The sequence below is a fragment of the Balearica regulorum genome, chromosome 3 (assembly GCF_011004875.1).
Source record: "Balearica regulorum gibbericeps isolate bBalReg1 chromosome 3, bBalReg1.pri, whole genome shotgun sequence".
Taxonomy (NCBI): Eukaryota; Metazoa; Chordata; class Aves; order Gruiformes; family Gruidae; genus Balearica; species Balearica regulorum.
Window position 1 is genome coordinate 87366644 of NC_046186.1, and position 1117980 is coordinate 88484623.

General features: G+C 40.5%; 9 protein-coding genes and 1 long non-coding RNA gene across 14 annotated transcripts; 4 read left to right on the forward strand and 6 right to left on the reverse strand.

Annotated features, from left to right (window-relative positions):
• Positions 1 to 17149: 17149 nt before the first annotated feature.
• KIF26B (kinesin family member 26B) lies at positions 17150 to 319670 on the forward strand. The gene is made up of 15 exons (XM_075748827.1): positions 17150 to 17287; positions 17553 to 17954; positions 107829 to 108362; positions 135308 to 135474; positions 208598 to 208781; positions 250891 to 251097; positions 252668 to 252761; positions 254895 to 255157; positions 258074 to 258257; positions 262883 to 263042; positions 291741 to 291903; positions 293051 to 296483; positions 309318 to 309520; positions 310872 to 311022; positions 312599 to 319670. Exons 1-15 carry the CDS (start codon positions 17225 to 17227, stop codon positions 312745 to 312747), a joined length of 6357 nt encoding a protein of 2118 aa, XP_075604942.1. The 5' UTR covers positions 17150 to 17224; the 3' UTR covers positions 312748 to 319670.
• Positions 319671 to 334254: 14584 nt separating this feature from the next.
• On the reverse strand, positions 334255 to 766846 carry SMYD3 (SET and MYND domain containing 3). 3 transcript variants are annotated; one of them, XM_075748835.1, is made up of 13 exons: positions 766615 to 766846; positions 716030 to 716093; positions 710265 to 710372; positions 709094 to 709151; positions 703815 to 703951; positions 426035 to 426102; positions 423483 to 423585; positions 418942 to 419022; positions 413724 to 413834; positions 388822 to 388909; positions 385300 to 385474; positions 341691 to 341799; positions 334255 to 334963 (listed from the first exon to the last, which is right to left on the reverse strand). In XM_075748835.1, exons 1-13 carry the CDS (start codon positions 766776 to 766778, stop codon positions 334862 to 334864), a joined length of 1368 nt encoding a protein of 455 aa, XP_075604950.1. In that variant the 5' UTR covers positions 766779 to 766846; the 3' UTR covers positions 334255 to 334861. The 3 variants fall into 3 exon arrangements, with proteins under 3 accessions (XP_075604950.1, XP_075604951.1, XP_075604952.1); XM_075748836.1 differs by lacking the exon at positions 418942 to 419022 and having other exon boundaries at positions 766615 to 766839; XM_075748837.1 differs by lacking the exons at positions 413724 to 413834; positions 418942 to 419022 and having other exon boundaries at positions 766615 to 766845.
• Positions 766847 to 773292: 6446 nt separating this feature from the next.
• On the reverse strand, positions 773293 to 783186 carry TFB2M (transcription factor B2, mitochondrial). The gene is made up of 8 exons (XM_075748833.1): positions 782777 to 783186; positions 781688 to 781776; positions 780647 to 780800; positions 780097 to 780245; positions 778482 to 778571; positions 777198 to 777260; positions 775734 to 775885; positions 773293 to 774342 (listed from the first exon to the last, which is right to left on the reverse strand). Exons 1-8 carry the CDS (start codon positions 783099 to 783101, stop codon positions 774156 to 774158), a joined length of 1209 nt encoding a protein of 402 aa, XP_075604948.1. The 5' UTR covers positions 783102 to 783186; the 3' UTR covers positions 773293 to 774155.
• A 25-nt stretch (positions 783187 to 783211) lies between these two features.
• CNST (consortin, connexin sorting protein) lies at positions 783212 to 836145 on the forward strand. 3 transcript variants are annotated; one of them, XM_075748829.1, is made up of 12 exons: positions 783212 to 783365; positions 785236 to 785331; positions 798202 to 798636; positions 806439 to 806644; positions 810374 to 810404; positions 812978 to 813064; positions 813587 to 813701; positions 816235 to 816256; positions 816438 to 816534; positions 821649 to 822523; positions 830192 to 830327; positions 831822 to 836145. In XM_075748829.1, exons 3-12 carry the CDS (start codon positions 798252 to 798254, stop codon positions 832025 to 832027), a joined length of 2160 nt encoding a protein of 719 aa, XP_075604944.1. In that variant the 5' UTR covers positions 783212 to 783365; positions 785236 to 785331; positions 798202 to 798251; the 3' UTR covers positions 832028 to 836145. The 3 variants fall into 3 exon arrangements, with proteins under 3 accessions (XP_075604944.1, XP_075604945.1, XP_075604946.1); XM_075748830.1 differs by having other exon boundaries at positions 798202 to 798441; positions 831822 to 832162; XM_075748831.1 differs by lacking the exons at positions 830192 to 830327; positions 831822 to 836145 and adding an exon at positions 822798 to 822883.
• Positions 836146 to 859592: 23447 nt separating this feature from the next.
• Positions 859593 to 869392, forward strand: SCCPDH (saccharopine dehydrogenase (putative)). The gene is made up of 12 exons (XM_075748838.1): positions 859593 to 859883; positions 860117 to 860229; positions 861152 to 861232; positions 861711 to 861840; positions 863300 to 863349; positions 864938 to 865068; positions 865601 to 865718; positions 866894 to 867013; positions 867116 to 867172; positions 867701 to 867812; positions 868653 to 868734; positions 869201 to 869392. The coding sequence occupies exons 1-12, from the start codon at positions 859670 to 859672 to the stop codon at positions 869304 to 869306; spliced, it is 1314 nt and encodes a 437-aa protein (XP_075604953.1). The 5' UTR covers positions 859593 to 859669; the 3' UTR covers positions 869307 to 869392.
• Positions 869393 to 876165: 6773 nt separating this feature from the next.
• LOC142601053 (protein ELYS-like) lies at positions 876166 to 905656 on the reverse strand. The gene is made up of 24 exons (XM_075748834.1): positions 905530 to 905656; positions 904046 to 904302; positions 902483 to 902663; positions 901510 to 901717; positions 900793 to 900909; positions 899723 to 899807; positions 889055 to 889205; positions 886718 to 886850; positions 886450 to 886631; positions 885922 to 885983; positions 885319 to 885447; positions 883977 to 884067; positions 883798 to 883887; positions 883502 to 883642; positions 882620 to 882724; positions 881760 to 881853; positions 880506 to 880629; positions 880332 to 880388; positions 879025 to 879171; positions 878064 to 878251; positions 877741 to 877885; positions 877515 to 877646; positions 876406 to 876553; positions 876166 to 876320 (listed from the first exon to the last, which is right to left on the reverse strand). Exons 1-24 carry the CDS (start codon positions 905648 to 905650, stop codon positions 876166 to 876168), a joined length of 3243 nt encoding a protein of 1080 aa, XP_075604949.1. The 5' UTR covers positions 905651 to 905656.
• Positions 905657 to 918092: 12436 nt separating this feature from the next.
• Positions 918093 to 958979, reverse strand: LOC142601211 (protein ELYS-like). Its single transcript, XM_075749999.1, is given in 35 exon segments — positions 918093 to 919356; positions 920010 to 920116; positions 920357 to 920490; positions 921266 to 921532; positions 921535 to 923104; positions 924868 to 925052; positions 925680 to 925786; positions 931814 to 931904; positions 935093 to 935315; positions 936439 to 936640; positions 936900 to 936995; positions 937514 to 937664; positions 937750 to 937897; positions 938858 to 938989; positions 939084 to 939228; positions 939407 to 939594; positions 940365 to 940511; positions 941664 to 941720; positions 941838 to 941961; positions 943092 to 943185; positions 943951 to 944055; positions 944833 to 944973; positions 945129 to 945218; positions 945309 to 945399; positions 946651 to 946779; positions 947254 to 947315; positions 947782 to 947963; positions 948050 to 948182; positions 950388 to 950538; positions 951968 to 952052; positions 953659 to 953775; positions 955073 to 955280; positions 955789 to 955969; positions 957352 to 957608; positions 958836 to 958979. Coding segments are annotated over 35 exon segments (6414 nt in total). The 5' UTR covers positions 958957 to 958979; the 3' UTR covers positions 918093 to 919163.
• A 13226-nt stretch (positions 958980 to 972205) lies between these two features.
• Positions 972206 to 1027835, reverse strand: LOC142601055 (protein ELYS-like). Its single transcript, XM_075748839.1, is given in 40 exon segments — positions 972206 to 972673; positions 973326 to 973432; positions 973673 to 973806; positions 974583 to 976422; positions 978185 to 978369; positions 978997 to 979103; positions 980009 to 980117; positions 981957 to 982383; positions 983664 to 983861; positions 984991 to 985186; positions 985703 to 985810; positions 986327 to 986477; positions 986563 to 986710; positions 987670 to 987801; positions 987896 to 988040; positions 988219 to 988406; positions 990256 to 990317; positions 990320 to 990401; positions 991562 to 991618; positions 991736 to 991859; positions 992986 to 993079; positions 993839 to 993874; positions 993877 to 993942; positions 994716 to 994856; positions 994945 to 994959; positions 995026 to 995103; positions 995187 to 995269; positions 997252 to 997256; positions 997857 to 997985; positions 998460 to 998521; positions 998988 to 999169; positions 999256 to 999388; positions 1001596 to 1001746; positions 1012259 to 1012343; positions 1013330 to 1013446; positions 1014071 to 1014278; positions 1014788 to 1014968; positions 1019903 to 1020156; positions 1021456 to 1021582; positions 1027640 to 1027835. Coding segments are annotated over 39 exon segments (6834 nt in total). The 5' UTR covers positions 1021577 to 1021582; positions 1027640 to 1027835; the 3' UTR covers positions 972206 to 972480.
• Positions 1027836 to 1051607: 23772 nt separating this feature from the next.
• Positions 1051608 to 1080550, reverse strand: SRD5A2 (steroid 5 alpha-reductase 2). The gene is made up of 5 exons (XM_075750082.1): positions 1079816 to 1080550; positions 1056712 to 1056875; positions 1054666 to 1054767; positions 1053476 to 1053626; positions 1051608 to 1052896 (listed from the first exon to the last, which is right to left on the reverse strand). Exons 1-5 carry the CDS (start codon positions 1080220 to 1080222, stop codon positions 1052830 to 1052832), a joined length of 891 nt encoding a protein of 296 aa, XP_075606197.1. The 5' UTR covers positions 1080223 to 1080550; the 3' UTR covers positions 1051608 to 1052829.
• Positions 1080551 to 1081067: 517 nt separating this feature from the next.
• On the forward strand, positions 1081068 to 1101681 carry LOC142601056 (uncharacterized). The gene is made up of 5 exons (XR_012834620.1): positions 1081068 to 1081153; positions 1087337 to 1087465; positions 1096925 to 1097038; positions 1097950 to 1098089; positions 1101583 to 1101681. It is a non-coding gene; the product is annotated as an uncharacterized LOC142601056 (long non-coding RNA).
• The last annotated feature ends 16299 nt before the right edge of the window (positions 1101682 to 1117980 follow it).

Sequence of the window (1117980 nt, forward strand, 5' to 3'; positions counted from 1 at the left end):
AACTAACTATTGAAACATCTGGTCTTATTGTTGGAGGGTTTTTTCAGGCAGGTCAGTACTAGGCATAGGGACTATGCTGATTTAAAAGCTAAATAAAGATGTAGGTTGAAACAAAGCAGATTCTCCTGTTTAACCCATTTTGAATCCCTGGGGCTACTACTTGGCTTAGTATAGTTCTGAAAGCCAAGAAAATGTTATTCATTATGCTCAAAAGATTGATCACAGCATTTATATCCTGAGGCCCAAATCCTGAAGTTCTTATTCAGACAGAGCTCCCATTGACTTCAAAGGGAGTTCTGTCTGCAGAAGAGCTTCAGAAACAGTGATGTACTAGCTCACAAGGCACTGTAAAAATTGTTTTGTCTCTTTAGACGAAGCCTCATCTGTGGAAGATCTAACAGAGATGTGCAACCAGCATGCAAGTTGTGTCACTGAAATGACCAAAACCATAAAACCATGGGGGTTAGGTAGTTAATTCTTGTCTACAGTAATGCAAGCAGGCAAGATTCAGCAAGTGTCAGCAGACAGAACTTTTCCATATTGTTCAGAGTACAAAAAGTAAAATCTAGGGAGGCTACTGCAGGGAGGCTTACAATTACCTCTTCCTGCCATTATCCTGGAAACACTGCAGCCTTAAAACACACACGTGTTGTTGCTGTGATTTCATATGCTAAAAGAATTCCTTTTATCCTGGACTCTTAACTATTCAGTTTAGAAGCCCTTTTACAATAGGCTTCCCTGTTGCAAATACCTGCCTAAATGACAGCATAAAAGGAAACAGTTTGAAATGAAATGTTTCAGGTAGAGGAAAGCCTTTGAATATTTGCTGTCAACCATAGTCTCTTTCCTGCCAAGATAACAGCATCCTTCAGTGCAGGACGGGTCCTAGGCTTTGCTTTATGGTACGCAGCCATGTCTTCCCCTAGATACCAGCCTAGTGATTAAAATAACCAAAGTGGAGTTCTCAGGTTTTCTAGAGGTGTGATTTTGGAGCTGATGATACTAGAATTTGCTATATAAGAATGAAGCTATCTAAGGTCTTCCACATGTGCAAGTTATCCAAGTTCTATGCATTACAATAGTTTAGGTTTTACAGTGATGCAATACTAAGGATGTGGTATGGTTCAGATGGAAACTAGTAGCAAAGACTGAAATATAGCTTTTTTTAATTTATAGTAACATGGCCCAGAAAAACTCAGTAGTTCAACTTAAAGGACAACTTTGTTGAAATACCTATTAGCATGGTGAAGTTGCACTCAATACTGCAGAGACAAAACTAACAAAAAAGCCCCCAATGTAGCCAGTTTTCATATGGTGTTGTTGCCTTGAGAAGCAATGCCATTCTTCAGAGCTCCTCTAAACACAGGTGCATTCAAATTCAACTCAAATTTGATGGAAAACCAAGAACCTGTCTCTAGTTTTTTGGACTTCATCAAAGTTGTGGAGATATAGTTTGTTAAGCTAAATATGATGTTTTACCCTCAACTGTTGACATCAGTAGGGGAGAACTTCCTGAACAAGTCATATATCTAGGAGTGGGAAGAAGACCACTCTAAATAGAGGGCCCTTGGCTCAACCCATTCTTAGAAAGAAAGAGAAAAAGAAAGATCTCCATTGCTCCACCAGACCCACAGTTTGTTGACTTTCAGGATATGTTATAAGACATCTCTGTTTGCTGAAGATAGCTATTATTCAGTTTACAGAGGCTGGCCTGAGCTTGAGGTTCAGCTGTTTGAATGTAGTTTGTTTTCATTGGTAGTTTCCTCTGACGCCTCCTCATCTGGAGGCACAATGCGGTGCTGCTGTCATTCGCCTTTTTATTACGATAGCCCTACGAAGCTCAAATCTGCAATAGCGTATGCTCTAAAAAATCCCAACTATCTAATCTAAGGACATCTATGATGAAAAGCAGGGGACACATACAATACAACCAGTTACATACTCTTTTTATAGTTATTTTGTTTAATTACAGTGTTTTACAATTTATATAAACAAGCTATGAGTTTCCTCTGTTGCTCCTTTGCCAAGACAGGTTTCTTTTTGGTGTTACACCAAAGTACATATCCTGAAAACATCTGTAAAAATGCACTGGAAACAGAGGTAGAAGGAACTGTTAAATGCATGTAAACATTGGTTTTACACCAGGGACAGTAGCAGACACTGAAGAGCTAAAAAAAAAAAAGGAGCAAAAGATAAATCTCTTCATATGGACTTTTACTAATTGCCAAGGGCACGCTCTGTCTGGCAGAGATGATTTAGCGATACCCACTGAGACGATGAGCTCCAGCATACAGAGAGGAATAATGTTAACTCTTCTTTTGGATGGGATAGCAGTATTTTAGCAAGGGATTCCCACAAGCCCCATAAGCTCTGTAGCATCCTTGTTTCAGAACCTGAGCACTTGGCGTTGGGGGGGGGAAGGACCATTTAAATGTTCTGAAAATGGCCTATATCCACAGACATTAGTCCCTAACTGTGGAAGAACATAGCCCCTTTGTAAGCCATGCAAGCCAGCCTCTCAGAGCCAGAAACCATTGGTCCCACAGGAGGCAATGTCAGCTGGAAGCATACAGCTATAAAATGAAGAGAAAGACTGTTCTGTTTTCTGAGGATAACACAGAAGTTGAACATCATTGCTCACTCCCTGCCCATTCTCCCTGGGGAAGCAAAGGCTTTGCAGTGATACGGTCACAAGGGGAGATGATGAATGATAAACTGCAGACATTTGGGACAAACATAGAATTAGAAAAAATGACCTACATGTGTTCAACCCATACACCTGTTACGTGCAAAGCTGACGCCCAAGGTAGCTAATGTCAATTATCTCTATACTATTATATGCTTACAAAAAGGTGAGCTCAGGAAAACAATTCTTCATACACAAATCAAGATGGGAAGTAAAGTCCAATTCAGTGACAAGGACTTGCCGAACAGGGTCCCTAGAAAATGGGAAGAACCAACACCTGCACTGAAAGACTGAGGCACACAGAGAAACAGTGGCTGCCTGGGCTAATATGAAAACTTCAAGAGATCAATAACCATGGAAACCTCAGTAAAATGAATGCATCTTCAAGGAAATTCAGGAGAGGAAAAAATTATAATTTCAGAGGTAAAAATACATGTATTCCCCTCTCTGGAGATGCTTGTGGTACAAACAGTTTTTACTTTTAAATAAAATATGTTCTCACTGGCATCTGTGAGAAACTATTTGGTGCAAAAGTTTTGTAATATCTATTTTATAGAGTTGTCACATTTCTGTCTTTATGAAGGCCTTGGTTTTAGAAGCTTATGGTCAAACTCACTCTCAGTTTTCATTTAAACAAGAAATAAGAAATAATCTGCCTTCCTCACTTCTGGCAATAGCTTCAAAAATAGTGAAAACGGTCTGAAAGTAAGTAGCTCTGGAAGACTACAGCATGCCTTTCTAACCATATTTAATGTGTGTTGTACTGTCCTTTGTTGGAAGCCAAATTCTGATTAATGCTCTTCAAGTATGTTTCTTATTTCTATAATCAGTGAGGTCTATGAGGTACACCATCAGAAACTACAGGTAAGCAGTGGTGGGAAGAAGATGAGAGCGTTCTCACACACACAGAAAGCTTGCCTGGCCTTTCAAACAGCTGGCTGAGAACCAGATCTATGCATCAGGTAATGAATGTATCTCAAGGAGCAAGAGAAGAAAAAATGCATTCATCACTGCTAAAATTTAACTTTGTAACTTACCTTTCGGCAATGAAAATTCATAACAGGGATAATAAAAAGGGCAACAGAGGAACATTCTTCCCCTTTCTCTCTTGGAATTACCTGCTGTTTGTCCAGCACTCATGTGCACCCAGCCAAGACCAGCTGGGTTCACTTTCCTTTTGTTATGCTCTGAACCACATATAAACTGTAAGGTAAAACTCTTGCACTAAACTTCTGCTCTGATGATGAAATCGTTAAACCTTACAATATTTGTTTAAGAACAACAGATAAGATTCTGTTTACAGGGCATTTTTCAGATAGTAGGTGGATTAAATAAATTTGTTGAGAAATGGCTGTCTTCAATCCCTGCTGACTGGTGAGCGTTCCTCTGAACAGCAGCATTTACAGACCATCGCTGCTCCCCACCTGGGGAGAAAGCCTTGCTCTGTCCCCCTTACAGCCCCACTACAGCTGCCCCAGCAGGCTCCCACTGGTGAAATCAGCCCCCAACTTTCATACTGCCCCTGCTGCTTCACTGACTATAGAAATGTGAACTATATCAAAGAAATAACATTAATGACAGGCCAGGTTGCAGAAAGTTACACTCCTCTCACTCAGAATTGTAAAAATAAGATAAACTCTCCACATTCATTGCTACCTTCATGTTACCAATAACGTCATTAACCTACTACAAGACTCCATAAAGGGCCAGCTTTACTCTCCATTAAGTGTGCATCTCACAGAGACAGTACAGCGTTCTTCATCGTGCTTGACCTTCATACTGAGGGTATTTACCTCATATAGATGTACAGAGGTACGTCTAGAGATGCCAGGAAGGGGTCTCAAAATTCCCACCTCCCAGGTCTTTGTCAGAGGGGCTCACAATTAACACAATTATATTCAGCAAGCTCTGTACCTTCTGCGTTCACATCATAGCCTCTATTTTCATATAAATCTGAAGTCAACTGGTTGTGTCCACGTATAGTGGCCTACTCAGGAATCATGTTGAGAAGAAATTGGTCTCTGAAAGCTGTGTATAACTGAGCTACATGTGTGATTCGTACAAGTACTTTCTGGCCCTTTAATACCTGTACTGTTGAATGCAGAATTAGGCTGTTGCTGAAGGGACCTGTATATTATGGAATAGAGGAAGAGCGCCTATACCATTTCGCTTGTTGTATCTCTAACCAACATCAGTGTGCACAAGTGCAAATTATGGGAACCACAAGGTGTTTAGCTTGGAGCCTAATTTCATGGGTTGTTGTCTGTGCCTTGCTAGAGCAGTTTACTGGAGACAAAAGCTGTACCAGAGGCAAATGAGGGGAACATGGTTAACCTAGCCAATGTCATAGTATTGTGTGGATCTCTCTCTCTCTCTCTTTGTCATTGCTCTAAAAACTGCAACCCTTAGTACTTCCTTTGAGTTGTCTTTGCCTCTCTTGATTCCTGGAATGTGCCAGACTCGAGCCGTTAGAGAACCAACAGTGCCAAACTGCTTATCGTCTCCTACCTGTCCTCACACTGCTGCATCCAAAGGACATCGTTGTTTCCTACACTGAGAGTTCAGGGTGCAAGCTGTGCCTTCTTCAGCAGTACTTGGATGGGTCAAAAGTTCATGTGCAAGAGCATACTTTGACTGCCATCTTCCTCCTCCTGGAGAGAACGCCTCGTTCTGCAGGGGTTCTGGTGGCGTCAACAAGCATATTTTGGATGCCTGCTAATTACAGAAATCTGTAGATACGCCACGCACTGCTACATTCACAGATTAGAAATTGTTTCCATTTTTGCAGAACAATTCTTCAATTATTCATTAATTGGGATCCATGTTCCTTTCTCTTGCATGGCCTGTGGTTGCCAATCATCTAGTCCATGGGTCAAAGGGAGTTATTTCCTTGTAAGAAGTGGAGTTCATTAAGACAGATTCATTATATTTATTCCCCTTACTGAGATCTTCAGGACCCTAAAAAGAAGTTGGGCCTGAGAAGGAAAAGAGGTAGGCTGGACCCTTTCTTGCAACAGATGTGATGTCAAAGTGCACCAGCAAACAAGTCTCATTAAGATGCCACATCCTGGCACCAACCACTTGGCAGGTATGAATAAGAAAATGCAGACCCTATTTAAAAGTAAGGAACTTCTTGCCTGCTTGAAGAAGACATGCAGAAGAGTTTCAGGATTAGTTTTGTGCTCCATGAGGAAAAAAAAAATAAACTCTTTGTGGTTGTGATGTGTGCAAGTTATCCTCATTTATGAAGACAAGAGCTGTAAAGTTCTTGAGTTTTAAGGATTGCTGTTATCAGTATTTTATGTGGCTACAGCTTGGAGAGCAATGTTGAATATACAGGATGTTTGGTTTAGTTGGCAAACTAACTTCATTTATGTAATCCATTAAAAAACACCTCCTTGGCCTGTTTGCTCAAAGGAATGTGAATTGATCATTATTCAAGACTGGCTTACAGAACCATTACTGGTAATGCTTATAATTAAGAGACATGTAAAATAACTACTGTTAGTATGTATAATAATTTCTTATTTCACTTCTTAAAGTTTTAGTATCTCCTTACTGAGTACAACTCTAATGCCTAATTAAACCCAGTTTCATTTCATTAGTATGCTATTAAAAAAAAAAGAGCAACAGGTGTCTAGGCAGGTAGGTAGCCTTTGTAGTAAACAGTTCATCTTAGGCGGAGACACACGTGTTTTTCTTTCAACACAGAAAATGGTAAACACAGAGATGCACAAAGAAACACACATACCCGCCCTTTGCCAGACTCCTGAATGTCATCAGGACCTTCCCCTGAAGAAGCCTACAAGCTTGTAGCCTTCATTTTATTGTAATTATTTGTAGGTTATTATTTGCATGGCAGTTAGTAATTCTAAAGTTGCCATGTGGCCCTAGTTGCCCATTTTTTTCCAGATTGACTTGAACTGTATGTAGCAATTTTTTCTTCCTGGTTTGTCAGAGACTCATTCAACAAAGCCTCTTCAATGCACATGGACCCCCCACTGATTAGTTAGCATCTGAGCAGCTTCCTAAAACACTTCCTTAAAAGGTTACAACCTTCCTTTTGAAGTCTAAGAAAATTTGTTCCAGTCAAGCATGTGAAAGAATGTGAGCAACTGGACAAACCTGACATACACAGGGAAAAAAAAAAAGGTAAGTCAGTCCACTATACTTGTCAGCCAAAGATGTTTGCTTTCCAGGTAATTCTGAGAACCATCTTCCTGAGACATCAACCTTTGCAAGTGGGAAGAGGGTGGCTCTCTGACAGGATAGGCTGTATCTCCATGCAGGTTTGCTGAATGCAACTTCACAGCTGCGTGCCATGTAATAGGAACATTTCAACTTTAGAAATTTTGGCAATACACTTTACGGATCCTCTGGAGCTTTCATCATACTTTTTAGCAACAAAAGTGTTTTCCCTGTGATAAATACATCAGCTTGAAGCCCAAATAAGATGAAGATTCTTTGAATGATACAACCTTACATACATTTCTCTCTAGAAGGTGATCCTTACATCAACTCTTGTCACCACCCTGAGGCAGAGTGCAGCTTTTCCAAGAAAAAAAAGTCAGAATCACTACATTCTTCCTTTTCTGTTTTACGCAAACCTAGCATGCTACAGAAACACTCCATTTATCTTGAGATCTCCCACTCACTGGTACTGGTTTGTTTATTTGTGCGTAAATAGCCTGAAAAGAACACACCTCCCAGGCTTGCAGTACGTTATCCACCTAGCAAAGACACCATCATCATACAGACTAAAGTGTAAATAACATGGGAGCAAACACCAGCCTCCCACCACCACCAAGAACAGAGATCAATACAACATCACCTCAGCCTTTGGGATCCAAAAGGCATCCTGTCCTCAGGCTGCCTCCCCAGCCCCACTCTGTTCCTCTTAGTGAACAATGAAGCCCCAGCTGCTCCCGGCGGTGCGGGATGGCGATCCGTACATGTTCACAAACACAGAGATTTGCCAGCTCTGGGGCACAGATTCCAGCTCCTTTGCAGCAAAGGCCTGTTTCAGTTTGCAGTCTCATCAGAGACATAACTGTGTGAATGTACTGGCACTCAGGGCTCCTCAGTAAACATTACAATTATTAAAAACTGCCCTCACCCAGCAATGATCATCCCAGAATATTGGTCTGTACTTTCAGATGGGACCAGCATCAGCTGTTGCTGCAGCTTATGGCATTTTCATACCAAATACCTGAGTGCTGTCCCAAACTCCTTGGTCACAGAATGGCCGTGTGACTCTCCTGCAGCGTCAGCCACTTTCTAGACTCTCACCCTGCCTGTGCTAGGAAATTAGCACCAAATTATTTACGGTAAATTGATGTCGTGGCGTCATTGCAGATCAGACATTATGCATTGAATACGGTGGTGAGGCTAGCACTGGTCAAAATGCTCAATAAGGCTAATTGCATGGTGAACACTTCTTTAATACGGACAAGGCTAAACAACCAAATTAAAATGTAGCTGATTATAAATAAATACTCTGAAGCCTTGTCTTATGCGTAAAGAGACATCCTGATGGGTCTGAAAGAGGGAAACCTCTGGGAAAGAGGCAGTGAGGAGCATTGGGTGCTAACCTCCTCCTCCAGCAACCAGCACAGTTGTTTGCAAAGTATTCATCTTTCTACAGTGCAGTTATGGCTGTTACGTTAAACATTGCTACCAACTTAAGCTGGCTCTTTCCAGTTCAACTTGCACCTGCTCACATGAGTACAAGCTAAATGGGTGTAACCAGTAAAAGGCACTTTAAATCTGAAAAAATAACCATCCAAGAAGGTCACACTGGTTTCATTAAGGCAATTTAAACTTCCGTTTTGTTAAATTGGTAAAAATTTGACAAGCAGGCAAGCCCTCTCTAAAGAACAGAAGAACTCAGTTGTGCTGAACTTGCTAACACAGGGTAATGCGTTTCACTCTACAAAAGCTTTCCCGCAGTAGAAAGAAATGCCCATCAATTGCTGCCAGCCCACCTCTGAAACTGTGTTGCTAGCTGCCAAGGTATGGGATTGTTTTCCCTCTGTCATAGTGTTTGACAAAATAGTTATGGTTCAGAAAAGAGCCACATCATTAAGGCAGTGGGTGGGGACATGCTGCTGAGCACAGCTGCCCCTTGCTTGTGTTGCTTCCAGGGACAGAGCACAGTTTGAGGAGACAGACGGAGACTTTCCTAAAGCTGTGAGTATTCCAGCCCTGAAACAGCACAGCAAGACTTTACCCAAGCCTGCCTGGGCACACAGACAGGCTGTTGGAGTCATCTCCCCCACGCTGAGTTCTGTGCTCATTGACAAGACTGCTCATTTGTTTAGACCTTAAAGAAGTTCCCGTGCACGGCAAACCATGCTCACCCACAGCACTGGCCTCACAGTGTCCCTCTGAGGAACAGGTATGCCTCACTCGTCCCCTGCTCTGAGCACTCCAGAGCTGTGCTGCCAAGTCTCAACGTCCGTTGACGGGCAGACACAAAACCCGCTGATGTCTGGGTCTAGCCATGAACCCTCCTGGACTCCCCCAATGGGTTATTCATATAGCCAGAGCAGGAGAGCATGAATAAGCTGGAGGAAAACTCATTGTGCTAGACAGGGAAGGGCACAGACAGCAGCTCTCTATGCCTTACTTGGCCACTGACCTGTGTCCAACAGGAGGTGCCAGATCCGGCGCTGCCTCCCCAGCTGCCAGCGAGCTGATGAAGAGAGGGATACAGGGACCAAACCGTGACTTTGAAGGCAATGTCAAACTAGTGGCAGGTAACAAAGAGGTGTGAGGGAAATGGCTGGCAGATAAGCCAGTCATCAGTCCTCTACAGTTGCTTTATAAAGAATATAATCAGCATGGAATGATGTACAGCAAAGAGAAAAATGAAGCATTAAAATTTTTGGAAATCTGCATGCTGTAAGGTTCACTTTTAAACCTATACTTGATGATAAAAGAAATGTATGAAATGTTCGAAAAGGAGTTGAAAAAGAGTTTCAGATGAAAGAGATACTCACAGATGTGGAGTGCCTACCATTACAAAAATCTCAGGAACATACTGGGGTGAGACCTCTGACATAGCTTATCATGACTTATTCTCTGTTGTTTGAGCACTGAGTTGAATTAGTTCACCTCAGGAGAGCCGAGGGGCAGAAAAGAAATGCCTGCTGCCTTTTATATAGTGTTATTTAAGGCATTTACACATTCAAGACTATGATAGACTAGTGCCTGTGATGCCAGCTCTGTTGCTGATCTGTACTGCTATAAATTACTCCTGCAACAAGAAAGGATACAGCATAAAAATGTGCTGATATAAAAGCTTCCACTGTTTGTTTCTCCAGGCTGCCTGTTCACTTTGCTATGTTACTTCTGCTTATCTCCTTCCACGCCATCTGCACTGCTTGCCTCTGTCCCTGGCTCCTAGGGCAAAGCAGGCACGCGCACTGCACTGACTTTGCTCCCGCTAACCTCCAGCAGCCGCTTCGCCCGTTTTCTAACATCGGCACATGCTGGCCTGTAGTCCTCCTGTTAATACCGTTATTTGTTAATACCTATAATACCATCTTCTCCCCTCTTCTATCCAAAGATTACTGAGAATAATTGTTTTGGAAGGCACGTTTTTCCTCTGCCCCTGAGGTAGTTCGGAGAGTCTTTGAAGCATGTTTAAAAGTAATCCTTTGCCCTCTAATATCTCCAGCTGGTGTCCCTGTGCTCAGGGAGAATCGCTAGCAGCATGCCAGAGCCAGGTTCTAGCAGTTCAGGCTCCGCTGGCTGAGGCAGCCCACAGATGCTTTCACTGGGGCTTCGGTCACAACCCCACAGATGCCGGGTGCTGCTAAAGCGTTACCCTGGCTGTGGCTCCACCAAGCCCAGCACAGCAAGGAGCTGATGGCTTTTCCATGTGCCTGCAGATGCAAGCAGGGTTTCTAGACAAGCAGCAGCTCACATCTTTCTCCTTTGGAGTCCGTAACTCTGGCTGTTGTTACGCCAATGTTTTCTTGCTCTGTTGCTGTTCTGTGTAAAATGTGTATTTCTTAGGGCTTGGCTCTCTGGGATTCACAGGTACTCTCACTTTGTTCCATTTCTCAGGTTTGCCTGTAGATCTGGAGTTGCAATGGATGCTTATTGTGCTTGAGGAACAGAAAATGGGATTCTGTCAAATTTCAGTATTTGAATTTATGAACTTAACCAGAATTGGCTGCAGACTCGTCATTGCAATGCATCCCACTGCATAAAATGACTGTAAACTTCTCCATGCAGCCCTGCTCTGTGAGTATATGTGTGTGCATAACACCGCATCCTTTATTACTTATGAAACACATATCAATATTGTATTAATAAGTAGGCATTGATTTTTACTGAGAACATAAAGATTTATGAAAGTAGGCAGTGCTGTGTGGCAGAAACTACTAAAGCGGTTTCTAGAAAATCTATGAGATATTTTACATTTGAGATACAGAAAAAATTTCCATTCCAAATCCAAATAGTCAGCCCTTCACGGAAAATAGATTACGGTATCAGGCAAGGGTGGATTTAAAGGCAACTGGTGTGCAACAGAATGAGACTCTTTGTCCAAATTTGATCACAAACGGCTTCCTTTTATATTACTGAGAGATTCAAGGAGGCTTTCTGAGAAGCAAGGAAAGTACAGGCTAAACACCTGTGTAATGGCCCCGAGGCAAAGGGGCTATGCTAAGCAGACAGGGAGGTCAGGCTGACACTTTACTTGTCAGGCTGACAGTAAAACTCTGCTGTTGCTTGGGGTATTTGAAGTGTACTGATGCAGATCTGCTGGTAACAGCAACGAGTAGAAGCTGTAACATGGACCACTTAGAGGGTTCCCTGCCCATGTTACACCTCCCAGAACTAGGTATTGTAGCAGTGCATTTTAAGAGTCGGTCTTTTTTTTTTTATGCTGATACACAAGGTTAATCTTGGGAGTGATGCAGAAATTGTGCTACAACAAATGCCTCAGCAGCCAGATTATGCAGAGGAAATGCCTAGTCTTAATTCTCCATGATATCATATTCAACGATTGTCAAGACCAAGTAGAAAACCACACTCCAGAAGCACAGTATATCCCGGGTACTGTAAAAGGAACATTACCTTCAGTATCAGAAGTATAAATGTGGTCTATACAGCTGATTTCCTCCTGTACTCTATGAATTCCTAAATCCTGCGAATATTCAGGCTGTGGATACATGTGTTTCTGTTGATGTGTGTGCTGTACAAAAGGATAAGGGACTTAATGTGCTTTTAACAGAGCTTTTTGCTGAAATGATCCTATACTTTGGCAAGGGGATGAGAACGGAAACTGGCATGGTTTTGGAGAAGAAATATATCAAACTGGAAAAGTTCTGGTGATTTTATTTGTGGGTCTTAATAATTAGCTGTTTCTCTCTTTACAATTAATTCTTTGTCACTATTACTCAAATGCCTTCAATTTCCTCCCTGTCCCCCAACGGACTCCGGCTCATTAATATGCAGCTTTAAGCAAGTATCGGAGCTGTCATGCATTTCAAATCTCCCCAAGGAAGCTTTTTAAAATTGTAAGTAAGACCCGATACTGAGACTTATTAGCACCAAACTTGGAAACAAAGCTTCTGTGCAGGCAGTGATGACTCTTCAAGTTACAGTTGCTGTCACCTTTTTTATCCTGACATTTATTATAAATGTGAATACCTCAAAGGATTTCTTTGATGCAACCAACATTTCCAGCTCTCAAACTGCTGTTTATTGATAGAACTGGGCTTGTGCCAGCACCTCAGATTTGAGTGAGGAAGCTGAACTTCTAGGTCAGATTTAATTGCACCCATACTCAGAAGAAATCCACTGAAAGCAGCAGAGTGACAGTACACCACTGCAAATGCACTGTGGTGTGACGGAGAAACTGGAAGTTTGTATACCAGCTAAAAGACAGGTTACAACAGTCCATAGCAATGCAATAAGTAGAGCGAGATCAAAGTCCATCCTCAGTGCTTTGAGACCAGCTTTTGCTCAAACCTCTGATACTCATGTCTCCATTCAAGGCTTTGGCTCCTGTCCACTTATTTATAAATGTCTGAACAGCTCCATTTTTTTCAGCTCTGTCTGGAATTAAGAACAACAATTAGTCTAACTTCTGAACTGCAAGCATAAATGATTTGCCAGGACTAAGGTTAAGGCAGATTCCCATGACTACCAGTTATGATAACAGCAGAAATGTGTAAACTTGAAATCGAGAGGTAGCTGTGGAGCTGCCTGTCATTGGCATGTTGGTGATTCTGCTAACTAATTGTTGTTCCTTAATGACACATGGGAGCAGGAGGGGTTGCAAAAGGAAATCTTGTCAACTTCCATACAAGGAAGGTGTTGACCCAGAGAAAGGGTTCCTAGCAGAGCTTCTTGCTGGACTGATATCACAGTGTCCTATACTTTGGCCAGCACAAAATAACAAGAACTAGAAAGGTTTTAGCAGCAAAATACCTCCAACTTGAGAGTCTGGAATATCTCAGCTTCCAAAATTTCCACTATTCAATAAAGCCTTTCTTGAATGACCCAAAATGTAAGTAAATACTGACACCTGTCAGGAGAGAGAGCTGCTGGTCCAACAGCAACAGAGCCATTGCCCAGGCTTGGCCAATAAAGTCATGCAAGACTACAAGTTCATAGAATCATAGAATCATAGAATGGTTTGGGTTGGAAGGGACCTTAAAGATCATCTAGTTCCAACCCCCCTGCCATGGGCAGGGACACCCTCCACTAGACCAGGTTGCCCAAAGCCTCATCCAACCTGGCCTTGAACACTTCCAGGGAGGGGGCATCCACAACTTCTCTGGGCAACCTGTGCCAGTGCCTCACCACCCTCACAGGGAAGAATTTCTTCCTGATATCTAATCTAAATCTACCCTCCATCAGCTTGAACCCATTACCCCTTGTCCTGTCACTACACTCCCTGATAAACAGTCCCTCACCATCTTTCCTGTAGGCCCCTTCAGGTACTGGTAAGCTGCAATTAGATCTCCCCAGAGCCTTCTTTTCTCCAGGCTGAACAATCCCAACTCTCTCAGCCTGTTGCAAGAGGCTCTCTCTCAATGCCACCTTCTTAACAGTTCCCCCAAACCTGAGAGGTGAGAAAATAGAAATTTGCTACTGCGACTCTTCAGGCTCAAATGACAATTTCATCATGTCCTCAACTCCTAATTTCCTGACTGGAGGTGTTCTTTCTCCTCACCAGTCATGACTCTACTTCATATCCAACCAACGTGAGCCATCAGCTAAGGACTGAGAAAACTGTGGACATCCTCCTCAAGATCCTACCACGCTGATGGGATCAATTTCTTCCCCTCAGCTACTCCATCTGCTCCACTGCCCCTTTGCCAGAAATCACCTCCCCTCAGCCATGCTGCTGGCAGGCACCCAGGCTGCCAGTGCCTCCCGAGGCCCTGGGTATGAACCCCGCTCGTTAGGGTTACTGCTGCAGTACCCAGCCAGGCAGCAGGCAGGAACGAAAGGAAGAGATGCCAGGTGGGCGGGAGCTGGTTGAGAGCAGGCACCCCACCACAGGCCCAGCTCTCTGGGGAAGCACAGCACACATCTGCACACCGGTAGGATCTGTCCCCCCCGGGAGTATCGGGGCAGAGGAACCCTGTTACTGAGCCCTGCCGGGGCGGCAACATCTCCTATCCTAAAAACCCTAGGAGTCCAACCCTGGGAACAGGCACGCTCCGACAGACCTTTGCAGCCGTGCCCGGAGGAGAAAGATCCCCCGCCTCTGGCACGGCGGACATTTCGCTGAAGGAGGGACAGCGCTGCTCCCCGCCGGGCCCCGGCACCCCGTGGCGGACTCCGTGCCCAGGCGGAGCTGGCTGCTCGCCCGCCGCACCCGAGCGGGGCCGAGGGAGCGGTGACCGCCCCCTTCCCCGCACCTCCCCACGCGGCACGGCCGCGCCCGCCCAGCCGCCGGGCACCAACGGTCACCGCCCCCGAACCGTTCCAGCGGCAGCCGCCACGCACCGCCGGCAGAGGGCGCCCACCGCCCGTCAACGCCGCGGGGCCGCGCGCCCCGCCCCGCCCGGCCGCGCCCACCGCCGCCCCTCGGCGCCGCTCGCTTGTGGGTTACGCGGCCATGCTCCCCCTCCCGCCCAGGTGGGCCGGGAAATTGGCGGTTTAACGGTCAGCCGTGTCGCTCGCCCTACGGCCGGCACTGGCCGCAGCACGGCGGTGCCTCTGGGGACTCGGCGAGCGGCATCCGCCCCAAACCTGCCGCCGGAGCTGGGCAGGAGCGCGGTCACTTGCAGTCCGCCTCTCCTCCAGCGGGCCGGTTCCTTCCCTCCGCTCTCCCCCTCCAAGCAGCTAGGAACCACCCAGCCTTTAAAGGCTGCTTTATTCCCCGTGCTCCGCCAGCCTGCCGCAAGGTGCTGCCTCGCTGACCCTGCCTGAACCGTCAGGGGGTCCGCGCTCTGCCCCCGGTCCGAGAATCTGTGGAGAAAGCGGAGACCGGGGTGCTGGCAGAGCTCGGCTTCCCGGTCCCGACTGAGCCCTGGGCTGTGGTTTGGGAGATGTCAGCAGGCTCGTCAGGCTGCTGCCCCTTGCCCACAGGATAGCCATCGCCTCCTCAGGGAGGCAGGCGTTGCACACAGGATGATGATCCCTGACAGAGCAGATGTGGTTAGGCAGGCATAGCTAGCAGCTTGGTAATTAAAGGTCTGCTGAAAACCAAAGCAAATCTGCCAGTTGACCACCAGAATCACTGAGACCAGAAAATGAGAAGTTACACACCGTGGTACAAACGGCATGTGGCTGCCTACAGTCAGTGTCTCGGGGCCTATGGAGTATACCTGTCCTGTACTGCTGTAGACTTGCACAGCATTTTTCTGTGTTACCTTGTCACCCCTATCGTGTCTCTCTCCAGAACAAAACGCAGGATCTCAGTGTGCGGACTTATGTGAAACCCATTCACACGCAGTAGGAGCTAGGGTACACCTCCTTTGTTTGCCTGTTTGGTCAGCTTTTTGGAGGCACTTGCATAAGGCACTACTTATGCAGCCTTGGGTGGCATCACTTTGTCAGCTTTAGATTAAAGCTTTGTTAACCAGATCAGGAATGGCTGCTCTGCTCTAACGGTGATAACCTAGTCAAGTTAAAACACAGCGGAGCATCTTATACACCTTTACTGGCAGAGTACCTGTGAAAACAGAAAGGCACTGGGAGATTCCTTGCTCAGTAATGCAGTGGGCTGGTTTTGTTTCCTCATGGCTGTTACAGCCCAGGTACATTAGGGATGCTGGAAGGATGCTTTTATATGGAAGTAACAAAAGGAGAGCGGAAAGGTGGATGCAAGTCCCCTGCGTGTTCTGCCTTCTCAATTCCATCAACCCATCCGTGTTATGACCCTATCAGGGGATCTGGCATTTAGGTCTCTATTGCATCCCTTTCTGAGAAAATCAGCAACTTGTTTTGAGGAAGATGATTTATTACAGATGATTGTGCTATCTGCAGGATCTGAAATAAAAAAAGATACACATAACCCACAAAAAGAATTCATAATTAGAAGGGAAAGACTAATAGGGACACAAGTCTGTAGAATTTCATTGTTACGAGATAAATTTATTATGCCCTTGACTGCAAGTTAAATTAATACACATAAAATTACAACATGGAAAAGAGGTGCCAGTGACTGTCATAAACACAGCTTGCTTTTCTTTCCTAGTTATTTAGGGAGGATTGGGAACACTTGTGAAATCATGTTCGTTAAAGCCCTGAATAGAGGCGACTAACCAATAACTGCGGTGGAAGCAACAAGGTTCCCCCCGCCCTTTTCAAGAAGAGGGGGGGAAATCACAGACGTCAATCAAGAAATACTGCAAAATAAAATGGACCCTCCTGGCCGCTGAGGCATCGCGCAGACCTGTGGGGAGGTTCCGGCAGTCTGCTCGCAGCCTCCAGCGCTGCCGGCCCTGCCGCTGACCGGGGAGCGCACAGGGCTCCGCAGCCCGGCTCTTCCCTTCCTTTGCCTTGCAAAACTGTCAGGCACAAATGGGCAGGAGGATATTGGCTGCAAGGGACGTGGAGGCTCCTCCCAGAGTCTGGATCCCGATATTTTTGGAGGATTTATTTTAACTCAGTTACAAACCTTGGTGAAGGAAACAAGTTGCCGCTGTAGCGGAGGCAGAAAGCGTCTCTGCTAAGGGCGAGCGCGGCTCCCGCTCCCTCTTTCACCTTCCTAAAGCTACCTTGGATGCTTCGCCTCACTTGGGGAGGAAAGCTGTGCTGCCTGCCGGGGGGAATGCTCATACTGTGGATGTTGCTGTTTCTGTGAAAACAAGGATTGTAAGGGGATAAGAGGGAAGACAATGAGGAAAAACCGACCGGGAGAAAACCCCGACCCCAAGCGTTTTCCCGAGAACTGACGGTGTTTTAGGGCTGAGCGATCCCGTCGGAGGCGGCGGAGGCTGCGCCCGGCGGAGGTAGCAGCCTGTCCGCTCCGCGGGAGACTTCCCGGGACCGGCTATTCTCTTTGGATGCGGATTGGGAAACCTGTAGGAAATTCTCCCGCCGCGCTGCGAAGCCACCATGAATTCAGTGGCTGGAAATAAGGAGAGGATTGCGGTCACGGCGCGGAGCAGAAAATACGGGGTAAGTTATCGGCGGAGGGGCGGCTCGGAGCGGTGACCACCGCCGTGCCGGGGCTCCTCCGCCGCGCGGTTACCGGCGCCGCCGGCTATCGGTCCCTCCGCCCCGCTCAACTTCTCCGGCGCGATGTGGGGCGGTGCGGAGGCTCCGGGCGCCCCACGGGGACGGGCGAGGCGCGGGGGCCGCCGCGGGCGCGGAGCGTCCGAGCAAAACTTGCCGGCGTCACCGGGCCTCCCTGCCTGACCCGTTGCTCCTTCTCCCGCTCCAGGTGACCGACCCCTGCTCCCCCACCAAGCCCGCCGCCCCCTTCTCCCCCGAGAGCTGGTACCGGAAGGCATACGAGGAGTCCCGGGCGGGGAGTCGCCCAGCCCCGGAGGGAGCCGGCTCTGCCCTGGGCTCCTCCGGCACCCCGTCCCCCGGCTCCGGCACCTCCTCGCCGGGTTCTTTCACCGGCTCGCCGGGACCCGCCTCGCCTGGCATCGGCACCAGTTCCCCCGGATCGCTGGGCGGCTCGCCGGGCTTCGGCACCGGCTCGCCGGGTTCCGGCAGCGGCGGCGGCTCCTCGCCGGGCTCCGACCGCGGCGTCTGGTGCGAGCACTGCAATGCCCGCCTGGCGGAGCTGAAGAGGCAGGCGCTGAAGCTCCTCATCCCCGGGCCCGTCAGCAGCAAGGTGAGCGAGGGGCCGGGGCGGAGCGGGGAGATCCGTGTGCCTCCCGGCGCGGGCGCTGCCGGGCCGCCGCCGCCGCCGCCTGGGAGCGGCCCCTTACGGCCGGTGGGGCTGCGAGCCGGCTCCCTATTGGGGCTGCCGACCACCTGGGCTCCCCTCTGCCGCTGTCGCTGCTGAGGGTTTTAGGGTTTATTCGGACTCTCCCCTTCTTGGTCTTGTTCCCTTTTCCCATCCCGTCCTCCTACTTCATGTGGAGCAGTGTGCCTCCGTGTCCGGAGGGCTGCCAGGCTTTGCGGGGTGGCTCTGTGACAGTCCCTCAAGCTTGCTCCTTGCCTCCTTCTTTCCATTGACAGCGGTTTTGTGGTGTTATTTCCCGTATATTTTTTGTTGTTCCCAGTGAAGGGCAAGCAGGGGTGGGGATGCCACATGGGAGTCATTGGTCCCTTCCCCTTTTGCTCTCTTTGATCCCTACAGGATGGATTTACAAAATAGTCTGAGACTTGGCAGCCAGCTTAGTGGTGAGGTGTGTATGGTCTGATGCCCATGGTTTGTACTTTGATTGCGGGGCCAGGTGCAGCAGAGACCCTCCTGTAGCTCCAGGTTCAGTGGAGGCATTGAAATGCTATGTGAACCCAAAGATCAGTCACCCAGGGAGGCTGTGGCAGACCACAGCATTGAACCCAATTCTCCAGGATGTTGTTAACACAAGGACAACTTGGTGATGCTTCTCTCTTAGAGAAGCGCTAGACTTTTTTTTTTTCAAATAAGACGACTTAAAAATACTTGAAGCTGTTGGACCCTGAGTGATGGCTTGAATAATTCTGAGCATGCAAGCATTTCTGAAATCTGGCCTCAGGTTTTAAGAGCTGAGTGGCCATGGATAGAGTTGGAAGTCTGCTTTCTGCCTCTGTTGGGGAATCTGGTACCTCCAAAGGCATACTCTGAAATTCCGTTTTGTTTTGTTTGGCATTGTTTTTTGTTTTCCGTGTTTGTTGTGTATATTAAAATTAAGTCTAACAGCCCTAAAAAAAGTGACCAGCAGCCCTTGGCTGACCCCATGCTACCAAAATGGTAAGCATTGGACTCCTCCCTGGCAACCCTGTGAGTGTTGTACTGTGAATGGGTCTACAGCTCCCAGAATGTAATACAATGCAATTTTGTTTGCTCTGTTGGGTCCAGGTACTATCAGATGATAATATTTACTCTTCCACTTCAAAGAGTTTTCATTAGTGGTTACAATAAAGAAGTATCATGGAAAAGAGCTGACTGCTGAGAAAGGGTGCCTGGTATTACTGTTGTGTTGTACTCTCCATTATTTATTTATGTGCCATTTGAGAGGGAGTTGGTGCTCTCTTGAACAAAAGACTCAAGGGCTGGTTTTTACCTTGTCTCAAGACCAGGCTTAACTGAATTATTCACAAAAAGGCAAAGGTTGAAGCACCACAGCTGATAGTCAGTTTAACCATATTAATATGTGGTTGATTCCCTGGAAAGTGGCTCTGTACCAAAATCTTTGCAAATTTCAGGCTGCGTGACGTGGTGTCATTGCCAGCTGTGGGTATAGGTGGGAAACTACTGATACAGATACGGGAGCCATCAGAATAACTGAGGTTGGGGATGGAGGGAGGATAAAATGTAAGCCATTGAGGCTTTGTACCCCTTGCACAGTGTTAAACAAACTGACAGATTTTGCAGTCATGTGAGGATTGTACAGGCTTCTCATTATAACAGTGCTGGTTGTTGCCTATCCTCGCTTTCCTGAGATGTTACCTTTGTGTTACTATTGTTATTTGTTCTGTTGTTCACATAGTCTAGCTGATGGTGTTGTACAGACCGATCTTTATTCACATCACTATAAGCTTTACTTCTCTGTTTTAGACCCCTTACCTATGTTCTCTTTTTTTTTCTTCTTACACCTCCTTCCAAACCCTCCAGTGCTGCTTACAAAACTACTGCTACCCAATGTGTGTGTTTAGACAGAAGGAAGGAGGCACAAGTAAGGTGGTCTTTGTGGGCTATGGTGACCCTTTGCCTTTTTCATTATGCTTAACAGTACTTGAGGCTCAGTCCTTTTGAGGTACTCCAGCCTTTTGCACACAGTTTCCTTCTGTGGATGGGTGCTACCTGCTGGTCGCTCTTTGCAGAAGCATCCCTCTCATCCTTTCTGGCTTATTTACAACCATTAAGAACTTTCTGGGCTTGTCACTTCTGCCTTCAGCAGACACTGCCAAGCACAGTGAGGCTTTGGTCTAGGTGACATAGGATACAAACATCATGGGCAGTGCCCTTGACTTCTTTAGATTGGGTGTGCTGTGCCAATCTTGCAAGTTTGTTGTTGCTGGTATCCATGGGGTAGCCTTAGCAGTGTCTGCTTAGGGGAAAGCAGGGCATTGGCATGGGCTCTGCCAGGGCCTGTGAGCTGCCTTTGCAGGTGTGTGCCACAGTAATGCTCTGGGGTCGCCCTCTGACAGCGACATGTACAGGATCTCTTGCAAGAATGTGGAAACCTGTCATGTGTTTGGGGAAAACTTACTTCAGTTTGGGTTGAGGCTGGAGTCTACCATGCTGTGTTAATGTAGCTGGCATTTTTCAGGGTCCTGTGGGGTCTGCTCTTGATTGCTGCTATGGGAATATGCTTTTGGGGGTAGAACTGATCCTCCCCCTGAGTTCAGTGGAAGAAGGAGCAGATCACATTCCTGGTATTCCCTCAGAACTTGCAAAGCATCTTATAACTCAAGACTGTGGTGCCCAGTAGGACACAGCTAATTGGCAATATACCTTTATTAGAACAATTAAATGGAGCATTTAAAATGTATCAGTTATCTTCTAGTCAGCCAGATCTAGCTGACTTAACTTTTATTGGTGTTGTTGAAGACAGCCTAGAAATTTCATTAGCATTATAAATATAATCTGTGGCACCTGTTTCAAATTTACACTGTATTTAGAAATGCATATAACATGGTGTATTGTGTGTTGCAGAACAAGCAGAATATAAGGCTATCTGTTTTGACATGTATCTAACACAGATATTGGAATCTGCAGTAACCTATCTGATTGTGAACCTACAGTGTGCAATCATGTAAAGGTTTGTGTATATCTGTAAAGTGTAATAGTATATTTAATTGCTGCATAATCAGACCAGGCTTTATGCATGGAACTATGTACTGAAGCTTTTCACTTGATACAGAAAAAGCCACGCTTAACCTAGAGCAAACTGCTTCTGACTAGCTCATTGTTAGCTTTGAGGTGTTGGGCTTTCAGTTTTAAATAGAAGCATTCTCTCCTAATACGTCAACAGGACCAAGAACTTGGGATTGCTTTTTGGTGTGGCACAAAAGTGAGGAATATATAGTTATAGTCGTGCTACTTTTTAATTTAACAATTTAAAATGCCAGGTTCCCTGCCAATTACAAAAAGAAAAATGCTAAAAGCTTGATGTTTATTTTTTCTCTTTTGTGATACAGATGTGACTTAACGATGTACAGCAATTATCTGCATATAAGGGGTTATGTTTTATGAGAATGAAATCTTATTGTAACCCCTATGTGAAGCATGCCCGTGGGAAATGACTAGCACAAGTGGTTGTTATAGTTGCACATTGCAGTTTGTAACTGAAAGGATCTTGGAGCATTTGGTGACCATTGTTTGTGGGTTTTTTTGATAGTGTCAAACACTTGCATGATGATAAGGATTGTCTCGAAAATTGATTTTTTTTTTTCATTTTAAGCTTTTTCTGAAGCTATATTTTCAGAGGTACATTAGACAAAGCTCTAGCATAGAAGTTCATGGCCTCATACTCCCCGTTTATCAGAACTTGTGTGAAATCTGGTTGTCTTGAGTTCAAACCTGTGCTATCCTCTGGCTTCAATGGAACAGTAACCTTACAGGCATCTGGCAAAAATAATCATGAAGTTTAGTTGAAGAGTTGCTATATTTGTATGTATCAAACTATATCATGTGTAAATAATAAACTGAATGCTAATAAGAATAGTCTCAAGCTGGTGAATATAGATTTGTCAGTATGGGATTCCAAAAATCCTGAATATAGCCTTTAAACCAAGAGGCAATCTGAATGTGTAGACATGAATAACTGCTTGGGCAGCTTGAGTCAGGAAGTAAGGATACTATTTTAAATGCTGCAGATGAATAGCACTGATGTTAGATGGTTTATATTCTGGACTGTTCCCTTGCTAAAAGGTCTGTACCTCTGAGTAAGAACTAGGTAAATTCTGACTTAGCACAGTGTGTGTGTGAAGGGGGGAAGGACTTGCATTCAGTTTTGTTTTCTTTTTTCACAAATTTACTGAAACTCTATCTCATTCTTTGCTTGTATATTGTTGAATTGGCCTTTTCTATTTCAGAGGTATTCAGTAGTCAAAACCTGGACTAATAATTATTAATAATAAAGAAAGCCCTGAACCTGATCCAATGAAAAATAGGTTCCTGTAGCTCGTAGCTACTTTAGAAACATTCCCAGTAGAGACACGACAGTAATAAACCCTTCCTCAGAGCTTAGCAAGTGGCAGAATAATGGAATTTCATTTCCGTCCAGACCTTTAATTTGTGAACAAGCACGGCCAGTCTGTATGGTGACTTAATTCACTGTGCAAAAATCTCAGGCACCTAATCATTTCATCCCAACTCATTGTAATGCAGATAGGATTATTGCATTAGAAATGTGATTTTAAATGGCCTGAGGCAGTAATTTGTCAGCATTTGGAAGGATTAACTCCATTAAAGTTTAGACAACAACAACCATTCTTTTGTGTTGCATCACAGATCACAATACCAAACATTTAGCATAACTCATCTACGAATCTTCTTACAATTGCATGTTTCCTGGCAAGTTGGGAAACCACAAGCTACTTCATTTGCCCTGGAATTACAGCTGCTTACAGAGGTCTAGAGCAGACAAACGGATATGCCTTCACCTCTGACAAATTAATGTAAACCCTTTTCTCAGAGCAGCTGGAAGTCTTGCTGTCTTGCTGCTGCAATCCACAATGTCAACATGTGAAACGGTATAAATACTTCTTTCAAGCTTGCAAATGTCTTCGAGGTAAGGGTGAAGAAGGTACTGTATATTAAAGACAGCTTTTTAGGAAGCTGTCAAAACTATTACTGTGCAGCTTTCTCCATGGGATCAAAAAGACTTGCCATTACTGAGTGCCCTGGAAATTAGGAACAGGCTTATGATGATATTTAATGAATTGAGACTATGGTGTCTTTCCTGTTGGAGAAGAAAATACTTTTAGGAGACTATAGACAGAGCTGTTGATGGGGGGAAGAAGTATTGACACTTTATCTGAAGTAAATTTCTAGGGAGGAGCAAAATTTGATCAAATTGGAATTTTTAGAGATTTGACTGGGCATCTGAAAATACTGTGTTCAGAAATACATAGTCAACACTTAGTCTGGAGCTGGCCTCTTCATGCTGGGCTATTATTAAGTGACAGAGTTCCTTCAAGGTGCTTTATACATGCCATGAATGCTGCACCGATCTCTAAAATCACCTTGTATCTTAAGATACTCTTATTATTTTCTTAGAAGTAAATGTTGCAAAATCTGTGGCAATCTTGTATGACAAGCATAGGATTTTGGTGTGTAATTTTGGAAGAGGAAGGGGAAGAAAAGTAGGCTGTGCTGAATTCCCTAGACAGTTTTAGAAAAAATGTCACACATTGCTATTACAGGCCATTGGCATGTAATGGGATTCACACCTGCGTCAGCAGATTATTGGAACGGTGCAGTGCTGTGTATGTAGGGTTGAAAGACATTTGCAGTTTTGCTACATCAGCAGCGCATAGCCTTTGACATCATATAATTGGGGTGCTTCCAAGCACTGAACTTGCAGCCCTTCACCGCAATAAACTTGATTGTCATGCTCTACATAATGATGTTGTAGGAACTGCAGTGTTTTGTTACGTGTGGTCTGCGTGTCAAAAGCGTGAGAGATTGTCTCAGTTAAATTGCTACCTTAGATCTTAAAGTGTCATGTTGTAGCTTGAGAGGTGTGTATGTTAATAAGAATGTGAGCAATATAAGCATATGGGCTTCCTCCCATCCATTGGATAAATAATTCCTTGTCCATGTTATTTGTTGCTGAAGCTGCAATTGAGGACTATCCCTGATTGCAGAAAAGCAGATTGCATATTTATTCTGAATTAAGCAAGCTGTAGTATGCAACAGCACTCTAAAAGTAGTCTCCCAAGAGTAGAAAGTTCTGGAAGTGTCTTCCACAGTCTTTCCCATTATTGGACCAGATTTTGGTGGCACTGTGACGCTGATGTGAGTCACAATTAAGGTATTACTTTACTACCGCTTTGTAGAAAAGCAATGACTGCAAGCAGTCTGCTGCAGTCACACACTGAAATACTGCTTTTCTTTGGAAGCTTCAGCTTGCATGTTTGAAAGACGTGGCAGTGTTTGAACAGTTTGTTAACACGGTGTGTTCATTGGAGTGAGGTTGAGTTTTAGATGATCACACCATGGCTACGTCCTTATTCATAGGTTTATGGAATTCAAATCCCCAGTGAGTTGTGTTGCCCAGTTTTATTTTCAATTGCCCTCTATTGCAACCTTCCTACATTAAACCAGGGTTTAAAGAAACAAAAAACCCACACCCCAAACAACAACAAAAAACCCCCAAATAAAACTACAAACAAAAAACCCCACCCAACCCAACTATGAGTATAATAAGCTGCTAAGTACTGTTTCGATCTCTTGTTTTGAAACCTGAAATATAATCAAACACTTTCTTGGTACAGTTGTAATATCTTGTAGCATCTATAACCAGACTATACATTTGCTTATGCTTCTTTACTCTCCACTCCCCTCTTTAGATGATATTCCAGTATAGCTTAATGATGTTTGGATGAGTGTTTTTGAGGCTTCTCCAAGTAAAAACACAGAACAACACAAGATACTTCATAGGGCAGGGGAATGTTGACTGGACATTCTAAGCTTGAGAGGGAGACTGTTTAAAAGATTCTGCAAGGAATGTCAGATGTTGAAAGGTCTTTTCCTTGTGTAACATGAACTATTACTGGTTGGTTATAAAACTGGCAAAGAAGCAGGAAGTGGAGAGAAGAGGTCTGGATCTGAACCTCCTCAGTCTACTGACGTACATGCACTTGGCCCTTGTGACAAGTTTCTGACTTCAGTGAAATCAGCATGATTTCCTTTAGGCCACGGCTCTGCCTGTCAAATAGCTCTAACCAGGGAATACTTGTATGCATTTAAAGCAGCAGTTGGACATGCTGCTCGGGCTGAGCAGGGCTAAGAGATCCTGGCCCCTTGTGGGTTTCCCAGTGTGTGTTTTCATTCTCCTCTATATATGAAGGTCATAAGTTAGCATCCCTGCAGGTCTCCTGTGTGAATACACCATGGTTGCTCCCTGCCTTGGTTCTTATCAAAATGATAGATAGTTCAAACACTTTCAATAGGGCTGCTTTCTGAACTCAGATCCTTTTGATTGAAAGGTCAGGGAGTGACTAGATGTGCTGTTACAACAGCAGATGCAAGGAGGCAGTGATCTCTGAGAAAGGTACTGATGAGAGCAGCACAATGCATCCAACCGTAACCTCAGCTGTAACTAGTACAGAACATAGGGATTACTTTTTAATTACTTTAGTAAAGAGAAAGTAAAGGAAAATATGATAAAAGCTATACAAAAGAATCAGTTTTAAGAAATTGGTGTGTTCAATTGCAGCTCAGATTTAATGTTATCACATCACAACTCAATATATTTTATTTGAAATACTACAGTGTCGTAAGGTTGTTAAAAGCTACTTACAATTTCAGCATTGGTGTGCTTCTTAAAATTTATTTTTATCTTCAACTGTGTTTACTTTTAGTTGCCACTAAGACCTGCTATTCTGTTTAATCTATACTATTCAATCATGTAGTCTATGGTTGATCTTGCATTTCTTATAAAATATTCTGTATTTTCTGGGAGGGAAGAAAAAAAAGATTTCAGTCTGAGGAACCCTTCAGACTGTTTCATCTTCTCAGCTTTCCTCTAAAACTGTATTCAGTAGTAGTCTTTGTGGAAGAAATAATTATTGCCAAGGACATTTGGTTTGAGACCTGAGGGAACCAATGAGGCATTAAATTAGACTTCGTTTACAATTCATGATGAAAACAGAAGACTTCCCTCTCCTCAGGAGGAACTAGACACTTCTGGATTCAAGCAAATCCTGTGTTGGTATAAGATTTTTGTATGGCATGTTTATACTCATAGTGCCTTCCTATTAAACAAAGTAGGGCTGAATTAGCTCACTTTTCCCTACAAGTTGGAGAAATTTACTTACAGGTCCTATGGTTTCTGCTTTGTTTGTGGCTGATCAATGATCTTATTCAGTGGATTTGGTGATTCAGAAAAAGTGTTAAATGCCTTTTAATTGTTGTGGTGGGTTTTTTGTGTGGTGCTTTTTTTTTTAAATTCTAGTAAAAAAAAAAAGTACCGCAAGCCAATGTTAATGTGGCTCTGGAAAATATTTTAAATTTGTTGCTGATGGTCTATGTCAGAGGAACTGTGTATGCTGGAGATAGGATGTCTGTATCCAGTGCAATGTGACTGATATAAAGCATCCATCCAGCTCTGGTGTCTATAGGAAAATCTTAAATTGGGTATACAGTCTATTTAAGTGTTTTATCTTCCAAATTGCCTTCAAGTAGAACTTGCTTTATATGTATTTTGTTTTTTACAAATATATTTTGACCTGTAGATTTTCTGTGATCTATTAATAACAAACATCTGCTGTAGCTTATATTTCACCATGCTCCTAAATAATAAATACTCTGATGTGATCATTTATTTGCACCTGAGTAGCCACAACAGCTTCTCTATTCTATGGGCTTGCATGGGAACAAAATTCTACTCACATGAATGTTTGGGGAAAAAAAGCAAATGAAAGGAGACTTTAACATCTACCACAGTAAATATTTTTCTTTTCTGAAGAAAAAAATGAAAATTCACAGTACTTTGGGCAACTTTGTTTGGAACTGTCTGAGCAGACCCACCTCAGCAGTGGAATTAACTTTCCCCAAGTTGTGTGTGTTTCATTCCCTTTTTCTCTCCCACCCTTATAATTAACTGAAGAGAAATGAGGATTCAGGAATACAACCAATTTCTTGGGGCCACTGTGTGGTTCTGTTGGGGAATTGCCCATTCCTTTTATCACTAGGTGTACTTGAAGATGTGAAAGAGATTCCTGCAGTGCTGAAGATTATGGTCCTTCTGGAGCCTTTTGCTAAAAGCGGAGCAGAGCTTGGCCTTTGTTTCTGTCCTGGCTCCTGTAAGAGTCACTTGGGCAAAATTCTGCCTTATCAAAGCTGACTTCAGACTTGATTCCACTGAAGTTATTCAGGAGAATGGGCTTCTGCCTTCTAACAGGTAGCCCAAATGATTGCATGCTACTATTTCAATTGGGCAGTTTTATTTTTTGGTGCCTCTTGGCTAAATGAACCTCTGATCTGCTAAGTGCCAAATGCTGAAAGAATTACCTGCTTACTCCATCCACCTGATGAACTCCACCAGAAAGCCTAGTGGGCAATAAGGCAGTCTTGGCTTTAAGCAGGCACTGAACAGCAAGAATAGAAGTCATTACTCTTCATTTCTCTATTAGTTTCACTGCTCATTTAATAGTGCTGGGCAAAGAAAAACATTAATATCCTATTCAGCAGCCAAATGCACCAAATTGGGAGTTGACTCGTGTGTTTGCCTCTTTTCTAATGGTATCATTAAAATTTAACAAGTCCTCTAAATCATGTTAGTATTCCCAGGGTTAATATTGCTGAAATTGCTGGCAGCGTTCCCATAGGAAGAGTTAATAGTCGCTGAGGCTGTGCGGCTGGCATTTGTTGCTCGGAGGGAGGTGCTGGGACCGGAGAAGCCCTGGCACCAGAAAAGGCACAATGAAGTCTTTGGTGACAGGGGTGCATTTGCAATACACATACATATTCTTTCCTATTTACCTCTGCCCTTTCACTCCCTCCCTCTTTTTCTCTCCCCACTACTCCTAAAGCTGTCATTTCAGCTCATAACTGTTACATTTCTAATGGAAGGAAATTCTTGACAATAAGTCTGCATACATGTGAACTGAGCAGGAAGGCATACAAGTGTGTGAGTTGGTGCGAGTGTCAGATTTAAGAGATTGTTAGACCGTAGATGGCTTTTACTGGAGGTCGAGAAGGCTAACAAAGTGGGAGATGCAATTAAAATGGTATTTGTTAGAAAGGAATAGCTAGCTGTCTGGGCAGACTGAGCGTGGGGAAATGATGGGTAGCTGGAAAGCCATTAGTGATGGCTTTGTAAGCAGTTCTGCAGCATGGGTGGTAAGCCTAAATCCAGAGCTGCTCTTTTAGCATGTCAAATAAGACTTCCTTTTTTCCCTGCACATCAAATCCATTTTTGAATAATGGATTTGACAAAGATTATGTGGATTTTGGTTTAGATTTAGAGGTAGGAGAAAGACGTTATGATGGGTGGGAAAGAGAAGAAACTGGTTTAAGGGAGCTTTTTGGGTACACTAGCCCAACACCATGAAAACAAGGCTCTGAAAAATACTGTAGAATTGGTTTTTGTAAAATCATTGATCCAGTGTTCCTGCAAAGAGGCTGTTTGGTTAAGAATGTGAGATGGGACAGACAGTTCATTGAAATGAACAGTTGGGATCTGGTTCTGTAAGTTCTTGATGAGAACTCTGATACTAATAAAAAAATAATCTTTTCAGAATTGTTTTCCCCACTGTAATCGTCTTTAATCATTAGAAGTATTTGATCACATCTCTCCTTTATCCTTTTCTTGACTGGTGAACTGTTGGGTGTTTGGCTTCAACATCATTGTTAACAATTTTTAAAGTTTCAAGGGGTGAGGGGGTAGGCAATTACAGCAGCTTGGCCAATACAATTTTGGTGCCCTAAAAGATATAAGCTGCTGTGACAATAGGACAAGCACACTGCAAGGAGAAGTAGGGGCCTTTGAGAGGAAGACGACAGGCTATGGAGACAGAAATGAAGCAGGGAATGAAGTGTGCCTTGGCTGGTCCAGGCAGCAAAGGAACAGTTGCCTTTGGTTTAATGCATTTCAGTATTTTTCATTCTGAAATTAGGTTTTCAAAGACTAAGGTACCGGTGCATCCGGTGATCTAAGGATGTAACTAGATTTTCTTTCTTACATCTAATTCATTTACTTCTCTGTTGTTTACCAGTCATGAAGACCTATACATTCCATACTGTCAATTTGAGACTTGGTATAAAATAGGGACTCAACTCATTGCACGAACAGTTTCACCCAACATAGCAAATAAATGACATATGTTTTAGTGGATCAGCAATAGTTATGAATTCAGCCTGGCATCTCCTTTCCCTGTGCCTGTCTCTGAAGGAAAAAAAATAAGTTTGATTTCCACATCAATTTGAATTTTTACAGTGTTGATCTTACTAATTTTGTAGTAATATTATATTGGACACTCTAATGGCATGCTATTAAGTAGTAGTACTTATTCCAAATACTTTAAAAGCAGGATAGAAAAGACTTAAGGTATGAGAGCTAAAGGTGAGGGGCTGTACATGAGTGCTGAATGCACTGGCACTGATGGCTCTAAATGAAACACTTTATGGAATGAAGTGCTTTAAATTGCCAACCTTCTTTGTCAGTCTTAGTTACTTAGTTCTTTCTAGCTTGGTCTGCCACTGTCTTGCCTGTTTAATATTCCACTTAAGTATAACAAGAGATGAAACATCCAAGATGCCTGTATCCTCCAGGAGTCAGCTCTACTGATGTGAATACTTGTGTTAGCTGTTTATAAGCAATGAGCTAAACAGGGGTATAAAGAGGAGGGGGAGTAGGGGAAGGAAAACTGTTGTGACTTCTCTTAATTTACTGTTCTTTTTATCAGCAAAGGAAACAAATTCTGTCCCTTTCCTACTCCAAACACATGCACTTTGGATAATAGGAATCATTTCAATAAGCACACACTGCAAAGGCTCAGATAAGGGCTGTTTCTGTGCCTGAAATATCAAGGACCAGTGTGCGCTATGTGGGAAGCCGGTGTGGAATCATGCTGCCGAGGAAGCAGTGTGTAGTAATGCGCATGGGTGACACTGATAAATGGCTCCTCTAAGCAAGCATCTGCACCAAATTGTCAGACTGAGACTTCCCAGCATACCCTAGACCTCTGCATGAATGAAATCTCTGTTGTGCCATTATTTACCCACCTCCATATGAAATGAGAGGATAGGATTCATTGCTTCAGTGCAGCTTTTATGAGTCTGCTCTCTTTATGTACATATTCTTTATGTACATGTATCTGCATGTGTGTGTATATATTTCTCTTTCTGCACTGCTTTCCACAGCCACTGCTGCAGAACTCCCAGTGTCCTCTCACTGATTAGCCGTACAGCTTTTTGAAATGGGACAAAATGGCTTTCAGGGTAAAGGACAGGTTATTTACTTCTGGAAGCCTAAAATGAAATGTGTTCTATGTGTTCTGTTCTTTGGCCAGACACATGTGTAATTCAGGTAAGTAATAAGCATGGTTTGTTTCTTGTTATTTTATTTTGTTGTGGTCGATTTAGTAGAGGTTGTGGTGGCTGGGAAAGAAAGGGGAAAGTTCTTGGTTCCCTTCTTTTCCTTTCTGAAGAATCATGATTACTGTCCTCAAAGGGCAGTGAGGCAGTCTGCAAATCTATTTTGCGCTGAAGTAAAGCCTGTCGTATTTTCCTTGTTGCCACTGGACGTCACTGATGCATGAAAAGAATCGGGCTTGCTCTTTGCCTTTCTTCAATATGTATTTTCTTGACTTCTTTGAGGCGATTTTGTGGAATAACTTGTCATTGAAACTGAAACTCTGGTAATTTAAGCTTTGATGGAAAGGTCTCTTGAGGTCAGGGTAGAATTTCAGGCCAACCTAGAAAACAAGCTGAGACTAGCCGATGTTTGGTTGTTAGCATATACTCCCAGTACATAAAGATGCAGATAAGTTCCCTGCTTTTCCCTGCTCTTCTGAATTTCAGCCAATATGTCAAACCTCAGGGCTCTGAGAAATGAGCATCTCTGGGTTCAGCTGCAAGGATATAAAATGGTAACCTGTGACAGAGCAGCAGAAAGGTGTCACTGTGTGTCAGGGCAGGACTTATGCACACATAACTTGGTACCGGATTACACTAACAAGCACCTTAGCCAAAATTTGCATTCACCAGCAACGTAAATACATCCAACAGGGATTTTGAGTGAAGCTGCGGTGAGGATATATGTCCTGTCCCACCACCCTGCTGTGGTGTTGATGGCTGTCCACAGTTGTTTGCTCCACCTTACTGCTGCAGTTCTCTTAAACTGGTGCTTGACTATTGGAGCCCTCAGCTTCTTGCTATCTTAGCCTTTGTCCTCAGGCTATTTCTGACTGTCTTGCTGGCTTTTTGTAAAAAGCTTTGATATTTGTTTGCTTGTGATACAGAATGGGATTTCCCCCCTGTGAAGTTTCCATAGGTAAAAACCTTTTTTGATCACTCAATGGAAGAGGACAGATGCTCCTAGAGGTAGATTCAAGTGGTTTGTAACACTTAGATGCTCATGGAAGTCACAGTCTTCACACAGTTGCAAATATTCACATCAATGTGCCCGTTAACTGAAGTACACACATAGATCTTATCTCAGTAAAATGTCTGCTGCTTCTGTTGTTACAGCTGAGAAGCGGAGATACGGAGCAACTTGATGAATAGTTGCATAAAACAGAGTCCAGGTTTCTTACATGCTTGTGCTCTTGACTAATGTTTTTTTCCTTTCTTGCTAATGTTGCCCACCCCATCCTGCAGCAGCTCTTGTATGCTGGCTCAGCATTGGCTCTTCTGACTCTGTACAGAGAGGAAGAGGGGAGTTGTGGTTTGCATTTCAAAGCTGTTGGTCTTAAAAGGATTGGAATATGGCAGTTGAATGTACGGTAACTAATTACCCAGTTATGACAAAAAGTCTTTTAGAAAGACCTTGACTTCCGATTCTCTCATTGGTACCAGAAGCTGGCTGTTAATTTAACAAAAAAAAGAGAAGAAATTGCTAATGGGGTTGAGTGGTTATTTTGCAATTTTTTTTTTCAAGGGAGTGTTTACTAATTCTCTTTCTTTTTTCTCCTACCTTGGACAGTTCATATCTATGAATAATTTAATTGTCCTTGGCTGTCTGCTCTTGTGAATGGTGTGCTGTTAGGCATTCTGTATTCATGTGGTATTTGTTAATGTTTGTTTTGTATTCTGTCTGCCTCTCTGCCTTTCCAGAGATCAAATGAATGATGCAAGGCTTGACAACATATAAATGCTATTAAACTTTATCTGAAGGAACAGAAAGGGGGCCTTTGTAATTTCATTAGTTAGAACATTAATTGGAATAGATTGTTCAGTGTTTTTCTTGCCAGTGGAGAAGTAAATGTTTATGAAAGCGTTTTTCTACTTTTGAAAAGTTTGTCTTGAGAATATGTCTAGAATTTATAAGCAACAATTTGTACTGGCTTACATGATCTCTCAAAAGTGTTCCCTCTCTGTTTCCTGTCCCTAGACATTCTTTGTTACTGTCACTATCCACAAGGTTTAAACTGCAGAAATACCAGTTTTCAGATTTTAATTCTCTTCCTCTTCATTGAGGACTGTATTGCTTTAACTGCTCTTGTCATTACACTTGTCAAGCAAAGAAAAGCTTCTGTAACTTTTTTCTGATTGCATCCTTTCTGATCCAAACATTAGCATTATTATTAGTATTCCAAACATTTATTTAGATCTTGAATGTAATCCTCATGACCCTCAGGTTGAGACCCTGAGAACAGTAGGCAGAAAGTACACCCCAAGCTACTCTGTCTGCAGTTTTGCCAGGTGAACGGGAAACCAAACTAATGCTTTCCTGCAATTCTACAGAGTGATCTCGGGGATGAATGTCCTTTCTGAGAAAACTTCATCCTTCAGAAAAAGCATGCTAATAACAAGAAATAATAACATTTACAATCATGGCTGTTACATTAATAATAACTTTTAAGGTAACATTGAAATCTTTTGTCATCCACAATTAAAGAGTTCTTGAGTGTATGCTGCTGCTCTAACAGCCTCCACTTTTGTAGATATTTTGGACAAGTTTCTCAAAGTCTCTCAGTTGCTGTTTATCATCTTGTGTTCTGGTGCCTACCAGAGACCACTACACATTGGTAGGGATCACAAAACTGTTGCATAGCGCTGTAGGCAGCAGAGGGTCTTTTGAAGTGCTTCTGATGCTTGGGTGCACCTAATGCAGAGGAGAGAAACTTTCCATGAAGCTGACCCCACTGTCGCTGGACGGCTGGATTGCAGGTACGAGCTTGCTTTGCTTGGCCAATGCCTTGAGAGTCTAGTCCTGTAGCTCTTGCTCCTGGATGTCAGCCAAGTGGCTGTGGGTTCCGGGACTGGTCATCAGCTCTGCAGTGTGTCTCGAGGCAGGCATGGTTGGAGACACCGTTCTCACTGTGGGCAGTGCTGGATGTGCTGCCTCTTTGTCTGTGGAATTGCTTGTTAGGCTGCCTTTAATTTAAACCATCTGTGGCAACCTGCATGCTCTGTTACAATACTGTTTTTATGTCAGACCTCCAGCAGTGTGCTGTGAGCTGGAGACCAGCATGGGAATTAAGATAGAAAATCCACTGGAAACATATTGCAGTGCATGTACAATTAACTGGAAAATAATTATGTTCGTTTTAAACTGTATATCCTGCACCAAACTCCATCTTTGTTTTTATTCTGGCAATGGTACTGACTGTGGTGAAATTACAGGGTGTCAAATGAGGGTGAAATGTATCTGTAGGTGTTCCAGTGTTTGTTAGAGGCCTCCCCTGTGTTGAGTGAAGCAGTATTGGAGTTTGTGCTTCCCTTCTTCATTGTCTGTTGAAGGATCCTGTCAGGCAGTCTGAGGCTTGTTAGAGCACCCAAAACGTAGAGTTGCTAATTGTTACACACTGTTGTTTCTCTTCCTGGAACCAACAAACACGCTGTATACCTCTTTCCTTTAAAAACCCCCAAACAACTTCTATGCTGGTTTAACCTCTCTACCCCATTTTCTGCTTGCTCTTGACAATTTTCTTTTCCCTAACTAATGACTCACCTGGATAGGATTGCTGCTGGCTCTGTGATTATAGCAATTAACTCTAACCCTAAGGAAACAGCATGCTGTGTTGCCTGGCAGCCAGGGTCTACAGGAGCTGGTAAACCATAATGGAACAGACTTTACTTTTCCTTCATTTCAATCTTGTTATTGATTAGCAAGGAAAGCAACTTATTGTGAAAGTCTTGTCAATTTTCAAGTTGGCTAAGATACTCCAAAATCCCTTGCTTTGTTTTTCAGAGTTGCTGTAAATTCCTTACAACTTCTAGCAAATGGCAAAGGCTTAGGTGGTTCTGTAAACAAGGCTTCTTAAGTCTGGCTTAAAGGAATTGAGAACTACAACTGGAATTGCTGTCAAAACAATTTTTTCTTCTGCATGTTAGACTTGATTTTATAGTGGTGTTTAGCCAAGCCTTAATATTGTCTTTTGCTGATAGACAATAATGAAAATACAGCTTTAAGTGAAGTTAGGGCCTTGGGAATACATTATTGTCTTTAGCAAGCTTGCTCACCTATTAATAACTAAAAGCAGATGTGTAAGCAAGAGTTTTGAACACTGAACAAAATGGGAGTGAGCAGCGTGTGTGCAGGTGTCTCAAAGCAGGCCTCGCTCTGCGTACCAGGTGTTATCAAAGAGGACCTCTCAACTAACATCAGAGGTGATAATGTGAACAAGCTGTCTGAATTGAGGTGACATGGCACAATTAAATCTTTATAGGGCTAACTGCAGCCTGCTGAACCAGCTGTGTGAGAGGAAAGGTAGGTCTGCCTACAAACAAACATGGGGCTAATAAAGCTACAGTTTTTTTTTTAACCCCCATTGCCCCTTTTAATCGTTCTTTTACCAAATGTCATCAGAGATGGAAAATTCAAACCAAGCTCACTGATCTAATTCTGTGGAATTGGAAACGTGTGTAGTACACCAGTGCAGCTTCCCTGAGCTGGAGTGCTGCCAGGCTTGATGGTAGACATTTCAGGTTGGAAGGGACTCCTGGAAATTACCTAGTCCAGCCTCCTTTTCAAAGCAGAGTGGACTTCAGTGTTATTTCAGCTTGTTCTGGGGCTTGTGCAGTGAAATTATGAGCATCTCCAAGGCAAGAGATTGTACAGCCTCTCTGAGCCCCTGTTGCCTTGCTTCTGCAGTCCTGTCCTCCCAAGTGCATGTTTGTGCCCTATCTCCTGCACCAGCAGTTACTTGCCTGATGTCATTGTGAGCTTGTTAGGGAGCTGACCTGGCAAAGCCAACCCCCTCCCCAAACCCCTGGTACTAGAAAAAGGGAGACAAATGCATGATACGTTAGTCAGTAAATCAGACCTTGTTTCACCTATGTTCTCCTTCAGTGTGAAGGTATTTGTGTTTTCTAGAGCCAAGTATCTACACCCAGCTGAGTGATTAAGACATGAGCTGCTCATCTAACATCAGAATATTTGTAAATGCTATGACTACATATAGCCACAGGCATATGATTTTTTCCCCCCTGCACAGTTTATGACTGCATGATGAAAAAATGTACTCATAACTAGAAGGAAAAATAACCCAGCCTTTTCAGATGCGGCAGTCTTAGTTATTACACTTCTGTTAGCATTCCCCATGGTTTTTTTGGTAGGTGATAGAAAAATTGGCAGAGATGCCAATTTGATTAACAGAACGCCTGCCCTTAGAATTGGTCTGATGGCAGTGAATTTAGTATGGCAATGCAAGAAGACAGGCAAGTATAGTACTGACGATAGTAACAGTCTAAATAGTGTTTCATGCACTGCTTATGTGTGGCCATGAGTGACTGCTTGCAGTGACAAATAGTGGATTAAATAGCATCTAACTGAAGAAGGCCTATAAGAAGGGGAAAGGTGCTTGAAAACCCTAAGTGCATCTTACAGGCACATCTGCGTTCCCCCTGTGCAGACTGTGAAAAGATGTGATTTAACCCTGCTGAGATGGAGGTGCTTACGCTGGGCTGTCCTGGTGTCTGTCTCCTTAACAGTGAGTCCAATGCAGAGAACTTCTTTTCTGGGGCTGTACAACATGGAGATCTTCTACCTAGAGCTGTTTTTCCTAAGTGGGTAAACAGTCTACTGCAGGGTGGTCTGCCTTTGGGAGGGAGTGTGACACCAAGTGCATGGGGCTGATCTTGGCTCTGTATTTCTGGTCAGCACAGGCAGGGAGCTGTTAAGCTCCCCTGAGACACATGCCTTATGTGTTCAATCTTCTCCTTTGCCCCTGCTGTGCTGTGCCTATTAGCGAAGAGGAATATCTATCTAATGAATCAAACACTGCATTGCAACAGAACAAATTCATATTTGACTGAGTGGTTGCAATTATAACAGAAATCCAGCATTTCTTAATCTGCAGTCACTGAAAGTCTCTGCCTTATCCCTCTGGTGTTCAGCAAGGCTAAAATCTGAGATCTGCATTGCTAACTGGAAAGTATCAATGGCTCAACAATTTATGTTCAAAATATGGATGGGCATGTATTGTGAAAGCTGAGGACTTTTGCTAAAGCCCCATGAGATTTATTTAACTCATCTGCATTTTAATTACAGGGGGCTTACTGAAAAAACAGCTTATTAACCACAAAATAACACATCCTGGTAATAGCAGTTTCTTCCTGGGCTGTGAGTTTATTGTGGGATGCCACTGCACTTCTAAAAATTATATCCTGGGCACTTTACTGTGCTTCAAAACTTAATTTTTTTATAACAAATAATATATTTGTTATAATTTTGTTATTTGTCTCCAGTAGCCACAGACCTTAAGCTGATCTTGTGGTCCTGTAGGCTAAGATTTCTCCACTGAAGCTCATGGTGTTTCACTGATGCAGGGAGTAGATAGGAAGTGAAATTGGGTTTCTGGGTTTTTTTTATGGCTGTTGTGCTGCTAATTTGCTTTCTTTTTCATTCAGCTGTAGTTGGAAAAACAAAACTAGTTGGAAGTCCCCTGGCTGTGACTGCTGATCATACTTTGGGGTTTAATACAAATACAGGGCTGCTTGTACCTGTTTAGAGGCATTTCAACACGTTCAAGGAATCCTAGGAGCAGAGTAAACATTGCTCTGTTTCTCTTGCATCATCCACTGCCCTTTTGTTAACACTTTTACCCCATACACCCAGTGATTGTGTCTCAGTTCTTTTTGGAATTGTAGCTATTTTGACAAGCTCACAAAAACCCCCAAGTCCCTTTGCAGAAGCTTCTTGGTAAAAATAAACCCATACCTCTAACTGTCAAATTTTAAAGCGATAGTGGGACTAACCTCAGACCTGGTTGCCAGAAACCAAGCAAGCGTGCTTTCGAATTCACGTGATTCTGATTCTACCCCTGTCCATTCCAAGGAGCAAACCTGTAAGCTTACTTATTGCAGCTGTCTCTTGGGCCAAAATAGTAACTATGGACTGGTGAGGTAGAAATGAGCTCCAACAATGGCTTTCCCTCTGAGTAGGAGATGTATGTGCCTGCAGTGGTGGCAGGACTGATGTAGTAGACAGTTTAATTATTCAAAATGCATTAAGACTTTTTAATATGTGGACTTAGTTCTGGTAATAAATACATTAGTTCAGTTTTGAAAATGCACTCAAATAATTCACAAGTATTAATGAATTATCCTCCAGCCTTTCATCTGCCCTGGGGAATATAGGACTAGAGATCAAAGGTATGGAGGAGTGAAATGACTTGTCACAAGGAGCCTTCAATTCCCAGGACCTGTGTTTTAATGACAGAAAGCAATGTGGCACAGTGACTAGTTGCTAACCTTCTATGTGGAAGCTGGAATTCTTTTTCTTGTAGTAGCACAGACAAATCACGTGGCCTTGAAAAAACTATGCTACCTACAAGTTGTTTTTTACTTTTGTTTCTTTGCCCTGATTCCTTTCTTTCTCTCTACTAAGACTAAATTCTCAGTGGGAAAACTGTCTCTCTCTACAGTGCATGGCACAAGGGATCTTGATTTTTTTTTTTAATTTCTTTTATGCTGTTGCCTCTAAGTGCTACCAAAACATGAAACATAAAACAGTAAATGTGGAAACAGAATTTCTATGTGTTCAATTCTTTCAGGTTTTACTTTCTTTAATGTATTTTTGCCTTGCTGCTTTAGCTCTGTGGATATCCATAATGCTCTAGATTGCCATAAAGCAATCTACATGCCTGCATACAAAATAACTTTGTCCAGTCTAGTTGCTGCTATTTTACAAATTAAATGCTCAAACAGCAGTCTCTTCCACTCTCTCTCATGTTATTTTGGGTTACAGAAGAGCCAGGTAGATTCGATATTGCAGGATTCTATATTGTCCTGTTCTTTTTTTTTTAATACACTGCATATAAATACACTGGCAAACTTAAATTAACCTTGACTTGTATCCTTTAAAGAAAGAAGTGTGTGTTAATGTCAGAAACACATATTTTCTCTAAAGGCTCTGTAGTTTTAAGCAGCCTGGTTGCCTGTGTAATGCTTGCTGACACTCAGAACTTTGTCTTCTAATTGTAGCAGGGGAAAATACAACCCTTGTCAGAGTCAGTGGTGGGTCAATGGAGAACAAGGGCAGTAATCAATCCAAGGCCTAATTAAAGGCAGTGGTGCCAGGAAATGATGGGGAATTCAACAGCCTGACACTCAAACTTCCCTAATTGGACTAGTGTTCTTTATAACTGCCCTGTGCCCCACTCCATATTGCCCCAGCTATGAGAGCAGTGTCTCACTCTGTTTAGTGTTTTGCTCAGCTCTGGAGTTCAAGGCAGAGATGGATAGAGGGATCCATTAGTGACGATTGCTGGACCTTTATACTCTTTCATTTCACTTTATTTTAAAAAAAGCTCAGTTACTGAATGATGCTTATAAGCCAGTTGATATTCTTCTGTAGTTGATACTCTTTTAAAAAAGAGATAGTATGGCTAAGAGAGGAACATGCGAAGGCTGCTACTGTTTTCTTCTCACACTCTTCAAATGAGAGCGCAAATAAGGGAAATAGAGAGGATGACTTTGGTTTGTTAACAATTTCATTTGAAGTGTTGTGGTTTCTGCTTCTTCATGAGATTAAAAGGAACTCCCTCTGAAGGACTTCAGGCCAGAAGAGAAGCTTAAACAGCAGGTATTTGTGACCAAGAAACAAAATTGCTTTCTACATCATGTAACTGTACGATAAAGTGTAGCAGTTGCCACAGGAATCTGAGGAAAATCCTACGAACCAGTTAGTTCTCTGTAAGTACAATAAATATCTGTTAGCTTGAGCTATGCAATACGTTCTAGTCAAATAACATTTAACTGAAGTTCTGTCCTTTCTGGAGGAAAGGATCCTGCAGAGTCTCTTAAGTGCAGAAAAGCAATTCTCATGGAGTCTCCAGTAGCTTTGCAGAGAAATGTATTTTGAGCATCAGAGTAATTTGTTGTACTTCTGTGGAAATCTTCCCTCCCACGCTTGATATTTTACTGTCTATTGGAGACTTTTGTACAACAGTGAGAAATAGTTAATTCTTTTTTAATTTCATGTTGAGAAAAATCTGCTTGGGAATGAAGTGGAATGAGTGTCTGCAAAAAGAATGGCAAGATCTAGCCTTTTGGGTTTTTTGGACACAAAGATCTATAGCTGGGGACAGGAAGAAGAGAAGTTTGTGGGTGGTAAATCGCAGCATCACAACGAGGAATATATAGTTGGTAGCAGCATGCAGGATTTGTTTCTGAATTTTTGCAACTGTCATTGCCTCCTCAGCTATATAATAAGATGCCACAGTACAAGCTAGTCAGCCATAAGTAATGTCATGCACTTCGATGGCAAGTTGCCCACGTAACACATACCAACGTATTTTTGAATGGCTGGGCCATAGGCTAGGCTGTGGCATTGCTGTGTGCCTGGTAGCAGGCTGTGGAGGCAGAACCCTCCCCGTGTGCCAGCTGCCCATCAGTCTCAGTGAAACGTACGCCCATTCATTTTGCTTAGCGATGTGAAAGCCATGTATAGTGGGGGCAGAGGTGTTTCCCAGTAAACATAATGAGTTGAGATATTTTTCTTTTCTCTTCAGAGGAATTACAGGAATAACCACATCTATCCAGTTACTCACTGGTGTAGTTAAGTGAGCTACCCCTATGACTCTTATTCCCAGGTATTTTTTAATTGAGTTGGATGTCACTGAGTAAAGGGATTCTTCACTGTGAAGTGGAAAGACCATTATAAAACAGTATTTAAAATACAGTAGCTTGCATTTCTCTGTATTTGTGTATTAGCACTCTTTTTCATCCCAGAGCCAATATGAATGTTTCAAGAAGGATTTAATTTTGTACATAGGTGAAACAGATCTGAGGGAACTAGATAGTCTCTGGACAAAATGAAGCCAGGTCTAGTCTCTTTGCTATGTCCACCACACCTGACTGCAGAATGAGCTCTGTAGATGACAGGGCATTGAAGGAAGCACTGAATAACATTTTTTTTTTTTTCGGTAACAAGTGGTGTTGATGACACTTCTAAATACTTTAAATTATGAAAATCTTAAAGCAACAGAACAATTCTTACCTATACCAACAAATTTGAGCAGAGTTGTTCTCTAGTACCTAATCACAATAATGAAAGTGAATCCAAGATTGAACTTCAAACCTTTTGAAGAATAACTAATAAACACATCTAATGAGTGGGCTGTCTGTATATAGTAGAAACAATGTTTCTTTGTATGTTACTTTAAGAACTTTCTTGGTTGCCTGTTATAAGAGGTGTGGAAAACTCTCCACAGACCTGCCTGTCTCCTACACTGCTCAGCCTCCTGCAAATTATGTACCTTGCAGAGAAGCATTATTAATTCCAGTGGACTGGCTGGTGGCACAGTCCAAATCTGTTTATAATCTTTCAGCACTCTGGTATTGCTTACACCCCTAACAAGAAGGATCAGAGGGAGCAGTGTGATACATACTTTGAAAAAAAGAACAGCAACTGCTTCCTCTACTGTTTAACCCTATCTAGTGGTATAGAGTTTTATCATTTTTCACAAGTAAAAAAAATGAATAATCAGAACTAACCAGCCAGTTCTTGAGAGATGGGATGCAGGTTTTTTGGATCTACAGGGTAGTATTATATATTCCAGGCTGTCAAAGGCTGGTGCATTCTTTGTTTATCATCTTAGACTGATGAGTTTATTAGTATCTTTTTGTGTGCTCTAATAGGTTGCAACGTACTGGGACTTAATAGCATATTTGGGCTGCCAGCAAGATATTTAGCTACAGATCTAGCTGAATAGCAAGTTTCTTTGAGCAGAAGGACCAGCTAAATTCAGGACTCTTTCTAGCAGATCAATAGTACAACTCTGCTGCTATCTGGTAAGATATGTTTTTCCTACCCTCATTCTGTTTTTCTTTACTGCAGTGTGTAGCAGATGGATTTGAACCACAAGGTTGGCTGATGTACCGTATAGAATACAGTACAAGATACACGTCTGTTTAAATTCTCCTAAATGTGGTGCAGAGAATAACGCTGACTGGAGGAAAACAGGATGAGTAGTTTTTTGGATAGACTTTGGAGGATTTGTCAACTGCAAACAGAGAATTTTCTCTAGCTTTTGAGTGGCTAGCGTACTACTTCAATCACAACTGAATTTGTCCGATGCAGTGGTTCAAAGGCATATGTATTATGATTAGTGCTTGTTATTGCTTATAATCTTTAAATGTGAATTAAATCAGAAAACTTTCTGATGGAGTGATGATTTGTCATCGGTAGTCTGCATCTGAGAGTCATGCACAGTATTTGTTTGGTAGCTGCTATTGTTTTGCAGCGTTAGGAAGACCTGCTGTTGCAGAGAGACCACATTGCTTTCTGCTGTTGCAGGGTCACCAGTTGCACTTCAAATTGCACTTTGACTATTTATGTGAAAGTTTTGGGTTGTAACCGGATTTTCTGTGGGCTAGTGGCTGTTTACCTCTTTTCTGGGCCTGAGTGAAAGTGGGCAAGTGAGAAGTTTTCAGTGGCAGAATGTGTCGGGTGAAATGCAGCACAGGACTGAGGCCTTGGCATGCCAGGACTTGACCTCATGCTGGACTTACACGTTGGAATGACATTCACACAGCGCTATTAACTTATGCCTACCTTCTTCTGAAATCTTCTTTTCAAGCTGGCATAACTGACAAAATTGGTATCTTCTTTCTCATGTGTATTCAGACTTCCACTACAAGCATCCTAACCTATGGCCATTGCTGAGCTTTCAAGCTCATCTGATTTGCAATAATATGTTTCTCCTTTCATTTGTGTTTGCCATGAAAATCAGTATTTGTTGACACCTACCCAGCATTCAAAGCTGAAGTTCACTGGTGTGAGCTATGAACACTTGCTGTCTGTCAGACACAGTAGGACATTAATTAAAGGGAAATGATGGACTCCTTAACAATGTTGTTATATTTTCAAGGCCAAGCTTAATGTTATCTAGCATGTTACATGAGATTGTCATACTCATAATAGGGCAGGTCAGGAATAGAAAAAAATACAACTCATTGAAATTGTTTACAAAAGTTTGTACACGATGTTATGTTCTTTCTTGCTTCGTTAGTACTGGTTGAGTTGTCTTCTGCTTTGTTTTACCTTTTAATGCCTCTCAGACTCCGTCCTGTTGGCTGTTGTAGTTCATTATTTGCATCTTATGCTAAGTATTTGTGGAAAGCAGGGTCCTATTACAGTGTGCACTGTGTACACAAAAGAAAGGACTCTGCTCTTAAACAATAGCAACAATATTTAAAGTAAGCAAAAAGTCTGGGTGTGGCTCTGAGTATTTATTCTCTTGCTTGTGATGTGGGAATACTGATTAATCATGTTATGTCAGTGGTCATCCACCTAGTCAGCTTTCTGATCTGAAACAGTATGGTTAAATTTCTAGCACTTCTAAATGCTGTGTAGCCCCACAAAAGGGGTTACCAAACCCAGGACATGGCGTCTCCCTGTGTTTCCAGAGCATGCAAGAAGACTTCTAGAAGGGTTGAGTTTTTAGGGTTGAGTCCATAGAATGGAGATGCAAGTTTCTCTGACTTGCCATGTAACTCTCGGCAAATACCAATGCCTGAGTTTCACTGTCTGAAGTATTGCAAGCAAAAGACCTATTATACAAGGGCCACAGGAAACTTTAGTGCTTTTATGTTTTCTACAGAAATCTTCAGGTGAAAGGTGTTGTAAAACTTCAATGTGCTGTGGTTAAACAGTATTATCACTCAAACTTATCACTACAATTGTAATAGCGTAAATAGATTTGATGATTAAGTCACCATGAATAATTTGACATGGTAATAAAAATCAACTCTAAGTTGCAAACTGTAAACACAGCTGCTTATTCTGCTTTTATTGTAGAAGCAAGTGAGAGAGAAAATGCCGTTACATTGATACAAACTTCCCCCAAAGTCCCTGAACTTGCAATGGGTAAGGTATTGGAGGGTAAGAAAATGTTTCCTCAAACACCTCCACTCCTTTTTCTCTTCCTCCAGGCAGCTGGTTTTATGACTGTAGGGAAATTTTACCCTGCAAGGATTGTTCACCACCTGGATCATTATAACATTATCACTTTTAAGATGTTTTTACCCAGAGGCAAAAGGAGGTAACTTTGGTAAATGGCCTATAATTCTAGGTCTTGCATCTTTCACCCTCCCCTATGCTTAGTGCTCTCCTCTGTGGACACAGGTGGGGAGATGCCATTGGACTGAGAAATCAGAAGAGGTGAAATGCTCCCACAGGTCAGATCAGCTAAAAGTGGCAACACAAGCAAATCCTTGTGTTTATATGGTGATAGCAGTTTTCTGGGAATTGTTCTTCAGTAAATAATCAGCGTATATGGCTATAGCTCTGATCCTTGAAGTGCTTGAACTGGCAGACTTCTGTGCCATGTGTCTGCAAAGGTCAGTAATGGTTCCTGGGTGTAGGTAAGGGTTCTCATGCTATAAGTGTGACTGCCAGTCTGACACGCCAGCAAGCACTTACCTGTCTTTCCCTCTTCCTTGCTGCAGTGCCTGGAGCTTAGGCAATTAGTGCAACGTGCTTCCCTTGTAGCAGTTACACCATTTTTGCTGGCTTTGGGCTAGCTGTAATGTATGGACTTCCTCATGAAGCACTGGGGTGCTGCTCTATATCCACAGGGTACCAAGTTGGCATATGCATGTGTTCAGAGGTAGCATAGTGTTGTGGCATCTGTTTTGTTATTTGGTATGTCAGTAAAGTACATGGTGTATGTGATATTCATGTAACATTAATGTACAAGCCCCCTCTCCTGCTTCTTGCTTTTGTGTAATCCATTGCATGGCTTTTCAGCTAAATTCTGTAGTCTGTGGTCATAGGAGTGTGAATCTGCAGTCTTCTAAAATCCATCATACAGTGTCTGTGTGAGAAAATCCTTTATTTGCGAATCAGAACAGTTTGCCTAGTCTCAGGCACAGCTTGGTCCTTGGGCTAGCATGAGTGCAAAGGAGTGGAAGTCGTTATTCTGTGTTTTGTTTGACACAGCCTGGTCCTAGTGAAAATGTGTAATGTGCAAGGCAGCAGGGAGCACAGGATGTTCTCCAGCTGATTCTGTCATCAATGGTGTCATGTAATTACGTCAGAGTTGAATATTCAGACCTGCCGGATTTTCTGTGTTGTTTTCTCTCAAACACCTACAGAATAGAGACTTTTTTTCGCCTGAAATCAGCACTGTACTGAGCTTAACACCTAGTCTGCTGTTCAAATAATGTCTGGAGAAAAATTTCGGGCTTCAAAATAAGTTTTGCTTGGGTGAGGATATCAGTGTTTAGTCTGGTGGATATAGCTATAAAAGAAATACTTTGGAGGAAAAGTTGCCTGAGCAGGGGAGGAATTGCCTTTGCTGTTTAAAGGACTATTTCAGATGCAATATGTGATCTGCATTGAAAACAGCATTAAGTGCTTCATTGCTGTTATGGTGTGGGCAGTAGTAAAAAGGAATTACACAAACTGGTAGAACTGAGCTTTGACTTGCTGTGTATCACTGATCAGGTCTTGAGTGTGGGACTAAATGTTAACACCTTTCAGGATGCTAAGCACTTATAACTTCTGCCTTAAATCCATGTAAAGGTGCTTGGCATGGAGAAGGCAGAAGCAATTTGTTATCAGGATAGGCATGCATTTCAGAAGAGTTTGTTGATTTGAGAGCCAATTCCTATTCAAGCCCAACAGTGAGCTAAATTTCTAGTTCAAATGCAACTGTATGTCAGTGATACTGAACAGATGCTGTTTTCTGCATGTTTGAAAGGAGTAGGTGATCAAATTGTACACGCACCCCACTTCCAATCTTCCCCAACCAGTAGAACTGCCACCTAGCAAGCCCCTCAGTGGTGGGCTGACCCTACCTGGAAGGTAAGCCCCTAATCACTTGCCCCCCACAATCAGGATGGGGATGAGAGCCGAAGGGCAAAAGCGAGGGGAAAACCCAAGTGGGTTGAGATAAAAACAGTTGAAAGTGAAGAAAAAAAAGAACCCTCTCACCTCCATCCTGAAAAACAAGAGATGCAAAAAGCAATCACTCACCCCCAGCAGACCAATGCCCAGCCAGTCTCTAAACAACAGCTACTTCAAAAAACCTCCCTCCCCAGGTTTTACTGCTGAACAACTGGTCAGTAGGGTCAGCTGTCCTGGGGCTGCATCCCTTCCCAAACTCTTGTCCACCCCCAGCCTGCTCACTGGGATGGCAGAGTGAGAAACGGAGAAAGCCTCGGGGGGGCTGCACAGCAATGGCTAAAATGTTGGTGTGTTATCAGCGCTGTTTTGGTCAGCCATCTGAAACTGCTGTGAAGAAAATTATCTCCACTCCAGCTAAATCCAGTGCACCCTCTCAGTTAACAGGTTGAACACTGGATTTCAGAGTGCAGGAACCTGATGGTTTAGCTGAAACTAAAGGGAAAAAACTTCAACAGTCAAGATTGCCAGCCTGTCCAAAGCAATGTGCTGTTAAGAACCCAATTCTCCCTTTCCTTTTCATATGACTGGTTTTTTTTTTACTTTAAGTTAGCAAAATAGAGAGGAAATTATGTACCAAATGCCTAAACAGATATAGGACATGGAGAGGAAAGGATGCAAGGTTCTATATGGTGTGGGGTTTTTTAGTGTGTTTTATTTGAAATAGATTGTAGATACCTGGTTTGTACAGAAAGTAAAGACAAAGCAAATCTCCCACCTCTTTCTCATCTCCCCTTTCAAATATTAGTTTGTGATTTATCTTTTACTACTTTATTATTTCAAGCTTTGTAATTCAAATAGCTCCCATTGCATTCTAACCCTCACTGATGAATGGCAACTGAAGAACTTGGTGCAGATGGGTATCTTGATCTGTCCATCTACTTGGGTACCACTGCTTGTGGAAAAAGTAAGGCATATTAACACTTATATTTGGAGGCACAGTTTTATTTTTGTCGTCACCAAAACTATGTGAACAAGTAAAAAAAGCAAGACCGAAGTCCACATTCAGTTAACCTACTTATCCCAAGCTGCTTAAAGCATCTATTTTGGGGGAAGTTCTATACTAACTCTCACTATAGTCCAAAGTTTGAAAAATGTCTGAATAACGAAACTGTAATTGCTGTACTTCCTGATTACAGAGAACTAGCTGCAATTGCACAGAAAATATGGAGTGTGCCTGTGGGCTTTCTCAACATGCAAAATAATCCTAAACTATAGTCTGCCTTTAAAAACATCAAGTGCCATTACTGGAGAGCCTATATTCTTTAAAATAAACAAGAGGGCATAGGAAAGGAAGAAAAGGGTCAGATTGCCTACAGCAAATCTTGTGCTTTAGGTAGTGATGGACTGGCAGGTTGTCAAAACACAGACAGACGCTTCTGTAATGTATGAACAACATGGCATCAGAACGAATGAAGAGTGTTCTGCTTTTCCAGCCTCCTTCCACCCCCGTCGTGTTATTAGCTGTGTTGCATAATTTGTGTGTGCAAAACATTTTATAAAGTCAGTATGGTGCTTGTCAAACTACCTGTCATTATCTCCCTTGTAAAGCAGTTATTCTGTCTGCTCCTGCTTTGGTCTGCTCTCTTCCCCTAGGGACATAAGGCACAGCTGACTTGGATTTCAGCTTCATCTCCTGCCTGAAATTGTCCCTTCTGAAAAGCATTGATTGACTTTTGGTGAGAGCATCATTTGTAGAGCTGGAGATAGATCTATCAATAAGCTAAGACATAGGTGCTTTTGGACCAGTGAGAGATCGCTGGTCACGTTTTCATCTTCACTTGAATGAGTCTATTAACTTCATTAAGTTAATTGAGTGCTGACAGGAGAGATGAATCTCTCCCTTGATTTGATAGGTCCCTTTTAATTTTGTTGTTTATTTTTACATCTTTAATTTTTTCAGTTCTATAAAAGTACTATACTTCTTTTAAAAAAGTGCACATTTTATGCTTTTTGTCTTCTTAGTAGGAAATCCTGTTGAATGTGTTTGGTTTTTTTAAAAAGTATTTAAACTCATGCTTGCAAAGACAAATTTTCATCACTCTTAAAATTTATAAGACTAGATTTTTATATCACAAAATTAGCAAGTGACAGTGGAGGAAAACTCCCCACATTCTTTCATAGATTGTATCTATGTGGAGGAAATGGATGGCAAAGGCTGGGAGACATTACTGCTGCTGAAAGTTAGGTGCAGAAGGTGAGTTTTCAGGTAATGTTTACTGAGTGTTCTAGGACCTCACTTAAAAACTTGAGGGCATTTAATTGCAAATATATTTCATGCATCTATTTCCCCTATAAATTATGCCTACCATCTAAAAAGCAAAATATTTTTACTTTCTCGTGAAAGAAGAATGCAGCTGTTTAATTCAGGATAGCCTGAAGTTACAGTTCTGAACTGCATAGAGATGGGCAGATTGTATTGTAAAGAATAAAAGATACAGCAAGACGGAAAAAAAAAATTGTGGGGAAAATTATGTCCCAAATAAATGTTCATCAAATTTGCCAGACCTAGTTATCTCTATCTTTCCACTCTGACAGGTTTCAGGTGGTCTACAATGTCGCAGGCACTGGAGAATAGCTCCTGTCAGTGATGTGGGCAAGCCTCTCTGTGTGTGCCCATGTATGTGCTGAAGGTGAAGAAGTGGCCAGCTGCTCTGAGTTTATGCTTATTTCTGCTGTTGCTATTTCTGCCAAAGTGGAGATAACTCCCTGCAAAAAAATGGTTGGACATGTGCTTCATTTGAGGAGATTCTGACGTTGCAGTGTATTAAAATCACAGAATTAATTGGGCTGTCACTAACTCTGTGCCCACAAGACAGATGCATGCCAGCAACAGGCAAGGACGAGGTAGGATGTCAGGGTGTGCGTAAGGTCAAGGGGAAGGATAGGCTATGGGAATCTTCGGGGAGGATGAAAGGACTGATGGGGTTGTGCTGCAGGTTGCCTGGAAATGTAAAGCATACAGCTAGGATATGTGTGGGAGAAATGCTGGGTTTGGATACAGGGTATGGGGCGAGGAGACAGGGGACATCCAGGTGCTGTAGGGAATTTTCCGCTGCAGGTTTGATGATGTGCTGGCCTCTGCCCAGACTGCTGTGTCCCAAACTAAGCTCTGGCTCTAGGTGAAAATAGATAAGGACTGCTTGTGGCACAGTCCCCATATTAATCGAGGAAATGGTGCTTGATCTTGCTGGGTAACTAGGTGTACTAGGTTGCAGGAGAGCTGATTGTTGCTTATGAGCTGCAGCACTGTCCCTCCAAATGTGCTGTTACACAGACTGAGCAGCTGGGGCTAGTTACTCCCACCTGTTGCTGCAGGACTAGTGTTTTACTTGCCTGTTGCAGAGCAGCTTGTCAAGGTAATTCACAAATGGGTGTGCAGAGCTCAATATTATGAATGAAACCAGAAGATAAAAGTTTAGGTACGGGTGTTCTTGAGAGTGAAACCCAGCTACAACAAACCTCTCAAGTGAGAACAAGGCTTGGAAGATGCTTTTCTAGACGTGCTAAAATCAGTTCATGAAAGTGCTCCACCACTCTAAGTGCTGTCCTTGGTGTTTCAAGAACATTTGCTAGTCTTCTCTAGCAGCAAGTTCACCTCTGAACTAACATTTCCTTTTGCTAGTGTGTGACATTTCTGTGTAAGTGTGGTACAGTTCTAATTCTCTCCTATAGACAGGATGATTTTCTTGGCAATCTGTGATACAATTATATGTTGAAGCATGCAGTGAGGGACTATTTTTGGCCAGTGATAAAATGACAATGATTACACATAATTGCTGAAAACAATTTTGAATTTTATTAATGAGATACTCCAAACAACATCTTGTAGACTATTGTCTCGGTTAACAGCCAATTCGTAAGAGTTAAGTGTTGTGTAATTTGCATTTATTTCCCCTATTTATATTGAAATGACACTTGCTGTCCATAATTACCCATCCTCCAGATACAAATTGTTGCTTTTTAGTTGCCGTTTCCCTTAAAAGAAGTAGAAATAAACACACAATTTAGAGTTGTATTGATTAGTCTCATCCAGGGTTATAAGTAGAGTTTTTACTATGCATCTGTCTCCCTACATTTTGGGAAGAGTAGCTGCAGGCACTGGGAATAATTCTAATAGAGATTAAAAAAGTACTAAGGCTGATCATAGGGAAGTGTTTTTTAAATAGCATGAAATGGTGGTAGGGATCTCTCTGGTCCTGATCCAGCAAAGATTTACATATTTAACTTTCTATATTGTGCTATGATTGGGAGTATTTAGAGTAGAGAAAAATGAGTAAAGAATGTGTAGTAAAGAAAATGAAGGGAACAAATCTTAGCAGAGAGGAAATGTCTAATTTGTCATGTTGATTTAGGGTGTGATTTGGCTCTACTTGTGAGAGGGACAAGCAAGTGTGAGTGACAGTTACACTGGGATTGTTGGGGGAGTTCTTAATCTGGTTGCTTGCATATAAGGTAAAGTCAAGAACTTCTAACTCTCACAAATCTGTCAAGGAATAACAAAAATGAGTTGTATGTCCTGCATGTAATGAGCAATTTCTCCCCAAACTTGTAATGACCTTACTCTTTACTTTCAGGGTGGGGTAGAGGGTTAACTGCTGTTGATTCTTCACATGTGTGCTGATTTCAGGTAGTAGGGCTCATCAGCACCCTGCACCCCTCTTTTCTTCTTCCCTTTTACCTTCCTTGCAGCGAAGCTATGGATGTGCTTTCCTCAGGGTGGCTTGGTCCAAATTGGTATGAGAAATGCTCCTCAGTGTTAATGAAATCAGCTCAGCTGAGTGTACTCCTATCAGCTGGCCCTGCTTTAGGAAGGAAGTTGGATCAGAGGCTTCCTGAGGTCCCTTTCAGTCTGAGGGGTTCTGTGATCATGTTCTGTGATTGATGCAGGCTTTACCCCCATGTTCTAGTGATGCTGAATCCAATCTGAGGAACAGGAATTACTCTGCAGGGTCATATGTAATGCTTCTCCTTTTTTTTGGTAGCATTGCTTTAGGAAGTTTAGTTTAGGTTGAAGTCCTAGTAGTCATCTGGGATCAAATCACTAGGAAAAGCAGTTCTCCTCCAGCAGATTAATAGAGGAGGCTTTTATGTACATCATTGCTTCTCATAAATACTTCAAAATATTATAGGTGTGAAGAAAGTCTATTGCAGAAAAATGGAAAGAAGATGAACATTCCTGCTCTTTAGTGGCTTTTTTTCATCAATACTCTTAGCTTCAGGATAGAGGAAACAGAGGTAAACTTTGTTTTGGGCTAACCCCCTGCCCAGTTGTTACAAATTTAATAGAAATGCATATGGTTGAGAGATTTCTAGTTTGGTTTTGTTCCGCTTCCCATCAAATTGCTTATCTACTTGGGGAGGTATTACTGCCAGTTTCCTGTAGGTGGTGTTAAGTGTTGTATAATGATGATTTATCTGACTGCAGGGGAGGATGAAGAGAAATTTCAATTAAGCAACTAATTTTTCTGTTGTGAAACCCTAATGATAAGATACCTATCCAGTGCTCCATCTACAGCCTCAATATTAGCCTCTACAGTGAAAGAGCATGCAGTAAATGTCTGACACAGATCTATCTCAGTTATTGAGCCTTCTTCAGATTTCTACATCTTTTGGTAACTGAAGTTGTGTATACTTCTATAAATCATATGTCTGTAAATAGTTCCATAAGTAGTAGTTTATGGGATAATCCAACTATTTGCTTAATCAAATAAGTGATGATACTCAAAGATTTTTTTCAGAGCAAGTGCTGTAATCTTCCAATTCCCTGACCTCTGCAGGAGGAACAGATACTGTAGTTACTGTGGAATTCATAAGTTGGGTAGTATAGGCTGAGGAAAAAGAAATGAAGAGTGTCTTTCTCACTTTCTTCAGTGAGGTACAAATAGGATGTGTCACTGCAGTTCTGGTGAACAGCTATGTAGACAGTTGAATTTCTTGCTTATCTGATGAATTACAGGAATGTTTCTACAAATGCTACCCAGTGCAATTAAATATGGAAGGTATGTATCTCTTACCTTTCTTTCCACTCTTCATCTGCTGCTGTTACTTTTTGCCTTTGTGTTGACTTGCTCAGGAGGAGCAGAAATACGGAATTCAGAAATGCATTGCTCAAAATAAGTGTTCTGCGTAGTTGTTATATCTTTGAAGCTGATGATAAAATATTTGTTGTAACTTTTTTGCTAGTGAATATATGAATAAATTTGTTGATTAATTTCTCGTTTGTCATGTCTCCCAACAGTGAGTTTAACAGCTCTTGGCCCTTTCCCTCTCCTTTAAACAGGACCTCAAGAGCAAGTAGATATTCAATGAGAAAAATGTAGCTCTTGTAGGGGGCTGAACTGATGGCAAGAATGGACTGAAGCACAAAAAAAGCTTGCAAGTCTGACAATAGCGATGAGTTGATCGAACTTTGAATTTATTAATTTAATCATAGTTTCCTTCAGTTTTTCCAGATGGCTGCAGTAATCATCAAAATAAAGGATTTCTTTCAACTTCACAAGTAGCAGCACTGGAAACACTTTAGTTCATTGGGTCAGCTTTGAAGAAACAATGCTATTAAACAGGCCTGTAATCAGACTGGACCACAAATAGTAATCACTGGGTAAGAACTTATGGTCTCTTTCAGGCACCGGGAATATCTAATTAATCCCTGAAGCTATGGGTGGGCTGGAACACACCTGCTGTGATGTCTGGAAGATGACACTTTAGGAGTAAAGGGTGTCATGGTTTAACCCAGCAGGCAGCTAAAACAACCACACAGCCATTTGCTCACCCTGCTCATGGATGGAGGAGAGAATTGGAAAGAAAAAAAAAGTAAAACTCGTGAGTTGAGATATAGACAGTTTAATAGGACAGAAAAGGAAGAGAAGAATAATGATAAAAGAATATACAAACCAAGTGATACACAGCACAATTGCTCACCACCTGGAACTGATGCTCAGCTAGTTCCTGAGTCCCAGATAATCCTGTTGTACTGTTTTGTTTGGGAGAACAATTGATGGCTTGTTTACAAGTATTAGTGTACTGATATTTCTTTTAATTTTGCAATAGTTACATGCTCTAGAAGTTTAAAAAGATTAGCACTGAGTAGGAGGTACAGCATCTGAAAACAAAGGAACTGGCCTGGATAGAAGCCCTGTTGAAGTCTGCTATTTCAAAACCAGACTGGTCCCAAGAACCGAAGAAGTTGTAGGATGAGCGATAAGATCTACTGTGTCATCTGTGGCCTGCTGCTGTAGGTTACTGTAGCTGACAACAACAAAATAGAGTTTAATTTTAAAAGCTTTAGTCACACTTTTTTTTGGCTATATAGTCTCTGGTTTTTTTTTCCTTATTTTATAGGTTAAACTATTGAGGTTTGGTATGTGGCTTTCCTCAAATGGCAGGTTCTGTGAAGGTTTGGGATTACTATCATGAAGTAATGTGCTCCTTCCCTAAAATCTTGAATCATAAAATGTCAAGAGCCTAAATCTGTAGTGGAATTCACAGTTTGTAAATTGATTCTCCCTTTACTTATTGAAATAGCGTTACCTATTTCCCTTACGGCCACGAGGTTGCATATACAGTATGTTTTCCTCCCTTCTTCCTCTGCTGCCCCAAGAGACACATGGTACCTTGAAAAAGAGGATTTGATTACATGAACGAAGGAGAACCTGACCTTCAGATGTTGTACCTCCTGTAACTGGGGGAGGGAGGATCATGGTTGAAGCATACACTTGATGGAAGAGTGATGTGCAAATCTTGCTTAGGGAGGCAAAACTCCTGTGCTCAATTACTGTTTTACCTGAAAAGCTTGATGGTTTTGTCCCTGCCATTTCATTTCAGGAATGGTAACTGATGTGGTGGACAGACTACTAGAAAAGAAATCCTTACAAAAGCTTTCCAGAAGCTGACAATGTTGGTCATTTTTGTCTGGTAGCAACTGGTTTGCCAGCTTGCAATCTTGAGCTCCGGGTGTTGCAGCAACCTTCCTCTTCCCAAACCTTATCCTTCTATTCTACCCCATCTCCTCTAGCGGGTGATCTGTTTCTTGAGGTACAGGAGTGCTTACAGTTGCTGGTAATGGTTGAGAAGTGAGATGTTATCTAGACATAGTTGATGCTTGAAATGAAGCTTTGTGATGTCAACTCCAAACGGTCATTAATCTCTGTGAGGTAATCCCCTTTGCCCCAGGTCACCGTTGTTTATGTGAAAATGAGCACATGAAAGATGGTTTTGCAAGCGTACTTTTATGTGCCCTTCAGAGCTGTTTTGATGCCAGTTTCAACCACTTCATGACACTTAATGTCTAGATGTTTCTGGAAACTTGAAACCTTCATGGTTTCAAAAATGTGATGGAACTATTTGAGTATTTCTGTTTAGCCTGATAGCAGCTCTCAACTTGTGTTTGGGCCTAGGCAGTTAATCTATTTGTCAATACAAGGATCAGCTATTATTTCTGAAACTTATATATGAAGCTGTTATAATAAGCCATGACTTGGTACTTAAGTCAGGTTATTGTTACTGTTGCCTGACAGAATGACTTCCAAACCTGAACCTATCAAACATTTTGCTTCTCAGAGACAGCAGCTTGAAGAACAACATCAAACCAGCAGAATGAGAGTACTAGACAGTGTTTAGACTCTCTCTTATCTAAAACTGCAAGGCTACTGCTCAAGCACTTGTATCCCTTCTTGAATCTGAGAGCTTTCTTTTTCCATTTACTGGATCAATCACTTCTAGTTGGAGAAATAATGAAATGTCTTTATTTGGAAATGGAGCAATGGTGTTGCATGTTAGCCCTGTCCTTTAAGGTGCCTGTAATATTTCTCCTGGACTGCTAAGTTCCACAAAATCTGCAACTGTGCTCAGTCTTTCATCAAGTCACTGTTAAAAATATTGTGTAGTACCAGACCGTGAGTAAACCCGTGTAGTACCATGCTTCACATCTTCTTAGCTTGATAGTGAATTACCAAGAACAACTGATCAAGAATGTCTTTTCAGCCAGCTATGCACTCCTTTAAGAAAGTATGGTTTATATCAAATTACAGCTAGTCTAATGAAATATCATGTGGTATAGCTCAATTATATACAAGCAATTAAGTTGCACATCTACTACTTTTCTGCCATCTTTTAAGCCATATATTGGCTTGACATGATTTGTTCTGTTGACTGTTGTTCTCTACATGATTCTAAGTTAAAAATACTGGAATTAAAGAAAAAAATTTATGGGTATCAAAGCTATACTGACCATGCCTTCTCATAACTTCCTTGCTACAGCTAGTAATTCAGTTTGCCCTTTCAGGATTCTACCTATCCAGTATGAATTCTTAAAAACTACTTTGTTCTCAGTACATCTCATTAAACCATGCCAGCCTAAATATATTCTGTGTATTTACCTATATTTTATCATTTTTCTATTTTTTTCCCTATTTTACAATTCCTAGTTCTTAATTCTGATTAAAAATAATGTGAAGCCTAAGGTAAAAGTAATTCAGTCTGTGCTGTGCCGTCAGGTATTTCTCCACAGTCTCTGCTGGTTAACAAAAGACTTTCCTACAGTAATAGAACTGTGTATTCTGCATTCTTTCACTTCTAATTATTAATCTAACTTCCTTATTGTCATTAATTTTTATTTCCCTTGGTAGTTGTGACTCATAGTGTGCCTGTGACTTAGCCTTTCTGACTTTTGCTCTCCCCTTCTTGTACTAGTCTCTTTATACTCACCCTTATCAATGTATCTTTGTTTGCATTTTTGTACCACTCCTTTTTTGACTTTTAAGATCCTGAAAGAGCTCTTGATGAAGCCTTATTGAGCTCCTGTTATATATCTTGACTTTCATCCCTGGAAGAACATTTTGCTGTTGGGCCTTTCAATGCTACCCTCCTATAGAAAAGAATAGCTTTTCATTTTTCCCTTGAGTTACTTCCTGTGGGATCACAAACTCCCTCGCCTCTTTTTTCCCCCCCTCCTTTTCATACTCATTGTTGCAGGATCACTTCAATCTAAAATGCCTTTTATGCTCAGAGTCTGGCAACTAGAGGCATTTGTTGCAAAGGGGGTTACAAATGTGATCACTAATTTTGATATAATTGACAAACTAGGGTGACTAGAGGCTGAGGGAAACCTGAGCCCGGAAGGGCTTGTGTTACTCAAAATCAGATTAAGTATCTAGAAGGGGAGAAACTCTCATGCATCAGGGCACAAACGAACCCCTAAATGAATTGGTATAGAAGAGATGGATGGACCATTACTGTGATCAGATACAGCTATTTCTGTGCTTTGCTGATAACCTGAGGGATGTCAGATTGGTGTATGGTCTGTCAGAAAGAGGAGAGAAAACAATTGCTTCTTCCACTGTCTGTCAATATGTGTGTATTTTTGGGATAAGGATTAAATAATCATAATAAACATCAGTGTTGCTACTAGCTGTGATAGGGAATTATTTCATTTGGGTATGCGAGAGCTATATATTGGATTAGATGTCAATATCTCTAATGGTGGTGTCTGTAGAGAGGAATTTCTTTCAACGCTGGTGGAGTTATTTTTAAGTCTACCCTTATAACAACTCATTTGGCTTATAAATGAAATATATGCAGCTATATCTATAAAATACATATGTGCGGGGACAGAGACAGTAATTTTCATGTTGCAGTCGGTCTGTGGCACATTCCTTCTGTGTTCACCCACACGACTGGCTTCATGCTTATTGTCCATTCTATGATATTCATGTCAGATACTTGTAGGTGCATGACTAAGTGGAGCACAGAGCAGCTGAGTTTCCTCAACTGATGCCATGTCTGTGTTTGTCAGGAGTATGGCAAATAGGGATGGCAGCTTCAGCCATAATATTGATTATTTTGTCAAACTCTTTGCTTAAAAAAGTGCTAACAGTCCTTCAGCTGCTTGTTTATTTGTGATGGGTTTTTTTTAACTGTTTAAATCATATTCCCATAATACTTAGTCTTTTTTTTTTTCTTTTTAAAATCTGTCGGTATATAGTACATCACAAACTTTGGAAACTAGGAAATTGCTTTCCACAGGAGCACTTTTTCTGTTTTGATATTTCTGTTTGATTTCCTTACCAATTAACAAAACAGTTTTCCTATGTTTTTAAGGGTATTGCGATAGATGAAGGGGCGTTATGCTTCTTAAGCGTGTTCTACTGTGAGGCAGACGGACCACCCATTTTCAAAATGTTCAGAGAACAAAAGACATTCATACTGACAGATCATATGTTCTGTCATTGTAACACCAAACTATTAAGTAGAACTGTCCCTCAAGGCAAAGCATTTAATTTATTTTCTTTTGAATGAGTAACTTGTTTATTAAGATGTACTAAGTGGCTAAATCCAGATTGTACTGCAGGCAAGGAAAATTGATTTATCACAGCTCTTTGGTATTGGATGTTTTATATTTAGTAGAATTATTGTTAGTTTTAGATTAAGGAGAATATTTTGATAGGAACAGTTGGATGAAGTACCAAGTCCTGCTCTAGAATATGCAATGTATTGGTTTTTAAACTCTTTCACTCAAGAAGTTGTGATGGCGACTGATAAGAGATTTTGACAATGGATGCTTGCAGGACTCAACAAGAAACGTGAGCAGCATGTGCATACCTGTCTTCATCAGAGCTCTTATACTGAGTAAGGAAAAAAACTTTGCATTCTTATGCAGACACCATATCTTCTTTTGGGGAATGAAGACAGACATGGTCATGCTGAACCTGCTTATGTACTCTCGGTTGGGGTCATCTGGTCAACATGGACTGTCATTAGAAGACATGACATTACTTTTCTTGGACTGATATTAGTTGTTTCACTGAAAGGTCAGAAGAGATGAGGCAGGAAAAGAGTGAACTGAAGAAGGCAAAGAAAGGAATTCTGCGTAAGGTATGGAAGTGTTTGAGAATCAATGTGCTTGTGAGTGATTGCAGAGGTGGGAGGCAAAAATGTTCTGTTTGTCTGCATTTACATCTATACATGGGATCTTGATCTGGCAGAAGAAGGGACTGCTGAAGCTCAGGGAGACAGTGGGCACACAAGAATTAGTGGTAACAGTTAAAAAAATCAAAGAAAGTAAAAACCCAGCACCAGATGGTCTAACCTTGTGCAGTGCTACTCAGTTGTCTCATGGGGACACATGGTGCTGATTAAGCTTAAAACTGCAAATAATGATATAAATTAGCTGGCTAGTGGTAGACTGTTTATGATCCCTAGCTTTGCGAGATTTTGTTACCTCATCTGAAAAACATCAACTCAATCATGTCTAAAGCTTTTGGGAAAGGGTTTAAGGAAAGCCAGCAGTAACATTGCTAATGATTTCTCCTTCTCCCCCCCCCCCCCCCCCCCCCCAAATCTTCCTCTTTCTCTCTTTCTTTAATTCTCCTCTGTTACTCACTTTTATACTACAGTAGCTCTTGGCGCACTGGAACTGCTTATGAGTTTTCATTCCGTCTGTGGACTTGTGCTCTGACCTCTGGACTCTTCAAGTTTGGTTTGGGCATGGCTTTTACTGACCTATGCCACTGAGATTTGGCAGTAAACCCTTCTCTGACAGGCTGTGAAGTGGAGAAAGCCACAGTGATGCTCAGCCTCACTTCTTCCATCTATGAAAAGCTGAAAAAAGGGTGGAATGAAGTCTTGTTTTATGGGGATTGCAAGCTGCCCAAGGAAGGGGGGTGGTCTTTAGCTGAGCACTTGAACAGTATGTAGCACATGTGCCTCTGACTTCAGTTGATTTCTCTAAAGCACAACACCACTGATGATGCTAGTTTGTATCCCTTGGTTCTAGTAGAGCAACAAGGATTATCTAGGGAGGGATGAGATTTAGAAATCCCTGTTTGCAGACAGCTGATACAGCCACCTCAAATATTGTTGTAAGATTTTTCTAAAACTTGGACCAAAATTGACACCCTAGCTGTGCTGCGTGCTATATGTTGGAGCCTGTTAATTCTGACCTGTGTGTGCCGGGTATCTTGCTATGTAATCCTCCCTGACACCTGAGCAGAGATAAGGCTCGAATCATCTGGCTGACCAGGAATATGTCCACAGCAATTGTGTAGAAATTGGGAACACACTCATTAGTGAATACTAGTAGACTACAGCTTAACTTCCCATCCAAGACATTTCTCTGTAGCCCACATGTAATTTATCTTTCTCATTTGTTCCTTTGGAGGGGTGGGGAGAACAATAATCTACAGAGCTTTCTGAATCCATTTGTTTTCCCCTCCCCCTTCAAAAGTCTTATTTTCCCACTAGATGCAGACGTAGCCGTGTGGTCTAACTACAAAATAGATTGTAGTCAATTCTGCCATCTGCTGATGATCTCTTCTGGCTGCTTGCCACCATGCTTGTAATATGTGGCTAAATCCAAATCAGTTGAGGATGTTAGTAGGATTCGGCCTGTGCTATAGGTAAAGAGAGGCAAAATGTGGCCTGGCTTTTGATAAAACAATTATTTTTTTGCTACTAGAATTATTCTTCATGTTCTAAATCAGGATTCACAGGCAAGAACTGTATGTGTTCCTGCTACAGCTTTATTAACTATGACATATTAATCTCTTAATTACTGCTGATTGCAAAAAATGGAAACTGGACAGTGTTTTGAATCTGAAGATCCTCAAATGCTGGGGAATATAGGCAGTAAGAGGGGATTTAATTTGTAAGGGAGTTAAACCTTGCCTGTATTGGTCTCAGGACATACTGAACTTGCTTCTACTGCTGTTTGAATACAGCTAAAATTTCAGCAATGTATTACTTGTGTGCTGATGATTTGGTGAGGGGGGCCTTCCAGAAACAGAGGATCTCACAGTATTTGTGTGTTTGTGGGAAAAAGTAAAGAACAGAGTGGAACTGTATCCAGCTGTTGATTTGTATCTGCATTCCTAGTCCTTGCCTTGACCTCAGTCCCCAGTGCTTTTCTGAATGTATCCCAGCTCCAAAACCTCCCTCTTGGGCCGGTCTCTCCCAAACCATTCAACCATGAAGGGGACAAAAAAAAGAGGAAACCTACAATGAGCCTGCAGTTGATGACTTACAGAACATACTTTAAAGGTACAATACTGAAACATCTCTGAAGAGACACCTTTTTTTAATATTAATTTTTGATATAAAAGAAACTGTTACTGTGGCTGCAGTAGTCAGGATGGAAATGGTCTCAAGTCAGCTAAGTGATGCCAGATGTCACTTTTTTAGGACAGGCTGGTCACTAGAAGAGGGGAAAAAGTGACTTCTGGTACATTGCACATCAGGTTGTATTTTAAGGGCCATGTTTCTGGTGTAGCATTTATTATGTGGTATTTCTAATGCTGTATTTTCACTCTTTTTCAGTGGCTGAATGTGTATAGAACATAGAGTAAGCAAAGGAATGTCCACATATGCATGCTGGTGAGCAGGGTGTGAGGAGGATTTCAAAGAAATGGGGAGTATGATGATATTTTAGTAACAAACTATACCCAAGGAACATGCTTATTGAAGAATCTATCTGTGAGATCTGCTTAGAAAGTGGTATCTTTTAGTCTTGAATTCTCTCATCTTGTCTTCCTTGTTGCCGTGTAATTCTTTAAAGTACCACCGATAACTGCAGGTAAATCCAGCTTTTGGACAGTTAAGGTTAAGATTAGAGATGCTTCTCAATCCTTTTTCTGTGTTTTTTCACACACTGCATTTTTCCAGCAGAGTCATCTGGAAACTCAACGACAGGCCTGGCAGATTTTCTTTCCCCTGGATTGCTCTGCAAGTTGTACTGTGACTTGGCCTCAATTTCTACCAGGCATGCCTTAGGTAAAGCTACCAAACATTAGTGTTAAATCAGATGGAAGGCTAGAGAAAGATCTGAGTAGGCATCAGATACTGACAAAATTGTTAGAAATTTTAGCCTCGGATCCTGGAAGTACTTAAGCACATGCTTTGTTTTATGCACCATGACTAATTCTACGAAAAGCAGTTGGAACTACAGAGACCCTGATGCAGTGCAAGGGAGAGACATTATATAGCTTCCATCTGTAGTATGATTTTGATCTATTAAATGGCATCTACTTCGCAAAAAAGTTCTCCACTTTCAGCACAGAGTAGTGCATCCCTTTGCGTTTTAACTAAAATTCAAAGAGGACCTGGAAGTTGAGGAAGTACAAAGAGGGGGAGTGTTTCTCCCCTAGCTGTGGCTTTCTGAATACTTTGTGGTTATTGCTTTCCAGTTCTAGGTACTCCCCCTCTTCTCCCCTCTTGACTGGAGAAGCAGAAAGTTACCCATTTATTTATTAACAACAGTTCACATTCCCAGTAAAAAGACCAGATAGAAGTTGGGGTGAGGGAAGGGAGAGGAGAGAGTGAGTGGGTACAAGCCGAAGAGGTTCTTGGGCTTTGCAGTAATTCAAGCTCTGGCTTGGATTACTGCCAGCCACTGGGGGTTACAGTGCTGTGGGAGGAGAAAAGGGGTAGGTATACAGATTTATTTAGCAGTTAATTCAAGTGGTTTGTAAGCTTTTGAATGGTGAGCAATCAGCCCAGTAGGGGAGCTCTTCCACTGTGTCTTGTGATGCGCGCTTGCTATTAAGTGTTTATAACAGAGTGAAAGCGTGTTGTGTTAAAACACTGTGTACTTAACAAGCAGCATGCCTCTTAGCTAATCTAGCAGACATCCTGTGTTTGGTTGAAGTATAAGAGGTCAGCATAGCCTTTTTTTTAAATAATGTTTAAATTCTTGTTGACCTCCATCCTCTTATGAAATAACTGAAAAGTGAAACCCACAAATTCAGCAACTTTTCTTAAAACCTTATGTGGTTCACTGACACAGATGTTGAGAAAGAAGGCATCAGTGTCTACTTGTCATGCCTGAATGCCAGCCAGTATGCATAGCTTTTTATTTGAACAAGCTTCTAAACATGGAATAGATTTTTAAAGTAGCCTTTAAATAATTGGAACTTGTGCCTTTTCATTATCAATATTTATTTATGTTTTTAAGTGCAAACTTTTACATTTGCCCTATTCTCTTCTGTGTCTATACTCTTGGGTTGTATCAGGAATATTGTGCTTATGTGCTGTCTTATCAAAGGCAAGCTTGGGAATGTATGATCTGGGGTGACAACAGGACACGTTAACTAAAGGTATTAAATCTTAGCCAAAGGTGCTTTATCTAGAATTTGAATTGTTACAGTCATGGTAAATGAATGTAAATAAAATACAATGCCTTCTAAAGTAGTCTGACACGAAACATCTTCCTCTGTTGACTGATGTCTGTGTTGTCAGCATAGGTGGTGTCAAGATGCGTATTTGGGATACAGGAGAGATGTAGTGGGCTTTATGAAGTATTTTAGTGGTGAATAAGTGGGGTGCTATATAATTGTATGTCCCCAAAGATGGTTGATATATAAGTTTGGAGACACAGGGTAACAGGAAGAGTTCTCTAAGAATTTAAAACGTAAAGCACTAGGTGCGATTAAAGAGGTGGAAAATAGTAATTGGATTTTTGCTGGTTGGTTTGTTTTGTCCTTGTGGACTCTGTCCTGCTATAATCAATCTGTACAAATGAAAGAATAGTGGTCAGCCCACCATACATCTCCCGTGCTCACATGGGGAATTTCAAACTGTTTTGCTAGACTTTCCTTTGGTTGGCTGTGGGCACAAAGCAGTTCTTAATAGCTGTAAGACTGGTGTTTAAGGATTGGGGAGGGGGAAAGGCCCGAGTTTCTGGGAAGAAGAGAAACTTATTTCTGCGGAGGAGTTGCCCCAGTGCAAGCTGGTCTTCCACAGCTGCCAGGACTTGTGTGTGTTATGTGTGAGGAAAGAGAGGCTGTTGTCTCCTCCTCAAGACGGCAGGTTTTTGTTCTGCTGTGGGAACTGGCCGGCAGGTCCTGAAAAAGAGCAAGTCCTGGCCCAGAGGGGCATCCTCATTTCTGGGACCATGGCTGCCCCAGAGTCTTTGTCACCTGGTGCAGGTAAGAATTGCATTTGACCCAAATCTTCAGAAAGCACTACTTCCACTTCAGTGAATGCTGTATGAAATCTGTTTTGGTTTAGACTAGATATGAGGGGAATGGCTTTCTCTTGCAGTCCTTCATTTTGTTCCCCATGCAGCAAATGTTACGTTCCTCCTAAATGCTGAGAGTTGTTGATAATAGACAAGTATCAAGCTTTCCACTGGTTCCTGTACAATATGAAGGCATGTTCAAGGCTGCCACACCAAAGTGCCTATCATATTGTAAAATATTTACCTCCTTCCAGCTGTGTTTTTTTAAGAAGAATCTACTTTTGCCTTCAGAATCTGTTTCCATCATAGTGAATTGAATGTTTCATAGAATTAAAAAAAAAAAAAGCTGTTTCAATACAGCTTTCCAAACAGTAGGCACCAAGCCCACTTCTTTTATCTGTAATACTGAATTACCTTCTACAAGTCATTGGTGCCAGTCATGTCTTTGCACTCTCTAACCTGTGGAGAGGTTATTATTAAAAGTCTTTTCAGTAGACATGGCAGCAGATGTTAAAGTATGTTTTTCTTACAGGTAAATGAATGTTTACCTGCAAGAAAGTCAGTACAGCATTTCTGAGCCAGAAGAGTCTTGGGTGTTAATAGCAAGAGTTGTGAAATATGCAGCCAATCTCTGAAATAATTCCAGATCAAGGCTGAACATATTGAACACTGTATGTAAACAACAGTATTTGTGTTGGAGCTGGATCAAAGCTCTCTTTTCTTCTGTTTTAAATGGCTAAAGAATGAACAGGTTAGTGACTAGAGATTACCATTCATTTTACTCATTTCAGGTCTGCCTCATTAGCACTGGGCCTCTTTCCAGCCTTCACCTGTTTCACGTGGGGCTACCAAGCTGCAGGGCTTGCAGGTTCTGCAACGGAGATTTCAGGGTAGCAAAAGACAATGCTCAGCAAGTGTGACTCTAGGGATTCACTTGCAGGAAAATATACCTTAAAATAAGACAAAGTACTTCTTCAAAACTTACAGCTGATCTTTTGCTGAACTGAAGAACTGGCTCCTTATTTTTTTTGCATTCTTTTCGTCTCTGTGGCTCATTGCTAACCTAAGATATTTTACTACTTACTCAATGATTTAGTTTAACAACCTTTGCTAGGGAACTTTCCTGACAGTGTTTTTTGAAATAGAAATAAATGAGAAATTGCTTGCAATTCATTTACTATTTACATGCTGAGGAACTTGAATAGGTGGCAATAGCAGGTCTTGCATGGTCTGTATTGACTAGCATGTTACACATGTCCTGTAATCTTCCTCCTGTGACAGAATAAATGGTAATGGCATACACTTGGATCCAGCAAACCAGTGAGAAATGTTTGCCTATGTGAGTGGAGACCTCCACATCTGAGGCTGCTAGCAGAAGGTATTCCCATGTTTATCTGCCTTGATCTGAGGTATTTGTGTGGTGCAGCCTCCCATTGCTGAGGCTCAAGATGTGTCTGTCAGTAGAATGGAAGCTGTGAAAGTCACACAGCACCTATGGCACACCTATGGATAATGCCATGCAGAGTCAGCATCAAAACCAGGGCTAGAACCTTGGGGTAATGTGTGAAACCTGCAGTGTTCCCTGAGGTAAAGCTTTGTGCACTGACTTTTGTTTCCCTGTTAATAAGGAATGGAAATAGGACCTGTGATAGGTTAAACTGCACACAGTAACTCCATTGTACAGTTCCTTCTAGACTAAATGTTGGCTTTACCTGGGCTTTCTACTTTCTAAATCATTCTGGCATTGGCCTCCCCTTCAGAGAAAGATTGTTCTTGTTCAGTCAAACCCCAGAACCACCATAGCACCAATTCACAGATCTCTTCTTACTTTTTTGTTCTTCAGCTTATTCTTTCTTAAAGTTATAAAAAAGAAAAACAAACTATGCCAAACAACAAGAGAAAAAAAAAAATAAAACCAAACCACAGCTGGGTTTGGTCATTTTTCTGAAGCAAACTTGGCATGCCTTCTGCCTTTGAGAAATCTACATGTCCTGAGGAAGTCTAGGTTATGGATTTTTTTTATCAGCGAGATTTACTGTGATATTGTAACCTGTTGGTGCTAAATATAGATCCTAATGATCAGTTGGCAGTTGATTATACAGGACAAGATTTAGTCCATTCTGCCTTAGGAACATAGGTATTGACTGCTAAGCAGAAATACGGTTTTGATGTGATGATTTTCTTTAAAAAATAACAAGAACCTAACCAGTGTCTGTCCTTAAGCCATCCTCTGTTACTAGATATATCACTGGGGAACATCAGGAACTAGTTAGTATCCAAAAGACTTGCCTGCTGGCATTTGAAAAAGCCAGCCACTCTGCAACAGTTATCATATGTCTAGATCCCCTTTTTCTGAAGTAAATAAGATGGTTTGGCTTTCATTAGCAGATATAGGGAAAGGTCATAATGGAAGTGATAAAGGGATGGTTTTTAATGGATTTTCTTTCACTGATACAGCTCTATATAAGTTTTTAGAAAGAAGAGGAATGCTATAAGTCACCTGTAACTACCAGGTTGTAATTTGGTGGGAAATGCCACTGACGGATCTATTTCCTTACACACATACTCTGTTTGGAACAAATCCTGAAGATAAATTTGGCTTCCTGAAGGGAAGTGTAAAGATCTGAGGGCAGATTTACAGGGCAGCCATAAAATACTTGAGCTTGTGGGGCTTTAAGTGTACTCACAGTTGTTCAGAGATATCTACCAGGTGGTGGCAATGTCTTACATGGAAAAGAACTAGTCAATTAAAAAATGTGACTCATGGAATCAACAAGATATTCATATTTGTTTAGAAGAGTTAGTATTCGTAAGCTTTCAAAAAAGAGATTGTGAGAAGGAAGTAAAAGAAAATATGTTGGAGGTCTGATGTTTCATCCAAGTTGTACCTGTGCATTTTATGTATGTTTTTTAAAATCAGAGAGCACACTGAAGGTATTGTTGTTTACAGGCAATACAAATGCCCACTTGCATGAAGCTTTCTGTTAGATCTGCTTGATAATTAGGTATAACTTTGTGCTTTTCAGTACTGACTCTTCTCAACATAACTGCTGGGATGTGAGAAACAGGATAATGAAAAGTTGTTTTGAAGTCAGTTATTTGAAACTACATTCTGCTTCTTTCCATAAAGTTCAAGAGTTCAGAGCATTCTTGAGATAAGTGTAATACAAGTAAGATATGTTGTACATAAACGTGCTGTTATAATGCTGTACCAATTATTGTAAGTAACAAGCTGAAGCAGAATAGGAGATAACAAGTAGCATGGAAAACATCATTTAAATATTCAAAGAAAATTTATGAGATGTTCTGGTCACAAATTGTAAAAGGATGTATTTCTACTGAATGTTTCTTTGAAGATGCTATTAATTTATAGCACTTTTACCTCTTCAGAAGAAGCGGCATCCTATACCTCATGGAAAGAAGAATTTTTTCTACAAAGGGAGAAACTCTCATGTAATGAATTGAGCATGTGCAAGGAAGGGTCTTTTCTTGTTGAAATACTAAGTTTGCTCAAACTTGTTATAATGGATTCAGAAAGGTATTTAGGCATATCATTCCCTGAAAATTTGTGCATCTTGGGTGTGTCTGTATGGTGGCAGTTTTCATGAGAATCTGTATTAAAGGACTGAGCAGATCTTGGGTTTGAAACCCACCCTTGTGGCTTGTCCTTTTTTCATTGGAGGTAACCAGCAAGGAGCTGCCAGCACCAGTGTGGTGAGAGGGGGATGTGTAGGTCCTCTAAAGATCATTTACAAGAAATTGCATCTTGTAGTAGTTTCTCCTCACTCAGAAAGCTGTTCTGGATCTTTGCTTTAAATTTTGGGTACTATATCTTTACTATAGTAAAACCTTTGAGGAGCCAAACCAGAAACCTCCAAACTAGTAAGATATTTTCTGCTTAGAAATAAGATTTCTATAACTTATTCAATTTATTTAGCTACTGGTCCACAACAGATCATTTGAACACTTTGTGCAGAAAAAAACCCTATCCTCTCGGTGAAACCTCAAATGTACAAATTAAGATTCCTTGCTTTTTCTTGTAGAAAGCCTTCAGTTCTTTCAGCTCCATATCTTATTACTGATCCCAGTTGATCCCAAAGTCTTTGGCACATGAATAAGTTACTTCATGTCATCTGCTCTGCAGTGATTTTGCACATGTTCTTACTCATGCATCTGTCTTGTGAGAAGTGCAGGTAGGGGATGAGTCAAGCTGAGCAGTGCGAAGTACTCCTAGTACTCCCATGAAGAGAGAGCTGATTTGTGGTCACTTTAGGCCTACACTTTAGCAGCTTCGCCCATTCTCCAGTAATTTGTGATAGTATGGTGTCTTGTGTGTGGGTAAAAATCTGGATACAACAAAATATTAAACCTGAAAAAAATAAACTTAACTGATGGTTTCAGGGTGTCTTTTGGAGTTTTCTGATCATATCTGGAAATGTTTGGCAAGATTGGGTTTCTATCATTCCTACTTTAGTGGCTCAAAGCCTTTGAACTATTTATTGGTGGTTTCTTGTCCCAAACAGGATGGCTCACAAGTGACTGTTTATTGCAGGGACCCACAGTGTCCCGTGGCTTGTGCCTTCCCAGGTTGCTGTGACTTCTGCTTCCAAGCTCTGAATCCCTGTTTTGTGTGTTTCAGGCGAGTTCCATTCTGAGCTTTTGTTTGAATCTTAGCATTTCACTTGACATTTATGTGGGCAGCTTCACTGGGCCTCCAAACTGATTTTTGGAAGTGGACTTCCACATGAAATAGATTGGGCTGACTAGGACGTGTCTGAAGCCCCCTGGCTGGGGGGAACCTACCATGAGAATCCAGTCAAAATCATTCATGGCAGAAGGTGCACTCTGTGTGTGTGGTAGAAAAAATACTTAAATATTAGCGAAGGATTCTACTGAGTTGTTATAATGGCTTTGGTAGATTTAACCTTGAAATTTTGTGTCTGAGAATGTAAGGCTAATTTGTAGGATTGAGAGAGACTTCAGTGACCCCTATCTTAACTCAGCTGTCAAAAAGACAAATTTACCCTTTTCCAAAATCTTTCTTATCATTCATCACTTCTGGTTTAGTCTGAGAGCTCAATGACTCGCTTTCAGATGCCTACAAACACACTGTCTGTGTATGATAGAGGCATTTGCTAAATCATTTTGGGAAATGAGACCTAAAGAACTAAGTTAATTTTGGTAGCCTTTTGGTTAGTTTTATTATCAAGGTTGTCTTCTCCTCCTCCTCCTCCTCCCAAAAAAACCCCCCAAAATTACCAGTCTCTTACAATACACCAGTTTACTAAAAAAGTTACAATAGTTCTTAACCTGAATGAAATACATCAAACTAAATTAAATTTACTCTTTGGAGATTGCAAGCCCATAACTATTCCTTCAGACCCTAAGTCTGGTAATAGATCTAGGAGTAGAAATAACTTGTAAAGTTCCATAGCTGGTAGTGTCCAGCAGGTTGTTTGTGTGTGAAGTGGGGAAAAAAATTTCATTGTATGTAACTTTTCCCACTTCCTCTGTTTCTCCTTTATTGGGAATGAGCTGCATTCAAGAACAGTTCTTATTTAGGGGCTGCGTACTGCTCAGGTTTCTTATGGAGCAAAAGCGAGCAGAGGTGGGTTTTCTGTTGTTTTGATTTTTTGTTTGTTTTTAATGATAAGACACTTGTTAGTACTGCGTAAATTTACACTTTCAGATTAATTTCTAGCAGAGTATTAGATGTTAGTTTAGATGATCTTGTTACTATGGGCTGCTGCTTAGTCTTTTTACATTTTAATAGTGTATATAAAGGTATAGTTCTACTTACTTGCTCCTCTGGTAAGGAGGCACGCTGGGAGTTACTTTGTTCTTCACTGTAGACTTTGGAAATTTCTGAGCTAATAGATACGGAAGCTGGAAGGAACAAAGTTTATGTGGAAGGTTTTACCACATTAAAACCAGCATTAGAAGAAAATAAAGTCTTGGAAACTTAGCACGTGAGTATATTTGTTTCTAACTTGAGTGGCAAGAGTGTGGTTTGGGCAAATTACTTGCTATGTTAATGCATTGCTCTTTTCCTGCATTGGAACAGAAGCTCAGAAAGACAGCTTAGAAGAACAGTGAGATTATTCAAGTTTGAAAAGAAAGGTGGTGTCAAGAAAAATGATTCTAAGAGCAGTTCAAGGAAAAAAAACCAAAGAATGAAATATTACTGAATTATAGTGCTATAATTTTTTAACCTACTGCCGCAGACTGCATTTCAGTCTGTGGCGATAAATTTTACTGCAGCACTCTTTGTATCATTTATGCAGACAGCTTTTCAGTCACCCAAGTTAATTTCATTATCGTGGGATAACATTCTCAGTTTGTTCCACTCGCTCCCAAATATTTCTTTTTAAAGTTCTACTTAGCCTTACAGGTAAACAGCAGACTCTATGTTTCATGATATCTCTTCATGCTATATTGATTTAATTGAACCTGCTTGCACAGATAAGTACTTGTCTGTTTAGGAGCTGCTGTAGGTAAGCCCACAGCATTTGGCATTTCAGACTTCAGACCTTAGAATTCCTCTGATGTACTTATTTGGACGTGAATATGAAGTTTTGAAGTCAATAATCATTCTAGATGTGGTTTAAAAAAAAAGTGAGAACTCCTACTCTTAAGTTTGAGAACATTTTAGAAAAAAACCTGATGAACTGCTCTATTTTAGAGAGCATGATGTGCTCTAATAGACTATAGGCACAGTAAAGATGCAAAGCTCAAACTCCTGTGTTAGAAGATAGACAGACAATGTCTGTGAAAATGGACAATCAACAGAGCTTGCATGGGACAAAACTTCTTCCCTAACTCTGTTATTGAAGGGTCATAGGTGGTTGTTTAACCACTTTCGCGCAGTGTCCTACCTTGTAACATGAATGAGAGAACAAATATTGTCAAGAGCTGCTGCACCGATGACTTATTTGCTTCTCCATAGTTCCAAGTGGTTCCTTTTGGGTTTGTTTTTATTTTGCGTTGTTTCCCTTCTTTAGTATTTGAATACATGAGCTTGTTCTGTTTATAAATTCTTAAATTTGGAAAATATCCTGTGTCATAGTTCAGAGGCCCTAACTTGTTGCTGACAGAAATTTAAGAATAAAGGAGAAATAATTCCTGCAGTTTTGCAATAAAAGAAATATTTTGGGCTGCTATTGATGGAGGCTTCTCTGAGGGAATTGTTACTGGAACAAAAACTTTCCACAGCTTGATATCATGATGACAAGTACAAAAGTCACCAAGTCTTCAAAATTCAAAAGACTGACACCATGAGTACCTACATCCATAATATGACACTTTGATTTTTAACATTCTCTTTAAAATTTTGCTGTTTATCAGTGTGTGTGTGGGGGGGGGAGGTAGAAGGGTGGGGATATTGTTTAGCTCTTCTGGACGTTTGGTATAGTGACTCTGAAATGGCTCTTGCCACCTCCTGGTAGTGTCACCACGTTAGCCCCACACAAGCTCTAAGAAATGCCATTCTCCCCTGCAACCTCCCTGCTGTCTTCCCAGAGCTTGTTGAGATCTTGGAGGGGTGAGCAGCCTCTGGTGGTTCCTCCTCTGGCAAACAACAGGGCTGCAGGGAATCATCTCCAGGCAATCTTCCTTGTCCTGCTTCCACCAACCTGCTCTCCTGGGCAGAGGAGAAGAGAGCATGTTCTTTTCTCCTGCAAGAAGGGAAAAATGCACTTCCCAAAATCTGACAAACAGTCAAGTCCTGCTGGATCAAAGTGTTTCTATCAACTTAGCATGCTTAGTGGACCTTTTTTCCTTTTTTTTTTTTAATTTTTTGAGGGAGAGTTTACAATGTGAGTGCTTGAATGAATAAAATAGCTTCAAAAATCACAGGACAACTTCGCCAAAGAAATCTGACAGCAGCTAGAAACATTAATGTACTTTGCTTTACAGTTACATCAGTGGCTGTTCCTTCTCAGTGGCTTGCTCTGGTTTCGTGATTAGGAAGCTATTAACTGATTCTGTAGTGCCTTTTAAGGTTTATCTGGTCTCTGTCAAACTTACATTAAAAAAACAAAACAAACCCCCCAAACAAACAAAAATAACAAATGCACAAACAACACTTTTTCTGTTTCACAAAGAAATCAGTCTGTTCTGTAATGAACCATTTTTAATTTGTTACTTTTAAAAATAATTTTCCTGGTTTTTTATTTCTCTTCACTTTCCTTGGTTAAAAGCAAGGTAATGACTGTTGCCAAGACAGTTTAACCAGGCTTGCTTGAGCAGTGAAGTGATTCATTAATAAGTAGGTGGGCTAGAGAGTCAGAAAGCTACTAGGGGAAGGGGCAAGGACCCAAAGAATTCCAAGACAAATCTTTGCTTATTAACATCAGATGAGAGAAAGAGAAATTAGTTTCCGAAGAAGCAGTTCCTTCTTAGGTGCTAGGTATGGTTTTACCTCTCACTCCCTGGAGAAGATAATTAACCCAGTCTAAAAAGGGCAGAAGTCATCAGATCTAGCAGAGAAATGGGTTTCTCTTGTGTTTCCTGTTTGTGGACTGACAGGGACAAAGTGCTCATGAAGCATGAAGAAATGACTGTTTGCAGGATACTTCTGGACTTCCCTGCAACTGCAATTTCTAGGGCCAGGATGTTTTAAAACGAGTTACGAGCTGGCATGTGCTGGAGCTAGTCAGGGAAATTTTCTAGTAGATGTTCTGAAAAATGGTGCTTTTTCAGTGGAAAACATTGCTGGAATATTTTTGCCCTATTGGACATATCCTAAATAATATGGGTGTGGGCACTTTGTTCTCGGCAGGTGGGTCAGAATCTCTCACCTTCTGGGAACTAGTGGAAGTCTCCATTGCACACTCTCTGGTTGGGCCATCTTCCCTATTGCCCCATGATTTCTTTAGTGCCTGAATAAACCTGGTGCTTTAGAATGTCCCAAGAAAACTGGGCACCAGTAGTCTGTTCAGTGAGTCCAGCCCATACGGACAATTTAAAGGAACAAGAGAAATCCAAATAGCCACATTTCCCTTGGGATATAAATTCTGAACCTGAATTTCCCATCAACTCCCAAGCACTGGTGTGCGTATGTGTACATGCTCTGAGTGTGTCCTGGTTTATATGTGAGTTTATAAAATTATCAAATGGATAAGAACAACAACAACAAAAACCCCATATTTGTAGCCTGAGCAGAACTACCTGCAAATGGAAGATCTGGGGATTTCTTTTTCCTATTTGTTTGCCATTAATGGGTGTTTTCAAGAAAATACTGTGTTCTAGTGACAAACTAGCATTGGGTTTTTCATATGCATACACAAAATCCACTCAAGCTATTCCCTATTCACCTTATCCGACTCTGTTCCCTCCTTCCATTTAGGAAATTCAGTGTTCTCTAAAGCCTAGATAGGGGTTATCAATCATGTTTAATATTAGGTTACTTGCAGAAGAGAGTCATTACCTTTAATGTGTAATAACTGTGCCATGAAGATAATACAATAAAATCCAAGAAATGTAATTTAGAAAGGCTTCCTGCTCAAGCTTAAAAAAAAAATGTTATAATCCCATCCTTAGGGTCACAGAAAATCTTATTTATTTTATTCCTTCTACTTTGTTTGTGCCTTTTGGGGCTTCTTGCAGAGAAATGGATCATCTGCCTCGGATGGTTCTCAGTGTGGGTCTGCTGCATTCAGCTATTTCTATAGAAACACCCAAGAATACTTTCTGTTATAGTATGGCTGCTGTGCTCAGGGCTGCTGCAGCACAGAGAGTAACTATGGTGTTGGATTGTGATTGTAATGCTAAAAATCTTATGATTTGATGAATTACAGATAATAGGACTACACTGTACTTGTGACATGGGCACGAATGATGCCCAAATGGAGATACCGGAAACTTGGAAAAATGAGAAAGCTTTTTGTGTTCAAACATGTCTCCAGGGAAGCAAATGGCTGTTTTTTGGAGTGACTTCAGTGGGAGGGAGGGTCAGGTTGTGGAGCTGCTGTTACTGCTTTTGTACCTTTTCCTGCCTTTTGGCTTTGTTCTCCAGCACTGACACACTAGTGTGCCTGGCTGTCCCACCAGAAGGGAGCAAGATTGTGTCAGCTTTAGAAGGTGGAAGAGTAATGAGGAGATAAGTAGCAAAGGATACTTCTCATAAACCTCTCTATCTTGGGAAGGGCAGCGTAGCCCAGTCATTTCAACGTCTTTTGTGAGAGATTACCAGCTCTGGCTGAATTTGTCAGGAATAGTTTAATGCAGTGGTTAAAAAAAAAAAAAGTGTGGTGGTGTTTTGTTTGTTTTTTTTTTAAAGGCAGCAGTGCCAATGGCTGTTTCTTGCTCTCTGTGTTTAGGCTTTAACAGTGTTTCTTTACTCCTACAAATATGGCTGGTAGGTGTCCTTGAATGAGGGGTTTAGTCCTTTTTTTTTCCTCAGCACCTTGGAGTAATATTCTGACTCATCTGCCGGAATTCTCCTTTCATTTACTTTACTGACAAATGTTTACCTTTTCAAAATGTTTGGTAAACTGCTAATTTTCACTTTATTTCTCCCTCTTTTGAGTACCTCCCCACTAGGCTATATGCCATGTTGCTTACTGTAATCCAAATCTGAACAGCAGCAGTTTCTGCTAATTTGATAAATCGAGTTTACCATGGGGAAGTTTTCAATAGGATTCGGGCTTTCAGGAACTATTCTCTCTAGAATTAAAGACTGTAGTCTCCAGTTAGCATGTGTGTCTTTGCTGTGATATATGTTGATGTTAAGCTCTTAATGGGGATCCTACTCTTTTCTGTTGGAGTATGTTTCTTCCTGCTGTTGTCTCCAATTGTACATATCTTGGAAAGCAAAGCAGCCTTGCTAGGTAAAGATGATCTTCTTTGGACTTATTCCTTCATTCCTTTTAGGTACATACTTATAAGTGAGCAAACAACCATGCAAAGTAATAGTCAACTGAGCTCAAGTCCCTTTAGATCTAAAATTATAACTAAGCAATTAATAGAGTTTATAGTACTGATCCTCTGTGTTATTAGCAGAGGTAACGATCAAAGTTTGAGAGGGAAATCTAAACAAGAACTGGAGTACTACTGGGAAAACTTGGTTGAGGATTTTACTCCAGAGACAACAAAAGCATGATAGCTAACCTAGCTTCTGACCCATTCCTACACAAAGGCTTTGGTCATGTTATGCAGTACCAAGGGGTCTGAGGTAGGTCCCATGGGGAAGGAGTGGACTGGTGGTAAAACTTCTAGTAGTGTTTTGCCACTTCAGCTCACTTCATATTTGACCCTGAAACTTGATGCTTCAGCAGGCAGTATTAGGAATTCTGCTTCTTTAACAGTCTTCAGTACAATGGTATGAGTTTGTAGTTTCACTGGGTATTTCTTTATGTAAATAGTTTGAAAGAAAACTGAAAGAATTTGGGTTCCCTTTCTCTATGGGAAATGTCTCTTTCCCTAAAAGCTCTGAAAAAATAGATATCAGTTAAAAATAGAGGCAGATGAATATTATACAGAAGCCTCCACTCTTCCTTAGTTTTATTTCTTTGTGCAGCCAAAACTTGAAATGAACTTGCTCTTAACTGTTCTCATGATATTGATGTTGCATTGTCTCTGGACACTGAAACCATCCAATAAATGTGCTCTCTGCTTAAGTGCAACTTTAATTTGAAAATCACATCCATAGCAGTTCTCAGAAATCCTATTTGAAATTACGAAATGTGATTGCTCATGCTGGAAATGCTTTAAAAAAATCAGTCCAGTCAGACACCAGAAGCTATTTCAAGTGACTTTTCTAGCTGATCTTTGTTACCCAGCATGAGTCAGAATTAGTCTCTGCACATCAAATATAGTCAACACACTATGATTATTCTGTGGAGTAAGACTCTTGACAAAGCACTGTGGAATAAATTCTAAAAGAAAATTGTAGTTGGTATACCCTAGAAAACGTGAGGTAGATTTGTCAAATTATATCTGTTGTGAATTAGTGTCTTGGCTTGAATTAATAACAGAGAATTATCTAGAGGTTATTATCTGGATGAAACTTGTTGATACAATGTCATATTTGATCTATTAAATATCTTTTTCCTAGTACTGCACCTATTGCTAGTCAGCATTAGTTAGATGTTTCTTATTTTTCTAGCCTTAAAAAAAAATTTCTCTGAAACTCCAAGGGCCAAACTTTGCTTCTCACTGTAATAAAGTAAATGTTGCATAAATGAGAAATACAGAGGCAGCAGACTTACTACTCTTGTGGTTGCCTATCAGATTTTGCTTAACTGGAAACTGCATCCGAATAAGAGCACTAGTGTTTGGGAAGATAATTGAATCATAGAATGGTTAGGGTTGGAATGGACCTTAAAGATCATCTAGTTCCAACCCCCCTTGCTGTGGGCAGGGACACCCTCCACTAGACCACGTTGCCCAAAGCCCCATCCAACCTGGCCTCGAACACTTCCAGGGACGGGGCATCCACAACCTCTCTGGGCAACCTGTTCCAGTGCCTCACCACCCTCACAGGGAAGAATTTCTTCCTAACATCTAATCTAAATCGACCCTCCTTCAGCTTGAACCCATTACCCCTTGTCCTCTCACTACACTCCCTGATAAACAGTCCCTCACCATCTTTCCTGTAGGGCCCCTTCAGGTACTGGTAAGCTGCAATTAGATCTCCCCGGAGCCTTCTCTTCTCCAGGCTGAACAACCCCAACTCTCTCAGCCTGTCCTCATAGGAGAGGTGGTCCAGCCCTCTGATCAGCTTCATGGCCCTCCTCTGGACTCGCTCCAACAGCTCGATGTCTCTCCTGTACTGGGGCCCCCAGAGCTGGACGCAGTACTCCAGGTGGGGTCTCACCAGAGCGGAGTAGAGGGACAGGATCACCTCCCTCGACCTGCTGGTCAGGCCTCTTTTGATGCAGCCCAGGATATGGTTGGCTTTCTGGGCTGCAAGTGCGCACTGCCGGCTCATGTTGAGCTTCTCATCAATCAATACCCCCAAGTCCTTCTCCTCGGGGCTGCTTTCAATTCATGATGTCACCATGTGATGGATCCTGACCCAGTACTGGGGGAGGGGAGCGTGTGGGGACAGAGAAATCAAGATAGCTCTATTTTGCAGCAAATTGAACAGGGCTGTGACTAAGTCTGTATTTCCTTTAAAGATGTTCTGAAATTTGTCTTAACTGCTTGTTTATATCCACTGCTCTTACTTGTCACGAAACTAAGGCACCGTAGCCTTAGTCACAAATCATTGCACTTTGTCCTGGGCTTTGCCTGTGGGCAAGTCAGAGAAGATGCCATTCAGTGTATCCTGCAGCTGTTTGGACTAGCATCGATTTAACTGCTTTTTCCATGCCCATCCTTAAGATTTCTTATCTTTCATACTAAGATGCCAATCAGCTGCGATAGCTCATGTTTCTCAGAATAAGTCTCTTCTGAACTGGTTGGAGATCCTGGTATCTAGATGGGTGACTGTTACTCAGGCCCCCAACAGACAGCTTGAATGGGAAGCAAAAAGCCTTCAATGAAACTACAAGTTGGTGGGAGGTGGCATGAAAAAGTTTAATCAAAGAGTGTCATGCAGTCAAGCGTGCAACTTTCTGCATCCTGATTTCTGGCTCATACCATCTTTCTGTGGAAGTATTCTATAAGCCGTGAGTTCTCCAGGGGAACTGAATGTCATCACAGACAGCAAATGATTATTAGCACTGCAATTTCGAAGTAACATCTCTCACTTCAGTACTCCTCTTTTGAGAGAATGAAGTTCTAAAGTGAGATACACTGTCAGAATACCCTTGAATTGTAGTGGTAACTGGAGGTCTTTGCTCTACTCATTTTAGCTCTGATTTTAATTAGAGCTAGGAAAGAAGATGACTGTAACCAGTTTAGATCTTGAATCATTAAGAAGAAGAATGAGATTAACTGTACTTTGTTAAAGAATGCCGGTCTGGAGGTTTGCCATTTTATGTGTTGTTGGAGAATTTGTCCGCTCTAGTTTGAAAATTAGTTTGCTGTGGTTTTAGTTTTTAAAATTAAAACAGCTTGTTACAAAAACTATTTTTAAGGCAAACCTTGTAAATAACTTTCCTGGAAAGGGATATGCCTCTTGTTTTCTTCAGGCTGCTGCCTTTCACTTTAAACCTGCGTAGTAGTCGATAGAGTGCCTTTTCTTAAGTTTATTTTTTGTGGGATTTTACTTACTGTGTATAAACCCGCAGAACAAAACCAAGATTCATGTAAAACTAGATAGCCCTTCTGTTCATATACGTGTGTCTGAGGTTTTGTGGTTTCTTCTGAAATGGAAACTGGACGTAGAAGTGTATGCTCTACTTCTGTAACTTGGCAGCAGGGTGTCTGGCAGGAGAGCCTGTGAAACTGGGAAATAAAATTTTTCTCTGAAGGGAGAGTAGAGCTAGGGCTCCTACTCTTTTGTTCTTTTAATAGCATTCTGCTTTTGTTGTGCTTTAAGAAAATGAATCTGTGGTCTGTTTACTGCAGCCAGAACTTCATGTAAGGAGTGATGGAGGACTGGTAAAATGTCTATCTGTCTGGTGCTTACAAACACAGTTTGTTTGGGTTTGTGATAAAATTAAAATGACACTAAAATCCTGAAAGTACCTTTACTCAAAGAGGATGGCTTTTACTTTGGACTCTTAATGGAATGGCAATGGCTTGAGCAAAACTAGTTTAGTTCCATAGTTTAACTTCTCTGCACCTTACGGTTTGTTTTAGCTTTGGGTTTTGTTGTGATAGTTTTGCACAACGCTAATAAAGATCTGCACTGGGGATAATGGGAATGGAGCCATCAGGACTGTCAGGAGATGTGGGCACGACATAATCTAAGGTAACCAAAGAAATGTTGAGCTTGTTGCCTGATTTTTATGTTGTTAGATATCTGTGGCTAGACTTCAAAAATATACATGAACAAAGTGGTTCTGCTAGTCTGAGTTTATTATTTTTATGCAAGTCTATGTAATGTATTAGTTCATTGTCTTAAGACCACAGGAGATCTTAAACATATGGAGCATGCTTAAGTATGACAGGGTAGTGTTAACAAATTGTTCTTTTCCTTTGCTTTTGTTAGGTTTAAATTTGACAGTGGTTCCTGAGCTGTAGCTCACAGTGTACTTACTAGTGGTTAGAGGGGAGCGATATGGTTCTGTGGCACTGTCTCAAGCTGCCATTCATGTTAAGAGAAAGACACACCCACGATACGCTTACCTAATGTGAGTCCGTGCTTCTCATAATCTCTGGGCTGTTACAAAATTATGGCTCGGAGAGATCTAGACTTTGTGCAATAGGAACCGGTAGGGACTGTGTCTTCAAGATCCTTCTATTCAGCCACGGACTGTCCAGTGGAAGCCTTGAATTGCTGCATTTTATGTTTTTTATGATATGTAGTTTCAAAAAAAAAAAAAAATTATTCCTGTGAGTTTCATCACAAGATTTATTTGAGCCATTAACTGCTGTGATGAAGGTGATCCCTGAAGTCTTCAGCACAAGCTTGGTAACAGATGACTTTGTCAGGACGGTATATTGCATGTGTTACAAGCAAATGATATATGACTTGAACAGATCAGGTTTGTCTTGGATTTTTGTTCTCTTGTAGAAGAAATTTTGTTGCACGGTCCTTCACCTGATTATTTAATAAGTAAAGATAGACTGGAAGTATGTGCAGCACATCCACTAGCGTGCAACAAACATAAAAGGCTTAAATTTTTCTAATTTAAATCTATAGACAGAGGAGTTCTTGACAAGAGAGACAGAAGACTACTTGTCATGCAGTTGATAATGCTTTTAGTAAAGCCCTGCTGTCCCATTGGGCTGATTGATCCCTTTCTTCCCAAGAACAGGACATGGAACGGGCCTGGGCTCTCTGCTCTCTCTCTCAGTGGTGGCTGTCTCGTATTTCTCATTGAAGGGGGCTGTGGTGTTGGAGTGGGCACTGCTTTGGCTCTTTGTTATGTTTAAAAAATACAACAAAACAAGAAAGAAATACCAATTTCGTATTCCTCTGAAAAGTGTTGTTTTCTTTGTTCGTGTGGCTATTCCAAGGGAAAACAGCAGGACACCGTGAGCCAGGCAAATGGGATTTGTTCTTTGGATTTGTAACAGAAATACCTATAGCTCGAGCAAACTCAATTAAAGTATCTGATCTGCTTACAGATTCATCAGATTTTTTTTCTTGATGAAGCAAAACTTGGACCAAACAGATGGAAAGTATCATGGGAACTGGAATGAATATAGCTTTTGGTAGGAACCAAAATGTGATTTTATCTAGTAGCCTTTCTTTTCTATTATTTTAATTCTCAGTATTACATTCAGGGAACAAAATGAGTCTTCCTGTGGGTTATTCATCACCTGTAATTTTCCATAAGTGTTTCTCAAAGTCTCCTGGAGTAACTGTTTTTGTTTCACATATCAAAGGAAGTGAGATCAAATCCTGTTATGGTGTTCTTTTCCATCAGGTTAGCTGAGTTTTCTCATTTTAGAATAAACTTATGGGGGGGATGGGCAAAAAAAAAGTAATATCAATCAGCAATTGTTTGCATCTTAAATATTCAAAATAAAATTGCATCTTGCTAAGACAAAACAAGAAGAGAAATCTTAGAGAAAATTAGATATGAAAGACAACCCACAAATATTATGTGTGCATAAATGTGCTCCGTGTGAACACTGCCATTAGTGGGCTCAAGCAAAGAACCTTGCTTGTGCAATAGTGTGTAGGTCCTCACTCTAGCACTTAAATTATCCATTATAGAAGAAACTCTATTGTTTCTATAGCCACGAGAGGGCAAACCCATCTGGCCCCTGACTACCTGGGGACTGCCGATTTCCTTTCCCCCCTTCCTGGTACAGGCAGAAGTGTTAAGTCTTTTTTTTTTTTTTCTGAGGAAACTTCTTGTGGGATAGTGCCATCGTCAGAGCAAACTTGCTGTGGGAAGTGTTTGTACAACCTCCATGGGGAAAATGTTTACCTGGAGTCTGAGGTGCAACATCTGGGGAAAATGAGAAGAGATCCTAGGGAATGAAACCTGTTAGGGTATCCGACTAAGTATGTTCATAACAAACCTAAGTTCAAGTCACCTAGCCTGAGCACGGCAGAGTGCCCACCATCAGGCTTAGGAGAAAGTTTACCCTTTTAGAGCATTTATGAGGAGGTAAAACTTTTCTTCTCCTGAGCAAGTGAGCAATCGAGTGTATTGGTTGGTGGTTTAATGGTATTCTGCATAAGAGTACGATGGTAGGAAACAGCATCTCTGTTACCTCTGCCTTAAAAACACCCAGAATATTGGGGGGATAGCACAGAACACAGAAGCAAAATACTGTCTTTCATATGCATGTCATAAAAAAAAAAATCTGACTCTTCATATTCAGCAGAGATACTCTCATTTCATCCGATTAGCAGTGACACACAAAGGCATTCTGTAGACTAGCAGGCCAGATTTTGGTGTCTGAAACTTCGTAGTGTTGGCAATGGCACTTACTGTGGAACCTGCTGTTCTGTAACTGGGGTCACAAGTTTTGCTCTTCTGCAAGTCCTCCAAGTGCATGTCTTGCATGGATTCAAGAGTGTTGGATAGGCTTTTTTGCTGAGTGTCTTGTAGATACTGATTCAGAAGCTCACTATGAGCAGGAAGCTGTGGAAGAAGAGATTTGAAAAAGGGTGTGTATTGCATCAGAAGACAAGTAAGGTGAGAATTTAACTGTTAACTGAACTCTTTGGTCATTGGCATCAATGTGAATGTTATCACTGTCTTGGATTTGCTGTGACTGCTTGGAAGTCCCGTTCTAGAGAGAAGCACAGCAGCCTAGATTTGCCTCTGTGCTGTGGTCACTTTTGTACTGTTCTTGTTTCATGTAGCCATGAGCCTAGTTTTAATTGACCAGTAAAACTGAATTTACAGCTGCATCGAGTCGGCGACGTGCTAGCAAGAATGCCTAGAATATAGTCAAACTTGTTCCTTTTTTTTTGCAGCCTGTTCAGAGACTCAGTATTTGAGAAATATTAGGTGAAGAACTGGAGTGCACATGAGAAAGTAGCACTCTTTCTTTCAAAGCTCCTCCTGTTTCCCCCGGCTTCTGATCTGTCCTAGTATTTTGTGCAACAAAAGGAAGGCATTTCTTTGTGAATTAGAATTTTGCTTCTCGTTACTGAGATTTTTCTCTTTAAATTTTAATCTAGTGAATGCATCCTAAAAAGCACCAGTCTGATACCCAGCTGAGTTCTGGCCTGCATATCATAAGCTGGCTGTTACAATTATTCTGCACTGGGACAACAGTGATTCCCAGATATTTATGGTTTTGAGGGAAGTCAAAGGGCCAAACCAGAACATGTGAAGCAGAAATGCAGGCACAACTTTAAAGGAGCTATGGCTGAATACTGAGATGCATATAGAGTGGTGGTGGGGATGAAATTGCAGCTTAACAAACTGTGGGAATGTTGTTGCCTTTTCCCAATGATTTGACAACTGCTTGTTGTCCCAGAGCTGGGGCAAGACCCCCTGCCTCCTGACACCGAGGCATGTTCACAGGTGGCCGAGCTGTGTTCTGCATGTGGTAGAAAAAAGATTCTGTGAACTCTTAGTGCTTCTTGCAAAGTACCTACTTACCTCGGAGTTGATGTTAATTCATGGCTGTGTCTTAAAGTGGAAGTCTTTTGCCAGTTAAGTTTACAAGAAGAAACCTCAGACACTGACTTCCAGTTAAATACCCCACAAACCCCAACCATTTCAGAGCTAATCTTTCTGTTGCAGAGGCATGTTTCTGTACCTATTCTTTCTCTCACTTGAGAGACAGTCAGTAGCTGCCAGATGCTAATAAAATTGTAAGGAATGGAGATGCTGAAATGGCATCCCTTTGGTACAACTAGTGCATTCCAGGGGCAGCCATAAATGCTATCTATCAGGGGCAGGCAGCCATTTCGCTCTAGCACAGATGGTTTAGTGTAGCTGGAAGAGATGGGGGGGGACAATAAACCCCACCTGAGGGTTGACAGGGGAATTGTGGGCATTGCAGCCTTGCACTTGGGATATAGGACAGGGCAACATCAGGGAGATGTGACCTGCCACAAGTAATGCACCTAGAGTTTAGCTGGGATTTACAGCTCTGTATTTGTCTGCCTGGGTATATGATGTGCAATGTAAATAGTAGCCTATTGAACTGCAGGAGACAATGTGTTGCTTGGCTGTGCTGCTTGCTCAGTTTTCATAGAAAAAAAAAAAAACAAACCCTCCAAACCCCCAAATCTACCACGAAACTCCTTTTTTTTTTTTTTTGGCCATATGCCAGGCATAACAACCAGGCATGAAAGCAGCTTGGCACCAAGGACTGATGGTTTTTAGGCTCCCCACAACCCATGCATTTTGAGGTCTCTTTACTATAATGTCTTTTGTACTCTGTAAGATAATTACTATGCTAACTTTGTTAAAAAAGAAACAAAACAAAAAAAGGAAAATTGACACAGTGACTCCTTTTAACAGGATTACAAGGAGCAAGAACACTTCCTTTTTCTGCCTGAAAACACTCTTTTTAGCCTGCTTCTCTGCCCACTCAGGGAGGACAAACTAAAGAACATCATCTTGGCTCTATGCACCCTTCCCGTGTCTAATTCCTGAGACCTTTCACGGCCTCCTGTGAAGGGGCTCCCTGCTGAGAGGGAGCGTGATTGCTCTGCAAAAGTCGCTTCATGCTTCCAAAGTCAGGTGCTAAGTCTCCACCCTTGTCGGAGAAGACAAATAAGAAACAAATGAATTTTCAGTGATGAATGATAGAGACCAGGTTGATGGGTTTCCATTTTTATCCCCACTTCCTTGCTGCCCTTATCCCAAATTTTTGCTGTCATTATCACCACATCAAGCTGGAAGTTGTGAACAATTTGACTGGCTCTCAGCCCACTGTGGTAGGTATTGCTGAAGCCAAGAGGAATGACTTTTTATAAAGGGTGCAATGAGAGCAGATGCTGATGTGCATAGAGATATTTTTTCAGTAGGAACTATTTCTTTCTTGTGCCCTCTTTCATACGTCTCTCATTTTTGGCACCTGGAGACCTATGTCTTTAAACTCCCATATGAACACGGACAGCCACTCTACTCCAGTAGCAATTCATCAAAGTCCTCTTCATAGTGCTTTTTACAATTCTGTAGATAAACTTCCTCAATTAAATTTCCATTTCTGTTTCAGAATTTCAGTTGATCTGCAGCTGGATATAGAGGTAGTAGCCTACTTGGCAACTCTTTTCCTTCATACTCTTATGTACCTGGGCCAGCCTATCTTCATTTAACTTTGCCAAGTTTTATTTAGACTGCAAATCCCATAAAACAGGTATGTCTTATTACCCGTGTGTACCACTGGATGCCACATTTCAGTTAGCGGGTAAGTATGTGGTACTGCTAAGAAAGCAGGGCAGTGGAGCAATGTGATGGGAATATGTGGATATGTTCACAGGCAGGGTGGACGCATAAGCTGGTTGAAAGAGTATATTTTAATTATTTGATTTTAACTTGTCATTTATAAGTGTGTAGGGCTGTGTATCAAGTAACTCAACTAGCAGAGCCACCATTATGGCCAAAGAAACTCAACTCTTCAAGCTAAGAGTTGGAGGGTTCATTGTATTCATCTGTAGAAGTGATGTGCCTCCTGACCTCCATCCTCTGGTTTTGGGGTAGCTGAGCTCTGCTGGGGAAGGGCCCAGGGTTGCAGGTATCATGCTGCTCAGTAATGGAGGGGAGCTCTGCAAGTAAGCATGGGGGATGGGCGACCTTGGGCTGCTGAACCGGCAGTAAAACTGTCTCTTAGGAAAGTGGTGCAGGGTGCTGCTTTCTGACTTGTACTACCTCTTCTTTACCCTTCTCAGCACTATTCAGGTTGCCCTGGTGCCATGTCTGAAGAAATGTGGGGGAAAAGCAATTTTAACTTCCTGCCTTTTCTGACCATGCCATGTGTCCATAAAGACCTGAAGCTGAGAGGAATCTTCTTTATGTTGCTATGGGTCACCCTTCTGCTCCTTAATGCTGCTCTTCCTGCTCTGGCGTGGCAAAGATGATAGGCTTAGGTGGTAGCGTGTCTGAGTGCTATGTTCATCTCCCTAAACTAAATATGCCATTGCACACAGACAATTTCAACTTTAATTCCTATTCATCAGGTGTTCAGTGGTGGCCTAATATTCAGTTGTGTGTGGTATGTTTGTTCCCCCCCCCCCCCCCGCCCTAGTACCTTGGATTCCCAGGTTATTTCCCATCCAAGTATTAGCTAGGCCTGCTCTCTTTCTAAAATCAGATAAGTTGGTGTAATTTGCCCAGCTGTAGGCAGCACTGGGTTGTAGACGCTACATAAAGATGCTTATTAAATGCCATTTTTTCCATTTCCAAATGTATTCCACTGTGAAGTTGAATTATTGAAGAGCTGCATATAGTCTGAGAAATGACACCTAAACTGTAGAAACAAAATATGTAAGAGCTGTAGGCCAAACTTCAGTAGTACAGTGCTTTTAATATGAGGATATTGTGTCACTGTAAAAAGATTGAGTGGCTAGTCCTTTATCAGCCTCATATTAGGGGATTGTTACCTGTAAAATGCTGTCTGTTCTTCAGAAGGTGTCTAGTCAGAAATCTGACTTGCTCCTGCAGAATGCATATGGGTGTTTTTCTAACGGAGGGTTGAGTGGGTCCTCAGAATTGTTTTGAGATATGAGAAGGCTGGCTTGCTTTACATCTTTGCGGGGCAGTTCAATTAAAACTGAGTTTTAATTGAAGCTGTACTAGCTTACCCAGGCAGGAATTCCCCCTGCTGCCCCATACTTAGAATAAAAATGGGGCTTGACTGTTTTACATCACATGCACTTACCAATATCTTTATCAAATTTGCACCAAAGGCAGACAGTGTTCCTAAATCAGAGTGGGAACATGGAAAATCTGCCTTGTCAGTCAATAAAAAGGTACAGAGAGACAGAGTAAAAAGCCTAATGTTGCCCCAAAAGTGTTTTGTGTATTCAGAAGCCGATAAAGAAGATGCCATAAATGGTTAGCCACTGAGCAGAAACTGGAAATGCCAGTATCAGTCAGAAATGTGGTGCCAGACAGGAGCACGGATGAGTTTTTAGAGCTAGTAATTTACCTCTTTCCTCTCATTCCCTTGATGTTAAATTGAGGTTTGGTCTTAGTCTGATCTCTCCTGTCATGTGGATTCCTACTTTGGCATCCTGCCTTTTGAGTGTGATCTAATCCTCCCATGACCTAAACTTTCCTCTAATCTGTATCAGCACTGTAGCTGTCAGAAATGTGTGGATGCCCATCTTTTAGAAAGTTTTTGAGATAAGGATCTAAGCCTGTGGTCTGAAGGCCATCAGCACTTAGTGGTATCCCTGCAGCACAGGCACAGGAGTGCTGGCATCTGCCGGTGGAACTCACAGGCCACGTGCCTCCTAGCCACACTTGCAGGTTCAGTAGCCACACTGAGAGCAGGGAGTGATGTGCAGTAACACAGAGAGGGACAGACTGGCTGTACCTTTAGCTCTTTTCTCTGCCTGGTTACTACTTAAACTGCAACAAAGGACCCAAATATATTAGGCTAAGTCTGTTGCTGTATAGTGAAATGAAGGGGTAGCTGTATCAGAAACGGTGTACCTGAGTTGGCTTTGAGCTAACTAGTCTGGAAAATGCTAACCAAGAAGAAGTAATAGTCTGGACCTCAGAGACAACTGCCCAAAGATGTGGGGGATCCTGCTATGCTCTTGGCCTTATAACCCTGTTTAAACACTGCAGGTCCGTTCATCATACTAATTTGAGGTACATAACTGAATTCTGTGCCTGCATTAGTAGAGTCTTTTTACTGGCTTTCTACAGTCAGTAGGGAAAAGCATGTCTGTTGGATAACTGAAAATGATTCAGAAGACCTTACATCTCTGTGGGCAGTTTGTGGAGCCTGGAATGATGATGATCAGTACTTCAGTGCTTACATCCAAACAGGATGAACTTTAACTGAAGTTTGTGCTGCTGCATCTCTGTCACAATGAAGGCCTGTACTGTTAGTATCGGGGCAACATAAATATCTCCTCTTCATTCCTATGAGCCACTGTGAATTGAAACTGTGGTATATATGTTATGAAACAGAGCTGCCTACATTTTTATCAAGTGTTTTATGAATGGCTTCACTGTTTACAACTGGGACAGGAAGTGAGGGTGGCTGCTAAACTTGTGTTTGCAAGTTTGGTGAGGACAAGCAGGTGATTAGTGAATTTCAGATCAAAATGTTAGTCTTTTTCTTTTCTTTTTGTAAGCAGACTTTGAAGTCCCAACACTTATAAGGGCCCATCCTGTGAATGATGCTAAAGCTGAAACAGTTTCATTGTGCTGAAGAACCATGATAAGTTAATTCACTGCTGTTGAGGACAGGAGTGAAAGGGAGACCCATTCAGGAAGATATATTGCTTTCAAGGATAAACCCAAAGAAAATCAATCCACAGCCAGCAGAAAAGGCCACTTCCATGTTGGTTGGAACTGCATTTATCCCAGAAGTTTTAGCCACGCTGGTCTGTAAAATTTCAGTTTTACAGTGATGTTTTTATACACTAGTGCTGCTCACTTTACTGTTTTTTATTATTGTGAAGGGTTTTGTTGTACAGCAGTGTGTGTGTGTGTGTGGTTTGTTGGGTTTTTTTGTTTGGTTGGTTTTGGGTTTTTTTTGCTATGCTCCTATATAACATCTATATTACTTGGTATCGTGCTTCCATGTCCCAGGGAACCACCAACATTTCATATATCAGATTTGCTGTGAGACTATTGTTCACTTCAGAATTCAGAAATCTAATTTTGAGGTATTTACTGTTTTTGCAGTAATTATTTCTTTTTGGTAAATTAAAGGGCTTTAATGTTAATGAACAGCAAATTAAGAGAGAACAAAGAACAGAAACACTCAACTTTCTGGTTCTTCAGTATTAACAGAATAATCTTGAAGGCACCCTCCTAGCTTAGTTGAAGACAATTGATGACCTTGTATAGAATTTGGAATGTATGGATTTGGTTCCTGGCTCTGCACAGGCTCTCAGTTTAATCTGGCTGTGATCTCTAGATGTTTCTTGGATATAAATAAAGCTACTACAGCAGTGGTGGGCTCATCCTTTCATGACAGAGACTTTGTTCCTTGCCCTGTACCTGTCACTACTTACTTGGACCAGGGTAGCAGGGATGCCCAACTGTGCTTTATTTTCTAATATTTTACCAATGGGAAGTCCAAGGTTGATATTCAACCTATGGGCTATTGGAAGGAAGCAATTACAAACAAGTGTGGTGTTTTTCTGTCATTTCAGGGGTGCTGCACCTCTTCTGTTATTCATGTTGGCTATTCTGAACACTTTAATGGGTATAGTTTTTTGGAATAGCCTTCTAGTCATTTAGGAACTGGGTAAGTGAGCCTAGCCATAAACTATCCTGTTAGCCTTTGTTCTTCTCCTGAGTCATAGGTGGAGTTATACATTAGTGCCTAAGCTGATTTAAAGGATGAGAGCTAACAGATAGAAATCACATTTCTTTTGTACAAAAGCTAAGACTAAGTTGCCTCTGTGATTTGTATTTCACAGACTGTATGATTCTTCAGAACATAAACATGTGCTTAATGTAGTGATAACAAGAGTCCCTTTATCTTGGGTGGTGTTTTTCAAAGTGAAAAAATAGTCTGAGAATTGTAAGGTAAGAGTCTGAGCTGAAATCAATTGGTGTATTCTATGGACTGTATCTTGTGCTCACTGATTCCTAAAGTTTTACCCATGCTCCTTTTAAAAGAAAAAAGGTATACTATTTCTTTTGTGCTGTATTGTTTTGTGAAGGTTTATCCTGTTAAATAAAATGCGTTGTGTTTTTTTTTTCTTTTTCTTTGTATTACTTTTGACTTTGCCTCTGCTTAGATGCCATTGGAAGTCATATGGAGTCCTCCTACTTATGGGGGGCAGAGCTGGTAAAGGCAAGGTCTTTGTGCTGCCTTCTCCTTGTGCTTAAGGAATTCCAGGCCGGGGGTTTGCATGAGGAATTCATGCAAATAAACCACTAGCACCAGTTTTGCTTTTTCTGTGGAGAAAATTACTTAGCATATGTTTCAGTATTTTAGCCATATTATGCAAAAATTACTTGCATTATGTTCATTCAAACAGTTTGATGGATTTAGGGTGTTTTTATAGTCATTGGAGAAAGGCACAGTCCTCCAAAGGTGACTTTATAAACTCAGACATTCTTAGAAGTAACCAGTCTTCCTCTAACTGTAATGCGACCTTAGGCTCAACTCATGTTAGTCTCCCATCTTTGTATATTCCCTCTTTTTATCACATTATGATACTGTCCAAATGCTGTTCAGATATGAACTGAATTGGAAGATTTTGAGTCATATTCACTATTTTAATGCCTGATGTAACCTGTGCAAATTCTTTGTTATACTGCTGTGTCATGAGGAACTGCTATACTATTAGTTGTGTCTTTTTGAGGATATGTGTCGTTGTCAGCCTTTCAGGAGAGATGAAAACTGTGGTAACGGAACTATGAAAGTCACAAAATTACTCAGCTTGACTTGTGACTGTGCTCCAAAGCCTACTAAGTGTGTGGACTGCTCTGATTTAAAGACATGGTTCTTAGACTCGGCGTTGATGCCTTAGGTGAAAAGTGTGCTTGCACCAGTAGAAACCAGTCCCACATATTTGTCTTTTAGTAGCACTAATAAAACCCGATCTCCAAAGTAGATTGACTTGTCATTGAGGGATCCCAAAATGAAGGAGCTTATCGCAGATTCCAGGTCAGGAAGGCTAATAATCTCCATACTGAACTTTTTATGTAACGAATGAGCCTTTCTTTGGTCAATAAAGTTTCACCTTGCTGGCTGTTTTGATTTTCTTTTCCATTTACTTCAACTTCCTGCATCAGTTCCATTCACACTCGCTTATTGTTTTCCCCTCGTCATGTTGAGGTTCTGGTCTTATATTAACAGCCTGCTTCATAAGACACTATAAATCTTACTCTGGATGGAGAAAAGTGGGTATCTCATCAGTTCACTGAGGGAGTTTTGGCAGGCGAAAAAAAATGTACTCACTCCACACACATAAGTGCTAGTTGATTTGCCAGCTGGGCAAGATCTGGCTTTCAAGTGAGGTATAATTGTTTAGTATGGTCTCACTCTGTTTCCTGATGTCTGGGCTTTGGTCACTTGTCAAATGCAGTGATGATCTGTGTGGTAACATGAGAAAGAAGAACTTGCAGTGTACCCTTGGTAGTCTGTGGGTTTGTGGGACACTTATCTTCATGTGAGATCAAAGCAGAGATCTAAAACTTTTTTTTTTAAATTATGTGCTCATCCAGTAGAGGAAATAGCAGACTTTGAGGGGTAGTATCTGTTAGCTAGTCTGTACTGCATGGAACATATCTTGGGAGACATAAATCCGAATCTTTCAGCTTTTATATATACCTTAAATATTTAAGTTAGGCTTAACTTTCTTCAGATTAAAAGGTGAAATGTATATGCATAGAGAAGTGCACAATGCACAAAGCCTTGAGTCTGGTGTATCTCCACTGTCGCAGAAGTGTTTCTGCTACAGCTGAAGCATAGTTCCTTGGCAATGCAACCTGTCCTCCCCTCTTTGCAACGACTTCGATGAAATACAGTGTCAAACTAGGGTACTCGGCACATGGGCTTAGCTTAGCATAACTAAAATTTTAATTAAAACTCTGGAATAAAAACTGAAGATCCAAGAATACTCTTCAGAGTGAAACTACAAAAAGTGCTTATTTTTGATGGAAACACAGCCCTCATGCCCCCAGCTTGAGGGTGAGTCTCAGTAAAATTCATTGCAAGTCTCCCTGCAGCTTGTTCTACATACAGTAGTTTCTTTGACTTGGTTTTGTCCAAGTATATTGTGATTTGTGTGGTGCCTGTGGTATAAATACCTGGTACGTCAAAAGAAGCGTTCATACACTATTTCATGTGCTTCTCCATCTGGGGAGAAGATGAAAACTAACAGTTTAGTTTACAGCTGAAAGATACTTGCATTACTGCTGTGGTGAGTCTAGTAGAACTTAGGCAGAACAAAATGTCCAGATACCCGTTTTCATAATGGCTGCTCAGTAGTGTTTGTGTTTCACTTAGATCAACACCCTTCATCTATTAAGGGTACTGTTTATGCTCCGTACCTAAAAAAAAAAAAAAAAAAAAATAAAAATAGTGTTATAATCTTCATTACACATGCAGCTGAGCTGGAAGAATGTTGGTTAGAAGCTCTATTAGTAAAAATTAAAATCTTGAGCAGCAGCACTTCCAAAGCTATGGAGCTTTTCAAAATGTGCCCCAATTGAGAGGCTGATACTTATGAACTGTTTTGAAGCAGCAGACACTGAGGAAACAACTAACTGGATGGTATTAATTTCCTCAGGTATTTGATCAAAAGTTGCTTATGTAAGGAGAACCTGGTAACAGAGAGGACCCCAGGAATTTACTTTGCTGTTTGTTCCTTTTGGAAAGGGAAAATAAAATGCTCCAAGAACCTAACTTTTCCTAATTTAAACTTATCTCATTTTAAATGAGAACATGATTTTCTCCATTTTGTGGAGAAAGTGTAAAAGGGAGTTAACTCTTAGCTTGCAATGATCTAGCATTTCCTTAGTGGTAACTGTTGTGTGCCACATTCACTCATAATAGTTTGAAGTGCCATGTACAAATAAACCCTATGTTTTATGGGAGGGGTTTTTTTAATTCACAAAAGGCTGGAAAAAAGTAAAGTTGTTACATATCTGTGCAGTACTTACAGAAGAGTGGAGGAGTAAAGAGAAACTTGAGGACTTTGTGAGGGGAAAAAATGGAAAGAGATGCAGTCCCAGAATTTGGTCCTGATGGAATTAGTGTGAGCAAGACCAGGCCCTGAGCATTTAAAAAGGATATAGAGCACTTTAAAGACCCAAAGACCTGCTCTTGTTGTCTGACTGCAATGCAAGTTGTTTATAGTTAGAGGCAAAAAATTTGATTCTTTCTTGCTCTTGCAAGATTTAGTTTCTTTTGGTTAGTATTTTACATTAAGAAAGCCTAATGTGTTTCAAATTAGGGTAATTTGAGGTTTTGGATAGGAGCTCTCTAATAAACGTAATCAAGAAAAGATGTTCCATGGAGTAAGGCACATAATATCTGGATTTGTTATTCTGCTTTTCTTCCCTGTCTCCCCCACTCAATCAATATGAGAATAGTCTACAGTTATTTTTAACTTTATAGGGTTTCTATTTTATTTTCTTTTTTTTTAGCCACTTACATATTGCAATGGTATCTTGACTTCTGAAAAGTTTCTGGTAGCTGGAAACCCTGGGGAGCTCAGAGGGGCAGGAAAGTGTTGCGGGGTGGGGGAAGGCTCAGCACCCACAGCTGTTTGTCCACGTAGTGCCTCTGTACTCTCTGAGAGCAGAATTAAGAGAATCATATAGCAAGTATCTTTTGAAAACTGAATTTTGTACCGGTCTGAAGGCTCAGTGGTCCAAGTCAGGGGACTCCACAGCTGTGAACAGGGTGCCATGGGTCTGCAGCATGGATACCATGTTTGTTGGCCAAGCCTTTCTACAGTGGTAGGTATGACACTGGTTTCCCTCCCATGGCATTTTCCCCAGATGGGACTGCTGTGACACAGCTTAAAATTATCATCTTGGCAGTTTCTTACACTACTACTGTTGTCACAGACTTGCTTTAAAATGAAATGAATAGGTTTTTGCAGAAGACAAAGGGACAAAATTTCTGTAGGTTACTGCACAACATGAGCCATTACAGCTAAACTGCGTCCCTCTCTGTGGAAGTGCTTTACAGCTTTGTATGGCTACGTGAGGAATCACCAGATTGCAAACTACTTGCTTTACCCTAAAAAAAATCCTTTCTGTTTTACACATGGCACGTAGTGGCCTAGGCAACCTGTTTCTTGGATTTATCTCATGAGTGATGTGCTAAGAGCTGCAAATGAAACATGATGTAGGAATTACTTTCTGGGGACGAGAACTGAAAGAGATTTTAATGCATTGAATCAAGAATAGGCTTAAGACTTAAGGCAGTGTCCCAAATCTAGTGGGATCTGCCAGCAGGATGATGGCTGCTTCCCACCAAGGCCGAGTGTTTACCAAAGGGCTGCACTGCACCAGTTTGCACACTTGCTCCTGTTTTGGAGTGTGTCACAATGTATTTGACAGTAGACATGATCATGTGTGTTCTGAGCCCAGCTTGTACATGTACAGTAAGTGATCTCTGCTCTGTCGCTGTAAAGGAAGCCTGAGGATTTTGTCTTCTGGGGAAGTAAGGGAGAATGACTTTTAGTAGTGGTGGTTGCTGTGATGAGTCTCCGCATCGGTCTCCCAGGTGCTAGCATAGTGGGTATGCCTAAAGATGGGGAATCTTTGGGAATCATGTCGCAGATGGTGGTCTGAACTCTGAATGGTTGCTCAGTTTACCTGGCATCTGTTCTGCCAGGTACCATCACCCACATAGAGATCCGGATTGCTCCAAAAGAAATGAGAAAAAAACTGTTAGGAGCTTCCGTCTGAACATCAGGAAATACTTTCACCATGCAAGTGATTTAGCACTGGCACAGGGTGCCCGCAGGTGGTGGAGTCTCTGGCCTTAGAGATCCTCAAAAGCCATCTGGACATGGTCCTGGGTGGCCTGCTGCTTGAGCAGGGGGCTTGGATGAGATGACCTCCAGAGGGCCTTTCTAACCTCCATCATTCTGCAATTCTGTTGCTTTGCTTGCCTCACTCAGATTCTGCCAGGCACTCCTGGCCCAGCCAGAACCGGGGACTTGGGCAAGGAGACTATAGGAAGTACATGTTTTTGTGTTTTCTGTTTGGGGCGCATGTTGTCAGGAAGGAGTCAGAATTATTTATTCATTGAACTGCAAATTCTCTTTTTGAAGTTAAAAACACTTCTAAGTGTGTTTGAGAGGAATAGCTTGTACTGTCTTCACACTTCTGAGATTTATTTCTGTATTGTCCTCTGAAAGCTGACTTTATATGTTACAGAGTAGCAAAGGAGATGTTCTGTGTCAGTTTTTTAAATGCAAATATGAACATGAGGAAACTAGCTATAACAGTTCAGGACAGATACATTTCAGTGCTTATTTTGTGTGTAAGAGTACTGGTAACACCTTATGCATCTGACATGGCTGATATTGCTGCCAAGAATAAATGTGAAAACAATTGCGTACAAAGCCTGGCTGGGAACAGGGGCAGGAGGTGGGGTGGGGAATCAGAGGTTCACATCTGTTACGGAAGATGGTGTGAAATGTTCTAGCTGTGCAGGTATAACTCTCCCTAGAAATGAAATGACCTTAATATGCAGTAGTGTATTCGATGTTTAATTAAAAAAAAAAAAAAAGGCAGCCATAAAAACTCTGAATGTATATACACACATCAAACTTTGTTACAGTTATATTTGCACTGGATACCAAGTGATGTCTCTGTAATCCTTCTCTTTCCATGTCCCTTAAGTTTTGTGTAATAAATTCACAAAATGCTATAGAAGTGAATGCCAGAAAAGGTCTCTGGTGGAATTTTGTGAGCATGCCAGAAAACATTCTATGGATGGTAACATGGGAGAGCAAGTTAAATTACAGTACTAAATGCAGGGTTTAGTTGAGAACACCAAAAGCATTTAAAACTGGGGGAGAAGGGGAGGGAGGGGGAGTTGGACTTCCCAGTAACTCCAGACTGCTGGTCCCTGTGGTAATCAGTGGAGTCCTTAATGCAGACTTTGTAAACATTAATAAAACAAAAAGATCCCAGTGTTCTAGTATCACTTCTGGAAAAGCCTTGAAGACCTTACATGTAGCTTGTGTAGTGTTGATAAAATATGTGAAATAATTTCAGACAGAGACTGAGCTGGAGCCACAGTTCTGGTTATTAATATCAAACTGTACAAATCATTGCAAAAATAGCTAAAATGCTTGTTATTAAAAATATATCAAGTAGTTTTATTGTGCAATCCAACTATATTTCCACCTGTAAACCTGAAGTATGGGTAACAACACCCCCCCACACACACTTTAAACATACTAAGTGGGTCTAAGTATGCTTCTGAAATGGTCTGTTGGTATATAGGAATTGGGGCCCTTACAGCTCTCATTTTGCAAGTGCAGTTGTTTTTTCCTGTGGTACATATCTACTATTCTTGCTAGCTGGAGTAGTGCAATGTCCTGGGGCTCTTGTGCCTGCGTTACTCTGCTCATAAGAAAAAGTAAATACAAAGCAATGACCGGATTGTTGTAGGGCAGTCTTTATCCTTTGCCGAGGTTCAGAGTAGAAGGGCTGACGACGGAGACTGCTCCATATTTTTTTTTTTTACTATTTTGATTACTTGGTGGCTGCTTTTTTCTTTCTTTTCTTCTCTTTTTTCTCCCTTTTCCTCTCTCCCTTATCCTCTCCCCCTTCCCCCTTCCTCCCCAATGTAACAAAGCCCGTGTGATCTTTGAGGAGAATTCCACCTCAGCAGCACACCTTCTGCAAGAAAAATAGATAGTATGTCTTGTTTTGCCATGCCTGAAGGTAGACAATGCAGCTTCTGAGGAGATGGAGGTTTTAAACCCCAGAAGGCTGCTCTGCCAAGTGCTGTTGGCCTACAGGGGTGCGGATTTACTGCTGTGGGGAGAGAATGGTGCAGCTGCCTTAGCAGTTGGGGAGGATCTAATGAGTGAATCCTGGTAGAACACGGCTCTGGGGGTTTATAACCACAAGATACAACCTCATATTTGGCAGCTTTTCTTTGAGAGGTTATGTGGTTCCCCTGCCAGGTGTCACTGCTCGAGTGTCCGCACTGCTCCTCACGTCTTCTCTAAGGGCTGCAGGCACCAAGGTCTGGGTTCCAGATACTGCTGTGGGAGCTGGCTGCGAAGGACAAGCACAATGCTTCATATTGCCATGCTTTGTGAATCTAGCCTAAAGCCACAGTGGCACCTTTAATGACTGCTGATCTGCTCAGACTCCTGCCCTACCACGCTCACTCTGTCTCCATCTCAGTGCAGCTCTTCTGCTACAGCATCAGAAATAATGAGGTTTGGTGCTAATTCTAAGACACTGTACTCCTTAGCTTGTGCCCCATCTGCTTCAGAGAAGAACGAAGCAATCTCTGAAGCAACTGTCCAGGTCTGTGTGAATCAGGAGTAGAGATAAGCATGAGAGGTAAAAAGAAACTAATATTAAATTTAAATTAATGAGACTCAGACTCTGGAAATGAAACTAAGGAAAATAAGGTAATGCAGTGGTGGGAGAGATTTCTATCTCACAATTTCTTTTCTTTTTGGATATATGGCTTTCAGCTATTCAGACAAAAATAAATTTAAGCCAGTATAATAACAACTCCTTGTTTCCCTCTTCCCTGCACCATTTTCCTTGAAGCGTCTTTCCGGGATGATGTTGACACTATTCTTTTTTTCTTCTTTTAAATCCAAATTCAGATTTCAGCTTGTCTGTCAATAAATAACAAAGTAGATTTTTTTCTGGTTGCATGAATTATGCAGGTATGTAGATTTTAGAACGTGTTTACTTAATCAGTGGTTGCTGAAATTCTTACAAGGTGTTTTAAGAGGCCACTGGGTCACACTACAGATAGTAAATAATTTTTGTTTAAGGAGGTATGTGTAAGTTTTCTTAAATTGAGTTTGATTTCTGAATCTATAGAGCTGAATCAGTAGCAGAGAACCCGGAACCTGAGTTTAGAGGGTTGCTCTGTAGATAATTGCAGGAGATGCCCTTGGGTAGAGGGAGAGGGTAGGTAGCCTTATTCGGTGGATTTCAAGAGGTGTGCTGTAGTGGCGGTGGCTACCTCTGGAACAAATACTTCATCCTTTCAGATGCTATTGCCATTTCCCTATTGATTATGCTGTGACTGGGTACATAAGGAGCCCTGTATTAGTCTGAAGTCATGATCAGTGTCTTTAATCTTTACAAAGGTTGAAAATCCATTCTCCTCCCCACTGGTTAGACAGCTTTTCAGCTGACACTGTAACCTGAGGAACATTGTATTTTGGTTTGAGGTTGGCTAATGTTACCAGGCTCTACTAGAAGCTTTTTCTCCCTCCTCCTCCCTTTCTTTTTTTTTTTTCGTGGCTCACTTGGGGACTATTTGGAAAAAGATTTGTAATCTTAGCCTTCATCAGACCACACAAGTCAAGAGGCTGATCCCCTCTTGAGCTTGTCAGCAGTCAGCTTATTCAGGACAGAACGTGAGCTGGGGTGAGAGTGGGGGAGGCGTGTTTTTAGCCCACACTTGTAGATCGGTGTCATGGGGGGCCAGCAACATCGTGCTGTTTGGCAGTGAGGGCTCATTATGCGCCTGTCCCCTGTGGTCCCACAGCAAGGGCTTGAGGCTTCTGTTTGCAATGAATGGATGCAGGGAAGGGAGTGCTTGGCCTCCTTCAGCTCTGAATGCTTCCATTGAGACCTTGGTGAGAACTCTTTCCAACTGAGCCCAGTTGCATCCTCCACCATTTGAATTGCTTGGGATTTTGTGAAGGTGCGGAGGATGGGATACAGGCTGTGGAGGCTGTGACAGCCTGGGGGGAGTTGCACAGTGTGAGTACTTTTGAACAAACCCAATAGTCCTGAACTGAAATGATGCCTCTTCTTGAGTTTGGGAGGTTATTAGCTATACTCCAAAGCTCCCCTAATGTCACAGATCTGACTGTAAAGATACGTATTAAAATAGAGCATTTACCAGCCTGGAGAGGTGCAGTGGTAAATGTTTTAGACCATGTTGCTTGCTCCTGGCTGTAAGCGTTCAGAAGCAGCAGCGTTCCCAGGGGGCTGACCATGGCCCACAGAATCGTACTCCATACCAGCTGCAGTTGGCTTCAGATCTGTGAAGGTTTCTGCTATGCTCACATCACCAACTGACCCATCAGCCTCTGGACTCAAGCCAGTACCTTCCCTCAGGGCAGGCTTGCATCACGCAGCTGTGTCAGCTTGAGGCAGTGCTGGTGTGGTAGGTTGCCTTCTGGATCACCTTGCGAGGGAGTGGCCAAAGACAGGTCCCTTAGTATCTGCAAAAGTCCCAGTGAGTGGAGTTGGAGCTTTCTCATGTAAGGCCACATTCAGCAACCTGACAGTTTCCATCCCAACCACAGCTTATCTTCCCCACACATCCTCCTGCACTCACCAGCCCCTCAAACCCAGTCTCTGTCACCTGTTCTTGGCACAAAATACCAAATCCTGTGCAATCCCGCCTCAGTAGATGCAGACAGAGTCTGCTGAATTGGAGCTGAAGCATATGCTGAAGTGTACAGATTAGTTTATAGTTTATATAGAAAGTCACACACAGTCTAATGAAATTTAGTGGGTACATTTGCAGCAGACTTACAAGAAAAAAGCTGTGTGTTACGGGCTTGTCATAACACACATTCTACCACTTGAGCTGTGTTGGCATAGTTAAACAGTGCAACTGCCCCAAGGCTGGAACACAGAGCTCTGCCTGGCAGAAAGGTGTCCCATGCGCTGCAGTTTATCCCCATCCTGTATGTGAGACAGTTGCGACAGTGTAATTCTGTTCCCACTGAGAGCTGGCAGAGCCTTGTTACTTTCATGAGGTTTTTTTGGGATCTTGTTTTTTCTTCTTTCTCCCCTTTGCATACCCCAAATATTTATACCGTGCTAACCAAACATAAGCAGATCTTGCAACTGGAGTGGAAACCTGCAAACAACTTTGCTCCTGAAATTATTCCCAGCTGAAAAGCTGCGGTGTGCTCCTGCTTCCTGCCCTGTATACTAGGTGGAATAAATGTTCTTTCATGGCTGCCCTAATACTCTTAGATTTCTTTGACTGTATGGAGGTTGGGAGCACTCAGCACCCTCTAAGAGAAAGATATTTAACTTTTGTGGTGCATTTTTGTTTGTTTTATATGTCTCCAATATTTTTGTACAAGCATATAAATGGTAAATATATCTACACTATTGTACATGAGAAATGTGTAGAATATGGGGGCATCAGGAGTGATAGAATTCTAGAGAGAGAAGTGTATTTACATATACAAATTTCACTTCCAAAGAAAGTCTTTGATAGGTTACATCTCGTTTTAGGGGTTCCAGGGATCACAGGCAGTAATTACAAGTGATTCCATGTGCACAAAAGACACTAAGCAAGCCCATAATTAGACAATTTGATAATTAGATTGTTAACAAGGTCTTAATATAACTATGTCAATGGAAACAGCTGTAAATACAAAACCGTATCTGGTTACTGTCTGGTATTACCTCAAAGCTTGAAGGAGTTTTCACAAGCAAGCGTAACCCACCCTGAGATAACGTAAAACTGTCGGAATAAAATTTCAATGGGTTGCACTGGGAATTTTCTTTTCTCAGTTCACGTTATTAATAAAAACAAAACCAAGTGTTAATAAAAATAGTAAGTAATGTCATACACATCCAAAGTGGTAAGTATGGTATCAATTATCCTAAAGCCTAGGATTAGTGCATAGAGTGAGGTGGGGTGACGTGGCTGAGGGGCAGGAGAAGGGTCAAAGGGTATCAGCTGGGTTTGGGAGCTGTGCACCTGATAAGCCTGGTGAGCCTGGGGCTGGCCGGCAGAAGGCTGGGCAAACCAGGGGAGGGAGCACGGACACTCTATTGCTGGCAGGGAAGGAACAGGATGGTGGTGCATTTTCCTTCTCTGAGGGGAAAAAGGGGATTTCCAAGAAACTGAGTCACTGAAATGTAGTCTGATCTTGGACATGACAAGTTTGAAGAATCCCGAGGCAGGAGGAAGTAGAGCAGCCCTTCTGTGGGTGAATGGCTTGGAGTGAGAAGGAGGTGGTAAATAACAGGCGAAATGTTACTGAGGAGGAAAGGTTTAGCAGAGTGAAGTGAGACTGTGAGAGCCTGTGTGGCTGGACAGCAGGGGACATTAGCTGCCTGTGGAGCAAGTGGCTGTCAGCACCTGGTATGTAGCTACTATTTAAAGCAGCAGCCTGCTGCAGGCCTGGTATGTGTCAAAGATAATGTTTCAGACAGGTGCTGTCAAACCTCAGAGCTGCTTACAGGATGCTCTTAGGCAACTTTTGTCCACCTGAAACACAGCATAAAGTCTTTTGGGAAAGCAGGGTGGCATACAGCACATTAATAGAGATGTTGTGATCTTCCTTCTAGGTCAGCATTTCCCTATCTTTGCTAACCCCATCAGTAGACCTTCACATTATTTGTATTAGAAATTAGTTGGAAAAAAAAAAAAATCCTTTCTCTGCCTTGATTTCTCCTCTCCCTCTCCTTTGTCCCATGTCATCATTCCCAACCCACCCTCTCACCCCAATTTGCACCATCGACTTCGAGTAGGCATCTCATCTTCTTTCCATTCAACCTCAAGGGTTGCGCAGTGTTCTGGGACTGTTCTCCATGGTTTTAACAAACCCGTCAGCTTTCACACTGCCCGCTTGCTTGATCCTGGGTGCATTCACATGAAGGAAGTAGCTCCTAAAGAAGGCAGGTAAGAGTTCTGCAGAGGTTGAGGTGCTTGTTTTTCAGTTCACCTGGGATTAAAAAAGCTGGTGGAAATCCCCAGTCAATACCTAGTGTGAGATGTGACTGCCGCCAAGTGATAAGAACAGCTTTGTATGTAGCTTGGAATGCTCTGCATTGCTCCTATTTCCAAATTACATGTTTTTAACAGTGTTATCTATCTAATGCAGAATGGGAACACAGGGAAGAGGCAAATACATTTCAATTTTTCATGTGCCTCTGACTGTGAATGTGCATGGGAGAGACTTCATTATTACTATGAAGCAACTGTTGTCTTTGTGATATACTTTCCCAGGAACAGTATTTGTTCTCAGTTTCCTAGATGGCACACAGATAAGCTTCATCTGATTTGAATAAAGTGGGCAGGATTTTACTTTTACTTGCGTTTTTGCTAAGATTAAGATTACTTGGGTTGCCTAGTGTTTTCATATTCAAGGGCATGAAAGAAAGTAAATTTAGTGTGAATTTCAAATGGCTTTGTTAAACTGCAGTAAAACTCTTCAGGTTTTAACTGACCATAATTAGTGCTGTACTAAGGCTTGCAATGCCCTTATTCTAGTCAATCCATATCCTTGACCTTCCCAACCCTTCTCCAGTCAAGTTGAGAAGGGTGGAAAATCTAATAGTGGCAGAAAAGAAACCAGAGAAGAGATCCTGAATGAGCGTTGCTTGAGGAGAGCATATCCAAGACGAACGAAAGGTAGCTCTGCTGAACCAGGTTGGAACCTCAGTGTGCAGAAATTAGTAAAATTGTTTCCAAAAGCCGAGTGAATTAAAAACCACAACAAAACAAAAGGAAGATTGAACATATAAAGGCAAAGCTCTTTACCCATTGTAAAAGCCACTGATAACCTGTATCGATCTATTTTTTCTTTTTTTTTTTTTTTTTTTCCCCTGCTCCAAAACAGTGACCTTGCATGCAATTTAAAGATACTGGTGTTTCTTAGAGTGGAGAGAAAAGCATAAAAGGGAGCATGCAGAAATGGTTTAAAAAAATCAGGATACAAAAGTAAGCTGAATAGGACGAAGTTTTTGATTCTCTGATGTCAGTTGTAGCTGTGCTGAAGCTGAACAGATTTGATAAAAAATATTACATACTGAATAGCTCTTTTGAAAATGTGAAGTTATGAAATAAAAACCACAATAATTTTTCTAATGATTGTTTGCCTAAAGTAAAAGGGATATGATTGTCGTGTTTGAAAAGCAGTTACAAGAGGTTTCAGCTTGCTACAAACCCCTTTATAAATCAGGAGAACAGTAAGTATATAGGTGTCACAAACACTGTCCTGACCTTCACACTTGTGATGTTTAGTTACCATTCTTCAGGTATGACAGCTGTTTGAGAAATCACTGGTTACAGTGTCAATAGTAGCTCAGTGCTGGCATTCATCAAAGAGCTGTAATGCTCTTCTCACAGGAAAAGCAAGCTAAACTTTTGAAAATGTGGAGGTGTCAGAACAGTAATTGCTACTGTAGCCTGGTTACTCAGAGGTTCAAGTGATCTGTTGATGTGATGCTTATCAAAGCTTGGAATAATGGGGAAGTTTGAAAGGATCAAAGGAAAACTAATGTTATTCCAGTATTTTAACAGGTCTGGCCCATGTAATCATAGGTCAGTCATGCTTCATGCTTATCCCGGATGGGTTTGAAAGGGTGAGTAACAGGATATCAACAATAAAGAACAGTTTCATTTTGAAAGGCAATCAGAAGGATTTTACAAAAAAAATAAATAGTAGTATCACATTTGCCACATTGGTGATGAGTAAGACTACACATTTGGTTGATAAAGGTAACTGTTCATAAGCTCTTGGAAACACCTCAAACAATAGTTAGGTGAAATTTCTAGTCCACCCCCAGTTGAGTGAAGAGGCTGCAATAGCAACCGAGTTCTGTGTGGTGACTGGAAACTTGAACAAAAATGCATCTGTGATACGTCTGGGTTGCGTGCAGGACATGAGACTGCTTATAGCAATGATGCAGAAAAATACTAGGGGGTCAAGGTGAATAATCAGTTGAACACAAGCTCATAGTGTGCTCTGGTGGCTAAGAAAGCAAATGCAATCCTTCAATGTTCAGGCAGGAAAATACAAAGCAAGGAAGAGAGAATGGAGCTGCTGCTTTTTCCAGCACAAGTGATGAGGCTTCTGCAATTCTGTGCTTGTTTTATTCTTTGTACTATAAAAAGGGTGCTGACAAATTCTGCCCCTTTGGCAGCAGCTGAGTTTGTCTACCACATAGCTGTAGAAGCAGCTTCCCTCCACGATACCCTGTGCCTGCTGTGGCTGCAGATTCAGTCTGGGTTGCAGAGCTCTAGACAACTGCATAGCAGAGCTCCTTGGGCAAGGCTTGGATTTGCACCACTGAATGTATATTTAGATTTTCCTGCTGCTATTTCATCTCTTCTTCCCAGCCCAATTAAAAATCTGGCTGCTGTTTCGCTATCAAATGCCAATACAAACACCTGTGTGCCAGATGTGTACAGCTGTAAGTCCGTCAGTGCTGATCCATTGTCAGAGTCGTAAGCCAATCTGTGGAGCAATTAGAAAATACTTTTTGTTTTTCCCCTTCTTCTGTCCCGCCTCCTCATTTTTAATCCTCCTATTTTTCCAGGGTTTTCTCTTTTCTGCTTCCTACTGCTGCAAGTTTGTAAGGTGAGCCTTGCTCGGACTTTCTGTCTCTTTCAGATAAGAAAACAGAGAGCTTAAACCAAAGGAGCACATTTTTCTGGCTGCAGAGTGGCTGGTTTATACTGACAAATGTTAAACTATAAAAGTCCAAATGTCAGTAGTATTTGCCAGCTCAAGAAAAACACCTTGAAAATAGTAATGTTGTGTGAGGGCTACACCAGACAGGATTAAGATTTCATTTTTCCTTCCCCCCACCCCTTCCCAGAAAAGAATTGGTCCCCCAGATGTGTTCTGGAGATAGCGACTGTAGGACAGGGAGCACTCTTGTGGCCCTTTTGAAAGTGAAGGCTCAAGTCAGCAGCAGAAAGCAGTTCTTCAAGTTTGAGGGACAAAAATAATAATAGTTACAGAAGTGGGATATGATAACACTGCAGAGGTTTTTACTGCAGTTGGTAAGACTTTACATGGAAACAGGCTAATGTAAAAAGGCTCTTACTTATTCCACTATGCTTTCCTCATGACCTCTGTCTCTCCTTTTGCCCAAGTTCCCTACTTACAGCTCTCCAGTTCAGGATTGCATCCTCTGTCCTCTCCCCAAGATGTAGTAACAGTGCTTACGAGGGGGATGTTCCTGCTGGGGAAGGGAGAGAGTTTCAGAAGGACAAGAGGGAAATGTGTTCTCCTTTTCTAGCAAAGGAGATGAGATAGTTACATTTGCTCAGCTAGGAGTAGTAATGGATGGCTTATATAAAGAATACATGTTGGACGTGAGGGAAATCTTCTGTGACTGTGTAAGGCAGTGTGGTCTCATCCAGAGAAGGTGTCAGTTGCTGTGTACAGAGCAATAGAAAAAGGGAGGCCACCTCAATGTACCCTTGGTCTTGCACATGTGCAACTTTAGCTTTTACTTACAAAACACTGCTTGTGCTAGCGGAGATCCTGCCACCTTAGATAATTCAGATGATTGAGTCTTTACATAGCAAAGGGTTCCAGGGTTCCCAGCTCAGTTTGATGGTACAGTGCTACTAATTTATAGCCATAGTGTGTACCCTGTCATGCTTATTTGAGGGAAAAACTCCCATTGACTTCAGTTTATTTGAACATACTTTTGCTTTAACAGAAGTAGTGCCATTGTAACAGTGAGGAGCTATTTTTCAACTCTTGGGGCTCTGGAATGCTGAAAACAGCAAATCTCTGAAATGTAGCCTAGAAGATGATAGGATATGTTTAAGTTAGGGTGCAGACACACTTGGAAAATAGCCCAAGTGCCTCTGGAAAGTAAATTTACAAGTATAATCTCTTTATTGGGCTGGAAAATACACCCTCAAGAGAGAAAGGAGAACAGAAGAGATTTTTTTTTTTTTTCCCCCTGAATAGAAACCAACCATGAACTAACAGGATTGTGTTTAGAGCAGAGATGTTTGCACAGTCATGGAAAAACATGTGTTTTTTATCAGGGTTAAGGCTTCCCTCCTACTAATGTTTCTTAATTAGTTCTTTTACTCCCCGCCTGTGGAGAGTGAGAGTCTGGAAAACACACTTCTTCCTGGGCAGAACTTTGATCATTGCTTTCCCCTGCTTCTCCCCTCACCTTGCATGATGGATTACATACCAGTAGTCACTGCTGCCTGGATCCTTTCAGAAACAAAAGAACAAAAGCAGCCTTCCAGTACCTAAAGGGGCTACAGGAAAGCTGGAGAGGGACTGTTTACAAGGGCATGTAGTGATGGGACAAGGAGTAATGATTTTAAACTGGAGGAGGGTCGATTTAGGTTAGATATCGGGAAGAAATTCTTCCCTGTGAGTGTGGTGAGGCACTGGCACAGGTTGCCCAGAGAAGTTGTGGCTGCCTCATCCCTGGAAGTGTTCAAGGCCAGGTTGGGTGGGGCTTTGGGCAACGTGGTCTAGTGGAGGGTATCCCTGCCCGTGGCAGGGCGGTCGGAACTAGATGATCGTTAAGGTCCCTTCCAACCCAAACCATTCTGTGATTCCATGAACTCCATAAGTCTTCTGTGACCATCTTCAAGGAGAAGCTGACCCCTGTCATTTAGTTAGTATTGACTGATTTGTTTTCCCTGAAGAGAAATGAATAACATCGGTGTTGAAGAACACAATTTGATAAGAAGGTCTTGAGATCCATTGTATAGATGAGTTTTCACTGAGGTAGAGTAATGATATAAGGTTACAATGTCTAACTTGTGTAGGCTATAGTTGACCAAATCAAATACAGTTGTGGACAAAATTTTAGACTATGTCCTATATTAGCGTCTGCCTACCATATGTTTGCAAAAAAGTAGTATGCCTATCAGGTATTTGCATATGAATCTATGATCAGCTAGGTTCCATGTAACATGTAAAAGTGCAAATTACTCATCCTATTTCTTGCCTACCTCTCTGTCCACCAGTTGAGCTCTGCCTGCTTTTATCATGTCCTCTTGTGAGCTTTGTCTAAGTGTGCTTCATAAAATAAACTGTGCTTCATGCTGAAAGTGGTTGTTTGCTCTCTCTGAGAACGATGGGCACAAGCTGGGTAGCAGGAAGGAAAGGATTATTCTCTTTGTAGTCTGCTTTCTTAGTGATGGCGTTAAAGCATCATGAAAACTATACAGCAAGGTACGGATTTATGAAGGGAAATGAAAGAGAGGAGGATGCTTCTGCATTACCTTACATGATCATATAGTAGTGCTGTTCGTCCTCCTCCATGAGGTCAGGACTGCATTTACCCTGGTACAGCTGTCTGTGTACTTCAGTGTTTCTTAACTACTGCCTGTTCACTGGGTACGTTTCCACTGGGTAGAGTAAGAATTCCTCAGCATACCTGTCTGTGATGGATCTCTAAAATGCAAAACTTCCTTCCCTCTTCTGTCTTTCCTATTTGAGTTTTTAGTTCAGGACCAAAGATGAGGGATTAATTACTAGCTGGTTACAGTGGTGAAGATGAACAACTAAATATAGCTGGAACTGGTGTTTATTTGAGCTTGAAAACTCAAAGGTAATGGGAAAAGGCTCCTCGCACGAAAGCCCTGTGTGCACTCTTTTCAGTTCACTGCTCGCCTTGTGCATTTATGGTCTGCGTTGTGACTGATCTCCTAAAGCTTTCAGACCTCTTACACGCCTTCACTTGTTTATTATAGGAACAGGAGTTTATAGTAATGCTGTTTATACTAAAGATGGGTGAACCATTACAGCAATAAGAGAAACCATCGTGAACCTTTGCCCTAAACTCAAACCAAACTCTTTTGTGATTTTTAAAGTTCTGTTTCAGTTTTCTGTGTCACTGTGCTTTGTTCTGTCAGGACTGGAAATCAGTGCCAAAATATAAATGGTATTTCCAGTGTCAACCTCAAACTTCACAAGCAAATCTGCTCTCATGCCAGGGTGTGTGGAGTTTCTTAGACCTCACAAGTTTCGGTAGTGAGTATAACCTTTCCAACTCCTGCTGCTTAGTGCAGCTAGCTCAAGCGCTTATCTAGTGAGGCTTGCCCGTCACTATTTCATGCGGGACAAGATAGTGTTATGCCTATGGGATGAGGTACTGTTTATTGGACAGGGGAATATATGTAGATGATTGCTTGCAGATGAAATACTGAAGCAGAAAGTGCCGTGTAGCTGCATTTCCCTGCTATTCAAGCACGGGTGTAGTGACTTGTCCAGCTTTGGCCTCATTCCTGCTAAACGTGTTGCGAGCCCGTCAGCCGACTCTTCCGTGCAATTATAGTGGGGCTGTCCAGTGCAGAACAAGAAAGTAAACTCTCTTTTTAGGCTCTATCCGTTTTGTTTTGAGAACAAAATGTGACTAATGTGTTTCTGGAACCCAAGTTCCTCCAAATTTATTTGCTGTCCTGTAGGCTTTTCTGTTTCATATTCCAGACTTGGATTCAGTGTTGAGCTATCCATCTAGTAGAGTCTGATAGATTAGTAGGGCCAATCTTGGGAGTAATCAATTCAGGTTGTGCGTGTTTTCCTCCTTTCTGCTCCTGAAGAGGAACAGCCTTCCTTCTTCCCTCCCTCCCTCTCTCTCTGTTTATTGTTGTATCAGAGAATGATCTGATGTTTGTTTTAACACTGAGATGAAGCTGAATTCACTGCTGTCCAGCACTCTTTAAAGTTGGTATGCTACTTGAATATTTATATCATGCTGACATTTGCTTACTTTAGAGAAGGCTTTATTTCCTTGGAATATTTATCATAGTATCCAGGAATTTCCACGTTGAACCACTGCTGGATCTGAATGTTGTATATAATTACCTGGGTTCAAGCCCAGTTGCCTAAGAGAAGTTAACTTTCAAAGAACAGCAACTAGCTCTGTGGCATGGCATTAGCTAGCTGAGGGAAGAGCTGGTGAGGATTTTTCCTGGACTGATGTGGAGCAGCCTGGAAAGAAGACTCACACCTCACTTCAGCTGTATAGGTAGCTTTGTCTAGCTCATTATGGTAAAAATAGAGTCCTTTTCCCACATACCTGGCATCATGGATGGGGTACCTATATCTGATGTGATCTGTTGACCTAGTTATGGTCTGGAATGGAAAATAAGATTTGACATCTTTTGCATCCTGTTTTTTCCCCCTGATTTCCACCAGTCCCTTTCCCAAAGGTTAAGGGGGGAGGGTTGGTGCAGAATCCAGTTCCTGCCTTCCTGACACACTTTGATGCGCTGACCCCCTTTGTGCATAGAATAGAAATGACCAGCTTGAGCCTTGATCAGATCTCGGCCTCCTGTTGTTTCCCATCAGCTTATATGACTCTCTTGGGCTTCTGGGGCTAGAACTGCTCTTTTGCTGCTGTGCATAAAGAGGCGCCATGATTTATGAATCAATTAATCACTGCATGCTGAGGAGCTGTTCACGGTAGTTAAACAGTGAAAATAAAATGCTTGAGTATATAATAAAGACGGATCATAATGAATACGACCCTCTACTAATGAATTATCTCCCTCCCTATATTATATCCCGTACCCATTCTTTCTCAGCACAGCCAAACTCTCAAGACACGAAATTTGTCTATCTTGGATGGCATGGGGTTCATCAAATCGCTTGATAAGGGTGGTGTCTATTTGTGTGATTCCCCCTCCCCCCCTTCCAGTCTGATTTCAGTTTGCTGCTAAAGCCATAAAGAGGAAAAAAAAAATCTGATTGTAAATCTTTTTGAGTAGTCATAAGAAAATCCACCAATAAGTCTCCAAAACTTAAGCAGGGGAAGGTGAAGTCTGCCCTGCCTGGTCTGTAAGACCACAAAAATGTGGTGTGAAATTTCCAGAAATATTTCCATCACATAACTGTCATTGCTCTGCGTCACGCGCATCATTGCTGTGCATTTCTAAAACTGCACGATACTGTAAGAACTAGGCGGGTTTGGTGATAAGCCCCTGCTAAGACTGTTGTTTGACTTCACAACTTACTGAAGCACTTTGCAATTTAGGTCAGCATTCTATGACTGCAGTCAGATCAGGGTGGCATATTGCTCTGTGGAGAGCACCACTGACAGTCAAAGATCTACCCATGAGGTAAGGATATGAGGCAAGAGGTTTTACACCTGATCATGTGGTTTTGCACCAAAACTATGCTTTCCAAGAAAAAAATTATTCTTTACAAGTTATTGACCCTATACATGTTCTATTTTTTAAACAAAATTATTGTTTTATTTTACATTATCAGCAGATAACGAAAAGAGTGATAGAACATTTCATTAACACAGAAGGTTTCGTTTCTGGCTGAAAAGTGTATTCTTGGTAAATGAAATGCTAAAAAGCTCTTGAAAACTTTATGAAATATCCATATGTTTTGAATTCTGAAAAGAATTTTGGGAGGGTAGTGGTACCTCTGTTTTTTTCACTTTTTCTTTACAGGCAGGCTTTGAAATTTTACATTTTTGTTGCAGAGTATTTCCTGTATTTTCTGAGTAGCAAAAGCTGGCAGTGATGAGTAGATGGACTTGTGAACCTTGCTACAAGCCCACTGGTTTTAGTGGAGTTGCTCTTGATCTCACCTGTGTAACTAAGAGGAGATTTCATTCAAGCCAGAAATTAGGTGCAGTGATGTGAAGCAGGCTAATTCATTCTCTCTGCCATGCATTGAAGCTTGCGGTGGAATTATAATATTTGCCACTTATCAGTAAAAGTAAAATAATTTTTTCTTTCTAACACAATCTAGTTTCTCATTTTTGTTCAGCTCTGCTGCTGGCATATGTTGACTGTATCTAATGGCCTTTGTTTGCATTCTAAGCTTATCTCACAAATTGGCTTTTGAAATGCACAATCAGCAGTAATAATGTTTCACTGTGGTGACCATGGTTAAACATTTCTCTCCTGTCCCCCCCTTCTCTGTTTGATTTTTTAGGACCCAGGCTTCTCTTCGGTGATTCATGACAAACTCCAGGTTCCCAATACCATTCGTAAGGCATGGAACGAGAAGGACAACAGATGTGACGTTTGTGCCACACACCTGAACCAGTTGAAGCAAGAGGCCATTCAGATGGTGCTGACCTTAGAGCAAGCTGCCAACTCAGAACATTATGATGCCTCACCAGGCTCTCCCCCACCTCTCTCCAATATCCCCACGTTAGTGAGTCCCCGGCACATGGGCAGTCTGCAGCCCAGGGACTGGGCATACGTGCCTGCTCCGTATGCTACATCTAATTATACAGGCTTTGTTGCCAACAAACACAGTGGAAAACCCAACAGTCTAGGAATTGCCAATGGGGTGGAGAAGAAAAATGGCTCTCCTGGACACCAAGCCAAGGTCAGCTTTCAAATGGCCACCAGCCCCAGCAACGGTAACGTTCTCAACTCTGTGGCTATCCAGGCTCATCAGTACCTTGACGGCACCTGGTCTTTGTCAAGAACAAATGGCATCACTTTATATCCCTACCAAGTACGTATTTTAAAATAACAAAATGTGTTCATTTTCTTCCCATTGAAGCTTGCATGGGCATGTTAACAGTGCTTGCTCCTGTTGGGTGGAAGTAGAGCCATTCATAACAGGGAGCACCACAACAAGGAGTGCTATAAATTCCTATTTCCCTGATAGGGAACTGAGTTGGGGGATGCACAGATCACAACCAGTATTAATTAGAACACCTTTTATTAATTCAGCTGTTACTAATAATAGAACCAAGCTTTTGTTTTTAGTAGCAGATAATTATTCCCTCAGTTCTCACTCATGCTCATAATACTTGGTTGGAGCAACAGCTGGAAGCCAACCACACTTGTTTACTCACAGGTGGAAAGCAGCACTAGTGACTTCTGGATTGGTATTCAGGAAGTACCCAGAAGGTTTTTTGGTTCATCATGCATGCATATGATCCTATGGTGTTTGTCTCCAGATAGCAGGCACTACCTTCGTTGATGTATTCTGAGTTACATACATTCTTATTGATGCTTGTGTGTGCTTGTGGCCTTCTGCAGATTCAACTGATTCTTGGTGCTTTGATATTTATCAGCTTCTCATGGATTCAACGGGTCCACTAGTCTCTAGAGCTTAGCGGTTCTAGGGAGATTTTCATGCACTTCTCAGCACGTTCTTTTCCTCCTCTTTGGCCTGGTGCTTTCTGGTACGCAGCACCCATAGGTACCTGTAGAACCCATCCACACTATCTGGCACAGTAGGGGCTTTTATGACCGCAGGTAGGCTTTCCAACCAACTTAGCTGCAGGTGGTGGGATTTTCAGAGTGCACAAGCACTTGCAGATTGCGAAGCTAGCCTATTCTTTCTGAGTTCTCTCAGCCATCCCTGCTGACTTCCTTAGGCATACAAATATCTTTGGAAATTGGTCTTTCTACTAAGTTATGAACAGATTGCAAGATAGATCCCTAAATTAATATTTAACATTTATCAGTATGTGTAACTGATATTACAGCCAGAAAAAAGTGATGTTATTCATAAGCATTAACATATTGTCATGCAGAAAAGATGACTTGGTAAAACCAGAAGTGAACTACAGTTATTTTATCTGGAAAATATGTGACTTTATAGTTTTGTGGATTTATGCTCTGGTGAACCTGAATGACATTTGGGCAGGTCAGTATGTGATCATAGTTTCATCTAAGAAAAAAAAAACTAAACAAAGAACACACATTAGGAAAACTGAATAATTACTATTTGTATTAGGAAAATCAGTTCAGTTTTATTGCATTCACAATCTTTTAGGTTCATCTTCTATGAAAATGTGGGTTTTGTTTACTTTTTAATAATGTTCATCTTGTCTTAAAAATATTCAGTAAGGAGAATCTAATATTCAAAACTTTCCAGACTGATCCTTAGTTTGGCTCCAGTTAGATTAAGGACTGTTCCCTATTAATTCTCTCTCCTTTCAATATCCTTGAAATAGAAAAGACACATCCCCCAAAAAACCTCAATGAAACCAACCAGATAAACAAAAACCAGATGATAAATCCCAGACAAACAAAAAACCCCAAACAAACCTAGTAATGTTGGTCTGTGATGGCCTGTGTTTACAGTAAGTTTTATATTCTCTTTAAGATTCCACCTTCAAGTGTTAAAATTCTCACTTTACTCAAGTGTCGCATTTAACTGTCCAGTCAAGGAATAATAATGATGGCTTTTGTCTTTAAACATGTTGAAAGGATTTTAGTGTTTGGTTATGTAGTATCTGTATCTGACTGGGAATTAGTCAAGTAAGAAGAAAAACTTTGAAAAGTAATTTATTTGTAATTTGAAGTAGTAAGAAGATGCAAGCTTTGCTTTTTCTGCTTTTATGTACAGAAACTAATCTTATTTGCTACACATTTTCTGAACATTTTAGATCGCTCTCCCATATAAATATATTTTTTGTTATACACTTACAGTTGGGGAAGAGCACTACGAAGATGAATCCGTTATCTCATCTTAATTAGAACCCTTCTTGATTTGAAAGTGAATTAAAAACAGAGGCACTAGCTACTTACTTGCAAATGTCTACATATTAATTAAATTTTCTTGCCTTCCCTTAAGAACAGTGATTAGAAAAACCTCACTGTGTATTAGCTAAGAGGAATAGAAAATAATTTCGTGGGATAAAAAGCCTTGCACTTCACACAGAGAGGTACAGTACCCTTCTACATCATAATCTTGTTAAATTGATGTCCAGGGAGAAGTCAGTCTCATGGCTCTAGACTTAATGGCGTCTGTTGTAGACACCTCCCATTGTAAATTAGCTGTTGTTAGACAGTCTAGATAACTTGACAGAAATGGTTGAGTACCTTGAAAACTGACCGTGTTTTCTTCCTCGAAGTATCACTAAAAAGAGAAAACATTAGTTTGGAAGTGACAGTCTGTGGCTCAGAATTGACTCGTGGCAATTTCAGGCACCAAAAAATATCCCTACTATTGCAAGTCCTAGGATGTTGCTCCCTTCCTAGGATCTTCTTCTCCAGACTGCCTAAAATTAGAACCTTGTTGTGGGGAGTGAATTACAACTTTGTTTTCAGTTCTGGTAGAAAAACAAAACAAAATAATAAAGTGAATGTTGTGATATTGTAGGGCTTAGCTGCTACAGTAGTGTAGGGCAAGTCTTAAATGACATGCCACTATTCAACTATTTTTGCAGAAAAAGTAATTGCTATCTGAAGTAAAACAAATATGAATTTATACACTACCTGATTTAGTAATGTATTACATGTTTAAAGTCTGAAGAATAGTAGTAATACTGTCTTTAACTGGAGACACATGTCAGAAGTAAAAGAAACTTTCTAATAATTTTATGGAGGCATTTGGGGGCTCATCAACGGAGTTGCCTAAGAATAAGTCAGAGAAATAGCTGCTAAGAATTGTTTAGGCAAAACTGGTCCCATCTGGAGATTAGGAGATGGTGTAGATGATGCAATCAGTCCCCACTGGCCCTGTTTTATGTGATTCCATAGTTAGCGACCCCTTGACTAGACAGAAACAAAGATCTGGTTCTAAAAACCTGTGATGTCCTCCAGGCCTGGCTCACAAATGAACAGCTGATGTTGTTTTCTGTAAGGGGCAAAATCAAATTTTGCTGGTAAGTGGTCCTGCTACAAAACAGGGAATCAGAGGTGGGGAAAGGGATTTGATTGATCTTAAACAAAAAAGCATGGCCCATTAAAACCCTCCTTATAAACACTGAATGCTGAAATGGTTACCTGGTCAGGGTAAAAGTGATGCCTTTCTGTTGAATACATGTAGGAAAATACCAGTGAAAATTCAGTAGAATTTGATCCAGAGTCTGAAAATCGTGCTCTTTCAGTCATTAGCAGGTAGCATTTGTATACCCTGGGGATCAGACTGTTTTAACACTTGTAAAAGCTTCTGTTGATCTCCCTATCACTCAGAGGGATTTCAAGCCTTTCCTGCTCGGAGAAAACTCCTTTAAATTGGTGAGGTTTTACCTGAGAAGGGCTGTAATTATTTGTGCAGCTGCTAATGTGAATTACAGGATACCACAGTGTTAAGTACATTTCTGTTGCTTACTGGTTATTACATAGCACTTCTAAAAGGAAACCTTTGGGCATGGGATACTAATGGAGGAGCCAAAAGTCCAAATACCTTGACGAAATGATTACTTTGCGTAATTTTCATAGAGAATGTGGTACAAAATTGAATGCTTTCAAAGGGAAAGGAGTTCAAAATAGTGACTAGATTAAACTAGTTGGACTAAAACACTTTTTTCTGGAGTAAAAGTGCTCCATTATTTCAACGTAGCGGTTTCTTTTTAGAATGGGCACCCTCTTTTAGCTTAAATTAATTGCATGGTTCCTCACAGGTTGGTGTGCATCTAAAGCAAAAACCTGGTATATTAACTGTTTTGTGGTGTGAGCTGCAGAACTTAAAATGTTGAACGTTTCCTTGGTCCTCTTGTTGCTTTCCTGGATCTGCATAAGAATCTTTTCGTATCTTTAGATTATTTAAAAAAAAAAAAAAAAAAAAATTAGCAGAGCTTCTTTGGTAGATTTGAGTGACAGGAAGGTAAGAAAGAGCCAGAGAACTGGAAAAGGCCAGCTGTTCCAGGAACAACGTGGGCCATGAAAGGGAAGGATGGGTAGCAGAAAAGGTGGCTGTGGGTAGGGTGAGTACCTCCTGCTCCAGACCTTGAGGTTGTGAAGTTTGAATTTGCTAAGGAAAAAGATAGTGCATGTAAGGATTTGAGTAGGGGTATTGTGAACATAATGATATTAAAGGAAGAAGTGTTCCTTTCTCCTCTGCACTTAAAAAGACCCTTTTGACCAAAAGTTTGGAAAAGGAGATCTTAAACTACTGAGAGCCTCTTGGCCCTGGGCGTAATGATCTCAAGCCTATTCAGAGTTATCAAAGGCTTTGTTTGTGTATAATTGATGAAAGTCTACAGTATGTGCTTTCTATTTCCTCTTTATGTATAATATGTGTTTAGAAGAACACTGTTCTCTGAGAAAGTACCAGCCTGTTCAGGAGTTTTGCAGTGATGAATGATTTGTTTGGAGTTTACTTAGGTCACGGCTGTCTCATAACACATCAGTTCTTTCAGGCACAGGCTTTTAAAAAGAAACTGGTAATGATTAGAGTTGGACACAAGACAGAGAGTTCAGATACAGAGCCAATGCCTGCGTGTGGGGTATTTTCATCCAGGATTTTGATTCCAAGCTTTTTTTCCAAGTCTCTGCTGTCTAATTTATTTCTCTTCCACTTGCTGCTGCTTCTGTTGCTTCTTGAAGTGTTCAGCAGGATAAAGCTAAAATGTTAATGATCGCTACAACAGTGCCAAGGTAATTTAAGTAGCTTCTAAAGTGTATAATGTAAGGTACAGAAATCAAGCTACTTGCTCCATCTGTAGACTAACAGGTGTCTTCTATAATTATTCCATGCTTCCTAGCACCAGGTCTATTTTGCTAAAGCATCTTAGCAGCAATAAAGAGATTTGTATACTGTCTCTTTTAGTATCATGTTCTTATGTGACCACACACGATTCAGTATGAGCTACCTAATGCAGGAGGTATTTTGCCTTTGTGCAGTTAGGTTTGGTCCAGAATTTTTTGGATGGCTTATGTTTCAATAGCAGTTCAGTCACTGAATGTATGAGATCCACATTTGGGTGTGGTGGCTCCCTGAGCTTAGTAGAAAACTTTGTTCCTATTACTTTGAGCTCATGAATGATGATGCTGCTGAACAAATGTGTGCAAACTCTTGCACTTATGGGTTTTTTTCCTTTCATTCTGTGACCTGGACTCTAACAACAAAGTAACTCTATAGTAAGACTGTAGACTGAAAGTGCAGGAATTTTATTTCCAAAGTTTGTTTGACTGGGCCAAGAAACAGATTGTCAAACAAATTCATTGGCACTGAAATTATATCCCTGCTTAATTATCTCTGTTGCCCTCATCCCCCATGCATTAGTTATCTCTGAAGTAGCTTTCCTCTGACTAAAAGCCTTTTTAAACTGCATCACTAATAATTAGATATGACCCTACTAAAGTCAGTGTATGTCATCAGCTCACATTTTGCCATGATTGTTTGATCATTCAATTTGTATATTACAGGAGTTGGCTATTCATATTTCATTCCTTCTGTCCACCCCCTCAATTAACAGCCCAGTTGTATACTGATTCTCTAATATTATCAAGAGGGAAAACTGGTGTCTATGTTAACTGTAGGAGGGGTTTCTTTTTTGCATTATTCTGGTGTGATTTGATCTCTTACGGCATTTTTATGCATGGCTTAATGACCTTAGAATCATTACTTTTCCACTTCATGATACTGGGGTGACCAAGGGAAGAAAGAGGTAAAGCGTATCCCATGGACTGAAAAGAGCTAAGTAGGCTTATCCTATGAGTATGAAAACCCCATGACTCAGCTGTGATGTGAGGAAGAAATCTGTGGACTGTTAGAGGAGTGAGTTAATCCTGTAAATTAGCAAAAGCCAGAAGATCACAATTAGTGAGGATTTAGAGTCTTGGTTTCCTCCCCTGCTCTGTAGCTTAAGGATTTTGTCCACGTGTGATACTAGTTTCTTTGCTGAAATAGTAGCTGTGCTAATTGCTTGCATCATTGAACAAAAGTATAAGCTGAGAGGAGGGGAGATGTTTTAACAGTGGGGAAAAAAATGCTGTGGAGATGGGATGGAGAAAAGGAGAAGACAAAAAGATACATTGACACAAAATTGTCCCTTTGTTTCCTATGCTGTACATAAGGTGGCACAGAGCCAGAGAGAAAAATGATCAGCTTCTGCTTTATTTCATAGTTCAAAAACATAGACAGTTAACTTAAGGCAGCCAATTTGGAAGCGAGAAGAGGAAATATGCTTTTCATGCAACGTACAGTTCTGTGGAACTTATTGCTGTGGAAATACTATTGAGGCCAAGAGCTTAGGAAAATTCATAAAAGGATTATGTGTTTATGTGGGCAATAAAAAAATCCCTTTGTTCTGATATTAGGATTAAAAAAAGAGATAAATTTCCATATAGCATAAAGCAATTGATGTCTTATATTCTGTGGAGAAGGCTGCCTTTAAATACATCCAATATATAGCAAAGGACTAGAATTCCTGAAACTACCACTGAGGCTTTCCAGCACAGGTGTAACTGGGCTGACTGGGAGAAGCATATTGATGTACTTAGTGGGCTCTTAGACTCTTTGTCCCTCTATTCTGAAAGTGGTCCTTGAGTGGCAGTTGGAGAGGGAGGCTAGATTAGAGCCTGAACCTGGTGAAGGATAAACACCAGATGACACCAGATGACTGGTGCTGTGTTTTGGATGGAGGCCTGTGGTAAACAGATTAGTGAAGAGTGCTTTTCCAACAGCTTCAACAACTTTGCCAGAGTTCAATTTCAGTGTTGTACATTTCAGAATTCTTTTTTTTAATTTCCTACTCAAGTGTGTGAAGATTCATGGCTTCTAAAAACTCTCTTGCATTGAATCATTCATATGAGAAATGTATTGGTCTTTAAAGCTGCATAAAGATTCAGCCCTGTGGCTGATATTCCTCCTGTATCTTGCTATTGGTCAACATCTGCTGCAAGAAGAGAGAAGACAGACGTGTGCAAAACCGAGGGTAACTCATTCGAAATGAGATGTGGAAGGGAAGGAGGGGATGACAAAAGAATTGGAAAGCAAATTTTTAGGAGATTTCCCCTTAGATTCCCAAGGGGGACCACTCAAAGAAGACACAAATCAATGTATCGTCTCCTTGACTGAGACATTTGTTTCTCACATTGTTTTACATAAATGGGACATAGAAATAAGATTAGATTTGGGACCATAATCATAAATATTTTTTGTTTGGCTTTTAAAAAAATCCTGTTCTAACCTTTTATTTTGCTAAGAAAAAGATTTGGGGTTTTAAATATGAAGAATAGTATTACTGTGCAAAAAATAAATTGGGAAAGCCTTTTTCTTTGATGCTATGCTTCTGGGAAGTAAGGTATAAATAGCTAGAGGCTGATGTAACTGAAATGTGATTCCTTCTTGCCAAGTAATAGTGTAGTAAAAGATGTAAAGAAATTGCAGAATTCGCATCACAGGTGTGTTTTATAATTATCCAGTGGATGGAGGAAGCTTTCTTTTTCCATACACCTCTGGTCTGACCCCATGCTGAAGAGTCTGTTGGAACTGCTCCTCTTTACAAATGAAAGCAGAAGGCTGATTGTCCAGCAGCTTTTGAACTTTGAATGTGTCTAGCTGTATTTTATGAAGAATAAGGAAAGATTATATCTGTACAGGGGTGAGAAAAAGCCCCTCCCAGCTAATGAAACCATCTTTTTTTAAAAATCTACAAACTGCTGTCAGGAGAAATGAAATTTGCACTTCATCCTTCACTCCCACCTAACCTCTCCAGTTGAATTCAGCACTCCTCCAGAGGTTGAAGGGGAAGGGAAGGTAATGACCTCTCATCTTTCAAGGGGCTGTTGGTGCTCATTGTGCTAGTGTGTCACTAGCAAATCTCAGCGGGAGCATCTGTAGCTCCTCCTTGTAGGGGAGCACAAGAGTCACCTTCATTCGTGTCATTTAGGTATTTGAGGATTTCAGTTTTATATGCCAAAATAGTCTCAGGTCTGACTGGTAGATGTGAACGTCGGGTGACTAAGCTGCAACCAGTGCAAGGTATTAGTTGTATGGGTGGGAGTGCAAGTGAGGTGTTTCTGTTGTGACAGGTCTTGGAATCAAGTACATGCACGTGTCATGCTTTACTTCAAATTGTTTAATTCTTTTTTAAATTTTTGAAAATGGCATATATATGTGTTTATTATATAGCTGGCTAAATTTACGCACAGGCTTTTGGCTAATGGGAAAGACAGAAAAAGAATTAAAGGTTGGAACAGTCTTGATGAAATCACTTCTGCTTCCCTAACTTCATTGTGGCTGCATTGATCTCCAATGAGTGCAGCTCAGTGTCACTGGATAATTATAAAACACACCTGTGATGTGAATTCTGCATATTTTTTTTTTACACCTTTTACTGCACTATCTATGACTTTGTAAGAAAGTCAAGGCTATTACCAAAAGCAGAGTTTAGGCCTAGTTTTGGAAGAGATTTATATTTTAACGTGTATAGAGTGATTTTTTTTTTTTCCCTGTAAGAGACAGATAGCTGATAGATAGCATTTATTATTGCTTTTCTTCCTTCCTGACAGGTTTTAGGCTGCTGGAGCTAGGCAGTGTTGCTGGCTTTAAACACAAACCATAGGCACAATCATCTCTGTGTTTTATTCTTGTATATTTTCTCAGTTACTGCAGTGCAATATAGAAGATGGAAAGTTAACTCAAGTGTTATTAAAGAGATTATACAGAACTCATCAGGAGAAAATATATAGTAATGAGATATCATCAGTTCTTAATTGATCAGTCTCTCCGATCCCTGAAGACTTTGTGTGAAGTTCACTGCCAATGTGCAGGAGGTAAAAATGGATGTGACGCAATTCTCAGTTGTACCATACGGGTGTATCACGGCAGTGATCACAGACAGGACGGACAGGGAAAATGTGCTCAGAAAAGCTTTGTCTACATTTGGACCAGCTTCTGTGAAAGTCAACATGAAGAGTCGTGCAATGTTAGGCAGATTTAACTGAGGCTTAGTTTGCAAGCTTGTGGAAAATGTCTGATTTTTTTGCTTTGAGGTAATGTAAAGCTAAACTAGCACTGTTTGTCCTGTTCAGCAAACAATATTCAGGTGGCTTAGGAGAACGATACAGATAAAGGCTCCTGGCCACCAGGCCTTCCTGACAAATTACAAGAGCATCAGAGGGTGTCCTAAACCTTATCTATTTTATTTTAAGGTATAAGTGCTAAATAAACGATCAAGTTGTTTTCATGTAAATAAGCACTTTGGAGGGAAAAAATCTAGTTCTCATGTTACCAGCTTTTCATTATTCTCTGCCCTAGTCCGTCATCACAAGGGTCTTCGCCTCTGTAATCCTAAATGCCTGGAAGCACCACTTGCAGCCTGGATTTAGTAGTGATGCTGATTATCTCCTAAGTGTTGTTTTGCACTTCAGAGCCTTTGTAAAGATCCTTTTAAATGTTGCCAGAGACCAGCTTATCAAGATTTATTCCTAGTTATATAAAGTAGGTGAAATGCAGACACCTGGCCTGATGATAGCTAGGGCTAATCAAGATTTCTGGAAAGGGGTTTAAGACAGGGGTTATGTATGTGCAGGTTACGTAGGTTATGAGATTTTTTCCAAGCTCAGTGATGTGGGTTTCTCTGCTTCCTTTTCTGTTCACTGCTCAATGACTTGAATCATATGTTCTATTTGCCTCTGCTCCCTGCACCCTCAATGCTTTGTCTCTGAAGCAGGGAGAGTTGGTATTGGTGCAAGGGACCATTAGTTCTGGGGCCTCTAGGCATTTTATGATATAATGAATATGAATAAAATGGCAGCATATTCCTTGTGTGTTCTCCAGTAAAAGTGGTTTCAAGTGTAGCAGTGGAGGCCTGTTATGGCTTAGGTTTCCTTTTGAGTGTGAGAGCAGGAGGGCACCTATTAGTTACGAAAGCTCAACAGAAATACTGGGAAACCACTGATTGCTCCTCAGTACTCCATTTTATCTGCTGAACAATTTTATATAATTTGTGAGAAAAAAGGATTTTCATTAATGCTATTGCTGCTAGTATTCTTGTGCCCAATTTGAATACATTGAGGAGAAATACCTCTTCATAATTTCTTGGAGAATCCATAGATGGTACCACAGAAAGCCAAAGGACCTGTCAGTAGCCACAACTCTACTAGAGAAAGAGAATGCTTTGTGATTAGGTAATTAGAGAATTTGCTCCCAAGACTTTTTAAATGTTGCATGGGCACAGAGAGGGGGGAAAAAGAAATTCTACCAGGAAACATGTAATGTCAACTGAGCTGAAAGAGAGCTGGAGTGCTAACTGTATAATATTTTGCAGACTTTAAGGGTCATTCTTGTAAAAGGACCCTGAATACTTTGAGCATCACAACTAAACCTTGGCAATACATTTGAAGGAAACAAACTTTATTGTTCCATGCTTTACATGTTAAGAAGCAGATGTACAGGAAAGTGGAAGGATATGCCTGAGATGGGTGCTATGCAGTTTGCAAAGAATTGAGAAAATAACCTTTTCTTCTGTTACACTCAGGACAAAAAGGGCCTTCTTGTCATTTCATATGTGGAAGTTAGATTTTTCTGTGCCTGCCTGGAAGAATCAATATCAGAGTGGATTATGAAACAGAAAAATTATAAGAGTTCACAACAATTTGGAAAAACTTTGGAAACAGAAGAGACTGACTAAAAATATCTTGCTGGTTGAATGTTTTTATCTTCAAATATGGCTTGAGCTGGAATTTTTATCAATTGCACAGAGTTCATACACTTTACCATTTACAACAAGCTGCTACTGTGCTTTCTGAAAAGAAAAAAAATCTTGAAAACAAGGGCTTTGCTTTAGAGGGATTCACTTGAAAGCATGCCCTTGGGAAAGAACAAGACTATAGACGTTTTAAATTAACTCTGAAGTTTTTCAGGTTTTAGCATCATTGAAACTTACTCTTTCAAAAAGCTTCTGAGTCCAGGATATATCTCCCTTGTTGTTTCCTCTGCCTTAATTCCTGAAAAAGTAGTTCCACCAAATACTAAAATCCTGTCATTGTTGTGCAATGTCCTGTTTCCTCCCAGGGAATCTTCCATAATGCCATTCTGCTGGAGAATTGAGCTTTGAAACAGTAAACTTTTTTCTTGAACTTTCATAATCATCTATTTGTGTTGGATGGGACTGAACCCTGTGTGCATAAACCCCACTGTCTGTAGGGGACGCTATGCAGGAATGGGTGTTTGAGTTCTAGTCCTCTGAGTTGGTCATAGGGTAAAATGCACCCGTTTTATCTGGCTTCTGCCGCTGTGGCCATTGTGAGCAGAGTGACTTAGTGGTAGGAAGTATTTGGAGAATTATCCCTGAATTTTTGGTTTAATGCATAAATAGTATGGAGAATTTAATGCTTTAATGCACAAATATGTTAATTCCACTTCTGATTTTCTTTGGGCATGCTTGGTCTGGTTTCTTTATTTGCGTGTGCATGTATTTATGTATATACAGATGCAAATATATAATTTTCTTCCACTTCATTTCCTCTAGGAATGACTCCTATGCTTCTTTTCTAAAGGAAATTGCCGATTAATATCTTCAGGATAGATTTTGATCTGAAATCAAGTTCACTCCACTGGTGACAGAGTATCATCATAATTTTTGCTTTTAGTAGCTGTATGCCATTCTGCTGATATTAAGAAAATCAACAGATTGGAGTATACAGAGTTCTGAAAGCCGCTGTTGTAGAAGGGGAAGTGTTTTCAGCCCCTCTTAAGAACACACACTAAGCAGCAGTTCTAGAAGTGTTTCAGGCTTGGTTCTGTATTATCCTATGGAAGAGTGTTCTACATTTTAGAGCTAGTTCATGCCTGTCTTGTATTCCCTTTTCCTAGTGTAAATGACTGTGCAAGATGACTTAGTAAATGCCTACAGTATACCTTGTGAAGAGACACTTGAGATTTTTTTCTTCAGTTATACAGATTACAACACTGCACTTCCACTGACCTGTAGTCAGTGATCCTTCTTTTGGCATGTCACTGTGGAGCAGAAAATCAGCCCATGATGCTCTATTAAAAATTAATTAAAATAGAATAAAGACTGCCTTTCAAAAATTGATTTAAAAGTAACTTCTGAAACTTTTACATTACAAATCCAGTAAACAAGTTGAAGGGGAAAAATCCAAAACTTTTCATGTGCAAATAAAAATTCTCTGTGGAGTGCTGAAAGCCAAAATGAAAACTGAAGATAACCATGAGGCATTTATTACAGTTCAGAATGGTTTACTAGAATTTAGGCACCATTTCAGATGATGAGCCTGTTTGTTGTTCTTATATTTGGACTTCATTAAATGCATTTAATTAAATCTATTGTAAATCTGTTTTATTCCCAAGGGGCCAGTTAATGTAATCTTGCTGTTTGCTTATGAAAAATATCAACCAACAGTTCCTGCACTAATTTTAATCAGTGTTTATTTTTAGACTCTAGTGAAGTGCGTTTTCTCAGTTTAGTTTATTGTGCAAACTCCTTGGGGCAATGACTTTTTCTCTTTGTGTCCTATGTAGAAGATATATTCATTGTTGCTGTGTTTTTTTTAAAAACAAAAAAAGGAAGAAAAAATAAGTAGAGAAGTGCCATTTGAAGGTTATTTTTGTTGACTTTTATGAGGAAGAAATAAATGTAGGCATAAGACTTGACTGTATACTTTCAGACAGTTTTCTTAAGCTGATATTCTCTCTGTACCTCCTGGCTTTTGACTGTTAAGATCTTTTAAGTTTTCCAAGTAGTTTGTTTTGTTCTCTCCTGTCTCTTAGGCTGCCAACAGGAAAAGCAATCAGGGTCTGTAAAGGAAGAAGAATAAAAATTAGCAAACACTAGTGGTAAGAATTAGGAAAAAATAAGCCTACAATAAGGCAGAAATTCTGAAAATTAGAAGTGCCTTAGATGATTCAAAAAGTACAGGTCTACACAAGATTAAGGTACTGTGGAGATAGACAATTTATAACAAACACTGGAAGAACATGCTGTGTATGTGCTGTGAACAAATTTTGCTCTGAAAATATACACAAAGTGTACATATGAGTAAAGAGTAAATAATTGGCAGTATTTACTGTGTGCCCTGCATTCCAAAGTTAAACACATTAGGTAGTAAGATGTGTAAGATTTTGCATATGACTCTCATTTATTTGTCTTTTACAGCCCTTCTCCTAGACAGGAAATGGCTGGCACAAGATCATTAAAGCTGCATGGAGTCTACGCTTGGTTTAATCTAAGTTCTGTTTTACTGGAAATAATCCTTGATGAATCAAGTGGTTATTTATTTGTCCACCCAAAATTCTCATGATAGGTTATACTGATGGAATTTGAAAGAATATCCTCTTTTGAGCAATGGTTGCCGTTTGTTAGTGTTGGAGGTTACAGATGTTCATAGAATCGTAGAATGGTTAGGGTTGGAATGGACCTTAAAGATCATCTAGTTCCAACCCCCCTTGCTGTGGGCAGGGACACCCTCCACTAGACCACGTTGCCCAAAGCCCCATCCAACCTGGCCTCGAACACTTCCAGGGATGGGGCATACACAACCTCTCTGGGCAACCTGTGCCAGTGCCTCACCACCCTCACAGGGAAGAATTTCTTTCTAACATCTAAATCGACCCTCCTTCAGCTTGAACCCATTACCCCTTGTCATGTCACTGATAAACAGTCCCTCACCATCTTTCCTGTAGGCCCTCTTTAGATACTGGTAAGCTGCAATTAGATCTCCCTGGAGCCGCCTTTTCTCCAGGCTGAACAATCCGAACTCTCTCAGCCTGTCCTCATAGGAGAGGTACTCCAGCCCTCTGATCAGCTTCATGGCCCTCCTCTGGACTTGCTCCAACAGCTCGATGTCTCTCCTGTACTGGGACCCCCAGAGCTGGATGCAGTACTCAATTGCTCTCTCTCCTGCCTTCTCAGAAAGGGCTGTAGAGCACAGCCAGACTAGAGCCAGTGCCTCTTCCGCTCTATTATTCACTCTCCAAAACTGAAAATATGCATATGTCTGTAGTGCGTATCTTCCAAACTAAACACTGATTTTTTTTTTTAAATGCCATCTTAGAAAAGTAAAGGAGTTGTGTCTCAGTGTTGTCTAAAAAGAAGTCATCTAAAACCAGTGGTGAGGAGAAAGTGTGTTCTTCATCTGACATTATTTAGCTGGTCAGGAGAGATGGGGATTGGCATTACTCAGTCTGCAAGTGAATGTGCACTAAATTCCAGCTGAGAATGGACAGCATGCTCAAAGCTCTCAATGTACAAGGGCCCTGAGGTGAAAAGTGGAAGCATGATCTTCATACTGTAAAGCTGTCATAGTAAAATGGATTATGATGGTTCCTGCAGACCAAAATGCAGATTACATAAACTGGGAGAAGATCATTGTGTGCACTCAAATTAAATGCTAGGTCAGCTTCATCTCATGTGATGTTCATCTAGCTCCTGGAAAACCACGCTCGGCTTGGATCTCTTTGACCTGCAGATTGAAAATGGCCAACTGAAACAATTTGGATTGAAAATGTGGTAGAAGTTGCTGCAAATGAGATAATGCAAAACCACATTTAGCTTGGAAAATAGAAGTAGACTATATGTAAAAAGCTGAGAATACATTTAGTGCTGTGCAAGAAATATCCACCCCATTCAGCAGAATACTTAGCCAAGTACATAGCATGATGTTCACAGGCTGACTTCTTTGCTGAGCCATTGAAAGGTGACCAGAAGATAGAGAGGCCCAGTTCCTAATGGTTTACAGTATGCACCAACAGAGCTTAACTTGATGTTCAGTTGAGGATCTGCTCCTCTTACTTTTGCTTTCATTAGCTGGGAGGGCAGTAAATCTAGAGCAAACAGAAGACAACATAGCATAAGTTGGCACCTCATCAGCCTATAGAATTCACCACAGGAAGTAGCCTCTGAATCAAATGGTTATAGTTGAGTGATTTTTATGACTGTTAGTAACAGCTGTAGCTATGCAAACTAAGGTAATAAGGCAATCAAACCTATGCCTTAAGACATTCATCTTCAGGGCCTGGAAGGAACTGTTTCTGTCTAGCTAGTGCTCTCATTTGAAGGCTCTTCTGGCACCTTTTAAATTCTTTTCACGTATTCCTGTTAAAAATGATGGTTGTTGCTGTCATAAAATAATTTTAAAGCCTCAGCAGGACATTTTTATTATTAACATGAAAGTAAGACAGGTGTTCATGTATTGTGAGATTAGAAAGACCAACCTTGTTAAATTTATAGAGAGGTCACTCCTGCTGATGCGTAACTTCTGCAGAACCTCCTGGGTTTTTTTTTTTCATTAGCGACTGCATACTGACTCCTCTGGAAATGAGACAATTTCATGGCAGGTCCCGTTAGCACTGATAACTGAAATTAGCTATTGCTAGATCTCCATGTTGGTACCATGAAAGAAGGAACACCTGCAAGGAACTATTAATAGTAGGGACAGAAAAGGGGCAGGCAGCTACATAAAGCCAAAGGGCAATGCAATTCACATGACTGTTACATTGTGAGATGGTGGATTAGGCCCTGGTTTGTGCAATTCACTGCAAAGGTGGAAGTTTGCAGCATAGAAGTTGAGGCTAAATGCTGTTTCCCTGTGGGGAAAGAGGAACCACAATAGACATTGTTGTGCTTTTTGACTTTTTTGAGCCCAAATAGAGGAAGCAGAAAAGATGCTTTCTTCATTATGAATGAGATGAATTGTTCTTTTTAAGATAAGACATCTTACTGGAATACAGGTAATATGTTAGGAGATGTGTTGTAGCATTGGTTAAGCTAAACTGAAATGGAGAGAAGGGACACATCAACTTAATGACTAGACACTAAGATCTGAATGCAGTATCTTTTTTTTTTTGAAGCTTCTTTGCTGCCTCCAGATTTCCACGGATTTTCAGAAAAGCTGGGAGTACTTGGAACCTTAGACCTGTCTTGAGACATGCAAATTTAACAAAGCATTCAAATGTGCACCTCAAGTTTTAGTCCATTAAAGAATGGATCAGGATATGAAAGACTGAGTCCTTTCAAATGATGAGCTGTTAATATTTCATTGAGGCAGCAAAAGAGAAAGCTGCATAAGCAGTATTAATAACCAGTGGTGTCAGAGGTTAACTATTATTTAATCACATTTTAAAAATGTACTTCTCTGTGAAAATTATTTAGGAAAGTGTATAGAAAAGGACACTACAGAATAAATCTTCAAACTTAGAATATTTGATGAGAAAAATTTCTTGGTCTCTCTCAACTTAAATTTCCCAGGCTTCTATATTGCTTCATCCAAAATATGCCTGACTTCTAAATGAGTTGACTCTTCTCTGCAAGCAGCTCTTTTGTGGTTGTTCAAAAGTTCATGCCTCATGCATTCAAATCCTCTGGTTCTTCCCTTTATAAGATATATTACTGATAGTCTTATGACCTAACACACAGAGAAAACAATTTGTATTATTGTGGCATCTGACAGCACTAGTATAATTAAACCTTTGGCAGCAGTTTATAGGAAAGCTGGTATTCATAATTTGTTTCTGATGGGGAAGCCATTGGAATGGTAACAATTTCTAAATAGATTCAAGGCATTTGCTGGATCCCTGGGGATCAAACCCATACACCTTTCCATGAGCAGCTGGGCAAGAGACCCGTCAGCCAAAAGGTCAGATCTTGAGGTGATTATATGTGGGGGCTGAATTTGCCTTATGCCACATTCTTATGCAATAATCATTGCAGGAATCTCTAGGCCTGTCAGATTTTTTTTTCATACTGGAAATGAAGTAGTTATCTCTCTTCATGTTTTCATGGTAGAACTTGATTATATGTCTTTTAAATAAAGACTAATGATCTGGTTCATACACCTACCTGTGAAAGAACTAATGGTGTTTTTTATTGCTTAGTCTCTTGCTAGCTGTAGAAAGAGGTTGCTTTCTGGGTCAATAATGCCATTTAAGTTAAGCCCACGTGCTGACACACTCTGGTAGCTTCTAGAGCTGTTCTTGTCAACTGACAAGTGAAAGATTGCTCTTTGTGATAGGGAAACAGCTACAGTAAGATTTGAACTTCTTATGATGTCCTGACGTTGCTGGCAGGTTAGTAACTGATCGGAGAAATGAAAGTTTGTTTTCATAACAAATGTATCGCTCCTGCACGCAGTGAACTAGAGAGACTCATGCCTCAGCTTCAAGAGTGCAATCACTTCATTTAGCTGCTGCCCCATGAGTACAGACAGGCAGAAGTCAGGCATGCTCAGCTTTCATAGTCTGCACGCACTCTTCATTGCTATACCAGTTATTTTAGCACAATTACCCTGGCTGTTGAGATCTTAAAAGGTAGCCAATGCAACAAGTGATAACAGTGTGGTTGCTGAATCTGGATGTATGAAATCAACTTTGAGCGAGCCACACGAAAGAAAGGCCTTTTCTCTTATAAGAATTTACTAATCTGACAGCAAATAAAAGTTATAGTAGAAAAAGATCCAATTAATTTCCAGCTGCACAGCTTTATAATGCAGCAGCAGAATATACAGGTAATTAAGAGAATTAACAACTTTAATAAAGTAGATTTAAAAAAAAACCCACTTTTGAAAGCTAGAGGCAGCCTCAGTTCCCCCCGCCCCCCCAGATTGCCATGTTATTGTTGTCATCTTGATGAGAAAGGAAGCAGTTTTATTGTGTTACTGCATGGTATCTTTTTGCATTGCCGAGATGCCTAGAGACACAAAATTGAGACTAGAACCTCACTGTGCTAGCTGCTGTTCCTATTTTTCATTTGCAGAGTCAGTATGGGAATCTGCTAGCTGGGAAACCTTACGTTGCTGTTCTGTCCACAGAGACTGGGCTGGTGGAGCTTCATGAATGAGAGGCGTGTTCTAGTCTAGCTGATGGTGCTTCACTGCTTTGCTCACAAGGAATAGCTCATGGCATTGCAGGGATCTGCTTGTGGGGAGTCTGCTTCACTAGGGGAGCTCTGGGGTATGGAGAGTAAGCAGACTTGCACCCCAGGATGGCTATCCTGCCCGTAGCTTTCTTGGGGAGGAGTAGGAGAGACTGGCATGATCCTCAATGGACATCAGAAAACATGGAGGCTATTGAGGAAGGTGCATTATGATAGCTATTGTGTTTTTGTAACAAGGTAGAGGCCTTACCTTTCAGAAAATAGTTTGATAATGTAGTGGTAGCTAACAAACAAAATTTGCAGGCGATGTCACTCAGACAAAAGGAGCGGTGCAGACCAGAATCTGCAACTTCTGTACAAGGGTTAAGTTCACTTGAGGTAGATATTTGTTCTCCTGAATGCTTCAGATCATGTAATTTCCCTGCCTCTAACATTTTTTTCCTCTGTTTGCTTTTCTGCTTAATAAATATATTGGTACAAAGTGAGGGAGCAAGAAGCAGGCTTGGTCAATACTATTTCAGACTCAATATACTTGATTCCTTTTGATGCAAATACACTACTAATTATTCCTTCCATGGATAACTTAGTTTATGTGGCCATTGGCAAACTGAAAAAAGTGAATTAATTGCTACGCCAGACCAAAATGAGTCTATATCCCTCATGTCTCAGTGGTGGAAGTTGCTTGGGAATGTGCATCAAGCACCAAGTTGCATTTACCAAGTTATGGTCTGTATGGGAATTTGCTGATCAAGCAAATGAACCGTTATCACAGGCTTAATAGAGCAGATTTCCTGTTTTATAATAAACCTTTCATTGTTGCTAATGCAATTCTATTTGGTATTGGTTTTGAGTAGAGTGTGCTGAAGAAGTTCACAGATTTTCAGGCAGTACTGTTGCTCTGTATGGTTTTGGTTTTGTTTGTTTTGCTTTGCTTTTCAGTTCAAAAGCTAGGGCCAGAATGTGTACTGAGTGAATAAGTGAAAGTAAGAGGCAGAATACTGGATGGCTGAGAAAATAGTGTGATTATTTACAATAGAAAATACAGCATAAATAATAAAAAAAAATACTGTTTTGTAAGGCAGAACTCTTTGGAGGAAGAATCAGAGGCAAATATCTTATAGTAGAGAAATCCATCATTATTTGGATGTCTGATCAGCTGTTGGATCAGCCTCTAAGTAGTAGCTGATCTTAAGACATTCAGTGATTTGTTATAAAATATTTAATGGTATGGACTCTCGAGTGTGAGAAGGAACTAACTGTATCATAGCAGTTTTGATTGGAGGATGTGCCCAAGTCTGTGCAAACTGGGATTTCATCTGTGCTGAGGATTGCACTGGATCAGTGTTAAATAGCTATCTTGTTTGTAGAGGGACATGTGAGGTGGCTGCAACAGTCAAAGGTCATCTTTCTTTTGGACAGCAGGAAGCTGGGGGTTGCAATAAGCTCTAGGTGCTGTCATGGTAACTAAGTAATGTTTAAGTAAAAGTAGTTTATGCTAAATACAGTCTGGCTCTTCCTTGTTAAATGCGAAGCATAATCAGCATTCTTGTCTCATCCCAGCGATTCCCCCTTTGACAAACCTTACCCTAAGGTGCACTGCTTTGTGTTTAGACATAAAATCTGTGCCATTATGGTAGCCCCTTCTGCTAGATCAATATTTCAGATTTTGTGTGCAAATCTGAATAAAGCAGGAGCAAAGCATACCCAAGGACCCTCCCTAGAGTTTCAGTATTCACAATGAATAGTGAGTTGCCTTTGCTAAGCAGTATTCGGTATGTCTACATCCAAGAAAGAAACTGAACGCAGCAGACATTATGCATGTCCTTTTTCAGCTTGTTCCTCATAGAACACATTCTTTTGACAGGAAAGGACTATCAGGAATTGCTGTCTTGCTCACGCAGTGTCTGTATTAGCAGTTACAGTGATCTCGAGCTATAGCAGCTTAGTATTCTGCTACGAGAGAAAAAGGTCATAATCAAATGGCAAGATGCTATAAGACTATGCCAGTGCCCTTAGCTACAGGAACTTGCTACCGTTTCAAAATTATGTTTTCTAAAGGTGGATTTTGTCCTGAATAATTCCTTAAATGTCACTTCTGTTGTAGTGAGTGATGTGTGACAGATGTGGAGTATGTCCTTGGTACTCCATGGTATATTAAAGATGACTGACTTAGCAAATCCTCACCGCTTTCAAGTTGCTCTGATTGAATGGTGTAATTGTTCCTTTCTGCCCTGTGAAGGATGCGTTAAAATTCATTTGATAGTTGTGTGGGCAGCACAAGATTCCTCTTTCCCTCTACCCCTCCGCCCTCAAAACGCCACTTCAGTTTACTGGTAGTTCTGTAAACCCTCTACCAGATTTACCTCAAAGCATTTGAAGTTGTATTTAACAATGATATTTGAAACTGACTCTTAAGTATTTCCCTTTTCTATTTTAACATGCTAACCTTTCCCAACAACATTCTAAAATTTGAAAATGAAATATAGTAAATGTCAAATTATCCACATTTCTATTTTTTATTTTTTTGGCCCTGAGCACAGTGGATTCCAGGTTTCACCTTGTCCTTTGAATGCTACCATACATAAATTTATGCTGCACTTTTTTGCTATTGCACAAAACTTAATGCAGATCTTCCATGTTAGGCAAAGGAGATGAAGTCAGTATTTCCAGAGGGGCTCAGATAAAATTGCCAAATGGTAGGAAGAGGACCTACTACTTTTTTATACATTCCCTTGTTGAGAGATGCCTTCTGCAGGTGAAGCAGGACTCCGATAACTTAATTAACGTCCCTTCTGCTGAAGAGACTCAAGAAGTGTCAGCTCCTGCTCTATTTGTTTTCTGATGCTGCTTCCTATAGGCAAGTTACTTTAATTCTGCTGAAATTTGTAGTGGCTGGGAAGCTGGTGGCTTACTGAAGATTTTTATCTTGTTCTGCAATCCTCGACGCTGTCGCATCAGACAGTGAACTCTTATTCACTAAAGAAAGTGAAAGAATTCTTTGAATTTTCAAAATTAACTTGTAAATTAGAGTTCTTGCTTCAGCCTCTAAGAATTGGTAGGAGTAGGTCAAGCCCAGGAAAAATAGGGTTGCTTAGTTCTTGAGAAAGATTTGGTATTCTATACATGTGTCAGAAGAAAGGCACACGTGAATGATGTACTGTGAGATGCTTCTCCCAGTGCTTGTTTCATCACTCCCATACACCAGAAACTAGGCTCCCCGAGCCAAACAGGAAGAATAACTTAATCTTGTTATGACTGAGAGTAAACTGATGAGCCAAAAGAAGTTGGACAGAGGGTGAAAGATTAATATTTTAGAACAGCCAGAACACCTGATTGTGCGTAATGGAAAACTTGAAATTAAGCTGCGAAGTTTGTGTTTTAAGCAAGTTTATAAGCATTTACGATGGTTTTGGTGTGCTAAAGCTTTGAGAGCTCCTTTAGAGCTTCCCTCAACTCATTTTTTAAAGGGGGGGGTCTTTCAGAAGAACCTTTTTCTTGGTTAATGTAGACATTTGCTGTCTAAAATAAGCCAGGAAGTAATTTCTTCAGTATTTATTGGGTGGAAAATTCAGTGCTGCTCCAAATCAAGAGCGGACTGCCAAAGAAGTCATTCATGAGTGTGTGTATCTTTATGAAAGAAAGCTTTCTACCTTCAGTTTCTTCTTGCTAGTGAGCTTCTCTCCTGAGATTAGGATCTCTGGACGTTGAGGATTGCTTTATAGTGAATTTGAACACAGATTTATATCTTGAATTTGGCTTCTGACATGGATACATTTCATACATTTCTATGCTTCCAGTTCATTCATCAGTCATTGACGTTAACTAGATTTTAGGGATGTTCCTGAATGCTTCACTGCCTCCAGAGCAAAGGATGTTTTGCATCTTTCATAATGCTGACTTCCATTTGTACAGTAATTTCAGCTGGGAGTCCTCAGTTAGGAGCTTTAGAAACAGTAATGAGCTTGGCTGTAAAATGCCCTTATATAAATATAATTAACTTTATACTGTATGATGGCAACTCTTATGCACAGAGTGACTCTTTAATTGGAATAGGAAGAGAATCTAACCTGGCTGACACCTGTGGTTTAACTGCAGAGCCATCTTTTTCCTATGAAGTAGAGAATTTAAATCATGACTTATCTCCAGCTCTTGCTGTATACTGTCAGAAAGCAGTGAAAGAGGAGGTTAATGGATGCCTTGCTTTTATGAGACAAGAGAAAAAAATGAGGCCTTGGGAGGGACATCTGTCTTGTTCCATGTGCACTTAAAAGGTTTTTATTGAGGCATAAAAGCTTGCATTGTTCCATGCTTTGTCTTTTTGTTGCTTATCCAGGCAGTGATGTGCTGCCAACAATTCAAGAAAGGAATTTCTCAAAATATATCCTATTAACCGATCTTAAACCTCATGTATATGGTATGTGGGTACTCACAGAAGCGAAGGGAAAGAGAAGCGAGGAGTCTACTCCTCTTTCCCCCTTAAATCCAGAACAGTATTTACTGAAAGAGACAGTGACACTGAAGAAGCTGATTCATGTAACTGTACTTGACAGGCATAGATTACTGGGGGATGGTGGGGTGAGGGGGGTGAAGCACCTGAGTTTGCTAATGTTCAAAGTGTGATTTTTCAACTATGTCTTATGAACTGGGATGGGAAAAAAAGAAGTTCTCTAAGAGCTTTGGAAATGTCTGTTTTAGGAGCATTTTTCCTTAAATGCTTGGTATATCCTGGGTGCGTCTACTCAAATTTGTGTATGTGTGAACTTCAGTGAGCAATGTCAGAGAAGAAAGAGATAATTTGGTACTGTGACTGGAGGACAAAGTAAATGAAATGGTAAGATTACCTCCAAAGCCCGCTCTTCAGTTTGGTATAATAGTTTAAATGATTTCTACATTCTCCAATCTATGAAGCAAAAGAAAGAAATGGAATAGAACTGACTCAAAATCAGTAGTCTCTGCATATATGAATTATCTGGCCTCTTTTCTGCCTGCTACTTTATGTATATGTATTGAACTCTGGGAATAAATGAGGATTCATTAGTCAAATATTGTGGGCATGTGTCTAGGTGTCTAGTGACCCAGATGAACAAATTTGTGCAGTATAAACAATACTCTGGTAAGTACTGGACACAAAAAAGGTTCCCAACCTGGCCCAGAATTTGGCATAGCACCATCTTTCCCTTCATCTCCACTGGCTGTGTGACCAAAGGGACGATCCCATAATTAAATATCAAGTTCTAGTTTGTTATCCTGTTCTTGCTTTGACATAAGGCAAAGATAGCAACAGAGTGACTTGAGGAACTTGTTCAAGCAAAATCTGATGTTCTGCTTGAGGTTGAGTGTTGCAGTAGCACTGGGTACTTGTGTGGGCTTTTACCTGTGTAACATTAAGTGGTGTTGCAGGCGTTGCAGGCTTCCCAGATAAGGAATAGTAGAAAGTTTGAAATTCAGGGAGATATTTCAGCTTTCATTGCTTCTGCAGACATTTCATTGTTGAAAAATCCCACGATGGCAGACAAAGTAAGCAAGTGCTAAACTGAAACCATTGCTAGATTAGGAGATCCTGGACTGTGGCTTAAGCCAGTTCTTAATTTGTCTATGGTTTGTGTTAGGTAAAATAATGTTCTCATTTTGGTATCCTTGTAATACGCTGTCAACTAAGACGTGTCCCTGCTGAGACAAACAGTAAATCAATGGAGCTCAAGGACAGACAGTATGTGCATTTGGGAGTTTAGTTCTGAGAGAGTTTGCACTGAGAAATGGATTTTTGCCCAGGAAGTGTGCCAGCATGGGTAAGGAAACCAGGCGGTGGTGCTGGACCCTAAGGATCCAGGGTGCTGAACAACCCCAATATGCCCCATTATGAGGGTCCATCCAGGGCGGCACTGGGAGGACTCTCTGACATGGCTGTTTACACTGGAATGCTGCTTTTCACAGATAATACATCAATATCAATGTCAACAGTAGCTTCCTGTTTTCTGCAACAAAAGAAGCTGTGTGAACGAACAGGAAGGAGAGCTGCTGCCTCTCCAGCAGGCTCTGGTGGTCAGTACCGTACAGATGTTATGCAGCTTGCAGTTTGAGCAGCTGACTATCTCTGTAGTACTCAGACTGTTGCGTAGGACATACGATAAAATAGAAGTACTATTGAGAAGCCTACATTTATATAGAAACAACCCTATTCTGCATTTGTCCATAGTATATGCAGTATCTCCTCTCTCTGTCCTGTGGTTAGTGTGGTACTCCACAAATACAGAATTTCTAAATGTGTTTGATTAATTCCATCTTCTTCTTCAGTTTCTTTGCATTTTACCATAAGAAAACATGACATAAATACGGCCTTTATAAGATCTTTGCCCCATTTATTAAAAAGCATTAACATTCCATTTGCTGACTAATATCTGTTTTTCTCTGAGTGCATAGGTGAGAGGGCATGGTTTATATTTATATCTTTCTAAAAGAATTTCATGTCTCTTTGGTGAGTATTTGATTATTTTGGAGTGCTTGTATTTAAGAACTAGTTATTCAAAAGCTCATGAGCCAAGCATCTAATCAGCTTTTGAGGAAGCTTGAGAGTAATACCTTTCAGGAAAAGTTCACAATCAGTTTGAGGCTTTTATTGCTCGCTTGTTCTGTGCTGTACACATTAATAGGACTTGTGGATATGGGCATGGATCACCTGAAAGTCTCTCTAATCACAGAAACCATTTAGTTACTGCTTTTATGCCCACGTCATGATGGATGTTTTCTGAGTTTTCTGTCCAAACACAGACAGACACAAATACTTTCATGTTTTGCCGTTGGCTGAAATGCCTCTCTCGAGCCTCACCCTCATGCAACTTCAGGGGATTTGACACCAATAGAAATGTGTGGCACTGGCTGTGGAAATTCATATTTGGAGCTGCAAATCTTTATTTGGCAGAAGATGGGGAAGTTATGATTGCAACTTAGATTGCAGTGGTGATAAGTCAACTCATCAACTTCTTAACTGCTGTGAGGTTGCCATGGAAGTGAGTAGCACTTCCTGGTGACACTGTCAGCAATGGCAATTGATTAATGATGGTCCATCCCTGATTTCAGGTATATGAATTGGATGGACTAAGATGAGGTTAGGTTTATAAGTGTACTCTCCTCTGAAGGGAGAGCTTTTAAAATCTGTCTGCTTAGCAGTTCCCAACATGGTAGATGATGAAATGGGTTTCAGGATAATCTGAGGAGATAGGGCAGAATCTTTTGCTAGTTCACTACAAATATAAATAGCTGAGTTAGCAAAATTATGGAAAATTTGAGGAAATTATTGTTTAGTGAATTCAAGTGTATTGGATGCCCCAGGTAGACAGACATGGGTTAGCAGAACACTGAAGAACATATGTTTGCCTGCACGCTGGAAATACAGGGAGGTATCCAGGCAGCCAGCCTAAATTCTTGTGTTTTAACAGTAGTATGAGATGATTTAAGTCCAGGATTTCAGTTATAGCCTTCTGAGGGCACTGCACATTCAATATAGTGAATCAGTAAATTAGAAAGGCTCAGTGTGTGCCTTACCGTGATAGGGGCACTTTTAACAATTTTACTAGTTCCTCATAAAATAGAGTGGCTAGTTTAGCATTCCTGTTCTTGAAGTATTACAGTTGATTGGCCTAAAAAATGTGTAAAATAAGGATAAACTCTTAGATTATCTTCTTAGCCATAGTAGAATGGGCAACAATTCCCTATAGAAGAAACAGAGGTGGCTTGATAGTTGGTCTGAAAAATGTTGCCATATCACATGTCTTTTCCCCTCACAAATACGAATCACAGTCCTTCAACTTTGCCTTTAATAACTAAAATGTTTAACAGCTGAAATAAAGTAAGCCTAAGCGGAAAAAGAACGCCTCTCAAAGGTGATGTTACTGTGGTGGTAAGGATAGACATCAGAACTTAAACTGAACAGGTGAGAGACTGGTTCTTGCAAACTTTTTGCAGGGGGAAGGAAGCAATGCCTTGGACGATTGCTAGCAATAATTTGGGAAGGTTCTTTTTAGGCATATGTTGCAATTTTATGACATGCATTGGTGAACAAAAGCTGTTTGTGGTTGAAATGAGGGAAGGAGGAAAGGGAAGTTGTTAGGAATTGCATGAAGTACAATAGATGACATCACACCATTGTAAATTCATGCAGAAGTAATAGTCAAGAAATTGAAGTGAAAATTTTGAGGAGGTGCTTCAATAGGGCTGACCCAGCTTTCTTTGAAGTCAATAAAGATCTTTCAGTTAATTTGAGGAGAGCTAGGTCAAGTCCGGTTGAGCTCCATTTCTTCTCCCAGACAATGAAAGGCTGAGATGAGGCTTCCTAACAGGGGGCAAAAATGTTAAATAGGCCATCAGAAGAATGAAACTACGGGATGTTTAAAACCTCTAAGAAAGCCAATGAAAGTGAGTGGTAATGATCCCAATTTTCCAGAGCGATGATAAATAGTCTAGGATCCCAAGGGACTCTTCCTATGCTGTGTGCTGGCTTTTCTGGAGAAAGGTCAACAAAAATACTTAATACACTAGTGCTACGTTATTTTACAAAGGCAAACAAATATTTTTCCCTGAAGAAAAATATAAATATCTTATGCATATCTAAGCTGTCTCTCTAAGTGAGGTAAAAGTGAGCAAGGATTGTGGTTTACTCTTTCTTTTCCATATAGATGGAAAGCCATAGACATTATTGATGTTTCGAGTGACGGGATGAATTTATCCCATTACTTTTAATGCAGACAAGGTTAGAGCTGAGCCAAAGTACTGTAGATTAGCATGACAGAAGCAATAAACTTGTTCACAGAGCAGCAAAGATGGAGTGAATGAAATGCCTCTCTTACTCTATCTGCAACCCAGAGGCACTTCTGGATGAGGAAGGGTCAGCTAGTGAGCTTTAGCTGATGACACTTTTGTTCTTTTCTGTCTTCAGATCTCTCAGCTTATGACAGAGACTAGTCGAGAGGGCCTGACTGAAGCAGCATTGAACCGCTACAATGCAGATAAACCCTCCATGTACAGCTTCCCTGCTTCCCAGAGCACATATGTTGCCAGTGAAGTATCCACAGGCACCTCGGTGGCAGCATCATTTTTTGCCAGGTAAGAGAGATTTCCTCAGATTTTCCTTCTCTGGAAACAATTTCTTTCAAAGATGATGATTCTGTAGTGAAGAAGTGGGGTTGATAGACTACAGCACACATGTTGAAACATGGCTATAGATACAGATCTATCACAAACTTGCTGAATGATCATGAGAATGCTGTTTTTATCCACCTGTGTTCATTTGTCTATAAGATCGGGATGATACTTCTACCCTCTTCTGTAAAGTATCTTTTAAATTCTTGATTTGGGTTAAAATGTGGTTGCACTCCCAGAATAATATCTGGTTTAGTGATGTTTTGAGGGGTGTATACCTGAATGAGAAGGGCCCATCCAAGTAATTTTGTGAAATAGGCAATTCTTTGTAAAGTCAGCTGGAGGAGGATAGTTCTGTTTGGTGGGTAACCTTTAGGCTTCTTTATTGATTTTTACTTCCATCTAGTGAAATTATCAAGGTTTCCACTTTCAGACTAAAAAAATTAAGGTTTCTGATTTCAGTTTCTGTCCCTGTCATGCTGTTGAATTGACCTGAGAGTCTAAACTTAGCCTCCAAACACCCTTTCTGTTGAATATTCAGCCAATGTTTCAAAAAATCTCAATGAGATAAAGTTTCATTAAAAAAATCTTACAGCTATCTTTATTAATTTTTTAGCAAAAATAGTTTGCTGAATGGGTATAGCAGCTAACAAGTGAAATATCCATTATCAACAACAGAAATATTTTTCTGCACAGAAACATGCTCTTTGCAGAACATAATCTTTTTAGCCCACTTGAATCCTTCTGTAACTGAAGAAGTTGAAATAATCCTTGTCTTTTAATGCTTTTCAATAATTAGAAGATTGGAAGAGTTGTGGATGTAATGAAATAACAAGAGAATAAGCTATTTTTACAGCACTTCCAATCCAATGTAGTGAGAGATCTGAATTTCAAAACATGGAGTGAACTTTTGAGTGAATGCCTCAGGCATATTCAGATTAACTTTCTACCCTTTAGAGAGCCAACTATTAGTAATTCCACATGATTCTATTTTATTTTAAAGGTAAATGGAAAACTTAAAGTTGTTGGTCTCTGTAAATCTGGAAAGAAGATTTTTTTTTTTTCCTGCTCCTATTTTTCCTCACAGACATGAGGAACGCATATGTTCAATCAGTATCACACAATAAGTGGATCATGCAAGAGGATTAAGAGTAGCATTTTTAGAAGAGCCAGTGAACATTGTTTGGGGCAGCTCTGCATTTTTTCTTTACAGATGTGATGCTGCAATAGCAAATGTGAATGATGACAGTGGTCTTGATTTGCTGCCCTTTTCTGTTTAACTGCAGGCAGTTTAAATTAAAATTGCTGAATACACTAATATCTAACCAGAGTGGAGATTAGGATTAGGGCATATTTTAGCATGAATTGATTTATCAACATGATTTAACTCATTTGTTGTTCATTGTTTCACTGTTTTATGCTGAGAGAATTCATTTGCTCTTAATATACTATGCTGAAATGTAGGAAGCTAATTAAATTTACTCAAAATCCCTAGTGTAAATCACAGCATTCTAAGTAGAACTCTGTTCATTTCTAGCTGATGGTGTGAATTCTTGGGTATGCTTGGCCCAGCAGAGATCTCATGTTTAGGCTGTTTATTTTTACACTGTACTTAGCAAGACAAAAATGCCTGGTTTAGTTTGGGGTATTGCATAATTAGAGTAATATCACTTATATAAGTCAGTCTTGTTCTGGACTTCAAGCTATACCATCTGCTGACAATTCAAGCAGCAAATCCAAGTCAGTCGTTCACTGCCTGACCTTTTCACAAGAAAATCCACAACTTATTTTCAAAATGTGGATATCTCATTAATTTTTGGTTTGCATCTTAGGTGACTATTTGCATTTTTGTAAAGTTGGGGTAAGAAGCGTAAGAACCCACATGTATGTATATTATAAAATATGAAGTAAAAGGTTGTCAAACTCATTAACGCAATGCGCTGTTTACAATATGATAGTAATTTGTACCAGGCATATGAATTCTAAATTTTTGCTTTTTCTGATTGTATGTGGCACATGGAGTAGTGACTACCAGCTATACCTGGCTTTTTTGAACACGTATCACATATGATGTTTTCATGGTCAGTAAGAAATTATTACACAGCCAGGGAAATTTGCTAACGTGAAGCTGAAGTTGGAGGTAGAAGAGTAGAAAATATCCTTTTGAAATTTGAATATCCCACTCTAAGTTCCCTAACAAGCAAAGTAAACCTCACATGAGGCTCAGATACAAAAGTCATCCATCATCAGGAAAAAAAAACCCAATTAACTAAAATGCTACAGTATGGAGGAAATGTCAAGGCATCTATGGGAACTTTTGGTTGTAATTACTTGAGAAACATCAGGTGTGGAATACTGGGAGCTCATAATTTTTCTGTTCTCAGGCACTACTAGTACAACAGTGATACTCACTTGACTGGCCTACAGCTGGCATTGAGCCATGGAGAAGTGTCTGAAGGCCACACTGATTCTCAGTCTTTTGAAAAGCTAGGAGACTTATCAGTTGTTTCAATACTTGACTGTTACGTTTCATGATCTATAGCTGACAGGTTTCCAAGCCAGCTAAAAGGGCTGCAACTTCTGTGAATTGTCATTTGTCGGGATATTGCTGCAAGAGAACTTATGCTATGTCAGGATTCCCATGGGACAGTATGTGAATGTTTTAGAGGAACAAACATTGAAAACTGTCCAAAGAACTCTGCTGATAGGCTTATGAATATTAGATGATACAGGTATGAATAATGAATTTCTAATGGTGATTCTGACACGGAAACTGAATTCAGTCGATTGCACTTTTAATGACAAACACCAAATTTGCCTTGCTGTTCAGGGCTATCACTCATTTTTGTCTCAGATATCCTCCATTCCGTGCTAATTTAAAATCATCTTGCTTCTTACTAGTACACATTTGTGATGAAAGTAATTTAGTGAATGTGAAATAATGGTAAGATTCTTTACACAAAAAGAATAATTCACAAAGCATTTCAGGATTTTTACATGAATTAACTTTTGCCTCCAGTTTGGATCTTTGTCATAACAAGCGCTGCATTTTTGGGCCATCGCAGGCTAAGGTGTACTGGCCTCTTGCCCTGTGTCCTCCATGCACAATGTAGGAGTGTGCCACCTCCAGCTGAGAGAGAAGTATATGCTGGCACTGCTGGCAAAGAACTGAGGGAAGGACCTTCTGTCGCTTGTCTCCCTGGTGTCTCTGTGAAGCTCTAGCAAGTCAGGGGATGTTGTACTGAACCTTGTTCCTATCTATGCTGGTTTCTACACGGAGAAAATTTCTGGGACTCTGACTTCAGCTTTGGTCTGACTATAAATAAACCCGCCCTTCTGAATAAAATTCCTCTGTTGTGACTGGGCTGTAGAGTTTCAAAAGGTGATAGCATGGTGCAGGAACTAGAAGGCAAAACTGGACCAGAGCCTTTCAGTTGTCCTTACGGTACCTGAAGGTATTTGGGATCTTGGTACTGTTCCTTGTTTGCCCTGTCACAGTAAGCTTGCTTTCTTGGAGAGGAAAACTTTTATTGCAGCAGGACAAAGGAGAAACATAAAAGCCCATTTGGACCTCAGAAAAGGTAAAAATTTTTGAGAAGGAGATATTTTTAAGTGGTAGTTCAAAAGTTGTTTGGTGTTGCTGGTCAGGAAGTGTAACAGTGTATCTTGAACAAAAGCCTGCCTCAGCCTGAAATTATATATAGTCATATTTGGATTAATTGAACCTAATGGCAATATAGATAATCTTGAAAGTAGCCTGAAAAATCTGTTCTAGGGATCATTTTCTTGTTTTTATGCAGCTTAAACACTAAGCTGGGCCGCACAATGCTACTGTTGTAGAGGTAGTAAGGCATGTTTTTCAAATGAAATGCAGAAATGTCAAGGTTTTTTAAAAACTTCTTATTTTGAGACAAAATAAGAATAGAAAACCTACTCAGCATGGGATAAGCTCTAGTTACAGTTTCCTCCATTCTTGGAAAAACTGCTGGTGACCTTTTCCACACTCATTCCCCATCCCCGTGTGGTTTGGCAGCTAGGCGAGGGGAGGTGAGGCAGTGCCCTACTGCTAAGGGGTATTGTGAATATTGTGTTCAAAATGCTGCTGAATGCTCCACAGATTTTCGTTCCACTCCTCAGAATCTCTTTTGAATCTTTTAAAAAATTCTGGTATGTATTGCATGAACTAAGAAGCTTATATGAGGACATTATTTGTGGGACCCTCATGTTAAAGTCGCTGTGCTGTTTTGATGACTTGGCACTCCAGAGGTCCCAGAATCTCATGCCTTGCTGTTTTTTCCACACACATGATAAACTATCAGCTTATCACACAACTTTTGGTGTTTGCTGGTTTTCCTTAAGGGTGCAATTTTATGTGACTTTGTTGAAATTTAAAGGAAGGAGCTAGTCTGTGCAATCTTTCTGCTTATGGGCAAAATTTTTAAAGCCCAAAGGTTTAGAATCCAGGAAACCCAGGGCTTTTCCTTAAAAACTGTGTATCGTTTTAAATTAATCATACCATTTTAAGGTCCTGGCTTGAATTTTTCAGAGGTCTGGGGGAAGTTCACAAAAACAAACTTTTCCTGGCATCGCAACAGAGGGTTTGTTGGAACATGCGCAGCAAAAACAGGTAAGAAACAGAGGCAGCAGCTAGAAGAGAAGGAAATGGGTTGGAGTGGGTATTCATGTACCACAGAGCCCAGCTTTGGCTTGGGAAGCTCCACAGCAGAAACATTTGATTTGTGTCAGTAGTCTGGCTGTAGCTGGTGTAGCTGAAACGTTGCACTAGCAGATGTGGAGCCAGGTCAGGAATCTCCTCTTGACGCTCCTGTAATTTGTGGAGGTGCACAGCAGGCTGGGCAGGCACACCCAGTGCGTTGGTGCTGCCGAGGCCCGAGACACGTCACAGGAAAGAGCCTGTGAACGTTGTCAGAGAGTGAAAGCTGCTTGTCCTATGCTCTGTACCTTTCTGAAGAAAGTTCTGTTGAAGTTTTGAATGTTTTTACATGGTCTGAACTGCAGATGATTCAGATGACAGTGTTTCTTCATGCCGAAGAGTGGTGGACCCAGCTGCTCTTTCAAGTGGTGTGTGTAGTGGTTCCCTGGTTTAGGCACTGCTTGAGGAGTCCGCGATGTCAAATAGTGGTGACTGGGACATCCCTAAAAGAAAATTATGTTTTCACCTAAGTCTCAGAAAATATTTTGGTTTCTTGCTGTCTAAACCAGGATTTTCTTTCATTAGCTGAAAAAAATAAATTTAACAGTTAAATTGTGGTCAGTCTCTCAGACACTTTGAAGAACTATATGTTAACAACTCTGATCAGAATTCTACTCTTTAACCTCATCGTCATCATATACTGTATAAGAAATACGTAAAAAGAAGAATGTTAAGAAAAAAAGATCCATAGACTGTCTTTCAGTAGGAATGCTGGCAGCAAGTTTTAAAACATCTGTAAATAATTTTCACAAATATTTCTACCTTCAAAGCCTGTCTTGGGGCTGACTAGTAGGGGAAATTTCAATCACAATGATCTCAGTTAACCTGAAAGACCATGAAACAAATATTTAAAATTGGCACCTTGGTTTGAGTGCACATCAGAGGCTGATTTTTCATACTTGCTCAACATTCATTAGAAATGTAGGAGATCTGTGTTCATAGTCCCTGCTTTTCTGCGCCCCCCATTGCTGTGAGAGCCCTAACTAACAGGCTGTTTCTACTCCCTCTTATTGTTGCTATTTCATGTGTATAAAGTAAATGCCAATCAAAAGGGGATCTTGACTCTCCTGAAGCCAAAGGTGGCTGGCAGTTGGGGCATAAGGAATACTCTTTTTCTAAGGTTCAACGTAAACAAAAATGTCCTGCCAGGGAAGACTATGTGAGCTACATGCAAGAATAGCCAGTGCCTAGTAGTGGGGGCAATGATCTGATACGCAATAAAAAAATTGGGACTTAACTGCTACATCTGGACGAGGGAAAGCAAAGGGATTTGAATGATCTGTAATTTTGTATGGTGGTTCTGCCTTGGGTCCTAGAAAGTTTCCAGTGATTTTTTTTTTTTTTTTCCAAAACTGGCACGTTCCCCATGGCACTTTTGTTTGAATCCGTTCATATCTTTTGAATACAAAAAAGTTTAGCAACAAGATTCCAGACTAGGCCCATTTCTAAGAGGAAGAGTGTAGGGTACATGTCTGAAACCATCTGAATCTTTGGATACTTGCATGCTGCTGTTATTTAAACAAAAGCTTAAGTAAATGTATGCATTTTTAGACCTGGGTTGGAAATCTAGTTGTGGTGTGTTTAATTTGGCATTGGGCTGTAAACAGAAGTAATTTGAACCTTCATGCCAATTAGATCCACTATATGTTGGCTAGTTTTCATTCACAGCTTAAAATGCAGATAATGGACCTTGATTTTTAAACAGGATTTTGGGAATGATCCATGGAGCTAAAATTGGAAATAAGCTAAAATTACTCTTAGATTATCATAAAATACTATAGTTGCAGGGGCATGCCATCTGCTTAGCCTCAAAGCATATAACCGATAAAAAGAATGTAAATCCTCCTCATGTTCCTAGTATCAAAGTAATCCACTTCAGAGGTACAGGGGTGTTTACCTTAAGTTAACAAATATAGTTTTCTGGACTAAGCATGTTTTAAAAATAGTTATTTAGAACAATCTACAATAAAAGACTACTATCCAGGAACAATTTATTGACCATTGAACAGAGAAATTAAAATTCTAATCCACAGATTGTATGTTACTTTGATGTTATGTCTGTATTGAAATACACTACACCTGCTTCTGTGCACTACACAAGGAGAGTATTTTCTGATCTGTGCTTGCCCCAATTGTGATGTGTTCTTTATTGATGGTAATGGCAATCACTGCATAATGTTACTGAAATAATCATCAAGATTTGGAGTTTCTTGTGTAACTAGCCTTTCACAGTCTTGAGAAAACTCGATAGTTTTCTCAGTAAAGCTCCCCTTTCCTCCCTTTTTCTTTGGAAAGTTTTGAGATATTCTGTTGTTTCTCTGTGATGCAATCCCCAATTCCATTTTATGAATATCTGGTTCTGTAAAGCAAAGGACACATACCATGAAAGTTTTTCTGCTTAAGAGATTATTTTAAAATGGATGTCTAGTCTCCTAAGTATAATTCATTATATTAATTGTTTCTAATATATATTGCCTGAAAACCAGAATCTTAGTTTTTCTGATTCCTGTAGTGTTTTAGTTTTTTCTGTAAATGTGTGAGTGCTTTGCATCATTGTCGTTTTTATTTTTTTATGTAGACAAGTGTGTGAACTTGCATCTAGAATTCATTTGCTCTTTTAATTTTTCATACAATCAGTTATGTTCACTTTTTAAATTTAAAAAATTCATCTGGAATACACTGCATTTATATGTGCTTTTCCCTCCTTTTTTCTACCTGCTTATTTTCTCAAGTACAACCCCATGGAAAGTTATGGTAACCAGGGACTCCATTAGCTAGTAAGCAAACACTGTCCATCTCTCTTAGATCCTAGAGTCAATAACTGATTATATTACAATAAAAAGGGCCAGTAATGCAAACACCTACTTAGTCTACTTCATGCAATGTACATGCTTTGTAGAAGCTCTAAGTGTTACGTAGCCTCTGTTGAGGCAGCAGGAGCTAACCAAGGCACTTCCTGTCTTCAGTAGTTAGCAATGGCCTTTGTCCAATGTTTCCAAGATGTTTCCAAGATGTTACCTTAGCTTAAAGTTTGCTTTCTCTGTTTGTAGCTCACTGATTGCTGCTATTACAGATAAGAAGCTTTAGACCTGTAAATGACTGTGCTGGCCCCATTCTTGCTGTGACTCACGTCTTAGATGTTGTGTACCGATAAATGCTTTGCATTGCTGGGAAGAATATTGGATGCTGATGATATGGCACTGAGGCACCGATTATTTGCTCGGTTTATGAAGGAAGGAGGCAATTTTTCATGGATTTGTATTCCTACTTCTCCTAGTTGATTTCAAGCATTCAGTACAAAAGTACCTAGGTGTATGGAAGCTGAACTCCTGCTGCTCTCCACATATTATGCTAAATCAGAGGTAACTTCTCTACTTCTCGCCACATCTTGTGATTTCCTGCCGATTTCAATAGATCGCAAAGGGCGAGGTTAACTAAGGATAGGTTTGGCCTTCTAATTTCTAAGAGGGCTTTTTGGGGTGTAATTGCTGCATGAACATCTGCTCCCTGCTGATTCTTAAAAGACACTGAGGCTATTTCCTTCCCTCGGCACTGCCTTTCCCTGCACATGACATGTACATTGAGAAAAATTGCTAGCGGTATATGCAGTAATCCCTCAGCACCTGTTACCAAAGACTCCTGGTGTTTAATCTTGAGTTTTAGTCTTAGGGCAGTGGAAATAAAAATATGGACAGCATAAATCTTCCGACTTCTAGTATAGTTGTGACTGCCAACTATAGTATAGGCAACCTCATGTTGATTTACTGTTTTGCATATTTCTTGCTTCCCTTAAACCTTGACATAAGAGTTCTGATTTATAGTGTCTCTATCTTGGCTTGCAGAGAGAGAAAGATGAATTGATGTAGTTGCACTGTCTATAGCAGAAAATCATATGCACCACCAGTTGTTTTTTCCCCTCTGTTTTTAACACCATCAAACTAACCTTCACTCAGAGAGATCATAAATCCATAGTAACAAGACTTTTTCCTAAACACCTGGAAGTTCAGAGTGGCAAACTTTTTATTCTGATTACTGCTTTCCTGTTACAAGACGTACTGTTGCAGTGCTGCCCCAGCAGCCTTGAAATTCCAGCTGTGATTTACCCTGTCTGTAGAGTTCTCCCTGCCTGCTCAGAATCAGTGTTTTCTTAACCTTGAGAGCAATCTATTCAACCACTGAATGGCTTTTCCTTACCAATGAATACAGACCATTTTAGTTTTCCTTGCTTGTAGAATAAAAACTCCAACAAGAAAATGGGGTGAAATATTGAAGTATTTGTTTATTGCCAAATAATTTAACATTAGGTAGACAACTGCCATTTGGGCTTGTATATATACATCCCTGTGATGTGGTCATAAACTATAAGAGCACAGTACACCTGTATGCATGACTAGGTGAACTGTAACAAATAGAGATTTAGAGCCTCACCTCTTTTGTCAGCTGTACGTTGAACATGATGCCCATCGGCATACTTCAGTCAAACTATTGATTTGGTCTCTTCTGAGTAACTGTGGTGGATTGACCATGGCTGGATGGTAGGTGTCCACCAAGCCGCTCTATCGGTCTCTTCCTCAGTAGGATGGGGGTGGGGAAGGAGGGAGGGGAGGAAGTAAGATGGAAAAAAACTTGTGCGTCAAGATAAAGGCAGTTTAATAAAGCAAAACCATAGGTCATGTGCGGAAGCAAAGAAAAAGCAAGAGATTTATTATCTACTTCCCATCAGCAGGTGATGTCTGGCCACTTCCCGGGAAGCAGGGCTTCAGTATGCATAGTGGTTGCTCTGGACCACAAACGCCGTAAATAACAAATGTCCCCTCCCCCCTTCCTCCTCCTTTCCCTTAGCTTGTATTGCTGAGCAGTCGTCACATGGTATGGAATATCCCTTTGGTCAGTTTGGGCCAGCTCTCCTGGCTGTGTCCCCTCCCAGGATCTTGTTGTCCCCGTCCCCCCTCCCTCCAGCCTACCAGAGAGAGGGGAATGTTGGAGACCCAGCCCTGGTGCTGTGCAGCGCTGCTCAGTAATAGCCAAAGCACTGGTGTGTTATCAACACCTTGCTGGCTGCCAACACACAGCGCAGCACTATGGGGGGGCTGCTACGGGGAAAATTAACTTCATCTCAGCCAGACCCAAGACAGTAACTCAAGTTCAGGATTACGTGCATGCATTGCACGCAGGACAGGGGCTCCAGAGCTTTCTGTCACACATCTTGATTTGATACTAGTAGTCACCTTTCAGGACACAGACTTATTAAAGGAGAAAACAAAAAATGAATGTACCTACTTAAGAAACAAGTAATTACAGGAACATTGTAGCTAAGAGACAATTTTTCCTGTGAATCCATTTCTTGAGATTTCATTACTTCGGGGTGTAGCTTTAGAGGTTTTCTTAGGACTGGAACATTCAAGAGGCTTTTTCCTTAAGGGTATTTTCTGTTTAATAAAGAATTGGCAATGATTTCTTCAGTCAAAGTGTTGACAGGCTCTGCCTCTTCTTTTCAGCTGCCTATTTTCAGGAAATCAATAGAGACACAATTTGTTTAAGATCTCTGTTCTGGTTAAAATTGGTCAATGGATTCAAATGTCCTTTTAGGGTATAGTCAGAGAGATTCACTTAGATTGTATATTAGTCATCCTCATTTCTTTGAATAACCAGGCTAAAAACTACAGTCTTTGGTTTTATTATCCCAACAGCCATGAGAGGAAGGAACCAAGCTAGTTTCTCTGTTCTGAGAATTACAGCAATAATATCTTTGAATCTAAGAAAGAATGTTGAATAAGTGAAACTGTGAAAATCTAGGCAAAGACAGAAAAGACAGTATTAGCAGAATTTATTTCTGTTTTTTTTTTCTCAGTACCTCTGTATGCAAATACAGGGAGAAATCAGTCAGCCTTTCATTTGAAAGGAACAAGTACATAGAGGGAAATTGGACAGCATTGTGTCTCTTATTCAAGCCATCTGTAAGCAAGCCGAGTTACTAACCTGTCCAGGATGGAGCATATCAGCACTCTATGAAAGTTCAAAGTTGCCTATTTCTGCTTTTGCTTTCTGTTACTGAAAGAGGCACCAATTAGTGTGAATCTAAGCTTTCTCATTGCAATAGCTATTCCTTTTCCAGGTCTCCTTTTCCACCTTGTTTGTCACTTCCCACAGCAGCATCAAACATTTATTAAGACAGAAGTACTTTAATTCGGCTATGTGGAGTAGTTGTGCAAGCTGAAAGATGTCTGAGTCATGTCCAACTCTGTATTTCTAAAAGGTGCAAGATAGCACTGTTCAGAGATTCCCAAGGACCCCATGGCCTTTAGTTCGGGTCAGTTAATTAACCTTGGACTTCCTGTTTGAACCTTGCTTATTCTGATTTATTTTGGGTTTCTCCATAGGACACTGCACTCCAAACCTGGGATTTCTTTAGACCTCAACTGTTACCTGAGACACAAATCGTCATAAGATAAAACAAAAGATAATTTCTTGGATCTTTGAGTTGTAAGAGTCTTTAGATTTCATATACTCAGAATCTTGGAAGTTTGGTTTTTTTTTTTTACCTCTCCCTGCATTCATGAAGGTCAGAAATGAACTTGCATCATGAAAGCTGAGAAAAATAATCCTGTGATTCCACAAGTTGAAGAGAAACATTCTGTATTACAGAACTCATGAAATAATGTTGAGAACTCTTAGGAATGAGGAATACATACATCTTCTGAATCAAGCTATGCATGGGAATGGGGCTAGAAGGAAGGAAAACAAAATAAAACTCTTAAAAGGAAACAGAAGTATTTAAGTAAGTCATCAAATTCTGGGAGCACCAGGGAGCTAATCTGTCAGTATTTAAGGAGGGTTTAGTGGAACAATCCAGGTTTCCTGGCGCAATACTGGACATGACATTGAGCCAGGGCAGAGAGGAAAATACCTGTGATGGGATACAATTAAAAAAACCCCAAACAACCTAATTAAAATATTGCCAATGAGTTTAGGGTTATGGAGAACAGGTGTTGGTCATACTGGCTTGAAGTGTTTTTCCTGAGGTGATTACGTATGTGTTCAGTTAATAAATCACAACTGGTACAATACAATCTATGTGGATTTCACTGAGCTATTTAAGTTAACACTCTGTGAATTCTTGATTAATACATTACAGCAATGTGAGACAAATTGGGAATGCATCTAAACTAGATGAAATTATGTATTATGTTAAATGACTTTTCTCCTGTTGGGATTCCGTAGAGATACAGAATGCCATAGGGCAGTAACTCGAAAAACATTGTTAAACCTTTCAGGTGGTGTTGGGAAGGTTGTTCGTAACAGATTGCTTACTTGTAGGTGTTACATTGGTGTCAAATGTAATATCATAAATCCAATAGTAAAGAATGTAGACCATGCTTACACAATAGGGGCCTAGAGAAGCGCTTACTGGAAAGGATCTGTGCGTCTTGGTTAATTAGTTGCATATGAGCACAGAGTGGGACAATGTGGCCAGGAGGGCTGATGCAACAACTCTTGAATATCTCTAAGAATAAGAACATATGAAGAGAGACTGGGAAGTTACTTTAACTCTGCATTAGGAGTAGATACAACCACTCTGTCTAGTTCTGATGTCCACAGTCAAGAAAGATGCTGAAAAAATGGAGAATGCTCAGAGGAGAGACACTGAGATGATTAAAAGTTTGGAAAGCATGCCTTCCAACAGCTTTGCTTTAGTTTATCAAAGAGATTTAGAGAGAGATGTGTTGACAGTGTGCAGGGAATCTCTGCAGGGAACAGAAACATGATACCAGAGGACTCTTCAGTCTAGCAGACAAAAGCATGTCAAGATGTAATGGCAGGAAGCTGAATCGAGACAAACTCAGGATCATAATGAAATATGTGTGTTTAGGAAGCATGTTTAAGAAAGAGCAATGACCTGCTGAAATGAAAAAGAGTAATAGAGAGTTCTCTTTTACTGTATGTTTTTTAAATTAAAATTGATATTTGAACAAAAAAGGCTGTAGTTAACCACAGTTTTGGGAGGCTTTAAGAGATTTAATGTAGGGAAGATCTATTGCTTTTGCTGCATGGGAAGTTATGTTAGTGAGTCATAATGATTTCACTTAATCTGGGAAGACATACTCACTTTTATGTGAAGGTACAGCAACAAGGAACAGCATTTCTGTTCCTCTTTCAGACAGCAATGCTGTAACAAAGCACAAGAAAAAATTGCCGAGAAGAAAGCAGCAAACTATTCATTTTCTTAATTTAGCTAGAAGTGATTAACAAGTAGGTCTTTTAATTGATGTGGAGTTTTTTTTAGATGAACTTCAGAGGTTTTGTTTGTTTGTTTTTAACTGCCAGTATCCAGAATTTTTATTTTTGCCATTTATGCAACAAGATGTGGGATTTGGTTTTTTCATAGCTTCTCTGGGCACACACCTGCTTTAGTGGTGCATTTTTTTCCTATTCTTTTGAGATTCCATCCGTTTCTTGTCTGTTTCAGAAAGTACATCAGTATATATCATTAAAAACCAACCAACCAACAACAAAAATAAACCCAGCAAAAAACCAAAACCCCTCCCTAAAAATATAAATGCTTTACTCCTTACTTTGCCTCTTGGGTTGAGAATGTCAGTCAGTAAAGGTGATGGGCGTTCACTGCTGATACAAGTAGACGAATAAAAATCATATGAGTGGGAAGAGAACATCTGAATATTTTGACATATAAATTAAGAGGAGAAGTTAGCAGCCAAAGCTGAAATAAAAACCATATTGTATCTGAAGGCAAAGGCTTTGGGGCAAATGTCTGTGCTTTAAAATTACTGGGATGAAACCAATGCAAAAAAACCCCCCACAAAACCACCAACCAAAAAAAAAAAAAAATCCCAGCTGTTCTACTTGATGGCTCATAAAATCCGAATAAAGTCCTTCAAGGGCTTTTTTTATAGGGAGAGGCTATTTTTTGTATGCGTAGTTATGGTAGCATCTGGTTCCCATCTCTGGGAATTCAGGGAATCCACAGGCACCGACATGCTGCCTGCTGCAGAGAAGCTCTACAACACAGATAAATGCTTCAGACAAGTGCTCAGTATGTAATGTAATTGTCTGCAAGCTGGAAAGATGTCGGGGTTTGCTGAGAGGAGGTGAAATCTAAATCAGTAAAGTTTGATTAACATAAGCATATAGGAGCAGCCCTTGCATAAAATTTCCTTTGTTCACCTGTGAAGAGTGGACTGATAAGCTAGCAACACCTGAGTCAATAGGATCAATCAGTCAGAGAAGGTAAGCAAGGCATACCTAAACCAAGAGGAGTTGGAGGGTTTTCACCGAGGCTGTATCCTTCACAGAGGGTTCAAACAGTGGGATCGGTAAACTAATTGTCAACAAATTTGAGCAGGAAGTATAAAGGGCATTTTATGAATAATCACATTGGATTTAGCAACTGTTGCATGACAAAGGAAGAGAGAATTTGCCTCAGCTATTTCTGGTTCATCACATTTGTCATTCTAATGCCTTATTCTTTCTACAAACAGGCTTTGTGTGTAAGAAGTAGCCACGTTGTTATCTTATGTGAAATTATATTACGTCATGGTAAGAATTTATTAGACATTATTGACACCTGGTATCGCAGAAAGCAAAATCTTCAGGATGCCTTGAACATGGGCACAGACACAGATTTTTTGGCTTATATAGTGCTCAGCACACTGTTTTCGCTTAACAAGTAGTATGATAGAGCAAATAGAGAGGACGTGAAAATTTGGCTTCTCTTATTGCTGGAGATGGAGTCAACCTCAATAAGAGTCAAATACAAAATGCATTTAAGTACAACTTCGTGCTTGAATGAAGCTTACCTTCATCCCAGCACACCTGTTTATCCACATCTATATGCAGAAGAGGTGATAGCAGATATCCTCAGGCACCCACCATTTGGTGTGTGAACACGCCTGACTTGTATAGTAGCCTAGAGGTTAGTGCGTTTCTCCAGGAAACTCAAGCACTGGGTTCTAGGCATCCCTGAACCTGAACAGAGTCAAAAATGACAGCTCATGCAACCCAAAGGAATGTCTTTAAATAATACTCAAGGGTGGAATAAGTCCTGGATTGATTAATGTCAGCTGAGGATGGTCCACTGCGTAGGGAGGGGTGTGGGATCCACAGGGCCACTGGCAGTGAGTGAGAAGGAGCAAGCCCTCTCCTAGACCTGGAGAGCAGGGCTGGGTGGGTCCTGCAGCTGCCCTTCTCTTCCTCCAGCAGCCACATCTAAAAGATGCCAGCCATCATGTGTGACTTTGTGACTACACCCAGAAAGAAATTTGGGGCTGTGACTCCCTTTTTCACACCGCTGCCTAGTTCTGTGCTACAACGATGCTGTGGTCTAGGAAAGAGACACTATTTCAGAAATGCCTGTCTTCTGCGCTTCCTGTGGGTCAGCTTATATGTTTGCAGCATGCCAAGGTGGGGCAATGTTGAGCCAAGTGCCTCAGTCTTCCTATACTCTATGTGTAGAAATTAGGTACCTAATCAGAGGTTTTGACTTTCCCTAATGGAGTTGCTAAGAAATTGCCATGACTAAGGATGGCATGGATCTAGGCTGACGTTTATACCTGAATCTGAAGGGTATGTTCAGACTAAAAGTTTCAGGTTTAATTTGCATTAAAAATAACAAGAACATTGTGAATACAAGAACCATATATTCCTAGAATAAAAATTTCAAAATTGCTGAAGAAAACAGGTTTCCAAGAGCACTGAGATGGGAATGAGTCAGGATCCTAGGTCCCATTTTCAAAAGTTATTGAAGCACTTACAAGCTTAAGTAACAGTGACTACCACTGGAATCTAGATTCCTGCACACTTAGGTAACTTCTGAAACTGTACCTGTGAAGTGATTACAACTCTTTCAGTACTTCCAGAAGGCAGAATTATAGCTGCGTTTTGATTCAGATTTATCTCTGGTTCTGTCATAAAGCACTATTCTTATATTTTGAAAATTATGTTTATTTTTAATTCCTAACAAATAACTACATTTAAACCCCAAACACATTGTATAATGTGTTAGCTCCAAAGGACAATATCCTAAACTAAACCAGATCCTGTTCTTTTTCTTCATGCCAGCTCTTTGTTTAGCAGTAGGGCAATTGCACACACACATATCCCAGATGTTCATGGAAACAAAATTCCTCTTTAATTTACAGCAGAATCTGGTTTTATCCCTTGCTGGCTTTGTATTTGTCAAACACGCAAATGTTTAAAGCCTTATACTCAAATATGCTACAGTAGTATTTTGCATGTTTCTTAAAAGCTAAAGTTTGTAAAATCACAAAATGATTCAGATTAGAAGAAACACCTGGAGGTCATCTAGTCTGACTCCCTACTCAGAACAGGTCCAGTTACATCAGGTTGCTCAGGGTCGTGTCTCATAGAGCTTTGAAACTCTCTGGATGGAGTTTCTACAACTTCTGAGTCTCTGTTCCAGTGGCTGGCCACACTCACAGTGGAAAAAAAAACCAAAAAAACCTTTATAATTTAAATTTCCCATGTTGCAATTTGTGTCTTTTGCCTTTCCTTCTGCCCCTGTGCATCTCCAAGAACTAATCTGGCCCTATCTTCTCTAAACTTTTCCGTCAGCTGTAGACAGCACTTTGAGCTCCCCTTCACCTACCCAAGGCTAAGTAAATCCAGCTGTCTCAGTGTTTCCTAATACATTATGTGCTCCAGCCCCTGACCGTCCTGGTGTTCATCTCAGTGGACAAAGAGATCATTGTCTCATTGGAGAGAAGATCATGGAGACATGCCTTCAGTAAGATACTGTTATAGAAATAAAAACTGCTTATGTAGGTAATGTAGCTATTGTGCAATTTGGCTTTTGCTTGGATTGGTCTTAGAGATCACAGTCAAAATCTGAACTTTAAGATTCAGGTTTTAATCTCTGAATCTGAATATATTTTTCCATTGCTTTCACCTGAGCAATACAGAGTCAGGAGAGACTGAACTGATTCTATATTTGGTAAGATGATGTGTGATTTCAGATTCTAGGTATAGTAATTTCTACAGCTAATGTTTTCTCTGCTCTTCTCATGAATATGGGTAATACTGTGGAACACCCACAGTGGTTCATTTGTGCTTTGCAAAGTCTTTGGGAGTCAAACAACATTGTGACAGCCTGAGCCTCTGTTTCACATACTCAGGAACTATTAAATATTGATGTTTCATGGAAAAACCCATCATTGCAGACTGCTGATTTGGGCACCAGATGATTGTATAGGCTGCAGAAGGATTTCTCCCCAGAGAGGTTTTTCATGCGAGCTGCTGCTGTGGGCTAAGGGGGATGAATGCTCAGCCGACACCAAGGTCTTGTCAGGTGCTGCAGGGCTGGGACTCCCATGGTGGGGGGCAAGGCCGGGCAGCCAGGGCCTGTCCCACCACCCAGCCAGGAGTAGCCAGGGGGCACTAGGGCAGCCCCAGCTCTGGGCATCAGGCGTCTGCCTGGGAATGGGGATGGGATGTGGACCTGGCTCGATGGGGCCCGTGGCTGGGCAGGGCAGGCCTGTAGGGAGCTGGAGACTGTCCCTGCTGTAGCACTGCTGGGGCAGGGACTGATGGCCCTGGGGGCTGACATGGGTTCCTGGGCTGGGGGCAGGTGTGGGAGCCCCAAGGGGCCAGGCAGGACCTGTAAGGCTGTGGTGGGTGCCCTCAGGGCCCTGACAGACCTAGAGCTGGGGCTGGGGTTAGGAGAAGGGCAAAGCCCGGACCTGCAGCGAGGCTGGAAAGGGCGTGCGAAACAACAGTGCAGGCTGTGAAAGGGTTTCTCCCCTGCGAGCTTGTTCATGTGGGGCATGGTGCTGGGGGAGCATAAGCTTAGGCAAGGCCCAGGATTAGGGTTAGAAGGTGATAAGCCCAAAGCTGCCTCTGGCTATGGGGCTGAAAAGGGGCTGAAAAATCACAGAACAGGCTGCAAAAAGATTTGCTTCAGTGATTTGCTGAGGTATTTGGCTGAGGATCCGATTAATATGGGGAGGAGAGGAATTGCTGTATTGCCTGCAAAAATTAGCAGACTGTAAGCATCTATCAGATTCTCAGAGCACATCCCAATCCTGTGTCTGTAGCATATGAGAACTAGGCCAGTAATTAGACCTGCCTGAATTCTAATTTTTGTTGGACTGCTCAGTTTGTTCAGTATTCTTTATTTTTACACTGGAATTAGTATATTTCAAACTTCTTTGACTCCCACTATGGAGGGTCAGCAGAGATGAATACAGGAGTGACGTTCATCTCCGTGATCCTTACTGCATTGGCAACTAGTTTTCTTACTGCTTCAGCTACTAGTGAAAGGGGGAATAGAGGAGTCAGAAAATTCAGCCCAAGCACAATTCATTTTGTGCAAAAGCCACAGAAAAACAGCAGCAAGTGCTAATTATGGTTTTTAGTTAAGCATTTCCTTTTCATGTGTCTGTTTGCAAACAGCAAACTTCCTCCAACCCACATAGTTGGAGACACAAAGATGATCCTGGAGCATGCAAATGCATACTTGTCTATAAATTGATGCCAGACTTGCCCCCTTAGTATGGGTGTCAGAATAGGAGATTGTTTAACTTGGTCAGTGAGTATCTCTTGACTAGCTGGATCTGCCTAGTTTTACCCAACACAGGGTAAAACAGGTAAATAAAGGCAAAGTGATAAAATGCTCACAGAGCATCCCTACTCACCCTTGATTCTCTTCTTCCCTGCTTTGGGGAGGCTGCTGTCTTTTGGCACTTGCTTTTACATCTTTATGAGCTCACAAGTCTTTAGCCAGTGTCCCACCTTGAGCTGGAATTTTATTCTGGACAATAGTGGGATAATGTTGTTATTTAGAATTTCTCCATAAGGGGAAAAAATCTTCTGGCTTTAAACTGAAAGAAGGTAGATTTAGATCAGATATTAGGAAAAAAATTCTTCACTGTGAGGGTGGTGAGGCACTGGAACAGGTTACCTGGAGAAGCTGTGGATGCCCCATCCCTGGAAGTGTTCAAGGCCAGGTTGGATGGGGCTTTGGGCAACGTGGTCTAGTGGAGGGTGTCCCTGCCCATGGCAGGGGGGTTGGAACTAGGTGATCGTTAAGGTCCCTTCCAACCCAAACCATTCTATTGTTCTGTGCTCCCACCAGGCCGCCGGTCTAGCATCCAGCACAAAGGGCTGGAGAGACAAACTGCTGAGTTATGGAGAGCTACCTGGCTTTGGCAGTCAGGTGAATCAGCAGAGAACCTATGCAAGGACTAGAGCCTGGTTTTCTGTAATGCATGTATTCTATGGAAATGCGCAGGGGATGTTCTGATTGTCACTCCCTTACCAAGGAGGATACAGCTCCTGAGAAATTGTAAGGCATGAAGATGGAGAGGTACCACATGCCAAAACATGTATTATTTCATAAAAACAACACAAACATTTGAGTGGGTATTCGTATGTATCAAAGCGTAAATGCTACCTGTTTAAGTACTGACGTATAATAAAAAAAAAAAAATCACTCGATTGTTAAATTGTTGACGCAGGCTGCACCAGAAAGGATGTTAGCCAATCGCCAACTCCAGTTTTAGATTTGGGTTTGTCTAGATCATGAAGTAACTAAGATTTGAATCCCACGATACCTCATAATTTGTATATCTGTACAGAAAGGATGCCTTGGCTCTGTTTGCTCAAAGGAATTTGTAAACCACTGTAAACAATAAAAGCTTGAGAACTGGTGCTTTGAGTCATATGTAAATTCTCATGGGCTTGTTAAAATTTATGGTTTCTAAATATGTGCAAATTACAATTACCAAACAAGTCTCTAAATGATGGCTGGTGAGAGAGAAGACCGAGCTAGTAGCTTTATATAAACATTCATGGAGCTTATTGAATTAGTCATTATAAATCGTACACATGTTAAATACTGAGTTTTTAAATTAATCAGTCAAGACAGTGTTACCCTGATTGTTGCTAAAAAGGCAGCATTTTAAATGATTCCTGTGATATGCCTAGGTAGCCTCAGGAGCTGTTGAGAGTTTTTTCTGCAGGGACATGGCCGGGGAACAGCAATGCAGGTTGTGCCCCCGAGTCCTCGGGGACATCAGTGCACTTCAGACATTCTGCAGGCTGGCAGGGATTCACCCTCCTTGTCTTAGTGAGGGACACTTGCCTGTTCCTCGTGTGCTGTGAGGCTTCTCGCTCCTGTTTTGCATCTGCCCCCTGGCTCTGTCCACCCTGCAGCCATTTCTGCAAGAAGGTCTCTGCCAGGTGGGTTTGAGTAGCTTTGCGAGGACTGAACTGTGAGCCTAAAGGCAGGTGATGTTTGGTTTTGACTTGCAGCTTCTACAGTGCAGTTCTTTGCTGGTTTTTCAAACTCATCTCCATTTTGAAAGCTCACTGTTGCTCATGAAGATCCAGTTACGCACCCTGTAAAACAGAGCAGCATATTGAAATTAATAAAGATTAATTAATAAAGAATTAAAAGAAGGCAATATAATTAATGCCAATCAACATGAACTTATGGAAGATAGCTCTTGTCAAAGTGACTTGTAATCTTATCAAAAAGAAATATCAAGTAGAGCTAATTAAATATAATTGCATTGATGTGAAATTTGGTAGTTGAGGACTCTTTAAGTCTACTGGGTGTGTAAAGAGAGGCAATGGCTAGGAGATAAAGACTCAGGGTTGACATAAGGTCTTTTCTATGAAGACAGTTAACCATTGCAGGTTGAAGACTGGTAAAAGCTTATTAATAGTGACTTCTATAAATGTGCAGTGTTGATCAGTGGCCTGTCATATGAGAGAGCAGCCATGGTGATCATGGTGTTCTTTTTCTGGGTGTAATCAGATCTCAAAATGGGAAGGCACTGAATGTAGGCTGGGGGAGGGTGAGAGGATGATGAGCGTGTCTTACAGAAGTGGCAAGGAAGTTGTAATTGTGAGCCAGGAATGGGGCCAGGAGAACAAGCCGAGCTGAGAAGCTGTGCACTCTGAGGAACAGTGGAACAGTGTATATACTTTTCAGTGAATAGGCATTTATGTTAAAATTTATGAAATATTTTGCAAAAATGTTTTCCTAAATGTCTCTTAATTGCACAAATTCTGAGTTGTAAAGTTATGGATCTTACTCTTCTTCTTGTCATTATGCACAGTGCTTGATATTTGACCATTTTACTTTTTTTTTTTCTTTTTGAGTGATACTATTTGTATAGAAAGTTTCTGCTGAACATGAACGAGAGACACTAGTTGTAATAAAAAATAGAAAAAATCATATACCTAAATATTTGGTTACTGCAACTTTTTACTTACGTTAAATAGTACCTTCTGCTACTAATGCACCATTTAAGTCGTTGGAAAGATGTTGGTCTGAGTAAGACATGGTATTCAAGCTTCATCACTTTGAGAACAGCCACAAGATGTGTTTTGCCTTAGGATAAACTTGAGTGAAATTGAGCTTGGGAGAGCTATGGAGATTCCTTTAGGGCACAGTTCCTTCCTTTCTACGCCTTTATTCTAGGTCAGATTTAGAAGCTTGTAATTTACTTCTGACTAACTTCCAACATCATGTTTTAATATCCCTTAAGCATTTGAGTTGCACTGTCTAACACAAAAGGGATAAGAAGTCATGGAAATAATCCTTTTCTTCCACCTTTCTATCTATTCTTTGCCTACCTGGTTGGGTGCAAAAAGGTCAGTTCTGATGAAAAGAATATATTTTTTAAAAAGAAAAAAAATTTCCCAACAGAAGTAGTCTTCTGTACTGAATCCTGACTTGCATCAGTGTGAAGCTAGTTAGATGACCTGCCAAGAACAAATCCAGCATAATTGGTCTGTACTGGCTGGGAACTATACAAATTGCAGACTTAGTGTGGCAACAGCAATCTGAAACACAAACTGTAATGTTTAAAAATGCAAATGATAGGCTTGCTGTGGTGTTTTGCTCGGTGTGATTGCATTTTAGTAAAAGGTTCTGAGGGAGGGGAGTCAGCTGGGGGCACTCTCTGTCGTGCACCCTGTCTTTTAGCAGGCTCAGCACCTCAGTGCCACTCCACTCATGATGGTGGGGGGATATTTTTTTGTGTGGGTTTTTTTTTCCCCGCAGTGATAATAAATATGGCTTCTATTCATCTGTAATATGAGCAACCTCATTCAAAAGTTCAGAGTGAAAAAATATATTTGCCTGTCAAATAGTTTAAGTCAGTTTTGAACCTAGAAATGGTGCAAAGCCTTTCTTCATTTCTGTTTTTACTAAATCTAATGGACTGAAGTACCTGAGAAGTATCAAGCCTATCTTTAGCAAGGCTCTCATGCTCCTCTCATGTTTCCAAATGTTGTCCTCACTTCACCTCCCTCTGGTCGCCTGCCTGCAGTACCTGGTTGGCAGAGCACCTTCCACAAGGGCCTCAGCAGAAGTGCAAGAGGGTGCTGCTGGGCCTGTTTCAGAACGTCAGAACTACCCTCATTTCTTACTGTGTGTAGTATGTGGAGTAGAGGCCAATGGGGATGTCAACTATAAATTATTAGTAATAATAATTTGCAGATAAAATCTTACCCCGTTTTGATATTGATGGGAGTTTTGCCATCAGCTTCACTGGTCTAGTTTAAACCTAACAAGAGGGCAAACCTGTTTGCCTGTTTCTTAATCCACAAACAGCAATGCTGATTGTTACAAAAGGCCAAACAAGGTGACTAATGACACTGGCTTCTAACAGTGGAAAGGTGATGTAAAATGCAGTTTGTCATTATAGCTCATTCACCACACACCGTGGGCTCTGCCACTGGAATCAACGAGGAGTCAATGGAATGATTAAGTCCGTCCTTGGTATTACCTCGGTTCACATGCGAAATTACATGTGTCTCTCTTGCTGCTGAACTTTATACTTGTCTTGCATTACTGGCATCATTGCCATGGTATTAGTAGTTCATGATTCAGAAGATCTCCTGTAAAGACAGGTTTTCTGAACTTAAAAGGATGTGAAACGTGCAGAGTAGTCAAATCAGTTCTTAGATGTTTTCAATTATTTTGCCAGCACCCCGGTTGCCTATACAATATCTGTTCCTTCTTTTTCAACTGAATGAATGAAAATAATCAGTAATCAGCTCAAAATTGTACATGGGTTCAATTTTAATCTTTAATCATCAGAAATCTTCAGTCTTGGTGTTTCCCAAGTAAAATCAAGAAAATTAACACTTATGGTAAAAGGCTTTTTTCTTTCAAATATAGCTGTGGCAAAATTGTACCTCTGGAGTAAATGTGCAGTTTGTCCAATGGCATTCCATACTTGTCGCCAAAAGAAAGGAGCAGAAACGTTCCATCTGGGCTCTGGACTTCAAGAGTTGCAATAAGAATTTATATTACTCTAACCGCAACCTGAAAAAGTAAATATGCTGTGTAGCCCTTCAAAAGCTATTTCTTTTAATCACCTGGTAGCATATGCATATAGACCTGCTCCTGACAGCTGTGTCAGCTGCACTCTTTTAAAAAATACAAAAATGCTGAAGATTTACAAAAAACTGCACATTATAGTTCATTTAATAAATAACTGTTTAGTATGAGAATGTGTTTTCTTTATAGAAGAAAAGGTATTGCTGGGTTTAGTATTTTTGATTATTTTTGTTTTTATTTGAACTTTTTTGAATCATTTCAAGAACGTGGCTCTAGACATCTGATATCAGGATAATTAAAGAAGTGTGACAAAATTTGAACCAAATTTGATTTCCCTCTGCATCGTATACTGGCGCAAGCATAGACATTATTAGATATGAATTATCATCCTGGAGTTTTGATCATCAGGATGAAGAGGCTGATTCAATCATCTTTGAATCTCATGGTTTGTAAATGGCAGAACATTCTGTAGTGTGGCAGCCCACTCAGTGTGTTCAGGTATTGCATCTGGTCTTTGGCCTGGATGAGCACCACCTCAGAAGCACCTTTTAAATGAAACTTTCAGCACTAAGGCATGCTCAGGTTTGCGTATTGGTATACATGCTTGTGCTGGGGGTGTGGGTGTGAACAAATGCATTTTGCTTCTGTGGAAAGTGAGTAAATGTTGGTTTGCTTATTAAAGTAAATTCAGAATTTTTAATTGAACAAATATCACAGATTATTTTTGGCAATACATGGACAGGTATTAGAGAGTGATCCAGTTTGCAGTGAAACCAATAAAAGTCTTTAATATGATGGAAGCTGGGTGGAGTTCTTTGTAAGGTGTCTGATAGCTGTTAGGTGATATTTATCACTTTTAAAGTAACATCATCAGATATTGCACTGCTTTGGATAAGGCAACCTCTTAGCTCAGGGCTTTATCTTCTTCCTATTTTAACCTATGTGGAATAAGTCTGTCTTTACTTGCAGAGAAAGAAGGCTTTAACTTTACAGAAACTTTGTAAAAGAACAGTCTGTTGAGGCTATAGCTGATAATTAACTGGATGCCAGACAAGGTAGTTTAGATAATAACATAAGAAGAATTTGTACTCATTAACTCCATATTCCTATTAAAATCAAATTTATTTTCTCTCTCTCTTTTTCTTTTTGGCATTTGGATTATAAATTGTACACAATGTCATGGGCCACTGGACAGTCATCTGAGTGCAGCTTGCTCTGAATAAATGATGCCGAACAGCATTAGGCAAGCCTCGTTCCTTTACAGAGATAATTTTAATTAAATTTCAATTGACCTAAAAAAAGGAAAGAAACTAATTAAAATTATTAAGAGGTATTTCAGTTGACGTAATCTGTCAGTAAGAAAGAGAGAAAATCAATCTGCCACAGAGTTTTCTGGCATTGTTTGTACTCAAAAGCTTTGCGTTATGATCTTTATTGACAACTGGAGGGGAAGGAGTTACCTAATCAGTAGTATCAAATCAATACATTCATGCACAAAGCTGTTCTGAATAGCATTAATGGAGCACCTTTCTCTGTTAAATAAATGTTAGCTCAGTGTTTTCTTAATGCATGATTTTCATCACGTATATTTAATGCTGTTGACACAATTCTCTTTACTGTTCTTATGCTCCTCCTAAATGTCCCTGAACCAGTGGCCATGGTAACCCTCGCTCACTGTACGTTAGGTTACCTCCAACACTGCCTTACTAGGGCTGGTTGTTAATGAGCATCATTTGCTGGTTCGCTTGTACAAGGTCATTCTTAATTTCCTTCTGGTTTTATTATCACTTCAGCATGAAGAATCTCAGCCCTAACATCCCTAGGGTGTTTTTTTGTCTGGGGGGAGGGGAAGGGAATATTTATGTATTTAAATATAAATACTGCTTTCTTTAGCATTTTGCTGATGTGTCATCAGTTTGCTATTTATTTATTCATCTTTTTATTGTTGAAATATGAATTTTTCCAATTCCTGGCTCTGCACTATATGTCTGGGGCCTCCCTGTATGCATTTTAGTTCTGCAGACAAGATCTGAAAAATGCTATGGATTTATTGCCATCTGTCTGCCTGTGGGCTAGTGTATGGTAAATGGAGTGCTATTTACATATTATTATATAGTTCTACCCTTGTTGTTAATACATTAATTGTGCATCATTGCTCTCCTAACTGACAGACCCCCCTGTATGACTTCTACAACTCTTTCTGCAGGCTGATCTAGGCAGCATGATCTGTATCAGCACGGCTTTCAGCAGAGCCTCCTTTGCAGCTGGGACTTATTGAGCAGCAAGAAACTATGGCCAGATCTGCTGAATAGCTGGACATTGTTTGCTTTTTAAAAATGCAGCGTCTTTGAATTAAGACAACACTGGTAGCAGTCTTCTGCTGCACTGGGAACTCAATTCCAGTTTTGTGGGCAAGGCTCTTGCTGTTTAGTCAGCTGAAATGGAAACTAATGCAAAGCATGAGAATTTGGGCAAGCACCTTGTTATTTTAGGGGTCATTTTTACTCCCCGAATCAACAGATTTGCAAGTTGCCAAATGGGAGATCACTGTAGAAAAGGGCTGTTTGGTCCTTTTCTATTGGTTTACAAATATGCGATAGTTTCTTGTAATTGTGGAGCCTGCAGGTTTTGATGGTCTTAAAAGATTGTAACTTACACCAAATGACAAGTCTCAGATTTGCAGAGCAATTGTGACAGAGAGTACTATTGTTTGCCATATGTGATAGTCACTTATTTTTGAAGGCATGATCAACATATTTACCGTGTTAAGTAACAAGAGTCTGATTCTCTGTCCCACATGAATAAGGTAGACTGTGCTTTACATTAGCAAACTTTATTCTTGCTGGACTTCATCTTTCTCTTCATCAGTGTTTGCTTTTTGTGCATATTCCCAATTATACCCATTAGCTGTAAAGAAAGAAATATTTTTTTACAACTCTTAAGTTTCATTAGCATTACAGAACCCATAAAGCCGTGGGAGAGAGAGTTTCCTTGGCTCGTATATTCCTATGTTCCTCCGGGAAGCAGAAAGCTGTGTGTGCATCCTGTGCATGAAGGCAGGAGGCACGAAGAAGCTCACCTACACCAGAGCTCCCCTTGGAGCTGAACAAGTGAGCTAGAAAGGACACCGTTTTCTTTCAGCTTGAGCATTTTGGGTTGGCAATAGCAGAAGAAAAATCTTGTGAATTTGAAAGCAGAGTTAATTTACTAAGGATAATTGAAAGACAGTGTAAAAGGAACCTCATGCTGCCTCTTTTAGCAACATTTCAGAGTGGGAACAGCTGGAGGGTTCAGGGCTTACCAGTCTGAATAATATGCAAAGAAAATTAAATGGTGTTCGAAACACCCTGGATAGCTTGTCCTTTCGCTGTGCAGGATATTTGTTTGGAAGTTATTTACTGGGCTTCCTTCTCCAGCCATTTCAGTCCCAACCTAAAAATTACTTATGTAACAGTTTCTGAAAGGGAATAAGAAATCACTTTTGGAAATTAAATTCCTAAGCAGTGTTGCAAATGATTGGGTGAAACTCACTGAATCCTCTAGTTCTGGCTGGGTCATGAAACTAATTAATAATTCTGTTGCAAATGACATCTCAGCTGGAGAAAACAGCACTGAAAAGCTGATTACGGGTTAAATATTTCTTATGCCTAAACATCATGGCAGTAACATGAAGAAATCAGGCTGGGTTGTCAGTACTTCGTGAGAAATAGAAATGTGGTTTCTGGAGCAAAGAGGAGACAGACAGATGAAGGGTAATGTTTAGACCTGTTTTTATTGCTTCTGAAGAGGAAGCTTCAATTACACCTTAAAAAAGTAAAAAAATTCACTGTAATTAACAGCAGAAACTGATTCATGCTTCTTTGCATGGCCCGTGGTGGTGTGTATGCCATGTGCAGTCATCATTGTTTTTAGTCAGTGACCTTTGATCTTTAAAACTAAAAATATTAAGTACAACCCAGTGAAACCTGACTGGCTTGTGAAGTCACTTTGCAGAAAAGTGACTAATTCTCTTCCCAAAGAAAGGGACATGTTTCAGTGGATGTATAATGTCTGCTCAAAAAAAAGACTGTGTAAAGTATGTCATACTTCTAAGGATGAACAGTGTCTGGAATGGAATGTCTGAAGTAGTGATGCGAGTTTTTAAAGAATAGGCATAAAATGGAAAAAAAAATTCCAGCATGCTGCTACTTTGTACTGTTTTCCATCCATAGATGGTGAATACTTCCACAATATGCCAGTGTTGGCACAGCAGCATATACCACCCCATTTCAACCGCCATTGAAATAACCAAAATAAGCATTTGATTCAGTGTCAAGCAATGGTTTGGAAAGAATCTTCTCTATGTCCAGAGGGTGTCCAAAGATTAGTTTTAGATGCCTACAGAAACCCCACAAATCTATGAAGGGCCAAGCCATAAATAATAAAAACTGTATTTGTTTCAGCATAATGAATCTTTTAAAGACAGGAGGAAATCACAGAATAGTTGGTTGGAAGCAGAGAGTACTGTGCTCATTTCTCTTTGTAATGGCTGCTGTCTTAGCATCGAGCTGTGTTAGCAGAAAACTATTGACTGAGTTTAGTTAGGTCTGCTGGTGAGCGTGAGTTGAACAAGCAACAAAGTCAGTGCTAGAGAAGAGGAGGAACTGCAGAGCTGGAGTCAGGGGAAGGAAGAAAATAGTACTTAAAATCTATGAGAGGTGCTGAGGGCAGTTGTTATGAAATGCCCAGTGTCAGGTGACTCATAAGCGTGGTGACAAACATGGCATCATGAACCTGTGTCCAGATGGGATCCTATGGTTCGACCTCACCTACGGGTGCTTCCTGCATTGAGGCCGAGCTGCTGCTGCCTGTGCTAGAGGGACCCCTTGGTTGTATTAGGCACCAGAGAAGCATCTTCCCTCTGAGAGCATAGATTGACTGTGACCCAAACGTATCTGTTAAGAACAAGTATATTGTTCATTCACTCAAAGATAAATAGCAAGAAAGGAGATAAAACAGAAGAAGGTTTCTAACTGTGTTCTTACCGAGATCATCTTCTTTCCTTGCAAATCTTTTAAAGTTAGCGGCTTATTCACCTACTCATAAGACACAGTCCAAGCTGCTGCACAGTTCACGTGATGATATTAGGGTCTTGCTCAGGCAGCTGCTGCCGTCTCTCTGCTGTCTCTCTAGCTCGAGGGCTTTCATGCATTGACCTCCTTTGCATCTTACATTCTGGGTTGACCAAGGAAAAGAACCTTCATCTGAGGAGACTGACATTTCTTCAGTAGGTCGCTGCTCTTTTCTTATTTTACTAAAGAACCTGATGTTCTCTCTGATAGCACCTTACCTCTGTTTTGATTCCTGCTCCTTGTGTCTTACAACTTCCCTGGATTTAGTTCTGTAGGATCAGATAAGTTGCTGTCTTGATCTACCTTCAGTGTAAAACAGATATGCATAAAATTAATAGTGATCTGATCACACTTGTTCTCTGCAGGACAGCTGTGGAGAGAAATGTTTCCTATAATAATGCACTCTGTACAAAGCAGAATGTGGTTTTAAAGACTGCTCCAAGTATTATGTACAGAGGGGTCTTGATAGCTGAAGTTTGAACTCTTGTGTTGCCTTACTTTTGGGTGCTTTAACCAGAAAAATCCAACTACTTTTAATGTAGAGGGATTTTTAAAAATGAAGTATGCTGTACTATATATTTGGTACCTCTCTCAATGACAGCTGTCAGGTTCCCAAGACAATTCAATGGAGGCAATAAATCATTCTATCAGCCTGCTGCAAATGGTGCCTTTGGATCTGTGTGTGATGCTGGAATTGTACATGAGATGAAATTCTTGAACTTCTGTCTGTGTGAGCTCACGTTTCTAGTTTCCATTGGACAGATGAAACCAGGGATACGTACACACTGACTCTTCAGTTGTCTTATCTTGTGGCTCTGTAACAGTTTCACGCTGGAGTATCTGTGTTCTGGGTGTTCCCATTCTCTACTTAGCATAAGCATATCTGAGAGGTAGAGGAATAAAAACCAGTTGCTTTTATAGTATTTTCTTAGAGAAGCGGACTCTGCATGACTCAGGCACTACTTGTTTTTTATACCTTAGGCTGCTAAGGCAGGGACTTACAGTAAGCACTTGTTGGAGTTCATAGTTGGACTTTAAAATGTTGAGTATGTACCTCAGTGATTGCTGAACTGGGATCTTTCAATATCAAAAGTGTTTCTTTCATGGGGGAGCACCAAGTGAAAAAGAGCATCAGAGAATGGTTTTACAAATTGGTAAATTTGCTTCAAGGCCATCCAGAACCAGATGAAAACCACCAGGTAAATGGTGAAAATCAGTGCAATGATGTCAGGCCGTTCTGCCAGTTCATATTTGTTTAAGGTATGTGAAGGGCTAATTTACTCTTGTAGGCTTTTTCAACTAGATAGAATATAATCTGTCCTCCCTGCAGAAATGTCAGCATGAACACTCTATCTAGTGATTTAGCTAGGTCAAGAGAAATACAATTGTATGCTTTTCTCCTAGTTAGAGCAAATTGTACTGCCGGGTAAACTGGGAATATGCAGACATAGTATTAACGGTTGTAGAACCATGACTGTAATCTTTGAGGATTAGAGTAAAAAACCATGGAGGCTCAATTATGATGTACATCATAGAAAAAAAAATAACTTGATGAGCTGACTCAAACTTTTGTGTTGTTCACCTGTTCCCAATTGGGACTGCATGCTGTCCTGGTGGTACACACCCACACAAGAAGATGGATATGTAGCAAAGCTCTGACTAATAAATCTGCTGGGCTTATTAGCATGGGCTCTACAGTGGCACCACAGGAGGCAGCAGGAGGGATGCAGGGGTAAAAGGATGCTGATGAATCAGCAACATGACTCGTGGGATGAGGAAACATCTGTGAAGCTTTTCTGAAAAAAAGGTGAGAAAACCAATACCGTCATGGATATTTGCTGACATTACGAACTTTCACACACCATTTTGTTTTTTCTTTGGTATGGGTCATGGTCTGCTGCTATCACAGTAGGGGTGTTTCACAAGTCCAAGTAAAAGAGAACTGTGTTTGTGGAAGCTGCTGTGCAGATTTGATAGGCTGTTAGGATGCAGAGGCAGAAGAATCAATACACTGAGACATACCATTAGGCAAAAATGAAGTGAAGATAAATATATCTTTTCTCTTTGATACAGAGTGAATCTTTGTACCGGGGAGCTCAGCTGTTAAATGACTTGCATTTTATTTCCAGGTTAATGTCTACTTGTGACCATGATGGCTTCAGAACAATCTCTGTAATACACTGTAAGACACAGTGACTGCAAAGGCAGTGCTAAGGAATTGGTAATCCTCTCTGAATTGTAGCCTTACTGTCTTAGTGGATAGCACAGCACTCTCCTTTCACATTTTTGCTTTGTAATACCTGCTTCACTGGATTTTGAAAAATGCAGCAAAAGCTTTGAAGATGGATAACACAATTCCTTTTTCACACCACCACAAGCCTGCATTGCAGATATTCAACCTTGCAATGAAGTATCCAAGGAAACAGCTTTAGTGGATATATGGGCAAAAGATCTGTTCAAATGTATTTGTAAGAGTTGTCCAGAAGGAGAATGATAATGCTATAGTACTGAGAATTTTATTGCCATCAGACCCTACCCACAGGGTCTTCTACTTCTGTTTGTTCACAGTGGCTGTTTGACTCAGCAGCCTCATAATGGGCCAAATTAGTTCTGAATAAGACTATGAGAAAGTGCTTGTACTGCCAGATAGATTTTTCTCATAGTCAGCCTTGCAAGTTCAGCATGGACAGCTTAGGTGGGCTAGGTCAGAACCTCACAGAGAGGTTGCTGAAGGTTGGGTTAGCAGTTTCAAACATCAGAACCAAACCTGTCAGATGGAATTTTTTCTATTACAAGGCTATAGTAATTTTATTCACAGTTTATTTAAAACATAACTTAAAGACTGCAGTTTGATTTCTAAAGTCAGAGACTAAAATGAGAATACTTGATCATTTTGTCAATTTACATGAACACGTCAATTATTAATGTACATGGAACAGAGATGTAGACATAGAAAAATATACTTGTACACTAACTGAATTATTCCCTTCTGAATTCTTTTTGGTGGGAAATTATACAAGGTGTAATGAAGTCTTGGAGTGGAAATCAAAGAAATGTCACCCTGTATGATTGGGTGTAATGGCACCAAGGGAGCCTGAAAGTATTGTCTCAATTTATCATTTCCAAGACAAGTGCCTTGCATTTTAAATGAAGCAAGAAAGCCTGCAGAAATGTTCTTTCAAACAGCTCCACTTCTGCAGTTTTTATTTTCATAGTATCTTTGAATTCTTAGCTTTTAAAATATCCTTTTGGTTGCATTGACTCACTGCTGGTCAATTATGTTTTCCCAGCTAGGAAGAAAGCTAAAAATTCCCTTCCTCATTCTCTTCCACTATCTACCAAATAAAAACTGCTGACCAAAACTGTTGATTCTTCCTTAAGAGTTTTGTCTGACTGAGATCCATAAAATAAGGGTCAGCACGAATGCCTCTGTTTTTTTGCCAGCTCAATATTTTCTTATGCTAATATACCTCATATCTTATTGTGTCCTCCTTTTCACTGGTAGTTTTCCATCCTATGGTCCATTATAATGAGAATATTTTAAACTATTAATTCATTTGCTTTGTACTTCATCATTACCTATCAACTACTAAGGTGTAAAAAGTGAGCCTTCATGATTGTCTTTTCTCCTGCTTCCCTCCTGCCTTCACTTGCACTGCTCTTTATAAAAACCTACTAAAATGAGTTATTTTTCTGAAAACTTTCCATTGCTCTTGTGCACATTCTCCCCTTAGATTGCCCCTGGAGAGTGCTGGGGTATTTGTTTCATTAGTTAAAAAGTCCTGCAGGATTTGGTGGAGGGCTACCTCCTATTCATAGACTTCTTAAAGCAACTCATGGGATTTAAAGGCGTAATGCCTCTCTGCTACAGAATTCAGTTAGTTACACAAATATTTTTTTGAACTCTCCTATGACCCATATGTTGTTTAGAGTAATTTCTGTAGAGTTTGTTTAATTTCTTTCAAAATTTTATTGGTTTCATCCTTATTATATTTGATGGGAATTTCCCATGAGAAGAGGATAAAAAACCCAATGAAGTATGACTTGAAAAAAATACCCTCTATTTGTATACATTCTTTGTAGAAGAAATGCAGAACTGTATCCTTAATTGGTAACATAATAATTTGATGTATCTGCCTGCATTCTCTTAAACTTATACTGTATTTGGGGAAAAAAGGCAAAACTACAAATGTTTTTCAAATTGTAAAATGCTTACTAAAAGATTGAGTAAGCTTTTCTTAAATAAATCCAGAATGTAACACTGAGGTGCCTGCACTATTTTCTTCTACTTCCTGAACTTCAGATTTACATCATGATATTAAATATACCACACCATAAACAACATGTACTTTGTAAGATAAAACATTATATCAGAGTAAGTGAAGGCAGGGTAACAATACATGTCTGTAGCACTGTACCCTTAGTATAACTTATTGTTTCCTATACATTTCAATATAAATGTAAATATAGAGTACCTTTTCTAATTCTCTGAATTTTGTTGTCTGTTGCACTTTCCTCTGAAATTCTGAAAGCACAGCATGCAGTCTCCTATCCAGTTTGAAGCTATTGCTGACTTTTTTACATTTAGTGAGACCTGTGGACTGTGGACAGGAGCACAAAGGAAAGCTTAATCAGACGATCCCTCCACCCCCCGATACAAACACACTCTGTCTCCTGTACTGGTAGCTTACATTGCACTTTTGTTGTATATTCAAGTAATATATGACCAAGCTACATCTCTGGAGCTGGAAGTGCAGAGTTTTCTGTTAAAGAGTTCATGTATATTCACACATTCCAACCAGGGATACCTGTGACACAACAGTTAGTGCTTTTTGTTGATCTAGGATATGATCATCATATTTTAGATACTGTTACTGTAAAAGATTTTTTTTTTTTTTGGCTTTGCTGTCTTTTGAAAAGAACTAATTTAGGGTTGCTATAACTTTCTTTGCATTTTGGACATTGTGCAAAGCCAGCCCTTTGACCGTGCGTGTGGGATGAAGTAGAGGTCAGTATGCACATACTGACAGGTTTGAACTGTAAGTATGGCTTTCCTGTATCGGGTTTAGAATTTCCAAGGCAAACCTGAGCACCGAGGCTCAACAACTCAAGACTCCTTAGAGTTGTCAAGGCATTCAACAGTTTTTGATACTTTATATAGAAACATATCTAGTAGAGGAAAACGCACAAACTTTATACTTCTTCCCCGTGTTTTCTGTTTATGTTGAGACTCCAAACCCTGTGCTTCTCAACACACTTTTTGTAAAACACATTGGTGTTTTCACATAATTTACAGTCCCTTCAAGTAATAAGATTGTGCTTCATGGCCAATGAATCTGGGAGAGAAATGAAGAAATTTACAGAACATTTAACACAATAAAACTTTACAAAATCTACAGGCGTAGGAAAATGTTAAGATTTCTGAACATAGAAGATATTAATTCTATAAAAATGTAGAAGACAGTTTTGTATAGATCCTACACAGAAGAACCAAGCACAGAAAGATCAGTAGTTCAATTTACCCACCTTCTCTAACGGCAAACAAGGCCTGTGAACAAAGAGAATGCAGTGATTGCAAGCCTACTGATACTTTAACATGGATCGAATGGGAGACTAAAATGAAAATGTGCCTGTATCTCTGCTGGTTAAAGTTCCTTTGTCTCAGGCTTTCTCCTTTGACAGGATTCTGTTTCTGCCACCTACGGCTTACCCTCAGTACTGCAGTACTGCTGAGGATGTGTGCCATATTGCACTACTTGCATTTTCACCCTAATTATTCTTGTGTAATCGGAGAAGCTAGAAATTGGATTGGAAACCTCAAGGGCCTCTAAAGTGAAAAGTCAGGCAGAGATGCTAAGGTTATCACTATCAGCTCTGTATGCTTAATTAGAAGTTGAGTAGCAGATTATCATTTACTTTACCAGTGTCAAAACCTTCATTAGAAGTGAAACTGTGATGAAGAGGAGCCTGTGAAGGCTTGTTTATCTGGGGCAACCATTGGAGAGAATGAGGGAGAGAAATGCTGGGGCTGGCATTATACTGGATGAATGAAATAATGAATTTAAGTTGGTACTTTTGTGGAGCTGTTGAAACCAGCCTTTTAGGGAGAAGGAATGATTTTCCAGACATTATGCTTTTCAGTTGCTGCCATTTACTTTTTCCTTAAAACAAAGAATTTAAAGTCTGGACAGAAACAATAGGAGTCCAATGGAGAGGCAGTGCCCAGATACAAACAGTGGGATGAAGGTGAATAATGTTCTGTATCTGTGGTCCGTGGATGGGATTGGATGATTTTCCTCACTACAGGGATGCTATGTCACTTTGGAACCCTTGTTTTAAAAAAAACAGCTCTCCAGACCCCCCAGTACCATATTTGTAGCTGGCAGCTAGTGAGCTGCATCCTACCTGTTCAGATATGTTCCTATCACCTTAAAAAAAACCCCATCCTCAGCTTTAATTGTGAGAACGAAGGAGCACAGTGTGTTGGGGCCTGACGTGACAGAGCTTTACCAAGCCTCAGTGAGCAAGTCATCCCAACGTGCAGGCAAAGGCTTGCAGACAGGCTGGCTCTGTTAGCTCTGATAACCACAGCATCTGCATTCTCACTCTCAACTGCTGATTTACTCCAGTGCTTTTACATCAGATAACTCATTTAAATAATGCTAACAGACAGGTGAGAAGCAGTCACTAAGAAAGCTGTAATGGCTTAGGTGGGCAGAGGGAGATTTGTGGGTAAAGATTATTTAAGGGAAGCAGATTATAGCTAAAATCATTAACCACTGGATGCAAAAGAGGTGTATTGCCAGACAGTTTTCATTCTGTTTTTTAGTGTGTCTTCTATCTATGGTAGATCTCTGGTGTATGTTAGCAACAGCGGGAGATTCCCATTTTCCCTTAGCACAGACTGTTATATAGCGAAGCAATTCTGAACAACACAAAATGCCATTTCAAAATAGTGGCAAGAGTTGGGTATGTGATTTGGATTTCAATTCTGCTCCTAATGCTAACACTGCTACTAGCTTTAACGGGAACATTTAAATATAGACCAAAATAGAGGAGATAGGATGTTTCTTCTTCTGAATGGAGCAGTGCAGGTGGACAAAAGTCTTGTGGCAGTGTTCTGTGAGCAGATGTTGCGTAATTGCATTAGGCAGTGTGAGAAGTACAATGGCCTTACTCATTCTTATTGCTGCTTGGTCTCAAAAATCAGCCTTTCACCTGAGTACTGCTGAGGTTACTATTAGCAAATGTTGCCCCAAATAAGCAAGTATGTGTTATCCATCCCTGTTTGGGGGTTACCTTTAGTTATCCCTAAAGTAAAATGAATTATCCTTGGAGTTGTGGAGGTCTAAACTAACTATTTTTTCCCACTGATTGACGTAAGCAAGCAAATTTACTAGATTCATGAAGTCCTCTGTATGCTTTTATTCCCAGAGAAGCCTTTGCATGCAAATGTATCAAGAATATTAGCTGAAGCCTGTTGACTTGCAGAGAGATTTGCTTGTTCCCTTGGAAGACTGAGAAGAGCAGACAACAACATATCAAGCAGACAAAAGCCTGTATCCAAAAGCTGTGGCATGTTTTGCTGGTGCCTGGATAGCAGTGATGTCCATTCTTTTTTGCAGGTACCTGGGGCCTGATGTAGTATCTCCTCTCGCATGACTGACCATGTTTCCATCCCAAGATCAGCCTGTAGGTTGCACCCATCATTTCACAATGCTGACCTGTGTCTTGCTCATGTAACAGATGTGCATCAGGCCACGTGCCAGGGAGAGGCAGCAGAGCCCTTGGGGAAGAGAGTGGCCAGGAGTTGGCTGATGATGCCAGAACAATTCACCTTCCTACAGCCCACTCCCTGCCCCTGGCTGAAGGCCCTGCAGGAAAACAAGGGTGGCAGGAAGTCATCTGTAGGTGGATCAGTTGTCTTGACAGCTTGGCCCTTGCCTGCAGTCTGTAGGTGTGGTGTATGCTGATACCCTGGGGATCATTCCTTTCTTAGGGTTTTTGAACTTTCTGGATTGGTGGCAGTGGTGTGATGATGATAGTGCTGATGATGCCAGTGAGGAGAAGAGTATTTTTTGCTGAACTCCTAATACTATCAAAGCTAAGTTCAACAGAAGCAATGTGAATAGCATCTGGTCTACTACCTGTTAACATGTTGAATGCCTTGAGCATGTTGGCAGTCATTTTGGTATTATTGCTATCAGATTGTCAAAACGGACTTGATTTTCTTTTAGAACCCTCAGAAAAATCTCCAGGGGTGCCTTGTGGTTTATATTGTCCTCAGACTCCATCACAGTAGAGACAGGCTCCTGCCCAGCTCTGGGATAATGCTGAATTAGAAAAGCTAAGTTGTTACATTCTCAAGCATCTGTGAGCTCATGAAGGTGCATAAAGATACTCTAGCCACAAGTAATAGAGTAAGTAATTGCTTCATGCTTTATAAGTGTGTTGAGTGGATGCCAAGGACATCAGCTTTGCTGGCATGCCCCTTCCTTTATTTGTTTGTTTATTTATTAATTTTTTTTGTTACTGCGTGCTGCATAATGTGTACACAGCTGGGACTGCTGCCATTTTCCTTAGTCTTAGCTGTGAAAGCAAGCTCTTTAATGAAACTTTAAATTAAATTCTTCCTTTTCCATTGGCAAGTTTTTCAATTTTTCCATTTAATGAAAAAAAAAATCCCATATGTGGAGAGGAAAACATTCTCCATGCAAATGTGTTCAGTATGTTTTGTTATGGACCATATATAGATGGCTCAAAATTTTTTTTGGACATAGATACTTTGTTGTTAAAATTATGAATTTTTTAATCATATAAAATATCTTAAGCAATTATTTGAGCATGTTTAAATGCATGCATAGTGCTTTCTATGCTTCTATGGTTCATGGCCAGTAAAACTGGGTTTTACAGTCATCTGTACTGCAGTAGATACTACTTGTGCTTCTTGGTAGTGTCATATTGTGCCTGATTTGGTTTTCGTGCATATTAGTTATCTACCTGGTAATGTATGTATCCCATCAATGTTCTGAGTAGCTGCACAGGGTTTAAAAATGAGGCTTAGAGCTGTCAACCTTAGAAGACTGGAAGAGACTTCTGCAATGAATTAATATTTATTTTCTAATGTATTTAAGCAATACATAATATCTCAACAGAAGGTGTGGGCTCATAGCAGTACTTGCTGAGTGAGTTTCTGTGGCCCGTGTTATGCAGGAGGTCAGGATTGCAGGATGATGCTTTTGACTTTAAAGCTAAAAAAATCTTGTCTATGATATAGCTTCTTCAGAAACGTACTCAACACTTCCCTTTTCTTTTGCAGAATTTCACAAGTTAGGCTTGTATTATTGCATCCCACTGTTTTCATACAAGCTTTAAAAAGGCAGTTTCAAGCATAGACTGTGCTTTGAAAGGAGTGTTTGTATGCTTTTTATACATTTGGCAGTTGCCCTGGTTAGTTATTGTCAGTATAACTCAGTTTACAATATAATGAGCTATTTTTGAGAAAATTCATTTTCTGCAGAGCACGAGTAGGTGCATATGAGCTGGTGCACACACATGCATGCCAGCATATGTCGGCACATAGCCATTTACACCCGTACATGCTCCTGTCCCAAATATCCAGTTTTAATGGTAAGCTCAGTGAACCGGCCTCTTACTTTACGCATACATGTTTTGAAAGGGATAACACTGCTTGCTGTATTTGGAAACTGTCCCTATCTTAGAGCAAGAGATATTATGTGGCTCATGAATGCTTCTACCAGCATTTAACATAATTTTGCGTTATAGTTGATTATTCATTACACAAGGTAACTGGGGAGCTGAAACACCCTGAAAACCCCAGATAATGCAGTACTAAGGAGAGACAGCTGAGTGACCGTTATGCACATCCACACTTTGGATAACTTTGTGCTGAAGCTACTAATCCAATGCTGACTTCTGCAGAGCAGATAGGAGGCCAGGGTTATTTGCTCAGCTAGAGCATCCATCTGCTGCTTTTCATTGCAACTAAGATGATTTCCAAGAACCTACAGATCTAGGAAGCATTGCCTGAGCAACTCATGTGGAGGCATGTCAACTCAGGTCTGGCTTCTCTTGTTAGCTCCAGGTGTCCTTCTGTGACTGGGACCAGCAGGAGCTAGTATCTTGTATTGTGCTTCAAGGGCACTCGTGGTTGGTGTCGTGTTCTGTGGAGCACCAGGGCTTGTAGCTCAGGTGGGCCTGGGGTGGCAGGGCAGAAAGTCACTTTGGGAGTCTCTGCATCTGTGCTACTGTTGATCTGAGATGGTTAAATTGTCTTGAAATACTGAAAGATTGACTGAACTTACAGAGTGGTGACTAAGCACTAGCAGCTTTGGACTCAGAAAGCCCATTTTGTTACATGAGCTAAAGGAATTAGTCCCTTAACTGTGTATAAGTGGTAGGTTTTAATACTTTTTAAATTTAGCCACTGGAAGGAGAGATGTGATCTTGTGCATTAAAGAAAATACAGTACACAAAAGATTGCACTTTGGACTTTTTGTAGCATGCCTTTATTTCCAGAGCAGCTGTGAACAGGGCTTATCTGAAAAACAATCTGTGTACATGTTTTTGATGAAAAATTAAAACATTTTATTGCTGTCTACATTTTATATTATTAGATTTTAATTTTATATTAAGATTTTTAAAGAAGTAACCCATCCTCTCTCTTCTTTTAAAAAAAAAAAAAGATAGATTTGGGTCAAAAAATTGATGTTGGAAACTAATTTGAACTGTGGTTGCCTCATCAGAGTTATGATTTCTTCCTTAATCTTTTATGTGGGCTTAGTTCTCTACCTGGACTAGGTATTACTGATGGTACAATGCTGTATGTGCCTTCTGTGAAGGAAGGATGTCCAGTAAAAGAACCCAACCGTTTACATTTCTTTAAAATAAAATTTTATGTTAGATCTCTCCCACAAGAATTGTTTTTGACCAGCCCTGCTTATAAAAGACATGGAAAAAAATTTAGGTCCTCCCAGGAAGAATTTTTCCAGCATTCCGTGACTGCAAGGAGAGCTGAAGGCATTCTACCAAATAGTGCACAATTGCAGGAAAGGGGTAGAGAGACCTATTTTTAGGATCTCTCAAGCACTTTGGAGGCTTGTAGATGTCATGTCCTTGACAGTCCTTGACACTTTAGATATTCCTGGCACACACAGGCTGTTCTGGAGAGCATTCACTCAGTGATAACTGCTGAGGATCCTAGCAATATTGTTCAGTGGAACAAGGCTACAATTTGATCTGAAATTTTATTTCAGATGATTTCTCCATATGCATGTTATGGATCATTCCACTGTATTGGTTAATTGTGATCTAGCAATGTAATTGGAATTCTGGAAACATAAATTAGTGTCATCCTCAAAAAGAACCAGAGCAAAATGACATGTTTTATTGGTTATTCCATTTAGATGTAATGTAATTTCAGATACTTGTAGGATTATAACATTGAGGCCTAATATGATAGATTCTCTAAGTGGCTAGATTGTGTGCCAAATATTGAGGCAGGCCTTTCTGCTTATTATTTTTGTCTGAGGCACGAAAGATCCTCTCAGGCTTATGTCTGCAGATTTCCCAAAATACTGGTATTACTACTGTTAAACACAAATCAAACAGCATTTTAAAATTTGAAAAGTTAAAAGAGTGAATAAATGTTATGGGGTTTTCCATTCTTTCTTTCTTATCATGGCATTGTAGTCTGTGAGCTCTCAGTGTCCACTGGAATAGACCCCCATGTAGTTAACATAAGAAATAGAAGTTGTCAATGCTGCTCTGCTGCAGATTCCAGCCCAAGTTAATGAACCAGATAATTATTTAAAGAAAAATATATGAGAGAAGTGAACAAGTAGATGATGATGTGCATTTCTCTAGTTAGTTCCCCTAGTTCCCTTTCTACAGTACATTTGATTGCACTGTCCATCAAGCATGATATGAGAAGAGGAATAATTGGAAAGGAGAGAAGAGGGGACCTGGGAGCACTGCATGCAAAGGTGACCGGAGAGCCAAGGGCGGGGAAGCGAGTTCAGTATTTTCTTTGTGTGGTTTCTGTCAAGCGGAGTTCTACTTAGTGCGCTGCCGCACTCCTGACAGCTCCCAGGATTCTGCTCATTCTCATCCTAAATTGGTTTCTGCAGTCACAAATCCAAGAGGAAAAGTAAAGCTTACTAATTGAATGTAAAGGCTTTCTGACTTGGCTCACAGCTTACTCTGGGGCTGCTGAGTGCCTACTTGCAGGCCATAAGTAGGAATGAGCTTTCTATTTACAAAGAGTGCATTTGGCTTGGTTGAGACTGCCATTAAAAAAAACCCAAGAAGTTGAAAATATAGTGTCATGACTTATTTGAAACGCAAAATGGTATGTAATCTATGGAGGCAACACTGAGATTTTACCACAGTTAAGTTACGCTGCAGTCTAAACTCACTGAGCGTGCTTCATAGGCACGTTATCAAAGGAAAAGATGCAGATTTGGTTTTAATCTTAAGAGCAGTAGCTGCTTTCTGCTTTTAAGATTTACTGTCTTGAAGACCTGGACAGTGCAGGTAGTATTGCCAGAGTTAAAACAGCTGGCTTGAGGGAATAACGTTCTAGAAGTGGGAGTAAGAAGAAAAACAAAGGAAAAAAAAGCGATGAAAAAATAAGGCATCGGGGGTTTGTTTAGTTTCACATGAAGTGTAAGGTCTGATTATAGGTTTTAAGACTCCCTCTTCCCTTCATTGAAGCTCTTCTGGCAGTCAGTGACTACTGCTGAGCCCTGTGTCCTGCCGTGGGGACAGGGGACTGGCGGGTGCTGGTGATGAGTGACACTGCAGGGCAGCTGCCCCTGCCCCCTTCCTCCCTATCCGTTCCTACCCCTTCTAGCAGGAGCTGCTTTCTTCCTACTTTTTGGGCAAAAAGAGGCAGCACTCTGTGCTGAGGCAGGTGTTCCCCATCCGCCAGGCTGAATTCCCTCTCTGGGCGACCAGCTGGGGTGACGCCAAATTGATTTCAATGGAAAAAAGTAGTATTTCACATGCTTACAAACTTTGTCCTTCTTTCTATTTTCAGGCATACATTACCAAATCCTTAAAACCTCCTGTCGCCCCCATCTCCCACAGCCCGTTGTTGCCTTACAGACCTGCAGACTGTGGCACGGATAGGCATGCACCCGAGCAGTGGCAGGCAATTGCCCGTGCCCTTCAGGAGTTCGTGTGGGCGTTTGGCACTCCCTCAGAGAAGGCCCGGGGTAGCTGACACATTAGCACAGACCAGAGACCATCCCCAGCGGCTGTGCTTGGATTCAGGCACTCTGTTTTAAGGACTGAGAGCATTTAAGTGAATGCTGTACCAGCTGGTCTTGAGGCCAAAATATGATTCCTTGCCCATTTTATGTACAAGTATAGGCACAGCCGTGGGTTTCAGTTATCCAGGTGGCAGGCAACGCTGTAAGACTTGTTCTGACTCACCTTCTGCATGTAATGCAGGAGAAGACTTTTGCTCTGGTCCTGGCCTGATTTGGCTCTGGCTGAAGTCTCTGGTGAAATTCCCTTTATCTTTGTTGTGGAAGCCAAGTCTGCCATGTTTGTTACTAGAAGAATTTTTTTTTTTAAATTCCAAAGGATTGTCAGGGTGTTCTTCAAGCGTGGGATATGCACGCTAAGTGGTGGTGAATGCTGATGCTCAACAAAATGTCTGAAACTGTCTTTTACCTGAAAGAATGCTTCACTTGAAAGATAAGGACTGGATTTCTAAAGGTTTGGTTTTAAGTACTTAAAGCAGCAGATTAAAAGGGCATACAAGTGTGTCTTAAGCATTTTTGGAAAAACCTCACCACTTCCATACTGAGTGGCAGCCACTTTTTACCTCTTGTGAATCTGAAGATGAGGTTGTGCTTTCTTTCTGTGTGTTTACAGTGCACAAAAGGGCAATAGAAAAACATTAGTAGTTACAACCAAACCTTTGGCTATGGTGAGAGTGGTCATGTGTCTGGGCTTTTTGCTTCCAGCAACAGGTGGACAAACTGGGAAGAGGACAGAGGAGAGTGGTGAGAAGGATCGTATCTAGAAAACAAAATCTCCAAAGATACACAGAAAGAAACAGGGCTATTTAAAGAGCAGACTGAGGAGGGATTCCATAATGGTCTAAAAAAGTAGAAGAGAATATTTCCACCATGTTTGTGATGAATGGGACAAATATAACAAGGAAGTTTCAGATTGGACATTTGGAAAACTTCCTATATACGAAGGATAATGGAGCACTGGGGTAGACGGCCTAAGAAAGTTGTGGAGTTGCCATCATAGGATGTCTTTAAGAGTAGAGTGGGCAAGCATCTGTCAAAAATGGCAGAGGTGCAGTCAACTTTGGTTGGAAAACTTGGATCTGTTAGTATAGAGAAGATTAAAACTTTTTGAGCCAGGTTTTCACAATATAAAATAAATAAATAGGTTCTATCCGCTGAAAGTGTTATTCACGTACAGAAGTGACTGGAATATGAAGATATAACTGAGGAAAACTTGTGCTTAAGAATAACATTATTGCAGTTTTTATTTGGCTTTGAGTGGTTTTACACTGTGGCTGTCTACAAAGAATGATTTAGATGACACAGATAATTGCAAATGGATTTTTCTGCGAACTTTTGGCAAATCTGTTCATTCACTGTGAGTGGATTTTGCTGCTGAAAGGTTTTTCCATGTGCAAAGGGAGTTTATGATGAAAGATGTCTGTGTGAAGGAGTTTCTGCAGAGGGGCTGCTCTGCTTTTCTCTTTTGGGAAAGCTCTGCACAGAAAGTGTCTACTGACACCGAATTGACTGTGGATGCAATATGCATTAGAATTTCAGCAGATAAATCATTCTGCATCAGGCAGGTAATGTCAGCTCCAGTGGACTGCAGGGTGCTCAATGACGAATTGCATTTTGACATACGTTCAGTGCTCCTTCATGATTTCTTTTTCAGTCAGTTGCCTCTATTTGCCTCTACTGTGATTTATAATTCACATCACCGCACTTTTACCCTTATGCTCTTCACGTGTTGTTGTTTCCTTGCTTTTGTTCCTTTTCCATATCCCCAGTGTAGTAGGCTCTGTGTCACTGGCATACCAGATGCCATGATGCCCCCTCTCCCTACATTTCCTCTGAATACTGCTTGATTCCAGTGGTAGCAGCTGCATTGCAAACCTCAATGGGACTGGTCCAGGCTATGGAAAAACAGGTAGCAGGTGAAGACCACCTCTATAGCTAGTTCTGATGTTTTGAAGTTCTAGAAGGCTCGCTTGAAAGTTCATTGGTTAGTTGTCTGTGCCTCAGGAATGGAAGTACTAAGTAGGATAAAAATCAGTGATTATGTATGTTCCCATTGGTGCACTTATGAATAAATATTTGGTTGTCTAATCATGAAAGCTAAATATTTTACTTTTTGAGATGTGGGCATACATTTGACTAAGGAGCCAATATGAAAGAAAGAATTCATTTTGAGTCAGAAAGAGAAAACAGATTTCTTGGAAGACAGATGTTTTGGAAAAATGATTATAAAGGGCAGCAGATACTTAGACGTGCTTCTGAAGTTGAAGATAGGGAGAAAACCTGCATGTGCAACTAAGAACAGAAGTGACAGCTTTGAGATTTTCTGCAAGTCTCTGGAGGAGGCCGTATCAGTTTTATGCTGTAGTATTAAACTAATTTGCATGTAATGAAGAATATTCTTACTAAACCAGCTGCTGAAATTCTCAGTCTATGGAGAAGCTGAACTCCTACAGGCATCAGCTTAGAGTAGGAACCTAATATAGATGCTCTCCGTGTCTTTTAGAGGAGTTTGCAGCTAGAGATACTATTTGTTTGGACAGCTAAATCAGGTTCATGTGGTTCAGCATTATGTATACACCTAATTGTTTTCTATGCGCTTCCCCTCACTGGAGGTGACATAAATGCGAATTTATGTGCAAATCTGGGAAGAGAAAAGAAAGTTACTGATTCAGCATTCAGTGCTCTAATTATTTGTTGCTGCTGTCAGAACTACCCTTCTAAAAGGAGCTTAACTGTGACTTTTGCTCTTGGACTTCTTTCTGGGTTAGAGCATGTCTGTGCTGCCTGAGGGATGCCCCAGGGCCCTCCTCTAGTTATATATAAAGCCCTTGCCCAAACAGCACTTTCTACCCTTTTAAACTCAGACAGTATAGTGAATTGTGTGGGTCTGGTGAATTCACTAATAGACCAACCGACATACAAGCTAGACCCAGTCTAGTCATGCAGTGTGGCTGCTGTTTTAAACCTAAGGCATTCCCAAATGAAAATACTATCAATTTTAATGAAAACTCCTGAATAATGTTCTCCACAGATTTTAGTTAGAATAGTTGCCTCTAAACAGTGTCTCCACTGATTGCTGCTACATTACTCATTGTAAGACTTTTTTTTCCTACATTCTTTTCAGAATGTAAATTAATTTAGATTATTGTAATAATTTGCCTCAGATCCTGCCAATTAAAAAAAGAAGAAAGATGGAACAGAAGTATTGTTTTGCAAGTGACAATTAGATATCTTGCACTGCCTTAGGTTCCATTTCTGTTTGTTTTCCTAATTTCCTTTGAATGCAGTTTCACATTTCTCTTCCTTTTCACCTCTTTTATCTTTCAGGAGGATTGTCAGCAGAAAATTCTAATCTAATTATTCGTGGATCGTATTCTTGCCATGGAATGCCTTTCTTGCCACAAGCCCTTTGATAGGCTCCCCGTGGTATTCTGGCTGACATCTTTCTAGCCCTGGAGTTTTCCTATCCACATCCTGCTCATGTTGTTGAGGAGAAAGTGTAAAACAACCTCCTTCACTAAAAGACCTTCAAGATTCACACATATTAGCTTCAATGTGGCTTGACTGGTGAACATGTAATGCTGCCTGTACCCCCATGCAATACAAAATGTCATAGGTCCGCTATGGACTGTGGCTTAGAACAGCATGTCTGAGTAGCCAGGTGGTGGTCACACTGCTACGGTGCTGTCATGACTTAGTTGGTATTGCTGTGGTCATGCCTGCCAAATCAGAGCTATGCTCTTCTGAAGCAAAAACTGCATCAGCTAATGAAGCAAAGGATATATCATTGCAGCAGGCAGAGCCAAAGTAGTATCAAATGCTAAGAGTTCCTGCAGAACAGGAGGTATGCTGGCACGTCACCAAGTGGTGGTGGGTTAGTTTGTTAAGAGCAGTTGCAGAATAGAAATAACTTCTGGATCAAGTTCACACTTGTTTAGTTCACTGTCCTCTTTATAATGAGCAGCTTGCAGGTTCTGAGGAAACGCAGGAAATTCTGTGGGGGCCAGACCCAAACACATCTTCTGACGGCTAGTGCAGCACTGCATGCTTCATTTCATCTGCGACTCTTGAGTAAGCAGCAATTCGTGCAACATCAGCTTGGCCAGTCAAGTGGTGCACAGTGTCTTCCTAGCCCAGTGGCTGCACGTTGTGACTGTTCCCTAATGGACCAGGCCAAGGGAAGAAATACCCTGCAGAAATGAAGGAAATACTGTGCGTGCAAGTCCTCAGCTATGTTGGAATGGCATTCCTTCAACAGTCTGGATTTAGTACCAAGGTATGCCATTTTAGGCACTCCACTGTAGCAAACATTTTAAGCAGTGAACAGCACTTAACTGCCTTTCTTCTTCTTGTTTTGTAAGGTTTAACCTTCATTATTTAATAGTCTATAGATTTTCAACAAACAAATTACCCCAAATTTTGATAGAAATGTTGAAAAAAAGCTGTAAACATTAAACGGAACAAAAAAATCTTCATCTTGTAAAAAGCTTTTTTTTTTTTTTTAAACAACAACAAAGCCCAGATCCCTTTGTCAAAAGGACTTCTGCAACTTAGCCAAGTGCAATAGAACACTTACTAGAATTTATCAGTGTTATATATTACATTTTGCCACCTCATACTTGGAGACATCTCCAGTCAAACTGGAGAAAAATTTTGTAGACCTGGAAGGTGTAATCTAAAAAAACCTTTAGGAGATTTTGTTTTTACAGAGATTAGGACATGAAAAATAAAACATGGCATGTATCTGAAAGTAAAGTCAGATGCTAGTGACAGCGAGCATAGGCACAGGATATGTGGCAAACATTTGGACTTCATAATATAAATGGCCAGAACAGTCAGGTTTCTGCTAGAGAAAGAAATATTATGTCAGCAGAAGAGAATATTTGGTTGATTGTTTGACCCACTATTAAATAGTGATTAAAGTGTTAAGAGTGTCAGTGGAAAACAAGGTCCTTCACTGGTGAAGCAGTCAAGGCTCCTCTGAACTTTAGCATCTCTCTGCCATACTCTGATGTCGTAGCACCTGGGAAAGGATCTGTCGACCTGTCAGTTAAATTTGGATCTAGTAAATTTATCCTTAGGTACCACTTCATCATTTCATCCTTGTCAGAGACTGTTATTTTAGTAGCTACGGACACCTGTGGACAAGATACAGCTCCCACACTCTTAGTCAAAGCTGCCCTGTAGGAGTGGGGGTTGTTTTTCTGATAAACGTTTTCCATTAACCACCAGGACTGCTCAGCAGATGAGTATTTATGTCACCATCTCTTTTCTTGCCAGGCTTGTGATTTGCCTTCTCTTGCACATTGCAGAGGTCTCTGAGTAAGCTTTATTTATGTAGGTGTGCGCTGAGTCTGTAGGATGAATGGGACAGGGTGCTCTTTTGCCATCACACACTGGAAGGACAGAAGTCAATTCACATTCCCTGCTCCCTCTTTACCTCTCCAAGGGTACAAAGCATCCCAACGGGTGGAGAAAGAGATAAGGATATGTTCTTCACTTATTCTCCTGACATGTGCTGTAGCTACTGAGAAGGATTGATTCTGTGGGAGGTAAGATGTGCTCCATAAATACGTGCTGTACCTGCTCCTTGATCCTTGCCTCTATATCCATTTCCTGAGTCAGTGTGATTCAGAGCCATCTCCTTAGCATTTCAGAGGTTTTAATGGTATGAGCCAAAGCCACTGATACCAGCAGTGAATCCCTATGGTTTCACAGTGAGGCAGTGCCTCACTGAATACTCAAAATCAGTATTTTTGTTAAATATTAGCTGATTATTAAGAGCATTAGTTGCAGCAGAGGACTGCTGTTTTTTGTAAAAGTCAGTTTATTTTTACAGCCAACATTTACGGAAAGTGCCCATGGTGACAGAACCATTGCATTGCTAAAAATAAAGTAGGGCAGTAGTGAGACGTAATTATGCCTACCTTGTTATTGGAACTAAAGTATATAGCACTGAAAATACCATACTTGGAAAGAAAATTGATTCCTAGATATCAGCCTATGAATTATCTCAAACATAATGTCTTGAGCACAATACATTGTTAATAGTATTTAAGCCAGATTTTAGGTATTTAGATGCTGAACATTCAGTAGCTTTACATAGTACTGAAACCATGTAGAAACCACTCAAAACTGGGCCCTTTTATTACTGCAAAAATGAACATTGTACTTAACCTGAAAGAGACAACAATGATTTAAAAAAAACAAAACAAAACAAAAGACTAAGAGAAGTAAATAGTTTCAGACTGAGGAGAGTGCCAGCTTTTAATCCTGTTTGTGGGCTTTGCTCCAGTTGGGCTAGCCATGTGGGTAAGGGAAACAGGATTTGGCACTGGGAAGCATTAATGCTGAAGAAGACACAGGGATGGAGAGATGCAATATGCAATCACTAAACTATATTCTGTATTTCCAGAAACACTGGGATGCAGAGAAGAGAGTTCCTCTCTCCAGTGTTATAATGCAGGAACATGGGGAATACTGGCTGCGGTGTTGTGAGAGAGATTGAGAAGTCAGGGAGTTCAGAGGAGGGGTTTAAGAATAATTAATGAGTCCTAATAAAAAGGACTAAATATGTATAGTTTGGCTAAATGGTGCCTAATGTGGCCTGAGGGATAGAACAGCCCACAAATATTTGAGGGATGTTACTCCCCAAAGAGGAAAAGAAGAATAATTATTTAGCATAAAGCATGAGTTGTAGCTATAAGTAAATGGACAAAATAAAAAAAAGAAAAACTTAATCTGAATATTGGGAACAATTTCCTGAATGAGAGTTCAGTTATTACCCCCTGGAATAATCATCCTGAAGAAGTGTGGGAGCCTGATTTTTCCATGTATTAAATAATTGGCTGGAAAAATATCACATACACAACCAAAACAATCTTAGTCTCAGCAAGAGAGAAGAGAGGAGGTGGCATCATCACTGGTCTACCACCCCTAAGCTCTCTGTTTTAGTTCCCTGATGGTGTTGGTTTTGTTTTGTTGCTTTTTTTTTTTTTTTTCCTCCTCCGGAAATGAGTTCAAATGTCACAATATATTGGCAGATTGTATACCTGTACAGATGTAGCTGCCTTGGGCAGGATGAAGCCGTTGTGTCATGGCAGATGGGGTCCTGGGTGCCTGGGGAGCAGCTCTGCAGAAGAGGACCTGAGGTCCCGCTGGGCAGTGAGTGGGCACAGCCCGCAGTGTGCCCTGGCAAGGAGGGAGGGAGGGAGGGTGGGCACCGGCGTCCCGGGCTGTACCGGCAGGAGAGGAGCTGCAGGTTGAGAGAAGTAATTATCCCTCTTGTCTCAGCACTTATTAGACTGTGTCTAGACACTGCGTCCAGCTTGGGGCCTCCCAGTGCAAGAGAGATGAACAAGTTGGAGGGAGCTCAGTGCGGACCACTGAAGCCCTGGTTTGAGCGGGGGGATGGACTAGAGATCACCCTTCCAACCTGAGTTATCCTGTGATTCTATGCAGTGTCAGTCAGGTTTTGCTAGATACAGTAATGCACATCAGACAACCTTTATAAGTTTTTGTAAGAACAGTTTATTCTGGTTTGTTTTACAGGAAAGTATGAGATGATGTACAAGCTTAGGAAAAAAATGAAGAATATTATCGTGTTTTTTTTTAAAGAACAGCAAGTGTCACTGGCACCTTGCACACCTAATAATATATAAGGCAATAATGTCTTTTTTTCTGTTGATTAGGTCTTCACATTTTTACTTTGAACACAACCTGTACTACTGGGCTATACTGATATGCTTTTTATCCTGGGAAAGATGGGAGCCTCAGCAAAATTGTAAACAGCATCGAATCCTTGAGACAGTTCTGCCTGTCTCAGCCAAAATTGTGTCTGAGGGGTGTATGGCTTCCCCATTGCTCCCTTAGTGACATAGTCCTGATGCTGCTTTCAGTCGCCTCCCCTGTGTGCTGGCGTGCCCGCTGGCAATGCCCTTCTTCTGAGCGGACTGTGGCATGCTTGCTGTGCACGCTATATGTGATGTGATGTGATGGAGCTTACGCAAATGCCATTGCTCGAGGTTCTTGCAGCTGTAGGCAGGTGGTGTGGTGTTGCTCAGTGTGCCTTTGCTGCTAGGAGGGAATGCTTTGCTTGCTCTGACATTCTGCCTCTTGTGCAACCATTTATACCTAGGCCAACAGCATTTAAAATGTTTTAACATCTAAATTTTATGCAGGTGTAAACAATTAATGAGTTTGCAAGGTAGTGAACCCATCAACTCTGAGCAGGCTCCATCATTATTTGAATGAGGAGACATGCAGCAGTGATTTTAAAATCTCAGGAGAGTTTTTGCAAACATGCTTAAATCAAACTGTAGTTAGAGAAATGAAATTGAAAGTCATGTTATGGCAACAGCTGGGAGAATATTAATGGACTGGGGAGAAGATAAAAGGAAGGACCATGGCGGCACAGAACAAGAGAGGGGACACAGGGAATTACCCCTCACCATACTTCTGGCTATACCTTGATTTCATGCCACAGTTTATTGACCCTTCTCCTCCTTCCTTCCCCTTGTTGCATCAACATAACTCTTTGTGGGTCTGGGTTGTAAATTGGATCACTGGTAGGCTAAAAAGGCAGCTTTTCAGGGGTGTGCTTGCTCTCCCGACATGACAAGCCATGACCAGCAGGGCAGCAGAGGTAAATGTAGTTAGTTCATCTTCACAGAATCACGGAATGGTAGGGATTGAAAGGGACCTCTGGAGACCATCTAGTCCAACTCCCCTGCTAAAGCAGTTTCACCTAGAGCAGGTTGCACAGGATCGTGTCCAGGTGGGTTTTGAGTATCTCCGCAACCTCTCTGGGCTGCTTGTTCCAGTGCTCTGTCACCTTCAAAGTAAAGAAGTTTTTCCTCATATTGAGATGGAACTTCCTGTGTTCCAGTTTGTGCCGGTTGACCCTTGTCCTGTAACTGGACACCACTGAAAAAAGTCTGGCCCCATCCTCTTGATATCCACCCTTTAGATATTTAGAAGTCTTGATGAGATCCCCTCTCAGTCTTTTCTTCTCCAGGCTAAACAGACCCAGCTCTCTCAGCCTTTCCTCATAAGAGAGATTCTCCAGTCCCCTAATCATCTTTTCAGCCCTCCACTGGACTCTCTCCTGTAGTTCCTGTCTTTCTTGAACTGGGGAGCCCAGAACTGGACACAATATTCCAGATGTGGCCTCACCAGGGCAGAGTAGAGGTGGAGGGTAACCTCCCTCGACCTGCTGGCCACACTCTTCTTAATGCACCCCAGGACACCATTGGCCTTCTTGGCCCAAGGGCACCTTGCTGGCTTATGCTCAACTTGTCCACCAGGACTCCCAGGTTCTTCTCCACAGAGCTGCTTCCCAGCAGGTCAACCCCTAACCTGTACTGGTGCTTGGGGTTATTCCTCCCTAGATGCAGGACCCTACACTTGCCTTTGTTGAACTTCACTAGGTTCCTCTCTGCTCAACTCTCCAGCCTGTCCAGGCCTCACTGAACGGCAGCGCAGCCTTCTGGTGTATCAGCCACTCCTCCCAGTTTTGTATCATAAAAATAGATCTTGGCTGTCAGATGTGAGCCTTGGCTTTTGACCTGAAGTAATTGGACCTGCCCTTTCCATCAGCCATTCCAACAGCCCAGATTTGCATGTATACAAGAGAAATATGTGCTATAGCTATTTTTGTTTATGTGTACATTGCTATGTAAATAATATTTAGCTCATTACAGAGGTAAAAATTACATTCTGTGCATGTGTGTATAGAAAAACAGTGTACATTTTAAAAGCTTTAACCTCTTCAGCTCTCTGCAAGGGAATTGTTGTTACAGGTTAAATGGAGTCCCAGCAAGTGTTTGCATCTCTCTCTGCCTCTCCCAGTTACACACACGCTGTGTGTCTTGCTCTTTCACAGCCACACTCACACGTTGTATAGCTGGGAAGAGAGAAACGGATGCAGTGTCTGTCAGAAAGCTGCAGGGAGAAGTTTGCAACACGCTATTCAAAACCTCCTATAAATGAGAAACATATTGCTAGAGCAGGTACTGTGTGAGGTGGGAAGTTACCATGAAATTCAGCTGAGACACCTTCTCAGATGAAGTCTGTTTGGCAGTGGTAGTGTGTGCCCGGGGAGTCATGACTCTTCTTTTCCTTCTGACTTTTTACCATCCCTTCGGATTTGGGGGATCTTTATGGCTGTCTTTCTTCACCTCCATACTGTTGCACTTCCGCGAGGGAAGCTGCAGCTATAACCAGGAACATCTGAGCAAAACATTTTACTGTTAGACATGAAGAAAAGTTTTTTGCATTTGATTATCTAGACATAATGTAGTAATGATAATGATGGATTGGAAGGCAATGTAAGTAATCTGATTATAGTTATTTGGATGGCGAATTGGAGGAGTTTTATTACCTTCTTTGCTTCTTTTATAACTTTCAATATACCCATTTTAAAAGTATAATCAAAACAATATGTTTCCTTGGTTTATACATTAGTCGTTATGAAAAGTTCCTAGCATTGAGATAGGCAGATGTTTTTTCATGAAAGGAAGGCTTAATATTACATGTGAAAGACGTGCTTAAATGAGTCTTTCTCTTTTTGAATCAGCATACCAAGAACTAAATGGATAAAAACCAGTAAAGCATTACATTAACCTTTAGTAATATTCAGTTATTGTAATTTGCTATATTTATTTGTATTTTTATTAGCTGACCTAACTTTCATCCTTTCATCTTTTTTCTCCTATTTTAACAGTCACTGGATTTGTGGATTAAGAGGCTTTTAGTTTTGTATCTAATCGGGATAAAGAGCGGGGCAAATTTCAAGCTCTCCATGAACCAGCTGCTATGAAATCATACAGAAGTACGTGGGGCAACACTAACTTAGATTTCCTGAAAATTTGCCCCAGATGTGTTGCACACAATTATATGTTAGTGCCTAAATTATGGTTTTTTTCCTTGAAGTTTGCAAAGGTTCTCTGCAGCATCGTGTTTCTGGATATGTACTACTTCTGATCGATATACCTGAGCAGCCTTGGGAGAAGCAGGCAGTGGTTGGTTGGGATAAAGCCCCACAAACCTGGGTAGCGCCCACACCATTCCGCCTTTAATTCTAATCAGGTTAGTAACTAAAGCTGTATGAACAATCGCTTTTTGGTTTGGCATCAGAAATGAAAGCAACAAAATTCTGGTTTGAGTTAGACACAACATTCTTTTCAATTTGATACCAAGAATTTAATTTCTTTTGCCATGTATGTTAAAGCTTAAAAAAATATGCATGCATAGTTTTAAGGCACTGAAATGTTTCACTGGTCTTTTCAAACTTCTACTACATCCCTTCATCCTAAACACTGTTTGTGACCAAAGCTATTAGCCAAATTCTAACCCCTAACCTAGAAGACCTAAGAAGCTGAGGACCGCCTCCTGCCCTGTGTTACATCTGTGCTTATAGAGAGAAATGGTGGAGGGAGCGTGTTAGCTCTCTTCACCAGCAGCTCAGAGCGGCTCTGTAGCAATCACAGGCTAAGCTGGGGTAGTGGCTAATGGGCCACCTGGTGTACCACAACCTTGAGGGACCCTTCTAGGGTTCCAGCTAAATTGTACATAGATAGGTGATGCTTCACTCGTTAGCTTTTGGACAGAAAAGTGCTCCTTTGCCAAGGAGCAGCCACATGTCCCCTGCATCCCTGAAAGCGTATATTCCTGCCCTGAAGAATTCAGACCAGTGTTAGTGGCTAGTGCCTGCAAATACCACGCACTGACTGCCGCCCTCATCTCTAAGCTTGCCGTTTGCAAGGAAAGACCTATTTTCCCCTTAGCTTTGGAATGATTTAGATATTATGTAGGCTTAATCTCCATGGCACTTTCTTCCTCTAATTCAACCTGCAAGGATTTATGTAACCAACATTATTACAGACTAATTAAAACTAACAGTCTTCAAATGGTCACGCATACTTCTTTATACTTCCTTTGCTTGTGGCGATGTGACAGACGGTGTTCAAGCATCCAGAATAACTCTGCTTGCTTCCTGTTATATAAGATGACTCCTTAAAATAGACTACTGAGATTTTTTTTTGGGTCGGTGCTTTTTTTTTCTTCCCCCCCAACCAGCCTCACAATATCACAGCACTGTCTTCATATAAGCCGGTGTGACTGCCCTTCTGCTTCTCCTGTAATCTTATTTAATCTTGGTGGAAAAGAACATGAAAATAAGCTTTGTTTTTGTCATTTCACTTTTTCCTGTGGCATCAGATAGAGAACAGAAAATGGCATAGTCATATGCCCTATATTTATACTCCTTTAATTACTAAATGTGTTGTTCTTGAAGTTCTTTTGATAGTGAGTTTATCTGCAGCAATGGCAGCCAACCTCTCTGTGCTTGAGAGACATTTTTACTCCCAGCCAGGTGTTCAAGGGCTGATGCAATTCAGTCATGCTTGAAAAAATTCTGCATCTCGCTTGGTAAATAATGATAGTATAATCATGTCTTGCCCTCCTAACATACCGTGGTAACATCAGTTTGGCTGGCCGCCTCACCAGCCAACTTTCCTGAGAGCCTCCTAACAGTTGTGTTGGCAAGCTCCGTTCATGAGCTCGTTGTCTTCTGTTCTAACCCTTGGGCTTTCTGTAACCTCCTCCTTCAAGAGAATGAGTATTTTCTGCTTCTGCTTCCTTCAGCAGCAGTACGGAGCATACATCATGGTGTGGGATCAGGTCCACAGATTCCCTTTAATAACTCAGAAAATGCCTGTTCCTGAAATTTTTCCAGCCCCTTAAGGTCCCGTTAGTCTCAGGAGGAGCTAAAGGCATGCAGCACACATCTGCTGCTGAGGTGCTCAGTTCCTTGCAAAACTGACTTGCACAGCAAATTTATCATATGTTCAGAAACAGGTGATCTAAGATTGGCCTCAGTGAGCCTCAGATCGTGATCGTATATCTTGAGATTCATTGAAACTGCCCCTAACTTTATTGATTTGCATTTAATGTGATCAGAGTGTGTCTCCATGCAGTGTTAGAGATGTGAAATACAACCATGCAAAAAGGTCTCATGGATACACTGTTTCTCCTGGTATGAAATGCTGTCTAATTATGTGTCACATAGTCCACGGCCCTTCTTTCCATATCTTCATTTTCAGAGGTAGATATCTAGAACAGAAAATAAATCCAAAGGGGAGTATAAAAGCACTCTAGCCTGAGGAACACAATGGCAAATGAAAGTCTAACTTAGTGCAGTGGGCAGGAGCTAATAATCAAGTAAGGACTGTAACATCACCCCCCAATGGCCGTTAGCATGTTAGTGATGAGCTGAGTGCATTTCATCCTCCTGCTGTGTTTATTTGATTAAATGAATCAATGGGGCGGTAACCAGACAAAGCAAAAAACAGGTAACACAACATATATGTAAAATAGCTACAAGAGCACATAATGAAATGAAAGAAAAAAGAAGTCAGTGATATTGATAGCCGAAGGAGAGAGATCTGTGGGCCGGTAGCTTTGTCTGGCGCAGTGTTGTGCTATCCCAGCTCAGGTGGGAAGCAGCGTGATGATGTTTGCCCAAGCTAACGCGGCCCCGAGTTGAGTCCCTGTCCTGTGTTCCACAGCGCTTCTGTTCTTTGGTTTGTGCATGCGGGACTGGTGTGGGTGTTGTACAGGGGAAAGTGAACTGGCTGTATTGCATGTGTGTGTTCACATATATGTAACGCAGTCATTTTTGTTGGGGGGGCATATTTCTCCTTGCCAAAGTAATTGTACCAGTACAGCTGCTCTTGTGTAATTGCAATTTTATCGTTAGGTGGTACATTACGTTATACTCCCCTATTCCCCTTGCTGTTTGGGAATAAACTGTACCAGAATAAATACCTTCACGCTAAGAAGGTTATTTGCTATAACCATACTGCCGAAATTACAGTGGGATGACTTATGTTTAGACAGGGACAAAAAGTACGTATTTCTATGGCATAAGTTCAGGTTTGTCTGTCTGTATCAGCTTTACAGTGCTGTTGCACTGTAGACACACAGTGTGTACCTATTGCTTTCCCACCAAAGCACCGTATCAGGGAGAAGCATAAAATCTATATTTAGAAATTTAATGAAATATTTCTTGTTGGGTAAAACGGTTGTGCTATCAGCTACTTTAAGCTAAAGTACTTCTACCCCCACCCCCCGATATTTGTAGCATTCGGAGTTACAATACTCAGTCTTGAATGACTGCTTGAACGAGGCTACTTCAGTGATGCCCACTGTTTATGGTGATGTTGCAAGTGGACAAAAGGTAAGGTTTCCTAAAAATAGCCTTGTTTCTGAGAGCACGGAGGCCATGCGGCTGTGTGCAAAGCTGTGCAAAGGAGTCCCCTGGCTGCTCCTTCAGCCTCACTCTTCACTGCGAGTGTTAAAGCCAAAGGGCTGGTTTTAAACTGTGTGGCTCTGTGAGAGGGTGCAGGGTGGGGTTTTTTGTTATGAGAAGGGAAAGTGCTATGATATGCTGGTATCTGAAATCAGCCTTTTAGAAAAGGGCTGATTGCAATCTCCTTTTGTTGGTTATTAGGACACAGAAGAGTCAGGGTGGGAGGATGAAGGTAGAGTCTGCCTGAGGCTCCTCAGAGAATACCGCACAGTTTTGTTGTGAGCCCAGGAGGCCTAAACTGATAAAGCTAAGCAGTTTAAATACGTCCCAAATGGATCAATATGTTACATGTAGAATTACGGTTTCATTTTGATCTAAAGCTTCAACAGGAAAATATTTTACTCTGGAGGAGCTGGAGAGTTCTTTAATACAAGGAGGCAGCCCCAGACATGACAAATCAGTTGGGCGACTTCATTTTAACTACACTACCCAGTCAATAAGGTTTCCACCCTCTCTTGTTTAAATCAGATGAAAGCATTTCAAATGAGAGCAGAGTCTCTTGACATTGGAAATTAAATTCCAAGTTTTATTTTCTGGCTAGCCATTGTATTAAGGGTTTTATCATTCTTTAAAATTACCAATATACCGGATGTGTCGAGGTGATCAAATTTTCACAATGGAAAACAAGGGCTTCTCTTGCTGCAAACACAGAGTGAGGGAGCATTTGGCCTGCTTGTGCCTTGCCATAGGTAGCTGTAGTAGGGCAAAAGGAACAAATTCATATCTTTCTGTTATCTTCTTATACTCAAATTTTTCTGTATGCAGGATGTGCTTTTCCAGATAACCAACAATCCAGATTGCAGGGCATCAACAATATTCATTTCCTTAAAAAAAAAAAAAAAAGAAAAAGAAAAAAAAGATGAAAAGTTACATTGCTATAATTCTAATATTGGCTGATGGATTTTGAGGTCCTCCCCTAGGGCCAAACTGATTCCTTGTAGTACTCTAGGCAGTATATACTCTAGGCCTTCTGCCATAAAGCTCTTATGCTGAAAAAATGTCCCAAAAAGATGAACCGGCATTCTTGAGAGGGACCACAATGAAAGACGTTTGACTAGAAAGCTCTATCCATGGAAAGATGAGGCAACCTGAGCTTAGAAGATGGACAATTCTAGAAGAAGATTGCATCCATCTGCCTCTTGTAAGTAGGAAGAAAGAGAATGCTTCAGTTTTGAAGGTCAACAGTAACATAAATTGTGCAAAATTGGATTGATTTTTTGAGGTAACTGTATAAAATCATTTAAGATATTTGAAAAATAACCTCTTTGATGGTGGGCTTCTCAAGAATATGTTGCAACATCATCTGCCCTATAATGGGATGCATAAGAAGTCTTTGATTGGTAAACAGCTTCTTCATTCATCTCCATGAAAAGTTGGATGCAACAAAACTATAAGTCTCTGTGTGGTACAGAAGCATAGTAAATGATACCATCCACTGTCCATATGAACTGCTGTGATGCACAAGCTGTTTGCTGACCTCGTTCCATATTTCTCTAATCTGAGGTAGTCCATACTGCTCCTGGTATGACCAAGGTTTTGCTTTGAATGTGTTGCAGTACCACACAAAGACGTCTGTGAAATTTGAAATTGTGTCTTATTCTGTTATGCAGCACTTGACAACAGTGTCAAGTTAAACTACAGTATTTGATCAAGGGCCTTTAATGGGGTGCCTAGCCAATGTCCAGCTGTGTGCTCACCACCAGAAGAAGCCACTGCACATGACTGATTTTCAGAAATTCAGCGTAAGTGGTTTTATCTTTGACATTACAGAGATACTGTTTTCTGCACCTTTATGGTTGATATCTCTCTCTCTCTCTCTGTGCTTTTCCTGCCTGTGCATTTTAATCTTCAGTTTCAGGGGCTGACTTCTACAAAATGCATCATTGTACTCTCTTCATGGCAGAGGGCTTGATTCACCACCATTGAATTCCAGGCTTCTGTTGATGTATTCCTTTCAAAGCAGTAGAGATTTACCATTCAAAACTAGAGTATCACAGTGCTGAGTTTGTTGCAGGTGCTTTCTCCAGTTCTTCTTTGCCTGTTCTCTGTCTCATATAAAAGAAATATAGTAAGAAATACAATTTTTATCTTATTCTTAGGGTGCTATATGACGGGGCTGAATTGCAGCTGTTTGTTACAGGGAAGAGAGACAGTAGGATGTGACTAGAGGCTGTCCTGCATCTTACTTCTAGTGTTCGTAAGCTTTTCCTATATAGCAAATAGGAGAGCAGGATAAAATGTATTGTAAAACCATATAGGTCTACTTTGGCAACTATAGGAATTTCTGAGATAGGTGTGCAGAGAAAGGCTTACTGGAAATGTTTTCCAAGTCCAACAGAAAACACTGTCCATAAGATTCCTAGCTTAATGTTCTGGTTTCCTAACTATGTAGTATTTATTATGAAGGTGGTATATGAACCAATTTTCCACACCTTCTCATCAGAGAAAGAACTTCACAGAGAAGTGATTCTGCTCTGATGAAGGCAATGCAGTGTCAGGGAGCTGCACTACTAAGTGAGAAGTCTCTTGGAAGAGTAATTTTGTTCCTGTTTTGTCAAGTATTCTCTGAGTTGTTGGTAGAGGTAATTTTTAGCCTGCTGTTTGCTTTGATGAGGAGGACCAGGATTTTTAGAAGAATATGCTTTATACCAAGACAGGGGGTAACACAGGGGGAATGTGCCTTTTGCTAGGATTGCACCAAGCAGTAGGTGCTGTGGGTCAGGAACCTATGGGTCGTTGGAGAGGGAGGAACCAAGAAGACCCCAGAGCTGAGAGAGCTGACCCAGCTTTCAGTAGGCCAGCTGTCCAGGAAGAAAAACTTCAGGTGCAGACATCTCTGGGAAAGCTTCAGGTATTTATTGGGCATGATTTGTCTTATAGAAGACAAAGAACAGAAAGTTTATCATGCTTCTAACCCTTGACTAGAGAATGGTGGAGAAAGACAGTAGGATGGCAAGAGGAGAGCTCAGAGGGTCAGAGAGCTGAATCTCATTGCTTGGGAAATGAGCTTTCATTCTGGCTGCACCAAGTGAAGCATTCATGCCTAGCTGTCATTAGAGCAAACAGCAGTATTCTGGCCTGCAGATGATAAAAATATATCACAACAGCAAGGTGTGTATCCAAAAAGAAAGAAGAGGATTAGTTTTCTATGCATTTTAAGATGGAAAAGATTTTTCTGGCTAATATTGCTGCTTGTATTTGTCATAACTACCATGGACCCGTGGGACTCAGAGATTCCTCTGATTTCCCTCCCTCCCGCAGCCATCAGTCTCATCTGTATTTTATCAATATTGAACATGAGTTACTGGCACTTTATTCAAGTGGAACAAAGGTGCAAATATGGATATTATCAACAAATCACAATAGAGTTTGAGGTCCAAGTAAAATCAAACAGCAAATACATTTCTCTCTCTTCTTTATATGTGACAGGATGCATTTAGTGAAACACTATTGGCATAAAAATGTGAGCCATTGTACATAACTTATTTTTTCATTTTTAGAGGTATTTTCAAAAATTTAGTTTTGCTAAGAAACAAAAATACACATCAAATACTCGTTCAATTTAGCAGTATGCCCAACTGTTTGAGATGTGCCCTCAGAACTGAAAATTAATTGGCTTTCACTGAGGTTTGTGCAGGTAATAAGCAAAAAGCTGCAGATTAAAGGCTTTACATCTCATAAATTCTGCTTTTTGGTGCCTGTGCCACACATCTGTACAGTTGACTTCTTTCTGGCAATGTCTGTGTGGTGTATTTAATTTCATGTTGTTTTGTATTTCACTTTACTGGAAATAGAAAAACAAGAACAAAAGGTTTGTTTAAAAAAATAACAGTAATTGCCAACAGCAATAGTGTTTTCCAGTTTCATAATTTTTCATAATAATTCATTCTGTGGCATGATTAAAGTAGGTTAAATATTAAGGTCAGCTCCCAAAGGAGGTGGGGTCTGAGCTAGCAGAATGCTGAGCATTCCTGCAAGAGGCTGGGCGCATAAGACTTACCCTGCAAGTGGTAGGTTATAAGGACATTTAGTGTTGTGTAGACTTGCTTCCTGAATCTTCAGTAAGAAGACAGAGACAGAAGGTAGTGATAATTCTTACAATAAAATATTGCGGGTGACTTGGGTGAAATTTTTGTCAAATTTTTTCCCCAGCAAGAAATGTGGATTTCATTCAAATTAAATTACTTCATCAGCTTCTGCTGATTTAGTTTATGCCCTCCCAGAAAGTAAACAAGAATCAAGAATTTTTTTGATGTGTTTTGGTTACACCCTTCAAAAAGAAGTAGTTGCTAACTTTTTCCATTTGAAATTGTAGTTTGATATTTGCTTCAATTATATTTAAATTAATGTTCTAAAAATGAAAACTTTCATTTTGGAGTGAATAAATTGCTGAGATTGATGCTAAGTGATTTTGTTGAAACTCTTCAGAGAAAAGATATTTTGAAAGAAAAAATAAAGCATAATATTTTAATTGCTCTCAGAATTGCAGTAACATTTCTTTCATAGCACCATTGGATCACAGAGGCTGGAAGGAACCTCAGGATATTTCCAGTCCAACCCCCTGCTTAAAGCAGGCCCAGCTCTGTGGTCAGACAGGTTGCCTAGGACTTCATCCATTTGGGTCTTAAACCTGCCCAAAGACAGAAACTGCAGAATTTTGCTTGGCTGTCCTCAGAGTGAAAAAACTTTTCCTTATACCCTCTCCAAACCTCTCCTGTTTCAACAGATGCCCATTACCTCTTGTTCTCCTTCCACACCTTGGTTTGAAGAGCCTGACTCTGTACCTCCTTGTAGGTACTGGGGGGATGCTGTTAGGCACCTCCAAAACCACCATAGCTATTTGTGTGAATCTACTGAGGAGATCTAGATTAAATTACTGTTTGCCACTGTTCATGAATTTCTTTGTGCTTCAGCATTTCTCTGTTGTGGTGGGTTGACCCTGGCTGAGGGCCATGTGCCCACCAGAGCCACACTATCACTCCCCTCTTTCATTAGACAGGGGAGAAAAGGTACAACGAAAAAAAAACTTATGGGTCGAGATAAGGACAGGGAGGGATCATTCTCTAATTATCATCACGGGCAAAACAGACCGAACTTAGAGAGGGAATTCATCTTATTTATTACTAAGCAAAAGAGAGTAGAGGAATGAGAAATAAAATCAAATCTTAAAAACACCTCCCCCCACCCCTCCCATCTTCCCGGGCTCAACTTCACTCCAGGCTTCAAACCTCCACCCCCCCCAGCGGCACAGGGGGACAGGGAGTGGGGGTTACGGTCAGTTCCTCACGCGGTGTTTCTGCCGCTTCTTCATCCTCAGGGGGAGGACTCCTCTCATCGTTCCCCTGCTCCAGCATGGGGTCCCTCTCACGGGAGACAGTCCTTCACGACCTTCTCCAACGTGAATCCTTCCCACGGGCTACAGTCCTTCACGAACTGCTCCAGCGTGGGTCCCCCACAGGGTCACAAGTCCTGCCAGCAAACCTGCTCCAGCATGGGCTCCTCTCTCCATGGATCCACAGGTCCTGCCAGGAGCTTGCTCCTGCGTGGGCATCCCATGGGGTCACAGCCTCCTTCAGGTGTCTCCACCTGCTCCAGCGTGGGGTCCTCCACAGGCTGCAGGTGGAATCTCTACACCCCCTCATCCTCCCTCCATGGGCTGCAGGGGGACAGCCTGCTTCACCATGGTCTTCACCACGGGCTGCAGGGAAATCTTGCTCCAGCCCCTGGAGCACCTCCTCCCCCTCCTTCTGCACTGACCTTGGTGTCTGCCGATGTTCTTACATCTTCTCACTCCTCTCTCCGGCTGCAAAAGCTCTCTCTAACTGTTTTTTTCTCCTTCTTAAATACGTTATCACAGAGGCGCTGATTGGCTCGGCCTTGGCCAGCGGCGGGTCTGTCTTGGAGCCGGCTGGCATTGGCTCTGTCAGACACAGGGGAAGCTTCTAGCAGCTTCTCACAGAAGCCACCCCTGTAGCCCCCCCGCTACCAAAACCTTGCCACGCAAAACCAACACATCTGTGAAGGTGGAATCAGAAAATTTTTCTTTTGTTTTGTCTGTTTTGCTTATAAACTGTTGGGGCTGGACTGATTTTAGCACATGTGCAGTCTGTTAAGAGGACCTGAGTCTTGAACCTTAACATATTACACATTGTAATGGTGATAGTCTCCAGTAGTTGAAAACAACTTATCTCAAAGAATTATCACTATCTCCTGGTGATGACTTAAATAAGTACAAGGCAAGACTTACAGGAAATATTTTTAACTATGGTAGGAGATTGCTTGTCAGAGCTGGGCTTAAGTGCATTGAATTTCAGTGCATCTGCATTGTCAAAATAGTTTACCATTTGTATGCTGGTGTTATTTTAGATGTGCTGGCCCCCAAAATATTGATGAGGCAAAAAGCCCTGTAAAGCTTACCTGCCTTTTGGCCTTTTTATGTATCTGTTTAATTGTTCTGCCAACCAGAAAGTTAAACAATGACAAAATGGACTGTGAATCTGTGTGCTGGCTGCTTTTCCTCCTGGTGTTATGAGAGGTTTTTGCTGAATGGGATGGAGATGAAGCAAAATAGCTTTCCACACAGTGTGTGGTCAGGCTTTAGCATCCAAGGTAATAGAATAACTGTAATCATATAAGCTCCATAAAACTCACAGTTAAAGAAATTGCTTTATATGATTTTAAGGACTGTTATTAAATGGCCAGCGGTTTGTGGGCCTCTCATCACAAATCTTCTGTTAGTCATGTTTTTGAGTTGTCGTAACAGTCATTACTTCTTGCTCATGAGGAGAGTCAGCCTGGGGCTGGCTAACCACGAGTCCTGTCCCATGGTTTGAAGTTTGCTAGGTTGTCTCAGACAAGGGGAAAATCTGTTTGCCAGCCATTCCTGGTGGTACTTTCAGGAGAAGACAGTGTACAGCTATGGTCCTAATAGTTTCCAGCTAACACTTGAAGACTGACAGATCTGCCTGTGTTTCTTGTTTTACACAATGACAGTACAAATGTCATTGGACATTTGGAGACCAGTGCATGTCTCCATTCTTACTACTTCGTGGCAATGCCGGTGTCTTACAATCTAAATCTTTAGTATATATATGTGTAATACTTCTTAACACCTAAAGCTTGAGCTGCACGGAGCTTGTTTCTGACCTTTCTTTGCATGACACTAGTGCTTTTTGCTCTCATCTCTGTGCGATTGAAATTAAGGCTACTCTGGTCTGGGGTTGTCAGTCTCCTGCCTATGCAGTTTTCCCATGGGACTTGAAGATGCATCGCCAAGTAACCATGGCAGTAATTGGTAAGTGCTTACATTTGAATTCATTTGAGTTAATGTAGCTGGTTTTCTTCCCATATTAAACTAGTGCTAAACATCTGATTTTATTTTATCCAAGCATAATGGTTCAGCTTGCTTCATGCATTAAGCATGCAGTGACACATATCCAACTCATCCTCAGAGCTTTCCAAGAGCGGGATAATGCTGAGAGCACTGTCATCTATCTGACTACCATTTTTATAAAAGAATTTTTCAGAGAGAAAAATAAGCTAGATTAATAATAAAAACAACCGCTACTCAATCTTTAAAAAAAATTGACTAGTGATTTGTCTTCTGCGTTTGAGTGCTGAACATTTTCTTAGAGTTGCGTCCTTCTGCTGGTCACCAAAATCACTCTTTTCTCTAAAAATGCAGGTTGATTATGTGTGTCTGCAGTCAATAACATCACAGGAAAGGTGAATCTGGTCATTTTTATAGTGTTGTATTGGGTTTTCATGGCAAGGTTTTGGTAGTGGGCGGGCTGCAGGGGTGGCTTCTGTGAGAAGCTGCTAGAAGCTTCCCCTGTGTCTGACAGAGCCAATGCCAGCCGGCTCCAAGACAGACCCGCCGCTGGCCAAGGCCAAGCCAATCAGCACCTCTGTGATAACGTATTTGAGAAAAACAGTTAGAGAGAGCTTTTGCAGCCGGAGAGAGGAGTGAGAAGATGTAAGAACATCGGCAGACACCAAGGTCAGTGCAGAAGGAGGGGGAGGAGGTGCTCCAGGGGCTGGAGCAAGATTTCCCTGCAGCCCGTGGTGAAGACCATGGTGAAGCAGGCTGTCCCCCTGCAGCCCATGGAGGGAGGATGAGGGGGTGTAGAGATTCCACCTGCAGTCTGTGGAGGACCCCACGCTGGAGCAGGTGGAGACACCTGAAGGAGGCTGTGACCCCGTGGGAAGCCCACGCAGGAGCAGGCTCCTGGCAGGACCTGTGGACCCATGGAGAGAGGAGCCCATGCTGGAGCAGGTTTGCTGGCAGGACTTGTGACCCCATGGGGGACCCATGCTGGAGCAGTCTGTTCCTGAAGGTCTGCACCCCATGGGAGAGGCCCACGCTGGAGCAGTTGGTGAAGAACTGCAGCCTGTGGGAAGGACTCACATTGGAGAAGCTGGTGGAGGACTGTCTCCCATGGGAGGGACCCCATGCTGGAGCAGGGGAAGAATGAGAGGAGTCCTCCCCCTGAGGAGGCAGCAGCAGCAGAAACATTGTGTGATCACCTGACCACAACCCCCATTCCCCATCCCCCTGTGCTGAAGGGGGGAGGAGGTTTGAAGCCTGGAGTGAAGTTGAGCCCGGGAAGATGGGAGGGGTGGGGGGAAGTGTTTTAAGATTTGATTTTATTTCTCATTCCTCTACTCTCTTTTGCTTGGTAATAAATTAGATAATTTTTTCTTTAAGTTCTGTCTGTTTTGCCCGTGATGATAATTGGTGAGTGATCTCTCCCTGTCCTTATCTTGACCCACAACCGTTTTCATTATACCTTTTCTCCCCTGTCTAGTTAAGGAGATGGAGTGATAGAGCGGCTCTGGTGGGCACCTGGCCTCCAGCCAGGGTCAGCCCACCACAAGTGCATATGGTGACCTGGATCAGTAATGCCTGAAATTTAGGAATAGTACTAAGAGGAGAAGAGAATGAGGAGAAAAAGAAATGGAAAGAAAGCAGAAATTATCTTTCTATAGCTAAATGTATCAAGCTATTGAGTCAAGGTGTAGTTTTCTTGATGGGTACTATTGAAGGACAAGGGTATGATTTCTTGTAGAAATTCCAAATGTGATAGTTCATTTGATTTGTTACTTTTTTTGGCCAACATTACCTCTGTGCATGAGAGCTAATTTAATTATTGAATAATTATTTAAAGACAGAAGGACATCTGTCATTGAATCAGGGTTTTTCAGGAACTTTTATGTTAGGTAAAAAGATCACAAGAGAATCTTGTGGATCAAACAGTAATGACATGAGAAGTGGTTTGTTTCATATCTTGTCACATCCTTCTCTAAAACCGGGAGTTTCACCCAAAGAACAGCTGTGTAGAATATGAGCCCTCTGTCTTGCAGCATGTACTTATGTAGGACTTTGAGCTTCTCATTAAGCTATTGGTCTTCAAGCATATTCATCTTCATTTTGGTGCAACCTAGGAGCAGATCTGTTGTCAATGATTTACACAAATTTGAACTTCAGATAACAGCAGATCTGAGCTGTTTAATTTTACTAAGATTGCCTGTGTGCAACAAGCCTCAGGTTTTGTAGGACCAGTCATGAATAAAGTTAGAAGCCCTGTTTTGACTCTACTGGAATTAAATAAGTTAAAAATAATGAGTTTCTGGACAGTTACAATACAGTTCCAGGGGAGAGCACAGTCACTAAGGCACTGTGGCCAAAACATCTGAATTAACCACCCAAGAAGTGAAAGACTGCAGCCTGGGACAGCTTTATTGTTGCTATGAAATTGAATGCATGCATAAAAATAAAGAGAACAATAAGGCGCAAGTGTTTACTGGGCATTAGAGAGATGTTTATTATACCTTCTACAGCATAAGCAGAAAGCTCAAATTATCTCCAGATTTTAAAGGCATTGTAAAATAATTAAATACAAATACTAAGATTCTTACTGGAACTACAAATGCAGGAACTATTCCTCTGAGGATTCTTATTTCATTCTTTACATGTCTTACTAGGCTGCAACACCACAGCCCTGGGTTTGGCCACACAGAGAATTAAAGTGAAGTAAAGTTGCCCTGATTCTCGTTCGTAACTCATAAGTCCTGTTGGAAGGCAAGGAACGTGGGCTGGGAAGGGACATGGCAAGCCAACTGCAAGATTTGTCGCTCTGTCTTTTGCTTTCAGTCTGGATGAGAAAAACTGTTCTGTGTAGAGGTATGAGAAAAAGCCTTGGAGGTTGTTCCTGCTCTGCCATGAAGCATACTTCTCAGGTGGTACCCCTGGTTTGCAGCAGATGATGGAGAGGCAACCTGGCCCCTTGCAGCAGAGTGCAGCTGTTAGTTTGTCGGTTAAACATTCTGCCAAGCACTTCTGTTCTCTTTGCTTTAAAAGACGCAAAGAAAGGCATGGTACAAAGGAAGCCATGGCTCCTGGCCAGATCATTGCCCTCCAAATAGAAAGATGAGATTTCGCATGAAACCACATTTAGTACCACGTGCCTCAGATTTTAAGGTGGAGGAAGTGCTTGCCATAGTATTTCAGGCATATTAGCCATGTCACATAAGTATCAGTCAGAGAGCCCTTTGGCATGAGCCAGTTCAGGAGGTTAAAACAGTAGCAGCCAAGCCAAAATAAATGTGAGGAAAGAAGCAAGGGAGGGAAAGGAAGTATGCAGACAGGGCAGTGGCAGGCATGGGGCCTCCCCTTTTGATGGTAGTACTCAGGACAACTTGGCTGTAATGTCACCTTAGTTGAGCCTGTGTCACCTATACAGGTGATTGGGAGAAACAGAATCACTTTTGGCGATGATTCAGAGAAACTAGGTTAGATCCCTGTAATTAGAAAATGCGAACATCCCATTTAGTGCCCTGTGTCCAGTTTGTATAGGCAGCATATAACTAATGTAATTCAGTAACCAAAGATCCTGGAGAAGAAGGAACTGTTGAGTGACTCTGTGTAACTGAAAATCAAGACTGACTTTTCTCATAGATAAAAAAGCCTGCATGATGGTAATTTTGCTGTATCCCATTGGGTTTTACCTTACAGCTACATGAGGACCTATATGATATGATGACTCATTGTATATAAACCTATTTACCCCAAACAGAAAATGCACCGCAAACCCATATTTGCAAACTTTTCAGCTGGAAATAATGAAAACTAATGGCGGTCTTCCAGTATATTTATGTTTGACATTCCATCAGTTAACTAAAATACTATGCAGACTACATTTTACTTAGTAGGTGATAGTCAAGAATTTCTACTTTTTCTACAGGAAGGATGATGGCTGGGTTTTAAAAAAAAACCAAATCATCAGTAGGAATTTTGTGTTGAGGGTGGGCAACGGTGTCTCTTAGGTGCCCAACCTGAGACCATAGGATATGAATGTTTCACGTTGAGTAATAACCAACAGTTGGTCACAAATGTAGATGTATTTTATAACTAGTGATATATCTGCACAAATATGCCTAGGGTGTTTGTTCAGGGGACTGATTTCCAAGCTAAACTTCTGTCTGTTTTCCAACCGAGCAGTAAGATACAGCAGGCAAGGCAGTTTTGGATAAGTAAAGATAGTGCTTTAATTGCTAGGGAAGACCATTAACTTCCATTGGGCTTGTCAAACCAGCACATCCTCTGGTAAGCCATCCCTTAGCAGAGAGTATTTGTCTTTTTGTTGTTGTTTAACCCCAGCTGGCAGATAACCACCCCAGTGGGATGAGGGAGAGAATCAGAAGGGTAAAAGTGAGAAAACTCGTGGGTTGAGATAAAGACAGTTTAACAGGTAAAGCAAAAGCTGCACACACAAGCAAGGCAAGACAAGGAATTCATTCCCTGCTTCCCATGGGCAGGCAGGGGTTCAGCCATTTCCAGGAAAGCAGGGCTCCATCACATCTAACAGTGACTTGGGAAAACAAACCCTGTGTCCCTTCCTGCAGCAGGGGGGTTGGAACCAGGTGATATTTAAGGTCCCTTTCAACCCAAACCATTCTATGATTCTATGATGATTCTATGAAACGCCATCATTCGAATGTCCCCCTCTTCCTTCTTCTTCCCCCAGCTTTATATGCTGAGCATGATGTCATATGGTATGGAATATCCCTTTGGTCAGCTGGGGTCAGCTGTGTCCCCTCCCAACTCCTTGTGCACCCCCAGCCTACTCGCTGGTGGGGTGGGGTGAGAAGCAGCAAAGGCCTTGGCTCTGTGTAAGCACCCCTCAGCAGTAACGAAAACATCCCTGTGTTATCAGCACTGTTTTCAGCACAAATCCACAACATAGCCTCATGCTAGCTACTATGAAGGAAATTAAATCTATCCCAGCCAAAACCAGCACGCTTACAAAATGAAATTCATGCTTCCAAATTTTTAGTTGTATTGAAAATTGAAAATATTTACATGAAAGTTAGCTAGTACATGACTGTTTAGCCTCCATAGTTTGAGAGCCATTTTCTCTGTGGAAAATATGATACAAAAGTGAGCGTATTTTCAATTTTTATTTTGATACAGAAACTGATATGCCAGCTCACAGCTCCTATGATCTGGAATTCTGTTTCCAAGGGTGATAAATACTAGATGCATCATAGTGTAATATGAAACTCCAGTAATGAATAATTATGCAGAGATATGCACCTAAGGAAATTTCTTCAGATGTCAGTGGTGAAGGGGTGTGTCAGGTCCTGAAGCGTAAGAGTCAGTGTTACTTATCAATGGTGATTGCTGACATGAGTGTGAATAATATTTTAATTATTCACTTAAATGTCTAATCTTCTTCTGAATCTAATGAACCTGCTGGCCTTACTGACATCTGCTTTGACAGTGAGTCCTAAAGTTTTAATTTTGCCTTGGATGACAAGTTGGTGAAAAAATGATTTCTTTTATCAAGCTACATAGGTGTCCCTTGAATTTTATTGGCAGTGTCTATTTTCTTACTTAAGTGAGAGGAAGGAAGTATGCCATGAGTTGACATTGCCAGGCTCACTGAAGTTCATGATCTTATGTGAATTTATGCCAAATGAAGTCCCAGTCCACTCTGTTCAAGCTGGAGACATGCAAACATTATGTATTGTATGGGAGTATTATGTATTAGGGAGGCTTTATTTATTGTTCTTTTCCATAAGTGCTGTATCACACCATTTTGTTTTGGTTTGTTGGGTTTTGTATTATTTTTTTTCTCCCCTGACTATTGCTTAGTAGCAAGTGGATGTATGGATTTGTCCTCAGGTTTTTTTGTGAGCAGCCAAAATTAATTTAGAAACCATGAATTTTCAAACTGTTCCTTCCACAGTGTTTCCTTATGTATATTGTACTGTAACCATTACCTGGTGACTTCTCTAAGTGAGGTATTTGTAGAGCTTTCCATGATGCCTTTTATTTTGTCTAAAGAGTTTCACCAACTTAATTCTTGTATTGCCTATAAGTAGTCTGAATTACTTTCTTAGCAGAAATCTTTACATCACCCCTAGCAGTGTCTTTGTTTTGTGTTCAAAATGGATTATTTAATCCATTCATGTTCACTCATCTCTCTAGACAAGTTTCCAAAGAGCATACTTTGCCCCCTCACAGCTCAGAATTACCTCTACATTGGTTTACTTCCATTTCTTCAATGAATCCCACAGAGGATCTTCAGCTTTCAGAAAGTTCGTATCAGTCATGAATTGGCTTCCAGTGTAGGCGAGTTAGCTCCACAATGAAAGTGTTTGAAAATCCCAGCCTGCCCATGGAGTTTTAAAGGAAAAAAAATTATCACCATTTCTGCCTAGGCAGGAGGTGAAAAGCATTCTGACTGCCCAAAAGTATACCTTATTAAATTTATATTTTAAAAACCAAAAAGCAGAGAATGTCCTTTCAAGAAATGACCTCAGTCTTTGCTATGGATCAGGTGGGCATTCAAAGCAGTTCCCCTTTCCTGCCAGCAATCCATCAGTTTTATTTGGATTGAACTTTAATCAGCTTTCTAACACCCCTCCTGCAATCTCAGATCTTGATCTTGTGGTTATTTCCTCTGCCACAAATCTTGTAAGCTTTCAAAAAGTCTAAAGCTGCCTGTTTACGTAGACACTCTGAGGAAAAATAATCCATATTAACTGAAGGTGTGAATCCAAAGTATATTAGCTAAACTGGATTAAATCTGCATTACTTTGGAAGATAATTCAGTAAAATGACATTAAAGACACTTCTGTTGTGAATGAGTGTGTCCACACAGTGCTCTAATACAGATTAGAATATGCACTTCAAAAATTAAATTTAGATCAAGTTTCTTGCGTGTCTCTGAGGACACGATCCCTACCACAGCCATACCGCACACAGTGGGGAAGTGGTTTGCTTTGCACTGGAGCCCACGGCGCGCCCCTGCATAGTTCATAGCTGATATCACTTGGCTCAAGTGGGATGTAATGGAGCTTGGAGTATGATCATCTTATTGTCAATACATAAAGCCATGCTGCCATCATCGCCATTACCATTACTGCAGTAGTATGCATAGTCTCAAGTGGAAATCAGAGTCCTGTTATACTAGATAATAAATGAAAACAAATTAGCTGGCTCCTGTACAAAGAGCAGACTCCAACCAGCTGCTGGCTGGGCTGGGCAGGCCGTGAGCCACAGCGGCATCAGGTCTCCCAAGGTCCAGCCTGGTGCTTTGCGTGAGAAGTCTGGCAGTCCGCAGAGCCTGCATGGGAGTGCCAGGCTGCTGACTTACCTTGAAAAGTAAAATGTGAGAGTTTCTAACCTCCTATGCTAGATCACAGAGCCAAATCAGCTTCAGCTGGCATGACCAACTGTGTTCAGAGCAATGGTAGCCACCCAAACTGAATGATTTTACTCATGCGAATGTGCTCACAAGAAAGCCACACTGTATATGTTTGTGTCATATTGCAGTCTACATCTGGTTCAAATACCCTTCTCTTCCCAGTTAAATGCTCTGGGAATTACCTGAGGCTTGTTGCTTTTTTGATCCCCTTCAAAATTCAGTCAAGTCTGATAGGGCTTGTAAATGATTTTCTAGCCTGCCATGCATTGATTTTCTCACCTTGGGGAAAAACAGAAAAGCCCTTGAAGTTATGAGATATAGTTCATTGCTTTTTCATACATTTTTTCCAGTTGCAGGCCAAAAATATAAAGGAAAATGTGAGTTCTTCCATTTGAATGGAATCTCAAAGGTTGTAACTGTCAAACTAGAATATAGTTCCAAGGGTTTGAAAAGGCCAGGTACCTCCAACAATGTTTTTTCTTTAAGAAAATGCCAGCTATGGGCTTGGTTGGGTCAAGAAGTGGTTTGTATTACACTGTCAGCTTTGTAAAATGAACGGCAAATGCTGGGGAAGCATTTCATGGCAAGAGGGATAATGACTCTGTCAGTCAACTTAGAAAATGGATTTTAGGAAATGTATTTTCAGCCAAGGTGAGTTTATGAGACCAGATGTATCACCAGAGTGGGTGGAACCCCTGCCTATATTTAAGACTGGACTAAGCTTCACCACAGGAGTAAATTTTTCAGTATGTTTCACTAACATTTGTATTTTCAATTGTTGCACATAGTACAAGATTTTGCTTAAAATAATTTTAGAGTGAAGCTAAGATATACACAAAATCTTGATTCAGCATGGACAACTCTATAAAAGTATTAGTTATGAACAGTGTGGAAACGAAAATTATTGAATCCTTTCAAACCATTGAAATGTTGCTAGGAAAAGGAAAAAATGGTGGGTTTTGCTTTGGTTTTGACCAACACATTTTGATTACATTTTCTATGAAAAAGAAAGCAGACTTTTAAAAGAGGGGGCCAGGTTACAAACTGCAGTCAGTAGGTCAGAGGGAATGGGAAGGACAAGAACAAGGAGGTGGTACAGAAACTTCTGAGTTGTAATTCTTTGTCAGGTCAATTCAAATCTCCTAGTGTTTTTCTTTTATTAAAAACTAATCTGTCTGGAACTGCTTTGCGCTTGCCATAGGCTAGAAGAATACATACTGGCAGTGCACACATGACCAGCTGCCATATGGCAACTTCATGCCCGGCAGTAATTTGTTTATGTGCCTGAGAAATCTGATACAAATACAAGGTACCTGCATACTGAAATGAGTATATATGTATTCAGTCTTTTTTCCCTGATTCCTTGGCATAAAATAATGTAATTACTTTTGTAAGTTCAGTGCTGGGTAATATATATTGACACCAGTGTAAGGGAGCTAAAGCTTCTTAAAACTTAGGAGGATTTGGAATTATTGGTCTTGACTGTCACACTTCAGCAAAGTAAGAAGAGCTACTATCAGCACAGACTACTTTTATACCCATCTTAAATCACAATTTGTCTGCCAAAGCAAACAACATGAAAGTAGCCTCATGAATTGTTATATCCATCTCTCCACTGAGATGGTGCTCCAGTTGACCTGCTCCATCCAAAGTGCTCATTTTACAAAAGGGAAACTGTGGGACAACATGATTAATATTAACATTATCCCTGGGCAGTGCAGAACGCACAAGTGTTGGAACAAAAGAGCTGCAACAAAGGCTGGATGTTGAATTGTCTCTCAAAATAAAACATTTTGCAAAACAAAAGTACTTGACTGTTTCTGTTCCAGAAAAGCTTAGCTTTTTAATCAAAGTCTATACAAACTTCAGCATTCTTATCTAAGAATACTGTAGTATTAAAAACAGTCTTTATTGTTTTCCCTGCTTAGTGGTTAATGCAGCTGTAGTTGGTATGATTGTCTCCATCTCATTGCAAACAGCAATATTTTAATTGGTCACTGTTCAGTTTTTAGACTGGCTTATGTTTTCAGAGGTGATAAAAATTTAAAACAGCTTGTGAAAGGCTTCTTACACCTCAGCAAATTCACCTGAGCATTTAATACTAATTAATATAACAGTGGCTGCTTACATCCAAACATTGCACAAGTATTCATTTTCTAATCAGAGGCTTGTGAATGACAAACAATTCTGTCTGAACAATTTGGTGAGTGAACTTCATTTTAGAACACAAATTGCCTTATAGCTCATTGATTTAATTGGAGGTTTTGGAACTTTCTTGCAGGCTGAATTGTTTCAACGGATGAGAGAGTGATGGAGGCCTGATTGTGACCTTACTTAATGCAGACTATGTAAATTTGGAGCAACTTTGTGAAGTCAGTGGCGTTAAACTAGTAATAATGAGAGAAGAACCAGGATTATAAAACTGTTGGGATCAATGAGGTCAAAACTGAGATCCTACATAAATAGTAACCTGATAAATACCTTTATTTATTCTTGGCTGCTTGTCTGATGACTTTGGTGTTGTTTTAGCTTATTCTTGTAATTTTTCTCACAGAGCCGCGCAGAAATTGAACCTGTCTTCCAAAAAGAAGAAGCACAGGCCTTCTGCATCGTCTGTTCCTGAATCTCCTCTCTTCTCTACCAGTTTCAGCAGCATTCTTCAGACTTCGCCACCCCCTGCACCACCATGTTTGTTGAGGGCAGTCAGCAAAGTGAAAGACACCCCCGGTTTGGGCAAGGTACGTCTCACAAGTATCACTAAAACACTTGTTTTCTTTGGGAGAAGATTTTATCCTTGTGCAAAACATTAAGGAAATTGGAAGACCGTGTCCTTTCTTGGTTGGCTTTACTGCAATTGGTCCCTGAACACACGTACAAAAGCCTAATAACGTAAGTTACTTAATGCAAGTGAACTGCTAGTAAAGTTGAAGTTAACTTGAATGTATCCAGACCTAAGCGTGCAGCAGTAGTACATTTCAAGGCCCAGCTACGCTGAACGCACCTGTATTGGGACCACAGTGCTACTAGGTGGTGATGACATCCATTCTGCTAGGGTTTCTGGAGCAGCTCATCTCTGGCTGTGTTTAAACTGTGTAGCAGTTGCTTGCTGTGGCGTATTCTGGTTTTGTGATGCCCTTGCTGTCCTGACTGGTGTCTTGGCTGGACACACTGTAATTTGCTTCTGGCTCATGTTTCCTGGCTTTCTTCCAGTAGAGTCATGACAGGGCTGGGCCATGTATCTGAAAAAAGTCTATGCTGATCGTGATGAATTCCTCCTTTTTCCTTCCGTCATGTTATTTCCTCCCATTCTCCATAACCTTACCCTCTTAAAACACTGTTTAGGTGCATACTTATAATGGAAAATGGTTGAGGTGATGGAGAAGGTGGCTGTATAGTTTGCTGTTGCTTTTTTGTTTGTCTGAGTGCTTCTTTTTCCTCTGTCACAAATGGAGAGCCTGGCATATTACATCTGGGAATACACGCGTGCAGTTGCTGAGGACAGCAGTTTGCTTTAATCAAGGTAGTTTCTTATGCAAGCATCTGTGTGCTTGGCTTTTCCATATTCATTGAATACTAAGCAGTGACAATTAATTTGGTGAAAATCTTTGTGTTTAGAAGAGAAATTGTAATGTGTTATCTGGGAATGCTGAGCATAGGATGGGCTTCAGAATTTTCATTGCTGATTTTGGATACTGAGTTTCTGATATTGTGCAGTTCCAGCGTTGTGGTGTGGGTTGTTTTTTTTTTTTCCCCAAAGAACAATAGTATTAATTTCATGGATGGTTTAATGCCTGTTAGAAAAAGGATCCCCTCCACATAGGGCTCCCTTCCTTTCCTCTGGCTTGGTAGGTGGGAAGAAATGTACAAATCTGCCATGATCTTATAAAAGTTAGTAATGATAATTGACTTTAGTGGGAGGAGGAGTAAGCTTGAACCTGTTCATTGTAAGAAGCTGCTATGGAAAATATTTACAGCGGACATCATGCTCTCAGGATTCTTACTTTTTTGTGCTTGGGACATGTTATTTCTGAATAAAAATAAGAATTCTATTGAGGAATAATGAAGAATGTGTTCATGAAAACAAGGGACTAATTTCCCTTGTTGAACTGTGTGGGTACTTTTCCCAACTATCAGTTTTCACTCTTCCCAAGAAAAGGGTTTACACACACACAGACACAAATATAGCTTTGTCAAAACACTGCAAGCTGGATCTGAACCTTTCTTGCTCCTCTAATCATTTATTTCCAGTGGACAGTGCCTGGGAAACAGTTTGCAATATACTCAAACAGACCTATGATTTGCTTCTTCATCAACACCATGTACAAGAACAGGCTCCAGGCTCTCCAGCTGTGTAAGACAGACTGAAATTTTGCAGTCCAGCTAATGAAGGAGGGTATTTCTTTTTAGCTTAGACTTACCATCCCATAGTTATCAGGGTATATGATAAATAGCTAAGAGATTTTAAAAAATGTTTGAACGCATGCTTCTCCAAAGTAGTAAACAAAATTAGGTTAGTTCATATAGTCAAAATAGAGATTTTTATTTTTTTTTTTTTCACATCTGCATTAGCAAAAATATGTCTAACCTGCAGTTTCTGGAATTCAGTTTCATTTTTCACCTCTTTGGTTTCTTCCAGGAGTCACCCTATAATTATGACCTAAAGCTCATATACTTTCATCAAAGTTTCCCATCAGTTTACCTCTGTAGCAAAATTTTTATTTTAATGTCAGGAATAGGTACAAGGCATAGTAAGTAAATAACTGTAGGATAACAATGTAATTTATCTGTCGGATTGGGAAAACTTCAGATGAGGCAATGGGATTTCCAGCTTGTTTGCTTTTAATTTTTATTGTTGTTATTTATGTATGTTCTGTTCGGTTTAGTTGGCATATGTTTTGATAGGAGCATGCTAAAAAATATGTTACTTTTCTCAGCATTTTCTCTCATATCATGTTTTCTCTTAGAGTATGAATTTGTAAAATGTGGACCCATGTGGAGGAAGCGGGTTCAGGGAAGCTAAATGTTATTTTCAGTCACTTAGGTTTTTTTCTGGTTTGTGTTTAAAAAGTATTTTACCAGCAATCCCGGTGTGATAAAACTCTGCTTCACTCTGGGTTTGAGTGGGCTGGGCAATTTCTAACATGACAGTTTGTTACTGGAAAGTCTGGTTCACCAGAACTGGAAGGCTGGCTGTTGCCAAGGTCTCTGGATTTCTGAGCCCCCCGGGGATGGTTGTGCACAGACTGCCTCGGGATGGGCTTCCTGGAAGGCAGGCTCTTTGCTATGGGGCTGGGAGCCCCAGCATGGACACTGGGTGTTGCTGGCTTGGGGTCAGCTTGAGAGCTGTCGGTTTGCCAGGGTAGGTGGGCATCCAAGATGCTGCAGGATAGGAAGTCAGGTACTTGAAAGCTTAGACTTTGAGGATAAATTTCATTTCACAGTTTTCTTAAAATGAACTTGCCACCAAACAGTTGCCATTTTATGTTTTCACTTCCACTAGAAATTTCAAAGATTCTACTTCTCATTGCAAAATTGATGACAATGATTTATTTAAAATTGTAGACTTCCTCTGCTGTCATATGCAGGCATATAATTTCTGTGAGTTAAACTAGGAGGATTTGCCTATCAGCAACGTATTTAAAAGTTAATTAGCAGCTCAGTTAGTATGGATATGGCTACAACTGAAGAGTCTAAACTGACAAAGAGAAGAGAATTAGAGTGTATACAGGTTGCATGCTTCACACCTTTTCTTACAAAAGGCCTTGCAAATCAGACTCTACCAGCCTGGAATTTGGAGGAAGTATTATTTGAAAGCTAAAGTTCAGCTTCACAGAAGGAGGAAGATGATATTAATAGTGAAGTGTTGGGACTAGATAATCACCATTTTACTTCAATGTTAGATGCACCATTGAACCTAGCAGAAATACAGCAGTGTCTAAGTGAAATAAAGTAGTAAAGGATCAGATTCTTTGTTGCACTCCTTTCCAAAAAGCTCCCCCTGATGTAAAGTTAAAGGTTTGTGACCACTTTGCAAATATATTAACAGTGGTGCTTGTATGGGTCATAAAATACACATGTGCTTTGCGTTTGCCTTTGCTGGCAGAGGGAGCTGACCCTGGGTGGTAGTGTGGTATCCCCACAGTTGTTTCCTGAGAGCAGAGAGTTTTCTTTTGGGCTGAGCAACAGTCCTGCTCCATAAACTGCCACAGCTTGAGCATCACTTTTCTTTCTCTCTCTATTGTCTTTGAATCATCATGTTCTTAGAGCAGTAGATTGCTTTCACTGGGTTTACACAGAGAGAGAGGGTCACTGTCCTGGATGACTGTATGTGTAGTTTCCCCAAGTCCCATTGTTTTCTGGAACATATTCCTTAAGTCTATTTTGTTCTTTCTGACAACAAGCTAAGCAACAGAGCAAAATGGCTTTCCATGCAGAAATAATGAATTATTCCATGACCGCACTCAGATTAACTAACGTAAGGGCATTCTAGTAAGGTTTGCTTAGATTTGCTCCCCAATCTGGTTTCCTTCTCCTTTTATCCCTCCTCCATTTTCTGTCAAACAAAACCAAAACTAAACCAAGACTTTTGATGAAAATCTGAAATGTTCTTTCTGTGAAAGGTGTTGTTTTACTAAATCCCACCTTACCCACGAAAAACAGCTTGTACAAAAAATTTTCTGCCAGCCTTAATAAATAGGTTGGTTTCAGGTGCACAGGGTTTAGGATAAATGGATGTGGTCTCTGTGCTTTCTTTCATTTATTATTTTTCTGTGTGTAGTCTTATAAAACACTGTCATTGAGAGGTATTTTTATGTTTGGACAGAGATTAGTTTTCTTTATATATATATTTTTATGTGAATTGTTGTTTGTTGGTACTTGTAATTTGAAGACAAACTAGCAATGTTTGTGCATGAAAATGATCCTTAAGAAAAAGTTTTCTACCAGGGAGAAAGAAGTCATCATTGAACCTTCTTTGGGAAGTTGTTTCAACCTATTAGCAAAATGGACAGTAATTCGTGATATTGTGTTTACTTTTAATTTTTCTGTAGCACCAGGACTCCTGCTCACAGACCCCAGCCCCGTTTTGCTAAATAATGTATAAATTCAGATTAAAAAAATCTTGTTTCTGTCCCAGAGCACTTACGATCTCAGTGTAGGGAGGAAGACCAGACAGACAGAGAGATGGGAAGCAAGAAGAAACAATGAGGTATTATCAGTCATCCTGATAGTGGTGTCCTCAACCCGTCAGCAGTCTAATATTAGATACCCCTTGTCAAGCTTTGGTAGGTGTTGTAGAAGAGGAGATTATTAAAATCTTTGAAGGGGGAATAATTGGTAATACTGCAGATGCTTCTGAGGAGCCCTTTTCAAGTGTGCAGGGCAGGGTAGGAAGCAGCACAGAGAGGGGTTTTTGAGTCTAGTGAGCGAGTAAGAGATGCGGGAGCCGGTCTCCTGGCAGGGCCTGAGCGCAGAGCTTGGCTGGGAAGGGCTGTGAATGGGAGCCGAGCCACGGCCAAATGCCAGGAGTGCCCGCAAAGTGCTGGTAGGAGATTGGCAGTGTGACAGACACTCCTGAGCATCCTCGTTTTCAGATGGAATAGAGTTAATTTTCACAAGAAGCTGGGAGGGGACACAGCCAGGATAGCTGTGACCCAAACTGGCGAAAGGGGTATTCCATACAATATGGCATCATGTTCAGTAAGGACATAAGTGGGAGCAGGCCAGGGAGGAGGGATCACTGCTTGGGGTCGGTCTGGGCATCAGGTTCTGGGAGGTGAGCAAATAGCATTGTGTATCACCCCCTTTGTATATTCTTTTATTAGTACTGTTGTTATTTCCCTCTCCCTTTGCTGTCCTATTAAACTGTCCTTATTGCAACCCAGGAGTTTTACCTTTTTCTTCCAAATCTCCTCCCCATCCCACCAGCGTGTGTGTGTGAGCAGGCGGCTGCGTGGTGCTCAGCTGCCAGCTGGGGCTGAACCCCAAGACTAAGTCATACACCTTTCTCCTAAGGATCTGTATCACATACTAAAGAAGGTTCAGTTAAAAATAATTCTTTGGTGCCTGGCTGTAAGAATTTAATCTTCCATTAAAGCACAATATTTATATTGAAATAAGCCTAAAATCTACTATTCACTTGACATTAGTCTGCAGCTTACCTTTTCCTCACATTGATTTGCATGAAACTCTATCCAGAAGCATCAGAAAGATTTTGTTTGACCCAAAAGTTCCTTCACCAAAACAGCAGAGGATTTTCAGAGGCACTCAGCTGTGCCATTCTTTTGACTTCTTGTGAATGTCACTGGGACCTGATACCCACTTCCCCGAGCCCCACTGACTGTTCCCACCGTAAAAGCTAGGTGGCGAGTGTCTTGTTTGGTGAGGGAGAACACTTTTGTGTGGGGAGAAGTGTGATACTCCTTGTCTCTTTGGAGGCAAGAGGTCCACAAAGGCAGAATACCACTGATGATTAATGGGCAGTCATGTCTTTGGCCTAAAAAAGGCTGTGGTAGTATTATTGTTAAAAATCAAAAGATGTTCTTATGTCATACCATCCCAGTTTGTATATTGATCATGTAACATGCTACTGTCCTTTTGATCCAAGTGGCTAGTCAAGATGCAGTGCTTTGCAGATGTTTTCCAGATAGGGAAAGAGATTATGAAGAGAATGGATCAGGTATTGTTGGTGCAATTCAGTTCCTTTACAAGGAAATACAAAATCTTGAATGCCGACAGAGAGAAGCAAGTAAAGGCAATTTTTCTTCTTATTCCACCGGGTCTTTACAGCTAGGAATTCAATGTCTCATTCCTTCCTCAATTTAAGGGCATTTCTTCATCGTACAGTACCAATGTTTGTTCAAGTTTTTCTTCTCCCTGTTGTTGTTTCTGTTCCTGCTTCTCCACTTGTGCTGTTTCTTGTTTATATGTACCCCTGCCAAAAGTAACAGTGAAGAAATCCCTACTGTCCAAGCAGTTCAGGTTTCTGAGTAGATCCAGGACTGTCTTTTGGGAGGGGGGTGGGGGGCAGGACATGATGACCGAAGTGTACACTAATGCTTTGGGTTTGCAAACTGCTAGTATTTCAACTATCCACTGCCTTAAAATAGTTTATTGGACTTTTCACTAAGTAGGGCAACAATTATTGCACTGACGTTGACATGCTTTAATCCAAGCTATAACAGCGCAATACGTGTGTTAATAATGAGTAAGTATTCTATTGGCTATAACCTGTATGAATCATGACTTGAATAGTCTTTGTCAAAAGACGTTTTCAATAGCTATGTCAACTCTTTGTATCAGCACAGTAGAGACGTTCTTAGACTTACGTGATTTGCAAAGTTGTTTTGAAAGGAAAAAATTGCTTCACATCTTATTTAAGTCCAAAAGACTTTACTATCAGAGTTTGCATTTTGACTAGCTGATTGGTGGATGTGAGCATTTTTTTGGCAACATTATGATATACATTAAGCATGTGTTTATGAAAACCTGTGTTAAGATCAGCAAAAAACTAAACACAACTTGCAAAATGTGTTCTGTATTTCACATTGCTGCCATTCATCTTGAAGGTTTTTCAGAGGGAATCAGAAGACATTCTCTTTCCTTTGTAAAGCAGAGGTTCTCTCTCCATTATCACTCGGGTATATAGGGAGAAAAAGTTAACGGTTAGATGACAAATGAGATTTTAAACCCTTTATCACAGAAAACAATTTCTGAGGTGAAAGCTGGTTTTGCCCAAAGTTACCATGGTTACTGAAATGGGAAGAAAAAAAAGGATGATCCCTTGAGGCATTTAAAGGAGACATATGTGTTCATCTTTGTTGTCATCATGATTGTTGTACAAATTAAATAGTTAGTTCCACTTGGAATGAAATCCAGGTGGCCTTTTGCCCTCCAGACAGCTGCTCAGAACTGGGATTTTCCTCACCAACTGTACTGTTCGGACCTGGCGGAGGCTTTCATGCTCTTTGGCTAGATGTCTGCTAGGCGTGCTTTTCTGGGAGGAGTTTTAATACCTCAAGCTGCTTTAAGAAAATGGTGAAATTAATACAAGTTGGATGAATTGCTATAAACAATAATCTCTTACCTCTCTCAATCATTTTTTTCTATGCACACTTAGTTGTCTTTCTCTAAAGTAAAGCTTATCCTGGATGTGGAAGTACCAGCCCAGGCATGCCAGGAGTCTATCGGATGGCATTTGGTTGGCTGTGAAGTTTAAAAAAAGACATATTTTTAAGAAATTTCTGTGCAGTCATGTTTCCACAATTTAGAGAATGGCCATAATTGCTCTTCCTTCTCTTTGTGAAGAGCAGAAGCTGCTACTTCATGGGACCTAGGAGCACATATCAACAGCCTGCTAAAGGGAAAATGCTAAAGGGAAAACCTGGCCTGTTGCCAAAACTTTACACCATACAAGAGAGAATTCCTGCATGGAGGAGCAGGACTGCATTTCTGCCATATAGTCTAGCCAGCCCCTTTAGGAAGGGAAGATTAGGTCTGTCATTCCTGCTAATGGGATTCCTAAGGTCAGTTGGCAAGGACCAGATCCCAGAGAGAGGAGCTTGTGGCAACTGGGATGCTAGCGTAATGGTTTCCTGGAGCATCATAGATGCAGGCAGGTAATTGGAGGTGGACACCATTTACATCCGAAATGGGAAAATTGAAGGCAGAATACCGTTGCTGTCCTTACATCTGACTCTACAAAATGGAGCAGTTCTGCTGTATGGCGTTAGGAGTGCTCCACCAAGCTGGGCACCACGTGGTCAAGCGTGATACTAAGGTATCTTTCTCTTCTGTTAATTCCTTCGCCTCTGTTGATTTTCCATAAAATAAAGCCATCTTTCAAACTAGTAGACGTCTCCCTTTTCACTGGGTTGTGTATGAAAACAGCAACACAGAAAGCAAGGTTTTTCTAGAGAGTAACTTATAGTCCTTAAATGAAATTCTTGGCTTTGGAAAAAAAGTCCTCTCTTTCCATATGTCATAGAGGCAGACTAGACCCTAATCAGAACACCAACTATCGGTGATAGTAAATACAGATAAGAGATGTTGCTCAGTAAGTTACTTTTTTGCCTCAAAGAATACCAAAAATGGTGTTCATCCCCTTAGTGACATTTTCCTATGTGTATTGAGAAATTGTACTGATGAATGAGCTTGTGAACACAAGAGGTGAATGGAGGAGGTTTCCAGGTGGAATTGAGCTGGACAGACAAAATATGAACAGACTGAACCTCTCGTTATGACATTTCTTGTTTCTGTGTTAGAAGAATCAATCCTTTCAGTGATTCTTTTATAGTCCATTTCACCCAGGGAAAGAGTTGTAAAGCCTAGTTTTGTATTGTTTACCTTCGTCAGTTTTGATGAATTTTCCTGGAAACATTGAGGATCAAAAGAAAACTAGCTTGCTCAAATCACTTCAGGCTGGTGCTACTAGGTTTTGTACATTCCTAAGTGACTTTAGTTATACAACATCCTCTACACTGTCATTGTTGGATGATTTTATGCCCAGCAATCTAAGACTTTTATGTGTTGACTGTTTTCTTGATTGAAGTCACTTAGTGGCACGAATGACCATCATTTGTAGACATCTAGTTCGCTAGGAGCCTTATACACAATCAGATGGGTCACTTAATTTGGCTCTTTCAATGTTGTAAACCTAATGAAGCTACACAAATCTTTAATATTGGTCACCTGCCTGCTAAGTATGCTTTAAACATACTCTCATGTTGTTGAAACAGTATGACAGGACAATGGCCACATTTTAAAAATCTTTTAAACATTGGAGGTTATGCAATTTGAATTTAAATTACTGGATTTTTCTGGAATAAAAAACCTTATTGTTGTTAACACTTTGATTTCCTCAAAGTTTTTCTGAGCTATTATATTTTCATTTCCTTTGCTTTTCAATTGAAGTTGTACTGCTGGTTGATTTATGGGGCATTATGATAGTTCTAGATAATCACTTCCACTTCATTTCTATGACTTTCCGTAGTACTTTTTGAAATGTTCCCTTCTTCCCTGCCCTCTCCCCCTACATCTCTCACCGCATTAAATTACTTTTTAAATCTATGAGGAAGAGGTTAGTATAAATCAGGAAAGTCAAGATGAAAGAAACTGATAATTGCAAGGGTGTTTCTCAGACAATGCTGAGGAAGGAATTTACATGCTGAATAGTTTGTTAAACCTGGGATCATGTTAAGTTTTCTGAGATCTTATGCACATTGTAGGCACTGTATTTTAAGCACTCAGCTGTGGGCCCTATTACATTTTTTTTTTTCTTTAAAACTTCCTAAAGCTCTTCTCCCAGCCTTTTCTTTTTGTGTTTGCCTTCTCTCAGCATGTGTCCGAGCGCAGTGCTCAGTGGTGCAGGCAGGATGGTGACACTGCAGGAAGCTCCACTGTAGCACTGCTGTAACATCATGGGCTAATGATTTGGCTGAGCCTCTTGATTCACCTGCAAGGTTATTCTGTTTTCCATTATCCTAAAGATCTGGGCTTTACCTCATTTCTCTGGTACAACATTGACTTAAATAGATAACCAGCTCAGCTGAGGAAGAGCCTAGCGTGAACTGTATTTTAATACTGAGAATACCATTAGATATATCTCCTCTCATTCACTATCTCCCCCTTTTTTTCTTTTTCCTTCCTGTATTTTAAAAAAAATAATAATCAAACCAGTTTTTAGGAATATCTCTCTGGAGACATTTATCCATTTTTTTGTGTGCTTCTTTTATGAGAAGCCTGTCTCTTCATGCTTCAAGTCATTATCTCCCTATCTTTTTCCTCATTCTCTAGTGCCACCATTACCGTACTTCCTTAGGCTGTGATTCATGTTGCTAGCTTACGTGAACTGATCACTGCCCTTCTGATCCAGGCTGGTCATATGAATTCCTGACATGGAGGAATGGAGAGAAGTGCTGCATATATTAGGATGGGCTGACTTGCCTACTGGATGTTCCTTTTTTTCCAATTGATTACAGAGACAACCTAGACAGCTGCCTTAGAATAACATATCTGTGTTTTGGCTGGCTCAAGTAAGGTGAAAAGAATCTTTCCCTGAGCAGGCACAGAGTCTCTTCTCATGTTCTGCTCTGAACCTTTACTTTTAATATAAAACCAGCTACTGGGAGATATAGGAACAAGATGCTTGCAGAAAGTTCTAGATACTTGCATCTCTTCTCCAGATGGAAGTCTGCATTCTCCACTTTCCAGTCTAAGAAACATCAGAGGCTTGCTATGCGGTGCCCGGGTCTGGTCGAGCAGACCTGCATGCAATCAAGCAGGCTGCATAAAGCAGCCAGACCTTCAAGGAAAAGGACCAAGCAGGCTTTTGCACATTTGGCCTTATGCAAACCAGAGGAAAGTTGAACTGATCTTTATTGACTTAAGGACTGGAGATGTTCAGCTGTACTTCTGCCAGGATGGATCTGTAAAGCTGGTCCCGATGTGCACACCCATGAGATTAGAGCCTGTGGCCCTCAGAGGCCCAGATTCTTACTGCTCTGTAACATGTCCTGTGAATCGCTTTCAGTGAGGACTCCTTCCCAGAAGGGTTGGCAGTGTGGCTTTGGGTTTGGAAACGTTTCATTAGTGGGTCTGGATTCCTGATACCCAAATGCCATTTCATTTTCCAAATGTAAATAGACTAAAGTCTATTGCTAAAGTTAGTCTATAGTCTAAAGTTTAGTTTATAGACTAAAGTTGCTGAAGTGATTAGCAGTTACAAGACCTTTCATTGGATAGTGAGATATGAAATGCCAGGTATGAAAAACAATACTTCAATGTTACCATTTTTTTAATGAAAGAATCTTTCTATACGGTATAAGAAAAAAAAAAAGTTTGAAATTGTTGACCTGATTAATCTTACAAAATCAGGAGGTAGATTAATATATTTTTAAGGCTGTGACCCTCAAAACTTCTTGTATAGCACTCAGAAGTGAGAAACAGAGTGGGTGCACCTGCGATGGGTGGATGGGTAGGTATATGTGTTATACACAGTATACATACAGTGTGTACGTTTGTATCTACAAACATATAAAGGTGTATATATAGATGTATATGAAAATATTAATCTCCCTTTCCCCACCAGTACAGTAGGAATATATATTAAAAAGCTATATATGGAGTTTCTGAGCAAGTTATCTGAAAAAATTGAGAGGCTAACTAGCTATAGGCTTGCTTTTATTTATAAACTAGCAGATTATATAATTTTTTTTTAAGAGGGAGAACTTAACATTCCTTTAAGACATTCCCAGTAATTTCTCATGGATTTTAGTCAAGAATAATATCCTTCTTCTTGCTTAGCTCAGTCCTCCTATACATTGCGTGCTTTTTTTTCTCTTATGAGGTGATTGAAAATGCTCATACAAATAGCAGCATTTTACATTACACTCTATAGGTGTCTGTGAGGCTCTGTTGCATTTCTGTAGATCCTGGTTGGTCTCATCCATATTAATTGCTGCTGGATTTTTCCACAGATCTGCTCAATTTATAGTGTTTGTACTAGAAGGGGGGACACTTAGTTAGAAAAAGATGTGGTGTCAAAATATGGTGTGTATTAAAATGCCAGGAGGAAAGCTGTACAATAACCTTTACAGCAGCACATACTCCATTACAGAAACATGGATGTGGGAAAGCTTAAAAACTGCCGATCCTTTCTTCCCTGCCCCCTTTTCCCACAGAAAACATGAGATATGTGTTTCAAACTGTATAGTGTACGCACGTGTTTTGAACTGTAGAGCGTGAGCATAATTATCTTTGCTTTAATGCCTTGCCCCCTCCTTGCCACAATTTGGTATTGGTGGAAGTTTATTCAAATACAAATCTTGATTTGCAATACAAATCTGTTCTTGGCTAGGTTGGCTGCAGCACCTGAGCCCAGATTCTGGAAGTAGTGTGGCTAGAAAAGCTACCCTCCCTTCCCCACCCACCCCCAAGAAAATACCTTAAACATTGCATTTTTGTCAGCTATGAGGAGTAGTGCTAAGGTATGTGCTGGCACGAGATCTGACAGAGGCACCGGGGATGCGGATCGCCTGGCCACACAGAAGGGAGAAGGCGTGCACCCCTGATTGATAACGGCATGTGCAGATGTGATAAACACAAGGAGGCCCAGGGCTGCTTTTGGGAAACGGAATGGCAACGCAGAGGAGGAAACGGGATTCCCCCAGGGCCTCGTACTCCGTGAGCAGCGGGAATCATGAATCTTCTCAGACAGGAGGGAGTTATTCATCATAAAAACTATTATGCCATGTGAGGCATTGCTGAAACAGAACACCACCAAGCTATTTCCTATCTTATCAGGGTGTATTAATAATGCAGCAGTAATAATAGAAGTACAAATTAAAAATAACTGGATGGGCAGATAAGCAGAGTTCTCGAGATTGAGGGGATCGGGAATTGCTTCAAACAGTTAATTGCAGAGCAGCACATAGGGGGAAATTTGCCTTTGCTGTTTTGCCTTTATTATTTTCTTATTCTTCATCTTATCTCTGTGAGCATTATTTCTAGGGCTTTTACATAGACACTAATAGGCACAATATTTCCTCAAGGTTTCAGGCTGTTCTTTTTTATCTCTACAGAAATGAAGTCTCTTTTGCTGATCCATCTAACTCAGTAGGGACTAATAATGCTGAATAAGAAGAGTATTCTGATTATTAGCCTCTTATCATTTTCTCCTCCCACTCCCAACCCACAATATAAAGGCAGACAACACATTACAAGTGTCAAATATTCAGGCTTCAGGATGAATTGATGCAGACTGTTCCCTGGAGGTTTGTAAGCTCCTTCCGGATTGCAGTGGCATGAAATCCCCAGCGTCCCTGAGTCTCTTGAGGTGTAATAGTTGGGGCTGGGCAAAGAGAAATGCAAGTATCTGCTTTTCTGGCACTGGATGATTGTGCTCCTCCACAGTCCTCTCTTGCACAGCCCATGTCCGTCAGTCACTGACCTGGCAGGGCATTACCTGATCCGGGGTCTCTGCATGGTTCCTTTCAATAGAATTAGAATAATGACTCAGAACTACTCTTTGGTCCCCTGCTGACCACCAAAATGTGCCTTACGTAGGGCATGAGACTGCTGTCACTTTGATTTCAAGTCCAATTTGCTAAACAGTTTTTAGGACACTCAAATTCTGCTCTCAATGAAATAGGTGTTGGAGCTAGTGCGATGTGCAGCCATTTCCCACCGCTCCATCCAAGCAACACTGGCCCACTGAGAGATAAGGCTATCAAGGGAAGCCCATTTGATTGAACACCCAATACACTGATGGAGCAGAAGCTTAGCAAAGAACTGCAGCACAACTATTACTCCACTGTTTTTCTGGAAAGCAACATCATTTGTGAAACTGGCAATATGGGAGCGCAGTGTCAAGGGCTGTAAATCATATGTCACCCTGCTTTTAACATGGTTTTAGTAGTCCAAAAAGATTCTCCGTGTGATATTGTTATTACTGAATAATTCAGTCTACTGTACAGAATAGTTCATCACAGTTGGTTGCCACAGGAATATCTTCCATGATTTGTCAGATTAAAAGGGTGGAGAAAGCTGTTGCTTAAATTGTGGTTTCTTCAGTAAGAGGAGATGGAAGAAAGTAAGCACCTTGGAGGGGAGGGGATGAGAGAGAACTTGGAGGGGGGACAGGGACAAAAGGATGCCTTATTTGCACACCGATCCTGAACTTTCTGTGCATGCCATTAGTATTGTAAGCGTTTGACACAGTTTGGTGGTTAACTTCTGAAATAGAGTGGTACGCTGTTGGCTGGTCAATCTTCATCATTCAGGTTGTACTTCCACAAAGGTAAATGGTGTAGATGAGAGCATCAGGGATGAACATAGCAGTAGGTGAATACACTAGCTTCATGCTCAAGGTGAAGCAATGACAGTAGGTAAACCACACTGGCCAAATGAGAAGTTACCATTTACCTGTGCTTATTCTTGACACAAGCGGTCTGTGGAACATTTTCATCTCGTGAACTAGATGACTGCAACACTCTGACGACATGATGAAACTTTCAGGGTTCATAGCTATTTTTACAGAACCTGCCAACAAACTGAGTATCCATGATAATCGTATCCATGATACTCATTACCCATGATACTCAATAGCTGCTGTCATGCTATTAAGCCTATCAATCCAAATCTAGATTCTCTGTTTCCTCCCCAGAAATGATACACAAATGTTTTACACCTGTCCGTGTCTCTGATGTGCATCTTCTTGTCCTTAACTGCCACTGATGTCTCTTGTTTATCTCAGTTTTGCTGTTGCACCTCCATTAGCTGGGATGCTCTTCTCACCATCACTGCACCTTCAGGTGGCATCTCTCCTGAACTTGTGATCCTTCTATCTGTGCCTATTCCGGTCTGAGCAACGCATCTTAAATGTCAACATTTCTTCTCATTCAGGAAGGTGGTTTTGTTTTTTTTTTTCCCCCCAATGTGATTTACATATTTACATATGCATCAGAAAATGGAATTCTTTTTTCTTTTTTCTTTTTTTTTTTTTACATCTAAAGGGAGGAAAATGGGAAAAAGGAAAGACATGCAATCAGTTACTGAAAACTAGAGTTAAAGTATAAAAATTGAAACTGCTCTTCTCATATGTCTGTGTCTCCACTAAATTCTCAGTCAATAATCACAAAACAACGATTAATGAGACAACGATTAATCCTTGTTTTAAGGCATTGTCGGCATCTGCTGTCTTTCAAGGCTAGATTTGGTCAGGGGACTCAACAGATCTGCAAAGAGTACCACAGAGCTAGGCTATTAGTGCTTTCTTAAAGTTTTCCCAGTTACTGTCTAGACAGAAAATATACAAGATGGGTACCTGCCCTGCATTTATTCCCCCCCCCTCCCTTTTTTTCAAGGAAGGTTGGTAAGAGCAGAAAACACCTTCTAGGCTCTAAGAGTTTTCATAGGAAACCTTTGCATCTCAGTGGGGTTTTTGTGATTTTCTGGGGTTTTTGGTGTATTAAACAATGATTTCTATCAATCTGTCTCTCCTGCAGGGTAGTCCTAGACCATATGGAAATATGGATAGAGCGGATATGTTCTAGCTAGCGAGTCTGAAACACCACTGCGGACAAAGCCCAGCTTTCCTTTCCCTGCAAGTTACGCTTACCTTTGCCTCTCTCAGCCACCCTTCCACTTCTGTGTAACTTACGTTCCAATTCTTTTTCTCCTTTATTTTTAGGTTCTTTTATTACTGTGAGATAGAAGAGTATTCACCAAATTCTCTGGCCCCCTTGGAAATCTTTTAAAAATACACTACTAAGTAAACATGTCCATTACTTAGTCCAGGATCAAATGACCTGACAAGACAGATAAAGCAAAGCTGTGGTTACATGCTTTCTCCCTCCCTCGTTCCCGACACCTTAATCCTGCAGCACTGCCGCCCACCCATACCCCTCGTTCATCTCCTTGGAGGAGTGTTAGCATCTTCCTCCTAACTGGCAGAGACAAAATGCACACAGCTTTACATTGCAATGTGCTTGCTTGTTTTCAAGTAAATGGTTCAAGTTCCCATCCCTGGAAGTGTTTAAGACCAGGTTGGATGGGGCTTTGGGCAACCTGGTCTAGTCGAGGGTGTCCCTGCCCATGGCAGGGGGGTTGGAACTAGAGGATCCAACCCAAACCATTGTGTGATTCTATGAAATTTGTAATGGTTGTTCAAGACTCAAACTGTGAATAGTTAAAGGCTGGTAATTGATTTTGATACTTTCTGGAGACTGGCCTTTCATACATCATAACGAGCTATGCTTTAGCAAATTGTGGAAATGCAACAAATAACTAAGATCTGAATCATAAGCTGAACTATGTATTTGTCATGTAAATGTTACCATCTGAATTTCTTTAGGACTAGATATCAGAACAGGTTTCTCAATGGAAGGCAAAAGGATGTAAGGCTCTGTAAGAATGACTGCTTTCTGAAACAATATGAACCAATTTCAGCTATGACTCTCACACACAGAAAGCAAATGCTGAATTAAAATGGTTGTTTCATGAACACTCTGTGTTCCTGCTGCTAGGATTTTAAGAATGGAAAGATAAATTATATCTCCCTTTTCCCTGGCTGTGCAAGCCCAGGGGGATGTTCGCAGATCTGCTGCCGTTGTACCCACCCAGTAACACCACAGATAACAGCAACATGTGCGGTAACTGGAGTTCAAGGATTATTTAGGACAGCAGTCACCCCACAGTGGGCAGGGGGCCCTCCAGCAACTGCCTTTTCCTCTATGGGGATGTGCAGGAATTCTGTTCTTTGGATCCCTGGAGAAATCAATTTTTCAAAGAGTCCATGGGAGCCTGTTTCATTTTAATGGCTTGTATTATATCCCAAAATGGAAGCAGAATGGAAAGATACTTTCTTAAAAGGAGAGTTTTAGGACCTGCTATTTTCAAAATCCAAACAGTAGAGATTCAGAGCAGTGGAGGGAAGGCTGTTGGTGGTCTCTCAGTGAATAGACAAATAGATCAGGAAAACCAGTATGTGACTTAGCAGTCTTGACTGAGACCCCAAGATTAAACAGGCACAGACACTAAACAATCCTCTTGCCCCTTGAAATGGCCCTACTCAAATAGAGCTGAGGTATGTTAATAGGTAAACTGATCTGGATACGGTTTATGCAATACCTGATCTGCTTAGAGAAAGATTTTGGCCTCCAAAATTGTCAACATGGCATCTTCTATAGTTTTTAATTCACTTCATTAAAAAAAATAAATAACAAAAATATATCCTGATTTATGCATATTGGGCAGGCTATCCCAGTAATCATGACTTCAGTTCGCATCCCAGCCTGTGCACGCAGAAGTCAAAAAAACCACCTCTGTCATGCAGTGGTACCTTTTAATTTACAAATAGCTGTCAGAGACCGCATCAAGTTCAAGAGTACAGGGGAGGAGGAGGAGGAAGGATGAGGAGAATTTTAGACTGGCAAGGAGAGCTTCATATTAAGTGAGACATTAATTTGCATTTGCTGATATTTAGTTGAGCTTGAAAGTAAAGGCTGCCGCAATCCCATAGTATAAAAATGCTTTTGCTTGTGCTTTTTTCCCCCATTAAGAAGCCAATTTGTGTTTTGCTGATCTTAGAGATAAGACAGATAAGGAAAGAAGTGAACCTTCCTTTCAATTCAGACTGAAAAACCCCCAGTGTTACTTGTAGCTCCATCTAGACATGCCTTTGTCATCGTGGCTCAGATCTGGTCCCTTTGAAGAATTTCTTTTGAGTAGATGTTAAAAATGTCACAAAAGAATGAAAGGAAGAATGAACTGGAAATTCTTAGACCTTGCTTGGCTCAGAACTTTGCCTTCACAGAAAGTACACAAGGTGGTAGATAAATCATTATCACAGATAAAGCAATAATTTTATGTTGTTGTTTAAATTTCTTTATTTTATCAGTTATGTTCATCGGATTCTTATATTTGTGGATCTGTAAGGATGTCACTTGCAATTCATGGGTTTTCTTTCCTTTGAATTACCAAGGAGCACAAGCAGATGAGACAATACTAAAAACTTAACCAATAATAGAAGGTGGTGTAATTTAGTATAAATCAGATACGGACTACATTTCAGAGATTAAAACAATGTGTTGTGATTATGAAGACTTCCTTGGAAATAATTCTTTCTTTTCTTTTGACTGTGTGGTTTTTTTCCCCCTCTTTAAAAATAGTTGTGGTTGATACAGCTGAATGAGGTGCAGAAGGAATACAGGCTAAGTGACGGAGACTGACAGGAGCAATATCAAAACTGTAAATGGAGATGCACGAGGACTAGTGTGTTGTGCTCATCTTTCTTTTGTTGTTGTTTTCAGCTACTCCATAGCACAATACCCAATATTTTTTTGTGTGATCATAGAAAGGTTACAAGGATGCTTCTGATGTATTTGCATTGATTCTGCTTCAAGCCATTGAATATTGTTCTCAGAGGACATTCATTGCTATGTGCTTCTGACAGACAAAGAGAAATAATTTCCATCTGAGAAATTAGGTGCTTCTGAGGACTAGCCTTTTAGAATAGTGTCTGCAGTCAGAAGGGCTAATCGTCCAAATGATAGACATGCATGGTTGACTTTCCTCTTTATGCAGCCCTGATTGAGACACGATGAGCATACTGCTGGCCTTTGCGGTGGATAATTTTGTTAGAGCATTGTCCTCCAGGAAAGGCTTTTATACAGCAAGGATGACAAGTGTGGCAAATTGCTTACACAGCCCAGACCTAGAGGCTTCTCTCTCTGCAAGCTGCCAGCCCACAGTACAGCAGTGCTGCAAAGCTGGAATTCAATAGCTGTTTCTGCTGCTGTAAAAAGTGTCACTTTTTTCCTAAACTCTTTGCTTATTTTCTCAGTAGACTTGTTTTCACAGGACCAACAGAGTTGGTGTGGGAGGCCCAGAGTACATGAAACCAGGACAGAACCAAAGTGAAGACTGCTTGTTGTTATACCAATAACAAGATCACCTCCTGATGAAGTGCAATAGGGCACTATCTTCTTTCCATTCCGCTTGATACAGAAATTTTGTCTGTGGCAATTGCAGCCTCTTTCTCTCTAGTTTTCTTGCTTTTTATCTTTCTTATTTCTGTTGTTAACTGACATCAGCAGCCAAAAACATTATATCCCATTGCATTTCTTACATACTTTATAGTAGCTGCACCACAAGTATATAGTTTGTGATGTGCTGGTCTTCTGATCTGTGCATCTTCTGATATATTTCATGGTGGCGAGGGCTCTCATTCTAATTGCTTACAGTCTCATAAGCAGAAATGGTCTCTGCAGTGAAATGAAGAGGCAGGGTATCATTACCACAATGGGTGACAGATCCGAAAGGATTTATAATCTAATTTCAGTTCATTAATGACTGTGATATTTAACTCTTCCAGCATGCCCTTTTACTAGCTGTGTCTAGTTTTCTGGAATGCAATACCACTCTTACTCTGCAGAATATAGCCCCTGACTACAGCTTTCCTCTCGTTGCCTTATGTCTTTGCTCCCAGGAATATGGTCCATCCACGTCGTCTTCCTTAGTGCCACTTTTTCACCCTCCAATGTTTGTCTCAGGGCTGTCTTCCATGCTGTCTCACTTTCTTGAAATCTGTCTTTTCCTCTTGCATCACTCTGTGTCTTCACTCCCATACAGCTTCCCCCAGCTGTCCTGCTGAACTTTGTTATAAAAGGGGAGGAAGATGCCTGAGCCACAGCAGAAGACAATGATCGAGTAGATCAGGGCAGAGCTCTCTGAGAGCACCTCTGCTGATTGGTGCTTATTTACATCTGCTAAAGATCTGGTGCCTAAAATCTTAGGAACTTGCACCTAATTCATCATGTCTTTTTTTCTTTATAGATAGGAGAACTAGACAAGTACTTGGTTTCACTCTGGTTACGTGAAAAGAGCCATACAAAAGAACTGTAATTGGTCCAGATGCCATTACTGCAATATCAAATGTCCGTATTAGCTGATACCTGAGATATGGCTTGCTAGAAACAGCATTTTAACAGACTTATCAGAGACAGAAGCTTCACATTCTCTGCCCTCCTGCTCAGCTAATGCTGCTGTTCGCTCTGTGTGGGCCAGAGTGGGGCTTCCAGCTCCCCCGTACCCTCCCTTCCTGACCTCTCTCTGCTGCCTTCTAATGTGAGGATCTGCTATTACGTCTCCCATAATGCTTTTTATTTCTGCTGATGCCATGATCTTTATTGTACCTTTAGGAAGTATTTATATGTTATGAATTATATTTAACTCCCACACTGGTTTCTCTTTTCATAAACAAGCCTTACGAAAATCTCTGTGTTGGGCAGTTACATATAAATTTGATCCTTTTGTTTCATTCACAGAGAGGATAAGACAAATGATGGATTGCATTAATAAAAAAAAAAGTGTATTGCTGTATGTAAACTGGTCCCTCATGGTATAATACACCTCTCTTCAGCCCTGTATTTACCATGTGTTGAACAAGGCATTCATTTAGAAAAGGGGAAAAATATCACCTAGCCTGAAAGTTCAACCCTAGAGTTAGTACAACATGAGGGTTAGTGAAGCATACAGACACTTCTTTGTCTAAACAGTGTGCCAAGGAGAAAAAGGCCAGAAACAACCCACCTGGAATGTGGAAACTTTGGGACCATAAAAGAAGAACCCCATTTTCACTTAAACAAAGAGTGTGTTTATAGGTATGCTCATTATTTATTAGCATGTTCACCCAGAAAGCAATGCAGAAGCTGAATAGGCTGTTCTGGCTTATGCACGCAGTGGGGCATGACAGAGTTCTCATGCTTTTCTGTTGAACATAACTGTAGATGTTGTGTCAGGATGCACACTAATAATCCTAGAGAATAATCCAGGCAAATCCTAGCCTCTCCCAGCCCCCCCTCCATCAGGAGAACTATTGTCATATGGAATTAAAGTACTCCTGAAATGACTTACCATGGCTGTTACATCATGTTCCTATTTGCAACTCTCTGGAGGTTATCAGCACTGTTAATTCATGTGTCATGGATATTGTTGAAGTTAACATCACAAATCAAAGTATATTTATAATATTGGTTTAGAAGTCAGATAGTTAAAAATGTGTACATATTAAAAAAGAGAAAGCCCTCATCATTCAGCCAAAAAAGTAACGCTGGATTTTCTGTCATTAAACTGACAGGCTGTTATAGCTGCTGTAAATAATACTGACTGCTAAAATCTTTCAGTCTCCCCAGCGTACAAATCAACCAAACATGGATTAACTAGTTTCCTCTGATGTGGTTTGCACTAAGCCAATATCCTCTGATAAGAGGAGAAGGCCTTTAATTAGAACATTTGGTTTCTCTTCTGTGTATGCTATGGCTTCTCAGAAAACACTCTTTAGCTTTATGGAGTTCAAAGTCAAGTAAACTTTAAAAAAATCTATTACCTGAATAATGCTTGGGGACATCTGTGCAGGGCTTTTGCTGTGACACTGGAGCTGGATGCATGTGCCTTGTGGCTTGGAGGAGTAGCAGTTTGAACATTACCAGAAACAAGATGGACAGATTGCTCCTTCCCCTTCCTTAGAGTGGAAAGTCTGCAGATGGGTGGTACTGTGCTGCATTCTCAGTCCCCCTGTGCTTCACTTCCTACGGGAATGATGTGAGGGATAGCAGGGGCTCTAGGCAGCTCCTGACCTTCCTTGGGTGTTTGCACCATCTTTTGTTCTCACTGGCAAGAGCTGAACAGCTGCAGGGCTGCTCTCACGTGCTTTCAGTGGCCCTGCCAGCAGCCATTGCATTTGCCCGAGAGTTTTTGGAGTGGTGCATGCTCCTGCAGCGTTTCCTTTGCTCAGGGCATGCCTTTGACACAGTGATCCCATCTGGGGCTGTGCAGTGGGAATACAGACTTCCCAGATATGCTGCTCTACCTCGGGAGCCCATCACATTGTGTGTATTACATGAATGTTGGATTCAGCAGCTCAATGACTTTGTCATGCTGCTGCAGAGACATACAGGAACCAAATTGCTCTCTGAGGCTGACAGGCAGGCAGTCTGGCAGCAGCCATTGGAGTTGAAGGGTTTCATTTTCATGTTTTAACAAAAAAACAAGATGGAAGTTATTAAAGGTGACAGTAGTAGAAGATGGATTCTTTGGCAGTCTCTGCACTTTCACACTTCCCTAGATGTCATTATGTTCTCCAGCCAGTAACCACTTTACTTTCTGGTACTGTCACCTTCACTCTCTTCTGCCCCTTTTGGTCATCAAATGTATAGCAAAATGATTAGGGGTTGGAGGGAAAGCGATGGGGAGAGAGAGGAGAGACTGAACAGCAGAAGCAGCAGTAAGGTACTCTATGGAATACAGACAGGCTGGTGGCTGAATAGCTTCACTGAACTTTTCTCATAACAAAGCAGAAAGCTGCCAATCAACATGGATGCCTGAATTACCTAGAATCACAGAATGGTTTGGGTTGGAAGGGACATTAAAGATCATCTAGTTCCAGCCCCCTTGCTATAGGCAGGGACACCCTCCACTAGACCAGCTTGCCCAAAGCCCCATCCAACCTGGCCTCGAACACTGCCAGGGGTGGGGCATCCACAACTTCTCTGGGCAACCTGTTCCAGTGCCTCACCACCCTCACAGGGAAGAATTTCTTCCCAATATCTAATCTAAGTCTACCCTTCTTCAGCCTCTGAGTTATGCTGAGGATGGAAAAATGCTTATTGTCTAATAGTTAATACATTCTCAAGAACCTCCGAAGATGACTCTTACGTAGCTTGTGTTTGAGTTCGTTAGGATTTTCAGTGTGTGTGATTCGCTGAACCCCTCCAAGGTTGGTGTTCTCCCCAGAAAACCAGACTTGCTCCTATTTAGCAATTCTATAGGCTTTCTCCTCTTTGGGGGAATCAACAGCTGGTCAGGGAGCACCTTAACTTGGTTGCACTACCAGAGATGTGCCAAACAATTTTAATGGGGTTTAAGAAAGGTTGTCAAGTCTCATGTGATGCATATGCAACTGCAGCTGAACCTTATCTCAAGCTCCCCTATGGCCAGGACTGCATCTCCCTAGTTTTGAAGCCTGGTGAAGCCTCCTTCCTGCTTTCTGACCTGCTGACTGATGTGCTAACTAGCTGTGCCTGGTGTGGTGGGCCAAGGAGGAGGAGGGATGGGGCTGGAGCAGTACATGTTTCACAGACTAGCTCTGGGGGTCTTGCACCATGTGAGTGGACGTGCAGCAGTCCCATGTGCACAGCATGCTGGTATGTGACTCGGCACATGGAGTTTCATGCACTGGAACAGAAGAATGATGAATCTAACCGGACATCTGTTTTTGACTCCCTCAACAGACATTTTACACCCTCAAGAGGTACATTATACCCATGTGGGTTTTTTCTAGATTACCTAAGCACGCATTTACAGTCCTTCACCGCGTAAACCAGTCTTCCACACCAGTTGTGAATTTGGGTCTATTGCAGAACAGTAATGCTTTGAGCAGCAAAGAATGAGAGAAAGGAGGAGGCGTGAGGAGAGAAAAGGAAGTTGCATCTCTGTCTTAATGAATGCAGACTTTTTTAAAGACTAGGGAGAAAAATATTTATTTCATACACAGTAATTTTGCAGTGTAAATGATCATCTCAGACAAACTCATGACCTCTCAATTTCTTCCTTTTTATTTTCCTTCCTTTTTTTAAGTACATTTGGAACCTTTTGAGAAGGCTGTGTATAAAAGTATTAAAATTCACAGCTTGGGGGAGAGAACATTGATTTTATCATTTTGTGTAGACCCATACATGAACAGACAGAAGTCAAGTCACTGAAATAGTCTGTAACAAATGGATCTGATCCAGAAAACTCTATGTAATTAGATTAGCCTTTGGCCTGGCAAACACTTCATAAAGTTCTGTTAATACAATGTGAGAGTGCTAGTAAAATAAAAAGGAATTTATCATGGGCTGAAACTGGAAAAAACCCACCAACTCTATTCTTTTTTAATTTCATGGCAATGAATTCACTGGATAAATAAATTTATTGGTTGGTCACAATAAGGGTGTTAAACTAGGAATGCTCAACCAACAGTCTGCATATTTTTAGAGCAGTATTTTAAAAATCTTTACAGCTCTCAAATAAGACAGATTTCCCTTCCATCATGCACTGAAAAATTGATCTTTAGTGGCAGTTATTGTTGTTGTTTTTATCTTTACCATCAGTTTGTTCAGTGTTGTTTCAATGATGATCTCTTCTAAATCAGACTAGCAAAACAGATGACATATAGGACCAATTTATGGACCAGGTCCAAATGACTGGAGGAAAATAGTCTGAGCTGTGGTATAGCACATGGGTGAGAGAGCAGAAGCTTTGGCAGAGAACATCAAGGGCCCACTTCTGCTCCTATTCCTCTACAGGCAACAGGAATTTTATCACTGGCTTCAGTGGCAGCCTAATTGCGTCTCTGAAGGCTTTTGAAAAATCCCCCTTGACATCTGATGGCTGTTCCCCGTGGTGTCAGTGGAAAAGGATGCATCTTCTGTCAGTGGAAAAGATGGCTCCACATGGAATGTTTTTTTAACTACATATTAATATTATAGCACTTCTTTTGTCACCGCATGGTTGAAGAGAAGTGCAGCCTTGTCCATGAAATACAGCATGAGTTTGTTACGAATGCAGACAATGGCACAGTAGGTTAATGCAATAGTCTATCTCTAGACATCTGGGTTCACACCCTTGCTCAGACCTTGTGTAAAAATGAGTTTGTAGTCCCAGAGGACTCTTTAGCACACCTCATTCACCGTACTACTGCATATTTTGGCAGGTTTCCATCTCTGGCCAGAAGAGGCTTAGAACTGGAATAGCAGTAGAGCTTTTCCAGGTGAGAAATGAAGAGTGCTGATAGAGAACTGCAAGAATATTGTTCAGACTGCATCTATAGTGGATGAATAGAAATACCACCAATCCAATGCAGCATTTTTGGGGCTTGTTTGAACACTTCCACAGTGCCATTTGTTCCAGGCACTTACAGTTCTGCACCTTTATGCCTTCCCTGTGTGCCTGAATGGTACTGTAAAGCAGGTGAGATCCTGCAAGTTCTGGGACTACTTAACACTTACTCTCAGCAATTTAAGGAGTAATTTTGAAATTTGAGGCTATGCTGAACAATGCTTTACTTTTAAAAAAAATCATCCCATGGAATTTATCAGGAGAGAGTAGTATTTAGCCTGATTAAGTGTTGGATTCATCAATTGTCAGATGCTCAAGGCAAAGAGATGATCTTTTTTCCTCAAGATACTAGAGTATCTTGCAAAGTAGTTAATAGCATAGACCTAATAAGTCACAATAGTAAGGCCCAGAGAATTGAGTTGTATATGGATGTATAATGGAATGGAGGGAAGGAGGAGAAGTCCTGTTCTTGAAGACATTAAGCACAGGTGGAGATGCAAGGACATCAAATAGATCCATGCAAACTCATGAACATGCCATGGCAAAGACTAAGTCAGTGGTCTATACAGTCCAGACTCCTGCTGGCCTCTATCAAAGGCCATTGCCTGATGATTTGCAGGACACCTTAAACTAAGTTGCAAACTGTGCAGCAGCATTGGCTGGGGAAAAGGTGAGGAAGGATTCTTTCCTAGCACCTGTGGACAATTAGGTGACATGGTGTGATAGGAGGTTTGATTATTTCTAGCATTCCCTTGGGAACATAACTGCAGAACAAATCCTGTTAAGGTCACGCCATCATCCAGACACTAAAAAAAAATAAAAAAATCCAGTTACAGTGTTTACCTTAGTAGCCTTATGAAGTAGTGAGTACTGCATTATCATTCTTAGAGTTACTTTCCCTACTTGAGAATTCAAAGTGCATTTTTTATTTAAGCATTTATCATGGGGTGTTAGAGCTAGAAAAGCCAGCTTCATCTTCCTGTCATTTATAAACCTTTCCCTTACTATAGTCCCCAGTATTTCACAGCAAAGTTCCCAACGTACAGAGGATCACTAGACCTCAACATAAGGATGATGTCCCATTTGGGGGAATTATATTACTGGCCGTACTGACGCAGAAGGTGTTTCAAGTGTCTGGCTGGGCGCAGGCTTTCTTCCTTCTCTTCACCAAGGGCATCAGCAGAGTTAAAGTAATTGGCTGTGTTCAGGCCCTGGGGGAGATATTCAGCCCTGGGGGCAGTGGTGATCTCCAGCCAGCCCTTCTTTTTCTCCTCTGAGGAAAACGGTGGTGGATAAGGTGGAGGACACTCCAAGGCCAAGTCCAGACCCTGATTCCCAGCCCCAGATACGCTCTGCTTTCCAAAGAATTTGACTGTTGTTCTTAATATTTTCCTCTGTTGTGGGGGACCCACTTTTTCGGTTAGTCTGACTATAATCTCCCTTTCTTTCTGCTGTTTGTTCCTTCTAGTTGAAACCTTTTCCTTCCAGCCTGAAAAGATGCTGTTAATCTTCAAGAGTTGAATTGACTTAAGTTGAGGTCCTATGATTACCTAATCTGTGTGAAAGATTGTGGATAAAGTCAGTGGATTCACCTTGTATATTTTGGCTTGTCTGTGCACAAATATTGACAAATATTTAAAAAATATTTTAACTATCTAACCATCATTTTTCTTTAGAGCAGTTCTGTATAGTCCTCCTCTACATTTTATTCTTATGCAGGAACTATTTGCAAAGGGTATATGATACAGGTTTCTACATGCTTTTCTAAGTCTATCCATGAAAAGCATTCCTGCTTTTCCGTTGCAGATTCTCTGGAAAATGTAGATTTAGGATAGTATGCCATGTATGCCTATAGAAACTTCAAAGTTTTCTGCACAAAAATGCTTTTAGGCTTTAGGTTGGATTTTAGGGATATCTTTTTTTTTTAACTCATCTTGTTTCATATTAATTAATTGTTTTTATTAATGGGGAAATGTAGTGAATGTATGTAGACTTTGCTCTGAGTGTGCACCTCTAGAGAGAATTACCAAGTATAGATTAGCTCTACAAAATCCATGTTACACTATTTGGAAAAGATAATACAGTTGTGAGATTAGAACTCTTCGTAGATATCAATTTGCTCAGTCTTATTTTCCTCAATTTTATGGAGTCTAATGTAAAGGTTTTAAACAATAATTTTTTTTTTCTACTAGGATTTTCTTAACTCTTTCATGTGTTTAATACATGCCCACTTAGTAGGTCTAGTTCTACTAAAGCAACAACTTAATTATCTAATGTAATTTTTTCTATTAGTCACTATATTTCAGGGTAGCCACTCCCTGTCAGGTCATGCTAGTTCCCATGAGATTGTTTAAAAACTGATGGAATTGATTGAAAGTTGAACTAGCAATTGAGCCAAAAATAGCTGAAATTTTTTCAATCAGCTTTTGTTTGGTGGGGTTTTTCATTTGTTTGTGGGGTTTTTTTCCCTCAAAAACCCTATTTGGGTTGACAGTACTCCATAGCTATGGAGTATTTTCATTTCAAAATTACTTTCTGTTTATATAATGCATCATATAAACTACATTATCAAAGTATTTTTAAAGTCAGTGAGAGGAAAACACTTTGTTTTACCAACACAGACTTTTAAAATTAATCCAAAATAATTTCAGCATTTCTCAGAAAATTTCAGTCTTGTGGATTTTTATTTCTATTCAAAACACAATCATAATTTGAAATATCAAAGTTTCTGTCCTGACAAAATAGAAGTTTTGAGTGTTGGATCTTTAAAGATATAATTGAAAGTTGTCAGGTTAAAATGTATTTCTGATTTCTTGTAACCAAAAGAGCTTCAACTGTAAGTGTTGCAACAGGATACAGATTTTCCATGTAGATATGTGTAAGTGAGAGTCCTTCTCTTACCAAGGGAAAAAGAAGGCATTTTGCAAAATATGCTGGCTGATCTCAGTTTGGAATTTTAACTTCAGGGAAATAAATGCCACGTTGCAGAGGTTTGGCAAGACAGGCTTTGAGTTCATCCCTGCTCTTTGGGGGAGAGGGGACTACGTTGTATGGCTTTTGTAGACATTTGCAACAGTGAGTGTCAGTTGCCAGAGCTGAGTGGCTTGATCGAGTTGCAGCTGCACGGTCTATAGGGGCTGAGCTCCTTAGGATCCAGAATGCCACCTTCACCTGCAGTGTCTAAGATTTCCTATTTGATGAGCTGAGGTTTGCTCCAGTCTTCAGAGGTAATTAAAGGTGATTAAAATATATCCAGATAGGGAGTTTTGGGTTCAAGTGTTTTTTTGAGGGTCAAGTTAATATAACAGTCTACATGTAAGCTGCTGGGTATTAGAAATATCTCTCCTGTGTGAGGGCTATAGAAAATAACGGCATCCTGAAACATCAAATAAACCACCTTTTTCTAATGGAAATCACTGGAGAGCCAAGGTAGCTGATGCATAAAGCAGATTCCATGTAACATATTCAGACATTGGTGTACCTCATTAACGATAGAAACATTTCTGCCAGATGAGCTAGTAGGAGGAATTATCTGGAAGTCATTGTAGATTAATGACATTTTCTTCCTCATGCCTTTGTCCATCTGGTCACTTGCAATATTTCAGAATACATTTCAGAGGATGTTGTAGTCTGTGGAGGTTCATGCAGTAAGAGACATAGTAAATTAGACTTACTGTGCATGTCAGTGAGCTGTACAGAAAAGATTTGAACCATAGACCAGAACAGTTTGGAAAGAGTTATTATGATCTGTCAAGTCAATAATTCACATTTTAGAAAAATCCTTGGTATAAATTTACAGTTTGGATTCATTTTACAACCTATCAGGCCATTAATCAGAGCTTTGTAAGGTGCCCTAATGCAGTTTTATATAATCTGTATTTTCATGTTTTGACATGATGGACTGTAACAGCTTAATTAAAATAATATTAAGAGGTTTACTGAATCCCACTCTATCCAAAGACATCCAGAGATAGTCACTCCATTGAAAATGTACCTTGTTCTGTCTTGTTATTACACAGTGAATGGGATATGTCCTGAAGCATCTTGAAAGAGACCACATTTCTTGCAACATCTACACAAATAGGTAGAAATTAATGACAGAATGCATTTTGTTTACTTTGGCGAGTTTATATACAATGTTCACCTTACCAAAACTTGTATTGAATGTTAGCTAATGCACATTCACATGCAGTCAGGTAAGATGTGCAGCATTTGAGAGAAATACAGTAAGAGCAGTGGTAAAGACAAAGCTGTATGTGAACCATGACATATTACCATTTATTAGGCTTTATGTGATTGAATAATCTGAATCAAAAGCCAGATGTAAATATATCCAAAGTTGAGATGGACATTGTCCAAAGTAGATTTCCCAATTTTTTTCTTTGTATAGCAAAAATACTATGTAAAAATTAAAGATATTTGGCTATTAAAGAAGTAAACACAGAGCTGTATGGTTTCCAGCACTCACAGATGAGTGTGAGGACAGTCCTTGAAAAAATGAAAGGCTAATGTACAGATATAGTACTGGACAACAAGCGATGAAGGCAGCTTTAGAAGTGCAATTAAAAACCCGCGTTGTTAATTTTTCATCGTTATAGTTGTCATAGTGCCTGTGACTGTACCTGAGGCTTCTCAGCCAGACAGATTTGTGATCCATTCTGTCTAAATGTGGTACTGTCAATTCCAGGAACTATTTGGAAGGATTTTATGTACTGAAAGAAGTGAGGAAAAACTTAAGTTGATCCAAGTTAGGGCTTTGGCTCCACCAGTGAAAATCTGAATATTGTTGTGGTTGGCATGACTCTCATTTGGATCCTGGCCCAACCCCGGCCACACTGGCTTTCTGTGCTTCTCACATTTCATACTGATGCATATGATCAGTCTGTACTCAGGCAGTCCCACTTACTTCAAGACATACCTTTTTCAGGTTTTGTGGTATAAAACCATCCTTCACCAGACAGACAAGCAGTAGAGCTGTCTCCTTCCCTACCACACAGTGCTGATTTAGGATCATGTTTAGATTTGAAGTTTGAATATTTCATCAAGCTTCATCTATGCTGCACATTAAAAATCACTCTGTAAGTGTTATTTGTTGTGGTATCTTCCCCCTTTTATCTTTCTTATATATTTTACCTTCCTTATTTGTTCTGCCTATGCTCTAATTTACTGTGTGAAGATGCATCTTAAAAAACCCTAAAAACTACCCCCCCTTTTTTTTTTTCATTAATGTCTCTGTTTTGTGATGAGTGACAAAATGATACAAGGCATCAAAGATAATTTTTTCCCTGATACTAAGGTACAGTAGTGACAAGCATGGAGGATGGATTATCTTAAAATGAAAGATCTCTTTAGTGCTCAAGAGAAGGCTAGTTGCTTCAATCATTTGTGAAACCTGTGCACTAACTGCTGCTTTCGTAGCCATTGTCTGGCATGCAGTGCCAGCCATGACAAATAGCCGTGTTACCGCAGAAATTTTTGTAGTAGGTGGAAAAGGACTGTTTAAAGAGATGGATTTTGAAACAAATTCATTGGTGTAATAGCTCCGATATCTCCAGTAGTGTCAACAGAGATGCAGTGTCTCTGCAGGAATTGTTACTCGTCAAAGGCACCAAGGCCTTTGCTGAGTGATCTCAGTTTTGAGAACGCTGGATCTCATTGTTGACTCATGCTGACATCATTGCAACCAAATTGGAAATCATAAGATTTTAGAGGAGATTATGCAGCCACCTCTGTCACTCACCTCTGAGAGAAAGGGGATGGAGCCGTAGAATTGTTGCCTGCCCAACCTCACCAAGATCATCCACTTGCTCTTATTCACCATCAGATCAATCTGCATCAGAAAAGAGAGAAATCAAATTGTGAGTCTAGTTCAGGCTAGCTAAAGGTGAAGTCTTCTTGAGCAGCTCCTCAGTGATCAAGAGCTTGATCTTTAGAAAGTAAAGATCTTTGGCTGATGCAGTCCCCATCCTGGTGATAGGTGCAATGGAAAGAGTCTTGCTTGTATATGTGGAGTCCAGAATTAAATTAGTCTTAGTTATTTAAATAGCATGCCTAGAAAACTGATCACACGAGACTTAGGATTGGACAAGGAGGGATCGCTTTGCCACTTACAGTGAAGATTTTTAAGCCATGCAGGACTAAAGTGAACTTCATTAAACCTCTATTTTCATCATCTTGCTCATATTTGTCAATAGTGATTATAGCCCTCACATATTGCTACTCCATTTACTGCTAGATGCAAATTATCAGCAAAGGAGCTGGAGTCGCCCTGTACTTCTCTCTTAGATCATTTATTAAGAAAAATAAAAGCTTTCCATAACAGTCAAACACTGCTTGCTCCTTTGATAGATGCTTCATCTAGATATCAGGAAGAAGTAAAGTTGCTTACCATTGTCTTGGTTTGTAAGGTTTGTCTAATTGCCTTGTTAATGTGAGTTTTTGAAACTCAAATATGATTACCTTTTTGCATTTGTTTTGAGCAGCTCAGACTGTCTAGAGTTACAATGAGGATTGTTTTAAGGGTGCGCCTGGAAAACAAGATAAAATAATCCTGTATAACTAGCAGCTTAGGGACTAAGTACTACTATGGCAAAGTTTTGCTTTAAAAAGGCTCTGGTAGTGACCATTACATTCATACTCAATAAGTCCTTATTTTGTGTTTTGGTCATGGAAAAAGCTAATTACACTCAAGACAAAAAAACCCCTACAACATATTTGCAGGACTCAACAAAGTTCATTTTTATAGTTCTCGTGGACAGCAGCTGCAGGCTATCAGCCTGGACCCTTGATAAATGGTTTTGACATTTCCTACAGACACCCCTCACGAGAAAGGCTTTTTATTTATTCTCAAATGTTGAATTCTGCATTATTGATCAGGTGCCATTCATTAAAGGCTGCTACTTGCTAGAAAGAATTACACAGTCCCTAAGCTACACACAACATAATGAATTATTCCATTGACAAACAGCAATGTTAAAGGAATGTTAAGGTTGCATGGTTAAGCGCTCAAAAGTCAGGAAATGGCAGTTGAGGTTGAAGACAATGGGAATTTTGCCTGAATTAAGATTGCAGAATTACAGCTGAGGTCATGTACAAAGACTACTAACAAGCACTGGATATTTGTTCTAGGGCAAGTGGTTAGTTACCTGGTCTATTCACAAACACTGCCGTTATTTATTACAGCATTTAACAAGGCAGCAAGCAGTGGATGAAATCATTAGTGGTAGGGGTCACCAGGCAGATGGGCACTTTGTTGGCTGTTTCTCATTGCTATAGAGTTGCATTCGTCAAGGAAGAGGGTCAGTAGCGATGTTAGGCTGTATACTACAGCTGAGGGTAAAAGAAGTTAGTGGCTCCCTGCGAGACAAGTTTCATTTGTCAAAGTACTCTTCCCATTTAATTCTCACCTGGGGGGTCCTGTTTAGTTTTGTTTCTGTCTTTTCTGTTTGTCTGCCTCTCTGATTTGGTATCGTTTTGTTTCTGTTATTTAGCTAGTTATGTTCAGTACAAAAAACACAGGAAAGCATTACAGTCCTGATATCTTGGTTGTGTGATCAGACAGAGCAGGATCAGTGCTAAGCATACCATACCATCCTCCTTGCCTGCATACCTGGATTTCTTCTCATGGGAACACAGGATGCAGCGGAGATGAGCTGCACTGTACCCAAGCCAGATGCATGCCCAGTATCGCAGAGTACAACACAGAGAGCATTTGCACCAGCAGCGTAGACTTAGATGACATGCCTTTGGATTTTTCCAAGTACGTAAGAGTATCCTTGTACCACCAGAGGCTGTGTTTGCTGATCCCCAGCTTTGAGGAACAAATTTGCTCAGACATATGACTTCCTTGGATTTACTTTCCTGCAGGGGTAAGAGTCAGGTTGTAGTGCCTTCTAGAGGCTACTGAAAATCCTAACACAAGTGCTTTCTGACCAGTAGTAAACATTGAATATTAGGACTGGGGAAGGCATTAAAAAAAAATACTATCTGAGGAAGGACAAGCAACCAGAGCCTCAGCAACAGGTTCTGGAGGAGCTGGGAGAGGCAGCTTCATACACCATATGTACCCAGGGGAGAGTGACAGCATCCCACAAATGGCACTATGAACGTGCCCAAGCCCAATAATGTCCCTAATGGGCTGTAGATTTGATTCAGACTACAAGTTGGCTCATTGCAGCCTGTGGCTCTCTCCTGACAGTATAAGTTCCCCCCAGTTTTTGTCTTGGTAGGATGCAGGTGGCATGTGAGCCATGCGAGTACTGGCAAAGCACAGCTTGGAGGGGACCAGTGGGACGTCGGTGCAGCCCACTGCGGTGGGAGGCTCACAGGGCAGACTGTTATGTCACTGTTGGAGATGGGATATTATGGAGTTATGTGAACCCCTAGATGCATCTTGTATGGTCTTGTCTTCTATTCTCTTGTCCCAGGCACAATAAATCATTCCAGTTATTTCAGAGGCATGCAGAATCAAGCCCATCATAAAAGTCTGTTCCATGGATTTCTGTTAAAGCTCAACAAATGCATTTTTAGTTAGAGATAATATATAGCACTACAAATGGATCTCATTAATTCTAAGTGACTGGCTGCTTTGGCTCTGTAGTTATTGTGCCTCTCTGTACCACTGCCAAAGATAGAAGCATGCAGGTAGTATTACATAGGATACAACATGAAAGAAAAAGTAAATGTAATATCAGGTTTATGCCCTTGTAAACATTACAGCCTGCAGTTATGGGATAAGAAAGGAAAGAAGTGGAGTTCAGATAGTCTGTTTAGGTAAAGGAAGCCTTTCCTGGGATCTTAGATGACTCATTTATTCTTATGCCTTATTTCTGCAGTTGAAAAGTGAGCATAATTGTAAATATATGTCTTAATCCTGTCAGAAGCCTTTGCAAAGCCCTGTAGGATCTTCAGGTGAAAGGTTCACTAGCAATATAAATCATATTATTGCTTGGAAACAGGTTTTATAATTTCCTTCTTTTTCAAGGTTCCTTTTGTTGGTGGTTGTTCCTAACTAAGGTCAAATTCTCATATCGTATACTTGCAGGTAAATAAGGAATTATTGCTGAATTCAATGACATTATAACGTATTAAATTTCTCACTAAAACATCTAGCTTTAATCCTTGAAGTTTCTGCTAATTATTTCATGAAACATATAGCACTGGAGGCTGGTTATGTTCCCCTTCTGGAGACTGGATTTCTGCTCTGAAAACCCAAGCACGTATTAGATATCTCACCTATGTTGCCTGATACGATAATTGTAGCTCCTTCCATTTATATAGACTTTCTTTAGCAATGTCGTCCCTTGCTTTCTTTGGAATTCTTTTCCTCCCCATGAATTCTCAAATCTTTTTCTTAGTCAGTACCATGAACCATCCTTTTTATTTACTGGCTGTCATTACCAACTGCCACTCCAAAGCTTTACACATCTTTTTCCACACTTATCTGCATTAAACTGCAATTTGTCACTTCTTCCAGCTTGGCTTAAATAATGTAAATCCTACTTATCTGATTGCATCGCTACTCATTATTTATGGTGCTATGCCATACACTGTTATGTGCAGACTGGGGAATCTTCTTTTGTATGCAGTCATGGAGATCATCTTTATAAATAATGGAAAAGCTTACAATTGTTATTATACATCTTCTGTGCAATACCTGTATATCCTTTGTTTCTCCAGCACTGAAAAGACATCTCAAAGACACACGTAAAGGAAACTGTCTTTTATCTGCACTCTTTCCTTAGAAATTCTTGTTTCCTTAGACAAAAAAACAGAGACCTTGTTCATCTGGGAGTTCCTGTTCTCCTGAGAATGCATAATGCGAAGGCCTCGGTGCCATCCTTTCTCTAATTAGGGATGAGATCACCTGCCTGCTTAAACTTAGCCAGCCACACCATGTGCACCTTTTTCACGGCTTTGCAAAATGGGAAACTGTGGCTCTTAGGAGTAATATAGCAGACATAATTATCGATGAGCGTGCTTGAGATATTGCTACTGTTGATATTGCTACTGCTTTCTGTCAACACCAGTCCTTGTGGCAGCTGAGGCAGTACAGTTACGTTTTGCTGGAAGGGCACGTTTCTAAGAGGAAGCTTTGAATGAGTGAAACAAAGTTCTCTTTGGTCTTTCTGCACTGCAGAGGATATGAGCAAGGCCTATGAGAAAGAGCCAAGTGACTCGCCGCTGCCGGCTGGCTCCCACCCTGGGGGCTGATGGCAAACCTGTGTAGGCTGCAAGAATGCCAGCAGCCTTGTCATCAATCACGAGAGCAGAGAAGTTCCGTCAGGGAGGCTTGCTTCGGTGGGTGCTGCAAATGTATTCGTTGGGTTTTGTGGATCTGTCTGTAGCATCTGTAGATACCAAGCCAGGCTGGAATATGAACAGAGCAACATATGGCACATCACATGCTTGGGAAGCCACTACTGCACCACCTGAGTTTCTTGTATTTAACTTAAAGAATGGAAAACATGGTCAAGCTGTGCAATGTTCTGTGGCTGGGACTATTGAGTGGTTTAACCCTGGCAGACAGCTCAGCCCCACGCAGCCGCTCGCTCACTCCCCTGCAGTGGGATGGGGGCGAAAATTGGAAGAGTAAAAGTGGAAACTCATGGGCTGAGATAGAGCCAGTTTAATAGGTAAAGGAAAAGCCATGCATGCAAGCAAAGCAAAACAAAGAATTCCTTCACCACTTCCCATGGGCAGGCAGGTGTTCAGCCATCTCCAGGAAAGCAGGGCTCCATCACGCCTAACGGTGATTTGGAAAGACAAACACCATCACTCTGAACGTCCTCCTTTTCCTTCTTCTTCCCCCAACTTTATATGCTGAGCATGAGCTCATATGGTATGAAATATCCCTTTGGTCAGTTGGGGTCAGCTGTCCCGGCTGTGTCCCCTCCCAAGCTTCTTATGGACCCCCAGCCACTCGCTGGTGGGGTGGGGTGAGGAGCAGAAAAGGCCTTGGCTCTGTGTAAGCACCCCTCAGCAGTAACAAAAACATCCCCGTGTCACTGGTTTCATCACAAATCCGAAACATAGCACCATGGAAACTACTATGAAGAAAATATACTATCCCTGCTAAAACCAGTACAGACTATACAGTAAATTAAACAGGAGCAAAAAGTGTTCCTGGGAACTTGCACTCCATCATCCAGACTCCTGCATTGTTAACAAGGTCCCTGGCATGGGTTTGGGCCACTAGACTGCTCTCTCAAACAATTCCAGTCACAGTTTTTAAATTAGCATGGGCAAAGGTCCATGTTGGCAGACCATTGGATATTGCCACACCGTAGCAGAGGATGAGAATTACAGGGAAGGATGCTGGCTATTTTGTGCCAGGGAACAGGTTTTGCCTTGTTTAATTTACTAGATAGATTCTTTCTATCTAAAGACACTTTTGAAAAAGTTGTATTAAGTAGAAAGAAGGAAGGGGGGAAACCCTCTACTCTAAAAAGTCACTGAAATGAAGCAAAATATCTGTTTGATTTTGAATGGTAAAGAGAACTGATGCCAAATCAATGAGGAGATCTTGAAATTCATGGCAGCCACTCAGCACAGAAAAATAAATTCCTACTGGAGTGAGAGAAGTAGAGTAAATTTTTGCAGTAGTGTGTTCGAGGCTTAAGGAAGGCACATGCTGACTATACCAGTAGGCACATGCCTACATATCTGCAGACACACTGCAGGGAAGACAAGATTTGCCAGCTGATCCCTGTTGTTCATGCTGGGATTCTTGAAGGCTGTTTCGGTTTGTTCGGTTCTTATGAAAATGCCACTAACAGTGATGTTTAAAGATGTTCTCAAAAAAAAAAAAAAAAAAAAAAAGCTGAAATTTCATCCCCACACATGAGCTGAGTTAGGCTGTTGTTGGCCCCATCATAGATGCAGGTATGCTTCTCTGGATGCATGTGCAGGTATGTGGAGAGTGTCAGAAGCTGGGAAAAATCCTCGTCCTTCTTGAGGCAACATGCAGATCGCCCCAGCTATGCAGGTCTGAAATGCAGACTTCCCTCAAAGAGATCAGAAGGAGGCAAAAGGAAAACAGGGGACACACAGTCTGTTTGTTGCATGTGGGGAAGCTTAGGGAAACATTGTTTCCATGACAGGATGGTCCTCAGGTCTTTTTTTATTATTTATTGTTTCAAAGAACAGAAGAAAGTTGTAGTGCTCTATGTCAATCTAGTAAATGCTGAAGTAGCAGTGCGACAGCTGAGGGACTGGGCTGATGTACGTGCTGGTTTCAGACAGTGTTGGTGCTCAGCACTGTCTTTTGACCGTACCAAATTACAATGACAAAACTCAAAGCTACTGCTGACATAAACAAGGCAAGAGGTCACTGAGCCATGGCCTATGACCTGAGCATATTTCACATCAGATTTTACTGAATTTTCTAATAAAGTTACATCATCCAGTTGAAAAAGGGTACGATCCTGATAAGAATCATAGAATCATAGAATCATTAAGATTGGAAAAGACCTCTGAGATCATCAAGTCCAACTGTCAACCCAACGCCAGGGCAGATTCTTCAAATAATATGATTGGTGTTTGGATAAGGTACACTTACACTACTTTCCATTATTGATACAAGCGTAAATTAGTTTAACTGCTGTACAGGATGGGGTTGATGAGCTGGTAAAGTTTTAGCAATTACACAAGAAAGAAACAGAGGGATAGTTGTAAAAAAGAGGCCTGCGAGCCCTGATGGTATTGCTTTCTCAATTGTTTTCACTGTTTTTCCAAAGCAGCAGTAGCAGCCATTTCCACAACCAACATGACTGATTGGGCTTGAGCATTTTCTAATTTGTGCTAAAGTGAAGCACTGAAGCCTACAAGAGTTACCTTTATGAAAACAGAAAGAGAGGAGAATGAGGCCTGTTTACATGTGGTTCCTTGACCATCTTACACTGGCATAATTTACCTGAGTTTTTTTGGTTTGGTGTGGGGTTTTTTGTTATGTTTTTTTTCAAATGTGACCAGGAGACTTCCATTCAAACAACGTCCGCTCATACAAATCTGTATTTGTCTCATTCTGGCTCAGTCTGTTTATTCTGACCTCCTAGATTTCATGTTAGCATGATCAGTTAATTGTCTCATGATATCTAAGAAAGATCCTTTGAAATGCTTAACAGACTGTTTCTGCATTCTCTGGGCACTATAGAAAGGTTTCTAGCTTTACATTGATCATGCAAAAGTAGGTATGTGTGTAAGCGTTTGAGATGTCATAGATTTTCTTGTGCCGTAGTATTTTGTGGCTGGCTACAGCAAAAATGCATGCCTGCCACTGTTATTTACAACTGTAACAGTGAGAAATTACAAACCCCACTCTTCATTAACCTCCAATAAGGCTGTTCCTGCAGCCAGTGATTGCCATTACATTGATGGAATGCTAATACAGCTCAATAGCCCCGGCTGGCCCGTCTTGCTGTCACTGCACCGCAGCTCCTGCCTCCCACCACTACCCAGCTCACGTCCAGCAGAAGCTGCTCGGATGATTGATGAGAAAAGCAGCTCATAAAGGCAAGCACAGTGCCCAAAGCAACAGCTGTCTAGCCCTGTCCCCACAGTAATTAGATAAATGAACCCCAAACGAAATCTTACAGGCGAGAGTAGAAGGAAGTGATAATATCCCCAGTGCCAATCTACGATTGCTTGTGTTGCCTCATTCCAGCCTCTGTTTGTAGTTATTTGTGTTTGATACAGCTTTGACACAGCTTACCTCTCCCACCTTCCATGCTCATTCCACTGCCAGTCTTCCAGACAGACCCCTGCGGGCACAGGAGACATGGGAGTGTCACTGGCTGGGGCTGGACTCTTGGTTTCTTTTTTTTTTTTTTCCCCCTGTGGCACCAGCTCTACTTCGCAGAGCCTGCTGAACCTTTGTCCTTCTCCGCAGAGTAAGAACATAACAAAAGGTCCATGTTAGGGCACAAATGAGTTTAGCTGGGGGAAAAAAATCCTGCAATTAGCACATTCCCTCTTCAAGAAATAGTTGATGTGTGTATAGGGATGCACTAGATAAAAAAGGAGAAGGCAAAGGAACATGGTTCAGGCAGCTGAAATTGTAATAGAGCTGATTAAAAGGTCTGTGCTTATTTTTACAGTACAGAAGCATAGCGATATTACAGCAATTCCCCTATATTTTCCCTTCATGCTACTGAATGGTACCTGTGAAGGAACTCTTTAGTACCAATAATTATGATTTAGAGATAAATTGATGAAAAACATATATATATTATTTTTTTATATATATATAGAAAATTTATATGCATTTTTAAAAATACTGTATATCATTTAAACACACACACATATATGCATAAAATAAATACATATACAAAAATAAAAAGAAACCCTGTTAAGGAAACCTAAACAGTACAGCTCTGATTCTGCTTTCATTTGTGGCGTTCCCCATTGCGAGTAATGTGAAATTCAATGACTGTGTAAAACTCATTCAAGAACAGAACAAATCTTTGTAGGCAGGAACTGAAATCCAGATAAGTAAATGGGGGTCCTGTTGGACTGAACAGTTGTCAAATGCAATCCTGTGACCTCACAGGAGAAAACACATTAAAAAATGCTTCCAGCATGAGCAGAATTAAGAGGTGAAGTTATATCCTAGAAGAGGTACAGTAATTATGCAGAGCAAGTGACTTTTTCTTTTATTCTCTCTCTCCACTCTTAAGCTAGAGTAATGTTTTCTGAGTTCAATCAGATTTGTATGAGTGTAAAATTAGATCAAAATTAGGGCCAGGTTGTTTGTTTTACCAACAGTGCATGTCTCAGGAGAGCGCGTTCGTGTTTCCCTGTAGAAACAGAGGTGCGTCTAAGGCTAGGCGCTGCCAAGACCCGATCACTGGGATTCAAATAAGAATTTCTGGCAGACTGAGCGGTCCCATTAATCACAAGTGGTATCTCTTAAACCCTTCAATTACGAGAGATTAGTGGGAAACTGTAGCATTGGACTAAAGGAGTAATGACACACAGGAAGTGAAGCAGAAAACCTCCTTTCTTCTTTTTAAGGAGAAGTTCAATTTACAGTTTATTTAAATATAAATTGCAAGTATAAAGTATTAGAGTTTTTCACTGTTCAGTTAGTTTCAAATTAACCATACTGTATTTCTGCCTTCCCCAGAGCAGCACTGTGATCTCCAACCTGTCTGTTCCTTAAATTGAACTGAAGTCTTTTAAGTCCATTAAGTTCCTGCGCTATCCCCGTAGCTGGCTGAGTTATGTTCGCCCATCCTCATGCTGCATCCCCCGTGGCATGCATTGCTGGGGCCAGCACGGACTCTGAGCCTCCCCCGCCACCCCTAGCCTTAAATCGCATGACTGACTGTGAAACGGCAGAGCAGGAGGCCGTGTTCTCCCATCGTTTCTACTGCTGTAGCTTAGTTGATTTACTCTTGTCATAACCGCTGTTTGGAAATGCTTTGCGTGAATCCTTGGGTTTAGGTTACATGCATAATGATGTTTAATAATGGAGTGCCTACCTAATGGCAACAATGGTAATGACTGAATGTAGCTGTATGCCTTGCCGTGAAGTAAGCGGCAACTCAGCCCATTTTACAGGTGGGGAGTGTGAAACACAGAGATTGTATCACTCTAGTTCACAACCGTACTGCATCTGAGGCACAGCTGTTAGGAGAGGTCCTAGCTCCCCAATCTCAGCCTGATTCCCAGACCACAAGCCTGCCTGTCTCCTCAGGAGATATATCTAGCTCAGATGTTTTAAAATCTGGTTTGGTCTGCCTAGGTTATCGTGTCACAAGTTACATATGCAGTTCTGAATCCCAATATGTGTTTCTCAGGGCTGAAGTTTGCCTGTAACTTGGCTCCTGCTTGTTGGGTTTTCCCATAGTCACAGGTTGCTGGCTGCCTTTGTCCTCAGTAGAAATCAGCTCTGCTTAGGGTTGGGTTTAGAAGAATGCCTTTGGCAAAACATTGGAAGTGGCTTTTTCCTGTTAGAGGTTAGGTTTCATAGAAAGCTCAGCTGAGCAGTTGAGAAGACAACCCATTCACACCTAAGCTGTATTTTTTCTCTTTCTCTCAACTAATGGTGTAAAACTGAAATCATGTGCACAGATTTGTGACCATTTCACCATCTAATGGCAACTTGTTTTCCCAGGTGAAAATATGCGGAGTCAAATTACCACTTTGACTCACAGACATGTAGAGAAGACATCACAAAAATACTGAATAGTCCCAATTAATCTCTGGCCTCATTCTGTTGTCTTCAAAGGGACTGTGTAAAAAATGAATTTGCCCAGATTTTACCTCTCAAAGCAGCTGATTTATTTCCATGTGGGATGAGTTTAGGCTGGCATGAAACGAGATCTACATACAAAAAGCACCCGTCTCAGTGAGACCAACAGAAACTGCAGCCTTGTCTAACTTTTAGGGCTACAACCTCCTCCCGGGGTGCATCTGCCATTCCAACAGCAGACGTGCTCCCACGCTGTGCTGAGGTGACCCTTTGTGGTCATTTGCATGCCAACTGTGGGTGGGTTTGACACAAGTGGCGCACAGTTAAGGAGCATTTAGGTAAAAGTTCTGACTGGGTAGTGTGAAAGTCAGTCTGCTGTAGGACAAAGTGCATGCAGGTGTGAGTAGAGGCAAGAGCTGGCAGAGAGGTGATGTTTGCCCTGTAAAGTTCAGGAACTCATGTGTCTGCAGGTGGTGAATTTATGGGAAGAATCAAAGCCAGACCAATTGTCATCAGTTTTACTTACATCTAAATTGCTTACCAACTAAAGGCAAGGATGCAGTATAAGCTCATTAATCCATGAAGATGTATTTTTGTCTTAGGAATAACATCTTGTTATGTAGCCATTTAATGAGTTGTGAGCTAATACATTTTAACAAATCTTTTATCACTTATTACATTCTGCTCCCTTGATGATAATTTCAAAATCTGACCATTATAACAAGGCTCTTTTCACAACTCTTTGATGATGACACTTAGAACTGAGCACTTCATCTTTTTGCATTTGGATTAGAATCAGAAAGGTGTAAATTACAGATCTGGCTTTTATGGGCTTTTATTGATCAGACTGCTTCGTAGAAACTGCAGCAGTTCTGATAGTTTAGCAGTCTAGATTACCTTTTTGCTTTCTTAATTGGGCCACTGGAGTATAGTTAATTTTCAATTTATATTGAGAGTTAAACAAGGTGATGTAATACCTCATCATTGTACTTAAGTAACATCGACACTAAAACACCATGATGTACCTTGTAATTCTAAATGCACAAGTTGCACTTGTTGAAGTAGATAGGGTATGTTCTGGCTTTATTCACTGTGTATTTTAGGCCAAATTCTGCCTATAATAATTGCTGTCTCTTCACTGACTTCCACTGAGATACTAGCTACAGCAAGCAGGTGTGATTTGGTTGAGTGTGACTGAAAAGTTGATTCAACATACCAGTCTGGAGCATCCAACAGACTAATCATATGTGGTCATCTTTTTGTGTGTTTGCTGACAGGTCAAAGTCATGGTGCGCATTTCTTCCACGCTTGCCAGAGACACGTCTGAGTCCAGCTCTTTCTTAAAAGTTGACCCCCGTAAGAAGCAAATCACGCTGTATGACCCGTTGGCCTGTGGAGGTCAGAATGTTTTCCAGAAAAGGGGCAACCAGGTTCCACCCAAGATGTTTGCTTTTGATGCAGTTTTCCCCCAAGATGCATCACAGGTAGGCAACGTTTGATCAGAATAGTTATCTAAACAATAGCATGCACCAGGGCCAAGTTGATTTCTGCTGCAACAGTAGTACTTTCAGTGGAGTTAGACCAGGACTGAATTTGGTCCATGAATGTCATCAATAATGAAATCACTTTATTAAATTGTATCTCAATAATTGTGTGCTTTCTTCGTTCTTTACTGTAAATAATTGCTTCTAAAATTTGTCAAACAATAAATGTGCTAAATGGTGCCTAGTAGGCAAATCCTCAATATCAACAAGTTATTGTATATTGTATATTATAAAACCTTATTATTTAGCATGTACAGCGATATGATCAGAACTGCAGTTCTCTAATGCAGTCCTCTATTCTTTAAGAAGACAGGGATTATTTATACAGTGTTCTATTGTACAGTTTACAATAAGAGGATGAGGATTTTAGTCCACAAATCTTTATTCATATGGATATATTCAGATTTCTTATTTTTATTAGACTTCTCTGGTTTGATGAACTATGTTACGCAAATGACATGAGGAGGACAGTAGAAGAGTAAAGTAACATTGCAAATTATAATTAGGAAACAGTACTGTAAAGCTGTTTCTGTACTCATAAACTAAACAGACCTAGGGCCCAGGGCCAGCTAAAGCACTGTTGTATGATCGTATCATTAGGTCAATCCCTGACCCAGTTCTGATCCAGGCAGCTAGCACCTCCCAGACTAATTCCTGGATGCTGTACAAGGACTGGCCTGGGAACAGTCCCTTTTTTGGCTCATTTTATTTACTATTATAGAGATAGTCTAGAAATACCCATGAACTAGGTGAATTTACATGATTCTATGACTAAATGCAAAGTGCTTCACATAAAAGCCTAAACTGTGAATTCTGATTTAGTTTCACCCACTATTGATAGGCAGCTGCTGCAGAAGCACTGTAGACCATTCTGCCTTCTTGAACCTTAAATCTAAGAATGCCCAGGGTAAAATTGTGTATTGTACTTCTTAAAGTACTGCTACAATCTTCAGGATGGAGCCTGCTGCTGCTAAAAGCTAAGACTCATAATAATACGGAGAAAAATTAAGAAATGTCATCTAGCTAATACCAAAGAGGCTGTTTGTTCCCCCTACATTCCTTACCCACCTGCTAGTGGAATTTAACTCAGTCCATAATTGGGCAAATAATAGGCCCTGTAAAAATTCCTCCGTATTTGATTGGTTTTTAATCAAAAAATATTTTTAAAGTTCCCTAAATAGGCAGATCTAACAAACCAACCACATCCTCTTACAGTATGTGTATTTTGTTTAACCCCACAAAGGATGTTGATGCTTCAGCCAGTGAAACTTACTTGACACAGAGCAAAAGTCCTGCTTCATGTGCTTGCACAAGTAATGTCATTCCTATCAACAGCATAGGTGATATGAATGAGAGAAGCAAGATTAGACTTTTTGATACCTCAACGTGCTATCTGGAGCACTGATGACATTACAACTATTTTCCAGTCAAAACACTCTATTGATTTTCCTTATTGTTGTTAATGTGGTTTTTTTGTTTGTTTGTTTTGTTTTTTTAATACCTGTGACAGGCTGAAGTATGTGCTGGGACTGTGGCTGAGGTGATCCAGTCTGTGGTCAATGGGGCAGATGGCTGCGTGTTCTGCTTTGGCCATGCCAAGCTTGGTTGGTATTGTTAAATTTCTCTATTCAAGCAGCAAAGTGAATATTTTTAACTCATGATTTCTAAGGCATTATATTAGGGAAAACAAACTTTCATTTGTCTGTGCCTAGTAATTGTATTTGAAAATGGTACACTGTGCATGACCTTGTACTACACCTTCACTTCTCGCTTACACACCTATTCACTTTGCGTATTGTCCAAATGTTGGACAGCTTGCTCTTTGAAAAAAGTTATCTTTGAGTTGTTGCTTCATTTCATCTCCTGAGCACTGTAACCATGTTTAGCACTGTCTTCAATTGCTAATGAACTGTTCCAACAGTGATCTACAGTTTTACAAATGTGTTTGGTATTGGAGACTGTTTGCCAAAATACCACCTTTATCAAGCTGTGTAAAGGCTGTGAATATACGCTCAAATACTTGGTGTTTGTGCTGGCACTATTCAAGTGCTGTGACTGGGCACTCGATTTATATTCTATTCCCTGATTAGACAATTCACTCATTACTAACGTCTTCCTGTTCTGTCTCCAACAAATGGTATTCTAATAGTTAACTGAATGTTACCAATGGATCAAAACTCGCTCTTTGCAAACATATCAACAGCATTTCAGGTATTCGTGGAAAGACAAGGAAAAGGAGAATCATCATCATTAACACACTATTCTTTTGAAATAACTGGATTTCAAGAGTAATCGTATATTTTGTTCATGCTTATCTAATAGTATTTTGAAAATACTGTCTCTTTAAGGAAGAGGGTTGTATTGTAGGTGTGCAATGATCTCCATTCTTTACTGCCTTAAAGAAACACAGACGTACACATAAAACTTTAAAGGATAATTCAGTTTTTCATGTGATAAAGAAGATCAGGCTGTATCAGGCCATGATTATCCCAAATTATAGGCAACAAAAACTGGAGAGTACTGAATGCTGCAATGCCACCAGCTCTGGTACAATGAATGGAGTAGGACGTCTGGTCCAACTAAGCACAAGGCCCCTCTGGGCCAGGCATCACTAGCACTGGGATGAGCACTTGGCTATTTAACCCCCTACGGCCTGCCAAACACGAGATGGCAAATGATATGGAGAAGAAAGGCACCAGATAACGGTGTGTCACAAGTGCTACGTGTCCTTCAGAGAGGTGGTCAGCTTGGGCTTTGCTGGAGCACGAGTTGAGTCTCTGCAGTTGCCAGCACCTCCACCATTCCACCAACCGTGGGCACACCCAGACCTTGCCACAGACACGCACATAGAAATATTTTCTTCACTGATCTTCTTCCACATAGATTCAACATAAGAAATGAAACAAGGGAAAGAAGCCACAAGTACTTGCCTGAAAGTATGTATACCTTTTTCATTTGGTTTATAAATTTAGCTTTAGAAAACTTGTCTAAGAGCATTAAATGTAGTGACACCTAAACCAGTATAAGGTAGTATCTGTGTCTGTTCTTAATCAGCAATTTTTTACAGCAGAGACAAGCCAGAGCTATAATTGCAGAGTCAAATAATAGCAAACCAGGGGAAGGTTTTGACCTAGATAAAATACTTCTTTTTGTGGACCCACTTATGCACCAAATGACCACATGCACCTGCTTTTTTGTGGTTTTTGGTTTTGGGTTTGTTTTTGGTTTTTTTTTTTTTTTTTCTGTATGAAGTTACATCTTTATGATCCTGGGGCCAGGTTTATGTCAATCCCAACCCCAGCGTATGAAGCATAATATAGAGCTTTGAAGTAAAATGGTATTCAAAGAATACTGCATTCACAGTATCTGAAGCAGGGATTTTTAGAGACCCATGGCACTCCTGCTCTGCTTATTTCACTCCACTTCACCCACATCAGAGGCTACAGTGTTGTGTGGTAGGGACCTGCAGCACCCTGCCTGGGGAATGGGGGATGTCCGGGGAATGCATGAGGTAATGATTTTTGAAAGCAGCTCAAGATTTCATCTGTTGGTTTTAAATGCTCTCCATTTTCCATGTACTATTTGTCTGCCTGCCTCTCTTTCTCCCATTCTGACTGTCCTTATTGTAGAGAAGAAGTGGTTTTCATGAGGCTGTGCAGGATAATCTCTCTTGGCAGAAGGCTGTGACGGTCTTGGGAGTGATGTTATCTTTTTTCCATTCCCCCTATTCCTGACAGGGAAGTCATACACCATGATCGGGAAGGATGATTCCATGCAAAACCTTGGCATAATCCCTTGTGCCATCTCCTGGCTCTTCAAGTTGATTAATGAACGCAAAGAGAAGACAGGAGCCCGCTTCTCGGTCCGAATTTCTGCAGTGGAGGTGTGGGGGAAAGAAGAAAACCTGAGAGACCTGTTGTCAGAAGTAGCTACAGGCAGCCTGCAAGATGGCCAGTCCCCAGGTGTCTACCTTTGCGAGGACCCCATTTGTGGCATGCAGGTGAATCCAAGGTTCATTTTACCGAAACAAGCAATGTGATTCTTTTTTTTTTTTTTTTTTTTTTTTTTTTAGCTATTGAGATGGTTCAAATTCAAGAACTACCCAGAGCATAAAGCTTATAGACTTGAAAGTGTTTACTTTAAAACATGCAAGAACTTTATGACCTGCAGCTGCAGGGCCATCTGCTCTCCTGGCCTAAATATTTGTACCTCTGGTTTAACTGATGTTGAGCAGGGGCTTGTGTTTGCAATAAAATGTGAAAACATTCAGTGCAAACAAAAATTCACCTCCTCCTTAAAAAAAAAATAAAAAGAAAGTGTGATCTCTCTTTTGTAAAACAACAAGCTAAAATATTTACAGTACTGCACAAATAGCTGGAGGCCATTAATATGGTTGTTTATCTCTTTGTAAACTACATTATTTATAGCACTTGCATTAGCAATGTTGTAGGAAGCATTAATTGCTACTTATTAATCGCTGCCAAGAAATAAATTCCTGAGCTGGGCAAGCCAAGAATAACTTGAACTCTTCTCAGGTTTGCAGGTTTAGCAGGAATGAGTAACTGGCTCATGTATTTCCTGGGTAACCACTAGAAAGTCTCAGCAGACCAATTTATTTTCCCCCTCTTGGTTTGAGGGGAAAAAAGGCCTATTCTTTCATTTTACTGTCTGTGAGGGAGTAAATCTGATTTTTGTACGAGTAGATGAAGAGGGAGCAAACCACCGCAATGGAGCTTGAATACATTCTTTCAATCTTAAAGGCAAAGGGTGCTTGCATCAAGAACCTGCAGAGTGCTGCCTATCCAAGGATGGGGAATGGAGGGAGGAGGGAATAGACCTATAGGATCATGTACCCTAATTCCAGTTCCAGACATCTAGAAATCATGATTCACATCCACAAAAGTCATGAATCGTGAGATTTAAAACAGCAAGTAGTAAATTTTGTGGTTTATCTCTTTATTTGTGGTTTAAGCCTTTTGGACATACTTAGATCACATTTTCCATTCTTTCCCATCATACCCGAGGACAACAAAGTTATGTCTTGGTTTTAAAATAACAATTAGAGTTCTCATTCTCACTTGACTTCTGGCTTTAGTGCTATATGAAATATTTACAGTATCACAAGATCTCACCCCCTGATATCCAGTAATGGGTGCAGTCCAGTAAGTATGAGATGGGAGACTTGAGGCTGCATAGTTCCCATTGGGGTTATAGATGGGCCAGTTAATATCTGAATTAGCGTACATATGCATGTTATAAATGTTGCATAACTGTGTAACAACTAGCTCCTCCTTATAGTTAGATTCTTTGCTACAGTATTTAAGCACAATAGCAATAATAATATATTCCATTATTGTTGCTTATTTTCATATAGATACAGGCAGAACAACATTTTACAAAATGAACTATTTTGGATCAGTGGAGAAAAGGTAGCTCCATGAGATGTCTATGTACCTCTGCAGTGTAAAATACTGAATGAAATTGTGAGAAAAAAAATCCTTTTTGGCATGTTTACAAGACATGGCGACAGTCTGGAGACATGCGTCCTACACCTGAATTCTGAAAATCCTCAGATGAAGGGATGATATCATGTTATAGCCATACAGATATGCAAAATCAGCAGTGTGTATAGCAAATGAATAATCACCATATGTCATACTGTCTGTCATTGGGCCTTTCCAAGTATGCACATTTTCTTGTTGCTTACATTAGTGAGATCAGCCCACAGACTGGCCTGCCTTCTGCTTGCCGTGTTAACTCCTGCCTGTCCTCCTCCCTCTTTCTAGACGGAGCTTAGCCTCCAGCTGTGTCACCCCACACAAGGCCTCAGCTTTATCGCTCCTCGGGCTGATTAATGGTCATGAAGAGAAGACAGGAGCAGTCTTTAGGAGAACTTAACTTTTAGCTGTATTACATTGCAGGGGAACAAACCCTGAGAATGGGAGTTCCTCTCTGGTTTTACGCCAGACAAAACAAGTCTATCCTATGGGCTGTGAGCCAGCTCTGTGTACTGCCAAAACGAATGCCATCAGATTACACTGTCACATGTCCCTTCCACAGACAAACTAATCTTAGGTGACATAAAACATGCATGCATTCCTAACATTATGAGGGGTTAATAATATCTGCCCTCCTATGCTGTCTGTCACTTTGGAGAGATAAGAGCAGGCTGGTGACTGGAACTGAGGTCCAGCAAATGTGAATGTACGTATATTACCTGCCTTGTTCCATTTAATGGATTGCCCTGGCTGGTGAGCAGGTGCATAAGCTTGTGGTATGAAAGGGCAAGAAAATGACTTCTGTGCTGCTCCCCACGTGCGATGGGGCTGAACACAACCTTCACTCCCCTTATTTCCCAGATTTGTCTGTGGACTGCTCCCTTCTAACACTTTCCGAAAGGTAACATGTAGTCCTGCCCCTGCCAGTCGCCATCAGCTGTTGAGTTTGGGATTGATGTGTCTTCCACAATTTTTTTTTTCACTTCTGACCATCAGAAGGACACAGTGATTGCCAGAGCCAGCAATGCATGGGGAAAAAAGGCAGTAAAACCAATGAAAATAGTGAATAAATAATAAACATAAATAGCTTAAAATTCTGGGAAACTGAAGGAACAAATTTATGCATCTGTCCAGCCCATAGGACAGTTTTCAGTCACTGGGGTTTATTTGTAACAACTGCTACCAGAGGTACCCCAAGTAAGAACCCTCAAAAGCCTGCATTCAATCGTGGGGCTGCTGGAGGATGTGGTATTGTCATTGCCAGTGTGAGGAGGGTCTCATTCCATCGGGCACCTCCTCCTTTTTGGTCCCATCAGAAGCCAATGTATCTACAGTGTGTGTTGATTGCAGGAAGTTGTCTGGTAGTGTTGACTTGTGTGGGAGTTTCTAGGTCATTTCTCCCTTGTGTTGACCCACAGCTTCAGAATCAGAGCGAGCTCCGTGCCCCTACGGCAGAGAAGGCTGCCTTCTTCCTCGACGCCGCCATCGCCTCGCGTCGCAGCAGCCAGCGGGACTGCGACGAGGAGGATCACCGCAACTCCCACATGCTCTTCACTCTGCACATCTACCAGTACCGCATGGAGAAGAGCGGCAAAGGCGGAAGTAAGCTGCCCTCTCACTCCCTTCGGTTTCCTCCAGGCCTGCCTGGAGACTGGCTTTAAACGGGCCTTTAAACAATATTCTTCAGTTCTCCATTCAGAATGGGGTGAGACCATTCATACCAGCAGACTGGTAAAGACCCACCAAATGCCATTAAAGGCCACTGAGGAATATTACCATTAATTATCAATTTAGTTGTCATTGTGGAGATATCAACAGTTAATCCTCAGCACTGTGTGGGCCTCTCTAGCTAAAAAAACCCAGTGCTTTTCAGATTGGCTTTTAGTATTATCTTTACTGATAGTGTTGAGGTCATGGATTAAAACATTGTGGCAACGGGCATTCCCTGCTACCCTTAGGTTTGCTGCTCCCCTTTGGCACCCAGACAGTGCGGTGTGTGTGGAAGCTGGTGTTGGCAATGTACAAACTGTAGCTTTTCCTGGAGATGCATGACATTTTAGTTACTGGCCCAACTACATGCACAAAGCGCTCTCATGGTCACGTTTAAAGGCTCGGAGCTTTTCAGATTGGCTTGCTCCCTTTCTTTGCCATAGATGCTTTCACTGGCTTGTGTCTTTACTTCCATCTCCCACTTTTAAGTGAGGAAAAGATGCTTCCATGTCTACTTATATGTTTCTGTAATGTTCAAAGGTTTCATTTGACTCGCACAATTTGTATTTTTTTATTATATTTATCTTCCATTTCAAGTCTCCCAAATTGTTTATAACTAGAGATATACAAAGCGGGTTTTTTTAGTGAGTTCCAGAGATAAAAGATTTGTATAACATAAGAAGCACCCTCACCGAAAAAGAAAACTTTCACATTAAAACCCTTTTTTAGAAAAAGGGTTTTTACAGGGAAAAAATGTTTGAAAGACACCAGAGAGCTCTGCTTCTTCAAATTTGTGGGCTTACGCAATTCTGCCGAAATAGCATATGTTTCAGCTCCTGGCTCTGCATAGGTTATTTGTAATAAGGAATAGATTGCAAGCTATGATGTGCAGTGGGTGAACACCACTGCTGTATTAATGTCTAATGTTTGAATGCAGAAAATTTACATTGACTGCACTTATGGGAGAAAACCAGAAAGTTGCTCTAAATGGAAATGCACTTTGCATGTGTTTAAGTAATAACCCCTGTGGAATTGGCAGGCAGAAATCTCAATTAACTAAAGGTTTATTAATTAACCACCCTGTGGTAGAAAGGAAGACTGAATGCTCAGACTGGTTCATAGCAATAAAGATGGCAGATTTTGAGGGAATTATTATTACAATTATTTAATGCTCCATGCATTTTTACTGCACGCAAGTGTACATACACACAGTCCTTTTCTACTATTTTCAAATGCAATTAATAAAAGGGAAAAAAAAATTTCTGTGGATATAATGACTCATTTTAAAAAAAGGAGACATGATCCTGTTGGATTATAATATGGCATGCTTTGCCCGCTGCCTGTAGTTGTATCTCTGTCTCGTGGCCATACCATCTCCTGTCTTCAAGTTTCCATATCTGAGTGGCCTCACAAGCCAGGCAGGGTCAGATCTCACTGATAATTGAATGAGGGGGGAATTCCAGCTGCTCAGAAAGGGCGCCTAGTGATTATCACTGTCTCCTGCTGTAATGAAGGACTTTTCAGAAAACAACGTGAAGATAGTAGAGATATATAGATTCCAGTAACAGGATTAAAAAAGGATGGGGGCGGGGAAGAAACCCAGCTTCTAAAGGATAAGAGATAAAAGGGCTGGCTAACATATGATTTCGGTAAAAAATGACTGTTAGAATAACGCTTAGGTACTGTACTTACCTCCTTGTTAGATTCATTACCAGGAATGTCATGAAGCAGGCTTAGCACCATTGAAATAAATGGCATTGTGGCAGAACTGGCACAGTCATTTCTCAGCTGTCAGCTGTGAAAAGTCTCAGTGGCCATAGACAAAAACAGGCGTTAGATTGTTCCACTTTTTTTCTCTCTGTAGTTGCCAGGAACGTTAGTGGAGAACTTGCCTAAACCAATAACTTCATTTTCAGATCAAGCAAGTGGATCTGTCATCCTAAAAATGTCCTACTTTGACTTGTAAATTAAATAAGGAGGAAAGATCGATTGATTTCTCTTACTCTGGATTTCCTCAGCCTGTGTAATAGGAATATGTGTGGAAACATTATGATTAAGATTTTGAAGGGTGGTGATTTCTTTCATTTTCTTTTGGTTCCCCAATGTCTGGTAATCTTAGCAACAGAAATATTTATTATATATAATGCAGTAAAGTCACCTGCAGTCATTTTCAGTAGCAACTAAACACATTTCTTTGTTTTTCTAAGTAAATCCTTGGGGGATACTCAAAAAAAGGTAATTTCAGCCTTCTGAGGGTAACTGTCTGAGAGGAGTCAGGGACTCTTAAGTGTTTTAAGGACTCTTAGAGGGGAGGCAAAGGTCCTCCATGAGCATTTCAGAGGAGGTGAAGGTGCAGCTGCCTGGCTTGTTCCCCAGGGAATCCTGACTTTCTGCAACAAGTGCAGGAGCCTGTAGTCTGAGTGAATACTTCCCCATAGAAGTATCTCACTACTTCCCACCACTGCGGGCACAGTGGTGAAACTTCCGTGGCCATGTTCAATGGGTTGTTGTATAATCTGGGGACCGTTACAGTGTTTTGAATGTCCAGCCACCAACATTAGTTTTAATCAGACATTTATCCTTCACTTCTGTTTCGTGATACTCAGCATGACTTAACCAATATCGCAGTATAATTTAATACATGGAAGTCCTGTGCTGCCTAATACCTGATATAGCAGAAGCACTAACGGGACTTAAAAGAAGCAGAAGTTACTGCATTTTAACAATTGTTGTCAAAGATGCTGGCTACATTTTTGGAATATTATTCTCAAATCCCATAGCATAAACTACTTTCACAGAAAAAATCTCTTCTTCTCTCTTCTTCCTTCTTTCTTTTTTCTCTCTGCTTATCTTTATCCATGTTTCTTTTTTTTCTTTTATCATAAAAATCTACTTGTTTTATTGTTGTTAATTAGCTATCATTACAACTGAAACAGAATGGTAGAATTATATATAACATTTCTACAGAAAGGCTTTATGTCATGCAAGATACCAGGTAGTAGTTTTAAGCGGTGAGCCCTGTGTTTTGCAGTGCTTGCAAAATGAAATATCTCCTTATTTTTTCAGTGTAGGTTACACGTTTTAAATTACAGCTAATATATATACCTTTAGTAGCTGTATGTTTTCTATATTTATATACATTTATCATAGTAAACCTTTCTATGAGCAAATCTACAAAATTATATGATCATGTATCACCTTTTTGTTAATATATATATATGTTTTACACGTGTCTTCTTCACATAGCTATGCAAACTTATTTCCTTCTACCTCCTATGACACCTACCTGCCTGTACACCATGGCACGGTACCACAGCTACTGAATGCGGGGTCATTGGAAAAACATGCTTGTGGTTGATAAGACATTTCCAAAGCAATGAAATGTGTCTGGAAACTTCTTTTCTGAGGTCCCCTTCATGTAGTTGCTCCCACAACCATCTTTTCTTGTGAACTGGTTTCCCCCCACTGCTAATACTTATTTTTACCAGCTGTATAAGTTTAGGTGCTGTGTCAAAATGGCTGTGAATTTATTTGCATAGATGTAACCCAGATGTATTTCTACTCCTGTTTAAGTTATGTTTCTGTCCTCAAGTAGTGCTCTTAACTTTTGAGTTAAGATCCTAGAAATAAAACTGCCTTTTCCTACAGATTGCTTCTAACCTCTTGAGAATAGGGAGGAGTGGTCAAAGATCAGATGCAAAAACACCCAGCTAGGAAATTGTCTTGAGATAGTAGAGAATGAGAAGCACTTCTATAAAGTCGACATAGTCCCCATCCTGGGTTCATAAGGAACCATAGGTTTCTAAAGAGCAAATGTCTGTTAATCTCGATGTTTCAACAGTAGCCTCTTTTCACTTTAAATCCAGTGTGTTCATACAGAGTAAACAAGAAAAAAAACCCACATAGGGATCCACTGCCAGTTTTACAGAAACTATTTTCAGAACAGAGCAGCTTGTCCACAATGCATTACCCATGGCATGGCAAACCTTTTTTTTACCCAAATGATAATGTAAAAGTATATAGACTTAAAGCAAAGTTGAACGTCTCACAGACACCACAGGTTCTTCTGAAGATCCAGTATTCAAGGTGGGAGAGATAAGAGAAGCTACCACAGGATCACTGCTCACCAAGCAGTAATTCCCAGCCTGTAGTTTTCTGGACAGAGGATCCGTTATGACAGAGGCAGAAACAGAGCCAACTCAGGTGAATGCTAATAGAGCTGTATTTAAAAAAATAAAAAATAAGCACAGTGGTGACTCCCACAGAGTTAAACCTGCAGGAGTGGGTGAATACTGAAAGCCTCAGCAATTTTTAAGCAAGTCCAAACTGGACAGCGATGCAGAGCCATAGAGGCTGACAGTGAGTTAACAGGACCCCTACAGTTTGTTGCTGCTAACATGAATCAGGAAAGGTTTCTGGATTGTTTCCTCTTTGCAAGTCGTGGCAAGTCTTTTGCTTTCCTGGGAAGTTGCTTTTGGAGGCACATGCTAACTGCTTGCTTTCTTTGTTTATGGCAGTGTCTGGAGGTCGCAGCCGCTTGCACCTTATTGACCTGGGTAGCTGCGTGAAAGTGCTCAGTAAAAACCGGGAGGGAAGCTCTGGCCTCTGTCTCTCATTGTCAGCACTGGGCAACGTCATCCTCGCCCTGGTCAATGGAAGTAAACACATCCCGTACAAGTAAGTGGTATTTGATGTCATACCTAACGAGAGGATGCTTGCAATCAGTTTGCTCGTCTGGGCCTGAGGCAGACTTGGGGTAAGCAGGGAGACACTCTGCTGGGGTCAGTGCAGCCCTCGTGAGGTACGGCAAAACTTGCCCAAGGCTCAAGCGACACCTGAGCTAACCTTACATCTGGTACCTACACTGTATTTGACATTCAGGTTTCAAAGGAAGAAGCCTGCTGAAATAGGACCCAGGTGTCTCAAAGATCTTAAGGCTTAAAGTTCAGCATATTAGGATTTTGTTTTCTAGTACTGTTCAAAGATTTTTTTAACGTTTCAAAGCATCTGAGAGCCAGTTTCCTATTTGCTCCACAGAGACAAATGTTGCTGCCGTAATGCAGCACTATACAGAAAATTATTTTGCTGTCCATTGTGTGGAGTTTAGTTTCTTGAAAATATAAGTCACATTGAGCATGCATGTTTGTCATGAGATTCTTTCTGTGATCCAAGGTTACTTTGCATTTTATTTTTGTATGATTTGAATCTCAGTGTCAGCCTTTCACTTGCAAAAAAAAGAAGTAGGCCCTATTTGTCACACTAGACGAGTGGCCTTTGCTACTGCAGGTAGCTTCTGGGAAATTAGAGGAATTGCTCACCCTGCGGGTATGTTCTATACTCATTTCTCTTCATCGTTGTCTCACCCCATTTGTCATGTGTGCAGGTCTGAAAGCGAGTTTGGATTTATTACCCAACCCAGACAGTCATGCAGCCTTCCTATTGAGAAGTTTCTGATTTTGTGGACAGTATTGCTTTTCCCTAGCCTAAAGCCTAGGGAGTAGCAAGTACTATCACAGGAATGGCTTACTGTAGCATCTTGTAATTGAACTGCTCATGAATGTCGCTATTCATGAAGGACATGTATATGAGATCTTGAGTTAGGAACAACAGAATGACATGACAAATGAACCAAGTCATTCACAGAGCGTATTTCAGTCCACATATTTTACCTTTTTTGTCATGTTAGAGGCTACAAACGTGATTATTTTCTCATGTTAATTCAAGATTGCAAGGTAATGACAATTTTTACTTCTCTGGTTTTGTCTTCATTTTGGAAAATAAAGATGAATTTAATTTGGTTATAATTTTATTTTTCTTCTAACATTTATGTTCCAAAATTATTTGGTGGTCTGAGCTTAAAACATGCTCTCTGGAAATACCGCTGTTCCTGGAATTCACTCAGACTGGAATCCAGTTAAGGGCCAACTAAATTTGTGCATATAAATGTTCATGAAATGTTTTGTGGGTTATGCACCTAGTCATAGTGTGAAAATAGCTTGAATTCACTCTGCACTTCACAAAGCGTAGCTCAAACTGTGCTTATCAAAACTCTGTCTTCCTTCCTGTCATGTTTTATGTATTGATGGGAAGGCAAACTGCAGGAATAGAAAAATGATGTTAACAATGCTCCCTAAGCTAGAACTAAACATACTCTGGCAATGCCTGACTGGGAGAAATATGTTACCAAACATGTCTTCTACCTGCTGCGCTACCAATCTTCTGTGATTCCCAGGTAAAAGCTCTCTTCCAGCCAGCATCTCCTCTTGAGTTTGCTCCTAGAAAAGCAGATAGTATGGAGTATAAATATAGAGAGGTGGTTGGTCATCTGTAAATCAGAGGCAATATCTCTGTTTCTAAGGAGGACTTTTAAAATGTAATTTGAAAACCATATTGGCATATTTTGGAACAAATTTTGTCCACTTCTTGCTGAGAAGAGTGCAGAAAGCATTTCCCCCCCAAAATATGATCTATTCACAAGCAATGGCAGTAAGAGTCTGGGTGGGTGCAAACACTATTTGCACGGTGATCCAGCAGTACAGGTGTGGGCTGCTTCTTGGTGGAGAAGAGAGAAGGAGGGGGAGGGTGTGTGCTGCTTCATGGAAGAGGCTGAGCATCCCATAGACTGATGTCCTACATGTTCAGTAGCACCTCTTGTTTAGAGGAGCAGCTAGCCTAACTAGCTGAGATCATTTCCCTTTCTTTAGGGGTGTTCTCTTTCATTGTTAAGGATAAAACTGAAGTTTGATAACTGCCTTTTTTGAGCGGGACCAAAGGAAAACAACTGAAGTGTTTTCTTTTGTGACAGCACTGCACATTGTGGTCTCAGCAAATTTCCATAGAGCAGCAGACAAAATGGAGCATCTTTTCTTTATCTGAGCAATTAACCAGTCATTAAGTATTTTATGGGAGCCTGTCAGTAGGCACTGTATGGCTTCCTGGGTGCCTGGGAACTCACAATTTCATAAACATCAGGTTTTCTCTTACTGCAGAAATTTAGTTCTCTCAACTCTGAGAGGCTGCAGGCTCTTAAACTCCCTTCAGTGCTGTATCCAGCTTTATCTCCGCAGGTAGTAGTTGTAGGGAAAAGCTTGTTCAGATTCATAGCTGGCATAAGCAGATGCTACTGCATTGCCTTCAGTGGGCTGTGTGTTTATGCCAGGGATGAATTTGCCTCTCTGCCTGCAGTCTCTGTGAAAAACACATGCTGGTGTTCATCACATTTTGCTTTTTTTTCTTCTTATCCATAAAGCTAAGCCTCATAAGCCATTAAGCTGGAATATTTCTCCCTTGGGAACACCCCCACACCCCCCCTGTAGTTTGGGAATAGTACCACAAATTGACACTAGCTTTAGGAGGAATTTGTCTACTAAAGTTGTAAGTAAGTAATGTAGAAATTCTCAGACCTCAAACAATACAGGCTGATATGGTTTGGGATCTTGTCCTGCATTCAAGTTAAATCCATATGGGTCTGAAAAATGGGCAAGAATTCCTGTAATGGGCAACAACATGCAGCTAATGAGTTACCAGGTCATGATTTCTGGGAGTTTGTATCTTTCATGTACTTATAATCTCTCTATAATATCTGTGGGTTATCTCTTTGTCACTATTAATGTCCAGACCTATTTTGAACCTTACTAACCACATCATTCTGTCATGGAGTGACAGTGAGTTCTTCCTGCTCAGTATGTTATATAAAAATAGAATTTTTAATTTTACTTAAATACATTGCCATTTAATGTCACCAGTTTCCTTTGCTCTGGAGTTACGAGCAAATCCTTCAAAAGGCTAGGCAAGAATTATTTTCTCTGCAGGAATGTCAAATATCTTCATAAAAATTGGAAAGGGGCGCTTGCAAGCCCAAGGAAGAGTAAGGGAGTCAACTCCTGCACTGACCAAGGTTGACAGGGCTCAGATCTGCTATAGGAGGAGGGTTTTGCTAAGCTGCAATAATTGTTAGTGCCATTTTATTTTTTTAGAGCATTTAAGCTTTACATTAGTGCTGCATTATCTGCCTCTGATTTCCAAGATGAATGTGTTTTAAACCCTCAAACGAATACCCATTTGCACAAACTCCAGATACTGGTTTATATAGCTCACTATTCAAAAATTACTCCAGTTGCTAGGCAACAGGGGTGGTGATAATTCATGGTAATGCTGTTTTGGAAATAATCATTTTTATACATTTTAATGACTATGAGAATGTAAGAAAACTGTTTAGAAAAGTGCAAAGCTGTATGAATTTCTCTTTCAGAAATTGTTGCTTGTTTTATTTAATAGGCTTCTCTCTTAATGTGCTATCCCAATGTGCTAGTGTTTCTGGAGGCATCTTATACTTTGAACTACATGCTTATGCTTATCCGAGAAGGGAGTCTTGTCCATAAAAAAGATGGGTGTGAGTCAAAAGCATGAATTTTATTCTTGGCTCTTCTGCTTCTCTGTCATATGGTTGCAGTTCCTCCCAGATTTTACGTGCTGGAATTGTTTTTTTCTAATCCTATCTGTAGAAAATACAATGATATTACATGACTGGTGCAAGGCAGCACAAGAGACTTAGTGGCAGAGCCACCATGTTTTAAGATCTAATCTGGTGCTTAAACCGTGGGCTAATCCATTCTTTCTTTCTGCGTGACCTTTGGAGAATAATTTATTTCTGTATTTATTTATTTATTCCCATTTATAAAACTGAGCTAGAAAAAATTCAAGTAGGACTTTGTAAAGGGCATTCAGACTTGGCAAAAAGCACTACTTAAATTTTAACTGTTGCTAGGACTCTGTTAGCTAATTTTTTGGTTTTTTTTTTAAAGTTTAGGACTTACATAGATGATCCTAATGGGATGCAAAAATCTGGGTTTTTTTTTTTTTTGTCAAGGGTAGACATTTGTTGCTTTTAAGTGAAGAGGAGAAAAGAGAAAGTGTTGTATTATAATATTGTGGTATAAAAGATGAGCCTAAAGACTATACTGTGTATCAGATATTTTCTTTACATTGTTTGTTAATTATTGGAGTAAAAATGAAAATGAGGTTTGGATGGACCCAGTAATACAGATTCTTTTCTTGGTTAAATGGGTGTGTCTCTCTGCAGTTGTTTCATCTGTGTAAAAAAACTGTGTGTGAAGAGTATCCCAGGTATCTTTTGTTTATATGTCTTGCCTTTGCATTTATAGCATGAGTTAGATTATTTTTCTCAGAAGAAATGTCAGTGAAAACTTTTCAGGAAGGGATAAGGAAGGCTAAAAACCAGTTCAGAATAAATTGTTGTACAAATAACTAGTATTAGTACTGGAGATTTTATCCTTATTTACGAGCTCGTACTAAGTCTTAGTTTTGTGGGATTCACACAACCATATCTGCTTACCAGGCCTAAGAATTTATGCCAAAATTGAACTATATGCCCAAATGAGCAATCTATTTAATGGTTACTTCATCAGCACCAAAACCTAAAATAATTTATTATTTTAACTGAGATATTTCAATCACTTCTGCTTTCCACTGCTGCATTTACTGTCTTCTGTTTCTTGCTTTAGCTTCTCCCGAACGAGAACATGGTACAAAAACCACAGAAAAGCCTCAGAAAATATGTGGTGCTGCCTTTGGAATCTCCAATCTTTCTGCATTAATTTAATATTGAATATATTAGAAGTGGATGAAGAACTGTTTTGCTGTTTTACTTGGGGAAATGTAAGAGCAGAAAAAGGGGAAATAAAGAATGAAAATGAGGAAATGAATGACAGCTGAAACAGAATCACAGGACTGGGAAATGACCCAAAATGAATGGGAGAGCTCCAAGAGACACTGAGATAATATGTAGAGAAGACAGCAATCCACAGAAAAGAACTGGGAAGCAAAAGAGAAAAAGAAATGACCCCATTCAAAAAGAGGAATAAGCCTAAGAAATACCCCTGAAAGATCCAATTGTAGGAGAGCGGTCAGTTGAGATTTTGTTGAATGTGAAATAGTTCCTAATTAGCTAGCAAAAACATGAGCTGCTCAGGAACAAAAGAATTTTTCCATGATGTTGGCAGCCAGGTGGCATGGCCCGGAGCCTTGGCTAACAGACACTGCAGCCACTGGAGCAATGCCATATTATACCAGCTGAGGACCTGGCCTTAGGTGCATGCTCTTTGACACTAGCCAGAGTGCTTTGGCAACGTGGAAAAGCAATGCAATTGCCAGCGAGAGGTGAGCACTGAAACACTGTCAGCGCAGATATAATGAGGACTTGGAGCATCTGGCAATTACTTTCACCTTTGGGGCTTTTCTATAGCTGACAGTTTTACTAGGTTGAATTTCTGACAATTTTCTTCTTTATTCCAGGGAACTACATAAAATAGATGGAATCAGGGATGCGCAGCCTGTGAATGTAGGAAAACTTCTTGCATTTTGTTAGACTAATTTAATCTGCAACTCAGGAGCATGAGGATAACGTATTTTGCATGCTCCAGCAATCGCTGTTGTAGTGTTCATCAACAATGCATTTTATTGTAGGACAGTTTGTACAGCTTATAGTGCAGATTTGAGTTTTATCTGCACATGTCTTACAGTACTGTGTTTCATCATCAAGTTAATGAGAGATAGTAGACAAAATCCTCAAGGAAAGCTTCAGTGGAGCTGCCATTCCCCAGCTTTGGGTTTTCAACTCAGTCCTGCCAGACCAGCAACGTGATAATTCTTGGAGCAGAGATGTCTGAGTGCATGTGTAGTGGATGTAAGCGAGTGTGTTGCATTCACTGAGCCTGATCCCGTTACACCAGTTTTACAACAGACCTCAGCTGATGTGGCTCCATGCTGCACAAATCTTCAAGTGGGAAGAATCAGACCTCACGAGTCAGCTCTTTTAATGCTCTTTGAACCTCTCAATGAATTACCGCTTGATAGATACTGTAACAAGCAAATAATGATGAACTGCAAAATGAAACGAGAAGGGAAGTGCTTGTGGTTTATAGTTGGATTTAATAGCAATTACTAATTGCATTTAAATAGCCATTCATATCAGCAGCAGATAGCTGCATCATGGAAGGACACTACTTTGGTCCCGGGCCAGCACAGACATGACTGGTAATGAACAAGCAATCCAGTAGCGTGCAGTTATTGCTGAAATATAACTTGAGTGGGACCCAAATAGGCCATTGTGGTGATTTCATATACAAATGAATCCGTACTTAATTCATTAAAATGCCATTTTGAACCTTCAGTCAGGATATCCAGCAGTTTATTCTCACCTGTTCCACCACTGGTTCAGGCTCAATTGAACATTAATGCATTTTCTTTTGTGGAAATGTGGTGATAATTCATTTCATGTATAATTGAACAATTTTCTAAATAGTCATATTCTTGGAATAACTAGCTCTTGTGCAATGCAGCAAATTATCAAAAAGCATGTAGTAATATTTATTAGCCTCACTTCATGGTTTTGGCTATCTGCAGTTTCTTGAACAGTTGCATATGGATATGATCTGTGAAATTAACTTTCGTTTCCCTACTGATCCTTCTTTCCCTGCACAAAACCAGTGTGACTCAGGGCATGAGAGCAGAGACATCCCACTGCAGACGACCAAAGAAAATAGCTTTTCTTTGTATAGTGCCAGCCCCTTGTTCAGAGTCGGGCATCTCATTGCTAAGAAGAGGTTACAGTCTGGAGAAAATTGAAAAGAGAAGCCAGAAGAATTATCAATGGTCTAAGACGAAAGGGTTACTCCCCTCGAAGAACACCATAATGGAAATAAAGCTTCATAGCTGGCAGGGAAAATGAGACCTCTGAGAGAGGAGATGACAACTATTCTGTAGTATTTCAAAGATGTGAATACACACAGGAGCAGAGAATTGTTTCTGGTGAGACCAAGGGGCAGAATGATTTCTTATCCTTAAGTAAGGAGACAGAGGAACATAAAATTGAAAGCATGCTAACAGTGATTCCTGTTAGTCAATGGAATAACTTCCCAAGAGCTGAAATGAACACTTCATTGGTAGAATGATTTAAAAGCAAAATAAACATGTAACTAACAAATATTAATTAACAGTTATATAACAAACAGTCCCAGATTGGTTAGGGGCTAGGCTTAATCAGTTGCAATGCAGAGTTCTGGTGCCAAATCTTTAACAATTTTCAATAGCTGTACTTCTGTTTTGATAATTTATCTTCATCCTTGTTTGGAAAGTGTTTGCACATGGCAGGCAGTTATACAAATAAACAATAAAACATGTTCTAGTGTATCTTCTCTAGAATCTCCTCTGCTTTTAGGAGTCTGAAAAGTAGCAGTGGGCTGGATTGTTACACTTGCATGGCATCAAAGAAATCCAGAAAGTCTCAGTGGTGTCTTTCTCCAGACTCTACCCTAGCAGGGATATGGGATGTCCAGTCCGTTTCTGTGCCAGATGATTTAACACAGCTAACCACTTTTCCTCCTTTATCATTTAGTTACACCTTTTTTTTAAGGTCTCTTTCTCTTTGAATTGCAAAATCCCAGTGCTTGATCCAAAACTCAGTGTAAGTCAATGGAAATCTTTTTATTGGGCTTTGGCTTAAGCCCACAGATTAGAAAACATGCTTATATCTAATTAGATGAGATAATCCTCAAATCCTTGCTAAGGGATATTGTATACCATAGTTCATGTTCAGTATTTGATGATTAACAGCTTATTTGTTGAAAGAGGCAGTATGTGGTTAAGTGTTACCTAGTGATTAGTTTGTTTGGGATTGCAAGGGACATGACGGAATTGGTGAATGTGAAAATTGGAAATGTACAATCATCTATTGACTGGGTGCAAATGGGTCTGTGACCATGAATTTGGAGCTCAAGAAGGTTATACAGAAATTTGCCACATGAATAGGGATTTGTGATTACTGAAGTGGCACAAGCAGGACTATTTGATTTTCCTTTTCAATGTATATAAATAGTATTTGTTACCTTAACTTCAAAATAAAGGGAAACTTGGTTTACATTTTCTGGGCAAATAGTTGAACAATTTTTCTTCATACTCTTCCTTTTTTTGGACTCTATTTAACACCACCCCCTCAATGGAGTGAGAGGCCCTAGAAGCTTTGAAGAGAATTGTGCGGTTGCAAATATGGAATATTTCAGCCAGTTTGTCCTATTGCTTCAAGAGCATTTGAATGGCATTGCAACTGCAAGATGTTTTTTTCCATACAAACTTTTACTGAAATTCTTATTTTCATAACATGTTTGAGAGGAAAGCAATGAAGACAATCCTCTTGTGCACTTCAGATACCAGCTAGCTTCTGCTGGCTGATCAAAGTTTTCTGGCTGGTGGCTGCCTCCAGGCCTGTACACAATGAACAGATGTGAAGTGAATTTTTTAAAATATGCATTGACTTCTCAGAGTTAAGCAGGCTGGTTAGAAATATCTTCTGAAATATTAAAATTAGCTCTCCTGCTGCAGAGCAAACTTGTTAGATTATTTTATTTTTTAAAACTTTGTTTATAAATGTTTATCAGGTGACAGATTTTTTAGCAATATGTGACAAGACTCAGTAAAACTAATTTCAGACAGCAGGTTTAACTGTTTTAGTTGTATTTTGTCTCAACCCATCAGCAAAACTGTTCTACCTGCCATATTGAAAATGATTTTCCAATGGGTTATTTTTGAGGGGTGAGGGGCGTTACTAAATTGTTTCTCTCCCTATTCCTTAGTCTGTGCTCTTGGGCAGAAATACAGCTTCACTGATTTTGAAAATCAATGACAAAACGTACGCCCATGCTGTCAGAAATATCCGCCCTTCTGGTGCCCTTTGGTACAGCTGGTTCTGCAGGGCAGAGAGCTGGGTAGCAGAACGATGGCAGCAGCTGTCGTGGGTGCTGTTACAAGCCTGGGAGCTGTGGAGATAGTCTTTGGTCTCTATAAATAGAATGAAAGGAGAAAGTTGGGAGCTGTCGTAGACATGAAGGGATTTTTGGGCTTGGAAAAGGATGCGCGACGTATTACACTCTGCAGAAGTGGGTGCTCTCCCTGCTGGAAGTGTCTGTCCTGCTGCCCTCGCTGTAGGCAGCTTTCACAGCCTGCAGCACACCCGGGTGCCCTGCCCGCCTTCAGCGGGAGCTCCAGAGGGCAGGGGTCTCACATAGCTCCCGTGCCGCGGGCGCCAGTCCCTTTGGGCAGCTCAGACTGCACTAGGTACCTGCACCGCTCAACTCTGAGACAGCCGGAGAACAAACGAGGGGAGGCTCTTACAACGTGAGCTGTTAAAAGCACCCAATCATCTCTGTGCAAGTGGGACCTGAATCTCCTTGGAGCAGTCTTTTAAGGATTGAACATAATTTTCATGTCTGCCTCCAGCTATAAACAGAGTAGCAGAATCTTTTGTGCTCCTAGACTGCATTTCCTCTCTCTTGCAAACATTTTTCACAGGCTCTATGTGATGTGCTTTGAAGTTACATGCCTCTGCAAGAGGACAGGAATTAGATGCAGTATCCAGATCTGCTACCCAGTTCGCATGTACTGCATAGCAGCAACAACAAAATGTTTCCAAAGGCACGGTGTTAGAGAAATAACTGCACTTTTTCAGAGAGGGAGAAAAGGGTATTTTAGGAGCTCTGTGTACTCAGTTAGACCACGCTAACGTGCACCTCCTGAATCCTGCTCATCTCTCTCATGTGCAGACATTGCTGGAGTGAGAGAGGATAGTTCTTATGTCAAAGGGAACTGAGGGTAGCTGCTGTAGTTGCAATAGTTTACACTGATGTGAAAAATGGGCTGATGGAGGACCAAAGCTGAATAAGATTTGACTGTGAAAATACAAGTCTGTGAAACAGAACCAGTTGGCACCCTACCACATTGTGCTCCAGTGAGATTTGTGAAATGCTCCCATGGTTTTTTCAGCCAAGGGTTGAAGCTGCTTGCTGTGGAGTGTGTTTTACAGGAAAAGTGAGGGTGTGCTTTGGTAACCTTTAGGATCTTTACATCATACAGAATATAAAATAAGCCCGTGAAGCTGGTAACAGATTTTCTTTTCTCTTGTTAGGTGGCTACTGCCATTTTGGATGGCTATGTGCTGTGTAATGGCATTATAATCAGTGGCTTTTGTTGGTTTTGAGCTACTCTTGATTGCAGTCCTCTGTGAGCTTCTTCACCTGGAATCATTTATGTGTGTGTCTGACACACATAAACTTCAAGTAGGTTACACAACTGGCAAAGTCCTTTGTGTCCATTTGCAGGTGCCGTGTCAGCTCCCCTCACAGTCATCTCAGCGCAGCGAGCCCCGTGGCGATGAGGGTGTTGTTTGGGGGAAGGCTCTGGCTGCTGTGAATCAAAACGTGATGCTTTGGGTCTCTCTACTGTACATGGTCCCAGGGGCTGTCACCTGTCTTCCCAGCAGGGTCAGGGCTTGTCCAGGCAGGGACATGATGCTTCTGCGGCACTGTAGCAGAACTCCCCTGGTCTCTATTGGTATCACAAACACTTCTGCTAGGTGTATTCTGAAAATTGAAATGGAATTTTTAATCCTTCCAAGAAAATTCATAGTTTTTCTTAAACTTTTCTACCAAACATCTTTTTTCACAGAGAGATAAGACAACAAAAGGAAAGAATTATAAGCAAGTCAGTATGTATATTTGACAATAAACTGGCTCTTGGAAACAGATACCAAAATAAGGTTTTCTTTACAAATTGGCTTATTTGATTAGAGAAGAATTTACGTTGCTTAATACTTAAGATTTTGAATTTTCTCTGATAACACTATTATATCACACCCATGCAAAAGGTAGTATAACCCTTAAAAATACATTTTTAATTCCACTGGCCAGGTTCCATTCAACAACGGTGCTTCTCTGTGGAGCAATACCTGATTCTTTTAAGGAATCTCAGCTTTATACTAGTAACTGTTCTGATGCCTAATCAGAGAGGAAACTCTGCTGTTGCTAAAGGTGTACCTCTCGCAGATAACTGAAGAGACTAACAACAAAACACCACATCTTTTCAACAGGGAACATTTAGTTGTGGGCTATGAATAAAGATTGTTGTAGGCTGTGTATGAAATTATAGTAAGGTAATATTCAACTCTAGCAGTAATAGTGTGGGTATGTGAGAGTAATTTTGACTAGCGATTACACATCTATTTTATGCATTAAACAGCTATGTTATCTCTATTGAAACTAACCTTAAGTTCAGAACAAATAACTTTCTTAATAATTCTGTGTTCATATCCATATAGATATAAACCCAATAACTATATGCTTCATGATATGTATTACCAATGTGTTGCTTCACCTTAATTCATTTCTGAGAAATATAAAAATCCAAATGTTTCCTACTAATATCTAATCTCTAATCCATATTAAACCTTATGAATTCTGTATTCTTCTCTGTGTATTATCCATTAATTGTGCCAGTAACTGGAGCTTCATGTAAGTTCCTTTTTAAGACTTCACAATTTGGAAGTACAATTCTATTGTGCCAGAAGCCAACTAATAAAATTTACCAATGATTACTGTCTTAAATACAAAGGGATATAGTTAAGTATTCTATGCTGACGTTATAAATTATATACTGTCCATATGACCTTTCACTGCATTTTGCAATACCTGAATGTGAGAGTAAGTTCTCCTTGGTTAATCTCGTAAGATGCAATAGGAATATGTATGGTGCTTTTTGCTTCTGGCTCCTTTCTCATAGTAAATGAACATCTCCCAGCCCCATGATCTGATTACGTTCATATTGAGACATTTCTGGTAGCTAAATCTGCAAACCTTTGCATATTTAAGTAGAGAACATTCTTTTGGGACATCTAGAAAGATGGGCAGAGAGCAGCAAATCTTCATTCCTCTTGCTGTGCAGGTTTCAAGAAGGGGAGTCCTGAGGCATTCTTGCTCCTTTTGCCCATAGTAAGAAGAAAAATTCCCTACCAACATATTTAGGAAAAAGGTCCAGCTTCTTGCAGATCAAAGGCTATGCGCTTATTGTCTTTAAGGTCAGGGCTAGATGAGTGTTGAGAACTCGCTCAGCATACTGTCCTCTGCCATTAGCCAAGTTCTGAATTGCACAATTAGAGACCAGCAATGGGTGGCTGATTTAGAGACATAATTTGTTTTTTGAGGCATTAATGTGCATTTTGACTACCTCTATTTTTGCTTCCTTCAGAGCAGGAACCAGTAAACACAGGTATTGATATTGCTGCATGAATCTCATCTTCAGAAAAAAACCTCCAGCACAGTTAGATTGCAGGAAATGAGATAGCCCCTAAACGTGATCTTGTGCTGCTTCTCAAATATTTCTGTTATTGCTTTCAATCTGTTTTTATTAATTAGTAAATATGGAACTTTTAAATGCCATGATGCTCTTAATTTACACAAGCTTTACAGAATGTGGATCAGATACATTTTCCTACCTGCTCCTACCTACATTTTACCATCTTTAATCCTTTGCACTCATTAACAAGTGATAACATTATGAAACATCCTGTTCTTTTCCTTCATCTCCAATATATTTCAGAAGTAATTTTTATTTATCGTATAGTTCTGGCAAATAAATGTGAAGCACTCATTGTCACTGACACAGTATTTTTAGTCCATGGTTATTCACAATCGGAATTCTGGCTGCAGTTTCTCAATACTTTCATCATCTCAAGTAGATGGAGGAGAAGGAGGCAGACATAACTGGAAAGCACATTTCTGATTCTGGGGCATTCCAGGGGCCCAACGCCCCGTGTTAAACTTTCTGGAGGCTTAACTGGCAGCAGGCACCCCAGGATGCCTGCTGGACCACCCTGCCGCCTGACATCTCCACAGGACACAGTGCACAGTGCTGCGATCCTGTCTCTGATGTGTCCCCTCTACTAGCAGCACTCACATCCTTGGCAATCCTCTATGGTAGACTTGTAGGAGACCCACAGGAAATAGTGTCTTGACTGCTGTCTCAGTGATTGTGCTCCTAAACATTCCCTGATATAAGATGCTCTTTGACATGGTGGAGAACATCTAGAGACGTGTGAGGCTCTCACCCTTTTCTGTTTTCTTTTACATTTGCGAGGTCTGAAATGGAACGGTATGTTCTACTGTGCTAATTGATTAAATGGCATCTATCATAACATAAAGAGATCAAACAGAATTATTTTTTCTCCCATGTTACTGTTTAAAGCTCTCAATTCTGCTCAGATCATTAGCATATAATTTTCAGATGAGCTAGCCAGAAGGTCCCTAAATAAAAATTAGTAGAAAAGATTAGCTAGGAAAGCTAGACTGGTAATGAGCTGTTGCACTATGGTAATGTGCTAGGTTTATAGTTCATATCTAGCCCTAATCAGTGATAAGTGCAAGTTGTAAGCATTTGATAGCTAATTGGTGTTTCTTGGTATTACTCTGCAACAAAAACACTGACAGGAAAATAAAGCTTTTCTTTATATATGATGAGTTAAGAGTTAATTATAAATGCTTGGGTCAAATCCACCTCTTAGCTACACTACATGCAAATGTGCTGCGCTGAGGGAAGATTCATGGGTTGTCAATACTTCTTTGGTCCCTTTTGGGTCATTATTACTTTTTTTGAAACTGGTACAGTAGCGGCTTTGAAAACAGAACAGGACCTTTAAACCATTTGCTATGTATTTAATACATCATACATCACAGAAAAAAAAAATAGCTAAACCCAAACTACTGGAAAATATTAACAATATGCAATAATGACTTGAACTCTCATAACAGCCCCTTTGTTATTGATTGTGTTTACTCCACGTTCATTTGAGAACTGCTGTCCTCCCACAGAATTAATTGGACATAAAATCATAACAGGGATCTGAAAAATTATAAAGCAGGAATAATCTAAGCCACAGGACATGAAAGACTTAAAAGCCAGGCTAACTTGACATCTGTGAGCTGAGATTTTTGTCATTGCCCAGCTATAATTAGGTGGCTCTAATCACTCTCATAATGCTAATATGGGAAATGTCCTGTCTGTCCTCAGTAGCTGGCGGTGCGAATGACTGCTGTGCACAATGTTGTGCTTCAAAACTGTGAAGCCTGACAAGCTCCGTGAGCAGGACTGGCTCTGACACGCATGCTCCAAGGGATATTTAGCTACCTCCTGAGAGGCTGAAGCATACACGATTGCACCATCTCACTGTTAGTCATCCAAATACATTTTTTAACTGGCCATTTCATTGACCATTTCCAATCAGGTTTAACACAGGGACAGGCCTTCAGATATCTCAGGTCTGTGCAAGACTCCTGGAACTGGGAGAGGAACAGGGCGGAAGCAGGCTGAGCCATGAAGGTGTGAAGCCAGCAGTTATCTGTTCCGTTGCATACTGGCTCGCCAACCAGCCGAGCCTAATGCCGGCCAGCCAGCATGCACAAACCAACAGAGAGTGAGGAAGGAGCTGCACCTGGAGGAGATGAGTTAGGTGGGATGCAGCAAGGTGAGGTCATAGGGACTATGCAGAAGAGGGGACAGCAGAAGTGTAGGAAATGAAGGAACATAGGACACAAACCCACAAGAAAGCAGTCTTCATTAATTCCTCTATTCATAGAACAACTTGTTCATTTATTCAGATCCTCGCCATATGAAATGCAATTAGATGAATGTATTTTCCTGCTGAGTAAAATTCATACAGTCAGCAGACAAACTGCTCTCTAAATGATTTGCTCATCAGTGTGTATGGAGGAGGAGGAGGGATGGAGAGAAGAGAGGAGCTTAAATGAGTTCACTGCTAGATTGTCTGAATTAAGTGATCAATTTTTGTTACTGTAATAGCTGTAAAAGTTAACACTGAGATGTTAAGAAAGTCCTGCTGCAATAAACATTCAGTATTAGCATTCAGATGTTAGAAGAATAAATCCTGAAGGCTTGAGTTAAAACTCACTTTAGAGTAAATCCAGACAACATTGTAGGGTGGCCCTTGAAATATCTTGACTGTTCCCAAGACATGGAAATCTGGAACAGCTGTCTGGGCATTTAAATTCAACATTCCTCCCAAAATGGGGATACATTTGGATACAACCTTCTGGATGCAACCCTCATCCTTGGTTTTATGCAGACATGATACCTAATGTCTGAATTTCTACAAGAAAGAATGGTGGTAAATGTTACCTGTCTAGACCTGAGTAAATAACTGAATTGGTATCCCCTGAGAAATTTTTAGTTAAGCTGAAGAAGACAAGGACCTGTAAGGTGCATCAGATAGTGAAGATTGATGAGACAACAGAAGCTAGTGTTGAAGTGGGAGCATCAGAGTAGTGGGAAGGCCACCAGGGAAGTTCTTCAAGGTCCAGTTTTGGGAGAGGTTTTATTTAGTGTTATTATCAGCAGCCTTGACACAAAAAAGCAGGAGCATCCTAATCATACTGGCTGGTTATACAAAGCTGAGAGCCATCATCTGTACAAAGGAAGATCAGAACATGAGGTAAGACCAGCTGTGGGACCTTGAGGGCTAGAGTAAGAGAAATGGCACTAATGCCAGGGCTGGCTCTGATGGGCTGCTAGCAATTTCTACTGAAATCTGGGAGCTCATTAGCTAGAAAGGAGGTGGTGGTGTGTGTGCTGATGTAGGCATATTGGTTAATGATCACCAGTGTGTACAGGTAATGTAACTGTGAGAAGATAATGAAGCCTGAGGGGGGATTAGGAATGACAGTAGAAAAATAGTAATGCCCTTGTACAAGGGGCTAGCAGTTCCTCTCCTGGATGCAGCTCTGGTCACCCATGTCGATGAAGGATGAATTCAGACTGAAACAAGTACAAGAAAGGCTGGCAAGAGGAGCAGGATAGCTTTTCATGTGAGAGAAGATGAAATGAATTTGGCTTGCATACCCAAATAGAGTTAGGGAATAGAGAGAGCATGAGAAGGAGTGTAAGTGGTGTCTGTACATGTGCCAGGAGTATTCCTGTCCCCAGGGAGCGAGAGCAATGGAAGCTAAAGGCCTGTGTTGGAGCATGGAGCAAGGGGAGTAGATGTCTTCCAGTGTGGCGCTCTGAAATGGAAGTGTGTGCAGGGAGTGTTTTTAAGGATGGGTTTTCTAAATGCTTCAAGGAGGATTACATGGTTCTCTGTACTGGGTAGGGGCAGGAGCTAATAATTCAGTTTCTTCTCACTCCAAGCATCACCTTTGCTTTGATGATGTCCTTTGAGGATCAGGCTCACAGGACCAAACAATGAATTTCTCTTTCCTCTTTCTCCTGCAGTTGTTGTCCATGTGCTCTCCCTAACAGAATGACTGTCTTTCCTCTTGGCCTCTCTTGTGTCTCCAGACACATTGGCCAGGGCTGGGTTGATTGGATGCTGAAGACCGCTTTTCCCCATCCTTAGGAAACCACAGCAGGCATGCAGAGGGGATGCAGGATGGAGACCGCAGAGCTTTGCTGTAAACCACTATAACCTAGCACTAAGAAAGTAAGAATGGCTATACTGATTCAGGCCAAATGTCCTTCTAGTATTCTGTCTGTCTAAATTCATTAGTAGATGCCAAGGAGAGAGTGTAAGACTAGAACGAGTACTTTGACAAAATATTCTTGCAGCCTCAACTATTTTCAGCTGCAGGAATTCCTGTGCTTCAACAGCTCTGTTGTAAACAGGAGGAGGATCTTCCAGGCCCATTGTAAATGAGTCCACTTTGAGGCTTTTTGGTGACAGTTGAAGGTTGAAAGGAGCTTTTTATGAAAGGCTGACTCAGCTTGTCTTTGAAAGTTTATTTTATTGCTTCTGGGATTTTGAACAGCTAACTCTTTAATAGATATCTTTTTATCATTTAAAACTAAATACAGAGAAACACTAGTAGTTGTATATTACTTTCTGGCACTCACAAGTCTGTACTGACTACCAGTTGTATGGAGAGGCAACTATTAACATGGAAATACTCGAATTTACAGTTGATTTTTCTGGGCATAATGGATACCTATTGAACTCTAAAGCATGTTCTGGTTACCTCAGGTAAAACTGCAAGCTATGTAACAATTACTAAAGGGGAAGTTTAAGAGAGTTCCTTTCCTTTGCTGTCACAGGCTATTTAGAAGATCTCTGAAGTGTTGTAGATATAAGAGCCTGTTGAGGAGCTTGTCTAATTAATGGTATTATAGTTGGCAAAATAAATAGAAGAATCCATTTAAAGGGGGAACGAAACTTCAGATAACATGAAAAATGCATGTGCATCTTTAATATTTTAAATTGCTGCATAGATGAAGATAAATATATTTGATACAGCCTATCTCCAAATGGTTTAAACAGCAAATATATATATTAAAAATCTTTATATATTGATTTGGCCTCTTTTACTTACAATACATAGTAGTTGCATGGAGACTGAGATCTCTCAGGTTTTATTTGGAGTCCTCTGTGAATAAAGTATGATGGAGTGTGAGAGGGGTAAAAGAACTAAACATTTAGTTTTCTTGTGCCTGTGTTTACAGATAACAAAATTCCCACTGCCCTGCAGCAGCTGCTAGATTTGGCCCTATCCTGCCAAAAATGTCATCATAAAACTGCCTGTGGTTCCACAATTTAAGTTCAATGCCATGTATTTGACTTCAGAAGGGACTATTTTATTGATTATCTCATGTACCCTGTCACTAAATCTATAAAAGCCCAATTCCAACCCTGCTGAAGCTTATGGGAGCCTTTCTGTAGATTTCAGTGCCAGCTGGGTTCAGACCACAGTTTCATGGGTTTCAGTTCATAAAAATCTCAGTTTTGGGGCTTGCTTTTGGACATCACTGAAACCAGGCAGAGTTAGAGAATTTTTCATCTGTAATCTTTAATTGCCATGCAAGATCAACATCATCACTGTTGTTGCTCAGTCAGTCTCATCACATCTCTAAATCAGCCCATTGTGCGAGTAGCTCAGACCATCTGTGGATGGAAGTTGTTGCTGTCTGATGGCCATTCATTTTTATGTGAAAGGAGGTTTTTGTCTCTCTCCAGTTCCTAACAAACTCACCCTGTCCCTATTGAATGTTGGCAGTACAAATATAGAGGCCAAGGACTTTCAGGCTGGAGAACGCTGTGTTTGTCAGATTCTGCAAACATAGTTGCAGGTGTCTAAGGAACTTATTTTGATTCTGAAACTATATATTGAATAGCAAAGTAAATGGAGTCTGTGAAGTGAAACCAACTTTCTAGTCTATTTTGCTTTTTAAAGAAGATAGATGTAAAGGAGAAGCTCAGCTTTCTTACTGTTCTCAAAACAGAAAGAATGTGCGAAGTTAGACAACTAAACCAGATTTTTGGAAGGAGACAGGCATGCACATTGTCTAGGATCTGTACATACTTCCTGCACATGCTAATACAGTATTCCTACAGAACAGTCATGATTTTTAATTCCTAGATGGTTTGGAGCTGAGCAGCTGAGGCCAGTGTGTCCCCCGCTGATAAATGGGAGATGACACATAAAAAATTCCCCCATTTTGGAACTTGCTTCACCTGCTTGATTCCCATCTGAGGTTAGCAGGTCACCTGGCTCCTGCAAAGTCCATCTGCCTTGCCAATGGATAGGGACTGCTTCTTTTAGCAGCTAACAGTTTCATGCTTCTCTGCGAGGCAGTTTGGAGCTGTATGCGAAGAGGAACTTTAAAAGTTAATAAATTTATCACCAGAGATGGAAGCACGACTTGAGGCTTCCAACTGTTTATTTTTCTTTAATGCTGTTAGTTCAATATTTTCACTGCTTTACTTTGTGTTTTGACAGCTTATAGTCAGGACCCACTTTCATATGAGTGCATATTTTCTTTATCTGTTGATCTAAATGAACAGTTCTAAGAGCATCAGCATTGAGAAAATAATGTTTCTAGCAATTTCTCTCTTAATTTTGATATCTGAAAGGGCATAAATACCAGCTGAAAGTTCCCCTCTGGTTGGGAATTTCTCTCATCTGTGTGCTTTCTCTGGGGTCTTCAAGAGTGGAGCTTAAGGAGTTTCAGTCTTGTTTCTGTGGGAGCACAAATAAGATTTCTTTCCATCCACCCAGCCATCAATTCTCACAGCATTTACACAGACGTACTATCTTTGAGACTTTTATATTAATTTCTCAAAGTTTCTTCAAATTGGCCAACAGGCTAGAAGTTTATTGCTGGAGGTGATGAGGCAAGCTTGCGTGCAGGTGCAGAGGCAGTATGAACTCTTAAGACTAACTTTCTTTGGGAGTACATCTAGTGAGTGGCATAGATGAATTGTATCATTTTCATACTATTAATGACAGCCAAAGTCTGCTGCCTTGTTTCTTTTTTTCCTTTCCGCACAGGAGTGTGTGCATTTTCGCTGCCTTCTGCTACAATGCTGTGGGCTGAAGGCTCTAGTAGGTCAGCATATAAAAATTTTCCTTATCAAAATGCAAAGTATTTTACTGAGTGTCCTTCCCAGTTTCCTGGAGATGTCATCTATTTACGCTAGTCGCAGTGCCAAGTGGAGTGGTTTCTAAAACTGAACAGCAGTCTATTTATTTTCAGGTACCACTCCATTTGGGATTGCAATTAGGATAACTAGAGCTGCTCTCCAGCACAGGAAACTGGGAAGGTCATGCTGCCAAACTGTTGGCATCTTGATGAAGGAATGCAAACTACTGCTGTTGCTACTGCAGATCAAATGAGCCTAACCAGAACGAAGTAATTATGAAATCCTCCCAAAAGATCATGAATATTCATGGATCAATTACGAGCATTTGAAGTTAATTTTCGTTTGAGGAAATAACCCTGCTATTCCACTCTCGGTACATATGAATCATAACACTCCTTGCAAGCAAAGGGCAAAGCACTGGTGCTTGCTGCTCGAGCTCACGGGTGCCACTGCACACGCAGCAGCGGGTTGCCTGCAGCCGGGCAGCACGGGAGGGCTCAGAGCGGCAGCGAGCAGCCTTTCTGCCCCCCTCCAAATTGCCACGCGGTATTCACCAGGGAGGCAGTCAAAATGGTCACCTAGCTGCCTGGGTGTGTGTAACACAAGAGTCATGCCAATCTGGTAGGCAGACCGAAACCTTGCCGTGCAAACCCAATGCACCTCTTGACTGCAGAGAGGAGAGCCTTGCTTTAATCCATCGTGCTCAAAAATAGCAGCCTGTCCCAAGGGCCCCAATCCTGCAAACTACTGCTTGACCCTGTGAAGGCTGTGGGAGCTGGGGGCAGCAGCGCTGCAAGCAAAGACACTGAGCAGTGGGAGCAGATCCCGCTCTTTGTGCTGACGGAGGGGTGCTGGAAATGCCCTTGCTGGGTGTCTCTTTGCTGTACTGGTGCCAATATTAGCCACAGAGGGGCTGCTTGAAGGCGGCTTCCAGAACATGTCCTCAGCAGATTGTCAGGCAATATTTCCTCATGCTTCTCTCTCGCTATGCGTTTTCCCCTCTCGCTGCCCTATAGGCACAGGCATTGGCCAGCCCCTCTCCACCCCTTCCCTTCCCAGCGCTCCCGCTGTGCTGCCAGGGCACAAGCAGCCTGGAGAAGAGGCAGGCAGGCTCCTAAGCTGCTCCAGGTGCTCTTCAGCAGCAGATACAACTGTTGCCTTCTCATATAAAGCAACCAAATGGCTTCATAGAGATAAGCTGAGCCAAACTTGTGGTTGCTGTAATGCTTCCAAGTAAGGGAGCCAAACAAGGAGGGGTGTGGGGGAAGGGAAGGCTTTTTCCTTCCCTTTGTGAGTGTACCTTGGTAGAAGTTAGCACAGAGCCTGGCCACATGCAGAGTCCTTAAATTATTTAAAATCTGGATCGTTATTGGTTTTAACTGTGGGGATTTTTTTTCTCCTGTAAATCACAGTCTATTTACCACACAGGTTTTCTTAACCAGTGGTGTTGCTGTTTTTTGGAGAATCTGGCTTTGACTCCAACATATAGTTGCTGAGCCCAATTAGCTCCCTGGATTAATTGTGTTTCTGTTTTTCAGCTAGAATTTATTAGGAGCTGGGACTGTAATGAGACAGACCACTAAGATCCTTTTCCTTTTTGATTATCTTTGAGCTTTGTTTGTGTGGTTTTAATGGTTGCTTGCGAATGATGTTTGGCTCTATGCTGCGAGTTGGAATACAGAGGGGAGAAGGATCATTTTGTCCATGTTCAGTGCCATCCTCTCTCTGAAACTGTCACTGGTCCCCAGCAGAGCTGCTCTCCCAACCACCTTCTTCCTCCCACCCAGCACTTGCTCTTGCTGTGACTTTAAAGTGCTCTGGATCTCTGAGTTGTCATTTGAGTAATGGGTTGACCTGTAAATCAGGGTTTATGTCTTCAGTTTGATACTGCCGAAGTGTGAATTGCACCTGAACCAAACCATGTAAATTCACGTAGGTGGGGCAAAGACTGCGAGGAACTTTTTTCTCTCATTGGTTGAATTATTTAAATGAAGTTTGTGCTGCTTTAGCTCAACTGGTGGCAGAAATGAGAAGATGGAGGGGCCATCGTTCTCTGTGTTTCCCCAAGGCTAGCGTAGCAATGCGCAGCTCAGACCTGGGCTGGCACTGTCAGAAACCATGCATTCTTTAATACACAGGTAAAAGTGGAACTGGGGTGTGATAGCAACTGTGTTATCGTGATACACTTCTACTATGGATAAGCTTGAATTGCTGAGAGCAGTCAGCAGGACCTCCAAAAAGGAGCTTATTTTTGGATAAAATACTGCTTGGCTGTTTTGTAGACTATAGAACTTTTATCAGCTTTGGGAGCAGCTTTTGTACAAAAGCTCTGGAATGAGCTTTTATAGTGAGAGGGACAGTCTGTTTCAAGGAGTCAGAGTAACTGGAGCTATTGGGACTCTGTCCTTCTGTCATTAATTTTCTTTTCTGTCTTTGGTGAAAAGAAACAAAAGATGCTATTTTGTGCATCTGCCATATGGTCATGTGTTGTCACAGGCACAAGGATTGTTCTGCAAGATGAAATTTGCATAGTTAGGCTCTTAAAAGACAAGAATACCCTACATTTTATATACTTCTTGTAATACTAGAATTCAAGTATAAGTCCCTGTTATCCCATACTTGGCTGCAGCACCTTTCTCCTGCTCGTCTGCTGCAGTGTCACATCCCTTCCAGATGTGATTGTGATTTTCCCAGTACGTGAACCTGAGCACAGTATCCTCTCAGCGTAGTCCTTTCAGCTGGCTCCCCCTTCCCCTGTGCAGCGAGCACGGCTTTCTGGCTTGTGGTAGTGTGCCTCATACAACATAACTAACTGCAGTGGCAGTGGAGATTTCCACTTTGCTTAATTTTCCCTTTAAGCCTAGTCAGCTTTCACTTGGAACAAGTTCATTATTTCCCCAATGTCTCATTTCACCAGGTGAAGGATTCCCAGGTTAAAGGTCTAACACGTTACCCATCTTTCTTCAACAGTCTCGCATCGTTCTGCTAACAAAGCCAGGCTTACATGGCTGAACCACTGAGGGCTTTATCACTCCACCTGGCCTCGTTTTGCCTGTGCCTACACACATTGCTCCCATTTCCTCTCCTCCTCTATCAAAATGATTAACAGAAAAGAAAGACATAGCTAAGCAAACTATACTGGTTCATCATGAACTCAGCTGTTACACACCTGTAACATCTGCTGTTGGGTTTCTGCCTTTTAAGCTATAAACTGTCCTCTGTAGAGATTATTTCCAGGCAATAAGAGCCAAAACCAAATGGAGTATTTATGTGGTTCCCTTGTTATGCAAGCATTTATTACTATGAATAAAGCAGTGCATCAGCACAAGGGAATAGAATTAAGACTTCATGATCAAAAATAACTGCCATAGTTACTGAGATTTTTCCTTTGACATACTTCTATAAATAATTAGATTACAAGACACCTCAGGGCATACATCATCTGATCCTGTAACAATAACACCTTGAGGGAGTTGACAACTTTCTCCTTTTGGCCAAGTGCCTAGGAAGACACTAAGGTGTATGATTAATAGAGAGCACAAACACACACCCTTACACATCCTAAAGCTTAGTTATAATACTGTGTTGTATCCCTTGTGGAGTGTTATTATTTCTGTTCCTGATGGTGCTGCTGTTGTCACTGAATAGCCAAAATACTCATAGCGGTGGTGTGAGAGGAAAGGGAAGACAAAGAAAGTATTTGTTATTAAGATGGGAAAAAAACCCAAACCCAAAACAAAGCACATAATATAATTGGTTAAATAATTCCATATAAAAATCATTATTCTTTAGCTGGATCTTCCTCTCCAGTATTCCCTCGTTTTGTGGAATGGTCCTCTGCTTGCCTCTCCCATACAGAGAATGAGATGCTGGGCAGTGAAAACTCCTGCAAATTTCCTGAGTGTAATATTTATTCTTATTGCTTCATTTTCTATTAATGAATTCTATTTGCAGCCCTAAACAAAAGCAATTACCATTTGCGTCTTTTTGCGATGCCCAGTGATGCTGGAGACAAGAAAAGTCTGGTGTAGGTGGTTAGACCACAGCAGGATGACATGGAGCTCTGTTGGGCTGTTTAGCTGTGGAGCTGGGGGTGAGGATCATGGTGTTGGAATGAGAACGTGTCAGAAGGTTGGATGAGGAAAGCCTAGGATAGACACTGATAGAAGACAAAAGGATTGTCTGAGAAGAAGAGCGTGGCAAGAAGGATGTGAATACATGAGAGCACAGCTCACCTACAGCACAGGAAAGGATTGTGATGCTCCTGAGTCTCACTGTTTCTCTACAGGCACCAAATACTAGCCGAACCTCATGGTAAATTGTGAGTCATGTCCTCCTTCTCTACTGCTTGTCCATACAAAAGGTGGCACCTGGCTGCTGCTGCCAGCTAGTTGGCTAGTTCAGCAACTGAGACTTTAATACATAGGAAAGTTCCAGGCTTGCTGATGTGTCATTGAAGTGTAAACACAAATCCACATGAAATTACATAAAATATATATAATAAGAGCATTCAGATTATGAAATCAATCACTACAGGGACAGGAAATGTCAAAATGAAGGTTGTCCTGGCAAACTTTGGCCCCATGGGCTATATATTGTGTTGTCTTTGCAGGATTCCTCCCTGCCCCCCCGCCCTGCAAATTATCATCTTTTTCAAGGCAGATAAAGGACCAGCTTTAGAGGTGAATCAGGACTATGCAGCGATGTGGTCATTGTCAATAAATTGCTTCCCTAATTTGTAGCAGGAGTTGGAAGGCATATGGAAAATGAGACCGAGGGCTGTGGAAGAGAAGGGAGGTATCCTGAAGGGAGCTTGTACCACCTTCAGAACTGGCTCTGCCAATGCATTCCTAAAATTTTTAGATGGGCTATTAATTGTATGTGCCTGGTTTTCTGGGTACCCAGATTGAGAAACAGCTGCCCCATTTTCTCTGCAAGAGAAGTCAACGTTCATCATACTTTGAATATAAAAGACTCTATAATGCTCACTACTCTGAAAGATCAGTGCTTCACACCAAACACCTATGGTTAGTGAAGTCTTCAATGCTGCAAGTATTATCAGAGGATTATATACCTCACCTCAGAGGCATTTCATCAGATACTGCCTTGATGAGCTCCACAGGAAAACTAAAAAAAAAAAAAAAAAAAGGACCTTTGAAGAAATGAGTCAGTCTGGATTCAGAGCTGAGTTTGCATAGTCCTGACAGTAGATAAGGCACAAGTCTGCACATTAAAAGGCAAGGATTAAATGAAAGACTGAATAACTTCTTGTTCAGTGAGCACTGTTTATCCTGTGCAGTGATTGAGGCAGAGGTCTAGTGGAAAAATAGTATTCAGTCATGAAATTAAAGACTTTGACTTAATGCACATAGGCAAGTGGGATTTATGCAATGTCGAAGGAAACATGTCATGATCTTGAGTACTTCATTCTTCAGTGTAAGATTCTGTATTGTTTGAATCTGAGTATAATTAATCATTCATGAGAAAGGAAAATGGAGGTGTGTGTATAAGAGGAGCATAAAGATGTACATTTTTCCTTCTTACCGAGCAAGTGAAAGGACTAATTTACACTGATCCTGGTTTGCATGGTGAAGTCTCGGAAAAGAAGAAGCAGAGAGAACTGTGCTCACTGCAGCACTGCCACATCTCTCTTTTGGGGAGGTTTAATATCTGCTAGGGTTCCTTACGGTAGCTATTGCGAGATTCAGAAAGTAGCACTGTAAGTCCTGCAGTAGCTACTGTAATATGAGAGAGTGGAAATACAGAGGAGGTAAGGGAGCAGCATGGAGAAGAAAGACCTCCTCTCCACATGGAGGGCTGCTACTCCATGGAACGAACTGGAGCTTTCTGCCTTGGCAATCTGCACAGTTCTTCCTTTCTGGATCCTCTGTACCCTACCTGCTGACATACTTCAGAGACATGTGAGTTTACTTTCCTGCCCCCAAGGCTCCTGCCTGTGGACTTTTCCAGAGATAGAGCTTTGCATACTTTATTTTTTTGTTTTACCTGTGTGGGATGTATGAATAGTATTTAATAGTATTTTGCTTTAGCCGTGATGATCTAAGGAGTTAGGCAAGAAAAGGTTTACAAGTAAGGGTAATGTATTTTATTAGACCAAGTGATGCAGTTAGAAAAATTAGGTAACTTATACTGAAAAGGCCGCACAAGTGACTTACTGATATACAGGCTTTGGAGTCTGAAGTGTGGTGTCCTGACCCCACCTTCATTGTTCTGTGTGTGTTATATCCCCACATTCATGACGGGTTATGGTAAATTTCCTAAACTATAAAAACATTAGTGGATGGGACAGAAATACATTTAAAATGAAGATGGTATATAAAATGGGGTCATCGTGGTGCTCTGGCATATCATTTTATTGCTCTTGGAGCAGAATAGAAATGGGCCATTAGCATTCCTGAAGATCTCCCATTTGCTATAAAGACATTGATGCATTTCAGTATGCTGCTGTGAGAAATCTGGGACCTTCTGCAAGCCAGATTTTGCTTAATACCATGAGCAACATGCATCCAGGAGCTTCTGTGAGCTTTGTCAAAATTTCCTGTGTCTTAGGTTAGTTTTCACAGCCAGAAGATCAACAAACGTCTTCCTTCTCAAAGCTCTCCCAGTGCAGAAGTGCAGACCTTCTCTTTGTAAAACTTCTCCTTTCACAGGAATTTTTGCTTTCGCAAATACCAGCTCGTGAATCACCTAATGAAACAATTCACAGCCTTTCTTTTTTTTGGGCAGAGATGCCATGTCAGCATTCAGAACAACAAAGCATCTACTTTGTGTCTCACGCTGTCTGTCAAGCAAATTTCAGTGAGACATCCAAAATATTTTACCAATATTTTACTTGATGAGGATAGGTTGAGTTAAAAATTAAGCCACACTTTTTTGCGTTATAATGTTCTCTTTGATTTTCTTTCTTTCCTTTAGAAGTTAGTAGGTGCTATTGTGAGAGATCAGTGAACCCTGAGCAGGTGAACTTGTCTTATGAGAGTGTCCAGAATAGACAAAAATCTGTGTTTAGCAAATTTCTTCCTTTATTTTATTTTTCAGTGTACAATGGTGACATGGGGCTCGTTGTTTTGTCTGGGTGCAAAGTGAAGTTGATAGTCAAGATGCAGACTGTGCTGAATGAGCAAACTCTGAAATTAGAAATCAGTATTGGCTGGGCTTTTTTGCTGCTAGGTTTCAATCTTTAATCCTAAACAAATCGGCCCTTTAGTTCCTATCTGACATATGTCAGAGGATCATTTGAATTATAGAGTAGGTATTTCCTCTGTATCGTCATTCTTCTTGCAAGTGTGTATTTCAGTACAAGGCAGATGGCGCAGATTATTTTATATTCATAATGCATATACCTCTAGGAGAGCCACACCGCAGTGTGCTGATGCTGACTGCATGGGTTATGTATTCTCAGGAGACCGACATGTTCAGAATGTATTCTTTTGCCCTCTCCCCTGTCGTCTCATGTTTTGCTATGATAGAAGCTCTAGCAAATGAAAGGCTTGTTATTGATTTCTGTGCAGATGTTAATAATTTCCGTGTAACTCTGCATTGGAGTGGCAGTAACTGATGTACAAAATTTGACATCTTAATTATTCCTTGATGGAAAGGAGGGCCACTAACCTGAGATACAGCAGCCTATTAACTCTGGATCTGTGGATTCAAAGCAGCCTTAGGTCAAAAGTGAAATGAGTGAGGCTGCCTCAGTATAGTCTTTATGGATGTTTGTTTGCTTCTCAAAGACACCAGCCTGTCTTCAATGTGTCTGGAGCAGGTGGAAGCAGAAACCCTGAAACAAAAAATGTTTTTCTTCCAGTATTGCTAGCCTAGATGAAATTGTAAGTACTGGAAATCTCAGGAGAAGCACAATGTATGAGCTTCTCAGATTTATTGCTAGATGCATCAAAATATACGTCCCAAACAGTGTTGTTTATTCAATCAAGAAAAGAGGTTCAGGGATTTTGGTGTTTGTCTGTCAGTCCCATCCAGTAGGCATAGCTTCAGTTCCCAGCAGTTGCAGCTTTATGCAGAACTCCCATGAGCTGGAAATGTTAAGGGGATGACCAAGGGCACATATGCACTGTAGGTTATTAGCAGATATTGAACAGTGAACCCCAAAAATCTGGTCCCCAGCCACTGAAGGTATTGCTATCATTACAACAGTGAAAGTATTTTCTTTAGCAATAGCTAAGTATCAGGCTGTGGCTGTGTTTGCTTTCAGCCATACGTAACTATCATCCACTACCTTTAGTGTAGGAGAGGCTCTCTTCAAGAGGATGCCATTTCCCAACTAACCACCCAGTTGACCTGTACACCTTGTAGCTGAAGCTCTCTCTAAAAATTATATCATGCATTTCTGACTGCAGGATTAGATGACCACCACAGAAGCGTTATATATGCATCGTATCCTGTTAAAATTCCTATTCTTAGTCCAGTCACAGACAGACCCACAATAAAGCATCAGCATTTCAAAAGCTATCCTATGCTGAACAATAGAGTAAATCACAAGAACAGAAAATTTGATTTCTGCTCTGTGGAAGAAGAGTTCTAATATGAAAGAACAATTGTATGAAGTCTTAAGGCTTGATTGTTTTGTATTTCACCAGCATCATCCAAAATTAATTTCAGTGATTTAACTATTATTATTATTAAGTTAGCCAGTGCCCTAGAAGGCAAGAAAAAATTTGGATCCTCTAATCTAATCCACTACCCTCTTGTCCTCCAGAGTTGGGCCAGAGTTTGCTTGCACACTGTGCACTGGAAAAGGACAGCAGTTTGATGTTTGCTCTAGCGGCTTCTTAACAGTTACTCTCCAACGCTGGTCTGCATCTCTGTATTGGCAGTGGAAACAGTGCAGAAGGACTGAGGCCAGAAGAAGACAGAAAGGAGGAACTGGGAAGAGAAAAGAAGTTTAAATTGTAGTCCAGAGTCTTTCAGCATGCTCAGCTGCAGACATAACATAGCACAAACCTGAGGAAGGAAACTAATTAGGATTCCATTAAAAAGAGGAGAAAAAAATCTTGCTGAGACCCAAGTCACATCACAATGGTCAAAGTGAAACCTTGCTCGCTAATGTAGCCTTAATTCATTTTATTTTGCAGAGACAGCAAGCTCACCATGTTGCTTCGAGAGTCCTTGGGGAATATGAACTGCCGCACCACAATGATAGCTCACATTTCAGCCGCTGCGGGGAACTACGCTGAGACGCTGTCCACCATCCAGATTGCATCACGGGTTCTCAGGATGAAGAAAAAGAAAACTAAGGTAAGACCATGTATAACTCCTTTCTTGTAATGGTGGAGGAGGGAGGAAGAAGGTCCCTATAGGATCCTTGATGGGGTAGAGCAGCATGTAACAAAATCAGTAATCAGTTCCAAAGTGCATGGGTTGTATGTACCCTATCCTAGGCAAGTGGCTTAGAGCACATAGCAGAGAGTAGAGGGGATAAACACTTCAGCTTCAGATACAGAGGAATGAGTTCAGACATATCTGCTATAGCAGGTTTGTAATCTGGCCTCATTTAATGATATAGCTGTCAGCATTTTTTTTTAGTTATGCTCTTAGAGCTAATGAGATAATAGGGAATGAAACTGCTGTAGAGTTAAAGTAAATTGGGATTAATGAAGAATTAGATTCTCTATGCTTCTCAGAGAGAGCAGGAGCAAAATAAATGCAAAGCAGTGTGTCCATTGCCAGCATTGATGCCCCTTTTATTCCCACTGCTTCTAAATACGGGTGATAGATTTTCCAAGAAGTAGAGAGAGGATGGGCTGTATCCACTGTCATGTTTTAGAGTCCTGGTTCCTTCTGTACAGTTTACAGTGTGAGTTGGGCACAACGAGTGAATTTTATGTGTTTCATTTAAATTGACAGCCTATGGATTGACAAAACCTTTTTTGTCAATGGATTGGAGAGAGGAAAGTGAAGGGATTCAGTCCACTCACCATCACGGCAGTGTGTCTCCAGAGACCTCTGAGTGCATGTTATACAATTCCACACACTGGTAGTATGATCAAATGGGGATTGTCTTCTATTTTCTGTGCCTTATTTGTGTAATGAGTTTTCTCATTCCTCTTCACACTCACACACACACAAAATCAGCAAAGCCTTTGCCAAATCTGATTTAATTGGCCAGACTCAATTAAGGGAGGGATCCTGATCCGTTTGTTCAGTACTTTTTTTTGGAAGTCTCATGATTTTGAGTGGGACACAGAGTTGGGACATTGGGTTCTCCATTGAACACTGTTGTGTGTTTGCCATAGGACTGTGGATAAGAAGCTTCAGAACTCTGTGCCTTAGTTTAGCAATTTTCCAGTTTAGATGTGACTGCGACCTTTTTGTGTATGCGCTTTGTTCAAGGAGCTGTTTACAATGCTGAAATGTCGTGCTCTCTCTCTCTCTCATATTGCAGTACACATCAAGTTCTTCTGGAGGAGAGAGCTCTTGTGAGGAGGGCAGGATGCGGAGGCCAACTCAGCTGAGGCCTTTCCATTCTAGAAATACTGTTGACCCAGACTTCCCTATTTTGCATTTGTCAAGTGATCCTGATTATTCATCCAGCAGTGAGCAGTCGTGTGACACGGTGATTTACGTTGGCCCCAATGGCACTGCCCTTTCTGATAAGGAACTGACAGATAATGAGGGTCCCCCTGACTTTGTTCCCATAGTTCCTGCTCTGCAAAAGACCAAAAACGAGGGCAGGTTGGAGGAAGTTAGTGAATCAGGGCCGAGCACATCTGAAAGAGACTGCCTGAAGTGCAACACCTTTGCAGAGCTCCAGGAGAGGCTGGATTGCATAGATGGCAGTGAAGAGACCGACAAATTTCCCTTTGAAGAGATGCCTGCTCAATTTAGCTCAGACCAGATGTCTAAGTGCTCTGTCTCAAGCCAGCTGGCAGAGCTTAGCCACTTACCAGAGTCAGATAAGGAAGACACAGTGCCAGAATGTCAGCATCCTGATAGAGAAGCCAAGGAAAATATAAATGCAACACCCAGCAAAACTAAGAGAAATCACTCCCCTGTTCCTTCTGGAGCTCTTACTAATGTTTCAACTCCTTCTTCTCCCAGGAGTGTAACAGGCAGCTCTAGTAAAGAGCTTAGCTCTTGTCAGTTAGCACACAGCACCAGCTTGCAGAGCAGCAGAGAAAGTCTCAACAGCTGTGGATTTGTGGAAGGCAAACCTCGGCCAATGGGTTCGCCCCGGCTTGGCATTGCAAGCCTCTCGAAGACATCTGAGTACAAGCCACCAACTTCTCCTTCCCAGAGGTGCAAGGTCTATACACAGAAAGGAGTCCTGCCCGGCTCCGCTCCCCCACCAGCTCCCCTGAGTAAGGATACTGGGATGATGTCTAGTGAATCTTTATTGCAGCCAGAAATCCGGACCCCACCTGTAGGCATGAGTCCTCAGATCATGAAGAAGACTGTGTCCTCCAGCAATGAGGATTTGGAAGAGACCATTCTCCATGAAGATCGGCAACAAAGCATTTCTCCAGAACCCAAGAAGGAGATTCTGAGCACCACCATGGTGACTGTGCAGCAGCCATTAGAGCTGAATGGAGAAGATGAGCTGGTGTTCACCCTTGTAGAAGAGCTAACCATTAGTGGTGTCCTTGACAACGGACGTCCAACCAGTATCATCAGTTTTAACAGTGACTGCTCTGTGCAGGCTTTGGCTTCTGGGTCTAGGCCAGTCAGTATTATCAGCAGCATATCTGAAGACCTTGAATGTTATTCCAGTGCAGCTCCTGTGTCTGAAGTCAGCATCACACAGTTCCTTCCACTTCCAAAGCTAGGCCTGGATGACAAATCCCAGGATGATGGCAGCAGGCGCTCATCTATCAGCTCATGGTTGAGTGAAATGAGCACAGGGAGTGATGGTGAACAATCGTGCCACAGCTTCATAGCCCAGGCATGCTATGGGCATGGGGAAGCAATGGCAGAACCCCCTGTCTCTGAGTTTGCAAGCACCATACAAAGTGCCAGCATGATTTGTGTAAGTGACAAACAGAAACCAGGGACTGACAACATGCTTATACTGTCAGAAATGGGGGAGGAAGCTTTCGGCAAAGCGCCACCCATCAAAGGCTGTAAAATAGCAGCTCTAGGGAAAACTACTGTCACAATCAAAAACACTGCAAGCCTCAGCAGCTGTGAAGGCTACATCCCAATGAAGACAAACATTACTGTATATCCATGCATTGCTGTTAATCCCTTCAAAGCACAAGACACTGATGATGCTGTACCGGCAGTAACTGCAGACCCGAAGGTTGCCCATCCCCATGATGGGAAAGAATCCAGTGCTAAGAAGGATATCAAATTTGAAGACCCTTGGCTGAAGAGAGAAGAAGATGTAAAAAAGGACAGCTCTGGGAGCAGTGATGGGCCAAGGCCTGACACGGCCACAGTTTCAGCCAAGCCTGAGCACAGCACAAAGCAGGCTTCAGCAGACAGGTTTAGCAGCAGCAGCGGGGATGCCTCTATCTCCCCAGGATCTGACAGTCTAAAGAGGATTGTGGATGGGTGTGAGGTGGCAGTGTCTGGCTCTGCAACCCAAAGCCCTGTTCATTCCAGTGATGGCTTGAAGAACGGCAGCCTCCCTCGCGGGCTCCCGAAGGCAAGCAAGCTGGAGGAGCCTGACAGTCACCTCCATCCTACTGCCACTGACACCAGCGGAGTCAGCTCTCCTGCCCTCCCACAGTTTTCTAAGACTAGCCTTGACAAGAAAATGGCTTCTCCCAAACACTGTGTCCTCACTCGTCCCAAAGGGACCCCTCCTCTGCCACCGGTGAGAAAGTCAAGCTTGGATCAGAAGAACAGAGCCAGCCCCCAGCACAGTGCAGCCAGCAGCACCACGAGCAGTCCCTCCAGCCAGCCCGGGTCCTTCCTGGCCAGCTTCCCCGAGGAGCTGAATGCCAAACAGAAGGGCCCTGGCATCGACAGCAGTGGCAACAACAGCAGCAGCAAGCTCTTCAGTGCCAAACTGGAGCAGCTCGCCAGCAGGACCAACTCCCTCGGGAGGTCCACAGGAAGCCACTATGAGTGTTTGTCGCTGGAAAGAGCGGAAAGCTTGTCCTCTGTGAGTTCCAAAATGAGCCCTGGCAAAGACACCACCATGCCTAGGGCCGGAAGGAGCCTCAGCCGCAGCGTCATGTCCTCACCTACCAACTCAGGCCTCTCCCAGTCAGCAGGTGCCTCCCCGAAAGCCAGCCAGTCGAAGATCTCTGCGGTCAGCAAGCTCCTGCTGGCGAGTCCCAAGGCCCGCAGCCTGTCTGCCTCTGCCACCAAAACGCTCAGCTTCTCCACCAAGTCTCTGCCCCAGTCCATTGGGCAGAGCTCCAGTTTGCCTCCGAGTGGGAAGAACATGTCCTGGTCAACCCAGTCCCTCAGCAGAACCCGGGGCTCCAGCCTTGCTTCCAAATTGCCCCTTCGGGCTGTCAACGGGCGGATTTCAGAGCTGCTCCAAGGGAGCGCCAGTGCCAGAGGCTTACAGCCGCGGGGAAGCTCAGAGGCAGATGAGCGCGGGGGCCTTCCGGGAGATGAGAAGCCAGCTGTTCACATGCTGCCTTCACCTTACAGCAAGATCACCCCTCCTCGGAAACCTCACCGCTGCAGCAGTGGTCACGGAAGCGACAACAGCAGTGTCCTGAGTGGGGAGCTGCCCCCTGCCATGGGGAAAACAGCCCTCTTCTACCACAGTGGGGGGAGCAGCGGCTATGAGAGCATGATGAGGGACAGCGAGGCGACGGGGAGTGCCTCTTCAGCACAAGACTCCATGAGTGAGAACAGCAGCTCTGCGAGCGGCAGGTGCCGAAGTCTCAAAAATCCAAAGAAACGATCAAATGCAGGTAAGCTTGCGGTGGTGTGAGAGAGGGACACAGACCAAAGCAGCTAACTACATGGTAGCGAGACTAGCCCTAACGGTGAGCTAATTCAGTACCAACTCTATCTCTTAGCAGAGAAGCGAGGCCAGGATAAGTGTCCTAGGCTCCGAGGTTCTTCATTTTGCAACATGCACAAATCCTGTGTGGTTGCATTGCCTTTGCAGTGGAGTCTCCCTGTCACCCACTTCACTTAGCTTTACTTCACATGAACAGAAGAACGTTTATCCCTAAAACTGGTTAGTATTGCCAACTGCAGCCACATTCAAGTATTTATTTATACAAATATTAGTCTGATTTCATTCCAGAAAGATGCCTTTGTGAAGCAGTGAAATGTAACTGTTATTCTTAAGCACTTTGTGCACAGACTCCCCTCTTGGTATGCATATTTCACCAGCACAAGACCGGAGTCTTGCTGAATAGTGATATCTGTTGATATCTGAGCCCACTTTTCCTCCTTGTGTGCTCTGGATGTCCAAAGGTGCAAGATGCCCTGCAGCTGAAACCACCATTGAATTCCTTCTTTCCCCCTAGAAGATGGAACAAAGTTGTGCCCATGCCCCTTGAAATATGTTATCCTGCCTCTGAGACTCTGGGTTTTTAACTTTTGAATTATGAGTCCTTCATTTCCCAGTAATTTATTGAAACAAAAAATTATATTAATAATAATATATGGGAACTACAGCTCTGAAGCACTTGCAAATCTGAACCCTTTTCAGTGATCATAGAAAGGATCAGAGAGACTTAATCTTTGTTCAGATATAATCCCCAGTAGCTTTCACACTACATTAGGACTTCTTAATTAGATGGCAAGAGTCTCCTGGGTCATACCAAGACTCTGTGCAGTTGCAACTGATACATCTTCCCACCAGAACAAGCTTCAAAAAATTGCAGGACAGGGGTGGGGAACATCCATCAGCTGGTCAGCTCATCTTTTTTCCTGGGTGCTGTTTTTCCAACCTGAATTGTGAGTCCTGCCTAACCTACTTTTGAAAAAAACACACACATTGGCATTGGAACTGGTGTGCACAGGTATGTGAAGTATCAGTGGCTACTTATCCTACAGTAGCACTGGCTGTCCAAAATGTGTTATTCTCATAGAGTTCCTAATTCACCAGCCATTCCCATTGCTGGGATACTCACCTCTGGGATTCATTTGCAGTGAACTGAGTAATGCATAACTCTCCTTTTCTTTATGCTTTTGACTGTGGCAACAGGAAGAACATGTGCAGAAGAGATGTGAATACAATAGATACCACTATTAAAACCATATCCATAAGGGCATGGTTTATTGTACCTATTCAGAGGATGCATCTGAAAGTGATGGCTCTACACAGTGCAAGCACAGACCAAGTGATGAAATAATCTTTCTGAAGTTAACTTTGCCTCCTATGAGAAAACCTCTTTCCTATCCCTTCAGTTTATGTGGCAATAAATTGATTTTCCTCTTGTCTGGAAGACACACCTGGAGAGAAAAGGTTTTTCCATGGTCTAGCCAGCTTTGGCCTACCTGGCAGAGCAGTGGTGCTGGTTTGTTGTGCTGCACAGATCTGCAAAGGCAGTGAGTGAGGGGGCAAGCAGGAACCTTTCCTTAGCGGGAAACATGGAGAATCTAAACTTCACTGCTTTTTTACAGCTGGATAACATCTGACCTGTGTTCTTCACCAAATACAGCTTTTTTGCTCACTGACAGATTAATCTCTTTATTCTAATTTTTTGTGTGGTTTAGTTCTTCTCTCCCTGGTCAGGAACATTGCAGATATCTAGCTGTTGCTGGACCTGAATCTCTGGGGTGGTGGGTTTTCAGTGGAGGGCCTGTGTCCCTGAAAGATGCCTGCCGGGTAGGCTCAGCTCTAGCCTGGCACGTTGACCTCCCTCAAAGTACTTTGCAAAGCTTCTCTCTTAATTCAGCCTGTCACCTGACGTGGAAGGATTCTAAGTGTGTTATTTCTGATACTTTTGCGAGTGCTTCCCTATATCTGCAAGTAATTCTTGTATTGTTTTGAATGAGTTTTATCTGTGTATAAGCACAACCAGGGATTTTATGCAAAATAAAATATAAATAAATATCTTTACTGCCTTCCCTATCTTTAGCAGCAAACCACTGCCCAGAAATTAATAAAGCTTCACTTTCTTATAACCCAGCTCCTGTTTGCATTTGGTCCTGCAGCAGTGAAATCATAATTCTGGTTTGATGTGTTTGATAATAGTATAATTTTTCACTTGTCAGCAGATTTATGATGGCATAAAACCAGGATTATGACTTCAATGCAGGAGAACATGAAGGAGGAACTGAGATATAAGGGAGAACAGAGCTGTTCACAAATACATTTTTATTGCATAATAAACAACAAAAAAAAAAAAGCAAAGATTTGCAATCTTTCATCTTGTGTAATACCTCCTTTCTATAGGTCTGTTCTAGTGTGGATGTTCTCTCTTAAGGAACACTTTTTAATGAAGAAGATAGCAGACAAAGGTTCTGAGCTCTTAAAAGACAGATATTATTTTAATACATAGTGTCAAGAGCATTGGACTTTTCCTGATTTGCGGTCACAGATCCACTGTGCTGTAATGGATATGGCACTATAGATATGCTCATTTCAGGTCAGGCAACCTTGTCCACTTTATTTACGATTATTATTAACAGAAATGCTAGCTGTCAGACACGATCAACATGAATCAGCCCAAGGCCCCTGTAAGAGGAGCTATAAAGAGTCTTTAAGAGAATCACCAGCAACCCTGTCAGATCTCACAATTACTTTTGAAGTTCTGACACATTGAAGAGACATCATTTTTTTCTTGAGATTAAGCTCTTGTCTTTCAGTGCTCTTAAGTGCATTATTTGTATGTGTAGGTGCTTCTGCCCTGGATGTCATACATGAAGTATCAGACCTACACTGACAGCTTTTGAAAGCTAAAGCTAGTTCATATCCTTCAACGTTAGCCTTAGGTTAAATTTTGGGCTCTGCCTGGGTACCTGTGCATTTCATGGACAGCCCAGTCCTGTGTGTACCAAATTAAAAGAAAAAAATATTTGCCTCTTGCATTCTGGTACCTATTGAAAAATCACATGTTTACATCATGAAACACATAAGCCTTTCCCCCGAAGCTGACCTATCCATTTAATAAACATTCCCATCTTTCTAGCATTTAACATTGCTCCTATAACATCATGTCAGCATATATTGCCCCAAAGTGACTGCTTGTGGCAGAAACAGAACTATTTAGCCCTGATCTACAGCTGTACATTTCAAAGCTTTGTACAGCTGCTCTTTAACCCACCCTGTGGTGTAAGTGTTGTTCCAGACCCTATTTATCGATGGAGAAATGAAGGCAGATACTGACTTGACCGACACCTACAGCCGAGAGGCAGATCCAGGGTTAAATTGCAGGCACCCTTGACTCCTAACCTCAACTGACTTGGCCGCACACATTCCCTTGCCCTTGCTGAGCAGTGGAAAGGAGGGTTTCATTTGGTATTTTCGTTTTGTGGCAGGCCCTTCCTCCCTCTCTGCCCACAAGCATCTGTGCAACTATGTTTTTACTGATTCTTTGATCACTCCATTAGCCTTTCCCCTGTAAGAAACAATTGGCATCTCAGCAATATTGCTGGCTCTGGCTCTCATCTCTCTTGGGTAGACAGTATGCCCTGAGCAGGGCACTGAAGTGTGAGGGCATAGTTTATACAGGCGTCACTAGCACCATTTATATATTATTTTTTAATTCCTCAGGAATTTCAAGTGCAATGGCCCAGTGCTGCTCCATGGAAAGGCAATGATAAGGGTGCTTTTATAATATTTACTCCTCTGTGTGATTATGAAATCCATTGTGGCTGAACTCCATTTTACCAAAGCCATATGTGTATTCTGGGAACACAACAGGTATGAGAGGGAGGCAGGCAGGGTGGCAGATTAGGACTTGCAAGATCTATGTTGTATTCTCTGGTGTGCTGCTGGTTCGCTGTATCACCTTGGGCAACTCGTGTAATTTCTGTGTTCCTTGGTTACCAGCTCATAAAACTAGATAATGGTGTTGCGACAAAAGTAACAGCAGGATCCTTAGATCAGAAGTGTTACCTACCTGCCTTCTGCTTTTCTGCTTTTGTTTGTTAGCATCTTTTCCCTAGTTTGGTTTGGTTGTATGTGGGAATTACTCTAAAACAATTCTCAGTGCAAAGCATGACTGGATGGTTTCAGAGCTGCAGCTTTGGTGCTAGCTGCAGGTCCTGCCCACTGTGAGCTGACAGCAAGGCAAGAGCCCCGGGCTCTACTGAGGTTTACCCGGTACAGCCAGGCCCTGTTTGCGTTCTCATGTAAGGTGCATGAATACCTTGTTTCTGCCTTTTACCACCTTCTCCTACAGATGTTATTTACGGTTCCTGCCCCTTACAATGTTTCAGAGCTGCCAGACCTGTAAGGAGACCTTCCCTAGGGACAGCACAACGGGAGGTTCTCTGAGAAGAGGCTTTCCATGGAGACCACTGAGACCTTCCTAAGGCTGTTTTCTTTCCTGTTCCCTGTGGGTGTAGGATTGAGTGCCTAAGAGAGTCCCCATCCGATATGACATCCAGTTAGACCTAAGGGCTACAGTCTATCACTGCTTGCGGTACTCTGCTGAGATGGGATGGACCTCTGCCAAGGAATATGTCTCCTTTGATTTCTCTAGTTGACGTTTTTTGGAGATGAGTCTGAGTCTGGGGCTTTGCTGGTGCTGGTGCCAGCAGGGTGAAACACTCAGGGCAGTGCTCCGTGGCCCAAGCAGGCCTGGTGGAGCAGCAGGTGTGCAGCAGCCACCGTAATGCACTGGTGGGGACAGCTGCCTGCCGGCTAGTGTGCACGGACCCACTCACAGGGGCAAAGACCCAGGACTCGGGCAGGGGAAGAAGATGTGACCCCCGTGGCAAGGAAGATGACTGCTGAAGAGTTGAGGCTTAGGGGGGAAAGTCCTTACGTGTAAAGTGCTTTCAAGTTGTGTCAGTCTGGGCCAGTTCAGCCCTCCTGAATGTTGAGTGTCAGTGAGCATCAGAAAACAGAAATCTAAGGGATGCTATTGATAGTAAGGCCAAGTCTGGGCAAGACTGGGGGAAAATCAAGGTTTCCAAATGCTGACTACCTGAAGTTGAGACCTGTGGCCTGAATTGCAGTTGTGTATATACCCTGCTCTTGTTGGTCCAGGACAGGTCTGGCGTGCGTGTATGTGTGTGTGTGTTTGTGCACATGCTTTAATCTTCTTTGCATGAGGAACCTATCTGACTATAGATAATTAAAGATTCCTGCTGCAGCATTTTATGGCTTTTGCAGTAAAGTTTCATGACTCCTTGCGGCTCTTTCTCAGTACTGAGTTTCACCACCAACACAGAGCAAATTGCTACATGATTTTAAACACTTTAATAAAAAGACAGGCTGTTAAGACACGACGATAATTATCTACAATTAGAGTCCCTTTTTTCTCTCTTACTTGTGTGCTCTGGGTTTCACTGGTGGGATGGTGGTAGAGATTTAGAGGTTCCTGGAAAGCCTTGAAAACTCCATATTTGAATATATTCACTCTCTGGAAGCACTTAGCCCTGCCTACGAAAGCAGCAGAAAAAGCCAGAGGTTGAACCTGCGGGCTGTAAATTATGAAAGTCCATCTCCAACCAATATTGCAAAGCATCACATTTTGAAACGTGGCCAAAATGATAATGATGAAACAAAAGACCAACCAAAAGAGTCTGAGCTTTTCTTGTTGAATCCAAGTGAAAAGGAATTTGGTTCATGTTTAGACTACCTAAGGCACAGTGTGGGGAGCTGAAAATTGCTCTTTGTATCACAAAGCCTTAGGGCATCTCCAGCGTTTCTACTTTAACTTGCTTACAAGTGATGGTAGCTAATTGATATCCTGCATTATACCTTTACCATGACAAAGGATGGTTAGAATTATACAGCAAAAAGCTGTTTGCGTGCAGGTGACCACTGTATGCATGTGACTGCTGGCTGGACAGCCCTGGGGGGAGCAGAGGGAGGGGAAGTATGGGCTTCAGCTCCAATTTTTTTTTGTTCATTAAAACAACAGCATTGATTTTCCCAGGTCAAAGCCAGGCCATTTCATGCAGCAAATCTATGTTGAAAGGGATCAGAGTAATCATTTTTTACACGCTTGACTACTGCATGCCAGGACTGAGCTTTCAGCCACATGAACGTAGGAATGATTTAATAGAGGAAATGGCAGCAGGCTATTGTGCACGGTGAAGGCTCCATGTAACATGCATGACTGAGTCGCACACCATTAGGCTGGGTGTAAATAAAGCCTGCTCCTGACACTGCCACAGAATTAGCTCACTGGAATGCCTCCGCCACTGTCCTGTTGGGAGCTAATGCTCTGGCTGCAGAGCCCCTTCCCCCTCTGCTCTCTGCCATTGCTGCCCAAGTGACTGGCGCAGCTATTTAGTGCAGTACTGTAGTAACAATAACCAACTCCTTACATAATGCCACAATGCTGACAAATACCTGTTAGACCAAAATCCAGCCCAAAGTGAGATAAATATTTGGAAGAGACTCTGGTCGGTTTTTGCTAGGGATCGTGGATGCTGAAAACTCTCCCCCGCCCTGTGATGTGCATCTTCCCACCTCCCAGATTACTTGTCAACCTGGCACACTGCAGGAGGGCTGCTTCCTGATCTGGTTTCAGGAGTGCTCATTCACCAGCTCTATACTGGCCTGAAAAGCTCCTTTTAAAGTGAGACGGTAATTCAGGAAGCACGGTTAAGAAATGAACTGGGTGGAGTAGGCTATACCTCAGCATGTTCCTTGTACCAGTACAGAGGAAACGTATCTAGTATAGGTATAGATGGAAGATTATAAACAAGGGTTGCTTTATTCCTATCTACAGCAAGCAGTGATTTCTAGCCTCAAGTGTCCTTGTACTTCTTATTGATTCACAACAGCAGGATTGCATAGAAGTCAACACAGAATACGGCCTGAATTATTTTACAGTGAGGTGGACTTAGAAGATTTTCTTCTGAATGATGGATCCTGTCAGTGTTTTGTATTCCAGGTGTTCAGGTGCAACATGGTCTTTCCTATGTAATCTGAGTTGCCAGGATGAGCAAATGCTGTTTACATTTTCTGGCAATAAATGCCTGGATTCTTTGGTGTTTGGAGTACTGACCTCAAGATGGGAACTCTAAATACTTCTGGTGAAGTCTCCACACCATCAGAGGGGCTTTCCACTTGAAAGCATTGGCAATGCCTTCAGTAATCAGGAGGGGAACTGTGCAAACTGTATGAAAATCCAAAGAGTGAATAACTATGTGCTCTGCACTGGGGAAAGTGCACTATGAAACTAGGAGAAAAGTCAAAGGAATGGGGAGGAGTTGGTTCAGTCATGGACAATTGCCCATGAGGGCAGATCCCATTAGTAAGTGGGAATGAGAGGAGAAGTAGGCATGGCCTTTTCAACTCAAGCAAAGCAGGAGCCCCGTTGTTAGATAGTGAGGAGCAGCAGGGAAACAGAACAGATATCTTTACCTGCAAGCAGTTTGATGCTACATTTGAGGTTGATGCTATTGCTACTGGAAACACAGTATTTCTTGGAAATGAAGCCACAGAAGGAATGGTGGGAGCTTAGGGGTACTGCTCTACTTAGCTGGAATTGCTTTTTGTAATCGTCTTGAATTTGGATGGACTGTCTACTGAGAAAAACCAAAATGCTGAACAACAGATTCTGTACAGAAGGACAATTTTACCTCCCATAAAATTAAATGCAGTGGGGAATAGCTTTGGCTCCACATCCTACCTTTGAGCACACACTATAAACTTCCAAAATTATGATATATCAAGTTACAGTTTAATTTTCTGTTTGAAACACCTTGAAATTTCTGGGACGCCCCATTCAGATGTATCCTGCTTTGAAGAGATATGCGTCACACTTCCTTTCATGAAGATTTTGCATTTATATTTTTTGACTTGACTTTTTTCACAGAAAAGATGCTCAGTCTGGAATGTGTGCTTGGAAAGCAATCTAAGGGGAACACTCCAAAATATACAGTACTTAAGCAAAACCAGACCTCTTGGGGTTTCTGCCCTGGTCAACGCATACTTTTATGAGCACACATCCTCATGCAGTTGGGCAATTTTGCTGAGGTCAGTGAGTCTTCTTATCCTTAAAGTTACCCTTACATACCTAGTTGGCTTGGTCTGTGTTTCTAATACCTTAAGGCTTCTCTGGACTTATCTTTGCTGAAGTATGTTGTAGCTTCAGTGCCAGTCTTCAGTCAGACCTATTTTCAGACTGCACACCTTCACTGCTGTGTTACTCCCTTTATCTTAATTTTAATCTAGCCAAACCTTAACCTATAGCTCAAGGTAGAGCAACAGATCTGTTGTGAAAGCGAATCTTGTGTTCTGGACAGGGCTCACACTCCCCCAGTCCCAGCCAGTGGGGCAGAGTCAGGAGGGACCTGCTGAGAGCTGCTCCTGCTGAGTTGCCGGGCTGCCCACTGTCTTCCTAAGATGTGTGTGGGGAAGTAGAGGAGTGATGCGTTGTAATTTCTACGAAGCATTTTATTTATTATACAGTCAAACTTTATGAGATCCTAACCCCATCAAGTGCTACCAATAAATTTGGGACTTCAGATGGGTATTTGCTATGTAAGTGGAAACCTGTATTCATTTTAACAATTTAATTGTTGTGTCTGAATGTTGACACGGATGACCAAGCTGTCAACTGCTTTGTGACACTCACCCTGACGCTCTGCTTTGGCTGTATCTCCTTACTGATCCCAATTAAGGTGAAATGAGAAAAAAAAAGAGGCTAAATGGAGAGGTCAGTGGCAAGGGTCTCCTGTTAAAAGTCACAATTATTTTCTGTACCTGGACTAATAAACAGCCTATTAATTAGTGCATGCTTAGAATAAACTAGATTCCATTTTGCCTCACTGCAAAGATGCAAGAGTTCTTTCATTTCATTTCTCCCCAAAACGCTGTAAACCTCAGATGAATCATCCTGAGTCAGCATTCAAGGCTCAGATGAAAAGACATCCCTCTTCCTTCTCTGCCGCACACGCAGATGTACCCACTGTAATGGGGCAGGGAGACCTGCGCGGGCGTCCCAAAGGGGCCCCTGTGTGGACAGCGGTGAGTCTGCCCGCCTCGGGCGGCTCGGCCCTGCCACATTGCCCTGGTGTGCCGAGAGCCAGCAACCTCGCTTTGTTGTGATAACCCACAGGCTATCCAGGCGCAAGCTCTGACTAGAAAAACATAATGAGCTCATGTTAGCATGTCTCCTGCCGCTACTGTCTCCTCCGCTGCCTCTCCACTGAGTGGTAAGCGCTATTAGCCAGAGCCTCAGGTTGGAGCCCTCCTTCTAGACCGCAGGCTTCTGTTTCTCATTGAGGCAAATGGATATGAATGGGAACTAAATGCAAAAGATGAATCGGAGCCATCCACCTGCATTCCCAGAGTGTCTCGAACCTGGACTTTGGCTCTGGTCAGAGACACAGTTTATCCAGTGGGGATGGTCTAAAGGTGCCCCATTACACTAGACGGTGGTGTTAACAGACACGGTGGGGAAAAAAGAAAGAGGGAAGAAAAAAGGAAGACAATCAAACATCACAGAAAAAGCCACTGCCTTAGTCATATTTCAGCCATGCATGGGAGAGCTGGACAGAAGGAATTTCCAGTCTGCTCAGCTGCTTCGTTGAAATGCTGGAGCTAGTCTGTAGGAATGGCATGAAAGTAGACGTGACCATCAATGCGAGGCACAAAGTAAAAAGAATTAGCAGCACTTGGCTGCATTACACAGGAGGTCAGATCTGATGCTTGTCAGTGTTGCTGGGTCTAAAAGTTGATGAGCAGCAAAGATTGCTTTTATACATTTGAAAGACTGCTCCTGTGAGACATCATGGCCAAAAGCCTAAAAAGTATTTTTAGAAGTATTTAATGCTTAAATCCTTTTGGTCTTGAGTGACACTAGGGATGTAGTCAGTGCTTTTCACACCTAAGCAAGTGGAGGGCTCCTTTCCCAGGAGGGGCTGAGCCCGTTGCAGGATCTGTCCCTGCATATAATAAAATTTAACCGTCACCCTGTTCTCACCTCCCTTCAAGTACACAGCTGTTGTCACCATTTGGTTGCCTTTCCTTAGCATCACTGACAAGAGTCACCCTTAGCATTGCAGTTTGTTGGGGTCTTCCCAAACTTTGTCTCTCTCATTGTCACTTTTTAGCTATGGTAATGGATCAGATCTTGCTTTTCCTTTTATCAAGATCTGATTCTTGTCTTGATCAGACATTTTAATCTAGAGCTTAACTGAAATGCATTCAAGGTCACTGAATGCTGACATTGACTTCCAGTTGCTGATGCAATAGGTCTAAAATAACTCCTACTTGCTAGTATTTATAATCATAGAATCATAGATTCATAGAATCATAGAATCATGGAATGGTTTGGGTTGGAAGGACCTTAAAGGTTACCTAGTTCTAGCCGCCCTCCCATGGGCAGGGACACCCTCCACCAGACTAGGTTGCCCAAAGCCCCATCCAACCTGGCCTTGAACACTGCCAGGGATGGGGCATCCACAGCTTCTCTGGGCAACCTGTTCCAGTGCCTCACCACCCTCACAGTGAAGAATTTTTTCCTAATATCTAATCTAAAACTACCCTCCATCAGTTTAAAGCCATTACCCCTTGTCAGGTCACTACCTGCCCTTGTAAACAGTCCCTCTCCAGCTTTCCTGTAGGCCCCATTCAGGTACTGGAAGGCTGCTAGAAGGTCTCCCTGGAGCCTTCTCTTCTCCAGGCTGAACAACCCCAACTCTCTCAGCCTGTCCTCACAGGAGAGGTGCTCCAGCCCTCTGATCTTCGTGGCCCTCCTCTGGACTCGTAAGGCTTCATTTCTTCTAGCATGGGCTCCTTTGCAGGCAACAGTTTGAGTAGTAACACAAGTATGATAGGTGTCACGGGATGGGCAGCCTCAGGCTATTTGGTATAAAGGGGCCTTGTAGAGCTCCCTGTCTATCCACCTTGGCTGTGCTCTCCTTTTCTTGCATAGAGTTATCTATCTATCTCAGACGCATTCACATAAAAGCTCTGTAGGCTTGGCTTTCCAGCTAGACAGCAAGGTAGACCGTTCTCATCCATTTTAGATCTAGTGTTTACAGGTTAATTACTGGTTACTAACTGCTGGTTTCTAGCACAGACTGTTGCACTTGGAAATCAATGGGATAAGATGTGATAGTTCGCAAAGTCACCAGAGAAACAGACTTCTATGAACGAAACTAGACAATTCTTTATTACTTGCAAATCAAAAAACTAGGCAATCAATAGATATTTTTGGGTTTGGTGGTTTGTTGTTGGGTTTTGGGGTTTTTTTTAGTTTTCATTGAAGCATCAAGTTGGCAGACATATTGAAGCTATTTATATTCAAGTTTCAATAAATGTAGTGTTTGAGATTCCTCTAAATGATTTTATTTTGTTTTTAAAATAAAATCTGCATGATCATTCTGCATCCCTTCCCTGCTGGCATCAGTTTTGTTCTTGCAGCCAAGAGAGTCAGTTAATAGTTTCATTCAAACTCGCTGGCTCCGGCTTTTATTTTCTGTTTCTCCCATGCCTTCTATTCCTGCTGTCTCCTAGGGGAGATCCTGCAGGATTTGTCAGCTACAAACCTTTTTTTTTTTTTTTTTTTTTTTTTAAACCCCGCCATTGCCCTGATTCTACTAAACCAAGCACGGAAATGTAACCAGTTGTTTTTCTTTTTTGTGCGTGTCTGTTCTTTCTCCCAACAAACCGTATTCTCAACTTCCGTACAACTGCCATCAGGCCAGTGGCGTATTTTTTTCTCCCTTGCTTTACCTTAGACCCTGACTTGGCAACTCACGTGGCATATGCTTTCCATATGGCATAGGCTTTATCAACCATGGTACATTTTCAGCTATTGCAGTGCTCCCATGCGCTGTGCTGGTGTTACAAAGCAGAGTGGGTATGCACGAGCACCGGTGTTGAAGCAGACACAGTGACTAACCCTTCTGCCAGCCTGTCATTCTTGCTGCTTTCTTGCCCATCACCAGTGCTGCAGTAAGTGCGTAAGTGGGAAATGTTTTAGGGGAAGATTCTGCTGAACAGAGACAAGGCTAATGCAACTCTGATGGCAACCACCAAGCTTGGGTGTACTTACTGCAAGCGTTTTGTCCTCTCTAGTGTTTTTATGGCTCTAGCCAGCCTACAGTGGTGTTATGCAAAGGACTAGGTGGTCGTATATTGGCGCTCAACTCCAGCATAGTAAAAGAACTTGGCTATCAAAGTGCTTTTGTGCTGTGATGATTGATTAAAAAAAAAACAAAACAAAACCACAACTCACTTGGAGATGGTCTATGCAGAAGCTGGCTAATGCTTATCCTTAGACTGTAAGACCCAGCACCGGGAAAGAGATAGGAAAGCAAAGCTAGACCAGTTCCAACCTGCCACTCTGGCCCTTCGTTGGCATATGTGTACACACCGAGACCTGAGCAAAGGGAAGCAGGCCCAAGCTCTGGAAACTTTAGAGTACATATGTCCTCTGAGGATCAAATCCTGGAGTCAGGCACCAAAGAACATGTGAGGATCTGACTCATGGTGAGTGGATACAGTACATCGCAGCTACAGCTCACCCCACCTTCCATGGCTTTTCGCTCCCTGGGTTTCCGCTCCATTTTCTTCTGTGTAAGAAGGCTGAATATATATTATATATATAATATATATATAATTTGTAGACATCTCTGTAGATGGAGCACAAAGGAGAGGCAATAAATGTGCTAACATGAAATGGCAATTTCTGCATTTGTAGGTTCACAGAGACGGAGGCTTATTCCAGCTTTATCACTTGATACCACTTCCCCAGCAAGGAAGCCTGCCAACAGCCCTGGGGTCCGCTGGGTGGATGGGCCCCTGCGAAGTGGGCAGAGGGGGCTGGGGGAGCCCTTTGAGATCAAAGTCTATGAGATAGATGATGTGGAGAGGCTCCAGCGGCGACGAGGTGGGGACAGCAAGGTGAGTGCAATCCATGTAATGTCTCCCTCCTCCTGGAGGGTGTAAGATGGGGAATTCAGTTTATGCAGTCAGAAATGTATAGTATTGTATATGGTTAATTCAACAGGCAGCAAAAGCTATTATCTCATCTAAGAGCAGTTAGGACTTAAAAGTTATGCCTTTTTCCTTAACAGCTAACAGACATTGGTACCTTGCATTTTTGCCCCTTGTTTATAGTCTTGGTGGTTCCTGTGTTTCAGCATCTCTTCACATCTGTCTTTCATGGCAGCAATGGTTCCTCAAGTGCTTTGATGGTGTTTTCAGGATAGCTAATGTCTCCTCTCTAACAGAGTTGTTCCTGCCAACCTCGGGCTTCCAAATTTACAAAAAGATCAGGAAATTGTAAAGGTATGGTTGGGAAGAGTGAAGTTAGTGGAATAGCACCAGTTTTAGAGTAACTGTGGATATAGATTTTATTATTATTTTAAAGCACTTTTTCTTCCTAGTACCTGTCGCTTGGTTAAGTTGTTTGTGATGAAGTTCTCTGATACGATTTTGTATGGAGAAAAACGTCACTTGTTGGGATGTGGTTTCCACTGCACTTCACCCACACAGCAGATTTCTCTACAGAGCAAAAGGCAGAAAGAATAGTGTTGAGACCTTCACACAGACCAGGACAGTTCTGGTATTGGGAGTGCTCCCATGCTAGCAAGGGTAGCACAGCCCTCACCGTAGGCTCGCTTACTGCACATTTTGATGGCTGCCACTAAGAAGTCATGGAAGGCCAGGCTCGGTGTCTCCAGACAGCACTGCACCCTGTGCTGTTACTATGCCTCATATCTTTACAGAAAATATATCTTCTTTATTAATGATTGTGAATTACTAGAGCTTTTCATAACATATTCCCTTTGTTTAAGGATGTATTAAATTTGATATTGCTACCAGTTTTCTTATTTTATGACTACTGCATTTCTTATGTGCCAAGCACAGAGATATATTTAGGATTTTAATGCAGCAAGCAATGGATTTCCTTCTCCCAAGAGCTTAGATTTTCTTAGCCAAACTTCTGGTGACAAAAACCAGAAATGTTTTGCTGCAGTTAATCTGATTTCAAGATGCTGCCTGTTATTAATTATTATGGTTTATTATTAACTATCATTGCAAAGTCTCCAAAGCACACTGATGGAAAACATCAAAACCAAACAATAGCAATAAAACAGATGATAGATTATTTCATGGAGTAATTCATATGCTTCCCGAGTAAATGGCTCATTGTCAGTATTATTGATTGAATGATCATTGACTGAATGGATCTGGGTATTTCTTCTCATCTTCACCTATACCTTCCCTGCTCCTTTTTCCTGGTTGGCAGGAGGTGATATGTTTCAATGCCAAACTGAAAATCCTGGAGCATCGCCAGCAGAGAATTGCTGAGGTCAAGGCCAAGTATGAGTGGTTAATGAGAGAACTGGAGGTGACCAAACAGTACCTGATGCTGGATCCTAATAAATGGCTAAGTGAATGTAAGGACATTGTTTTATTGCCTGGACTCGTAGGTGTCCTTTGGTTTATTTCATGGGGTGGGATGGAGGGGAGCAGAAATGTTGGCTAAGAATGAGATGTGAGCTACTGTGTTTGTAAACTAAAATGAACTGACATAGGACCTAAGGGCAAGTTTTAGATTGACTGTATTTCTAGAACTAGTCCCTATAATTCTTATTAAATGTCGACAGTAGAACTGAACAATCTTTTTGCCTGAGAGCTGAATGTTGAAATGGTACAGCGTTGTAGTGGTGAATATCGCCATTGGTAGATTAACGTTCACGCGTTTCAGTCCACAGCTCCCGAAAATGAGATTTTTTTTTTTTTGGCCTCAGATCACTCAGACATATGAGCAATATTATAAATCTGCTCTTCTACCACAAAATAACACTGTGGAGCAAACGTGTCCCTTGGCACCAGTGGGATTACATGAAAAATGAATTTGGCCCATTTTTTATAACTATAGATGTGTAAAGTTCAGAGAGCTTAAAGGGCATTCACATTCAAATGAAGAAGGACCTCAAGATCTCAAAGGAAAAAAGATAAAGAGTACTGCAGTAATTGTACAACATTTTTTAGTATTAGCAAGCAGATGAGTTCATATCAAAGAGTTCTAGGGGAAAAAAAAAAGATTTTCAATTTATTTAGGATAATTCTAGGTGGCAAACAGAGGTCGACTGGTGCATTCTCTTAAAGCATCCTAACTCTTCTTTTGACAGCTGCCATAAGTTAACACTACATTATTGGTACATCCTGCAAAACAACCACAGTATATGTTTCAGGAACACTACTAAGGAAGAGAGGTAAAAAAGACAGATTTAAAGGGAGCAGAGAATTTGCCATACATTGCCATCCACTTACTGTGTGATGCCTTTGCTTCTGATTCCAGTGTGATAAATGCAGAAAGCCTCAAGGATGGCACAAACCTTAGGAACCAGATAAGATGGAAGGCACTGGCTCAGACAACGTATCTCACACTTGGCTTCCATGGAAGCCGCTCCCAGCTGGTCTCTGGCAGCATACGGACACCTATCTTGGAGTGATTGATGTGTACGCCTTCCCTTGCCACTCGAGTGGTCTAGTGAGAACCACATGGAATAGGGAGTAGTGTGAAGAGCGAGGAGGTTGGAGGTTGGTTTCCAGCTCCGAGTTCTGAATTCAGCAAAGCACTTGTCCTCCCAGGACAGAGCACCTATTTAAATCTCTTTCTGGTCAGCAGAATGTGTGAGGGAGGCAACACATGCTTAGCATTCAACATTGGCTTAAGGGTGTTGGAGTGTGGGCAAAAGGCATCTGCAGTTCTGGAGAGGAAGGTGGAGCATATCGCTCAAGAAAGCATCTAATGTGATCTTAACAGTGTTTTTCACTATCAGCAAGCTGCTGTGCCATTTTAATAGCCGTTAAACAGAAAAGGCAACTTTTAATGACAATGGCAAGCCAGAAATAATGTTGTATACAGTACTGATGGGTTTGAAGACTTGAGCTAGCTCTGTCTCTCCCACCAGCCGGCACTGAGTTTTGTCTGCTTTTCCTATCTGTGTGTTTTCTTTCCCACAGTTGATCTGGAGCAGGTATTTGAGCTGGATTCTCTGGAATACCTGGAGGCCCTGGAATGTGTGACTGAGCGCTTGGAAAACCGTGTCAACTTCTGCAAGGCCCATCTCATGATGATCACCTGTTTTGACATCACCTCTAGACGCCGATAAAGTATGAACCTCAACAGAATTTCAGTGCGCATCTCTGCCATCCTCCTTTTCCCTTCTGAATAGCATCCCAAAGACAACAGAATGAGGATGAAGGTTGGAGTCAAGTCTCAACTGTGTGTATGAGGATTTGCAATACTATACAGAAGAGTAGTATTAAAAAAACCAGGACGAGCATGAAAAATGGAGATATAAGGTTGTTGATTCTCTTAGCCTAAAAGAGCACTTTGAGGAACATTTAAGGACATGTCTGTAAATAAGAACTGCTGGCAGAAGACACTTCTTTCCCTGCGTTAGCTGAGGGAGGAGGAAAGGTGGTTGTAGGACTTCCATTGAGAGGTTCATTAAAAGAAAACCTATCCAGAAAAACTGTTTAAGTGCCTTGCAAATCTTTATTATCCAAACATTTATGTTCATACTTTATTGTGTACAGATGGTGCTAGTCAAGAAAAGAAAAAGGAAAAAAACAAACACACTTTTGAAATGTATTTACAGCTTGTTTTTCTCTTGGTGTTTTCTCCTATTTCAGACTTGCTGTTTCTAAGTAACTTGTGTTTGTAGAGATATTTCCTAATCAGTACAACATATGAATAAATGTTAACTGTCTTTTCTTGTTACCAGAGTAAGGCCACTCAAAGAGAAAGTCAACTTTCCCAGATGACACAAAAAATATTTCTAGCAGTGAGTAAGGTTTGTTTATATGTTCTTTACCATCTTATATGCTGGAGGACACAGTAATTTTCCCAGCCTGTAGGTTCTGCACTGTATGAGAGAGGAGAGGTGACATTACCGTGAAGTAAATATCTTGTCCATTTGATCCAACCCCCATAACCTGTTTTCTTTTTCATGTATTTTTAGATTCTCACTGGCTAGAGTTATGGATGAGGAGGCACTTTTATCCTAACACCTTTTTTCTGGTGCTAATAACTTGCGGGAAAATTACTCTTTAGGTTGAGGGCTGCCATGCTTATCAGTCCAAAACCGAATGATTTATTCTGTCTTTCTTTCTTGAGACTGACTGATAAAATTTAGCTTTGCCTATTTTTGATACATACCACTGCAAAACATGGTTTTTTATGGCAGCCCAGTCTGTCCATAGTCACAGTTGTACCTGAGAAGTGCAGACTCTGCTCAGCTCAGCACGTCTGGAAATAAATGGGAGTCACGAGAGAGTGGACACAGCACTTCAGGCACATTGGCTATGGCATTTTCCTTATCAGCCCTCCAGTATTGAAGCCATGGCAAAATTCACATTGACATAAAAAGGACCAGGGTCTGCACCTCAGCACACATGCAAATGTTCTACTTGTTTGCCTCTTTATCTACAAAACAGTATGTGGGAAAGAACATCCTTTGTGTTTCTTAAAGAAATGTGTGAAATCTGCATTTTAATTATGTATGTGCATGAAGAATTATTTTGTTGAATTAGGTTTCTTCTTCTATATTGAAATAAGCCCATTCACAAAAATTCCTCTCACATACATTTGTGCTACTCTCTTGTTGCTTATGAGAAAATAAGAGCATCATTTAACATATACTCAATATGCATCAATTTACTGCTGTACTTAAATGCAACTCTTCTTTCACCTGCACTGTCATATTAATGCCATCTTACAATATCCCAAGCAGCAAGTACCAATGTAAAAATAACTCTACAAAAATACTAATAGATTTTCTAGTGGTTAGTTAAAAAAAAAAGATAGAAATAACATTTATATAGTTTTATTTTCTTCTAATACTCTAAAATTTGTTACAACAAATTTTATTCATTCTATTAGCCTTGTCACTGGATTTTGTAGAAGATCCTTCTTACATTCTATGGGACTATTTGGAGGGAAAAAAGGTCCTATATGAAAGTCACTTTCTAGTCTGTTCAACAGCACTTTCCTATCATGAAACACATATTCCAAGTCGGTATTAAAGACATAGATCTGATCTCTCTCCCCTCCTCTCTCAAGGCAAAAAAAACCCTCTGAAAAAAACCCCAAACAATGCAATTATCTAGCTTTGTTTCTCTTTGTAATGATTTCAGTAGCGTTTGTTACATATTGGTTCTGTTGAAGGATCTCTTTTCTGCAGAGCCCCATGAATTCAGTACAGCCCCACAGAGCTACAGGAACCCCTCCTGCTGTTTTGTGCTGGATGAAGACCTAGCACCCTTGGGATATGGGGTGCATCCCTCTTTATGGGCTCAGTCCCGCGGAGCCCCAGATACGTGCTGCCAGGTCACGTACACACAGGAGAGAGGCTTTCACAGCCAGCTCCCGTCTCTCACTCGCCTGCCTCCGCAGGTAGCCCTGTACTGCTCTCACCTGTGGCGCTGCGCTAAGCCCGTCTACCAGGCCACGTAAGAACCCCCCTCTGCCAAGTTGTGCGCATGAAATTAAATGTTGCCTTCTTTAAGCTTAAGCATTTCTGAAATATATGTTTGCTGGAAGATGGTCATTTCATTGTCCTTGAAAACAAGCAGCCCAAAATGCTCCCCTGCGGTGAGATGGTAAATGGCGAGCTGAACAGTAAAAGTAAACACACTTGACAGAAAGAAAGTGAAATCCTAGCAAATGGTGCATGCATGGAATGCTTTATTATGAAGAGATGCCCTCTCACATAGCCTGGGACTTACATAGAAATGGTGATGTTTCTGTAAATCAAGTGGACACATTTCAGAGCTATTGTAAAATATCTATTATGTGTATTATTCCTCAGTATCATTAACTCAATCATTCATTGTCTTTAGATTTGATACTTCTGTAGATTAGGAAGCGCAGCAAAAAGTGTGTCTATCTAGCCATTGTTTTAAAAAGTAAGAGCATATGTTTGCCGCCTTTATCATGATGGACAAAAATTGATTCCTGAAACCAAATGTATTATATCAAGGATGAATCTGGCATACTGAAAATACTAACTGAGCAGAATCACAGTCCTTACAAATATTTTATTTCTGAGGACTTAATTAGAGTGGCCATTAACACTCCCATCATATACTCATATTCGTATCCTAAAATCCATACTCATCTTCTCCTTTTTGACTTTCTGTCAGTGCATTTCAAAATTTGACATTGTATTTTGGGGAATCGTGGTGGCTTAATGCATAAGAGGGAATGAAAATTTGTGGAGATTTGACATCTGCAAAATGTTTTCTCATTGAAAATAGCTTTTTACTTCAGAATTTATATTCTTATAGTTCAAATATATAATTAAAAGCATCAGGGCCTTATTACGAAATTGATGTTAGTCTACGATAGGCAGGACTTTACAGAAGACCCATACACTTCTGCAAGTCATCCAGGAAGTCCCATTCTTTAGCAATTGCCAGCATAATGCTGTTTTTAATGTGAATTTTTATAAAGCTTCAAGTTGCCTAAAATACTCAAGAGCAACGTGAATGGACTGCTTAATCATTTGCATATTCAGAAATCAATCTTATTTCCCTGGGACAGCTTTAGTAGGAAACAGCAATGTTAATGTAATCAGGTTTGAAGGTTAATTCTTTGTTCGCGTGTGTAACAGGAGATCACAGTTCTTCATTGTCGAGTGGCGTAACGGCGGCAGACTACCACCACTGCTCCGCAGCCCCACTGCTGCGCTCGGGCACGGGCAGCTGGGGCGGTTTGGGCTTCATTCTGAGAACTCCTCCTCTTGGCATACGTGAACCTTGTTTACGCAAGGGACAGAACTCGCTTTATAACCACAAATTCATGTGAAACCGTAGACTGGAGAGTTTGGCTGTGGTCTGAATTCAGACATCCCACTGGTCTGCATGGGGTCTCACAGCGGGCAGAAAGCCACGGGTCGGTCGCACACCCACCGACTCTGGTGCGCTGGGTCACTTCGTATCCTCAAGGGTGTGGGAAAGCCCCAATTCCTGGTGTGTTTGTCATAATGACAGGCGCTATTTGTCCTGCCGTGCGTGCCCTGCATTTGCCTCAAAACGATTTCTTGTCAATTCATTCAGATCTAGGCAATCAGAAGTATTATTTCACAGAAAGGCAAGGAAGCAAACCTCTCATCTGCGCTGGTACAACTGAGGAACAATTGTGTTAAAAGGAGAGTTGTAGCAGCGTAAAGCCAGTTGCAAGGAACAGGAGTATTAATCCACCTGCCATTTCTGGGTATTTACTGTGCTGCTAGTTTGAAGAATGTGTTCCTCTTACCTACTTGATACCCCCTCATTTGCCATGCACAGGGCTGTCACTGAACACCTGCTGGCTTCCATCCAGGCTTGGAAGATTCCCACTGCCATACAATGTAACTTCTGAAACTTGCAGCTACATAAAATAGTAACTGGGAAATGGCAATGGCATGATCCTCTGACCCAAAGCTAAGTGAGAGCTGCAGATAATGTACCGAAAAGGATGAAAGGTACATACTGACATTTTTTTCTTTCGTCTCTGAACATGGCAATTACAGAGGCAGAAAGCTGGGAGTGATGCTGGGAGTAACGCACATCATGTCCAAGCTTGCCTACAGGATAGATTCAGTCCATCTTGAAGTGTTTTGGTTTTGGTTTTGGTTTTTTCATTTATCTCAATAATATGGTTTGTCTTAAAATAGCAACTGTTACCTGTGGCATGGAATTCAAATTTTATGACAGATGAAGTGTCTGGACTCTTTAGCAAACATTGCCTTTTACAAATGTTTGTGATTTTGTTGCACATTTTTTTTCTGAGCTAAAAATAATTGTGAAAATAGAGGGTTGTATATACATACAGATGAATGTATATGTACACAGCCTGAGAGAGACACTTCTGCCCCCATTATTGTGGGGAGGTGGCATAGCTGTTCACAAATTGCAACAACATACTCCCCTTCCTCCTCCAAGGAATACCTATAAAACCTTTCTCTTTGCATTCACCAAGATGAAGCTGACTTATGCAACACTATAGGGAAAACTTATGCTTGAAACACTTTCGAAGGTTTCTTTTAAAGCTTCTTTTCTTCCCCATGTTCTTCAGACTACAAAGCTAAGTTGCTACAATTCCCATGGAGAGGCTGTCATTGAAATGTTAAAGCCTGTAAAAGTAATCCGAATGAACTACTCTGTGTTTCAGGGTGTCATGAATTTAAGGCAAGATATCTTACAATCGCGGCTGTTAAATGCAACAATTTCTGCATATGCATGAGCGTAGTTACATCAGTTGAAAGCCTGGACTCTTAGCTCCTCATGAGATAAAGCTTTCTGTCTAGTCCTAATAGTTATAAAATTGTGACTTTAAGCTTCTGCATTGCAAAGTACTGCCTAAAGTAAATACGATTCTCATAAACCAGAGGTTGAGTGACCCTCTGATGCCAGTTCATATGGGAGGGATGGTTGCACAGCATCAGGGATGCACTAGCTCACTGCAGAGATCAAAGTGTTCGTATCACTAAATACTGATAGGAGGAGATGATGACCATATAGACAGGTGCTATTTCTCAAATCCACTGATGAGCGACATACCTTGCTTAATCCTGATGTCCTCATGGTCTTTGTTTTGTTACTCCATAGGCTTTTGCATTGGTGACACCCAGCAGTTTTTGGAGACACAAGGCTGGCCGTCGCCAGCTATTGCAAGATTCGAAACAGGTTTCCAAATAACTATGGCAAACAAAACTGTGAATGATTTGTCAATGCAAAGTTAATAATCTCTATCTCTTGCATTTATTGTGCACTCATCCCAGGGTTATCTGAGCTTCCATACATGCTCTTGGAAATAATAAACCATTTTATTATTGTCTTTATCTTTCCTTCTTTCTCCTTCTCAAGCAAGCTTTCAAAAAAAAAAAAAAAAAAAAAAAAAAAAAAGAAAGAAAAAGAAAAGAAAAGAAAAGAAAAGAAAAGAAAAGAAAAGAAAAGATCCTTTTCCCTTGAAAATGTAGCACCCTTATCCTAACCCCATTGAATTCAATATGGATTTTGCCACCAGCTTCACTGACAGCAGACTTGTGCTCACTTATGCAACATTTTGAAGGTCACAAAGGGCATGATGATTCTGCAAAGAATGGAGGGGCTGAAAGTGAAATAGTAACATTCATCTATAATATTTCAAACCACCTTCAAAAAACCTCCTGGACAGGAAATAAAACACAACCCAAACCATCTTACTTTGAGTGGTCCTACTTGAGTATTGAGCAAACTTTATAATAATGGTAATAAAATGGTGCTTGAGGCAGTTTCAGCTATATTACATATTCTCTATATACTATAGATATGGATGTATTCACCCTCTATATTGTATATGTATGTGTGTGAGTATCTACATATAGCACACATACATATATGTTTTATGTATGCATAGATACTAACTTTTCTAAGTTTCACTTCTTTCCCTCTCATAGCTGAAACTGCTGGTTACTAACATCCACATCATATTCTATGTATGAAGGATATAATTTATTTGTAAACTCAGGATGTTCTTGTTTTATAGAGTTGCTTGTATTTTATAATTTATTTACACATCATGGTTGGAAATGCTTATCTAAGTGCTATGCATTGAAGTGTATGTTTGCTAAATCCATTTCACTCTGTCCGTGGCTACATTCTTTCTCATTATAACAGTGGTATAAAATAGGGCTAAGGAGGAGACAAACTGATGGATACAGAACTTACACTGGTCCCACGAGTGGGTAATTCCAGAAGAGGATGTCTCAGTAGTAGATATATATATTTTATCAACTAAATTTTATGAGGGAAAAAAAAAAAGAAAAGAAAAAGAAAGAAGAGCATGAGGACCAGTTCAAAATGTGGAAAGCCACAGCCATTTCCAAGTCGGTCAACAAATGCATTGAGCCTTTTGCCATTAAAATTGTAAAGTTTATTGTTTGCTGGCTAAAAAAATATCCCTTTTGTGGTATCTGAGGTGTGAAACATTGTCAAAAATATGATGTCTGGAAAAAAAAAAATCAAACTATAGTGGCATTAAATGTTTACTTTTATCTTACCAATATATCTGCCTCCTCCTCCTGACTATTTCACTTTGGATGAGAACATTTATGAAATGGCAGAGAAGAAGGTGCTTTCGACCCACAAGAGGATGTGCTATTATAATAGTGGGAGGGGGCAAGGTCAAACCTGAAAATAAAACAACCAAAGGGGTTCTACCAAGCGAGTATTACTGAGAAGCAAATTCACCAGAAAACAACAATAAGGAATTGCAGGGTTTGATAGCAGTGACAGAAACATAACAACCAAGCATAACACCATTAACTGCTCCCCTGCTGGTGTCCAGAAACAGAAAGAAAACACAGTCACGGGCCCTGAAATGGTTGGGTTTTTCCATACGCTGGTTATGCATGCGCGCCTCCCTGTAATAGCAGGGATTGCTCCATCTGCAACTGTGAGCAAGTGGACACCAAACAAATGCTAAAAATTTTAGAAGTGTATTTTTTTTATCACCTCTGACAACCATGTTGGATTTTCCTTGGCTGCCATGCAGGTTTATAACACAATGTAAGACTAATGAAAAGAGTTTGTGTCCATTACTCAAGACGTGCTTGTCCCTCAGAGAGGCAATGGTGGCAGGTTCAGCTAAACCCTGAACCTCTGCTAAAGTGTACACAATATCTGCTTGCCTTTTGCTCACATTTGTGGTGTTCCCTGTTGATAATTAAGAAAGCGCCTCGCTTGCAGGCCCAGATGTGAATTAGCTCTCTGGGCAAATCTCAGATGTCCCTTGGCATTTGGGTAAGCCCCGATAAGGCTTCTGTGCTCTTTCCATTGGAAGAAAACAACAAGTCTTATCTCCTGTGGGGAAGAGAAAAAAGGAAATGATTTAAAAATCTCCTTGAAGACATATCATATGCTGGCAGATGAGTCTCTTATATGCCCTACTTTAGGAGGGACATTTTAGTGTGCTAGGTGTCTAAATATTTGGTTGACACTTTGGTCTGCATTTAAAATAGTCCTTTCTTCTATCTCACTATGATACCAGCTCGGTGGCAGAGCTAGCAGTCACGCTGGCAGGTGATGCAGTCAACTACAGTGACCAGCTGTTCCAAACAGAAAATAGCAAGGTGGCTGCCGAGGCAAAGGCTGACGCATAGTGAAATGATGGGGAGGAGGGAGCTTCTCCTCATTTGTCCTCTCCCAGCAGCAAACCCTATGAGTCCAGTACTACCTTAGCTGTTGCCCCTGGGCCAGTGCATTTGCATGCTGGTGCCTCTCCACAGTAGCTGTAAATGAAGATAAACGGCCATTTCTTTCGTCTGTGGGCTGTTCAGAATAGCTCTGATTTGCTCGAAAGAGCTAAAAGGCTTATTGCCTATTTTTGAGGCAATTTATCTTCATTGCTGTTATCATGCAGCCACATCAGTATTAAAGAGCCCGAAGTGCCTTACAGTGACAAAAAACAGAGAAAAATGGGTTAGCACAAGTCCTAGACTTTGTCTCAGGCAGAACTGATGGTGAGGAGCTCTACATGAGCTGAAAACAAAATCAATTCACTCTTTGCCAGTTCTGAAGCCTTACAGACCTCAATGCTACAAACCTCAGGTCTGGGGCAAGACTGCCAGGAAAGGTTTTGAGTGCGGAGCAAAAGCAGTGGCTCACACCTGGCAAAAGGCTGGTGTCTTTATGAGACCTGCTTGAAATTGTTGATACCTCTTTTAAACTAATGACCCAGACATGACCAAGTCTTGCCTTGTCTTTGATGCCAATAACTTGCCAAACAAAAAAATCATAAGTGGGTTTAGCGTGAGAACCTGACAGCTTCCGTCTCCTTATGGAGTTCTGAACAAGCTCCCCAACTACTGGAAAACCAGGAGAAGGGGAAGTAGTTGAAAAGCTGGTTCCTCTCCCACATCTGCCTGCAAAGCATTGGGGCTCCTGGGACCTCACATTCATTTTGGTTGGCAGCACTAGCTGCCTGGAAGCTGCTGAGGAGAGAGGGGAACAAGAAAATTCAGCTCACAGTCTCTCAGATGAACATAAAAATTAATGTTTAGTTCCTCTAGAAAGAGGCCATCTGTGAGTGGATTTTATGTTTTATGATATCTGTTAGTATTCTTGACAGTTGCCAATCTGGCAGTTTTGGAGGGTGACATCTGCTATTTAACCACTGAGCAACGCTATACTGGCTGTGACCACACAAATGCTCTACATTGCTCAAAGACCACTTTCATAACCTCCAAAAGCACATAGGTGGCTTGGAGGTCCTACCCACTCTCCCTTGAAGAGCAACCCTGGCAAGTGCTGCCCTAGGAAAAGCTCTAACATGGCCAAAAATGGTCCATCCCCAATGGACACTTGTCTAGGGAAAAGATCTGCATTCATTTTCATATATGTTTACGTGTGTTTCTTCTGTGGATGCTTATTGCATAGGTTTGGCACACATGCTCTGCGTCAGATTGCAGGTTTCATGCCAGCCAACTGGCAGCCAAATGTATGCAGCTGTGTGCATTTGGCACACACCCTATTTCCTTTTCTATCTCTTAGAGACCCAGAGGCAGCCAGACACATGGGTGCGGTGTGTGGGACTCGGGGCTTGCTGCATAGAAGAAGTCTCACACCTCCAGCGATGGAGGAACATTGTCACTTGCTTTAAAAGGAGCAGGGACTGTCCTTGTCCCTGTCTCATCCCTGCTCAGCTTCATTCTCTGAATGGTGGGAAACCAGGGAGATGGGCAGAAACCTTCACATTTTCCTATATTTAGTTTGTCAAAAGATGAATTGCTCATTGCAGTCACAATAAAGCAGAGAGGGAGGGACTGCACAAGCCACCCTGCTCGCTGGGCTGTGCTCTACAGGCTCCTCCACACCAGTGCCATTGGATGCCCCGTGCCCCTTGCAAAATGCCCCTTGGAGCTTGCTTGAAACAAGAATGCCCAGTGGCGCTGAAGGAATAGCAGTGCTTTCACCGTCCTTGTCTCTCAGTGCTCATCCATGCACAGTGGCCCAGCTCATCCCATCTCTGTGCTTTAGCTGGATGCCCAGGGACACAACTATGAAGAGAGTTATGGCAGCTGCAGGAAGGTTTACAGCCCTGTTGGTTTTTTTAAAGAGCAAGCTGCCTGTTCTTAAAGCATATTTGATGGAAACCTCACAATATCCTGCAAGCAACACCACGGGAGCCAAGCAAGACACTGTAAGCATAATTTTCTCCTAATTTCCAAGGACGATGGAAGGTATCACAATTACATGAATAGTGAGAAATGTAACAGTTCAGCTCCTTGTCCTGCGGCTGGTGCCCCAGGGGCTGGGGTAGCTGAGACTCGCACCTGCCCTGAGTTTCCAGAGGCTCAATGAACATTTCTGAAGGTTATATGTAAAGCCATTAAGAAGCTGTGAAATCCACAGAAAAGTTTCTGGACAGCCTCTAAGCCTCGGCATTGCAGACTTCACATCCATCGGACTCTATTCTTTCTGCTGGTGAGGCCGAAACAATAGGAGCAGCAATTCTAGTCTGCTTGACAATTAGCATTGCAGTGACATGAAGTGCTCTGCAGAGTGGATCAGTCACCGGAACACACACTATGTGCATACTAAATAAACCCCTAGCCTAGCAAGAAGGCTTCGCACCTGAAATCTTTGGTGAGGATGCAGTTAGGGTGAAAGTACTGGGGCACTGAAATACTTCCACAGTCTCATTTTGGGAGTCATTTTGCTGTCACACTGGAAATGGAAAACCCACTGGGGCGAGGCAAAAAAACCCCAAATCAGCTCAAACCCCTATAATCTAATAGGGGTTATGTCAAAGCTAGCTATGAAGATTTGGGGTGGGTTTTTTTCCCTTCCTCAAACAGGAACTTTGTGTAAAATTGACCCTCATGCTAAGCTGTTTTGACCTCTTCATATCTAGCACCATAAAGTGTGGAGGCTGTTACACTGCCTTATCTTGCTGGGACTGTAAACCTTTGAGCTTTAAATTCCCTCTGTGACCCTAGAAATTCTTCCCTGGGCAAGGCAGAGTAGGCCTTTTTTTTTTTTTTTTTTTTTTTTTTTTTAAGCACACATTGAGGTAACTTATAATTAAACCCAAAATAACCAAAGTGTTTCAGATGGGAAAGCTGTAAACTCATTTCTCTAAGAAATCACACCTGACCAGAGCCTAGAAGCTTCGCTTGGCTGCGAGGCCGCACCGTCTGGCCAGGAGCTGGCCCACTCGCTGCCAGAGGCTTCCTGCAGTGAGGTTTCGCTATGAGAGCATTCATACAGCACCTGAGGTGTGTGGCAGGGCCGGGTGAAGGCTGGCACAGGGGCACATGTGCCAAGCCTGGCCTTCTCTGCCTGGGACCATCTGCGGGCCTCAGGTAATTCAGGGTTTCCACCATTGTCATCTGGCAAACCACTTAAACTTTTTTCATGGGAGTTGCAGATGGTAGAGGGAATTCAAGCCTAATGTCAACAAGGATCGGTTTCCTCAGGTGCCTTTTGCAAACTCCCCCCTCCACGGGCATCCCCAGGCCCCAGGCTGCAAAGCCCTGTTCCACAAAATGGCAGTGACAGCTGAGCCCGACTCACTGCAACCCCCATGCAGGGGTCTGGGGGAGGGCGGACGGTGCCAGGGCTGGCCTGGCTCAGCCAGCACCAGGGAGTGACAGGCACGAAAAAGCTGCCATGGTCCAAAGCCAACGTAGTAGTTGAAGACTTTTCCTGCTTATCTGTTATTCTCCGACACTTGCCATGAGTGGAGCAGCAAGCTAAAATCTTCCATGCCACTTCAGAAATAATTATTTTGTTGTGAGTTTTGTTCGTTTTCTTTTTTTTTAATAGAGCTTTTTGCTCTCTCTTCCCTCCCTCCTCTCATCCCAACAGAAGCTGGACACTTGACATCTTTTTACAAGGGTAAAATCTCAACAGCTTCAAGGGCCATTGCCCCTGATGGGAGGCTCCATCACTGGCAGAGCAGGACACGAAGGGGACGGTGGGCAAGGCACCGTGTCCTTCTGGTGCAGAGCGGGGAGGTGAGAGATGCCCTGCAGCTCATGAAACACCGACTGCAGCGCAAGGTGGAGGGCCTCAAAAAGGGCCCCGAGGAACCTTTTGCTCCTGTACTGTGAAAAATGCAATATGCTCTAGAGTTGGCTTTGGCACATCACTGCATTCCCCACACGTAAAGGAAAGGTGTTCGCTGAAGGCGTCCCATCAGGCAGGAGGAACAAAATGTCTGCCTTTGCCTCCCTCACCTCCTCACTTGGCTCTTGTCTGACTTGAGATAACTGCCCAGCTAAATTACTTTCTGACAGAGCTTGGTCAAGAGGCAAGAGGCCCAGGTTAAAGCCCGTCTGGGTCATAGGCTAGATTTGATCGAGTCTGTAAGTTGGCAGAGCTCTAAACCCATGACATTTCTGCAGCTCTGCGAACTCCAACCAGGGGCTTGTCAGCAAACTGGCCTTTTCCCAGTGCATGCACAGGACAAGCTCCTTGCTTCCACTGCCCAATAACCATCATTTCCTGTGACTTAGCAGCAGATTTCAAAGGGCTGTTCCACAGCAGGAAAGATGTTGGTCTCTTGATGAGTTTCTCCACGACAATGGAAGGGTACATTTTGCCAAGATTTCAGATTTGAATAGTAAAATGAACAGCTTTGTGGCCTGGGTGTATCACAGTGACATTACATGGATTCCATGAAGAGCTTTGGAGCTCTGATGAAATTAACTTGGATAATGTCCATCTAAAGGATTTTTATCCATCTTCCCATCTGCCAGCCAGAAAGCAAGGTGGCATCCTTGCATGGTGGCTGGCAGGCTGCCCCATCCCAGACTTGGGATCAGCATTCCTCTGGTCTTTGCAGAAAATACAAAAATCAGATTTTTGTCTATGTTTCACAAATTATATAACAGTCCCCACAGAAAACATTTGGTAGGGGTGAAAAAAATTTTCTTTTTATACTCTCATTACATTGACCTTTTAAAATGCCGTTATTTACTGGTGCATTCAGCCACAGATGTTCAGAAATTAAAATTCCCAACTTGTGACAGAGAATTGCCCTCATCCAGCATTCCTGTTAGCATGATGGGGAATATCACTCCCCAGTAATGGTATTTTGATCACAGTCCTGTATAGGGTATACGATCCTACATAGGGTATAAGATGGGTACAAGATGTTAATGCCATTAAAGAAAACAGAAATCCAGACATTGCCAGAATCTCACTGAAAACTTTCTCCCCAGAGCTTGACGTGACTTTGAAAAGGAGACTGAAGTACAAGGGCCCTTGCATCCAAACGGGAGAATGGGCTTGCCCAGGAGAAGCAGAAGCAAACCCCCAGCAGCGACTGCTCCCTTTCACACAGTCGCCACCATCTCTGCTGCTCCAGTTCCCAGACCACCGGCTGTCCCTCAGCTGTATGGCTACCACTAAAGGTATGGAGACCAATCCCTCCCTGCGGTGGTGTGGTGCCTGCAACTCTCTCCCAAGAGCACAACAGCCTTTCCATCCTTTACTGCGGGCTCCTGCAGTGTGCTGCTGCCACTGTGAGGGATGGCAGCTCCCTGACTTTGCGACACATCACTTGGGTGTCCCCAGCTCGGCAAGGGACAGCGCAAGGAGGATCAGGCAAGACCTCTCCTCTACCTGTTTCATCATAGGATGCTCAGCACCACACCTGGTGCCTACTACAACAGGAAGGCAACACTAAAAAGGCTTCATTAAAAGTAAACAGGCAAGTATGGCACAGAGCAGAGCACAGGGCTTGGGGGAGGGGAAGAGTGGAGCTTTGCTAATTTTCTCATCAGACGCCCTTCTCTATTACTGTCTCCTGGCTCCTGCTCTGAAAGTCAAGTGGAATTGTCAAGAGGAATCACCTGTGACTTAAAGTGCAGTTTTCCTCCAAGAACTCTGTTAAATTGCCACCTTCCTATTCAGAGTCTCTGGGGACTGGGAATCAGAGCTGCTGAATTGGAGGGGTGGAGGAAGAAAACACTGCTCTTTCCTCCAGTCTTGTCAGCTCCACTAGATCAGCCCTTAGCTGAAACAGAGATGGGGAGCAGGCTCCTTAGCTACAGGTAAGGAAATCAGCAAGTGCTGCCTGCTTGAGCCCAGGAGATGGAGGGGAACTTTAAGCAAAGAAGAGGCTGTGTGATTATGCCCTTTCTCCTGTTCTGGGAGCAAGGAAATCAGAAGAAGAGATTGTGCTCTGTCCTGATTTAGGCATCTTTGGAGTTAAAAAGGACTCAGGCAGGATGCTTCAGCACTGCTGTCTTGCTGTGAGCCCCATCAGAATTTGGTTAACAAGGAGCTGGAGTGTCTGAGACTACTGAAAAGCTTGTGTGTATGTGCATTTCTGTGTGTGCCTGTCTCTGTAGCTATATAGAGATATATTTAAAAGAAGGTTAATTGGTCTCCTGGGAACTATAAAGAACTTGTTAGGTTCCTCTGTGTGAGCAGTGACTGTATGAAGCCTAATTACTAAGCCTGAGTTATTCTTTTTTTGGGGGGAAGGAATCTCTAAGGTCCTTATTAAAACCTACAAAAAGTCTAAAGAATGATGGAATTAGAATTGATTTGTCCATGTTGATCACAAATGCAGAGCAAATAAAAACATTGAACTTTCCCCATGAAATACTAATGGGGGTCATATAGGCATGGCTTACACATCACTATTGTGGGGAAAAATGGAAACCACAGTGCTGAGTGGCAAGAATAGCAGACTGCAGACTTCCAGGTAAGGTGCACTTTTTATGCTTAGAGCAGGAAAAATACACACTTAGATATTCTTGTAGGGAACACTTTACAAAACAGCCATCTCAAATGTATTTTCAGGCTGAATAGCTTTGTAATATCAGAAATGAAAAAGAAAAGAACTTTTGTATGGGAAAATGTGCACTGACAGGAAAGAGAAAATACCCATTTGAAAAGAAGGAGGAAAAAAAAAAGTAGCTCTAACATGGCTTTGGTCGGAAATACCCAAAAGAATTTGCTTGGTATTTTTTGACTGTGCTTTAGACTTTTCTGAAGTGCTGTATGTGGAGACCAAAACTTTCTCTATGTGGAGGAGGCACGGCTGAGGCAGGGGCAGCCCAGAGCCCTCTGTCCATGTGTGGCAACTCAGTTTTGGAGGAACTCTCAGGCAGTGCCTGTAATTAAAAGAAAATACAATGATGCCATTCCATCCCATGCATCCCACAATAATCAGCCCTGGCTGATTTGCCCAAGGTCAGGCACAGTTTCTGGTGCAATGGAGAAGCCAAGCCAGAACATAGCCATAAGACCTTCCTTCTTCTCTTTGTCTTATGGGAGATTTAATTCTGAATCAGGGGGGAAAAAAAAATCCTCATAATTGGCACAACCTCTGTGAAAAAAACAGAACTCTGTTCATTAAGAGCCTTGCAGTGGCCAGGGACTATTTGCAATATACTGTGTGGGGAAATAGCCTCTGTATTTCATAAATATGCTGTGTTAAAAAATAACAAGTCTAAGAAAAGCTAGCTAAAAAACCCTAGCCATCATAGAACAGCGTTACAGCGAGAAGCAGGGAAAGGGCTGAGTGGTGGGAGAGTTTTGCTGGTATAAACGCACGCACAACTCCACACACAGGTTGATACACTCAAGGAAGTCACAGCTCTACAAACTTGGGTCACTGCATTTTCTCATGAGTGTTTTTACTTTCTGCTACCTCTGCTATGCACTGTGAGTTCTGTTTGCTAAGGACCCAGAGAGGTTTATTTCCAACATCAGGCCAGCACACCTTGAGGGTATGGATATGGAGAATTACACCATGCTTAAAGAAACAGCACCATTCGTTGTTTTGTTTGGTTTTGTTTTTTTAAGACAGGTGTTTTGTTCAACTGGTATCAATTATTCTCAGCAAAATTGTATAATTCCTGTGTGTTGGTATTGCTTCTCTTCCAAACACATACTACAATGCAATGGTCCTTCTAAGCACAACTAATTTAAAGGATAGTTACAAATCAAAAGTAACTACAAATCTATTTCTAAACCTTGTGATTAACCCCAATTACCATTACTTTCCAAAAGGTACTGGAAAAGGCTCTGACCTGCTGGAAGCAAGCAGCAAGCCTGACAGCATTACAGGTAATGTTTCAGTCTGCCTCTCTCTCTGACTTTAGCATCTTTGTCTTAGCAAGCTGATACCACCTGAAAAAATTGACAGATATTATTCTTGAAGGCCGAAACATGATGTCTGTGCAAAGACAACTCCAACTACTTTGAGTCTGAGCTGCAAAAATAAGATTACTTGATTTGAAGTGAGTGCTTGTCTAATGTTGCTTCCTTGCTGGCATGCTTGCTTGCTACCGCACTTTCAAATGATGCATTTAGCTAGGTCTCTCTGCAGTCACTGACCAGCCTTCTTCACAGAAAATAGGCTGGAGTGGGAACATTGGGAGAGAAAAGTCAGCCTTCAACAACCTCCCCTGCAGCACCAGCAGCCCTGCTGGTAATGTTAGTACATGTGAACTTCCAAGGGAAACTACTCAGTACATGATTGAAAACAACCAGAAAACTGTACTCTTTCCTTGACCGAGCTGAAAGAAGTGCAAGTTTGGCATCAACAGTGATGCATATAAAGCAAGAATTATGCCTCTGTAATAAGGAATCTCAACAGACCAGCTCAGAGAAGAAGGCCAAGCAGGGCAGGCAATGAAGTGGTGCCCTCAGGACGCCAAGGCAGAAACCTGAACCACAGACCAGCCTGGGGTGAGGTTGGTTTCTTGCATTACTCAGCTGCCGATCAAAGAATGGTTTGGGTCAGAAGGGACCTTAAAGATCACCTGGTTCCAACCATCCCACCCCCCCACCATGGGCATGGATACCCTCCACTAGACCAGCTTGCCCAAAGCCCCATCCAACCTGGCCTTGAACACTGCCAGGGATGGGGCATCCACAGCTTCTCTGGGCAACCTGTTCCAGTGCCTCACCACCCTCACAGTAAAGAATTTCTTCCTGATACCCGATCTAAATCTACCCTCCATCAGTTTAAAGCCATTACCCCTTGTCTGGTCACTACCTGCCCTTGTAAACAGTCCCTCTCCAGCTTTCCTGTAGGCCCCCTTCAGGTACTGGAAGGCTGCTATAAGGTCTCCCTGGAGCCTTCTCTTCTCCAGGCTGAACAACCCCAACTCTCTCAGCCTGTCCTCATAGGAGAGGTGCTCCCACCCTCTGATCATCTTCATGGCCCTTCTCTAGACTCACTCCAACAGGTCCACGTAGAAACAAAGGTGGTGTTCTAGGAAGACATATTTAAGCCTGAAAACTATACTTTGTAGTATTAGGAAAAGGAAACTGATTAGGAGTGCAGACTTCATAACCTCTGAGTTTACTTTTGTTGTTGGGAATTTTTCATGTAGTAATTGGCTTTAAAGAGGAAAAAAAAAAAAAGCCTGAAAGCTAGGAGGACCACAGCATAACCTGCAGTAATTGCTACTGAAAACTAGTAGGTCCGTGTCCTTCTTATCTTTGGGGTCCCAGAGCTGGATGCAGTACTCCAGATGAGGTCTCATGAGAGTGGAGTAGAGGGGCAGGATCACCTCCCTCAAGCTGCTGGTCACTCTTCTTTTGATGCAGCCCAGAATACGGTTGCCTTTCTAGGCTGCAAGCACACATTGCTGGCTCACGTTGAGCTTCTCATCAACCAGTACCCCCAATTCCTCCTCAGGGCTGCTCTCAATCCATTCTCTCCCCAGCCTGTAGTTGTGCTTGGGATTGCCCTGACCCATGTGCAGAACCTTGCACTTGGCCTTGTTGAACTTTCTCAGGTTTGCACAGGCCCACCTCTCAAGCCTGTCAAGGTCTCTCTGGATCACATCCCTTCCCTCCAGTGTGTTGATCGCACCACACAGCTTGGTGTTGTCGGCAAACTTGCTGAGGATGCACTTGATCCCACTGTCCACGTCGCCAACAAAAATGTTAAACAGTACCGACCCCTGAGGAACACCACCCATCACTGGTCTCTACTTGGTCATCAAGCAACTGCAGCTCTTCGAGTGTGACCATCCAGTGAATTCCTTATACACTGAGTGGTCCATCCATCAAATCCCTATCTCTCCAATTTAGAGACAAGGATGTTGTGCAGGACAGTGTCAAATGCTTTGCACAAATCTAGGTAGATGATGTCAGCTGCTCTTCCCTTATCCACCATTGCTGTAATCTCACGTAGAAGGCCACCAAGTTTGTGAGGCATGTTTTGCCCTTCGTGAAGCCATGTTGGCTGTCACCAGTCACCTCCTTATTTTCCATGTGCCTGAGCATAGTTTCCAGGAGGATCTGCTCACTTCATGATCTTGCTGGGCACAGAGGTGAGACTGATCAGCCTGTAGTTCCCCGGGTCTTCCTTTTTTTCCCATTTTAAAAATGGGGGTTGGTTCCCCTTTTCCAGTCAGTGGGAACTTCGCCAGACTGCCACGATTTCTCAGATATGATGGATAGTGGCTTAGCAACTTCATCCGCCAGTTCCCTCAGGACACGCGGATGCCTCTCATCAGGTCCCGTGGACTTGTGCACCTTTGGATCCTTAGATGGTCTCAAACCTGATCTTCTCCTACAGTGGGCGGTTCTTCATTCTCCCAATCCCTGCCTTTGCCTTCTGTGACTTGGGCGGTGTGGCTAGAACACTTGCTGGTGAAGACTGAGCCAAAGAAGTCGTTGAGTACCTCAGCCTTCTCCATATCATGGGTAATCAGGTCTTCCATTTCTTTCTGGAGAGAACCCACATTGTCGTTAGTCTTCCTTCTATTGCTGATGTACCTATAGAAGCTTTTCTTGTTGTCTCTGACATCCCTTGCCAGATTTAATTATTCCAGGGCTTTAGCTTTCCTAATCTGTTCCCTGGTTGCCCAGACAATTTCTCTGTATTCCTCCCAGGCTACCTGCCCTGGCTTCCACCCTCTGTAGGCTTCCTTTTTGTGTTAGAGTTTGCCCAGGAGCTCCCTGTTCATCCGTGCACGACTCCTGGCATTTTTGCCTGATTGCCTCTTCATTGGGACACATTGCTCCTGACCTTGGAGGAGGTGATCCCTGAATACAAACCAGCTTTCTTGGGTCCCCCCTTCCCTCCAGGGCTTTGTCCCATGGTACTCTACCACGCAGGTCCCTGAAGAAGCCAAAGTCTGCTCTCCTGAAGACCAGGGTAGTGAGCTTGCTGTGCCCCTTCCTTGCTGCCCTAAGGATCTTGAACTCCATCATTTCATGGTCACTGCAGCGAAGGCTGCCCTTGAGCTTCACATTCCCTATCAGCCCCTCCTTGGTGGTGGTGAGAACAAGGTCCAGCATGACACGTCTCCTTGTTGGCTCCTCTATCACTTGGAGAAGGAAGTTGTCATCAACTCATTCCAGGAACCTCCTGGGTTGCTTATGCTGTGCTCTGTTGTCCCTCCAACAGACATTGGGGTGGTTGAAGTCCCCCATAAGGACCAGGGCTTGTGCCTATCTGTCTACAGAGGGCCTCATCCACTCAGTCTTCCTGGTCAGGTGGCCTGTAGCAGACCCCCAATATAATGTCGCCTATCCCTGCCCTCCCTTTAATCCTGACCCATAAGCTCTCAGTCAGCTCCTCATCCATCCCCAGGCAGAGCTCCATGCTCTCCAGCTGGTCATTGACATAGAGGGCAACACCCCCTCCTCATCTCCCCTGCCTGTCCTTCCTAAAGAGCCTATGCCCTTCCATTCCAATGCTCCAGTCATAGGAGCCATCCCAACATGTCTTCATGATGCCAATGAGATCACAGCCCTGCAGGCGTGCACACGTCATCGCTAACTCCTCTTGTTTATTCCCCATGCTACGTGCAGAGGCATTTAATTTGGGCCCCTGATGAAGCTGACTGACTGGCTGGAGTGGCTGGAATTCCTTTGTGCTGCACTTCAGGTGCTCTCCTGCTGACCTGGGATCTTTCTCCAGGCAACTATTGCTGGCGCTGGCATCAAACTAGTAGCAGTGGGATGGATTGCGGTTCCCCTCCTGCAGCAACTTTAGTTTAAAGCCTTTAGTTTAGGTCAATTTCCTACAGCCTCACACACGTGGCAGCACACTTGTTGTTGTGATGCTCTGCAGTCAACACAGCACACTCTTTCTCCATTTCCCAAGAGTAATTGAGCTGTTTCGCTTGTACATTTTCCCCAAGCATCTGCTGTAGACCACTGCTGGAGAGAAAATATGGGTGTAGGTAGGTCCTTCAGCCTGATGTAATGTGGCCTTTCTCATCTGACACAGGTAAGACTCTCCGCTAGTGCCCATCCTTCCCTGCTATTGCACTTGGAGAGTTGTGGTGTCCTTGTACCAGAAGCTCAAGAAGACATTGCTGCAGTTCATACATACAGATGTGTCTGCATACATGAGAGCTGGTGAGCCATCTCCCAGTATAGGCTGCATAAATTAATGCATCGTCTTACCTTACATTCTGAAGTCACTTCCATTTGCAAATCTTAGTACTAGATATGTAATCATGAAACAACATAAGCATCATCTTTATGCAAAAGCACATCATTTGTGATACGCATATGCCCCTTTAAAACCAGAAAATAGCTCCTGAAGAGTGGGTACCCCTCACATTTTCTGATTGTCCATCAGTGATGCCATTACTTTGTCAGGAATTCCAATAAATGCAAAGGTCTGACCTTTTCCCCCAGACAATCTCCTTTTCATAATAGCAAGAAGACCCAACCAAGCAGTGAATTTCTGTGAGGATTATTGCACTTCTTGGGTGGCTGATATGACTTGGCCTCTGGCATCAAGCCATGCTACGTACTCCAGAAATGCACCGCATTTCATAGGTTATTGCTTGCATATTACTGCCAGGCAAGTGAACGCTCCATATACTGGAACAAATTTGACCGCCTTGAAAGGAGATATCTTCCTCAGTGTTGGCATTCATGTGCTGTGGCTGTAAATTACGCCCAGAGTGTTCATTTTCTTTTTAAATGTGTTCTCATCTCATAATAATTAATGGTGTCAAGTTACTGGTGTGAAAAAGCCTGACTTTACAACAACGATGGATTAATGAAATAACAGTCATGATTGGAGTAGCAGCAATAAATTGTTAGAGAGGAGTGACACACCTGAACTGATACTTTCAAAGGCCTTAAATTATTTAGGCTTTGATGTTACTCATAAATATTTGGCTTTTGTTAACATTTGTTTCTGTGTTAAATATGGAAGTCACCAGCTCTGGCGAGAACAACTGTCACTGATGAGCGTGCGGAAATAGGGCGCATGTGCTTTCCAAGGCATGCTTCTCTCCCCCAGGGATGACCTCCTACTTCAGCGGTCACCTCTAGGTCTCAGAGCTTCACCGCACAGTCGTGTCCTAGCACACCCGTGTGCTTGATGGGAGGGAAGAGTTGACCATACCTGACTGCAGTGACCAGGGTCAGCATTTCCCTGCTTGGGAAGAAAGTCCTAGTTGGTGCTTAGCTACAGGATCAGGCCACCGCACCGTCTCCTGCTGCTTCATGCTCTGGAGTTTAAGTTACTATTTTGGGAAGTGAAATCCAAATCCCACAGGCTCAGAAAGGCCTAGTAACCACACTGCCGAGCTCACAGGTCCAAATCTCTCTCGTTTTAAAACTGGTACGAAGTGAGAAAGTCTTGAAGCAGTCAAAATGGGGAGGAAACAGAATAAGCAATTTCCACATAGATACACTTTTGATTAAATTTTTTATTCAATCCATTTTAATATTCAGTATTATAACATATGAAATGCAAGAAGAAGGATGGAGCCCTGCAGATATATTGGGAGGGAGGAAAATCTCATTTAGAACATTGGGAAACTTATTTGATGTCAAAGAGCACTGGATCAGGCTTTTGGAAACCACACTAAGGGTAAGGCAAAGGGAAAAAATATACTCTTTCTACTTATAATGTATCTGACATGAGGATAATTGCTGGCATAAACTGTCATAAAAAATTGACAGCTGATATCAATGGAATTATATCACTTTGTAACTGGTGAAGACTCTGTATGCATTTCCCAATACTTACTGTCAATTAAATTAGGTGTTGTAAATTGATCACCAGGTACCATCAATTAGATTGTTTGGTAGGAAAAAAATTCCTCTGAAAATTGCAGATATTCCTCCAAACATCAATTCAATTCAAATCATACAGCAAAACTTATAAATACTAAACATTTTTGTAAAGCAAGTAATGAAAAGACACCAAAATCATCTTGAAGCTTCCCAATGCAATAAAAAGCATTTGATTTCCTTTCTTCTTGAACACTTTGTTTTCCAGTCTGGAAGATTTCTTCACTGTGTTTTCATGATGGCCTCACACTGTTCCTTTATCTCCATCAAGGCTTGCATCAGGCTGTGATCTGTCCCGTGGGTCACCTTCATAATATGATAGGCCTTGAGGAGAGAACAGAAAGGGACGCATCAGTCATTGTGCAGACGACGTGAAGGGCTTGGCCCCTGCAGTGGGGCAGGGATATAAGTACTGGTCCTCAAGCAGTTTGCAGCTGGGGGGCTTGAACACACGGCATAATAGAAATAGGAGTGAAGTATCCCAACGTGTATAATGATTTGTCCCTGACAAAGGAGGAGGCACTGACACGTTATTCTTAGGTGTTAAAGCCCACTAATATGTTGCACAGAGGGATGTTTGGGATAGTAGGGGAAGATACTTTTGCAGTGAAGGCCATTTTAGGATTGGTCAAATACAGCACCCAAGGTTTTGATAAATTATTTGAAAGATGACTGTGATGTTCATGATGTTAGTAGCCTCAAAGACCTGTAAATAGAAATGGATTAATGCTTAACCAATAGAATAAAGTGCCCTAACTGTATCAGGAGAAACTATCCTAGCATGAAACAAATAAGTACATTAATAGTGTCACTCTAAAAAGGCATGCACAGGAATGGTTCTTTGCTGGTTTTCCCAGGGATTATTTTCTCTCTGTGTCGGTCATCTTACATTGCTAGGCCAATTTACACTTGCTGGTATTGCCTGTAGTGTTGCTGATTCCCTGCCACAGATATGTCTGAAATGCTCTTTGCTCAGCTTGTGTTTAGATCATCACCTTCCATATGACATTTCTGCTTCTTCCTTCTATTAAATTCCTCCTGCAAGGAGAGAAGTACCAGCTGGAAATAGATTCAGCACTTCTGAAGAAAGAACAAGGGAGCTAGGCGTGTACTGGTAGGAGAAAAGACATCAGAGATTTTTCCTCATCCCAAACTGAGGAATCATCAAAAATTAAATGCGGCCTGTGTTTCAATGTGTTCCTGGCCCAGTCAGCTGATAAAATTCAGCTAAATCAGCTTTGGATTGCAGAAAAAGGATCTTTTTGGAAACAAGTGTTGAGGAAGTGGCCTCATTTAAATTGGAAAGATAAAAATAAATATATTCTTTGGTAGAATGAATGAAAGCCTGCTTCCAAATTCTAGAGACTGGCAAGCATATGGAAATTCTAGCATAGTTTATTTTTGCTTCAAATTAGCTAATTTTTAAAAGAAGAGGGAGGCAGCAAAAGATTGAAAGAACAAGTTGAAATAGCAGTCAAAACAAATCAGAGTGTGCAAGGAGCTCTAAAAAGTCAAATATGTTCTGAGCTACCACAATGCCCTACTACTAAATGATAAAATACTTAGTTAAGCAGAACAGTAGAAATGCTTTCATCACCATTAGAAATGGCCAAGAAATGTGAAATAAAATCAGATATCCTCAATTTTTGAATATTTCTATTCTAGCAGAAACACAAAGCTGGGCATGTTTTTGCAAAATGTTTGCAAGTAAGTCATAATTACATTCCCTGAAAAGACTAACTAAAGTGTTTTTAGCATTCTGCTTTTCCTCATTTAACATTGGGGAAATGTTGTAAAGAATAGATCATAAAAGTATTTCAACACTTGTGTTGTGTGAGGTATTAAGCTGCACAAGAGATTTTTATTTTTTTTAAATAAATAATTGGAAGAGTAGTACAAAAAGCAAGAATAAGAGCCAGTCCTCACCTGGCGGAGGCAGTGGGATGGAGACAGATGAACACTTCCATGGTATAGGAATCCCTGGATAGTGCAGAGCAGGATAGCTGCAGGCGGGATCCCATGCGTGTTGCTGGGCAGCAATATGTAGCTGCACCCAGGCTGATTAAGCAGGGAGAGGATCACCCTAGAGCGAAGTGGCCAGGTGAATTGGCCATGGATCCAGACACACTTAGTGCACAGTGCTTGCAGGCCCTGGCCAAGAAAGCTGATGGATTTACTGTGAATGACCTGTGCTAAGAGCTGTGCGTTTGGATACATCTGATTTGCAGTCCCGGGGCAGCTGACCTTGATCTTCAGCCCACCTACATGACAGAGGTCAGGCTAGTAGTGATGGACCTGGACACCCTGATGCACAGGCAGCAATGTCCGTATGGATATGCCTCTCTTAAAAGGCAAAAATCCTTAATATCCAACCTAATCTCGAGATAACGCTGCCATTGCTGACTCCTCTCTCACCTCCGACATTTCCTTTCCATTTCCTTTCTTTCCTCAGTATGGCAGATAAATGCACCAGTCTTTATCCTTTTGTTTCCTCAGGGAGGAAATAATTCTCATGCAATATACTGTCACATGCTGCAGTATGAATCAGAGCCAGTTGCATCAAAGTTAGAATAGCAATGACTTCTGTAATCCCCAAATTAAACTGGGATTAAGTTATGTAGCTGGTTTTGCAAAGGTCAGTGCAAAACGGAGGCAGTTTCACCTCCAAAGCAAGGAATTGTTTTACCAGGCAGAAGCAGGAACATGCAGGCTCTCTGAACACTCCCCTGCTCTCCTAAATCGCACAGAGTTGAGGCTGAGCAGAGTCTTGTGGTCCGTGTGGTCTTCCTCTCAGCTAAAAGAACAAATCTAATTATGAAAAGCTATAGCAATTGCAAGACAGCAACACAGGCCACAGTGTCATCAACCACACACTATCTCCCTGAAGAATATAAACCCCATTAGATTAGTGGTATGGCTGTTGCTCCATGAATGCAAATAAAATGTATCACAGTCGTTTGTGCCTGATTTGCATGGGGATGGGACGGGATGCCCATCACCACAGCTGCGGGGAAGCGTGTGCGGAAGCAGGACGGCACCGTTCCGTCACAGGGAAAGCAGAAAGCAAATGGTCAGAATGACAGGAAGTGAAATGACATTTCAGAGGGAGAATCTGTGTTTTTCCATCTCTTTTGATTGAAGGGGACACTTGTTCAAGCAGGCATAGGAAAACCAGAAACTATCACAGTTACTGTCAACCACAGCTGGTAAACAATTCAGCATTTGAAGCAAACACCTAGAGAAAGGAGATTTCTTCAGTGTTGCTGTGAAACTTGGGAGGGATTTTACCCCAATTCCTGTGCTTTTTGCCTCCACACCAGGAATTACAGTAAGAAGAGAAGCAATATTTTACCTATTGCAGGCCTCCACGAGACAAGACAGCCATGCCCATCACCTCATGGGAGGACAAAGGTGCTCCTGCAACCGTGCCAGCCAACTGCAGGCTCTGCTGGGGAAACTGGCCGGTCAGTGTCGTATGTGTGTGCATCCTCCTGCCCGCCTGCTCCTGTCCCCACCAGCCATCGCTCAGCAGCTGGGCACGGCTGCTCTGCTCAGGAAAGTGTGTGGGCACAGGCAGAAGCTGCCACCACAGCAGCCCAGAGGATGGAGCAGCAGCCAAGACAACGCGCTGCGGCGCTCAGCAGCTTGCATCGAGGAGATGATGCTCGGAAATGAAGTCATCTCCTTTACTCCAAGTATTCCCCTCTGCACCCTGCCTGTCCTGCCAAACCAAGTCCAGCTCCACTCAGGTTTTGGGCAACCAAACAGGTGAGCTTACAGTGCTGTGAAGGTAACAAATGACACCTAACAAATATTTATGCTAATGAGTGCACCTCAGGACAAATCTATACACTTGCTAGGGGCTTCCATGAGCTCCAGAGGTGCAGACCCGGCCTGGGCTCCTGCAGAAGTGCTGCTTCCTGGTCGAGAAGCTTTTTTTCTTCACAAGACAGCTTGTTGCAACTTTTGTTATTGCTGCTTTTTACAGTCATTCCAGGCTCTTTAAATTAGGTTGCCACACTGGGCTTCAGCTCCGGTCTTTTGCTGACAAAGGCCTTTCTGATCTATAACTCCATTTGTCCACCCACCATTGCATCTTTCATATATATATATATATGTATATAAATTTAAAAATAATATGTTGGTTGCACAATAAACCCAAGGCTACCTTCAGGTTTCATTCCAGAAGTGGAGTATTGCCTTTCTGTAACACTTCTACTTCTAAAACCTGGCAAGTTAGATTCTGCAGGGCCTGATATACTTTTAGAGGGTGGTTTCATTTTAGTGGGTAACATAAAGCCCTCCACATTATTTAAGCCTTCTTTGGGGGTGCAAGGCAGAGAGCTAGACCCAAAGGGCGTTAAGAGTATGGTGGCTAAGACAGTGATTCATTTTCGGGCGGCACAGAGAGCAGCAGGAAGGGCTGGGCTACGGAGCTATGTATGAAGAGCTACTGGTCTGAACAGGCTGCGCATCTGATGCAGGGAGGCTGTCAATCCTCAGCAGCTCTGAGGCTGTGCCTGATTAAACAGGATTTATATGAGCAAGGTGAATTTCACTCCGATCTCGATTCCTCTGCACCTTCCACATCCTTCTCCTTAATGCCATGCTGAAATTGGTCTGACGAGGGCTCCAACAGGGTGCTATTCAGTGTCAGAGTGTATTAAGAAGAGTAATGAAGCAGAGAAAGCAATCGAGTTTCTGCTCTGAGCATGTGGCATGCTCTGTTGACACATCTAATCACAAAGGGCCAAACTGTGTTCTCATATGACTCTAGGACATTATCTGAGTTATATTAGGAATCACATCCTTTACTCGCAACAAACTGGGAATTATATCTTGCTCTAATTTGTTCCAGTGTAGACAGCAATGAAGGGAATTAGCTTCAGATCTCATCCAAAGCAGCATTGTGTCCTATGCTTACAAGTTGCACGGAGAAACAGGATGACAAGAAGCTTTTCGTCCTCTCAGCTGTGCTCCCAGAGAGTGGGAGCTCAGTCTCTCCCTGTCTCACACGTGTGTGAAAAGGGGGAGGCTGAACAGGGAATAGGCAAAGCCACAGCAGGATTAGTTTGTAAATGGTTCTACATCCCTGCTGTAAAGCACTTACTGTGTCCTTGTGGACCACAAATGGCTTGGAGACCACAGTTAGAGATGCACCGAGGTATGGCACAGAATGGTAAGCAGCACGTTATTCTCCCTATTCAGGGAAATAACTTGAAAAAAATGTTTCTGTGTTAGTCATTGCTCTGCATTCAAAGGATAATACAGTAGCAGTCTGGTTTGCAATGGGCAACTTCACCAAAACCATACAAAAACTCATCACAGCTTCCACCTTCACTGATGAGCAGCATTCAGGTGGCTCTAGGGGAATTCACTCCAGTTTCATTTAATGCAGTATCATATTAGAAGCACAATTAAAGTATGCCTCTCAATATATTGCAGCAATATCAGTGAAAATAGAAGCTTCTCTGACTGAGGTCTCACTCCACCTGCTAGAAAGGAAAGTCTGAATGTTTGGAAATTATAAATACTATGGGGGAAATAGCAGAGCAGATTACCTGGCACATGACAGATATATGACTTACTTCTGAATAATGCATGGAAAATAGAATTGATTACTCTTACATCTGCTTTTTAATGATCAGAATTGGCCATAATTTAAGTTAAATATATCAAGTGAAGATTTAAGTTACCAAGACTTAGTAAGACTGGCATTGTATTAAATACTAATTTATTATTTCAACATGTGGAAATTATCAGTTATTCAGCTTGCACAATTAATCAGATGTTAAAACCAAAGAGATATGGGGGTTGACAAAAGTAAGTACAAAATACTAAGTTATCTGGAGAGTCATGACTGATACTAACTGAGGCAGGAGTAAAGACCGCTTCTCCCTGCATGCCCAGTGCAGACACCCATCCCCTTCTATCCCAAGCAGCTGCCCTAACTCTTTGCCACCAGCCCAGCTCTTCATACAGTATGGACGTTAAACAAAGGGGACATACAGCCAACTTCTGCGCTTCTTTCCAACACTGGGGCCACCTCTGGGGCCGCTCCTGCCCAGCGGCAACAGGTAGGTACCTGGGTGAGATGGTTTTCTGCAGCACCCACAAAGGCGATGAGGAGGCTGTCTCAGGCACTGCAGGTGGACTGAGAAACGAGGTGGGGAACCACACAGATCAGGTACTGTCTTCAGGCCAAGTTGATGCCAGGACAATCAATAACACAAGGTAACAAGCGTAAGACCTCTTTGAGGGGAACTGGAGGCAGCATATCTTCCAGGAGGAGAAAAACACCCTAGCAGTGATTGAGGGCTTGAAGTGGGAAGCGAGTGAGAGCCTACATCCTGAGGACATGCTGCTCATGGAAGGGGATTCTTCAGTATATTTAAGATGATACAAACAACAATATAATGGCAGGACAAATAAGAGTCCAGGGTAGGAGGAAATGAATATAAAATTCAGCTCAGGTACAACAGAGATGGCTTAAAGCTGAAATGTAACTAGCAAAGCACCAGCTGCAAAACCAGATCAAAGAAGAGAAAGATCATGAATGATATAGAAATAGGAGGGATCAAGAAGATGCTTGTTAATTTGAGTGTGGCTCACAGTAAAATACAAGCATTAAAAGCAAAGTTCTCCAATCCAAAATCGCAGATCCCTGACAGGGAATAAGGAGGGTAGAAACTGCAGGTCTGGTCCTGTTCTTGTACTTTCAGTGCTCCCAGATTCACTTTGCTACGGTAAGGAAGAGAGTAGAAGGCACTGAGATATTTTTATCTCTTCAGATCTAATAGTAATTTTTCATCCAGGCACCTCTAGCTATCGAACTGAAATTATCAGTGACTGATACTGGAGGAAGTCAGTGCCTGAAACGCTGAGCCACAGTGACCCATCACCACACTCAGCTGCAGCCCAGGGAATCACCACTGATGGAAAAAGCGGTGAGGAGTATCCAAAGGCACGTGGTACAGGCAGAGCAGAAGGCACGTCAGGTTTAGGAGAAGAGAGGGAGGGGGACAGAGAAGAAACAGTCCACAATACTGACCTGTTTCAAGGTCTCCAGCGCTTGAGGAAACATGTCTTGACTGTACTGCAGTTTGCCCACTCGCATCAGCTGGACAGCCCTCAGCGGATGGAAACCAGGATAATGCAGTCTGCAGGGAAAAAGGAGGAAAATGTGTCACTGTCAGCTCTCACCTTCACAGTCACTGCCTCTGCGGAGAGCTATTAGGGTGGGACTGCAAAGTCACTGTGAATGTTAATAAGGTACTCAGAGAAAATTAGCTGCACTACTGAGAAGCATGAAATACTGAGGGGAATTAGCAAATTATTATTCTCCATCTCAGAGGAATGCCTTTAACATTATCCTGTTAGAAAGTGACGGGAGTGGGATTATTTAATTTGCTACTGTTGGATAATACAATAGCATTTACTGTACTTAGTGTTGCAAACAGAGGTCGTTCACAATTCCACGTCTCTGGAGAGGTATAGTTTTAAGAGGAATTTTCAGCAGGGAAACCAGTCCTGGATCCTCCAGGATGAAGGAGAGGGACTGCAGGGAAGGGAGGTATGTAACACTGAGACCACCATTTCTGAGCATTTGCTTGCTGCTCCGTGTTGCAGAAAGAGCTAGTGCTGCATATTCAAGGAAACATCTCAGACGTGGCTTGTGCATGTAGGCAAGGTATCTGCTAGTGTGAGGATACACTCCTGTTCTTAATTTCACAGAAGCAGAGGTTTTCCATGAATCTCGATGGAGTTAATGAAAACAGAACTATGCTCTCTTTTTTTCTAGGCAGTAGATGGAGAGCAATGTCATCATTAATTCCTCTCAAGATGCTGTTAAAATGTCCATGCTTTCATGGTGAACACTCTGCATTTCCAAAGCCTGCTGCCCCTTGGCTCAGAACAGCTGGATCCCACCCCAGCCCTGTGTCCTGGATGTGGAGACCATGGCATCTCAGAAGAGCAACCTGAGGGCTGCAGAAAGCTGTGGACGTGACTTGCCTGGAACTGGCCAGCAGGAAACATGAGGTGAAGGGACACACCTTGAAGTTAAGTTACCTGCAAAAGATCTTAGATCTTTTTTGACTAACTACACAAATAAAATAATAAAAGCATGAGTCACTGAGGACAAACATCCTATTTGATCAAACAGCATTTTAATTCCTTAAGTACACTAGTGATGTGCTTGAGGAGTGTCTAAGAAAATACAAAACTTGTCACAACTGCAGGAAGAAGAACTGATAAGCTTCCCAAAATCTACTCTTTGAAGAATTTTCTTGTGTTTACGCCAAACTTATGATCATTGGACTTCACAGGAATTACTAATGAATGATACCACTGCTGTCAGAAAGATACTTAAATCTGCATGGGTATGATTAAATGCATGCTAAGACATTAAATGATGTAATTCATACAATGTATAGGAATCTTCTGATAAGTCTGCATGCAAATGAACGAGTTATCTTTCTCCATTATTCTTCACTAATGAAAATGCAAATGTGATTAAATACAAGTAATTGTTTAAACGGCTGTGTATCTGGCTGTCCTTACAAATCTCAAAGACGTGTAAACATCGTGGAAAATATTTTCACACCCAAAACCTCCTTTTCTGCTGATCCCACGCAGTTTCTGTGAAGACATACAGAAACACATGGGAAGCACGCCTGGCAGGATCTCAAGAGCAACAGCTCTTGATCTGCCAAAGCCTCTCATGAAGCAGCAGAAATCGGCTCCTCAATGAGAGTAATCCATCCTGAATTGCCACAAGCACCACCTGTTCAGACCCCTTGTGGGTTACAGTTCAAAAAGGCTGAAGAGACAAGGGAGAAGAAAAATTATAGCACTCAGTCCAAACTGACCAGTCAGAAACTTCAAGGATCTGGTTAAACAAACACTGTTATCAGTAGGTTTATTTTTGAATTTTGTTTCTGGTTATTATGTCAATAATAACATGGTACTATCTGCTACTAGTTAAATAGGGAGAAAATGCAACTAAGTCAGACATTTTGGTGAGAATTAGTGAAGAGTAATAAGAATTGCAGTGCTAACGGGGCACAAATGGGAGTAGTGAGCACATGCACAACTTTTTAAAAATTGCGAAACCGTGATGCTTATATGATTGCATACATCTGCTCTCACCTGTGACTGCTGCAAAGGAAGGATAAAAAAGGTCATTCCCTCTCCTTTGGGCCACCAAAATGCCAGGATGCCTGGCGCAAGGATCACAGCCACAGGAGAAGGAGCCAGGGAGGCAAAGACTTTTGCAAGGGATGGTAACTCATCTTCACAGTCCCCACTAGACTGTCTCTGTTGTATCCTACTAGCTCTGATTCTTTTCCCACTGCTCCTTCACAGCTTCTTCACATCTTCTTTCCACACCTTTACTTTTCATCCTTTCAACCACCTTTTTAATGCTTCTCCTTTTCCTCTCCCTCCTGAGTAATCAGCCCCATCCAAAATACCGACACAAACAGGGGACTTGGGTCCTGCCTCGCCTGCAGCCACCACAGGGATGGCAGCTCACGTGGACAAAGCCAGGCTATGCTTTAGTCCAGCAACACAGCGCCTGCTAAACTTCACATGGGGCCATCAGAATTCAGAATCTGCCCCTCCATGCAAACAATTTTCTTTCTATAGATCATACATTCACCTGAAGTCAATAAAGATTTAGGATTGTGGTGTACACAATACCAGAGAAAACAAGTGGCAATTAAGCAACGTCAGGCACTCGGCCCAGACTACCAGGCATAAACTAAAGGAAGTGAAAATTTAAGATGAGGACACAGAAGGAGTAAGTGTGAAACGAAGACCCCTGTGCTCATAAATATTTACAAAGCTGTTTTACCCAGCAGATTTATGCTCTGATCTTATGCACGTACATAGTTACATTTTGCAAGCCTTAAAATTGACATTTGAAACAACTTTTTATTATTATACTCTGGAATAAATCTATTAAACTATTGGAACACCTTTTGTGGAAGCACATCCACTGAATGAGTTTACTAGAGAAATCCAGACAGCTTGCAGCTCTTCCGGGAGAGGTGTAAGTGGGAAAAATGCTGCTGGCTTCTTCCAGGCATCCCTAGTATTCAGTATTATGAAAAATTGGCATGGCAGAACGAACTAAGAAGCAGTGTCAGGTACTTGTGAGCCAATTTATTATCCCCACGCATTGGTCTGTACAAAACAAAGTGGATACATTTAAGAATAAGGAAGACATTTACCAGCCAAAGAACTGGTACCTAAAGACTGTCAACAAGAGACTAAGATAACTATAGAGAAATACATGCTGTAAAACACGTTACAGCTTGGGAAGAGTAGGATTTCAATCTGAAAAGGATTTTATGAGATTTACCAAGGCCTGAGGGATAGGAAAGGGAACAGTAACATACTGAAAGCTGAAATAAAGACAGTTCTGTGGAGTGATGTTTCCTGGCCCTTGGCACTGGTCAATGCCCAGTAGTCCACTTGCAAAGACAGATTAAACAGAATACAACAACTAACAAGTAAGCTGCGCTGTAAAGAAAAGACCTGGAGAAGGCTGAGAAAGATCTGTACATTTTGTATCACATCCTCTGCTTATACAAGACAGACAGCACAGCTTTGTTACCATCTATGACCAACAGCATCCGTGCTGGCCTGTCCCTCCAGCCTGCCCTCCTGCCTATTGCCTGGCCCCCCGGTTTGGTGTCATCTGCAAACCTCACAGAAGTGCCTTCTGTTGCGTTCTCCAGGTCGTTGATGAAGATGTTAAGCAGGACGAGTCCCAGGTCAGACCCCTGCGGTACCCCACTGTTTGTGTTATCCAGAGCACGACCCAACGGCCATGCCCCATCCTCTGTAAAGCAATAGCTGCTTCTATTACACCGTGAGATCGATAGCTCCTATTTGTAATTCAGCCACAAGGTTTGCCTTGATTAACCCCCAGAGCAGTCACCAATCATATACTTTATAAAGAAAAAAATAATTTTCTTTGTTCTATATATCAGCTCAAGCAATCCCTTGTGTTCTCATGTAAAGGACAATGTAAAAAAAGACAATCCTTGACAAATTTTAGCCAGTTCCTTCTATTTCTTAATACTGTAGTCCCACCAATTCTACTCAACTTATCTCCCCTTACAGGGTAAATAATCAGAGCTTTTGTGTTCTCTCGAGAATTAAAGCCTAGTATTAAAAAAAAGAGACTACACAAAATCACTGCCTTTTCTGATGCCTCATTTTAAAACAAATAGATGCCTACCATTCCCTGTAAATCAGTCTGTGGGGTTAACATTTACACATTACACTTCAGCTTGATGTAATTAGAAGCAGGCAGGATTTATAAAATCTGAAATAAGGGTTTAAAATGGAAATGCTACAAGGCTCTTTAATATGGTGACACGTAAAAAGTGATGCTATACATAACTGTAAATTGGTTTGCAGTACCTTTCAGTGCAAGTAAATATGACAGCATAAAAGACATAAAGCGGTTTTAGGATCTGCAGCAATAGAGACGGAATTAAGAAGAGGCTCCTGGGGACAGGAAAGGTGGTGAGCAGAATACAAAAGGGACAGCATCAGCCTCCTGGCAGAAACATACTTGCTACAGTTGGTGGAAATGTTCACCACAAATATAGCACCCAATAAGTGCAACCTTCTTTTCTTTCTCTGAGTTATTCTTGATTTCTGAACTGCTTAGTATTTGAGTACATTCACTAAAGCTGTTCACTAAACTGCAGCCTAGGAATTATTTTTATGTTGTCCAGTTATTTGTTTTTTTCATTACTCAGTAATGTAAAACTAGTCATCTAATTCTCATGATATTATTTCCACTCCTTGGCTGGGATGATCAATGAGTTCTTAATATGGGAATTATGAGAAACATTTTTAGGACAAAATTTAAGGAAAAATTATTATTCATGTTAAAAAGTACGAAACGTTTGGTATCTATCAACATTTCCAGGAGGAATCAGTTATTTTAGGAATAGTCAAAGAAATCCTATGCCTCAGGAGCATAAGACAGGTAAACTAACCGTGCTCATTTAGGAGCTCACAGATCTTAAAGTCAAAGGGACTGTGCTGCAACTCTTCAGCCTGTACACAGAATTTCATCTAGCAATTTCTGCTCCAAAATCAGCAATTTGAAGCTGAAATAGAGCTTAGCAATGCTCTATTTATAGAAAATAATCTTAAGTAGCTTTACACATAATTTGCTCAATATTGGTATTTTTTAATAAGCATGAGGACTATGCAAGAGTTTTGCCTGGGATGGAACAAGGTTACAGGGTTATTTTTGGAGGAAGTGGGAACGTGTTATCGATCCTAAATGACTCTGTTTTGCATGTTATATATTAGAAGTCTAGTTGGAACTGTATAATTTCTAAGGGTAACATATCTATATTAACCTGTGTATAATAATTAGGGTTCCCTGTGAAAACCTTCCAAAAGAATACCACCCTGGCTTTCATGTTAATAATGTGTTTTTTCTTGGAATAATAATGGTGTTAACGTGTTATTCTTTCTGGCTTCTCTTTCTCTCTTTTTCTCCCTCTCTCTTTTTTTCCTCTTAACAACTCTTTATTTATCATGGATGACCAGATAAGTTTAAATCAGTTCAGTACCTTACAACTACCCTTATACTTCCTGCAGCCGCCATGTCATTTTTGGAGTAGCAGACTAAATCCTTTATGTGTGGCAGACCTGATATACTCCAGCTGCCCCGAAATGTTTATTGTCCATTTTATCTCCCCATCACAGTGTCTCACTGAGAAGATCAAAGCATCAGTGAACAGTTTAATGCTGGCATCACCCTCTTCTATTTCTTCCCAGATCTGACCTCTCTCACTTGGATTTTGGGATCAGCTCCTCAGCACTAGCAAGGAGGTTTTCCTAGAGGTAATTGTTAGTGCACATCCCTAACGCATTACAAAAAAGCTTTGCCAGTGATGAGTAGACATTATTATTAGTAGAAGCTTTATACTGGAACATCTCTTAGAAGCTAAAGCAGGAAAAGTTACTTTCTTTTACTATTACCCCTGAGAGACTTACTCTTCTGTTTTAACCAAATAACAGCAGAAAGTTGGCATCATTTTCTGAGCCACCTGGGGTCTGATATCTGTAGGGATGTGTGGACCTAACACCTCTATTTAGAGTTCACTTGGAAGTCTCCATACTCTTATAATATATCCTGTTTGTACTTTTTTTTGCAGTCTAATCTACATGTGCTCTCTATCTGTATTATTGCTGTATTGGCAAAATTCTCGGTATCCTCAATATTGAAATTTTCACCAACGACCACAACTCATGTATGAGCCTCATCGTACTAAGCACTAAAAAGCATGGCATGACAGCCTTTGTTTCACACGGATAAGAAATGAAGGCCCAGGCAAATGAAGTGGCTTCTCCAATGTTGCAGGAGAAAATCTCTGGAAAAGCCAAGAGTTGAACCTAGATCTTATTGTGACTTTAGGATGTTTTTCTGGCTTATGCAGAGCCTGGTTCTTGTGTCTATGCTATTTTGTCTATCTGTCTGGCTCTGCCAATCCAAATGAAAGTAAATGTAGTTTTATAGGCTTAAAGGGCTCGCTGTATTTTGCAAATGAAATGTAGAGACCGTAACCTTAGTTTAGAAACTTTTGTGCCAGACTGTCAATTTATTTCTCTTTTTTTTTTTTTTCTTTAAAAAAAAAATTATTCTGTTCTTACTTAAGAAATATCCTGTTATTTCAGTGAAATAACTGCCTCTGGAAACAGTTCACAATTTACATCTCTGAAATTATGACTCAAAATATTTTACATCACATCTGCATCTCATACTGTTCCATTACTATCTGTTTCAGTAATTTAACTGACGTGATCAAATAAGCAATCACACTTCTTAATTGACTGAATTCTCATGAAATGTTAGCTATCCCTCTCAGAAATCATTTCTCTCTGGCTGCTGATCATTCTGCCATATTCCTTATGGTGATAATTTATGTCATATTAAAATACATATTGTTCCAGCTGTTGGCTCTGCCAAGATTTGGATGATAATTTTAAGAAAATGACAAAGTGGTATAAACTGCAATTTTCATCTTGGCCCTCGATCTAACTCATCCATTTAAAATGCTGACACTGTCTGAATCGTCCAACTGTTCTGTCTTCTTCTGGTGTTAAAAGATGTTAAGGACAGAAAGAGTGCTTAATCTGGAATAGAAGTAGAATAAGATTTTACATAGATTGTCCCTGTGTCCTGGCTGATCTTCAAAACATCTTGTAACTCTTGTTTTTTATGATGTCATGAGTTCACCACCTTTAAAGCTAAAGATGGTAGGATGGACTGTTGCTGCAGATAGAAACTTACTGTCTCAGTCCTTGCATAACCAGAAGAGTGAGAGATTAAGGTGAACAGTTTAGTTGAAAGGATTTATAAAAGGATTTTAAAAGACTAATATAGAGTACATTGGAAGAATGCCAGAAAACACAAGAAGTGTAGGAAAGGCAGCAAAGGAAGAATTGGAAAGCTAGTTAAAGAAAACATGCATGGGAAGAGAAGTAAAGTACGGAAGGAAAATGTACACTAGAGACACCATAATTTGTGACAAAGACCTTGGTGTCACGTTCTCCTCCAGCAGTGAATCTATCACTAGCTGTTGATGTTAGGAAAAATGGCCCACCCTCAGTATCTCGTACAGCTGAGAATACAACTACAAGAGTGGCTGCAGATACAAGCAATGCAGGCTTAGACTCCAGTTTTCTTAGAGCAGATCATGGATCTCCAGGTTTGCATGGTGTCTCTTCTTCAGCCACAGAACCAGAGAGTGACAGGAAAACGGAAAGCACTGCTGGATCCCTTATGCTAGTTGCGGATAACTTTCCTCTAATTGATCCCCTCTGCTACGGCATGAGCCCCCGCAGTATCACAGCCACACACATCTAATTGCTACTAGTGTCGGTAAACTTCAGAGAGGTCGTGTGAGTGTGTGTGCATGCACGCACAAACTGCACAAGGAAGGACGCAGACGGTAGCATTGACAACTTCAGTGCGAAATGTCTTCCCTCCACTCACCAGTATCTTGGATCACCTCAGAAATCCATTGTAATACAAAAGACTGATAACATGTGAGTTAGATCACTTGTTTAAGCAATAGTATCAAACTTGTTTCCTTTTCTGTCCTATCTCCAGATAATTCTCCAGAGAAACAGTCAGGTGCAGTGTAATGACTCTCTCTCTCTAGAGAGATGATTCCAAATACCAATTTCAGATAGGATGGCTGAAATCTGACATAGTCATTTTTCTCATGACAGCTGTGGGTCAGGAAAGAATCAAGGCAGCATGTTCTTTGGCTGGATTTCTGTCACTTTCCACTTCTGGAGGCTAGAGAGCTATTGGTTTTTTGGTTTGGTTTTTTTTTTTTTTTTTTTTTTTTTTTACACATAGATCAGTGTTTTAGTATGTATTTACACATACAGTGATGGGTTCCGAAGTAACTTGTATGATTTGGGAAACAGATCTTGGAGTTATAATAGATATTTCTGTGAAAATCCGTGAAAAATGACATAAAAAGCTTTGTGAACATTATGGCCAAAAAAGCAACACAAATATTAGAATACTTTTAGGAAAAGAAAACAGAGAAGTGCTGTAAAAATACATCACACCCCTACATCTTGGGTATGATCACATACCCAATTTCACATGAAATTCTGATCCTGTCTTCTCAAAAGAGTTCAGTGGACAGGTATAGTCAGGGATGATGAGGACAGTTAGAGGCAGTACAATGAAAGAATAAATAAATAGACTGGGACAAGCCTGCAAAAGAAATTATTGTGATGATGATGGAACTACAAAATCAGAGGTAGCGTGGAAAAGGCAAATGAGGAACAATCACTGTCTCTCATAATACCTAGAAGATATCAGATGAAACCAACAACTGGTGAGTTCAGAACAAATAAAAAGATGTTATGTCTCACACAGATGCTAGTTGAATGTGTTGGGTTTGCATGGCAAGGTTTTGGTAGCTAGGGGGGTGTGTGGGTGTGTCTACAGGGGTGACTTCTGTGAGAAGCTGCTAGAATCTTCCCCTGTGTCTGACAGAGCCAATGCCAGCCGGCTCCAAAACGGACCCGCCGCTGGCCAAGGCCAAGCCAATCAGCACCTCTGTGATAACATATTTAAGAAGGAAAAAAACAGTTAGAGAGCGCTTTTTGCAGCCAGAGAGAGGAGTGAGAAGATGTAAGAACATCTGCAGACACCAAGGTCAGTGCAGAAGGAGGGGGAGGAGGTGCTCCAGGCGCCGGAGCGGAGATGCCCCTGCAGCCCGTGGTGAAGACCATGGTGAGGCAGGCTTGGTGAAGACCATGGTGAGGCAGGCTGTCCCCCTGCAGCCCATGGAGGAAGGATGAGGGGGTGTAGAGATTCCACCTGCAGCCCGTGGAGGACCCCACACCAGAGCAGGTGGAGGCACCTGAAGGAGGCTGTGGCCAGTGGGAAGCCCGCGCTGGAGCAAGCTCCTGGCAGGACCTGTGGACCCATGGAGAGAGAGGAGCCCACCCCAGAGCAGGTTTGCTGGCAGGACTTGTGACCCCGTGAGGGACCCACGCTGGAGCAGTTTGCTCCTGAAGGTCTGCACCCCATGGGAGAGACCCACGCTGGAGCAGTTCGTGAAGGACTGTAGCCTGTGGGAGAGACTCACATTGGAGAAGTTCGTGAAGGACTATCTCCCATGAGAGGGACTCCATGTTGGAGCAGGGGAATGATGAGAGGAGTCCTCCCCCTGAGGATGAAGAAGCAGCAGAAACAACGTGTGATGAACTGACCGTAACCCCCATTCCCCGTCCCCCTGTGCCGCTGAGGGGGGACGGAGGTTGAAGCCTGGAGTGAAGTTGAGCCCGGGAAGATGGGAGGGGTGGGGGGAAGTGTTTTAAGATTTGATTTTATTTCTCATTCCTCTACTCTGTTTTGCTTAGTAATAAATTAAATGAATTCCCTCTGTAAGTTCAGTCTGTTTTGCTCATGATGATAATTAGTGAGTGATCTCTCCCTGTCCTTATCTCAACCCATAAGCTTTTCGTTGTACTTTTTCTCCCCTGTCTAGTGAACGAGGGGAGTGATAGAGCGGCTCTGGTGGGCACCTGGCCCCCAGCCAGGGTCAACACACCACATTGAACCATCAACCCAGTAGCTCAAGGTGCAGTTGGTTTTTGATCAAAAAGCAAATGGATAACCAAGTCCAGGTTTGTATTTTCTTCTTCCATGACTACATAATTTGTCATGTTACAAACATCCTGTGATCACTAAATCTTCTTCCCTGTCTATTTTCAAATGCTAATCTTCCAGCTTAGAAAAGGTGGAAAACGGTGAAAGGACTCATAGGTGTTTCCCACTTTTTTTTTTCTTTTTATATCACCCCAAATCTGCCTCTTTCTTATGCTGTTTCGTATCCACATTATCATTTTTGTGCAAAGGCTGACCAGAATGACAGTAACTCTGTAATACTCCATTACATTCTTCATTGAAGCTTAGCTCTGTGGTATTTCCTTCATTTAGATGATATTGTCTTACATGTATAATATACACACTTACATGATCCATTTTTAGCAAATCTACACTGTTTTTTTACAGCATTTTCCATTCCTTGCTTTTTTTCTTAAGAATTTGCACTAAATCTTTGAGGTGATGGCCCTCTAGTTGACCCTTCTAAAGTACTATGGTTCTTATTCTTCAGTTGTTTAGTGTCACCTCTGATGTGAGGATGGTCTTTGAGCACCTCTTATTTTGGAGGTGCAGTGTACCGTGTCCATAGCTAATAGTGAAGCTAAGCAAATACGGGAAGTCATTTATTCTGCATCCATTTAGCAAGATGATCCTTTTTGCTTTGTGATATCTTGTGGCATTGTTGTCCCCTGAGTAAACACCTCCTTGTTTGCACTAACTACCACAGTGGCATTGTGTTTACCAACAGGGTTTCATGTTAATAGCAATATGGGGGTTATGGAAAAAAGTAAGACCAAGGATCTCTCCTTTCCTCCCACCATCTTCAAACCAGAAAGATGCAGGTTCACTGTCATCCCAACAGCAGACATCTGATGCAGCTCAATGTGTACAGACTTCTGCTTTGGTTGTGCAGCTGTTGAACCTAGTGATATTAATCTCACTGTCCTGCCAATGTCTGGGTGGCTCCTCCCCTCATTTTTGACCACTCAGCTGTCTTCCAGACTCACTTCTCTTACAACTTTTTTTTTCTTTCACCCACAGTGTTGTCACCTTTCAAAATGTCAGGCCTGTGCATTACCAGCTGCCATTTCAGTTACCCTTGCTTCTTGGATATTTACCATCAATAATAATAGCAATGATAACAGTTGAAGTAGCATTTACAAAATTTAGTGAGATTCTTATGCATAAGTTGTTACCTGTGTTTCTGAACAGGAACTCCATTGCCTGATGTCAAACATCTCATTTACCTATCTGGCCTTACTCCCCGTGTCTCAGCTTTGCCATCTTTAAGATGAGAATAGTGATCTACTCAGCAGAGCAGATATGAGGCTAAATTCAATCGTGTTTTTGAAGAGCTTTGAGAGTTCAATAGGAAGATCCCATAGAAGTTCAAAATATTAGCACTAGTTCTGAAGAGAGTTACAAATCCTTGGTAAGCTACACAGTTAAAACGTGACAGGTGAACAAGACCATCTGAACTGGAGAACACTTAACTTCCATCGAGTCGCTCAGCTGGGTAGAAAAATTCTTGCATGACCAAAAAGGCATGTAAATTGCTCCAGAGTTTCCTAGGAAATAAAACAATCTGGAAAAAAGGGAAGGGGGGAAATAGCATTCTTTACAGAAAAAAGAAGACCTGCTATGAACTTTATGAACAGCAATCATGAGCAATAATCTCTCCCAGGCTCTAAAGTGCTGCCTGAAATGCTGGCGGAATATAAAGGAGAGATTTTTTCAGGTAACACCGTTATGCCTCTTCATGGCATGGAAAATGGTATGCAATGCTTCAAAAGACCAAGGCATGCTTGAACTCTCTGTAATTGAAAGTAGCATGTTCACTGAGCAAGCATTTTTCAAGCAATGCCATGTTTGCTGTACACCTTGATTAATGAGTACATTTGTACCTTGGCAGAACAGGCAGGGGGTAAAAAATTTCTGAGAAGATTGCTTGAGGAGGAAGTAGATTCATTAAATAAATATTTCCAGTTCATATAAAGTAAAGCAATTCTCGAGATTTCATGCTTTATGTGGCATCTTGTGTCAGTTGCTACTTTAGTCTGTAAGCTACTGTCTCCAATGGCTAAATCCAACTTGTACGTATGTTACAGATAGCAGAACGTCTCAAGGCACTTTCCACTGATGTAAACCGGTACACTGATTTTTGTGCTTGATGCATAGACTGACATGCTTATATCACCTTTTGCTAGGGCATGGAACATCACGCTTCTAAGAGCTATAAAACAATGTTATTGTCAGCATCACTGAATCAAAACCAAATTTCCAGAACATCACATAGTACTTTGGATTAAATGATTTTTGTCTCACTTTTTAAAAAAAATGTTGCTTTTTTTTCCTACAGTGCTCTCTGGGACAGAAAGCAAAGTTTTATGTCCAGATTTTGGCTGAAGATTATTTGTGATCTCAATCCACCATTTTGTAATCATATGTTGTTGTTCCAAAAGATTTTGAGGTTTTGCAAAATTATACCTAGCTATAGTTATGTGGCCCAGCCACTTGGAGCTTGTTTAGAGATGCGCGAGACAGGAGGATAAAAGACTCTCCAATAGGTGTTTTGCATCAAATTTCCTCAGTATGAGGTTTTGGATTGCATTTCTAGATTAGGTTATTAGAGGTTCCTGTCTTGACATGACAAGGATATATTTCTATAGGCAAGATAAAGGATGAACAATTCATTTAAGCTAAAGTACAATGCATTAGTGACCTACTGAATAAATCTCTTGAGTAAAAACAGAAACAAAGACTTTCCGGACTGAAAATATAAGGCAGGGTAAACAGGAAACCAGTTCCCAAAGAATTACCTGTTTTTTCTCCCACTTAGTGGTTACTGCATAAAAATACATGATGGGTCTGCTGGAAGGATAACATTTTCTCTAATCATGGGAACTCCAGCCCTTGTGAGAAGAGCCATGGAACGGCGGCCACTTCTCTGGGCCAGACCACAAGTTCAGTGATTGAACATAACACTGAAGAATATGGCCACGAGCCTACCAGAAAAAACAAAAAGAAAAAAGAAAACAAGGAAAACAAGCAAACAAATAATCCTGGAAGCTGCACAGGAAATCCTGTGGAGTTACTTGACAGGGACCTGATCAGTCTGGGCCTTACAATGGTACTTGCACAGGCACCAGTGGGGGCACAGACATTTTGTATCCAACCTCCTTTGCTTTCAGGCTGCAGGTAGACATCCCATCGGTGCAGCACATCTCTGACAGGAATCCTCCAAAACAATCTGATAAATGTTTACCTTGCACGCCATTCACTGAGGGCAGCAGGCTCAAAGGAAGAGCTACAACTGCACTATCATGCCTAAAGCATACGAACAAATGGCTTGTCACAGTCTAAAATTACGAAACAGTGAGCAACCACATTTCTCTCTTGGCCAATTGTGTGGAGGCAATTAGCACATTGATTTATTGGTGAGGGGAAATGAGCAAAAGAAACACATGTGGACTCTATCAAGTACTATTTTTTCTATCAACTGTTAGTTGTGTCCCACTGAGCTAAAGAAAGACTCTGTAATACTCGGTCTACAGTTCCCAGTTGCCAATTTCTGTGCAGTGAGATGAGGTTCACAGCTCTAGCTCAGAAATAAGAGCCAGCACATTGGGAAGAGCTGCAGCAAGCTATTGTGCAAGTGCAGCAGAGCTGCCAGGGTAACTGATCTATGGGTCCTTGACTACTATCTCATTCTGTGTCCCAGGTTATACCCCTTTGCCTGCTAAAACCCTTTGGCATAATATTTATTATTGGTTTCCCATTACATGTACCAGCTGTGTCTGAGGCAGAACCTCTGGTCTATCTTACAAGTCATTATTTCTATCAGTAAGAAATTCCCTTTTCTCCCTCTTCCCAGATACTTGTCTCCAATTTTCTCCTCCTTTTTCCTCTTCTAGTTTTTGTATCTTTCTTTCCTAGTTTCTCTACCCTTACCCCTACATTTTTACCCTCTAACCTCCTCTGCCATCTTTTTATTCATCATTTAATATTTTTTCCACTCCTGGGTCCTGTCTAGTTGCACATAACCAAAGTGGGGTGTCCTGTGGAGGCTGATTGATTGTTTGGCTGGGCTACATGCAAGATACACATCTTTGAAGCAACTGCTAGACCACTAACAGCTGTTTCATAGTAAACTCCCTATACACACTGAAAATTACATGTTAAGACATGCAATAGTGTACTGTGCATAAAGCCTGAGGAAACTACCCATTGATCTATGATATGTCCATTAATCTCTGCAGCCTAAAGGGCATCTTTCTAAATTGGTACAGGAGGCAGCCATGAAAAAAAATCTGTCAATATTCTTTTGTGAGACATAGGAAAACCACATACTGAGTCTTTGCTATTAAGTATGAATCCATGGCATGAGGCAGGCATCAAAATCTAAAATGGCATTTACTTGCCTCAAGCAAAACCAAAATGTCATGGCTCCATTTGATTTTGCAAAGTAGCACAATGGGACATCACCATTTGATTGTCAATTTATGATTTCTCTGAAATATGGCTTAGATATCTCTCAGCTTTCATGGCATCCATTCTCAGGATTTTTGTATCACTTCCAGTTTGTATTTCATGCTGCACCAGATGTACCTCAATAGAGTGCAGAAAAAGGCCTTTTCTAGGTGACAGTTTCCCTCCCCGAAACACAGACATCTTTTCTGGAGTTATCTTGCAGATACATATCATGGCACTCCAAGCTTTTGTAATAAAAAGACTTTATGCTCTTCCTCAGAGCTGTATCTTCTTTCTTTCTCTGCTCATGGTGGTATGTCAAGTAATGTTCTCGGTCCACTTCCTCCCCTTTTTCATAAGACCCTGTCAAAGGACCAGCAACTTTGACTCACATGAAATACTAGTTCTTAGAAAGGGCTCTACTAATTGCTTACTGGCTTTCTGCAGACTTCTTTTGGCAAAAACTATGACATAGCTTATCACAGTTCTTAATATTTAGGGCAGTTCTTTACATTGTCCTTGATCAGGTAACAGCTGACGAGCGTTGTACCTTCATATAAGAAGGTATATGGCTCAGTTCTAGCCCTTAGTTGGTTGGTGCTACCATCAACTGCTGTCCTTAGCCTTGAATCACCAGAGCTGCTCTCATCCAGATCTGCTATGGATAGGCAACAGGGTAGACATGTTGATGGCTGAGTTCCTGCTTTGATTTTTCCAAGCGGCTTTGCCATGTGCACATTTTCTCTCTCTCCCAGGCCTGTTCTAGATCCCATCCTAAAGCTGAATGACCACAGCTTTGGTGTTTAGGCCATGGTTTTGAGATCTAACATCCCTCCTCCTCAAAAAGCACCCAGATTACTGTTGCAAATTTTTGGTAGAAATTTGATTTTAAGTTAAAAGATAATAAATACATGAAAAGGAAACACAAAGTTAGACATTTCTAGCTGCTATCACTCTCTTTAACAGTGCATTTCCAGAATAGAGGTAAGAATGAAGCCCCCTTCCAAACACAGAGTTATTTAGCTAGAACACAGCGGAAGGCCTGGATAATTTACCCACGTAAATGATGAATTTTATATATTGCTATTATATAAAGTACAAATAATGCTAACCATGCAAGTAAGTTTTGCAAAATACATATCTTTTTTCATTGCTGGTTTGAGGCATGATACAGTAGATTCTTTAAAACTGCAGAGTATTAACTTCTCCATGACATTTCTTTATGAATAGAGATGAGCCAAGAGGGAAATTTTGCTGTGCATGGAAGTACACTGACAGCGTGAACACTACTGTGTAGTAAAAGTATTTCTATCATGACATAAGTAGATTTAAAATGAATGCGTGCAGATATGCACATTGCCTTAGCATTTAAAATATGAGCCCAGACAGATTAAATATAACCATACCACAATTTTTTTTGGATTCCTACATGATAGAAAATAGATCAAGTCATTTCATACAGTATGTCATACAATATTATACAACACATAAGACAGAACATTTTAAGCCAGTTTCATGAGGAGAAATATTTATATCAGAAAGCAACCATTGAAAAAAGCTGTCTTCTTCTCAACAGAGAAGCAATAAACGGAAAGATTACTGGTTTACAGAGTACAGGAATGCCTTGTTTTGTCTCCACTCCAGAACAGCTACACTCATCCCTTCTTCCATTCTTTTTGTCTCTTTTCTTTTGACAGCTTTGTTTTCTTGTGCTGGGAACAGCCAAGCCTCTTCTAAACCCTTCACCACCAAGTCTCCTTTAGCTTTTACCACGGCTTGCCCCTCCCGCAAGGTTCCCTCACTGAACACCTTCCCTGTGTCTTTACCTCCAAAGGGCTCCTGACAACATTGCTAACCTCCACAGCCATCAGACTTGTTAACTGCATCACAAGCCTCAAGTACGGAGTAGGGTATCAAACCTGAGACATAAGCTCGGTACACTGTGCTGAACTACTTCCATCACATAATCTCATTGTCAGCGCTTTGGTAGCATGACTCTACAAGCAAAATCTTTATTTTTAAAAGCAGTGAATGACCATTATGATGAAGAATATATTCCATAAATCAGAGTAGTGAACAAACGGATGGCAATTTGGGCATTTAATACCTGTAGAGCAGCTTACCCAGTGTGTCTCTGTCACCCAGTAACCATCCCGCATTGTTATCAATAACAACATTGTTATCGATTACCTCACTGTATGTGTATTACTGTACCACATTTAATTTTAACACTTTATTTAAAACTCCATGAACTCAACCAATCTCTCTACCTCACAGATAAGGTCAAGACCTCAAAATAGATTAAAGACAATTAACATATTTTAAAGAAAGGGTGTTTGGTCAAGCCTCAGTACTACACTTGCCAGTGTACACGGGACTATCCCAATGAACCCTGAGTTGCCTTGATTTGAAATTATGACTGCAAAATGAAACACTTTTTGGATTACAATTTCAAATTTTCAGCATTTATAATATGTGGGCAAGCACACGGGTTTTCAGGAGAAATTTGGAAATAACTGCAGTTCTTGGGTAGACACGTAATTCTGCATAAATACCAGTTACAGAGCTTGTCTTACTGATAGACTTTCAAGGTTAATTTGAATTTGTAAATGGTGTGAATTTAAAGTGATCACTTCAGCCATGTTATAGATGCTGTCATTGAAAACTAACGCAGAGTTATTTCATATTTACCTTGATTCATTTCCAAAGTAAATTGGGCCATACTACATTAAATTGAGAAAACCACAGGTATTTGAAAAGATTAATTAAAGCACTTTAAAATCTATTTGGGTTATTTACCCTTGAAGCAGAAGCATTGGTCAAACAAAAATGGTATGTTTAAAAAACCGAAAGCCTGTGTTTCTTCAGAATACTGGTCCAAAATGTATGTAAAGATAAAATCCTATGATGAAGATCCTCTCTTCAGAATATTTCATGTTTTCTGTATGACTTACTCTAAATAGACTGGAGGTAACTAGAAAATTGGTTAATGTGGAAAAAAAAAAAATTGACCTTTCAGATACTAGACAAAATGGGGCAAGGTGCAAACTAGATACAATATATTTTTCATTATTAGGTTAATGAGCTGGTTGTGCTACATTTTGATCCAAAATTGAAGGTACAATAAATATAAATTATGAAGTATTAATCAGAAATCGCATATTGCGCTTAATGTATTAGAAAATACTAAACTACCAACAAACACATAATTGGTTGCTATAGTAATTCTAGTCTCCATTTATGTCTTAAGAATTGTTAAAGGCTATGATGAATTTTGTCCTTTAGAAAATGTATGCTTTCCCATAATCATGTTTAGTGGATTTTCTGCACAATCCCCATGCGCATACCACACAGATCACACAGTGTCTAATCAGATCCAAATACCTGATTTGAATTTTTATTGAATGCTGACCTTTCCAATATACATTCATTTGTGTTTATATCTAACATATACATCGCGATCTCAAAAATTTCACTCTGCTTGTGTTTAAACAGAAGGCAGCATGAAAGCAGTTCACTGGGAAAAATGGAAGCAAATAAAAAGAATAAAAGATTTTTAAAGCAAAGTACAATAGTTAATTATCGCAAGCCTAAAAACTGGGAGAAATTCTCCCATGTGTATAAGGGCCAGTACAGGTCCTGTACATCAATTAGGCCCACTTAAAGCACATTTTAAAGGCTTAGAGAGGATTTATGTGGTGCATAAGCCTGAGGCTGTCTCTCTGCATGTGAATTTCATCCTCTATGAATACACCCGTCAAGATAGCTGAAATCTGAACATTAAGGAGGTTGTTAGCAAATCAAAATCGAAATTCTCAGACATGGTCACCTCAATTGTATTTGTCACTCTTCCCTTTCTCGTAGCAAAACAAAGCGGTTACATATACAAAGCAAGTGCAAGCAACTGCAGCCACTACTAAATTTTCTCATTTAAGCTGCCCTAAAGAGGAAGATGGATGGTACTCTCTGAAGAAAAAGATTGTTTCTCTCTTTTGCTCTCTTTAAAGGAAGAGGTTTTAGTGGTACTCAATAAAATTCATTTCTATGTCAGGAAATGCAGGGCAGGACAAATACTGTACTAAGCTCCCAAGATACACAAGCCTTCGATTATCTGTTTTGCTCACATAAATATAAGACTTTAAATGCATGATTAAATTGCATTATATAAGGAGTTGGAATTTGATCCCTAATGAGCAATTATTTAGGATTCATGGATTTTTAGAAATTATAGGTGTCTCCATTCCTTTACATTTCTGCATTAGTCACCATTTCTAAGGAAGGTAGAATCATGAAATCTGGAACCTCTACTTATCCCCAGAATTCAACAGAAAACTTTTTTTTTTTTTTTGTTAATTTGAGACATGAAACATTTTGACAAGTATTCAATTACTTGGAGCCACACTAAATTATGAAATAAAGGAAAATCTACTGGAATAATTTTCCTTGTAATTCCTGGAGAAAAGCCACAGATACTTCAGGTAAGGTATGTTGCACTGAAAGCAGTACAGAATTCAAGCTTTGCATTCTACTGGACTTTCTCCTATCAGATCCCATCTGATCTATTAATGACACCAGATTAAAGAAAACTTTTCTTTTTCAATTTCATTTCCAGGCTTTTTTTCTCTGTATCTCCTTATGTTTCCTCTAGTGCCAAATTGCCAAAATATCACCATTGACTCATTTAAATCCCTCTTAGGAAATTACATATTCTGAAGTGCATGAAGAAAGCAGAATTTGAACCTTTTCCCACCATAGGAAACCTCTAGTCACCCCTGCCACTGGATTTTTTGGGGAAACATTGTATATTGTCCATCTATCTTTCAGCCTGTGCTCTGAGGTCATTTCATGTCTCTGTACTGTACATTGCATTGCACCTTCTAAGCAGCTGAGCACTAATTCCACCTCTATTCAGGAAAGCATTTAAAGTAAGTGCTTATGTATCTGCTTAGTTGACTTTTGTGGGCCTTATGCAAGTCTAAATCCTTTCCAGAGCTACCTACAACTGGTTCTAAATAGTTAACAAATAATTAGTTCTGCTACTATACTTGAACGTGACTTTAGAAAACTCTTACATGAGAGTAAGATTTATCTCAACAGTATATTCATGCTGTCAGCTCACAGGCATCTAACTTCAGGCGCCTGGATGGGAAGCTTAATCTTCTCAGGTTCCCAGTATAGGCAGTGCAGAGTCAAGGGCTCCTTCAGAAGGAAATTCAGAATACCTAACTCAATCTGCTGAATATTCCCCAGCATTAATAATTCAAGATCACCTTATGAGCTCAGTTTTCTGTCATGTTGACTCAGACTCCTAACTGTGGGGCAATTTGTGCCACACTTTGATCCTCCAAATTGAAATGGGGCTATAGAATGATTGATTTTGCTTGTCATCTACTAATATTTGACATGTATGGGAAACTTCAGGACAGTGCATTTCTATAGGAGCAACACACTTCCAAAAAGAGAAGCCATCTAACTGCAAACCGCCTCCTATAAGTATGTTGGATATGCAACTTCATCAATGATCACATTTAATAAATGCTGTAGCAGTAAGTGTCTATAGACTAAAAGAACAATTCTCAAAGGGCCACAGTTTCTAATTTCTTTGGAAAACAGACACAATCTACACCATGAAAAATTTAATTGCACTTTAATTACCAGTCAGCTGAATAGCATGAGATATGTATGCCTTCATTTTTTAATAGCTTCTGCTACTTCCAGCAAATTGTGGAAAGAAATAATGGATGCCTCGAGTATTCTTTCTGTCTGCTTCTACCCAAATTAAAAAAAAAAAAAAAAGTAAAAAACTCTAAATAAAGATTCAAATTCTTCTGGATCAGTCATAGTCCAGGAGGAACACTAACAACAATGAATATGGATACACAAACACAGCTGCAGCGTTCACATCAGTGGCAAGGTAATGCAAAAATTTGCCCCTTTGGTTGAGTTCTGCTACATTAAGCTGATAAAAAGCTCTTGGCTAGCTGATTCAAGGTTGCTTCTTTGTTTTATAAAGTCAGAACTTTGGCATTTGAAAAATATTTTGTATATTGCAATATTTACCACATCTCCTTCTACAGAGATGTTGTAATCATTCAGGATCAGCAGAGAATATTGCATACATAGAGAAACCCTAATGAACAGAATCATACCAGCTTTTTGAAGGATTTTATTAAATGGGTGTATAGCCAATCAAATATGTTAGGCTGGATATAGTGCAGTCTAGCCTGGCTTTTATATCACACCCCACATAGAGTGGCATCTGAACAGCATACAAAATGACAATATGTTGACAAAGTCTCTGAAGTGCTTAAATCTTCTCATAACTGAAAACAAACTTACATTAAAAAAGGGTTTCTGCTTAGAGTTACGGGGAAACAGGCAAACCAGCATGCCTTCCTTTTGGCCTCAATGTCTTTTGTTCATGCTGACCTCAAGCACAGGAGAGCTTCATAAGTATAAAAGGAATTATTGGCTGAATTATTTAATTCAATACATACTATTGCATTCAATACATACCATTGAGGGATTAGCAAGAATAGGAAGAGTGTTATAGGGAGAAAGTATTTGTCTATCCATGCTCATAGAAAGAGGATGGAAGGAAAACGTATGCGTGAAGCTTTGTGTTCCTTACTACAATAGATTTGTTTGACCACAGGACACATGCATTAGCTACAAATGAACATTAGTTACAAATGTAAATAACCCTCTGGGGATGAGGAAATTCTATCTTTTGTAAATCTGTATCAGGCACAGTAAAGTGGACTGTTGGTGGTATTATTATTATTACTGTTATTGTTATTATTACTACTACTACCACCATCACCATTACTATTACTACCATTATTACTATTACTAGTACGTTTTCTAATTTTTAAGGGAGAAGTTAAATAGTGAAATAGTCACACAGTGCCTGATACAAATTATTTGGAGAACCAGTGCTGCTCACTGTGATAAATCCTCACTACTGCTTTGCTGAAAAGATACAGCACACAAGAAAACATTTGGCCTCTAAAGATACAGTACTGTCAAAAGTGAAATATCAAAATGCTTCCACTTTGTTATCACATCAGGAATCAATATTATACTGAAAGTGTAAATGAGGCAGAACCAGGTATTTTCATTAGGAAATTACAGAGGAGAGTAAAGATCTTGAAAGGAACACTGTATTTTCTCCATATTCCTTACGCCCTAGTATCCTATGTAGTATTTTAAACGTCCTGTTGTGATGAAGAGTAATAATGAAAACCAGGGAAAAAAGCACATTATGGATAATGCACCTATGGAAACATAGTTACCCAACTTGATAATTCAGTAGATAAGGAACATTCACTGGAAGCAAGTAATTTTGAGCTGCATCTTGCAAGTTTATATATGTTTAAAGCCTTCAAGTTTCTCCTGCAATTATTATCATGAAGACAGAGTACAAAATAAAAGCAATCTGCTATGGTTTTTTTTCCTGACAGGTGTGAAATGTGGGTTTCTTAATATCAGAATATTACTTTTTTAAACAAGAACCTGGAAAGCCTTGATGTTTCAGTGGCATTTTAAAGTCTGACTAGAGGTTACAGGGAGGTTAATATTAGTCATCGCTTTCTTACTGTTGTGCTCCTTTATTCCCACAGGTTTTCCATAAACAGCATGAATTTGCATAGGAAATACAGCATTGAAAGAAGAGATTAGAGCATGGATAGCTCAAGAACTGTTACACGAAAAGGCAGAAACATTAGCTGGTGTAGCACAAGTGTTTCATAGAGGATTTGCATCGGAGAATAACATTCTTCCTGAGTGCTTGCTCTATTTCCCTGTCCAGGATGACTAATCACAAAAGCACTGGTATTAAATCAGTTAGCAGAGCTGAAACCCAGCGAAATGTGTCAGAAGTAGATGAATTTAACCTTGCAGTATTCAAGGAATGGAAACTATACCCTGGGGCACATTAGAGAAGTACATGGATAGTAATTATCTAAAAGGAGATAACCAACGTGGATTTAGAAAGGCAAGAGCCTCCCTAACTAATCTACTTGACCTTTATCATGAGGCTAAAGACAAGACTGATAATGGGCTCGGCAAATAAAAGACTGTGTTTATATTTTCAGGAGGTCATGTGGGCATACACAACAAATAGATGAAAGGGAGAAAAAGAAAATAGCTTTATAGAAAACTCTGAACACTCATAAGAAAGCAGGTACTGCAAGGGAAGGCATTTAACCCTCCATCGTCCGCTGAAGCACACGCACACACATTTTCTGTGACCCAACAGTAACATTGTGGGAGCATTTATTGCATCAGCCACATGGTAAGTTTGCACAGTAATGCAAACGGTAACCAGGGAGTGCAGTTCCATGGGAGCTGATGGTCCATTTAAATATAAGTAGAGGCGAAAATTATATATGATCTACAGGGATCTCAGTATAGATCAAAATTTGATTTAACAGACTAAACAGCTTTAGTACATGAAATCCCTTTCTACACTCAGCTTTTCTTTTTTTCATTTCTGTTATTTTTTCTTTCTCTCAAAACACCAGATGAACCTGGGGAAGGCAATGCTGGAGAAAGGTAACAAAAAGTAAAGCTATTCTCCACAAAGATCTCTTTCTTGAAACTGCTCTTCTAGCTTATGACAGTCTGCCGATGCTTTGGGCCATAGTGAAGGTCTTCCTTCTGACAACCACATCCAAAGCCCACAGAAATTAATGAGGTCTGGATAATGTCTTTGCGGTTTCACTTCCTTCTAACCAGGTGCCAAGGTGCTCATCTGTCCATTTGGAATGGAGCAGCCAAGCTCTAGTGAGCTGATTATTTTCCTCATTCCTGCACTGCCTCAGCAGGGGACGTGGCTCCCCTTGCTCTTTGCGGAAGATGGAAAAGATACTCTGCTACTTTGGTTGGAAAAATGACAGTTTATGAAAGGAGGACTTTTTGTCACAGGAACAACCCCTTCCTTGGAGAAAAGAGATGTCAAGTTACAGGGGGTTTGTCCTTTTTCCACAGGAGTTACTGGAAGGAGGACTGGTTTTCTGTCTCCTGTAGTAAAAGGAGAGGCCACCAGTGACGATACACATTTGTGCTCTCAAGTTGCTGAGGTAATGGGGGGATAAAGGAGAAGAAATTACAGAAATACACCCCCCCCCCCCCCCCAACTCATTCTTCACCAAGGAATGGAGGGAGGAGTCAAAGAACTGAAGATAAACAGGTTGGAGTCAAAGAAGCAGTAAGGAATATAAGAAGAATTTGGTAGAGGAGGGAACCTGATCCACAACACCTTCCTGAGGTTAGCTACTAAATCAAAGAGAAAAAGACCAACCTAAACTGAGGGATCCTCCAAGATCCATACTGCCTCTAACACCAAAAGTTGGCAGATCTTTAAACCCCAGAAAGAAAATGCATCATGCTCCTTCCTGGAACATTTTCTACATCCCCCTGCCTTTACTGAGCAGATAGTGGCCAGCATCGACTTTCCTCCACAGGGTCATGAATACCCTTGCACGTTGCCAGTTTCCTCTCAGGCAGATAGGCTAACAAAACATGCCTGAGTCAGCAATCTTGCAAGGTAGTAGGTGCAACTGGTGAATCAACACAACTCCTTCAGGTCTAATACCAGGTTTTGCAGCCTCGAGAAGAGGCTCATTTACTGCCCTGACCTCACCCACAAGTTAACTAAGGAATTGTGAACAGCTGTTTTTTGGCTTCAATCACTGTTGCTAGTGGTACCGCTGGATCCAGCACAAACGCATCACATCACTATCTTCTTGTCTTTGTTTCAGAATGAATTGCTTAGGTGGAGTATTTTAGGTAGCTCAGGGAAGTCAGGAATCACTCAGAAAGTGTGAAGTACCAGGGCTGGGAACACAGAAGAGAGTTAAAGTAGATCTGTAAACTAGGCCATACAGTAAGCTAGACCGTATGGGTAAAAAAAATCATAATCTTCTACAGAGAGCATTCATTTGTTGTCATAAAAACCCCCATTTTGAAAACATTTAAAGTATTTGACCATCTAAACAGCATCTAGAAACGTACACATTGCTTATATTTCTCCTCATATCATAAGTGTGCCAGAAGCAGCACACTTTGCTATGAAGTGGAACATACTTGCCTGCATTTTAACTGAATTTATCAGGTCCCTGATTTTGTTTCACAGTCCATGACAACTTGAATTCTACTGTAATAAATATTCATAGCATGCATATTCCAGTCATATGTGTAAATTTGTAAAGTTAAAGCTTAGTTCCCATAATTAAAGCCATTAGTAAGGATTCCAAGATGGCTTTGTGTTTGTGCAGAAACTTGCAGAAGAATTATCTCCATTTTTTAATGCCAGTGCTTGGCTGGAAGTGCCTTAATGCTCAGCTAGTATGGAAGCAAGCATTTTTACCTGAGGGATGAAAAATGAGCTTTGGATTTTAAAGGTTCACAATACAGTGACAAAGTAAAATGTTCTAAAATATTCTAAAATACATTCATTTAAAGAACTCCGCTAAAAATAAATCCGAGAAAACTGCAAATATGCTCATGGCTGTTCTGAAGACAAAAAATAAAATAATTTTGGGAAACAAATTAGTTGTTACTCATTGATTTCTTAGCTCTAATCATAATTTGCTCTGTTCAGGCCCAATTCTAATATCAGCGATGGAGGCTCATAACCTCTGGCTGAGTTGAGTCATGTTGTGTGGGATTGGCAGATGTTCAACTGCTGAAAAATCATTACCAGGAACTACAAAATGCAAGATGGTGATATATCAGAATGTAGCAATCCTTGAGGATTGCTTTGGGTTATGCAAGGGTCTCCCCTTGAATCAAATATCTCAATTTTAGATGTTGGGAAAGCATCCAAAGGTAAATATTGCCTGCAGCAGAGGCACCACCCAGGCAGTGGAAGTGGAGATAGTATTTGTGGGTAAACACAGAGGCAGGAAGGAAAATCTTGTGCTGCTGCTTGTCACTTGTAGCTTGTATTCTAAGAGAAAAAGGTTGGCATTTGGAAAAGAAAATACATGCCAGTGCTGAGTGGGCAGGGGCAGGAAGGTCTCCTGAGACGGGTAGGAATGTGGGGAAATAGGAAGATAGAGGTTGGTGTTATGTGAGAGATGGAAATGAGAGTCCAATGCCAGGTGGGAAAGAGAGTAACTTCTTGAGATTTGGCAGCTGCCAAAACTGTCTTTGCAAAGAGAAGTTGATGCTTCACTGCAATCAGTAAACTGATTAGCTAAAGCTATCTAATCAGTGCTAGGGTACCTAACAAACCGAGATGTTCAATTGTCATTGCTTAGTTACACTACTAGGAGAAACATCCCTGCCAAAGCCAAAACTTTCCATTTTTCCCTGCTATACTTTCTCTCAAGCTGCCCTTCACACCTGGAAGAAGCTTCCTATAAGCACCCATTAAACTACTTCATTAGCTTTCAGCAAATCCCTTATTAAAACTCCTCCTTGTCACAGTTCCTGGATAACGTCTATATTATGTGGGAGCTGGTAACATGTCGCTCATGTCCACCAGTAGTCAGACTGTCTAAGGCTGGAAAGGACTGATGTCCTGGGCATACTCTATCTTATTGTTAGCCTGTCCTTCCCTGATCTGCTGGCTTTATCATCTTCTGTTACAGCTTGGGAGAAGAATCCCTTTTTTAGCCTGCTAAGATTTATGGAGCCATCATCTGTCTGCCAGTTCTTCTCTAGTAACTTCTGAATCCATTGGCACATCTCAGCTAAATTTGGCAGTGAAGTAGAAATCTCAAAGATGTTTTAGTACTCTAAAACCCCAAGATAACAGAAGACAAAGATACCAATACTACGTTGCCCAAGGTAAAGAACACAGTGTGAGCTTGACTCAAGATAGATATGATGGAATGCGTGCAGGAAAAATGTTATAAATTCTCCACTCATGGAAAACTGGTTTGTGCACTATAAAACCCATTATGTTGTTTCTCTAGTGAATTCTCTGATGTGTAATAAGTAGTGCATGAACACTGCAACATAGCTATCATTCAGTCAATCAGCATAAAAAGTCAGTCAATGAGAGACAAAAATCTAATGGAAAAATAATCCGGAAACCAGTGAACAACTCGCTTGTTCAGCGTTGGCATGGTGGTATTTTTTCTTTAGAGCTGACACGCCACTGCCTGTAGCTTCTTACAGCCAGAAGTTGTCCTGGTGTTGCTCACAGCTGTGATGAAGGACTTGCGTGTTAACAAGCAATGAAAGGCTACAAGGAACATACTGAGCTATGCTCTGAAATCCTGTGATTTGAGGAGTCCACAGACTGCAAGTTTCCAATATGCTCATTGCACATGTCTGCAGCCAACTTTTCCGTATGCTTGTACATTTATGGATAGCACTTCAGGGAAATCTGTGGCTTACAAAAGGCAAACATTTAAATGTAAAGAAGAAAAACAGATCTCCTGAGTGACTGTTGTTAGCAAGCTGTCTTCAGAAGGAGAATAAACCAGACAACATTCTATAAAGTATGACTATTTAATAATATCTTTTTCTGAAATAATGTAGTCGTCATCTTACACACAGAGGGCTGGATATATCTTACATAAATATCACTTGATTCTGGTCATTGGTATGATTTGTATCAGCAGAAAGTTAAAGGAGATAGCTTGGTCAAAGAGCACATATAGGTTGGTGACAGACCTGAAACAGGGCAACATGCAGTGACACAGAAGGCAGGTGTACAAAATTGGGGATATTTTCACACTAGAGAAGGAACAATGGTGGAAGCTATTAAAAACAAGGCAGGACATAAATCAGGCCTTGTTCCTTCAGACTGTGATGAGCCATCCCCAACACTGCCACTACCCAATATATTGCCAGTGTCAGCCAGAGGCTGGATTTATTCTCACTATTTAGACTTAGACTTACATTACACACTGACTTCATTTTTCTATCACTTCAAGTTAGATAGTATCATTACTTCTGGTCCCTCCAATCCACCAACATCTCTTTGGCTTCTTTTAAAAAATATTTTGAAATCAAAAGTCACTGTACTGAAGTCACTGAAAACCAAAAGCTGTGAGAGTAAAGAAGAGGGCAGCAGTCATGCAAGTATCAATCTTCACAAAATTGGATACACAATCTTATGATGTTTTCAGCCCCACATAATCTCCACATAAAAAAAGTTTCTGAGAAATGTTAAGTACATAAATATCAGCTTATTAAGGACTGCTGTTCAAAAAAAGACCATAATTTTTGACAAACTTCTATACTGCACAGTGTGCTCTTCAAGAAGACAAAAGTAATGTAGTCGGACAGTTTCAAAACTATTAATTATAATAATTATAATTAATTTTCATTTTCCTGAACTCTCACTCAGTAGTTTTCTTCACTGATGTTCAGTTAAAGAGTGATAATTAAAAAACCCAACTTGATAATGTTTTTTCTTTGCATTATCCAAACCCCTTTTGCTTAGTAGAGGAGGGTGTGTTTTACAGTGAAGAGCATTTTTCTGATGCCTCATGAAATCTTTGCTTTCTAAATCACTGCTCTGTCTGGGTTACATGATCAAATAATTTGTAATCTCCATCAGACTGTGAAAAGCAGGTATCTTCAACTATTGAGAATAAAGTAAAACTGCAAAATGAGGCTAGACTAAAATTAAAGAGCAGATGATACTTCATTGAACTCAGGGAGAATTAGAAACATCTGTCAACATATCATAACAAAAACTCCTACAGTGAACAAAAGTTGTAAGTGCAGCTCTCTTACTTCGAGAGAAGTTTGCTAATTTAAAAATTATGTACATGAAAGAGAATCAGGTCTTGAATTTATGGCAGTGTCCTTACCCATAAAGAACTGAGGAAGAAAAACATGCTACAGGATCCACACACACAAGATTCACGCATTGGATGACGAGCGTGTGAGTGTGTGACTGTCTGCGCTTCCAGGCACGTGAGAGAGGAGGACCTATCTCTGCAGTGCTCCTGGATAATGAATCATCTAGCAATAGATTATTCGAGCTAACTTTTCCCAGGGATCCTCCTTGTCAGATGTGACAGACATGGAAACAGAGACAAGCAACAGCCACTGCGCTGGGGTGGGGAGTATGAGAGAGAGGTCAGAAGAACAAGTTTCCTACCCAGCGTGTGAGACTTGACAGCTCTGAAGGTCTGGGGACACTTCCATATGACTCATCCACAAGTCATCTACAGCTGACTGATCTACAACCAGCACAACAGATGAAACTCTAGCCCTAACGAAGCCAAGAAAATTTTGCCAATAACTTCAACAGTGCCAAGTATTCCACCTGACGGTTTTGAATTTTTTCCAAATGCATTAACCAAAGATTGTGTTTACTTTGATATATAAAGGAATGCAGACCTGACAAACCCTCTCAACTCCATCCAGGCAGTGTAGTAAGAACTGCTGTGTATGCAATGACTTTTTTTTCCCCATAATGTTCAAGTAACATTGAAACTGCAGACAGGATTCAAGATTTCCCTTGTTTTTAAAATTTGTGCCTCATTTTTACTGTGGTCATTTTTTTTTTTCTCCATTCATTAAAAATAAAACAAAATAAGACAAACTAAATCAACAATTCTGCAACACAAAAGGCAAACAGGAAAGCGAACATTTCCACTGATACAGTGCAAATTCTGCTAATCTAAAGCATTCACTGAGATGTAAAATAATGGAGTACTATGCCTGTAAAATACAGATGTTTAACTCAGATTACATCATTTCTAAGAGAAAAATGGGCCTCGGACTAAACGAATATATTGCCTGCTATTTATGGCTCTCTTTCACCTTCTTTATATCTTCTCCCTTTCCCCAAAAGGGGTGAAAAAGGGCTTAGCTTCTACCCATAGCTGTGCCACTGAGGTGAGCAGCAGAATGACAGAGTTCAACTAGTTGTGGGAGTACCAAAATTTACCAAACTCCTTGTGGCTCCTGGTTGTTTTACACTACCATAGTAAGATAGGTGTGAAGTTTTTTCCTCACAACTGGGACATTAAAAACTGCTTTTTGCTATGTGGACATTTTGGTACCTAGTAATACATTTGAACATGAGCTTAAACTTCTCTCTTTACAGGTGCTCTTTATCTGGCCTCTTATTATCTACAAACTTGTAGGAACTTCATACGCTTGACATCTCTGTGTGCAAGTTCCTAGGTAGCACTAACAAGCAAAGGCACAGACAACACAATCATAGAAGCCCCATTGACACAAAAATGTCTAACTTCTTAGCGGTTGCTGCAAGACCAAGCACTTACTGGGACAATGTATGGCATTCTTTCAGCGTGTCCCTCACCCTTACTGTTCTGCTCTCCCGTGCTCTGGGCAGAAAGAATATGCATGATACACGACTGCTGGGAAAGTGGAGGGGTTTGGTCTGGGGTCTTTTTTGCAGTTATACAGGTTTTGCCATACCTTACATAGTCAAGACTTACTTAGGTTTGAAGAGGTATGACCTTTATTGAGCCTTTCAAAAGCATGCAAAGGATGTGTCCTCCTACCAACAGCACATGCAAACTAGCTCAATAGAATATTATATACTATACTCTGAAGAACATATAAAATGTAGCTTTAAAGTTAACTGGAGACTGCAGCACACATAATTCACAGAGTAGAATTGTATTTCCAGATACACATTTTTAATATTATTTCTTACTCTGCTCACCCCAGCCAAATTTCCCAAGATCAGCTGAAACAAGATCTCTGGTATAGGTACAGAAATTCTGTAAAGATGTTAGAAATCCACATCCTCTTTTTTATTTTGGGAGACACATTGATTTGATTGCTTTCAAAAAATGAAAAAAACCCCCAAGCTTCTGAAACTCCATCCTTTCTTTTGGGTCAGTTATTAAGCTGACTAAGTTCAGTATAAAACAATAGGATAAATGTCAATGTAGGTTGTCTGCAAATTCCATCCAAAGGTTCAACGTGGTGCAAATTTTGGAACACAAAAACTAAATTGTCACCACCACAGTGGCACACAACTCAAAACCCATAAAGTACTGACTGTGGTGAAGCTTTGCACAAATATAAGGGTCTTCCAGATCTTGATATGGGATTTATTATTTTTTCAGACTAGCAAGTGGTGGAGCTCAGAAAGTCAAAATTAAGGATACAGATGTAATATCTCCCTTACATACACACACCCTAGTGGAATTCAACTTGCAACTGTATCCATTGTCTGCAGAGTTTTACATTATGCTTCAACAGATCTGTAGGATGCTTAACATTTTTCTATTAAATGTTACAGATTTGTATGTCATTTCCATAAAACCCTACCTCATTTTTATAGATACTATTGATTTATACTAGAAGTTTAAGAGATGCATGCTATGGACTTAATTTTCCATTGAATTGTAATGAGACTCCAGCATTTTATTCTTTATGTTGTTGTAGAATCCCTAATCATTTTTCAGTTCCTTAGGATATATCCACAATGACACTGCACTTTTTACCCATCTCATTATTTTAGGAGAGAAGCATGCTTTTTAAGTAAAAGTCCCTTCCTGACGAATTTCTGTGCATTTATTAATGCTGGGTTCCCCACCTGCACCTACTAGCACCTTACTGAAAATTCAAGCATATGTGGCCTATATTTATTTAGGTTAAAACAAGGAAGCATCCAACAAATCTGATAGAAGCTGCACACTTTCATGAACCAGTCTATTTTACAGGTTCCATCTGCTCTTAAGTGCTTCCCAGAGAACAAACACTGTGTCACTATACTGCATATTTCCATTGCACTATCCCAAACACACTTAAGCTGCTGACAGATTAATGCTTAGTTCACTTGTGGCATACATTCTTGGGTTCTTACACATGTTCTTATAAGGAAATGGAACTCACTAAGCACTTAATCACAAGTTGGGGTAGTGTTATTGTATTGAATACAACATGCTAACTTTGTTTCAGGAACAGGCTCAGGTATCTCTATATAAGCCACTGCTGTCACTAGCACTGCCAAAGACCCTGGAAATCAAATCACTTTTTTCAACCTCAGTTAAACAAAAGCAAGCAGAAATTTGCCAAAGGGTTGCCCTGGGGGCTAGGGATGAGCCACCTGAGGAGTGTGCAGAAACGGGCAAAGGCTTGCGCTGTTTACTGGAATGCAACTTGTATGGCTTAAGTATGCATACATTTGCTTGAAGTAAGCCATTACAAATAGACCTTGATAAAATGAGTCCAAAGACAGGGAACAGTAGGCAGAAATAATAATAAAAAAACAACAGCAACAAAACTGAAGTAAAATACAACCCAACATGTTAAAGTCATCAGCAATCCAGTTAATTTTGAATTTATGTAGCTAGGAAGCAGCGACAGCAAGAGAAACTGGTATGAGTATATGCAAAGATGAATATACACCATGCATATCTGCATTTGTGCCTGACAGAAGTGTAGAGTTTTATGGAGAATCCTCTACATCCTTACCTGATGTAAAACAAGTTTGATCAGTTCAGAGCAGCCAAGAACCTCACCTTGCCTTACGTTTAAAAACAGGTCACAAAAAGGAAGGGATAGCATTTTAGGGTGAATATCAGAAAAATTGTAGGTAAATTTTCTTCTACTTTCAATCTGGCAAATATTTGTCCAGTTCTGACCTTGAAATAGATTGTATAGAAGAAAACGTAGTACTTGACTCCCTAAGCACACTGACCCTCCACCCCGTTATATACACCACACCTTTATAACCAACAGAGAAGGCCTTTTACCCCTGAACTGTATGCTGCTGAGACCTTCAGTGAAATCAGGATCCACAAACCACCACTGATTTCTATGGACCTGCGTCCTTTTAACTTATCAGCGCATTTGGTGTCACTCTTCACTCATTTAACTTAGTAGGGTCTCAGTACAGTTTGCCGTGGGATTTTATTAGTGTCACTGGATGCAGTAAATGCTCTACCCCTGGTGTTTTTCAAATGCAAAGATCAGGCACAGGATCAGGTACAGCGACAGTCCTCGCCACTTTTCCCACTGCGAGGGGGAAAGTCACATCTCACTGCAATATCTGGAGCTGGCTGTTCCTTGATGGACACAATTTAACACATCAGAGGTAGATAACCACTGTACTTTCTTGTTGTCCTCAAGGTATCAGAAGACAGGAGAACTTCCTGGGGACAATGCTGCTCTCAGAGCAAGGCAGGGGCTTGAAAGCACGGAGTACTTAATAAAACTAACAATTTTAGTGAAAGTCAATATACTTTTATTTATGTCACAGCTTAATTTTCATGCTCTGTTACATGAAAAAGACCTTTTTTTCCCTCTCTTTCTTTCTCTCTACTGGCACAAGCAACCTTACACAATTTGATAGCATCTCTTGATAAATATCCAGCATTCGTAGAGCTCACCTGCACTGCAAACATGCCAGCAAGACAATACACAGATGATCTGAATCCAGACGGGTAGCAACAGATAAAGCTTGAGTATGCATTCAGGATGTTATCTCACTGCAGTAAACCTGGATTTCATCTCAAAATTCTGAGATGTTGAATTGGTAGAGGTAATATTACCCAACTTGGTTATACATTTTGAAATCCCTTGAAAAATAAAAGGCCTTACACTGGCGCAGTACTGAGACAAATTTCTAAGATAACTTATCTCTAGCTATTGTCATGAGAGCAAGCAACTAGCTAGTAGGACATTCCCCTGGTCATAAGTTATTTTGTGTGATTTTTTGTAAGATTTGAGAAGTTGCACTGTTTCAGAGGACGCAATGTCTGTGTTTCAGAACACCTCAAACAGTAAACCTTGCAGCAATTTCCCATTCTTCCCCAGCAAGATCTCCAGTCATATTTACATAAACATTTTTAAAACACATATTTTGTGCCACTGTCTAAAGTGAAGTTCTCCACAAAATGCTGTGGTAAATCTTGCAAATTCTCTCTATGACAAGAAAATAAATCTCCTAAATGTTTTTCCTTTTCATGACTGTGTATACTGAGGTTTTTGTTTTGTAGCAATGTAGGATCTAATTCCATTTTTCAAACTCTGCCAAGCACACTATTGCATGAAAATATTTTCTTTTCTCTTTCTCTTTTTTATTTCATCAACAATGAATTGAGTAGAAAGACCTGGTTTAGGGTGCTTCTACTTGTTGGCTGTCACTTTTGCCAGTTTTCAGAAGACTTCTGAAATGCTGGCCAGCCTTAAAAGTACATTAAATCCTTGGTGTGCATCATTCAACATACCTGAATTAATATGGAAATGTATTCATGATGTGGCTGTAATGAACACACTTTGATTCCAGAACTTTATCTTCACTTCTGGCAACCCATCAACCATATCTTCCAAGAGTGCACTGCACAGCTAGAGAAAGCTGATTTTCCTCTTAGGAAAGTGTTTGCAACTGTGGCTGTATCTGTTTTCTTTGCCGTCTCTCTTTTTTATCGATTGTGATGATGGGGAGACGTTAAAAGGAAGGCTTTTCCTCCCTAATTTTGATATTTCTGGGCTTCTTGCAATTGTTCTTTGGTTCTTTGGTTCTTCCCTCTCTCCCTTTACTGGTCATGTGTGCATTGCATTCCTCAGTTTTTCTCCAAGACAACTTTATTTTGTTTGCAAAATATGTATTTTTTTAATTATTCATTAGTAGACTCGCATCATTTTCTGAAGGTGATTTTTAACTCTCTGATATAATTAGCTTGCTCTCACTTTTGACAGCTTTCATAGCCCTTTGGGCTGTTTCTCGGAGACTTTTTCCTTAGCAGTGCTATAAGCCTGCCTTTTGCTAGCCTTCCAACATTTGTAATCAGTTACTGCCTTTGTTCAGCACTCTACCCACAGTCATTTGCTTTTTGTTTCTTCCTTCTTACTTTCTTCTTCGAAGTCACATTACTAAAGGTGACTCAGGCTTCTGTGTCTTGCCTGATGATGAAATGACAAACTGAACCCGAGAAAAGAGGTTCCAGTATACTCAAAGAGAAGGGCATCTGGGAGAGGTAAGAGGATGGGAGAGGAGAAGCACTGAGTCATCTGCTTATCCATGGAATTGGATTATCAGGGGCTCAGCAGACTTCTCAGGGTTAGATACCAGCAGACAGTGCTTGGGGTTATGGCCTAAAGCAGATAGATTTTCTAGTAGAAAACCAGAGTGGAAAGGAAGGAAGAAGCAGCTTTGATGGCAGCCAAGAGAATACATGCAGGGGGGGTTTGCAGGTGAGCATAATGTCACATCACACCATCAACCCTATCACTCTAAATTGCATAATCCAACATTTAGATGTTGTACAGAGAAGTAAGGAGATTAACCATTGAATACATTTCTGAAGGCCAGGAATTGTTGTATTTATGAGGTAGTGCAACTAGTGTTTTTGTAGAAGTCAATATTCTCAGCATTTTCTTGAGTAGTCCCCTATGGCACAACGCTACTGTTAACTGTATGAGGAACAGTGCTATCCTAACGTGGCTGTGTCATTTCTTACACCAGTATTAGATAATTTAGTACTAGTTATGCTACCTCCAGATGTTCCCCGTATGGAGCACTGGATTATCTGGTTTTATATGGTTAAGGAAAACTGACTAACAGATCTTGACCAGGTCAAGAGAAATACATCTCACAGAGATTTGATATGGTGGACAGGAGAATGCATGAACCTGTTAACCAAGGTAGATCATGCACAAGCTTAGTAAACACAGGAGCTGAAACCAAGGATATTTCTGTTTCTCAGGGACATCTGAGTAATGCGTTCCTAATAAGACCTTCCATTATATTTTAACCCTTTTACTCAATAACTGGTAATTCAAGAGCTGGTTAGCTTGTAGTCTACCATCACATCAGTAATTGTGGTCTCTAGGATTTGCTCACTGCAGTAATTTACCTTTTCCTCTCACCAGCATGTTCAGTTTTTTCTCTTCCTTTCCTGTCAACATCAGTCTGGGAAATTTCAGCTTTACTCAGCATGTCCTATTTTGCTGCAGAACCTCTCTCACCTTCATTCTCTGGTTTCCTTGCTGGATGGATCATCTCACTAGGAATTTGGTCACTCATTGGCATGGTTCTTGTTTGACAATACTTCCTTTGATTTTCTGGTTCTGCACGCCCCTCTTCAAAGCACCATCTTTGCCTCAGTCTCCCTGGCCAATCTCATTGATTCACCCTTCAAACAGAGTCTACACTCTTCAATTGCTTTGCTCACCTTATCTGCTGTTCCTTTCTTCTCCCCTCCCTTACAATTGTGTTTCTCCTTTCCAGTAACTTTTCCACTTTTTCAATAGAAAACATTGTTGCTTTCTCATCTTTTTCAGCCTTTATCTCTAAGGTTGCTTAGACTGTTTTCTTGCTTAAATGCCACAGTTTTCCTTTTCCACCACTGTTCACATCATCACCACTAGGAACTCTTAATTGATTTCCTCCTTAGAAGTACTGCCAAGTCTCCGCTCTGCCTTCTCAATTGACAGAATATTCAAAAATTGACAATTTATTCAAACAAAGAAATAGGTATTTTCTGACTAAAATCAGACTCTTCCTAATTCTCCCCTCAGAGAATGCATTGTTTCTTATAACTTCTCTGCTGCTGTTTTCTGCATGCCCTCTCTCTTTTTTTTGTCTCTTTCATCAGAGCTAGTATTATAAGTTTATCTTTCTTTTTTAATGATTCTCCTCCCCTTTGTCTCCCTTTTCACCATGATTTCTGTCTCTAAAATAGTTTTTTCAAAGCAATGCTCAGTTTACTGTCAAGGAATCCAAAACTCCACATATGTTTCATACTTCATATTTTTAACTGGTAATTGTTCCCTTGATACCACTTCCCAATCCCATTTTAGCTCAGGTTCTAACCAAACCTTTGTTTGCCATCGACTGTATGCCTGTATGCCATTGACTCCAGCCTTTTCTTCTTAGCAAAATTCACACGGACACTGTGCATTCCCAAAAATCATTCTCCATATCATTCCAGCTGAATAACTATGCTGCAGTTTTCTCACAGCACACAGGTTTATGTAATATCTACTCATGCATTTGTAGGTTGGTATATGAGAGCTTTGTATTTGCTTAGTACATGTTTAATAATCACTTCTTTTTTATTCACTTGTGTCCTTTAATTAGTGTGTAACAACAAGTAGACTAATGAAAAGAGCTCAAGTAAGGACCACATAAGTCCTTGCTTTGTAAACTGCAAGATCCCCTGATTACCAGACAAAGATAGCAACTATTACTGCTTAAGGGCAATAAAACCAAACTGACTTTTTCAGTTCTGGTAGGCAGGCAGACTAGTACTGAAATCCTTATTCTAGACAAAGCCTAAAGCCCTGAATGGTCTAATGTCTTAATCTGAAAGAGATCCTACAGTTAAAAAAAAAAAAAAAAAAAACACCACAAAAAAACCTCTACAGATGAAGTTATCATTGATAGAGAACACAACTCTTTCAAAAAGTGCCTTAAAACACCTTGGCAATGCTATGTGAGAGATGGAGAAATCAACACTTGTGGCTGTGTCAGAGAAAAATGAAACTCTGGGAAACTTGGTGATGTAGTTCACTAAGATCACCAAGAGATCACTGTCGGTAAAACTCAGATTCAAATAGCTCTTGGCATAAGTGAAAGGTGAAACTAGAAATGAAAAGTGAAACTAGATGCTAAAGCTGAAGCTAGTAAGCACCAGTATACAAATATAAAGCTACTGCATGAACACTGTTCGAAAAATCTTGCAGCCATGAAGCTGTTTAAGAAAGTCGTAGGCTACCTGGTTAGAAATGTGCTATATACGGAATAAGCTACTGCAGATTAACACCTATGTTGTTGAAACTTCTACTCACGTGCGACAGACTATATTGGACAACCGAGAGACATCAAAATTATGCCTGAAAAACAGCTGGCATGAGTGGAGAGAATAGTAACAAATTGTACCCATATGCACAATATATGAAAATGAGGAAAGGTAGATGGTGGAGCACTTCTGGGAGTGTGCGCTTACAGAAGTCATTGAGGATTACGCAGCTCAGTATCACTTTCGGGGACAACATGTGGTTGTAACAGAAGGATACAAGAAAAACAACTAGAAAAGAACCAAATAATCCAAGGTGTTGGTGCTATGCAGATGTACGTAGCAAGCAAGCAGCAAACCAGAAAATCCATTTCCTATGTGGGAAATGGATTGATCAGGACACAGATAACTTAGGCACCAGATGTCAGACATAAAACATTTCTTTTTCTTTTTCGGAAAAGGCTGTTGGGATTGGAGGGGTCTGGAGGGGAGGAATTAGGGAGGAATGGAGGATAGGACTGGGTTGCTGAAGTGCTTTAAAGATTCCTGAAGATATCAGGACAGGGACAAGTGTGCTCCCTGTTTATCTATAAAATAGGTACACTGAAGCCAGAAATTGTGCAAATATTGCTACAAACATCTGTCTTTTGGAAGAATTACCTACAATTAACCAGAGACAATATGCTCTCCAATTTATACTGGGTTTTCTTACCCAGAGGGCCAACAAAAAGAACCAACTTCATGGTTTTGTGATGTATAGTTTTGTCCTTTCAGATCTGCACAAGAGATAGCTAAACTGCTCCCAAATACAAACCACCTTTAAGTTTCTGAATAAAATAAGAAATATGAAACAAAAATTTTTGCTGTGAGTCTTGTGTTATCTCACATAAAAAATATGTGAGATAAAATGGGGATAAAGTAGGAACAAAGACAATGATCATGCAATGATATAAATGTTCATTTACATTGCTAATTTTTTTAAAAGCTGTATAACATGACAATGTACAGAGTACAGTGCATAAGAAGGTCTGACTTACAATAGGAGACACTGATGTTCAAGTGAAGTGAATATTTTTTGTTAGACTACAATAAAACATAACATCAAAGTCTCTCATGAGTATATCTAACTGCTTCAACTAATTTCATATATAATTTCACTACACACAAGTAGTGAATAGTGATCTGCTGTCAATAACCTGGAGGAAAGGAAAGTGGAGAGGCGATTTTGGCGCTGTCCACTGTTTCTACCTGCTTTTAGCAGTTTGTCGCTAGCAAGGTCTCATCCCTCTGTTGATTTCCTTATGTTGAAGGTGCACCAAGGCTGCTTGGTGTTCTTCACTTGCTTTACAGCAACAGGTCCCTGAAGTTCCAGTGAGCTGTGATGCCCCCAGCCTTGCACCTTGGCGGAGACACAACCTACTCTTTTAGCAAATGTACCTCGTTCTTCCTTTCACAAACCTCTGACGTTTACTTGGACTACCATCTTATCATCTCTAGATGAAAAACCAAGGGAACCATTCATGAACCAAAATTCAATTCCCAAATCTTAATTCACACCTTTTTTCTTTTTCTTTTTTTTTTTTTTTTCTTTTTTGGAGAATAGAAAGAAAGGATATCCCAGCTATTCCGATTTTCTCATGAGCTGTGTATTTTTAGTCTTACAGATCTTTGGTAAGATTTTTGTTTCTCTTCTTTCCACACATTTTGCTTTAAACACTAAAGACAAAGGCCCTTGGCCACTTTCTGAAACCCCAGAAAAGTGAGCAAGGTAGATTTTATTCTTTCTGTTCTTTGTTTCATTCTTTCTTTGAATTGCTTTCTCCACCTTCACATTTTTGTCTCCCTCTCCGATGATCCCAGAGGTAAGATTTATGTTTATTACTGAGGTTTTATGATTAAGACACTGAACTTTGGTCACTGAATTACTACTATCTGTAGGTTCAGAAATCTGCCGGCCACGCAGAAGTCCCCAGGGGACCTCCCACAACCGGGGTGCCGACTGGCGCTGAATCCAGACTTTAACCCTTAAGCAGTAGCATCCCCCAGTGGTCCTGTTTATCACTGCAGTTCACTTTTTTTCTGAATTTTCCAGGTACTCTAACTTTCAATGTAAATGTAAATTCAAGGAAGGTGCCTCAGAACCAGCCAGTACACAGGAGTCTGCTAAACGTAGTAAAGAACCATATATATATTTGATCATAGGTAAAGATGAAAAAATTTAAATTTTGTCCAGTCATTGCATATATCATACACGTATTATAAAACACATACCTGCAAGAGCAGGGATTTTTTGTAAAACACATTTGGGCCGGGGGAGAGGGGGGGGAGCGGGAGAATCAGACCAAAAGAAAATCAGACTCTTTACTGGAGAACCTTTTTGAAGAAGAGAAAATAGGTTCAGAGTGTCTTCCAAGAAGATTAGGTTCTACAGCTACTTTTGGCTTTTTTACAAGATCATGAATCATGGAAAAGATACTATAGCAAGCATCAATTTTTAATTTGCCTTTTGATTGAAGTTCACATACTTAGAAACTACGGTCCATTATATCTATTGAATTAGAATTCTAAATCAAAAATTCCTGGCTGACATTTTGTTCACACAATGAAAATGCAACCACGTTCTCAGAAAATATGCTGACTCTTGTTGTCACCTACCTTACGTGTAGGAGTATTTTTTAGGTGTGCAAAATACTGAACAAGAAGCACATCCCAGTCACTGTTCTTAATTCTAGTCCTTTGCAAAACAATCTGAAATTGTGTTCACTGGGATTGTTTTCCTTGTTCCATAAAAGATCTCGATCACTGAGGAAAGGTGAATTAACGGCATACTGCAAAATGTTGCTGGAAGGGATAGAGAACAGGAGGCATGAGAAGAGCAGACGAATGATGCACATCTAACACAAATGTGTGGTGCTCGCACATACCCAGCTCCCTCCCACTCCAGAGCAGAACAGCCACATCAGCACAAGCCCCATGTCGGTGCTGACTCAGCAGAGGGAGGATGGAGGCGGAAGGATGTGCAAGACTGCCAGGGGAAGAGACAAAACAGCACTTCTGCATGGGATGAAAAGAAGGAATTTCCTCATGTTAACATCAGAGCCCTCCAGTAACTCCTAATGCTGCAGCACTGGAGATGAAGGGTTGTTAATTAAAACAACCCATCTGAAAATCAGTGCGACTCATACGTTAGCTTGAACTTCAGCAGGAGATCATGAGCAGTGCAGAGAAGAAACAAGCATGTTTGTTCTCTCTGTTTCAGAATCTCACCAGACCTGATGCCACAGGAGCCCACAGAGGTGACACGGCTTTCCCTAGTCCCTTTTGCTTCCTACATCCAGTAGGCCCATGGTGTCACTTAGCTACTTCTTTTCCCCCTAGTACTCTTGTTGCAATAGCTGAGGACATCTAGCAGAGTTTTATAACAGATGTATACTTCCACTGTTTGTCTGCAATGCAAGCACTGAATACTTCAGACAAAGGGAAAAAAACCAACCCCAAACCTCAACTCAATCCCCAGAACATATGTGCCTTCTCTGCAATGCAGGGGCAAATGCTGGGGTCCTTCCTCAGAAGTAACCTAAGGGAAGTCTGCCTTACTCAGTATCTCTGAATCCAATCCTTCATGACCAGCAGTCAGCCCAGAGTGTGAACGTGCTAACTGAGACATGACAAACCCATGTAACACCTCTTGCTGATATTCTCTTATTTTGTGGTTAAGGCTCATGAGGATTTTTGAAAGGAAGTTTGTTTTTGCAAGCTGCTGAGTGCTATGATGTGGGGCAGCTTTCGCTTAGGCAAATGTCTTAACTTTTGTTAAGGCTCTTGTACAGACAGACTATTATTGTGACATTTACAAGAAAAGCTGTGTAGATACATTTGGCTTAGGCTATTCAGTGAAAGTACATGTTGTAGGTTTTAACAAGTAATGGACAGTTATGGTTCAGCACAAAAAGAGAAGGCAGCTTTTCATCTTGACAGCTGCCATCTCCTCTTCTTTGGGAAGTTCTAAAAATATTTGAGAGGTCCTAAACAATGCCCCTTATAGGTTATTGTCACTATCTAAAACATAGAGGTCGGTATTCAGTATGACAAATCAGTTTTATGTATTGTAACCATCTGTCTCCACCAGTTACACGAAGTGGATGATTCTGAAAAAGTCAGCAACCGTCTTAATGAAAACATACATTACGATACAATGCGTCACACAGCACTGAAAATTAATCCTGCTGCTAAAGAAATGGAAAATGCACAATAAACACATTACCTGAAATTAAAATTGTTTTTGACCAAATCACCAGAGCGTTTAAAGTTGTAACAATGCTTTCCTATTTATATGGACTGCTCGAATTCTCATGTGATTCCCTGTGGAGACCTGTATGAATACTTTTTCCAGAGCTGAGGAAAGGAAAATAGATAGCTATAATGGAACTGCAGGAGCAGCCAAGCAGTAGATTGATTCAACAGGAGAAATTCAATGCATCCCAAAAGATTTCCTAGGATTTGCTCTCCTGCTGCTTAGGGCACAATTTGTTGTAATGAGAAACTGAGGATTTTGTTTCAGGTGTGTCAAAGCTTGTAGTGATGACTTGAAGGTATAAAGAAAAAACAACAACTGAAAATCTCTCTTAAATAATGCTTTTAGATGAGGAAAGAACAAGGACAAGCTCTTCAAGGTGCAAAAAAGGTCAAATATCTCATGTAAATAGCATTCCTTAAGAGATCCTAATTGAATGCACAGTCAAACCCTTACCTTCATCTCCAAACTCCTGCATTAAACAGCTTGAAAACTACAGTACACTTCAGTAAGCAATACCGAGAAAGCTTTATTAAATTATCTGGTAAATTGCACTTAGCCTCACTGTAATCTCTGCTCTCGGAAATGTCTGTAGAAAAATCCTCAGCTTTCAGTGGTGAAGAACTGAGTTAAGAAGTTATAAAATTAAAAAAAAAAAAAGTGAGGGTTGGTGGGGTTTTTTATTTAATAAGGGAACATTTAAACAGGCAGACTACTCTGTTCATCTAGAGCATGCCACACGGTGGAAGGCTGGCAGGAAGCATGTACTGCTGCAGTACTACATAAACCCTGTTTGAAAGGTTAAGTGGGACATGCATGACGTGAATTGCACCTTGAAGAAATGTGAGAATTTGTAGGCACTCATGCCCTCCTCTATGGGAAGTAATAGTCATTATGAACACTGAGCTTCTCTACAGCTCTGGTGTATCACAGGCTATGCAGATTTCTCGCTAATCACTTTACAATGAACACTCTGAAATGCTGGGCATGAAAGCCTAGAGTTTTATTCAGAAACAGGCTGCCAGATGAAACTTCCTCAGGCAAAATGCTGAATGCTGATGGCATCCTGGTTTGATTAGGGAAGACACATAAAATCTGAGATGTTCATATTCACAGCAGCACATACTGTTCAGCACTAGCATGCCCCTCACACTTCTCAACATCACACTATGTACTGGAACATCATATGGCATAGAAGAACCAACAGAGAAGAAATGGAGGCTCTAAAAATACCTTAACAAGAAGGAACATTCATGTGTGAATGACATTATATCTGGACATTCAGAAGAGGTTTATGTTCAGTTACAAACAACGCAAATATTCAGAACCCAAAGACTTGAGTCTTAGAGCTTTTAGAAGACAAGCCAAAGCAGACAGCACCTGCCCTTTCTCCACTAGCTGACCAAAGTTGCATTACAGTTCCAGGCTCCAATCCATTTCAAGACCTACCACATGAAGTAGGATCTCGTAGAGCATCCTTCCTTACCAATAAAAGGCCATCAGACTCAGAAACTCCCCCAGCACACAGCATAGGAGCAAGTACTGACTGGGAGAGAAGTGGTACTTCACCACCTTGGACACTTCCCCAAATAAGGACCAGGGGCTTTTTCATTTCCAAACTGCATTTTGCAAGATTTTTTTTATTCTTTCTGTAAACTCTATGTATAGAGTATACAGAGAATATACATTATTTCAGCCAGCTACCTGTCCCTCAAGCTTGACCTAGCTCAGCATGAAACACTGATACCTTCATGGCAATGGAGTCTGAAACAGAAAGTCAGCTTCTGATAAGGGATGAGGCAGTATCTGAAAACATGAAACAGCAAAGAGCTAATAATCAGTTATGACTATAGTTCCTATTATCACTTTATTTGCTTTCAACTTGACTGTGGAAGCAGAATGGGAGTTCTGCCTCATCCATTAACCTAGAAAGCAAAGCAAGATGTACAGCAAGAAATAAAAACTGTAAGAAGCATCTAGATGCAGCACAATCTTTGCTTTTAATAAGACAGCCCCCTCCAAACCCATCTTTGGAAACAACTGAACCAATTACATCTCTTACCTGTATGGTCCCAGAGTCCTGCTGCCATAATACAAAGCTTCTTCCCAGGATTCAAGATTAATACAGGCATCCATGGCACAGTCAAGCATTTTCAGCTGATAGATATTTGTGTCTGGAAGACGACCCATATGGCTGCTCAAGAGATTCTGGCATCTTGCCAGAACCTGTTCCCACTCTGTTATCAGCCTTAGTTAAAGAAATATCTTTAATCAAACAAAAATACAAGTTCTAAATGTTGTTAGCAAGGAGTAAGAGCTACAGGGCATTAAGACAAAAAAGCTGCCATCTTCCAGACTCTGCTTCAAGTCTTGAAAACACACTTGAGCTCAAAAGCGGTAGTTTACGTAACTATGCTTTGTTTACATTTAGCAAAACAGTTTCTAAAGAAGGCTGTATTTCAGCAATAAAGGGTAAAACAAAGATGACAAAATGAAAGGATATTTTAATATATAATAAACTAAAATTCAAATACTTTTTATTTAGCTGCTGAAACATTATTATTTACTTAAGATACTCCTCCAAATCTTACACCCAAGGGCAAGAACCCATGTGAAATATGTCTTAACAAAGTGTCTCAGCAGCTAAAAAAAGAAATTAACTTTTTCATGTTTTAAAATAATGACACATACTTTTAAGCTGCCCAAGACATGGTTTAGGATTCTCATGAAATTAGAACCTTTTCTTGCAATTAATTAATTTTCTTTCTCCTTGAAAAGTTGTAAAAAGCATTGAGTTTTTTTATGTACAGCTGCATGTTTCATGCATGAGAAAGAACAGCACCACAGTTCTGATGCCTGACTGTAGTTTGGGATTAAGGATCTTAGCAGTAAAGAAGATTTTTACCTCCAATGCTACAAAAAAGATTTTTTGTGTGTTTGGAAGAGAAGAAAAGTAAGCTGGGGCTTTGCATTCACTTTAGTTGGATATTCCTTACCACAAATCACTTATTTTCATTACATTCTACACCGGTTTAACTTCTCTGTGGACCAGATTCTTCTCTCTCTGACCATGCCTAACCTAAACACCAGTACTGCCAGATTTTAAATGAATACTGTCATCTGGGACTTTATGGGAGTCCCAGAATGCAAGCAGTCTAACCACCAAAAAGATACCGTACACACCAGTAAGAACAAATCAAACAAACAATGAAAAATGGACTCACAGTAAGAGAATTAATAACATTGTTTGTATCACAGTCCTTTCCATACCATCAACTCGAGGAAGTTCAGCAGTTACTTTCATGACATTACTGAAAATACTATTCACCTCAATCCAGCAATGGATTTAAGTGTACATTGACAACCCTGTGATGAAGTAACTAGTCCTTCCTGAACATAGGAATATTTACATACTTAAATTTAAGAATGTGACCACTACGTGGTTGGGCCAGGATTTATAGCATGGTTGTCACAAGGCTAAACTAATTATTTGTGAATTGCTCTCATGCCCTTGGATTGAAAGAACCATATAAGGGAAGGAATGTGTTATTATAAAATTGCACCTTAACCTTTATATCTCTGGCAAACATCCATGTATTCTTTACAACTGATTAAGGACAGACAAACAGAAAAATGAGGGATATTATTTCCACTTGATACAATTTTTGTAGAAAGTACAAAGCAGTGACATTCTTGAAAGATTACCATTTTAGCTGATGCATAGTATTAGTCTGTCTGCTTTTACTTCTCACTACACTGCTTTGTTCACTCACTAGCATCTAATAGCAGATGTGCTCTATTGCAAAATCTGTTGGGACCAAATTTTCAGGTATATAAATTGCATGCTGGAAAACCCACTACCAGCTGCAACAGGACAACGGAGAAGCTATACTCTAGACTAGAGGAGCAGCCCTCAAGCAGCCTGCTACTGTTGTGTGGCCTCAGATGCAGAGGAATCCTTTTCTCAACAATAATCCCCCTGCACTGGGCTTTAGCATCTCAATTAGTATGCTTAAACTGGAATTTGGGTCTGAGACAGTTCATTCACACATATTTCTTCAAGTTCTTTAACTGCAGTTTTAGCATTACGACACTCTATCAGCTATAATCAGTATCATCTCAGATTTTGGAAGTCATGCAGTGCACTCGCCGCTGCATGCCAATTAGCACAGGTATTGTGGTGCAATGGAAGGAAAGACACATTTCAAACAGCCGATGTATGAGAGCAGAAGTTGAACAGACAATGAGGACATATTTTTTCAACCAGTCCTGATACCTTTTATTACAATGTGTTTGATTCATTTTAAAATATCAGTTAAAAGAGTAATCTTAATTAAAGACCCTAGCAAAATTCAGTAGGTGGAATTTCTCCTGCAATTAAATATAGGAACATTAAATAGGACCAGTATTCTAGCTCCATACTTTTGGTATAAAAATGGTTGCAACTGCATGTTGCATACCTATAATTTAACTTCCAGGTTAAAACATGATCCCTGAAGTATAACTGAATGCCTGAAGTTCTACTTCAGTATTGTCTGTCTCAATCCAGTGACTACAGAGGAACTTAACACTCACTAGAAACTATATGAAGATTAAAGTTAGATGAGTGTTTCCCTTTTGCTAACAAATGAACCTCTCTGGATTAGATAGAAACAAACTCAGATGTTGGGTTTTGGGGTTTTTTGAGTGTTTTTTGGTTTTGTGGTTTGGTGGGGTTTTTTCGTTACAATAAAAATCGTGATCTCCCGTTTCCAGTCTGGAATATCACTATGCAAACTTGTTCTTTATGCTACTGAAAAGGAGTACTTGCAGATTTAATTCTCTCTAGCTCTGGACGCCCATTTTTCTGAAAATGGTAAGGCATCTTGCTAAATAGGCCAAATTCCATCAGTGAAATTCCACTGAATAGACTAAGATGACAGAGGGATCAATATGCTCATAGTCTTCCAGTAAATATCTCTACCTCTCTTCTGCTCATCTTTTCTTTGTTGTTGCTGTTCACTAGTTTTTTTAATTAGATTGAATATCTACATTATGTCCATTAGGCTCCAGTTCTGTTTATTAGTGCAAGACCATCTCATTCAATTTGCTTAATTATCAATTATTATTATTACTACTTATTATAATGATTCAATAATACTTGCAATCTACCTGACTGTGACTGTCCTTGTTATTGTCATTGCTGCACAAAGAATGAGAACCTGGAACTGTTCACAATGAGAGTAATGGGACAAAGAATTCAACAATGTTTCGGATTAAGCTTTATTTCATTTAGAAGTGGATTTGTATGAAGTGGTGGACTGTGATGGCAGAAGTCTAAACCTGAGCCAAAATATCCTTTCACATCCTAAGTACCGACAATCCCTTCCATGAAGCAGTTCCAGTCCAAGTAATGAGAGCCTCTATGATTATTAATGTAATTAAGAATATTACATGGTTTAAACATCAAAATAAATAAAAATACATTTCAAACAACATAAAAATGTAAACCTTTAGGAAATAAATCTCAAAATATGAACTGTGGGGCTCTCTGGATTGTTTTCACAACTGAATGACAACCTGTAGCCTGTCACAGAAAGGATACCTTCTTTTGATTTTGGATATCTCACTTCGTTTACAGCATCTTTGACTTCTTTCCAGGCATGCTCTTCACCGGCCAATTTCTCAGCATCCTGGTTAATGGAAACAAAAGCATTTGATGAGAAAAACAGTAAACTGAGAATATGCAGTAATGATGAAAAACAGGGTAAAAAGATTATACTGACAAAAGCTACTTGTGGGAATTGTATCATCATTTTTTGTAAATACACTAAAACTTATTTCACCTGGCATGCATACTCACCCTGTGTTTGTAAGTAAATGAGAGGATATCAAGAAAAATGAATGCAAACTTGGAAACATTAAATACTCAAACCAGATACTAGGTTTGCAACAAGAACTATGATCAACCAGAAAAGAGAAATAATAGCATATGATTTTTACTATCAAAATGCATTGAGCAGATCAAATTCTCTCAAAGACCTGCTAAGTAATACTTCACAGATCCTCAACCACACTGTAGAAAGGATTTAGGAAATGATTTTGATTAATCATGTGGTGATTATAGAGACTTTACAAACAGTGGGAGGCTACCTTCCTCTGCTACAGTTACAACCACGAGCTTACAGGAGAAGCCTGCTACTCAAAAAAAGCTGAACTTCAGTTTTGTTTTATAACTCATTGCTGTTTCTTTCCTATTCCATCAGATTCTATAAACAGTTCTATTTTCCCACTGCTTTGTCATAAAGAAGGCAAAAATGATTAATGGCTACAGCAGTAAGAGAAAGTTTCCCTTTTCAACTCTCTAGCAGTGAATAACTGCACCTTAGGCAAACCACTTGAAACAAATTTATTAAAGCATCTACAGACACAGCTAAGCATCTTGAGGGATTTCCAAAAGCATCTAGATATTCAATTTCCATCGCTATAAGCACTCAAATACCTTTAAAAATCTGGCCTTTAATACACTGCAGTTCATTATCTCTCTCTCCTTACAAAAGGCCTTGCTACCCGCAGAAGAGTTTTGTAAGTGCAAATTCTTTCAGGAATATTTTAAAAACAGTTCTAAAAAATCAGCCTTCAGCAGGGTTGGAAGCCTGGAATGAGAAGGTGAATGAACAGAGAAAGTGTGTGAGCATCTAACCAAGCACCTTGTAACCAACAGATGCTCACTGGGCATCACAGGAGTACCTCTATTAAAAAAGCCTGTAATCTGTATCTGTCTAGAACTGCATAATTTTCTTATTCCACAGCTCTTTATTTACCATAAATTCAGAACAGAAAATATTTACAGTGAGAATCAGCACTCACTTTCACATTTAATTTGCAGTTTTGTCTTTCCGTCTGCATGGGAAGAAAAAGCAGAACTCTGTGTATTCCTGGTATGATTACGTCGAGATTGGTCTCAGCTGTCCCACCATTCTGTAGGTCCTTACAAGGAGGGCAGCCTGACCCTGCTGCATTTTGCATATGTACTTCCCCTACAATCACTTCTCTGATCAAAAAGATCACCTGGAAATCATTTTGTGCATAGCTGAATTTGCCACCATGAGACATAAGGTGAATGTTAGGACAAACAAACTCACGCTGTAGAAATTTTATCAGCACAGTTAATGTACATACCCAGCCCTCTTGGAGCTTTGTGACAGGCTTACACTGAATCTGCTACCTTCAATGTAACCTCTACTAGTTTTTACAGGACTACATAAAATTCTGATCTCAGTCTGTTAACCTGTAACAATCTGTCTCTAAAACATCTTGGTAGATCAGTGCTGCTCACTGATTGATCTAAAAGATAAATCTGGCCTGTAAGATACTAATAATGATGTCTGTGAAATTTTAGGTTTAAGGAGCTACCTGAAAAATTCTTTTAAGCTATCTTTTCCCACTGGCCCAAGTATAATTCTCAGTATTTCTGTAACGTGCTGTAAGCCTTACAACTAAAACCTCAGAAACATGGGAATTGGGACAGGTTTATAAGTGAAACAGAAAACCCAACTATACACCAAGTAACAGGCCAATGACTGATGCATCATTAGGGCTCACTTTGCACAGAGTGGGACTGATGGATGAACCAGGTTAAAGTGTTCTTCGACATAGGATTAATCTTTCTCTTTCTTGTGCAGTCTTTTCCGTTGCTTTCCATTGACTTCTACCATTTCATTAACAACACAAAGCAGTGCAAGGTTGGGGTTTCCTCTAAGCTTTACACTAATGCACAGGGTTAAGTCATCACTGGCTTGGTATCCAGGTAGAGAATAGGGAGTGTCTGTTGGACCAATAATCTCCCAGCCCCCTCTGGATTCATGGTCTTCATCCCTTTTGTAAGAGACTTTAGGATGGAGGGAGCTGGGCATAATGCCCAGCTCTGGGAAGGATTTAAGTCACAGGTTTCAATGAAATGTTTTCTGTGTTCTCAAGACGTGGCATTTTGGGGATTGGCTTACCTAAGAACAAGCAAAGACCTGGCTAGCTGGGCCTTTTGCACCTCTGCTGTTCATCAGATTTTCATACACTCTAGTTCAAGGCACAGGGGTTGCTTCCAAACAGGCAGCCAAGCAGGGGCTGCAAAACAGGCAGGGGGACTTGCCACTGAGAACACTTCTGCCTTCCAGACTAATAAGCTTTTTCCAAGTAAGTTGTTTCTCTCCCTTGGACAATGCCCTGAAAGTCATGGCCATGTGATATGACTAAGCTAGCTAAAAATACAAAGCTGCCTTGGCGTTGGAATTATGGAAATAATTGAAGTGATTAATAGTTACGCTGAACCGTTTAATTTAATCTGAGAGCATGGCAGTAACAGCTATGGGAGATTCAGCTTTCTGCAGAGTAACACCCATTCAAAACATCTCTTTTCAGAACATGTTCCCAGTCAAACCTCCAGGTGTCCAGAGCTGCCAACAAAAAAGGAAGACAGGCTTTTTTCATCTGTAGAAAAAGGCAACCCTAGCTGAAGAAAAGGAAGAGGCTTTTGAAAAAGAAGGAAGAGTTAGTGACTTGTGCCTAATTATTTTCCTTATTTCTAACACTGACACTAAACATGAGTTTGTTGTTCAGAACAACAATATTTGTGTCTTGGTGTAAAAAAAAAAAAAAATTAGACTAGATAATCTAGTCACAAAAATGCATGACAACCTAATGATGGCTGAAACCGGCATGCTTTACAACTCAGATTTCACACATGGAGGCATGCTGGAGAAAATGGAGTGTAGAAGCGTTGAAGGCTCATGGGGAGATCAGGAAAGACAACTGCAACACATGCTCTTCCATGGCAAGTACACAACCTTGCAATACTCTTAACAGCACAGGTACAATCCACTGGAGGCAGAAACGTCACTGGATGTGCCAGCTGAACTCACAATCTAGGGTGCAAGGAAAGACAAAATTGGTCCTGTGACTTATTTTGAACCAGTATTCCAGATGGAAGATGGTTCCAGCACCTGCTTTCCACTTACTCCAAGGACGTGCAGAGGAAACTTGTTCATTAAAAGGTGAGTTAAGATGCAACAGCAACATTTCAATTCCAACAGCATGTCAGGTGCTGCTACAGCTTTCTTGATCAAACACACCTGGGGATTTGTCATCTTAACACTGAAGCTTTCTGGAAATCTCCATAGACTACCTATTCCTTGGACTACCTATCCCTGACTGCTTAGACCTGTGCTTCTATTCCTTTAGATGGAATAATTTCCAGATATATTTGGTTCTTCTAGTAAAACAAGCTATAAGCTAAATTCTTCACACTTGACACCTCCCAAAAGAAGGATACCGTGTACCTTCACATCTTCTTGAATTTAGTTAGAGTACATAAAACATGAAGGCTCGCCTACACAATTCAACCAGACAAATTTCTACCCTTGAAATCTATTTGGCTTTTCAAAATGGGCAAATGCAAAATATTCTGTAAAGCAAAGTGTCCCTGCCATTTTTCCTACCTTAAATCTCAAAATAATTTCACTTTATAAAGGATTCAAGAACAAGATTTATTTTTTTTTTAGTATTTGCTTGAACATCATAATTTCTATAGCTTATAGATCAGAACAACATTAGTTGTTGTTTTTCTTTCAGAATACTTTCTGCTTTTATATCAAATTATTCTCCTGTCCTGGTTTCGACTGAGATAGATAGAGTTAAGCTTTTTTTCTAGTAGCTGGTATAGTGCTGTGGTTTGGATTTAGTATGAGAATAATGTTGATAACACACTGATGGTTTTAGTTGTTGCTAGTGCTTACACTAAGCCAAGGACTTTTCAGCTTCTCACACCCTGCCAGGTGCACAAGAAGCTGGGAGAACACAGCCAGGACAGCTGGCCCAGACTGGCCAAAGGGATATTCCCTACCACAGAACGTCATGCTCTGGATATAACTGGGGAAGCTAGCTGGGAGGCGGGATTGCTGCTCGGAAACAGACTGGGCATCGGGTCTGGGTTTTTTTTTTCTGCATGTGGTGAGCAATTGCACTTGTGCATCACTTGTTTTACATAACAACAACAACAATAATAAATATAACAAAATAATAATAATAATCATCTTCCTTTGTTATCCTATTAAACTGCCTTTATCTCAACCCATGAGGTTTTTTTTCCATTCTCCTCCCCATCCCCTTGGTGGGGGAGGGGTAAGCAAGAGGCTTTGTGGTGCCTAGTTACCAGCTGGAGTTAAACCACGACATCTCCAGACTTATAAATTTGTAGATACTCACTGCAATCTATGTTTCAGGAGCCCGATAATGGACATGATCAGCTCTGCCCAGCACATCCTGTAAGTGCTCATAAAAATACTCTGTGGTACACAGCACACCACTAAACATCAATATTTGCTTTAATTATTTCAGTTTTCCACAGTTTAGGTTCCATTAGTGACACTTGCAAAAATGAAGCTATAAGCACTTAAAGCTATAAAAAAAAGAGAGAGAAATAAGAAAACCAGAGGGTATCTGATGAGGATTATAATCTGTTTGCATAGTGATCAAATGTAACATGTTCTGTGGTTCTGGCTTTAAGTGATAGGAAGATTTGTTATAAAAGCACCATCTCCTGAAACAATTACAGACATCAGCCACCACAGAAATAAGCATTTGAAAATGTTCACCTGTTCCATTCTCTCCCATTACTTTGCTCCCATGTTGTTTGTAAGAATTAGTTTTCTATCTCTTCTGCTATTCGAGTGTCCTGAACACATCCCATCCTTAACTGAACACTCCTTAGAAAGGAGTATAATCTTCAAAGTACAGATACGTGTTTCTCTTTCCTCCCTGTTGCTTTACACCACTACTCTTCCCCTGACTACTCTTCTGTTTCTTATACTTCCTAAAAGTGCTCCCTACCTATTCATTTCAAGCATCACTGCTTTTACACGCAATGTTAGCAGTCACTGTTCTTTGCTATCCCAATATTTTAAATCCGGAATATTAAAAGATTCCCACACGGACAGCACGTCTTCTGAGAGAAGATATCTCTCTTACCAAAACAAGCGTATGCCAACCAGTGAGCGTCACTGCCCCCTCTGCCCAAATTCACTCCCGCTGCCCCAACATTGCTCATCTGTAATGCGCTGCACCTCTGAAAATCTCCTAAACGGTGAAAAGGTTAAGAGCAAGTACTCCTTTCATACTTAGGCTAAAGGATAGAAATAGGACATGGATTTTCTGTCCTCTCTACAAAGTTCATCTTTCTCCTCCTCACAGATGCAGGTAGAGAAACAAGCCAGAGATTTGCCATGGAGAGGAACCGTGAAGCACTCCCTGCCTCCCTCCACAGAAGGGAGAAGTGGGGACAAGAAACTCCAAACAATAATTAACTCCTGCACCTCTTTTTGTCTTTCCCAGCCTTCCTCCTAAAAGAAGCAGGTCCAAGACCATCTTCATTATGTGCCTATTTCCTGGGTTCAAGTATCCAGTCCCACATAGGCAGAAACAAGCACAGCTTTGTGGCGGGGTATTAGAGTGCCAGGCTGACCCGAGAGGAGTAAAAAACAAGGTCTAAAGTTTTTGATGGCCAGTATCTTCTCTTCTAAATACAAAAATGGAATACAAGAGTGTAATGTAAGCACCAGTAAATGTCAGTTTTACAATGGTAAAAGCCTATAAACCATGGTTCAAACAGAAATTAGGGGTTTAATATGAAATATTATTGGGTGTGATGTTTTTGCCAGACAGAAAAATCACACTAAGTAATCATAATAGTTCCTTCTGGACACAAAATCTATGACTATATAATGATAATGCTGGGAGACAGCAGCATATAATTCTGTTCTCGTTCTCTTTTTGTGGAAGCTTTAAAAATATCTTTAAGAAGGAAGTTTTCTGTACTTTATTTTAACACTTTAAAAGCTACGGATACCTCAAATATCTGAACATTTCATATAAATTGCTGGCCATGGCTTACAAGTCACTTAATTTCTAAAAATTTAAGTGGCAGGTGTGCATCCGACAGAACAATTCTGACCAATTTGATGGGTTCAAATCAAAAGAGGTTTCCTTAGGTTTCGTTTGAATAAGGTGTCAGAAGAGCTCAGACATTTAAATCAGGGCATGACATTTCAAAGCAGATCTCTGACACGTTATGCTCTGAAAGCATAAATAACAATTTTCTATTTCTGGTTCTATTTAAAAGCACAGCAACCACCGAACATATGTTTCTAGTAAACTCAGTAACTCCATGTTTTATACTTGGTGGCAAGAGGAAAGCTTTAAATGAGTAGAAGATATTGCAGATCTTCTGAAGCTTCACTTTCAGTAAGATGAAGAAAAATGTTGGTGAGAAAATGTGATATGGAAGCTGCTATAATGCGGCTAAACTGAATTTGTGACTCGAACGCTTCAGACCAAACAGGGTATGAGGGCCACTGGGCAATCACAGGTGTGCGCAACTACTGGCACAGCAAGAGAAATATCTGAGGTTCTCTCTTATAAAACATTTTCAGTCTTTCTCATTTCTGTAGATAATTTGTGTTCAACTTTGAAGCTACAGTTGTGTGATGGAACAGCAGTTTGTGACAGAGGATTGTATAGTCGAAGAAAAATGTATACTCACCGGGAAGCACAGGCTGTTTTGAAGCAAACTGTGGTACTAGAGTTTCACCCCACACTAGAACCTGGCCTGGATTTATATTTGAATACTGGCTGAAGTTTAAACTCAGAATCAAAGACCCCTCATCTCTTCTTATGAGGGCTGCGGTTTATAGAAGCCTACAGCTTCAGTTGAGGATTTTGCTCACATTCACTCTTGTATGTGAAATGATCAGTGCACAGAGCCCTGTCATGATTCAAGGTTTACATGTGATTTCTGAAGTTTCGAAAGCTCCCCTGCCCTGCCCCATGAAAAATAATGCCAGCTCCATAAACGCCCGTTCAACTATACTTTCCAATCTCCTCAAGGTTGTCCTCACCAGCAGCTGAGCTGTCAGAAGAGAAGACCTTGTGTTTTCTATCATAAGGCTCTGAAGAAGGTGGATGGGACATATAGCAATTCCAAAGCTACTCTGTCTGCAGACAAAACCAATGTTTTATTCCCTGTGAGGATATTGGGAGGGACTGAACCTGACTTCTGAACAAATTGAATTTGTACTTTTTATTATTGAATTCTGAAAGTAAAATAAGACACGTTGCAGTTGGATGCCATATTGCAGCGGTGCGGTGCATTGCTCAGTATTAGGCAGACTACATTACCTCACATAATCAATATCAGCTCTTCATGGATTACTGACTCTGATGTCTGGAAGTGCATAAGAACTGCACAGGCTAGTAATACTCTAAATTGTATAGCTATTGGAAAATGTAACAGTTATTCACAGCGTTTATATTTAAGTGTTCTACTTAGGCATTCAAATCAAGACAAGAGTTTCCCCAGACCCTGCATACAATTAATGCAAAATACCAAGCACCTTCACATGGTAGTATGAACAATCTCCCCTTAACATTAGCCAACTGAGTTACAACATTACATTATTTACTTGGAAATTTAAAAAGAGGCATCAAAAAAAACTGTGGAAAATTTATTAAAATGAGATACTTTTAATAAAGAGAAAATTAAGATCAGCAAATCCATTTTAAGAAGTCAATTTAATTTAATAAAATGAAATGGGACTAAGATAAGTTTATCCCAATAACGTCTTAGAGTTAATTAAGTCTTAAACTTTAAAGTAAAAGAGGAGCAAACAGACCAGCAGTCCTCAACCTCTCCAGTTGCAAGTCCAATATCTGTCAGGCTCACAATTCTGCACACCAAAAATAGTAACTGTATTTCTGTCAGACTCATACTCCACTCTTATCCACTGCAATCCCACTTCAGCTCTTAATTTCTGTGATTTTTTTAGGCATATACATTTTTAACAGCCTTTTCAAAGATCACTGCATCTGCATATTATATATTACAGAGGCAATCTCATAAACGTTTTATAGTGAAGCAAATTGACATCACCCTTCCTACTGACTCCCCTGCTTATAGATTCAAGGGTCACATTAGCCGCCTTTGCCAGAGGAGAACACAATGTTTTCCATTTCTGTTCAGATACCCACGCTGAGCTTCATCTGGCCAAACATAGACATTTGGGCTACCCTTCTATTTGACAGACAAAAAAGAGGCACTCTCAGCGTGCAATTTGTATTTTCCTAAAACAGGCTTCTAAAATACATCAGAAGAATAACAGTCAAAGTGTGTCTATTTTTCTCCATTTTATCCATAAAGGAAGTCTCGAGTAAGTAGCTCAGACGCTGACATTTACACTGTCTGAGGTTTGGTGAAATGAATCATAGCTGTAGATCCCCATTTCAGATGTTAAACATGAGTTCTACCTTTGCAGTGGTGGTGCATTTTATTTCAATAGGTCTAATTTACCAAGCAATTCCGGTTACTCTGTATTATTTACCTGGCCTCATAAATGTTTATTATTCTCTCGGTCTTTGTCATCCACAAATTTTACTGGCAATGATTTTGCAATTACTTCCAACTCATTCATGAAAATGCCAGGTTCTGTAGAAACAGGGTTATTATGGACACACTCTGAAACTATTTGGTAAGCATTATATATAACTGATGGTTATGGTGATTTAATGTTTAGGTGTGTTGTCAGAGCAATCCTTAGAGTGTACTTATATTTAGAGTGTATATGTATAAATTCCTGTAGTAAGAGAAAAGACACCAAGAAAGCTCAAAGCTTTCATTGGTCTTGAACGTCACGGCCCAACTGAACTTTTTAAAGACCAATAATACTCACAGATCAAGAGTTATTATTAAAGCTTTTCTGTTTTACATGAACTCTTTGTGATAAAAACCTAAGGAAATAACATTACAGACAGTAGTTCCTCTCTCAAAAAGCAGCACACAAGGATGCAAGGCTACTTAGCAAGAAAGTGAGATAGTATCTAAAGCAGCCCCGAGGAGAAGGACTTGGGGATATTGATTGATGAGAAGCTCAACATGAGCCGGCAGTGTGCACTTGCAACCCAGAAAGCCAACCGTGTCCTGGGCTGCATCAAAAGAGGCCTGACCAGCAGGTTGAGGGAGGTGATCCTGCCCCTCTACTGCGCTCTTGTGAGACCCCACCTGGAGTACTGCATCCAGCTCTGGGGGGCACAGTACAGGAGAGACATCGAGCTGTTGGAGCGATTCCAGAGGAGGGCCACAAGCTGACTGGAGGGATGGAGCACCTTTCCTATGAGGACAGGCTGAGAGAGTTGGGGCTGTTCAGCCTGGAGAAGAGAAGGCTCCGGGGAGATCTAATTGCAGCCCTCCAGTACCTGAAGGGGCCTACAGGAAAGATGGTGAGGGACTGTTTATCAGGGAGTCTAGTGACAGGACAAGGGGTAATGGGTTCAAGCTGAAGGAGGGTCAATTTAGATTAGATGTTAGAAAGAAATTCTTTACTGTTAGAGTGGTGAGGTACTGGAATAGGTTGCCCAGAAAGGTTGTGGACGCCCCATCCCTGGAAGTGTTTAAGACCAGGCTGGATGAGGTTTTGGGCAACGTGGTCTAGTGGAGGGTGTCCCTGCCCGCAGCAGGGGGATTGGAACTAGATGATCTTTAAGGTCCCTTCCAACCCAAACCATTCAATGATTCTATGATCTGTCAAAATATAAACAATACACAGGGCTAAGCAGCTAAACTTCACAATAGCATCTTGCCTAGACCTGGAGACTCTTCAAATGAAAGGCACATGTATTGAACACATACTGAAGTCATTTCAGGTAAGCATTGGTCATTCTGGTTGCTGACCAAAATATTTCCCATAATTATTTTTAAACTAGGTCCCTTAAATACTACTACTCCTTTTGGTGAAAAAGTTTCACCAAAAAGGGCTGTCCTAGTTCTTTTTACTGCCCTTTCTCCATACTGTTTTACAAAATCCTTGTGCCTCACACAGCTCAAGCCCCTGGGGATGACCAGCACTTTGCAGGCCCAAGACCCCAATGCCTACTGCCAGTCAAGAGGATGGAAGCTGCGGTTTATTCCATGAGCAACAGGAGCGAGTTTTGTGTCTGTGACAGGACTGCCTTTATAAACCTCCTAATTTCAGGATCTTGGAGCTGTCTGCAAAATTTCCATCCAAGCTGCATAGGTTACAAGCTGAAATAAAAATTGATTGGGCCATGGGAAGAGTAATAAATAGAAGTTCAGTACTTATCAACTCATAAAAGCCAGAGGATGGGAGGAAGGGAGGAAAAGCAAAGGAAAGCATTTATAGCTTAGCATCAGAGAAATAGGGCCTTATGCCAGACCACCCAAAAATTCTTGGCACGTTTGTAATTCCATTGTAATTTCCAGCTTCAGTGCAAAAAAAACCCTGTGGGTAATTTGGTTACCTGAGGAAGGATACTGTGCAGCCTAATCCCTAGCAACTGTGAGGCTGGCATTTCAGACTGTCTTAGACATTACACATTTGTGAAGGCAATCTCTGGGTCTATCTTACCAATCAAACTGACAGCTATAAGGCAAATCCGCTTTCTTCCTTAATTCTGCAACTGTGAAGACACAGAGTGCCAGTGAGGACATTTAATGGCTCAAAAGAGATATATAGGTCTGAAATCCTCAGAACGTTTAGGCATTCACAATGCATAATCCAATCCACCTTCATCTGTGCTCTGAAATATGTGCTTACGTTTAAATGTGTGTATAAATCCCATTAAAGTTAATATTTATGTGAATGACTAAACACTTCACCAAGTAGAGGTGTAGTTATTTGTTTATCAAAGTTCAATTTATGCTTCAGTGATTTGAAGAATTTGTCCCCATTGAATTATTGGATCTAACTGAAGATATACTGACATTAACTTAGATATTTATTTTGAACAGTAATATCAAAACAATTTAATAACTTAATGCATATCACATGGTAAAATGGTATCTACAGTAAAAGTGGCAATTCCTAGAGCACTGATAAAAATTGACTGCCTAACTCACTAGCATGTTGCTTGAATATTCAGTGTCAATGCTCAAATCCACACAGACCAGTCTCCAAGTTTTTTAAAGTCATGAATAAAAAAAGGTTGAATTCATTTTGTACAACTGCAGCTCTTAAGAGAGTACAGTATCTGGACTTCCCTCCTCTAGAATTTTGCCAAGAAATTCGATCATCCCCTAGCTGAATATTAGTTTCAAATAATCAAAGGAGAGGTATGCAAATACCTTTAAAAGATGTTGTACAGTGTTTTAGTCATTTCAAGAACTTTTACTTTGGAGAATTATTATTGACTATCCTCTAACTAACACCAGCTTAAACCAGTAGAGTTTTTTCCAGTCTTTAAGGGAAGCAGCTAGAAACACTCCATAAGGTAAATAAGTGCTTGAAACAAACTGTTTCCAGTACCTTTCTAGTACTCTATTATTCTGATTCAGTAATATGGACATTTTAGTCATTGTCACAAAAAATAGAAAAATGGCCACATCCCAGAGAGTGAAAAGGACATTCTCTAAAATGTCATAGTATCATGGAAACTATTATAACGCCTTTGAATATTTCTCAGGGCCTTTATTTACTGTTTTAATAGCTATCACACAGCTTGTTCCTGTTGACTGCCATTGTTACAAGTTTTTAAGTAAGTGCCTCAGCAATCAATGGTGATCGGCCAAGGTGACTGAAAGCAAAGAGAGGTAGCCTAAATAACAAAATGTGTACTGAACGTTAGACATCTTGACTCACATGTAAACAATTGTTTATGAGACCTGCTGGAACAACATACTTTGGTGATACATAATCTATATTGGATTTCAAATTTTTCAAAACAGTTCATGGTACTAGTAATCCATTTCTTGGTCTCCTGATAAGTACTCTCCACCAAGTACTTCACTCATTGCTTAAAAACTGACATACTCTTCTAAAATATTTTTCCCAGTCAGATGGATGAGTGTTACCCCTCTGAAAAGCATGCTGTATCACAACCCCTCCTTTTTTTAATGTTCTTTTGTAGGTGAGGGCTTGGGGTAGGGGAGAAGCAGCTCATTTTGCATGGATTCCCACCTTCATTAACCAAATACAATGTATTAGTAACTGAACTTCACAGTATCTTTCTCCTCTATACCAAATGTCTACAGAGTCAAACTACTGTATTATTGTGCAGTAGCTGGAATCACATCAAAAGCTTTCAAAGCTCAGAAGGACTTCTTTTGTGCACAGGAATGATGCAAACTTCACATGAAGTTGTACACTAGAAATATTTTGAGAGTAAAAATTTAGTTGTCTAGATATTGTCAAAGGAAGCGCAGAAACTTTACTTTATATCCAACACTTGTCAGCACTGACTTAGACAAAGATTCATGCCTTATTTTTCTAAAGCGGTATGATGCAGCAACACATTTTTCTTAATGACTGTGGTCAGGTAAATGTTGAGCAGAGTTGTGATACACTGTTTTACCACGCTTCCCCATTCAAATCACTGCTTGCAGTGTAATCAATGTCTTTCATACAATTCACTGAGTAATCTTGTGGAAAATAACAGGACATCCTGCAATGGGTCAACAAATTACACAGTCTTCTGCTGTAATTCGCATGGCTGGAGTAAATTCAGCCTTTTCAAGCCTGCTGCCTTTCACACAACAAAAAGTTCCTACTCATGTCTAAAGAGAAAACACAAATGCAAAATTTATAACTACAGCTTTAGTTACTGCATTGTTGTGATATTAATTAAATCACTGGCAAGAAATTGATATGGCATATTGCTTACCATAGCAATTTTTCAATCCAAGCATTCAGTCTGCAGTTTTACAGTCTCAAAAGTTATAGACTTCCTTGCTACTCAGATGAGCTCATTCTTGCTTTAATAGACCTCAGAGGAAATTAGTTAAGGACTGGAATTGATTTAGGCACTGAAGAGCCTGATTTTGTCTTTCTCAATCTATGGTGCTTCCTATGAATTCAGCCAAAGCCCCAAACTTTGAAGAATTACACTGTCAAAAAGAAATTAGAATGAAATCGTGATACCTGATGACCTTGCCACAGGGTCCTAAATCAGTCAATCAATCTTTGAAAAATAAAATTAAAACATTTAGCTTGCAAAGAGTGTCTAAAAGTTCAGAGGCAGATGACAGGAAAGCCATCTTTCATCATTTAAATAAGACAACTAGCGTGAAAGATGCACTTCCACAACGTGGCATGGGAAATAACAACAATATGAGTCTTTGTAGTAAATTTCATACTGACATTTTCTAAAGAATAATTCCTCTTTTTAATGGTACTTGTATAATGGGCATTTCTATATCTATTTTATGGAGGGAGATATGAAACAGGGCTGTATGTTACTTACCAAAGATCACAAAACAAACAGCAGCAAAAGGCAACAACCACCAAAATGTACTGCATGTGTAATATATTTCTCACTAAAAAGGTATAATATCTTCAAAATCGTCCCTGTTTGTTCCATACATGTACCTTTGCACATACATATATGTATACGACATTGCTTTCCCCATTAAGACCTATTTTTGTTCAGTGTAGATACGTGTCCACTTCACCACAAAAAGTAATTGCAGCGAAATGGATCACAGAATAGACTGTTCCTCCTAGCAGGTAGACAGGCTAAGGAGATTGTTTACGTCATAGATCTAACGATGGGGCAGATTACCAGACTAAAATCTTGACTACTAGATCACATATTTTTCCAGACTTTTTTAACCCATTTTTTAACCCACATAAAGCAAAACCACAATCTTACTTCAGGGCCCACTGTGCACATGTCTGCTTTACAAAACCACTCATTATTCCTCTCCTCTGATGTGAATTATCAGAAAACTAGGGCAATACACATAGCAATGAAGGTTATCTTTTGTTTTACCAAGTATTTACACCTACTGTGTATGTAGTACTTCATCCTAGTGATTTCCAGGCATTGAATGGACAGTAATTGATCTCAGAAAAAAAATACTGTAAGAAAGGTACGATTTATTAGCACAATTTTTTAGCTAAGGAAAATAAAACAAAAAGACTACAAACTGACCAATATCATAAAGAAAGCATATAGTATACAATGAGGATGGCATTAGGAACCAGAAATGTGTAGTACGAATAAAGTATATTCAGAATCTAAAGAGAAAGACACAGGATGAACTGACACGACAGGGCGTTTTAGGAACCACAGTTGAAAAAAGTTGATGTTCCAGAATGAAAAAGGATCCTCTGGACTAGTTTTGGGTGATGTCTTCAACAGGGAATGAGTTTGGAGATGACAAAAGCTTTTGCTGAAATTACTTGAAGATGGCCTATTGCAAAAAATGGCAGTGAGCCAATAAAATTATGTGCTATTCAGGTTACTCACAAATTTGCTGATAAATAGATTTTTGCATCTTGTTTTCTTCCTCTATGGTGGTGTAACTCAGAATGTTTGTCCACTTTACTGTTATTATTATTTATAAACCCAGCAGTATCAGCATCACAGCTACACTGTTTTGCAGGTTTTTAGACTGCACAGAGTAAAAAGACTACTCACCCCAAAGAGCTAAGAGTCTAGCAGGAGAGAAAACAGTGAAATGGAGGGAGCAAAATATACAGCATGCCAGCAAAGGCTGAAGTTATAATCAGCCCATAAATTGTTCATGTCTTTAAAAGTAAATGGTAAAATTCCTACCTTGTCAGAAAGGGATTTATCTTACATCCACAGAACTGATGAGAAAAGGGTGTTTCCACTCTCTTTCTTTTCCTTTTTCTTTAAAATTCATAGCCCATTAGTTAGAATATACACTTGGGAAGACAAAGATCCAAACTCCTATTTCTACTTGATTCGGAGCAGGAATCTAGAAAAAAGATACAGTGAACTCTATGCTAAACTCACCTGAACCTCACTCATTGCCTGAAGCACTGACAGAACTGTGGGGTCCCCTTACCCCTTATGGAGTGCTCTGACACCTAGGATAAAATATAATTTTTGCTCTGATGCAGATATTATTTTGTCCAAAATGGAAAACCTTCAACAGAAGAGATTTATGAACCCAGAACATTGAATCCCAGTCAGTCCAGAAAACTCTGCAGTTTAAAGTAGCGACATCTTTTTTTTTTTTTTTCCTGGAATGGGATCTGAATTAAAATCTATTGTATTTTAAGTAAATTACCTATTCATGAGATTTAAAAAGATCAAACATCCTGCAGAGTAGAAGAAAGTGACTGATAAACAGATCAAGAAAAGGCATCCAAAATCAAGATTATTCCCTTAGATACTACTGATATTAGAAACCACCTTGACAGGCTGAAACACACAAGACCTTATAGCAACCTCAGTGAAAGAGAATTCAGAGATTCATGATGAGATAAAGCAACGACTGGCTTCAATATATATTTAGAAAAAAATTGTGAACTAGTCTCCCCAAAATCACTGCAGGAAAAGGTGTTTGGAAAATTATTTGTCTGATCTAGTCTTATGTTTTAAATTACTCCTGTTTCTCTTAGCATATTCTATCTTCTATATGTTTGGTTTGGAGTGCTAACCCAGAGCTAGACTTTTCTTATTCCTGTTTATCAATCAGTAGAGACCAAAGAGTGACTGCTATAGGAATGACACCATCTGAAAACAGAAATCAGTTCTAGTAACAGTCCTAGGAATGTGGACATTCAGCAAGGGGAACACTGCTAGCTGGGCATTTATATATAGGCACTACAGCCTGAAACGGTGATGACAGCAGACTCGCTTCCCTTAGTAAAAAAGCATTTCTGCTTAAAACTTCTGCCAGAAGATTTACATTTCCTCTTAGATGGCTGAGTCTGAAAGGAATGAGATTCTGCTCCCCTCAGATGAGCAGAAAGCTGGACTCCCAGGAGAGTGCCACACTCTCCCTCCTACCTCAGCTCCAAATATGAAATTGTTGAACCAAATAGATACAGGTTTCCTTATTAAGGATCCCCAGAGCAAGAAAGGAGTCTGCATACAGCTCTGAACTCACAACTATTTATAGGAACAGCAGTATCTTTTCCGTGACCTTTGACAACCCAAGTGAGCTCCAGCTGATGGCTGCCAAGTTGTGACCAAAGCACACTAAGGCAGTCCTGAAGCAACTGGAGAGGTAAGCTCTCATGGAAAAATGATCACAGTCCATTTGTCACTGCCTGACACTGCCTGTGGGACTGCCCTTTGATGGAAAAAAATTAAAATGTTGAAAGACGGAAGAAGTCTCAGAAGTAATGTAAGAAATGCTAAGAAGCTGAAGAGATGATGTCTTTGTTAATGAACAAGAGAGCCTGGAAAATAGAAGCGGTTGCCATGGTTTTTAGTGTAATTTTTTGGCACCGGAAAAAAAAAAAAAGACCTCTGTCTTTGGCTGTTTGGAAATCCATCCCAAGAGGGTAAGATCGTCTGAAAGAGAACAGAAGAATGTTAGATTGACTGTTGGATTTCAGGAACTGATCCAGGGTTTATGTCATTACCAAATGCCTTGCCAGAAGGAAGAAACTGTTAATCAGCCAACCACCTATGGAAAGAATCAGCATTGTGTCCCAGTGGGCTGCTAATTACTGCCACGGGCTTTTGTAGGCACTGGTTATACTAACGTTGGGCTGAAAGGTTAGGTGGGTGAAATATGACTGAGGTCTGGCTTGACTTCCTTCCTTCTGCAATTTGCTTCAAAGGCAGCTCTAGTGGCAAAGCAGTAAAAAGAAGATGAGGAATGAACAGACAATTTTGAAAATAAACTATTGAAAACTCTATCTTTTGATAGGAAATGGATTAAACCAGCATTTAGTTGGAACAAAGTCCCAATCTTCTTTTTTAACGCACCCTTAGTACCTTAGTACTTAGCAAGTATCCTAGAATCATCACTAGAGATACAGATGCTCCTACTTTACTCTCTGCTTTGATCAAGGGGTTTTATGTTCAGTTAGCTGTATGAACAGACTTGTTTTCAACAATTCTATTTAATCCTTGCTTCCTAGGCTTCATCTTTTGAATTAATTTCAAGACCTCATCTTTCACATTGTACTTAGAAAACTTAGTGAGAATGTAAATGCCTGAAAATAAATAAATATTGGGGAAACTGGGACACAAACTTCTAGAACTTGTCAATTCAGCAATTTAAAAAGGCAATTCGTAACATATAATTTTGTATTTCCTGTGTCCTAAATATGTGCTCCCTGAGGGAGGGTTGATATTTTTGTAGTAACACCAGTACAGTGATCTTACATGAAGCCTTTACATACTAATTCAAAACAACAGACAATAATAATATTTTTCATGCAACAATGCTCTTCCATGGGATTGCTGATACCAAACATGAACATCCAAGGTGAAAATATTGTGTAAATTCTATCCTTAGTCATATTCAAGCATCTCTCAGAAACCTCGGTGAGGCAAACCTACCATGGATATATGCTCTAGCAATGAGTTTGACCAACTTATGTAGAGGACAATTTACATTTGATGAAATTCCTGAACTACATTTGTGTTGTTTCCTAGGATAGGAAAAGAATGTCAAAACTTCTAGTAGGTTCAGGAACTTATTCAGTATTTTTTAATAAAAGAGCTGGTGGATGTATGGAAGTGCAATACTAGCTAAAGAATTCCAAGTGACATCTTTATGTAGATGTAGGTGGCTTGGCTGCTGTTTGAGTGATCTAATTTTGAGAGTCCTTGAGTTGGAAACTGGAGTTGTGATGTTCTCTACCAAAACTCAGGACGCAATGTAAGTAAGTACTAAGAAAAGCAATAAACTGATTAAAGGAATAACGTACTTACTGGCATTATGTTATTATTAGCTTTGGCAACTATCAAACACTGGCCAAATATAAAAATAATTCTCATTCAAACCCATTGCTTTTGACCTTGTAATAAATAAAAGCCTTCCAAAAGCTAAGCTAGACTAAAATACTAAATCCTGGCTCCAAAGGAGAAAGACGACTCATAACAAAGTGATTCTATAAGCACAAATCTCCCTGAAATCCTTGGCTGAAAATGTAGAACATGAACAATTCTCTGGCTCAAGACTGTGGAAAAAACTGTTCACCATTTAAAACATTTGTCATCAATGTAATCCCATCTTTAATTATAGTTAATGTAAGGGGCTTTTATGTGCTGGAATGGTAATAAGTTGCCAAGAGTTCGTTTTTTAGGAAAGCATACATTTCCAAATTACAGTGGAGATTGATCTCAAAATCAAGCAAATAATAATGTATAAAGCTGTCAGAGATACAATGAACTGAAGACATTACAGTAGCAATAACTTAAAGCACTGACAGTCAGGAAATAGTCTATAAGTGAATTTTAGAAAGACATCTTTTTTCCTATCTTCTAGTTACTGATTTTTTTTCCAACTTCAGCCAAAATCAGCTACAAATATTGTTAAGATTGGTAGCTAGTGTCATCTAATTTGGCAGTAACTGTACTGACCAAAGGTTCACCTTAATCTTATCTTAAGCAGTTTACATGGATGTGTTAGCACTTGCTACTCTTCCCTTTGTATATCAGCAGCCAGGCTGCTTGATCAGTTGCTGAAAGAGACTGGCCAGCATCATATTATGTCATTTTAGAATCAAAACGCACCTGACATTGAGGCCCAGGCACTAAGAATGATTGGAGATCCACAGGTCCAGCTAGCTGCCACTGTTTGCCTCCATATTTTCTCATCCTTGATGCCAGCTATTCACCTGAATTATTCCATGGCTGTGCTCCCAGGTGGGGAGGCAGATACTACTGTATAGCAAGCCGAGATTCATTCTGATGTTCTTTCATCAGCAGTGGGACATTTGCTTCCATGATATGCAATGTAATTGTGACTGCACAGACATGGACCCCTCCATTTGGCCTAGGGCTGTGCGTGCTCACACTGAGTGTGCCAGTGTGCGTCACTTGAAGCTGAGAATCAAATTTAACAACTTCCACAGGGTGCCTGCGGTTGGGCTGCAGCCTGTTTCAGTATGCTTGAAACCCCAGCCTTTGCCATATTAAAGTCTCAGATATAGATAACTGTGCAAGTGAACCGTGTATACTTAGGCAGTGGTTAAAGAAGATTCTCGTGCTGTATGAAGTTGCCATATCTGGTTAAAAAGAACAAGTAACTGTGAATTTTAAAGTCATTGCTGGTGTTGGAGGGAATTTTGCTGTTTTATAGAGCTGTGATATGAAATATTACAGTAAATGAGAAATATAGAATATTTCTTCATAGATAAATTGCCTCTTAAATCATAGTTCATCAGAGACCTGAAATAAGAGAAAAAGTCCTTACAGAATTATATAACATAGAATGGCAAAAGAGCACTTTGACACACTACTCTTCTTTGTATGCATAGCTAGACTGTGGGACTGTAGTATGATGTAACCACTATGTGAGTTTAATCAATTTTATCACAAATAACAGCGAAGAAGCAGTGACACTGGCTGTAAGATATATTTGTCTACAGCAGCAGCCAGAGACAAATGCTTGAAGTGATCTGCATAAACAAATTTTACCAACAATCTGGATGTTAGTGTGCTGAAACCTACATAGCTGCAACTGCACTGTGCTATTCATGCCAGCTAGCACAGAAATACAATCATGTGATTCTTGATTTTGCATTTATATATACTTCATGGAGCAGCATAATTTATCTTACCCAACTTTGGCTAAAGTGTGGGTATTTACTCGAAGGCATTCCTTTAACCTCTTATATCCATTCCAATTTTCATTGATTTCGACTGCAAGACAGTGTGAATGAGCTGCTTGTCTTTTCTTTGGGTATGGAGGGAGGCTAAACACTGGCTTAGACTAGATGCCTAACTAAAATTAGGAGAAATGAGTAGCATTTTGTAGGCTAAAACTGTTATTTGCTCATGTAGATGTCTCAGGTTAAATATGAGACCTTTTTTTTTTTTTTTTAATAGTGCTAAGATACCACATGGCAATGGGAACTGCATAAACACAACTAAACCTCAAATCATTCCACTTGAAGGAATTATTCTTATTGAAACAAATCCATCACTTAAAGCTAAAAGACCTTAGAAAATGCAGCATCTTTGTTATCCTTTAGACATCAGAATACTTAGCAGAAGTACAAATTGCCATCCTCATGCTGCATTTGGGGAAACCGAGCAAAACAAAGCTTCACAGAACATTCACAAAAATGCTCCCCGATTTAGACAGACTGATCTGGTTTCTAGTCAAAAATCTGTTCAGCTCCAATTGAAATGGTAGCTTCTCACTAATTATGACAAATTAGGGCAGGGTCTTAGAAAACACAAAGGTTGCTTTTGAATAAAATGAATTACCCAAGATCACTTACGAAGTCAGTAACTGACTTGCGAACAGAAACTTGATACCATCTTACTTCTTCTCTTGGGCATATAAGACTAAATGAACAAGCCTTTAGAAAATATAGCAGGAGACATGAATTTCATTGATAAGAAATTTTTTATAAATATGAATAAATAAGCATAAATGTAACTAAGTACTTACACATACAAGGTTTATATGCCTTTCATATAAACTTTAATTTATATTACCCACAGGATTCTCAGGATCACTTTTAAAACATTACATAAGATGTATAATAAAAGCTACAATGGAAATGACTTGACATAGTTTTACCAGAAATTAATGTGTGCATCTCAGAAGCGATTCGTCTGCTTTCACTGGTCCCTAGTATGTACTCAGCAGCTGGCAGGCACACTCAGCAAGACTGGAACTTGGGAGTAACAAGAAGCTATGATCTCTAAAAGTGTTTGTTAGAAAAAGGATTCTAGCTTTTTTGATGAGATGACAACAAGTGAAAAAAATCCTCAACACCCAAGAACTTACTTGAAGGCATTTCTTGGCCAAAACTGGCATTTCCATTTTTACTTATAACAAAGATTTATGAGATGGATTGCTGTTGACTAAGCCATTGTATTTGCAAAGCAATGTTGTAATATGGGAATTTACTGTTAGCTGATTATGTTTTATACTTTATCCTGAACCTGAGGATAAAGATATCTTCTTCATAGACATCAACAAACAAAGTTGACATGAGGTTCCTTGCCCTTCACAGACCTCTTTACATGGTAACAGTGAGGAAACTACAGAATTTCAGAATGCAGTCACAAAGAGCTTTCCAAACGTTTTCCAATATCATCCCCACAGGGAATTTTGCCAATGGACAAAAAAGATCTATAGAAGATTAACCACAGTTAAATATTTCAAAGAGAAAAAAAAGTAATTAATTTTAACCTATGTATGAGACTACTGTTTTCATCAATATACACACATATAATTTCGCTACAATATTTCTTGATGTTGTATGTTGACTCTTATAGTGAAGTATACTCCAGCCTGTGGATCTTGTTTCTTAAAACATTCTACATGCTGAATGGTCTTTACATCACTTGTTTACCCTTCCACAAACAGTTAAGCAATCTTTAAAGACTTTTTAGCCTACTTATTCTTCTTAATTGTCACTGCATCTGTGGGGATGCCATTCGCCAAAATTAATCTAAGATTTCATGGCACTTGAGTGACTGTCTTTAAAATAAAGGCAAAAAGAGGTCTTCCCTTCACTGCCTCCAAGCAGCAGTGCAGCTATCTTTATCAGGCACAGAACGCCAACAACTTTTGCACATGGACAGGGAATAATTTAGCATTATGTCATAAGCCTGAAACTTGTCTGGGTTCTCTTTTTTGAATTGCTTAATGATGAATCAAAGGATACATTATGTATTCAATGGGTATACTTTGGCTTGAACAAAACTGTGCACACACAACTGTCCTACCAAACACAGTTTTAACTTTTTTTTTTCTTCTTTTTTGCTGTACAGCAATTGTTTCATGAATCATATCATGCTCCTTGGAATCATATTTTCATCAATACCCCTCTTACCATTTCTAATCTACTGGGAACACATTTAGCTATGGCACGTGACTCACGAAAAAAAGGCATTTGTGAAAATAGGAACAAGTGTACATATAACTAGAGACACAAAGGGCATAAACTGCTATGAAGCAAGCCTCATTTTGCATATTCCACTTAATCTCTCATCAGGCTTCAAGCCAAAATTATTCTGGCCAGGCTGTATAAATATGAAGCAACCCAGAATATAATTAAACCAGGCTAGGCTGAACCCTAGTAAAAGGTCATGCTGAACAAAATTTTATCTACTACAGCTACTGACCTGCTGCTCCAGGAACTTATGAAAGAGAGCATAAAAGCTACAGTCAGTCATCCAAGGAGGTTCACCACTCTCTAACAACTGCTGAATATGTCTGGTAGTTCTTGAAAATTATTGATGCAGGTGTTTGTCAGAATTAATTTAACATTATTATGAGGATAAGTACAGCCTTCCTGTAGCATCAGACAAGTGGCTTCAGTTGAGTTCCAAGATTATTCTTCCAAATAGAAAAAAAAAAAAAATCCTTTCCTTTCAACTTAAAGTAATGTTAACTCTCATATGCAGAGATCCTTGAACCTCATAGAATCATAGAATAGTTTGGCTTGGAAGGGACCTTAAATAAAGATCATCTAGTTCCAACCCCCCTGCCCTGGGCAGCGACACCCTCCACCAGACCACGTTGCCCAAAGCCCCATCCAGAGATGGGGCATCCACAACTTCTCTGGGCAACCTGTTCCAGTGCCTCACCACCCTCACAGTAAAGAATTTCTTCCTGATGTCTAATCTAAATCTACCCTCTTTCAGTTTAAAGCCATTACCCCTTGTCCTATGACTACATGCCCTTGTAAACAGTCCCTCTCCAGCTTTCCTGTAGGCCCCCTTTAGGTACTGGAAGGCTGCTATAAGGTCTCCCCAGAGCCTTCTCTTCTCCAGGCTGAACAACCCCAACTCTCTTGGCCTGTCTTCATAGGAGAGATGGTCCCGCCCTCCGATCATCTTCATGGCCCTCCTCTGGAAACAGGTCCATGCTCTTCTTATGTTGGGGGCCCCAGAACTGAACACATTACTCCAGGTGGAGGCCTCACAAGGGTGGACTAGAGGGTCAGAATCACTTCCCTTGACCTGCTGGTCACTCTTGTTTTGATGCAGCCCAGGATATGGTTGGCTTTCTGGCCTGCAAGCACACATTGCCAGCTCATGTTCAGCTTCTCATCAACCAACACCCTCAAGTCCTTCTCCTCGGGGCTGCTCTCAATCCATTCTCTGCCCAGACTGTAGTTGTGCTTGGGATTGCCCCGACCTTGTGCAGGACCTTGCACTTGGCCTTGTTGAATTTCATGAGGTTCGCATGGGCCTACCTCTCCAGCCTGTCAAGGTCTCTCTACCTCAGCCTTCTTCATATCCCGGGTAACCAGGTCTCCCGTTCCCTTCCAGAGAGAGCTCACGTTTTATCTGCTCTTCCTTCTACCACTGACATACCTATAGAAGCTTTTCTTGTTGTCCCCGACATACCTTGCCAGATTTAATTATTTCAGGGCTTTAGCTTTCTTAATCTGTTCCCTGGTTGCCCAGACAATTTCTCTGTATTCCTCCCAGGCTACCTGCCCTTGCTTCCACCCTCTGTAGGCTTCCTTTTTGTGTTAGAGTTTGCCCAGGAGCTCCTTGCTCATCCAGGCAGGACTCCTGGCACTTTTGCCAATCTTCATTGGGATGCATTGCTCCTGAGTTTGGAGGAGGTAATCCTTAAATACAAACCAGCTTTCTTGGGCCCCTCTTCCCTCCAGGGCTCTATTCCATGGTACTCTACCACGCAGGTCCCTGAAGAGGCGAAAGTCTGCTCTCCTGAAGACCAGGGTAGTGAGCTTGTTGTGCGCCCTCCTCACTGCCCTGAGGATCTTGAACTCCATCATTTCATGGCTGCCCTTGAGCTTCACATTCCCCACCAGCCCCTTCTTGTTGGTGGTGAGAACAAGGTCCAGCATGACACGTCTCCTTGTTGGCTCCTCTATCACTTGGAGAAGGAAGTTGTCATCAATGCATTCCAGGAACCTCCTGGGTTGCTTATGCTGTGCTCTGTTGTTCCTCTTACAGATATTGGGGTGGTTGAAGGTCCCCATGAAGAGCAGGGCTTGTGAATGCGAGGCTGCTCCTATCTGTCTATAGAGAGCCTCATCCACTCAGTCTTCCTGGTCAGGTGGCCTGTAGCAGACCCCCAATATAATGTCGCCTATCCCTGCCCTCCCTTTAATCCTGACCCATAAGCTCTCAGTCAGCTCCTCATCCATCCCCAGGCGGAGCTCCATGCTCTCCAGCTGGTCATTGACATAGAGAGTGACACCCCCTCCTCGTCTCCCCTGCCTGTCCTTCCTAAAGAGCCTATGCCCTTCCATTCCAATGCTCCAGTCATAGGAATCATCTCAAAATTATGTTAACCACATCTTGGAAGTGAAAATGGTTTCTATCTTTATGAACAATGGATGTTTTAGCAAGAAGTTCTTATCATGTTGTCAACATTTCCTGCTTTTCTTTCCTTCACAGTTGACTATCATAGGAACATAAACACCACTGAGGACAGAGGTCATTTTCTTCTCTATTCTGGCCATTTAATTAGTAGCAAAAGATAAGTATTACGTAAAGGAAGAGAAGCTGCTGACAGGCCTTGGAAAATTCTCTTTCATGGGCAAGGAATTTCTTCACTCAACCTACCTTTTCTTGATTCTGGCAGAGAAGACAGTCACATTCAAAGCAATACTGGCGCATCAGTTGTTTTTGGCGCTCGCTGGTGGGCATCAGTGATTCAATATAGCTGATGGTGAGCTGTATGCAGTACATACAAAACCAGAGTTGTTATATTTTACAAAAAATCCATTTTGGGTGTATGTATTGTTAAGATAACATTTTTTGGATACGATGTTTTCTAGCATAAAATAAAATTTTATCTTAACAGATGATTTCCTAGAAGAAATTGACGACTTTTATAAAGGGCAAAAATAAGGGCCAAAAATAATTTCCATGGAGGAACACTTTTTCATATTTCCAGATCAATATCATTTGAAATTATTAATCCTCCCTCAAATTATGACTATTTCAACTTTTCATCCTAATTTGGAAGGAAAAAAAAAAAGAGAGAAAGAGCAAGGAGAGAGAGAGAAGAGTGAAGAGAGAGAGAAAAGAGAGAAGAGAGAAAGGAAAGAAAAAGGCTCAGTATCTGAAGTCCTTATGCATGAAAACTTATTTTCTGTCCAGCTCCAAAGCTTAAGTGTGTATTTAGCACTGTTGATATACAACAACCAATTATCTCAAAAAATTTCATCTCAGGAAAGGCCCTACTTTCTTGCAAATATATGTTTGAGCCTGAGGACAGCTCATCTTATGTCACATCCATCTTCAGTATGTCTGTGAGGTTTCCTTTGTGACCAAGGAAGCATAAAAGCATTGCAAAGTTGTTGAAACTATTGACAAGAAAAATTATTAAAATGATAAAAGAAAATGCTTAGATTTGTGCCAGTTTCAACTCCTCATGCTGTACAGAGTGAATTCTAATGAACTAACAGAAGTCTGTAGTTTGTTCACTTTGATGCCTGTCAGAAGGAATTTTACAGGGCTAACCATTTGTAGACTTCTCCAAATGTTTAAAGTGCTGCACAGGCACAAACTAATGATAAGGGAAAGAATATAACAAAATAACAGCCCAACTCAGACCAGCATTCAGTCATTCACGCTATTGAGTGATTACGCTCACACCCAACACTTTGAAACACTCCAGAGAGGTCAGAGCTAAAAAAAATCAGGTCACATTATTTCATCATGAGCCTAGACACTTCAACTAATTGGAAGAATTTTCACATGGTTCTCAGTTAAATCATGAGAGTCCACTCAAAGAAATTACAGGAAAACCTGACCAATTTGTAGTAATGACTATGAAATCCATTGTCAGAACCTGCATTTTGCAAATTAGTAGGCATTCTAATTAAACAAGCAATTGACAAGCAACTAAAACAATGCCTGCATTTTTTTCATTTATTATTATTACAATGTAATTTTATTATATATTGAAGGAGGACTATATTAAAAGAAGATTACTGAGATGGCAAAGTCAAGCATTTGAAATGATCATAAGCAGAAAGCCTGTGGAAAAAATAAATATGATCTCATAATTGAAGATTAATAGTATAATTAATGAAAGCAACAAAAATTTAAGTTCCATAGGTAATAAAAAGTTAGAAAGTGTGAGAACTTTGTTAGGTTTTGCATTCTATATAATGTTGTTCTGTCCCAGCTTGTGTGTGTCTGAGCCGAGAGGGGATTAGTTTCACACTGTTGGTTTACAGAAGGACAGTCTGTAGTAATCATTTACACAGGAGCTGCAGGCTTCCCTCTGAGCTTTCTGAGGTGAATGGATGCAATTTGTTTTGCCTCTTTCTTTTCTACTCTTTTCTCCCAAGCTTGGACTCTTCTTCCCCATTCTCTCCAATCTGTTCCTCTTATTGTCCCTCTTCTCTGCCATTGGCCATGAGTATAATTTTCCAGTCTTATTCTCCACACCTGTTTATTTAATCCAGCCCTCACTTCTAGTGCCTTACCGAGCTATTCTTGGTACAATGGGCCGATTTTGTCATCCTGCCAGTCCCAGATCTGTCTTTCTGCCTGCCCTGCATGCAACATCTTACACCTTTTCCCCATATTTGATCGCCAACACTCTTACTCTCCCAAGTTAACAGTCCTTGTTGCTCTACTCTGGTTTCTCAATCATCTTCAGTGACCTCACCAACTTGGACCTTGTTTCTTTCACTAGATGGTCCTACTCTGCATCCTCCCTGGTGTGGTAAGAAAGATCTCTCTCCCTTCCTTCCCACAAAGCAGTTTCCAGTCAAGCTGTAGTGCTAACCTCATACTTCATCCATTCCATGCCCAATTTCCCTCTCCCATCACAAGCCTCTGATCTTATGTCTCCTTACAACTCGCAAGTGTTTTCTGTCAAAATCATTCCACACACTGGCTTGTTCCCTGTCTCTAATCCTCTCCATAAACATCACTGGTTCTGACTCATGTCCTACTGGGCTTTAGGTTCAGATGGCACCTACCAGCAAAAGGGATTTAATCAAGTTCATGCATAGTGCAAGACAGTATGAATCTTCTGGAAAAAATTATTCTCATGAGATTAGTCTATTTTTGGCCAAAATACTTCAGACAATGGTTTAAACTCTATCATTACTGTTGAACCCATCATTAGGCAGGGTTCCGTTCTAGTACTGCAAAACAAACCCACAGCCAACATTGAACATGCTTTATCTATCTTCAGCCTACAGGCTTCATCGCTTTCTTGCATTTCTTCTTTTTCTTTTTTTTTTTTTTTTTTTTTTTTTTAATTCATGTTGCAGAAACCTTGGAAGTAGGAACAAGTTTAGAAGTTTGAAACCAGTGATTTCTTTTTCAGAGGTTACCAAACAGTTCTGGATATGAACAGTCACGTGACAACCTGCTCTGGATTACAGCATATGACTAGGCAGAAGGAGGAGGAGAAGAGGCTTTGTCACATTGATGCCTCTTTTTAGCGTTTCAACAACTTAGGGTTTCTCTTGCTGTCAGAGGCCCCAGTCCAAATTCCCAGTCCTGCCAGCAGAAATCCGTAAGTGAAAAAATGTTCGTAGCTGGCAGACTGAGTGGGAAAATGTAATTAGAATATTTAGAAACATGACCAACCTAATGGTGACTAAGTCTATACTAATCATTTAATCGTTTAAACATAAAAATTCTGTATTCAAGTCTCTCTCCTACACTTGTTTTAATTTTGGATCCCTTCATTAGATGCAAGGCTCATTTAACTTGTACATATTTAGGAAATATGCCCATTTATCAAAGGTTGTCTTAATGGTATTTGCATGTGGGATATATGGTACTAATTAAAACATTATTTCAGCTGACCAAAGCTTGCCTCTTTATTGCATCGCTTATAAAGAATGCAGTAAATCTTTTTCCCCAAACTGGAGAATATATATTAAATCACATTTATGAAGGCAGGGAATTATTTAACAGCCGTGAGACTTATTGACTCTCAAGACTTTCTCCTTAGAAATGCAGCACTGTCTGAGCCCTGTTTCTTGCTCTGACACAGAAATTCTTTAACTATGTGTATGGTGGTTAGTTTCTCATGTTTCTCATCTGCCAAATGAGGTGGGGACAATTTTCCAGTACTGCCATGCTGCAGTGGAGTTAATTTATGGTTTTTGTAACAGGCTGTAGAAATTTCAAATCAATTATTTTCATGCAAACAGCAGGGAAAAAAAGTGAGTCGTCTTGTTTTTGCAATCATGGGTCTCAAGGTGTGAGGGAAGGTTGTGTACAAAAATCTGTTCCTGAGACAGAGTTACGTAAGTGGTGAATAGTCTGTGCTCTTTCTGTTTTGGCATATACGATCAAAAATTCCTCCTAACTCAAGGAAAATTTTCCTTTTTAAAAAATGTAATGTGACAAAATGTAATGTGTCAAACACACACAGATATAAAATGTCTTCTCATAGAATTATAGCAACAGAAATATTACATATCTTGGTTGAAATCTATCTTCATGATAGATTTCATTGCTGGTCATCTGAAATTATGATTTGTATTTAGCATCAATTTTAAAAATTGGTTGCTCTTTAAGAGTACCGTCTGCTATGTGACTTTCTGCAGAAAGATACAAATTTACTCCAAATGAACTATGAAGCTAATGAGAAGCCATGGATTCATTTTGGACCTCAGCTAATACATCCTGTCTCTCAGCAGGACTAATTGATTTGAGATAGGCACTAAACTAACCATAGCTATACAACTTCTGATTGGAGAACAGGCAAAATGAGCTCATGTCTGCCTACAAAACACCAGGAAGACACAGTAATTAACAGAAAGTCAATTGAAATTATAGCATACATCTTGATGCTGTTTAAAGTGGTTACTTAAGGGTAGGGAAATGATGAAGACCTCTTCAGAGCAGGCTGTTTGTCTTTTTGAGAAAGTAAATTAGCTGATAGGCTACCGTATCACTGAAGGAGCCCTGGTGATCTCTAGGTGAATAATTTTTGCTTTCTTATAATCCTTCCTTATATCTTACCTTTCTTTACAATACTTAAATTTCATTTGTGCAAAGAAGAAAGTGCAGGAAAAGGAAATCTTTGTATACTGTCAAAGTATGCAAACATCACCTTAAGTTACAAAAGCTGTGCTAGTCAGCACTACAACTAACATTATCTTGAGGAGCAAAAGCGTGTTATGATTTTTTCTGAGCTGTTGGAAGCAAGCTTCAGAAAGTCCTGTAGTCTTTTAAGTAGGGACATATAGAATAAAATCCCCACAAAAATCTATTATTTCTTTTTCCTGCTATTAGATTCAATTATGCTCAAAAACCTGGTATACAGTAGAGTCTACAGAGTGTTAGGAGACCCCTTCTAGCTACCTCAACCCCCAGTCTATGAATGGAGATCAATAGCTGCTCCCAAGCTTCGTGTTCCTTTCACTACTTTTGTTCTCTCCTCTGCTCCCTATCTGTTTTGTTCCCTTTATGCCAGTTGCAGCACAGAAAACACTGACATTTAGTGGTGATGATTAGCAGCTGGTCAAGCACTAGAATCTGGGGTACTAGCATAGACCCATACCACCTTATATGAATTATAACAGAATCAGAGCAAGGATGGGTAAGAAAAAAAAAAAAAAAAAGAAAGACTACCAAGCTTGAAGGAAGTTTCCTATTGGAGTGTACTGAATTTGTGTGGCAAGGTTTTGTAGCAGGGTGGGGGTGGGGCTACAGGGGTGGCTGCTGTGAGAAGCTGCTAGAAGCTTCCCCCATGTCCAATAGAGTCCATGCCAGCCAGCTCCAAGATGGACCTGTCACTGGAGGGACCCATGCTGGAGCAGTTGAAGAACTGCAGCCCGTGGGAAGGACTCACGTTGGAAAAGTTGGTGGAAGACTGTCTCCTGTGGGAGGAACCCCAGGCCGGAGCAGGGGAAGAGTGTGAGGAGTCCCCCCCCTGGGGAAGAAGGAGCAGCAGAGACGTGTGATGAACTGACCACAACCCCCATTCCTCATCCCCCTGTGCTGCTGGTGGCGGGGGAGGTAGAGCATTTAGGAGTAAAGTTAAGCCCGGGAAGAAGGGAGGGGTGGGGGGAAGGTGTTTTAAGATTTAGTTTTATTTCTCATTAGCCTACTCCGATTTGATTGGTAATAAGTTAAACTGATTTCCCCAAGTGGAGTCTGTTTTGCCTGTGATGGCAATTGGTGAGTGATCTCTCCCTGTCCGTACCTTGACCCTTTTGTTGTATTTCCTCTCCCCCGTCCATATGAGGAGGGGAGTGATGGAGCGGCTTTGGGGGGCACCTGGCCTACAGCCAGGGTAAACTCACCACACAGACCCAAAATTTCACTTTAAAAATTCTACATTTAATGAGGATTATAGATGTTATTGAAACAGACAAATAAGTTATATAATGATAGAAATGAAAGGTGTTATTTTGAACATCAACTACAGCGTTCATTGGCAAAAGCCAATGGGAACGTAGTGTGTTTTTATTTAAAATGGTAACTTTCTGCCCTCAAATCGCATGCAATTTCATAGAACCACATTAGTATAAACCTCAAATAATATACCTAAAGATAAATATGAACTTCTGGTTTCTGAAGGAAAATTTAAGGACCAGACACTTCTCCATCTTGCCAACTCTCAGTATTTTATTGCTGTTCCTGCAATACATTTTGTTTTCCTAAAGCTTCAACTTGGGAAACCGTGCAATGAGTCCCTTCTTTCAATGCCTACAAAAAATAACATTCACAACTCATGATTTCTTAGTGCTTCACGACTGGCAACACTGTCTTTGCCACAAAAGGCCTAGATGGCTAGAATTTTTGTGTATGATTTTAGGAGTGATTAGTTTCCCAAATATATAGCACCATCAAATTTAGCACATTCAGTCTGTAAGGATTCAGGCAAACATTTTCTGTCTCAGGAGTCCTATTTTTCTACTGCCTGAGACACATTTTGGCTTAGGATTTCAACAAATTTCAAAGCTCAAACCAAAATTCAATTAAAAAAACACTAAATGCCACATGCCTTCCTGTCAAAAATATGCAAAACCAACAAAATATGCCTAGACATGAGACTAAAACTGAACTGAAACAACTTTCATCAGGACATAAAAACTTTTCGAGGTTCTCATAATCTTGCAAGCTTTTTATCACTGATTTGATAAATATAATTACTGTGTATAGCACAAGCACTCTAAAGTGTGGTTAGGGCATAAATTTTATTCCTGAGTAAATCCGCATCACACTGCAGCAGCTACACCCAAGACGGACGGATATAATAATATCTCTCCTGGTTTACAAGCAAAATCAGGTTTACTAGTTCGTCCCTCTTTATATAACTTTGGGATGACCAAAATGGCCAGTTGCCTCAACTCCCTGTGTCTGTTTTCCCTGTGATTATAGGTGGTCAGCAACTCCTTATCATGAGTAAATTGGTGTAGTGTCCTCTGATAGAAAGCACTACAAATGTGCAAAAAATTACATAGGGGATCTCTTTCTGTCTAAAATCTAGTGTACATTTGAACAGGTTAAGGCAAGTTTTCTGCTGCCTATAGTTATTTAAGTTTTCTTGTTGCCTCATGACTTGAAACAATGTTCATCTTACCACCTTAGAGTACACAGTTTATTCAGAAAACCCAATCAGATTCCTGCCCCTCTACTCCATTCTCATGAGACCCCACCGGGAGTATTGTGTCCAGCTCTGGGGGTCCCAGTACAGGAGAGACATGGAGCTGTTGGAGTGAGTCCAGAGGAGGGCCACGAAGCTGACTGGAGGGATGGAGCACCTCTCCTATGAGGACAGGCTGAGAGAGTTGGGATTGTTCAGCCTGGAAGGCAAGGCTCTGGGAAGATCTAATTGTGGCTTACCAGTACCTGAAGGGGGCCTACAGGAAGGATGGTGAGGGACTGTTTATCAGGGAGTGTAGTGATAGGACAAGGGGTAATGGGTTCAAGCTGATGGAGGGTAGATTTAGATTAGGTATCAGGAAGAAATTCTTCACTGTGAGGGTGGTGAGGCACTGGCACAGGTTGCCCAGAGAAGTTGTGAATGCCCCAACCCTGGAAGTGTTTAAGACCAGGTTGGATGGGGCTTTGGGCAACGTGGTCTCGTGGAGGGTGTCCCTGCCCACGGCAGGGGGGTTGGAACTAGATGGTCTTTGAGGTCCCTTCCAACCCAAACCATTCTATGATTCCTAACACGTATTTTCTCTCCCATTAGCTCAGCTCATGACCTCAGTAATATAAGTGAAAAATCAGCTCATAACAGGTAATGTAGTTTCATGTCCATAGGTGTGTAAATTCAATACACGGCTATTAAGAAAACTGAGCTCACCCTGCTGCAGGCATCAGTAAGACAGTGTGGAAAGAAGTTGTACCAAAGCTGCCATGCAGAACACAAAATGAAAAGCGGCAGCAGTTGTATAAGAGGAAAAGTAATTGGGTGTTGAAAATAATATTAAACTGCTGACTTACACGTCCCCTCATAATAATTTTCTTTTCCTTCCTCTTCCTATAACAGATCTAAACTAATATTCACTTTTTATCTTCACTTTCTCACTTATGCCCATTTTATTCCTTAAACACATCCTTATTAAAGAAGCATGTACCTCAGACTGAGACTTTTATTTCCGGGTAAGTCAAGAGGGCACCTGCTTTAACACAGCGTATATATGTATGTGTATACATATATATATAAAATAAAATCTTATATGTTCCTTAGGGCAAGTTTTCCCTTCAGTACTAAAACCAGAACTAAATGTTGCAACAAAGACACCAGAACCTGAACTCTTTGGAAACTTCTGACTTTATTTGACTGCCTCATTGGAGGCAAAGTTTTTTAGAAAATATTATATGCCCACACAAGGTGCAGTCATTTTAAATTCTGTATTCACACAACTGCCAAAGTCACAGCAAACAAATTGGTCCTGGCTGCCCTGCTTTACATTTATTTCCTGATTGCCTTACAAATGACTTGTAACTTACAGCATATCTGTTTCACCACTGATTTTAACCTAGGGACTTCTGTGGGTTACAGACCACTAACACTAAGTCTAAAATTTGGGTCATAGCTTCCTAGCCACAGCACAGTCTGCATGGTGGTCAAGCCCGCAAGGGAATTCTACTTCACCTCTCACTCCAGAACCACCGAGGGCCACCTGAGGGCCTCTCCCATTCTGTAAAAGCTGCTTTTTACAAAGAATTGCTTTATGAAATTTACCTAGAAAAATATATCCACATACATAAGAATAAGATAGCTTCAGTATTCAGAACTCTAATAATTAACCCAAATGCATCCTGGAAAGACATTAAAATCTGCTGTATTTTTAAATGAACAACTCATCTTGGTCAATTGGGAAGCCAAGAGGAAAGTTACGGTATATGGATAAAGTGGAAGAAAAATGCTTATAATTTGGCTTGAACAAGAATGCCAGACTGAAAGATGTCTACACTTAATAGCTCCACAAAAGTATATGGCATCCTAAAAGATTTTTCTTGGCCAAAAGGTAAGTATGCAAACCATTTCTGTTGGTCGTCCACAATATTTTGCCTAAAAAAATATTTTACCATTTACTTATTTTGATAGTCTGCTATCTTAGAGAAAGGATACAGTAAAAAGAGAAAACACTTCAGAGGCAGCAAGAGACACTACTTCTCAATTAGAATATATATGCCCTTGATCATCCCAGAGTTTGAAGCACAGGCGTGAACCATATTTACATTAGGTCATGATTTTGGCATGACCAACAGCTAGGACTGCATCGGTCATTGGTTACAGATACACACGTCTTTGCAGGCCTTACTATGCAAATTCAATATTGCATTGCTGCAAAAGACATATACTTTTAAATGCTTACCTAGTCACAAATTATTATTTTTAAAGTAATACAAATGCTGTTATAAAACAAAGCTGAGAATACCTTCGATCAAATCAGAAGTCTCTTGAAAGGGATATTTCGAAGTCTTTTATAATGAAATGGACAAGAAAACAAACTTTGCCTTGCTACTTTCACTGTCAATGAAAGGTTTACTACAACAGTATGGTTGCACACTGACAAATGCTTATTGTTGCAATGACTTAGTGAGCACTGCATTCCACCCAGAAATATTGTAAGTGTTTCCACCAGGGTAAAGACATTCAAATACAAACTAAATGAAGTGCCTAGAGGAGGAAAGGAGGAACAAGAATTTATCAAGACTGCTAGTGATTTATGAGAAGTAATGATTATGGGGCCCAGGCAGTGTGAAGAGATGATTCTATTTATCATTTCCCCCCTGATAGCTATGTGCTAGAAAGTGGCATCAATATATCATCAAAATATTAAGCTGGTGGCCCTGCAGTCTGGAATTTATTTAGGGAGATGTCATTGTTGCAGGTGTCTGTGATGGAAGGGAGGACAAGTTAATTACCTCTTCACCAATCTGGATCTCTCGGATGGAGCGAAGTAAAAGCTGGTATCCTTCAAAAACGATCACGCAGTTTGGGTCACAGCTGTGGTTCAGTAAAGACATGCTGTGAGGGGTGGTAGAGGGGGAGAAAGAGAGAGAAAGAACTTTACAGAGGAGCCTCCACTGCCATTCTCCTTTAATCATTTAAAGGTAGCTAACACGATTACATCTGAAGTATCAAGCAATAAGCAATTAAGTTATGAAACAGATAAAATCCCTGGTAAATCAGCTGCTCCTGGTTAGGGGAGGAAAATTAACGCTTAGAAGATTTATAATCATTGCTAATAGGAGCCATGCCTGGATCTCTTCACGTGTTTCTGCCTTCTGTGTACTCAGGGCAGGAGGGAGGCGATAGCCTCCCAGTGACTCTCCGAGAGGGCAAAGCAGGCAAGTGGGGAACAAGGCAGAGCAAAAGGTTAGCACCTTGGCACTGTGTTTTATTTCTGCTGCTTCTGCTCAGTTTCAGGGCACTAACCTTATCAGGTACCTTGACCCTCACTGAAGGAGAAAGGGGCCAGCAATCAATCTGTATTTCATTGCAGGTAGAAAACAGAATATACCATATCCCAAAAACATAGTATACTTGGTGTATAGAGCTGAAAGAGGAGATACAGCCATTGCCTCTGCTACACATATTTTGGTCCAGCCTCTGCTCTTGTGGTGTGTGACAGCTGAAGCAGCACAACTCATTGGGGATCTGCAGCCATCCCTAAGAGACACACACGTTGGTGGATCTCCTGACACAGACATGCCCTTTCCTCTTTTTTGAAGGAAACTGTTCAGAACAACATCAATAACATCTGCTATATGCTTTTGAATCCCTTGTTTCACTAGCTGAGAAACAGCTGACTTTGCCAGGCTAACATCAGTCCCATAGCAGACATGGGGCTTATGGTTCTTGCCCTGTGGGAATGACCCATTGAAAGTACAATTCTGGGATCATCAGGCTGGAAGAAGAATTTTTGGCTTATCCAGCTCCTGGCTGCCTTTATTTGCTTTCTCAAAACCCCAGCTGTTGTTGGCAAAATAGACGATGTTGCCGAGGGTCAGAGCCCTCCACCAAACCATGTTTATTCAGTTCTTGACTCTTAAAGGAGCTATCAACAGGAGCCTGACTCTTTTGAGGTCCCTTCTGGCCTCATAAAATATCTCCACATGAACCCAGTAATGTACAGTGGGAGAGAGTTTCCATTTCACTTCCTGTGAGATCACTGAGCTTACTCTGAAAGCTGCTGGCAAGGTGATGCAGAGAACCACCACAGGATTTTATCTATTTTAAAATATATAGGGATGCTGAAGCTATCAAGCCATACAACGATATACAACCTGTTAATGAGACTAACCAAAGCACTTTTAATCAAATTTCATCTCATGGAAACACTGGTGGTTTTGATGACAATTTCACCTGGAAGCATGTGAATTCATCTGGAAGGGCACTTGCCTAGGATTTGGGAACCACAGAATTAAGCTTACAATGTTCCCAGCTCAGAGTGATTTGCTATGGCAGAACTCAACTGCTCTGAACTGACTTGGGCAAGAGTCTCTTGCACCCCTTGGCACTGCACTATCACAGAACATAGCCACTTTCTTCCCAGTCAGGGGCATTTTTTTGAAGCCAAAGAAAACATTTCACTAATAATAATGCTCCAAAAAAATGTTTCATTTTTCCCCAAGTATGTGAAAGGATTTGTTTCCATTCTACTGTGAAATCAAATGACTGTTCTGTACTTTTCATAACACTAATTCCCATGTCCTCCTAACCACCTTTCCCTTATGTTTACCACAAAGCAGGCCTCAAGATATTAAGTGTCCTTAGTCAAATCTTATACATGTGACATTAGTAGAAAAAGAAACAACAACAGGCCCACTGAGGTATTGACAACATAGCTCAACCATGCATTAACAAAAGATTGAGATGGTAAAATATAATTTTAAACTATGCATATTAATTTTCCACATTAATAATTACAGGTAACTAATTCTATGAAGGCAAAACCTTCCCTGGTACACACTTCTTACCCAACAGAAGTAAGAAATTACTCAAATATTAACATCCATCTCTCAAGGGGCTTATCTTTTCACCTTACTGGTTTCTTAGTTATGGTAATTTACTAATAAACGTGTTCAGTCTCTTTCTTTTAATTGCCAGTTCAGAAGGCTCTTGGCTACAAAATATCTGTATTCTAAAGCAATGCTGAACAGGTTTCCTTTTACTAGTCTCAGTCACACATTTTTGATGTCAGCATTTATTCTTACTTAGAAAAGACTACCACCAGCATAAAAATAAAATATAAAGATATATCCTATTTAAACTGTTTTAACTCTGTAATCAGGACTATTAAGAATGTTTTCAACTTCCATATTTTTTTAATTCTCCTTTAATTTATTTGCATTTCCCAGTTTCTCATTTGGACATGTTACCTGCTGCTTTGATGGTCCCTACGGCTACCTAGGAAAAAAGGAAAAAAAACTAACACAGATTTTGCCAGTGAATGAAACAGTGTCCGCAGTACCTGGGATACAGGCCAACACCAACATCCTGCATCTCTCCATTGCTGATGGTGAAACAGTTACAGGTCACCTGTAAAAACAAGGGAAAAAATCCAGGATTACCAGAATCCTTTGGAAACCCCATACTCAAGTGAAAAAAAAAACTTTCAAAATAAAATGAAGGGGCAATTGGTAATTGGATGAGAAACATTCAAGCCCAACACTGGTGCTCTTTCATTTTACAGCAATCACATCTGGGACACACTCTCCTGTAAAACTACAGTCAATTAAAAGCAGAAATATTAGTATCCTGCAAAAATGTGGGGTAAAACACATGCAGAGGCCCCACTTTCCTGTTCGGGGGCGGGGGAAGCCACCCTACACAGAGCCTGAGAAGCTCAGCCCAGAGACAACATAGCAGATGACAGTGACTGCTGATGGAAAGAGTGGCTGTTTCCATGCAAGGACTCTGCTGATGCCAGGCTGTCACAGCACCTTTTAGTGAGTACCTGTGGAGCCCAAGGAATATATATCAGACAGTTTTGAAGTAAATAGCAACCTCGACATAAATAGCAGTTTTGAAGTAAATAGCAACATGATATGGACATAAATAAATACAGACTGTGCAATAGCGTATCTTTCACATTATGGGTATTTTGGTTTGCATGTAAAAGATCACATGAAAAAAACATGTTCAAATTACCATTCAAGAGAAATATTAATTTTCATTTAATTTCAAATATTCAGGTTGACAGTGTATTCTTTCCTCATAGAATCATACAAAGCTGAAGTGGTTTTAAAAAAGAGTGGAAAAGAATAGAAGTTGCTTGCAGATAGATACAGCCCTACCCCAAACTACCAAACTGAAGCTTCTTGGTGTTCAACTCCAAGACAGATCAGCGCTTTGTACATGATTAGCAAGTATAATTTTCATGGGCTTACACAAGGACCAGAAACCAATTCCTAACAAATTTTTAAAATATCCGATTTTTTTTGGAACAGCTTGGGTGTTTTTTTGTTGTTGGTGGTGTTTTTTATTATTTTATTTTTTTAGATAATCTGTTGGTCAGTTATAAATGACATACTAATAAAATACTTTATGTAGAGAACCACTGCATGATACTGCATACACAAGAAAAGTTCCAGGTCTCTTCTGCATACCATTAGATTACTAATATCATTAATTCTTGTTAGAACAGAAAATGAGTTAGAGTAGAATCTGGCAGACGTGAAAACGAGATTTGAAAGTTGTAGTTTTATCCATAGAGTAATTGCCCAGAACAGTATATGCACACCTCTATTTTAAAGACCTACACTGAACAATTTAATAATTTATTTTATCCTATAAATTGACAAATTATTATTTATGAGAGCATTAACCATAAGGTGAAAATGAAATCCTCTTTCAAAATTTCTCATAAATTCTGACAGCAACATTAATTTAAATAAATGTACATGCAGTAGGGCATGTGTTTTTTATAAATGGTTAGACAATACTTTGATTAGTCTATTATTTATGTAACCCATTCAAATGTTCCTGATCAATTACCAAAAGCATACATCTTAATTATTTCTTTCCTGCTGGCATTGGATATAAAGTATCAGACAACTTCTGAGCAAAGATTAGTCCATTTAAAGTGGCAATTATCCTGGTTCTAAAAATATTGACTTGATTTTGGTATTTATTGAAAAAATAATGCCTTCCAGGTAAACGAGAAAGAAAACCAGCTTATGTGGACCTTAGTGCTCTCTAACGGATTATGAAGTAGCAGAGGTCAAACATCTCTTAGAACTAAATGAGTCCTTCTTCCTTGAAAATCTCCTATTATTAAAATAAAACTGTTTATATTAACAATATTGAATTTTGATCACTGCAGAGTTATAGGGATTGTTTCATCATTTTCTATTAAAGGTGTGTATTTTATTATGTGAAAAGTTTTACACACAGAAGTCACAATTGTTTTGTTTCCTTGTCATAAACGTGCATTAGCTTTTTATGCCAGGGTATATGCAAAGAAAAATGTGACATGAATGGGTGCTCTGAGATTCAGACATCAAGAGTATCTTTCAAGAGCAGTTTGCCATAAGGCACTTTTTAACCTTTGTGGTTTAGATATTTTCACAGTATGCAGTTGCATCTCAATATCCCAGTGAGGTAGTGAAATGCCATCAAATTTCTAATTATTTGCAGTTTCAAATATGAGACTGGGAATCCAAAGTATAGAAGGCCAGATCTAAAACCATATTTAAGTACATAAATATAGGCAGAAGTCTAACTGGTCCTGTGAATTTTGAGCTACACGATTTTGCTCACAATCCTACCAGAGGCATAAGAAGTTTCAGGTATTCCAAGGTTTGATTAATCTCCTAGGAGACAATCTTTCCCCTCTTTTAAACTCAGCTATGAAAAAAACAGTGATGCACTTACAAAGCATACTATAGATAGTAACCTTTGTTATGGCTGCTTTCTGTCCTCAGCAAGTGGAAAGTGAGAAATTGGTGGTGGTAGGAGGAAGATCTCATCATTTATGATTTGAGAAATTCTGATATAATGACAATCCCTCATGGACAGTTAGCTGCTGGTAACACGTATCAAATATGAAATCTCTATAGTCTGTCAACTGGGGATGGGGTTGGTTGGTTGTTTTCTTTTAGATTTCTTACAGTCTCTAAAAATCTATGGAATCTCTCTACATTTTGATTCACATAAACTTTTAAGAGGTTTTAAATCTCAAACTTAAAGATCAGTCCTACCAAAAGGAGTTCTGAGATTTCAATCCAAAAATCCACCACAAGAATTGATGTTGTAGACCACAACTCCCAAGAAACAAAAGGAAGAAGGCATTTCTTTCACAGAACACCTGAAGAAAAATCCATTTTCCTAGCTTCCCAGGATTCATAGACACTTAAGCGTCGCTCAAATAACAGCTAAATCTGGAGTATCTAACACTACTTCAGGAGAGCACAGGTAAGCTGCTGGCTCCCGAGGCAATCGTTTGTGGATCACAGAATCACAGAATGGCCTAGGTTGGAAGGGACCTTAAAGATCATCTAGTTCCAACCCCCCAAAACAACACCTACTGGGACTGGAACTAAGTCCATTTTCAGGGAAATAAAACAAGGCAAACAACATCTTTCTCATGCGTCATAGTATTTCTTGCAGGTTTTCATAATCACCTTGTGTTGTCTTTTTTCTACCTTAACTGACGCACCTTATTCCTTATACTACAACCAGGTTCTGATTCTGTGTGATACCAGATTTTAAAATAAGAAAGAATAAATAATTCTCGGCAATCTGGCACTTCAAGAAATGGGTTCTTCCTTACAAAGGCATGGCCCTTGGTCATCTTAATCCTGTAGAATCATTTACCTCAGCTATTTAATTTGTGCTGTTGTTCAGCTTGTCCCTTCTGATTCCTCTAAAAATTCCTCTCTATCCAGAACTAAAACTGCATATCCACATATGGAGACAGAACAGAGTACTCACAGAGTTTGTTATACTCACAAATAAGGAAAAATGCCCACATATTTCAGAACTTCAAAGTCGCAAAATCTAATTCCTTGCCATTTCTAAAATTCCTGAAATAACACATCGCCTGGCATGACAACCAAGGGAAAATTCTCAGGGAAAGTCACAGACTTTTCAAACCTCCACAATGTAAAACTTACTTAGGAGTATCCTAGAGCTCTCAGGGCTTATCATCATAGCCTGATTGGCCATACAGTTCACTAACAATTTAAAGAATCAGTTCTCAGTGTTTGAGTTGGCTCCATGGCAATAAATCCTGCAAGTTTATTTAAAAGGAACTGATATTTCAAACAACAAACAATATTATATACACTGATTGAATTAAATAAAAAGATTTGTTCTTTTAAGAGACTGCACATGTTTTAGAGAGGTATCCTGTACTCAGTAAGGTAACTCAAGTAAAAGACATAATCTTTCCCAGACTGGTAAACACACAGAGAGTAAACCAACTTTACTGACTGACCATTATTCTCAGGCACACTTTAAGAGCAAATAAAAATTACTGCAATCTGTTAAATTCTATTTCCTCTCTGAGTGATACATTAAAATTCATTAAATGTGCCTCGTAAGGAGGTCTCTCTTCTCAAGACATCTGGAGCTACTGTCAGAGCAATCTCTGGCTGTGCCAGACCCATAGTCTAGTGGACAGCCGTGAAGATTTATTTTAGTGTTTGCATTTGACAGGGTATGAAGGCTTCAGTTTGGCAACATACCAAGTTGTTGCTTTCAGTTCAGACATCATTCATATTGCTTTATACCATGGATTTACATTTGGGTTAAATAAAGCAGAGTCAAACTTGATAGCAGGACATTCCAGATTTGAAATTTGGGACATTAAGACAATGAAAAATGTCAATAAGGTAGTAAGGGAAAGAAAACAAATCATTATTGGCCAACACTTGCTGCACAGATCAAATTTCAAATACTGGGACTAATAATCAATCATTTTGTCTCCACGCATTCCTGTATGTTCCTGCAACACAGTGAGGCAGCTCTTATAACATGCGTAAGAAACCCTCACAAGAAGGACTACCAAAGGGTATATTGCACTGATAGGGTCAATCTAATTTTCAGCTTTGATATACAATGACTCCCACCATCTCTGTAAATGGTGTGTCACAGCTGGCGTATTCTAACCCAACACCAGGAAGAAAGCCATAGCTAACACTTTTTCCCCTAATTTATGAAGCCAACATAATGTAAATTAAAGATATATGTATTAAAAAAAAAAAATCTTCATGGATTATTAAGTTTCTCATTCACAGCAAAGCTGGCTGGGTATTCCTGGTCATCGGCAAATATTTAACAAAAGATGCTGTAACCAGTTCTCATGTTAACAGGCTTCTCAAGAAGGAAGGGGTGGGCAGTAAATGCTATGCAAGGGGCACGCTAATTCAAACAACCAAGACACACCCCAGAGACCTTCTAGCACCACTACATCCCACTGTAGCTCTGCATCAATAGCTCTTTCCCACTTGAGGATGAACAGATACCAGGCACAGATGGTTGACAGATCTCAAATCTTTGAGTCACTCTTTGTGACTTCATTTGGCACATGGAGCACCACAGCAACAGTGCTAAACATGGCAATAGTGCTCAACTGTAAATGGACAGTATGCCACGGCAGTGACAGACCTGTCAAGCCCCTGTTTTGGATGTATTTCACTCACCTGCTCATGGCCACAGCTCATGACACCAGGGCTTCCCATGCAGGCAGAGCTTCTCACTCTGAAACCTCAGCTCTGTCCACTCAACAGGGTATTGGAGAGGGAGAGAGGAGATGGGACAAGGTGGGAAGGTGTCTGCTGCCAGAATGCTGTGCTGAAAGGAGCCCTGGTACAAGGCACATTTGCAAACTAGACCTTTGTGGCTTATATATTCACACTTGCATGTTTCACTAAATCAGGAACTTTGAATCCGATTCTATGTTGCATTGTACTTGGGACCTACCTACTAGCTTCCATAGGGGCCACAGAACCAAAACTAGATGAAGGACACATCAGAAAGATCAAAATCAACAGAGAAAAAAAAACCACCATTCTTGGGTGTTTTGTTCCAGACAGAAATCAAAACATATTAGAATGCCTTTAGGAAAGCTTTATCTTACTTAGATTTGCAGACTAAGGAAAGGGGACAAGTAGTTAACGGTTTGTGATATTTGCTCAGAAATCAAATTTTGCTGCAATACCATAAAATTTGGAGAAGTTACATTTCTTTCACATCATGACTGAATTTGCAAATATTTCATTTTACTCAAAGAACAAGTCATCCTATTAATCTCTCGTGCCAAAACATTAATGTTTTGGCCGAATTAGAAACTACCATCACTTCAGAGCTAGTTACAGCAAAGACGTATATTTCCAATTGTTTTCTTAGTTCTTCATCTTATGACTTTGGAGATCTTTCTTCAGATCAACTGTCAATATTTCAGGCCTTTTTTGCTATTCTAGCACATAAAAGTTTCTGACAAGTGTGCAGAACACAAGTATCCCTCACAGAGGGCTGTCACCACCTAGAAGCCAGTAGACCAGTTAAATTTGGCCTGACATTAACAGATGATTTAATGCAAGTGTGCTTCAGGCATCCCTTTTTAGTACTTAGCTAAGTGGTACAATTTTGATCAGAATGGAATGAAAATAGGTCATGGCAAATTACCTCCTCTCTTTTTAACTCCACCTATACTTCTCCAATCTTTCAAATAAAAATACTAGGCTGCATAGCTAAATATATTTGATTGCTAAGAATTTCAGAGCCATCTTTACTAGGACAAATGTTATGTTTGCTATGGGCACTTTTTTTTTTTTTTAAGTGCTTGCAAGATGTAGTTACAAACCTGACGCTTGAAAAGCTAAAGCCTGAAACATGTAAAAATATTGCACTCTGGGTAAAATGAAGCATCCTGAAGTTTTGTAGAACTCCCATTAAAAATTTTGTGCAACCTGTCCTAACCTTTTCACAAATTTCTCCTCTGACAACAGTCAGCAAGTCTCATGTTCCCTTTGGTGAAATTCTAGCTTTTACTCAGCTCTGCAAATATTATTATTATTGCTGCTTTTTGGAACAGAACTGAAATGCATCTATTTCTGGAGCAGAACTGGAGAGAGGGAACGGCAAAGCCACTAATGGATCACATTACAGTACGCTTGCAGCATTTGGTATTATTAATTGCAGTGGAGTAGAGGCATGACATCCGTTTCTTCATCCTCATTTTCCTACTGGTAACTCCACTCCTGTGAAATGGGGCAGAGTTATTAACTTGATTTCAACAGCCACTGCATACTCGCCTATTGAAAATAAACTGCTTGTTTATGGAATGAGATCAAACATCATGGGCATCCAGGACTGGTTAACTGACTTTGTATTTGTCATACCTATTTTGTTACAGATAGCTGTTTATCTGCTTTGTAATGGAATATTAAAAAAATAAATATTAGACTTAATATGAAAAAATAGGTTGAGATTCAGCTGTAGTTGCTGGTATGAAAATTACATAGGCAAACCCGTAACATTAATGAATTAATCTTTTATAACTTTGGCTAATAATACAGGTGGAATAAATTACTATCTGTCATCTCCTTCCATTAGCCAGACTATTTTCTCATACCAGACTCATAACTGCTAGGCAGCCTAAGTTAGGTGAGATGAAAGCTAGCCTAAATGTTTCAGGGTTTGCTGACTTTATATTCACAGTTACAATATAATTGTTATTCCTTCTGGAGGAGCTTGTTGAGCTAGACCTTCAAGTATATTTACCTCCCGAAGTTCATTGACCATGGATTTGGTCAGTTGAGTTTAGTGGATTATTGCCTCTCTTTTCTCTTTTTCACTTTTTCACTATTGCCCAACAATATCTTTTCTACTGGGGCGGGGAAGAGATAAAAAAGAGGGGGAAGTGAGGGGAAGATAAAAGTCTGGCTAAAACTCTTTCCATACCATTTCTTTAAAATTGTTTCCACCAGGAAACTTCTGAAAGCACACAAGCTGAGGATGTTTGAAGAGGAGGAAATTTCAAAAAGAGTAGAAAATATTGAAACTTCTCTTCCAAAATGGGATAGCATAAAATGAGTACTTTTAAACCTTAAAAACCTAAAGAAACATAAATAAAATATTTTATTTTGAAAATTCATCTGAAAAAGGCTACAAAAACATTAATCTTGATTACTTTAGAAATGTGGAATGCATTTTTTAGACCCCTCCACAGACACATTTTTTCTAACAATTTTCTCATAAGTAGCATCTAGTCTCACTTTGCTACTTGAGTTACAACCTAAAACAGAGATGACTGAGGAGTTTTAGAACTGAACCTAACCCCTTTTTTTTAGTATGGTGAAAAAAAAAAAGAAACCACTCATGTCAGTATATGAGACAGTAAAGCTTTATGTGTCCATGAGCACTGCAAAGCAAGGCTAACTACAACTGCTTTGTTTTGTATTAACCAGACAAAATCTCAGGGTCCTTTGCACATCGAGGCCCAAAAGAATACTGATATCACTGCCAGTTCCTTCCATTTTTCTTATGCCTTTTCCTATAGATAAACTACTACTTTTGACATACAGTTTTATAAAAAAAGGAATAAGTATTGTTCTTTTTATCAAATCATTAAAGCAAAATATTTTAAAAAGGATTTAAGTTATTTAGGTTTCATTTATTTTTTAACTTATTCCTATCATTCAAACTGGATGACATTACTACTTCTAAAATCAGTGGGCCAGACACACCCTTTTGTAAATCCATCACCGTCAATGGTTTGAACCCCCTTCTCCCCATTAAAGGCCTTTGGAAATCAGTAAGTAAGGCAATAGGAAACATGCACCACGTTCTTCCACATAGTCGGCAGATCAAACATCTGCTGAGAGCAGGTCACTTAAATTACATGCAATAATTTGAAAATTATATGAGCTGTTCACAAAATGCCAATGTAGAATTTCATAAATCCAATACTGTCCTTTTAAAGTTTTTTAGCACTTGATTAGCATATGCCTGCAAAATGCTTTTGAACTCACCCTTACTCCTTCCTTCCACAGAGAGCATATGAACAGTGTTGTCAGATACAACGACTGCTGCTACTGTACCATAGGAGGTGTTCTGCACAAGACAGGCTAGAGCTGCCTGTGGCCAGTGAAAAGGAGCAGAGTACCAGCTGATACTTATCAAATATATTAAGTCCAAGTGGCAAGTAGAAGTTTAACAGGAAAAAGTAAAACTGTGAAACAAAAAGCCCACTATTTATGTAATCCTGAAACACTGAAATACCTAGCTAACTGCCTTAATGAGAGGTCTTTGGGGAAAAAAAGGGGTAACTGCCTATTAAAGGCAGTGAAGAGATGGTTAAATCCAGACTACAGTTCTAGACCCCTTTCTGACTGAAAGGGAAAACTGATTGCACTTTGAGCGTGTGTGCTGGCACAGAAGAGTGAATATGACCATATCAGAAAATAGCAGGATATGATAAGGCAGAGTGTAAGTTAAACTCCATTTCCTTCTCAGGACAAAATAGAACAATATTACATTTAAAGTAAAGATGTGATATGATACATAGAACAAATTAAAACTAAGGCGGTAATTTTAAGGCCTATATAACTCAAGTACTCAGTATTCAAGGAGTTTTTGGATTTCCATAGGACGTGTGCATTCTGAGTATCTCTGAAAAATCAACTACCCAAGGGCTTCCAGCCAGCTTTTTTTTTTTTCTACATCTCTATTTTTTGGGCTATTTCAAACACTGCTCTGATCAGGAAACAGTTGAAATAATTTAATTTTCAGAATTCCATAACATTGGACATGTTTAGTCTCAACAGAGTACATACGCTTCTAGTTACTGTGAGGCATAGCTTTCATGCTGATGCCACTCATTTTCTCATTCCCATAATTGTCCGACATTCTTGGACAATACTATTTGATGATAAACCACAGTCAGTCAATGACATCTAACAATACCAAAGACAATTTGCTAGCATTGTGTGCTATATTTGACCATATTGGGAAGTGACAGGGAGTTAAGTCAGGGAAAAAAAGAATAATCCTGCTCTACTCCTTTGGATCCACAGGGCACATTTGATACCCAGGACCTAAACCAGAGAATTTCAGAGCTGCATTTCTCATTGGTAAGCCAGGGTGGGGGATTTTGTTTGAAGAGGCTTTGGGTGCTAGAACTTGCTCCACTCAGAAATGCCTGGATAGTTGGTACAGAGTAAGAGAAACCTCCCTTTCACATTTTGTTTGGATTCCTTTGTCACTTCTGAAAGTAGTAGTAGAAAATAACTGTTTTGTTTCTCCAAAAGAAGGAATCAGGGACGTATTTTGGGTGGTTATATGGGAACAAGGCTTAGGGCACCCACAATGCCTTTACCCCAGAAACTAGTACAGGGAAGGTCACCATACCATCCATCCAGATTCCTTAGCAGAAGTGTCATTACTTCAACAGAGCAGATTAATAACTCCCAGTATACTGTTCTACCTACAAATGAATAGATTTCCCTTTGAAATAGCTTTTTTCTTTATTGTGCCAAATTAGTAGTAGTCATTATAAAGATTTTCTGTATCATTACTATATGCTATTACTAGTTTGGAAAAAACCCACAATACTTGAAGGCAGCATTAAGCTACATTTACATTTGAGTAAGAGCCACAAAGTAAAGAAAATATAATGATTTACTCCAAAATAAGCTCATAAATTAAGTTCAAATAGAGAACTCCAAGTCAATGTGACATCAAACAATGAGTTGACAAAAGAACTGTAAAATAGCTACATATAGAGCAGCTTTTAACAGCACAGCTAGAATCATAGCTTGCTGAAAAAGTCAGGAAAAAAGCAAACTCCTATGTATGCTTCCTACTTAACAAACTCTTTTATTGTATACGGACCATGTATGCAAATTCGTGAGAAAATGGTCAAATAATTGCATTATTTGATCTTTCACTCGTAAAGAAAAAAAATAGTATTTCATTTTGAAAAGTCTCTACCAGATACCTTGGAAATACAGAAATAAAGAAGGGTTAGACAAACACTACATTGAGCTCACAGTTCAAATGCTTATGGGTAGCTAAGTTCACAGACCTGCATGTAATTGCTGTCTACAGGAAATACTTGTGTTAGCGAAAGAATTTTCTCCTCACTCATTCACCTTTGCCCTTCCATAAACTCACCAGCAAAGAAACCTCCTAAGAGGATTTCTGTGATGAACAGGACTTTCCCCGCCTCTATGAGATGAACTAAATCTAACAGCCAGGAACAGAATCTGTCAACTTCTAAGAAACATGCTTTTAGCAAGTATTAACTGATAAGGAATATACTTTTATACAAATAAGCTTGAAATAAACTGATCCACTCCCTGTTCATTTGTCCCTGTTTAGACTCCACGTGTTTTTTTGAAGCTTGTAACACAAATAAGAGCACAAAATTTGCACTTATATTGATGTAAACTGGCAGTGACTTCAGTGGCATCAGATGAGTTACACAAAACAACAATTAAGTAGGAAGAAAGTTCACAAGTTGAACTAGAATTAAAATTTCTGTGAGAATTGAAATTGGGTGATCTAACTCCATGTGGTTAAAATTCTGTGCATTTCAGACAAAACAATTCTTTGCCATTAAACATCTGCAAACTTTGGGTTGCTTAATTCTTAACCTAAGCTCTTCACCACAAATGACTCAAGTTCACATCAAATACTAAAATAAAAAGATAGACGTTTATAAAAAAACAGATGGTAGATGTGATGATATTATTAAATAACCTGACTAGTCAAACTTGAAAGCTGAGTAAATATTTTAAAAAATAACATGCATTTTGTTTCACTCTTTTTTTCCCCCTAGCTTGAGATAGCTTGAAAGGCACTGAAACTATGCATTTATCAAAGGTGTCTGTTTTCCCAGCATTCAAATGATATACTGCCATTTACAAAGTGACTGCCATAACCATGTATTCTTTCATGTGAAAGTGACACTTCTGCCTAAAAATTTCTTTACAGGAAAAGTTGTATCATCTTCCCTTGTATACCCTAGAAAGCCGATGCATACCAATATGCTTTAATTTAGTTTTCTTTATCTTACAATTTTTTAAGCCAATTCAATTGTTTTCATAAACCAGATTCATGATTTCAGAAACTTTAAGAACAGACACGATCTCTAAATTTCAAAGTCTCAACATTCACTAGTCTGAGAAAATTACAATGGTGGTGTGTTATATATTTCAAGCAAGAAAGCAGGCTGAGATGGCTGCTCTGGCTTTACAAAACTAACTACAGATTTACAAAATATCCCTTTGATTCACACCACTCTCCTAATACTTCATGCTGGTTTTTTCTGATAGGCAGTTTCACTCTTAGCAAATTTTTATCTACAGTTTTCATACTCCTTACTTTGAGCTTTTTTTTTCCGTTTTGTGCAAACCAGATCTTTACATATGTGCAAGACAAGCAAACCAGCTAGACAAAGTGATTTCAGCAAGCAATAAGAAGCAGCTGGCAATTCTATTACCCCTGACAAAACCCAGGGTGACAGGAAAGAACATACTAATTTTTGGTCACAACAATACTAGTGGATCCTAGCAAATTCCTCACCTCCACCTCCAATGTAAACTGTAAGTTTATATCGCAAAGCTCTCTTAAAAACATCACAGAACTAAAGAAAATGCAAATTGGATCAGAAATACAAACCACAAGACACGAGCTGTTACAATGCAATCTACTGTTGCATTTCTCCTCACAGTTTGCATTTTGACACTGACTGCTCTTATGTTCATATTGGTTTTACCCCAGCATAATGCCAAAACACATGCCAAAATACATGCTTCCTTGGTGAATTAAATCCTTCTTTAAAATTCAATATTCTGGCTATGATTATTTAAGCACTTACTATTTAGGAGCACATTTTCCTTTCATCTAAGACTTGTCTCTCATCTGATTTGACTGCCTATGAAAATTTTAGCTTTCAATTGTGATATTTTCATCAATTAAGTTGAATTAATCACTACTGGTACCTGGAATGAATAATGATTCTCTTCTGCCACTTTACAAGTAAAAAGTCTGTTTAAGATTGTTGCCTTTGTACAAACCAGTCAGACGTTTGAAGATGGAGAAATAAACCTTCTCTCTTTGCTCTTTTTTGAGAGAGGCCCTGCTTATGCAAGCGCATACAGAGAAGTTTTGTTTTCAGCTGAGCTTTCTCACTAACTCAGAAGGGTGGCTCACAGGTTACTGCTGCCATTTCTTACGTGCTTCAGTAAGTCACCCTGCAACCCACAAGTGGTTCATCCATTCGCTTGAGTATTGCTATTCTTCTTATAACTTAATTGTGACTCATTGTGTCTAAAGACCCTGCACTGTTACTACTGTAAAAATAGTAATTTTAACTTTAAACTTATTTTTTACTGACATGTGTTTTTCATGCAGAATCTGGCCATTGGGAGGATTCCCAAAGCAGAGGAGTCAGAGACAAGCCCCAGGACCTGTGCGTGAGATGGGAACATGACAGTAACTGTGTGGAGCGGCTTTTTCACACATTGCTTATTGGTAAACATTGTCACTGAGTAATACTTGACAATATTTAATGACCTGAATGCAAAAGTCTTTTTCCAGAGGAAACACATTAAAGTGAGAAACCAAGTGTAGCACACTCAATCTTGATACCTAAAGGCTGATCTGTTTGTACTACAATACTTCCATGAGGCTGGGCAAGAAAGCAATGGGCTGGAAAGCTGACCAGGCTTTAGGAAAGCTGCATTAGTACTGGCATGTGGGGAGATAAAAGTAGGGATGTTTTTGTCAGAACAAAAATAATAATTGCACTTCTACATAAAACCCATTATTAAAAAAACTCTATTTATACAAATCCGACAAATCTGCTCCAAGACATACAAAGAGATGATTGCAAAATAAAGCTCACTGATATTTACTCAGACTTCACTCACCCAGATCTGTGTGCATGACTATGAACATACTCTCATGCCACTTTATGTGTTTGTCTAAAAAAAGACATGTTATTTAACAATACGGTCTTTGGCAGAAATTTAGGCATAAAGCCACATATTTTGCAAACCAAGTATCCATAGTAACTAACTGCACTATAATTGAACTTGTGTATTATCAGTTTCAAAATTATTCACAACAAAAATGTTACATGTTTGAATTAATAAACACCTGAGCCTGTACATTCCCTTCACTTCCATGAGTAAAAAAGTTCATCCTAATTAGTTAGAGCTGAGCAAATAATTTTCAACACATCATTTACCCTCCATAAGCAGTCTCTGCCTTTACTTTTGGAATCCCTGAAAGTAGATTATAAATCTGTCAAAATTCCTTCAAAATCAGCTCAAATCTTTCTTTCTTGTTCTTACTATTTTTTAATTCAATGAACCAACCATGAACTAGATAGTAAAAATTCACACTGAAATACTAATGTTGTGACAGTCGCTGAGTCTGCAGACATATTGGCTGACTTTAAAAATACTGTAGCTTATAATTGTGATTGCATTGCAGCATAGATGCTAAATGTAAATCACAATCCCAAAGACAAGCTGGAAAAAAGCCCTGCCCTAGAATAGTAGCAATTAATGGAACAATGAGTCTTGGAAAAATATTAATCCCTTATTTTTTAGCCCACACAGAAATTTTCACCCAGACCATCCTGAGAATTATGATTCTGGGCAGAAATATTTCTTTTCTTCTCCCATTATAATCTCGCTATTGGAATAACAACTCCTTCAATGCTTTCTGAAAAGAACTGGGATCAAAAAATAATAATGCTTCAAACTCAGGAAGTAAAATAATGGAGCATTTCATCTGTAAGGAGGAAAAAATGGTAATGCTTTTGGAGATCCTTTCCTCCTTGCAGCTTCTCACTTTGGCAATTCAGTTTTGCAACTACAAGTTGAAACCGGACCTTAGCAGGCCTGAAATACAATTATTTGCCTGAATATCTGTAGCTTTATATTTCTGTTTCCTCAAGGACATGAAACAATGTACAGACATTAATTACTTGAACGTTATAACAGCCTTGTGAAGAATGGAAATGCAGAACTGAATCATAAAGAAGTTGAATGTAACACCAAGGCCATGGAGCACAATAGCAGCAGCAGTTTGGTAGACAAAGGAATTTTGTTTAGAGTCTTTGACTGTATCAAAAAGGTTTACAATTTAAAAGAAAAACAAATTCAGTGTTCTTTGGAAAATAACAGAAGCATAAAATCTGCAAATGAAATGGGATTCCTGGCTTTCCACTTCCCTGTGGCACACGTCAACGGTGCTGTGCTGCATGCAGTACAGCTGCAGGCACAGCATTGGTCATGTTATGCCAGTTGAGGGGCCATGTATTGTTTCATGTTTTCTGTCTTGGCTGCATGATGCTGTGAAATTGGCTGGTAGCTCCAACGCACTTCTCTGGCGCATTTTCAGTCTGCATTTGCCTTTCTCCATTTATGCAGATTACTGCATGCCTGTTAACTGCCATTACCAGTTGCACCAGAGCACTTTTAAAAGCTCGCCCATGAATGAGGAAAGGAAACCCCTGAAGAATCTGGGACAAGAGCAACCAAACTATCCCAGAGAGGCCGTGCAGCCCACCTCATCCACTTGCTGTAGGGCATCCGCCATCCTGATGCTGCAGCCTGCCCTGGCAGGGGTGATTTTGCCTCTGAGCACCTGCAGCGCTGACAGTAAAGGGGTGCCCACTGCAAGGAACGGCTCATCTGGGCCCCGCTGGGTGAGGGGGGGAAAGCAGCAGCAGGAGGGGGGGCTGCCATGTCTACACTCTCAAACGCCGGCGACTGTGTCAGGCCAGGAAGGCACCTAGGAAGGTACTCAGTGCTAAACTTGTCAGGTCCCAAATTTAATACTCAGCCCGACACAGCTGGTGTGCTTTTAGCGTGCCCTGTTAGAGTTCATGTTCTCAAAGCACTCATACTGGGAGCTGAAAAGCTCTGAGTCAACTCCTGCCTACCAGCGAAAAAGGCACTTGCCCCCCTCCCAACCCGGAGCGGAGGCTTTGTGGGAAGGGCCCTTGTCATGGCAGTCACCAGGAAGACCTGAGGCTGCCACAGGTGTTCCTGGAGCAGTCAGAGTAGAAATGTGGCAGCACTTTCTGTCAGGGCTCTGAGAGCACCAGTGGGCCTTCCCTTGGGCCTCCCCCCACCTATCCATGGCCCTGCACCTCCCCTCAGGCCCCCGGGGGCCATCACAGCACCATCACAGCAGAGCCGCTCGCCAGCTCCCTACAGCCCTGCCCAGACACTGGCTGCCGAGCTGGCAGTATCCACAGGCCCACATCCCGGCACAACCTGTGCCCGTCCCCATCCTCGGGGAGCTGCCGGATGCCAATGCCAGGAGCTGGGGCTGGCCCAGTGCCCCCTGGCTACCTCCCTCCTGGCTGCGGCGGTGGGACTGGCCCTGGCTGCTGGGCCCTGCCCTGAGGTCCTGGGGGAGCCCCCAGCGCCTGGGCCCAGGGAGCCACCGGCCCACGCAGTGCCAGCTCACCTTACGTGCTTTCTTCAGTGAATTGGGTCATGGCAAAATACAGCTATGAAAAGCTGTATTCACTGCTATTCATTTTCAGTGGACAAATAATATGAGCTCTTGTTCTTGGAGTCATTGAAAGTGCACAAAGAAATCTATGTTATTTGCCACTTTAGGAGGAGCAGGTTGGGGTGAATGGTAACTTGTTTCCATGGGTTGTTTTCACAGTAGGCCCCAACTAGAGATTCTTAATTCAAATCCATATGTGAATTTTTTAAAACCATGAGAAAAATACGCGGTCTATTTTGGTTTCAAATGATACACCCATTTGCTCAATATTACATCATATCTCGAAAATAATTTCAACAATTTCTGGTGCTCTGAAACCTTCATAGATGCTTTTACAGGTATGCATACTGCTGTCAAAGCATGCTATATAGCCTTTTGTGAATAATGCCAAAAGTACAAGAATTTTTCAGGAAGATAAGGCAATTTTTGGATAGTCACGTTGCATTGTGCTCTACACAAATCATAGTCTCACTGGAAATATAAGTTTTCCTTTCTAGGTATGGTCCATAAACCTCAACAACAACATAAAGTCAAAAACCCCCACAAATTCTTGCATGATTCATGCTGCTTTCAGGAACTCTCCCTCAATCTTCATGCAAGACATAGTTGAAGACAACTCTGTAGATGCCATGAATTTAAAAGAGTGCAAGGACATTTTCATTAGCAGACCAGAAACTTCATTGTCAAGCAAGATTTTAACAAAAGTGTAGTTGTTTGAGTTAAATAGCAGAGGGTACCTGACCATGTGTTTTACCCTAACAATGTCTCTTCTGCAGATTACTACCAAAAGCAGCTCTGGCTTAGACAAATCAGAGGAGAATATCCTCCATGGGAAGGAGAAAATGGGTTTGACATTGGACAGTTTAAGGATAATCTGTAAACTAGATTTAACTGATGGTTTTTCAGAAAATGCCATGTTGCAGAATCCAAGTATTTTACAGAAATGCCAGTCACAACTGCTGCTGTGATACTGGAGAGCACATTTACCTTCAGCAACAAGCTGTCTGGGGTTTGGGAAGCTTTCTGATTTTTTTTCCAGGAATTTCCTATTTATAAGAAAATTTTAGAATGAAGTCTCATTCTAAATTGGCATGAGTCAGCCAGCTTGGAGCTCAACCAGCTACATCATTACAAAGCACATCCAACATCACACATAAAGGTATTACCATAAAATTACAATATCTGTTTGTAACAGCGCTGCTAAACAGACTGCGTATCATACTATTGGACTAATTTGATTTCTAAATTGCACTAATAACTGGAAGACCGCTGTACTGTATGTAGCCATACTTGTAATCACTATGCTCATCCAACTTCTGAGACCCAGTAGGTGCTTGCAGTACTGGACCAGTTCCTCAACTATGCATATCGGCGCAGTTCAAGCAGATTTCACATGGTACTGTTACGATTTATAACAGTGAAGGATCCATCAGATAGTGATGAAAATGTAACATAATTAGGGAGGAAGTTGGCTGCTTTCTTTGTAATGTTAAATATTCTACCTAGGCCCAACTCATTTGCTGAATTCTTTTTGTCTGAGGTTCACTCTGATTTCTTTTTGACAGGAATCTCTGTTAAGGTTAGAATGAATTAAACATTATCACAAGAAAGAAAATGGCAATCAGGACATTAATTGGTAATGACAGCAGATTCATGATAGCATCCTTTTTTCATGTACAGTAGTACATTTGTCAAAATGTGAATTGTCTGCTCTGAGAACATTAAAACATAAACCCAACCAACTCTTATATAGACTTTAAGAAACATCATCAAACTGATCAAATAAAAATGTAGATTTATCACAGAAGCCCTTGACCTCTGAGACAGCTTTTCAAACCAGTTAACTTTCTGTCTTGAAGTAGAAGAACAATTTTCTTATGCTTATCTCAGACTGTGTGGGTGGATGAATGAAATCAAGTGCCTGTGAATCTCTCACAAAGATACGATGTCTGTTCTCAGGCTCTAACAGCAGCTCTTGGTTTTTTAAATCAACATGCCTAATGAATGATACAGTTTTCACCATCATTTTAAATATTCAAAAGAATGTGCATAATTATTTTCTAAAAATAAGCCAGATACAATCTCTGTCCAGGTTTTTAAACTGTCTAGCTGGAGCCCTACTTTGGCAGCACTTGCTGTAGGATCTGAGCACTTCCCGACTATCAGCCTGCACACTATTCTGGAGGCCTGTCTTGCCCCAAAAGCTCCCCCAACCAGCACATGTCGGTTTTTGGTCCCATTATGAAAATCTGTTTCTTCCAAGGGGAACTCTGTGGCTATCAGTGCATCACAGATCTCTAAGAAAACATGGTGCCTGTGTCAACCTATGTGTCTCACATTGGATAAAGGAATCTTAAGTGAGCATTCTGGCTCATGCCTTGCCCTTCCTTCTAAAATGTGCCAAAATTATATGTATATAGAGCCATTTCGTAGGGAATAACAACACTTCTGGGACTTCCCAAGAAAATTCCCGTGTCCTTTGGTTGCCTCCCCATTTATTTTACCATGTTAGTTACTGAATATAAAGATATCAACATCTAACACTGTTTACATCAGCAAACACAGAAAACTCAAAGGCAGTAGAGAGGGTACAGAGGCCGCATTGTCCCCAGGGACAGAGTGTTCAATGCCTGTGCCAGAGCAACCAGGCTGGCTGGTGTGCTGCCGTGCACCTGCACTGGGAACAGGATCTAAAACCAGCAGCAGCCTCCAGTGCCATAAACACATACCTGAAAAAAATTCATTTTCTCAATTGCTAAGCGTGAAGTACACGACCTTGTATTGACACTGTCAGATGAATCTGAGTTTTGGATAGCTTGTAAGCAAATACAGACTTCATTGTGAAAAAATAAAATTACCTAGGTATTTAAAATAATAGGTTTGTAAGGTATGGTCAGATGATCATGCACCACATAGTGACTTAAATTAGCATTAAATTAGCCAGAGTTTACCTGTCATGAAATAGAAGTATGCAACAATCAGTTACTGCATCTCAGCTCAAGGGTGGTAACTTCTTAAGACACGCTAACTTAATCATTTACAATCATCTACTCACAATTCTAATTTACATGACATTGCTTCAACAAATAGATTATGCAGGTTGCAAATGACCTGCAGGGATATTATTGTATTAGTTAAAATTTTAACAATGCAAATTAGGACAGGCCCTTGGCTATACACTTAGTCACAAATCATTATTCTAGTGGTGCAGGATGTAGAATACGTAACATACAAATAGCGCTTCCAGAAACTGTGGCACATCAGTCAAAATATACCAGCTACTGCCTTCCTGAACTTTTTTTTTTTTTGCAGTGTCACATAAGAAAATAAAACAAAAAGGTAACAAATCTAGAAAGAGGGTGTTAAAGACAGTGAGTGAGAGAAAAGACACAGCTGCCATGCACACTAATTCTTGCAGTAAAGGAAGAGTAACTGAGAATCTGAGCACAAATTTTCAAACCTTTGACTTGCAACATACTTCCTCTGTGGCTTTGGGCAAATCACTTACCCTTGCTGTGACCCAGAGGTGTGCATTTAATAGATATAGTGTGATCCAACTCTACCGCTCTGTATCCCAGTTTTCTTTGTATTCTCCCTGTCCTGTGAGGATTACAATACCATTTCATAAGAATGTGATGCAACAACAACAAAAAGCCTGGACCCTTTGTTCTTGTTTCCTACAACTTGCCCTAATGTCACACCCTGTTTTCTGCAGTAAATAAGCCCAGAGTCAAGCTACAGCCAAACCTCTTGGAATGAAAAATCTGTCCATCTGACATAAACCCAAAGAAGCTCAATATCAGTGTTTCAAACGTATCTGAACGTTAACCAGAATTCAGTGACTTGGATTAGTCTGTCTCATATGGTTGACAGGCAGAAGCCAATTTCTCAAACACTGTTTGGTATAAATGTACTTCTACGTGAAAAAGATACGCAGAGGTCTTTCTTCAACTATTTTGGATAATTTTATCTTCTATTGTTTATTGTAAGAACAATGACCTTCTGTAATGCTGCTTAACCAACTGTGATTTCCAATTAGTCTAGGGAAGAAAACAGCAGGTTTTCTTAAATGTAGCTTTACAAGGTAGCGGCATCTTGAGTGACAGATAAAATTACTACAGTTATGCTTATTGTAAATGAAGTATTCATCAGTGAAAGATTGTTTTAACTCAATTATACTTCCATCCAAGAGGAAAAAACCAGTATAAACATCAAACATTATGTGCTTAAAGAAACTCTCAGTGGTTTATGGGAAGAATGGTAAGAGAGAGGCCCTGAATACTTTCTGCAATATTATTTGCTTGAAATGACGAGTTCCCTTGCCCTTAATAAGAAATAATGCCATCACTAAGCAAATAGATCTTTTTTTTTTTTTTTTTTTTTTTTACTGTGTGTGGGTAAGAAGTGATGGATTTGTATTTCTTCAAGAAATTGCTTACTAATGTGTCTTGGACGTCCCCTAGCAAAACTAGTTCATGTATTGAGAAGTAAATTCTGTCTTTAAGGATCATTTTGTCCTTGATCTTTACTACCACCAGAAGAAGTTAGGAAAAGGATAGTAACTTCTGCTATTGTAGATATCACAGAACTAGGTAAAACCTATTGGCTGTCCTGCAACCTGTGATGCAGAAAAACAACACTGCTTCTCCATTTTCAGCGTTAGAACAGTGGAGAAACATGTTCCCCATGTCCAGCACATTAGCACAAGTTATAAGCCACAAGTGTCTGACACAAAGCTCATGGCACTCAATGGAAAAACTCCCACTGACTTCAATGTTTTGATCCAGTGTTTTCATATACAAGCCTGAGAGCTGATGATTCGCAGAAAATGAAGAAAGAGAATAGATTTTCACAATATTATTTAGTCAATACTTTGGCAGAATAACATCTGCTCTCTAAAAAAGTAATTTTCTCCCTCTCATTCCTAAGGACTTTTCCTCTATTTTTTGATTATAATAATTATGTTTTAATAGTAATCACCTTTGTAAAAACCAGATTATAATCCGTGAAATATTTACTATGTTGTTAAACAGCATTTCCGCTACGGCCAATAGAAGATTCTTAACAAAAAAATAACTGGATTTCATGGTTTAACCCCAGCTGGCAACTGAGCACCACACAGCCACTCACTCACTCTCCCTTGGCAGGATGGGGGAGAGATTCAGAAGGATAAAAGTGAGAAAACTCGTGGGTTGAGATAGAGACAGTTTAATGAGTAAAGTGAAAGCTGTGCACACAAGCAAAGCAAGACAAGGGATTCATTCCCCACTTCCCACGGGCAGGCAGGGGTTCAGCCATCTACAGGAAAGCAGGGCTCCATCATGCCCAACAGTGACTTGGGAAGACAAATGCCATCACTCCGAATGTCTCACCCTTCCTTCTTCTTCCCCCAGCTTTATATGTTGCACATGACGTCATATGGTATGGAATGTCCCTTTGGTAGTTGGGGTCAGCTGTCCCGGCTGTGTCCCCTCCCAACTCCTTGTGCACCCCCAGCCACTCGCTGGTGGGGTGGGGTGAGAAGCAGCAAAGGCCTTGGCTCTGTGTAAGCACCCCTCAGCAGTAACAAAAACATCCCTGTGCTACCAACACTGTTTCCAGCACAAATCCACAACATAGCCCTGTACTTGCTACTATGAAGAAAATTAACTCTATCCCAGCTAAAAACCAGCACACTGAAAAAAATAAATTTTTCAGGATTAACATCATCTTTAGCAGTACACTAGGGCAGTATTAAAATTGCCTACTGAACTAAACAAACAAACAAAAAAATCAGTTGTCTGCATATTCCTCATTACCACCTTTATTGTAGACCATTTATTCTAGTCCAGAACATCATCCAAAGGCATTTATCACTACAAAAAAGCAGCACTAGAATGAACATCAGTGTTTCCAAGACAACTGTCTATGTTTTGATAAAAGACATATAAGGTCCTTCTCTGCCATCACTTTCTACTCACTATAGTATCAACTACTGAGACTAACACAACCATACTTCATGCATTTTCACTCCGTAAATGTTGCAAGCAGAGTAGTGCCAGGTGGTGCTACCTGTTCAGCAACACAGAAAAATTCCAGTTTTAGAAATACTCATGACCGATGAAGTTCAAACCTACCTTTCTTTATTACAGCGTTGATTTCAAGTTTTAGACTCTTTTAAATTGACTGCGTGTGGCAAGATAGTCACCAAGGAAAGACAAGAAAACTCAATCAATAAAGGAAAGTTTGCAAATTGCAAACTGGAGATGAAATCATCGTGATCTTCTGGATGCTGCTGCAATGTTTTCTCAGTCTTGCTCTATTTGTCTTCCATCTGATGGAACTGTGCTAGCACTGTCCGAGGGCTGTGCTAGGACTCCCCGACCTTGTCCTTACGCTAGGAATAACCCTCCCAGCTCACAGGCTGTCCTTCGCCAGTCACCTCAGCTAACTGGCTGCGGCACAAACTGCCCTTACTCTTCCTGCTCTACCTCAGAGCACACGTTTATGACCATTTCTTCCTGTGAAGAATAGTTCCTCTAAGACTAAATTGCACTTTATGGTGGCATAGGTACATTGAGAGAAATGATGTGAGGGATGGGCGCTCACTTGTGGCATCACCTTGACTGGAAATTCTAAGTGCTGCAGGCAGTTAAAATGGAAGTATGTACTTATTTATTGAATGGTTATGAAATCAGTCTATCTGATAAAAGCATCTGTTCTGGAAAAAAACTTTTGTGTTTCATTCAACGCCATAGGAAGAATACAGAATGTTAATTGGATGACTCACCCATGCAAATGTGTATCCTGATGCATTAGGCGCTGACATTTAATTGTGCAGCACTTTCCTGGTGTTCTGGTTGATTAAAAATGGCCCTCAGTGACTCAGAGTTTAAGGATACGTACCTACCAAATGGCTATATACTTATTAAGGAAATAAAATTGCATGCATCAGAGAGCACAGAACTGTATAGTCCGTTAACCTATGCAGTAAAGGCCATGCAGTGGGTTGAACCCAGCCAGCAATGAAGCACTCACCCAGCACTCACTCCCTACCACCACCTCAGTGGGATGAGGACGAGAATAGGAAAAGCAAAAGCAAGAAAACTTGTGGGTTGAGATAAAGACAGTTTAATAACTGAAGGGAAGAGAAAAAAAAAAAAAAACCCCACAAGTGATACAAAGGCAATCACTCACTACCTCACACAAGCAAACCAACGCTCAGCCAGGCTTCAAGCAACTGCTATCTTGGAAGGCACAAACCTCCCCCACCCTAGCCCTACCCCAGAGTTTTTTTCTGTTGTTGAGAAAGATCTTATATGGCATGGAATATCCCTTTGGCTGATCCATGTCAGCTGTCCCAGCTGTGTCCCCTCCCCAGTCTACTCACTAGGAGAGGGAAGAGTGGAAAAAGAGAGTGCTTTGGGGCTGTGCAAGCACTATTCAGCAATAGCCAAAACACTGGTGTGTTATCAATGCTGTTTTCATCACAATCCAAAACACAGCACCATAGGGGCTGCTCTGAAGAATGTTAACTCCACCTCAGCCAAACCCAATACTGTCGAGTAAATCTGTAAGCATTCCATGTGCTGGCAAACTAAGAAAAACTGCTGTTCTCTATGCTCCCTAGTGCTCACTGCTCTTCTCTTCCACAGTTACTTTTACTCAAGCTAAAATGGATCACAGCTAACTCCACAAACATCTCGGTTGCTCTCCCATGCCATTCCTGACTGCTCAGTAAAGCAAGCACATATCATTGCCATAATTATTTTCCCTTCCCATATGAGCTGCAGCTCACACCTACAGTGCTGCAAATGATCCTCCACATCTGTGGGAGCTGAGACTCGCTAAGGGTGTATGATTGAAGCAAATGAAGCTTTTTCATTTTTGCGCCACTGCTGAAGTAACAACCATATCATGCATAAACAGCTTATTCCTTGGAGCTTGATAGCTTCTTTAAATATAACAACTTCAACAGACTCATACTGGAGTCATTAAATGATTTATTTATTACACACATTTATTAAATATCTATTTTTGCACATACAGATACCTAAAACCAAATGAATGTGATTTAATTTTTGCTCTTATAAAGTGAGTTTTAACAGAGGAATATATTGACAAAATCAATCCTGGATATAATTCCACTGAAATCAGAACAGTTATAGAAGGCAAGTTTGGCCCAGTATATAATATTAATGGTTGAATCAAGGCAATAGATGAGAACTACTTTCTTCTGTATTCTCTGCATAGCATTAGCTATTTTCTTCTGTTATTGCCTGTCTCCTTTGCAGAGTATGAAAGAATTTCTCTTTTCCCCTCTCTGTGTCTCCTACCCTCCACAAAATCTTTGCTGTTTTCTATCTTTCCTTCTGGCAGGATTGAGAATATATCTTTGAATTTCAAAATCCAGAGCAAACCTTCTTTGCAGATTTTTCTGGTTTTGTTATATTTTTCTGTCAGTCTTCCCAACTGTCAGGAACCACGTGATCATTTCCTACTTCAATTGCCTCATTGACACATTTCTTCCTCAAAGCTTTCAATGATGATCTGCTTATTCTTATTTCATTAAACTTTTCATCTGTTTGCTATGGTTAAGTTTAAGGTCCCAAATTAATTTTGTTAAGAAACAGGAGGTGAATCTGTCTGACTCGCATTCACTCAGCAAGCAAATACAATGTTCAGCTGAGCTGTGAAAGCTTCGGATTTCAGATCCTTCATTCTGTCCGTAAAAGGCCAAAACTTCATATGATAACATTTTTAAGTTAACATTTCATGCATTAGAGAGCACCAAAATTAACAGGAGTCCAGGCAGTGATCCGTGTCAAGCCACAGTATGCACAGCATGCTTGAAATCCAACATCTTCAGATATTTCTATCTCCCATGTAGTTAGCACTGCATGAAGATCTGGGCTGCTCAAAGCATGTGTAGCACAGCAAGACTAACATCTGGAGTATACAAGTGTAGCAGTTAGAGTTTGGAGCTGGAATTGCAAGTGCAGGTTGAAGCTATTAAAAGTCATTGTGCTAAAAATTCTAGCCACATGAAGACCAGAAAATTTAAAGCAATTGGTCACGATCCACTTTATCAAAAATCTTTTGGTTTTGGGAACTTCCCAACCTTCAGGGAAAAGATGCAGAAAGATCTAATGGTTGGAAGGTCAAGTTGCAGCATCACTTTTGGAAAAGTTTCGAGGGATGTGGATAAATTCTCCTGTATTTGGACTCTTAGATCCAGAGCATAAGTCATTCCAAAAAATAAGGTTTTAGTTCAGCCTTAAATCATGGGCCTTAGTGAAAGAACTGGGACTGAAATGTTGCGGTCTGTGTGTCGCAAAAAAGGAAGACTGGAGTATCACACTGAGTATTCTGATTTTCAGAATGAGAAAAAGAAAACCTTAACCTCTTTTCCAGCTTTGTCAATTGCCTCAAAATTAAATCTGTAAACTTCCATTTAAACCACTTAGTATGTAGCTTCATGCCACTGTATGGTACAGTTCTAGCCACTTCACTGCAGTCTCTGCACATCAGAGATCTGTGCTTTATAAAAAAGCATCCTGGAAAGCCTGCCTGGATTAAACTCTGCTACACATTCATCAAAGCTCCTTTCTTTATTTCCTTTACCTTTGTCACATACAATGTCTCAAGTAATCAATATTAAAAAGTTCCCATTTGACATAAGAATATATGTCCCCTACACTTAGAAAGATAACTGTAATGGTAAAGGTTTGTAGGAAAAAAAGTAGTATCTTTCACAAGAGTGATTGATATTACAGGAAAAAACAGATAAGCTTTTAATCATTTTTCCAATTATATCAGATGGTCTAACAAAAGACTACCTCAGCCTACAAGCCTCAATTCTTCCTTTTGACATTCATGGTTACAACACAGTTCCTAAACCCAGTATTTCTCATAGCACTGTATGGTAATCACAGCTTAACTCTGCAGTCACTGTCTCATATTCTCCCACTGATGCTGATATATATAAATTTGTACTGAGTTGCAAAAGTAACACGAGCCAAACTCTGCTCATACTTAGAGAATGCACCCAGCTTTTAATCACTTTGCTATGATTTGTGTAATACTATTATAGAGTGGAAAGGCACCTCATATTTTGAATGTATTTCTGGATATTTTATGTAAGTAATGTATTTATCAACATAGATAATCACAGATCAAATTTACTTTCAAAAGGATTCCACCATTCTGAGACATAATTTGGTTTTCTGATTTGCTAGCTCATACGTAAAAACTTTAGAGACTTTATTAGGACCTCTCCATAATCTCGATATATCATTTAAGAAATATAAAGCCATCTACCATTTGTACATAATCTTCTATCAAAAAGTATTTTAAAAATTAAGAACACAGGGTATTTCACATGTCCATTGCCTGATGCTGAAATTTGTTAAATGAGAACTTATTGGAGTAGCGCATCAAGTAATGTTTCACAGACTCCTTTATCCCAAAGAACTGTCTCACTGCAAGTCTGGCCTGGCCAAGTGGGGACACTGCCCTCGAGGAGAAAACATTACCATATTCCTGTTCCTGCTTTTCATCTCCCTGTTATATTATTATTTGAGGACTTTTAATGGGTTACATCACAAGCCCTCTCCTCTCCTCCTCCTCATGAGAGCCAGATTCTACCTCTAAGAAGCAGTGTCCTCACACTCTGCCACTTACTCCTCTTTATAAAATGATTAGTTTCATTTTCAATATAGTTAATTTGTACGTCTTTTCACCTGATATATTTGGGCATTACTCTCTTTCTTGGAAATACCCACTCAGGTATGTCAACTAGGAAGTCAGTTTCAGTACTAAGTTACTGTTTGCATTAATAATATGTAATACACAAATTGTACTCAAAGCTCCCAGTAAACTAGAATTGATGAGTCTGGTAACGTGCATATTTACAAGGAGTACTTCTCATGAAGTGTATGATTTGTAGAGTTGAGTAGCAATTGTGAAGATGTTGTAAACAGGAAAAAGCCAGACAAGCTAGAAGGAATGTGCTAATTAAAAAATACAAGTGAAATGCAAGTTAAAAGCAGCCAGATAAGGGAGAAGGGAAAATCCTGCCCCCAAACAGGAAGGAAGGAGGGAGCGTACCCCTTGCTAGATTTGCATATCATATCCCAGGGCCGAGCCACAGCTAGCAGGGGAGGGAAACACTGATCCTTCACATCTCTATTTAGTGCAGGTCCCCAGGCAGCCTTCCGATTGAAAAAGATCTAGGAAGGAAGTTGAAAAGAAGGATGGCAAAAGGAGCAACAGAGAAAGAGAGGGAGCGGAGCTCAGAGCAGAAGCTGCTCCAAGGGAAGGGCGGTTTCTCGGCAGCTCACTCAGCAGATACAATCCAAGGACAGCCAAAGTCACTCCAGCCAAAACTAAGACAGCGTGACTAAGGAAGAGGGTGAGTTCAGAGGCTGCGTAGTGGCATCACTGTATTCCTGATGGGTTAAGTATTTAAGCAAGGTAAAGGTTGTAAGTAAAGCTAATGCCTTTCATCAGAACAACTGATACAGTGTGGAGGGGAAAAAAAAACCCCAAGTTTTTGGCTATACAAGCACTTCTTTGGGTGAGGTGCTGAGGTGTGACGCTTTGGGGCAGTGTGTGAGGAAGGATAGCACCTGAGTGAGAAGTCCCCCAAAAGACACAGAATTAAATCACAGGTGTACCTGACCATATGCTTTCTTTTTTTCTCCTTTGTGTAACATTTTTTCTCATTCTGTAATTCAATACCTAACCTACACTTGACTCGTTTTTTTCTCTGACTTCCTAGCAATATGAGCAACTTCCAAATAACCTTTCAGAGAGGGAACACTGTTTCTGGGGAAACAACCATCCTGCTTACCCTAATTGCAAATGTACTCTTATTTCCAACACCTATTTTATGGTTGTGAGGATGTGAAATGTGTCCTTCCCTCAGGCTGTAAATGGCACCACAGGGAATGGCAGGGACACGTGTGGCATGGAAGGCGGCTTTGGCAAAAATTCACGTGCCTTCCACAAGCAACAGGTTCTAGGAAGATGGCCTCTACCCATAGCAGTATCTGTAGATTGTAGAACAGGTCTAGAGTTTGGTGGCATAGTCCAAAGTCCCCCAAAGTCCATGGTGAACCTGCTGACTTAGGGGACTTTGAGTCAGGTCTTTAAATCAGATCCCATGTGGGAAGCCGCAGACAAATCCATGAAGCAAACCAGACTGACATTGCTTGCAGTTTAGATCTGAAATAACTCTTTTAATTTCCCTGGTTTTAAGTTACAAGTGTTCCTTGGAATTCAGATCACTGGCTTTCCTCAAACCCAGTCTCCCAGTAGTGGAAATGAAGCCTAAAGAGGAAGTACTTAAAATAATTAATAATCGTTATGGGCTGGGTTTAATTTAACATGGCCTTAAACATTATCTGTGGTCTTGGAATATTTCTCTGAGGTTTACTGGAAATTTATGAACCATGGGAAAAGACATATTGATAATGGAAGGAACAGACAAAAGCAAGAGTGTTTTAAAACTGCAGAATCTTAAGGAGTTTTTTGGTTTTGTTTTATTTTAAAAAACCTAAATTAGAGTTTTTTCTTCTTTTGTTCAGACTCTGAAGCCCAAAAAGAATAACAGACAGGAAAAATATAAATAAATGCTAGTTCTGGCTTCTTATAGCTCTATAAAGATCTAAATTAGTGAAAGTCTTAAAAGCCAGTTCTTCAGCAAAGGGAATAAACAAATTAAATAACCATTCTTCTATTCCCTTATGATATCTGTATAGTTAAATAGTCTCCAAATGACATAAAAGAGAAAATTTTCAACTGTTGAGAATCAGAAGAGTTTTTCAGAGTTTCACTATAATTAGCTTAAAGCTAAGAATATATCCCATAAACTAATACCAAGTTTATTCAATCTTTTCACATTTTTGCCATTAATTATTTCTGTTGCGCCAGTGGAAAAACAAAGATACAGGCCCTAATCAATGCTCCCAAGTGTTTGTTAATGAACTCTGAAGGGATCAAACAGCCGCAATTGTCTTTCATAACTGGAAACCTTCCTTTTAAAGTGGTTCTTTGTCTGCATATCACATCTTTGTACAGCTTAATGTTGCTTTTATCACTTTATTGCTTTTGTTACTTTTTCATGTGGGAAATGTTTTGATTAGATAGCATATACCTTCAGAGAATCTTCCTTATCTTCGACAACAGCTATTTCTGCATTTACAGCAATAATGCAATCCCCATAATCCTGAATTTGTAGAATTTGCTCATTATTTTATCATAGTACCTTCACTAACAGTTATCCTCTAAATACATAGCCAGCTTAGAAATTATAATGACTGTATTATTACCATTGAACAGTGAGCTGAAAAGTTTGTGCCTAAAATTGAAAACTTGACCAGAATCCCAATTTCAATAACAGAATGCATCGTTGTGGCAATACTAAGGACACTATTTAGTGACCTTCGGTCTGGATCTGTGACTAACACGATGTTTCTGGACCAAGACTTTGATTTAAAAATTTCCTGAGAATGGTCTAAGCAAGGAAGGAGGCAGACTCTGTACCAGTTGCCTAACATAGCCCACTTCAGGTTCTGGCACCATATGTCTATCTACAAAGCAATTGGATTGCAACTCACACAGGCGCATCTAAGCAAGTCAGATTAATTTCAACAAATATTCAATTCAATCCCAATAGCAGCCAAAGCAGCTGAACTGTGATACTGGCCAGCTGGCTGTGTGCAGGTCGGCTTGTACAGCCTGTACTGGGGGATATGCTATGACAATTGCGCTGCTTGAGTACACTCGGGCAAGTTTACAGATGCAATGTACACGCCTCAGCTAAGTGTAAATACATTATAAAGGAAGCTTTCTGTTATACAAAAGACAACTTTATATTATACATGCACATGGTGAGTCAAGGATGCTTACTCAACAACCTCAGATGACAAGAACGGGCATGTAGGATTCTCTCAAGGCAGGAGGGCTCCCAGATAGAATATAAATGCAATCTGGGAAAACGTTTATGTTTCTCTTTCCTGAAAAGAAGTATCTGCCTAGCATATATTGTAGCTGTCAGCTGGATCTAAACACCGGTGTAGACCTGTCCGTCACTTAAAAACATTCTTTTTCTTGCATACTAGTTCCCAAATGATACGTTATGCTTGCTCTTTGCCAGACTGGGTGTGAATGAATTACATTGCTTTGACTTTCCACCAGTGCAGCTCTCTGCTAAGAATGCTACAAACAACAGCCATCACTTTGAATTCAGTCCCACTTGTATCTTATGTGGTGTTTTTACAAGTACAAACATTATCCGTAAGTTTACTGAGAAATGACGCTGAATAAACATAGGTTAAAATCTGAAGTAGAAATAACTGAACTCTAGTAGAGGCAATGAATTTCAGAAGATCAAGCAAGTGATCCAAAATATTCCAGGAAAGGGCTAAGCAGCTTAGTTTCTTCCTGTTAAAGTACCTGCCAAATTGTAATCGCTAATCTGCTCCTCAGCATAATCCAGAGACTTTATAGCACACCACGCAGTTCTTAAGCTTTCAGGTTAAAACAGAAAGCAAATGAGCACTACATAAAGATCTGTTTTGATACCTTGAGATGAAATTGTGGCTCCATTTAATTCAGGGGAAGATTTGTCATTGACTTACATACTCAATAATGTCAGCAGGCACTTCTTTCACATAAAAGACTAAACTTTCAGAATCAGGGTGAAGGGACTGGCTTTGAAACTTAATTCAGGGTTTGTCATTACTTTCATTCCTCTCTCCAAAAGAAAAGAGAAATCAATATTGGTTAATACAATGTTTACATTTCTGTCATCCTGTTTTAAATTGAAAGGGGTTGTTTTAACATTGCAAATGCTTCTTCCCTCCATAGAACTGTAGATCAAGGTTTGACATAAGAAAAGCATAACTCTATAGGGAAAGTGAAAAATATTTAAAGTATTTTTTCATCATTTTTGAACACATGGAGTTCATTGCGTAGATTTATTACTATTAATTCATGATGTATGCACTCACACATTTTTTATTTTTGTGTCCTGTTCCTTATTATTGCATCTGTGCCAACCTCCTCCTTTTCCTAGTGAACTCCACCTCAACTCTCTTGCTAATCAACATGTGCATCAGCCCAAAAGGTAGGGCAATGATGAGGACTGCAGGAAGCACTTTGCTAAGTGTAACTGGCTTTCATACAGTTGATGATATCTTTCTCTGCTGGATAACATCCTTTGTTGAGACAATTCATTGAGTCCACTGCCAAGAGATGTTTCTTGGGAGTGGTCTGAGGAATGAGCAGTTGGAAAGGAGGCAGGTGTGACCTTGTTTTGCCTGCACACAGTATTCCCTGAATAAACCCTCAAAACTTCCCACCTGTTCTTGGGAAGAATGAAGATGCCTGAATTGAGACTAATCCTAAAGAGCACATTGAAAAACAAGGGAAAGGGAAAATAGTTCCTTTTCCCCTTCTTTTGGTTTTAATGCTTCTCTAGGTCTTTTTGTGCAAATGCAGGAGCATCCAAGTATTGAATTTATGCACTGCAGAAATAACACCAGGCAATATGACCAGAGAGGATTTTTGATCACATAAAGCAGCAGTATGATTCAATCAAAAAAAGAGGTACAATTTACCCTTAAATAAATTAAGTCCAAAACTAACATACACCAAAGTTTGAATTAAATTACAGAATGAGGCATATATAAAATAAAAGACCAGATTTGCGCTTCCACTGGCAGCTGTGCACAACTATGGCCTTACGTTTTTATTTTAATCCTCTTTTTATTTTCAAATTCATTTTACTTTTTAAATTAATTCTATTTCAAAATTTATTAATGTACCCCCTGTAGCCACTGGGATTATATTACTGATAATTACCACTAATACACATAGTAAGTAATACACACATGCTCATAAGCTTCCTTTTTCTAATGTGCACTTTCACCCAGATTGTCTGTTGGTGTAAAGCAAGCTCTCCTGATTAGGTAAAACAAGGCTGATTTATACCAGCTGGGAATTTAGCCTTTCTTGTTTCCATGAAGTCAAACAGTATCTGAGAGAGCTGTATGGATCTCTTATACAGGTATGTAACAGAAAATGTGGAAAGCTCTAAGATGGCTGAACATTTCCTCAGAGTGCTGACACTTCCTTCCTGCTCATTTCACTTGTAAGAAAGACAGAAATAACTCTCCAATGACTTGACCTCTTCAAAAAGAAAAACTTTTCTGTACTGAAATCTGCTAATCAGGTCAAATTGCAGAGGCAAATTTATTGTTATGATCCTCTGAAAACTGAAAGCGATGAATAATTCCTTACCCAAAGGCCTGAGGATAAATTCTGAAACAAACACTCCCTGTTTTACATCAGAAAATCACTTTACCCATTTGATTTAATGTTGCTGGACACACATCACTGTCTCATGAAGAACTGGTATGTGGTTCCTTTTGTTACATCTACAAATTGTACCACCATTTGTTAGGATATAAATCATCACTCTTTATAGTGTTTCTGCCAGTGGTATGTCTAGGCTGCAGGTCATCTGTATGACCACAAAGATAAGTACGTAAAACCAGTCAGTATTTAACAATCTTATATAAAATCAATTTCTTGCTAAATAAGATTAGACATTGCATGGGCATGCAGGTGTACAGAATCCTGATGAGACAATGTCAATACTTCAGGCATGTTGCCAATGATTATTCAAACACCATCCCTGAAATGGATTTTCTTCTTGCAAAAGAACAATGGAGTGTTTCCAGAAATGAAGCAAAGTGCACAGTGCTGTCTTGGTTGGGGAGCAGGAAGAAAATATTAAATTATCTTATTTAGTCCATTAAAAAAGGAAACATCTATCATAAAAAGGTACTTGAGAAAATGGAGCAAATCGTCACCTTCAAACACTGACTCTTGCAGAGGCCTCAGCTATGACAGGTGGATAGTTTTGCCCTTTACAATGTGATTTGTAAGAAATGCTGGGTTTGGCAGGCTGTTATAACGTGTCATGGTGCTACTAAATGCAAGTCAGAAGTTCTGTAGAATTCATTAGTGTTCTTTCTTGACTGGAAGCTATGCAGCCACCTGTCCTTGCTATTATTCAAAAAAAAAGAAGACACGGTAGTCACTCAAAATGTACTGGACTGACAAGCATTTGGTGGGGCTGAACGCCAGTGTATCAAAAGACAAGTACAGAATGAGCAATGAAACTGCAGATGGTTTTGTGGTCAAACTACTGATGTGAACTGCTGGGACTTATACAAACCTCGTTTCTGCATCAGAGCACCAGTGACTCGTATCTGTCTCAGGCAAATCACTTGTTTCTGGGATGCTGAGTTGTGCAGCAATCCTGCATAAGCAAAATTGTTGCTCCACTCTCATACAAATTACTTAAGTACAAGAGCTACCAGAGAAAGATCTTTAACATTAAAAGGAAATCACTACCTAGAGTAACATATCATTTGCATATTTTGCAATTCACACCATTGTGTGCAGTATTAGCTTGCAAGGATTCACCTACATTTCTGAGTCTTAATTCTATCAAAAAATACAAGCAGTCTGACCTTACTAATAATGCATCCTACTTGCACCAAACATCCATTTCTAACACCAAGAAACAAAGAACCAAAATTTCTCTTTCATACAGACATCTGCATAAAGTTGATGAAGATATAATCACTTATTTCTTTCCTGTCTCAGTTCACGCTGTAGACAGGCTGGATGTGACCGTTTCCCACTTTTTTATTTCTTTACTTTTAAAACTATATATCTAAACACTGAAATGCAGATTCTATACAGTGTTAGAATGCTGATGTTTCTTTAAGACTTCACTGCCAAAAATTATCATTATGATCACTGACATTTCACATCCTTATGCAGGTCCAAAGACAGATTGTGATAGTCAGATTAGAGCATTTGCTATGCCGTGTTCTTTAGACATATAAAAACATATGTATCCCTAAAAGTGTAGCTAGCTTGGCTGTAACTAGTTTTCCTTCAAGTAATGTAAAACTTGAAAGAGATACAGAACCACTATTTACTTCCAGTACACTCATTTACTAGCCCATAAAGAGACCTGTTTCCACTGAGCTGCTTATATGCTTAAAATGTGAAGCTTTTAAAAGGTGGATTTGTTGACAGAAAGCCAGTCAGTAACAGTGAGCAAAATGAAGTATTGCAAAGCTGTTTTCTAATGTACATTCTGCCACATGTGTGGCAGGCCAGTTTTCTATGCAGAATTTGTACGAGCAGCTGAAAAAATGTGAGAGAGAACCACGCTCTGGAGTTCTTCCATTGTGAAAACCAATAAATAAGTTTTCAAAATCCATACACATCATTTTGAGCCTTAAAATGATTATACACCAAGTTCACAGCGATAGCTTCTTTTTTCCTGGAAAAAAAAAAAAAAGAGCACAGGAAGAATGAAACTTCTAGTGGACTCTTAGCTGAAACTTGAACTATAAAACATATCTATAATATCTATAAAGAGGTTACCTGAAATTCATTCCCCCCATCACTTGCATAACACTCTTACACTGTGCTTACTTGTATACATGAACACATACCTTTAACTGATTAACTCACTAGTTGCAATTTCAAAGTTCACAGTTGTTGTTTTCTGATCTCTTTATAGAGGGTTGGTGAAAAAGAGACTGAAAAGAATCCTACATGAGGAAAGCAAAAAGGAAATACCAATGAATGAGGGCTCCTCTTATTACAGAGGAGACCAGATAAGCTGGAGGATAGCTAGAATTGCAATTTTCTAGCCTGCAAAAAGTCCAGCATCATCACCATGTACACAGCTCTTTCAATCTTCAAGGAACGATTTAATGGACTTTATCGGGAGGTTCAGACTGGACATTAGGAAGCATTTCTTTACCGAGAGGGTGGTCACACACTGGAACAGGCTTCCTAGAGAGGTGGTCGATGCCCTGAGCCTGGCAGTGCTTAAGAGACATTTGGGCAATGCCATTAACAACATGCTCTAACTTTTGGTCAGACCTGAAATGGTCAGGCAGTTGGACTAGATGATCCTTGTAGGTCCCTTCCAACTGAAATAGTCCTGTCCTGTCCCGTCCTGTCCTACTCCTATTCTATTCTATTCTATTCTATTCTATTCTATTCTATTCTATTCTATTCTATTCTATTCTATTCTATTCTATTCTATTCTATTCTATTCTATCCTATCCTATCCTATCCTATCCTATCCTATCACCTCTCCCCTCTAAAAAGCAGTAAGAAAGCAGGGGATCTAGCTCAGGTTCTGGCTCTTTTTTAAATTGTGCTAAAATCTTTTGAGGGGGTCATAGCTGAGGAAATCCTGACAGTATCACACTAAAAACTTCAGGCTTCACAGTATGAAGCCTGGTGCAGTGGGAATCCTCTGAAGATAAGTATTTACAAATAACAAAGAGTGTTGAATGAAAGTTTCAGTGTTCTGTCCTTCATCAGCAGTTATGCAGATCACCTTCTGCTCTACCACAAATATTGATTTATATTAATCATGGAAACTTCATGGCTTGCAGGCATGAAAGAAAATCAATGCAGCAATGTTCTTGTTGGTTTTCTGCTAGCCAGCACATTTGCGTGACGGAAGAGGGCACACAATGAAGCCCTTTGGTGAGCCTGTAGGTAAACATGAGAAATGTGAGAGCAAAAATGCAGGTAGTGAATGGAAAGTAAATCTTTTAACAGCCCTAACACAAATATGCTTTGAATGCTGATTTTATTCTTCCATCTTGGAAGACTATATTTAGCATTCAGTATAAGAGAACAGCTCCAGGAACCACATTTCTACTAGGCATTTGCTACATTTCCGGATTATTATTCAGATGTTACAGAAAGACAGATCTCCTCTCATACAATCCATACATAAAAATTGCCATAGTGAAGCTTACTTATTCAATACTGACAGTGCATTTCCTTCCTACGTACTTCTCTGTGAAATAATACACGCAGTACTGTTGTGTGACTTCATGACTAATGTAACAATGTGCTCTTTAAAATAAAACCCTCCATGACCACATATATACCTGTGTCGGAAAAGTCAGGATACTGGATGAACTGGTACTTATGTGTCACTGGAACCGATACAATAGCATCTGTAGCATGAAACTAAAGCACAGAGCCAAGCTGAACCATGTATCTGATCTAATGAGACTAAAGGGGATGTATACATTCATTTGTGCTGTGTGAGGTACTGACCCCTTAGACAGCTCTGTCTCCTGAAATGCACAAAGCCAGTGTAGTCAATGGAGATATTCCTATTTATGTTTGCAATAACTTGTCATGCGTAACTTTTTCTGCTGAATTGGGGTTCACTGCTCTACAAGCTTAACCTACTTCTGCCTAAAAAAAGTACCATTATTCTATGTAATTCTGTAATGGAGTGTGTAATAAAGAACATTATTAAAAGCCTCTGAATGCACTCGCTTAGAGTATTCCCAAAATCCCTTTGCATATAAGAATTTTTTGGGGAAGTCAGATTTCTTTTTGTATTGCACCAGGAATGCAAAACGAGATGCCACAACTCAACTGCAGTTTTACATGCTAGGAAATGAACTACACGGTCAGTAGTTTGCATCTGTAATAAATGAAAGCCGAATCTAATTCTTACTACCAGACGAGAACATAACAAAGGTAATAGTATACATTAGTAGCATTTCAAGACATCATAATATGGCAGAAGTTTTTCAAAACTAACTTCCAATATTAATGAATGCACACGAATTTCAGCTGTAACAGTTTATATTTAGTTTTCACGGTTGTCAGATTGTCTTTAAAGACAACAATCCACAAGGGGATCCAAAATTAACATCACATAATGAATACCTGTTTCAATCTTTCTCTGCTGTAGGACCTACTCCACAAATGAACTATTTTCAGTAATACATTCCTCTCTCGATAAAATTTTAAGATTTGCAAGGAAAGGAACAGATAAAGTTTTCTAGTTATCTTCTAGAAACCCCAGAAAGAACTGTTATATTGGGTTTGCCCTGTCTTAATGAAGCTGAAGTAACTCTCCAGAGCGTATGAGACTTATAATAATTGTGAATTTGGGGAAATGATGTCCTTGGCAGGTTGGTTGATGTTCTTTCTATTCAGGTCTGGTTTTCTCCTGTGAAGTTACTGACTGCCCCTGCAGGTGAATAACAATCAACCAGAAACAGATAACAAAAGTGTAACTGATTCCTGTACCCACGATTTCTGTGATTTCACTTTAAATCATCCTTTTCTATTAATTTTTGTTATCTATTTAAAGACAGAATTATCTACAAATTTTATTGGAATTTAAACAATTGGTAAAAGTTCTGAAGTACTAATGCTAATACAGGCTTTAGAGGAGGAAAAAAAGCAACAAGAAGTAGGATTTGAAAAAAATATTTGGAATTTTAAAAAAATATTTTAAGTTACTCTGCAAGTTCAAAGAAGGTGGGTATGCATTTTATGGAATTCAGTAAGTGGCAAAATATATCTGCTAACATTATTTCTCCTTCTGTGCATACAGAAGCCCCGTATCATGTGGGAAATCACTGAAAAATATTTTACCATGTAAAAACAAGACCAATGTAACATCAAGCCCCATAAGGAAAAATTGGGGCTTTGTAAAATCAAAATGCTTTACAGAATGAAATGTTCTAAATTTTTTTTATTTGAAAATTTGTGGGTTTTCTGGTACTTTCAATTTATTTCCCCGAATCCCCATGTAATGCTACTTTTCAAGAAGAATAACTCAAATGCAGTGTAAAACCTGCCATCCTCAAGCACTGGAGCCTGATGGGAGCTGTTGTTCCAGTGACTGCCACCTCACCTTCTCCCATCACCTACAAAGTCTGCAGTCAGACTCTCTCTGTCTTGACAAATTGAGAAATATCTCTGTGCACCAGGAGAACTGGGGAGCAGGCAGCACAGGAGGAGTGAAGGACGAGGGAGCAAACCACCCCCCCCAGCTCCCAGAGGCACCAGGACGGCACACACCAGCCACACGGACCTCAAACTCATCTGAAATGAGACTTTTGCAATTCAGAAAACTGAACCGTTTTCCTTGTGTTTGCTTCAAACCAAGACAGACGGTTTCCTTTCGATTTCCATGGCAGAATATTTGCACCTGAAGGCCCTGAGAGGGACCTGAGGTTATTGCACTTGATGACCAGAGGATACGTGAAACCAGGCTTTCCAGTGTGCTGCATCTCATGGAATTCATCCGTCATGTGTTTCCTATCATGCAGGGCCAATCCTGAAAGAACTTCAGCTCCACACAGCAGCAATAAATCCTTCTTCACAACTAAATTCTGTGCCTAAGTAATTCGATCCAGTTCTGCTGAAGTTAATAAAGCTGCAGAAATTTACGGCAGCAGATAATTTGGCCCAGAAAGAATGAACCGCTAATTAGTAAGAGCAAGGGTTGGCATGACAATCTCAGCCAGCCTCAGCCTTGGTATTAAGTACAGAATATCTCCATTTATCTCATTTGTTTCTGTCATAAACGTATTTAGGAGAGTTCTACCTGACGCATAAGAATTTCTTTCCTCAAATTACTACATGGTGCATCAGAGTAATTTCAACACTTATTTCCTTTCAACAATTCAGATAATTATGTTTAAGAACTTAGAACAAGCTTACATAAAGTAGCTTTACTCTATTTATTATGTGACAGATACTGTATTACTCATGAGTAACCAGAGCCTGTCACATTGGAAAATTTAATGAATAATATGTCATATATTATGCATGCATGTATAGTTCTGCATAGTCAAATATAACCAAACAATTAATAAAACAAATGAAGAATGCATAATTGAACTGCTACATCTGAGAACTCAAAACTGAATTGACTAGCAGAGAATTATCAATCTGCCAGAAAAATATCCATTGTAAAGTAATCTGAGTGCACTCAACCAACTTACAGACTTTTTAAAAAATTAAGTATTGCTATTAGAAATTGATTATACTTTTTAATGGCAATAAGTCCCCATGAAATTAGTTATTGCATACCATAGCTATAGCATTAACCTTTTGAAGCAAACCTAGCAAATTGCTAGCTAATGCTAATGACCAATTTCAAAAGGGATTACTCCTTAATTAAATTATATCATATAGAGTAGTAGTCATAAGATAAGACCATTTTGATGCCAACTCCATCTTAACATGAACAGTCTGTAATGGAATGAACCACATTAATCCAAAATCAGTAGTTAGTGTAATATAGGAGGAGCATCAGGACTACTTAGATGTGTTGGTTTTGAATGACCAGAAAAAAAATAAAATTGTTTTACATTAAAAAGATTATGCTCTCTAAAAAAAATGTTAAACCATGAACTTGTCTGTTGTCAGACTTCAGCAGTGTGTTTGCTCAGTTGTCTGCTCCCAGCCGCTGGGACATAAGGGAACATGGGACATTCTTATTTTCAGGACAGACATTTGCCATTTAGGAGTCTCCTTGAGTGAGTTACCGAGTTTTTACAAAGAAGGGCCACTAGCTTTTTTTATTGCAAAACCAACAACAACAACAACGCAAATCATATCTTCAAAGTCTGTCCATTCTATATAATATTTCATGAATCACTCTAGTTATAGTGTTAAATGCAAGTTTCAAAGTCTGATCAACACATACAAGATTGTTTTAAATAGATCCCTGGTGATCTAATCGATGACGATATCATCATGACATCATTATCTGTGGTTCAAACGAAATTAAATGAAAAGCGATTGACACAGTTCCAGCCTTGCTAATTCCGAAGGAGCTGCTGGACATGCTTTGGACCCCAAATCAGGCAGAACTCCAGTGTGCAGAGGAACTGCCTTTTAAGGTTTCAGGTAGTGAAGCTCTAGCAAAAGTGGGTCTCACAAGAAACAGGGTTTCTCCTGCACCTCCAAGAACTCAGCAGCTCCTGCCACAATAAAAGTGTGAGGGAGAAGGGAGAAGGTTATAGGCAGCTGCCACACCAACTCCAGCAACCAAAGCCATTCCCTCAATTAAAATAAATTAAGTAATCTCCAGCATCTTCTGCATACTCCATGCAATTAGGTCTGGAAGATGAGCACAGGATGTCTATGTTTATGCTCACAGCAGCAGAGTCCCCCAAAATGGCATAGAAATCGGCTCTCCCAGGCAGAAAGGAGGGCTGCTTAGCAAAAAGCGGTGGTGCCCTACCGTATGCTGCACCTCAAGGCAGCCATTTCAGCCCACAGCAGCACCCGCGATTTGGTGACACCAACCAGTGGCTGCCACGCCACTGCCAGCACAGTGGCTCCCAGCCAGTCTCTTCTTCTTTCGTAGGGTTGAAGAGCTGGTTTTAGAGTAGAACAGGAGCTCACTCTCCCCTGCAGAAAAACAGGTGCTGCCTAAAGCACAAGATCTAATGTGGAGGCACAAGTGAAATTTACTCCAAGTCTGATTTCAGGCTCATTTGAGACTGAAGTGCAATACAAATGCAAAGTATTTTTGTCAAATTTGTTAAAATAAAATAAAGTAAAATAAAATAAAATAAAATAAAACCCACAACAAAATCTTGTATAATCCCCTGGTTAATCAAAACTGCTAAAGGGCTTGAAGTGTTACAGCTGCGACTTGAAAATCATCTCTGTTCACTTTTCTTACTTATTTTTGTGCATAGTTAAGATGAGTAAGATCTCAAACCAGAGGGCTAACTATTCCCAAACACGCAGAAGTTTGGCTCCAGATCTGAACTGTGTGGTTGGCCTTGCCTCCCTACTGGCTGGAGCCCAAGCCTCCATTACCAAGCACCCCAAACTGCGATACGGATGAGAACACGTGTGGGAAACTTGGCTCTTACGCACATATAACTCTGCAGTTGTCATCACTTCCCTCTTCACAGCCTTGGCTGCAAATTTGAATGAAGCCCAGTGGTGCCGCAGTCCTTTCCTCCCCCTCTTTATGTTTGTCTTTTTCTCCCCACTTGGAAATATTTTTGCATACAATGCCAACTGAAAGCCCTCAAAGCTGGAATGCTTACTGTCACTTAGGCTGTGCAAGGGAGGCAGACTTTTATTGGAAACACTCCTTTCCTTCCTTTTCATTTTTGCTGCTCCCACGCTGTTGTTGGCAGCTTTAGCTCCGTATCAGAAGGAAAGCATGTAAAATGTATGCAGTCAGGCAGTGGTCCTGTAAGGCACTTCATGTGCACAAATATTTGCAGCTGTGTGCTGCTTCTGATCTGTAGGAGACTACATATGGGCACTGAGATCAGAACACATCAAATCCCTGTTATTAAATGCATGTGTCTTTAAAGCAATAAGTCTTAATTCCTGTTAAGGGACTCCACTAATAAGAAGAAAAATAAATTATATTCGCCCCCAGCAGAAGGGAAATTATGATTTCACTCTCTATGTTCAGGTCATACTAGCACAGAAATGCAACATAAAAGGCTAGTAAGGCCTATAGTGAGATCTCTTAAAAATACTAAAGCACAATTAGCATTCAAATTATATTTACAGTTTTTTCCCCTCGATAGCCAAAGTTCTTGTATGGCTTCACGCTCTTGGTAGACAACAAGAACCGGCAGCTAGAAGCCAAAACCAGGTGCATTCAGTGTCCTACATGATGTACATTTTAAACAGTAAAGATGAGGAGCTGGGAACAAAGTAACAAGCAGGCTTGTCGTCTCTGAGCACATTCATATTGAGTTTAGCTGTCTTCACTGAAAGCAATCCTTATAAACTAAGGAGCACAATAAGGACAAGCTAAGTGATAATTAAGGATTTGCTATATACAAGTGGCACTAGCTGATGCAGAGGTCCCCTTTGGCTTCATGCCCTGAAATCTTATGCTGTAAATGAAGTAAAAATAAGAAGTAGATATATGGGAAAGCCAATGGAAAGCAACGCTTTCTTGCAATTATTATTTTTCCTTCTTATATATGAATTGAGACAGAGCTCCATGCTGACCTTTGAAACAGATGCCTAAAAAGTATAGCATTTTTGCCATGAATTTAGGAAACATAATGTAAGACAAGAGACTTAGGAAAGCTTACAGTAATAATTCACAGGAAATACTGCATTTCAGTCAAGAAATTTTACAACCAACATAAATTCTTAAGGGTAGGTACTTCAGCTGACTTATGGAGAGCTACCATCGGTACAAATCCCCACAGAATGAAGCAGTGATACACCTCAAAAGATATAGACATTAGTAGAACCAGATCTTGCAGTCCTTGCTCACGCAGGAATCCCTACCAACATCTGGAGAAATTTTACTGGTACACATATTTTAGGATGTAACAGAGAAGCTGGCAACATGCTGAACAAAGGCCACTTGCTTTTTTATAGACTCAGCTTACCAGGTTACTGATACAACCAAGTCTTTGTACATGTTCGGTTTTTTGTCCTGCTTTGATTTTCAGATTTGCATTTTATGTGCAAATTTAGTACATTAGGTCATTTATTCCCAGTTGCACATAAGGTGTTTCAGGACATCTCTCCAGCCTGAGCACCTCCCCTAGAAGAGCCGGTTGTGCTTATGGGCCTTGTAACTCACAACCTGGAAGGGGCAGGCCTTTTGACTGACATTTCGAGAAGAAGCAGACTCAATCTGATAAAGTGTCATCATACTCTGACCTGAGGCAAGTCACCCATGACTGCCTCTCTTCCTCGCTCCTCCAGGGCTGTTTATGTACAAGCACCCGTGACCTCAGCATCCACCTCAATCTGGGCAAAGGGCAGATTCACCTCTAATTAAATTGTTCTGGTCTTTTGAGGCAGCAGACCTTTGACCAGTACTTTTCTGGGATATTGAATCCAATCCAATCTACTGACATATGTACTCAGGGATTCCTTTTATAAAGCCTAGACATGTTTTTGTCTCCTGCAGTGCAGGAACCAAAAGCACTGCCCTCACCATGAGGTAACTAGAGATGTCTGGAAGTTTTTCCTGCCTTCTGTCCACTGAAAGAAAACAACTATTTCTTTGAACCAGTCTATAAACCACATCAGCTTTTTCAATAATTTCAAAAACTTACTCTACTAAGTTTCATTAAAATGGATAATCACCAGGGTGGTTTATTTTGGCCAGCAGATACCCTACTTTATTTTATAATTAGTGTTGGTATTACTGAGTATGAAAGGAAAATGGCACCAAGACACTGCCCTCAACTTTAAATAGCTAGCTGTGTATAATTAAGTGCTAGGAGGTTTTTTCCTTTAGCAGCTGAATGGCTCCATCAGTTGGTGAAATTCATGAGAATCTTTTACACCATGTCAATGATCTCATGTAGATAAACTTATGCAAAGTATAAGGTTTGCAAAGGAATTATACTCAAGTCAATAATGTCAGTCAAACAGCTATCATCTACAAGGAATATTCAATGATGTGCATGGAACAGGTTGGTGATCCCTGCCCTAGCTGATGCCTGTGCTTCTAGTGAATACATAGATCCAGCAGGACACACATCCTGGCACAAGTTTCTATGGTTGTAGTTTTACTTATAGAAGGAACAAATCTTGACTATTGGGAAATAGGAGAAAATAAAATAGCTGCTTTTATTTATTTTTAAATACTTAATTCTACATATAAAATATGCAATTGATTTAGCCTAGGCAACAGTTAATTTGAAAATGGAGATTTTCTGGGGCCTTTTTGTTTTGTTTTATTTCCCAGTGTAGTAAGATCTTAAATTACAGATATGGCTATCTGACATAACATTATACCAAGCCTAACATTTCACACTTTCATTTATATTTTTCCAGTCAGCAGATGGCCACTTACTGGGTGCAAGCTCAAGCTTCTGCACTGGGATAAATAAGAGCTGACATTAAAACCTTTAGCTTTGGAGTGAGGTGGGCTCAGCACCCTTTAGTTTGTTTCTTGCAATATGAGTCTACCATGGAGATTTCCATTTTTTTGTCCATGCTATGAAATGCTGAGTCTTGATGAGTTTGCATCAACAATACTGCAATTCTCCTGTGAGTCTGATGAGAATTTCAGCTGAGGATATATCAAAACGTTGTCCACACAAGGAAGTCTCCAACCAATTCACTGGTGACATAATACAAGTGTCTTTCCTAAGGCTGACGTCAGGAATATTTGTCATCTGAAGTGAAGCGGCGGCAGGCTTCAAAATCACATTGATCACTCCCCCCTCCAAAACGGTGACATTTTAATTCCTATATCCCTCTGGTGTGCAACTGATAGGCCTGGGCAATTCATCTCTGCTTTCCTGCATTCCTAATCTGCCGCTACCAGCTGTTCTTATACTGAAAACCAACTCTTGTTTGCAACTGGTCATGTAAAATCATAGAATCATAGAATCACAGAATGATTTGGGTTGGAAGGGACCTTAAAGATCATCTAGTTCCAAACCCCCTGCCGTGGGCAGGGACACCCTCCACTAGACCATGTTGCCCAAAGCCCCATCCAACCTGGCCTTGAACACTTCCAGGGATGGGGCATCCACAGCTTCTCTGGGCAACCTGTTCCAGTGCCTCACCACCCTCACAGTGAAGAATTTCTTCCTAATGTCTAATCTAAATCTACCCTCTTTCAGTTTAAAGCCATTACCCCTTGTCCTATGACTACATGCCTTGTAAACAGTCCCTCTCCAGCTTTCCTGTAGGCCCCCTTCAGGTACTGGAAGGCTGCTAGAAGGTCTCCCCAGAGCTTTTTCTTCTCCAGACTAAAAAACCTGAATGACTTAAAAAAACATATAAGTAACAGTGAGAATGGTAATATGAACATGTTAAATACCAGGCTGTTGTTGATTTTGGTATTTCATGTTTGATGAACAAGCTGGAATTCCCAAACTGAGGAAATGGTAATTAGCATTTGGCTACCTCAAATATACATCTATCCCTGTTAACAGGTTGGTCTTGCTATCTGTTAAGAGGTAGTAATAGACTGCATTCTTCATCCTTACAACATGTAAAGCCATATGTGAAGATGAAACACATGCAACTGTGACAAATCTGCAAGTTCTCTTGGTGGGAAGAGCACCATTCACATCAAATGGACATCTAGTTTTCTCAAATTCAGAAATCAGATGATGACTCACCATTAGCAAAGCAATAACAGAGTGGTGAATGGAACAGAGACTTGTGGGATGTCTTGAAAATGCCACAATGAACAACGTGGAACCATTTCTATGTGGCATATATGCCTATATTTTCTAATACAAAGTGAGATGTTAACGTCATATCCCCTCAGCAACTCTATCAAGGAATAAAAATATGAAATAATATTTACAAATCTCTTGTGTTGCTCCTCTAGCTTCTCATAAAGCATGAATACTCTGCTTTTATGTCTATGTTTAACAATCAGTGATGTTACAATAATATTCATTGCATTTTTACCTTATAGAAGTAAAAAAAAAAACTTCACTGAGGAATTATGAAGTTAACTTCAGTGGCCAAATAGAGAATTTGGTTTCAGTTTCAGACAAACTTTTCTTGGGACCTGTTTATTCAGTCATTACATTTAACAAAAAAAAACCCAACCAAAAATCCAAAACACCCCAAAACCCTCTTAATCTTACTGGGCCTTTATAGTTCCTCCCAATCTTTACTAAAACACTGTGAGTAGACTGAAGGGTTCTGCATTTGGATGCCATGATGATTTTGCCCGGGCAGTAAAGATCAGACTGTGCTCACATACATCTTTTAATATGAATTTCCCAATCTTTAAAAAAGGACTAGGAAAAAGGGAAAGAAAATTTATACAAGAAAGAAAAGTAGGAAAAATGATAAAACAAAGGATTTATGTGTGTTACACAGCTCTTATTTAAGTCTTATTTTTGATAACTTTCTGATACACCTTTGTATACAAAATCCATCATCATACACTCCTTTTCCCTGCTTTTGCTGAAACAATTGGAAAAAAAAATTATGCCTGCCTTGTCTGAGAAAGCCACTTCACATTAAAAGAAAATGTATGGGTCACCGAAAATGGAGTTTTAGAATAGAACGCATTAGTGTACAAAATACATTAAAATAAGAGGACGCAAAACTTGCTAAAACCAAATTTTGTAATTTCATACTGTGGCATGTCTGTATAAAACAGAAGCCAGAACAACTTTTCAGGCTTTATAACCTTCCTATTAGAGGTTCTCAGTGCACTGACTTACTGGCGATATATGTGCACAAACACAGAAACTGCCACATCCTTATCAGACAGGCAAGCGAATGCGTTATCTTCTCCCTTCTCCCCTATTCCTAGCTAATGTCTCATCATAACAACCTCATCAGCCATCACTGATAATCTGCCCTACTTCTTGCCTTCATCTCAAATGCCACCTCAGAAATTACTATAAGGAAACAATGATGGGCATCCTGGCTGCGAGCTGAAGGCAGACAGGAAAACTGGCAAAAGCGATACGCACAAATGGCTGACCTTCAAAACAGCAGTTTGGAAAACATATGTGCTGCCACAAAATACTATTAAGTAACCTTTCCAGTGCTGCCATTCTTAGATTCACACTGGGGCTAATCAATATTGCCCTGAAGCACTGGAGAGATGTTCCCACATCCTCATGAAGGTTCCTGGTTTAATTTGATTCAGCATAATAAAATCACTAGCTTCGAAATAGATCAGCGTAACCCATGGAGGCGGCAAGAAAGCAAAAGCCCAACCCAGCCAGAGACCCCGGCATGTCCCCCAGCAGGTGACCCCGCCAGCTGCCTGGGACAGACAGCACGGCCCCCTCGGCAGAAACCATCGAAGGCAGAAACACTTTCAGGGCCGACAAGCTAGACCTTTAGAAATGAAGTTTATGGGGTCAGCGAATTTGCTACTTCCGTGAAACAAGTGAGCCTTCCCTCAACCCAGCCTGTCTACAGCTTTGTGGGAAAAAGGTTTTATTTTATAAATAAGGTTTAGCCTATGCCCATGAGGCATTGTGGGGGTCGTGGTAACTGCCCCGGTGCTGAGGGATTCTTTTCCTAACATATACCTGGAAATCAGACCGCAGCATCCGGCGCTCCCTCTGTCTGCAGAAAAACCTCTGCAGTATTACCAAGACGAAAGAGGCTTGGGTTACCAGCACAACTTCAGCTGCAGTCTTATTCCCTCCACCCTCAACGGACTAATGACTGCAGCTCAGAGGCTAAAGCATGCACAATAAAGAAAGAGCTCAAAGACAGCTTCTTCCTTCCACGCCACTCATTACTTCTCCCTGGTGGTGCTCAGGCCTTGCAGCTTCCCTGCTCACAGCAGGAACTTCAGCTCTCACGAGTCAGGTGTGTTATGACAGACAAACTCCAGCTAAGGCAGCTGCTGTAATGGACCAGCAGTCTCATTTGTAAACTCTTTCCAGCATTATAAAAATTAAAATCTCAACTGATTTGGCATGCATCTGATATACTTCTTCCATAGTAAAGTCCATCTGCAAATATATATATTTTAAATGTTCCTTTTTCCATCACTTAATCCCTCCATAATTTGTGCTTACACTTTGTGAAGCACAGGAAGATCTGTTGTTTGTTTAAGAGCTTAAAATCCATACCAGCTTCTCATGACTAAAACCAACACACTGCTGTACTCAAGCGAGATCTACTGCACGAAACACAATTACCCTATCAATTGACTACACATCAATAGGACAGCACATGATTAGACAACAGTGGGGAATTCTAATGATCCCCTGTGAGAATTGGGGTAGTGCAAGCCTCTCATTTTCTGCTCCATGATGTGCAGATGAAAAATACACTGCAAAGAATACAAAATGAGTGGCAGTATTTCTGTGCGCATCCTAACTTCATTTCCATGGGAATGTAGAAATCTAACGAAAGAGCAAGACCATGATTATCAGATGGAAGACAAAAACCCACTGATTTTAATGTCTTACTTAAGAGCACAATGACTTGTCTGCTTCTTTAGCCCTGATATTTTCAAAGGACTGATATTTTCAAAGCCACTTGGACACACACACTCACCCCCCAAGAATTTAGGGGTTCACCAACATCCACAGGTAGGCAGCAGATACACTGTGCCACAGCTGTAGGCACGCTTCACCTGGCTGTACGTGGAGGCTCACTCTGCAGCAACGCCGTTCCCCTCACAGGGCACTACAGTCAACTTAATACGGCCCTCCCAGGGCCAGACATTGTGCCACAGCGTGCTGCAAGGATGCTGACCAATTTTGATTTGTGTTTATTCCATTCCCCATCTCCTGGGTAGTGGAGAGTTCAAACCATGTACAGGGATTTTTTAAAATCTTCTCAAGAAGAAAATTATTTTAAAATGAGCTATAAGCCATGCTTACATACTCTATTCATTTCAGCCCAGGACATATTAGCATCCCAAGAGAGATCTGAATGTTACTGGAGGCTGTCAAATTAACAGAAATACATTGACAGAGAGAGTTTGTTCAGGGAATGTTAGTGCAGCAATAATGGTGCTAAGTGATGGCAAAGCATCATTTTGCTTACAGCAAAATTTAATTTTTGCCTGTTCACAAAAATAAATGCAATTTCTGCCACCTGTTTTTTGTCCGTGCTTGATTTCTTTGGCATATTTTAAAGGGATTCTGTGGTTTTCTCTTTCACGTTCTTTTCTGGCAGTTTCTAAGAATCAGTACTTTACAGTCTGTGACACTTAGAAACTCCCCAGCAGAGCTGATCAGATTGCTTCGCAGCTTTAGGAAATTTAGTGATGCATACACCATGGTACAAATCTAGCCATTATACAGGGAAATTAGGGAAGTCCTTTGTCAAGCACAAGCTATTTCAGCAAATACCTGCTATCTGGTGGTGTACTGTCTTTTAATAATTGGGTTTTTTTTTACTGCTCCAGGTCTCTTATGTCACACACTAAAGTAACCAGAGCTGTGCTTCCCTTGTTCCCTGGGCAGCTGATTTTGTGGGGCACATGCCAACGTTATCAATAGGATTTTCCATACTAGATTAACCTCATAGTTCACCTTGTCCAATACCAAGTGACTAATGTTATCCATATGGTATTTTCAAATACTACTTAATTTGTTGGTCTCAATACAACCTAGTTTGGTTTCCTTTCTTAGCATCAGGTGTGCGTTGAATGGGACTATCTCCACTTAGTGAGTGAGCGCTCTCTAAAAAGCAGCTGAATTTTCTCTTGTTAACTTCATCTTCTCCCATAGCTTTGCGATCTCACTGCCCAATTGCTACAAAATTAGCAATTAATTAGTAAGCTCCCTTCTTTCCTTAGTTTTTTCCTAGCAATACAATTCAACAGAAATTAGTACATTTTGCACTCTCTTTGAAGGAATTAAATGGTTGATTTAGCCTGAAACTTATTTAACGCCATGTCTGGTGATGATCTACACCAAAGGCATTACAGTAAGGTAGTTTTTACACAGCTCTGAGCTATAGTCAGTGAGGGACCGGGAGGGAGAAGACTGGGACATTTCTATATTGCTAGCATGCGTGAACATCTAGTGTTGTTGCAAGCACCTGAGATGCGCAGGTCTGGCTCAAAGCCATCTTTCCTTCCATTGCTCTGATTTTGTGGTGAAAAAGCTCGGGTAATCGGAAGGATCCAACAGCGTGTATACCCTTCTAGTGTTTGCACTCATCAATGTAGTACTTGAGCAGTTAACAATAATGAGCGGTGTACCAAAACCAATGTGCTTTGGCAAATATGACTTCTTAGGACACTTCTGTTGCTAGCTTTACAGATGTAAAATGAATATTTCACTTTTACTTTGAGGAAGTAATGAAGCCTTTTGATCACAGACATTAAAACTACTCATATATTGAGATATAAGCTGAAATACAAAGGCCTCTATCCCATAATTTGGATGACGTTCTCAACCCTAAAGTGCCCATGACTATGTGACGTTGTTTGCTCCCTGTCCCAAGGCATTTCCCTGTAAATTCAATCAGCAAAAATAATTCACCACAAACTGACTAAAAATACCAAGACCCATTTAGAGACAGCAGCAATCATTAAACAAAACCCGTTTGCAGGAGAGCTGAAAGCAGTTCCAATAGTCATATGAGATTTAAAAATAGAAGACACTTCAGAGTGCTTAAACTGCAGACAAAACCTTGTATAATTTCAAAGGTAGAAGGGTTACTAATGCATCAGATACTTCAAAGATGGCAAAATAAATTGCTCTTTTAAAACATTGGCAACTGCATCCAACATGATGGGAAATACATAAGGTTTACCAAATATTAAATTTAACGTGCACAGGTTGTTCAAATGTTACCTTAATTTGCATGAGTGAGCATAACAAAAGGCATAACATCGTCTCAGTTAGGCTCAGCTTTGGAAATTAATGTTCAATCATGAACCTCAAATAATCAACCCACAAGGCCACCTCTCCCTGTTTTATTCCATAATGCTGGAAAAATAAAGTGTTGTTTATATAGCTGGAAGGCTTTGCTTTATTATAAAACACAACAGGAGAGTAATTTATTTAATATAATTATTCAGCATGTGCATGACCATAGATAAATGGAAACCCACTCAAGAATTTAAGGCCTCCCCTGAAATATTTTTATAGTCCTCTCAAAACCAATGAACTTTTGACTTAAGACTGGGTTCTCTTTCCCATAATTATTTTTCCGAAATCTATTAGCAAGCTCTGATTACCTTTACACTAAATGCAATTAAAAATCCAATACCATGCACACAGGAAGAGCATGCATGTTTATGGGATCCTCATTCTCAAGATGAGCTGGCAGGAGTTCCTCCACATTGAGTTTTAGTGGCTCCACACAGAAATTCAATGAAGTCATCAAATAAAAACTCCAAAATAATGTTTGGTTTATGTTTGCAAAATTTTCCTGTAAAAAAGCTCCTTCCCTTTATGTCTGAAAATTTTCCCTTGCATTTAGGAGTTCATATAATCACAGAACTACATGGTTAACACTGACTGAGTCCCTAGACATCTACGGTGTGCTATGCTGAGTCCTTTGGAAAGATATCTTCATGACAAAATGGTCACCTGGAGAGATTGAAGCCCACACATTTTTAGCTTACTCTAATATATTCTACTATAGTTTAATAGCAAAATGAGAAAGGGATCAGGTGAGCCTATAAGATGTTTTCAGAAGAGAAGCATAAGGAAATAGATCATGAAAACATTCAAGTTTACCAACAAAAACCTGTAGCTTGGGGTAAAAAAAAAACCAAACAAAAAACCAACCACCATCAAAAAAAACCCCAAACCCCCAAAACTACCAGGAGAGAAGAAACTGGAGGCTAACTGCACAGTTCTTTGGAAATAGTGGCTGTATAACTAAATTCAGGCACGGGAGAAGGTACACACTTTGTGACAAGGGGACTAGTTTCCTGCCAAGTCTGGATTTTCATCAGCGCGTGCAGATCCACATCTGATGCAGAGAGCCAAAACAAAAGCTCAAGCTCCACAACCAGGTTGGAGTTAGGATGAACTGCTGCCAGGACATCAAGTGATAGGGCAAATCTTGTAAAAGAATGGTTCTTAATGCTTCATGTTCAATATATCATGACTATTGATCCAGTTATTGCATGTGTTTTACAGGGAATTGAACTATTCCTGAAAAAAACCCAAACCTGACAATATTTAGGAACGAATGGAACTCTTTCAGCGTTTTTCTACCACTTTCCCATATGTGTGTATATGTGTGTGTGTGTGTATACATATATAAGGTATAATAGTTAGATCAGTGTCTCCAGTTTTGTCAAACAAAAGAAATGTCAAAGTAGTAATATAATTTTTTTTTCCTATTAATAAAACAAAAGGATGCTGTCAACTTTCAGGAGAGTGATGGCCTCATCATGTTCCCCCTTCCTCTCCAAACTCACTGAACAGTAAATATTTCAAAGGGTTCAAGCTTGCTCATTCACTCTCTTTTCCCAGCTTTGCATAGTTGCTTTGAAGCAGCTGTCCTCAAAGGATCAGATACTGAGATTTCTAATCCCGTTTCAACTTCTCAGCAAGACTTCAGAGTTCTGTTAAAGATTAGGCAACATTTTTTCTGTGCTGAGGCCTTCTAGGCATCTGAACTAGAAACGAGCCTCCAAATATATTAAGTGAAGGTGACATTGCTGCTGGCCACAAAACCCCTTAAAGGAGATAATTTCCATTAACAAGAAAATTACAAAAACATACATGATTTAAAACAGCCCTTATTCCATCTGAATCAAAAAACATATGTACATAACAAATTTCTACAACAGAGTAAATAGGAAACAACTGGGATTTTAGGAATTGCGCTGTATATGAAAAACGTTCCGAGAAAGGGTCAAAGTGTATCGTGATGGAAAGCCAAATGTCCCACGCGTTCCTTCCCTAAAATGCTGGTACGTTTAGCGAAGGTTGCAAACAGCCCACTCTCAGGTAGGAGGTTTGGGGAGCAAATACTACTATAGTAGTCCTGCAGGCAGGTATTTGCTGCATATGTGTACTACGCCAGGCAATTTAAAGTGTGTGTGTGTACTACGCACAAGTGCAGACACACTTACAAGGGCCACAACACAACATTATGAAACACCGCATCTCACAGGTTCAGTGTTTCACATTTCAGCTGGGCTGGCAGTGCTTGTTAGTTAAATTATTCTTTACCCGTTTCTGTGGGATATTTGGTGACATACAAGATGGAGATTTTATTTTCTGAAATTAAGCGGAATGAATCCTAGGTAGCTGTTTGGATTACTAATTTCATCTATATCTGGCCAATTTCTTCTCTAAACACCCTCCTACTGTAGTTAGGGGATTTTACAGGGGATCTGAAAACTCAGGCTGCCAAGTTCATACCCACACAAAGGCTCCTGCCCAGAAGGGATCAGGATGGGACTGTAAAAGTAAAGGTATAGCCAAGATGAAAAGACACGCTGCTAACCTTTAACTGTTCTTTTGAGATGTGATGCCATATGTGACTTGCAGGCAGGGTATGGGTCGTGCTGGTACCTGGAGAATTTCCACCCCAGCAGTAGGTGCAGAGGGCATGCTGCGAGTCGCCCTCCCTTCACGGGGTGAGACAAGGGGCAGAGAGGGGTCCTTCCTCTCAGCCAGGGAATTCAGAGAGGAGATCAAACTCTTCAATAGAGGAACCCTAACAGGAGAAAAGGTTGCAAATGGACACACTAATGGCACATTTCAAAGTAGAAGAGATACAAGCAAGTATCCCACCCTTCTCCTTTGAGTGCCTGTCTGTACGGCCATTCTGTGAACAGCTCCAGCTAGCACCCGGTGTCTACATCCAGGGGAGCCATGAGGATTCACAAAGCCATGACGTGAACAAAAACTGAAGCATGGCCTCTGCCAAGTGCAGCATTGATCCTAAAATACCAAGAGTGACACACAGTAAAACTGTGACTGGTGCTCCAGGCAGCTGCCCTGCCAGCTACTCGGATATTGTGCGATTAAGAAACCACAAGTCTTGTTTGCTGTCCTTCAGGGAAGTGGGCAATCCCAATCTGTGATCTTAGAATCTTCCTTTACATCATGAGAAATTCACTGCGGTGGGTTTTTTTGAGGAGAATAGGGACCTGCTTGATATTTCTGTTGTAGGCACACAAAGGTGAGTGGTCCTACAAAGGGCTGTGCTCTATCAATACAGAAACACACACCAGCAGTTCTGCTGCTGACAAGTTTCTCTTGAAGACCCATTTTGTCTGGTTTTGGAGCTCAGCTGACGAAAGTACAACTTCCTGTGTTCCAAGGAACCTGTGCCAGAGAGAACCTCTGCAACTAAGGGTGTTTTTAATTAGGTTTATTTTTCTTTATAGCTGATTCTAGGAGTGATGAAGAGGGGAAATGTGGTGTAATCCTATGTAGGCAAACTTATTGGGCAGCTGGGGATGCCTCTCCTTTTCTTTTTAGCTCTGGGTTTGAGTGCCATACAGGATATTTAATTGTGATGTTTTCTTCTTTCAGACAGGAAAGCCAACTGGGTTAGGCCCACTAGAGACCAAAAATTCTCTACCACAGCCCTTGATGCCTGGGGAGACCATAATCACATACTTTCTGGGCCAAAGCCAGAAGCTACAATATGAGATGGGAAAACCTAGGACCAAAGTTATAAAGTAAAAGAATAAAACAGTACAAGTCCTCAAAAGCATTAAAAGAGAACATAAAGCAAATGAACATTAAAATTTTAAAGGGTTGTGATGCATTTAAACAGTGGGAAAAAACGAGAAAGTGTAACACAGACGACAAACTGGAGGAAACTGAAGTAGGAATGAGCTTCAATGCTCTTACTGTCATGTGAACCACAGAGGGTAGAGTCCAGTTTATGTGCTACAGGTACTGCAGAGGTAAAAAAACCATCCGAACAGCAACGCTTGGATGTACATGTCCAAGGTGTGAGCACAAGCACATACATGAACCAGCTGGATCGGTGATTCATTCACTGGAAGGAAACACTTGGTAATGATAATAATATCTTGTTTCTTACTTCCCATTGCCAGTCTATAAGCCACAGACCATGGAACTGCCAAAAAATGTAACAACAGAAGTTTCATAGATGACGAAATGGTTTTATAGTATTTACAGTCTGGCTGTGAGACATAAGGATATCAAAGCTAATGTTACAGATCAAAGACACAAGAAAACATCTAACCAGGGCTTTTTTCATCAGAAAGTCATACAGTCACGGAGAATGAGCATGAGTAACTAATAATCCAGGCTAGGATTAGTCAATCCAATTCTAGACACACATCCCAGAGAGCTGTCCAACTCCACTTTAGAATCACTAGAGATAAATAGCCTTTTCTAGAGCATGAGTCATCTCATTTTAAAGTTGCTCTCTGGTTTAGATTTGATGAATTGCATCTCAGCTTGCTTTTTAACTTCTACTGCAAAGAGAGTCCAAACAACCTGCTTTGAAATATATATCTATTTTTTAAATACCTAAAATGACACAGGATAGATTCCACCCCTAAGGCAACACACATTATGGTGAGCAGGAGTTTATTCTAAATGTTGAGCAGTTTCACCAACACATTTGACAGCTTTTGCTATTTGCCTACAATTGTTTCCTAACAGCAGTGGTGCCCAACGAAAGCTCATAGCTCATTCAAGTCTTTGGTAGACTTTCATGAAGGTTTTTTTAATCTAGAGCAGCTCAGTTCTGGAAACAAGCTCTGTAACAGCTATGCAACAGTGCCTCTGAATTTACCCCTTGAAAAATAAGGTGTGTGACAGTCATAAATACGTGATGCTCTTCTCTTCTTAGTCTTTTTTTCTGTAATAGGCTTTGGGCATTCTGGCACAGATTAGCCTTATACGGGCAGATCCACCACCTTATAACAAATCCATTGTATACACCCAATGATTTGATGTGGTAGAATTTATGATATGCATTGCGGGTAAACACTTTCCCCTCTAATTTCTGGTTACTTACTCTCTTTTAGCAGAGATGAGTTTCCTAGTATGTCCTCATTTTGGAAGTTTATCTTTTTAAAAACTGCGGTTGCACACTTCTCATCATGGATAATGGTCAGAAATATCTGACTGAAATATCTGAAATGTTTCCTCCTGTGAAAGAAACATTTGACTACATATCTAAACCACATATTTGGACCCTAAGGTTTATAATTGTTCTAAACTAAAGTGAAGAGTTTTGAAGTAGCATATCTGCAGTATGCCTACAGATATAATGTGCAATGCCAGTAATAAGGAAGCTCAACTTCACGACATGAAAATAAGTCCTATCCAAGTTTTACACCAAATTCTTCCCCTGTCCTTCCTGCAAAAGTCACATTTCGTGCAGAGGATTGCATACTTCCTAGGTACGTGGTACTCCCAGCTTCCTCAAAATCTCTCTCTAATACTATACTTAAGAGTTCTTCAGATGAACAAATGCAGTTAACTTCCAGCTGACATAAGAGTAGATCTTCTGTGACTTCAGTGAGAACATGTAACTGTAATTCTGCAGTCTCAGAGCATGTATCATAATTAAGACAAGGTTTCAGAAAGGAAAAATTGGAGGAAGATATGCCATGAAACACCACTCAAAGAACATTGATTACATACTTCATCCTGTATGTAACAAAGATTTACTGTCCCTGGAAGAGGACAACACCTTTTGACCAGATGGTGTTCCAGACTCTGTTAGCTCTTTGGAAGAGCCCAAGGAGGAACTCATTTCTGAAATTGCTAATTCCTGATCTATCCAGCATGCTCCCTTTTCCCAGTTGAAGCTGAGAGAAGATAAGATTGATCTGGAGCAAATCCAACTGATTAATTTTAAAGAACAATAAATGATATGCCAAAATATCACAATAGTATGAGAAAGAAACCTGAGATCCTAGGTGAAAGAACAAGTGTTATTACAAATAGCACAACATACTGGAAACAAAAGATTTTTTCTAAATCCTAAGATGCCAGAGAAAAGCATAGGATTTCAAATTCAGAGAGATTAGACAAGTGTTTCAAATAAATACGAATAACATCTCAAGTGAGCTTGGGTAAATACAGTGCAGGTACCTGAAGACAGTCTGGCACTTGATCCATTATAAGCCCCTCTTTTCCAGTACTAAAGGTCAGGATTTAGAAGCCTTTATCTAACTTCAGCAGTACATGCTATCACATTATTGTGGGAGGTGGGAGGAGAGACAAGGAACAAGGGAGGGACCAGCAGGGGAATTCCACACCCGTACTTTATTGTGAAAAAATACTGTCAGAGAAGGCCCTATACAACTTTGCTTGCCAGATAACATAGCAGCTGGATATATTTGTTTAAACAAAAAGTATCACTAATGTTGCATCTGATCTACAACTTAAAGAGGCTAAAGATTTTCCAGTACCATGCTTTTGTTCTGCTGAATGTTTTGATAAGCAAAACAAGGAGCTACTTCAAAGAATTTATTCACTGTCCACTCTTCACGTTAGAAGAGGAAGATCTAAAAGCATATCTGGCTGCCTCTTTCTGCACAGGAACAATCAAGTACTTGTCATCTGGCATCAGCAAGCAAAATAATGCTGAGCCCCCTCTACTTTTCATTCCTTCAAAGGATTAAGTTCAGACATTAACCATAACATCTTTCAACTACAGGCTCACATATTCAGGAATAATAATAAAAAAAAAATTTAAATCAGTACTTAGCATGTAATTTTATGCTGCATTTTCAAGAGCACATGCTAGCAACTATAATAGTACAGAGACAGGAGTAATTGTATAAGCTGATTCTGAAATACTGCATGCACAATACCAGCATAGAAGTTTGGGTTGGTTTTTTTAAAGAGTTCTATTATTTAGGTTTGGAAAAATTAGGTCAGGTTGTAGGTTATTATTTCAAAAGATAATTAAGAATGCTGGCAATTTCAATCTTGTTCATAGTAACCCATATATTACAAAGATATGTTAAGACAAATATTTCAAATATTTGTAATATCGAGAAGCAATATAGGATCATTTTCAAATAAGGTTTTAAACAAAGATTATTTAGGTATATTGAGATTATAGATGTGTGCTGGAACCCTACCTACGCTCAACTTCGATTGGCATCCAAACCTGATGAAGACCTGTGAGGAGCACCCAGGAATAGACTTTGGCTAGACGATGGAGCACAGCAGAAGAGAAAGAGAGACCTGCTATGGTCCTAGCTTTTCAGTGCAGAGTTCAGAAGTCAGACCCACTCCGTGCGAGTCCACCACCCTCTATGACCCAGTTCCTTCCCACTGTGTCCTGGGAAACCTTTGCGATGTACAAGTCACCTTGCATCCCAGAGAGGCTCACACAGGCTGCAACGAGATGCTCTGTGATACAGAGCGTATATCGTGGTTTGGCAAAGTGGGCACAGATGGTCATTCAGGTCATGATTCATTACCTTTTCTTGCACGTATGTTTCATGGAGCTGGTAGAAACAGCTGGTGAGCCTCATGACTGTCAGGAGCCACCCTGTAATCTGACATCTAACAGTGACAATAGGGGCCACAGCGCTGGGTCTTCAGTGACCTCTAATAATAAGCACAACTAAATGTCTAAGGAACACAGATGTAAGGGTTTATTGTAGCCAGTATTAAGGAAGCCAATTATCAGAAGTACCAAACTCTAAGGAAAATAGTCTAATGATTCACATTCTGGCCTCTTTTATATGAACCTTATTGAAAAAATCTGTTAAGGACTAGAAATCTTTCTTTCCTAAAATTGAGAAGAGTGAATACAGAATAAAATTGGTGCTAAATATGCAGTTAAATTTTTAAGCTTTATTCATATAGCCTAAGCGCAAATATTATAATATCTCTATATCTGCAAATATTCTAGGAAATGCAACATGCATTTGAATTTTTAAGCTGTTATTCACTGGAGACAAATTCTGAATTCATCACTGCAAGCATTGGCATGCAAAACCTGAGCTATTCTAAACACAAAGTATTCTGAAATATGTCTTTTTCAATCTTTTCTGTTCTTTCTTAAGCAATTAAGATAGATTCGAGATCTAAACATTTTTCATAGATTCACTTTTGGTAATGTCAGTGTTTGCATTTCAACTTTTTATTTTGTCTATCTATTATGCTATACAACCAGAATAATTTTATTTTTACATTATGTAAATTACAATACAAAAGTAAAAAATGTTTTAAATAGTAGAAAAAATGAAATACACAGATTCCTATTAACATCCTGATTCTGAAGAATCTGCATATCTCAATGCAATGTGTGCTGATTGGAAAAAAAAGCACACCTGGTTTTGAATGAGAACTATTGGAAGTAAGGCATGGGCAATAGAAATTCTTTCAAATCATTCATCCAATTATATCAAACCAAAGTGAGATAAATGAAAACTAGAAACTTTGCAGATAATATTCACACAGAAAAGAAGGAATAAATGCACTTATTCCTTTTATGATGCACTGGACGTGGTTGAAAAAAAGTTGATGGTCTGATTGGTAAGAACTTACATATACTCTCCAAAAAGACACAAACAGTATCTATTGGCTTTGAACACTTAAATAGTTGGAGAATTTGAGGAAATTTAACCAAAATTTGTTCCACTGACTGTAATGATGCAGCTGTCTCTGTCAGATCCTAATATATATTGAGGTAATACATATTTTAGCAAATTATCGGGGGCTAAACTGAACTCCTGTGCCTGTCTTAAGTTTTGAATTGCCCACAGTGAAGCCATCAAATTATTTTAAAGCTTTTCTACACTTAAATCCTAAGTTCTTCATTTTAGTTTGAGCCGACATCAAAATTCTTATAATAAACACTGAACTCCCAGAAAAAATAGCAGGAACAAGAGTGGGTGCAGTACGGTTATGGACAGAACATTGAATCAGAGTTATAAAACTTGGATTCACTTCCCAGCATTCCCTCTGTTCTTGGATCACTTTCAGCAAGTTTCTTCACCTTCCTGCACCTCTCTTTCTTTTTTTTTTTTTTTCTTTTTCTCATTTTTTTTTCCTTCCCCCCCCCCCCCCCCCCCCCCTTATTTGCCTTGGCTGTTTCCATTTTATCTTCCAGGCAGAGACCATCTCACAGAATGTGTGTGGACACTTCTAGCACAGGGTGGCACTACTCCAAATTCAAGGCCTTTAGATGCTACTGTAGAATTAATTAGGATGTAAAACAAAAGCTTAAGATGTTTTCTGAGTGTTACCATTTCCATCCTGAAGTGTCTGGTACTTTGACTATTACTACCCAATACATCACTGTTGCAAAGACTAAATACTGTTAACTCCTTAATCAAATTATTTTTTCAATTTAATGACATGAAATTTACACAGAAGCAATTTTAGTATCTCTATTTACTTCATTACTTACTATGATCTTATGAACTATTATGAGAAATAAATGGTGTGGGTTGAACTGATATTAAAAAAAGTTTTAAAGACATTTCTGCTTTCTTTAAATTATTTTTTTTTATAATGTCTTCATCAGCATCAGTGACTTTTATGAGGGAAGAGGGGGGAAGAATTGCATTTGCTTAGGTAAATCTGCTCATATAGTTATCCCTTCTGAATCACTTGTCTTGGCATAATATTTTAAACAAGAAAGCAATCATTTCTTAAACCAGAAACACTCTCCTCAAAGTGAGAGCTGAGATCTGTGTATCTCATCTCATTTCCTGTCTTCTGGTTTTTAATCAAAATATATGAAGTAATTGCTTAAAAAGGGTATTCGGTCATGTGAATATTGTGGAACTGGGAGAATATAGATGTTTAGCAGTAGAACCGAGGCAGGTCAGAGGTTAAATCCCACTGATGTCATTTCTTATCAGAGGCAATGGATAAAATTCACATGATCTTCATGGGATCTCACATAAAGACCATGAACCACATGTAGCCTCCTATACTGTTCCCAACAGCATGCACTGGCTATCCTATTATATAAAAATTTAGCTTTATATAATACTCCTAGGCATCTTAAAAAAAAAAAAAAAAAAAAAAATCTTTATTCTGCAAAGTGTTGAATGCTCTTCCTATAATCTGAGCAAAAACTCCAGTACATAGTTGAGGGCTCAGCTGAAACGGCATTATAGTACTCTGCACCTGCCTGATCACGTCTTAAGGCCATGGAATTGCAAACATCCTTCTATGCCTACATACACACACAGAGAAAGAGCAGGAGAGATATTTTCCTCTTTTGATTAAAAATATTTCTGATATTTTTGTGTCATATAATCTCCAAAGTACTTTTAAATGACAAGTAACAAGTGCTTAATGTGAGCACTCCTAATTAAAACCAAGTAATTGCAGCTCCCAAAGTGATAACAGTTAATATTATTTCTTCAACCAATTTGAAATATTTTATATCAAGTCAGTTTTAATGCTCCCTGTTATCCTGCCTCTTTGAGGATAGGAAAGAAATATGATGGTCTTGAGGTGGACACACTTTTACCTGTTGCAGGAGACAAGCTGGCCCAACGGCACTCTCAGGCAAGACTAGCAGTGCTCTTTCAACCTCTCCTCCTTTCACAAGCTCTGGTTTGCTAGTTTACATATGATATCAAAGTTACAAGAGTTGACACAATCTTCCCATTACCTACTACCTGAGAATACTGCATAAGTATCAAGCTGCTCTTTCCCGTTGTGACGCACCAGCTTTAGAGCAGTGACAGTCTGAGAACGTGGCCTTCTCCGTTTCCCGAAAGAGCTGGGCTGCCCAGCAAGGCTGCACATTTCCTATATCAGAGGACCTCCAGGGAACTTCCTAGGCACGTGGTTCCCATAACATCCTTGGAAAGGTATGCCACATGGCATTATAAAAGTTGTTCTCTACCAGAGAGAATATCAAGCAAAAGAACACAACTTCAGTTTTTTTAAACCTATATGAAACAGATTATTTTGAGTCAGTTGCATTCTTATTTTCCTACAATGTTTCATGTAGCAGACAAATCTTCACATATAGAAAATATAGATATAAATATTTCTTCTGCATGGGTCCACCTGCTCAGATGATAAAAGAACGCATGCTTTTCTTTAGCAATATAATATGTAAACATAAACATTGCCAGCAGTACTCAATGATGTAATCAATATATAATAATTATATTATGAATGAGTTTGTATTGCATTTTCCAATTTGTTTTTCTGCTTGCAATCATAACATTCACAAGTTTAACTTTTTGTATTTAATATTACCATAGCACCCAGCACTCTAGCTCTGGTTATTTCCTACAAACTCTTGTAATCCACAAGGCCAAGCAAGGTCCGTATATTCACGTATCGGGCTGCTGCCACCTGGAGATTTTCCAGCTGTGAGGTTTAGATAGATTTCCTACCATGACCATCTCCTTCAGTTACCAGGCTGCTTTTGCCACTTTTCCATTTTCACTCAGTAAATGAAAATAATTTGCATATCTCTTTTAATGAGAAAAAAAAAACAAATTGAAGATCTCATGTCAAAAACCCAGTGGTTCAAGAAAGACTGTTTGCTTTTCTTTCCATCCTCCTTTTTCCCTGTGTTCATTAAACTGTCCTGTCTATGGTAATATGGATCAAATTCCACTCTGAAACACACAACCCTAATGCAAAACGATCTACAAAAAGAACTTCATAATGCTGCTTAATTTGCCCATCTTTAGGGTAAGTTGCCCAAGATACAGAGATACCATTTGCATATCAGCTTTCCTAATGACTTGAACTCGATTCTTAGATTAGCCCATCAGAAAGAATACTCATCAAGGCTAATTTAATCAAAAGACTAATGTGTCTAAACAGCCTACAGTCAATGGAGAGAAAAACATTCACCAGCAAAGCCTCATTTAACTGTTCTGAGTTCCTCTCTGGAGGAAAAACGCCTTCTCCTCCATTGAGTATAGATGGAGCTGGTGCAGATCATCCTTACTGAGGTAACCTTAGCATTCACAAGCAGCTCCTTCAAGTTTATCTGCTCATCTCTATTTTCCTTCATGCAGGCTAGACTTTCAGAGGACAAAACTGCTGCCAAAACTCAGACTCCAGAGGTCTTAAGAAATCTTTAAATAGTCCTCACACCTCCAAAATATATATATTTAGTCAATTCTATCTGAAATTAAGAATCATGCATAGAAATATTGTATTCCAGAAATCAAAATCTCACTGCAGTGGAGTGGCCCAGGAGAACAAAATAAAACTATAACAAAAAGGTCAGATATAAACACACAATTTAAAAAATAAACTAAAATCTGAGCATCTGGAAAAAAATCTTCATATGCACATTTTTTAGCTGTGCAGGTGACAAGCACAGAACTTTATGGGACATAACCAGAGGTCCGTGCTGTTGGACATTTATGTTGTATGCATGCTAGTAAAAATTAAGATGTGCGTGTGTGTATTGACACACATTCACACATGCAAGTGAGCTCAGAAAAACATCTGATGACATGACAACAGTGTCAATGTAAATTTATTTATGACTGCAAGGTGGATTCCTGCATTTTATAAATTCCTGAAGCAACCAAGGAGCCGAGAAAGGAAGCTGATGCTGTGACATTGATCGTAGCGCTGCCCTGGGTGTCCACACTGTGCAGGAAGAGGCAGGCCCCCGCTAACAAGCAGCAACGTCACTTCTTTCCAGCACACAGTCTTTGGGAGCATACCAAAAAGATGGGCAAGACACGTTCAGAGAAAGAACTAAAATATATGTAGGGAATCATGAGGCATGGACACCAATATTCATATAATACAAGATTACTGATTAGTCTCCATTACTGCCTTGGTCTGTGTCACCCTGATATCTGAGGGCACCACAGTCTTGCAAAGCAACCCCATGCAGGTGAGAAGTACTCCACCTCTTACGTAGGTGGAATATGAGGTATGAGTGGAAAAGAATAAAGGAAGAGGGGGTTTGATGCGGTTTGGGAGAGGGCACTGAAGAAGCTTGGCCAGCTGATTGACCTGAGATGTGAGTGTGTCTCTTCATTCAGTCTCTAAAGAGAGAACCAGGGACTCACTCAAGTAAGACAAGGAGCAAGGCCCAAGCCTTCATTTGCCTTGTGAAGGCAAAACACAAGGTACAGGAGATACAGGAGGATTTTAACCCCACTTAGATCTTCAAAGTATGAAAGCAGTGCCTGCACCTGGCTGACCCTCCACAAACAAGCAATGGCCTCATTATCCCACAGGCATTGGGGTTGGACTCTGCTTTTCCACAGACAAAGGTACAAGAGAGGTCTTCTCTCTTTCTAGATGAAGTCTCTGGTTAAAAGCATAGATACTTTCATGAGTGTTTCGGAGACTTTATGGCCATCCCTGTATTGGTTCTATATGTGCTGAGGTGATAACAGGGCCATGGAGATGGTGAAGAGAGGTGACCTACGTGGTAATGTCTTTCAGGTGAAAAGAGGTCGAGGCCTGGGAGCATGGAGGGAAAGGACTGCAGATCACTCTGAATCCTAAATGAATCACAACCTTATTTTATGACTATTTACTTTCACAGAGATAATAATCAACTGATCTAGATTTTCCTATGGCACATGGAGAGGGAATTCTCCACAATTAGGAAGGATACATAGAATTTAGTTTCTTTATTTGAAAATATATAACATCTAATTTCCTTATTGCAATATATCACACAACTACGTTCAGACACACCAAAATAGGAAAACACAGTGGCCATAAACTGTTCTTTTCAAAACATATCACCAGCCAAAGCACTGGTATTAAAGTTAACTTTAATGTAATCTGAAATAGGATCAGAATAAGGATCACATTTACCATGTTATGTCTAATTTCAGCTTTAAAATTTTCAAAACTAAAATGTTTACTTTTTCCTAAATTTAAAAGCAGCATGCATGGAAAATTACATTCTGGCCAACGCTGCTCATCAATCAAATGTTTCAGGGTTTTCCTGGACACACAGAGCTCTCACTGCAATGACTCAAACAGATCTGAATATAAAATTTTACCCTGAATCAAACAGAGGACTTAATACTAACTCTTGAAGGATTACTTTCAAATTCTTCTTTTAACTCATTCCTCATTTTCAGTCACGTTTTCTCTGAGCTTTAAGAATGAACGTAGGCTATACAGTTTCAGTGAAACTGGCTGCGTAAATCAACTGCATCATGTACTTTGCATCAGACCAAATATTGATCCATGAAGTTATTTTTGAAGGTTATTAGAAATGGCAGACTGTTATATGTTATATTTTGTAGCTCATTCACCTATTCCAATAAAAACTGAAGTTACATTTATGATTTTACAATTTGGTCTATACTAAATCTGGAAAATTATTCAGAAGAAACACACAAAAATGACCATGTATTTCAGAATTTTAAAATATAAATCTACACTTCTAAACTACAAATGCACACTTCAGCACTTACAGATAGAAAAATAGACTATTTTATGAATTATATTTAACTTGTTTTTAAAGAAACCAAAGTAAAAAATTCAAAATTTGGGAATTACAATCCCACCACAAATTTAAGGATCTGATCTTCCAAGAAAATCCAGACTCAGCTGAAAACATGATCTTTAATCCCCATTCCTGATTTCAAGGAGAATTAAAAGTACACCAAACTTTTTACAGGATTCCTCATCACATTTTGTACTCTGCTGTGCTTTGTGAGAACTCAGTACAATTAACAATTTTCAGCTTAGAAAGACATGAAATTATGTACCTGAACTGGAAACCATCTTCTTTGTATACCATTTAAACACATTCAAAAGGATGTAACTCAGAGCATAGATTCTGGTCTGGCAGCATTTCTCAGCTGCTTTATATGAAGTTTGCTGCTAATAACTATACAGAATGCAAAGCACTAAGGAACATCAAAAGATGGTTCTAGGATAAAAATGGTTATGTTAAAATCTTGTTGGACATTTGAACAGGAGTGGGCTCCTCATAGCTTTCAACACTACCCCTGGTTTTCTTCCTCTGAGAAAAATAGGTCAATCAGCAACATGTTTGTTTTCATTAATCTGGGTAGAAGAGCTGCTTTTCTTTATGAAAAGCTGATTCTGCAAAGATCCTTTACGCCTCTCCTCCCCCTCCAAAATAAGCAAAACAATTCAATTAAGGCTTGGGAAACACTATGGTCTTGAATAGAGACTTCATGCTTATTCACTGCCAACACAAGAACAGAGAATTTGTGCAAATCTAAGACAGAATTTGGTTTTTGTTTAAGAACTGATGCTTTGTTGATGCTTTTAAACATGAGTGGTTGCCATAATGCACTCTGTATATTAAATTACCAGTTTTGCTTTTGAGCAAAGTCTACTGTCACAAGACTGTTCTTCCTCCCATATGCTCCAAACTTCAAAGATCTTTCAAATCTCTCATTTGGTCCTGATGCTATTCTATTGAGAACAGGCAGAAACAGAATTCATGGAACACAAAAGTAATGAAATTACAAAATCTGTCACTTTGATCTGTTTTCTTCAGTATGCCACACAAACCAGACACAAAAATGCAAATCTGAAGATAAACAGCTCATACACTGTTGAAGCACTGTGCATTTGCAGCATTTCCTTTGCTGAGACCCAGCCTTCAGTGGGCTACATGGAGAAATGAACACTATGAAGAGCACAGACAGATCTGCTTGCAAAATTCTTAACACTGCCTGTGGCATAAACATTCACATAAATCAAGACTCCACTGAGTACATATAAATTAAATATATCATTTGGAAATACAATAAACAAAGATGTTTCACAAACTTACAGCTGATCTGGGCAAGTGCAGATCAAACAGAGTACAATGTACTTAAGTCACAGACTTTATTGACACTGCAGCATTATTTGCAGACGCCTGATTTCACCAGATGTGCCCCAGCGTCCATGCCACGTACATTATTCTACACGTTGTACAGGAAGATCAGGATACCGCTTAGTGAACTTAACTGGATGAAAATATAGATGAAGGTCCAGGTCAATGCTGATGTGCTAAAGCGGTTTGCAGTGACAGTCTGCCCAGATGAACTAACACTGAGGAGCCACTTCTTCCCTTCCACACAACTGGCTGCAGGGAAGTGATACAGCCCAAAAGCACAGGTATACTAACCCATCCAAAGAGAGGACACTGAAAGGACAAGCAGAAAAAGGGACAGCTACTTGTTTTCCCTCAAATAGTGAGAAGGAACAAAATTCCCCCCCAACATTTGTACCTTTCATGTCAGCTTCAGCAGATTCTTTTCTCTTCTTCCTCATACCAGTATAGATTAAACAAATTTACCAGTGATTCCATAATACACATGAAAGATGATTCAGATCGAATCCCTGTGACCCCCAAATCAGTTATACCCCGAAAGTTCAAAGGCAGAATACTCTTTCAGAGATCCAAAAATCTGACTGTGACCTATTGCCCTTTCCATGTGAAGACTAGTACTTACTGACAAATTCGCGGTATTTTTTCAAGCAAGAAATGGAAATCTAAAAAACTCTTTCTTTATAACAAGAACAAAGCCAAACCAAAACTGCCTGAACTGCTTCTCAGTCACAGATCAAATCTTATATCCCTAAAGGTGATGTCAAAAGCAGTTCCTCAAAGTGACCTACATTAGATAATGACTATAAACAAGTAGATAACAATAGCTAAGCAGCCATTTCCTTTTTGCAGCCTATTCTCACTGAAATCAGTAGATCTGCCTATGGGAGTAAGTGTAACTCGTTAGGATGTGGGCTAGGACAGCAGAGTGTGCATCGTCCACCTTGTTCTAGAAATACAGAGCAGCCAAGAAATAGGATGCACCTTGCATAAAGGAAAATCACAGCTGCTGCAGAAACAGCATAGCTGTTGGCAGCTCTGACTTGGAGAAAGCCTATGAGGCAACTTCTCTAATTTGTTCCTAGGGTAGGATGAATGGATATGAGGACAAGCATATATTTTTACCTTTTTTGCTCAGCTGCACCATCACAGCACAGACTATGAGCACAGTTAATAAGGTCTGGATGAGCACTGCAAAAGGAATTAGGTCAGCTAGGAAAGGAAAAACAGGCAGATCGCACAGGAGGTCCACAGAGGGCAATATCAACTTTGGTCAACATCCAGGGAGAAAATTTTCATGTGTCTTTCAGTCTCAGACTTTCACAGTGGCAAAAGACTGATTCCCTCAACATGACCATCCCTACTTTGCTGAAAACAGCTGCTGATAGCTCCAGCACCAGAAAATCTATAGGAAAATTGTTGGTTTTCGAAGCTCTTTTCCTCTCTGCAGGTCTTGGGCACCATTACATCACACTTGCAACTTTGAGGGCATTCTTTATCCATGAAAATGTCTAACAAAATGGGACTCAAGTTATACATATTTTCCAGCAAGGTGTGTATCTTTTCCTTCAATGATCTTAATCTGACTACTCAGGTTGGAAGCATCTACTTCAAATAGTCTATTTAGTTTATTTAAGATGTGACAAGGAGGCAGTAAGTGCATAGTCTCAGTGTGGAAAAAATTCTTTGCTTTTTCCTCTGACAAACTCATAGCAATTCACATCAGTGGAAGCTGAAGCTAACCAAATTCAGGCTAGAAGTTTAATCACTACAACACCACACTGAAATGCAGGGGCTTTACCATTGCCTGATGCCTTTAAATCAAAGCTAGTTATCTTTTCAAAGATGTGTTATAACTCAGATGCACATCCATGGGCCTGACGTAGCAATTATTGTTGTGGTTTGTTGTCCAATATTATAAAGGATATCACTGAGATCTTGACTCTACCTTTGGCTACAGAACATTTTAATCTATGGTGCTATTCATTTTACCTTCACTGTGTCAGAAGAAAAGGTAGAATGAATCAGTCTGGATGTCAACTTAAGTCACCAGCCTAAATATATAATGAGGACTAAAAAGATACAAACTATCTTCATTTTAAGAGATTTTTACTAGGATAGTTTTACATCTATCTTTGCAACGTGAGTGTTCGGGGTTTTTTAAGAGGAGAATGACTCACTTGCTATAATCCAATTGTATTATTAATAAGAAAATAATTCAAATAAAACAAGTGACTGGAACGACAATCATTACTAGAGTGGTTGTCTTGCCTGTTTACCACAAGCTGGAGAAAACCTAGCTTGTTTGGGAAGGAAGGGTGGGAAATAACCATCGAAATGCTTTTAAAATTGTTCCAGCTAAGTAATAGAGGGTGTATCCTTTTGGATAGCTCAGTCCACAAGATGTGAATAGAAAGCAAAGAGAATTTTCTCCTCAAAAACATTTAATATAAACTAATAAGCATAAGTGAAATTGATGGAAATGACTGAAAAATTAGATAACATATTATTACAATAAACTCCCCATAGAATTGAGGAATGTGAAATTAATAGTTAGCTGCCACAGGCAGTAACAATTTCTGTTTTCTTTCTACAACTATTTCTAACATAACTGTATGGTAATATAGACTGAAATTAAGGCCTATTTTTAAGTGATGGGGCATGGCCATATCTTTGAAAATACTTAGAATAATTCAAAAATACTTTCTAGTTTTATTATCATTTGCAAATTCTCTTTGTTTTGTTTTATATTGAGGGTAAGTTTCTGCCAAGTGTAAAAGAAAGAATTGCATAAGAGCATTTGTTGAAGGAAAGGAGTGCTGAGAGCCCTTGGACCCTCTCTGTCTCAGCTTTCCACTTCCAAACAGCACCTGAAAACAAATTGGTGCTTTCATGTTCTCTTGATATTATTTTTCTCCTCTGGAACATTTGCTGATAGCAGGTCTCCCAAACTCTTTAGTTTCTGCAGCAGTTTGTCTGTAAAGACTTTCTGAAATTATCCTACTTAAACAAATAAAAACCAGCCATCTGCTCATGGCTAGAAACCATTGGATACATAGATACATGACACTATAAGCAAATAACTACAGAAGAAAGTTTATGAGCAATCCAGCAGGCAAGTTATTCAACCAAACCACAAGAATAGATGCACGAGGAATGTGGCTAAATGAAAGCCTCGGGAACAAGCATATGAAGAGGACAAACTACACTTCCTCCAAATGCTCTCCTATTCTCCAAACATTTACAGCCAGAGCTTTTCCTAAGCCAAACATGATTTCATGCATTTATTAGTCCCTTGGGAGACAGTCCTGAAGGGCAAAGGAGTCCAGGAACATTGGACTTTCTTCAAGAATGAAATCTTAAAGGCACAGGAGCAGGCCACCCCATGTGCTGAAAGACGAGCCGATGGGGAAGATCAGCCTGGCTGAACAAAGAACTTGGGCTGGAACTCAGGGAAAAAAAAGAGTTTATGACCTTTGGAAGAAGGGGCAGGCAACTCAGGAGGACTACAAGGATGTCGTGAGGTTATGTGGGGAGAAAATTAGAAGGGCCAAAACCCAACTAGAATTTAATCTGGCTACTGCCGTAAAAGACAATAAAAAATGTTTCTGTAAAGACATTAGCAACAAAAGGAGGGCTAAGGAGAATCTCCATCCTTTATTGGATGTGAGAGGAAAAAGAGTGACAAAGAATGAAGTACTTAATGCCTTCTTTGCCTCAGTCTTTAATAGTAAGACCAGTTGTTCTCTGGGTACCCAGTCCCCTGAGCTGGAAGACAGGGATGGGGAGCAGAATAAAGCCCCCATAATGCAAGGGGAAATGGTTAGCGACCTGCTACACACACAAGCCTATGGGACCAGATGGGATCCACCCAAGGGTACTGAGGGACCTGGTGGAAGTGCTCACCAAACCACTTTCCATCATATGTCAGCAGTCCTGGCTAACTGAGGAAGTCGCAGTTGAGTGGAGGTTAGACAATGTGATGCCCATTTACAAGAGGGGCTTGAAGGAGGAGCCGGGAAACTACAAGCCTGTCAGTCTGACCTCAGCGTCAGGGAAGGTTATGGAGCAGATCATCTGGAGTGCCATCATGTGGCACGTACAGGACAACCAGGTGATCAAGCCCAGTCAGCATGGGTTTATGAAAGGCAGGTCCTGCTTGACTAACCTGGCCTTCTTTTGTGACAAGCTGATCTGCTTAGGGGATGAGGGAAAGGCTGTGGATGTTGTCTACCTAGAGATTAGTAAAGCCTTTGATACTATTTCCCACAGCATTCTCCTGGAGAAACTGGCTGCTCATGGCTTGGACAGGCATCCTCTTCACTGGGTAAAAAAACTGGCTGGATGGCCAGGCCCAAAGAGTTGTGGTGAATGGAGTTAAAGCCAGTTGGTGGCCGGTCGCAAGTGGTGTTCCCCAGGGCTCAGTACTGGGGCCAGTTCTGTTCAATATCTTTATCAATGATCTGGACGAGGGGATTGAGTGCACCCTCAGTAAGTTTGCAGACAACACCAAGTTCTGTGGAGTGTTGATCTGCTTTAGGGTAGGAAGGCTCTACATAGGGGTCTGGACAGGCTGGATCCATGGGCTGAGACCAATTGTATGAGATTTAACAAGGCCAAGTGCCAAGTCCTGCACTCACATCACAACACCCCCATGCAATGCTACAGCCTTAGGAAAGAGTGGCTGGAAAGCTGCCTGGTGGAAAAAGACCTGGGGGTGTTGGTCAACAGCTGGCTGAATATGAGCCAGTAGTGTGCCCAGGTGGCCAAGGCCAACAGCATCCTGGCTTGTATCAACAATAGTGTGGCCAGCAGGAGGAGGGAAGTGATTGTCCCCCTGTACTCGGCACTGGTGATGCCACACCTTGAGTACTGTGTTCAGTTTTGGGCCTCTCACTACAGGAAGGACATTGAGGTGCTGGAGCATGTCCAGAGAAGGGCAACAAAGCTGGTGAAGAGTCTAGAGCACAAGTCTTATGAGGAGCGGCTGAGGGAACTGGGGTTGTTTATCCTGGAGAAAAGGAGGTTGAGAAGGAGACCTTATTGCTCTCTACAACTGCTTGAAAGGAGGTTGTAGCCAGGTGGGTGTTGGTCTCTTCTCCCAAGTAACAAGCGATAGGACAAGAACATATGGCCACAAGTTGCACCACCGGAGGTTTAGGTTGGATATTAGGAAAAAATTCTACACCAAAAGGTTTGTCAGACATTGGAACAGGCTGAAAAACACGTGTAGATCTGGTGCTTAGGGACATGGTTTAGTGCTGGATTTGGCAGTTAATGGTTGAACTTGATGATCTTAAAAGTCTTTTCCAACCTAAACAATTCTATGATTCTATGATTAACTCTCAAGAGAATACTCTCAAAAATTTGTGTAACCTTTTAATATCCACAATGTCCTGTGGCAAGGATTTCCAGTGATTAACAACATATCATGCAGAGAACTGCCTTCTTTGTTTTGCTTGAATTTACCACCTGCAAATTTCATCATTACCAATATTCAATAGCTGTAATGCTCTTAAGAAGGGTAAATACTGCTGAAGTTTAACTTCCTCCTCTTCAACTAGTTTTGGTTGAATTAGACAACTAATAGCAAAACAATCCAAATCAACCACTCCTCCCAAGTTTGCTTCCTGCAGGGTCCCTGAGCCACCATCCCCTTACCCAGGGTTTCCTATCTTCCCCCAGAACAGGTATCATGAGCTCCACCAGCCACAGGGTGGTAGCAATACTATATGTATCTGTAAAAAACAAGCGTCCTCTGTTCTAAGGGTCTGGTCCAGAGCTATCTGAAATCAACAGAGGAGCATTCACCAGTCTGAACGCATACCACATCATTTTGTGAGCTCTTGGTGATAGTGCTCATAGTGGCAGGCCATGGATGAATGGCCTCGTCCTCCCCTTAGCACACACAGCAAGCACGCTCCTGGGTGATGCACCCTGTGCACTTGCACTAATGGGAGACGGGGGAGAAGGGACGCATCTATACCTGCACCTCTCTGACATCTGAGATGGTTTCATCCCTCAGGAGGGAGCTTGCTGATGAGTTGAACAAGTGCAAACTATAGACAGGACTCTTCACCCTTCACAGAAATCAGCATCACCTCAGGTTTGAAGCTGGATGACGATTTTGCAAATACAGTGAGAAGAAAGTACAAGAGCTAACTCCCCACCCCCAAGTGCTACTGACAAACTTCCACAGCTACACGGCCCAAAATAAACAGACCTCAGTAACTATCCTGGGAACACTTCAGTGGGAGTCTCCGTTAGGTTTGTAATGATCCCACTAACAAAAATCACTTTGGCAGCCTTCCTCTATTCCCCAGTTATACCCAACTCCTCACTTTCCATCAGCAAAGTAAGATGGACCTTTACAAAACAGGGATATTCACGAAGTGCTACATTTCCATCCATCAGAAAGCAAAAGCACAGATAAGGTATGAGTCCTGCTAAATCAAAACCTACAATTAAAGAAACTGTTGTCTGCATGTCATAGTCAAGTTCTGCTTATACAGCAATTTTATCCAGTTTGTCATCTCATCAGCTTTCAGACCTTCATATATTTCAGATAATTCATTGTATAGCTACATTATGCTGTCTCCTCAATTATTTCCATTAGATACCATTAAAAGGTCATATTATAAAGATCTCATTATTTTAGAATTGGTTTTTTGGCTAATGACTAAATAAAAATTCTTTATCTGAACCAACATTTTCATGTTTTAAAACATTTTAATTGCATCTAGAAAGATTCCAGAAATTAATTTGGAAACACTTCTCTGAGTTTCATACTGCCTTTATGATTTTGCTAGAATTTACAATCAATTTGAATTAGCATTTACACTTAAAATGAAATGTGTCATAATCCAGTCTCATTCTCTTAAAAAACATGAAAATTATTGAGAGAAGACAAGCTACTTTTTTTTTCACCTCATCTAGGAGGGGTTTTTTTCTGTTCAATAATAGTATAGATACATACACTGTCCATTTCAAAGATGGGAAAATTGTTGGAAAGTAATTAACAGCACAAATTAAGCTTTGCTATCACCCTGAAACGAAATGACTATCACAAGAGGCTAATTAGCTGGCAAAGTATCAGGAAAGAGTGTCTGGCAAGGGCATACAGAGAAAAAAAGAAAAGTACCGAGTCTTACTTATTACAATCATCCAATTTTTATGTGCTGCGTGCCTCTGGCTCCCCTATTCAAGATCTCTGTTTAAGGATGGAGTGGCTGTTTCTTTCCTCCTCAGCAGAAGATAAAGAAGGGCCAACGAGTACATGCAAAGTCAATCACTTTTCTAAATCAGATTCAGCCAGCTATGAGCACAATTCACAATATAAAGTAGTGATGATGCAAATGATAGAGTCTGGACTTTGTTGTTTTCCTCCCATAGATGTGACCTATACATCAGGCTGAATTCTGGGTATCTTCTCCATGTGCTAAATTATAAAAGACACTGCATTTTCTTTGAGCTTCCTGACACAAAAATAGAAAAAACTGCTTCCCCCCTCCAAAGGCAGGCTGCCAGGAGCAGTCATTCTCATTATCTCTATGCATGATCCGTGGCACAGCACCCACCGTGGCAGGTGGATCTCCTGTGCTCCCCCTACTAGGAAGGGAACAAAAGCAAGGCACCGGTTTGATGGTCTTTGGGACCTTCCTAATCCTTACAGGAACTACAGGACTCAACCCTTAAAAAGCAGCCAAGTCCTCAGGAAGGGGTAAGAATTGATGTGCTATACTTCTTGTTTGAATTTGCCACAGCTGCTTTCCAGTACATGTGGCTGGTCTGGGCAAGTCTGTATATACATAGTTTCTTCAGTAATTTACTTAAATGCAAATAGATAATGGGTATAAATGCTAAAAGAGGAAAGAAAACATTTGCTATACTTCTGGGCCACTTCTTTCCCCCTATAATCTCCCATATTCCCAAAACTCTGAGGATACAGCCAGTGCAGCTGCCAGGACAAAACTGAGGGGTGATGGTATCTGCTGGACTTCAAGAGCAAAAAGCAAGAGCAAACACATGCAAGGCACTCTCAAAATCTCCTACTGACAGGAGGGGAAAAGCCACATTTCCTACAGGATCCTTCCTTGCTTATGTCTAGGAGTTGGTTTGAGACTAAAGACTACCACCTTCCCTGTCACTTTTAAAATGTACTCTCTCTTCTCACCCACGTATTTTTTCAATAAATTACATATGTTGGTAATAGAAAACACAAGCTACACAATGTGTATTCCCAAATCCTTAGAGTTAATTAGTACTTCACTGAAGGGCCATTTAAGAAAACTGGACATTTATTACTATGACTAATCAGAGCAGTGCTGTTTACAGTAAGGGTATACTGTGGATGCCTCCAGACTGCTTTTGCAATATAGAAGGAAAATTGGCAGCAAATGGCATATACTGGCTTGTATCCATGCTGCTCCAGGTTGGTTATATTTACACTGCTCTGTAGAGAGCAGGCCCCAGTGGATATGTGGAAACTATGTCAATAGATCTGTGTTCAGCAGCCAGGGTTTCCTCTAAGAGGGAACAAGTTGGTTTTGGGCCAAGAGGAGGCCAGAAGACAACTGACACCAGACAATCAGAGAGCTGGGGCCACAGCGCAAAAAAGAGAGTGAGCCAAAATGGCAGCGTAAACATATCCGTGAGATGTGTGTCACACACTGACACATGTAAATCACTTAAAAGATTTTGGAAGGACACCAATAACTTCAAAAATCATTTGTAATCTAATCACTGTGCGGACATTTACAGCTACAACACACAGTACCCAGGGTCATGGTAAGGGATGTAGAGAGATATGAGGCTTTTCCTTCTGCTTTCATTTAGCTTACTTTCTATGCCAACAATATTTTGTGCACACTGAGTTCTGCTGTCCTCTCTCCACATGTGCTCCTCCCGTTCTGTGGGTCTTTCATCCAGAGATAGAAAAGAGAAACAACAGAAATCATTGACACAACGATATACAGCAGGAATGTGAATGGCATCACATTAGGCAAAGCTAGTGCCTTCTTGGTTGGTTGGTTTTCAATCAGCAGCATTTCACCATGTCTCTTTTTTAGAATTATTTTTTTCCCTGACAGGCTTTATTTGTTGTGATTTAAATAATTTACTTCTTCCCAATATTTGAGGTATTTCATACAAACACAATCGTAATGTTAATCATTTTCCTTTCCTTTTTCTCTCTGAGTCCCTGCACTCTGTTTAAGTTCGACCAGAGTCAGTCTAGCAGTCGACACGACTGCACTTACCAAGTAAACCAGCAAGAACCTGTTCTCACTGGACCACTATTCAGACTGATGTTTATTTTGGCACCAGCAGTTATGGTATGTCTCTGCTAACATAAACTACTAACTGTGATCAATAAATGGACAACAAAGTTCTCTCGCAGAAGCCATCCATCTGTTACTTGCTGTTGAGGTATCGATTTGTATTCTGGACGTGTAGCCACATTATCACACAATATACATAATACAACGATACAATTACTGAAACTAAGAGCTAAATCTTCATTTGTCTCATAGGTTGGGCAAATAAAAATAATAGGCTCGTGACATTCATATCTAAGCAATTTTATCACTGCTATTTCCCCATTTTGAGGCCATGGAAAACACATCCACATGAAACATACCTAGCAGTATTTTGAGAACAACAAAAGGTTTCAAAAATTATGGTATTATATTAACTCTTCTTTCAGAAAGCTGATTAGACAATCTTAATGGGAGGTTCAGAATTTCAACAACAAAAAATCCTCTGCCTTGTTTAATGAGATTGTTTAATGAAGAGCGCTCAATCACAGTTTTATGAAGACTTCCTCACGTCCATTTAATTGCTCTTTTCCATTCTAATTAACCTCTTGAATGCCAATCTAGCTTTCTTTCTGGCATGCCCATTACTGTGCCTTTTAAGTGTGATCCAGTTACCCAGAGTAATAGCACGACGTACAGAACACATCCTCTACATCATGTGTGATCCCTCCGAGGAACATGCTGCAAACGGCGTCGCAGGCACCTTCACGGTACAGCCTGCTGTCTGATGAGCTGTCACACGCGCACACTGCTTTGTGAAGAACTATATGCTTTACTCTGTGGTCTAAGCAGACTTCTTTAATCAAATTATTAAATGGAAGGGGGTCCATTTCATTATTTCAATTAATATGTTTCACAGATCAGCTAGTAATAGGAAGATCCACCAAAGATTTTGCACTTTTCTCTCTCCCACAATGAACTGAAAGTCCTCTCTGATTGACCGAATGCAGATAAATTCTGCAGCATCTTATCACTATTGCACTACAAAGACGACCCTTATTCCAAGCTGCCTTTCAGGGACAAGCTTATGGCTAATATTTCTAAGGAAGTAGTGTAAGCGATTCCATAGGGTGGAGACAAAATGTATTTTGAAAACAAGCCAAAGATTTTATTCTCGTTAGGATGCAACTAGTAATGCTGAGATAGATGCCAGCAAATCTAGATGACTTACAGAATAATGTTAAGAATAAAGCTTTTGTTAATCTTTGCTTTCCTCTTTCCAAGATAAACTACTACAAGATTAAACTACTACTCCAAGACACTGGGTTTCTCTGTAATGTAACAGAAAAACATTGCAGGAAGACATGAAAAGTATATTTGTTCCCTTAGTTCCCACCTGAGGCAGGGCAAAGACTGCACAGGGGTAAGAAAAAAATTCAGTAGGGGAAACTTGTCTTATAGCAAACAGAGACTAAAACATTTGCACTATAAAGAGACAGTAAATTGCCATAAGCAATCCTGGATTAAGCTACATAAAATCAAGGAGAAGAATAAAGACTGAAAATTCAGAGATTTTTGCATAGGTAGAGTAGAGAAGTAGTCACGGAGATATAAACAATCTTGCTGTATGTTTGGTTGTTCACATGCCTTCTCTGGTTCTTGTCAAGTGCCCTTGTAGCAGAAAGATCTCTGCACTCATAAATACACCCCTGGCCTTGATTTATCTTGTTTTTATTCAGACTTCCTTTAGCTCAGAGTTAAATTTCTCTAGAAGAAAGTTTGCAGGCAACTATATCTCCCTCACATTATCTACCATCTGTGGGCAGCTATTTTTTGTAAGAGCATATTAGTAGATTACAAAAACAAAGGCAGTGAACAGGATGGCTGCAAACCACAGTAACTTCCTGAAATCTCATTAAAAACTCAATATACTTTAAACAGAAGCTACAAAATAAGGTGAAATCTTAGCTGTAAGTCAGCCAGGTACAAGAATCACACCTCAACCCCACGTGTCCGTCATCCCTGGGAAGGACAGCTTTCTCAAATATTGCTTTTGGCCCAGCACAGTTTTACTGTGTTTAGAATATTAATTGTCATTATTAATCAATAAACCAGATGCCTGAAACAACATCAGCCTGGCTGCTTATTTTGTTATGTTCTTGTTTTCCCCTAAGACGGACATTTCTGACATGGGAAGCCTGACTGAGCATCTCCTCATTGAGAAAGCGTGTTTTGAAAGCCCGCCTCCATCAAATAATATTCTCGCAGCTCCTACACCTAAATGAAGATGTCAGAAGTGTCTGTGCCCAATGTCCACCTCCGTTATCTTCTTATAAATAAGTCATTCTCAGACCACACCTCTGACAGTCACTAATGCTTCCGAGCACGGCTGTCAGTGAAAGTGGCATTGGCCAGCGTTGACAAGCAACGCCCCAGGGACACGAATGGTGGGCTGGGACGAATGGTGGCTTTCTGACACCCCCCAGGTATCTGCGTGGTTTGAGGTCAGAGCCAGGCAAACAGCAGTCCTAAGAGCAGCGCAGAAGCTACGGGGAACTGCGGTACCTGTACAATAAAAAGATAAAGGCAGAGCAAATGCAACCATACAAAGACAGTACCTGTTTGAACATATCTGCATCTCTTAGATTTTAAAGTTTGAAGGAAAAGTATTTCTAAAAGTACTGCTGCCCCTAAGACTGGGAGGAACTGCGTATCAGAGACCTTGGGAACCCTGAGCAATATGATCTGTCTCTTCCAATTGAATTAATGTTCACCAGGACACATATTCAAGATAAACTGTGAAGCACAGTATTCCCTCTCCTCCCAGCTTTTATTTTTTAAGCCACACAGAATGCTATACACAAATACAATCAAATTAAAAGCCCAGAAATGCCTTTCAACTCTCTAGGTTAGACTTTACAGAAGCAGTTTTTAGTTTTCTTCCTGAAAAATAGAAAGTAGCAGTATATGGGCATTTTGTGATACAAGGAACAATGCAACAGACTTAAAAAACAGACTAACTGCATAGCTCACACACAAATTACAACTGCTATCAGAAAGCAGGTATGTTGTATAACTAAGAAAATTTTTCATCTCATAACATTTTCAATATAATGTCTGGAATATTCCAGTGTTTCTGTTATAAATTGATCTCATTGAAGTCCTGACTAAATCACTATTTATGAGAACATGTCCCTCTTTCCCATGATTCCAGCTATTTCAATAAGTTCATGATTTAATTCTTTAAATATCTTTATTTTTAAAGCTTTATTCCTTTCATAGAATTACTGTATATCATATAATATCAAATAACCAACTTCTGTGGCATATATTTACTCCCAAGTTATGAATCAAAGCTAACTGCACTTTAAGAAGAGAGGGCTTATGTCAATCATAAATTTATTGGAACAAGCTATTATTCTAATGCTTTTAATACTCTGAGTTTCTTAATAATAGATGCATGTTACACCAGAGCTTTTGCTTTATATTTTCTACCATTATTAAAGAATTCTATACGGAAACGTAATTTATTTTTCTGACACAGAAATAAACAGGCTGACCACAGTACATTGAAAAAGCATCTGCAATTAGTGCTGTGATTAAGGAGTCAATACGTCATGACTACTTTTTGAAAAGCTTACTGTCACATGAGTAAGAAACAAACCATGATCACTCTAAACACCCAAAAGAAATATGGCTTTTGGAGCCTGTTTTTAGTGAAGAAGCTATCTATACATTCACACATACGTTCACAAATAAAAATCCAAATATTTTCAGAGACTTCAGAGCAAGATTCTACTTTATTTTTTCATGCAAAGTTTGGATAGAAAAATGTGAATCTTGTACAAAGTTTGATACTCTATATGTTTAACTTCAGGTATAGCTCCACATAAATACAGCACTTGATTTTAAGTACAAAATTTTATAGCACTGCAAGATTATTTGGCTCTTAGCGGTGGCAATGGAGAGCAACGGATAAACTGTCACACTATACCAAAACTTTCAGTTTTCAGTTTTAAGACAGTGATCTGCCAACTTCTAAATTAATTAATCCACATCATAGACTTTTGTAGAAGGAAGTAAGGACAACCAGAATTAAAATGGGCAAATAGCACATAAAACCAAAAATAGTCATGGCTAACCATTAAGATAAAGATCTTCTATCTCTTCTGTACTGCAGAGGTAGACCAGAATTAAAAACATTGCCAACTTCTATAAAGTTGAGAGTGTTTCTAAAAATGTAGCCAAACCCCTGTCTATGGTGAAGATCATAAACCACATGCTTACTTCCTTCTGGGAGGATTATTGCTATTATACAAGAAAACAAAATGAAACAACAACAAACCCCCCCACACCCAAACAAAAACCAACATCAGAAGCAGTCTTCTGGTAATAAAGTTTCTTTCTGTACTTTTTAACTTCTAAGAATAGCTCACAAACCCTGAAATCTAAAAAAATTATACAGTTGAGTGCAAATGAATGTTCATCCATATACTATGTTTCACAGTCATGCACTTGGGTATAGGACATAGGAAAAATGAAGGAATTTTCAGTAGAACCTCAAAAAAATATCCTTCGAGACTTTGTATAAATCCTCCCACTATAAGCTCCAATGCCTGTCACCAGCTGTTCCAGTGTAAAAGACTCACTGGAAGGCATGCAAACCTCACCAGAAAGTCTGGGCGCTTGGTCCCAATATCCTTCTAAGATCAGAAGGAAGTCTCACTGAAAGCTGTTTTTCTACTTTTTTTTCTCCAATCCTAAAAACATCAGCAGAGTTTCTGAAGGAAACATTACTTAATAAAGGAAGACTTGCTTCTTTTCAAATACTTATGGAAATGAGATTGCAAAACATGTTTAGCATCGAACAATGAACAATGAGTTCAAAGTCAAATAACGATACTGCGTGGCACGATTTACACTTACAAAGCCTTCAAGTTCTTCCAGACTAACAGCATTGCAGGAAAGATCCTAATCTGATCCAGTTAGTGTAATTTCAGAAACTAATCCAAGTTCTAAAAGCAATTCACTGGTGTTCAGATACGATCCACGTTCCTTTGGTGTAAACTTCTACTAACCCAGTGAACCCCTGGCGAAAGGACTGATGGTGGGACGGTCCTCTGCAGAAAAGGTATGAGCCAACACCACCACCACCTTCATTAACCGCCTGTTCTCCTTAGGTCTCTCTCAAAATCGGAGAACTTCAATGATGGACGCAGCAGAGACTCAGGCTAAGATGATGCTGCATGTTTCCCCTCGAGATTCTGCTCTGTTCCCAGAAAAGGCACCTTACATTTTGCCCAGATGTGGGCTGAGCTTCGGACTGGGTTAAAGCTCCAGTTTCCAGACAGATCAGCACTAAGTGCATCTGCCACAACTTTGACGTGACTGGGATGCATCAAACCTATACCACTCACTCCCTTAAAAGATACTGTTAACGAACCAAGATGTTTGCTTTTAAAGTGACCTGACTGAAATGGAAGTATTTTGTTTAGATTTTCCCAAAGTAAATCAAAATATTTCAGCAAAAGTGGATAGGTTCCCATGTGAAAATTCGATTTTAATGAAATTTCCCTTTTCATTGTAGATACACTGGCAGAAGGTTCCCAATAAAATATAAACTCCACAATGACTGGAAGCGAAAAAGCTGTCTGGATAATCCACTTTGCTAATCTTATTTTAAGAAACAATACTGAGAAATGGGAACTCAATTCTAAAAATTAACAATGTATGTAAGAAAACAACAAAAATACTGCTCTTTTCACTAATGCAAGCATGAAATAATGAATACACATGACTAAAAGGAACAGAAACTGCTACCTCAGTGACTCATGTTGCTTATGGGAGGGAGGGCTCAGCTTAAGCTTTGTGCCAAAAGTCTAGTCTATCCTGGCCCCACATGAGGAAGAAGAGCAAGATATCAATGGGCAACGCCACTTCTCCTAACTCACCCACAAGAAGCAGAGAAGCGGGGCGGCAGCCCCGACTCTGATCTTCCCAAGATATATCCAAAGGGCTCTTGGGGAAGTCGAGGGTTTCCCTGATACTCCCAAGAAAAAAATAAAACGACTAAGCAGTGGCATGAGTCTATTCAAGAGTTAGTCATCTTCAAGCCTGCAACAGAGGCACGGATATTTTGTGTAAAGCTGGTATTTCAGTACCCTGGCTGTCCTCTGGCACATCCTCTTTTTCACTATAGTTTATTGTCTGAAGTAAACCCCATTTAATCTTGTCATAGAAATAACAGTACTTTTAAGCAAGAGGTTTATTTGTTAAGTATTTTGGATAGTACTAGCTTCCAGAGGCTTTTCTTTGGGACATGGCTTTTCTTTGAGGCACCTGTTGGCAGAAGGGAAAGCAAATGGGAAGCACACCTGCAGGCACGTCACACGTGGTGCTGGCTGGCATTCTGCTACCCCTCCAGTCAATGACAGTAACTCCTAGGACTAGATGCATCTTCTGCAACACTTGCTTCAAATTTTGTTCCCCTGCCAACTTGTTTAAAAACATTCAGAGCTAATCAAACTTTTTTGTTTGTTTTTGGCTGCTTCCTTATCAAAACTTTACAAAACTTTAATTTCAGCCTCATGAGCCCTGCAGCTGTAAATTAATTGAATAAAATTTACAAACATTATGCACTGATAAAGCACTTTCAAGGCTTTTCCCTATTCAGTTGACTTAGCTGCTTGGCACGACTGTTTTGCTTGACGTGAGTTCAGAGCCTCTGGAAACCTTCCTAATCCCACTCTCCAGGCCTTGTGCCTATTGATGGAACCATGTTAACCCAAATCCAGAAAATTAATAAATCTCAAATGATTTAAGCCCTCAGAAACATCCTTTGGTACACATACCACCTTCTTTATATTGCAGGCATCTTGTTGCACAGAGAAACTCTTACTTGAAAGACCGACACAGAAACCAGCGTAGTCCCCAAAGTTATTAACATTTAATAAAATATCTCATTTAAGATTATTGTGGGTTGAAGCAGAATTGCATTTACTGCAGTCATTCTGAAGTCATCTGTTTATGATGTTTCAGTGCCTTCTGCCCATATACTAATCCATGAAACCCCTGATCCTCACCATTTCTGTTTATATTTCTGATTAGACCAGGAAGCACTACTTCTCTGACACACCTCACGCTGGTGCTGCTAGCAATCTAAAGTTGATTTCTTACTTTCTGTGCTAAAGTAGGAGTACAAACTATACATATTTCATGAAATATTTGACTGCATGGTAAACGGTTTTTCTTATACCTTTTCTCTGTTTAGTGTTTTGAAAACAACTGTCAAACAATAATCTTTAGGGATTATACCTACAATAGTTTTTAGGGATTACTCGTAAAATGAAGTCAAGGAACTTCGAGTTGTTCCTGTTAGAGCTCACGGGAGAAGCATGTGGAAGTAAATATCCAGGTTGTAAAGAAATGAGCCGTTACATGTAGACGTGAATAAAAAAGATGGAGGGCTATATTGACCTATAATACATATGTATATAGGTAAATGAAGTTGCAACAGGGATGAATTCATCCCAATAACTTTATCTCATCCCAAGATTCCTTCCATTTCTATTTGTATAAGCAATTAACTACAAATGACGTGACGCTAAAAATTATGTCAAACAACAGAAATACTACTCTCTTACAAAAACAAAAAGTTTTCCCAAAGTATCAGGTGCTTAATGAAGGGAGGACCAGATGTTCCCAATACCGATATACCAGAAGAAAGTTTCATAAAACCTTCATGCAAACAGAAAAAGAACATAATTCAAAATAAAGTCCATTACATAAATAAAATACTGGAATGTATTCAGGCATATAGCAGATGGGGAGAATACAAAACTTTGTTAATTTTTTGGCAGTCTAATCATTTTAACAGAATCAGATCATCATTTGCATCAGACCACTAAATCGACAGATGTGATGGTGTCATGAAACTCCGAGAAGAATTTGTAAAAAATTAAAAAATCAGATCAGAGTTATTGAATGACACAAAGAAACATAAAATAACAATGCTTTTTTAGTTCATCTTATTCATAATTCAATCAAGGACTATAGCTGTCAAATATTTCATGGGCAATATTTAAGCAATCAAAATCAAAATAAATTTGGAACCTAAAGGAAAAGCATTTTCAAAGGCAGAGAGTCCTTTCAGTGCCCTATTCCCACAGAAGAAAAACAGAATTTGGGCACATTACTACCATTTTTGCTTTGAAAAGCTCCCACATGAATCAACTGTGCCCTCAAGACAAAATATTTGAAATGCTTTAGATTAATTTTACAAAGAAAAAAAAAATCTATATAAACTTAGAGCAACTGGTACAATAACACCCTTGGTGGGACTGACCACATGGGACACACAATGTCACTGAACAATGGACACCAGTGTTGGAGCTTCCGTGGGGAATACTCACCAACGTTACTCAGTCATCCCTGGTAAAATAAAGCAAGTAACACCAAACAATGAGAAAAGAACAACAAAAAGATGATTGAATGTGGGGCAAGTTTCAAAATCCAGTCTTATTTAAGTGAATTTGATGTATAAACCCCAACTTTTTAGCTGTTCCTTCTAGTTAGTATAAACTGCCTTACCGGTTCCTGGGAAAACATTAGTCATGTGCCTAATATTTGATTTATACAGTTCTAATCTTTATCTATCATTACACAGTCATGTCAAGTAGCTAAATCCACCTTAGCCAGCACTTACTGCACTAAGGAAGCTGAAATACAAGTTTCTTCCCCTTGATAGTCATAGGGGAAAAATGTTAGGAAATGCCATAAATTTTTACCTTTAATATTATCTATTTAATATTATTGCCATTTCTAGAAGTATAACTTTGAGTCGCTCTAGGCACCTCATACAAAGACTGTATTGGCATGGCACTGATGGGGGCCAGGGTAGCCTAGGTAACAATAATTCCTAATTCATAATTGATATGAATTATGTCTGAAGCACAATGAGGAGTCACAAGGTTAAAAAAAAAACCCAACAACTTTCATGCAAGCAGCAAAATATGTTTTTAAAAGGTAATGGTTTTGAGCTTGTTTTTAGCTTTAACCCAACCCTTTAACAAGGGTTATGCTCCATTGCATACCATCGCAGCATCATTCGAAGAGCAATCCTTTTCACTCTCTCTAATAACACAGGCACCCAATCTGAATTCCTCGTGCCAATTTTTTGATAGCAAGAAGGTAGGCAAGTTTATAAAACACCTGAACTAAGAGCAGGAACTCTACTGTCACTTCCATGTGAGTACCGGGGAAAATACTGAGGCAGGCTATATATTTTGTGTATCATCTGCTTACAAGTCACTTGATTTATACTCAAAAATCCTGCTAAACCAGCTCTTTACACCTAACGTAACAGTCAGCATATCATGTAATATTAGCTGGTTGCAAGATTCTGCTGTTCATTTATCAATGTGGTACAGAAAATAAAGGCTGAATTTCTTCCTGCTCTTCTACTAGTGATGCTGGCAAGCTCTGAAGATGCTGGAAGAAAGGAGCTCCTCACCAGATAAAAGCACACATATATCAATTATATCGTCGCTTCAATACACATGAGAGCAAAAAAGAGTACAAGCCTAAAATTCATAAAGTCTGTCACAGAAATGCAGAAAACCTTTGCTAAGTACAGTTAACAGCCAGTAATTTTTATGCTTTTTTTAAAATGGAGACTGTTTCTTTAAATATAATGGTGGCACTGCATAACAATCTAACATGAAACTCAGTGCTCAAGCTCATAGAATACTGATATGTGTAATAAGCAGCAGATACATCCCTTCAAGAGAATAAATCATTTTTTAATGAAATATGATTAAAAAAAATTGAATAGTAGAAATTATAAAGTACGTGGTTTTGCACACTATGAAAACTCTCAGATCTTAATAACTGTATTTTTTCAATATATGTTTCTTATCTAACTTTCCCTAGCTTTTTTTATCATTACTGTTTGTTATTTACCACATATGGTTGCCCCTTTGCAAAAGAGGAGCAATTTGGAGGAATCGGCAGAGTTTTTCTGGAAAAGAAGATACTCCCTCTTATTTTCTTCTATTTTATTTTTATTTGCAACATGTGCACAAACTGAAATAACTTAAAAGAGGATGCTGCAAACAGTTGCCCAACCACGCAGAGACAATTCCAATAGCAGAAAGCCCAGATGAAACCACTTTGTCCAGGCAGGTGGTCAGAAACCACTCTTGCAACTTGTGATCTCTCTTTCTGACCTCAGCAAAGTGCCTTCCTGCACCACTTGCACTACTTTCACGGCGCTCTGTGTCAAAGACGTGTCCCAGCAGGGACAAACGCTAACTCAGAACACGGCAGTCGTTTTCCTTTCTCCCTGTTCCAGTTGAGCTTCCTTGTTCTGAGGACAGAATGCACAATATAGTGCTCAAATGGCATACTTTTAAAATATTTCAGAAGATAATGATGCAGATGTAAATCTGTGAACTTGCTCTCCAAGTACAATCTTAAATGTGCTAACCTAAATGAGTTAGAAAGATAATCACCATGTGTTGCTCTGAGGGAAGACTAAGAGGGGAGCTCGTGAGCTAAGAGCAGGCAGCATACGTAGACCTGGGGATGTTGCTAGAAACTGAGCACTGATGACTGCATAACTCATGGGTGAGAATCTGAAGGCTTTTCAGATGACCAGAAAGTGAGCCACTGCACTGATAAGCATGCAGAAATTTCATCCAATGATGGATCGTGTTGCTCTAAATTATTCAGAGCGCAATGCACTGAAATTGTTATATTTAAATGAATGCCTTTAGAGGCATTTCCCACATGAAATACAGAAAAAAACCCCATTTAAGTCACATGAGTATTAAAGAAGAGGTAAAATTACACTAAAACTGAAGGCCAGGTGAAAAAAAAAGATGAGAAAAAAAAATATTAGGATGGCTTATTTTTCTATGTGTCTGAAGGAAAGAGAAAAAAGGTAAATGTACTTAGAGCAGCACTGTAAGCCCTGAGCACTCCAAGTCATGCAACTCAGTCTGTGCTCTGACTTTCAGACAGTGAGCACCAATTCCCCAGCTTCGCCTCGGCACCTTTAGAAATTACACTGCAGGTACCTAATACACGTTTCATTCACCATCTTTTCACCATCAAAGGATCACAAAGAGAACTGGCCTTCAAACAGCGAAAAATAACCTTCATTTTAGATTTTAAAATGACTTATTAGTGAAATAAAAACACTGACAGTTTCAAATAACTAAACCAAAAACAAGATCTGTCTTTGGAATGACGAGGGAGCAAGAGGACAGATTGCCTATATCCGCCCCAAAGTGTCTTCATCCATTCCATGATACACCATTTGTGAAGATAATATGAGCAACAGCATCTAATATTCAGTTAAAAATCAAGTAAGAAAGGCAACATACTATTATATAACTGTAAATACTGCCGGAGGGATTGCATATTTAAGGATCAAGGTCTTTTGCAATTCTGCTGACAGATTATCACCTATTTAATTACTGAGGTCTGTACAAATTATGGAAAGACATGCAAATGTAATTAGGAAGGGTAGCCTTTTAATGAACTAACAAGAAGTGCTATAGGTAGTTAGACACTCATTGCTACCAGCAACACTAGAAGCTTTCTCATTAAAAAGTTAGTTTGCAAAGACAATTTTTTTCAGGTGATGAAAAATGCATGTAGAAACCTAATACAAGTTCCGTTATGATTTCTGCTCATTTTAAACCCTCCCTTTTTCCCAGAAAAATAGTAAGCGGTGCTCCACTTCCTTAGTCCCTTGAATGTGAAGGCAGCCTAAAATCATGGCTCCATACCTACATACCAGCAACAGGGAGAGTAGAGTATTACGTGTGAACTCAAAGGGCCAGGCAAAATGTCACACCGAGGTCCATTAAAAAAGAAAAAAGAAAAGCCCACATGTTATGAGACCACTGTTTAGCTCCCAAAGTTCAGGTGGGAATGTTACTTTCCACATAGCCCAGTCATGAACTGGAATATTCAGTGTTGAACCTATCTTAAGCGGATAAAATTAAATGAATTGGACTGTAGAGGTACCGTCCCCATTCTTTGGGACTTTATGCACTCAAGGCTGCACACACATGTTCACTTCAGAGTTGTAGAAAGGATGCCCCAACTCCTTTCCTGGGTTTCTGCATAACAAAAAAGTCTGGGAGAAAACTTTCTTGCGAGTAAGGGTTTCATGGCAGCTGCATGATAGAAACTAATCTGCTTCCATCAGATCACAGCAGAAGTTGACAAGACCCAAGAAACCATACCAGAAGTGACTGAACTATTTTCTTCCTCCTCTCAACCAGGGCAAAAACTGAAAGGAAAGCATTTCTTCCCTTCAGCCTGTGTGTCACTTGGTTGTTCACAGCCTGTTCACTCCGGGTGTGACAGGGGAAGGAGCGTGTTACGGGCTGTATAATTACACTAGCTTCATGCAACTCTTTGAACAATCATTCTGGAACTTTTTTTTTTTTTTTTTTTTTTTTTAAGAAAGGTGTTGGAATCATTAAATCATTCTCTAACAATGTTATTGAAGGAAACATGACTTTGCCTCAGCACATTAATGGGTTCAAACAACCAAAGCTGAATGATATTTCCAAAATATAATTAACACAAATGTGGAATCTCCATCATTGAAGATATCTCAAGTCTCTGGGAAACCTGATCTCCCTGGCCCTGATTTGAGAGGGGATAGGACCAGATGACCCCTGGTCTAGAGGTCTACTCCTCTGATCCAGAGATCCCCTTCAATCCTGAAGTACTCTATGTTTCTGATTGATTCTGTCAAATGTATATACAAATTCAATGCTTTTCACAGCAATAGCAGCACAACACACTCTGGCATGTATAATATTTCTCTACACAAAATGAAACACACAATACAGCTTGCATTACGATAATAGAGGAACTAAATAGAAAAATATTCAATGGAATCGTTTTTGTTACGAGGTTTAACATGGTACAGACCTTATGTGAATTACAATGTCATAAATGTAATTATAACATTACAATGTTATAATTTTTAGAATGTCTTTTCCGTAACATTTTAACTTCAGCATGGATAAAGAATACCAAGGTTGAATTTTGCAAGAAGAGGATGTTCCATTCTCCAATTAGACCCAGTTAAGAGTTACAAGCAATATTGACAACTTTTGGTTTTCAGTACCATCACTGGCTGCTAATACCAGCATCTTTTCACAGCAGGATCAATTCTAATTCTGTTAAGTGTTGAATTAAAAAACAAACTGATGCATGGAAAAAAACCCCAACCAAACAAAAAACCCCTCTGCTATCCAAATTTGAATTAATTATAAAGGGCAAATAAGTGATTATTGATTCAGTTCCATACTGCTAAGAACTTGCCAGAGCTACCAGTGACCCAGAGATATAAGCATAAATGCTCATAACAGAAGCAAATCAATAATCAAACTCCTGGTTTCCTACCAAACCTTGGCTTTTATTTTGATGTTGCAAATTTTATGCTGTGAAAGTAGTTATGCATTTGCACAATACATTATGTGCAATTTAGCTTAGCATCTTTATAACCCATTCCACTCTCCACATGCCCTGTTTTTAATTATTATTTTTAGCAGCCACCTAGTATTCACTGTACAAGTCCTGGACCTGACAAACCAGTGAAGGCAGGTAACCTTTTGCTACTGCTCTGATGTAAATGCTATCTCAGTACACAGATGCAACCACTGCTGGATGAGTAAAGCTTTGCTACGTCAAGAGCTCCAACAGCAACACTCAGAACCTGTCAAATGAGCATCCGAATAGGAAAAATGCATTAAAGCTGGAATCTCTATCTCTTGGCCCTCAATGAGCCAATGATGTAAAACATGACCTTGAACAGGGTAAGGCTGGAGGATTACAGTCATCTTCACCCTCCGAATCTCTCAGCTGCACCACGTAGTCTTCAGGAACAGCAAACAGCCTGAGCTCATACACAAAGTCTTCTAACAACTATGGGATAACCCTGTGCCCCTCACCTGACTGACCATGATGAGGATACTGCTATGGGTGCAGATTACTCACAGAAGAAAGGGTTGCAAGTTTGTTTGACCTATTGGCAATTTCCAATCGTTTATCTTAAAATGTATACGGTCAAATCTTAAAACTTGCCAGCTTTCATCTCAAAGAGATACCTGGGAATACAAAACCAGTATTTCTAGTGAGTCTTCAACTTGGCTAACTCTATAGAACAAGCACTGACAGACCGTTTCTGTGATGAATGGGATTGAGATGGAGGCAGACAAATCAATTCAAGATCCATATACATTGACATCTGCTGATAACATATCTCTCCCTTCTTCATCTGTGTCCTAAAATTTTCTTCTTGCAAATGATTCAGCAACAAAACACTGCTTTTATGTCAAGCCGTATGAGCCATCAAGAAGCAGAAACTGTGAAACTCCTCTGCTCCTGCTCTCACCAACATGTGTGATGTTCTCCCCATAGTAAATAACCAACCGTGCCTGCAAGTGGGAATCAGTTCAGCAATTTAAGAACGTCATCACTTAAATCCCTGCGAACTCTTTCTGATGAATGTAGTGTTTGCTAATTGTTTGGAGTCACTCAGTAAGGATAATCTCAATAGCAGGAATTAAATAGTAAATGTTTTGGGGATCTGATCATTCATTTGCCATTTGCAGCTCAGTGTATTGATTTGTTATTTGTACAGTTTGCTAGGTCATGGATGAGCGAAAGGCCACTGTGAACGCTGATGCTGTTCAGATCTAGCATACTGCAGAACAAAAGGTTGTTTGAATTTAGACATCTTACCATCTTCTAGAGGAACTTAGTTTAATCTTCTAACATCTGAAATAAAACCCCCTCACCTATATTATTTGTTTAATAACTTACAGAGTTCTCAGTAAAATCATAATTGAAACTAAAATTTGATCCTCAGATTAAAAAAAAAAAAAAAGAGAGAAAAGACAGGTCTTAAAATAGTTAACAGAAAAATCCTTTTCCTACTAATGTTGTATATACATTATACCAACTACTTGTAGGAGATGACAGGTATTAAAAATACATTTTAAAACTACATCATGTGTAACAGAATTTGAAATCCCTAACTTGTTAAATTAAGTAATTTTATTTGCTGGTAATCCATAAATTAACTATGGCTAAAAACAAGTCTGCTTTGAGTAATCACAAGTAAGTACTAATGACAATCGCTAAACATTACATAATTTTCAATAAGAATCCTGCATTATCATAAACTTATTAACCTACCCAAAAATAAATGTGCAAATCCTAGCATTGCTAAAGTCAATGGCAAAATGTCTGTTGAATTTAACAGTATCAAGGTTTGAGCCAGTATTTTTCTAGATCTAGAATGCTGAACATAATATAAATTCTGAGACTCTGGAAGACTCTAAAACCAACTTGAAAACAGTAAAAGACAGTTTTGAGTGACAAATTCAAATAGGACTATCTTAGGAAAACTAAAGAGAAAGAAGAAAAGAGCTTATCTTTGTCATTTTTTTGGTATAATTAAAACCTATAAAATACACTGAATTGAAAATGAGAGGAGAAAATAAAAGCAATGATTAAATATTCACTGCATGCAGACAGCAGCCCTTTTAATAAAGCTTTCATAGTCCAGCTGAGCTGATTTCTTCCAGTAAATTATGTTGTTGTTATTTGGAAGTGGTTCTGGCAAGAGCTAAATAGGTGCAAGAAAATAAAGTAACATCATCAAATTTAAAAATAATAAAAAAAGAAATTTAATTTGGTAATTAATATGGCTCCACAGGACAAAAAAAAAAAAAGGCAAATAAGTGTTGAAAAAAAATCCTAGTATAGCTGTGAAGAAATTTGAAACCACAATATACCGAACTTCCCACACTGACACACAGATCCAATGACTATACCTAAGTACTATATTACTGTTAAGTATTACACATAGCAGCAGCCACCAGCTCACGTCTCTGGCAAAGACAGACAAATGTAGCCTGAGCAAAGAGACTCCCAGTTTGAGCCTGGGACAATGTAATCGCCCACAGAGAATCCAAAGGGCGACTATACCTTGGAAGTTGTGTAAAACACACCAAACACACGGGGCAACCCAAACCAGAAGACAGGGTACCTGTCCACCAGGGAGCCTTCACGCTGCAGTGAGGACATGGGAAACTTGCCTACGTGCCTCTAAGCAAAATGCCAGGTTTCTACCTTCTTGGTCAACTATAATACTTTTCTTCTGCAGATTCATGAAGTATTCCCTTGAACTATTTCCATTACTGAGCAGTAACTGATGTCCAGCAAATACATGAGATGTGTCTAATCAACTGATGCAATCGTTATGTCTGTTCTACTAATGGTGCCTCAGATCAAACTCTCATAGCACCTCAGAAAGATAAGGAAAGGAAAGGGAAGTTGTTGCCAGGGAACACAGGATTAATTCATACACTTACACAGCAGTACTGGCTGCATTAGTCCTCACATAAGGTAAAAGAGGAGGTTCAGACTGCAAATATCCTTTGGAAGAGGGATCAGAACAATTCCCCTATAAATAAGACTTCAACATACACAGGGAAAAAAACTGGATTCACCTCCCTATAATAATTACAGTATTATACATATAGCCCTTGCTAGTATTCTGTATAATAAATAAATAAATATCACTTCCATTTCCATTTTCCAAGGGGGAAATGGAAATACTTTGAATCTCTCTTGATAAAGAGATACAGAAATACTACCTCAGAATCAAACAGAAAGATCTTTTCCAGTTGTATAAAGAACCAACTTGAGCAACCACTATCACAAAGATTGCTTTTTATTGTTCATTTCCAAGCAGTGAAATCTGTGGCTAATACGGCTGCTACGCAACAGCTGCTAATACTCCAGAGACACTTTGTGCTGTTCAGATTTGCAGCGCTGCATCGCAATACTGAGGGAAGCGCGGATAAAAGCGGGACACCACCAGGCAAGCACACTTAGCTGCAAAACCCCTATAAACTATGCAGTGCAGGCACACATGAAGGACTTTTACTCTTGAGGTTAATAAAACTTGTCTTATAGGACCCTCTAGTCAGTAAAGCAAATGTCTACCAATGACATTAGAAATGGACTGCCTTTTGTACTTAGTAATACTTTTTACAGCTTTGTCTACGAACAGTGATGCATGACATAAAGTCATAAGATTTTAATATACCTTGAAGCGCCTTTTAATAGTCTTTATAATCAGTCCTGTGCCAGCAGGAAAGATGCAAATTGTAAAGGGCACGCAGTGTCAGGCACGTGCATTCATAAATGTGTTTTACCATATTTTGTCTTCTTCAGTTTCTCAACATTTGAAAAACTCAAGAGCTGGATTCAGACTGGAAAACAGTGAACCTGCATAATATTAGGAAGTTTAATAGCTGTCCCTTAACACCCCTTTACCTTTCCAGAGCCACCAGTGCCCATGGAGGCAGAGCTGCCCTCAGGAAAGCCTTTTCTCCCCCGCCAAGGAGTTCATCTGTGTCTGGGTGCCTGGTGTTATGTTCAAACCAACACGGTCATGTAGCAGGGGATAACCGGTCAAGCTCTAATGCTTTCTGGTGAGCACACCCTCTTTGGGGCCGCCTTGATGACTTCAGACCACACACTACTGCTGGGCTTGTGCTCGCTGTCCGCGTGCGGGCTTGGCCCAGATGGAGCTGGCAGAGGCTGCGGCTGCCACGGTTATTTCGCAGCACCGCGACAGCAGCGCTGGCTGTGACAACGATCACTACTGCGGCTGCGACAAGGATCCCTGCAGCTGTGACAAGGATCACTGCGGTGTCCTGCTGCAGAGCTGCTGGCAGAATCCCCAGTGGAATTCACCGACACTTGCTCTGTAATCCCTAAGACAGACACGTTTACCCAGAAGGAGTTTTAGTAGTAAATCTCAGAGGATCCGGCATGTCCCCTTGAGGTCTTGTGGCTAACACCCCCAAATTGGCTTACAGCCCCATCATGCTTGGACTGCCAAGGTAAATGTACAGCAATGCATAAACAAAAATATTAATGAGGACTAAATCATGCTGATGGAAGAAAAGAAGGGCAGTGGAATTTACTTTTTAATTTCAGGAGGACTTGTTTCCATCAGCTCAAGATGGCTCTAGGGCTATTGCCGTTGACCAAGCTCACCAGCGGACAAATTTTCCAGTGGTGGTTCTAGCATTTCAACTTTAAACAATTTCAATGTCCTAAAAAAGCAGTCAATGCAGAGGCAGATACTTCTCAGTCACGGTGAGAACTGCATGATATACACAGATAGAGGCTGGTAAGACAGATATCATGCTGAGAGAAGGAATCACTCTCCAAGGGAAATAGGTGACTTGGTCCTGACCAGCACTGTGAAGGATGGTGTCATCTGCTGCCAATCACCCCACTGACCCATGGAGAGTGAAACACCTTGTGCTGGTTTTGGCTGGGATAGAGTTAATTTTCTTCATAGTAGCCAGTAGGGGCTATGGTTTGGATTTCTGCTGAAAACAGTGCTGATAACACAGGGATGTTTTCATTACTGCTGAGCAGTGCTTACACAGACCCGAGGTCTTTTCTGCTCCTCACCCCACCCCACCAGCGAGTAGCCTGGGGATGCACAAAAAATTAGGAGGAGACACAGCTGGGACAACCGACCTCAACTGACCAAAGGGATATTCCATACCATATGATGTCATGCTCAGCAATAACACTAGGGGGAAGTTGGCTGGGGGGCCACTGCTCGGGGACTGGCTGGTTGGTGGTGAGCAATTGTTTTCATTTGCATCGCTTGTCTTTCTGGGCTTTATTTCTCTCTCTCTGTTATTTTCCTTTTCATTACATCATCATTATTATTATTATTATTTTTAAATTATTAAACTGTTCTTATCGCAAGCCATGAGTTTTCTCACTTTTACCCTTCCAGTTCTCTTCCTCCCATCCTGCTGGGGGAAAGAGTGAGCAAGCGGCTGTGTGGTGCTCAGTTGCCAGCTGGGGTTAAAGCACCCCTGGACACACAAGTTCACTGCAAAGGTTTGACTGCTTCCTCTGTATTATATCAGGTAAATCTGCACATTTCTACGAGACAGCAAATATCAGCTCTTGCTCAGCACTACGTCTGCAGGCTTTTTCCATAACCAGAGACAATGGAGAGGAGTAATCTAGAACCTGCAAGCTAAAGGTGCTGAAGAGACGAAAAATATGCAATTTATATAGTACGCTATTTAAACTTATGTTCTTCTCCACATATACTTGAGAACAACATTGGCAGCCCATCAGCAAATAAGAGATTTTTTGAGAGAGTAAAGGAGAGGAAATGCCCGGAATTGCCCAATGGAAAAAAAAACCCTTCCTCCTCCCTCCTCCAGCATGATGGTATACATTTTTCTAGTGTTGCCTGCGACACTATACAGGCATAACTGAGAATAAAATTAAACTCATTTATGCTACGGGTTGTTATGAAAGGGGACTTTAAAGGGAAGCTTTAGAAACAATATTGTCAATATTGGTTTGGGTTCAGTGGGATTGAAGAAATCTGAGGATAGGATTTGACCTTATGATGGACCACGCATGTACTGATCCAAAAGAAATGGTACAGTCTAAAGTATCTCAATATTTCCATGAGGTATCAAGCTGGTCTTTTTTAAGGCTAATGTCATGCTCCACTAACACTGTTATAAACTTAAACTAGTCATTGATCTTTTGTGGAGAGTGTAACAGAGACCACAGATCTGCTTTTTACTTAAAAATCTGGCTTCCGTTATAAACATCTACTTTCAGAGGCTTACCATAAGGGGCTAGTGAAAATATTGGTGTTTGGAAGACAAGAGATGAATATGCAAAAGAAGCTGGTTTGGGTTGCATTTTTGGTTTACAGGAAATCAACAAACTTTTAGCTGAATGCAGTTTGCTTGTGTTGAATTAGAAACACATAAAACAAAATAGAAGTTACCAGACTCAAACAATATATTATCGTCATGTAACTATACATTATTTCAATTTAAGAATATCAACCTAACTAGCAAATCCACAAAGTCCTTTCAGCAGTGTCACAAGGCTGTGAGTATGAAAACAGTCCATCACAGCCTGCCAGCAAGCAGCCAGTAGCCAGCATGATGTCTTCCTGGTCAGGAGTACCCTCTGGTTGCCCGCACAAGCAAAGGGAAGCCACCTACATTTTCACCTTAGCACTCAAGGCAGCAGCTGTGACTGCAGAGGCTTTCAGGTGAAGGAACGCTGATCTCCAGCCATCTGTCTGTTGCCCATGCAAGGTTAACAGAGCAAATATTTTCCTGCTCTTCCTGCTTGCTCCCCTTCTCTTCGTTTGAAGCTTCGCTGTCAAAAATCTGTTACCATCAGAGCCCACTTGCCATTGTTTTCTCAATGATTTGGTGTAGCTCTAAGAAGCTGCAGGCAAAGGGATCACTGCGAGAAATCATCTAAACCGAATGCTGTTTTTCTGATCAAATACCAACCCGTTCTACTTCCTTCTCTAAAGCAAGGGTAGAAGGTTACATTTTCTGGGGAAGAAAAAGCAAAACAATGTACAATCTAAGCTAACACAATAGTAGTTGTTTCTGTTGATTTCAGTAGCCAGGCAAGATATAGTATTCTTTGGGTGGTTTGGGTTTTTACAACTTTGCTGTGTATGATGACACCAGATCCTCTCAACAATAATTAGTGACATCTGGTTCAACTTGCAGTCTTCCACCATAATAAAATTCTCACATTAGGTTTTTCTTTAACAAAAAAATGCAAACAAAATGCATAAAGTACTGGACAGCAACCACACTGAGTATTTAAATCATGTAGGTATAAATTATAATCCAGTTTCCTGTAGGACCAGTCATGATTTTTTAGTTCTAGGAGGGTAAACTGGGTTGTAATTTTCTTCATTTTCTTTATTGTAGAGCCTTATACACAGTCTCCATTACTGTGGCTTGATATACTGCCAGCAAACAATTGCTTACACAGTATGCTATATTTCTTGGAGATTCTTTGATAAATGCATTCCTTGTTTAGCCTTGTATTCAAGGTAATTTGTGTGTTGAACACATGAGGAAATAAAGATGAATTAAAGGGTGAAGTTCATACTTACGATGAGGTTAAGGGAAGACTGTGATCTTTAACTGAAATAAAAGTAGACTCACATCATAAAATCCACCCCTGCACAGAAGCTTTTCTTCAGCCAAGTTTAGTGGACTCAGGTGATAACCTGAGTCAAATACCTGTCTTCCACATGAGACCAAAAGCTTCCTTAGCTGTCCAAATGGACCCAGCATCATGGGGGAGGCTCAACATGGGGCTGTCACTGGGCTCAGTTCCATGAGCTCCTACACAAAGCCTCGAAGGGCCTCCTCTCAATTTCTCTAGATCTTCCTCTTCCCTCTGGCTCCATTAACATGCTCATGATGTACAACAACCATTTTTCAGTCACAAAGCACCAGTTCTCAACTTGTAAAAAATAACACTTTACTTCAGAATAATGGCTATAATACTGCAACATCCATCATCTAGCTCATAAACTGAGAGCTGGAACCACTTGGTCATTTAGTTAATGGGTTCAAATAATGAGAGTTAAACAACAAAAACCACACCATAACAACAAATACATTAGATTAAAGCAGCTTTTCATGTTTTGCCAGGGGTTTCTTCTTTGACGTAAATTAAAATTTGCGAATATAAAGAGTTTAATAAATGCACATCTGGCTTGGGGCTAGCATGTAAGATAAACAATATCTCAAAAAAAAAATAAAAAATCAAAGATGCATTCCTTTGCCCCCGTACAAAATTCTACTATATCACATTTTTAACATAGTACAGAAATTCAGCCAGTGTCCCTTAGACTAAAATTGTCAAATAGTACTTGAAATAATACAAACTCACACAAATGTGTGGAAACTAGTTAAGATGTCTGATAAAGATTTTAGAAGGCCAAATGTGATGCTGGCATTTCTGCTCCAGAGGAGACTTAGAGTCTAACCTGAAAATACTTTCTTAACATAAATCACATTGCTTTCTCACAAACCAAACATTTCTTGTTCAAAACCACAATAAATTCTATCTAAATCCAGAGACAGTAGAGTGTTCATATTAGCCAGTGAAATAAAGACAACAGAAAATATTCTTGGGGAAAAAAAATTATGAAATTTCATACATTAACCTAAATATATCTACATCATCTCTGTATAAGAAATAAAATACCAAATTCTGCTTTACTACTAACTGAGTCCTTCCTTCTCTTTAGAAAAGTAGAAGTATAATGTTACATATAATGGAGGTTTTTCCTCCTAAAAGCATTGCTGAGAATCTTAGGAGGCTATCAAAATAAAAATAACAGGATGGACTTTATCAGTAGGCTTTTATAGAATGACCTCCACTAAGATAGGAGGTTAACAGCAAACTTTCAGATGGCGCTAAGCTAGGGAGAGTAGCTGACATGGTGAATGCCAGAGCCTCAGTCCAGGAGAACTTCAATAAACTTGAGAATTGACCGACAGAACTGACGTGAACCTTCAGTAGGGAAAAACGCAGAATTCTGCAACTGGAGTGGAATAACCCCATACACAGACACAGGCTGGGAAATACCTTACCAAGCAGCAGCCCTTAAGAAAATGCCTGTGATGTTACAGTAGACATCAGGCTACACATTTCACACTGAACTGTGTTGGGAGGACAGGGGCAGCAGACCAAGGGAAGCAAGTGGTGAGGCAGCCCTGGGAGACCCTCAGTTCAAGAGGAATGCGGAGAAAGTGGGAAAGGTGCAACAAAGGGCCACCAAGGTAAGGTACCTAACACACACACACTGTGCAGAGAGGCTGAGGGACCTCGGCATGCTAAGTTTGGTGAAGAGGAAACCACAGGGTGACTTAACTGCTTACAGCTACTTGAAGGGCAATTATTAGGACACCACCACCAAACTCCTCTTGGTAGTACAGGCAGTGCAAGGACAACAAACACACTTTGCAACTTCAGAGGTTCAGGTTGGACATTTGGAAAAATGTTTTCCCTAGCAGCTCTGGAATAGGTTGTTAAACAGGTTGAGAGTTTCTGTCCTTAGAAAGGCTCATTCAGACAAAGCAATGGCTGATCTGGTCCTGAGTTGCGATAGCCCTCTTCTAAGCAGAAGCTTGGACTAAGTCACCTTCAAAACAGCATATTTTTATGATTCCTTGAAATAGTAGAGTTCAAAACTATCCCTCCATTCATTCTTAATCTACTATTTTACTGATCAGGTATTGTAAACATTTCTTTATTTCTACTAGATATTTCAATGCAATACACGTATTCACAGAACCCAACACTTCAGTACTTCTTCAAGTACTTGAACATGATCGTGAGTGCATCTGCCTAATCTGGAAATCATTTACCAGACCTGTGGCACAATGTTCATTCTTTTCTTCTTGCTTAACGAAGTGTTGTTTCTATCCCTGCACAAAGATTTTTATTTTCTAGGAGAGCTGTGTTGTTATACATTCACTGGTATCACAAACTGAACATAAAGCACAACCGAGAGAAATTTGCAAGAGCACTGAAAATGCTATCGCTGGGCAGCATCACCTCCTAAAATAATGTCATAATTCTCATCGTGATCTTCGTATTTGTTCAGAATGCACTGGTGAATTTTCACCAAACTTACATACAAAAAAGGGGGCGTATAATCTGGGAAATAGAAACATCACTTTGTTCAATGAAGTTCAAATGTTCTCATCACTGACAGTTTCTTTCTTAAATGGTAGCTTCTTCCTTAAATCTCTAACCAGGTAATGTGTGTCAGTATTCAAAAGACACAAATGGCAGCCTTCATCTCTAAAAAAGCCTATGTGCCAGTTACAACCTATTTTTGTATGGGCTTTGTAAAGGTGAAGGGGGAAAAGTAGCAGAAAGCCTGTCACCGAGTAGCCTCAACACATAACGACTTACTGCAGTCCGCGCTGACTCGGAGCTGGGATGAGACTGGGGAACGAGCACTCACCCTGGCACTGCCGGGCTGCTGGCAACTAGCCCCTCGCTGCTGGTGCCTGCTCCCCAGCCCAAGCGTGCCCGCACCGTAGCCTCACCCTTTCCTCCCGCACAACTCCTCATGTGTTTCTCTGGAGGCAGGCGTCACCACTGCCTGGTTAGCCTGCTTCTGGGGAACAACCTGGTACGGTGTGCAAATAAGCATAAGGTATTGTTTAAAGATGCAACCTTGGGTACCTCGGACATTGCGCACCACACAATCTCGGGGTTCTTCCTGAGGGCCACTCCATGTGGCCAGCAAGCCCGTCCTTGGGTACTACAGTTAGGCAATGGGAAGAGGTCCTAATTGAAGTTGTGTGGGATCCATCCGTTCAGTGGATCAGCAAGACCCTAACTCTGAAGCAGCAAACAACAAAGGAAGAAGTCAACCACCACTTATTTAGAAATCGTTGCAGCACAGGAAATGAAGAAAACCAAGAGCAAGAACACCACCAAAAGCCCACCCGTGGAGGAAAGCTGAAAGGCTGAGGATGTCCTGGACTCTTTCCAACAGGCAGGCACACTTCATGCTGCTGTAACTACATCAAGGTGCTTGCCTGCAAATTCAGCAAGTGTCTTGCCATCAATAAACCCAAGTTTGAATAATAAGCTTTGATGCAAATGCTTTGCTCTGATCCTTAATTAATGAAAGGAAAAAGTGACTTAGCAGCAAAGACAATCTCTCTGCAGCAGATCAGAAGTATGTGTCTTATGCAATACATACATGTTTATTCTTTATGCACTTTCAATACTTCTTTGCCATTTTGAACTCTTAGTACTTGATCTAATCCAAACAAACATTAGTAGGCACAAAACCAGACTTGCCTTGAGATCAAAATAAACATCTGACATCACATGCAAAGCACATCATAAAATCTTTTTTTTTTTTTTGAGGTGGAATTTAAGCATAATGTTTAAATTAAATTGCTACTGTCTAGAGAAAATTATTAATGGAAAACTATCCAAAAATGGTTTAACATTCGACTATCTAAATACTTGACATATTGCTCAGAGTTAGCCTTTGTTTTTTTGGAGACAACAAGGAGCAATGAAAGGAAATGTTCTTTGGATGGTAGACAAGTTTCAAGGTGTATCATTTTTAAATACATTACAATAGAAGTTGACCAAGTTCTAAAACTCATTTTAAAAGTTCAGCCCAAATCCACTCCCTGTGGTAACAATCAGAGTTTCTGAAAAAAGAATTAAAAACATGAACTGCTGATTTACTGGGTTTAAAAGCTTTGGGAACAGTAAAGGCAGATAAAAATATGAATGAAGAAAAAACAACACAGGGAAAGAAATTTTTTGCTCTTTAGCCCCTTGAAAGACTTTCCTTTGAAATCATCGAGCCTCACAGCAATGATCCCATCTGAAGGCTGTCTTTTAAAAATGGTTCATTTACAGTATTAATAAAAATTGCTGTAGGTAAGTAATTGAGCATGTCAAAAGATGAGGCTTCAGGGGCACCAGGTGCTTGGCATGAATCACACTGCTTTAAAATATCCAGAAAGGGGCCTGGTATTTTCTAGGGCTCCAAGGCTGGTGTTCAGATGTGGAGAAAGTGCTGGTTCCTCGGTACCTGTGCCAAGGGGAACCCCCTCGGGAAGAGAAACTTAAGTAGGGCAAAATGTTGCCAGGTCAGAGCAGAGGAAAAGGAGGGGGCTCACCTCCGCAGTGCCCTGGAGAACCCCCGCAGCCTGGGCAGAGGGCAGAAACACATTAAGGCATTAGTTTCTCTTTCCATCTCATCAAACTAGAGGTGGAAGATTTGTTGGGAGCTTCCTCTGATCCGCAGATTAGACAGAGGTGTGATTCACCTCCTAGCTGATGCAGATGTGCTCGTAACTCATCCTGCAGGGATGGAATCGTTTCTACCAAATAGGTAGAGAGCTGAGACAGGAATCCTATAAATGCCACCCCAAACTGTCAGCTCAAAAATAGAGAATGAAAACAGATGCATGAAATAAGTCTTTCCTAAAGATCAAATCCCAAACAGGGGCTTGTGAAGAACATGATACATTTTGTTCTCATGTGCAGTACTGTAAAACTGTTGTACACGTTACCGCAGCGGCTTCCCCCACTATCTTACGATCACCACGGGAATCAAAATCCATTTGGAGGGTTATGGGGAAATGTTGAGGCTCATGCAAACAATTACTGTAAATGCCTACAATACATAAAGACAATTACAGTTTGGATGTTAAAGAACTGAATTAAGAGTGCTATCTGGGCAGAGAAACCTGATTAAAAACAGTGGAGATAGAAAGTGAGATTAGAGCTAATTAGTTCACCAAAAAAAAATCAAGTCTTCCAATTCTAAGGCTGAATCATCATTAAAATTATGCTATTTAAATTTAAATGACTATATTTAAATTAAGTGTATCTCACTTGGAATTTAACAGCCATCTTTGGGAAAGGGCCATAGATTATTAGGTACAGAAAAATACCTTACATAGTTTGTGACACAGGTCTTTGCATTTCTTTTCTCCATCACACATATTCTGTATATTTAATATATACAGGCGCTATATTTTTGAAGGAATGAGAAAATGTCTTAGCACTTCTAAGATAGTCCTTAGATAAAAGAATTTTACGAAAAAATTAAAAAGTAAAGAAAAAAGAAAATAATCTTTCTAAAAAAGTTTAAAAATCAATTGTCTTTGAAAATCAAATCTTTCTTTTTTCAAAAGAAACATGGGTAACGGAGGAAGATAAAATTGGGAATAGTTTCAAAAAAACCCTCACACTGGAGTTATCTGAAGTATGTAATACCTCAGACTTATCTTAACATCTGAAGTACTATGGCAAACTATAGCATCTTGCGGGGATAATTTTACATAGGAAGCAAAGAACAATGTACACATATTTTACAGGGATCATGGGGTACTTCAAAGATATCAGATGAACGAATCAGGGTCAGCTGGCAAGATCATCAGCATCAGGACAGAGTCCAGAACCAGCATCTCCCGAGCTCCAAGTCAGAGCTGGGTTCCCAAGCCAAGTTATGCACATTTATGCGTATTTGGAAATTCAGGCAAATATACTGCTCAAGTATGCTGAATTCACATCTCTGAAAACCCAAGACCTTTTTTTAACCACAGAATCATTCTGTGTGGGCAAGGCGTAGCTCAAAAATCCACTGGAATTAATTATTGAATTCAGTTATTTTACAGAGTCTATTGGCAGCTGAAGGTAATGCTTCAGAATTAAAAAGTAACAATTAAAAATAAAATCATTCAGAAAAGTTAGATTATGAGACTTGCAGACCCTGATCCCACAAACACAATATCAATTATAACTATTGGAAATAACATCAGAAAAGTCTATGAGATTATTTATTGTGTTAAATAGAACAGTTGGTAGAAATCATTGGGAAGCTCCAGCTTCTTCTGCTTGATGTAGACTCATAAAGAATATCTCCATACTATCCATGAAAAGACCAGTCAAGGCTATTTTCCTCAGGCCAGAATAGCAACTTCAGTGGGGTTATAAAAAAAAAAAGAATTAATTAAAGAAGTCTTTCCATTTTCAAAAGCAGAATCGCTACAATTGTACCTTTCCATTTTCTCAAAAGTTCCATATTTTTCTTTAATGTTTTACTGAAGAGTCTCATTCACCAGCAAGCATGATTTCATGCTAAGAAATATATTTTTGGCCAACATGCACATCTGAGACATTATTTCAAAGATATTTCTGTAAAAAACATCATGGGAAGTGTTATTAAAAAAAAAAAAGTCTGTTTTGAATGCAATGAAACAACAACTTTTAAGTTTTAAAAAAAATCACAAAATCTGTTCCTTGTTTTTCAACCAGCCTGAAAAACCTCATTTATAAGGATACCTCTCAGTGACAGCCAATTTAACAGAAGCTGCACCTGGACCAAAAATGAATAGCAAACCTTCACTGTCTATCTCCATTGCCTTTCATGGGGTTTCTCCGGCCAGACAGCACGCTTACCAGCTTCAGGGCACTGCTGCCGTAGCTGCAGTCGTGTTCGCAGTGAGCCACAGACATACGCCAGCTTTAACGGGCCCCAGCTCTGCAAGCTGGGTGTTGGGTTTGGGTTTTTTTCCAAACTTCTTGTTTGAAAATAAAAATTATCTTCCCCCTTTTATATACTTGATGATTAGATATTGTATAAATATCACAAGAAGAATTGTGAATATTTATTCATGATTTAAAGAGTGATTCAGACCCACATTCTTAGACATAAATAGACTAGAAGGTCAGATATAGGTATACATACCTATGGGTATTTATATATAGATACACATATAGCCCTGGCTACATGGCAATCATCTGCACACGGACACAATGGATATGCAATGCAAATGTGAAACTGCAAATGCACGTACTGTTTCTTAATACGCATACTTCCATCAAGTAACTTAAATAGAAACTAAGTACTTAAAATATTTGATACACGCACTGACAATCCCTAGGATTAACCCCAAATTTGAAGAGAAGATAATAGTCATAACCACTTTCACTAGCAGTAGTCTCTTTCTGTCATTTTTAACATCCAAAGTGTAAGGAAAAAACTAATCTGAGCCTGGTTTTCCTTCTGTATTCTACAGATAGTCATCTCTGGCATCAGCAGACTGAGCCTGGGCTTCACATTGATTTTCTTTTTTCCTGCTGTATAGAGTGAAATTGAAGTCCCATGCATTTCTGCTAAATAAGGTTCTGCCTGAGCTAATAGCGAACTATGACAATGGTCTGCAAAGAATTGGGGAAAGGGAAGCAGTCTTTTAAAAAAATTCACCGACAGCAGCTGTGAATTTATAACTGTCAATAAAATTGCTGAGGTTTTTATATGCACATTAACAGCATGCTTCAGTGTAAAATGGGATTCTTAATTCTTTTCACAGAGCATTAAATCATATTTAAGATTAAAAAACCCATCCTTGATCAGCTACGGACAGGTCCCCTCCCTATCAAAACCACTCTGCTTCCCGTGTTTGTATTTTGTAGACTTCAACAACAAGCTAATTGCAAGAGGTTCTTCTCAAAGTATATAAGATAATAGGGTTGCAACTAGACAACATATGTTGTTCTTCATTTACTCCAAGCACAACTCCAGGAGACTAACGTGTTTTCTCGTAATGCCAGTGAGATGTATTTCACAAGGAAGGTAAGTCACAAGTATAAGATGGTGCAGGACAGGGCTTCAGGTTCCTTCAGCTGCATGGGAAAATGTCTTTCATTTACTGCGTACTTCATGAGAGGCCACCTTACGCCCCACGAGGATGCAACGACGAACTTGTGAGACGGTTCTCAACCTTCTGTTAGGACTCACTCAGGAAACCAGCAATACCCAGGCCTCACGAGAACTGTGCATTGCCAAAATGTTCCTCGGCTCCCAAATCCTGGTGGGCACCAAGGGCACCTTCGTAGCCTTTCTTACATTTCCCCCTATTCTTCAGAAGTTACATGGAACATATTAAGTGAAATCTGGCCTCCTGAGTTTATCTCATTCCTTGAGAGATTAATAAAAATAAGCGACAGAGCATCTCCAATACCTTGTCTACTTATTTTTCTCTTAACTTCACTGTCAGTGCAAACTAGCTAGGGCACTAGGGCAGCACTGTTGCTAAAAAACCAAAATTACTGCAGCCCAAAACCTCTGTCATTAGGGCAATATATTGCTTGCATTTATTTAATATTATTAATGAAATATTTCTACATAACTGTGGGACTTCCTTTTGGTAGGAATTTGACTGTGACCTGCAGTCTCTTTATCAGAAGTCTGTAAGAGGCAAGACCACAATAACTTTATGGCACAGCCAATGCTAGCAGTATGTAAATTTGGTGGCCTAACAGTATTCTGGCCTAAGAGCTTCATCTATTTTGACATCCAGTCGCATAGTAAGAACAAATAAACATCCCCAAACAGCTCCCGGTGGCGGCACTCCCAGCTCCCCACGACCACAGGGGCACTGGCGCATCCACTACCAGACAAAACCCACAAAGAGCTGGTGCACTGACAGGTGAGGATCAGTGTTGGCGTGCACGCAGGGTCCCACGCTGGCCACGGGCAGATGCTCCAGCAGCAGCGGCACCCGCTGGGGGTACTGTCCCCCGCGCTGCCCAGGGGGAAGGTCGGGGTACTGGCAGGAGGGTGAGAGAACCTGGGACAGCCTGGCCAAAGGGCTCGCTGGCAGCCTGTCCATCCGCCGCCATGTTGCGTGTTGGCCAGCACACCGCCCTATGCCCGTCCCTCCGCTCCCGGAGCTCACAACAGCTTTTGCAGCCAGACCAAGGGGGTTCTGAAACGCGACCCCCCCCGGGCGCTGGGCTCGCACCACGCTCCTCCTACGCGACCCTGCGTGCTGACACAGCAGACAAGAGATGAAGCAGCACACATGCAGCTTCCCAAACTTCTCCAGAGAAAATGACAGCTTGAGTGACCCATTATTATTGAACTGGTTTTTAATGAAATGCTAGTACTATACAGCACTACACAAAGAACATATGTGGCTATTAGTGATTAATTACACTCTCAAAGAACCTAATAAGAGAATCTCATATTTAAAATACTTTATGGCAACTATTAATTTTTTCTTTCTAATTATCAGAGTAGCAACAGATTAATGAGCCCTTCACCTCAAATTTACTTATTTTTCTTTTTCCTTCCTTCCTTCCATCCTATAGCTTTGTTAATGCTAATTGTTGGTTCTGTGGAACAACCAAGCTTATTTCTCTTTTTAATTTAAAAAAGGTAAAATACATCAAGGCTGAAATCAAACAAAAAATCAATTTAATCAAAAATAAAAATATAAATATTTCAATCTTTTCTTTTCTTTTTTTTCCCCAGAAATGGCTGTCTTAGGTAATTCCAAATGTCTTTCAGTATTGTAACTATCATCTCAGGGGTCCATCTTCAGAGGCTGAAAATGCTAAGCAGAACTACATCACCTTTGACAAGTGCTGAGTATCTACCATTGAGCACTGCAAATCAGTGGTAGTGTATGTACACTACCTTCAGGAAGCTGCATTCTGATACCATCCAAACTAGAAATATGATTTTTCACCCAGACAACCTATCTGACAAGTACGGACAGCCCTATGTTTTAAATGGGACTCTACACAGAAATCAATGGAATTGGTATTTGAGAAATGGCTTTGCTTTTCTGTGCTGGACTGTGAGCAAGTCTGAAACCATAGTTATTGACCTTCTGCGGTAGCCTGACCCAAAAACACGGGCCAGCAGCAGAATTTCAGTACCAGCTCCTAACTGCTGAAGCAATATCATTTGCACTGACGTAAAATTTCACATTGATCAAATGTAACAAAACCCATTTAATCTTTCGCTAATTTTAATAGACTGCAAAAGATGCGAAGGAACATTGCATCTTGCCGTTACTGTAGAACAGAGTTATTGTGTGAAGAAATGAAGAAGGCATCTGCACACTGAACTGACTTTTCTGAATACTCCTTTATGGTCTGTCTTAACGCTATTTTCCAAAGCCAAACTATTCTCAAACCTTTATTTTATACAGATGAAAACTGACCACAGCAGGAATAGAAAAAAGGAACTTTGAGGATACTAATCCATATGCCCCTAAATGCATTTATACCTTTCCCAAGTGAGAGAAAAACCACCACATTCTATGAGTAGATATGATTAATATCCATATTATAAAATGTAACCAATTTCAGGGAAACGCATTTATGTCGGGCATTCTTAAAATTATTTTCAATTTTACAGTAGGTCCACGGATCTCTGCTTTGAGCTGCTGAAGCTCAGTCACGACACCTGGCTTAGCAGACGGTTGCGTAGGCATTGCAGAGCTATAGGCACCAGCTTGTCTGGTTAATTTGCACGCGAGGGTGCTGCTGGTCGGAAGAGGACAGTCTGCTCAAGACCAATTACTTTGTATTTTATCACGCCTGTTGGTGGTAGCTGCAGCCAAAGCACTTAAACCACCATCTATTTGCTGCCGTCTACAACCACGTGTCACGATAAAACTAGACATGCACAGACACCTATGATAAATACGCTCGCCTTTGCAAGCCTGATGGGAGGATGCAAGCCTCGGATTTGAGGAAAATGAACACAGTGAGTCCTGCTGTTTCATCCCACCAAACACGATTCACACACCAAATTGTGTGCCCTCGAGAATGAGGAGGACAATGATGCTTTATTGCTTGAGAAAGCCACGTGCCCCCAGAGAATTTGTGTCATCACAAGCCACGAGTAAGGCTGGTGGAGCCGGCTTTAGGCTCTAATAAAAGAGGTGGAAAAGAGGAGCTGAAAAAACACCGTGACAAAAGATGCTTTTGTTACATGTTGAGATGAACCTGAATCCAAATGTGCTCACAGTTATAATTTCTTGTAGATTTGGGAAAACTGCCAGTAGCAATAGCATGATTTTACTTTCCAGTGCCACTATAATTCCTATTCCTATCAAAGGAGGCTGAAAAAAATTGCCAAGTTATTTCATTCGGAAATGCAGCTAATTTACAAGCACGGTAATTTTCCCCCTACAAAATTGTATAATGAGCTTTAAATTCACTAAATAAAGGGTCTCTTCTCTAAGTGATTATGCTTAATTTACACAGGAATTAATGGTGACTGGACTTCGTTTCAGAATAGCTTTAAAAGAGCTGCATTACAAAAACAACGTCAACGTTTGAAAAAAATCCTAACAGTCGATGGAGTAAAAAATACTTATCTTTATAACAGTGCATACATATAGGTGTCTTCACCAATATCTTTTACAGGATAAGCACGTAACCATTAAATCAGGTATCAGAATCCAGCAAACCTATAATGCTGATTTTATATTAAATTACTTGTTTAGGCATTTTGCTGATAGAATGTATAGAAAAGCCTAAATAAACAGATGGATAGAAATGCCAGGGAGCAATACTTTCGTCTTTAAAATTGCTCTCACTGTATTCAGTGCTAACCATTTATCTCTTTATTAGGTCTATTTTAACTGTGTTTTTTTACTGGTTAGTTTGTCTAAAGAATGGAGACTTTGGTTTATAGACAAGCCTTGCCAAATGTAGCCCGATTTTCACATAGTTAAGTAGTACCTAGAAAACCCCAGCATTTCCAAAATTCAGGTATTTCTGGGTGCTTATGTAGAAAGTAGATATGAGAAGCCATTCCCAATAGCAGCTTGGTTAGGGTCTCACTAAGGTAGTAGATGTGCCACATAAATAGATAGTGTTTGTCTCTTGCAAGTTACTAAATGAAATTAAAATGCTTATTCCAGCTACCAAAAGCCGTTGACCCTGAGATTGTGGAAGCAGGAGAAATGCACTTGGGAGTTTTAGTTGAAAAAACCCTCCCTGTCTTCCTTTGTAGTTTAGGACGTCCTAGTTATCTTTTCAATATACCACAGAAGGGAGATTCATAAAATTCCAGGTTCCTCCTTTATAAGAGGTACTTCATAAGAGGTCTACAGATAATACAGAATCAGTGACATCTGTGAAAGTGATTAACAAAATCTAAGCCAAAATATTACAACTGAGCAATACAGACCAAGACTTAACTTACAAGAAATGAAAATAATAATAATGACAATTAAAAAAAAATAGAAGTAAAAACGAATCGGTGGTATAGAATCCTGGGGAACCTAGCACATCTACTGTGATTGTGACAGCAGTGTTTCCTCCGATCAAAATAGGGATGAAGCGGCGTTTTTAACACATCATTACCATCTACTGGACACAAGGGAGAATGCAGCTCCGAAACGAGACCAAGAAAATGGACACCCAGGCAGCAAAAAGGGGCTGCCAGGTCTATCAGGAAGTCCTATAAAGCTGTCTTCCCTGCACACACACATCCTAACACAGTCTGACCTCCCTCTGAAGTTTAGAAAATAACCAGTCCAAAGGTGTGAAAGTGTATCTGGTAACTAACGTACATCCCACCACCAAGCCACGAATACAGTCTTGAGTCTGTATTCTACCAGGAGTACGGTGAACTAGAGCCTGAGGCTTCTCTGGCAAGTGACACACATGCTGTCTAGTTTCCAGCAGCTTTGACAGAAGGAAACCCTTGGATCATGTCCCTGATGCAAAGTTACAAAGGCTTTCTGGAGATGTTTTATCACATCTCCCCCTGCCTGGAAGTCATTTGCACACTTTGGAACCAAATTTAAAGCTTAGGGAAGATGGAGGAGAGTGACAAGACCAAAGAATTTGACAGTGACAATGGTTTTCTCTGATAGAGAATCTCTACTTCATCTTACAGAAATACTTGGGTGGAAACATCTGCTTCTGAAAGTAACTGCACATCTGTATGATGTATGCATGTCGTTAGATTCAATGGAATCAAAAGGAGCATACGCCTCTTGAATACAAATGTAGTAAAGCACCTGTGAAAATGCTTTTTAAATCAGAACCAGTATTTACTGAACTGACACAAACAATTTAAAATAAATTAGATAATAAGCACTATCAAAGAACACAATATGAATTTAGTAATACCTACAAAATGATGAAGCACAACTGGCTGACAATATTACCACTCAATAAAATTTGGACATCTCAGTAGCTCATATGAACCATTCAAACTAGAGAGTTAGATCACATATGAACTTTGCCTGACTGCACATAACTTTCGGTAGCAACTGGATGACAGTGGCCACCTCTGGGAGGAGGAGGAGGAGTCATCCACCTCTAGTCTGCCTCCTCCCTGGCCCAGATCAGGTACTATGTGGGCTGAGGAGGCCACCAGACTGGTGGGTGAGCACCCCCATGCAGACCCTATCGTATGCCACAGAACCACAAACTGGTGTTTGCTGGTTTATAGATACTGTGCATGCTGAGCACTGATCTGAGACTTTAGGGACATCAGGGAACTGCTGCTCAACCTATTTGGATCTGCTGAGCGACTTCCATCAAGTAATTTCACCCCTCCACCATCTCATTTACCCACACACTGAAATGGCACAATAACAGCAACGTCCATTGTGTAGCAGTTTGAGATTGTTATTTATACGAGGAAATTATTACTGCTGCAATTAAATCCTTATGAACTTCATCCCATATGTGAATAACGATGGCTTGGGAGCAAATTTTTAACCCATCTTCAGTATTACTTGTTGAAAAAAACTTTGTTGGACTTTGTTATGGACTACGAATGGTTTTTTTCAGGGCACTCATCTCCTCTGCTTCTTTACCCTTCTCTTTTCCAGTCAGTTTTTCTCTCTCGTTCACCAGCAGCCTCCCTAACACTGCCACACTGGCTTATACTTGTCACACTAGCAACTTTATGACATTTTCCCTCAGCCTGCAGTAACGCTGAACTACACTCAGCAATTTCATGAGCTGAATCATGATGTTGTTACTCAGTATGTATGCCAAGTATACAGAAAGGTGATGAAACTTTGCAGTGCCTGGAACAGGATATTGTCAAAACCCACAGCAACCTTACGGCATTCTGCAAAATATCCAGAAGGCTAAGACACAGCGACAATGACCCAACACAACTAACCACTCTGATTCTTCTGGAGATCAATGACCATCTGTGAGGAAAGGGGGGAAAAGGTTTCTTTGTCAGCCATTGACCCCAAATAGTCGTTTTTGGACTCATTCTTCAGGTTACATGGGAAAGGCACAGCATGTCAGTACGTGGCTCTCCAGAGTGTTCAATACACGGCACTTAATCTGCGACTGAAGGAAGAGTTTCATGCATCTCTAACATTAAAACAAGGGTCCTGACTCATCTTTTTAGATATAATAAAGAATTGGATTTTGCAAAGGAGAAAATGCTAAATATGTATGAATATGTATGGCAACTTTGCCACTTCTTACTTACTAACACTTGTCTTCTCAACCCGCAGAATGATGCACACTTCTGTGGTATTTTACCAGTGCTAAGTGCTACAAAAAGTATAAGGTTTTATGCAGGAACTGTGGTGGTATAAACTGTAAAAGTCAACACAGTAGCTTTGTCCAAAACGGAGATGTTTTAACTCCATGAGGCAGTAAGCACCCAAAAGGCATATGGTTGCACTGGTTAGGTGTATGCTAGCACGTATTGCAGACAAATAGGAACAGGTCCGTAGAGCAAAATTTAGCACTGAGAAGCTGCCATCACTACTGTACGTACTTCAGATTTTTCTCTTCCTTTGTTTAAACTTCAGACTAGCTCTGCTTGGGTGCCTTGGCCTGAAGCTCATGTACACCTGGAGCGCATTCAGGACTCCCAGAGCCCATCCTCCAGTTTATTATCATCAAAAAGGCATCAAGTTCATGCACTCCAGGACTGCTACTCAACCAAAACCAACCAAGTGGGAAATTCACTTCAGAAGAGCACTTCTGGTCTGAATTGAAACATGAATATAGATGCACTTGTTGAGACACTCCAGTTTTTTGTGGTCCATTAAGTTTTGACAAATGAGCGTATCTCAGTAATAAGCACATGGAAGCTCATCACAGGAATAGGATTTGTATTTTTGTTGTAGCTACAAAAGACAGCGACTAAAACCCCCCAGGATTTTAAGCATATACATGCTGAATTGTTTCCTTCCACAAAAAGCTAAATTATTTTCAGCCTTAGTTTAATCACAGCTTACCATCTCAGCGGGTGCATCTCCACTGCAACTGGCTTACCCCCTCTTTCCAAGATCCTGCAATTTTTATTGTCAAAAAATACGCCAAATTGCACATGTTAGTTACTCACAGGCCTGGAGTAGAGGGAACAGGATATCAGGCACGGCCAGCATACAAGGGTTGCCAGCATCCCTACTCACAACCAGCCTGTGCTGCTTGGCTGAAGGATGAGGTCCTGCTCTCACCCATGTTCCGGGACACTCTGGATGCAGAGGAGAGGACCTGAGCAGCAGCAGCAGTAGCACCACGGCCCAGGCGGTCCCCTTGCTATAAGCGGGGCATAGACATCACATGAGTTGGTTCTAGTTGATAACATGACGTTTTCAGCTTCAAAGTCAAGTTAGCAAAATGGCTGTTGTTTTGAAAGCATGACAAAGCGCACAGAAAAAAAAATAAAAACTTCAAAAAAATAATAACAGGGAACAGAAATTCCTCCATAGTATTAGTATGAATTCGGCCCAACAAACCACCATTACGATTTAGCAGCACCTGACTGCCCAGTGACGTTACCTTGGCAGTATCAACCCAGCCTGTAGACAAGCGCCCAACATCATCAAAGTCACCACTGAAGTTGGCATTAATTTGCAACTTTCTGGAAAGGGCCTGCAGACGGGAAATGAAAGCCAGAAAAGAGGGACATCCTCTCGTACACCCAGAGGTGGTCCCTCAGATCTTCCTCCTCAGACACGCCGACAAAACAGTGCAGAGAAATTGCCGCTTGTGCTGTTCTATAAATGGTGTACGCTCCTCCAACCGGGCAATTGGGAACTTCAAACAATATCAGATTGAGACCCTTCCACTCTCAGGAAACCAACCGACATATCTCTGCTTGAGGCAAGTTTTAACATTTAAACAAATTAAAATGGGTTTTGTTTTAAAGGATGCTAAAGGAAAGAGTAGGAAACAACCAAAACAATGTTAGTTACCTGTTACATTTCAACAACTACTGAACTACAAAATCTTCAATCAATGCCTTCAACAATCCTTTCAATTTTTTACAAGAACAAACTCCCAAATAGTTATCCTCTCATATGAAAGTGGGATTTAAAATTTTTGGATTGAAGAAACTAGTGCCTTGTCCTCTTGCTATTTAAAATATCCCTTTTGGTCTCATCCCTTTTCCCAAGCTTTCTAGAAAGCCTAGTGAAAGTGAGAGCACACCTTTCAGACTTCCAAGATAGCACCTGAATTTTCATCTTATATATTCCAACAAGGCAGATAGCAGAAAATTTTGAGAAGAACCACAAGACATAAATGTATCAGAGTAACTCATTGAGAACAGAAAGTCGCAGATATATCTCTCAGCCAGCCAGTTTTTATTCTTTCCTTCACTGATGAAACTACAGTAAAGAAAGAGTTATAAAATAGCAAATATGACAGTTACATGTTAAAATGGAGTCATACAGAGATGTACTGGTATTTTATTATTATTTTAATAAATACATAATCTAGCTGCTTTACTTAGACAAGACATGAAATGGGATGTGCTGGATCCAGCGTAGTTATTTCTATTGACACAGCCTGCTTATGGTTTTTGGTACTATATGAAAGTAAATCCCTGCAATCTAAAGCCAATAGGAGATCTCATCTGGACTGTCTATGAAAGGGAGGTACTATACAACCTCTGAGAAAAAGGAAACAGGACCATTATTTCCACTGATGTTCAGTATTTTACATATCTTGTTATAATGCTGATGACACTCTTGGGAAAATGTAAAGCCTAGTTTCTGACCAGAATTTATGTTGTTTCAGAATAAAGAGTACAACAGCAAAACAAGTACCAAAGAAAAAACAGCAAAGATAAACAATGTATGAAATGTTATGTTGAAAGGACAAGTGATCATGGCTGCTTCTTGCTGCCAGTAGAAATGAGGGCAAACTTTCCCCCACTGTCACAGAGCCAGGAAGTGTGTCTGGGGAAGGTGTGTAGCAGTGCCCATCCCAAACTACAGTCAACAGATTAATAGAGAGTGCTCTTTCTGTTAAGGCTATCCTTAATTAATAGGTTCATCCAGAACGGGAGGTAAAAAACACTTTTTGTGGACAAATCTTCTTTAGTTTCTTTGAAGAATTAATTTCTTTTCAACTGCTTCAGCATAGAACCTCCCAGGTAAAAGCAAAAAAAAAAAGAAATTACCTCTAGAAATATTTTCATAAACTACATAGGTGTACTCACTAGTCACTAGTTTCTAGGAACTTTCCTGCATGTAAGGCATTGCCTTGGCTGAGATCATTTGCAAGAATAACAACGAACATAGTTCAAGGTACAAGAAATTTCTTACATACAAGAAAAATTTTAAACATTCATTTTATCTCAGTCAAAATGACCAGTCTGTTGGAAAAATTGCACAAAATGTATTCAGCACTTCAAGAATAAAGGATATTGTTTTGAAGAGAGGCATCATATTTTTCATACATAATCATGGGATACATTTCAGTCATTACTTTAACTGTAAAACTCATTGTAATTATAGAGGCACAATGGATTCTTTTTAATAAGGATGATTCTATCAGCCTTTCTTTTTTTTTTTTTTTTTGCTTATTACACTCAAAAAAGTCTCCCATGCTACTATTTCCCACGTATTCATGGAACAGAATTTGAGTGGAACCATTTTTAAGTCTCCATATTTCTACAACCTTTTTGCAAACATTGCCTCAAAAACAATATGCAGAACTGCATGCTACAAATTTCTGAGACCATAATATCCTAAGATTTGTTTTTGCAGTATAACCTGCATATATGATATACTCTGTTTTTGCTGGAAGGTGGAAAAATATGCTAGGAAATATGTTCAATCTTAGGAAAACATATTGAAAGTAAGTTATGTAGAAAATATATTAAAAAAAAAAAACCAAACCAAAACAAAACAAATATGTCCGAGTCAGTTAGCACCAAGGTTAGGGGTTTTTACCTCTGCTGTTCAGAGGTAACCTTTTCAGCCAAAAAGACTGCTAGTGCTTTGGGTTAGGATAGCCAAAGTGTGGTGAGCAGGTCCACCCAGATTTTCTTAATTCCAGGCCTAACAGGAGGCACTAGAGCTAGGAAACCACCTCTCGAACTCCTGCCCTGCAGCTGGACCATAAGCTGAGTCTCTGCCAGGGAACACTCTAAGTCCAAGAGCCACCTCCCCACCCCTGGCCAGACAGAACAAATAAAAAATCGAATGAAAAGCAATCCATTCATCCTTCTTATTTGACCGTACCAGCCCTGTAACCTGCCCACAAAAAATTAAATTATGGAAACGCAGCGATGTAACCAGCTTAACACACAACAGAGAAAATGGGGATGCAAGGTGATAATGGTGTCTCAAAGGGCAGAAGGAATTCAGATTTGACCCCTGCAGAGAATATGTAACTCCATGTTCAGATTTGGGTCTAGACAGATTTAGCAGACACATCTTATTTCTCTGTCAGCCTCTGTTTAAATGCGCCTTCACATCTACCTCAGACAAATCTTTGAGAAGAAAATGATAGTTGATGTAGAGCAATAATCCTCTGGCAAAACATTTTACAAAAGATGACAGAAAGCAGGGAGCACAAATAAGCCTCTGGAGAAGATGTCATGGGAAAATGAGAAAATATAGTCAAAGAAAATCAGCTAATTAAGGCACTGATATAACAAACACATTCGAATGACTAGAGTTTAAAATAAACATAGACTAGATCATAAACTTACAGGTGTTGTCAAGGTATGGTAAGGATGAAAGAAAAAGCCTCTGTGACTAAGGATGACTGCGCTGTGCGATCAGTTGAAGAGAACAATATGAATTCAAAATAAAAATGCTCCGGGACAAAAAATGGGACCTATAAGGAGAAGAAAAGAGAAAATGTATTAAAAAAAAAAAAAAAAACCCGCAAAAAACCTAGGTAAGAATTATATGTATTCTAGCAATAAAAAAAGTTAAAACTATGGGGAGGAAAACCACAGTGACTTTCTAAGAGGATCAAATGCTCAAACAGCATCTGTGTCAAGTGCTGAGAGTCTATCCGTCTTACCACAAGAAAAAATGTACCATGTACACTTATTAAATTCCAAACACTGCAGTGCAAAGCTGTAACACCTTTCACAGTGCATTAACAGCATAACAACTGCCTCTGGAGAGGCGAGGAAGTAAAAAAAGCTAAAAATGATCAATCAAATTCTAAAGTTTGCTTAGACAGCAACTAAGTACCATATTAAGACTTTAAACTAACAAGGCCAGTGATGTATACTAGAAAAATCGGATTTATTTTAGAACACCTTTGCACCCCCAGAGAATGCTAAGCCCTGTCAGAGCCCTGACAGAGACCCAGGACAGATTTTTTCACCATACATTCCCCAGCTGACCAATAAGGATGATGACACTGGCATCTTTTATGAAGCACACTGAGAGCTATTAACTAGACAGATAAGAACTAAGCATTAAGAGTATTTTTATCAAGCCAAAGACAGGATAAGCAGAAGAGTCTAAGAAATATCCTGTAGCAAAATGTTAAGTGGACACCAAGGTTTACGTACTGCATTTGTTTATGAGATTTTCATTTAGTTACAAGCAACTTTCAAGATTACTATAGCTGAAAGGACTTGAGAGTAAAAAAGAAACCCTCATTTGTTTGTTTTGTTTAAAGTAAACATTGTTTGCTCAACTTCCTTGAAATATTGCCTTGAGTATTTATATTTATTTCTTCCTGCAACAGATGAATAACACTTTGAGGAGAAAAATGTTGTAAACCCATAACATCTGCAAAGATCCTGGGCACAGACCAGCATCTGAAACAAATTTTATTGTATGACTAACTTCCTAGTTCGTATATTCCCTTTAAAGAAAAAAACCACAAGTTTAACTTTGGTTTTGCTAAGTACAAAATATACTTACCGTAAATTGTTGATTAATGGGTACTGAGTGCTACTTACCTGCAAAACAAACCAGACAAACAGTGAGTTACTTAATAGCACAATAAACTACATGGGAGAGTGGATATAATTTAGGTGGCTTAGTGGTTAATCATTCTCATTCTTAATACCAGAGTTAGATGGAAGAATGGAGTGAACCCAGGATTTAGTAAAAAAGAAATATAAATTACAAACTCCAGGTGACAGACTCTGCAAAGCTCAGTCTCAGCAAAAACACCTTATGACTTGAACTTCAGTGTCCCGAAGGTGATGGTGAGACTGCTGAGACAAAGGTCTCGCACAAAGACCTGTTTGCTCTGACTCTCAGAATTGCTTCTGCTTCACTTAAGAGGAGCCTCCGTAACACGGGACACAAGCTCCTCATGAGGTACAATCTCTAGCATGCTCCTCTTCTCGACTAACATCACAGGAACCATGAACCAATATTGTTTATATTACACAGAATTTCACAATGTCCCTAGTGAACTCCGCTAAGGCGCTGTACATGCTCACTGTGAGTTGGGTAAGAGTACTCCCATTATTGGATCTCACATTGCCATGTCTTGGCCTCATTTTTCTTTCAAAACTTTTTTTCCTTCTGAAAACTACAAATGTAACATCTGTTACTATCTTTGTTTCTATCAAAGGTGGCAAATTTGCAAGGTTGTAAGTCATTCACAGCAATGTCTTTAATCAAAGAAGGACAGAACTGTTGGTTAGAAGGAGCCTCTGGACATCATCTAGTCCAACTTCTTCTAGTGGGAGGATGTATTCATAGAACGAGATAAATTCCTGAGTTCTATTTCTTTGAAATAGAAATACCAAACAAGGAGATAAATAAAGGAACAATCCATGTTTCAGTGGTGAAATACTATAATTAAACAGCTCTAAATATCTGTTACAGTGAGACATTGCATCTTTTTACAGCAGACACTCTATTATTGTGGTACTTAGAGATACAAAGGATTGAAGTTAATGGAGTTAGCAGGTTGTTCATTTAAACCCAAAGTTTGCAGAAAATTGTCTGAATACTCTTTGACATGCAGTATCTTTGGCAGTGTTATACCAAACATTGTGTTATTTATCCCTTAAATAACAAAAGGTCTATGAAGAGATCACAATTGTTTTAATACATGTACAGTCCACGCACATACCAAATTCACATTTTTACAACAAATACACAATGTCCAAATCCTAAATTCATAAACCCACCCTGCATTCATATTGGGGTTCTGGCAGCTTCCATAACAGAGAAGACTGACAAGTGAGCCAGAAGATCATTTAGAGATATCATGTATTACAATCCACCATGGCAATGATGTCTTTTGCTTTCAAGATTTAAAACAGAATAAAAATCTGAACAATAAAACTTGTCAAAACCAAAACGTATATTTTGGGAAGAATAAATAAAATTAAAAAAACACTGGGATAAAGACAGAAGCAGCAGTGCAGCCTTAAAATGGCAAGGCTTTCCCTCTGATAGCTTTGCCATTGATTATGCCAGAATTCTTGTTAAATGTATTTAATCTCAGCTCCAAATTTAAAACAGGCCTCATGTGCAGTCTAAATAAATTCAGAAAAGGCTCATAGGTATATTCTTCTTCTAAGTCGAGTTTGTTAATCAATCGTGCTAAAAAGTATAAAAGAACAGCAATCTTTAAATTTCTGACTCTAAGCCCAACAGTTATTTTTCATATCTAGAATTCCCCTGGTGATGTAAGGAGATTAATGCAATACACTATTCACAACATTGTGACACACTGTAATTATCTCCATGGATGCCAGAAATAATTTTGACCGCTGTGATAGACTGGGTACTATCCAAAAGAAACAAAATCAGTATAGATTTTAAAATATATGGGTACAAGTACACTATACTTTTTGTTTGCACTGACAAGAACTTGAAGGAAGCCAAGGACAGCTGGAGCTTGGGAAAGGATGATGCCAATTTAATTGACAGCTCTGTTTGGGACAAGGAAAGCTGAGCGGATGTAATTTAGCAAGGGAAAATCACTGTGGAGGAAGAGAAGCTGGAGGAGTAATATATTAAAAATAAATATGGAACTTGAGGGCATGTTTAATGTAAAGCAAGCCAAATGCTTTGCTAAAAAATGTGGCCTTTGTACTCTTTTGAAATTATTACCGTCTTTTTTTGTCTTTGTTCCTCTTGAGCTAAGTCCCTCAGCAGACATTGAAATAGTTGTAATTGGTAATTAGTATTCAGAAACACATTTTACCATGTGAAACAGAAAGGTGCCCTGAGGAACTCAGCCTCACTGCTCTGGGACACACTCTGCCCCCACCAGCAGCCCTGGGCAAGCAGCTCCCCACGGCCCCGTGACGCCCTGGCTCCGCTCTTGCGCCCGAGAAAGGTGCCAGCAATTGCCAGTGAAGGCTCCAAGCGGCACAGACAAACAGGTCTGCAGGAGGTCATCATGGAGAGTGATGAACACTGCTGAGTCCTCGGGGAACTGGAAAAATTTGAATTCTTCATTGAACTCACAAACCAGTTGGAGGGAAGGAAAAGCTGCTTCACAACCTTCCCAGACCTGCATTTTCATAGCATCTCATGTCCTGTTCTTCCCTCATGCACACTGGACAAGTTCTGCTTCAAGCTGGCTACAGAAACATGGCCAGGATTTGTCCTCAAGAATTTATTTGTACAACAATTCCATTTATGCAACAGTTGCTGCCTTCATACGACAACAATAAGAAAAGAGTGCGATCTAATGCCATGCCCCTGAGCATCACTTAAATGACTGGCATGAATCCTGCCGTGCCCATTACTCTCAAGGATTTATAGAGAGCTGTTGAAAAGCCGTTGCCAACCTGAAGAAATCAGTAAAACTTATATTTTTACCGGGTTTAGAAAGAGGGGAAAACAACACAGAGACTGTAGGTGTTCTCCTGGTTTGCTCTTTGAAGCCAGTAATTCATTAAATGGCTAGCTCATCATATAAACCCCTGACACAGCTGAATGAGGCTACAAGATGCCTGGATATGCTTTTGGTCAACAGGCTGTAATTCATTTATCACCTGCAAGAAATGAGAGTGTTTCCGTACGGTGTGAACAAGCACAACAAACCTGCACTGCTACAGATTTCTAAATTCACAAAGGAGGGTCTCCAGCTTCTAGGTTTATATATATACACGTTAATCACATTAACAATGTTAACATCCACTGAGGTAAAAAGGAAAAGACTGTCGCACAATAACATATATCTGCAGAAGAGTTTTCCCTGTCACAAGTAACGAGCATCCTTGTAGTTCTCCTTCAAAATTCCTGCTGTCTTCTACTGTAATCTCAATAGAAATCTGCAATATCTAGGGTTTGCCAAAAATCTCTTATTAAAACTAACACCCTCCTTTGAGCCCAGAATAGATCCTATCAGCTGATTTCTCCTACCTATGCCCACAGAGAAGGATGCATTCCTTTGGACAACAAATATAAATACTTTAACATTAAATTCTGTTTTGGTATCTATTTATATAATGTGTTATTTCTCTGAGATGATATTGTATTTCTGTTTCACAAACAGCCCCCACATATACTGTAAGTGATCTACTTGGCTACACCTAAGTTTCATACACAATAAGAGTTACTGCCTAAAAAGTTTGCTTTTGTTCACTTCCTAAACATAGTGTTCCAGCTTTCAAAGGTAGTTAAGATGCACCTAACTTCAAACATGTTACACACTGTGGCCTAATCAAAAGCATATTGAAATCAAACTTTCACCGATTTTTTTAAATGGCATTCGGACAAGTTTTTGGTGCTCAAAGAAAGCAATTCTTTTTAGCATATTTCATTGCACTCAAAAACATTTAATCCAGTTCTGGCACTATCTCTTAAACATAATTTTCCACAAATAATAATAAGAAATACAGATTTAAGTGGTCCCTAAAAAAATAAACATCAATGAACTTGCATCCACTGAGTTAGTGGATGATGAGTCAGAACTTCATTTATTACCCAAGAGCAACAATCACGTTGTTCTCTCCATCTGTAAAGTGCGAACAACTGTTATCCAGATTCTGGTAAAGACTAAAAAGGCTTATATCAAACCCAATGACTTTTGTGATTAATAGTATTAAAAATCAAAAATCATTTGTAAATTAAATGTAGATCTCTGTGGGTTGTCATTACACTTGAACATTTACCATAACAATGTACTTCAGTTCTTTTCTAAAATTCCCTAATGTCTTTAAGTTATGGGGCAAAATTTTATAATTCTTACCCAAACAGATCATGAACAGATCATGAACAGATCAAGTTTTGCTGGACCAAGGACTGTAGATTTTGGCCTCAAATTCAGAAGGGAACCTGGACAGGGAAATTCCTCCTGCCAATAGATCTTTAAGTAATACCCGGATTTCTGTTACAGGTCTGACTTAATCTGGGTAAGTTCTCATGTGTATTGCAACAATTATTTCTGATGATACAAACTCAGCTGATTAGCTTTAGACAATCTGCATCTCCTCCCTATAAACAAGTTCCCCTCCTTCATGTTGGAAGTCATCAGTGTGGAGATGAAAGCAGGTACATGAAAGCTGCAGCACCGTCGATGCCCTTGCTTTCAGGTCTGGATTTCATTTTCAAAAACATACCTTTCTCCAAACATCAAACACTTGTTTGTGTTTACCAGCACAAAGACTATTTAGAAACAGTTACAATAAGAGCTGTGATCATATGCACAATTACGTTACAAGAAATTGATGGAAGATTTGTTCCAGAAGCTGGCAAATTCGTATGGATTTGTCCAGTCTATGCTTTGGATAAAGTCACTCATCATAACAAATAATTTTAGAAGCTCAGTGGTTACTGGGGTTGAAAGTCTGTGCTTGTGCTAAAAGGTGACATTTGAAATGCAGCAGGTACGCCATTATTTTTAGCTTCGCACATTAATAAAAACTGCCAATGACACATTAATAAAAACTGCCAATGACAAAAAAATAAGACAATGCTGAGCTTTGCTAGGCAAAAACTGATCTAAACCAAAAGAACAGGGGCTCATACAACCCAGTTTACAGTTCCATTAATTCAGTGTAAATACTCCTATGGATCAATCTAGTTAAAAGATTTTTTTTTTATCTAAAAACTTAGAGACACTGCAGTCACTGTCGGTGACTGACCTTGATGCAAACATCAGTTGATTATCTGTCAGACATCCCCTTTCTGAGTAGGCTGCTTCTGTTTCTTTTTTAGCAGCTTTTCCAAACCATTGTTCATTCCATCTCTCACCAGCACTCTTATTTTCTGCTGCCTGCTTTTGATTTTTAAATACTGGAAAAGAAACTGTTCTACTGATAGCCTCCTTAATACTCTCCTGTTCCAAAAAAATTGTCTTCAATACCCTTTAATATTTCTATGCTTTTCCTTAATTGGAACTCCCATGTCACTCATTGCCTCTCATTGATATTTCTGCAATCTTTCTAAGCCCTCTCTTTGTTACTCCAGATACACTTAACGCTAACCTGTTATTTTACACTAAAATATCTTTCTGTCAATGCCCTCACATTGTTCTATCCCATTTATGGTCACAAAATACATAACAGTTTTAAAGTTAAATATAAAATACAGAAATGCTGTAACAAATACTAGAACCAGCTCTCAGCTGGAATTCACTTTAATTTAGTTTGCTTCAGAACCAGGCTGTCCAAAACAAAACTTTTAGCAGGATTAACAAGCACTAACTCATCTTTCGGTTTCATGATTTGGCTTAAATTCCTTGTAAGGGCACATAATGCTGCCAAATTAAACATATAATTGGAAAAAAATTCAATCAACGCTCTAAGAAAATGGTTATTTTTGTTTAGTCATGGAAAAAAATACTGTGACTGCTGAAGGATAAGAAAGAACTGGGTTTGAAAGCACAGAGACCCAGGGTAAACATTGAGTACAAGTTATACAATCTCTTTCACCAATGTTCCTTCCTACGAGCTGTTGTATTTTTATCTCGGATTTCCTCAGCAGAAATGCACATGCAAAGCTCATGCCCAGTGGGGTGACACACTGGCAAAGCCCCCAACCTAACGCAGGCTCACTGCGCTGAGGGTGCGCACACTCGCACAGTAAACCTGACCTTTCCACGATGCGTCAAGTCTTACGGCACGTACACAAGCCGAGGCCAGAGCACGTGTGCAGGCACCGGGAGCACCTGGGATTTGCCAAGCCAATTGCGCACATACTGCTTATCCTGTCCGTGTGCTCGGAAACTACCGGGGCACGACAGGAGCAATCAAAATGTAAACTTGCCTGCGCGACTGCATATACTGAAATGCCAGGCAAATTGCTCCTGAACGCAATGTCTACCCTGACAAAAAAATTCAGCAACAGGCTGCCCCCACAGACACTCATGTCAAAGTCAGTTTGGGTTCTTCTGTGTTTCACGTATTTTTACAAATGCTCTTTCTGAATACTGCTCTAAAGCCGCACTACTTTCATTTTAAAACTTTTTTTCTAATTAACAGTCTTCATCTACCCCTTCTCTTTTATACCTATTAGTGCTAATGCACTAACAGAGAGCAGTAGGATACCTTTCAAAGTCTTCATTCGACCTGTCTGGACAAATCAAACTCTCTTACTCCTCCCCATTCCCCATAATCAACCATTTTCATAGCCCTGGTTGGTACCTGCTCCAGTTTGATTTCATCCATCTCTAACAGCACTGGAGCTACATTTAAAAACCATCCATGGAAATTCCTGAGCTCATATATTTCAAGAGTGCATTTGCCTTTTTGTGGCAGCATCTCACTAGTGGTTGGTGTTGGTGGCTCGTGGTGCAGCCACGCAGTCTACACCGGTACGTACTGGTCAGTCACTTCCAGACTGGTAGAAATCACTAGAGCTGGTGACTCCCACTCCGTAGACAGTTCTTGTTATCTGTCCCCAACCACTGTAACTCAAGTTGATCTGGTTTCCTTTCCTGAGCTACCTGACAGGAGGATACAGAGAAGCCAGAGCCAGACTTCTCAGCAGTGCACAGCAGTAGGACAAGAGGCAATGGACACATGTTGGAAAGTGGGAAATTCCAATTAGATATAAGGATTTATTTTTTCTTTACCACAAGGTGGTGAAATACTGAAACAGGTTGCTCAGAGCAGTTATAGATCTCCCTCCTCGGAGGTATTAAAGACTTGACTGGACACAGCCCAGAGCAACCTGATCTAATTAGACCTGCTTTGAACAGGCGGTTGTACTAGATGATCCCCTGGAGGACTCTTTCAATCTAAATTATTCTAGGGTTCTTTTATTCCAGTTTCTCTTGACTGATGAACAACATGACCTTATTTTTCATTTCTATTGCTGATGACTTCCAGTTTTGCCACCAACACATCAGCATTATTCTACCTTTTGCTGAAGTCACAGCTAACAAATAATTAAGAACATACAAACAAATCAATATTTTATGAAACAAATTTGCTACCAATAATCATGTCCTAATTTGTTCAGAATGGGATGGATATCATCCACTTTGCTATTAGAATGAATTAAATCTTGTTATGTGCTTTGACTTTGCTATTAGAATGAATTAAATCTTGTTATGTGCTTTGACCTCTGATGTTACTATGGTCATTCCAACTCCGGGAGGTGTCCTGTGTTCAGCATCACAGTCCTTACCCAGAGTTCAATATTAGTCTTCATTATCTTGATTATTAGCCTAAACTAATCCTAACCCACTTCTCGTCATAGTAGCTCCATATCTTCTTTAGTTGTTCATTCTCTGTTGTTATTGTTATACATAAAATACTCTTTGCAATTCTTTTGCAAGATTTAAACCAGTCTGGCGATTTAATTTTATCCCTGTATTTCCTGACTGTGACAACAAAGATGTGTTTTCCATTTGCTGTAGGCTTTTTGTCAACTTCTTAATGTCTGTTTTGGAGGTGATTATTCATCCACGTAGATCTGGAGTCGTTCACCTTTCTTCCCCCAAAAAATTTGGTTTTTTCTACAAGTTTTGCACTTCTGACCTGTGGAATTCTAGTCCTGCTCCATATTCAGGTCTTGAGCACATCACTGTAGCTATCATCATGAATGAGACTACTTAAAGTTTATGCTTTCAAAGTGAGAAGATAAAACAAATTACAGACCTGCTTTTGTTCATCTGATCATTTAACTTAAGTAGCATTACAGTGAGGCTCTTCTCAGACATTCTGGCATGCCTACGTCCAGTCTAAAAGAGCACAATTCCCTGCTGGCACAGGGGCTATTAAGTAAAGAAATCTCTTTTATTCAGGAATAATTGGGTTCAACCATCATTCTCCAATATATATCTAACAAGTAATAGGGCACAGCTTTTGTGCACATCATTGTGTGGCTGTGAATCAGAGTCATATTCAAGGAATATAAAATTGCATATTCATTTTGCAATATTTATGATGCAATGTATGAACCCAGGTGCTTGCTGAGCAATGATGAACGATGAGACTAAAAGCCAGACATCTGCACTGAATAACGTAAATAATTCAGCTCCTGTTTGCTCTTCAGAAGTGCTCAGGGTCTACACCTTTAAGCTGCAAATGCTTAACTCTATCAGCTGTCAGGTGCATGTCTCCCCTCAACAAACTGCAGGAGAGAAGTTTGAATTATTTCTGCTCAAGTCATCACATTTTAGCCAGCGTGGAAGTCCGTAGTCTAACAACAGCATAATAAAATTAAAACCAACATACACCTTTCTCCTTAATCTTTCAGGCCAAGAAGCTAACCATCCCTGAAGGCAAAAGAGACTGGTCTTGCTATGGAGTCAATAAACCCACTAGTTTTACACGATGCAGCCAGTTTGGCTACAAAAGCCGTTCCCTGAGTGCAGGTGGGTACCGTACAGAAATACCCCCAATAAGGATTACTTCAGCTTGTAACAGGTGCTGTGGGAGTTTAGCACTGGCTGGTAGGAGGCAAAGTATCTGCTGGTGTCTTCTCAGCAATCTCCAAGTACATTTTCAACAACTGGGAGAGCTGGCCCTCATATTATGCTTTCTGCTGTAATCCCAAATGGACTCGAGCCCTTCAGTATTTTACTTGACTTCATTCTAGTCTGCTAATTTCACTTGCTCTTGCAAGTCCTTAGAGCGCACACTTCTGAATATCTGAAATACAGCTATTTGAAATCATGCTGCTGGAATAGACGTACGTATTTCTAACTTGAAGCAAAAGGATAAGTAGCATTTTAAAAGTAAAACAAGAATAAGACAGCCAGTGTTTTCCTGCTGACAAGCACATAAGACAATGTAGCAGACATGCACCTTTGAAATGCAGGTGGGCTTTTATCCCTGCCAGTGCAATGCCAGTGGTAGTTCCAGATGTGGGGAAATCGACACTCCCAAATAAATAAAAAAAAAAAAAAAAAAAGGGTTTGCTATGATATGGCACAGAGGAAGCCTGGAGCAAACTGGCACCATCTAGAAAGTTGGAAGTGAGCCGGATGAATTACAACCCGATCTCTTTGGACCCCTGTCTGAAATCAAAGCTGCTCTCTCCTTTGGTGGGAACTGCACAGGAAAAGGATGAATGGGAGAGGGCAGATGATGGGTATAGCCTTCACTGCACATGCAAAAGGGTACAAATTACAGTCCCTTGAATATACAGAGGTGAAGCAAGGTTCACAATGCCTTATTATATTAAGCCACATTATGAAAATGACTGTTTACCTTGGTTCGTTAATGTTCGCACAAGGCTGTGAACATGCAAAGTGGTAAGTATCAGCACAGGCATCAGCATGGTCTCTCAACTTTAACACGTTCATAAGTGTTACAACAAAAGAAAATACACTTTAATCATAACAATTATTGCCCACAAAAGGTGGTGTTTATTTCTCTACATAATTTCTGACCATTGGAACTAAGTCAGAAATTGATATCATCAGTGGTTATTGTTATCCTGAGCAATTTATTTCTTCCAAAAAGACAAATGTCTATGATCATCAATAAATTAACAAATTAAATGCACTAAACCAGCACATTTGGCACTGTAAGGCTATGCAGGTGCCGTGTTGCTAAAATACCTTTAGTTGGCTTTGGTACAATGCCTCACATCATACTGCCTGGTGAAAGGGAGGTTATTTCTCAGCTTTCTAGTTTTTCTTTTATTTTTTTAATTCTTTCATAACTGTAGCAGACCTCAAATCAACATGAGGTTTTAGGAGAAAGTGCCAAGATCTATTGCCTAACGCGAGTACCCCAATATCTTAGAAAATAGTTTTGTTTGAATGCCAGCTAGAGCAGTAAATGCTATAAACAGAAGAAATACATATCCTTAGCTCTGCTGGGTGAAAGAGTGCAAGCAAGGGGGACTGCAAATAAGTCTCTCCCCCGGCCTCCTTGCCCTTGCAGGGCAGGTGCTTTTGTCCAGACGGGCTGAGCAATATCTGCTCATTTCCTGGATCAAAGCAAATCTGACAGAGTCTTTCTTGATGCACTTTCCTATACCTCTGTCTGCCATCATCCCGAACGGTTGGTGGTGTCTCTCTGACTCTCCCGGCAGCTTATCAGCTCTGCTCCACCTGCCTTTCCTCCATGGGCTTCCCCAGTGGTGCTTGGGGAAAGGGCAGCCTGCCCTGCGCCCCAAAAGCATCCACTGAAAGGGGGGTGCAGAGGCTGGGGCAGGCTTCCCCCTCTGCTTCTCACCTACAGCCTTTCAAAGGAACATATGGCCAGCAGCAGGAGGGAAACTGTTAAACCTCAGGCAGGTTAATAATGAAAACCCTCGGAGACTGGAGTTGGGACCAATTTCACTTAATACTAGTATTAATGACATTGGCACAAAAATATAAAAGCAAACAAATAAATTTCCTGAGAACTAAATGTCTGGAGGCCTTGTCAATAGAAGGAGGATTGGGGGCTCACACAGCAAGAGCTGGATTATCTGGAGGGGTAATAGAAATGGGATGAAATTTAATAGCGGTTTGCAAGGTCAGAAGCTTTGGGACTAATAACAAGCCTTTCTGCTATAAACTACAAGGCTGTCAGCTGGAGGACCTACGTTGGGAGAAGTGTATTTGTAGAAGATATGTCTTCAAATCATCAGCCATGAAGAGTAAACCTGTAAGGTGATGTATCCTCAGAAGAGTGAAGGAACATTAATGCCCAAGGTAAAGGCCCTTATGAGAGCCCCTCCTTTGAAATACTATGTACAATGCCAACCATGTTCCAGAAAGAGTCCTTCCAACCAGAACAGGCCCAGAAATAGGCTTCAAAATTATCAAGATAACCTTCTGATGCAACACAACTAAACGACCTCACCTTTTACCCTAGCAAGACCAGGAGAGGAAGGACAGTATTCCTGTCTGGTCATTTACCAGGCAAATTAAACAGTCCAAAGGGGGCTTTAAGCTAAAAGACACACAGGTATAAATTTTAGAAGAAAATAAGAAAAACCATGTCTAGCAGCAAAGCTCTGGAAGTGCCCCCCCACCAGAGCCACATCAGCTTAGGTGGGGCTTGAAAAGTTCATAGAAAGGTGAAGGTCAGGGGAGTAAACTTGATGAAACAGGACTGGATTTACAGTAGCAAAACTACCACCTATACGTTACATATCAGCACCAGACTGTTATCTGACACTTTTCTCTGTGTTTCTCTGCAGCAAACATCCCCATTTGGGTTTGTGGGGGTTTTAGTATTTCTGAATAGCACCAGCAAGTTCTCTTCCCCTCCATTTCTTGCAAAAGTGCCAATAGCTTTTTTGCTTTTCACGCTAACACCGTAATGGCGCATCTCTCCAACACCTGAAGGTACGCCTGACAGCTTGTCTCCTGTCGTGCCCCACACAAGCTCTCTGCAACACAGAAAAGCAGGATGTGCCCGTTCTGCCTTGCTCCAGCTGCCTCCTCTCAGCTGTTATTATTTTTGTAATTTCTAAAACACTATGGTGTGTTCCTTCAAATCTGTGCTGTCTGTCACACTCCCCTAGCCTACAAATAACACAATGTTCCACCTGGAAGAAATACATCATTTGCACTGCTCCTTACACCTAGATGCCGTTGCAGACACATCCCTTCCCACTAGACAAGAGCACTTGCTGTAAAGCAAGCCTGTCCTTAGCCTTGCACCAAAATAATTGCTGAAGGATTATGCCACACAGTCAGAGAGAAAAAGCATGCAAAATACAAATCAGGCTGTTAAAAAACCTCAACCTTGTGAAAGAAAAAATCAGTGACAAGAAAAGGAGGCTTGACAAATTGTATAAATAAGGCAGCAAGAAAGTTTTTTGAGGAAAGAGTTAAAGCAAGGAAAGAAAAAGTAGGCTAAAAAAGAAGAACATTCCTAATCTCAAGTTCTAAAAGCACCAGAGACACACACGGCTTCTCAGAGCTCTGCTCGTGCCTGAACCTGTTTTCAGGAAGCTAGAAACATCTCATGGTGCTAAGGAAATTGGAAATTTATTCCATGTTTTCCTTGACAAGAGCCACACACTACAGAAACAGCTGCTGGAAAAGGACAGCCAATGGCTCGGAGCTCCAGCTTGGATGGTTAGTAGAAAGAGCAGCAAAATAGTTACATTAAATGGGCAGAAAATGAAGGCCTTTCCTCAGAGGGACGCGTCCTCAGTCTCCGGATAATCAAATAGCAAAGGCATTTCTCGAGAGAGCTGTTTGCTGTTAGAAATTTTAATTTAATCAGATTAGGTTTGGTAAATATTTAAGTAGAAAAAGCAAGAGCCTTCTCATTTCTTTGGACAATACTAAACCTGAAATGTTTCTATGCCCCTAAACCAGAATATCATAGAATGCTAATTTTGCCAGACTTTGCCTCAAACTACAATGATGGAAAATTTCAAAATGTCCAGCTCTCCTGGGGAATGGAAATTCCAGTTTCCAGTCAGCTCTCAAGTGTCACTGCCAAAATTAGACTTTGGGTTGCCCCCACACCTAAGCTTTCTTTAAGTGGGCTCACAGCATTTCTGTCTTTTACCAAGAGAATTTATACATTTATTATATAACTAAGAGCAGCCACTGACCTCTTCTGTTGCACCTTACCAGGACAGCTTTATTTTGCAGGCTGGAAACAAAAGGTCCCTTCTTAAATGTTAGGTGCCATCTGCTAAGCCTTGAACGTAAATGAACAAAAAGTCATTTGCAGAACACAACCCACAAGCAGGATCAATTCTTCCTGACACTATATCTCTTACCTAGACTCCCCTTCACTTTTCTAACAGCATCAGACTCAAGCCCAGTGCTCAAAGCTGCATCTAGGTTGTAATTAAAATAAGCAAAGGTTTGATTTCTCTTGTTGCCTCTGATAAATCAGCAAAGGTCTTTTTCACCTGCTCTAGGAGAACCACTTAAAAATTCCAAAGGCCTTCAAAATTTCAATATAAATGAGCTTCAAAAACAGTTCTTTGAGAAACAATTTCCCCACTTCTTTAAGGTTTCCGTGTTAAAATCAGTCTTTCACAATGACTGCACATTAGAAAACTGAAATTGTTGCCAACATGAACACTACACTTAGATCACAATATGAATTAATGAGCTTGCTTTTCACCTTCATCTCCCCCTTCTTCAATGCTTTCCTCCCCCTCCCAAATAAATGAGCCATGTTCCTAATAAAGTGCTTGAAAGGAAGGCTGGGAAATTTAATAATAAAAAGCTCTCTGAAATTAAGTTTCTGGCAGTGCTTTAAAAAAGAAAATGTTATTACTTGGTCCTTTGCTTTTCCCCAAAGCAAATTTCAGTCCTTTGAGGACAGCACAAATATAAAGCAGATAATTTACAAACCTTTTATTCGGCAATTTGCCTGGTCCAAATAAGCAACTATAATAGGAATTGCCAACTGAGTATTTTAAGGATTCTAGTATAGGAAGAGAAACTGCATATTGCAGAAGAAGAAAGTCTCTGTCTAAACTATTAAATACTAGACTTTCAATAGGGAGTAAATTGTTGAACATGTTAATTTTCATAGGAAATAGAAGGGAACATTAAGAACTGAAAACCCAACAATAATCGTTGGAGTTCTTGTCACATAATAAGTTTCGTAATCTCAGCTCTTTTGCATTTGCTGTATTGCAGATGACAAAGTGGAAAATACCAAGAGTTTGCCTTAAACTATTCAAGTCCAGAACTACAAATGAGCAGATCTTTGGCAAAGCGAACCCAGACTTTTTCTTCTGCTCATGTCTTATCAAAAAGAGTTACCCAAATACTCTTGACAATTTAGAAAACTAAAAAACGTCACTTAAATTGTAAAAACTTAATTAGGAAAACAAAAGCAAGGCTAACTCTCCAATTTTGCAACAGCTACAGTGTATTAAACTGCTTTTTACATAACTCTCAAAGAACAGTGTATGAAAATCAGGCTCAATTGAATTGTCTAGGAATTTTCCGGTTGCATCCATTGGGTCAGGATTGTGCTATAATGCAATACGTAACTCTGTGGAATTATTTATCAAGGGACCTACAGGCTAGATTTTCACTTCCTCTCTCATAGTTAATAGTTGTACCATTTTGCATCATCATAAACGTGTATCATTTTGCAAGATTCATGCTTTATTCCTTAATCACTTTCAGTGACTATTTTGGACTACTTACCACCAAAAAGAAAAATGATTTTGTGCTCTGTCTTTCTACACGTCACATGCCACAGACAGATGTTTGGTTCCACTCCCCGAGACAAAAGAAATAAAAGGCTGAAGTGTGTGGGAAAGCATCTCCCAGTGTAAAAATACTAGGATTTTTAAGCTGGTTTGTTTTGAATAGAACCGTAAAATATCTTTGCAGGAAGAAAGTTTTTTATTTTTGCTTACTTTGTTACTCAAGGTGCATTGGTCACCTGAGGCATGTCTACTTGCCTTTCAAGGAACACTGCCATTTGTAGCCATATGCATATGTTGATTTCAGTATTTGCATTATATCCCATCCACCTCTCCCTTCATTATAACCATCTTCTTCTAAAATATAGCATGGTACTTCAGAAAAATATACCAGAAAAGGTGTATTCACAAAGCTTAAAAACAAACCCGAAACAAAAAGCCCAGTTAGAGAGAGGTTCCCCAAATCAGCGATATTCAGAACTGGAGTTCTGGCATATGACAGCCTACATCGCATGGATACAGAAAGATTTGAAATATTTGGATGCTGGTGTTTGCCTAGGATAAAAATTGTGTAAACAGATGCTCTGGTTTGATGAATGAAACAGAACTGCTATTAGTCAAAAGAGTACCTTGCACACACCTGTAGCAATCTTTCTGGGTCAGTTTCAAGGTCCACAAGCTTCGATGAACTTGGCTCTTCCTACCCTTTACTCTCATCATCAACCCAACACCTTCAACAAAAAATGAGCTGCTTCTCAACCAGAAGCTGAGAAACAGGATGCCAGCTCATCCGTGCGCATGTGCAATCCAGTCAGATAACATGTTCAAGCCACAAAGCCTCACACGGACCATGCATAAATGGATGCAAGCCAGTGATTGAGTTGAACATCAAATACAGGATTATCCTTCTTCATAAAAAATTAATTCCACCAAACCAATGACTTCTATATCAAAAGGCACTAGATGATTCCTCTGAGCTTTAAAACCCTTTGGGGTTTTCTGTCAGTAGTAGCCTTCCACGAGACTGAAGGATGGCTGTAAGATGTATAAAAGTTAGTGACTCCCTAGCTTCTGTCACACTGTGAAAGGCTGGCTACAAGCTTTTTAATCACACATGCAAAAAACATGTAACACAGCCTATACTATAAGTAAAAATTCAACCCCTTTCCAGCAGAGTTGCATAGTGCAGTCAACAAGTCACTTCTAGCCTGCAAAACCTCCATATGTGGTTCCCAACAGAATTCATCAGCCACAGCGGTCATCAGCAGGACCAGCTGATTGCCTGGGCAGCAGCCGATACAGAGATGGCTTCAGCTGTTGAGGGAGCAGGAATGAGCATCCAGGACCCAAAGACATGAAACATCCAGAGCCGCCTGTGGCAGTCCTTCCCATCGCTCTGCCCAGTGGCAGGAGGCCACCGCAAGATCTAAAACAGCCCGGGGCCTAAACAGAAGAACCGTACAGCTGTGTGCACACCAGCGGGTATAAATTCAGGAAAAGGAGAAGCTAAATCTCCTCTCATGACTTGTAAAAACTGTTTCCCCCTTCTGACCAGGGGACCTGGGGACTTAAAAAACCCTGTCCTCCATGTCACTCTGTGGTGGCATGATGCACAGCTCTGCTGCCCTCCTACATAGATCAGAGTTGTGTCATCACACCTAAAGCAGAAGGTTGGTCCACTGTACAACTGCAAGATTCGTTTTAATTAACCAGTTTATGTATACAGCGAATTTAATCCACCAGTCACATAGCAGACATTGCTATAACCCAATTAAGACACAGAATATTCATGAAGTCATACAGGTACATCCAGAGATTACGTCCACAACAGCACAGGACTGGTTCAGGAAAATACTTTCAATAGACAGTGAATATATGGATTGACATCTTCAGCTGGAGTAAGTTAGTGTTCCTCACCTAATGCCAGTACTAAAATCCTTCAGTGCATAGTAACTGAGCATTTGGGCCTCCAGATTTCACATAACGTACACACCCTGGTTAGCTTCCTCATAAACTAAAAATGGGCACAGAAATTTCAGGATTGGACCTGGAGTTTCAGGTTGAAAACCCATTAGGTCTTTTGCAAGTTTAGATTTGGACAGATCAAAATGTTGCTAATGGCACCTTGATGTTTCCAGGCAGGGAGCTTGTAAGACGGTTCATTTCTGACTGAGAAAAGTTGGGAAGAGGTCTACAGGTATCAGAACCAGAAAGCTGGCTCTACATGCATTTTGCAATTTGTATGTTGCCTATACAACAACAGCAAAGCATTCAGGTAGATCAAAGGTACAAATTCTGGCGTTTTTCACATGCTGAGAAAATTCTATTGGAAATTGTGGTTTTAAAGTGGCCAGGATTTTCAAAACTCTATGAATAACTTCTGAACAGCTTCTTCCAAATCTAGAAGAAGAAACGATGGATGAATAGTTATTCTTCAACCACTACTTTAAATAAAATTCAAGGTTGAGACTATACAACTGAAACTTCGAAATACAGATTTTTAAAAATAAGTTATATATGCTAGAATTTAGGAGTTAAATTCAGACATCACTTCAACCTTAACTACCAGATAGCTTCTTTGATATAATCATTAATGCAAAACAATACCTGTTTTATTCTTTAACTCTAAATCTTTTAATCACATTCTGTACACAATGCTTAGCAATGAAATATGTGTAACTAATGTTACTGAAATATTCCACATAATCAATTCCTGTATTGATTTATCTTTCACATACAGAGCTATGAAAAATACAAATAAAAGATTTTATCTGTGGAGCTGTCTCCCATAGTAAAGTTAAATGAAGAAATCTATGAAGGCTTATAGAAACCTCCTTTCCCCCTCAGGAAATGTCAGAAATCTGCCAGACAACCTCTAAGTGTAAGATTTTTGCATGTAGATTTCTGATTCAGCTGCAAATAAATTGCTACACCATGTTGCCAGACAACTCCCTGTCCTCTGAGAACTACAGGAGGCTTAGAAACAAAACCTCACCTCCATGCTAAGCGTGCAAGTGTGGAATGGTTGAAAAGCATCATCTTCTCCCTCGCGAGAGCAACAAGGAAAGGTCCTTCCACGCCAACACTGCTGGCACGGTTAAGGCTGCGGTGTGGCTGGAGGGATCCAGGTCTCACTTGCTTCTACAAACGCCTCATTCAGCAAGATCTGTTAGCACAGGCTCTTAGCTCCCTCCTGTCTCGCAAGCAACGTAAAGCAAAATCTTGCGCTTCTTAAACAGAATGGAAGACACACATTTTTCTGGCTTAGCTTAATTAAAGCAGCTCCTTCTGATAAAAGCACAGGCTATGCCTTTACAGGGTTAAATTATGCCACATAATAAAATTTGGTCTTGCCATGGATAGACATACCTAAAGTTGTTGGGTTTTTTCCTCATGAATGGGAATTGTATGTTTATACCAAGAGCAAAAAGAGCTCAGTAAAAACTGACAAAGTGTGTATAATCCTTGGATGAATTAGAAAAGCCAGAATTCATAAGCAACTCTGTGTAAGAAGGATTCCCAAGTGGAGAATCTCATCCTGAATGATGCTACTTTTCAGAGATGAAAGGGGAACAGAGAGAGAGATTATCCCTCTACATCTTATTCATATCTGGTATAAAGTAAAGTGGGTTTTAAAAAAAAACCAAAAAACAGACCATGTAGCTTACGGATTCACTACTGTGCTGAGCAGACAGTGCTGGGAGGAGAACTGCACCACTTCTGAGAAGGAATCCTTTACGGCTTTTAGCACCAAGGGGAAATACACAGTTTTTATGCCACCTTCCTGCGAGGGAATTAACAGGGACCTTCAGCTTTACTCAGCTGATTTTTCTCTCCTTAAAATGTCAGAAAATGGTCTTCTCTAGATTCAGAGTGAATCCTGAAGTCAATAACCAAATACAAATTCTGGCATCATACAGTGGACTCCATATTTCTGGAACCTGCTTCTGGTGTAATTCACAGGACTGACCCGAAGGCTTTGGGTTTTTTTGGAGGAAGAGCTGGATCTGGCCTTTCATGAACAACAGGATGCATTTCACCAGAGAAGACATGCCACTCTACCATACATCACCTGCTTTGACAACAGCAAAGAAGTCTGGGAGAAGCACTATTTGCTCTTATAGCATCATTTGAAGAATCGTCAACAGAAGGCAAGCAAGGCAACGTGCTGAGGGTATGGAAACAACCTCCAGGATACAGCTTTGAGGCTGATGTCTCTGAAGCAGCAGCACACTGCACATCGGGATGTACATCCCAGTGCCGGGGAGGACACCTCCCTCCTGGGTCTTTGTGTATATCAGTGCCACTGCACAGGGTGGCCCTCCACAGATCAGCACCCTCCAACCACTGCACCCTTCCTTTCAGTGTTACTGCCTTACAAGGTTACATTTACATTACAGACCTCAAACTAACCTGGAAAGTTAAATCCTCTGGAGAGCGAGTGTAAACAGGATTACCTGTGACTGCCAGTTCTCGCCCAGCCCCACCACCACGGCTCCTCTGACCTCTGCAGAGGAACAAGCCGAACAAAGGGCTTGGGGGTATTGTTTCATTTTTTTCTTCCCAGGAGGAAAGGAAGATAGAGGTAAGAGACACTACTTGTTAATTTTTTTTTCTGCCTGTTCACTTCTCTCTCTTCTGGCTAGTGGCATTTCACTGCTGCGGCTGACTGAGGTCTCTCATGTTTCCCCACAGAGGGGAAAGCACACGCGAGCCACTCTGGCAAAGAGCACCCTCCCCTCGGACACTCACGCCCCTCACTCAGCTCAGTAGGGCTTTCCTCCTCAGCACCAGTTTTTGCCCTTGTCCCTCTCCTGCAGCAGGAGCAGGCCAGCCCAAGTCCTTCACCTGTGGCATGATAAAAATCAGTGCTGCTCACGCTGCTGCTAAGTCACCAGGCAGCTCTACCTGGGAGCTTTCATCCCACACTGATTGCAGTGTTCATTGCCTTCCTGGCCTTGCAGACACCAGCACCTGTGGGGTGCCAGACTTATCCAGGCTTGTTGGTGCCGAATACAGGGCCGTTATGACCCAGCAGAAGGGGCCCTGGGGGAGTCCAGCTTGGGCGAGAGCAGGGATTGAGCAACTTGCTTATCTTGCGCTGATAAGCACTGGACCTGAACAGGGGCAGGAGATGAGCAATTTGTTCATCTTAACAAGATGCAGCGCCTGACGGGTCTGCTCCTTAATCAACTAAGTGACGCCTGGGGTGAGGGGGAGCCTTCACAGCTTGACGTTACTTTGGTAAAACTAAACAGACCACCGCTCCTCTGTACTGAATGCCTTTGTTCTCTGCCACTTCCCCCCCCAGCCCCAATCAACTGCACAACAAGCCTTGTTAAGGGCCAATCGACACACAATACCTGACTTAGTCCCACCTCGCCAAAAGTATAAATCTGGCATTTAGAATCCTCTTTTCTGAGGACGAGAACTCCAACTATCCGGACGGGTCGACGGGCCTGGACCTCTCTCCTCCCCAAGCAGGGACGCCTCTTTGGTAAGACTTGCGCCTCCGATTATGTCGGATGTTACCCCGGGAAAACTATCATTAACAAAAGCGCTGAACTATTAACTTGAGCTCAAAATTGTTGCAGTTAGTGCATTTATCAACGGCAATTCCGAACTTTTATATCTGTCGCTTCAATAAATTACCTATTTTTCTTTTCAACTTTGCGAAACTGTTTCAGTGAAAGTCCTTAGTGGGGCTCTGACAGGCAAACGTTGACTCTGATAAGTGGCTACACACATAACCCTTTAGACATAAACCGTTGACCAAGTCTGGGACTAAGACTGGACCTAGCCGCACCTAGGCTCCTCTCTGAGAAGGAGTTTAGAAAGCAAGGGGGTCCTTTCTGAACCTCGTGACTCAACGGGAGGGCCTCCCTCAGCCACATATCAGACTTGTACCCTTTCACGCGACAGTAAAATTGGCGTCACGGACAGGATTGCTATGGATAAACTGCTGCAAAAATATAAGTGTGCACCATCCCAAGCGGGAATAGAATGGGCCCAAAAATTTTGGAAAGATGAGGATAAAGTGATAGAGAGGATAGAACAGTGTAGAAGTGAGCAAAAGATTAAAAAAGGTAAAGGCAAAGGAATTGTTTGTGCAGTGTTGGGGGCTTGTTTATCCTGTGCACAAAAGGAAATTAAAGAGTCCCCTCCCCCCGAACGAATTGCTGATGTAGAATATGCCTCTCTGAAATCAGAAAATGAAGTATTGAAAACTTCATTAACCTTTGAAAAGGAAAAAGGTGAGAAATTTGGAACACGAGTAGATGCCCTCGTGATTGAAAACCAAAGCTTAAAAACAGAAAATAAGGAACTTAAAATGCTATTAGCCTCAGCGGAAAGGCGAGAAAAACAACTGCAGGAAAAGTTAAATCTTTTACTGAATCAAATGCCATCCTCGGTCTCGGCTAAACAGATCCGCAAATTAATACACTGTGCAGATCCCGAGACATGGGATGGAGACATCTGGTATGATAACGATAACGATGAACCGGTGGAAGATTTTGATCTTACCCCAGAACCTGTGCCTATACGACCACTGATTAAAACTGAAACTACAAATGAGGGGGATGATGATGTTCGTACTACTGTACGCACTATTCCCTGGTCTCCTGCTGAATTAGCAAAGTTGCAGGAAAAGTATTCCAGGAACCCGGAGGAGTCTGAGACGGAATACGTGTGGCGAGTCTCCCTTACGGGGGGGGACCGAATTTTACTAAGCGAGGAAGAAGCAGGAGGCTATTGGGGCCCTGGAGTGTTTTTAACCACTACACCAGGCAATCATAATTATTCATTAACGACACGGGCTGCCTACTGGGCTGGCGGCATAGACCCGCAAGAAAGAGGAGATCCCCTTGTTATCAAAACATCAGGATTCTCTGACTTGGCTGTGTCTGTACAAAAGGCAGCCTGCATACAAGCAATGTATGAGAGGGATGTGTTAAGGAAATCCCCAATGCTAGCCCCTATTGACCCAGCAAGGTTAACTCCCCTCATCCGTGGCCTCCCGGACAGCTTAAAGACATATGTAGCTAATGTCCAGGATAGGATCAGAGCCACCGGGGAGGCTAATGCTGTACCTTACCGTGCACCCCGAGTTGGGAGACACAGAGATCAGTCAATTCCCACCTGGAGCGAGTTTGTACAAGAGGTAGTGAATTATGGGCGCCGCATGGGTTGGATTGGACCGACCACTGGGAAACCGCCAGAACCACCCCCTCGACAAGTTCGTCAGGTGCACACCACTAAGCCTAAATCAGAGTTCAAACTAAAGTTTGATAAGGAACGTAATGATCTGTGGCGCAGAGCCTTGGCGATGGGAGTGCCACGACAATTACTATATGGCACATCCACTGCTGATCTCCGAGCTCTGGTACAATCACTAAGCCAAAGAATTGATTCAGTGGGGGGAAGTCAGACAGCTGGAAATAAATCAATTCCTGTTAGATCCTTGCCCTCAGCCCCACAGCAGGAGCTGATTGATTTAGTAGATACTCAAACAAAAAACTTGCATCCCCGGGGAGGACAGTGAGCCACCCTGCCCGGCAAGTGCTAACTATACAATGGCTCTTTGATAAACACCATGAACCTGTCATTGCTATTCCAGTAGGACCAAGGAGAATTTTTACATATTTCCTCATTGATACGGGTGCTCAAATGTCAGTAATCACCAAGGAGACCGCGGAATGCCTAAATGTGAAACCCGGTCGCCGTAAGGTAAAATTTACAGGGATTGATGGAATCGTAAAGGAATGCCCCACAGCAAAAATTGCCTTGTGGCTCCCAGGTGAGAGCAAATTGACCCGCACTGAAGTACTGGTCGGTGCTGCAGACACCAACATATTGGGATTTGATGTATTGTATGGCAGAGTGTGGAAACTCCCCGATGGGTCAGTCTGGAGTTTCGCCGGACGAGGTGATGGAGAAATAGCATGGCTTGAAGAGGATGAAACTAAAGCTATAAACTTATTAGAGATGTCTATACCTCTACCCCCATCAAGAATTACTAATGTAAAGCAGTACCCCCTGCCAGCAGCCGCACATTCGGGCATTGACGGGGTGGTAACAGATTTAGAAAAAAGAGGTATTATCACTCGCACACACTCCCCCTATAATTCTCCTGTCTGGCCAGTAAAAAAGCCAAATGGACAGTGGCGGCTTACAATTGATTATAGGCGATTGAATGCCAATACTGCACCTTTAACAGCAGCCGTACCAAACATTGCAGAATTAGTAACCCAAATTCAGGGAGCATCGCACCCATGGATGGCAACTTTAGATGTCAAAGATATGTTCTTTATGATCCCACTCCAGGAACACGATAAAGCCCAATTCGCTTTTACCTGGAAAGGGGTACAGTACACCTTTAATAGGCTGCCTCAGGGATATAAACACTCCCCCACCATTGCTCACAATGCTTTGGCGAAGGTTTTATCAGAAATTCCCAGCCCACAGGGTGTCACGATCTATCAGTATATTGATGACATACTGATAGGAGGAGAAAACTCAGAGGAAGTCGGGCATACCATGGAAGGTATACAAGAAAAATTGATGACTTTGGGACTAGACATTCCCCCATCCAAGTGTCAGGGACCTGCCCAGGAGGTTAAGTTCCTGGGAGTTTGGTGGATTAAAGGAGCCGCCTCTGTTCCCCCTGACACCCTGGAAAAAATAGAGCATGGGCAGAATCCATCTAGCATAAAGGAGTTACAGCAAGTTCTGGGAACCTTAGGCTATTGGCGCAAACATATCCCTGGTTTTTCTATTATTGCCCGTCCCTTATACAATCTGCTCAGGAAAGGTAAATCATGGGAATGGACTAAACAGCACGAGACTGCGTTAGAATTGTTAATAAGAGAACTGAGGCTATTTCAACAGCTAGGCCCCTTACACCCGACTGACCCTATCCACATAGAGTGGGGATTCAGTGAACATGGTTCCCATTGTAACCTATGGCAAAAGGGACCAGAAGGGCCAGAGAGACCGCTAGAGTTTAGCTCCCATTCTTTCAATGACACTGAAATGAGATATTCAGACCTTGAAAAAGGCTTGCTATCCTTAGTGCGAGCAGTGAAAAAAGTGGAACAGATAAGAAAAGGACAGAGTGTGATCATTCGGGGACCTTTCCGTCTTCTGGATATAGTTCGGAAGGGTACGGCACCACCTGCAGGCATTGCCCAGAAGCCTACAGTCCGTAAATGGTACGCCTACCTGGAAAGTATCAATGACATCATGCCTATTACGGAAGGCAGCATTAAAGTATCTAAATTGCAGAAAGATATAGACAGCACATTGTTATTCCAAACTCCATCAAGCAAACCATCTCCAATTCAGGAGGCACCTCCTCTGAAGGAAGGCAGTGACCTTAAAGGGGTATGGTTCACTGATGCGTCATCTTACAGGCAAAACAATGAGTGGAATTATAAGGCTGTGGCGCTGGAAGTGGCCACAGGGGAAAAGTTAAGCGAAACAGGTAAAGGAAGTGCACAAGTAGGGGAGCTTAGGGCAGTCCTACTAGCCGCCCGACATGGTGCCAGCCATATCTACACCGACTCATATGCTGTTTTTAAAGGAACCACAGAGTGGGTAGGCCACTGGGCAGTCAATGACTGGCAGGTAAACAGAGTCCCAGTCTGGCAAACTGACAGCTGGAAACAATTGCTAGAAATAGGAGAACAAAGGCTGCTGCATATTGGATGGGTGAAAGGACATGATCGATCAGCTTCTATTGCTGCCCAGTTCAATCAACAAGTCGATAGCCTCACACGACTACAGAAAATTGATGTCATGAGTAATGAGCATGAATGGGAACGCTTGCTTGAATGGTTGCACATAAAACGAGGCCACACTGGGCGAGCCGATTTGTATCGAGAAGGTATAGCCCGAGGATGGCCCATATCAGTAAAGCTGTGTGAGCAAGTAGTAACTGCCTGTTCACAATGTCGTCTGCGACTTAACAAAGATCATCCAAGTAAAGCACCTCCCCTGCATATCCGGGACAAGAAAACACTGTGGCACACCTGGCAGATTGACTACATTGGCCCACTATGATCCTCAGGGGGTAAAAAATACATACTGGTGGGAGTGGAAGTCATTTCAGGAGTTACCATGGCTACAGCTGTCGCAGCTACCACTGGTGAAAACACAGTCCATAGTCTGAAGGAATGGTTTAGTACACTTCCCCTTCCTGAAGAGATTCAAAGTGATAACGGGTCACATTTTTCAGCTACAGTAGTACAAGACTGGGCAAAGGAAGAAGGGATCCGGTGGGTATTCCATACTCCTTACTACCCCCAAGCCAATGGTATTGTGGAGCGAACAAATGGCTTGGTCAAGCGATTTGCTAAAACTCGTGAGTCTGGATGGCATCTACGACTGTCCAGTGCCATCTATCAATTAAACAATAGATGGAGCGGAGACGGTTGCCCAAAGATGAAAGCTTTTTGTGCTTCTGCCACAACTTTAGTGCCAAAGGCAGATGTAAAACCTGGGGAATACCCTACTGGCTTTTATGCAGGCCAGCCTGTGCTGGTTAAAATGCCTCACATTGGGCCAGTGGCAATGGTACTAACAACTCCAAAGAATCTTTATGCTTGGGAAGCGAAAGACAGTTCTGGAAAACTCCATCGAATCAGCACTAGGTGGATAGTACCCACCTTCTAACCTAATATCTGCCGGTCAAATCAAGACCGAGCACTTCTTTTGTGTTCACAGGTACTCCGAATGACAGGAAATTGCACCTGGGATCACGGACTCCCCTACACCAATCTAGAGTGCCCCCAAGGGCTACTGATTTTTATTTGTTGCATATTTCTATTTCTAATTCTCATACTTATCTGGAAACCAAAGTTTTAATATGGCCATGGTTAACAAAACTGTGATATTGTTTGAGGCCACAGTTGAAATAATTTGTGTGTTTAGTAAAATGTTGGTTTGGAATATATTCCAGGCTTAACTGTGTTTATCATTACTGCTGTTCTGTTTGTACTATTTACTGTTAAGTAGTAACCAAAGTTTTGATTATGAGCCTATTATGTGTAAGTAGTTTTAGAATAAGTTTAATATATATATACGTGTTAGGTATAGTAATTGTGTGTGTGATCCATAGAGACTATGATCGAAGAAGCAAAAGAACCTTAGAGATGTTACAGGACAACACTGCTTTTAAGCTAATGCAAGGATTTTTTAGGATGATGGAGTGGACTCAGGGTACTACTTGCTTAATGATGCCAACAACCCCTGCGGAGGGACTCCCTTTTATGGTGATTCCTCTTGACCTAAGTGGAGCACTGTCTGGACACTCTAATACAAGACTTAACATGGATGAATGTAGAAAATACTACTTCTTTAAACTATACATATCCCTTGGGCCTTAACCTTAGCAATATATGGGATACCAATTGCACTATGCAATATTGGCCACAGAATCCTTGGATAAACCCACGCAGAGCAGCTGATAACAACAATGTACCTGCAAATGTCAGTTGCACTGAGGTACCTTGGCTTAATCAGCCTCCTCGGCCGTTCTGGGGTTTGCCTATTACATTCCAATATAATGTCCCAGTAGAAGCTGAATGGTGTATTGAGTTTCCTTCTAAGTATGGATCTGACTGTGGCCCACAATCTAATAATTTATCTTGCATATGGACCACCACTGATCACAAAAAACGTTTTGAACAATGGGTGAGGAGACCCCAATATACCACGCCATTGGGACCAGACAGGTTATGGAATTGTACCAACAAAATAAATTGCTCCAATATTGATGATTATCTATGGGTATGGTTTGCCTCAGACCTCTATCATGCCTTACGAAGTATATGTCTGTGTCATAATTATAGTGCTCCAATCCCTGGGCCAGCACCAGACTGTAAAAAGGAGGTGACGCCTGGAAACATCACCGTCTGGTCAGTGTACAATTCTGGTAAATGTAGAATCCCTACGAGACATTATAGGAACGGACACTCCACGCGTAGCGTAGTAGAAAACAGTACGTGTACCACTCTAATGTTACCTGCACCACCTGAGACCATATGGGTATGTTCTGATGGACTGATATCGGATTACATTCAACCCTATTGGGATGGGTTGGAATGCACTTTAGGACTTCCAAGTTTATGTCCTACAATAGCTTTTAATTACACTCAATCATTGACGAAAGTAAGAGGGTACAGAACAAAGAGAAACGTATTACCCCCCACGTCATGGCCAAGTTATTATACACCGGGAATGAGGATAAATTTAGCCATGAAAGCATTCTGGGGTCACTGGACAGTAATAGTTAACAATCGACTTTATATAGAAAATCTAACGTGGCAAGTAGAGACTCTTGCTAATTGGACACGAACTGCCATCGAGGCTAGCAACACCCAGCTACAAGCAACCTCACAGATGACCTTACAAAATCGATTGGCCTTGGATATACTACTACTGAAGGAGAACGGCGTTTGTGGGTGGCTAAATAACACCTATCCCGATGAAACTTGTTGTGTTTCAATCCCAAATGTGTCTGTTACCTTGCACGAAGCGATGGATGAGATGAGAAAAATTGCAGACCAGACCCGCGAACTCCGTGAGAAAATGAAACCAGGAGACTGGCAGTGGACTGGGTGGATTTCAAAAGTTTTCAGTTGGTTTGGATTAAAAGTGAGTGGATGGATTCAGAATCTAATCCAGTATGCATTAATGTTTATCATAATGATTGTTATTGTTGGAATTGGATTGTCATGTGTGAAAACTATGATAACTAGAGCTGTAACTACACAAGTCAGGATGCTTCAAGTCTGTGATACTGAATATGTCCCTTTAATACCATCCCCTATTGAAAATTATGAGAATGAAAACACGGGAGAGAGAGATGGATCCCTCAACCTGCCTAAATCCAAATTATATGATGTTCCTCTTGGCGAGTTGTGACTAAAGTCACGGGGTGGATAATGTGGGGTGCCAGACTTATCCAGGCTTGTTGGTGCCGAATACAGGGCCGTTATGACCCAGCAGAAGGGGCCCTGGGGGAGTCCAGCTTGGGCGAGAGCAGGGATTGAGCAACTTGCTTATCTTGCGCTGATAAGCACTGGACCTGAACAGGGGCAGGAGATGAGCAATTTGTTCATCTTAACAAGATGCAGCGCCTGACGGGTCTGCTCCTTAATCAACTAAGTGACGCCTGGGGTGAGGGGGAGCCTTCACAGCTTGACGTTACTTTGGTAAAACTAAACAGACCACCGCTCCTCTGTACTGAATGCCTTTGTTCTCTGCCACTTCCCCCCCCAGCCCCAATCAACTGCACAACAAGCCTTGTTAAGGGCCAATCGACACACAATACCTGACTTAGTCCCACCTCGCCAAAAGTATAAATCTGGCATTTAGAATCCTCTTTTCTGAGGACGAGAACTCCAACTATCCGGACGGGTCGACGGGCCTGGACCTCTCTCCTCCCCAAGCAGGGACGCCTCTTTGGTAAGACTTGCGCCTCCGATTATGTCGGATGTTACCCCGGGAAAACTATCATTAACAAAAGCGCTGAACTATTAACTTGAGCTCAAAATTGTTGCAGTTAGTGCATTTATCAACGGCAATTCCGAACTTTTATATCTGTCGCTTCAATAAATTACCTATTTTTCTTTTCAACTTTGCGAAACTGTTTCAGTGAAAGTCCTTAGTGGGGCTCTGACAGGCAAACGTTGACTCTGATAAGTGGCTACACACATAACCCTTTAGACATAAACCGTTGACCAAGTCTGGGACTAAGACTGGACCTAGCCGCACCTAGGCTCCTCTCTGAGAAGGAGTTTAGAAAGCAAGGGGGTCCTTTCTGAACCTCGTGACTCAACGGGAGGGCCTCCCTCAGCCACATATCAGACTTGTACCCTTTCACGCGACAGCACCTCAGAGGACTATACTTCTGCTAGTTCAAGCAATAATGGCGAGTTTCTGAATAAGCGGAACTGTAACACTTCAGGGTGAAAGAGGAAATTTTTAAACAGAAGGTGACTTCACCTGACTTCTTTGAGAGAGATGGTATACCCTTATGCTGTCAATTCCTACACTGATATCTACGGGAAAAACACCTCTTACAGTCCTTTGGGAGAGACCTGCAGTGACCACCAGAGAATGGCCGAAGTTAAACACCTCTAATTCCACTTTGCTTCTGCATTTCAGACTTCAGAAATGTTTGAGCTAGCTGGTTCAAGACACGGACCTTAATCCAAAGTCTGGACCAAGTCCAAGCCCAGAGTAACGGTAGTAAAAAAACTCTGGGGTCCTTGTAGTTTAGTGTTCAAAACATCCTAAAACATCCTAGTTGTGGTACCGACACTGACAGACACATAACCCTCAGAAATGGTGATCTCGTCATTAGATGCAATCCTGCAGGAACTGAAGCTTTTCTCACCTGCATTTCAGTCAATATTTCTTTAAAATCTTTATGCCCACATAGAAAGTGGGGCTACTGCTTCAGAACCACATCTATCTCGTACACTAACCAGCACTAAAGCCTTCTGCCCAAAGAGTTTGCTTAGTATAACCCTGAATATCCTGACAATTCCCATATTACACTATAGGGCTCTATACTTGCCTCTATACATCTCTGGGCTCCTATTGTAAATGTAGGAACTTTCCTGTACTTTCCTGTAAATATTCCTTGTAGATAAAACAAAACAAAACCAAAAAAAAAAAAAAGAGACAAAAGTAGCAGATAAATTATTATCTTCAATCCAAACAGCTTAGGCACTGGGCTAGACTCCTTTCTCCCAGACGATAGGAGATGCCCCTCTGATTTGATTCCAGTGTAGTAGGAAGTAGACAATTAGATGATGAGACAGCATCTCCCACTCTGGGCAGACTGAAATGTTTTAACTGTTTTTTAAACATAGCTTAATAATAAAAGAATCTTGGATTTCAGTTTTTAAAACAATCTACTTAACTTTTAAGTGCAACTGAATTCCCCATACATTCCAGCACTCAGAAAACATTTCTTTGTCTTAATACACACCATCACACAGTGATAGGTGTAATTTCCCATGTGTTAGAGTTTATTTACATTTAATGCATATTTATGTTAAACTCCTCCCTCCTTTCCAATGAGTAAATTTTCTTTATAATTATGTGAACATCTTCTATATTATGGAGCATCTACACATAGATTATTTTGTTCTCAAAACATAAATAAGAATAATAACCTTGTTTGTGTAAAGATCACTAGAATGATCTTGAATCTGTTGAAGAGTGAAGCATGAGCCATAGCATGCATCCGTCTTGAATCTTATATAAGCTGCCAAAACTCTGATTCTTTAGCTCAGTTGGCTTAACCCCCCCACCCCCACAATCAACCAAAAAAAACCCCCAAAAAACCAAAACTAACTTCTTTTTTAATTCATTCTGTTCTGTACATATAACCCAAGATGGCATCTGTCAGACAGAGACAGCTGGCAGCAAGGTTGCCTGCCTCTGTTTTGCAGATATTTGTAGTTGCCAGCTATTTGGAACAGTCCCCAATCTTGTCTCACAGCAAGTCAGGTTGTGTACCCAGCTGGCATCAAGCCACAGCCATCATGGCAAACTGTAAAAGACTCTGAAGAAGCAACAAATTTTCACAGAAAGAAAGAAAAAATGAAAAAAAAAAAAAAAAGGAAGCAACTGGACTGTGAAGTGTAAAAAAAACCCCAAAGTTTAAGGTACTCAGAATGAAAACCTCTTCAAGAAGTTCCTTCTCTACCTCTGGATTGTAGAATATCATCTGTTTTGAGATCATCTGTCCTTTCAGTGCAAGCGTTACCAGCCTACAGATGGTAGTCCCATCCTCCTGATTACATGAAAAGAATTTATGGCAGGTTCTTGAGCTCTTACCTGATTCTAGACAGATGACTTAAATAATAACATCTTTAGGACACTCAGAACTGCACAGGACTCTGCACGAGCAAAAATAATTATGAATTAATGCACTTTTGAGGGAACAACTTCAACTAATCTTATACTCTGCTGAACTCCTAATTAGCTTTTACTGTGTTAACACACAGTAAGGAGATGCAGAAATTACTACAGGCATAATGATTAATCAGCCTATTTGGCAACAGTAGGGGTGATGAAAATGTAAGCTGATGAAAATGTAAATTCTGCAGCCCGGAGAGCACGCCCAGGTGGCGCCTGCCTGCCCACCACCAAGCCAAACCGCAGAGACTGTCCACAGGCACTGCCGAGAAGGTCACAGCGGGTCCTCAGCACCTATGTGTGTGCACAGAAACATTCGGTTGGAACAGGGAAAGAAACCCTGTACTAGAGCATCACGGATTTAATAACCACTTCATGCATTAGCGGCAAAGCCACAAACGATTTGAGCAGGCCTTCACCAAAATGCTATTGCCTAAGCAGAGGCAGCCATCGAAGGGACAGGAGTCCTTCAGAAATCACAGGAAACAGAGGGCAGAGGGCCATGAGAAATGCAGTGCTGACAGATAATGAAGAGAAAATTCAAAGTGAAAACAAAATTCAAATTCCAGTCCTCATATTTGGCCCTGCTTTGAGCAGCAGCTGCCGACACTCGCTTGCAACACAGGGGAAGGCTAATTTTAAACAAGAAACTTCCAAGACTATGCAACAGTTCCTAGGAACTTTCACTATTTTGCAACGTGTAAATCAGAATTACAAATCAGATGTGCTATTGGTACCCTGGATTGTTGTTTTCATGGGCTGTCAAACTGTCTGCACCTGTACCTTTACTTACTGATTCACTTGTCACCTGTCTGAATAGAAAACAGCTTAAAAACTTCGATTTAATAGAGAGAGTAAAAGGAAACATAAACCCGCACATTATGAAAATGCCTTATAAAGCATCTGTTATAGACCTCTTTGTTTATTGCTTAAGGGATGGCAGCAGGTGTCACATGTCCTGAAGCTGGTGAAGAACCACTTCTTCTCTGCTAAGTTCATCTGCAATGTCTGACTCCAAACATGAGCATGGTTCATTAGCTATTTAGTCTAAAATCCTCAAACTTGGACTTAGTCTAAGAATGAGAGTGCAGGGCAGAGACACAACGAAGACATTATCACTCATTTGAGAAAATGCTTTGAACTGGAGGCAGAATCTGAAAGCTAGATCATGACTTTGGTACCTAATAAGTGCTCTAATATAAAAATGTTAGTTGACGTGGTTTGTTAGTTGGTTTTGGTTGGGCTCAACTTATGTCTTTTTACTGACTCTTTCTCTTCTGCCATAAGATTAGAGTGAGATAGGGACATAATTTCTATGGGACGCTGCTCTGGCCCCACTTTGGGGATGCTGCAGAATGAATATTTCTGGATTCTGAAAGCTTCAGCTGTAACTCAGAGTCACAGAATTACTGTGGAAGTCCACCTCAGTTTGCTTTTGTAGGTATTCCACTCCCACACCATCAGTCTTTTGCTACAGGTAGTAATAGTAAATGTCAACTCTCCTCAACGATCTTTTCAGCCAGCACGTTTCCAATATAAATCTTGAAATCCTCCCTATGTTGATGGCCATTTTTGGAGACTATGTGAGCACTTCTTCTAACCAGTGAGACCTACTCCATAAATCTCCCTTTGCCCACCAGTCTCAAATAGTGCTGCACACCCATCTGGCCTTCCCCTTCTTCCCCATCTCCTTCCTCACATTTCTCCCAACAGAGTCCAAACCGCACAATGAGAACTAATTTTGGCAACTGAACTTTTAAGCAAGCCATTTGTAGCACTAAAGCCAGACTATCCAGTGTTCCCCACAAAACTTTTCCAGAATAATTTCTTCCACTCCGTCATCCAAGCTATAGACAGGAGTCTGAGGCAGATGGTAGGTATTTTCTTTTTTTACATGAATTACTACCGATGTGTAAATTGCACATCATGTTCTCTCTACAATAGACATTGTTGTAGCTCCTCTAGCTGTTTCCTGGTCATACTTTTTCAGAACGTAACACCCCTGTGGTACTTCACAAGTGGCTCTGCAGTTTCAGCTGAATTTTGCACATGCATCCTGCAAAGGCAGTCGCAGGCAGTGCATACGGGATGCCCACGCCAAAACTGCATCGCAGCAAGGGGAAAAGGCCAGTTGCATCTCTAACTTCCAATACACCACTGAAGTATCCTGTTTAATTTTGAGCTTTTACCTCATTGTCACTACACTGTGCATCTTTAAACTTTATGAGATCCTAATACCATTCTGGCTCCAGAAATCTTAAAGGATTACTAAATGCTGCTGTGGTACTACTTTGCCTAAATTGAAGAAAGCACTGTTTTTTGAATTTTCTAATGGATCACAGTCAGGAAAGATATAATCATAGTTACCAAAAGATATAAAATGACACAAAATGAGTCATTCCTTAGTCCCAAACTGCTTGACATTTACAAAATTGGCTTGATTTAAAAGGGGAAAAAAAAAAATTACCATGAAGCTAATTAAGCTCACAGAGTTATTAGCCTGGGGCTCACTGAAGAATGGTAATACATTTGTTAATTCCTAAGATGGCAAAATAGTCAAGGTGCAGAACACAGCCCCAAAATCCTCTGCACCCCATTTCTGTTTAAACTGTTCAATGTTTATCAGCTGCCTGACTGCCCAGCCTTCAACACACCGCTTGCTGCAAAACCCAAAAGGGGATTGGGGCATTACCCAGCTTCACCTTAACCTGGCCTGGCTGGAACCTGTACCGGGAGCAATCTTACCACTGGAATTTGTTGACAAATTCCTAGAAAGGCTCCAGGAAACATCCTGGACTTGTTTTAAAGAGCAGAGAGCATATAGTAAGACTGCCCCAGTGCAGGACTTCTCAGCTGTTGTATGTCTGTGTCTGCACTTTTGACACCAGACCAGGATCTAATTTGCCTGCTTGCCAAAAGGCTGGGGAGAAACAGCAGTTGCAGTAACACCACGATTAAGCAACCAAAAAAATCACAGATTTTTGCCATTTTCCTTGAAAAGGAAACAAGTGAAGAAAGCTATTAAAAATGGCAAGGATTTTTCTATAAGTAACAAAGCTGAGATACCTGTTATTTGGCTACTGATTCATAATAGTTCACTTGGACATTTTCAATCTGTCCTATTAATCATAAAGGCCAAAAATTTGCATCAATCAAGAAACATAAATCAAGCTAGCTGAACTTGCCTGTCAGTGGGCAGGAGATGATCCTTAGCTCTATATTTTATTATTACTGTGCAGGGATCAGCTACACACATTTCTCTCACAGCTCTTGAGTGTGTGTCCCACATGGCTAACCGAAGACACAGGTCCAAGAAACTGAGCACTAAATATCTGAGATCTCTCAATAAAACCAGAATTGGCAAAAATGACACTTTATTGCTGCTGACTGACACTTATAACCCCAGAGATGGAGCACAAATTGCTGAAAACACCAGAGTGGTGAGCAGGGCACGATGAAAACACTTTATTTGACCAGCCTCTGTGGAAGGGCAAAAATAAACCAATAAATAGAAAATTCTTCACTTGATGACAAGTTACCTCCTGCCCCTGACTGAGTCCACAAGCTAGTCTAGCTTTTATTGTATAAGCACAGAAAACATGTATCAGATAGGCTGACAAAAGTTTGCTTACTGTTTTGTTACAGTGCTTCAAATGGTATCAGATCATGTTTTCTTCGCAATATTCATTACTTAATTACCCATAGATTTTCAGTACATTCAACAATATGTGTTAAAAAAAATATTTCAAACTAAAATTGCTATTATAGCCTTCGTTTAAAAAAGAAAAAACAATTAAGTAAAGAGAGTGACAATGACTTATAACATACTGCAATTGTACATCTTATGATCAGATATTGCCTGTTAGGAATGTACGCATTTAAAAGGGTGGCACTTTTTCAGCTGCCAAGCATATGCGTGCACAAAAGGGAGCGCTGAACGCTCCCATGAATTTAATGATTCTTCTCTACTCTCAGATAGAGACAATCTCAAGAGCATCCACCTTTGCCATTTCCGTGCTGTAAGAATGGTAATTAGAGAGTCGTCGAACCGGAAGTCTAAATCCACATTTTCTTCTTTGGATGTGGGAGCAAGTTCCCAGTTACTTTTCTTGTTCTCTGTGAGAATTAGAATTTCAACACTAAAAGCTATCGTTTCTCGAGTGCAGAACAGCTTGAAAGCCATTTCCACACTCTGACCCAGGTGTTTTGGCAGACACCCTTACCTACCTGCCATTCAGAGCTATCACACAACTTCCACTGAAATGCCAAATCAGAATTATTCAAAATTAGCTTAATGCCCTCTTTTTCTAGACTAGGACTATGTCCCCCAAAAAAGTATGTGATCTCATTACAGGACTTCTGTGCCTATAAGATTTTCTGAATGAATTACCACTGATTAAGGTGTGATTTAGCGTGCAAACTGCCAGAGGCATCTGAAAAGCCCTGTTTCCTTCAATATTCAAAACAAAATTAAACTTGAATTCAGGTGAGCAGCAAAGATGCTTTCTTCAAATGCAGAAATGGTTTATTACATCTTTTCTCTCTAGTGTATTACTGCTTCCTAGACTAGTTCATAACTCGTTTTTCATAAAGCTGTCTGTAGTTTGTCTTATACTCAAAGATTCCCCTCACCCTTCTCCTACCCCCTCCCGCTGCATTTCCTGAGCATTGACCTGTCAAACAGGGACTATCACAACACTTCGCCTCTACTCTCTTTTCAGCTAAAAATCACTCAGTGTTTCATAAGTTCTTCGAAGTTGGTGCCAGCGCTCCGTCTCACATTCCCGACCCATCTGCGCCGTACACGCAGCCCAAACCCACACGACGCCGATGCCATACGGCTGCAAGGCTGCATGGTGCGTCTGCACGTGCGTCAAGCAGGGGGGGAAGAAGAATTAAGGTAGTTTATTGCCTCTTTCACATACTTTGAAAATGAATGACAATATTCTAAAAGCTGACATGATAATGTGAGCAAACGACAATCATATAAAACCAGCTCACAGAAAAGAGACTGGATTTTCTATTAACCACGTGAAACATTCTCCAGTGGTAGCAGAAGAGAAGACCTCTGCCAGGGAGACAATAACGTAAGCTGCAACTCTGCCTCCAGCAAATGATATTGTTCCATATTGCTACATAACTCTCTAGGTTAAGATATGACAGTCTAAATTAGCGACTAGAGCATGTCGCAGTGCCACACAAGCAATGTGTCCCCAAGTGCATTTTTGGGACCGTGCTGGTGCCATGACTGCAAAACTGGGGCTGCTGTTCTCAGGCACTACAGAAGGAAAGCAGTGGGCAATGTTTCATCTGAAGGGACGACGTCGTTTTTTCACCCAAGCCAGGGGTTAGCATGGCATTCAAAAGCACAGGTTCAATTTCTGTATTGGTAAAAAAAAGATTAATTGCAAATTGGGATTACTGTACATACCATCCATGTAAGGATAAAAGACATAACAAACAGCTCAGCAAATAATCTGCCAAATTAGATTACAGAGATAAATTGTCTATAGATTATCCTTATCAAGATATATGACAGCTGTAAAATCTTTTTGTAGCAGAAATTCAGGTTACTAAATCCTCCAAAAAAAGCCTATCGTTGCTGGCTGTGTATCATACTAGGCTAGCTTTTGGTTGCGACAGGCTGGAAACACAGTAGACAGCTTTCATTTTGAAAAATCCCATTGTTATAGCAACCTCTTTTCAAATGTATCAGCATATAGTAATATACAAAATTCCACCTAATTACTCGCAGTGCCTTGGGCACAGGTTCTGAGAGGGCAGCTGCAGCAAACTCACACCCTTGTGCCTGGAGGTGACGGGGGACACACTGTTGTTGCGCATTCAACAGCTTCATCATTCAAACTCTGGCACAGATGCACAGATTATGAGAACCAAAGCAGAACTGTAGAGACCCAAGAAAGCTCATTAACAAAATGATCATTTCTTTAAAAGGTAGATCTTTCCAGCAGAACCCTCAATCGAACGATATAGGCCATGAAATGGACAACAGACTTTCAAAACTCAGAGAATCTACAGATATGATAATGTGTTTTCCCACGAATGAATGTCCCTGCTTTCTTAATGCACAGAGACAGCAGCCGCTTCCAAATGTTTTGGTACTGAAATTTCAAATCAGTATTTCAGGCAGTCTTTAATCGCTTTTGTTGTATTTAAAACATTGCATTACTGTCCCTATCTGTTTTGTTACGAGAAATAAGGTATAAAGGGTCCCAGGATGCAATAGGTCCTTCAATCAATAAAGAACTATGTTCTTTAAATCACTACATGCATTTTGCTTAGCCTTTTATGTCTAAACATGTTTTTTTTCCTACTGTAAATCACAGTAAAACAAAGCATTTTGTCTGATCTAATAAGCAGCAAATTCCAGTCCTTCTTACTAAGTAATTATTAAAGAAAAAAACCTTCCTTGGCTCAAACATCTCCTTTAGCACTAGGAATTCAAGTTTTCCCTGCTTATGCAGATGTTCTTCAGCTGAATTTCCACCGTAGCATGGCAGCAGCCAGCAGCTGGTCTCCTGTCTGGAGTATGTTGCTTTGAACGCAGCCACTAGTGAATCACACACCCTAAATCTGACGCAAATAGAGTCTTGAGATATAAGGAGTCATAAAGCAGATTTGATGAGCTTTAACTGCAGCCGAATGCTACGCAAGGAACATACTCTGCAATAACATGTACATTGTATGGATACCATTTGCTTCCTCGTGATAAAGTGGCAACTTAAGCTGCGAAAATTACCGTCATCCATCTCACCCCATGCATTCACATGCTTGGGAAGTGTAAGCGAATATGCAGCTACGTGTTTTGGAAACAAAATATCTCTCCTAAGTTAAAAAAAAAAGAATACTTCAATGCATTTCACAAGAAATGATCAGGCAACGCATGGAGGCCTGGCACGAGTCCAGCCCATCAAAACCCATCAAATCTGCTTCACAGACACTGAACCCCCCTGCCTTGCAGGCCAGAATCAGATCCACGGTGCAAAGGTCCAACACCTCTGAAGTCAAAAGGACGGAATTTATTCCTTAACTCAAAATTTTCTTTATTATAAGCTACAAAGGCACCTCCTTTTTGCTATTTTTATGTGTGCTGACAGTGTTTGTTCTCTTTTCTCCCACCGGATCTCACCGATCTCACAGTGTGTTTATACAAAGCTTGATGTGTGAGGAGCACATGGGCCTATGTTCTATAATACGGATTTTTTTTTTTTATATATATGTACACACACAGAGTTTATTTGAACTTAAGTAAACTCAACTCCCCCAGAAGCATTGCATACCATGAGAAAATTGTGTGTTCTGCAAAACAGCGCTCGTGAGTTTTAAAGACTGTTTAGTTACAATTTTCTTTTGACTTCAAGGAATATTTCTTTATATTTTTCCTTGAAATATGAGACATATTGGCATCATATATGTCACATTTCCTTATTCTACATTACTAGTTCTTTATACACTTCTATCATATTTCTATTTACATGATACCTCTTTAAATCTAACAGTTTCTTCACCCATTTGTTGCTTTACCTTTAATGTTATAATCAAATTTTAATTTTCTACCTCTGGATCCTTTCTTTATCTGCTTTGCCACAGAGGCCATAATCCCACATTATTAATTATCTCACAGTGATATTGAAGAATTTATTGCTGCCAATGTAATAGGGAAAAATTAATTGATTTTCATAAAGATATGTTTGAATCCATCAGCTGAAAATTTGGTCTGATTTTTGCAGGATATTGTCCTGGTTTCAGCTAAGATGGAGTTAATTTTCTTCCTAGCAGCTGGTATAGTGCTATGGTTTGGATTTAGGATGAGAACAATGTTGATAACACACAGATGTTTAGCTGTTGCCAAGGAGTGAAGGACTTTTCAGCTTCTCATACTAGCCTGGCAGCAAGAAGGCTGGTGGTGCACAAGAAGCTGGGAGGGGACACAGCCAGGACGGCTGACCCAAACTGGCCAAAGGGATATTCCATACCATATGACATCATAACTAGTCGTTGGTCAGGAGGCGGTTTGGTTCAAGAACTAGCTGAGCATCAGGTCTGGGTGGTGAGCATTTGTGCTGTACATCACTTCTTTCAAATTATTATTATTATCATCATCATCATCTTCCTTTTCTGTCCTATTAAACTGTCTTTATCTCAACCCATGAGTTTTACCCTTTTTTTTTTTTTTTTTTCCTTTTCAATTCTCTCCCCTATCCCACAGCAGGGGGGATAGAGCAAACGGCTGTGGGGTTGTTTTAGCTGCCGTCCGGGTCAAACCACGACAGACATTATCTCCTCAAAACTCTTACAATCCCAGTGTCCACACCTGATTATAACATGGCAGTGCAGCCTGCTCCTGTAAATCTACAAGCAGGAACAGATTCCAGAATTTTACCCTAATAGTCAGACGCTACAGTCTCTGCATATTGCTTTGTAAACCAAAACTGGATTACTGAGACATCATGTGACTTCAGAGGTCCAGGGACTAGCAGCGATGCTTTCATTTGTCAGATGGGATAGAAATTTAAAGATGGCTTTGCCTAGAACAACTGACAAGATATTTAGAAAATTAAAGAAATAAAAGAAGGCTTCAAGGAAGACACAATTTCTCATTCTAACGGCCTGCGTGTACTAGCTTTGCTTACAAAATGAAAAGTATGCAGCACAACACCTACTTTTGAATTAGTCTCCCTTGACTTTTTCTTGTATTATATGAACAATTCATGATTGTTCATATAATGATGAAGTTTTCTCTAAAGTTTCTCAAACACTAATGATATGAGGAAGCTTATTATTCCCATTTTACAAGTGAGAAGACTGAGGAAGTAAGATTACACGTGATCTCACATCTCAAGAAAACTCTGACGTGTCTGCCTGTCGTGCAGGCGCTGCCCAGAGCCCACGGTGCACATCCCTGTCCCTGCGCCTGGCCACTTCAGGGACCGTGGGACGACAGCAGCCCTGCTGCCCAAGTGGTAAAGGGAAAGGCTGGCTCGTGTGAATCCTGCAACCACACGCAGACCTATGAATATTTCAGTTAAAATAAAGAAGCATCTGTTTCATCAATAAAGAAAGTGCAGAAGGAAGTGGCAAAAGTGAAGGAATGGAGGGTAAGGAAATTATCCATGTCACAGCTAAATACTCTTTGGAGGGAACACCCAGAGGAGGGAGAACCCACAGGGAAATTGTGGAGAAACGTTAATCAAGAGTCCGAAGTGTCAGGGTGAGCAAGACACGAAGCGGTGCACGTAACAACTTTTAAAAGGTTCAGCGCCTGGGCATAGTACCACAAATTAGAAAATTAAATAAAAACAGTGAAGGAGAAATTATTTACTGCTTTTTTGTGTCTGCAAAGAAAGCACAGAAATCTGTGTTAAAAATAAGGCTAAGTGATCTGTGAGAGGTGAGAGGGGAAAAAAAAAACAATCAGACTTCAGTACCGTGCCACTTTATACATTGATATACACACAAAAATCTTGGCAGACAGAGCTACCATAGTTTCCTCAGGACCGCTGAGGGACCTGGCAAACCAGCTGGAATATCACCAGGACAGGTTGTCCCTGCCAGCTACCAGGCGTAGTAATTCAACACAGGCTGTCAATTAAAATTTTATATCACATTTTCTATCATCATATCATCAGGTCAGAACTGATATCCAACATTAAGACCAAGAAAAAAAGTTTTTAATTATTCTGAATTAACTGAGAGATACTGTTTATATAAGATTTATTAAAAGACTTCAAACAGAAAATTGGAGGAGGAGAAGAGAGGGAAAAGGAGCTGTTCAACTTTAACTTGCCCACTACCTTTTTTGATTTTGGAAATATATACCATATAATATAATTATATGAAAATATTTCGGTGAGCTGTTCTTGTATGCAGATACTACACGTAACACATTTTATGAACGATTTAGTGTAAATAATTAGTAGTAATATTTCTCTTTGAGGATATCAGAAAGTGTCTTCAGATACTGCAGAGGCCAAGAGACTTTGAACTCTATACTCATCACCCCCCCTCAGATCTCAAAGCCTGCTGCCCAGTTCCCTGGGTACAGGAGCACAAGGGATGCCCCCAAGGCCCAGTGCCTGGGAAAAGGATAGGTAGTTCCTAAAAAGCCAGACTACTCTGAAGAGTTTGCCTCCCAAAGGTGGCAATATCGGCAAGATCAGGCTCAGCAAGTAGAGACAAACCTCCCAAGGCCAAAGGAGACCTCACTCCTGGTCTCTGATTCACAGAATCATAGAATGGTTTGGGTTGGAAGGGACCTCAAAGACCATCTAGTTCCAACCCCCCTGCCGTGGGCAGGGACACCTCCACCAGACCACGTTGCCCAAAGCCCCATCCAACCTGGCCTTGAACACTGCCAGGGATGGGACATCCACAACCTCTCTGGGCAACCTGTTCCGGTGCCTCACCACCCTCACAGGGAAGAATTTTTTCCTAATATCTAATCTAAATCTACCCTTCTTCAGCTTGATTACTGGGGCAGGACTGACCCTGAACAGGCAAAGGCACAGGAAAAGACATTCCCCCCTGCCCCCCCCCCCCCCCGGGATGACAGGGAGCCTTCAAAAGCAGCTTTGGATAATTAAGTGCGGGCTGAACAAAACATTTTGTCCTCATAGGACTTCAGAAGGGTATGAACACTGGTATGATCCTTGCGAGGACAGAAAGAGAAGGATGGAAGTGGAAAAGATAAAATTATTGCCAAAAAAATCTCTCCTAGCTCCTTATTCCCCCACGTATTCATAGCAGTATTGCAGGGTCACAGAAGTTAGAAGCTTTCTGAAGCTAGAAAATGAATGTTGTTGAAAATTTACATTTAATAACTGGAGGAAAGAAATGGCAGAATGACTGCCAGCACTCACTCGGTAGGGCTGACAAGTTGTTTTAAATTGCTTTTCACCAGCACTATCAGTTGAACAGACCTGTGCCAAGACACCAGGAAAAGCTATTAGTATAATAGCATGTTTATGCACTTTAGAGTGGTAATGGGAGTTATTGCAAGAGGGATTGACATTCATGTGAAGAAACTCAGAAGAAAGGAAGAAAAAAGGCATGTAGATGAATTCAGAAGACTGAGTAGAAATAGAAAACTGCACAGATTAGCAAGTTAGATCATACCCAAACAAAAAATCCAGCATTGAGACTAACGGCCAATAAAAATATCCCAACAGAAAGACACAGATTCATTGAAACATAACACATATTGTAAACCATTAGTAGCAAAGTCTCTCTTTGAGGATACCAAAAAGTATCTTTAGACACTAGAGGAACCAAGAGACTTTGAAGTCTTTCCATTTTTTATCTTATAATTCATGTCTTTTAGACTGCCATGCAACTGCAAATTTTTCAGGAAACAGCAGTGATAATCTTGAAAGCCACAACAGGATGAACAGAAATGATATTGTAAAAAAGGAAGGAACATTCTTCATTCATTTTCTTAACTTCATCTTTGCTTTTGACTGACATATCACTAAGTGTGTACTAAGAATCAGTATTTATATATTGAAAAGCAACTAAACTGAAATATTTCAAATTTCAAAGAGCTTGGATTCTAGACCTAACAGTATTTTAACAAACTAATAGTGTTCAATTGTGACACTCCACCTCTTTTGGAAAGCACAATTCAGTTGAAAAAGAGTTATATATGTTTTTTTAATCCAAATGACTTCCAGTGGAACAAGAAAGCAATAGGAAGACTTGCAGAAGAATCTGCTCAGAAATTAGTAAAATGAATAAAGTTTGTGGAATTCAAGGACCTGCTCTAACTAGTCCTGAAAAAAAGAACCCAAAAAGCAGCCATCCTTCAATTAAAAAAAAATCATAATTTCTGCAAATTTTACCTTCTTGTGGCTTTCTCTATTAATAAAGGAAACAATAGCAAGAAAATGAGTTGGGACTCCCCATGCACACCAGATTGTGTTCAGAAGACAAACCAAATCAAATTGTAACAAAAATCCAGACCAAACGAGATGAACTATTCAAAATTTCAGTTTTGCAACACCAACACCTCTTTAGTGCTGTTTAAGGCTCTAGAGAGAAAACAGTATCTGAACTTACAACAGCTACCAACTTTAAATAGAATATTTAATAGAAATGTTAAATAGAAGCAGTACAGACTGTTAGACAATAACCAGCTTCACCCATGGTGAAATAAAGTACTGCAACAAGTTATTGGTAATCAGTTACAGAAGTGTAATAAATCTAGCTCATTTCTACTGACACCTCATTATAGAATTACTTTCTAGAAAACTGATAGTACACAATATATTGTACAAAAATGTAAATAAAGTCCCAACTGACACACAAAAAAGGATGCAGAAAGACATAATATCTCAAGTTTCTTAAGCCCTTAAACTACATTTCTGAATATTTTCAGTCTATTCAGAATTTTATTCAGCTTTTAAACAGACCTTTAACATTCAGGTCTTTGTTAGCACATATGTTTTTTAGTATGTGTCAGCACCTTTGGTATGTAAAAATCACCCTGCATTATGTTTTACCACGTATTTCACAGTGCTTTGTTCCTTGCACACAAATAGAACTGTGTTTCTGAAAACTCTCTAGACACATGCTGCACTTTTTGCAATCTATTTTCTGCAAAGATTTGCCTTCAAACTAGGCAGCACTCTCTCTTGACCACGTAATGAATATGAGAATGTTAGGACACGCTCAGAAGTTATTTATGCCCAATACCTTTTTTTTGTCTGGTACGTAAATCATTCTTCACGTGAAAGTACATAAGGCAATTACATTGCCATGTGCTGAAAGCAGAAAAACAGCACATAGAATAACAAGTAGCTGAAAGAGGGTATTTAAATAGGCATGCAAAGTATGCTACGCACATTAAAGAACATATTAAGAGCAATATAATGCCATTGTAGCAGAACATACAGGATGCTAGGATTGCAGTAGTGCGGTCTGCCCAGAGACCTAGAACCTTACATTTGCCAAACAACAAAACAAAATAATAAATTTTGGCCAAAATAATAAATTTTCAACAATACAGTGAAACAAAGAGATGGCAGTCAAGAATAATATCAGAAACTGCATCTCAACAGCTGTAGCAGTTCTTTAAAGAAAAGGAAGATGATTGAAGACTAAACACAGAGCTATGACTGAACAACATCCTCCTTCATTAAGCTGGCATCATTTCAGATAAACCCTACTGACCACAACACATTACTCAATAGGGATATTCCAGTTTTTGTACATCATAAATTATTTCTGAACTAGTATTTTCACCATGTAACTTACAGCTGGCCGCTGCAATCAATGGGAAAATCAGACTTGCACAACAAATACACAATATTTTCTTCTTTCTGATCCCCAAACTGCCCCTAAACACTCCTTGGGCTGCCTCCCTCCCACATGTCAGTGAAATATGAAGAACAAAACCAATTTCATTGCTGTGGGCCCACACCTCTATGAAACGGTCCATGCCGGGAAAGAGACCAAAAAGGTCTGTGCTGCTCGATCACAACCTCACTTTGCAAACTGAGGAGCTGGCTCAGGACTCGTGGTGTTTCTCCTGCCAGAAGAGTCCATGTAAAATCAGGATATCCTGAGCAAGGCTGCACCCAGGAGAGGACTCTCTTGGCCGGACTGCAGGGCAGAGCAGATCTGGGCACAGCAAAGCGTCAGGCACCAGGTACAACACACCACAAGGCAGCCCCTGCAGAAAGGCCCCCCGTGCCGCGGGCAGCCCCTCGCGTGCTGCCTGGACTTCGTACAACGCAAACGCTTCGCATGACTTCTGCCTGTGACTGCCAGCGTTGGCTGGCCATGGATAGCTCTGGCACCTTTTCACCAGTGCAGCACTTGTACGTCAGCCCCTTTCACTGCTGTTAACTAGGATTTCCTGGAAATAATTTTTTCTTTTTCTACCTATATTGTTTTGCTCCTGGAATGAATATTAGGAAGCAAGCGCAGAACAGTATTTGATAGACAGTCTGTCAGGCCGACCTACACCAATGCTTTCAATAACACATAAAGCCTCAGTTTTATAATGGGAATGCTAAGAGAACTATGACTACAGCAGCTCAGACTATGATGCTGTAATGTAAAGGTAACTGCCATTAGAGTAATTTGAAAGATACCAAGAGAGGAAAGGAGGAAGGGAGGGGATAAAAAAGAAAAAAAGAAAAAAAAAAAGCTTTCAGGATTTTTTAGATGTTGCTACTGTAATGCCCTTTCTTTGAAAAAATAGCACACAGTACCATTCCCTGCTGACTCTAAAGCACAGCGACTGCGAGCACGGCTCACAATTATGGCAAACTCCGAAACCTGTCAGTCAAGGAACCAAGCTGTTAATGCCAAACAAAACAGGAGATTTACACCTGGGAAAAGAAGCTATAATGTAAGAAATAAATTTTCTTTGCTCTCATTTATAACGGTAGTGGGGGAACTAACTACAGGGGGTACTTAGCATATTTACAAGACACTACAGGAGGTTTTTAGCATATTTACAAGCAACAATGGCATAATTTTACATGCAGAAGTTTAAATACTGTAAAATCTGCTCTGTCTCTAGCTTCTGTGATTTCAGGCATCTGTATCTACACCTCAAGTTGAAATTTTCAAATCAAATAATTTCTATAATGGAAACTCCATGCTCTACTAACTTGTCACGCTCACAGAGATCTTGCTATGAATTCTCCAATATCAATAGGGCTTTTTGTTTTGGAGTTTCTTTTTATTTTATTTTATGCTTTATTTAAAAAGGGGAAAGAGAAAAGCATCGCTAATGCTTCCAAATAACGTGGGATTTTATTTTTAGACTTTGTTTTTGTTTGCAACAGTAAAATGCGCTGACACTAAAGATGTGTGCAGTATCTTCAGATGTGCCCTGCTAAGCACCACTAAACACTGGCATGCAGGGCCTTACCTCTTTTACAGGGTAAGAATAAGAAATCAGTACATTTTCTACCCTGCTCTTTGGTCTTGGGAAAGGATACCTGGAGGTGGATAGAAGGAACAGGGTACAAGCCAGGAATGATCTGTGTCCGGTACAAACTAGGTTGGGTGCAAAAACCAGACTGGGCCTGGCCCAAATGGGAATTTGTTTTATTTCCATCCTCCAGCCCTGGGGGAGCCCGGGGAAGGGAGCACACACGGCGTGGGCTGGCTGGAAACAACAACGCTCTGTGCCGTTTGCATGGCAGCTGAACAGAGATGGGGCTGAGGGGTGCGCTGCCGGCAAGACCGGCCAAAGCCGCCTCTTCGGTCATATTCATCTTATATTTTACTATTTGAAAAGTAAATCCCAGGTTACGTAAATACAGATCGTGCCACCCCGATCTTGTGTTTGAGTTAAGAAATCTAAGGATCTAAGTAAGGACCATGTGCTTAGATCAAGGAAGGGGCATTGAGTAATGTATGAGCACAGTGACATACAGAAGACATCTTTTAGACAGACTGAAGGACCAGTCTGGTAGTTTTCCTTATAAGAACAGCACCTACAGGAGCCAGGGCAGTCAGTAGCATATCCTCACTGGCATATTACAGGCTACAATCTTTTATAACCTTCATCTATGACATGTGACTACAGCCTGTGGATAAAAATCAGCTTCATTCCTCCTCTCTCACTGCGTTTTAACACATTTACTTGCAGCAAGACTTGCAACAAGCATAAAAGAAAAGATGAGACGTAGGACAGATTCTTCCCCACCTGCATTTAGGAACACAGCTGAGGCACCTCACATAGAAATGTCACCCTCTTGACAGGTACTCATGTCCCAAGAGTAATTGAGCCCACCCAAAATCAGCTTCAATAAGAAAAAACAAAACCAGAATTACCAATTGTTTGAAATTGCCACTAATTAAACACTAAAACTTAATATTGTAATAGTTGGGGGGGGTGGGGTTAGGCATTATTGCCTTTTACTACTTTATAGTGCATTTACATTTTTTATAAAATTCTGGATCTCAATCTATACATAAAATTTCCCTCAATTTTTCCCTTAAGTCTAATTAAAAATTCATTAAATATTCATGCAACTCAGGGAAATTTCCCAATTACGTATGGTTGGACATAGACTGTAATTTATAATACTCGCAAAATACGTTCATTCAAGGTCTTCAGTAATCATAATGCCAAAAGGAAATCCAAATTTTCCATATTTGTGTTTGTTTCATAAAAGCAATGATTTAACATCTTAGATGCAGTACGACACCACAGAAGATAAAACCAGAAGTAGCATTAACTTTTGCTTAATTATGGCTCACCTCTGAAGGAAGAGGTTAGAAACACTGGAGCTTAACATAGACTCATATTCTGGTCTTCTCTGAAAGCCTATTTGAACAAAACACTGCTTGCGACAAAACCAAGGGGCAATGCACACCGGATCGCCCCCTCACGCGAGCTGGAAGCAGCCTGCGTGCCCGCTCACAGCCCTCCAGCTGCCTCTTGCCATGCTCCCAGCATCTTTCATGTGAAACCCAACAGTCCCCTGAAAGAGAGGATTTTGTTCATTCCCACCTTACATCACTCATAACAATACTATAAAAATGATGGGCCAAACTCTGCCATTACTTAATTCTGATTACACCCATTTCATTAAATGAAGGCAGAATCAAGTCATGGCACTGTATTTGTAGACTATCTAGCTGTATATAGGAAGGAGGGGTTTAATACCCAGTGTTAAGGCACTAAATTAGATGTTTGGGTTACCTGATTCCATAAAGTCAATAAAAAGAGGCAGGTATGTAATGCAGATGTTCTGATTTCTCTGTGGAAGTCCCAATTAAAGAACCTAAGCCAACTTTGAGACCTGAGATTACATGGCCAGTGAGACCCCTGGCCCAACACACAGATGCACGCACATGCACACTCCTACTGAAAGCAACTGTGGCTGGAAAATAGGACTTTGCCTCTAAAAATCGAGATGTTGCTATTTTGTTGTGTCTGATGCAATTGCTGCTGCTGTTGCACCATGGTGGGAGCTGCACTTCTTCGAGCAGCCATTTCTTTGTCACTGCTCTGCTTTCCTTTCTTCTTCTTACGTATATGACTGAGTGTCTGCTGATCCACAAACCTGAATAACTGGGAGCTCATGAAAACCGATCACTTCCAGTGCCTGAACAACCATCATAAATAACTTGGATTTAGACCCTGCTGCAAAGTAACAAGACTGCCAAGTACTAAGCCAATAATTAATTAGCTGAGTTTAAAAGTAGTCACTCTTCGACATAATAAATTGTAACTGGTGGAAATTGAGTCAAAGTCCACCTCTAATAAGAGATATATTATACTGCCATAATTGTAACTGTTCGATACAACTCGAAGTGTGACAGTTAAGTATCCCTGAGTAGATAAATTCAGCTATCTATCTGGATTATTTACTACTGTCCACATTACTCGTCTTTACTGTGCATACATTTCGTATTCAATGAAAACACATATTTATTAAATGACTAAGTGATACAGGATATCTAAGGCCCCTTTCACACTATAATACTTTGATAGCATATGGCCTGACATATAATTATTTTACTCTATGATTTATTTGTATGCTGTAAACTAAAAATATTTAGAAAGCTGACATCTGAACTGTGAATAATGGACTGTAAGAATCTGGCATTATTGCTATTTTATTCAGGAAACTACTGTTATACACAGCCTTGTCTCAGTCACGTTGCTCCACTGCTATGGCTTTACCATTTTCTATTACTACATCCGGGGTAGTATAGAGTCCAATGAAAAGGGATTCATTCTGTTCTATTTCACTTTTTTTTTTGTGTGTGTGTAAACCAGCTTGACTCAACTTCCATTCTTATTGCCATTTTTATAGTGCAAAGTTAGATGCCTACTCTATCAGTCCTCACACAGGCAATTTTTACTCACAATTTTGTGTTGCCTGTATTTGAAAAGGCTGCACGAGATCTACTTGGAGAGATACACGGTATGCCAGCCTGAGCCTCAGGGGAGGATCTCCTTCAAAAATTTTACAGTTTCAAGAAAACTGCCTATAGAACACCATACAGAGCCATGGGATGTGCAGTGCCCCTCAGTTCATCCCTTTGGAAAACAGAGAAGCTGGCAGAGATAACATGCTGAGTTTTCCAGACCCAGCAGTACACTGGAAACCAGCCCAAACTGAAGCTGCCTCCTTGCAGGCCCCAAGAAGTCATTTCTCAACGTGTGCTGTAGCACTGCAGACAGTGCATTTACTTGCAAAAAGATATCAAGAATCACATTTGCAACAGGTAAATCTTTAGTTACGCTAATATTCTACTGCATTGTAAAATGACTTCTGAAAGTCATTTTTTGAGTTTTCTTTATGCCCATTGAAAGATAACAGCAAACTACTAGGACATACAAAATACTTTCTTAACTTGTTGCAAAATGCCTATTGATACCTTTCCGCAAAAAATGCTACCTGTTAAGATTAATTTTAATGCATTCAAATTATATTCAAATTTCTGTAGGAGAGAGGATTGAATTCTACTAACAGTTTTCCTGTCCTGGGGGAATATGTCCAAAATCATCTTCATTTTACAGCAGGAAGACCATATAAATAAGAAAGATAATACAAAACAATAGACTGAATACTGAAAAGGGGCATAGCACATATGCATTATTTACAAGGCAGAAGGTTTAAGTATTGCAAAAGTTGAAACCAGCTCCCATATTAAAGAAAGGGATATTTGAGATAAGATATTACATGACTCCAATACTAATTTTTTATGAGGTTTTGAATTAAAATTCTATTCAGTAAGAAATACTGCAGGTTGTGGTACATTTATGAACACTAGTCAAAGACATCTCTTCAATTTTATCTTTAATATAGTTGAAATAGGGGGAAAATCCACTTAAATTAACAGGACTGAATAGAAGAGTAAAGGCTTGCAGAATCAAATCCTTTTGTTTCTAAAACCTTATATCAAAATATGTACTAAAAAATTACCACAAAATGAAAAATGCCTTGTGAGAAAGACCATTTACTGGTTTAAAACATTTGGACCCATCACGTTGGTTTCTGAGCTGGCACTCTCAAACCCAGGGGAAATCTCTAGTGGGCAGCAGACAGAATGCACACGCAGAGTTTGATTTACCATCTTGATGCAGCACAAGAGCGTTGCTTCAGTCCCTCAAAATGTTTGACCAACTCTGTCTCTAACAGAAGACAGAGCAGAAGGATCCCCAGCACCCCAGAGGATGAGGCAAACCCTTCCCTTTATTAAGCTGCTAAAAATGAGGTAACGTAATTTTACTGAAGGGCGAGGGGGGTGCTTGGTTTCTATTACAAACACAATGCAAAATGCTTTCTTGACTCTTCCTAGCAGCACACCAGGAAAAACTGAGAAACAAACCAAGGGCGCCGAGAAGGAAATACCAAAGGTCAGGTTAACGCCTGTCCCCTCCGGCTTTGTGAGGCAGCCCAGGTGCCCTCTTCCCTCAGCTGATGGACGCTCCCTTCGAAGTACTCAGCCCACTGCATGTACGACCAGCTGCACTTCCTTCTCCAAATTTCTCCAAATGAAGCATCTTCAAAAGGAGACTAACAGAAATCAATAGTATTTAAATAGCTAACACTGAAACATTTACTCTTTTCCATTGCACTAATTATCATCCTTTGATATGCTTGTTTCAAGTAAGGAATACTTTTCTAAAGATAGTGGAATAGACAAGTCTCTGTTTTCAAACATTGCTGTTCTTAAATGCTTATGGGATAAAAGACCCAGCATGCAATCTATCCCAGGAAAGTGTCAGACAACAACCTTCAATATGCTAAAATTTGGTTCCTTTTTGCATAAACCATTAAATACCAGGTACCTCTGTTTAAAGAAAATAAATAAGTAAAATAAAAATCCATCTTCCCAGTCTTCCAAAAGCCTGCTTAACGTAACCATAACATGCCTCTACAAGAGAGAATCTAAAGATGGCTTCATGCTACAGGGCTTGCTCGCACCCTTATTATCTACTACTAGAAAATCATCGTCTTTTTCTGTCTCTCGACACAATGTCCCAGCCTTGTGAAGATCAGGTTACAGAGATCAACAAAAGCTAGAACAGTGCTGGTGGTGATATTATATGTTATTCACTCATTAAAAAAATACCACAAGGCTTACACCAAATAACACACTACTGACCATCTTCACCATTAAGTAGAACCTCTGAGGTACCACGGGACAGCACTGGCCCGCAGAGCCCTGCAAAGGGCACAGCACAAGGCAGCACCACCAGACAGTGGTCGTCTCCTCTTCCTCCCCATGTTGCCACAGGTAACAACATGAATTGAGGATCTTCCATGTGACCTGAAAGCAACCAGTGGACTGAAGAGCTTTTTTTAATGATGAAGCTCCTCAGCTAAATGCATTCAGGGGCAGGAGCCCCGTTTCCATGCTGGAGCTGGGCAGCCCCCCAGGAGAGCTCGGGCTGAGCCATGCGGCACTAACAGCCTCAGCTCTGCAGAGGTTCACGTACCGCAACATTTTCTCTAACACGTCTAGCAACTTCAGAAGAATTTCTGTCTCAGGGAGTAGGCTTTTCATTCTGCAATGAATAAAAAATAACTTACGCCACTGTCTCAACACAGTAGAAACTACAAAGAGTAATTGTTACTTTTGGCTGCCGTGGTATTTCATTTACAAATATCATTTTACATCTTCTTACCAATACTCTTAAAACATCATTTCATAACGTATTCCTAACAGTGTGAGGATGCCTCCTATCAAATGAATTTTCAGATTTTGGTTTTTTACTGTTCAAAAAGGGGGAAAATACTGCTTGTTCAAAATTAAATTAAAAACACTAAATAAACTGAAAAATCAGTATTCCATATTAAACAACCACACAAACAGAATTGACATAGTATTACTGATTTTTTTTTTATCAAGGGATGATGAAAATCAGTAGCTCTACTAAAAAGATGTCTATACTTCATGGACACGTAGAGTTCAAAAAACATATGACATTCTTTGCTACATGCACATATCGTAACATGTCAGTAGGTGAGAATACTCGTATTTGTGTATGAAATCCATAAATGACCAGAGAGAAATAAAGGCTATTTATATTGTGTTAACATACAAGTTGCATAACAACTAGCTACTTAGATGAAAAAATATTCTAGTCTCTTTTCAGTCCACAGGATTAGAAAGATTTTCCTAATTAGTAAGTAGAATTATAACACTGTTGAGGAAATTTCTGCTGTACTAATATGGAAATCTTTCATTCCCTAAAGAGGAAAATTTTAAACAGTAAATAAATGTATAACTTCTAGTCATATTAATGTAGTAAGAGAAAATGCCTGAGATGCAAGGAGACTTGTCCTAGTGTGCACATTAGCCATTTGTTTGAAGGCTGTAAAGCATTTCATACTTCCCTCCCCTTATAATGCATATTGCTAAATGTAAGTATTGCTCCATATCAAATGGCTGGTAGTTTGGGGTTGTTGTTTTGTTGGGTTTTTTTAAATCAAACTCTTCTGGAGGCTTCTTTTCCTTTCTTTTCTTAAAATCCTGCTTCATTTTGAAAAAAACAGCAGCATAATAATATTATACAAGAACGTTTACAAAATCTTACTTCCATTTTCTCTGTATTGTTTCTCTTTCTCTTCTGGCAATTCTCATTTCTCGTCACTGTCTCTCGCCACCACCTCATTTCACTCAAGGGAGGTAAACAAATAGCCTTTCCCTCTTAAAAAACACGGCACTGTTAACGTGTGCTCTAATGGACAATTTAGAGACACTGTGTGAACAATGATTACTGACCTTCCTTTTCTCATGCAACTTGTTAATGAAAACGAGCTGTGTGGAGAAACCTTTTCTGGGGTATCAAAACCATTTATGATGATGTATGTACAGCACATTATGTTTAATTGACACTGCTAGATTTTAAGTTTGCTGTACAATGGCTTTTTTTTCAAAGCAGTCATTAGTCATACAGAATACAGCACAGTGCATCACAGAACCTGAAAATCTAGCTTAATTGCCATATTAGAAACCTTGCTTAGTATGATGCAAGGGTTGCTGTTGTGGAGGAACAAAAAGCTCTTCCTCAGGCTTTCGGCGTACCTGGTTTTGGTATTAGAGCACGTCCCTCAGTGGAGTACCTTCTTTTCCTAGGCTTGTCCCCTGTATTCTTTAGCCCATGTAGGAACAATGTCAGAAATAATTAAATTTGCTTCCTCAGCATCAAGACACTTCACCAGAAACTCCAAGATCACCATCTGATGTCAGCAGTACAAGCTTTAACGATACCCAAGCATACTGCCTCCGGTTTTATGAGACAGAAAAAAAGATTGTAGGTGAACACTTCACAGCCGGACCTGCCTCAGCTGGCTGTGTTGCACATCAAACGTAAAAAAATGTACAAAAATCCTGTTACCATTTCAGCTAATCAAATTCTGTGGCTTGCTGGGGTGTATATGTGCACACTGACCTCTACAATGTCACAACTTTCAGGTTACTCATTGATTTCCAGGAATCAAAAATGCGATGCAAATAAGGAATTGCTAGTCAATTAGTTCTTATCACAAACTCACAGTCTGCGGTAACGGTATGACACGCAAGTCTGCATAACAATCGGAAACAAGCCTTTTCTAGCCAGGTAACTGTCCTCAAAGGCAAGACTCATCCCCTTTCCTGAGAACAGATGTAGTCAGCAACATGATTAATGCCTTTGCGCATGGTACAAGACTGATTTTAACAGCTGTCAGCAATTTCAGATGGTATGGGCAGTCCCTTCCTACTTATCCTATACACGTGATACCAATGTAATCACGATTTCAGTCCGCACACAGAAGGAAAGCTTTTCTTTTTCTCCTTATTATTATTTAATTCCATCACTGCCAGCTAACTGTATGAAACTATTTGGAGCTTCTTTAAAATGCCTATCGTTTACCATATGTTCATTTAATTTTTAAGACACAGCTATATCGTGCAAGTTGCAATTTTTTGCCTACCAATATATGTCATTAAAATGAATATTCATGTGGCACTTCCAGTGGCTTTGCTTAATATCAAACCTACCAGAGTCGTTAAAAGGCTTGTCATCATAGCCCACCAGTGCCTCTGGCACTTGTAAATTATGAACTTTAACTCTCTGTCTGCAAATGCTAATCTCCGCATAAAATAGAAAAATAAAGTACTGGCATTAATTATCAAAGTTTATAATTTTCATGAGTAAATTGGGATTTTTATAGTACATCCAGCATGCACTTAGCTTATTAGAAGTCACTAATCAGTTACTCTTGACCAGTCCAAACAGAAAATGACTTTAAATATATTATCATTTCTGTTTCTAGATTTCATTAAATTGCCCTTATCAGCAAGCAGATATTTTTACTAATTTCAGAAATTTTACCATTTATTATCTTAAATTAGGCAAGATGCTGCAGAAGAACTTGTGTGAAATAAAGGCTCAGTTGCCCTCCCTTCTGTGGAAACCCCCCAGCGCAAAGGCCAAGCAAACACCAGTTTGTGTGCAGGAAAAGTGAGAATCGATGGCTAATTAAAGGTCTCTTGAACCAGAGCGGTCCCCCCAGGGGAGAATCCTTACAAGATCAACATATGGGGTAGTGCGCCCTAAGATTGCGTGGGATGAAAAGTTGCTGCTACTCAACACCCACCACGTTTGGGGTGTCAGGGCGGCCACGGAGGGTGACACGGGGAGGGAGGGATGTTTTGCCCACCTGATGTGAGCAGCCCCGCTTCTGGGGTTGGTTCAGTTTGTCCTCCCCTCTGGGATGGTTTGGCCCCTTACTGAAATGTGTGTAATTTGCTTGATACCAGTATTAAATATATCCATATAAGTCATTGATCATAAGTATATCTGCTGTTATATTGTTGATGTTTGTTTCACTAATATGAAGGAGTGGTCAGTAACCTGTAATGGTATATACCTACTTAGTTGGTACTATAATATTGATTGTTGCGATACTGTTGATTGATACTATATTGGTGATAGTATTGGTGATAGTAATTTGTAATGGTTTGATATATATATATATATTTGCTTTATTAATCTTAGCTGAACTTGCTAGTGATGATTTTCTGTAGTATTTGTGGTAACCTGTAATAGAGAAATTTAGAGGAGAAAGCCTCTATGTATTACCAAATCCTACCCATGGTTGCCATCTCTATACACCTGCAGACCAGGTAACCCTTTAGGTCATGACCCTGCCCTGCTCCAGTGCCTGCATACAGTGGGGAGGATGGAAGTGGCACAAATAACCACGGAGCCCCCTCCTCTGCTGAAAGTCTCCCTTTTGCGCTGTATTAGCACAAGCCTTCTGAAAAGCACAGGACAGCTGAAAACTTCAGTTTTCGGTCAAACTGAAAACCTACAGACCCAGTCTCCAAAAGAAGTCATAGGCAGGCACCTGGGCAAGAGTAAGAATTTGGAAGTGCAGAGAGTGTTTCCTCTGAGCAGGAGGAACTCCTGAGCAGTCCTTCCTCCTCCTAAGACCATGTCTTATGCACGCTCCCAGGACCTTCTGCTGCCATCCCTTGGTTCAGCATACACAGAAAGCTTCTGAGAGGATTTGTGAAAAGATAGGGGATGCCTTCATTAGTGTTGATGACCTCTGATGGCTCTCTGTTACATCTGTCTGAACTGGAAGAGTAGAACATATAATCCAGCTTCAAAGACCATCCAGTTTTGACTTAAACAAAGCTGAGATAATGTCACAGTTGTGACTGCCAAATCCTTCATTCCTGGGTGCAGGTCTTCTTAAAAGCACCGCCCAGGGGGAAAAGCGAAGATCCAACACGTAAACTTAACTTCAGCGTTTCCTGACACTTCAGCAGACATCTGAATGACAGCTTTCTTTTAACACAGTGTTTTGCATAAAATCTCTTCGCTTTTAGAGGGGTAGTGGCTTTCACTGAATATACTTCAAGACAGACAATCTCTGCATTTGTCTAAACAATGCAAAGAATATGTATTATTTCCCACATCCTTAAAAACATGGGGTTTGCACTTTTTTTTTTCCCCCATGTATGCCAGATTCCCTTCACTCTATATGTAAGAGTTTGCTTTAGGATGTCATTGCTCCTGAAGAGACTTAGGCTCACACTTTAAATGAGCAATGAAGACAAACGCAGCTATCTGTCGCTACTCGCCCTGGCCAGAATTTTCCCATGCTCTGCAGACACTGTCAAGAAGCAAATTCTTGTTTTGTTTCTTGGAATACTTCATTCCATGCAGCCATGTTTTTAAAAATGTGAGTTCTTGTTGATACTGGTTTTTGGAAATGCGGCCTTAGTGTAACGCTTGTGTGAAAGCCATGGACTTCTGAAAATCTGGCCCTAGCACACGCTAGTAGCATATATACAACATGTTTGTGTACACGTCTGCTGAACATTCAGCACCTAAAAACCTTGGCACGCAATCTTCCAAAAGGCTGGCAGTAACCATCCAGGACAGTCATTTATCAGAATAAACAAGGGATCTAACTCTAAGTAGGCAGCTAGGAAGTGCTCTGGATTTCCAGCAGTCTGTTTTACACAATGCTGGTGCAAATGTCGTTACTTTTCATTTTGGTCATTGTGTCACTGAACAACTAAACAGATGGTACATGAACAGTATGCAGAACATTTAATCATGCCAGGCAAGGTACAGCAATACCAGCTGTTCTGGCCTGCTGACCTTGGTGGAGTTTAGAGAACACTGAAAGAAAGATGCATGTCATTTTACTCTCTTTTTTCCCCTCCTGAGTCCTCCTTCGGTCTCACCTATACAAAATAGAAGCTAAAACTAGGAAATTAGTCTAATACGTAAGAAGCATTCCACACATTTTACCTTGCCCACATTTGAATTTAGTACTTAAAGACAGCAAAATAATGCAACCTGTAGAGGTGCTGCCTCCACAGCCTTACTATCCTTCCCAGGTGTATGGCCAAATCTCTGTATAGCACATTAATTCTGACCAGAATTTGGATATAGATAATTATATAATCTGAAGCTACCAATAATTTATCACAAGTGCTCCTCCTCAGTTGAACTATAGGTGATGGACTTGGTAGGAGAACAGGGATACCCACCTCGTCTTCCTTACATGCCACCTTTAAAGCCAAGCAAAGAACTGCAGCCCCTGAATAAGGACTGATAAGATACATGCTTTGCCACCTGTAAGCATCCCTCACTGGACAAAGAGGAGAAGTCAGGAGAAGACAGAGTCCTTAAGCCAGGTTCTCCAGCCAAAAGCACATGGCCGATGACGATACACAAATAAAGGGGAGTTAGAAATACTCTTTCTCCTGCACCAATATAAAGCTCTCAATTTTCTCTTTGTCCAAAGACTTGCATTTTTCCTAATATCTTAACTCCTAGAAAGTAAAACAAATTAAAAGTCACAAACAACAAAAGGCTCGTAAGCAATAACAGCTGATAAAAACAGTTACAAAATAAGCCAAAGCTAAAAATTAAATTAAGCCAAAATTTGGGGGAAAGTTATTTCAATCTATATTTCTTAAGCAAGCCTCATGACTTTTTCATACTTCAGGTTGACTTTAGCATGCACAGCTCACTCCTGCTTCTCTGCATGGGTTGAAGTTGAACTACTTGCATTTTAGATTGACAGCTAACTCCACAGACTCTAGTTGTATGGTCTGCAAACTCTTGCAAAAACAACAATCTTAAAAAATATTTGAGAATTTCAAGTTAGGCATGAGGTCTTTGCAATGAGCACACACTGCATCACAAAGCTGGATTTAGCAAAGTGTTCTCAGTAAATATAGGGAAACATCTTGCAAGGCGACATGGCAGTTACCAGGCAATGTTTCCTCCATACTTCAACCAATCCCTGGTTCCTGGGTTTGGGGTTTTTTTACAAGAACCAACAAAAGGTGCTTATAACATCCCCCTTAGCTCAGGCTCTCCCTCACTGAGCCAATAAGCCTTCATTAAGCTATCTGAATTACTTTTTAAATTAAGAGAGAGGCACACGTTCCTGCATACAAGAACAATAAGAGGCTTTTGGCAATGATCCTGATCGAGTAATTCTATCTCACATTTTTACACTGCCTTCCATCTCCCTGGCTCCCAGAGTGCTTCACTGAACAGAGGGCTGTGCCCACAACTGCTGCCTGCCAGTCATCTCACACTTGCTTGCAGGACGTGCAAAATTCGACCCACTTTGCAGGTGTTTGCCTCACACGCACAAGCAAAAATGCCACTATTGACAGTATACTGAATTCATTTCATTAACACAGAAAGCATAGGAGTAATAAATTCAGGTCAAGGAAACTGGTGTGATCCAACAAAAACTGGTTGAAAACAGGAAAATGTTTCCACCAGGCAAATATACAGAACCTTAAAAGCAATACCAGCAGCTAACGTACATCTCCTAATATCTTCTTGAAAGCAGGAAAGAGTGAGAATAAACGCAGTGCCGTGCTAATGTTTAAATTGGAGGGGTAGCTCCTAAACAGCATTGTCAAAAGTGTCCCAAAGTTACTTAAGCAGGTGTATAACTAAAAAAAGCATCAAAAGCAAAAATGCTTTTTAGCAGTGATGTTCCCCATGTTTACAGTTGTAGGATTAAAAATCCTGCCACAGCTGAAGATACTCCCATTGCATAGTTTATTACAGCTACATTTGACTATGAAGGTGTTACTCAAAACCAAAGACCACATGCCAGCTCTCCCGACAGTTGTAGGGTCTCCTCTCTCCACAAGCTGATCACACTAAGTGTTCTGCTATCACCATGCTGTCTTTTAAGGGTAAAAACTCATTTTCCCAACCAGGAAAACCATGGATAGCCTATGTCTGGGTACCACCTGTTGACAATAGCAGTAACAAGTGAGCTCAACTACATCAACTGAAGTAAAAACGCTCCCAATGAAAACATCTCTAGCTGAGAAAGTCCCCACCACATAACCACACAGACCTTGCACAATCCCTTGCAGGTCTTCATTTCTGACCAACAAAAGCCGGGAAGACAGAGCGACTCCCACAGTCGAGGTCTTGGCAGAAAAACAGTGTCTGCCCCCCCGCACTCCCCCAGCATCCCAACAGTGCAGAAATCACAGCTGGGCTCAGCGTGGGGCCATTTTCTATGGGGCTTTTTGCTATTAAACGGAAGGAATTGTTATTTTGTTTTGTGCTAACAACTGCAAAGTGCTTTTTTTCTTTTCCCCTGCAAATCATTAGCGTCCTTTAGCCCCCAAGCCTTTCTGTGAGCACAGAGTGGTACGATCCGTCGGGGAAACCTGTGATTTTGTCCATTGTGCTGGTCGGGTTGTGAGCAGGGCTATAATGGGAGCCCTGATGGTAGTAATTCGTAAGGAGCCGCTCCACTGAAGTCACCACGTTGATTTGTCCGTTTCGAATAGATGGAAAGGAAAAATGTCAGCAGTGCTTCAATGGCTGCTTCAGCTCCCTTTAGACAGTTGGTAAGTGAACGTATACATAATTACACGCCGAAAAGGAAATGGCACTTCAGTGGCAAGGGAGATGCAGCGATCCGTGGGAGGTGGCTCTGGCACCAGCCACGGCCACTCAGGGCACAGTTCCACCAGCACGATCATATGCTCCTCACATACCGCTTACAGAAACAACAGGAGTTCGAGTCTCATCAGAGTTGCACTGGTTTTAACCCCAGGCAAACTTCAAAGTTTTTCTTGATTTACACCCATATGAGATCAAAATAATCCCCACCATCTTCAGCTCATTGTAAACAAAAAAACTCTTGAAAGCCTGGCCCAAAATCAAAGTCCCCGAGCCTTTGGGGGGAGGCAATAAATCTGAACTCTTCACAGAATCTTTTTCTTCAAATAATTAGTTGGGTTTGCATTTCTCATTTAGACGCTTTCCCTCCAAGTAACGACAAGATAAAAAGAAACATGGTAAAAAGTGTGACAAGACAGAGCAAATTTAATTTCTGCAAGTGAAAAGCATGAAACAATTACAGAAAGAGGACTCACACTCTGCTGAGAGACACCTCACATCCAGTGCTCAATGAGCTAACTGGGAAAGAATACGATTTGCATAGTGTTAAATTAGCGGCATAAATGTATGTTAATCATACCCAGCTGCAAGTATCTCGCCTCTTCTCATGAGTTTAGTACAATGAAGTAGTGTTGTAAAATGTTAAAGAGAACTTGTGTTGCAAAATCTAAAGGCAAATGCGAACTTCCTCAAACCTGAAGCTTGATCTCAGCTTGGGATCTTTATTTGTCGGCTTTCAGGCAGAGCAGTCCCTGGAGTCTCTTTCACTTTAGCTTTCCCCACACTGACTCACTACCCGCCTACCTCTTCACAGATCTGCTGACTTACTGTCCTCAACATGCTGGTTTTATCTTGCAGACCTTCCACCAGCTTTCGTTAAGCTTCAGATAAAACACAACTGGCTTTAAAATTGTTTAAGCCTAAGTTGTCCCCGGCAGCCACTGAGTGCAGTTAAGCACAGCACAGCACTTAACCTGACTGGAGCTGATAGCTCCCATCATAATAAAAAAATCTAAATAAGGGTTTTCTAAACGAATTTCCCCAAAAGGCAGGGTCACTCGTGATCACAGTTTGGGTTATAGCAAGTCTATATGTTATGGGGATATAGAAATATATTGACTGCTGACCAAAACAGATGCTTTCTGTTTAGTTGCTTCACGGGTATTTAGGACATACTCCTAAGTGCAGGCAAAACTGCCATTTTATTTAATGTCTGCTTTTTGTTGAGGGAAAATAAGATGTCTATAAATCTCTGCATTAGCAAACCCAGATCATTTGCAGAGGCATATACAACTCCAGACTCAGCATGAAGAAAGCAAATCAAACATAAATAAAAGCAGAAGTTGAGAATCAGTTTTAAGCCGAAAGAATATTACTTAAGTAACAGACTCAGCAAAACCTACAATGTGATTTCAGAATCTGGTGATGATAACAAAAATTATAACAACTTTAAGGGAATTCTTTATGGTTTTCTATGTCAAATTAAATGAGGATTTAATGCAAAATATTTGAAAGTGAGAGAAGAGAGATCTTCGTATATTTTGTGCATATATGTATAAATATGTAAGAAAGTTTATAAGGAAAAGAAGCCTTTTTGGTATGGGCATTGCATGTGTATGCATTGTCTGTTGGTACAAACACAAAACAGATTAGGAAAATCAATACTCAATTCTTTTTTTAGATTTTTATCCACTATAGTACACAAAAGCAATTTAGGTCCTGGCTACACTGAGTCCTTACTTCAGCATTTCTTAGACGAGCATATTTGTCATTCCCTCTGACAAACAATAGATAACAGATGGCAAATCAAGATTGTTTTATATTTAGTACATTTTAAAAATGTAAGTAAAGCACAAAGTTAACAGATAACTTTTCTTGAAAAAAATACATTTAGTCTCTGATGCTAAAAAGAGCAGAAGTCAGAAAGAGCACCAGCCATTATCACCTGACCGAATCACCTGTACTCCAGGAGTTCATGGGCTCTCTAAAGCCTTGTTGCTAGAAAATGAGAAAGAAAGGTTGGCAACACGATCAGCTGCCTGTTTCACGACCTTGAATAATCACTGCACGTTCTAGATCACCCTGTATGGAGAACATCATTGCTTCTGTGCTAGTGATGTTGACTAGTTTGTAGACTAAAGCTATAGAAACAAAATACTCAGATTTTTGCTGGTCTACAGAAGACAAAATAAAATTAGTTTTAACCACAAAGTTCATCAAAAGATTCTGGTCACCTCACAGGGTGAGACAGTTTGGTACTGAATGTCGGCTGCAGTCAAGTATACCATGTAAATTTAAAAAAAAATAAATTCAAAATTATACTTTCAAGAGCTACTATACAGACTTACAGTGCTAATGCTGAGGGTGTCTGCACGTATGTCACTTCACCCTTATTTCTACTTACATGCTTAAACGTGACATAGCACTTTTTAACTCCCAAAATCATAAAAGCAAGCCTTAGTTTCCAGCTCTCCGGACTTCGGCACTTTCAGGTGGAGTCTTAAAGCAGTTAGCAGCAAGAGCCAAGTGCGGAGCAATGTACTGGTAGATCATCCTAATACCCAGCTTAGATGTGAAATGGTCAGCTTTCCCCCTTTGGCTGTGGCCAGGAGACACACTCTGCCGGTAGCAGATCCAGGTTAGGATGCAATTGTCTCTAGTTGCTCTTTCCTATAATTTTCATTTTTCTTCTTCGCTAGCAGCGCCTGCTTAGCGTGGGAATGGCAGCCTCTCTCACGCAGGTCTGTCACCACAAGAAAGACCATCTGACCAGGCCTTAGGCCAACTAAGAGTGAATTTTTTCTAAAATAGTTGGAGGGTTTTTATTGTGTTCCCTTTAAACTGAGTTTCCCTTTTATCTTTTGAATGGTGTCAACCACAGCAATTGTGCATGTTATATTCAAATAACCAAGCACTCGCCTTTTGCCTGTTATCTCAGACTCTGCTTTTTCATCCTTGTCCTGCATGAATGTGTTCCTGTCCTCCTCTGTTTCCAGTAGTCAGTAGGATGCATATAAAATTCATGTATTACTGTCTGGTTTTCAGAAGCAGTGGAATTGCAGCACAATGTAAAGAAAACAAGTCACAGCTCCAGGAGAAGGAATCCCCACTGAACAGCAAGGGTAAGCACACAAATCGGCTGGCACTGAAAATAAATAGCAAGTTGAAGCACATGACTAGAAAGTCAGGGGTGTCATTTTTGCCTTGAATAGCAAGAAGAAGAAAAAAAAGCAGATGTACTGCAGCAGCTGCCTAGCGAGTTTTCACACACACTCACATGAGAAGAAACAACAAAACGGGGGGGGGACCATGTATTGGAATCAGTGAAAAGTAAAACCAAAGGAAGTTATATAGGAAGTACTTTATAGTGACAAACTCAGGACCCAGGAAACCAGAGACAAGGCATTTGGTAAGCATTTAGGAATCACACAGATACCTCTAAAACAACTGTCTTGGGTCTGGCTGAGATGAAGTTAATTTTCCCCGTAGCAGCCCCCCCATAGTGCTGCGCTGTGTGTTGGCAGCCAGCAAGGTGTTGATAACACACCAGTGCTTTGGCTATTACTGAGCAGCGCTGCACAGCACCAGGGCTGGGTCTCCATTCCCCTCTCTCTGGTAGGCTGGGGCGGGGGGCGGGGGCAAGATCCTGGGAGGGGACACAGCCAGGAGAGCTGGCCCAAACTGACCAAAGGGGTATTCCAATAAAAACTGAGGGAAAGGAGGAGGAAGTGGGGGCTTTCGTTATTTATGACGTTCATCTTTTTGAGCAACTGCTAAATGTACTGAAGCCCTGCTTCCCAGGAAATGGCTGGACATCACCTGCTGATGGGAAGTAGAGGATAAATCTTTTGGTTTTCCTTTGCTTCCATGTGCAGCCTTTTGCTTTAATTAACTGCCTTTATCTTGACCCACAAGTTTTTTTCCATCTTATTTTTCTCCCCTCCCTGTCCTGCTGAGGAGGGGAGTGATAAAGTGGCTTGGTGGGCACCTGGTGTCCAGTCAAGGTCAACTCACCACAAGCAATGTTGTCATGTCCCTTGTCTTAAGGCACTCTGAATGGAGCAAACAGCATTTGGAGTTCAGAATCTGGAGTTCATGCTGCTGAGGACTGACACCCAGCTCTAGCTCGATGCAGTATTCCTATCCCTTACCAGCTTTAGGATTCTTGATTTAGCTGTAGTTGGAGGCTACTTTAGGTCTGCTATGTTTCCCGAAAGTGCAATGGGAGTGAACCTACAGGCAAGGATCTGGCCAGTATTTCTGGTTTAAACAAAACATATGAAGACTACAGCAATTAGCAGATGGGGAACTGAATAAAAGCAATCTGGAGATGACTATAGATTATTTCAACATAAAATATCACAGACCAATGAGAATATTTTGCATTAAGAATAAGGCTAATGAAACAAAGCTAACAGTGACAAAAATCATGATTTGAACAATATTCATTCAGCCAAGCAAAAAATGAGCAATTTCAGGGGCAAAAATATATGCACCCATTCCTGTCACTTGAAATAGCACATTAGCAACAGCAAACAATTTCCAAAACTTAAGTATCCCCTCCTTGTGTTATTTTTCCTAAACCATAGTCCCCTCTCCCTGTGCACTGTTTTGAATGAGATGATTACCACTGCTGCCTCAGCACTTTTTCACTTCTCCTTCAAATCCCAGAATATCGTGTATGTTCCTTACTGGACAAAAGACACACTTGCTTTAGTAAAATTATTCAACTTCCCTCTCTATACCCATAACCAAGTAGATCTTCCACTCCAAACACAAGAAACGAGCTGTAACACCATTATTTTTGTGATGCTTGTGGTGTTTTAAAGACATTTATGACACTAGAAACTGAACTGAGACCTCTAACATATTTCATGCAAGCCCTCCAACAGCTGTCAAATGGTAATAACTTTTACAGATTGGGAAAGATTAGCTTTTGTCTTTTTAATATATTATCAAATTCTAAACTGAAATAAGGTACTGAAAAAAGCCAGTTTCTCCACAATTCCTTTCCTTTTCTCATGGTTGAAGTCATATGTACCTCTCAACACACTTGAAACACTAAGTAAGAATTCATCTTAGAATTTATTGAATGTCTTTTCAAAATATCCTGACCAAAATCCCCATGTGTAATTCATTATTATTAATGTAAAGTTCATGTATGAAGAAAGGGGAACTACACACCGTGAGACCAAGTATTGCACTTCTCCATGAAACTGAGAAGGAAGTTATTGCTGTACATAACAAGCAACTGAAGTATAAACATTTCTTTTATACCATACCAACACTACATTAAAGCATGCTTCAGAGCTGCTGGTTTTCTTGAGAGCATTACACCTAATATTTTCATGAGGTTTTAATAGTCAGGATGATGAAAACTGAGCTCTGAAAGGTCCTCTTAGACAATGGAGTTATTTCCTTAAGCCTTGTGACTGAAATATATTCAATGCCAATTTAAAGAAAATATAGATAAATATAAATCGTAATATAAAAATATCATAAATATAAATGTGTATTTTTAATGTTTAAACACACAGTAATTCCTCTGTCCTACCTCAGAGGCAGTTCTGGGGACAAAAAAGAAAGAAATGTACAACATATAAAAGTAATGTAAGTCGTCTTCTTTATAGAGAACATTAACTAATTCATATTGCTGATTAGTACAACACTTAAACCCCACCTGATGACGTGCTTAACTGGAAACAAAGAAAAGACAGATATTATGCTACTCAACAGAAACTAAAAGAACTCTTGTAAGGGATGAACAATGAGGTCAAGATTGTTATTAACAGAAATGCATTGCAAGGCCAGTTTAATAAATATTTGTATATTTATGTTTATAAAACATCTGCATTGTTAGTTCTGATGAAAGCACAGTAATGACTCGATGGGCAAGTTAATCAGCGTGCATTGGTCCTTATGTGGCTCCTTAGAAAACTACATTTCCTATTTGCAAAGCTGCGGCTGTATTGAAACCGTATTCCTCCTTAGCACATACTGAGGAGGAGTATACTCTTCTAAGTATATAGATGGTATTAGTGTGTAGACTTATTTAAGAGGTCAAATCCATTCCTCTGGAGCTGTATAGGCTTTAAAAACACCTATCACCAGACAAAATTTCCACTTTGAATTATCTGAATTCCCAGGCAAAGCCATTTTGTTTATAGCTTGCATTATTACTAACTTTAAAAAAAAAAACCTGCAAATGCTAGCATCAGAATAAGCATCCTGAAACTTTAAGCCAGCCATTTTGTATAATAAATCTGGGCATGTGCTTTTTCTCTGTCTACTGTACTTCAGTCCTGAAAATTCCCCACTACTATACTACTTTCACCAATGTGGCAGCTCAGACCTGTTTATGGGGCTGTCCGCAGCCCTAGAGCTCTCACCGTAAACCTTGTCTACACTACTGAGAATATCGATCACCCAGTGGACCCTCAGCTATATATATAACATAAAATTCTGCAAATGATAGTGAAGTTGGGAAGAAAGTTTGCCATACACTGATAAATGAAACCAGAATATCTGTGGCTGAAACTATTTGGGGACTTCTCCTGCCCCCAGCTTTTCCCCAGCACTCAGTCCTCCTGTTCCCTTCCTGGCTGCAGAAATCGGCACTTCTCAGAGTAATGAAGGATGCCCTGGCATTGCCACTCCTGAGACACCCCAGCCACAGCTGCATGTGTGTTGTGGTGCAGGCTATAAACCCAAACCGGCAGATCCAGATTCATTTCTTCTGAAGGGATTATTATTCCTTGTAAGCTGTGAGGAGAACAGCAGAGGGGAACCTCCTCTCTCCAAACTCTCTCTTTGCCCAAAGGTAAAGGCAGATACTCCCTCCTCTATCCAGAGGTTTAAAAAAAAAAAAAAACCAAAACAAAACAAAAAACCAACAACAAACCCCAAACAAACCCAAACCTGCTCACACCTGTGAAACAAAATAAAGACAAATTGAAGATTACCACAGATCTTACTACCTTGTAGTCTGCATCAGCTACAGTTATTTGACCTCATATTCTCTACATTACGTATTCAATTATTTGTAGTTTAAAAATTGGGAAGATGAACCCTTTTCATCTTTTCTTTCCTTGCCTCATTCACATTCTCATGCCAGAAGCTATCAAAATATATGCTACACCACAAAGTAGCAAAAATGATTTCATTATTTTCACCAGTCCCAATGCAAAGATCTGAAACAAGTGCTTTTGCATGCATTTGGCCTTCTAAGTCTGAGGTCTTCTGCAAGGAAACCACCATACTTTAACACACCGAAGATGAGTTTTCGACAGACTTATCCAAACAGACTGCTCAGTCTTTCTCTGGAATAAAATATACTTAGCTGGTAATTCTAAAAGTAAATAACATAAGTAAGAACGTTCCAGGAGTTAAGTATAAATGACAAAACCACGTTACACCAGTGTTTATACAGAAGCATAGATCACATTTCTCTAAACACTCTGGTCATTTTCTTTGTAAGCACTGATACAGTCCTGTGAATAGGAATGATGTTTCCTGTAAAAGAAATGCCACAAAATCATCCTACATAGCTGTCTGGACCATAGCACCCTGAGGACCAGTATGTCTTGCAAAAGCTACGCAGCCCACTGAGCACAGGACCAAGACAACCTGGGCTCCCCTTTCAGCCCTGTCACTGCCTAACGAGCGGCTACAGCAGCTTTTCATAGGAGAGTCTAACCTATTTGTGCCCCATTTCCATACCACGCAGAATGGGAATAACAGCATTTTTCTATACAAAGCGCTTTATGATCAACAGGTGAAGACACACACATATAACACAAGCTTATTTTCTCCAACATGTCAAGCTTTCTCCGTGCAACCTCATTTGTATTATTTATGCCTGAAAGATGCAAGAAAAAGATACTTTAGCATCGCGATGCTAAAATTGTTCTTCTTTGCTATTCCCTGCTGTTGTTGTAGCGTATTTTGTTGACAGACTCCAGTACGGCTGGTGTTAAACAAACAGGAATGGTACCTACATCTGCTCAGAGAGGGGTTGCCTAGCAACTGCAATCAAAGGGTGTTTTACCCTCACCGATCTACTGTAAATTAATAGAAATCCCTCTACAATATTCTAACACCTTATGTTTTAGTGGCTATATAAATACTTTATTATTATTATTTCGTAGCTAATGTGTTTCATTTCGTGATCTGCTTCTGTCCAAAAATGGCGCAGCCAGAAAAGGTCAGATTATGAAGCACAAAAAGGTTCAGAGGCTTGTTTGATGTAGAAATATTCTTTGACAGCTCATTGCGTTTATTTACTATACCCTTTTCTTCTGCCATTTCAGAATCTATTTCAGCTGCCCCACGGGAGCCTGAAGCCATTAGCCTGAATTATCATTCTGAATGCAAATTTCACAAGGTAATACCAAATTGTGAAGGTTTCGATTTCTGTAGTTACTGAGATGCTTTTTCTTTAGAGAGGTTACAGGTCTGTTATTTGTTTGCATATTAACAGCAATGATTTTCAGTATGCCTGCCATTACAATGTTCATTTATCATATGTGTAATAGCTGAATACCAGAAGACATACTGCAGAGTGCATGTCAACACACAAAAGAGAAATTAGTATCTGAGATATTAAATGAGCTATGCAAGCGAGGGAACAAATCAATCAAACATGGAGTAAGGAAAACTGATAGAGTCTATTTGTTAGGTTTTAGCAAGTTCCATTTTGAAGCATATTGAAACAGGAGCAGAATTTTTATTTAAAAGGTTTTTCCTGAAGATCCTGAACCAAAAAGGCTGGAAGTTACTGGTGAACATTAAAGGTCCCATACTCTCCTCATCACAAAACCAACTATCTTTACTAGCAGGAATGATCAAATAGGTTGGTAAAACCCAGATGTGTCTATATACTTCCTTTTTTCCACTATGTCCAGACATACTTTTACCAGGTCTGCATCTGAGCCTGAAAACACCCTCATCCACAGTCAGCCCCCCAAACAGCATTTCCTCCATTTGAATGCAGCTGCCTTTAGCTCTCCATCTTCCACACCACAAACGCTGTCCATGGGCATTTACATGGTATGCAATTTTTTAAGTTCCTCCATCTACCCCCACCCACGCCCCAAACTTCCATATATTAATTCTTAAAGGGATTCTTAAATGGCTTTACTACTGCTGGACTCGAGCATTTCACCAGATAGCAGCTAGTGGAACAAATTGTTAATCATCACCATTTGTTAATGGTGATGGAACAACAAAACCAAGCATGAAGAAGCAACTGATAGAAGAATATACTTGGACTTAAACAAAAGCTTACACATTTTGTTATTTCCTGGCTCTGCCTGGACCATTACGGGACACTGCTGTCTGTTTTGTCCCTAACTATAAAAAGGTGAGGAAGCTGAAGTGCTTTGCTTAGTGGAACCCTCCCCACTTCCCCTGTGCTCTGCATGTCAGTGTCCTGTGCTCTGTGCAGTCCAAGATCAAATGCAACCCTAGCAAAAGCAGCTCCTGGATTTTTCTGCTGTGCTTATCTCTGCTTAAAGGGTGAACTTCAATGTAAACAGCATTTTAGCCCAGGTCAGGAATTCGCACAAATTCAGCAATACTGTAGGATGCAAGGTCAACTTTTGATTCTTCCAGAAACTACTGGAGGCTTGAGCCATGCAGTGACTTCAGTTTAGCACTGTCTGTGCTCGTAACAGTTTTCATCCTCTTAAAATAAGCACTGTATTTGTGCAGCTCTCTCAGCAAAAGAACTGGGGCATATTCTATGAGAATAACAGCTAATAGACATGGCCATAATTAAGAACTACGGATCACAGAGGTGTGATGTAAGATTGTTTCATAATTGCAGAACTCTCTTGAAAATTTACTTTGAAATCATATCTAAATTTTTTACAGCTAGGGGCTTGTTTGTTTGTTAAAGAAGCACATTAAATTACTACATTTTTAATCCAGGAAAAGTATCTGTGGTAACTGGTGACAAAACTCAGCTTGAAAATACATTTCTTCACAGTTGACTTTTCCAGCCTGGAGAGTCCTAGGCTGGTGATTCTCTAGAGTGGAAACTGCTCCATAACTTCAGTTCTTCTTCTAGGTACCCAATTCAGATCTAGCACACCTTTATGAATGAAGAGGGGAAGAAAGGTCCAAATGTGAGAGCACCACTGACCTACAAACTGGCACCCGTGTTACCTGCTCTGTTTTCCATTTCTTTTCCAATAATTTCTATTTCTCATTTTGAGGTTTTGTTTTTTTTTCCCCTCCTTTGTGCATCATTTAAGATCCACCATTAATCACTACAGTATGTGAGCTCTTTCCTGTATCATTTGTTAAAGTGTTGTGCTGCATGCACCCATATTGGACTTCACTGATGCCCTCTCTCCTTCAACCTGACTAATCCACCTTTTCTTTTTAATCTTTCAGGCAATGGATTATTCTCTTACTTCATGGAATTTCATTTATTTGTGAGCCTCTAATGAAAGACTTCCCATGTCCACACACTTGCTGAGACCATCAGGCAATTCCACTTATTTCTGAAGCACGACTTCTCTTTACAAATGCTGTGTTGGCTCTTCTTCTATATGGCCTATAAATTCCTACAAATTATGGGCCACCTGTCCATAAATTTCACTCTTTACTACAGTTCCTATCCACTTCCTCTGAAATACTGGTTTGCGATTCACCTTGGAACAATTTTTTATTATTATTTTTTTAAATAGTGCCATTACCCTCTTGAAATCGCAAGGTAACAAAGTGTTTTTAAACAAGTTGTTGCACACTAAATGGTTTGGCTACTTCCTGACGTTCCTAGTAATGAGGTCCTGCAAATTTTGGCTGTGGGATCCACACCTTTGACTACCAGCTCTTAAAATTGAAGCAGGTCTTTCCTGTAAATGAGAATAAGTTGGAGCTAATGTCTTCTAGCATGTTTTTCAAACTGCTAAAGAAAATTTTGCACAGAACAGCCCCACAGTAGCTAAATTTATCTTATTTATGTAGTTCTTTTACAATGACAAGCATAAACATGAGTCATAAAAGCTCAGAACTGGTAGAGAGTCTTCTACTGAGATAAAAACTAATAACAAATTAATTATGGCAAAGACACCAGGTAGTGCTAATATCTTGGAAAGATACTTTTTGTAATTTGATCGAATGTAAAAGACTAGCAGAAACACTTCCACGGCACACAAAACAGCTGAAACAGAATTCTACAAGTTATTCATCCCCCTCAAAAAAAAGTTAGCAAATATTTGCTTTTCTCTGTAGCCAGCCCTACCAGACTCTGTCTCTTCCCCTGTGGCAGGACTGTGACTTGGAGTAAGTCCCTCAGGGGCGCAAGGAAGGAGCGAGCAGGGGCTGAGGCTTCACCCTGTGATCAGATGGGTAAGGACAGATAGATGCTGGGTTTTACTCCTCCAAAACAGTCAGCTGTCACAGCTGGGATGGTCGGAGAGGGATCATAATGTAAGACTGGTATAGGCCAAGGGCAAACTACTACGCACGCGCACAGCAAGAGAAAATGGGACAAAGTCGTACCTGGGAGGGCGCCTCAGTGGCAACATGGCTTCCAAAGGCTTTTACCAGTCTAGTATACTTAGTAGCTGTACTGACTCAGAACTGCACTCAGAAATGGAATTTAGCCCTTCCCCTTGCAAGAAATACGTTCAGAGACCTAAGTCTGTTTAATGAGTACTAATTTGTTCATGAAGCTGACAGCTGAATTTCCTCTTCAATCTACATTATATTGCATGTCACTTTCGTCGGTTTCTGGGGAAAACAGGAAAAAAACCCAGCCTTTATTTAAAAACAAAAAACAATTCACGATGAGATTGACATGAAAGAAAGTTGTTTCTCATCAGTAATTGCTTCCCCCTGGGCTTGACAATGTTTACAAATGAAAGCTTTTTCTTCATATATGACTTGACCTATCATGAATTATAGCTGCTGCTACCAATTCCATTCCTCCTTGCACACAGAAAAAAAGGCTTGCTATCTCAGTTTTGTACAGTAATTAAATATTTTCTGATGGCATATTATTTATTATTCCTCACTTTAGCTCTCCTGGCATTTATACATCTCCAAATACTAGCAGGCAATTAAAAAACTGTTATTAACAGTACTAATGTCCTAAGAGATGGTTGATGAGAGACACAGGACTGAGCAGCTTGAGTGCAAGGAACAGATTTTTTTTTTTTTTTTTAATTTCTGCATTATCTAGCACCTTGTAGTCTTTGCTCACAATCAAGGCTCTTAAGCAGTCCAGGAGGAAATATGAAAAAAATGAATGATGAGCCAAATTTACCACTAACCTCATTTGACCACTATAAAACTACCAAAGAGTGAAGTATTAAAAAGAGAAGAATGGGCATAATTATGTTATTTTACATTTTGATTAATGTTTTGCTCTTTAAAAAAAATTAATTTGAAATAAGCTACAGTTTTCCACCCAAACCAACTTATCATAGAATCCTAAGGTTGGAAAAGACCTCTAAGCTCATCAAGTCCAATTGTTGAATTTCAAAGATAAGTAGGATCTGTTGCATTGGAAGGAAAGCCAAGATCAAACAAAACAGCAACTCCATATTTCAGACATTCAAATCTGATTGTTTGTACGATTCTTTCAAAACCTCAGGGTTTTTTTCTTACTCCTCTACCTATCTTGTATCCTGATTCTACCACAGCATAATTCAGTGCAGCCCCTGGAAATCACTGTGTGTTGGTACCAACTGAGAATTTGGCCAAGGAGCTAAAAAAAGGTATTCACTCACAGACTCAACTCGGTGTGCTTCAGAGTTGCTCAGTAAAAACCCCTCACCCGCAATCCTACCTTGCCACACTCATACACCTGACAACTTTATGACAGTCAGCTTGCCATTTTGCATCTTGCTCTGTATTTCACATGATCTCCTGCATGATGTGGGCCACAGCACCCCCAAACAGCGACTGGGGCGAGGGGGTCTGTGTGTCCCTTTGTGAGCTCGGAAGCCACGGATCAGGCAACCGTCTAGTATTTCTCAGTCAGGAAGGGCACCAGGGCTCAGAGTCCGGGGGGTGCTCAGCGGGGTGTGCCAAATGCAGAGGGAATGGGTGAGGAGCAGACCCCTGACAGGCACGGGAACAGGAAGAGCAGGCAGAACTACAAGGGGATCCATTCTGTTTAGTGTTTTGCTTAGATAACATTGATGAGTAAAAGCATCGGCTAAAAGGGATTTGTGCGCGACACTCTTTTACAGAGAGGATGATTGCGATGGCCCCCCATGATCACTCTGTGTTGCGTGGGTGCTCGTAGCCCTGGGCCAGCGCGGGAGGGCAGCAGGAGCACCCAGTGCCCTGCACGTCTCAGCAGGGACAGACCAAGCCACATATAAAGCTCTGCGACAGCTTTGGGTACACACTGGGGGACAAGCCAGCAGCTGTTCTTCCCAAAAATCATTTGCTGATGTAACAAACCAAGTTTAAAAAGACATTAATATATAGATCAACGACAAACTCATCAGAGGCTCCACAAGCAAAGTGCCTGTAACCATCAATAAGCCTTTTGCTTTATTACAGACAATACAATTTGAGCTTGTGTGCCCAGTGTACTAATAAAAAATAAATTGTAAATTGCATAATGATTAGTGCACGCTAACATACTCGCATTTGGTTCCTAAAGTTTTCTTTTATCCAACAAGTCAGAGGTTTTCCCATTTTGTTAACCCATGAGAAAAAGGAATTGCCTTGGCAAAGGTAACTTGGGGTTGAAATGCATCTGAAAGCCAGGATATGCAAAACATCTTATATTAATTTGAACGTAATCTATTTGTTTTTAAGGATTTGATCCAGGCCCTCTGATATATGCTGGACTACAAATATATTGAAAATAAATTTTGTAAAGGGTGTTTTATAGGCATCCCATAGCAGAGCAAAATTTCATCAACTTCAGTTAAAATATATAAATGAAAATATGCATTTTGTGTCCAACACAAACTAATGTAGTTCATGTAGTGCAATATAGTTAAGACACTAACTAGCGTTCCTAACAAACATTGAATTTTCAGCAATTTAAGGTACTGAAAATATTTATTATCTACCCTTACTACTCTCTTTTTTCAAAAATAAAGCTATATACATTTATGTCTACTTTTTTCCCCCTCAACAGAAGAAATAAATTAACACCATCAGGAAAATGGGATTTTACAATGACTTAGTATTTATCACACTAAACCACTAAGACTTCTTGCTCAGCTGGAACCGTGCACATTCCCAGATGGTGTATTGGATTATAATTTCACAAAACGAGTTTACTCTCTCAACAGTTTCTCTTGCAATTTCCTCTGAAAAGTCATCTAAATGCTTCTACAGTCTCTGTTCCTACTCCCTGTGGAGTCTCCCACATCTTTTCTATATGGCATTATTTTATTTTTCTATCATGGAATAATTATATGTAGGAATTATACTACTGAGCTACTTCTATAGGATTTTGATTTTTTTATTATTTCATTATAATATAAATATTAATTTCTGTATGAGTCTTTTTTTTTTTTTTTTAATCCAATACCTTTCACATAGTTCATTTTCCCTGTCCCTGATTTCTTTAATAACCAAACTATGACCCATCATATTTTTCCACGGTCCTTTCTGAAGGACAATGAAAAGTAAAACTTCTTCTATGTTGACACGTAGGTGATCCAAGATTTAATCAATATTAGCAAAGTATTATATCTCAGGTTATTCAACACCTATAAATACACCAGCCGTGAAGGAGACAAAAACCCTCCCATACAGGAGAGCTGCACCAAGCCTAGAAAGACAACTGCATTTCTGCTGTGAGGAGAGCGCAACTCAGCAGCCTGCAGCACGGGGTCAGGTGCTGACCCCAGACCTGTTGGATTTTGGCGCTGAGCGCCAGCCCCAAGCTGCAGCCTCTCCTGCTGCAGAGATGGAGACGGTGGCAGACCCACTTTGCTTTCACCGCGATACCTGCTGCCCACGGCCATTCGGTGTGCTGGTGGCCGGGGGCTGAGGAGGGTTGGCCAGGCATCTGTCCCTGGAGCAGATGCTCTCACCTCAGACTGACTCATTTAGCAAGAAATGGGGCATTAAAGAAGTTTGTCACTCGGTGGCCCACTCACTGGTCTGGCACCTCCCACCACCACCTCTAGGTTAGGCAGATTAACAGCCATGATGGGAACGTGGCAGCAGGGCAGGCGCCCTTCTATCCAAGGTGTTCCTCAGCACCTTAGAAGGAGGAAGATAAACTGCCTTCCTGGGCACAGATGGTACCCTAGGACACTGGCAAGTTAGAGGAATGGTGCTGTGCTTAAAAAGGTGTGGGGTTTTTTTCCCAGCCATTCCATAGTTTCTTGCATTAACCTTTTCACTGGACCAGGCAGGTGTTTGGAAACCTGTGCAAAGCTTGTGCGTCACCAGCTGTGCTCCCCGGCGGAGGCACAGGAGAAGAGAATGCAGGCAACTGCAGCACCCCATCCTGAGGGCACACAGAAATCAGACAGTGAAGCACCATTTCTGAAGCTGGAGGAGAGGCGTGGTTCAGGCAACATTCCAGAGGAAGCCAAGGGAGAAATGGTGTTGCAGCCTGCTGGGGTGCAGGGGAGCCCCATCAGCTGGGTGCTGGGCCACACTGGGCCAGCACCCTGCAGCCGAACCCCACGGTGCCCGGGCACCAGACTTACCACAGCATCTGTGGCGCTTCTGGAAAGCGGCAACAGTGAGAGGGCAGAGACAGCTCGTGTTTGCCCTCAGTCACACGAGAAACCTGGCACCAACCAGATTCGTGAACTATGAGTGAGGGGGGCACCCCATTAACCTTTCTGAACAGAAATTTCTCCTCAGAGGGATCACCCGCAGAAGTCCCCATCTGAAGCTCATGAGGCAGGGAGAAATATGCTGACGTGTACTATTTTAGAGATGAAATGGAACATTTCTTTCCTCACCTTACCTGGACTCAAAATAAATATATCAAAAGAGAAAAAAAAAACACAACAGTTTTATAGCTACGTGAGCAGGTTACATTGCTCAGAGCATAACGCAATATTACAAAAGGACTTTATTTGGCTTTAGGGCTTGTCAGTGGCATTACATAATCCAACATCCTCCCTTTGTTCTAAAACGAAGGCTTCTCGCTGATTTATTGATTTGGTTTGTACAAGTAGAAGGAAGCAGGTGGATACTCTTTGGTGGTGGGACATTACAGCTCTAATTAGGTCATCATCTCCTGGTGAATTGGAATGTGACTTGTTTTGTTAAAACCTGATACTTTTTGCACATTTAAGAAGTTTAAAAATGGCACCATTTACTGTGTACATACATTGGACATATCTCAAATAACAGCTGATCCAGTTAACACGGTTAACACAGCAGTTACAGTGTTGCAGTGACACCTCGGCTACTGTAGACATCTTAAAATAGCTCATTTTTGTGATTTGCATAGATGGTGAAACGAACCACAATCTCTGAGAAGCATCGCTCTTGTTCACAAGAGATAAGTAATGAAGCAAATGCGGCCATATACTCTCAAAATAATTCTGCTAAGTGAATGCAAGCAAATTTGATATCAAGCTAAGTCTCTCATGTGGTTATAATCACTGTGAGGATGCTTCTAGCTGTGTAGGGAACCTCTGAGTTGCTCATTCAAACATCATTACTGGTTAATGACAGAATGACTCGTACTTACAAGTTTGTTTGGCTTTTACTGGGAAATTTGGGCAACACCTCAGGTGGTTTAGCATGCAGTACATATTAGAGAATAAGAAAAAAAAAGGAGGAAAAGCTACCAAAATTTACCCTCTCTGGTCCCACAGATTCAGTGGACAATGAAAGCAAAGAAAAAAAATCACCTATGCACATGACTTTTCAAACAACCTTTTAAGAATTTACAATCTTCGCAAAAGTGAAGCAGTAACCAATAATTACTGTTCCACTGCAAACTCTATTGTTCACAACATACCTTCCTGGACAAAGAAATCAGAAAATAAGGTGGCAATGTTTAAATTAATAGACTACATATATATTTAGTATGCACTGCTCTTGTAAAATCCTGCACACAGCCAGGCTATTTAAGCTGTCATTGGAATTGACACACTGATCAAAGCACCTGGAATGCACTGATGTTTTGAAGAGGAGCTGTGTTTTCTCTTTCTTTCTGCCTTACCAGAGCTCTGGTGACTCATCTGTAAGACGTATTCATGCGTTTATGTCATTTACTCTTTTCAACCTTTTACTCTGTTTACTTAATGCAACAGTTTAACCTTCATAAAAAAGGCTAATGAAGAAATAAATTAAAAGCTGTTTGAAATTCAGAGATTTGGTGTTTAGTAAAAATAGGTAAATTTACAAATCAGTAAACAGAGCGCGCTACGTTTTTGTTAGTAAGTGCATGGAATTCTTGGATTTTTGTTTTTCCTCATGCATTTCATGTGGCCTAGGTGACAGATTTTACTAGCAATAATTCAACCCAGGAAGGCTGCATATTAGAACTAGTATGTATGTATACACTTATACACCTATATATATATAAATGTATACAAAATACATATATATGCCTATACACACACACTTATATGCACACATTTCCTATATATACACACATATTTGTATATTTACATATACATATACACACACAACACCTTCAGAGACCCAAATGTACTACAGTATTTAATCAAAGCACAAGAGGAGACAGGATAGATATGGATTTGTAGATCTGAAGATCAGTCACTGACCTGGCAAGTAACTTCTTTTTCTTGGGCTGTCTGCAAACATATGCTCTCCTTGGATGTGAGTCATATGTCGGACTATATCACAAACACACATGCACCAAGTAATGCACCATTCACAAATTACAGACGTTTCATATCTAAGCATTTCTGGAACAGGACTAAATCCAAAACATTAATATTACAGAAAAGTTGACTGGAGAGGCAATTTAGCAGACTAGAAGATATCTCTCCTAGGATACTTTCCCAAATTATCCTGTGTTATTTGCTAACTGGACAAAACAATATTGCTCGGGCTCCCAGCGAATTTCCCGTTAAGACGCAGAGGTGAGAAGGGCAGACATTCAGGCTGTGGTTATATCGTCATCTCAGACACAGACATGGCTTTACCCTAGCAGTGGAAGCCCCATTTCATTTTAGAGATGCACAGCAGAGCTGATTGGGAAAACATATTTTCCAAACAGAGCAGGAACAAGAGTAACCAATTTTGACATAACTGGAACTTCTGGTGCAGCCAAAGGTCTTTCAACCACCTCAAAGTACTCCATATCTGGAGCTGGGAAACTGTGGTGGGTTGACCCTGGCTGGGGGCCAGGTGCCCACCACAGCCGCTCTATCACTCCCCTCTTTCATTAGACAGGGGAGAAAAAGTATAACAAAAAGCTTATGGGTCGAGATAAGGACAGGGAGAGATCACTCACTAATTACCCTCATGAGCAAAACAGACTGAACTTAGAGAGCATATTCATCTGATTTGTTACTAAGCAAAACAGAGTAGAGGAATGAGAAATAAAATCAAATCTTAAAACACCTCCCCCCACCCCTCCCATCTTCCCGGGCTCAACTTCACTCCAGGCTTCAACCTCCGCCCCCCTCAGCGGCACAGGGGGACAGGGAGTGGGGGTTACGGTCAGTTCCTCACGCGGTGTTTCTGCCGCTTCTTCATCCTCAGAGGGAGGACTCCTCTCATTGTTCCCCTGCTCCAGCATGGAGTCCCTCTCACGGGAGACAGTCCTTCACAAACTTCTCCAACGTGAGTCTCCTCCACGGGCTACAGTCCTTCACGAACTGCTCCAGCGTGGGTCCCCCACGGGGTCACAAGTCCTGCCAGCAAACCTGCTCTGGCGTGAGCTCCTCTCTCCACGGATCCACAGGTCCTGCCAGGAGCTTGCTCCAGCGCGGCCTTCCCACTGGCCACAGCCTCCTTCAGGTGCCTCCACCTGCTCCGGCGTGGGGTCCTCCGCGGGCTGCAGGTGGAATCTCTACACCCCCTCATCCTCCCTCCATGGGCTGCAGGGGGACAGCCTGCCTCACCATGGTCTTCACCACGGGCTGCAGGGGGATCTCTGCTCCAGCACCTGGAGCACCTCCTGCCCCTCCTTCTGCACTGACCTTGGTGTCTGCAGATGTTCTTACATCTTCTCACTCCTCTCTCTGGCTGCAAAAGCTCTCTCTAACTGTTTTTCTCTCCTTCTTAAATGTGTTATCACAGAGGCGCTGATTGGCTTGGCCTTGGCCAGCGGCGGGTCCATCTTGGAGCCGGCTGGCATTGGCTCTGTCAGACACAGGGGAAGCTTCTAGCAGCTTCTCACAGAAGCCACTCCTGTAGACCCCCCCCACTACCAAAACCTTGCCACGCAAACCCAACACAGAAATACAGCTAGGCCTTCAAAGACCAAAACATAAAGGCCTCCTCTGCTTGATTCAGTTCTGGGACTGCAAGCCATATCTTCCAAATAACGATGCTTCTGCTATAACAAGTTGGTTATTAGCTATTCTGTAATAGGGAGAGGTCTGTCTCTCTCCTCATCTGTTCCTCACTGTATCTGGCTTTTCCCTCCAAAAGCCATCCAAGTTTTCTGGGTTGAGAAAACTGCATGGCCGAACATTTAGTACCAACAAAGCCACAGGCAGAGCGGTCAGAAGGGCTAACATAAGGCTCTTGCCAAAAACACAGCCCATACAAGCACTTTATCATCCACTTCTGTGCAAAGTCAACCAGGATTGCTCACATGACTGTTGTGAGGTCTTTAGGCTAAGCCACCCAGGAACCATGAAGCAAATATGGAGAACCTGCATCCTGGACCCATGCAGCGGTGGTGGTGTGAGAGCAGCAGGCAGACAGGCAGGGACACGCCGCCGGTCACACCTTACCCTGCTGCTCTGTCTTTAACCATGCCAATTTCTCCATCAGGTTATAACATGGGGGGAGGGCGGGGGGTGGGGGGGGAATCATTAAAGGTAAAAGAGATTTGGTTTCTGTAAGACAGAAAATCCTGTCCAGTCCATCCACTTCAAGCGCAGGTGGATGCCGAGCACAACACTGACCACCCCACCAGAGGCAAGTTTTTGGGTTGTTTTGTTGTTTGTTTTTTTTCAGTCCACCCGGAATGGACCAGAGCAAAGAGGTAACATTCAGCCATGCAGCTGCAGCAGAAACCTGTATCAGCATATTGATGTTCATCAAAGTAATGAGTTAAGAGAATTAAGAGTTCAGACTAAGAGCATTTTCTGGTATTATCCCTTAATCACTGATCAGAAACAATAGCTGCTTATCAGAAAGCTGGCTCTCACACAACTGTGGCTGCCCACAGATAGCAAGCACACTTTTTCTCTCACTATTTCTCTCAAATACTACTTTTTCTTTCCCCTCCAGCTCTTCCCTCCCCACCCCCCAAATTTTGCATTTCTCCCTGTACAGTTCTTTCTGCTAGGAAAGATTTGATTACATCTTCCTTTGATGTTCAGAGTTTTCTTTAAATTCTGCCTGGATTTTTTTTGGCTCTTGTTTCTTGAATTTGCCATTTCTGTGAATCATGAACTCAGAGATGCATGAACAACCTTACTTGATAGACTGTGTATTATGTTACCTCTCACTTTCCTCTGTTATCTTACATGTTGTCAAATCAGACTTCACATTATGTCACAGTTATTTTTTCTGAATGGTTAATTTTTCACTGAAAGTTACACAGATGGGCAATTATTTTAAGGCTTGAATACCTGCCAACAATTGTAGTGGCATACAGCTGATCCCCAAAGACCACACAACCACAGAGAACACCAAAACCAGAAGACAACACTGAATGTAAATTATACCAATTTTTATGGATAGCAGAGTTAAAATGAAAATTTTTCACACTGCTAAAAGAGCCTTCAATCACTACAAGTATATACTTCTGTATATACGAACATGCAAAATGGCACATTTTAAATCCCTGAAGAATAACTGGAGAGAATCAAACCAACTTAAAGAATAAATGAGGTTTATTTATTTATGTATTTTAAGATACGCATACTACTCATGGGAGGAGTAGAGTAACCATCCTTTAAAGTCCTACATGTATTTACCTATAAAAATGAATAAAATATAAGCACTACTCTTGAAAAAGAAATGTCACCTAGAGAAATGGCTCACTTTCCATGTCCTCCAGGTTAACAGCAGAATGGCCAGTGACTAATAATTTCTCTGTTAGCTATCTGTTACCCATACACTGAAACTGGGACAAGAAATATGGAGCATTTCACATAAGCTACCGGAAAACTGTCCATGCATGTGGCCATCTCCTGTTGCCAGCACACATTCATTCTGCATCCTGCCACTGTTACTGCTACTGTAAGGGTGCAACATGGTCCAACCTACAGAATAGCCCGAGGCAGAACTAAGATCAAAAGAAATCACCAACTTTACATCTGCGTCCACCCTGGACAAATACAACAATACGCATACAAGAGCTTACATAAGTATACAAAGTCATGCAGCACCCAGCCAAGCCTGGCACTGGTAAAATCTCCTGCTGCCTTACTCTCTCCCCCTAAAAGCCTCACAAAGTTTTTATCAATTTTCCAAAATTCATAAGCAAGCCACCAGAGGCCCTGAAAAATGTACATCAAGAATTATGACTTATTGGTTTGCACAGGATGAAACAAAACAGTGATAATAAGGATAAAACAAGACAGCAATCTAAATCAGGCTTTCAACAGAAAGTGTTGCCATAAAGTGGTCTGTGCTTCAAGGTCCTCAGGGAGAAGTCTTTGATTTCTTGAAGAATCATTTACAGAGAGCCATGAACATTTGGTTCCAAATCCATAAATAATTAAAGAAGTTAATAATTAAATACATGAGCTAGTCTTGTCTGAAAAGAAAACTTAGAAACTGTTGCAAGCACTTCAATGACATTGACTTTCTTAAGCATACTACAGACTTCCCTCCTCTTTTTGTATTCTTTCTCCAAATAGAGCGATACTAAACAGTGAAGAATAGAGCATGTGGTGTTCCACAGCAGACCCAGAAAAGGTTGGGTGCTGAGCCACAAATTTCTGGCAGACTGTTCATGTTACCAGGACTTTCATGCATAGTCTAGTGGTCAATAACACCAAATGTCATCTCCATAAAATACATAACAGTAGAATAAAAGGGAAAGAGTGTTCAGGCAAACTAAGTATTTCTGAAAAGAACAAGCCCTGCTTTTGAATCACATGAAATAATAAATAATTTTTCTTATTTTAAAATAACTTTATGCTTATTTTTCCCACATATTATTCTCTTTGCTTTTCTCCACTTTTCTACAAATTTAGAGAATGCATGGCCCTACCTACGGTCTCTCTCTCTCTGTTACGTTTTTCCCTACAAAATCCAAATTCAGTCACAGACTTCTCAGTAATACGTAAGTGTTCAAAATGGGCTACTCAGAATGAAGAGAAAAATTGTATGAAAAAAATTTTCACTCATTTAAAAGCTTTTTCTGTCAGTCATGTTAAAAAAAAAAAAAGCAGTCATCTAACATTTTACTTCATTATCAAGTAGGTCATGTTTGCAGAACATCTAGTAGAGTATTTTGAGGAAATCCTGATATTGATTTCAGCCACATGAAAGTGTGTGTTCATACATGGACACATAACCAGCCCTGGAGATCTGTAAAGATCCTTCTTGGCATGAGCATCCTACTAACCAATTATGGTCCATGAGTAAAGAAGAAAGGAATGAGAAAGTGAAGGGACACACTGGAACATGTCAGTTAGCCATTTATGATTAACAAGGCCAACCATAACAATACGCTCCAGTGTTAAGTTTCAAAATTTCATTTTGATAAACTAATTAAAATAGATGCTGCTGCAGAATAGCTGACTTCATAAACCACTCACAGTTCTGATGTCGGAGCATGCAATCATTAAAAAACATGTTCAGTAGCTGCTGCAGAGATTTCTTATTTCCAATAGGAGTGGAGTTAATTAACCTCTGGCTTTCCAAAAAACATTAAGAATGAGGAACAGCCTTCTAGACTGTGGTGATTTGTCTACATGCTAAAACTGGTTTATCAAAGCGGCTTATCTATTTACCATCACATAAAGGACCAAAAGCATGTTGAACACTTCACAGAGAAAGAACAGACTGTTCCTCTCACTCACAGCTACTTCACCCAACCACAGCCCCAGGTTTGAGTGGAGGTATTAATGGTGGTGTCAGTCAGCCTGCAAAGGGAGGGAAGACTATACATCCCGCAGAACCATGAGCTCTGTGAATGAATTTACACAATAGATAGCAAAATGAACAGTAGCCAGTGCAGAGATAGCTGGCATGAGAAAAAGCAGTGTATTATGGGGAAAATCAGGCCTGTGACAAAGAACTTAAAAAAAATTCATCAGGCATTAATGGGAACTCTTCTTCTACTGCTCCCATTCGAATCAATGTAGAAGGGCTCCCTGAATAGATTGCCAACAGGATAGCACCGGCCTTACAACTAGGTGACTGCTAATTGCTACCTGGACTGAGTAAGATTCTCCATTATTTTAGCACTTGAAAGAGAACTGGGTTAGCAACCTCTGTATAATTAGTTTTCTAACAAGAGAAAAGATTTCAGAGGTAGGATGCCTGAGGAGGAGGGAGAGAGGAGGGCTCACTATTTATTTTTTTTCTGTTCATTTGTTTGTTCTCTTTTCTCTCTGGTGACCTTCCCCTTATTTTCCTACTCTGTAAGGGAGAAATAATCATTAATGGAATAATGCATGTTATTATTCATTAGCATTGCTTTTCTTACGTTAACCTATCCTATCTTCTTGACTTCCACAATTCTGTCGGAGACTCACTATATATAAATATATATGTGCATAAATTGCCATAACAGCTTTCCTGCAAAAGAAAACTGCTACGACAGCTGACCAAAAAATTTCCATTAAAACAATTTTGTACTACAGTATGTCTTTGAAGGCACTGTGCTTTTGCTAAATATTGACTAATTTAAAATAACACTCAAAGTGGTTTTTCTTTATTTCAGTTTTGAAAACATGAAATCAATGCAAAGTGCCTTCTCCCTCTCCTCTCGTTATGCTGCTTCAGCTTCTCTCGTTGACCAGATCAGAACCCACCATGGCTCGACCAGCAGCTTAGCCCATCTCACATACACCTGTCCGCCCCTGTAGAAAAACCAGCCCCAGCCCCAGCCCCACAGTAACTGTTCTATCTCTCTCTCAAGACAAAGGCCTACGTAAGAGAATTATCCTCTACATCTATGCACAAACACGCGAGGCAGTGTGGAAGTAACTCCAGTCCTCACTTCTTGAGCTTCTCCAACACAACAGCAACATAAAAAGTATTTTTCCACATACTCTAAATGTCTAATGCCACTCAACCATGAAAGTCCTCTTGGAGACTGCTGGAGAGGTAAGAATAAGAATAAGGTTTGGGATAAACAGCTATTATCATATTTTATAGCCAATTGTTTATAAGCCTCTCTGGTCTAGCGGACATTTCAGTGTTTTTCAAACCTTAGAAATCTTCCAAGATTTCGTTTCATAATCCCTAAAGTATATCCTTGGAGTTGTTACACTTACTAACACTGAAGAAAAAAGAAAAAAAAGAAGAAAAGACAGAAGAAAATAAAGATTCATAGAAAAAGCAGAACAACAATAAAAAAAATAAATCTCATCTCATTCAAATAGATGTCAGAATTACATTGCCAAGCAGCCTGAATCACAGGATGATGAAACCTGAACAACAAGGGGAAAAACTGCTGGCCTACCAAGATTTTTCTGTCCCCTATTTCACCTCCGTAGATGGCAAGAAACCTTTAGCCTACTGTGCTGAGATTTGAATGAAAAAAAAATTTTCTGCCAGATCCCAGCATCTGTAAAATCAAAGACAAAATTGCAGAACCAGGATCTAATTCTGTACTGATTGTCAATGGTCTTAGACACAGATAGTATATACTTCTAAGCTCTTTGGTCTGCGAAAGTTACTATTGTAGCATTTTTCCATATGGAGAGTTTATGAGAGTTTCCGGTAAGCTTTGGCAAGTTTTTCCTGTATAACATATACGGGCTCATCTATCACATAAAAGTTTTGAATTAATAACACAACAACATTTTATAAAGGAGACAAAATCCGTTCCATCTTCCATCTTTCCTGGCAAAAGTTGTCTTATCTAATTTAATTCCTTCATTCGGTGATGAGGAACTGTACTGCCATTAGCTGTTTCACATAAGTGCAGACAGATCAGTGACGCAAATATCTCATCTTTCATCATTATTGTCTGAAGCTCCCACCAACGCATACTCTTTGTCCAGACCAGTTAACAAAAAAAAAAAAAAAAAGGCCTGATTTTTCTTTCCTTTTTTTTGTCTCATAAGAAGAGAAAGTTGCTACAAATCACACTTGCAAACAGTGAATGCAGAAAGACACTGCAAAGCTAAGGTGCATGTGTGAAAGAAACATTTCTTTTCCTTTCTAAAAGTATAACACTTTCTAAATACTGTCTAAAAGTGAGGCTTTTAGGCTCCTTGCATTTTTTGTAAGATAATTATTCTGTGAAAATGTGGTTCTGTAAGCAGCAATTCTAATTTATATAGCAGAAGGCTTTAGATGCCAGTCTACATTTAAAGTTGTGTTCGTTTAATGGCCAGTCAGCTCACTCCTGTGTTGGCTATCTCTAGAGGGGAAAATGGATTCCCATTAACAATTCTCAGGCTGGGAGAAACCTCTGACCTACGCACAGGGTTTTTAGCGAGGTCTGCTTCCTCTGCAACAGCTATAGATGAGGGCAATCCTCAAGAGACTTGTTCCTGCTGCTCTCTTCTGATGAAGGAACCCTTTGCATTTCCTCTATTATCACCCAAAATACAGCTCTCATCAATAACCACAGGAAAGAGACATCTAACTTTTTTTAACATTTGGGTTGGTTGGGGTTTTTTTTCTCTAAACACAAGGCTGGAATATGAGGATTGAATCCAGTAAGTTTTAATGGTGAAGAGGACAACGCCATGTAATCACTCTTGGTAAAAGTTAGCAAGGTACTAGAAAAAAAGAGCCAAGAAAATTCTTGAAGAGGGCAGGGGGGAATGGGCTTTTTATACAGAAACACTCCATGATCTTTAAAATATAACCTGAACCATGAAGATAAACAGAGCCCTTCAACAATATACCTATTCCACATCACCGCCATCACCACTTAATCACATGAAGGCTAAATTTTTGTGTACAGTTCTGATCCAGTATCAGCCAAACATAACATTGATGTTAATGCTGCTCCTCCAATTACATTTGCCTTAGGGAAATTAAGGGTATGAATTTTGCCTTAAAGAAGTTGTAGATATGATGTTGTTTCTGTAACACATAGGGTTTGTTTGAAGCATGTGGTCTTCTCCCTTTTTATTGCCTTAAAAGAATAACAATCTTTCCTTCACATGGAGTAGAATCTGGAAAGGTTTCCTTTTTATAGAAGAGATTGAACTGTCTCCTATAAATATTGTTTCTACTACATCTACGTGATCTAAGATAATAGCTATAATAGAAAAGACAATGAAAGATAATGGATGAGCTTATTTTAAATACAGAAGGCTTTGTCTTACCGGTTATAGCCGGAGGATGCCATAAAATAAAATAATCCCTTAAAAATTCCAGTCCACAAAAATAGTCAATAGACATCACGATAAGCACTTGCTAATCAATAGTGGTAAGTCAGTACAATTTAGCTAACAGATGTTTCTTCAACAATTGTTTTTGTAGTACCTAACTCACTAGTATAAACATATCAGGCCATTACTGTAAATAAGAAAGCTGCTTAGTGGATTAAAAGGCAGCAGGATGAAGAAATGGGCCAGCATCATCCTACCCCTTACCGCTCATGTCAAAATCTGTTCTGTGTTTTGCAGAAGATCTGCTGCAATGCTGGAGCAAACAATTGTTTTTAAAAGGTACAAAAATACAATATTTAGAAAAATCCACTTATTTTAGAAGAATTGTACCTACTCACTAAAAACAAGCCTTCCCTTTCCTAACCGGAAAACAAGTGGTAAAAAAAAAAAAAAAGTATAAAATTGAAAATTATGGTTAGTAAAGACAAAACATGAAACATTTACACTCATGAGATTGCTGTGCTGTACAGAAAAGATTAATTACAGGCAATCATCTGGAGTACCTGGAAAACTAACAGTATATCCTATGTGTATTTTATTGCTCACATTTAACCATTACATAAAGTCTTCAAGCTTTATTCAGTGTATACTGCAGATAACGAGCACTTTACCTGGACAAGACCTCCCTAGGGACAGTCCTGACTACCAAAGCCTCATTTTTATATGAGGGGGGAGGACATGTGGAGAACCGACACTCCTTGTCAAAAGCAGCTGAACACTGCAGCACTCTGACGTGCTCAAAGAGTGCAGAACATCATCAGCTCCTGGAGAAAGGAGACATCTGAGTAACCACAGCTTTGATTTCTCTAACAAAGAGGAAGAGAAAAAATAAGAAAGGAAAAGTTATTTACCAGACATTTGCTTCAAATAAATTGAACTGAAATGGAAACAAACTCAGGTTGATCGGGTTTTTTAAGCATATTCAAATACTTTCACAGCAGAAACCTTATCTGTGTATGCAGACTTCAGCAACAAAAAACTTCTTTGGTAGGTATAAACTCAGGCTGCAAGAACAAGCCGCCTACTTTGCCTTTGACAAATGCAGTTGTTCCTTACTCCGATCCATTCCCACATGGTGCTGTAGAGGATCCGAGCCTCATCACTGTGGCCATGTCACCCGGCTCTTTGGGCTCGCCTTGGTTTCCCCTTTCCTCTCCACTCAGACACAGGCTCCTTGCCTGCCAAGGCACTCTCTGGCCTGTTCTCATTTCTCTCTAAATCCCTCATGGTTTTTTTCCATGGTAGTGAGGTCCTTTGTCTGTTTGTTAAATTTTCAAATCTGCACTTGCATACGTACCTGAAGGAGCAGCAGTTCACTTCCTAGGGCTTTGCTACCACTGTGTAACAGGCTGACCAGTGCTGTGTCTCACTGCACTCTCCAAAGGACAGGATGGACCACAAGTATCTTCAGCTGTTCCCCTCCTCACAAGCCCATTTTAATTAATTTTTAATTATTATTATTTATTGTTTCTCATATTTTATTAGATTCTAATTTCTCATATTTTATTAGATTCTAAGCTCCTAACACAAGAAATCTGTTTTTAAACCCTGCTTCTTTTAAAGCATCAAATCAAATTCAAGGTCCTGGGGCCAATTGCAGGCAGGGATTTTGGCTTGCTGATGATGACTTAAGAGACTTTGTTCTGTCACAAAACCAGCAGGTTTTAATACCTGCATGATTTCACTGCCAAAACAGAGACTACATATGATTTCTCAGGCACCTAATAAGATAGGAAGGGGTTTGCTGGAGTGTTCTTTTTTAAAAGGTTAATTGGTCACCTATTTTCAATCTGGACATTTGGGACAATCAAGGGCACAGGTTCTAGGCGTGGAAGGTATCACCTACTCTCCCAAAATGAAGGCCACAGTCAACCCTCCTGACACGGCCAAGCCTTCAACACTAGTGGAGAAGCCTGCCTGTGCAACACAGCTATGAGGGAGATGGTTCCTTCACAAATTTATGAGCAACATCAGCATCCCTGCCTTCAGTGGGCAAGAAACACCCCATTTGCCTTCCCCCCGAAAGCCACAGCACAAAATAAAGACATGAAGCCCCTTCAAATAAAACAAAGCCCCTCAAAGCACATCCGCCTCTCTGGAAAAGTTGAAAGAGCAAGTCACATTAGTGAGGGTATTAGTTGCCTGAAGCAAGAGTAGTTACGCTAAACTGAGAGTCACATGAGATGCTCTGTGCACCCAAACCAACCTGGGAGGCTGGCAGACATGACACAGACAGGGGACCTGACAGAAACCAGCAGCTGGAGGCCAGGTGGGACACTCAAGTCCATCTGAAGTGGCAGCGGACACTTAGGCTCACACTGCAGCATCCAGCCCCTAACATGTTACCCCAAGTTTGCAAGTCCTGTAACAAGAGGAAATTAAGAACCTCTGAAGTAAAAGAAGGGCTCTGTAATAAGGCTGCCAGCCCTCACCTCCTGTGCAGCAGGAGGGCAACATTTGAAAGAATCTTAACATGATGGGCACCTGACTGCACTTTGTGTCTGGCCACTCTGGTCACAAGAATTCAGGTTTGGTGGATTTTTTAATGTTTTTTTTAACAGTGTAGCTATGCTTCAGATACTGACTCCACCGTATACCTTTAACAGAACTCCTGAACCATGCAAATATGAACACTAATACAAAAGTTATTTTTTCTTTTATTTCATTGCCACATCCTCCTAGATATCTCCCTAAAATTAGATGCTGAGGAGCAGAGACCGGGACGTGCGATGTTTCCTGGCTCTCAGTCCCTGCAAGTGTGCATTTGTTGGGTGCAGTGGAGAGGGAGATAAGGCAATTCTTCAGATGCATTATAAATTACTCCAGAGTAACAAAGCAAAAGCAGGCAAGGATGAAAGTAAATTCCTCCAAAACTTAAACATATGTGTAAAGATACCATTTATAATACACTAGTGATAATATCTTCCACATTTTAATACTCCCCCAGTTAACTAAGGAGATGACTCTTTTACCACACATTTGACAACTGAAGGTGCTTCATGAATGACAATTTTTAGAAAAAACATAAATTATATCTGAAACACAATATATCCCAAATCCCAAAAGTATTCACTGACTTCACTGCTGGCAATTCTATTTTTTTAGAGAGAGTTCTAAAATCAGTTCCTATGATTCCCTATTATAGGAGGGAAAACAAAATCAATCGAGAAGTGTTTATCCTTCTGGTTTGTTTGTTTGTTGGGGGGGGGTGGTTTGCACAGTGGTGTTGACTGGCTTTTAGTCAATTCAATATAACTTTACTATGGCAACAGTTGCATCGCTTCACATCACGCAGTCTTGGATGAAAAAAATAAAACCAGCACCTCCTTCTCCTATCCCTGCACTTTGATTTTCTGGGAGGTGGACTTAAAAGCCTCTGCTTCCCAGATTTCCATGCCAGTAAGCCTATGTATATAAGATTTCTATCTGACTGGGAAGATTTTTCCTATTTACAATTAATCTAGTAAAAGCATTTTGCTTTGAAAGCTCCTTTGTGCTACATGGTACATTCAGTAGTTAGGGGGTTAATGCATGAAATGGATCACTGGGCTGAAAATAAAAATCACTGTTAAAAAAACCGTGATACCAGGAGAATTAGGCACAACATAATATTGTAACCACTGAGAATTCTCAACAGTAAAATAAAGCCTTGTACTCCCAGCATTTTCATTAGTTTTCCAGTAGTGCTGGACGCAGTGTGAATTACAATGAGCTAGAAAGCAGTCGTTGCTCTCTTTAAAGAACATGCACTGTATAGGGGGAAGTCATTTCTTCAAATCATACTGTGCTGGTTATTGGTTTGTATATGCTGGTATGCATTTTAGCACTTAGAAATTATATTTCTCTCCATTACTGAATGCTGCATATAGCCTGCAAAACAATATGTGTTTAGCAGCTCTCAAAATGAGCCTCATTGTAAGGTAAATATTGGTTTAGAAGTATACACAGTGATTTAAAATCTGTAGAAAGTGCATTCTGCACCAAATCTTTCACTGGGAGGATGCTTTTTAAGTCTGGACAGGAGGTACTATGTTTTCATTATAACAACTGCAGAAGATAACATTAAGATGACTAAAAGCCAAAAGAGGACAAAAATTCAGGTTCATATAAGCTTCTAATACAGAATGTTGTTCTGCTGGTAGTTAGCTATTCATCAGAAGAACAACCCACCCCCACCTCCACCCCCACCCCCCCCCCAAAAAAACAAAAACAAAACCCCAAAACCAAACAAACACCACACCACTAAAATAAACTGATTTGGGCAAGTAGAGCATGTATCTGTTGTGGTTTAATCCCAGCCCAAACCCGCACAGCATCATAGCAACACCAATCATCTTGGAAAAGAGACAAGCATGTACAGAGCTACTAATTTCTCTGAAACCCCTACTTCTATAGCTCTTTAAGAATTAAGCATATCATCTGCATTTGAAGGAAGATTTGAGTTGATCCAGGTCTCAGCCTGAACTTCCCAAAGACTCATTTGTGGAATCTATAGGCATGGGTCAGAAAAAAACTAAAGGAGATGTGCTCTTTGACCATTTGCTGTGCACAGACCTTTATTTTCAGCTGTCTGACACTATCTACAAGACCAAGCTCAAACCAACCACAGACCTTTATTTTCAGCTGTCTGATGCTATCTACAAGACCAAGCTCAGACCAACCTGCATAACCACTAGAAAAACTGAGCCTCATTCTTAAGACACCCAACCAGCCTAGAGAAAATCGTACAGAGCCTGCAATACACCACTGGGAGGACTCTGGTATGAATTGAGTGATGTATCACATGCAGAGCAGTTGGTAGCAAGTATCCTTTCTCCGAGACTAACTTGATTCAAGCCCCTAGGTCTCAGAAAGCCTGAAAAAGTGCTGAAAACCAACTGCTTCCTCTGAAACAATTACCTATAGCATCCCATATGGACATTTCAACATCTTCGAGATCACATACGGTAAATTTCAATGTAATTCGCAGAAATATTGACATTGGAAAGGACGACTAGAGATCTTCTAGTCCATCTCCACCTGCTCAGACAGGGTCACCTACAGCAAGTTGCCCAGGACCATGCCCCATCAGATTTTTAATACCTCTACTGATGGAGAATTCACAACACCTACAGGCAATCTCTTCTAGTATATGACCACTCTCATAGTGAAAAAGCTTTTTCTTGTGTTTAGATGGAATTTCATGGGTGGGGTTTTTTGTGCCCATTGCCTCTTGTACTGTCAGTGGGCAATGCTGGGAAAAGTATGGCACTCTCTTCTTCATTCCCTCTCTTTTCCAGGCTCAACAATACCAGCTCTGTCAGCTTCTCCTCCTCTGACTGATGCTCGAGTCCCTTAATTATCTTTGTGGCCCTGCACTGGACTTGCTCCAGTAAGTCCACACCCCCATTGGCAGGGGAGCCCAGATGTGGACAAAGTACTGCAGATGTCCCTGCCCATGGCAGGGGGGTTGGAACTAAACGATCTTTGAGGTCCCTTCCAACCCAAACCATTCTATGATTCTATGTGGCCTCACCAGTGCTGCACAGGGAGGAAGGATTACATCCTGCAACCTGCCAGCACTACTCTTCCTAATGAAGCCCAGGATGCTGTTGGCCTCCTTTACCATGAGGGTGCATTGGTGGTTCATGGTCAGTTTGTTGTCCTCCAGGATTTCAAGGTCCATTTCTGCAGGACTGCCTTCCAGCCAATCAGTCCCCAGCATATACTGGTGCTTGAGGCTGTTTATCCCCAAGGACTAGACTATGCATTTGCCTTTATTGAACTTTATGCAATTCCTGCTGGCCCATTTCTCCAGCCTGTCAAGGTCTCTCTGAAGGGCAGCACAACCATCTGATATATCGGCAACTCCTCCTAGTTCTGTATCATCTGCAAACTTGCTCTCTCCACCTTTTCCTTCAATCATTTACACTAAAACAAGTAATAGAGATTTCTACATGAGTAGTGCCAGCCTGGCTCTGGATGAGGATGCAACGCCACGTCTGAGCTGCTGAGCTCCAGGGCATGGCCTCCCTGCTCAGACACAGCGCTACAACAACCAGCTGTCTGGCTTCTGGGCCCCGGGGAGCGAACACCCCTGCACAAAACCTCACAGCTCACCGCGCCACAGGCACGCACGCACAGTGTCCTGACCTGCAAAGTGAGATATAAACTACTGACACTGTATTAACATTTTATCTCACTGTTCATACGCTCTCTAGTCAGTGGTACTCTAGGGTAAGTAGAGGCACATTTTTTGGATTGTTAGTTTCAAATTTTAACATTAGCTCCAACACTGTCTCATCATCCACCTTTTGCTGTGACGCTGCCTCGTTCTCAGTAGAAGTGAGGCGGGTTTTTGTTTGGTTTGGGTTTTATTTTTAAGAAATGAAGTAAAACCATATGATATTTTTCCTGCTATGTTTAAAGGGAAAGACTTGTCTTTAACCGGCTATGCGAATAACAGAAGACTCTAAAGCACACAATTAACAAGTATTAAAGCTTTTTTCCCTAACAAATGATCTGGTATTGTTCTCTTGAGGATTCTTTCTTCTCTTTTTCCCTCAAATGCGAACAGCAAGCTGTTTACAAAGTCATTAACGTGAAATATTTACTGAAGAAAAATAAATAAATTTCAACAAGTCATAATTACATTTGGCGCTGTTTTCTGTTTTAGAGCATGTACCTTTAGACACCAAAACTTTGTCGGACTTCAGTGGCAATGAAAGGACAGGACTGCAAGGTACAGAACATGCCCACACTTCCTGTTTTCACAGGGATCACCAAAGCCATGCAGCCCCTCTGAGCAATGGCAACTGGGGACGGGTGAGGCACGGAACAGACACCGTACGATCTACCATGTCTAGACCTGTTTCAGTTCAGAATAGCAAAGGACAAGACCACCAGTTAACCATAGGTGGTTTCACATCATGAAATAAAGATCATCACATCATCAATAAAGATTCATCACATCATGAAATAAAGATCTGTTGCAGTTAAACCACTGGGTTTACTGCAGTAGATCTCTATTTCATGAGGAAGACTCACGTGAAAGAAGCTATTGCTCGTACACAGACTGGCTGGACCAAACAAGGAGGAGATGACCCATCCGCGAGGTTTGTCCCGCCTCTCAGAGGCTGGAAAGCCCAAGGTACTCCCTGGCCTGCCGACACTATGAAGCCTGGTTCTGAGCCCCCTGCTCACATGGATTCACTGGCATCTCCAGTGTTCCAGGCACTCCACACCACAGCCTTTCCCTGCGTTGGGTATTCCCCAACCGAGCTATTGCTACTGAGAAACCTCATGCAAATACAACAACTATGAGACCTCCATCCTCCTGCCAAAGTCATTCAGAACTCACTGATGGGTTTAAAACACTCCTGGAGAAGGAGGCAGCAACATCATAGAGAGATTAAAAAGAGCTTTGTCTTCCTAAAAAATCTGGCTAAAATCAACGAAACAACTACGGCAAAATAAGGACAGAGGAGGTAGCCATAGCTGACATGCTAACAACAGGTTCTCTTTGAGGTTACAGAAATCCAGCATACATTAAAAAGCAATTCTGATGAACTAACAGTCCACTATATTTTACTACAGTTGCTCTCCACACCTCAGAGAAACAATTTGAAGACCTTATCCTACAATCCTTTTTTTGGAAGCAAGGCAACGTCACGGTACCACTGAACTCCAGCACAGTGGGCCAAGTAAGGATCATTTTTTCCTTGAAACACTGGAGAACTGCAGGGCAGAAACACAACAGTGTCACAACCACCACATTTCAAATGCACGTTCAAAAGTTTGGCTGCCCTGGAGCGAGGCATGACAGGAGGGCAGAGCTACATTGAGTTTTTCAGGACAGGCAGCCAAACTCACTGCATTCCCATAGAGAATCACAGCAGGAAGTTGTAACTTGGGGACCAGTTGTGTGGGATGTCCCCAACAGCAACACAAAAGCCCAATCAGTTCACCACTTGTAAACCAAACTCATGCCCAGTCTTAAACACCAAAAATCCTACAGATTGACTTTTTTGTGTGTTATCATTGCCTGTTACAGAAAAAAGTAATAAGCAATAGATTAATATGTTGCATTTAGTGAACCGCTCAAAAAAGACTGGTTCTGTCAATTACAAAAGATGCAACATTCATTAACTGCATAATACATAGAAAACTTCTCATTTCCAATGAAAAAAAATTGCCTAGGACTTCATGAGTTTTTCAACAAATGTTAGGAATAAAAAAGTGCATATTAAGGTAATCTGTTAAGAGTACTTATTACGTTTTTCCAGGTGTTTAGTGTGATTGGAGTACTAACATTTGCATAACTTTTGGATTTTCTAGACATTGAGAGAGAAGCAAACATAAAGAGAAGCCTGTGATTTATCAAGTGGTTTTTCAGGAAGGAAGAGTAATTTTCCTTTACAAGCCATCTGTACAGTTCACCATGTAAATAATTCTCTGTTCAAGACAACAGAATCATATTTTACTTGTGGGTTTAACATACACAGCACATTCCCACCTCAATTCTGTTCCACGACCAGAGGACTCATTAGGAACTATCAATTAACACAACAGCTACACTAGCAGGCAGAATAATGAAAGGACATTTACACCTAAAGAGGTTTTTTCTCTTCCCCTCCTTTAATTTTTATTTAATTTCAAGGGGGAGTGGACAACATATTATTATACAGTTTATGGATGTTTCTACCACAATGCTTCTAGTAAAGACAAATTGTGATCACCTTCCTATGGCACCTTACTAAATCTCCTGAGTCTTTATTTATTTATACGGAATCCATCACTGCAAAGTCTAGGAGCACAAACAGATTAGATACACTCCCTGCATGCACCCAGGCTGCTGTCACTGACATTGCCCAGAAAAGCAACTGTAGGTTCCATTTTCTCTTTTGTCCCTTCAAACCTGAGCACAGCTGGGAAACTGAACTGAGTTTTCCTTCCTGAGACTAAACCACGCTATTTACTGGGCATCAATCACAGACCGACTGATGGATGTACGAACTGTGGAGAATAAACCTAAGCTTCAAAGCTTTCATTTTCTTAACACCTTGATACACAGTGATGGAAAGGCAGAAAACCCCCAAAAAGCTGCTTGGAAAAGAAAATTTTGCTTAAAAACATTTTACTATTTGTAAACTGCAAATATATCATTTTTTTTTCCAGATGTAAGCATCTGCTTTCTCCTGTAATTTCCTTGGCATGGGTACTCTCTACCAAAGCACCTGTAATTGATGCATTTCATTTTAATGGCTTGCAACTTGGAGCAGTGCAGTTTCAACACTGCCAACCCAGCATCACCGTGACACAAACAGAGCGGCCCAGGAGATCACGAATCCATCACGGAAAAAAGACGACAAGACAATGTTTCAAGGAATTCTTCTGCCTAGGGTATGAATTAGTATATTGATAAAGCAATGGGGTCACAGACTCCTCTCCAAAATATTTTTCTGTTCCAGGGAAATTCAGTGATATGTCATTCCATGTATGATAATGGTCTTTTGTGGGCATTTATTTCTCACAGATGAACACTAAAACCTCAGTCCTTTAAAGAACCAGGCAAGAAATTGCCTAATAATTAGGTAGTGCAATTTATACTTTAATAGCCTGTGGGATTTAGGGCTTCCACCTTCTCTGAGACTATGTCACACCTGTGCCCTTTTAGCATTACATAGTAGCTTAGTGTTCTCATTAGAGTCCAGATTAATATTAATGAGACAGATTCTCACTCGAGGTATACTAACTCACATGACTAATTTCAGTTTTTGAGTGCAACTTACAATGAGAATTCACCTTTATTACTATTATTTTTAAGAACTTTCAGGTTTTTTCTCATATCAATTGATATCCAGAAATAATTCAACCTCGATTAAAGCCAGGAAAATAGCAATATCGGCTCCATACAACAACAGAATTTATATTAAAAGGAGATTTCAGAGTCTGTAATCCTTTTCTCTTTGAGGACAGATGAGTTGGTTTTGACTCAGGTAGGCAAGCCTTGAATGAAAAAATCATTTGTAAATACAGGGATTGAGGAAGCACACTACTTAAGATTATCAAAATTGCTAATTCAGGCAGCCTTGTAAGAGGATTGCGATTACACAGTAAAAATTATTTTTTTCTGTTATCTATGGAAAGGAGATAGAATCTACCTCTGCAGAATGGGTTTTCTGACTGTCTCACAAGGAAGGAATTACGATGCAATTCAAGATTTAAAATTTCAGTCACCTCTCAGGGATTCTCCAGGAACTGAATATAATACAGCAAAATTTGCTCTGCTGAGAAGAAAAATCCACTGCAGAGTACCAGTGTATTAATGATATAGATACTGCTATGTACAGTAATACTTTGATTGCGGAAACCAAACATGCAGATCAAACACACAGGGACATTTGAATACTGCCTCTGTAGCAAAATTAAGGGGTTCTTTTTCTTGGAGGTGGGGTGTTTTTTCAGTCCCAGGGTATGTGAAAGCAGGCTTATACAGTCACAGAGCCTATCAGACATCCTCCAAGCAACTCCCAAATTTTCTGGCCAATTTCAGCTTAATTTGACAATGGAACAGCGGTCTGGAAGGCATCACAATTCAGCAAGTTACAGGAAAATTAGAGGCTGGGTAAAACAAGAGAAATATAAAAAATTGCCCCTTAGAGACGGTCAGCAGAATGACCATATCAGCGCTGTGGCTGGACACAGGGCATGCTGTCTCTTAAGCGACCTGGAAGAGACACAAAATGCAATAGATAAAACACAGAGCAGTTTAGGACATAATTGTTTAAAAAAAAAAAATTAAATTTTAATTAAATAACACTTCTGAAATACATCAGCTCACTGTCCTACTTGAAGTCGTTCCAAATTGGATTCTTCTCAAAGCCAACACATCACAGGGTGTTGCCAGTCTAAAAGAGCTGGTGTTTCCCAGCTCCTTCACATGCATTACAATTTAGAAAACAACCAACTCAGAAAATTGCCTAAGCTGGCTCTGAAAACATTTATCTTTCTATCTGGTTCACCAAATTAGCTCCTTAATGTAATTAAGGCTCCTAGATTTGGGGAAGACATCAGCTAACTATAATTTACTTTTTTTTTTTTTTATAATGGTCTAAGCTCAATTGTTAGCTCCTGCATAGGCTTCTACACTTTGCAAACAGTGCAATATGTCAAATATATTTAAAAGCCTACAGTAATTTTGCAAATAGCTTCATTATTGGCCAAAGGTGAGAGGATACAGCAACTGACATGGTACCTGCTCTGAATGCAGGTTACTGCACTACCACCGTAGCTATACAGGATTGTTTTGCATTATGCCCCAGTGGAACCACAATGAAAAATTAGCTGTTCCACATTACAAATTACCTTGTTCTCAGCTACAGCCGGTAATGGCATTTCAAGGTGCACTTACAGCATAGGAGGGGAGGGAGGAAAAAAAAAAGTGCTCAGTCTGTATGCCTCTCAAACTCACTCTTTCTCTAGATTGCATGATAGCATTTGTAAATAATTCAGATTTACTCTCTTACTTTGCAAAATAATAAAACTACTTTAGATCTGATGAGCAGTTTAATTTTAAAATTCCCATGTATTTTACTGCACACATCGGAGAGGCTCACAGAAAGCACAGCACCTAGGGCAGACTTCCTTCGGGGGATGCCTGGGGGCGAAACGGGACACCAGAGCAGGCTGACAGCGCTGCCTGCAGTGAGGGGCCTTCAAGAAGAGCCCTCCAAAGAGCTACCCACAGCCGCGTGAGAGCCTGTGCCCTCCCGGGACAGACCCGGGTCCAAGAGTGCAGGTGCAGTTCTCCCTTCTGCGGTCTGCCTCTGTCCCATGGAGCAGCAGCCTAAGAGCAACCTGTGGCTGTCACCGAAGGTTAGATAAGCTTAATCCCCTTAACTCTATTATTTGATGTATATCACTTTTATTATGAACTGCTATTAACTGCATTTTTCTGTCTGCTTTGCTTCAGACCATTTGAGTTTGAAATCCCCTTCAAGGGAAGAGGCCAAATAGGGAGGCACAACTCCAGGCACGTCTCTACCCACGCACTTTACCACGCTCCTCTGCCTTGCAAGGCAAATCAGTGCAAAATCCTCCCAAAACAGAACTGGTGTGCTTTTATCCATGTCCACTGTACTGAACGTTCACATTCCAGCTGTACTCCTTTGTTACTCCACTCCTTTTCTTCATAAATATTCTTAGATGGGATTTATACCTATGCTAGTAAGTACTTATTCCTGGTTACATAGAGAAGTGCAAAATTAACATTAATCCTCAGAGCATTATCTATGCTTTTGTTTATTAATATGACTTCAGGCAGTTTAACATTCAGTCCTCACCTATCTCGCAATACACAGCAGCCTGGAAGTATTTTGTGTCTGAGAAACTATAAAATCAGGCACCTTAAAACATATTTGCAAAATTTTTCCCTGTAAGAAAAACAAAACAAAACAAAACCAAACCAACCCACAACATTCCCAGCCATTTCTATTTCATTTTGATTCTGTCACAGAAAAAGCATTTGGCCACTTGAACACATGACAATTACTTATTCTTCACCCTCATTTACAATTTGATTGTGATGGCTCTAAGGAAACTTGAGATGAAATAAAAATACAAAGCTTGCATGCAAGCATAAGTTAAGGGCTTAGTCTTCCCATTATTGAGAGACAAGCATTTGCATAGTCAAGGAAATTAATCCCAAATTCATATTTTTTTGTCTAACCAACTCCTAGTTATAAAATGCTTCAAACAAAACAAACAAACAACCCCCCAAAATATCAATATGATTTTCATACTCCAGTAAATAAACTATGAAGTGCATCCTCCTCTCAGGGTTGTTACACCCAAACTCCTGTAACATCCTCTTATTAAAGATAAGGGGCAGACAGCTATCCTTTCTCTTGCGTGCTTGTCACATACAATGACTAAATTACCTCATGCTAAATTTGTCCAAATTCACTAGAGACGGCCACTGCCGAGGGCTCCGCTTTCTCTTCCCCCACCCCAAAGGCACAGCCGCGTGGCTGAAGGAGCCCAGCACCAACGCAGCTCAGCGCAGGAATGGCGCGGCGAGAACACAACCGGTCCAGTTGCGTGGGATGGGAGCAGGGAGGGATGGAAAGGAACGGTTGGGTTAACGAGGACACTCAGCGTTATGGAATGAGCTTTGACAGGACATGAATGATGCAGAAGAGGAGAGAAACAGAACGGTACAAGCAGAAAAAAATTAGTAAGATCCCAAAGACAGAATTAGCAGATCGAAAAATTAGCAGAAGCCTGAAAACAGAGAATGAGAAGGGAAAGAATACATAGCCTTCGATATTTTAATGTTGCATTTACACATGATAAGGGAAATGGGAGAGCACAAAAGATAAGAGATATGAAGATGCAGAGAGATGGGGGCAAAGGAGAGGGAAAAGCACTGCAGCAGTGAGGAAAAAAAAGCCACCAGCTTCTAATGGTCACAGGTAGCAAGGTTTAGAAATTTTCTCATTTAAAGAAAATACCCAGATATTAAAACCTCTTTGCTTTGTATGCTGACAGTAGTTTGGCACCAACATGTTTTAAAACTACCAGCTCACAAAATATGCTGCAGTATCACACAGGAGGTTTTCTGCACTGGAGTTCGATTCTTAAAGACACACATATCAATAGGAAAAGGCTTGGGTAAGTCTCACAAATGTTTGTGGCATGCCTGGTAACATTAAAAATGCAGAAAGCAGCAGATTCGGCAGCTTCTTTCCTGAAGCCAGAAGAAAAAAAAAAAATTCTGTCCCAGGTTCCTAAAACCCTGCAGCAGCTCCCTGGTCCACAGAGCTCCAGCCGGCACCTGGAAGCCGGGAAATACAAGTTTCTGTGAGCACGGACCTGGCACCTCCCCAACCAACAAGTCCATTGGAAAAACTAGAGAAACCACCCAGAAGCTGACTTCTACGAGCGGAACTGGCAGATGGCAGTGTGGCAAATACACAGTGGCTCCAGCAAGCAGCAGCAGCTGACGTTTGTGCTCCAACATCTTGGGCACAATACAATTGTGATGAGCAGAAATTTGTCACTATTAAATAAAAAGACAATGTATGTATTTCACCGTAAAACATTGATACTGGGAATATTCATGTTCAGAGCTGTACACAAGAAGTTATCTGTAACTACCCTGGAATAAAAATTTTTTATAATTTTTAAAATTTTTTTTAATATAAAATTCCTCTCCTCCACCGCTTTTTCTCACAGAAAGCAGTATTTGATTAATAAGGAAAATATAACCTATCTTTTCATTCCAAGATTCTGACAGAAGGCACTCAATGTTTGAAGCAGGAAAAAGGAGTCTGTAGGACTGGCCAAGTAGAAAGCAGGGAAGGGGAACCCAGGGTGGGCTGCAGTTTTGCTAGGGCATCTCACACTTGGCAGACAGCATGGCTAATGTGCAAAGAGTGAACTTATCTTAATGCTGCGAGGAGATCCATCCTACCTCTGACTCTGCTGTGGATGGGGCCAGGAGGTTAGTACCTGGGTTGGGTGAGGCTTTGGGCAACCTGGTCTAGCGGAGGGTGTCCCTGCCCATGGCAGGGGGCTTGGAAATAGAGGATCTCTGAGGTCCCTTCCAACCCAAACCATTCTGTGATTCTATACTGCCCTAGGACAGTGCAGTGCTAAGCGTGATTTCTGCCATTCTGAGGCAAATACTTTTAGAATACCTCTAGTCATTAAACAGACCATAGAGCAGCATGCTTTAAAGTTTCCAGCTTAGTGTTACCATGTGCATTTCAATAATAAACTATGCTACACACAAAAGCAAAACTTACAAATCAAACAGTGATAATAACAAATTTAAGGAGTTATAATTATTAAAAGCCCAGAGAATTGCAGCTTCTAGAAATTCAGACTTATGGCTACAATTATTATGTTTTATATATGTGTGTGTGCACGCTATTTAAGACATACGGGCCTAACTCTGACTAGAAGTGAGGCTATAAGGAGACAAATAGAAAAATAAAGTGCATAGCATTGTTAAAGCCATTTTAACCTACTCTACATTTAACAAACACTAAAATTTACTTTACTGCAGTCATTTTTTGGTTGCATAAAATTCACTGGAAATTAAACTGAAGGTATTCAGACACTTTATATCTATCTAGTTTTTCTAATGTAACAATTTCTGTAACTGACTCCAAAATTCCTAAATTCCTAATTTCCAGTTATAATTCTCACTTACAGAACAACTGCACTAGTACTTTTTTTTGTTCTTGGTTTTTACCCTCAGCTTCACTGACATTCTAAAGTAATGTTTTAGGGGACTTTAAAGACTTTGTTTTTCTTTAAAGAAACAATCTACATAAATAAAGCATCTTCTCTTAAATTCACAAATGAAGAAATGCTAGGAGCTTCTTACAGGCAAGGAAGTACTCAGGTTCCTTTTTTTTGATCCATTCATGTAAGTCTAAATCATATCAAAAATTAAATGTAGCTGTATTATTTAGCACTGATGTTCGTCTGAAACCATCAATTAACATTAATCTTGTTCAGCTACTCTACAGAGGATCAATCATTAAACTTCACTTCAGTTTAACTTTGTAAATGAGTAGAGTTCAGGTTCACAACAGAACTACACACAGTAGTACCTCTTTGCCATAAATATAGTAAGGGCTAGAAATACAACCCACAACTCACAAAGGCTGATAAATGTCTTTTGGCATCATTGAAAGTGTTAAGCTTTCTTCAATTCTGACTTATATTGCCCAGCCATAATTAAGAATGATGTTAATAGAGCTTTATTAAAACATATAGGAGCTCACAAACGCACAGCAGCTGGTGCAGTGTAACGCTAACTAAATGTAAACAGCAGTCTTGTAATAAAAGCAAAAATAAGAGTCGCTGAAACACTCGCAATGGCAGCCTCACTTAGGATTATAGATTACAGAACAGGCTGCTCAGCGAGTCCTTAGAGGGACGACTGGGTAAAGCCCTGAGCATCCTCATCTGACCTCAGAGCAGACCCTGCTTTCAGCATAGACCTGGGCATAAAGTATCCTATGGTGCTATTTTATCTTTTCTAATTTATCTAGGATAACAGTTCAACTGATTCTGATGTTTGTCTTCCACTTGTGATGGTCCCAAAAAAAACCCCCACCAAACAAAACCAACAAACCCCCCTGAGAAAACCCCCAAACCCTACCAACACCCCAGTACCACAAAAACTTTCAAAGCTTTAGAAGACTTTCCAGCTTTTCTGTTTGACATTAGTTGTTAATGAGACTTCTATTATAAAAGCAGAATATTTCTTTAAGCCAACTCTTCAACTACAAAACCAAAAGACTTCTGTATAAAGACTTGTATTTGTTTCTGAACAACAGTCCCTGAACCTGAGTAATTGCACAGCAGCCCAGAAGGAAAAAACTTTCTTCCCCAAAACAAATCAGTAAAAGTAAGAAATAAAAATAAAATTATCTACATAGAATGGTTGGAGTGTACTTGTATGGATACATTTTCTTTTCCAAAGGGGAAAGGGGTCCTCACCAATCAACTTAAGATGACGTTCTTCTGTCACAGTGCTCATGCCCATTTCACTACAGAGCAAAAGACAAAGCTTCTCAGATGTTATAGAAATATTGTACTCAGATCTTGCCATTTTTAGTAGGACCCGTAGCATATTGAAGCAGCAATAAAATCTCAGTAATTACAAACACTGTCAAGCAGTAGTAGATGACAAAAATCTGAAGTGTCATCCTTACGCATTAGTAACGCCACTTTGTCACCAGCCTTGAACAAATAGTCAGTGACAGAGATCTTGTTACAACACAGCAAAGACTAAATAGGACCCTAACAACACACCGGTACAAGCGATTAATGAGTATATTCTGGTAGAAAGCATGAAAACTCTCTTTTTGATTGTCTCTCTCATGTACTGTTCTGGTGCTTGTTATAAAGAAACCAGGAGTCTCATGAGAGCAGCTCCCCTCCTCCAAATTCTATAGTCTAAGCGCAAATTTCCAGTTGTGTGATATAAGATCTTGACACTGACAAGTGCACACGAAGTTGGACATTGAAGGGAAAGAAGGAAATGAAATACTGTTTCTAACTTAACTGCTTGTATTTTACACAGAATCATGATAACATAATTCTCAGTGGAACCTTCTTCCCCCACAAGCCACACAGTACAGCAACATCAATAATAAATAAATAAGTGAAATGAGAGGGTGATGTGACACATCATGCCTCACACCAAGTGCTCCTTTCATACCTAAAACAAGTTCTTCCCTTCATTTCAAAGCCAAACTGTAACCCGACCTGAAGCTAAACCCCAACCCTATGTTGCTTCAACTCATTTTCTACTCTGAATAAGTAGCGGAAGCCAGAAAGAGTACCACACACAAGAAAACACACATGTGGTTTAAAACCCAATGTACACTCAGAAACTGTTTAATGGAGATTTATTAAGAAGTACTACAACCACTGCAGACATACCAAAGCAATCCTCACCTCTGCAGGCAGAACAGACCAGGTGCTTTTGGAAGTGTGCTGCTCACTGCGAAACCTGCAGACTTTTTAGTCAGCTAATGTGGTTTCTTGTAACAACTATTCTCTTGTAAGTCTAATCAATAACCACCATAGGGAGAAGATGATGCATCAGGGGAGTGTTTACCCTTTAGTTGTCAATCACATTTGGTAACTCTCCTAAAAACTGCTCCGTGTTTTATAGCAGGCTGTGTGTTGCACAGGTTGGTGGTATCCAGCCTGAACTTCAGGCCCGTACAGTACGCTAATAACTAGCTTTACACCATCTAGCTTTGCACAAACACTACACTGTAGCTATGGGAAATCTATCACCACCCAGGGAATCTGAAAGTAAGCAATATTGATCCTTAGCCAACTTAGTGGTCAACTCTTGAATGAGCAACATCCATCAGGAAGGTTTTATTGACAACAAGGCAGACAGTCACCACACCCACAACCACCTTAGAATTTGACCTAGAGATCTTATAGCAACATGATTTTCTGTGGTTTGCCAGATACTAGAGCTCAGCAGAGTATTTTATGGCATTCTTAGAGACTCATAACTTTTTGTAACCCTGACACTGAATATTCAGGCTATTGTTGCAACAAAACAGATAATAAATGATAAACTATATAATTTATTGGTAACTATCATTTATTTGTCACTATAGCTTTTAATCGTGTATTTTGGTTAGGTGTAAAAGCATTGTTTATCACTGTGTTCTATCATAAACCAGTTCCTTTTCCAACCAAGCACTCCTTATGACCACAGCTCATGCAAGCTGTCATTTGGCAATACAAGGACTTTGATGGCAATAGCATTTTATGGACTCTTTACACTTCTCCATCATTCCCAGCCCTCATCTTTGGTCATACGGCAGAGGATGTTAATCGTTATGAACCAGAAAGGAGAGAGACTTAGGTTAAAAATAATTTAGGGGAGGAGAAATTTTGAGCTGGAACACTTTCTTAAAAAAATTTATAGCATAGTTGATATAAGCAGCACAGCGAAGTCTGCCCCAGTACAGCAGGTATGGGCAGACAGGGACAAAGGAGCAGAAAGCTTTGCGTTGGCAAAACCATTGCATCACTGAGCTACAACCACCACAGCATCCTGGGAGAAGAGTGATCTGTGGCCACGGTGTTCCTCATGGGAACAGATACCACTCAGGAAACACACAGCAAGTCACTTTTGCTTACTGAAATGACATACACAAACCAGCACGTGCATCAAAGCGACAAATCCGATTTTTGTTTTAACATCACAAAACTGACAAATGAAAAACTGAAAAACGTGAAACCAGTTTTTAAAAACTCTTTCAGAGGGCACCCCTGAAATTAAGACCTCCAAGTTAAACTTCTACAGGATGCAAAAAGTAGAAATAACAAAAAAAGAGAACAGGATTAGTAGAATGAATCAATATATCTCTTTTGGGAAGAAATGACACCTAACCTCATCTCAAGATGTCTTCAAAGAAATCATCTCACTTACAGAGCGGATGACTGTGATTTAGCTGACAGTCTACCTGAATTTCCAAGAAAGACCTTTACAAAATTCTTCACCAAAATCTCTTCCTCCTAGAAGATGAGACTTCATCAAGTAGGAGGAAAAACCTTCTCACAAATTATTAATTACTGTAGAAATGGTCAGTTTTCATAATGAGGAAAGGGTCTGTATAGTCTCATGGGCATCTGTGCATTGCATCTTACAGTGTGCAAAAGGAGGTGAGCTGGCGAAGTCTGATGATGATACTAAATTATTCACGATAATCGAGCCCCAAACTGACCATGAAGACCTCTGGAATTTCTAGGAGTGACCGAAAAATAAACTAGTAGATGAAATTCAACTTTGATAAACACAGAGTAACACATTTATAAAAAATAACCATGACAAGGCACACACCACAGAGAGCTTTAGAGTCCAAATCCTGACACGAACCAGAAAAGAGATTTTTGTGTCTTTGTTTAAAGTTTTCTGAAAGTATCACTTAAAAGTCAAGTAGCAGTGAAAATGGTAAATTAAATGGTAGGTGCTATTAGGATTGGAACAGAGAACAAAACAGAAAAAGGTCAATGTGACAATGAATAACTCCATAAAGCATCCAGTTCTCTTGCACAGCATGCAGCTGTGGTCACCCTGTTTCAAAGGGAATGTAACAGACCTGGAAACGTTACAGAGAGAGAACAACAATGCCACGGATGGAAGTTATGGAATGATATCTATATTGAGAGAAGCTCAGGAGAGTCACCTTGGAAAAAGACATCTCAGATACGAGGCAAATTTACTCATGAAAGGGAGATGATGAACAAATACTCATTTTCTCACATATGAGAAATATGAGGCAGAACAGGAATATTATGCAGAATGTTCACAACAAATTAAACTCCATATACAGTATAACTACATTACAGACTGCATTGCTGTAGGATGCTGTAGAAAACAAAGATAGGAACAAAAAGCAATTACATTAAGGGGGGGAAGCAATTTTAGGCCTATTACACAAAAACAATCCAGATTCAACTCTGCTTGGAAAGACTCAGACAACAGCATATTGCATCCAGGAAAGCTATGTCAAAGGGAAGATAATTTTGTATCTGTCTTGAAGTATTTCTTTCTGGTCACTATCAGACAAGAGAGTGGGCTAGGTGGATTTTGGCTTGACCTAGCATAGCCGTTCTTATGTTCTGATTGCCCCATCCTCGCCCCAGTGAGTCCCACATTGCTGACATTCTTCTCCAGGGCACAGAAGAAGAAAGCTCATCAGCTTACTTGTCCTGACCTCTACTCCTTCATCTCGCCAGAGGTTTTCAAAAGGGGACAGGGAAATCCCTGTGTAAATCGCGGAGGTGAACCCTAAGGAAGAAGAGTAAATCCCTGCACTATCCTCTGACATGTTTCACATTTCAGTAAGCTGCTGCTCTCAGTTTCCTTTGTAATACAACCGCTATCACTACTGGCATTAAGTACCACCTTCACTGACACTTGTAGACAGGCCCCACAATTCATGACCACAAATGGTAATCTCCACGAACAAGTTCAGAAGATTGTGCTCATCTCTCTCCATATATCAAGAGCCGCAACAGACACACATGCGCATCGGCAACTTAAAATGTCAGAGAATTTGTTCTCCCAATGAAAGCAGCACTCCTCTTGGCTCATTTTCATGATTCAGCATGGTGTAAATAATTTCAAACTGTCAAATAATTGGATACCAACTCCTCTTTGAAAAAAGGTAAAGTAGCCGTAAAATGACAGGACATTTGAGAATTACGCCAACCCTGCCGTTATCAATGCCATACATAGATAGCATTTTCATTGCAGAACAAGTACACAGTCAGAAAGTGAAAAATGTAAAAGAAAAGCTACAAAATACAAACAAGGAGAAACTCCACTCATATTTGCCTGCATGTCCTAGAGCTTGTTATGATGTGTGACGAAAGTAGGTACATCAAAATAACAACTACCAAAGTACAAGCAACGGACAAAGTGATAGAAGCAAATGAGATCGTGGAAAAGTTTTTTTTTTATATCTTATGGCATGCTCCGTCTAGCATGCACAACCAAGCTCTTTGCCTTTTGTTTCTAAGTTTCCCTCTGAGCCACTCTGGACAATGCTGTCATTCTCTTGTTTACTCAAATTTGTAATCCGAGCATAACGTCCTGTTAAGACATCCTTCAGATTACATATCCAAATTGTTACTTATACCGACATAACATTTCAAAGACTTAAGCCTTGGGTAAAGAACAGAAATGAAAAAATTTCAAGTCATTTTGTAGTTTCACAGTATCCATGCAAGATTTGCATAATAACTTAAAAAACTATGCAGGGTGTGGCAGTATCAAGGGAAACCATGCCTTTGAGTCATCCTCTAGAAGGCGCCTGTCATTCCAGACCACAGCGTGATTCACCATAGTTGCTAAGATGGCAGAGAAAAAACAGGACTGTAACAAGGGTATCAGGGAAAACAGTAGGACAAACAGAAAGTTTAAGATAAAATTCCCTTAACATCATCAATAAAAACTCCAGTAGAAACTGTATCACGGAATATAACTGGAGTTGGAGAACTTCTATACTTGATCTTTAGAAAAAGGGTCTTAAGTGATTTACCAATGAAGCTTACATCAGCCATATGAAAAAGCAATTTGAAAAGTTATTTGATAACTACCCTGAAATAGCTAACATAGTCAACAATATCACATTAAAAATAAGTTAAATTCATAACCAATATAATTTAAAAAAATACTAAATCAATTTGATAGAGGCAGTATTAAAGCAATTAATTTTTTAATATTGAATATCATTGCAATCTTTGGAGCAAACTGATAATATTTTCATCTTCTGTGTATCGTAGCATTAGTGTTTTAATTTATAACTGATTCTAAAATGCATGGACTAAAGCAGTAGCTCTAATACAATAAATGTTTTAAACCACATTGTTAGTAATCCATCATTTGATCTTGATATGGCCAATGAAGCTACTTACAGAAAGAGTTTCTATTTTCTCCCATCAAAGCTATATAATCTTCAAAGACAGACATTCACTAAATTAAGGAAGGTCATCAATCTGCAAGTTTCAATAAATGTGTATCAAACAATCTAGGAAGCGCTGAAAATTAAAAAAAAAAATCAGGAAAAATTAATAATGCTGAAGAGACAGTAAAAAAAAATGAGTTAGTAACATATGAGTTGACCTTAGGAAATATAAATAAGTGATCCCTTTTCCTCTTCACAGGTTTTATACCAGTTTTCTTCTCTGGAAACTGCAGCAGAGATTAAATCTATAAAAGAATCTAATTAACAATAGAAATAGCAGCAATATTTTTCGCAGCTGTCACTTCAAAGGAAACTTACTGGATGTGGATACCTGCCTCCAATCTAGAAAGTTAACGGGGCAATGCACGCATATAGCATAGAGCTGTGCTTTGAATCACTGCAAATACACCTGTGCATTTGTGCTTATCTGCTTTGTCCTTGGATGCAGACTGATCTATGATATGCAAACAATATTTTCTAGCTGTGCCAAATAATAGAGAAAGGAGGTGCAACATGCAAACAAAACTCTAAAACTGCTATTGATCCCACCCAGAAAATTCGGAAAAACATCCCACTTTTGGACATTTGTGCTGAGAGATCTTTTTCTTATTATCTTTTTTTTTTTTTTTTTTTTTTTAACTAACAGAAACATCAACAGCAAAGGATCTTAACTGCTGCTTCACGTTGGTCTGTCCCTGCAGCTTATTCTTCATCTAAATTCACAACTGTAGTTTGGGATATCACCGTTAATTGCTTCAGAGACCATGAAACGTCAAAAAGTAGGTGGTTTTGAATTGATGCAGGAAATTAAGCATGGGAAACAGAGCAATTCCTCAAGTCCAAATTCATTAACCAACACTGTTTAAAGCAATTCTCTCTCTGGTGTTTTCTGAGCTTTAAAAAAATGATTATGCAATACAGTAATTACGTACGGGGAATTATAATCTTTAGGCTAAAACTTTCAATTTTAGTTACCTACTTCATGCTTTGGAAGCAGGAAGGAAGAAGCTGGCGGCTTTATTTTTAAGCCCTCCTATACATTTCACCACTGAAACAAGCCAACAGATTTGGTGCATGGTGAATTCTTTGTTTTTAAATTTTGATTTGGCGTAGGTAATACTATGCCAACAGGAAAGAAACACCGGCTGCAGGAAGAGGCACAGCAGTACCTTTCCAGCTCAGATGACACGCGCTTTAGATCTCCCATCATCAGCATACTTGTCAATTATCTAGAATAGAAAAGAAAGTGGAAATGGAGGAAGTAAAAGTGGCAGTAATAGTTGCAGATGAGAAAGTTATTACAGTGTGCAGGACCAGAGAATACAATGAGGCACTTCAGAGCACACTAAATGAACTAGTAAAGCAACAGCAAAATATACTCCATGTTGATGAATGCAAAACAAGAGAAAAAACGACCATCCAAATTATCACCTCGAGAAAGCTGGCACCACAGAGAGCAATGGCAGAGAAAAAAAATCTCTGCTGTCAGGAGTTGTGGTGAAAAAACAACAACAATGTGTAAGGAATACTACAGCAAAACACGGAGATTAAAATTTGAAGGGTATTACTGAATTATTGAATGAAAGAGGAGAGTGAAGAAAATTACTTTAACTCATATGTATGAAAAACAAATCGTGACTGTTCGCTTCAGAAGGAAAACCTAAAAGCATATGACATTGTAACGGTCTACAAACCAGTCACAAGCTTCTCATAACGTAATAGCAAAGGAATTCTCAATTGAAGAGAACACTCAAAAGAGAGTAAATTCAAAACAGATAAAACAAATACTCTCCCCAAATTATGTGATTAAAACTCACTTCCACCAAAAATTAAGTGAAAAGAAGAACTTAAAAAAATTTCAAGGCTGGAATGGATATTCGGGCATTTGTCAGTAATATTCACAGAATAGAAGAGGTGTTAAACTTCCTTAAATGAATTGATTGTGAAAATAGGTCCAAATATCTGTCTATGAAAACCTCATCTATTCTTTCAACAATGTCGCTAGAGTGATTACTTTTGGAATTTGGTGACTGCTGTAGACAGTCACTAGATCTAAATTAATTGGCTCTTGCTATGATTCAAATAGACATCCATTTCCATGTTCCCTGCAGGATCTCTAACAGCTCAGAGGTAGCAAGGGAAGGAAGAGATGCCAAAAATCCAACTTCTTACCTTCAACAGAGGTAACAGAAAATGTTTCTTCAAACTGCCTTCATAAATTTCAGAACAGCTAGGTATTTTATCTATTTCACGCTTTCAAAGCGGAAATACTTTAAAAAACATGTATTAGAGATGGCATTACGAAGATAAGTGATCACAGACGAAGTTGAAAGGGCATCAGTTCGTACTGGAGAAACCAGCCTGCAGGCCCTCCCTATACAGTTTAGGAATAGGAGCTCATTAACAATGTTTTACCTTGAAGTGCCAGAGAGTATGTTTATGGACAGCTACCGAGGAGCTGTTAACAACATGTACTTTGTTCACGTGTCTAAATCCTTATGCTTTCACAGCTTGAAATGGCTCAGTGAGGTTTGCTGTTGGTAGTTTTTTTCTTTTCCTTTCTTTTTAAGATGAAACTCAATTTGATTTTTCCACTTCAAAAACATTATGAGAAAATGAAGATAGTTTCATTATTTGACATACCTCTACTGAATTAAACTGCAATAGAGGGGTTGAATCCAGGCCACTGTACATCACCAGCATCCAAATGCACCAGTTTGAAATTAGTTTTAAAACTATTTGATAAGCTGAAGAAAAATAATTCAGTTCAAATAAAAGCAGTACAATTTAGTTCACACTGATTTAGCTAACGTCAACCCTAAACAAACCTAGATGTGTTCAAGTAAGATTTTTCACTAGTTTAACTAAACCAATTTTTAGCTAAACTGAACAACTTTTGTGCTATTCTTATAAAACGACTAGATGGGGAGAAGTTGGCACCTTCAGATTTGTCAGAATGATAACGAGCATCTTAATGTAATAGTTCATTCCTGCTCTGAAAGAATTCAAAAGGGAAAAAAAACTCAAAATTTTCTAGTGCTTACACTTGGAAAACCTGCGAACAGGCATAAAGTGGAGAGAGGTGAAAGTGAACTAAAAAGCCTTCAGTTTATTGGATCAATAATGCTTTACCGTGTTCTCTTATTAACCAGCATACAGGTCATTCTTTCTAGCAATCCCTTTGATTTGTCTCTGGTCTGCATAGAGAATGCTTGATTATGTTTATATTCATTATTAGTTTGTATCTCTTCTCTCCTTACCTATTTGTTTGTATAGCTGGGTAAACTATGGACCGAACCAGTGGATTTCTCCTATGAATTTAATCCAATACAGGAAATAACTAATTTATATAATCAATATATAAATTAGTAGTGACACTGCCCTAAGAGAGATTTTGCTTTGCTTTGTTTAGTTTGGTAGGAAATATGGGCAAATGCTGAAAAACACAAGGTCATCCAAATTACTGCTAGTAACAAAGCAGTGTCCTATTGATTTTCTTCTGAAGACCTCCTCTAATGCCATTTGGAATATTCCCCCATCGCACAGAAATTTTGTCTTTTTCTGTAAAGTTTGTACCTTTTTCATGATCACACAATACATCTTTTACATAAACAGAAAAACTTACTACACTTTGTTCTTGCCTTAGAAATAAAGCTATTATAAAATTAATTGTTTAATGACATTAAGCGCAAAATGAGAAACTAAAGCCAAGCAGAACACATCACATGTACAGCTTCACATTAATGAAGAAATCTTTCTTCTCACCAGTTTAGGGAGAAAAAAAATCTACTCTTCAGAGGGCAAACAGCAATTCAAAGCACAAATTTCTATAAAGACTTTTTCTTTTAATAAGAAATTTACCCCAAAGGTTGTAGAGTCTGTCAGCATCTCTTTCGTAGCTGCTACACAATATAATTTTGGATACTATCACTTCTGTCTCTTCTACTACACTTCTGAAGGATATGGGCTGTGGGCTGGCATGTAAGATGCCTGGATAGTAACTTTTTATTTAATTTTAGAAAGACAAAATTTAAATCATTAATTTAGTCATCATCTTAAAGTGGAGAGGAAAACCAAGTCTTATCACTTGCCTTTCATATATTTTACTATGATTGCTTAAAGAGCATCAGAAGTCATAATAAAGGACTGTACTACAGATGATAGAGATCTGATTCTACACACCAGGGGTCAAAACATATAGCTGCCTAAACCATTAGGTCCAAAAGTATCTTAAATATTATGTCAAAAATGCATGCTGAACATCTCCAGCCATTAGACAATCTTCCTGAGTCACTATTTTTGCCCACCTTTGGCTTGACTTTAACAAAAGTATGAGCTTCTCAGACTCAGTTCACAACTGAAAATCCCAGAACCTCATTTAATTCTTGGCTCCTCCAGAGGCCGTACCTGCTCTGAAATGAAGCGTGAACTGCTCCCTGAAGTTACGTCAAGCACCAAGATTACTTCTGAATGCTGAAGGTCAACATAAGTTTCTTTGTTTCAGAGAAAATAAGTTCAAAAGTCAGGATGCTTTCTTAACAAAACCTGTCAGTCACAGAGCAGAACAACTGCTGAAAATCCTGCCTGAAACCCACCGTTTGTCAGCACCCGTCTTTATTGCTTCTAGACACCGTCCTACCCAGTGTGTCTCTTTATTCTCTTTCTGTTGCACTCTTCTAGAGCAGGTATCTTTGGAGTCTATTTGATGGGAGAGGCTACGGACATAACTAAATGCTAATATCCAGCACTATTCCTCTCCTCCCAGACAGGGGCTTGTTTCTCAGGCATATCATCCTACTCCAGTCTGAAGGACCATTTGCCAATATCAAGCAATGCGATGGCAAATACCTTCAGCACTCTTTTCTGCTAGTTTTCCTTTAGGCCATTTAATTTTGTATTTTCTCCAGCATATAGCTTCCTTGTGTTTCCAAGGGAAGGTTGCATTGCATAAGTTCAGCATAAAAACAAGACAAGCATTCTCTATGTATCAAGAATATTCCTACCCACCTCAGATCATTGCTTGCTTGCTTTCTGGCTCCCTGTTAAGATGAATTCCCCAACTATTGCCCCAAATACAACTAAGGAAGATAGAGAAATGAGGTTTTAACAGCCACAAAAGTCACACGTCATTCCTGCTGCCTTGTAGCTCCTCTGATTTACACAATCACAGACCAGCTCCTGCCTCAGTCATTGGAAGATACCAAATCAGTCACTTGAAATAACCCATCTTTTCATTAGAAAGATGTAAAGGTGTGTACTGGTTTGTTGGGGACACAGGGCTTTTGTGGTTTTAATGTGCATAGTATCTTCTGTTTTCTTGTGCAACACTTCTTTTACCCACCAGTGTAAATTTGGGGATGCTATCACTATCCTAGGTACATTCATATAGAAATGCTTCCTTTTCAAGGTTTGCACTGAAATACCAAACTCCTAAGGATCTTTTGACCTTCAGAGTCCTTTGCAAATTGTTTCTTAGACCACCTACCTTATTAGAGCTGATTTCAAAACAAATAGAAAAAGAAGTTTCCACATACCACCTCCTATCCTGTGGGGCATTTTATGCACTGGGGGCTTATATACATTTTAAAGCAACATTTCCACTTACAGATGTAGTGGTTTCCTGCTCTTTGTTACTATATGTTATTAGCCTCAAAGTATGCAATTATCAAGTGATTGCATCAGAAAACCTGCTGATTATAGCAAATTACTTCCATATCATTGAGAGTTTTGCCAATTTTGCAATGTATTTTCCCCTTGAACCATTTCCCGCATCTTGCAGGCACCACACTATATGCCTGACACATGTTCTGCAAAGCAAAAACCTCTGCAACAGAGCACTGCTTGGGGCACCTTAGGTTTTGTACCACTTGACGAGACATTGAATGTAATAGCAGGTCTTGGAACAGGAATTCAAGAGTCTTAACAGTTTTGGTGCTCCTTCCCACTTCCCCTCTGCAGAAAATGTAGCAGTCCTCTGCTAACCCCCCAGCACACAGCACTGGCAGACCCTGGCCCATTTTGGGTCTATGAGTAGAAGCACAAGAGACATTTGTCCAGAAATCTTGTTGCTGGAACTATTGAAACCAAAGCCATACTACTTCAAGACACTCGCAATGCTAAGTAAGGAGCTGAAATCTAAATACTCCTTATGAGATAAACCTTACCCATTCAAAGGGAGACTAGCAGTCAAGAAAAGAGAGATTTTGTCCTTTGCAGAAGATAAAATGCAGAGTTGCAAATGGTTCTGAGCAAGCAACCCTGTTGCTAAGACTTGAGCAAAGATGAAGACACAGGATGTGAGGACAGACCTTGAAAGGTTGGCTCCTGGTACACTAAATACAGTGCAAGAGCATAATGGAGGAAGGAACTAATGATATATTGGGGAAGAGGGGAAGACAGCTCTACTTTTTTGTTCAAGAGTACTACTGACTAGAAAGAATAGCAATTTAAGACCTGTGCCCAAGACTTGTAGAGATCCATCCCAGGGGAACTAGGTTGGCAAGAAAAGTATTCTTTTGTTGTCTGTCCAGGAAAAAAAAACCACAGGTGGCAATGCAGACACGTAAACACATGGAATGACATGAATTGTGGCAGCTCAAAAGAGGCAAGTGAAAGAGGCAGCAACTCCCAGATGCTTTTTGAACTATGGTTTATCAATACACCTACTCTTTAAATTCAGGAAGGAAAATGGGACTCAACACTTGTAACATACTGCAAGCATTAGAAATCATTCAACCAGCAATTTTTCATAAGCTTGCCAAAGCTAACTTCATAATGGAAAGTCAAGAGGCACAGAATTGACAATGTAGTTTTTAAAAAGCAATACGGTTTATCTCAAAATGGTCAAAATTAATTTATTCCATTTTGTATCAAACAATACTCCACACAAGATCATTTTAAGGAATATTATATTCTAATGGGAAAATGTTTCTCTTCAAAGTATTTAAAATGTAGCAGTGAATAAAGCTGTGTTCTAATTCATGACCTCTTTCCAGGGAAAGATGTCCAAGTCCCAAAGTCCTGCTATGTCTTTTAGAAATGTACACGTGGACAGAGGTATCTAACATTTACACCTGAAGTCCCAAATTCTGGGGGACCTTGCACTAGCTTTAGATACCAGGTAAGGTCAAAATCATGATGACAAATCTCTGAGAAATGATGACAAATAGAAACAGAAGTTAGGTCTTCACCCTGAATTTCTGTGTAATCTAATCAGATATATTTTAATAATATATAAAGCCATATCCACTTTAGTTACATAACCTGCAGAGTGTGACTGAGTGGAAATAGAAGTACACAGAAAAGCAGGAGGAGGATACAGCTTCCAAAGAAGAGATTTTTTTAAAAAGGAAAAAAAAAATCAAGGCAAAGTCAAAGCTTTTATATTTGCTGCTGTTGCAAACACAGTCATAAAACTTTCCAATAATATGATGTCATTCCAATCTTTCAATCTCGAAATATATGGTGTTATTTCAGTCTTGACTGGGCAACAAGTCTGAATCAAAAAACAATTTTTGAATGTTCTCAATATTATGTTTCCTCCTATGCTTTCATTAAAACACAGCTCATTGTAACCCTGGCCTCAGTTACATCATTACATTGCATCAATGATATTATTAAAACTAATATTGGACCTAATCCGAACTATAGTGACTAGGAATCAGAACAGAACAAAAAAGCTGGGGGGGGGGGGGGGGGGGGGGGGGGGAAGGTGATTACTGCTTTTCAAAAATATTTTGTAAATATCATTTTAACATTCTTATTGTTAACATTAGTTAACAGTATCAACCAACATAGAAGTTTAGTAACTCTGCTGAGCTCAAACATCTCACAGGACTTACTGTCCACTCAAGATTTTTAAAATTCAGGAGGGAAAGAGCCAGCTAAGTACTTCTTGTGAGTGATCAAACTCAATCTATGAATCTCTACAGGTATCACTATTGAACAAGTTAAACCTTTCTAAAAGATATATGCTGTCATTTACTTTTCCCTAGAATGCAAGAATCTAAAAATGGATGCACTTAGGTAGCTATTCTATACATGCAGCATGCATCAAAGTGGCAAGGAGTGCAAAGAGAAGACAAAGCTAGATACCTGCAGAAAAAACAACTCCATGAAAAACATGACGCTAACAGGGACTCTTCTTATCAGACACCTTTTTATTATCTTACCCTATTTCATCCTCCTCCTGCCTTCTGGTTTTGTATGTTAGACATGATTATCTTAATGAATGACTATGGCCAGTCGCGATCTCAGGCAAACACTAGAAATTCAAAAGCACACCAGTGGTCCTAACAAAGTAAATACAGATTTCTTTATGGGGGGAAGGATACAGAACTGCGGTTGGTGGATAGCCTGTATACATATACTAGTACTTCTGCCTTTGAAGATCTTGACCTGAAGACTTTCATGTACCTACATCACATCTGATTAAAATTTTTTAGATTAAATGACAGTCAACATGGAAATTAGTCTTTTTCCTATACTATTGTTCGTATGCTTTTTGTAGTGAATATGCCTTTTTTTTTTTTCTTTTTTTTTTTTCCCAAAATGTCCTATACAAGTTCACATAGTCTTCAAGGACAAAATAATGAAAATAATGTAGGAAATCAGCAAAACTCCAGAAAAGGGTTATTTGTTAATTTATTTTTAAGAAAAAGGGCTCAAACCCAAAATCCAGTAGGAATAGCAGAGATGGTTTTAGTGGCTGACTACCAAGTTATGTACAGTTTATTTGTAATCTGATTATACAAGCTTCACATTCGTTCTAGCTCCTCAAGTGTACAGTCCTGCAGTTTCAATTTCCATTGGTACTAAACTGACCCCTGCTGGCATGCTTTGTGGTTGTTGAAAACATCTGGATTTTTAAAAAGGTTTATAAGGATGGAAACAATTTTTTTTAATGGCACCCAAAAGTGTGCTAATCCGCCTCCTTGTACAAATCTTTGTAACCCAAGGAACTCACAAAATTAGTTTCTGACATGACCCAGAAAGGAGCAATCAGAGTATGGGGAAGAAAAATGAAGGCAGACATATAAGATTATGTGGCTATTCAGCAAGTCTGTGCATAAGAGATAACGCTTTCTCCCCAACCTTAAAACCAGATAAATTCTTCATAACAAAATGATGCCACTTAAAAAAAATATATATTAATATAGTCACACATTTTTGAAGTTGCATTATTTGAGGGTTAAGATACTTGACTTTTTTGGGTTTAGTATAGTGTTAACAGAAAGTTGAAATTGATGTTTTTTCCTGGAGATTTTTTTCCTCTGTTAGGTTAGTTTTTCCCCAGCAAACGCTCACATAAGGATGCTGTAGAATAAGAAAATTCCCCCACATGGATCCCATCACAAAATTTTCTCAGAAATCTTAACTTGACGGGAAAGCTGATTTTTGTGGGCCTGGCCCAGACTTCAATGCCTCATGCAAATAAAAACATTCATCAAGAGAAAGGTCACGCGAAAGTTGAGAAAGCCTTGTCATATTTTCCTACAGGTCTTGAAAGTGCTTCTTAATAGGTCTGATTCCAGTTCTCCCCCATTTCTTTTTCTGCCAAATTTCCTTGTCATTATTCGCTGTCTGCTAAATCACAGCCCCTAGGATACACAGAAAAGGCAATCCAAGCTAACACAAGGTCTCTTCTCACGCATACACGTACATATGTAAATAGGTTGGTCCATGCATCTTTTTTTAAAACATATCAAAATAAACGGCACCTAATTCTTTCCATAAATCCATAATGCACATATGCAGTTACCCACAGATCCAGAAGTTGTCCAATGTACCCGGCCCATGTGGCAGAGGTTTGTACAGCATATGCCAAATCATCGGCAGTACTGGTCTAGGAAGAAGAAGAGGCACCAACAGTGAATGAAGTGGCAGATTCACTGCTCAGAAATACATTGGGTATCAGATTGTTTTATTTTCCTTGCACATGTGGTGAGCAATTGCATTTGAGCATCACTTGTATTATTATGTTATTATTATTGTTATTATTTCTATTACTATTATTATTATTCTCTTCCTTTGTTATCCTATTAAACTGTCTTTATCTCAGCCCACAATGGGGCGTTTTTTCCCATTCTCCTCCCCATCTTTTTGGGGGGGTGAGCGAGCAGCTGTGTGGTGCTGTTACCAGACGGGGTTAAACCACTACACAGTGAAATAACACCATTGGGGAAACAGGGTCAAAAACTACCCTGCCTTTCAGAGTACTTGTTTTTTCTGCATGCTGTCAGAAAGAACTCATTTAGTCATTTTACTCGTACGACATTCTAGTCCTTTCAAACAACTGCAATTGTAGCATGCAAAGCTATATATGCTTGGAAAGAAAGTACTGAGAACAGCAAGATGGGCGATGAAGTTAAATTTAATAGACAATACAAACTAACACTCTCCAAAGACATTTTTGGGAAAACTAGAAAAAGAAAAAGCAACCTTGAGAAGTAGGCTTTTACTCTGTTCTCTTCTGATTTATCCCGCCAGACTCAGGGTGGATTATTATAGACATATGTGCACACATCTCCCCAGTAACCTATAGGAAAACTATTGTATACACGCCTGAGTGTCACGTGCTCATGTGTGCGAAGTATAATTATAAAAAGCTTCAAGACTATAGCACACATTTGGATAAGCTGGGATTGATGAAGTGTCATTTGTGGACATGCACATATTTTAGATAATGCAAAGCAGGTACTAAGTCCTGATAACCAACAATTGCTAAGGTATTTAAAAGACTCCCAGATACAGGCTACAAGATATGACCACAAGGCTGTAAATGAGTTTTTAAAAGACCTTTTAGCCTTGTATTTGTTGCCATTGTTATCTTTAGGTACATTCTGAAATATTACCTGCTTTTATTTAGCATTTAAGAACATTAAGGTTGACAACAGAGGATTAATGCACACTCACACAAGGAAATGTTATGATGAAATTATTCAGATGATCTAAAATCTTACCTTAAATGGGGATTTTTTTATTAATTTTTTTTTAAGACGGATACAAATGCTATCAAGGCTGTGTATTAGTGCATACACAACAAAAACAATTTATGCTTTTTAGAACAGAAACGTCTTAAAAAGTGAGCAAAATATTACTTCAGGTATGGAATTGAGGTGATCCTTATGCCCGCGGGACATTTTCCCCCCCCACAGTTGGCACCAGTTACGCACATCCATTCCCTCCCTTCCTGCAGTACTGAAATCAAAACAAATCTGCAAATGTCACTATTTAAAGGAAAAACAAAGACAAAAAACCAACCAAACTGTTCTCTGGCTAAACAACTAATCCCATCCACCATGTTGCAAGCTGCCCCAGCACACACACTTAAATATAGTTATTTAATTACTTCTTGGCTTTTCCAATTGATAACAAATTTTGCTGGTTCTTGAAGACCGAAAGTCACTCCTGCAGACCAAAAATGCTTCAGCAGAAAAAGAGAACAGTTTCGTAATTTATTCTATCATACTACTTTGGGAAAGCATGATTTCAGGCATTCCTTTACTTTAAATATACAGCATTCAGTTTTACATCCACAGTTCAATAACTAGCATATTAACTCAGTTTTATTTGCTGAGGTTATTGGCCAGCCAATGATAAATTATACATACTTCCTCATTCAAGAGACCCATTTTCTACTCCACATTTTGAAATTAGTACTATTGGACATATACATATATCCAGTCTCGTATACAATTAGAATAATCATATACTACAGCAAATCAGAATGTCCTGCAGGATTCTGATTTTCCTGGGCAAATGCTAAAGTCATTCAGCGCATAAAATTTGTCATTCATTTGCAAAGTGTACAGAAGTACTGAAAAGATCAGAGAGGTTCAGTTTTACATTTTGTTTTGATGAAGTGACATTACCTGCAACCTGTCCCTTTACCAGACCAGGCTGTCTAAAAAATTCTTCCAGGAATTATATAAAGAAGCAAAGGCCTTTTGTGCAAATCTCTGGGCTTTTTGCAATGCCACAATCCAAAGACAGGATAGTGACAAAACCTATGAACCTCCTTAAATTGTATAATACAAGCTTGCTGCTGTCACTTGCCAGCTGTAAATTTCTTCTAGCCATGTGTCGACCTCATTTCTACAAGGCAAATATTTTATATTTCTAAGCATTCAAGTGGAACTGTCTGTAGTGTGCTACAAGGAAATGAGTTAAGAACACTCTAAAAGTGCTGTAGCTCAAGGAAAAAGCCAAAGCAGAGGGAATACATACTGCAAAATAAACTACTAAAAAACAAAACAACCACCAGAAACCAATTTAATTCCATGTTAAAAATCTTGAAAAAGCAAAGAATTAAAGACAGAGTGACTCAAGAAGAGATGGGTCAGCAAGAATTCTAGCTTGCATTATTGATTTTTCAATATACTCTGCAAGTACTTTTCTGCCTCAGTTTCTTCATCTGATCAATATGAGTAAAGTACTGAAGAACTCAATAAAAATAACAAATTAAACACAAACATTCTAAAGATACAAATAACATTTCAAGTCATTCCACAGGAAAAACAGAAGTTTACTGTCTTTGTCCATGCTTTCTCATCTTGTATCCTCTCTTAATCACACACTGAAGTTAAAGACTAAATATATATATAAGAACATAGGCTCATATAATAGGGCACTGACCTTCAGAATTATAGAAACAGAATAATTCTTCTTATGACATGAACTGCTATTTCAACTAGTTAGTTGAGGAAGCAAGACCTCTTGCCTATTCACTCAGTTGCAGTAAAGCTTAAGCACCTTGCTGGAATAGATAAGCCTTATTCCTCAAAAGGATAAATGGTGTTCTGAAAGCAAACGCAAGCTTAGGTTGCCTGTACGCCAACTCAGAAGCCAGGACTGCCTTGGCGCTGGGTCCCAGCTAACCAACGCTACTCAGGGAACAGCTCGGGTCCACTTCCATGCTAATGGTGCTGGTCACAGAGCCACCTATTTGGCTAGGTGAGAGCTTTACAGCAGTACATTTGAAGCTGCCTGCAACGCACTGTACCAAAATGCTCAGTCATCTCTTCAGAAAGGCTAATTTTGCTCAGGGCATCAAGCAAATTTGATTCAATTAACGTTATTATAAAAAAAAAAAAAAAAGCCCCAAAAAACCCAACCAAAACCCATACAGATCAAATCTGACAAGTACCTGGTCGAATCATTTTGAAGCATTTAAGAATAAGACACATTTAACAGGAGACATTTAAAGACTGGGTCAGATACTTGCCAGAAAAAAAAAGTTAGAAGTAAAACTATGCTTCCAATGCTTCCTAGCATCCTTGCGCCCTAAACAAGTAGAGCAGTCTTCACTAGACATTTGGAATAGCACTATTTGCAAAGTGCATACCTTAAGCACAGTTTTTTTATAAACTATGTCTTTTTGTTTCTACTTTTGAAAACATATAAAATACAGTTATCATACAGAATTGGTAACTGAAATCCAATACTTTGTTCTGTAAATTGTATTTAGATGGTCAGAGCAGTGGTATATAATGGCAGAACATGTAGCGAAAGCCTAGTTTGCGACTTGCGTTTAGCCAGAAGTACTACACCACATGTTTGGAGGCGATTAGAAGTGTAAGAGGCCCACTGCATCTGGTTCTATTTATGATCTAGGTCTTGCTGTTAATTTATATGTGGACTTCAGCTCAGTTTCGGATAAGGTAATTTCCTAAATTAAGATGAATAAATAACAATTCTTCAAAAAATGCAGCAATCTTCTCTACAGATGAGAAGAAAGGTAGATGAATGCTAAGAAACTTGGAATACTACCACATTAAAAATATGTAAACTTTTTGCTGACAGAGTTGATAAGATAGCTTAGTCAACACAAATGCCCATATGTCTAGACCACTGAATACAACCGCAATTTGCACATACAGCATGAGTAATCTATCTTATACCAAACTAAGCAGACGCAAAAACATTTTTTACCAGAAATAATTCGTCTTACCCACATAAATATGCCACACACTTTAAAAATCAACACAGCTACTCAACTGAATAAGGCAGCAGGATTTGAGGTTTTTATAGATGCCTACAGATTCTGTTTTAAAAACTCTTTTTCAGCTTTCTCAGTATTATAGTTTCCAGCGTTGATCTGGCATGATGACTGCCACATCTCCTTTCAATACCAAAGATTAAGTCTTCAACAGACCAAATCCAATAAGGGGATCAGGTTTTAGTGGTGTTCCTTTTGTTTTCTTTCTAATAGAAAAGGCTGATCTGTGAATTCACAAATGCTGCCTGTGGGGGTTTGTTAGCTTCCACAAGTAAGTCACTTTGTTATTCACAAGACTATCAGCAAAAAGAATGCAAAAGAGACATTAGTGTATGCAAATTTGAGAACAACCTTTCAAAATATTCAGTCAACTGGCACTTTTAAATGGCTAATGTAGATTTTTAAACTATATGTAATGGATAAACAACTGCTTTTTTGCAGTTCAAACAGCATGTTAACAAGACTAACTAAACAATTTTAAGAAATCTGTAGGTTTGCTTTTCTTTTGCTTAATAGCAAAAGAATGGATTTGGTAATGGATAAAGGAAAAAGATCTCAGCAACTACATATTTGAGGCCACTGAATTTATGAGCTGTTCTCAGAGGCTCATTATTCTTCTATATCAGTCATGTTTTGTCTGAAATTTTCCAAGCAGACTGTCTGATTCAGGCTTTCTTTTTTGGGGAAAGAATGAGGAGATCAGGGAGGGCGGGGGAGGAGAAGTGAAAGATTTAGGCAATATCATCTCAAATATTTTTGAGGTTAATAGAAATACTTTCTTTTGCCCGTAAAAGAAAAAAATCTTGTAATTATTTTGTTGGATTGCTGTAACGCTTCTACACCTTAAAGTAATGATAAAATCTGTTCACCAGATTTTATCACCAGATAAAATAATTCACCAGAAACCAAACTTATCGGACTTGGAAAAAATGTCAGCATAAGACATTTCAGTACCAACTTGTTAGAGCTGAACTGTCATCTAGTTTTGCTCCAAATGTGCATTAGCCTCTCAACTCCTATGTGCACCTGAAGATGTATTTGCCACTTTTAAAGTAACTGGCTTTTTATGTGACCTTCCTTATTTTGCTTTCCTTGTAGTTTTTGAGAACATATCACTATGTTGACCAAACGAGTGCAAAAGAGCTATTGCATTTGTTTCATATTCATACTGTGAATTCATACTGATGGTGATCATTGTTAACATTCAAGCGACACTGAAAATGCACAAGAGATCATGTGTTTCTGTTTACATTCCTACTACAGCTCATTGCTCAAAGATGGGCAAATTACAAAGTCTAGGTACTTAGGCTCTGGTATTAGTAAAAACTGAATAAAGGACAACTCAATCTCTTGTTAAAATCCCAAACCCTGTAGACACAAAAGGTATTTTAAAAATTCTCCCCTTTTGCAATGACTTTTCCAAGAATGGAAATATATACAAGACATCCTTAGCATAACTAATGTTTCCAATGTTGATTAAAGATATGATGTAGAAACTGTAGCAAACTAATCTCTATTACATTGCCAAAACTGTCGTTTTTACCTTCTCTAAATATACTCTTCAGTTTAACAACTGTAATAAGAATGCTGTTAAGCTTGTTTTACTTATCTGAAAGTCTTTAATGCCACAGGCTTTCAGTATTAACAAGAAAATACTGTTATATTGTTGCCAAGAGAAATTAGGCAAAATCTCACCAAAGAGCTCAATAAAGCAGCTGACAGACATAAACCCAAGACATTGTCATTCTGAGAACACTGACAGGATTTAAATATACAGTAGCAGACCCAGGGTCACAATACCCACTCTACCTGCAAAATTAAAAGATTTCGACCTTGACACCAAGGCAGGATGAAGCCACCAGCCCCAGACGGTTGGATTCCCTGGGCAGCAAAGATAAATTGTGAAACAATCGAGAGGCGCACTAAAGAAGGGGAGGAGGAAAGGACACGAAGGATCTGAATTCATAAAGGCAGAACAAAGATGAGGCTCAAAGGAAGCAGAGAGAGATTTAAAAAAATGGCTCTCCTCACAAATTTTACAAGCAAAGTTCATTTTTGCACTCAAGGATGTGCTTTTTAGCTTTAAGCTTTTCCCAGCTTTCAAACAGTTTTTATTTTTTAAAAGATTTGTAATGTCATTTCTAAATGCATCAAGGCATTTGAGTTTTTATAACTCAAACCACGTTTACAGAATACACACTATACAGCATCTAAATTGAGTAAGTGGTTTGGAAAAGGACGGCCTAACACAGAAATCTGCTAAGCAATCCTACCACTTCCACATGAAACTAGGAAGGAGCATCTCTCCTATTTTCAACACCTCTATTATTAGAACTGCATCATTTCGCCTCAGCTCTTATCATCTTCCCAGTCACTTCATCTAGTAGCTCTTCTTGTGTCACCCTCAATCATAACCTGTAACCTATATATCAGCTCTTCTTGTTACCCATTTCTTGCACCTCATGCTCTGCGTTTTCCTTGCTCTCCTTAGCCCACTCACTACTTTGTTTCCCCTGCGGCAGCCACCTATATTTCAAATGGCCTCTTTTTCTTTCAAATACTTGCTCAAATCCCTCTCTTTTGCTGGTGCTCTGCTACTGGCCTCCACTTCAGTGTGATCTCCTCTTTCTTTGCTGCCTGACCTTAAAAAAAAAAAATAAAAAAAAATTCTTGCAGCTCAACACAAAATGTACTACAAATATTGTACCTCATACAATCTATTCAAAGACCAATCCAGCACCAATGCACCACCATGGTAAATGTGCCATCTGTGATCTTCCTTTGTACTGAAATTGTTTTGCTGTGCAAAATTCCAGTTTCTATTTAGAAAGTAGCCATTCCTTATTTTCTTTCAAACCCTCTTCTGACACAGAAGTGTGGACACAAGCCTTGTGGCATGCCGAGTAAACAGACTCATTTTCAAGCCCCAAGATATGGGGTGGGAAGGAAAAAGGGAAGAAGTGGGAAGAAAGACTGAGGAAGGTCAGCTAAAGCCCACTGTAAGCAGATTCCTAAAAAAAAGCCTGAAAAGCAAAAAGCAAGTTAAATAAAACCCCAACATATTGTTGTATTTCTTTCCCAAATTTAAATTAGTTCACTTCTAAGCCTATGCTATAATATTTTATACCTGAGTTTTTCAAAATGCACAGGGGACCACCTAGTTTTGTGCCACTGAGGACTCCTCTGAATGAGAAGAAATTACAGTTATGCTGATGTAACTAATCTGCGTTCCTTTTGCATGATGAAAGCTGTGAAATCAACAGTTAGCAAAAGAGGCCATGCTCCTACTTTCCTTAGAAGCAGAGCTCCTGATAGCTTTCTCTTTGCTACACTTGAGGAAGTAGAATATCACAATAGGGCACGCAGGTGCAAATGTTAAACTGAACCTACGGTGCTAGAGGAAACAGAAGCAGCACTGGCATCACCAACCCTAAGGCTTTCAAATGTTTCTAAACAAATGGGTCAGGAATGAAGGATATGCATGGAAATGTGTGCTGTTTCTCAAAAGCTGGGAGCATAAAAGCATTCCCACTTATAGACTCACACACAGCCTGCACACCGGTGCACGCACAAACATATACATCCCTTCTTTAGCTACATATATTTTGGTACTTGAAAGGAAATCATTAGGCTAAATACTTGTTCCATTGTGTTCCACCTATTTTTTTCTTCATGTGATGTTTAATATACAAGATTATGCAAATGTACCAACATACCAATCTTTATGAGATCCTATGATGATCTACTTTAACTATCCAGGTTTTGCAACCTCTTACATACACTTTTGACATTGCCCAAAACTCAAGAACAGTGAACTACTGACTTAATCACACTATAGCTTCATTTCTTGTAAATGGTTAGATGCTGTAAACAGTGAGTAGTCTGCAATAGTTTGAGCTAATACAATCCACAGAGAGCATCCATGATTTTTAATACAAAATTATGCTTGGACACAGAATAAGATTTAAATGCAAAATCAGAACAACCGGTCAGAAAATCCTGAAAAGGGGTAATGCTGGAGACAGATGCAATTTTTGTTGATCTAAGAAGCTTAAATTAATTCCTTTGAGCTGGAAAAGCACAGAGCAAAGCATGGGGGATGAGAAGGGACTATCCAGTTCTACCAGTTCACGGCCCACAAGAAGCTTCTCCTTTCACTTTCACTGTGTATATTCACAGATATTCACCTTCTCAGTGCTGGGAACTCGGGCTTCATCCTCAGGACCTGAGAAGAGCTGATGTTGCTGTGGAATCACCCTAACAAGTTAAAGACACTGAGCCAGAAACCACTCGGGAATCTGGCCTTTCATATAGTCCTGGTAACTTATTCAAACCAGTCTTGGTAACTATCAACATCTATTAGCTACTTTCAAGATAATTGATGCTTTTCTGAGCAATCAGGATGCCATTTGAAAAAAACAACTTTTTACCATTTATTAAAGCAGAGTGAAGTATGTAAATGCCATCCCTAAAAAAGTTACAGACTACAAAACAAATGCACCACTCCAATTTTGCTAATCATGATTTCAGTATTCCTGCATCTGAGAAATTCAGGAAGTAAAATTCATTACATCTTAGGGTACCTATATATTGAAATAAGCCATCAGTGTCTCAGACTGCTGGTCCAGTAACTTTACAATGGATACATAAATTGATGTCAATCTAGCAAGATGGAAGTGATTAAAAGCAGCTTCCTAAAGGATGACCCCTTGCTATCAGACCCGTTACAAGAAATGCTGAACCAGTAGCATGACAGTAGCTAAGGTGTTGAGCCGTGTGAAACAACAAAGCCCTTCTCTTTTCTCAGCTGGAGAAGCACAACCGAAGCTCATTAACAGTCGATAACATGAGAATTCATCAAGCAAAGGAATTCTCACTTCATCATGGGCAATTGTTTCTGTCGAAATAGAGTTAACTGTATTACATTTTTCAGGTGGTTCTCAGGAAATGCAAGGCAGTATTATAATGCAAACATTATTTTCTTACATTCTTAATGTATAATTTTGTTTTAAAATGCATGCTTAATGCCTTAGCTTTTACGAACGCTGGAACATACCACCATTTACAAATATTGTATCGTATAACACTCTACTATGGAAAATCCTTGAGGTAGAACTTATCAGAACAAGTCAGTGAGGAAAAAAGCTGGTTTTATCTTTTCACAGTAAGAGGCAAAGGTTTGCATTGCCTATTTTATATTTCCCAGCAAATTGACATTTAATATTTTGCTAATTCTTTCTCCATCAGATAAGTTTCTTGGCAAAAAAGTGATACTTTCTCATCTTTAAATGTCAAAATTTCATTTACTTTTTGGCTTGCAAACAGTGCAGGCCCATAAAATCCAACTGTAGAGGGTTACAGAATCTCTCTAGGATTAATTATGCTTTTAATTAAATTAAAAGATTCCTACTTACATGACCTCCATATCAGTCCCATATGCATGTTATCTCTTCTTAGGCTTGTCTCAGAGGACAGCAGACTCCCCATTACAGAACTAGACCATTTTCCCTTTCGTTGCATCTGCCAAGAGGCTGTTTGGAATTTAATTGCTGCCCTTATTTATGAATTATAACTGCAGGAACAGTTGTTTGTGTGACAAATATTCTATGAATTTGAATTTTTATTGCAATGGTTATTGTAGGAAAAGAAAAGAAACACAGTTGGGTTTTGTTTTGTACTCTGTTTTTAAAGACAAGTACAATCTGCCTTGAAATTAATTTTTACATGTCCAAAACCAACTATTGTATCTGAATACTAAATACAGATCTAATTTAAAATATACATAAACATCAGCATATGTATTTTATGTATGTATAGACACATGCACACATGCAAACTTTTTGAGAGGCTAAATATTCCTATAAGGTATTAGCAAACCTACCTAGATTTAAATTAGGGCAAAAGAAAAAAAAATGCCAAAAGAAAAAGTTGTTATCCAGTGGGTACAAAAAGAAGAAATAAACTGCAGTGGCATGCAGCACTGCATACACAACAGGTGTAAAAAAAAAAACAAAACAAAAAAACCCAAAAAACCACCAACCCAAAAACCAAACCACAAAAAACACAAAAACAACCACAACCAAACACCCCAAGCAACCAAACAACCAAAACCCAAAAAACGCAGCCCACAAATATTGTTCATTAATCATCTTCTCCAGTAGAGGCTGAACAAAAAAAGCAAATCCTCAAAACTGAATTAGACACGGTCTGATCAAAACACAAAGCACATGGTGGAAGATAAAAGCTGTAAACAACATAATGGGGTCCTTGCATGAAAGCATGTTTGCAATACAATTCTAGATAACATCCCTTTCCCTTTTTCTTTCTGAGCAGCCAAAGCAGCAGCATTAGTTTCTTATGAGCCTGTCACAAAACACGGGGGACAGGTTTTTTCACGCTGATGAAAAAACCACTGAACGTTGATGAAACAGAAGATAGATTCCTGACAAGTAGCAATCTTTCAAACCCCAGTGTTTCTTAACAGAAAACAAATAGGAACAGGTCAACTTTCTCCTCCACACCCCACCTTTTATTAATGTAGCTTGATTCACATTTAGTTTTGGCTTGGCACACTTAGTGTTATCATAGGCGACTGAATGGAAGGTGGGAAGTGGCATCCATCTCTGACTAAGAACCACAGAGCACGTTGTATTAGCTCTCTGCAGAGATCAGCGGGGCACTGGCTCATGAGAAATTATCTGCTGGGAAGTGTTCTGAGAGTATCACGGACGAGGAGTGCTCCTCTAGGCCAGCCACCACCTCCCTTTCCCTGGGAGGGCACCCACATCCACGGGAAACCTGGAGGTCCAGCACCACCAGCAGCACCAGTGCAGGCTTCCACCTGGGGTGAACAAAAATTGGACAGTGCACCTTCTTCTACAGATAGCACTGAAGAGGCATACCATATGACCTTCAAATTTAATTTTCAAGATTGAGCACATATTGGTTGAAAATAAGGCTCGTACAAGACACAGGGCTGGATGAAATCCCTCATCAGTTTTTAACTTAGCCAGGCAATTTCTGTTTGTAACAAGAGTTTCAAAGTAGACGCAAGGTCAAGCAAGTTATCATTAATGAAGCCTCATCATAGAGTGACTGGTCTGACGATCTCTTTATATATATACACTTCTCAGCTGAAAAGTCTGTAGAGCAATGTCAAATCAGAAGGGGGGGGGGGGGGAGGGAGAAAAAATTCAGAAAGCCCTGACAACCCTCTCCAGAAAAGCCCCACCGTTCAGGTAACCACAGGTACTTTCTCAGGCACAGACAAGCTCATGTCCACCTCAAGATCAGCTAACAGATGGTATAAACTGAACAGACTGTTATCATAAAATGATGCTTTACAAAGGAATAACATATGGAAAACTAATAAAGTTAAGAGGATTCATTCTGAAAAGCAAAAGACAAACTTAATTTCTTGTACCTAAGATCTTTTCATTTTAAAATTAATTTTAAGGTGAGACGTAAAGTACCTGTTCCTGGAAAAAAGATTTTTGGCAATATATTCAATATTCCTCATTTCAAATTCTTACTCAGGACTTTTAACAACCTTCCTTATCCAAGCTGTCAAAGCCCAAAAGCTTCCTCTGCAACGGCTATTCCTGTCCTACCAAGTGACTCATGTTTTAATCTAATGTGCTGAACAGTTGTCTAATGGAGTGGCATTTGCTCCTTATGCCATTAATTACCTCTGCATTTTGACTGAAACAGGGCAAAATCCCATTTGTGGTTTTTCTACTATGTCTATCACTCCAGCATGCAGATACCACCTGCATTATTGAAAATCAACTTGATTGAGCACCAAAAAGCAAAACATCTCCTCCCTCCTCCTAATTGATTTGTTCAACTCTGCCGGAGCGAGCATTTAATCAGGTGTCTTCCAGGAGGATGACACTAACTATTCTGCAATTCTTTTACTGGAAAAGCTTATCAGCTAGAAATGAGACTGTGATATGTCCTAGGAACACTGGGACTTCAGTCATTCCTGAGCTCAATGTCCAAGGACTCCCCTACTTATCCTCCTCACACTGGGAGGTGTTCATGCTAGATCCTGCTCATATTTACCATAGGTATCACGCAGATAGGTAGAAAGGAAAACAAGACTTCAAGAGATGTGATTTCACCCTGCTACCTGTTTTCAGTTCAGGATTACTGCCTTAAATCAGATTTTTTCATGGACCGGTACTCAGCGCAAACTCTGGTGTAACAGACTGTCTTATTAGTCCCATTTTCAAAGCTAAGAGGAAGTCAGAAAGTTCTTGTATAAAAATTTCTTTTCCAATTCAAAGGTCATTTCAATACTGAAGAGCCATCTGTTGATGCTGTAATGAATTATTTTTTTTATCATTGCATATTTTAAAATTCATGTCATTATGGAGAAAATAACAAATACATAAAAAACAGTTGAAAATATAATTTTCAAATGCTGAGATAAATTTTCAAAAATAATTTTAAGAGCTGTTTTATAGAAAAATGTTAACTAGTTTTAAATTGGATTGAAAACTGGATTTATTTCAGTTTCTCAAAATTCAGAAATTTGACCATTTCTAAACTTGAGGGACAAAGTTCAGCTTCCTGATGAGTTACTCTCAGATTGCAGTAGCACACTGTAAAAAGGACAGACAGGGATTACTCCAGCAGAACTTTAAATGAATGCATATACGGAGGGATAGGAGGAAGCATACTACTTTTTAACCCAGGAAAAAAAAGGAAAAAAAAGCCAACTTCTGTGACTACTTACAGCAATCTGGATATCTGATAGCAGTAACTGAAACCCACAGAGCACAAGATACAGCTCAGCAACCGAGAAAGCTGCTTTCAATAAGTGTGGGGGGGCGCGTGATGGGGACGGACACGACTCCATACTTCCTATTATTCATCCAAGTAATTTCCCATCCCAGTGGTCCTTCCCATCAATTTTCAACACTATAGCTTGTCTTTGGACAAACCTCTGATTTCTGAAAACAATGGCATAATTTGGAAAGCAGTACAAAAGCTATGAAATGGAGAATTAAACTTTGTGTGTATAGTAACAGTAGTCAATCGTCTCCCTCCATAATGCTTCCAGAGGCTCCTTGCTGGACTCTCATCGACACATAAATGTCATTTGATTCTCATCTATTCTGGTACAACAATAAAAATACTTTCTTGGAAGTTATTCTACCCTTATCAGAATGCAGTGGTCATGTACATCTACACTAGGAAAATTTCTTAAAGCAAAGAAAAGGTCTAAAACTATTGTCAAAAAGACGACTCTCTGGCCCAAATCTGAGGTTTTTTCCTTTGGTATTGAAAGAACAGCCCTTTTCTTATTTTGCAATATATCAGGCTATAATAAAGTTTCACATTATAGCTACAAGAAGAGCAAATAAACATGTCAGTTTTTAACATAAGGGAGGCATAAAAAGATCAGCGCCAGAAAAAGTAAACATATTAAGGGGTTGTTTTTCTTTCTTCTTTTTTAAGATCTCCCACAGAGTGAATTATTCTAATAACCTGCAATATAAACCTCACCAGTTTCACATGATTCGCCTGTTAACACCTTTCTTATCCTCTTCACTTACAGATTTTCTCTCAAATCTATCTTATCAGATAGATTTGGAAATGGCAATTCAAAAACACTACAGAAAACAGGGAAACAACGAAGCGTAATGCATGCACTTATTCTCATATGCTCGTACAGCTACAGTTTGCTGTTCACCCAAGTTCTATTTCTAGGGCAAGTATTACTATTTTTGGAATTACCTCTGCTTGCTAACACAGAAGACGCTGAAGAGGCCTGGTCTTACTTTTAACATGCTCATGAAATTTCACCCAGAAGCAGCATTCAACCATAGCAGAGCCAAATTACTGAAGTTCTCATTACATTCAAGCTGGTGCAGAGTCATGGTTGATATATGGGTCCGTCACTCTCAGCATTGATTTGCAGAGCTCTCTGAATGTCTCTCGGCAGTACAGTCCCCTTAAAGCTTTTTTCCCTTCTCTCTGCCACACATCATAACTCAAATTGTCAAGTTTTATTTAAATTTCTTTGTTACATTCAAAATATTCATCAGGTAAATCATTATGTGTTAGTTATGCATCTTCTTTCCTTTTAAAAAAAAAAAATCAAACCACAGTAACTAAAAGAAGAATAGAAAAACAGCTGATGTATCAATATAAAGCTCTCATGACTGTCATAATGAGGAATGTTAAAGAAAAATACTACAGGTATATTTTACTGAACTGTATTAGTAAAGGAAAAGCTTTCTTGTGCCCCATTGCAGACATTGCTCATGTAAGCAATATGGGGATCAAGGTCAACGAATCTTTCGCTAAACTCTTCATGCTCTGTAGCTCTCTCCTCTACGTAGACTTACACAGAGTAATTGCATCATCTGCAGGTAAAACACACAAAATGTATAATCCTCCTATTTCTTTGAAGATCCAGCATCTTAAAAAATACTGCTTTATTATATATATATTCATAAATAAAATATATTAAACCATAAAATAATTTTTCAGCAAAAGTACAGCATGTAAAAAGACATGAATAATTAATGACTTGGTAAAAGTTCCTCACTACGAGAAACTGCATCAGTTTAATTCTACATAAAACAAGTTCTTAAGAAGCATACTCTTCATGGGAGGTAAGGAAACTGCCCACTCAGCATGTTTACCAAACTCGTATGCGCCTGTACTACATCTTCAGTAGGTAATCAAATCCATCTCGTCAAAGGCCAGATGGATTCAGCTGAAAAACTGCTCTACTCAAGAAGGAAGGCAAAGCTAGTGTTTTCATTTTCTTCTGCCTATATAATACTGAAATAAACTTTAAAAAATCAAAATAAACTATCAGTATAAATTTTTGCCAGCACCGATTACTATAGCTAGCACATGAAGGCACTCTAGCACAAAGGCCCTAAGTAAACACACAAATTAAACTATAGGGTCTCGACATGTATTATTGTTTATTAGCATTCCCACACATGACTTTGCTTACAAGACTTTTTTTTACAGTTTTTCCTTACAATTTTCCTTACTGTCAAAGAGGGAGGATGGGGAACAGAAAGAAAAATTTACCAACAATTTTCGCCACTCCATGAGAAGAACTGGCCCATGGAAGTATCTTATCTAAAGAATATTTACCACTAATTTTAGTATGACTAAGTCTAAATTTAATTTCTCTTTATAAGTGGAAGTACCTGCAGTTCAAATTCTCTCTAAAGCAAGTTCAGGATAGAACTGAAGTCTTGTTCAAATAAACTTCTACTTCATCAGGCCCACCTTAAATAGCTACATGAATATTCCCCTTTGTAAAGCACCATAAAGCTTTACACATTTTCCCTTACTTTCAAAAACTCCCTTGGCTTGCACCAGCCAAAAACCACCTCAAATACTAGTTCCTCTATAGCAAGCATCAATTTTTTCCTGCCACTTCACAGTTGCTGATTAGCATGTTTTAGTTAAAGGAATCAGAGGTAACAAGAATGAATTTGCAACACCTGGGTCACTATAATTCACTCAGAAATATCAGTGTAGTCAACAACACTTTTACCAAGAGACATTTAGAATCAGATTTTGAAATCACTTTGTTTTCCATAATGTAGGATTCCTGATGAATAATTTTAAAAACAGGAAGAATGCTCTATTACATGAACCAAAGCAAACATATGAGATCAGTTAACTTAAAGTTGACTTGAAAGGTCACCCACAAATTAATTATAGTAGAAAGCAAATTAATTATAGCTGAAAAACAAATGTAGTAAAAACAAAAGCAACAGTAATTCTGAACTATCAATCAAGATACAGCTATGCCTTAACTTGTAATTATGATGCCTCTTTCATGCCCACTTTTTTACTTACTATTTTCACAGACTTTGAGACTGCTGAATTCCGTGACCTGCTTTTCCACCTCACACAGGTGAGGCTTGCTTTCTCTGGATTAGTTTTACCAGATGGTTCAGACCTTGAACCATCCTTCTCTTTTTGGTCAGTTGAGTGCCAATGCTGCGGCAAAGAAGATGCAACTACTTCGTTAAGAATGGCAAGAAAGGGAAAACAGAAGTATCCCCACCTCAGTTTGACTTAAATAGTCAAGGAGTCATGTATAGTTTGTCCCTACAGATGAGCTTTGTCACTAGAAGAGGTGAACACCTCCAGCTCAGTCCTCCAGCCCAGTCTTGTTTGTCTTGCTGCTCCCCCTTTACTCTCTCTAGGATACCACAGTCCCATAAGTGGAGGATGAGAGATTTCCACTGGCTGACATTAGCAACACCCCACTACACCCTTTGGAGAATTAGTTTTCCCTATCAGCAATGCTTCACAGCTAGATCAGTTTAGCATTCAGGGTGATTGCATCACCACACTTCTGCTCATTTCCTGGCCGATTGCATCACCACACTTCTGCTCATTTCCTGGCCTAGGTACCCGCAGTACAGTCACATAAAATTCACCAACACCTTCTCTCTCATCAGCCTGGCCCTACTAAAACTATGACTCAAAAATTCATAGATTAATAAGAATTTAGATACAAAGATACTGCACAGCTAATTTAGGGTCAATCATGCAACCGCAACAGCCAGGTCAGATGCCCCCCCCCCCCCTTTTTTTTCTTTTTTCTTTTTTTTTTTTTTTAACACAGCACAAATCCAGTACAAGGCAACAGTCCAATACATGTGGGGGTCCTTAGAGTCCAGATTACTAGCAGAATTAAGTATTTTTTCCATGACAGACTTCAATCTTTCAGCGCTTCATGATTTTACAATCACCTATGAAAAAATCAGACTTAAAACCAAAGTCTTGAAGTGACACCACAATGGTGATTTGAGTACAAGCTCATCTGGAAACATACACTGATAATTAATCCCTTGTGAGCAAAAGTTGGTTTAGCCCTATAACAAGATAATTGAAAACTGTCAATTCCACTCTGATATAATTAAACAACATTAGATCAGTATCCAAAAATAATATTCATTTGGTAGCTGACTGGCACTTTTTATATCTGCCTTCACCTGAAACCTCTTGAGATTCTTTCATTATAGTGAATGCATTAGAAATCTAATTGAAAAATGTGCTTTTCAACAGAATTTCACTTTATTGTTTGAGATTTAGAAATAAGATTGCTAGTGCAGACTATAATTTGCTGTCTCTGCTATATCAAAATCATTGATCGTATTTGCTAGAAACACAGAAATCAATACAGCACATATAGACTAGAAATATCGAAGTATACTTCTTATCCATAACAGGAAATAAAGCTAATTCAAGTAGCTCAAGAATTACTTTTTTTTTTTTTAAGTAGAAATAATATTAATGGCAGGTGGAACACATGCTTTCAATTGTCTATCAAGGACTGATTTCAATAGTCTAATTTTCTCCTATAAATCTTGCTTTTTCTGGTGTTTTTGTATGACAGGCTGCATTGCATGCTTCAGAATATCCAAGTTTGGGAGAACACATTTTCTGGAGCACCAACAAGAAAAGGAATGAGAATATGGGAAGATAAATAATTAGAAATAAAATAATAAGAGCTACAAAGAAGCTGGCATTGGTTCATTCTGGAGCCTCTTATGGAGAATGAAATGAAAATGCTAGAAGGTAAGGTAATAAAAAAGGAAGACTGACGCAACAGCCAGGGGGAAAAGATTCTTATTTTACCTCTTTCTCTCTTTAAGGAGTCAAATGCAGATGAAAGAGGTTCGTGTCCAGAGGGATAAGGTGGTAAAGATCAGGAAGTTACTTCTGGTCTTTGAGCGAGTTTCGAATAGTTTGGAAACTGCACAAACCCTCCAGTTTCTCCTTTTTTAACCAAAAAAGCTCACCCATCCTGATCACAAATATAATTTTCCATAAGAAAGCAGTAAGGAATTCAAATCCAGTGTCACAGTGGCATCTACTTTACTTTCAAATTTCCTTTTCCTTCTTCAGTTGTTTAATTTCAATATACCATCCAACGAACTCAGAAAGTTACAGAACCAACTTACGTTGCTGAGGACTCAGAACATTAGGTAACACAAAATTCAAGCTCTTATATCATGCCAATTCTATTTGATTTACAGAAATTGTATACTGCTTCTCAACTATATCACATTTTTCCTACGTGCCTTCTCCTAAAATGCATTTACATTGAATCATATATTTAAAAAATAATAATTTAAATGTTACTAAGTGATGTTGACAGGTAGTAGTACTAAAAGATAATCCTGCATTGTTATTTATGACAAAAACATTTGATATAAAAATATTTGATACAATATGTGATCTGTGGTTAAATACATATTGCCTTCCTTTATAAACAAATATACACAGAAGATTAAAGGAATGAACTTTGAAAGTATTTAATCAGGCAATGTTTAATGAGATATACAAACCTTATTGGAGGAGAAGTATCTCTTTTTTTATCTCCGGGTGTACTTTTTTCGTGGTCACGTTTGTACCGTTTTCAGATCTGGGGGTGGGGGTGCGTGAAATTGCTTATGCTAAGGTAAAAGTTCCCAAAGGTAAATAATCTTTTCTAGAAAAGCTAAGAAATGTCACTTTATCATTGTGTTCACACCAGTTATTTCATATTGCCTTTTGTTTCCCCTGTTTGCGAGTGTTTGGAGAGGCAAGTATGTACACTATGTATACACAGAGTATTTGGACAAAAACTCTGCCTCCTTTACAGGCAGTACTTTTACAGATGTAAAGGAGTCAAGATAAGGTTATGAAGCTATTACCTCATATGCTTTATAATAAAGCTGTTATATAGGATTTTCCTCAAAATTTAAATTAAACATAATACAAAAAAAATATTAAACATTAGCATTCCTGTGTGGCAAGATCAACTAGGCAGAAATGTCATGGTTTAGACAAGGTATAAATCCATAACTGTAAGGAATAGACGTCCAACAGCTACAATATTATAATTTGGTTAGAATTTTTTTTAATGAAGTATCTTCATTTTTCATTACAGAAGTTCACAAGTTCACTTTATGTGACTATAAATAGCAAACCGTTTACTTCCTCACTTGCTACAAATTAGTGTTGAAACTGGTAATACAAGGTAGGAAATAGCTGGAATTGCTATTTCATAAAATATCTGAGATACCTGGGACTACACGTGATGTCTGCCTGTGCTCTATTCTGCCTTGGCCTAAAGGAATAGTACCACTAAGGAGTAAGGCTAATTCGGTATTTTCCACTTTCAGGTATCAAGTTTCATCTCTACTTGAGATGTGCATGAAAAAAACATTAGAAAATATGTGATCAGTACAGTAGAACCCTGTCATAACTCAAAACTTGAAATACTTGGCCAAATCCCACAACAAATATAATCTGGCATATATAGACTTTTTGTCTTCCCCACTCTTTTAGATTGTCTGTGACTTCTGACCACATTTTAAGCATCTACAATTCTTCACACCCTACCTCCTAAAACATAATTTCTTAGAGCATTTTTCACCAAAAAGGAGAAAAACAAATCTGAGGGAGGAGGGCTTCCCCTGTGTAGTTTAGGAAATAAAAAGCAAAACCGTGTAATATGTCACCATAAAATGCACGAAACAACGAAACGCACATTCATAATACTAAACTGGTCAAGTGTTGTAGGGATCACATGAACTTCGGATAGAATATCAGTACTGGAGCATTTGCAATCACTCGTTTAGAAGGACAAATTGAATTGATCTGCATCCATATCGTATGGCAACACTTTAAGAGAAGCACTAAGTAGTAACAACCATAAAGGAATAAATTATTGACATATAAACAGTTCCCAGTAGAGGGTGAACATATTTGCTCTTTGAAATTCCCATGAGGTAGCTACAAACAATTGCAGCCCTCCCCCCCCAACAGAACGGCGCAGGTTTTATGTCTTTTTATTGACCTGAAGAGCGGCATAACTGGTATGTTTGAAAGGAATTGCGGTCAGGCACAGTTTTGCTACGCTGATATCATATAGTCTTTTCTTCTGTCAGACTGTCTTGTGGAAGAACAGAAGGTTGCAATCATTTCTTCAGGCTTGAAGCACATGAATCAGACCTACGTCTTTCACTGGAGCTCCTGACCTCCTGCATGAATACAGCCAGAAGTTGAACCAGATGCAGCTGCCTAAGGCTGCTGAGTCAAAACTGAAATACCACCAGAAAATTGTGGAAATCAATCAGAACAGTGGGAGAAGATTATTTTAGTGCATGTGTTTGCCAGCTAGTCCATGACTTCTTGTACAGTACTAACAAAATGTAATAAGAGTACAGAGCCTTGCTCTGAGGTAGAGCAATCAAGACGCAGTGCCATGGCTCCTACCAAGGCAAACTTAATAGGAGCAATGGTCAGGTGAAAATGATGCAGAGAGTATTGTTCCTGTTATTGAGCTGGTGTCAGACAGAAACTTTCCCCTACGTGCAACACATACATGATTGGTCTTTACAACAACTCTATAATGGGTAATAAAGAGAAACCCCAGAGAAAGCCTAAGTTTCAACCTAGTGATACATGTGCATGTGACTGTTCTGAGGAAGAACTAAACTCCATTTCTTCTCATACAGAATCACGCCTAAGGGTTTCATTAATTCTTGAAACACTCCTATTCAAATGGATAGCCATAAAAGCTGTAAGCACTATTTTTTTGCCTCTTCTATTCCTACAAAGAATCTATAAGAAAAGACAGTTCCAGTTCTGTTCATTGCTACATTTACCCAAGACTGTCACATTGGGAAGAGATTACTGTAACATAATTCAGCCAGACCACACCAGGCCAGCTAAAAGCTGAAGCCAGTGAAGAAAACAGCTGCTTGTTTAATTTTGCTATATGCTGGCAACACAGTAATACTTCTCTGTAGATTGGCCTCTAGCTATATATTGCTTTTCAGATGGCATTTACTGTTCAAAGCTCTACACAGGTTACCATTTGTTTACCAGCAAATATACAGCTAACGCCATAGCTAATTATCACTCCTCTAAAGTAAAAGCATTAATGATCAGGTGTCTTCCATGAGATATCCTTGACTCCAGAGCCCACTTCCCAGCAGAAGGCAGAGCCTGCCAACTTTATCAGCACCAATTCTGCATTTTTCTCCTTACATGGGAAGGAGTGGTGGACTCAGGGCTTATGGAAATTGGGTTAGCATCCTTGCATGAGACTGTCAAGGCTTTCCTTGGGGTGCGATGTGAAGATGTAGTGTGTTTTTGAAAAAGTATCTGGAATCTTTGTCTGTTAGATTTTGAAAAGGAGTAAATCTCAAACATATATTCTTCACTGATGCTCCCTTCTTGCTTCTAAAAAATATTTCCATTTCTATTAGGACAAAAAGCTACTTTTTTAAATTGCCTGCATAAAATGACTGTACAGACATGGATTTACGATAACACAGAAATTTTTCAAAGACAATTTGGTTATCAGGACAAACATCAAAAGATTACTTATCTCCAAATATGACCTCAGCACAAAAAATCAGGATACTGTATTTTTTGAACTTGTTCTATCTCCCTCTGACAGTCTTGAGGATATCACGAAATTGTGCAACTTCTTCATGTTTAATCCTTTCTATGATGCCAACATTTGCAAGTTTAGAATAAGCTTTTATATAATTATTAAATATTCCTTTATTAAGCAGTTTTGTGACTTCCTAATATAAAAGACTTACATTTGCACAACTCCATGATTTGCTATCACAGTAAGTGGAAAAGGGGTTACTTAAATATTTTGGAGAGTCTTAGCTCTTTTCATTTACTGGAAGTGAACATTTGACTTAATTCCAAATAAAACATTGTAGACAACATCATCTTCTAGTTATGCAAGTAAATAGCAGCTAATCTTACCCGAAGAGTTAGAAAGAAATCATTTACAGGGAAAAAATTATTAAAATTTTAATGTAACTTTAAAAACAATGTATAGTTCAAGACCATTCATTGTATTTCTAGGACTATAATCCTCACAGAAATGTTAGTGTGCAGTTCTTCACTGTAAGAGCCCATCATCTCTGTGCTCTGCCCCCAAGTGTACATAACATGATGTGAAAAAAACTGGACACGCACACACAATACCTCTGCTCTTCATCAATAGCCACCGTTGGTCCTCTCACCAGTACCCAAAATGAAATCTTTAAATCCTAGAGAACACTTTAGGAAGGAAAGTGTCCCAGCTACTTCTGCTACAGCACACATGATATTTTGGTCTTCCAAAAATGGCTTGCAAACACTTCCGCAGCTTCATGAGAGAGCAACAAGAATGTTTGCATCTTGCCTGTAACAACACCTCTGACAGCGAACACATCAAAAATCTGCCCGTTTCCTAGGACTGCTCACGACAAATGCATCATATCATAACGTGTTTTGCTGGTACTGTCTACTGAAACTCAGGAAGTTCAGTTATTTGTCTGTCTTAGAGGGAAAAGATAAAGTAATCCAAAATGTTTTCAGGAGAATTTGGAATGTACACTGAATATTAGGATAACTCAGACCAGCTATGGGAATAAAAACTTCTTTAAATCTGCAGTCTTCAATTGACCTTGAAATTCGCTGTCACTCTATCATTAAAATTCTTTTTGAGGAACTGAGGTAATACTGAGTCTAACCTATCTTCCATGGTAATCTACTGTCAATTCTGACTTGTCTAAAAAATAAAATTAGGAAAAACGTCAGTACTTTGTCAGTACCACGACCATGCATTTCAAAGGAAGAACAAAAGAAAGTGACCTCAAAAGATGGAGTACAAATTTAAAAACAGAAATGAAATTATTATTTTCTTTTTCCTCCTTAGTCTACATGGCTCTAGAAGTACAGTGAACAGAAAATGAATTTCTGCTGAATGGAGGCTTTAGAAGGATCAGGACTTTCATATACTTATTTAAAAAAAATAAGTAATGAATTGTTGAAAAAGAGGAACATTCCTATTCTTTCTCAAGAAACTATTAAGTTAAAACTTTAGCTTCAGGGTAACATACAGCTTCTGACCTCTGTGTCTTTGTTATACAGAAATGTAACAATAACATTGTCAAACTCGAATAAAGCCAGTAGCATGAAAGGTCTTCCAAGCATTATGAAAACATTCAACTGTAATAAGATACAGTGCTGTGGTAATCTGCTAGCTGGGGGGAGGAAATATTCTCTGCCATACTAGCTTTTAAAACAGAAGACAAGGTTTTCCACGTACTGCCTGGTTTAAATAATTCCTTTTGTTACAAAAGTCTTTTGCTTTCTTCAACTTTTTATTTACAAGAAACTAAGGAAATGGAAACCTTGAAATAAATGAAAATACATCAGCTTCTGTCTGTCTGTCACCACAGAAATAGAATAATAAAGGTTGTAGTCCTCACTCTATAAAAAAGTCCCTGTAAGATTGTCACTGTAAGCCCATAAGCAATTTCTGTTACAGTAAGAATATGTGGTTTTGGTAAACTGAGGATGATTTACTGGGTAACAACATGATGCAATAAATATTGGCTGTACTGAAATAAAAAGTGTGGTTCTACCCACTTGACCAAGCAACACAGGTCACTCCAAAGAGCTGACCACTCCCTAGTCTTTAGTTTGAGTTCACAGATGATGACTGCTTTGTTAATTTTTCCAAGCACTGGCAAAAGTATCAAAAGTATTTCAGAGTCAAGAAACTATCCCTGTGAGACATCAAAAAAGCATGTCTGTACACAGTGAATATTCACTCATTTAAAATATGAATGCTGAGATATCTGTAAAATTCTACAAGGCTTTGAGCTGGTATGTGATTTTATTTTTCTTTTTTTCTTAATTCAGATGACAAAAAAAAATAGCTTAATATCAATATTATCTTTCTCCGCCAAACATGTAAACTCATAAAAAAACCCCTATATCTTTAGTTTAACCAGAATCTATTTTCCATAAGGTCAGTCAAGACTGATTTCATGAGATTTCATTTTTACCCATATCTTGTCCTTATTAAGAGTATTTTGTATTTGACAGTGACATTATCATCAAGACAAACTGGAAAATAACTGATGCATGCTGAACATTTTCTTTTTAAATACTAATTGAACATCATCTTTTGCCCAGTTTTCAAAAAATACACCACTCAAAGACCTGGCAAGCAGCATTAATATTCCTGACACCATTTTGCCCTGTTAAATCTAAGTTGTCAGGTTATGGTGATAAAAATGTAGTGGGGCATTAAAAAAAAAAAACCAAAAAACAACCAAAACACAAACCAACATGTATTAGCTTTATAAGATCACATACAATAAAAAAAAATCTGACTCTTTGTATGTAATATTCCTTTGTTTATAAATATAAGAATAACTGCTAATATTTTAGCCAACGGCTCTGTATTTTCATCCAGAAACCAGCTTACTATAGCAGGCATGTACATGATTCCAGCAAAACAACAGAATTAATTTATTTTTTCACTTTCCCACATAAAAATCAAATGCAGATCATTTCCACGCATTGACCATAAAATCCACATGTTATTAATCAGCTGCCCCTTTGCTAGCGACCATTATACTTTGTTTCTGGGGGAAAAAGTGTACAACTGCAGTTCCTAATGCAAATTATGACAGCTATCCACCAAAATCAGCAAAGCTATCTGAATTTATATCAGTTACAGATTTTTCACATGGTATGGAGGGAGCATATTAGTGTACAACAATGACCAGTGCATGTTATAAGGATAAAAATTTAGTGATCGCTATAATTCCATTCCCTCCATTAAATATCCATCCCGTATCATAATGTGACCTATTTCAAAGATTTTTAAAGCATTTGAAATGCATAAAATTTAATTTCACACTGTCAGGGAATTTTAATACTTATTCTTATGAACGTGATTTCCAATACAAGTAGGTATATCAGAATTCTCACCTTAAGTTAATTTTCCCCCTAAATTCGGTGCCATTGGAGTGCTGTTCACCTTTTTCCAGCATAATAATAAAATGCAACTTCAGGAATCTTATACAGAAACAATCTTTTAAAATAAAAAGATTTGTGAATAACCCTGACATTGAGAATAAGGCAAACTATTGTCTACTTTACTTGTACGCATTTTTGTAACATGACTTAGGACTCAATTCTGATTTCAAATCAAGATAAAATCAAGACAAAGGTCGATGTGCAGCACAGTATCACATTTCTGACTGGCTCACACCAGATTCTTTGTGAAAAGGTGTAGTAACAGCACAAATATAGAGGGGTCTTTCCACTGATATATCCATCCCATCACCCACCAACCTTTGCCTTAGGAATTTCTTGAGTCAAAGGCTGTATTCATCTTAAAAATGACAGTGACTTTTTCAAATCAGATCAGCAGTCACACCAGTCTAAGCCATGAAAAATCTGACGTTATCTTCCTCCTTCAGGCCTTACCTTTCGATCTTCCAACTTCTTACATACAACTAACAGTACAACCACAACACAGCATTAGAAATGCAGGATAAAATGGCTCCCCAGCTCCACCCAACTTACAGAAGACTGATGAAGAAGAGATATCAGATCAGGCCAGCCAGATGGTACCTCTGATGAGGGAAAATACTCCACAGTGCAAGGTAACAGCTGTCAGGGCAGATATGCCAGCCCATAACTTGTCTGTAGCTACCCAGCATCTTGGATCCCATGCACATGGACCAAAAATAAATAAATGAAAAATCAGCAAATGAAAACCTTTACTTATCCTCTTATACTCCCCTCTCTTTCCCTTTTCTTGTCTATTTTTTCCACTGCAGGGAAAGAGAAGATCAGAGTTCAGGCATGCAAATGAGTTGCCATACTTCAGCATAGCTCAACCACACAGCAGCATGTAATTCCTCCCCACTCCAAAGGTCAGGTGAAACACAGCTGCCTAATACTCTTCAGAGAGTGCTCCTAGTTAGCCACAGAGCATGGCCACCACCTGGCCCACACCTGGAAACTTGCTCAGGTGCCTGTGCCCTTACCCTGAACTCGCAGCTGGACAGCAGAGCTACCCTTCACCCAACAGGAGCTGCTCAGCAGCCTGAGACACCGTCAAAACAGCCCACATCTCTACCTGTGCAGACTCAAAGTCCATCAAGCCTTTTAGTCTGTCTCCAAAAGTGGCCAGCAGCAGGAGTCATGGGAAGAATACATGAAGAAGACAAGTGCTACTTTGGGTGAAACTTTGTTTATATGCTCTCCAAGGCTTCACTGATTTGCTTCTCAAGGACATTGCAAGCCAGAGGTGGTATCTTTATATTATCAATGGTTTTTTTCTTCCATAGTTTTAATCAATGTAAATTACCACAGATATAACAATTCCACTGTTATAGGAACACAGAAACAAGAGATTCAGTTTTTATTAGATTTATTCTGTACCATGCAATCCAAAATATTTGTGAGCAAAAATAATTAAAAATGTTCTATAGCATTTCAGAATCTTATAAATCTCTTGTTTGGTATAGTAACCAAGCCAGGGAAGATTTCCACATTCAAAACACTGAACTAAGTGCAAAATTTTACTCCTTTTTATAAAGGACTTTGAGCTTTGGATCTTATCACAATGGTTTTAACATTTACTGGAAATGCTAGATAAAATGCAACTGTGACTAGAACTCCAGCCCTTTTCTCATTAATATGATATCTCTTTACCTGAAGATAATTGGAGAATAGGAAAAGGCCACCTACCCCTGAGTTCTACCTTTCTTGCTCCTTTTCCCCAAGTGTGTCAAATGGTTTCTTGGTTTTCTACTCTCACCTTAAGAACAGTTAGCAATTTCATAATTGAAGTAGAAAAAAAGGTTTGGAGTCAAACATACGAGAGTTTATTTCTTCAAGTTCAAGGCTCAGGAAACACCAATCTTTTAAATAACAGTATTTTTTTAAAAAAGAAAATCGTTGCATTAACGTGATTAGATCACAATATACTGACCGATTTCAGCTTAATTTATATGATATTAACAGGCCATTAGAGACAGCAGAGCTTTGATGTGAACTAGTCTTACCCCTTTCAAATTGTTTAGTAACAGCACAGGAACAAATAGGGCCTCCCTTAACAAAGCAGTTTCTGGAGGCAGCATTTAAATACCAGTCATGTTATTCCAAACAATCCAAACTGGCCTGCAAGAAGTTGATGTTGTCCCTTTTTAACAAAGACAGATGAGCTTGAAAACTCATCTATCAAAACGGTTTGTGTTTAGTGAAAAAAGGAAAAGTCGCTATCAAAAATAGCATCCCTTTAAAGAAAGCCAAAAAGCCCGCCAGATTTTAAGTCATGCATCCGGATTTCCAAGGGCAATCGCAACCCTGTAATTACCCAGTAGTCACAACTAGTTTTCCTGACAAAGCCTCGCCTACACAGAAAAACCAATTATACTAATTTTGTATTAAGATTATTCTTCACTGTGTTTTCTAACGCTAAACCAAACAAAATTCAGAGAAATACTGAATGCCAAAAAGAATCAAAACATGAACAATTCAATCGTAGATCATGTCACACATGATCAACATTTTCTGTTTTCTAGCTCAGCTTCCACTGAAAGTCAATGATACATTTTAAATGATAAAAGAGACCCATTAAGTCTTATGTCACTTCTGTGACAACATACGTTTTAAAGGGCAGAAATAACTCCATTGCAGCCATAAAATTCATGAGGGATTTTGCTGAAAAATTCTGCATCGTGCCCCGTCTGGACTTAGCTGCGAAACATTGTCTTCCCAAAAGCAGTTACTTGACACCAAACCATGGTAAAGATAAATTGATAATTTTTTATATCTTGCTTTATCTCAATGTACTGGTTTCTTGACACACACAGCGTAGCATTTACCCAAAGAGTAGAAAGCAGTTACAAATAATGCTAATATTATTTATATGATGGATTTTCTAGTAGTCCAGTAACACTGCAAGAAGTGAAAATAAACGCTGTAGTGACATGTCTTCTTTATTGTATTTTGAACCATATAAAAAGTCCCCTTTTTTAACCTTGCTCAAATAATCTTTGGATTGCGTCTTCCGCTCTTTTCAATCCTTCCTAGCCCCTAGGAGATACTCCTGCCTATAGATCTGTTCTGCTTGCAATGATGCTTTCCAGCAGCCAGCCAGCCATTCCCACAGGACACATTTCTGTAAGTGTGGTGTTACCAGGCTGCTTTCCGCCAGAACCAAGAGAAAGTCATTCAGGTCCAGGGAGAGCACCAGATCTTTTCCATAAGAGCAGAGATACTAAAGCTGTTTATGAAGTTTCAAGTATCGCAATGGCTCTCTTTCTGTTCTGTGAAGAAGATGGCGTGTTTCAGATGAAACACACACATCTGTTTAAAGGCCTTTGAAATTCTTCTGTAATAAACCCACCACTCAAAGAATATCAGTATCGTCATCCTAGCCTTGACTCTATATGTGTATAAGACAGAACCGCTGGAAAATTATAAAATTACTTTAAAAAGCTTAATTATTTATTTCACTGCCATTGACCTATTAAAATTTCAACTTTCCATTTGCCAGGAAATAAGTAAAAAACAAATACTTTTTCTATTTAATTCCAACAGTCTTTTCAGCTTAGGCAGTGCCAGATCCTTATATTCAAAAAGTTCTAGAAATCCCAAAAAACACTCATTTATTAAAAGAATTTAATTTGAGTATTTTGATGTGATCCAAAAGCTATTTAGCTTAGACAGGTAGGCTGTTGGTAACAACTGTTGAGACTTAAAAAACAAGATATCAGGCAAGAAGTTCATCTCACATCAGAGGACATAAAAGGTAACTGCTTCTTTTAACTTACTAACTACTAGAAATACATCTGAAATATTTTTTCATGGGTAAAGTCCATTAATACAAATAACTGCATAACCAAATTCTGCTACAGGGTGTCTTTTATACCACATGATAGTTACACATGGGTGAACCATAGCTCAACTTTTTTTTATGCTTTTCCGAATTATTCAGTCACAGAACCACAAAGCACTCAAAAAATGAAATGCGTAAGAGTTAATTTGGGCAATGTTTCAACCTCAGAATGAAGCAGTAAATGAGCACATTTTCTTCTGCTGCTTTTTCTTTCTCAAAAGAAGCTATCAATGCTAGCTTCCTTGGCAACAAGACACAAACACATAACATCACTGATTCAAACAGCTAATCAAGGACAGATGTCTCAAGAGAGTATCAGAGCAGCTTTCTGCATTTCCAAGTACATCTTACTTTTCTACAAATAAAAATATACCCATAACTAGGAAATCCAGTGGCATTCTGAAAGTAATTGGTTTTCCAGTGCAACTTTCTATATTTTAATTACAAGTTCCCTCACATATTTGAAAAAAAAGAAAATAAAAAGAAAAAAGAGCAGAAGTCACAGCCACATGGAAGCATCAGAAAGCAAGAGTGTTTTCATGGGAGATACTTTTAAAAGTCATTTTCATCCTAACTTCCGAAGTACACTAGCACTTCTGTAAGATGCCAAGTGCCTTAACTTGCAATGAACATGTCAATAATATTTTCAAAGTGATTTCAGAATGTGCTGGCATAAGATCTAGCTTCATGACACTTATAAAGGTCTTCTCTTAAAGATTCAAAGTTCACAGGTTCACATGTACTCTTCTGTATAACCGACACGTACAGAAGTCTTGTGTGATCTATAAGATTCCTGTTTCATTTTTACCTAGAAAATACATCCTACATCATTAAGGCTAAAGGTGAAAACCCCAAGCAATTTCACTTACCTTTCTTTTGTATAACACCACATTCCAGTTACACATGTAAAACAGTGATTATTGAAAGCTTTTTATAGCATAAGACTACAGTCTAAGATTAATTAGTAACACTATAACAATAGCAGTGCTAATTAATTCATCCTAACCTATAGCAAAGCAGTATGAACAACACTGCTAGTGTTAACAATTATTCCACGGTGTACGTCTCATGCTGAGTATACTCACATTGTGCTAAATGTAATTCAAATATAATATTTCCCAGACCACAGAAGAGCTAAGGTAGATATGGGGAGATAGACTGACTTACCAAGACAGAATAACATGGGAGAGGAGGCAGGCAGCTTCTGACAACAGATCAGGGTTGGAAAAATTCCAGTTTAGTTCCCCATTTGTTCCTAAGCAGCAATGAGTACATTCAGATCTTGTCCCCGATCCCATGAAATCAATGATGGGACTCCTGATGACTAAATCTCAAGTTAATAGAATCTCAACACACAAAGTTCAACATAAGGCCACATGGTGGGAACAGATACCCAAGTCAAACAGCACATAAATGCCTGGGCACACAGTCCCGGGACAGGCTCGTGCCTTGGCACATGGGACCACAGAGCAGGGCAAGGTCCCAGGAGCCGGGATGCAGCTGGAAGTTGTGCCTCCCACAGGACACCCCTCCAGCAGCACCCCCTCCAGGACCCCACGCAGGAGGCGTCAGTGAACTCCCTAACAGTATCTGTATCTAGCACAAAGGGCATGAGAAGATGAATATTCCACTGTAAACGCAGTAAATGTATGCACCTCAGTGGTGAAGCATGGAGCAGACAGCAGAACAGCATGTCCTGGCACACGAGACTTGAGGGTCTACCTCAGGGACATCAGATTCTGAACCCTATTTTGGGGGGTTTGGAGACCTCCTGAAGATGCACGTAGTGCATTACCATTGGCAGTGGCCCCTGTTGCTTGCCTTTTGTCAAGAAAAGGCTACGCTCAGTCCTGAGGAGGAAAAAGCCTGTACAGATATAATCCAGTCTGCCAAGCCCAATCTTCCTACAGTAAAATTTTTGAATGCATAGGCAAAAGCAGAACTTGCAGAAATCACCCCTACCTCTCAAAATTCAGAGAAAGTAAGTCAGCTGGAATTGCAAGCCAATCTGCAATCTTGGCCAGAATGGTAGATAAACATCACTTTTTAAAATTATCTCTGAGCTTTAACAATCTTTCAGGCATTTTGGAAATAAAAATATATTGGTTTTCTTTCCACTGAGACTTAGTTATAAAATCAGTGTTACTGGGAGAAGAGCAAAGTTGGCTATTTAAACAAAGCTAGTTACAGTTTTTAAAAAGACCAAATGAACTTTGTACGATCTCATAGTTAGATCTTTTACTGTCTCTTTTTCTGAGAACTCAGCTTTACTTGGAACAATAAATCAAAGCCATTGTGCTTCATTATTCTCAATTCCACTATTTATCATTACATGAATTTAATCAATGTCATTTGCTTGCACGAGCTAGAACAGCCACCTGCCCGCCCTCTTGAACGTCCTCCAAATGCTTTGTGCAACTTTGATTCTAAAGAGTGGCAAAAGTATTCATATACTCAGGGCTTCTCATTTACTGAGCGATAAGTACTTTTGTTAGCATTGTAATGACAGGTTAAGGTGGATGGACAAAGTTTTAGTGGTGTAAAAGAGTTTTTCTTTTTTTCTGCAGTAAAGATCCAAGGTAATTAGCATCTCCCCACTGGAGTAGTGGGAGAGGCATGACAAATACCCAATGAAAAGATTAGACATCAGGAGAAAACTTGCCAAATTGCAGCTACACACCTTATTTCATATTACTACATGAAAATAAATCATTAAATGAGATCCAAGGAGATTCCTAATCACTAGCAATACTAATTACAGAATTGTCATCAGACAATTGAGCATTCCCCACCTAATCCTAGGTGAACTAAATATCAATTGCAACAGAAAGAGAGAATGTGACACACTCCTACCTTTCCACTTTGGAAAGCTGACTGTGAGAGTTGTGGAGTTAAACAGTTCAGAGGAAGGCACTAAAAAAATACAAATTACTGTTATTATATGCTTGCTTGATCCAACAAGCTTGGTGCAACAAGCTTCATCTTATCTCTGCCTATGCTCCATCTCTCCCCTCCACCCCAGTAATGCAAAAATGTAGTCCAGGGAAATCCCACTCCGACTGCACACTGACAATAAAACTCCAATCAAAGGTGTATCAGCAAGACAGAGTGATTAAAAGCATATTGTGACATATTCACAACTTCCCACTTCCCCTTTTATATACAGATTAACACTAGTAAAATAACTAATACAAAATGTCATGAACTACACAAATGAGTAGGAAACCCACCAACCCATTCTTCCCTCATCAGCTCCATTTCTCACACTCAGGCACATTCATTTAAGTTTCTACAAATATCTGTATTCTCATCTCAAACAATCAAGAGATGCTCTGACAGCAAACAATGGTGCTCAAATGTTGTCACAAAGTTAACTGGAAAACCTCATGTTCTCCTCTAATAACTGGGCTTGTTTTTCTCTTTCTGTGCCTTTCTCATGAGACCACACATTTCCCTCATCCCTCTCATCTAGAAATGGAGTGACCAGAAAATTGAATTTGTAGATTTAATTTCTTGTGAATCTACAACATTTAGATAGTAGTAAAAAGAGTTACTAGAAATCATACAACTGTAGACCTACTAAACTGGGTTAGTTGGTTTGTTTTTATCATGGGCAGGTTTGCCAGCATAATTTACATTAATTTTGTTGTTTGCAGTGCAATTACTTGATTAGCAGATAAAGACTTTCACAGAAAAATACCTGGCAGCAACATGCTTGGAAAGCAGATGTGCGTATGCTTACTCTTCTCCCAAACAGTAGGCTGCCTCATGGTCAAAAATCCCTGGCTGAAAACACACTGTTCACAGCTCTGGACACTCCCAACTCTTGCGATTCACCCTCCCAGCAGAGCCGTACTAATGGATCCCAGCCTCTTCCAGAACACACAAGCTACCAGACATATCTCTGTTTGGTTAGCAGAGTTTCTCTGTATTTACACAATTTGTATGGTTATGGAGATATATTATCTCTCTGATCTCATACCCACATACAGATTTGCTTCTGTCTTTCTGACACAAAAACATGCACTATGATTCATTATCTACTGATACCACCTGCAGCAGAAAAGACTATTGTGTGACATGAGCAAATCTACCTAAATTCAGCTCCTTCCAAGAAGATGCAGGTATTGCAAAGAAGAACCATTAATGTTGTCCAAGATCCTGCTGTTACAGAGTACTTTTTGTTTCCGGGTTCTTATATTCTCTAATTTTGTGCTACAACAAGATATTACAAGGACAGTTAAATAAATAAAAGATAGGAAGCATATCTATTAACATCTTCATTAAGTCAAGAAGCCTTTTAGAGAACTGTGTAAAGTTAGAGTTAACCAGGAAAAAAAGCTTTTCAAAAATCACAGTTAACACAATTACCTCAAATTGCATCTATTTTTTATACCTTGTGGTTCATGCATGCTGAAGATGATGGTACAAATCTTCCTGTAATTCTCAACAGCCGCTGCTACCTCATCTGAAGTATAATCTTTCTACGGGAGATGGTTAAATACACGTATTCCTGTTTTAACTAACAGGTATAAGGATATTAAGAGAACAAGTTGAATTCTTCTCTGTCATTCCTGCCATCAGTGAGGAGATGCTCCCATGGAGTCAGCCTAGTTGCATCATCCAGGTAACGGTACAAATTTTGGTCCTGAGTATCTTTGCTGACAAAGTGACAGAATGGGGGTAAACAGGGGATGTGCTGCACACTAAGCTTTACCACTGGAGCTTGTTTTCAGAATTGTGGCTTTTCAGTCAAATGAACTGGAACTTACATCAAAAATTACTAGCTGATTGTCTGATCTGTCTAAAAAGTTAGTTTAATGGAAAAAAATGCTATGAAATGAGAAACATAATGATCTTGTATAACTAAGACAGCAAATGCTGTTGGACTTATATCTGTCATCGGTACAAATCCACTACAAAAATTTCAACGCTATCATAATATTCTCAAGACAAGCTGCTTCTTCAGCCAATATATAACTTTTTAATAAAATAACAGACATGCTTCACTTTTTAAGACACAAGAAAATACAGTCAACACATGCAGCATTAATTACAAAATCTAGGGAAGTGAAATCTCTTATTTAGAGGGATACTTATTTCAGATTCATGCCGTTTAAAATATCACTAGGATGATGGATATTGTCTCACGGTAAAAAAGCTAAACATAAAAACATAAAAAAGTTGGAACTTTAAAAGCAAAATAGGTGATTCTATGCTGTTAGAAGAGTTTCTCACTATCAGTTTATGGAATTTTATTATTCCATAATATTCCATTATTTATCTTATTCTGTAAAGTATGAAAGCAAACATGACTCTTCAAAAGATTAGACAGCACAAATGCACACAGTGCAAGTTGCTGTTTTAAATACAGATTTTTTAATTTGAGTACAAGCTTATTCAGTAAAGCTGAAATGACTACAGAATGAGAAACATGTCAGCATTACTTAGTCTATATAATTTCTGCATAGCAGAGGAAATTGATGTTACAGACAGCAAACAATTTGTGCACTTCCCTCCCTTCTTTACTATCTTCCCAGGCTAAAGGCCCAAATAGGTGAAGTATTTTTCACCCACAACACTGAATGAACATTGACAAACCAGTAGGCTGACGCTTCACCATTTCTACCTATACTAGTAGCAACACATAACCACATCCCGTGTGTTTACATGATTATTGTAGACAGCTCTGACTTCAGTGATCTTGTGATCCATAGAAATGAGTGGGTGTCCGATCCAGTTGCCTCTGAAAGGTGAGTGAAACCTTGGCCTTGATGGTAATGGAAGAAGAAAGAAGATGAATTTTATACTTTTGAGTACAGGCAAAGCACAAGGTTCGCTGACAGATTGAAAAACGTTCTTGTGGAAGGGGAAGTGGAAGGGAGTTTTAAGCCTGCAGTTTTTCTATTTTAAACTAGAAAAATACCCCCAAATTTCCAAAAGCAATTATTAAAGCTTTAGTAACCATCCACAATTACTTTAAATTCAGAAGGTAGGTATGTTCAAATCCATCATCTGCAGTATCTATGACATAAAGGACACATCTGAGCACGCATATTTAAAATTTCAAAAAGCTCACAGCTGGCACAGGAAGTTTCAAATGATCTGTAAGAAGAAATACAATTAATTGATGGTTACAGGTTTGAAAAATTTAGTCAATATTTACACAATCAAGAGGAAAGGGGTGGGTAGAGAGGAAAAAAATTTAAATCACTAATTCAAATTAGATGAGCTCCTAAAGGAAATATTCCTGGATCTGACTCTGCCAGTCAATCAAAATCTGATGACCTGAGGACAGCATGGGAACTTCCAGGGCAGGTGCGTAGGGAGATGGAAGCTAGAAAGCAATAACAAATCATCATGCCTATCGATTGCAGAGTTCTTGCACCTTGCCCCCCAGTACCTGCTGCCAGCCACTATTACAGAATAGCTATACCTACTGCCGTGCTAAGAAACTGTCTAAATTTGACTTTGTCAGCTTCACGTTGCTACGGTACAAGCCAAGTGATTTCAAGCCAGCTCACAGCATATCAGTGCTACAACCACTTTGTGACTAGTGCTCATCCATACTAAAATACAGGATAGTGGATCAATTAGACTGTGATCCTGACCCACTATGACTATTTTTTTCACCATCTTATTTCTACAACAAACTTAGGAGTAGTTTTAATGAAACAGGATACCCCCAAAAAAATTTTAACATCATAACTACTGTGTTAGTAAAACAAAAGTACATATAATCATATTCTGGGGAATAGCGAGAGAACACACTTTTAAGGACTAAGTTTCATGTAGGTAGGTATCATTTAATTGACACCCATTGAAATGCCTACATGTGACAGAAGTTGTCTCACCTTCTGTTGATACTTAGACTGTAACAGCTATTTAGCTCTATAGGATACTTTAGAAGAAGTTACCCTTATTTTCAGAGAGGCTCTGAAGCAGCTGAGATAACAGCAAGTCAACAGTAACACCACAAATACATGGTTCCCCATCCTATATTCAAAGAGCATGGTATTTTTCAACAGACTATCAATCTACTCCAACGCCATTCTGGAAGGAAAACAATTTTTAGCCTTTTCATCTATTAAACATGTTAAACAAGTCTCAGAGCTGATTAATAATCCTGCCACACAGAATTCTAGCTCTGCTCACAGCCAAAACAAACAAGCAAAAATGCTTTAAGCAACCCCACTGCAGGTCATCCTAAAGACAAGGATAGAACAGTTTGCTGCCAACAGCATTACAAGCAGTTATCAGGCTTATCCTCCCTAATTAGAGGCTTTTAAAATTGCTGATAGAGGATGTAAGTGTTTTTCATTTATTACTCAGATCTTTACTAAACATCTCCATGACCTTGTTTCATGCTGGCTTTTCCTAAACATAGAAGGTGCCTCACCCCACATATTTTTGTGCGTGTACTCCAATTGCCACAACCACTAAAGCTTTTTATCACGATGTTTCCTGTTCACTTCTTTAAGGGTGCCAGAAAGGAGACTGATGTATATCACGTATCAGAGACCATTAGCTTTTTAAGCACTATGTTTTGTGGATATGGTCTGAGCGGCATTAGACAAAGTAATGGTAATTAAGTCCCTGGCCACCTGGATCCTTTTCAGTCCTGCACAGTACTATCATAGCTCTAGACCCAAACCAGAGGGAGGGAAAAAATTATTAAAACAAAAAAAAAAAAGTGAGAATTGCAAAATAGCATACACTACCCTGCCATTTTTTCCTCCAGACTCTTTTTTGTCTTCTTACTACTTCCAACTTAGCATGACAGAAAAAACATCAATTGAACAAAAAGCACATATACATTCCTCCCTGCCCCACCTTGGGCCCACTCAAGGCAGTAACTTTTGTAGAAGCTTATGATTTTCAAATCAGGGCTGAATTAGCCTCCTAAAAAAAAATAAATAAAATAAAATAAAATAAAATCTTTCTTGTTCTACCTCTCCTCCCTCCAAGAACAAAGCTTTCTTTCCTACCACACACAACCAAATTATTACAAATTCTACCCAACTATTCCTCATTTTAGAACTCTTCTACACCGTTTTCTACACCTGGTGTTTGTTATACTATAGGCAGTTTGTAAAACAGATAGTGCACACAACAACTAAACGAGGGGACCCAATTATACCATAAGCTTAGTTTGAAGTATTGTAGTGTTACGGTCTTACTTTCACTGCACCAAGCTTTTTAGCAAAAGCTTATATTTTATATATAACCACGTTGCTCTAATCTAAAATCTGATAGGATGGTTAAAACCTTGTTTCATGGTGTAGTAAAATACGTTATTGGCTTGAAGGTAACTATTGTGATTAAAAATTAAGATAATTACTATGGAAAATTATCTCCCCAAATTATAATTCAATGGGGAAATAGCAGGAAATAACTAAATCTGAAAAAGCACATTAGACAGAAATCACTTCCTGTAAAGATACAACTTTCATTTGGTGAAGAAGAGAGAGAGGAGTCTTCTCAGACTGTTTATCACCCTCATTCTAGAGTACTGCTGCAATATTTCTTCCCATTTTATTAAAGTTTTTTCTATTTTTTCTTTAATTTCTATTTACACTATTGCCTCCAAAACTGATGCACAGTGTTTGCCACTTAGTCTGCGATCCTGACTTTAAGAAAGAACACCTAGTTAACCATAGTGAGAAACTTAGCAGCAGTATAGAACTATTTCTGCAAAATTAAAAAGATATAACCTAAGACTCTTATTCACAACTGTTCCTATTCCAGTTGTTTTTACACTTACTCTTGGCTACATTGTAGAAACAAGCAGCAGAGTGTGACTGCTACACTGTGCAGTAGGAGAGATGTGATTTAGTTCTGATTTCATAAGAGGTCTATAGGGCAAAGACAGCTATTCGATGGTTCCCTAATAGCCTTAATTTTCTTCCTTAGAAATAATATTAGTCTGCTACTCAAGAAAACTATAAAGAATCATTGCTAAATCTGCTTCAAGTCCTTCTTAAGCCTTACCGGAAGCACTATGCAAGTGAAAAGCATTATTACCATTTAATAAACATGCTGAAATCATAGGCAGAGACAAATGAAAAACAAGAGGGCCAACTTCAGATTTTCTACTTACTCCTACTCTTTCAAGAGTAGCAGAATTGATGGGAGAACAAGGGATACCTCCTGACTTTTTTCCCCCTCCCTTCCTCAAAAGAATAGACTTTAAAATGGCAATAGTCAGAGAAAAAGGTTCTGGTACAGTTTGATGAACAGGAACATACACCCCTCCAACTCTAAAATAAAAGAGTCAAGAAGACTGACATAAACACAATTTTGTGTTGAGCACTAGGCTTAACCACTGTTGTTTCAGGTATAATGATTTCTGGAAATCACAAGACTTTGGAAATTATAAGAAAAAAGAATATCAAAATGAAAATGTTTTTGCACAATAGGTTCCTGGGCCATGACTAAAAATAAATCTGTCAGTACTAGCCTGGTCATCAATTTACCATAAACACACAAGTTTGCATGAGACAGGGTAGCAATATATATTAGGTTTGAATTACACAAAGAGTATTGATGGATAAATACGCACTTGCTTTTGTCATCTCCAGAAAAAACTTCATGGCTTCCTAATCACAGGGAAACTGAACAAGTGTATCCACAGTTAATTAGATTAGCAAATCTGCCATCAGAAAGCAATTTTCACCTGTATGCCTTTAACAGCTCTTAACTTGATCATAACTTTATTCTTAACTTTATCCCAATATTTCTTTTGACTTTCTTGATACAAATCACTTTCATTTCCCCACTAACATGGATTACTACATTAACTAGTGAATCCTAAGTAAGAGTAACCTACAGAAAGTGCTGCTAAAGAATATCTTGACCAGGCAGATGTATCTTGTCTTCAAAGGTCTTCTCAGAAAATATATGCTACCTGATGCCTAAGATCTGACAGAGCAGTGTGAAGATCAAACATACTCTTTCCAGTCATATCATTAAGTGAGACAATTTCCTTCAACTTGCACTTACAAAGATACCCAAATAGATTACCATAATTTAGTATTCACACTTTACAAAGGCCAAGTGACACTGTTTAAATCCCACTTTACTTCTGCCTATGCAGATTCATACCAAAACCCCTTTAGCAAGGTTTTTTTTAATTGGTACTAATACCCTTTATGTCAAAAAGAAACTCTTTCAAAGCATTGAGTGGAGTAAAAAGTAAGTACTGAAAAGTTAGAAGAACAAGTACAATATATTTAAACTTTGATAGGAGGAATAAACAAAGGATTTTAAAGAGACCAGGGCACTTTGTCTCTTGAGGGATGTACCTCTGCACTTTACAGTAGCCTCCTTACTTCCTAAGTTAAAAATAAAATCAATTACACCAACAGGCTAAACGCACAACCAGTCTTTCAGTTAAAGCTGTCTGTGAATACACAGAGGCTAGCACACAGCATCAAACTTGTATCTCTTCTTCACTTTAATTTCAACTTCACAAACCTCACCAAAAAAAAAATAGTAGAAAAAAAATTAATCTTACATATAAAAGATGCACATTAGTTTCCAATGTATATGGATACTGACTTACTTTTTCACCTTATCCTAGACTTATAGCTCTGTGCTCACCTAGGCCTGTTTTCACTCTGTCATTGATCTGTGTCAATTCTAAACTGACCTGAAAAGGAAAGAGCAGGACAACACCTGAGAAGAGGGTGGTGGGCAGCACACCACCTGCATAAAGAGGCATATTCAGCTCACACTTATACAGGTGTCTGACCTCTCTAGTGAACTGAAGGAAAGGAGCATATCTACTTTCAAAGCAGAATCTGCTCATAAGAAAAGGTGACAAGATTGTAACTATAGGAAAGATCAAAACTTTCATAAAGCTAAAAATTTCCTCTCTAATCCCTATCACCCCACAGTTGAGGGGGGTGCAGTTAAGATACTGTCCAGAAAGTGAAATTTTGCACAACATAAAAATTAGGGAGATTACTTTTTCAGGAATAAAGTATCATCTCTGCTCTATGGGGTTCCCAAGACTCTTCAATCCAGCATCTTTTTCCCAAAAGTTTGTTATCAACAGTTTCATCAAAACATCCTTTAGAAACCCTTTCTTTTCCAACAAAATTCTGTTTTAAGATTACTAAACTGCTCTAGAAGTCTTCCATGTTACAGTTCATTAACTGTCACTGGATTTTACCTTACTGTTTATGACAGAAGTTGCATATATCTTAGTATTTTAATGAATGTATCTGAAATTAAATCTTTTAAATGGTTACCATTTTATCTAACATCAGAATTTCTGATTTTTCATATTAATTGCAAAAAAAGAAAGTTTTCAGACAACGTCAAAATGCTCAGAAAGTCAGTTCTGACATAGTATGAGTAGTTGCAATTCTGTGCAAGACACCAAGTCTGTATTTGGTCTAAAAAAAGAGTCGTCTTATGCCTGATTCCAGTCAGTGGAATTACTCACAGTTTTACAGCCAACATGGCAGGTACAGATTTCATTCAATGTCTTAATTAGTTTACGTGATTCTGTCTGCTATTATGAAAAGAACTATAAGAACTACTATAAAAACTACAAAAAAATTTAATTCTTTATTCTGCATCCATTAAATGTCTCTCAGAATTCCAGGCCATCTCCTCACACATATAAGTAAAAGCTGAAGAATAAAAAGCAAGGACTGATTTTATCTCAAGGTTATGGAAACATCATTAAACCATAAAACCATGGTGTCAAAAATTTATCTTGACATTAGAAAATGTCTCAGTGGAGTTAAAGCCTTATCACGTAATTAACTGCAGATAATTCTGTTTAATACTGAGGATCAGAATATAAAAACAGTCACAACCTTGATAAATGGCATGTTAACTAAACTGGAGCTTCCAAAGAGTGATCAGATAACAAGAATGAAAAAATCCAACTCTAGCTCAAAGGACAGTTGATACAGAAGCAAATTGTTTAGTGAGGACAGGGCAACACTGTCAAAAAGTAAGGTACATTACCCTTCTGAAACACCTCCCCATCCAGTACAGCTGATATTTTCCACAGGGCTTATGCAAACTAAAAATATATTGGGGTGGGATTCTGTTCCCACGGAAAGAAGATGTGCAAAACTTTCTTTGCTTTTCGATGGGAAGTTTCCACAAGTTTGCACTGAAGGGGACTCACTTGCTCGTGACGCTCAATGGGCAGAGACTAAAACGATAATTAATTTTCACAAAGACAAGAGCAGTGGCCAGCAGAGGAGGACTGTTTAAAAGAGCTTCCGAGAAGCTCTTTTGACCTAAATCAGGTTGGAGATTTTCCAAGAACTATCTGGAATTTAGTCATCTCACTGCAGGACCATTTTTCTCTTTTGTCTGGCTGTCTGCTTATTTTCCTTCTTGAGGATCCAGCATCAAACAGAATAAAAAATGACCTTTGACTGGATTTTTTTGTGGCATGCAATGAAAGAACTGATCCAAAAAAGTTCAATGTTAGAATAAGCACCTACTGAACTTGAAAGGAATGCTGGAAGAGATTGGGAAAACAAGATTACATCTTGAAGTCATGTATTGGTAGTATTTCTTTATTCTATGACCACACAGAGAAGTCATCACAGCTGGTCTTTTTTAGAGTTACACTACAGAGAAAAGACCACATAAGTCTTTTATCAGTCTTTACAGTTCCAAAGCCTTAAATTTTACCTGCTGCGAATAAGCACCCCTATTCAGCTTAAGGACAAAAAAAAAGCCAGTATTTTTTCCATTGACATTCAGCTTATCTTCCAAAAACATTCTATGGGAGTGGCAGAAAATGCATGCTGCTATCTCACTAGGGATGGGGGCATATTAAAATGGTATTTTAATATATTGACATACTTCATAAGACACTCATCTGACAATCAAATTGGGAGGGCTATAAACTATCATGTGGAAAACTGGAGAGTGACAATAGAACTTTCCAAAAAGCATAGTGCTTGACAGAACTCCAAATGAGATACCAATTTTACTCACATGTAAAGCATATGGGTATATTTAGTCAATGGCTCCTTTCTCCCAACCAGCTCACCTGTTCAGTCAGATTCTTCTGTCCCTTCTGTCAATTCTTTTTATCATTAGTGATACAAAGCATCTGTACCCAGGACAGGTCTATGTCATTTGCCACCATTTTCCTAGGCCAGACTATCACACGGACTCAATAACATGAGCAAAAGAAGGAAATGAGATCTACTTTGCTAGTCTGAAAGCCTCTGAATTTCCAGAAGAAAAAAAAAAAAAAGCAAAACAACAACTTAAAAATGCGGTACATTGACTAGGGTAGGGAAAAGTTCACAGTCAACATAAGGAATATGTTGAGTTAAAAATATCATTGTGACAGTAAAGCTATAGCGAGACAAATGTTGTCATTAACAGGAGCGTTTCTAGTTCTCCGGTTAAGAGGATGTGGAGCTGGGAAGTCTTGACTTTCACTCTGCCCTTGATGCCCACTTGCATCTCCTTGGTAACAAACATGGGAAGGAAGAGGAGGTGCGCATATGTGCAGATGCTTGTGCATGTGTGCACATAAAAAAAAAATGTAAAAGCTTCCTTATTTTCTTCACCAGTGCTCCAATATATTGAGCAATCATCACACTGGTCCTGTAAAGCCACCACGGCCAGCCTCCATCTTAAGTTTATTATTATATAGAAGGCAACAACATTTGTAAAGATTTCTTACAAGCTGCAACTCAGTTCAAACTGGTTAGGCAGTGATCATCTTCTGATACTCAGCTTTATCTTCAGCTGGACAAACTCTCTAAGCCAGATAACACAGCATGCATATTTCATTTGAAATGCATCTGACAAAGTTCAGGCCAAACCAGCATGCCAACACAAGTCAGTAAAACAGTTTGAGTGGAGACTAGGTAGTGCATAAGGTTGTTATGTATGAGTCTCCTTAACTGGGTGTATTTCAGCCTGCATGCTTTTTCAGGGAAAATTACAACTTTACATCACAGCAGTCTAATCACCAATAAAAAAATCCAGAAAAACCACACAGTTGATTATATTACTCCTACTCCTGTCCATTGCAAAAGAGATTCCACAATTGTGCAAACAGATTAAAAAAAATTAAAAAATCATATATTGCATTTTTATTTTAAGAGGCTCTTCCTTTTATTTACATCAGAAGAAAAACATGTAAGACTTTAACTTCATAAGAAAAACATTCATTAAAACAACTAAAACATGCATGAGTTAAGATAAACCTTATGCTATAATTTATCAATTATAAATCAATTAGAAATTAGAATCAATTAGAATTTAAATCGAGTTAAAATTATGAGTATTCTCATTGTTCAAATGAAGCTTTCTGAATTGAAAACTATAAAATATGTACAGCAAAAGCCAGCAATATTTAGTTAGTAATATAACAAACATTTTACATATTGTGGAAATTAGAATTTTAAGTAGCCCTTTAGAACAGATGATCCACACAGCCCCTGAGAAAGCAGTTTGTAGGATACAGTACTGTCGGGAACATCCATTAGCACATACCACTAAAATGGCAAAACAGGATGGGAGTATATCTGCAAATATAAAATATTGCACTTTGCAGAAAAAGCCTAGGTTGAAGAATGATGCTATATGCTCTTTATCACTGTGGAAAAATTACTTAGGTTGATTGACTCAATTGTTTTTGAACTTGTTTGGGTTTTAATGCAACATTTTTCCCCAAGAGCTTTAACATGACAATTTAAAAAGAGAAAAGAAAATATATCCTCTGGCTGCTGCTTTAATTTTGAAGTGTTACAATTATATACAAGCTATACTTCTGCTTAAAACCTGACTGAATAGAAAAAATAAATAGTTTGCTTTCACGTTGTCATATATCACATTCTGGATGTATCTACTGAACTCCCACTCAAAAATAAATCAGGAACACAAGGAAAGGATAATTTATGAGTTGTCAAGCAATCACATTTTAACACTTACTTTTGCGAAGATCTGAAAAAAGTCAATTGCAGGTGGCAAGCGAGACGCATCCTGGATCTCCGTTTTCAAATACAGTTGCAACGTCTGTGCAAGGTGCCTGAGGCCATCTTTCATTTCTTCACTTAACTGTTCAATATCTTAAGGGGAAAGGAAAAAAAAAATATACCATGTCATAAACAGAACCTTTCATCAACATTTTGAAAATGTCCAATGGCAGCCATACAGTCAAGACATTTCCAGTCCCAGAATTAATCTTAACAGAGGGCAATTTTGACAGAGGGCAGACGTCATTTTTTGTGACAGCTACCTATCAACAGACAGAAGAGTTTATCAGGTTGCTACTGCTAAATGATATGAATACAATGGTGAGTCAAAGATCAAAAGCCAATAGATAAAGCAGATGTGTAAGCAGATGTAAGACATTATATATGAAAATTAGGCATCTGGGTTTGTAATATTCAAAGTGTGCTTGAAAATTTATGCAGCAGTACCTTCCTCCTTGCAGCAGTGCATATTTTTATACTGTATTCTCCATAGATGTGTCAGAAACACTTTATGCTGGCAGATCAAAGGGAAAGTATTTTAGAGACAAAGGTAGTTTTGTGCACACCAGCTGGTAAATGGAATGGATATGGAAGAATATTAAGCAAATATCACTTTATTAAATACTAAAGCACCACTATTCATGCTTTATGGATAGGAACCCTGAAGCAGAAAGACAGATACTGCCTTATTTTCTAATGAACTGATCATGCATGCATCAGGTCACTGATAACATGGAAAGTGAACGTCAGCTGTCCTAAGTTCAGTGCCTGGTTACCTGCTTCACTTTTTTTTTCCTGCCAGTTAGCACAAAATGAATAGAGCCGAAATGGAGAATGTGAAGGTAAACAGATTCAAGCATCAGTCTGTGACAAAAGGCAAATAGGATTATTATGCACTGTGAATCAATTTTATCTCTGCATAATGGTGAATTGTTATTTTATTTTAAACATCCATCCTTAACAGGAATGGAAATGCCTTTTGCCAAGAAAGGTTCTTCCCCATACCAAGTTTGTTGGCCTCCTGGAAGGACAATTCAAGATCTGTGTTTCTCTTTAAAGCTAACTCCTAGTCACTCACTTAAAAAGAGAATGCAATTAAAGCAGATGTCACTGAGTTTGGCTAAACAGCTGTCTAGTGTGTACAATACTTGGGCTTCTGTGCTCTATGCCACCCCCCATCCCTCTGCTTGAAGGTACTGGCTATTTTGTAGGCTGTAAATTCGCTATCATGAAATTTCCATTTCACACACACCACACAAGTGAGATGTTTTAATAATCTCTTATGAACTACTGGCAGAACACTAAATGCTAGCTTACTAAAATGGCCAGTACCCATGGTTAGCTACCAGCCAGGAGTCTTCCAGTGGAACCAGCTATAATTTGCTTCCAGTCTGGTATGGGTTTCCTTATTTGCAAACTCTTTGGTTCTGTTTAGACTTTCTTGAGAGCCACCTTGCTTAGCTGAATGATGCAATCTTACCAATACACCATATTCTGGCAAACGTACCCCTCTTCATGCTACATACAGAGTTCAAGAAGCATCTATATTATCTATTGTATATTGTTTCCATTTCAGCATAAAGTAACACTTTCCAAGATCAGCTCCCATTCCAATGGTCAGTCATTGCTGCTGAAATGCCATCTACAAGCCATGCCTGTTGTGACTCTGCAACGTGCTGAGCAAGCAATGACTCCAAAGGAATCTTAAGAGTGGTCTGTCCCTACTAGGGTTAGGGAAGGAGACACATGCTCTCCTAGAGCAATCAATTTCAGCTCCTCACAGAGTTCAAACCAGCTAGTTCTAAGAATACTGAGATATGACCCTCCATACCTGGCACAAAGCTTATTTAACTAAAGGATTTGCCTTTTTATAGCTACCTATAGAGCTACCCACGTGCATCTTAACAGTGTGGATATTTGAGGGTGATCTTGCAAGCCTGAATGAATGGGCACATTAGAAATCCAGACATGTGTGCTCTTCGCAATGTATGGACATCTCTGGTATAGAAACATATCATATCTATGAGGACTGTGTCTTCCAGAAAAGCAGCACACTTTTACATGACTGGGAAACTCAAGTTTAAAAAAAAAATAAAAATAAATCATAAACATACCATTGCATTTCTTACATAATATTCCTTTGAAACTAAAGAAGCTTCTTCCTTCAAATGTAATTTTTCAAGATATCATGTCATTCATCTTAATCTACCTGATGCACATTGCAAAAGGTATTATGAAAAGAGAGGAAGACATGATTTGCTTCACTATTAGCAAATATAACACCTCCAGAATAGAGAAGAGGTATTATGTAAGCAGCATGGTATAAACAGACACAGCAGCTTAGGACAGATGTGAACAAGAAAACCAAATCCAACTGGAACTTCAGGGAGAATTGACAGAGACAGGAGCAGAATGCAATTACCCATGTTGGAAACTGTCCAGGACATCAGAGCTAATGATCCCAGCAAAAAGTCCCACGGGATCTTTAATGGCAAATGATGAAGACCTATTTTTCACAGCACATCAAGAAGCCAAGGCCAAAAGCAAAGTGAAACAAAATTTCTGAATGTTTTAATTTTGTGTTTTTAAGAAACTTTTTTTCAATTGTATAAGAACCCTGGTGTGGGAGAGAAAAATGCTGTAAAAAGCCTGTGGAAACTTTTCTAAATAACTCATGGGTAGTTAATTATGCAGCTCTGATACTGATCCAAGTAAAGTAGCAAAAAGTCTGCCCATAGTACAGTACCCAAACTCTACTGAATCTTGGTAAGTGAAAACAAAGTTGATTTCTGAATGATCATAACAGACAGTGAGCCTGTAGAACTACATAAGCAAGGAATTGTCTTACATTAAATGAGAACTAGCAAAAGTAACAATGCACACAGACACCCCTCCAACTTAATCTGAGTTTCAAGGTATAAAATAAATTTGAAGGAACTGTGGATCTGGGAATAGAACTTTATAAAGGGCTAGATGCCTCCACATGTTTTTTTGTGGGGCTTTTTTAATATATGTTAAAAAAAAAAAAAAGAAGATCAATTAGAATTCTATCTGTCATACTTCTGATTAGTGTTGAAACCCTATCTTCTATTATACAGATGCTTCCTGCGAAGTTTTTTGCTTCAGAAGATCGCAGTCTGTATTTCTAGTTCATGCAATTCCCTTCAATGAAATTTTTTCCCCTAAATATTTAGGCCTATAAATGAAAATACTTTTCTGACTTTCCTATGGATTCTACCAAGTACTGAAGGCAAGTAACTCTATCAATTCCATCTGTAAATTGTGCAGTAAATGGGAAAAATGTTATGAAGTAACAGTAGCTTTTTGAGGATATAGAGGCAGCAAAAAGTATCACAACTACCACAAGTTGTCACACCATCCTAAAACACTCTTTTGGCCTATTCTAACTGTAAAACCATAGAGACCATCTATTCACACTAGCAAGGAAGCTGTGAAAACAGCAAAAGGTAAGAGTTAGTCAAAACCTTTACATAAGATTATGCAAGTGTCATGGGCCATTTGTACTGTATTCTGTAAAGTATCAACTTTGGTTTATGTCTAGGAGTCCTGAACACCTCGCACTTTGGAGTTAAGAAGATTACACAGGATTGTTATTAAAGCGCTTAGAGTAAATACAGATAAAACATTAGATGTGGATCTCTCATTTGCCTCCTCCTAAACTAACTTGCTGTGGACCAGCTGGTTCTGTATCAGTGAGAGGACAGTCATCCCACCTGTATCACAGGCTGTATCAGCATTTCCTTCAAAATGAGAATTTTAGTAGGAGCTTCTGACCGTTTTACAGAGTTTTGTACCGTTTATCCATTGCAGCTCAGGCTTGTTCAATACCAAGCTTCTCTCCAGACAAGTTATCACACTATTCCCCCTTGTCTCCAGTGAAGTCAAAGGAAGCTGAGATCATCTCCTGAGGGGTACTGAGAACCCTCAGTTTGTGTGGAATTATCCGTTACAGAAAAACCTTTGCCTACACTAGTGACAACTGCTGTACAAGCAATCAGTATTTAATTTTTGAAGGGAAACTCTTCCCTTCCCTCTAGATCCTCCTGTGCAACCAGCCATTGGTACAATAGAGCATCATAAAGAATTTTTTTCCCCTGGATCCCAGTAGTGTCATGAAGCATAGAAGTCCATAGACTTCATCATTTTAACTTCATTTGAAGCATCTGGAAATGCTGCTCTTAATTCAGATACTCATCTAATTCCCCATAAACATTTGTTACACAATTTGAGAATATCTGTAGCAGAAAATCCTGATGGTTTAAATTATTGAAATGCATTCCCTCTATCCCTTTTAATTTTTTGCCTTATTAAGGTCTTTTGCCCTTGCAGTTTGGGAGAAGGTGGCAGAACATCAGGATGTACAGAAGTAAAATGTAATACTATCTATTGCATTTTTCATGTTTATGTGGTTTTTTATTTCTACCTAACTCTATGAATAGATTAAGCCAGTTTATAGCCAAAGCTCTGAATAACACTAAAAAATGTAGGTAATCAAAATAGTCACATTACTCTTTAGAAAATCCCTTTAAGCAAGATGCAAGAATGAACTAAGGATGTATTTCTTCCCTTATAAGCCTTTAACCTTTAAGCTACCACAAAATCTGGAAAAAATGTTTTCTATTTCTACATTAGCTCTGCTGAGAGATTATAATGAGCATCCTTTCCTAATGAAGCAGTAGAAATTTGTGAAACTACAAAAATAATATTGGGGCAATTTTATCTTTTTCCCCCCATTGAAAAGTTATGTAGGAGACAGACATATATATATTCCTTGTAAAATTTAGATTTCTTTCCTTTTTTCTGGAAGTTATTTTGAAGCTTTATGCTATAGCATAAATATTTTAAAAGTAAAACCTCAATGTAAAAAATATATGTATTTTTGTACATATATACAAATATTGGCACTGTATGTAATAAGGCAGACATCGAGTAAGTTAAAAACTGAACAGGCAAGATGTACACTGTAAAATGAGAAAAAAATATTAAAGCCAAAGAAATCAGGTGGAAGTTTTCCTTGAACAAGACACACATGTTTTTTCCTTGATCTTTGAAAAAAAACCTGTTCTTCCCCATAGAGGTTTTAGCAGGTTTTATCTTTGATTTTGTTCTTCTACAGAGCAGACCTTCAGAAGGCAAGCTGCAAGAAAATCAGATGGCCATTCTATAAAGTAGAACTTGCAAGCATTTTCTGCAATATGGTTGGCAATTACTTACTTGACTGAAGATCGGAAAAAGAGTAGAGTCTCTCAGAAAGCCATACTGATTGTCTAAGCTGTAGAGAAAAACAGATAATTAACACTTACATAGCACGCTTTATCTTGAAAACACTCTACAAGATTGATTATTCCATGCGATATGCCTGTAAGATAATTAGGCAAGGCTAACAGCACCAACATAAATCCGGTCTTTCCATACTTTCTGTAAACTATCATAAAAATACTGTATTTTTCTTGGTGTTATAACACTTTCTACCTTTTTTTTTCTTTTTACTTCAGAAGCTTACCCTTAGTAATTTACTTTGCCCCTTCACACTATAATTGAAAGCAATTTATGAGGTTAGCAGTGTCAGATTTCATGTGAGTATAATTAATGCACAGTATAGCTAGGTATATATTTGCCCTTTAAAAACAACCATGCACTCTTCCCAACAATGTGTAAATTAAGATATTAAATCATATTTTATCACCTCAGACCACAACAAATGCACATGTTTTTATTCAAGACAGACAGCATTATGGCAGGGTCAGCAAAAAAATGGGCAAATTCTTTTTTGATTTACAATCCCACACAGTATCAGCTGCTTAACCTAACAGAAAATTTAGTCCACATAAATTAATCAAACCATTGGAATGTCAAACACCTAGGACTTCCAGGAGAGTTTAGGCAAAAAGGAAAAAAACCCCGTAATTGAGATTAAGAGAACCCAACATTGAAAGCATGGCATTGTGCCCTCTAAAGGAAGGGCTGGCTAACAGTGTTTCTGTCCTTACCACTCAACCAAACAAGGCTGAATGAGGTTCCCAGTGAAGTTAATGGAAAAGCACCGATAACATCAGTAGTATCAAAGAAAAAAAACAGTGTCCCTCTGTGTTTTCCTTCTAGGCAGAAATAAGTTACTAAGTTTAGAATTCTGCCACACAGTCATATAAAGACAAAGTCGATAAACAGGTCCCTTGAGCTTAATTATGTCCATTTTAGTATCTCTTGATCCTTTCAGCATTTCTGCACATTAATCAGTAATCTTGTAATACAATATGCAGTCCAATTTTGTTCAGCAATCCCAGTCACTTCAGCTTTCTAGCTCTTAATTACATTAAAAATGTAGAGTGAAAAAGTATTTATCTGAATATGCTACACTGAATAAATCTGAAAGAATGTCACTTACTAGTTTAAAAACAATTCTGCCAGCAAGTCTGACAGAGTCTGGAGGAAAATTAGGCTTGACACTCTTAAGACACCTGCATTCCTGCTTGTGGTCCAGCCAAGCTTCTTTCTATTAGGATTTTTTAAAAAGGAAGAGAAAGAAAAAAAACTGCATGTTATTTTACATAGTATGTATCTCATTTTTTATATATATACACATATATTTTTTTTAATATACATATTTGTATATGCACACAAACAAACATGATCAGCCTCACCATGGGCTGGACCTCAGGATCCAGAACCACAACAGCATTGCAGCCATTGAGCCGGGCTGGGAGGAACAGCTGCAGAGCTGAAAGTCAGCTCCGAAGCACCAGGAAGGGGACCTTCCTTGGGTACTGCTCTCCACTGACTCTGGCAGTCTCCAACACAGGCAACCTTGGATGCTAACTGCTAAAGAAACAGCAGCACACACACTTTACTGGCATAGTCTAAGTCTGCAGCTATAACATGAGTGTGGTGGAAAGGGACAAGGCTGGGTTATCCACTGAAACCAACCCCATCAAACCATTTCCTCCTCTAACGTAATTAATTGTGTAACTGATACTTTGGACATTGGAGCTAAAGCAGTCTAGGTTCAGAATGATAAGGTGAGGGAAAGCTGCTATATATTGAAATATGTCGTCTTTTTTTTTTTCTGTGTCTCGTCCAAATCAGTGTGGAAGCGCCATAAGAACAGCTAAAGAAACATGTTGGAAGAGACAGTTGATTTTTGACCGCCTTTTCTTTGCCTTCTGTCTTTACAAGCTGAAAATTCTGTTTATAATTTACAAAAACTCCAAGCCCATTTCATTAACCTAGTACATATTTCCACATCTTATTTATGTATTCACAGTATTTGTTTGAAGCCACCCAGCTGTTTCAAATACTTTTAAAAAGCAAATTGAAAAAACAGGGTACAACAAAAAATTGCTACAATGACAAGAACTCAGAATAACCAAGGGCTTCTGAAGGTGACATTTTCTCATAGATATGCAGTAAGAAAAAAAAACCACCTCAGAAAAACAGCTTCTGTTAGGAAACTGCCACACAGAAAATGATAAAATGTCTAATACAAAGAAATTACATGTTCAGCAATAAAAAAAAGAAAAAGAGGGAATGGCAGTGATATGTGCAAGTGCACATCACACCTGTGGACGCTGACATGCTAGTTATAAAGATTACAAAGGCTATCACACAATTTTTTCTTAAACTGCATTTAAGTGGGGGAATTTTTTCAGGTAACTAGGTTTCAGCACCAATAGCATTTATTCTATTTCATTCAGGTTTTTTTCCCCCCTTTGGCTTACACATAATAAATAAATTGGACTTTTTCTTTCTTTCAGCTACATGGGAGATTTGTGATTTAATTTCCTTTACCCATAACTCTACAAGGGGAAAAAATGACACCAAGGCAGCATTAATCCAAACACAGTTAGTGTCACATGCTGTCTGACAAATAAAAGTTAAGTATCTAGTGCTGAATAGCATTATTCTTGTCTAGAAGAAACAAGGTCATGCTTGTAAATGTCTAGACATCATTCTGTGTAATACAATTATATTGGCATTTTTATCCCACTTAAACTAAAATTGTTCTTTGGAGTAAGCCTTTATCTGTCAAATTTTTTCCCTACATAAATGTTGCACAGAATTTTAAACATGCTAGAGGTGACATCAAAATGATTAATAGCTTACCAAACCAATAAAGCCCTAATGAGATGAAATACGCAGTACCACATAGCAGCATCATATGCCACATCTCTTTGAACTGTTCTTCTCGTGAGAACGCACCTCAAACACACGCCTTCTGCAAAACAGCACTTTGGCCGAAACTGATGCCAAAAAGAAATTAGTCTGACTCCTCTGCAGAAAGAGCGCTGGAAAGGGGACTGCCATTGGCTTCCTCCCAACTGGCCAGGGAGAGAGGGGAAGGCTCCAAATGTATTAAATATAATGAAATTCAACAATATTTCTTCTCCCTACCAATACAACAAGGATACCAACTACAGAACACAGTATGAAACCATGAAGATTTGTGACCCTGGAGAGACCTACTTTTAAAGTTGGTCTCTAACAATTCTTATTGGTGGGCTTATATTAGTCCCACAGTTCTCTGTGGGAGGTTTTCTCAACTCTGCGTATCCTGGCTTTCAGTCAAGGTTTTTATATCCCATGTCCAGCTTGGGTATAAATACTACAGTGCAGAGGTACGGCCACATGGTACGACCCTTCTCCTTCCTGCCAGGGAAGTTCTTACCAGTTTTGCAACAGATTTTTTTTTCCCCGTTAGAAATGAACACTATTCAAAAGGAGGCAGAGAAGACGAGTAAATAGTGCAGGGCAGTGCCCAGCACTCTCTCCTCCTCTGGGCTTCACTACACTTAGTAACTCAGAAGGAATAACCCCTCCTTTGTCTCCTCCCAAATCACTGTCTCTCATTCAAGCTCAATGCATCCCAAGTGAAATTCCTCAGGCTTTACGCAAGTGAAAAGGGTGAGAACCCACATGGCTTAGGAGATAGTCCAGCATATATATAGCTGCTTACTGGTGGCAGATTGAGAGTCTTCTCTCCCAAGCCAGCACAAGCACAAATGCATCACTGGGTTTCAGCGGACAACCCAGGCCCAGGATCACCTCCTGCTGGCTCAGGCCATGGGCAAAGACTCCTCGTACCTGCCTGCAAGGTCTTGCATATTTTTAGCTGAGCTGTTTTGCCAAAGCGCATCCATTCTTGCACAGACATATGCTATCCCTGTCTCCCAATGGTCCCTAACCCTATGGAAAGATCCTAAACCAATGTTTAGGAAACAAACGTTTCCCTTGTCTCCTATGCAGAATCCAAAAAAATGAATGCTTCCTGCAGATTGATGTGCTAATGAAAAGCAGTTAAAGACAAGAGCTCATTAAAAAAAAAAAAATTCCAAGTGGGATATTTTTCCATTGGAAGGTTTTGCTTTGTTAAAAATACATAATTTGTAGTTTCCAAAGTATCGTTCAAGTTTTTTTTACAGAATGTCTTTTTTTTTTTTTTTAATTAATCCATTTCAATAATGTTTGATAATGACACATTCTGAATTCTGCCTGAAATGACTTCCATTTGCCAGGGATTATCATCTATATCACTGGTCCCCAATCTACGGAATGAACCAAATTAATAGATATTGACAGGGAGAACATAACTGATTACAAGGAGTAACAGACACAGTAACTACGTTTGGAGGCACACGCAGCCAACACAACACTGCTAGAGGGTGGCTCCAGGAAATTAGGCATCAACAAATGGGAAAGCGGCTACAACAGAGAAGCGTCAAGGAGGCGCAAAAGTGAATGAGGTCCAACTGAAAAAAATTATGTTTAAAAGCAAAAGGCCTACATATACTTGATGGTGAAATCAGAATTCAGTTGAAAAAAAGTCAGCCCTAAGGGCCTTTTGTGATAACTTCCAGTTCCACATTTCCAATATGTTTTGAAGTAAATTAAAGTGTTAAAAGTGAAAGCAAAGTGCTTCAACTGGCCTGAAAAAAATAATGGGAAATTTTGAAACTCAGCACAACTCACTTGAAATTTTCAATATTGACATTATGGAGATTTCTACAAACTGGAAATTTTAATTCCCATATAGTTTTGTTCAGGACTCCTGGCTCTGCCCACATATCTCTTTTAAGGATAACAATTCTGACAGTACATTCCAAAAAGGGAAACATCTTTCAAAAGATGATTTCTTCTCCTCTATAGATTAGCCCAAAGACAGTTTTTCTTAACCACCTGACATTTTAAAAAGCAAATGAAGATTTTTCAAGATAGTTGCAGCTTTAAAAACAGTTCATTTTGGTACATCCTAACATAGAAATCACCTGCTGCATTTACTTTGAAGTTTCCTTCACAAACTCCACCTTTATCCTAAACCTAGTTCAGCTACTCAGATTAATCTTTTTTTTTTTTTAAGTCAGATTTTTACATTAATTCTGATTTCATTTCTGTATTTACCAGAAAACTCCAGAAAATTGACAGTTTTTAAGACTCAGCGAAGTGTTTTGAGCTGTAGGATTCATTTAACACACGTGCAAACATGATCAAACCATTCTGCAGCTAAGTATAAAACGTAAGTCCAACCACACAATTTGCATTTCAAAGTTACTTGTATTTATAAAACTAAAATAGTCCTGTTCTGCCAATATTCACTTTTTAAACGTGCAAACTGCAATTTCATTCAATACCCTGCTGTTTATTTTGTTCAGCAATTAGTTCAATTAGAAGTGCACATATTAATGAACTGCACTAAAGCTACAGAGGCTAGGTAGAGCACAAAGCCTTTGGCTTGGCCAAGGACAGTTTTGCTAACATCTGCTATAAAACCAGGGCTGCACAGTAGTTTAGCTAGCTTAACAGAAGAAATATGAATTAGAGGACAGTCCTCAAAAGCAAACAGATCTGGCTGATCTGTTTCTCTGGATCATCTGTCCTGAGTCATCAATCCCAATAAATTCACTGTTTTGACTAGAAAACAACATTTTTTTTAGTTATTCTCAATTGTTACCTATATATATCACAGGATATTATATAATATTAATTCAATATTAATTTATTGATACTAACAGTTCAAGATATTATGTAACAGTAAATGCACAGCATTTTAAGTGCAGATTACTTTTAGCAGCAGTAGCCTTTCTCACTGAAACCGGTACCTGCAACTGTGGATGGCTTCAAGCACCCGAACCCTACAGCTGGAAGCACAAAGCAAATATACCCAAGATGGCTTCAGGCTATGTAGTGTGAATCCTTGAAGCATGTTCACATAGTTGTTTTCCCCAAGGAGGAAGCCTCATTTCCTACCTGCATTGCTACTACACCTGAGCTGGAACAGGGTATTGCATTACACCTTGCAGATTTGCCAGTATGGTCTCATTTCACATTAGAGACTCGCCAACTGCAACTTTACCAATGACTGTCCTGGCAGATATTTGTTTTAAACTTACCTTGCAATTACTCTGGTCTTTTCTATTCTTCACAGTCATACTTTCCTTATGATCTCCCACAATAAATCTACCTCTGGCATTATTATTGATGCTACAGTAAGCACCTAATGTACGTTGCATACATTTGCCATACAATGAATCAAAATGATACATCTTCTTCCTTTCTGCCTCCACATGTTTTAATCTCAAAAAGGAGGGGGTTCCAGCAGGTTGAGAACACTGCAGATTATACTACGGTGAATTGTTTATAGAAGCACAATTGAATATCAAAGACTTAAATTTAAAAGTTAAATTCATATACATTTAATAGAGTATCACTACTAGTCCATTGTGACCATTAGGGGTTTTTTCTCTATTTAGAAAACCAAACAGAAATCACAACACAAAGCTAAGAGAAATCATTTAAAAAACTGGAATATATACTTTGCCATGCTAAAAATTACTCTTGATGTACAAATTGGTTTACTGCAAGAGCCTTCAGCCTACCGTCAGCAAAGCTGAACAATTATTCCTCCTGCCTCTAACCACGCACAAACACCACACATTTCAACTTGGTTTTGTCTATCGCACTGATTATAATCTTATATTTGTAACTATAAAAAGTACTCAAATAAAACAAGGCAGCATGTTTACACACTCTGTCCGTAACTACAAATAAGAATTTGCAGTATGGAGCTATGACAATGCACAAAATGCATGGAGACCCTGTAAATAAAGTAATTAAAACCTGTTTTCTTCAACCCTTTATAGCTGTTATTTTTCATCTTACCTGACAAGATTTACCACAGTATTTAGCAACCTTGCACTGAGAGCATCTGTGCAGATGTTCATTCCTGTTTAGAGGAAAAAAAAAAAAAAAAGAAAATCAGTTATAAATACAAATAGAGCTTTGTATTTATCCTTCTTGCATAACTAGCAAAATTCAAATATTCCAAGGCAAGAAAAATATCTGAGAAACAAGAGCAGTCTAAAACACACTACTACACAAGAAGAAATAGTGCACAGTTATGTTCAAAGCTATATTCACAATGCTTTACTCATGTGGCTGAGCACCTCTGGGGCCTCTCTGGATCAACAGTAAAGATATCAAGTGTGCCTTTTTTTTTTTTTTTTTCGCCATACAGCTGTAACCCTGAGGAGTTTGATTTTGTAGATATCATCATAATTAGAGCTGTGCAATACAGCTAGTTAATCTATTTATCTGTCTTGAGTCTTGTTTTAAGCAAGTGTCATTCGCTGTCTTAAGCACGACCTTGCTGTGAACCTGCAGTTGTGACATCAAATTATAACTTTATAACAGAGTCTGAGGTTGACAGGTCAGCAGAAATTTCTGCTTTAAGAAAATAGTTCTGACTGGTGGACAATGAGACCAAAATAAAAATTCATTTAGGGGACAAAAAATAAAAATCTAGTGAAATCTAGAAAGACCACTATCAGAGCTGTATGTCACATTCTAAGGTTGAAAGCACCTCCTGACTCTAACACCATTTCCTGATGCTTAGTTTACAGTTATGAGAGTTAAGAAACCATGGGTGAAGTTCTGTAAATTCACTGAATATTCTGTAAATATTAAGCGTGAAAGCACACACAGAGCAAATCTTACACCTCAAATACGTGAGTTCAGGTAAAGAGGTTTACTTCAGATAAGTAGAAACAAGACAGATTTTGATACTCCCCTTTTATTTTCCTGTAGAAAATACTGAACATGTTGCATTATTCTGGTCACACTGGGTGGTTTTCACTTTGATCTCTTAACATGCAAAGTTACTTAAACGCTTTGTGGGCATTCATTAGGCTGGGAAAATAGTATATACTTTTTTTGTTGTTCAAACTGAAGGCAGGAGAGTTACATTACAGAAACAATTAACTGGACTGTACAGACTGCATAATCCTTATATACTTCCCCTCGGACTTTCTCCTGGCCATCGCTGTGACCTTAACCAAGCACAGCGCCTGACTGGGCACCACTGTTACCTTGTGAGCTGCACACAGCTGAACGCAGCTCAGTCACACCCAAGAAATTGTCACCATGAGCTACTTTTCAGTACCCCCTTCTCCATCCTTCTGCAAGGCAAGGAAGAGGGCGGGGGAGGGTGTCAGACACCCTACCCTCCTCCAAAGGCAGTTTTAGTAATTCAATCTTTACATCGCCGTAGTGCTTCACATTTAGCTGCCTCTAATCTTATTATAAAGATTAATTCAGCCTTCCAACCTAATTGGGAGATAATTAAGCATCTAACACAGCCCATTTCAAACCAAAAGGGCAAGTTTAAATGATCAGAAGAAGGACCTTTCTCCGCAAGATTCCTGGTGTCTGCACATCAGTACTTGGTGTGCTCTTTTCACTCATGCTCCCAACCAACACCAAAAGAAAACTCCTCCGCTGTCATCAGTAATCTAGAGGCTGCATACCGTAAACTCAGATTCCAGCTTTCTTGCTTTTTTCACTTACACCACCCAGTTGCCCCCAAGTTTTAATTTCTATGGGTGATTTCAAAATGTCTGAACACTGTTCAAAGGCCACATCAAAAAAAAAAAAAAAAAAAAAGCACCAACATGCCCACAAACCTCAATCTAGAACTTCTGGATGATGAATTCAGCCCACTGATTTCAGCCGTGACATCAAAACTATCAGGAGTAGGGGTAGAACACCAGATAAACCATGGAGCATCCTCTAGCACAAACCAACCTCTCCTTTCCCTCAAGTCCCACATGTGGAAAGGTATTCTGCTAATATATTAAAGTATTGCTATGTTTGAATTATTTAAAATAAAAGCTCATGCACTTAGGACTCTTATAAGCATTCAGTTTAGCTGCATTGGTCAAAGATTAGGATGAGCATTATGTACAGATCATTACAATCAAGTAACAATTTTTCATTTCTACTGCATAAAAATCACTATTTTGTTGCACAATATTTTGTAGGCATTCCTACTAACTACCAGGAGAAAAATAAAGCAGAACTATTTCAGATATAAGCACACATTTTGCTAGTCTCTTCTTTACCTTCCTACCTGCAAGCCAGCCCTGAAGACTGAAAAAAAACTAGCAACTGCTGGATTCCTATAAACAGAATCTAAAATCTTGTACATGCACAATAGGTTTTTGATTTTAAGATGCAATGCCTGAGGATGATTCAGAGTTAGAAACAAGCGTGAAATCTTCATTTTGCCAGCTGGGGAGAGCTGTTTCATTTTCAAGGTTGAGCAATGACACAAGTTTAACCAGCCTGCGATAGAGGAGCACATATTTCTCATTCTAGATTAGAAACTCAGGTCAGAGTAATTTAGGGAAGAAATACACTTCAGTAGAATAATTACTGTAAAAAAAAAAAAAAAAAAAGAAAACACCAAAACAGAAATGCTGTTTCGACCTGCTCATTGATTTGGATATCAGAAGCAGTCCGGATATAATACGTGCTCATAAACTGTGCATACAAATTCTTCCCCACTGAGACAAGTTTTGACACATCTTTTAATCCTAAACACCATGTTGTATCAAGGACATAAAAGAATCATTTAAGAAATCCACGCCTTCTTTCTAGATATTTCATAATTAACAGGATAGATTAAAACTTTTCTGAAGCTAGACCTTTCAAATTTCTGAAAGAAGACACTATAAGAACTTTAACTTGTTGAGCTAACGCTTTATTAGCTTTTGAGTTTGCCAGTGAATCATTCACAACATCACAGGCAATATTACCACTAAAAATCTGCCTACTGACCTAGAACCAAAAAAGAAAGCCAGGCACCTAGAACTTCAGTTTGCTGTTCAGCTCCCCACACACACAGCCACAGCCCTTGAGACCGTCACTCTGCTGCACGTCCCTGTTGCTCTTCACAGGTCCCTCTTACATGGCTGTACAGAGCCAGAGAGAGATCACAAAGGAGCTTTCAGCCTCTCTTTTTCTAGATACCGCCTTTGCATTCAATATTCTACATCTATGCTAGCAGTATGCATCAAACTTCATTATTTATAGTATTATCTGAATGACTAAATGCCCACCCTACTGCAGAATGATTGAACAAAACTGTTTTGAAGGCAGACTTTTTTTTAATTCTAAATGCTATTCATCAAAACACAGTAATGACTTAGGACTTTGCTAACAGAACATTGGTAATTTTAGTCCCGTACACATTAAAATACCAAAAAGTCTCAGCAGCAACAAGTAAAACAGATTCCCAAAGCAGAGTAATTCTAACTTTCTGGAGCCAGAATGTAGATGAATGAATGCCCATAACTATCAGAGAAGTCTCTCCTACGGATTTCATGTTCTTCCATCAGAAGGCTAGATCCGACAACCTTAACGTACTTGCAAGCATACCTTGCGTTGGTATACCTCTTGGTATTTTTCCAAGAGATGCTAGAATTTTTCCAAGAGATGCTTAGGAATCATTGGTATTAAGTCACCAACACTTATTCATTCTCTCTTTTGTAAAACAATTAGTAGACCTGTAGCCACAAAGCACTAAACTCCTTCAGCATCCACCGAGGTTTCAATACGCTACCGGATTATTTCCTTTGTACCCTTTGTCCCTAAAGGTTAAGGATGCTGCAGTAACAAACGCATACACACACAAAAATCTAAGGACCATCACTCAAAACTTGGATTTTTGCCAAACTGACACTACCAGTCAGATTATTTGAATAAGGTGACTCCCTGCTGGCACTGTATAATGAATGAACTGCCCATTCATCTTTTGGGGTTTCTTTGAATGACAAGCAGATGTAGAATGCCTGTTACAGAGCTGAATAGTAAAACTACTGATGAAATTGTTGCTTTTTGTTCCAGTCCTCTTCTTCTTCTTGGACTAAAAAATATCCTTTAAATTTATAGCATCTATGAATCTTGCTACGTGACATTTTAAACGTAAAACAGTATGATCTAAACCACTTAATCAGGATATAAAAAATTCAGGAATAAGATTCATGTATTCCTATATACAGGATTGATGTATTTTAGAACATTTTAAAAAGTGAGACAATATTCCTAGTTTATTCCTGTCCTCCTCAATATTTTATTAGTGTTATAGGCTTTATTGAAACAAATTTAAAGTCACTGACAAATGCTCCCATGCATTTCTCATTACCTGTAAACATCACCTGGATATAGCATCAGGTTACTCACAAGGTATCTGCTGCATCTCACTTAATGTGACTTAGTTCATGGATGAGAACATGCACAGAATTTGATCTAATGCATTCAGTAATATTTTAATCTCTGAAAAAGTTTCTGCTGCAATAGAAAAGGAAAGAAAGATGCAGCAGTTGAAAATAAATCATTAGTTTTCCAATACAGCTTCAACAAGATTTTCCAAACGACCACAATCCCTTATGAAACAGCAAGCACAAGTGTGGATCTTACCCTGTACTTTAAAAAAAAAAAATCCACAAGAATAAAGTAAGCAGGGGTTGTCCTCTAGCATGGTGTTATGGTCAGGTGAAGAATCTTTGCTCTGAGGAAGTTGGATATTACTACATCTTTTCATCATTATTGTCTACAAACACCATTCACAGAAGACGCTCTCCCAGTGTGTACTGAGAAAAAAAAATAAACCCAAATGTATAGTTGGGTGGGGGAAATCCCAAGGGATTGATGTGGACAGGAGACAAAAGAAAACCTATGAGACAGAGGAAAAAAAATAGTAAGACAGTTCGACTGGAAGTGGCACACACATCCTCCATAACAACTTTTTTTCTTTGGCTTTTTTTAAATTCCTTTTTGTTAAAGGTACAAGAAGACCACAGCACTGACAGGAAGGGCTGACGATGAGCAGTGAGACAGCCAGGTCTATGGGAAGCTGCTCTCAAATACGAGTGGCAGCAAGGGAGACAGCCTGAAAACGCATGGCTAAAATCTTAAGAACGTGCCAAGCCTGAATCACATAGTGAAGAGGTTGATGAAGGTTTGCCTGGACTGCCAGGTCTTATCAGAGTCACACCTGCATTCCCACAACGTACAAAATGGGCTCTTTTAAAAACATCACAAGGTACTTCTGTTTGCAAGGAAAGGGCCTAATATAATTTAAAAAACCACAACAAGACTCAACCAAATACAATTAGACTACTTAATTTATAATGAAAATGCATCTACACTTCTCTGCTGATTGCAGGCACTTGACTTTCAGCCCTACTCACAAGATAAGTGTCAGATATAACAGAACATTTGATTACCAGACTGAGCTCAACACTCCTTCCTATGCAGTTTATTCACACTTCTGCTTCTGCCACAGCTTGCGGGACAAAAGGGCAATCTCACACAAATCCCCAACTGCATTTTTGTTGTTGATATTGTTTTTCAGTTAATAACTCAGCCCTATAATACATGTTTCTGAAAGAGCAGCTCTTTCAGATGCACGTCATGTTGAACTAATTTCCTGAACAAATTCTCAGACCTTTGCGATTCAGTCAAACATGTCAAGTGCATAAAGTCTACTTGGATTTTCTCAAGTGTGCGCATTTCAGACCTGTCACAAAGTGAAAGCAATCAATACCCACAATAAGCAAACATGTCATTCATCATGTTACTAATACGCTTCTGTCTTCTAATAATAAAAACAAAGATGCAAATAACAAGCAGCCACTTTAAATTTGGTAGATCTGAGAGCAGAGGGGTATGTTAAATGCAATTACAACTTACTTTCCTCACCGGTCTCCCAGCAGAAGCCTAACACAGTGTAGCGGCACAGTTGGTCCCCAGCTGTTACCCAGCTGCTGACTCACATTGGCACCAGGCACTGCAGGTGGGGGGACATCTCCAGCATTCCAAAAGCCCCAGCACAGCTCTGGGGACAAGGACGAAGGGCACTAGGGGCCAGGTGGCAACAACCCCAGGGCACATGCTTCTGCAATGTCCCAAATCCAAGTCCTTGGCAAGCAACAAGCCTCCACAGCCAGCGAGCGGTGCCCACAGCAGGGGCTCCCAGCCCCTCCGGTGCCCTGGGTGCTGACTTAGGGCAGCTTGGCAGGCTCAGGGCTTCCCCTCTTCTCCCCTGCCAAGGCCCTGGACTCGCTGTGCCATTGTGAATCAGCTGGTGGGGAAGAAGCCATCCTCCATGTGCCCGATGGCCACTGAAATAATAAGGCTGCTGGGTTTTTTCTGCCTTAAGTTTATTCCATACACTGCTCTCAGGACCCACGTAAACCATTTGGTCTTGGAAAACAAGAGTACACAGGTAAGAAGCCTTTGAAATCTATGTCCCTAGAAGTCACGCAAAATATTCTCCACTTGCACACCTGATTGCGTTGAGTAAATAGATGAATTAGTCTTTTTTTTAACCTAACAGCAGCAGTGGGGAGAAGTAGCTTTCTGAGAGATATGAAGAATGACAAATATTTAAAGTTAAAAGATTGTAACTACAGTTCACCATCAATGATCAGAGACACTTATTCAAGTGAGAACTAAGACCTTTTATATAAGAAAAAAAAATTACTTTATTTCCAAATGTAATGACCATCTACTTCATACCTGAATATACTACATGAATAACCAAAGCACCTGGCCTGTGATGAAAGTTTAGTGAAGGCATTTGCCCTCCCAAGCACACTATCTGCTAACACCAACAAAAAAATAGGTTGTTCAAGATGACTTCCCATAGCTTAAGTCTTGGCTTCTGAAGTCTCACATGCCACCCTGAATGCCCACATGTTTGCTGCTGTTTTCTGTAATTCTTGTTATACCCAGCCATATATTTAATAGCTTGAAACATTTCTGGATACACTCTATGAGGAAAAAACAGAATTCAAACAGATGAGGGGAGAGAGAGGGTCCTTCTACTTAGAATGGGCATCAGTTCTGTTCAGATTTTACAAATTTTTTTACATATTATCTTTATTTGGTTTTAAAATACACACCGAATAGGTAATGGAAATGCTACATCATATGATTTCAACTGACAGGAAGTTCTGGATGGTATTTTTTCTCTGGTTTTGTATGTTAGGTATTATCTCCCATAATTTTTTTCTTCCCCACATCTTGATTTTTCTTCTGAAGAATACCTGCTCTGAAAATTGTGAAAAACATTTTCTAAATAAAATCCTGTTGTGGTCTACAGTCATTTCTTCATTCCAGTATCATCTTTTCTGACAATTTTTGTTGTATTTTTAGCTTTTTCTTCTTTTGGGGGTCACAGGAGCCAGAATCAAGGCTAGAAAAACAATAAAAATACATCCAAAGGGGAGATTTTCATTTACTCCTATGTAGAAGCTAGTCTTTGTGTTCATGCAGTGATAGCAGCATTGCTAAACTCTGATAAGAAAAAGTTTATTTTTCAAAACTTCTTTGCACTATTTTGAAAAAGATTGGATTTTTTAAAAATATCCAACATTCACAGAATGGTGCAAGATTCTTTTCTGAAACTGAAAAGTTACCTAGAGGCACAAACAGATGATTCTCCTTAGGTTAAACTGAAAAGAAGAGTTAATTTTCTGAAAAGAGCCACTAGAAGGGAAGTATTTATTCTGATACAACCAAGAACAGAATTATAGACCTCCCCATTAAGGTGGTAACTGATAAAAAGCTTCAGAAGCAGTGCTTTCCAATAAGAACTAGTGCAGGAACTTATAAGAAGAAATACCTAAAAATATGGTCCTCAAGCAAGAAATTTAATCTTACCTTTGAATTCTACTTCGTTCAATATTTACCTCTGATCCTAACCTATGCAAGGAAATACAAGAAAATCTCTCTACTGAAAACCAAGAAAAGACTTCAGAAATAATTTCAGTAGCACAAGGCCCTTTAACTGAAAATATTCAGGAGTAGCATTCAACATCTCCCAAAACAGTCCCTCTTTGTTCTCGAAAACAGACTAGCTTTAGAATAAAATACCTTTTACATTTATATATGTGTACGTATGTAGACACACACACACACTTTGTCAACCTGCACGATGAATAAAACAAATGCCATCACAACAGAACTCAAGTTGTGTGAAAATACTATAATTATCCTCTTAGCAAAACTCACAGCTATCCCCCACTGAGAGCACTGAAGCAGAAACACAGCAAAATTTGGCTCTGAGAGCACAAGGTAACTACTACAAATTGTCTCCAACACCTACTTGCCCTGCAAAGCTACTTTGACACAATTTCCCTCAAATCAAGGCCATCTCCAGTGTTTGCCTGCAGTCAGCACGCCAACATGCCTCCAGCAATTTCAGGCTTAAATAGATTAATTTCAGTCACGCAGTACCTTCATTCCACCTTGGGATTTTAATCAAAGAAGAAAACCAAATACTGAGGAAGACTAAGATTATATTTCATAATATGAAAAGGTCATATCTATAACTTAGAAACATGTAAAAAACAGCTACGTGCAATATTTTTAAACGCTCTTTTTGGAACATATGGTTACAATCCAATGAAGTCAAGTATAACAAAACATCCCATCTTTCACTTTTTCCTATAAAAATGATAAATGCATTGTTCATTAATCTGCTGTACGTCCAAGTATTTTTTTTTCCTTTGACCTGTAACTCAACATTCCACAAAAAGAAAGTTGTTATTCTAAAATATCATACTGCTATAAATATTTACATCCTGCTAGTATTACCTCCTGGATCATATGGATCTATAATTTTCAGTGAAATATAAACCCCTCTGACCCTCTCCGAGAAGAATATTTTCATCAGCTTTTTTCTTTCTTATGTCCTTTCCCTTCTTGACCATATTTATTTTTTTTAGAATACTCTTTTTTTTAGAGGTCCTGCAATTCTTATTTACTTGCTTTTCTGATTCCAAATATGAACAGTTACACCCAAAAGTCCTTTCATTCCCTATGGAATACATTTGGAAAGTGCTGAACAAAAAATAAAATATTTCAGGAAACAAATTCGGACAGACATAGCAATACAGCTGGGCTTAAAATAAATTGTGATGCATTTTTGTCTCATAGATTTAGAATTGGGTACGGTTTTACATCAAGTTAACCCCCCCATTTTCACCTGCTTAGCCCTTATGCTCAGATCACACCCAAGTTAAGATGTAAATGCAGGTGACTGGAACAGGACAGTCAATTCTGCTTACTCACACACTGAAGAGCCCACAAAGCTAGAAAATGAGTGAAATGCAGGAAAAACAATGTATTTCTATCAGATAGCAGAGAGGGCTGGCCACACAGGGAAACAGGTTCACACATACGCTGGCACAGAGCCCAGAGAAACAGCTTGTTTCCCCTTTGCTCAGGTGTAATCTGATATTGTGAGGTCTTGCAAGATATCCAAAGCTTTCTTGTTGTGAACTGGATGCTCATGAAATCCTGCTGAAGACTTTTGCATTAGAAGAACGTGAAAATCCTCTTGACATCAGTAACTCTGCTTCCAGCCTCCAGCCAGCCCTCCAGAGCAGGACAGCTTTCTGCTGTACTTGTTCCTCTTGGGATACACTTTAAATGCATACGTTTCTCTCAGAAAAAGGCATTTCTGATACCAAGCCTAATCTTCACCTCTGAGAAATGCAGACTAGTCCTGACAGTACCACTGTTTACTCTTTTAAACTATTCCACACAATTGCGAGGCGCTGGGGAAACCCGAAGAAAGATCCCTTTTAGCAGATCTACAAACACCTGCAATAAATTGACAAACAGCTGCCCAGCCAGTTCTCTCTCAGCTGTCTTTTAAAATTACTATTAAAACATACCTTCCAACTTTTTTTCTAAACACCTATTTTTCTGTAAATCTTCTATAGTTCATCAGTTCTTTTCCTGTCATTTTGTTATCTCCAGCTTCGCAGGCATCTTGGATTTCTTGCCACTGTTCATATTTTTTCCCTAGTTTTCTCTGTGTTTCAGCAACTTTCGTGTTTGGGAATCTCTTTCCCCTTTTCTAAATTACAAAGGCCTTGGGTTTTTTTGCTTGAAGTCTCACTTTGCTCCCCATAGCCCCAAAAGGTTTTTATCTGTCAATGATTTCTGTCCAAGAACAAAACAAAACATGGCTTGGAAATACCAGAGTGGACTTTTTTAGAAAGCACAATGCCAGATACCCTTACTGAATGATGATTTTTCATCTTATACTCCTTACGGAATCTTCATTTCACATCAGGGTGATTACATTCAAGCAACTTGATCTCAGAGTATGCTACAAAGCTCCTTCCTAGCAAGTGCTTAAATAAAATTTGTTATGTCATACCTCTCACTTCTCTCTCCAACAGATTCTGGGTGTGAATACAGAAGGGATGTCTTCCCTTCTGTCTCCCTCCTTTATGTGTTACTGAAAGGTGGATTTTGGGGGTCCTACTCTAAAGCTTACTTTTGGAGATGTTCACCAATAAGAATTAAGGTATTTCACATTAGCACTGGGACAGCAATGCTACGTAGAAATTATTCAGTAAATGCAGAATATATATATATTTTTAAATACTTACTATTGACTTCTGTAAGGCAGTTAAAGTCAAAATGTAATTTTTATTACAGCTGCTTTGCACCATTGGTGATGGAAAGCAAGATCTTCAAGCAGGACTAAGTGTATAATAGCTAAAAGTTGAAGTTAAACCTTAAAAATTCCCTAAAGTCCATAGCGCCAGATTGACTGAAAATGTAGTCACTAAACTTTTCACATCCCAAACCATAAAGTCCTAGAGTTGCAAGATTCACTGGAGTGCCATCTTGTTCTCAAAGATCTTTGTAAGATTCTTCCATGCTTCTGTTAACCTGCTTGTACTGAAATTCCTGCAAATGTCCCCGAACTCAGCCTCAACCACTGCAGGCAGAGCGCCTACAGGAAAGCACGGGCAATACATGGTGCTGCCCAAGAAAGCAGTAAGCACCCGGGCACCTAACCGCGCAAAGGTCCACGCTGCTATGTGGCTTGCGGAAAACCATCCAAATGGTGGAAAGCAAATGAGAGTACGTGAGCTAATAAGCGCTCCCGTAGCTACATGCACAGTGAAGACAAGTTGCTTTCAGAGGCCTCAGCTAAATATTCCACTGTAACAAGCACAGAAACCCCTAAGCTGAACTGCGTGCTAATATTTATTCACCTCTTGCTTGCTTCTGCCCTCACTTCATTTGGTGTCAATGCCCCTACGGAAGCAGGACAAAGTCCCAAACCCGTTTCTTGCTCAATACTCTAAATCTAAGAGAGTCACAGCCATTGCGGAGCTGGCCAAGATGCTGCAACTACTAATCTGAGAAAGCCTCATAGGACTTGAGTCTTCCCACTCCAAAATAAACAGCCAAGGAAAGCCATAAATTAGTTCCACATCACCTAATACTTACTCTCTGTACTCTAGTGACATCCGATGGCTGAAGGTGTAATAGATGTTTCTTCAATTTGAAAGATTAGTCATTCAAGTTTCCTTTTTCCATTTAGTAGAGAAGAAAAAAGAGTCAAAAGAAATGCCTCTGTAAGTTTAGTGACACCTATATATTTTCAGAAAAAAGGTAATTACAGTTTAACAGCTGAGACCACTAGTGTTAGTTTGCCTCAGTGCACTTCCCACTCATTCTACTTATCAATTAGTAAGCAAAACCTGTACACCCTTCATGGTTTCCGAATTTGTCCATTTCCAACAGAAAGGTCTTTAAATAGAAATTGGCCAAATTCAGAAGTGTATTTTAGAACCCTATGTCATCACCAGCTTCAGAACAAGCTTTCTTGCTGAAGAATTAAGTTTCACCAGGAAGACATCTAACCTCAGGAGTAACCCTGAAAATTTCAGTAGCACTAACTGACATGCTTGAAGATACGCACACACTTAGGCATGTCTCCCAGAAACTACTCCTGTTTTTAGAGGAGGAGCACAGATAATACTTGCAAAAATTTTTTTCAATAAATTCTGTTGGAAATGTAAAAACAGAAATAAATTGTGGGAAGCTTTCAGAATTCAAATAACTCTTGAACTACTTTTATTCAATCTTAAGTTTTTAAAAAGTGACCTCATGTATTTTTAAATGAAGCTTTCTCCATTTCTAGCTCAGCTGACCACACAATATAATAATGTTGCATTAATATGAGAAATAACCATGTGCTTTTTAAAAATCTGAAGCTATTATTTTAATTAATAGAATCAATTTCTTAATTAAGTCATAGGAATTTCAGCATACAATGTACTTCCTCACACTTAGCTATTGGTTCTCTTTTTTTTTTTCTTACAACATTCCATAGCAAATGTTCAAAGGAGGAGGAGCTGCCAAGCCATAATATCTGTCATAAGATGAGAGATTGTCATCTACCTTCCTGCTGACTTGTCCCAATCACAATGCATCAGTGCACACATTTCCATTTCAAAAATTGCCACTGGTATTGAAGAAGCTTCAAAGAGACATAGATGCTGCAAGGAGGTTTGAACTAATACAGACAATCACAAATTGATATGGATTGGCTGTGGATTTTGCACAGTTATCCAGTTAAAATTGTTTTTTATGTTCCAGAAAATGCTACTTTTACATCACTATAAGTCTTCAGTTAAATCTCATTTTCTCCATGGCCAAGAAACGTGGGCCTTTAATCATCATACTGTAGCTTCAGCATTGGATCATGAGTGAAATCAGATTGTTTGTTTCAGTTCAACAACCATGGAATGAGACTTTGCGGAGCACAGTACAAGAAAATGAGAAATATGTTATTCCTTATTTGCAAAGGAAGAAAGTGATGGGCAAATGCTGGGAGAGAGCTTGAGTTTTTGTTAATGTGTGTCAGTGCTGATACGGCTTACAGATATCAGTAGAAGTTAAATAATCAACAGAATGCTCTGCTTTGCAGAATAAAAGAAATGACAGCAGTACATGCTTGAAAAACATGAGTCTCTGGTAATTTCTAAAGCCAACCATGCCCCAAATCAATGTGGGAAGGAATGATCCATCACAATCGCAGTGTTTTGTAAAAACTTCACTTTCATTAAGATTGCGAAAAAAAGATATTTTTTTTCAAGTGTGTGCATATACATGTATATATTTTTATCCGTACATACAACCTATCCTGGCTTTCTTATTCCTATTCTGAATTTTTTCCTCTCATATTTGCTACTTCCTCCTATGCCTCATGAAAACACTACACTCTAATTCATCGCCTTTTCTGAATATCCACCACTGCCCCTGCAGTAACACAATGAAACTCCAAAAACATCCCTGACCAGATTGGGCACCTGCCCCCTTCAACAGCTCTGCTGGCACACACACACACATGAGTAGCTCGTGCACATTAGAAAGGCTGGTACAGTGTCAGAATGATCTATGTAAGCCCTACATTTAGCTTATTTTACTGCCTGAATGCTGGTTTCCACTCAAACTTTACATCCAAATCGGATACTTCACCATTATAAGTGGAGGGAGGGATAAGCGTTCTTCTACTGTGCATGCTTCACTCAAAAAGTTACAGCACGCCAACAACTAAGTAGCTCATGTTACGTTGCAGAGCACAAGGCAAACATCAGACCTCGGACATTCTGGTTGCTTAGGCTGTGCAGGAAATACTCGCTGAAGTAATTCTTTAAGGTCTGAACAGAAAAAACAAAGTTGAATTGTTAGTATAAACAGTAGGAGATGTAGGTTTAGGTTTGGGGATTTTTGTTTTGTTTTAATCAGGAGGTCGGCTCTTCTGTTCACTTCAGTTGGGGTTATTCTCAGCTAGTAAGTGGATTGAAGCCTCTGATTAATTCCACATAGATCATTAAGACAGCTAAAAGAACCCAAATCACACGTACAATTTAAGCTGAATGTAAGAACTCAACATGAAAAAGACCCCACATTTCCTTTTAGTGGACTCTTCAAAACCTGAATACACTGAGAGATCTGCAACTTCTCAGTGAACACAGCTAAGGGAACCCAGCTCTGTCATCTACAAAAACTAATTCCATTACTAAAATCTTTATCTGAAGAAAACAAATTCTTTTGCATTTATAAGTGCTGCTTGTGGAAATCACCTCTGCTAATACAAAATAAAAATGATAAAAACATTTCAACACAGAAAGGCCAAAAATTATGACAAAAAGGTGAAGAATACCTTTAACCCACTGCAATGCAGCTACTTATAACCATGGCAAAATTCAGCTTTGGAGGAGACGAGATTAATAATATTTCAGAAATGACATGTAGTACATTTTCTACTGGTATGATGGCTTCCACACTGAACAGGTTATGTTTAAAGAACATATGTTTGTTCAGGGCTGTCAGTTACAAAAATTACATATTTTGATTAAGCTGTGTTCTTGCTTAGAAATAATTATTGTTTTCCTCTTAAAGGCAGATTGAATTTACAATCTGCTATTACATAGGTATTTCAGTTGTTCTACAATAACCTTGCTTGAGGGGATGACTAGTGGCATCCCCTCTGCTGTGCACTAGTGTTACCAGTGCACATGCTGGTTACGTGACAATTAACCAAAACTTGATTAACTTCACATCAGTAACCCCAACATTTTGTAGAAATTCTTCACAACAGAGATAAACTTTCATAAAACATGAAAAACTTGCATTTACTATATATATATTACTATATTACTATATATATGTGCCAGATGTTTCCAAACTAAGCCACTTTAAATTGAGAGAGTACGCAAAAGACACTGACATGGAAAAATTTACTGATTCAGGAACATGTGTCTGCACTTCATATAAAGCTACTTTTTCATCCAATTTGATAAAAAGTTCCCAGCATGATACTAAGCCATTGCACTGCTGAAGATGAGGCCTTCTATAGGATATAGAGAGATAGAAAACCAAGGTTCTGACCACTGCAATCATTAAAAAAAAAAAAAAAAATCAAAAAAATCTACAAGTTCAGGTTTTGTTTGTTTTGAAAATAAAACAAAAAACCAAACATGATAGGCCAAGGACTGGTGGATCAATCACACACACAAACACAATCTTTTAAAATGATTTTTCTGCATTCCTCATCCTAAACCATGGGTTAGGTGAAGAGCAGCAGTGTCTCACCCCGTAAGAGACAGCAGAAGTTCCTTAACCTACCTGCCTGGGAAACTGCAAGGTTCATATTTGCAAAGACTTTTAAAAACCTTGGATGGGAATCCAGATTAGTGCATGTTTGGTATTAATCCTTCTTGTAAAACTCATGAACCTTGAAAATGTCTGTGAACGTTTTAAGCTAAAATATGGCCTGAGGTTCCAAGACTAATTTGTGTTGGCAATGCTCAAGACAGAATTACAAACAGATGTTCTAGGTCTGTCCGAAAAACTAAGGGATTTAGGGATAAAAGTCTTCTGAACAATTAATGATATTGCCAAAGTAAATATGCAGTCATCTGCTAAAACTAAATATATACGAACACATAACCCCAAAGCAAAGTATACATCCTATGAAAGTACCAAACAGATTAACATAAGTTAGGCAGTGCCAAAACAGTTGTTTTAGGACACTAAAAGAATATGCTACAACTCTTTTAGAGTGAAAATACAATATACATAATAGTACCACCACATATTAAAAAAAATACATGAGAAAAAAAAAAAAGAACCACTGAGACTTGGACTCTGTAAAATACTTAAGAAGGAATGACTCTCAAATTCAGAGCCTTAGCTAAGGATAAAAACAGATTAACAATTTATTAACACTTTTACATGGCTGTAGAAGGTACTTTTATTTTCACAGGGACACTGACTTTGAAAAGAAAATTAGATTTAAAAAAAATAAGAGAAAGAGCAAAATAAGAGGAAGTGCAAATATTTTAGAATGCTGGCAAGAAAAAATGAATCCTAAATGCAGTACATCACTATATTTAATTTGTGAAGTATTAAAATAGCATATTAAGTGTACCCTAAACTAATTGCAAACAGACAAATTGGCAGGATAAAGCATCCTACCATCCTATAATGCTTATAATGTTTAACTGGAATTCTTAAAGACATAAACCAAAAAGCAGCTTAAGTCCATTTTTGTAGTGGATTTGTGTGTTTTTAAAGAGGAGTTACTCATTCTTGGATTTCTTCTACTCTTACAATTTGCTCATTCTGCATAATTACTAAGAAATACCACAACTCTCACAGTTATGACTTGAAGAAACCAATTAAGTTCCCAAATATTTATTTGATTTAGAGTTAAACCTCTTCAAGCACATTTTCTAAGATGACAAGAATTCTGATTATGAAAGCATACTTAGAATGTATACAATGAAAATATTTACACATTAGCATTTTCTAGTGGAAAACATGTTTGTTGGATGAGTGGACAGCTGCAGGTAAAAATACTGGATAAAGGCAAATATGTAAATGAGAGGAGGAAAACCACAGATTTCTGGAAATGAGAACTGGTGCTTTCTCCAGTGCTGAATTCTGAGTCCAGAAGACAAAACTTACATAATAGAGTACCATTACTGTGGTCCAGTGATGGACTTCTCTTGTACCACTGAAGTCTTTGACAAAGTTTTCACTGACTACACTAGTGCGGGACAAAGGCAGTAGTAGAAAAACAATTTACACAATTGGGTCAGTTTCTTCCAGTTAGGGATTGCTCTCCTCTGACCAGTTAAAATGTAAATTAGCATTGACATCAAAATCATCATCTCTAAGTTTCAGATCAGATCAGAGTAGAACAACTGTGCACTAATGCACTGCAAAAAACACTGTCTGATGATGTTAGCTGGGGCAAATGGGGGCATTTATGAGCTGCAGCCCTTTGTGCTACGACCCAACTGAAACCAGCCATCAACCCAGCAAGTCTAAAGATTCAGGCTTTCTGAAGGGAAGCTTTTTGAAGATTTTCAATTCGAATTAACAGACAAGTTTTGCGAGGACCATTCTCAGGACCCCTCATAACTCCAAGAGCAAGCAATGTGCAGCTGTGGGAAGATGCTTACACCACAACCCAGCATAGGAGATCCCAGAACCATAAAACCAGTTAGGTTGTGCAAAACCTCCAGAAGTCACTTCGTCCCACCTCCTGCCCAAAGCAGGGCTGATCAGGTGTAACACAATCAGATGTTCTGCTTAAATGTAAGCGCCACTGAAAATCCCACAGTCATCAACTCCATTGGTCTTGCTACAGATCTATATATCCATCCCTCTGTAATGAGTCCAAACTATTTATTTGTACTGGGGAACAGCTACCAATATGAGCTGGGTCACCAATTCCCTTCAGTGACATCCAGGAGCCACTGACGCTCAAAATGTCATCACTGAGATCCAGCAGAGATTATAGGAAATCAAGAGTGAATATAGAGGAACAGAGCAGACCACACTTGTGAGAGCTACTGGAAGAGGTCATTATTTAGCATCAATAAGCATAGGTCACATACATCACCTGAATATCTGGTTCTTTCAAACTGTCTGAACACCTAATAAAGGAACACTGGATCAAGTATACACCACACATTTTCACGGTTTCTTTCCACACAACAAAGGAAAGAAATCTTTTGCTAACAAACAAAAGCAGCAGCAAAAGAAAAAAAAAAAAAAGCCCTTTACACACCCACACATTCAAGAATGGTATTGTTGGGGAAGAACAGATTAAAAAAGTGGTAACTAACAGCACATATAGCCCTCATTAAAAAAAAAAAAAAAAATCAACACACACAGTTACTCAAAAAATAATTTGGTACCTATGTAGAGCAGAGATTATGTAATTTTTTGTTATATAGCCAGGAAGCTTTACTATGTTTAGAATACAAACCCAAAATGCTTGCAATACAACAGATTGATTACCTAGCATTCAATAACTACACAAATACTGCTAGAAAATAAAGTAGTAGTTCATCTGCTGAAACGATTTAGCAAGTCCATCTGAAAGAGGATGGGACACCCATATATGATAACCTTGTGAGTTCGTGGCAGAGATTCCTCCATCCATCATACCAAAAGGAAAGGAAAGGTTATATAGGTTAATAGATACAGAAGATCCACAATTGACTTCTGTATTTCACTATACACAAAATATCTTCCAAAGATCACTGAGCTGTTGGAAAGTTTGTATGAATCAATGCTTTCTTCGTGTTCAAGATATAAAACTATGAAGACATTATAATTACACAAATCCTCACTACAGTACATAATGCTAAGACAGTACCTGTTTACAAGCACAGGGCAAGCATATCCTTAAGTATATATGCTTAAATGTCACTGACGGCTCAAATACAAGATGCAACCTCAAACCCTACATTGTCACACTAAAGTTATATTTTCCAATACGATATTTGCAATTATGCAAGACAACTTGCCGCCCAAACCTTCCTCCTCCCCTCACTTGGGGATGGGAGGGGAGGGGGAAGAGTTCTCTGTTTTCTCCCCTGCAGCTGATCGCTTGCAGGTTCAGTTCTAGAAGTCAGGGTTTCCATGCACTGAGCAAGTGAACCTCTAAACAAACAGGTATAAATGAATTTCACTCATTTTATTGTTTTGAGTTCTATGCAACTGGTTATTTTCCACAAACCTGGAAGAGGCATTGGATCAGTGTTAAGAATTCTTGAAAATTTAAAGTAGTGTGGCATTGGTGTCAGTTCTGAACTCACATTAACAGTAGTTTGACTTTTATTTGTTCAGACAGCAACAAAACAGAGAATGAAATAAGAAACAAGATAAAAATGCCAATCAGGCCGCAAGGAATGAGGCAAAGCGGACAGGAAAACCATGCAGTCCTTGAAAATCCAAGCTCAAAAGAGCCCAGGGGCAGTGATTCAGGGGAAGATCCACAGCAGTCGGTTGCCCGCCCTGGCAGCAGACCAGCATTCACAAAGAAAGGAGACCTGGCCAGCCCTGGAGCAACAGCACCTGCAGCCCTCTGCCCCTCCACCACTGTTTAGTGTGCAAATACCAGAAGAAATGCACATGGCAGTGTCACCAAAACCCGGGAATAAACCTCATAATGCCAATGTAGTGTTGAAAGGCAGGCATTCTTCACTGCAGCGCTGGATGCATGGGGGATAGCTCCACCCAACGTGCATGCCAGGTGATCACCAACACACAGGTTATATAGAAGCAAAATATACATATTCATTGTTTTTCTCAGAAAAGGCAGTCCTATGATGATAATTTCTTAGAATTCATTTCCATATTCTCCTCCCCGTCACGCATGCTCAGCGATTTGAGTCGGTGGTCCTCAAGGGGTCTCTGGTGGTCGTCAGTGGTCGCGCACCCGTGTCCGCTAGATAACCCTCTTCTTGCAGGCATGTGCAGTATCATTGTTGTGGATGCACCTGTCCATAACGACTTCATAAGATTAATATCTCCGAACCTGCTGTTCAGTTTGGTAGGGACTGTACATGGAAGATAGCAGCATTGTACCTTGCCATGGTCAGTTAGCCTCATTACCTATTACCTTGGTTACAAACTAATTATCTCAAACTGATTCTATAGTTTCTGTTTCACAGCCCCTATCCCACAGTTACAGCAGCAGACATGGACACACGCACCCTGCTCGCTGAGGCCGTGCTGCTGTGGCAGGTGCACCCACCTGACAAAGCCCGCGGGAAAACCTTCCCACCACAGTTTGAATTATGCTGGCAGGGCATTGGCAGTTTCAGTTGACGGGAGACAAAGCTGAGGTCTTTGGCCAATAGGAGACCTACGTAACCATACATGACCACAGGTCAGATTCAAATTGGGTATAAATGGAGTCCCGTGAGGGGATCATCCGGAGTCAGTCTCCCTCAGAGCAGTGGGTCTGCGGCCACAGGCTCTCCCCATGGGTTGGGATGCCACCTGCGGTTCATCTTCTGTACAGATTGAGAGACCTCATCTTAAACGGGTGAGTGATTTTGTGCATTTTGGGTCATCAACCATAAACCTTAGGAGCTCTTAAGTCAGCGATGACGTACTAATATCCCAACCAACATCCTGAACCTGTAGATTGTTAATGTCTGTTGGAGCCAGAGTGGTTTCACTGAGAACAAAACTTAGCTTTTCCCCTTCCATCTTGTAAAGTAAATATTTTTGTTTGTTTGTTAACTGGACTGGCCTAGTTTGTGTGGTTCTGTGACAGCTGCCTCTCCCATTTCCACAAGAGCAGTTTTGTGTCCCCCAGATTTCTCTTGCAACTACTGCTTCTGCAAAATCCTTTTATGTGCTTGAGGCTTCAATGAGCTCAAACACCAACAGTATCACCAAGCCCCACCAGTGGCACTGGCATTACACAGGAGGCAGCTAGACTAAATTTATTGCTACACAGGGAATCGCTTTAAAGGAAGGCATGTAGCTAACCTGGGAAGATTTGAAACTCAATGGAAGACAAATTCTAGAATAAACACTAACAAGTCACAGTAGTAAAGCAGACTCGCAGATAGTCTTTTTAGGCATTTTATCGCATCTCATTTGTATGTTATCCCATGATGTACTTTAATAAAATTTGGCAAGAAAATCTTCCAGCAAAATAACAGTTCAGCTGTGTTTGCATGCCCTGCAAGAGTCACACAAAGACCAATGCTCTCACTAATGTATATAAATGACTGCCTGAAGGTTGCACAGATGCTCCACTGTGCATCTGCACTGATGATGTGGTCATTTTGAAAAGCCCTTTCCCAATCTGTTACAGAATACCTGTTTCTAGTTTCCTGACTTGGGGAATAAGCTTCACCATCAAATGGTTTACTGATAATTGCCTCATGTTCAATCTGTTATGAATAAAATGCGTGATACTCCTGTCTCACTTTGAGGAACAGTTGCACATAAAGCAGTTGGAGAACTGACAGTAGCATTTAGGTAGATGATAAACACGGCAATTTAATATACTTTAGAGCTTGCACTTAGCTTCTTCTATGTAAGTCATGTGGCTTTTAACAGCTGATAAATTTTCCCCTCCAACATGGCTCCAACCATACTGCCTGTGAGCACTAATTATGGAGTAATCAATGTTAGCCCATACTCCTTGCTAAATGGTTTACAAAGAATGAATAATAAAAGCCTACTGCAAATGGAAACAGATTTCCTTATTATCATGGATTCTGGGTCTGTGTTCAATGATTTGCTATCAAAGATAGCAAGAATTAATCCACACTAAAATTTCTTTGCTCTCTCTAGTCAGAAGAGAGAACTGGGCATTTACTGCTTATGCATACAGGGTTGAATGCAAGAGTTGTCAAACATGACCTTGATCTAGCAGCCAGACGACTTATAAACAATATAAAGACAATTCAAAATTTAAGATCACAGGAACAAAGAATTGTTGCACATATCACTGCTATTTCCACATTACTCCATTTGTGTACAATGATTTACCATAACCCAGGAGCCAAAAATATCCTCTGTAATACACAAAGCTAAAGCATACCATAGTACCGAGCATATCCAAGCAAGTACTGAATATTTTGGTTTTTAAAGCATCTTTTTGCTTAGTCTCAAAACCATAAAAGCTGTTAAAAATATACCAGATGTTGTAAGCAGCAGAGAAAAACTTGATACAGTTTTACTGGAAGAAAAAGGAAAAACATAATTTAAAAAACTATTTTAAAATACAGTACTTCTGGAAAACACTAGAGGTGTTCTATGGTGTATGCTAAAGATGGGAAATAGTATTTATGGTGACAGAATTCAGTGCTATGACTGTACTCATATTATTGAATAATCTTTCCTGGTTTGCTTTTCTACTTTTTTAAATCTTCTTACGTACTCAGGAGCTTCTGAAAACAAAAATCCATCCACGATTAACTTTTCTCAGAATATTTCATCATTTAATTAATGATTAATAGGAAAAAAAAAAGTTGTTGAGGCTTTAGGAATTATTGCTTCGCTCAGCTTGGAAAAGTCAAACTTTTCACAAGTACAATCACTGCAAAAGGAGGAAATGGTACGAAGGATAAAATGACATTACAGCTGCTTCTGGTCATTTTGAAGCTACCCCTGCTGTACTCCCACTAAGTTGTAACGTTAACTGCGAGTACTGAATGCAGATCCCACGTTACAGCGGCTGGGCAACTTATGACATGAGCAGGGCTACTGAAAGTCAAAAAAAGCATCTAATCCTGTATGCCGAATACCGCGGGGAAGTGGAAACACCAGCACATGCTTTAACAGGATTGGCCTGAGTAACAGAAGGAGCATGGCTGCGACAACCAGCACGACTGCCCAGGCTGACAGGCTTTGTCAGCAGCCTGGCCACCACAGGGAGCCAGGAGAGCCCCAGCACTAGCAATCCCAGGGCCACTTGGCTTTGCTCAGTCGGGGCAGTCGCTCGCCAAGGCAGGGTGGCTCCATGGGTTCAGTCCCTTCCACCGCCCCACGTCCCCTGTCACTGCACTTGGTATGTGACAATTCTTGGGGGTTACTGATAGCAATAACCTCTTGTCCTGTACCCTGAGGTCTGGAAGCCTGGACCTCACCTGTCTTTGCTTCAAGAATGAAGGGTGAGGGGAAGAAATAAAGAGTCTCTTCAAACAACCCTGGTAGATACAAACATGCCTGTACTGCTTCCTACGCTGCTCATTTCAATACTGTGTTCCATTACCATGTCTGGCAATAGCATTTAAGTAGCATTGGGTGTCAAAAAGCTTTACGGGAGGTGCCATGAAACAGGCAGGCTCAGATATCCCACAGCAAGTCAGCGCAACGGATGATGCGAAGGGGTGCCAGCTTGCACAGAGGTCATAGCTCAGAGCTACGGGCATATCTGTAACAAAGGGGGTGGGTATGCAGAAAGGAAAGAGAAAGGGAGGGGAGCAGCACCATCCTGGGGCAGCAAAATACCGCCAGTCCTGCTGTGTCCACTCAATGAACAAGCAGAAACTGGTCTCAGGCGGAAGCACTGAACTCCACCTGTGAGGTTTTGAAAGGGTGGCTGGCTTTTCATTGTGCCCACAATTCTGACAACTTTCCCGTCTGTCTGTCTATGCACTCACACATCCCTCACTGTTTGCAGGTAAGGTCTTCCTCAGGGGCAGGATTCACAAGTGCTGCTCCCAGGAGGGGAGGGATGGTTCAGCTGCCTTAACCATGAAATACGTTGTCCTGACAGTCTATTTCTATTCTGCAGAGGTTTGGTTTCTCTTTGATTATTATTTTTTTTTCCTGTACAGTTTCCTTGAAATGTATGTGTAGATTTGGATTTCACAGAAGCTGATGAAGAGTCTACAACTGCAAGTGATAAAGCCCAAGCTTCTGTCAGAAAAAAAGGTTGATAACATGGCTATCTTGCAGAGGAGAGGAATGATTTGCAACTAAACTGAGCTTTGAATCCAACTAAATTAAGTACCCAGCTGCTATATAAAAACTGTCTTAGAATAATTACATTCCTACTCCAAAAAGAACAGAAAATGATTATTTGAACATATATCCAGATGTGGAAGTGAATAAAGTTACTTTGTGTCACTGGATTTTTTTTTTTAATATTCAATATTTTAACATATATGCATACCAGAATCTCTCAAATATTTACCATCCAACCATTCTTGGTCAGAAATACTTTATATATATGTAAAAGCTATAAAAAAACAATTTAAAAGGCAATCTGTTAAAGTTTCTATTGAAAATTATGCACAATTTCATGTTTATTTACCCATCTAAACACCAGACAGACAAGATAACATTGGCTCAAAACACAAACACTGATATAAGATACATTATCATCATATTTGTAAATTTAGAGTGAATGTGTTCAACATGAGTTATACTGTACAGAAGCGATGTGTTATAGTCCCTTTCTGCTATAAGAATTGTTACTACAGCAATGTTCTAGTCATGAAGGTATTATCATTTGTAAATATTAATTGCAGGTATAAATAGCTCAGGCCAATAGCCCCAAAATAAATTGCCAATTATTTCTTAACCCTTTAAAAAAATTTCAAGGGATATTACTTAATGTTGTGTCTGTTGACTATAACCTGAAATTATTTTTTTTTCTCTGTTCACCAAAAAAGTGAGTCAGTCATAAGGTATTTAAAAAAAAAAAAAAAGACACACACAGACATAAATGTTCTATTTCTTCTCAGATATTTTTCCTCCTTTTTCTAGGGGTCATGTGGCAGCAGCCCAGCCAACCAATTAAAACAAAGATTTAAAATGGCATTTGACAAACAAATAACTTTTGTTTTTTTATAAAAAAGTGTTAATATTAAGAACACATTGACTATGAACTACACCCTAAAAAGCAAAAGTAAAGTTTCTGATAATCAATACCTAAGTAGCTTTTTGGAAAAATTACCTGTGAACTTAAAATCACCTTGAAGCTTATAAATGTCTTGTAAGACTGTTTGTACTATCAAACCTATCTAATAAGGGCAAAGTGCATGGTGACCACTGTCAAATTAATTTTTCAATCAAGAAGCAGTAAGTAAAAGCCATTAGCTCTGTTATGCTCCATTGCATACAGTTACATCTTTGATAACTGCCCCGTGGGAGTTTATGGATCCTACATGACCCCTGTCAAAACTCAATTGACTTCTTCCCTGCAAATTCTATTAGAATTGGTCCCTGCATCACTGCCCACAATAATCAAGAGTGGAGAGCCTGATTTATGTATAAGCATTTTGTTTTAGTCTAACTCAATAGAATATAAAATAGATGAGGTTATGGGATGGCTGTTTAAAAAAAAAGTCAACTCCATCCCATTCTGTACCACAAATTAAAAAAGAAGTTTTAAATCTCTAAGTCAAAAAAAAAAAAAAAACAGAGGTGCCTCAGGAACAAGGGGGAGAGGAAAGGAAAGAGACTTTTGTTTAAATATTGGTCTTTCAAAAAGCACCAGGATCCACAAAAAACCCACCATCATAAATAACTAATATAGCATGCAAATGTAATTGTCCAAACGTTCTGAAGTTTACCTACAGCAAGAAGCATTATTTTTACAGGATTTAAAAGTTCTTAATAGGAGGAAAACCAATTAATTTATTGAGAAAGCATATGATATTTACTTTTCAAGATCTGGGTTAACGCTTTTTCAGAGACTTGGAAACCCCAAACAAAGAGCCCATATATTTAGCACTGTTCAACTATTCAGCTCAGCTCATAGTTTTACAGACATTAAAACTGACCAACAACCTAAAATCTTCATAACGTAATGCATAACATAGAATACCAGTGCAACAAAGGCACTCACTGAACTTTAGGTATTTCTTTTCCTTTATTATCATTTGTGCCATGCTGGACCTTGTTCTCACCAAAAAGAGAGGGCTGGTGGGGAATGTGAAGCTCAAGGGCAGCCTTGGCTGCAGTGACGATGAAATGGTGGAGGACATAATCCTTAGGGCAGCGAGGAGGAGGCGCAGCAAGCTCACTACCCTGGACTTCAGGAGAGCAACTCTGGCCTCCTCAGGGACCTCCTTGGTAGAGTACCATGGGACAAAGCCCTGGAGGGAAGAAGGGCCCAAGAAAGCTGGTTTGTATTCAAGGATATATATTGGGACCAGCACTGTTTAACATCTTTGTCAGTGACACTGACAGCGGATTGAGTGCACCATTAGCAAGTTTGCCGACAACACCAAGCTGTGTGGTGTGGTCAACAGGCCAGAGGGAAAGGATGCTGTCCAGAGAGACCTTGAGAGGCGGGCCTATGCAAGCCTCATGAGGTTCAACAAGGCCAAGTGCAAGGTCCTGCACATGCATCAGGGCAATCCCAAGCACAACTACAGGCTGGGGAGAGCAGCCCTGAGGAGAAGGACTTGGGTGTGTTGGTGGACAAGAAGCTCAACATGAGCCAGCAATGCGCGCTTGCAGCACAGAAAGCCGACTGTATCCTGGGCTGCATCAAAAGAAGAGTGACCAGCAGGTCAAGGGAGGTGATTCTGCCCCTCTGCTCTGCTCTTGTGAGATCCCACCTGGAGTACTCCATCCAGCCCTGAGGCCCCCAACAAAAGAAGGGCATGGAGCTGTTGGAGCAAATCCAGAGCAGGGCCACAAAGATGGCCTCCTATGAAGACACGCTGAGAGAGTTGGGGTTGTTCAGCCTGGAGAAGAGAAGCCTTCGGGGAGGCTGCTTATAGCAACCTTCCAGTATCTAAAAGCACCTACAAGAAAGCTGGAGAGGGACTGTTTACAAGGGCACGTAGTGATAGGACAAGGAGTAAAGGTCTTAAACTGAAGGAGAGTAGATTTAGATTGCAGAAGTCAGGATAGACCCATTCTCAGGAATGTTTATGCTTATGGAAAAGAGAAGGGCAATACAATGCAAAGCACAAGAGATAAGCAGACCATCAAAACCAAAAATATTTAACCTTTGCTAGTTTAAATGCACTTTTAATGAAGTCATGCAAAGATAATCAGATTTCAAAGAGTAAGATACTTTAAACACTTGAACTAGATACCAACATAAAAGCTCTGGAGAAGTTAAGCAGCCAGTGTAGAACCTAGAGGGAACACACTGAAAAGTTGCAAATACAACTGAATTGACATTGAGAGCAGAGCATCACATAGGCTGGCTTCACTATCCTGACAGCAGAACCTCTCTGCCAGTTTGTTTTAAATTGATAAATCCTTCCAGTAAATCTATTAGCTACATCATAGTTGTAAGGAGAGAGCAACCAATCTCCCCAAGATTACAGAAAAATCCACACAGTTCATTAACCATGTAATTATCTTTAACACCATCAGTCTGACCACTAAAAGTCAAGGTGCATTCCTCATCCATGCTTGCTTCACCATTGCTTCATGAATCCAAAACTCATCTCTCTCAAACTTGAATTAAAGACAGCAAAATTCAGATTCAGATACACACACACTGATTGTCAGAAAGCCACATATTCACAGCAAGTTTTTCTTTAAGAAAAAAATCTTACCGGTTTGTAGCCAAAATTTGCAGTACCTATAAGAACGTAAGCATACCTATCCAAATAATTTGACATTTAGCCTTCCCTCAGTGGTGCACAGGTGCTTAACTGCAAAAAAAGATCTGGGAAGATATGATCAGATCAGCTAGTTACCTACCGTTCTTTGCCTACCTATACAGAAAGTGCTGCTCTTTAAATACTTTCTGGACAACAAACTTATCTTCCCTCACTCTCTCTCACAATAAGCGATCTGTACAGGCATTCACACCTCACTCATCCAAGCTACACACACCATCCATCACAGCAAAGCTGCAGCACACATGGTCAATTAGACCATAAGCCAGCATGCCATGCCACGCCGCTCAAAGAAAAGCACACACACCCACCTCCAGGCAAGTTTCCCTGCCTAATGCTTTATCTCAATTTCAAATTGTGCATCCTAACAGCTCTGCGGGACACAGAGGGGCTTAGCACACCCTGAGCCTGGCAGAATATGCCTGCACATGATATCGCTGTATTTCCTTCTGTAAACTTAATTAACAAATCAGATGTTTGTGCTCCAAAATGCAAGCCATATTCTTAGAAGAAAAGTATGTGGCGGGGGGGGGGGGGGGGGTGGGGGGGGGGTGGAAACCAACCTTTTCAAAATCTAAATAAAAGTATAAGGGACCTAAAATTATGGAGGATTTATGAAAGCCCCTACACTGACATGAATTTCAACTGAGACCAATTGAGAGTAAGATTAGAACAGGAAAACAAGAAAGAACTTGCACATTTGGACATCTTCAAATTGCTTTAAGTATCGTGGATAGACCGTTCTTAAAAACCACCTGCAACAGACATCTGCCACACATGGAAAACAAGCAAAACAAAAAAAAAATCAACTTGGATTTTTATTTTAAATCTGCCTCTCAGAGAGTATTTATGTGGGCTTATTAATTGCACATATAAAATACACTGCTATCAAGCCCATGTCATACAAAATATTTAATATATGTGCAAAACTTACTACTTTAATCAAAATAAAAAATAAAATACATGTCGTAAAAATAAGCTCAGACCATACGGCAGAAAAAACTACCCAGTGTCTACATATGACCATCATTACAATCTTTAAAAGAATATAGAAATATTTTAGACTGCTTATGAATCTTGGAATTATATTCATTTACTTGGAAGAGCTTATAAAATTATGGTAGCAGTTGTTGGATGCCTAGAAAGACTGTCAAAATTTCTCATTTATATTCACTACTGTATTTTAAATATTCTAAAGAGTGATTACAAGTTTAAACCTACCTTTTAAGGAAAAAAATCCTGCTTCAGTGGAAGAACTCTAGATATTTCACATCAATTAGAAAGTCAATCACAAAGATAGTTTTCTTAATGAAAGAAATTAAAGGAATACTCTATCTGAATAAATTTAATGCCCAAGAGTAAATACATTACCCAGGATTAATGCACTTAACTTGAAAAAGAATTATCTTTTTTTTTCCTACTACTGTAAGTACATCCTTGAAAACGTCTCCATTTGTAATAACAGATGGCTTTTCATCAGAAACCACAGTCTCAAGTCTGTTTTTTAACGCAGAACTATATTTGAAATAACAGTTGCATAGCAAAAGAAATTCTAATCTTTGAATAGCAAAGTTTGCTCTTGCAAGCTAAACCCATCCTTTCTAAACCAAAAAATACTCATGGGACTTCAAGTCTCATCAGCCAGCACTCAATGGTATCATGGCCACAGGTAGCCATAATGGTGATTAGCACCACGTGCTAATACCATACAGCTTGGCAGCTGAGTGATGAAAACCCCACAATTTAACAATTAGAAGTGAACCTCCTAACGGCACCAAAAAATTAACTGCAATTTTATAAAAAATGTTATTCTTCACATAGTACACAATTCCAGTCAGTCTACGCTATTTGAAATTTGAGCTTTATTGTAGCAAAACTACTTCACCCTTTGTCTTTTGTCCCTCCTGGAACCAAACCAATACTGTTTTCAAGTTCAAGATGCATACCTTAGGCAGTAATGTAATATTAATAGGCCTTATGTTTATTTCTACCAGTTATTCTTATCTTCAGTTTCCAAAACATCCTGAATTTTGAGTAAACTTGAAAATGCACACTTATAATTCTATGCATTTAGAAGTTATTACTTATGCTCAGACACAGACTTCTAACATAAATACCAAACCCAAAGTTATACGCTAACAAAGTTTGAAACCTAATCTTTATCTTTTATTGTGTTGGAAACCACAGCCCAGCTATTTGTCACTATTCTGCATGCTGCAGAAGCATCTGAGAGCCCCATTAAGTGCTGTACAGCAGGCATCCAGTGAACAGTGTAGCCCCATCGCTGAACCCTTACCAAAACAATGCAGTGCTGGTTTCTCGTGAGGAAGCCCACTTATTTGTAACAGGAACACAAGAAAGAGCGAGCTCACTTCTCACACAGTTTGGGGGGGTGGGGTGGGTCAAAATTATCTCCCCTAGGGGAACAGTGCCCATAGTTCAGACCAGTAAAATCACTGCAATGTGATGGACTGTGAATATAGATGACTTGCAGCTATAAACATGTCTGGGAGGGCTCCCCATAATCTTTGAATAGATTTGCATATATTCTCATTGATTTGGATTGTTCTATGGGAGAGGACAACCATAGCATCATCTTGGATAATAATTCTACTAGGTTTAAAATAAGACACATATGAACTACCACAAAAATTCGTACAAAAACACCACCATAAAAATTTATAACTGACTCCTGGGAAAAAAGGATCCATGCAACATCAGATACAGTTAAGAAAGTCGTAAAATAAACACAAATTAACAAACAGACCCAGGACAATTTGCATATCATGAAGCCCAGATCCAACATCTAACTGAAGTAAACTACAAGGTTTATACCCTAATTAAGAAGAAACGAAGCAGGGTTTGCTCTGTTTCTTGTTTCGTATTAGCTACACATACAGTTTCTGGGTAAAAGGGGAAAGCTTTAGGCTTTTAATGACGCTATACGTGATGGGAACAGGCAGTAGACCGAGCAGAACAAAGCCATCAATCTCACCCTGCCTTTGGGCCACCAGCTGCTGCTGGGCTGCAAAGCCACAGACATGATGCATATCCTGGTTCTTTAGCTCTAGTTAGTTATAGCCCAATCAACAAAATAGGTCTCCTTAGACCATCCTGCAACCATTTCCTTTGAGTCATGGCTGCATTCATTTACTGCAATGCATTTTTTCCCAGTGTTATTCTTGAAGGCCAGCTGAAACTCCTTGTTATTTCGGGATACTGCAGCTGGGCTGCTGAGGGGAACGGGTTGGTATGCACAGTCTACCTTCGCTTCATCAACTGCCCTGGTTCCCAAACATTTCTGGATGCAATTAAAGGCAACTGGAAATTGGTGCAGTGAGCCAAGACAGATGCAACGTTCATGCTGTTCTTCTGAAAGACAAGGAGCAGAATTAGCCTTCCCCTGTCAGTCACCCAATCCTGAAACGACACAGCACAGTGGAACAGCATATGGCTGAAGTGTATGCTGCAGTCCTGCAACTTCCAATTAAGATATTAATGGGGTGGGGAGGGGAGGTTTGTGCATCTTTAGGGCACACCATTAAAGGACACAGGAAACAGAAGGACGTGTAGTACAGCAGAAGGTCAGTAATGTATTCTGCCTTTTTGGTTTTGGAGTGTTTTGGTTTTTTTTAAACAGAACATGATCTGGGGTGCCACTAGGCAGCATGTTAGAGGACAGTCTGACAGCTCCACATGGGATAGCATCCTGTTGCCTACTAAAATGGGTCCATTCCCTTGACAATCAGAAAACAAGCTCACCTCCCCTCTGCAGAGGCAAAGACAGCAGTACCCATCTCACGGTGCCCTTAGTTTTCAGTTCTTGAGCTCACCCTTCTGCGGACCGCTGCCCCCCAAGAAAACATTACCTTAAGAAGCCAGGCATATTCCCTTTTGAAAACATAATTCATTTTGTTCACAAACGAGATTGCTTTTGCACTGTTTTAGCCTAGTTTCTCCTACAGTTACAGAATGCAACTAATAACAGCTGAGCAATACTCACCCCCTTATAACTTATTAGTTAGCAACACATGTCCCTCACAAGAATTGCTACTGGGTTTTTTGTCACTTGTTTTTTCAGCAGAATAGGATTTATTTCTTGTTACCACAGAACAGCTGAAGAATACATGATGTCAAGTCAACTCTTGTCTCAGGACGCAAACTAGTCCGAGAAAAATGTCACTGGAAGATTAAAAATAGTCCTGAATTACAAAACTAAAACTAAATAAAAGCTCTGTCCTTCTCTATGGCATATTAACAATTTTTTTTTTCATCTGGTATGTATGACAACCATGAATAAAGCATATTTTTAAACTAGAAATGACACTGAATTGACTGGCAGAAGTTAAGACAGAACTCTTGTAATGTTCAACTCCCTTAAAATCCATACACATATAAAAGATATCTGTTAGCAGAAAGAAAAACAGCTGGTAAAGTCTTTTTTTATCAAATAAATCTTTCCTCCTGCAAATGTGTGTCACATGATCAGATAACTGTTCCACTATACTCTGTATGCTTTAAATTAATTCTGAGCCACCAAAACCATTTCATAGAAAATTCTATAATCACAGAGACGAATGATGTAAAACATAGTCAGTTATTCATAGCAACTGCAGCTGATATATTTTTTTTTTTGTGCACAGTGTGTTACAACGGAATGTGGAAGACTGCAATACTGCCTAATATTTTCTTAATAAAATCCATAATTTAGATTTTTTTTTCAGATCAGGAGTACACTTGTTAGTCCATATAACAACAGCATATGTAAATTTTATATTCTATATCATATATTCAAAATGGAGAGCTTTTTTTAAAAGCTGAATCTGCACAGCTTTTTCTGAGCCTGACTCAACCTTCATGTTTTCAGTTCTTCATAGTCATTTTGTTTCTCATTAGCAAGTTCATTTCTTGGCTGGCAGAGTAATCATCAAATGCATCAAGCATCAATAGCCAGACCAAGCAAATAATTATTTCTTAGACATGTACAGAGCTTTAGACACTAGCTATAATCTACAGAAGTAGCTTTAAACACTTCAGCACTATAAATAAGAGACTGGTTCCCAATTTAAGACCTCTAAAATTGAGCATCTTCCAGCTACACAGTGGCCCATATTGATCATTCAAATTCTGCTAGACAGTTCCCAATAAAACACATCTATCATTTGAAGGTAACTTCGCATTTCAATGTTGAATATGCTTTCTAGTCTGCCAGAAAGATAACCATGAGCACTGAGGGTATGTTTATGTCTGGGGGAAAACCTGCAGATTAAAGCCAGTGAGTGTCTGAACACAAGGAACAAACCCCAGCTTACACAATCAGAGTGATTGGACTCCTTCCTCATCCTTCTGTTTTGAAATTTCTGTTCCTTCCCCAGCTGGGCTGGGTTTTCTAAGTAACCCTCCAGAGCTACCCTCCAGAAAAACGTCAGCCAGCCAGTGTCATAGGATGGGATCAATCAGGAGGAAGAAACAAAAAGATTTAAGTACAACTGCATCAACCGTAACAAAAACAACTTATCAAAATCTTCACTTGCTTTTAGAAAAAAAAAAAAAAAGGGCGGGGGAGGGGGCACATCTGAAAATATAAATAAACTCTTCCATTACTTAAAAACTCTCAGCATTTGGCTATTTAATATAAAAAACATTCAGAGAAACAGTTTAATGTTTCTTTTGGTACCAAGACCTTCCTTGTACATACATTGTACATAAATCAGGCTTTGAAATAAAAACTTGATTTTCTAAACACTGAAATCCATATCCAGAGTCCAAGTTTTAACCAGAACTAACTTTAACAAATTAACTGCTTAATAATCCTATGGTTCTGAAAAATGCTGTAGGCTTACTGTTTCAGGTCTTCTGCAAATAAGAAGAAGAATTTACAAAGGAAAAGCAAGAAGTTAAAGGGGTTAAATAAAAATGCAGTATCAAAATATATGGAGATCTAAAGGATTTATTTTGCTTGTGCCGGGCACATGAAATGCACATTTCACCAGTGGTGTAACAGATGTTCTGAGTTCTCATGTACTCTTGAAGTATAATTTTCTAATTCACTGCAGCATCTTATGGAAACGAAATAGCAAGAGTAAGCATTCATTTCCTGAAACTTGAGTTCAAATCCTGATTAGATCACAAATGAAGTGAAACAGTTCATCCTACGAGATGATACATCTGTGCCTTATGTCCAATGTCTATTCACTTCAACAGGAGTGGACACACCTACACACCTCCTAAGGACAGACCTTGCATTCACAGGGAAAAGAGAGCTACAAACTTAACACTCACTGAAAAAATCTGTTTGCAACTGCAAAGACATCTTCAAAATAGAGTATGACTTCAAATTTCAGATTAGCTAAGGCATGTGGAAGGCATCAATGCAAATTAATAGTGTAGAGCACCAGCTCCTATTCTCTTGGAAAGAGATACATAACTGTACCCTGGCTGCCTAAAAAAAACAATACCAAAGCATCATCAAGCTGTAGCTAATTTAATTTTGGTGGTTTTCAATTGCTTTTCTTGTTGCTGGCCATTTTGCAAGTGGGTAGACAGGCTTCATCTATTATTTTGCCTTTTTAAAAAAACAAAACCAAACCAAACCAAACCAAAAAAAAACCCCACACCCTTATCTATCTATATACACATAGAGCAAAATTCAACACCCGCCAAGAAGGATAGCATTGTCTAAGTCCTAGGTTCTATAGCCTAAGTAACAGATCTGTCACCAGCACAACTGAGGAAAAAATACTAAGCATATCCAATATATAGTAACAACATTCTGACACTTGTGGAATGCTTTTCTTTTCCCAAACACAGACCATTTGCAGTCTGCAATTCTGATGTGATTAAAAACACTCAAATAGTTCAAAACCACAAATATGATACCATATGTAAATATTCAGTTTTCCCCACACAAAGGGAAAAGGGTGCCTTCCATATCACCAATTCCTACAGACTCACACACACTTCTAAACCATAAGTTAAGCACAATTAAACCTGGTGGCTTCAGCAGAAAAAATGAGAACTACGTAAGAGAATGGTTTTGATCAATTTGTCGTTCATATCCTTGAGAGTTAGTTTCTAACTTGTTACTCACGTTTACATGTTGCTACATCCTACCTAAATAGTGTTTCTGTGTCTGGCATTGACCTTTTCCATGAGTATCTTTTTGGTGAAACTGAGTATGCAATTAAAAAACCTGAGCACACTACTAAGCCTTTTTAGAACCATTAACTTTTTTTAGTGTTGAGTATTTAAAGCGAGTTTAGGGAAAAAGACAAATGCAACTAAAAGTTGTTGCTTAGGGGAAAAAAAGCAAACAGAATAGTGTTTTTGTCTGACATCATAGAAAAGTAATCATTTTTTTCCTGGATAATGCTTGTGGTAGGCTAATTCTAGAAATAAACCAAAGTTATTATAAGTGGGGCTTTTTCCAGACATATTGACTTAAAAAAAAAAAAAGAAAAGAAATCACACTAACTAGGGATTTTCTTACTTATTTGAGCAATAATGTCTTTTATTAAGGCCCTTTTTTTTTTTCCCAATATTTCAACTTCATTATTAATTTAATCTAAAGTTGGTTGGGAAATAACTTGTCAAAAATAAGAACTAAATTGTTTAGAGACTGTTAAAACATAATTTTCTATTTATTTCAGCTACAAAAAGTTCAAGAGAATATATTGTTCTTCCAATTAAAATTAACCCAGCTTTTTTATTGCTTAAGAAGCATCATATGCATAAAACCAAAACACATATGAACCAAAAAAAAAAAAAAAGCACTTTTGGAAATTACTTATTCTAGGAGACATAAGAGTTAAAAAAAAAAAAATAAAGCTTTTTTCTCTCTTTATTAGAAATTCTGATAGATAATTTGAGGAGTGAGTCCACAGAGATTTTGTTGTTCCTGATGGTGAGCTCACATCCCCAGCATCAGTAAACAAGACATACACACGTCAAGGAGAGACTTTACTTCGTAAGCACAAGCCTGGGAAAAATAGGCATCATTTATTTCCACCAGTTGGAATGAATACTAAGGACTCCTTGGAAGATAAAGCCAAAACGTCTGCTCTACTAAAAGCTACTAAGTTTGTGGCAAACTTGGAAGCATTTCAAAGCTGAGAAAAGTTTCTAACCTTGTCTGCTTGCAGAATGGGGCAGGATGGCAGGGAAGGAAGAGATTTCTGTTGCAGAGACCTGGGGGAAAGCACAGCCTGGGATGACATTACTAAGCCTACAACCACTGATTAAACATTGTCTTAAGGCAAAAATTCTACACAATGAGCTTATGCATGCATTACGGTGTGTAGCTAAGTCATTATCTGCAATAAACTGATAACCATTCATTAACTTCTGAGCATAAGAGACAACTGGCAAGCTACTTCATGCCTCGAAGAATTTACAGCAAAAGGGAGAGAGGTAAACACACAGTGCAGGTGACTTTGTATCTGGAAAATAAAATGAATATTTAAAAATGCCATTACCTTCCGGCTGTAAAATGGATCGACATTGAGATGTCCCAACAAATGCAGTTTTTAAAACTGATACTGAATCCTTATGTGCTATCGAACAGATAAGTAAGCAGAATCTTTCAATTAATAACAAACAGCTATTAGTAAAGTACTTTTTAGTAGGAATGAATTTTCTAATTAAAGCCTATATGAACATATGAGAATGAGTACTAAATACATGTTTCACAAGCAGCCCTAACTACAAGGGTCATAAAATAGTATGTGTACAGACAGTTACAGCTTATAAGACTCCATGGGGGGAGGGTAAAAATAAGATATGAAAATTAAAAATTAATAAGTCTACAGTACAGTTATTCTGAAAAGACGTATTCCCAAAGTCACAACTCCCAAGGCAATCTCTAAGGACAAGAAATTTGGCTCCATAATTATTTCTGAAGCACTTGGGAGTTCTGCAGATTATTTCATCTGCCTCAAAGCAGATTAATAACAGAAGGAAGGCTGCAGAAGTGACCAGAGCCTTACACCAGCTCCCCCCAACAGAAAGCCAAACATCACTGTATTCTGTGCACACGAAACACTGACATTGCTGAGAGCTACCTAGTCAAAGGCAGAAAGTGTCCTTTAATAATTCAATTCCTCCTGAGACTCAGGAACAAGAGAAGAGGCTAAAACCAACTCTGAAACAGGATCTTCAAAATTGCAGGTAACATCCATGTTCATCGGTACGGATGATACCTATGTGCTCTTCCACCACCAGGCAGCATAACCACCCAGATGACACCATGCAAACAGCCCCAGGCTCTCCAGCTGCATCTCTAGTGTTGGTGCTTCCAGCCCACAGCTCTCCTGGACAAATACAAAGACACAAGTTTCTACAGCCCAGCCCAAAATCCAGTTCCCTCCACACCAGTTTGCATACAAGTTCTTAGAGATCTCTTCCATTAAGAAATCCTGCTCATTTAAAACACTTTTATCGTCTCCTTAAGGTGCTTCTCAACTTCAGGAAATTCAAATCTTGCACAGAAATTATGAATGTCTTGCCAGACCTGTATTTTCCACCTCCATTATTTTAAATATTCCCAAGAGTCACACAGAGGGGCCACAGCCTTATAGCTTTCCAGGGAAAACTGTAGGTCTCACCTTTCAAAACCTCTCTGAATTTTTACACATACATGCAAAAATCAGAAAGCATGTTTCATAAACCTTCAGACCACGTACACATTGTTACTTCAGCTTCCATCTGCTAAATTCTCTCTTGAGAGAGATTCGTATCACAATATCATCCATGGAAGACTAGTACTTTAAAAAACTGACATTTTCTTCCTTTACAATCAGTTTTTCCCAGAAATATTTAATATCCCTTCTGCTTAGAAGAGCTCTCTAGGTTCTGTCTCCTGAGCACATCTCAGGTAAACAATTTTTCACACTGACATTTTCTTTAGTCTGTTGTAATTCAAATTCTACTGTTCTATTATTCTATGGTATCAGTTAAGCTGCTGTTTTTCAACACATACAGTTTTTTCTTGGCCCAAGGACAAGCAAGTTTCACAGCTTTTGAAGCTGAAAGGAACCATCATATGATCTAGCACCACAATATTCTGATCTGGCAAACTGCACGGACCATAAAGTTTTGCAAGGCAAAGCTTTCAACTCTGGCAGAATTAGGACATATTTTAGCAATTTTTAAAAGATGTGTTAATTCTAAATATATGTATAAACCTGTTGGTGTTGGCCTTTTTCCTTGTGGTACTATTAAATTTATAGCAGATATGCCTTCAGCTGCCTATAATCACTTTTTAAGATGTTCAAGTGGGCTAAGGTCAAATATTGCCCTTAAGGTGATATGCAAGCATATAATTAAAATATTTTCTATTTTACATGCTATCAACAACTTCTAAGTATATGAGTGAACACAGCAAACTTCAAATTTCTCTCAAATAGGTAAGCAATGAAAGACCTTATTCAATTTCACAGATGAAGCCAGTGACAAAACAAGGGCTCTAATACTCCAATTACGTATCTGAACTACAAGGTCATCCTTCATCTGTTGTGTTCCTCATACATGCATTAAAATACACACTGAGAATATCTTCAGTTTTATACATGAGCAAGACAAATTAAAAGTGAGGTGAGCGCTGCCATTCTTTGCTTTGATTGACCCCCTATCCCAAGTTGTTTCAAAGATTGTCTACAAAGGCTTTGTCTGCTGGCGGAAAGGGAGGAAAATGACAACTAACCCTTACAAGTGAGAAATCTTAGAATAGCCTCTTCAGGTAAAAACATAAGTGACATGTATTATTGCAAAAGGAATTTCTATAAAGGCAGTGAACAGGAACAGAGGGTAAATCTTTCCTGAAACACTGAATAAAACAAACGCCATAAAAATAAAACTACTTAAGTCTTGATAAATTGAGTAACTACCTTATCAATAAGAAGTTAGTTGAATACATATCTCAGCAAAAACACACACACCACTTCCCATACATTTATTTATTTTTAATCCTAAATCCTGTTAGGGCCATTAACTCGGCACAAGTGATTCCAGCCTGTGTTATATTTTATATATATGCAGCAGAATTCTATAGTCAGCACACTGTTCAGTAGTGTAGATGAGTCTAGTAAAACCACCTCACCTCAAATTTCTGCAGTCTTTAGTTCCAACCCCCCTCCTCTGTAGGGGGATTTAAACTGTAGAGATTCAGGAGTAAAAGAGAGTGGTTTGGGTTGGAAGGGACCTTAAATAAAGATCATCTAGTTCCAACCCCCCTGCCATGGGCAGGGACACCCTCCACTAGACCACGTTGCCCAAAGCCCCATCCAGCCTGGCCTTGAACACTTCCAGGGAGGGGGCAGCCACAGCTTCTCTGGGCAGCCTGTTCCAGTGCCTCACCACCCTCACAGTGAAGCATTTCCTCCTGATATCTAATCTAAACCTACCCTCCTTCAGCTTAAACCCATTACCCCTTGTCTGGTCACTACACTGCCTGATAAACAGTCCCTCACCATCTTTCCTGTAGGCCCCTTCAGGTACTGGAAGGCTGCAATAAGGTCTGCCCAGAGCCTTCTCTTCTCCAGGCTGAACAATCCCAACTCTCTCAGCCTGTCCTCATAGGGGAGGTGCTCCAGCCCTCTGATCAGCTTTGTGGCCCTGCTTTGGACTCACTTCAACAGGTCCATGTCCTTCTTATGTTGGGGACACCAGAGCTGAAGGCAGTACTCCAGATGGGGTCTCATGAGAGCAGAGTAAAGGTTTTGACTTATCAGAACACACAATAAGGCACTAACCACATAAATAGTGTAATTTAATCAAAATGACTACAGAAGCAGCAAAGGCCATTAAGGCAGCAAAACTCACATATGAGAAATATACAGACTTACTGCATATCTAATAAAATACGGGATATCTATTAGAAATGGCAAGATTAACTTGCTTCAGTAACTGTGTTGCTAAGAGCCTTTATAACTCTCTTGCTATTACTATGCCTGACCTGTCACCCTTTGTAGGTCATCAGCACAATTCGTCTACTGTCTCAGCCACAGAAAGGGACATTCTTAGAGTAAGGGACACTATTCTGTGCTTATTTTGGGAATAAAACGAAAACTATGATCTTTACAAGAAAATAACATCATTCTGTAATAGATTTTATTAAAGATAAGATACATTTCATTGCTATATCTGTTTTACACCTGATGCAATATATATCTTGCATGGATTACTGCACAGCCTCTCTCTTTTTCCTGGGGCAAAAACTTCAGATAAATCTATCATCACATGTTAGGTTTTGTATAGTATTTCAAGAAATTGTTTCCACAGCTATTCCATCTGTTGTACAGCAATATCAACTAATAAGATGGTTTTAATATGACAAATGGATAACATTTATAAATAGCTGAGTAGCCAGTCTCATTTGCTAAAAAAACGTAGACACTTAGGAACCTAAAACTCTGAAGTGGTTTTCTGTGCCACTTCAATTTTTCTTTTTAATCTTTCAGTCCGGTTTTGCTTCTTCAGAAATCTGGACTAAGATAATTTCAGCAGCTAAAGGAATTGGAGCCAATGCACCACAGAAATCAAAGCGAGCTACACAAAGTACAGACCCACATCAATACTCCCCCAATGCTCAGATTATCTGGATCCAGAATTTGATCAAAAAAACCTCTTTTTTTTTTTCAGAGGAAATTAAACTGCAGTGCACTAGCCTGGCACAAACCTCTCTCATCCCATACTACATTCAATAAAGATTCCTAGCACAATGATTTGCAAAGTGGTATTTGAATTTACTCCTCATGTGCAGACAAGTTGCATAGAAATGGACGAGGTAACATTTGTGAGATATACTTTTATACACAGCAAGTGTTCCTCGGTACACCACTTATCTCAGAAGGAGCTGCAAGCTCTATTTCTCTGACGGAAAATAGCAGCCAGGCCACAGCAAGAAGAGGTGTTATAATTTGTCTAGTAGTAGTACTTTAAAAAAAAAAAAACCAAACCAAAAACAAGACAGCACTCCAGTTTGAACCTTTATGTTAAAGCAAGCTACTTTCAAGCTTTTCTTGACAAATAAATAAAAACAAGTTTCTGGCCTTTGAGAAGCATGAAATATACTGAGCAGAAATTTTACATGGAAAACATACATAGTTGATTTCATGCTCAACATTTCCTGAGACAAATCTTTCCTCTTTGAGCGCAATGCTTCACCAAACATGTTGTTTCAATTTCTCTTCCCCTATTCTACTATATTCTTCCCACTACCAAGAATGCCACCACAGAAATCATCTTTTCAGGTAACTAGCATACACTCCTAGCAGCTGAATGAGCTGTTTTGAATTAAACTGTATGAATAAGTCATATTAATTTCGATTGTAGGAAAGGGCTTATAGTTGATAAGTGTTTTTACTCCTCCTTTCTCAGTTATGATCTTTTGTTCCTTTTCTGCATTTCTATATCACAACCACTCCTAATCACACTCTCTTAAGTCCTTCTCAATACACTTGCTGGCTTTTTTCCTTGAATGCTGAAACCTGATGACACAGGCAGCACACAAACCCTACATGAATGCCCAGACAAGCCCTCCCCAGTGAAGCTAAAAGTTGTATTTTCTGCTTATTGACTGCAGGATCCGAAAATATTCAGTCTTTAATTTCATTTAAGCTTGAGCAATCAAGCTAATAGCAGAACAATCCCTGAGCTGAAGGCAGCTAGTAGCTAAGATGATAAACAGGAAAGCTAAATATTGCATGAACAGGGGATTACAGCTTGAGTTAGCATAGGAATTACTCACTGGTGTTCAACCAATTGTGCCACTTGGCGCCAACCTTACAGTCATTGCAATGCCCTTGGGAATGATTCAAAATTTCACCTTGGCCTCTAAATAAAATCTCCCATTCAGGCGCAGAGGTGCGTTATGAGAATTACAATTGCAGGAATTAAGCACAGATCCTGGAATAAGTAAAATCAGTGACAAAAATAAAGTCAGAAAAGTCAAGACACTCCTACATAACGAAAACATCAGCCAAAAAGAAAATACTTTCTTTGAGGTAAAAAACAACTGAAAATGTCTGCAGTGTTTCTTCTACTAAATTGAAGCTAATAGTAGGAAGATGGGGAAGTAACATATGGCAGAAACACGACTGGGTGAAGGAATGAAGCTGGGGCCTGATTGCCCAGGACTGATCTGGGCTATAAGATGGAAAAAAATCCTCCTCCACACTAACAGGCCAGTCGGTCCTGCACTCCTGAAAGCCCTGCTTCTCCTGAAGACACCTATAAGAGCTTGGAAATTCCCCTAACTGCCCTTTTTAAGGTTTCATTTTTAGCTACAGCAGACCAAAGGCTAGCTACTACCACAAGGCACAGCCCTGACTGTCCAATCTTGACCCAGCCCTTCAGCTCCTCTCTCCTCCTACAATAACTTGATTCAAGGGCACTAAAAGATTTTGATATTTTGGTAAAGTATGTTTTCTGCCAGTTTATCTCTCTGCACCAGTATATCATAGGTCAGAAAAGCAGCAAAGCTGCCAAATGAGAAGCAGGAGCATGCAGGGAGAAGAGGAAGGACTCAGGGGAGCCGTAAGAATAACCTGCCCTTTCAGCAGCTTCTACCCAGCACATCAGGGAGGCTGTCACATGGATCCATATCTCACTTGAAAACATGAATAGGTGGGGTGGAGAGACATGCCAAAAATTTTATAAGTCTCACCTATATAATTTTGAATAATTCAAAACAGCTGTTGCGACTGGTTCTGAAGAAAACTGTAGATGCTTCAAGGGAAAAGAGCATCATCCCATACATCATACAGCCAAAAGCACATAGTGGCTTCTGAGTACAGCCACAATGAAAGCAACCACTAGCAATTAATTAATTCCAATGCCTATGGACAAGATATCATCAATAGTTCTTAAAGAATTTAAATAATAAATTCCCTAATGCAGTGTAAAACTTTCAGCAACTTGCACAAAATTTAAAGCTTGCTAGAGAGATATCTGAAATGAATTGTGTCATTACATATTACATTAGCTAGAAGTTGACCATATTTTAATCACTTATGTTTTCCCTTGTAGCGCTAATTTTAATTTTGTACTTGCACAATTACAATTCACCCTAAGAAAATGAATACTAAAGATAAACCAATTCACAAACTTATTTTCATGGCTTTATCATTTACCACAAGCAAAAAATACTCATGCAGAACATATTAATGTTTTAAAACATTAATACTACGGACTACACTATGCAGAAAAGAAATATAATATCGGGGTGGATTGCAGATATATAGAAAAGCCTAAATTCAGAAGAATTTACAAGATGACTACAACTTAAACTGTCAGTCACAGCTTGACAAGACAACAATTTTGATATAATACCTTTCAAATTACAGAGCAGCATAACCATGGAAATTGTAAACACAAAAATCACAACACAGTAAGACCTTTAGGGACTTTTAAAGCATGGCCAAACTCAAATTTTCATTTTCCATAAATGACACTGCAATCAACGCTTGACCTGGAAGAATTTATTTTTAACAATGCCTCTTTTCTATTTCTTCTATTATTAACACGGGCAAAGCCAGGTTGGCAGCAGAAGGCATTAACAGCAGCCTCAAGACCAGAAAGCAGGGGAAAAAGGAAAGGAGGAGATGGGCAAGGACCCACACCTTGCCTAAAGCAAGCCCAGAGCATCCAAAACAGTAAGGAGGCATGGAGCAAGGACCAAAATACCGCACAATGGAAAGGAGAAGGCTTACAGCAAACAGAACCTGGATTACATTCCCAAAACAAATCTCCAAGAGAAAGAAACAGTTGGTCAAGGAAAACACCTACCAAGGGATATTCCTAGCAGGAACAGAGGATACTCCTGACCACCCTAAAGGATGCTGTGAGGGAGGCAAAACAAATCAACACGCAAACCAGGACAACTTAGTATGAATGCCAGAGCTTCCTCCTTCCCCACCTTCAACCTGACTCTGAGTAGAAGGAAAGGAAGATGGAGTCTGTAAGTGTAATTTCTGCTACAGGCTTTATTCCTCTAGACAAATTTCAGGGCCTTCTAGAGAAGAGATACTGCAGAAAAGCAGAGTCAATAGTCTATTCTCTTCACTCTCTCTTGCACAAGGTTTTCCTGGCAGCATAGGACAGCAGCCTAGAAGCTACTTCTCCTATAACTCCAGCTGGAATGAGGACAGAAAAAAAGCATTTCTAGCCTGCTCTTCGTAAGGTTGCTTCAACCTTCACTACTGCTGTAAAATGCCATGGGGGAGGGAGAGTATCTTCTTAGAAAATGCTACTTTTTTTAGGCTATTAGTCATTCCACTACAGATAGAAACATTTCTGTCCTTGGTGGTGTGTGATATCTCAGGTCTTGGGAAACATTCTCACACATCTACATGGAACCTGAAATTCTGATGCATTGTATAGCTCATGTCTCACATCCTTTGTCCTTACTTGCACAAAACCAGATATATCAAGAGACAAGAGCGTTGCAATTGCACTTCTAACTCATTAGTCAGAAATGCTAGATCAAGTTATAGCATATAATTCCCAGGATTATCCTACCTTGGAATTACAAAAACATACCTGCCCCTAATAGTCACACTATTTCAACACTTATTACCACTAATCAGATATAATTTGTTTATATTCCTGTACTTCATCCAAGGTTATGCATCTTAAAACCTACTGGAAATCCGTCTGGAACTTTGACTGTCACTGAAGGGACATGAAACACACCATAACACCATACTTCTAACATATTAAAAACGTTATTGCCAAACTCATGGCACCAAGTCATGCTGACCAACTTTAATTCATTTACGTGGTAAGTATAAGAATTATTTTTTTATATATAAATTCAAGGAATTTTAAAAAACCTTATTATTCCAGTCTATTAACAATCATGGAAATATAATAGTCTACAAAAGAAAAAAAAAAGCTTTTATATAAGCAAATTATAAAATGGGGGCATTGTTTTGTATCTAAAAAATATAACTATAATACTTAACAATCTTCATTTGATGAGAATTCATTGAAAGTTAACAATCAAATAATGTATCATCAAACAGTAGTTTTCCACATTTCAGCTTTCCTGTAGAACAAAGTACAAGCATACCAGGAACACCTAGAGCAACAAAACAGTATGTTTTCAAGAAGCTAGCATAGTTTCAAAGCTATCTCTATATTAACCAGCAATAGAAGTATTTTTAAGAGATAAATGAGGAGACAGTGTAGATTTGATAGCCTCATATAAGCTAAACTTCTACCTGTGTAAGAAAGAGCACTTCTTAGCTCACACCTCCTAATCACCCAGCACAGCTGGAAGCAGCAGAACTTGGGTGCTGTGCTAACGGAGATGCTCTCTTTGGCACTTAAGGAAACATCTTAGGTTTGTTGGTGAATCTATTGTGTTTGCGTGGCAAGGTTTTGGTAGCGGGGGGGGCTATAGGGGTGGCTTCTACGAGAAGCTGCTAGAAGCTTTCCCCATGTCCAACAGAGCCAATGCCAGCCGGCTCCAAGACAGACCCGCCACTGGCCAAGGCCAAGCTCACCAGGAACGGTGGTAGCGCCTCTGGGATAACATCATTAAGAAGGGGGGAAAAAAATGCTGTGGAAAACAGCAGCAGAGAGAGGAATGAGATGCGAGAGGAACAGCCCTGAAGACACCCAGGTCAGTGCAGAAGGAAGGGCGGGAGGTGCTCCAGGCACTGGAGCAGAGATTCCCCTGCAGCCCCTGCAGAAGACCATGGTGAGGCAGGCTGTCCCCCTGTAGCCCACGGAGGTCCATGGTGGAGCAGATATCTACCTGTAGGCCATGGAGGACCCCACACCAGAGCAGGTAGGCGCACCCAAAGGATGCTGTGACCCTGTGGGAAGCCCACGCTGGAGCAAGCTCCTGGCAGGACCTGTGGAAAGAGGAGCCCACAATGGAGCAGTTCTGCCTCCCAGTCGCCAGTGAAAGAGGGATGCTTGGAGGGTTAAGGGCCAGCTGTCCTCAGGCAGAGCTGCACTAGTCCAAGCCAGGGTCACAGTGGTGGGAAGGATCATGCAATCACAACCACCCCCCTCATCACTCTCTCTGCTTCTATCTGCTTAAAATATTCCATACTGTGGTTATAGCATAATGGTATATATGGTATATAAAGGTGCCATTACCTTAGGCACTCCATACTTTAACAATGGTACGCCAACTGCTATTATGATGATGATAGTAATATAATAATACTAATAATTAATAATAACAACAACAACATAAGCCAGCAGCTAATGTAAGAGTGTGTCCATGCTGAAGACCTAGTACTGAGTGCACAGTCCTGAATGTAAAGCTGTATCCATTTGGCTATTTTTAAGCCAGCTGAAGTAGAGGAAGGTGCATACACTTACTGGCCTCTTTTAGCACTTTGTAATTGCCCAACTATTTACCAAATCCTCGCTTATATTTCCCATACTGCAGTAGTGTTTGCTGCCATGGCTAGTTCACCAACAGTCCTAACTTAAATGTTTTTCCTCTCTCTAGATACATTTACAAAAGCTGCAGTCATACAAACACACATTGATACTTCCCCTTATTCCTTTACGAGAGTCTCAATCTCTGATCTTATCCAAACAAGAAACACTTATGTCTTTAAATTCATAGTCTATATATAATGTTGTACATCATTACCTATTCTCAAATATTCATTTTTCTTAAGCATCTCTTTCCTTTAAAGGCATAAGTAGTATAGCATTTGGAAATAGGCTAGTGTTACTTCTTTTTCCTACTTTGAGACACAGATTCTAGGAAGTTTGTTTGCTTGTTTCCCAGTTGTCAACCAGGACTTAAGTTTTCTTGCAGAGGATTCTTATAAGTACAACTCATCACAAAATGTTCCGTGAAAAGCAAACAAACACCAAAGGTGTAATTGACTTTTACCCTCATTCTGACTCCCATTCTATAACAGACTGGGTATATTTTCAATTCAAAATCTGAAAGTCAGACCGAACAGTGCCATCACTATCACGTACCTTGCAGGAAACTCAATCAGCTGGGATTAATGGCCAATAGAACAATCGGATAGAACATCGAATACACAGAGGAAGAGAACTGCCAAGCACTAAGATGCCACTTCTGCATTCACTTATCGGACAAAGAACATCTTTAAAAGCCATGTAAAGATTTAACAAGCTGAGCAAACTGAGCAACACCACCAGACAAAACAGACAGCTTGATAAATCAGTGTGTGCAAGCAAACTTTGCAATGTTAAATTGTCCTACATTAAAAGTCAGTACTGCTTTAGGATTATTTTGCTAACTCAAGAATTCACTGGCTATTTCCAGATTTTACAGAACTTCTAACCTGATCAGCTACATGAAAGCAAATTAAAACCATAAACCATGAAACAAAAAGGAATATTTAAAAAAGCACCAATTAATAGCAGAAAAAGAGGTCAAACAAGTATTTTCCTTTAAACTTAAAATTTTGCAAAGGAAGTTGAGAATATCAGTATTTTCTGATCTATTCTGATATCATCTATACTCTCATGTAACATTAACAGCAGAACTCTAAACATATAAGCAACTCAAGTACTCCAGTGTTTGCAGTACTTTGATTTTTTTTTAAGGAAATAAAAAATTTCAATCATCATACCCATTTGACTATACTAACTGCAAGCCTAGCTTCTGACCCTGGCAAGACAATAGAGACTATAATCAAGAGTAATATCATTAATAACCTGGATGAATAAAATCTACAAGAAAAGAACAAGTATAGCTCCTGTGAAAGGATGGCCTCCTTTTCTAACTTGCCTGAGTCCTGTGAGGATGTCAACACACATATGAATAAAGGGCACCCACTGAACATAACATAATTGTGGAAAGGCTAAATTAAGCTAAATTGCCAGGGACTGGAAGAAAGGTCATTTTATAAATTGATAGCCAGGTAAAGGATAGAGAAGAACAAAAAATAAGGTGTAATAGTCTGTTTCAAGAACAGAGAAAGGTGATGGAAGCCTTGGGGGATCACTGGCAATTAGCTTTATTCACTATCTAACAATGTCCAGCAGAATGGAAAATACAGTGAAATCCTCTAAGTTTGTAATTGAAACAGCTTTCTTTACCCCTCTCAATCCCACTACATAAACCTGTACTAAGCTGTACTGCCACTGACCCCACCTTAAAGAGCTATTAAAGCATGGAAGAAGCCAAACAGAACATCTTTAGTTAATAAAAGAAGAATCTTTTATGTTGCTTTCCCCACTAAGTTGTTGGAAGAAGATGCTGGCCACTCAAATCTTGCCAAACTTCTAAAGGCGCAAACAGCATGTTTTCAGCCAGGCACTGACCCTGATACTGCAGATACTCTTTCACAAAGAAGGTACCACCATGAAACATGTCATGTATTCTCTCAAGATGCTGCTTCCACAGAAATACACACTGTCGACAAACACTTTCTTCTTTATCAAAATTTATATTTCCAAGCAAACAGCTACACTATCATATTAAATTAGCTATGGCACAATATTTTAGCCCAATCTTCTATAAAAAACAACATGAAGCTATTCATTAGAAAATACAGGCTTATCTCTGAAGTAAGAAATGACAAAAGGGTAGACAGTTAGAAAATCTGCCATCTGATCTATATACAATGTAGACCTAATAACACTGACCAAAAATTTTAACTTTGTGTTGTAGTTTAACCCTGCAGGCAGCTAAAACAGCCATACAGCCATTCACTCACCCCACACACACACTGGGATGGGGGAAGAGAATCAGAAAAAATAAAAAATTTTTAAAAAAAGGTAAAACTCATGCGTTAAGATAACTACAGTTTAATAGGACCAAAAAGGAAGATAATAATAATGATGATGATAAAAGAATATACAAAACAAGTGATACACAGCACAATTGCTCACCCTCCACTGACCAATGTCCAGCTTGTTTGGAGCCACAGTCACACCCCTGGCCAGCTTCCCCCAAGGTATATACTGACCATGACATTATATGGTATGGAATAACCCTTTGGCCAGTTTGGGTCAGCTGTCCTGGCTGCGTTCCCTCCTAGCTTCTTGTGTGCCACCAGCCTCCCTCCTCACTCCTGGGGCAGTATGAGAAGCTGAAAAGTCCTTGACTTGGTGTAAACATTGCCTACCAACAACCAAAACATCAGTGTGTTACCAACATTATTCTCATCCTAAATCCAAAACACAGCACTATACCAGCTACTAGGAAGAAAATTAACTCTATCCTAGCTGAAAACAAGATACTTCACTATACAAATAGTACCAACAGCCCAATATGGTAAGGAAGGGATGTTAGTCTTTCTACTGGTAGATGTACTAACTCTGTGTGTGTGTATATATAGATATATAACACTTCAGTATTTTAAATTCACATAATATTCACTTTAATTAAGATAAGACTAAGCAGAACTACTACACTAGCTGAGCTTTCCTCTCTGAATCAGTGCAGCACACTCTGCCCCCAACAGCCATCCTCACCCTGCTTGGGCATCTCAGACCCTCGCTATAAGGACTCAGCCAAGGTCACAGAGTAAGTCAGCACTATAGCAAGTCTGTGACCCCAGATCCTGCGAGACCGTGCTGCCTCTCAGCAGGCAGTCCAGAAAGAAGATACTCTGCACATCATTACCCATCTTCCTGCTCACCCAGCACTTCTCACCCAGCAAAAAGTTGCATCCAACAACATTTACTACTACAAGTTGGGAGATGAAAGTAAGTACAGAATTATGCTTCACAGTATAAAGCCTCAAACATTAATTTTGTATGTAGTAAGATTACTAAAATGCTAAAGCAATGTCAACCACAAGACTTTTTTTTTTTTAAATTTGTGTTCCTGTGCTGCCACCTAAAGACCAAAGTGAACAACAGGAACAGCAGCAGACAACGCAACTGTTATCTGTAGTCCTGGATCACACTATGTATTAAATAAAAATCAGATTCATGACACAGTTCAATTCCACATCCCACTTCCGCAGTACTTCACCATTTTTCTATTTTCCATACATTAAAAAAACCCCAAACAACCTATGTATGGATTACTTACTTATTACACTTACTAATTTAACAAAGTCCATTGAATAAGAAGTCACTGCCTTTAATTAGATTAATAAGAAGAGAGTCAGCTTGCACAGTCTTGATCTATAAACTCTGTCTAGCCACAATACATTTTGCACTGGAAGCTAGATTGGTGGAACATTATTTTTAACTTCCTTATTTAGCTTTTTTAATTTAACTGATATCACCATTTAGAAAAAAGAAAGTTTCACAAATGCATAACCTGTCATGATATCTCAGTTGGTAACACTTCAGATTCATTTTTATTCCACCGGTTGCTGCACACGGACTGTCTTCTGAAGTTTGCAGCCTCTCACAACTTGAAGTTGAAAACGTACAGGCAGTCACCACCCTGAAGGACTCTGATATCACAAGTCAGAATTCACAAACATATTAGCTAAAAATTATTTTTTTGTTTTGGTTCATATATATACATATGTGTATGTGTGTGTGCTGAGGCTAGACACAAGCGTGACCCGGAACACATTGTTAAACTTTTATCTGGGAAAATGAGGATCACATTACAATTTCTTTAAACAGAAGCTGAGCTGCCCTGTAAGGACATGTAACAAAACACTGGGAACGTTTCAATAAACAAAACATCAAATACTTCCGTAAAGAAAAAAATGCAAAGGCTATTAGCATTGAGTGGTCTCTCAAGCCTCGATAATTACACATGGGTTTGGATTACCTACCAGTATGTTTCAGGTATTAACATACAGATCTCCTACAAACAACAATCTATCTTGCTGGAAAAGGGTAGAAAACAGTTACAAGGTTTTCTTAAACACAGAAAGCTACAGCCGGTTTGTCAGTTTTCACTTGTACGGATTTGGAGGAAGGCGGCAGGCATTTATACAACGTGTGTCTCAAAACCACAGGCTCCTTACACAGGATAAACTTGTGCAGGTGATGGGAAACTCAGCCACCTCACACCATCTATTCCATGAAGGCCGGTGCCTAACGGCTGTCGTCACCTCTGTGAATACAAGGGCAGAGCGGCACGCTCAGTCACACAGATGGTTCCCTTGCACAGTTACAGCGGATGAGAACTTTGTCCTCACAACAGGTAGCTTCAAGCTGGACGAAGCCAGTTACAGCATGCCCCCTGCGATGGGGGCTCCTCACCACGGCCCGCTACCCCCCCCCCCACCGCCGCCGGCCAGGTCAGCCCTTCGCGCGGAGAAGCGACAAGCCACCCAGCCGCCTTGTGCCGCCGCTGCTGCCCCGGCGGGCCGAGGAAAGCCTCCGAGGGGAGGCTGGCGCCTCCAGTCGCCACCACCCCGGCGCGAACACGCCGCCGAGCAGCGGCACAGCAGCGAGCCACCGCAGGCACTGCCGACTCCTGCCGGCCGCCCGCAGCGGGCAGCCAGCCCAGGAAACCTCAGTCCAAACCTCACGCGCCCGGGAAGAGTTGCCCTGTCAGAAAAACTTTTTAAAAAACCCTCCCTAAATAGAGCGGCAGGAAGCGGCAAGTCGCGCACCTCTGCCCTGGCGGCAGCTACTCGCGCCCACAGTACACGGCCGCCGAGAACCCGGCAAGGCCCTCCCCCCGAGGAGAGAGAGACCCCCCCGCCCCGCCGCGACCCCAAGCTGTCGTCCGCGGCGCTGCCCCGCCTCAGCGGAAGGGGCGGCGCTGGCCGGGCGGGGCCGGCAGGAGAGACGGTTGCGGCGCCCCCCCCCCCGCCCGCCCGCCAGTACCTGCGCAGGCAGTGCTCGCACACGCTGCCTAGCTGCTCCTTGCTGACGACGTAGGCGAAGGGCTCGGCGCGGTAGAGCAGCTCGCCGGGCCGCACCCGCCGGCAGGAGCGGAGGCCGCTGCCCTTGCCCGGGCTGGGAAATCGCTCCAGCGCCGCCGGCTCCATCCTGCCGCACGCGCCGCCACAGAGACAGAGCGCCAGGCCGCCCCGCCCGCCGCCACGTGACGCGGCGCTGCCGCCGCCATTTTAAACCATGGCCGGAGCCGCCCCCACGATGGGCGAGAGCGGGACTGGCCCGTGCTTGAGGGCGCGGCGGGCGGGAGTGGGGCTGGCCCGTGCTTGAGGGCTCGGCGGGCGTTTGTAGTCGCGTCTCCCCTGGCCGAGACCCGCTCTCTCGCCTGCACTGAGAGGCCCCGGAGGCGGGGGGTCGCCCTTTTCCTGAAGGCGGGGTAATAGAGCATTTCCAGTAGCACATCACCCTGCCATGCTAGACAGAATAAAGTGGTTATGAGCATTTCTGTTAATTGCAGCACGTGCAGCCAGTTACAAATAGGGAGTATGCTGGGGACTGCGTTCAGTTACTTTGTAACTTTGTGGGTTGGTTGGTTTTTTTTTAAGGGAATGGGGCAGTGAGAAAATACCCAATCATAAATCTCTTTGTGGGTGAGGTAAATCCTGCAGCTGCCTGTCCTCGGGTGAAACCTGAAGTGATGTGAAGTTTAAACTGCCACAGCAGCAGCATCCAGCACCGTTCCTGCTTCATTTCCTTACCTACGCAGCCTCACGCTGACACGGACATGGAAAATACGTATGAAAATAAAAGTGGCAGGAGGACACACGGAGGTTGCATACCTACAGCTTCATCGTATATAAATCCATTCATTGCAGAGGATGATAGACCTTTCAGTTTGTTATCTTGGTCACAGTATTAATTTGGTTCACAGAGGAAGAGCCACTATCATGATTCTGTCAAAAAACATCTCCAAAGAGGACATTTTACTTAGGAGCTAGCATCGGGACATACTTAGGGCTTTCACAATGATCTGAACACAAAGAAGCATTGCTGGGCGAGGACCTGCTCGGCCCCCAGCTCCAGCAGTGTGTCTCTCTGGGAGAGCACCCTCTGCACCAGCTGCATTTTGTTACTCAAAGCCATCAGTTAGAGGCACCAAATAAGTGACAGGGGTAAAGCAAAACACTTGCATGATTAACTAAAAGCACCGCTCTGAAATGGTGATGCTCAATGCCCACCAAATGATGAGTGCTTTCCGTCTGGGTCTTACATAGCTTTTATTCATTTGTGAGATTACAACATGATGCAGGCTCAGCATGCTGAACTGCAAATGGACTTGGTCTGGTTTTCCCTGTTATGCCTATAGAGGGAGTTGGGGCTTGTGTTTTGGAAAGGAGTGTTGAGCTGTCCTGTCGAAGAACAGCCAGCCAGACCTAATTGCTCTGCAAAAGAGTTTTCCGTTTCTAAAACATAGTCAGTCTTGTTCCCAGTAATGATTATTTCAGTCTGCAACTGTTTTCATCCAAGCTGTAACTGAGTAACCAGAAAGGACAATATGCATATCCGAAGTACTACTGGGAAGAACCAAGGTACATCAAGACACAGGATTCCCACAGAAAAATATATTTTGACATTCACTTGAATGCTGCAGTGACATAATTCATTACCAAAAGAACTGACAGCAATCTGTCACTTAGTTATGCACACGACTATGCTTATCTTTAGTTTTCTTCACAAATTTTTGTGTGTTCAATTACAGTGATACTGTGAGATACTCAAGAATTAACAGTTATTAAAATATTAAACAACTAATTCTGTATTTGGCTTGTATGCTTTACTGCTTCACCTATTTAGTCCTCTGCATCTCCCTGTCTGCCGTTTTATTGAGTTTCTAAGCAGGCATTGCCCAAAGCCTGTATCATAAGCAAACCCAGTCATAACAGAAATTAATGTCTATCTCTTAATGTCTGTCTCTTAGGTGGATAAACTTGAGATGGTCAAACAATATACAAAAAGCATGAACTTAAAGTCCTACCCATGAACTGCAAAAAGTGCACTCAGGGAAGAGCTAATACAAATATACAATACCAGGTGTAGCTTTCATTATTTCCTCAGTTTTCCAAGTCAGGTTTTCTCACTCACATGTCTCATAATGCAACAAAATCTCACAAAGTACAAAAATGTGTCTGAGGGAACGACAGTCATCTTTCTCACACACACACACACAAAAAAATCACAACCTTAGAGAGCTCAGCTGGTCTAGCAAAACGCCAAGTATGAATGCCTGAAGAAAGGGGCTTTCATCAGCCTGGCATAAGCTGTACAGTGAAATAAGCCACAGAAGCCTAAGAACAACGTTTGGCTGACCTTGCATTTCAATTGATATGACAACATAATTGTAGCAATAGAGACTTTTCTAGTATAGATAAGCTTTTAAACACAGCATAAACATTTACGTTGATGCAGGGTTGGGTGTTTTGACATCTGTAAGAAAAGCCTGGAAAACTGATTCTGGATATCTGCAGTTTATAGACTGGTCTGCCTAGGAGGGCCATTCAACAGTCTTTGAGCAATGGCGATCAACTGAATGCCCAACTCGGATGTTTTTGGAAATGTCAGTCTGAATTTTTGGAAAAACATAATGATATATATTCCAATAAGTGGTCATTTAGTCCTTGACTACATTTAATTGAATTAATCCCTGTTATTAGTATGGGGTTTTTATATGACCAAGTCATCCACTGACCTAGCCAGGTCAGACTTCTCAACAGCTATTTGAAATGTGTGACATTCTGGACAGAAGCAGCTGTCAAGGCATGTAATGGAGACACTTTTGTGGGAAATATCACTTAATTGTGGCTGATGCTGCTGAATTAGTCATACTTCCTTACTGCCAGTAGATAAGACACTGTAGTGGAAGTTCAGGTCTTCTATCTCAAGACGGCATGTTTTACAACATTAATTTACAGAAATAATTGCAGTAATGAAATAATCCAAACAGTTAAACAAATTCTGCTCTTTAGTATAAACATGCAATACCCATTCCAACCAACAAGGCACAAAACTGAATTTTTCTGGGAGCAAAATCTGGCTCAAAACACAAAATGTTAAATTTTGAATTAGTACAAAATCTGTGTCACTAGCAACATAGAATAGCTATCAAATAATTAGTTGAAAGCTTGTAAGAACAGACAGATCTTTTATGAATACATAGGAATCTCTTGATGAGGTCTCTTCCCTTTTTAATGTTGGTGTGCTAGTTAAAAATTGATTCTAGAACGTAAAATTTTAAAAAGCTCACTGCAGAAGCATTTTAAGCACAAATTCATAATAAATTTCACTCACAGTTACATAGGTTTTACCTGTTGATTTTTTACTACAAACTTTACAAAAAATTTCTACTCTTCTTTGAGTCTTCCCTGCCTCAAACACATTGGTTTCCTTCGGATGGCAGAAACAAGCTTCTGAAGTTCATCAGCATAATTTCTTAGCTGAAAGACAAGAGCTGTAAGTGTACTTTATATGGGAAAAAAACCCTGATGCATAATTGCACAAAAAAATATAATCTCACATTTTTACAGTGGCATGAGTCAAACAGTTCTTAAAATTGTTTTCTCCTGCAGACAATTTCTGGCAGGAAGCATTGAATTTTATTAGCAAAGACTTCCAAAAAACCTACACACACAGAGCGACATGCCTTTGTTTCGTGCTTTTCTTTAAAATCTGATTTTTCTAATTTAAGGGTGCACTTCTGCATAAAACCAAGCAAAATCATTGCCAAGTCAAACTGGCTGAAGGCTTCTCATGCCTTCAGAATCTGATTCTGTGGCGGAGAAATAAAAGCCTTTGCATGTATCTACACTCTGCAGCTGAAACCAGGGCAACAGCTAGTGGCAATAGCTAGTGGCAATGATGACATCAGATGTTTGCCATCACTATACAAGTAAGACCCTGTAAGCAAAGAGACCAAGACAAAAAGAATCCTGTACGAAAACATTAAGAGCAGCCATCCTGAGGAAAACAAACAACTCCTTCAGACTCATTCAAATTTATGAATCACACCAAACTCTGCACAAATAGAGTTTTACATAAACAGGTAATGTTGTAGGGCTATTTGGTGTCTTATCAATAGGCTCAACTACATCAAGCGTTAAAAGTCTCGCTTACATTATGAGTAATTGACTGTTCCATTTGGTGTATCTTAACTACCTCAATTTCCCTTGGGCTTCGTACGCTTGCTGCGTGTTGTGTTCTGTCAGCTGGGGACAGGCAGTGTGTCTATTTTTAGCAGTGACACATTAAACAGCATACATAAGGAAAGACGCAATAGCTATTGAGCAAGGATACAATGTGAGCAAATAAACATGTCCCACTGACTTGTCTCGTCCTTTCTGGAAAAGTTAGTTATTTCCATTTTCTCAGTGTTTACAGAAGAAAGGTACAGCTTCGCTAATTAAAGGCTTGCAAAGTTTAGATTGGAGTTTTCAATCTACAGCCCCACAGATTGTGTTTAGCCTGCCAGAACAATTAATTCAACACATTTCTCAGGAAGCCTCAGATTCTGCCTATCAGACATCTTAAACTACACCACACAATCTGTTTCTCAAGCTTTATGTCAATATTTCTATCAACATTATCATTATTACCTGTGAGGCTAAGCTGTAATTATTAAAATGTCCAATGCTGAACAAGCCTAGAGCCAGTATATACACATTCCACCTTAACAACCCCTTATCACATCATCTGCTGTGTTAATTACTACAATGTCACAAACCCTTCTTCTGGATCACAAGCCAACTACTAACTATAGAATCCAGCTTGACTGATCTAATTCCAAGTGGCAAAATATCTTTTAACTGGGACTCATAAGGATCAAGTTTCTTTCTGTTTGTATTTGTGTTTGCTATGATTTTAATATAGTTACATAGTAAAACTTTAGGCAATTGCCATCACAGTCACGTAATTTTCTTTTACAGGCAGATGGATGGCACAAATGAGGGAGGGCCATTAAAAGACTTCGCACCTCTGAAGTTATAATCATATACAAACTATGATATACTGGTGCTTTAATATGGCACGCCAAAGTAGCTCCTTGTAAATCTTTTGGTCTCAAAGTTAGCATGGTGATCTTCTCTTCTGAGAAGGTCTAGCAGTTTAAATTTTGAGTGAATTTGCAGTTTATTCTTTGAATAGCATTTTTGAGGGTTATTAAACTGTAAATATTAACCTAAATTTATGTACTGATTTCCTAGTTGCAAGTTCTGCCTTTATATTTACATCAGTCAAAAATAACTGAAGAGATGTTGGCTCAATTTTTCATCAACATATCAAGGAATATGGCAAACGTACCTGTGCAAAGGAAAGGAACACAAGCAGTACAGGGTTGGTTAAAAATCGTAACAAAAATGCACGAGAAGCCTTTATATACAATGTAAAATTTCAGTGAAAGTTTGCATTCGACATTATCCTATAGAAGGTGTAAACCTGCAACAGTAGGAAGTCCCAAGTGGATAGCATTAACTAATCAAATCCATAGACCTACTTCAATTTCACTCCCCCACCTGTACATACACCAGTGATGTTCACTTTTTTTTCCATCCTGCCATCAGTACCAAAACCATTTTTATAATGCCAGTCATCGCTCTCTTCACATTTGTGATGAAAGCTAAACATATTGCTTACGTTTAGACTTAATGGCAGAGTTCTGCTTAGCATTAAATCTTCTCATTTCAAGTCCCCAGTGACACAATATCCCTTCCACTTACAGACTCCTGCTGTTACTTTGGGAGTCTGCATTGGCTCAGTAAATGCTGTTTTCCAACAGCATCAAAAAAAAACTCACAGCAAATAATTTTCCTTTTTTCTATTCATGGTTGAAATGTTATCAGCAAGACAGTTAAAGAAGTTTATTATATAGACAGTGGTGGTCTTATATTTTATGCATTGAATACTTCTCCTGGTATGTTGATATAAGACATCTTGCTACAAGAAAAGTAACATATTTGATTCGGGGCAGGAGATGCTGCGTTCTTGTAGAGCAGTAGATAAGACAGTTACCATCTACTGAGATTGAAAAAAGGTAGAACTGTTTCTGTTAATGCAAATTTGCCATTCCTGGTCAATTTATAAAGCAAGTTATCTGAAATAGTAAGCGATGTAAACAGAAAGCAAGCCTCAAATCTTTGTGACCTACACCAGAACACCAGTAACGCTCTGAGGCAGACTGCAAATTAAACCTCAGCCTTTCCAGTAGTTTCATCATAACAACATTACAAAGGCTTATCGGCAGCTTAAACAGATAGCTGCAGCCTAGCTAGCAGAGTGAACTGAGGCTGATTAAAGTCAATTCTTCTTCTGCAGCAGGAATGCAGGAGGAAGACTGAGAAGAATGCTTGTCATGTCTACACCTCACATTACAATTAAGAAATACAATTCTGTGTTTGCATTGTTTTGGTCACTGCTGTTTTCCAAAACCTGAAAATAGCTCAGCCTTTACCAAAAGGCATTTTATTAACTCAGGCCCTGCTAAAATACCTTATTTTTGGCCACAGCTCTTCCCAGAGGAGACAGTACAGAACACAGAACCAGTACAGACTGCCAGCACTATCTGACAACAACACAACAGTCACATGGTAGGACAGGAAAAGAAACTAGGAACAGGTTGCATTATGGAGTACTATGGCTAAAAAGAGAATTTTAATAGCACATGGTTTTGAAGTTGTACATATAACACAAGTTAAACATACATATTGACAAAGGTTGCAGGTAAGAGGATTTTTTTTTTCCCCAAACTGTTTATACAGCACTGAATGTTATGGTGACTTTGTTTTTAGACCTAAAATAAGATGAAGCCCATATGCATATAGGTGTTCGGATATTGTAAACTAGAACAGGCTACCATGTTCTTTTCAAATTTTCAAAAGAATTGTTTCAACTTTTTCCCCCAGAGAGATAACAATCTTTAGTTATCCAACTAAATCCAACTCTCAGCTGATGTTTTATTATGCTGTCATTACCTTGTCTCCTATTAACCCACCACTATTGATTTACTAATATTATGTTGACTGTAGACTGCAAGTGTTTTAGCTCAGGAGACAATACAACAGATTCAGTGGTTGTAAAGACCTACGTATTTTGGGAATCTGTGAAAGGGCATTCAACTCACTGAGCACTAAAATACAAACCACACAAATAACGGTATTTGGTCTATTACTTTTTTCAAATGTTGTAAATATACAGCAGTGTAACAAAAGTTCCGTTTAAGTGGTACATCCAAAAGCAGCAGGTCACTAATATGCTCCTGGAAAAGACGCAAAGTTTGTCCATTCTAGATAGGATTGTGTTCAAATAACTGTGAATCCGTTACTTTCATCCTGTGTAGAAGGGCTCTTGTTACTTGCTAAATTTATTTTCCTGTTTGGACAGGAAATCATCTAGCTAACAGTATGTCCGATTTTATTTAAATCGTTTCGTATCAAAGTAATCTTCCAGAAGCAAAGGTGATCTTCCAAAAGAAAGCAGCTTTACATTTATAAGTTTATGTTCCTTATACTTTCCAAGACTTCATCATGGAACCAGGTTTCAGTAAACATATTAGAGTTTTGCAAAGCCTCAAAAAGACGCCTATAGTCTTCTGGGTATAAGTGACGTGTTTCAGCATTTTTTGGAATTTCTAGCTCTCTCAGTAATTTGCCACCATTGTCCAAGCTCCATGAACTGAAACAGACAAACAAAATCAAAACAGAGCATTTCTTTCTGTGAAAAATTAAAAAGAAACTGTATCTGAAGGTCCATTCCGCTCTTCCACAGCTTCTAGAAGTTAACATCTTCCTACAACACAAGCTATTTTCAATCCATACTGCCAACAGGAAGAAACGTCTCCTAATAAGACATATAAATACCAAATAAAGCCCTCAGCAGACATAGACAATACCAAACCACATAAGCCTCCTCATTAGAAGGTAGGTGCCCTCCTTCCCTCCTCTGCCCCAACTGCGTAAGTCAGTAACAGGCATTACAGCATAAAGAGGGGTTATTCTTCAATGCCTGGAAAAGCCAAGGTCATCTTCAACAAGATGATTCAGTATAGCATGAGTTAGTGTGATCAACACCTCCCAGGTGTTTTCTTCCCTATGTAAACAGACGTATCCACTGTCTCCCCATCTACATCATTGCTATGAGAACTAGACCTTTTAGAAATGTGCATACGCATTAACTATTTCCCAGACAAGAAAAAGGTGTATAAATACACAGAAGATGCACATTAGAAGCCTTCAAGGTTAGCTCCACTTCCTGGCTAAAGGATTGAGTGGAGATTAGGTACACCACTGAGCTTTAAGAGAGAAATCCATTAAGGCACTTTGCACTTGTCTTTGCTAAATGAGTTACTGGAATTTATTAAGATGGTGTGGGTTTTTTTTTTCCTTTCTGGAAATTAACTCCCATAAACCACTACCAGCAAATGAGAAATATATTAATTACTTTTATTAACAAGTTGAAGTCAAAGCTTTCCAGACTGCAAACACTTGCCATTTATGGGAAAGGGAGATCGATTGATCATAAAGCAAAGTGAATAGCTCCAATGTATTACCAAAAAGAATAGAGTTGTATAATTGGTAAATAAGTCTAAAGCCTAATTTCTTAATTAGATAACAGAAAGCCATCTGAGGACATCCCCATTCCACCTTCAATAACCTTCAGCTGTTTTTATTAGTGTTAGTTTGACGCCTGTTATAAACTGAAACTCTTTTTCAGCTTTTAATTCCTGTACCTGTAAAACTCTTGGTGACTCCGTTATTATGTCTGTAAAGTGAGTGAAAACTTCTTGCAGATACATGACCTCAGCTCCATTGGAGGTACAGACAATTACTGCACATCTACATTCTAAATACTTGTCGACCTTCCTGTCAAAGGCCAGGAACAGTCCGCAAAACATTGTATTGTGGGGGCGCAAAAATGAAATCTTCTATTCTACATGTAGATAATTAATTTAAAAAACAAAAAAAAGTACTTCAGCTACAAATAAATACTGCTTTGAGAACATATTTTAATATTTTCCCATAGTTCTCTGAATAAAAGTATAAAACCTGTAATTCTTTCTTACTTACTTTAATCTATCTGTAAGTCTAGACCTGGGTTTAGCAAGACACTGTTTCACCATGAAAATAAAGGTAGATGAATTTGTGGGCTCCAAGCCTCCTGTAAACAGATTTTGCTGAGGAGTCAGTCGTACCAAACATAAATGGTCATTTGGCAGCCACTGCAAGAAAAACAAAACAAGCCACTGAAAAGTCGTTTTCAAGACAGTGTCTCTCTTTAGCTAAAAGTAAGCGTTTCATCTGTGCCACCAGTAACATTTCTCAAAGAGTTTTAAAAGTTTTAGCAAGCTGATTTCATTGGAAGCTGAGGCTTTAAAATTTTGTTCTAGAATGAAGATGCTTTACCTGCCCCGCCCCCCAAACAGGAAACAAAACAGACACACTATCACTTCTGGTTTATTTTTTCAGACACACCTTTCTCAGTTGAAATAGACAATAAAGGCTTGATGTGAGTTTTCAAGAGATTATATGGCCTATAGTATTCCTATACTATGCAAGGTATAAGATCTACCTGCCTTTGTATACAAAGACAGAATTATTTGAGTGTAACACTAAGACAATATTGCAACTTGAGGATTTTATGAAATTGAGAGGGGAGGGAGAAGTCTTTAACTGAAATTAATGTAGTTCTGTATTGGCAGCAATGGATGTATTGTCCAATAGATCTCACATTTGTACTGCTCCTAAGGCTGTCACAATACATCTTGCATAATTCACCTGATATATCAGCCTCACTACATGGCTTTACAGCAACACACTTAAGTGTGTAAGGCACACCCAGTCACTTATATTCACTTATAGTCACTTATATTGTACAGTAACATTTCAAATAATACTCCATATACTACCACAGCACTTTTCTGGGGAGGGTAAAACCAAATATTAAGTAAACATGCTTTTATATTATTGGCATTAAATAGAAATAATCTTGTATCATACAAAGGAACATCATTACTTCTCTAAAAGAGAAAAGGAAAGAACTTTACACAGGGTATTTTTTCCACTTCTCAAATTTAAGCTTTGACACTCATACTTTTCAGCAATTAACTAGCACACGGAATTTACACTAGACATGTGAATAACCATTTTAATCAAAACCAGCAGCATACTGATTGCGCTATTAATTGTGGTAACACTTGTTTTGTTCAAGCAGGTAGATGTGACCCTGTCAGTAAATTCTTTTGAAAAAGACATTACCTGTTTACATTGCTTTTTATTCACGGTATTTTTTCCATCACAGACAATAGATACTAGTTCATTTCAGTTTCTAAGCTAATAGCAATTCTTCACCCCACTTCTGATGTGTCTACATGCGGCCTATAAGTTTTCATTAGAAGAGCAATTATAAAAAAATACACTATTCACAGCCAAAAAACCCATATGAGTAAGTGCTGTTATAAAGTATTTTAACCTTTAATTACAAGTGGTTTAGCTGCATCTGCAAAAGGAGAAAAGTGCACACAATAATCTTACCGTGCTTTTTGGTACTGCCAATCCACCATTTTTCAAATTAGTTACAAATGATGACCAAGGTTCCTATGGGAGGGAGCAAATACAGTACAGAATTAAAGTACTTTGTTAGAATTTGGAAAAACACTTACCATCACTCCTGTCAAATTAGTAGTTTACTCCCATTCTAAAATTTACTTTAAAATCATGTAAATATATTAGAACTAGAAAAAAATAAAAGGTCAATAAGCACACAAAGGCCAGACTGAAAATGTTATTAATGACATTCCCAACAAAGTATCTGAGTAGCACTGGTAAATTGCTTATAATCAAATAACTTGTATATATTACCACGCATTAGTGGAGCTTCCAATTGGTTTCAAGTTCAAGATGTGAACCAAAGCTAAAAACTGACAGCTGACCATAAGAGCTGCTGTACTGAGTCCAAACAAAAGTCCCACCAGCTCAATAACTTATCTCCTGAAGTAGCTACAAGCAGATGTATAGCAAACACTGTACGACCAGGGCATGCATATGTAATAGGTTCCTTGAGCATCATCTTATTCTTCAACTCCTTATATATTACCTCATGGTATAAGGTATTTGGAAGACAATAGATAGTGCAACTTTAAATTTTACATTAGCAAAACATTTAAACTATGAAGGTAGGTTCCTAGAAAAACAGACCACAAAGGAAGATAAATTTAAAAAGCATTAAGTAAAAGTTGATGGCCATGTGCTCACGTGGAGGTCAGGGTACAACATAAACATTTTTTTAAAACTAATCCATAGCATGTTTGACAAGGTAAGATAGTTATTGACTAGCAAGAGAAGCAGGCCTGCTTGGAACATGAAGGCACCAAGACTGAAAAACATGTTTCTACTGAACAGAGCTCAGGAAGTCAAAAGCATACATGATGACAAAATGCAAAAGACATTACAAAGAGCAGACTAGGACAGATTGGAAGAGCAGTCTTCTAGTCTCACACAAGCCCTAGCAAGATGGAAAAGAGCTTTCTGTGGCGCAAACATCTCTTATCTACCAGCTTCTGAGAATAAATGTTTTTGAGTACAGTGGCTTGTAATGAAAATACTGACATCGTAGTTAATAATGATGCTGCTTAAGTGAGAGTTTGACACAAAAGATGACTGTTTCTGGTTTTTACATCCGAAAGTTTTCAATAGTTCTCCAACTAATTTAAATGTCAAATTAGTTTCCAATTAGTTTACAATAGTAAAACATTATAAACTCTTTTCTAAAAACACGTCCATAGCATTAGACCATGTCAGCTGGTACAAAAAACTTACCATGTGCAATAGCTGAATTTCACATCCTACTTGCCAAAGTACAGTAAGTGCTTGGTAAGCCCTCACTTCCCCAGGCTTTGCTGTTAATACCTAACAAAATGGCAAAGAGCATTTTTATTGCAAAATTTCAGATTGCTTCTTTAAGTAAAATCCTTATATATGTAACAAGTGGTGAGAAATTCATATTTAACTCTAAAATTCCAAGGGAAAATTATATTAAGCCTCAAATACATATTTTGTACTATTTCAGTACATCTTGTCAGACACACGATTAAAAGACATTATGGCAGTTATGTATTTCTTCACGGCAGTTATTTGGATAACTGAACCGTGTAGGAATTTCCAGCTTATACTTCCCGATCCCTCTTAAAGCAGAGCAGTTTCACACAGAAAACAAACAGGGATCATATTTTGTATAGAAAACATAACATGGCTAGAATTATCAGCTTGCAATGATAAGACAATATTCCCAATAAGACACAGGTGACCTCACTGAATATTAAGCAGCTTGCACAGTCATCATCCTGATCAATATTACAGATCAGACAACTCTTAGGGCAAGAACAAAAGAAAAACGTGGTTATTCTCAAACAGTGCAAAGAAAGTAGTAAAATGTAGCAGGGAGATTTAATGTCTCATAACAGATTAAGAAAGCCTTGTCATATGATCAATTAAAAAAACCAAAAGGTTCCAATTGCTTTTACTTGAGTACACAACTCTCATTTAATAGGGTTCACAATAAAACCAGAAAACTTAATAAAAACCACAGTGACTGCATTAAATGAATAGGCAGCCCCCTATTTCCTTAAAAATCTGGCCACTAGAAACATACCATTTAAGTGGATATTTCAGTGGTGTCCCACCCATCATTTCGCAGAACAATACATTTAAGGCTTTTAATTCTTTTCGGTCAAGTGTTAGACACAACACAGGTTGCGTAAGCACACCTGGAAGTCTGCATACTTCAAGTAATTGAACATTTGTGGCCCTGTATGAACCTCACAGTTTCACAGAAAGAAAAGGTACCCTTGAACTATAAGTACAATTCTAGAGGTTTGGGACAGTGTAAATTACAAACACGTAACCCAGAAAGCTGCTCTGCACCTTAGTGCACAGAACCTTAATAAAGAAGTATGTAAATCATTCATATTTTACCACAGATTTTTTCAGTACTGCATACAAAAGTGGCCAAAGAGGGCAAGTACATCTCACTGATAATGGTATTTAGCCACTCTGAATCCTCTTCACCAGGTGTTTGGAATTCAGTCTTCATTGACTATTAACTGCAACTAGTAAACAATTTTGTTGCAAAAGCACATTACAGAATTTAAGCACCTCACAAGTTACAAAGGAAAGTGGCTAGTCTGATGCTGCATATGCTTCTCAAGGACCAGCCTTCACATTTGTAAGCTTTGTGGTTATGTGACAACAGAATGTTTTCTGACAGTTTCTTGACTCTTACTGAATAAAGAGAACAAGTAGGAAACAGACAAGGCTTAAAAATTCTGGCAGAGAAAGAAATTCACTAGCAAAACCATTAACTATACAATATAAACGTTTGTGTTCTGTGAAGTACTACTTATTCTTTACTAGCTGTAAAATCTCTTACACATACCTTGTACTCTTTTTCACTTATAAAGATGTTGAATTCTACTCTTCCATATCTGTATATGGAACTGCATTCATACAGGGCAAAAAGAAGCCTCCAAAGCGTGTTCCTTTCCTTTTTTTGTGGTAAGATTCCAAAAATTTTCACAGGTACATCTGTTTCAATAGTGCGTAAAAGCATCTTTAAAATTTTGCAATATGTACTAGACAATCTCATTAATGCTGATGTCTAAACTACAAACAATTAAGAAAAGAAAGTCTGTCAGCTCATGTTGTTCAAGAATGAATACAATACAAGCTTTAGTCAAAGCTAAGCCCAGTTTGCATTAGACTAAACCTTCAATAAAGATAAGTAAATAGCTGAGATTTCATATTGTCACAAGGGTTTTTTGAAGCTATCAAGAACCTAAACAAAGCTGAAATGTAGGAAATAATATCCATTAATCTAGCATATATATTAAATAGAATGTATACCTCAAGCAAATCCCAAAGATATTGCCAAACTGCCTATGCACCCTTCAAATGCATTTGTAACATGTCTGAACATATACATATACCTGCCCTCCAAGGAACTGCTGCTACACCCATGGTTTCAAAAAGTTTGTCAGAACACACAGCAGGTGGTTTCACCATTCCAGTCACCAAAGGATCCAGTCTGAAGAAATCACCATAAATTACCTTTAATTGTCCATCCAGGCTATTCTCTAGGGACTGAATAAAATTATTTTCAGTTGAAGAAGTCCAAGCACCCAACCCAAAAATAATAATTAAAAAAAAATGTTCAAGCACTACCTAAAATTGTTACCCAGTCACCAAGAGTCAAATCTCAAAGCTGCTTCTTACAGCTGATAAAAAGAATAGCTTCCTTCATTGTGCAGGGTATTTTGACATTTTTCTGCTGCTCAACTGGAGCTTTAAAACATATTCTTAAATTAGTAAGATGTTCTGCAATGTTTTGCAAAAAAAGCTATACTTGAGTTTAATGATTTACAACTAGAGTTCTTCATATATACAGAGAGAATGCCTTTTATACACATTAAGTCAGGTGAAAGTCTTTGGTTCCAAACCTCTACTTTACAGCATTGTAACACAATCCTTCTAGTGCAATCTCTGCAGCTCTGTGTCTGACCACCTTTTAATCCTTGCAAAGCCAAGGTGAACAGGAGAGGACAACACCTGTAAGTGTCTTAGTATTACCAGTCAATTGCAGGACAATAGATTAAATAATACCGTGAGATAATCAGAATAACCAAGACTATTTTTACAGCTTTCTGAAAGCTACATACAGACATCTTGCTTAAACACACACAACTACAACAACTCTGATTAGTATTAGCCTCAAATTTATGCATGAAACTATTCATAGGAAGAATATAAACTTGAATTCCTACATACACAAAATGTCAAATAGATTATAAAATAGTCTGTGCAATGTAAAACCAAACAATGCTTACTATTATTAAGCGTTATTTCAGATGTTACAAATAACGATCACTGGCTAATTCCTTTTTGATCCAACAGTTGTTACATAATTGTAAGTTAATTTCTTATCTTCCCTTTACCTAAGTTTTAGAAACATGCTACCAAACCAAAAATACCTGTAAATTCGGAAGAAAAACTGAGTTGCTTTCTAGAGCTACCACTCTAACACCTGCATTGAGCAGAGTTCGAGTCAAGACTCCAGGACCTGAAGGGGGGGAAAAAAAAAAATCAAAAGTGTGCATTTTTTTGTAAGTAATTTCCTTTAGTGATTTTCCCAACACAACACTTAGGACATACCACCTTCAGCAGGAGATAACTTGTGTTTATTTAAACACACTTCAAAACAAGAGTTAGAAAAAATATTTACACACAGCCTGCCTGAGATTGCTCAGTGAAATACACTAAGCCACGGCATTACAATGAGATACTGAGGAACATTAGATACAATGTTTCAAATATTTCTACAACTTTTTCTTCTGCCAACTGAAATATAGTTTGAAACCTTACCCATATTATCTCTACAGGTAAAATACCCTCTGCAGAAATGTAAAAAACCCCAACCCATTAAGTAATTGCAGAAGGCTAGCTATGTAAAGGCCCACAGTCTTAGGTGTGCTTTTACCGACAGATCAAGTTTGCCTACAAAACCAAAAATATTACCTGGACAGAAATTAACATCTCTGCTTACTCTATAACAAAGTTTTAACACCAGTGACTCGGCTCTCCAGACTAAGCACCCACCCATTCCCCCCGAAGCTCTGTATAAAGGGACCCACCCGCAGCCTGCCCCAGGCATACTGCAGTGCCGCGACACCCAGACGGTCGCCAACGCCCGGCAGGACACCGACGCTGGGGCAGCCTCCAGCACGGAGCCCGTCCCGGCGGGGCCGGGCAGCGCCGTCACGCAATGGAGCCGCCACCCCCGCCCGAAACTCCGGGAGAGGCAAGGCCCCGTCCCTGTCCCCTCCCCTTAGCACCACCGCCACCAACTCCCCGCGGCCCCGGGAGAGCAGGGCCTGGGGCCCGTAACGGGCCCTCGCCTGTGGCGAGGGCGGCAGCTCACGCTGACCCCGCAAGGTCACTGGGGCAGGCCGAGCAGCGCCGCGTCCCGGCAGCTCCGGGGACGACGAAGCCCCGCAGGGGCACACCGCCGGAGGGTAGCGGGAAGGCGGGTGGAGGACGGCAGGAGCCTCCGGGCAGCTTACCGGGCGCGCACTCGAGCAGGACGGGCTGGGGGCCGGGGCCGGCTCCGCCCTGCAGACAGCGCTGCACGGTGCGCGCCAGCTTCGGGCAGGCGATGAAGCGACGGAGCGGCACGCCGGCCCGCTGCACCTGCTGCACCAGCCGTTCCGCCTCCGCCGCCTCCGGCACCCGCAGGCCCGGGCTCGGCCACTGCCCCGCTGCCCGCCTCGCCGTCGTCCAGCATGGCGGCAGCCCACACAGCAGCGGCCGCAACCCCGCCGCCAGAGCTGCCGCCAGGAGGCGGCGGCAGCAACCCGCAGCGCCCGGCTGGACCCGGCCCGCAAGCATCACCACGCCGCCGCCGCCACCGGCCCCACGCTAGCAAGCACCGGGTGCGCGATCGCCGCGGCAACGGGAGCGTCACTTCCGCCTCTCCCCGGCCTCTCTAGCGCTCTTCCGCTCTATCGTCGGAGGTCTCTCGTCCCGCCGTCCTCTCTATGGTGCCAGCCCTGCACCGCCGGGAGCCTGCGGCAGTGGCGGCGCGGCAGGACCATCCACTCCACGCCATGCCGGGTGGCGGGTCTCGGCCGCCCGAGCCGCAACGGAGCTGAGGTGAGCTGAGCTGATAGGAGCTTATCCACACGAGAAGGAGGAGGGGAAGGGGAGATGTTTCGCTCAGTGCCGCGCACCGCCGCCGCCTTCCGCTCGTCACGACCGGGGGCTACGGGGCGGGGGGGGGGTGGGGAGGGTTGCCGTGCGGGCGGCGGGAAGGCGCCGTCCCTTCGCCGAGGTGAAGGGACGGCGCCTTCCCGCCGTCCGCCCGGCAGCAGCGAAGCTCCGCCGTAAGGCGGGCGAGCGAGCGAGCGCGGCCGGTGGTTAAACGGCCGCGGCGCGCGGCGAGGGGGGAGGCCGGCACTGGGCGAACAGGGCGGGCTGAGCTCGCTGCCCGCCTCAGCTGGGATGGCAGGTGCCGGCGCTGCGGTTCCTTCACCCGGAGCGGTGCCCCTGGAGCAAACCGGAGGGCTAAGACGTGTGGCGGCTGTTGGCCGTTCAGGAGGGGGAAGGCTTCGGCCGGCGAGGAAAGGTTTTGCCGGGCGCCGGTGGAGCGATGTTTGCTCGGTTTGTTGGTGGAAGTCCCAGGAGCTACGTATTTAGTTTGAGGTTTGCCTGGGTGTTTCACGGGAGTCTTTGATCTCCGCGTCTGCAGCTAAATAGTCACTTCGGGACTTGGTTCTTTGTATCGCCCTGCCGCCCTCAGCAGGTGCAGGATCCTGCTCCGGCAGATCTGCGACATCAGTCCTGGCTGGCTTCTTTCTGCCCGATACCGCCTGGCAATTACATTTTAGATAAAACCAGTAATTCAATAGCAGCCACGTCGACCTTTCAACAATTTCCCTAATGCCTTAACGAGAAGTAACTTTAGGACCATCTTCAAAACGTATTCAAGTTCAGAGAAACTGGAGTTCATCCTCAGGGATACTGTGCTAAAACCTGTCGGTGGTAGGTGAGTGGCCGTGGTGTGATGGAGTTCTGGGGAAGGGGAGAGAGAATCCTCCCAGGCGTGTTTCCCTGCTCCCTCCCTAGTTTGTGCAGAAGGCGAGAGTGATCTGGCTATCAGAGTATACTGGTCTTCAAATTAATGGCTCAAAAGTAGGCTTTCTGTATGATTTTGTGCAAATTGCTTAATTTCTTATATCTTGTTTCTCTGTTTGTAAAGTGAGAAATTAGCACGTGCCTTCTCACTAAACTAAGTCGTTTTGTTTGATACATCTCTATTAAACAGAACCTGGGACAGAAGACTGTGGCTTTGCTATTCTCTGTTTGGCAGATCTGCAGGTGGCATGCAGGGGGGCTGGGCTGAATTCAGAAAAGATTGTAAATGCCTTGTTGAGTGCAGCAGTTTTTCATATCTGCAATTTATTTTTAAATATTCTGCTCTTTTACACTGAGTGCTGTAATAATCTTCCCTGTGCCTTAAGGGAAATGGACAGACTGTTCAGCTGGATGATGGGATAGACCTCAATCCATTTTTAAACTGGACTTTATGATTTTAATAGCTTTTTTCCTCTCTTACTAATTAGTCTGATAACTCAGTAATTCATAGGACTTTTAGAACATCCAGCAGAACTTGGTTTTCTTAGAGCAAGTGTTTAGTAATGTCCTAATTCAGCATTCCTTATCAAAGCTTATTGATAGCTGTGGCCACAGAAAGGTTAGGTATAGTTAGTATATTACCATGTTGTGTTCCATATATTTTAGGCTTAATTAAAGATTTTTGGATTTTTTTTGTTGCCAGTCAGAGTACTCAGGAGTGCTAGGATCATCTTTGAATGGGCTGTTGAGAGTAATTGAGATTATTCTTTTACATGAGAAATTATACACTTTTCTTCATATTGTTATTTACTTTAGCTTAGCACTTGCCTGCATTGAACCATAGATTTTTATGGGATACATTTATGATTTTTTTTTCTCTGTCCCCTAGAACTGCCAGACATATACTGAATTTTGCATGCACAAAGGACTACCTCTTTCTGACCTGTCATTATCCTTGAGAAACTGTTGAAACCTTAGGAAAATGGTAAGTTTTATACATCTCTTTGTTTAGAAGTTACAATGCAAAAAGTTGATTAATACATTAAAGTGTATTCCAAGGATATTTGAACATTTATTTTTAAGTTAATGGGTGATTGTGGCATATATTTTCTAGTTTAATCCAGCTATTGCCACACGCAAATATTAAATTTATAGTCTTGCCTCATAGAGCTTCGTGTCTTTGTAGTTTACATGCATTGTTGGGTGCTCTGAAATTATTGTTTCCACCTAATTATTGTTTTTTGAAATAAATCAGAGAAGGAATCAAAAGAGTTACCTGTTTGATTGGATTCCAGTATATGCTTGAACCAAAAGAACTCATTAGTTGTATGGGTCAAAAAGATCAGTAAAGACGTATTTTTCTTCTTAGTAGTTCTAAATGTCTTGTACACTTACTTTTATTTGGCTTCATTTAAAGTTTATTTTTTAAGGTAATATTAAAGCATTAGTCCTTTAGTATTATTTTGCTATGTATTAACCACCTCTGTATTAGCCACAGTAAATATCAACAAACATTTCTAAGTAAGAGGGGAAAATTGCAGTACTACATACATCTTGATCTCAGTTTTTTAAACTCTTATGCTTGTACTTAAAATTAAGTACAAATTCAGTAGAATTCCCGTCTTGCACAAAAAAAATCCCAAGAGGTACATGAATGGAAATTTGCAGGATCATAATTTTTCTTATCCTGATAGTGATACTTATCATTACAGTCTCCTGTTTGGCTCAAAATACGGATTAAGTCTGTTAGTATACAACCGTTTCAGAAACTCTTTATCTTTCTGTTTTATTCACCATATCCCATTTTATCGTTAACTCCTTGTAAAATTTAATCTTAAGATTTACTCTAATATTGATTGTTCTTTTTTTTAAATTATGCATATATTGAAAGGTTTACTTGTTATGCCATTATCATTTTCACTTATTTTATTCAGCATAATTTAATAAACTTGTAGTAATACTTTGGATGGTGACCAAGGAAAATAGTAGGAGGAGTGGTAAGAGTGCTGTAGGCACTGTGCACTCAGGAAAATACTCTCTAGGAAGAAATAGTTTTTAAAACTCAATCGGAGAGTAGCCTCATTCTTTTGTCCTATTCCTTTGTCGTTGCTGTCCCCCACTCCAAGCCCAAGGATTGAAGTAGCATTTAATCCTATGCACAATTTGGTTTGAGATCCAGTAAGTTTGCCATCTGTGGGTTATATTGGACGTCTTCCTTCTAAGTGAAAATTGGTCTTTATAATGAGGTCAGCAATTTTGTATTTAGAGCCACTACGCTCTGTAAACCTTAACTTACTGCTATTCTATGTGTGATCTGTTGACAATGAAAAATGGCTGGACACTTGGATTTGGAGGGAGGGTGTGTGGAGCTTTTTTGCTGTTTGGCCAAGCTATTAGTAGTAAGGGAAATAAGAACCCAAGGTTCCTTGGAAGCCTGCCTGCTCCATGAGACAGTGTAGCTTGCAGCCTCACGCTGAAAACCTGATTAATAGGGAATTACTGTCCGTTAAAGGTGGGCTAGATCAATTGTGCGGATCACTGGAGAGTGAGTGCTCAGGTACCCATTAAGTGAAGCTATCGAGTTAGTTCTCCTTTGAGATTCTTTCTGAGCGCTAGGTGTATGGTCTTATATGTTAATATAAGCTTATTGGAAAAAAAATTATGTTAAACCACTCCTCCTTTGCTATTTTTCTGTTTAATAGGAAAGCATTTTCACACCAGGTGCAGATTGACTTTGCAGCCATACAAACACTGCAGCAAAGTTCACAGCTGACAAAAGAGCCATTCAGCACAAAAAACCCCATTTTTAAATGAGCTGATGCCTTGAATTCTGTCCCTACTGATGATAACAACAGTGTCCACATCTTATTTTTCCTTATAATGAACACTAAGCAGCAATATTTTTGAGGTTTTCAGTGCAGAGGCAAAGGGTTCTGTAGTGTGAAGACCGTTGCATAAGCTGTGTATTGTAAAGCATTTTGGCAGAGGTACAAACTTTCTCACTCTGTGCTATATCTGTTTTGTGTATACAGAGAAACTCAGTCCCTAGGGCTATCAATCTGGCATCTTTCATCAGCACTAAATTTACTGCAAATATTTTTTGTGTGCATACAAATAAAAGCGCTGTTAAACCTTTGTGGACAGGAGTAAAAACGTTGAAATAGGTGCATCTTCTGTTTGCTTGTCTCAGAATCATGGAATTCTTCATGGAATTCTGATGAGCGCATTCTGCTGACTGTCAAATTCACTCAGCCTGTGTTTGTGTGTATATCTTGTCATGTCTTTATTTTGAATGCTTTGGCAATGTTATCTTGCTCAAGAGCTTGTCACACTAGATTTTTTTTTTTTACACTTTTTAACTTATTTTTCTACTTACTGTGTAACTGATGTCTTTGAAAAAGTGTAGATGAGAAATAATGTTAGTGTCAAATATTTCTGTAGGCAAATTTTGGTGTGCTGCTTGCTTTTTAGGAACAGAGTTGCTGAGGAGCATGAAGTTTTTTCTGCTGTTGTTCCAATACACCTCTCCATCTGTCCAAACTGAATTACTAACATGTGGCCTCATAATGTCATCTTTAACACTGCCTTTCTCTGTCCATGGGATTCATTTAAGTTACTTGTTTGATTTTGTTTGGAAAAATAACATTACACAGCAGGGCAAATTGAGTTTAATTCAAAATAACTTTGGGATTTAGAAAAAAACACACACAAAACCTAATCCTGATATTTGTTCTATCTTTGTAATATGAGCACGTTCGGAAGATTTTTAGGTTCATTGATAAATATGTCATTGAAATAATATGGAAATTTGTAGTGTACATTTTGGAGGTTCTTTCCTAATGGTTAAAACTTGGAATTTTGTGTGCTTTTAGCCTGAAAGGGAAGGCATGATGATCTTATCACTTCAGACCAACATTTCAGCTGGACCTGCATCACAGTTCAGGTGTTGTTCATTCTGTTGTTACAGTGTTACAGTTGACTAATGGTAAAATAGACATATTGGGGCACATCTGTCTTGAAACTTACAAGTTTGTAAGTTCAATAATATTTTGGCATCTTCCTCTATTCATGTCTTTATAAAATAAAGTGACATTCACAGTGCAGAGCTTACACATTTGATCTCAGAAAGATTTTATGACAGCTGTCATATAAAATTACCTTTTGTGCAATGTTGTTTTGGTAGCTGCTTAGTTTCTTATCTGGATTTCTTTCTCTTATGGAAGATGATTAAAATCTACTATTTTAGCATTGAAATATGACATCATTAGTGCAAGGAGAAATGGTAGTTGTTCAATGTCTCTCTAGCCTGTAAATCTCCTCCTGTCTTGTCGTTTAAACTATCTTGGTTTGGGTTTTAAGTGAAATTAGTTTTTACAGTCTTACAGCACTGATGCTAGGTTTTACTAATGTTTGTGACATTTGGGACTTTCTAATGGAAAGATTTTATTTTTTTTTAATAGAAACTACTACTTAAAGTGGCCTTGATAATAAGTTTTCTGCAAAACTGATCTAAAACAAATTAGATATCTGTTTATAGGCTCAGATATTACAAACATACATTCAAATTCTAATAGAGAAACTGATAACTGTGTGCTTCAGAAAACCTCTCCAAGATCTATTAATCAAAAGTATGTGTAAATTATTAGAGACACCATCTATTTACACAATTAGAGCTGAAATGAATTACCTTAATAACTTCCTATTGGAAAGGGGAGAGTTGAAACAGCACTCAAGGCTAAATTCACCACTAGGTTTAAGTGGTCGCAGCTTCACTAACTTCAATTAAGTTACACCAGTGATTAATATTTGGGGGATTGTGATTCGTTTAACATAGCCCTCTTTTGGTTTATATGTGATTGAGTTCTCTCATGTATTTAAGGGCAAAAAACTTGACCAAATTAAGTGTCTGTTTTGTACCTCTTTACAGTTCCTTGTATGGTCCCCCTTACCAAAATATCTATTTCATGATCTTTTTAATGTATTCATCTTTGTTACATCCCTGTGAAATAAAGCAGTATTTTGTAGTTAAGAAATGCATTAAAGATGATGTAACAGTTTGACTGACTTCATGGAGGAGGTTCAGAGCAAAGAAAGGATTTGATCTCAGTCATTTGTATCTGACACTGAATAATGTAGAAACTGGACCATCCTTCCCTTCTGAAATATGAAACCAACTGATGCAACATTTTGGTGGAGCTGCTGGATATTCTAATTTTCTAACGATGACAATTATTGAAGCTCTAACAATTAGCTCTGTTCTTAATTAACCTTCTGGTTGGACCTGCAGGTTTGATAACAAAGGGACCGCAAGTATGTAATACTTGTTTCATAAATTTTATGGACAGATTTCCATTCTATTTGTGGTTGCTTCTGGCCTTGATAGGATTTAGGACCTAACTGAATATTTTGACCATGCTAATTTTCTTTGTATTGATGAGGGCTATAAAACTTGCTCCTCCTTCAGGTGTAAATTATGGAATTAAATCTCACTATGAAATTCAACTGTCAGAAAATCTTGAACGCTGTTGTTTCTTTAGATAGGCAATTTTTAAATAATTGCTTCATTCTTCTTGCATCTCCATTTCAAGGGACTGTATTCTGTCATTCCTGCCTTTTCATATATGTTTAAAGTTGTTACCTGAGATCATCAGGGATTTTAGATCATTGTTCATTTTTTAGCTACCTCTTATGAGGTGGTAGGATGTATCAGTTTCTCAGGTCCCAGTAAAGGTTTGGATAAGAGTGAGCTGATTAGTTCTCAAAAATATTCTGTAGTGATTTGCAAGATTCCCCGCCCCCATAAGAAAAAAACCTACCCATCCTAGAAAAGATGCATAAATTTGTCTAGTAGGAAGTTTTTAATTTTTGTTATACTTTGTAACCAAACTTGTGCACCTGAAGTGTAACAACAATCTGGGAGGTCTTCAATTAGAAGGAAAATATAAAAATAAAAAAAGGCAAATTACTTTTCCTCATAAGACTTAAAAGGAGATTGGTGCATCCCAAGGCAGGACCAGTTACTCATAGGTTATTCTTGACCAGTGTTTGTCTAGACTGTTTATAAAAGTGCTGCAGTGATGAGAGTTTTCCATCCTCCTAACGCTGCCTTTCTACCCCTACCTGGGATAGTTTCTGGTGTTTTGCTGCAGACAAGAACGAAAAATGAACATATCAAATGGTGAGGTCCCCTTTTATTCTTTTACCATTCAGTGAAATTTGTCCTAGTCAAGCTTGAAACCCAAAACTTCAGATACTTGGGGGACTGATCACGTGTGTTTTGAGTGCTGAAAAAGAGTTTGTTTGTGTGAAATTTTTGGGCTGAACTTTGTTGTATGTTCTAATAAAAGATACTGTTTGTTCCCAGACAAACTTCTTGTATTTGGCTGCTGACTGAAACATATTTTTATAGTAATTTTAAATGTGGAAGAGTAGATTATGCCTGGCAGTATATGTTTATCATTGCTTATTAAAGCTGTGAATAAGCAGTATGACTAGGAAGCTTAGAAGTTGAAAATAGCATGTGGAACTTCCTCTCAAAACCTCACCATTCCTGTTGTTTATAGATGTAAAGATCATCGTGCCTTTAAGTGCCACTGCCACTTGAGAAATGTCACTTCAATGTCAGAAAGCGCCAAACCACCAAAGCGTTCCTTCTCAGATGTTTTTGTAAATTCAGTGAAATTAGATAAACCACTTCTGCATCTGAATACTTCTTGAAGGACAGCACACTTAACGCTTTTGAAGAGACAGACCTCCTAAACCTTCTGACACAGAAGAAAACACTTATAAAGATATTTTTACCCCTAGTACTTTATTTCAAAGCCAAACATAGGGTAAACTGAACAGTCAGGAGGATGTTAATGAGATTCTGTCATAGCAAGGCTATCCAGTAATGGGATTGTGTGTAAGACTATCTTGTGAAATGATAACCTGCTAATGAGTCCATGCTATAAGACTGCACAACAGCATGGTAATTTTTTCCTGCAGAGATATCAGGTTGGATAATGGAAGTGTACACATAAATATTTTTATTTCCCTTTCTTTAGGAACAGCAGCATTCGAACCATTAAGTGTTGCACATAAAACACAACGCAGAGCAGAGTTCTCTGCTAGCTGGAAGTGGTCTGGCTTTGTGAGATGATTATAGCTAAATGAATTGGCTACCTTTATCTGCTGTCTCTTTCCTTCTGCAGCAAATTGTGGGATGGTCAAGTACATCTTCAACAACTAGTATTTTTCTCGGGTTTTTATTTGTTAGTTTTTTGTTTGGTTTTTTTTCTTGGCTGTGGTGAGGCAAGGGCCCTCTGAAGCAATCTGGTGATAATATTCTAGGTTTCTTTATGTATATCTTGGCTTCCACATCAGCAGAAACAAACAGTTGTAGAGAAATTGCACTTGTACTTTCTCAAAAAAACATACGGATTTTTTATTAGGTCCCGTAACAGCATAGTAGGCATTGTCCTACTTCTTGCAAGCTAATGAACTTGTAATGGTATGTTGTATGTAGTTTTTAGATAGTGCCATGTAGCTACTCTGTCATCTAGAGTTTCCTTTCCATCCCTGCATCTTTGTTTTGATAGTAAATTAATTGTTCATAAAATGAGATCAATATTCTTCCTTGTATGTGGAAGTTAACATGCAATAATAAGAATTTGCAGTACATGTTTTGATTTTTATATGGCCATGATAGTTTTTGTGTTGGTTTGTATTAATTTGTAAAGGATTATTTATCAATATGAAATGAGATACTAACATTTAAATGTGGTCTTGTAATGTAACTTTGCACCAGCTATCAGGAAGATCAACAGATTTATTATTTTTAAGAAATATATGGGTTAGGTTTAGTCATTCTTTAAATTTCAGAGTTTCTATAGTTTTTTTTGTTCTAGTGGTAGAAGCACCAACTCTGTAAAGATAATGGTTTTAAAAAAAATCATTTCCTTTTCACAGAATCAGCATGATTTTTTTCTTTAGGACTTGTGAAGCTGCTTGTATTTTAAAAAAAAAAAAGAAAAAGACAACAAAACCTCTGCAACAATAAAGAAAATTACATTCCCTTAATTCTAGGTACTACCTATTTTTTACCTGTCCTTAAGCCTGAGACTTGCTTAATTTCTTCTTTAAAAGGATGGGGATTCCACAACATATCTAGACAGCCTCTTTCTTTTTTTTTATATGGCAACTTTTTCTAGGCTGAATAACTCTTACCACATGTAATGCTGTCTCTTCCTCTCTAAAACTCTTACCTCACTGTAATCTAGGATCTTTTATTTGTGTACATCTTGTTTTGTGTATATTGTGCACAAAACAAAAATACATGGCTGTAATTGACTAGTGTCTGGTAGAACATAATGAATTCTCTTGTGTCTGTAACACTTGCTGTATTATATCTCAGGAGAAAAAAAAAACATTTGGACTTGTTGCCAGTTTTCTGTTTGGTATCTCTTTATGAGATGTTTTTCATCAGAACAGAATGGGTGGTTAATCCTTTTTTCATATAGATGTGCTTCATTTATTCTAAAAGATAAAATGTGTTCTATTTGTCTCAATGAATTTCATGTTACTCCTTTTGGAGTACTTATTGCTACAATTAATTTTGAACTAAATCATCAGAAATACTTATGACAGCTTTTAACTGCAGATATTATATAGCTATTGTGTTTTATCATCAAAGTTAATGAAAAGATTGAGTAGAAGCAACACTGGGAACCAATCTGAAATGCCTGTTCAATTTGAATATAACAATATAGTTGATATAATGGGGAAACTGACTCTCAAAGAATTAAAAGACTTAAGTCTCTCTAATTAATAGAGAATAATTAAGTAGCATGAGAATGAGAGAGGGGAAAATAGTGTCTTTGGCAGAGGAGCTATATGAAGGCAGTCAAATGGAATAAAAAATTACTTGCCATAAACTTTTTGAATGTTAGAACCTTTTTAGCCTTTTGCCAGTAGATATGGTGTTATGGTCTTGATCTGTTCTGTAAGATACTTCTGAGATCAGTAAATGAAATACTATGCTACATGTTCAGTAAACATTCACAAAACCACCAGCTTTCCAAGAAAGAGGAGCTGTGTTAGTATGAGGGTTTGGGGGAGGGAGGGTGTTGTTTGTGGGTTTGGTTTGGGTTTTTTTTAATGCCCTCTTCAAATTTCAGCTGTGTCAGGTCAGGAAAGATCCCAGTTCTTCCCTTTTTTTCAGAATACAATCCAAACAACTGTATTTAAGCTTATGTTTCCTTAGTAAAGATAGAGGGAAGAAAGGCTTAGTACACACACAAAAATGAGCAACTAAAAGAGTTGTTGAAATTATATGAAGTACATGAAAGAGAACACTGAATTTTTAAAATTAAATTGACTTAAAACAGAAGTACCATAATATTTTTGTAATGTACATACTGGTTTTCCCAAAACAAACATATAATTATTTTTTTCAATACAGACTTTGTCTTTTAGCCACTTGGCAAGTATTTTCCGTCTTATTTTTGATTTGTGCTATAATCACCATGACTGTATATGCCAATTGCATGAATCTGTGTAACTGGAACTGAAACACTTTCATTCATCAGCACCTTTTAACAAAGGTCAGCACAGTTCTACTCAGTGTTAGATTTTATTTCAATTTTGGGCAGTCAGTGAAGGGAGTAAAGATGTGCCTAGGAAGAAAGAAACATTTTCTCTTAATATGTTTTTTGTGTGTACAATTAATTTCAATGGCAAAACAGTAAATACAGTAACTGCACGTTAATAGTCTGTTAAATATAGTTCAAATCAGTAGTGATTTTAATTCCATTTTTGTTTATAAATAAGTGTTTGTACTTGTGTTTTTAGACACAGCTAAAGTTCATTCTCACAGGATTTAGCTTTGCTCTGGTACCTGCCTGGTGCCTTGGTAAAGTCAAAAGGAATAGCAGATAGCAACATTGAAAACCAGGAAGGAAAAAAAGTTTCATATGGGGAAAAAAAATTAAAATCTTTTTAAAAGATCAAGGCCAAGACTGTTCTAAACTCTTTAAACTAGCTCTTTCTGGATTTTCATTCTCTAAGAAATCATAAGGATTGTAACAAGGAATAGATTTTTCAGGGCTACTTTTATTTGGAGAAATACTGAATTTCAAACAATAAACCAAGACATGTTGATCTGTGCTAGCTGAGAGGCTGGAGAGCTTCTGCAGCTAGAGAGGGACTATCGTTTTAGCCACATGTTAAAAGGAAATGAGTTGTTATTTTTCTATCAAAATGTTAGCTTCCTGTACAGAAAATATCACTTGTCGAAAGCATCTTTTCCTCATTTTGCACAATCTAATAGGAAACACCTTGTTCAAATGCATTCATGTTTCTGTTTCACTGTGATAACTGTTGAAAGGATAAACTGTTGTCTACTGATAGAAGCAAGAGAGTGATGGTAGGACATCCTGATTTATAATTCTGTTAAAACTAGTTCCTTGTTGGCTTTGGGTAATTTACTTCAACCTCTTTTCTTTGATATATTATGTAATCTATGAGCCAGGGAGGGCAGCAATAGTTATTATTTCATATGTTAGGAAGATTAAGAAATGAACCTTTTAAGTTTAACATGGTGTTTGGGATTTTTTTTTAATGATTTAAAACAGTTACCATCAATAAATCAACATAACTATAGCATGGGTGTCTGAAAATAGTATCTTCTAGTTCTGATTCTTGCTGGTCTAATTAAGTTCTGTCCTTTCAACCTTTTGTTTTGTGTTTAACTCTGAGAGAAAAGGGCTTGATTAAAGAGCATCCTTCTAATGAACAGATGCATTCTCCAGATACGTATCTCCTCTAGTTCCCTTCTTTGTCTTTCTAGTGCTCAAGGAAAGCCAAATCTCTTTCTTGGTTGGCAAAGGAAAATATGACTTGCGTCTCTAGTGTACAATTCATTATTCTTCTAGAATAGAATATTTCAAAGAATCATAGAATTGTTTAGGTTGGAAAAGATCCTTAAGATCATTGAGTTCAACCATAAACCTAGAACTTCCAAGTCCATCACTAAACCGTGTCCCTAAGCACCACATCTACACATCTTTTAAATACCTCCAGGCATGGTGACTCAACCATTTCCCTGGGCAGCCTGCTCAAATGCTTGACAACCCTTTTGGTGAAGAAACTTTTCCCAATACCCAATCTAAACCTCCCTTGGTGCAACTTGAGGCCATTTCTTGTCATCCTATTGCTTGTTACTTGGGTGAAGAGACCAATACCCACCTCGCTACAACCTCCTCTCAATGATCGTCTAGTCCAACTGCCTGACCAATTCAGGGCTGACCAAAAGTTAAAGCATGTTTTTAAGGGCATTGTCCAGATGCCCCCTAAACACTGTCAAGCTTGGGGCATTGATCACCTTTCCAGGAAGCCTGTTCCAGTGTTTGACCACCCTCTCAGTAAACAAATGCTTCCTAACATCCACTCTGAACTTGCCCTGGTGCAGCTTATATGTTATAGGATAGGCAGTATTTTATGTTAGACTGGTATGGCTGGAAATAGTTAACAAGTTCTTCAGGTTGGAAGCAGAGATGGAGTTGTCCTAGTTGGTGCTGACCTTTGATTTTGTGTTGCAAAACCACAAAAGGTGGTGGTGGTGGCTTCTCTCTGCATGCTTTCCTGGAACTCCTAGAACATTCTTCTTGACAATACTGGCAGACAGTCCTTGTAACCTCCCCTGGCATATGCCTTTTCAATTCCTCATCTTTACAGACCATGTGTAAATTGAAGTGTTATTTAAGGGTAGGTGTAGCTGCCCAGGTCTTGCCACTCCTGTAAAACCAGTAGAACAGTATTTGATGGAGGGGCCCAGGAATACCTGAGTGGAGAATTAAACTTTTAGCTAAGAAGGGGTAACATTAATATGCTTCCTGGCAACTGTTAGTTCAGCAAAATTTATGTCGGCTTAAGAATAAAATCTTTAGAAATAAGCTCTTCAGGAATGCTAACAAAAAATATTTTGGGACAGGTATAGAAGGCAGTCACAGAGGGTCAGAATAATTGAAAGTAGTGAAGAAAGCAGAGTGGACAATTAAGAAGAGTTAATGCTGTAAAGTCTCTACTGACTGTGCACCCTAACAGTTAGCATAGATGGTCAGCAGCGATTGCAGTAGCTGGTATGCATATGAGCACAGGATAGTTTCTGTGCTGTTGTCTTCACCTCAGCGGTCCTGCATCCTTCCTTTTCATTCCCTCCTAATCACACAAATGGAAAAAGAAATTGAAGAAAACTTTAGCGTTTCCTTAGATCATATCTGCATACACATCTGACTTGAGAACTTGGTGTCTGAGTGAGTCCTTGATAAAAGGAACATATGATTTACACCTGGTTTTCCCCCTCATACTTTAATTTTTAATATGAACATTTTAATAAAGAATATTTTAAACCTTAGCAAATTTTCCCTTCATGATGTGGCCTGTATCTAATTAACGATCCCACCATTCACAGTCATAGAATCATAGGACGGTTAACATTGGAGGGAACCTCTGGAGATTGTCCAGCTGGGTGGTCCCCGATGTGTATTGGTGCCTGGGATCATTCCTTCCCAGAAGCAAGACTTTGCATTTCCCCTTGTTGAACTGTGTGATGTTCTTGTCAGCCCGTTTCTGCAGCCTGTCGAAGTCCCTGCGAATGGCAGCACAACCATCTGGTGTATTATCTGCAGACTTGCTGAGGGTTGTCTCTGTCCATTGTCCGTATCATTAGTGAAGACATTAAACAGTACTGGCCTCACTGTCAGCCCCTGGATGCACACCACTAGTGACTGGCCTCTGGCTAGACTTCATCTGGCTGATCACAACACTCTGGGCCCAGCTGTTCAGACAGTTTTCAGTCCACGGAACACCATGGGTGAAGACAGGTTTCCTAAAATGCCTTTTCATTTTAAAGAAAGGCTAGGAAGCTTCTGTAGGAGGCTTGTCTAAGCTCTTGTATAATACAAGAGTGCTTGCTGATTTTTGGCTTTGCTATTTAAAATATGTGAGCTAAATCTAATGAGATGTACATAATCGAGCTGTATTTCATCTATATAGTTGCTAAGTTAAACCAGCAGTATTGCCATGCTTCTAAGAGCTAAAGATAGGATCTGAGACAACAACAGTCCTTTGTAAGTACCGTATAACTCTGCTGCTAAGAGTTACCCTTTTTTTCCTGTAAATATGCATCTAATTGCAGCATTGATTAGAGTTGCATGTTCACAAAAAGGGAAAATTGACCCCTGCTGAGAGTAGGTGGGGGATTAGGTTTTTTTATTAACAAACCATCTGTTTCTGTGTATACTGAAGACATGTTGAATGTTTTCTTGAAAATAAAGTGACAAATCTGAGGTTCTACTTGCATCTAATTCTTGTAACAGTTAATCTATCTGCATATTTGGTGTGATACCATCGCTGACAGAATTAAAAGTTGTTCTGCTTTTATTCCTCACTGGTTTATTTTTATTTCAGGCAAACTATGATCTTATGTGACAAGAATGCTTTTGTTTTAGCCATGGATTTAAAGGGGGTGGTGGTTTCTGTTTATCTTTTTGTTTTTCTTGTTACCTCAGCTGTAACACTGTGAGCACTGCTGTAAAGATCAGCTATGCTATTGGTCAGGTAACTGGATAAATTGGATAAAAATACAACTTTATAGACTTTTTTTTGAATTTAGATATGCTTTGTTTTAAGACTTACAATGGGGCAATGAATTACTGTTTGAAAGAATTTCCCTATACTGTATCACTTTAAACTGTATCACTTGGCTAATGTGATTCTTTGGCTGGCATTAAGTACAAGGGTATTTATCCATTATATTATTATATCCATTATAATATAAATATCATAAATGCTTTTTTCTGGTTTTATATTTTAGGTCTAAAAATATTTGGAGGGAGATTAAGTGGTTCAACAAGTAACGCTCTAATGGATGACAGAGAATTTCCACCAAATGATCTACAAATAGACTCAAAGGACAGTCTTCCTGCTGACTATAGGGTGGAAAGTTTGGCATCTCATTTGGTTTCTTCAGCTGACGAAAATGAAAATCCACTTGACAATGATGGGAATGAGGTTCTGACCAGTAGTAGCATTGCTATGGGACAACAGGATAAAGGTGAGCAGGACAGCATCAATAATAATGAGAATATGGACAGTGGAGACTGTACCCCAAGCTGTAAGGAAGGTGAGACTGAGAGATCTGCAAATGTCCATATGGACCCCCAGCTGGAGGAAAAGCCTATTACAGAAAAACAGCCAGGTGGAAAAAGAAGTCCAAGAAACAAGAGAAGCTCCAGTAAAAAATCTAAAGGTACTTTATAAAAAAAAAATTTTGTTCTGTTTACTTAAAATAAGGACACTGTAGTTCCAATCTGTGAACTAATAAGAAATATATATTTCAGTTGTCATACTAATTATTTTTTAAATTTCACTAAAGTGTTTTTTTGTTGGTTTTTTTTTTCTGAACTGTTAATAGTCATAAATTAGATTCAATTCTAGATGTGTTTTCACCTTCTGTATTTCAATATTGGTTCCAATATTGGCTATGTAGCAAATGGAACATATCAAGGAAGCAGAAGTAGAAGGAGGTGCAGAGTTTTTCAGTACGGAAATTGGGCTGACTTCCAAATCAGAATAGTGAGAAATTCAGGCAATATGAGTCTGTTCATTTGAACATTGTGTTTGAGTGAAAGATTTTGGTGTCTTGATCCAGTGTCAAGATTTGAAATCTTGGTATGAGTACCAAGTAGCTTGATCTTGGCCTGCTATTGTCAGAATTTTCTTACATTTTTCAAAGCTTAATAGATAGCCTTAGAGTATGCATTTTGGGTAATGATCTGTTCAACAAATGCTTTTCTACCAATTTCTTTTGCATATGAATTGGATAAGGAAAATGTAAATGTTTATTACATGTTCTTATTTGACATGCTTCTTCCCTTTTTGAATGAGTGGGATTTGTCTGAACAACACAATGTGTTATTATATTAGGTTTTTGCCATAAATCATAAAGCTCATGTCTCATAGTGCTGCAAACATATTAATTAAAATCAGTGTGTTTCATCGCATAGGTACCTTTGAAAGTTGCTTGGAACAACTGAATCATGCCTGCTTTTTTTTTTCCCCCCATGTATTTTTTTTTTCATCTAAAGACTGAGAAGGTAGGGAATTTGGCTACTTAAAATAGTTTTAAAATACAGTTTTCCTGCTAAATGGCAAGTCTTCTATGGCCTGATCTGAAAACTGCTAATGATCTTAAGGGATTAAAAAATAGGTAAAGAAAGGAAAGGAATGAAGCCTTACATTCCATATCTTGTACTTTTAGGCAAAATCTAGAAGAGAAAAATTGTATTTTCTAGTAGAGATAAGAGCATCCTGAAATCTGTCATTATAGGGAGAATGAGTTCTTATTAAATGATGCAGAAAGTCATTAAGTATATATTTCAACTGTAGATTTAATGTTTTAAATAGAAGAAAAGACTTAATTAAAACAAGAGATTGACAGAAGTAATTGAGAACCAGTCATCTGTATGACAGGAATAACAAAAAAAACAAGTTGATGAAATGTGATACAGACGTGTGGACAGAAGTATCTGAAGCACGATGAGAGCAGGAAAAGGAGAAATTCACCCAAACACTGAAAGTTAAACTTTGCCTATATTCTCTCTCCGTTAGTTTATATCCTTGTTGATAAATGCAATCAACTGATGCAGAAGTACCACAAAACGAGCTGTGCACAGTAGATGGCAATTTTACAGCAAAAAGCAAAAAGCTGAAATATAGAAAATTTCATGGAAAAATCTAGAGATGTAAAAAACCCACAACAGAGAACATCCTGCCTGCAAAACACTTTTAAGAGTTTTGTTGAATTCCTGTGAACAAACTCTTACTACTTTATTAATAAGGAACCTTGACTGTTACAGAAAGAAGGCCAAAATATAAAATTACATTTTGTGTCCCATTGCTTATGGGCTACTTTACATTTAGCTATTTAGATATTCTCACATGATGGTTCTCTTCTTTTCACACAATGCAGTGCCTGTGTCACAATTTCTTGATATTACAAATATCTTTATTTTAGTGAAAATCTTCCTTTTAATTTTCAACATTAGCTATTTTAAACAATTCCTGAGTATCCCTCTACATAAAAGAAAGCTAGTTTGGTTCTTGTCTTTATACCAACCTAGAGATAAAGGAGAGAGAATGATCAAATCAGAGTGGAAGATCCCTGAATGGGTGACAGCAGAGCATCACACAAGCAAGCTGGAATCACAAACTAAATACTTGTATGGCATGTATGATGGTGATATTATTTTAATTTTTATTTTTTACTATTGAGAAATCATGGGTGAGTAGCTTTGACTCATAGCTAAAGAAGAGTTTTATGAATCTTCTTCTCTTTCCCTCTAAGCAAACGTGTTCGGGTCACTGTTGAATGTTGCCATTCTGGAAAAAGATGATATTTGACTTAAAGCATGTTGTTCTTATTCCTTCTCTTGCTAGTGACTAAAGCAATCAACTTGAAGTATGGAAAATGACATTTTACTTATTTTTGTTTATTCAGGACTAGCTCAATAGAAGACTAGTGAACATTAGAGAAGCCAGTCTTCCATTCTGGACATATGTTTTTACTTTAGAAGAAAGAGCAAGTACTCACACTTGCAATGCATTTGAAACCCTCTAAATTTTTGCTTATAAAGCATAAACAGTTACAAATATTTTACTATTATTATTTCTGTATATGCTTGCAATACGTTGGAGCTAGAATTACCCTAGCTCCTTGTGGTGAGTTGACCCTGGCTGAGGGCCAGGTGCCCACCAGAGCCGCTCTATCACTCCCCTCTTTCATTAGGTACAATGAAAAAAAACTTCCGGGTTGAGATAAGGACAGGGAGGGATCATTCTCTAATTATCATCACGAGCAAAACAGACCGAACTTAGAAAGGGAATTTATCTTATTTATTACTAAGCAAAACAGAGTAGAGGAATGAGAAATAAAATCAAATCTTAAAAACACCTCCCCCACCCCTCCCATCTTCCCAGGCTCAACTTCACTCCCGGCTTCAACCTCCGCCCCCCCCCCAGCGGCACAGGGGGACGGGGAGTGGGGGTTACGGTCAGTTCATCACGCGGTGTTTCTGCCGCTTCTTCATCCTCAGGGGGAGGACTCATCGTTCCCCTGCTCCAGCGTGGGGTCCCTCTCACGGGAGACAGTCCTTCACGAACTTCTCCAACGTGAGTCTCCTCCACGGGGAGCAGACTGCTCCAGCGTGGGTCCCCCGCGGGGTCACAAGTCCTGTCAGCAAACCTGCTCTGGCGTGGGCTCCTCTCTCCACGGATCCACAGGTCCTGCCAGGAGCTTGCTCCAGTGCGGGCTTCCCACGGGGTCACAGCCTCCTTCAGGTGCCTCCACCTGCTCCGGCGTGGGGTCCTCCATGGGCTTCAGGTGGAATCGCTACACCCCCTCATCCTCCCTCCATGGGCTGCAGGGGGACAGCCTGCTTCACCATGGTCTTCACCACGGGCTGCAGGGGAATCTTGCTCCGGCGCCTGGAGCACCTCCTCCCCCTCCTTCTGCACTGACCTTGGTGTCTGCAGATGTTCTTACATCTTCTCACTCCTCTCTCTGGCTGCAAAAGCTCTAACTGGTTTTTTCCTTCTTAAATGTGTTATCACAGAGGCGCTGATTGGCTTGGCCTTGGCCAGCGGCGGGTCCGTCTTGGAGCCGGCTGACATTGGCTCTGTCAGACACAGGGGAAGCTTCTAGCAGCTTCTCACAGAAGCCACTCCTGTAGCCCCCCCCCGCTACCAAAACCTTGCCACACAAAACCAACACACTCCTACAGTCAGTAGACTTGGATGCAAGATTAAGAATCGCTATATCTGGTTGAAGATTCACCTAGTTCAATATCCTTCCTCTGACAGTGGCCAATAGAGGATGGGTAGGTAAGGGAATAAGGATAAGGCCAAGAGGTGGTGATTTGTTCGTGTGCTCTCCTTGTGATCAGCAATTGCCCATTCAGGACTTCCCCAAGTGGGAATTGATAGACTGTAATAACTTACAGTGAGTTTGTCACCTGACTTGCAGTTGTTTTTTGAGTCCATTTCGGTGTCCTGGAGTAAGTAGTTCCAAGATTTGACCTATGCATTGTTTGAAGAAGCACCTCCTTTTAGCTGTCTTGATGCTGCAGTAGACTTATTAACAAGTCTATAGCTTCCAGATCACAAATTTCTCTCACATTCTTTTTGTATACTAATAATAGTTTTGAATAGACTATGATTCTGTCTCTTTAAGGAGGACACTGGTGATCAAAGAAATGATGTAAATTTAAATTGACACATTAAAAGTTTGGCAATTCTTCATACTTGGATTCCTTGTAATGAATCGTACTAACTTTAGTGCAGTAGAGATAGTGATTCATGAAATGTCATCTGCTTCAATGTATTTTTGTAAATGTGGACTTCAAATTATCCCTGCTCTCTGAAAATAATTTCATCTTCTTCCAAAAGATCAGCCCTGGCAAAACTAGTGACTTAATATTGTAAAATCACACCCTTAACATAGCATAGCATGGTAACCTGCACTTAATCTTTTTTCTGTGTTGCAGTTCAAGTCTGCAACATACGCTTTTCCTGTAAATTATTCAACTTATTTCTTGAAGCAGCTTGGAGGTGGGGGAAGAAAGTGGAGTGGTTGGGATGGATTTTGTGTTGCACCAAATGAAATATATGAATATAAACTGGTCAAATTATATGAAAAATCAAGCAATGTTATTTTATTTAGGGTTCTGCAAGATTTTGAGCTTGCTCAGTTACAGTTCTATCTTTACTGCCAACACTCCTGTCTTAAAACCTCCTCTTAAAAATGAAATATTTTTTTAAATACTTGCTAGTCTTTTCTTTCTTTTTCTTTTTTTACAGTTCTTGAATGAATCAGTTTGAAGCAGCTTTCTGACATTGAGTACCAAAGAATGTTTAAAAAAAGATTACCATATGTTTTCTGTACTAGAAACTTCTGTTACTGGTGACTTAAGCTAATATTACTGAATGTGAAAATTAAAATTCAATTAAAAAACAGAGGAAAATATCTATAATTTTGATAGCTTTATTTGATAGCACATGCTCATACTTGCACCTCTGACTCATTCTCAGACAGGTGGGAAGAGCTTCTTAATTTCATACATTTGCAGTACTGATAAAAAAAGGTGAGACATATTGAAAAATGTGTTTGCCATTTTTATTCACAAGGTCTGTCAAAATTGGAACTTTTTGCAAACATGGGGCTGCTTCTGTGAACTCTTAGGGAAATTTTGAGGAAGCTTTCTTCTCCCCATGTTTTAGGGAACATTGGCACACCTAGCTGAGCATAGATGTCAGTTGAAACCTCTCTGAGTCTGGCAGAGCAGAAACTTGAACTGAGCTCTCTGCCATGTTCTAGTGAGTGCTCTGGCCATTGGAAAGTTGATATCTTCTGTGTTTTTTCACATTTATTGAATTGTCCCATTCTAGTATGGAACAAGATGTTTTTTAAATATCAATGCTTTGCAAAGTGAAAAAACTTAATCATTGCTTCTTAAAATATCAGAAATATATGTAAGATACCAGTCTTTAGTAAAATAAAGAATCTGCTTTGGAAAGTAAGATCGATTGATTCCAGGAAAAAGCAGTGTTGTGTGCCCTTTTCAAGAACATGGAGAAAAAAAATAAAAATAGGGATCTTATTTCATCATAAAGGTGTTATGGGCTAGCATCACTAGGTGTTACTACCTCAAGAAAAGTTCTTGGTTATAGTGCTACTAAAGCACAAATACTGTCTTGTGTTTAAAATAGAACAAGGTAGAATTAACCTGAATGGCTGTAAGGCATTCCTTCAGAATCAGGGAGAAATTTCAGGGCAAAATTTGATTCCAAGTGACAGCTCAATTATATGTAGGAATAATATGCAGTTTAGAAACTATGTGTTAGCAACAGTACCACAGTAACATGCAAATGAAGGTTTTTCATGATAGTTGCTATTGAGCATGTTTCAATCAACGTTCATGTTTTGATATGACAGGTGATTATTAACTGCTTAATAAAGTGCAGTTTGATGTTGTTTAGTTGTTGGGGTTTTTTTCTAATAGAAAAGGTTTGCCAGAACATGTGGGCCCCCTTTTCTGGTTTCATGATCCTGTGCTGAACAGAAAGCTGTAGGTTTTTTAAAGACAGCCTTAGTTCCATCTCTAAAAGTACTTCCTGGTTTGAATCTTGCATCCAGTTATGTCTCTTGCTGCTTTTGGCCCACAGCAAAGCCAAATACATATTGGAAAAGCAGAAGCACACATTAATATTGAAAAAGCAATGTTAAGTTGCACCCATATTTTGTCTGTCAATAAGCTGTGTGAAAATAGCCACCCACAGAGATTATTAGTACTCCTGACCTGGCTAGTTTACTTAATAAAGAGTTTAAAATTACAAAAAAAAAAAGAACAGTGGAGCCTTTAGTGGACAAGCTAATGCCTTTCTTAAGCCCTAAATCTTAAACCTGAATCATCACTATAGGGTTTCAGTTGCAGTGAATGCAAGGGGGTCTGAAATGCGCTGAGTGCCCAAGCTATATAAACAAAGTGTCGTGGTTACTTGAAACAGAGCCCCCCACCTGTCCTGCTTTTAAATGATACATGATTTTCAGAAAATGGGTGTAGTTGGGGAAGAACATACTCATCATAACTTGAGTTTATAAAAGTTTATTGTGCACATTTCAGTGGCCAAATTCTCTAAATTGTTTTTAAAAGATATGGGATTATTTTTTTACAAGTTCAGTCCTATGTAAATGTATCAAGTTCAATGTTGTTTTATGGAAAAAAAGATGTTCATGATTTGGTGGAGTAAACTCTAGTTTTCTGATTACTCCTAAGACTGTGTTATAGGAAGCCATCATTTATTGCTTTTATTCTCTCATTTCTGTAAGAAACCAGTCTAGTCTGTATATGGGTAGTTGATTTCTCCCACTATTACTGTCTGCTCTACACTTCTTCCCTAATCTCATTTAACGTTTCCTGAAAACTATCACATTCGTGATAAACAATATACTACCAATGTTGCATTTCTAACAATAAAATGTGGGATTTGCACCCAGAAAGTTTTTCCTGTAATATTTTTATACTGTTATGATTTACATTATCCTTCATATATCTTGCCAGTCCTCCACCTGCATGTCTGACTTTTTTCACTTCTGTAAAATTGGAGACAAGCAACAGTGGACTGCCAGCGAATGTACCATGGAGAACCTAGTTTTCTGCCTAGCCAGAAGTTGTGGAGGCTAAATTCAGTTTACACGCCCTTGTGTCATTATTACCAACATAGAGAGATCACCACTACTGGCTCATTCCCTGGCCTCGCAAATAAACTGTCCAACTATCTGGGGGGTGGGGGAGGGTCTTCCTTTTCACTCAGCAGGACGTTTTCCCTGGACATCCATCCCCCACAATAGAATCCCCCCTCTGTCATCAGCTGCTTCTTTCTATCCTTTAAGATCCTTTCATCACTGTGAGGAGCCACTGTGTTATCAGCTGAAGAACAGGTCAAATTGTCCTTCCTTCCTTCCTTCCTGGGACTTCTCCCTCTACAAGCTCCTTGGCAGGAGTGAAGTGACCGAGAACCTCATTCACACTCTCCTCGCCTACCTTGTTTTTACCCTTTTTGAGCAGAACTGTGTTGCTTTCTGCCTCTGCTGTATTACAGTTTGGTCTTAACATAGAAGTTTGTCCATTTGGATCCAAGTATTGATTTTTTTTAGCTGAAACTGTAACATCAGTCACAACACTTTTTATTTTAGGTCATCCTGGTCTCTTATTAATAACTCTGTAGAACAGTTTAGACTAGGTGGGGTATTTTTGCCCCAAGTTAAAGTCAGGTCCCAGTTAGAAGTTACTGCATTTTTTCATACTGGTGAGCTGACACTGAGACAGACCTATCAATCACAACTAATTTTGACAAGACCAGTATTTTTTTTACTTGCAGGGATGTTATTTAAGATACTAGGTTTTTATTCATAGTTTTTGTATTTAAATTTCCTAACAAAGCAACTTGACATATTTTTTTGAATCCTAACCTAAGTACTTGCTCTTTTTAAAGGAGTTCCTACAGTGGGAACCACAGCAATCAAGGAGGAAAATACTCTTATTACAGATACAGATTCTGTACATACTGAAGGTGCTGTTGAAGCAAATGAAAACTTTCACCAAAAAGAACAAAACCAAACGCTGCAGTCCCTTTTCTCTTTGCTCCGTGAAGAGGTTGAGCAGATGGATTCAAAGATACTGCCCTTGTGTCTCCATCAGGTACTTCCTATGATTCTGCAGTGTTGCACACTATTTTGTTTTTATTTGAGACCTTTATTCATGAGGAAAAAATCCATTAATTCAACATATGCCAATATTCATACCTGGACTGGGTATTTTGATGTATGAACAGGTGGTCAAGGCAAATATCTCCTCTAAGGTCTTCTAATATATGTTAAATTATAAATTGCCTTGAAAGTGTATTTTGCAGTTAAAGGAATCTCTTAAGGACGGGTTTTCTAGTTTTCCAAATGATAAAATTCTAGTTTGGCAGGAAGATTTAGGAAAATCACTCTTCAGCATACCTTAAATGTGGTTTGTAAGACACTGGTATAGGTATAAGACAGTCGATGTCTAAATAACATTTTAAATCTGGAATTATTTTTACTGTTGCAGACTTCTTTCTAGCATGAATTTAATGCATGAATGCTAAGATTCAAGGTTTCTTAGTGTATACTTTTTTATAGCACAGTAGCCACACCTGCAAGACCAAAGGAAATACTGGTGTGATTTGAAAAAACAATCTTTTTTTACTAACTGGCCAGTATGTTTTTCTTTCTGGAGATCATGATGCAAGATGGCTATGTTGATAGGACTTCACACAGTATTAATATATAGTTTAGTTGTGTCAGACTAACAGTGGACTAGAAGACTTTTTGTTTGACTATAGTGTCTAATATAGGCTACATATATACATACTATACAGTGTCTGATTTGGCTTGTTTGCATTATCTTTATTGTGAAAAATTGGGTGATTGTGATATTTTAAATTCTAAACTGTGATGACACTCCTGCATTCTTATTGTCTTTGATATATATCAGCAATTATATTTGAGAAAGAGGTTTCTCTTTAGTATTGCAAATTATAGATAATTTATATTTGACATAGATTTTTTTATTCATGTTTTTCTAATCTGGTTTTGAGTGAAGGTATTTCATATCGTTCCTTAACTTATTTGAAACTTAGCATTAGGGTTGACCATTCGTACTTTTAGCTATGCTGAATTTGGTGGTCATTCATGAGTCAGTGCAAAGGTCTGCTTTGGAAAACAACACAGGGGCAAAAACTTCCAAACGCTTCACAAACATTAAGGAGTGTCATTGAACATGATGGAGGTGAAATTTGTTTGCTGCTTTTTAAATGATGAAGCCAAACCCTAAGGGTAATAACCTTTTGAAAGTCATACAGGAACTGTGGCAGAACTGAGAACAGAAACTGCATTTCCAGATTCAAACACGTAATCAAACACCATCTCTTTTTTTCTAAGAAATAGCAAGTGATTTGTAATGGAGTGTTTGAAAGAAAGCTAACAACTTACAAGGATCATAATGCACTTTTTAATCTGGGGAAAAAATAAAGCATTTTAAAGATAGCATTCATGTTTTCATGTAAAGTGAGTCAATTAAGAATTTTTTTTCCTTTTCCAGTGAATTAACCTATCATCTTTATTTTTTTCAGATTGCTAATACAGCCTGCCAGTAACTTTCTTTTATGCCAAGTCTATCAAATACTCTTCTATCACATTCGCTTTTTATTCTGAATGACAAAATTCAATGTAAAATTAAGAACTATGTCAGATGTTCTGGAGTATTAACAATCTGCATTGTTAGTGGGAAGCCTATATTAAATATTTAAAGGCTGTGGTATATAAGGGGCTGTTCTAAGGGTTAATTTTTAATTAAAATAGGATGAAATTTTTTGCTGTTTTGAATGGGATTCATGTGATTTGTTTAGTACTTGTTACAGAATCTAAGAAGTACTTATGTATAAAACATAGATACAGAGCTTTGGCAGCTCCAGAAATCCTTAGGAGACTACTGTGGATAGCAGACAAAATGTGCAAATAAAGAACCTTAGAAGTCACTTACGAATTCTCTTTTGGAGGTACTGGGCTTAGAATGGTCTAGTGGTTAGTAATAAGACTGAGAGCCAGGAATACGCAACTTGTAATCTAGATTTCTCTGTCAAGTTGCTGGGGGTTTTTTGAGCAATCATCTTTAGACTTTTGTAAAAGTGCCCACTTGTTAAGCCCTTCAAATTATGAGTGCCTAAATTGATATACCCCAAAGATTTTGAGACGGAATGTTTGTGTGCTCCCACAGAAGGCATTGGAGTATCAGTATGAGGTGTCTTAACCTGAATGTTCAGGTATCAGGGTACCTGCAATTACTGGACATGCTTTGCAAGCGCGGCCCTTGCCACACCATGCATGGCAAATAGGAAGACTGCCAGCCTTTGCAGTCCCTGAAGATTGATTAGGTAGTGCTTGTAAAGGTCACTGATACTGTAGAGTTCTGTGGAACAAAATATTTTTACTTCTGAGGTTTACATTTTTTGTATTTTACTCCATTTACAAACAAAGCCATCAGTATTCCTCAGCTTTCTAGGAGAGCCTGCCCCGTTTCCTAGCAAGCACAAATCAGTTTTTGTTGTGACAAATCTCAAAGTTTATTTGTCAACAGAGAGGAATTAGAAGAAAAATATTTTGGTTACCACTGTAGCTTTTCTATACAGTGTTACACCTTTTCCTTTCCAGCTCTATTTTTTTCTATAATAATCCCCACCCCCAACTCAGAGTCAAAGGGAAGTTCTGATTCTGATTAGAAACATGCTCATTTTCTGACTGTCTTTGGATACTTGTTTTCTCTGAGCTGGTTGCATGGACTCTAGTACAATGGTGTCTTTGCCCTTTTAGTCCAAGAAATAATCCTTTATTCCACTTCTGTGGGGGAAAAAAACCTACAAAACCAAACAACCCAAAACTGATACCTTTACTTCACAGACAAAGTGTTTTTTCTACCTGGCATCTCCACTTTTCTTCTGGAAGTTCTGCCGCTTCCATGCGTGTAATGTTCAAATAGCTAATTGAAATTGCTTTGAAATAGCTGATTGAAAGTAAAAGCATCACAAGGAAGAGGATAGTAAATCTATTTCAGTACTTTGCAGTTAAAGTATGTAGCTTTGATATAGCAGTAACTTGGTATACTGGAACATAATTTTCTCTTACATTTGCATGCCCGTGTTCTTTGTTTATACACGGTTTCTCAGTGTATGAACCCTGGGTGAGCATAGATTTACTGTTCAGTTTTGCAGTGATCTGTTAAAGATCGTCATTGTAAAATTACCCAGCCAGGGTGAAGTTGTTTTTTAAGATGTTGCAGCTAGACATCTTGAATGCTTAGACATAGAGAATCCTTGTTCAATTCCTAGCCATTGGCTGAGATGGCAGCTGTTACAGCAGCATTTAATGTCAGCTTACACATTTTATTAAGCTGGAAGTGCTAGAGACTGACTTAGGTGTTCGAGTATTTTATATGTAGCCTGTTTTATGTTTGATTTCCCTGGTCCTCAGTAACTGCTTTGGACTTTGGAATTATTTTTGTTCTCTATATTAAACCTCCTTAGCACTTTGAGCTCTAAATGCAACAAGGAAAGTTTGCTTATTTCTTGTGTCAAGTCCCTGGTATTTCTTTGTTTGAACATATCTGTATTAATTCAATATCCATCTAAGAGAACAAGTCTTGAAGAATTGTGATTTTTACGTGTTTTTTTTCAATGATCATCTTTGGCAGAGCTGTCTTGTTACAAATCCAGTTTTAATTGTTCTGTTCTAAACTAAATATGAACATGCAAAACAGCTGTTTAAAACAATGATAAAAAGTTCATATAATAGCTTTACTACTCATGAAAATTATAGAATCCTAATTTTTCTTTTTTCACTTTTGCAGATAGCTGAGACATATTTTCAAGAGGAGGAATGTATCCTTTTCCTTGTAGAAATTCTTCTGCTATATTAAAATAATCTGGCATGATAAAACATAAAAGACAAATGCTTTACCATTGACTCACAGTTTTTGGGTAAGTGTTAGAAAGAAGAGAACAGCCATAATTTACTCATGAGTGAATATGCAATATGCTAGCAAGTTCTTAATCAGACAGCTGGATTATGAGTTAAGTAATAAATCCACTTCCAAAAGCTGTACTGATACAATCATTAGTAGTTGTACACAAGCAAAGAAGTAAAAAAATATTTTTGAAGAACTTCTGGTTTTGTAGGATAAGTTCTGTTCTAAGTATTAGTAAATGGGCATATGTCCAATCTAGATAGGGTATGTATTCTATTGTATCACATGGGGCACTGCTATAGTAAGAATGAAATTATCACAACAGTTGATTAGAATATGTACTACAAGTATCTAGATTAGAATAAAAATACCAAACACACTGAGCTAAGGGAGATCAGCAACCTGCAAACAATAGCAACATGTTCTTTGGCAAATGCCAATTAGTCAAAACTGTATCAAGGTAGTTTGAGAAACTGTTGTAGGAAACTATGCGTAATTGCTTCTGGGAACAGCTAGTTCAATGGTCCAGGTTATTTTGATCTGTAGATAATACAAATTAGTTTGGTCAAAAAGTTGTAACAGTTGAACTGCTGCTAATTGCTCTGATAAATGTCAGTAATTGTGGGAAAAAATAATCGTATTAAACCTTAAAGTAAAACTATTTTTAGAAAATGTGGACTGGGTTTTCCTCTGGTTGCTTTTAAAGGAAAATGATCAGACTATAAAAAGAAGAGGCAAGAGCGGTAAGCCCTTAAGGTATATGTGATTCACTAAGGTGTGTCATAAAATACAAAATCTGTGCATACAGATTATTTCTTTATTATGTCATTTGTTTCAAACAAAATACAGCAAATAGGCAATTATAATGGTTAAATAACAAAGCATAAGAAACCTGGAAAGGTATCCTTGAAACCTAACTAAATTGTATTAGTCTGTAGTGTAAAACCAGAGAAATAACTGTCGCAATATTATAAAAGCAATGTATTAAAGAAAAGATCTATCACTGTCTTAGAAGACTGTACTTCTGCCTTAGTCATGCTAATTTGAAAGTTTCCATCAGAAAATCCAAAATATACAGCACAAATTAAAGGCATGGAAAAATTCTGTGGTAAATTATCGCTCTGCAGGGGGAAATACAGTAAATTTAAAATGCATTCAACAGTATGATAGAAAGACAGTTTCTTTTTCATAGAAGCTGCTTTAATTGAAGGGCACTGCATTTAAAGCTGAACAAAGGAAATTTTTTTTAACGCAGTGTACACCTGATGTGTGGAATTCAACGCCACTATATAATACATATTTATGAAGGATATCTCCTCTGTACTTGCAACCATCAGTTTCCTGAGGTTAATAAAGAACTTACTTGATCATGTTGCACTGTGTTAATTATCCATGACAGACATTTTAATTCATCCAGTGTAGAACTTCATATTAAAAATAATTCAGATTTTGTTGCTGTAATCCTTTAAGGCTATCTTTCTGATCTGTAATTCTGTTTCTAGTAACAGATTTCTTGAAGGCAGGGAATATTCTTTCCATTAATATTGTTGTTCATAAGCCGTGCTATGTATATGTTGCATGAGGCTAACAAGAATAACAAGTACTGGTTGTGTTTTCGTAATAATTACTCCAGTGTTTTAATTAGCATGAATAATGGAAAATATTTTTTCTATATTACTAAGAACCTCATTCACCGTACTTCTATCCTCATTGCACTGTAGAATTAAGTTTAAAATAGCTGGCAAAACATGGCTTTAACAGAACAACTAAGAATTCTGGCTTGACGGAACCAGAATTAACCTGACTAATACAAATATATAACTATCAGTATACACTTGTGAATATATTGGTAACCCTGAGGGAGGTGAAAGAGCTCTTCATATAGAAGAAAAGTAAGCAGAATCATGGGAAGGAAGACAAAAGATGAACTCAGCTGTTCAACAGTGTCATATACAATGGTTGAAAATAGGGAGGGTATTTTTTGAAAGTTTGAGTTGGGGAAATTTTTTAAATACTGTCTCCAGCTGGTCAGTAGAAAGGAGCCATATTTTCAGTTAGTTATGGTTATTGATATATAATTGTATTTCTTGAGAGATACATACTGGTATTTGTATAATTGTTTTGCTTTTCATTTCCCAGAGATTTCATTTTCTGATAAGAGTTGTCAGCATAATAATATTTTGCTTGTTTCTTTTCTAGAAGAACTTTTGTTGGACTTAAGGCATGTGGGAAGAGGTAACTGCTGTAGAGAAGAGCGTTTTCATTTTTGGAATTTTTCTCAACTTATTTTACTTCTTGCTTGCTGTGTTCATGTCTGCTATTATTTTCTTCCTTGCACAGAAATTTGGATGCTAGCCTTTATTCATTTTGATTCACTTATGTCAAATTCCAGGTACATAATGATTGCCTTTTCAAATATGGTGCCAAATATAAATAGATCATAATATGTCCATATATGTGTGCATTTTTCTTTAACCTTCCATACAGATGAGAAAGCAATGAAGTTCATTCAGCTTGAACGACTGTATCATGAGCAGCTGCTTGCAAATCTTTCTTCCATACAGGAGCAGTGGGGTGAGTAAAGACTAAATGGTAAAGACTATTGGTAAAGACTAATGGTAAAGACTATTTCTTTCTAATATGGTAGAAGAAAGAATTTATTTGGTTTGTATTTCTAAATAATATAGTATACATTTTTCCAGCTTAAAAATGTTACATAGCAAAAGCAGCATTTATATCAGAATTCCTCTGAGCTTGTTACAAGAAAAGTATTCCTGCTTTAGAGTTCTTCTCACATGTTTCATGAAACAGACGCAAGTAGTTTATCATTCTTTATTCTATTAATTGAGACTTTGATTGATCCACCGTTGTTTTGAGCTTATTTTTTTGTTTAGGGTTGGTGAATCTGATGTGATGAAAATAAAGTGTGTTGTGAAAAAATATAATGCTTTTTTGCATAGTCTGAAACAACATTGTAGAGCATACACAGAAGAGTTGTCAATATTTCTCCATTAATTAGTTTCATGTATATGTTTTATGTTAAGCAAATACAACTTCTATAGTACTTAGAGTAAAAATTAATTTGCTTTAATTTAGAAAGAAAATGGAAAACAGCAGTTCCTAGTCCAGTTACAACATTGAGGATTTCAGCTAAAGAACTGAGTGGTGAAGAGTTGGAAAAGCTTACTAGAGTTTGCTCTTCGCATCAACAGTAAGTATAAGAATATATTATTACTTTTCCAGTATTAATATGTTAGCATAGCTGTTGTCTACTTTCCAGTATAGGTGTTTTAAAATAATCAATCTCAAAATAAAAGTTGCATCCCATTGACTTCAGTGAATTTGATTATAAAGTGGTGGTTCTCTTTGATATGTAACTAAAATGTTTCTGTTACCATCAGTTTTCACAGTGTTTTAATGTGGTTTGAGGAATGTATATGGACTAGATCTAGACTGTTTTCAGCAAATCATTAGTTTGCCAGAAATGCAGTTTTGAGTTGATTTGTAAGTATTTTCAGCAAAAGTAAAAACTGTGTAGTGTTAATGTACAAAGAGAGAGACTGTAGAACTGATGATGGTCATTGTGTCTATACCTATTGGTTTAATCATTGTTTTTAAATGCAATTGCCCAGCATCTCTGACTCCAGCACTCACATCTACCCTATAGGATTTTATTCCCAGATTTTTCACATTTTAGGGTAATTCCCTAATGGTTTAAGTCCATTCCCATTATCTGCTGTTGATTTCATATAGGTTGCATAAACATAATGAGGCAGTGATTCTGTAGTTCTCTAGTGTGGCAGTATTCTGAAAAGTTGTGAAGTCTTAGTTCGTACGTGCTTTGCCTGATCCAGCAGCTTCCTGAATCAGTATATCACAGCATCACAAACTTTTGGACAGTGCCTAGGGTGCTCTTCTGGGCAGTAATACATACGGGATTGTAACCCCGTAATCTTATGTGAAGATCTGTTATTTCATGGGTGAACGTCCTACCTACTAGACATTGAGTTTAAGGGACAGATGGAAAAAAATTATACCAGCTGCACTGAAAAATGATCAGCCAACAATAATAAGGAAACTAACCATATTCAAAGGCTGTGAAAAGACCAACCTGTGACAGGAGAGATGCTATCAATCAGATGGGGAGAGAGAATTTTTTCAAATATATTTGCATTGGCTTAGTCGGTCTGGATATAGCAAAAGCCAAAATGCTCCTGTTGTTCATAGAGAGTATGATTTGGCTTCCACATTTTTTTTCTTCTGGGTGACCATGCAGAAGTTTGAACACACCCAGGCTGACTGCAAGAACCCAGGCAGGGATTGTTTGTTTGTAGTTTGGATGCGTTTGGGAGGGAGCCCTGGAAAGTGTACTCCTGCATTTCCCAGGAAGAAGAGGCAGCTCTAGCACCGTAGCTGCATGTTCACACCCACAGCCTGCTGCCACAGAGACATTGCAGTCTGAGTGCCTGCAGGGTTCCTCAGCCTACATTTCCTTGTACATAACCTTGCAAGCCCACAGAAAGATGTCTACTGTGATTTTTATGCTGCAACTGGCAGCACCTCCCTGTTATGACCTCGATTGTCACCTTGTTGAGAATAACTCTGCTTTCTCCTAATTCTTCTGTGCAGCCTCATTTTAAAATACAAAATTTCAGTTATGTAACATCATTCTTGGTTTTGAGAAACCCTGCAATTTGATTTAAATTAAGACTTGTGTTCATTGGCCATGATTAGTTATCTGTATTTAACATTACAAGCTCTCTAGGCAAAAGCCTATTTGCTTTTATTGTTTCATATATTTTTTTCTTAAGCTTTAATATCAATTTATTTTGTAATTAAGATTATACTTTAATTTGTAATGAATAACATGCAGGCCTCGGAAAATGTGAGCATTTTGCTTTTGTAATTGAAAGTAATGTAACTTTTTCTGATACTCAAGTTCTACAGCTACATACTGGACATGTTTGTTCTTTAAAGATGGTTTTGAGTGTCCCATATTTGAAGTTTACAAACGGTAAAATTTAAAAGTCAATGTAACTTTTAAAAGTTTTTTTTAGAAAGTATGAACATCAGTACTTTCCCTCTTGTTTTTCCTACTTTTTGTTTTCAGTAGCTTTAAACAAAATGCTCAACATTTTATCTTCATTGCCATATGAAAGGCTGCAAGACAGATCATGCATGATAAAACACATTGTGTGTGAATCTCTACAGTTTGCAAAGTCCACGCTCACTGTTAGCAGTGCTGACTCACCTGTGAATCCCAATGGAATGAGCAGGAGCTGCTGTATCTTACAGTACCCAGAAAACATGTCCCAGTGTAAACAGTATGTGGAGAGGGAAAATTTTATGGGTTTTTTTCCATTCCTCAGTCTCTGTTATAGTGATCAGTGTCATTAATACTAGTAAATACTGAGTCCTTACATGATTTTTTTAAAGTTGGTAGAGTTCTTTCTGAACATAAAATTTCACAGGAATTTAGATCGCTTTGTATGTTGCAGTAAATTTTCTTTTAACTGCTTTCTCAATTAGTTGCAGCAATGTTTGGCCTAATTGGTCTTTTGACAATATTCACGTATGGTACAGATCTGTGCTTAAAATTATGCTAGCATGCTGACACTCTTTCAATGTAAGAAAAGTTCTGTGCTAATATTAGAGCAGAGCAAAGGCTTATAAGATTTCAGTGACATTTGTTATGAAGAATGTTGCTACTAAGTTGTTTATTCTTTTTTTCTTTATTGCTGCAGGCCACAGGCATCCAAAAATAAGGTAAGCAGCTGCTTAATTGAATTCTGCTTTGTCAAAGAGTGCTAATAAATATATTTTTTATATTATCAGAATATAGTCTTTCTGGTTTAGTACAGAAACTGTTTAAGTTTGAATGTCTCAAAAAGTCACAGTCTTCCTGTTTAATTCCAAAAATTACGGGAAATACTATTATATTTTACAGCTAATAGCTGCAGAAAATACATGGGAAAGCGGTTGTTTGCTTCAGTTAATGGAATCAAAAAATTTAAAGGAAAGAGAAGCTGCTGCTTTTAAATCAGGTAAGTGTGTGTGTACGTACACGTACATATGTTTGTTGTAAATATTATTCTGTAAAGGCATATTCCTATTAATACTATGAAGCGATTTCATTTGAAGCTACAGCATTTGTTGGATTCATCCATCTGTGCAAATTTTAATTTTTTTCACAACTGCACAATGGATGCACTATGCAATTTTAATTAGTCATTGATACTCAGAATTGTAATTAAAGTAATTCTTTAATTAAATTTAAGTAAAGTAATTCTAGCCCCCATCAAAAAAAGTCTTTTAAATGTGCATGCATTTATAGCAGGCTACATAAACTACAAATTGTGTAAAACTAGAGATAAGATACATAATTTGTATGTATAAAATATAAGGTAAACAATCTGATGACAAATATTCTGAGTTGTGGCAATTCAGTATAGTTAACAGTATTAGTAACTATTTTAAATTACATGCAATATGCTGATTTTGAGATACATTTTTCTGTAACAGCATGGAAAATTAGGAAGCTTTTGGGGGGGTATTGAAGAGAAAAAAATGTACTTCTGTTATTTTTTCCAGTACGCACTTTTATGTCAGCTTCATTTTCCTCCTCCTGCCTTGGGGCAGTGGCTGTCTTGTTTGAATAATTTCTTAGATCCATTGGGTTCTTATGAAACACTTGCAAATTAATCAATTTTTAAAATGGAGACAGAGGGGAAAGAGCATTGCTAGACTACTAGGCTGTGCTTTCTCTCTTCCTCTCTTTGAGCAAAAGTTTCTTTTTTTTGCCGTGTTCCAGTTGCCAAAATTGGCCTAAGCTGAGTACTCTTCCTCAAAAACACCTGGAATTTTTCACAAGATATGACACTTGGCCTAAGTGACCTCAGAAGGTCCCTTTCAACCTAAACTATCCTACAAGCCAGGATGTTCAGGAGAATCAGGAATTAACAAAGATACAGAGTCATGGTTCTCTACATGTGTGGATCCTCCTCATCTTCATCCTCTTTTACCATGACCCCTATACTGCCTTTCTCTGTCTTTGTTCTTGTAACCTAACTAAACACAAAACATTGAAAACATGAAACAAACATGTTTGACAGCTCAGAAAGCAGATCAAAAGAACCCACTGCTTTTTATTTTTGGATGGTTGGAAATTCCCATGTAAAAATGTTAGACACAATTTTTTCATTGTTTTTATTCCAAGTGGGAACAAAAGCTTTCTGGAGAGCAGAATTGCTGAACATTTGAAACTTCTGAATTAAGGAGCATCTTGTGTCAACATTAAAATACTGTAGTACATCATCTAGGCATATTAAACTTAATGTGGAAGTAATTAATGGTCTAAATGGATTATTTTTTTCCGTGCCTTTTTCTTAACGTAACTCCTGTCAAAATGTCATCAAAATCTTTGGGTTCCTGTGAAATGTTTGTAAATTAATAAAGCTACATCATCCAATAGAAAGCGGTTCTGCTGAGAATTTCTCAGCAGTGCTAAATACTTTTTCAATACAAAGATATGAATATTTCAGGCCTAAGTCAAGTTTAAATCTTAAGAATTGCAAAAGATGCTTTTCACAAGATTAGCACATTCTTAAGGAAGCAATGTCTTCTCACCTGGACAGGTCTCTTCATCTGTTAAGACAGTGCATGTTCAATTAGCTACTGCTGCCCCTCACTGAGTCAGTATGTCAGCAGCATGGGGCTGAATGTTTCTGTTGCAGTTAGAAGGGTTTGGGTAGGAAAGGCATCGGTATGAATTAATAATTGGACAAAGATGATCCATAACTCTGAATTTGTATACACCGCTCAGTGCTGTGCAAAAAATATTTGATCTGTGGCTGAGCGATCCAGCTCAGGACTAGAAGCAATACGGTTATTTGGGGCTGGTTCTTTGTTTTGCCTGAACCCCAGCAGAATCCTATACTATAATAACCATACAGTTCCTAATAAACTAACCTGTTCAGTATTAGCCTAAATGCATGGACCTTCTCACTGAAAACTTAACATGCTTGTCTTCTGCTTCTTGGGTGGGTTTTTTTTCTCTGCATCATGAGAAATGTGTAAATGTGTAAACTACTACTTCTCTTAGATTTCTATCTGCCAGTCTGCAGGGAGAGCTACTTAACTCATTTAGCTGCTGGTAGTAGAAGTCTGACTTTTACATAGTAAGACAGGAAAAGGAAATTCTCAAGTAGTTTGAAAGCTGTCCTTCATGTGAATTCATATGCCCAAAATAAGAATTTATCTAGCAATTATCAATAAGAAGTATTAGCTTATACATAGATTTATATATTCCCTTGTACAGATTGTTGCATTGTACTATGGTATCATCTTTGAAGTAAAATCATACTTCCTTACTAATCTAAAGAAAAAATTACTCCATTGACTTATTTTGCACGCATCTGGGAACATAGTTTGAGCCTCTGTAGGTAGTTGATCCTAAGAGTTCACAATTGCTCTCTCCTGGGCATATGGTGATCAAGAAACAGCTTTATAAGAAGGTGGTTAGTCGAGATTCCTGGGAAAGTCACTGAATTAGTCTTCTGCCCTTCTGAGCAAGGGTTGTGAACGGTCTGTTCTGTTACATTTCCCTTTCTGGCACATTTTCTCTTTGAGTCTACCAACAGTGAGAACTGGGCCCTTAAAGCTATGTGTGTATATTAACAGATGAGATTTGATACATCCTATATCTATTCATTTCTTCAGTTTCTGGCTTAAAGCCTTAATAGCCTTAGTGTCAACTAAAGATAATCAAATTCATGTGTCTCATGAAACCTTTTCTAATGAAATGATGAATTTAATAAAACCTTTAGCGTAAGTTTGCAGTGTGTACATATAGACGTGTTTCCAAGGTGGGGAGAAACTGCTTATACCCTGTTTTCTTTTAGGTCATGTGGGATTTGTTTTTAAATGGGAAGAGGGACAAAGACGGAGAAGTGTGAATTCTCCACTGGTAGAATGCCGTAGGTCAGTACTCTCTCTGCTAGGCTGTCTTGGATTAACAGGATAAAAAAGTGGTGGCTATAGGTTTCTGTGATGAACAAAGCAAGTGTCAATTTTAAAGTAATTCTGTTTGGGGGGCAAGAAAACAAAACCAATTTCTTAAGTGCTTTTGTTGCTAGAAAATTTTCAGTAGATGCTTTGTTCTATCTGTGATAGAACAGATAAAAATTACTGCCACGTTGATGAGTACGTCTTTGTTCAACTTAGTAGGAGAAAGCATCTTTTCTAATTAAGTGTTCAAGTATTTGTCTTAACTTGCCTTGAGCCTATAGTGGGCATGGGTTGTCTAAAGCAGGTGTTTCAAAGTAGGTGTAAAGAAAATATTGAAAGCTGCTGGTGTGGAATGTAACAATGAGCATTACATCTCAGTTCCTGTATGTCTGTAGTTAGATAGCAATGCTAGGATCATTTATCACTTTCTTAGGAACAGAGCCCTGAGCTCAAGGGCCACCTTTCACGGTAAAGGATTTGGTTTAATTTCTGATTCCATTTAATCTTTGTTGCAATTGGGGCTGCCAACAGAGATGTCTGTTGTAATGTGGATGCATTCACTGGGAAAAATTGACAGATGGTACAAAATCTTGTACCAATAATCCAGGCTGTGTTTGAACTCATGACCTCTGTATGTGAAGGGCTCAGTATCTGTTACATATCCCTTGAACTATCTACTCATCTGTGTCTCATTTTCAAAAAGTCTTTGTCTCATACCCATTTCTTCTTCCAGTGTTTCACAGAATTTAGGTTCCCCATACCCTTTCTATCTGTTAATGTTCTGATTTTTTTTTTTTTGCCTTTTGATATGGTTAGATAGTCTCTTTTTCAATTTCCAAGCCTGTCTTTTCTATGCTACCTTGTATTTCATTGTCCTTCAAAATGGGGATAGCTTAGAATTTAATAAAATTGTTCAATATAATGAATTAATGCAAACATTTCTTTAAAGACTAATGAACGTGACCCTGTTTCATGTAACAAGTTCAGGAAACTGGTCAGATTTTAAGTGAGGTTTTAATAGGTGAGGAAGGATAAGATTGGCATAGAGATCTTCAGTCGTTCTTGTGAGAACGTATACAGTTAATAAGGGCATTGTTTGATAAGACCTTTCTGCTCTTCTCTATGACAAAAAAAATGCAAATGAGTGTTTTCTAGAAGTATTAATTTGTTGTTTGAGGTTATTACCATTACTGTAACAGTCCTACTATACCATAGTCTTAACTTTGTCTTTTGTTCCATACTTTAATAAAAACTGTTTCTGTCATAGCCAGCTTGCTTTGGTATTCTAATTCCAGACACTCCCTTTCTCTCTTCATAAGCCTAAAAGGTGAGATTTGGCTTGACCTTCTCATAATGGCTAATGCCTAATAATTTTATTGACAACTTGGGCTAACCATCTACTCTTTTATCATCAGATCATGCCAATGGTAGGTGAATTCGCAAGCTATGTAGAATTCCCCTGGTTTCTTTCTGAAATTTCAGAAAAGAAAAATCAGTTTTCATCTGTATTATAAATGTGAATACAGAAATAAGCTGCATCCAATTGCATTTTTTAATATGTAAATGAATCTATATATCCAAAACATCTTTTCACGCAGTCCATTAGGTAAAATATTGTAATTGGATATTGAATTTAGTGTTAACCAAAGGAGCTAGTTACCAACTTAAAATAATTTAATTTAAAAATTATTAAATCAGTATGTTTTCAGCTTTTCTAAAGGAAATGCAAGTATCTCCCTGTATGATAGATACACTAGCATCAAAGTACAGTTTTCTGTAATTAAGTGTATTTGTCTGAACTCCAGGCCTCCATGAGATGCACTCACATAAAATATGCTGTGGCTGTTCAGAAAGATACTTACATACATTTTGTGCTTGAAGTATGGGAGTAACTCTTTTCAAGAGGGCACTAAAGCATACGCTTTGCCTGCAAGAATGTGTGCAAATACTTTTGCTGAATCAGGGTCAGCTTTTCAGACTACTAACGAAACTTCTATTCTGACTGGAGCTAAAATACCTGCTCTTTATGGGAGTGCATTTTAAAGCATTATATTACAACGTTATCAAATCACAGTAGACTCTTTCCCCCCCCCCCAGGCTGATGCTTTGAATCATTTAAAAACACTGGAACTGTTTTTCCTGTTGCACTTAGGTATTGAAACTTGCCCTGGCATTGGACCAAAGAAAGAAGGTAAACAGCTGAGCACTCGTTCTCCAGATGAAAACAAAACTGAGAGACTGACAGAGGCAGCAAGCCTTTGGGTAGCTGCAGGAAAGGACCACATGGAGGAGCAGCACTGCAGTGCTGAATCAACATTAGAGCCACACACCCAGTCCACAGGGACAGTGGGCAGGCCTTCTTCGGGCTGTTTATCATCTGGGGATACCGGTAAAGATAACAGTTTGCAGCTGAGAGAAAGGCAGCTCTCTAAGGATGTAGAAAAAATAGAAGGTGCAGCTGGGGAGCCTGGAGTGAAACTCCCTCTTGAGCCCATGGTAGATGCTTTGGTTTTAACAGATGCTGACTGTATGCCTACTGATTTGGTTCCTACTGATAAAGATGTGCAAGCTGATAGAAATCTGCTCAGATCAAAACATGCTGCTGGCTCTTCACAAATTGCTAGTGGCCAGCTTGGAAATAGCGATTTAAAGCAGCAACAGAAACAGCCTCATGATGATGAAGAATATTCATGGGACAGAACTGCATCAAATGTATGCTCTGGGTGTAATAAAGTGTCTGAGCATGACAGTACAGCCCATTCACGAGTATGCACAGAAATGCAGAGAACAGCAAGACAGGAAGAGAAGGTAAATAATGAAGAACAAGAAGATTTATTTCTCAGATTTTTAAATGGTAACATAGTAGACACTGAAGAATCATTTGCAAACTTAGCAAACCAAGAGGACTTTGACACTGTTCCAGATATTTCACCTGAACGAGCATCTTACAACTCACTGGAAGCTTTATCACTAGATGACAGCTTTTCTTCTCTTGATGAACTTGCAAGAAGGATAGAGATTGCTGAGGTAAATACTGTGAATCCTATAAAATCTTCCATGTTTATCTCAATTAAAACATTTTAGATATTGCTAAATTCAAAATGTGTTAAATATTCCTTCATATATCACTTCTTTTAATATGAAAAGAAATCTATACTTATTTAATTGTTCTGAGTTAATTCAGAAAAAAACTTTTTTGCTTGTTTGCCACCTCCTTGACCAGCAATGCTCTGTGTTTTTAAAAATTAGATTGATTTTTATATATGAGTATGAACACCTTTTTTCTTTTTGTTTCTGACAGAGGAGATGTTAGGAGATGGGCTGACAATTCCTGTTAAATCAGATCTACATAATGCCTATGATGTTACATGTGATTTGTTTCTATTCGTGTTTCTATTCTGTGCCTATTCTGTATAGGTGAGAACTACGTATGTAATAAACTCTGTATATGAATGTATGGGCTTCTGATTTTGCTAAGTTTAGGCAGTTTTGTTGTTCAACCAAAACAAAGAAAGAACTTCTAAGCCTGAACTCACCTTTCTGAAGCACTGCTGCTAGGCCACAACAAGGATGAGTATTTCATAAGCTAAATTGCTCTTCTGAAAATATAGAAGATTTATTGCTTTGGGACTTTTTTGGAGAGCATATTATGACATCATTGCTTTATTTGTCTTCTGGTTTTGGTGCATTTGCAACCACGGGACCTTAAAAGCTTTTTCTTTTAATGAAAAGATGAGATTATTGTGAAATGATGTGATTCCAGATGCTGGAGGGGGAAGACTTGTAAAAAGGTATCATCTTAGTTCATCTCTATTTTTAATGAATTTAACAATACAACATCCCATGGCAATAAAGTAACAGTAGTTCCCTATAGATCAGAAGCTAATGCATAGAGACCAAGAACCCACGATCACTCAGGAACAGCAGCCAAGCAGGGAACTAAATACTGAGGATCTGTGCTGATACTATTACATGTTTGCAAAATCTCCAGAGCTGGAAACAAGAGTGTTTTGGATTTTTCTCCACGTAAACAGCTGCTTATCTCCTTTCCAAGATCATTCATCCTGACCTGTCCCTAAAACAACTTGTCTTTCTGCGGGGTGTCAGGAAGCATACCACATACTAGGACCGAGGGCCATGTGCACAAAGCTGTACAGAAGCTCTTGACAACACACAGATGTGTAAACACGCACACATGTTCATACATGTAATCAAACTTTTGCACTAAATCTGTTGGCTTGTGTTCGCTTAGAGGATGGTTTTGAAAAAAGAGCATTTTGTTGACAGTCTGTCTTAAGGTCATATACATGTATAACAAAACAGTAATTTAAATATCAACCCTCATGATTAGATTTCTTTTGAGCCCACTGAAAGTTCAGCATTTTAAGCTACAGGAGATGACTGTTCTGTTTCATGTAGAAAAATCCTAAATTAATCCTATAGCAACTATTTTTAAATTGCTCTGTTTGTGCCATTTGCATTTTAGAGGATGGGATAGGAAGCAGCATATTGATACTGTTAGAAAAATAATGCCTGTATTGATTGGCCCAGTGACTGATGATGAAGCTTTACAGGGAATCTAGTTTAATTTCTAGTTTGCTATCCCGATGCTAGGACTGCCAGTACTGTGATGGCAGAGTTGAGTCTCTGGAGAGGAAGAAGTACCCTGAGTCTTTCCATAGTACTTTTTCTGACCATATAGGGCATAATGTTGGCGGGCACTGGTGGGAGTCTTTTTGAGTCATTCTTAGCAAGAGGCCTGAGTTGTGCGTGAGGCAGGGGGTTTACAACAGGCAGAAGAGAAGGAGGATTAATCTCAATACTAATTAAAATTTGCAGTATGAAGCATCTGGGGCTGTTTTGCAATACCTGATATTTCTAGGTGCAGCAGGGTGAGGTAAGGACAGCACAGCAGCTTGTATTGTTTCATTATACCCTTCCCCCCCCCAGTTAATCTTACCACCTATCATTACCCTAGGAGTTGCTTTTCAGAAGTGGTGAGTGCCTACTGCTTCCTTGGAAGATACTAGGAATTGAGAGAGTTTGGCACCCCTGAGAAAGCAGCACTGTTAACTTGCTTTCACTGATTTTGTTTTAGTGCTAAAATAAGGTTCCACTGATGTTTTGACAAGCAGACTGATCTTTGCACCCAGCCATAACATTTGTTCCTTTCTTGTCCTCCTGAAGTCTTTGAACTTGCATTGGCCAGGCTGTGGCCGTCTGATAAGATGACAATGTTTTCATACAGTAGTTGTGAAAGAAATACCTAGAAAATGCATGAAATGAATGAAGCCTCATGAATGAAATAAAATTAGTTACATTAAATGTACCAGTACAAAAAAAAAACATAAATGAATTTGACTGTGATAAAATTTGTCATGGAGAGGGTATTTACAAAATTGCCACAAATAAGTTAGGATGAAAGTAAAGATTATTTTGAAATAACCTAGGTACAAAAACCATATGGTAGGACAAAATTCCATTAATATTCCTCAGTGGAGGTGTAATGTTAATTTACTGAAAATGAGGAAGGGTAAGTACTTATGTATTTATTTACAGTTAGGAAACTTTGTTTGAACCAATATTGAGATCAAAGAATTATCTCATGTAGGTCTCTAACTTAGCTCCTTTATATCACTTGCTTTTAGTCTACCATTTACAATAACCATTTACAAGACTGAAAATCCACTAAATTCTGACTCTGACTTTAAATAATTGCAAAACTAAAATAGTACTTCATATACTGTACAGTCCCTTATACTGGGTATTTCTTCTCTAGTAGAAACTCTGCATGACAACATGCAAATGATGGAAAATCAGTCATTTTATAGAAACTAGATTCATACAGCTAACAAAGAGCTTTGAAGCACAGTCAGCAGTTGGGAGCGACAGATATCAGAAGTGTATAACCTCTTTTCCAGATCTCTTTGGTATCATTTCTGTGAGAATGAAATGACACACCAGCAGTCAAACAAATTGCAACCTCAATCACAGAAGTTGCATTTTGCCATGTGAAATAGAAGTTTATAACACAAGCTGTTTATCTGAGTGACAGTTGGGGAAATGAGTAAAAACTTAATGTTTTTCCTTATTCGAAAATTATAATTTGAAATTTCTTTCAGAAAGAAAAGATATTGAGACTCTCTACTACGACATAAGGTAGTAGCTTTTGGTCGGCACTGTTTGTACACCAAGACTTTTAAAAAGTACTGAGTATGTACTGATTAGCAGCTGATTTGATTGCAGAAATGAAGTCTGCACCTATCTGTACTAGGTGTGGAGACAATGCCTTGCTGAGATCCCCTGTCCTCTTGTATGGCTTGGGTCCTGTAATTTTGAGTTTGCAAGAGTTATGCTTCCGCATGAAATGCATACACGGTATGTGAGCTATTTATTGCAGTATAAAGGAGCCCCGGTACTTGCATGGCAAGCGTATTAGCAGAAAAATGGTTCGAGTCTGATGCTGTGGTATGAATACTGAATCTGCTAAGTTAGCTCCTTTTCAAAGTCTTATAATTCATGTATCGAATGTATTTTATTAGTGAAGGGGTTTGTCTGCTGCTTATGGCTTTAACCCAGGGCAGTCTTGCTTTTGTCATGTCAGTTTGTCGTACAGCTATGGATTATCGCTTTAAAAAAATCTGATATTGCTAGAAATAAAACTATAGGTCCTTGCCAAGTAACTGAATAAGGAGTACAGCCCACAGAAGAATATACAAACAAAACTCCTTGAGTAGTTTTCTGCATTCAGACCAAAATACTTCATAGAATGAACTTTTCTTCATAGATTCCACTTTGCAGTGCCTCTGGTTTTGGGGTTTTTATTTACTTCTGTATGCTATGAATGATTCCAATAGTCAAGTTTAATCTGTGTGCTCTAAGAGCTCAAAGTACAGGACCTTATTTTCATAGTTTTGTCTAATATGTTTATAAATATATATACATCGTATTTGGTGAAAATATGCATAATGCAAGAATAAACGCTGTTTTAAACAGAGAAGAGATAGGTAGTTTATTAGAGCTTATTTTTTCTTATTTTGCAGCCATGATATTAAACTTTATCAAAAAAAGTTTAAAACTTTTCTGTGAAGCAGAATCATTTTGTATTAATATTAGTAAAAAAAGAAAAGCTAAAGTATTTAACAGAGTTTCAATTAACCAACAGTCATTGCTGCTTTCCTTTTTGACTGTTGGTCAAAATGCCACCACATTCCTGTATGCCATTTTCAGTTCCTGTACAGTAATTATAAAAACTTTGGTCTTGTGAAGGCCCGCAGAGCTGAGTAAGCTCAGTTACATAGATTCTCCAAGAGCATCTTTTGTGAATTATCTACCTTAGAATTAAGAAAATGTTCCATGTTTCAATAGGGTCCTTTATGTAGCTCTTTTATGTAACACAGAGCTGTTTGCAGTGCAGCCTTTTGCAAGCCTATGTTTTTCCTCCTGTGGTTCAAGTCAAGCAGAGGCTTGACTTGTGGTCAACAGTATTAACCACAGTTCCCTCATTAACTTCCACTTTAAATAATGTATTCTGCCTTTTTAAATTCCTCCTGCCTCCTAAAGGCTGGGAGGGAAAGCTTCAAGTCTTGCATGGCAGCTAAGTCCCTCTCCTTGCATGTTTAATTAATGGGAGATGGATCTAATACAATCAGTTTGTACATTGCTTTGAAATCTTTCTGAATGAAAGGTATGATAGAAAAATACATTTACAGTTGGTTTAATTGAATGAGCTTTTATTTGTAGCAAGATGGACCCTATTCTTACATGACAAACTTACCGTAATGATGTTTTCATGACTGAAAATAAGAAAAATATATAATGCAAACATCTCCACATTTTATGTTTGAGCTGCAGTTGAGAATATGGTAGAAAAGAAGGTGTAAATATTGCTTTATGCAGAATTCCCCATCTTTGTATTTGCATTTTAACAATAAACTGTACCCTGATTAGGAGACATAGCTTTGTAGGTCCTTTGCAGAACAAAACAAAAACCTTAGTTACATGACTTGTGAAGTTCAAAGGCAGATGAAATATTCTAGGTATGAATTATATATCACGTTATGGGGACATTCTTAAAAATACAGTTTATGGCTTTTGTCAGGACAGGAGAGTAACACTAGCCACACTGATTTTATTGCAAAATCAAAAGCCCTTCCTTGCCCTTATTAAGCAAAAGAAGATGTTCAGAATAGAGAAACCTGTGCTGTGTTGATTAGTTCTTTATACATTTAGAAGTAAATCCTGAAACAGCCATGCAGGCTGACAGGGAAAGTAAGTGAACCTCATTGTAGCAAGACTTTCCTTTGCTAACCTTTTATGTAACTGTAATCACTGAAACACACATTTCCACATAATCCTGCCAAAGATAACCCTCTGGTTTTAAGCTTGGAGAAGACAGAGCTTGTGACACAGTCATTCAAAAACTACCAAGAGCTGACAGATAAAATAAAGTGTCTCAGTTTGAAATGACTACTTGTAGAGGGGACCACCACCTACTAATCTTAGGGCAGACCAGTACAAATGCCCGCCATCCCTGGGTGATGTTCCCGACAAGTGCAGTCCGCAAACACGCGTGCCAGGCGACAGCTAGCCTGCTGCATGAGTGGTGCAGGAGGAGCCATTGATCCTCTTTATGAAAGCAATGCCCTACAACAGAAGCTTAAAATAATCTACTTTTTTGAAGGACATAATTTCATCTCTGCCCTCCTAAATAAATAAGTCAAATTAATGCACTCCTACACAATTCCCCTTTCTTGTCACAATAAGGAAGCATAAGTGTTAATTTATGGCTGGCCTGATAAATTTTCATGGCAGTTCTGCTAGGCTAATTTAACATTACCAATAGAAGCTTCACCCCAGTGTGTTTGTCTGTTGGGATGAGACACTTGCGGGCTATTATTTCTGGTTCATTTGTGCCAAATAGTGGTCCTCCATATGTTCACTTAAACAATTTCTTTCCACCACCTCCACGCTTTCTCTACTTTGTAAGTACTTCATTGCATTGTTTCATTAAATAATCCATTCAAGCTCTTGAGCAGATAATCAAAAAGGAAAGTGAATATTAAAAGAGGAAGTGTGGCAGAGATCGATTTTATCCTCTCAGTTGTGATTTTGGGACAAATTGTTAGTCTGTCGGCACATACCCACAGTGGCCAACTCCGAATTGTTCAGGGCAACGTTATTTGTTCAGTTGAGGGCTATAAAACACTGCCAGACTAGAGACCTGCAAATGTAATTGCCACATTTACCAGTTAAAATGTTGCAAATGCCAAATGCCCTAGTTGGTACAGTGCCTGTTGGACTGTGCTCTGCGTTTCGTTGTGTTCAATGCACCAGCTCTCCAATTACAGCATCCATTGATGCATTATATAAGCTTGTAGCATGAAGCAAGTTTAAGGGCATAAGTTATGAAGTCACTTGTCTTCTGTTTTTCTACAGCTCATATAATTGCAATGCAAATGAGATTTTATGCATGGTCTTCTAATTTGGTTAGATTATGGGGGGAGTTAAGCAGTCACTTGTCTGCAACTACAGTGTTATCTGGGAAGTTGCTTTTTTTCCACTTTGAGATTTTTTGAAAATTATAGTCATTTAGGGTCATCTCCTATATAGATGAGTTGCAAACTCAGTTGCAAATGTGTTGTGTTTTCTTATCTGTGGTACAAATGTACACAGATTACTTTTCAATTTAACAAATGTTAGTGCTATAAGTTTTAAAAAGTGCTACTCAGATTTATGAAGAGATGACTAGGACTTTTTTTTCAGGTAAAGATGATCTCAAGATAAAAAAGTGCATGTCTAAATAGCCTTCCTGTTTTAATTTCTCTATTTCTAGCACACTGGGAACTCCTTGCTTAGGAAAGCATTTTTCTCCTGATACTTCCCCTGCTTTCATTTCTCTAATAACTAGGAAATTACAGACCACTCAGGCTGGTGTAACATCCTAGCATATACTCTTGCAGCTAAGCCAAATGTTGTAGCAAAGGAAAGAGAAGTTACAGTTTATTGACTTGTGGACTGTATCACTGTTTGTGCAAGCTGTTTGGGTGACCAGCCTGTAGGGAAGGATTTTTGAACTGCCACTGTATCCAGAGAGCTTGCTACGATGTGGAGCTGGAGTCTAGCCAGAGCATTGAAGCTTTCTTTTTCCCTGGTGTTACCTCTTTTTGGTTTTGTGGCCCCACTATAGCTTCTTGTCCACTCTGGGGAACCAATTGCAAAACTGGAAAATTAATCTCACAGTAAGTATTTGATAGCCTCTGCAGGATTATATCTTTGGAGACGCAGCAGCACTGTGTCATTGACTTCTTACTGCCCTCTGATGATAGTGGTTTTGACGCGAACCTTCCTCACCCCTGTCCCAATCCCTGTGCTTTAATAACGTGAGCTTACAAAGGAACTGTTGCCGTGAATGCAAAGTATGAGCCAAACAGTAAATGCATGTGTATTTCACTTTGATAGCAATTAAGGGCAAGTAGTGTCAGCAGACAGCAGAATGATACTGCAGCTGTCCTGCACGTTAAGGAATTGATGTATTCAAGAAGGATCTTTCAGAAGTGCTGCAATGTTTAAGAAAAGTAGAATGGAAACTATTTTTAAACTGTTGAGCTCATTTCCTCCTTAAAGTCATTGTTAAACAGATATTATGCTTGGATTTCTCACATCTCTTGTGCCACGCACTGTCTTTCCTGATAGATTGCCCCAGCAGAAGGGTTGGTGTCTATACTAAAGAAGAGAGATGACAGGGAAGGAAAAACAATTGCTCAAGTCCAGCAAAGACAAACAAAGAGAAGAGTGCGATTCCAAGAAATGGAAGACACATTGGATCAAGGTAATTTGAAGCTGTTAATTTATGAGTTGCACTCTTGGGCTGCAAATGATGTTGATCTTTTTGTTCACAAGAGCAAAGTGGGAGTTCATTGTACATACTGTCTTGGCTTTTTAAAACTTAATCAAGTAATAAGCGAAGGAGGTTTATCAAAGATTATCCTATACTAGGCTTGGATAACGAGGCTACAGAAGGATACAATAAGTACACTTCTGGTTTAGAGACTGAAGCCACAGGGTTTTTCCTCTAGCTGAATGATTTGCAAGTGGCATCTAATGGACATCCTTTCATTAATGCTTAGAGGTGGGAGGTGTAGGCTTTCTCCCTAATTCTGATCCATGTAGGTAAAGAGGGATGCAAAAGAAACAAGTCTGTTGTGCTTTGTCCACAGGTAGCTTTCCAACCCTTTCTGGTAGACCATGAGATTGGAGGGTGTCAGATTTTAACCTTGCTGTATAATTAAACATCCATATATATTTGCTAGCTGTCATTAAATTTGGCTAAACACCTTGCTGCCTTTTTGATGGGCTAAATAACCTCATAAGAAATACAATATATTATTTTGTCATGCTTTTCTTTGGAGTTTAAGATCTCTATTATTCAAACTAAAGAGATGTTAAGAAAAATATTTTTGGTTACTAACAATAGTACTTTCTGTAGCTACTCTGAGTGTCAGCCACTAAACGGAATTAAGGTCTTTAGTGCTTAAAAGTGTATTAACTGTGTCTCATACACTGAAAAGAAAATCCATTCACTGCCCAAAAGGGAGCTGATCCCATCTTTTTCTTGAAATTATTTTAAAACAAATTATGTTTTAAATAAAATTTCCATTAGAGTTTCTTCTATGTTTTTTTCCCAGGGATTTAGTGATTCAAAAAGAAAGTTACAAGTTACAAGGACAAGTGAGGTTGTGAGGAGATAGCAGCACCTCTGCAACCTCTTTATTGCTCGTACTCTGGAACAAACAATCATGAAAAGAGCACAGAATAACTGAGTTGTAAAATAACCCTTCACATTAGCCTACCCTGAAGGTTTTGTCTCTATTCTTACAGTCAGATTGTGAGAGTAAGTACAAATAGTTCATGGTAGCATAGTTGGTGTCAGTACAAATGAAGCAAGAATGTTTCCATTCAGTTTAGTTTCAAAGCTTTCATTTCATTTCAGCTATTTCCATGAAGGAAGGCTTTGGTTGTGCAGCATTCTCATAGTTAAGTGTGTTTTGCTTCAGTGTGGAATGATTCCGCAAGTGATATCAGCAAGGACAGGTACACAGGTTGCAGAAATGAAGCTATATAATTATTTAGGTTTCTGAAAAGACTGGGCAGAGAAACATACAGTTCCTGAGATGTATTATCGTCACTTTGACACGGTGAGCATTATGAAGTGTGTTTACCTCCTGACCCATTCATAGTAAAAACCTATCTCAGATTTTCTCACACACGTTCATATTGCTTTGTACATCATCCTTTTTCACCTTTTCTGCTCTTATATTTACAGATGAAGTAGCTGGTGGCTCCTGTATTTTGCTGATCCTGCTCTGCATAGCAACTGTTTTCCTTAGCATTGGAGGAACTGCGTTGTACTGCACCTTTGGTGACATGGAATCCCCTGTGTGTACTGATTTTGCAGCCAACATGGATTTCTATTATACCCAGATATTGCAGCGTGTGGAAGAACTCAAACACTGGATAGCCTTCTCATAGTTGAAATGAGTGGAGACAGCACACTGAGACCTCACCAATGGTTACTGGAGAGGGCTGAAAAAAATTGTGATTTCAAGTTCTCTAACACTTGCCACCTGCAGGTCATGTGTATTTGATTGTGTACTTACACTTTTACGTAGAAATCAAGAAAATTCTAGTTTAGCAATCAGGTGGCAAAATGTTCACATCTTAAGCTGTAGCAGTGTGGTATGGGAGAATAAAAAGTTATTCTCTTCACCCTTTTGAGAGTAGGCAAGTAGCTTTTCAATAACTTGAGCAAGCGAAGAAGAAAGAAGAAAATTAACTGTCTTCTGTATGCTCTCCCATTGCCACACATTGTGCAAGCAATCTCTGGACGCTTAGTAAAAGGACAGCTTTAATTTACAGCTGTTTGTGCAAAGGTGTTGCCTCCAGCTATCATGCAATAAGTCTGTGTTTTATGGAAACATTATTTTTCTTCTAAGTCTTACTATTTTTCTCCCTCTTTATTCTCCTGGTGAGCCATGTAATTATTTGGGTGGAGTGAGAAGAGTGCAGCAGCATTCATGGAGCCTTCATTTGGTGATTAACAGGCTGACCCTCTATCTTATAGCTTACAGTGAATATCATGAGTGGGATAAATCTGCTGGCGGATTTCACAAAATTTCCTGGAACTTTACTCCCAGTATTGTGTGGGCTGTTTTAGAAATGGTTAAAAAAGAAATCATTGGTCTCACTAAACACAGAAACAAAAGTAAGATGTTTAGTAAATTATTTGCGTTCAATAGTAAAGTGGCTTTGGCCAATTTTAAAGCACCTGGTAGCAGGTGTGGGGGCTAACTGGGTTTTCTGTCCAGCTATGTCACTGACTTGCAGTAATCACTTTGTGCCTCAGTTTCTCCTCCGTAAATGGGGAATAATGATCCTTGCCTTTTTCTGTGAATATTTATTGCAATTAGGGCTCATGTCAGATTCATCCCAGATGAGCACACAGGATCGCTGAACTGCGTGGCTGCAGCATCTCTCAATGAGTGAATGCTTATCTAAACTGGGACTGATCCAACAGACGAGATTCAGCAGCTCACTGCAGATCCATGGCATGTTAGTGGTCCAGGGCACTCATTCCAGCAGGTAAAGCACATTTGCATCTATTTGCCCTGCAGTTCTGAGACCTGTATTGTAAAATCTGTTCTATCAGCTATACAAACAAATCTAAATCAGTACAAAGAGCAATTTAAAAGGAGTATTTCTATCACTTGGTGCTCAGCCCTCCCTGTGTGGTATGTGAGAGAAACACTGACATGACTGTGAAGGTGAGAATTAGGTGCACAGGCCTTTGGTCCACATGCTGGTCACAATGTGGCAACCGTTCTTGCACAGAGCATAATGGGCTAGCCCTGCTGAAGGTGTTAGCATGAAACGATTCTTTTACACCTCATGAAACAGCATTTTTGAGGGGTCCGCTTCACTCCACTCCGTGATTTCCTGCTTACTAACGTTGTATGATGCAGTGTGTTCAGGTTTAGAATATTATTTTGTAAAATACTATGAAGTGAAATCTTCAAGATATTGCTCAGAATTATAACATTAAATGATCATGCTTTCTGGCATTTGCAAGCAAATTGTCCCTCTAGTGAGCTTGATTGTTCCTAACGCGCTCTTATACTTAATGGGTTTTTAAGGTGAAAGTTAAAATCACATTTTTTTCTAGAATAAATTGCATGTATGATTTCTCTTTTTGTTTTCACTGCCGAGGCTTAGTTTATTTATACATTAGGGAGCCTCACATGCAGCTTTATATTAAACTAGCAAATTTTAAATGCCCAAATTAATGAAAACTTCTGCTTTCAGAATGAAACTTGAGAACAGTAGTTTGGTATATTTTTTTGTTTGTTGTCCTCAGAGTATTATAATGCTGGGCTAATCTAAAGGAGAAAAGGGAAAGACACTTCTGTATTTTAAAGTGTTACTGGCTGGTTCAGTTTATTATTTGAAGTCTGGTTTTGTTTATTTATTTAGTTTTTCTTTTTTAAAGAGAATCTTAATTGTCTTTTTTTGGTAATTTACTCACAGAGTAATTAAAAAGCATGCATTCAGTTAAAATATGTATTTATAGTGACTATGTAGTTAGAATATATTTTGGGTTTCTGTAACTTTGCATTGAGTGTTTCAGGATATTAAGTTTATTCCTAAAGAGACAACTGTTGATTTCAGCTTTAAAAAATCTTTTTAAGTTTTTGTGCACTTCATCACCAAAAAGATCAAGAGGTATATATAGAACTATTTATTCAAAAGTATATCAGATATGGAGATCAAAGATCCTCTACTTCTAGGTTCATTTAATTAAAACTATTTTAAAATAATTATTTTATTTAAAACTGTAAAGCTATTTAAAGTCAAATCAAATAAGCAGTTTAGTTTAAAATCAATGGTCCAAATCCTGGTATGTCTGCTTTATGCTATATTCCCAGTGCAAAAACTCGCTAGTATCAGTAGAACTGCCTGCAAGAAGATCGTGAAGAGGTTGGGCACTTTACCAACACGTACTCAGTGAAAAATGAGCAGCCAGGCGTTCTGTGTAACTCAGCTACCTTGCACTTGTAACTTGGAGCATCTCTCCAGCCTTCCCAACCTATGCCCAGGTACCGCACCTGCAAAGTCTCTCAGGATTTGATGGAGCAGAAGGGGCACATGCACACAGGCTGCCCAGCTCCTGACCTGAGCTGTTCACTCCTCAGTTGCAACCAAGCGGCTGAATCTAGATCTAATTTCTGTTGGCATCCCCTTATAAAATGCTGATGGTACTAATTCTTGCTTCGTGTGACAATTCTGTTAGTGCAAATAGTTTGCATAGTCTGTAGTACGTTATCAAACTTGCACCTACCAACATAATTTGCTTTGTGTGGAACTCCAAAGAGTGTGTGAGTAGGCCTGATGTTGGCCTTCCGATATGCTCTGTTCTCTTTAGATTGCTGGTGACATTGCTTCCGCCTGGGTGACCGGGGGGGGCTAGGATTTTACAGTCAGGTAAATCCAAGCTGAAAGAAATGGTTGATTTGAACAGATATTCCTCTTGTCTGAGTATTTTGAGGTAAAATAACACTGAGCAACAGCTAAGATTGTTATAAGGAGGAAGAAAACAGAGGAAAAAGGCTTTTTTTTTCTTCTCCTTTGTGCATTTTAAAGCCCTTTGCGTATAAGTTTTTATTTGTTCTGTTTCCTTCCCTGCCACTGTCTTTATGGCTGTCCTGCTTGGCAGTAGGGTAACGTACTACACCAGCATAAAACCATTTGTAGTTCATAGGAAAATTGAGGGCATGGTTCAGTAGTTAAAAGTAATTTCTTAAAATATGTCTGGATTTCAGGCTGATAGTGTACCTTCAAAGAAGCTGTGGCCACTTAATCACCTGCAGCACTCTACTAGAAACCCCCATCTTCCACTTTATTCTTTGAGCATAATTATTTTGAAGAGATTCTTGCAACAGAGCAAAACCAACAAGACTTTTGATGTAGATTCAGTATATGCTGCCAAAAAGAGCTTTCTGATGACGTAATTAACACCCTCACCCCAAGCAGCATAGACTACAGCAAGAAAAGCACTCTGCTGTAGCGTAGCCACATTATACCACAGGCTCATTTTCAAAACCACGTCGGCAAGGAAGCAGATATTCCACAGCCTAGATGTGCCAGCAGAAGTTTATAATCTAGACACAGACCGTGTTTTAAAATTTTTCCAATATCTTTGCTTGCATACTTGGAAGATGTGTAGCCCTGGTGACAAGCAGTAGGAAGTAGTCTAATGAAAAGGGAAACTCTTGTTTATGGTTTTCGGGAGTAAAGGACAAGCTTTAAATATCAAATAAGCAGAGTATATTGGAAGTCCAGATTTCTGTGTGACTGGGTACTATTCCACTCAATAACCTAAAGGGTTGTTACCCTCCTAAGAAAACATGTTTGCCTATTTTGTACTGTAATGTAAAACCAAGACCATCTGAAAGGACTAATAACTATTTGTAACAAATTTTACTTAAGCTTCCTTTAGCAAAAGGAGTAAATAATTGTGTTTGAAACCGTCACCCAAGCTTGTAATTTAAATACTGTAGCAAAAAATAAAAACTGTCCCAAAGAAAATATATGAACCTTTTTGGGTACTGTGCTTTCTAAATGTATGAAAAGACTGAGAAGATTTCCTGTAAAATTCAAGTAAATGAGCAGTACCTCCAATAAGAATTTCATGGTCAAAACCCAAAGCAGAATGGAAAGCGAGGATAAAACACATAAGGTTTGGGTTTTGGTTTAATGTAGTTTTCCTGGGTGGGTTGGTTTGTCTTTTAATAGCGAAACAAAACCCCAGCTTCTTCAGAGAGCCTGGTTCCTCTAGACTGTTGCCTTACTGCATCGTTAAATCGACAGGCGGTAAGTTTCAGACTTCCAATAACTGGGTGAGTGACCTGGATAGTGGTCACAAGCCCGTCTGCTCTTTGAGTTCAATTAAATAAATAAAAACAATTCCAGTTCAGCCCAACCCAGCAGCCTCTGATTTGAACAGGAACATGCCAACACTACATTTTGCAACATCCCTCCTTCCCCCCCCCGCCCCCCTGCCTTGGCTCTTCCCCCAGAAGCCACAGAATGAGGCCAACCAGAATTTTAGACTGCTAAAAAAGTAGTGAAATTCTAAGACAAAATGAGGCAGTTTTATACATTTTGGTTTAGTTTTGTTATCTTTGTGTTGTTTTCAGGTTGTTCTTCACAGTCAGAAAAAGTAAGAATTACAATGAAAAAGGAGAAAAAAGTAAGAGATTTTCATATAACTTAATTGAAACTTGTGAGATAACATTTCACAGCATTAAACTAAATCATAACATAATATCTGGCACCCTGGAAGCGTGGCCTAAGAGTGGTCTTTATGTGTAGAAGTAAATTGCTGTTGAAAACAGTTGTTCTGCTTTCAGGAAGACAAGCAACTGATCTTCCATTTCTGAGTCTTGATCTGACTCCTGACCAGAAGCATTGATAATCCTGAGGAACCTGGATGGGCTTCCAGAACTAGTCAGTAAACTCTTGCCCAAAAGACAGGCTTTGCCTTCAGCTTTGGCTTTGTAGACACAGCTGTGCTGATTCAGTGCTACTACAGAGTTCACTGAATCAGTCACTGTTTTCATTCCTTGGTTCTCCTCAACAACCTTCCTATGACCAGTCTTCTACCTTTATGAGGAGCTGCTGCAGTCTCTACCCATGTCTTCATCCCAGTGAGTCCCCTTTTATACCTTCTGTTTCTCCCTTCACCATTTCTTTCCCAGTGTGAAATATCATGTGTTCTGTCATTCATAGGATCATAAGGTAATTGAGTTAGGAAGGGACCTCAGAAAGTCTCTAGTCCAACCTTCTGCTCAAAGCAGGCTCAGCTGAGATCAGACCTAATTTCTCAGGGCTTTATCCAGTTGGTCCTTGAAACCCTCCAAGGATGGAGACTGCACAACCTCCCCGAGCGTATCGCACTGCTTGGCTGCCATCAGGGTGAAAAAGTTGTTCTTTATACCCAATCTCAACCTCTGTTTCAGTTCGCTGTCTCTCATCCTGCTGAAGTGCACTGCTGTGAAGAGTTTCTTAGTAACCTCCTCATAGTTACTGGAAGTCTGCTGCTAGGTCCCCCAAAGCCCTCTTTTCTCCAGGCTAAACACTCTGTTTTCTAGCAGCGTCCTTCTGATCCTTCTTCTCACTTGTCCACAGCATCCTCCTTCCTAATAGGGATCCAGCATTCTCCTGTTAGAATAGGGATCCTGTATGCTTCTCCCTTTCCTCTTCCACCTTACATTCTAAAATTCAATATCAAGATTTTAAAATCGGTAATGAGGCCACCGGCAAAACTGAAATAGCAATGACAACTACTATTACATTAAAAACAATCGATGTTAGTGTGTAGCAGTGATTTCAAAACTTATGCTGATTCTTGTACTACTCTTAAACAGCGTGTTTGAAGGATCACATGCTGACTTCCATGTGCCTTAATGAAATAATCTATTTTTCTGTAAAATAGCTACCCAAGGAAGCCTAAATTACTTAACTATAAAATCCTTTTCTAAAAAAATATTTTTTTAGACATTGCTTCTTTGAGGGTCCTTTACATAATTTGTGCTTTGTATTACTTTGAATTAAATGTCATGGTAATTCTTCTTTGGTATAACATAAAGCCTAGCGTTTACTGCATTCAGTAATGTCCAAAAATTGTGGTCATCTCTTGAAGAAAATGATGATGGGAAATAGATGCGTGCTGTTTTACAGAATTGCTCTGTGACAGCTAAGATGTTACAGAATTGATATCAGTGAATTTCAACCAAAGGTCTGATTATGCACTGGGGTTTATCCTGAGCTTGTTTGTAACAGCAAACAGGCTAAAATAAAATATTTAGCGACAGCACTGAAGCACACCCAAAATTTCAAAGGCATGTCTAATACCAGACCAAAGTCCTCCGTTAATCTAAAATTGTTGAGCTGCCTTTTCTTGGAAACAAGTTTGAATCCAGCTTCACACAACAATAGATCAGTCAGCTCTCTCCTTTTGCTTTGTGCCAAGAAACTGTCTGGCAAAGAGTCACCATTTAGCCAAGATGGGCCCCTGATGTAGGGCTCATTTATCAGACTGTTGGGGAAGTTTCCAGTAATGCTTCTGTCAAATGACAGTTAATGATTGTGTCCCATTTCATTGCCTGGCATTGAAAATGAGTTTAAGCCCTGCTGTTGCGCTTTCATGGACTGATTGACTTCAAAGCTGTTACCAAAAACAACTTTCAGAATGAGAGCTATAGGGTTTTTTCATAAAGTGCCATGTGCTGAGTACTGCGATGGGAAAACCTTACTGGGTTTCACAGTTTTGCCACAACATGACCAGATTCCACGATTGCTGATGAAATGCATGGAAGCAGTGCCGATGCAGTGTCTTCTACAGTGCACCCCCTCAGCTGGTTGGTATTCATTCTGTTCTCCTGAACTGGAGGAGGTAATGGTTGCATCAGAAGTGGTGGTGAAAGCATATACGTACTACAAGCTGAGCAACATGGCGATATTGTTTCTTCCACATAAACCTTACACCTAAAAATGTACTTTTTTTTTTTTTTCCCCACTTTCATTTAGGAACCATTCATCTGTTTTCCTTGACATCTTTTTCTTAGCGAGAGACAGCATTAAGCTAATTCCTCTGCTTCCTCTCCAGGAACTGGAATTGATGCTTTTTTGCCAGAGATAACATGAATCTTGCCACTCGTATGTGGTGCTGAGAATCCTCATGCTTGTACAGCTTACTTAATACTTCTGGCCTTTCTGCCAGAATTTCGAATGAAATTGGTAGATAGTCTCTGAGGCTATGAGAGTAGCAAGAATATTTTCACACTACTTTCCTGAGCTAGCTTAATTCAGTGCACTACAGAAAGGACCTGCAGAAGAGAGCAAAAGGTTTGGCTCACTAAGGATCTATACAGTCAATTTCAGCAAGATAAAATGTCAGTATCTACCATCATAGAAACTAGCAATGTTGCTCCATAATTAATAGACAAGAGTATATTTGAAAAGAGTTATAAAAAAAAATTATATACTGAGGTTTCTCAGTGACTATTCAAAGATCTGAGGCTTTATGCATAAGTTAGTAAATGAAATAAGGGGCAACAACTTCTCGAGGTTGTACAAAGGTAAAGACTGAGTATATTATGGGCAAAAGGGCTGCAGAAAGAATGTAATAAAGACCTTTGATCAAACTTGATAAAAAAATTTTATTGGTAAAGGGTGAAAAATATTTCTGATAATGATATCTATCAGTGATGGTATTTGGTTTTTTGCAATCAGATTTTACAGAAACAGAAAAAAATGCACAATAGTTTAATGACATCAGTGAGGAGATGGACTAATGGTTAAAATATTGCTGAATGCTTTGTAGGCCTCCTTAGGAGGAATTTAAGTGGTTTATACAAGGTCACGTAGCAGGAAGACGCAAAGCAGGACCAGAGCTTATAAATCCTATCTTCTGATCTTTTGTCTGGTCCCACTAAGACAACACAGATTAGAGAAGATAAATGAGTACCCTGTTGTTCACATTATCTTTGATTTCAGACAGCTTTGAAGACTTTATTTAAAGATATTTTTATATTCTCGTAAATTTTGTGGTGATCTTAAAGAATAAAATTGATTCAAGAGATAAATTTCCTTTCTAGTATGCAGCACTAAGTCCAAATGCCATTTTAGCATATTTTTAGTACTTGATATCATCAAACCCATGGTAGCTGGTTGCTATTTACGTGTATTAAAGCAAATTTTATCAACAGACCACATTGGAACACGTAGTATACTCCTATAGCAACTCCTATTATCAAAAAATACAGCTCAAGCTGTTTGTAGTCACTTTGTGTTTCGCCATGTAACCCTAACTACCCATGCTCTGTTAACTGCCAGGCAAGTAACAATGCTCAGCAGAACAGGCCCTGTTGAGAATCCTACTAGGAAAATCAAGCCACAATCTCGCAGCTCTGCTGGGCTTCGCACAATACCTATTGCTGTGCCAAGTGTGAGACAACAAAGCGATGTGGAAAGAAGTAGCAGTCACCAGATTCTGCCTCCCAGCAGAAATGAAGTTCCTGTGAGGCACAGAAATGTCTTGACCATAAAGTGGATGTTGTCATCACTGTCTGCAAATGTGAAAGATGAAAATAATTTCAAATGTTCTTGGCGTCCCTCAAAATGCCTTTAATAACCTTTTTTCCTTTCAATTTTTGCATTATTAAAAGCTTTCCCTTTGTTCAAGGCAAAGAGGAAAATTAAGCAATGCTATTTTTTTTTTTTTAATTTGGCTTGTATTATCTCTTATATTTTTCTATAAATAGGGCATTGCTTTTCTGTGCCAATTCACTGCTGGGTAATAGCCCACGGTTTACCTACAGAGGCAAAATAGATGGCCATTAGCAGTAAGAGACTTATGTATTATAAAACATCCCCATTAAAAAGAACCATCTCCATCGACTCATGCAGTAGGATGATGAAACAGTATTTTCAGTGAACTGGCTGAATTTTGCAATGCGGAGCAAGCCTTCATAGCGCTCCCACGGTGCCAGCTGTCTGGCACTTTGTTCGACTTTGTACTGGGACCTTTCACAGCTACGATTTCCCAGTACAGAGCAGCCAGGGAGGTAAGTATTCTTCCTTTTGCTCCTTTGACCGCTGAGATGACCAACAGTTGCATGTCTCCGAAAACCAAATAGGACAGCCATGAGTTATCTATAAAAACCTCTAGAGTTTCAGTCGTGAATCTCCAGCCTGTCTTTTCAGACACTCCTCACTGTTAGAGATGAGGTAGGCGGCAGGTGCCTGTAACGAGTCCATATCCATACAAGCCTGGAGGAGATGCTCTTTGCCACTTAATTTGCTCTGCAGGAGAGCAGCAGCCATGACTGTGAGTCAAACATTCTGCTCGCAGGATATCAAGCAGTGTCCTTCAGGACTGAGCCTGAGATTGCATTGCCTACAGTCAGCTCAGAAGAGACCACACAGCATGTCCTGTGTCCTTTCAGAAGTATTTAAAAGTAATTGCTATCCTGAACACTCCCCAAAATGTTTTAAGAATCTAAACCTGCTGATCTTCCTTAAGTAGAAATAGGTTGGTTTTGAAGGGACTGAGGGTTTTAGGATCCCACAGCAAAGGCATCGTGGAAACCACAAAAAATACTTTCAGAAAGTTTTGAATGGAAGCAGTGCTGCTGAGACTGCCTCAGGATTTCAAGATCCAAGATCATTCAAATATGAAAAAGAGGGGCAGACTTCAAATAGTTTCTTAAGGAAAAAAGGCTATGCTCTGTGGCACTTACTGTCACAGAGCACTTAACACCACAATCATGGATTCAAATATAGTTTATCAGGTTACCCTAGGACAGAGACAGGGCAAGTTTAAAATTAATTTTTTTCTGGCTATTGTTCTGAACTGCACTGTTAAATAGTAGACCATTTGCTTTTCATTTCTGTCCTTATATTCTTTTCCGGTTTATTTTCTTCAAACCTTCATTCCTGTCTCTGAATGACATCCCTTTTAACTAATTGGCTCAGTATTTTTTTGATATGGCCAGGAAAAAAAAAATTGGCTGTGGCTGAAAAAGGCTGTGTTGTGACATGGTTTGAAGTAGTTGGGAGAGAGAGTTGATTAAGCGATAGGAACACAAAACTGGAACTTGGGAGGGTTTAATTCCCTGCTCTCCCACAAACTTCCTACGTGGTCTCAAGCACATCACTTGATTCTCCTGTGTTTCAGTTCCCCACCTATGTAATGGGGATAATTCTCCTTTGATGCCCCCTGTGGCAATGAAGCAATACATATTTTAATGTTCCTTATAGGGAGTGGGGTCACGGTAATCTCAGAAGCAAAACATTTTAAGCAATATCAGCAACTTGCTACTCACACTTTGCCTGAAATGGTTACCTTGCATTGTCACAAGTAATTGCAATGAACCCAATATCTAAAAAAAGAGGGGAAGAAAACTGTTCTTGTTTTTCACATTCTTTTTTGAGTTTTCTATGAATACGATAGTTGTTTCAGAGGGGCTGTAGGAAAGAAGTATAAAAAAATAGGAAGATGCACTTTAGTATTGCTGCCAGTTTTTGTGCTGTGCCATCAGGTGAAGAAATTGCATCTGGTTTTATTTTTTTGTTGAGTTTTTTTAGCATCATAATGACTATACGGTGAGATTTTTACAGCTACTTTAAGCTATCTGTAGAACTACAAACTGCTTTCGCATCTTAGCATTTCCCTATGGGAGTGAGGAGTAAAACCAGCTGTTTGATGGATTTCAGTATCTGGAATCTGCAGTTACATAGGCTTGTTAGTCCTTCCCACTTCATACCATCTGCAATGGAGCAGAACTGTTAATGGGCTTAATGTTACCAGTGGTTACCTGGGGCAGGGTGGGAACAGACTGTGGAAAATATGACCAGGTTGGTTTTTAATGTTCATATTAGAAGATTTGAGAGAGAATCTGAAAGTCTGTCCCCCATACTATTAGCATTTATAGCAATTAAGCTTTTTGCTACTGTGTGACTCAATGTAGTGACAGGATTAGTGGGAATTTAGTGATTTAGATTCTCTGAGTTCACTGAGAAATTGCCCATCATGAGCTATTCATTGTAAATCTTGAAAACAATGTGGGGAGGCTGACAAAAAGGAAGAAACAAGCCAAATGAAGGTATGGCTTCTGGTCTGAACACAACCTAGAAATTCCCTGGTGCAGCCACCCCCAGAAGCACCCTTCTGTCATAGAGATTAGCTGTGGCAACTGCCCTTAACTGCAGAAAGATCCAGCCATCTTGCCTGCTGCTTCCATGTATTTTCCCCTTTTATAAGTGACTTCCTTGTGGGTTTTTGCACAGAAGGTAGAGGTTATAGCTTTTGTCCATTTCCTTCCAAATATGTACCCAGGTGGTGGCAGAGAAGAGTGATGTCATCATAATCTCTTATGGAAACAGAAAAAGAATATGGTCACAGCAGGTAGCACCCATTTTCCAGTGCTATCCTTACATTTCTGTACAGTCATTTTTCAGACCCTTGCATGTCCTATTCTTTTCAGTTGATGCTGGGAATACTAAATACAGAGAAGCCACCATTTAATGCTGCCTATCGCTATGTCTCACAGGAAAACCAGAAATGGACGTTAGGTGAATAATCCTATCAGACCCTATTAAAATTCATTGTCAGATCATCATGAGCTGAGGTACTTATCTCAGCAGATCTCACTGAGGTACTGCTTTTCAGCACGTGTCATGATTTCCAAGGCACATGTGAGTAAATGGTAAAAAAAACCTTTAGGAGGGGGAGGGGAAGGGTAGGTCATGTAATTAAATGAAAATAGGTCGTATGACTGGGATTTTCCTTGTGATGAAATACTCATTGCTGCCAATTTATTCAAATTGGGGAGGGAGAGAGGAAGAAGGGATGTAATTGTATTGTCCTTTCTTCAGGCTATTTCTTGTTTCTTATTGTCTCTTGACCTCAAATATCTCATTCTACAAAAAAGACAGACTCCTGCTGCTGCTTCTGTTACTGTGAGAAGCATTGCTTTTTTTTAAAGTAAATTACTGATAGACTAGGCTTGAAATGTCACCAGGACTGCATATTATCATTAAGAGAATTTATTTGCTTCCTTTTGAGCTTTCCTCCTTAGGAAGAAGAATTTTATTTAGGTGTACTGCAAATTTCCAGTGTACCTCTGAATGTCAAAATCACCATCAACAAATGGGCCGTGCATGATATCTGTACATGGCCCAACTTGCATGATTTTATGTGCATTGTAGAGCAGCCTTCTCTCAAATTATGCAAACTTGTTGGCAGAGATCAAGTCTTCTATCTTTTTAAGGCAATACCTCAATATTTACAAGAAAGCCTTCAAACACTGTAGTTAAATTAGTCCTAATCCATCACTTCAAGTGAATAGTTTCATAAGCAGAACCTGATGTGGAGGAGGCATTTTAACTAAGACCTGAATCCACTCATTGAGTAAGGAAGGCAAAAAGAATATTGAATACCTTCCCAGTGACTGCATGAACAGGAATCCTTGGAGACAAGAGGACATGTTCATGTAACTGAAGATGGCATCATAATACATAGGTACCAAAAGCCCAAATCACAAAGCACAAGCAGCCTTATTTCTAGGATTTGAGGCATTGACTTTACAATCTTAATAAATAGTGCTCTTCAGAGAAGCAGCAACAGAGCTGCACTACTTTAAAATATGTAGCTCCATCAAAATCAGAACACTTTGAGTATTAGGCTATTTTCTTCCAAACCAAAATCATAGCAGAATGGGAAAAAGCCTTTTGATAGTCTTGCAACATCATCTCTAGCTAGAGCAAAGCCAGATTTTTTTATATTCTCACAACTGTTCTTGCACAGAAATTCTTGTATGGATTTATTATTGATCTTCTAATCTTGGAGGTATGCATTTTATTACTATTATAATTAGTGTTTAAAGCACATGAGGTGTCATACTAGTTGGTGGCACACAGGTCCTGATACCATGAGGCTTCTAGTATTACGCTACTAGTGTATGTCTAGTCTTCACAGAAGTCTAGACTTCTACTACACTTCTAGTATACATCTACATCTCCATAAACCAGAGCCACTGAGTACACAGACAGACCTTGTTCCCCTCTGTTCCACCACCTAGGTAGGTTGTTCTTACCTACAGGGAATACCAGTGTAAGAGCAGCCCTGCTCCCCAGGTGCTGCACTTCTGACCTGTACTTTGACAGGACATGGCTGGGGTGTAAGGGTGCTTAATGTCCCTCCCACCATTGCAGTGCAGCTCTGTAGAGGAATTTCATTTCCAGTAGATCTGACACCTACTTAAAACTAGTAAAATGCTTTGAGATGCTCTTGAGGATAAAAAAAAAAAAAAAAGCTAAAAAAAAGAAAAATATCTTATTGTTATGATTTGACACCAACATGAATTCATTTCAAGCTATCTATCTCATATTTTTTCAATAAAAGACACACTGAAAGAACTTCATAACTGGCTGCTATAACTCTTGTTGTTTCTATATCTTACTGTCCTGGTGTAAATTTTATCATCTCTTTTATAACACTGCAGTTCAGAAACTGGAAAGCAGCATGACACTGCCTAATTCTTTTTCATGACACTGACATCCTAATATTACTGGTTTTTCCCTTCCAGGTGGGTTAGCAAGAGAGGCTGGAAATCTATTTTAATAGCGGTTTTTAATTTTCCTGCAATTCATCTTTTTCATGCTGGCTGGGTAATTTAATTTGTTGTTGACCTAATTCCAGTTATGAAAGATTAGACTATGCATTATCACAGAAGTTTTATCCTTTGGCCCTTAAAATAATTAGACTTTTTAAAAATATATGCTACAGATTATTAACAAATGTTACAATATTTTGCTTATTGAGTTCCTTGTTCCATATGAAACCACTTTGTTTGTACACAGCCTTGATGATGATTCTTTTTTAATTGTAAGGTGCAATTACTGCCAGGAAGGGTGACACTAAAATTTAGCCATGAACTAGTATTTGATCAGCATGGCACGTGATGATGTTGTCATCCATGGCTTCATTGCATGATTGTTTCCCTCCAGCAATATTGAGGCAAAAGCACCCACTGTAATTAGAGGTTTGAAACCTAGGTTGTGTAATTGGTTCTGCTACACTGCGCAGAACAAGTGTCCCTTTTCAAAAGTGGAAGAAGACAGGAAAACAGGTTTCTGAGTGATTCTTGCTAGCTTCCTGCCATCCCCTCTAGGTGACTGATGCTTGCTTGCTTGCCTTCACGTTGGTAGTCCTGAGAGGAGCAATCAGTTCTCCCAAAGCTTCTTGGCAATCTGTCTGATTTCTAACAGGTTTTGGGGAGGAGTTGGATCCAACTGACCTTGGACAAGAGCTTGCAGCTGTGAAGATGATGGCTATGACTTTTTTAGTTCAACTTATAATGGGAATTTGTCCCAGTTCCATCAATACGTGATTAATTTCCTGGGCAGCTGAGCCATCATAAACCTCTGGTGTAGGTAAGGAAAACTAAATTGATACTAGTTATAAGTTCCAGTGGACTTAAGGTAAGTTCAGCTTTTTTGGACTACACTTGAGATTTGGATGCAGGTGCAAGGTATTGCTGCTTGGTCAGAAGTCTGGTGGAATCTTGGAAAAGTTCCCAAAGTGCCTCCAGAAAGTTTCTAGGGTAGCAAGATCTGTAGAGCAACATTCCTGGAGTTGCTTCGTGATTAACAATGAAGTCTGTAATAACATGTTCACTATAAACATTTCTGCTGTTTTCCCTCCTAAGCATGTATTTAGAAACAGTCCATGAAGACCTTTGTGCCATCCATACCCACCGCAGTCCTTTGCCATTCGGTTTGGCTGCCATAGGGAACTACGTGAGCGTGGGAGAGAGGCAGCTGTATTTCATAGTGCAGCTAGCTCAGCCTGGGAGAAAGCAAAAGGGCCCAGGGGAATGGGAGGGAATAGAACTGAAAATACTGCAGCTATGGCTTCTGGATTTGAATGAGAGAGAAACTCCTTGTGGGCCTTATACAAATAAGGGTCATTTAGGGATATCCTTTTTGCAATCCAGAAGCCTTATCTGCTGCTAAGTGATTACACAATATGTTAGTTGAGATTTGAAACATTTTATGCAATCATTGCTTCTAGGAGACTGACAATCAGAGCTGAAGGCCTCCTGTGTGCGTTGTATTTCCACCTCTTCATGTTTTATCCCAGGTTCAACAGTATTTTTGTAGTCTTGACTAATACGTGTATATTCTTACTAGAGTCCGAATTTTTTATATAAAAATTTCTGTCCCTTGTGGCTATGGAGAAACAAATATTTTAAGAGACTTGAAGACTCACAAACTACAAGTTAAATATAAAAAGCTTCATCTTCACTAGATTTGTTTGATTTTTTTTTTACTACCTATTCATTGTATTTGAATATTTCAGGGCTGGTATTTATTGTCCATTACAGTACACAGACATGACTTGTTTATATCCATAAAATAGCTTTAAGTCAATCAGCCAGCAAAACAGATACTGCAAAGATTAAGACGTTGTTAAAATGCCTTGCATGAAACCCTAACCCTTGGGAGATCTTCCAAGTGTTATCTGAGGAAGCTAAATGCCACAAACACAGGAGGACTTTTTAGTTATTTGCAAGCAAAAATTTGGGCTTCCAATTTTTGAAGACATTTGTGCAGAATCAAAATGAATGCTTGGTAATATGTTGCCACATCAAACTGAGGAGATGTCCTCTCCCTGTCACCGAAATTCGGGAATGAAAGAAAACTCCTTAACACTAATTTAGCATTAAGAAGCAGGCATTTCCTTTATTGCAGCGCTGGGTGTCAGGAGGATAGTTCCTCAAATCAGGCACACCTAATGCTGGTTCTCTTGTCATATTTATACACAAATGTTACAAAGATTACAAAGTGGTACACTCCCCGTTCCAATAATTGGTTCATATTTCTTCGCTTAGTATGCAAACTAGAACGCATGCTCAGTTCTGTTCTCCGCCTCTATCTTTTGAGTAGGTGGTATAATTTGGGTAGGGGGCTTATGGGTCGGTGGTCGTGGGGACCCTGGCCCAAATTACCTTTCCCCTAGTTTCTCAGTATTTCAGTGTTGGTAATTGTTTGCTATACGCCTCAGAAAGATAAGGATGTTGCTGGAGGCAATTAATGTCCTCCCTTTCTGCAAAGTATGTACATAAGGACCTTGAAGTGTCTTGTAGCTCCTCCTTTTTCTCATGATGTGTAGCAGGTGCTCATTCTAAGAATTGTTAGCCTTCTACCTAAAGTAATAATGAATAGTTTCTTATCACATATAATACAAGCAGGCCTTCATTACAGGCCTTTCTTCTTGGCTACATTTTCTTATTATGTATAATATAAGTAGGCCTTCGTTACAGGCCTATCTTTTTGGCTACATCCCTTCTTGTCCGTCAATAGAATGTGAGTAACTGTGTGAGGTCATGTGGTCCATGTTCTGTCTGCAAATGTGGCACTTTCAGGTGCACCAGAGAGGAACCAATTAGAAGAGGACACAAGTGGAGGATGGAGACAGAGGGAGTGAGCCCTGGGCACAGCTTGATGGCTTCCAGGAACTGGAGGAAGACAGAGGGGAAAGCTAGAGACAATCTTGTTTAGGCAAGAGGCCAGACACAATAGTGCCTTCTCATTGTGTTTAGTCTGGTTGTGTGTACATATTCAGTCTTATTTTTGGCTGTCCCTTCAAGAGAGAGAAAATGAGGCATGTGTATGGGCTGATGATTTGAGAGCAGAGAGTATTGAGAACTCCTACAAAAAGAAAGTTAACCATAGTCTCTGAGAACGCTGATAAGCAGACACCTCAAAACCTAACAAGCATACAGATTTTTACTTCAAAACAAATGTTGACTTCTGTGCAGCAAGTACTTTCCAGACTGCTGCTTCAAAAATAGAACCTTTTACACACTTTGCCCTTCTTTGGATTTTTCCTATTCCCTCTCTTACATCAAAAGAAATAACCACAGCTCTGCAGTCCTGACCCTAAAGACGGAAAGCTATCCTAAATAGGACAGAGCGCATACGTGCAGTCCACGACGTCAGCAGAACATTTCAAGGGTAGATCGTCAGAAGCCAGAGGCGGCAGAAGCGGGCGGTGCCACCTGCTGGCTTCGCGGCAGCGGGGCTCAGCTTTCGGGCGCCGGACATCATGTCCCCCAGGATCATTACACGGGGGGGGGGCCGTGCGAGTGAGAAGAGATGTCTTGCATTCAACGATGCAGACTGATGGCTGTAGCTGAAACGATACTCTTTGTTCTGTCTGTGTATGTTACAAATCGGTCACCTCAAAGTGCAGGAAAGGATCGAAGTGTTAACGAGAGGAAAGTAAGTCCACACCGTGTGGATGTAATAGCTGATAACAGCACAACTCTGTTCCTCAGATCTAAGCAATGCGTAGCGATTTCTCTGCTCCGGCTGATTTCAGTGCACAGCGATGTGATCATCCATTTATCTCATTATGCTTGGGAGTAAATTGCAGGTTATTTGTAATGTTCTCTGAACCAGAGATGCAGGTTTAGCATCTGTTTTTAACTGGTAATTCTGATGAGCATCTATGGCCTGTTTTCAGGTGACTTACATGCTTAAATTCTAATGAGTTATTTTTAAGCTAAAATGTCCTACTTTCTGTTTCAGCTTCACCTGCTGGATCTTGCTATTTATTCCTATAAAGAAAGATTGGTCATTTTTCATAAAAAGTCAAATTCCAGTCTGTTGTATAAACAAAGATCAAGAAGGACAACTAGAGCTCTTAGTATTTGCCATGCATGTGGCACCATTGTAAGATGAGAGAGAGTGATCATTAGAAATAACCTTTCTTCTGCAGGGGCAGGTATTGCTGTTAGGTATATAATGAAATGTAAGGACACTCTGTCTCCAGGCCCATTAAAGAGGCTTTGGTGGTGCTATATCAGCACTTAGTTTTAGTGATGTGTCATTTTTTAACAAGGCCCTGGCATACTGCCATCAACTTGGTTTTATGCGTCCTGTGTTTTGATAGCCACAGGCCAGATGGTTTCAGCATTATATACTTCCTCTCATATGGAATCTGACCACGGTTGTAATTGCTTTTAAGGTACCTTTCATTCCACATGCTATAATTCTTGTTATGTATCACAGTGCATTCAGCATTGGTCATTTCAGCTAAAAAATTAACTTAGAAACTTTTGCATGTTGTAAGCAGCATGTAGAGCTGGTGACTGAGCACAGATGTGAATGGGGCTATTAGTCTCCTTGGAAGCCTCAAATACCACTGGATTTGTAGGATAGGCTAGAGCAACTGCTTTGAAAAATTCCATTCAAGCACTTAGTGCATGATCTCATGGTGACCTAGCCTGGGAGGTGGAGAAATAATGTAGTGGTTTCTGCTGCCACAGCTTTTGGGTGCTTCTGAGATCTTTCGTAAAAACACAGGAACAAACTTCCCGTGGATGAGCCTATAACAAGCCTGGTGTGGCGGGCAGGGAAATATCACTGCTCAGTAATGTTAAATGCAAAGCTCTAGTTCTTCATTCTCTTTCTCATTTGGGTAAATTAACTTCCTCTACTGCTTTCACTCATCCTTGGTGGATGGGACAACAAACTCTTGCCCTGCTCTGATTACCTTTCTAGCTGCTGCCATGCTCACTCCTAAATGTGTACGTGGATTTGAAAACTCCAGAAATGAAGTCCAGGCAGTGCAGTGTGAGGACAGGAACTGTGAGGGATCGACTCCGCTGCACCCAGAAGGGAATAAGACTGTAAAAGGTTGTTAGTGGCATATATGTAGGAGACGGATATTTTTTTCTTTTGTGGCACAGGAATCTTGAAAAAGGATGAATATATGAACAGAAGGTAATTTGTGGTCGTGGCTAAACAACGCAACAAAATGTGGTCCCATGAGCACAATAGAATTGATAGCAAGCCAGAGAACAGCAGTGTCAGGAAACAGTAATGCTGATGTCCACAGCTTGCTGTAGCAGCAGTGCCTAGACAAGAGGTTACAACCAAGACAAGGGGTCCCATATGCTACAGGGACAGGTGAAGTAAACTGTGTACAACCTCATAGCAAATCACTAATAGAGCTGGAGGGCACAGTTACGATGACCACAAGATAGCTGACTGTTGCTTTGATAAAAGTATTCCTTCCCGCCCCCGACATTGTTGGGAAAAACATGCGTAGGTGTGTGTGGCTATGAAGGAGCTGGGGCAACACTTTGTAGCTTCTGTAGCTTAAGCTCATTGCATAGAAAAATTCCCTTCCACTCCTCATTCCAGAAGGAAACAATTAGGCAGGCAGGCAGGCAGAGAAATACCATCAGGATGAACATACATGTCTCAAGCTACATGTTCCATGAGATTTTTTTTTTTAAGTCTGTTTTAGGTTTTAAAAAAATTGACTTCAAAAATTGAACAATTTTAAACATTTTTTAAAGTTTGTAAAGGGGATGTTATCAGGGAAGGACCCCAAATCCTGACACTTAAATGAATTGTATAATCTCCTTTTCAGGCTTACAGTGGCCATGTTTTAGAGTTCATATGTCATGTAGAAAATTGAACAGTCTGAATTTTAAAAAACTGATTCATCCATTTGCTTATTCCATAAGAGATCAAGTGAATTGATCTATATGCCAGCCTTATTTCTGACAGTTGTTTTGCATTCCTGATGGCAAAAGCCCACTACCACACTCCCTTCTGCATTTTCGAAAATATTTAGGTTACCTGCAGTAGGAAGTTATACATGCCTGCTGCTTTTGTTTTGCAAGTGCTTTGGAAACAATCTAGTTTCAATTTGTCTCTAATGCCATTAAAACTGCATTTGTTCTTTTTACTTTTTTGGAAACTTCTGAAAAGAAGGACTTAGCTTTGTGAAGCAGAATTTATGTGAACGGTCACAGAACAGGTACAAAGATCCTTTGCCTGTTTATTTGTTTTAAAAGTATTTGGGTTTGAATTTATCTATTCAATCAATAGGTATGTTTTAGCTGGTAGTGACCGTTGAGCGTGGAAAACCAACACAACTCACTAGAGGGAGCTCAGACACAGTTTCTGGGCCTAGGAAGGAGCTACCCTACCTCACCCTGTTACTTGCCCTATGTCTCGTCGGTAAATCTCTCCCATTGATTAACTTACAGTTTCTGTGTGAGCAACTACATAGCCTGCAGTACGAAAAGTACACTGAGCTTTCAATTGCAGACAATTTGCAAATGAATACTGAACTGGGGCAGGGAGGTCTCAAACTTTAATCTGTTTGTCAGCATTGGTAGATATTACTAGAACACTTTTTTCCAGACCAGAAAAATGGATCAGAAGAGGTTTAGTTTTGTTTCCCCTCCTGCCTGCCTCTTCCCTCCTAGTGCCTTCCTTCCTTTTCATTATATCCTCAGATCCATGTACTGGCATCCTTCTGCTGCACTTGCTGCTCCTACAAACCTCAAACACTCTACTTTCCTGTCTGAGTAACGCACCTCACTCAGATCCCAACCTTTCACCTCTGTCCATCTACTGCATGCCCCGGCGGAATCCACTGCCTAAAGCACAACAGGTTTCACCAATACCCTGTGCTTTATCTTATTCCTTCCCCTTATCTTTCCTTGCCCTAACATCCCGAGCTGCAAGTGCAGGTTCAGGCACCACCTGGGTTGCTGCTGGAGGCATTTTGAGAGGAGCAGTTGAATGCACTATGTACAGCTGTGAGGTTCTGGCTGTAACTGCTGTTGTGAAAGTGTTTATCTAATCTTCAGGAAATGATTAATGAGTAAAGACCTTTATAAATGTGCTTCCTTTGTGGTCAGGTGGTTACCTGCCATCAGGCAGTCCTCCTCACATCACACAGTCACTGTTCACATGGAGGTATTTGTTCTTGTTCAGACAAGAGTCAGCACACAGCAGACTTGGAATCCACTACTGCTGCCTCATAAGCAGATTTTTCCTGCAAAAAAACACTTGTAAAAAAGTTTGTGTGCCACACCTTGGGAGCCTTTTTTCTGGAGAACACAAAAATAGTATGAGTTAGTTAGAAAAATCATCCAAACCATCTAGGATAGTCTTAGGCACTCTGCTAAGGAGGTGCTACAGGAGGAGGTCAGAGAAGAACAGATCGGGGCCTTTTATCTTTATCACCCTGCACATGTTCAGTGACACAGTGAAAATGGTTGATATGATCAACTCATTATTTTGGGTGAGTCGAGCACACTTTGGTAGGTGACAAATAAGATGGCGTTACAAAAGTAAAGCCTTAAATAACTGATTCTCAGTCCAGATTAAACACCTTGATGCTATCTCAGAAATTCAGAAAAGTGGGAGAGAATTGTCTCCATGTTGGTGAGACTCTGTCCTGACACAAACCAATGCAGGGCTCTCTACACAGGCCTTGCAAAGAGTCGCCTAGGATGTTGGAGGTATGTCAAAGAATATGGCAAAATGTGCTGCACTGCAGATAGTCCCTGTGTTGTAGGACCATTTCGTTCTTTAGTGTTTCTCAAAGTTCAGTTACTGGCCCTGCACACTGCTGAGCCGGCCAGCTCGGGGAATTTGCTGTCTCTGCATCACATTCTGTGTTTTTGTTCTTTCCATCCTCACAGTAAATGCTACATGTGCTGACTGCTCAGCTCTAATCTCAATCCTGAGGCAAGACAGTGGTCTGAAAGCTAAACTTCTGCTTTCTACAGAATGAACAAAAGTATATAGTTGATCATTCTTGTGGCAATTCTCAGAAAACCTCCTTGATGAGACATATTTGTCAGCAGCAGATTTTGGAAAATGTGCCCTATTCCAACATTACAGCCACTAGAGATCTGTAGAATCTTTCCTATGAGGAAGATGGAAGACATCTTGTCTTTGTCCGTAATACAGATAAATCTAAATTAAATTGCAGCTATCCTGTGAGAAGCTCAGTTAGGGGCTGTTGAATTGTAGCTACATGGGAGACAGAAGCAGCAGCTTTGAAGTGTTGCTTCTCACCCGTATTTCAGTATAGAAAGACCTCTGCAGAGTATGATGGCTGAGAGCACACGACATTTGGCATTCTGAGGACTGGGTTGCACTGGTCACTCTGTCAGCCACATTTGCTCAGGTGTGCACCTCTTTTTGTATTCCAAGTCTTTCACCCTCCATCCCTAGAAGTTACATCCTCAGACATTTGCAAAGCGCAATCATGCCTCTGTAGCTGTTGAACTTTGGCTTTTTCCTGGAAGGTGTCTGCATTCCTACTTCTGGATAATTCATTATTTTCTGGATGATTTTCTTGGAACTGTCTGCAATTTGTCAGTCTGTCTGTTGTAGTGAAGTGGCTGAACCAGAATGCAATGTTTTAAATGAGACCTTCAAATGGAGACAGATTTGTATTTCCTTCTATGCAATCTGATGCTTCTACATTGCTAATATTTCCCACATTTGCCATCCACTGGGCTAAACATTTATCCCCATTTCTTTTAGCATAGCTGTACTGCAGGTTTTAACTTCCCCAGTACAGATTAGTTGGCATTTTCACTTTCACTTTTAATTTCTTAGCTGCCTTTAAATTATTTCTCTGCAACTGTAGGAGAAAGTTTCAAATCCTTAATTGTTGTCATCAAAATGAGAACTGAGCTGGGAGGTAGAGGAGAGCCCTGCAGTACCCAGCAAAAGCACTCTGGTGTTTAACTCTCTCTGTCTTAATTTACTGTGTGGCCACTTTTATTATGGAACATTCGAATGCAATGTTGGTTATTATTTAGTGTCATCAAAAATGTGCTTTCTCCCTACACTTTCTTGTTCGGTCTCCATCTACTGAAAAAACTGTACATTTATCAGTCTTTTCATACCTGTACGTAGTGTTTCAAGTTCAGTCTGAGAAGTGACAACTGCAGTAAGTACTGAACGAAGAGTCTGAACTCTAGTGGCAATCGAAAGCTTTGATCTCTTCTGTACTTCTATAGGCCAATGGTGCCTTCATTTCTTCTTTTAAGAGATTGTTTAGAGTTGTGTATGATTTGGAATGTGTATACAGCTTATTAAAAAATAAAGGGGTGGATTCTGCAGGTATCATAGGCTGCCATCTGTTGTTTTGTAATGTCCCAATTTAAAAGTAAGCAAAATAGGTGGAAATAACTTTGTTCATTTATTATTTTTATTTGGCTGAATATATATCTAGGTGAATATATATATGTATACAATATACATATTACATATGTGTATGTATACTTTTATCTTAAGATGGTCCTGCACTTGGGTACAACAACCCCATGCAACGTTACAGGTGTGGGGAAGAGTGGCTGGAAAGCTGCCTGGCAGAAAAAGACCTGGGGTGTTGGTCAACAGCTGGCTGAATATGAGCCAGCAGTGTGCCCAGGGGGCCAAGAAGGCCGACAGCATCCTGGCTTGTATCAAAAACAGTGCGGCCAGCAGGAGTAGGGAAGTGATCGTCACCCTGTACTTGGCACTGGTGAGGCTGCACCTTGAGTACTGCGTTCAGTTTTGGGCCCCTCGCTACAAGAAGGACATTGAGGTGCTGGAGCGTGTCCAGAGAACAGCAATGAAGCTGGTGAAGGGTCTAGAGCACAAGTCTTACAAGGAGCAGCCAAGGGAACTGGGGTTGTTTAGCCAGAGGAGGCTGAGAGACCTTATTGCTCTCTGCAACTACCTGAGAGGAGGTTGTAGCCAGGTGGGTGTTGGTCTCTTCTCCAAAGTAACAAGCAATAGGATGAGAGGAAACAGCCTCAAGTTGTGCCAGGGGAGGTTCAGACTGGTTGTTCGGAAAAATTTCTTCACCAAAAGGGTTGTGAAGCATTTGAGCAGGCTGCCCAGGGAAACGGTTGAGTCACCATTCCTGGAGGTATTTAAAAGATATGTAGATGTGGTGCTTAGGGACATGGTTTAGTGGTGGACTTGGCAATGCCAGGTTTATGGTTGGATGTGATGATCTTAAGGGTCTTTTCCAACCAAAATATTCTATGATTTTTTTTTTTCCCAAAAAGATGAGGTAATATTAATTTTAAAATAAAATAAAAAAAATAAATTACTGAACTGCCACATGTGGCAAGCAACTCTGTGTTGGATTCTTTGCAGTTTTTAATTTTAAGCTCCACTTTTTTCTCCCAGTCTAAATGGTTTGGTTTATTACAAATTCTTAAATTCTATAGGGGATGGCTTTTTGGAGTTTATTGCCTCTTGATTATAAAATAATATTCTGCATAACTTAAGGATAAGATACACCACGGCACTAACAACTGTAGGCTTTGTTCTAGAAACATCTGTTCTCGCGATCTTACAGTACTGAGTAACTGTACCAGGTATATAGATGTCTGCCTTTTTTTTTTAATCATCTCGTATATACTCACCCACATAATTCTTCATACCCTGCAGTGAATTATCCATGCATTGTTAATCAACCTTATTTCCCAACACTGCTGCCTACTCTTATGCTTTATTTTTCTTGTGTACTATAGTAATTTATGTAATGATGCAAGCCAGTGATTTTATTTCATCCTTTGAGGTACAAGACAATTGCCATGTTGTGTTTAAAAAAATTGCCTTCATACAGCATTGTGAAATTGGCAACATATTGCACTCTTTCTGCTACCTTATTATTAATTAAAAAGTAGTCATGGAATAACATATGCATTTCCACTCTAATAAACAAAAAGTACCCTAAAGTTACAAAAGTGTATAAAAAAACTTTACCACAAAGATTAGTGTCCAAGAAATATATAAATATTGATAGGAAGGATTCTATCAGAACAGCAGCTTTACAAAATGAAGGGACATACAAGTGCTCTTATAAATGCTTACACAGATTCCTCAGATCCTGCCAGAGGCTCCAGGTGGAACTGGAGAAGCTAGCAAAGGGAGGCATGCCCCTTTTTATTTAAGGAATTTGAAAAGATACGGCTTGTTTGCGTGCACACATGCGCTTGTGTGCTTCTCTGTTTCCAAAAAAATTGGCAGGGACCTCTAGTATTTGAAGTTATTTTCGACTGAGGCAGTCCAGCTAAATGAGGCTTTAAATGAGCTACTGAAATCTTTCTCCATATGTATCTGTATGCAGATACACATGGAAAAAAATAAGCACCTTCAAATCTGAAAACCAAGATTTTAAAAGAAACAGCAGTATCTTTTTTTGTGAGCTTCTAAAGCTGGTTCAGGTGGGAACCTCCTTTGCAGAACTGAACTTGGCAGCAGATCCGGCATTTCTTGTCGTCCTATTGGACAAGGCAAAACTGTAAATCATCCTACTGCTTTCCCACAGAGTAATTTTTGCAATCCTGCATTGGCAACACTAACTAGGGAGACAGGTTAACCTTTGCCTTTAGTTAAGACTGCTGTAAGCCTTTCATTTAAAATCAGAGCTTTGACATTGCCCTGATGTTTGCTATTTTGAAACCTACCAGTCTACTTAAGTTTCACAGGCAGGAATGTAAACTGGCTTAGAGACTTTGCTTTTTGTTCTTTTTTGGGATGAAGAAAGCAGGCTGGGGATCCCAGCCAGCCCTGCAAGCTACATCAGAATCCCTCTGCAATTTGCAGGCTCCTTACAGTCTCCTGTCACTGAACAATTTTAAATGTTAAGGCAAAGTCTGAAAAAATAATGATTTTTTGTTAACTTCAAACTCGTGGAAAACATATCTATTGCTTATTGTTGCAATGTGTTTTAAAAGCTTTTACAAAGGAGAGTGGAAGACCAAAGACAGTGGCCTCAAAGAAAACAGACTTGACTTTGAGAGTTGGTGGCAGGAGAGAAAAATTGAGCGTAAGAGGAAAGTAGCTCAGAGGAGTTCAACAGTATTATGAGCACAGCTGGAAATTATCCCAGTGTGTAGGAAGGACGTGAAGGTAGTAAGAGACCAGACTGACTAATGAGATGATCAGTGACCTCAAACACAAGAAACTGGTTTTGCAGGGTTGCTCTGTAAATCAGATCAACAAAATGATCTGCATTAAAAATGAACACAAAAACCATCTTTGTCCTTCCCTCCCCCCACTCTTTGTTTTTTGTTAGACTGAGTTGTTTCACGGATACAGCTGACAGTGTAGGCCTACAAACAACTGCATCAGCACTACTCAAGGAGTTGATGCTGATGCTTAGAGGTGAGGATCTCCTGCTGCCTCGGAAATGACAGGTTTAGAATGTGTTCAGAAAGGACATTAATCTTCAGTGCAAATCTGAGATGGGAAAAGACTGGCTAGACAGCAGTGATTTGAAAAAGCCTCTGAGGGGGAACAGATCATGAGCTACAGGTGCATCGATGATGTGCCAAAAAGGCAAATGTTTGGGGCATGTAGAAACAGGAGTAAATTCTGGCACATCACATAACCTTCTCAGTTGATTTAGCACTCGCCATGTGAATGTGGGGCCTAGTAGTAGACACTAGATCTCAAAAAAATGTAAACCAGCTGGAGAGAGTTCAGAGGAGAACAGGAAAAACCTATATATGAAGTGAGGAAAGATCAAAAGAATTAGTGCTTTTTAATCTAGGGAAGGCTGAGGAGATGCATGGAAGTTTCCAGCTTTGAAGCACCTTTTTTTATACGCTCCTCAGGGATCAAATCTTTTACCAATGTCCTCTAGGAACAGTAGTAATATTATGGGGCAGAAACTGCACAATATGGAAATCTAGCTTTTTGTCTCCAGCCATATGTATAACAAAATGCAGGAGGAGATTTCCTGGGGAACAGTGTTGAAATGTCTATCACTATAAGTTTTAAAACAGGTTATACAGGCATCTGTCAGGAATGGTTTAGATATGGCAGATATTCCCTGGGAAAAAGGGCCAGCAAGCAGGATTCATGAGGTTGCTTCCTGTGTGACTTGCTGTGAGCCTCTAGAATCAAGGTGTGCAGCCTGGCCATGAAAAGCACGGAAACCATGACCATACCTCACCATGCTGTGCAGCCGTGAATGCTCCTTAACTTCGTGGCTTTGCAGGGTCACTGCTTCTGCCCACCGCAACAGGAACTTCAAATTTTGCGTTGTTCTTCTTTTGTTGTTGGGCGACACATAAATATTTACTGTAGTTGTGGGGGAAACAGAGTATTTCGGTTTACTTCTAGGTAATTAAGGTTTTCTTTTTTATTAGTAACAGTCCACAGTTTATCTATATTACCTGTGCTGAAATGCTTATGGCAATAACGTGTAGTAATGAGCCGTCCTCATCAGGAGAGACAATGTCTGCTGTGGGACCAATAATGATGGCCTGTCTCTGCAATCGTCGTTGCTTAAACTGCTGGGCTCCAAAACCTCTTGGCCGTATGTCGGTATACCTTTATTTGTTCACGGTCCATCAAAAATGCCCTGAGCGATAACACCTCTCTCTCCTTCCTAGCTGCTGGAATGAGAGCAAAGGTTATTTCTCCCCCGGCGGGGTCCGAGGGCAGAGCCGCCGCTGTCACCGGTGGCCGCGGCTGAGGGCCGGCGTTGGGAACGGGCCAACGCTCCGCAACCCCGGGGCCCAGCAGGCCCGAAGCCCCGCGCGCTGCTTCGCACCGCAAGCCCCCAACGGCCGTAACGGCCGTAACGTCCGCCCCGCGGGCGGGCCTCGCGCACCGCCCCCGCCGGGGAGGGGCGGGGCCTGGGCGGTGTTGCGTGGTACCGGCCGCTGCCTGGCGCTGACCGGCACTGCGGCGGTTCCTCTCCCCATGGCGGCCGGCGGCGGCAGCGGCGCCGGGGCGCCCGAGCGGCCCTACGAGATGGTGGTGTTCGGGGCCTCCGGCTTCACCGGCCAGTTCGTGGTGGAGGAGGTGGCGCGGACGGCGGACGGCGGGGAGCTGCGCGGCGCCCTGCGCTGGGCCGTGGCCGGGCGGAGCCGGGAGAAGCTGCAGGCGGTGCTGAAGCGGGCGGCCGAGAGGCTGGGTACGGGCCGCGACTGGGGGTCGTGTGGCGCAGCGCCCTTGTGCGGGGCCGCGGGGCCCGCGCGGCCCCAGTGTCCCGGCCCCGTCTGTTGGGAGCCGCCCACGGGCGGGTGTGAGGGGAAGGGCTGAGGCGCGAACCGGGGAAAGCCCCTCGGTGTCGGGGATGCGCCGGGGAGGTGGCGGCTCGGCCCGGCGCGGCGGGCGGTGTCGGTGACAGCCGTCTCCGATGCGCAGGGAAGGCGGCGCTCGGGGCGGAGGTCGGCGTGCTGCTGTGCGACGTGGGCGACGCGGCCTCGCTGGCCGCCATGGCGAGGCAGACCCGGCTGGTGCTCAACTGCGTGGGCCCGGTGAGTGCAGTGATCCGGGTGGTGCTCCCACGGCGTCCGCCGGGCGCGGTTCCCGGCAGAGCCCCGGGGCGGTGGCTGCCCCTCCGCCGCCGCTCCTCGGCTGCGTGCGGCTGGACTCCTTGCTCTTCGGGGCAGGGAGAGCTGCGACGGCTATCGGGAAGCCTGCCGCTGGGCTCCGGAATTTCAAGAGCTGTCCGCATGAAATGTAGCTTTTTGAAATTGAACCAAAAGTACAAGCGTGTACTGTAATCGTCCAAAGATTTCCCACCGCGATTTCTGGTGGCATAGTTCATGGACAGTTCTCACTGAAATACAGCAGGGGTTTCACAGGCAGCATAAGAAACTGATTGTAAAGTGGGGAGGAGTTTTGGGTTGGGCCAAAATGTTTGAAGTGGTGCTAGGGTTGAAAATAGAGCTGGAAAAGAAGCCCTTAGACTTGCTGCCCTAAGTTCTTGGACCCTTTAACAGTTTCGGTGGCAGTATCTCTAGCGCATTCAGAAGGGATCAAAGTTTGAGAACTGGAATTTGGGTCATGACAACATCTTTGAAATCAAGAATATTTAAGTAGAGAATATGCTGATAATACGACTACAAAAAGCATAAATTGAGATTAGATATATTAAATTTGCCTTGTGATCCTCTAAGAGAAATAAGGCGGACTAATCTATGCAGCAGATTTCATAATGTGGAGTAATCTGTGCAGCAAACTCTGTTATCAGTGATGAAGTTTGTTATGCTGATCCTTTTCCCCACCCCCCAAAAAAAATACAAGTACTATTACATTTTTGCCCCACTTAGCAAAATCAATAGCCACCAAGTGTTTACTTTTATTGTAGATACATATGTTAGATAAAGTTTGTTGGGTGAGTTGTGGTGTGTGTGGGTTTTATTTTGTTATGCGTGGTGTTCTTTCCTTCTCCAGTATAGATCCTTTGGAGAGCCTGTGGTAGAAGCTTGTGTTGAAAATGGTGCAAGCTACGTTGACATCAGTGGAGAACCCCAGGTATGTAACAGTAGAAGTGTGCAACTTTATATCAAGGAACTCTTAAAGGAGTATTTGTTTAGTATGTTTCATGTTTCTGCTAATGTTTTTGAACATGAAGACAAATTCTGCCTCCTGATCTGCAATTCTAAGATGCATTCATTATGTTAAAGTACATTGATGAGTATTAGTTGTATAGTTTTCTTACTTTTAAACAAGAGCCTCTCAGGTTCTTTCTGGAAATCCAAAATTTTTGAATTCTGCTTTATGTCTTGGTTGTGATTCTACGTAGGAATTTTGTGTAGATCACATTTCTTTGCACTGTGGTGGCACTTTCATACCATAAAATGGAATAATATGTATCTGGCTTAAAGAAGCTTGTAAGTGGTTTGAAGTATATAAGGTGCCGTGATATGACAGGATAAGCGTTGATGGCTAATACTGGCTATGGCCAAATGTGGAGTTCTGCTTAAAAATATTTGTTCTGATTGTGTTTTAGTTTCTGGAAGGAATGTACCTGAAATACAATGAAAAAGCTGCAGAAAAGGGAGTATATGTCATTGGAAGCTGTGGCTTTGACTCTATACCAGCTGATATGGGAGTACTGTACACCAGAGACAAATTGAAAGGTGACTTAAATATTTGTGACCTTGTGCTGATAAAGAAATGCAGATTATGCTGGTTTCCTAAAGCAGCAATGCTTATGTGGAAACTCTTTCAGTCTCTCTTTTTGCCTGCCTTTACCAGTTGACCAGTTTCAACCAAATCTGGTAGATAAAAAATTTAAAAGTAAATCATATTCCCATTAGATTGGAGAAAATTGATCATTAGGCAGAGGAGGGATTCAAGGTAAGGTTACTCACTGAGAGAACAGCACCTTCAGTTGTCATTAGCAGGCTCTTCTGCCAGCATGTGGGCGTCCCTATGCAAGCCTCAGCACACTGCCTCTTGTGCAGTGAGAATCTTGCAGGGGAAGAGACAGTGGGGACAGGGAGGCTGTGGGAAAGGGATCACAAGTTAGTGGGTAGTCAGGTTTCGTAAATTTTCTCTTTCTACTGCAAGCACTGAGAAGCTGTTGTATGAGTGTAAGTAAATAGACAGTGCCATACAATGCCTCTTTCTTTAAGAGCAGCTAGACAGTAACTGAAAGAGGAGAAATATATTTGAGAAAAGATGTGAGATTATTTAGTTCTGTGCAAATAGTACTCAGTCCTAATCTCACATGAGGATACTTCATTCATCAGGTCTGACTTTCATTTGGAAGGGCCAATAAGAGTATCCAAATGTTCTGCTTTTATCTACTATTAAAACTGCTATTAAGTAGGATTGCTTTACATTGGCGTGTATTGTCAGCTTTCAGTTTAATAAAAATCTGGATCTGATTTGTTCATGGCGTTATAATTTGATGTCTGATACTTGTTTTGAATAAAGATCTCTTTCTATTTTGACTTTATGGTATTATCACCTGTTTATCCAGTTGCTTGCTATATTGTTTTACAGTCTCAGAAGGAAGTGAGCAAAGCGAAACAAAGCAGAATTTGGAGGAGTTGGTTTGTTTTGCTGTTCATCACAACTAAGCATTCTTTGCAAAACACAAGCTATGCTAAAATTAAATGTTTTAGGATATAATGTGTGGTTTGGTTTTTTTGTTTTGGTTTGGGTTTTTTTTGTTTGGGGATTTGTTTGGGGATTTTGGGGGGGGGGGGGTTGTAGTTAAAGTCTACCAAAATCCCTAAGTCCATCTTGGTTTTCACAGCCTACGTCATCCTTTATTTTGAAGCTTGGAGGAAAACTAAATATGGCTCTTAATATTCTTCTTTTTTTTTTTTTTATCTCATTAACTAGAGAAGACAAATGAAAAATTTAATGAGCAAAGATAGTATTAGTGACCCTTACTGAAGTGCTTTACGTAAGAAATTTGACACTTGCTAACTAAAGTAGCTGTGGAACTTAATCTTAGTTTATTTTAATTTGAGATGAAGATGTGACTTTGCCTTTTCAACTAATAATGTCAGTTGCCTGCTATTTAAGTTTACTTTGTGAACTAATGACTGTATATGACAAGCAATGTTTTCTCCTCCCTTAAAGGTACCTTGACTGCTGTCGAAAGTTTCCTGAAGGTGAAATCTGGGCCTGAGGTTAGTTGGTTTATACCTTTTTGGAAACTCAGAGGTCTTTGTGGTAACATCACCATAGCCCATTAGAATAACTTTTGTTAAATTAATTCAGACCAAGGAACAAGCTGGCTGTTCTTTGATAATGAGCCGAAGAACTTACTTTTATTAGCTCCTGAAGAATAATCCCAAGCAAACATGCTTTTGTAAGGTTCATTTGCATAGGCTGTCTACCTTAAGTTTGTTGTGTTAAGCTGTTTCAAGAAATACTTAGTTTTTGCAGAGATGTGGGAAGGATTTGTACACAAGTAAACTATGAGAGATACATAGTGCGTTGCCAGTAATCTTAGTGTTTGCTTTTTTTTTGTTGGGGGGGTGTGTGTGTTTCAATGTACTTTAATGCATGTAATCACAATACATATATGTAAAATGTGTAATATATGTAATAATTCAAAGGTAATTATTAAAATAATGCAACGATGACCCAAACCAAGCCAGTATTGATGCCCAACAATTGAACATAACTGCTTCTCCTGTCCTGAGCACCCATCTTGACAGATGGGACCCAAGTCGTAGCCTGTTTTTATGAACATCTGGAGGAGTGGAGGTAGACCATGAAATGGGAGAATAATACTTATCTGTTAAAGGACAGGGGGTAGTAGTTAATGAGAATGTGTAAATCTGTGTGTAGCGTACAAAGATGGTTTAAGTATGTGGTATAAGTTGTAAGTGTTGGTAAGAAGAGACTTCAGTAATGACAATTAAATACAATGGGATGGTTAGAAGATGTGTATACACACACACACGTGCGCACACACACACATTACGTTATATAGGACCTGTGCATGATGCAAATGGTATGGAATAAGGGGTGGACATTGTCTTGGGTCTGGCTGAGATGAAGTTAATTTTCCCCGTAGCAGCCCCCCCATAGTGCTGCGCTGTGTGTTGGCAGCCAGTAAGGTGTTGATAACACACCAGTGCTTTGGCTATTACTGAGCAGCGCTGCACAGCACCAGGGCTGGGTCTCCAACATTCCCCTCTCTCTGGTAGGCTGGAGGGAGGGGGGACGGGGACGACAAGATCCTGGGAGGGGACACAGCCAGGAGAGCTGGCCCAAACTGACCAAAGGGATATTCCATACCCCATGATGACTGCTCAGCCATACAAGCTAAGGGAAAGGAGGAGGAAGGGGGGGCATTTGTTGCTATGATGTTTGTCTTCTGAAGCAACCGCTACGTGTACTGAAGCTCTGCTTCCCAGGAAGTGGCTAGATGGGAAGTAGAGAATAAATCTTTTGTTTTCCTTTGCTTCCGAATGTGGCCTTTCCTTTATTAAACTGCCTTTATCTTGACCCACACGTTTATTTTTTTTTCATCTTATTTTCTCACCTCCCTGTCTTACCGAGTGATAGAACACTTTGATGGGCACCTGGCATTCAGCCACAGTCAACCCACCACATTTCAATATACTTTAATGCCTGTAATCATAATACATATATGTAATAATTGTAATAATGTGTAATATATGTAATAGTTCTAAGTGAATTATTAAAATAATACATGTAACCTTTAGATAGTGAATTAATTACTGTTTCATGGTATGTCACCAGGGTTCTCGTGTACATGATGGGACCTGGAAGTCAGCTGTTTATGGCCTTGCGGATCAAGACAACCTAAGGAAGCTTCGAAAAAAGATAGGATATGCCCCTGTTCCAATAGTTGGTGCAAAACTTAGAAGAAGGTATAAGAAGCGTAGCATGGGAAACATGCTGTCTTCTTACAGTTCCAGTATTTATTATATAGATTGTTAACATATTATTAAATACTAAAAAGATGCATTTAGGACTTTAGTATAATATGAACACATAGATGCTTGTCTAGTAGAATTGAAGATTAGGTCAGTTTTACTGATTTGTTGATATTTTACTGGAAAAAAAAAACCCACGTCCCAGCATTTACAAGGTCTCAAAGTTAAGTTCTAAGAGACTTTTAGTAACGTGGCAAACTTCTGAGTTTGATTTCAGAAGTGATCAGTAGAACGGAAAAAAGAAATGTGCGGAGAATATTATTTTGATTACCAAATTCATCCTTGATATACTGCATGGAATTCTGAGTTGAGCCAGGGATCAATTTGGAATGGTTTGCTTTCAGTGAAAAGAGATAATGTCATAAAAATGCTTGAGAAAAAGCTGGTATTGGTAGGACCATTGTGATCAGTTTGTTTCAGTTTGCATGAACGTTTTTTTCTGAGGGTTTTCTTTTTCCATTTGCAGAGGACTTGTCTTTTACAATCAAGAATTCAAAGAGTACTCTATTCCATTCATGGGATCTGATGTTTCCGTTGTGAAACGGTCTCAGCGTTACTTGCACACAGAGTTGCAGGAAACACCTGTAAGTTACTGGTATACTATGTCTTTATTACCATTTTCAATGAATCTTTCCTTTATGTAATAACTGTTCTTAGCGCAGATCTGTGTAGTAGGGTTTCTGTAGTTAGATAAATAGTAATGATGAACTGTGGTGTGCTTTTTCTCCTGTAAAGAAGGATGCTTGTTCTGTTGTTCACTTTTGGAAGCTGCTTGAGCTGATGTGGTCCAGGTTCTTCTGGGTGCATGGACATGTTTCATGCTGCTTGATACTCTGCCTGATAAGCTTGCTTATTGCTGCTAGCATAATAGTTACAAGAGTCTCTTGTAGGGTTCTCATGCTGATTTGTGGGTATGTATTTGTAGGGAATGGAAGCCTTGAGTCACAGAAATATTTGAACAGTAGGCTTCATGATTTTAGAGAATGATAAATACATTAAATTCTGTTCCTGTGAGAGGCTTTTTTTGTTGTATCAGTAGAGCTTGTAAGAGATTACCATTAGCTCTACATAATTTTAATCTGTGTAACTATAGTCAGGTCAGTACAGTGTAGTAAACATTCTGATAAAGAATTCATATGCTGCTTTTTTTTGTATCTATCTGGAGACTTCTTTGACACTTGGGTCTCTGGTGTGCAGGGTGGAGGCAATGTGAGGTGGTGGTGGAAAAGTTGTTTAGTTTTTGTTTTCCATGGTTTCCTGAGAGGAGACCAGCACGAGCAATCTGTGTAACAGCTGTGCAGAATCACAGGCATCAACTAAGAGATGAAGGTGAGATAGTACTCTAAAAATAGACTTGGAAACTAATAATGGGAAAGACTTGTCATTGCTATTCCAGAATTCTACAGTAAGGCTTCAGTTTGTCTTAAACTACAGCACAAAGAGAAGGAAATGAAGATCTCTGGAAGGAAGTCTGAAATCAGATACCAAAACACATACTCCTTTAAAGTTTTCAGCTTTTGTTTGCCTTGCTCGCTCCCTTGCCATTCTGTAGTTATATTATCTTTTCATAATGAATTATAAAGAGAAGCGTTACTCAGAGTTGTTTAGAACTAAGACAGTTCTTTAAGGCCCTATTTAAACAGCTATCTATTGTATCAAACAATTGTATACTAATTTGGGGGTAGGTTTATTTTTACAAATTAATTTATGCAAAAATAGAATTGACATTATAATCGCTGAAAATATGTTTTTGCCTTAGGTGCAGTATGGTGCTTATGTGAATGTAGGTGGTCTTGGCTCTGTTATCAAGCTGATGTTTGCTGGCTTTTTATTTCTTCTTCTTGTGAAGTTTACCTTTGGAAGAAAACTTCTGATAAAAGTAGGTGTTCAAAACGCAAAAGAACTAAGTGTTTGGAGATTTTTTTTTTTCCTCTCTAGTTTACTATTGCTCTTTCTGTCTTCCCCCCCCCCCCTTTCATAGTACCCAGAATTTTTCTCTGCTGGACGCTTCACAAAGGAAGGACCAACCCAGAAACAGGTAACTGACTGTTTTCCATCACAATTATTGAATAAATTTGTTATGGTAATGGTGGAATGGTAATCTAGAGTCAACTGCTTAGTCTCAAAGAAATAATTTCTAAATGCACATTGTGTTTGCCTGTTCAGATAGTTTTGAATATTTAAATAATCATGCCTTCTGTTATTAGACATCAAAATACGTCATATGAGAAAAATGGATCATGTTGCTGGGTCTGATGTATTTACATGGATGGCTTTTGGCATTCAATCTGTCAAAGGTGATGACAGAGAGAAACTAAGTAGCAAAAACCCAGGACTGAAAGCACTGAGAGAATAAATGGACTTTAGAACAATAACAGTTCCAACAAAGTGGAAGTGATTAAAAATTTAGATGAAATTGTACCTTTTAAGCAATAACTCAAAATAACTACTCATGTTTAGATGGATTATAGTATTTGGCATAATAGATACTTGTATTTACTACTTGTGCTTGCCTGATATAAGCAACTTAGTGTTTTGGCGACCACGTTTGTCTTGTCCTCTACAGATGGATGGAACCTCTTTTACAATGACTTTCTTTGGTGAGGGTTACAGTGAGGGGCAAGATCCCCAAAATGGCAAACCCAATGTAAAGATCTGCACTGAAGTGAAAGGACCAGGTATGCACGTTAGTAGCAGCTAACTGCTTTTGCCTTGCATTCCCTGCTCTAAAATTGGTGTATGGTTCCACTGCTATTCTGTTCACCCTCAAGGAGCACTTGCAACGTGGGCAAAGTCAACAGCCTTTATAGAGTGTTACCTTAGATACTAGCATTCACTGTGATTCACTTGTTTTTTGAAATAGCCAATTCATTTCCTTTTGTTCTCTTCCCTTATAACTTTCCCCATTCCAATTTTCATTTTTGCAGAGTAGAGCAGTTAAAGGGAGAGTGCTTTAAGGATAGTTTTCAGTTGTTACAGCCCGGTCTTACTACGTGTTTATTTGTAGTCTCCTGTGAGTGAACTTAAGCAGATCTGGCATGGTATCATTTCTAGCTATATCATATTCATGTTCAGATCATTCCTTTGAGTGGAGATGACACCCGAAGTAAAGTCTGGAGACAGCAAGAGTGTATATTCAGAAAGGCGTTAACGAAGCATAGCTTTAAATAACTAGAGATAGAACCGAATGCAACAGTCTCACAGCGAAAGTCTGAATTTAAGCACAGGATGGGGAAAAGCACTTGCTGTAATGGAGAGCCCTCTTTCACCGTGAGGTGATCGCTAATGGTGGTTGTGTGGTTATAGGCCTGTAGTTGAACCAGTATTTGTCCAGATATTAGATCTAAAAGACTTCACCAGCTACTTGGGATGATTACCAGGTTAAAAACCTGTTTTTAAATGGGGAAGGCTGTTTGATTGCCAAAGAGATTATTCTTCAGTGTGCTGTAGGTAAGGCAAGATTACATTCTACATTTCAACACACTGTACGCTGTTGTTTTGGGTTTTTTTTCTATCAGAGCCTGGCTATGTTGCTACACCAATTGTAATGGTTCAAGCAGCTGTGTCTGTTCTGGAGGATGCAGCTTGTCTGCCTAAAGAGTAAGTACTTTCCTATGCAGAACACTTTCCTATGCTTGATCTCCCTTAAAGCTACTGTGTGCATGTGTTTCTCTTGGAAAATACAGATCTCATAAGCCTGTGGATTTCTGTATTGCCTCACCCAAACGGCTGTGCAATGGAGATAATTCACCACAAGCTGGTGAATAAAGCCATTTACTTTTCATCTGCCTTTCAGTTTGAAAGGATGTAGTCACAGGTTTTTAGAAATGCTTTTGCAGCATCTGCGGCATCAGTGTCTATATTTTCACTTAATGGAATGGTTTCTCTTGAGTTTGCTGGAGGCAGAAATGAACCTATGAATATAACCAGCTTGCCAAATTCCTCATGTGCTCTCCTGTGGGACAATGTCGCTTTTTTTCTTACGCAGGGAAACCTTTTTCCAAAAAAGGTGTCACTCAATCACTGGGCCTTTAATGTTTTTATCTTTTGATTTTTTCATTAACAGAGGTGGTGTATATTCTCCGGGAGCTGCCTTCTCCAAAACAAAACTGATTGATCGTCTCAACAAACGTGGTGTTGAGTTCTCTGTTATTAGCAAGCCTGAAATCTGAAGTCAAACCATAACTGTATGAACTAACACCTTTCCTGGGTCTAACTCCAATAAAACTCATTTGGCTGTAAAAGCCTGATCATAAAATAGTTTCACTGTGCTATTGTTTACAGCAGAAACAGAAGAAAAGCTGAGTTAGTTAGAAGTTTATAATACTATTTGCTATAGTGAGCAAATCCATAAGGAGTATTGAGTTTTAATTCACAAACATATTAAATCAATGACTGATAGGAGACTAGTTGTAGAATTCTGTTTAATCTTTTTCATTGAAGATTTAACTTACTACTTACTTAATGGAACCAGTATAGCATCTACTTTAGAATTAACTACAGCCTTCTTGCTTTGCCCCATTACCCAACTGTTAAAAGCAGGCAGGCCCTGGATAACAAGTGCCTTAGCAGGTGAAACCCCTAGTTACTCCTCATGCCTGTTTGGGATAGGCACTGTTACTTTGTAGTGTTCTTACTTTCAAAGCCTTAGTGCCCATGGTAAAATAAAAGAGCAGTCATCATTTCTCAGAGTTTAAGGAATAGTTTTTATCTTTTTTTTTTCTGCGTTATGTACTATTGTCTTAAGGTATGTTGTCTTTCATCCTTGCCAGCTTGCCTGTAGTGAGCTGTGCTAAAAAAAAAAAAAAAAAGGAGAGAAGAGAAAGCACAAGGAGTGGGGTTTGTGAAGTATGACCATGACCAGCAGTGCAGCGGTTCCTCTCCCCATGGTGGCTGGTGGGGCCCAAGTGGCCCTACGAGGTGGTGGTGGTTGGGGCATCTGGATTGGGAGAGTAATATCTACCTGTTAAAGGATGGGGGGGAGTAGTTAATGTGTAAATATATATGTTGGGTAAAAGATGGTTTAAGTATGTAGTATAAGTTGTAAGTGTTGGTAAGAACTGACTTCAGTAATGATAATTAAATACTATGGGAGGGTTAGAAGATATATGTATGTATTAAATTATCTGGGACCTGAGCACCATGCAAATCATCTGGAAGGAGGGCTGGAGGTTGTATTGGGTCTAGCTGAGGTGATGGTGTTAATTTTTGGGAATGATATATACATTAAATTCTGTTCCTGTGCAGAGGGGGTTTGTTGTTGTTGTTGTATCAGTAGAGCTTCTAAAAGCTCTGAAAATTACCAAGACACAAAAAGTTCTCCATCTCCCTCAGCTGTGTCACATTCACCATCTTTATCATAATAAAGCAAACTGTTGTTCTGTAGTATCATAGCTGTATAGAAGATTAACAGATGGATGAAGTTCACTACACAGTGATGTGTCAGGTGCTTCTTCAGTAACCTAAAGTTAATAAATTATGCTCGTTTTTGCATTACTTGGTGTACCTGGACAGACGGACACGGGTGCTAAGTGTCCCTGTGCAGAACGCACATGCAGCCTTCCTAGAGAAAGACGACAGTAGTTAACCAGACACTTCCAGCACACCACAGCCATGTCCCAGCACAAATTCCAGAACCACAAGGAAGAGGAAGGTCTTTCAGAATCACCGGAGGTCATCTGGTCCAACCCCCTGCTCAAGCAGGGTCACCTAGAGCAGGCTGCCCATGAACACGTCCAGGCAGCTTTCGAATATCTAACTCTGAAACATACTTTTACACCCTGGATCTTGTGTCTGTATAAACTTTCACAAGTTCATTTTATGGTGCATCTAACAGGACTAAATCCACAAGGCACAGTACTTTGGAAAATGCATTTTAGTTTATCTTATCTCATTATCTTGACTATTTTGGTGAAAAAAACATTCCTGGAATGTTACAAACAAAGTAAGAAAGAAATGCTATCCTATTACTTGAAATTCTATTATTTCATGGTATTTTCAGATTGGCCTAGACTAATAGGTTACAAGTACTGCCTAATAACTCATCGTTGTGAATGAGATTATTACACAGCTTTGGTTTAGCAGCAGTTTAGGATTTATTACTGTTTTTTGAGATAGATCACAATATTAGGTTGTATAATTATTAACAGCACTTAATCATCAGCTACTTTAACACTGAGTGAAAGGCATTTATTGATTAAAACAAAATAGCAACTTACTTAGTTAAAGATTCGAGCATGGCAAGCGTTGCCTGACACAGCAGGGTTGCACACGCAGATGGGGGTTAAATCAGATCACAGGTACAGACAGGCAGATAAACCATCCTGGATCAAATTACACACATGCACACAGGCAAATAGTTCTGAATGAGTTTCATGAATTACTCACTTTTATGTGCTGGCATTCATCAATGGACAGTCGGTGAACCTCGTGAAATTGGGCCTTGGAGTCCCCGTGAAATCACTGATGGACGATCTTGGAATCCTGGCGAAATCTACCCCGAGATGCATCACAGCTCAGGTGAGAGCCTGGGTGACAACCCACTGCCATCCTGGAGAACTCCAAGGGTCTCACATTTGGATCGCTATGTGTGGGATCTCAAGATGATTTGCTCTGGTCAGGTTTCTCCATTCTGGCCACAATTCGTGCTGAGTCATTCCAGTAGACAATTCAGGCAGTAGGTGGCCCAGGTGTGGCCAGGGGATGCCTGGCCAACCCAGCTCCAGGCTACTCCACTTGCCACCAAGATAACACAATGGGAGTTGTTCCCAAAGCAGCATGCCTCACCCTGATGTACCATTCAGGCAGCTGATGGCCCAGGGGTAGCCAGAGTGCCTGGCACCCAAGTCACTGTCTTGTATCCAAGATAGCACCACGGGGCTCATCCTGAGATCTCAGAGTGGCCCAAGGGGCTGCACCACCACGCTCATGAGAAGCTATGGATTGGCTTCTGCCCGTAGGTTGTGTTTTCCCCACCAGAAATCAACAACTAAGCTATTTCCGATTAATTACGTAGCAACTGATGAAATTGCAGCAAATAAATTTATTGTACTAACAATCCTAAGAGGAGTCTTCCGAGAGGAAGATCTAACGGAGGATTAAACTACTTTGTTATCTACGGCCTTATTGGCACACTGGGCATATTTTTGCAATACGATATGTTGAATTTGACAGTGGGTTTTTGTTCTTTCGCAGAGTCCTCCCAGCTGCATCTGTGGTCTCTTTCTGTTTGCTTTTTGTTCCATCCACTGGACTTGCAAAAGGAGAGATGAATTTTATTTCCACTGGCGGAGGTGACCAAGAACCTTCTTTTTTGGTGGTTCTGAAAAGAAAAAGCAGCATCAAATTGATTTTTTATGACCAACAGTATTTTTTAGTAGAGGAAATAAAAAATCGTGGAATGACATAATTGGTGCCAAAGAATTATTTATTGGCTTCTTTGTAGATAGGATCAACGCAGAAGAGGTACATAAATAAGCTTTGTTTTGCTTTCACTCCTTACCAGAATGTTGTCCCAAGCATTCTCGGTCCCTATGCGTATGAGCTTTCAGAGCCAGCCCCCCACCCCAGCTTTTACGAGGCAAATGCCCTCAAACAGTTTTGCAGAAGGAACCGGAAAACACGTCCAGAAAGGAGGAGTTCTCTTTACTCCTTGTCTGACCCGGGGAGCTACAGTTTGCAAGAGTGTGGTGTCCTATGGTGGAATAAGACAATTTAAGAGCACGCCATCGTTGCAAAGAGTAGCGTCCACTTGCCCTGTTCTATCCCCTCCCTCTTCTGTTTCCATTAGAGAACTAAACCATTCGTTGAGGAAAAGGTGCCCGTTAGACCAGCCAGCTGGACGGGCTCGTAAAGCCAGAGCAGAACTGCACAGCCAAGCGAGGGAGAGGACGTTAGGTGGCTCTACAGCTGAATCACTGCCACAGTAAAGGAATGCGAATAAGCGGTCAAAAATAATTTCATACTTGCTTGCTTTCTTCACTTTTGATTTTGCTGTTCTACTTCTCTTCAATTTTTGCTTTTCCACAGACTCTATGGATTTGGTATCCTCTTCCTCTTTAGTTGGAAGCTCCTAAGTTAAGGCAACAAAAATGTTCCTCATGAACAAGTTCTTACACTTCTACAGAATACAACTGAATGTTTATTTCATGAATAAGTCCTGAAAGGTATTTCCAAACGCATTACAGTTTCTCTCTGCAAACCACCCCCCACCTTCCATCTCACATTATTGTACCAAAAGAAGGAGTAGAGGGGGGAAACTTTCAGATGGACCAACTTCATTTCACAACTCTACAAATGCTATCCCTGGTGCAAGGCAAGAAGCAAAACTAAGAACTCTGGGACTAGAGAACATACCACCATTTGAAAAGGTGTAACGGGAAGCTGAACTAGCAGTTTGGAACAATCACAGCTCCTAACAACACCTGAGTAAAAACCACTAAGGTCACTGGCATTTATTAGGAACATGTTCCTGCAGGCACGTGATGTTACACAAGGTCTGGCGCAGCCTTTTTTGACCAAATTCAAGTCTGCCATTCTGATTCGCAATTCCAATTCCCAATGTAAGGAATTCTGGCAAACTTTAAAAAAAATCTCAACCAGATCACAGTCTGTAAAGCCTTTAACTGTAACAATCGCTAACTACAGCCCAGCTTACCCCAACAGTCCATTTTGCATTCGAATTCTCTTCCCTGAAAGATATTCTAGGTTCCTTTGCTCGTAGAGGAGGAGAAACTGATCGTCCTGGAGACGCAGAGGGAGTTGCTAGGGGTGTGGTGCGGAGGCTGGATCTGAGAATAGACCGAGGGGTAAACCCAGGCAAAGCAGGACCAGATGTGGCCAAAACCTTAGCTCTCTATGAAAACAAATAAAAACATTCAATTTAATACCAGTTGAATCTTCAAAACAGTAGACTGCACTTGTCAAACGTATTAGTTAAAATTACGAATGGAGTTTGTACCAGCAGAGAGGACCACAGTTTGCCTCTGCACAGCTCTTTTTCCAAAGGTATGAAAACCTTAATGATAAAAACCTTTTATTTTTTAATGCCAACATAAAATTTTTCAAAGTAATTTCATGACGAACAAAGGATATGACATCTTGTTGTCTGCAATGTCATCTCCCATCCCAATAATTTTTGCAATTTCTACACTGTTCTTCCAAAAAGCATACAACTTCACGTTACCCCGGATACAGTGACTGAAAACTCTGCCATGTGAAATGGCAATCAGCAAAGCAACAGCTTATTTTTTTACTAATTAATCAATCCACGCACTAGACTAAAATGAGTGACACTGTGTAAAAACACCTACACACCTTCATCTAGAAGTATTCAGGTCTTCCTACCTCAGCTCAGATAGGCAAAGGCAAAAAGATCAGCACCAAGAAGACAGGCCAAGTGTTATTTCCATACATAAGAGTTTGATGGCAGTGAATGGAAATACATTTTAACAAAACAATAACTAAAATTACTGTAAAAAGCCATCACTGAATTTGACAGAGACTGACATCACTTAACTGACATCACTTAGCTGTCATTTGCTTAACTGGATTAAAAAACTGAAGCATACTGTCTTGCTTGTAGGTATGCAAGTCAAACTATACAGAGTTGTAAGTGGTGAACCTGAGATGGTTAAGCTACAAATTGCATCTTTAAATATCTAAGTATTTCAAAAAGTCCATTTTTGACTTACTGTGTTCCATGCAATAAAAACAAGCTTATTTCACGAAGCTGTGGGACAACATGCATGCTGCAATTAAATGAGAACTTAACTTTCCCTCTTCAAGACTGGTCCCAACGTACTGCTTCCAAAAGGACTGTATATACAATAACCACGCACATACTGCAAATATTCCACAGTTTGAATCCAACAGTGTTAAATACTTTGGTGGTTTCATCTTAAACAGAGTTTACAGGCTTTTGGGTTGGTTGGTTGTTACTGGCTTTTTTAAAATACAAACCTTAACCACAAGAGGCGTCTCCAGTAAATTCAGTTCTGATGGTCTGGAAAAATTATTTTGTGAGATGGAACCACGCGTATTTGATTTCAATGGGCTGGACGCCATGAATGAAGAGGAAGCTCTGCATGGTGACTGCCAGCCATCACCCTGCACTCCAGAACATGAAGGAACAGGACGAACCACCAAATCCAGCAATCTGTTAAGACACACAATTTAAAATAAGAAAATAAATACATCAATGAAAAAAAAAATCATGCTGCATTCAAGAAATCTGAGGTGATACGTAATAAAAACATTCAATGAACAAGAGATAGGGGTGAACCCTCAATGTTGGGGTGATGTATCAGGCCTGTGAACAAGTTACAGGCATTTTCTTCTCTTTTTAATTATTTCTTTACATTTCCTACTTCACTTCCTAAATCACTGCCTCTGAGGCAAGAGTAATCCAATTTTAAGTTGCACAAGTGCTGTTAATTCTCACATAAAAAGAAAAATCATCAGGCAACTCTGCATCAGGGAGAGAACATCTTATGACTGGTGGTTCTGCAGCTCTAGGACTAGAATTAAAAGGAAAATGGAACTGAGTTTCATTGCCCCGAAGTCCAAACATACCAGAATTCAAGTTTATTTGACCATAACATCTGACAACTACTAGCCTCTCTCCCGCTCTTTATAATTCTGCCTATTTTTATGTAAAACAGGCAGAAACGAGGCAGAAACTGGGCAGGATGTGGTAGAAGATTGCTATTTGATCGCACAACCAAGTCTTTCAAAATCCGTACACCAATAGCTTGACGGCGATCATAGTTTTAGTTTCAGCTATCTTAAATTCTGTGAACACATTCACCATAATGTAAAGATATGTGTTTGTAGAAATAGGATTATCATAGCAGAAAAGCTCTCCATCCAAATATTACTCACGATGAATTTGTTCTTAACTGTTACATCTTGTGTGTGCAAAGAAGCCGAACAAAGCTTTATTCAGGCGCACCTTCCCTCCAAAACACTAACATAATGCAACCCGATTTCTCTCTCTCTCCAAACATGTAGCTCAAGGCCAAACTTTGTTGCTTACCTATCATGTTGTGAGAAACTGGTTTTCTGCTCATCTCCTACCCAGACCTCTCCAATTTTGGACAATACATTATTGATGAAAGTTGCTCTTGTATGCACATTTCCTGCATTAGCTTGCTTTGTCACTGTTGATAACGGCTTTGGTCTTGAGCCTGTAAAGCAAGAGGGAACAAATATCAGTCTTGTGTAGCCCAAGTGATGGTTAGCTGTCCATGTCATTCATCCCCTAAAAATTACCTTCTCTTAAGATGGATGAAGGCAGATGGTAAGGCTTGGCTCTCTCTGCAGCCAGCTTCCTTTGAACTCTAGGAAGGATCTTGCCATATTGATCTAATATTGAATTTCTGGCAACTGCTCTTTCCCTCAAGCGAGGATCACGATCATTCTGATGAATGAAAAGCATAAAGCAAAAAAAGTTAACTGATTACAAGGAGTTCACTGCACAGCACTGGCTGTGCTATTTCTAAGTAGCGAATACATTCCCTCTACAGATACAGGAAAATGCATCATCCACCGCACAGAACAGCAGCAAGTTCTACCCATCAGCACTCACCAATTTCACCTGGTATTTTTAGCCAAGCGGAAGGAAGACTAGAATAACAACAGAACCTGCAACTTTAAGGTAAAACCATTCTCATCTACTTGTTATCACCTGCAATTTTCAAACGGCCTACAAAATCACAGGCTTTCCCTTGTTTCTCCTGAAACACCAAAGTCCAAGATGACAGAATGTACAGGGCAACTGCAAACTCCAAAATGATGTGAATGTTACAACGAGTAAGAAAAAGCTACCTACGCAGACCTCCGTCTGGATGGAAGTTTTCAAATGCGGGACCTACAACTTCCAAGACCACCTTATAAGTTTCATTCACTGGAAAACTATGGTTCTGGACAACAGCAAATGTATCACAGATCCGTAACAGAAGCTTCACAAGAAGACAAAATTTAAGCTGGCTATTTTAAGAAATAGAAGACAGATAAGAATTTCTGTCATAAAAATGGTACAATGGAAGCTGTGGAAGCTTCTGAGTTCCACAGAACCAGCTGAGTTCATGCTATACCTTGAGGAAATTAAAAAAAAAAAAAAAAAAGCCAACAAACCAACCACCAGGCAAATTTTACCTGTGGATTGGCATCCAGACTGCTCTCAGCTAGGAAAATGAAGTTGTGTGCAAGATATCATTGTATATTATTGTATATGTACATATATATAGTACATTACATCTTATTCCAAGTATTTCAAAGGAAGGGTTAAAAACAAAGCAGGATTTTTATGTGAGTACTATCAAAAATGGCTAGTGACACCTAACAGAAACTTGCACACTTGACACAACTTTTATGCTTACCATAAGATTAACCTTCATTGACTGATTCAACTGTAGCGCTGGGATATAGTTGGGACGCTGCAGATGGTGGACTAGAAGAAGGTCATGACTCTGAACACCAGCATTGGTCTGTAAAAACTTCTCCAAACACTCCTATGAGAAATAACGCATGTCAAAAATCTCTTATGATTCTGCCTCTTCTCTTTGCAAAGAGACAATTAAGATTTTGTCCCTTGTCCAGACCTACTTGTTCAGTGGTGGTGAAAGGTAGCTTCAGTAAGTCTTCCATTAGTCCCATCTCCTGACAGATTTCATACATGTGTTTTAACAGCTCTTCGACGTTTATGGTAGTTTTATGTTGCTGAAACAGATCCCAAGCCTTCACCAGGCACCTGCAATTAATTTTTTTTTTGTTGAGATGTAAAGGACTATTAGTACCATAACCAAAAAGATGGCCCAAAATCATTGTATTCAAAGTTCAAAGGAAATTTGTATTTCTATTGATTTGTATTATTTGTTCTTCACATTTACAATATTTGAAGGCCAAAATGGCGGGATATATTTCGTTACCTATTGGACAACAACACAGCGAGGAAAAGTCGCACTTCAGTACTGCTTGACATTGACGGCTTCATCATCTGGATGTACCGGAGGGCTTGCCTATGCTCCCCTTGGCACATGAGGGACTGAATAATTCTCGTATGTTGCCATGACACAGTTTTGATCGTAGCTGGGTGAAAGAGCAGGGCCAGGGAGTTCTGTAGAAGTCAGAGATCACGCTTATTAAGATAGATAGATAGATAGATAGATAGATAGATAGATACACACACATACATGCATGCAAAAAAAAAAATTCAACAGTTTCTTAACTAGGGGTGAATGCGTGCAAAAGAAACTTGTATGACTAATGACATAGTCGATACAGGACATGTAAACCAAAATTCTTAAGTCTTTGCAGAATTAAAAAATCAGTTAGGCATACAGAACAAAGTGCCTGTTTTCAAAGGAGTAATTCACACTTTTCTAGGTTAACCAAATCTCTGTATACAAACACCACTTTTTGTAAATACATTACTAAATGGTAAGTTATTCTCCCAGACAAACAAATTATACAAGGAACAACCTTCAGCATTGGCAACAACAGGAATTAGGTTGAAAAGTCACTTTTGCAGTCTTCTGTCTCAAATCTTGCTGCTGTCATCGTAGTTGTAACATTTAAAGTACCTAAACCACTGTTTTTGAGAAAGTACCCGACTGCTCGGCTGAAAACAACCTAAAGAGATGGCCGTGAAAATTCAAATATCAAGCATTATTAAAGTTGATTTCATCTTTGTTTCAATCAATTTCCTGTCAAAGTACGTAAAACAAAATTTCAAATCATCATTTACCGCTGAACATGTCGTAGCGGTACTACAAAAACGCTTCTAATGTTTTATCACCTGTTGTTAGTTAAGCACCAATTTTAGAAATCATTTTCTAGATTATAGCTTTGTACTGCAACGTATGTCAAACTAAACTGTAACACACTTACTTCATAATCATTGTGATCTAGAAGCCAAAAAGCTTGAATAAGCTTCACCAGACCCCAAGGGATAGCAAAGGCAGTTGGGAAGGAGTCGATTGCGGTTTCTGCTTTATTCGGAAAGGAATGCATGATATCTAGCAGGAGGTAAATTGTCTGATATCAAGTATCTAATTAAGGCTAATAAATTTGTGAGACCAAACAGTTATCACATTACATTTAGAAAAACATCAGGAAAGGCAAATATAAAAATGGTAGGAAGCAGAATTTGCTGATGCATTAGTCTTGCCATTCTCTTAGCACCTGAAGATGATAGTCAGGTCCTAAGCACAAAATTGCATTCTGAATAAATAACCAGAAAGAAATACTCTTTGGTTTCTGCAAGGCATTCCGAGCGGTTAACTTTAGATATGCCAATACTTCCGTGTTAAACTCAGGCTCCCTCTTTAGTCGGTGGAGCTACCAGCTGGACATTCAGAACATCTGAACATCCAAAGTCTACCACTGGGTTCTCCCCCCTCATTTCCAGAGTATACAAAACAATGCAAATTATGGTGCCCTTCCAACACAACTTAGCTCTGAATGATTACAACTGGATTTAAAACCAATGTGGATTGCTCACTGTAGTGTCATTTTCTCTTTCTGACATCCCTTCTTAGGGACATCTTCTAATAAGACAGCTCTGGGGTACGACAGTTTTTAAAGCCCCTGCCCTCTGGGCTCCCCTCTTGAGTTAGGCAACAAACAACAAAAGCAATTCTGTATACTTCAGCAGCTTAAAAATTAAGTTTCTGCCCAATGACTTTTCCCTTCTCTCTGTTTATTATGCACTTGTAACAGAACAAAAGTAAGCACTGTTAGTTGGGCCGGAAAATCGATGATTTCGGCAAAAAACCTGTACTGGTAAACCACTGTTAGAAATCCCTTTTGCTCTGAAGCAGCATGTTGTAGCGCATCATTCTAGGAAGTACCCACTGGCTACAGATACGGGCGCTTAACAAAAATTAAAACCTGGGTTTAAATTTTGAGGAAAAACTAAGGGAGCTTTTTAGCTTTAACATTTCTTAGCAAACCTGCTCCCTCACATCAGAAAAGACTTTGCCACAAAGCATTAAAAAGACATCATTAAAAAGCCAGAGTGCAAAGAACTAAAACAATGCTTCTGTCTACAATTTAATTGTAAACCAAATGTTTTCACTTCCACTGTGATCGAAGCAACAAAATTAAAAAATGTTCTTAAACACGTAGGTGACAAACATTTAAGAACATTTATGTGCATATACTGAAGGTGTAATAAAAATAACTAGAAAGGATACAATTGCATGTTTGTCGCTTTCTTCAACGCTTTCTAGCAAATAGAGATCCAGCAGTGCCTGAAATGAAAAAGTAATTAAGAGGTTTCTTAAAACTCTTGCCTTTCCTAAATCATTGGCTTTTGGGTGGAGCTTTGTTGAGGTTTTGTTGTCGTTTGCAGTGAACGTGACACTCACATGTAAACTAGCAGGGGGATATTTCCCAGTTCCTCCTTCGTCTCTCCGCCACAACTTCTCAACTTGGTCTCCTAACTGCGAAACCATTCCATCAATCAGCAAGCAGTCAGAATCCCATTTTCCTCTGGAACAAAAGGTAGCAAGGATTTGCACAGCGTAAAACACTAATTCCAGCCTCTCAGTGTAACAGATTTCCTCCAGTCAAAAACAACCGAAAAAAAAAGCTCCCATGAGTCAAAGCAAGCACCACACAAAGGCACGCTTAGCACTTGAAATGCACATCAAAGAAATTTCTAAGTCCGATGGAAGATGTAGATTAGTTCACACTCAATTATTAAACGACTTCAAAATAGAAATCCTAAAAGCTCTCTTATTAAGAGAAAAGTTGCAATGACATTTTAGTTTTCAGGTTTTCCTTTTTCTTGTATTACTTGTAATACAAAGCAAACGTAAACAAAGTTTTTTAAGTGCCAAAAATAACCACACTCATACTGAGGACATGTCACAGGATCAAAATACCACGAATATTCTTTAACGCAAATCTAATGCCGCAGACTGGAGCATTCCAATACACAGCGCTGAGACAACACAATGGACATTTTGGTACAATTTCCAAAGAAAAACCTATTGTCGTCTAATCCAAGGCATATCACCCATAGGCTAGTGAGCCAGCCCAGGAAAGAGAGCTTCCATTAGGAAGCGACTTCTATCCAACAGCCAGCAGAGCGCTGGGTGCGCCAACTCCACGTAACTCTGACTGTCTTTGTAAACGGCACAACTGTACTCAACGTACACAAATGACACAAATGCACAAAGGAGATCTAGGCCACTACAATGATTCCCAGCTATTACTGGTCAGTACGAGAGAGGATTTTTTTAAAAAACACGCTTTCCTCTGTGTCCAAAACAATTGTTCTGTGGACACTGTGCTTTGCTCAACTGGAGACGACAGATCCTAGACTAATCTAGGTGACCTTTTTCAGTAGTAACAAATTATACAGATTAGCCAACCTGAATGAAGTACGCTCCCAAAAAACGATGGTACCAACAAATGGTACTAAGCAGAGGTATACTGAAACATTTTAACACAGGAAAGCAACCTCTGTGTTCAACAGAACACATGCATCGCTAAAGTGAAGAGTATTGCCGGCAAACGCATTCAGCATAGCAAATACAACTCTCGATGTAACAGCCATTCACTTCCGCAGCTACATTTGCAGCGGAAGTCTTCCAGAGTTTCCCTGTAAGGCTTACCTTGATAAACGCTCAAGTTGCTGTCGATGACCGGTATAGTAGCTCTGAATCAGAGGATAATTGTAGAAAGGTCGAGACAAATGCATATCATCATCTACAGGCAATAAAGTAAAAGCAAGTTAAAGAAGTAATATCACATTTTTAAACTAAAATTTTTGACTAAAGACACAGACGGTCATACAAGCTAAGCACCAAGAAGCCTCCGACTCTGAAAGAAGCCAAGAAAGAACCCATTTCTGCCCTTGCTAAAAGACATGTAAGGCACAAGACCCAATTCCCTCTTGTCTCAAGTGCCATTTTGAGTTTACAGGTAATGCAGTGTCCAGAACATGAAGGGTAAGCTGAAGTTCACTACAAAAAAAAAAAAACCCAATTCTCAGAGGGAATGGTTTTTTGAACGCGTCATGTGAGCTGACAATAGAATTTATAATCCATCCAAATAAAGAAGTATTTCCAAAGTGTGTTTTTTCCTCAAGCAATACATAAAAAGTTCAAAACACGCAGGTAATGCTTCTACTGTAAAACCCAGCATTCCACTATTTGTTGCTTAATAGCTATTTGTTTAAAATCCCAAGTATTTCAAGCTGTGGACGTAAGCAACTCCTTGAGGTCAGACGAATATTGCTATTTCTAGAAAAACATCCAGGAAAGAAACTAGGTGCATTATGCCACACCGTGTATTTGAAAAAAAACCCAGTAAAATCTCAGATTTCACCAACAGAACTTCAGCATATGCTGCCACTGCACCAACACCACTTGTTATTGACAAAACTTCTGCAAAAGCATGGCTAGGGATGCCTTCATAGGAATCTCTTACTGGATGGTCTCCTTGTTGCAAATGTATTACAGATTATGCTTACCTAAACCCTCCGGAAGGAGACTGGATCGACAGAACCAGATGACCACTTGGGCATACAAAGCAACGAGGTTAGTTACCACCCGCTTATTTGTCAAGTTTGCAAAGCCTGAAAAAAAGGCGTAAGAGGATTTTTGTTACGCAACTCCTTCCGTTTTTACAAAACTCCCTTCATCATACTAAACAGAAAGTATACAAATTACAGGGTAGACATTTTTCTCTATGCATTCTTCACTGCGTATCACTCTCTTTCTTGAAGAAAAGACACACAATCACCACCAAAACAAAAAGCAGCCCCTACAAAGAACCAGATTCACTAAAGGTTAAATACACTCATTAGACATTTGTTTTTCACATAGCAGAGATTTTTGCTATAGCAAAGGCCAGGTAAAGGCATACTAGCAAAGGCATAGTCTTTTTGTTTTCCTCAATATGCCAAGAACAGTTGGGAATAGAAAAAGCTATAGACACTCCAGTAACATACTTTACAAGTTACTCCTTTATGCTTCCTTGATCTTTTTGAGCAATTTGCAGTCCAATATTCGCATGCAATTATAAATTGCTAGCTAAGAACTACACAGAATCATTTTCAGCATTACCACATTCAGTTGCTGTCATTCCAACCCCGTTGCCTATGTAGCTTCTTGCTGAATGTCGCCTCCTCTGCTGCCCACTTGCATGAACCTCACAACAAACTATTTCCCTGAACTCAATGCATATCAAGTGGCAGTCACAACTTCTCCCATTTAAGCCCCTTCTCCCAGCTAAATCTGACCATCTTCCAATCATCAAAACTAACAAAAGCTCATGTTTCCACAATTACATCCCAAGCATCATTCCAAATCTTAATAAAACATACCAAATATTTAGCAATACCATTACAAACCTTTTTCAGTAAGCTCTTGTGCTTCTGTTAGAAAACAGTTTAAGACTCTGCTAAGGTTGCTCAAAAGCAACTGGCAGTGCTGAAGAGACTGTAAAGTCTGTGGGTCAATGAAGTTGCAAGAGCCATCAAAGAGCGGAACACCTGTTCAAGAACAAACAGTAAATCATTAGCCTCAGAGCAATTCCAGAGTTTCAAAGTGCCCTTAAAGAACCACGTGAATATACTGGCAGATTACTGAATAAGCTCAATTAGAAGGAATGACTTTATGGTTGCAGAATGACTATGCTAGTACTCACACATTTGGTCAAACTCATCTTTTGTATAGATCACTTTGTTCCACGTCCACTCAAGAACAAACCGTAAAATAGTAGCAGAACATGGCTGCTCTTTAAAAAAAAGAAAACAGAAAAGAAGTGAATCAACACCTTCAAACTAAAAAAAAAATATAACATAAAACCAACATAAGAAGTATTACCTTCAGATGCCCAATGTTTAATCCATCCAGTCAGAAGTTCTAAAGAACCTGTCTGGACAGCAGCTGACAATACTGCTTCCAACTGCTCCTCCTAAACACCACAGGCAAAACAGAATGAGAATCTTACATACTTTCAACATCTGAACCACCAACAGTAAAGGTTGGTTTCTAATGCATACTCATTCAGACATCGTAAAGTCAATTACTACACATGCAACTAATTCCACTTTTTTTTTCATAATTCTGGCCACAGGCTGGACTGCTTGTTGGTCTGAGGAACACATTAACTTTTCCTCTGACATTTCAACTTACTAAAGGGTAATGCTAACTTTATGTGCATGCCTCTGCAATATGGTCTTAAGGTACTTACTTCCAGTTCACTCTTTTCAGTAACATCCTCTACTAATACCCATGAGGCATTTTATGTGTGTAAGTTTGCCATCAGGAATGCACAAAGGAGACAGAACAAACACAACCATGCAATATTTGCATGGAAACAGTGAAGCTAAGCTCACATATCTTTCTCAACTAAAAAGACATGAAGCAGTTCTGTCACCGTAAACATTAAAGTTACAATTTTCTAAAATGACAGAAGTAAAACATATAAATGCTAATAGGTTTAAAATTTAGGCCATTCAAATACTGTATTGTACTGTAGTGGTAATCTTTTTCTAGAAAACCTACGACAGAGGGGGCTGAAGTCACTACGGTGGGTGTCATGAGATTAAGGTGATTAAGGTGTTGCAGGTCAGTCTAAGAGAAGAAAATTGGGCTACTGTAGCACAAGGCAACGCTACAGAGGGGAAGCTATGCTCTGACAGGATGCAGAAAAGCCTACCAATGAAGGGAAGCGGTGATGAAATCATCAGGTAGAGCTGACAACAGGAAGCGTTTCCCACAGCCCAACTCCTTGGAAGCAAATGATCACGTACAGTGCAGCAAGCTGATGCTTGCAACAGCTTACATCCAAAGTCTGATGCCCCCATTGCCAGCTACCGCACCAAACTAACGCTCTGAGAAAGTGATGGGGATGCAGGTTTTTCTGAGGGAAAGATGCTTCATGTTGCACACAACCAGCACTGATTGCACACTTCCTTGGGCGCATCTGTGGCACAGAATTAACAGACGGGTCTCTAACGACAGATCTATTTGGGCTGTTCCCAGTCAAACTCAGTAGTTTGGATCTAAGACGACTATTACTTCTGCTAACTAAAGTCAACACCTGCCTTTCAATGCAACTTGCAAATATTAGGACAATCAGATCATCATGTCTTGTAGCTTCAACAGCCCTGTCAGACAAGATGGATGCATTTCCCCCCGGGATTCCCTGCTATGCACTCACCTGACTCAAACTAGATGGCTGGACATCAGCTAGTTGTGGAGACAGCAAGCCAGCTACAAGACACCTCCTGTAGCTACCGTGAATGGCTTCACTTATCGAAGGACCGGATTTCTTTAAAAACTTCAGGGTCTGAAACATCAATCAAGAACTACAGATTAAGGCAGCATTTCATTTCCTCTCAAACACTTACATAATTTTTCATTTCCTCCAGTCTGTCAACCCTCCTCCAAGTTTATCACGGATCAAAACCCTAACTCAGGACTATGCAGGCAGTTCAACTGATGGGTAATAAAGAAGTAACAGCTCTCCCTCCCCGACTTCCACAGCACTTCTGTTCTTGCTCCCAGAGCAACGGTGCATTCCTTTCTAGACGTTCAATCCCTCCTCGTGCTTCACGAGGAGACAATGGTAGTTTTACAGTCCTGAGAGTCAAACAAAAACATTACCATTTGCATAAAACTGGCAGGACACGATTGCAATTGTGCCTGCGGATGGGCAAGGTGAGCATAAAAGGGTCTCTGACGTGGAAAGCGGTGCAATAGAAAACTTAGAAAAGCTACATCTCTCCACACTCTCAATAAAGAAGATACAGTAAAAGATCACCTCCTTCTGGAAGCCGGTGCAAGTCATACGAACAACTCCGGAGTTCAGCAAGCACGTACCATCTGCAGGAACAACGAACGTGTGACAACCTTCCATACTCTCACACTTATGTTCTGACCAGCTTACATTTTTTAAATAGCAGTACCCGGAAAGAGGGAACTGAGTACCCAGTTTCTTCTTCAGATCACTTACACACTTTTTTTTAAAAAAACAATCACTGCCTGTAGAAATTTTATCTCTAGTGCTATCCAGTTGCTGTGCTTTGAGCTTCAGTTCAAAGTCATTTCATTTCACAACCATCACCACTTCACAAGCTACATTACAAAAGCACCAAAACCCAACACTCAGCAGACTCTCAGTTATGTTTCACAGTATTCAATACCTTCTTAGTACAACCTAACCAGAGTTGGGTTTGGGGGGGGTTGGGTGGTTTGGTTTGGTTTTGGAGTGACAATGAACAGGAGAACCAATAAATGGCATCTGTCCTCAGTTTAAGCTTATCGCTATTAAAAGCGGTGAAATACTTACCAAAGTTATAGGTGCTTGGATGGAAAAACTGCTCAGGTGGTGGATAAGATGGAGGAGCTCCCCGACTTAGACTCCGCTCATGTACCAGAATATCCAAAATGACGTTTGGAGAAGTCATGTTTATCACAGTATCCAGTGACCACATTGCAAAATAGGGGCAATCATGAAGAAATTCTTCCGGCCTTAAAGAAAACCAGTCCATAAGCTAAACGCCGACATTCAAAGGAATTGTTTTAGGCATACTGACAACAACTTAACAAAAAACTACCTTAGCGAATCTGGCATTTGAGCGTGATACCAGCGATTAATGTCAAATACACACAAATAAGTAGATGGTTTTCCCTGACCGTAGGTATTCACTTGCCAACTGAAGATAGATACACTGGTGTCAGGCGATATTACTGTAAAAAAGACATGACATTGTTTCTTATTGGTAGAAAATAGGATATATCCAATATTTTTAAAACACACCTTTCTATTTTGGCTCAATGCTGCTATATCACTCAGCAAACACACCACTTACTAAGCACAATTTAAAAAAATTATGGAATAGCAAACTCTCTGTGATAGACCTGAGTCAGACTGCCCCTTTTTCTTGTTCACATTGTGTCAGTTCCAAGCCAAATCAAATACACAATTATTAGCTAAGCGACCTTTCCGTATAGTAAGAGTTGATCAAGACATTTAGCTAGATGAAGAGTTTAGCAACAAAAATATGCTAGGAACACACACACACTGCTACTTTCAGAAAGCACACAAACATTTATCGTATACACATGTATCACTCAGCTGGTATTATTAATTTCCAGATCTGACTCAACGACAAGTTTTAAGAATAGCTCCTTTCCAGCATAGTCAGAAGGAAAGAACGCAATGATCACATTAAAGAAATAATCGCACACAGAGAGCAGGAAATTGGAAACCAGATTTTAACATAAAACATTCACAAAGTTATACTCCAGTGCTCCCAATCCAAAGAGGTTTTTATTGGATTTTGACACACTGTTGATAGAGGATGGCATCACAAAAGAGATGGAAGCTGCCGCTTCAGGACTAAGTCAAAGGTAAGAGAAATAGCCCAGAGAGATCATGCAAGTGTCCTCTTTGTAGCATCAGACGTCAGTTAAGGGCAGTAAGAAGAGAGGGATGGTGAATGCTGCAGTCAATCCAAAAGGCTAAGAAACTTATCGCTCAAACATATGGTCAGAGCATAACTCAATCTGTAAACCCAGAGATGTCTATGTAACTAGTGCAAGATAATGAAAGACACCATGAGTGTTTCAACTCTGTATAGAGACAAGCTATTGCTTTAAGAACTCGTAGGTGTAGGAACCTATTAGATTTAGAGAGGAAACAATGGACAGGCAGATCATAGAATCATTTAGGTTGGAAAAGACCAATTGCAAACCTAACACTGCCAAGTCCACCACAGAACCATGTCCCTAAGCACCATGTCTACACGTCTTTTAAATACCTCCAGGGATGGTGACTCAACCACTTCCCTGGGCAGCCTGTTCCAATGACTGACAACCCTTTCAGTTCATATCCAATCTGAACCTTCCCTGGCACAACTTGAGGCTGTTTTCTCTCATCCTATCACTTGTTACTCGGGAGAAGAGACCAACAACAACTCCAGTTCCCTCAGCCCCTCCACATGAGATCTGTTGTCCAGACCCTTCGCCAGCTTCATTGCCCTTCTCTGGACAGACTCCAGCACCTCAATGTCCTTCTTGCAGCAAGGGGCCCAAAACTGAACACAGTATTTGAAGGGCAGCCTCACCAGTGCCAAATCACTTCCCTAGTCCTGCTGGCCACGCTACTCCTGATACAAACCAGGATGCTCTTGGCCTTCTTGGCCCCCTGGGCACACTGCCGGCTCATATTCAGCCAGCTGTTGACCAACACCCCCAGGTCCTTTTCCACCGAGCAGCTTTCCAGCCACTCTTCCCCAAGCCTGTAGCGTTGCATGGGGTTGCTGTGACCCAAGTGCAGGACCTGGCACCGAGCCTTCCTGACTCTCACACAATTGGTCTCAGCCCATCAGTCCAGCCTGTCCAGATCCCTCCATAGAGCCTTCCGACCCTCGACCAGATCAACCCTTCTGCCCCACCTGGTGTCATCTGCAAACCTACTGACACTGTACTCAATCCCCTCGTCCAGACCTTTGGTAAAGATATTAAACAGAACTGCCCCCAGTACCGCGCCCTGGGGAGCACCACTGGTGACCGGCCACCAGCTGGATGCAGAGGCAGACATAGGTTCGAACAGGAAAAAAAACAACCACGTAGCACTCCTAGGCAATGGAGAGAACGACCTTATCATTCAAAGACGACAGTTGGAGGAATAAAATGACTGACAAGCGTTATACAGATGACCCCACCATTCATTGCTATAGCATGTCAGCAAGCATAAAATAAAAGCTATTTTTTCCCTTAAAGTCCCCCCACGTATCTTAAGCACCCAATTTTTCTTTTTAAATAAGCCCAACAAGCTACTCTATACAGGCATTTAAGACTTTCAGGCTGTGGGTACAGAACAGCACTCACTGCTTAAGATTCCAAGCCCATTTCTTTGAGAACAACCAAACACGGACGTCAGAACAAACCTTCATTAACGCTTTCCTCTCTGTCAACATGGTTGCGAAATTTTTCTACAGTCTGACAGCTCAGTAATTTAGTATTGCTGGTCTGCCCTCTCATGGGAAAGACTCCACTCGTGAGGTCTAAACTGTACCTTTCGTCACAGTATTCCAAACCCTGGGGAAAAAAATAAAAGACGAGAGAAAAGGTCATTTTGAGATAAAAACAGACATTATGCCTAAATATAAAAGAATGTATATATCTAAAAAAATACGCATATTACACTGTATATTTCCCATGGGCATATTTCTGATGGCAAATAGAAACTGCTTCTGATGTGCAAGAGAACTGTCAGATTGTAATGGGTAAGTTTGGCTGTAAAGGCTTTGCTCATTTTCAGAATTTAGTATTTCCCTAACATTATTCAGATCTAAATATATTTTGCAGAATTGCTTGCAACATCAAGGTTTCTTTACAAGCCTAAATATACATCTACAGAGAGATGTCTGAAATAGTGCAACACATATGCACGCAAAGCTCTTTGCTCCACGTCTTGATTACAGAACTGATGAAGTTAGAAAAGTCGTTGTATTACAGCAGCTAAAGCTCTGTTGAGGGGTATTAGGCACACCACTAGAGTGAACATGCATCCCTCTAGTAACTATGAGAACTTCCTACTGATTCACAATCTTATTTCAACCATGAAGCTCTTACCAGCTCCTCCTCTAATCTTGTCAGAGACTAACGGGTGAAATATCCCTCGGTTCCTTCACCAAGCACAGCCCACAGCAATAGGGGAAAATAGGACAGGGGATGCACATGGACAACGCGTTTAGGATCACAAATTACTACAGAGTAAGCAAACTACTTTGAGATATACAGAAACCCTGGCAGGATTGTGTTGAACCTCTAATACCACCATTTTCCAAAAACAGCATTTGTTCAAACTGTCCACCACAGAACATGAGTTGTGTGTACTGTGGACAAATAGCAGTTCTAGAATTAAAAAAAAAAATACAACAACAAAACCAACAACAAAACAACCCAACCAAACATACACACAGACAAAACCCAACAAAAAACCACCAGCAAACAAAATACAACCCAAAACCTGATCCTACCACGTTCTACCCAAGTTTCCTAAATTTTCAGACCTCTAAAATGAGCTGGCATGAAACAACACATTCTCATATGATCTCACAGGATACATCTAATTCACCTAACCTGAGAAGAGACAAGCTTTCTCTTAATGGTTTTAGGAAATACTACAAATAAACATCAAATCTGTCTAGAAAAAAAGTAATAATTAAGAAAAAGTCTTTTATTACTAAGAAGAAAAATGATTCTTAAATAAAGCTGTGTATTTTAAGTTTACCACACTGGGGTAAGCAACTCTAAGTTAAGGAACTGCACTGTATGGAAGATGTTAAGTAATGGCTTTATAGACCAGTAAAATATTATCATGGTTTAACCCCAGCCCATAACTAAGTACCACACAGTCACTCGCTCACCCCTCCATCCCCCGCAAGGGGATTGGGAGGAGAATAGGGAAAAAAAAAACCCCAACCCAACAAACTATTAGTAGGTTGAGATAAAGACAGTTTAATAGGATAACAAAGAAAGAGAATAATAACAATAGCAACAACAACAACAATAATACAAATCATGCACAAATGCAATTGCTCACCACATGTGAAAGGGGGGGGAAAAAAAAAAAAAACCCACTAAAAAACCCAATCTGATGCCCAGTCTGTTTCCGAGCAGTGATCCCACCTCCTGGCTAGCTTCCCCAGTTATATCCAGAGCATGATGTTAGGGAATACCCCTTTGGCCAGCCTGGGCCAGCTGTCCTGGCTGTGCTCTCCCAGCTTCTTGTGCACCTGGCAGGGCGTGGGAAGCTGGGAAGTCCTTGACTTGGTGCAGACACTACAACTACCTGGCAACAACTAAAACCATCAGTGTGTTATCAACATTATTTTCATACTGAATTCAAAACACAGCACTATACTGGCTACTAAAATAAAATCTATCTCAGCTGAAACTGGGACAGTATCAACCTCTTATTCCATACCACCTACATCATGCCGAGGTCCTATACTTCCCAATACATTCCAATTAATCACCATCGCTTTTCCTGTCTTTTGATATATACACATAGATATCATTCTCTTAGTCTATGCGCTATCCCTCTAAAATGTCCATTGAGTTAATTTAGTCTATGACTTTGGGGCTCCAACTGTCATAACAGTCTGTCAGGGCAGGAGGGCGTGTGCTGTTGGGCAGTTGCATGCTACATCAGCTATGAGCTCTGGATGCATCTGGTGCGGTCCACGCTCACCGTCTGTGGGTTGAAAAGTCGATCTCAAAGTTGCTGGGTGCCAGTTACTGAAGCCAGCTCTGGTTTCATCAGAATTCACTTCATTACTTTGGGTGATTCTTACTGTAATACTGTTGTTATGGCATATAGCAATCATAGTAGTGATGACATGCGCTGTTACGTAGCAATTAACATCATACAATTTAAATCATTGACTATTCTCACCCAAAATCAGATCCCCTTGAGGTACACATAGAACTTCCCCATCCTTCCGTATTACCCACCAAGTACACCCAGGCCCTTCAGCAAAAGCAATCCCATGGATAGGTTTGCCTTTGCCCAAGGCAGGAGTAACCCAGACTGTCTTCCCCAACATATTCTTTATGCACTACGGGGACTTTTTTCCCTTCTACAGTACATGGAAGGTTTGATTGGGCAGGGCCAGCTTGACTGGTAGATACCCTAGAGTCGACTAACCAGGAAGCCTTTGTTAAATGTGTATACCAGTCTTTGAAGGTCCCACCACCCATAGCTCTCAGTGTAGTCTGTAACAGTCCATTGTATCATTTTCCCAGAGGCTGGTGCATGGTAGGGGATGTGATACACCCACTAAAAATGCCATGCTCCTTGGCCCTGGTGTCTATGAGGTTGTTCCAGAAATGAGTCCCGTTGTCTGACTCAATTCTTTCCAGGGTGCCACATCGACATAGGACTTGCTTTTCAAGGCCCAGGATAGTGTTCCGGGCAGTGGCATGGGGCACGGGATATGTTTCCAGCCATCTGGCAGGTGCTTCCACCATTTTAAGTACATAGCGCTTGCCTTGGCAGGTTTGTGGGAATGTGATATAACCAATCTGCCAGGCCTCCCCATATTTCTATTTATTTCAGCCATCGTCCTCCACACCAGAGGCTTTATCTGCTTGGCTTGTTTGATCGCAGTGCATGTTTCACATTCATGGATGACCTGTGCAATAGTGTCCATAGTTAGGTCTACCCCTCGATCATGAGCCCATCTATACGTTGTATCCCTTCCTTGATGGCCCAAGGCCTCATGGGCCCAGCAAGACATAAATAATTCACCCTTACGTTGCCAGCCCAGATCTAACTGAGCCACTTCAATCTTAACAGCCTGATCCACCTGCTGGTTGTTCTGACGTTCCCTAGTGGCCCGACTCTTGGGTACGTGGGCATCTACATGATGTACTTTTACAACCAGCTTCTCTAGCTGGGCAGCAATGTCTTGCCATAATTCGGCAGCCCAGATGGGTTTGCCTCTGTGCTAGCAGTTTTTCTGCTTCCACTGCTGTAACCACTCCCACAGAGCATTTGTCACCAGCCGTGAGTCACTACAGAGGTAGAACACCGGCCACTTCTCTCTTTCAGCAGTGTCTAAAGCCAGCTGGATGGCATTCACCTCTGCAAACTGGCTCAATTCACTTTTTCCGTCAGCAGCTTCTGCAATTTGTCATGTAGGACTCCACAACAGCTGCCTTCCACCTTTGATGTTTTCCTACAATACAACAGGACCCATCAGTGAACAGGGCATATGGCTTCTCATTTTCTGGTAGTTTATTATACCATGGGGCCTCTTCACGTGTCACTTCCTCCTCTGGCAACATTCTGAAATTTTTGCCTTCTGGTCAGTCTGTGATCACTTCCAGAATTCCTGCACAACTGAGGTTTCCTATTTGAGCCTGCTGTGTGATCAGTGCCACCCATTTACTCCACATAGTGTCAGTTGCACGATGTGTAGAGCGGACCCTCCCTTTGAACACTGAGCCCAGCACAGGCAGTCAGGGTGCCAGGAGGAGCCATGCTTCAGTACCAATCGCTTCCAAAGTGGCTCGAACCCCTTCATAGGCTGCCAATATCTCTTTTTCAGTTGGAGTGTAGCGGGCCTCAGATCCTCTGTACCCCCAACTCCAAAACCCCAGGGGCTGACCTCAAGTTTCCCCTGGTGCTTCCTGCCAGAGACTCCAGGTAGGGACACTCTCCGGCTGTGGTATAAAGCTCATTTTTTACATCCAGTCCTGCCTGGATTAGACCAAGGGTTACTGCATGAACTATTTCCTGTTTAATTTGTTCAAAGGCTTGTCATTGCTCAGGGCCTTGTTCTAAATCATTCTTCTAGGTCACTTGACAGATTGGGCTTACAATTAAGACTGCAATTCGGAATATGCATTCTCCAGAAAACTACAACGCCTAAGAAAGCTTGTGCTTCCTTTTTGCTAGTCAGTGGAGACATAGCTGCTATTTTGTTGATCACATCCATTGGGATCTGACAACGCCCATCTTGCCATTTTATTCCTAAAAACTGGATCTTGACCTGTGTTTTATGGCAAAACTGGCTTTCAGAAGGATTTGGATTATTTTCTTCCCTTTCTCAAAAAGTTCTTCTGCTGTGGTGTCCTATATGATGATATCACCAATGTATTGCAGGTGTTCTGGAGCCTCACCTTGTTCCATCCCATGCAGTCTGGATCAGTCCATGGCAAACGGTGGGGCTGTGTTTCCACCCATGGGGCAGTCAATTCCAGGTGTACTGGACACCCCTTCAAGTGAAAGCAAACTGGCCCGCACTCTGCTGCCAAAGGGATTGAGCAAAACACATTAGCAATATCAATTATGGCATACCACTCGGTTGCCTTTGACTCCAGTTCACAATGAAGCTCTAGCATTTCCAGCACGGCAGCACTCAGCAGCAGCATGACTTCATTCAGGACACAATAGTCTACTGTCAGCCTCCACTCTCCACTGGACTTCCACACTGGCCATAGGGGACTGTTAAAAGGTGAGCAGGTTCTGCTGATCACTCCATGACCCTTCAATTGATGAATCAGCTTGAAATGGGAATTAGGGAGTCTCAAGTGGTGCGGTATTGCCATCAGTGCACTGTTGTGGTAGTGATTAGCACCTGATGTTTTTCAATCCTGAGCAACCCCACAACACAAGGCCCCTCAGAGACCAGGCAGAGTACACAGCTGTTTAATTTCCTCCATCTCGAAGGCAGTTACTCCAAAAGCCCACCGGTACCCTTTGGGGTCTTTGAAATACCCTCTCCTGAGGTAGTCTATGCCAAGGATGCACAGAGCCTCTGAGCCAGTCACAATGGGGTGCTTTTCCCAGTCATTCCCAGTTAGACTCACTTCAGTTTCCAGTACAGTCAGGTGTTGGGATCCCCGTCACTCCAGAAATACAGATGGATTCTGCCCCTTCGTGGCCTGATGGCATCAGGGTACACTCTGCACCGGTGTCTACTACAGCTTTATGCTCCTGAGGGTCTGACATGCCAGGCCATGAAATCCACACAGTTAAGTAATCCTAGTTCTCCCTTTCCTCCACTTGGCTAGAGACAGGACCTCTCTAATCCTGGTCATCGCATTCGTTACCAACGAATGAGTTGGTGTGGCGCAAGTTGGTTCAAATCTCATCCTTGTTACTTATTTACCCTTACAAGGGTAAATACAAATCAGAACCTCCTTCTATAAGATCAGATAATCAGCCCTCCTACTCTGTCTGGGGAACTGCCCACTGGAGCAGCACTTCTCCTGAAGAACTCCCACTTGTAATTATTTTTCCTTGCAATTCATGTACCCGTGCCTCTAGGGTGGAGGTAGGATTTCCATCCCACTTCCTCATGTCCTCTCTGTGGTCACACAGGTAAAGCCACAGGGTGCCTCGTAGTGTGTACCCTCTATATCCTCTCTTGAGCAAAGGAATGCTTAATCCTAACAGCTGAGATACTGGTCCATACAAGCAGGGAATTGGACATATTCTCTTTGAGTTGCTGGACCTCCCAGGACAGTTTCTCAAACAGGTTTTTGGATTTTTAGGACAGTCTTTCCACAGCTGAGACACAGGTCTGTAGGGAATAACGGAGATTTTCTTTATATTGCCGGAGTTGGCCAACCACTTCATTCGCCATTGGTGCCTCTTCGTCTTTCTAGGCCGGTACTGTCAATGACTTGACATATGCTGGTGGTGCGCTCTGTACAAACCTCTGCCACATGGGTTGGGTACACTGGACCTGTGGGTAACTGCATATTGTCGAGGTCATAATAAACCACCTCCCGTATGGCTGATTCCCTCAGGTACTAGATACTTCTCTCCATGGTGGTCCACTTGCCTGGGTGACATATAACATCTTCTTTGAAGGGATACCTTTCCCTCGCACTTGACAAGAGGTGCCTCCAAAGGCTGAGGGCTTGTGTCTCTTTTCCAATCACCTTGTCAATGACCCCTTCCCTGGTCAGGGATCCCAGCTGCTTGGCTTCCCTAGCCTCTAATTCCAGGCTACTGGCCCTGCTATCCCACCATCAGAGCAGCCAGGTGACAAGCTGCTTGTCTAATTGACAGCTGAAATCTTTCTGCATATCTCACAGCTTACTGAGGGATAGGGATCGGGTGATTACCTTTGATTCTGTCTGTTCCTCCTGTCCTTGTGATGGCCCTGTTTCACCATCCTTTACTAAAGGATGAGAATATCGTGTCCATTCCTCCTTATGTATAGGGGCAATTGATACCGGTATGGGTTGGTTCTCTGGTTCAGCTGTGGTACCTGTTGCCAGAGTTTGATTTCCAGGTGGTATTCTTAGTTTTTTAACCCTAAACAAGACCTGAACCACAATCAGGAAACTTAACAACAGAAACATGCTGGTTTGAACATCCCAAGGATATTCAGCATTCTCAAGAGCTGCTGTAACTAGCCTGGAGAAGAAGGGGAAGGTGAAGGAAAATGTCTCCCCCATATATTGTCCCTCTGAGGAGAAAAAGTAAAAAGTGTAATTATTAATAGCGTCTGACAGATGTCTCCCAAAGTACGGAGATGAAGCCATCACTGTCACTCTGCCACCACTGAATACAGATTCGGTTGCTGCTGAACACAAATACAAAACTGGTCCAACTATCAATGATTTTATCATACCATAAGCCAGTAGTACACCAAACAGCAGACCTATAACCTTAACCCAATGCCCAGAGGTGACAAACACCACAAACACTGATAAACAGTAAGGAAGGTGTTACATAACACAACTCTGTGAACAAATAAACACTGTGACCAATCACAATTAAACTAACATAATAAATGCTTATAACAACTTTGTTTTAACACAGTCTGGTCAGATCTGTCGTTATCTCAACCCTTTGCGCCCTGCATTGGGTGCCAAAAAGGACTGTCATGGTTTAGCCCCAGCTAGTAACTGAGCACCACATGGCTGCTCGCTCACCGCCCCCCAGAAGGGGGACTGGGAGGAAAATGGAACAAAACTCGTGGGTTGAGATTAAGACAGTTTAATAGGATAACAAAGGAAGAGAATAATAATAGCAACAACAATAACAATAATACAAATGATACACAAATGCAACTGCTCACCACATGTGAAAGGAAAAAACCCAAAACAGTCCAATGCCCAGTCTGTTTCCAAGCAGCAATCCCACCTCCAGGCTAGCTTCCCCAGTTATATCCGGAGCATGACGTTCTGTGGTAGGGAATATCCCTTTGGCCAGTCTGGGCCAGCTGTCCTGGCTGTGCTCTCCCAGCTTCTTGTGCACCTGGCAGGGCACAGGAAGCTGGGAAGTCCTTGACTTGGTGTAGACGCTACAACTACCTAGCAATAACTAAAAACATCAGTGTGTTATCAACATTATTTTCATACTAAATCCAAAACACAGCACTATACTGCCTACTAGAAAGAAAATTAACTCTATCTCAGCTGCAACCAGGACAAATATGAAGACGCTTTTCAAATGCAATGCACTGGTCAGACTCTGATACGAAAGTAGAGACTGTATACTCTGTCCATCTGCAAGCATTAAGTAGGACAAAGATTAAGATGTGCTCAATGACCATGCTTTCATGCATTAGATTTAGCAACTGCTGAGATGATATGCTTTCAAAGGTCTCTTTTTATAACTTAACCATATCTTTATGTTTAATTACTTGAGCAGACTTAACCCAGCCTTGAAGGCAATGGAGACGCAAGTTTGATACTCATTTATAAAAACACAGTGGCACATGTTCCAGAAGCCCTATTTGTGACTCTTTACCATGATACAAAGTCAAGGATGAACTGTTTCCTAGCCTCAAGTCTGATTCCTGGAACATAAGAGCACTTCTGCAGTTGGCAAGTCTTTCAAGCTCCTGTGAACTCTATTCAATGAACAAGGATCAACAGTAGATTCCTCCTTGTTTACTCAAACTTGGCCTGGCAAATGGGAACAACTCTTAAATTTTCTGCCGCTGAAGCCAGACAAGAAACTTGACTCAGACAGCCATGTAGTACTGACCAATCTGTGACTACAAGAAAGTATTCTGAGACTAAACGTGTCCACTGTAGAGCACAGATCGTGTCCTAATGCATCTTTTGGGAGTTTTTTGGGTTTGGGAGTTGTTTTGGGGTTGTTTTTTTTTTCTTTTGCAGTAGGGGTTATCAGGTCTTGGTATGAAGCTACACATGTAAGTGGCTCATCTGGAAGCTAGATGAATAACCTGTCTTTTCTCCCCAGAAGGTCCAGCTGTTTAGTTCTCTCTTCAACTACCTTCTAAGATTGGTTCCTGCTTCAATCTTCCACAACACACATCATAGGGAAGCAGAAACAGCAGGGGAGTAAAGTATCTCAAATCCAGAGACTGATGCCTGAAACCTCTTACAAGCCTTTGAATGTATTATCGGTAGCATAGTCTGTAGAGGGTTAAAAGTCTTACATTAACTGTACCACAGCTTACCCAGGTCACAAACAGAATAACATTATTTAATCGCTTTGTCTGTTGTTTTTTTTTTTTTTTTTTTTTTTAAAAGAGTGTGAATTGGAATTTCTAGTAGACCCATTTTTAAAGGCTGAAGAAACATTTCAACCATCTGAGGTAAAAACTGACACTCATCACATCTTATTCAGGAAAGATGACCATCACAAAGAATTGCCAAATAGTTAAAGGTCCTACATTTTAACATTAAAGCATTGAGACAGAACAAAGTAGCCACGAGAGAAACATATATAGACAACTGCTGTTTTTCCAAAGCAGCACACAGTACGAGGTACTGTCTTTGCCACTGCTAAGACTGTAGCTATAAATAACTTTTAAAAGAGGATAAAACACAGCAAAGGTTCAAAAGTGAAACTGGAGAAAGATCATAGAATCTTCCTCGTATCAACCTGCCAAAGTGTTTAAAGCACTACAAGAGATGCAGGAGTGAACTGCCATGAAAGCCCTTTTAAAATTAAAAAAAAAAAAAAAAATAATAATCAGGGTGCTCTGTTCCTCTAGAGCACTGTATATTTATGTCATCAAAAAACTACACATAAACAAAGAGATGACACCCATATTTACGTCACGCTGAATCACTTTAAGATATTTATACTTTGTCACCATGATAGATAATGCATTTTAAAGCAACACCACCTTTTCCAAACATCTAACCTTTATCTATTCAAAAGCAACATTTACACATGAAAAGGGATCTTTCCTACATATAATAAGGAAAAAGGTCAAAAATCTAAACTCTTTCAACAAAAATCAAAATGCACAGCCCCTATAAAAACAGAGTACCACAATACAAGAGTCACTCCTATTTCATTCCATACCTATGGAGAATATGCAAGAGAAAGTATCAAAACAGGAGGAAAGAAGTTTATACATTATACAGATGTGTCTTATACCTGTTAGATATCTCAGATATAATTATACCCCATCTATATTTAAACACATCTGTGAAGCCAGTTCTAAAAAATTATGTATAGTCTTTTGACTAAATTATACTACTGTTTACTGTATTTACATATTTTGGTAGCTTTAAGAGTAGATTTAATAGGCAACTCAGCCAAAAAGTGGAAAGACAGTTATCTTGACAGTTTCAGGATCAACACTTAAAAGACACTATAGGTACATTTCATTTGAGGTTCAGCTAAAAGAGCTCAAAAGAAAAACAAGAATACAAAACCAAAGACCAGAAAAGAATACAGTTATATGACTGTATTTTAAGAAAGGGAGACACACAGAATCTTATTCAAGTCTGCAGTTTGGTTAAAGAAGGCTATTCAAAGCCCTACCTTCTCATCCCACAGGCCACTACTTTGATGCTTAAATTAAGAATAATTTTATTTGTAAAAGCTGTTCCCTCTTCATGAATTGAATTTATATGGACTCTTTATAGATGAATCTGGTTTGAACACATGACACTGCAGTATAAAATTGTATGACTTGTTTTCAAGAAGTGTGGACAAAGGCCACGCCCAAGAAGACTCAGCAAAACACTGATTTGTTGGGTTTTTTACTAAGCTCTGAATTTTGAGGGTAAATATTACCCTGGCCCACTTAGCTGATAATCCCTTCGAGAAAATTGCTCTTTTCATCTTTTCACATACATACACCTCTTACCTCATACATGACTTGTCCTGATGCCAAGCGTTTTCTGTCACCAAATGCTAACTGCAACAGATGTAAACTCACAACATCACCTTCACTGAAAAAGGTATAAATTATAAACTTTGATTACAAAGCTGCTTTATAGTACTCACTATCATTTTATTAGATCTAGACTGAGGTTTTCTTAATGGCATGCTCTTGCTGAAAAGAATACCACCATTTCCCAAAACACGGTAATCGGTCACATTTAGTCGGTAAAACACAAAGGAGGAAACGTTGACACTAACAGCTTCAGGGGCAAATGCTAACCAATTTGAAAGCTTTAATACGGTGTATGGACTAAAAAATGTTGGAAATAGTTCTTCACAGTGAAGAGTTCTCAATCAAAACCGCTTTAAAGTCAAACTTAAAAAGATTGCAACTCTACGAACAGCTGAGCTGATTAAGTAGCTCGCTGATGCTGAAGGAGAGATAGATCTCTTTCTCCCCTTCTCTTACCACCAAAGTTCCGGTCTCTCTCTTGCAAACACTGCACCCTTCCACATTCTGATTTGGTTCATCGGCCCAGCAGGAAACCATTGGCTCGTCTGCTGAACAGTGACCGTTCTCTCCCAGGGGACCTCAACTGGCTCACAAAGGCTCCAGAGACTGCTCCAGTTGGCACCAAGTAACGGGCAATGCTGGCACCTCCCTCCTTTAGGGGCAGCAGGCCGTTAGATCAGGGTGTTTACTCCTCCAGATCCGCAGCCTCAGCTACGTTTAATGGTATTTTAATACCATGGTGTGAATATCAAACACATTGTGAAGCAATCATCAAGAAACAAAGGAAATCATTGAAGAATGCAAGCACAAAAAACTAGCCACTGCTGCTTTGCCTCCTTTCAGAAGGCGGGAACTAGTAGGTCCCTCTTCACACCTGTTCAATCCTGTAAAAATTGCATTGTAAGCTTAACGCCTTCTGTACCTGAGAGTATCTCCTGCACAGCTAAATAAACAAAACAAATATACATGTATCCACTGCAGGTGAAAGCTTATTGGGAAAAAAAAAAAAAATCAGTGGTTCATGGTAAGTTTTTATTCACCTTTCTTGTGTAGACTGAACAGCCCACAAGTAGCAACAATTGCGAGGATCATTCTCAGGCTCTTGAAAAGTAACAGCATAGACAGGAATCCGGCCTCCTTCAAGCTGAGAGTGGTGCCTACAGGTTTAAAAAAAAAAAAAAAAAAAGTAAGCCTACTGGCCCTAATTGTTTGTAGAAGGATAGAAGCATCTTCTGAGAAAAGAGCACCTTATATGTTTATCTTCAAAGTACAGAAGCTCATACTTCTGTCTCGAACAAGTTGAGTCAAGGAAGCGACTACTTTTCAAGCAACAGTCAAGAGGTGAGGAAGTTACTGTCCATCAAATGCAATAACCTTTCAATGTATGCCAGAAATTGTTTTTCAGAACTAGCTACTGCAATTCAAAAACCTGTTGTTTCATCAAGATACATGCATTTCCTGGCTTCACTGACTACTAGAAATCAGCTCTATCACATCCTAATTGCTTGACATAACCCAAAGAAGCATGCCTTCCACAAATCCTCAATCCACAGGCACAATAAGGAAAACAATCCTTTGTCCATTGGGGAGAAGGCAGTCCACTTAATCCATCTATGACTGAAGAGTTCTTTCAGAAGAGGATTTCTGAACATTCCAAGATTATATTCAAAAGTTCTCTTTAAATTAACATGCTTCCTTAAGCAAAAGATTGAGACCCCTGCACCTCCAGACATGGCCAAGTATAAAGGCCTACTTACTCCCTCTTCAGAGTTTTCATATTCCATAGTGACAGGTAGCCATCTGAAAAACCCACAACGAGCTGATTGCTTCTGCTTATGTAGCACAAGGTTGATACGGCTGTTCCTGAAGGGGTTTGTAATTGAAAACACAGATGTCTCCCTTCTCTGGTCACAGTTTCTCTTCTTTGCGGAACTTCAGCAGGAATTCTAGTGACAACTTCTAGATCTACACACACACAAAACCAGGCAATAAATGAATGTGTTAGTCCATTTAGGTTGCATTTTAAACACTGACGTGACAACATGTATAATCTAACTCCACCATCCCAGGCAAAATACCTATTTACGCAACGCTTTCTTTGCTATTTCCATTTTGTATGTACGCAAAGAACAGAAGAACCCTCTGACTGGACAGGCATTCTCACTCACATTCCAAAACCAGGTAAAAGTGTAACCTTCAGAGACAAATTCTTCTTGGACTTTGTAAATCAGGAGTTTGGGCCTCAGGATGAAGCTATCTCAAGTGACATCAACTCCTGAAGCCACTGCTGTAATAGCCAAAAGAGTGTATGCAAGCTGCATACGCAAATTAGAGGTTTCATTCCTCCCAACGCATGACTTGTGATAAGTCGGATTTATCTGAAAAAACAAGCCTAACATTTGCCCCAAGTCAATTCACAGAAGCAGAAGGACATTCCCAAGAATGTTCTTGGCACCTCTGACACAACGTCCTATCAGACAGTTCCATCAAGTCAGATGGTAAAATTCCCACACCTCCCGGGGCAAGAATCGTAGTCACATAGGGATCTCGGTGGGAGGGGGGCATTTATAGCATTAGGAGGTTTGGGACTGTACGATGTCAAAACGCCACCTGTAACTACTAGTCATAAACATCTGCACACTAGCGTCGTCAAAGCGCGATGCATACTGCTTATTTAAAAGACACAAGTTTGCTTATTTTTAAGTTCAGGTTTAAAACCCGCAAGCTTACCTGATGCTTCTATTTCATTCTGACTGCAAGATAAATCATCCAAACAAAGGTCAACCAGAAGCAGATGACCAACATCTGTAGCCACTGCTGCCACTCCAAAGAGCCATCGTAGACTCTGATGCAGGTGCCGAGTGCTCACACTGGCTCCTCCGTGATTAGTTATGGGTTCTACAGCAGTTACCTACAGGAAAACAACAAGAGAGTATTGAAGCTGTTTGACAAGTTAAATAGAAATCATTCAAAAGTGAAGCCAGGATTAGTACATCAGAAACAAGAAAGTAAAGACAGGATCATAAGACTTAAAAACAGAGCATCACTTCCCATTACATCAAGAAGAAAAAATAAAAAAACCCCAGACAAAACCCTGTCCAAGAATCTGTTCGTGCCTTCCACTTACTAGATTTCCTACACTTATTTAACTGAATTAACTTCAACTTAAATGGTGCATTCTATTATTATAGCTTACCAATTTCCATTCCCTACTTAGAAATAATTAATTCTAGGAAATCACAGAAAACCAGTTACGTGCAAGAAACTTTATCACATTTAAGGGCCTTAAGTAAGAAAGACAAAACTAAATCCAGTTCTCCCACTGCTCACAGCCTGTCAGCGCTGTGATACAGTCTATGACTCACATCTTGAGCAATTACCACAATACAAATGCTTACTACTAGTACTCACACTGTAGCATGACAAACAAACACAACTCCACCTGTATTCTGGCAAGTCAAACCAAATCACATTATGGAAAGCTGAGTAAGAAACAAGTAGTTATTTGTTGCAGATTCTAAGATGGTAACAACAAAATAGTCAATCTGGATGTTCTATTAACTTGCACTGATTCTTGTTTACATTAAGATAATGAGACTAGGGGACATTACATCACTTGAGTTTATGGGTTATAGAAGATAGAAGCACTTAGTAACATTACACCAGTGCATGCCATCTACACAAACACAATATTCCATAAGCAGAGATTCAGGGACTGCAGATTGAAAGTCAACCTTTCAACAGTCTGCTGGGGAAATCACTAAAGGCTCTTTTTTTCCTATCCTAAGCCAAGATAAAAATGGGTTCTGCTCTAAAGTCACCTGCTTCCTAGTCTGAGATTCATGGCAATGTGTCTAAGTCATTTACAGCACAACTATGGACGTTTGGGATATTTCAAAGGCAGTATTTCTGACAGGAATTAAACATTTCGGAAAAATATGTTACAGACACTTCAAGGAGTGGGGTGGAGGGGTTTTTTTGTTTCTCACTCTGGCCAAAAAAAGGTACATTTCAATGCCTTTTTGTGGAACCGGCGAATGAGGTAACTATGGGCTCTACCATAACAACAGGAAACTTGTTTTACTATCAGTAAACTCAAAAGATTATGACACCGTTAAGCCCAAGATGTTACACCGAGGCTCTCTTGACTGGATACGCTAAAGTGACAGTTTGTTAATGCAATATAGGAAAAAATACCTCCTACAAAGAGGCGCTCCAAACCGTTTCCTGAAACAGGATTATGCAGGACCTAACAACATAAAAGCTTTGTTTTTCCGATGAAAAAATACATACCCTTCCTGGAAGAACAACAGCTTTAACCACTCTTGATATTCCAAGGTCATACAGACAGAGAACACTTCCCTCTGCTTCTTCCAACCCAACCAGCAGGCCAGTCCTCTTCTGCCAGGAAAACTCTTTTACCACACGAACAATGGGAGGCTGTTCTTTTTTTACCCCACGGAAACGGTACGCAGAGCGCCGCTCTCCTGTCACAGAGTTCACCACCTCAAGTTGAGGGCCACACGCCAACCATGCTAGCCCATTTCTCCCTGTAAGAGAAAAGAAAGCCAACTAAAGCCAATATCCAATAGAAGGTGGAAAACAACTGCAAAGTCACAGTCGCTGCCCCTTCCCTTCAATACAAGCACCTAACAGAGGAAGGCCAACTTACCTAATTCTGGTCAGTTATTTAAAATCACTCGCTGAAATCCTCAAGCAATACATCTTAACATTGACAATCTCATTGTTTTGCATTTGTACTTGTCATTCCTGCACTGAAGAATTTTCATTGTTTGCGATAAAGATTACAATACGCTGATCTATAGTCTTTATACCACATTTGGCTTAGGTTTGCTGGAAATCATCCAAATACATACAGGAACACAAGTCCTAAAGCATACTTCAGATACAAGAAATCTAAATCAATTCATTTCTAGTTTATCGATTTTACTTGACACATGCCTACTCTGGGGAGGGATTTGGACTTCAGCAAGAAGTTACCTTAAAATGGGCATTGCATGAGTAAATTTAACCTTTTACATGTGTTGATCACAGAAAGAGTTTAACACATTTTGTTTCACTGAACTACTTCAAGCTCAGAGGAAGCCTTAACTCAATTACGGCATGTACAGTCCAGAAGATAGAGTCTACCTGGTCATAACAGAAGCCTAGTCATCCAGAGCGGCCCTCAGCTCTACTTTCAGATCACCTAGAAAGCCAACTACCTAATCTGCTTAGCCACTTTCAGCAGCTCTCTCCGGGCACTCATCTGCATCCTATTAAATACCTTGGAAACATGGCTGCAGCACTTAACAGCATTGCCCTCTTCCTTCTCTTTTTATTCAGGCTTAGAAAACAAAAACCAGGGGTGTTTGCCTCTGTAACACTGTAGAAGAACTACTTCTGCATGCCCTGTTATGACAGTCATAGGGCTTGAGCTGGTGCAAATAAATACGGCCCCAAACAGCACTATTACTTTTTCAAAAACTGCCTTTTGTTGAATTAAAAAGTGAGGAGGGCTCACTGACTCAGTATGTTTAAGTAAATTATTCTAAGAGCACCAGATTGGTGCAGGTTGCAGTAATTTCAACATCTAACTATACTAATGTTTTAATATTGGCATTTTTAACCCTTAAAACATCCATTTTGTTCTCTCGCAATCTGATGCATCTTAACAGCACCAACCTGACACAGTTCATACTATGACCCTATGCTTCAGGCAACCTCCAGGCAAGAATAACTTGGTATAAAGAACATATTTAAAGGAAAATGCTCACCTCTATAAAACTTCCCGCACAGCACAGAATCTAGGTTTATCTCATCTTCCTCAACTGCCTGAAGTGTCGCCTCTGGAAACCGCAGTAGACCACTCTTTACCTGAGCAGTTAGGTCTTGCATTCTTCACTATAAAGAAAGAAATGCAAAAATAGACTTGTGTCAGCCATAAATATTTTTGCGGTTGACAGAAGTTGCATCAGCATGTGCACACAAAGCCTACCGCATTAACTCTACCATACACATTCTCTTGCAAATAAAGTTTTATCGTTGTTTCTTCCAGCGTGCACTAATAACCTATTTAATAATCCATAATAAATTACAAACCATATATATAGTGACCTGGTTATTGGGATGCTTTACTTGCATCACTCTGCTAAGTTGAACCAAGGATTACTGAGAAATCAAACACTGGGAAAACAGTTAGTTAGAGATAGGTTAAAGGCACGCAGCCTCTCCTTTGGGAGAGAGATCCAACACTAACGGCATTTCTGCTCTCTTTGAAAACAACAACTACAATCACGTTCCTATTTCTGTCTCTTAGAAACCAGATTAGTGTAAAATGCCACAGGCTTACTCCACGTTCAGGACTAGACCAGAATCCAAGCTCCCAGCTGTGTCCCATGCCAAAGGGGTCTGCGTACAAGTTGCCAACATTACCATTCTTCTTCACCCTGGGTACTTACGACTTCCAAACATCATGAACTATTTCCAAAGAAAGGAACGTGCCACAAGTCATAGACTGATGACAGACTTCTGGATGAAAAAGCTCCAGGGGAAAAAAATAAAGTTTTAAAAAAAAAAAAAAAAATCGAGAAATTACATGTTCAAGCAGAATCACATACAGCCAAGTCAGAGTTCCAGGATGTCAGTTTTGACTGATGGTAGTACATGAAAATCAGTTTCAAAGGCCAACAATGTTATAGGCTTACTGAAGAAAAAGCTGAAAATACGGTCAGTCACAGCTGAAGATATGGTTTCATAAAACATGTTGACTTCACTGCCACCAAACGAGAGGCCTTGCTGCCGCCTCCCATCTCTCCATCTGCTCCCTTGTTCTACTACGGTATTCCTCTGGCTTACCTTGCACTGGCCTGAATGCTTTTTAGAGTGCTTTACGAGCCAAATTAACTCCCTAAGCAGGCAGGAAACTAACCCAGAAGAGCAGACAGTCTTCCAACAGGTTAGAGAGTTCAACTGGCTTGCAGAGAGAACTAGCAAGCATTAAAGTTGGCACAAGGAAGGAGGCAAGACAACGCCTTGGGAAGGAGGAGAGGGAATTTGCTCGTCTCCATTTTGGGGCATTAAGCCATTACGCTAGCTTGTACATGTGCGAAACTACACAGTTTGCAAGGAGCGCTAAAACCCCCTTTGCTTTTAGACCGGACACCACCCAAGATGCAGTCAGCCAACTTTTTGCTCCCTCTTCCACCTAGAGACTCACTGTCTCACTGAGAAAGGCTGCAGCTAGCAGGCATTATCCTTCCATTCAGCCAGATGTGGAAGCTAAAGGGATGTCAGGAAAGCGTTACGTGGTGATCAGGGAATGGACAACTTTGTGTGGCACTACTCAGATCACATTTCTAAGGAAACAGGACAAAGAGTGGGAAGAAGCCAAACAAGAAGAAATGGAAGGAAAACAAAGTTCTTTTGAGAAAAAACAGCATCCGCTTTCCTGAATAACAGCTAAAGATGACAATTACAGAATTTTTGGAATTATTACTAATGACTGGTTTAATGACATTTTCCCCAGAAAAACAGGAAGCAACTCACAAGCACTGGAGGAGCAGTAGATGGAAAAGACACTTTCTGCACCTTAGTAGTCAGGTTCAGTTAATTTCCACCTTGCCAGATTTGACTCCTGCAAAAAGAGGATTTATTGGATGAGTTAGCAGGTGATTTAATGAGTACCACTGTGTCATTTCTTTCCCACTCAGGCAGAAAACCTCCTCTGATGTTTTAGGCAAAAACCCTACATTTAATCCAAAACCTAAGTTTTAGTCTTAAAAGCCACTAGCATAACAGAGATGGTCTGTATCAGAATTCTACAATCAATCAGGCCTATTTCACTCAAGTGCAGCCTACAGATTGTCTTGCAGAGTTTGTGCAGATGCTTCACAAGCTCTCCGAGAAGCACAAATCTACAGCAGAAGGTGAGGAAAAGAAAGAATGGATTTCAGCTCTCCATCCCAACAACCCCCAACAGCTAAGATCCTGCCTCTGATGCTGATCGTAGCTTTGATTTCCCTTTAAATGAAAAAACAAACAAAGCCGAAATGCATCAGATTTTGACACTAAAGTCAGTTTACCCAGCTACCCCCTGTGGTCTATTCTCTAACACAACTATACTTTCATTCAAGAGTTACAGTCCCTGCCTAATGTGGCTAAGCTAGCAGCAGTTCCTAAAGTCAGTTCTGAAATTATGCTCTTTTTTACCTTGCTTGGCGTACCTGGAAAGACAGACAGTCGTAGGTGCTAAGTGTCTCTGTGCAGCACACACACACGCAGTCTTCCTAGAGGAGGGAGACAGTAGGTAACCAGACACTTCCAGCACACCACAGCTGTGTCCCAGCACACCGCTTGACCCTCCCAGCACTAATTCCAGAACCACAGAATCACAATGAAGAGAATCACCGGAGGTCATCTGGTCCAACCCCCCCTGCTCAAGCAGGGTCACCTAGAACAGGCTGCCCAGGAACACGTCCAGGTGGCTTTTGAATATCTAACTCTGAAACATACTTTTACAAACAGCAGCCTGACAAGCTGAACTGCAAAAACATTTGCAACACATGCAACTGGCCCAGGTTTTTGGTGACTCTTTCCTACCAGTTTAAGTATTCTCTCCACCACACAAGTAAAAGAATACTACACAAGCAAAGGCTTGCCACCATTATTTCTCTAAAACTATATCCAACAGCTTACGAGGTAGAAGACACAAAATTAATAGAAGCCTGATGAAGTTCATTTTGCTGTCTTAAAAAAAGCAAACACCAGGCAAATCACTGCAGGAAAACGAGTTGATGCTGTAAGAGGATGAGGAGCTGTCCTCAGCAGAACAGGACACAGCACTGTGTGCCCAAACGCAAGTGACAGCTGCCAGCCAAGACCGACCCATCCAGACTGATGGGTCAAAGAAGGCGCTTCAACTACCACATTTAGCCATACACTCCAAACGGGGCTCAGCATTCCCGACACAATTAAGTCCCTACTTTTCCCAGAATTTTACCAAACATGATTAGGAAGAAATGATTAGACCTGAAAGACTGACACCACGCTTCTTTCTATTGGCAGAAGCTCCAAGAAACTTATGGTTTATTAAGGAAGAAATCATGCACTTTTGTTTAAGTCAGCAACTTTGCTGCCTGATGCACGCTTCATGCAAAAACCAAGAGACTCCCACAAAACGCACTGGATTCCTGAACAGCCATGCTCTCCCCATTAAACCCAGCCCTCCTCCTGCGATTGCTGCTCTACGCAGATAGCGAATTTCCCGTCGCTTCCGTTTGGCCGTTCTCCACGTTGAAGCAAAGAAAAGGTTCATGAAGAGAACTGGAAGGGGAGCAGCATATGGGTTTTCAGTGAAGGTGTGCCTTGAATGATTTATTAACTGAGTCACCATCAGACCCCTTCTGTCCCAGAGCACTCGTCATGCACTCACCTGCATGCTCTGGATCTGCTGCTCGTTCGCAGCCAGCAAAACCTGTACCTCTTCTGAACAGCTTTAACCAGGCTATCGACGTGTAAAATAGCAAACCCCATGACAGATGAGGACCAGCAGCAAGGGAGGCACACAGTGGGAGGCGGTCTGGCCAGGGACATAAACCCACCCTGCTGCTGAGCAGCCGGGATATTTGTTACTGCTGCCAGCATACTGAACTGGAAAGAAAAGCTGCAGTCTTCCTCGTCCTCTTCTAACCAGAAGCTGACCAATAAAATACTGTGCCCAGAGCACGCTCAGGAACCAACCCAGGCGAATCCTCATTAAAGGAATTCACAAATACTTGCCAACTCCAAACACTTCCATCTCTTTCTTCAGCTCTGATGATTGCCCATTCTTGTCTTGTTATAGCATTCCTTACTTTCAAAGTTGAAACATTTTTCACTCCTGCCTGCAATATCCTCATTTATGCTTGTTTTGGGCATTTACCGTGAGCAAAACTTTAACACTTGATAAGGGAACTGACTCTGACCAACTGGATGTGCCCATGCCAGCGCTGCAGATGAGTATAGGGACAATGTCTCAAAAGCAGTTGTTGGGGTTTTTTCTAAGTTTTTAAAAGCAGTATATCTGGGGAGAAAAAAAAAAAGCCTTTGGAAAAAATCCCAAGTCACAGCCTATTAACTACTACTCCCATATCGACAGGCAGAACCACGGCAGTGCTGGTGGGCTGCCTTAATAAAGCAGAGCACGGGCTGGCCCACAGGCAGTAAGGGGAGAGCACCCAACTGCGGGGAGTGCCCAGCCAGGACAGGGATCCTGGTAGTTTTGTTTCTCACGTGCCTCATCTCAGGGTCAGATGGAGTCCTGATCCAGACCGGGCTGGGGTGGCACAGCAAGGCATGTGCTCCTGCACGTGTCTGGGCTGAGCAGGGTCAATTCATGTCTCCTCTCTCCCTCCCAAGTATTTTGAAATACTTGAAATTGGCACACTGGGGTTAATATCCATAAAATGCCTGGATTACCTCTGATAGGAAATGCTACAGTAATGAGAAATCCAAGTGGAAGTCTTATGTTCAGGTGCATATTGCCATACACAAATGGGGTAACAAAAAGGCTTGCTTCAGAGATTGTTCAAAATGTTCTCTGCCACCCACTTTGTAAGAAATTCACCTGTGAACCTACCTCAGCTGCATTCCCACCATATTTCTTCATTGTTACAGATTACCAAAAATGCCTCCTGATAATGCTTTAGGAAGTGCTACAATGCTATTTGTAGCTATATTTATGCTGAAATACGTACATGTTTCATTGGCTATTGGTCGCCCTGTGCTCCCGAGCCCAGCCAGTCTGGACAGCAGTTTGTTATTTTCAGCCTTCAGTTCTCTTACAAGCTTCTTGCTGGGACTTGCCTTTACCACTGCTTTGTTCCTCATGTTCCTCATGTTGCCTTTACCACTGCTTTGTTCCTTTTAAATATGAAAATACATCAAAGACAGAAAAGAAGCTGTTACCCAGACAATCCCAACAAATAGCAAGATTTCCTGTCAAACATGACTTGACTTTTTTTGTTCAGAAATATCCCATGGAGCTCTGGAACTTCATGAGTGAAAAAACCTCATGGCCACTTTGCTCCTCAGGTGGAAGTATCTGATGCCCTCTCTTGTACCACTACCAGCAATCACAGCCTCGTTTGGTGTTGCCCCTGCCAGCCCAGGAAAATCCTTCTCTTCTCCAGCTAACCATAACTTGCAGCAACGTAGCCATAGCTGCTGTGCCTCTGGGATGTGGGGCAAAGTGGGATGGGATACTTCAAAACCAGACCTCATCCACTCTGAGTGTGGGTATACCAGCTAGGTAGACAAATCCCCTGCAGGGACAACTCCAGCTGCCCCTGCATGGAGCTGGCTCAGGTGCGGGGAGTTTTTTGGTCTGCGTTCATTGACACGTGAAAGCAATTCAGCTCTTTGCAGGACTGGGCTGGTGCTGGAAACATTAAATCTTCTGCTCCTGATGCCTGCTAACAGCCAGGCTGCTGTGCCTACAAGGTTACCGAGCCACAAACTGCTTTGGGGTGACAGACGTGTGCATGTCTGACCTTTTTATGGGAGCTGGAATAAGAAGGAATTGGCGCTGGAGTCCCAGCGAAAGCCTGACTGAAAGGACTGCAAAGAGAACGGTTTTCAGTCCTGAGCCCCAGAAAGGGCGGGAGGAGAGCAAAAGGAAGGAGAGAGGGAACCTTCTTCTCCAGAAGGAGCCAACGGACTGGGAAAGTGGCCGGGAGGCAAGCTGCTCCTGGGCAGGAAGGAATAGCTCTGTGTGGCACTGTCGCTGGGATCTGAGATCGGGAAGCAGAGACGACAAACGCCTGGCAGCAGGGATCATCTGTATGTTCTACGTTTCAACCGTGCTTGGTCTGCAGGACCCCAAAGTACAGCGTAGTTTTATAGGTGCTGCATTACTGGGAGAGAAAGGGGAGGGAAAAGCTGAATTAAGTCACACATACAAGACAGACACAGAATTATCAGGAAAAATCGTTACCTCTGTCATACAACTTAGTTGTAAAAATATATGCTGTCCATTAACAAGAATACAGAATAAGCTCTTCATGTGCTGTCCTTGCTTATTGACAGATTCAATCTTTCTTCATCCTGAGCTGTCAATCACTTTGAACTGGTGTCTTTTGTCATTTTGCCCAGCACCTGACTGCAATTTCCACCAAGACCAGAGGGAAAAGTTACAAAAGTGTACCTTTCAGTACACTGTAAAGTTGACAGAGTTGCTTCGTAACAGATGTCTGCTGAATTCATGGCTGCAATCTGTAAGCATATGAAAAGGATTAACTGACGTTAGATTTTGAAGGAGGTTTTTTTAAGTAGTTTTAAACACTGCCAAAAATCAGATAAGGATTAGCTCGGCAAAAGAGACCATGAAGTCCTTAAACATAAAAGGAGAATCCTAGTGTCGTAGCAATCTGGCTATAAATGAACTCTTTTGAACATTTTTACAAGACAGACAGAAAGAAGATACAGGGGCTTTTTGCAAAAATTAATATTAAAGGTGCTCGAATCATGCTAACTCTGGCTTACGCTAGCATCAATGCAAAAAAACTCTCAAAAACACTTTGATGGTATTTGTACAAGTAATAATTGAAGAATCTGTCCTTAAATTTGTTCAAAACATTTCTGATGAATTGTAGAAGTTAGCATTTGAAGAAACTCAGGTAAGCTGTTTTAAGACTATCAGCATTTGCAGTCAATGTTTTCACGTATGCAGTCTCTATTTGTATTCCTCCGTCTTTCATTTGATAGTACTTTCCTTAAGAAAAAAGACCACTTCAGAGATGCTGGAGTATACAGTTAATTCACCTGAGACAAAGAACCACCTATGGGGGTTTCAACTGATTCAGGAATGTAACACCTGGTGCACAGCGCAAACAATAATCTCGGAATTCAGCGGAAAAAAATAGTAGTTTCATAATACTGCACAGTTCTATGTAAAGAACCTTGCTTGTATATAAAACAAGTGCTTATGAGTTTTATAGCTACACTTATCTATATTTAGATAAATTTTTACAAATATGCAGAAAACTCTTTTGGAAGAATTGGGTTTTATATCTCTAATGTAGAGACATATAGACCTTGTGCCAGCCACATTTCTTTTCTGAAAACAGAAGTGCTTCAGTATATTTGTTGCTTACGTACATCTCGGGCTTTATTCATTTAAGTAACTTTATCAGCCACACAGCAAGGAATCCTGAACGGAAGGAAGGTTATTTTCATAGACAGAAATTTATTTTTTTACTTCACAGGACAGGACTTAAAAAAAAAAAAACAAACCCCACAAAAAGATACCTGATGAAATTTCCTAATGTGGTTAGACTTAGATTTACACGTGTTCCTTCCTTCAATCTGTCTCTTTCAGATCCGGAGGATTTTTGCCTTTTGTTCCCTGCCAAGTCCACCAGATTATTAGACTGTTTAGTGATTGCTTCATTGAGAAAAATCTGTTAAAATGTGGTATCAACAGCAGGAAAAATTACCAAATCAATTGCTCAGATGTTATTAAGATACAGAAAACCATGCTCTGCAGAAACACAGAGAGGAAACAGGTTGTGATAGTTACCAGTATTGGAACAGCTTATATACAGAGAATTGCTTTAAATAGGAGAACAGCAAAGGTGTGCCTAAAACAAATGACCTACCACCCCTCAGGATTAAGCAACAGGCAATACCGCTCAACCCCTGCGCCCACAGAAAGGGAGTATGGAATCACCCCCGGCTCCCAACCTCCCCAGGCTGCAAAGACGACGTCTCCCTCCCGTTCACCTCCCAGAGGGGCCCAGGACTGGCCCTGCCTGCCAGGGCTGAGCAGCTTTCGGAGCTGCCTACGCCAGCAGTCGTGGGGAGCTGAGCTCGGTTGTGCTGCAGAGATGGGCAATGCACATCCAGGCCAGCCAGAGCCTCCTCCTCCTCAGGCAGCCCCAGCCCAGGGCTGTCCTCTGCAAGCTGCTCTGCAGACACCTCTCCACCTCTGTTGACAGCAGACTTCAACAAAACCTGTAGTTCTGGTATCAGTCTAGCAAGGGGAAACACTGGGGGAGCTATGATATGAGGCAAGGCCCGTTTCCCAGAGCAGAGCTGTGAGCAGCCGTCTCCGCTGGCACGGCTGCTCTGAGATGGCAGGGCCATACGCCAGCAGCAGCATCACGGTCACCTGGCACGCCTCTGCCTGGCCAGGGGCACACACAGCAAGGACAGCAGGATTTGGGCCACGAGTCTCTCTGGGGTCACATCTTTGCAGCTGCCCCACTGTGGTGTTCCCTTGTGCAGGGTCAGGGAGGTGCCACAGGCTGCCCCATGCTGTATGAGCTTGCTCGCTGCAAGGGCTGCTTGTTCCTCTGAGCCTGGCAGTTCTGTACAGCGCTCAGGCGCGAGCAGCAGCTACCACAGAGAAACAGTGACCATAGGTTATTTCTGAACACCAGTGAGATATTTTCAAAGACCGCTTGTAATATTTGGGACAGAGAGGATCTTAAACACAGAGTCAACCTGCAAGCAGGCAGTGGTTTAGGACATCTCTGCCTTCGGCGATCCCCGCACCGAGCGTGGCAGCGGCGGGCATTGTGTGAGTGCCAAAAATGTGGGCTGGCAAGGCTGACCCTGCAGCCCAGGGTGAGGACACCCAACACGCTCTCATCTGCTCCTTCTCATGGAGGTGGCAACAAATAACGGTGGGTTTAGGCAAAACAGAGCCACCCTGGACTTTGTGTCTGCATAAACTTCCATGAGTTCATTTTATGATGCATCTAACAGGACTTAACACAATTTAACCAGCATAGTAGCATCATAACCTTGCCAGGCGTTCTCCAGCACTCCTTCACAAAGATCACAAAAGGCATCTCTCTAAAAAACGATCAAGTGCATCCTCCTCATAGATGAGCAAGCAAATGCATACACAAGTACTGCTGTCCGGTAGGAATGCCCCCCACTAATAGTTTAAATCAGGAATCAAGATTTGCTAACATGCTTGAAAATAATACTGAGTTCCAGAATGCCAGAAATGTAGATAAAAATCTAGATAACGCTTCAAACCAGTAAAATTACAAATGCTAGTCATTTGTATTAGACTTACATGAATGTTAGTAATGGGAGAGAAATGAACTGACCAGTCTGCAACTGTGTATTAGCTAAAACTGCTTTTTAGTTGGTTCTTTGAATAAAATCTTACCTGGCCTGCGTAACTGCTGGATCCTGCTGAGGTGTGCAGGCCATTCTTGTCCTTTAGGAAGCCACTAAGACCAAGAAGTCCGATTGAAAGTAAAGGTTTTCCTGTGCCCTGGATTCCTACGGGCATACATGCTTGTGCTGTTGGTGTTCACAGAAATCACGCCCCTACTGCCTGCATCCTTCTCTCTCTCTATTAAAATTACAATTGTAGTATTAAAATACAAGCAGTCCTTCACTAGTAATTCATGGTTTAGCCTGGATGTAAACCAATTCAACAGCAACGCACACCACACCGACTGCTGTGGGATAAGCCTGCTCTTGAACCATGTTGGGTGAAACGCAGCAAAGCAGTAAGTGACCTGAACAGACGCATCGGTAACCATAACTTGCATTTTTCCCTCTACCTCACATATTGGTCATCCACACAGCACGCTGCATTGGAAAATGCATTTTATTTTAGGAACAGCTTTAATTCAAAAGGAACCACAGTACATTTATCTCCAAGCATGTCAAAGAGACTCATTAACTACTTTGGTGAAAAAAGCATTCCTGGAATGGAAACCTGGAGGTTTTGCACAGAAGACAAAAGTACAAACAAAATAAGAAACAAATGCTATCGTATTACTTGAAATCCTATTATTTCATAGTATTTCCAGACTGGCCTAGACTAATAGGTTACAAGTATTGCCCAACAACTCTTGAGAAACTTTGGATCGGCTTCTGCCTGTAGCTTGTTTTTTCCCCACCAGAAATCAACAACTAAGCTGTTTGTGATTAGTTACATGGGAACTGATGAAATTGCAGCAAATAAATTTATTGTGCTGACAACCCTGAGAGTAGTCTTCCATGGAGGAAGTTCTGATGGGGGATTAAATTAGTTATCTGTAGCCTTATTTGCACACCGGGCACGCACAAATATTAAGGCAAATCAAATAAGTCAATGTGAATCAGTTAATGCTTTAAGCACCAAGTGGCTATCAAACGTAAAATAGATTTGCTTTAGTTCTCCTTTATGTTATAACCTGAAATTAATACTTTCATCAGCCTTGGCTTCTAAACATTTGAAGAAAAAAAAGTCTCATGAATATTTGTGTTAACCCCCTGAGGTAACTCGGGGAACCGTTTCTACTGAAACACTTCTTGACAAAACCCCTTCTAACAACAGCCCTTAATCTTATTAATATTCATTCTCCTTTCACTAATATCTCCTGTTATGTGTTTCCTGGAAATAAAATCTGCCATTACACCTATTTTTATTCTTTCTGAAAGGCAAGGGTCTACTATCCCAAGGCAGTCAACCTTCCAGTGGAATTTTCTCTGGGGTTACAGCCCCAAAGGCACAGATGCACAATTTAGCTTCAGCTTTCAGCCGTCTTGACATTAGATGAAAGCAGATGAATCAAAACACTCTTGAGAAATTCTAGCTTTTCTTTAGGGGGGAAAAAAACCTACACAACTTTCAAGTAATTAAATTTTCTATAGAAAAACTTCAGAATTGCTCTATTTAGTGATGAACTGTACCAAGCAGCACCTGGGAAATTCTCCTCTTGCTTGCAAGATAATTGCTGCTCTGTGACCCTAGAGCTTTCTGCACGCATCCGCCCCAACAATGCATCACCCCTCTTTCTTTCACAGGCCCCTCAAGCCATTCTCTGGCACCAGGAATATTCTCTTTCTCCCAGATACATGTGCAAACACCTGCAGTGCTCTGTTAAAACTCCTAACTTGTTCAGCCTCGCACCCCCAAGCCATTTTAATCTTTTAAAAGGCAGTCTCCTTCCCAACTCATCCTCACCATTAAGAAGCACTGCCCATGCACTGGATCTTTCTCACCCTTGTTGAAACAATCTTTTCCACTCTATCCTTCACATACTTGTAGCAAGCCTACACAAAAAAAACACCCAAGTAAAATCCACTTTCTCCACTTCATTATAAAGCCATCCTTGAGCTGCCATCTCACTATTGTTAGCTAGCTGCTTTTCCTTTTCTGGGACTCTAAATAAAAATTCCCAGTGTCTGGATTTGCTTCCGCTTCCTTCTATGTCCTTCAACTTTCTGAAATCCTATTCCTTGTTACACATTATGCTTACACTACTTTTTCAACTGCTCCCTGGGGAAACTGGTTGGCACCCAAGAACTATGCACTGAATCTAAGTAACTGAAAAAAAGGGAGGAAAACATATTAACATGTAATTGGATTAAAAGTCCTTTAAAGTAAAAAATTACTTGACTATTACCAACCTTTACGAAGTTATTAAATCTCATGCCAATTTTCTTGTTATTACTATTGCTTGCTTTTTTCTTCCAAAGCACTGCCAAAGGAGGATAATTCAGCTGAGCTGGTTATAAAATAAAGAGGCTAAAACTTATTATAAATTATTGATAATATTAGCTAATATCATGTTTTCATTTGTTGTAATTGATTTTCATGCCAAAAATTATCCTGGAAGTATAAATGACAGAGGTATGTTAAAACCCTACTAAGCCATCTTCACTAGCACTTCATCCGTCAATTCTATTTCATCAGGAACGGGAGTATCTTATAAATACTTTTGTGCACTACACAAAACATGTATTCGGATTTGACATCCTTTTTTTCTATTCTGGTTTTGGAAGTTTGATCTTTTACCTCATTTTCCAAGCTATTCACTGCATTTCTGTACAACGTGAATTAAAAAAATATTGCTAGAATTCCACACCCCCCCCCCCCCTTTCCTCTTTGACCATATTTCTATTTTAGTTCAAGTACAAAATATTCTGAGTAAGTAATTACTAACCTGACTGAAAGGTCTCACTCAAGCTGCCACTTTCACACTGTCAACATCTGGCATTTTTTTAAGCTTTCATTCAGTCGTGAATATTCCCAAGGAGAAAAATATCCCGGTGCATGCAACTCCTCTCTAGAATGACCTGTTCTGAGACAGAAAAATCACGGCCCCGGAAAAAACTTCTTTTACAAGCTTAGTCCGTTAATAATACATTCATCCATTATGTACAATGTATTAGTTAACCAATAAATTATTTCTTAGAGTAACTGTAGCGGTTTTTACTAATTGAAAAGTTTAATGTCAGGTTCCACCATTCTGTAGTCTTCAAAGTTGCATCCATATATAAATTAACATACATAAAAATAATCCATTGTCTAAAAGACTGCACATCAAAATAGCACTTCCATGTCTGCTTTTAAAAGAATAGTTTTTTGAATTTATTTTTACAAATTGAAACTTTATAGGGACATTTACTCCACAACCCAAGATTATTAATGAAAGAATTATTAAAAAATATGGTTTGTAACTAAGATTTCCGTACATTTTTGTACCTTTTTCAGACTATTATGTTAGCTTTACCATCAGATTTTCAGTGCTGTGATATGTAGGCTTCAAATACTGCAAAATATGTTTACAAACAATAATTATTTCAATTGTAGTAGCATTCCTTTTCAGCTTATGAAAATAATTTTGGCTCAAATTTCAAAGTAGCTGGGTAATATCCCTTTAAATTTGATATGCTATGGTAAGCATCACATCCTCTATACAGTTCATTTTTTGCTGACAACAAATTGTAAAAAATAGTGAAACATCTGAGGTTGTGATCTAGTTTTATGAGCTAAGGAGCAGCTTTCCCAAAGTTTAAGACAAATACAAAAAAAAAAATATTGCACAGCTTAAAATACAATTGTTTACATTCTGACTTCAATACAGTACAACTTAACCGTGAATGTAAGGAATTACCAGTTTGCATTGTGAGCCCAATTATTTCTGCCAGAAGGTCAAACTTCATTCATAAAATTTAAACTAGTATGTTTTAAATGTTTACTTGCCATAGGAATTCTAAGCAAACTTTTAAAAAGCTTAAAAAGCTTTTGGCCTCACTTTTGAGGGTCAGCAACTCTTGCGAACCAACATTAAAATTTCAGAGCTATACAGGCCATTCAACCCACTATTCCCTCAAAAAGCTATCAGACAGTAAGTATATTGTGAAGTATACATTTTTATTTAACATTCCTAAAATAAGCTGTATTTACATATTATATAAATGTATGAAGTCTTAATATAAAATAGAAAACTGCATTGACTGAGGAAATCCACTCCATATGGAGTTACTTATTGAAGACCATTTGTTTATGAAATTTTACAATAATTTATATAAATTATCTCTTCCAAATTAGATGATTTTTTTCTTTTTAATAATCCACACAATTTTGATGACTTTACAAACAGTGGTGTATATTATAAACTTAAAAAAACAGTTACAGCATCTTCCGGCGCACAACTGGCTTTGGAAAATTAGACAGTCTTTTTTTGTTCTTTCGTAGAGTTCTCTCTGCCGCATCTGCGGTCTCTTTCTGTTTGCTTTTTGTTCCATCCACTGGACTTGCAAAAGGAGAGATGAATTTTATTTCCACTGGCGGAGGTGACCAAGAACCTTCTTTTTTGGTGGTTCTGAAAAGAAAAAGCAGCATCAAATTGATTTTTTATGACCAACAGTATTTTTTAGTAGAGGAAATAAAAAATCGTGGAATGACATAATTGGTGCCAAAGAATTATTTATTGGCTTCTTTGTAGATAGGATCAACGCAGAAGAGGTACATAAATAAGCTTTGTTTTGCTTTCACTCCTTACCAGAATGTTGTCCCAAGCATTCTCGGTCCCTATGCGTCCCTATGCGTATGAGCTTTCAGAGCCAGCCTCCCACCCCAGCTTTTACGAGGCAAATGCCCTCAAACAGTTTTGCAGAAGGAACCGGAAAACACGTCCAGAAAGGAGGAGTTCTCTTTACTCCTTGTCTGACCCAGGGAGCTACAGTTTGCAAGAGTGTGGTGTCCTATGGTGGAATAAGACAATTTAAGAGCACGCCATCGTTGCAAAGAGTAGCGTCCACTTGCCCTGTTCTATCCCCTCCCTCTTCTGTTTCCATTAGAGAACTAAACCATTCGTTGAGGAAAAGGTGCCCGTTAGACCAGCCAGCTGGACGGGCTCGTAAAGCCAGAGCAGAACTGCACAGCCAAGCGAGGGAGAGGACGTTAGGTGGCTCCACAGCTGAATCACTGCCACAGTAAAGGAATGCGAATAAGCGGTCAAAAATAATTTCATACTTGCTTGCTTTCTTCACTTTTGATTTTGCTGTTCTACTTCTCTTCAATTTTTGCTTTTCCACAGACTCTATGGATTTGGTATCCTCTTCCTCTTTAGTTGGAAGCTCCTAAGTTAAAGGCAAAACAATACTTGCTAATTCCTGACTTACATATATTCAACATGGATTTTTTTTGCAGCTAATTTTCATTAAGGAACAGGAAAAAATAAATTGTTTAGCTGATTAATTGAAAGCTCTCTTTTTAGATACACTTTCAAGGAAAAAGGCACGACATTGCAAAGTATGAATTGAAAAAGCAGTACAGAGCGAAAAAATCAAGAACATGAGACAACTAGAGCTTTTACTTACTGGTTCCTTCACAATTCGGGAAATGCTAGATACATTTTTCTTCCTTGACCTCAAAAGAGGGGGTGAAAAGACAAATTGAGAAGACAAGTCTGGGTCTAAATCCTTAAGCTGCACAGGATGGTCTGCTTTTCCAGCTAAAATGACAATGTATTGTTAACATGCACATATATTATACATAAAGGACAGTGATGTTAAATTACAGATGATAATCAAGTGCACTATAGCTTCCTGAAATAAAAGGTCCAATCAGGTTTGTAAACACTCGGTGTGGAAGTATTTTTCCCCTAGCCATTGCCTCTTGGGATTTATTCTTTTACAGTAAGTTATGAAACAAAAGTAAGCGCATGTAGTCATTTTACCTGCACTTACAAAATCAAAGATACTATGCTCAAGAGGCACCAACACTCCTTACACATCTCAAAATTTTTTTTACCATGTACTCTAATAAGATGACACCTCTGTGCAGTAACTTCAGTAACAAAGCATATGCCCATGAAAAACAATCACATAATTAAACAGCTGTATAGTTTGTTGCAAGATGCAGCTCATTTTAAGTTAAAAACTAAACAGAATTTGGAAGCGTATCTCCTTTATTTCTCTGTTGGGGGGAAAAGATGGCAATCACATTAACAGCCTCCAGTTTTCAAAACTGATAGAAATTAAGCTCATGACAAAAACTGAGCTTAAATTTCGTTTCACACTACTCAGATCAGCCTCCTCATCTGTTTCTACCGCAACTAGCCAACTAGTCGTGTAGAGTTCAGAAAAAAGATTAATTGCCTCTTTCCAAATTTTTTACTTTGCATGGTTACATTATTTACAATACTTAAAGCCATCCTCACAGTCCATTTTCTGTGGTTTACAAAATGGCAACATGCCCTATTTTGCATATAAACGTAGCGCACCTACCTTCAAATTTCTGTGTCAGCTTTGTGAGAGGAGGTGAGAAAAGGAAGGACTCATTTTCCTCAACAGATAGTTTCTGATGCATGGCAGTTTTGCGGGATCTGGTTCTTCTAATACGATCCGTTAGAGTTCTTGATGTTTCATCATGTCCTGATGGGTTTATGTCTTCAAGCAGCAAAGGACTGCCACCAGGTCCTTGGGGGAAGGCCTCCTTGCCAGTGCTCTCCTCCAATATTGATCGTCTCTTTCTGCCCCGACGCCCTGTCCTTCTGCAGCCCTGGGTGTAGTAGATTCCTCATTTGGCTGCACAGGTGTTTGCTCATGAGTAGCTGTTTTTTGTGGTTTAGCATGTGGAACTCTTCTTGTTCTCCTCCTAGGAGTATCAAGGATTTCCACTTTCCCAACTGACTGTATGTCTTCCTGAGTAGAGAGAGATTCCGTGTCTGCAAAGAGATTTTGTGCCCCCTTCCTAGCACTTCTTCTAGGAGTGACAGGAAGTTTAAATTCTGTTTGAGGAAGTGATGATTTAGACAGGCCAAGGTCAGAATTTTCTGAAACTTCTGATGAACTCATCTTTCTTCTTCTGCCTCTTTTAGTTGGCACAGGTAAAGGGAGTTGGTCACTAGGCTGCACCTCTTGATCCTTGACAACATTCTCAGTAAATTGTAAATTAATGCTTTTCAGTTTTCTTGCACTTCTACTGGGACTGACTGCCGTTTTTATCTTATGACCAGTGTCAAACTGGTCAGTTTCTTGATCTCCTGCTGAACTTTTTCCTCCTCTAGTCCTTTTGGAAGTAGCAGAAGAAATAATGCTACCTTCAGCAAGAGACGTCTCCTCATTAGCCTCTTCCAACACTTCAGATGCAGTTTCCTTTGCTCTTCTTAATCCTCTTCTTGGAGTAACAGCTATGGACTGCGTACTGATGGACAAGGTTTGTCCATCAGAATGGCTGCTTTCTACTTTTTCTGAATTTGTAAGTTTAGGCTTCCTACCTCTCCTAGGAGTAGCAGGCATCACAGCTATTTGCTCATCTTGAGCATTTTCTTCTGTTTGAAGACTAGAAGTCTCAGATGCTTCTTTTGTTCGCCTGGTACTTCTCCTAGGAGACAGTCCAAACAGAATTGGTTTGTCTGTCTTCAGTAGCTGCTGATCGCCTGCTGATGGAATACTTAGACTTTTACTCAGTTGTCCCCTTGTACGTGTTCTAGGAGTGATGACATACTCTACTTGATGTCTGCTGGTTTCATCTTCCACACCTTCTGTCACAGTTGTTAAGGGAGCTTTTGCCTTCTGGAATCTAGTTACCTTTTTACCTATGGTTTCATGAATAGATTGTTCTACAACTTCAGATGTAAATTCTTTACTTCTTGTGTCTTTGATTACATCCAGTAAGTTCTCAGCAATAGCTACCTTAATGGGTTCAGGCACATATGGGAGTGACTCTGCAATATTTTGAGATTCCTGATCACTAGTTACAGTGGACACTGAGTTTGTAACATGTTCTTGGTTTTCAGTATTTCCTAAACTGTCCACAGGTTTGTCCTCTGTTGTTGTGCCAGCCGGTTTAGAAGCATCTGCTAATGCAGGGTCTCCCATCTCTGCTTCACCTTCATCCCCTTCCAAGACTAAAGTAAAATTACTCTGAGATATAAAAAGTTCTCCATCTCCCTCAGCTGCATCACATTCACCGTCTTTATTATCGGGCAAATCGCATGCAAACTGTTGCTCTATGGTATCATAGCCGTATAGAAGATTGCCCGATGGATGTAGTTCACTATATGGTGATGTTTCAGGTGCTTCTTCTGAGGCTTGTGCCTTAACTGCACTATCTGCAATAACCTAAAGTTAAAAAATGTGTGTTAATGCATTATTAATTACCAAACAGACTAATTTCAAACTGAGTTAGATGAAACTGAGGACACTGAAATGCTGCTTTTCCTTTCAGGTCACCACTGAATGTAAAGGTAGAAACATACAATGTACTCTCTACTACAGATAAAAGGTTATGTGTTTAAGGAAGGGACAGAGAACAGAGTATTCAGTATATGCAATCACATGCTCCATTTCTGATGTTTCTGTTCATGACTAATGATTTGCCGCCATCCGTGAACAAAGCGAGAGGTTTTACAATACAAGCTGTATACACAACTGGTAGGAATCATCACATTGCAGTACTTTCTGGACTGACTCCAAACTCACAGAGTGATTGACTGTCGTGGTTTTACCCCAGCCGGCAGCTGAGTACCACGCAGCCGCTCGTTCACTCCCCCCCATCGGGATGGGGAAGAGAATCAGAAGGGTAAAAGTGAGAAAACTCGTGGGTTGAGATAAAAACAGTTTAATAGGTAAAGCAAAAGCTGCGCGCACAAGCAAAGCAAAGCAAGGAATTCATTCCCCACTTCCCATGGGCAGGCAGGTGTTCAGCCATCTCCAGGAAAGCAGGGCTCTGTCACGCGTAACGGTTACTTGGGAAGACAAACGCCATTGCTCCGAACGCCGCTGCCGCCCCCCCCCTCTTCCCCCAAGCTCCTTATAAACTGAGCATGACGTCATATAGTATGGAATATCCCTTTGGTCAGTTTGGGTCACCTGTCCTGTCTGTGTCTCCTCCCAACTTCTTGTGCACCCCCAGCCATCCCGCTGGCAGGGCAGTGCAAGAAGCAGAAAAGGCCTTGGCCCCGTGTAAACACTGCTCAACAATAAGTCCATAGAACAAAAACATCTCTATATTATCAATGCTGTCCCCAGCACAAATCCAAAACGTATCCCCACACTAGCTACTATGAAGAAAAATCAATCCTCTCAGCTGAAACCAGGACATTGACTCTGCATCCAACAGGGTAAAATACAATTACGTCCCCAAAGTTTAACGTTTCAGTCATGATCATTGTGACTGCAAGACCTAGTGAACTGGCCAGGTATCACATCTGACAACTCAATACTGCATTTTAAGGAATCACTTGGATTGCATGAGACAACATCTTTGTTTGAAATAATTCCTTCTTGTGTTTTGTAGTTCCCTGTACTGAGCAATTACTCTTTCCTTCAAGATCCACGTGAGATACTAAAGCTTTATGTTGAGAACAAAAGTAGTATCTGTTATGTAGTATCAAGTGACTCAGGGGGTCAAGATCATTTAATCCATGTGTGAAGACCTTTGCCTAACCCTCTGAGTGACAGTGCTAGCCAACAATGGCAGAAGGAAGAAGCCCCTCAACAGGAGTTTCCATAGAATCTCCTTATTTTCTTGCCTCCTGCCTTGTCAAAAGTTGCTAAAGCATCATATTATAGCAACATGCCATGCTTCAATACTAAACTCAAGAAATACTAGTCTGCATAAACTCTCCTTTCATTCTTAAAAATCTGCTAACAAAAAGACAGTAAGCTCTCAAAGGCCCAAGTCTTGACAAATTCTATTCCGTGTTATAGGTACGGAAAATGCACAGCAGGAAAACATATCTGCCCTTATATAGTAACTTGTGTTACTCAGCTAAAGAAACAGAGACATTTTTGCGTGCCTTCTAACTGTCAGTAAGACAGGACTGTCCTCAATTTGCAAAGTGTTTTCGGTTTTGTACAAAATGCAAAAATAGTTTACTTACATTAATTTCCTCAGTTTTAGGAAGACTGTTAGAAATAGTTATTTCTTCCTGTGGAAAAGGAAGATTTTCTTCAACTTCAGCAGCTTCTAGGTTACCTTCTGTAGGTAAATCCACACACTTCCCCTCAAGGCGATTTTCTGAATGAGTACTGACCATATCCTCACTGTCGAGGATACTTACCACAGCTGGAAGAGAGTTATATAATTGTAACTTAACTGCTATATAAATGACAGAGGTTTAAGCAACAGGAAGTAACAGGGGGAGCAGGAGCCAACAATACAGTTCTCCATCCTGCCACATATATTGGGCTTTCTCCAAAAACTAGAAGCCAGAACTATCTATCCGGTAAAGGAGGCAGCCCCACAATAAAAAGAGAAAGGGGAAAATCAGCTGGCAAGTCCATAGAGAAAAAGAGCAACAGAGCAAAGAGAGGCTAGAAAGGCACACTGATAGCTAGATATTCTTCACAGCCTGAATACTGAGGATGCATCACCTTTTAAAACAGTAACTCAAGCAGCAAATCCCATAGCACATAAATTGGTAGTGATGTACAATGTTGAAATAAATACTGATCACTCCTTCTAACATTTTAAATTCTACCAGTTTTCTCAACATCTTTATCAAGAACAGGAACATTCACTATGCATTTTCTACAAGCACTTTCTTTGAGGAGGGCATTCTCTCTACAGTTTAATGAAAGCAGTAACATGCTAGTACTACTTGAATCTGAGACAACTGTTGTGGTATGGCAACCTACACATTTTACTTCAGCTACCTTAACTCACATAACATCTCCAACGTACTGTACATACATTCACTGTCTGCCTCCAGGGATTCAGAATGCTGTGGATTTGTTCCAACTGGTATGGCTTTTTCTTCTGATGAAGAGAACATTTTGGACTCCTGGTGGTTTGTTTCGCTTCATGAATAGAAAGAGAGAAATTAATCAGAAAGCTTCAAAACGAACATTAAAGGGCTTTACAAATTACTTTCTCACTGTAAAATCTTCAAGTTTCAAAAAAGAAAAAACATAGAAATTCCTTTACATCATATACCTACATCTAATTTGTGAATCTATTTACGCAATGAATCAAGTACTTCACATTCTTCCCTGCTATCTAACACTAGATAATAACATAAGAGAGTTGTATTAAAGAATAATAAATTATTTATCTTCTGTAGAAAAGAGTGTAACTGCTACATTGGTGGTGTAGAACAAACTGAACAAAGGCAAAGGTTTGTACCAGTGTATGTTAACACTTGAAATTAAGGGTTATTTCATTACTAACATTCTCTCTTCATCACTAAGCAGCTGCAGCTTTTAAAGTATCTGGTAAGAAAACTGCTTCCCTTTCCATAAACAAACAGATGCTAATTGAGCACACACAGAGAAAACAGAAATTAAGTGTATGGAATTAATTACTGTTTCATGGTATGGAACCAGGGTTCTCGTGTACATGATGGGACCTGGAAGTCAGCTGTTTATGGCCTTGCGGATCAAGACAACCTAAGGAAGCTTCGAAAAAAGATAGGATATGCCCCTGTTCCAATAGTTGGTGCAAAACTTAGAAGAAGGTATAAGAAGCGTAGCATGGGAAACATGCTGTCTTCTTACAGTTCCAGTATTTATTATATAGATTGTTAACATATTATTAAATACTAAAAAGATGCATTTAGGACTTTAGTATAATATGAACACATAGATGCTTGTCTAGTAGAATTGAAGATTAGGTCAGTTTTACTGATTTGTTGATATTTTACTGGAAAAAAAAAAAACCACGTCCCAGCATTTACAAGGTCTCAAAGTTAAGTTCTAAGAGACTTTTAGTAACGTGGCAAACTTCTGAGTTTGATTTCAGAAGTGATCAGTAGAACGGAAAAAAGAAATGTGCGGAGAATATTATTTTGATTACCAAATTCATCCTTGATATACTGCATGGAATTCTGAGTTGAGCCAGGGATGAATTTGGAATGGTTTGCTTTCAGTGAAAAGAGATAATGTCATAAAAATGCTTGAGAAAAAGCTGGTATTGGTAGGACCATTGTGATCAGTTTGTTTCAGTTTGCATGAACGTTTTTTTCTGAGGGTTTTCTTTTTCCATTTGCAGAGGACTTGTCTTTTACAATCAAGAATTCAAAGAGTACTCTATTCCATTCATGGGATCTGATGTTTCCGTTGTGAAACGGTCTCAGCGTTACTTGCACACAGAGTTGCAGGAAACACCTGTAAGTTACTGGTATACTATGTCTTTATTACCATTTTCAATGAATCTTTCCTTTATGTAATAACTGTTCTTAGCGCAGATCTGTGTAGTAGGGTTTCTGTAGTTAGATAAATAGTAATGATGAACTGTGGTGTGCTTTTTCTCCTGTAAAGAAGGATGCTTGTTCTGTTGTTCACTTTTGGAAGCTGCTTGAGCTGATGTGGTCCAGGTTCTTCTGGGTGCATGGACATGTTTCATGCTGCTTGATACTCTGCCTGATAAGCTTGCTTATTGCTGCTAGCATAATAGTTACAAGAGTCTCTTGTAGGGTTCTCATGCTGATTTGTGGGTATGTATTTGTAGGGAATGGAAGCCTTGAGTCACAGAAATATTTGAAAAGTAGGCTTCATGATTTTAGAGAATGATAAATACATTAAATTCTGTTCCTGTGAGAGGCTTTTTTTGTTGTATCAGTAGAGCTTGTAAGAGATTACCATTAGCTCTACATAATTTTAATCTGTGTAACTATAGTCAGGTCAGTACAGTGTAGTAAACATTCTGATAAAGAATTCATATGCTGCTTTTTTTTGTATCTATCTGGAGACTTCTTTGACACTTGGGTCTCTGGTGTGCAGGGTGGAGGCAATGTGAGGTGGTGGTGGAAAAGTTGTTTAGTTTTTGTTTTCCATGGTTTCCTGAGAGGAGACCAGCACGAGCAATCTGTGTAACAGCTGTGCAGAATCACAGGCATCAACTAAGAGATGAAGGTGAGATAGTACTCTAAAAATAGACTTGGAAACTAATAATGGGAAAGACTTGTCATTGCTATTCCAGAATTCTACAGTAAGGCTTCAGTTTGTCTTAAACTACAGCACAAAGAGAAGGAAATGAAGATCTCTGGAAGGAAGTCTGAAATCAGATACCAAAACACATACTCCTTTAAAGTTTTCAGCTTTTGTTTGCCTTGCTCGCTCCCTTGCCATTCTGTAGTTATATTATCTTTTCATAATGAATTATAAAGAGAAGCGTTACTCAGAGTTGTTTAGAACTAAGACAGTTCTTTAAGGCCCTATTTAAACAGCTATCTATTGTATCAAACAATTGTATACTAATTTGGGGGTAGGTTTATTTTTACAAATTAATTTATGCAAAAATAGAATTGACATTATAATCGCTGAAAATATGTTTTTGCCTTAGGTGCAGTATGGTGCTTATGTGAATGTAGGTGGTCTTGGCTCTGTTATCAAGCTGATGTTTGCTGGCTTTTTATTTCTTCTTCTTGTGAAGTTTACCTTTGGAAGAAAACTTCTGATAAAAGTAGGTGTTCAAAACGCAAAAGAACTAAGTGTTTGGAGATTTTTTTTTTTCCTCTCTAGTTTACTATTGCTCTTTCTGTCTTCCCCCCCCCCCCTTTCATAGTACCCAGAATTTTTCTCTGCTGGACGCTTCACAAAGGAAGGACCAACCCAGAAACAGGTAACTGACTGTTTTCCATCACAATTATTGAATAAATTTGTTATGGTAATGGTGGAATGGTAATCTAGAGTCAACTGCTTAGTCTCAAAGAAATAATTTCTAAATGCACATTGTGTTTGCCTGTTCAGATAGTTTTGAATATTTAAATAATCATGCCTTCTGTTATTAGACATCAAAATACGTCATATGAGAAAAATGGATCATGTTGCTGGGTCTGATGTATTTACATGGATGGCTTTTGGCATTCAATCTGTCAAAGGTGATGACAGAGAGAAACTAAGTAGCAAAAACCCAGGACTGAAAGCACTGAGAGAATAAATGGACTTTAGAACAATAACAGTTCCAACAAAGTGGAAGTGATTAAAAATTTAGATGAAATTGTACCTTTTAAGCAATAACTCAAAATAACTACTCATGTTTAGATGGATTATAGTATTTGGCATAATAGATACTTGTATTTACTACTTGTGCTTGCCTGATATAAGCAACTTAGTGTTTTGGCGACCACGTTTGTCTTGTCCTCTACAGATGGATGGAACCTCTTTTACAATGACTTTCTTTGGTGAGGGTTACAGTGAGGGGCAAGATCCCCAAAATGGCAAACCCAATGTAAAGATCTGCACTGAAGTGAAAGGACCAGGTATGCACGTTAGTAGCAGCTAACTGCTTTTGCCTTGCATTCCCTGCTCTAAAATTGGTGTATGGTTCCACTGCTATTCTGTTCACCCTCAAGGAGCACTTGCAACGTGGGCAAAGTCAACAGCCTTTATAGAGTGTTACCTTAGATACTAGCATTCACTGTGATTCACTTGTTTTTTGAAATAGCCAATTCATTTCCTTTTGTTCTCTTCCCTTATAACTTTCCCCATTCCAATTTTCATTTTTGCAGAGTAGAGCAGTTAAAGGGAGAGTGCTTTAAGGATAGTTTTCAGTTGTTACAGCCCGGTCTTACTACGTGTTTATTTGTAGTCTCCTGTGAGTGAACTTAAGCAGATCTGGCATGGTATCATTTCTAGCTATATCATATTCATGTTCAGATCATTCCTTTGAGTGGAGATGACACCCGAAGTAAAGTCTGGAGACAGCAAGAGTGTATATTCAGAAAGGCGTTAACGAAGCATAGCTTTAAATAACTAGAGATAGAACCGAATGCAACAGTCTCACAGCGAAAGTCTGAATTTAAGCACAGGATGGGGAAAAGCACTTGCTGTAATGGAGAGCCCTCTTTCACCGTGAGGTGATCGCTAATGGTGGTTGTGTGGTTATAGGCCTGTAGTTGAACCAGTATTTGTCCAGATATTAGATCTAAAAGACTTCACCAGCTACTTGGGATGATTACCAGGTTAAAAACCTGTTTTTAAATGGGGAAGGCTGTTTGATTGCCAAAGAGATTATTCTTCAGTGTGCTGTAGGTAAGGCAAGATTACATTCTACATTTCAACACACTGTACGCTGTTGTTTTGGGTTTTTTTTCTATCAGAGCCTGGCTATGTTGCTACACCAATTGTAATGGTTCAAGCAGCTGTGTCTGTTCTGGAGGATGCAGCTTGTCTGCCTAAAGAGTAAGTACTTTCCTATGCAGAACACTTTCCTATGCTTGATCTCCCTTAAAGCTACTGTGTGCATGTGTTTCTCTTGGAAAATACAGATCTCATAAGCCTGTGGATTTCTGTATTGCCTCACCCAAACGGCTGTGCAATGGAGATAATTCACCACAAGCTGGTGAATAAAGCCATTTACTTTTCATCTGCCTTTCAGTTTGAAAGGATGTAGTCACAGGTTTTTAGAAATGCTTTTGCAGCATCTGCGGCATCAGTGTCTATATTTTCACTTAATGGAATGGTTTCTCTTGAGTTTGCTGGAGGCAGAAATGAACCTATGAATATAACCAGCTTGCCAAATTCCTCATGTGCTCTCCTGTGGGACAATGTCGCTTTTTTTCTTACGCAGGGAAACCTTTTTCCAAAAAAGGTGTCACTCAATCACTGGGCCTTTAATGTTTTTATCTTTTGATTTTTTCATTAACAGAGGTGGTGTATATTCTCCGGGAGCTGCCTTCTCCAAAACAAAACTGATTGATCGTCTCAACAAACGTGGTGTTGAGTTCTCTGTTATTAGCAAGCCTGAAATCTGAAGTCAAACCATAACTGTATGAACTAACACCTTTCCTGGGTCTAACTCCAATAAAACTCATTTGGCTGTAAAAGCCTGATCATAAAATAGTTTCACTGTGCTATTGTTTACAGCAGAAACAGAAGAAAAGCTGAGTTAGTTAGAAGTTTATAATACTATTTGCTATAGTGAGCAAATCCATAAGGAGTATTGAGTTTTAATTCACAAACATATTAAATCAATGACTGATAGGAGACTAGTTGTAGAATTCTGTTTAATCTTTTTCATTGAAGATTTAACTTACTACTTACTTAATGGAACCAGTATAGCATCTACTTTAGAATTAACTACAGCCTTCTTGCTTTGCCCCATTACCCAACTGTTAAAAGCAGGCAGGCCCTGGATAACAAGTGCCTTAGCAGATGAAACCCCTAGTTACTCCTCATGCCTGTTTGGGATAGGCACTGTTACTTTGTAGTGTTCTTACTTTCAAAGCCTTAGTGCCCATGGTAAAATAAAAGAGCAGTCATCATTTCTCAGAGTTTAAGGAATAGTTTTTATCTTTTTTTTTTCTGCGTTATGTACTATTGTCTTAAGGTATGTTGTCTTTCATCCTTGCCAGCTTGCCTGTAGTGAGCTGTGCTAAAAAAAAAAAAAAAAAAGGAGAGAAGAGAAAGCACAAGGAGTGGGGTTTGTGAAGTATGACCATGACCAGCAGTGCAGCGGTTCCTCTCCCCATGGTGGCTGGTGGGGCCCAAGTGGCCCTACGAGGTGGTGGTGGTTGGGGCATCTGGATTGGGAGAGTAATATCTACCTGTTAAAGGATGGGGGGGAGTAGTTAATGTGTAAATATATATGTTGGGTAAAAGATGGTTTAAGTATGTAGTATAAGTTGTAAGTGTTGGTAAGAACTGACTTCAGTAATGATAATTAAATACTATGGGAGGGTTAGAAGATATATGTATGTATTAAATTATCTGGGACCTGAGCACCATGCAAATCATCTGGAAGGAGGGCTGGAGGTTGTATTGGGTCTAGCTGAGGTGATGGTGTTAATTTTTGGGAATGATATATACATTAAATTCTGTTCCTGTGCAGAGGGGGTTTGTTGTTGTTGTTGTATCAGTAGAGCTTCTAAAAGCTCTGAAAATTACCAAGACACAAAAAGTTCTCCATCTCCCTCAGCTGTGTCACATTCACCATCTTTATCATAATAAAGCAAACTGTTGTTCTGTAGTATCATAGCTGTATAGAAGATTAACAGATGGATGAAGTTCACTACACAGTGATGTGTCAGGTGCTTCTTCAGTAACCTAAAGTTAATAAATTATGCTCGTTTTTGCATTACTTGGTGTACCTGGACAGACGGACACGGGTGCTAAGTGTCCCTGTGCAGAACGCACATGCAGCCTTCCTAGAGAAAGACGACAGTAGTTAACCAGACACTTCCAGCACACCACAGCCATGTCCCAGCACAAATTCCAGAACCACAAGGAAGAGGAAGGTCTTTCAGAATCACCGGAGGTCATCTGGTCCAACCCCCTGCTCAAGCAGGGTCACCTAGAGCAGGCTGCCCATGAACACGTCCAGGCAGCTTTCGAATATCTAACTCTGAAACATACTTTTACACCCTGGATCTTTGTCTGTATAAACTTTCACAAGTTCATTTTATGGTGCATCTAACAGGACTAAATCCACAAGGCACAGTACTTTGGAAAATGCATTTTAGTTTATCTTATCTCATTATCTTGACTATTTTGGTGAAAAAAACATTCCTGGAATGTTACAAACAAAGTAAGAAAGAAATGCTATCCTATTACTTGAAATTCTATTATTTCATGGTATTTTCAGATTGGCCTAGACTAATAGGTTACAAGTACTGCCTAATAACTCATCGTTGTGAATGAGATTATTACACAGCTTTGGTTTAGCAGCAGTTTAGGATTTATTACTGTTTTTTGAGATAGATCACAATATTAGGTTGTATAATTATTAACGGCACTTAATCATCAGCTACTTTAACACTGAGTGAAAGGCATTTATTGATTAAAACAAAATAGCGACTTAGTTAAAGATTCGAGCATGGCAAGCGTCGCCTGACACAGCAGGGTTGCACACGCAGATGGGGGTTAAATCAGATCACAGGTACAGACAGGCAGATAAACCATCCTGGATCAAATTACACACATGCACACAGGCAAATAGTTCTGAATGAGTTTCATGAATTACTCACTTTTATGTGCTGGCATTCATCAATGGACAGTCGGTGAACCTCGTGAAATTGGGCCTTGGAGTCCCCGTGAAATCACTGATGGACGATCTTGGAATCCTGGCGAAATCTACCCCGAGATGCATCACAGCTCAGGTGAGAGCCTGGGTGACAACCCACTGCCATCCTGGAGAACTCCAAGGGTCTCACATTTGGATCGCTATGTGTGGGATCTCAAGATGATTTGCTCTGGTCAGGTTTCTCCATTCTGGCCACAATTCGTGCTGAGTCATTCCAGTAGACAATTCAGGCAGTAGGTGGCCCAGGTGTGGCCAGGGGATGCCTGGCCAACCCAGCTCCAGGCTACTCCACTTGCCACCAAGATAACACAATGGGAGTTGTTCCCAAAGCAGCATGCCTCACCCTGATGTACCATTCAGGCAGCTGATGGCCCAGGGGTAGCCAGAGTGCCTGGCACCCAAGTCACTGTCTTGTATCCAAGATAGCACCACGGGGCTCATCCTGAGATCTCAGAGTGGCCCAAGGGGCTGCACCACCACGCTCATGAGAAGCTATGGATTGGCTTCTGCCCGTAGGTTGTGTTTTCCCCACCAGAAATCAACAACTAAGCTATTTCCGATTAATTACGTAGCAACTGATGAAATTGCAGCAAATAAATTTATTGTACTAACAATCCTAAGAGGAGTCTTCCGAGAGGAAGATCTAACGGAGGATTAAACTACTTTGTTATCTATGGCCTTATTGGCACACCGGGCATATTTTTGCAATACGATATGTTGAATTTGACAGTGGGTTTTTTGTTCTTTCGCAGAGTCCTCCCAGCTGCATCTGTGGTCTCTTTCTGTTTGCTTTTTGTTCCATCCACTGGACTTGCAAAAGGAGAGATGAATTTTCTTTTTGCTGGCGGAGGTGAACAAGAATCTTCTTTTTTGGTGGTTCTGAAATGAAAGCGGGAGTAAAATAATCATGGAATTACAAAATCAATGCCAAAGAATTATTTATTGGCTTCTTTGTAGATAGGATCAACGCAGAAGAGGTACATAAATAAGCTTTGTTTTGCTTTCACTCCTTACCAGAATGTTGTCCCAAGCATTCTCGGTCCCTATGCATATGAGCTTTCAGAGCCAGCCTCCCACCCCAGCTTTTACGAGGCAAATGCCCTCAAACAGTTTTGCAGAAGGAACCGGAAAACACGTCCAGAAAGGAGGAGTTCTCTTTACTCCTTGTCTGACCCGGGGAGCTACAGTTTGCAAGAGTGTGGTGTCCTATGGTGGAATAAGACAATTTAAGAGCACGCCATCGTTGCAAAGAGTAGCGTCCACTTGCCCTGTTCTATCCCCTCCCTCTTCTGTTTCCATTAGAGAACTAAACCATTCGTTGAGGAAAAGGTGCCCGTTAGACCAGCCAGCTGGACGGGCTCGTAAAGCCAGAGCAGAACTGCACAGCCAAGCGAGGGAGAGGACGTTAGGTGGCTCTACAGCTGAATCACTGCCACAGTAAAGGAATGCGAATAAGCGGTCAAAAATAATTTCATACTTGCTTGCTTTCTTCACTTTTGATTTTGCTGTTCTACTTCTCTTCAATTTTTGCTTTTCCACAGACTCTATGGATTTGGTATCCTCTTCCTCTTTAGTTGGAAGCTCCTAAGTTAAGGCAACAAAAATGTTCCTCATGAACAAGTTCTTACACTTCTACAGAATACAACTGAATGTTTATTTCATGAATAAGTCCTGAAAGGTATTTCCAAACGCATTACAGTTTCTCTCTGCAAACCACCCCCCACCTTCCATCTCACATTATTGTACCAAAAGAAGGAGTAGAGGGGGGAAACTTTCAGATGGACCAACTTCATTTCACAACTCTACAAATGCTATCCCTGGTGCAAGGCAAGAAGCAAAACTAAGAACTCTGGGACTAGAGAACATACCACCATTTGAAAAGGTGTAACGGGAAGCTGAACTAGCAGTTTGGAACAATCACAGCTCCTAACAACACCTGAGTAAAAACCACTAAGGTCACTGGCATTTATTAGGAACATGTTCCTGCAGGCACGTGATGTTACACAAGGTCTGGCGCAGCCTTTTTTGACCAAATTCAAGTCTGCCATTCTGATTCGCAATTCCAATTCCCAATGTAAGGAATTCTGGCAAACTTTAAAAAAAATCTCAACCAGATCACAGTCTGTAAAGCCTTTAACTGTAACAATCGCTAACTACAGCCCAGCTTACCCCAACAGTCCATTTTGCATTCGAATTCTCTTCCCTGAAAGATATTCTAGGTTCCTTTGCTCGTAGAGGAGGAGAAACTGATCGTCCTGGAGACGCAGAGGGAGTTGCTAGGGGTGTGGTGCGGAGGCTGGATCTGAGAATAGACTGAGGGGTAAACCCAGGCAAAGCAGGACCAGATGTGGCCAAAACCTTAGCTCTCTATGAAAACAAATAAAAACATTCAATTTAATACCAGTTGAATCTTCAAAACAGTAGACTGCACTTGTCAAACGTATTAGTTAAAATTACGAATGGAGTTTGTACCAGCAGAGAGGACCACAGTTTGCCTCTGCACAGCTCTTTTTCCAAAGGTATGAAAACCTTAATGATAAAAACCTTTTTTTTTTAATGCCAACATAAAATTTTTCAAAGTAATTTCATGACGAACAAAGGATATGACATCTTGTTGTCTGCAATGTCATCTCCCATCCCAATAATTTTTGCAATTTCTACACTGTTCTTCCAAAAAGCATACAACTTCACGTTACCCCGGATACAGTGACTGAAAACTCTGCCATGTGAAATGGCAATCAGCAAAGCAACAGCTTATTTTTTTACTAATTAATCAATCCACGCACTAGACTAAAATGAGTGACACTGTGTAAAAACACCTACACACCTTCATCTAGAAGTATTCAGGTCTTCCTACCTCAGCTCAGATAGGCAAAGGCAAAAAGATCAGCACCAAGAAGACAGGCCAAGTGTTATTTCCATACATAAGAGCTTGACGGCAGTGAATGGAAATACATTTTAACAAAACAATAACTAAAATTACTGTAAAAAGCCATCACTGAATTTGACAGAGACTGACATCACTTAACTGACATCACTTAGCTGTCATTTGCTTAACTGGATTAAAAAACTGAAGCATACTGTCTTGCTTGTAGGTATGCAAGTCAAACTATACAGAGCTATTGAGCACTTCTTATTTGTAAGTGGTGAACCTGAGATGGTTAAGCTACAAATTGCATCTTTAAATATCTAAGTATTTCAAAAAGTCCATTTTTGACTTACTGTGTTCCATGCAATAAAAACAAGCTTATTTCACGAAGCTGTGGGACAACATGCATGCTGCAATTAAATGAGAACTTAACTTTCCCTCTTCAAGACTGGTCCCAACGTACTGCTTCCAAAAGGACTGTATATACAATAACCACGCACATACTGCAAATATTCCACAGTTTGAATCCAACAGTGTTAAATACTTTGGTGGTTTCATCTTAAACAGAGTTTACAGGCTTTTGGGTTGGTTGGTTGTTACTGGCTTTTTTAAAATACAAACCTTAACCACAAGAGGCGTCTCCAGTAAATTCAGTTCTGATGGTCTGGAAAAATTATTTTGTGAGATGGAACCACGCGTATTTGATTTCAATGGGCTGGACGCCATGAATGAAGAGGAAGCTCTGCATGGTGACTGCCAGCCATCACCCTGCACTCCAGAACATGAAGGAACAGGACGAACCACCAAATCCAGCAATCTGTTAAGACACACAATTTAAAATAAGAAAATAAATACATCAATGAAAAAAAAAATCATGCTGCATTCAAGAAATCTGAGGTGATACGTAATAAAAACATTCAATGAACAAGAGATAGGGGTGAACCCTCAATGTTGGGGTGATGTATCAGGCCTGTGAACAAGTTACAGGCATTTTCTTCTCTTTTTAATTATTTCTTTACATTTCCTACTTCACTTCCTAAATCACTGCCTCTGAGGCAAGAGTAATCCAATTTTAAGTTGCACAAGTGCTGTTAATTCTCACATAAAAAGAAAAATCATCAGGCAACTCTGCATCAGGGAGAGAACATCTTATGACTGGTGGTTCTGCAGCTCTAGGACTAGAATTAAAAGGAAAATGGAACTGAGTTTCATTGCCCCGAAGTCCAAACATACCAGAATTCAAGTTTATTTGACCATAACATCTGACAACTACTAGCCTCTCTCCCGCTCTTTATAATTCTGCCTATTTTTATGTAAAACAGGCAGAAACGAGGCAGAAACTGGGCAGGATGTGGTAGAAGATTGCTATTTGATCGCACAACCGAGTCTTTCAAAATCTGTACACCAATAGCTTGACGGCAATCATAGTTTTAGTTTCAGCTATCTTAAATTCTGTGAACACATTCACCATAATGTAAAGATATGTGTTTGTAGAAATAGGATTATCATAGCAGAAAAGCTCTCCGTCCAAATATTACTCACGATGAATTTGTTCTTAACTGTTACATCTTGTGTGTGCAAAGAAGCCGAACAAAGCTTTATTCAGGCGCACCTTCCCTCCAAAACACTAACATAATGCAACCCGATTTCTCTCTCTCTCCAAACATGTAGCTCAAGGCCAAACTTTGTTGCTTACCTATCATGTTGTGAGAAACTGGTTTTCTGCTCATCTCCTACCCAGACCTCTCCAATTTTGGACAATACATTATTGATGAAAGTTGCTCTTGTATGCACATTTCCTGCATTAGCTTGCTTTGTCACTGTTGATAACGGCTTTGGTCTTGAGCCTGTAAAGCAAGAGGGAACAAATATCAGTCTTGTGTAGCCCAAGTGATGGTTAGCTGTCCATGTCATTCATCCCCTAAAAATTACCTTCTCTTAAGATGGATGAAGGCAGATGGTAAGACTTGGCGCTCTCTGCAGCCAGCTTCCTTTGAACTCTAGGAAGGATCTTGCCATATTGATCTAATATTGAATTTCTGGCAACTGCTCTTTCCCTCAAGCGAGGATCACGATCATTCTGATGAATGAAAAGCATAAAGCAAAAAAAGTTAACTGATTACAAGGAGTTCACTGCACAGCACTGGCTGTGCTATTTTTAAGTAGCGAATACATTCCCTCTACAGATACAGGAAAATGCATCATCCACCGCACAGAACAGCAGCAAGTTCTACCCATCAGCACTCACCAATTTCACCTGGTATTTTTAGCCAAGCGGAAGGAAGACTAGAATAACAACAGAACCTGCAACTTTAAGGTAAAACCATTCTCATCTACTTGTTATCACCTGCAATTTTCAAACGGCCTACAAAATCACAGGCTTTCCCTTGTTTCTCCTGAAACACCAAAGTCCAAGATGACAGAATGTACAGGGCAACTGCAAACTCCAAAATGATGTGAATGTTACAACGAGTAAGAAAAAGCTACCTACGCAGACCTCTGTCTGGATGGAAGTTTTCAAATGCGGGACCTACAACTTCCAAGACCACCTTATAAGTTTCATTCACTGGAAAACTATGGTTCTGGACAACAGCAAATGTATCACAGATCCGTAACAGAAGCTTCACAAGAAGACAAAATTTAAGCTGGCTATTTTAAGAAATAGAAGACAGATAAGAATTTCTGTCATAAAAATGGTACAATGGAAGCTGTGGAAGCTTCTGAGTTCCACAGAACCAGCTGAGTTCATGCTATACCTTGAGGAAATTAAAAAAAAAAAAAAAAAGCCAACAAACCAACCACCAGGCAAATTTTACCTGTGGATTGGCATCCAGACTGCTCTCAGCTAGGAAAATGAAGTTGTGTGCAAGATATCATTGTATATTATTGTATATGTACATATATATAGTACATTACATCTTATTCCAAGTATTTCAAAGGAAGGGTTAAAAACAAAGCAGGATTTTTATGTGAGTACTATCAAAAATGGCTAGTGACACCTAACAGAAACTTGCACACTTGACACAACTTTTATGCTTACCATAAGATTAACCTTCATTGACTGATTCAACTGTAGCGCTGGGATATAGTTGGGACGCTGCAGATGGTGGACTAGAAGAAGGTCATGACTCTGAACACCAGCATTGGTCTGTAAAAACTTCTCCAAACACTCCTATGAGAAATAACGCATGTCAAAAATCTCTTATGATTCTGCCTCTTCTCTTTGCAAAGAGACAATTAAGATTTTGTCCCTTGTCCAGACCTACTTGTTCAGTGGTGGTGAAAGGTAGCTTCAGTAAGTCTTCCATTAGTCCCATCTCCTGACAGATTTCATGCATGTGTTTTAACAGCTCTTCGACGTTTACGGTAGTTTTATGTTGCTGAAACAGATCCCAAGCCTCCACCAGGCACCTGCAATTAATTTTTTTTTTGTTGAGATGTAAAGGACTATTAGTACCATAACCAAAAAGATGGCCCAAAATCATTGTATTCAAAGTTCAAAGGAAATTTGTATTTCTATTGATTTGTATTATTTGTTCTCCACATTTACAATATTTGAAGGCCAAAATGGCGGGATATATTTCGTTACCTATTGGACAACAACACAGCGAGGAAAAGTCGCACTTCAGTACTGCTTGACATTGACGGCTTCATCATCTGGATGTACCGGAGGGCTTGCCTATGCTCCCCTTGGCACATGAGGGACTGAATAATTCTCGTATGTTGCCATGACACAGTTTTGATCGTAGCTGGGTGAAAGAGCAGGGCCAGGGAGTTCTGTAGAAGTCAGAGATCACGCTTATTAAGATAGATAGATAGATAGATAGATAGATAGATACACACACATACATGCATGCAAAAAAAAAAAATTCAACAGTTTCTTAACTAGGGGTGAATGCGTGCAAAAGAAACTTGTATGACTAATGACATAGTCGATACAGGACATGTAAACCAAAATTCTTAAGTCTTTGCAGAATTAAAAAATCAGTTAGGCATACAGAACAAAGTGCCTGTTTTCAAAGGAGTAATTCACACTTTTCTAGGTTAACCAAATCTCTGTATACAAACACCACTTTTTGTAAATACATTACTAAATGGTAAGTTATTCTCCCAGACAAACAAATTATACAAGGAACAACCTTCAGCATTGGCAACAACAGGAATTAGGTTGAAAAGTCACTTTTGCAGTCTTCTGTCTCAAATCTTGCTGCTGTCATCGTAGTTGTAACATTTAAAGTACCTAAACCACTGTTTTTGAGAAAGTACCCGACTGCTCGGCTGAAAACAACCTAAAGAGATGGCCGTGAAAATTCAAATATCAAGCATTATTAAAGTTGATTTCATCTTTGTTTCAATCAATTTCCTGTCAAAGTACGTAAAACAAAATTTCAAATCATCATTTACCGCTGAACATGTCGTAGCGGTACTACAAAAACGCTTCTAATGTTTTATCACCTGTTGTTAGTTAAGCACCAATTTTAGAAATCATTTTCTAGATTATAGCTTTGTACTGCAACGTATGTCAAACTAAACTGTAACACACTTACTTCATAATCATTGTGATCTAGAAGCCAAAAAGCTTGAATAAGCTTCACCAGACCCCAAGGGATAGCAAAGGCAGTTGGGAAGGAGTCGATTGCGGTTTCTGCTTTATTCGGAAAGGAATGCATGATATCTAGCAGGAGGTAAATTGTCTGATATCAAGTATCTAATTAAGGCTAATAAATTTGTGAGACCAAACAGTTATCACATTACATTTAGAAAAACATCAGGAAAGGCAAATATAAAAATGGTAGGAAGCAGAATTTGCTGATGCATTAGTCTTGCCATTCTCTTAGCACCTGAAGATGATAGTCAGGTCCTAAGCACAAAATTGCATTCTGAATAAATAACCAGAAAGAAATACTCTTTGGTTTCTGCAAGGCATTCCGAGCGGTTAACTTTAGATATGCCAATACTTCCGTGTTAAACTCAGGCTCCCTCTTTAGTCGGTGGAGCTACCAGCTGGACATTCAGAACATCCAAAGTCTACCACTGGGTTCTCCCCCCTCATTTCCAGAGTATACAAAACAATGCAAATTATGGTGCCCTTCCAACACAACTTAGCTCTGAATGATTACAACTGGATTTAAAACCAATGTGGATTGCTCACTGTAGTGTCATTTTCTCTTTCTGACATCCCTTCTTAGGGACATCTTCTAATAAGACAGCTCTGGGGTACGACAGTTTTTAAAGACCTTGCCCTCTGGGCTCCCCTCTCGAGTTAGGCAACAAACAACAAAAGCAATTCTGTATACTTCAGCAGCTTAAAAATTAAGTTTCTGCCCAATGACTTTTCCCTTCTCTCTGTTTATTATGCATTTGTAACAGAACAAAAGTAAGCACTGTTAGTTGGGCCGGAAAATCGATGATTTCGGCAAAAAACAGGTACTGGTAAACCACTGTTAGAAATCCCTTTTGCTCTGAAGCAGCATGTTGTAGCGCATCATTCTAGGAAGTACCCACTGGCTACAGATACGGGCGCTTAACAAAAATTAAAACCCGGGTTTAAATTTTGAGGAAAAACTAAGGGAGCTTTTTAGCTTTAACATTTCTTAGCAAACCTGCTCCCTCACATCAGAAAAGACTTTGCCACAAAGCATTAAAAAGACATCATTAAAAAGCCAGAGTGCAAAGAACTAAAACAATGCTTCTGTCTACAATTTAATTGTAAACCAAATGTTTTCACTTCCACTGTGATCGAAGCAACAAAATTAAAAAATGTTCTTAAACACGTAGGTGACAAACATTTAAGAACATTTATGTGCATATACTGAAGGTGTAATAAAAATAACTAGAAAGGATACAATTGCATGTTTGTCGCTTTCTTCAACGCTTTCTAGCAAATAGAGATCCAGCAGTGCCTGAAATGAAAAAGTAATTAAGAGGTTTCTTAAAACTCTTGCCTTTCCTAAATCATTGGCTTTTGGGTGGAGCTTTGTTGAGGTTTTGTTGTCGTTTGCAGTGAACGTGACACTCACATGTAAACTAGCAGGGGGATATTTCCCAGTTCCTCCTTCGTCTCTCCGCCACAACTTCTCAACTTGGTCTCCTAACTGCGAAACCATTCCATCAATCAGCAAGCAGTCAGAATCCCATTTTCCTCTGGAACAAAAGGTAGCAAGGATTTGCACAGCGTAAAACACTAATTCCAGCCTCTCAGTGTAACAGATTTCCTCCAGTCAAAAACAACCGAAAAAAAAAGCTCCCATGAGTCAAAGCAAGCACCACACAAAGGCACGCTTAGCACTTGAAATGCACATCAAAGAAATTTCTAAGTCCGATGGAAGATGTAGATTAGTTCACACTCAATTATTAAACGACTTCAAAATAGAAATCCTAAAAGCTCTCTTATTAAGAGAAAAGTTGCAATGACATTTTAGTTTTCAGGTTTTCCTTTTTCTTGTATTACTTGTAATACAAAGCAAACGTAAACAAAGTTTTTTAAGTGCCAAAAATAACCACACTCATACTGAGGACATGTCACAGGATCAAAATACCACGAATATTCTTTAACGCAAATCTAATGCCGCAGACTGGAGCATTCCAATACACAGCGCTGAGACAACACAATGGACATTTTGGTACAATTTCCAAAGAAAAACCTATTGTCGTCTAATCCAAGGCATATCACCCATAGGCTAGTGAGCCAGCCCAGGAAAGAGAGCTTCCATTAGGAAGCGACTTCTATCCAACAGCCAGCAGAGCGCTGGGTGCGCCAACTCCACGTAACTCTGACTGTCTTTGTAAACGGCACAACTGTACTCAACGTACACAAATGACACAAATGCACAAAGGAGATCTAGGCCACTACAATGATTCCCAGCTATTACTGGTCAGTACGAGAGAGGATTTTTTTAAAAAACACGCTTTCCTCTGTGTCCAAAACAATTGTTCTGTGGACACTGTGCTTTGCTCAACTGGAGACGACAGATCCTAGACTAATCTAGGTGACCTTTTTCAGTAGTAACAAATTATACAGATTAGCCAACCTGAATGAAGTACGCTCCCAAAAAACGATGGTACCAACAAATGGTACTAAGCAGAGGTATACTGAAACATTTTAACACAGGAAAGCAACCTCTGTGTTCAACAGAACACATGCATCGCTAAAGTGAAGAGTATTGCCGGCAAACGCATTCAGCATAGCAAATACAACTCCCGATGTAACAGCCATTCACTTCCGCAGCTACATTTGCAGCGGAAGTCTTCCAGAGTTTCCCTGTAAGGCTTACCTTGATAAACGCTCAAGTTGCTGTCGATGACCGGTATAGTAGCTCTGAATCAGAGGATAATTGTAGAAAGGTCGAGACAAATGCATATCATCATCTACAGGCAATAAAGTAAAAGCAAGTTAAAGAAGTAATATCACATTTTTAAACTAAAATTTTTGACTAAAGACACAGACGGTCATACAAGCTAAGCACCAAGAAGCCTCCGACTCTGAAAGAAGCCAAGAAAGAACCCATTTCTGCCCTTGCTAAAAGACATGTAAGGCACAAGACCCAATTCCCTCTTGTCTCAAGTGCCATTTTGAGTTTACAGGTAATGCAGTGTCCAGAACATGAAGGGTAAGCTGAAGTTCACTACAAAAAAAAAAAACCCAATTCTCAGAGGGAATGGTTTTTTGAACGCGTCATGTGAGCTCACAATAGAATTTATAATCCATCCAAATAAAGAAGTATTTCCAAAGTGTGTTTTTTCCTCAAGCAATACATAAAAAGTTCAAAACACGCAGGTAATGCTTCTACTGTAAAACCCAGCATTCCACTATTTGTTGCTTAATAGCTATTTGTTTAAAATCCCAAGTATTTCAAGCTGTGGACGTAAGCAACTCCTTGAGGTCAGACGAATATTGCTATTTCTAGAAAAACATCCAGGAAAGAAACTAGGTGCATTATGCCACACCGTGTATTTGAAAAAAAACCCAGTAAAATCTCAGATTTCACCAACAGAACTTCAGCATATGCTGCCACTGCACCAACACCACTTGTTATTGACAAAACTTCTGCAAAAGCATGGCTAGGGATGCCTTCATAGGAATCTCTTACTGGATGGTCTCCTTGTTGCAAATGTATTACAGATTATGCTTACCTAAACCCTCCGGAAGGAGACTGGATTGACAGAACCAGATGACCACTTGGGCATACAAAGCAACGAGGTTAGTTACCACCCGCTTATTTGTCAAGTTTGCAAAGCCTGAAAAAAAGGCGTAAGAGGATTTTTGTTACGCAACTCCTTCCGTTTTTACAAAACTCCCTTCATCATACTAAACAGAAAGTATACAAATCACAGGGTAGACATTTTTCTCTATGCATTCTTCACTGCGTATCACTCTCTTTCTTGAAGAAAAGACACACAATCACCACCAAAACAAAAAGCAGCCCCTACAAAGAACCAGATTCACTAAAGGTTAAATACACTCATTAGACATTTGTTTTTCACATAGCAGAGATTTTTGCTATAGCAAAGGCCAGGTAAAGGCATACTAGCAAAGGCATAGTCTTTTTGTTTTCCTCAATATGCCAAGAACAGTTGGGAATAGAAAAAGCTATAGACACTCCAGTAACATACTTTACAAGTTACTCCTTTATGCTTCCTTGATCTTTTTGAGCAATTTGCAGTCCAATATTCGCATGCAATTATAAATTGCTAGCTAAGAACTACACAGAATCATTTTCAGCATTACCACATTCAGTTGCTGTCATTCCAACCCCGTTGCCTATGTAGCTTCTTGCTGAATGTCGCCTCCTCTGCTGCCCACTTGCATGAACCTCACAACAAACTATTTCCCTGAACTCAATGCATATCAAGTGGCAGTCACAACTTCTCCCATTTAAGCCCCTTCTCCCAGCTAAATCTGACCATCTTCCAATCATCAAAACTAACAAAAGCTCATGTTTCCACAATTACATCCCAAGCATCATTCCAAATCTTAATAAAACATACCAAATATTTAGCAATACCATTACAAACCTTTTTCAGTAAGCTCTTGTGCTTCTGTTAGAAAACAGTTTAAGACTCTGCTAAGGTTGCTCAAAAGCAACTGGCAGTGCTGAAGAGACTGTAAAGTCTGTGGGTCAATGAAGTTGCAAGAGCCATCAAAGAGCGGAACACCTGTTCAAGAACAAACAGTAAATCATTAGCCTCAGAGCAATTCCAGAGTTTCAAAGTGCCCTTAAAGAACCACGTGAATATACTGGCAGATTACTGAATAAGCTCAATTAGAAGGAATGACTTTATGGTTGCAGAATGACTATGCTAGTACTCACACATTTGGTCAAACTCATCTTTTGTATAGATCACTTTGTTCCACGTCCACTCAAGAACAAACCGTAAAATAGTAGCAGAACATGGCTGCTCTTTAAAAAAAAGAAAACAGAAAAGAAGTGAATCAACACCTTCAAACTAAAAAAAAAAATATAACATAAAACCAACATAAGAAGTATTACCTTCAGATGCCCAATGTTTAATCCATCCAGTCAGAAGTTCTAAAGAACCTGTCTGGACAGCAGCTGACAATACTGCTTCCAACTGCTCCTCCTAAACACCACAGGCAAAACAGAATGAGAATCTTACATACTTTCAACATCTGAACCACCAACAGTAAAGGTTGGTTTCTAATGCATACTCATTCAGACATCGTAAAGTCAATTACTACACATGCAACTAATTCCACTTTTTTTTTCATAATTCTGGCCACAGGCTGGACTGCTTGTTGGTCTGAGGAACACATTAACTTTTCCTCTGACATTTCAACTTACTAAAGGGTAATGCTAACTTTATGTGCATGCCTCTGCAATATGGTCTTAAGGTACTTACTTCCAGTTCACTCTTTTCAGTAACATCCTCTACTAATACCCATGAGGCATTTTATGTGTGTAAGTTTGCCATCAGGAATGCACAAAGGAGACAGAACAAACACAACCATGCAATATTTGCATGGAAACAGTGAAGCTAAGCTCACATATCTTTCTCAACTAAAAAGACATGAAGCAGTTCTGTCACCGTAAACATTAAAGTTACAATTTTCTAAAATGACAGAAGTAAAACATATAAATGCTAATAGGTTTAAAATTTAGGCCATTCAAATACTGTATTGTACTGTAGTGGTAATCTTTTTCTAGAAAACCTACGACAGAGGGGGCTGAAGTCACTACGGTGGGTGTCATGAGATTAAGGTGATTAAGGTGTTGCAGGTCAGTCTAAGAGAAGAAAATTGGGCTACTGTAGCACAAGGCAACGCTACAGAGGGGAAGCTATGCTCTGACAGGATGCAGAAAAGCCTACCAATGAAGGGAAGCGGTGATGAAATCATCAGGTAGAGCTGACAACAGGAAGCGTTTCCCACAGCCCAACTCCTTGGAAGCAAATGATCACGTACAGTGCAGCAAGCTGATGCTTGCAACAGCTTACATCCAAAGTCTGATGCCCCCATTGCCAGCTACCGCACCAAACTAACGCTCTGAGAAAGTGATGGGGATGCAGGTTTTTCTGAGGGAAAGATGCTTCATGTTGCACACAACCAGCACTGATTGCACACTTCCTTGGGCGCATCTGTGGCACAGAATTAACAGACGGGTCTCTAACGACAGATCTATTTGGGCTGTTCCCAGTCAAACTCAGTAGTTTGGATCTAAGACGACTATTACTTCTGCTAACTAAAGTCAACACCTGCCTTTCAATGCAACTTGCAAATATTAGGACAATCAGATCATCATGTCTTGTAGCTTCAACAGCCCTGTCAGACAAGATGGATGCATTTCCCCCCGGGATTCCCTGCTATGCACTCACCTGACTCAAACTAGATGGCTGGACATCAGCTAGTCGTGGAGACAGCAAGCCAGCTACAAGACACCTCCTGTAGCTATCGTGAATGGCTTCACTTATCGAAGGACCGGATTTCTTTAAAAACTTCAGGGTCTGAAACATCAATCAAGAACTACAGATTAAGGCAGCATTTCATTTCCTCTCAAACACTTACATAATTTTTCATTTCCTCCAGTCTGTCAACTCTCCTCCAAGTTTATCACGGATCAAAACCCTAACTCAGGACTATGCAGGCAGTTCAACTGATGGGTAATAAAGAAGTAACAGCTCTCCCTCCCCGACTTCCACAGCACTTCTGTTCTTGCTCCTAGAGCAACGGTGCATTCCTTTCTGGACATTCAATCCCTCCTCGTGCTTCACGAGGAGACAATGGTAGTTTTACAGTCCTGAGAGTCAAACAAAAACATTACCATTTGCATAAAACTGGCAGGACACGATTGCAATTGTGCCTGCGGATGGGCAAGGTGAGCATAAAAGGGTCTCTGACGCGGAAAGCGGTGCAATAGAAAACTTAGAAAAGCTACATCTCTCCACACTCTCAATAAAGAAGATACAGTAAAAGATCACCTCCTTCTGGAAGCCGGTGCAAGTCATATGAACAACTCCGGAGTTCAGCAAGCACGTACCATCTGCAGGAACAACGAACGTGTGACAACCTTCCATACTCTCACACTTATGTTCTGACCAGCTTACATTTTTTAAATAGCAGTACCCGGAAAGAGGGAACTGAGTACCCAGTTTCTTCTTCAGATCACTTACACACTTTTTTTTAAAAAAACAATCACTGCCTGTAGAAATTTTATCTCTAGTGCTATCCAGTTGCTGTGCTTTGAGCTTCAGTTCAAAGTCATTTCATTTCACAACCATCACCACTTCACAAGCTACATTACAAAAGCACCAAAACCCAACACTCAGCAGACTCTCAGTTATGTTTCACAGTATTCAATACCTTCTTAGTACAACCTAACCAGAGTTGGGTTTGGGGGGGGTTGGGTGGTTTGGTTTGGTTTTGGAGTGACAATGAACAGGAGAACCAATAAATGGCATCTGTCCTCAGTTTAAGCTTATCGCTATTAAAAGCGGTGAAATACTTACCAAAGTTATAGGTGCTTGGATGGAAAAACTGCTCAGGTGGTGGATAAGATGGAGGAGCTCCCCGACTTAGACTCCGCTCATGTACCAGAATATCCAAAATGACGTTTGGAGAAGTCATGTTTATCACAGTATCCAGTGACCACATTGCAAAATAGGGGCAATCATGAAGAAATTCTTCCGGCCTTAAAGAAAACCAGTCCATAAGCTAAACGCCGACATTCAAAGGAATTGTTTTAGGCATACTGACAACAACTTAACAAAAAACTACCTTAGCGAATCTGGCATTTGAGCGTGATACCAGCGATTAATGTCAAATACACACAAATAAGTAGATGGTTTTCCCTGACCGTAGGTATTCACTTGCCAACTGAAGATAGATACACTGGTGTCAGGCGATATTACTGTAAAAAAGACATGACATTGTTTCTTATTGGTAGAAAATAGGATATATCCAATATTTTTAAAACACACCTTTCTATTTTGGCTCAATGCTGCTATATCACTCAGCAAACACACCACTTACTAAGCACAATTTAAAAAAAATATGGAATAGCAAACTCTCTGTGATAGACCTGAGTCAGACTGCCCCTTTTTCTTGTTCACATTGTGTCAGTTCCAAGCCAAATCAAATACACAATTATTAGCTAAGCGACCTTTCCGTACAGTAAGAGTTGATCAAGACATTTAGCTAGATGAAGAGTTTAGCAACAAAAATATGCTAGGAACACACACACACTGCTACTTTCAGAAAGCACACAAACATTTATCGTATACACATGTATCACTCAGCTGGTATTATTAATTTCCAGATCTGACTCAACGACAAGTTTTAAGAATAGCTCCTTTCCAGCATAGTCAGAAGGAAAGAACGCAATGATCACATTAAAGAAATAATCGCACACAGAGAGCAGGAAATTGGAAACCAGATTTTAACATAAAACATTCACAAAGTTATACTCCAGTGCTCCCAATCCAAAGGGGTTTTTATTGGATTTTGACACACTGTTGATAGAGGATGGCATCACAAAAGAGATGGAAGCTGCCGCTTCAGGACTAAGTCAAAGGTAAGAGAAATAGCCCAGAGAGATCATGCAAGTGTCCTCTTTGTAGCATCAGACGTCAGTTAAGGGCAGTAAGAAGAGAGGGATGGTGAATGCTGCAGTCAATCCAAAAGGCTAAGAAACTTATCGCTCAAACATATGGTCAGAGCATAACTCAATCTGTAAACCCAGAGATGTCTATGTAACTAGTGCAAGATAACGAAAGACACCATGAGTGTTTCAACTCTGTATAGAGACAAGCTATTGCTTTAAGAACTCGTAGGTGTAGGAACCTATTAGATTTAGAGAGGAAACAATGGACAGGCAGATCATAGAATCATTTAGGTTGGAAAAGACCAATTGCAAACCTAACACTGCCAAGTCCACCACAGAACCATGTCCCTAAGCACCATGTCTACACGTCTTTTAAATACCTCCAGGGATGGTGACTCAACCACTTCCCTGGGCAGCCTGTTCCAATGACTGACAACCCTTTCAGTTCATATCCAATCTGAACCTTCCCTGGCACAACTTGAGGCTGTTTTCTCTCATCCTATCACTTGTTACTCGGGAGAAGAGACCAACAACAACTCCAGTTCCCTCAGCCCCTCCACATGAGATCTGTTGTCCAGACCCTTCGCCAGCTTCATTGCCCTTCTCTGGACAGACTCCAGCACCTCAATGTCCTTCTTGCAGCAAGGGGCCCAAAACTGAACACAGTATTTGAAGGGCAGCCTCACCAGTGCCAAATCACTTCCCTAGTCCTGCTGGCCACGCTACTCCTGATACAAACCAGGATGCTCTTGGCCTTCTTGGCCCCCTGGGCACACTGCCGGCTCATATTCAGCCAGCTGTTGACCAACACCCCCAGGTCCTTTTCCACCGAGCAGCTTTCCAGCCACTCTTCCCCAAGCCTGTAGCGTTGCATGGGGTTGCTGTGACCCAAGTGCAGGACCTGGCACCGAGCCTTCCTGACTCTCACACAATTGGTCTCAGCCCATCAGTCCAGCCTGTCCAGATCCCTCCATAGAGCCTTCCGACCCTCGACCAGATCAACCCTTCTGCCCCACCTGGTGTCATCTGCAAACCTACTGACACTGTACTCAATCCCCTCGTCCAGACCTTTGGTAAAGATATTAAACAGAACTGCCCCCAGTACCGCGCCCTGGGGAGCACCACTGGTGACCGGCCACCAGCTGGATGCAGAGGCAGACATAGGTTCGAACAGGAAAAAAAACAACCACGTAGCACTCCTAGGCAATGGAGAGAACGACCTTATCATTCAAAGACGACAGCTGGAGGAATAAAATGACTGACAAGCGTTATACAGATGACCCCACCATTCATTGCTGTAGCATGTCAGCAAGCATAAAATAAAAGCTATTTTTTCCCTTAAAGTCCCCCCACGTATCTTAAGCACCCAATTTTTCTTTTTTAAATAAGCCCAACAAGCTACTCTATACAGGCATTTAAGACTTTCAGGCTGTGGGTACAGAACAGCACTCATTGCTTAAGATTCCAAGCCCATTTCTTTGAGAACAACCAAACACGGACGTCAGAACAAACCTTCATTAACGCTTTCCTCTCTGTCAACATGGTTGCGAAATTTTTCTACAGTCTGACAGCTCAGTAATTTAGTATTGCTGGTCTGCCTTCTCATGGGAAAGACTCCACTCGTGAGGTCTAAACTGTACCTTTCGTCACAGTATTCCAAACCCTGGGGAAAAAAATAAAAGACGAGAGAAAAGGTCATTTTGAGATAAAAACAGACATTATGCCTAAATATAAAAGAATGTATATATCTAAAAAAATACGCATATTACACTGTATATTTCCCATGAGCATATTTCTGATGGCAAACAGAAACTGCTTCTGATGTGCAAGAGAACTGTCAGATTGTAATGGGTAAGTTTGGCTGTAAAGGCTTTGCTCATTTTCAGAATTTAGTATTTCCCTAACATTATTCAGATCTAAATATATTTTGCAGAATTGCTTGCAACATCAAGGTTTCTTTACAAGCCTAAATATACATCTACAGAGAGATGTCTGAAATAGTGCAACACATATGCACGCAAAGCTCTCTGCTCCACGTCTTGATTACAGAACTGATGAAGTTAGAAAAGTCGTTGTATTACAGCAGCTAAAGCTCTGTTGAGGGGTATTAGGCACACCACTAGAGTGAACATGCATCCCTCTAGTAACTATGAGAACTTCCTACTGATTCACAATCTTATTTCAACCATGAAGCTCTTACCAGCTCCTCCTCTAATCTTGTCAGAGACTAACAGGTGAAATATCCCTCGGTTCCTTCACCAAGCACAGCCCACAGCAATAGGGGAAAATAGGACAGGGGATGCACATGGACAACGCGTTTAGGATCACAAATTACTACAGAGTAAGCAAACTACTTTGAGATATACAGAAACCCTGGCAGGATTGTGTTGAACCTCTAATACCACCATTTTCCAAAAACAGCATTTGTTCAAACTGTCCACCACAGAACATGAGTTGTGTGTACTGTGGACAAATAGCAGTTCTAGAATTAAAAAAAAAAAAAAAAAACAACAACAAAACCAACAACAAAACAACCCAACCAAACATACACACAGACAAAACCCAACAAAAAACCACCAGCAAACAAAATACAACCCAAAACCTGATCCTACCACGTTCTACCCAAGTTTCCTAAATTTTCAGACCTCTAAAATGAGCTGGCATGAAACAACACATTCTCATATGATCTCACAGGATACATCTAATCCACCTAACCTGAGAAGGGCCAAAATTTCTCATAACATTTCTAGGAAATGCTACTAATAATTATCAAGGCTCTGAGAAAAAAGTAATAATTAAAAAACCCCACACGTCTTTCATTACTAAAAAGAAAACTTTGCTCAGAAGCATGCACAGTCCATTCTGTTTTATCAAGTAACTTTAGAAATAGCAGATACATGAAGAGTAGATAAGAAAAATCGAAAGCCTCTCTTTGAAAAGAGATGGGCCATGCCCAAGATGACTCATCAAAATATTTATTTATTTTTAGTCAGTTCTGAATTTTGAGGGTAAATATTACCCTGGCCCACTTAGCTGATAATCCCTTCGAGAAAATTGCTCTTTTCATCTTTTCACATACATACACCTCTTACCTCATACATGACTTGTCCTGATGCCAAGCGTTTTCTGTCACCAAATGCTAACTGCAACAGATGTAAACTCACAACATCACCTTCACTGAAAAAGGTATAAATTATAAACTTTGATTACAAAGCTGCTTTATAGTACTCACTATCATTTTATTAGATCTAGACTGAGGTTTTCTTAATGGCATGCTCTTGCTGAAAAGAATACCACCATTTCCCAAAACACGGTAATCGGTCACATTTAGTCGGTAAAACACAAAGGAGGAAACGTTGACACTAACAGCTTCAGGGGCAAATGCTAACCAATTTGAAAGCTTTAATACGGTGTATGGACTAAAAAATGTTGGAAATAGTTCTTCACAGTGAAGAGTTCTCAATCAAAACCGCTTTAAAGTCAAACTTAAAAAGATTGCAACTCTACGAACAGCTGAGCTGATTAAGTAGCTCGCTGATGCTGAAGGAGAGATAGATCTCTTTCTCCCCTTCTCTTACCACCAAAGTTCCGGTCTCTCTCTTGCAAACACTGCACCCTTCCACATTCTGATTTGGTTCATCGGCCCAGCAGGAAACCATTGGCTCGTCTGCTGAACAGTGACCGTTCTCTCCCAGGGGACCTCAGCTGGCTCACAAAGGCTCCAGAGACTGCTCCAGTTGGCACCAAGTAACGGGCAATGCTGGCACCTCCCTCCTTTAGGGGCAGCAGGCCGTTAGATCAGCGTGTTTACTCCTCCAGATCCGCAGAATCAGCTACGTTTAATGGTATTAAAAATGGTGCAAATATCATAGTATCATAGAATCTTTAAGGTTGGAAAAGACCTCTAGGATCATCAAGTCCAACTGTCAACCCAACACCACCATGTCTACTAGACCATGTCTTGAAGTGCCATGTCTACATGCTTTTTGAACACCTCCAGGGATGGTGACTCCACCACCTTTCTGGGGAGCCTGTTCCAATGTCTGACCACCCTTTCAGAGAAGAAATTTTTCCTAATATCCAATCTAAACCTCCCCTGCAGCAATTTGAGGCCGTTTCCTCTTGTCCTCACTTGTTGCTTGGGAGAAGAGATCAACACCCACCTCACCACAACCTCCTCTCAGGTAGTTGTAGAGAGTGATAAAGTCTCCCCTCAGCCTCCTCTTCTCCAGACTAAACAACCCCAGTTCCCTCAGCCGCTCCTCATAAGACTTGTGCTCCAGACCCTTCACCAGCTTTGTTGCCCTTCTCTGGACACGCTCCAGCACCTCAATGTCCTTCCTGTAGTGAGAGGCCCAAAACTGAACACAGTACTCAAGGTGCGGCCTCACCAAAGCCGAGTACAGGGGGACGATCACTTCCCTACTCCTGCTGGCCACACTGTTTTTGATACAAGCCAGGATGCTGTTGACCTTCTTGGCCACAGATAAATTGTGAAGCAATCATCAAACACATCGTGAAGCAATCATCAAGAAACAAAGGAAATCATTGAAGAATGCAAGCACAAAAAACTAGCCACTGCTGCTTTGCCTTCTTTCAGAAGGCAGGAACTAGTAGGTCCTTCTTCACACCTGTTCAATCCTGTAAAAATTGCATTGTAAGCTTAACGCCTTCTGTACCTGACAGAATCTCCTGCACAGCTAAATAAACAAAACAAATATACATGTATCCACTGTAGGTGAACACATATCAGAAAAAAAATAAAATTCACTTTTTTACTCACCCATCTTGTGTAGACTGAACAGCCCACAAGTAGCAACGATTGCGAGGATCATGCTCAGGCTCTTGAAAAGTAACAGCATAGACGGGAATCTGACCTCCTCCAAGCTGAGCATGGTGCCTACAGGTTTAAAACAAACAAACAAACAAACAAAGAACACCAAAAAAAAACCCAAAGAAAAAATAAAAAAAGGTGAGCCTACTGGCCTTAACTGTTTGTAGAAGGATAGAAGCATCTTCTGAGAAAAGAGCACCTTACATGCTTATCCTTAGAGTACAGGTGGTCATACTTCTGTCTCAAGTGAGTTAAGGAAGTGACTACTTTTTAAGTAACAGTCAAGACGTGAGGAAATTACTGTCCATCAAATGCAATAACCTGGGTTTATGTCCTCCTCTGTCTGAGTAGGAGGAACATTAATGATTACTTCAGCTGCCAGGCAAAAGACTGTTCCTACTGTTGTAGCCTACTTATGCTTCAAATGCAGCAAATGTTCCTCTGAACAAATTTTGAACAGTGCCGAACAGAAGTAGTATACTTTACAAGTTTCTTTACTCGGACTATGATGTCAAGCATTTTTCTTCCAGACTTCTGAACCTTATTTGTACCTTCACAACCTATTCTTGGCACTTAGAGATTCCTCCACTGTCTATTTATGCATCCAATAGTTTCTGGTGAATCACTGCAGATTTGCTTAAGTGAACCCCTATCTGAATTGGGTCAAATATTTCAAGTGAGGTTGGTCTTTGGCAGATTTAAAATAATGTCTTAATTTTTCTATTGCTTATAAATTTACATGTCCCTTATTCTCATCCCCAGGTGTTCCAAGGCAACTTTCATTCACATGCATCGTTGCCTTGGAATGGTCAATCTCCTATTTCAGTCAAGGCTGAAACATGGGAAAGAATATAGTTTCAGGCACAGATCAGTTATTATTTTTCATGTCTCACTAGTTTCATCTTGGACACTTTAAAGAATACTGTCACCAAAATCACGTTATTAAGATACTTCAGCCTTTCAATGTATGCCCAAATTGCAGTAGCTGGTTCTGAAAAACAATTTCTAAAACCTGTTGTTTCATCAAGATACACGCATTTCCTGGCTTCACTGACTACTACTGATAGAACAAACTGTCTTATAGAAATCAGCTCCATTACATCCTAACTGCTTGACATAACCCAAAGAAGCATGCCTTCCACAAATCCTCAATCCACAGGCACAATAAGGAAAACAATCCTTTGTCCATTGGGGAGAAGGCAGTCCACTTAATCCATCTATGACTGAAGAGTTCTTTCAGAAGAGGATTTCTGAACATTCCAAGATTATATTCAAAAGTTCTCTTTAAATTAACATGCTTCCTTAAGCAAAAGATTGAGACCCCTGCACCTCCAGACATGGCCAAGTATAAAGGCCTACTTACTCCCTCTTCAAAGTTTTCATATTCCATAGTGACAGGTAGCCATCTGAAAAACCCACAACGAGCTGATTGCTTCTGCTTATGTAGCACAAGGTTGATACGGCTGTTCCTGAAGGGGTTTGTAATTGAAAACACAGATGTCTCCCTTCTCTGGTCACAGTTTCTCTTCTTTGCGGAACTTCAGCAGGAATTCTAGTGACAACTTCTAGATCTACACACACACAAAACCAGGCAATAAATGAATGTGTTAGTCCATTTAGGTTGCATTTTAAACACTGACGTGACAACATGTATAATCTAACTCCACCATCCCAGGCAAAATACCTATTTACGCAACGCTTTCTTTGCTATTTCCATTTGTATGTACGCAAAGAACAGAAGAACCCTCTGACTGGACAGGCATTCTCACTCACATTCCAAAACCAGGTAAAAGTGTAACCTTCAGAGACAAATTCTGTCCTATCAGACAGTTCCATCGAGTCAGATGGTAGAATTCCCACACCTCCCGGGGCAAGAATCGTAGTCACATAGGGATCTCGGTGGGAGGGGGGCATTTATAGCATTAGGAGGTTTGGGACTGTACAATGTCAAAACGCCACCTGTAACTACTAGTCATAAACATCTGCACACTAGCGTCGTCAAAGCGCGATGCATACTGCTTATTTAAAAGACACAAGTTTGCTTATTTTTAAGTTCAGGTTTAAAACCCACAAGCTTACCTGATGCTTCTATTTCATTCTGACTGCAAGATAAATCATCCAAACAAAGGTCAACCAGAAGCAGATGACCAACATCTGTAGCCACTGCTGCCACTCCAAAGAGCCATCGTAGACTCTGATGCAGGTGCCGAGTGCTCACACTGGCTCCTCCGTGATTAGTTATGGGTTCTACAGCAGTTACCTACAGGAAAACAACAAGAGAGTATTGAAGCTGTTTGACAAGTTAAATAGAAATCATTCAAAAGTGAAGCCAGGATTAGTACATCAGAAACAAGAAAGTAAAGACAGGATCATAAGACTTAAAAACAGAGCATCACTTCCCATTACATCAAGAAGAAAAAATAAAAAAACCCCAGACAAAACCCTGTCCAAGAATCTGTTCGTGCCTTCCACTTACTAGATTTCCTACACTTATTTAACTGAATTAACTTCAACTTAAATGGTGCATTCTATTATTATAGCTTACCAATTTCCATTCCCTACTTAGAAATAATTAATTCTAGGAAATCACAGAAAACCAGTTACGTGCAAGAAACTTTATCACATTTAAGGGCCTTAAGTAAGAAAGACAAAACTAAATCCAGTTCTCCCACTGCTCACAGCCTGTCAGCGCTGTGATACAGTCTATGACTCACATCTTGAGCAATTACCACAATACAAATGCTTACTACTAGTACTCACACTGTAGCATGACAAACAAACACAACTCCACCTGTATTCTGGCAAGTCAAACCAAATCACATTATGGAAAGCTGAGTAAGAAACAAGTAGTTATTTGTTGCAGATTCTAAGATGGTAACAACAAAATAGTCAATCTGGATGTTCTATTAACTTGCACTGATTCTTGTTTACATTAAGATAATGAGACTAGGGGACATTACATCACTTGAGTTTATGGGTTATAGAAGATAGAAGCACTTAGTAACATTACACCAGTGCATGCCATCTACACAAACACAATATTCCATAAGCAGAGATTCAGGGACTGCAGATTGAAAGTCAACCTTTCAACAGTCTGCTGGGGAAATCACTAAAGGCTCTTTTTTTCCTATCCTAAGCCAAGATAAAAATGGGTTCTGCTCTAAAGTCACCTGCTTCCTAGTCTGAGATTCATGGCAATGTGTCTAAGTCATTTACAGCACAACTATGGACGTTTGGGATATTTCAAAGGCAGTATTTCTGACAGGAATTAAACATTTTGGAAAAATATGTTACAGACACTTCAAGGAGTGGGGTGGAGGGGTTTTTTTGTTTCTCACTCTGGCCAAAAAAAGGTACATTTCAATGCCTTTTTGTGGAACCGGCGAATGAGGTAACTATGGGCTCTACCATAACAACAGGAAACTTGTTTTACTATCAGTAAACTCAAAAGATTATGACACCGTTAAGCCCAAGATGTTACACCGAGGCTCTCTTGACTGGATACGCTGAAGTGACAGTTTGTTAATGCAATATAGGAAAAAATACCTCCTACAAAGAGGCGCTCCAAACCGTTTCCTGAAACAGGATTATGCAGGACCTAACAACATAAAAGCTTTGTTTTTCCGATGAAAAAATACATACCCTTCCTGGAAGAACAACAGCTTTAACCACTCTTGATATTCCAAGGTCATACAGACAGAGAACACTTCCCTCTGCTTCTTCCAACCCAACCAGCAGGCCAGTCCTCTTCTGCCAGGAAAACTCTTTTACCACACGAACAATGGGAGGCTGTTCTTTTTTTACCCCACGGAAACGGTACGCAGAGCGCCGCTCTCCTGTCACAGAGTTCACCACCTCAAGTTGAGGGCCACACGCCAACCATGCTAGCCCATTTCTCCCTGTAAGAGAAAAGAAAGCCAACTAAAGCCAATATCCAATAGAAGGTGGAAAACAACTGCAAAGTCACAGTCGCTGCCCCTTCCCTTCAATACAAGCACCTAACAGAGGAAGGCCAACTTACCTAATTCTGGTCAGTTATTTAAAATCACTCGCTGAAATCCTCAAGCAATACATCTTAACATTGACAATCTCATTGTTTTGCATTTGTACTTGTCATTCCTGCACTGAAGAATTTTCATTGTTTGCGATAAAGATTACAATACGCTGATCTATAGTCTTTATACCACATTTGGCTTAGGTTTGCTGGAAATCATCCAAATACATACAGGAACACAAGTCCTAAAGCATACTTCAGATACAAGAAATCTAAATCAATTCATTTCTAGTTTATCGATTTTACTTGACACATGCCTACTCTGGGGAGGGATTTGGACTTCAGCAAGAAGTTACCTTAAAATGGGCATTGCATGAGTAAATTTAACCTTTTACATGTGTTGATCACAGAAAGAGTTTAACACATTTTGTTTCACTGAACTACTTCAAGCTCAGAGGAAGCCTTAACTCAATTACGGCATGTACAGTCCAGAAGATAGAGTCTACCTGGTCATAACAGAAGCCTAGTCATCCAGAGCGGCCCTCAGCTCTACTTTCAGATCACCTAGAAAGCCAACTACCTAATCTGCTTAGCCACTTTCAGCAGCTCTCTCCGGGCACTCATCTGCATCCTATTAAATACCTTGGAAACATGGCTGCAGCACTTAACAGCATTGCCCTCTTCCTTCTCTTTTTATTCAGGCTTAGAAAACAAAAACCAGGGGTGTTTGCCTCTGTAACACTGTAGAAGAACTACTTCTGCATGCCCTGTTATGACAGTCATAGGGCTTGAGCTGGTGCAAATAAATACGGCCCCAAACAGCACTATTACTTTTTCAAAAACTGCCTTTTGTTGAATTAAAAAGTGAGGAGGGCTCACTGACTCAGTATGTTTAAGTAAATTATTCTAAGAGCACCAGATTGGTGCAGGTTGCAGTAATTTCAACATCTAACTATACTAATGTTTTAATATTGGCATTTTTAACCCTTAAAACATCCATTTTGTTCTCTCGCAATCTGATGCATCTTAACAGCACCAACCTGACACAGTTCATACTATGACCCTATGCTTCAGGCAACCTCCAGGCAAGAATAACTTGGTATAAAGAACATATTTAAAGGAAAATGCTCACCTCTATAAAACTTCCCGCACAGCACAGAATCTAGGTTTATCTCATCTTCCTCAACTGCCTGAAGTGTCGCCTCTGGAAACCGCAGTAGACCACTCTTTACCTGAGCAGTTAGGTCTTGCATTCTTCACTATAAAGAAAGAAATGCAAAAATAGACTTGTGTCAGCCATAAATATTTTTGCGGTTGACAGAAGTTGCATCAGCATGTGCACACAAAGCCTACTGCATTAACTCTACCATACACATTCTCCTGCAAATAAAGTTTTATCGTTGTTTCTTCCAGCGTGCACTAATAACCTATTTAATAATCCATAATAAATTACAAACCATATATATAGTGACCTGGTTATTGGGATGCTTTACTTGCATCACTCTGCTAAGTTGAACCAAGGATTACTGAGAAATCAAACACTGGGAAAACAGTTAGTTAGAGATAGGTTAAAGGCACGCAGCCTCTCCTTTGGGAGAGAGATCCAACACTAACGGCATTTCTGCTCTCTTTGAAAACAACAACTACAATCACGTTCCTATTTCTGTCTCTTAGAAACCAGATTAGTGTAAAATGCCACAGGCTTACTCCACGTTCAGGACTAGACCAGAATCCAAGCTCCCAGCTGTGTCCCATGCCAAAGGGGTCTGCGTACAAGTTGCCAACATTACCATTCTTCTTCACCCTGGGTACTTACGACTTCCAAACATCATGAACTATTTCCAAAGAAAGGAACGTGCCACAAGTCATAGACTGATGACAGACTTCTGGATGAAAAAGCTCCAGGGGAAAAAAATAAAGTTTTAAAAAAAAAAAAAAAAAATCGAGAAATTACATGTTCAAGCAGAATCACATACAGCCAAGTCAGAGTTCCAGGATGTCAGTTTTGACTGATGGTAGTACATGAAAATCAGTTTCAAAGGCCAACAATGTTATAGGCTTACTGAAGAAAAAGCTGAAAATACGGTCAGTCACAGCTGAAGATATGGTTTCATAAAACATGTTGACTTCACTGCCACCAAACGAGAGGCCTTGCTGCCGCCTCCCATCTCTCCATCTGCTCCCTTGTTCTACTACGGTATTCCTCTGGCTTACCTTGCACTGGCCTGAATGCTTTTTAGAGTGCTTTACGAGCCAAATTAACTCCCTAAGCAGGCAGGAAACTAACCCAGAAGAGCAGACAGTCTTCCAACAGGTTAGAGAGTTCAACTGGCTTGCAGAGAGAACTAGCAAGCATTAAAGTTGGCACAAGGAAGGAGGCAAGACAACGCCTTGGGAAGGAGGAGAGGGAATTTGCTCGTCTCCATTTTGGGGCATTAAGCCATTACGCTAGCTTGTACATGTGCGAAACTACACAGTTTGCAAGGAGCGCTAAAACCCCCTTTGCTTTTAGACCGGACACCACCCAAGATGCAGTCAGCCAACTTTTTTGCTCCCTCTTCCACCTAGAGACTCACTGTCTCACTGAGAAAGGCTGCAGCTAGCAGGCATCATCCTTCCATTCAGCCAGATGTGGAAGCTAAAGGGATGTCAGGAAAGCGTTACGTGGTGATCAGGGAATGGACAACTTTGTGTGGCACTACTCAGATCACATTTCTAAGGAAACAGGACAAAGAGTGGGAAGAAGCCAAACAAGAAGAAATGGAAGGAAAACAAAGTTCTTTTGAGAAAAAACAGCATCCGCTTTCCTGAATAACAGCTAAAGATGACAATTACAGAATTTTTGGAATTATTACTAATGACTGGTTTAATGACATTTTCCCCAGAAAAACAGGAAGCAACTCACAAGCACTGGAGGAGCAGTAGATGGAAAAGACACTTTCTGCACCTTAGTAGTCAGGTTCAGTTAATTTCCACCTTGCCAGATTTGACTCCTGCAAAAAGAGGATTTATTGGATGAGTTAGCAGGTGATTTAATGAGTACCACTGTGTCATTTCTTTCCCACTCAGGCAGAAAACCTCCTCTGATGTTTTAGGCAAAAACCCTGCATTTAATCCAAAACCTAAGTTTTAGTCTTAAAAGCCACTAGCATAACAGAGATGGTCTGTATCAGAATTCTACAATCAATCAGGCCTATTTCACTCAAGTGCAGCCTACAGATTGTCTTGCAGAGTTTGTGCAGATGCTTCACAAGCTCTCCGAGAAGCACAAATCTACAGCAGAAGGTGAGGAAAAGAAAGAATGGATTTCAGCTCTCCATCCCAACAACCCCCAACAGCTAAGATCCTGCCTCTGATGCTGATCGTAGCTTTGATTTCCCTTTAAATGAAAAAACAAACAAAGCCGAAATGCATCAGATTTTGACACTAAAGTCAGTTTACCCAGCTACCTCCTGTGGTCTATTCTCTAACACAACTATACTTTCATTCAAGAGTTACAGTCCCTGCCTAACGTGGCTAAGCTAGCAGCAGTTCCTAAAGTCAGTTCTGAAATTATGCTCTTTTTTACCTTGCTTGGCGTACCTGGAAAGACAGACAGTCGTAGGTGCTAAGTGTCTCTGTGCAGCACACACACACGCAGTCTTCCTAGAGGAGGGAGACAGTAGGTAACCAGACACTTCCAGCACACCACAGCTGTGTCCCAGCACACCGCTTGACCCTCCCAGCACTAATTCCAGAACCACAGAATCACAATGAAGAGAATCACCGGAGGTCATCTGGTCCAACCCCCCCTGCTCAAGCAGGGTCACCTAGAACAGGCTGCCCAGGAACACGTCCAGGTGGCTTTTGAATATCTAACTCTGAAACATACTTTTACAAACAGCAGCCTGACAAGCTGAACTGCAAAAACATTTGCAACACATGCAACTGGCCCAGGTTTTTGGTGACTCTTTCCTACCAGTTTAAGTATTCTCTCCACCACACAAGTAAAAGAATACTACACAAGCAAAGGCTTGCCACCATTATTTCTCTAAAACTATATCCAACAGCTTACGAGGTAGAAGACACAAAATTAATAGAAGCCTGATGAAGTTCATTTTGCTGTCTTAAAAAAAGCAAACACCAGGCAAATCACTGCAGGAAAACGAGTTGATGCTGTAAGAGGATGAGGAGCTGTCCTCAGCAGAACAGGACACAGCACTGTGTGCCCAAACGCAAGTGACAGCTGCCAGCCAAGACCGACCCATCCAGACTGATGGGTCAAAGAAGGCGCTTCAACTACCACATTTAGCCATACACTCCAAACGGGGCTCAGCATTCCCGACACAATTAAGTCCCTACTTTTCCCAGAATTTTACCAAACATGATTAGGAAGAAATGATTAGACCTGAAAGACTGACACCACGCTTCTTTCTATTGGCAGAAGCTCCAAGAAACTTATGGTTTATTAAGGAAGAAATCATGCACTTTTGTTTAAGTCAGCAACTTTGCTGCCTGATGCACGCTTCATGCAAAAACCAAGAGACTCCCACAAAACGCACTGGATTCCTGAACAGCCATGCTCTCCCCATTAAACCCAGCCCTCCTCCTGCGATTGCTGCTCTACGCAGATAGCGAATTTCCCGTCGCTTCCGTTTGGCCGTTCTCCACGTTGAAGCAAAGAAAAGGTTCATGAAGAGAACTGGAAGGGGAGCAGCATATGGGTTTTCAGTGAAGGTGTGCCTTGAATGATTTATTAACTGAGTCACCATCAGACCCCTTCTGTCCCAGAGCACTCGTCATGCACTCACCTGCATGCTCTGGATCTGCTGCTCGTTCGCAGCCAGCAAAACCTGTACCTCTTCTGAACAGCTTTAACCAGGCTATCGACGTGTAAAATAGCAAACCCCATGACAGATGAGGACCAGCAGCAAGGGAGGCACACAGTGGGAGGCGGTCTGGCCAGGGACATAAACCCACCCTGCTGCTGAGCAGCCGGGATATTTGTTACTGCTGCCAGCATACTGAACTGGAAAGAAAAGCTGCAGTCTTCCTCGTCCTCTTCTAACCAGAAGCTGACCAATAAAATACTGTGCCCAGAGCACGCTCAGGAACCAACCCAGGCGAATCCTCATTAAAGGAATTCACAAATACTTGCCAACTCCAAACACTTCCATCTCTTTCTTCAGCTCTGATGATTGCCCATTCTTGTCTTGTTATAGCATTCCTTACTTTCAAAGTTGAAACATTTTTCACTCCTGCCTGCAATATCCTCATTTATGCTTGTTTTGGGCATTTACCGTGAGCAAAACTTTAACACTTGATAAGGGAACTGACTCTGACCAACTGGATGTGCCCATGCCAGCGCTGCAGATGAGTATAGGGACAATGTCTCAAAAGCAGTTGTTGGGGTTTTTTCTAAGTTTTTAAAAGCAGTATATCTGGGGAGAAAAAAAAAAAGCCTTTGGAAAAAATCCCAAGTCACAGCCTATTAACTACTACTCCCATATCGACAGGCAGAACCACGGCAGTGCTGGTGGGCTGCCTTAATAAAGCAGAGCACGGGCTGGCCCACAGGCAGTAAGGGGAGAGCACCCAACTGCGGGGAGTGCCCAGCCAGGACAGGGATCCTGGTAGTTTTGTTTCTCACGTGCCTCATCTCAGGGTCAGATGGAGTCCTGATCCAGACCGGGCTGGGGTGGCACAGCAAGGCATGTGCTCCTGCACGTGTCTGGGCTGAGCAGGGTCAATTCATGTCTCCTCTCTCCCTCCCAAGTATTTTGAAATACTTGAAATTGGCACACTGGGGTTAATATCCATAAAATGCCTGGATTACCTCTGATAGGAAATGCTACAGTAATGAGAAATCCAAGTGGAAGTCTTATGTTCAGGTGCATATTGCCATACACAAATGGGGTAACAAAAAGGCTTGCTTCAGAGATTGTTCAAAATGTTCTCTGCCACCCACTTTGTAAGAAATTCACCTGTGAACCTACCTCAGCTGCATTCCCACCATATTTCTTCATTGTTACAGATTACCAAAAATGCCTCCTGATAATGCTTTAGGAAGTGCTACAATGCTATTTGTAGCTATATTTATGCTGAAATACGTACATGTTTCATTGGCTATTGGTCGCCCTGTGCTCCCGAGCCCAGCCAGTCTGGACAGCAGTTTGTTATTTTCAGCCTTCAGTTCTCTTACAAGCTTCTTGCTGGGACTTGCCTTTACCACTGCTTTGTTCCTCATGTTCCTCATGTTGCCTTTACCACTGCTTTGTTCCTTTTAAATATGAAAATACATCAAAGACAGAAAAGAAGCTGTTACCCAGACAATCCCAACAAATAGCAAGATTTCCTGTCAAACATGACTTGACTTTTTTGTTCAGAAATATCCCATGGAGCTCTGGAACTTCATGAGTGAAAAAACCTCATGGCCACTTTGCTCCTCAGGTGGAAGTATCTGATGCCCTCTCTTGTACCACTACCAGCAATCACAGCCTCGTTTGGTGTTGCCCCTGCCAGCCCAGGAAAATCCTTCTCTTCTCCAGCTAACCATAACTTGCAGCAACGTAGCCATAGCTGCTGTGCCTCTGGGATGTGGGGCAAAGTGGGATGGGATACTTCAAAACCAGACCTCATCCACTCTGAGTGTGGGTATACCAGCTAGGTAGACAAATCCCCTGCAGGGACAACTCCAGCTGCCCCTGCATGGAGCTGGCTCAGGTGCGGGGAGTTTTTTGGTCTGCGTTCATTGACACGTGAAAGCAATTCAGCTCTTTGCAGGACTGGGCTGGTGCTGGAAACATTAAATCTTCTGCTCCTGACGCCTGCTAACAGCCAGGCTGCTGTGCCTACAAGGTTACCGAGCCACAAACTGCTTTGGGGTGACAGACGTGTGCGTGTCTGACCTTTTTATGGGAGCTGGAATAAGAAGGAATTGGCGCTGGAGTCCCAGCGAAAGCCTGACTGAAAGGACTGCAAAGAGAACGGTTTTCAGTCCTGAGCCCCAGAAAGGGCGGGAGGAGAGCAAAAGGAAGGAGAGAGGGAACCTTCTTCTCCAGAAGGAGCCAACGGACTGGGAAAGTGGCCGGGAGGCAAGCTGCTCCTGGGCAGGAAGGAATAGCTCTGTGTGGCACTGTCGCTGGGATCTGAGATCGGGAAGCAGAGACGACAAACGCCTGGCAGCAGGGATCATCTGTATGTTCTACGTTTCAACCGTGCTTGGTCTGCAGGACCCCAAAGTACAGCGTAGTTTTATAGGTGCTGCATTACTGGGAGAGAAAGGGGAGGGAAAAGCTGAATTAAGTCACACATACAAGACAGACACAGAATTATCAGGAAAAATCGTTACCTCTGTCATACAACTTAGTTGTAAAAATATATGCTGTCCATTAACAAGAATACAGAATAAGCTCTTCATGTGCTGTCCTTGCTTATTGACAGATTCAATCTTTCTTCATCCTGAGCTGTCAATCACTTTGAACTGGTGTCTTTTGTCATTTTGCCCAGCACCTGACTGCAATTTCCACCAAGACCAGAGGGAAAAGTTACAAAAGTGTACCTTTCAGTACACTGTAAAGTTGACAGAGTTGCTTCGTAACAGATGTCTGCTGAATTCATGGCTGCAATCTGTAAGCATATGAAAAGGATTAACTGACGTTAGATTTTGAAGGAGGTTTTTTTAAGTAGTTTTAAACACTGCCAAAAATCAGATAAGGATTAGCTCGGCAAAAGAGACCATGAAGTCCTTAAACATAAAAGGAGAATCCTAGTGTCGTAGCAATCTGGCTATAAATGAACTCTTTTGAACATTTTTACAAGACAGACAGAAAGAAGATACAGGGGCTTTTTGCAAAAATTAATATTAAAGGTGCTCGAATCATGCTAACTCTGGCTTACGCTAGCATCAACGCAAAAAAAAACTCTCAAAAACACTTTGATGGTATTTGTACAAGTAATAATTGAAGAATCTGTCCTTAAATTTGTTCAAAACATTTCTGATGAATTGTAGAAGTTAGCATTTGAAGAAACTCAGGTAAGCTGTTTTAAGACTATCAGCATTTGCAGTCAATGTTTTCACGTATGCAGTCTCTATTTGTATTCCTCCATCTTTCATTTGATAGTACTTTCCTTAAGAAAAAAGACCACTTCAGAGATGCTGGAGTATACAGTTAATTCACCTGAGACAAAGAACCACCTATGGGGGTTTCAACTGATTCAGGAATGTAACACCTGGTGCACAGCGCAAACAATAATCTCGGAATTCAGCGGAAAAAAACAGTAGTTTCATAATACTGCACAGTTCTATGTAAAGAACCTTGCTTGTATATAAAACAAGTGCTTATGAGTTTTATAGCTACACTTATCTATATTTAGATAAATTTTTACAAATATGCAGAAAACTCTTTTGGAAGAATTGGGTTTTATATCTCTAATGTAGAGACATATAGACCTTGTGCCAGCCACATTTCTTTTCTGAAAACAGAAGTGCTTCAGTATATTTGTTGCTTACGTACATCTCGGGCTTCATTCATTTAAGTAACTTTATCAGCCACACAGCAAGGAATCCTGAACGGAAGGAAGGTTATTTTCATAGACAGAAATTTATTTTTTTACTTCACAGGACAGGACTTAAAAAAAAAAAACAAACCCACAAAAAGATACCTGATGAAATTTCCTAATGTGGTTAGACTTAGATTTACACGTGTTCCTTCCTTCAATCTGTCTCTTTCAGATCCGGAGGATTTTTGCCTTTTGTTCCCTGCCAAGTCCACCAGATTATTAGACTGTTTAGTGATTGCTTCATTGAGAAAAATCTGTTAAAATGTGGTATCAACAGCAGGAAAAATTACCAAATCAATTGCTCAGATGTTATTAAGATACAGAAAACCATGCTCTGCAGAAACACAGAGAGGAAACAGGTTGTGATAGTTACCAGTATTGGAACAGCTTATATACAGAGAATTGCTTTAAATAGGAGAACAGCAAAGGTGTGCCTAAAACAAATGACCTACCACCCCTCAGGATTAAGCAACAGGCAATACCGCTCAACCCCTGCGCCCACAGAAAGGGAGTATGGAATCACCCCTGGCTCCCAACCTCCCCAGGCTGCAAAGACGACGTCTCCCTCCCGTTCACCTCCCAGAGGGGCCCAGGACTGGCCCTGCCTGCCAGGGCTGAGCAGCTTTCGGAGCTGCCTACGCCAGCAGTCGTGGGGAGCTGAGCTCGGTTGTGCTGCAGAGATGGGCAATGCACATCCAGGCCAGCCAGAGCCTCCTCCTCCTCAGGCAGCCCCAGCCCAGGGCTGTCCTCTGCAAGCTGCTCTGCAGACACCTCTCCACCTCTGTTGACAGCAGACTTCAACAAAACCTGTAGTTCTGGTATCAGTCTAGCAAGGGGAAACACTGGGGGAGCTATGATATGAGGCAAGGCCCGTTTCCCAGAGCAGAGCTGTGAGCAGCCGTCTCCGCTGGCACGGCTGCTCTGAGATGGCAGGGCCATACGCCAGCAGCAGCATCACGGTCACCTGGCACGCCTCTGCCTGGCCAGGGGCACACACAGCAAGGACAGCAGGATTTGGGCCACGAGTCCCTCTGGGGTCACATCTTTGCAGCTGCCCCACTGTGGTGTTCCCTTGTGCAGGGTCAGGGAGGTGCCACAGGCTGCCCCATGCTGTATGAGCTTGCTCGCTGCAAGGGCTGCTTGTTCCTCTGAGCCTGGCAGTTCTGTACAGCGCTCAGGCGCGAGCAGCAGCTACCACAGAGAAACAGTGACCATAGGTTATTTCTGAACACCAGTGAGATATTTTCAAAGACCGCTTGTAATATTTGGGACAGAGAGGATCTTAAACACAGAGTCAACCTGCAAGCAGGCAGTGGTTTAGGACATCTCTGCCTTCGGCGATCCCTGCACCGAGCGCGGCAGCGGCGGGCATTGTGTGAGTGCCAAAAATGTGGGCTGGCAAGGCTGACCCTGCAGCCCAGGGTGAGGACACCCAACACGCTCTCATCTGCTCCTTCTCATGGAGGTGGCAACAAATAACGGTGGGTTTAGGCAAAACAGAGCCACCCTGGACTTTGTGTCTGCATAAACTTCCATGAGTTCATTTTATGATGCATCTAACAGGACTTAACACAATTTAACCAGCATAGTAGCATCATAACCTTGCCAGGCGTTCTCCAGCACTCCTTCACAAAGATCACAAAAGGCATCTCTCTAAAAAACGATCAAGTGCATCCTCCTCATAGATGAGCAAGCAAATGCATACACAAGTACTGCTGTCCGGTAGGAATGCCCCCCACTAATAGTTTTAAATCAGGAATCAAGATTTGCTAACATGCTTGAAAATAATACTGAGTTCCAGAATGCCAGAAATGTAGATAAAAATCTAGATAACGCTTCAAACCAGTAAAATTACAAATGCTAGTCATTTGTATTAGACTTACATGAATGTTAGTAATGGGAGAGAAATGAACTGACCAGTCTGCAACTGTGTATTAGCTAAAACTGCTTTTTAGTTGGTTCTTTGAATAAAATCTTACCTGGCCTGCGTAACTGCTGGATCCTGCTGAGGTGTGCAGGCCATTCTTGTCCTTTAGGAAGCCACTAAGACCAAGAAGTCCGATTGAAAGTAAAGGTTTTCCTGTGCCCTGGATTCCTACGGGCATACATGCTTGTGCTGTTGGTGTTCACAGAAATCACGCCCCTACTGCCTGCATCCTTCTCTCTCTCTATTAAAATTACAATTGTAGTATTAAAATACAAGCAGTCCTTCACTAGTAATTCATGGTTTAGCCTGGATGTAAACCAATTCAACAGCAACGCACACCACACCGACTGCTGTGGGATAAGCCTGCTCTTGAACCATGTTGGGTGAAACGCAGCAAAGCAGTAAGTGACCTGAACAGACGCATCGGTAACCATAACTTGCATTTTTTCCCTCTACCTCACATATTGGTCATCCACACAGCACGCTGCATTGGAAAATGCATTTTATTTTAGGAACAGCTTTAATTCAAAAGGAACCACAGTACATTTATCTCCAAGCATGTCAAAGAGACTCATTAACTACTTTGGTGAAAAAAGCATTCCTGGAATGGAAACCTGGAGGTTTTGCACAGAAGACAAAAGTACAAACAAAATAAGAAACAAATGCTATCGTATTACTTGAAATCCTATTATTTCATAGTATTTCCAGACTGGCCTAGACTAATAGGTTACAAGTATTGCCCAACAACTCTTGAGAAACTTTGGATCGGCTTCTGCCTGTAGCTTGTTTTTTCCCCACCAGAAATCAACAACTAAGCTGTTTGTGATTAGTTACATGGGAACTGATGAAATTGCAGCAAATAAATTTATTGTGCTGACAACCCTGAGAGTAGTCTTCCATGGAGGAAGTTCTGATGGGGGATTAAATTAGTTATTCTGTAGCCTTATTTGCACACCGGGCACGCACAAATATTAAGGCAAATCAAATAAGTCAATGTGAATCAGTTAATGCTTTAAGCACCAAGTGGCTATCAAACGTAAAATAGATTTGCTTTAGTTCTCCTTTATGTTATAACCTGAAATTAATACTTTCATCAGCCTTGGCTTCTAAACATTTGAAGAAAAAAAAGTCTCATGAATATTTGTGTTAACCCCCTGAGGTAACTCGGGGAACCGTTTCTACTGAAACACTTCTTGACAAAACCCCTTCTAACAACAGCCCTTAATCTTATTAGTATTCATTCTCCTTTCACTAATATCTCCTGTTATGTGTTTCCTGGAAATAAAATCTGCCATTACACCTATTTTTATTCTTTCTGAAAGGCAAGGGTCTACTATCCCAAGGCAGTCAACCTTCCAGTGGAATTTTCTCTGGGGTTACAGCCCCAAAGGCACAGATGCACAATTTAGCTTCAGCTTTCAGCCGTCTTGACATTAGATGAAAGCAGATGAATCAAAACACTCTTGAGAAATTCTAGCTTTTCTTTAGGGGGAAAAAAACCTACACAACTTTCAAGTAATTAAATTTTCTATAGAAAAACTTCAGAATTGCTCTATTTAGTGATGAACTGTACCAAGCAGCACCTGGGAAATTCTCCTCTTGCTTGCAAGATAATTGCTGCTCTGTGACCCTAGAGCTTTCTGCACGCATCCGCCCCAACAATGCATCACCCCTCTTTCTTTCACAGGCCCCTCAAGCCATTCTCTGGCACCAGGAATATTCTCTTTCTCCCAGATACATGTGCAAACACCTGCAGTGCTCTGTTAAAACTCCTAACTTGTTCAGCCTCGCACCCCCAAGCCATTTTAATCTTTTAAAAGGCAGTCTCCTTCCCAACTCATCCTCACCATTAAGAAGCACTGCCCATGCACTGGATCTTTCTCACCCTTGTTGAAACAATCTTTTCCACTCTATCCTTCACATACTTGTAGCAAGCCTACACAAAAAAACACCCAAGTAAAATCCACTTTCTCCACTTCATTATAAAGCCATCCTTGAGCTGCCATCTCACTATTGTTAGCTAGCTGCTTTTCCTTTTCTGGGACTCTAAATAAAAATTCCCAGTGTCTGGATTTGCTTCCGCTTCCTTCTATGTCCTTCAACTTTCTGAAATCCTATTCCTTGTTACACATTATGCTTACACTACTTTTTTCAACTGCTCCCTGGGGAAACTGGTTGGCACCCAAGAACTATGCACTGAATCTAAGTAACTGAAAAAAAGGGAGGAAAAACATATTAACATGTAATTGGATTAAAGTTCCTTTAAAGTAAAAAATTACTTGACTATTACAACCTTTACGAAGTTATTAAATCTCATGCCAATTTTCTTGTTATTACTATTGCTTGCTTTTTTCTTCCAAAGCACTGCCAAAGGAGGATAATTCAGCTGAGCTGGTTATAAAATAAAGAGGCTAAAACTTATTATAAATTATTGATAATATTAGCTAATATCATGTTTTTCATTTGTTGTAATTGATTTTCATGCCAAAAATTTATCCTGGAAGTATAAATGACAGAGGTATGTTAAAACCCTACTAAGCCATCTTCACTAGCACTTCATCCGTCAATTCTATTTCATCAGGAACGGGAGTATCTTATAAATACTTTTGTGCACTACACAAAACATAGTATTCGGATTTGACATCCTTTTTTTCTATTCTGGTTTTGGAAGTTTGATCTTTTACCTCATTTTCCAAGCTATTCACTGCATTTCTGTACAACGTGAATTAAAAAAATATTGCTAGAATTCCACACCCCCCCCCTTTCCTCTTTGACCATATTTCTATTTTAGTTCAAGTACAAAATATTCTGAGTAAGTAATTACTAACCTGACTGAAAGGTCTCACTCAAGCTGCCACTTTCACACTGTCAACATCTGGCATTTTTTTAAGCTTTCATTCAGTCGTGAATATTCCCAAGGAGAAAAATATCCCGGTGCATGCAACTCCTCTCTAGAATGACCTGTTCTGAGACAGAAAAATCACGGCCCCCGGAAAAAACTTCCTTTTACAAGCTTAGTCCGTTAATAATACATTCATCCATTATGTACAATGTATTAGTTAACAATAAATTATTTCTTAGAGTAACTGTAGCGGTTTTTTACTAATTGAAAAGTTTAATGTCAGGTCTCCACCATTCTGTAGTCTTCAAAGTTGCATCCATATATAAATTAACATACATTAAAAATAATCCATTGTCTAAAAGACTGCACATCAAAATAGCACTTCCATGTCTGCTTTTAAAAGAATAGTTTTTTTGAATTTATTTTTTACAAATTGAAACTTTATAGGGACATTTACTCCAACAACCCAAGATTATTAATGAAAGAATTATTAAAAAATATGGTTTGTAACTAAGATTTCCGTACATTTTTGTACCTTTTTCAGACTATTATGTTAGCTTTAACCATCAGATTTTCAGTGCTGTGATTATGTAGGCTTCAAATACTGCAAAATATGTTTACAAACAATAATTATTTCAATGTAGTAGCATTCCTTTTCAGCTTATGAAAATAATTTTGGTCTCAAATTTTCAAAGTAGCTGGGTAATATCCCTTTAAATTTGATATGCTATGGTAAGCATCACATCCTCTATACAGTTCATTTTTTGCTGACAACAAATTGTAAAAATAGTGAAACATCTGAGGTTGTGATCTAGTTTTATGAGCTAAGGAGCAGCTTTCCCAAAGTTTAAGACAAATACAAAAAAAAAAATATTGCACAGCTTAAAATACAATTGTTTACATTCTGACTTCAATACAGTACAACTTAACCGTGAATGTAAGGAATTACCAGTTTGCATTGTGAGCCCAATTATTTCTGCCAGAAGGTCAAACTTCATTCATAAAATTTAAACTAGTATGTTTTAAATGTTTACTTGCCATAGGAATTCTAAGCAAACTTTTAAAAAGCTTAAAAAGCTTTTGGCCTCACTTTTGAGGGTCAGCAACTCTTGCGAACCAACATTAAAATTTCAGAGCTATACAGGCCATTCAACCCACTATTCCCTCAAAAAGCTATCAGACAGTAAGTATATTGTGAAGTATACATTTTTATTTAACATTCCTAAAATAAGCTGTATTTACATATTATATAAATGTATGAAGTCTTAATATAAAATAGAAAACTGCATTGACTGAGGAAATCCACTCCATATGGAGTTACTTATTGAAGACCATTTGTTTATGAAATTTTACAATAATTTATATAAATTATCTCTTCCAAATTAGATGATTTTTTTCTTTTTAATAATCCACACAATTTTGATGACTTTACAAACAGTGGTGTATATTATAAACTTAAAAAAACAGTTACAGCATCTTCCGGCGCACAACTGGCTTTGGAAAATTAGACAGTCTTTTTTTGTTCTTTCGTAGAGTTCTCTCTGCCGCATCTGCGGTCTCTTTCTGTTTGCTTTTTGTTCCATCCACTGGACTTGCAAAAGGAGAGATGAATTTTATTTCCACTGGCGGAGGTGACCAAGAACCTTCTTTTTTGGTGGTTCTGAAAAGAAAAAGCAGCATCAAATTGATTTTTTATGACCAACAGTATTTTTTAGTAGAGGAAATAAAAAATCGTGGAATGACATAATTGGTGCCAAAGAATTATTTATTGGCTTCTTTGTAGATAGGATCAACGCAGAAGAGGTACATAAATAAGCTTTGTTTTGCTTTCACTCCTTACCAGAATGTTGTCCCAAGCATTCTCGGTCCCTATGCGTCCCTATGCGTATGAGCTTTCAGAGCCAGCCCCCCACCCCAGCTTTTACGAGGCAAATGCCCTCAAACAGTTTTGCAGAAGGAACCGGAAAACACGTCCAGAAAGGAGGAGTTCTCTTTACTCCTTGTCTGACCCGGGGAGCTACAGTTTGCAAGAGTGTGGTGTCAATGGTGGAATAAGACAATTTAAGAGCACGCCATCGTTGCAAAGAGTAGCGTCCACTTGCCCTGTTCTATCCCCTCCCTCTTCTGTTTCCATTAGAGAACTAAACCATTCGTTGAGGAAAAGGTGCCCGTTAGACCAGCCAGCTGGACGGGCTCGTAAAGCCAGAGCAGAACTGCACAGCCAAGCGAGGGAGAGGACGTTAGGTGGCTCCACAGCTGAATCACTGCCACAGTAAAGGAATGCGAATAAGCGGTCAAAAATAATTTCATACTTGCTTGCTTTCTTCACTTTTGATTTTGCTGTTCTACTTCTCTTCAATTTTTGCTTTTCCACAGACTCTATGGATTTGGTATCCTCTTCCTCTTTAGTTGGAAGCTCCTAAGTTAAAGGCAAAACAATACTTGCTAATTCCTGACTTACATATATTCAACATGGATTTTTTTTGCAGCTAATTTTCATTAAGGAACAGGAAAAAATAAATTGTTTAGCTGATTAATTGAAAGCTCTCTTTTTAGATACACTTTCAAGGAAAAAGGCACGACATTGCAAAGTATGAATTGAAAAAGCAGTACAGAGCGAAAAAATCAAGAACATGAGACAACTAGAGCTTTTACTTACTGGTTCCTTCACAATTCGGGAAATGCTAGATACATTTTTCTTCCTTGACCTCAAAAGAGGGGGTGAAAAGACAAATTGAGAAGACAAGTCTGGGTCTAAATCCTTAAGCTGCACAGGATGGTCTGCTTTTCCAGCTAAAATGACAATGTATTGTTAACATGCACATATATTATACATAAAGGACAGTGATGTTAAATTACAGATGATAATCAAGTGCACTATAGCTTCCTGAAATAAAAGGTCCAATCAGGTTTGTAAACACTCGGTGTGGAAGTATTTTTCCCCTAGCCATTGCCTCTTGGGATTTATTCTTTTACAGTAAGTTATGAAACAAAAAGTAAGCGCATGTAGTCATTTTACCTGCACTTACAAAATCAAAGATACTATGCTCAAGAGGCACCAACACTCCTTACACATCTCAAAATTTTTTTTACCATGTACTCTAATAAGATGACACCTCTGTGCAGTAACTTCAGTAACAAAGCATATGCCCATGAAAAACAATCACATAATTAAACAGCTGTATAGTTTGTTGCAAGATGCAGCTCATTTTAAGTTAAAAACTAAACAGAATTTGGAAGCGTATCTCCTTTATTTCTCTGTTGGGGGGAAAAGATGGCAATCACATTAACAGCCTCCAGTTTTCAAAACTGATAGAAATTAAGCTCATGACAAAAACTGAGCTTAAATTTCGTTTCACACTACTCAGATCAGCCTCCTCATCTGTTTCTACCGCAACTAGCCAACTAGTCGTGTAGAGTTCAGAAAAAAGATTAATTGCCTCTTTCCAAATTTTTTACTTTGCATGGTTACATTATTTACAATACTTAAAGCCATCCTCACAGTCCATTTTCTGTGGTTTACAAAATGGCAACATGCCCTATTTTGCATATAAACGTAGCGCACCTACCTTCAAATTTCTGTGTCAGCTTTGTGAGAGGAGGTGAGAAAAGGAAGGACTCATTTTCCTCAACAGATAGTTTCTGATGCATGGCAGTTTTGCGGGATCTGGTTCTTCTAATACGATCCGTTAGAGTTCTTGATGTTTCATCATGTCCTGATGGGTTTATGTCTTCAAGCAGCAAAGGACTGCCACCAGGTCCTTGGGGGAAGGCCTCCTTGCCAGTGCTCTCCTCCAATATTGATCGTCTCTTTCTGCCCCGACGCCCTGTCCTTACTGCAGCCCTGGGTGTAGTAGATTCCTCATTTGGCTGCACAGGTGTTTGCTCATGAGTAGCTGTTTTTTGTGGTTTAGCATGTGGAACTCTTCTTGTTCTCCTCCTAGGAGTATCAAGGATTTCCACTTTCCCAACTGACTGTATGTCTTCCTGAGTAGAGAGAGATTCCGTGTCTGCAAAGAGATTTTGTGCCCCCTTCCTAGCACTTCTTCTAGGAGTGACAGGAAGTTTAAATTCTGTTTGAGGAAGTGATGATTTAGACAGGCCAAGGTCAGAATTTTCTGAAACTTCTGATGAACTCATCTTTCTTCTTCTGCCTCTTTTAGTTGGCACAGGTAAAGGGAGTTGGTCACTAGGCTGCACCTCTTGATCCTTGACAACATTCTCAGTAAATTGTAAATTAATGCTTTTCAGTTTTCTTGCACTTCTACTGGGACTGACTGCCGTTTTTATCTTATGACCAGTGTCAAACTGGTCAGTTTCTTGATCTCCTGCTGAACTTTTTCCTCCTCTAGTCCTTTTGGAAGTAGCAGAAGAAATAATGCTACCTTCAGCAAGAGACGTCTCCTCATTAGCCTCTTCCAACACTTCAGATGCAGTTTCCTTTGCTCTTCTTAATCCTCTTCTTGGAGTAACAGCTATGGACTGCGTACTGATGGACAAGGTTTGTCCATCAGAATGGCTGCTTTCTACTTTTTCTGAATTTGTAAGTTTAGGCTTCCTACCTCTCCTAGGAGTAGCAGGCATCACAGCTATTTGCTCATCTTGAGCATTTTCTTCTGTTTGAAGACTAGAAGTCTCAGATGCTTCTTTTGTTCGCCTGGTACTTCTCCTAGGAGACAGTCCAAACAGAATTGGTTTGTCTGTCTTCAGTAGCTGCTGATCGCCTGCTGATGGAATACTTAGACTTTTACTCAGTTGTCCCCTTGTACGTGTTCTAGGAGTGATGACATACTCTACTTGATGTCTGCTGGTTTCATCTTCCACACCTTCTGTCACAGTTGTTAAGGGAGCTTTTGCCTTCTGGAATCTAGTTACCTTTTTACCTATGGTTTCATGAATAGATTGTTCTACAACTTCAGATGTAAATTCTTTACTTCTTGTGTCTTTGATTACATCCAGTAAGTTCTCAGCAATAGCTACCTTAATGGGTTCAGGCACATATGGGAGTGACTCTGCAATATTTTGAGATTCCTGATCACTAGTTACAGTGGACACTGAGTTTGTAACATGTTCTTGGTTTTCAGTATTTCCTAAACTGTCCACAGGTTTGTCCTCTGTTGTTGTGCCAGCCGGTTTAGAAGCATCTGCTAATGCAGGGTCTCCCATCTCTGCTTCACCTTCATCCCCTTCCAAGACTAAAGTAAAATTACTCTGAGATATAAAAAGTTCTCCATCTCCCTCAGCTGCATCACATTCACCGTCTTTATTATCAGGCAAATCGCATGCAAACTGTTGCTCTATGGTATCATAGCCGTATAGAAGATTGCCCGATGGATGTAGTTCACTATATGGTGATGTTTCAGGTGCTTCTTCTGAGGCTTGTGCCTTAACTGCACTATCGGCAATAACCTAAAGTTAAAAAATGTGTGTTAATGCATTATTAATTACCAAACAGACTAATTTCAAACTGAGTTAGATGAAACTGAGGACACTGAAATGCTGCTTTTCCTTTCAGGTCACCACTGAATGTAAAGGTAGAAACATACAATGTACTCTCTACTACAGATAAAAGGTTATGTGTTTAAGGAAGGGACAGAGAACAGAGTATTCAGTATATGCAATCACATGCTCCATTTCTGATGTTTCTGTTCATGACTAATGATTTGCCGCCATCCGTGAACAAAGCGAGAGGTTTTACAATACAAGCTGTATACACAACTGGTAGGAATCATCACATTGCAGTACTTTCTGGACTGACTCCAAACTCACAGAGTGATTGACTGTCGTGGTTTTACCCCAGCCGGCAGCTGAGTACCACGCAGCCGCTCGTTCACTCCCCCCCATCGGGATGGGGAAGAGAATCAGAAGGGTAAAAGTGAGAAAACTCGTGGGTTGAGATAAAAACAGTTTAATAGGTAAAGCAAAAGCTGCGCGCACAAGCAAAGCAAAGCAAGGAATTCATTCCCCACTTCCCATGGGCAGGCAGGTGTTCAGCCATCTCCAGGAAAGCAGGGCTCTGTCACGCGTAACGGTTACTTGGGAAGACAAACGCCATTGCTCCGAACGCCGCTGCCGCCCCCCCCTCTTCCCCCAAGCTCCTTATAAACTGAGCATGACGTCATATAGTATGGAATATCCCTTTGGTCAGTTTGGGTCACCTGTCCTGTCTGTGTCTCCTCCCAACTTCTTGTGCACCCCCAGCCATCCCGCTGGCAGGGCAGTGCAAGAAGCAGAAAAGGCCTTGGCCCCGTGTAAACACTGCTCAACAATAAGTCCATAGAACAAAAACATCTCTATATTATCAATGCTGTCTCCAGCACAAATCCAAAACGTATCCCCACACTAGCTACTATGAAGAAAAATCAATCCTCTCAGCTGAAACCAGGACATTGACTCTGCATCCAACAGGGTAAAATACAATTACGTCCCCAAAGTTTAACGTTTCAGTCATGATCATTGTGACTGCAAGACCTAGTGAACTGGCCAGGTATCACATCTGACAACTCAATACTGCATTTTAAGGAATCACTTGGATTGCATGAGACAACATCTTTGTTTGAAATAATTCCTTCTTGTGTTTTGTAGTTCCCTGTACTGAGCAATTACTCTTTCCTTCAAGATCCACGTGAGATACTAAAGCTTTATGTTGAGAACAAAAGTAGTATCTGTTATGTAGTATCAAGTGACTCAGGGGGTCAAGATCATTTAATCCATGTGTGAAGACCTTTGCCTAACCCTCTGAGTGACAGTGCTAGCCAACAATGGCAGAAGGAAGAAGCCCCTCAACAGGAGTTTCCATAGAATCTCCTTATTTTCTTGCCTCCTGCCTTGTCAAAAGTTGCTAAAGCATCATATTATAGCAACATGCCATGCTTCAATACTAAACTCAAGAAATACTAGTCTGCATAAACTCTCCTTTCATTCTTAAAAATCTGCTAACAAAAAGACAGTAAGCTCTCAAAGGCCCAAGTCTTGACAAATTCTATTCCGTGTTATAGGTACGGAAAATGCACAGCAGGAAAACATATCTGCCCTTATATAGTAACTTGTGTTACTCAGCTAAAGAAACAGAGACATTTTTGCGTGCCTTCTAACTGTCAGTAAGACAGGACTGTCCTCAATTTGCAAAGTGTTTTCGGTTTTGTACAAAATGCAAAAATAGTTTACTTACATTAATTTCCTCAGTTTTAGGAAGACTGTTAGAAATAGTTATTTCTTCCTGTGGAAAAGGAAGATTTTCTTCAACTTCAGCAGCTTCTAGGTTACCTTCTGTAGGTAAATCCACACACTTCCCCTCAAGGCGATTTTCTGAATGAGTACTGACCATATCCTCACTGTCGAGGATACTTATCACAGCTGGAAGAGAGTTATATAATTGTAACTTAACTGCTATATAAATGACAGAGGTTTAAGCAACAGGAAGTAACAGGGGGAGCAGGAGCCAACAATACAGTTCTCCATCCTGCCACATATATTGGGCTTTCTCCAAAAACTAGAAGCCAGAACTATCTATCCGGTAAAGGAGGCAGCCCCACAATAAAAAGAGAAAGGGGAAAATCAGCTGGCAAGTCCATAGAGAAAAAGAGCAACAGAGCAAAGAGAGGCTAGAAAGGCACACTGATAGCTAGATATTCTTCACAGCCTGAATACTGAGGATGCATCACCTTTTAAAACAGTAACTCAAGCAGCAAATCCCATAGCACATAAATTGGTAGTGATGTACAATGTTGAAATAAATACTGATCACTCCTTCTAACATTTTAAATTCTACCAGTTTTCTCAACATCTTTATCAAGAACAGGAACATTCACTATGCATTTTCTACAAGCACTTTCTTTGAGGAGGGCATTCTCTCTACAGTTTAATGAAAGCAGTAACATGCTAGTACTACTTGAATCTGAGACAACTGTTGTGGTATGGCAACCTACACATTTTACTTCAGCTACCTTAACTCACATAACATCTCCAACGTACTGTACATACATTCACTGTCTGCCTCCAGGGATTCAGAATGCTGTGGATTTGTTCCAACTGGTATGGCTTTTTCTTCTGATGAAGAGAACACTTTGGACTCCTGGTGGTTTGTTTCGCTTCATGAATAGAAAGAGAGAAATTAATCAGAAAGCTTCAAAACGAACATTAAAGGGCTTTACAAATTACTTTCTCACTGTAAAATCTTCAAGTTTCAAAAAAGAAAAAACATAGAAATTCCTTTACATCATATACCTACATCTAATTTGTGAATCTATTTACGCAATGAATCAAGTACTTCACATTCTTCCCTGCTATCTAACACTAGATAATAACATAAGAGAGTTGTATTAAAGAATAATAAATTATTTATCTTCTGTAGAAAAGAGTGTAACTGCTACATTGGTGGTGTAGAACAAACTGAACAAAGGCAAAGGTTTGTACCAGTGTATGTTAACACTTGAAATTAAGGGTTATTTCATTACTAACATTCTCTCTTCATCACTAAGCAGCTGCAGCTTTTAAAGTATCTGGTAAGAAAACTGCTTCCCTTTCCATAAACAAACAGATGCTAATTGAGCACACACAGAGAAAACAGAAATTAAGTGTATGGAATACTGCCACAAAGTATTCAAACTCCAAAATAAATCCGCTAAAGTTACAGGAATCTCAGGTGTCATTTTTAGCTGCACAATTTTCAGACAAAAGCAGGGCTTATGTTCACAGTATCTGCTTAGTAACCCTCAAACTGTAAAAAGGTTTATATAGCCTGTTGAATGGAGTCTTTATCACCATATTTTGGGATCTACAATGATTTGAGAAAAAAGGCTCAAATTGACAGTCAATTTGACTTTTATTAACGCCAAATTAATTCTGTTCACAGACAGAAAGAAGTAGAAAAGCCATTATATTTGAGAACACAGGAAAGAACCAATACCAGGTCAAAATCATAGTTTTCAACCACAGGAAAGCCAGCAGTTACACATTGTATGAACTCATAGATGTATCTATTGTATAAACTTACCCTTCACTTGCAGTCCCAAAAGTAGCAGCCTCAGCAGCAGCAGCTTTAAAGACCAATTTACCACCCTCGGGAAGGGACAGACAGTCAGCATTTGATTCTTCCACAAATCCTACAAAAATTGACAGACAGATGACTTCTCTGTTGCATCATCCCCATATTAACATAATTTCTTTTAAAATGCTTGTATGATTTTAAAGTGAGCCTTTATGGATATCATTTAGGATAGTGATCTAACAAAATAATGCTACCAAGACTTCAAATGCACAGGTCTGAGTTCTTCTTTCGAGTAAAAGAACAAGTCTCATGCATAATTTCAGTCAAGAAAACAAAATAACCATTGATATTCTGTTTACAAACTAAACTTGCTATGTTACTGACCTAGTACATAAACACTTCACAAAACAGCTCTCCTTAAAATTGGGTAGTAAGTTTTTTTATTTCTCTTTGGATCTTTATCTCATTCTAGCAATGCTTCTTTCCTTCCTCGACTCCATTTCCCCTCTTCTACAAGAATGCATCTAAGGTCTTTTCTTGTTCTTTTCTCTAATGATTGACTGGTGGTGTTGAAACCCAACTGCTTGCTAACCTGTGTTTATCTCAAAAGGTTCAATTTTAGAAACATCCCCTTTTTCTTCTTTGTTCCTACTGTCTGCTTCCTCCAGATCCAGCAATTACCTTTGCAGACAGTATGAAGGACTGGGATAGTTTTGATAGCTCAGACCAAACTCAAGCTATACTGACTGCCCTTCCAGAGCACTGAAATTGTACAGAAGTGTTTGTACCACAGCCCAGCAGTGACAAAGTTTCTTTGTAACATTATTCTTTAATGATTAGTATCTTATATCATTATGTTTAATGAAAAGCACATTTGATTTCTTTTCCAAATACAAGACAGCTAAAAAAAGGCAAATGTTTTGACCTATCTTACTAGAAATACTCAGATCTGGAGAGTCCCTTCTACTCATGCAGTCCATATCTGGGCACTCCATTTATTTAAAAAGAAAAGAGTGCTGAGGAACTTCAATAGCAACAACCACTCTCCAGGATCCTCCAGAATCACCTCAGACTTAGGACTGAATCAGGATGCATACGATGCACTGACACTGGAGTACACACTCACTGCTATGAACTGTTTCAAGACCTCAGACACAGAACTCTGATGCTTGCATACATGTCCCAGGAATAGCCAACTTTTCTTAGAGAGTTGCATGGACTGAGCTCTGTTTGTCAAATACTGACTGTAGCCGTGTTTGCACATCTTCGCCTTGTTCCTGCACTACTTTCATTTCCAGCTCTTCACCACTGCTCACCAACTAGGGAGCTACAACTCTTCTAATCTGCCAGTAGACTTGCCCATGTGAATACATCCTCAGCAGTTGGACTGGCTTGAATGAGTAGAATTGAACTGAATTACCAAACACCAATTGAAATCAGTTTGGAAAAGGCTGCATAACATGTTGAGCCAGCAAAACAAGCAAGCATAGCTGAAATGAGAAGCAGATACACAAGCAGACTCACTTCCAGAAGAAAACTATTTAACTGAGGTGGTTAAAAAACAAGAGGGGGGGGGGGGGGGGGAATCTACCTAGTCAAAGCGCACCATACACTAAACTTGCTGTAAAAAAACCCAGCAGCCTACAGAAGTAGCCCTAAAACAACCAGAAGCCTAATGTTTCAACTTGTATCCCTCTCAAAACTCCTACAAATCACTGCTGCCTCTTAGCTGCAATTACATACAAGAAATACCAGCCAAAAGCAGTATACATTCATAATGTCTAGGATACCTAAAAAAGGACTCAAAACAGTGGCAATTTTAAAAGCCTAGGAAAAGGAAGTACCCAGGACACTTGTGAACGCTCATAGTTAACTGTTGCACTCATCAGTAATTTAACCTTCTGAAGACATTTGAAAAATTCAGAAGCTTAGGTTATTATAGGTTGAAACACACCAGCTTCTTTTCCTAGTTCTGATGAATCTTGTTCCATCTGGAAAGGTTTATCTTCAAGCATTTCACTGTCATCTTCCTTCTCTGAGTCTTGAAAATCGGTAGTTTCTTCAGGGGAAGAATTAGCTGGTTTAGCAGCTATAAAGATGACATCATCTTCAAAATCGCCAGGTGATTTTGCATCATGATACTCCAAAGTAGTTTGGTCTGACCTGGCAGAGAAGTTACTATTTTCTTTGCTGACATCCATTTTCTCCAAACCATCTCGAGGTATGCCTTCTGAAGACTCTTCCATTTCAGCATGATCATTCTCAGGATTGCTGAGAGTAAACAGAGTTGTTTTATCTCTACTTTCAGACCAAGCATCCTCCACCGCTCCGTGATGATGCTCAGATGACGCTCCAGACAGCACTTTATCAACTTCTGCTACCTTTTTTTAAAAAAAAAAAAGTTCACAATCAATAACATGCATATGCTTTTTGTCAAAGACATAAAAAGAACAAATATATACCAATATTTTTACAACTGTCACCTTAAGCAAGGTGCTACAAAATTAACTCTCATTCTAGCACTATCTTAGCTTTTAAAGCTGTGTGTAAAATGACGCTTTTGACTGCTTATTGAGGTTCCACATCCTTGGAGAATTAAGATGAAGTGGGTCTTGTAAGTGCTTGCTTATACTGCCAGCTCAAGCTGTTCATTGGGTTCACTACTGTGTTTTCAAGAAGAGGGAGCTCTGTGTGCCTAAAATCATAATTCAAGATTTCTCTTTTTTCATGCTTGCCTTTTCAACTGCTATGCACTACTCAAATATTTTAGTGTTCACTATGCCTGTAGCATGGAACACATAAATTAAGTCAGCCACACTGTGTTATTATTAAGAACTTGATATATGAGAGCGAGCCTCTTCTTACAACTGAGTAGCTCTTTATAAAAGGCAATAAAAGGTATAATAAAAACAGATTATGACAATTTGTTAGTACATATACGGAAGGCTCATATATGTAGATACTAGCACATGCCCCTGTTCTGCCCCCCGATTTCAGTACGTTACTTTGGCAACTGCATGATGAGCTGAATCAGGGAATCCAACTGACAGAACAAAAGAAGGAGGAGAAGGGGGAAACTTTCAGATGGACCAACTTAATTTCACAACTCTACAAATGCTGTCCCTGGTGCAAGGCAAGAAGCAAAACCAAGAACTCTGGGGCTACAGAACAGACAACAGTACAGCGCTCTCCATCAGGAGTCTATTGTCACCATAATGTAAATAAACGCAGCCTTGTGAAAAGAGAGATTGAAAATAAATGCAGCTCACAACTTCCGTTGCTTGCAAAGATGTTTAATTCACAAAGCTTAACAAACCCAAACAACTGCCTCAGTCTATATTCCTTCCCTTCCTGCCATACCACCATTTGAAAAGGTGTAACGGGAAGCTGAACTAGCAGTTTGGAACAATCACAGCTCCTAACAACACCTGAGTAAAAACCACTAAGGTCACTGGCATTTATTAGGAACATGTTCCTGCAGGCACGTGATGTTACACAAGGTCTGGCGCAGCCTTTTTTGACCAAATTCAAGTCTGCCATTCTGATTCGCAATTCCAATTCCCAATGTAAGGAATTCTGGCAAACTTTAAAAAAAATCTCAACCAGATCACAGTCTGTAAAGCCTTTAACTGTAACAATCGCTAACTACAGCCCAGCTTACCCCAACAGTCCATTTTGCATTCGAATTCTCTTCCCTGAAAGATATTCTAGGTTCCTTTGCTCGTAGAGGAGGAGAAACTGATCGTCCTGGAGACGCAGAGGGAGTTGCTAGGGGTGTGGTGCGGAGGCTGGATCTGAGAATAGACTGAGGGGTAAACCCAGGCAAAGCAGGACCAGATGTGGCCAAAACCTTAGCTCTCTATGAAAACAAATAAAAACATTCAATTTAATACCAGTTGAATCTTCAAAACAGTAGACTGCACTTGTCAAACGTATTAGTTAAAATTACGAATGGAGTTTGTACCAGCAGAGAGGACCACAGTTTGCCTCTGCACAGCTCTTTTTCCAAAGGTATGAAAACCTTAATGATAAAAACCTTTTTTTTTTTAATGCCAACATAAAATTTTTCAAAGTAATTTCATGACGAAAAGAGGATATGACATCTTGTTGTCTGCAATGTCATCTCCCATCCCAATAATTTTTGCAATTTCTACACTGTTCTTCCAAAAAGCATACAACTTCACGTTACCCCGGATACAGTGACTGAAAACACTGCCATGTGAAATGGCAATCAGCAAAGCAACAGCTTATTTTTTTACTAATTAATCAATCCACGCACTAGACTAAAATAAGTGACACTGTGTAAAAACACCTACACACCTTCATCTAGAAGTATTCAGGTCTTCCTACCTCAGCTCAGATAGGCAAAGGCAAAAAGATCAGCACCAAGAAGACAGGCCAAGTGTTATTTCCATACATAAGAGTTTGACGGCAGTGAATGGAAATACATTTTAACAAAACAATAACTAAAATTACTGTAAAAAGCCATCACTGAATTTGACAGAGACTGACATCACTTAACTGACATCACTTAGCTGTCATTTGCTTAACTGGATTAAAAAACTGAAGCATACTGTCTTGCTTGTAGGTATGCAAGTCAAACTATACAGAGCTATTGAGCACTTCTTATTTGTAAGTAAGTGGTGAACCTGAGATGGTTAAGCTACAAATTGCATCTTTAAATATCTAAGTATTTCAAAAAGTCCATTTTTGACTTACTGTGTTCCATGCAATAAAAACAAGCTTATTTCACGAAGCTGTGGGACAACATGCATGCTGCAAATTAAATGAGAACTTAACTTTCCCTCTTCAAGACTGGTCCCAACGTACTGCTTCCAAAAGGACTGTATATACAATAACCACGCACATACTGCAAATATTCCACAGTTTGAATCCAACAGTGTTAAATACTTTGGTGGTTTCATCTTAAACAGAGTTTACAGGCTTTTGGGTTGGTTGGTTGTTACTGGCTTTTTTAAAATACAAACCTTAACCACAAGAGGCGTCTCCAGTAAATTCAGTTCTGATGGTCTGGAAAAATTATTTTGTGAGATGGAACCACGCGTATTTGATTTCAATGGGCTGGACGCCATGAATGAAGAGGAAGCTCTGCATGGTGACTGCCAGCCATCACCCTGCACTCCAGAACATGAAGGAACAGGACGAACCACCAAATCCAGCAATCTGTTAAGACACACAATTTAAAATAAGAAAATAAATACATCAATGAAAAAAAAAATCATGCTGCATTCAAGAAATCTGAGGTGATACGTAATAAAAACATTCAATGAACAAGAGATAGGGGTGAACCCTCAATGTTGGGGTGATGTATCAGGCCTGTGAACAAGTTACAGGCATTTTCTTCTCTTTTTAATTATTTCTTTACATTTCCTACTTCACTTCCTAAATCACTGCCTCTGAGGCAAGAGTAATCCAATTTTAAGTTGCACAAGTGCTGTTAATTCTCACATAAAAAGAAAAATCATCTACATTTCAATGCTGGGACCACTTCAAATTCTCCACTTTGTTCTGTCCCTAAGTTGACCTTTTCTGTAACAGATACAAAACTAAATGCAAACAGAACACTTGACAAGCACAATTTATACACACATATACACATGCACACCCATATTATATATATATACACATATGTGAGAAGCAACACCTTTTTGAAATATTCATTCTGTAGATCTACTGTACCTGGAACATTTTTGTGAAAATTTTGAAATTGGTGTCCCAACAAATGCATCAGGCAACTCTGCATCAGGGAGAGGACATCTTATGACTGGTGGTTCTGCAGCTCTAGGACTAGAATTAAAAGGAAAATGGAACTGAGTTTCATTGCCCCGAAGTCCAAACATACCAGAATTCAAGTTTATTTGACCATAACATCTGACAACTACTAGCCTCTCTCCCGCTCTTTATAATTCTGCCTATTTTTATGTAAAACAGGCAGAAACGAGGCAGAAACTGGGCAGGATGTGGTAGAAGATTGCTATTTGATCGCACAACCGAGTCTTTCAAAATCCGTACACCAATAGCTTGACGGCGATCATAGTTTTAGTTTCAGCTATCTTAAATTCTGTGAACACATTCACCATAATGTAAAGATATGTGTTTGTAGAAATAGGATTATCATAGCAGAAAAGCTCTCCGTCCAAATATTACTCACGATGAATTTGTTCTTAACTGTTACATCTTGTGTGTGCAAAGAAGCCGAACAAAGCTTTATTCAGGCGCACCTTCCCTCCAAAACACTAACATAATGCAACCCGATTTCTCTCTCTCCAAACATGTAGCTCAAGGCCAAACTTTGTTGCTTACCTATCATGTTGTGAGAAACTGGTTTTCTGCTCATCTCCTACCCAGACCTCTCCAATTTTGGACAATACATTATTGATGAAAGTTGCTCTTGTATGCACATTTCCTGCATTAGCTTGCTTTGTCACTGTTGATAACGGCTTTGGTCTTGAGCCTGTAAAGCAAGAGGGAACAAATATCAGTCTTGTGTAGCCCAAGTGATGGTTAGCTGTCCATGTCATTCATCCCCTAAAAATTACCTTCTCTTAAGATGGATGAAGGCAGATGGTAAGGCTTGGCTCTCTCTGCAGCCAGCTTCCTTTGAACTCTAGGAAGGATCTTGCCATATTGATCTAATATTGAATTTCTGGCAACTGCTCTTTCCCTCAAGCGAGGATCACGATCATTCTGATGAATGAAAAGCATAAAGCAAAAAAAGTTAACTGATTACAAGGAGTTCACTGCACAGCACTGGCTGTGCTATTTCTAAGTAGCGAATACATTCCCTCTACAGATACAGGAAAATGCATCATCCACCGCACAGAACAGCAGCAAGTTCTACCCATCAGCACTCACCAATTTCACCTGGTATTTTTAGCCAAGTGGAAGGAAGACTAGAATAACAACAGAACCTGCAACTTTAAGGTAAAACCATTCTCATCTACTTGTTATCACCTGCAATTTTCAAACGGCCTACAAAATCACAGGCTTTCTCTTGTTTCTCCTGAAACACCAAAGTCCAAGATGACAGAATGTACAGGGCAACTGCAAACTCCAAAATGATGTGAATGTTACAACGAGTAAGAAAAAGCTACCTACGCAGACCTCCGTCTGGATGGAAGTTTTCAAATGCGGGACCTACAACTTCCAAGACCACCTTGTAAGTTTCATTCACTGGAAAACTATGGTTCTGGACAACAGCAAATGTATCACAGATCCGTAACAGAAGCTCACAAGAAGACAAAATTTAAGCTGGCTATTTTAAGAAATAGAAGATAGACAAGAATTTCTGTCATAAAAATGGTACAATGGAAGCTGTGGAAGCTTCTGAGTTCCACAGAACCAGCTGAGTTCATGCTATACCTTGAGGAAATTTAAAAAAAAAAAAAAAGCCAACAAAGCAACCACCAGGCAAATTTTACCTGTGGATTGGCATCCAGACTGCTCTCAGCTAGGAAAATGAAGTTGTGTGCAAGATATCATTGTATATTATTGTATATGTACATATATATAGTACATTACATCTTATTCCAAGTATTTCAAAGGAAGGGTTAAAAAACAAAGCAGGATTTTTATGTGAGTACTATCAAAAATGGCTAGTGACACCTAACAGAAACTTGCACACTTGACACAACTTTTATGCTTACCATAAGATTAACCTTCATTGACTGATTCAACTGTAGCGCTGGGATATAGTTGGCACGCTGCAGATGGTGGACTAGAAGAAGTTCATGACTCTGAACACCAGCATTGGTCTGTAAAAACTTCTCCAAACACTCCTATGAGAAATAACGCATGTCAAAAATCTCTTATGATTCTGCCTCTTCTCTTTGCAAAGAGACAATTAAGATTTTGTCCCTTGTCCAGACCTACTTGTTCAGTGGTGGTGAAAGGTAGCTTCAGTAAGTCTTCCATTAGTCCCATCTCCTGACAGATTTCATACATGTGTTTTAACAGCTCTTCGACGTTTAACTTAGTGGCATGTTGCTGCAGCAGACCCCAAGCCTCCACCAGGCACCTGCAATTAATTTTTTTTTTGTTGAGATGTAAAGGACTATTAGTACCATAACCAAAAAGATGGCCCAAAATCATTGTATTCAAAGTTCAAAGGAAATTTGTATTTCTATTGATTTGTATTATTTGTTCTCCACATTTACAATATTTGAAGGCCAAAATGGCGGGATATATTTCGTTACCTATTGGACAACAACACAGCGAGGAAAAGTCGCACTTCAGTACTGCTTGACATTGACGGCTTCATCATCTGGATGTACCGGAGGGCTTGCCTATGCTCCCCTTGGCACATGAGGGACTGAATAATTCTCGTATGTTGCCATGACACAGTTTTGATCGTAGCTGGGTGAAAGAGCAGGGCCAGGGAGTTCTGTAGAAGTCAGAGATCACGCTTATTAAGATAGATAGATAGATAGATACACACACATACATGCATGCAAAAAAAAAATTTCAACAGTTTCTTAACTAGGGGTGAATGCGTGCAAAAGAAACTTGTATGACTAATGACATAGTCGATACAGGACATGTAAACCAAAATTCTTAAGTCTTTGCAGAATTAAAAAATCAGTTAGCCATACAGAACAAAGTGCCTGTTTTCAAAGGAGTAATTCACACTTTTCTAGGTTAACCAAATCTCTGTATACAAACACCACTTTTTGTAAATACATTACTGTGTTGGTTTTGCGTGGCAAGGTTTTTGGTAGCGGGGGGGCTACAGGGGTGGCTTCTGTGAGAAGCTGCTAGAAGCTTCCCCTGTGTCTGACAGAGCCAATGCCAGCCGGCTCCAAGACAGACCCGCCGCTGGCCAAGGCCAAGCCAATCAGCGCCTCTGTGAGAACATATTTAAGAAAGAGAAAAACAGTTAGAGAGCGCTTTTGCAGTCAGAGAGAGGAGTGAGAAGATGTAAGAACATCTGCAGACACCAAGGTCAGTGAAGAAGGAGGGGGAGGAGGTGCTCCAGGCGCCGGAGCAAGATTCCCCTGCAGCCCGTGGTGAAGACCATGGTGAGGCAGGCTGTCCCCCTGCAGCCCATGGAGGGAGGATGAGGGGGTGTAGCGATTCCACCTGCAGCCCGTGGAGGACCCCACGCCGGAGCAGGTGGAGACACCTGAAGGAGGCTGTGGCCCCGTGGGAAGCCCACGCTGGAGCGAGCTCCTGGCAGGACCTGTGGATCCGTGGAGAGAGGAGCCCACGCCAGAGCAGGTTTGCTGACAGGACTTGTGACCCCGTGGGGGACCCACGCTGGAGCAGTCTGCTCCTGAAGGTCTGCACCCCGTGGAGGAGACTCACGTTGGAGAAGGCCGTGAAGGACTGTCTCCCGTGAGAGGGACCCCACGCTGGAGCGGGGGAACAATGAGTCCTCCCCCTGAGGATGAAGAAGCGGCAGAAACACCGCGTGAGGAACTGACCGTAACCCCCACTTCCCCCTGTCCCCTGTGCCGCTGGGGGGGCAGACGTTGAAGCCAGGAGTGAAGTTGAGCCCGGGAAGATGGGAGGGGGGGGGAGGTGTTTTTAAGATTTGGCTTTATTTCTCATTCCTCTACTCTGTTTTGCTTAGTAATAAATAAGATGAATTCCCTCTCTAAGTTCGGTCTGGTTTGCTCGTGATGACAATTAGAGAATGATCTCTCCCTGTCCTTATCTCGACCCGTAAGTTTTTTTTTTCATTGTACCTTTTCTCCCCTGTCTAATGAAACAGGGGAGTGATAGAGCAGCTCTGGTGGGCACCTGGCCCTCAGCCAGGGTCAACCCACCACAATTACTAAATGGTAAGTTATTCTCCCAGACAAACAAATTATACAAGGAACAACCTTCAGCATTGGCAACAACAGGAATTAGGTTGAAAAGTCACTTTTGCAGTCTTCTGTCTCAAATCTTGCTGCTGTCATCGTAGTTGTAACATTTAAAGTACCTAAACCACTGTTTTTGAGAAAGTACCCGACTGCTCGGCTGAAAACAACCTAAAGAGATGGCCGTGAAAATTCAAATATCAAGCATTATTAAAGTTGATTTCATCTTTGTTTCAATCAATTTCCTGTCAAAGTACGTAAAACAAAATTTCAAATCATCATTTACCGCTGAACATGTCGTAGCGGTACTACAAAAACGCTTCTAATGTTTTATCACCTGTTGTTAGTTAAGCACCAATTTTAGAAATCATTTTCTAGATTATAGCTTTGTACTGCAACGTATGTCAAACTAAACTGTAACACACTTACTTCATAATCATTGTGATCTAGAAGCCAAAAAGCTTGAATAAGCTTCACCAGACCCCAAGGATAGCAAAGGCAGTTGGGAAGGAGTCGATTGCGGTTTCTGCTTTATTCGGAAAGGAATGCATGATATCTAGCAGGAGGTAAATTGTCTGATATCAAGTATCTAATTAAGGCTAATAAATTTGTGAGACCAAACAGTTATCACATTACATTTAGAAAAACATCAGGAAAGGCAAATATAAAAATGGTAGGAAGCAGAATTTGCTGATGCATTAGTCTTGCCATTCTCTTAGCACCTGAAGATGATAGTCAGGTCCTAAGCACAAAATTGCATTCTGAATAAATAACCAGAAAGAAATACTCTTTGGTTTCTGCAAGGCATTCCGAGCGGTTAACTTTAGATATGCCAATACTTCCGTGTTAAACTCAGGCTCCCTCTTTAGTCGGTGGAGCTACCAGCTGGACATTCAGAACATCTGAACATCCAAAGTCTACCACTGGGTTCTCCCCCCTCATTTCCAGAGTATACAAAACAATGCAAATTATGGTGCCCTTCCAACACAGCTTAGCTCTGAATGATTACAACTGGATTTAAAACCAATGTGGATCGCTCACTGTAGTGTCATTTTCTCTTTCTGACATCCCTTCTTAGGGACATCTTCTAATAAGACAGCTCTGGGGTACGACAGTTTTTAAAGCCCCTGCCCTCTGGGCTCCCCTCTCGAGTTAGGCAACAAACAACAAAAGCAATTCTGTATACTTCAGCAGCTTAAAAATTAAGTTTCTGCCCAATGACTTTTCCCTTCTCTCTGTTTATTATGCACTTGTAACAGAACAAAAGTAAGCACTGTTAGTTGGGCCGGAAAATCGATGATTTCGGCAAAAAACAGGTACTGGTAAACCACTGTTAGAAATCCCTTTTGCTCTGAAGCAGCACGTTGTAGCGCATCATTCTAGGAAGTACCCACTGGCTACAGATACGGGCGCTTAACAAAAATTAAAACCCGGGTTTAAATTTTGAGGAAAAACTAAGGGAGCTTTTTAGCTTTAACATTTCTTAGCAAACCTGCTCCCTCACATCAGAAAAGACTTTGCCACAAAGCATTAAAAAGACATCATTAAAAAGCCAGAGTGCGAAGAACTAAAACAATGCTTCTGTCTACAATTTAATTGTAAACCAAATGTTTTCACTTCCACTGTGATCGAAGCAACAAAATTAAAAAATGTTCTTAAACACGTAGGTGACAAACATTTAAGAACATTTATGTGCATATACTGAAGGTGTAATAAAAATAACTAGAAAGGATACAATTGCATGTTTGTCGCTTTCTTCAACGCTTTCTAGCAAATAGAGATCCAGCAGTGCCTGAAATGAAAAAGCAATTAAGAGGTTTCTTAAAACTCTTGCCTTTCCTAAATCATTGGCTTTTGGGTGGAGCTTTGTTGAGGTTTTGTTGTCGTTTGCAGTGAACGTGACACTCACATGTAAACTAGCAGGGGGATATTTCCCAGTTCCTCCTTCGTCTCTCCGCCACAACTTCTCAACTTGGTCTCCTAACTGCGAAACCATTCCATCAATCAGCAAGCAGTCAGAATCCCATTTTCCTCTGGAACAAAAGGTAGCAAGGATTTGCACAGCGTAAAACACTAATTCCAGCCTCTCAGTGTAACAGATTTCCTCCAGTCAAAAACAACCGAAAAAAAAGCTCCCATGAGTCAAAGCAAGCACCACACAAAGGCACGCTTAGCACTTGAAATGCACATCAAAGAAATTTCTAAGTCCGATGGAAGATGTAGATTAGTTCACACTCAATTATTAAACGACTTCAAAATAGAAATCCTAAAAGCTCTCTTATTAAGAGAAAAGTTGCAATGACATTTTAGTTTTCAGGTTTTCCTTTTTCTTGTATTACTTGTAATACAAAGCAAACGCAAACAAAGTTTTTTAAGTGCCAAAAATAACCACACTCATACTGAGGACATGTCACAGGATCAAAATACCACGAACATTCTTTAACGCAAATCTAATGCCGCAGACTGGAGCATTCCAATACACAGCGCTGAGACAACACAATGGACATTTTGGTACAATTTCCAAAGAAAAACCTATTGTCGTCTAATCCAAGGCATATCACCCATAGGCTAGTGAGCCAGCCCAGGAAAGAGAGCTTCCATTAGGAAGCGACTTCTATCCAACAGCCAGCAGCGCTGGGTGCGCCAACTCCACGTAACTCTGACTGTCTTTGTAAACGGCACAACTGTACTCAACGTACACAAATGACACAAATGCACAAAGGAGATCTAGGCCACTACAATGATTCCCAGCTATTACTGGTCAGTACGAGAGAGGATTTTTTAAAAAACACGCTTTCCTCTGTGTCCAAAACAATTGTTCTGTGGACACTGTGCTTTGCTCAACTGGAGACGACAGATCCTAGACTAATCTAGGTGACCTTTTTCAGTAGTAACAAATTATACAGATTAGCCAACCTGAATGAAGTACGCTCCCAAAAAACGATGGTACCAACAAATGGTACTAAGCAGAGGTATACTGAAACATTTTAACACAGGAAAGCAACCTCTGTGTTCAACAGAACACATGCATCGCTAAAGTGAAGAGTATTGCCGGCAAACGCATTCAGCATAGCAAATACAACTCCCGATGTAACAGCCATTCACTTCCGCAGCTACGTTTGCAGCGGAAGTCTTCCAGAGTTTCCCTGTAAGGCTTACCTTGATAAACGCTCAAGTTGCTGTCGATGACCGGTATAGTAGCTCTGAATCAGAGGATAATTGTAGAAAGGTCGAGACAAATGCATATCATCATCTACAGGCAATAAAGTAAAAGCAAGTTAAAGAAGTAATATCACATTTTTAAACTAAAATTTTTGACTAAAGACACAGACGGTCATACAAGCTAAGCACCAAGAAGCCTCCGACTCTGAAAGAAGCCAAGAAAGAACCCATTTCTGCCCTTGCTAAAAGACATGTAAGGCACAAGACCCAATTCCCTCTTGTCTCAAGTGCCATTTTGAGTTTACAGGTAATGCAGTGTCCAGAACATGAAGGGTAAGCTGAAGTTCACTACAAAAAAAAAAACCCAATTCTCAGAGGGAATGGTTTTTTGAACGCGTCATGTGAGCTGACAATAGAATTTATAATCCATCCAAATAAAGAAGTATTTCCAAAGTGTGTTTTTTCCTCAAGCAATACATAAAAAGTTCAAAACACGCAGGTAATGCTTCTACTGTAAAACCCAGCATTACTTCACTATTTGTTGCTTAATAGCTATTTGTTTAAAATCCCAAGTATTTCAAGCTGTGGACGTAAGCAACTCCTTGAGGTCAGACGAATATTGCTATTCTAGAAAAACATCCAGAAAGAAACTAGGTGCATTATGCCACCGTGTATTTGAAAAAAACCAGTAAAATCTCAGATTTCACAACAGAACTTCAGCATATGCTGCCACTGCACCAACACCACTGTTATTGACAAAACTTCTGCAAAAGCATGGCTAGGGATGCCTTCATAGGAATCTCTTACTGGATGGTCTCCTTGTTGCAAATGTATTCCAGATTATGCTTACCTAAACCCTCCGGAAGGAGACTGGATCGACAGAACAGATGACCACTTGGGCATACAAAGCAACGAGGTTAGTTACCACCCGCTTATTTGTCAAGTTTGCAAAGCCTGAAAAAAAGGCGTAAGAGGATTTTTGTTACGCAACTCCTTCCGTTTTACAAAACTCCTTCATCATACTAAACAGAAAGTATACAAATCACAGGGTAGACATTTTTTCTCTATGCATTCTTCACTGCGTATCACTCTCTTTCTTGAAGAAAAGACACACAATCACCACCAAAACAAAAAGCAGCCCTACAAAGAACCAGATTCACTAAAGGTTAAATACACTCATAAGACATTTGTTTTTCACATAGCAGAGATTTTGCTATAGCAAAGGCCAGGTAAAGGCATACTAGCAAAGGCATAGTCTTTTTGTTTTCCTCAATATGCCAAGAACAGTTGGGAATAGAAAAAGCTATAGACCTCCAGTAACATACTTTACAAGTTACTCCTTTATGCTTCCTTGATCTTTTTGAGCAATTTGCAGTCCAATATTCGCATGCAATTATAAATTGCTAGCTAAGAACTACACAGAATCATTTTCAGCATTACCACATTCAGTTGCTGTCATTCCAACCCCGTTGCCTATGTAGCTTCTTGCTGAATGTCGCCTCCTCTGCTGCCCACTTGCATGAACTCACAACAAACTATTTCCCTGAACTCAATGCATATTAAGTGGCAGTCACAAACTTCTCCCATTTAAGCCCCTTCTCCCAGCTAAATCTGACCATCTTCCAATCATCAAAACTAACAAAAGCTCATGTTTCCACAATTACATCCCAAGCATCATTCCAAATCTTAATAAAACATACCAAATATTTAGCAATACCATTACAAACCTTTTTCAGTAAGCTCTTGTGCTTCTGTTAGAAAACAGTTTAAGACTCTGCTAAGGTTGCTCAAAAGCAACTGGCAGTGCTGAAGAGACTGTAAAGTCTGTGGGTCAATGAAGTTGCAAGAGCCATCAAAGAGCGGAACACCTGTTCAAGAAACAAACAGTAAATCATTAGCCTCAGAGCAATTCCAGAGTTTCAAAGTGCCCTTAAAGAACCACGTGAATATACTGGCAGATTACTGAATAAGCTCAATTAGAAGGAATGACTTTATGGTTGCAGAATGACTATGCTAGTACTCACAATTTGGTCAAACTCATCTTTGTATAGATCACTTTGTTCCACGTCCACTCAAGAACAAACCGTAAATTAGCAGCAGAACTTGGCTGCCCTTTAAAAAAAAGAAAACAGAAAAGAAGTGAATCAACACCTACTAAAAAAAAATATATAACATAAAACCAACATAGAAGTATTACCCAGATGCCCAATGTTTAATCCATCCAGTCAGAAGTTCTAAAGAACCTGTCTGGACAGCAGCTGACAATACTGCTTCCAAGTTGCTCCTCCTAAACACCACAGGCAAAACAGAATGAGAATCTTACATACTTTCAACATCTGAACCACCAACAGTAAAAGTTGGTTTCTAAGTGTATAACAAGTCTCTAAATTATATAATCACAATTCAGCAAAGGTTATTAAAAGATTTCTTGATTTCCCAAGTTATTTCCAAACCTGAGCTGACATCAGAACATCTAATTTGAATGTAAGGATCTACATCAGGCTTGCAAAATAAACAGTCTACAGGCTAGGTGAACTTGCCAAGAAATTTATTTTAGCCACCACACTGTGCAGAAGTGTTATTTGCCATAACACACTTCCACAAGTCTGGTGAAGAATCCAGTAGACAGGAAGATGAGGGCAGTGGGAAGGCTGTTTTCCCTTTGCTACTAATTGCTGCTCTGTAGGATGACTAGCTAGCTGATCAGTTAGCTTAGATCCTTCCTGGCTCAAGATGGGCTCTTCATCATAAAGGCTCCATCTCTCATGAACCTCTTCAGATAAGAGAGAAGGGTTGGTGCACTGCAAATAGAAAAGCTATGACAGAGGGGAGTGAAGTCACTATGGTGGGATACAGCAGATAGAAGGTAGTGGGTGTCATGAGATAAAGGTGATTAAGGTGTTGCAGCAACCATAGGGCAGTCTGTATTGGGTTTGCATGGCAAGGTTTTGGTAGTGGGGGGGCTGCAGGAGTGGCATCTGCAAGAAGTTGCTAGAAGCTTCCCCTGTGTCTGATACAGTCAATGCCACCCAGCTCCAAGACGGACCTGCCACTGGCCAAGGCCAAGCCAATCAGTGCCTCTGTGATAACATATTTAAAAAGGGAAAAAAATCAAGTTAGAGAGAGCTTTTGCAGCTGGAGAGAGGAGTGAGATGTAAGAAACTCTGCAGACACCAAGGTCAGTGCAGAAGGAGGGGCAGGAGGTGCTCCAGGCGCTGGAGCAGAGATTCCCCTGCAGCCCGTGGTGAAGACCATGGTGAAGCAGCCTGCCGCCCTGCAGTCCATGGAGGGAGGATAGGGGGTGTAGAGATTCTACCTGCAGCCCGTGGAGGACCCCATGCCGGAGCAAGTGGAGGCACCTGAAGGGGGCTTTGACCCCGTGGCAAATGATCACATACAGTGCAGCAAGCTGATACTTGCAACAGCTCACATCCAAAGTCCGATGCCCCCATCGTCAGTTACCGCACCAAACCTAACACTTTGAGAAACTGATGGGGATGCAGGTTGTTCTGAGGGAAAGATGCTTCACGTTGCACACAACCAGCATTGATTGCACACTTCCTTGGGCGTATCTGTGGCACAGAATTAACAGATGGGTCTCTAACGACAGATCGGTGGATAAGGAATTGGCTGGATGGCCGCACTCAAAGAGTTGTGGTCAACAGCTCAATGTCCAAGTGGAGAACAGTGAGGAGTGGTGTTCCTCAGGGGTCAATACTGGGACTGGCACGGTTCAACATCTTTGTCGGCAACATGGACAGCGGGATCGAGTGCACCCTCAGCAAGTTTGCTGATGACACCAAGCTGCGTGGTGGGGTCGACATGCTGGAGGGAAGGGATGCCATCCAGAGGGACCTTGACAGGCTGGAGAGGTGGGCCCATGCGAACCACAGGAAGTTCAACAACGCCAAGTGCAAGGTCCTGCACGTGGGTCGGCGCAATCCCAAGCACAACTACAGGCTGGGCGACGAATGGATTGAAAGCAGCCCCGAGGAGAAGGACTTGGGGGTATTGATTGATGAGAAGCTCAACATGAGCCGGCAGTGTGCGCTTGCAGCCCAGAAAGCCAAGCACGTCCTGGGCTGCATCAAAGGAGGCCTGACCAGTAGGTCGAGGGAGGTGATCCTGCCCCTCTACTCCACTCTTTTAAGACCCCACCTGGAGTACTGCATCCAGCTCTGGGGGCACCAGCACAAGAAAGACATGGACCTGCTGGAGAGAGTCCAGAGGAGGGCCACAAAGCTGACTGGAGGGATGAAGCACCTCTCCTATGAGGACAGGCTGAGAGAGTCGGGGTGGTTCAGCCTGGAGAAAAGGTGGCTCCGGGGAGATCTAATTGCGGCTTACCAGTACCTGAAGGGGCCTACAGGAAAGATGGTGAGGGACTGTTTATCAGGGAGTGTAGTGACAGCACAAGGTGTAATGGGTTTAAGCTGAAGGAGGGTCAATTTCGATTAGATGTTAGAAAGAAATTCTTTACTGTTAGAGTGGTGAGGCACTGGAACAGGTTGCCCAGAAAGGTTGTGGAAGTGTTTAAGACCAGGTTGGATGGGGCTTTGGGCAACGTGGTCTAGTGGAGGGTGTCTCTGCCCGCGGCAGGGGGGTTGGAACTAGATGATCTTTAAGGTCCCTTCCAAACCAAACCATTCTGTGATTCTATGATTCTATGATCTATTTGGGCTGTTCCCAGTCAAACTCAGTAGTTTGGATCTAAGACGACTATTACTTCTGCTAACTAAAGTCAACACCTGCCTTTCAATGCAACTTGCAAATATTAGGACAATCAGATCATCATGTCTTGTAGCTTCAACAGCCCTGTCAGACAAGATGGATGCATTTCCCCCCGGGATTCCCTGCTATGCACTCACCTGACTCAAACTAGATGGCTGGACATCAGCTAGTCGTGGAGACAGCAAGCCAGCTACAAGACACCTCCTGTAGCTATCGTGAATGGCTTCACTTATCGAAGGACCGGATTTCTTTAAAAACTTCAGGGTCTGAAACATCAATCAAGAACTACAGATTAAGGCAGCATTTCATTTCCTCTCAAACACTTACATAATTTTTCATTTCCTCCAGTCTGTCAACCCTCCTCCAAGTTTATCACGGATCAAAACCCTAACTCAGGACTATGCAGGCAGTTCAACTGATGGGTAATAAAGAAGTAACAGCTCTCCCTCCCCGACTTCCACAGCACTTCTGTTCTTGCTCCTAGAGCAACGGTGCATTCCTTTCTGGACATTCAATCCCTCCTCGTGCTTCACGAGGAGACAATGGTAGTTTTACAGTCCTGAGAGTCAAACAAAAACATTACCATTTGCATAAAACTGGCAGGACACGATTGCAATTGTGCCTGCGGATGGGCAAGGTGAGCATAAAAGGGTCTCTGACGCGGAAAGCGGTGCAATAGAAAACTTAGAAAAGCTACATCTCTCCACACTCTCAATAAAGAAGATACAGTAAAAGATCACCTCCTTCTGGAAGCCGGTGCAAGTCATATGAACAACTCCGGAGTTCAGCAAGCACGTACCATCTGCAGGAACAACGAACGTGTGACAACCTTCCATACTCTCACACTTATGTTCTGACCAGCTTACATTTTTTAAATAGCAGTACCCGGAAAGAGGGAACTGAGTACCCAGTTTCTTCTTCAGATCACTTACACACTTTTTTTTAAAAAAACAATCACTGCCTGTAGAAATTTTATCTCTAGTGCTATCCAGTTGCTGTGCTTTGAGCTTCAGTTCAAAGTCATTTCATTTCACAACCATCACCACTTCACAAGCTACATTACAAAAGCACCAAAACCCAACACTCAGCAGACTCTCAGTTATGTTTCACAATATTCAATACCTTCTTAGTACAACCTAACCAGAGTTGGGTTTGGGGGGGGTTGGGTGGTTTGGTTTGGTTTTGGAGTGACAATGAACAGGAGAACCAATAAATGGCATCTGTCCTCAGTTTAAGCTTATCGCTATTAAAAGCGGTGTAATACTTACCAAAGTTATAGGTGCTTGGATGGAAAAACTGCTCAGGTGGTGGATAAGATGGAGGAGCTCCCCGACTTAGACTCCGCTCATGTACCAGAATATCCAAAATGACGTTTGGAGAAGTCATGTTTATCACAGTATCCAGTGACCACATTGCAAAATAGGGGCAATCATGAAGAAATTCTTCCGGCCTTAAAGAAAACCAGTCCATAAGCTAAACGCCGACATTCAAAGGAATTGTTTTAGGCATACTGACAACAACTTAACAAAAAACTACCTTAGCGAATCTGGCATTTGAGCGTGATACCAGCGATTAATGTCAAATACACACAAATAAGTAGATGGTTTTCCCTGACCGTAGGTATTCACTTGCCAACTGAAGATAGATACACTGGTGTCAGGCGATATTACTGTAAAAAAGACATGACATTGTTTCTTATTGGTAGAAAATAGGATATATCCAATATTTTTAAAACACACCTTTCTATTTTGGCTCAATGCTGCTATATCACTCAGCAAACACACCACTTACTAAGCACAATTTAAAAAAAATATGGAATAGCAAACTCTCTGTGATAGACCTGAGTCAGACTGCCCCTTTTTCTTGTTCACATTGTGTCAGTTCCAAGCCAAATCAAATACACAATTATTAGCTAAGCGACCTTTCCGTACAGTAAGAGTTGATCAAGACATTTAGCTAGATGAAGAGTTTAGCAACAAAAATATGCTAGGAACACACACACACTGCTACTTTCAGAAAGCACACAAACATTTATCGTATACACATGTATCACTCAGCTGGTATTATTAATTTCCAGATCTGACTCAACGACAAGTTTTAAGAATAGCTCCTTTCCAGCATAGTCAGAAGGAAAGAACGCAATGATCACATTAAAGAAATAATCGCACACAGAGAGCAGGAAATTGGAAACCAGATTTTAACATAAAACATTCACAAAGTTACACTCCAGTGCTCCCAATCCAAAGGGGTTTTTATTGGATTTTGACACACTGTTGATAGAGGATGGCATCACAAAAGAGATGGAAGCTGCCGCTTCAGGACTAAGTCAAAGGTAAGAGAAATAGCCCAGAGAGATCATGCAAGTGTCCTCTTTGTAGCATCAGACGTCAGTTAAGGGCAGTAAGAAGAGAGGGATGGTGAATGCTGCAGTCAATCCAAAAGGCTAAGAAACTTATCGCTCAAACATATGGTCAGAGCATAACTCAATCTGTAAACCCAGAGATGTCTATGTAACTAGTGCAAGATAACGAAAGACACCATGAGTGTTTCAACTCTGTATAGAGACAAGCTATTGCTTTAAGAACTCGTAGGTGTAGGAAACCTATTAGATTTAGAGAGGAAACAATGGACAGGCAGATCATAGAATCATTTAGGTTGGAAAAGACCAATTGCAAACCTAACACTGCCAAGTCCACCACAGAACCATGTCCCTAAGCACCATGTCTACACGTCTTTTAAATACCTCCAGGGATGGTGACTCAACCACTTCCCTGGGCAGCCTGTTCCAATGATTGACAACCCTTTCAGTTCATATCCAATCTGAACCTTCCCTGGCACAACTTGAGGCTGTTTTCTCTCATCCTATCACTTGTTACTCGGGAGAAGAGACCAACAACAACTCCAGTTCCCTCAGCCCCTCCACATGAGATCTGTTTGTCCAGACCCTTCGCCAGCTTCATTGCCCTTCTCTGGACAGACTCCAGCACCTCAATGTCCTTCTTGCAGCAAGGGGCCCAAAACTGAACACAGTATTTGAAGGGCAGCCTCACCAGTGCCAAATCACTTCCCTAGTCCTGCTGGCCACGCTACTCCTGATACAAACCAGGATGCTCTTGGCCTTCTTGGCCCCCTGGCACACTGCCGGCTCATATTCAGCCAGCTGTTGACCACCACCCCCAGGTCCTTTTCCACCGAGCAGCTTTTCCAGCCACTCTTCCCCAAGCCTGTAGCGTTGCATGGGGTTGCTGTGACCCCAAGTGCAGGACCTGGCACCGAGCCTTCCTGACTCTCACACAATTGGTCTCAGCCCATCAGTCCAGCCTGTCCAGATCCCTCCATAGAGCCTTCCGACCCTCGACCAGATCAACCCTTCTGCCCCACCTGGTGTCATCTGCAAACCTACTGACACTGTGCTCAATCCCCTCGTCCAGACCTTTGATAAAGATATTAAACAGAACTGCCCCCAGTACCGCGCCCTGGGGAGCACCACTGGTGACCGGCCACCAGCTGGATGCAGAGGCAGACATAGGTTCGAACAGGAAAAAAAACAACCACGTAGCACTCCTAGGCAATGGAGAGAACGACCTTATCATTCAAAGACGACAGTTGGAGGAATAAAATGACTGACAAGCGTTATACAGATGACCCCACCATTCATTGCTATAGCATGTCAGCAAGCATAAAATAAAAGCTATTTTTTCCCTTAAAGTCCCCCCACGTATCTTAAGCACCCAATTTTTCTTTTTAAATAAGCCCAACAAGCTACTCTATACAGGCATTTAAGACTTTCAGGCTGTGGGTACAGAACAGCACTCACTGCTTAAGATTCCAAGCCCATTTCTTTGAGAACAACCAAACACGGACGTCAGAACAAACCTTCATTAACGCTTTCCTCTCTGTCAACATGGTTGCGAAATTTTTCTACAGTCTGACAGCTCAGTAATTTAGTATTGCTGGTCTGCCCTCTCATGGGAAAGACTCCACTCGTGAGGTCTAAACTGTACCTTTCGTCACAGTATTCCAAACCCTGGGGAAAAAAATAAAAGACGAGAGAAAAGGTCATTTTGAGATAAAAACAGACATTATGCCTAAATATAAAAGAATGTATATATCTAAAAAAATACGCATATTACACTGTATATTTCCCATGAGCATATTTCTGATGGCAATAGAAACTGCTTTCTGATGTGCAAGAGAACTGTCAGATTGTAATGGGTAAGTTTGGCTGTAAAGGCTTTGCTCATTTTCAGAATTTAGTATTTCCTAACATTATTCAGATCTAAATATATTTTGCAGAATTGCTTGCAACATCAAGGTTTCTTTACAAGCCTAAATATACATCTACAGAGAGATGTCTGAATAGTGCAACACATATGCACGCAAAGCTCTCTGCTCCACGTCTTGATTACAGAACTGATGAAGTTAGAAAAGTCGTTGTATTACAGCAGCTAAAGCTCTGTTGAGGGGTATTAGGCACACCACTAGAGTGAACATGCATCCCTCTAGTAACTATGAGAACTTCCTACTGATTCACAATCTTATTTCAACCATGAAGCTCTTACCAGCTCCTCCTCTAATCTTGTCAGAGACTAACGGGTGAAATATCCCTCGGTTCCTTCACCAAGCACAGCCCACAGCATAGGGGAAAATAGGACAGGGGATGCACATGGACAACGCGTTTAGGATCACAAATTACTACAGAGTAAGCAAACTACTTTGAGATATACAGAAACCCTGGCAGGATTGTGTTGAACCTCTAATACCACCATTTTCCAAAAACAGCATTTGTTCAACTGTCCACCACAGAACATGAGTTGTGTGTACTGTGGACAAATAGCAGTTCTAGAATTAAAAAAAAAAAAACAACAACAAAACCAACAACAAAACAACCCAACCAAACATACACACAGACAAAACCCAACAAAAAACCACCAGCAAACAAAATACAACCCAAAACCTGATCCTACCACGTTCTACCCAAGTTTCCTAAATTTTCAGACCTCTAAAATGAGCTGGCATGAAACAACACATTCTCATATGATCTCACAGGATACATCTAATTCACCTAACCTGAGAAGAGACAAGCTTTCTCTTAATGGTTTTAGGAAATACTACAAATAAACATCAAATCTGTCTAGAAAAAAAAGTAATAATTAAGAAAAAGTCTTTTATTACTAAGAAGAAAAATGATTCTTAAATAAAGCTGTGTATTTTAAGTTTTCCACACTGGGGTAAGCAACTCTAAGTTAAGGAACTGCACTGTATGGAAGATGTTAAGTAATGGCTTTATAGACCAGTAAAATATTATCATGGTTTAACCCCAGCCCATAACTAAGTACCACACAGTCACTCGCTCACCCCTCCACCCCCCCGCAAGGGGATTGGGAGGAGAATAGGGAAAAAAAAAAAACCCAACCCAACAAACTATTAGTAGGTTGAGATAAAGACAGCTTAATAGGATAACAAAGAAAGAGAATAATAACAATAGCAACAACAACAACAACAATACAAATCATGCACAAATGCAATTGCTCACCACATGTGAAAGGGGGAAAAAAAAAAAAACAAACCCACTAAAAAACCCAATCTGATGCCCAGTCTGTTTCCGAGCAGTGATCCCACCTCCTGGCTAGCTTCCCCAGTTATATCCAGAGCATGATGTTAGGGAATACCCCTTTGGCCAGCCTGGGCCAGCTGTCCTGGCTGTGCTCTCCCAGCTTCTTGTGCACCTGGCAGGGCGTGGGAAGCTGGGAAGTCCTTGACTTGGTGCAGACACTACAACTACCTGGCAACAACTAAAACCATCAGTGTGTTATCAACATTATTTTCATACTGAATTCAAAACACAGCACTATACTGGCTACTAAAATAAAATCTATCTCAGCTGAAACTGGGACAGTATCAACCTCTTATTCCATACCACCTACATCATGCCGAGGTCCTATACTTCCCAATACGTTCCAATTAATCACCATCGCTTTTCCTGTCTTTTGATATATACACATAGATATCATTCTCTTAGTCTATGCGCTATCCCTCTAAAATGTCCATTGAGTTAATTTAGTCCATGACTTTGGGGCTCCAACTGTCATAACAGTCTGTCAGGGCAGGAGGGCGTGTGCTGTTGGGCAGTTGCATGCTACATCAGCTATGAGCTCTGGATGCATCTGGTGCGGTCCACGCTCACCGTCTGTGGGTTGAAAAGTCGATCTCAAAGTTGCTGGGTGCCAGTTACTGAAGCCAGCTCTGGTTTCATCAGAATTCACTTCATTACTTTGGGTGATTCTTACTGTAATACTGTTGTTATGGCATATAGCAATCATAGTAGTGATGACATGCGCTGTTACGTAGCAATTAACATCATACAATTTAAATCATTGACTATTCTCACCCAAAATCAGATCCCCTTGAGGTACACATAGAACTTCCCCATCCTTCCGTATTACCCACCAAGTACACCCAGGCCCTTCAGCAAAAGCAATCCCATGGATAGGTTTGCCTTTGCCCAAGGCAGGAGTAACCCAGACTGTCTTCCCCAACATATTCTTTATGCACTACGGGGACTTTTTTCCCTTCTACAGTACATGGAAGGTTTGATTGGGCAGGGCCAGCTTGACTGGTAGATACCCTAGAGTCGACTAACCAGGAAGCCTTTGTTAAATGTGTATACCAGTCTTTGAAGGTCCCACCACCCATAGCTCTCAGTGTAGTCTGTAACAGTCCATTGTATCATTTTCCCAGAGGCTGGTGCATGGTAGGGGATGTGATACACCCACTAAAAATGCCATGCTCCTTGGCCCTGGTGTCTATGAGGTTGTTCCAGAAATGAGTCCCGTTGTCTGACTCAATTCTTTCCAGGGTGCCACATCGACATAGGACTTGCTTTTCAAGGCCCAGGATAGTGTTCCGGGCAGTGGCATGGGGCACGGGATATGTTTCCAGCCATCTGGCAGGTGCTTCCACCATTTTAAGTACATAGCGCTTGCCTTGGCAGGTTTGTGGGAATGTGATATAACCAATCTGCCAGGCCTCCCCATATTTCTATTTCAGCCATCGTCCTCCACACCAGAGGCTTTATCTGCTTGGCTTGTTTGATCGCAGTGCATGTTTCACATTCATGGATGACCTGTGCAATAGTGTCCATAGTTAGGTCTACCCCTCGATCATGAGCCCATCTATACGTTGTATCCCTTCCTTGATGGCCCAAGGCCTCATGGGCCCAGCAAGACATAAATAATTCACCCTTACGTTGCCAGCCCAGATCTAACTGAGCCACTTCAATCTTAACAGCCTGATCCACCTGCTGGTTGTTCTGACGTTCCCTAGTGGCCCGACTCTTGGGTACGTGGGCATCTACATGATGTACTTTTACAACCAGCTTCTCTAGCTGGGCAGCAATGTCTTGCCATAATTCGGCAGCCCAGATGGGTTTGCCTCTGTGCTAGCAGTTTTTCTGCTTCCACTGCTGTAACCACTCCCACAGAGCATTTGTCACCAGCCGTGAGTCACTACAGAGGTAGAACACCGGCCACTTCTCTCTTTCAGCAGTGTCTAAAGCCAGCTGGATGGCATTCACCTCTGCAAACTGGCTCAATTCACTTTTTCCGTCAGCAGCTTCTGCAATTTGTCATGTAGGACTCCACAACAGCTGCCTTCCACCTTTGATGTTTTCCTACAATACAACAGGACCCATCAGTGAACAGGGCATATGGCTTCTCATTTTCTGGTAGTTTATTATACCATGGGGCCTCTTCACGTGTCACTTCCTCCTCTGGCAACATTCTGAAATTTTTGCCTTCTGGTCAGTCTGTGATCACTTCCAGAATTCCTGCACAACTGAGGTTTCCTATTTGAGCCTGCTGTGTGATCAGTGCCACCCATTTACTCCACATAGTGTCAGTTGCACGATGTGTAGAGCGGACCCTCCCTTTGAACACTGAGCCCAGCACAGGCAGTCAGGGTGCCAGGAGGAGCCATGCTTCAGTACCAATCGCTTCCAAAGTGGCTCGAACCCCTTCATAGGCTGCCAATATCTCTTTTTCAGTTGGAGTGTAGCGGGCCTCAGATCCTCTGTACCCCCAACTCCAAAACCCCAGGGGCTGACCTCAAGTTTCCCCTGGTGCTTCCTGCCAGAGACTCCAGGTAGGGACACTCTCCGGCTGTGGTATAAAGCTCATTTTTTACATCCAGTCCTGCCTGGATTAGACCAAGGGTTACTGCATGAACTATTTCCTGTTTAATTTGTTCAAAGGCTTGTCATTGCTCAGGGCCTTGTTCTAAATCATTCTTCTAGGTCACTTGACAGATTGGGCTTACAATTAAGACTGCAATTCGGAATATGCATTCTCCAGAAAACTACAACGCCTAAGAAAGCTTGTGCTTCCTTTTTGCTAGTCAGTGGAGACATAGCTGCTATTTTGTTGATCACATCCATTGGGATCTGACAACGCCCATCTTGCCATTTTATTCCTAAAAACTGGATCTTGACCTGTGTTTTATGGCAAAACTGGCTTTCAGAAGGATTTGGATTATTTTCTTCCCTTTCTCAAAAAGTTCTTCTGCTGTGGTGTCCTATATGATGATATCACCAATGTATTGCAGGTGTTCTGGAGCCTCACCTTGTTCCATCCCGTGCAGTCTGGATCAGTCCATGGCAAACGGTGGGGCTGTGTTTCCACCCATGGGGCAGTCAATTCCAGGTGTACTGGACGCCCCTTCAAGTGAAAGCAAACTGGCCCGCACTCTGCTGCCAAAGGGATTGAGCAAAACACATTAGCAATATCAATTATGGCATACCACTCGGTTGCCTTTGACTCCAGTTCACAATGAAGCTCTAGCATTTCCAGCACGGCAGCACTCAGCAGCAGCATGACTTCATTCAGGACACAATAGTCTACTGTCAGCCTCCACTCTCCACTGGACTTCCACACTGGCCATAGGGGACTGTTAAAAGGTGAGCAGGTTCTGCTGATCACTCCATGACCCTTCAATTGATGAATCAGCTTGAAATGGGAATTAGGGAGTCTCAAGTGGTGCGGTATTGCCATCAGTGCACTGTTGTGGTAGTGATCAGCACCTGATGTTTTTCAATCCTGAGCAACCCCACAACACAAGGCCCCTCAGAGACCAGGCAGAGTACACAGCTGTTTAATTTCCTCCATCTCGAAGGCAGTTACTCCAAAAGCCCACCGGTACCCTTTGGGGTCTTTGAAATACCCTCTCCTGAGGTAGTCTATGCCAAGGATGCACAGAGCCTCTGAGCCAGTCACAATGGGGTGCTTTTCCCAGTCATTCCCAGTTAGACTCACTTCAGTTTCCAGTACAGTCAGGTGTTGGGATCCCCGTCACTCCAGAAATACAGATGGATTCTGCCCCTTCGTGGCCTGATGGCATCAGGGTACACTCTGCACCGGTGTCTACTACAGCTTTATGCTCCTGAGGGTCTGACATGCCAGGCCATGAAATCCACACAGTTAAGTAATCCTAGTTCTCCCTTTCCTCCACTTGGCTAGAGACAGGACCTCTCTAATCCTGGTCATCGCATTCGTTACCAACGAATGAGTTGGTGTGGCGCAAGTTGGTTCAAATCTCATCCTTGTTACTTATTTACCCTTACAAGGGTAAATACAAATCAGAACCTCCTTCTATAAGATCAGATAATCAGCCCTCCTACTCTGTCTGGGGAACTGCCCACTGGAGCAGCACTTCTCCTGAAGAACTCCCACTTGTAATTATTTTTCCTTGCAATTCATGTACCCGTGCCTCTAGGGTGGAGGTAGGATTTCCATCCCACTTCCTCATGTCCTCTCTGTGGTCACACAGGTAAAGCCACAGGGTGCCTCGTAGTGTGTACCCTCTATATCCTCTCTTGAGCAAAGGAATGCTTAATCCTAACAGCTGAGATACTGGTCCATACAAGCAGGGAATTGGACATATTCTCTTTGAGTTGCTGGACCTCCCAGGACAGTTTCTCAAACAGGTTTTTGGATTTTTAGGACAGTCTTTCCACAGCTGAGACACAGGTCTGTAGGGAATAACGGAGATTTTCTTTATATTGCCGGAGTTGGCCAACCACTTCATTCGCCATTGGTGCCTCTTCGTCTTTCTAGGCCGGTACTGTCAATGACTTGACATATGCTGGTGGTGCGCTCTGTACAAACCTCTGCCACATGGGTTGGGTACACTGGACCTGTGGGTAACTGCATATTGTCGAGGTCATAATAAACCACCTCCCGTATGGCTGATTCCCTCAGGTACTAGATACTTCTCTCCATGGTGGTCCACTTGCCTGGGTGACATATAACATCTTCTTTGAAGGGATACCTTTCCCTCGCACTTGACAAGAGGTGCCTCCAAAGGCTGAGGGCTTGTGTCTCTTTTCCAATCACCTTGTCAATGACCCCTTCCCTGGTCAGGGATCCCAGCTGCTTGGCTTCCCTAGCCTCTAATTCCAGGCTACTGGCCCTGCTATCCCACCATCAGAGCAGCCAGGTGACAAGCTGCTTGTCTAATTGACAGCTGAAATCTTTCTGCATATCTCACAGCTTACTGAGGGATAGGGATCGGGTGATTACCTTTGATTCTGTCTGTTCCTCCTGTCCTTGTGATGGCCCTGTTTCACCATCCTTTACTAAAGGATGAGAATATCGTGTCCATTCCTCCTTATGTATAGGGGCAATTGATACCGGTATGGGTTGGTTCTCTGGTTCAGCTGTGGTACCTGTTGCCAGAGTTTGATTTCCAGGTGGTATTCTTAGTTTTTTAACCCTAAACAAGACCTGAACCACAATCAGGAAACTTAACAACAGAAACATGCTGGTTTGAACATCCCAAGGATATTCAGCATTCTCAAGAGCTGCTGTAACTAGCCTGGAGAAGAAGGGGAAGGTGAAGGAAAATGTCTCCCCCATATATTGTCTCTCTGAGGAGAAAAAGTAAAAAGTGTAATTATTAATAGCGTCTGACAGATGTCTCCCAAAGTACGGAGATGAAGCCATCACTGTCACTCTGCCACCACTGAATACAGATTCGGTTGCTGCTGAACACAAATACAAAACTGGTCCAACTATCAATGATTTTATCATACCATAAGCCAGTAGTACACCAAACAGCAGACCTATAACCTTAACCCAATGCCCAGAGGTGACAAACACCACAAACACTGATAAACAGTAAGGAAGGTGTTACATAACACAACTCTGTGAACAAATAAACACTGTGACCAATCACAATTAAACTAACATAATAAATGCTTATAACAACTTTGTTTTAACACAGTCTGGTCAGATCTGTCGTTATCTCAACCCTTTGCGCCCTGCATTGGGTGCCAAAAAGGACTGTCATGGTTTAGCCCCAGCTAGTAACTGAGCACCACATGGCTGCTCGCTCACCGCCCCCCAGAAGGGGGACTGGGAGGAAAATGGAACAAAACTCGTGGGTTGAGATTAAGACAGTTTAATAGGATAACAAAGGAAGAGAATAATAATAGCAACAACAATAACAATAATACAAATGATACACAAATGCAACTGCTCACCACATGTGAAAGGAAAAAACCCAAAACAGTCCAATGCCCAGTCTGTTTCCAAGCAGCAATCCCACCTCCAGGCTAGCTTCCCCAGTTATATCCGGAGCATGACGTTCTGTGGTAGGGAATATCCCTTTGGCCAGTCTGGGCCAGCTGTCCTGGCTGTGCTCTCCCAGCTTCTTGTGCACCTGGCAGGGCACAGGAAGCTGGGAAGTCCTTGACTTGGTGTAGACGCTACAACTACCTAGCAATAACTAAAAACATCAGTGTGTTATCAACATTATTTTCATACTAAATCCAAAACACAGCACTATACTGCCTACTAGAAAGAAAATTAACTCTATCTCAGCTGCAACCAGGACAAATATGAAGACGCTTTTCAAATGCAATGCACTGGTCAGACTCTGATACGAAAGTAGAGACTGTATACTCTGTCCATCTGCAAGCATTAAGTAGGACAAAGATTAAGATGTGCTCAATGACCATGCTTTCATGCATTAGATTTAGCAACTGCTGAGATGATATGCTTTCAAAGGTCTCTTTTTATAACTTAACCATATCTTTATGTTTAATTACTTGAGCAGACTTAACCCAGCCTTGAAGGCAATGGAGACGCAAGTTTGATACTCATTTATAAAAACACAGTGGCACATGTTCCAGAAGCCCTATTTGTGACTCTTTACCATGATACAAAGTCAAGGATGAACTGTTTCCTAGCCTCAAGTCTGATTCCTGGAACATAAGAGCACTTCTGCAGTTGGCAAGTCTTTCAAGCTCCTGTGAACTCTATTCAATGAACAAGGATCAACAGTAGATTCCTCCTTGTTTACTCAAACTTGGCCTGGCAAATGGGAACAACTCTTAAATTTTCTGCCGCTGAAGCCAGACAAGAAACTTGACTCAGACAGCCATGTAGTACTGACCAATCTGTGACTACAAGAAAGTATTCTGAGACTAAACGTGTCCACTGTAGAGCACAGATCGTGTCCTAATGCATCTTTTGGGAGTTTTTTGGGTTTGGGAGTTGTTTTGGGGTTGTTTTTTTTTTCTTTTGCAGTAGGGGTTATCAGGTCTTGGTATGAAGCTACACATGTAAGTGGCTCATCTGGAAGCTAGATGAATAACCTGTCTTTTCTCCCCAGAAGGTCCAGCTGTTTAGTTCTCTCTTCAACTACCTTCTAAGATTGGTTCCTGCTTCAATCTTCCACAACACACATCATAGGGAAGCAGAAACAGCAGGGGAGTAAAGTATCTCAAATCCAGAGACTGATGCCTGAAACCTCTTACAAGCCTTTGAATGTATTATCGGTAGCATAGTCTGTAGAGGGTTAAAAGTCTTACATTAACTGTACCACAGCTTACCCAGGTCACAAACAGAATAACATTATTTAATCGCTTTGTCTGTTGGTTTTTTTTTTTTTTTTTTTTTAAAAGAGTGTGAATTGGAATTTCTAGTAGACCCATTTTTAAAAGCTGAAGAAACATTTCAACCATCTGAGGTAAAAACTGACACTCATCACATCTTATTCAGGAAAGATGACCATCACAAAGAATTGCCAAATAGTTAAAGGTCCTACATTTTAACATTAAAGCATTGAGACAGAACAAAGTAGCCACGAGAGAAACATATATAGACAACTGCTGTTTTTCCAAAGCAGCACACAGTACAAGGTACTGTCTTTGCCACTGCTAAGACTGTAGCTATAAATAACTTTTAAAAGAGGATAAAACACAGCAAAGGTTCAAAAGTGAAACTGGAGAAAGATCATAGAATCTTCCTCGTATCAACCTGCCAAAGTGTTTAAAGCACTACAAGAGATGCAGGAGTGAACTGCCATGAAAGCCCTTTTAAAATTAAAAAAAAAAAAAAAAATAATAATCAGGGTGCTCTGTTCCTCTAGAGCACTGTATATTTATGTCATCAAAAAACTACACATAAACAAAGAGATGACACCCATATTTACGTCACGCTGAATCACTTTAAGATATTTATACTTTGTCACCATGATAGATAATGCATTTTAAAGCAACACCACCTTTTCCAAACATCTAACCTTTATCTATTCAAAAGCAACATTTACACATGAAAAGGGATCTTTCCTACATATAATAAGGAAAAAGGTCAAAAATCTAAACTCTTTCAACAAAAATCAAAATGCACAGCCCCTATAAAAACAGAGTACCACAATACAAGAGTCACTCCTATTTCATTCCATACCTATGGAGAATATGCAAGAGAAAGTATCAAAACAGGAGGAAAGAAGTTTATACATTATACAGATGTGTCTTATACCTGTTAGATATCTCAGATATAATTATACCCCATCTATATTTAAACACATCTGTGAAGCCAGTTCTAAAAAATTATGTATAGTCTTTTGACTAAATTATACTACTGTTTACTGTATTTACATATTTTGGTAGCTTTAAGAGTAGATTTAATAGGCAACTCAGCCAAAAAGTGGAAAGACAGTTATCTTGACAGTTTCAGGATCAACACTTAAAAGACACTATAGGTACATTTCATTTGAGGTTCAGCTAAAAGAGCTCAAAAGAAAAACAAGAATACAAAACCAAAGACCAGAAAAGAATACAGTTATATGACTGTATTTTAAGAAAGGGAGACACACAGAATCTTATTCAAGTCTGCAGTTTGGTTAAAGAAGGCTATTCAAAGCCCTACCTTCTCATCCCACAGGCCACTACTTTGATGCTTAAATTAAGAATAATTTTATTTGTAAAAGCTGTTCCCTCTTCATGAATTGAATTTATATGGACTCTTTATAGATGAATCTGGTTTGAACACATGACACTGCAGTATAAAATTGTATGACTTGTTTTCAAGAAGTGTGGACAAAGGCCACGCCCAAGAAGACTCAGCAAAACACTGATTTGTTGGGTTTTTTTACTAAGCTCTGAATTTTGAGGGTAAATATTACCCTGGCCCACTTAGCTGATAATCCCTTCGAGAAAATTGCTCTTTTCATCTTTTCACATACATACACCTCTTACCTCATACATGACTTGTCCTGATGCCAAGCATTTTCTGTCACCAAATGCTAACTGCAACAGATGTAAACTCACAACATCACCTTCACTGAAAAAGGTATAAATTATAAACTTTGATTACAAAGCTGCTTTATAGTACTCACTATCATTTTATTAGATCTAGACTGAGGTTTTCTTAATGGCATGCTCTTGCTGAAAAGAATACCACCATTTCCCAAAACACGGTAATCGGTCACATTTAGTCGGTAAAACACAAAGGAGGAAACGTTGACACTAACAGCTTCAGGGGCAAATGCTAACCAATTTGAAAGCTTTAATACGGTGTATGGACTAAAAAATGTTGGAAATAGTTCTTCACAGTGAAGAGTTCTCAATCAAAACCGCTTTAAAGTCAAACTTAAAAAGATTGCAACTCTACGAACAGCTGAGCTGATTAAGTAGCTCGCTGATGCTGAAGGAGAGATAGATCTCTTTCTCCCCTTCTCTTACCACCAAAGTTCCGGTCTCTCTCTTGCAAACACTGCACCCTTCCACATTCTGATTTGGTTCATCGGCCCAGCAGGAAACCATTGGCTCGTCTGCTGAACAGTGACCGTTCTCTCCCAGGGGACCTCAACTGGCTCACAAAGGCTCCAGAGACTGCTCCAGTTGGCACCAAGTAACGGGCAATGCTGGCACCTCACTCCTTTAGGGGCAGCAGGCCGTTAGATCAGGGTGTTTACTCCTCCAGATCCGCAGAATCAGCTACGTTTAATGGTATTTTAATACCATGGTGTGAATATCAAACACATTGTGAAGCAATCATCAAGAAACAAAGGAAATCATTGAAGAATGCAAGCACAAAAAACTAGCCACTGCTGCTTTGCCTCCTTTCAGAAGGCGGGAACTAGTAGGTCCCTCTTCACACCTGTTCAATCCTGTAAAAATTGCATTGTAAGCTTAACGCCTTCTGTACCTGAGAGTATCTCCTGCACAGCTAAATAAACAAAACAAATATACATGTATCCACTGCAGGTGAAAGCTTATTGGGAAAAAAAAAAAAAAATCAGTGGTTCATGGTAAGTTTTTATTCACCTTTCTTGTGTAGACTGAACAGCCCACAAGTAGCAACAATTGCGAGGATCATTCTCAGGCTCTTGAAAAGTAACAGCATAGACAGGAATCCGGCCTCCTTCAAGCTGAGAGTGGTGCCTACAGGTTTTAAAAAAAAAAAAAAAAAAAGTAAGCCTACTGGCCCTAATTGTTTGTAGAAGGATAGAAGCATCTTCTGAGAAAAGAGCACCTTATATGTTTATCCTCAAAGTACAGAAGCTCATACTTCTGTCTCGAACAAGTTGAGTCAAGGAAGCGACTACTTTTCAAGCAACAGTCAAGAGGTGAGGAAGTTACTGTCCATCAAATGCAATAACCTTTCAATGTATGCCAGAAATTGTTTTTCAGAACTAGCTACTGCAATTCAAAAACCTGTTGTTTCATCAAGATACACGCATTTCCTGGCTTCACTGACTACTACTGATAGAACAAACTGACTACTAGAAATCAGCTACATCACATCCTAACTGCTTGACATAACCCAAAGAAGCATGCCTTCCACAAATCCTCAATCCACAGGCACAATAAGGAAAACAATCCTTTGTCCATTGGGGAGAAGGCAGTCCACTTAATCCATCTATGACTGAAGAGTTCTTTCAGAAGAGGATTTCTGAACATTCCAAGATTATATTCAAAAGTTCTCTTTAAATTAACATGCTTCCTTAAGCAAAAGATTGAGACCCCTGCACCTCCAGACATGGCCAAGTATAAAGGCCTACTTACTCCCTCTTCAGAGTTTTCATATTCCATAGTGACAGGTAGCCATCTGAAAAACCCACAACGAGCTGATTGCTTCTGCTTATGTAGCACAAGGTTGATACGGCTGTTCCTGAAGGGGTTTGTAATTGAAAACACAGATGTCTCCCTTCTCTGGTCACAGTTTCTCTTCTTTGCGGAACTTCAGCAGGAATTCTAGTGACAACTTCTAGATCTACACACACACAAAACCAGGCAATAAATGAATGTGTTAGTCCATTTAGGTTGCATTTTAAACACTGACGTGACAACATGTATAATCTAACTCCACCATCCCAGGCAAAATACCTATTTACGCAACGCTTTCTTTGCTATTTCCATTTTGTATGTACGCAAAGAACAGAAGAACCCTCTGACTGGACAGGCATTCTCACTCACATTCCAAAACCAGGTAAAAGTGTAACCTTCAGAGACAAATTCTGTCCTATCAGACAGTTCCATCGAGTCAGATGGTAGAATTCCCACACCTCCCGGGGCAAGAATCGTAGTCACATAGGGATCTCGGTGGGAGGGGGGCATTTATAGCATTAGGAGGTTTGGGACTGTACGATGTCAAAACGCCACCTGTAACTACTAGTCATAAACATCTGCACACTAGCGTCGTCAAAGCGCGATGCATACTGCTTATTTAAAAGACACAAGTTTGCTTATTTTTAAGTTCAGGTTTAAAACCCACAAGCTTACCTGATGCTTCTATTTCATTCTGACTGCAAGATAAATCATCCAAACAAAGGTCAACCAGAAGCAGATGACCAACATCTGTAGCCACTGCTGCCACTCCAAAGAGCCATCGTAGACTCTGATGCAGGTGCCGAGTGCTCACACTGGCTCCTCCGTGATTAGTTATGGGTTCTACAGCAGTTACCTACAGGAAAACAACAAGAGAGTATTGAAGCTGTTTGACAAGTTAAATAGAAATCATTCAAAAGTGAAGCCAGGATTAGTACATCAGAAACAAGAAAGTAAAGACAGGATCATAAGACTTAAAAACAGAGCATCACTTCCCATTACATCAAGAAGAACAAAACCAACCCAAACAAAACCCTGTCCAAGAATCTGTTCGTGCCTTCCACTTACTAGATTTCCTACACTTATTTAACTGAATTAACTTCAACTTAAATGGTGCATTCTATTATTACAGCTTACCAATTTCCATTCCCTACTTAGAAATAACTAACTCTTGCATGTAACTCATTTTCTACGTTATCTTAAACTTTATCACATTTAAGGGCCTTAAGTAAGAAAGACAAAACTAAATATAGTTCTTCCACTGCTCACAGCCCATTAGCTCTGTGATACAGGCTATGCCTTCTTTTCCAAATAGGTATTAGGCTAAGTCATGGCTCTAAGTCAGATGAGGAAGTGGTCAAGTTGCATGGTAGACACACCATTTCCATGGGAATGAAACATTTTTATCAAGTTTTGAAGGGAGATACTAGCTTAGTAAATTTTACACTAGTCTCATTTAAAATAAATGTCCCGCATGACCTCCTTGTCTCTAGATTGGAGAGACACAGATTCGATGGATGGACCACTTGGTGGATAAGGAATTGGCTGGATGGTCGCACTCAAAGAGTTGTGGTCAACAGCTCAATGTCCAAGTGGAGAACAGTGAGGAGTGGTGTTCCTCAGGGGTCAATACTGGGACTGGCACGGTTCAACATCTTTGTCGGCAACATGGACAGCGGGATCGAGTGCACCCTCAGCAAGTTTGCTGATGACACCAAGCTGCGTGGTGGGGTCGACATGCTGGAGGGAAGGGATGCCATCCAGAGGGACCTTGACAGGCTGGAGAGGTGGGCCCATGCGAACCACAGGAAGTTCAACAACGCCAAGTGCAAGGTCCTGCACGTGGGTCGGCGCAATCCCAAGCACAACTACAGGCTGGGCGACGAATGGATTGAAAGCAGCCCCGAGGAGAAGGACTTGGGGGTATTGATTGATGAGAAGCTCAACATGAGCCGGCAGTGTGCGCTTGCAGCCCAGAAAGCCAAGCACGTCCTGGGCTGCATCAAAGGAGGCCTGACCAGCAGGTCGAGGGAGGTGATCCTGCCCCTCTACTCCACTCTTTTAAGACCCCACCTGGAGTACTGCATCCAGCTCTGGGGGCACCAGCACAAGAAAGACATGGACCTGCTGGAGAGAGTCCAGAGGAGGGCCACAAAGCTGACTGGAGGGATGGAGCACCTCTCCTATGAGGACAGGCTGAGAGAGTCGGGGTGGTTCAGCCTGGAGAAAAGGTGGCTCCGGGGAGATCTAATTGCGGCTTACCAGTACCTGAAGGGGCCTACAGGAAAGATGGTGAGGGACTGTTTATCAGGGAGTGTAGTGACAGCACAAGGTGTAATGGGTTTAAGCTGAAGGAGGGTCAATTTCGATTAGATGTTAGAAAGAAATTCTTTACTGTTAGAGTGGTGAGGCACTGGAACAGGTTGCCCAGAAAGGTTGTGGAAGTGTTTAAGACCAGGTTGGATGGGGCTTTGGGCAACGTGGTCTAGTGGAGGGTGTCCCTGCCCGCGGCAGGGGGGGGTTGGAACTAGATGATCTTTGAGGTCCCTTCCAACCCAAACCATTCTATGATTCTGTGAAAAATAACAACCAGATAAAGTAAAAAAAAGTTTTAAATGCACACCAGCACTTTTATGAATGTTAATAAAAATTTTAAAAGCCATCCTAAAACAACAGCAAAAAGACCAGGAGCTTGTTAGATCAAAAGCTAACTCCAACTAAGGAGAAGGGCACACTGCTCTTTAACATGTGGAGCAGTCTGCATGCAACTTCATTACAAGGTGAAGACAGACCTTTCAGCACATGTTGCAACACATCCCAAGACAGTACTGACTGCTAAGCAGAGCTACAAGCACATGAAGACTCCTTCACTAAAGCTGTACAACAAAAGAATACAGGCTATCTTTTAACCTTCTTACAAAATGCAACACAGTGAAAACAGGAAGCTTTACATCAACAACAAATTTTTACGTGAAAATAAAACAGAGAAGTGGGCATCACAAGGTAGACTTTTTTTTTTTTTTAAACTCCCAGATGTGGGGAAAAATAACCAAACCCCCTAAGCACCAGTGGTTTCTCCTCTCTCATCAAGCACTTGCTATGACTACAGTGCCTGGCAATCTCCTACAGAATTTACCTTTCATCTTGGTCACAAGAATTCTAATCTTAGAAGTACTTATAGTAATTTAGACAAATTTATTTTGTTTCAGACTTCCTGCAAGTCAAATTAAATTTCCAATCTTCTCTGCTACTTGAAGGACTATCAAAAGCATTTTGATTATTTGAATTCTTGCTGCTCCAAGTCTTGATGACTGTTATGAGGAAAGCAGAAATACTGTACGTATCTTCCTGCAGAATTAGCCAAAGTTCAAGTGTTGCTTCTAACTTCTTTTTAAGATTTTTTTCACTGTACAACTGTCTCCAAATGAATCTTTTCCATTTGCGCATACGGTCTTCCAAAAACATTTCCTGGTTTTAACACTTCAATTTTCCATGTGGAAGCTCCTGAAACAGCATATTTTTCCACTGCACCATGCACTGGCTTTTCATATTCTCCTAAACTACTGCCAGCTCATTCTGGGAATGAACAAAGAAAACTTTTCTCAGCTCACCGAATCTGAATGCTACCCTTCTGCCTCATAGAAACCAGGAAAATTTGTGAAAATACTGTTCAATAGTTCTGAAACATACAACCATTACAAACCAATTTAATATAATTAATGTTTTTAATTCAGATTTACTTTTACTAGAAGCCAATTCAAATAATACTCCATTAACATTTTCAGTTTTCTGCTGCATTTCACATGTATATCCAGAGGGCAATGAGAGATGCTCCCACAAAAAAAAAAAGTTATGCCAAAATTCTTTCTAAGCTTGTGAGCTTTATCTTTTTAACTCATTCCTTTACTCTCTGAATGACTACACATCTACTCTTACACCAAGAGGCAGTCATACAGTCACTATAAATACCTTATATTAATACACTAATGGCTAGACACCTTGGATCACAGATACTCTAAGTTAGTTTTAACCTGCACAGCTTAACCATCCACAGAAGATATACGCAACAAGGAAAATAGTCCAGAAATTAAGATGCTCATTAAAGCCTTAAAACAGTAATGCCAAAAACTACAGAAAGTTATGTTAAGAACAGATCTGCGTTTTACTTTTAAAAATAATCAGTGTGAAAATCAGAGAAACATTCAGGCAGATGGAAAATGCATATTATGTAATGTATAATTTGGAAGTATCAGTTACAGCATAAATTCAAAACATATAGACAGTGGCCAAGTGCAAGTTTTGTCTACTTGATACTCCCACTCACAACTTAACAGTCCAACTAGCAAACCTGTGTCCTGTCTATGCTGATCTAACTAACCTAATAGCCAAAAGACAGGAAGCAAAATGAAAGCAACACACCAAATATGTTTGTAATCAAGAGTATTCAGGGCATAAGAGCAAAAATTCAGGTAAGTTTTGGCTTTCTTCCAAAATTCATAACCTTCATCACACCAACAGCCAAATTTTCCACCTAAGGCTTCTTCTTCTCTCCTGAACTGCTTTTTATGGTATAGAAAAACTCCCTAAGAAAACTGATAGTTGTAACTACATTCTATTTCAAATCACTTCTGCAGACTCAGATTTGATATGCGACATGATCCATTTTAAACTTCCCTTTTCCTATTTCCAGCTTACTTAGATTTAAGAAATAAAACATAACTAAAGTACGTCATTTTTCACAAACATGATTTACTTATTGATTATACACTTACATCAACACACAGGTTGTCTTTCCAGCTAAAATGCTAAGATTTATCAAGATGATAGGTAAACTAACACAGCAAAGCACCAACCCAACTCACATCTTGAGCAATTACCACAATACAAATGCTTACTACTAGTACTCACACTGTAGCATGACAAACAAACACAACTCCACCTGTATTCTGGCAAGTCAAACCAAATCACATTATGGAAAGCTGAGTAAGAAACAAGTAGTTATTTGTTGCAGATTCTAAGATGGTAACAACAAAATAGTCAATCTGGATGTTCTATTAACTTGCACTGATTCTTGTTTACATTAAGATAATGAGACTAGGGGACATTACATCACTTGAGTTTATGGGTTATAGAAGATAGAAGCACTTAGTAACATTACACCAGTGCATGCCATCTACACAAACACAATATTCCATAAGCAGAGATTCAGGGACTGCAGATTGAAAGTCAACCTTTCAACAGTCTGCTGGGGAAATCACTAAAGGCTCTTTTTTTCCTATCCTAAGCCAAGATAAAAATGGGTTCTGCTCTAAAGTCACCTGCTTCCTAGTCTGAGATTCATGGCAATGTGTCTAAGTCATTTACAGCACAACTATGGACGTTTGGGATATTTCAAAGGCAGTATTTCTGACAGGAATTAAACATTTCGGAAAAATATGTTACAGACACTTCAAGGAGTGGGGTGGAGGGGTTTTTTTGTTTCTCACTCTGGCCAAAAAAAGGTACATTTCAATGCCTTTTTGTGGAACCGGCGAATGAGGTAACTATGGGCTCTACCATAACAACAGGAAACTTGTTTTACTATCAGTAAACTCAAAAGATTATGACACCGTTAAGCCCAAGATGTTACACCGAGGCTCTCTTGACTGGATACGCTGAAGTGACAGTTTGTTAATGCAATATAGGAAAAAATACCTCCTACAAAGAGGCGCTCCAAACCGTTTCCTGAAACAGGATTATGCAGGACCTAACAACATAAAAGCTTTGTTTTTCCGATGAAAAAATACATACCCTTCCTGGAAGAACAACAGCTTTAACCACTCTTGATATTCCAAGGTCATACAGACAGAGAACACTTCCCTCTGCTTCTTCCAACCCAACCAGCAGGCCAGTCCTCTTCTGCCAGGAAAACTCTTTTACCACACGAACAATGGGAGGCTGTTCATTTACTCCACGGAAACGGTACGCAGAGAGACGCTCTCCTGTCACAGAGTTCACCACCTCAAGTTGAGGGCCACACGCCAACCATGCTAGCCCATTTCTCCCTGTAAGAGAAAAGAAAGCCAACTAAAGCCAATATCCAATAGAAGGTGGAAAACAACTGCAAAGTCACAGTCGCTGCCCCTTCCCTTCAATACAAGCACCTAACAGAGGAAGGCCAGCTTACCTAATTCTGGTCAGTTATTTAAAATCACTCGCTGAAATCCTCAAGCAATACATCTTAACATTGACAATCTCATTGTTTTGCATTTGTACTTGTCATTCCTGCACTGAAGAATTTTCATTGTTTGCGATAAAGATTACAATATGCTGATCTATAGTCTTTATACCACATTTGGCTTAGGTTTGCTGGAAATCATCCAAATACATACAGGAACACAAGTCCTAAAGCATACTTCAGATACAAGAAATCTAAATCAATTCATTTCTAGTTTATCGATTTTACTTGACACATGCCTACTCTGGGGAGGGATTTGGACTTCAGCAAGAAGTTACCTTAAAATGGGCATTGCATGAGTAAATTTAACCTTTTACATGTGTTGATCACAGAAAGAGTTTAACACATTTTGTTTCACTGAACTACTTCAAGCTCAGAGGAAGCCTTAACTCAATTACGGCATGTACAGTCCAGAAGATAGAGTCTACCTGGTCATAACAGAAGCCTAGTCATCCAGAGCGGCCCTCAGCTCTACTTTCAGATCACCTAGAAAGCCAACTACCTAATCTGCTTAGCCACTTTCAGCAGCTCTCTCCGGGCACTCATCTGCATCCTATTAAATACCTTGGAAACATGGCTGCAGCACTTAACAGCATTGCCCTCTTCCTTCTCTTTTTATTCAGGCTTAGAAAACAAAAACCAGGGGTGTTTGCCTCTGTAACACTGTAGAAGAACTACTTCTGCATGCCCTGTTATGACAGTCATAGGGCTTGAGCTGGTGCAAATAAATACGGCCCCAAACAGCACTATTACTTTTTCAAAAACTGCCTTTTGTTGAACTAAAAAGTGAGGAGGGCTCACTGACTCAGTATGTTTAAGTAAATTATTCTAAGAGCACCAGATTGGTGCAGGTTGCAGTAATTTCAACATCTAACTATACTAATGTTTTAATATTGGCATTTTTAACCCTTAAAACATATTTTTTTTTTTTTCCTGGAAACCTGATACATCTTAACAGCACCCACTTGACATAGAATCATAGAATGTCCTGAGTTGGAAGGGACCCATAAGGATCATTGAGTCCCAACTCCTGGCTCCACATAGTTGATGCTATGACCCTATGTGTCAGGTAACCTCTGGGCAAGAATAACTTGGAATAAGACCATATTTAAAGGAAAATGCTCACCTCCAGAAAACTTCCCGCACAGCACAGAACCTAGGGTTATCTCATCTTCCCCTAGTGCCTGAAGTGTCACCTCCGGAAACTGCAGCAGACTGCTCGTTACCTGAGCTGTTAGGTCTCGCATTCTTCACTATAAATAAAGAAATGCAAAAAACAGACTCATGTCAGCCATAAATATTTTTTGAGATTGGCAGAAGGTGCATCAGCATGCAGGAGATTTGTCAGTATATGTCACCTGTAGCTCTTTGCCTTTAAAAAATGGCAGTCAGGACAGTTTTTGATCTCAGAAGAGCAAAAGGAGAGTCCTTTGCTTTTCTGATGCCTATGAGATCACCAACAAAGAGCGACACAGAGGTATTGACAAGATAAATAACAGAAACAAACCCAATACACTGAGTTCAAGTCTACCAACATAGGTTAGGAAGATGGGATCTGAGAAAAATCATATTTTGAAAAGCTTCTCAGTAACAGGTATGAGTTTCCATTTGTCCCTTCCCTTGATTTTATACTTTATTGTCAATTGCCTTCTAGTAGATTTCACACATCCTTGATGTCTTGTTCACTTTTTGCATGTTTATTGTGAACATTAAGGAATACTAAGTTCTTAGCTACTTTCATTCTCAAATTCTTACAGAAAATGTACTGTTGATATTTTCACATTACAAGCAGTACGGACTTTCATAGCTCATTAATTAGAAAGTAGTTTTCCATACACTGATGATGTAAACATAACACAGCCCTTTAAAACACTGATTTTTTTTCCCTATATTTAAATCCTCATATTCCTTATTCTAGTCCCTTCCTTCCTATCGCCTGTCCTTATCACATCTCTGCAGCATTTTAAAAAAATTTCTAGGCCTTTCAGACAGTTTCCACACTTCTGTAGGTGCTCCACAAAGACCTAATGTTGCAGTACGTCCCAATAGATTTTCTGGTGGAAAAACTTAAAAGCTGAAATGATTGACAAGATTAAACAGGTAGCTAAATAAGAGGTAGCCCATACACATGGAAATACAAACTACTTTTTAACTATGTTTTGCAAGTTCTCTGGGCTACTGAAGACAAGACATTTAATTATCTTGTTCAAACAGCACCACTTTCTTCATGAAGTCTCAAAAAGAAGACATTATACGAAGTTCACTGTTCCTGGGTGTTACACATGCTGACCAACTCAGGCATCAAACAGAACCTTTACACTGTGCTACAAACCAGTACAGTCAGCCACCTAAACATGCACACAAACCTACTGCATTAACTGTACCACACGTTCTCCAGCAAATAAAGTTCTATTATTGTTTTGTCCAGTGTGCACTAATAACCTATTTTCCTTACAGCATAGGAGGTTACAGCTAGTGTTGAAGACTAGACTCTGGGAGCATTTATTGACTGGAAATTTCAATAAATAAATACAATTTATATGAATTGTTACTTTTCTGAAGAAAGATTATGCTCTAAAGCCTGGGCATTGGAATCTACTACGCTTCAAGTCACAAGCAGTCTATTTGAGAATATATCCCAGTATCTTCTGCCAGCATGAAAACAACGAGCACGTGAAACACAGGATGTGTAAGTAAGGGTCCCACACTCAGCACAAGTCAACATTTTGAAAAAAATGCTGCTGATGGCAAAGCCAGTATTGCAGGATGCTGCTGCAGCCAGTGAGCCCGACCACCCTGCCAGCATTCAGAACTAGCACAGACCAAATTCCAAGTGGGACAACTTATTTGCTGTAGTTTTGTCAAATACGCTTTTTGGTACTTGTTATGATTTCCAAGTGACAGCAAGATGAACTTTTGCACTGCATCCAGAGGCTCCAGAGAGTAAGAAGTCATGTAATGTGACCAGCATTCTGGCTTACTTTAACTGCAGTGATTTAATGACTATGTTTTATGAGTAATACCAAATACTAATAGAGATATATTGGGTTGGCGAATAGCATCTTTTAAATATTCCAGTTTGTGCCCATCACCTCTGGTCCTGTGACTGGGCACCACTGGAAAGTGCCTAGCTCCATCATCTTTACTTCCCTCCCTATTAATATACATTGTAGAGATCCCCCCTGAGCCTTCTCTTCTCTAGGCTGAACAGTCCCAGCCTCTCCTCATAGAAGAGGTGCTCCCATCCACTCTAACCATCTTGGAGGCCCTATGCTGCACTCTCTGCAGTACCTCCATATCTCTCTTGTGAGACTGGGGAGCCCAGACCTGGACACAGAACATCAGGTGTAGCCTCACCAGCACAGATTAGAGGGAGAATCACCTCCCTCCAACTGCTGGCAACGCTCCTCCTCGTGCAGCCCAGGACACCATCAGCTGCCTTTGCTGCAAGGGCACATTGCTGGCTCACAGTCAACTCGGTGTCCATCAGGATGCCTAGATCTCTTCTGCAAGCTGCTTTCCAGTGGGGCAGCCCCCAGCATATGCTGATGCGTGGGATTGTTCCTCCCCAGACGTAGGACTTAGCGCTTTGCCTTGCTGAACTGCAGGAGGTTCCTGTCAGCCCATTTCTCCAGCCTGCCAAAGTCCATCTGGATGGCAGCATGACCCACTGGTGTATTACCACTCTTTCCAGTTTTGGATCATCAGCCAGCTTGCTGAGGTTACGTTCTGACCCATCATCCAGATCATTAATGAAAACACTGAACAATCAACTCCCCCCCCCCCCCTCAAAATAATCTATTTTAAAATATTCAGTTGGTCAATCCTCCTTGAGGGGAGAACAATGACTATCACAACTTATATTAAGGAATTTTAGAAAACAGGACAAAATTCTGAAGAGAGCATATATATGATTATAGTCAGTAAAAAATAAATTTTTTCTGTAAATAAGCACGGTGATGCCTGAAAAAACAAGTCTGCGTGGCAAGTACGTCATGATTACTAATGTAATATATTATACTAGTAGCAATGTAGTTTTAAGAAAAAGAGTGAACAAGCATCTTCTAGTAGGGCAGGTAACGGCATTCAAGAAAACTTCTCAACTGCACACTCTCTCTGAGTCATCCTGCCTTTGCCACTGCCTACCTGGACAGGCCAAGAGCACAGAACTTTGTGCAGCCAAATTGGAAATCAAATTTTAAGATACTTTACTGGGCAGATTTGAGTTTAAAAACAAACCATTCACCACCCTGAACTCCCCACCAAATCAGAAAGAATTCTCTGGTGGAAAGCTCATACCTTGACAAAGTGTAGTCCTCTCTACAGTACACATCAAATGTGCTCATCAGTCCAATATCACCAGTAAGAACCATCAAATAAGTAAACCTTCAACAACTGGACCATTCACATAACTTTAATCAGGCTGCAGTTATTAACTGCCTATAAAAACATGCGAAAATGCTAAAGCATCAGGCACACCCAGGTTTCCTCCAGTAAGCCAATGGGCAATTTAAACATTTTTCTATTTTGCTCTAGACATCTGACTTAACAATATAGAACAAGGAAGATAAACTCCATAATAAATGATGAACAGTATATATATTGACCTGGTTATTGGGATGCTTTACTTGCATCACTCTGCTAAGTTGAACCAAGGATTACTGAGAAATCAAACACTGGGAAAACAGTTAGTTAGAGATAGGTTAAAGGCACGCAGCCTCTCCTTTGGGAGAGAGATCCAACACTAACGGCATTTCTGCTCTCTTTGAAAACAACAACTACAATCACGTTCCTATTTCTGTCTCTTAGAAACCAGATTAGTGTAAAATGCCACAGGCTTACTCCACGTTCAGGACTAGACCAGAATCCAAGCTCCCAGCTGTGTCCCATGCCAAAGGGGTCTGCGTACAAGTTGCCAACATTACCATTCTTCTTCACCCTGGGTACTTACGACTTCCAAACATCATGAACTATTTCCAAAGAAAGGAACGTGCCACAAGTCATAGACTGATGACAGACTTCTGGATGAAAAAGCTCCAGGGGAAAAAAATAAAGTTTAAAAAAAAAAAAAAAAATCGAGAAATTACATGTTCAAGCAGAATCACATACAGCCAAGTCAGAGTTCCAGGATGTCAGTTTTGACTGATGGTAGTACATGAAAATCAGTTTCAAAGGCCAACAATGTTATAGGCTTACTGAAGAAAAAGCTGAAAATACGGTCAGTCACAGCTGAAGATATGGTTTCATAAAACATGTTGACTTCACTGCCACCAAACGAGAGGCCTTGCTGCCGCCTCCCATCTCTCCATCTGCTCCCTTGTTCTACTACGGTATTCCTCTGGCTTACCTTGCACTGGCCTGAATGCTTTTTAGAGTGCTTTACGAGCCAAATTAACTCCCTAAGCAGGCAGGAAACTAACCCAGAAGAGCAGACAGTCTTCCAACAGGTTAGAGAGTTCAACTGGCTTGCAGAGAGAACTAGCAAGCATTAAAGTTGGCACAAGGAAGGAGGCAAGACAACGCCTTGGGAAGGAGGAGAGGGAATTTGCTCGTCTCCATTTTGGGGCATTAAGCCATTACGCTAGCTTGTACATGTGCGAAACTACACAGTTTGCAAGGAGCGCTAAAACCCCCTTTGCTTTTAGACCAGACACCACCCAAGATGCAGTCAGCCAACTTTTTGCTCCCTCTTCCACCTAGAGACTCACTGTCTCACTGAGAAAGGCTGCAGCTAGCAGGCATCATCCTTCCATTCAGCCAGATGTGGAAGCTAAAGGGATGTCAGGAAAGCGTTACGTGGTGATCAGGGAATGGACAACTTTGTGTGGCACTACTCAGATCACATTTCTAAGGAAACAGGACAAAGAGTGGGAAGAAGCCAAACAAGAAGAAATGGAAGGAAAACAAAGTTCTTTTGAGAAAAAACAGCATCCGCTTTCCTGAATAACAGCTAAAGATGACAATTACAGAATTTTTGGAATTATTACTAATGACTGGTTTAATGACATTTTCCCCAGAAAAACAGGAAGCAACTCACAAGCACTGGAGGAGCAGTAGATGGAAAAGACACTTTCTGCACCTTAGTAGTCAGGTTCAGTTAATTTCCACCTTGCCATATTTTACTCCTGCAGAAAGAGGATTTAGTGGGTGAGTTAACAGTTGATTTAGTGAGTACTACTGGGTCATTTCTTTCCCATTTATGTGGAAAACCTCCTTGGGCAAATCACTGCAGGAAAACAAGTTGATGCTGTAAGAGGATGAGGAGCTGTCCTCAGCAGAACAGGACACAGCACTGTGTGCCCAAACGCAAGTGACAGCTGCCAGCCAAGACCAAGACATGTCATCCAGACTGATGGGTCAAAGAAGGTGCTTCAACTACCACATTTAGCCATATACTCCAAACGGGGCTCAGCATTCCTGACACAATTAAGTCCCTACTTTTCCCAGAATTTTGCCAAACATGATCAAGAAGAAATTATTAGACCTGAAAGACTGACACCACGCTTCTTTCTACTGGCGGAAGCTCCACACCTGGACTCGCAGTTTATTAAAGAAGAAACCATGTGCTTTTGTTTAAGTTGGCAACTTTGCTGCCTGATGCATGCTTCGTGAAAAAAAATCGAGAGACCCCCACAAAACGCGCTGGATTCCTGAACAGCCATGCTCCCCCCATTAAACCCAGACCTCTTCCAGCGATTGCCGCTCTACGCAGATAGCAAATTTCCCGCCTCCTCCTGGAAAACGACACCCAAAGAGGGGAGGGAGGAGAAGAGTAAAAAGAGAGGAAACAAATAAAAGCAAATTACAAGAAAGAAAAGAAAAACCCTCCAAAAAGTGACCGACGGAGCGAGAGGCGGGGGCTTGTGCCGGCTGGCCGGGCAGAACGGAAAGCTCCCGGCGGCAACCGCCACATCTCCCACGCCCCCCAGCCTCTGACGGCCGCCTCCCGGCTGCGGAGCCTCGCACGCCGCCGCCTCCCATGTGCGCTGCCCAGGCCGCGCCGCCGGCCGTCCCGGCCTCCCCCGCCGCGGCGGGGCCACGTGTGGCGGGGCACGGCGCCGCAGCCCAGTGGGTCACTTACATAAGGGGCCGGGCAACGGCGGTCGGGCCCGCCGAGGGCCCCCGCTGAGCCCGCGCTGCGCCAGCGGCGGCGGTGCCGGCCTAGCCGCCTGAGGAGCGCCCGGTACCTCCTGGTACGGGCGACGGCAGGCGGGAGGGTGGCGGTGACCACCTTCTCTGTCGCCTTCTTCTCCCCGCGCCGCTCCCTCCTCCTGTCCGCCCACCCCAGCCCGTTTTTCCCCCGTACGTGCCGATGAGGGCGGCGGCATCTCCCGCAGCGGTTACAGCGGCCTCCGCCTGCCCCGGGCCTGCCCGGCCGCGCCACACTCGTTCCTGCGCAGACGAGTGCGCCCCGTTCCGCGCCCGGTTCCTGCTCTTCTGCGCGCGCGCCCCGTTCCGTTCCTTGCGGCGCCGCTCCCCTCCCCCCGCGCGCAGCACCCACCTCGCTCGCTCACCCGCCGCGCGGGGGGCGGGGCGGGGCGGGGGAGAAGTTCTCGCGAGAGCTGCCGCGGCCACCGCGGGAATTTTCAAATTCGCGGGATACGACCCTGGGCAGTGGCCGGCTCCGGACTACCTGTCCCAGCGTGCCACGCGGCAGGCCGCTTCCGCTCTCCGCCCCGCCCTGACCGCCTTCCGGTGCGGGCTGGCCTCGCGCGGGGCACGCCGGGAACTGTAGTTCCTCGCCAACTACTAAGCGGCCGTCGTCTTAGTGGGGTGTAGGGCAGGCACCATTTTGCCACCTCAGGCGCCGGGGAGTCTGGAAGGGGGGCGATCCCAGAGCCCACAGGGCGCAGGCCCACCCACGGCAAAACCGCATGCCCTGCAAAGTCCACTCTTGGCCCATAGCACCTCACCCTGCGGGGCTGGGCCTGCCCCCCTGTCCCGCCAAGAGGGAACCTGCCAAGATGGGCTGCTCAGTCCAGCCCTGCCTACCTGTGTCCCTCTCATCGCAGGGCTGCCCGTCCTCCTTGAGGCTCTTGGTTGCTGCTGAAAATGGGTTTCAGAGGAGCTCGTCCCTCCCCGGGCGCAAGGCCCCGCTGGCAGGGGCAGCATCCCTCGCCACTGGGCTCTGCTCCCCGCAAGCTTAGCCTGGAAATCGAAAGCCTCACTTAGTAGTTTGCAGGCTTGGGTTGTGGGGTTTTACACCTCATTACAGACTCTTGCCAGTGCAGCTGTATCAGCAACAACCATAATCTTGGCAGCGATTGAGTCCTTGAAAACTCAGGAGAAAGTACAACCCTATTTCAGAGAAGCTTAAGCCTGGTCCCAGCGCGTGGAGTGTCTGTAGAGGCAGTGGTTCTGTATTAAAATCCTTCAGCAGTCCGAATGGGGTTTACGCCAGGAGTATTTGCTCATAAAATATGCTAAGTGCCAATGAGAAGAGGACTTTCTACATTTTGTAAATAAACAAGTTTCCAGGCGTGCTTCATTCCTGGTCTTTAATTTATTACAGTTGTTCCTACTTGACTGCAAGGATCTAAACAGCAAGGAAGTAGGAACATAGCTAGACTTTAATGAAATAATACTGGCAATTAAAAATACTTAAAATAATTTAGCTGTAGACATTAGATAAAATTTTAAACTAAAAAAAATACCCATATGGCAGCATAAATAAGCATTTCTTTATGATTACAAACCATGACTATTGTATGCATTCACCACTGAGGAGAGGGCAGCTGGGCGTACTTATCTATACAAAACTATTCTTTACAACTGTCATGATGATAGCTCTTCGTGTTGATTTGCCGAGCTGAATTGTGACCTTCTTTCCATTTACTTTACCACACAAGATACTTGTCACCATCACCTTGGCAAGATACGTACCCTTTCAGGTTTTGCCTCTTGGAGGTAGAACATCAGCAACATTGGGCGAGAGAAGTATCACTGTACTTGTGAATTACTGTTCATTGAATCCTTGTTCATGCCTTTTGATGTTCTGGATGTTGTTTCAGTTAGGATGAGATGGTGATAACAGACTGATGTATCTATCTCTTATGTACAAAGAATGAGCGAAGTCCCACTTTTTCTCGTATGGAGCAAGAATTAGATGACAGAAGATATTTCTGACCCCCTTTCCACTTAACAATTGCCGCTAGGACTCTACCTTTTTCTCCAAGTAGCCAAGAATTTTGTTCTTTTTTATAATGTGTATTCGAATTTCCATCAACGTGCAGAAGACAGTTTTTAATCAATCTGCACATGCCTGTTCAGAATATGGTACTCATTTCAGCTACCAAAAGAGCTCCAATTTCTTTTATACTTACCTTAAACAAAAGAAATCCATTAGCCATCCCTCCTTCAACAGAGCATAATGTAGTCACTAACACATTTAAATGGCAGCCACCTAATTTCTTTTACATGAATGTTTTGCTGTTGTCACAAGTTACATAAAGCTCACTGAACTTACAGTAGTGCCTGCAGCATCATTTCTTTTCATCCCTCAGTTTAAACTAAGGGACTACGTCTGCTGTTTTCAACTTTAAAAAACAAAAGGAGAGAATTTTGGTCTTTGGCATTTTAACAGAATTTTCACTTTCATGCTATTTTTTCTCCAACCCACATAGTATCTTTCACAAAGAGATTCATTGTACATTGCATTCAAGATAATTTTCAGTGCAATTTACAAATTGCCCAGAAAATACCAGACCTATTAAGTGTCACTCCAGCAGTTTAATACCTACCTTTTCTCTCACACTCCCACATGCATGTCCTAAAATACCCTGTGTTGTGGCTTAACCCCAGCTGGCAACTGAGTACCACGCAGCCGCTCGCTCACTCTCCCCGCCAGTGGGATGGGGGAGAGAATCGGAAGGGTAAAAGTGAGAAAACTCGTGGGTTGAGATAAAGACAGTTTAATAAGTAAAGAAAAAGCTGCACACACAAGCAAAGCAAGACAAGGAATTCATTCCCCACTTCCCATGGGCAGGCAGGGGTTCAGCCATGGCCAGGAAAGCAGGGCTCCATCACACCTAACAGTGACTTGGGAAGACAAACGCCATCACTCTGAACGCTCCCCCTGCCCTCACTTCTTCTTCCATCATATGATATAGAATACCCCTCTGGTCAGTGGGGGTCAGCTGTCCCGGCTGTGTCCCCTCCCAACTCCTTGTGCACCCCCAGCCTACTCGCTGGTGGGGTGGGGTGAGAAGCAGCAAAGGCCTTGGCTCTGTGTAAGCACCCCTCAGCAGTAATGAAAACATCGGTCTGTTATCAACACCATTTCCAGCACAAATCCAAACCATAGGCCCTACTTGCTACTATGAAGAAAATTCACGCTATCCCAGCCAAAACCAGCACACGCTACAAGTGGTAAGAGTGAAAATCAGAATACAAGCCAGTTCTTGCATTCCAGACCTCTTCAGCACATCCATAATGAGTTTAATTGATTTAAACTTTGAGATGAGCGTTTGAACCCACAACACAGTAATACATGTCAAAAAGGTTTAGTGAAAAAAACCCACAACGAATGATGTAATAACACTATGTGATCCCTCTTGAGATTCCCATATACTCTTTCAGAGCAATAGATTCTTGTGCGTAAGGACTAATCTGTTTCCCATCACAGCAAGGACTCCCTGTTAGAGTTTCTTTAAGGAAACAAATTTATTCCACACAAAATTCAGAAGAAAAAACCCTTAATATAAAACGTTGCCACTGAACAGTCTAGAATATAATCTGTGCAAACCATCTAAAGTGCATTATTCAAAGATGACTAGCAGATACCCACCTCTTTTTTTACTTCCTCTTTCCCAGGAGAGGAAGCCCCACCAATATCCCAAATTTGTCTGATAACTGCTTGCTCCCCCACCCACAGTCCCTCTTTATATTATTATGCAAATGCTGAGCATGACTTGGTGGCTGCTATTGCCATTTTAGATCTCTTAATTTGTAGCTTATAACAGTGCTGGTCATGGACAAGGAGCCCACTCTGCCAGGCAATGAATTCGCATGGGACAGCCCGGCTCCTGACCTGATGGGAGGTTGTGTGGAAGGCATCAGTGAGACGGTATTTTCCCACACAAAAGGTAAACCTAACCCTTGTCAAGTGTTTCTTGTGAGGAAAAGGGGAATTTTGAAGATGCGTTAGTTTTGCAGCTGCGTGCAGGCAGCTCCTCCCAGACATGCTGGGCAGCATGATGCCTGCGGGGCTGTGTATGAGAACGTACCGAGCACCGGCTGATGGGTGATGGCAGGGCTGACTCTGTTACGCCTGAGAGCCTGTGCACAAGACAGGCAGAGCTGAGGTGGACTACTAAAGGTCTTGAAAGTGAGGACAAGTATCTCTCATCTGATGTGACAGAGGGTAGGCAGCGAGGGGAGAAATGGAAAGATAAACATGGCAGTGCCAGAGGACCAGCTAGAGCCATATCCTTCACCGAGGCATTAGGAGTGATTATGTGCAGGACAGGGCTGCATTTATTAAAGGCAGGACAAGCACTTCTGCGGTGAGCATGATTCAAAGTTGTAACAGCTTGGATGAGGGTCTTAGCTGTATGAATGGAAACAGAAAGGCTTTGTGTCAGGAATTTTTGTGGAGAGCAAACCTTGCAACACTCAGACATGGCCTGAATAAAGGCACAAGGCGAGGTCTGGTCCAAAGACTCCCCCCATGTTATAGGCATGTGTGAACATTGGCCTAAGCAGTGACAGAAGAGCACCATGATGAAGTGGTCTGTGTTAGCTGAGCCTGAGCCTGAGCTGGCAGCAAGGCTTAACTGAGCAGGCATCAGAGGGGTGGGCAAGGCTATGTTTGGAAAGAAGGTCTGGTGTTCATCTTGCCTAATTTTAGGTATCTGTGGTGCAGTCATCAGCATTAGAGCTACTCAGCTGGGCCCCCCTTTTTTGATAGAGGAGGGGAACAGGCTTTTCCAGGGTGCAGTTCATCTGACCTGCTTTAGATACCTCCTATAGAACTAGCTGGATTTGGTCCAGGTTAATCTCACCTTGGGAGACTGAGCTTAATAGAGCACTGGATATTCAAGTTGCTCAGCAGGTGAATTTATGTTTGTGGTTAGGATTACCCAAAGATAAAGCATAGAAGAGAAGGATGACAAGGACACAGCTTTATACCACCCACACTGGAGTCTGCCAAGTGAAATGAAGAGGAACGTGCAAAAGCCGGGATGGTTGAGTGAGGGAAGGGAAAGGGCAGGGTAGAGCTGCGAAAGACAGAGGGAATAACTTCTAAGGGAGAGAAGCTCGGGTGACCTGTGGCAAGTGCCTGACGGGTGAACGGAAATGTAGGCGAGAGCTGGAGCTGCCTAGGAGGACGTCATTCAAGGCTTCCGCAAAGGCAATGCTGACTGAATGTGGGGGCAGAGGCCAGGTGAGGGAGAAGGAGCCGCAGGAGGAGGACTGCAGGCTTTCACTGAGCTTACAAAGCAAAGAACTGAGGTGCATGTTGGTTAAAAGAGAGAGAAACTTATAAAGAGTAGTTATCGGGGGCGGGGGGTGATTGTTTGTAAACAATAAGAGGATTAACAGATGCATTTATTGAAATGATGAAGAGCCAGAGAAGGGTGAGCAATTAAAGAGATAAAATGAGAGTGAGGCCATTAAGGAGATGAGAGAAGGTGGAACGAGGAGCAAGCAGAGGACAAAAAGCAAGGGAGAGATCTCTATATCTCTGGCATCAACAAAGAATTGGAGAGGGATAAGTGGAAGTGGATGTGAGACAGTGGGAGGGGGGCAAAGTCAAAACACTGGAAGAAAGCATTAAGATGCGAAGGAAGGAAGGAAGGAAGGAAGGAAGGAAGGAAGGAAGGAAGGAAGGAAAGAAGATGCAGTGAAGAGGGAAGATGCTGCAACTGGAATTGTACACAAATTGCATGCAAATTGAAAATGTTTAGCTAAGCTGGAAAAATCAGGGTGCTTGCTGTACAAGATGTTGTCAAGTTTCATGAAGTTAAGATTGTTGAAAACCTAGTGGACAAGCAATATTTGAAAGCTAACATTGTTATTTAGCTAAGCTAATGAGTGCCAAATCTAATTGTTAGGGCTGGGTAAGGAACAAGTGGAGTCACCGCTGCAGCAGTGCAGCAGCTCTGAAATGGGGCCCCTGAGACGTAGGCACTAACTCAGCTGGTCACTGCCTGCTGCCGTACAGCTGCGGGTGTCTGGGCGCTGGGTGCTGATGCACCCCATGGGGGTATTCGGCAATTCCCCCACCCCAGAGAACTGGGCAGCCTGGAGCACAGTGCTGGGTGCAGGGAAGGGCTCCAGCTCCGCTGCCTTCCCCACTGAGGCATACTCTCTCCTGGGAGAGATGGGGAAGAGCCCCAAAGCAGTTTTTTAATTACAAGGAGCTGGAGGTGGGGCTCGGGCTCCCTGGTGGCGTCCTGGGCAGCACAACCTTTCTTCCAAGTCAGTAAGTCAATACCTAATTACAGGTGAGACTCACTAGCACGGTCTGCTGCTTTGTGCCGCCCTGGTGCTGTGGTGCGGCTGTCACTCCAGTGTAACCAGTCGGCATTCACTTTTGCCTTTCTGTTGCATTGCTGTATCTGCAAATCTGCCTCAAAAAGCTAAAATGGAAAGTGATGCATGTTTGGTAATGTTTTTTTTCGAATCATTGTGAAGAACATACAGTAGCATCCTCTACAAGCACTTCTTAGTTGGTGCTAACAGTCTGAAATTTTCAGTAAGCTGTACCAAAATTAAGCAAACGCTCAGATGAAGAAAGCCGTGTATTAAAATGAAGTTCAGACTGTAAGCATATGTCAGGGATGTACAGGTGAAACAAAAAAGAAAATGCTGCAGAGGTGTAATAAGTATTTTCAAGCACAGGATTGTTTATAAACACAGGATGCTCAGAGATGTGGTTATACTTATCCAAATATGTAATTACAAGGATGCAAGTTTAAAAACAAGAATTAAATACTACCTTTCAGTAATTACATAGGAGGACTCTATTTGGAAAACATGTCCTGTGTCTTTAAAACCAAATATTAAAAAGCCTCAGACACAACAGAGAGGAGTTTGGGCTGTTTGGGAGGTTTCATTGTGAATTTTTTCAACTGACATTTTTTTAATTTAGTCTGTTTCATAGTTTTTAAAAGACTAACCTTAATTAAATTTTCTGGATTCAGAATGCCTGGTTATAAGATACTAGCAATTAGTTCTATACAATTTTTTCTCTTAAATAATTTATAGATATTCTACTATATATTTCATTTGGAATAATTATTTTCTACTTTCCCTTCAAAATGGTATTAATTGTAGGGCATTACTGATATTACACATTAAAAACATTAATTAGTGCTTTTCAATATCAAAACCAAAGTAATTAGAAACTTAATGAACCAAAAATAGTCTAACAGGATCTCTTCTATTCTCCACTAAAGCGGCAATAATTTAATATAAAGAGAGACACTCCAGAATTTCCCAAAGAGAAAATCAAATGGTGATTGGAACTGCAGTTGCCAGAGAGTCATGCAGCCATTAAAAAATGAGAGAGAGAAGCGTCTGCATTTCAATTCAAGCAGGAAAAGGGACCTTAGGAGACCTTGAAAACTGCTTTCTTGAGCAGCACACTGTGTATTGGTCACATCGTGGTTTCATCTGTAAAAAATGTTACAGCTTGATTGTCAGAGCTACTCCTGGCTGCATTTTATGCATTACAAAGTTTCGATTTTTTTTTTTTTTTTTCCATAGGGGTTAATTGTTTGAAGCCTAGACATTTTCCTCTTCCTGATGTAAGATGTGGCTTTTCTGTCCTTAAATCAAGTTGGGACAGGAAAGTGCTTTCTGGGTCTGATCTTCTGTCACCGTGCGTGGCAATCGGGGAAGTAGTGTAGTTAGCAGGTTTGGTGTGAGCTGTGGTGCTGAAAAGAGCTGTCTTTGCTCTAGCACTTAGTTTGCACGCATGTGTTCCTAACCGAGCAGCAGAGAGAAGACAAACGCTGTAAAGTCTGGCTTCAGGGAGGTGGGAATCTCCGAGCAGTATTAGTAGCTTGACTAATGCCATCCAGGCTTTTCATTTCATAATGTAGGGACACCATGTCATCTACTTAAAATCCACAAAAAGCGATCACTTAGAAGTGAGGAAATGAGGGATTTCAGATATTTTACATTGCCCCGCGTAAGCAGGTTTTTTCTCCTCGAGTACATGCATTTCTTCACAACGCAATAACCCTCATGTTAACCCCAAATTAATATTTTTCTGTCAATACCAAAGCTGAGAAGAAATGCAGATGCACCTTCAAGGGAGATGATTGCTCCTAGAAACAAACTGGTCATTATGACATTATTATCTCATCTAACCTTAGGCATATGAAAGAAGAGTATCTCGTTTAACTGTGCCCAAAAGACTGTTTTTCTTCAGCTATGCTGACTGATCCACAAGTCCTATTTCCTTCACTTACAACCCTGCAGTGCCCTGGACCTTACACCCTCTCACCTAGCACACCACTGCCAATAAATTAAAGAAGTCATCTGGTCTCCCTGTGTAGCTGGAGAAAGGAGTGTGCACTTCAGGAGACTTTGTTTGCCCATCACAGGAGAAGGTGGGTCAGCATGAATGTCCCTCTGGGGTGCCTGGGTCTCCCCCTAACATTAGAGGGAACCTAGACAAATTGCAGGGGAGTGTGCTTCACTGTTAGATAGCTGCTGGTGGCTGGGAGGAATTGCTCTGTTCGTCAAGGTCTGGGAAGCTGCTGCTACACCTTGTTTAGTCCATAGCCAATTAAATCTCCTTAAAGCGAGCTTCTCCCATATGTTGCACTTGTTAGGCTGCTCTAAAACCTTCCAATTATCTATACTGATCATGAAATGAAAGGCAAAATAACTCCCCAGACGCAGGAGTATCTAAATATATATTGCAGTTCTTTGTACAGAAGTTCATGGCCCACATTTGTTGACCCTTCCTTTTATGTTTCTTTTTAGGTTCTTGCATGTAAAGGTGGGTGGTTGCTTCAATGTGTCTAAAATGACCAACATATCAAAACAAACTGAGGGTAAGCTGTGCTAAGGTGGATATACCTTACACCAGTTAATTCACAGCAGGCAGTTTCTTTCTTTTCCGTTTTTTTCTTTTCCTTCCGCACAAGGAATTCCTAAGTTCTCCAGCAGCATTTGCCCATTCTCTTTGATAACTGATGTCCCTCATTGTGCAACATGAAGGTCACACAATGAATGTACCCACCAGTCAACAAAGCCGGCCGTTCACATTTCAGCTGTAGCACTTGGTCTGCATTGCAAGTCTTGAGAAAATTAGGGTTTATACTTGATGGTGTAAACAACAAGTACTCCTTTACATAGGAAAGGAATAGCAGTTCCTACATAGCACATGTGCAATATGGCTGAATTAATCGTACTGTTCGAGAGCGATGGGTTTTATGCCTACAGTTTTGCTGATAAATCTCAATGGTCATTAGTCCCAATTCAAGCTTTTCCCATGAAATAAAAAAGATAATTTATTCCGATCTGAGATTGCATCTCTGCTCTCTCTTACAGCCCTGACAAACCCCCATCACCTTTCATATTGAAACAAAGGGATAATCAATTTGCACATTTGGATAAAAAGAAATTAATCCTAAAAAGTAAGGTCTTAAAAACTAACTTTGAAATACAGTTTCCCCATGATTGCTGGTGCAGAGGGATTTTTGAACTCACTTTATGCAGCACAGTAGCAATAGGCTGTGCACTGGAACTGAGAAGTGGGTTGCTATGCTGAGGTGCTGCAAACTAGCCTGCAAGTGCTTTCTGAGGTCTAAAATAAAAACGCTCCAATAATTAAGAGGGGAGTTGTGTCATCAGCACCAAAATCACTCTGCTGACTACAGTTCATTATCACTGTGCAAATACTGCATATACCATGTTCAAATTTGGGGTGCCCTAATTTAACACAACTTGAGCTGGTAAGGGATCAGTTTGAGACTGTTGGTATCAGTCATTTTCTCTGGTGGCTATAGTCTCCATGTGTGACTTTATGCCAAAATACCAAAAGGTGTAAACTAGAAAACTTGGAGGCAATCAAATCCAAACCCATGTAGCAAAACCCCAAATGTTGGAAAATATAAACTAAAAAGGGAAAGTAAATTAGACTGGCTTTTTTTCACAGGGAATGTGGCCATATATGTTGAAATAACTGTTCAGTACAGATTTTTAAAGAGCATGCAGTATCGAGCAGTTCCCCTCTAAGCAGACAAAGCAAATTATAGAAGTTCCTCGTGGCCATGTGCAGGGGAGCGCAGGATATCTGTGTTTCCTCAAACCATCTGCAACAGACCAGCTCTTGAAAATATTTGAGAGAAAGAGTCATTTCCCTGTGCAGGTAAGGTTTAATGTCAATGTGCCCAGCTGTGTGAGAAGCACTGCTGAGTGTGAGCAACTAATGCATTTGTCAGCACAGCAACTGCGATGTCTGATTTATTGCTGCGTGGGCTGTCTGGGTAGCTCAGCCCTGCAGCCCTTTACCCTGCCAGATGCTGATCACCTCCTGAGAGGTGCTAAGACACCTCATTTGTCAATGGGTGCTTGGCGCCTTGCAGAAAGTGATCAGCACCTTGTTGGGTTTGAGCCACAAGTACTGAAAAATAAAGGTTATCCATCCTTTTGCGTGCAGAGACAGCTAACACAAAGCCGGTGCCCTTAAAAGAGCCGCTGTGACCTCCGGTGTGAGCAATTTAGAGGAGGAGGCATCACTCAGGCTGCTGAATCTGCTCATTAGCTGCTGGAACAAAGGTTCACTGTGAATAAATAGTCCTTTTAGCTTTTCCTACTCCACCATTTCAAAGCCAGAAAATATTTTTTCTGGAAGTGGCATAATGGAAATGAACTGAGTGCCACCAGCTTGAGGGCCTGCCTGGACAGCCGCAGGCACGGGGCAATGCCCAGCCGGGCTCCGAGGGAGGCTCCGGAGGTTTGCCCCCGTGCTTCGCCCTCCTGCCTGGCTGCCCCTGCCGCACGCGGGGTTGGTTTGTGCTGGGATCGTGTCCCTGGCACGGCCGGGGCAGCTCCCAGCACTAGCACTACCTGACCTGCATCAGACTTTGCTTCTTTGCCTGGGGCTCACAGGGGCTTTCTGGGGAGGGGTCTTTTCCCTGCCAGAGAGCCCCAGCTTGTATGTAGCACCAACTCCGTTGCAACACATCACCTGAGGCAGGGATCAGCTGGATCATCTCCCCATCTCCACCGGAAACTACACCAGCAGCTCGTACCATGGTAATTAAGCAAGTCAGTGCAGCTTTCAGGAACAAAATGGATGCTGATGTCCTGCAAGGAGCGTTTAAAATGAGTTTGCCAACTTGTGTTGCTGTTCTTTTGCTGATTCCAAGAAAATATTTATTCTAAGTGAGGAAACAAACAGGTATATTTACTATTTTCTCCCTTCTGCTAGCAAAAGTTTCTGCCACAGGTTGTATGGCTTTCAGCATCAGCCAGTAGGAAAAACATGAGGTTCCTTGAAAAAATGCTGACAAAGAAGTAATTTATTTTCTTGTTTCTTTGCCCTCTCCTTGCACTCCAAGCCTCAAACAGTGGGTGAATCTTGGAATTATTTCAACAGCTCAATGCGGACGCAGGGCAGGGTGCTGCCTCCCTGCCACCAGTGCCTCCAGCAGAGCCAGCTCCTCCTCCTGGGTTCCACCACACGCAGCACATCTGCATGGGACCGGCTGTGCTGCAGCACTGTCTGGCACTCTGGTGCCAGATAACTACATGGTATTTAGGTTCTTCCCATGGAGGGTTATTTCCATCCTTAATTTCGTAGGATTCGGAAAAGGACTGAACATTTAAAGGCTAGTGGAGATTTCCAGAGCAAGGAAGAAAAGCCTGTACATGAGTCCTGTTAGACACATCTCCACAACTGGTTGTGAGCAATTTGTATGGTTTCATTTGCAATCATTTATATTACAGTAGTGTCTAAACCAACACCAGTCAGTGAGATAAATCCGGTTGGGGATCTCACTGAAAGCAAGTTTTGCCTGGTTTAGCTATGTGACTGGTCCTGCAGTCCTAGAGGAGATCCCGGATTTCTTTGCAGTCTCCCTGTCACTTCAGCGTGCTTCTGGTTCTGCTGCTGCTGACAAACAGGCTGCTGAGCCCTTCTATTTTTTTTTACATACCTAGCTAAAAAAACCTGAGTTCGACAAGTTTGGTCTAGATGCACTGGCTGAGACCAGAGTCCTGTTTCATTAGGCTTCATGTAAAGATAGGATTATACTCAGCCTGTCTCACAAAGTGCTTGCAGCTTGACAAACTGGAAGGGAAACAGCTATAATGAGAAATGCCTTGCCAAAATTCATGCAACAGATCAAATGCTGAGCCAGAAACGTTAGCCAGGTATCCCAGTTCCTGCCATCACTTGTTTGAGTCGATCTGCTTTAAACTGGGTAGCAGGTGGATCTGTATATTTATTCATACCACTGGCTGCTGCCTCTTAAGAAACATGCTCAAAAAATTACCCTGCTAAATTAAATATACTTTGGAGGAATTGCTGGCCCCTGGCTGAGCAGCACTTCAGCCAAGGAATAGCTACAGCAGCAGCTGCTCGTGCTGGATGGTTAACATCACCTTCCTTGAATTTTGCAAAGCTAACAGCACACAAGGACCTCCCGAAGGGCCAGATGGCACCATTGACTTCTAGTCCACATTCGCCCTTGATGCAACAGGAAATTCTACCTAAAAATAATCGTTGTGACTTGGCCCTGGCTTTGGAGAATAGAGATGCATAGATTTTTCAAGCTGTGAGAGGCTAATTCAGCATTCTAATCCCTCTTTCTGCATGAGAACAAATCACTGGATTTTACCTAGTCATTTCCACATCAAGATCGTGACTGTCGGTCGCATGACAAATTATACTGCTATAGTATACATGCTAGCTAGCGCCTCTCGCTTCAGCTGCAATTAAACCGTGGGAGAGGGAGTCCTCCCCAGCCCCCTGCCCTTCTGAGTGAATGTGGTTTGTCTCAAAGTGTTACAAATTATTTTAGCTTCTTGCACACATGATAGATTCTAGCTGCTCTGCACCTTCTGCTTTATTAGTCAAAATCAGCTCCCTGTGAAGGAGGATTGGGTCTAGAATTTGCTTTTGACTGTGTTGCTTGTTAGGTCTGCCAGGGAAAAAAAAAAAAAAAAAAAAGTACTACTTTAACTCAAGAAACACAACCCTGGAAATTGATGCACTTGATCCCTGGGCATGCACTTAGAATTATGTACTTAAGATTTCTGTTGTGGTTAACCCACTGCATTTTTAATAAGGGAGTTCAAAGTCCTTAATACTAGTCAATCTCTGCTAAGACTCTTTTGCAATGAGCTGATCAAAGTTGTTTCACCTCAGCCTGAAGTCTTTTTGGACAGTACCAGGAGATAGAGCAATGTGCTGGTGAGACAGACAGGGGGACAAAGGCGAGGTCCTCAGAATGAAAAGGAGAAAAACAAGGAACCAAACTGTGGAGGTTACATATGTTCAAATATATGTTCAAATCCCACAGACAACTCAGGGATATCAGGGGTGATGTTCCAGAAGGGAACTGGGCAGCTTGACTGCTAAAAATGAAGAAAAATCAGAGCTCAGGGATTGCCTGTACTGAGAAGGCAATTTTTTTTCTGTGATACATAGTACTAGGGGTTGGGTTTGCTCAGCAAAGGTTTAGCTGCCCTGTAGGGCTAGCGCTATATGGGTTGCTGGTTGCTGTACTACTCAGGCTGCCTTGACAGAGCTTGCCCTGAAAAAACTGTTCTTGCGGCTGTGACACTGAACAATTATAAGAAAAAGCTGTGTGCACCACCAAAATGATGCATTTCAATCTACTTCATCAGCTCAGGTAAGGAGACGTCGTATTTCTGAACCAGACAGAGCTTACAAGTGTCTGCCAACAGCAGAGAGCAGAGCAGGCGAGCAGCCACGCGCCGGGGAGTCCCGCTGTGCCGTTTAATGGTCATAAGGCGGGCATTTTCTCTTGGCTCAGTGTAGAACAAATAAATAAAGTTTCTATCAAGAAAGCAGCTTGCTGCCAAGAGGGAGAAGGAACGCAGTTGTTCATACGGCAGCAGAAAACAACTTGTAGGAAATCTGAGGCAGCGCCCTGCCGAGTGACAAGTGGCGATCATTTCCACTGCTGCCACCCCTCTTCCTAGGTTAGTGAAAGGGACAGGTCTGGTTTCAGGGCCATTACATTTCTGTGTGGCCAAATTATTCTTTTTTCTTATTTGGGTGCCAGCCATGGAAATGAGTTTGATTCGTTGCACAACGTTTACCATTGTTTGGCATTTTTTGTTTGGTCTCTTATAAAATTCTGTATGGGATGAGCATCAATAGGGCAAAAATTACACTTGCCAGAGGCAACAGCTGTGATACTTGTTCTTGAAGAGGAAGAAAGAAAATCTTTTTGCTATGACTGCCAACAACTTCTTTGTGCTTTTTGGATAAGAGTGAAACAACAGCTGGTACGGACACGTGTTCGTCTCCTTCCCTATCTTGCATTATTAGCAACTGTTACTGCAAGTGAAAATAATAGTCATTTACTGGTAATAAGTAAGTTTATCTGAAAATAGTTAATTCCCTACATGTGTGAACACATTCTCAAATGGAAAGATACAAATTAGTCATGGTAATTTTATTGAAGTAAATGGGGTTTTGGGCTGTTTGGACTGAAACTTGCACAGCATCTGATGTTTATGGCTATAACAATAAAACAATAATGATATTTTCGTCAAATCATTTGAATGAGAGGTTAGAAACTTGTAATGCTCCATCTGAGAAACTAGTAACATGACAACACTCTGCATTAAGCAATTGCAGCATTGCAGTTGATAGGAAGTGAGACTGTCAACAACTCCTCAGGCTGAGGGACAAAAACATCACCAAAACACACTGTGCTGTGATTGAGAAATCCTTCCAGTGAAGAGAAATAAAAGACAGTACCAAAGGGTTTCAAACCCAGCATGAAGAGCAAGATTTGGTTCAACTCAGCCCAACAGCACTTGGCCCAACTCGGGCAACATGCTATTGATGAGCTGCTCCTCCAGCCACCTGCCTTCTTCACTCCTTGCTCCTCAGAGACGAACACGCCCCAAACACCTTTGCTTTCACTATTTCCACTCAAGATAATGTATCGTTGCTTCTGCTACCTTCCTCAACTCAAGGAAGAGGGGGGAAAATAAATCCACGTCCTATCTTGAGTGCTTTTTTTTTTCCCCAGGGGAAGGAATCTGCTTTACTCTTTGAGCTCTTCTGAATATGTTTCTTAGCCCTTCCTGTCATTTTCCATGATAGCAGCTGGGCAAAATGTTTTCATACATAAGGACTGTCCCCACCAGGACAAGGAGGGCATTGCATCCACCTCAGGAGAGTGAGCGTGCACCTGGCTCTCGCAACAGCTTCCCTACAACAGCTCTGGATGGAGGCTGGTACCAGAAACTGCTTCTTGCAAGGATCAGCTGCTAAAGCTGAGCAGTTCTCCAGGCTGGATGAAGCCTCCACAGAAGGTCCTTCCCAGTCCCACAGAGATCCCTTGAGCTGGTGTCATGGGTGGTCACCATGGTGCATTAATCAACCACAGGACTATGATGAGTCCCCAGTGTGCTACAGACATGAAACAAGGTAAATATGGTTGTCAGATGTGGCAGGCCAGGCATTTGCAGTAGGCTGTGGTGCTATCACATAAAGGCAGAGGCTAAGCCCTCACCTGCAATCCCGTGACTCAGCCTGGTCACTCGTGTTCAGGGAAGATTAAGTCAGACATAAACAGGTGAACATTTGGCACATTTTTTGGCAGAGAATGTGCTAAAAGGTGCCAAGAAGAAGTCACTGCATCCTTTGTTGGGGTTGCTAGTGAGGAGAGTGTGCTGGGAGCCTCTCCAGCCCCACCACTGCCTGAGTCGACCATGCCAGCCTTGTGATACAAGGCTGCAGCGGGCTTGTGAGCCAGCTCCACCTCTGAGTCATTGCCTGGTCTCCAGCATGGCCATGAGTCATCCCTCCTTGGCTGTTCTTCCTCTCAGAGTTTCAGCGTGGCAGAAAACCCCAAACAGAAGTGTGTTGGGTAGAGGAAGCATGGTGCTCTCGTCAGAAACTGTCACATGCTCACTACCCTCCTGGGGGATGCTCAAGCAGACCTGCTGCCACAGTTAACATCTTTCCCTCTCTGTAACACACTAATCACCCAGGGCATCCGGCATAATCAAAACCATTCTTAGGATTTACTCAAATTCCTGTGTACTCAGTTCCCAGGTGCTGCTTCACTCAGGGGAGCAGGGATGGCTGGGGCTGGCAAAGAGCTCATCATGTCCTCTGAGCAGCAGCAGTGACGCAGTGTCAGTAGACCTCAGACGAGATGTGCTCACAGCTAGAAAAAATGAGGAAACACAGCGCTACAGCACCAGCTCCCCTGTAAAGCCAGGGCTTGGCCAGAAGATATCAATCAGGTTCACCTAATATTGGTTGCAAATTAATGATAATGATTAGTTAGATATAACCAGATTATGTCTGGATTACAAGAACAGAAGAAATTTAGACAAATGAGTAAGTTTGGGGTGGAATCAGAACCCACCTTATCTTATAAAGGAAACCCAATTAGCAATTTTTTTCTTGGTAGCCTTTCTAGCCAGGAGTCATTCATCCAGTCTGGGATAAGTCAGAGATAGACTGGGTCTAAACAGAGCCCTGGCCAACAGAGAGCCCCAGGGGACTCACAGCCCAGCATTGACCGCTAGCATCACCTTGCTTCAGAGAACATAACACCATGCTCAGAGCAAGGATGACACCTCGAACGTGCAGAGCCGTCCACTGCTACCCATCAGAGCTGATGTTAAAGGTGCTCCTTCATCCTTAGTCTGAAGATCTAAGTCTGGGGATGACTTCTGTGGGCAGGGAGCACTGGCCCTGTTGTCTTCACGCCATCCTGAACTCCCTCCTCAAAGTCCCCAGTGACCTTCCCATCCACACGCCTGTAGCTTTCCTGTTTCTTACTGTCATTGAACCTTATATGGAGCTCCTCATCTGTCCTGAGCTGACCTCCCAAGCAAGCCGATCCCACCACAGACCCCCTGCCCTGGTCAAGGAGCCGACCCTTTTGTCCCTCCCAGGGGGTACGAGGAAGTCGCCCCTCCTCCATGACCTGATGAAGGGCGGAAATTCAGCTCTCTTCTGGTCTCTTCCAACTTCACTTGCTTTGAGAACAGGAAACTCCACTAGTTTTCTTTCCTCCCCTGGCTTATATTTGCCGCCTGAGATTGTAGGCTGCACGCTGGGTAGGTGCATAATGGAAGTATGCAGGGTACAGGCTTGCATCTCCCAGGGTGGCAAAATCCCAACTGCAGCATCCCTGAGAGCCTGAAGCTCAAATCCCCCAAATGGAGGGCAAATGCTGAGATCCATTTTTGAGGCAGCAGAGGAAAAGCCCAAGAGAGGTGGCCAGAAATGGCAGGGCATCTACCTCACAGAGCCAAGCCACAGTTCAGGGACTGCCAGCCCAGGTGGGGTCTGAGGGACGATGCTGGACTTGCTGACACAGCCCCAAACACCACACCACACATTCTAGAACACTTCAGAAACCTTGGAGGGAAAGGAAACCCCTTGTTGGTTGTTCTTGGCACACAAACAAGAGCAAACCAATGCAAACTGGAAATTAATCAAATCTGCGGGAAGGGCAGATACTCTCAGCTGGGCTGCAGGAGTGGCAGTCTCTACTTGAGCTGGTAGCTAAACCAGACTGGAAAGCATTACTCTGACAACAAAAAGAAGGGAGAGGCATAGGGGTACAAACTCAGTCTATTCTAATCCCCCATGTAGGTAATGCATTGAGAGCCCAAGACACAGGCAGAGAAGAAATTCTGAAAATACCTGTGAAACAGTATCTCAGTCAGAAACAGGGGAAAATGGCAATATTGCTTTACAAAAAGAAGCTTGCCTGAGTTGCTATGGCTTACACATGGCTGGATGCTGGGTAGGAACAGTGCTGAAAATCACTGGCTACAGGCCACCAATATATCTGAACAGAGAAAAGGCGAGTGAAACGAGAGCCTTGCTGAAGTCAGGGAGAATATTGCCATTTGACGTGCTGCAAAGCACCAGTTACCAAGCCTGAGTTCAGCCCAATGTTATTAGCACAGCTCCGGGGTGTCCACCTCAGTTTTGGGACAGTCACCAGTCACCCCATTTTGCTGTTTGTGACTTTGTCTACAGATACGCTAGTAACCACTTGGGCTCAGGCTCTAGCTTGCTGGCTGTGAAGCTGAAGTTGTATCACACGTAAGAGAATTGCCTGACATAGCTCAGTTCACACCCCCAGAAACATTTCTCGGTGTGCTAGGCTGCCAGGATGCGGGAGGTGGGGTTTCACCTCGCCGCACAGAAGGCAGGATTAGTACTGTGCTGAAATACATGTTCTCCTATTTACTACCAGAGTGCCAGTTCTAAATTCCCAGCAGAGGGAAAAGAGGATTTAGATCAGGCAGCTCTACATTGATGCAAACGTATTTTAATTCCTCCAAACCAGCTTTTTATCCCAAGAGTGATATTTGCTGGTATTTTAAAATTGTCTGTAGGCCTGCCGGAGCCAGCTTCCCACATCTCTAGAAATCCACTGCGAACAACATTTTCTTGGTTTCCTCTACTTGAATGCCTTCCAAGTTTGTAATTGGTGAAAGGAGAGGTGTTCTGTTCCTGCAGAGATCTGAACCACAGATTTTCTGGTCAAATGGCAGAGATACTATTTTGGCAGAGGCATATTTCCAAATCTTTTGTGACCTGCTCTCTTGCCGAGGAGATGGGAGTCATTTCAGGCGTTTCCATCACAGAAAACAGATTCACTCAGGGCTGCGTGCGCGTACCTGGCCACGCTGGGCGAGGAGGGCTTTGCTCTGGTGTAACATCCCAAGCTGAGGTGATCCCCTATTAGGGAGGACGAGGAAGATGAGGATGAGGATGCGGATGAGGAAAAGGACTCTCCTGGGGTTACCAGAGAGCTGAGTTCCCCTTCACAGGCGTGATACCCAGCGCCCTGTGGGCAGGGACAGCCCGTGCCCAGCTCCGGAGGGCTGGTGGGCACAGCATGGGGGCACAGGGGGCTCGGGGAGCTGCTCCCACCCTCGCCACTCGGCCGGGCAGGGGAAACCCATGCCACCCAGACTTGGTTCAGGCCCAAGCAAGGCTGCTGTGAACGCTTAAAAGGAACCCCTCAGCAGCCCCCTCATATTTTACCACACAGCATAAAAATGCAACACATGCCCATATTGTGAAGGGCCTTTGCTCGTGGTAGTAATGCTGTAGGGTGAAAAAAAAATCAGCCTAAACAGACATGGTGTGTTTGGTATAGTAGGGAAGTGTGGCTGTAGCAATATTATGTGTAATCTCACATGGCAAATCTGGGAAAAGTAGGCAAGTAGACTGGAAAGTAAACTGGCAGGTGCCTGTGATGCTGGAGCTGATATGGGAAGTGTTCGCATGAGGTAACTCGGGTTCTGGGAATGACACTGCGGGTCAGGGTGCCCAAACACGGCTCTGTCCTGCCTGGCCAGAAGCAATGCATATGCCCTTACTGGATGGATGTGGGCTCACTGGGGTCTCTACCAACCTGCACCATTCTGTGATTCTGTGATTCTGTGATTCTAGCACCCCTGTCTCCTGTGTTGGATTGTAGGCTTCTAGCTTGAGTGTTGTGAATCACTGCCTGGAGGAGCTGATGTCCCCACTGACTCTGCTGGGGGGGGGAGGCCTCGGCACCTAGCTGAAAGGCATGGTGGTGGGATTATTCCAAACATTGCATCAGTTAAGTTCAGTCTGTTCTCTTCATGCAAAGGAACTAACAATGAACTTCTGAAAACTGTGTCTTTTTCTTTGATCTTTTAGACTTACAGTGCTAAGGACAGGTTCATTGGAAAGGCACTTGTAGCTTGTGGTAACATAAACCAGAACCAGACCTGAACGTCTTCCTTTACTTCTCCTGGTGTTACATTAGGCACTTCTTGATATCTGCCTACCAACTTTGCTCCCACAGAGATCAAACTTCCTACTTCTGTTTGTAGTGAATAATGGCATATTCTTGAGCAGCTCAGTGGCCATCAATATCTTTACTCACAGAGTGCAGTGCTACTCATGAGGAACCGGCAGGTCCTGGCCCTGAATTAGTATCAGATGTTTGGGTTTCCTAGATCACATTACTCATGCAAGGACAGCAGTGTTTGGGTTGGAGAGGAGACGTCTCTAGAAAAGCCTACTCTGAGAAGTTAGTCTGGTTCAGGAGAACCCCAGAGGTGGCAGAAGAGAGGATATGAGGCTTCCACGACTATGCTTGGATTTAATTGAGATCCTATGGTGATTTGCATTTAAAATGATTTTGCATTTGACAAGTGAATCAAATACAAGCAGGCAATCCCTCTGCTGTCAGTAAATGATCCTAAGGTTCAATTGGTGACATGTACTAACCTTTTTCTGTGATGAAATATCACAAAAATAGCTCCTTAAGATGCATTTCAGTGCATTTGCATATCTTACATGTCTTTAGAATATTTTGCAATATTATAACAACTCTGCCTCCCAATAATATGCAACAGGCTGTATCTTATTTGTGTCATGTTGGTCTCTACAGGCCTCACCTGAGTTTGGGACTGCTTTGCCAAGTGCTATGAAAACAAATCCTGGTTTTCAAGACCATTTCCAGAGACAAGAAATAGAAAGGAAGACAACCCCAAAAGTGATGAGTTTGTTAGTGTTTTGGGTTTGCGTGGCCAGGTTTCGGTAGTGGTAGGGGGCTACAGAGAAGCTGCTAGAAGCTTCCCCCATGTCCGATAGAACCAATGCCAGCCAGCTCCAAGACGGACCTGCCGCTGGCCAAGGCCGAGCCCAGCAGCAACAGTGGTAGAGCCTCTGGGATAATGTTGTTAAGAAGGGAAAAAAAAGGAGCAGTATCTTTTGCAGCCAGAGAGAGGAGTGAGAAGATGTGAGAAACTCTGCACACACCAAGGTCAGTGAAGAAGAAGGAGGAGGAGGAGGTGCTCTAGGCACTGGAGCAGAGATCCACCTGCAGCCCCTGGAGGACCCCATGCCAGAGCAGGTGGAGGCACCTGAAGGAGGCTGTGACCCTGTGGGAAACCCACGCTGGAGCAGGCTCCTGGCAGGACCTGTGGCCCCGTGGAGAGAGGAGCCCAGGCTGGAGCAGGTTTGCTGGCAGCACTTGTGACCCCGGGGGGGGACCAACGCTGGAGCAGTCTGTTCCTGAAGGTCTGCACCCCATGGGAGAGGCCCACGCTGGAGCAGTTGGTGAAGAACTGCAGCCTGTGGGAAGGACTCATGTTGGAGAAGTTGGTGGAGGACTGTCTCCCATGGATGGGACCCCAGGCTGGAGCAGGGGAAGAGTGTGAGGAGTCCTCCCCCTGAGGAGGAAGGAGCGGCAGAGACAACGTGTGACGAACTGACCACAATCCCGTTCCTCGTCCCCCTGTGCTGCTGGGGGTGGGGGGCAGGTGGAGAAATCAGGAGTGAAATTGAGCCCAGGAAGAAGGGAGGGGCAGAGGCAAGGTGTTCTAAGATTTGGTTTTATTTGTCATTACTTGACTCTGTTTTGCTTGGTAATAAATTAGATGAATTTTTCTGAGTGGAGTCTGTTTTGCTTGTGATGGTAACTGGTGAATGATCTCTCCCTGCCCTTATCTCGAACCACGAACCTTCCGTTATATTTTCTCTCCCCTGTCCAGCTGAGGAGGGCAGTGATAGAATGGCTTCAGGGGGCACCTGGCCTCCAGCCAGGGTCAACCCACCACAGTCAGTCAATCAGTGACACCATCAAAAGTACAAAACAGATATTCTTAAGCCCAAGCTGTAAGAGCACTCTACTACCTAGGGAGAGTTCCTCGGCATTTGTGGTTCCAGGACACACCATGGTTTGTATTTCTGCAGAAACATTCAGAGCTTCTGGACAACTGTAAGAGGGTTTGTGTTCCAGGAGAGTAATGGGAGCAGGAGTGCAGCTCCCAGATGAATGCTTTTCCTAAAGATGGTTACTCGGGCCAAAATTGGGGGTTTTTTTGCCTTTTGTGTAAATATATTATGTAAGATATGTACTTTAAAACAATAGCTACAACATTGCCTGGAGCTGGTTTTCTATTGTCTTGAGTGACCTCTGATCTGAAGCGTGGACTAAAGCCAGGCGAAAGCTGAAGTGTGTGTGGCACATAGAGATGGGAACGAGGGCTGGCAAGTGCCATTGTTCTCCTCTTTGCCTCCCAGTGAACAGCGTTTAATTCTGTTTTCGGTTGTCAGAAGAGATTAGATATCTAAATTCCGGTACCAATAAGTGGTCGGTCGGATCATTTAGATGCAGAAAACACGCTTCACAGAAGAAACTGTCAGATGCACGATTAAGCCGTCTGTGTATTACCATGGCGGCATAACGCATGTTTACGGAAAGTCAGCTTTTGAAAAAAAGTGCTTGAACAATACAAAAATAATTATATTAACAAGAGTCCTGGGGATAAAGGATTAATTTTCCCAGCAGGCTGCCAGCGGGGATGAAGGCTGGGCTATCAGCTCCACAGAAGAGAGGTCTTTGTAGCAGAGCAGCAACTCTCAGAGCTGTCTGAGGAAGACCCTCTCCAGGGCAACAGCACCCAAACATAAATGTTCCTCAAAGATAAATGAAAATTAAATGTGAATGATGGGAGGAAACCAAATGGAAAAAAAAAAAGGTATTGCAAAAGAGGAAGAAAAGGAATGAGCTGTTATTTTAGATGCTTACCAGCGGAGGACACTTCTGTTAGCTTTTGGCAGAACAAAAGGACATTGCAAAGAAAGTTAGAAAAGTGCTGCTTTTCAAAACACTTTACAGTCAACTCTGAAATCATATGTGTATGTAGGCTCCAGAAGCTGGAGCAGAGGGATATGAAAATGTGTTTTTTTCTCCCAGAGACAAGGGGAGAAAAAGAAAATATTTTTATAAAAATAAGGGACGTTGAAAGACATTTCTCAGGAGCATTGTGCCCCCGGGTGTGCTGCCCTGGAGCATTCCCGTGCACAGGGGGCAAGCTGATGTCCCTGCAGGGATGGCAGCAGCCACCAGCCCCATGGAGGACCTTGACATGGGGAGAACCTGCGTCTTCTCTCCATCACAGTTAACTGCAGTCGTTGCTTGTAGAGGGGTTAAAGCACATGTGTATTACTCCTGCTCTCCAAAAATGCCACGGGAGGGGGCAGAAGGAAGACGTGCTCCTTTCCTGCCTGCACCTGTATTCCACACGACATGTCCAAGGCCCGTGACAGAGGATGGAGTTGCTCCGGCAAGGCATCCAGCACCTCAAGGCACCCTGTGCTTGGCCGGTGCAGGGGTGCCAGGCTGTGGGGCCCCCCCAGCCTGCAGGCAGGCCGTCTCCCACCTTGGGCCAGTACCAGTTTCTCCCACCCTGATCCCTGGCTCCTTGCAGTGAATATCTGGGCCTTGGACCAACAGTGGCAATAATGGTCCATGTAGTGCAAATATTAAGCAAGACAAAATAAATGCAGGGAATAGTCCTGTTCTGACAGGAGGGGTAGGTAGGAGGGACAGAGCAGTCTGCACAAGCCCTGGTCTGGTCCAAAGGGTGAGGCGGAGCTTGGTCCCTGCTCTCCCCTTGGCTCAGAAATGTCAGAAATGGAGGAGACAGCAGCTAGGAACACTGGCACCCATGGGCTATTTGCTCCCTCCTCACTCGTGAGGCTTTGGGCGGGGGGGGGGAGGGGGGCAGGGAACGCAAGGAGGGATCATCAAGGAAGGGCTGCTAAGGCAGGGAGCTCTGGGGAACGCGGCCGCTGCTCATACTCAGCATCCGCTCCTGGGGGAAGAGGCCATTCCCTCCCACCCAGCATCCTTGTTGCCTCCTTGTTTCTGTCCCTGACTTCACACCCAGCAACACCCTTCCCAGTGTGTTCCCACGTGGAGGATTTGAATAAGGAAACAAAAGGAAAATATGTTTGTGGTGCTGACATGAAACATGGCTCCGTGCAACGACAATTCTGCTTGCGCCTTGTTTCATTCCTCCCTTACCTGTGCCTACATGTGGCAAAGGGTCCAGCTCTCCTGTGCACTGTACAGGGCCTAGTGCAATGGGACCCAGCCTCAGCCGGCCGCTCCGCTCTACGGTAATGAAGACAATTAATAATACCAGCAGAGAAGGGAGGGTTTGCCCAGAAGGAGGAAGCCAGCTTGAGCAGGACTTGGTAAGCAACATCACAGAGACGTGTTTCTGCAAACAGTAAGTTATAGGCTAGTACAGCTCTGTGTTTTACATAAATTTTATTGTGTTTTGGAGAAAATTGTGTACAGTCAATCAGGTTACTCCAGCAGTAGGTAGTATGTTTAACATGTGCGGTCTGGTCTTTTTCTTCCCAGCTACTCAGCATAATTCTTAGCAGGATGTTATGCTCTAAAGGACAACTAAAACTATCAGCATCCGTGGGGACGTCTCTTCCTATTGGGGTTAATGACTTTTTTGGGAAAATTCCTGACTACATTCTGAAATTAAGAAGAGACATCCTGTGTTTTTGTGAAAATTCAATAATATCTCTATATCATTTCCTGAGTATCTGAAAATGTTCTCCCTAGACAAAATGTACTGCCAGTGTTGAAGAACATTTTCTTCAATGCAGAGCTTTTTATTTGTTGTAATTTTTGTCATACATCAAGTCTTTTTTATGAATAACAATTGAGTGGTTTTGAGTGGACAAATTTTTATTCTGAAAAGAGCTCTGGATTTGCAAGAGAAAAAAGAATCCTAATGGAGCTGCAATTGCTATAACAAAGTACATCTAAAAAAAAACCCTGAAGGCTGAAGATTTATCATATGACAGTGGGGAGAGTATTGCTTAAGGAAGGAACACAGACATTGTGCTTGTGAGTGCCAGGTTAAGATACTCCCATCTCCACGTACTTCGCATCGCCTTGCCTCTGTGCCACGGCACACTGCTCCCAGCTTTGTGCCGGCACAGGTATCCTCTTGTTGCATTACGGTTCTGGGAACTAAGCTGGCTTTTAGACGAAAAGTAATGGGCTGAGTTATTTTCCTGGCAAAGGCGACCTCTATTCCCATTTAAAGTGTGGCAACACCTAGGGCAGTGCAGGCAGAGCGAGGGCACGTGTGCTATGGTATGCAGGCAGGACGAAGCAGCTGCAGAAGTGCTATAAATTGGAGTGGCTGCTGAAGACTTTGAAGTCATGGGCTTACTTTCTACTTTTCTGCATCAGTTTTTAACCAATGGTTTTTCTCTGATGTCAGTGCAGTTATATATCCATTTTCCATAGGTAGAACTCCACTGACAAGCAACCATGTTGTTTGGGGAGTCCCTTTGCCCACAACTATCTGCAATTTCCCCTGTAATTAAAAACAAGAACTTCAGTTCCAAATTACCTTCTTGTCTGTTACAGCCCCAGGTTATCATTTGTACAATTAATTATAGTCAGACCTAACATTAAAACTAGGAATTGAAAAAAAAACCCTATAAAAACAGAACACAGAGTCCATATGTCAATCATTAAAAAACAAAAGGAATCAAGGCTTTCCTTGATTTTGGATAGTCCGTAAATGTCTTGAGATAGTACCTGAAAGAAAATAAGCAAGAGAGTGAACCTGCATACATACGAGGAAACCGCACAGTTTCAATACAGCTCAGCTGAGAAACCTTAAAACTCCTCCAAACTGCCTTGCTTTGTAACCTCTGGGTGTTACTCTGCAAAAGAGCATTCCAAAACTATTTACACCAGGTTATTTAATTAAGTGAAAGCTGACAGTGCTGTTAAGGTTCTAACAGACCTAAAGTAGAAACTTTTGGAATTCAGAGCAGGGGACCGTATCTACTCGAAAGGATTGCAGAGGTTGCAGGGAACCCTTAGGAAAGATTCACATTTACAAGGCTCAGTACAAAGAGGCTTTAACATGGCGGAAACAGTGACGTAAATCATGTCGGATTAAATGACTCTCAGGCCCACTTGACTCAACAGGGGCTCCAGCAGACTGCCTTACTTTCACCCAGTCACAAATAAGCCGATACGCTTCTTGTGTATCATATTAAATTTCAATTCTATCTTGAATCCTGGCTCTGTTCCTCTGCCCCTCCCTGGCATTTTGCAAACTGCACTTCAAGAGCAAGCAGCAGCTTATGGCAAGAAACAGTTTGATACCTGTGATGGTGATAAGCACGAGGCCCGATGCAGCAAAGAGTAAAAAAGGCAAAGGCGAAGGCTGGTAGGGACCAGGTTGCTATAGCAAAACCAAACCATTCCACAATTTCTCCAAAGTAGTTGGCTCCAGAAACGTAGGTGAAGAGTCCCCCTGCATTGACAGACAAAATATGTAATTTTTATAGTCATCTCATGCACATGGAAGGTTCTTTCCCATAAAGTCAGCAGCAGAATATGCTACCTTTCTTATTCAGAGCCCATAACAGCAACCCAGAACCACTGCCCTGAAGCCAGTGGAGCCATGCCAAACTACAAGGAGGATCTTGTACAAGAATCAAAGGTGATTCTAACCAAGAGGCTTTGTGTACTTTCACAATCCTTTCTTTTCATTTAGAAAAGGACTTAAGAAAGCCCATTATTAGATTTAAATCAAAATTCTTAACATTAGTCAATTCCCTTCAAGCCCTAAAAATTACTTTGCAACACAACTACCTTTGGAGAATACAGAATCTGGATCTCAGTTTTGCATCTTAGCTAATCACAACATCTACCAAAGGCAGGTAAGTATTGGAGATGAGAAACTCTGGGGAAGAGATATTACCATCCATAACCAGCCAGCAGAAGGAGTCAACACCAAAACCAGGAAAGTCCTGGATCCCCATCCATATTGCTCTCCAGAGCTAGACATTTCCTGGGTCACAGCTCTGGCCCACGGCCACTCTTCCTTACCGAGCCCCACCTTGAAGGAGACGGAAAGGAAATTCTGCACCTTGCATCCTTGGTGCTATTTTTTCCCCTAAAGTTTACACTTTGAATCTCCCTTTTGCAGTGTAAGAAGTCCACTACTACTTCTTCCTGGGCATGGAGAAGAATATTTCCTTCTTTGCAGCTGCCTTTTACAAGGCTAAAATCCTCTTCCTGTGTCCCAGTTCAATTTTCTTTAAATTACCCAGCCCATTTCCTAAAACATCTCCTCACAGCTCATGTTTTCCAGATACTCTTCTTGCTTCTCATGGACCATCTGCAGCCAGCTCATGCTAGTCGCTGCAGCTCAGAGGGGCTTCTGGACCAAGTACCTGTGCGATACTGGCATCTCCACTATTATTGTCGCTTTGCTGTGAAATCAGTCAGAAAACATTATCTATCCTGCTGCCCTACTTTCTCCAGGGAGGTAAGGAATAAGAATATACCTTGAGGAATCTTGTAAGTGACTTCCCCAGGTTTCCTCAGCTGGCGCAGCAGGAGATCACTGTGAATGTTGATTCCCATTCCCAGCAGAAATAAGAGGAGGCCTAAGAAACAAACAAGAAATGGATAGAAAGACAGCTCTGCCTAGTTATCCCTACTCAAGCACATATGTGAGGTTTACATTTGGAGCAGGCAGATAGGAGACCTAACGTGAGGTGGGTGGATTCTTTTTCAAGTCAAAAGATGTGCTGCTGCTGAGAAGGCTACTGAACAGGAGAAGCATAGGCGACTGGTGACAATAACCCTCTGTGTCAGTTGTGGCACCACAGTCCTCTGGGATCCCCTGCATTGAATAGCTTCAGTGTGGAGAGTAACTCTGGACAGAGCGATGTCCATCCTGAGCACACGTGTTTTGTTGCTGAGACCAGAGCACTTTCAGCTGGTGTGAGAAAAAGCTGAACTTCCCGCTGGGCATAGTCACCATTTATTGAACATCAAGGAGGGAACAAAGTACCCAGCTGGCAGTACTGGCTGATGGCAGCCAGCCACAGCTGTGGACATTACTGCAGATTAACCATGGAGCTGTAGGCAAGTACCATGACTCTCATCTTACAGCTGGGAAAAGAGGAGCACAGAGAACACAATCTTGTCCAGCGCATCACCGGAGCCGGGAAGGGAACTTACATCTCAGCGCTGCTCAGTGCCCTGCCAGCGAGGCTGCTTGGACAGGCCTATGGGCATGCACATGGAGCAGTTACTCACTGAAGGATGCTGACAGCTTCTGGCCAGAATAATTCATTGACCATACTCCATTTAGCTGAAAAACTAGAGGCATTTGATTGAGAAACTCTGCAGGTGACATGCCCTACATTTCATGCCAGATTAGACACCGAGAAAACCACCTCTGACAAGGACTGGGAAGCAAGGAAAGAAATAGAGGTGGTACGTGCTACGAAGTATAAAAAAAAGACTAAGTGCTGATAAACCCTCAACACTTCCAGTAGCAACAGAAAGTTGGTAAGAGGCTGTAGAGCAAGAATATACTGTTTGTTTTTTATTTAGTATGTCAAGTACTGCTAATGCTGATTTTCTTTTTTTTTTTCATTAAATATATATTTTATTTATCATGCAAATTATGTGATGTGATGTTTTCTTTGTTGGGTATGGGAGCTCTTATTAAACAATGTCCAGGATCTTTAATATGTGACACTGTCTGAAAAGACTGAACTTGCATCCACAGTCTGAAACAGGGTACAGAAAGTACCTTGGTTATTTTGTACATGTCATATGCAAAACATTTCCTCAGACCTCCATGGTAATCTTCACTTCTATGTGTGCATTTAAAAAACATCCTCTGTGCAAGGATGTGTGCAACGCCAAATGTGTAATGCCACCTAGCTGCTCTTGATCAGTTATTCTCTCGGGGATTTTACAGGGTGAAATTCAGCTAGGCTATTAAGTTACGGAATGTAAAGGAACCATATCAACATAGTACCAGACTGTGTGTGATCTCTATCTTCCCACGTGCCTTACATGAGAAAAAAGAGTCCTTTATCTCTAAAGCCTCATTTATGCTGGGGTTTTGCCCTTCTTTTCTCTCTCGGTCGGAATAGCTGCATCAAGTGCAAAGCTCCCTGGTGGGGAAGAGAAAGCCACTGTTTGGGCTTGCACACAGCCACTGCTGACTGGACACTTCTGGCCAAGCAAGGGCACATCCCTGTGCAGTGAGGCCTGAGATTGCATCTCCGCAGCCTGTAGCAGCGGGAGGCTCTGGAGTGGTGTCAGTGAAACAAGGCTGGTGATTTGAGACTAACACATAACATCGTATGCCTTCAAAGGTGGCTGCCTAGCAGAAAAAAAAAAAAAAAAAAAAAGAAAAAAAGAGTCACTGCACATTTATTTGCTTTACCAGGGCCAGCAGGCAGGTTTTATGCTGATTTCCAGCACAATTGATTTGACTCACATGTTCAGTGAAGATTAGGACATAATTCAAAATGCTTACAAATTGCTTGGAGATTAGATCTTGGGAATCCTGCAGCTGTAATTACCTGATGTAAATCTGATGTCGGTGCACCAGTCGTTAGGATATTCAGCGCAGTAAATCAGGTAGTACCCCTGGAGGAAGCCATTATAGATACAGAATAACGTGCCAAAGAAAAGCAATTGCAGTGGGAAAGGTCTGCCTCTAGTGAAGAAGGGGTATATAAATGTCCTAAGGTAGATAAGAAAACCAAGTCAGCACATTACTTGTGATAACATTGAATTTGCAATTTCTCTGCTGTAGGTAAAAAAAGCTTTAGCAAAACACAAAATACAAAAAGGTCAATACAGATAAAAAAAACTGAAAACAACTGTAACAAAATAAGACCAGTGACTAATGGGAACAAGAAATACTGCAGATGATACCCACATTTTTCTGGTCCTTCAGGAATGAACACGAGGTGGGAAGCTAGAAATCTCATCCAGAGTCATGGCCACCTCAGGAATGTCTCTCTGCCTTTCTTCTACCTTGTTGGTAAAATGAGGAACTCGTGCCCACAAACAGGGTTTTTCTTTTAAGACCTAGGCTGCCCTTTGCTGTATTGCTGCAGAGGGCCGAGCAAAGGATTCTGTGGAGGCACATGGGCATGCTGACGTTCAAAGCCAAGTGTTGCGGGGCAGTACCAATTGCAATTGCATCATGGAGGAGCTTTGTTATGGAGAAGACATTTCTGATCCCACTGTGAAGACTGATCCCTGAGGGCTTTAGCCCATGGTGGCAGATGGAGTTGAAGGCAGTGTTGAGACCCCGCTAGCTCTCTCATCCCCTGCAGTGTAAAGCCTGAGGTGTAATCCCCTTCCCCAGCCTCTCCTGCTCCCCTCAGAGACCTCCACTCATCTCCCACACACAGCAGCTCTGTCCTGCTCTGCCCAGACGCTTTGACGCAGAGGGAGAGCAATCTTCTTGGCTGCTTGGGGGAGCTGATTTGCCTCCCGTCCCTGCCTCTCCTCCGTGCTTTCAAACTTTTCTTTAAAATAAGAGCTAAAAATCTGAGTTTTATGTGCTAAACACCAAGATTTCCATGCAGCTCCAGCTTTCAAACTTTTCTTTAAAATAAGAGCTAAAAATCTGAGTTTTATGTGCTAAACACCAAGATTTCCATGCAGCTCCAGCACCTAGGGCTTCCTTAGATAATAGCTGTGCTAACACTAGCACTAACGTGTAGGAGCAAATAGTTTTTGCTTGTATAGTTTTAATTTTCATATATCTTTGGTTCAGGTGGGTGTATCCCTCTTGACACTTTGGACACTTTGGCTTTCCCTATCATCCTTGGGAGAGCGAACTGGAGACGTTATATTCATACTTGTTAGGTATTTTCTTACCTGGCCAATTAAGTTCTGTATCTGGTAAAACCTACACCCTTAATTTCTTTCTTTTTGCCCTCTTAGGCTTTGGATGGTGCTCATCATACCAGCATACATATAAGCACTGTTGATAAGTAATCCACATCCTGGGTTGCCGACATCCATTTTAGCAAGCTGAGGCATAAAATGTCATAACGTTATAAATCTAGATTAAATCGTACTGAGTGTGCCTGAAAGTGAGTAAGCAGAGCACAAGCAACAACATGTTAATGTATTCACCGTGCTTTCCAAAACAAGGCAAGCCAGATTTCCAGCAATTAAGACAGTTGTGATGCAGAAGTGCTAAATATTTCTAAGTATAGTGAAATCTAAGAGGTATGGAAAATATTTTTCAGACAGTGGTATCACGTTTGTCATATTTATTACAGCATGGAAAGGAATGCTCTTTGGAGTAATGTTACTAATAATTTTTGGTTTTGCCCTTCAGGAATGGGATGCTGGAGTTATGAGTAGGCAAGGCCAGCTTTAGCAATTTGACCTGCCTGATGAAGTAATATTGACAAATCAGACCTGAACAGCTACGAGAAAAAGTGGGAAACTTGCAAGTGGAAACTCAGAGACAGCAAATTGTATAGAAGAGAGAATAATATCAAACCACATAAAGTGAGTTTAGGAGGGGAATTTATACAGCAGATTGGAGCAGGACTTGCACTGCTTTATCTTTTGTCAAAACCAGTTCTGTTTGAGAGTCTCTTAATTTTTATAGCTGATGCAAACAGAAGTTTCTAGCACGAGCTGGCATTTTGCAGCTCCCAGCAAAGTTGATTGTTGCCATGGTGCTTCCCAATGCTGCTGTTGCAGGATAAAGGTTACAGACCCTTGAAAGATGACTTATCCTGCAGTAACAGGAGGGCAAAAATCAGCCATAGACCTATCTGCCATGGATGCAGTGGATGCAGGACAGAAAGAACCTGCATGCAAAGTATAAGTATAATCACAGGGGAACCAGGAAGCATCAGCTTTTTTTTTTTTTTTTTTTGGAGGGAGTAAAATCCTGGCATCACTGAAATCCCACCTCATAGCAGTTTTGAAAATCCAAATCAGGATTTCATCCAAGAATCTTTGTTGCAGAGCAACTTCTCCAAGGAAATCTCCTCAGGTCTGTAAAGCCAGAGGCCAGATTTGGTTCCCTGTGTCTGAACAATGCCCTAAGTCTTTGTGTTAATATAGCGCTTGTCAGCTTATACTACATAGTTACTTGAGGGTGCACAAACTATTCCTGATGGGTTTTGAAAAAGCAATGGAGATAAAGCAGGGATATTTAATAGATTTAAATATTCCACGTAAGAGTCTGCATCTCTGCTGGAATTATTTTGCAGTGTGAAAATCAAAGGAGGCCTGAAGGCCACCATTTTAGAATAACAGAACAAAAACTGGCCTTTCGGATTTAGACCAATGACAAATTTGACCTTTTTCTTTCAGTGCAGTATTGACAACTAATTCTTTATTCCCTTATTATCTTTACTGGCCAAAGGCACTGCATCTGACTAAACCATTGCCAACAGCTTCTTTTCAAATGAGTGAATAAAAAATTATTGATCTTCTTCTCCATCATTTATTTTCCAGAAGAACAGGTTTTGAAGCAAAAATTGTTTGATATTGCATCAAATTTCATCTTAAAGGTATTAGTCCAGCTTCTTGAAAACTCCAGAGACCCTCACCCCAAAGGGGTGAAACTATAGGTTTGTTCTTTCCACAGAAGGTGGAAATCTTGTTACAAATGTTACTGTAATCCACTAAGAGTGGGCTCTCAATCCTCCTCCAACAGCTTGTGAATTGGAGATGTTTATGCTGCTGCTGTGCCTTCTCCTCTCTAGGGCCCAGATGCAGTAGGTTCAGACAGTTAGCAGCTCACATTTTCCAGTCTGGAAACTTGAGGTGTTTCCAATGCTCATGAGGTGTTTAAAACCTGGGGCTACTGGGTCAAGGGCTCAGGGCTGGTGGCTAAAGATGGGGGGCACCTGGCTCCCTCCCACCCTGTGGGTCCCCAGCCTACTGCTGTATCTGCCCATCTAGCCCTCTGCCACCAGGACCTCTCCTGGGTCTAACTGGGATGAGCTAGGGACGAGGAACTGGAGATATTGCAAAGGTGGGCAGGGCTGATGTGGTGCCTTTCCCTTAGAAGGTGGTTGCTGGCCATAACCCAGCTTATCCTACCCATGCTGGGGTACTGTCTGAATGCCCTAGCCCATCCCCTGTGACCCTGGCGAACTTCTGGAAGAGAGTTATGGACTCCTCCTGACCAGGGCTGCTCTGCGTCCCTGCAGGGATTTTTCAGCTCCCCTTGGAGGATGGAGGCAGGGCCTGCACCACATCCCTGGTGAGGATGAACCAGCATGCTGAATGGTACCTGAGAACCATTTCCACATGGTCCAGGCTCCACATGCTCTGGTTCCTTGTTTGTCCCACCCAGACGTACAAAAGATGAGGATGGCTGGTGGTCTGAGCAAGGCCAGGCAGCCAGGACCCCATGAGGGTGATGACTTCAGAGCCCTTGCAGCTCATGTCTACGCTGAGCTGACTCTGTGGCCAGCTGGGGCCGTGCATTGGAAAACACTCCATTGAGCGGTGGGTATGGGTGCAATCGTTGCAGGGGTCATGCACGCGGGCAAGCATGGGGGGAGACACCCTGCTACATCAAGAGCACATGTCATAGTGCCTTTTCTCACTCCCTGAAAACCCCTTGCTGAGGTGATGTCTGCACTTCTCACTGCTTTATTGGTACCTCCTCAACCAAAGGCCTCTCTAAGTCAGAAGACACCCTCCCTAGCTCCTTTCCCCTGTGTCCCCAGCCTGTTGGCTGTCCAGGGCAGGCAGAGAGGAAAGACTGATGGGAGCCAGCCTGGCAGGTGTAGGCCGGATTTCTTCTCCCTGTCCTGCCTCTGCCCTGTCGCTCCTTGGACGCTTTCAGGAAGGGATGGATACCATGGTGGACACTCAGCACATTTCACCTTTGGCGCTCTGCTTTTAGTTTTGACCCCTCTGACTCTCACACAGTCCCTTTTCTTGTCTGCCTTTGGGACTATTGTTATCGTGTCCTCCATCATTATTGGCCTCTTGCTAGAGTCTTCGCTGCAGCTGCCTTCTTAGGAGGCACTTTCAATTTTCTTAGTTTGTACAAATACCTATACCCCAGGTGATAAGCAAAACCACATATGTGATTTGTGTTACACTAACCACAGACCAGTCAAGACCTGACAGGACTTCCCTGCTATGAAACAGTGGAGTTCCCTTCGATCTGTCTTGTGCGCAGGTTGAAAAGATTGGTGTCCAAACCTGGGGGGATTACACCAACCTCAAACCAGTTTTATTTGCACCGACAATTAACAGCATAGGAGTCTGTGCCATAGGTTGTCACTGGAATCACATTACTGGGCATCTGCTGACACCCTTGGCATACCTGGCCACTTGGATGAAGACTCAAGTCCATCATGTTCACAAACATGATGGACTTCTACCTGGGGTATCTGTGATGTCCTGCACAAAGTCCCTAATGATTCTGGAGACTTGTGGATGTCCCAAAGACATCTGCTGCTGAAGAGTCTGTGCTAAAATCTGCACATACTTTCTCTTTTTGAGTCCAATCCTGTAGGTTATTTTTGGGTTGCATTCTGAGGTAATTTTTAACTTATACTATTTTTGATTTGTGTTACACAGATTCTCATTGAATACTTATAGGAGAAGACTGTCAAGTCTATGCTCCATGTAAACTCAGCACCAGGGCACAATCTGGCACTCAGTTTTCCTGTGCCCAATTAAAAAATTTTCAGTTATCCCAGATTGGGTTTAAACAGATGTAACAGTTAAAACGTCAGCTCCAAGCAGCAGGCAATCTTGCTATCCGTTCAAATGGAAAGTAAAATAAAATACCCCAAAATACTTTCAAAAGTGAAACAAAGCATTTTAACCCTCCCTCATCAGGACATCTACAGATGCGCCATCATCAAAAACCAGGATAGAGCCTCCTCACTCCTCACATTCCTCTCCTCAAACGTCCTACCCTGAGATGCTTTGCCTTTCCCCACTCACTCTTATGGACTTTTACTATGTAGCCCAAAAAGGTCAACAAGCCAGGAATATTTAACCAAGGAGAACAAGTAGGTGATTAGCAGCCACTTGTACTATGCAGGGTGGACCGTGTCCCTGTTGTTGTGAAGGTGTGTACAATGAGACATGCCCTGGGACAGGCTCAGGAACAAAAGCTGAGCTACGACCCAGGTCATACACACGCCAGCAACGCAAGAATGCTGGACTGGCAATACCACTGCAGGTACAGGACAGACGGCAGATCTCTTGACTGCAATATTGCAGTTGTATCATCTCATCTCCTGCTGTAAGGAAGGCTGTTAAGTTCAGTAGCTGAGCTTTTTTTCCTGGAGCTGATGTCTAGCTGCAGCAACCTGCAGAGCCCACCAGAGCAGGGACTGTGCAGTGGCTGTGTGTGACTGCCAGCTGCAGGGCACGTCTTCCTCGCCGGGGCAGGAGGCTGCTCTGTGCCTGATTCTTACACCACTGGGACTGTGTAAAGCCATCAGATAACTGTAATCACTTGCTGGTCCACAGCCCAGTTTGTAAACTCATCTTAAATCGTTGTCCAGTGACTGTCATGGGAGCAAGTGAACTCCCTTATTTTAATCATGCAGGTTTACAGATCTAGTTACGACTAATGCAAAGTTGGAATTAGCTCTCCTTTCCAAGCCACATGCAAAACATCCTTCGTCTGTGTTCCTCCAGAGATCTTTGGACAGATTTTGATGACTATAATTTAAAGAACAAGATAGATATACATATTACTGAAAAGCTTACAATTCAGCTGCATAAAACAATAGTAAATCTGTCATGTCAGGTTCATTTCCAAGTATTGTGTTTAAAAAAAATGCTCAATCTACAATCCTTGGGCTCTTTGTGGCCCACTTATGAAATGCATCCAACCTGAAGCCTGTTCATAGGGACTCTCTTTCTTTGTGGTCTCTTAGTAGCAGGTTCAGGGTTGGATGAAGACTTACAGCAGGAGCAGATTCGTCTTTTGTGGGCAAGAGACACAGGCACACATCTGATCAAGGGAGGGGGGAAGGACTGAGACAGATGGCAGCATGCTTGGGTTTGAGGAGTTCTTGAGAAGAAGGGCAATGAAGAGCAGAAAGTCTGGGCAGCACTACTTTAAGGCAAAGACAGTAGAAATGCCGAAGGATTCCATGGCAAAAGAAGAAGAGGTATAGCAGAGACTGCCATCCTGAACCATTGGGGCTGCTGAATTTGGACTGGAGATTAATAAGAACAGACATATTAGAGATAAAAAATAACATACAATATTAGAAAAGAATTTATTTGGGAGAGCTGAATAGCTGTGACCAAGAGTTTTCATGATCCTGAACGGAAGTAAGTTTGAATGCAATGAAAAGAAATGTCTGTTAGATGTAACATAGAAACAACATTGAAGTAAAGACTTCAATGAAGTAGGACTGAGACCACCATTTACTGCACTTTCTTTTGAATGATCCAATACTGGCTTGGGCCAAGACAGAATGCCAACTGTGAAGGACCTCTGCTCTAATCCAGTGTGATAACTTCAGGGTTTCATAATGTCTCACGACTCATCTAACAACATTACACACAAACTGAACAAGTTAAAAATGATAGAGCAAACTGCCTAGCATAGATAAGCAATTGCTTAACACCAGCATTTACGAGCAAAGCTCCAGAGCGATACTCGCTATCCCAGGAAGGCTGACACCACGGATGGCAGCACTTGCAGAAGGCAACTTCATCAAAGACTGACAGTCAAAGGGAATCAGCAACTGCGCTTGACTTCTGGCCACAGAGTTAAATACAGACTTCAAGTTGAATCCTTGGTGCCGTGTCAGAAAAGCTGAGTTGCTTACAACTGCATTTGAATAAAGTGAGAATATAGGAAAAAATACACAAATATTTGCAAAAGCATGTGTTTCTGATGCAAATGGCTAAAAATAAAATGCTGCTTCTATATTACTGTCAATCATTGCTGAAAAAAAACCATGATGCATTTGACCTCAGATAAATTTAAGGAATCTGAGCTATGTAACGCTCAGTTCCAACATCATAAACAGCTAAAGTCAGTCATTCTGATCATCTAGCACTAGTCAGTAGTGCCTCATTGATTGCTACAAATTTAGGCATGCTATACAGTTAGCAAAGTATGACGGACAAATACAGTTTAGGGATGAAACTGAGTCCTCTTCACATTGCATACAGGAATTATTAGATGTGCTATACTTAATTAAATACAAGTGGTTGAAAAAAGGAAGGAAAAGGGAAGGGACAGGACCTAAGAATGTGTATTTGGTTTTAATTAGTGAAGAAGAATTGTGTAGGCTCTATTCCAAGGCACAATTTTTTGCTTTTCTAAATTCACTACAACAGCAGCCAGGTTTCAAAAGTGTTTTGCAAGTTTGTTTATAAATTACTTCCTTACTCCCCTTGTTCTTCTTCCATTATTTCTGAAATGGTCACTGGAAAAGTCTGGTATGTCCCAGTGATTACTAGCATCCAGTTAGAACCAACAAAGGAGAAATCTGCCTTGTCACTGGTAAAAAAGGCATTGACTCTTGCAAAGCATTGATCTTTTCTACTGGCTTTAGCTGGTATAGGAACAAGTCTTTTATTTCAATTATGATGTATTTTCTAAAAGGAAACCAAGAAAAGAATTGCTGGACTTGGTGCATTAACAAGCTGCATCAGCAAGTCACAATCCATCAGCAAGTTACACTCAGTATACATTTATATTGGTATATTTGTTTCCCAAATGTTTCCATTTTGGTGTACAAATATCAAATAGGTTTTAAATACCCTTAATTATGAAATATTATTGTATTTATATTTGCTATTAGCTAACCACTTATTTCTTCCTTTTTGTTTGTAATCTGGAAAGGAGATCTGAATGAGAGCTGAACTAAACATTGGGAAAAATTCATTGAATGTCCATAACCAAAGACGACTGAAGCAAGAACCTAGAACCAGCTGGTAATATCTTCCTTGCCATCACCCGCCAAACCGGGGAAATTCATTGGAAAGACAGGGATTTGTTTTTAAAATATTTTGCTTGTTCATAGCCAAAGAAGGTAAAGTGAAGCTAATAAAGCAAAGGAAATATGTCCTCTGTACAGATCCCTGTTGAAATCAGTACCATCCCATACAGACCCACAGTTTGTCCTCAGACACTACACAGCCAGGATGTACGGCATGATGGACCTTTTGTCTAAAAACCCAAACACTAGTACTTGTAACAGCCTCCTTGACTGGGAGTCCTATATATCTACAACAGCAGGAGGCAGAACTCATTTCTATATTTAACATAGGTAATCCTGTTTTCTTAAAATAGGTTTGTTGAGTGAAGGAATTGACATAAATTGGATATATTATAGGAGAGGGATAGTAGCAGCAGAAGGTGTCCCATGTCTTGACCTTAGTAAAATTTTTATGCTCACATGTTAATCTTATAAGTAACTTGCAGTTTCCTGGTTCAGAGGATGTTATTTTAAGTGGTTGCAAGACTGATTGATAAATTATATCAAGGGATAGTGAACAATTGTTCACTATCAAACTAGAAGGATATTTTGAGAGAGGTTCTGTAAATGACTTTTCTGGTACTACTCAGGGTTTTTTTCATTAATGATACACCTCCAGGGGAAAAAAAAAAAAAATATTCCTAATGTTTGTGGCTGGCACAACTCTGGGAGATGCTAAGCACACCAAGAGTGAGGGCTAGAGTTTACAATAATCATGAAATATTGTTTTCATAGTTTTAAAACAGTAGATTTGATTCAGTAAAGACAGTGGCAAAATACTACACTTGGGTAAGACTGACCAAATATAAAAGACAAGCTGGAGAACAGGCTGGATAGCTGAGGGAGCACTGGTAGGTAGGAAACTGAGCATGAGCTAATGATGTCAGGCTGTTGTGAAAAAGGCAAATGTTAAAATGTAATGTGGGAACAGGAACTTAAATTATACTACATCCAGCTGAACTCTGCACTTTATGAAAGAAAAGGAGAAAGTGGAAGCAGCCCAAAGAAAAGCAACTGTGGTCCAGGATATGTGACATGTAGAAAGAGTGAAGGACTCAGGGTTTAAGTTAACCAAGAGAAAACCGGTGGAAGACATTATAACAGTGTACAACTGTATAAAAAGTTGCTGCAAAGAAGAAAGGAGTAAAACATTGTCCTTGTCTACCGGGAATATAGTAAGAAGTAACAGGCCTAAAGAGCAGTGTAGAAAATGCAGCTTAGACATTAGGGAAGGACGGAGCAGCACTGGAACATACTAGCTGAAGAGTTGGAGGAATCTCCATCAATGGCAATTGTTAAGGACAAGCCAGACAAATGTCCATCAGGAATGGCATACACAGTCCTTAGACTGATCATCTTTCCTTATTATATTTATTTTACCCAGCAGTTGGAATTCTGGGCTGTTGCAGGATTGGTCATTACAGAGCACTTGGAGCTCTCTCCTGTGCTAATTTCATCTGTACAGGCCAAAACACTGAGAAGAAAATTTGAGGACTATATGTGGCCAGGAACTGTCCATGAATGGGAACTTGGAGCTGTCTTGATGAGAGAGAGGCTGACAAGAAGCCAGGGCGCAGGGACAAGATCTGGAAGTAACTGAGCAAAGAATCTAGCACAAGCAAAACCTTTTGCTCAGGCTGGAGACTGAACTCAATGCCAAACCAGGCATCTCAGTTGAAACTCTAAACTTGGTCCAGATTTATACTTGTATGAGGATGAAAGGACAGGGCAAGGGTCAACACAACTAGATGGATTGTGGTGATGACAAATGTGCAGATCTCACCGTGCTTCATTCTTACCTCTACTATTTGATAGTATCTAAAGGGCAGCAGTACTTAAAGATTATAAGAATGTTTGGGTTTTTTATCTAAGCAATGCTGTGTCATATGCTTTGGCTGGCTAAGCCTTTATTTCAGCAGGTATCTCACTCTTTTCTTCTCCAGAAATAATCACTTGATATTTATGAAGACAGATCACTTTGTTCCTATTGCTAAACTATGGGTCTCTGCCAAAAGCATGAAATATGTTCCAGAGTAACTTAACTAGACACTACGTTATGCACTTCAAAAAGTTCACTGCTCCACTAGAGCAGAGAGTTCAAAGAGTTCACAGAGGCTGAGAGTGTGAGCAGAACAAAAGGGCACATCTGCATGAAAAATGGTACAAAATCCAAGGATGCACAAATCTGTGCTCTTACAACTCCACTTAGAGAAAGGGTAATTATTTTCCATAAGTGGTCCACGTGGGGCTGAGAAATGACCAAAGGAAGCCAGACATTTGGTAAGCTATTCCTCTCCAAAGCTAAATCTTCATCAGACTGTATCCAACCAATGTACACTAGACTCTACAGTTGCAAGACACATTGCTAATAGTCTTTAAAATACTCTTAACTGGCTTTTTCCACACTGGTAATTCCTTCTTTTCTTTTATACCTAAACTCATGCTCTGTCTCCATTTTGCCCTTCCTGACTTTGTCCTTTCTTTGCCCTTCCTTCTTCAGATTCTCACCTCCTTTATGGCTCTTCATGTGCTTTTTTCCCAATCAGGAGTTGTCCCTCTCACTGCCCTACCACTGCACTCTGCCTCTTTCATTGCAGTTCTTTCAGCTTCATCCCTCTCCCTTTGCAGTATGACTGTATCTCTTTAGCAACAGGATTGCTCCTCTTGGGCTTCCTAACAGGTCTTTGTTCCCTCTGCAGCAGCTTTTCTGGATCCTGTACCTGGAAAGGACTCAGCAATGACACAGGATTAGTATGGTTTATATTGACCTGTACAGGAAAATGCGTCATGCTTTCTATACTATTTAATTCCACATTCCGTTGGCTTTGCGCTGCCTCCATGGTGTCAATAAACTACAAACTCTTTGCACAATTGGGACGTAGAACAGCATTGATCTACACAGTTGCTGCAATGGAAGCTGGCTGCTTGTTCCAGAGCAACATTGGGCACCCGTGGATATCAGGGGAGGTGCAGATCTCCGGGCTTTCCTCTTTCCCAAGTGCCCATACAATTGGTTTGTATGTGGGGAGAACAGGCCTCCACCTGGTGGTGGAGGGTTTCCAGTGCCAGTCTCTAGCTGGGGAGCACATCCACTCTTGGGGACCTGTGAGCACGTGTTCAGAGCCATCTCTTTTTCCTTTCCATTTCTTCTCACTCCTGCCCCACGTTCTGCTCTAGCTGTTTTTAACAATTCTTCTATTTGTCCCTTCCTTTGCTACCTCCCCTTTTTGTCTCTTCCCACCTTCTAGCCCTGACTGTAAGCCTCACAGTGTTTTTTATTTCTCCGCATTCAAGACAACTTGTATTTTCCTGATCCATGCTGCCAGGACTCCAGCTAGAAGACCACTTCTTCCCTGTTGAGTACCCTGCCAGTCAGAAATGCATGAAAAGTCCTGCTCTGCCCCTACAGTGCCTGCCTGGGCAATACTTGGATGGATTGCAGGTTTACACACTTCGGTCCTGCTTATAGCCTCAGATGAGCCAGAGGAACTGCTCTGCACAGGCACACTCTAAAGACGTTAGCTGACAAACTTTATGTTTGAACAGATACAAACACATTTCTTGGAAATAACTCTGCCAAGTTGAAATTGCTTTTCCTGGGAACAGCCAGAGACACATCTCTACACTTTAGTAACCTTAGCCCAGGACAAGGTTGAAAACATGAATGCTTTAATGAAAACAAAAAAATAAAAAAACCCCCAAACATGGAAACATGTATGCTTTAATGGTTCTTTTTTTTAAAAAAGGTTCTAAAGATAACCAACCAAACACAAAGAACTCAACAGCATAATGCAAATGGGCTACCTCCCCCCATAATGGCTGCCTCTCTCATCATAAGAAATCAAAAAAACAGGCTTGTGGACCTTGAAAGAGCAAGGTCCATAACAAATTTCCCACTGCACATATGGAATGAACCTTAACACTTTTCCTTGGCTTTTTATTTCCTACTTAAAAAAGCAGCCCAAATAAGGGAATACTACAGACATCCCATGATTAAACCAAGTAATTTCCTTCTTTGGTAAAAGCATTATTATTTTTAAGTAAAAACATTTACTGAAACTCTTGTATATAATTTAATCTTTTTTCTCTCATAGTATAGCCCTTTATAACCCTGCTGTTCCAAAATCAACAGCAGGAATCTGGTAATGCAAATCTAGATCTTTACATCCTCATCAGTCTTATCAAAGTTCAGTGGAGTTTGGTACTCATTCACAGCAAATGTGAATACTTCTTTAGCTATGGCCCTGCTCCAGGTAGCAGAAATGGAACAAAGAGAAAGACCGTCTATGAGCTGCTCTGCATGTACTGTGCTTCCCTTTACTTCTGGAGGGCAGAATAGACATTCTGTGTATGGAGCTCAGGCTAGTGGACTCACTGCAAGACAACAAATGTCATCTGGAATCATAAATTGTAATACTGTATAGCACACAAGCATATAAAGCCTTCTTGAACAACCAGGTTAGGGAATTAGGGCCTTAGGTGGCACAGTAGGAGTGGTGGATATGACGGGGAATGGAGAGCAGGAGCATGGCACACAGTAATGCCTGTCTAGAAAGAAAACCTGGAGTGTGAATACAAAACCATAAAGGATTGTAAAGCTACATGGTAATGAGAAAATAGCACAAATTAATTGGCATCAGATAGAAATATTCTCTTAACAGGCATGTTGTCTTGGAAAGAAGTTAAGAAAGATCAAAGTCTTAGGTTACCTCTGCAGAAATTCTTCCAGTCCAAGAGATAAAAGGAAAAATTATGTGGGTACACTTTGAGCTGGTTCTGTAACATTAGCTCTCTTTCCAATGGAAAGGGAATGTATAGATAGGATTATTTCTACTAATAGTTAGGAAGGGAATCAGCTAGTATTCTGTTATGAGAACGTAATTAGAAGGTATTTAATAATGCTAGAGGAGACTGCAAGGAAGCAAACTCCACACCAGCACTGGGTACATGAGCATTTTACACCCCAATGGCAAAGCATACAAAGAGATATTGTCGTTGAATATTCATACATTAATTTGAGGAACCTGGGTAAAAACAGCAATAAATCTAGCATTTTCACTGAAGAGGAGAAATTAGATATTACCATTACTGAAACTCACTGGGATGAATCGCAAAAAGTTAAACTCACTAATTGGGGAGCAAGGAACGGATGAAAGAGGCAGAGTGAATGACCAGCCTCTGTTGTTAGGGATATCGCTACCAGATCTAGAGTTACCAGTAAGTCCAAACAGCAGGAGAGAGGACGCAAACGTACTGCCGTGTAGCTGGTGAAAGCCAAAAGGAATCTGGTTAGGGTCTATTGCAAAGCATCAAGGTGAAATGAAACAGAGAATAGGATTTGTTACTTGTCAAATACCTGCATGTTGTATATTGGGAGATTAATGATAGAGGTTTCATGAGGCCAATAATGAAAACAGCTTGAGTTATTGACACTTAATGATGGTGATTTTTTAAGATGAAAGGATAAAATAACTATTTCTATGGGGAAGAAAATTAATCTCAGGATTGAATCTGGTGGTTATTATATGATCAGATTATATTCACTACTAGCAAAGAGATTACCACTTAGAAATCTATAGATATACTTCAGACTTAATCTAATCTCTATGTTTATCCACTTCATGTTCCAAAAAACATAACCAAAACTCCTTATGAACCAATACAAAATACCTCTAAAAATTATGAGCAAATTAATTTATAAATTACTTACTCTTTTGGGGCCTGCATCCACCTGCAAGTCTCTGGAGGCCTGAGCTGCTTTTCTTACTGACCTCAAGCAGGCACGCTTACATGAAAAAAGTGACCAGCATGTCCAGGTAAATGCTACACCCACCTCACCAAACAGGTGGTGCAGCTGGGCTTAAAAGGGGACTACGAGCCACATTCTGCAGAGCCTGGGGGAGGGAGAGTGTTCTTCTTTCTCCCCCCAACTTAGTTTTAGAGAGAGAGAGAGGAACTGGCCAAAAGAAGTGTAAAAACCTTATGCAGGGATATTGTTTTCGAACGTTCCTGGCTTTGCATTCTTTTGCTATGAAAGCCTGCTTTCCCTGATCTTTTTAGAAAGATGTCAATTTGTAGAAAACCAAGTACAGGCACACCAAATGGGTCACCTGCAACCAAAGAGGTTTGGGGACCCAGTTGTGTTTGAAAGAGCAGCCTACTTGATGTCTGTCAGATTCACCTGAGTGCACTCCAGAAATGAAAACAGCTGCTTTTGTTGTTGTTGTTGTTGTGAATAGACCAACAGAGTAAAATATTATGGTTTTGATAGGAAACAAAGTTGCAAGAGAAGAAAATAAATAACTAAATGTAACTCTAGGTTGTATTTGAAAGTGAAATGCCTCTTTAAATTGCTGGTGCCTCAGCTACTATAGGCAGCAGAGTGAGTGGCAAATGTAGCACCCTGTCTTTTACACCAGTATGTTCAGGATTAGCTTTGTAGCTCAGTGAGACAAGTCCTCCCCCCCGCCAACCGGCACTGTGCATGCTGGCCTCTCCTCTGTCCCCTTGCCACTCTTTCTCAGTTCTAAGAGAAATGCAGAATTAAGGTTTATATGCAATTTGGTTGTGATGGCTTCCTCTCATCATCTTATATTTGTTTCCCACCTTTGGTTTTTGAAGCTGAGCTGCAAAATGGAAATGCAGCAAACTTTTTCATGTGGGCATGAATAACATGGCAAGCCAGAATCTGGGCAGAATCAAGGAAGACTACAAAACCCTGGGGGTGCAAGTGAAAAGTATTGGTGCCCAAGTTATCTCTTCTTCCATTTTATCAATTAGAGGAAAGGGGGCAGCCAGAAATAGGCATATAATGCAAATCAACTTCTGATTTTGTTGCTGACGCTGCAGTGAGGGTTTTGGCTTTTATGACAATGGGGCATTCTTCAATAACTATAGCCTGTTAGGGAGGGATGGCATCCGCCTGTCTAGAAGAGGCAAGGGAATTTTTGGCAGCAGGCTGGCCAACTTGGTGAAGCAGGCTTTAAACTGAAAGACTCAGGGGATGGGGTCCAAAGTGGCAACACTCTATTGCAACCAACTGCAGAATAAGCCAGGCCAACCAGAGCAGTGACAAATGTGCCTTATCTGCCCCCCCAGATGTGAACCAGAAGACTGAACACCTCAAGTGTATGCGTACCAATGCACGCAGCCTAGGGAACAAACAGGAGGAACTGGAGCTCTGTGCCCAATCACAAAGTTATGATATCATAGGAATAACTGAAATGTGGTGGGGTAACTCACATGACTAGAGGATTGTGATGGATGGCTACAGGTTGTTTCATAAAGACAGGCAGGGAAGAAGAGGAGGAGGAGTCACGCTCTATGTTAAGGAGAACCTTGAGTGTATAGAAGTCAACTACGGTGATTGTGGAAACCCTATACAATGCCTCTTGGTCAAGACCAGAGCGGTCATCTCCAAGGGGATCTTACAGTAGGCATCTGCTGCCAACCTCCAAACCAAGACAATAAGGCCAACAAAGCAATATTTGGGACACTTAAGCAAGCTTTGGGTCAACAGAACCTGCTTCTTATGGGTGACTTCAACTACCCAGACATTTGTTGAAAGAAAATACAGCAGCTCATATGTCATCCATTGAGTTCCTGGAATGCGTAGAAGACTGCTTCCTCATACAAATTTTAGATGTGCCAACCAGGAATGAGGCACTGCTGGACTTACGACTCACAAACCAAGAAAACCTGTTTTGTAATATCTCGATTAGTGATAGCCTTGGCTGCAGCGATCACAATATTGTGGAGTTTGGGATCCTGCTGAGCATGCTGACAGGTTAGTACTAAACAAAGTTTTAGATTTTAGAGGAGCAAACTTCAGCTTGCCTAGAGCTCAATTGGGAGGGATTCTGTGGGAAGCTTCCATGGAGGTTAAAGGAGCTAACGAGTGCTGGGAGTTTTTCAAGAACATTCTCCTAGAAGCACAAAACCAGTTCATCCTTTTTAAAGGTAAGGGAAGTAGGCAGAGCAGGAGACCCCCTTGGCTTAACTGTGAGCTGCTGAGTCTGCCCAAAACCAAAGGGAATCATATCAGAGATGGAAAAGCAGATGAATACCCATTGAGAACTACAAGGGCATTGCCAGGGTATGCAGAGATGCAGTTAGAAAAGCAAAAGCTCAGCTCAAATTCAAATTGGTCAGAGATGTCAAAAACTACAAGAAAGGGTTGTGGTAAATAGCTCATTTTCAAAGTGGCAACCTGTCACAAGTGGGGTCCCCCAGGGATCAATATTGGGCCCAACACTGTTTAATATCTTCATAAGTGATCTAGATGATGGGATCAAGTATACCCTGATGAAGTTTGCTGATGATACCAAACTGAGTAAGGAAGTGGACACTTTGGAAGGGAGAGTCACTCTGCAGGAAGATCTGGATAGGCTGGAAGAGTGGGCTAACAAGAACCATATGAAGTTAAACAAGGACAAGTGTAAGGTCTTGCACCTGGGAAAACATAATCCAGGAGTTCAGCACAGGCTGGGATCCATCTCGCTGGAGAGCAGCTCTGTGGAAAAGAACCTGGGGGTCCTGGTGGACAACAAGCTCAGTATGAGTGAACAGTGTGCTGCAGTGGCAAAGAAAGCCAACAGGATGCGGGGTTGCATCAAGGGCGTCACCAGCAAAGATAAAGAAGTCATTATCCCACTCTACTCAGTGCTTGTCAGGCCACATCTGGAATAGTGTGTTCCGTTTTGGTCTCTGCTATGCAAAAAAAAAAAGATGCGGACAGACTGGAGACGGTCCAGAGAAGAGCCACCAGGATGGTCTAATGCGATATGAGGGAAGGCTGAGAGAATTGGGTTTCTTCACCCTTCAGAAAAGAAGACTTAGGGAAGACCTTATCACCATGTTCCAGTACTTAAAAGGTGGCTACAAAGAAGATGAAGACTCCCTTTTTATGAGGAGTCACATGGAAAAGACAGGGGGTAACAGGTGCAAGTTACTCTTGGGGACATTACAATTGCACACGAGAGGAAAATTTTTCACAAGGAGAATAATCAGCCATTGGAATAGTCTCCCCAGGCAAGTGGTGGATTCCCCAACATTGGACACTTTTAAAATTTGGCTGGATGGGGTGCTGGGCTATCTTGTCTAGACCATGCTTTTGCCAAGAAAGGTTGGACCAGATGATTGATCCTTGAGGTCCTTCCAACCTGGTATTCTATGATTCTATGATTCAAACAGGCTTCTCCTCACCACCTGAGGGCTTCAGTTGGCATTCTCACTGTATTCCTTAGCCAGCACAGCCCCCTAGCAGGAAAGGCTGTATTACAAACTACATTTCAAAGCAAAATACGTTGTAAGTCATTTATCACAAGAAGTATTCCTGTACATGCATCTTATGCCACTCATCATTTTCAGCTCTTCGCCAGCTTTTCAGAGATTGCATATACGCACAGCAGACTTGGCATACAGTGCTTTTCTCACTTTCTTCCTCCTTTTCTCTGCCTTTCCACCCCATTAGCTTTGGAAGCCCTACCATCACAGGTCCTGCCTTATGAAAGTGAAGAAGCTATGAGCTTACCTAAAACAGATGTGATAAATTCTGATTTTTATAAGATGTTTGCCTTAGCACCATAGAGCATTTGGGTTTGATTAAATTCACACCATGCTGCGGTAGTAAAGTGCACATTGAGAGATGAAGAGCTGGCTAACTAAGGACAAACGATAGCAGACAAAGAGGCAGGGGGTGGGATTGGGGCTTCCTCCCTTCCCTTTCCTCCCCTCAGCAGCAGCAGTCTGCCTTAGCCCTTCATCAAAGCCTCAGGGAACACACCATCTTGTGCTTGCCACAAAGAGAGAGGCTGCTGCCTAGTGGTGGCAGAAAAAGATGGAGAGTGTACTGCTGTCACAGTTCACCACAGCCTGCTAGACTGCTGCTCCTGGGCCAAGGAGGGAAGGGGAGAAGGTCTCCTGGGTCCATCCACCTCCCTCTTGCATCCTCTCGGGCAGCATATCTTTGTATTAGACTGCACTAGGGGAGGGTTGGCTCTTTGGCCCGCAGTTGGTACTCAGGTGACCATCTCCCTTCTCTTTCAGCAGTGGGCTAGATGGGAGCACACCACCTGCCAGACCTGGCTCACCAGGCTCCACCAAGCAAGCAGAGAGGCCCTACAAAGTCCTGTCAATGAGGAGCCATCAGCATTAACCCAGGGAGTTTCCAGAAGAGGATTAGAGTGGTCCTTAGAGCACTCCAGCATATTCCTCAATGACCTGACAATAAATACAAATTTACCACTGATAAACCTAGACAAGAGGTGAACATCGGTGTGGGTAGAACAGTGTTACTGAGCAATAACCCACACAGAAAAGTTCCTTTGAAATCAAAGAAATGCAGGCATAGAAATACAAACCATTCCTAAGCAGTGATAGATTGTAACCTTGGTTACAATCGTGGTTACACCAGCTCCAGGGTGCTCAAAGTAGCCTGGAAACAGGGCTTCCTAGTGTGACTCCAAAACAAAAATCACTCTTCTGATCTGTAAGCATGGGAGTAGCATATGGGAACAGGAAGGTGATGTTGTCTCTAGATAAGCTACTACAAGTCTGGTATTGTATTCTACATCCAATACTGATGCTTTCATTTTAAAATGGATGTAGGAAAAGAGGAAAAAAGCCACAGAAATTATCTGAGGGCTGAGGGAAAAAAAAAGTCTTGCATTGAGGGCCTTCAGCTGTGGTTCAGTGACATGATAAATCTGGTTTAGGATACCTCAGATCAAATAAAAATTGTTGCAGCTACTTGACACCATGTCCAAAAGCAGGCCAAATTAATTTTGCTGGTTTAAGCCTGTTCCTAAATTTATGAACAGGTAATTTTATCCTGACCAACTTCATGCTAGATGAAGTATCATGTGTCTGCACCACTCTGACTCTATGTTAGATCAGGTAATGTCTGTTCCCTTGTAGCTGGCATAAATCCACCATAAAAACATAAATCCAGCATAAACACCATATCATATGCAGTAGCTAATTCATCAGAAATATGATCATATGCTCCTATATTATCTGGATAACATTGGTGCAGCTCTGCTGGATGTCAACTGACAGCTCTGTACAGGCAAATTGAAAGATGATCTGATTACTGTATAAGTGATATCACGGTAAGAAAATACTAAAGGATACTAAGGAGTACTTTAAATTAGCACAGAGCAAGAAATTGCAAGCACCACTGAGAAGAAATTGAGGCTAGTCAAATGCAAGCAAGACATTTTAAACATGTTTAAGTGGCAGTGAAAGAGTTCAGAAGACTACACTACCAAAGAAAACAGTGGATTCTTCATGGAAAATGATGGATCCTCCATCTTGTAGGGTCTTCAGATCAAGACTTGAAGTTACTCCAAAATACATGCTTCAGTCAAACACAAGCTACTGGGGCAGCACAGCTGGTCATAACACATAGGAAGGCAGAAAAGCTAGCATAGCAGTCCTTTAAAAATCTATGTTTCTCCATTATGGACTATATTGTCCTTCTGAGCATACCTCTAATCAAAACTTCCCTTCCGCATGCATATTTGGTGTGATAGATGAGACAAAATTAGGAATGATAAAAGCTTCCCTGTGGAGAGAAAGAAGTCACTAAATTATGCAACAATATACAAATAAGCTTTTCTCTGTTTCCTACAAACATAAAGGAATGCTTACAGATGCTAGAGAATCGGTAGAAAAAGTAGGAGTAGATTAACAATATATATTTATAATTAAAAGTGGAACAGCTTTATTCACTTCAAAATTTTAAATTCAGAAAAACTGCAGTAGGTTACATCCATTAAGTAAATGTAATTTTATTATTCATCAATTGTACGTTTTACTCGTTATACTTGCAGTCAAGTTTAATCACTAAAGTATTTAAAATTGTTGTTAGATTATTTCTAGTAAAGATAATAAATTGAAAAAATATCAAGATAAAGTCTGGCTGTTATATCAAAGTACTGACCCTCTTTTCAAACACTATATGCTGATGAAATACCCTAATGCAGTGTGACCAGTATCCCCTGCTCCTAACCCCTCATAATGTGGTTAGCATAACCAATGCCATTTTATAAAGCCATAATAGGTAAGCACGCTGATCACGTTATCACCGCCCGCTCTTTCTACCCCTTTTTCAACATTGCAATAAGATGGTTTGCCCACCAGCGTTGCTGCCAGCATGTGATGGCACCCGTTATGGAACAGGGAAGCGTAACAGCTCATGAGATACTGCTTATAAAATCCAGCAGCTGCAAGTGGGCTTAGAGGGGAACTCCTGCTGGACGGCGAACGCTGTGATTTCCCGGTGGTGAGGGATGCCTCCACCATCGTCATTGTCTTCCTCTGAGGACTGAGTAAGTCATGTTCTTTTACGTAAACTCGGAGTCTAGATTACAATTATTGTATCACATGCTGATCATTAAGAATTTGACCCGATCTGCAGAGGGTCCAGATGACTAAAAAGTCTAGGTAAATAAAACTTATAGATAATAAGAAACTCAGGCAAATTATTAGAAATTTTTTTTAAGCTACTGTAAGCTATGCTAATTGCTAAAAATTCTGTGTAACAATACTAACTGCTAGAAATTGTGGATAACAATAAACTATGCTGATTGTTAAAATTGTTATATAATAATAAAGCTCTAATTATAACCACCACCCTGCGGCCATTGGTCATTCTGCCAAGGATCCCTCAAAGAACTTGCCTGTCCCCATAGTGTCAGGTGACACCCAGAAAAACTCCTAATTTGCATGTTTTGATGCTCTTTTACAAAACAACAAAGCATTAATATTTAATACAATATTTCAAATATTGATTCAGTAGAATCTCAGAATGGCTTGCAGGAGAAGAGGCTGCACATTGTGAGAATAATACTGGAGTAACATGCAGTATTAGAAACAAAGGTGTTTGTGAAACAGACTTGGTTAAAACGAGGGCTTTTATTTTTACGAGAGAAAAAGTATACTCCAGGCACAGATTAGAAGACCCCCAAATTATTTGAGAAAGAAAATGTAGGAAAACACAGTGCTTCTGCCTAAGTCTGTCAGTAATGTTGAAAAAGAAGCCACTGACTCAAAAGATGTATGCATATTGGTAGGGTAACAATTCTTTCAGTTGTCTAGTGGTACTCATTGATTGCTGTGTTTCTGAAACAATCAGATATTCTTGAGAATAACAGAATGCATTGAATTAAATTTAGTATAACTACATATAACTAATGCGTCTAGCTTCCTGGGAGCCAAATGTATTATAGGTAGTGTCCTCCATCTGACTTAGTGCAGCAAAGAAAAGACAATGTTAGTGATAACGAGTATATCTCTAACATAGTGTTTTAGCACTTTAAACCATTCTCTGTTTTAAATTTATCTACAACAGCCTAGAGTCTCTATCCCTAAACTGTCTGGAGAGATACTGCAGCTGGATTTTCAAAAAATTGATTTTGGTTGAGTTGCAAATAATAATTTCTGGTCAATTATTACATGAATGTTTTCTATTTCTAAGAAGCAAAACAAAAAATAGAAATAGGAACTGGGGTTAAAAATGGCAAACGAAGTCAGAAAAAGTTTTGCTTCAGAAGTTACATAGCTCTTTACTATGTAATGGCATAACATGGTCACATGCACTTGCCATTCGTGAAAAGCCTTTTTTTTCCATGAACAGAGAACCAAAAGTCAAATTCCTCATGAAAGAACTCCATAGAAAATGGAAGTGAAACAGAAGATAAAACACACTCAGCTCAGTATGTCAGAAGATATATTCTGGTGACATACTCCAAAACCAAATTCCACTGACTGCAGAACCAGGTGACAATTGTAGAGCTACGTCACTTCAAAATTATCACCAACAGTGGGTCAAAACTCCACTTTTTCTTTGAGCTCCTGATTAGTAAATAGAGAATTACTTAGAGTTACAGAATTCATTGACATCTGATATGACAACGTTTCTTAAAAAATAAATAAATAAATAAATTGGTACTTTGCTAGTGAAGTGGGAATGACAAATTGAGCATAAAGCACCAACTTTTGTGTTGTGGTACAGAAAGCCTGCAGCCTTCGGTTTTTTCTCGTGCTAACTGCACGGCAACGCGGCTCATTCAGTCCTTGTTCCCTCACTGCTGCAGTGGTTTTGCATTCGGGCCACCTTCACGCGTGTTCCCACGGCTTGCTTTGGCGGCCGGCACTGCTCCCGGCGCTGCATGTGCTGCGCCTCTCCTGCCCGCAATAAGCATTTTGCATGTTCCTTTACATAATATTTGGATTAGTTTCATCCAAAACTTTGCTCCAGCTTAGCGAAACCTCGTTCTATTTTCATTTTTTTCAGCTAAAAATCCAAAGCATACATCCTTTTCCCTGCTTGAAACACCCTAGTACCACCTGCTCCTTCCCCCGGTGGCCAGCACAGGGGAGAGACGCCAACCCGACCGGCCCCTCCGTTTCAAGCAAAGCCCAGGGGCGCGGATTAGCTGCTCCGGCGCCCTGCCGTTGGCGATCATTAGAAGGACCGCGTTTCACACGGAAGGGAGCGATGCTGCAACCAAGACCTGCCCCAGCCCTACCGCCCACCCGGCCGCGGCTGCGCCCATCCCCGCAGCTTCCCTTCGTTTCTTATTTCCCCCGTTTCCTGAGGGGAGGCCGCAGCTCATCGCAGCCGCCGCTCGCCCCCGGGAGCGCCGCGGACCGGTGGCGGGGCGGTGGGAGCCGCGGGAGCCCTGCCCGGCGGCGGTACCTGTAGAAGTAGTGCCAGCAGAAGAGGCAGCAGAGGAGGCGGCAGCCGAGCGGCTCGAGGCGGGGCGGGCTGCGCAGCGCCAGCAGCAGCGCGGGCACCAGGAAGGAGGGCAGCTCCTGCAGGAACCAGGCGCAGCGCGCCGGCAACCGGCCCCGCGGCCGGCACAGCCGCTCCTCGTGCTTCCCGTAGCGGGACGGCACCCGGAGGTACAGCGAGAGCTGCAGCAGCGCCAGGGCGCCCAGCAGCGAGCTGAGGGCCAGTACCAGGCTGGGGAAGCACTGCATGCTCGGGGGCTGGCGGGGGCGCCGGGCAGCGCTGGGGACCGAGGCAAACAGCCCTCGGCCAGCGCCAGCCTCGGCCTTATTAGAGCCGAGGCGGTCACCCCGCCCCGCCGCGCTGCCTCCCATCGCCCGGGCTCGTCAGAGGGCGCAGCCCCTCTTGCCGGCGCGGGCGAGGCGCCCCAGCCCGCCCCGAGGGGAGCTGCCCCCCGCGGGGCCCGCTCCGGCCCCTCCCTCGGCCGGCCCGGTTCGGCGCCGCAGCGCGGTCGCGGCCCCTCCGCCCGGCGCGGCCGGGGGGTGACGGCAGCGGCGGCGGGCGAGCGGCGGTTGGCGGCCGTTGGCGGCCAGCGCGAGGGCGGTCGCTGAGGGTCGGGGGGGGCGGCGAGGCGGCAGGCAGCGGGGCGGCTCAGGGGCGAAGGCGCAGCCCGGAGGTGCGGGTGTGTAATTCCCAGCAGGAGGCAATTGCTCCCGGTAAGATGACAGCGGCGGCGTTTCCTTCCCTGTGTTGCAAGGCTTCGCTCATCACGGCCTGGCAGTCGCACCCAGGGTCGCTGCGTGACTTCTGGGTCACCAGGCACGAGGCCGTGTGCAGGCCGTGAAACGGTAACTGAGCGGGCGGTGCTGCTGTTACCGCAAATGCCATACCGTGGCTGGCCTGGTGATCGGTGATGTACTAGCTGAGCAGCCTTCTGGTAGCAGAGAGTCTTGCTCCATTTGTGTGCAGGTGGAGAGTAAAAGCAGAGAGTTGCTAAAGACCAGATGAAAATTAACAAATGTAGATGCCTGTGGTAGCACTAGGGAAACCCGTCCCCACACCTACAACTCTGACCGCTCCAGCTCATATCTGACATTTGGTAAGCACTGTCAGGGTGTTGAATTACTGCAGGAGGGCTAACAGAACATTAAACTCTGTATTGTTACTGACCATTACAGCAGATCACCTCAAGGACATGAATTCCGGTGGCACCCGTATCATTTCACAGCTTCACTGAGAAAGTAGTTGGATCCAGCTCCGCAAAGGATTGGACACCACACAAAATGCTCCTGTGGAGCAGAGGTGGTAACTGTTTTATTCAAGGTATGAGTGGTGAATGCACTAATCTAGGATGTGGGAGACTTGGGTTCAATTGCCTCCGCTATTGAAGGGGATTCTCTTTCTGCAGAGGCTGACCAATCCACCAGGCTACAGACTATCCTGTAGTCCAGGAGGCACTTGTTCTGTTATGTTGGCTCTTCTCTGGGACGGTTACTTAAAACAAAGGAGTGGAGCTCTTTCAGTGATAAACAATTTTTCCCTTATCCATATAGAGTGTTGTAGTTGCTAAGGTCATGTTTCTGGCACTAACTAGGTCAAGGCTTTTCTGGCCTCGGGGATGTGTGGCAAATCATGGCTGGCAGCCACATGGCAGAGCACTCTTCCCTCACAGAAGATGCCTGTCTGCCTCCAAGCTGCCTGCTGGAGACAGTCTTTGGCACATGCCATCTCCCAGCTGTGTATAAAAGAGGGCTAGCAGGTCTGGACCAGAACTGTGCCAGGTATGCTAGCCTTAAAACAGTATAGGTGATGGGAGGCTAGTGGCATAGGCATCTGTGTTGGAGAGATGCTTCCTGGCTGTGAACCATCAGTGGAGGAAGCTGCCTGTTTCATGAAGCAAATCAAAGCTCAGTAGTTAGCTGGGGATGATTGTGGGAATCATTTCAGAAGTATGCTTTGGATTCAAACTAAAACCATAAAGAACGCACAACATGAGAACAAGAGGGGGCTGTGATCTCAAACACAGCTTTGGTAGCTTCAGGTAGTCCCATGCTCATCATCCTGGTTGGCTGGATTCAGGCTGAAGGGGTCTAGTTCTGCTCATTTACAAGGGAAGACAAATGAGGTGGGAATTCTTCTAATGTTTGAAAAGTGAGCTAGTCACATAGAAACTATTTCCAGTCCGTGGAGAGAAGGAGGCACTTTTAAGGTGAGATTCATCTCATCCGAAGAGGTAATAAAACAGATAAATGAATCATAACGTAGAAAAACCTGTTTCTCTCCATTGGCTCTGAAAGATGTCTAGACAAAGATGTTAGAACTGAATCCCATTCTTGTTCTGTATGTTAGAGCTCTGAAGTAATTTCTGTGGACAGACACTCCTCTAAGTTAAGTACCATGGTGTTTATGTTTGTTGTTGGAAACAAAGACACTGTGATTATTCATCACATTCAACCATTGGACAAATCTTCCCCTGAAAATTTCTTCTTCTTGCCTAAAAGTACCACATCAGGGATTGCAATGAGAAAGGTGAGAGCAGTGCTGCAGAAGCATTCTTTGTATAGATCAGCGTGGTCTGAGAAGGCAGCAAGGTGCAGTGCTGAAAGAGTGTGGTTTGTATAGGATCACCAACATTTAATTTTAAACCAAACTTTATTTTCCCCTGGGTGCATATGTGGATATTTATTTCACCAGCCCACAGGAGCACCGGGCAGTAATGAATCTTGCCCTGAAATTATCTCAAGCCAGCATGATTAAGCTACAAAGCACAGGCCATTTAATTCAGATTTTTTCTCCTCCAGTAAATTACGGATATTCTGAATGCTTTTTTATGTCTCAACAGTAAATAATTCAGTGGGAGTATTTGTTGGAAAAAAATACTTCAAGAGTAAAGTGTTTGCAAGCCTGCTGAATTTGAAGAGAGAGGGGAAAAATGTACAGCCCTGTTTGCATATCTGATAAAACTTCAGAACTCTTAGCTTATTTTATCTTTGAAGAGAAAAATCCAACTCTTTTGAAGAATTGAATTGTACAAAATGTACAGGAGGTACAAAATGAGGTATGTCAGAGGTAAAAATTTATAAATAGGAATCATCTGGAGAAGAACTGTGGGTCATTTGTAAATCTAGAGGTCTGTGGATTTAAGAGGCTTTTCAGAAGAAAAATATAGATAAAATCAAGGTGGTTTTTGTTCTACTGCATGTCTCTTCCCTGAGTTCAGGAGGTAGCCAAGAATTGGTATGGCCCACTGCAGAATCCCAGAATGGCTGGAGCATCGCATTCCCAAAGCACAGCCTGCCTTCTTCTGACACGCCTGTGCCTCCTGTCATCCCGTGGTGTATGTCACTACTCTGGCAGCTCTGAGTGAGAACAGAATGGTTCTTTTTGATTGCCTTTCTGTGGTCCAGAGAAATTTCGTACCTGAGAGAGCTCCTGTAAACCAGAATCAGAGCACAGTGGAAATAAGAAGTGGTCTGTCACTTTTTCCAAAAGGACCTGGAGCCTGCGTGTAGAGACGCATGCAGTCCTTGCAGATGCACACATATAATCTTTAGGAAGAGCTGCAGGATTAAGTTCTGAATGACAACACTCAATAAGATGAACAGTTGCTTAAGGTGGTTCCTTAGATCTCCCAGAAGTTATGTGTGCACTGGTGCAATTTGGAACAAATATCTTTCCAGTGCTGACATGAATGTAGCTAGACTGAAGTTAAGAAACATTGGGAGCCATCAGCTGCTGCTGTTGACACTTTGTTTTACATCGTATGTATCCTGTGCTGAATAAGAAACTGTTCATTTCCTCATGGTTCATTTCCTATTGTGCTATCCTCATATAATTTTTAATGCCTTCAAGAGCACAGAGATGATAATCTGATATAGACATTTCCCTCTCAGCACAAGTAGTCTTTTACTACTTAGCAGGAATTGTCATCTACTGATGTGAGAAGCTGCATGACTGTCACTTTGCATCACATGTTAGATCCAGCAGGTGAAATTTAAAACATTTTAAAAAAGAGAAAAATTCTTTTCATTTTCCTTCAGTCAAAGATGTTGGTGCGTAGAAAGAGTAGAAACCAAACAGCGTGTGGTTAGTAAAACTAAATTTCTAAAGGCCTGTCCTGTGACTACCTGTGTGTAGAAAAGCAATTAGAACTGCGGAAGTGTGCATTAATTTGGCTTGTGAAATTTAATAAATAAGCTGCTGCTGTTTGTACCCTAACACTGATGGAAGTGTAAGAATAGGTTTTGAGGAAGACAGGGCAGATTAATTCAACATGTGTGAAGAAGGAGGAATAAATCTCTGGCAGGATTAACTTTAACCTAGTGCACGTACAGTTTTGCAGCAAGTTATTTTTGTGTTCACATCGGTACTATGACAAACAAAAGCCCACAAACAATAGGGAGAGACTTAATATTTTAAGATTCTCTTTCCTTTTACTTCAGATTTTCTTGAACAGCATCTATATAAATCAGCCACAAGATCAGAATCTGAATCCTAGTTCTCTCCTTTAATTCATCTTATCTAGTGACATGCTGGCTGTGTTGTCTGGTTTTCATATTCTGATCTCTGAGAACACAGTTCTTTCAGCAGAGAAGGAAGATACCTTTACACCCACACTGCCCCACGTATTCCAGTTTGTTAGCACTAAAACATCCTAGCCACTGAATGTTACAAGAAGATGAGGAAACAGACTCAAGTTAACTGTCTGGCTCATTGAAGCTGAGCCAGAGAATCACAGAATGAAAAGCAGGGGGAGCTTGAGGAGCACGAGAGAATCTTCCTCATCTGGTGTCTGCTGTAAAGCACTGAGTCCACACAGCACAGAATTGCAGTTTCTGTGCTCACCAGAAGCTGGGACATTGTCATTGCAGAGACAGTCTCTCCTGGAAAATTAGCTGTAACGTGTTTCTCCTGATCATTGTAAACCACATATTTTCAAAGACTTCTTGCTTGGCATGTCCCAGATGGGAGGGCCATCTCCTGACAAATTTCATGTGAATGCTGCAAAGCTTGAGGGTGCTAGAGCAGCTCAAAGAAAATGTCACTATTTTTTTAGCGTGGTTAGTTACTTTCTTTTCAGAAATGGTTGAATTGTTGCTGATCTTTTCCAAAAACTTTGAGCAGGCACCAAACTTGGAAAACTGCAGACTTACAGTTAGAACTGGCAAAGTTATAAACAACATAAAGTGGGGCCTAACAATGGCAAATGCCAGGCATCATTAATGATTTTGGTATTTTTTACCCCTACTTGCCATGTACAGAAGTAACAAATGAGGTAGAGCAGCCCCTATATTGCTGCGTTTCCCTGCCCGAATCCCAGCAGCAGGGGTTGCCACTGTACCGCTGTTGTTGCCTGCCCAGCCCATAACTCGGTGGCGTGGGTGGTCTGAGCCAGCAGTGTGTGCACCCTGTGGAAACTCCGGCTATGCTGGACTGCGGAGCAGATGCCTTCCCTGGAGGTCCTAGGCCCTTTCCTGTTAAAATCAGGGGCCTTCCTGGAGTGTGCCACAGCTTCCAGCTGATGCAACTGGGTTTCTCCTCCATGGAAAATGGAGAGTCCAGGAAGGGGACAGGACCTGGACAGAATAGGGCTGGCATCCTTGTGTAGAGTTGGTCAGGTAGTAAATTCTGAGTACCCAGGTCCTGCAGATACGTATTTATGCCTCAGTTGCATGCGTAGGGTCTGTTTCCAACCATGTAAATTAGAGATATTTTGGGTTCCGAGCTCTTATGATGGTTAGCAAGTTCAGTATCCTCAGATGCTAGAAAACCGTAGGTAGCCTGTGACAAACCAGGGTAGCCCAAGCCCTTACTCACAGAAAGACAGAATGGGCTGGTTGGGGTAATTCAGTGTCATGCACAAGACCATTGTCATGAATATCTCTATATGATCGTCTGTTTGTATTATATAGTATTTTAAACTCTCAGAATTGTGATAGCACAGCAGCATTAGCGTTCTGCCTGTCAGTGCTTTATGGCAAGTCAGTCTAAATTGGGCCCTTGTGGCAAAGAAGGCTGATGGTATCCTGGGCTGCATTAGAGGGAAGGTTGCCATCAGGTGGAGGGTGATGTGGTGAGGCTACGTCTCCAGTGCTGTGTCCAGGTCTGGGCTCCCCAGTGTCAGAGAGAGATGGAGTTACTGGAGAGAGTCCAGCAAAGGGCCACTAAGATGATTAAGGTGCTGGAGCACCTGTTCTATGAGGAAAGGCCAAGAGAGCTGAGATTGTTCAGCCTGGAGAAGAGAAAGCTCAGGGGGGAATCTCATCAATGCATATAATATATGAAGGGAGGATGTGAAGATGACAGAGCCAGGTAATTTCCAGTGGTTCCCAGTGACAAGACCAGAGGTAATGGGCACAAAATGAAACATGGGAGCCTCCATCTGAACATCAAGAAACACTTTTTCACTGTGAGAGTGACTGAGCACTGGCACAGGTTGCCTGGAGACGTTGTAGAGTTATCTATCCTTGAAGACGGATATTCAAAAACTGTCTGGATGTGGTCCTGGGCAGCCTGCTCTAAGTGACCCTGCTTGAGCAAGGGGGTTGGACCAGCTGACCTGCAGAGGTCCCTTCCAACCTAAACAGTTCTGTGAATCTGTTAAATTCTGTGGCAATTTTTTTTAAACCGAAGTAGGCAAGTTACCAAGTGAACCATTTACTATTTCAGTGTTGCTAACACATTTATTTCAGTAACTGGATGGATTCTCTGCCAGAATTACAAGACCTGAATGAAGCTAACATCTTCATGTAATCTCTTGATTGTAATATTTAGGGCATTATGACAAACCTCAATTAAAGCAAAAGTTGCAATAAAAATAGGATGATAATGCTGTATGACTGATATAAGTTGTTTAGTTTGGGCAAGTGCATAAGCCTCGTGTAAATCGGGACCAAAACAACCATTAGTGAAGCAGCTGAGAATACAGGCATGTGAACTGCAATCTCAAAGTATAGCTTGGACTATGACCTGTCCCATTGAGAGGAATGGAACAGATCATATCTTTCAGTGATGATACTCCAGGCAGTCTGCAAACTCCTGGACCTATTTTGCATGCAAGCTGTCTATAGGGAACAGATCCTTGCCAACACTAACTGCCAAAGCATGCATTATAATCCCAGCTGAGAGTTATTTGGTGTAGACCAAAACCGTGCCAAGGATCATTCTAGCAATTTAACAGTTGCCCTTTAGTGCTATTTATGGTATCATCCAATTCAGCAGAGTAGATGCAGCCAAAGGTTGTCAGAATGTATTTATTTTTAATTGAAGACTAGATTCCTCTACACAAGTCTGAAGCCAGTAATAGTTTCTAAAACAAATTTGATAGTCACAAAATCAACATTTTATTGTTTTTTATGTTTTTTAAAGAGATGGGACAATTGACAGTTTAGTAAGTCAAATCAGCAGAGTGCAAATAGTGAAAGAGAAATTTCTCTTCGAACCATGTATCTGAGGAAAAAGAGTAATTATGTGTGTGTCTCATTCCAGCCTCAACTTCTGCAGAGCTGCTGAGGTCCCATCTGTTAAGTTGACTCTTGGAACCTGGATGGACTCCCTCCTACCTGGCAGGATATCTTCTTGCTGATTTTTGGCTTATCATCTTTTGTTCTTCTCAAAGTATGTAAGATCAGCACCTCATTTCTCTAAAGCAAATGTAAATAACTCTTTCAAATAAATTTGCTTTCTCTTGTTGAGACCTAATGGGATGACTTGTAAGATGAGAACCTTTGTTTCCTGACCTTGCATGAAAGAGAGCAGAGTTCTGTTTTCATCTTCTCAACTCTTTCTACCTTCCTCTGAGTTACTCTGGGTACTTTTAAATTGGTATGGTATTTACAAGTGATGGTGCCAGTTACAAGTTTCCAAATCTGCCATCAATGTTATTATAAAGAATGTTTCCAAAAGTGCTGAAATAAGCTATAAAATTACTCTAGAACTGAAAAAAATCATACAGCAGTATTTTAAGATTGTTTCTTAAGATTGAGAAGTGAATTTATATGTGTGAAAGTACCTTCAATAAAGTGCTTGCTTCTAAACAACTCTTTAGCTTATCAGAAAAACATATTACAAAACCAGTATCTGGACTTAAAAAACAGCAAAGTTCAACAAAAAAGCTGGAGGTGACTATCATAGAATAAACTTTCGAAGAGAAGCAGTTGATTCTACATCACTTAATGCTTTCCAAGTAAGACTGGCTGCATTTCCAGAAGGTGTACTTCTGGTGAGTATAATTACTGAGTTCAATACATGAGTAGTTGGATAAAATAAAGTGGCCTCTGTTAGGTACTCAGATAAGGTGAATTAGGTTCTTTCTAGCCTTGAAATGAGTGAGTCTATGAGAAGCAAGAAGAAGCCATTGCTGGATCTATTAAATCCACTTCTGTCCTGATTGTAAGCATGAGCTTATGAACCTGTACTGCTCATACCAGAGACGTTGTTCACTTCTTTGGCCATTCAAGAAGACGGTACAGCCTAGAAATGAAGTGCTCTCCAGAGCAGTGTGACATGCTAACAATACCCAGCTGCCTCCACCTGTCATGTGGAGCATGGATGAGTTTCTCCAGCAGAAGCCAGAGAAAGTAAATAGAGGCACAAAGCCACCAACGCGACTACCAACACATACACCCTCCGGCCCAGCCTCTAGAGTTCAGCTTTTCACGTACTGCATTGAACGGTTCAACTAGATTTGCAGCAACGGTAAAGATAATATGATATTAGATTATTTAAGAAAGGTTATATGGTCAAGTAATCAAGTAGATTGTTGCATACTTGTGGTTATACACCTACCTATAAATAATTGAATATGTTTTATTTAAATAGGGCAGTGGTGACAGTAAAGATTGTGTGATGTAGAAGCTGGAAAACCAGTCTCGTTTGACTTGGTCTGCTAGGAGCTGATATTCTTGATTATACCTCTAATTGTTTCATGGTGTATTTTGTTATCCTCACAGTTTGTTTTAATTTTGGCTCATTTACTATTTGGCACTGACCTAGTAACCGGACGCCACATGTTGTGGTGTGACTTCTAAAAGTCTGGCTGGAGAATCACTGGTTGCCAATTTCTACTAACTTTCACTTCTGTCAATATAATAAGCAGTGGAAGGACCATTATGAAAATGTAATGCAGAATGAGAATCAGTTGTGTCTGGCACTTACAGTAAGAATCTGGGTAACACGCCACCTGAATAATAAAAGCCCCCCAGACCCTTATGTTACCTTTATACAAAAATCTGGAAAAAGCAATTAGATTTCTGTCATTACAGCTAAAGATCTACAGTCCATCATCTGAAGTGCCAGCAGGAACTAGAGGGGAGACACAAGGAGGGTTAGTCACGATTGAGCAGAGATCAGTGGCTGCTAGATCTGCAAGGGGTAAATGTGAGGAAGGAAAGGTGTGTGACGTGGAGGCAGAGCATCTGTGTACTGAACATATGATTAGATATGTTTGTGGATTCAAGCAGAGCATTTGAAGTACCTGGTATGAAGTGCTCAGTACAGGGTTACCAGGTGACATGATGTAGCCAAAAGGATTGTTTTCTGAACGGTAAGCTAACACTGAACACAATGGCTTTTTTTCATGTACATGTCTGTGGTTTTCATATTTGAATCAGCATAGCATCTGTTTAACATGCGCTTAATCTCTGTTTGCTACATGCCTCCTCCCTGTCCCCGAAAATTCATCATAAATTCATTGAGATTACTTGGCAAGATTCCTCTTGACTTCAGAAAGGTTGGATATGGCCTTTTCTTAGTTTTCAAGCGACTATTATACTAGTTATTGGCTACCATTTTGTGTTAGATTTAATAAGTACCATTCTAGAGGAGACCCTGGGGACATGTATTTTCTTATTTGGTTTCTTCAGACTTTGCTGTTGTCCAAAGTATATACTTAAGCAGACAATAGAAGTTTAGCAAGAGAAGGGATGGTTCAATATTTTACCCAGCACTTGGGAGATCTATGTTCAGTTCTCAGCACTGCCAGAAACTCCCCAGGTAGTTTTGAGCAAGTTAATCAATCACTTTTTCCCTCAGCCCCTGGTTTGTGAAATGACAGTTATAGCACTCTATTAAGTCACTATTCCCTGGTTTGTAAGAAGACTAGTGTGTTCAGGACTATGAGTTTCTTGAACACTGCCATACTATGAGCTACTTGCTTAAAATATACTGCAGGGAACTAAAATGAAGGACGTGTGCATCACCAACCCTGCAAGACCTTCTCATTAGCAACAGTGCTTCATGGCACAGCCTGTACGTGTGCCTTGGTGCAAGCGGTACCGGTCATGGAGCATTTCTGATTTCACAGCCTGTGGGGCTGACATATTCCTGGCACAATCTTAGACAACACGGGCCACACTGGTTTTATGACTCTGCTATTGAAACGTAATTCTTTTGTTTTACCCCTAGCAGTATTCTTTTAGGAATAGTTTGTCATTGTTCTTGCTTATGTTATAAGCAACTTTGGTTGTTTTTCTATTTCGGCATTTGCTTTTTGTGTGCTTGCAAGCCTTGCATACAAGTAGTGGTAATGGAGAGGCCACAATACTGTTTACCTCTGTTTTGCCAGGCTGCTCTATCATACAGGAAGTGGAAATCTCTATATTCGGTACTTGAAGCATTTGATTGCTTTCTGGTTGCTTACTTTCTGGAGCTGCTGAGCATGCCTACCTAAATGATTTGCTGTAGCTAAGTGATGTGTCACACTTACACTGACTATTTAGATTGCTATTTTGTTTAATGTGCTCCTGGTGTGTCTCATGAGAGCGTCCAGAGACATTGTCCATCCTGCTGTCCATTTTGAAACCACAAGCTACCCCAGCTCTTGCAGGAGCCCTTTTACCCCACACTGATTCCTTGCAACCATGCTTCAGAGCCCTGGGTAAGGTTCACTGCCTGATTCCTTTCACTAACTCCCGAGGACTTGCAGTGAAGGTGGGGTGTGTGGAAAAGAACAGGAGGGAAGAAGCATGTGAATCAAAAATTACATCTCTGGAGTAGTAGCTTTAAACTCACATTGTCCACTGTAAGCAGATTTCCTGCCATGTAAAATGACTCTGCCAACAGCCGTCCCCCACAGGCTTGGCTTATCTTGAACGCCTGAGCAGAGCAGGGAGGCCCTTCCTCCCAAGCCTCCTCTTGGGTCACTGTGGCAGGATCTGTGGCTTGCCTCCATCATCTCCCTATCAGCTATGCTCTCCCTCACAGTGAGCTTACAAGCATGGTCCAAAACCAACACAGCTCAACAGCACACTGGGACTTGGCATGGGCTGGGGGAAGAGAAGGGGACATGACCTCTTCTTGGGGGTATTCTGGCAACATTTTCTTTAAGTTGTATCTCCTCCATGGTTGGAGACAGGGACTTGCTCTTTGGGAGTACTTTAGGCTCTGTTTCAGAAATGTGGCATTTGCCGTTCTCTTGAAGATTCACATGTTCAAGTTAGAAGTATTGTTATCATTAACTAAAGCTAAAATAAAAATTTATGGCTTTTATTAAGAGAATTAGAATAAGATCAACATGATTCTGGCAGAATTGGAGGACAACTATAGCTGAAGTGCTGACCTACACAAAGACAAAGAACAAACTGAGAACGTTTGCACTTGATGTCAGTGACAGGAGAGAAGCAACCTTGCCTGCACTAAGTCATATGTCAAATCCCATAACTTAGAAGTTCTACATATTGGCAAGCATACAGAACTCATACAGTTTTAAAACTTAGCAAACATCTACTTACAACTTCATAGAAACTCTGAAAAATGTCTAATTGTAATAACAAATGAAATATGAATTCAAATGGACTAAAATCAAATTTCTAAAACTGGAATGAGCACTTAAACTAGTGCATACGCAGGAAAGATTTGGGACAAATTTGAGTTTCTCTTAGGAAAACATTCTGAATTCCTGTATTATATATCAAAGTAGCATGTATTTTTACAAATACACAGGCAATTCAACATATATGAAATTGTAAATATGTGTTTCTACATATAAATCTCATCAGTCCCGTTGAATTTGTCTAATTGTTTACTGTTATCAAGTGAGTGGCTGACTGACCTGTGGACTTGCTGTATTGACTCGGTATGAAACCACCCCTTTTCCTTGCTATAAGACAGAAAAGGATACAGAAATGTCTACTTTTCTTGGACAGGCACAGATTGGCTGTGCACTCACCAGCCAGCTGTCTGACTATATATGTCAGCTGTAGTTTAGTTAATGCACATAGCTAATAGATAGCTTCTGGTTGCATTAAGAACTGAATGAGAACTGATCTGCACACAGGGTAGAATATGAACTGGAATCAGTTCATTACTCTGGAATCAAAAGACTATGATTGGAAGCTTTGGGGAAAAACATCTGATTTAAACATCACATTCTAACTTGAACTCTGAAATAGACAGGTGTTTTCATGTGGAACTAACTGACCTGCTGCAAAGGCAATCAGCACAATTAGGATCTATAGAGCCACAGTAACTGAAGGTGCCTTTGTTGCTTGAGTTGATGGAACTAAGTGTTACAAGTAGCAGTTTGCTTTGGGTGTTGACCTGTTGACTGCTGAGGAGGGATGGATGCACCCACACTGCTGTCACACACCATCGGTGTCTGGGAAACTCCATGAGAAGGATGAGAAAGAACCTACTTAATTTTCAGGCATGGCATGGAGGCTGTTCAGCCGTTTGGTGGAGATCAAGTATATTCAGCCTGCTAGGAGGGACTAGGCCATACTCATTACAGACAAGTGTTTGGAGAATTAGCTGGCAAATTTTAAAAAAAGTTTCTAAAGAGCATACAAGTAGTCTACAGTGTGAAATTGGGACACATTTCACTATATTTCAGTGGGGATTGGCACCAGGATAAATCACTGCCAAGTGAAAACTGCCAGATCTAAAACATGGAGGTTTTTTCTCTATTTAACAAACCAATTTTAAGAATTTCCTATGAGGGAAAAGACATTTGTTTTCCCTTCACCTCACCCTCAGAAAGGCTGGTGTCTTTCTCAGAATGAAATTTTGGATTATTTTACTTTAAATTACCATATTTTAACTAAAATATTTTGGTTTTCCTAAAACTGCAGGGAAATGTATTGTTTCTCCCATTTGAGGGATGTCCAAAAAAATGCTGAACATTTCATCTATTCTTTTAGTTAGTCTTAGGCAGATACCAAGCAGAGAAAATATAGGAAGGAAGAAGATAGGGAAGTGTCAGCAACATTAAGCAGAGGCGTTATTATTGGTACTGCCTATAATGGCTTCTGGAATAGTGGAAACAAGCTGGATCTCTTTATCCCCTTTTCCACTCTCCTTATTTTATTTTGACAAATTAGTTTTCTTCATCTAGGTTATAATATGAACATTTGAACAGAGAAGAGATACTGCTGAAACATTATAGGCAACTAAAAAGGAACACAGTAGTAACTGTGGATTGTTTTTTCCTGTAGGGAAAAAAAATACTTTTACTGATATTGTCCCTTTTTTTTCCAATTTAACTCATATTTTTTCTCAAAATAATTGGAAAGAACTTTGCCACTTTGTTAGGAGTTGAAAGCAAAATATGTAAAAATGTCATGCTAATGTATATCCAAGCTTGAGTAATTGCTGCAATTATTCCTGCTGCTGCCATCCCGCAAAGCCTTAGCTTGTACTAGGCTTGGTCTGCCTAATCACATTGTTCTGGCACAGCCTGGTCTGAATGTCCCACTTTTCCCTATGCATGTTTATGAACGTTGTTGGCATATGCCAAAGAGCTCATGAAGGAACTTATGGAGGATCAGACTCTACCATGGTAATCAACTTGTTGAGGGGTCTTTCCATGGAGAGGTGCCTCCCCATTGGCTTCTTCCCAGCAGTCACAGAATACTAAAATATATCAAGAGCAGTAAACCATATGTGGGAAGAAGAAAGCACTCCTGAAATGCACCAGGTGTTGTGACAAAACCAGTGAATTGCATTAGATCTGTACAAAAAAATATGGGTAATGTGATCTAATCATCATCATCAGAATATCGCCAGTAGAACTCATCTGACAAAGGAGTGTTAAATTAGGGCACATAACAATGGTACAAGAAGTTTGCCAGGAGATTTAACTGGAAAAATGCCTTTCCATTTTCAGGCACTCCCCACAATGGCAAGAGCAAAAAGAAATTAAATTCCAAAACTGAAAAAAATTAAGGGAAAATAGCATTTTATCTATGCTGGCGGTTGGCTAACATTGTTATGCCATGTAACTCTGTGGTTTCTCTGTTCTGGTAACCCCTGCCTGGGCATGGCCTATATAGAAATGCTTGTTGATCTCATGAGTCATTCCCAGGAGATGGTAAACATGACTAAAAGACTAGAAGACAAGACACACACTACAGGATGAGAACCAAAAGAACTGGAGGATGATTGAAAAGCTGTCAAGACACATGAAAAGGACATGAAGGAAAGATGCAGAACATGATCACTACCCTTTTTCTCCTGTTCCTCCACAGATGCTGCTCCTGTGCAGGGAATCTCTTGCAATCTCGTATGACCTGATGGGGAGACAGTTGTCTCACTGGTCCCAGCCCCAACACAAGGAGACCAGTAATGGTCCCCCTGGCATATACCTGCCATTCTCCATTACACATGTACCGTAGCACTTTAGTTAGCCATGCAATGATTTGCTTGGCTGAGGGCTGACATTGTCTTGCTATTTATGAAATCAATAAAAGCTTTTTGTTTATTGAGCATATGTTCTTGGTTAAAAGGTTTATTGAAGCACACTCGTCCTTAATAAAACATGTGGATGTCTTTTGGGATGGACAGTCAAATTTTTAATGTCACAGGAGGTCATATTCAATTACAAATACCATAGCATATTAACAACACATGTACAGCAGCTTCAAAATTTGATAATGTGCCATACCAATCTATTAAAGTTCATAAAAAGAGTTGGAGGCTTTTTGTGAATCGATGCATGAAGTCCTGAGGCACATTTAATGCCCCTGCACCCTGCTTTTGAAGATAAAAGTGTCTCCATGCATTTGCCCAACTGACGGAGGCACTGAGCAGTCACCTCTCCTCTCCGTTTGTACTCTGCTAGGAAGAGCTTTCTGCTATTCTGCCACCCACTGAGTAGGCATTTGCCTTTAGAAACTTCTAAAACACCATATGCATTGGTAGCACAAGGCAGAAATTTCTCAAGTGCTTCAAGCCACATCTTGATATGTTTCCATTCTTCTTTCCCTCTTCCAGAATTCATGGTCATTCTTCAGACATTGGTACTGTAGCTCAGAAGATATTTTTCTCAGATTTCCACTTACTGAAAAGCCTATCACCTTGAGAGCAGATAAAATCAGATTTCTCAGAATAACAGTACTATTAACATAGCATTTAATGTCTACAATATGAGGCCATGGAAAGTGAGGGATGCAATATTTATGCAACCAAACTAGAGTTTTGAAACATTTTAGGATCAGAGACTATTCCTGTACTTTGTATATGTAGCTTAAAGCAATTCAGGGAGAGAAATATGGAAATACGTTTTCAGGTTCAGTTCAGCATTTCAACAAATGAGAAGCAAATGAAGAGAAATAATTAGTCAACATAAGTCAACTATGCATTTCAAAAGGATGTTTTCCTTTAAAATCTGAAAAAATAGTATTGATGCTACAGCTGCTTAAATCTACAAAGCATAAACTAATATATCATTGAAATCTTAAAAAAAAAAATCCTGTTTTGCCTAACTTTTGTTTTGTTGAAAAAGAAAAGCCACTAATCAATTATTTGTATAGCTCTATCTGAGACTGGTTGCTGTATGACATTTCCTGTTCCTTTTGTTGCAGTTTTAACACCTTTTTTGTACTTTTATACACTCCATCTTATTATCTCCATCTCATTCTACACCTTTCCTTTCAGATAAAAAAATTGATTTTTTTTTACTTACTTTGAATCTAGCAGTGAAAGATGATAAGACAATATTTTATATAGATATGTTTGCTTGGACAGCAGAGATAACATTCTCAGCTATGTTATTTAACAACAATTCTTAACCCAGAATTCTCTGTCAAAAAGCAACATAAAAGTTGGCATTGAAAATTAATTCTACATTATCAAAACCAAGTTTTAAAACCACAGCAACCTATTCTATAATAAGTTATTGTATTGAATAACTTCAGCCAATGTGGGTTGTTGATTTTATGTTATAAGCTTTTGAGAGGTGAAAAAGTACACTAACTATATTAGAGATAAACATATTACCATTGATTTATGAATTTAAAAATGTGGATCAGTTGGCAGATAATAATTTTTTTCTTTCTTGGTGCAAATCTTAAAAAGAACACATTTTAGTAGATCTAAACACCTATTGTGTTTTGTTTGTTAGCACAATTACGATCAAAGCTTTGTCTTCATTTCCTAAAGACCAAGTTATACATACATTCAGCCCTGGTGTCACTGAATTTCCATTTCTGTCAGTAGCACAATCAATTGAAATATCTCCACATTCTTGCATTTTTCTTTGTGGAAGAAAGAAAAGCACATTTGGCAGTAAAGGAATGTTGCAGCAGAAAGGTTCACCAAACAATAAGAGCTGGCTGAAAACCAGGACTGTCATTATGCCAAAAAAAAAAAGTAATCTAAATTGGTTTTATTTCAAATGTGTTTTAAATTTAATAGTAATTTTAGGGCAGAATTTCTTTGCTTTATGTAGCAGTGGCCAGTAATAGTGAGTTTTACTTTGGAAAAGTTAACTTAGGTTTGCTTCGGGTTTGTGAAAACTTTTCTCTTACCATAGCAGTGTCAGTATGGACTGAATAGGGTTTCCTTTTGTATTTTTCCATGCTCTTCACTTGTTTGAAAAGCATCAAAGAAATTGTCATTTCTTGAGAGATTGGCATCTAATGGTCATTGTTACAAGTCAAATGTTAAAGAAACTCCTCCTCCACACAGAAGTTTAATTTTTCAAATTGCAGTAATTTCTGTGATGTGTATGGTAGGATGCTCAAGTAAGGTTTGGGAAGACTTCCTAGCTCTAGCAGATGTTAAACATAGGGTGACTTTATGTCTTTTGTTTGTTTCTGAAATTACAGTGCTTGTAAAAAGTATTTTCTTTTGGATTCCTAGAAAACTCTGAGAAAATCTGACCTGAGTCCAGCAGGGATACCTGCGTGGGTGGAGGCATCAATGTACTTTGGCTTTGCATTCCTGTTGCCCAGAGCAGTGACTCACGAAATACAGGTACAACATGCCAGGTTCTGTGAAAACCCTGCTGGCTCCCTCCCTGTGAGCTCCTCAGTGGGTGGCCTTGCCAGCCGGCTGTGGGGTCCCAGAGCTGCCCAGGCCTGAGGTGTGGGGACAGATGTGGGATAATGCAGTGACCACAGCCCTCCATGCTGACACTGGGGGCCCTTGGATCTGGGGCACCCTGGCAGCTGAGCTGTCCTGGACCTGTGTGGCTATACCTCCCTTTGATGAAAATATTTTAAAGTCAATATTCCTTCCCATGTCAGAAGGAAACAGGTTCCCCCCCCAAAAAAAAATGATTTGCCTCTTTCTGGTCATCACTATTAAAGATGTTGAAAGGAGTGCAGGAAAGCAACATGCCATAATCCCACTGGATGCCAGTGAGAAGCGGGTACCTAACCACTTGAGGTGCCTTGGAAAATCGCAGACAATTACGAAATCAAGCAACACCCAGCTGTCATCACACATTCCAGCAAAGGCTGTACGTCTCTCATTTGCAGGCTCCAGACTGTCTGTAACAATTTGTGGCTCTCTTTTTAGCATGGGAACAGTGCTGCTTCAAGGAACAACGACACGTTCCTGGTGCATTACAAAGTAAACCCCTTGCTGCTCTGAAAGTGCCCGTGGCCTGCAATGTTGGGACAACAGATCACATTGAAGATAGGTTCATACTCTGGGTGTCAAAATGTTTCTCAAGGACTGGGCTTCCTGTTCAAGTTTTTGCTATATTCCCTGGTTTGCATTTTGCCACTCATTTTTTCCATTCTTCTGCTGCTAGCTATTTTTCATGAATATCTGGTCAGCAGGAACCTACCCTGCTTCAACTTTACAAGAATTTTGGCAATTGAAATTCACCCCATCATGTGTTTCAAAGCAAATCTCAACAATTCTTCATCTATTCCTAGCTGTGAATTGCCCAGACATCTGACCCAAATTATGGCTTCAGCTGGCAAGAACAGGAATTTGCTCAATCCAAATCAATTGCTTCCAAAGAGTTTGTTTCATCTGTGCAAAATTTTTAAATGCAAGTTTGAAGACCAAATTGGTAAGAACTCTTTGTTATCACTTATTACCAACTAAAGACTCTGATTTCCTCCATTATTTTCAGAACAGATGGAAAATTAACTTCCCTGAAATGTCATTTTTAATGGGAATGTGTCAATTCTGATGCAAAATTTCAAGAGAATAATATTGGGATGACTTAATATGAAAATGGGAGATTGCAGGCCAACTCCCTCAATTTGTTTTCAGCCTTCTCATTTCCTTTTCGTTGTTACATTGCAATTTTGTTAATGTCCGAAATGCTATTGTAAGGTGGTTTCTATGTATTTGGATACATTTTTCTCTTTCTCTCCAAATTTTTATTCTAGATTTTGTTTCTTCATTTAAATTTTGACTTTTTATCCTAAATTACAATGAAAACAAGATTTAAAATGCAAGAATTTGTCTTAGGATCGAATTACTTTCACTATCTATCTCAGAATTTGATCACAGCTGAATCATTCCACTAACAGGTTGTGTATCACACGTTAGATTCCAAAGAACTGACTGCAGTTCATCTTCATCTCCAGACAGATGCACTATCTTCATCTCAGGCTGTCTGAACCTGGGTTAGTATCCATCTGCCATACTGAGGAACTTTTTAGTGAGGGCCCGTGTGCCTCTAGGCAGATGGAGTGCAGTTATCACTGATTTCAGCTCTATGGCACCTTCTGCCAGCCTTTCCTTAGGATATGAAACACCATATTCAAGCTCTCCCAGGTTCTGAAACTAGTTGCACAGGTCACTCAGTGCCCTTCTTGCCTAGTCTCATTTCTTGGAGATCCACCTATGTGTGGGAACTCACATCTCATCACTTATTTCCTCCAGGATAACAGAGTAAAACAGGATGCAAGGCAGGTGCAACAAAGGATGCCTTACCCATTTTAATATCCTAGGAAATTATACACAAAAGTATTCTGAGCTGTGATGTCCCACAGCAGGTCTCATCCCTGTCTGTAAGTCTGAGACAGCAGATACATGAAAAGCTGTGGTGGAGACCTTGCTGTACTTTAAAGCCCCACTTACACGTTTACTGAAAAATATATACAGTTATATAGTGACCATTCAGACCCTCAGGGTCTGACTGTGTCCTGCATCTCTTTTTTATTGGTATCTCAGTATCTCGATAGTTTGTCTTGGGTTTCCACAGAAGAGTTCATGTCTTGCTCAAACACTGTGCTTTGTGACAGAAAACAACTCTTAAAAACGCCTTGTAAAGTCTTGTGAAAGCAATAATGTCAGATGCACCTCATTAGCTGTCCTGACAGCTGTAGCCTTAGGAAGAGACTTGATCCAGCTGCCATAAATACTAATGTAAACAGAGCAGAGGCTGCCACAGTGCAACCAGAGTGAGACAGGGTTGCTGGGAGGGCCACCCATGCCCAGAGGTGAAGTAACACGAGCATCAGCATTTCTTAGCTCTCTGCCCTCTCCAAGTTAGGATATCATTTTAGGTTAGAATAAACCAGGAAGTACAGGAAGGTTGGGATGCAGGTCCCTAAACATAGGTGTCTGCTGCTGTTTTATACGTGGGCTTGTGCACAGCAAAGAGACATAGGGGTTTGTCTGCCTCTCTCCCTAACGCACCTGTCAGTCCCATTTGGCTTTAATTCATCTGCACCAAACTCTAGCCACATGCCATCCCTCATGCTTTCACAGCATGAGTCCCCCACCAGTGAAAATGGCCTCCTGGTGCCAGATCAGGTGCTCATCAATACTCTCCCTGCCTGTATGGGATCAAACCTTTCCACATCATGGCTTATCTGTGAAGGTTCATCACTCAAACAACAAACAAAGGTTGTGGCTGGCACAAGGAATGGTATTTGGTGACACGACTTGCATTTCTCTCTTTCCAACCCACCTCAGTGTTTCTGGGTGCCTACCTTGAAGGATGTGATTATTCTCAAACCTATTTCAGAAAAACAGTTATACTAAGCATGGATTTAAGAGCTATTAATTTACTTATTGCTACAATGATAAGGTTTAAAATTAATTTGCTCAAGCAAATACTTGTACCAACATGTCAACATCATGTTTTAGCCAGCATCTGGTGCCATGTCTTACCTAGCTCTCCAAGGCAAATTTCCAGCATGTTATTTAGGAGTGAAGGAATTGCCACATGGAAGAACGTCCAGAGTCCCTTGGCTAGTGCTGGGTGCATCAGAAAAACCTTTCAACTGGCACTCCTCCCACCCACCCAGGGCTTCTCTTGACACGTGAGATGCGAGAGGTCTGATTTGAATAGCAAGGCCCAAGGATGTTGCTTCAGAAACTTCTCTTGTGATTAATGTTAATGAAAGCATTCTCCACATGTGTCCACTCATTGTCTAATTTCTGAATGAGCTGTGAGTTGTTGGTCTGAGTGACAACTGTCTTTGTAGAGGGTTACAACTCCAAGCTTGGGAGCACCACGTCCTGAGGAGGATATGCTCAGTTGTTTTTTTTTTGGATGGATCTGCAGAAGGGATAGGGGTGATACTGTTTCTGGATTTGACCTCGTTTTACTCGTCCGATCAAGATATTGTGAGACATGTCTCTATATCTAAAGCCTGGCAACTGAAAATTATACAGTGTAAAGAAAATGGCAGCTGCTGTGCATGTTGGGCCAGTGATGATGCTGGGGATTAGTGACTATTGATTGTTTTAGTTTCAGTAGTTTATCTGAAGCTTGGCAGTTGGCTCCTTTTTAGCCTCTGTAAAAAGTGTCTTGTGAACAATTCAAAGTGTGGGTCTCTGCAGATGTGTGTCTTCTTTTCACAGTGCATGTTCTAAGAGACAATAGATTTGTGTTTTGTGCCAGAGGTGCACTTGGGTAAAGACAATTGAGCTGACTGGGTTACTGAGTAGGGAAGGAAAGTTTTGCTTAGTTGGTGGTGTAAAGCTTGCAACTCTGGCTTGATTTGATTTCTGTTCAGGAAATTATTCCAGGTTGCTTATTGGTGTTTTCAGTTGCATTTTTGATCAACATAATCTTTTCTTTAATTAATGTTTATGTTCCTTCCATAGGGATTAATTTGTTCTTTTGACAAATTGTTTAATGACTGGCCATTTATTCTGGTGGAGTGATTTGAAACACTCTTAACTAGATGTTAAGAAAACATGGGAAACATTTGGAACTGCCTCCTCTCTGCTCAGTGATTTAGTCTTGGCTGATGTTTGGTGACATTTCCACCCTGAGAAAAGACAGTATAACTCACAGTGTTATTGCCACTCTCTTCATGGCTCATTGGACAGGTTTTAATGCAATGGGAGATAATTTATTTTCTATCTTTATTGTCTCTAACAGAGCTGTAGTTAAGAGTTTGAACTGGTACTTCATAGTTCGTGTTTTCTTTCAAAGTTTTTCCTCCCATGACTTTCTAAGATTCACCTTATATAAAACATGTCATTGTGGTACTGTTGGCATTTCTCTTAAGGAGGGGAGTTTGCTTTGAGGGATGGTTTTCCTCCATTTAAGCAGTCCTGAGAAGTAAGAAAGTGAATTTAATTTTCTTTAGGAAACACATGGACTAGACAGCCCTGGGTGTTTGCCACCATGTGGAGAAGTTCTGGGATCCACAGAGCTAACAAAAAACCCTTTTGATGTAACCTTAGGCACTACCAAGACTACAAAAATAGCAAAAAACAATCTTATAGGAGGTGTGGGATGACAAAGTTTGGGGTAAGTAGTCTGGACTTGGCTTCTGAGCCCCCCAAATTTCTGCACCAGCTCCCTTCTGTATTGCTCTGGGCTAAAGTGTGGGACACAAAGGGCAAATGACAATGTCAAGGCCCTCGGGGGATCAGCTCTTCTTGGACCTACATTTTGCAGAACGTGTGTCCACTGGTGACTCACCAGATCTCATCAAGATCCCCACAGTATCTCAGCTTTGGATCTGTAAGGATTGGACATGACTTGATTCTCTCCACACTGACCCTTGACTTAAGCAGCTGTGTTCTTGGGATGGCACCCAGCACTAGTGGTTTGCCACTTGAGTTTCACAAGATCTGTTAGTCTCTTTTTTCAGGCCATATGAAAGAGACTTGGGGAAAAGTTTTGCCACTTAGTTATCACCAGGCCTTTATCCTGAGGAGATATCTAAGGAGAGATAGAGGAACCTCTGGGGGATGAAGCAGTGAAGGATTTTGTCCCTTCTCTGGCTGTCATCTTTAGGCAAAGAGTTTGGCAAATAGACTGCAGACTGTGTGTGGTTTGGCTATGAACCCTCATCATTCCTCCTTTGTTCTCAGTTGGATTTTCTCTCTGGAGCATGCAATTTTTGCCTAAAACACATGTGGTTCTTCCACTGGGTTGATTTCTGTTGATGGTGGATGTGTTTTGATTACAGGGATTGAGGGGTCTTGGTCTGTATTCCAGGTGCTTTTGAGGTAAAGGCTGCATTTGTCTCCTGTGTTTAGTTATTGTACAATGCCTAGAAAATGAGACAGGGCTTGGCCTTCACTGAGTTATTACAGTCTCTTTTTAACTGAGTCTTGGTTAAGAATATTGTGAAATTGCATTTCTTTTCATTTCGCTCGTTTTAGGCTGCATCTGAGTGAGTGAAAGTATCTGAAGCAAGTATCTGAAAAAATCAGTATCATCTGCAAAGGAGAAAATTTTCACTCTAAAATAGGCAAAGACTGAGTCAGAAATTATTCAGATAATTGAGAAATTTTCAAGTGGACTAGGACTGATACACTTCAGCCTGAGATCCTGAAGACCTGGTGAAAGTAACCTCAGGATGATGCAACCTCTGCAAACCCACAGAGGGCAAACAAGGTAGCCTGAAGATAAGAAAATGGAAAATGCAATGGATAACTTTAAAAAGCATAGAATGGAGATGGGAAATTATCAACTGACCAAAGGAAATTTTCACTGAAAAAAATCTTGATGGAAACAACCTGTATCCAGAAGACAAAGATGACAAGTATTGGCTAAGATAGGTTTGTAAAGTATAAATAATTTTAAACCAGTTTGCTTTTCTTCTACAATAGGGATAACAGGTCTTGTGGAAAGGGCGAAAGCAAGAGTTGCCACATTCCATGGTTCTAGCCAGACCTTCTTTAGCGCTGTTGATATTATTATTATAATTTAGGGAAGTATGGTTTAGATGAGTGGTTTGGAGTCTTTTCTAATGTAGATCCATGAGGAAGCTCACAGTCCTCCATACTAAATTTTAATTACTGAAAATATGCCTACTTCTCTTTGCTACAGTGTAGAAACCCCTTAAAGGTAACCCATATCAAAACTTGAAGACAATAATTTCAAAATCACTGGTTTACACAAAACTATCATAAGGCCAGTACAAAACTGGTTGCACACATGACTACAAAGTGCCATGTCCCTGAGTGGATGTCAGGATTGCTGATCTGTTTCCTGGATTAAAAATTAGAGTCACATCTGTCATCTTCCACTCCTGTGGCACCACAGCTGAGGTATTATGTCTGGATGGATTATATATCAAAGTAGTAGTTTCATGACTTTATATCTAAGTTCTAGCTATATTCAGAACTCCAGTGTGAATACCTTCTGGCCCTGTCAGCCAGCTGTTATTCATATTATCAGCTCTGAAGTTTCACTTATTGATTCTTTAGTTTTAAGAAGTTTCTTTGCCACAAATAAAGGCTAAAGTCCATCACAGTGGACACCAAAGCTTTTCTGCTAACCTTTCTGCCATGGCCTGTTACCTGTCTTGCTTGGTCCTTTTACTCTTTGATATCATATCAGTGCCACAGGCTTGTGGCTGGTTTCTGTTAGAGGAAAATACATCATGCTGGATGTGACAGCTCAAGAGAGGCGAGGCTGCCACAGCTCCATGCCAGAGGTCAAACCAGTAGCGAGGCTGGATATGTATTCCCAGTAGGTACACGCACACAAGCACACCCCATCACCTAAATCTCTGCCTTTTCCCACCTTTGGTTCCTCACCTAAACATCTTGTAATAAGTCATGTGCAATTCCAAACTGCTCTTCCCCAGCATCCCATAATGTGTCCTACAGCCCGAGGCAGTGACCCCCCACAGTTCGAAGGAGATCAGGAGAGCTTCTCCTGATGACACCTTGCAATGAGTTTCAAGCCTGGACACTGGGGCTGAAGCCCTCCTGGAAGGGCCTGGAGAAGTTGCTCCCTCATTCCTTAGGGATCCTTGATTTGGGTTCCCCACCTGCCCTTGTGCCTCTGTGCTCCTCTGGCTTGTGGAGATGGGCCTTTGGTGGGCTGGTGGCCCCTGTGATTGGCCTGGGAGGAGATGGGCAGGGTGTTGCATGCCCCCCTGCCCCATCTCTCTGTGGTCCTTTGGGGGAGTGTGCAGACAAGATTTTATTACATAACAAATTCCTGCTTCTGATGTGTTTAAAAACATTTAATATTATCTTTTACCTTTAGTGACTTGCTTTTTAAAATCTTTTATCTGGTCCGACTTTTTTTTTGGTTTCACATTTAACTTGACAGACATCATTCTTTATTCCTTGCTTGAAATAACGTATCTCTCTTTTTTTGTAAACTTTTGTTAGCTTCTGCTGTTTAACCACACTGCCTTCTTTGGCTTATCAGGGGTCTTTCAGAGATTTTATTCATTAGACACATTTATTCTCAGCTTCTAAAACAGTGTCCTTAAGCAACCTCTGTGATGCCTATAGCATATTATCCTCAATTTCCTTCTAATTTCTTATCAAACAACTTCTTCATTTTTACATTAATTTCTTTTTTGTTTTTTTGGTTTTTTTTTTTTTTAAAAGACATTTTTGTGCAGTTTGTTTGTGTGTTTGTCTTTTTTGTTCCTGCCAGAAGGCTGGATTTAATACATTTTGATCCCTTGTATGGAGTACTACTTAAATAGTTACCTACTGAACGACATGCACTGCTCAGGACTGAATCAAGGCCTGTGCCTTTGCTGCAGGTCCTCTAAGATCATGGCTACAGTGTGACTTTAATCACTTTAATTAGCTTGTGCTGCAGACGGTGGTCTTGCCTTTTCTCCCTGCTGCTGCTCCTTCTCTCTGGATCAGGAAATAGAGAACTAACTCGGTATAACTATGTGACACTTAACAGTGCCATTTAAAACGTGCTGTCTTTCACTTTGGGAACAGCATGTTAAGCAGGAAGTTGAGCTGTCAAAAGCTCCAGCTCAGCTCCCTTTCAGGTTTGGCTGGGGCTGAAAGTGCTGCCAACAGCAAAACTTTAAAACCATGGCTTAGGCTCAGCTCTGGTCCAGGTTCCTCGTCCGAGCTTACTGCAGACCCCCTGGGCAACATGTTGTTTGATCGGTCACCTGCTATGCTTGAGCAAGAGGGCCTATATCTGGCTTCTTAAAAAGCCAGTCTAAAAGTAGAGAAGGTTTATCAGGAAAACATTCAGTACCGGTTGGAGGAACAGCCTTTTGCACTCTTCTGCAGTTCTCGGGGAAAGGCTTTGGCCTCTGCAGCTGGTAATTTTATTGCAAAGAGAAGGAGATATAGAAAACAACACGGTTCTTACCAGCTTTGCCAAAAGCACTTGAAAACAACTTCAAAGAAGGACACCCCCCCCCCCCCCCCATCCATGCTCAGAGTGCAAAACATCCCTTTGGAGGGAGTTAAACCAGACCAGTGAAATGGGAGAGAGATATCTTTGATCATTTGTTGCTCAGACAAACTCCTCAGTAACAGTTTCTAGGTTAATTGAATGTTACTTTGTACTGACAACAGCTGAGCTTGTGTCGGAGCCTCAGGATTTGTTTCTGTGGCCGAAAGCTTGTACTCCCTCATAGTCACAGTGTAAGACACAAATCTTCCGGTTAAGCAACACACAAACATACCAGCAAGCAGCAAGGTACAAGACCTGCCTTCCTGGCTTAGGTATTAGTAGTGGGGGAATGAGCTTCCCACATCAGAGAATTGGTTATTTTCTCAAATTTAGAATCAGGAATGCAGAACTCTCCAAATCCATTTCTTTTCTTTAAGGGAAAGTAGCATGCATTCAGTTTTTATGAACTTTCCCTTTTTTCCCGAACTGCTCCATGATCAGACTGGCTTGGTGAACTCACTTTCTCTGCACAAAGGAAGAAATGGAGAGGAAAGAGAAAACTAGTCTTGCCTACTTCTTTTACGATTAGGAGTAAGAGGAATGAGTGGATTAAGTATGGAGGGCTCTGGTGGCTCTGTTACTTTCCCGTTGCTTTCCCATATCCATATGTCAAGTCTTGCAAAGCTTAATGATAGTACAAAAATCCTGCTGTCATGGGAAAACCATTATTTCTATGAAGTGCTACTTATAGTCTATTCGAAATAGTTCCTGTCATAAGGGAACACGTAAGACAGAAGTTTAGCTGTTACTTGGGCAGCCGTTCCTTTGCCTGTGCTTTGTTCTGTGCAGTTGTTTCAAAGATTTCAAAAGGTTTCAACTACAGGAATGAACTGAGCTTAAAAATCCCCTGTGGTTCTATGAATGTCAAGTGCCTATATTGACAAGCCTGACTGTGAATGCTACCCCTGGAAAAGTGTTTCTTTCTATAACTAGAGACACCACAGGTAGCAATCAGATGCTAAATCAAACACTAACTAATGCCTGGCAGTATATCCAGAACAGATCCAATGCAGCCAAATCTGGGGAGGTTTAACTGACAAATGAACATCAGGGTCGTAATTTCTGAAATATGCACGTGGTGAAGCACATAGTAACTGAGCTAGCATATGCAGGGTAGTCCTATTTACAGAATTGCCAACTGCACATGTCCAAAAATCACAAATCAGGCTTTTCCTTTGTATAAAGGGGCTAGTTTTAAAATAATGAGATTTTAAAAGAAAATACCCATGGCCTTTTGCTTGTTTGAACCCTTTAATCAAAACCAAGTAACAATTTCCAGCTTCTCTCTAGCGCATGACAGCTAGAAACTGAATTATTGCTTTTAATCAATTCTGGGATTGTCCTGTGCTCCCTGGACTGTGGGAGTCAGGGCTCTAAGAGACCCTCTGGTAGCATGATAATTACAATAAAATGCCTTGGTTGCACAGAGTGCACCCTTGGCAGCGGAAGGGCAGATCTGCTTATGAATTTCATTCTAAATAGCTGTTGGATGAAATTCTCTTCTCCTTCGGTTATTTGAGTTTAGGAAACTGTGTGCCTCTCCAGGGATGGGCTCAGGCCTCTCACACCAGCAGAGTCCCGCTTTTGGCCTGACCAGCAAGGGTCAGAGAAAACCATTACCAGGGTTTGTCCCCACTACAATACAGGGTTTCTGCTGTCTGTGTGCTTGGGAAGGTGCAAACGGGTGACAGAGCAGCTTTCATGCAGGACCTTTTCCAATGGGGCCACGCTCTTTTAAAGTATGAGTGCTTTGCAACCCTGTTGAGTTGGTATTTCCAGAGAGAAGAACTGCAAGTCAGCTTTTAAACCAGTATGTGGGGAATGAAAGCCTGCCAATGTTGTGACCACCACTTGTGTATCTACATAGAAGCACTGAGCTCAGGACATCTATTTCAGTGGAGGTGAAGCGCCAGTAGTTGTTACCATAAAGGTGATAGGTGAAGGTAAAATGAAGGCGGTGAGCATGTGGCCAACCTCAGTAACTCATATTCAGTTACAAAGCACTTGTGCATTTTCTCTGTGAGGTTTCTATCAGGGTAGTTTTATTACAAGGTAATAATTTTAATTATCTGTCACAGAGTCAGGAGCCACCTCCCTGGGACAGAGGCAGAACAAACGCAGCTCTCCAAAGCATGGAAGAAGGGACCAGGCAGGACGAAATATGACTCAGAAGGCCAGCAAGGCTCGAATCTGTGCTCCTAAAATTATTTTCGCTTTTCATCCAAAGACTAGAGTGCAATGTGTAAGCAGATCTGCCCTCTGTGTCCCAAGTGTACTTTCTCATCCCTCGGCTACAGGCTTTTCCTTGCTGATTCTCTCTGATGTGGATTTGAACATCCTCCAGCTGAGAAAGGCTTAACACTCATGCCTCATTTCTTGAGCACGTGTTCAAACCACTAATTTAAAATTTAGGCATTACCACTCATGCCTTTCCCCTCTCTCTTTTTTTTTTGCCCCCCCCCCCCCCCCCTTTTTTTCCTTTTCTTTTCTTTTAAAGGATGCAATAAGCCTTGTTTGGTTCTGAAAAGGCAAGATGTTACCACCAGCCCTCAAGATAGGACCCAGGTTTGAGTGCCCAAGATCTGGAGAAGGGCACTAACTCTGGATCTTTCCCAGTACATCTCTTGACAGCAAACTGTAGAAGCTCCCTGACCCATAGCATGCCTGATTTCAAGTCCTCTTTAGAGAGTGCTAAACTTCTGCCTCCTGTATCAAAAGTATGAGCTCCAGGTTCTGACTTTCATGTCAGTAACCCTTACTGACTGCTGCAGCCTCGCAGTCCCGTAACACACTCAGGAGTTTAGAGACAATTGTGCAGGCAGGGTATGATGGACCACACATCCACTTTCAGCTCCTCCGATTCACAGCCCAACACCCTGAGAGCTTCCCCTCAACATCCACCACACAGTGAGGCTTGGCTTTGAACAAGGCAGCTTGGAGCTTTTACCTCTCACTGCTAGGGAATAATCATAGAGCATTTAAAAGGGAATAAAGTATGTTCTAGAGCCTTTAAAATCATCCCATTGAACTTTAATAGAAATTATGCTTCTGCTGTCAGATTAAAATACCACCAGAAAATACATGCTTAGTGAAATTATAAATTTTAATTGATTGCTATCACATGGCAAGAGCCTGATTAGTTTCCTTTTTAATAAATGATCTACCAGTTTTCCATGCAGATTTAAGAGGCTAACCTAACTTGGAAGTCTCGAAAGAGAAAGCACTTTTTTAATGCAAAACAGTCTTGTCTAAGGATTTAATTTTAGGACGCTGTTTTTGTAGAAAAAAATTATCATTGCTAAGAAAACCTTGTGTATTGTCACTCTAAATATAGATCTGCTTGCTGGAGGAATACTGAATACTCTGTTCCGATCTTCAGGACAAAATAATATTTTTACTTCAGCATGAAACAATACTCAAACTTCAACCCCTTCATGGTTCAAGATAATACAATCATCTTGCCCATTGCAGACAGAAAGAACTTTTTCTGAACTGACATAGAATAATGTTTTCTTATTCCAGGACAAATATAAAAATGGTATTCCTTCTCAGGTTGAGTATTTGATGATGCTAAAAGAAGAAAAACTATTATTTTGGTCATAGACAGTGTTGCTTTATTCTCTGAGCATGACATCACATCCAAATAACATTTCAGATTCCCAGGGCAACATAACAACCAAGTTGAGTTCCCCAAAAATCCAAGGGGATTCATCACACAGGCCACCATGGGAGTGGGATCATGCTCTGAAGATCGCAAATACTGTTTTATTAAAAATTCCTGTGCACCTGTTTGTTGCAGGACCTCTCCTGCCTTTTGAATTTTTCTGAAGCTGATGCCTGCATGAGTAGCATTGCTCCATGAGCAACAGGACTGATAAAACCTCCCTACTTGAGCCGTTCTGCAGACTTTCTAGTGGGTGCCCATCTCCTCCTCCTCCTCTTCCTCCTCCTCCCTCTTCTTCCATAGCGCAGGCGTACAGCCCTGCTTTCCCCTGCTGGGGCTGTGCTTCTCTTCCTCCCACTGCCTTCTCCAGGCAACACCTCTGGGGCAGCTAGCAAGAGCTTCAGCCCTTTGGAGCAGGCTGGATGAGTGTAAAGTTGCTAGTCTGATGGGAGAAGCAGCGATAGTGGTCCATCATCATCCCTTCAGGTGTTGCACTGAACGAGGCACACTCAGAGCCAGAATGTCCAACTCTGTCTTTCCACCAGGGACGCCCTGCCTCGAGCCAGAGACTGAGGCAGATGCTGATATGGTACCTTCCTTCAGCATGAGCCAGAGCCTGTGTGGATCTGTCTGTGAGGGATATTGTGCTTTGTTCACAGGATTTTTTTCCTTAGAAATATTTCACAACTATGAAAGGAGAAAAACTGCTCATGCCATCAGTTCTGTCTGCAAACTCTCTCCCACTTCTTGGCAGTGGAATTTATAAGTGGTGCTTTGGCACCATTGCGCACTCCTAGGATGAAAAGATCAGTTGTTTTAGTTGTTTCTAATGAATATACAATTTTAAATAAGTTTTCCACATAAATTAGACTTTTACACTCTTCAGTAGTGCCAGATGGACACAGCCATCTGTCAGAGATTAACACTCATTAAAGGACCATTTAGTATTAAAAAAATAACAATAATGTAGCAGTCCAAGAAAATTTTTGCTTTGTACATTGGTTGAACTAAACAATTGCATGTGAAACTGCTCTGGTTTTCAAAGATCAGCATTTATGACTGCTTGTATAATACTTTACTGAATTGAAAACAAGAGATTGTTGGACGATTAACTCATTTTTACAGCTTGGGGACATTTCTGAGGGTCTCTGATCTGGGATGATGCTGCAAATGCTGAAAAAAAAAAATTAGAAAGCGAGAGACAGCACAGCCATCATACAGCCACAGGCAAGGCACAAGCAAATCAGAGATTGTTGCAGAAAGGGTAAAGCCCTGAATAAAGTGCCTTCTTTCCCTTTGAATTGAGGACAAGAACCTGTACAAAAAAGTTAGCAATAACACTGTTTAGCTGGTGAGCAGTGCCATGATCCTGCAGGCTCCCTCTTGGAGATCTCATTTGTATTTTCCCTCCTCACTGTCCCACCACCATCCGAATCCTTGCACCAAGGGAGCCCAAGTCTTGCACCTCTCCCTCTTTGCAGCAGGGCCTGAGAACGAAGCCCTGTGGCCCACGCTAGGGCTGCACTCCTCAGGTCACCGCAGCCTTGGGGACTGTTCCCCTTGGCCTCCCTTTCCAGCCGCACCCCGTTTTGCCACCCAAGCAGTGGTGCCCGGAAGCTTGCAAAGGCTGTCTACCTAGCAGGGAAGCAGCCGAGAGCATGCTGGTGCTGCAGCCATGAGTTGGAGCATAATCCTCAGTAATAAGGCAAAAGGTAAACCCCCAGGTCTCCAAAAGCTCAGCCTGCCTTTTCAGTGTAGCAGTGCAGGGTAACAGCTTCCTGGCAGAAACTTGGTAAAGGGGATTTGGCTTGTTAGGTGCAGAGATTTGCATAGTCTCAGCATTATGTTATACTTTATGGCCACTGGAGATGGGACTTACTGGACCAGGTAGTCCTTTCCCTTCCAACATTTCTTTCACTTAAATCTATCAATGCCAATAATGACAGTGTTTAATATATTTTTTCTGTTGCTACTGAAAGGGTCAAGTGTGATCGAACAGCTGACAGAACTGGTATCAAAAGAGTGAGACTTCAGGGTAGTAAAAGAAGAGAAAGCTATCTAAATTTATCTAAAAAAACTCATTTAGATAAATCAAATGTTTTAAAACTGGTTATGCCTAATGAAATTCCCCATAGATATTTCCACCCCTGCAGAAGCTATCTTAGAGCTGACTGAGGTTAAAGTATACTTTTATACAGTATACTGAGGATTTGGGGAGGGTGACCAAGGTCACACAAGACTGACCAAGGGCAAACGGAATGCCTAGCTTTATAAAGGGGGGACAGATGAGCAAGACAACTGGAGACCAGTTGGCTTAACTTCAGTGCCCAGAAAAACACTGTAAGAACAAACCAGGCTACTTGCAAATACATGAAAAATGCAAAGCAGATGAGTGATGGCAAATGCAGATTAATGAGAAACTTATATGAAACCCATTTCAGGTTCTTCCTGAGAGAGGATAAAAGTGGAAATCATCATTCTGTGCAAGCAACAGATGTGCCTTGACTACAGTAAATCTTTGGCATTTTCTCACATGGTCAAACTGGAAGGGTGCATCAAGCATGGATTTCACTGAAGCCAGTCTATGGTACTATACTGTATCTTCATTAATGCTTTGGACACGGAGAGCCTGGAGTACAATTATTAAATTTGTAGATGACAGCTAAGGTAGAAGGACTTCCAGTACATACAAGACAGCATAGGAATTCAAAATGATCTAGCTAAATTGGAGAAACTATCTGAAAAACAGAAGGCAGTCTGACAGGGACAAGAGAAAGTGCAAACCTGGCATGCATTTCTGGATGAGCAGACATTTGACAAGGCAACACCTGGCTCCACAACTGTTCTGCTGAATTTGAGTGTTAGCGTGTGTCACAGCACCTTGCTGCTGGAGAGCAGGGTGAGCATCGTACTGGGTCACACCATGCAGTGGTGAGATGTGTGAAAACATGGAATGATACTCCCCCCCCGTTTGGCACCAGTCTGGCCTCAGCAGAAATGAGTCATTTGGGTTGCTACAGTTTGAGGAAGCATTGACCAGCAGCCTGGAGGAAAGCAGCAAGAACAACTAGTCATGATGTAGGAAAGGACAGAGAGAATTACAGCTGTTCCTGCCAGGGAAGAAAAAACTGAGAAGAGACGCAATAAGGTTTTCGCAATCAAAAACAGAGCTGCAAAGGAGATGGGAGAGTTTAACAAGTCTGCTGGGATAGGAAGACAAATGGGATTAAACTGCAGAGAGGAGTTCCCAAGTGCCCCGCCAGAAGGGCAGCAAAGCCCTGGCATGACCATGCTGGAGGGCTGTGGGTCACCACACCAGAGGCTTTTCATGGACGCATTGGAGAAACATCTGCCAAGAGCAATTTAAATATGTGTGCTCTGAATGAGGGATGGCATGGTAGACCTCCTAGGTGTCACGTGATATAAGACCATTATCTCTCAAAATGCCTGCAAGCAAGAAAAAGACCCTGGTAGCTGTGGTGGAGGTCACTAAAGTTTCTCTCTTGCTGCTACCAAAAGGAAGTCAAGTACCATGGTTTCTGTTTTAAAGATGAGGAAACTGAGGCACATATCCATGCTTGGATGAAAGTTTGGCATTTGGTTGAGCACAGAGCTGGGCAAGAAGGCCGGTGGACTCTCCTCCATAACGTGCAACCCTGTCGCTGGGGATCTGGTGGAGCAGTTGCCCACCTAGAATATGCTTTTCGATAAAATGAGCCAGTGCTCATTTTTGTGTCTATGTTATGTTGCTCAGGGAAATAGTTAAGAAAAACATTGTGTTTCACTTACAGAACAATTTAGAAAAAGTTTTATCCCTTTAATGAGGTGTATGCATAAGAGAAACTTGAAGATTTCATTGCACTTCATTTATCTGTAAAATTGATGCATCCCTCTTACTCTCCAAGGGGGTCTTTTCTCCTGTGTAAATTTCTTTCTAGAGTTACACATTGCAGAAGGTGAGGTATTTGTCTGTTATGCCAAAAGGAAGAGGGAAGTTAAAATAATAGACTTAATTCTTCTGATCTGTAGATGGAAGGGCTGAAGAAGCTTTGACCTCCTTTGAAAAATCTCAGGAGGGCAGAAACTGAGAGCTATTCCTAAAACATCCTTACAAAGCATTTCAGAATCCCTGGATGAAAAATACCCCATGGAACTGACTATATCAGTACTTAACTGTACTGTATCAGCAAGAGCACAGCCAGCGGATCAAGGGATGCAACTATCCCACATCACACCCGGGCACTGTGTCTGGTTTTGGTCCCCCAAGGTCAAGAGGGATATTGAAAACCTGAGAAGAGCCCAGCGGGGTTGGGGGAGTAAATGCATCAAGATGGTTATGGGGTTGGAGACCTTGGCACATGAATAACAGCTGAAGGGACTGGATCCATTCAGCCTAGAGAAGCAAGGGCTCGGGGGGGATTTCATCTGTCTTTCAGTGCTGGAAACATGGAGCTGTTGAAGGCACTCTCTTCATGAGAACGCACTGTGATGGACAGTAAAGTTGTTTCAGGCCAAATTTTGTCTCCAGACACAAGACAAAATTCTCCACTCTGACACCAACTAAAGGCTGGGATAGGTTGCCCAGAGGTGTGGCAAAGTTTCCCTAGATGGAAATATGCAGGACCTGGCTTGGCAATGCCCTAGATCACCTAACCTAAGACCCTGCTTCCAACACATGTTGGCCCAGCTGCTGTCTCTGGGCTTGGCCAAGCTAGGCTCTCCCCCAGTTTTTGTTTCAGTACAGTGAGTTGCTGGAGAGTCAAAGAGGCAGTATCTTCACAAGACTCTTACCTCTGCTCTATCTTTCCTCCTATGGAGATACAGCTCCATTGTAGCAACAGTCAGCAGCAAAAGGGCACCTTTAGCATCCTGTCAGCTACGCCTATGCAAAGCAGCTGTACACAACACGGACTCAGTAGCTACACCACTCATTTTAGCATACACCTCCCTGCCACCAGAGGTAGAGCTACACCAGCACTAGGTCTGCGGTGGCATGTCCCTGGAAAAGACTAGTGATGGCACGCTCCAGCTGTACGAGGTACCAGGACCTGGATGCTGGGTGCTCACCAAGGGGCAAAAGCAACCCAGCAATGGAAATGAAAGAATATGAGTTTCAAAATGTCTGCACTGGCCCAACTCTGCTCTAGCAGGAGTCAGTTGGAAAAAAGTGGGCTTTGTCTTTTTTTTGTCTTTTCCAGCCTGACATTTTAGGCCCTCACCTTCTGACTTAATTTTTGGAACACTGCTTAGTTATAAAATAAGCTGGATCCAGCCTGAGATTTCTCTCTCAGATAAGATGAGTTCAGCTAAAAGAAATTCTAGTCACAGAAAAGCTCATATGTCAAGAAAATGGAACCTCGCAGTATTTAAAAGAAAAATAAGGGGAAAAAAAAGGAGGGGGAAAGTGCAGCAGCTTGGCTCCTACTCCTTTTTTAATGAATAAAATAATCTTGTAAAATCAAATGGCAGATCAGATAAATGAAACTTCTGCTTGGGGTTGGAAAGCATGGACATTTGTGTCCAGATACAATGTGAGTGCATCTTCTTCATCTCTGGTTTTGTTCCACTGCACAAGCTGCCAGCAGTGTCCTTCCATAGCCTCTCCCCAGGTTACGGCAGCTGAGATCTGGCTCCCTTACCGCCTTCTTGAGCAGCTCCGTGTCTCCTGAAGAAGGTGAAGTTTGATCCATCTCCTATAGACTTCAGTGGGAGCTTGGTCACACACAGTATTTTTTCAAGCTTTGTGAAAATAAGCATCTGTGCAGAGGTAGGATGCCACATATGTGGCCCAGTGAGTGCTCTCCTGGGTGGCCACCCCTCCATGTGCTAGGCCAAACCAAAGCACGTGAACCAAAGTCTGGGGACTGTCCTCCTGCTCCTGAGTGTGAGGGTGGGAGATGCCGTAAAGGATGCTCACATCCGTCCTGCCACACCTGGCTTAGGTAGGGTGACAGCTCCAGCTGTGGTCTCAGTCCCACTCTGCTGAAACCTGCTAGACCTTTGCCGCCATCTTTTACATGAAGATGAGCGCATCCTTAACAAGTTACCTGCAATGCCACTTGCGGTGGAGCTTAGAGGAAACCTTTCCCTTTGCTCATGCAGTTTGTAGGGTGAGAGTAGGTTCAGCTTTTAGCCCAAGCTCCCGCCTCGCCCCTAACAGGACAGCCACTGCCTTGAAACACTGAACAAACCAAGTGAAGTAATTTTGCATGACTTGCAAAATACTGAAAGATTACAAGAGAGCAAGAGGGTCCATGTCCCAAGACACAGCTGGAGGTGCACCATTGCGTTATCTTTAGATGTTTATGAGCTTTCCCAACAAAAATATCTGTACATAATAGATGCTGTTGCCTTTTTTTTTTTTTAACTGTGGTTTGTGAGAGAGCTGGCTGAGTAGGTGATGATCTCCAATGGAATTTTATTCCCCCCAAAACTGTGTGTTTTAACGCACAGTGTTGTAAAGTGCCTGTTGGAAAAGCGGCTTTTGGATGTGGCCAAAAAAGTTCAGGACAAAGTGGAAGACGAAAGGCTCTGGACTGGTGTTTTAAAAACTAACAGCAACTACTAGCGAGTAGTTGGGGCTGGAAACATCGCCGCCTCCCGCCCGGGCGCACCGGGTTTCTTCGGCACCGACCGGCAGCTGCGCTCCGCAGGGCAGGCAGGAGCGGAGGGAAGCACGACACTGACACCTAGTGTCGGCCAGCCCTCCCCCTCCCCAAAATAACTCCTAGCTACAAACGAACAAAAATCACTGAGGGGCACTATTCCAGAATACTTCGCAATGAGCATTGCTGAAGAGGGGCGGTGAGAGGCAGCTGGGTTACGCTCACTAGTACAAAGGTGGTTGCTGCGGAGGGTGGCTGTGGTCACACCTGGCTGACAGCAGCAGCAAGTGTGGGGGTGCCTGGCCTATATTTGAGGGAGGCATTGACAGCTGGAAAGCATGTAGTGAGGAGAGCGAGATGAGGTAACAGCAGCCGGAAACTCCCATTTTCCAGTCAACTGTTGTGCAATGATGGGAACACACCCCTGACCTCCAGCACTTTCCCTCCATCTCGTACAAGACTCTGCTTGCAGGAAAGCAGACCATTAAGAGACTCATGCTCTACTACAAGCAAAGACAGTTTTTCAAAAGACTTGCTGATCAGAAGAGAGTTCACTTGCACTTAGTGGAAAAGGCCCTTCCCTCTGGACCGGGAGTCCAGATCCCATCCCCAGGCCCACCTGCTCCGCCTCTCTGAGGGCTCCTGCTGCAGATACAGAATAGGAAGCCTCCAAACCCAGGTCTGTCCCTGCCTTTGTGAAGAGGTTAACCTTCTGGTTAATGTTTTCCTTGCTCTTTGTAGAAATGTGCTAAACACCTTTTTTGAGTCTTGGGGGGTTGGTTGGTGTTTTGGGGGTTGTTTTTTTTAAGTGAACATGAGAATACTGTTGTACTTTCGATGAAGTACAGGTTTATACCTGTCACAACTTGTTAACCACTTTACTGGAGTTATTTTCCCACACTACTCCAGTGCTTTGGAGTTCACTTGGAAATACATGGAGCGCATGTCAGTAATGCATCCCGTTGCCCTGCCGCCCAGGTAACTTCTCTGATCAATGAAAAGCCGTGCACGTACCAGAGCTAAGTGCTTATATACAATAACCAAGTCAGTTTGAAAGCAGCATTCGGTACATTTCTTACAATACATAAATTGTGATTTCTCCCTGAAAGTAGTTGTGAGGCCAGTCAGCATTTCCAGGCCGGCCAGTTATTGCAGACATCTCACTGACATGTTATTTGTAACACCATCTCTTTGGACTGTGAGCATAAAGAAAAATAGGTTTTTACCATCAAAATATACACGAGCTCAACACTGATTCATCACAGCTGAACTTAAAGGCTCACTCTTCAAATCTTTATAACAATTCCTGGAGACAAATGGGAAGTCATTTAAGTATCAGCCAACACATCCCCGGGGATGCCTTTCCCGCTCTGCCTGCGCAGCCAGGCAGCTCAGTCTGCAGCCCAGGCGCTAGGATGATAATCCTCCACTTTGTGCTGCAAGAGTTCAGCAGAAAACTATAAAACACCTTTTATCTAAGAAGGGACTTCACCTAAGAGCACTGCTGGTTTCAGTCTTCTGAAACTGCAGCCACAGGTTCAGGAAAGTCACTTCTCACTGTTTTAAAATTCACTAGAGGAAAAAAGCAATCTGCAAAGTTTAGGTTCAGAAACTGGGCAATATTTTGCAGCATGTCAGCTCCCAAACCAGATAGCAGAACAGTTTCTGACATTAAATTGGAAAAGCAACCATTTTTTTCTCCATCTATGCTCATTCTTCTCATTTCTCTGCCCTTCCAGAAAGATCCAAGACTCTACCAGCTCCCATGACGCCACCACCTCTCTGCAACCAACCAAAACACACAAGCAAACTGACATAATCTCTTTCTTAATTCAGAGATATCACTACCATGGCATTTGCATTCCTGGGCTATAAGCAATGGGAGAGATGTCTCGGACCCTGGCATTAGGGTAAACGAGTACCAGACAAGACAGGAGGAAGCCAAGACCGAGTTTTCAGCTAATGCTGGAATAAGATAACCCCCAAATGACACCAGGCATCTGGACATTGTCTGCAGTACGCATGGACAAATTGTTTGCAGCATTAGACAAAATCAAATAAGGAAAAAAAATTGAAATAAGAA

Bases quoted from the DNA above. Each gene is read 5' to 3' on its own strand.
- KIF26B (XM_075748827.1), top strand. From the start codon at position 17,225: ATGAATTCAGTGGCTGGAAATAAGGAGAGGATTGCGGTCACGGCGCGG. The intron at 135,475-208,597 runs GTAAGAGAGATT...TTTTTCTCACAG, and splicing joins GCAGCATCATTTTTTGCCAG to AGCCGCGCAGAAATTGAACC. The intron at 291,904-293,050 runs GTAAGACCATGT...CTCATATTGCAG, and splicing joins TGAAGAAAAAGAAAACTAAG to TACACATCAAGTTCTTCTGG.
- SMYD3 (XM_075748835.1), bottom strand. From the start codon at position 766,778: ATGGAGCCGGCGGCGCTGGAGCGATTTCCCAGCCCGGGCAAGGGCAGC. The intron at 716,094-766,614 runs GTACTGGCGGGC...TCCTCTAAACAG, and splicing joins TGCGAGCACTGCCTGCGCAG to GAATGAACATCTGCACAGAT. The intron at 426,103-703,814 runs GTAAGTGTTAAA...TTGTTTTTACAG, and splicing joins TTTTTCAGATCTTCGCAAAA to GTGACCTGTAACTGTTTCAC.
- TFB2M (XM_075748833.1), bottom strand. From the start codon at position 783,101: ATGCTTGCGGGCCGGGTCCAGCCGGGCGCTGCGGGTTGCTGCCGCCGC. The intron at 780,801-781,687 runs GTATTTTTGGTT...AATTTTATTCAG, and splicing joins TTTTTCTTCCGAATTTACAG to TCCCTAGAGAATAGCCTGGA. The intron at 778,572-780,096 runs GTATGTGTAAGA...CCATTTTGTTAG, and splicing joins TAAGTGAAAAAGAGTACAAG to GTATTAACAGCAAAGCCTGG.
- CNST (XM_075748829.1), top strand. From the start codon at position 798,252: ATGGATGACAGAGAATTTCCACCAAATGATCTACAAATAGACTCAAAG. The intron at 810,405-812,977 runs GTATCCTTTTCC...CCTTCCATACAG, and splicing joins ATATTTTCAAGAGGAGGAAT to ATGAGAAAGCAATGAAGTTC. The intron at 813,702-816,234 runs GTAAGTATAAGA...TTATTGCTGCAG, and splicing joins GTTTGCTCTTCGCATCAACA to GCCACAGGCATCCAAAAATA.
- SCCPDH (XM_075748838.1), top strand. From the start codon at position 859,670: ATGGCGGCCGGCGGCGGCAGCGGCGCCGGGGCGCCCGAGCGGCCCTAC. The intron at 863,350-864,937 runs GTTAGTTGGTTT...GTATGTCACCAG, and splicing joins AGGTGAAATCTGGGCCTGAG to GGTTCTCGTGTACATGATGG. The intron at 867,014-867,115 runs GTAGGTGTTCAA...CCCCTTTCATAG, and splicing joins GAAGAAAACTTCTGATAAAA to TACCCAGAATTTTTCTCTGC.
- LOC142601053 (XM_075748834.1), bottom strand. From the start codon at position 905,650: ATGCAAGACCTAACTGCTCAGGTAAAGAGTGGTCTACTGCGGTTTCCA. The intron at 901,718-902,482 runs GTAAGCTTGCGG...GTGTGTGTGTAG, and splicing joins GAATGAAATAGAAGCATCAG to ATCTAGAAGTTGTCACTAGA. The intron at 886,851-889,054 runs GTTTGTTCTGAC...TCTTTTTTACAG, and splicing joins AGAGGAAAGCGTTAATGAAG to TAATATCGCCTGACACCAGT.
- SRD5A2 (XM_075750082.1), bottom strand. From the start codon at position 1,080,222: ATGGGAGGCAGCGCGGCGGGGCGGGGTGACCGCCTCGGCTCTAATAAG. The intron at 1,054,768-1,056,711 runs GTAATTACAGCT...TTTGTTTCTTAG, and splicing joins CGACATCAGATTTACATCAG to GCCTCCTCTTATTTCTGCTG. The intron at 1,053,627-1,054,665 runs GTATATTCTTAT...CTGTCAATGCAG, and splicing joins CACTTACAAGATTCCTCAAG to GGGGACTCTTCACCTACGTT.